Source organism: Canis lupus, chromosome 13 (genome assembly GCF_048164855.1).
Source record: "Canis lupus baileyi chromosome 13, mCanLup2.hap1, whole genome shotgun sequence".
Lineage (NCBI taxonomy): Eukaryota > Metazoa > Chordata > Mammalia > Carnivora > Canidae > Canis > Canis lupus.
Genome location: NC_132850.1, coordinates 16,277,518 through 17,426,656, shown reverse-complemented (window position 1 = coordinate 17,426,656; position 1,149,139 = coordinate 16,277,518). Strand labels below are relative to the sequence as shown.

The following is a 1,149,139-nucleotide window of genomic DNA, read 5'->3' as shown; positions in this document are numbered from 1 at the left end:
GAGTCCCATATCGGGTTCCCTGCTTCTCCCTCTGCCTATGTCTCTACCTCTCTCTGTGTGTCTCTCACAAATAAATAAAAAATTTTTTAAAATGTGTGAGAGAATGAATACACTTTTCAAGTCTTTAGGGATGAGTGAGAAATTAATTTGGAATCACTTCCATAGAGGATTTGTGCACATGTTCACCAGAATATTTGTATAAAACCAGTCATGATAGCATTTTGACAATAACTTCAACAACCCTATTATACATCAACAGCAGAGATAAATATATTCATATTCTTATGGAAAATTATTCAGCAATAAAATGAAACACAATACCACAAATGAATCTTACAGATTGACTGCATAAAGCACTTTATACATGATTCCATTTATATAGAGTTCAAAAAACAAGCCAAACTAAACTATATTGTTTAGAGACATATACGTACGTAACTAAACTAAAAGAAAACGTAACGTAAACTAAAAGAAAAACAAGCAAGTAATCCACATAAAATTCAGGATCATAGTTATCTCTAAGGATAGAAAGGGTCATGTGATCTGGAAAGAATCTTGTAAGGATGAGGAGCTGCTTTTGAGGATTCTAGGTAAATTCAAATTTTTTTTTATTTGGGAGGTAGTTAAATGCATGTTCACATTAGAATTAGTCCTTGTACTTTACATTCATATTTTATGCACTTTTATGTATCTGTTACATTTCACAATAAAAGAGTTTTTAAAACAAATAGTGCTATTAAGGGATTTATTCTTTTATGAGGATTTATTTATTTTTATTTGAGAGAGGAGAATACACAAGCGGGGGAGCAGCTGAGGAAGAGGGAGAAGCAGGCTCCCTACAGAGCAGGGATCCCAACGTGTTGCTAGATCCCAGGATCCCGAGATCAGGACCGAGCCGAAGGCAGACACTTAACCGACTGAGCTACCCAGGTGCCCCATATGTGTCATTATATTTAAAGTGGGTTTATTTTTCGTTTGTTTAAGATTTTATTTATTTATTTGAGAGCGAGAGAGAGAGAGAGAACAAGTGGGGGGAGGAAAGGGAAGAGAGAGAGGGAGAAGCAGAGCCTCCACTGAGCAGGGAGCCCCACGTGGTGCTCGATCCCAGGACCTTAGGATCATGACCTGAGCTGAAGGCAGATGCTCAACCCCTGAGCCACCCAGGCATCCCTATGCATCACTTTAAGTAGAAAAAAAAAGAATAAATATAAATCATAACAGATTCATAAGCAGCAGCATAACATTGCAAAGCAGCAAAGCAGCCTTGCTAGAGCAAGGCTAGCAAGTTCAATTTTCTTGTGCACAGTGTAAGGCAGAGGGAACCTCTTTACAACCTCCTGCTGAAACCAAAACTTCCTATGTGGAACTTGCCAGGAGAATCTCACTGACCTGTCAAGATTGGTATTTGGGGAGAAAAGAACAGAAAATGTTATTAAATTGGTAACGACTTCAAAGCTATCATGAGCTTCTCTCATTATTGGAACTGAAAACAGGCTGGATTTAACAGAGGGATTTTTTTAAGGATCATAAGATTATAAGAAGAGAGATTTCATATCTGATTTGCTGGGTGTTAGGGGATGTTACTGCTAGCTTTTAGGAGAATAGCCACTGTAGGAGGAAGCTTGCATCAGTGCAGCTGTTAAGCCTACCAAACAGATCCAAGATGGCAGACTGACTGCCACCAGTGAGTGCCACCAAACATCCAAGAAGACACAATTACAATCTTATGTTTCCATTGAACTAATGAAGAGGGAATGCTCTCCATTAGTCATTTTATGAGGCCAATATAACCTTGATAACAAAACCTGACAAGCACACATTTGAAGAAGGCAAATAATAGACCAATCTCACCCATAAACACAGAGACAAAAATGTTATCCTCATTACTACACTATATCAATAGCCAGAAAAAACATATGATAAAATGTAATATGTATTCATGAAAACTTCTAGCAAACTAAGAATAAAATGACATTTCTTTAACCTGATAAAAGCTATTTACAAAAATCCTGTAGCAAGCAACAAAACGTATTTTTGAGATGGAAACAAGCCATGGGTGCCTATAATCATTACTTCAATTCAACATTGTGCTTGAGGTCATAGCCTGCGAGGTATAAAAAGGGAAAAAAATTAAATTAAAGGTAAAAGATTGGAAAGGAAGAAATAAAACCAGCATTATGCACAGAATGCTATGATTATCTGTATTTAAAAACCTTAAATAATCTCAAAATACACAATTGTAATTCAGCATAGTTGCTAGAAATGAAATCAACATAAAAATCAAATTGCATTTCTACATTTTTGCAAGAAACCAGAATTGAAGTTGAAATAGCATTTAAAAAGATGAAGTCTGGGGTGCCTGGTGGCTCAGCGCTTGAGTGTCTGCCTTCAGCCCAGGATATGATGCTGGAGACCCAGGATCGAGTCCCACGTCGGGCTCCCTGCATGGAGCCTACTTCTCCCTCCCTCTGCCTGTGTCTCTGCCTCTGTGTGTGTGTGTGTGTGTCTCTATGAATAAATAAGTAAAATCTTTAAAAAAAAGAAAGAAGAAGAAGTCCTAGGAATAAGTCTACAAAATATGTGTAAGACCTTTTCATGTAAAATTATAAAACTCTGTTTAGAGTTATCTGTTGTAATTATAGGGGATCTAAATAAATGGAAGACATAATATGGATTGGAAGAGTCAATAGTGTAAATGTATCAAGTTTCTCCAAGTGGATTTATGGATTCACTACAATTCATTGCAAAAAAAATTCCCAACATGACAAGAATACTGTAAAATATGTGTGGAAATAAAAAGGATTATTTTTATTAAGAATTACCAATTACTGGGATGCCTGGGTGGCTCAGCAGTTGAGCCTCTGCCTTTGGCTCAGGGCGTGATCCTGGAATCGGGGATCGAGTCCCACATCGGGCTCCTTGTGGGGAGCCTGCTTCTCCCACTGCCCGTGTCTCTGCTTCTGTGTATGTGTGTGTGTCTCATGAATAAATAAGTAAAATCTTAAAAAAAAAAAAAAGGATTACCAATTACTACCTGAGATGAGAAAAACAATGTGTATGTCATATACTACCAGGGAACGGGTGTTTATTATAAATCTATTGTAATTAAGTCAGTATGGTATTTTTTTTTTTTAAGAATTTATTTATTTATTCATGAGAGACACACAGAAAGAGGCAGAGACTCGAGTCCCCAATGCGGGACTTGATCCCAAGACCCCAGGATCACACCCTGAGCCGAAGGCAGATGCCCAACCACTGAGCCACCCAGGTGCCCCAAGTCAGTGTGATATTGATGCAGGGACTGGCCACAGCAAAAGTATGGGTTTGCACAAAGGAAGCACATACCTACCCATTGGTCAAGAGGACTAGTCAGCCCTGGGCATCTCCTCGTATAAATCATTACCTTCCTCAGAAGTGTTAATCTCCAAAGTCTGGAGCCAGAGTCTCCTTCAAGTGTAGCAATGGCTGGAAGAAGTACCCTTAATGAAAGCTGAGAGAATGCCTCAGGCTACAAGCCTCTGGGGACATTGTCCTAGGCGATTTAGTAACTCAGTTTATACAAGGAGCACACTGAGACTGAGTCAATAGGCCTTTACCCATGACTGTACTCCCGAGAGCATACCTTGTTCTGATGAATTCTCAGTTCATGCTGGAAAAAAAAAAAAATCTATGAGGAGAAAAGAACATCTCAGCTAAATCTGATGTGACCATCTCAACTCAACCAATTCAAATAAAAATTAAAAAAAAAAAATTAAAGGGATCCCTGGGTGGCGCAGCGGTTTAGCGCCTGCCTTTGGCTCAGGGCACGATCCTGGAGACCCGGGATCGAATCCCACGTAGGGCTCCCGGTGCATGGAGCCTGCTTCTCCCTCTGCCTGTGTCTCTGCCTCTCTCTCTCTCTCTCTGTGTGTGTGACTATCGTAAATAAATAAAAATTAACAAAAAAATTTTAAAAAATAAAAATAACATGATTAAAAAAAAAAAATCAACTCAACCAATTCAACGACCATGGTTATAAAAGCATGTTGAAAGGGATTCTGTTATTCTAGAGGGACCCTTAGGACCAAAACTGAGGACAAAGCAGCAGCAGGTGCTCCAATAGTTAAGGGCGAGCCACCCCTTTGAGGACTTGCGGGGTAACCAAACTAGCTCTACTACTCCTAACCATCATTCCGAACACCCCTCTCCACATAAGCAAAAGAAAAGGGAGAAAGGAGAGAGGGAAAGGGGAATTAGAGATGTGAGTTGAGAGTGGTGTAGGGAGAAGAGCTATGGTTTCTTATCCCCTTCATGTGGTGGTGGAGGGCGGGGGAGGAGGAGGAGATTTCATACCCTTCCCCAAGGGGGAGTGGGCCAAGGATCATCAATTGAGATATTGGAAGTGATCACAAGGAGACTGGTATCCTATGCTGCACATGCCATGGATTTGGTAAGCCTTCTGGGTCTGGTTGAACAGGAAGAAAGCAGATTAGAGAGATGGCAGGGTAACAAGAGGGTGCTACCAAGGAGTGCACCATGTACTCCCACGATTTAGAGTTACCTGTAGGTCAGTGGCTACCAAGGAAGATAGCTAAGTTGAAGCTACTGACTCATTTGAATCATTATCTCCAACCTGATGCCACACACTTCATGATTCCATCCTATTCCCATTTCCACTTCCATTCTATCTCCATTCCTTTTTTTTTTTTTTTTTTTAATATTTTACTTATTTATTCATGAGAGACACACATACAGAGAGAGGCAGAGACACAGGCAGGGGGAGAAGCAGGCTCCATGCAGGGAGCCTGACATGGGACTCGATTTCCGGTCTCCAGGATCATGCCCCTGGGCCAAAGGCAGGTGCTAAACTATTGGGCCACCGGGGCTGCCCTCTATCTCCATTCCTATCCGCCTCTCCATTCTCCTGTCCATCCTCTGCTTCTATCCCATGCCCATGCCCAACTGGTCTCCATTCCATCGTCTCCATTTTCATTCTGATCTCCATTCCCATCCGTCTTTATCACCAGCCTCTCTTCCCAGTGTTTGTTCCTGTCCCATCCCAATCCCCACCTGGGTGCCCCTTGATCCTCATTACTATTTTCATCCTATTCTCAAAACCCCCCATCCCTATTCTTCAGATCCCTTTTCTTTTCTTTTCTTTTTTCTTTTTTCAGATTCCTTTTCATCCTCACCTTCTTCCAGGGTAAAAGTTGAGGAAGATTCACAAAGAACTCTAAGTTTGGGGAAATGTTACAGACTATCAAGGTTGATGACCCTCTATACAAATCCCCCCCTACCTCCCAGTTCCAAGTATGAAACTTCAAAAGAAGTCACTCAAGTTAGATTCCGGGTAGAACTTGTCCACCATTCAAGGTGATTATAGGGCCTGGGATGGAGAGTAGAAGGGAAATAAAGGAACCCTGGGGGAGACATGAGGATTAAACACAAAGAGAGAAGCTACAGTGAGGTGAGAGACCAGAAGAGGCAGAAAAGTAAAAAATTAGGAGTAACAGCTCAGATCCAGTCAATCTGAACCTCTTTCCCATTCCTCCCACTTTCCCCCACAGGTCAGATTTCGCCACAGATACTAGAGAAGGGGAAAGGTGTGGTCTGCACCTTCATTCAATCCTTTATCTGTGCAGCATGGCTTTTTTATTCTAATGAAGCAGAAGAAAGGAGCTGGAAATGGACAATTATTTCTGATTTATCTGGCTGCAGAGATTATCCTCTTTACGCAGAAAAGGAAGAAGGGTGGGGCATGATGGAGATGCGAACAGAGGTGGAACTGTAACGATGATGGTGATGGGTTGACGAATATGAGTCTAGAGTTTTAAATTATACTGAATGACTGGAAGCTAACGAGCCTGCTCAAGATATTGTTAAGGCACTGGAAAGGGAAATGTGACAAGTAAAGTAGAAGGCAGTGATTAGAAAATAATAAAACAGTTTTATGTTTGTACCCTGAGTGAGTTTCAGACCATCCAACCAGCCAGTTACCTGCTGTGAAAATTAATAAAGGGAAACCTCCTCTAGAGGGGAGTTGAGAGACCAGAAGGGGGAGCTCTCACTCACCGGATTGGGAGTCCGCCTTGGTCCATAGCAGACCCAGCAGGGAGAGGTGCACCTTGCAAGTCTGCACTTCTTTAGCTGCCACTTGACTATTCTGGAAGGAGGAAGAAAGGTTTCCTCCTTCCCTGACAACAACCCGGCCAATGAAAGACTCACAACACAGCCAATGAAGAGCCACCATATACTCTGAACTCCCAGTTTATTCCAACAGCCTTCCTCTCCCCTGTGAGAGTGTTCCTCCATTTGGTTCTCTGGCCTTGCCTGTATATGGTAGCTTGTTTGTCCTGGACTGCAATTCTCTGCTATTCCCAAATAAACCCATTTTTGCTGGTAAACTAACTGGCAGTTTTATCAATTTACCTATTTTTATTTTTAATTTTTTTAAAGTAGTCTCCACACTTGGTGAGGAGTTCAACATGGGGCTTGAACTCATTGCCTCTGAGATCAAGATCTGAGCTGAGATCAAGAGTTGGATGCTTAACTGACTGAGCCACCCAGGCACCCCCTGGCAGTTTTTTATTTTATTTTATTTTATTTTTATTTTTATTTTTTAATTTTTATTTATGATAGTCACAGAGAGAGAGAGAGAGAGAGGCAGAGACATAGGCAGAGGGAGAAGCAGGCTCCATGCACCGGGAGCCCGACATGGGATTCGATCCCAGGTCTCCAGGATTGCGCCCTGGGCCAAAGGCAGGCGCTAAACTGCTGTGCCACCCAGGGTTCCCAATTTTATTTTATTTTATTTTATTTTTTAAAGAGTAAAGTTATTTTGTTTTTATATTTTTTAGATTTTATGTATTTATTCATGAAAGAGAGAGGCAGAGACAGAGGCAGAGAGAGAAGCAGGCTCCATGCAGGGAGCCCCATGAGGAACTCGATCCAGGGACTGCGGGATCATGCCCTGAGCCAAAGGCAGAGGTTTAACCGCTGAGCCACCCAGGGGTCCCCACGGTTTTATTTTTAAGGTTAACACTGCTTAGAGCCTCTTTTCCCAAGACCCTGCTGTGTGTTCTTCTGACCTTACCTAAGAGTGAGCTTGGAGATTTCAAGAGTCAGATAAACCCATACTAGGGAAGCCTTGCTCAGAGATGCTAAAAGGTTTCTTCCCTTATATTAGTGTTGGGAATTTAGCAGTAAAAACCCATGGGTTAAGCCTAATCATATATTTTCATGACTCCTGGAGTGAACTCCAAGAGGCCTTGAGACTTCACTTTTGCTGTCTCTCTCTCTTTTTTAACTTTTGACTCTTTGTTTTTCTTTCTGGTTATTGGCCAGGTCTGTTTGTCTGAGACTTGTCTAGCTTGTTTTGGGGTCTCTCCCTTTTCATAGCTGGTCCATAAGCAGAAGGTATCAGACCCCTAGGCCAGGCTGGACGGCATCCCTGAGAGCGCAGTGCGTACACAACAGTCTGATTGTGCAGGGGTGGTGCATTTTCCCCACGGGGTGCACTGATGCTCTTTCTGTTGGATGAGAGATAACAGAGAATCTGGTTTGTTGGTCTTGAGTTTATTTGTGAGATCAGGTCACTTAAAATAGTTCGTGCCCACTGGGAAAGAGAAGAGCCCTTTGAGACCAGGACTGGTGAGTTATTGTGGTTCTGTGTCTACTCTGACTAGTGACAGGTAAAGCTGAAGCTGCAAACTCTCCGTGTCTGTAGGCTTACAAATGAGAAAAGCCTTAAATCTCATTGTGTGGGTGTGGATTATTTTCCTATGTCCTAAGGGTATTAACAAATTAGATTATAAAGACTCAAATTAAAGGACATTTGTTCTGATTGGTTTATAAAGACTAATAAGAGCTTACATAAATCCAATATTGCTTAAACCCCCTGAAAACAAAGAAACTGAACTTCTAATATTTTAAATGGGTTAAACAAAACAAAACCTTTTCTCATAGAAACTGCTGCCTCAGAAGCAATTTTATGCAAAATCCAAGTTTATGCAATAGAGGAAGGTTGAATGCTTGGACAAGTCAGACTGACCTGAAATTTTACCTTAAAAAATTTGTCTTTGGGGGCTCCTACGTGGCTCAGTCGGTTATGCAACTGCCTTCAGCTCAGGTCGTGATCCCAAGGGTCCCGGGACCCAGTCCCTTACCCAGGTCCTGCTCAGTGGGGAGTCTACTTTACCCTCTTCCTATGCCCCTCCCCTGCTTATGCCCTCTCTCTTTCTCACATTCTTTCTCAAATATATTAAATCTTTTTTTTTTAAGATTTTGTTTATTTATTCATAGAGACATGCACAGAGAGAGAGAATGAGAGAGAGGCAGAGACACAGGCAGAGGGAGAAGCAGACTCCATGCAGGGAGCCCGATGTGGGACTCGATCCTGAGTCTCCAGGATCACGCCCTGGACTGAAGGCAGTGCTAAACCGCTGAACCACCGGGGCTGCTCAATATATAAAATATTTTAAATTTTTTGTCTTTTTCCTGATTTTTACCAGTGTAGAATATAAAATAAACATGCATTTTAGTTTATTTGATTTTTTTTTTTTTTTTAAGAATTTAAGAGAGCGAGAATGTGTGCATATGCTGCGAATGGGGCCAGGGGCAGAAGGAGAGAGAGAGAGAATCTCAAGCAGACTCCGCACTGACCACAGAGCCCAAAGCTGGGCTCAATTTCATGACCCCAAGATCATGACCAGAGCTGAAACCAAGAGTTGAATGCTCAACCGACTGAGCCACCCAGGCACCCCTAGTTTGTTTGTTTGTTTCTTTTTTTTTCCTAGTTTAATTTTTAAGATTCGTTTTCCTTTTCTCAGGAAGACAATTGGTGGGCTGAACATCCCTCTGCCACTGTTGTTCCTGGTATAGCCTCAATCATCTTTATTATAACTTTTACTTTTATGGAGTATCTAGGTCCTGCTTCAGAGAGGGAACAGGGAGGCAGGACACTGAGTACCATCCATCATTTACAAATAATGGAGGAGAGTAGGAAGAAAGGCAGGCAGGGGCAAAGGGTCCTGTCCTAAAAGGAAACTACCCTTAGAAAGAAAAAGTCAAAAAAAAAAAAAAAGAAAAAAAGAAAAAAAGAAAAAGTCCCCATCCCGTTATAGCTATTGTACACCACCCTGGAAGGAGCCCTCCACCCTTTCCCACATGAACAACTACCTGGTAGGCAGATGAGCATGTGGACAAAAACCTGATGAGGTGACAGTTTCCTGGAGGGTTAATCAGATTAAAACAGCCCACCAATATTCTCATAGAAACCCAACCAGTAGACTTGAAATTCCGGTGGCAACCCTTTCAGGTCTACTCCTTCTTTGGGAGCTTTGTACTATTGCTCAATAAATGCCCATCCCTTTTCATCTGTTCTACCTCTTCATTTGTCAAAGCAGTGGGATGAAGAACTGTAGGCACTAAAAGAAAAGAAATCCTGAAATACAAGTATTTTATCAAATTCTTTCAGGTGCCTGGACCCAATTCCAATACTTCTGTGTGTAAGGATTTAGTCCTACAAGATTATCCCCCAACCCCAACCTGAGAGGCCAGTTGCCAAGTCCATAATGGTTACCTGTACTTCTGACAGACTGGCTATAAATCAGAGGTCCCACAATCCCTTCCTTGGGTTCAATTAATTTGCTAGAATGGCTCACAGAACTTAGAGGAAAGCATTTTACTCACTGGATCACCAGTGTATTGTAAAAAGGATAAAAACTCAGGAAGAGCCAGATGGAAAAGATGCACAGGGCAAGCTTCCATGCCCTCTCCAGGCATGCTGCTCTCTCCAAATATCCATGTGTTTGCCAACCCAGAAGCTCTCTGAGCCCAGGCCTTTTGGAGTTTTATGGAGGACTCATTACATAGGCATAAGTGATTAAATCATTGGTCATTGGTGATTGAGTCAACCTCCAGGCTCGGTCCCCTTCCAGGAAGTCAGGGGGATGGAACTGAAAGTTTCAACCCTCTGACCACAATGGTTATTTCCTCGAGGACCAGCCCCCATCCTTAGGTGGTCTAGGGGCTTTTACAAAAGCTGCTTTATTAACATAACAAAGACACCTCGATCACTTCCTTTAATTAAGAAATTCCAAGGGTTTTAGGACCTCTAGGTCACAAGTAGGAGGAAAACCAAATATATATATATTTTTTACTGTAAATCATAGCATCACACAAGCCAACAGAGTTTGTATGAGCACATGAAATAATCCCCCACTGCCATACACCTCCCTTCTACATCTTCTTAAAATGATCATTAAAATGACACAAAGGTTTAACTGCTGTGTAACAAAAATAAGAAACAAAGCTAGGTATATACTATACTTGGTGACCAATGTTTGAGCATCTTATCTTACTTAGATATTATCCAGGCATCTAAAAATCATTACTTAATATTTATCCTTGGTTTTGGAGTTAACTAAGGATCTTGGGAATTTTATTTAAGTGGACGTATTACAGAACCTAATTACTGTTGATATCCAAAAGTTTGTCAGAATTGTACTTCAATTTAATGGAACATACTATTTCATGTTTTTAAAATCCTTTTTAAAAACAGCTTTGTTGGGCAGCCCAGGTGGCTCAGCGGTTTGGTGCGGCCTTCAGCCCAGGGTGTGGTCCTGGAGACCAGGAATCATGTCCCATGTCAGCTCCCTGCATGGAGTTTACTTCTCCCTCTGCCTGTGTCTCTGTCTCTCTCTGTGTGTCTCTCATGATTAAATAAATAAAATCTTCAACAACAAAAAAAACCCCAGCTTTGTTGAAAGGCATCTGGGTAGCTCACTAAGCATCCAGCTCTTGGTCTCAGCTCAGGTCTGGATCTCAGGGTCATGAGTTCAAACCTAATTTCGGGCTCTGTGGTGAGGGCTCCAGGCTGGGTTTGGAGACTACTTGAAAAAAAAAATTTTTTTAAATTAATTAATTAATTTTTTAAACTTTTTTTTTTTTAAAGATTTTATTTATTTATTCATGATAGTCACAGAGAGAGAGAGAGAAAGAGAGAGGCAGAGACACAGGCAGAGGGAGAAGCAGGCTCCATGCACCGGGAGCCCGACGTGGGATTCGATCCCGGGTCTCCAGAATCACGCCCCGGGCCAAAGGCAGGCGCCAAACCGCTGCGCCACCCAGGGATCCCTAAACTTTTTTTTTAATTAAAAAAAAATAAAGACAGCTTTGTTGGTACCATGCAACTCACCCATTTAAGGTATATGATTCAATGGTTTGGGTATATTACATTATTAATTTTTAAAAATTGTGGTAAAATATATCTAACATATGAATTGCCATTTTTATGCACATTTTTAAAATGTACAATTCAGTGGCATTAATTGCATTCACAATGTTGTTTAGTCATCAGCACTATGTCCACAATTTTTTATCAGTCCCTCCAAAGACTGTAACTGTTAAGCAGCAATTTCCCATTCCCCTTCAACCCCAGCCCCAGGTAGCATCTGGTCTACTTTCTTTCAGTATGACATTGCCTATATTAGATATATAAGTGGAAGCATGCAACATTTGTCCTTTTGTGTTTGGTTTCTTTTACTTATAATGTTTTCAAGGTTCATTTATGTTGTAGCAAGTATCAGAATTTATTTCTTTTGGACAACCCTCTTGGCTCCCCTCCCTCTTTGGGAGATTTGTACTCCATCATTCAATAAACTTTACTATCACTGAATAAACTTTGTTTTGCTGCCCACCAAAAAGAAGAAGAAGAAGAAGAAGAAGAAGAAGAAGAAGAAGAAGAAGAAGAAGAAGAAGAAGAAAAGAAGAAAGAAAGAAAGAAGAAAGAAAGAAAGAAAGAAAGAAAGAAAGAAAGAAAGAAAGAAAGAAGAAAAAGAATTTATTCCATTTTTATGGCTGAATAATATTCCATTGCATGCACATCACATTGCTTATCTACCCATCCTTTGATGGATGCTTGGGTTGTTTTCATCCTTTTGGGTAAGGTGAATAACTGCTATGAACATCAACAATGTACAGGCATCTCTCTGAGTCAGTCCTGCTTTTATTGATTTTAAATATCATACGGCAGTGCTGTTCGTATGGTTCCATATGCATCTGTCCTCCTTTTTACCAGCATGTAATTGGAAAAATCTATTGCTCAGTGATACCCATCCCTGGAATATTATACTTGAGAATCAGTCTCATTTCGTTGGGCAAACCTGATTAAGGAGCAAGGGTTTCATTTCTTATGTGTAAGCAAATCCCATAAAGCCATCCCAGGATCCTGAAGAAGCATCTTACCTGCTCTATGGTTTATAGTGGTACAGCCTTTTAGGTAGCAAGGAAGGTCACTTCCTGCCATAGCAAACCTCAGCATATTTGGGGAACCTTGAAAAGAAGGGATTCACCACATTGATAGCTACTATAGGTAAAACATAGCAGAAATAAATTTTGGGGGTTTCCTAGCCATGCAATGGAAGAGCAAATAATAAAAGTCTTTAAAAGTTGAATCCTAGGTTCTTTATGAAATCTCTGGACAAAGGTAACTTCGCTGGCCTGAGTAGGTGCTCAGTATCATGTTGCCCTAGATCTGTTGACAAGGCTACAAGAAGGCTTACTGCTGCTTGACGTAAATGAATCAGGCCAAACACTGTAAGGCCAGAGTTTTGCCATGATCAAGAATAATCTTTGGAGAACAGTTATGATCACAACAGGAGTTAAGAAAAATCATATCAAATTGGTAATAAGGCAAAAGGATGACTACATATCTTTTTTAAAAATTTTTCCTGGGCAGCCCTGGTGGCTCAGTGGTTTAGTGCTGTCTTCAGCCCAGGGTGTGATCCTGGAGACCTGAGATCAAGTCCCATGTCAGGCTCCCTGCATGGAGCCTGCTTCTCCCTCTGCCTGTATCTCTGCCTCTCTTACTCTCTCTCTCTGTCTCTCATGAATAAATAAATAAAATATTTTTTTAAAAAGTTTTTCCTTAAACCTCTTATTTTGAAATAATTTTCAATTTTCAGAGAGTTTCAGTTATAGTGCAAAGTGTTCTCATATACCTATCACCCAGCATCTCACAAGGTTAATAGCTTATGTAACCAAGTACATTTTTTTTTTTAGTTTTTTTAAAGTTAATATTTTATTCTTGAAAGCTATAAAGGTAAATAGCCCAGTTCTTCCTCAAGCTTCTATTTCATTTACTGATTATATTATTCTTTTAAAATTTTTCTATTATTTCATATTCATATAATTACATTTAAATTCATATCACTCTAATTTCTTATTATTCTATTTATAAATCCAGAAAACGTTATTAACCCCTTTAAGGTGGCTTTTATAATTCCATACACTTCTTTAAGTTTTAATTGCACATATAGAATAACATTCTCAGTTATCTTTTCTTGATTGGTTTTTCTAAGGGTTGATCAATTCTTTTTTTTAAATTGATTTATTTAAGCTATCTGTACACCCAACATGGGGTTTGAACTCACAATCCCGAGATCAAGAGTCACATGTTCCACTGACTGAACCAGCTAGGTTCCTCAGGGTTGATCAATTTTATTAATAAAAAATTTATTTTTTAAGATTTTATTTATTTATTCATGAGAGATGCAGAGAGAGGCAGAGACACCGGCAGAGGGAGAAGCAGGCTCCCCCCAGGAGCTGACTCCTGAGCCAAAGGCAGATGTTCAACCACTGAACCACCCAGGCTCCCCTCCCCCCCAATTTTTTTTATTAATCATTTTGAAACATCAGTTTGGGCTTGTTGCTTTCCGTTGTTTTATGCTTTTTCTCTGTTTCATTATTTCTGACTTTTTCATTATTTCTTTTCTTCAACTTTCTATTTTTTCCCCAGCTTTATTGAGATATAATTGACACACCACATTGTATAAGTTTCAGGTATAAACATGATAATTTAAAAAAATAATAAAAAAATAAACATGATAATTTGATACCTATATATATTGCAAAATGATTACAACCACTGTATTTTTTTTTAATTTTTATTTATTTATGATAGTCACAGAGAGAAAAAGAGAGAGAGGCAGAGACATAGGCAGAGGGAGAAGCAGGCTCTATGCACCGGGAGCACGATGTGGGATTCGATCCCGGGTCTCCAGGATCGCGCCCTGGGCCAAAGGCAGGCGCCAAACCGCTGCGCCACCCAGGGATCCCACAACCACTGTATTAACACCTCAGTCACCTCATATAATTAATTACCTTTGTGTGTGTCTGTGATGAAAACATTAAGATTTAGTTTCAGTGCAATTTAAATGTATAATTAAGTATTGTTAACTGTAGTCACCATGCTGTATATTAGATCCCCAGAACTCATTCATCTTTTTTTTTTTTTTTTTTTTTTATGATAGTCACAGAGAGAGAGAGAGAGAGGCAGAGACACAGGCAGAGGGAGAAGCAGGCTCCATGCACCGGGAGCCCGACGTGGGATTCGATCCCGGGTCTCCAGGATCGCGCCCTGGGCCAAAGGCAGGCGCTAAACCGCTGCGCCACCCAGGGATCCCTAGATCCCCAGAACTCATTCATCTTATAACTGAAACTTTGTACCCTTTGACTGACTTCTCTCCACTTCTCCCCACCTCCACCCCACTCAAGGCCATTGCAACCACCATTCTACTCTGAGTTCAGCTTTCGTAGATTCCACATACAAATGAGATCATACGGTATTTGTCTTTCTCTGTCTGACTTACTTCACTTAGCAGAATGCCCTCAAGATCTAGCCATGTTGCAAATGGCAAGAATTCCTTTTTTATGGCTAATACACATAACATATATAATGTTACATAATAATAACAAATTACATGTGATAATATACATAATAACATATGCACCATATAATGTGTGTGTGTGTGTGTGTGTGTGTATTCTGTGTATTGTGTATTGTTGGATGGAATGCTTCGCATATGTCTATTGGTTCCATTTGGTCTAAAGTGTAGTGTAAGTCTAATGTTTACTTACTGATTTTCTATCTGGAGAGTCTGTCCATTGTTGAAAGTGGGATATTGAATTCTCCCACAATTGTATTGTTGCTTATTTCTCCCTTTAGATCTGTTGATATTTGCTTTTAATTCTCTGGGCTTCATTAACTAGTTTCATTTCTGTCTTAGCAGGTTGGGCTGCTATAACAGAGTACCCTAGACTAGGTGGCTTATAAAGAACTAAAATTTCCAGCATCCCTGGGTGGCTCAACCGTTTAGCGCCTGCCTTCGGCTCAGGGCATAATCCTGGGGTCCTGGGATCGAGTCCCACATTGGGCTTTCTGCATGGGGCCTGCTTCTCCCTCTGCCTGTGTCTCTGCCTCTCTCTCTCTCTCTGTGTCTCTCATGAATGAATAAATAAAATCTTAAAAAAAAAAAAAAAAAAAAAGGAACTAAAAGGTTGGAAGTCTAGGGTCAGGGTGCCAGCACAGCCAGATTCTGGTGAGAAATCAAGTGAGGGAGCTTGCTGAGGTACTTTTTATAAGGGCACTAATCCCATTCATAATGGTCCCAGGCTCATGACCAAATTACCTCCCCAAAGGTTCCAACTCCTAATACCATCACCTTTCAACATATGAATTTGGGGGGATCACATTTAGTCCACAACAGTCTCTTATTTAGCAAACTTACTAAAGTATCCCCTTCCTATGAAATCATGTAAATCTCTGTTCCTAAAATGCCCTTTGAATCAGCTTTCCAAACCTTCTGATTAATGAGTTAACATTTTAAAAATTCTACTTTGAAAAAAAAACTTTTAAAAAATTCTACTATGATAGAATTAGCATGAATCTGGGGTTGAGGGTTGAGATGACATTCCTGAGAAATTAAGATATGCTCTATAGTTATATAATTTGACAATCCAGAAAGCCCCCTAGTCTTTTTTTCCTTTCCTTTCCTTTCTCAAAAAAACCCCAGTAATGACTATCATGTACTTGGTTCCCAGGTTTGCCAAATCTTAGCATTTACAATTTTTAAAAAAGATTTTATTTATTTATTTATGAGAGACACAGAGAGAGAGAGAGGCAGAGACACAGGCAGAGGGAGAAGCAGGTTCCCTGCAGGGAGCCCGATGTGGGACTCGATCCCGGGACTCCAGGATCACGCCCTGGGCCGAAGGCAGGGGCTAAACCACTGAGCCACCCAGGCTGCCCCTGCATTTACAATTTTTGCCCCAGATTCCTTTTTTTAATCTTTTTAAAAATTTAAAATCAATTAATTAACATAGAGTATTGTTAGTTTCAGAGGTAGAGTTTAGTAATTCATCAATTGCATATAACACCCAGTGCTCATTACTCAAGTGCCCTCCTTAATGCCCATCACCCAGTAACTCCATCCCCCCACCCACCTTCCCTCAAGCAACCCTCAGTTTGTTTCCTAGAGTTAAGAGTCTCTTATGATTTATTTCCCTCTCTGATTTCATCTTATTTTATTTTTCCCTCCCTTTTCCTATGTTCATCTGTTTTCTTTCTTAAATACTGCATGAGTGAAATCATACAATACTTGTCTTTCTCTGATTGGCTTATTTTGCTCAGTGTAACACCCTGTAGTTCCTTTATGTTGTTGTAAATGGCAAGATTTCAATTTTTTTTTAAGATTTCAATTTTTGATGGCTGAGTAATATTCCATTGTATATACATACCACATCTTCTTTATCGGTTCATCTATTGTTGGACATTCCCCAGATTATTTTTTTAAAGATTTTATTTATTTATTTATTCATTCAGAGAGAGAATGAGAGAGAGAGAGAGAGAAGCAGAGACACAGGCAGAGGGAGAAACAGGCTCTATACGGGGAGCCCGATGTGGGATTCAATCCCAGGACCCTAGGATCACGCCCTGGGCTGAAGGCAGGTGCTAAACTGCTGAGTCATCAGGGCTGCTCCCCAGATTACTTTAAAGAGGAAAAAATAGTACCCACATTTTTGAAACTACTTAAGTACTTCTCTTGAATCTACTTCCTTACTCTCTCCTCCCTCCTGCTCCTAGAAACCACTATCTTAAATTAAGTATTTTTCATTCTTATGAGTTTTTATATCTTTATTATATATGTCCATAAACGATATCTAGTATTATTTTGTATGTTTTGAAACTATGTATAAATGTTATCCTATTGTATGAACTCTTTTTTATCTTTGAGTCTATATTTTTATTTTAAAAAACTTGCTTTTTTTCTTTGAGCTTACATTTTTATAAATAAACTATTTGGGAGTCATTTAAACTTCAGAAGAGTTGCAAAGGTAGTTCAGAGAGTTACTGTATACCCTTCACTCAGCTTCCCCCAATGGTAGCATCATACATAACTGTGGTATATCTGTCAAAACTAACAAACACTGGTAAAAGGCTACTAACTAAACTATAGACTTTTTATATATATATTTCACTAGTTTTTCCACTAATGTCCTTTTCCTGTTCTAGGATCCAACTCAGGGTACCACATTACATTTAGCAGTTTGCATTTTTAAGATTTACGATGATACATCGTATTCTTATTCATTCTACTTGAATTAGAATTCCACTGTTTTACTATAACACAATATGTGTAGTTTTGTTTTTTGTTTTTTGTTTTTTAAATTAATTGATTGGTTGATTGATTTCATAGAGAGGGAGAACACAAGTGGGAGGGGGCAGAGGGAGAGAGAGAATCTCAAGCAGACCCTGAATTGAGCTCAGAGCCTGTCGTGGGGCTCCTCTCATGACCACGAGATCAGGACCTGAGCCGAGACCAAGAGTTTCATGCTAAACTGACTGTACCACCCAAGTGTCCCCACACAGTGTGGTTTTATTCTCCTACTGGTAGATATTTAGACTATTTCCAAGTTTCTTTCACTGTTATAAATGGGTACAATCCTTGTACCTTTGTCCTTAATCTTTATACTGGCAGGAAACAGAGAGAAAGCATCTCTCTGCAACTTATGGTGAAGTCCAAGGCTGTATCTTCAAAATCTGGCTCTGACTTTCTTCTCTGACCTCAGCACCCCCAGCCAGTCCTCCAAGTTCATGACCTCTCCCATGTTTTCTAACCTGCCATGTGCTTTCCCGTTTCCCAGCCTTGCCTTTTCTCATCTTCTCCCTCACCCCACTGCCAGCCTCAGCAGTGTGTTAGAAGGTTGCACTAATTAAAACCCGAATGGGATCAGTATGGGGTGAGGAACAATTATGTTACTAAAAATGTGGGGTTTTTTTGTTTGTTTGTTTGTTTGTTTGTTTGTTTGATAATGCCACAGACTAAAACCACACTGAGGCACATAAAAGCGAAGGTAGCAAAAGTGAAGGTGGTGAAGAGGAAGGCAGGCATGCCCTGCCAGGGGGCTTATGAGGTCAGCACCAAGGGAGTGTGTTCAACCAAACAGGCAGGAAACCCAGAGAGTGATGACCATAGACAAGTGCCTTTCTGGGGGTCAAGGAGGAGTAAGGACACAAGCAAAAGGCAACAGAGAATTTCATTGGTGTGTTTGAATGCCATGAGGTCACAGTCAGGGCAGGGCATAAAGAACTTGTGGCAGAGACTACACTTCTCACACTGGTGCACCTGGTATCCTGCATGGGGACTCTTAGTCTGTGGGTTGTTAGGGTAGCAGGAAAACAGGAAGCTCAAAAAATTTATAATCTAGGAAGGAGAGCTTGGGCTTGGAGTGAAGTGGACGTAGGCTCTTATCTAACTAACCTCCTCCTTTGACAAAGAGTTACTAATCATGTCCATGTGTCAGACACTGTGCTAGGCACCCAGGGGTTTGCCTGTAGCCACTTTTCTTCCCTTCCTATATTCTAATGGCTTCAACTTGGAAATCTGCCTCTCCAGCCTTAACTTTGTGTCCTGGGTTCCTAACCCATATATCTAACTGCTTTCTGGGCATCCTTCTTTGGCTATCTCATAGGTAACCTCAAAGTCAATCTGGTCAAAAATGAATTTATTATCTGTAAAATGCCCTGAATGTGGTTCTCTTCCCAATCTTAGGGAATGGCCTCAGCACCTTCCCAGAACTCAAGGTAAACAACTGGGAGTCTCCCTTGACCACCCCCCCACACTCTTGCCCAGCAACAACAATCTAATGCAGCACCAAGCTCTGCTTATTCTATGACCTTAGGGTAGACACATTTGTCAAGTGCGTTCATTCATTCTTCACTTTTGCCTTTTTCAATGCCTTTTTATGTCAGAACCCAGGGAAGTAAAAATAAACCAGGGCTTCTCAAACTAACTTTTTTTTTTTTCTTCTCAAACTATCTTGGTGAAGGAACTTTTTCCCACCCCCAATCAGTCAAGGATGGATTCTTTTCTAAAAACAATGAAAACCAATTACTAGGCGAATAAGATGAAAAAAAAAAGGACAAAAATAAAATAAAATAAAATGAAATAAAATAAAATAAAATAAAATAAAATAAAATAAAATAAAAAGGACAGATAAAATCCAAGACCAGTTTTTCATTATTAGATTCAATACACAAAAATAGCTTGCCAAATAGCTATAAAGATTTTTATTTATTTAATTATTTACTTTTATTTTTTATTTTATTTTATTTTTAAAATATTTAATTTATTTATTCATGAGAGACACAGAAAGAGAGAGAGGCAGAGACACAGGGAGAAGGAGAAGCAGGCTCCTTGCAGGGAGCCTGACTTGGGATCCCATCCCAGGTCTCTAGGATCATGACCTGGGCAGAAGGTGGTGCTAAACCACTGAGGCACCCAGGCTGCCCGAAAATTTTTAAATGTTCCACTCAATTTCTGTAACCTATCTCGTTGCAGACTGGTTAAGTTTGCAAACTGAGGTCATCCAAGACCTGCTCTTTGGGAGCACAGAAGAGAGAGGTTAAGTGCAGAACAGGGTGTGCATCTGTGGGCCTCAGAGGTGGGAAGGAAAAGTCAGAAAAGATTCTTGAGCCAAAATACCAACCACACTGTCAACAACAAAAGCAATAGGTTATCTGTGCCAGGCAGTGGGAGCATAGAGGAGACCCCCTAACCCAGTGTATCAGGATAGGCTAACTTTTTTTTTTTTTTAATTATTTTATTTTATTTATTTATGATAGGCACACAGTGAGAGAGAGAGGCAGAGACATAGGCAGAGGGAGAAGCAGGCTCCATGCACTGGGAGCCCGACGTGGGATTCGATCCCGGGTCTCCAGGATCACGCCCTGGGCCAAAGGCAGGCGCTAAACCGCTGCACCACCCAGGGATCCCAGGATAGGCTAACTTATAGAGGGTAGGAGTTAGTCTGGTTAGGAAAGCTCTGGTGACCAGTGGGCAGGGTGCTCCCAGCAGAGAAATAGGTTCAATGAATCAGGGAAATAAATGTTACATCAGTGGTACAATTTAGCAGTTTTGGTTTTATTAAAATCACTTGTTAGTTACTGAATGATCATTTACATAAGTAATGAAAGGATCAAAATTCAAACAGGTTGATGTGAAAACAATTGAAGTAAACAGCTGTACTTATTTCATTTTTTTGTACCAAAATATTAATTGTATATATGTATTTGTTTTACTGGCATGAATATGCATATAAACCTTGTAAAAGAAAATTTTCACTCCCGCATTTCTTTTCTGCATATTATTATTTTCATTTTATGGGGACTTGAAAATATGAAATTTGAATTATGAAAATAATTCTATCTTATAGAGGATCAGGTTAATAAACAATCTGCTCCATGTGTCAAATATGATTCACTCCACAGACATATTCTATTTTTTTTTAGACTTGATTTATTTGAGAGTGAGAGAGATAGTGAGAGAGAGAGCACAGGCAGGAGGGAGGAGCAGACTCCACACTGAGTAGGGAGCCTGATGTGGGGCTTGATCCCAGGCCCAACTGACTGAGCCACACAGGTGCCCCAACATATTCTTCTTCTTTTTTTTTTTTTTAATTAAGATTTCATTTATTTATTTAACACACAGAGAGAGCACAAGTAGGTAGAACTGCAGGCAGAGGGAGGAGAAACAGGCTCCCCACTGAGTAGAAAGCCCCACACGGGACTCGATCCCAGGACCCTGAGATCAAGACCTGAGCCAAAGGCAGATGCTTAACCAACTGAGCCACCCAGGTGCCCCCACAGACATATTCTAGATGCCATGTTGGGAGAAACACCACTTTCTGATAATGAAAGAGGCATCACATAGGAGTCAGAGATGGCCTCAGAAGGCAGTGGCCCCTGAGCTGAAACCTGAGCTCGTGTTAGAGGCACAGCCGCTAATTCTCAAGGGCCTGCTCTCAGCTCCACCACATACTAGGAGCTGGAGACACTAAGATACTTAAGACTTTTTTTTTTTTTTTTTTTTTGATACTTAAACTCTTGTTATCCTACCTGTTACAATGGAACAAAAGTCCCTACTCTCACCAAAGTCCCATTTGTCCATTTGTACTCTGGGTCCTGTCTTTACTTGAATTATCAATGTCGCTCTTATGGTTAAGCTATCTCCTTCAATATAAGTTTCTGTTTATTGGTGGATCCTCATTCAGCCTCTCTAATCCTCCTAACTACCATCTCATTTCTCTGCTCCCAATTATAGCTAAACTTTAAAAAAATATATGTGTTATATATACTTATATTTTTAAATATTATATATACACGTATTTTTAAAATTTTTATTTTTTTAGTAAACTCTATGCCCAACATGGGGCTTGAACTCCTGACTCCAAGATCAGGAGGCCCAGGCTCTACCCACTTTTTTTTGTTGTTTTGTTTTTAAAGATTTTATTTATTTATTCATGAGAAACACAGAGAGAGAGAGGCAAAGACACAGGCAGAGGGAGAAGCAGGCTCCATGCGGGAAGCCCAACATGGGACTCGATCCTGGGTCTCCAGGATCACACCCTGGGCCAAAGGTAGGCGCTAAAAAGGCGCTAAACTCCTGAGCCACCCGGGCTGCCCTCTACCCACTTTTGTCAGTCACCAATGACCTTCATCTTGTCAAATCCTGATTCTTATCTCAGCAACATTTGATGTGGTTGCCTCTTTTGAATGCACGCTTCTCTTGGCTTCTTGAAATACAATCTCCTGACTTTCCCCCTACTTCTCCATCTGTTACTTCTCAGTCTCCTTGGGTGAACTTTCTGTTCTGCTAAACCTTAAATGTAGCAGGTCCTCAGGTTCTGTCCCCAGTCCCTTTCCCTAACCAGCTCCCTGGTTGACATCATTCACTCTACTGGCCTTATAACCACCATCTCTGTGCAGACAATATCCAAATTTACATTTACAGCCCTAACCTCTCTCTGAGCACGTTTAGTAGGCAATTCAAAGTCAGTATGTCTAAAATTGGATTGTTTTAGCTGCCTCCAAATCTGCTTTTCTTATCTTTCCATATTCCGGAATGGTGCAGTAATCACTCAATTGCTCAAGCCAGTAACATAGGGGTCATCTTTGATTCCTCTTTTCCTCTCAGCCCTTTACTATCCCAATCCATTACCGAGTCCTTTCCCTTGTTAATCCTAAAATATTTTCTAATCGCCATCACCATGCCCCACAAATACTAACAGCTTTTTCTTGGAGAGCTCCTTTAGCTTTGTGACTGGTGTCTCCTCTTTGATCTCATCTCCTATAATCCATAAATCTCAAAGGAGCCTAATGATTGATTTAAAAAATTAGATCATATCAATTTCCTATTTAAAATCCTTCAGTGGCTTCCCATCACACTTGGGATAAAGTTCAAACTGCTGTCCAAGGTCTCCAAGACCATCCCTAGCACGTCATTCCACTCTCCACTGTGCTCCCCTGGTGGAGGTCACTGGTCTGTCTACTTTTCCTCTAGCGGGCCAAGCCCTCTCCTGCCCCAGATTCCTCCAATCTTCCTATGAGGAGGTCCCTTCCAGGCACTCAGTTCTCAGCTCACATTTTCCCATTTCGTTTTCTCTGTGGCACTCACCACCAAAGAAAATTATATTAACTTGGCTTGATTATATCCACTTGCCTATTTTGGATGAAAATTCCTTGAGAGCGAAGACCCTTAGTTCTGTCCTGTTTGCCATTGAATCCCTAGTTCCAAAAAGCAGTGCAGACACCCGGGAGGTACTCAGTGAGTATCCTGGAATAAAGGCCCATGCCACGGAGCTCCCAAGTATCCGGTTCGAACACGGGGCAGAGGTACGTGGTTTATAGCAGAGAAGATCCAGGCCTCTGGGAGCTCATGGCAAAGGACCCTGACCTGGTGGGGTGGCGGTGGAAGCTCTTTTGTCACCTACCCCCTTGTCTGTGGCTGCCTCGGGCCTCCTGCCCTGGATTTTCCACCCTGAGGTCTACAAGGCCTGGGGTCCGAAACCCCGGTGTCTTTACCCCTATCTGGGCCAAACAGAGATGCTCTGACTGAAGGGTGGATGGCCTCATGGGGGGGCGGGGCAGATGTAAGACCCAAGATGTGCTGAAGGTCTGAGGCCCCCTGTTAGTGACCCTGCGGTGGCTGGGCAGGACCCGGGTGCCTGGGGGGAGGGTGGGGGGGTGGAGGAGGGGGGCGGGGCCGCTGCTGTGGGCGGGGCGGTGGGTGCGGCCCTTGGCTCCGCCCACCGCAGGGTGGGAAGTAGAAGGTGAGCGAGGCAATTGTGACTGCGGCGTGGTGGTGTCAGGACTCGCGACCTGCGACGCCCAGCGGCTCAGCTGTGCTCCGGTGTGGGCCTGGACCCCCACGCGGCCCCGATGTGCAGCCCAACCCAGGCTGAGATGGAGCAGGAGGCCCGGAGGCTCAGCCAGGGGCAGCAGGGGCAGCCCCAGCTGGTGCACGTGAGTCCAGAAGTCAGCCCTTGGGCCGGGCGTGGGGGGCTCCGGGCGGGGTGGGTGCAGGCTGGCAGAGGGAAGCAGAAATGCGGGTTTCAGAAGTGTGAGGGACAGGTTTGGGAAGGGGAGGGGTGGCAAATCGAGGACATAAATCAGGTGTCGTTTATGCAATGAAAACTCACCGAGCCTGAGAACCTGTACTGGGCTCTGGGGGTAAAAAGGGCCCAGGTAACGCCGTGTCGAGGGACTTGAGAACTGGCTGGGTGAACGGTTTGCAGGACCTGAGGCCGGACACAGTAAGCATCTCCCTTGGAGGAAGCAAAAGATGGACCTAGAACTAAGGCCAAGAGCCTGATGGGAGAGTGAGTGGCCCCGGGGAAAGGAGGCAGGGATTTCCCGGCTCCAGTAGGAAGCCACTGAAGAATTTAAACGCCACCAGTTATGATTAGATTTGCTTTGAGTCAAGAGTGCCCTGATAGAAGTGAGCAGAAATCAAGGCGATTTGTTGGGAAGGTACTGGGGTCTCATTTGGTGAGAACTAAGACAGCAGCCTAACTAGGGAGGTGAGCATGGTGACCACCAACTGGTGATCTTGGATGTGTTTTGGAGGTAGACACCACAAGAATGGATAATTAACCTACAAGTAGGTGGTGAGAGCCAGCCAGGACACCTTCCCAGATTTCTGGCTTGCACAATTGGGCAAGAAGAGTGACATTTTGTGAGACAGCAAAGGATGACAAGGAACAGGCTTGTTTTTTACTCCTGTGGGTGGGCGAGTAAGGATGAGCAGGACTTTTAGATACAAACCGTTGAAGTGCCTTTGGGCTATCCAAATGGACTGAGCAGTAGGCAGCTGGGAGATTCAGAAGTCTACCCTGGAGCTACTGGCTTAAGAAAAGGTGGAATATAAACTGAAATGGATCATTAGCATGAGAAAGATTGCCTAGTAAGTGCAAGTAAGGGGAAACTGTAGAGGAGACAGAGGCTCTCCCAGGGAGAAGGGAAGGAGAAAAGGCAAGCAAGTGTGACAAGGTGTTCCTGAGGGCAAAGGAAGAAGATGTTTCAAGAAGAATGTGGTTAGTCCTCTCCAGAGCTCCTGAGAGGTCAAGCAAGAAGGGGTCTGACAAGTGTTTGGACTTAAGTGACAAGAAGGTCGTTGATGAGTTTTATGAAAGCTGTTTCTGCGGAGAAATGGGGGCCAGATTGAATTTGGGGGGATAATTAGATATGGTAGTGGTGAAGGGGTATATTCTAGACATCTCCAAAGAAGTTGCTTGTGAAGGATCAGGAAAATAGGGCCATCACTGAGACGGAGGTAGGAGGAGCTGAGTCACCTGGAAACACCCACCGGACCGACAGTTATCTAGAGCTTGTTGTGTGCCTACTTCATGGAGTGGTGAATACAGCAGATAGGATCTCCCCAGTCCTCCTAGGGTGAAGGAAAATTTTCTTCCATAATCAGAATATTTTCAGACCTACCAAAATTCTAATTAACATCATCTTAAATGTCATTCTTATTCAGATTCCCCTAGTTGTCACTAAAATGTTCTTTACGCTAATATGTCCAAACCAGGATCTGATCTAAGCTCGCAGCTGCATCTGATTGTTACATCTCTTGACCTTCTTTGAAATTAGAATATTTTTCTTTTTTTCCCAACTGACTTTCCATTTTTCATGTTCCATGATCCTAAGTTGTCTTGTAGATCATTCCTTCTTCTGGATTCATCACATTGTGTTCTTACGGTATAATTCAGCTTCTGACTCTTGTATTACTTCTAAATTGGTGTTGGACCTTAAAGCTTTATTGTATTCCTTTTTTTAAATTAAGGTTTTATTTATTTATTTGTTCATGAGAGACACAGAGAGAGACAGAGACATAGGCAGAGGGAGAAGCAGGCTCCCTGTGGGGAGCCTGATGTGGGACTTGATCTCGGGACCCTGGGATCATGACCTGAGCCGAAGCAGATGCTCAAACACTGAGCCACCCAGGTGTCCTGCTTCACTGTATTCCTGATTGTTGGTAAGAATGTGTCATAGAGGGGATCCCTGGGTGGCTCAGCGGTTTAGCGCCTGCCTTCAGCCCAGGGCGTGATCCTGGAGTCCGGGGATGGAGTCCCATGTCAGGCTCCTGGCATGGAGCCTGCTTCTCCCTCTGCCTGTGTCTCTGCCTCTCTCTCTCTGTCTATGTCTATCATGAATAATTAAATAAAATCTTAAAAAAAAAAAAAAGAATGTGTCATAGGTACAGTAGGCTCCATCTTCATCAGGAGACACATCTGGCTCCCCCATTTGGGTAACACTAGGCCTAGCCCTTGGATTAAGGTGAAAATCCTGATCTCTCTATTCAAACTTAACATTTAGCCTCGTGGTCAGAAAGTAATCTGTGTAATGTTATCTTAGGTACATCCAAATGCCCCGTTCCCCAGCAATCATTCACCCACTGGTGTCAACCAAATATTAATTTTCCCTTAATCAAAAGTTTTAAGGATTGTAAAATAATGATTTTTCCAATTTATTATTCTTTCTACATTTATTAGTTTGTATTCTTTTGTAAAGCAGGATTTTTCTTAAACCACTGGGCTCTTGTGATTTTGAAATAAGTTTCTTACTGGAAAAGTATAACAAACACTTAATTTTCACTTCAATTCACAATGTTCAAAGCTTCTGTTAAAACCAATAGTCATTATTTTTGATTCTCAAATTGTCGCAAATTTGTCCAGTGGGAACTCCTTCTTTTTTTTTTTTTCTTTTTTTGTTTGTTTGTTTGTTTGCTAAGATTTTATTTATTTGAGGGATCCCTGGGTGGCGCAGCAGTTTAGCGCCTGCCTTTGGCCCAGGCGCGATCCTGGAGACCCGGGATCGAATCCCACGTCGGGCTCCCGGTGCATGGAGCCTGCTTCTCCCTCTGCCTGTGTCTCTGCCTCTCTCTCTCTGTGTGACTATCATAAATAAATAAAACAAATTTAAAAAAAATATTTTATTTATTTGAGAGAGACAGAACATGAAAGAGAGAGGGACAGAGCATGAGTGGGGAGAGGGGGAGGGAGCGCTAACTCTCCACCCAAGCAGGGAACCGGATGTGGAACTCTGTTCCTGGGATCATGACCTGAGCCAAAGGCAGGGACTTAAACCAACTGAGCCACTCAGGTGCCCAGTGGTGGGAACCCCTTCTGTGTACTTTTTTTAGACATTTAAAAAAAGTGTAGTAAAATCCATATAACAAAAATATTATAACCGTTCTAAGTGTATAATTAGTGGCATTAATCATATTCACATTACTATGCAACCATCCCCACTATTAATCTCTGCAACTTTTTTCATCTTGCCTGATTGAAATTCTTTAACCAATAAAAAGTAACTTCTCAATTCCATCCCCTCAAACCCCTGGCAGAATCACCATTCTACTTTCTGTCTCTGAATTTGACTTCCTCGGATACCTCATATGAATGGAATCATACATTATTTGTTTTTGGGACTAGCTTATTTGACTTAGCTTAATATCTCCCAGACTCATTCATGTTGCAGTATGTGTCCGAATTTCCTCCCTTTTTTTTGTAAGGCCGAATAACATTCCAATGTAGGTATATGCCACATTTTGTTCATCCATTCATCGGTTGATGGACACTTGGGTTGCTTCCACATTTTGGCTACTGTGAGTGATGCTGCTCTGAACACAGGTGTACACATATCTGTTTCAGTCCCTGCTTTCGGTTCTATAGGTAGATACCAGAAGTGGAATTGTACAAGGATTCCAATTTTTCCGTATCTTGCCAACCCTTTGGTTGTTTCTGTTGTTGTTGTTTTGATAACAATCATTTTAAATGGATGTGAAGTGGTATCACATTGTGGATTTGATTTGCATTTCCCTAATTATTTATGTTGAGCATCTTTCATTTGCTTATTGGCCATTTGTGTATCTTTGGAGAAAAGTCTAGTAAAGTCCCTTGCCCATTTTTGAATCAAGTTGTTTGTTTTTATGTTAAATTTTAGGAGCTCTCTATATTTTCTGGGTATTTCCATTAGATATGTGATCTGCAAATGTTTTCTCCCATCCTGTGGGTTGCCTTTATATTCTGTTAGTGGTGTCTTTTGATGCACAGAAGATTTTAATTTGATGAAGCCCAACTTTGTCTTTTTTCTTTTGTTGCCTGTGCCTTTGGTGTCATATCTGAGAAATCATTGCCAAATCCAATGTCTTGAAGCTTTTCCCTTGTTTTCTTCTAAGAGTATTATAGTTTAGCTCATATGTTTAGGTCTTTGATCCATTTTGAATTAATTTTTGTATGTGATATTAAGTGAGGGCCCTTCATTCTTTTGCATGAGGATATCCAGTTATACCAGCACGATTTATTGAAAAGGCTGACTTTTCCCCCGTTAAACAATCTTGGCACCCTTGTTGAAAATCACTTGACCGTATGTGTGGGGGTTTATCTCTGGGCTCTATTCCTTTCTGTTGGTGAATAGGTCTATGCTTAATGCCAATATTACACTGTTTTGATGATTTAGCTTTGTAAATTTTGAATCACGAAGTGTAAATTTTCCAATTTTGTTCTTTTTCAAGATTGTTTTTGGCTCTTTGGTGACCTTTGAAATTCCATATGAATTTTAGAGGGTAGATTTCTTTTCTTTTCTTTTCTTTTTTTTAAAGATTTTATTGATTTATTCATGAGAGACAGGGAGAGAGGCAGGCTTTATGCCAGGAGCCTGATTGATCCCGGGACTCCAGGATCATGCCCTGGGCCTAAGGCAGATGCTCAATTGCTGAGCCACCCAGTCATCCCTAATTTCTCTATTCTTGCAGGAAAGGTATATTGATAGGGGTTGTATGGAATTTGTAGATAATTTGTATAGCATTGACATCATAACTATTAAAGTCTTCCAATCCATGAACGTTAAAATGTCTCTCCATTTATTATGTCTTTAATTTCCTTCAGTAATATTTTGTAGTTTTTGGTGATTAAGTTAACCTCTTTGGTTATTTCTAAGTATTTCTTCTTGATGCTATTGTAAATTGAATTGTTTTTCTAATTTCCTTTACATATAGCTCATTGTCAATGTATAGAAACAACTGATTTTTGTGTGTCTGATTTGAATCTTTTTTTTTTTTAATTTAAATTTTAGTTAACATACAGTGCGATATTGGTTTCAGGAGTATAATTCAGTGATTCATCACTTACATGCAACACCCAGTGCTCATCACAAGTGCCCTCCTTAATCCCCATCACCCATCTAACCCAACCCCCCCACCTCCCCTCCATCAGCCTTAAGTTTGTTCTGTATCCTTAAGATTCTCTTATGGTAGGGGATCCCTGGGTGGCGCAGCGGTTTGGCGCCTGCCTTTGGCCCAGGGCGCGATCCTGGAGACCCGGGATCCAATCCCACGTTGGGCTCCCGGTGCATGGAGCCTGCTTCTCCCTCTGCCTGTGTCTCTGCCTCTCTCTCTCTCTCTCTCTCTCTGTGACTATCATAAATAAAAATTAAAAAAAAAAAAAAGATTCTCTTATGGTTTGTTTTCCTCTCTCCTTCCCCCACCCCATTCCCATATGTTCATCTGTTTTCTTTCTTAAATTCCACCTATGAGTGAGATCATATGGTATTTGTCTTTCTCTAATTTCACTTAACATAGTGCACTCTAGCTCCATCCACATCGTTGCAAATGGCAAGATTTTTTTTTTTTTTAAGAGAAGGAGAGGGAAATAGAAAATCTTAAGCAGGTTCCACACCCAGCCCAATGTGTGGCTTGATCTCATGACTGTTAGATCATGACTTGAGCCAAAATTAAGTCATTCACTTAACTGAGCCACACAGGTACCCCCAAGATTTCATTCTTTTTTTTTTTTAATTTTTATTTATTTATGAGTCATAGAGAGAGAGAGAGAGAGGCAGAGACATAGGCAGAGGGAGAAGCAGGCTCCATGCACCGGGAGCCTGACGTGGGATTCGATCCCGGGTCTCCAGGATCGTGCCCTGGGCCAAAGGCAGGCGCTAAACCGCTGCGCCACCCAGGGATCCCCGATTTCATTCTTTTTGATGCCCGAATAATATTCCATATATATATATATATACCACATTTTATCTATTCATCAGTCGATGGACATTTGGACTCTCTCTATAGTTTGGCTACTGTTGATGATGCTGCTATAAACATCAGGGTGCATATACCCCTTCAAATCTGTATTTTTATATTCTTGGGTAAATGCCTAGTAGTGCAATTGCTGGATCATAGAGTAGTTCTATTTTTAATTTTTTGAGGAAACTCCATACTGTTCTCCAGAGTAGCTGCACCAGTTTGCATTCCCACCAGCAGTGCAAGAGGGTTCCCCTTTCTCCACATCCCCGCCAACACCTGCTGCTTCTTCTGTGGTAAATTTTAGCCATTCTGACAGGTGTGAGGTGGTATCTCATCATGGTTTTGATTTGTATTTCCCTGATGATGAGTGATATTGAGCATCTTTTCATGTGTCTGTTAGCACTCTGGATGTCTTTTTTGGAAAAGTATTCATTTCTTGAATTTGAATCTTACTACTTTTAGGGTAGTGGGGTGGCTCAGTTGGTTAAGTATCTGCCTCTAGGTTTCTGCTCAGGTCATGATCTCAGGGTCATGGGATGAAGCCCTGAGTTGGGCTCTACTTCAGTGCTTGAGATTCTCTCCCTCTCCTTGCTGCTCACACAAGTGCACTCTCTCTCAAATAAAATCTTTTTAAAAAATAAATCTTAAAATCAATCAATCAATCTTACGGTGCGGTCTTTGTCAGCTTCCACCATGGTGTACTGTGGTCAGGGTCAAAAAGTGCAGACGGTGATAGTTCAGCCCATCAATCTCATCTTCAGATACTTGCAAAATAGATCTCGGATTCAGGTTGGCTTTATGAGCGAGTCAACATGCGGATAGAGGGCTGTATCATTGGTTTTGATGAGTACATGAACCTTGTATTAGATGATGCCGAAAGGATTCATTCTAATTTTAGTATATGTGCTGCCGAAGCGAGCACGAAAGGATTCATTCTAAAACAAAGTCAAGAAAACAACTGAGTCGGATCATGCTAGAAGGATGCTCCTAAGTGTCTCCAACTAGAATGATCAATGAAGTGAGAAATTCTTGAGAAGGCCGTGTAGTTTGTTTTTTTAGATGTCCTTTGTTGGGAATATAGTTCTAAAACCCTTATTTGTATTGTTTTGATTACCTTTATGTTATTACCAGAGGACAATAAATGCTGTGGGATTGTTTTTATTTAAAAATAAAGTGAATCTTGCTACTTTTTCTGAATTTATTAGTTCTAACAGGTGTGTGTGTATGTGTAATCCTTAGGGTTTCTACATATAAGATTGTATCATCTGGAAACATAGTTTACCCTTTTCCCCTGCTTTTTACACTTTTTATACTTTTTCTTATTTTCTATTTTCTTATTCTTATTCTTGCTCTGATTAAGACTTTCAATACAATGTTGAATAAAAATGGTAAAAGTGGGCATCCCTGTCTTCTTGATCTTAAAGGAAAAGTCTTTAGTCTTTCATCATGAGTATGATGTAAGCTATGGGTTTTTCATAAATACCCTTTATCAATTTGGAAGTTTTTTTCTATTCTTTTTTTTTTTTTAATCATGAAAGGATATTGGATTGTTTCAAATGCTTTTTTCTGCTTTTTTTACCCCCTTATTTTACTTTGATTTGCAGATGCTGAATAAGGCTTGTTTATTCCTGGGATAAATCCCACTTGGTCATGTTGTATAATCTGCTTAATATGCTGGTGGATTTGGTTTGCTTTTTTTTTTTTTTTAGTATTTTTTTGCATCGTGAAAGATGCATGAAAGATGTTGGTCTCTTTGCTTTATTTGTGTCTTTGGGTTTGGTATCAAGGCAATGCTAGGGTGAGTTAGCAAGTATACCCTCCTCTTCAATATTTTGGAAGAATTTGAGAAGCATTGATATTCTTCTTTAAATGTTTATAATTAAGCCATTAAGCCATCAAGTTCAAGGTTTTTCTTTGTCCTAGAGCCTTTTGATTACTGATTCAGTCTCTTTACTAGTTATGGGTCTGTACAGATCTTCTATTAATTCATGATTCAGTTTTGGTAGGCTTTTGTCTTTTTAAGAATTTATCCATTTTATTTAGGTTATCCAAATTATTGGCATGAAATTGTTCATAGTATTCTCATAATCTTTTTCATTTATGTAAAATTGGTAGAAATGTCTTCACTTTCATATTTTTCTTGATCAATCTAGCTAAAGTTTTGGCAATTTTGTTAATCTCTCCAAAGAGCCAGCTTTTGGTTTTATGGATATATTTTTCTAATATTTCTTTCCTTCTGCTAGCTTTGGGATCAGCCATTCTTCTTTTTCTAGTTCCTTAAGGTGCAAAGCTAAGTTGTGGATTTGAGATTTTTTTTTTTATTATAAGTATTTACAGCTATAAATTCCCTCTTAGGGAAAATGTACAGAATGTTTCCTATTTAAATTCACTATTACTTTTACTGACTTTTACTCTGATTTTTTTTTTTTTTAAATTTATTCATGATAGGCACACAGTGAGAGAGAGAGAGGCAGAGACACAGGCAGAGGGAGAAGCAGGCTCCATGCACCAGGAGCCCGACGTGGGATTCGATCCCGGGTCTCCAGGATCGCGCCCTGGGCCAAAGGCAGGCGCCAAACCGCTGCGCCACCCAGGGATCCCTACTCTGATTTTTATGATAGAATTTTTCACTTGCTAAAAATCATGATCTTTCACAATATTATTTTGAAACTATTTTAGTGAAAAATAACACTCAGAGAAGTGAATATAAATGTACAGCCTAATGAATTACTACAAAGTGAAGATCTATGAAACATTGCCACTACCACAGAAGCTCTTCCAGGGCCCCTTATGCTTCCCTCCCTCCTCTCTAATATAAGCTGTAGCCTGTAATCTGGATGCAACTTCTTTGAATTCCTCTGTTTCTGCTCTGTGATATTTCTGTAGTTGGTGTAAAAGCTGACATTGCTTTAAGTTTGCTTTCTTTTTGTGTGTTTGTGTGTGTGTGTATGAATGTTGCTCATTTTTCCTTGATCTGTGGCAACATTTTTACTGGTGAAAATTTTTTTAAAGATTTTATTTATTTGAGACAGAGTACATGTGAAAGAGAAAGAGCATGAGCAGTGGGGAGGGGCTGAGGGATAGGGAGAAGCAGGCTTCCTGGAGCCTGATGCAGGGCTTGATCCCAGGATCCCGAGGTCATGACCTGAGCTGAAGGCAGACACTTAACCAACTGAGTCACCCAGGAACCCTGAGGTTTTTTGTTGTGGTTGTTGTTTTTGTTTTTGTTTTTGTTTTTTGAGATTGCAATCTTCAATTTCTGTTTTGGTGTCATAGTATCTTTCATGGATACTGTATTTTTTACTTACATTTTGGTTTTCATATTTGAATGGATTGGTCTTTTCTGAACTGTCACAGTGGAGGGGCAGATGGGGGGTTATGGGTTCGCTTTCTCAGTTTCTCAGCTCAAGAGCTCTCTCTGATGCTACAGTACTGGACAGCTTTAAAAAATATGATTCTTGGATCCTGTCCTGTTTCAAGAAGTTCTACTACCAATCTCTTCCTCACTTCGCTTCACACCAGTTAGTCATCCAGGAACACTGCCTCTGACTTCCAAGCCAATCTACCCCCCTTGTTAAAAGTCTGTCTTTCTTCCTCACCTCCTCCAATACTTGATCTCAGACTCGTCCACAGTAGTTCCAACTCAACCGAGACCCTCTCTGTAAGTAAATATTTGCAGAGCCATGACTCTTTGAAACCTTAATCCTTCCTACTTTTGTGACTTTCTGCACTTAGGCTGATTTTGGATGTCTTTTCACCCTCATGCTTAAAGATAATCTTTGAAGGTTTTCTCAGAGTTTTACTGAAGGTGAAGGTTCTCGAATATTTTATTTGCTCCCTTGGTTGCATTTTATGAAATAAACAACGTGGCAAGGAGGAAACATGGCATGAGTCACATCTAGGCATTCATTATGCTATCAACCAGACCTGCATCCTAGAAAGCCTGAACCGAATGGCCTGGAGGCAGGATAATTCAGGGAAGATATATTGGAGGCTGGATTAGGGTGGGGTCTGGAGATGGGAAGGAGGGACGTGTGGAACTGGAATTTGAACTAGGGTGAATTTCATCCCACTCTCTCTCTCTCTTCAAGGATACTGAGAAGTTCGTCTTGGACATGTCTCCATCTCCTAGACACAGTGGAGTGCACACCTCTTGGAATGATGGCGCACCAGGCATTCAACACTTCCACCAGTGCACAGAGCTGGCAAGGGTCCCCTTGGCCTTAGCTGAGGCACCCAGTCAGAATGCAAGTGAAATGGGGCCGCAGTTCAGTATGTCGCTGCCTGAGCATGGTGTGAGCTACTGCCCCCAAGTGACTCACACTCCTTCCCAGATGATTTACTGTGAGGGAATGGCTCCCTCCCAGCCAGGAATGATGATTTTCAAGGGGCCCCAGATGATGCCCTTAGGAGAGCCCAGTATTCCAGGGGTGGACATCACCTTTGGTAGGAATCTAAGGATGCCCCCCAGTGGGCTGCCAGTCTCAGCTCCCAGTGGAATCTCAATGACATCCCACATCAATGTGCCAACAATGCCTTATTCTGGCCCCCCAATGGTACCTTCTAATAGAGACTCTTTAACACCTAAAATGTTATTGGCCCCCACCGTGCCTTCTACTGAGGCCCAGGCAATGCTCCCTTCTTTGAGTCAGATGCTGCCGCCTAAAAACCCCCATGACTTTAGGATGAACCCAGCTGGGTCCCCATCATTTCTGGCTTTAGAATCCCAGGACTTTCTCAGCCAGCCAGGCTCCCAGAAAGACCCCTTCCTACCCCAGCAGCCCATGCGTGCTTCACAGAAAGCAGAGCGGTACTCCAGGGCCCAGGAAAGGGCTTCCAGGAGAAGATTCCCTGTTTCAAGGCCTTACTGCTGTCAATATGAGAGCTGTGGAAAAGCTTATACTAAGCGCTCCCACCTTGTGAGTCACCAACGCAAACACACAGGTGAATAAGGTGTCACATATAAGTGGGATAGGATTGGGTAGGGTAGAGGAGTTTCTGGGTTTTAGATTTGTGCTGGACCATGGGTTTGTAATGGCTTGGGACTAGTTTATCATCCTTCAAGCTTGGGGTAAAGATACATTGGCCCCAATATTTACTTTCCCACCATCTAGTGCAACCATGCCAAAATCATGGGGATTGCTGATTGTTTTGCCTCCTCACTACTTTCCCTTGGTTTTCTTTTGGTTTCTCAACCTTGACTGCTCTTCTTTAATAGAGTCAGACCCCTTTCAATGCACCTGCTGGCATATTCTTCTACTTAATTTCTTCTGTTCCTTGTCTCCCCCCGCCCCCAGGTGAGAGGCCCTATAAATGCATGTGGGAAGGCTGTACATGGTCTTTCTTCCGTTCTGATGAGCTTGGACGACATATGCGGATACACACCAGATATCGACCACATAGATGTGATCAGTGCGGCCGACAATTCATGAGATCTGACCATCTCCGGCAACACCAAAAGACTCATCTACGGGTGCCAGGACCCCCAGACCCACAGGACAACAATGGACAGATGGCTGGTCCTCCTGCTCCTGGTCTTTAGGCCAATCTCCTCTTCACATCTTGGCTTCTCTACCCAGATCTTGCCTGCCTCTGACCAGCTAGTCTTCGGTAGGTGCAGGCTTAGATGAAGACAGAGAAAGATTGTGAGGTGGTGTTAAAGCCTACATGAGCTCTGGACCCAGTCAGAGGCTCCTCAAAACTGTCTTGCATCCCCTTGCCTCTCTGGGGCTGCCAACTTTTGCCAAGTTTAGCCACATGGGAAAATGGAGGCAAGTAGAGATTGGGAGCTTTATCAAAAAGCTGTTTGTCTTGTGTCCCTCCCCAGTTTGAAACTCTTTATTGACTCTCCTTTGCCTGCTACATAAAATCCAACTTCCTTATCTTCAACTTATATAGTTTCCAGAGCCAGACTGTTCAAATCCTGAATTTACCACTTATTAGCCCTGTGACCTTGAGAAAGATCCTTGATAATAACTATGCCATGTTTCTTCATTTGGTAAATGAGAAAAAGTATTGGACTGTTTTGGACACATCTTATGTACTGAATCAGATTCTCTCTGGCACTCATCAGTCACATTCCTAGAGATTGTCTCTCCTGTATCTTCCAGACTTGGATGGAATGCCAAGTCTGTCGGGCATGGAATCGGGCATCTCAAGTTGCTATTAGCAACCCAGAAGTGTGGGGGAGTTAATGCTCCTGAGGTAAGGTTTGACTAATAGGAGATTGGAGAAAGTCAGGGAGATAAAGTCCTTCTTCCCTCCTTTTCCTCAATTACTGCAAGGCACTGTTTCTCCAAACAGTTCCGCCAATGGGGAGATCACCCAGGTAGCCATTGGATACAACTACTGTGTTTCTTCAAGGCTTGTCCTGAAGCAGGACCCAACTGCTATCACTTTGCATTACCGCCAGTTCTTCCCTGCCCTTCTTCCCTTTTCTCACCCAGTGCCCTGGGTTTGTAACTCTCAAATAAAACTTCAGTACTTAGTTCTTGTTGTAGGCTCTGTTTTCTAGGTAACTTGGGGGTGGAGGACATTAGACTGGGGCAGAGAAGGACAAAGCCTATTGTAACTTTCTCTCCCCCCTTAACTGAGCCCAGGTATCTGTACTACCAAATACCAGGTACTAAAGGTCCTGTTCTGCCCTGATCCTCCCCTAGGGTCGAGAGCGTGATAACTATCCTGGGTACTCAGGTAGTTTTGAATCTCATTTCTGTACTTCTGTCTCAGCCAGCCATTCCACTGACCAGCAAAGTAATAGAAAGGAACTTGCCTAAACTCAGGTGGTAGAGCTGGGATCTCAACCAGAATCTATTCTAGAAATGATACCTTCTGCAGGTGTTACCAAGCACTGCCAGGTGATGGCCACAGAGAGATGAATCAGGTCCAGTTCCTATGGCTAAGGGATCATCTTGGTCTAGGGGCTGAGAAGTCCACCTAGGTGTGGTGGCCATGGAGAGGAGGAGCACCTAAAGGGAAGATCAGAAAGGTTTTCTGGGGGAGGTCACCCTTGAGCTAAGTGAGTATATGTAACATCTAGTAACCCCTTAAATGTTGGGATAAACTGAGCAGGTGAATGAAGAGGAAAGAATTCCAGACAAATTGCAGAGTAAACACAACTGCTCAGAAGAGAGTCAACCAGGAAGCTTCCATTCATTCGACAAATGTTCTTTGAGCCCACTACAAAAAGCATCACAGTTGTGGGGACTCCTGGGGTGGGGGGCAGGGACAATGGAAGGGTGTGTCAGGGAAGAAAAACTTCTCAAGGAGGTGCTTGAGTCAGAGCTGAAGGACTCATGGGGGTTAATCAGACCTCCATTTCCTGGAAGTCTAACCTTGGTCATATCCGGTGTTGGACACTAAGGACTTAGAGCATAACAATGCCTTGTTCTGTCCATTAAGACCACAGACAAATATTCTGAAAGCACTCAGTGTTGCCAAGAAGAGGAGCCAAACTTCTGGGGGGCTCATTTATTCGGCATTGTGAAAGTCCCACATTTGATGACCTGTCACCCCCATCCCTACCCTCACCCTCTCCTGCATGGCCATCTTGATCTGTTCCCCTAGTGGCCCCAGTGTACCTGGGCAGGCATTCAAGTGCCTTCCCACCTAAACTCCGAGGGGAGTTGAGATGATAAATAAGGGCAGGGGGTACTATATTGTGACCCAATGAGTGGCCCAAGGTCTCTTTCATTCCCACCTGGGCACTAGGTCCCTCCTGTGAAGCAGCACATTTCAAGCTTGATACGCCAGCACTGGTCTCCATCCCCTGCCCTACCTGCTCACACACATCCCTGATGGTAGGGTCAGAAGGCCAGATTGCTTGTTGGGACATAAGAGAGAGGTCTGTTGGTGACTAATTACTTTCACCAAGGACTGGAACTGGGAGGAGCCAGAGTGGGCAAGGGTTGTGCCGCATGCCTTACAGTGGTGGGCAACACAGGCCCCTGCCCTGTGGGGATCACAACCTAGTGGAGGAAGGACACTAGAAATATGCAGAGTGCAGTGAGGACAAATATCAGGGACTTGCTGTGATAGGACAAGGGGATTAGGAAGGCATTTCCTCAGGACATAAGGTTTGAGCTCAGAGGTGAGGACTAACTGGGAGTTAGGCAGATAAGGAGGTTAAGGAAGTTATTGAAGAGGAAAAGTCGGTCTATGCTTTAATATATTTTTTGTGTTTAAAAATTTTGTTTAATATTTATTTTAAACAAACTATATATAATCATAAATATTTGTGTATTGCTTATTCAAACAAAGTATATATAAATCACAAATATTTGTGTGTGTTTCATTTTTAAATTCAATTAACATGATGTTACCTCTGGTTTCAGAGGTAGAGGTGACTCATCAGTCTTTATAACACCCAGTGCTCATTACATCACATGCCCTTCTTAATGCCATCATCCACTTGCCCCATCCCCCACTCTTTTCCCTCCAGCGACTCTTTGGTTTTGTTTTTTCTATGATTCGTTTGTTTCCTATGATTAAGAGTCTCTTATTACGGTTGTCTCCCTCTCTGATTTCATCTTGTTTTATTTTTTCCTGTCTTCCCCCATGATCTTCTGTTTTGTTTCTTAAATCCCACATGAGTGAGATACATGATAACGTCTATCCTTTAGAGGTTACCTTATGGCTAAGCCTTCCCCAGCATTGTTCAACACCAGGCAGGATAGTGGTTGGGGTAAGACCTCGTGGGCTCCCAAGTAGGACTAATGGATTTTGAATCCAGCCTCTGCCATTTCCTGGCCATGTGGCCTTGGGCAATTTGCTTATCTCTGTGTCAGAGGGCAAGCCGGCAAGATTGACACCTTCAAGCTGAAGAGAGAATTAGTCACATTTAAAAAACGGTTTCTTCTGCTTCAGAGACAGGGAGTGCTCCCGGTGAGAGTAGAAGGCGGCTTGGATGGGGTGTGGCAGTGTAGGTGGAGAGTAGCAGAAAGATTTAAGAGATAAAATCAACCCTGCTGATAGCTGGATTGGATTGGTGAGGGAGTGGTCAAGGATAACTCCCAGGTTTATAGCTTGGTTCTAAGTGACACAGACAGAATGGATGAAGTCATTAATTTTTCCTTTTTTTTTTTTATTGCTAATGTCCATCATTTGCAAAAAATAGTTTGGCTCATATACAGTTTGAAGTAGTAACGTATTTACCCTTTATGCCACTTCAAAAAAAAGCACATACTAATAAATTTGAAGCCTTGTGCTCCCCTCTGACCACATTCCTCATCCTCCACAGAGGTGACCACTAACCTGAATTTTGGTTAATTTGTGTTTGCTTTCTTTGTTTTTACCCTATGTATATATTCTTGAACCATATTTTATTTTATGTGCTTTTGAACTTTGTTTATTCTGTTGGGGGTTCATTGAGCGTCTTCAATCAAAAAGTTTATAGTTCTCATAAAATTTAGAGTTTTTTGGCCATGTTTTGTCAATTTTTTTATCCTCCTCCCCTTTTCCTCCTGACATGCAATCTGCCCATATGATAGTCTGTTTGCTATAGTCCCACAGGCCACTGATGCTCTGTCCATTTTTTTCAATCTTTTCCTTCTCATATTAGACATCTTCATGCTAACTGATCTTTTCTTCTGCAGGATAATCTGCTCTCAGTTTTTCAGATACTGTAATTTGTCTCTAGAAATTCCATCTGGATCTTTTTAAAATCTTCTTATTCTCTCCTTATTATGCTCCTGTTTTTCTCTCCCTTGAACATATGAAACATAGTTAAAATAGCTGTTTTATGTCCTCCTATGCTAATTCCATCATGTTTGTCATTTCTGAGTCTGTAGTGATTGATTTTTCTCTTGATAATTGTCCTTATTTTCCTGCTTCTTTGAATAGCTGATAATTTTGTACTGGATGGGACGCCTGGGTGGCTCAGCGGTTGAGCTTCTGTCTCTGGCCAAGGGCATGATCCTGGAGTCCTGGGATCTAGTCCCACATTGGGCTCCCTGCAGGGAGCCTGCTTCTCCCTCTGCCTGTATCTCTGCCCCTCTCATGAATAAATAAATAAAATCTTTTTTTTAAAGATTTATTTATGATATATATATATATATATATATAGAGAGAGAGAGAGAGAGAGAGAGAGGCAGAGACAAAGGCAGAGGGAGAAGCAGGCCCCATGGAGGGAGCCCGACGTGGGACTCGATCCCTGGGCTCCAGGATCGCGCCCTGGGCCAAAGGCAGGGGCTAAACCGCTGAGCCACCCAGGGATCCCCAATAAATAAAATCTTTAAAAAAAAAATTGTACTGGATGCCAGACAACTGTGAATTTACATTGTTGGTTGCTGGATTTTGTTTTATTCCTTTACATATTGTTGATTTCTATTTCTGGCATGCATTTTACTTTCTAGTTGGATCTCTCTGAGGATTACTTTTTTTTTTTACTTCGGGAATTTTTATTTATATGAGACTCACAGTTTAAGATTCTTTAGGACCATCCCAGAACTGCATTTTTTTCTAGGGCTAATTTAACCCCACCACTAAGGCAACATTCTAAGGATATTTCCTGGTCTATGTTGTATGTTTTTGCATTCTGGTTAGTGAAAACAGACTATTTCGGGCAGTCCTGGTGGCTCAGCGGTTTAGCGCTGCCTTCCGCCCGGGGTGGGATCCTGGAGACCCGGGATTGAGTCCCGTGTCGGGCTCCCTGCAGGGGGCCAGCTTCTCCCTCTGCCTGTGTCCCTGCCTCTCTCTCTCTGTCTGTGTCTCTCACGAATAAATAAATAAAATATTAAAAAAAAACAAAACAACAACAACAACAACAACAAAAAAACCAGACTATTTCCCATTCTGTGTGAGATCCAGGAATAGTTCTGCTTACTTTTCAGTGTTTTCCCCCTCTAGCCTTGAGTAAAATCTTCTCATGCTTGATCAGTACTTAGTCGAAGACTCAAAAGGACACCTCTCTGGATCTTGAGCCACCCAGGCGCCCTTAATTTTTTTTCTTTTTTTTTTCTTTTTTTAGAGCATGAGCAGGGGTAAGAGGGTACGGGCAGAGAGAAAGAATCCCAAGTAGGCTCCTTGATTTATAGACGAAGGCTGACATAGGGCTTGATCTAAGATGGTGACTTGAGTCAAAACCAAGAGTCCAATGCTTAACTGACTGAGCCACCCAGGCTCTTCTCATTCTTTTTTTTTTTTTAATTGAAAGTATAGTTGATACACAATGTTACATTAGTTTCAGGTGTACAACATTGTGATTTGACAAGTCTATACATTACACTATGCTCACTACAAGTGTAGCTACCATCTGTCACCACACAATGCTATTACAATACCATTGACTATATTCTTTATGCTATACCTTTTGTCTCCATGACTTTTTTTTTTTTTTAAGATTTTATTTATTCATCAGAGACAGAGAGAGAGGCAGAGACACAGGCAGAGGGAGAGGCAGGTTCCATGCAGGGAGCCCAATGTGGGACTCGATCCCGGACTCGGGGATCATGCCCCAAGCCAAACACAGACGCTTGCTCAACCGCTGAGCCCTTTGTTCTCCACATCAACCGCCCCCCTCCCCCACACCGCCCCAGTCAGATCATTCTATTTATGGAACTGTTTCTGCTTCTGTTTTGCTTTTTACATCCCACATATGAAATCATACGGTATTTGTCTCTTGTGTCGGACATATTTCACTTAACATAATACCTTCTAGGTCCATCCATCCATGTTTTTGCGGATGGCAAGATCTCAATTTTTTCAATGACTGAGTAATATTCCATTGTATCTATATATACCGCATTTTCTTTATTCATTCATTTATCAATGGACACTTGGAGGACTTCCATATCTTGACTATGTAAATAATGCTGCAATAAACATAGCAGTGCATATATCTTTCAAGTTAATGTTTTCATTTTCTTTAGGTAAATGCTCAGTAGTGGAATTACTGGATCATATGGTATTTTTATTTTTAATTTTTTGAGGAAACTCCATGCCGTCTTCTGCAGTGGTTGCACCAATTTACATTCCCACAACCTCATCAACACTAGTTATTTTTTGTCTTTTTGATTCCAGCCATTCTGATTAGTAATGTTGAGTGTCTTTCATGTGTCTATTGGCCATTTGTGTTATCTTCTTTAGGAAAATGTCCATTCAGGTCCTCTGCCCATTCTTCGATTATTTGTGTTTCACAGTGTTGAGTTATATAAGTTCTTTATATATTGGATATTAACCCTTTATTAGATATATAATTTGCAAATATCTAGGAGAATAATGCTTTTTTTTAAAGTAGCACTGTAATGAGAGATCCTAAAGTAGATGGGATGGGAGAATAATTCCTAAGGTAAGTGGGATGGGTTGGGATGTCTTCACAAGGTGGCAGGATATGGAGGCTAGCAGAAGAGATAGCTTCTCTGAGGAGGTGGAGGATGTAGGGGAGTTCCCAGATTATGGACGAATTTCAGAGAGTATAGTGGGCTAGTTTGGGAAGGATGGGAAATAAAAAATAAGATGGGGGAAGGCTTTCCAAAGGTCTTGGGACACTGTCCTTGCACACTGTTAGAACTTGCATTGTATTCACTCTCTTTCATTCATCAAAAAATTTATTGGGTGTCTACTGGGTGCCCAGGGGCCTCATTGATGGGGATACAGTGGCCAAACGGTCAACTGGATCTTCGCTCCTCCTGGAGCTCTAAGCTAATTGCAGGAAACACTGACTCAGAAACAGATGATTACAATTGCATTTGGAAAGCCCATCTTGTTTGCCTTGGGTGGAGAATGAATGGATTATTCTGGGTTGAAGAGCATTATTTGCATTTGGGGAAGGTGGAGGATAGTGGTTTGTACAGGTAAGCAGATTATTGAGAACTGGTTGGGATATAAGGTACGTGAGCTGAAAAGAACTTCTGACTTCATTCTATAGGTCACCTCCCAACCCCCACCCCCACCCCCACCCCCGCCACAACTGCTGGTGGCTGGCTGTACTGCCGGCAACTCCTGCCCTTGGGTGCATTTGATGATGGTCCTGCTTTTGTCAGGAAGGTGCTGGGGGATGCCTGGCTTGAGGCTCTGGGGCTGTAGCTAATGCCTTCCTAAAGGCAACCTTCCTGGGTGCGGCTTGGGTCCAAAGGAGAACACACCCTCCTACCTCTGGGTTGACGTAAATTCAGCCACCCTCTGCAGACTGGGGATACAATTTTTAAAGAGACTCCTAGGTTCTGGGGCAATGGGGATGGAAGCCTCCTGCAAAATGAAGCCCTGAGTGGGTACAGAAAAGGTGTAAGGGGTCAGGTGGGGAAGTGATAGGAGGGATGACACATAAACAGGCTTTTAGAAAACAGTGGCACATCTATTCCCATGTGCAAGATAAGAGTGGCTTTTCCAATAAGTTTTTTCTTTTGGCTTTCAGGTGTTCATTCATTCATTCACTCAAGTCTCCCTTGCTGACTCATACCTCAACACTTAACACAAGTATGTGTTGAGATAAAAGATAAACAGGGCCTCTAACTTTCAGTTTCCTCTTTCCTTCCTCCTTTTCCTTTGCCTGGTTCATAAAAAAACATTTTAAATAGATAATATGTACATGTAAGTACAAAATTCAAAAGGTAGAACATATTATTTAGTGAAAAATCCTCCTACTGCTCTTGAGCCTCTCTCCTTGGAAGTGATGCTACTTTTGGTTATGTGCCTTCCAGACCAATCTGTAATACATAAACAGTGGATTATTCACACTGTTGGCTCTCTTGCTGTCTTCACTTACCAGTACATCTTGGAGACTTTTGTGTAATTAAATAGAGAACTACTAGAATCTTTTAAATGGATGCATAGAATTCCATTGTATGGATGTACCATATTTATTTCATCCATCTTCTACTGCAGGATGTTCAGCTCATTTGCCACGAAACAATGCTATAATCTTGAGAAAGTTGTTTTTTTTTCTTTTAATAGATAAATGTATTGCCATTGCAATTATATAAATATTTGGTCTTACGGATTTATTCTAATGCCTTTTGGAGAGCATTAAATAAACTATTTTAGAGCAGTTTTATTTACTTATTTATTTTTGAGAGAGAGAGAGCTTGTGCAGGGCATGGGGGGAGAGGGAAAGGAGGGAATCTTTTTTTTTTTTTTTTTTTAAGATTTTATTTATCTGACAGAGAGAGAGAGCGAGCACAAGCAAGGGGCAGTGGCAGAAGGAGAAGCAGGTTCCTGCAGAGCAGGGAGCCTGATGCCAGCCTCCATCCCAGGATTCTGGGATCATGATCTAAGCCAAAGGCAGATACTTTACTGACTGAGGCACACTGGCACTCCTGGAGAGTGAGAATCTTAAGCAGGCTACATGTCCAGTGTGGAGTCCTACTCGGGGCTCAATTTCATGACCCCTGAGCTGAAATTGAGTTGGATACTTAACTGGGCCAACTCACTTAACTGAGTCACCCAGGTGCCCCTATTTTAGAGCAGTTTTAGAAAAATTAGAATGATAGTATCTAGAGTTCTCCTATATGCCATACCTAGTTTTCCTTATTAACATCTTATATTAGTATGATATATTTGTTACAACTGATAAACCAATACTGATACATGTTTATTAACTAAAGGCTATACTTTATTTAGATTTCCTAATGTCTTTTTTCTCTCTGTCTCTTTTTAAAAAGATTTATTTATTCATGAGAGACACAGAGAGAGAGAGAGACAGAGAGGCAGGGACACAGGCAAAGGGAGAAGCAGGCTCCCTGCAGGAAGCCCGATGTGGGACTCAATCCCAGGACTCCAGGATCACACCCTGAGCCAAAGGCAGACAATCAACTGCTGAGCCACCCAGACGTCCCCCTAATGTCCTTTTTCTGTTCTGGATCCTATCCAGGAAAGCACATTACATTTAGTTATCACGTTTCCTTTGGATCCTCTTGAGGCAGTGACAGTTTCTCCCACTTTCCTTGTTTTTGGCAACCTTGACAGTTTTGAAAAGCACTAGTCAGATATTTTGTAGAATGTTCCTTGGTTGGGATCTGGATTGTTTTGCATGATTTGGCTAGAGGTAAATGATGTGTTTTTAGGAGGAAGACCACAGAGGTGTAAAGTACCATTTCCAGCAAATGCATTTAACATAAGATCCAAGTACACTTTCATAGCTCTTTGGTCTCTTCCTTTCACACACCAGTGTGTTGGTAATGGGCCACACATGCCCATGTGCATATGTATTTCTAGCCCAGTGGCCTCCATTCAGAGGCTTCCTTATGGGGTGCTAGTGATCTGACTCAGTACTTTTCCACTCTGAGCCCTCCTCCCCTTCCTCCCTCAGATTCCCCAGGTCCATTAAAAGGCAGGAGCCTTTCAGTTTGGGGCTCCTCAGCAGTGAGTTAATTCCCCTGTCTGTATCCAACTGACTTTACTTGGGAGCTTTAGGTAGTCAGCATCTCTCCTTTTCACCTCTTGCTTGCACTATCACAGTAAGTAAATAAAGCCTTGATTTTTACCTGCAGTTTGTCTCATTATCCTGATTAACCATCTTGGCACCCTGGCAATTCAACAAATTGATGCAGCAAGATGGATGGCCGACTGAGCACGAAGCCTTTCTGGAAGAATAAAACACCTGAGGGTCCCATGGGCACTTCTGCGGCCATACCAATAGGACTTGGGGGTGCTAGTGGATTATTTACAGAAAATTTTCAGTTTTAAGGGGAAATCATTGGTCCCTTTTAGCCCTCCACTCCTTGGCTGGACTTGCCCACAGGGTCAAATTTGAAATTCAACAAAGGGAACTCTAGGAAAGCTAGGGAATCTGTTCCCCAGCTACTGTTCATGGTCCTTCAGAAACGGGACCAAAAACTGTCAGAGAACATACATGCTGAATTGCACCTGATAACTATCGGCTCTAAGCAGATTGCTGATGCCAAGGGACATCCTGCAGTGTAGTGTGTTATAGAGACTCATGCCTTCAAGTGAAAGAGTGTAGAGGCCTTTGCCCTGTGGCTCAGACACCTAGAGACTTGGTTAGTTAGCCTCCACAATGAACAAATCATCTTGTTAAACTTAGTGATGGAGAGTGGTGCCTTGTGGGGTGCATTGTCACAGACTGGTCTTTTGAAGTATCCTAACAGTGGGCAAACATCCGAGACTTCCTTCCTCAATGGGTATACTATTTGGCTCCAACAGGTCGTCCCACTCATAAGTTCCTTGTTTGGACCACACTTGCAGAGGCTCTAATGTCCCTGCAAACCATCTTTGTGCTTCTGTTTGCAATGAGGGACTAAGGACAGTAGATGGTCAGATTTTTAGCCAGACTCAGATTTCCAAGTTTGTCCATGCTACCCCTGCTGGCACTGGTCACCAGGGCTAGTTAAACCTCTTCATGAGATCAGGTCAGTTCACCCATGATATAGTCCAAGTCTTAACTGACAAATTCCTGGACATGGAAAAAGCAGCCAGGGGCTAGAAAGCAAAGATTAACCAGGAGAGTGGCATAAGAGTAATAACCTAGCGCCCTCTCCTGGACAGCCTGGGCAAGGCCTTTCCAGAAAGATCTCTGAATTTGGTTACTTTGTGACAGTCTCAAAGGAGGAAATTGATAGGGCAAGGAGTTTAGGGCCTATGGGATACTTGATTAGCAGCTTCCTCCCAGTGAGCCTAGAAATGAATGGGGAAGTGCCACGAATCTTACCCAGATCTCTTGGCATTCAAAATTAACAAGACTTTGGGACAGTCCAAGGCCCCTCTCTTTCCATGAGGGGTCAGAGGCCCTACACCAAGGTCAAGGTTCAACAGGGATGTGGGGGAGAGTTGCACTTCTTGGGTCCTTGGATGTTGGTGAACAGGTGACTGTGATCCCCAAAATCCTAGCTCCAGGATAAGGGGGAAACATAAAGCTCTACTACTGGGACCCTTGTCCAAGCCTAGCTATGGGTGGGTCCTTTTGGGTCCCTACAAACTTCCTTTGCTATATGACTCACTAGTGAATGTATTATCAGTATAGAAGTATTGTCTAGGTATTGTCTATGTCTATAGATGATTTGCCTTTGCCCCAAATCCCTGATAAGAACTGCTGCATTTTAGTGGGGCATGTGAATGAACTTACCGAATTACCAACCAGTGCCTAGTACCACTCACTGTCTGTCCAAGACAATACTGGCTGCATGAAGGAGAAAAATAAACCACCCAAATTGCCGATCTCAGGGAAGCCAAAATTCCGTGAGACGATTTCTTCATTCAGTAAATCAGTTTGGCCTGTACATAAGGCCTCAGGTATCTGGAGACTCATCATTGATTAGAAGAGGTTCAGTGCCAGTCCTGGAAGTACCTGGTATCATGTGTCACAGAGGCTACTGCCCAAGCTGAAGAAACTTGGTATGCAGCAACCACTTTTTCTAGAAAACACTTTTTCTAGCATCCTCTCTCCACCCAGATGATCCAGATCAAATTCGTCTTTGTGTGCAACACATTGCAATACACTTTTAATGTTCTATTACAAGGCTGCCTAAATTCTCCAGCTCTCTGCCATCAATGTGATCTGGAAAAAAGTCCTGCTCCTGGAAGGAGTATTCGCCTTTGTTTTATCGATAACATCCTCCTAGTGGGCCCACATAAGGGCACCACCCCCAAGAACTGGATACCCTATTGAGCAACATGTAAAAACACAAGCAGAGGTCATTAACACAGGCAAGGCACAATGATCTAGTACCCAATGGTAAGTGTTATCTGGGAGAGGGTGTCATGTCTCATTCCAGAGATGATTGCCCTGACAAACATAAAGGAGACCTAGTGATTAGTGATCAAAGTCACTCTAAGTAGTGTATCAGGCCTGCCTAGAGGAATGAATATAGCCATGAGTCCCAACAGCTGCCAAGCCAGAAAAAGATACATAACTAATGGTGCTCTCACATAATGTAGGGATCTTGGTGGCATCCATCTACTGGTTACCAGAAAGAACGCTACCTTAGAGTAGGGCCTTTAACAAAATACCTAGAGGCCCTCCAGTGGGCCACCCTAGTTGACCCTCCCTTAGGCCCCATGGATCCACATTTACCTTTGAGTTACAGGTCTCAGCAAACTCTGAGCTCACTGATGACAGCCTATGGCAGAACGGTGCCATGGGCTAGTCACACCACTTGGTTTCTGAATCCATAAACTCCTGGAGATGGCTGAAAGGTACACACTCTTTGAGAAGCAATTATTGGTTGGTTAGGGTCTTTCTGGTACTTCAACTGCACCAGCCTTATTAATGTGGACATGATACATTGCTACGACTGGATTCTACAGGAGCAAAATACCTCCCTAAATGTAAACTCACTCCTGTCAGAGAAGGAGGCAACAAGAACATCTGGGAGAGAAGTGCAGGATCTGCTATCAGAGTTATTTTGTCTACAGTGGCGGTGGCCTTCTTCTCTACTCACTCCTGCCCTATATAGGCTGTGTGGTTATTCTCACTGTCCTCCAATTAGAAAAGGTTATATAATCTCTGTCCTTGCTCCTCGTTAAGATTATTACTCATACGATCTCAACCTCAACTCATCGGCCCAAGTAGTGTTGGCTAACCACACAGGCCTCAGCTTTCTGCTGGCTAGTCAAGGAGGTTCTGTGTAATTCCCAACATTTGGATCAACAAATCTGGCAAAACAGAACATTAGGTGGCTTAGACAGAAGGCCTCTTGGCTCTCTAGGGTAGATGCTAATGAGCTATGTATCTTTTTCTGGCTTGGCAGCTATTGGGGCTGGAGCTATTCACTCCTCTGGGCAGGCCTGATATGCTACTTAGAGGGACTTTGATCATGGCCCTCAGACTGATTAACCAGACTTCTTGCAATGTCTGGCTCATTTGAGTCTATAACGGAGTAGTCTATGCTTCCCACTAGGGCCCTGAAAGATCAAGGGGTGCAGCTGAGGAGTCCAGTCTAAGGCTAACATCCTATTTGTGACCTTTCAGGTCTAACCATAGGTAATTATAAGACCTTGGCTGCCCTCCCCACACCAGACTTGGTGCACAGCAGGTGGACTACAATTTTCTGAAGGGAGCTGTTGTCGAGAAGTCACTACACAGGCCAGGCCTGCTCCTATGCATATCTGGATTCCGAACCTGGGCATCTCTATTCAGAAGTCTCCTTACTGGGGGACGTGCTGAGGTACTTTTTTTCCCCCATCTGGCTCATTACTTTTCCAACCCTAGCACTTTCCTCTCTTCCTCTATTACCCCTTCCAGAAAAAGGTAGGAGAATCTTTTTGTTTAGGGCAGTGAGAGAATTACCCCCATCTGCATTGCATATCCCTTAGCCCTTGCCCGGTACTGTTTCACGGGGAAAGATGGGACACTGGAGAGCTGACACCTTGTCTTTTTGCATCTTACTTTCTCTGTAGCAGGAAGTAAGCAACTTTTTGTTACTTTCAGTTTGGCTCGTCCTAATTGGCCAGCTTGACACCTGACTGCATACCACTGGGTGATGGGCTCTCACAGATGTTCACATTTTTATACTTATAACTTACATATATTATTTCATGCAATACCAAACACAACATTTAAGATATAACTTCAAAAATGCTGTCCAAGTCCCTTAAAGACTCAGGGATCTAGTGTCTGGGGGTGAGGTGAAAGTGGGTGAATGAAGAAGCATCTCAAATGCAGCAGGGCCGGGATGTCTGGGTGGCTCAGTGGTTGAGCATCTGCCTTCGGCTCAGGGCATGATCCTGGAGTCCCAGGATCGAGTGTCACATCGGGCTTCCTGTAGGGACCCTGCTTCTCCCTCTGCCTTTGTCTCTGCCTCTCTGTGTCCCTCATGAATAAATAAATAAATAAATAAATAAAGTCTTTTTAAAAAATGCAGCAGGGCCAATTGGAAGCCCTGGGGGATTTGTGGTCCACTTCCCTTTTAGGGCTCTGGGTAGAAAGTGCTTTTCAAAGTGCTCCTTTTGGAAATAAGGAGTGGGATAATATCACATCCTTGACTTTACCCAGACCTTTTTGCCAGGGGGATATTCTATAAGCTGGAAGGGAGTCAAGCCCTAAGAGCGCAGAACCTTTAAGAGCTGGAAAAGGACTAGTCAGTAGGGAAAATGACAGAGCTTCTCGAAGCAGTTATCAAATCATGCCCATACAGAGAAAAACAGACTGCAGGTCACCCCACTTGCAGAAGCAATGAACCAAAGGGCCCAAGGCCCAGTGGCAAGGATAGCCACCACATGACCACCCCTGTTCCAAAGCTATCACTCCCTGTATCCTGACAGAATATGGAGAAGGTAGGGGGCAAAAGAGACACTTTTTTTTTTTTTTTTTTTTCAAAAGAGGCACTTTGCCTGAGAGAAGAAACAGTCGTGACTGGAGGTTCAACTTTTGAATAGATTTAGTACTCATCCAAATGAATTTCATTTAATTGTAGACCATCTTACACTAGAAGTGACCAAGGGTCTCCCTTCTCTTAACCACATTAAAATGGATACCCAGAGAAATATGAGCTCAGATACAGAATGCTACATTCTTTACACATCTGAACTGTGTATAAATTTCATCACCTACATATGTCCACTTTTACATGTACAAATAGAGGCAAATGCACAGAGCAAGATCTAGAAGGATTGATAGCACAGGATAAAAAGTTAAAGTTGGAGTGGGGAATGAATGAAAAGTGCTTCTGATTCTATTGAAATGCATATATGTGTTCCTTGTGTGTTTCAGAAAAAAATAAACAAAAACCTTACAGATAATATTAAGCACTTATTATAGGCTGTGACAGTGCTAGATACAGAGCAAACAAAAGCTTAGTAGACAGAATTGTTCAGCTGTACCCGTTTCTTCATAGCCTGATGAGTATATAGTCACAGGTGAACATTATCTGTGGATTCTTTGATGCTGCTTCAAGTGATCAGATCGTGCAAAATTCCTGTTGCATTTAGTACACAGGTAGGGCCGCTCCCCACTATGCTTTCTCTTGTGTCTGTTGAGCTCATCCGAACGGGGGAATCTCCATGTGCATCCTTTCACATTGCATTTGTATGGCTTTTCCCCTGGATCAGAAAAAGAGAAATTTGTCATGCTTCTGGGTAGCATGGGACAGGGAAGCTGAAAGTGAACAGAGAAGATAAAGGGTTTAAGCATGTTGGAGTAGGAGATGGAGAGCCAGAGGAGAGGAGACTGGAGGTGGTGAGTGAAAGAGGAAGACTAGGTGGGATCCCTGGGTGGCACAGCGGTTTGGCGCCTGCCTTTGGCCCAGGGCGCGATCCTGGAGACCCGGGATCGAATCCCACATCAGGCTCCCGGTGCATGGAGCCTGCCTCTCCCTCTGCCTATGTCTCTGCCTCTCTCCCTTTCTCTCTCTGTGACTATCATAAATAAATAAAAAATTTAAAAAAAAATAAAAAAAAATAAAAAAAAGAGGAAGACTAGGAAGGCAGCGCAGGTTGGAAGGATGAGAGAAAAATTGTGAAGGAGGGAGAGGAAGAGAAAAAGAGAAATAGGAAAAGCAAGGGTCAGCAGGAAAGTCAGTGGGGGAATAATGAGGTCGGGAGTGGGCATCTGTTGGGCCTTAGGAGAGGTCCATGAAAGGTCAGTCCCAGGAGAGGTAGAGTCAAGACCAGCCTTAGAAGGTCAAAACCCTTCCACTTATTCCCATCATCTCAGCACAGTTAACAACACAAAAGGCTGCAGCCAGGTTGGCTCTCCCCCAGAACTATATAGTTCTCTTTCTAGAACTGCTTTATCCACCCTTTCAAACAGGTCAGCCTTTTCTAGTCTTCTGAGCTCCCAGGCTTAGAGAGAGGTGTCAACAATCTCAATGATCCCAAAGTTTTATAAAAGCACATCCCTATCCCTCAGCCCTCACTCACCAGTATGTTTGCGTTCATGGATTCGGAGGTGGGAAGGCTTAGTATAGGATTTCCCACAGTCCTGGTATGTGCAAGTGTAGGTCTTCAAAATGTCAGGCTTCTTCTGGAATTTACTTTTCTGGGTTTTGATGTTGCATTTCTGCTCTTCTAGGTATTGTCCATGGGTCAAATGGGAACTTGAAAAGTACAAGAATCCCGGGTATGGCTGTGGTGAGGATTGATGTGGTATCATATGGCCTCCATCTCCATATAGGTTGTAGTCATCAGTGAAGGTTCTCATATGATCTCCCTTATACATCATCATCTGACTTCCATAGGGGGTCTGGACACCACTGCATGTTGTTATCTGGCCCCCAGGGAAGGTCTGGTCACCAATGAAGGTCATTGTATAGCCCCCTTTAAGAGTTGTCATCTGGCCTCCACAGGGGGTCTGGTCACCACTAGGGGTCTTCATCTGACCCCCATAGGGGATCTGGTCTCCCCTGGAGTTCATCTGTTCTCCATAAAGGGTCTGGTCATCATTAAGAGTATTCATCTGGCCCCCATACAGGGTCTGGTCCCCACTGAAGGTCATTTGGCCTCCATAGAGGGTCTGGTCACCAATGTAGGTCTCCATCTGACCCCCATTGAGGGTCTGGCCCCCACTGAAGGTTATCTGGTCTCTATAGAAGGTCTGGTCATCACTGAGGGTCATTATCTGCTCTTCACACAGGGTTGCCATCTGGTTCCACTTCAGGGTATAGTTATTATTGGAAGTAATTTTATGGTCCTCAGTGAAGGTCTGGTTACCACTAAAGGTCATCATGTAGCCCTCTTTAAGAGTTATTACCTGTCTTTCATAGAGGATCTGGTCATCACTGGTCATCATCTTCATCTGGCTGCCTTCATTGGGGACTGCCATCTTGTTTGCAGTGATAGTTATCTTTTGGCAATCGGTGAATGTTTTTGGGTTGTCAGTAGTATCTGTCATCCAGGAGGTTGTTGTGGGTTTTCTCTCATCAAACATCACCTTTCGGTTCATGAAAAAAATTTCACTTAGGTCTCCAGGGGGCATATCAAGGGCTTTAACGGTGGGTGTTGTTGAGTTCTGAACAAGGACTGTCCCAGGATTGTTAGAACATGCAGAAATCATCATTGTGGACTTCAAAGGAGTCATCACCCTCTGGGCTGACTCATTTTGGTTGTCCTCACCATAGGCAGTCAGAGGTGTATATATCTGTGGTTCTGGTGCAGCTGCGGTTCTTGCCTTATAGGACTCAGAGACTTCCTTGAGAAATTCCTCAATTTCCTCAATTGTTTGAGGCAAAGAGTCCATGGAAGTCTCTCTGCTGTTGCAGGATGACTGAACTAGATCTTCAGTCATAGGATCCTGGAAAAAAAGTTAGAAGTTCAGGGTTCTTACCTTACTGAGTCCCAATTCCACATACCTTCCTTTCCATCTGTGCTGATTCTACCCTAGTCTGCCCCACCATCATCTCTTGCCTAAAAACCTGCAGTTGCCTCTCTCTTTTTTTTTTTTTTTTTTTAAGATTTTACTTATTTATTAATGAGAGATACAGAGAGAGAGGCAGAGAGAGAGAAGCAGGCTCTACGCAGGGAGCCCGACTCAGGACTCGATCCTGGGTCTCCAGGATCAGGCCCTGGGCCGAAGGCAGGGGCCAAACCGTTGAGCCACCAGGCGTCCCTGCAGTTGCCTCTCAATTGGTCTTCCTGAGTTTGAAATAAGAAGGAATATAGGGACACCTGGGTGGCGTCCTAAGTGGTTGAGCATCTGCCTTCCACTCAGGTCATGATCCTGAGGTCCTATGATGGAGTCCCACATTGGGCTTCCTGTTCAGTGGGGAACCTGCTTCTCCCTCTGCCTATGTCTCTGCCTCTCTCTGTGTGTCTCTCATTAATAAATAAATAAAATCTGAAAAAAAAAAAGGAGTATGCCACAACATAACAAAGGCCCTGTATGACAAGCCCACGGCTAACATCATACTGAATGATGAAAGGTTGAAAGCTTTTTCTCGAAGATCAAGAACAAGACAAGGGTGCTCATTCTCACCACTCCTATTCATCACGGAAGTCTTACTCAGAGCAATTAGGCAAGAAAAAGAAATAAATGGCACCCAATTCAGAAGGGAAGAAGTAAAAATGTCTTTGTACAGATGATGATATTATATACAGAAAACCCTAAAGACTCCACCAAAAAACTGCTAGAACTAATAAACAAATTCAGTCAAGTTGCAGGATACAAAAATCAATACACAAAAATCAGTTGTGTTTCTATACACGAGCAACAAACTATTGAAAGAAAAAATTTAAAAAACAATCCCATTTACAAAAACCTTACAAACAATAAAATTCTTGGGAATAAATTGAACCAAAGGTGAAAAAACTTGTACCCTGAAAACTGTATGACATTGAAGGAAGAAACAGAAGAAGACACAAACAGAAAGCCATTGACTGCTCCTGGATTATTGTTGTAATGTCCATACTATCTCAAACGATCTATAGATTCAAAGTAATCTCTAACAAAATTCCAACGTCATTTTTCACAAAAATAGAAAAAAAGATTCAAAATAACAAAAGCAATCTTGAGAAAGAAGAACAAAGCTGGAGGCATCACCATTCCTGATTTCAAATATGTTACAAAGCTTTAGCAATCAAAATAACACGGTACTGCCATAAAAACAGACACAGACCAAGAAAACAGAATTGAAAACACAGAGCTGGCTGAGTGAAGTAAGTCAGTCAGAGAAGGACAAACATTATATGTTCTCATTCATTTGGGGAATATAAATAATAGTGAAAGGGAAAATAAGGGAAGGGAGAAGAAATGTGTGGGAAATATCAGAAAGGGAGACAGAACATAAAGACTGCTAACTCTGGGAAACGAACTAGGGGTGGTAGAAGGGGAGGAGGGCGGGGGGTGGGAGTGAATGGGTGACGGGCACTGGGTGTTATTCTGTATGTTAGTAAATTGAACACCAATAAAAAAATAAATTAAAAAAAAAAAAAAAAAGAAAACACAGAGCTGAACCCATACCTATAGGTCAACTAATCTTTGACAACGGTGCCAAGAACACACAATGGGGAAAGGATGGTTTCTTCCATAATGGTGGGAAAACTGGGTATGCACACGCCAAAGAACAACGCTAGACCCTTTTCTTACACCACGTCCAAAAATTTACTTGAAATGGGGTGCGTGGGTGGCTCAGTCAGTTAAGCATCTGCCTTCTGCTCAGGTCATAATCCCAGAGTCCTGGGATTGAGCCCCGCATTGGGTTCCCAGATCAGAGGGGAGCCCGCTTCTTCCTCTCCCTCTGCCTGTTGCTCCCTCTCCTTCTGCTCTCTCTCTCTCTCTCTGCCAAATAAACAAAATCTGTTTTAAAAATTTACTTGAGGGATCCCTGGGTGGCTGCCTTTGGCCCAGGGCGTGATCCTGGAGACCCGGGATCAAGTCCCACATCGGGCTCCCTGCGTGGAGCCTGCTTCTCCCTCTGCCTGTGTCTCTCCCTCTCTCTCTCTCTGTGTGTACTCATGAATGAATAAATAAAATCTTAAAAAAAAAAAATTTGCTTGAGGGACGCCTGGATGGCTCAGCAGTTAAGCTCTGCTTTCCTCTCAGGGCGTGATCCTGGGGTTCAGGGATCAGGTCCCACATCCGGCTCCTGGAGGGGAGCCTGCTTCTCCCTCTGCCTCTCTCTCTCTCTGTGCCTCTCATGAATAAATAAAATCTTTTAAAAATAGAAGAAAGCGGGTTCCCTGGGTGGCGCAGCGGTTTGGCGCCTGCCTTTGGCCCAGGGCGCGATCCTGGAGACCCGGGATCGAATCCCACGTCGGGCTCCCGGTGCATGGAGCCTGCTGCTCCCTCTGCCTGTGTCTCTGCCTCTCTGTCTCTGTCTCTGTGACTATCATAAATAGGTGAAAATTAAAAAAAATAAAAATAAAAAAAATAAAAATAAATAAAAAATAGAAGAAAGCATAGTGAAAAAGCCCCTTAACATTGGTCTCGGCAACAACTTTTTTGATACCAAAAGCTCAAGCACCGAAAGCAAAAATAAACAAGTGGGACCATATCAAAGGGAGACACTTCTATACAGCAAAGGAAATAATGAACAAAGTAAAAAGCCACCTGTGCAATGGGAGAAAACATCTGCAAGCCATCTGTCTGATAAGGGGCTAATATCTAAATATATGGAAAAGTCATACAACTCAATAGCAAAAAGACAAACAATTCAATTGAAAAATAGAAGATTTGAAAAGACGTTTTTTCCAAAGAAGATACACAGAATGGCCGACAGGTATTATAGGAAAAGGTGTTGATCATCACTAATCATCAGGGAAATGCAAATATAAACCACAATGAGGCAGCACCTCATTAACTGCTGGAACTCCTATTATCAAAAAAGATAAGAGATAAAACACTTGGGGGAGGATGTGGAGAAAAGGGAATCCTTACGCACTCTTTTTGTTTACTTATTTGAGAGAGAGAGAGAGGTAGAGAGCATGAGTAGGGTGAGGGGCAGGGGGAGAAGCAGACTCCCCGCTGAGTAGGGAGCCCCATATAGAGCTCAATCCCCCAAATCCCAAGACCTGGGAATCTTTACCTGAGCCGAAAGCCGACATCGGATGGACTGAGCCACCCAGGCACCCCCCGCCCCCCATCCCTGCACACTGTTGTTGGAATTCCTAAATCGATGCAGTCGTTGTGGAAAATGGTATGGAAGTTCCTCAAAAAAGAAATAGTGGAGCTACCGCCTAGTCATTCTTTTTCTGCCTATTTATCTGCAGGAAATAAAATCAGGATCTCAGAGATATCTGCACATCCACGTTCACTGGAGCTAAGATATGGAAACAACCCGAGGGTCTGTGACCAGGGCGAATGGCTAAACGAAGAGAATGGGGGTGTGTGTGCATTACGATGGAATATTATTGGGCCACTAAAAAGATGGAAATTCTAGCATTCCTGACAGCAGGGGTGAACCTGAAGGGCATCATGCTACGGGAAATCGGCCAGAGGAAGACAAATACTGTATCACTTCTACGTGGAACATAAGAAAAGAGAAGTCCAAAGCAGAGGAGTCCGAGAGGAGGGGAGCGGGAGAGGTCGGTCCCGGGGCACGAACTGGAGGGGATAAGCTCCGAGGAGGTGACTGGGCTCGAGATCGCGGTAGGTGGGCTTGAAATTTCCTAAGAGAGTGAGTAGGTCGCAAGCATTCTCACCTACACAACTAAGGGGACCACGTGAGTGATAGATGTGCTAATTACCCTGATGGCAGGGCTCATCCACAACCTGTACACACATCAGATTACCCTGCCGTCCGCTTCAAATGCCTTGGCGGTTGTCAGTTCACTTCGATGAGACCAGGGGAGGAAAAGAAAGAGATTTTTCCGAAAAAAAAAAAAAAAAAAAAAAGGGAAGGAAGGATGGCGGGAAAGGAGAGAGAGGAGGAAGGAGTGCGTCCCCGGCTCCACGTCCGGCGGCAGATGGCTGGTTTGTAGCAGGACCAGCCGGGCCCACCTGCCCACCCTGCCCACCCTGCCCATCCCTGCCCATCCCTGCCACCCCCCGCCCCCGCGGTCCCTCCCGCGACGTCTGCGCGGCCGGGCCCAGGGCCGCGGGCCCCCGGGGGGCTCCGGGCAGGCAGCCGCCAGGCCCTCGAGAGCCGCGGACGGACGAGCAGCAGGCCCAGCCCTCGGTGCCCCCGCTGCAGGCCGCGTCCGCCGGGAGGGGGGCGCCCCCGGGGCAGGCCGGGCACGGGGCGCGGGGCTGGGGGTGCCCCGAACACGCCCTCGAGGGAAGGAGCCCTCTGCGAGGTCCGGCCCCCGCCTCCGCACGCGGGGCTGCGGCTCCCGACGGCCCACCTGGGGGGCCCGGGGCTCCCCCACCCCCCCGGACCTCACCATCGGCGGCTCCGGCGCGAGGACGCGGGGCGAGGCCGGGCGCGGCGGCTCCGAGGCGCCCGGAGCGCGGCCTGGCTCCATGTGCTGCCCGCCGGATGCGCCGCGCCCGCAGCTTCGCGCCCTCGGCCGGCCACGCCCCTCGGGGCGGAGCCGGGGCGCATCCCGCCACCTGTGCGCTCGACCTCTCGCGACCGCGGCCCATCGCGTTACCTGCGAGGCGGCCCCCGCGGCCCCACCGGGCGCCCGGCGCGTGGCGCGGCCCGGCCCCCTCATCCCCGCCACGGGCCCCCGAGGTGGGTCTTACGACGTGAAAACTGGAGCTCCGAGCCGTTAAGGCGAGTGGTTGGCCGCGGCTCGGCCGATCCCGGAGCTGAGAACCGGGCCTTCGACTCCGAGGATCTGCGCTGGGAATCCGCGCCTCGGCCTGCGAGGCCTCGGTCCTAAATCCCATCAGCCACTCAGGCCCGCAGAGGCCATCTCGTTGCTGTGGATTTAATCAGATTACTTCCAGGGTAAAACTCAACAGATTCCATCAGGTCGCCTGGAAATGGTAATGGCATTCTCGAGGCCCATCTTCCTTCCTCCAGTCCTCAGATCCTCAGCCAAGGGACGCACGTCTGGGGTTGCACGAGTGACTCCTGACCTCCCCCGAAACTCGCCTCTAGGTCTCCGCTGGGTCCCCACCACCGAAGGCCTAACTGTCACCAACTAGCCTTGGGGCTTTAGCGATCCCCAGAAAGTCCCGCCCTAGGGCCACCCCCACCCCCTCCAGCCTCAGGTCTCTAAAATTTTTTATCCAAGTGGCCCACGCCCCTTTGCCTGGGGCTTGGGATGGGTTGAGAGGTGCGGGGAGAGGAGCCGCAGGGACTCCCAGACCCTGGCTGGGGCTCTCGGCTGCTGGAAGGCCGCCCCGAGGAGCTGCCACCGTGGGATACACTTGTAATCCCTACTGATTTCTCACTTCATCCCCAGGCAACTACTAATCTGCTTTCTCCCACGATATTAATGTTTTTATGTGCTGTTAAATACATAGAAGTGTCATTATTCACCACTTATTCTGAAATTTGCCTTTTTTCACGGGATGTTAGGTCTTGACATCCATTCATGTGAATAGCGAATTAGCCTTTTAACTGCTGCTCTTGCCCTTTGTAGAAATGAGGAGGGGCCTCCAAGGGGTCTCAGGGCCCTCACGAGAGAGACTGGCTTCTCTGATTCTGAAGCAACGCAAGTAGGGAAGCGTTTGGTGTGAGCACAACCACCAAGGCAAAGGAAAGGCGGTTCCTCTGGAGGTTACCTTCGAAGAAGTTGGGAAATTACCATTGGATAAGGGAGGCCAGTCTACCCTCATAGATGCCTGGAAAGTCAAGGGTGTAAACCCCTCAAATTTGTTGTCGCTGATTGAATTCGTATTGAACTATTAAAGGAGTGCAGCAAATAGTTTGAAGAAGTTAATCTTTAGTACTCTGAATCCTAAGGCGATTTTCTGTTTCAGAAAAAAAGAAAAGTCCCAGGCAAGTGAAAACTTTTTTTCACTTGGACTAGAATGAGTTCTAAAACTTTGGGTAAGGGGCACCTTTACCCAAAAGGTGGCTTAGTCAGTTAGGTGTCTGTCTTTGGCTCAGGTCATGGTCCCAGGGTCCTGGTTGGAGCCCTGGGTTGGGCTCCCTGCTCAGCAGGAGCCGGCTTCTCCCTCTGCCCCTCCCCCTGCTCTCTCTCTCTCTCTCTCTCTCTCTCTCTCTCTCTGCCAAATGGATAAATCTTTTAAAAGTGAATAAATAAAACTTTGTTTAAAAGGTAAACATCACATTCTAATAAAAATTTGGAACTTCATGTAAATAACCGTGTAAACAACTAAGTTATTAGAAACATGTTAAATAGTATTCACCTAATTCCTTTGCCTGAAGAATGTGTCTGATAAGAAAAGTTAAGCCGCCTTTGGCGCTCATGTCACTGCTGGGTTGGAAATACAGAGTGAAGATGTGCAAGTTGATACCAGATCAACAATTACGAGTCATAAGAAAGGTTTTAAGAAAGTCTTTTGTACTAAGACTTTTTTTTTTTTAAAGTAGGCTCCAGACCAAATGTGAGACTTAAATTCACAACCTTGAGATCAAAGTCCCATGCTCTACCGACTGAGCCGGTCAGGCAGGCGCCCTTCTACTAAGACTTTTAATTGAGATTCAGGAAGTGAATGAAATCAAGGTAATCAAAATTTCATCACTATTAATTAAATATATTCAATCAAGGCAAACTCTTTGATAAGTTAAACTGGAGAGTCTGGGATTTAAAGGATGGCTGTATGACTCCTAGATTTCAACTGCGTGTAAATAAACATGCAAACAGCCTGATTTATGTAAGACTCTATTTGATTTCAATAAAAAGGCTAGATTAAAAGAATCACCTAAATTCCTTAAAATTGCCTTGTGAGGCAAATAGCTTATTATTATTTACACTAATATGTAAGAATCCTAAATGTAAACACAGGTGTACAATTACCTTGAATTATAACTTAAATAGACAGTACGTTTATATGGAAGCAACCTGAGGGTGCATCATAGATGAATGGGTAAAGAAGATGTGGCATATGCATACAATGGAATATTACTAGCCATTAAAAAAAAAGATTTTTTTTTTAAAAAGATCTTAAAAAAAAAGATCTTCCCCTTTGTGACAAACTGAATGGGTCCAGAAAATATTATGCTAAGTTAAATAAGTCAGAGAAAGACAGATACCGTATGATTTCACTTGGAATCTAAAAAACAAATGAACAAACCCCAAAGCAGAATCAGATCCATCAATACAGAGAACTGGTGGTTGGTTACCAGAGGGGTTACCCTGGCTGAGGTGAGGGGTGGAGCCAAATAGGTGAAGAGGAGTGAGGGATGCAGGCTTCCAAGTTTTGGAATGAATGAGTCACAGGAATGAGTCACAGCACAGGAAATATAGTGGATGATACTGTAATAGGTATGGGGAGAGCTGGTAGCTACACTTCGTGGTGAGGATAGCATAATGTATAGAGATGCTGTATCACTATGTTGTACACTAGAAACTAATGCAACATTGTGTGTCAATTATACACTTAAAGCAAAACTGGTATCTTTATAAAGTTTATCCTTGTAAATCTCAGACAAAAAATGAAAATTATGTGAGCCTATGAAATAATGGAATAATGCTAACTATACTAATAGCATAAATTTTGTTGTGTTATTTTTTAGGATTTTTTTTTTTTTTTTTTTTTTTTTTTTTTAGAGAAGGGGAAAGTCTGCAAGCAGGGAAAAGGGCAGAGGGAGAGAGAGAATCTCAATCAGACTTCTGTGCTGAGAAGATGGGGTGGAAATTACATTATGGTAATGTGGGACTTTATCTCTTTGCCCTGACAGTTTTCCCCACGTTGTGGAAATGGCAAACAAGGCAGTTTTTGCTGCATTGTTGAACAACACCAGAAGAATTAGGAGCAAAGCAATTTTTTTCTTCTAAAAGCACATTTTTTTTTCTAAAATGTTTTTGAGGAGACATTGCCTTAGGACACCCAAGCAAGAGGAGGAGCAAACTTTTGGTAATATTCAGTGACTGTCTAGGCAGGGAGCACGGGCAAAAAATAATCTGGAAGCAAGAGAGAGCCTGGATAAAGAAAAGTCACCAAGAAAAAAACAGGCCAGTTTACAACTTCACAACAGAGAGTAAAGGTGACTGAGGAATGGCTATACCCTTGCCTGTGTTATTCGTCACATCAATGTTTATTACATCCAGGCAGAAAGTGACAAGATCATTAGACACTTCCACTCTTTCAAGCAGGAGAAGCCTTCTTCTTTCACCAATGTCTCAAGTTGGACTATCCAAAAATGTCATGCCAGTCAGTCCAGATGGCAACACGCTTGAGGCTAGGAGAGGTACTTGGGTAAGGTCAAGGCAGGAGAGATGAAAGCCAAAGAGCATTTTTCTACCAAGTTTTGAGCACCAGTTCTGTACCCAGAGTCCAATTCTTTTTCATTTGAGCTACCAATCTCTCTCTTTCATACATTTCTTATAATTTCTAACTTCATTATACATTGACAGTTGTATACGTATGTCTATCTGCGTGTATTTATACAGTCACGTCAAACAATAGGTTTGAAATAATGATATTATTCAAAGCTTTAAACTGTTTTATTTTTTTAATGATTTATTTATTCATGAGAGACACAGAGAGAGAGAGAGAGAGGCAAAGACACAGGCAGAGGGAGAAGCAGGCTTCCCACAGGGAGCCCGATGTGGGACTCGATCCTGGATCCTGTGAGCTGAAGGCAGACACTCAGCTGCTGAGCCACCCAGGCATCCCAAAACTTTAAATTGTTTTAAAACAAAATTAACTACTATGTTTTGTTCTGGGACAGAGTTACACAAAATAGTCTATTGGTTGACAGGAGCAGCATCATGTCAGAGTGTGTTAAGTTCAGGTTCTCCAGGCCTACCCGAGACCTACTGAATCAGAATCTCTGGAGGTTAGCCCCAGAATCTGTATTTTAATAATAAGCTCACCAGGTGGTTCTTATAAATAATAAAGCTAATGCAAAGATGCACTATTTTTTTTCAAAGATTTTATTTGAGAAGGAGAGAGATAGCAAGAGAGAGCACACCAGCAAGGAGGAGAGGGAGAAGCAGATTCCCACTGAGCTGGGAGCCAGAGGTGAGGCTGGATCCCCAGCACCTGGGACCATGACCTGAGCCAAAGGCAGATACTTAACCGACCACGCCACCCAGGTGCCCCAAAGATGCACTATTTTAAGGTAATGATTTTAAGACATGGATTGACTTTACATGACTTAAAAAAATAGAATGTGTTGTTTGATTTCCACAAATTTGTGAATTTTAAAACTTCCCTTCTGTTCTTGATTTCTAACTTCATCCTGTCAAGGTCAGAGAAAATGCTTTGAAGATATTTACTTTTTAAAAATTTATTAAGAATTGATTTGTGGCTTAATATAGGGTCTATGTTGGAGAATGTTCCACGGGCACTTGAAAAAGAAGTATATTTTGTTGTTGGGTGAAAAGTTTGATAGTTAGAACTGTTTTTTTGTGTGTGTTGTTCAAGTCCTCTCACTTATTCTCTGGTTGTTTATTGAGAGTGGGGTATTAAAGTCTCCCAACAATTACTGTAAAATTCTATTTCTCTTTTCAATTTTTCAGTTTTTGCTTTATGAATCTTTGTTATTACATACATAGATGTTTATAATTGTTGTATTTTCTTGGTGTATCAAAACTTTTATTAACGCACAACATCCTTCTTTGTCTGTTGTAACCATGGAGCCCAAAGTAGGCTTGAACTCGTGACCCTGAGATCAAGGGCTGAGCTGAGATCAAGTGTTGGACACCCAACTGACTGAGCCACTCAGGCATCTCATTTTGTAACTGTTTTGTCTGGTATTAGTTTAGCAACTTCTCCTCCATCTTGGCTACCACTTGTATGGAATGTCTTTTTCCTATTCTTTCACTTTCAACCTATTTGGGTCTTTGGATCAAAGTGAAAGTTTTTTATAAACAGCATGTGTTGGATCATGTGTTTTAAATCCATTCTACTAAAAAAAAAAAAAAATCCATTCTACTAATCTCTGGCTTTGGAGAGTTTAATCCATTTACATTTAATGTAATTACTGACACGAAAGGATTTAATTCTACTGTTTTGCCATTTGTTTTCTATATGCCTTATAGGACTTCCCCCCTCATCTCCTGCACTACTGTCTTCTTTTGTATTTAGTTGTTTTTTTGTAGGTTTTCATTTCTTTCTGGTTTCCTTTTGCTTATATTGTTTAGGTATTTTCTTTGTGGCTACCATAGGGACTATCTTTCACATCTCAAAATTTTAATGCTCTAATTTGAATTTATGCCAGCTTAACTTCAATAGCATATACAAACTGAGCTCCTATGCAACTCTATTCCTCTTTCAGAAAGAGCTGGCAAGAACGATATTGCCTGAGTTGGGGGCATGTTTGAACTTGCTTTCCTACAGCCTTGGTATTATAGGTAAAGTGTCCCACAACTCCTTTTGTAGATGCTATTCCACTGTTTCTTGTACTGAATGTTTATGTTATGTATTCCTGAGAATACAATGCTGTACTGATTTTCCCCTTGTTAAGTGACTTGGTCTTTCTGCTTAGAGTCCCTAAGAATTTTTTTAATCTTTAAAGACTGAAAATTCCACCTGTCCTGAGTTGATTTCTCCAGGCAAATGTGGTGCTTTTAAAAGATAATAAAATATGCATGCTTGGATCCTATTTAATTTCAAAACACTTTTTTGAATTGGAATTTAAAAATTAGTTCCATTCCACTGTTTTGCTTTTCTTTCTCAGAGACTCCAATTATACATCTGTTGATCCTCCTTGCCTATTTTCTGTATCTATTGCTTTCTGATCTTTGAAAAAAAAACTCCTTATTTTTGAATCATTTTCTTGGCTTCTTTCACTTATATTCTCTGTATCCTTTACTGTATTTTCAGCTAATTTATTCTCCCTTGGACATTGGTAATTTAACCTTCATTTCTGAGATAATTTTACCTTTTTCAGTCTCTTTCCTAAACTTATCAGCTACATTTTCCATCATCTTCTGGTTTGGTCCATTCTCTATTTTTGCATTTTTGTTTCTTGTGATCCAACAACACCCTCACCCCCACCCCCTGGCCATATCTACAATTGCTTTTTCAAGTGTTCTAAATTCAGGTTGGATCATTATTTTGCAATTTTCCCTTGCCTCATGATAGGAATTTTTCTGAGTGTTTTCATCTGACAAACATAATTGATTCTCATTTTTAACACTTATATCTTTGATGCTTGATTTTAATTTTTTTGTTCATATTTGGAATGTGTTGTTTTTTTTTCTCAATGAATCATTTGAAGGAGGAATTTCTGGAGGGTAAAGAGGGAAGGTTTAAGTATTTTTACTAATGCTCAGTTCAAGAGTTCCCTCTTCTGTTGCCACATTGTAGGGCTGTTTCTTTAATGTAGGATACCTTTATTTCTAGTCAAGCTTTCTCTGATCTCATCTATTTAAGAAAAATCCTTATTCTGAGCTACTTCTTTCCTTTTCTTCATCATCTATGGAAACCTTTTGGGGCCACTGCTATCTTTCAGGGTGCCTCCCTTTTTTTCCCATAGAAGTAGTACTTCCAAAGGTCACAGGCACTTTCCAAGCCACTTCCTGTGACTTCTCTATTGCTAGTGCTTTAACACATCAGTCTCAGATCTGCTCTCAGTAGTTCCCTTCAGGATGGGTTCCTTTCCTTTGAGGGGTGAATCTTGTTGATATTACCTATGTTCTGCCACTGGTAGGACTACCCACATTCTCCACTCTTGCACAGCCACGTCTATTGGGCTCCAGCCCCAGTTCTGCTAGTCACTGGCATTTATCTCCCTCCTTTTCTCTTGAATTGGAATGTGTAGTCTTTCCTGTTTGTGAATTATACTATGAGAATAAGTTCTGGGTGTTTTTATTTGCTCTCAATTTTCTATTTGATGGTTAGAGGGAGATGTGGCAAATATCAGTTCTAGGCAGCATCCACCATCATATGGTAAAATTCTACTGATTGTTAATTTGAGGGTTCTTCCTTATAAGAACTAAAATTAAATTATCATGTCACATGCTTTAGCAGACTACAGGTAAACCAAAGTGGATCTTTGACTTATGTCAGAGGGAAACCTATTGGCAAGAAGCACATTGCCTTTCTTCATCATTAGGAAACTACCTATTCTAGAGGAAAATTCATGGATAAAGTATATAGTTGTTTTTTTTTTTTTTTTTAAGTTCAGTGAATATATTTTTAAAAATCATGAATGAGGGCTGCCTGGGTGGCTCTTTCAGTTAAGTGTCTGACTCTTGATTTTGGCTCAAGTCATAATCTTGGGATCGTGGGATTGAGCCTCATGTTGGGCTTCAAGCTCAGCACAGAGTCTGCTTGTCCCTCTCCCTCTGCTCCTCCCCTTGCTTGCCCTTACTATCTATCTTTCTCAAATAAATAATTAAAATCTTAAAAAAAAATTATGGATGTGTTGGATCTGCCTTTTTAAAATTTATTTATTTATTTATTTATTTATTTATTTATTTATTTATTTATTTATTCATGAGAGACAGAGAGAAAGGGAGGGGGGGACATAGGCAGAGGGATAAAGAAGCAGGCTCCATGCAGGGAGCCTGATGTGGGACTTGATCCTGGGACTCCAGGATCAAGCCCTGAGCTGAAGGCAGATGCTCAACACCTGAGCCACCCAGACATCCCTGGATCTGCTTATTTGAAAGGTTATTTTCACATGGCAGGAACCCTAGGTCACTCTGGTCTTCATGTCTTTCATATACTAGGTGGCACCCAAGTCAAAGGTCTGTCCCCATATTCCATTTCTTTCTTTTTTTTTTTTTAATTAATTTATTTATTTATTCATGAGAGACACAGAGAGTGAGAGAGAGAGAGACGCAGAGAGAGGCAGAGGGAGAAGCAGGCTCCCTGCAGGGAGCCTGATGTGGGACTTGATCCTGGGACTCCAGGGTCATGCCCTGGGCGGAAGGCAGGCGCTAAATCGCTGAGCCACCCAGGGATCCCCGCCATGTTCCATTTCTGATAAGTTTTGACAGGTGTCTCTTCAGAAAAAAAAACTTTTTTAAAGATTTATTTATTAGAGAGAGAAAGTGAGCAAGAGAGGAGAGAACACAAGCTAAGGGAGAGGAAGAGGAAGAAGGAGGAGCAGACTCCCGACTGAGCAGGGAGCCCAATGTGGAGCTCAGTCCCAGCACTATGGGATCATGACATGAGGTGAAGGTAGACACTTAACTGATTGAACCACCCAGGCATCCCTCTTCAGAAAATTTTAATGCTATGGGAATTTCTAATTAAATTGTGACTTCTGGGGACACCTGGGCGGCCCAGCGGTTGGGCATCTGCCTTTGACTCAGGATGTGATCCTGGAGTCCTGGGATGGAGTCCTATATCAGGCTCCCTGCGTGGGGCCTGCTTCTCCCTCTACCTGTGTCTCTGTCTCTGTCTATGTCTGTGTCTCTCATGAATAAATAAATAAAATTTAAAAAAATAAATTGTGACTTCTACCTCTCCCAATGCAAATATTACCTTAGGGCTATTTTGCTTTTTTTTTTTTTTTTTTTCCATTCTGCTTTTAATTAAATCCTTCCTTTACTGTCAACCTATTGAGTCATAATTCCCTTTAGAAATCTCCATTGGAGATGCCTGGGCGGCTCAGTGGTTGAGCGTCTGCCTTTGACTCAGGTCATGATCCTGGGGTCCTGGGATCAAGTCTGGCATCAGGCTCCCTGCTCAGTGGGGACTCTGCCTCTCCTGCCTATGTCTTTGCCTTTCTCTATGTGTCTCTCATGAATGAATAAATAAAATCTTAAAACAAAAGAATCTCCATCAGGTGACCTGGTGGAGAATTTCTAGAAGACACCACACCCACAGGGCAGGAACTTCTGTGTTAGTAACTGACTAAATTTCCAGTGTTTACTTCTGAAAATCCTATTTCAATGACCTTTAAACAACAAGAGCTCCTCCTTCTGTGCCTCTTTCCTTCTGGTCTTGACATATTAGGTTGAATTATTTGTTCTGTTTTACCAATTAAAATAGGTTTTGTGTAGGATCCTTCCAGAAGCCCTCTCTGAGTCAGGGACCCATATGGAAGTGGCTTAGTAAGGAAAGTCCTCAGGAGAACAAGTGAGGGAGTGGTGAAGCAGTTTCCCAAAGGGGCAGGAACCAGAGTCAGATTGCGTGTGATGCCCCAGACACACCTGGACCTGCTGGGAGCTCTAGGGTAACAATTAGGCTTCAGTTTGTCCTGTCCTAAAGACAGAGGCTTTTGTACTCCTAGCCAATGACTGCTCAAGGGCTGGGGTGGGAGGTCAAGTGGATTTGTAATACTCCCAGGCACTTCCAACCCTCTGCACTGTGAGGCGGAGTTCAATGGTGTGTGGGGGTGGGGGAAGGCGAGGAGCAGCAGGAGTCCAGTGCTCAAGGGCAATCCTCAGAAAGCTGCAAGTGAGTGTAAGCTTGTAGCAGCAGAGCGTGCAGAAGCTGGAGGAAGGGTGTACAAAGCTGATAAGTGGGAACTGAGAACATGGGTGGGTGGGGGGAAGCCCTGCAGTGACCACTTCTTGCAGATCAATCTTTTCTCAAAGTACCTGTTATGCGCTGAATTGCTTTTCCCCCAAATTCGTATGCTGAATTCCTAACCCCCAGTTGGCCTTAGAATATGACTGTATTTGGAGATTAGGTCTTTAAAGAGGTAATTAAGTTAAAATGAGGACATTAGGATGAAACTTAATCCAATCTGACAGTTATCTTTATAAGACAAGGAGATTTTGACACAGACAGATATACAGAGAAGACCGTGGGAAGACCCAAGGAGAACAGAGACATCTACAAGCCAAGGAGAGAGGTTTCAAAAGAAACCAATCCTGACAACACCTTGATCTCAGCCTTCTAGCTTCTAGAACTGTGAGAAAATAAACTTCTATTGTTTAAGCCACCCAGTCTATGGCAGCCCTAGCAAACCAATATATATCCTTTGCATCAAGAAGCAGAAGAAGGTATCCCTTCTATAACTATATCACTTTTAACAAACAAACATCCAACAAGAGCCTTTCTGTACCTAGATACTTTGTAGGAAGGCCACAAAGTTAGTAAAAATACTTATATTTTAATTCAATATTTCTACTCTCTTAATGAAACGTTACTGCCTTCATTTCCAGTTGCCCCTAATTCAGCCACAACACTGTCCAACATGCCAACTACTGCTAAGTATTTTATAATAACTTATATAGCTTGATTCTACCTTCTTTGTTCCAACCTACGTAAAAGACATTCCAAGGCCTATGTATTTTACCAAACGATTTTAAAAGGTTTAAATAATATCATGTTTCCTGATTGCTTAGTCTCATTTAACATAATGATGATCTATTGCTCTTCCTTCAGTAGATGCCTGCAAAGAGAACAACTATCTTTCCTGTAAAGCCTAAACAAGCCATACTGCTTTTTTGAAAAAAAAATTACAGTTTTGGTGCCCTGAGTCCACTACCTGGAACATAATATCTCTGCATGGGAATAATATCTCTATAAGAGCCAAGAAACAGCTATTTTCGAGAATTCCAGACATACTACAATTTCACAGATGTACTCTTTACTGGGTATGATTAGATATGTTCTCTTTTCCTTTCATGAATAAGAATAAGAGAAATAAGACAAACCTATGACTAATGGAATTCTATATTCAAAAAAATTTTTTTTGTATTTAAATTAACATTATCCATAAGTATGAGATACCAGAACTACATACAGCACTTAACAAGCCTTAGTTGGTGATGCTTCCAGAGACATGGTGAGCAGGGGAAACAAATCAACATCAGAATGAGTGTCTATTCCATTGGAGGCAGGTCAGTACCACTTTATGGTATGATCAACCTGCCCCAAGGTGCCTGGCTGTCCCCAAGTGCATGTGGCTAAAGATTAGCCACTTTGCTGGTACATCGGGTAATAGTGATGTCAGTAAGCACATTAGTAAGGGGAAATCCATGTCATTGAGCCCATTTTATTTATGAATCCATTGAGCAAGTTCTGGGGTGATGGGGGGAGGAAGCTGACCAGCACTCACAGAATAGGTCCAGATGGTGGAAAGTCTCCTTCATTTTGAAGATGCACAAGATGCATAAATACTTTCATAGTCTAGACCCAATTTAAGAGGATCTTAAATCTATCCACATATCTCTTATCTTCCTTGTCATCTATTTTCTTACCTTCCCCCTCCAAGTCCCTGACATACAGCTAACAATTGGCCTCCTTTTTTTGTATCACTGTAGGACCTTATCTCAACCCAGCTCCCCTAATAGGGAAAGTGGACAACAAGATGTGCTACCTGAAGTTCTACCCACTAGAAGGAATTTTCTTCTCTACAGAATATAATATAATGGCGCATACAGTATAACAGTATAATTTTCACCACTGCCAGTCTCCTGTGCTGAGTAGCCTATAAAGGCTAAAAGCTTTCTCTCTTAGCTCACTGATCATAGGAAGCTCTCCGTGAAGTCCTAGGCATAGGCTGAGCATGGATGACACATGATAGGAGTAGACATACTGGGAATGGAAGCAGCTCATGTGGCTTACTTATATAGTTAGACTTGAGCCTGGTCTTAGAAGTATCACTTGTAATTAATGGGTGATGTGCACTCTATTTTATGGTTTGGGATCAGTTTGGGCTGTGGAGTCACCAAGTATTTCATGGCTGAGTGTTTTTATACCGTCCTGGAGTTCAGTAGCTTCTCAAAAGAGCCATTTGCTGAAGAAATGCTTTCTCAATGATACTCTATTAGGGCAAAGCTAGCTTCACCTGGCAATTTCAAATGCTTATCCTGCTGGCCTTAATGTACATATGTTTCTATCATACCAGTGTATCTCAAACCAAAGAGCCCTCATCTTTGCTTTGCTCTAACTGGTCAAATAAGAGATTATTTTATACCTCAAATTTTCTCCCACTTGCTCCTCCTACCTACTGATTTAAAAAAAAAATGAGGAAGAAATAAAGTATGGAGAGTTAGAGAGCCCTTTGGGAAATTTTCCTATATTGGGCTCTGGATCCCATAAAACTGCCATATAAGTATTTATCCTTCTCATGGGAAGCATATGGGATTAACAGACTGTGACAATGGTCTTTTATTTTTTCATAATATTTTAACTTCTATCTGTTAAAAGCCTTTCAAGACCAAAGAAAGCAACTTAAAGAAAGCAATTTATATTATAAAACTTTTATTCGATCTAACACTTTATCTTGCTCTTTTGAGTTCAATGGCTTCACTAGGGGAGATGTTAGTGAGGGAATTCATACCTTTTTATTATGGAAAGTTTCAAACATACATAGAGAGAATGGAATCTTAAGCCTCTATACACCCATCGCCCAGCTTCAGTGATTATCAACACTCTGTTCCTCTTATTTATATTTTGTCCTTCCCACCACGAGTTTTTTTTCTTTTGCTAGAGTATTTTAAAACAATCCAAGACATCATATCATTTCACTTGTAAATACTTCAATAAAAATCTCTTAACACATACAAATTTTATAGCCATAACATAACCATAACTTTATTATCATACCCAGCAAAATTAATAATTCCTAATTCATCTAAAAATCAGTCCGTGTTCAGTTTTCCCCAGTTGTCTCAAAATGCCTTTTTATAGTTGGCTGATTTAAATCAAGATCTAAACATAATCTACATATTGCATTTGGTTGGTAGGTATCTTTAGCCTCTTTCTCTTTTAAAAAAGTTAAATACAGGCTTTCTGCTGAAGTAATTTATATTTCTTCCTGTTTCCTAAAATAGACATCACATTTCTAAACCCAACAAAAAAGCCTTAGCTGAAGAGTCATGTATGAGACATTCAGACTGGCCCAAGAAAACTGATAATGAATAAATGAATTTGAATACATTAAGGTGAACTTGCACAACAGAACCATAGCCTTGGGCAGCCCCGGTGGTGCAGCGGTTTAGCGCCGCCTGCAGCCCAGGGCGTGATCCTGGAGACCCTGGATCGAGTCCCACGTCAGGCTCTCTGTATGGTGCCTGCTTCTCCCTCTGCCTGTGTCTCTGCCTCTCTCTGTCTCTATGAATAAATAAATAAAATCTTAAAAAAACAAAACAAAACCGTAGCCTTTAGTTAGAGACACCCGAACCAAAGGCAAAAATCTGCCAAGATTAAGGCAGGTTTCTTTCTTTTTTTTTTTTTTTGTTAATTTTTTTTTATTGTTTATGATAGTCACAGAGAGAGGCAGAGACACAGGCAGAAGGAGAAGCAGGCTCCAAGCACCGGGAGCCCGACGTGGGATTCGATCTCCGGTCTCCAGGATCACGCCCTGGGCCAAAGGCAGGCGCCAAACCGCTGCGCCACCCAGGGATCCCTAAGGCAGGTTTCTTATTGTTACTTATTTATTTTTCTTTTACTGCTCCAGTCAATGAGAGGAAAACTTTACCGAGGCCCCAGGGCATTGGGGCTCTGGCAGGAGGCCACCCCCAGCCAAGGAAGAGCTGGTGCAGGAGCCTTATTCGACCTTCCTGAGGCCAGGTAGTTGGTGGGGCTGCACTACTTGGCAGGTGACAGTGCCGGGGTGCACTGAGCCTAACACTTGTGGCCAATCATCTTGTCGCAGTTGTATTTCTGGGCCAGCTGGCGGAGGGAGGCTCAATGATGCCCCCTCTCAGGTGAAGCACCGAGTGCAGGATGGACTTTTTCTGGCTATTGTTGTCTGAGACAATGGGGCTGTCCTCTGACTGTTGGCCAGCAAAAATCAGATGCTGCTGGGTCAGCAGGATGCCCTCCTTGTCTTGGATTTTGGCTTTGGCATTCTCAGTGGTGTCCCTGGGCTCGACCTCGAGGGTCATGGTCTTGCCGGTGAGGGTCTTCACAAAGATCTGCAACTCTGCGTCTGCCACAAGGCCATCTCCTTGAAGAGGAAATGTCTTTTATTTTTTAAAAATATATACAACACTACATGTTTTATTTTTTTCCCTCCAAGTTCATGTTGTGTTCATCTTTATATTATATAGTGTGAATACAAGCTTTCATTTTTTAAAAAAGATGTTATTTATTTATTCAAGAGACAGAGAGAGAGAGAGGCAGAGACACAGGCAGAAGGAGAAGCAGGCTCCATGTAGGGAGCCCGATGTGGGACTCGATCCCAGGACTCTAGGATCACGCCCTGGGCCGAAGGCAGGCGCTAAACCGCTGGGCCACCCAGGGATCCCACAAGCTTTTATTTTATTTTATTTTATTTTATTTTATTTTATTTTATTTTATTTTATATTTTATTTTTTAAGATTTTTTAATTTATTTATTCATTCTTGAGAGAGAGAGGCAGAGACACAGGCAGAGGGAGAAGCAGAGTCCGTGCAGGGAGCCCGATGTGGGACTCAATCCCGGGTCTCCAGGATCACACCCCAGACTGAAGGTGGCACTAAACTGCTGAGCCACCCAGGCTGCCCTTCCACAAGCTTTTATTTATTTATTTTTAAATAAATTTATTTTTTATTGGTGTTCAATTTACCAACATACAGAATAACACCCAGTGCTCATCCCGTCAAGTGCCCCTCTCAGTGCCCATCACCCAGTCACCCCACCCCCTGCCCTCCTCCCCTTCCACCACCCCTAGTTCATTTCCCAGAGTTAGGAGTCTTTATGTTCTGTCTCCCTTTCTGATATTTCCCACACATTTCTTCTTCCTTCCCTTCTATTCCCTTTCACTATTATTTATATTCCCCAAATGAATGAGAACATATAATGTTTGTCGTTCTCCTTTTTACTTATTTCACTCAGCATAATACCCTCCAGTTCCATGCACGTTGAAGCAAATGGTGGGTATTTGTCATTTCTAATGGCTGAGTAATATTCCATTGTATACATAAACCACATCTTCTTTATCCATTCATCTTTCGATGGACACCGAGTCTCCTTCCACAGTTTGGCTATTGTCCCACAAGTTTTTAAATACAGTTTAAAAATTTAACAGATATGGGGCCCCTGGGTAGCTCAGTCAGTTATGCTGCTGCCTTCGGCTGGGGTCATGATCTCAGGGTCCTGGGGTCAAGCCCTGACCTGCTCCCTGCTCAGCAGGTAGTCTGCTTCTCCCTCTCCCTCTGCCTCATGTTCACTCTCTCTCTCTCAAATAAATAAATAAAATCTTTGAAAACAAATTCAACAAATATTTAATGCAATTTCAAAAAAAGATGGCATAGAAAATTCCCTTTGGTTTAAATCTTGTACAAAAAAAAGTCCTCCTTGTACATATCAGCAGGATTTCCTTTTTGCCTTCACATACTTAGTGTAAGATATTACTGCACAATCGTGTGACTCCAAGGCAAACACTTGGGCACCGAGCAGGGTGACTGTCATTGTATGGAACTGCTTTTTTCCTGTGGGAGAAGCCACTCGCGCACATTGGTAGTTTCCAAGGAGGAAGTGGAAGGCTTCGGCAGAGATTGTTATCCGTCTCCAAGGGGCCACATCTAAAATAACTGTTTAGGATGTCCTCACAAAAGCGACATAGGCTGGAGAGCTGTTTCAAATGTTCTTATAACCAAACTTTAGAAAAGTACACTTTATTAAGAGGTGCAGGAAAACCAAACACACAGGCATCCAAAGTAGGCATATCTCCAAAGGAAAATGGACGTGTCCCCAGTCTGTTTGCCAGAAGGCTTAGGCACCCCCTGGCATGTCTGTGTATATGTGCTTCCACTTCTCAGAGGGGAGATTCTCCTCCCATCAGGAGAAAATTATGTTCAGTGCTCCTTAAGACATCCTTCCAGGCAGGATCAAACCAAAGAGAAAAGGAATTCGTGAAGCAAACCCAATAATTTTGTCACAGTAAAGAATTTGTGCCTCTCAATCAAGTGCCTTTTCTAGGAGAGCAATGTAAGCCAGTGTATCTGCCCCCTGTTTTGCCAAGAATTCATAGTCAGAACTGTACTTGTGTTCTTTTTTAATTTTTTGAATTTAAAAAAATTAATTTTAAAGATTTTATTTACTTATTCATAAGAGAGAGAGGCAGAGACAGGCAGAGGGAGGAGCAGTTTCCATGTGGGGAGCCCATGCGGGACTCGATCCCAGGACCCTAGGATCACCACCTGAAATGAAGGCAGATGCTCAACTGCTGAGCCACCCAGGCGTCCCCCCCCCCCCCTTTTTTAAGGTTTTATTTATTTGTTTGAGACAGAAGGAGAGAGAAGCATGAGTAGGGCAGAGGGAGAGGGAGAGGGAGAAGCAGTCCCCCACTGGGCCTGGAGCATGATGAGGCACTTGATCCCAGGACCTGGGGATCATGCCCTGAGCTGGAGGCAGATGCTTAACCGACTGAGCCACCCAGGTGCCCCTATATTTGCGTTCTTAAAAAATTTAGTGTTTTTGTCAGCTGAGAAATCATGTTGGTACCGCTCCTCTTGAACCTCTCAGCGTATTATCTATGACACTGATGTCCAAGAGTGCATCAGAAAATTTGGCCTAAACCATCACCACCAGGTTACACCACTGTGTACAATGGGAGCCTCCCCCCACTTCCCCAGCAGCTGAGCTCCAAGGCAGCCACCATCTTGCTGGGCCTGAACTTTGCCACTTTTAAGTCTCTCTCAATCAGTAGAATGGCTACTCTGTCTTTGTTACTGGTTTCATTTTGGTTTTGTTTTATTGAAGTAACTGGGTAATTTGTCATATGGGATTTCTCACATTATGGATTTGGGTTTGTAATCTTGTGATGTCATTTAACATTTTTCTAACCTCCGTATTCTTTATAAACTGATAACTGTATCTAGAGGCTTGATAATTTTTGTTTTTGTCACTCAGTACTTTGTGAGCAGTGCTCTCTAGGCTCCACTGCATCAGATCAGGGCGTGGTCCAATTTGTAGTGATGTTGAGATTAATCAGTGGGTTCAGGAGTTTCCAGCCTGGTTTAAAGTTTGTCATCAACTTTCCACCCCAAACTTTTAATAATAATTGATGATGATTGCTTAGATCCATTATTTCATAAAGGAATGCAAAGTAGTGATTTTTCTGTTTCCACCTTTTTTTTTTTTTTTTTGCATTTGTTAGCTGTGGTTTTTCTGTAAATTATTTTCTCTCACCATTGATTCTGATAGTTTGAAATACAAGACATGCAGGAAAGGCACCTGGATCTTTCCCTTTAAAAAAAAAATTTGGGATCCCTGGGTGGCGCAGCGGTTTAGCGCCTGCCTTTGGCCCAGGGCGTGATCCTGAAGACCCAGGATCGAATCCCACGTCGGGCTCCCAGTGCATGGAGCCTGCTTCTCCCTCTGCCTGTGTCTCTGCCTCTCTCTCTCTCTCTCTCTCTCTCTCTCTGTGACTATCATAAATAAATAAAAAAAATAATAAAAAAAATAAAAAATAAATAAAATTTAAAAAAATTTAACAGGACACCTGGGTGGCTCAGCAGTTCAGCGTCTGCCTTCAGCTCAGGTCTTGATCCCGGGGTCCTGGGATCGAGTCCCACATTAGCTTCCCGCAGGGAGCCTGCTCCTCCCTCTGCCTGTGTCTCTGTCTCTGTCTCTCTCTCTGTGTGTCTCGTGAATAAATAAATAAAATCTAAAAAAAAAAAAATCAACTTTCAGAATAATGAGATCATACTCTAGCAACGTCCAGGGGTGATCAACGAGGTTTTGTTTTTTTAAGCCATCACATTTTGGGGTGGGCTTATTATGCAGCAGTAGGTATGAGACACAAAGGGTTAGCATGTAGCAATGATGTTTCAAAAAATTATTATCATTATGAATTCATGGATGTTTATAAATTCCATGTGTTTTTATTCTTTGTAGTCAATAGTTTTCTTTATGCTGAAATTGTATGTAAAATTGTATATAAGGGACGCCTGGGTGGCTCAGTGGTTGAGCGTCTACCTTTGGCTCAGGGCGTGATCCCAGAGTCCTGGGATCGAGTCCCACATCGGGCTCCCCATGTGAAGCCTGCTTCTCCCTCTGCCTGTGTCTCTGCCTCTCTCTGTGTCTCTCATGAATAAATAAAATCTTTAAAAAATTATATATAAAGGTATGTATATTTATATACTTTTATTTTCCTTTCATTATTACATAAAAAATATAATACTATACACACCTTTTCGCATGTTACTTTTTTCACCTTTATTCTAGAGATCACTCTTCAGCAATATAGAGAGATTCTTCATTCTTTTTAGAGTTTAATAGTATTCCAGGGCATGTATGTCCCATGGTTTATTCACCTGTCCCATCCTCTATGGAAAGACATGCAGGGGGCGCCTGGCTGGCAGTTGGTAGAGCATGGGACTTTTAGCCTTGGGGCTGTGAGTTCAAGCCCCAGGTTGGATGTGAAGCCTACTTTAATTTTTTTTTTTATTATTTATTTATGATAGGCAGACAGTGAGAGAGAGAGGCAGAGACACAGGCAGAGGGAGAAGCAGGCTCCATGCACCGGGAGCCCGACGTGGGATTCGATCCCGGGTCTCCAGGATCGCACCCTGGACCAAAGGCAGGCGCTAAACCGCTGCGCCACCCAGGGATCCCTGAAGCCTACTTTAAAGAAAAAAAGAAAGATATGCTGGCTGTTTGCAGCCTTTTATTATTACAAAATGTGCTACAATAAATAACCTTAAGCTTCCATCATTTCAAGGTTTTACCACTGTATCTCAAGTATATTTACCTAGAAAGGAGGTTGTTTGGGCAAAGGGTAAATGCACAGGTAATCCTGCTAGCTATTGTCAAATCTCTGTCCAGGGTCGTACCATTTTCATCCCCATCAGCAACACAGGAAAGCACATGCTTCTCTGCAGTCTCACCAACTTGGTGCGTTGTCAAGTTTGGGATTTTTGCCAATCTGATAGGTAAGTAATGGATCTCAGTTTAGTTTTAATGTGCAATTGTCTTATTATGAGCAAAGTTCAGCATTTTTCCATATATTTAAGAGCTATTAGCATTTATTTTTCTATAATTTTCACATTTTTCTACTGGGTTGTTAGACTAGGATTTGAGTTTCTTTTCAATATTTAGAAAATTTGGGTATATTAAGGATATTGGCCCTTTGTGATATTAGTTACAATTTTGTCCCATTTTTTAATTTAACTTTTGATATTCTTTTTTTAATACATATATTCTTGATGGTATGTTGGGTAGGCATTTAAATTTTAAAAAAATTTTAGACAAATTTTCCCATTTTCCTTTATTGATTCCAGATATAGAATCACAGTTAGGAAAGTCCTCCTCCTTCCTAGGTCGTAAAGAAATTGAGCTATATTTTCCTCTAGTATTTGTATGACTCAATATTTTTTACATGTAGGTATCTGATCCATTTGGCATTTATCCTAGTGTAAGGTGTGAGGAATGAATCCAATTTTATCTTTATCCACATGGCTATCAGTTGTTCCAACGCTATTTGTTTATCAAACACTAAATTTCCATATGCCTTTGGAGTCTATGGATTTTATGTTCTCTTCCATTAGCCATTTGTCTATTTATGCACCAATAGCATAATGTTTTAATTACAGGGGCTTTATAAATGTTTCAATGTGTAGGTAGTCCCCCATTGCTATTTTTTGGGGGTAGGGGGAGATTCCTGGCTAGTCTTGCATTTATTTTCCAAAATAAATAATAATCAACTTATCTAGCTCCAGAAAAAAATTAATAACTTGGATATTTTTATTGGAATCCCATTAAGTTTGTAAATTTTAACTTGGAGAAAGTTGATATCTTTCCGATATTGATTCTTCTGATGAAAAACATGGCATCTTTTCCCATTTGTTCAAGTCTACTTTTTGTCCTGTAAGAATGTTTTACAGTTTTTCTCATGTAGGTTTTACACAATTCTCATTAAATTTGCACCTACACTCAAAGGTTTAGGGCTTGCCTTTGGCCCACGGAGTGACCCCAGGGTCTGGGGATTGAGTCCCATGTTGGGCTCCTTGCAGGGAGCCTGCTTCTCCCTCTGCCTGTCTCTCTCTCTCTCTCTCTCTCTCTCTCTGTCTCTCTCTGTCTCTCATGAATAAATAAATAAAATCTTAAAAACAAAAACAAAAACGTGTGCCTACATTTTGTTTTATCTTGCTTCTGCTATTGTAAATGGGATCTGGGATCTTTTCCATTATTTCTTCCAAGTGGTTACTGTTTCTTCTAAATGGTTATGAAAACTATTTCTATATGTTAATTTTATATCTTGCTACTTTACAAAATGGTTTTACTATTCATAGGAGGTTGTCATTTTAGGTTTCCTAGAAACATATCATCTGCACATGTATGTAATTTTATCTTGTCTTTTTAAATTCTTATGCCTCTAATTGCTTTTTGTTGTATTAAAATAGTGGCCACCCTCGTCTTGTTTCTGATTTTTGCAGTGAATTCCAACACCAATTATCTGATACTGAGTGTCCTACAATTCAGTTCAGTTTTGACAGTAACTACCTACAGGGGGTCTGTGAAGACCCTGACAGGTTAAAATTCTCAGTCATGATAGCGCATGCAGCGTCATGGCCCTGCATCAGAAGCTGGCTGAAAATCCTGGATGGTGGGATACCTGGGTGGCTCAGTGGTTGGGTGTCTGCCTTTGGCTCAGGGCATGATCCTGGGGTCCCGGGATTGAGTCCCACATCGGGCTCCCGCGAGGAGCCTGGTTCTCCCTCTGCCTGTGTCTCTGCCTCTCTACGTCTCTCATGAATAAATAAATCAAATCTTTAAAAAAGAAAATCCTAGATGGTGTTCTTAAGCCATTTATGCTTCTGCCTTGCTGACTACAAACTGGAGGCTTCTTAAAACCTCCTCAGATTGGTAATTCACTATTTATAGTTATCATTTGATTATAAAGGATACTATTGAACAGCCAAATGAGGAATAGGGCAAGATCTTTAAGGGAAGGGCTTGACCAGAGTTCCCATGCCCTGTCCTTACAGAATCTAAGCCTGCTACCCTCTGAGCCTATCAAAGTATTTAGCAACTGGGGAAGCTCCCTTATGGTCCAGGATTATTAAATCATTGTTTTCATGGGTATCCCTGGGTGGCTCAGCTGTTTGGCGCCTGCCTTTGGCCCAGGGCACGACCCTGGAGTCCTGGGATCGACTCCCGCGTCCGGCTCCCGGCACGGAGCCTGCTTCTCCCTCCTCCTGTGTTTCTGCCTCTCTCTCTCTCTCTCCCTCTCTCTATGTCTATCATAAATAAATAAATCTTAAAAAAAAAGTCATTGTCTTCATGACTTATATCCAGTCCCTCTCCCTTTCCTCAAGTTAGTGTGTGTGTATGTTGGATGGCAGGTTGCTGAGATTTTCCAACCCTCTAATCACATGGTTGGTTCCTCTGGCCCTAGCCCCCATTCTGAAGCTATCAAACCCATCCCCCCCATCAATCATTACCACGAATCATCTTATCCTTCTAAACTCAAGTACTGATCTTATAAAGTATTGAGTTTATAAACTCAACTATCAAGAGATTCATGAATAACAAGACATTCCTATCATTCAGGAAATTTCAAGGGTTTTTGAAGCTCTGTACCAGGAACCTGGGAAAAATACCAAATTTATTTTATATTAGATCACAAACAAGGAAGACTCTAGTGTTTAATTAATTTGATGCCATTAATATTGATGCCAAATTTGGAATCAAGATATATAATGGAAGTATCCCTCAATTTCTGTTTCATTGAGTCTTTAACATGTATGGGCTTTGGATTTGTCAAATGCCTTTTCAGGGTCTGTGGAGTTGATCAGTTCATTTTCTCATTACATGTATAAATTTTATGTTAACAGATTTCCTGATGTTAAATGATCTTTGTATTCCTGAAATAAACCCTACTTATGTATTTATTTAAATGTGCTGAGTTATGTTTGCTAATGTTTTACCCTTTTTATTGATTTACTATCAATGTTATACTTTGTTTCACAAAAAATAAATTGGAAGTATTTCTTCACCTTCTATGCTCTAGAATTGTTGAAGTAACATTCAGATGATCTTTGCTTTAAAGATTTAGTATAAATCCTCTGTGAAGTCATGTTGATCTGATACTTTTTTTTTTAAGATTATTTATTTCTTTATTTGAGGGAGAGAGAGAAAGACAAGATAGAGAAAGCAGGGCAGCCCGGTGGCTCAGCGGTTTAGCGCCGTCTTCAGCCCAGGGCCTGACCCTGGAGACCTGGGATCAAGTCCCATGTCAGGCTCCCTACATGGAGCCTGCTTCTCCCTCTGCCTCTCTCTCTCTCTCTCTCTCTCTCTCTCTGTATCTCTCATGAATAAATAAATAAAATCTTAAAAAAAAAAAAGATAGAGAAAGCATGAACAGAGTGAGGGGAAGAGGGAGAAGCAGACTCCACACTGAGCAAGGACTCTGGGATCATGACCTGAGTGGAAGGCAGATAGATGCTTAACCAACTGAGCCACCCAGGTGCCTTGGTCTGATAACTTTTTGTTGGGTTTCTGTTTTACAAATTTGTAGTTCTACATATGAGACTATGTCTCTACTGGGTTCAATTTTGGTAAATTATATTTACCTAGGAAGTTATCCATTTCATTGAGACTTTCATCTTCATTTACATAAAATTATACAACTTAGTAAGCTATGTTTTGGTGGCCACTATCCCTTATCATTTAGCTTGTATATTTGTACTTTCTCTCTTAAAGAAAAAGTTATCTAATAGTTTGTGTATATTATTAGTGTTTTCAAATAATAAGCCTTCTTATGTATGTACTACTTTTACCCTGTTTTTTTTTTTAATTCACTAATTTTTCACTCTTATCTTAATAATTCCTTCCTTATGCTTTCCTTTGATCTTTTTCTTTCTTTTTTTTTTTTTTTTAAAGATTTCATTTTATTTATTCATGAGAGGCACAGAGAGAGAGATGCAAAGTCACAGGCAGAGGGAGAAGCAGGCTCCACGCAGGGAAGCCCAACGGGACTCGATTCCGGGTCTCCAGAATCATGCCCCGGGGTTAAGGCAGCGCTAAACCGCTGGGCTACCGAGGCTGCCCTCCTTTGATTTTTTCAATCAAATATTTCATTTGTTTACCTTCATTTCATTGATATAGATATCTAGTGTATGAATTTCCCTCTGATGATTTTTACTGTAGATTGCTTATTCAGATGTGATGATTTCATTATTAGTAGTAGTATTTCCAAGAGTTCTACTTTTTCATTTTCCCTTTTTTTGCAGGAAGTACTTAAAAGTATGTGCATTAAAAAATTCGAGTGGAGGATCCCTGGGTGGCGCAGCGGTTTAGCGCCTGTCTTTGGCCCAGGGCGCGATCCTGGAGACCCGGGATCGAATCCCACGTCGGGCTCCCGGTGCATGGAGCCTGCTTCTCCCTCTGCCTGTGTCTCTGCCTCTCTTTCTCTCTCTCTGTGTGACTATCATAAATAAAAATTAAAAAAAAAATTCGAGTGGAAGAAACTTGATTATCAGCTCTATCAGTTTCTAGCATTGTAGTCAGACAGCACTGTTGTGTTATTTGCATTTTATTGCAGTTTTTCTTTATGGCCTGACACATCCATATGAACATTCCAAGTGCACTTCAAAATGAGGCATATTCCCTAATATTGGGATTCATAATTTGGTATGTATTGATTGATTATGTCATTAGGTCAGCGCGGCTCAAAGTGGCCAGTCTACTGTGTCACCGTAAGCACATAACAGTTCAGCTGATCCCCCTGCTTTGGTGGCAAGACTTTATGAAGGAAGTGGTGTGTTGATTTATATTCTGGAGCAAGCTTCCTATCTCACTGCATCTGGTAACCACTGTTCATGAACTTGAAGCTGTCTCTAACCACATTTTTGGTGGCACTGGATTAGGTTTCCTAAATCCTTATTCATTTCTTCGTCCACTTGACTTGTCTTCAACTGAGAGTAATGTGTTAAACTTTCCTCTTATTGATATGTTTCTAGTTCATCTGCATCTCCTGTAGTTTTGTCTTTTGCTGGGTTGTGAAACAGATATATGTGTCCATTGTTAAATTCAGCCAGTAGCATTATAAAAAGCCCTTCTTTTTCTTTTTAATGCTTCTTGGTCAGAATTCTAACTTGATAGATAGGTGGAGGTCAGAATTCTAACTTGACCCTTGCATTTTCTGTGTTTTATATTTTGCCTGGTATATATTTGCCTGTCGATTCTTTTATTTTTAAACAGTCTCAGTATCTTTGTTTTCAGGTGTCTTCTATGGAACAGGGTTAGACTTTGCTTTGTTTGATGATTTGATGATTTGAAAATACTTTCATTCAATATGTGAGTTTGCCTCATTTATATTATTGATAAAGACTGACATCTTTTTTAATTTAAAATATTTCACTATATTGTCACCTGTTTTCTCTCTTTCTCTCTCTCTTGAGCTTCAAAAAATATTTCTTTTGGCATTTAGGGAGTTCTACATTTTGTCCTGTACATTTTCATAATAATACCTTTGCAAAATACTATGTCCTTCTTTTTTTAGATAATAGTACACTGGTCTTCTACTTTGAGCAATATTAAAGTTAATAAGCAACACGTTTTTCACATTCTGCTCCCTCTGCCTGACATCTAGTTAAAATGATACGTTATTATTCACTCTTAATAACTATAAGGCAATTGGTGAGTTTACCCCATTTTTCATATATTCTCCCTTTCCCCCATTTTTGGAAAGGATTTTATTTATTTTTTCATGAGAGACACACAGAGAGAGGCAGAGACACAGGCAGAGGGAAAAGCAGACTTCCTGTGGGGAGCCTGATTCAGGACTCCATCCCAGGACCCTGGGATCATGCCCTGAGCCAAAGGCAGTCACTCAACCACTGAGCCACCCAGGTGCCCCCTTTCCCCCATTTTTGATATTGCACTTTACATACGTCATCAGAGCACATAACAACTACATGCCGTTCTATCATCCTTACTCTCGACATTTGCTTTTAGTTCTACAACTAAATACATTCAGTGTTTACTGCCAACCCTGTGTTGAAGCTTTTCTAATTATTTCACGGTTTTATGAAGTCCATGCTCTCTCTCTCTCTCTCTTTTTTTTTTTTGGTTGAAGTCCATTCTCTAGTAGATTCCTCAGGATTGATCTCATGGGAACATTTGCTGAGTTTTCACATGTTCATAACACTTGTCTATGGCATTATACTTTCTGGTCATGTTAGCTGGATATAAAATGTTTGGTCCATATTTTCTTGAGTATTTTAAGGTTATTACTTTATTATCTTCTGGTATGAAGTGTTTTGATGAAAACATTGATGCAAAACTGATATCCTGGGATTCCTGGGTGGCTCAGCGGTTTAGCGCTGCCTTTAGCCCAGGGCCTGATCCTGGAGACCCGGGATCGAGTCCTGTGTTGGGCTCCCTGCATGGAGCCTGCTTCTCCCTCTGCCTGTGTCTCTGCCTCTCTCTCTATGTCTCTCATGAATGAATAAAATCTTTTTTAAAAAACCTGATTTTTAAAATTTATAAGTAATTTAGTCTTCTGGCCTCACTCAAGGTCAATCCCCTCCCCAGGATAGCCCACATCTGATGACTGGTTGGAATGGGAATACAAAGGCCTGGTCTCCTCACTCCATCTAGAGACAACTCTGAAGGGTCATCTCTCCTTCAGAGCACCTCACGTGCCAGCTGAGGACTTGCTGGGATTTTATCATAGTCCAACGTCTCCCTCAGACTAGTACAATAATGTTAATAATAGAAAAGCCCAAACCAGCTTTTCCCTTTTCCCTCTACAGATATTGGTACCAAGAGTACGATATAGGAGATATAATATCTCTGTTCCAGAGTATGCTTCTCAAGGACCTTAATAGTACTGTTTTTATGAGAAGAGAGGCAGAGACTCAAAACAGTCCCTCATCCCACCTCCAACTTACTCTGCTCATTTGCTCTAAAATAACCTGTGTTTGCTCTTTCTTAGAGAAAGCTAAACCACAACTTTCTTTAGAACTCATCTGGATGGGGTTTCCTTTCTTCTTCTTTAAAAAAAAGGAATTGGGGCACAGTGGCTCAGTCAGTTGTCTGACTCTTGATTTCAGCTCAGGTCATGATCTCAAGGTTGTGAGGTAGAGTCCTGCATTGGGCTCTGTGCTCAGCCTGGAACCTGTTTAAGATTCTCTCTCTCTCTCTCTCCCTCTGCCTCCTCCACCCCACTCTCTCTGTCTTGTCTAAAATTTTTTTAAAAAGAAATAAACCTAGACTTTTCAGTATCTAAAACAAGGTAAAGTTGAGATAGGATATCAAAAGATTCCAACACTTCTGAGCATGAGGAGAGTAGTGAAAGGTGCCAGAGCCATTGGTATGACAGCATTTGTGCCCTTAGGGTGTGGCTGTCCCTCACTCAGACCCTCCTTTGTGCCACCAGCCCCCATTAGTTCATTGCCCCCATTTCCCCATTGCCAAAACCAGCTCTGGGTCTTAAATCTCTCCCTCAAGCAGAGGATAGGGACAGTCTGAATAAAATCTGGATAGTACTTGGCAATGGCTTTGATAGGTTAAAAAAAAAAAAAAGAAAAGAAAAGAAAATAAGACCCTTTGGGGGCACCTGGGTGGCTCAGTTGGTTAAGTGTCTGCCTTCAGCTCAGGTCATGATCCCAGGGTTTTGGAATCAAGCCCTGTGTCAGGCTCCCTGCTCCTCTGCCCCTCTCCTTGCTCACATGCTCACTCTCTCTCTCAAATATAAAATCTTTTTAAAAAGTAAAAAAATAAAAAAAATTAAAAAATAAAAATAAAAAAAGAAAGTAAGACTCTTTTTATCAGTATCTATATCTGAGTGTGATTTCAACTTACATCCTATTTGTATAATATGAAACCAAAGTAGTCTTGTTTACAGAGGGGGCATTCCCCTGTATATTTTGTCAGACTCTGGAATGAGATCTGGTTAGGTTGTTACTCCCATTTTCTTTCTTTCTTTCTTTCTTTCTTTCTTTCTTTCTTTCTTTCTTTCTTTCTTTCTCTTTCTTTCTTTTTCTTTCTTTCTTTCTTTTTCTTTTTTCTTTCTTTCTTTCTTTCTTTCTTCTCTTTTCTTTCTTTTGTTCTTTCTTTTTTAGATATATTTATTTATTTGAGAGAGAGGATACGTGTGTGGGGGGAGGGGCAGAGGGAGAGAATCTCAAGCAGACTCCCCACTGAGCATGAAGCTCATCACAGGGCTTGATCCCCAAACCAATGAGATCATGACCTGAACCCTCCAGTCAGTTGGATGCTCAACTGACTGAGCCACCTAGGCTCTTCTGTTACTCCCATTTTCAAATTCTGTTTCACTTTTACACGAAACAAATTTTGAGGGGCAGTGATAATTGCTGCCTTCCTGTTCCTGACTTTAATGGCAGTGCATTTAGCCACTTAACATGATGTTTGCTCTTTGTTTCTTGGAAAAGGAAAATTGACTAACTATTTATCATAGTTAAGGAATGTCCTGTGTCTTTTGTTTTACTTGGTGTTTTTTCCAGAAATGGTTCTTGAATTTCCTCAGCTGCTATGTAATTGCATAACTTTGAATTTGATTTTATTAATGTCATTAATTGGGTTGATGGATTTTCTAATTTTGTACTCCCTTTATTGGCCTGAGATAAATTCTATTTTTTAGGTTTATTCTTAGGTGGTTAATAGATTTTGTTGCAATTCTGAATGTAATTTTATTTGCTATTACATTTTCTAATTGGTTATTGCTGGTATATAGGAAAGCTATTGATTTTTGCACTTTGATCTTGTATGTAGTTACCTTGGTAAATTCTCTTATTCGTTTTAATAATTTGTCAGTTGATTTTTTTAGGTTTTTCTATGTAAGCGATAGTGTTATCTGCAAATAATCACAATTTGCCTCTTTCTTTTCTAATGTTTATACCTCTTATTGCTTTTCTTCCTTTCTTCAATTAGAACATCTGACACCATTTTGAATAGTAATGGTGATAAAGGTCATTCTTGTCCTATTCTTGACTTCAGTTGGAATGTATCTATTGTTTCACCAGTAAGTGTGGCATTTGCTGTGGAGTAGTTGTTGTTTTTAAAGATTTTATCTATTTTTAGAGAGACAGAGAGAAAGAGAAAGAGAAAAAGCAGGCAAGTGAGAGAGAGGGGCATCCCAAGCAGACTCTATGCTGAGTGCAGAGCTAGACAGGGGGCTTGATCTCATGACCCTGAGATCATGACCTGAGCCAAAACCAAGAGGCAGATGCTTAACCAACTGTGCCATCCAGGTGCCCCATTTGCTGTAGGTTTTTATCATTGTTTCATTAGAAATAAATAATGTATCAAATTAAGGCTATTCTTTTCCTAGTTTGCTAGGAGACTTTTTTCCTTTAGATCACTAAGGGGTATTGAATTTATTAAAACCATCATATTTAAACATTTAAAATTATTAATATAATTTAAATTGATTACATATTCATTATTTTTTTAAAATAATTTTTTGAGAAAGAGCCTGAGTGCATGCAGCAGCAGACAGGGGGAGGTGCAGAGGGAGAGAGAGAGAATCTTAAGCAGGCTCCATGACCAACCAGCACAGAGCCCGAGGCCAGGCTCAATCTCATGATCCTGAGATCATGACCTGAGCCAAAATCAAAAGTCAGAGGCTTAACTGACTGAGCCACGCAGGCATCGCTAAATTGATATATTTCTAATCCTGAGCTATCTTAGCAATTCTGGGATAAATCCTTTTTGGATTTGATGAATTGTTCTTTTAAAACACTGCTAAATTTATTTATTTATTTATCTATTTATTTACTTATTCTTTTTACACAGCTGAATTTAGTTTGTTACATTTTATTTAAGATTTTGCTTCACTGTTCTTATGTGGGATCATGCATATATTTTTTATCTTGTCCTTCTCTAGCTTTGTTTTTCAGGACATACTAGTTAGTAAAATGTGTTAGATAGTTTTCTATCTCCTCTTCTCTTTCTTTTAAAAAATCTTTTCTTTTTTTTGATGAATGACAATTTCATTTTTTACATTTAAAGGCTGATAAAAAATGATTAGTTATAAAGAAAATCTTATATCTCAACTGAAAAGTATGGTAACTATATTTACTCAATAAATAGTATTTAAGTTTTCTAAAACAACTGTAAAACATCCAATATGCATGTTGAATTTCAGTACAATGGTCTCAAGACCAAGTATACATGTTACATGCATCAAGGTTGGACTGTAAATGATAGTGGCCATTGTCATCACTGTTATTACCATCTTCACATTTTGTTTTAATGCCTTTGATGAGTCATTGGTAGTATTTTGCAATGAAAACGTTACTGGTGATGGATTAATCAGAACATTCTGAACTGCTGATATGGCAGGAATTGATGCTTTCACAGCTGAGAACTTTGAAATGGGTATCTGTACTGCAATCCTTTGCCTTGTGAGGGATGTTGGAGTCCCTGTCTTAGCCGAAACAGACATGGTTTGTGGGGATTGTGTGCCCATAGTGGGAGTACTTGGCCCGCTAGCAACTGAACCAACATTCAGTCATGGAACTGTTTTTCTTCTTGCAGAAGTAGTTGCTTTTTTTGGTAGAGGCTTGAGTGTGTAATTTGGAGCAGTTAAACAATGTCAATCAAGTGGCACTCTAGGGCCTGAATATGGCTTGATCAATGGAAAAGAGGGTTGATTACTTTGCCTGGAAATATCTTTTTTTTTTTAATTTTTATTTACTTATGATAGGCACACAGTGAGAGAGAGAGAGGCAGAGACACAGGCAGAGGGAAAAGCAGGCTCCATGCACCAGGAGCCCGACGTGGGATTCGATCCTGGGTCTCCAGGATTGCGCCCTGGGCCAAAGGCAGGCGCTAAACTGCTACGCTACCCAGGGATCCCTGCCTGGAAATATCTAATAAAAACTCTCTCTAAGGAAGAGAAGTAAAAGACTGGTCAGAGCAACACTGGGTGGCCAGCGCATATGATCTGCACCAACAATAGCTATCGTAGCATGGCTTTGCATGAATTTTTGCATCATTTAGGATGGTGGTCATAATTTGTAAGGCAAACTCCAACACCTGATTTACAACTCATGCCTCGCATTCTGTATCTCCATATCCTTCAGGATTTCAGCCATCATCTGTGCATCTTTTGGCATCCTCTTGGGAGAAGCCTTCTCACCAGACTCCATGACATCCGGTGTTCAGACCTCTTGAGCTAAATCACTCACATGAATGTATTTCAGTCCTGGTCTTGATGCAAGTTCTTTGCCTGGCATGGTTTTTCCAACCTCTGGAGTAGCTTGACTGTCCCACTCTCCAGCTCTGCCCCACCATACATCCTGACTGGTGAGCAAAATGTTCAGCCTTTTCTGATTTCCTTAAATTGTTTATATAAGATGAGAATTATGTTCTCTTCAAAGCATTCCTCTCTTAGACTCTGATATGGTGCTAGTCTCAATTTGAATTGAGAAAAATGTCAATTTCTTATATGCTGTAAAGTCAACTTGAATAAATGAGAAATATTCTGTTCCTTGAAGATCAACTAGAACTTATCTATTTATAATCTTCAGTCTGTTACCTTTTTTTTTTTTTTTAAAGATTTTATTTATTTATTCATAGAGACACAGAGAGAGAATGAGAGGCAGAGACACAGGCAGAGGGAGAAGCAGGCTCCATGCAGAGAGCCTGACGTGGGACTTGATCCAGGGTCTCCAGGATCATGCCCCGGGCTGCAGGCAGCACTAAACCGCTGCGCCACCGGGGCTGCCCTGTTACCTTTTTTTAAATAAAGATTTTATTTATTTATTTATTCATGAGAGATACAGAGAGAGAGGCAAAGACACAGGCAGAGGGAGAAGCAGGCTCCATGCAGGGAACCCAACATGGGACTTGATCCCGGGTCTCCAGGATCAGGCCCTGGGCTGAAGGCAGCGCTAAACCACTGAGCCCCCCGGGCTGCCCCAAAGTCTGTTACTTTTTAAAATTGAAGCTCAGTAACAATATTTTTAGTTTTTCTATGGTTATTGCTCTATTTGGTCTCCTAATTCTTCTTGGAACAATTTCGGCTGCTTGTTTTTATTAGAAAACATAACTAAAAATTATGGCTTTAACTAATAAAGACAGTCATGAATTTGGTATTTATTTTTGGGCAGTGAAAACCCAACTAACATCAAAGGCAGCCCTGGGCCTGCCACTAATTTACACCCACAATCACAATTGATTATCATCTGAATGAAAGTTGCACTGAAGGCAAAGCTTTGGGGAACTAAAATGGCCTCTGCTACGGAGCAGCATGAGGACTGGGGGCTTTGGGAACTTCAGTGAAGAGGGGTTTTTTTCTAGACAGAGTAAAGAAAAAGAATGTTGAGCTCCTGAAATTTTGGCTCAAGACAAGTCCTAATCCATTGACTTTTTATGTCTATAATAAAAATGATTTCTCTCTTGTAGTCATGGGGCTGATAATAATTGAAAATTAGATCTAAAGTGTGATACTGAGAATTGTTGTAGTACAATATCAGGTAAAAATGAGAGCCTTGCCAGGTCTCTTATGTGAATGTTGAAGCACTGATCAGAAAATAAAGCATTTGGGGAAAGGAGAAAACATAAGTGGGAAATATCCGAAAGGGAGACAGAACATAAAGACTCCTAACTCTGGGAAACGAACTAGGGGTGGTGGAAGGGGAGGAGGGCGGGGGGTGGGGGTGACTGGGTGGCGGGCACTGAGGGGGGCACTTGACGGGATGAGCATTGGGTGTTATTCTGTATGTTGACAAATTGAACACCAATAAAAAATAAATTTAGTTTTAAAAAAGGCATTTGGATGACTTGCAGCATCCCAAATTTTACCTCCTTGAGCCTCCTTGCTGACAGAAGTTCCTCTTTCTTCCTCTGCTGAGGTTAATGAGTGACTCCTGACAATCCTGGTCAACAGGAGGAAATAGTGACATAGTTCTGTGAAAGCCTGTTGACACCTTCCGGTCAATCAAGAATGTGCTGAGGGCGAGGACACGCCTGGGTGGCACAGTGGGTTAAGTGGCCGTCTCTTGGTTTCGGCTCACGTTGTGATCTCAGGGTGGTGAGAGTGAGCCTGGCATCAGGCTCCACACTCAGCATGGAGACTGCTTGAGAGTCTCCCTCTCCCACTGCCCCTCCCCCCATGCTCTCCCTCTCTCTAAAATAAATAAATATGTTTTAAAAAGAAAAAAAAAAAGGCGGCGGTGGCGGGGGGGATCCCTGGGTGGCTCAGTGGTTTGGAGCCTACCTTTGGCCCAGGGCATGTTCCTGAAGTCCCGGGATTGAGTCCTGAGTCGGGCTCCTGGCATGGAGCCTGCTTCTCCTTCCTCCTGTGTCTCTGCCTCTCTCTCTCTCTCTATGTCTATCACAAATAAATAAATAAATCTTAAAAAATTAAAAAATTAAAAAAAGAAAAAAAAAAAGAATGTGCCAGGATCACAGCATCTGAGATTCAATGAAATCAAGTAAAACCCATGAAAACACACTTCAGGAGTGTTTCTGGAGGTCCAGTGTTGTAGTGAGTGTCACAGTGTCCCCTCTTAAGTACAGGTTGCTTCACCTTACGCCCTCCTACCATATGAAAGGGACAGAAAACTCTATTTCATTGGTTCACATTAAAAAAATAAAGTAAAATACACATAACATAAAATTAACCATTTTAACGTGAACAATTCAGTGGCATTTAGTACATTCACAACGTTTGTTTCCTCACATTTTAACATCTCTAACATGAGAATTCATCTTACAATTAATGGTATATTGTGGCTTAACTGATAGTACCTTTAAAAAAATCTTCATAGTGGAATATAAATGAAGGTGCACTCTTCAGTTGATGGTGACTTAGATTAGTTGAAATATGGTACTTGGTGTTCTTCTTGGATTTTTGAGGAGCATACATCATATTTGGGTGTCTTGCACCCCATTCATTTACTGAGTGACCTGAAAGGCTGTCAGCTTTGAGAGGAATCCAGAGCAAAGGAAAACTGTCCAGTTGGTCTAGGCTGCAATGTAAATAGGCCACTTGGTCTCCTTGACCCACCAGATCCAATCACGTTGATGCCCCATGCTGATAGGGTCTATAGCAAGCCAGGAGGAACATTGCAGAAGAAGCCCCTGGGATTTATGAAGAAAGTCATGCCCTGTTTGGCAAGCAACTGATCTCCCTTTGAGAAACAGTTTTATCTTACTACGGGGCCCTGGTAAAGACGGAATGCTTGTCCATGGGACAACCAGGTGACCTTGCAAACTGAAGTGCCCAATGCAGCCTGCAAACTATTTGGTCCACTATAAAGTCTGTAGTGTCCACTAGCATTCATCATCAAGAAGAAAGGATACAGATGAGGCCAGGCTTAAGCTTGTTCTTTTTTGCTACCCATCCAACACCTATGGTCTCAAGAGGCAGAGATTGTCCAAAAGGATGAAAAAGAGTAAAAGTCAAATATGTATAACAGATGCAAAATGTAAATATACCAACAAGATGAGAGAAAATGGCAGGAAAAAGATATACCATGCAAATAGCAAGCTTGCAAAGGCTGGAGTGGCTATAATATCAATTAAATTACACTTCAATAAAAAAAGACTATTCCCAGAAATAAAGATAGATATTTCATAATAATAAATGGGTCAATTCACCAGGAAGATATAGCAATTATAAATGTGTATGTGCCTAGTAACAGAGCTTCAAAATATATGGAACAAAAATGGACAGAATTAAAGGAAGAAACAGATGATTCCACAATCATTGTTGGAGATTTTAAACCCCCCTCAGCAATTGATACAATAGGCCAAAAAAATCAAAAGAGGAGATTATTTGAAAATACTGTTTGGACGCCTGGGTGGCTCAGCGGTTTAGCATCACCTTCAGCCCAGGGCGTGATCCTGGAGTCATGGGATCGAGTCCCACATCGGGCTCCCTGCATGGAGCCTGCTTCTGCCTCTGCCTGTGTCTCTGCCTCTCTCTGTCTTTCTGTGTGTGTCTCTCATGAAGAGACATTAAAATAAAATATTTTAATAAAAAAAGAAAATACTGTCAATCATATTGACCTAATTGGTATTTATAGAACCCTATACCAAACTGTGGGACACATATTTTTTATACATGTTATATTCATCAATGGATCATATGCTGGGTCATAATACAAATCTCAATAAACTTAAAAGGATTGAAATTACATAGAACGTGTTCTCTGGCCACAGTGGAATTAAATTAGATATCAATGATCATAAGATACCTTGAAAACGCTCAAATATTTGGAAATATAGTAAGCCACATAGTTCTAAATGATCCATGGATCAAAGAAGCAATTGCAGGGAAATTAGAATGATAATGAAAATGTAACAAAATTTGCAGGATGCAGCTAAAGCAGTGATTATGGTGAAACTTAGAGCACTAAGTATTTATAATGGAAAAGAAGAAAGGTCTATATAACCCTTACATTTTATTTATTTATTTATTTTTAAGATTTTATTTATTTGTATGACAGAAAGAGAGAGCAAGCACAATTTGGGGGTGGGTGGAGCAGAGCAGGAAGCCTGACGAAGACAACAAGGATGACAACATGAGCTGGGAGCCTGACAACAAGGATGAGGAGTGGGGAGCCCGATGATGAGCAGGGAGCCTGATGAGGGCTCGATCTCAGGACCCTGGGACCATGACCTGAGCCAAAGGCAGACACTTGACTGACTGAGCCACCCAGGAGCCCCTACATACTCCTTACATTTTAGCATGGAATGCCGACTTGCATCCCCACCTGTATGGTTCAGGGGATAGGACAATCCTCAGTTCACGTGGGGCAGTTCCAGTTTCCTACTTAGTGTCTCATGGGCAGGCACTGAGTTTCTACCAGTGGTACCAGAAACTGCTTTCCAAGTGGTAGCCACCTATTTGCAGGCAGGATCACAGCCTTACTGCAAAATCCTGGGTGCCTGTGCTGTGAGTCTCCCACTGGGGTTGCCTGAAGGTGCATATAAGATCCTTGGCACAAAATACTTCCCAGGGATCCCTGGGTGGCACAGTAGTTTAGCGCCTGCCTTTGGCCCAGGGCGCGATCCTGGAGACCCGGGATCGAATCCCACATCAGGCTCCCGATGCATGGAGCCTGCTTCTCCCTCTGCCTGTGTCTCTGCCTCTCTCTCTCTCTCTCACTGTGTGCCTATCATAAATTTAAAAAAAAAAAAACAAAAAAAAAACTTCCCAGACCACTGGGTCTGTTGGATAATCAGGCCAAATTGCTAACACAGCTCACATTGCAACCTGGATCTAATGGAGAACCTCTTTTTTGAGCCAGGCCCCTCTCTGACCTTAACGGTTACCTGGTGAATGAATCAGAGCAGCCTGTCCAAATGTGGAATGTGTGGCCTCCAAATCCAAAGAGGACCATCGAGCTCTGTAACACTTTATTTGACACGGCTGGTACAAGGTGCCATGTCTTGGGTCTGACATTGCTTTTTACTTATTTGCTTAATTTAGAAAAGCAAAAGAATTGACTTACAAAGATTTGTAAGGGACTCCAGACTTTAGAAGGATTGGCTCGCCAAATACAAACATGTATTTAAAAGAAAAATGTTTCGGTTTGAGCTGTTCTAACAGAACTATTACAGGCTGGGTGGCTTAAGCAATAGAAACTTATTTTATTTTATTTTTTTAAATTTTTTTTAAATTTATGATAGTCACAGAGAGAGAGAGAGAGAGAGGCAGAGACATAGGCAGAAGGAGAAGCAGGCTCCATGCACCAGGAGCCTGACGTGGGACTCGATCCCGGGTCTCCAGGATCGTGCCCTGGGCCAAAGGCAGGCGCTAAACTGCTGCGCCACCCAGGGATCTCCAGAAACTTATTTTATCACAGTTCTGGCAGCTGGGAAGTCCACTCTGCTAAAAAAATAAAATAAAATAAAATCAATAAAGAAGGAGCCAAATTATATAAAACAGTCCAGAGGTGAGGGTGGGGTGAGAGAAGGAGTCAGGAATCCACTCTGGAAAGCTGATAACTGTTGATAGGACACTGGCAGAGGAAGGAGAAGAGAGATGCATGCAAGGGAGAGAATTCCAGAAGAGTTGAAATGGCAAGGGGAGAGAGCTCCCCAGAGACCCTGGAGGTGAGGGGACCAACAGCAATGTTTTCCTTTGTGGCAGATGCAGGAGGAGGGACCCACTGGGCTGAACAACTGAAGACTCAGTGCTGGGGGTTGGGGGCTGCCCAGAGAGCCCTGCAAGAAGGCCTCAGTCCGCTCTGACTGCTGGGTGCTGGCGTGGGCTGTGTCCTTCAGTCATTCCTGGAAGAGGTCATCTTTCTTGATCACAAAACTGATGGGGGCCCACACGGTCCTCGTCAAAGCCCTTGTCCCAGCTTCTTGCCCCAGACATCCTGATCCCCAGCTCCCGATGGGCCTTTCCCCCAAAGGATCTTCCTGGAAGTCTGGGTGCCTTGGAGAGGGAGAGGGAGAAGCAGGCTCCCTGCTCAGCAGGTACCTGGGATCATGACCGAACTGAAGTCAGATGCTTAACCGACTAAGCCACCCCAGGTGCCCCTACTTGTTTCTTCTTCTTCTTCCTCCTCCTCTTCCTCTTCTTCTTCCTCCTCCTCCTCTTCTCCTTCTTCTTCGATTTTATTTATTTGAGAGACAGATTGAGAGACACAGAGGGAGGGGCAGAGGAGAAAAAGAGAGAGAATCTCAAGCAGACTCCCCGCTGCATGCAGATTCCCCACAAGGGGCTCTGATCCCACGACCCTGACACCATGACCTGAGCCAAAATCAAGAGTCAGACACTCAACTGACTGAGCCACTCAGTGCCCTGACTTGTTTCTTCTTATTAAGGAATAACTCTCATAGGATAAAGTGCACAGCTCTTAAAAGTACCAGCTGAAGGCAGCGATCACGTTTGTCTTTTCTGCTGTATGCTCAGGGCTAGCACAGGGCCTGGCATAGAGTGCCATGTGCTGCTGCTGCTTCTTTTTTAAAACTTTATTCACATAATCTCTACACTCAACATGGGGCTTGAACTTAGGACCCTGAGATCATGAGTCGCGCGCTCCGCTGACAGCCAGCCAGGCGCCCCGAGTGCTGCACGTCTAAGTCGCTTATGCTTAGTGCTAAGCAATTTGTTGAGTGAGCTAATGACCAAAACCAGGCCAATTTCCATTCTCATCAACAGGGTAGGCGGGTGGCTATTTCCGTAGTACTCTCATCAAGAATAGGTATCACAATTATGATTTAGGTTTTTACCTACCTGATAAGGCAAAACCTGGTCTCTCATTATAGTTTTCAATTTTTCATTTCTTTGAATACCAGTGATGCTGCATATTTACCTCTACAGTAATTGTAGCACTTTTTCTGTGACTTTCCTAATCACGCTCTTTGCCCATTTTAAAAAATGTGAAATTGGTCCTCGTTAGTTGGAAAATGTTCCTTATAATTAAGCTGAGCAAGACCAGGTCAGATTGAGATGCTCTGGATCTTGATCACACCACACACACACAGTGCCTCCCCTTTTTCACACTTTCTAAGGAGCCCGTGAAAATAAAGCACACACTCACCTGCTGGGGACGAGGAGACCCACTGCCATGGCTAAGGAGTGCACAGTCTGGGGGAGGAGCCTGGGTGGAGGTGGGAGAGGAAGAAGAGGAAAGGGAGGAGGGAGCCAGGCCAGGCACTCAGGAGCTCTGGTCTACTATTTCTAGGCCCAGGTGAGGAGGGATGGGCTACCAGGTCCCTTTGAAATTCTGCTTCCTCTATCCCCATCCAATGGGTTCCCGATTCCACTGCCTCCCCCCTGGTTCTCCTGCCTCCAGCTCTGCCCTCCCCACTGGCAGGCCAGCCAGCCTGCTCCCAAGCAGTGGCTTCCTGCTGTTCTTAGGGTTAAGTAAAACTTCCTTTAAAGTTGGCTCTGGGGACACCTGGGTGGCTCAGTGGTTGAGGTCTGCCTTCAGCTCAGGCCATGATCCCGGGGTCCTGGGATCGAGTCCCGCATCAGGCTCCCTGCATGGAGCCTGCTTCTCCCTCAGCCTGTGTCTTTGCTTCTGTCTCTCTGTGTCTCTCATGAAATTAAAAAAAAAAGAAGTTGCAGCCCCAGAGTGTCCCCACCTGAAGTCCCTCCCCCTGGCTCCTCACTCACTAGGTCACTGTAGTGCGAGAGCCTCTCCAGAAGTGATGCTGTGATCCCACAGAGGATTGGCTGGGTGAGTACAGCGGAGCAAGCCCCTCTCTGGATTGACGGTGGAACCTGTTGCCACCTGTAGTCTGGTTGAGGAAGTGTGGGCAGTGGCTCCTCTGAGGGTCAAGAGAGAGGCATCCTTCTCTTGTCCCCGTCTCCCAATCCTTGGACTCAGCTTCCCCAGGGGATGAGAAGCTCTGGACCGGTCATCCGGGGACCTTCCCAATGCCATCAGCTACTTGTTATTCTTCCTGCCTGAAACATTCCTTCTCCAGGTATGCTGTGCGGCTGCTTGCAGCAGTTAAACCTCAGCTCAGATTTCGGGGAAGGTTTCCCTGACCGCACTACTAAAGTAGTCCCCTATCCTATTACCCTATTTTATTTTTTTCGTAGCTCTCGTCACCATCAAAATGTACATTGTTTTATTGTTTATATGCTCAGTGTTTCTCTTCTCCCACTAGATATAAGCCCCACCCAGGGACATTTGTATTTCATTCACCCACTGCATCCCCAGAGCCTAGAACAATGCCTGATACACACATATATTTACATACCATGATTCTCATGGAAATAAATCTATCAGGGGTAGGGCACCTGGGTGGCTCAGTCAGCTAAGCATTGGACTCTTGATTTCAGCTCAGGTCGTGATCTCAGGGTTGTGAGATGGAGCTGGCATCGGGCTCTGCACTGGGCATGAAGCCTGCTGAAAATTCTCTCTTGCTCTCTCCCTCTGCTCCCCCACTACACCCTCACTCATGTGCTTTCTCTCTCTCAAAAAAACAAAAACAGGGATCCCTGGGTGGCGCAGCAGTTTGGTGCCTGCCTTTGGCCCAGGGCGCGATCCTGGAGACCCGGGATCGAGTCCCACATCGGGCTCCCGGTGCATGGAGCCTGCTTCTCCCTTGGCCTATGTCTCTGCCTCTCTCTCTCTCTCTCTCTCTCTCTCTCTCTGTGACTATCATAAACAAATAAAAATTACAAAAACAAAAACAAACACCCCCAATAAATTTCAAAACAAACTCTTTTTGGGGAGATATATATTAAACAAATAATTACACAACTAACTACAAGTAGAGTCAAGTGTTTGAGGCAGAGGTGCAGGACTCTTTCCCATTGCTCTGTCCACTTCTGGCTGCAAGGACCATTCTCTTCTCCTGTGGGCAATTTCTGTAGCAAGACACTGGCTTTGCCTAGGAACTGTCTAGAGCCCACAGGTTTCACCCAGGAATCAGGTCTCTGGAAGAGGGCAAGGTTTCTACCTCCAGGCCCAGTTCTCCAAAGTTGTGGGGTGTAGCTGGGCTTGCAGCTGCAGCTGCTGTGTCCCTGTCTCCTCCAAGCCAGAAGAGGCTGCACACGGAGAGTTAACTTGCAGAGGCTGTGTGCCCTCCCGTCCCTGCTTGGTTCCTTGGCAGGCCGGCCTGGGGTGTGGTCTCCCCAATGCCTTAGGAAGCCTTCTTCCATGTTTGCAGGCGGGGATGCTGAGGCTGAAGTCTGAGCGCCTTTCTCTTTCCTCCTGCCCTCCTCAGGCGGTCCTGTTCTAGACATCTCTCTCTCCAGGGAGATTAGTTTCTTCCCTCAAAAGAGTTGTTCTTCTTCTTTTTCTTCAAGATTTTATTTATTCATGAGAGACACACAGAGAGAGGCAGAGACACAGGCAGAGGGAGAAGCAGGCTCCATGCAGGGATCCCCATGGGGGACTCGACCCCGGGACCCTGGGATCACGCCCTAAGCCATAGGCAGACGCTCAATCCCTGAGCCACCCAGGTGCCCCTTGAAAAGAGACTTGTTGGGGCGCCTGGGTGGCTCGGTTGGTGGCCTCCTACGGTGACCCGGGGGGCCTGGGATGAGCCCCACAGCGTGCTCTCTGCTCAGCGGGAGTCTGCTTCTCCCTCTCCCTCTGCCTGGTGCTCCCCCTGCTTGTGCGCTCTGTTAAATAAATAAAATCTTAAAAAAAAAAAAAAATCAAAGAGACTTCCTCCCTGCCCCCTGCTTGGCTGCAGTGCAGGCCGCCGCCGCCGGGATGCCCGCCCTGACCCGCTGGTCTCTTCGTCTCGGGCGCTCAGCGCCGGGCCTGGTACACGCTTAGCATTTCAGGGACAGGGGCGATTAACACCACTGATTCATTTAATAAAAAAAATTTTTTTTTTTTTAAACGTGCCAGGCTACTTGCTGATGTGTTGCGTGGACTGTCGGTGCCTCATTTAAGCAGGTGCCAGCACGATTTCCGTTTCGCAAGCGAGACGGGTGCGGAGGAATCAGGCGACTTGCAAGGTCACCGAGCGCTGTTCCTGCGGCGCAGGGCGCGGCGGAGCTACGGCGAGGCAGGGACGCCGGGGGCGCCGGGGGCGCCGGGGGCCCGGGAGCCGAGGCCGCGAGCCGGGGCCCCGCAGGGTGCGGCTTCCCCGCGAGGCTGCCAGCCGGCCCCATTTCCGCGCAGCGCACACCGGAAGTGCTCCTGCCGGCGGAGTTTCGAGGGCGCACGGCCGGAAGTTTCTGTCCGCGGGTCTGCGGGGAGAGGCGAGCGGCGGCGGCGGCCGTCGGGGGATCCGGGTGCGGAGGCTCTGGGCCTGGGCGGCGGGCCGGGCCGCGAGGGAGACCCCGGCGGAGCCCCGCCCCGCGCCCGCTGCCCTCCCGCCTGCGGCCCGCCTCTCCCCGCTCCCGGGGGGCTGCAGTGGCTCCGCCCCCCTCACCCGAGCCTGCTCCCTCCCCAGGCGCTGACCCCTGACCTCGGGGCGCTCCCCCTGCTCTCCGGCGCGATGGCCACCGGCGCGGATGTGCGGGACATCCTGGAACTCGGGGGCCCAGAGGGGGACGCAGCCTCCGGGACCATCAGCAAGAAGGACATTATCAACCCGGACAAGGTGGCGGGGCGGCCGGGAGCCTTGGGTCCTGGGAGGGGGGCGGGGGGCAGAGCGGTGACGTCAGGGGACGGAGACCGTGTGCTGCCTCGGCGAGGTGTGGGGCACGCGTGGGAACCGGCGCGACCCCGTCAGCGATGAGCGGAGCAGCAGAGACGCTTGTGGGGTCGGGGGGTGGTGGCCCCAAGTCGCTGCCACCTGCCGAGAGGCGGTGGAAACGGATCTCCTAGTCGGACGGGTCGGAGGAGTGCCCCCGGGCGCGCTTTCATAGCCCGCCCTTGCCTGTGGCGGGGACTGAGCTCTAGCCTAGCTAGAGAATTTCAGGGAAGGAGGGGTCCAGGCTGTGCTTCCTATCCTGTGGCTTCCCTTCTCAGAAAAAGTCCAAGAAGTCCTCCGAGACACTGACCTTCAAGAGGCCCGAGGGCATGCACCGGGAGGTCTACGCGCTGCTCTACTCCGACAAGAAGCAAGTATTGGAACCCCACAGCCCCGGGCCTGGTCCCCTCTCCCCCGGCATGCCCCCCGTCTCCTGGTTTTCTCTGCTAGTTCTCTCCCTGCCGGCCCTCCCCGGCCAAGCCTCCCATTTGCTTAGCAGGGTGCAGGAGGAGCCCAGGCTTCCCACTCCAGGATGCGACTTCCTCTAGGGTGGCTCAGCCTGGGCCCAAAGGTTCCCTACACACCTCCGACTCTAAGCTCTCATCTCTCCGAACCTTGCTGCCAGGGATGCACCCCCGCTGCTACCCAGTGACACTGGTCAAGGCTACCGCACGGTGAAGGCCAAGCTGGGCTCTAAGAAGGTGCGGCCCTGGAAGTGGATGCCATTCACCAACCCAGCCCGCAAGGATGGAGCTATGTTCTTCCACTGGCGACGGGCAGCTGAGGAGGGAAAGGACTACCCCTTCGCCAGGTTCAATAAGGTGAGCCACCGCCATTCAGACGTGGGCCAAGGTTGCTCACCCCCTCTGAGCGCCTCCTGTGAGCTCTCAGCCTCCTGGGGTTGGCTCCAGAGGCGCACTCAGTCTGTGTCTCAATCACGGCTACCGGCTCCGTCCACATGACAACTGCCTGCCAAGTGAGACTTTGTGGGTCTCTTCTGCCTGTGGGATCCTGTCCTTCCCTGGACCTGGTCTGGTTTTTGGTGGCTTTTCTTGGCCCTTCAAATGTTGCTGTTTGGTTCCTCGGGGCTGTGTCCTGGTCTCTCTGCACTTTCTCCCTAGCGTGTCTCATTTTCTCTGTGGCTTCAGTTGCCCCCTGTATGCCAGGGACCCCACCTAATATCTCTAGGCCAGAGTGATAACAGTCATTTACTTAATGTCTCTCTCTGAAGGCCCCGCAGGTACTTCAGATCAAGTGGGTATCCTTGAGCAGAACTCATCCATTCCCTTTCTTTCTCACTTTTTTTTTTAAAGATTTATTTATTCATTCATTCATTCATTCATTCATTCATTCGAAACACAGAGAGAGAGAGAGAGAGAGAGAGAGAGAGGCAGAGACACAGGCAGAGGGAGAAGCAGGCTCCATGCAGGGAGCCTGATGTGGGACTCGATCCCCAGTCTCCAGGATCACCCCCTGGGCTGCAGGCGGCGCTAAACTGCTGCGCCACCGGGACTGCCCTTCTTCCTTACTCTTATCAGTGAATGTCACCACTGGTTATCCAGCTGCCCAGACCCGAAACTTGGGAATCATCCTTGACTTCTCCTATAGTCTCCCAATTATTTCAGTCAACAACAGGACAGAGGAGGTAGGGAAAGATAGATAACAAACACGGGAGCAAATAAATTGGGTTCTTTCAGATAAGAGCCATCAGTAGAATGAAGCCAGATATGAATGGAATATGAAATGAGTTGAGAGTGAACTTGTAGGCTTAGGGGAGGCCTAATTTAGATAAAGTGGTCATGGTGGGCCTCTTTGAGAAGGTGGCACCTGAACTAAATCTCTGCGATATGTGTGGTCATTGAGTCCTCCTGATTCTGTTTCCATAATAAATCACGTCTGCCTTTGTTCTTCATTCCCTGTGCTGGCATCCTAGTCCAAATTGAATCATCTCTGGTCTAGATTGAGGCCCACATAGAGCAGGGCCTTACAGGGCCTTATCCACACTACCCCAGCCAGTGAGAGGCAGAGCCGGGCTAGGCTAGGATTTCCTAGGCTGTTCAAGCCAGTATACAATATGGTGTCACAGTCCCTGCAGCCTGGAGCAGCCTAGACTTGGAGGCTGAAAACAGTAGGGGCCTGATCCCAGGATTTCAAGTCCCTCAGGCCAGTGTAGCCAGTTGTCCCTTGACAGCTCTGCCTGGATGGCTCACGGGCTTCTTGGACTGAGCACATCTGGGTGTGACTCATCATTCATCTGCTCAGGGAGACCTGGTTTTCCTCCATCTCACCACCATCCTCAGACCCCCTCAGGTCCAGTGGAGGGAGAGGCTGGAGGTGTAGGATTGAGAAAAGACAACCAAGAGGTGAGATGTTGAGTTAATGGGAGGGAAGGTTGGATGACACAATTTGAGGAAAAGACCAAAGAATTTTTTTAAAAGATTTTATTTATTTATTCGTGACAGACGCGCACACACACACACACACAGAGAGAGAGAGAGAGAGAGAAAAGCAGAGACAAAGGCAGAGGGAGAAGCAGGCTCCATGCAGGGAGCCCAATGCGGGACTCGATCCCGGGACTCCAGGATCACACCCTGGGCCGAAGGCAGGCGCCAAACCGCTGAGCCACCCAGGGATCCCCAGAATGTTCATTTTGTATTTGGTAAATGCTGCTTCATGCCAAGTCAGCACTGAGGACACAAAAATGCATCAGAAACAATATTGGCCCACAAAAAACTCTCGATATTGTGGGGGAGGGAGTAGGGAGAGGCACAGGCAATTATAGTTTGGTGGGATACATGCTGTTTGGGGAGGACCTGAAGGTCATGGAAGCTTCTGGAGCAGTTAGAGCTGGAGTTGAGCCCTAAAGGATGTCACCAGGTGATGTTAAGGAGTGTGGTGACTTTTTCAGGCAGAGGGGCCAGCAGGAGCAAAGGCATAAGGAGAAAGGAGTCACGTGAATGGCAGGCTGCCGGCATTTCCCTGTTGATGAAGCCTAGAGCCCAGGGTAGGACTTGGTGGAAGGTGAGGCCTGAGAGGTCAGCAGGGCCGGGTCAGGCAGGGCTTGGCAGCCAGGCTCGGGAATCTGGGCTCTGCCCTAATATCTTTGGAGAGCTACCGACCGATGTTTAAGTAGAGTAGGGTCGGATCTGATTTGAGTCTTAGAAAGATCATGGTGACTACAGGTGGAGAATGGAGTAAGGTGAACTCATGATTGTTCCTCCAGTACTGCTTGCTCCTGGGGCCCCACTCTCAGTCTGTGGCTCCCCAGCCACTCTTGCTCCAGCTTGGGACCCAGGAGTCACTTGTGATGGCATCTTCCTTCACCCCTCATCCAGGTGCCAAGTCTTGTGGTTTTAACCCAAAGTTATGTGTGTGCCCTGTTCTCTCCCTTCCACTGGTACTTTTAGTTCAGGCTTTTTCACTTCTCACTTGGATTATTTCCACAGCCTTCCAGCTGGCTTCCCAGGCTCTGGTTTCACCCCATCTGTCCTTACTGCTGCCAGGGTGGTCTTTATAAAAAGAGAATCATGATCATTTCACTCTCCTCTTTCAAAGTAACTTTAGTGTCTCCTGTCACCTGCTCTGGGACTAAGCCTTGTCCCCAGGCTGGATCAGGTGTCACTCATTACAGTTTTGTCATCAGACTTGCCACTCTGGACTAAATTATATTTTCAAGCTGGACTGTGAACTCTGAGAAGGTAAGGCCACTGTCTGTCTTATTCAGCACTGTGTTCCCAGCATAGGTCTGGCAGGCCCAGGATAAATATTTGTTGAATGAAGGGATATCTTCCTCACCTGACTGTGAGCTCCTTGAGAGAGCAGGACTGGCTACATAGTTCTGAGTTTTTTAGTTTTTTTTTTTCTTTTAATTGGATTAGAATGCATAGGAGGGATACTTAACCAAGCCTGGGAAACCAGAGACTTCCTAGAGGAGCTACTGCCTGAAAGAGAGCAAAAGGATGAGAAGTTGTCTATGTAGAAGAAAGAATATGGAAGTGGGAACACACGTTAGGCAAGAACAACAGAGGCTGAGGGGGAGAGCCTACTGTGTTCCCGACACTGCTAGTCATTTACTTCAGATGCACAAGGGACAGTGGCTGCAGAGAGAGGCCAGGTCATGCACCCATATGTTCATTGGTTGATTCTGTAAATATTGATACTAGTGTGCCTGGCCCTGTGCTGAACCCTGAAGATAGGCAATGAACCAGACAACCCTTGCTCTTGAGGAGTTTGTGAATATCTAAAAGGCACTTTTAGTGCAGTGGAGAACTTCTGAGACTTTTAGTAAGAGATGGTTGGGTGACATGATATTTATTCTAGAATAATGCTTCTGAAATTATCTATGATGAAGGACTTTAAAAGAATATTTCCAATCCATCAGACTGATAAAGATAGTAAGATTAAAAGAAAAAACTAAATATAAGTCCGTGTGTGTGTGTGTTTTTTTTTTAAGATTTTATTTATTTATTTGAGAGAGAGTGAGCAGAAGCCTGTGGGGGGTAGTGGGAGAGGAAAAAGCCGACTCCTCACTGACCAGGGACCCCTCCCCACCGCCCCGACACAGGGCTTGATCCTCGAGCCTGAGATCACTGAGATCACGACCTGAGTCACGCAGGCGTCCCCTATATTTCTTCATATTCAATTCAGTAGCATGTGATTTCTGTGAAATTGTCATAAAGGTTTCTAATCGTCTACTCTGAACATACACGGACCAGTGGTACCAGTTTGGGAGCAGCACTGGTCTGCAGGCTGTCCTTTAGGTAACAGTGGTCCGAGAGATCACATCTTGGCTGCAGTTGGAGAATTGCTTGGAGGAGGATCAAATGGAGGCAGAGAGGCCAGTGGATAGGCTGTTTCTCTGATGCAGGCAGGTGGTGCTGTTCTGGACTGTGATGTGGCAGGTGGAGATAGAGATTCTGGAGGTAAAGCCACAGCTTTTGGAAGGGGAGGGGGCCTGCTTCCCAGGCCTCTGCTTGGGCACCTGTGTTGGCTAATGGTGACATGAGAACTGAACTGGAAGAGCTAGAGGTTCGAGGGAGGGTGATGAGTCCAGTACCAAACACATGCATATATTTCTGTTGAGGTATAATCAACACACAATATTGTTAGCTTCGGGTGCACATCATGATTGGTATTTGTGTATATTGCAAAATGATCACCACAGTAAGTCTGGTTCACATCCATCATCTGAACATACAAAGTTTGAGGTGTATGTGGGACCTCTGGGAGAAGTCCAAGAGGCAGCTGGCAATAGGGTCTTGAGAGCAGGTTCAGAGCCAGTGTGGTCTTGGAGAGAGAAAAGGGGCTTCCCTCGTCCAGCCTGACATCGACTCCTTCCTGGAGGCCTGGACTCCTGACTATGGGCCCTGCTGCTGGTGCTGCGTTTTGTCCCTGATGAAGACCTGGGAGTTGGAGCGTGGCCGCGGGGAAGCAGGGACATGTGCGGTGTGCTGGGTGCAGGTGCCGGGTGCGGGGCAGCATGTGCTGGGAGTAGGATTCAGGCCCCTCTTCTGTAGAGAAGAGCTGCAAGTCTCATTGTGACCACTGGGTGGCAGGAGTGCTTCAGACAAGTGTCCCACGCACTAGGGGATCCTGGGCCTTTCTCCAGTATTTAGGCATCTGCTCTACTCCAGAGTTAACCTTTGGACTCCACAGGAGCACTTACATGTGAGCCCCTCACCTTAGCCGTGGGGACAGGAGCACACATCCTGGTACTGAGGCTCCGCAGCAGAAGGCATGGTGAAGTAGCTCCAGGGCCCAAGCCAGAGGTGTCTAGGCGAGCCGTGGGTTTTGTCAAGTGGAAACATCATTCCCAGGCTGCCAGGGCAGGCTTCGCTTTGGTCCAGCCTAGGGACGGGCGGTAAACAGGAGGGGCTGTGGTCCCCAGGGCTGGGGTGGCCTGGACACGACCTGATATGGCGTGCCCCCCTCTGTGCCAGCAGACTGTGCAGGTTCCCGTGTACTCAGAGCAGGAGTACCAGCTGTACCTTCACGACGACGCTTGGACTAAGGCAGAGACCGACCATCTCTTTGACCTCAGCCGCCGCTTTGACTTACGTTTCGTGGTCATCCATGACCGGTACGACCACCAGCAGTTCAAGGTGAGCGGGCGTCAGGCATCTGCCTGTGTGCCCAGCCCTGGGCCTGGCAGGCCCCGCCTTCCCGCCACCCCTTCCAGGGGCCCTGGCCGTTCATCCTCCCTCCCGACCGCATCCCCATCCTCAGAAGCGTTCCGTGGAGGACCTGAAGGAGCGGTACTACCACATCTGTGCCAAGCTTGCCAACGTGCGGGCCGTGCCAGGCACAGACCTCAAGATCCCAGTGTTTGATGCGGGGCATGAGCGGCGGCGGAAGGAACAGCTGGAGCGGCTCTACAACCGGACCCCGGAGCAGGTCAGCCCCAGGCCTCGCCGCCTCTGCCTCGTGGCCTGGGTGCCTCCGTCCTGCACCCTTTCCCCCACCTCCCCCGTGGTTCCTTTCCTCCTGGAGTCCCTCACAGCCCAGTGGCCCCGCACCCCCGCCACCTGCACTCCCTCCCGTCTGCCCTCACCTCTGCATCTTGCATTCCCAGGTGGCCGAGGAGGAGTATCTGCTGCAGGAGCTGCGGAAGATCGAGGCCCGGAAGAAGGAGCGGGAGAAGCGCAGCCAGGACCTGCAGAAGCTGATAACGGCTGCAGACACCACTGCGGAGCAGCGGCGCACGGAACGCAAAGCCCCCAAGAAGAAGCTACCCCAGAAGAAGGAGGCCGAGAAGCCGGTGCGGAAGCGCAGTCAGCCCAGCTCAGGGTGGAGGGCTCCGAGAGCACCCAGCGTTAGAAGGGTGTGTGGGACTAACCCTGGGCTCTGTCCCTGCCGCACCTTGGTCTCCATAACCTATTCTCCCCCAGGCTGTTCCGGAGACTGCAGGCATCAAGTTTCCGGACTTCAAGTCTGCAGGCGTCACCCTGCGGAGCCAGCGGGTATGTGCCCCTCCGTGGTCGTGCCGGGCCCCGGGCTCCCCGCAGCCTGCATGCTGCAGGGGTGGCGCTGGAGCACCACGAGAGGTTGTGCCATGTGCTGCATGTGGGGAGGTCTCGGGATGTGGCCAGGCTGAAGTCAAAGCTCTCAAGCTCTTGCTTTGTTCCACCTGCTGGCTATTTCCTTTTTGGATGTAGAGCTGCCTCCAGGGGTTCACTTCTCTTCTGCTCCCCCTTGCCTTTGGTCCCCCTCATTCTTAACCACTTGCCCGGGAGAGGGCTTAGCAGCCTGGGTCATTGCAGATGAAGCTGCCAAGCTCTGTAGGACAGAAGAAGATCAAGGCCCTGGAGCAGATGCTGCTGGAGCTTGGTGTGGGTGAGTGGGGGCTGGGCAGGAGAGGGTATGTCCTGTGGCTGGCCTCCTCACACCCCCTGGCTCTGCCAACACCTTCCACCCACCACCCACAGAGCTGAGCCCGACACCCACGGAGGAGCTGGTGCACATGTTCAACGAGCTGCGGAGTGACCTAGTGCTGCTCTACGAGCTCAAGCAGGCCTGCGCCAACTGCGAGTACGAGCTGCAGATGCTGCGGCACAGGCACGAGGCCCTGGCGAGGGCAGGCGTGCTGGGGGGCCCTGCCACACCGGCATCGGGCCCGGCCCCAGCCTCTGCTGAGCCAGCAGTACCTGAACCCGGTCTCGGCCCTGACCCCACCAAGGATACCATCATTGATGTGGTGGGCGCACCCCTCACACCCAATTCGGTAAGAGCCTGGCTGGGTGAGGGGAGCACGGACTGGCTCAGCGGAAGAGCAAGCGCCCCAGTGTGTACGGGCCCCGCCGCTCCCTCTAGTGCCCACACTGGGAGTGGTCACTCTGATGGGTCCTGAGATGGAGGGTAGGAGTGGGTGGCCAGTGGGTATCACCTGCCCTGAGTGTGAAACGCATGCACCAAGCCCGAATCGAGCTTTGGGGGCCACTGACCCCAGCACCTTCTGTGTCTTCTCAGAGGAAGCGACGGGAATCGGCCTCCAGCTCCTCTTCTGTGAAGAAAGCCAAGAAGCCATAAGAGGCCACACGGGGTGTGGGTGCTGCTGTGTAAATAGAACTGCTGAGTCGGACTGGGCTGCTTCCTCTTCCTTCCCACCCCTTGTGATGCCCCTGGCTGGGAGGGTGGGCAGGAGCTGGTCGCCACACCCACTGCACAGGGGTGGCATTGGAACTTGCCTGTGCAGAGGCCCTTAGCAGCCCTCTTGCCACTGCCAGCTTTGCCCGAACACCTGTACTTGGTTCTGCACTCAAGATGGTTCACACACAGTAGTGGCCTCAGATACCAGCAACTTTGAATGTTGCCTTATGCTCAGACAGTCCCCATGGTGCTGTGCTCACTTGGGGAGGGTCTCCCAGGTACTCCAGTGGCTGCCGGCCACACCGGTGGCCTTCAGCACAGAGCAGCCCCCCAGTCCACACATACCCAGAGCCTTGTTTCCCCGAATTTATTCAGTGGCACGTTCACAGCGGGGATGGGGGTAGACACAAGGTGGGGCCTGATCTGTCCTGGAGCCCTGGGGGCACCACACACCATGCACTACAGATGGGAGGGGGCACAGGGGGGCTTGGTGGCCCCAGCAGAAGCCTGTGTACCAGGGAAGAGGCGGTGAGTGCCTGGGTTCCCCTAGCCCAGGCCCACAATGGGAGGGGCTAATACTGGGCTGAGGTTGAGGGGTTGGGGCAGGGGGGCACAAAGTGTCTGCTCCAGAGGGGCCGAGTGGCCAAGCCCTTACCCAGGGCATAAGCCCACAGGGCAGGCTGGGGGACACTCTGGATGTAGAGCTGTGCCACTCTCCCTTTTCCCCTCTGGTGAGGGAAAGGAGGGTTCTGGGCTGGGCCAAGCAGCTACCCTGTCCTGCCCCATCCCGTCCTCGGCCAATCAGAATGGCTTTGATGTCTGCTTGAAGATGAAGCCTTGATATGCAAGTGTCTTCATGATGTTGGCAATGTTCTTGCAGTCATCTAAGAAGAGAAAGAGAAGACATTTAGATGGGTCCCAGATCCTGCCCCTCTGTGCCCATGGGTGCTCTTAACGTGGGTGGGGGAGGGGAGCAGGCTCAGATTCTGGAGCCACAGGCTCTTAGCCAGGGGTCCTGTCCCTTGGTGGCAGCGTCTCCAGCCTCAGGTTAGGCTTCCTGCTAGGCCGGCAGGAAGTGTCTCCGTGCTGCTCAGTCCCATAATTCATGCTGGAAATTGGCCGGCATGTCCCGCCCCGGCCCCAGCGGTGATGTATGGGCACCGTCGCAGTAAGAAAAAGGCAGAGTAAATGTGTAATTTCTCCCTTGACGGCCCCCGGCCGCTGGGCGATCCTTCTTGTTGCCGCCGCGTGGGGACGGCCCGTCCGCCACACTCCGTCTTCCCGCCACCCGCCTTGATGTCTCCATTTCATTACTGTGCGGCCATTCATCACGCCCACGGCCAGGGTGACTTTGCCGGCACTTGCGTGCGTGTGAGAGATGGGGCCCGGGCCATAATCGCTGGTAATGAGGCACAAGCCTTGGCACTTCCGGGCTGGGTCCTGGGCACCTGCTCCTGCGTACCCCAGAGCGGCGAGGGTTCGCGGTCCCCATACCCTGGCCCGCAGTGCTCCTAGGCGGGCCTGTGCACCCCGGCTGCGCCCTGCCTCTCCACCCCGCTGCGTTCAAAGCTGGTGCTAGTCAGGCGTCAGTCCTGTCTCCAGCTCTATCTTATGTCTGTTCTTGCCGACCCTGTCCCTGTCCCCGTCCCCGCGGTCTTTCCAGCACTGGTCCCTGTGAGAAAGTCCACGCGCCAACTCCTGGAACCCCGGCAGCTGCAGGGGCAGTACAGTACCCTGGGCTTTCAGTATCACAGACACGGGCTAGGACCTGTTCCGATGCCACCAGCAGGAGGTGCAGCTGCCCAACACTTGTCCCCCTACAGGCGGCCAAGGGCAGAAATGGGCCAAGCGCCCAGGGGTCTTCTGTTCCGCTGCCCAGAGCACGGCCGGCTCTCCTCCCACCGCCTCCCGCCTCCCGCCCCCCGCAGATGCTCCTGGGCCGCAACCAGGCCCCCCGGCTGCCAGCCCTCCTGGGATCGATGCTGCGACTGCAGAAGCATTATACTTCCATGTCCTAATCAGGTGCGGGCAGTGGCAAGGTCAAGGTGGGGTCAGGAGGCCTCCGCATCTGTCAAGGCCTAACCCCCTCCACTGAGCCCTCCAGCCTGACCCCGCCAGAAGCTCAGACTAGGAAACAGGGCCCAACGGGGCTAGGAAAGGGCTGTGGTGGCGGGAGTCCCGGTCAGCCCAGGTCCCGCGTCCTTAGCCAGACACGACTGCGAGCCCTGTCACGCAGGGTCCTGGCTCGCAGGCCTCAACGTGAATGTACCCGAGGGGGATGTGGGCTCAGAGAAGTGGACGCAGGACCCAGACGTGGGGACACCTTCCTCCAGGGACTCAGGAAGCCACGAGGGCTGGTCTGCGGCAGGACAGTGGGAAGACGGATGGGAGGGTGGTGGCGACCATGGCAACTCCAGACGTGACCCATCCCCGTGGTTTATGGGCCGGACACGCGCCCCGCTCAGCTGAGGCCCCGTCATTTGTCTCCCTTAGTGCGTGTGCCTGTGCTGTAGGGGTAGAGGGTGGAGGGCGGGGGAAGGGAGGAGGCAGCTGACGGGAAGGGGAAGGGGGCAGGAGGGCAGTGCAGGAGGGCGGGTTGGCCATGGGGCGGGAAGGGTCCGGGAGCAGGTGGGTTTAGGAAGGTCCGCGGGTGGTGATGGCACCGTCTACAGGGCTACGACAGGGTGATTTTCTTCCCAGAGAAGTCTGGCCTTGCCAGGGCACCTCCAATCCTTCCTGTCTCCTGTACTCTGGGGACCACGGCCGCTGTGCATATTAAGAATAAGTCCCCTCGTTATCTGCAATTACCCAGCGGCCACACACCTCATTTCTTCCAGCAGAAAAGAAAATTAGTTTTCTATTGACTTCATCTGGCTCCTCCCTCATTGCCGGACAAATCGCTCAATCTACCTCCCCCGGCCCAAGCGAGTGTGCCCGGCCCCTCCCCCAGGCCTCCAGCCATCCAGTGGGCGAGCACTGACCTCCCACCTGTGCCTGGCCCGGCTGTCCTTGACCCCTGGGCGCTTGGCACCGGCGCTTCGGCAAGCCCCCAACATCGCCCTGAACATCGCCGTCCCCTGCCTGCGCCTCCCCTGACTCCGGAACAGCTCTCTCTAGATTTCCAGACAAACTCAAAACATGCAGCAATGCGCCAATTTCCTTCCCCACGTCTTCACTACCCAGTGTTCCCCCATCTCGGTGAACAGCACCTCAAGTGCTCCCAAAGAAGCCTGAGAAACTGGGCTTGACACTTCGCCCTCTCCCTTCCCAAATGTTAAGTATCAACTGTGGATTTCATCTTATTCATCATCTACTTCCCTTCCTTTGGGCAGCCCCCCCACCCCAGCGAAGACCCCATCACTCTTGCTCTTACACAACCTACCCTCTTTCTTCTCCCTCTAATCCATTCTCTCGTAGCCCAAGTGATCTTACAAATCTGATCACATCCTTGTCTCAATCCTTTCAATGGCTCCTGCTGCCCCCAGGTTCAAGGCTATCCTCTTTTTAAAAGGACTTAGAGCCAAAGGCCTGTACAAAGGGGTGCCTGCTGTCTCTGGTCTCATCTCTGCCATTTTCTACCCCCGATCCCTGTGTTCCAATCTCCAGGAACCACTGTTTTCTGAAAATGACAAGGATAGATCTGTTTCTAGTCTTAACTTTGCCCACTGGCTGTGTACTTGTGGCAAATGCTTAAGTTCCTTTTTCTTCAGGTTCCTCCACTAGGGGTGGCAAGGGACACCACCCGTGTTAACTGTGAGCACTGTGCAGGTGACCCCCACCCCCGTCTTTGTCCGTGCTTTAGGCTTAGAATACTTCCTTTTCTTGGAGGGGAGGCAAGGATGCTAGTTTCTTGGATGACCCAACGGTAGAAGGTATATACTGTATAACCTAAGGCACAGATGACAGGCCAGCACACTTGATGAAACCATCATTCATTCCACGAACTCACACTGACTACTGATCCCATTTACTGAGGTTTCTGGAGTCTAACTTGTTGTAACTGGTCCACTACAAGACAGAGAGGTGGGGGGGAGGGGAGAGGGAGAGCGATGGGGAGAGGGAGAGAGGGAAAGGGAGAGAGAGAGAGAGAGAGAGAGAGAAAGAGACCGACCCAGACTGGGGAACACACTTGTTTCAGTTCACCAAGTCAGTAGTATGGCAGTTACGGGCTTCTAGCCTAGGCTCTTTATCCAGCCCTTGAAACCTCATGAGTCAGTGCAACCTACTGATCAGTTTAAAAAGTTAATGGTGCAGCTAGAAAATGAGGAAATGGGGCAGAAGCGAAGAGAAAAATCTGGGCCTTTTAACAGGCCAGAAGTTCAGAGAGCGAGCGAGCAGCAGCAGGATGAGGCTGGTGACAACATGGCCTCTGGGAGAGTCCTCTGTGTGAAGCACTGGGGCCACATGGCTCAGCAGTAACCCCCATTACCTTCCCCGCCCCCCCGCACCTCTCACTGAGCTAATGAGGTCAACCTGAAGCCGTTATGGTGTAGAATTAGGTAAGGGGTGGGAGGCACACAGCCTTATGCCCACAGGGGAGGAGGCCCCCAAAGTAGATCTTCCTTACCTCCAAGTTCTAGAAGACTAACCTGGTTTTATGTTCCTGCAGCGTTATCAGCTTGTGACAAAATGACCCTCTTGTGTTTGGGGCATTAGTATTCTTTTTTTTTTTTTTTTAAGATTTTATTTATTCATGAGTGTCATCAGAGAGAGAGACAGAGAAGCAGAGACACAGGCAGAGGGAAAAGCAGGCTCCATGCACCGGGAGCCCGACGTGGGACTCGATCCCGGGTCTCCAGGATCGCGCCCTGGGCCAAAAGCAGGAGCCAAACCGCTGCGCCACCCAGGGATCCCGGGCATTAGTATTCTTAATGTCGGAAATATTTTTATATTGCCAAGGCCATAATGGGAGATGTGCAGCCGTTTAAACTCCTCAGAGAGGTGAGTGAGGCTAGCACCTGACAAAGGATGAGCTTGTTGGCTGGGCCCAAGGGGCCAAATACCTGCTTGGCAAAGCTGCCAGTGGAAGGGTGGCTCAGACCACGTAGGGCAGCCAGTGAGGGCTGCGACAGGGCTGACAGGGCAGCGGCCTGAGGCTGACCGGCTCCAGTTAGCTGCACTTGTCTGGGAATTGAACAGTAGAGGGCAGGTGAGCAGGGCCTGGGCGAGGGTGCCAGGCCCTGCTCTTTTTCACCCTCAGGAGGAAAGGGGCCCAAGGGAGCTCCTGGAGAAGCATTTATTTGTGCACTTGCTCATTCAGCATACACGCACTGACACCTCTGTGTGCTGGGTGCACAAGGGCTGTGCTGGGACACAGGCCTGGCCGCACAGACTCCGTTGCTCCCTGCCCTCAAGGAGCTCAGAGGCAGACCTGTAAGTGGTGGGGTGTGAGCAGTGCTACGGGAAGAAGGGGCGCAGAAAAGGCCCCGAGAATTAGGAAAGGGTTCCCCAGAGGACAAAGCCAGGCAGATGTCTGAGGGTGTGTGGGAGGGGGCTGGCCAGCAAACTGGGCTTCAGGTGGGCCGGTGGTCCTGGCATAGTGAACAGCATAGGCACACTGCTGGGGGGAGGGGGGGGGGCCCAAACCTGCAAGTCTAGCAGGTGGGTGGGGGGTGAGGAAGAGGCAGGGGAGTGGTGAGAGGAAGCTGGCCAGGTCAGCAGCGACTGGCCAAAAGACACCCAGCAGGGATCCCTGGGTGGCGCAGCGGTTTGGCGCCTGCCTTTGGCCCAGGGCGCGATCCTGGAGACCCGGGATCGAATCCCACATCGGGCTCCCGGTGCATGGAGCCTGCTTCTCCCTCTGCCTGTGTCTCTGCCTCTCTCTCTCTCTGTGACTATCATAAATTAAAAAAAAAAAAAAAAAAAGACACCCAGCAGACTGCATGCTAAGCTAAGGAGCTTCAGAGTTGATTATTCGGGGACCGACGGGGAAACACTAACAGAGCCGAGGAGGAGGAAGACAGGACCACATCTGTGTTTCAGAATTATCATCAAGCCTTGGAGGGGTTAACCCTGAAGGCACAGGCACCCATTAGCAGACTGTACCACGGTCCAGGCCAGTGGTGGTGGAGATGCAGGTGGGGATGTCGGCGGCATGGAGAGGTGGACAGAGGCCAGAGATTTTAAGGGAAGAGAACGAGCAACCTTAACGGGGGCAGATGAGAGTGTGGGGCCGAGGCTGGGATCTTAGTCCCCACTCGCAGAGGTAAAGCAAATCGGAGGTGGCGTAGGTCTGAGGTGGTGACGACCTCAGTGTTAAATCTTAAGATTCCTATGGGACATTTAAACGGATCAGGCATTTCCTTTGCAGCTTCTAGGCTTTGTATCTCACTGAAAAAGGCCTCCCATATCCCACCGCTATTAGAAAACTATCATATATTTTCCTCTAATGCTTTTTCTATTTAACTTTTTAATCTACCTGGAATTTATTTTTGTATATGGTGAGAAATAGAAGATCTAACTTTACTTTCTTTCCCCTAATGGAGAGCCATTGTCCTATCAGCATTGATTGAACTGTCCGCATGTTCCCCACCCCTCTGAAACGATGCCTCTATTATACATAGAATTCCCTTACGTGAGTCTGTTGGAACGAGGAAAAGAGAATGAACATGAAATGATCAAAGAGGCGAACTGGACTGGAGACCTCAGGGACAGCAGGGTGATAAGCTGCTGACTTTCTGGGCCTGCAAGGGGGTGTGGCCTAAAAGAAGATTCAGACACACCTGAGGCCTCCTCTCCAAGAAGCCCAACCTGGGAAGCACCCTCTCTCAGTGATCTCCAGGAGCTGGTGAGGAACAGGGCCAGAGCCCACGGAGGAGGGGCCAGCAAGGATGGGCTAGGGTGCAGGAACCCCAGCGTGCTGACATTCTAGAACCTCATTCTGTTATTACATCTATCTGTCTGTCTGGACATCGTGGCAGCATCATGCCTGACAGCAAGGGGCCAGTGGGTCAATGCTGGGCCTGCCAGAGGAATAAGTCCCCAGCCCCAGAAGGGACATACTTATACTAAAAAGTTATCTGTTGTGTGGCTGAAGTTCAGATTTAATTGGTTTAATTGGAGTCCTACATTTTTATTTGCTAACCAGATAACTCTTTGCTGGGGGCCAGCACCTCAAACTACAGCTGGATACAATTCAAAGGTACAGCCGCAAATGGCAGCTCAGAAGGAAGACAGGCGCCAAAGCAGTGAATTTAGGACTGAACCAGCAGGGGGCCTTGGATATCCTGAGATTCTGGGTTCGAATCCAAACTCCATCACTTCGTAACTGTGAACTTGAGCAAGTTACCGCGCTTTTATTTCACCTCTCTGTGTCTCGGTTTCTTCTTTTCTAAAATGGGAACAATAATGATAATTATAGCAACTACTTCCCTCAAAGGGTTGTTGAAAAGATGAAATGAGTTTTTATTTGTGAAGTGCTTAAAACAGTGGCTGGGTTAGTGATTATTATTGTGGTTGCTATTCCAATAACATCCAATAATAATGTTATTCCAGCAGTAACACCTTGGTATCCCACAAGCCCCTGTGCCTTGTCCCAGACATGACTCACGCAGTCCCCTTGGGTGCCCAGACAGGGCTACCCTGGCCCACCTGACACCACTCCCAGATATAGACCCCTCTCCCCAGACACGGCTCCCACAGCTCCTTCTGCTCCCCCCCGAGACAGGGCCCTGACAGCCTCTACTCCAAAGTGACCCCTTCTTCCAGCCCCTCCCCTCCGCCCCCTCCGCCCCACCGAGGTGCCTGGAGGTGCCACAGGGCTGATGGTGAAGGATGACGGTGGTTCCACAATAAGGGGAAAAGGCAATTTCATCTTGATTAGCAGGCGATTTCTCTCTCCATAATAAGCGCGCTCCAAATAATTAGCGTGTTTTACGTAATAATGAAATTACAGAAATGCAGTCCACTTATTCAAACAACTCACCATTACCATATTTTTAAATATTAGACTTAATTAGAGTTTATCACTTCAGAGAAGTATGCGGACCGAAGATGTTTTTAAAAAAATCCTCATAAAGTGTTTATTAAGCGCTGGTAAAGCTGGGATAATGATGTGTTTGGAAATTAAGGCAATCAAACACTTACCGCCGCTCCTGGAGGCCGGGCATGGAAATGAGGCCATTACACGCCCATTACCCGCCAGCTCACAGCCACTTGGGGGGCGGGGAGAGGATGTGCCTGGCCGAGAGGGCACTGTGCCCGGAAACGCCTGTGCCAACATCCCACAACAGCCTGGCCAGTAAGCAGGCGTCAAAGCCCTTATGTCACTTACATCACACTTGGCCACCAGAAGCCCAACTCAGACTTGGCCAGGCGAATGACCAGATCGGTCTCACATGCCAAAGCAGACACCCAAGACCAACCCTGATCCAGACTCCCAGGCTGGGTAGGACCTGTGACCTCCATTCAAACCGTAGCGCAGAGCAGGGACAGAAGCCAGCCATCCACTCCCACCTCTGGGCCACACAGGAAGGGCTAGTTATGGTGGGTGAGGAAGGGTCTAGGAGGGACCTGGGGAACTGAGCCCGGAGCCAGAGATACAGAGCAGCCAAGGGTCAGGCCCAGGAACACACCTGGGGACAGACCTGGATCAGGAAAGCAGGCAAGAAGGGTGGTGGGAGAGGGGCTGGAGGCTCCAGGTCCCATTTATCCCAGTGAATAACTAATTCCAGAATTTATAGTGCTGGGTTTTTGTTCTGTGGCCATTTATATCTGTGAGGGGAGGAAATGAAGAGGCAGCGCGGACGCCACATCTTTCTGTGTTATTGCTTGTCTGCCATTTGCAAATCATTATTAATTGTGGGCCCTGGTGGCGGGCTGGGTGGGGGCCAGGCTGGGTACATCCACATAGCTCTTCATCAAGGACCCCAGCCGCTGCCCCAGAGAGCCAATTACCCCGCCCTGATTGGGATCAGATAAAGAGGGAATTTTTACAAATTAGGGAATAAATAGAATTTCCACACAGGGCGCGGGCAGGACCTGAGAGGCTGTAATGAAAAACCATCCGTCACCATCAGCGCGGCCTGGGCACGCAGCCCCGGCACTCCCTCCCCTTGTGGGCCTGCCCTAATGCTCAGGGGCCTGGGTGTACAGGTCTCAGGACACCGCTGCCCGCTACTCCCAACCCCAGGCCCAGAAGCAGGGAGAGGACTTCCCTGGTGGGGTGTCACTACACCCCTTGGACCGAAGAGGCCTAGGCCCCAGCTCCAGCACTTTTTCTCCTGCCTCCTCTTCCTTTCCCTGTCCACCTCTCCCTCTGGATCTTCACAAGGATGACACTGGGGTGGTCGTGAGAAAGGCCAGAGGTGGAGACCACAGGGCAAAGAGCACATGCATGCCCCTACAGCTATGGCAGCCCTGGGCCAGAGCCCCGGCCCCGTGGACCACTCACTCTGGGCTCCCATTAGCGCTCCTCCCCTTGGATCATTAAATATGTATATCTTATTACACGCCTTGTTAGAGTATCGAGCTCTATTGACTGATGATAAATCCTGAGCCTCGTCCTGGCCATAAATTTATCTGGAGATGATGAAGACTCAATAATCTAGTCAGGCAGATAATATCATCGGGCCTTAAAAAAGATCATTACATTATATGTCAGAATTAAAAGTGAAATACGCCGTAGTAACAGGGCGGCTGCTCTGGCCATTACAATGGGTGCCCGCCTCCCCCACTCCTCCTCAGCCAAGGCCCCATCCAGGTAGAGGGGCCGCGAAGCCTTGCCCTCCTCCTGACTCTGGGATGCTACGGCTGGAAGTGCCAGAGGTAGCCAGACAACTAAGGCTGAGTGAGGGGACTTGGCTGGGCTGGGGACAAGACGCAGCCACTGAGAACAGCTGAGCACATCTGCCACACCTGGTAGCCACCTGCCCAGCCAAGCTTCCACCTTACCCGGTCCCTGGGGGTCTCCCATGAGACGATCTTCTGAGGGTCCCTGAGTGGCTCCAGCAGGAAGGTGACAGGGCCCTACCCCTTTCCAGAATGGCCTGACCAACCAGGGTGGATTTTTTTCCAAAAATGCGAACCCTGGGAGACAGATAGGTTGGGCCACTTGCCAGTACCACCCAGGCCCCTGTGGCCTGGCCCCAGACCGATGTGCCAGCAGCCTATCTGAAGCCTAGCAATCCAGACCCTGGCCACCTGCTTCCCAAGAGACCTGCTGTCACCGCCTCTACAACCTGTCCTTTGAGAAACTCGCTGCCAGCTCCTGGTTCTTTGACCTCAGCACTGACGGCTGTTTCTACTCTATCCTATTTCCACTCATTCCCACAGTTACACCTTCTACCTTTTTAACATCCTCCACTGCTCTTCCTTTGAAATATTAAATCCAAATCTCCCTAGTTACTGACAATAATACACTTTGCTTTCATCTCGCTGGAACCTTGCAACGTTACCACCTCTACTCTCCCCAGGTACCCCAGCCGCCGCCTCCCTCCACTTTCTCCCCTACTTCTGGTCGCTCACCCAGCAGTCATTCCCTTGCTGCCCACCTGCCAGGGCCCCTCCTCCCTCGCGTGACGGATGAGGCCTCTGGGTCTGAGCCTCCCACCATCATCCTGTCCCCCTGGCTGCTCATTGCATTCTGGCAACGGAGATGGGAGGCTACGTTTGCTGAAAGCCCTTCAAGGAAAACTTCTTCACTCTTATGAAGAGAAACACAAGGAGGAGACAGTCTTTTACATTCTGCCTCATGTTCTCATGTCTACACATCATGTCTGGGACTGCAGAAGCCACTGTCCGACCATTAGGGTAGTCAGCCTATAAGGAACATGCTGAAGATAAAAGGACAGAAAAATGGGAAAAGCCTAAGTCCTTTATGACATTGCTGAGGTGGTGAATTAACTAACCCTAGGATCACCTTATCTCCAAACTTTTGTGAGGCAATAAATCCCATTATTTAAGATATCTCACACTGGGTTTTCTTTTTTCTTGTAGCCAGAAGCATATTAACTGATACAGACTGTAAAGACAGGAAAGAGAATGACATAACAAATGGGCCCTATAACATAAACTTGGCTGAAGGGAGGCGGGAGGGCAAAGGGCAATGAGGGCGCTGTTATTTCAAGCCAGGAAGTTGGTAACTCTTGTTATGCTCTCTTGAAACATTTGACCAAATTGTTTCCTGCTCTATCTCAAGACACAGGCCACTAAAAAGGCTAAAAGAGTCAAGTTTTGATGGGAACCTACATGAAAACAGGGAAGAAAACACAACTGAACGAAGAAAAAATTTTTATGTCTCTGGCTTGCGATCTGAGTTGCCTGAAAGTCCCACAGCTTCACAAAGTCATCAGGGGCTCAGACTTCTCCTTTCTGCCCCTCTCAGCATGTCGCTTCCAACGTCCAGGTTACCTCGGGTCCAAAATGGCTACGGGAGCTCCAAGGATCACATCCACATTTTAGGAAAGGGGAAGGAGGAAACACCAAGAATAATGTACTTCCTCCCGGGCAAGTCATTTCCTTTGAAGTATCATTCCCAGAGGTCTCACACCACCTTTTCCCTTTTATCTCACTGGCCAGAACTCAGGGACGTAACCATATCTAGCTGTATGAGGAACTTAAAACTGCAACAACAACTACGGTGTTTTAACTGGGTACACACCGCTGCCCCTGGGTATCCAAGGGCTCCATTTAGTGGGGAAGGAAGACAAAGGGTACTGGGTATGTACCACGCATTCCGTCCTCGCCACATAGCCGGCACACCGCCAACAGGAACCTGGATTCCATGGTTCATCGCCTCAGTCCTTTCTTGCCAATATTCTCAACTGTCTTGCTTCCTTTTCCTTCCATCATCCCTGCCTGGAAAAACCCACACTGCCTTCCTCTGTGCCTGCACCTAGACGGAGTGGGACTAGAGAGCATCACAACCACACAGACTCGCGCCGTTCCTAGAATCAGAGTCCTCAACCTCAAATGGGTGTCTAAAACCGCCCAGCTGATGTCCTGCGAGCAGTGTGCATGCTCTCGCCCTTCCTCCCTGTGGCATCGCCGAACTTTCTCTACTGTCCACTATTCCCAAGTCCCCTACCCCTGAACCTTCTCCCACAGTTTTGCCTCCTATTTCACAGGACACACAGGAGGCACTTTCCTCTCACCTGTCACGGAGAGAGGAGAAGGGGCAGGTCCTGATGGCACTTCTAAAGCCCACCCTCACACCACCTGGGTTCTCCACCCCACTTCCTTTTCAGGGGACTTACGTGACGAGCAACCTCCTTTCTGATAGGGTCTCAACTGTTTTTCTGCACTACTTCTTTCACAGAAGCATGTAAACCTATCAGATCTCTCCCATCTCTAAAAACAACCTCCTCTTAGCTCTTCTACGAGCCTGGTACCCAACCTCTCCTCCTGTTCGTAGCCATACTTCCCCGTTAACGCTCAAGGCCTCATTCCCTCATTCCCCACACTGCATTCTGATTGCCCCACCTGCGTCCCGCTGAACCGCTTTTTCTAATGACCCCTCTGACCTCACGGGGCTGAAGTCCAGTGGCTAAGACGGCCCTAGTGGACTAACTCCTGCCCTGACGCCCTTCTCCCCTGGTTCAGTGACAGCACCTTCCCTCCCTATCCAACTCTTCAGCTTCTTTGCACGCATCTTTCATGTGACCGTCCCTACAAAATGGGTGTTGCTCAGAGCTGCCACTGGCCCCCCTTCTCTCTCTTCTCTCCTTGGGCATACTTACGCAGCCCTGAGCTATATCTACCATAGATGTCCCAGGGATTTCTAAACCTATATTCCCACTACCACCGCCCTGGTCCAGGGCGCCACCACCTCTCACCCAGGAGACAGCAGTGCCCCCGCCAATCTCCTCCAAGGTGTCCTTCTAAGCCACAAATCTGGTCATTTCACTCCCTGTCTTAAAACCCTGCAATGATCCTGGAACAGAAAAAGGACAGCATTGGAAACACTGGTGAAATCCAAATAAGACCTCCAGTTCAGCTGACAGTATAGTAGCCACGTTCATTTCCTGGTGCTGATAACCGTACCGTGATTATGTCAGATGCTAACACGAGAGAAAGCTGGGGAAGAGATGTATATAGAACCTTCTCTGCAATGTAAAATTGATTCAAAGTAAAAATTCTAAGAGTTAATAATTAAAACTACCACCAGTCCAATAGCGCCTCACTGCTCTCAGGATAGTGTCCACACTTCTTTATAAAGTTCTGGGGAATCTTCCCAGGTGTGCCCCCTCTTCCTCCCCCCGCCCACAGTCTCATTTTCCTCACTCTCTTGCTGGACCCAAGTTCAGGTTCTTTTGCTTCTCAGCTTTTTCACATGCCTGTCCTTCCACTGGAAAGTCCCGCCCCTCGCTATCATTTCCTCAAGTGCCTTACCTGGGCCCTCAGGTCTGTGTTAGCGATCCTTCTACGTGTTTCACAGCACCCAATGTTCCTCCACTGTGATGGCCTGTCACCTCCTGCTAGACCACAAACCTGAGGCACTAATGTTACCTGTGCAGAGCTCTCAGTAAACACGTATTAAGTGGTAGAAAGAAGAACTGGAAGAAAAGAAAGAGGGAAGGATGCAAGACAAGATCACGGCCCTGACATCCGTTGCCCGAAGCCTAGACATGTCCAGGCCCTGAAAATTAGTCAAGGTCCTTGTCTCCAGCTTCCAAAGTGCTGCAGGCTTCACCACTTTCCCCACCTCCATTCCTTCCTACTCTCTTGATTTCCCCCAAGACCTGCTGGGCCAAGACACTGGCTGGGACCTGAGCTCTCAGCAGTCTGGCCACCAGTCTGGCCAGCAAACCGAGGCATCTGGGGTGGCAGCAGCAGCGGTGTTGGGGCTCCCCAGTGCTAGCAGTGATGCCCTGGAGAAGGGGCTGGCTCTGCCTGGGGACTCTGCGAGGGGAGCTGCCCTCCCGAAGCCCAGTCCCACCTGGTAAATATTTCATCCTCAAGCTGCTCAGCTAATCCCTATTAATTTCAATACCGCCGCCTTGCCTGGCTCAGCTCCCAATGCATTATTTATCCCCTTTGTTTGTTTGTCGCTAACAGGTGGGCCCCAGCGGAGGCGCTGACTGGGGACAAGCCCACTCCATCACAGTGTGGCTGTGAATTAATCATGAGGACTAATGGGAAGCACCTCAGCTCCAGGCACTGCCCTAGCTGCCTCCCCCTGCCCTGGCACCCAGGGGTGGGCCAGGGCCACTTCAGCCCAACTTGATTCAAAGCAACACATTTTATTTACTATCTGCCTACATGAGTCAGACATAAGGTTACCCTTTGGGGATACAAGCTGAACAAACAGACATAAGTTCCTGCCCTCAGGGAACTTACAATCCAGTTGGGGAGACAGGTGTTAGACGACTATTTCTTAATTAGGATTGTGAGGAAATGCTGTGCAGGGAAGTGCTGGGTGTTAGGAGGGTGTGCACAGGGGAGGACCTAACCAACTCTAGGAGTCAGGGGAGGCATCCCTGGGGAAGCAAACTTTGAGCTGTGCTCTGAAGGATGAGCAGGAAGTCATCAGGGCAAGGGATGGGAATGGGGGGCTTCCAAGGGCCATAAAGGCACATGGGAAAGCCTTGAGGTAAGAGAAGGAATGGCAGTTTCCGGAAAATAGGGGAGGGCCTTGTGCTGGAGTACACAGGGCGTGAGGAGAGTGGCTTGAGAAGGGGTGGGGGGCAGGGCCCAGCTCAGGGGTGCTCTTCTCCCTAAATGACTGGCGCTTGTTCCTGGTGGATTACCACGGACTCATCCTGTCATATGTCCTCTGCTGACTTGAGCAACATCCCGATTTCTTGACCTTTTGCTTGTGGCTCCTGAGAGATTGTCAAGATCATTAACCCTCAATTGCACAGATTAGGAAACTCAGATGTGCATTCAGCCTGGGGGTTATGAGAAGGCCTGTGTGGGCCCCTCAGTGCCCTGAAGCTCAGGTGTGCCCATGGCAGGACAGGGCTGGTTCTGGCCCATTGACTCTACGCGGGGACCAGGCACAGGGCTGGGAACAGAGCTGCTCCCAGCCAAGAGTGCTCACGTCACCTCCCAGGAAGGAACCTCCCTCAGCTCTGAAATCCAGCACTGCACTGGGCACCCAGGGGCCTCAGCAAGCATCTTCTGAAAGACTGAACAAAAGCAAATGCCCCTCTATCCTCCACAAATATCTTTTCCACAGACACTCTTCTCAAAAACTTCTACAGAGATGGAAAATAGACCAATGAGCCAACTGGTACTCAGTGGGAGGTTTACAGTATTTTCAGGCACATTACCTCCTCCCTCCTCACCATAAGCCTGGGAGGTAGAAGTCACCATCAGCCCCATTTTAAAGAAGAAGAGACAGAGGCCCAGAGTGGTGAGTGACTTACCCAGGACCACACAACCTGGGAGTGATGAGCCTTGACTAGAACGAGGTCTTCCCGTTTCCAGGCTCCTGGCTTCAGCATATCCATAGGTCTGTCCCCCTCTGTGCCTATTTCCCCAGGGATCTCCCTCGGTAGCTCCAGGGACCCGAGCTCTCAAGAACGATCCCAGAAGGACCCCCCCTCGTTTATGAACCAAATGTAGCTCCGCCAGGGCGGAGGCCTCACTGTGCATATGTCAGGGTTTGTAATTCTATTCAAAGTGGCCACTTTGAAAATCCATATGTCTCCAGGCTCCCTGTACATCATGGTGTCAAGTCCTGGAGCAGAGGCATCCATCAGCACCTCCCAACGCCATGGTCTGTGTGCCCACGTGCCTGTCCACACCGTGTGCCCGTCCCTGGCTCCCAGCTGCCGTGGCAGTGCTGCCCGGCCCTGCGCAAGAGCTCACACTGGCCTGGCTGCCTGGCCCAGCGGTCCCCTGGCCTTCAGGCTAGTCTGGCTGCTGGGCCCCACCCCTGCCCCAAGTGCCACCTCTGCCTTGCCTTCTTCTCTGCTCTTGGAGCTAGGCAGCCAGCACGGAGGCAGCCTCGATAACTCGCTAACGTGCTGCCCATGCTGTTCTTAAAAATTTATGACTGTGCAACATGAAAAATCCGGCTGAGGAGCCGTCATTAGCGGCGCTGCCTCCCTCCCCCACCAGAGCCGCCCTCGTAAATTGAGATTTATGGCTGCAGCAGGCGGGGTAGGGGCGTGTGCAGGCGGTGAGGATGTTGTGGGGGAGACAGGGAGACCGATGAGAGAGTGGTGGGGCCGGGGGCTCCCCCCTGCGGCAGCTCCAGTTTATCACAGTCTGCGGTGATACCCACGGAGAGCAAGGTCAGGTCTGGGGGGTCGGCCTGGCACAGATGCTGGATCCTGCCTCACAGAGGGGCTGGAGGGGGAAGGGCCTATCCTGTGCCAATCACCGGCTCCTTTAGGTGGAGGACCAGATCCCGAGGCCTGAGCAAAGGCCTCCCAGGAGGATGATTTGAGAAGGAGGAAAGTTGGAGCTAGGGAGGAAGCATCATCCTTGCTGGAGTCACAAGGCCTACGCCCTCAGAGCCAGTTTCTCTAACCAGAAGCACGTACGTTGGGCTGGGATTGTGGTATCCCACCCTGAGAACTGGAGAGCAGGCAGGGAGCGGGGCAGAAGGGTGCCAGCAGCCTTCCCTCCCGCCTCCTTTCTCTGGTAAGGAGGGTTGGTGGAGAGGACATTAGAGGGGGGAGTGCAAGTACTAGGCCTAGGCACAGAGCCCCGGCTGGGGCCAAAGGGGAGGTGATCCCACAAGCCACCGCCCCCTGGTGCTCCCCTCACGCCCCCCATCACAGGCCCTCCCTATTACCTCCCCGCTGCCTCCTCCCCTGCTCACTTAGCCCTGTCAGCCAGGCCATTATGAAATTGGGGTTTCATTTACAGACTAATTAAACATTACAGCTTGTTCACAATTACAACGCGGGGATGAGGGAGTAACTAATTACGGAAGAAATGAGCTAACATTTATCTCTGCTCCCACCCTCCCTCTCCCCACTGCCCCCCCAGTCTGGCTTCCTCCCACTCTCTGGTCAGTACCTGCTCTCTAGGCTGATATCCTGGGATGGGGGACTGGAAGGTCTCAGCACCCACCCACCCTGGCCACAAGATCCGACTGCTGTTCCCAGACACTCTGGGGAGGGGCTGAGCTCCCAGGGCCCTGCTGCAGGAGGCGGAGCCTTAGTGGGTGTGATAAAGTAAGGGACCCTGTGATGCTATGTGTGACTAGGACATTGGGGTGGGGGGGACGACACACGCTCTACTTTGGTGTGACAGTACCGTAGGGCTGTGTGGCTTTATGTAGCTTCCCCTTGCAGGGCAGGGTTTTGGCGTGATTGCTGCAGACAACTGTTTGTGTGATGGGGTAAGCGTGTGAATGAACCTACCCTCACCCTCAAACCCCAGACAGAACAGAAAAGAACTAGGTGGCTGTAGGAGGTGATGGTCAAAGCAGCCCTGGGCCCAAACCTCCACTGGGCAGCCCTATTCATTTCGGCCTCAGAAGCAAGAAAGGGAGCAAGGTTACCCTGTTCCAGGGGCTGAGCTCATCCCTGCCCTCAGGTTGGTCCTAGCCTCTGGCCAGATGCCCCCTGGGGCCCAAGAAGCCTCCTGGGGGCCTGGGGTGCCCCCTGTGGGCAGGAGTCCTGGGGTCTGGCTGGCCTGCCGCAGAGTTTAATAATAGTAACAGTGAGAGTAAGCGTTTCCATCCTTCCTGCCTTTGGGCAGAAGAAGAAAGGAAAGAGGAGGGAGAGGAGGGAGTGGAGGGAGTGGAGGGAGCGGGCTGAAGGGAGGCTTTGAGGCCTCAGAACTCACATCAAACGGCCGGATCTGGGCCTAATTGTCTGACCCCTGCCCCTGCCTTCAATCAGCTCTGCGGCTCCCCGCCCGCCCCTCGCCTAACTAGCAGCCATGTTCTCCTCATTAGGACAAGCTCCCCTTGCACACGTGTCCCCGGACATGTCCCCAGCACTCTCAGCTCCCAACCCTGCCTGGTAGGAGGGTACGGTGGGGACCCAGTTTTGGAGGGGCCCCTGGGACAGCGAGACCCTGTGCCCCCACAGCTGCCTGGACTGAGCTGCTCAGCCCCTTTCCTTGAGCTGCAGGGGCCTGGATGCCACATGTGGGGACAGATCCCTGGGCTGGCTCAGCCGCTGGGTGCGTTCTGTCCTCTGTGCGTCCTTCTTGCTACAGCCCGACTGTCTCAGACACACTGCTCCTGACAGCGGGATGTGTTTGAATCCCGTCCCTTTTGGTCTGGCTCAGCCTGGCAAGGGGTCTGGTCTGGGTCACGGTCTGTGTTCAGAGGCTGGGAGCCGAAGGAACGGGGCTGCCCGGCGTACCAGGGTGGTTCCCTCCGCGGGCTCAGGCACACTAATGCGTAGGGCGCCCAGGGCTGCCGCCGCCGCAGTGAAGCCCAACTTGGTGGTTACAAACTCTGACCTTAGAGAGACATGCATTTACATCCCGGCGCTCCCACATCCTGGCTCCGCAGCCTTGGGTGAACAGTAACCTTCTCGAGCTCCAGTTTTCTCACACCCACTAGTGGGGACAGCCCCTATCTTACAGGGTTTGGGAACTCAATGAGAGGACAGATGTGAACTCTTCTGTACTACATCTGGCACTCCGCAAATGTGGAGGGATGCAATCCAGACCAAGCTGCCCCCTCCACAGGCCACAGCCCCACTTTGCCCAGGTGGGGTCTGGACCCTGGTCAGCAGTGTCCAGGGCAGGAGGAGCTGTGGGGAAAGGTCCAGAGCCCTGCAGAAGAGGACAGCAGTTCCCAGAGGCACAGCTTATACCAGGGGCGGAAGCACCTATGCTGCAGCCTCAGCCTGGGGGCAGGGATGTCACACGGCAGCTTCAGGTGGCAAGGGCAGGGCCCAGCTTAGGGACTGCCAGGTCAGCTGGGGAGGTAGGTCTGGGGCTGGCCACGAGGCATGGCGCATCCCAGGAGTACTGAGGGCCTGAGAGGAGCGATGCTGGGAACACGGCGAGAGTGAAGGCTGTCTCGCTACTCATGGAGCTCATTTTCAGGGTACCAAACCTGGATACAATCAGGGGAGGGTTGGCCTGCTCTGGGCCCTGACATTGTCTCTCACCTTAAACCAGTGGTAATGACTTGCAAATATTGATGAAAACGCAAACTACAGAGATTGTGTTTTTCGGGGAGTGAAGGTGGGGAGCGAGGATAAGGAGGAAAATAAACTGAAATGAAGTCCAGTTATCTCCCATCTGTGGCTGCTCCTAATCCCCCAGCCCAAAGGAATCCAATGCAGCCCCTTATCTGCCCTGTCAATCACTCCATCACCGCCCAGAGTGCTCGGTGGGCACCACACGCCTTCACACACACTCAAGCACATGCTCACACATGCACACACACGCACACACCCGTTCCACCGACTCTTGCTCCAACACTCCCGCCCACCCCCAGCCCATTACTCCTCTGAGTAGGAACAGCCAGCACGCAGGTCCTGCCAGATGGATGCAATTTGCATAATATCAGCGGTGGAGGCTGCAAGATCACCAGGGGTCAGGGCGCTGACATCCCCGCACAGTCTATCTGCAAGTGCTAATTTGGCCGGCATTGATCTGTCTTTCTGATTTCTTTGTCATTTACGTCTGCGATGGTTTGACAGGAGATACAGAGAGAGACAAGGGGAGGCCAGGCCGGGCCCGGGGCTAGGAAGGTAGGGAAACAAAGATTGTACTTCCCACTGCATCACACACACAGAACACATACATAAACATACCAGAACCTTCCCCCATCCATCCAGCAATCCACTCGTCCATCTGTCTATCCATTTTCCATCTGTGGTTTCTACTGAAGACTAGAACCTGGTGTCTAGGCAAGGACCGATTCCTCAGATGTCCCCCAGGACTCCAAGGGTGCCAGCTCAGAGAGGAGGGAGTGAGTACCCCTCTAGGTGAATACTGCCTCCAGGCAGGCCCATGCCCATGGAGCCCCTGTGGATGCCTGGAGAGTTATCCATTCTCATGACCATCCTCTCCCCAGCTGCTCACTTTCTCTGGGCCACACCAGAAGAACTAGACAGGAGTAGGGGGTGGCAGTAGTGCCGGGGAAGCACATACTCCAACTGTCTCTGCCCCCTCTTGAACCCAACTTGAGGATGCCCGAAGTGTGGGTAGGGGGGTGGGGGGTGGCCCGAGCAGCGCCTCTCTCTCTGGGACAGCCAGGGAGAGGGCTACTAGGTCCGCAGGGGCCTTTATCAATACTTCACCACCCTCAGGTGTTCCAAAGCCCAGACTGGTTTCTAGCTGATTCTGAAGCCCCCCTGGCTTATAGCCAGAAAGCCTTAGCTCAGATTAGATCTGAATGCTGTGCCCACTGAACCCTCAACCGCCGTCCCCACATTCTTCTGTGCCTCGGGAGAAGGGTTCCCCATCGGGATGGGGCACCACCTGGAAAGCTGTCATGGGAAAAGGGGAAGAGAGGATAAGATTGCAACTCTGGAAAGAAAGAACCCACTGCAGAGAAATGGATGTGGTCACTCTGTCAAGGGAAGCAGGAGGCCTGAGCCTTCCAAGGGTGGAAGCCCCCTCCCTCCCTGGCAGCCACGGTGGCTCTGCCTTGGCCCCACCTCCTTTCTCTCGCTGAAGGTATCGGAGCAGGGTGATCAGAAGGCACTCCCTGCTGGGCAAGAGGGGGGCTGGCGTTTGGTGTGTGCTAATCCCGGGCCTGAGGTCTTCAGAGGGACCTGGGGAACTTCAAGGAGGGGAAGGCAAAGCTGTACTGCAGACGAGCTCATTAGCCGGCACCCCCACCCCCCCACGAGGAGGAAGGCGGGCGGCCCAGGGAGCGTGGCAACAGAGGCGGCAGAGAAAAGGCTGTCACTGTCCTTTCTTCCTTTTGGTACAAGCATCTCCCTGAGCCGACGATTCTCCTGCAGTGACACCTCTCACGGGAGCTAATGAGATCTGTGTCACAGAGCTAATGCGCTCTGACTGGACTCTTGATAGACACCCTACTCCTTCAGGGGAGACCACAGGCCAGTGCTGCCCCCCTGGGCCCAGGCCCCCACCTTGCCACCTGCCAGCCCAGCTCTTTTTGCCAAACCATGCTGGGAAACGAGCTCCTGAGAGTCCACTTGGGTGTTGGGTATCCCTCCTACCATGAGCCTCAGAGAGACCCTCCTCAGGGCCTGAGCAGGGGGGCTAAGGAGCCAGGGCAGGACCACCCGGCTGGGCATCAGGGAAGGTTCCCGTTATTCTCCCGGCCAGCTGAAAATCAGCAGTCTGTGGAGCGTTCCTGTCCCAACAACAGGTGAGATTTTACTGACATTTTCTGTGCAGATTTCTAAAAAGGAAGAAGGGAAGAAGGCCTGGGTCCTAGTGTTAGATCAAGTCTGTAGGGCCTGAACATCACACCCCCAAGACTGTAAGTGGGGCCCAAGGATGTATTTTGTACATTCACACTAGGAAATCAGGCAAGATTCCCAGAAGAGGTGGCCCTGGGAAAATGGGCAGGATTTTCCTGGTCAACAAGGTGAAGAGCAAACAAATCAGAGTAAGAACTGTCAGAAGGAGGTCAGAGTTGCCGGGCTCTGGCTCGGAGGGCGACTGCAGCAGGGGTGAAGCGGTGGCAATGCCTCCTTTTTTCTCTTCCTTGGCAAGGCTTGGTCAAGGCCTGTATGTTTCACATTAACAGAGGGAAACAAGGGAAGTGAGCTTGTGTCCGTCCTCATCGTCTCTGTTGGAAGCACAAAGCCCGACACCAAAAAGGTGCTTCCTAGTTCAGCACAGTGGTAAGGACACAGACTCTGCACTCAGAAGGGCCTGGGTTTGAGTCCTGGCTCTTCAATTCAACTGGCTGTGTGACCTCAGGCCAGTCACTTAACTGAGTCTCAGCTTCCTAGTCTCTAAAACGGGGATGATAATGCCTGCCTTCCATAAAACTGGTGTGAAAATTACATTTGTTAATAAAAAGTACCCCTGAATACTTGCTGACCCTTTGCAGAAACACGAGAAGCACCACAGAGCACCCGCCTCCAAGCCTTTGGTCCACACCAAGGATGCAGACAGAGCCCACTGACAGCATGGGTGGCAGCAGTCCCACAGACATGGGGTCCTCTTTGCCCACAACCCGCTCCACGCCACCCTGCTCAACCAGGCTCACAAGGCCAAATCCAGCACCCCAGAAGGAAGTGTCCCTCTCTCGACAGAGGCCATGCCGACAGCCCCCGACACCCCCCCCCGCCCTTTGTACCTGGAGCTCCACTGTCTCCACTCCTGAGCCTACCTCTCCCTCAGCTGCCAGGGCCAGCTGTACCTGTGTGGACGATCGGAGCTGAGCTCTGGGGGGCAGGGCACTCTGTCCGTTATCCTCATAGGTATGCCCAGCACAGCTCCTGACACAGAGCAGGTGTGAGGTAGACACTCACTGACCTGGTCCTCTGCTTCCGTTCCCAAGGCTACTGCTGGCTCTGAATTAACCGTCACTTCTGTGCACCCTAGTCAACTTCCTCTTCTATAGTTTCTCCTCGTTACCCTCCCTGTGCAAAAAGGGACTGCTCTAAAGCCCAATTCTGACCACGTCACTCCTCTGCCAGGACGCTCCCACGGCTCCCCCTCAGACAGCTCAGCTGTGCACATCCATCCCAATGGGCCCCATCACCTCCTACAGCCTACCTCCTGGCCCTGGCCCCGAGCCATTGCCCAACCCTCCAGCATGCCTGCCCCTTGCTCTCTTAGGGGCCACACACCCAGTGCTCAGTGGCAGTCCCCACCAGGTAGGCCCCACAAACCTCCCCCTGCCACTCATACCTTACAAAGAGGCTCAGAAGATCCCTCTAGGGCCTAGGATCATCAGTGATTTGCACACAGAACCACTGCCTCCCTCCCCGCCCCACCACTGTGGCATCATGGGAGAGCTGAGCAGATTCCAGAGATGGCCAAGCTGTGGGATCTGCAGAACCCTTGCCCAGCATCACCAATGCCACCCCCCCCCCAACCAATATGCATACCACTCCCCACTTCAGGCTGGCAGCTCCTCATGCAGTTAATTAGCACTATGTCACTGAGGACCAGCCTGAGTGGCCAGTGACAGGAGCTGACCCTTGACCCCAGGGCTGGGAAACAGTCTACATCAAACTCTTACAGCGCGACCCTTTTAGCACGCACAGTAACTCGGGGCACCGCCAGCTGAAGCTCATTAAAGCTGTCTCTTTGGCGCGAGGGCCATTAACCTCACTGCTCAAAACCAACGCCTCCCCTCCCCGCCTCTCCCAGCCCAATTAATGCCCTGCATCCTCCCTCCCCTCCAAACACCCTCACCCACACCTCAGAGGCAGCTCGGAGCTGGCAGGACAGCCCTCTGCATTCAAAGATACAAAGACCCAGGGCCAGGAACCCCCAGTGCCCTGGGGAGACCATGGTGTGAGCCTGGCCATAGAGGAGGGGGCTACTTGAGCACCCACTGTGTGCCGGGCCAGGTACTACATAAGCACTTTACATAGGCGCTTCACTGAACCTCCCCAACAGCCCTGAGAGTCACTGGCAGGGTCCCTTGTCTAAAGTCACAGGGCTCTGGGTGGTAGAGCCAGAACTTCCTCTTGGTTCCATTATCACCTGTCACCTTGGACTGTCCTCTTGTGGCCCAGCCAGATGGAAAAACCTTCCCTGGAAAGGGAAGGAACATCTCAGGAGTCCTAACAGGCAAGAAGGAACCTCTTCGTCTCACAAACACACCTGGGACACATTCACAGACGCAGGGCACCCAGCTCAAGGCCGACCCAGTCCCGTGGGTCCTGCTGCAGCCCCTCCCCGCCTGGGCCAGGGCAAGTCTTCTCACTAATTCTCATTCTCTGGTCCCTCCCTTTCCCATCCCTCAGTCACTGACTCACTGACTCACTTGTTTATCCAGCCGCCCACCCCGCAGTGCTTACTGAGCATCTACTAAGAATCGAAGTGTGCAACGTGCGCTGCCCCGTCAGCTCTGAGAAAGAGCTCTGATAGCGCTGTCCTCTCCCTCCCAAACCTCTTGTCTCCTAAGAACCTCATCAAAAAGCCAACCCTTTAACCTGGCATTAAAGACCCGCTTATTTCCCCATTTCTTTTCCAGCTGTTCCCTGATCCAAATGTCCCCCCCATTCCAGTCACGGCAAACTATTTGTAGGGGTCTAAGTGGTCTTTAACGTGCCCTTGTGCTTTTGTACACACAGCTGCACTTAAGTAGAAAATCCTTCCCCCATTTTTCTACCTAGCGAACTCCTATTCATCTTTCAAGGATTTCCTGACTCGAGAGTCTTCTTCTCTAGGAAACTCCCTGCTGAGCTCCCAAGCATATCACCTTGCTAGGTTTGGGGTCTTCTCCAGGTTGTATGGAATAGCTCCTTCGGAGAACAGCAGTTGTTGTGGGGCAGCCCCAATTCCCTCAGGCATGTTGACTGCTTCCTCTTTTCCCCCTGGACCCCAGGAGAGCCTTGAGGTGTCCCAATAAGAATGATACAGAGCGTCCCTGAAGTCAGGGAGATGTAAATAAAGAAGCAGAAGTCACCTTGGCACCTGAGGTCAGGGGAACCCTCCCACAGAGCAGCCTAGGCATTCCTATCATGGCCCTCAGTACCCCGAGTACCCAGTTCATCCGTCTCGTCCTAGGATGTGGCCTCCTTGAGGACAAGAATCTCCACTTAGCATGCCCAGCACCCACTAGGCACCAGTGATGTCTGCGGGAAGGAGGAAGGGCTAGTCTCTGAGAGGTGACTGGGTCCTTCTGGTGTATCTTGCCAGTCCCCTCTGCTGTCACAGCTCCCCAAAGGTACACAAGTTATGATAATGTCATACCACCTCCCAGGAATACTCCCCCTCCTCCCCACTTGGAACAAAGCCTATCTTGTCAAGTACCAAGCCTGAAAGCATTTGCATGACGTGTGCTCACGCACAGAAAATGAGATACACAGAAATGAAAAGACACACTTTCTGGTGGATACACACACAAGTTGATGGTTGCTTCCATAAACAGACAAATGCCCTCAGGAAAATCAACCCAGATATACTGTTACACAGACACACACACACACCCCAATACTGATATATCGGAAGTTAGCCGAGCCTCCAATGCCTAGAACCACAGCCACTCCAGCCCCCTCCCAAGCAGGGATCCCTCTGAGGGTGCACCCCCCACCTGGTACCCCAAGTGGCCCCTCCCAACCGAGGCACCGCTCAATGGAGGCTGCTGCTCCTGCAGGGGAGTCAATACTCTGTGGACGGAGCCATCGGTCAGAAGGACCCCGACTAATTAAAAGCTGGTGAGGTTTAAATAATTCATCTCCTTAACTCCCATTGATCGCCCAGTTTAGTAGCCACAGACTTGAAACAATATTAAACAGCCTCCTCTAGCTCCGTGGGGGTGGGTAAACAGACATGTGCCCACCCCTCTGAGGACATCACCCACCAGAGATGCAGGCAGGGTCAGGGATAGCTTGGCCTGAATCCAAGGCCACCTGCAACCCACCCAAAGCCCAGGCCCCACTGTCCTCCTAAACAGTGTTTTGAGAGATTTTTTCCAATGGTCTGGTTCCACTCTCCCCTACTCCACCCTCCTTCCCCACTCCCCCCATCTATGGAAAGCACCCCATTAGAGCACAGAATGAGCCGCAGAACCCCTCTGTGCACTAGGGGATGAGGGCATGCGGGCAGGGGGCTGACCAAGCTGCCAGGGGTATATGTGGAGGGACTGACCAATGCCGCTGTGGGGCCGGCCTATGTGCTGCAGGCTGAGGCCCTTGTTCATGTCTAGAAGTCCATTCTTGGGCCAGCAGCCCATGGCGAAGCTGTAAGCCTGGAAGACAGGAGGCAAGAATGGTTAACAGAGGCCCTGACCCCCAGTACTCACCACCTCCACCCTCCAGCCAAATCTTCCCACTAGGGGCTTCCTCTCATTGTGTCACTTCATGGGAGTCCCCCCTCACTGGGTCCCCTTGCCACCAAGACCCCCACCAGAAAATCCCTTCTTTCAGAGCTCCTTTTGTGCTAGGCATCTCCCCATCAGAGACCTCCAGCCCCCACTGGGTGCCCCTTTGCCAGGCTCCTCTAGAGAGCTCCCATTTACTAAGACCCTCCTTATCAGGACCATCCTGTCATCAGGGCACTCCCTTCACCAGACAGCCCTGTTAGTCTCCTGGTCTCCAGTGCACCCAGCACTGTGCTGGGCCCCTCACCACAGTACTGTTGGTCATAAAGCCTGGTGTCATGAAGGATGTGGAGACCAACATATCCAAACTTCACTCTACAGAGAGGACCAACTGCCCATGGTCTACTTGCTTTAGGTTGAGAGGCAGGCCAGGCTATGGAAGGCTGAGTGCCATGCATGGGCTCAACTGAGAGGGGTAAGGTCACCTGGTCGACTCAAGCAGCTGTGAGGGGAACACATGAAGAGAGCGTGCGCGCCCGCGCGTCTGTGTGTGTGTGTGTGTGTGTGTGTGTTAGGGGGGAACAGATCTCTGCTGAAGGTCAAGTGCTCACTTATGCATATTCAAAGCAGCCACCCATCGATCTGTACTTAATTGTTTTCCTGGGGTTGGGGAAGGAAGTGCTGGGGGCATCGATCTGCTCAGGCCCCTAGCACTTCATTGCCCCCCTCCATCCCCTACTCGCGCCACCTGGCCGCCACCAACCTCCACAGTGAGGGGTGGTACATAGCAGGACCAGGGATGGCACTTTCTTTCACAATCCCTTATAGGAACAACTGATTTGACATCACAGATGAGGAAACTGAGGCCCAGAAAGAAGAGACTTATACAAGAGTTAGAAAGCTATTAAGTTAGAACTGAATCCCTGCTCTGCCTGCTAGCCTGGGCTTTTTGCGGGGCGGGGTGGGGGTGGGGGGTGGGGGAGTTGTGTAGCTGGCTGGTCCTTCAGACATTACCCATCCCCTCACCTTTGAAGTCCTGGAATCCTAGGCTGCCCTGCTCCCAATGGCAGGAAGCATATGAGATGTGGTCAATAGGCATGTAGCCTGAGGAATTCCCAGAAGCTAGACCCGAGGGTCACTAGTCGAACTAAGGTGACTGCAGCCACGGTCAGATAGGCACTGTGGTGTCCCCACTCGTGCTCGGGTGTGGAGGTCCCCATCCCACCAGAGACTCCCTCACAGCAGGGAGGGCCTAACACTGGGTCAGAAACCAAAGACAGGAGAGGAGGCTGGATACAGAGTCTGTGCTGAGGCCAAGGGGCTGGTACCCTGCCTTCTCAGCTGCAGGAACCAAGCCCCGGCCCTGCAGGTCCTTCAACATCAGTGCCCTCCCGAGCTAGTTTCCTTGACCACAGAGGTACCAGCCACAACCTGACTTCCCAGCCAACCCTCCCACACTTTCCCAGGCCACAGCTGGACCCACAAACCGGGGGCTGAGTGCAAGGCTCAAGGGCAGGGGAGAGAACGCTGGTGTACAGCCAGGGCAGTGAAGGCAGCGCTGGGGAACGCAGGCAGCGAGGGAAAGCAGCCAGTGGGTGGTGCACAGCTGGATAAGCTGCTGAGCGTGGTCAGGGCCATGGCTGGAGCGCAGTGGGCCAGAGAGCAGTGGCGGGCCGGCTTTCAAGTACTTTAAAATCACTTACAAAGGCCGGATTAAACGATCAGAAATTCCATTTAATAGGACAAATAAAGAAATAACAATCTACCCTATCAGCCTGGAGAAGGCGAGCTGGATGGGTTTTTTTCCCCTCTAAAAAGGAAAAAGGGAAGGAAGGGGGAAAAAAGAAGGATAATGTGTGTTTACTCAAGCAAAGAAAAAAATATTTAAGTGATGTCGGGGAGAAGATTGCAGTAACTAGTGAAGAATAACATCGTCTACTTTGCTGTCAAATCACACCCGAATTTCAGTAATAGATTCTCGGCTGACACTCAATTCAATTCGAAGGTGATCCTGCTTTATCCCAGCCCATCAAATATTAAACACTTGCATTAGCAGGTGCTGCCGCTTCCCGGCTTAGAGCGGCGGGCGGGCAGCGGAGGCCCCTCTGCTCTGCTTGGGGCTGGGGGACAGGGCAGCTCAACGTTATCTGCACGTCATCCCGAGTCTTATCAAAGCTAAGCGGGAAGACCACTTCAGATAACATTAGACGCTTGCCCTGACGCGTCACTGTGACTAGATTATTATTATAACGACTCCCCCCCAAGATCGTCCTTAGACTGGGACATGCGCAAGGGGGAGGAGAGGGCCAGAGCCCAGGAGGGCCGGGCTGGGCCTGCCGGACCAGGATGAGCCGGGACCCAGGCAGGAAAGGAGAGGCAGCAGGCGAGGCGGCGGCCTGGGCCCGCCTGACGGATGCCTTTCAGGAAGGGCAGTCTAGCTTGTCAGAGCGAGGGCGAGATGAATTGGCGTCTCCAGCGTGGCCGTGGGTGTCATGCGCACAGTTTCATATTCCCAGATAAGGCATGATAACCAATTGCTGCTGTGACACGGCCTCATCCAGCACTTCCTCAGGGGGGCACAGGCGGGGGGAAGGGGGCAGCACGTGCACATGGGTCTGCCAAGCTCCTAATAAGAGGGATTTAATTTTTACAAATGCTGCTTCCAGCGGGGCCTTCACATACCAGCCAAAGTCCAAAATGATATTAAAAACGGTTAATTAAAACTGCTCTCCTTCAGCCTGGGCTCTCCCCCTGCTGCCCCTGCTGAGAACCCTGGCATGTCTCCCCCAGGTACCCCTGCAGAGTTGAACCTTCAGAAGTGACCACCAACCTCAAGGAACCCCCCCAGGCACGTGCTAGGGCACGGCACCACAAGCTCCCTCCAGCTCCTGCCATCTGAGGTACCCCTCGGTCACAGCCAGGGGACACAGAAAGCCACCCAGAGAACACAGGGTCCTATGGCACTCTGTGTTCCTCCTACCAATGGGTGGTCTGGATCCTCACACCTGCTACCCACACCACCCCTGTCCCCCCTCTCCCCCAGCACGCACTTCTGAAGTGTCTCCCTGCCAGATACATACACTATCAAGCGTGCATACCCACACAGGCACCAAACTCTCCCTCAGGTTACTCGGCTTATCCTTCCACTCCCCGTTCCCTCCAGGCGTCCTCCCCAAGATTACATCTGTCTGTGAATCTGAGCAGAGCCTTCCCAGGAGCCCAGCTCAGGACAAGGTGATACGGGCTGTGTCTCAGAGATTCTGGCTGAGAAGGCAAGGCTGGGACCTAGGGAACCGGTAGACCAGGAGGATCGGGGAGACCATCCCCTGTGGCTGTCCACAGGGACAATAGAGATAAACAGGCCTGTCTGGCATTGGAGGCAGCTAGGAAAGCTTCCTGGAGGGAGTGGTAGTGGACAGCTGGGTGGGTGGTGGTGGTGGTGACGACAACACTGCAGGCAGGAGACACAGCAAGGACAAAGGAGAATGGCAGAAGCAAGCCCGGTGAGAGCACAGGCAAGGACCTGGGTGTGGCAGGGGCAGCCACCAAGGATGGAAAGAGCCAGAAAGACCCGTATCTTGAGGGGCCGCCTCTCACTTCCCTGTACCAATGGCAACATGGGCATCAATCAAGGAACCTAATTATTGTCCATCCTCTTTCTCTCGCTTGCTTCCTATCCCTGCTCCCTCCCTCTCTCCTGCCAGCCTGCACAGTGTGGGGGTAAGGGACCTACGAGCTTTCTGACCTCCAACAGCACAGGCAGGAATCGGTTTTGAGAGCTCTTGCCAAAAAGCCTGTTCCAAGTCCCTTTCCCAGACTGGTTCCAAATTCTTGGGGTGCCACTTCTCCAGCTGCACCTCTCCCAGCCACCAGGGACCCCCCCATCCCCGCCAGCCCAGCTGTGGCTTCCCGGCCAAAGAGTGGGGCAGACAGAAGGATGACTGAGGAGCCCCTGAGCCCTGTCCGGGGCAGGTGGGGTTGGAGTAAAAGACGCGGGGTTTAGCAAACCATCCCACCACAGCCCTGTGCCAGGCAGGCACGCACACTTCCCTTCCCCTGGGCTGCTGTAATTTCTATGCGCGGGGAAGCAGGTGCCGAGCTGCTCCCGGCTGGCTCTCCTCTCTCGCGGCTCTGCCCGCCTTGGCTGCTGCCCCATTAGCTTAGTGGCCAGCCATCTGCGACGGGCCTGCCGCGCAGCCCTGCTGTAGGCGCGGCGGGTGGCCCCCTGTGTAACAGGGAGCTTTGCCATTAGCGCCTTTAATATTCTGACACCTCAGCACAGCCTGCTATTACATGCAAACGCTGATCGCCCTGTGAAATTACATTGCTGGGCCCGCGAAATGGAATCGTGTATAATCAGCCTCCTCCATGCACTGTCAGTCCCATCACAAACACGGCGCCCGGCGGCTTACGGGGGCTTAGCAGCTGCGACAAGTGTATTGGGTTTAATAGATGAAGTAGCCCTCATCGGCAGCAGCATCAGATCCTTCAAAGAGGAAGGAAGAGGCATCGATGGCTGCTAGGGTGTCTCTGCCCACCCATTTGCTATCTGCCATGGCCCCAAGGATGGGGTGGCCACGGGGTGGGCGCGGCAGTAGTTGGGGTTATAACCCAGCTCAGACTGCACACAGAAGCGCAGGCTGCGCTGTTACTTCCAGAAAACCCAGAGCTTCCAAGCCAGAACCAGCACATTGGACCTCTCCAGCTTCCCATGAGGTGGGGAGGAGCAGGGCACCTCTGGGTGACGTGTCACCTGGTAGACCTAAGGCTAATGGGTCATTTCCCAAGCTGAGGAAGCAAATCAAATCACCTGCCATTCCCACAAACACCCAACAGATGAGGCTGTAAGGGGGATACTCTGGAGGATAGGGGAGAGAAAGCCTCACAGACATGACTACTCCTTAATCCCTTCTCTAATTGGCCGGCACTTCTCCAGCTGGTGAACCAGTACCAAGGCCACAGGTAAACACGAGGACGGCAGACCCAGCAGCCCAGGCCTCAGAGAAGGGCAGTGTGGTCAGGCTCAGGAGTCAGACAGACACGGGTTTGGTTCCCACTTCTGCCAGTCGGCACAGTCACTTCGGAGGAGTCATGGGAACTCGCCGAGCCTCGGTCTCCTGTCCTACAACATGGGATGACAGTTCTTTCCCCAGATATGTCTGAGGTCACTCGGGAACACCCCCTCCCACTGTGACCTCCAGATATTCTTGGTGCCAACACCCAAAATGCACATTGCTTTTGAGAATGCCGCTCCCTCTCCCTTTTCTGGGCTCAGCCTAGCACCAACGGGAGCAGACTCCGTTTTCCAGGGAGGGCTGCAACACCATCTCCCATCTCGCATGCTCTTACAATGTGACTTTGATACACCTGTTACCAAGAGAGGTGTCTGTGTGATAAACAGCAGAGGCCTTTGCGACTACTTCAACTAACAGAGTAACGCAGCAGCAAGACTACGGGACTTCAAGGCTATTTCAGAAACAGAGGAGGCAGCTTCCACCTCATTCACTGGAGAGCACTGGCCCTGGAGCCCAGAGCTGCTCTGTAAGTCGCCAGACTGCTCCAGGGCAGCCATGATGTGAGGAAGCCGAACAAGGTGTGTGCAGAGACCACATGCAGAAGCCGTGCGACTAGGCCGAGAGAGGCAGAGGCCCAGCCAGCCCCCGGCTGATCAATCACACCCGGGGCCAGCTTCAAGGACTAACTACAAATGGATGAGAGAAGCTGAACCAGAACCACCTCACTGAGCCCTTCCTGAATTCCTGACCCACAGAAACCACCAGATACAATAAACTAGCTGCTGTTAAGTTGCTAAATGTAGGGGTGATTAATTATGTGGCAATGCTAACTAGACCACCAACACCCTGGATATGCTCTGCCAATACCTTCAACTTCTGGTTGCTCCGACACTACTGTGCCCCTCTCTGGGACTTCACGCCAGGTCATCATCACGCCAGGTAACTTTAGTTTCTACAGGACAGTCTACCCATGAACACTGCCTTTCAGTTGCTCAAGTTCCGTGCTCTAAGAGCCTTCTCCTCTACCTGTTTCAGCCCTCCATCCCTACGGCCACACTCAGGGCCTTGTTATCCCTCAGAAATCTTATCATGACAGATTCTGCTCTGACCCCACCCTCCCATCCTTCCAGTTTTTGTACCCTCTGCTCTTGCTCTTCTCGTAAGCTCTCCATCCCCTTCTGGCCTCAATCCTTTTCCTACCAAGCCTGGAGCCCTGGGATCTATCACTTCAAGCACCCATTCCTCAGTCTTCACCTCCCCTGCCCACTTATCCTACTACACCTTCCCCGAAAAAACCCAGTTGTGACTCCATTTCTCCACATTTGCGCTTGAGCTAAGCCGGAAAGTCACTCATGCACAGACAGTGGCTACTGTGGGTACAAGATCACAACCTGAGCAATTCTCAGTGGTATGCAACAATCCTACTCCTTTCACAAAGCTAATAAAGCTGTGGCACAGAACTCTTTCAACTGCATACACCTCGTCTACAAGTGCACCTGTAGCCTTCCACACCTGCTGCTCCACCAAATCTGTTCTAATGGAAGGGACACCTCGCTTCTCACCTAAGGCCAATCCTGTACTTGTGCTTTATATCTCACCCTTCTCCTCCCTGCTTGGTCCTGCTCCTTCTGGGATCCCCTTTCTTTCTAAACCCTTACCCTCCCCCTCTCTGCTGGCTCCTTTGCACTAGTATTGTAGCCAGTGTTTGAATCTCTATCAACTTCATATATCTTCTTGTGTCTCAGGCTCCTCTTTGTAAAATGGAGGTAATAACAGTTCCTACTCCAGAGAGTTGATGTGAGGATTAAATGAATTATTGTGCATGAAGTGTTTAAAACACCTGGCCCTTTGAAAGTTACATCAGTATTAAATTATTATTTTTAAAGCCCTCCATATCCCTATCCGGTGACTGTTTTCCTGTTAGCAACCAAACTTCCCAAAGTTGTGCCCACTCGCCTCCACTTACCTTCCCATTGCTCCTTCACCCCTGCAGTCTGGTTTCCAGCCTTACTGACATCACTCGGCTCCTGCTAGAGCCGATGGTCCTCTCCACGCTGCCCATGCCTAGGGAGTTTCAAGGCTTTGCTAGCTCTACCTCTCTGTGGCCTGCTTCAGTTTTGAAACTCTTCTCCTTCAGTTCTCTTTTAAGTTTTCTTATCTCTCTATCCTGCCACTTGCCTCATAATCTCCCGGTCTCTTCTGCACACAGGCCACCTTTAGGAGCTCAGGTGCTCTCACTTCTGTTTTCCTCTACACTCTACTGCTTTCCCTGGGTGACTTTCAACCTCTTTGTCTTTCACCTTCTGACTTCCAAATCGATATTCTTTGCCAATACTTGAGTATCAGACACATATATTATTCTATTGTCCACCTGACATTTCCACCTGGATTTCACTCAGGTACTTTATTCTCAAACATTAAAACAAAACAAAACAAAAACAAAACCCAAAAATCTAAAAAAACAAAAACAACAACAAAAAAAACCCCTAACCATTTCAACATCTCATCTCCCAAGTTCTCCTTCTCTTGGGTTCCCAGATCCCTATGAAAGCCATTACCATCTCTGTACTATCAGTCTATCAGAAATGTGGGGTCAACTGTGCTTCCTTCTTCCTTACTGCCCCCTGCATCCTGGGATTGCTGTTTCACGCTCCAAGACTTGACTTGAGCAGTTCCTTCAGCCTGCCCAGGTTGCCCTCGGCCTTCTCTCATTTTCTGTCCTAGGGAACACATACTCTTCTTTCACGACTAACTGAAGTACCTTCCCTGACTCGTCCCTTCTTTAAACCCATCCATACTCTGAAAGGCATCTCTAACGGTGCACGTGGTGCACGTTTACAGAGACGTTACCCCACAATGCTGGGAGATTCCTAAAGGTGGGAGCTGTGTCTGCCCTTCCTCTACAGGGTCTCCACTGAGGGAAGGGAGAATGAGACCTCTCGATGGGCCTGATTCTGCCTGGTTTTCGGGGCTGCTGTTCCTGTTGACTCTATCTGGTCTCCTCCAGGAACCAGTTGTCCCTGCCCAGCACACCAGCAATGCCACCCCAGCCAACCTTAGAACTGGGGGCTCGGCTGCCTGTGTGAGGAGGGAATGGGAGACTGTTCTTGTCTCCCTTCTCTTTTTCTGAGCTCTCTGGCTTTACAGGTAGCTCCCACTCCATTCCCGTGGCCCAGCAGAGGCTTGGCGGGCATAACTATAGCAGCAGAGTGTGGACACTCACGTCGACTGACCAAACCCAACCTCTCTACCCCCAGTGAGTAGCTCTGTGTGCTCACAGTGTTCCCTGGCTACCGACATACTTCGGGGGCTCCAGAGTGGCCGCTGCCTCTGTCCACCAGCAGAACCTGAGTGGCATAATTACTGCTTCTGTGTACTTAATATGCCTGCGCATGGCCCCCAACAGGACAGCTGCCTCCAGTGCTGGACCGCCACCACAGCCAAGGCAGGGGCTGTACCACATGTCCAGGGCCCGCAGCATTTGGGAGACAGCTGACAACTCAGCTTGATCCCATGAGGGTCCGAAGTCCATTTTCAGGTGGAGTAATCCAGAGCCCTTGCTTCGTTGCTGAGTCAGGGGGGACTTGGGGACACTGGGGTTTCTGAGGTGAGGACCAGGTAAGGAGCTCCTGAGCCCCCACGGAAGAGTCTGGCCTCGCTGGGGCTCCACGTGCACTGTTACACAGTTGAAGGCAGCAGATCTCAGCCAGCTGCCCAGGGTGAGAGCTACCTTGTGAGTTTTCTTTGTTTTCATTACAATTTCCTCTCCCATTGCTTCTTTTTAGCTGGCCCTTTCCTCCCTGGGGTGCTGGGGATTGAATGAAACACCACCCCCGGCTCCAATAAGTGTATTTCAATTACATCTGTCACTGCATAACGATATAATGATATATCATGTGATATTAAATCCATGGTAATCATATCAGGGATTTTTTTTAATCGTGCACTAATCGCATTATTACATCTCTATAATTAACAACAGGAGGTATGGAAATTCAGTTAAGGCAGAAGGCTCAATGTACTCCCCTCACCCCATCCCCACCCTAGCTTCCCCAGATTAGGGCTCAATTAGGAGCTGGGAACTGCAGGGCACTAGCATGTTGGGTCAAAGCTCCCACCTCCCAGTGCCTGAGCCATGGGCAGAGCCTTCAGCATCCAGGACTGGCAGAGATAGGACAGATGGAGACCAGAGATGCTCAGTAAAGAGCCTGAGGTAGAGGCTACACAGAGGGGCCCAATGACAAGGCTCAGCTGGGCCTTCCAGACCTCCTGTCATTGCAGCACCAAATCTTCTCCATGGGGAGGAGTGTTACCTTTCCTTCCAACCAGTAAGGCTCTCAAAGGTGCTTGCAAGGCACAAGGCAAATTCCTGCCTCATGGTCTCCTAGATCAGAATGTCTTTGCTACTGCTACACATATTCCCTTTCTCTGACCTAGCCCTCTGTGGTGGTGGCTCTTAACATCACCAGGTCCAATAGCTGTGATGTCTTTGCCTCTTGGTCCTAAAATCCCTGAGCTGAACAAGCCCAATTCTTCCTGTGGCTGTTCCTCCCCAGTTCTCTCTCTGAAGCCTGGTCCTTCATATTGCATGACAAGTGGGTTTTTGGTAACCACTGGGGGTTGTTCCTCCACCCCCCCAAATGGTCCAGGTGCTTATGTCCTCCCACCCAGACCTATATGGAAAGGGGAGGGGCCTGAGACTGCAGCTTGAACTATGTCAAATGACCCTGTCTCTCCCACCACCCCCTTCCTGATACTGAGCTATTAGGGCTAATCCCCTCAGGGGTGTCAGAACCAGTCTGCAAAGCAGAATTCTGTGTTTCAAGTCCAAAGCTTTGAACTTGGCATGTAACTAGTCCTCAGTGAGGGGCAGGCATTTTGCTAAGTTTGACTCTCAGAAGTTGGACAGGCCTGAAGATAAAAGAGAAAAATCATGTCCTTTTTCCTAATAAAAAGGAGACACTAATAGCAGTCAGCACTTAGGCAAAGCACTTTAAGTTTCTAAAGTGCTTTCCAAATTAAAATATAATCCTTTACTGAGCATGTGACACCACCACCACCACCACTACTACCACCAACCCCTCACACACAAAAGCATGTGCCTGCTTACACATAGCACATACAACTTCACTTTCTTTCTCCCTGAGAAAAACGAAAAAGGTGTTCAAAACTTTCAACTCAGACCTCCCTCCATCTTCATTGGCTTGCTCATATAACACATACTTATTGAGTAACTACCGTGTGCCAAGCTCTGTGCTAGGTGGAGACACACAGATCACATGGACTAAGCCACTGCCTTTAAGGAGCTTCCAGGTTACAAAGAGAAACACAGAAGATCACATACAGTGGAGGGCCAAGATCCTGTAACAAGAGCCCCAACGTAGAAACCCTAACCAGGCCTGGAGGGAAATCATCTAGAAGACTGATGTGGCCTTCAGTAGGACATTCAAGGCAGGATGCCTAGGGATGGTGGACATGTGGGCCTGGAGCTCAGTTCAGAGGGGTGAGCTGAGACAAGAAAGTCCTAAGAATGTGTATGGGTGGCACTTGAAACTCTAGGTAAGATCAACCAGAAGAGAATAAAAAAGGCTTTAGGGTCAGAAGAGGCCCTCTCTTCGTTGATGTTTAGAGGGAAAAGAGAAAGGCCCAGACACGGAAGGGTGAAACTCTAGAGCCTCCCGAATCAATGCCCAAAGAGCCTCCTCTCTGGGCACGCCCTTATCACCACCACCTTCACTCCACCTGGATGCGGTTCGATGGAAGAGTGCAGGCTTTGCAATCACACTGACTCGCTCATGACAAACATTTACTGGCCTATTATATGCCAGACCACATGCATACATTAGCAATACAGACACAGTACTGTCCTCAGAGAGCTTCACTTTGTTGGAAAAAGCAGATGTTAAATAAACAGCAACATAAATAACCATTAAGTTGTACCTGTAGCAAGGACTCAAAGAAGAAAGGTAGATGGTTAGGATAGGATAGAAAACGAGAACCTGACCTAGATGGGGAAACACTTCCCTGAGGACAGGTAAGCTGAAACGGATGGACCGGGAGGGGGAGGTGTTTGGTGTCAAGGGAATGATGCACGCCAAGGCCTTTAGGCAAAGGGTAGTGGCACTTGGAAGGAATCAAACACTCGGTATCCTTGGAGCACAGGAGGCAAGTTTGAGATGAGTTTGATGAGGAAGGCAGGAGATGCATGGCCATGTAGGGCCTCAGAGGACACAATAAAGGGTTTCATTACTGTTTCCTAAGGTGATGGGAAGCCATCCAAAGGTCTACTACTGTCATGCGATGTGGTCTTAGGGCGCTGTACCAAAGTCAAAAGTTAGTTGCTTTGCACATCTACCCCTCCCTATTCCTAAGGGTAGTCAGGCCTGGGAAAAGCTAATAGAGAGCCAAGACCATTTTCTTCAGAAAGGAGAGGGACTCATTCATTCATTCATTCATTCATTCATTCATCGAAGACACACACATTCGCTGAAGGCCTGCCAGACCCTGGCACCTCAACTGAATCACATGTACAGCCTGCCCTCAAGAACTCACAGTCCTTTGCAGGGAAATGAATACAGATGCCAGGAAGTGCCCAGTCACCGTGACAAAGTGATCAGTGAGAACTGCAGTAGTATTATGAAGGAACAAAGTACTTAGGCCCAGGGGCAGCTGGAGCCCAGAAGAGGTGTGCTGCCTCCTGGTCCTCTCCTCCCCGTGCAAACAGCAGGTGGCTGGTTGGGACAAGCACTCCCACACAGACTGCAGATTGGGCTGGGGGCAGAGCGGGAGGAGGACCCTGAGCCAAGGCTCTGGGGAAACGGCTGGAGACCGGGCAGCAATGAAATTGAGCCAGGATCTTCTGATTACACAGATGAAGGATGGAAGGATGTGGCCAAAGCTATAGATGGCAGAGGAGGGAAAGGCTCACTGTATCATCCCAGGATGATGGAAAGGGCACTTTTAGAATAAGCAACAGTACTCAAATAGGAAATCATTTCAGGAAATGGTAACTCTAGTCCCCAGACCTGCTTCCTCTTTGGAAAGTAAGGGCTTAATTACTCCTTAGGTCTCTTCCTGATCTGAAATTCACAGGATCTGAGGGGAACCTCCCAAAACTCAGGTTCATTTCTGATCCCATATCTTTGCTTATGCTATCTCACCCCCCAAACACTGGCCTTCCTCCACCCTCTCCAAATCCTACTTGTCTGCCAGGACACCACCTTCAGGAAGCCCCTCCTGATTTCTCTTCCTCCCTCCCCCACATCCCACCCTGACCTCTACAGTCCATACTATGAACTGCACTATAGCACTCTGCTTAATTACGTATCACATGGGCTCCAGTTCTCTTACTTAACTGGTGTGGGGACTGTCTTGTCTCTCCCTGACCCCTGACATCCATTTTGGAGGCAGGAGGGGAGCTCCACTCTTGCAGGCCCCAGAAGCAGGCAGAAGTCTGGGTCCCCACTCCCTCTGTCCACAGTCCTTTGAGAACTCGAGAGGCCTCTACTTGAAAAGGGTGCTGAAAGCAATGATGTCTCCGAGTGCGATGGTAGATATTTGTGTCTGCTTTACCCTTGGCTTTTTGCTCTGGTTCAGGTAGGAGCGGGGTGGGCCGGCTGGCAGATCTGAGAGCGCGGCACGCCCCAGCGGGCAGGGCGCACAGCGCGGGGAAGGCGCGAGTCAGTCTGGAGTGCTCCCCATTTATCAAGCTCACGCAGGCCGCCAGCCGAGCGAGTCTTTCTATCATTACACCTCTCAAAATCCGATTCATACCACTAATCCTGCCTTCATTCTCCCAGATTAATAACATCTCTTTCAACCTTCACAGTGTGATAAATAGACAAAGAGAGAACAAAAGGAGAGACAGAAGAGAGAGAAAGAGCTGGAGCAAGTCCCCATAATAGAGAGAGCCGAGAAAGAGGAGAGGGAAAAAAGGAGAGCGAGCGAGAGCAGGCAGCGGCCAGAGACTACAGCTGCCTCACAGAGCCACCGAGGAGAGCGGGCCGCTGCGCCCCGCTATGCGCTCCGCTCCATCCCTGAAGAGAAAGAAAGGCTCGTTAACAGCTCCTTCCTGCCTGCACTTTTGTTCCGATTCTTTTCTTCCCTTCCAATCCTGCTTTAGGTCAAATTCTAGTGAAAATGAGTCTCCCGGCTTCCCGGGCTCCTCCCAGCCTCCCTGCCAGGCCCAGGGAACCAGTTGGGCCTCGGCAGGGCTGGATGTGGGCCCAGGCAGGGCTGGGAATGGGTTGAGCAAAGGTGGGCGAGCTGGCCTACGCTTCTGCGGGGCTGTTGCCTTAGCCCGGCCCCCTGCCTTGCTCTTTAGGCTGACCAGGAGAGGAGACAGAGCAGAGGGAGGGCCCAGGGTCCATTTCCTAAGGCTCTGTCCTGTGCATCTTTCCCTCCCAAAGCTCTGGCTCATCCCACGGGAGGCCATTTGCCCCCAGCAGCCCAAGTAGATGGTAAAAGTAGGCACCACTCAGGTTTGCTAAAACTGAGGTGTGACCCATCACATTATGATGGATAAGTATGCCTGGGAAAATAAACCCCACTGGGTCCCAGCCGTAACACAGCTGATCTGTGACGACTCTCCTTGTTCTCGCTGCCCAGAGGCTTGCCCACACTTGTCTCCATTGCACAGCCCCCATCCTCCTCACAGACTCAGTTCAAGAGGCACCCCCCCTTCTGGATGCCCCTCTGAGCTCTTCCAGGAGAATTCAGGCACTCCCTCTTCTGGGCTCTGGAAAGTAACACCATTTACATCACCCCGTAGTGACTATCTGTCTCCCTCACCCCACTGGGAGTCTGTAAGAATTCTGAGTTCTCTATTCCCAGGTCCAAGCTACCCATGATACTTCCGTTCCTTTTTGACTTTGACCAAACTAGCTGTAGCAGAAGACTAAGCCAAACAAGAGTTGACCCTCCCTCTGGACTGCAAAGTATTCCCAGGCAGACTGCAAAGTATTCCCAGGCTGCCTGCAAGCCCAGCTGCGAGGGACAGCTAGCTGGGAAACCCTCTCGGCCCTGCACACCCACTTCCTTCACAATCCATCAAAGTGGGGCAAGGTGGATTTTTTTTAACAATCCAAAACCTTTATTGACTTACATCTGATTAGAATGTGCCAGATGAGAATATTGCATAGAAAGTTGTACAAATTTTTTTTACATAGAAGTCTGCACCACATACATATGATGTGAACATTTTTTTTAAAGATTTTATTTGAGAGACAGAGAGCACACACGCAAGAGCAGGGGAGGGGCAGAGAGAGAAGCAGACTTCCCGGCTAAGTGCAGCGCCCAATGCAGGGCTCGATCCCAGGACCCTGGGACCATGACCTGAGCTAAACGCAGACATTTAACTGACTGAGCCACCCAGGTGCCCCATCTGAAAAATTTTTTTATGGCAAGCTCCTCAGACTGCTCTATCCCTCAGTACATTCTCATGGTGGGAGGTGGGGTGGCGCATGTGCAGAAGGCCGGCCTACCTTGTCCAACCCAGCCTAGTAGGAGGAGCTGTCTGAGAGAGTCGAGGCTTCTCCAAGGACAGAGATTGGTGGCAAACAGCAGAGAAGCAGACCCAGCTGGTGGCGGGTCTGTTTAGGGGCAAGTCCTACTTAGGGAATGTCTTGCCGACACTTGCCAGGCTACTTTCCTCTAAAAAGCCTCCCCAGGCCCCCCTCCCCCTACACAGTCCTCCTTTTGGATCAAATTGGCTGCTACCTACCTACCATTCATTCCTGGGGACTCTATCACTTACAGCTCCAACCCTCAGATTTGGGGAAAGAACTTGAAAGCAGAGAGAACTGGAGGCTTCATAGGGCCAACTAAAAGAGCAAGTGGGTAGAGGGCAGCCCTTGGGACCATATCCCTCTCATGAAAAAAAAAAAAAAACAGGAAATCTGGTAACCTTTTTTTTTTTTTTTTTAATTTTTTTTATTTATTTATGATAGTCACACACAGAGAGAGAGAGAGGCAGAGACATAGGCAGAGGGAGAAGCAGGCTCCATGCACCAGGAGCCCGACGTGGGATTCGATCCCGGGTCTCCAGGATCGCGCCCTGGGCCAAAGGCAGGTGCTAAACCGCTGCGCCGCCCAGGGATCCCTCTGGTAACCTTTCTTTAGCCCTGTTTCAGGACTCTCTATGGTCACCTGTTCCACAAGACCTCCAGGATCAGACACTAACAACAGAGAGTGAAAAGAATGACAGTGGCTGATATCTGTCAATGAGTCCAAGTGACCCAAGGAGGTGGGTAAGAGAGAACCATACAGTCTCAGTGAAGGAGAATGGTCCCCCTACAACCAACCTAGCCCACTGGTACCCTGATCTCCACAGCAGGCTAGGTTCAGCTGGTACACAGGCCCATACTGCCTTCTAGCCTAAGGCCACAGGAGAATTCCAGAAACATGGATCTTGGCCCCTTCCTTCCCTAAGAGCCTATATTACTGGCAGATCAGAGAGCTCCTCGGCTAGTCAACACTGCAGCCCTCTAAACATGGGCAGTCAGCAGGCCTAGTAACACCTAAACTTACTCTAACTAACTTCAGGGCTCTAAACTCCCAGGCAACTTCCTGGGCAACTTCCCCAGGGGCTCAGAAAGATGCTCTAGTTGTTGCAGCCTTACCCCAGACAGGATGTCAATCCCCAGGCTCTGAGAAGAGAAGTCATGGCAGCTCCTCCATCTTCTGCCTCTATTGCCAATCTTTACTCAATATATAGTCTCAGCGCCAACCCTCTAGGTAAGCCTCCACTATGTCACCCAACTCGGAGGGATGAACCTCATTCCTTCAGGGGGTTTGACCCCTTCAACTGAGAGGGACAATCTAGACCCCATTAAGGGACCTATCTGGGGAGCAGATAGAAGGAAGTCAGCCAGACACAGCAGGGTCCCTAGCAGGTCAAGAAGCTAGATCCCAGTGGTGCTTTTCCTTGAACCAGACTTTGAAAGCTCACCCCCTGAGTGTCTAGTTCTAGAGCCCACTCCCCAGGCAGCCAGTGGCATAGAGCAGGGAAGAAGTTGGGTCCTAATGTGTAAAAAGCTCCAGCAAAGCAAAATCATTTACTCTTCGGTGTGACTGCTCAGCAGAGCTAATAAATCTTGCATGAGCAGGGCCGATTCTAATTTCCTAATATGAAAAGGCATTTGGATTGAGAGAGAGGGGGAGATAAAAGTGATTGAATCTCCAATAGTCCAGGTTACTGACAAGAAACATCCTGCTCAGCCCTGAGAGAAGGATGGCAGCACCCGCCCGCCCGCACACACCCATCCGTTCTGCCCCCCTCTTGGCGCGATACATCTCAGTCTCGTCTATTGACAGGACGTGGCTTTAAACACAGTTACACAAGTTATCATTTCTGCCTTCTGATCAATCTGAATTTTCAGGACAATTACCCTCTTAATCAATGATTGCTATCAGCAGCCCTGCGCCTGGACGGATTTCTCAGCAAGGTAATCATGCCGCCAGGCTGGACGGCGCGTGCATAGGCAATGAAGCTCCGGGTGGGGTCTCCTCCCTCCCTCCTGAGTCCCCCATATCCCAGCACCGCTGCCAGTATCGAGGACAAGGACGGCAAAGTGTGAAGGCCACTTCAAGGAGTGATGGGAATAGAAGGAAGGGAGGGGAGAGGGCCCAGCCACCCAGTCAGCCTTTCAGACCACCTGATTATGGAACAAACCTATTAAAACCCTAGATTTACTGCCCACCACCCTGATGCATCTCCACATGCCCTCCTGCCATCATTCCTACCTCCTAATTAGCCTAATAAAGCCCAATTCTAATTATGGGCTCAAACTATTAAGGTGAGTAAATGCAAAGAAAAGAGAAATATTGGTTTTACTAATCTCTCAGAGGCCATTGGTTCTAGAAATTCCTTTTCTTTTACAGACCTGGTTCATATGGGCTACTGGCTAGAATGGCAGGGGCAACCTCTTCTCCTCCTCAGATGCCCAGGCATCTGGAGCTGTCACAAAGCCAGCCTGGCCTAGAGCCGGGAGGCCACCCAGCTCAATACTCCCTCCAGGGTCTTTCCACAGATTCTACTCTCCTTGTATAAAACAATCCAGGGCCCCTCAGGAGAAGAGGGGAGGGGAGGGAGGAGGCAGTCTCTGCCACAGTGTTGAGTTAGCCAGAGACCTTACTGGTCTGATTTGCCATCAAGGGGGCAACTCAGGAAAGCTTCCCAGATTAGCTGTTGTTGGGCAAAGGACTTAACACCAGAAAGGCCAACAGTGGAACAGGTAGGGAATTGTCCAGGACACTGATGAATGAACTTACACGGCAACATGGGTTGCAGATATGCAAATACAGATATGGGGGGCAGAGCAGCTTGGGGAATTTGCCATTACATCCCAAGGGGAAGAGAATTCGAAAGCATGCATGTACTTATCCACTGACATTTACTGAGTGCTAACCATGGGCTAAGTGGTGGGGATATAGCCATGATCAGTAGAGAAGGGACCCTTACTCTTAGGAGCTCACAGTCTACTCGGAAAGACAGGTATAAAACAAATAAACAGAACACTAAAAACTGCAAAAGTAATAAAGTGAACTTGTACACAAATATTCATAAAGGCATTATTCATAACAGCCAAAAAGTAGAAACTGAAATGTCTACCAACCTAACAAGTGGATAAATAAAATGTGATGTATCCATACAACGGAGTATTATTCAATAACGAAAAGAAATGAAGTGCTGATTCATAGTACCACATGGATGAATCTTGGAAATGATGTGAAGTGAAAGAAGCCAGTCACAAAGGTCACATATAAGAAATTCCCATAATTGCAAGAATAGGCAAATTTATAGACTGAAAGTAGATTAGTGGTTGGCTAGGGCTGGGGCATTCTGGGGAAATGGGAAGTGACTGCTAACAGAGTTTCTTTTAGGGGGGAGACAAAAAATGTTCTAAACTTAGATGCTGATGATGGTTGCACAGCCGTAGGAATATACTAAAAAATACTGAACGGTATACTTTAACTGAGTAAATTGTATGGTATGTGAATTGTAGCTCAAAAAACCCTTTAAATATAGTACCACAGAGGAGGTGCAAAGAGTTCACCTAAGTGAACAAAGCCAGAAAGCTCCACCACGCTATCCAGGCACTTAATATAGTGTCTGAAGGAAAAGGAAGTTCCCAATGGGAAATGCAACAAGTCTTCCAAGAGGACATAAAGGGGTTACGTTTTTGTTTTTAAGATCTGATACATTTATCTTACAGGGATAGAGAGAACATAAGCAGGGGGGCAAGCAGAGGGAGAAGGAGAAGCTGGTTCCCTGCTGAGCAAGGAGCCTGATGCAGGACACGACGCCAGGACCCTGGGATCATGACCTGTGCCGAAGGCAGACACTTAACTGACTGAGCCAGGTGTCCGGTCATGAAGGGTAAGTAGAAGCTCTCTAGGCAGAAATGCAGCAAAGTGCATTCCAGGTAAATGGAACAAATATGAATAAGGCCTGGGAGTGAGTGACCATGCAAGCTATCTTGGTATAGCTGAAAACCCAAAAGGGGTTTCATGAGGTAGGCCAGAGAGCTTGTATTTCACACAGCAGACAGCAAGATTTTTCAAGTAGAGAAGTTAGATGACAGGAATATCTTGGGCTTTGACGGTTTAGGTATGGGAAACATGTCACAGGTGCTAGGCCATGGTTTCTAGAGTCACATATCCAGCATTTAAATCCTTTAATTTTTCTCCCAATAAACTTGAATGACCAATGAAAGGGCTGGAATTCTGTCTATTTTGCTTGCTTTATTCCCAGTGGTTGGCAGAGTGCCTGACCCTAGTAGATGGTCAACAGCCATTTACTGAATGAAAATGAATGAAGGAATGACCACATTGAATCTAGTCCCATTTGGCAAACACTGATTTAACATCTACTACGAAGTTCACACTGGTTACACAGTGTGAGCTCTTCACAGGCAGGGTCTGTGTGTGAGCTCAACTTCAGTGACTCACCCAGGCTCTGTACGGCATAGGGCAAGTACTGGAATTGTATTAATTCCCCTCCCTCTCTTGTGGTCTAGGAGGTCTCCCTAAGACCCAGTGAATCTTGGATAGGTGTGGCACAAACCTGTTGCAGTGGCTGACAAGAAAAGAGGAGCTGAAGCTGTAGGGGTACAAGGTCTTAGGAGCAGGTGGTGGTGCCCAAAGTACGCGACCCACAGCAAGCCAGGGTGCTCTAGGACGCCAGTAGGCAATTCCAGTTATCAAAGCCAATGAGGACTTGAGAGGGAATGAGAGACCATTCCCACACCCGTCTGTAGAAGGGGGACCCAGCACCCAAGGCAGTGGGCCTACATGCAGGGAGGGGTGCCAGCATAGAGGCAGGGTGGGAACATAAGCTGCAGGTGGATGAGGAAGGGAAGGTCTGGGCCTTATTTCCTGAACACCCTGTTCTGACCCTAGAGATCCGCCATTTGCACTTCTCCCCTCTGGTCAGGAGAGCCCTTCAGCTCACGGCTGACCACAGTACGAAGGGGGCTCCTTAGTCTCCCAGCCCCCAATTCCTGTAGGGCCTCCCCTCCCCTCCCTGTTCTTCCCTCCCTTTCCTTCCTGCAGAGCTTCCCTTGAGCCATAAAAATAAAATAAAACACAAACACCCACAGTCCAGGAGGAGGGCGTCAGACAGATAATGGGCATTTTATATCTTTTTATGACACTCCCCATAGGCAGCTCGGCAATCACAGCGCAATAAAGGCAGGCATGCAGCTTGCATAGTTAAACAACTGCCGGGTAATTAGGCACAGCAAACACACCACTGGGGAGGCCTCAGGGTTGCCCTGGGATCTGCCTGCAGCCTGTCCTCTAGCCAGCAGCCAAGTAGGTGCAAAGCCCAGGCCTAGCACCATAAGCCCTGGTCATGGTGCTGAAGACGGACCTCTGGCTGCTACCCTATGCACACTTGGGTTCATGCCTGTGCACACTCACAGGCACAGCTGTCCACACCCATACATAAGCACTTGCCAAGCAGCTAGCCTGGACCTCATCTTCCCAGAAGGACCACTCCTCTTTACCAAGTAGGACAGCCTAGCATCTCTAGAGGGTCCTGTGTTAAGGCCCTTGAAAAAGTGGCCTAGCTGCAGCTGGGACGAGCCACCCAGGTGGGTAGCTCTGAGCTTATTGAGTTACATAGGCAGCAGACATATAAACACAAACACATGCTTACGTGGACTCTCTTCTGTGAATTCTAACTCATACAAAGCTGAATCCAAAATAAGTTGTTTTTAAGAACACACCTAAACATGTTATACACATAATTCCTATTACTATACTTAACTATCTCTATTGTATTTTTCCTGATTTTCCCTGCTAGACCGGGAGCCCTGTAGAGGTAAAGACTAGACCTGATTCATCTCAGAGTCTAAATGCCCTGATAGACAGGACTTTAGTGAGTGATTGGTGGCTGAGTGCGAATTTAGAGGTCCTGGTGCAGGCAGAGCACAAGTCACTTGCTACCTGGGGCCTAAGTCCAGGCTTATCCAAGCTCAACTTATAGATATCTGGCGCCGAGGATGCCTCCCTGTGAATCCACACAATGCCTGTTCCTTCTCTAGAGACCCAGCCAGTCAAACAGAAATTTCAGGGAACTGGTGGCTAATTCATGGGACAGAAGAGACAAAACCCTGCTACAATCTCATTTGAAGGCTGAGATAGCTAAAGGAGCCCCTCAAATCAGCTTTGAAGAATCAGCCTGGGGAAAATTAAAGCACCCAACCCTAAGCCACTCTTCCCCCAAAAGAGCTGACAGCAAGCTAAGTGAGCTCACACAATGACCTCGGGTTGAACGAGCAAGTCCCATATGAATGTGAACACATGTCCAGCTACTTGTTCTGGTCTCTACCTGCCTGCACCTGCCAAGATAAACAAGAGGGATCAGAGGCCAGAAGAAAAGCCTGGGCTGCACTCTGCCTTTAGAGTATCGAGAGGTCCCCTTACTACCACTCCCCTCAAGGAAGCAAGGAGACAACAAGCTTTACCTCACCCCATGGTCTCATGGAGAAATCCAAAGTCTTAATGGCATTCAACTCTAGGTCTCCCCAAACTGTGGACTAGCTATCTAAACCCCTCCCCAATACCTGAGCCCCAGCTCTCCCGACCTGATGCCAGGCAATGCTCTGCTTTCCCAGTGGGATAGTAGAGTAGTCCCAAGGCTCGAGATCAAAGGGGAACTTTTCTCACCTTCCTTCCTTCCATCTCATTTTTTTGCTGAGAACAAAAAAGAGGAAACCTAAGATACCATGAATGATCTCAGAATGGCAAAGGTAGAAGAGATTACCTTCTCTAGCTCCCTCATTTGTTAGATGAGGAAAGTAACAGCTCAGAAAAGGCAAGTGAGGGCACCTGGGTGGCTCAGTCGGTTAAGCATCTGCCTTTGGCTCAGGACGTGATGGCAGGGTCCTGAGATAGAGCCCTGTATTGGGCTCCCTGCTCAGCAGGAGAGTCTGCTTCTCCTTCTGCCCTCTGCCCCTGCTCATGTGCTCTCTCACTCACTCTCTTTCAAATAAATAAAATCTTAGGAAGGAAGGGAGGGAGGGGAAGGGAAGCCTAGTGTCTTAAGGGTCCTGTGAGGGAAGGGAAAGGAAGGAGAAGAAAGGAGGAAAGAAAAGGCAAGTGACCCAACACCAGAGCCCATGTCTTTAATCTTCTAGCTTCAAGTGCAGCCCAGGGTTCTTGTGGTATTGTGCCAAGCTGTTCTCTAGAGATAAGGGCCTCATCTGCTCACCTTTAGGTGGGCACATATATCCACAGATCCCATATTTACATCCGTATCATATTCTTACACGTGGGCATGTGCAAACATGTCCCATGTGTCTGAGTATACACAGACACAAACCTCCCACGTGGACAAATATACTTCTTTAAACACATCAGATATCCACGTACACATGGGCACACGCCTGTACATAAACAGATAGATCCCCATTAAACAGGTGCCACTCCCAAGAGACCTAGATTATAAGGCCAATCCCTAACCTTCCCCAATCACTGCCTTTCACTGACCCTATAACTAGTAATGGCTGTGGTTATGTGTTTGCCCCAGGTTCCTGCTCCAACCAGGCTAGACCAAAGGAACTGCCTTTAGGTGGTATCTGCTATGGGATAAGTGACAAGAAAGAAGCCACAAAAAGAGAGAAGCTAAATTTATCTCCTGGTCATGGGGCCTTGGGCAAGCTTCTTAATTTCCGAGTCTCTACTTCAGTACCCATGAAACAAGGACAACAGCCCCTCCCTTGCTGAGTAGCTGTGAAGAGGAGATGAATTAACCTGTGTAAAGCACCTAGCAAAGAAGCTGGCACCAACTGGGGCTCCAAACGTGGGTGCTCTATTATTGATACTGACATGGTCAGCCCTGCTTTTCCAGAGCAGCAGTAGGGCGATATGGGAGGGAGAAGGGTGGCACGGCTGTGCCTCCTGACTTCAAGGAAGTGTCTTTGTCCTTTTCTCTCCTTTTCTGTAAGTCCTTTGGTTTCTAGGGTCCAGAGTAACAGTAACAATAATGACAACAAAAAAAAAACAATACAAAAAAAAAAAAAAAGAAACAAAACAAAAACTTGAAAGAAGTCACAGTAATTCCTGGTTCCCTTACTTCTCTTGGACTTAATACTGAGTGTGGATGAGTTGATCTCTCCCTTGCCTCGCCTCTCTCCCCAGCAGCTCTCCCTCAGTGTCCTGATGTTCCCTCTGCTGACCTAGCTCTGTGGACTGAGAATTCTGATGGATTCAAGAATGAGATCTAGTCCTTATCCCTATGCTTCAGTGTCTCATGGTCCCACACAAGGACAGACCAGACCACACAAAATAATCAAGAGGCATGGAGCTTGGGCTACTCTGGGTCCCAGAGGCAAGCCTGAGGGCTACAGTATAGGCTGGACATTTGGGGTGCCTAGGCTTAAATCCAAGCCCCAAAGAGACCCAGGAGAAGGCTCACACACTCCCTCATTCTCAGGATTCACATCCTCATGGACACAAAAGACAGAGGAGGCTCACAGTGGGACCAGGGGAAAGAGGTGGCATCATGTGACAGGACACATGTGACAGGACACATGTGACTCTGAGCAGCAGCCAGCAAGAGGTAGGCCGACCATGTGGTGGGCCTCATTGCAAAGACCTGCCCTGGAGGGCACTGCAAGCAACTCCAGGGTAAAGGTCGATTTAGAGCAGTGGCAGGGAACCTCACCAAGGAAGGAGGAATGCCTTGAGCTGACTGCCTCACCTGTTCCATTTCCCCTTAAGGCCAGACTCGCCAGGGATACAGAGCAAGAGCAAGGTGGGCTAGCCCTCTGGGTGAGAGTGTGCTCAGCTAACCACTCACACACCGAGTGCCATACTCTTCTAAAAGCTTTACAAACACCTAGTGACCTAATTGATTCCTCGCACTATTCTTTTGGAGGGGGGAGGGGGAAAGAGAGAATCTTAAGCAGGCTCTGTGCTGGGCATGGAGCCTGAGGCAAGGCTTAATCTCACAGCCCTATAATCCTGATTTGAGTCAAAATCTAGAGTTAAAAGCCTTAACTGACTGAGCCTCCAGGCAACCCGATGCCTCACACTATACTCTGCTACATTCTGCCTTAAGGACAGGGAGGGAGGGATCCCTGGGTGGCGCAGCGGTTTGGCGCCTGCCTTTGGCCCAGGGCGCGATCCTAGAGACCCGGGATCGAATCCCACATCGGGCTCCCGGTGCATGGAGTCTGCTTCTACCTCTGCCTATGTCTCTGCCTCTCTCTCTCTCTGTGTGACTATCATAAATAAATAAAAATTAAAAAAACAAAACAAGATAAAAAAAAAAGGACAGGGAGGGAGGTCTTCTGGCGCAATAGTGTCGGACTGCCCATAGCCGATAACGCTACAAGGCATGGTGCCCTTTTCCTTCCCGCTATCCCGGGCCCATAGACTCTTTCTTCCCTCACCTGGACGTAATCAAGACATTTTTCTGGAGTTACTGCCCCATTCTTAGAAGGAAACTTAGGCTGGCTCCATCTAGACATCAGGCAATGGTACCTAACTGTTCTCATTTGCTCTCTGGGAAAAGGCATACACATGGCTGGCCCACATAAGTAGCTTAAGAAACCTTCAAAACTGTCGTATGTTGTAGTTCCCCATCCAGCAAACTGCCACATTCCTTCGGGCCTTTGTGTAAGCTGCTCCCTCCACCTAGAATGCCCTCCCTACCCTGTCTCCCCAACACTTTCAAGGCCCAAGTCAAACGTTGTCAATGAAATCTTTGTTGACTCTCTCTTGTACCCCAGACAAAAATGACTCCTCCCTCCTCTGCACTGGAGGCAACACAGCAATAAGAGCATGGTCTCTGGAGTCTACTGCCTGGATCAGATACCGGCTCCATCACTCATTAGCTGTTAAACCCCATGGAATATACTTAACCTCTCTGGATCTCAGGCTCCTCATCTGTAAGATGCTAATAATAGTACTTATAGAATTGAGGATTAGTGAGCTAATTCACAAAAACCATTTAGAGCATTAGCTCTTCATTTTTATTAATTATCTCTATTTTATAAAGGAAGAAACCAAGTTTCTGAGAAACTAAGTAACTTGTCCAAGGTCATGACACCACCATGTGGTGGTGACAGAGCCAGGAATCATCTGAAGGTAAATGTGACTCTGTACTCCCACTGGACACCAGGCATGCTGATGGCAGCAGGACTCAAGAACATGAGATGATCAGGGCACCTGGCTGGCTCAGTGGTTGAGGCTCTGCCTTTGTGGTCCTGGGATCGAGTCCCGCATTGGGGTCCCCGCAGGGATCCTGTGTCTCCCTCTGCCTATGTCTCTGCTTCTCTGTGTCTCTCATGAATAAATGAAATCTTAATAAAAAATTAAAAAAAAAAAAAAGAACATGAGATAGTCAACTCTGTTCACTACCTTCACACTCGGGGTAAGCTCGTCCACAGGCAGCATGAGGCTCCTCCTCCCTGGTACTCACATGAATTCTGCTGGGGGAGCCTCTTTCTCCTACTTCCTATACACAAAGTCTACCTTTAGCTCCTCTCTCCTTCACCCTAGCCTAGTCACCTCAGTCCTAGTGGTCAGTATGAGGACAGAGGAGGAGCAGAGGCACAGCACTAACATTCATGTCTAAGACAACTCTAGGAGTGGGTAATGTTTTTCCTGTTCTACAAAGAATGATACTGAAGCTGAAAGAAGTGACTTTACTGAAACCCCATAGCTAGTAAGTGCAGTCAGGATTCTAAATCAAGCCTACGGGACTCCAGAGCCCACATTCTGTGTGTCAGGTATTAGTTGTCTTTTATAGGTTCAGAGAGGTTAAGGAATTTGCTTTAGATCACATAGCTAGTTGGGAGCAATGTCTGAAGTTTGAGACAGACTCGTCTGATCCTAAAACTCTTTCTCTTGCACTAATGTTCTCCAGCCTGTGAGCTACATCCCCAGGGGCCAGTGTATACACTGAGCATCACCCTAAGTAAAGGGTACATCTCACCTATAGCCATACCATTTATTTATGTAGGTTTTTGCAGATAGTGTTGTCATTAACAAGAAGAAATCCATTTAAAAGCCAACCAAATTTACTGTAGCTTTTTTCATTATGGACTTCCCTTATCTTATCTCTAAACACCCAAAACCTACGTTCCATCAAGTGCTGAGGAGGAGAAGGAATGTCTGTCAAGTTTTCTGGCATTTCTAAGGGCTTCATGTACTCTGCCTGCCTACCTCCTTAAGAGCTCTCCAAAACCACATGCAGGCACTTTCTCAAGGCACTTTCCCAATCCTTAGTTACAAATGCACAGAAGAGAAGTGTCTTTTGTGTGGAATGACTGTCCAAAGGCCATTAGCAGTGACAGGAGGCACAATCCCATCTGGGACTTGAGGCCCATGAATGTTAAGAACCAATGCCATCTCTCGCAAAGAGGACTCCAATCCTGAGTTATGAAAGGAAGGAAGGAGTCAGGGAAGAGAGTTTCTGTCTTTTTTGACCCTGGCCTCCAGCCCCTTCCCTGCCCACCTGCCTAAGATATATGGTCTGGGGAAAAGAACTCCCTTAACTGGGCTCAAATCCTAGCTTTACCTCTTCCTGGCTATGTGCCCTTAGGCAAGTCACTTAGTGTCTCTAAGACTATCTGTCTGGGAAATCTGGCAGGGGAAAAGGCATCTGGACTCCAGGGCTCATTAGTCTAGTCCTATATTCAGTGTGGGTTCAGTTAGTTCTTGTTGATGCCTAGTGTGTGCCAAGTCCAGTGCTGAGCACTGGATATAGAGAGATGGATGGCACACAGACCTTAGAGCTCACAGTCGAGTAGGAAATAAAAACATATAAGTAGATAATTACAAAAGCATGTAATACATTCATTTACAAAGTGCTGAAACCATACAAAGGAGGAGGTAATCGACTATTTCTACCAGGGGTCGAGGAACATCAGAAAAGGCTTCATAGAGGAGGGTTTTGAAGGATGAACAGGAGTTTTCCCAACATACTAAAAGAGGAAAGGCAATGTAGGCAAAGGGAACAGAATGAGCAAAGGGAAGTGAACAGTCTCTTTGAAGAGTGTATTTGAAGAATGGCAAGAAGTTTGATATTGCCAAAATATTAGAGGGACAGGAGATACAAAGCTAGGGATGCTGCAATGAGACAGTCCATCCAGAGGCTTGGGTACTTTGCTCAAGGGACAGGTTGGGCCACAGCCTTCCATACCTACCCTCTTGGCTCCAGTGCTTTTCCTGTCAAAACAAGCACACTACAATCGCACCCTTTCCTGTGCCTTTGATTTAAGAGTTCCTCTCCTGGCCCTGACAGTAAGGCATTTCTGTCCCACAGATTATAACTCACTCTGGGCTATTATTCAGCTCCCCAGCCCTGGCCCTGCTGCAGTTAGTCCAAACATAATATCCTTCATGCATATATTATCTGTCTCCCTATTATCTGGAATCATTTCGGAATTAAATTTCAGTCCTGCAATATTGGCTTCAGGAGCGGCGCGCTTTATGGGCTAGTCAAAGGTTAGAATACCAATCAAAATAACAGTGCCGATGCAGCGAGACATTTTAATATTCCAAAACCCGGTAATTGTAAAAGGACATAATATTTTTTCCCTGATTACCCCAAAGGCAACACATGTTAACAAGGCGAGGGAAGGAGTGAAAGAAATTTCAGAGTTCAGACAGCTGTAAGACATATTTAAAGGAAAAGCCGGGCAGGGCACTACACCATGGGGGCAGGGAGATACGAAGAAAGGAGATATTCTCGCCAGCTCCAGCTGCCCCTGATCCCAAATACTGCACTGTTCCCTCTGCTACCTCTGGACCACATCCCAAAAGCTCATGCCCAAAGGCAGACATTGCAGAGGGTGAGATGATGGGAGAAAGAGCTCAGAATGTGGAGTCTTGAGGCCTGGGTTCTAGTTTCAGCTCTACAATTCAGGGGCCACCAGTCCCCAAGACTGGCTCCTCCCAGGACTTCAGCATCAAATCCAGCAGCAAGCGCTCCAGGCTGCTGTCCCACTCGCCCCCTTCCTTGTCCCATGCCTGTGTCCCCACTTCTTCCTCATTTATACCTGGTGCTCTGTATCCTGTCCTCTGTGTACATATTTCTTCCCAAAGACAGCTAGAGGCCCTGGCCTCAGAGCTGGCTCCCACCAGGATAGTGGCCCATAACTGCCCACTGCCCAACAGACAATGCTCTGTATTTTGGATGATGCCAAAGACTTGGACTACAGCCCATCTGGGTCTGACCACTGAGTGATCCAGAAGCATTCATCTTGGCACAAAACCCCAGTCCTCCAAAATAAAATAAAACACCTTGCAGGGCCCCTAGATCTTCACACCCCTGTCTTGGTTTTCAGTTCGGTTTTGTTTTTTTTCTTCCTCTTCCAAATTAGCTTCTGAATAACCCTAATGGAGGTGCTCTGCAGGTGGCACCATGTAGCCACCATGCTAAAGAGTCCCAGCCTCTGTCAGGCTGCCTATTACTGGAGCAGCTTTATCCCCACAGCTCCAAAATAGTGACCTGACCAACAGACTTTCAGGTCTTTTCACTCCTGATGGCTTCCCAGCTAGCTGAGCCCACTCGCTGGAGCCTCCAATCTGCATCATCCCGACCTGCTGACCTGCCTATGGCCCCCAGCAAAGAACTTCATTAAGGCCAAGAATTTATTCCTCCATAAGCCCTTAATTTATTACTGCACTGATTGGGACTCTGAATGCTCCAAGGTCAGAAAAAGTCGCGCTCAATCGTAGACACCAACCTTCCCTTCAGCAGTTTTTCCTGCTCTCCGCTCCCAGGGGAGGGGGGAGACAGAAAGGCTTCTTGGAGAAATGCTTCTCCTTCTTGGAGGGGCCCATGGAGGTCTCCTCCTCCTTACTCTCTCTTTCACAGCTGGTCCCACCCCCACCCCCTTCAGAATACCCAGAAATTACAGCAGGGCAGATAGCACAGACGGCAGAGGAAAAGTGGAACAGTGATCTTCACACCCTGGCACATCTGGGTCTGTTAAATTCTAGGTGGCCCCCTCCCTACAACTTCTGAGTATGACTGGTTGAGCCCTGTCGGACAGGACTGTCTCAGAATCCTCCTAAGACTGCCCGCCTGCTTCCCCCAAAGCCCATCTAAACAGGCGAGGGAATTCCAGATCATTTGCATGTTGTGCATGCGCTTGCATGGCCTGGTCTGAATGTACATGAACTGTATGTGCATACATGCAGACGTGTATCTATATATACATTTATCCCCATGTGTCCATGCACATGCAGTAAGAACATACACATTATGTGTGCATGTGTGTATCCACATACTCCCTTTCTTAACCTCTTGTTAACATTTTCCTCCACCCAATCTTAGCTACTCACTCCATGGGCATACCTTGGAACCTGTCAACACGGAGAACTGCCCCATCTCTGAATTCACTAACTCAGACATCCCAGTCTAACCATAACCTCTTATCTTTCCATGTGGCATGCTCAACTACACCTGATTTCTATATACCTTTCCTCGCCTTAAACTTTTTCCATATCCATCAGGCCCCCTGCTGTCTTGTCTTTCCTCAATATCCAGCTGAGATCTCATAGTCCATCTGGGCAACCAGTCTTGCCAGTATTTTCAACAACTCCTTTGTTTCTTTCATCACACTTCTTGGGAAAGTCTCCACTTTGGATGAATCTAAATGTCTGCTTTCGGCATGCCTACAGCCAGACAGCCAAGCTCTGCTAAAGAAAAGTCCTACAGGGCAGCCCGGGTGACTCAGTGGTTTAGCGCTGCCTTTGGCATGCTTTGCATGGAGCCTGCTTCTCCCTCTTCCTCTCTCTCTATTTCATGAATAAATAAATAAAATCTTAAAAAAAAAAAAAAAGAGGGACACATGGGTGGCTCAGCGGTTGGGTGTCTGCCTTTGACTCAGGGCATGATCCCGGGGTCTGGGATCGAGTCCCACATCGGGCTCCTGCAGAGAGCCTGCTTCTTCCTCTGCCTATGTCTCTGCCTCTCTTTCTGTGTCTCTCATGAATAAATAAATAAAATCTTTTAAAAAATAAAATAATAAAAATTAAAAAATAAAAATAAAAATAAATGTAAAAAAGAAAAGTCCTACAACTGAACAGTGGTTCCACCATGACTGAATGCCATCAAGCTCGATGGGACTCTCAATACTGCTTAGAAATCCTACTCTATGTCTCAAGTTGGCTCACATTTCTTTTTACTAAAACTACAACAATCCTTTCCTACTGTCTACACACCTTTCCAGTCCCTCCCCTATTAGTTATTAGCTCACTGGCTTCATTGAGAAAAATACAAGCCATCAGATGGGGACTACTTCCACTTGCCAGCAAGTTCGCACACCTTCCACCTCTACCGCACCTACCACCACCACCTTCCCTCTCGTGGCAGAAGAGGGGCCTTCTTCCTGCAGAGAGCCAATTTCCATTCCACTGTTTTCTCCACCCCACCTCTTCTCACCAGCTCCAAGACCTCACTCATGCCTGCCATTTTCCAACGTTCCTTCTCTAACACTGCCTACAAACAAGCACTTGTCTCCATCTTACAACATACCACCTGCCTCAACCCCACACTTGCCCCATCACGGCTCTTGTCCTTTCTCTCTCCTTCAAAGCAGCGTTTCTGAAAAGGTTAAAATTTCTCCATTGCCTCATTTACTCCCCAATTCGTTCCAATTTGGCTCCAGTCCCTCTCGCGCCACTGAGTTTTCACCAAGGTCCCGAAGCCCTTCCATCTTAGGCACTTGTTGCTCAGTCTTTCTGTTACATGGCTCTGAAACTGACCCAGTCCTCTTGTCCTGAAAACTCTTTCTTTCCTTGGTTTCCATGGCACCACCCACTCCTGGTCTACCCCTTCTCTACCACTCTTTACTCTCTTGTTTTTACCCTCTTTACTCTCTTTAGCACAAAGGGTCAGGTAAAGCTAAATTTACATTCTACCTCTGCCAGGTATCAATGTGGGACACAAACAAGTTGCATCATCACTACGTGCCTGTTTTTTCAACCTTAAAACGCAAAAGATAACCAAATAATAACAGGTGATCATTTCAAGAAGTAATAATATAAAAATTATTAGTGAACAAGAAAAAATTAATGAACTACGTTGTATTTAAGTGTGTAATTTAGACTTAAAGTACATGTCAATTCAGACACTAAACCTTCATTAGAAATACTAGATCTGTATTTAGATTGTAAACTGCTGACAGTTGAAAATGTAAACTCACCAACACAGGTTGTTCTAAATATACTTAAAAGTTCTTCAAGAAAGTTTATTTATATTTTAATTGAACTTTAAAATGAAAAAAATTGGCAACTATATTGGATAACATAGGTCTACCACAGGAAATGCAATCAATAAATAAGAACTTTTATCACTACTTACCAGTGACCACTCCTTCTCTGTCTGACTCTTCCTCCTCTATTAAGTGTTGGTATTTCTCAGTGCTCATCCTAGGTCCTCATTTCTTCTTATCCTGTATACTCTATGCTCTCATGGCTTTAATGGTCATTCATACACCAGTGACTCCTCTGAATCTGTAGCTCATATCTATCCCTTATCCCTGAGCCCAGACCTATATATTCAACTACCCCTCTGTAGCTTCACGAGAACATCTGCAAGCCTCTGAACTCTACATGTCCCAATGCATCTTCTCTTCTTATCTCCAAACGTCTCCTCCTTCCATTAACTCAGTACGTTCACTTCAATTCACCCAGTTGCTCAAATCATAAACCTTGAGTCATTGTAGTTTCCTCTATCATCAACCTTCATAGCCAATCACCCTTTCCTGTCTTTTGTAGTCCATTCTGCTATAATACTTGTTTTTGAAAGAGTAAATTCTCATGTAGTCAATGTATTAGGAAACAGTTTAGCATAATGTAAATTTTGCTTTTGTTTATGTGTCATTTTGTCCATAATCAATACTAGATAAACACAGGAAAGTATACACAGCTGAAGAGAGCTATGTAAGAACATGCAGAATGCACACATGCTCACAGTTCAAACATAGTAGCTTTCTAGAACACTACATATATAAGTCACATCCACCTGGCTACAACTTACCAAATGATTCCAGAGAACTCTCCTGCGCAATAACTTTCTTACGCCCACTGCCAAGCAAACTTCAGGGTTTTTTTTCAAGGTAGAGTGCCATATTTACTGTAGTATTTATGTATTTCTTAGCCATTTAACATGCGTAAAATTATGCTACCATTTTTATTAAATTCCTATCTTTTTTATATGTCACTGATGAAGTTTTTGAGTATTGTGCTCCTAACCCCATTTTTTTTTTTCCTAACCCCATTTTTATTGCAACTTTTCATTACAACTTTTCATAGCACGGTGATTTTTAAGAAGGTCTATGTTGCATTATAGCAAAACGGACTGTACCACTTAACACCATAGAATCAATCCAGTCCTCTACATTCCCACTGCTATCAGTTCAATCCTGGTAACGATCATCTTTCACCTGGGCTGGAGCAATGCTCTAATTCTGTGGTTCTCAACTGGGGACAGTACCTCCCCACTTTCACCCATGTCTAGGCTGCTGGAAACGTATGTGTATCTGGCAGCGAGGGAGTGTTTTTGGTTGTCACAAGGACCTGGAGGGAGGCAGGGGGGACAAGAATGCTACAAGTTCAGCAATGTTGTCCATACAACGATTTCTCCCACCCCAAGATGCCAACTAATAGCCCCAGTAAGAAAAGCCAGTACTGATACCCCTGTATTAACTCTCAGCTCTTTCTACACTGTAGCAAGAGCTTTTTCAAAAAGCAAATCCGATGACACCTCTCCTACATTTAGTACCCTTCAATAGCCTCCCCCTAACCCTAAGGATAAGGATCAAAATCTAAAGTGTGGCCTCCCCCTCCAGTTTCATCCAATGCCACTCTCCTGTCTTCCCCACATTCTCTATGCTCTAAGCAGTCATTCATTCAACAAATAATGACTAAACATCACTGTGTGCTAGGAACTATTCAAAGTGATGAGAACAGACTAGTGAACAGAGGAGACAAAAATTCTCCACTCCCACGGAACTCACATTCTCATCCCATGAAGCTGCCAAGCCTCTCCTTACCTCAGGGCCTTGCCACATGCTTAGCCAATTTCTACTCATCCTTCAGATCTCAGCTTAGACACCCTTCCTCAGGGAACTATTTTCTGACCCTGCACCCACGCCCCTCCCAGTCAGGTGCACTTTTGAAATGATGCCATGACTCTGGATTTAGCAGGGTTATGACACAATAAGAATTATTTAATATCCATTTTTCCTGTTATGTCTCCAGGCCTAGTACAGTACCTGGAACACAGAGGGCACTTAAGAATATGTATTTATTGATGAAGGTATGTATGTTTATATATATACATATATGATATAGCTATATACATCTATCTATCTCCAAATGTCTTCATGTTTTACGATACGTATGTATAAAGGTGTGTCGGTGTATATTTCCGTATATTTCTGAAGGTGAATATGTGACTACGTATATACACCCCTACGTATGGATGGAAACATACATACAATTTTGGATATGCCTACTTGGGTATAATCATTCACATAAGTAAACATGTGTGTATTTTTGCACCTGTATGTGTGTGTGTGTGTGTGTATGTGTTCTTCTGGCTCCTCAGTGACAGCTCTGACCTCCTGAAGGGAGCTGGGAGCAGGGCCCCAAGTCTTCTCTAAGCTGACAGTTCAATAAGAGTGTAAGATCATTCAATGACACTCCAAATGTCAGCAAACACTGGCTTGCTCCACTCTGCTACAGGGAAAGTAGGTGGAGGCGGGAGATGTGGAAGCCTGGCCACTGAAAAACTGCTCTTCCCTCACACAGTACACATCATTTCTGGACAGCAGAGGCCTTAAGAAATGGGGATGGTGAATTCAGCTCCAGTTCACTCACTGGGCAAATCTTGGCAGTCCTGGAGACAGCCAGGACCTGGGTCATACAGGGGGAAAGAAAGGCATGGAGTAATATGTTGCACAATACCCACGCAACCCTGGCAATGATCTCTCTGGCTTGCTCTTACTGTTACTCATTTTAAGGGAGGAGGAATCTTTGTGCACCATGCACTAATTCATGCAGTATAAGTCAAAAAGATCACCAGGCCCCTGGACCTCCAGAGCCCTGCAGCCTCTCTTTTGAATAGCTGCTGGCAAGGACTGGCCCAAAGTTCTGAACTGAGTCATCTCTCCTGCTGGGCCCTCTGACATAGCTGGAACATGATTTGGGGAAGGAAGAGATTAGGCCCCTCTAATGCCACTCACCTCATGCCATTCTTGTTTTTCCTAAACCTGCTCAGTTTACCTACCAAGAGGCAATCACAAGGCCACCTGGGAACAGAGTCTCCAGTTTCTACCTGTACTCATTTCCCTCCTACGGTTCAGCACAGTCTGGCAGAGAACTATGCTGAACAGGCTCAGAACAGCCTGCCTCCAACCCCGGCAGCATCAAGGTAGCCATGAGTGGCAATGTTAACACACGGGTCGGCTGTTTTCCTCCTCTCTGCCAAGGAACCTGGAGGCAGAGAGTTATCCAGACACCAAAAAGTCTAGTGAACTTCACAGAGCAATTGTTCATGGTCAGCGCCTGCCTCGCCTGGCCGGGCCTTCACATTGCATTTGCTGAGGCCAGCAAGTAGCCTCAGATGCACTCTGACAGCTGGTATGCTGTCTTCCAGGAGCGCAGACCTAGCCACACCCTCGTGCAGAGCTCCGCCAAGCCCTGAGTGAGAGGGCTTGTGGAGCCAGTTCTCAAAGATCATCAGCCAGCCACTAGCCACTGGCGCGTCCTCTGTACATAGCCCTGATCTGGCCACTTCAGACGCAGAGAGGAACCAGCCTCAATCTCCATGCTCCAGATGGATAGGTCTTTGAGGAAACATATAGGGACTCAGTTTCAATACTCAAAGATCACTGATATCCAAAGGGTCAAGGAGTCTCAAGACAAGAGATTGACTGCTGACCTCAGAAGAGGTGATATCTGAGCTGAATCCTCAAGATCGAATGTGCCTGATGAATATGACTGGGGGACGCTTCAGACTGAGGTAAGGCCATAGGCCACGACCTGAAGATAGGACAGAGCCTGGCCCCCTCAGCCAAAGATGGAAGGTAGTAAATAGCGACTGCTCCAGTCCAAGGGAGATCATTTGGAGAGGTGGGTAAGGGTTAAAGTACAAACAAGCCAAGGACCAAGTGTGAAGGATCTGAGTACCAGGCGAAAATAGAGGAGCTCACAAATGTCGCCATAAAGAATGGCTGCCCTGAGATCAATGGAACTAAGTCCAAAGTCATTCTCCTTTCCTCTTCTTCCACATGCTCACTTAGCTCCAACTCAAACATACACCAAAAGCATGCTGCTCCCTTTGCCCGGAAAGTCTTTCTCTCTTTCAGACCCATATTCCATCAAACACCCAGTTCAAGACCCAAATCCTCACAATACATCTTAGCCTTCAATGACCTCTCTCTTCTCTAAGCCCCCCGGGAGCCACCACTCTGAACCCTGGTGTGTTCTCTCTTCTCCGATTTCCTGGGTGTCACTAAGCTGATCAGCAGCATGGGGTTTTGAGGCTGCTCCAAGGCTATTACCCTTATATCAATATTATGGGAGTGAGTCTTTCTAGCAGACTGGGCCTCATGGAAGAAGTATCCCAACAGAGCAGGGATCTTGGGAATCTATACCTACACTTCCTTTCTTCTGCTTACCTGAGAAGTATAGCACACACTGGAAAAGTACACTTTTCTGGGTAATCCATTCTCCACTAGGGCCCAATTTCATAGCCACATGGGGTCCCTCCCAGCCCACAGCCCCGGCACCCACTCCCCTGGCACTTGGTGCTGCATTAGGGCCAATGTCCTTCCTCATACCCAGAGGTAATTGGACTCTAGTTTCCACGATCCTTCTCACATGAGCAAGGCTCCGCTGGGGCGAGGCAGGACCAAAGCCAGCCTGAACCAATTCTACCTCCCAACCAGAGGGACACCCCAGGGCCACTCAGGAGGGTCAGAGGCCACACTCATGATCACATCAAAGAAGGACACTTTCCCAGAGACTCAGCTAGCACCACAGCTCTCCTAAGGACAATGCAGCTCAGCCCAGGGACTCAGATCTGAGCAAGAACCTAGAAAATCCCCTTCTTTGGGACTTCTCTGCACATCTGGATGACACCACATAGGACGGTGTCATGCTCTACACTGAAGCCTGATCCCCAAGCAGCTCCCCACTCCCAGAAAGAACCACAATCTTCCAGTGCATATTAGTTAGGGAAAAGGAAGGAAGGATGTTGAGAAAAGAGAACACAAAGAAAAGGAAAGAGATGACAACAAAAAGAGAAATGAATAAAAAAAGTGAGTGAGGGAGGGGATTGAAGGCACAGGAGACCCAGAGGAAGCACCCACATGGGGCTCAGACACGGTACCTTTTTCAGATTAATCCACTGCTTGAAGTAATCCGCCACTGGCAAGCCCAAGTACTGGCACTGGCCTGGGAGCCTACAAGAAAGGGAAAAGACAACAAGTTGGGAACATCCACATCCCAGGTATAGAGTCTGAGTCTAGGAAATGCAAACAGACCTCAGAAGGCTAATCCATTAGCCACAGGTCCCACCCTGCCCAAGAAAGGCACCCTGCCTCTAGCACCGTGGGCACTGGGCTCCAGATCTAAATGTGAGCACCTGGAGCCTCTAGCAGCTACTATTTTCTGATGGCCTGCAATATGCTAAGGATCTTACCTGCCTTGGCAGGTGATTCCTCAGTGTGATGATGCTAGAAGGTATTGTTGCCTACCTTCTACAGATGAGAAAATGAGAGGGGTCACCGCAGGTCCCATAGCTAAAAACTGACAGTGCCAAGAATTGAACCCAGGTCTACCTCACCCCAAAGCCTATGTTCTTTCCAATGCACCAGTTTGTAACTTTTATTACAGCAGAGAGGGAGGGATATAAGGTGGGAGGAGGGACAGAAGGAGCTTGCAAGTTGGTGATAGCTGGGCAGGGCCTTAAGTTCACATTTAAGTCTCTAGCAAGAAGCTTTCTACAAATAGAGAAGAGACCATGCAAAAGGATAAGAGGTCAGAATTTTTTTTTTTTAAGATTTTATTTACTTATTCATCAGAGAGAGAGGCAGAGACACAGGCAGAGGGAGAAGCAGGCTCCATGCAGGGAGCCTGATGAGGGACTCAATCCTGGGACTCCAGGATCACATCCTGGGCCAAAGGCAGGCGCTAAACCACTGAGCCACCTGGGCTGCCCAAGAGGTCAGAATTTAAACTAAGGGGTTGTCCTTGTTTTTTCTTATAATTTATAAATGATCTTTCCCTCTAGATAGGATGTCGTATCCTCATAAATCCATTCAACCAAACATTTACTGATGTTTAATAATAGACAGGTACTTAGGGCTCAAAACGTAAGACTTAAAAAAACAAAAACAAAAACAAAAAAAACCGTAAGACTTAGCCCCTGCCTCTAAGGGGCTCACAATTTGTTCAATGGGACAGACAAGAAAAGAAATAAATAGACGAAACAGCCTTAAGTAGGAGCACTGGGATACATGGAAACATGGAAGAAGATACCAGAAATAGTAGCTGGGAAAGATCACAGAACTTTCTTGCTAAGAGAAGAGCTTGGCCACAGGCAAGGGAGAGCCTCTGAAGAGTTGTGGTTTACAAATATTTTTCTGGGACAACAAAAACAATACCCTGAAAAGGCTGGGTAGTAGCTCAGAGCTAGGCAAAGACTGTAGAGATAATGAGCAAGGAACAGATAGGAGATGTGAAGGAGGCCTTGGTAACCAAATGGGATGTGGGGCCAAAGGAGAGGAAGTGGTACAGACCAATTCAAAGCTCTGTGGCTTGACGAGCTTCACGCTACTCACTGGGTCAGGCAGAGGAGGAGGCAGGGGCAGAAGAGGATATCTGACACCCAGAGCTGACTAGTGGCTAGTCAACTTTATTACTGTTTTTAAATTCTCTGCCCAAATCACAGTGAACTGCTCATTGTCTCACCCCTAATGCACCACTGGAAGGAGGCACAAGTTTGGGAACGCAGTTTTATATACATGCATGGTGCATGGTAAGCACTCAAAGTGCCTAGGAGACATGCGGCAGTGGGATGATAACTACAGAGGCAGCTGGATATCCAGTTTTGAGGAGAGGTCTGGACTGGAGATATAAACTACTAAATCATTAATGTAATTTTTTTTTCTTTTTATTTTTATTTATTTATGATAGTCACACACACACACACACAGAGAGAGAGAGAAGCAGAGACAGGCAGAGGGAGAAGCAGGCTCCATGCACCGGGAGCCCGACATGGGATTCGATCCCGGGTCCCTAGGATCGTGCCCTGGGTCAAAGGCAGGCGCCAAACCGCTGCGCCACCCAGAGATCCCTCATTAATGTAATTTAAATGAAATTAAAGCCACACAAGTAGATCAACAAGGAAGAGTATGGAGTGAGATGAGCAGAGGGCCCAGGCTAATGTCTCGTAAGTGTTACTGAACTAAAATGAAATGAAGTCATCCTAGAAGACCATCACCACACAGTGGAACTCACTACTTTACATGACAATCAGCTCTAGTTTGGGACTCCTTCAATTCTAGAACATCCTTCCTTAATACTAAACTAAAACCTATCTCTTTATATTTTCTACCCATGAGTCCTTAGAAACTAGAGAGTGAGACTTCCAACTCTTCCCTACAGAATACTTCCCAGATCTAAGGGCCCAGGAAGCTTCCCCCAGAGGTCCCTGCTCAGCTCCTTCCAGAATTCCACAGGAGATACTGGACTATGAGTCAGGACTTACCAACCCACCTTCATTCCTAGAGGGCAGAACTCCTGGACCTTTTTCAGGGTATCAGATACCCAGAGCCACACATGCTCTTTAACCTCACTTTACATCAACTTGTAGTCAATCTAAACAATCTAAAAGCACATTTCCCCTTTCTGGAATATATACAACAGATTTCTGAGCTTAAATTACAGATCATTAGTATCAAATGGCATGGAGTAGTCAAGCAAGATGAGACCTGAGAAAAACCTAATGAATTTGGTATCAGTGGGTTGGTGGGAGCAGAAGGCAGCATGCAACATGTCAAACAAGGATTAAGAGATAAGAAAGCGGAGACCACACTGTAAGCTCCTTTTTGAGGAAGTTTGGCAGTAAGAATCCAGTTAAGATGATTGGTTCCGTCAGAGAAAGATCCAGGGCAGTCCAGCCTTCCCTCCATTATTTGACAGACTCTGAGAGGAAAGTGATACCCATATTTCAGGCAGTATAGTAAGGATTTACTTTTCTGAGACCTGAGATATCTTACTTGAAGGGAGGTTCCTCTCAAATATCCAGGCGGCTCAGGTACATTAATTACAACCAATTTCCCAGAAGGCAAATTCTGGCTGAGACCAAGATGAAGTAATATGCAGGGAGCACATCCCCATGTGGGAACTGAGGACCAAGAATGTAAAGAGACTAGGTAAGGCTTTTTTTCTGTTTTTTTAAAGATTTTATTTATTCATGAGAGAGAGAGAGAGAGAGAGAGAGAGAGAGAGACAGAAATACAGGCAGAGGGAGCAGCAGGCTCCTTGAAAGGAGCTTGATTCGGGACTTGATCCCAGGACCCCAGGATCACCACCTAAGCCAAAGGCAGACACTCAACTGCTGAGCCACCCAGGTGTCCCTAGGCAAGGTTTTGAAGGATGAAAGATAGATAGCCTTAGGAGCTAAAGTGTGGTTGCTTAAGGAGAACTGTATTGTCTAGATAATTTTCTTATTTCCTTCTATTTTTCTTTCATGTTCCTTACCCTTGTTATTTGTGAAAATGCTTGCTGAGCTCAGCTATTTTTGAAAACTCATATTAAGGTCTTGTGAGTGAAGGGGGTCACCAGAAGCAGCAGAATCTGCAAAGGAAGAGGTCAGGGGGACTGGCCAGCAAAAAGCAGGGGTCCTGGGCTACCTATCATATTCTCCCTTAGCCATTCCCAGTGCCTCAATTCTTTGAGATGGACCAGGAGCCCTACTGGCTGTGGCTACCCTTGGTTGGGGGTGCAGGCGGGGGGGCTCCCTCTCCAGCAAGATTTCAAAAGTAGCCATTTCTACCCAGGTAGGAAGGGTCTAGCACAGTAGAATCTTACCTGATCCTCTCAGAGGAGGACCCATACCAGAGAGGCCGTGTCAAAGACAGAGGAGACAGACTGTCAGGCTGGATGGTCAGCCTCAGATGAGGCTCAGCAGCGACCCTGAGTGCTATCTGTACCCCATGGCTGACTGAAGCAGAGGAGGACGGGACTATAATTTTCACTCAGGCTCTAGTACTTGCAGGGACACATGCAGTTTGCAGACTCACAGGCATTTAGGTTGTTGAGTCCTCCAGTCTGTGGCTGGTTCTAGCCCTGTGACTCCAAGACACAAGCAGTAGAGATGTAGCATGGTCCAGGCCCATCTTCACAAGAGACTCAGAGCCAAATGCCAGAACTTGAACTTCCAGATGCCTCATGGGAAGACAGCTACGCATTTCTATGACAGAACCCTACCCAGCTTAGAGAGCACCAAGAGAAGCCATGGAGGAGGGTAGGTCAGAATAGTCATCAGACCCTACATAAAATAGGAAAGCAATGCCCAGAGAAGAAAAAGGATTTGCTCAATCACATAACAAACCAAGGGGAGAATGAGAAGTAGGATCTCAGCCTTCTGACTGCACAAGGCATCAGTCATGCACATGCACTCAGAGCTCTTTACAGTCCCCAGGGAGGTAAGCGCTGGGGCCTTAGAGAGGCAGGTAGCATGGTAGGCATGGCGGTTACTGCTCAAGGTCACATCTGGCTCCAAGGTTCTTAGGAGCCTAAGGCTAGGGTCTGTGGGTACCATGGGGTACATGGTTCCATCAACTTGTAAAGGAAAAGGGCAAAAGCCCCACTGGCACAAAGGGTCTAAATGCTGTGAGTTCCTACCAGATACTGATCCCAGGGAAAGAGCCACTGGCAGTGGGCCCTGAACTAGCCTGCGGGCATGAACGTGCAGGCAGGTTTATGGTGCCCAGGTCTCTGTGCAGCTGGAATCACTGGGCACAGAGCTCCGCAACTGCCCAAACATCATCTGGCCATGCTTATTACTGCTGCCCAATGAAATTTTATGCACCAAGTCCACAGGTGTGATTTCCCCTTCTTTATGAGGGTCGGAATGACATCACTGATGGCCAATAGAAAAGAGCCAATTATGTCCAGGCCATAAAAAGGAATGAGATTTTTTCAACCAAATCAAAACTTCCTTTAGCTTCATGAATGCAAGGGGCCCCCTTTAAGGAAGGGCCCCCCAGTCCTGCCGTGGGCTCTAAACCGAGGGATTATGATCACTTTCCAAATACTGTGGGGCCTAGGGCTACAAAGGGGCTCCACCTTCAGCACTTCTCATGTGACGCTGCTCTTATCACACTGGGCCCCAGGGTCATCAGCATAGAACATCAAACCCTGCTCAAAGAAGCCTGAGTAGCTCCTCGCTACTTCTAACTCCAGGCAAGAGCTAGAAAAGATGGGGTATTCCTCAAGTTCCCTCATTACTCCTTCCAAATAATAAAAAAAGGAAGCAGAGATCCCGCCATTTAGAAAGAATAGTGGGAGGAAGAGGGGTACAAGAAACTGCCCTCCTCCAACAAGTATCAGGCACAAAGCATAAGGGACCCAGCCCTCCCCACCCCTCATCCAGCCCCACCACCTGCAGTCCAGCGTTTGGGCTGGGCCCAGACAGCCCTGATGGCAAACAGGTGTGAGCAGCTCGGCGCCAGCCAAGGCAGGGGACTAGCTCGTTAAGGGAACACCACCCTCGCTAATGGGTAGGGGCAGGATGAAGCCATTGTGAACAGGAGCTCAGCTTTGAAGATTAGGTGAAACAGAGCTGGGGGGGCTCTGCTAGAACCGCTAGGCTTGGGTTGAGGAGGCCAGCAGCATCCATGGAGGTCTGACAGACAGACTGGCAGACACCAACAGCCATGACCAGCAGGAGCGCAGGCACCAGTGCTGGCAAAGGCTATGCAGCCTATTCCTTCTGTGCTTTTCTAAGTCTGAGGGCAACTCGATCCCAGGGAGATACAGGCCACTCTCACTTTTAGCAGACTTGAGCCCTTAAAGAACAGGAGGCCAGCTGAATCTGGAGCCGTACGTGATCCCTTTTCTGCTGCTCTGGGAAGGCCGTGAGACCCAGATCTTGAAGTAATGTAGGCTGTGAGTCCTGGTGTCCAAAAGCTCGAGGAGGCACATACTGCTCACCTACAACGGCAAACTATTTTATCCCATCTGATACGTGGAAACGGAGGAGTGTTAAGGAACAAAGAAAAGAGGTGGGAGAGAAAAAGGCTTGTCTCAGTCTTCTTCCAAGTCACAGTTTCACCATGGAGGGAGGGAAGGCCCAGCCCGGGGAAGGAGTAGGCCAAGAGACCCAACCAATCAGCCAGATGGATGCTCCTGCCAAAGGGACACCCATGAGGGGGAGTGGGGTTTACTTCCATGTAGGCTCCCTACGTTTGCTCATTCTGACACAAACGTGCCCACAGAATGTTGTCACCGCTGTCCTATGTTTCAGAGCTGCCATGTTTCCTAGGCCTCGGGAAAGGTCCCGTTTCCACTGGATCCCAGTCTGGGAGGCGCACCTAGTCAGAGCCTTGCTGGCCGGTGTGATGAGCGTGCACCCGGCACACGCAGGCTGTCCCAGGCAAGGCAGCACTTAGCTAGGGACGCAGCTCTTTGTCTCTGTTTCCGTTCCCCCCCACCAGAGGAGATAAACAGACCCTGGGTGATAAACGGCCCGCCTTTCACGATCACTTTTCCTCAAGTTGAGGAGAGTAGCTAGTGATGGATGGGCTGGAATTTGGTTATCGGGAAGGGCTGTCAGCCAGAGGTGCCTATCTCCTCCCCCACTACGCAGGGCATCATTACACTGTGGCATCGAGGTAAAATATGAGCAAGGGGAGGGAAGGAAGAAAGAGGGGAAGGCTGGGCTTCCACACGGAGCAAATTGAGCTACAATGAGAGCGGGCACAAGGCTGGGACGTTAGTTATCTGCCACAACACCTTTATCTCTGCGCAAATTGGTCCCTCCTCCTCCCCCACCGCATCCTCTTGTACAAACAGAGGCAGGCACAATGTGTCACCACTGCAATAGCGTAGCAATTTAACCCGAATTAGTGAGGGGGTCAAGCCAGGAAATAGGGGTTTCTCATTTCAACAGGTTCCTTAGTCTCTGCTCTGAACACCTACACTGGGGGGGGCAGACTCATAATTGAATTCACTCACTCGGCCACTGCTGACGTATAAAAAATTAATGCTTGAGCCTCCTGCTTATCAAAGCTGGTTAGTTTCCGTCTCACCTGCGAGATGCACCATGGCAGGAGACATGGCCTGGGCCATCCGTGGCAGGCTGCACACTCGGGACTTTCAGACAATGCAGGGATCGGCAAGGTCAGGAAGGGAGACAAAAGTGCTGCCCGAGACAGCAGCCCCATGCCGGCAACCCCTCCTAGAAGCCTAGAGGAGAGGGTGCAGGGTGCGGTGAGGGATGGAGGCCAGGGGGGCTGGAGAAGGTGATCACTTAAAGATGATCCTGGGCAGTTCAAGAATGTACCTCAGTCTCCAGACAGAAGCAGCATTCTGGCTCCACTCTCCACCTGGAGATGTCCTGGGTGCTTTAAGAGAGGTGTCCAGTAACCCCTCTCTGCCCCTTAAGTAAACAGACACACACACACACACACACACACACAGTTGTGCTGAAACTGAGGAAGCCAATGGCAGGACTGATGGCAACAAGGCTAAAAGAGCCAGGAGTAGAGGAGTCAGGCCCATTCCCTAATGGCTCCCCCACTGCAGACCCCCAGAGCTAGAAGGGGGCGGGAGGAGGGAGAGGGCAGTACGACCCCACCCAGCACATGGCTCTGCTGCACCAAGAGACAACTTGGTCAAGTGCCCATGTGTCCTTGAGCAAGTTACGTCACGTCCGTGCCCTGCTCTGTGAAGGTTGTAGGAGCTAGCCAAGGGAAACACATTCCTACATAAGCACTCATGAAGTGCTGGCTATAAGGAGGTCAGCTGTGACCAAACCTGCAACAGCCTTTAGAGAGGCTTCCAGGCCACCTGCCTTGAGAAGACAGTGCCTTAGTCAGGAAAAATACACCAGTGAAACTTTGCTAGGGATGACACAGAAAGGGAAGTTCTAAAACCACTGAACAATTACAAAAAAATGAATTCCAAGAAGCCTGGGGATGAGAGGAGTTGTGCATGGAGGAGGCACCTCGGAACTCATTCTCCAAATCTAAAGAATCAGTACACAAATCGGTGGGAACAAAAGTCAAGGCACCAAGACATTAAATGGGAGAACTTTCCACCTTAATTGTCACCACATACTTAAGGGCATCGCTGAGACCCAGGACCCTCAAGGGCAGAAACCAATCAAACCTGATTCCTAGATTCAGGGAGATTCCAAGACCACACAGAAGATAATCACAGCATGAAACATAAAGATCACCTTAGGAAAGATAAAAGGGCCATCCCATTTCTGATGATGGGAGAGCACTGCTGGGGAACATTTACAAACATTCTGCTTCAGTCCCCTCTGTTGGAACATGAACACACATACACACACACACACTTTCTCTCTCTCTCTCTCTCTCTCTCTCTCTCTCTCTCTCTCCCCCTCTCCCTCCATTCCTTCTTCTCTGCCTGCCTATAGCCCTGGGAGAGCACCGACTCCTCAGCCCACTTTGCTCTCACACTTGCCCCCATCCTCTGGGACAGCTGCAGGTTACAATTCCAACCACAGGCTTCAGAAAGATGATACACTTGCTGGAGCCTGCGAAGGGTCAGGAGAGAGTACTGTTTGAAATACCAGCGTGACAGCTGGCTCCTTGTCTGTCTCTTCCTCCCCCACCCCCCTCCCCAAACTTGTCATGGTACAAGAAGTCTATAAGCAGCCCATCAGCTTTAAATATCAGTGTGCGTGAAGCAGGAGCACGAGAGCGAGGGAGCGGGAAGCAGACAGTGAGCGCCTCTGTCGCCACTGCCTGTCAGGGAACACTAATGAATTTCACCACCAGCAGCCATGCTTCAGATGGGGGGGTGGGGGGGAATATGGGGGTGGGGAGTTTTCTAGGGAGAACCTCGCAGTATTAAAACATCTTTTCCCAAAGCCCTGTTAATAAATGTCACTGCAGAGCGGAGAACTATGGCCTACCGCTAGGACACCAAAGCAAAGGAGGGGTGGGGACAAGCCTCCCAACGGGAGAATGCTATGTATGAGGCTGGAGGGGGCCAGGTGAGCCCTGTAATTGGGAGGGTGACCACCACGACCCATAGACCAGGACAGGAAGGAAAGGCCTCAGGTGGGGGGAGATCACCAGCTATGCTTCCAGGCCAGACCTACTGCCCACCCCTTTTCCCCATCAACTTCAGCCAACTCACTTCACAGGAAGGCCCAGGGCAAGGGGCTCCAGGGACTCCCTTCCAGATCTAGGGGAGGTGAGGGGGGAGGAAACTGGCACCAGTCCCAACAGGAAGTACTTCCCCCACAGGTGGCAGGAACCAGAGCTTATCATAATCTCCATTTTACAGATAAGTATGTGGAGGTTGAGTGGGAATGTGACTTGCCCAAGATCCTACAACTCCTAAGTACTGGAGTCAGGACTCGAACCGAGGTCTCCTAATTCTAAAGGCCCATCTCTTTCCACAATACCATGTAGCTTCTCTGGGAAGGGCTGATCACCTCATTACCTCCTATGTGTCCTCTTCTCCCAGGCCCTGCCCGTCTCCCTCCATTCCCTCCCACTGGTACACACACACCTCTGGCCTGGCATAGGCCACAGCTGCCATGTAGCACAGGGCTGGGCTCCAAGCCAGGGTGAATCCAGCCTGGCAAAGAAAGCTCTGGGAGTGAGCCAGGCCATCACCTGGGAGTCTCCACAGCTCAGAGGGCATAGCTGCAGGCATAAGCCTTCCCTCGGGTACCCTCTGCACAACTCTGATCAGCAGTGTCTGCTCTGGCAGCGACCTGCTGTGCAGGGGGCAAATGACATTTAATTTCCTCTTGGTTTCCCTATGGTACAGACGAAAGGCCGTCACCTGCGTCTGGGTCTGGCGGCACAGCTGGAAGTGTTCCCAGACATGCTGCTCTGGAGAGTTCCCAAACAGAAACCAGAACACAGGCAGAGCAGAGGGACGCCCCACAGGCCAGGCTGCTGGTTGTCCCTGAGAAAACCAACCTCAAATCCCCATTGCCAAGCAGATACCCAAAGCCTCCGAGAGGCAGTGATACGTAAACGGCACCTCCCTGCTCCACTGCTTGCCAGCCCACTTGCCAACCGTTTCCCCACACCAAGCCCACAAAAATGACAAGAAGCACACAAGTGCCACAGACACGCTGTGGAACAGTATAATACACATTTCCCCTGTGCCACAGAGAGTTCAAGAAATCAAACACCTTCTATCTCCCTAGCCCCTCTACAGTGGGAACAGTAGGACAAGCATCTCTCCGGAATTCCCTGAGGCCGATTCCTCCAAGGGAAGGGCACGGTGCCCCACCTGTTGTGACTGCGGGGAAGTGTCAGAGCTGCCACCGGTTCCTGGCGAGAGCTCTTTCCCAGATAGAATGGCAGAGGCCCCAGCAGGAGGCAGGCAGGAGTGGGGGGAGGAGGGGAGCAGGTGACAGGAGCTTTCCAGGACACTTTGGTCAGTGTCTCAGCTGATGAGCTGTCCTCTCTTTTGGCCAAGGAAATCGAGAGTTCCTTAGCAGTTTGAGCTGTTTCCAAGATATCTCACTCACCCCCCCACTACAGCCTCCACCTAGCCTATGGCCATCTTGACCCTTTGCCTGGGCTGCTTTTGTGTGGCCTACAATGCCCTCTGGAGGCTCCACGGAGAGGCATCTGCAGGCGGTCAGGTTCTGTCGATCTGCTCGGATACACTCAAGGACACAGCTGTTCCCCGAACCCTCTGGATGATCTCCTCCGCCCTGATCCCAACGCCCTGAACTCCTTCAAAACAGGTAAGCACGTGGCCTACACGGAGTGAACCCTTCCAGGTGGGCATCAGAACAGCCCAGTGGTTTTTAAACTGTGCTCGATGGGGTTCGAGGATTCTAGAAGGGACATCAGGCCACGTTGGGGACTGGGGGAATAGGAGGAAGAACGGTAGGTAGGGCCTTGCCCCAGCTTCAACCAGAGCAGCTCAACTTTTATATATTTTGTAATGTTAGGCTTTAATATTTTGGTTTTTTAAAAAGTTTCCTGCTAAAAAATACTACCCATTCAGTCTCTCTGCTGTTCTCCTCTGGGTTCTCAACGGCACTTGTTCGGTATCTTCCCTACGTGGTGCTCTCACACTCCACCTTACCCAGTGTGCAGGTGGTTTATTCACGTGCTACTTTCTGTCCTGATCACCTGGTGATCAGTCCTGACAGTCCCTAGCACAGGACTTCCCGGCCCGGAGCAGCTTTCAACAGGGGCTGACTTCAGGCTACTGCTGGAATATACCAGCACCTCCAGCATGCACAGCAGTCCGCACCTTCAGTGGCAGTTTCCAAAAGAATTCCTTGAGAGAAGAGCTGACATTTACAAAGAAGGGCCTAGTGAAGACACGTGGCATATGCCACTCCTAAATCACCAAATGGGGGCACACCTGCTACCCTCATCCATCACCTAAATCAACCTCAACCTCTGGGGGATCAAAGAGACTTTTCAATGGGCCAATCTTTGGGCAAAATGCAGATATTCCCACAGGAAATATCATTCATTAGAAGTTTCCAAAGCCTGAATGTGGGACCATCCATAGAAACACAAGATGACACTCCTCAGCTGAGTGCTCCTGGATCTGTTGCCTTGCAGAAGAGTCACTAGTCTCACAATTCTGCTTATAGGACTGGAAATGGGTGAAGACCCTTGGCCCCATAAACCAAGCCCCATTGCCTGGGCTCCTTCTCCAGCCAACTCTGGGGAAGGGGCAGGAGGGAGGCAGGGATCTGTGCTCCTTCTAGCTAAAGCCACTTGTTAATAGGCCCTAGATTCCCTTATCCCGGGGGAAAGGAAGGTAGCAATGAGCCCTCTCCCTTGCACCCCCCCCCCCCATATGCCTCCCAGCAGGGCCAGGGAAGAGAGCCATTAGTGTGTGCCTCAGCAGACAATGGGGAGGAGAAGTCTCCAGAGCAAAGGACAACTGCAGCAATTAGAATGCAGGGAGGTTCAGAAGCTATTTAACTGGGTGACCCCTGAGGTCGCTGCATCTGACTCCCATCCCTGGATAAATATTGTATGAGAGGGGAGGGGGGAGAGCGAGGGAGCCCTCAGAGTGCTGCTCCTCCTTCCACTCTGTTCCCTACCCCACATGGCTGCCTCCAGCCACACATACCAGGAACATTATTTACAGCCCTGACAGTCAGAGCAATCACTCTGCTAACCAAGAGGGAATGGACAAAGTCGACTTACCAAAAATTGACTATGGCAATTGAAGAAGAAACCAGGGCTGTGGGGGAAGGGAGCTGGGCCCACACTGAGGCATTCCCCCATAGTCTGACTCCAGCTGGAGCAAATATTTCCCATCACCCCAAAACCACTGGCAGAGTAAATCAGAAAGGGTGCATCCCTCCACCTTTTGAAGGCTTCATAATGTAAAAACTCCTGGATCTCATCACTACCCAGGTGTTCCTTAGCAAAGATGGGAGTCTGAGCTACCTGCCCAGAAGAAGTGGGACTAGCCACATGTCACTTATCCAGCTGCCTCCTCAGCTGACCTCTAGGAAAAGGCAACAAGCAGGAGAGTCAGCCATAGCAGAAAGGGGTCAGGCTGGGGGAAGAAGAGGAGAGCGTCTGAGTGCGGGCTGTGCCTTGGCCCCCACATGTGCCACTCCTCCAGTCCTGCTCTAATGCACCCTGACATGCCTCTGAAGACAGAGAGCTGTTTGCAGTCAGCACCGTGATTTGTTAGTAATTATTTCCATGGTGTCACATTGCTGTCACTCTGTTAACAAAGAGACAGGCTGCCTCAGGCTGCCTGCAAGAAAGAATCGCAGAGAAAAAGGCCTGTCAGGCTCTCGGGATTCTCTGGGCGGCTAGCTTTCTTCCCCAAACCAACATCCTTGCAGGCTTTGGAAGAAACAGTTTTACAGAACTATCAAGTCTGAGTATGTCACCCTTTAGCCAGGGACACTGAAAATTTATCCCACCCACTCACAGCCATCTTTCCCAAGCCCTACTGAGCTAAGCCTCCAAAGTCCACAGATCATTCAGGCACAGGTCACTACACCAGCTGCAGCCTGGAGTTCCCCAGCCTTCATCTTCTAAGACCCATCCTTCTGGACTCCTCTTCCTCACTGGGGTGTTTGCAGCCTCCCATGTGCTCTTAGAAGCCCAACAACTGGAAACGTATTTTAGACCAAACTGAGGCAACTGCCCCACAGGCATGGGTGGTGGTTAAAGAGAATACGATGGCAGGGCGTTTTCCCTCCTTGAATCTGCCAACTGCAATTCAGGACCAAAGGAGCTCAGGTGTCAATGCCCCTGCAGTCTCCAGATGACCGTGCACCTGTGAGATCCCCACAGACTGCCCCATCATTCCCAGTGCCTGGATCAGTTCCATATCGCCACAAGGAAAACTAGTGGTTTGCTTTAGCACAGAGTTATGTCTCCATTACCTACCCTTGCTGGGAATTAGAGGACAGATTGGCAAGTGCTGACAAAACAGAGGTCACTCACCTTACAGGCATGGAAAGTTGGAGATTAATTCTCTCCTCTCACCGAGGGAATCAGACTCCTGGAGAGTAGAAAGGATGCACCAATACTGAGGAAACCCTTTCACTGCCAAGCAGCAGCAGCAGCAGCAGGAGAGGGAGACAAAAGCCCACATGCCCTACAGAGGCCTTGTCAAGATGGCAAGAGCCAATGCCACCCAGCTCCTGCAGAACCTCACAGAGGAGCCTGGACAAAACCAAGATTCTTCTGGCACCATGGTCCAAAGCGCAGAGGGCAGTGCTGGCTGCATGCCCTGGAATGTAAACTCCATGAAGGCAGGATGTTTTAAAGGTTTATCTCTTTGATCACTGCTGTATCCTCAATACCTAGAATAGTATGAGACACAGAGTGGGTATTCAATCAACATCTACTGAAAGAATAACTAAATGGGTCAGTATGGCCCAAAGACCACTTCCACAGGCCTGGGGCCAGCTTCTCCCTATCATAGGAGTTCAAAGAGGGAAGCTGGTGCAGATTCCAGAAGAGACAAGAAGGCCACATATCCAAAGGACTGGAATTAGGTTTTAAAGGAGGAGGGAGATTTGGACAAGCTGACAGGCCTCGGGATATTCTATCAGACTGAACATTCACATACTCATTCGACAAACATGTACCTAAGGGCTAAAGGTATGCAGTTCAACAAAAGGAGAAGGGATAAAGTACCCTAAGGAGATATAATGTAACACTATACAGCAATGAAAAGGCTGAATACTAATATATACAACAACCGTGGAGGACTCTCTCATAATGTTGAGCAAAGGAAGTCAGACATAAAAGAGTACATTTTGTATGATTCTACTTATTCAAAGTCAAGAACAGTCAAAATATTGGCCCAGGGCATGATCCTGGAGATCCGGGATCGAATCCCACGTCGGGCTCCCGGTGCATGGAGCCTGCTTCTCCCTCTGCCTGTGTCTCTGCCTCTCTCTCTCTCTCTCTCCCCGTGTGACTATCATAAATAAATAAAAATTAAAAAAATAAATAAAATAAAATAAAATAAAATAAAAAAATAAAATAAAATAAAATAAAATAAAATAAAATAAAAAGAACAGTCAAAATGAACCAAAAGTAATAGAAGTCAGAACAGTGGTTACCTGACAGGCGGAGGGCATTACTAACTGAGGAGGGGCACGAGGCAATTTCTAGGATGATGGAAAAGGTTCTTTATCTTGATCTGGGTGGTGGTTACACAGGCCCATACTCGCATAAAAACATATGGAGCTGTGCATTTCATGTTTGTATGCTTTATGTACCCTACTGTGCCTGTTTCATACCTTGATTTCTAAAAATATTAGGGAAAAAAAAAAGAGTTGGGTCTCAAGAGTCACACAAGTTTAAAAAAAAAAAAAAAAAAAAAAACAAACACAAAAATATCTCACCCGAAGCAAAACATTTTCCAGGAACAACAGTGGCTCCTTCTCCTTAGGAGTTCAGGGGCAAGCCCTCCAGCCTGCACTCTCTAGCTGCCAGAGGACAGAGGAGCCCAAACAAATGGCCAAGGCCTTGCAAGGTCCAGAAATACTCAAAACACAAAGAAGTGCAACCCAAGTCCCAGACCTAGGAGGTAGTAGCAGCCTCTATTCTGTACCAGGTGAGATGTGGGGAAGCAGAGATGGAACATATGGTTAAGCCATGGCCCCAGCTGGTTCTGAGGCTCTCTGAAGCAGCCTGTCAGATACTGCTACAAAGGATAGAACCAGACTTCCAGAGACAGTCCCAAAGAGCCACAGGACCAATTTGTCTTCTTGACAAGCCAGGCAGACACTGGCTGAGCTACTCCAACTCTGGGCCATACAAAGGTCTCAGTGCCTACGGCCCCCCCTGCCAGCAAGAGGAGGTGATAAGACTCTCACAGATGGTCAAGGGGAGTATAACTCTGAGGGCCCATACTTAGGCAGCAACACTTGCCTCAGGACACAGTAAAGAGCCATCCAGTCAGCAGCTCTGTAGCAGGCCAAAGCATGGGTCTCCCATTACCACACACATCTCAAAGCCTGAGGAGTTAATACACAAATGACTTTATCATTTTATCAGGATTTTAACCAAGCAAAACTTCCATTCCAGGGGTTCCAAAAATCACTGGAGTGCTTTAGACCCTTTGACACCTTCCTAGTGGATGAGATGAGGCCAACATTAGAGTCTTATCACTCAGCCCAGAAGTGGTAAGACTTCTGGGTAAAACTGCCCAGAAGGTGGATCACCAGAGGCTCTGCCTGCCAAGGAGGGACCGAACTTATTGATTGGACAACAAAGCTCCTCCCCAATGCCCCTCTAGGTCCAAAATCTTTCCAGAGCAGACTAATTGTCCCAAACTCAGGCTCTGAGGTAAGGATAAAAGCTGAGCTGCCTACTAACCTGTAGCTCCAGGACCACAAGGAGAAGAGCGGAAAGGGGGCGCAGGCAGGGGCCTAAGAGTTCCCATGGACTCCACAGAAACCTGCTCCTGCCCTAGAGACTGCCCATAGGAAATGGATAACCCGCACCAAGCCCACACTCAGGAGCCCCTTTACCACTAGTGCTAGGCACCAGGACATGTGCCAGAGGGAAGTCTCATGCATCTGTGAGTAGGCTGGCCCCAGAGGCCTGCAAGCTCTCAGGGGGAGGCGGGGCACCCCTCGCTCCTCAGAGCCCAAGAACTCTCGGCCCAAGGAGCTGTCAGGCTAACGAGGCTACCCCACCACCACTCCATCTGAGCGTGGCAGGCTGCACCGCACGACTGGCTTCAGGTGGCTCTTCTTTAATTAATGGCATCCCAGGCTCTGCAGGGAGCTTCACCCTACAATGAATGGCCCTCTCTCATTAGAGGCAGGCCTGCCATGATGTATTCAGGGCGAGGGCCAGGATTCATTTCCCTGTCTGTGGGTTGGGGATGGGAGGGAGGGGAGAGACAGCAGGGAGAGATTTATATCGAGTGACTTGGATTAGCTGCAGCTGAAACATGACCCCATCAACTCAAGCTGCCTTCTTGGGGCTAACCCGATGCACCTCTGCTGACGAGAGGGCTCTAGGGAAGCTGAAGGGAGGGCAGAAGGTCTGTTTCTTGTTCTCTCTGGGCTTAGGCTATAGCTTGAAGGCCCAGAATTCCTATACAACCTCCAGAACACCCTCCCCACCCGCCACACACACTCAGTGTGCACTGGAAGCCAGTCTTGCCCACTGAGAAAGCCTCTTCGTGGCCAGGAAGCTGACCCATTGGCCTCCAAACTGTAAGATTGACCACAGCTGGCGGCTCGCTTTCCTAACTACTTTGTGTAGGAAATACCCACCCTCCCTACTTCAGAGGAGGAGTCCACTGTCCCCCATATCTGCCCCCATATCTGCTGTCTGGACAGGATCCAAGTACATCCTGCCACAGAACATCTCAGGCTACCCAGCACTAGGGAAGAGGTGGGCATTGGCCTGACTCAAAAACATCCTGTCAAAAAAAAAAAAAAGAAAAAAAAAAAAAACATCCTGTCAGCTACTGCCTCACTATAGTGAGCCTCTAAGGTCAGGGGATTCTATACAATACTACTCCTTTTCTCCACCTCCCCCTGAGGCCGTCTCATAGCGATCACAAGACTGAACAGGGGAACCTGGGGTCTTCTGGTAAAACAGTGTCCACATTTCCAGCATACTTCTCAGAGACTTAGAAGAAAGGCTACCCTGAACGCTGTTATTCATACAGGTGGTTTTAGGCCTAGGGACTAGGTAGGTGGTTCAGGCTGGCGGCAAACAGCACACAGCCCTACAAACTCCTCCTGTTATATCCTGAATTTGACATTCAGTTTTGCCTGTGCTTGGGATAACAATCATACATCAAAGCCTGTCCTCTATCCATCCTCGGCCCTCTCAGAATGCCCAATTCACTAAAAGAGCTGGAGACTGGGCCCTCACCTGCCCCTGCCAGCCAATCAGAAGGCTGCTCTGCAAGCTCACCACGTCCCTAGGAGGGCCAGGGCAAAATGCCTATCATCTGTACACACACCCACTCCATGTCATCCACAGTTCTCCCTGGCCCTTGTGGGAGAGCATTCATTTACCCTTCCTTCCCTACTCGGAAAGAGATGTAGCTCAGTTCCGCTTTGCTAAGCCCTATTTGGCAATGTGTCTAAACACATGCAAACTTAATTAGTTCAGGAGGGGAGCCCAAGCACTTGCAGTGACAGATAAAAGTATCGGGAAATGAGACAAGTCAGAACTGCCAGGGAGTTCTTACTCAAGCCCCTTCCCCCAGCAGGCTGCTAATCAGAAGTGATATAGCTCAGAGCTGGGACCAACTGGCACACCCATGGGCAAGGGGTAAGGCTTTCATGAGCTTAGTGACATGATGAGGTCCCCCACATGCTTCCAGACATACTATAGGATAGAGGTATCCAAAATGATACTGGAAGTGGTTTCCTTAAAACAGATCTGAGGATTCATTCATTTGTAGCTCATCAAGGAGGCTCTCAGCAGCCCCAAATCATCCCTCAATACACCCCCTGGCCAACCATGCCCCCATACCAAAATACATGTAACAGTCCAGACCTCCACCAACACCACATGGGGTACCAGCAGCCTAGGGTGTCAGAGAACGTCAGCCACTCAGTGCAAACAAAGGAAAGCGGGAAGGGCATCCCCCCTATCATCACAAAGCCATGGGCCATGAAGGGCAGAAGCAGATGGTCAGATGGCATAGTGGTTAAACACGCTGGTTCTAGAGTCAGAATGCCTAGGTTCATACGCCTGCCACAAACTGGTTGTGTTCCCTTGACAAACTTACCTCCCTGGGCTCCAGTTTCCTCATCATTTAAAAAAAAAAAAAAAAAGTTATAAAAAGAATTTATTTCATAGTATTGTGGCAGAATTAAATGAGATGATGTGTAAATAAATAGCACAGCAGACTCCTGATATGATACGTAATAAGCGCTCGATACATGCTATTTTTCTTATGATATAAATGTCCCCAGAGCAATCCCAGCCCTCAGTGTTGGAAGGCACAAATCTCTGAGAAAGGCCTTCAGCCAGCTGAGGACCAAACTCCTCCACGACCCAGGCCTGTGGGCCATCTCACCCAGTACCCAACATGAAGGGAGGACCCAACACCCAGTGCTGGTGTGAGAAAATCCAGGGGCCACCTGGCATTAGCAGCATAGTTCTCCAACCCCTCACACTCAGATTGGTACAGGAAGGCCCAAGATTTCCTCTCCTGTTCCATTCTCCCTGAATCTACCTTCCATTGATCCTCTGTCATTCTTCCTGAGTACAAATACCACAAGCCCACTCCATTACTTAGCTGTCATTTATTCAACAAACATTTATTGAACAACTACTAAGTGCCAAACACTATCCAAGGTTATAATGGTACCCACAATCTAGTAATAAGGAGAAGTAGAGGGAGGCACGATACAATCTCATGTATAAATAAGTACATGTCCAGACTGCTTTCTTCCAGCAAGATCTCTGCTGCCATGTCAAAGATGGAACCCCTCTACAGAGACATTCCCTGCCTGGGTAGGCAGAGAAGAGAAAAAACTAGAGAAAGAACACTAAATGCCATGAAGAGCTTCAAGAACCACAAGGTAAGGCAAAGAAAGGGTAGGTCAGGTAGGGGAGGCAAGCTGACCAAGCACCAAAGCCATAACAAGTGTCATGTCATTTCTTAAACAAGTTGAGAAGGAAAATTAAATCCATGCCCACTAAATTAAAACCCACCTCAGCAGGATCTGTGACTATAGCATCAAAGCCCACAGAGTATCAACTCATCTGGCTTTGACAAAAGATGGACACAAAATGTTTCTGTCGGGACCTGAGCAGATTTCTCTTCTCCAGTGGGATTTCTGCTGCCACTTCAGTTCCCATTTCTCAGTGGCTCACTAATCAGGCCCTTTCCAACAAAAGTGATGTGAAGCTGGTTGGGGGTGGGTGCTGGGAGAGAGGGGAAGGGCAGCAACGAGAAGGAGCCATGGCTCCAGGAAACTAGAGTGGGAAATGAAAATATTTGAATCCCTTAGACTTAGTTAAATCTGAAAATGGATGTCAAAATAAGAAGTAAGCCCCATACTAACAAGTTGCGGGTGTCAATTTAACACCACCCTTGTCAGGCTCCTCAGCAGCCTTTACCAGACGCATAAAAAGGTGATGGCTCTGATGAGAGCCATCTGACGAGAGGTTCCAGGAACACCGATAAGCTGTGCACTGTCACGAAGCACTACTTAGGTTTCCTCTCTGGCTGTTTTTATTTTGTTACACATTTAATTAAGAGCCTTCCCAGCAGTTATGCGGACTCCTGCTTCTAAAAGGCAGTCACAAAGCTCTCCTCCCCCCAGCTCCTGCCACCTGACATCTGCTTCCTTCCTGCATATTCTTTTTTAAAGCTTCAGTGGTCTTTTCAATACAAACCCAAACAGGCTACCAAAGTCTGCCCAACCCAGCTCTTTTAGAAGCAACGTGGTCTTAGAATTCAATTCTGTGTACCTATGAGTCTACCAATTTGGGCCTCAGTTTCAAATTGTTTTGTTTTGGTTTTTTTCTATCTATAAAGGGAGATATCCCCTTCTACCAAGGAAGATAGTTGGGAGGACTGAATGAAATTTGGTACATGCTCTTTAAAATTTGGTTTTGGGGCGCTTGGGTGGCTCAGTCAGTTAAGCATCTGACTCTTGGTTTTAGCTTAGGTCGTGATCTCAGAGTTCTGGGATGGAGCCCCCATGTCAGGCTCTGCGTTCAGTGTGGAGTCCCCTTGAGATTCTCTCTCTCCCTCTGCCCCTCCCACTCATGCTCGTTCTTTAAAATAAATGAATAAAATCTTTTTTAAAAAAATTGGGGTGGGGGTTTCTTTTCCTGTATGTTTTGACCCAATCCCTTTTCTTGATTACATCATTTCTTGTGAAGATGCAAAGCAGCCTCCAGAGCCAACAAAATCTGTCCCAGGCCTACTGAGGTGAACTGGTGCTATAGGCCAGAATGGGCCAGACCCAAAGAAGACAGCACTCTCTGAAAATCCCCCTCTCCTCATGGAGAAACCAAATCCAAACTTAGGAGGCCTGACCAGATAGTCCCCGCGTGGATGAACAGGGAAGTTTTCATATACACACATATGGACATGCCATTCACAGTTAATGCAGAAGATTCTGAAATGTGAGTATCTAGGATACAAACACACCAAAGAGTGAAAAACACTTGGAAGAATGGAAGTCCTGGAAGGCTATCTGGAGAAACTGGGCCTCTGGACTGGGCTACATGAGCCCCAGGTGCTGGGTATCAGCCTGAACCCTGCCCACCCCAAAGAGCTTCTCTTATATGCTACAGAGCTCCACCTAAATCCCTTCTCTGAAGATTCAAGTACTCAGAGCTGCCCAAGATGCCATAAATAAGAGCAACAGCCTCCTCCTCCTCACCTTCTCCATAGAATCCTCCCCTGATTCATATCTGCTTCCAGGTCCAGCCTCTGTAATTTCCCTGACACAGGAGTGTCAGCTGGGAACACAGAGATCCTCTGGAGCTCTGGGAGTCGTGTGCGCACACCTAGAGGTATGCAGTCAACGTGTGTACACGACCTGAGGGATGTGGAAATGAGGTGTGTGTTTATGTGATCTGGACTTGTTCTTCCTCCTGTCACCTAGGGAAATGGTGTCCAAGAGCAGGCTTGACATCCACCTGAGTGCCTAACTTCACCTCAACATCCAGCATCCAAAAGGCATAAAAAAGGACCTCGTTGAGAAGACAATGCCTATTTGGTAGAAAATGTCACCTCAGAGCTACTATTCCTCACCCCCCAACAATACCCCACCTATGCACAAAAGCATGCACGCACACACACACACACACACACCCAGAATGCTTGCGGCTGCCTTCGGTCACAAAGAACACAGAGGTATCGATTCTATCAATCCTCAGCAAACAATGCCCCCACCACCTCCACCCCACTTTAGCTCCCTGGGGGCTGTCTGAAACCAGGTATCCATGAGGATAGACAAGAGGCAAAAGTGTCAACCCAGCAGAGGAACCAGTTCTGTCTTCTATAAGCAGGGCAGGACCCGGAGACAAAGGAGAAAAAGCAGTGGGAACGAAAGAGGAACAAGGAGGCTGGGGAATTGGGTAGTTCCCTAGAAGCAGCCCTCTCTCATCCCACTATAGGGCTTGCAGTTGAATCATCAGGGCCTTGTTCCCCAGATAAAAGGGTAGGCACGGCGTAATGGTTAAGACAGGACCCTGGAGCCAGGTTGCCTGGGTTTGAATCCTAGCTCTGTGTGTTCTTGGGCAAGTTACTTAACCTCTCTGTGCTTTAATTCCCTTATCTATAAAACAGGAACAAAAGTACCAAGGTTTATTAAATGCGTTACTATTTTTAAAGCATTAAGGGTAATAAACACTAAAAAAAAAAGATCTGCTTTTAACTCTTCCCTTCCAGGGCAACAATATGTAGCCCACAACCGGAAGGGCTGTCCTAAGCAGTGAGACCTGGCAAAGGCAGGAAGGCCCCAACAATAGCAGTCCCAGTAGGGTCCTTGACTTATCTACTCCCTGCTCCAGAGGCAGAAGGTAGGGTTCCCTGCCCTCTTCTCACCTTGGCAGCCCCAAAGATCCAGGGACTCTCTGACTCAGCTGCCCTGTAGGCTTGGACATGTAAGCCTGCGAAAGGCAAGACCTGGTCCCACTGATTCCAAGCCCTGTCAGCAAAGTAGTCCTTCTTATACTCACATGACTTTCAAGTCCCAGTCGCCACAGGTGACAAAAATTGACTTGACGTTTGGATCTAAGAGGCCTTCTTTCGCCATCCACTCATCGACCCTCTGAAAAGTACACAACAAGAACAGATGAGATTTTTCCTTTTTTTTTTCTTTCCAAGTCTGTGAAGAGCCACAACAGTGAAACGCAGATAAGCTGCTTGTAATCAGAGCAGGAGAAAACTGTAATCTTATCCAGCCATGGCTCTGTTCTGGGCTCTCAGCCTTGGCTCAGGGCTATGGGAGCACTAGGAGGATGATCCCTACAGGAAGATCCACAAGCCTGAGTGAGTCGGGGGAGGGAACCTCTCCACTGCCCCACTGCCGAGCAGCCTGCTCCAGATGGGATAAGGACATATCCCAGTAAGTCGGCCCTCAAAAGCAAAGCCTAGTACAGACACAGGATGCCCTTGGCCATGAGAACAGGCTGGAAGGAGGCCCCAAGAAGGGACTCCAATCCTCAGGTTCATTCATTCACTTATTCATTTCACCCTCCCACCAAAGGTTTATTAACCAAATTTATGAATTTGGTTATTCCCCCAAATGATGGTGAAGTTTATCTTCACTGTGAGTCTAGCAGAAAAAGCTCACTTGCTGGGCTGGAACCCCATTCCACTTCAGTCGCTGAAAGCTCATAAACTGGCCCCAGATTTTATGTTTCTCCTCTCCTGGTTGAGGATTCAAATTCAAATTCGGTGGAACCTTTTGAAGGCTGAGTTCAATTTCTAGACTAAGAGATAAAACAGCTCCTAAACACACTTTAAGTATTTCTTTCCTTTCATCTCTTTGATCAGTCTTATTATTTGCACTCACATTGGAAGTACAAATACTAAACTCAGTATTTAATGAGAGAATTATCATAAAACATTCATGAAGCATTGCCTATTTTTCAGAAGATCCCAGGCATGGGGTGAGAGTACAGCAGATCACTACCACTCCACTCACACAGACGGATTAGTTTTTAAAGGCTACATGGCAAAGTAGCTAGAAATGCAGGATTGAAAGTCAGACACATCTGGGTTCTAACCTTGGCTCTTCTATATCCTGACTGTGTCACTGATGGGAAGTCATTTAAAAGTCATTTAACCTCTCTGAACTTCAGTTTCCTTCATCTATAAAATGAGGCAGGATGACTAACCTTATGGGGTTGTTTTGAGAATTAAACATAATAATGTATTAAATGGCTACCACAAAATAGACAGTAGACTGAGGAGGAGAGAAAGTCAGATCATAATACAATATAATAAATGCAGCCATGGAGAAGTGACCAGAATGCTATAGGACCAAGAGGAGGAAGCGACTAGCTCTACCTTTTACAGAGAAAGGAATTGGGAAGGAAGGCTTCACAAAGAAGACAACGGATCTAGGGACTTGGTGGTTGGGTCTGCCTGACAGGGTGGATGGAGCACAGCAAAGGATACCACAGGCAGAGACACAGGCACGGGCACAATCATTTTGTATTTGAGAAGCAATTATGTGTTTACTGTCTGCCTTCCCCACTGGACTACGAGCACCATGAAGGCAGGAACTTCTGTCTTAACTCACTGTCACAATCCCTAACCCCAGCAGTGTCTTCTCAACAGATACCTGCTGACTGACTGAAATATGAGTTAGGAGTAGTGTGACCCATGTCCAATGTGTAGAAAGGCGGGCTAGGAAATGACGTTGGGGACTAGGTGGGCCAGACTGTGAAGACTCGGGCACGTAATGGAGAGCCCACTGAAGTCCTGAGTAAGATCACTTCTAGCAGGTGGAGGCTGGCTCCCTGGGACATCTCAGAGATCCTGAAGGCCTCGTCCACGCCGAAGCAGTCTTTGAGTAGGGCCAACGATCCTAGGTCGTTCCAAGGCTACAGCTGTCCTACCTCCCAGGAGGTCAGAGCTGCTCCTCGAGCCAGACTGTGCAGAACCTCTTCATAGTCTGTACACGGGAGAATCCCCCTCAGCTCAAGAGTCTCCCCAGCAAGCTAAATTCTAGACCTTCTGCTACTGAATGGCTTGTCTCCCCAGCCACTATGGCCCACTTACACTGAATGACATGCACACACTCACACTCATGTATCCTTTCTAAGACTTAATATAAGAAAAGAAGGCAAACCTAGAGCTCCTATGTTAGCTAACCTTGCTCCAGCTCACTGGTGTTAAATCTCCAAGGTAAATGCCCCAACTGGGGGCAGTAGAGGAGGGCTCCCCAATGCCTCAAGTCCTACAAGGTGGTCTTGGAAAAGAGAGCAAGACAGGACTGTCAGGAGCCTGGTCAGCAAGACCTGGCCTTCCCCATGAGAAGCACTTAATACTCACAGAGGTCCTTGGAAGCTTAGGACCTACGCCATTCACTCATTCAATAGATATTTAGTGAAAACCTTGTACTATGAGCCTGTCCAGGAAAGTGATACTACATTTGGAATAAAGCCTGTCCTTTTCCTTTCCTACTCTGCTTATATGGATAAACAGTTGGAGGAATCACCAAGACAACCCCCAACCAGCTGGGTTAGCCCTCCCAGCTACGTCTAGCATGGGTCCTACCTGGACTAAATGAGTCAGGCAAAAATCCAGCTGGCCACCTGCTCAAGGCCTCGGTTAGAACAAGAATTCAGCTTTTTTAGATGTATGACCAACTCAGGGTTAATAGGACAAAGCAGAGCCCATTCTGGTCTCCTCGCCAGACTCCCTATTCAGGCTGATGCCAGGAACCTTCCCTCTTCACCCACAAAGTATGCTGAAATAGTAGACAGTAGCTTCATGGATGAGTCAGAATCCCTGGAGCATCCTGCTCCAGCCTGGCCTGAGGTTAGCAGGAGAAAGCCTCCTCAAGACCATCGCTCCCTCTCAACCAATACCACTGAGGAGAAAAAAAAAAAAAAAATCCCATAACCTCAAAAGCTCTGGTTCAGTGCTGACCTACAGCAAGCATCTTCCTCTTAGGATCCTGGCCAGAGACATTCCAGGGAATAGTTGCCTGCTATGTGGCCTCCCTCAGGGGCTAGGCCCTGCCTGGGCCATAGGAAACAATGAGTCCCCTCTTTCTCCATGAGTCTAGTCTTACAGGGAGCAGTCAATGTGGAGGAGACCCCTCAATAATAGGAGTGAATTTCCCCTCAAAAAAAGAGGGTCAGTAAGACTGGGAGACACCTCAGAGCTCATCTTCTCTTCTTCCAACCTATTGCAGGTACCCTAACACTAACCCTACCCAGAATTTGACCAGTCACAGAACCTAGGGAGCATACCTGCCACTGGGTGAGCTTAAACCTGACTCCATCCTGGGAAACCCCAGGAAATTCAGTCTGCATTTCTCTCTCCCATGGGACAGGGTCTCTTGGCTATATAGAGACCTTCCTCCCTCCCCCTGCCACCACCCAACCTCCTCTAGGCTGAATACCAGCAATGCAGATGTGTCCTGCTATCCCCCCCATACTCTGCTTTCTCCTGTGCTTTGATAGGAACTGAGCTTTGGGTTTACTAGTCTTAAAGATAAATAAAGCACCTAATGAGATCCACAGGCTTTTTTCTCTTCTCCCCTCCCCCTAGAGAGGAGGGAGGGAGAGAGGGATCCTCTCCCTCAATGCAAACCCCCAGGCCAGAAGCGGTGGGAGCCAAGCTGAGGCCAAGCGCAGCCCATCCTTATTCCCTCAGGCTGGAGCATAAGCAGCAGCGTCTTAACCTTTTCCAGCTCCCTGAGGAGAACATCCTAGAAGTGTGGTCTCTGCCAAGGGTTCTAAAGCCTTTAATTTGATTTCCTTCACATGGGCAATTGTTGTAATTATTCTGATTAGGAATCATTACCCAGTGCAGCCTCTGCACCCCTGACAGACACAATGCATCCAGCGGCAAGCTGCAGTGGGGCAGGCGGGCCCAACCGCACCTCCTGGAGGAGCTGACAGCAAACAAAAGCCATCGATGGGGAGTTCTGGGTGAGTTAATGAAGTGCTCACATGCCACAGGAAGCCAACACTAAAGCTAAACAAAAACACCTTCGGTCCCCAGGGCTAGTTCTGCAGTGCCATAGCTCAGCTCCCCTCCTTCCAACAAGCCCAGCACAGGCTGCATGGGCTGCCCAGCAGAGGGCCAGGGGCCAGGAGGGGGTGGGGGCCTGTGTGGAACTCGGGGCAGCACTCGGACATCTTGCCAGTAACCCTGACGGGAACAGCTGGAGATGACAGATCAATGGTTCGATACTCTCAACAGCATGTCACTGATGTGACAGCAAATGTTATTCTAATCAAGCCATAATCATAGTCAAATTACACGGCTACATTCACAGGAGGGGAGGGAGAGAAAGGCAGCAGGAAAGGGTCAGAGGTCAGGAATTAAAGGTCACTCAACTTACCTCCAGCACTTGCTGCAGGCTTGGCTGACCATCCACCATGGCTTGAATAATCCCGGTGAGCTGAAAGGAAAGAGAAACAGCCAATAGGTGGAACAGCAGGGTGCAGAGTCTCAAAGCCGGACTGGATCCTTTCCTTTTTCATTCTACGAAAGGCCCTGGCCTGCACTGCTTTCAGCTCAGAACTTGCCAGAAGCCTTGGGAATGAAGTCCCAGGACACAGGGTGAACTTTCCCCACAATATCCTGCCCTGAGAGGGAGAAACACATCTATATGCTGACTGCAGGGTGTGTTTCATACCTATTTCAGCTTTCATTTTGGGAGGGAAAAAAAAGATGTTATGTGTCTTGTATTCAATAGGCTCAATAAATCCCTACAAATTAGAATCTAAAGTTTACCTCCAAGCTTCACAGAAGTTCCTGTAGAACTTAGGGCAGCCACATTTGGATTCAAGTCCACCCCTTCTCTGGGTCTCAATGTCCAGCATTTCCTCCTCTAACATCGGTGAAGAACCAGGGGAGCCCCACAGGCATCCACCCTTTACCCTGAATACCTGGGCCCTCAATACCAACTAGGTAAGCAAGAAATAGGATCCTTTAACTGATGGGGAAACTCAGACGAAAGACCTAATAAAGGAACCTGGTCTACAGAACAACTGACTCAGGCTGCTCCACCCAGGTCAGGCCTAGGTTCAAACAAGCTTGTTACTTTGCTCTGCTTTGTTTTGATTTGAAGTGAAAATATCCCTCGAACACAGACAAAGACAAACTGCCTCAGGGATCTGAGGCAGGAGGCCCCTAGCCACAGACCTGGACCCAGCTGGAAATCACCATGTCCAATGTGCCCCTGGCTACCTCTACACAGAGTAAGATCTCAGGCTTGCTGGGGAATTTCTTCTTTTTTTTTTTAAGTGTTGGGGGGGGGGGATTAAACTCCAATTAAACTATAATTACATTTAATGAATATCAAATACCCAACTCACAGGAACTGCTGGCTCTAAGAGGGAAGGTTATTTTCTCATAGCGACTTACATGGAATGGTAATACACACCTTTTAGGGAAGAAATTTTCATTTTAAGAACGCTGAGTTCCTCTAGGTGGGTTTCTGTAGTTCATCAAGTCATTATTAGGTGGTATTTTAAGGAAGTGTAAGGACACAGCCACTCTATTTTATATTCCAGAAACTGTTTTTATATTAATCTGTATTTTAATTGGGTAACAGCTGCTGCCTACAGACTTCCCATGGTCTAAAAGGAAAATAAATTAGAAAGATTAACTACACTGTTGTTTCGCAAGGCTTTAACCCACAGCATGCCCACCCGGCTGGCACCTCCACACCCTTTCTTTGCTTGGGAGACCAAAGAACTGCCCAGCAGAGGGAGGGCCTGAGCCAAAGAGAAGAAAAGTTGGTCCACTGAGGGCTAGGGGTGGGGCTGGCAGATGAGGGGTGAGAAAGAGCTCTGGGTCAGCGGCTTTAATCTTGGAGTGCTAAGACTTCTCCTTTTATTTAGTCAACAGCTATTCATTGCCAGCCTACAATGTGCTGGGCCCCATTCCAGAAATTAGGGATCCAGTCGTAAGGAAAAACACGAAATCCCTGCCTCATGGAATCTGCGTTCTACTTGGCAGCCCCTCTATGCCCAGCCCAGCCAGCACCCAAAGCCTGTACACCTTCCAGAGCCCCACACTGAGCAGGCGGTGTCATAGCACAGCAGTGCCTGTGTTTTGTCTCAGGCACTTAGGGGCTAGAGTCCAGAGTAAGCTGTGGCTGACTCCAGGTGAACACCCAGATGACTGACTAGCACCCTTGTACCCACCACTGCCCTTCCTGGCCCTCCTCCTCTCCTGCTTAGTTCTTCCAGGGCCAAGCCATATCCCCAAGCTTACAGCTAGGGTTTAGGGTCAGGACTATCCTGGAAAACCTACAGCCACTCTTACGTAGAAAGCTCTGGGGTCTGCGTGCCAGTCTCACATCTAGTCTGAGTCTTGTGGGGCAAGGTTAGGTCTACCACTTCTCGACTCCTACACCAAGCAAGAGTCACTCGGATGAGCTGAACACTGAAGGACTTCCAGAAAGGCTCACTCACAGAAGAAACCAAAGGCACCCTTGCCAAGAGAGCCCCCTCCTTGGAGATGGGCCTTAGGTCAGCATCTGTGTATCCCACAAGCACCTGTTCTGGGCCCCAGGAAAATCACTAATGTGGGGAAAGAAAGTCACTGCCCTAAAAAGGAAAACTAGGGCTCTGCTCTGCAGTCTCTCACTACAGACGAGGCCTGCTTCTTCCACCCAGGTGGTAGGTGGTAGGGCTCCAGGGGCCTGGGGCTTTCTCACATTGCTGTCCACTGGTCAGCAATCCTAGAATTATTGGCCTGGAGGAGCCTCTCCAAGCCCAAGCCTCTCTCTCCATGCTTTCTAGACCACCTGCGGTTCAGCAAGACATGGCTTACAGCTGAGCTCCTAGAGGGCTTGAACTCAATCGCCAGAGACACAGGGGCTTGAACTATTGGTTCAGCTAGAGGCACTCTTCCAGGGGGAGGCCTTACTTCCCCATATGAATCCTTCCAGAGGATGGACTACATCTTGCTGGCTCTTCCAAGGCACTAGATGAATAGAGTGTGAAATTAAGAAATGAGTCCCTGGGGCAGCCCTGGTGGCTCAGCAGTTTAGCGCCGCCTTCAGCCCAGGGTGTGATCCTAGAGACCCGGGATCAAGTCCCATGTTGGGCTCCCGGCATGGAGCCTGCTTCTCCCTCTGCCTGTGTCTCTGCCTCTCTCTGTGTGTGTCTCTCATGAATAAATTAAAAAAAAAAAAAATCTTTAAAAAAGAAAAAAAAAGAATGAGTCCTTTTACCTGGTACTGACACATTATAAGATGTCTCTAAGACTTACACAAGAAGCCATGAAAGAGACAGCCAATTAAAAAACATATATACTGGAAAGTTCTACCTTAGGCATAACTTAAATCCTTCATGCTGCAGTTTAAACCCAATCCCACTTGGGTTAATATATATTTGTAAAAAGCTTTCACATCCTCACAATGAAAGGTACTAGAGCAAAGCCAAGTATTATTAAGCTGAGAACCAGGGCTCACAGGCTAAACAGAGCTCAAAGACCTTAACCACTTAAAGCTGGAGAGGTGAGAGGAAGAATTAATGTGTGCTCTGTGGCTCCTTTCACCGAGGGATTACAGATTAACTCCCGCTTCTCCAGACTCGGAAACCACAAGGCGAGAGGCTTTTGACCCGGACTGATAACATGACTGGTTACTGAGATACCCTGCCCACACAAGGGCTTTGTCCAGGGACGAGCTGGCTTCATCATAAACACTAGCAACTACAGGAAGCAGCCCAGGACACTCAATGCCAATAGCATGTCAGCATCCAGCGCTTTCTCCTTTCACAGTTTATCTCCAACACAATCGTATTCTGACACCAAGACAGTTTGTTGATTACATAAGCACTTGTCTCTGTTGTGCAATCTGATAATCAGACCCACTCTTTCTCCTCAGACAAAGAGACCAATAAATCTCACCCTTTATAAGTACAGGTGCAAGACAAAGCCCTTTACTGGCATTTAGCAAAATTGGTAAATTTTTTTTCCTAGTTTTTTTCAAGACAGTGACAACAACAACAAAAAAAGACTACACATGGTCAGGGACTGTGCAGCAGCCCAGCTGCTACAGGCAGAGATCTGATGGGTTGGAGTAGACTCTAGAGGTGGTAGGGAAAGGGCTTGGAAGGGATGAAACTTATCCCATCCCGTCTCTGTCAGAAACGAGTCTCCAGGCAGACTGTCAACTGGAACTAAGAGAGATCTCAAGAAGGCTAACAACATGTCCATTACACAGAGCGGTAAGAGTGTCTGTATGTGGGCTGCAGACACAGAATCCCTCTTCCTGCTGCCCAGAACTGAGCCTGTCTCTCCCCCCACAATCATGTGCTTATATAGGTACTCAGGTGTCCTGTGTGTGCACAGAGGTGCACGTGCGTGCATGCATACACATGCACACAGGCCAGGGTTCTTAAGAACTGCTTGTGCACAACAGAAAATTCTACTAGAGGAGCTGCTTAGGCACAACCCAGAGGTTTTGGGTTGTTCCTCACACCAGGGAAAGATTCTCTCTAACTATGATGATCTCTATCTCTACCCCAAAGGCAGCTACTGCCACACTGAACAAGGTCCCACCTCTGTGGGGACCACAGGCCCCCATCCTGTGTCCATGCCTCTCTTGACATTACAACTCTATCTGATATGGAGACAGGATAATATTTAGATGATTTGAGAAGAGTTCACTTACTCAAAAGAACGTGTCAGCAGGACAGTTACTTTGTGGGGGGGGCAGGGGTAGGGCAGTGGGCAACAAGGTATTGTTGGATACTCTTTGACAATACTCATTCATTTAAGGAACACGTCTTAAGCATTTACTTGACACCAGGCCCTAATGATGGGCCAGAGATGGATCAGATCTAGTTTCTGCCCTGAAGGAACTCACAGTCTAGTGAGGAGACATGTAAATAAATACAGTATAATGCATTTGATCAGTGCTTTGGGTGGTGGGACCAGCCAGGGGCTCAGGGAAAGCTCCTCCGAGAAGGTGACCCTGAGCAAGTCCTAGAGGACAAGCAGGGGTGGGGGAGGAGAGTGGGAGTAGCATCTAGGCAAGAGTATCATGTGCAAAGGCAGACTGGGAGGGGGCAACCTTAGGTGAGGGAAGTGACGGGGCATGAAGCAGGGAGATGTGAGGCTGGACAAAAAGGCAGGGAGAGTTGGGGGCTCTGGAAGCCTGAGGTGAAACAGCACCCTAGGTGCCACAGTTACATCTTCACTTTCAGATAAGGCTTCAGGACAACAGTCCCAACCCCACCATGCCGCCTGCCCTCCAAATTATGTATGTGTTCCTGGAGTGAAACTTTCCAGAAAAAAGAAATATAGCTCTCATCACAGTCTCACAATCTCTCCTTCCCTCTCCCAGAGCAGCAGCAACAGCAGCCCTGACCTCAAAAAGATCCCTTTTCCCCAATACTCTCAAGCATCACCCCTGCCCGGGGCTGAGTTCCATCCCTAAATAGCTACTAGCAACCTTTCCCAAACGCAGCTTAGCTGCAGCTGGAGCCCCCAGGAGGGGAATCCGCTCACAAAGAGGAAGAGAAGCACAAGAGGATACTCCATTTTCAGTCCAGTGGAAGCTCAGGTAACTGGCTGGCTTAAGTTAGGAAAGTCTTCCCTTTCCACAAGGCGATTTTCACCTTTAAAGTGGTGATTTTTTTTCCCACAAGGGGCAAAAAGAGCAGATCAGCGCCCCCTGGTGGTACAGGTGATGTCCAGGGGCAAGGGGGGGAAAAGGGTAGATCCCAGAGGGAGCAGGAATCTCAACATTAGTGGGAACAATGAAGGGGGTGAGAGACTACACACCTTGGCAGATGGATTCCTGCACCTAAAGGCCTGTGTGGGTTGGGTGGCAAACACTGGCATCAAGCTCAGGAGTGACCCCTGAAACTTTGTATCTGAGCTTAAGGCAGCCTCAGAGCCCACGGGGCCCTCCCACCAGTGGCAGGCAGGCAGGCAGGCATTCCCCACGCCAAGACAATCTTTTTGGGATCATTCAAGAACTTCTCCCTCATGTTTCACTCATATGCAGAAAGATCTCTAAATGACAGCACGAAGTCTCAAATGTACTCTAGCCCCAAATTCTTAAAAACATTCCAGAAACACTCACGTTTTCCCATGACTTCTACTACCACACATACTTGGTCTATGATTCCACCACAGCCTGTGGCTACCAGAGTACCTAGCATGATAGGTCATGGGGGAAGGCAGTTACAGAGGGTCTCAAGAGTAAGACCTCTTCAGGGGCACCTCCTTGCTTCCATTAGCTCTTCTGAGCCCCCTAGCAAGCATCAAGATCTCAGCTCAATTTCACAATCCGCAAAATGGGGCCAATACTAACCTGCTGGCTGGCCAAGTACAACACCTGCACAGGATAAGGATAAGGACGTTTCAGCCTCATACCCCACTTGGCCTGCCCTCTCTTTCTTCAACGATGGAGCTGTGCTTCCTACAAACTCAATCAATGCTTCACGCAGGGCCACTTTGCTCAAGGACAGGAAAACCTCACCAGAAGCTGAGAGCCCGAACATAACCTGTCCTTCCAAGAAGCTGCAATCTTCACCTCTCATCAGGAGGCCCCAAGGGAAATGGAACTGAAAAGAAGCTGACTCCCAGAACCACCACCCTGCAATGGTGCACCACTCCAAGTGCCTGGTCACCAGGAGGGGGAGGGACTATAAGGAAGGGAAAACACTGGGAAAGCTGGGACCGATTGTGCTATTTCTCCTTGGGTCCCCAGTGACCACAGTGGTGCAAGAGGAGTGACAGACTTTGTAAAAGGCCAACTGCTGGGTCCAGTGCACACCTGCTGTAACCACTAGGAGGACTAAAGCTGTCCCAAAGTGGCATGTATGGTGCACCAGTGACCCAAAGGCTCCTTTTCCAGCAGCCCGTGCTGCCCAGCTCCAGGGCCCTTACCTCTGTACAGAAGGGAGTAAGCTGTGGATGGACTACGGGCTGGACATACATGTGAAAGGTAGACTCAATCTCCATGGTCCGGCCATTTAGCTTCAGGATGGGGAACTCGATGATTTCCTGGAATGGCAAAGACAAAGAAAAAGAATACGATTTTTTCTAGCCAACCATTTCAAGTAACTCAGAGTCAAGAATGACACAGTGTTTTGGACTCATTAGCTCCTGCCAAGCCAGACCCAAGACTGAGTAAGATGGTGCCAGCTTAGCTCTAACCCTAACCTTCCCGCTGTTACTACCCTCACAGGTGACAGGACTAGATCCCCACCATCTCTGGAAAGGAGAAAGAAGACAGTAGTACAAGCTGCCCCAGTTACCCCAACTGGTTCTCTGCCAGAAGCCTTCACTGGAGCCCATAAAAGTAGCCCCGCCCCTTCCCCTTGCTCAGCCTTCTGCCCTGAATGGCCTGGATCTCCAGTCACCTAGACAACCAGCCATAAGACCAATCAGAGCCTTCTGCATTGAAAGTTTAAGCAGAACCGATGAGTTTCTTCATTCATTTTCAAAAAAAAAAAAAAAAAAGGATAAATAATAAATAAAGCCAAAGGGGATACTAAAGAGAAGAAGCAAAATGAGTAAGAGTAATAGGAGCTAGTGCCTCCCACCTTTCTTTCAGGCAGTACACCCTCCCCCAGGCTGCTCCCCCCAATCACTTAGCCAGCCCTTCCCAGTCCACTGGAACGTAATGGAAGAGAAGGAGGAGGAGTGACAATTTGTTTGGTGTCTCTAAGATTAATTTGTCTCCGTTATTTAATAGAGATGCACAGCACCAAGGTCCTGGTGTGCAAACAGGCTTGCAGAACGCTGGCTGTGCAGTATGCCTCCTACATCGCTCCTGGGAAGGGAGGAATGCACCAGAGGGGGGAGAGGGAGAGGGCAGGAGAGCACACACGCACCAGAGAGAAAAGGGAAAGCGAGGAGAGAGAATAAAAAAAATTATTGCTTTTTAATATTCAAAAACAGTTTGCAAAATTTAATCAAAGCAGAGGAAAAGCTAACATTTTTACCACTTTGACATTTTTATTAGCGCTTTCATAAATTTTTAAAACATGAATGGAATTAGTTTACAACACAAAAAAACTGCCCTGAAAACATCTGGAAGAGACAAATAGGAAATAATAAAAAAAATAAATAAAAGCAAAATCCTCCGAGTAAAATTAGCATGTGGAAAAGGCTTCCACTGCAGAGAGAGAAGGGGGGCTTTGCCCACTCTGTGGCCCCAGCAGTCAGCTCCAGTAGCATCCCTACCCCAGGTCCCCAGGTCTGGAAGGGACCTTTCTAGTACCACTAAAATCAAGGCAAACTGGTTCTCTCCAGGGACAGCCTGGAGAAACAGCACAGAAGCTGTTGACACCTGACCACGTGCAGGATGTGGACGAGTGGGAAGACAGGAGAAACAGCCAATGTCCTTGACATCCCAGGGCAGCCAGGTAGCCCCTCCCTCAAACACACCTATGAATGACTATCGGGCTTGTTTTTAAAGCATCTGTTTTTATCCAACACATTAAAGCAAGATGGAAGACCAAATCAAGGCAGAAAAATCCAAAGGTTCTGGTTGCATGGTCTCCCCAGCTGATTCCCCAAAATGGGGAAGCTGACAGGAGCCCCCAGAGATAGGAAGGGTAACAAGGCTGAGCCAGAGGGGGCATGGCAAGGAGGCCCCAGCTTTGATTAGAGTAGGTGATACGTTTCCTTGCAACTTGAAGGGGGGGCTTATCCCCCAATTCCCTGGGCCCCTCTCACTCCTCACAAAGCACTCCTTAGCAGACCTGATGGACAATTTTGTGCTGAAAAATAAAATGGAGGCACATATGCATGCATGCACACGTGCACACACACACACGATAGATAGATAGATAGATAGATAGATAGATAGATAGATGATAGATAGATAGATAGATAGATAGATAGATAGATAGATAGATATCGGGCCCCCTGAAAAACCAGATATCCAAGATTTCCAAACACTAACTCTGAAGTGGGAATCATCTGACACCCAAATTTATGATATATCTTGCTTCTCCCACTATGTAAAAGCAGCACTTCCCCAATAGGAGCTCCACTGGCTGGTGAGTTTGGCTGCCCTGGTGTCTAAAGAACAAATACAGCCAGTTCTCACTAACAATGTTAGCTGGGCCCACAATGAAATTTAACCTGTGACACAACTGTACTTTTCATTTAAACTTTCATTTGGAGAGAAGCAGTGTTTGGAGACCTGCAGTTTGTCCTGCTAATAAAGACAAGTGTTGGGACCTTTAAGGATGCCATTCATCTCTGGCTTTTATTAAATTCAATTTTCTTAAGCCCATGATACATTATGAAATTAGGAGTTGACATTCCTCTGGAAACAAAAATATCTATCAAACATAAATAGAAAAAAAACCCTCTATTACCAAGAATTTATGGCTTAAAGTTGATCTCTTTCCACTTTTTTACAAGCACATGGTTTGTTTTAGATATCTAAATGTTATTATAGACCTAGAATTTCATTAGTATTTATTATAAAATAGTAAGCGCTTCAGCTCCTGCTCTGACCAGCACCAAGTTGGCATCCCCAGTAGATTCTCTGAAAACCTGGCCTTTGGGTTTCCCCACTGCAGCTTGCTCTTCAAGCTCTCTTGCTGCTGGCTTCCTCACCCCTAGTGAAATGGAGCTAATCTGTGCTCACCCTCAGTTGTACCCTCCCAGAGAGGAAGAATAAGGCAGTCTCAGCTCTAAGCACAAAGAAGGGGAGATCCCTGAAAGGCATGGGCGTCAAGGACACAACGGACTGGACCTATGATAAACATACCTCTCCAGAGTCACTAGTCCATCAGCCACACCTCCTCAAGACCAAGAAGAGGGACTTTCAAGAGCCAATCTTAGAACATGACTCTGCATGGGCCCTTTCTCAGCACCATCAGCAGCTGTTGTAACAATGGCCCTGCACACTGGCAGACTCATTTAAGCCAATGAGGTGCCAAAGAGGAGCTTCTGACAGAAGACCCCCCTGGGGAGTCAGAGCAGAAAGGATCTCACTTAGGTACTTCTTATCTTCCCATATTACCCAACCAAGCCCAGAACCTCAAAATACTGGCCTCAACAGCCCTCTCCCTCATGGGAAAGGAACCCTAATCTCTACCAAGTTGGCAGGACTCTGCAGCCAGTGCAACTGCAGGAGGCCAAACACTTAAGCAGTTTTCAGTTCATGAGGATCAGAATGGTAACAACAAAGTTACAGGGCGATCACATTAATTCCAACCAGGAGCTTGGGAAGCTGTGCCTCCCTGCTATCTTCTAGAGGATTACTCCGATAATGAAACTGTTATTCCTGCCCCTCCTCTTTTTCCCTCTCTATCTCCTAATTCCCCTGGGAAGAAGTTTTTAGTAGTTGAGTGTCTACCTCTGTGGAGGTAGCACCAGGAAGGAAAGAAGAACCACTGTATGTTCACCAGCTCTCTCTTGCTCCCCTAAGAGCAGTTTCACAATTCCTTACATCCGTACGTCATTTGCATTCAATTAAACTGCCTGAGTAGCGTCTACTGGGTGCAGGGCACTGTACCAGCGTTGGAGTGGGATTTAGAGAGAAGATGTAGCCTCTGCTTTGGAGAAGTGCACAGACCAGTGAGCAGAGAAGATACTGAACAAATAATGATGCACTATGATAAATATCTTAGTGGGGGGACATACTGAATGTTAGGACTTTCAACTTACAGTGTGCTTGCAAATACATTTTCTTATCTTACCCTTATTAATCGTGGAAGATAGGTCATATCAGCAGCAGCAGCAGCTCATAAACCAATGCTATTAAGCGCCTAATATCTACCTGGCAGGGGCTGGGTATAGACACATAGACAAATACAATGAGATATGGCTCCTCTGTCTAAGGTGCTTGGAGTCTGGGCAAAAGGTAAAGAAGAGCTGGCCCGACACCCTCAGGGACACATGGAAAATGGAATCATTTCATTCCTTCATTTGTTCTTTACCACATGGCTGGCAGACTGCTAAATGCTTAACAGGAATGACCTCATTGAAGCTTCCTAACAACCAACAACTCAGGAGGTGGGAATCGCTAGGATCCTTATTTTACAGATAAACTAAGGCCCAAGAAGAAGTGGTAGCTTGCTTGAGGGGCAGAGCTGGGACTCCAAATGTGGAAATGAGATTTAAAGAGAACAAAATTCGCAGTTTTCAAAATCTGACGGGTCAAGAGCTGATTCTTCCAGCCTGAAAGGGTGTCCTTAGGAAGCTCGGTCTGCTGTCTCCTAGCAAGAGAGGCTGCTCTCAGTTACAGGAGCCCTGAATGTGGCCTACCCAAGCAGAAAGTCTTGGAAGCCCACTGCTGCAGAGGCTCCACTGCAACTGTGGTGACACAGATGGCGCTATGCTCTGAGCTCAGGGAGGGTGAGAACCAGGAGCCTTCGGTTTGCATCTTCAGCACCCAGCTGTCCTTGTTCTCTCCCTGTCTAGTGAGTAACATCTGAAGGGGCCAATAAATGGAAAGATGGAAGCCAAGTACATGGCTCTAACAGAAACATCTCTGCTTTTGCAGAGCTATCCACAAGACCAGGGAGGCAAAGTGATCTACTGAAGGTGAAAAACAGGGTATATAGATGGTGGTGGAGCCAGGATTCAAACCCAGACACAAAACACCCTAAAGCACTTTTGTCTCTCATCTTTAAGTGGCTTCTCATCCTCCCTCCACAACTGCTACAAACCACAAACATCCCAGTTTTCTGTCTGTCCAGACCAAGGTTTTCTGGAACACAGAAATTTCAGAGGTAAAACTGGGACAGTTGGTCACCCTACACTGTCCACAGCTACCTATACTAGTAGGTTGTTCAAGGACAGAGCACAATAGTCAGAAAAAGCTGGTCTACTGGTGGTGGATGGGAACTAGCCACAACTTGACAACTGAAGACAAAAGCCTCAGAACTTGGATCTCTCAAAGTATACAGGGTTCCAAACCTACTGCGTCTGTTGTCTCCCTCAATAAAGTGCCAGCAGCAAGCCTTAATTTGTTTTTTAAGGTGAAGGTAGCAGATAAAAAGGACGCACCACATAAACATTCTTTTACGTTTTTAAGAGAGCAGAGGTAAAAGCTGGAGCAAAGGTTTTAGACACAGTTGCTTTCTAGTTGCTCAATAAGGAATACTAGAGATTGTCTTGATTAACTGAGGACAAAAGTGTAATAGCATCGCAAGTGAAATTTCACACCTACAATCAGTAGATTACAAGAAATAAACGTGTAGGTTGCTTTCAGGGTATTCAAACTCCCTTCAACTAAAGTGTCTTCAGTGATAAGATTATATTTGAAGATAGAACAACAACAAAAGGATTTTAAGCAGAAGGGACTTAGGTTAGACTGCTGGAATTTCTTGACAATGGGACAGAAGGCTTAATAGTGTCGTGTTCTTACAGACCTTTTCTCCAAAGAACAGATTCTCCTTTGCCTGAGCTGATGGTTCTATGGTCCTGTCTGAAATAAGGAATCGGCAAATCATTTTTCACAGCTTCCTCCTCTCAAGCTAGGAACTGGCATTCCTACAATTTAGAGATGGTAACAACTAATCTATCCCTTCCCTCCATCCCTCTGAAAAAAATTCCAAAACGTGTACACCCCTACACAGACTTGATAGATCCAAAAGTGACATCACACAAGGTAGAAAAGGCAGTACATGGCAAAAACATGAGTTTTATGCAAATACTTGGTTTTTGGCTACCAATCCCATGCAAAGGACAGCCCTTCCTCAAGGGATCAAGGAGCCTCCTGGCCACAGGGAAGAGGGGAAGTTGAGAGGGGAAAGTGAAGGCTGCACTGGGCAACGAATAGGGCACAGTTTGCTTAACAGTTTCTCCCTTGAGGAAAAAAAAAAAAAGACATTTTATGCACAAGGAGCTTATTTCTTAAACAAACACTCGTGGTTTTGATTTACACCACAGCCTGCTCCTAAATAATTTATGGCGGGTTAAATTTATTGCCGAGCCCTGGCTGGCTGCAAATTCGAATTGCCAAATAATTAGATTTTAGGGCAAAGCTTATAAATTACCCGTCGATTTGTCCGGACTTGTTTGTCAGTTGCTTTGTGCTTCGGGTCATCTTTGGCATTTGGCTGTTTGGGTTTTAATTGCTGATTTACACTTTGACAGATGAGAGCTGATGCTCGAAGTTTCAGGACAAGGAAGGGTAAAAAATCGGAGCTTTAAAAGGCTGATTTTTCACCTACATGTCCCTTTTCACTATCCCTATAGACCCCAAAGCAATTAAAATGTAGAAAAGGAGCTGAAAATAGACACTGCTATTCTTTATTGGGGGGCAGGGAGCGGTGTGCAGGATGATTTATAATTTACTTTTACTGAAATCTGAATTTAAAAAACAAAATGATAATACCAATAAATGAAGGAGACCAAAAGTTTCCAAAACTGCATCCTCACCCAGGAGTGTGCACACATGTGTCTACCTCCACATGACTCTGGATCCACCTCAGTTCAAGCATTCTTATGTACTCAATTGTAAATAACTGCAGATATTAGTGGCCTCTGTGAAGCTGACCCTTCAGGGCAGCAAGCAACCAAATGATTTCTTTGTAGCTACCTGTATATATATTGGTCATAAAATTAATTTAAGTAAATCTTGGGGTTGTGTGTAGGAGAAGCCCCCCAGAGGCAGGACTAAGGGAGGGTGTGGAAGTGGAAGGGTGCCAAGTCCAACTTACCATTCCAGTGGAGAGAAAAAAATATCTCTGGGTGGTGCCTCAGCTCTCCCCACTATGTTGATAGAGGACCTAAAGGCTTTCTCTATGTTTCCTGAAGCAGGGCGTGCTTCCCAGCCACCTGCTATATCCCAATACCCTGCAATGAGGCCATGAATAAGAACACTACTAGTACTAATTCTACTAATAAGAGCTAACTCCTATAGCTATTACATGTCAGGCACTGTTCTAAGCACTTATATTTTATCCTCCCAACAGTCCTGTTAAGACTGGTGCTATGATTAATCCCCTTTTTTGCCAATAGGGCAACTGAAGCATAAAGAGTACTAGTAATTTGCCTAAAGGCAAGTCATACTGTTCGTAGGTGATGGAGACTGGGTTCAAATCCAGATTCCAGTTCTGCAATCTACGCTCTATAAATTATTATGCTATATTGCTTCTCATCAGGACAGCCTCCACCTCAGTTTCCCTCATTCTGCAGGTCCAGAGTTCATATCCTGGGACTTGGGCACATGCAGTCAATGACTATTTATTTAATCAACCAATAAGGTGAGGAAAAGTCATGGAACATGCTCAGGATCACAAGATGAATCAGGGGTTTGGTTAGTCAAAGACCATTTCCCAATCAGTGCAAATACTGTACAAAGATCTCCTACCTTGGGGTAACAGGTGATCAAAACAGGCCCAGGCCCACTAAGGTAGACAGAGGTTCTGGGAAGTAGACCAGAGAAACTATCTGGGCTGTGGGAGCACCTCCTCCTGAAGGGGCTGCTGGTCTCTTCACAGAAGACTTATTTCCATGGGGTGCCTCATAGATTCCCTGTTCTTTGTACGAAGCAACTGGCCAGAAGCCAGGACAGGAAAACAGTTGTGCTGGTAGGATGGTAGATTTTTAAAATCACTGACCATGGAGCAACCAATACACAAACTGACATCCCACCTACAATGCACTGAACTCTTTTCTCACACACTGGCTCATCTGATCTTACATCTCTGTGAGGCAGGCATGATCACTGCCCTATTTTACAGACGAAAAAGCTAGGGAGGGGATCCCTGGGTGGCTCAGCGGTTTAGCGTCTGCCTTTGGCCCGAGGCGCAATCCTGGAGTCCCACGTCAGGCTCCCAGCATGGGCCTGCTTCTCCCTCCTCCTGTGTCTCTGCCTCTCTCTCTCTATGTCTATCATAAATAAATAAATCTTAAAAAAAAAAAAAAAGAAAAGAAAAAGCTAGGGAGGTCAGTGGTTCTCAAAGCATGCTCCCTCACAGGGAGCATCCCATCACTTGGGAATTTATTAGAAATACAAATTCGTGGCCTCCACCCCAGACTCTGGATCAGACACCCTGAGGGGCCAGTAAGCTGTGTTTTAACCAGCTGTCCAGGTGATTCTGATCACAATTCTGATTACTAAAGTTTAAGAACTATTGATGTAGACCAGAGCAGTGTCTCTCAGACTTCAAATTACTTCAAATTTGATCTTATCAAATTACAGATTCTATTTAGTGCTGGAGCAGGGCCTGATACTCTGCACTTCTAATAGGCTCCTAGAGGATGAAAATGCTGCTGGTTCTTAGACCACACTTCAAATAACAGAGGTGTAGTCTGGAACATCTATGAGACTACCTCTTTCTCACAGATACACTGACCAAGTGAGAATCCAAGCCACAGGTTTTAGTTGCTTTCTCAGAACAAACCCTTACTTGGCCCACTCTCAAGCACCTGGGACAAGCCCTTTAGATCTGCTAACCACTCCTGGCTCTTGCCATCAGACATTTCATTAGCCTGGCCACCACAATCCTGGGGAGAAAAACTGGCATGTCATATCCCAGACTTTTATTGAGCAAGGTGGCACTCTCTGTTAGGAAGCCAGCAAGAGGTCTTCTTTCATGACAATGTGTGCTCCCTTAAAGAATACTGTCAAGATCAGGGCATCAGCTACCCACAGAGCACTCACCCTATCCTCTCCAGAGAAAAACCTTCCTTCTGTCCAAATGAATCAAAAAGCAGGATTGGATACTTTTCCAATGAAGACCTTCTTGAGAAAGACCTAACTGTGGCCACAGATCTGGAACAGGATCATAGCAATTCCTGCAATATCCTGAGGCACCAAGCTGGAGATTCTTCACCCACATCAACCAACCACCACATTCTACACCATCACCATTAGCTTCCTTTTAAGACCTACCCCCAGCCTTGTTTCTTTAGTCACTCATCTTTCTAGCCAAAGTGGACCTTATCAAAATGGCATGTTTCACATCCCATTCTTCAGTGCCTACCTCCTCCATTCCCAATTAACTACCAATCCCTTTCAGTCCCTCAGTTGGCATTTCATTCAAATGTTGCTAGCATTGGGGAAAGAAAAAACAACAACAACAACAAAACCCATGAACAATGCAGACAGACTCCCTGGAATTCCATTTTCAAACATCACAGTTTCAAGCCATGGCTCTCAGTTTCTATCACACTTTTGGAGAGCAAGATTCCAAGCTTTTTTTTCCAGTTATTAACCTATCTACCTAACAATCACTACCTATCTCCCATAGGCCAATGGCTAGTTCATCAAAAAGATCCTACTTACAACACCACTAAGGAACTCACCTTATTAGTTCTCACTAATATCGATTTTCAGAACACCCCATTTACAACAATAGGTTCCACCTTTACTCCTTGCCAAATCTCTTAGCACCACTGACTCCCAGGGGATCACCAGTATCCAAAGGAGCCACTAGCTACTTAACAGCATGGTTCTCAAGCTCACTTCTTTCCCAGCACATCTAAAAGCTACAATACATAACTTCTCCCCATCCCCACCATCACCACTTTAGTTCAACCTAACAACTCTTCCAAATAATGTCTCCTAATCAGGTTCCCCGCATCCATCTTTAACCCTCTGGAACACCTTCTCTTGCCATTCCTATGAACTTTGGCTTACAACATCTCTTTCTCTTTCTTCTATTCCATCCAACAACATCTTCACACTCCTTCTGGCTCACCAACCTTGCTCCCAGCCTCTGTACCATGGACTCCTTTCCTTTCAGCAACATCAGCATCTCCAAATAAGAAACTCAGCCAGTAGTTAGCCTCCAGACTAATCCTTGGCTGGAAGGGCCTCTCTCGGACTAGACAATGACCACAGCACTGGAATAGCAGTGGACTGCTACACAACAGATATGTTTTCCTGCCCACCGGCCAAGATCGCCCACTGCCCACTACATACAGGGACAGGACCAAAACAGCAGCCTATTCCAAGGTATCTGCATGTCAGGTACCTTGCTAATGTTTGTCTCTCCCTCCAGAGTCCACTTACCTCCTTTCCAACTCTCTCAGCACTGACAGGGCTTTGTCCATGGCAGCACTTCATGTGCACAAACCCTTCTCTGCCTGTCCCAGGCAGCTTGCCCTTCTGCTGCAGACCTACCAGCCTATGGGGCTAGTGCCAATCTGGGAACACTCTTATTTCAGGCTTTTAGGCTATAACTTAATTTTCACAGTTAGAGCTCAAAACTCATCACATAAATATATAGCTGTGGGTTTTGGTTTTTTTTAAAGTATTGTGAACACCCAGGATAAGAGAATAAAAAATAATCATCCCAATAGCATCTTAATCAAAATGATGCAGGATCCTTTTCCCCAACAAGACAAAGAGATGAAGAAAACATCTCCTAATATCAGTTTCCTCATGTCAAACAACCAAGATCAATCTACAAAGTAAGAAATGTAATCAATATCAGAGAGAAGAAAAACAAGACAGGATGGAGGCAGGGAGAAGAGAAGCCTATGGACCTACCCTAAACACTCCTTTGGATTTCTCTTCTTCACTACCCCATTCCAAACTACTCACTTTCTTTCTATGGCTGTGTACCTGTTGCTGCTGTTCAGAGGGAGAGCTAATCCCCCATCTCAACGCCCTCCAGTCACCTCTGCTCTAGCACATTTTCTCTTATTACCCAGGCCTGCCTGCCTCTTCCCTAATCCTTCCATCGTGTCTCTCAATGTCAGTCAGCCAGTTGTTTATCAGTTTGACGGGTCTAAACCTCCCCAGTCTATGGAAGGTAGGTCTTCCCAGGGATGTCTCACAGATCCAGATCCAAACTGCCAGTACTCCTGGGGGTTTGGGGGAGGTGTCGTGTCATTCTCCAGCCCTTCCTTCTCCCCAGAGGCCGAGTAGCCCAACCCTGACAATACCTCAGGGCCTCAGCTCACATATTTTTTTGTTGACCCTTACCTTTTTGTCCAAACTTTATTGGCTAAAATTCTCTCAAACCTATTCTAGCCTTCATACTCTCACAGACCCCACTAAGACTGTCTACCTTGCGGGGTGCCTGTACAGCTCAGTCAGTTAAGCATCTGCCTTTGGCTCAGGTCATTGTCCCGGGGTCCTAGGATGGAACCTCACATCAGACTCCTTGCTCAGCAGGGAGTCTGCTTCTCCCTCTCCCTCTGCCCCTTCCTGCCACTCTTGTGCACTTGTATTCTCTCTCTTAAATAAATAAATAAATAAATAAATAAATAAATAAATAAATAAATAAATAAACAAACCAAACAAACAAATAAATAAATGTAAAAACAAACAAACAAAAAACCTTCTAGCTTGAATGTGAGAAATACTATATAACCAATAGTGGATACTCCTACTAATTAAGCAAATGGTAAAATATCTGTCAGGTACAAAGTCTTCATTCTCTTTTCCTCTTTTTCAACACTCCCACAAACCACCCTGCAATCCAGGTCAGTTTTTCAGGCTTAGGTTAATTCATCCTGGCTTACTATGCAAGTACCTTCTTTCATTCCTGCTACAACAATTGTGAGAGGTGATAGGCTGATTTGGCCCCTCTTAGATCTACTAGATTTCTCTTTTTTTTTTTTTTTAATTTTTTTTTTTTATTTATTTATGATAGTCACAGAGAGAGAGAGAGAGAGAGGCAGAGACATAGGCAGAGGGAGAAGCAGGCTCCATGCACCGGGAGCCCGATGTGGGATTCGATCCCGGGTCTCCAGGATCGCGCCCTGGGCCAAAGGCAGGCGCCAAACCGCTGCGCCACCCAGGGATCCCAGATCTACTAGATTTCTCTTAACATCAAACCTATGCAACCCCTCCTTCACCCCATGAGCAGGGTTGATCATTCTCCTCCCCTGACCCCTCACCACACCAAGTTCTCACCTGCATGATAAAATCAAATGCTTAACTGTGGTTACATATAGGTCTACCCTCCTCGACTATGAGCTCCTTGAGGGTAGGGACCATTTCTTACTTGTTTCTATGTCTCCAGCATCTAACGCAGAGCTTGAAGTTGCTATCTAAAGAGTAGAAAGAGGCCTTTTCATTGCCTCTAAAGTAGTTACAATGAGGTCAATGAGGTCCTCCCTATTCCTTTGCTTACTTGGTTGGTTTTGTCGTGTCCAACAAAAACTTTAAAAGGCAGCTCAGTGTCACTGTTCGTTTACAGTCCCTGATTTCATTCATCATTTATCAATGGCCCTATTCTTTACAGCTCTTCCCCACCACCAACCTTAGCCCAGTGTCTAACAAAATCTGCATTCCAACAGCTGTCTCAGCCCTGGGGAGGCCACCAGGATAATAAGAGGCTAGGGGGAGGTTTCCTGATTTGTACTAAATTATGTGGTGATTTTGTTACCAATGACCCAATGCTCCCCAAGGAAAGTTCCTGGTCCCACCCCCAGGCAACTCCACAGCCCTAACTACACACCACAGCAGCTTAGAGGTATAAACCCTGGGGAAGATAGAGAAGCAATCTGAATAGAGCAAATAAACCCACTTCGATCTATGCTTCTGCTATGCCAAACACATAAGGCAGCACCACCACGCATCGGTGCTCCACTCCCCAGGATGTATATTTTACTTCTGCATTGCTATGTCTGCTCCAAATAAAGAAGGGTCCTTTGGCTTTCACATGAAGTTACAACAAGGCCAAGACCCGGACACAGCAAATGCTTGTTCCCATTCAGGGAGCCGTTGTGAGGACCCACAGTGACTGTCAGAGTAAAGGGATGGTGGGGATGGGGGTGGGGATCCCTGTGACAGACCACCAGGAAACAGCAGTCTGTGAAGGAGGGGGCTTTTTGGAGGTAGAGGGGGAAGCTTCCACTTTTATGGAAGCAGCAACAAAAAGGACAAAAGCGCCTAATGGGCTGTCCCATTCCCACCACCATCACTGGCCACCAATAGAGGAATTCATTTACGGTGACCCTGGAAAAAGAGATGTGTTAAAGCAGAAATATAACTAAAAAGAAAGGCAATAATTGGTCTGATGGGCAAGGGAAAAATTATACCAGGAGTCGGGAGCCTTTGCAAGAACACTTACAGCTCACACAGTCGTCATAACTCAGCCCCCTCAAGCATTTTGTGCTCTGCTTATGGTGTTAACTTTAATGTCTTAACATATAACACCATCCGCACTAACACAAAATACTACACACGCCAGATGAGGCTGAATTATAGTTGCTGTGGGAAGCATAACTTTGAATTTCCTGATTTGGGTGCATTTAATCTCAACCATAATGTTACATTAACGTCGGTTTTGCATTTCATTTCCCAGTTTAGAAGAATAGCGTCAGCGCCTTCGCCTGTCCATAGAGAAAAAAGTGCAGGCTGCCTGGGGCCCACAGGCTGATGGACCACAACCCAACAACTGGGCTCTGGCAATAGAAAACCTGGGCGGACCCCTCCTACTTGAAGGAGCCCTGACTAGGACAAGCAAATGGGGCGGGAAGGGTGGTTTCTTCTCTTGGGAACTGCCTTTCCATCCACTTGGAGTGCGCAAGAGCCAAGAGCAGGGAAAAGGCAAAGGTAAAATGCCCAGTGAGAGCAACGTGTGTATATGCAAATTGGCTGGATGCTGGGGGAGAGAGAGTGTGTGTGTGTGTGTGGGGGGGGGGGGGGGGTCCTGCTTTCAGCCCTGAATGCAAAAGGGAATCGATAGTTTGATTTGTAGGGATCTTAACCAATTTCCTATAAAGTTTTCCAAAATGTTTCTCTCACAAAGGACTAATAATGATGTATCAGTTCTAAGTCATACTGAAATCCTCCAAATGTCTCTCGGCTATATTATTACTTCTCTTGTCACCATTAACCTTCCTCTACCCTACCCTCCCAAAATAACCTAGCATCTGGACAATTTTCTATAAAAGAGAAACTCCTTTACTCATAGTTCTAACTCAAAATGCAGATGGGAGTTTCTTCAAGGTTTCCTTAAAAAAAAAAAAGAAAAGAAAAAGAAAAAAAAGCCCCTGTGGACAAAGACCAAACACTAGAAAACCTCAACCCCAAAGGTCATTTTTCTCCAAAGTTATGGGCACTTGAATACAGATGAGAAGGAAAACAGTCACAGGGCAGCTGCAGAGCAGTGATAAAGAGACCATACCCAGGAACCTGATGGAGGGCCAGAGGGAACTCAGGGAGAGAGGGCAGCAGCAGCCAGGACTTCGTTCCCCAGGAAGGGAAAAACAGGGCTGCCTTCTCTCTGGCCTTCCCGATAGCTCAGGTTACTTCCTTCTCCTCCTGTGCTATGGCCTTACCTCATTGTCCTCACTTACATTTGCTTTGTTCCTTTCTAAACACGGAGGTGGTGAGAGAACTTGCCCCCAGGTTAAAGATGGACAATTTAAGATCCCACCAAAGCTTTCAGGCTGCTCTCTGGGCCTCAGGGTCACAACCACCATTATTCCATACACATCCACACCAAAATGAGCAACATGAACTCCTGCTAGCCAGGACAAAGGAGTCAGGACTCTCCCAAACCAGATGAAAACCTCCCTCCCTCCCAACCTACCCTAACATTTCCTAAAGCAAGAAAGGAATCCTATTCCCCAAACTTAAGAGTCTCTAAAGCAATTTAAACCACCTAAATTAATATTTAAGTGGAAAAATGTTTTCAAATGTAGAGTCTCATATTTTGCCAATATCTATCATGTTAATCGAAATCAAAACGTAAATCAAAAGGAGTGCAAAAATCAGAAAGTGAAGCCTATTATTGGTAAACCGACCACTCCAGTTTCACCTACCCGAACAAAGTACAAAAATAAACACCAAAAATGATGACAAATGGAAAATACTAGATGCTTCAACATGTTTATAACCAATATTGTTACTCATCCAAGCACAACAAAGCTTATACCTGTTAGTTCTCATGGTGCCATTCCTTAAGGACAGTCCCAATAAGCTGTCACACGGACTTCTGAAGACCAAAAATAGATCAGAAAAATGAACCCCATGCCAAGCCTCCAGAGAGATCTTGGCCCCAAACTTGTTTCTGCCTCCTACACCTCCTACACCTGGGAGTAATGGTGTAAGGATTAGAAACGGACTGGGTAGAGGCTTCAAGTATTGAAAGCAACTGGAAGCCAGGGAAAAGGAGGGCTGGGATGGTTCTGACTCACAGTCCCAATCTCATCCCCAGGAAGCACAGAGACTGCCCAGAAAGCATCTCTGTCAAGTGGACAGCCATTAAGCTGTTCTAAGAGAGCTAGGGAGGCCTGGATTCAACCTGCAGCTCATCTTCTAGTCCTTTTCCTGTCCCTCTAAAGGTTCATTCTCATCCCAAATCTCAATCTTTCCTGTTTCCATTTAAATTCATTTCTTTTTTTTTTTATCCTTATTAAAATGAGGAGCAAGTTATTAGTATACTCCTTGGAACAACTACCGCCCATATGACGAATTTTTTTTAGTCTGAATAAGAAATAAGTCACTAAAACATATTCAATGTCTCTTCTGTCTTTCTAAGCCCTATTTTCATACCCCTAATGATTTTTTTCCTCTTATCCTGAGCTTTTTCAATTTTTCCACTGCCCCCTACACAGCACAGAGGCTCTAATGACAACCTGACCTATGATGACCTCAGGAAAGGATGCTATCCTATGTGGAACTGACAGCTTCTCCAAACCATCTTCCAAAATCCTTCTGAATCCTACCAGGATCCTGCTATTTGCAAACTTTAGAGAAGATGTTTTTTTTTAAAAGAGAGAGACGCTTTAAGTTGCCACAAACAAGTCTCAAATCACTCCTGAGCTACCCATTCCTTTCCTGAGAATGATCCAATGGGTAGTCCAAGTGCCTGGCTGCCTGGCCCCAAACTCACCTTCCTACCTGTTGATCACAGCATTGTGGAGGCTTAATGAAGTAGAGATGCATTACATTTATCACTTATCCCAGATCCACTCAAATCCATCACTATGTCACAGCAAGAAGTTAGATTGATCTGACAGGATTTGCTCTTCTTCGCAAACCCATGTAAGTTATTACTCAGTACCCTATGCTCTTCTAGCTGTTTGCTGATTGATTATCTGACGATCAGGTCAAGTATCTTCTCTGGAATCACAGTAAACTAACGGGTCTATAATTTCCAAGATCATTCGTATTCCCCTTTTAAAGATAAGCAAGACAGTGAATGCTTCTTCTGGAGTTCTCTAAAGCAACAGCTAATGCTTTCTAATAATGAGCCAGGGCAGCCAATTCTTTAAGTGCCCTTGGAATCACATCATCAGGGTTCATTGATTCTGGAGATAATCTTTAATCAGGCCCCAGATCCTGGTCAACGGCATGAAGTCTTACCTCAGCCTAGGTCAGGAAGGCCTTGGTGCCTAAGTCTAGGTGGGAACTTGGTGATACGAATGATTTAAATCTGTATTGCATTATATCTTCAGCATTGCAATAAATAAATAAAAAGAACAATGCCCTTGAAAGAGAAATGAAAGGTGATACTGACAGACCAAATTGAGACATGAATCAGGCTTCACCTTCAGCAACATTGACAAGACCGTCTGTAGGACAAGAGAACAGAGCTACATAATTATCTGAGCTTACAATCTAACTGAAAAGTTCAGAAACAAACATACATAGGCATGTGCCAGAAAGCAGAATGTAGAAAATGCCTTAAAGGAGGTGTCAAGTGATTATGAGAGTTCAGAAGAGGGATGACTCATATCCAATAGGGATGTGTTGATTTTAGACTCATGTCCCACTAGGGCTTACTCAGTTATCAAAATCTACATCAGTAAGGGAGATAATATGGTGTGTTAGGATATGGATCCCTGATTTCTAACCTAGGAGAATCCATGTAACCAAAATTCCCTCCCACCACCCAAGAACAGCCAGCACAGAATCTCCAATAGTTTTGGGAGGCCAAGAAGACAACTCTACAGCACACACAGGAACAGGCAGCTGAGAAAGTAAGGGTGGTTCAGGCAGCACCTAAGCCACATTCCTTTTTATGCAAAGTTCCTTCCCTCAGGACATTCTCCTCATCCTGCTCCTGTCATCCCAAACCTCCACAGGCCTAATTCCACTGCTCCCAAAGACAGACCACAACTTGGGAGAATATGAAAGAGGAGAGAGAAGAGGGAAGGTAAAAGGGTGGTGGTATCTCCTTTATGGAAAATAATCTACTATTCTAAAGATAGAACCTCTTCATGGGGGAAAAAAAACAAAACAAAACACAACCATGAGAAGTGAACCCAGTTTATCTTCGAATGGACCCCACTCTTCCCTGTCTCCCAATTGCCTGATGCTACCATCCCCTTTTCCCCTATCCTCCCTACCACTGAAAGCTGCTCTCAGACTAACATGTCTATACATCCCAAATTACACCTTAATAACCCAGCCCCAGGAGGAAGAGTTACATAGTCCTAGAGCTGGGGGTACTCAAGGCCTCCACAGTATAATGAACTGCCACATCGGTCCCAAATCATTCCCCCAAAACAAGTACCAAGCACACCATTGTCTCAAACACAGGTGCCTCTCTGCTGTTAATCCAAACTTCCTAGTAGCACTACCTTAAAAGGTAAAACGTCTCTGAACACAGTTGACGAGTAAGGGAAAAAAAAAAAAAAAAAAAACAAGCAAAGAAATTTTCCTTTCCAACAGACCAACAGTTGTACTGGTTCAGGGTTTCTAATGCTGTGAAACACCATCACCCCCAAACTTAGTGACTCAAAACATCAACAATCACTTATCTCTCACAGTTTCTGCCAGCCAGGAATTCAGGAGTGGCTCGGCTACCCAGCCTGGCTCAGGGTCTCTCCTGAGGTTGACGTCAGATGGCCACTGGGGCTGGCAGATTCACTTCCAAGACAGTACCAAGAAACATGAATAGCAAGTGGTACTGGTATTTAGCTAAGAATCTCAGTTCCTGTACACATGTGCTTCCCTACAGGCCATCTTCCCTACAGGCCACTGGAGTCCTCAATGCATGGCAGCTGGCTTCCTCCAGAGCAAGTGATCCAAAAGAGCAAGGCCAACCGCAGTGCTTTTTATGACTTAACCTCAGAAGTCACACGATGTCTTTTCCTCTATATTCTCCTGGTTACACAAGGCTATCCCTGATTCAGTATGGGAGAGAAACTACCAAGGGTATGAATCTTAGAAGGCAAGGATCATTGGGTGCCATCTTAGAGGCTGACTACCACAGTATTCCTTAAAATAACATGTGGCAATAGCAGGAGAAGGAAGGAGGGAAGGGAAAGGAGAGAGGAAGGATGGGACAGAAGGAAATATTTTGATTCCCAAAGGCTGAGACCAGAGAGAAACAATATGCCCCGTTCTCTCCAGACACTTCTCAGGTCTACCTTACCCTAGCATGCCTGAACCAAGTCCGGCTTCCTAGGCAGGAACTCCCGATGAGTAGCTGAAAGCCAGGAAGACATGAGAAAGCTCCTCTGGAACACAGAAAGCAAGACTATCCTCCCTCCCTCTTTGCCCACCCCACCTTTCTGAAGCAATGATGCAACAGTTACCTGAGGATGAATCTGTGGCTTGTCGCACGTGGCCTCAAAGTCCAGCACTAAAAAGTAGTGATACCTCTGGGGAGGGAAGGGCACCATTGCCGCCATGGATGCGCCAAAGCCGTGGGCCGCCAGCTTTCTGGTGGATATGGAGCAGAACTCCGGAACACCACAGGGAGAAAATAAGTGGGAGCCCAGCACTTTTCTTGCTCTTGAAAGTAAATATGAAGAAAATCGAGCTGCTCCAGTCTGTAAAGGTGCTAGCATTGAACATCCAGAAGCATCTAAAACTTAGGGGAGGAAAGTTTAAAAAAAACAAAAACAAAAAAAAGAACAAAGAGCCTGGGTTACTCCCCTCCCACTGCGGCCCTGTTCCATCTGGTCTTCAGGAATAGTCACACAACATGAACCACTCCCCAGTGTTTCTGGACCCCTCTTCTAAATCAACAGTATTCATTACTGAAGTTCAAGACCCTAATACTGGTCCCTGCAGCATTAAGACACCTCTGGGTCTCCAAGATCATTCTCAGGACAACCTGTCACGCTGGCCTTCATCTTTAAATGGAGCTCTAAAGTTCAAAAGAGAGGGGAGAGAAAAATTCTGTGGTCATTTCTCAGGTGGCAACAGTTAACAACATAAAGCTAAGGTTCCCAAAGTAGCATGAGGTGACCCAGCTGCACAATCAGTCTCAGGAGCTAAGGAGCCTCAGACAGAAGAGTGGAAAATGCCAAAGATTCTCTCCTCAGCTCCATTACAAGCCAGTGGCCCCTTGGCTTTCCAGTGCGCTGCTCACGTCTCCACATACCCTCCCTCCGGTCTCCCAAGGTGAAATGGAACACACCCAATCACAGGGGAGCTTGCTCCTGACGTGCGGGCGCTGCCCCCGCCCACGTGGCAGGAAGTGGCACCCTGGGGGAATGAATGCCGCCTGGAAAGCACAGCTGGCAACAGCCTCAGGCCTTCCCATTCGCTGCCTTCAGACTCTCTCTACTAGAGGCCCTGAATGACTGCGGAACTTTTTTAAACAGGGAAGAAAAAGAGAAAACCCAGATGTGGCAGTAATGGGAGCACTGCTTTAAAAAAAAAAAAAAAAAAATCTAGTAAAGTTTTCTGACTGAACATGTGCAAAAAAAATTCCAAATCACTTTTCAAGTTTTCCCTTTAAATTTGCAGAATGTCTGCTCCTTAGAGGGTTAACTAAATATAAAAATCAAAGCCTAAGTTTTACTCACAAATAACTCAAGCTTCCCTTAAAAAAAAAAAAAGAGGAACAACCAGAAATTTTGTTTTTACGCCTCTTACACTCAATATTCAAATTCACTCAACTTTAATCCTCAAAGTTAAACAAGAAATCTCTCTGCTCAAAGCAGCAATGGCCATAATTTATGCCTTCTGAAGCCCCATTCTAATAGAACCAAAAGCTTGCCTCTGAAAGGCTGCAAATGGGCACTGGCTCCTTCCTGTAGGGCTGAGAGGATAGAAGGCCATGAAGTCCAGAGCACCCTCAGAGGCAATGAGGTCCCTACTACCTGAATGGACATGTACAATGCCAAGTATCACTTTTCCTCCCGGCTCTTCCCTGACTCACTGAATGACTTACAATAACTTGCCTATTTACTAAGACACATGCTAATGTGGGTCCTCAATTTCCCCATCCCTGTAGTGAGATTCCATGGAGATTCAGAGGTGCTAAGACTGAAAAGTATTATAAACTCATGGATCCTACAGAGCACAGCTTGCTCTCACCATGGCTTTACAGCATCTCCAAAAATGCAGCCTCAACTCTTCAGCTCAGGGTAGACAAAGGCTGGCTGGGATTTCATTATGGAAATCCTTGGAAAGCCAAAGGGGCCAACATTCCTTTGAAAACCAGATCCAAAATAACTTCACATCACCCCCACCCCCCTTCCTTGAACTGGAAGCCTTGCTGAGATGGGAGACACCAGTCTGTTCAGATTATGCAGATTATAGGATTATAGTTTGGATCCAAAGTCCCTCAGGGCCTTAGAACTCTCCTCTAACTCCTTAAAGTCAGGCCAGGATAAGGACATTTGAGAGTCCTAATGTTTGTTAATATGCAGAGAGTGTGTATATAGTATATATAGTCAACCAGACCCCATCTACCAAAAAATACCAGCAATTAAGCATAACTAAGGAGGGTTTCCAGGTCTGAATCCTGGCTTAGCCACTTTTTTGCCATGGCACCTTGGGCAAGCTCTGTTCTTCCATTTCTCACCTGTAAAATGACAACAGTAATAGCTCTTAGTCCTTAAGTGAGAATTAAATGAGAGGACACATGTAAAGCACTAAGAGCAGTGTATGGCACATAGAGGCTCAATAAATATTAGCTTACTATTATTACTACTACTATTTTATTGGGCTATACCCACCTGGCCAGGCCTGGATCCCCATGCTTGGGGGCTACATATCCAATTAATGTATAAGGCAACCTCAGAGAGTAACATCAAAATTTCCTGCATACCCAGAATGCTCTAAACCTCCCATATAGCATACTATATGTGCCCTCTTCCCTTCCAAGAACAACACATTGGTCTTCTTGCCTACAGGCCTTGCCTTCTCACCTGATTTCTTTCACCCACATCAAAAAGCTGCTCTTGCAGGTTAGTCCTGAGAATAAACAATAGGAGACCAGGCCTCCACATGTCAGTAATCACTGGATTCTGTACTTCCCTTACTTCTAAAAACCAAGTTCAACTCAAGACAAGACACAGAGGGCAGCTCTTCCTCTTCCCTTCCTGAAAAAGTCAATCTTACAGCTTTAGAGCCATTAGTTGTGGCAGAGTAAGGTTAAGTATCTACAAGTTGAGTGGGAGGAGCAGAAGAGTCTGGGGGTGGGGGTGGAGGGTATTAGAGCCCAAGCAGAGTAAGGAAGGAATCTGTACAGAGGCAAGAAGGTGTGATGTAGCATGTCATAGCCCATGTGGGGTGTGGAGGGCATGGGGAGGTGGGAGCAAGTCTGATGCAGGGAGTCATGGGCAGGGTAAAAGAGGCAGTCAAGAGGGGGAAAGAGCAATGGCAACAATGGGAGATTGGTTACATACAGAGGGATTGATCAAAGAAGAGCATATATTAAGGGTGATGAGAACCAGGTTTCTCACTGTTAGAGGATGGAATTAAAATATGGAAAGAGGAAAAAAAATCCCTAGTGTCAAATTAAAATTGGAGGAAACAGTGTGAACTCATGGTTTCTGGTATATAATATATAAAAATAAAGCTAGACATAATTGTGAATATGAATACACACACACACACACATACACACACACACACCCATCTATTTTCTAGCTCTGCCTATCAAAGGGCCAGGGAGCAGCAACACTCCAGCAGCAATGAGCACACCTAGCACCCAGCTGCCTTCTAAACAACATTCTTCAGTAGAAGAACCAGAACTCTTTGGAGAAATGGTTGATTCCACAACTGTGGCAAGAAAAGTACAAAATGAGTCTAGAACATTTTGTTTTGGGGCCAGAGAGCAAGCGAATGCTCAAGAATGATGGGAACTTATCAAAAGGATACAGAAGGGACACCTGGGTGGCTCAGAGGTTGAGCGCCCGCCTTGGGTCCAGGGTATGACCCCGGGGACCCAGGATGGAGTCCCGCATTGGGCTCCCTGCGGGGAACCTGCTTCTCCCTCCGCCTGTGTCTCTGCCTCTCTCTCTCTGTGTGTCTCTCATGAATAAATAAATAAATCTAAGAAAAAAAGAAGGATGCAGAAGCCAGCTTGAAGGGGCTCTGACTGGCAAATAAATGATGATATTAATAGATTATATTGCATTGACTAAAAAAGGAAACCATGAGTGTAAAATACACAAATTAATTAATTAATTAATTAATAAAGTCTGATAAGGGACAGTCACATAGTTTCAAACTATCTCCCCACAGAATGTTTATTAATCATAACAGGAAGTAAGTATACAATGGAGAAGCCTGGCAGACATCACCTTAATCAAGTGATCAAAATGAACATAATGGGATAAATCAAAATCATGCACATGACAGGATGCAATGAGAATAAAGCATCGTTTCTGTGATATTCCTGTCAAAGATGCATAATCTAACTCTAATCATGAGAAAATATCCAACAAACCCTAATTGAGGGAGAGTCTACATAATAACTAGCCTGTAATCTTCAAAAGTATCAAGGTCATGAATGTCAAGGAACTTTTACTGAGCAAAATTTGAAGGAGATTAAAGGGACTTGGCGAACTAAATGCAATGCACATTCTGAACTAGATCATTTTGCTACAAAGAACATTACTGGGACAATCGGCAAACTTGAATGGGGTTTCAGAATTAGAAGGAGGTAAAGTACCAATATTCATTTCCTGGTTTTGCTGGTTGAACTGTAGTTAGGAAAGAAAATGTCCTTGCGTGTAGGAAATGCACCCGAAGTATTCATTCAGGGTGACGGGGCATTAGGTCAACATTAACTCTCAAATAGTTTCACAAAAAATCCTTTGTACCATAATTCCAGCTTGTGTGTAAATTTGGCCTATTCCAAACTTTTTAAAAATTATTTTTTAAATCTATACACTGCACTGTGGTCTAAAAAAGAGAGAGAGGAAAAAAAAGAGAGAGAAGAGAGGGTATGTGAGGGCTCAACTCTCCATACTGCCCACGGAAGGCAGGCTGTAGGCTGTAGGCTCTCCTTCAGCAGGGAGGCTAGCAAAAGCCAGCCCGTAAAACATCAAGTTTCCAGGAGAAGAGCCCCCACTCAATGCCCCCTCACCAGGGATTCCTACCACCATTAGAGCCTTCTTAGGAAACACCCCTACACTCCCTGCAGAGGCATCCCACCTGCCTTGCACCCTCTGGCATCTTACAGATTCCCCTTTCCTACTGCTATCTTTATACTTTAGTCACAAGTTTGTAGACTATAAGCCTCTAACTTGTATCATCAATTGGGACTTTGAATGTCTAGTCAAGGGGTAGAACTCAAAAGGAACAGTTTATGATTCTATATATTTCTGCATACTGTCTCTCATCAGAGACCAAGACTCGCACACGTTTATTCTCAGACATCCTTTTTCTTTTCCTAGTAATTAAAGGCAGTAAGTAGCCTATGGCAAGGAGGAAAATAAATTATTCCCTCCTCAAAAATGAAAGGATCAGGGCCCCAGTGGGGACAGGGGAGTGGTAAATAGGGACTGCTGTGGGGCCAGGCCGATTTGGAGAAACAGGCCTGTGCCACAGCCCCTGGAGGATGGTCTCTGTGCAGAGTATTTACACAACAGACACCAATGGCTCCTCTGCAGCCATTACTGTCCGTCAGGTAAATAACGCATGTGCCAAAACACACATTTAATGAGGGAAATAATATGCCTTTATAAAAAGCCTCAATCTGTATTTACCTGAGAGACCAGAGAAGCACCAAATCACCAGATTAGTGGAACCACAGAGGAGTCATTCTGGTGTCTTGGGTAAATAGACATTTTATAGCCTTCCATTACTGAGGGGGGAAGAGAGAGCAAAGGGAGGGGGCCATCCTTTAACATCCACATACACAGGCCACGGGAACCTGGGGGATAGGATAGAAGAGAGGGCCATCATGAAATATAGGGTCTACTCCCACCCCACCTCCCCAACTGCAAATACATTGACCCTTGAACAACACAGGGGTTAGGGGACCAACTCCCCCACCCACAAAGTGGAAAATCCGCCTATAACTTTCGACTCTCCAAAAACTTAACTACTGATAGTACTGTTGACTGGAAGCCTTACCAATAACATAAACAGTCAATTAATACATATCTTATGTATGTATTATATACGTATTCCTATAATAAAGATAAAGAAAATGTCAAGAAGATCATAAGGAAGAGAAAATACATTTACGGTACTGTACTGTATTTACTGAAAAAAATCGACATGTAAGTGGATCTGTGCAGTACAAACCTGTGTTGTTCAAGGGTCAACTGTACTTGGAATCCCTGGGGAGGGTTTAGACTTGTACCATCCCTGGATTCAATCCATTCCATCAAAAACTAGACTGGGAGGACTGGGAGACAGGAGTACATTTCAGAGGAACTCTAAGGCACTACTGGCAGGCTCTGAGTCCAGCTGACTAGAAACACGGGAGAGAGCTGCAGCTTCCCCAGGTCCAGTCCCTGTCCCAATCTGACCTACAATATCACAAGGGCTCAGGTACCGGAGTCACAGAGGCATCAACAGAGGGCACGGTAATACCTGTCTGGAACCACTCAGTCACAGGCTCTGTATTAGGAAGCTAAAAATAGCCTGGAAAAAAGCTAAATAAACTGCATGCCCTCAAAAGTCATAATCTTCAATCTAATGAATGTATCCTTGCTGCCAGAGCACTTTCTGTGAAAATCACAAATTGCCAAAGGTAACAGAAAACCTAAGGGGAGACACAGTACAGCTAGCCAGGGAAAATGGGCCCCAGGAAGAGAAAAGGACTGCCCAAGATTCACATAGCAAGTAACACCAGAAGCCAGGGCTCCTGACTCCCCACCAGGGTCTCAGACCACTGGCCCAGCACAAGGAGCAGGCCTCACCGCTCACCTCCCAAGCTCCTCTGAAGTCTCACAGTGGAGGCCAAGGGTCTGAGGGCTTGGCCTAGTCAGCTGAAAGCCAGAGGTTGAGGCAGAACAAAGCCTGACATGCCCTGGAACCTCTCTACACGACTTCCTGATGGCCCCAGCATGGAATGGAAGCAGCAACTCTGAAGCTAAGTCCTCATCTCAACAAAACACTCTCCTCCTCTCTACAACCTGTCACTCCCTTGGCCTGTAGCTACAACTGCTTCTGTTCCAAAGTGGGGCTAGAGAGAGCATTCTCAGCATAAGAAGCAGCTACTAACCCTAAATTATCAGGAGAGCTACAGTCACTAAAGACCTTCAGGAACACAACATCCTGATGGCAACATCACAGGCCACAGGAGGCTTACTCTCCTCCTCGGTTGGCCATCTCAGCAGCTCAAGGCAGCACATAAAAAGAAGGGACTGTGATTTCCCTGCTGTTTGCTAACTCACCAGCTACACTCAGTAGTTTGGACAAACTCCTTTGAGGGGCAAAGCTGGGAAATAACTCTTTGCAAAGTCTTACAAGTCAGCTGTGATACCCATCATAGGTAAAAGAGGGCAAAGTTTCTAAGGACAGACATGGAGGAAGGGCAGAGTGTGCTACTCTTACCCCTTTAAGCACCTCTCACACTTATAGACAACATCTGACCCCAGAGGAGAGGTATCAAGAACCTTCCATTCCCCTGCTTCCAAGATGGAACTGTTCTAGAAACGAGTTACACAGCCCAGATGTTCAAACATTGGAATTAGGCAAGTCTACGTTCAAATCCTAATTCTACCACATATTCTTTTTTTTTTTTTTTAAGTAGGTTCCACACCCAATGTGGGGCTTGAACTCTTGACCCCAGGATCAAGAGTTGCATGCTCTACCCACTGAACCAGCCAGGCGCCCCTCTACCACATATTCCTAATAATAGCTATAATAATAATATCTATCTCTTTGGGGTTCAGTTCACAACCACACAACGTATGTAAAGCACTTTGCACATTTAAAGGACTCAGTAAAAGAGAACTACTGTTGTTAATGCACGAGAAAGAGGAGAGGGAAACAAGATTATAAGCCAGGCATTGTATTAGTGACCTACATATTTCATCTCCTAACTCTCAAGCAAAATGGGTAACAGTATTCCCATTTTACATACAAGCAAACTAAGCCTCTGAGGTACTCAGCACTTCAAAGCTCTGTTCTCCTCTCCCATGTCTGGAGGGCCCACATTCCCTACTTGATTGAGTCCCCTACCTGCCAAAGAGCTAAAAATGCATATCAACTTCAGTTTTTCCCTTGAGGTTAGGATGTGGCTTTAACTAAAAGTAACTCAACCATAAGCAATGATCAAGTATGTCCAAATCAGGGATCCCTGGGTGGCGCAGCGGTTTGGCGCCTGCCTTTGGCCCAGGGCGTGATCCTGGAGACCCTGGATCGACTCCCACGTCGGGCTCCCTGCATGGAGCCTGCTTCTCCCTCTGCCTGTGTCTCTGCCTCTGTCTCTGCCTCTCTCTCTCTTTCTCTCTCTCTGTGTGACTATCATAAATAAATAAAAATTAAAAAAAAAAAGTATGTCCAAATCATCCAAATTTGTTCTCATAATACATTTATCATATTTTAACAGGAAAAACAAATTGTAGCACTGGATATAAAAAAGCAGAAACAGGAAGGGGAAGCCTGGACTAAAACTGCAGCACCAGAAACTCAAAGCCTCTTCTCAAACACAATTCCAGAGGAGCAGAGCAACTGGTAGGAGGCAGGGCAACTAGCTCTTGCTCAGGTCCCCAAATGTGATGTTTCCTTTTACAAATCTGTGCCGTCACCAATGCTGCACCCCCTGGTTTGGAATGTTACATCCATTTTCACCAGACTCCTTCTTCAAAATGCAGCTCAAAACTCCCTTTTAGTAGCTTTCTCTGATACTCCATCAGAAAGTTAATTACTTAAGTGTGATCCAGTAACAGACTCTATTCCTATTTCATAACTTTTGTCTCACTATATTGTAAAATTTTAATCTATTTCTCCTACTATAACTTTCAGAGAGTTAGGTGAGAAGGATTTAAGAGAGAAGGTATAGGGGTGTGTGTGTGTGTGTGTGTGTGTGTGTGTGTGTGTATGCGCGCGCGCGCATGTAGGTCTAAAAAAAAAAAAAGCATAATTTCTTTGATTTGTTTGTCAGACCCTTTCATGCATTTTAAAATTTGAAGTAGCATTAAAGAAAAGTATAAGATTTTTTCACCTAAATAGTGCATGGGTTTAAAAACTGAGAAAAGGGACCTGAGTGGCTCAGCGGTAGAGCCTCTGCCTTTGACTCAGGGTGTGATCCTGGGGTTCCAGGATTAAGGGCTCCTGTGGAGGGCCTGCTTCTCCCTCTGCCTGTGTCTCTGCCTCTTTCTCTCATGAATAAATAAATAAAATCTTAAAAAAAAAAAAAAAGTTTAAAAACTCCAAGAAACACTAAGACATATACCCTTAAGGGCAAGGACCACATTTTATTCACTTCTGTAGTCCCAGCACCCAGCACAAGACCAGGCACAACGTTAGTGTGAATCAGTGTTTGTTGAATGAATATGCCCGACATCCTGATGTCATGTTAGAACAGAACAGACCCAGGGGCATATGGGTGGGACAATCATTTGAGCATCTGCTTTGGCTCAGGTCATGATCCCAGGGTCCAGCCCAATTCTCTCTCTCCCTCTGCGCTCCCCACCCCGACTTGTGCTCTCACTCTCTCTCTCAAATAAATAAAATCCTAAAAAAAAAAAAAAAAAGAACAGAGCAGACCCTAAGCACCAAGCAAAGCTTTTTTTTTTTTTTTTTTTTTTCCCCTATCTCCTTCCTAGCCCACCCCATTCTGTCCTCCCCAGTTAAAGACAGAGAGATACCACACTGCCTTGGTGCAGGAATACTATTAAAAGGATTAATTTAGGGACCGGTGTTTGGACTGTCACATCCAATCACTACCCACAGATCTACAGCTTCCCAAATCAAGCTCATGCAAAGAGGAATCAATTGCAAGGACACAGAGGGTCTGAACAGGCATACTAATGGCCTCCTGAGGTGCCAGCGGCCAGCTCTGACACTCCCATAAATTATCCGCCTTTTGATTTTACCTGTAGCTGTGGGGCACAAGGCACAATTTTGAACATATCAAAGCAATCTCTTGTAACCCAAGGCTCCCCTAAGAATGTCCCCAAAGGAGGAGGGGCTAAAAACAATGACCCAAAGGGAATCTGCTTCCCTGGTCCAGCAGTCATCAATGAAAACCCACCAGGACCAAGTGGACAAAGTGGGACCCAAATCACTCCTGGCGCATCTGGACAAAGCATGCATCAGTGTGCTGTTCTGCAATGACTACACATCTTTCACTCAAAGGAAGAGAAATCACAGCAATAAACGAACACAATTTCATCTGGAGGCAAATCCGCTCTGACGGCACCTCACAGCATAACATGACCTCAGGCACCACACTTAACCTTCCAGGGCCTCAGTTTCCTCACAGGGGTAGCAGAGACAATAATACTGACCACCTGACTCATTCCCAGAGTGACGGTGAAAAGTAATAAAAAACATTCAAGAGGCACTTTACAAAGATATAGGGCCACAAGGGTGGCAACACTAATAAATAACCCTGACCAACTGGGAGAAATGACTGGTCACACTTTGGTGAATCTCTTTCAGATAGCTGCTCACTCGATTCGCTTCACTGATGGTACTGGGGCTAAGGTCTATCCTGAAGCAAGTTCTGGTTTTCTGGACTCCTGATGCCCGAAAATTTTCAATTATGAAGAGTGGCCCCTTGCATTAGTTATAACTTCCTCCTGTCTACTGGCTCTCACCACTAGTGGTTATATTTCTACCACATGGCCATAATGACAACTGTGAGGACCCAAAATAAATACTAAGCCAAAGGCCAACTCATCCATTTGTGGGCTGTTTTTTTAAAAAATTATTAATTGGGTAAAATACTATTAGTAACAAAAGTTATTAAAACACTTATCTCATTAAACCCATTAATCAACCCTCTTAAGTCCCATTATCTGCATTTCACAGATAGGAAGGTAAAACTCAGAGAGGTAAGTCACTTGCCCAAGGTTACATAAACGCTATAATGTAGTTATCAGAAACCTACAGGCTTCCTTCTAGCAAGGCAAGTAGGCTTGCAGGAGGAGGAAGACAATCCATCAGACATTCAACAAACACTCTGGCTCCTGTGCCTGGCATATACTATCATATCTGAACCAGGAGACGGTCCCCAAACCAGAAAAAGATCATCAATTTGCTATAAGCAAGGAAAGTTAAGACTGAGTGGGACATGGGCAGCCCCCGGGTGGCTCACCGGTTTAGCACTGCCCTCGGCCCAGGGAGTAATCCTGGAGTCCCGGGATTGAGTCCCACATCGGGTTCCCTGCATGGAGCCTGCTTCTCCCTCTGCCTGTGTCTCTGCCTCTCTCTCTGTGTCTCTCATGATTAAATAAATAAAATCTTAAAAAAAAAAAGAAAAGACGAAGTAGGATATGTAACAGAATGATGACAATTCCCTAGAAAACTTAAGAAAATGGGTCCTCCTTTGTTTATATTGTTCAAAAAGTTTAAAGCAATTGACATTAAGCTATGAGCCCTAAGACCAACATTCCTACCAGAGATCCATTTATTCCCCACTTCTTTGATTAGAAGAGTTCCCCAAACCTTTTCATTCATTTTATACCTACATCTTTTCTAGTCTGTAAAATAGAAGCTGGTTTTACCAACAAATTCTTTGGTAGGCTTGCTTTAAGTTCTAGTTGATGGCCAGGAAATTAATAGATAACCAGTATATACAATTTGCAAAAATTCAGTTACACTCAATTTTTAAGTGTCAAAATACTGCCTCAAGGGGTAAATATAAAATGCCCCCCCCGCCCATGTAACTGTCACAGGCTCCTTAACTGGTCTCTGCCTCCAGTATTGTCCCCTTCAGTCCATTCTTAATACTGAAATCAGAGCAAATGTTCTAAAACACAAATCTAGTTATCAGTCCATGACTTAAAAAACTTTTTAACGGCTTCTTACTGCTCTTACGATAGTCTGATCCAGGTGTTGGCAAACTATGTTCCATGGGCCAAATCCAGCTGCCACTCATTTTTATAAAGTTTTACTCAAACATAGCCATGTTCATGCATTTTTGTACTATAGCCGCTTTCATGCTGTAACAGCAGGGTTGAATGGAGTTGTATAGTTGTGACAGAGACCCACAAGGCCTAAATAGTTACTATCTGGTCCTTTAAGAAAAAGGACCTAGTCTTTTGCTGACCTAGTCTAACCTTTTCTCTATCTACCACCTAATCCTGAGAGTTTATAAGGCCTTGGCCTCTGCTTACTTTTCCTGCTTCATTTCTCACCATATTCTCCAACCCTCTGCCTACTGATTATGCTGTTTTAATCACACTGAACTTCAGTTTCTCAAACTCAACAAAACTCTGACCTTCACACTTGGTCCCTCATGTTTTCATTTAATTCTAGATAAAGGGGTTCCTTCCTCTGAGAAGCCCTCTCTGAGCCTACAAGTCTGAGTTGAGGACCCTTGAGTACTCCCAAAGCACCTAAATTTACCTTATTATAGTATTCCTAGAGTGTATCAGAACTGATTTTTTACTACCTATCTCTAGACACCTGAATTTGTAAGCCCTCTGGCATCAGAGACAGCAGCTGTCTTACTCCTACTACAGTTCCAGTCCTAGCAAAGTGTCTGGCCCTTCATTATTGAACAAACAGACTCTGAGATCCTGGATATCAATCATCAGAGTCAGTCTTTTTAGCCAGCTCTGATCCTTGTAAAATGGAGATAGGCTGGGATTAACCATCCACCCAACGGTGACTCCCAACCCAAATCAAACCAAAATCTTAAAGGCCTTGGTCAAATGCATTATCAAAAGCCAAATCGATGTGTTCTTTCCTGTTATTTTTAAGCTGTGTATTTCTCAAGATGCAGGGTTATTCCAGCTCTATTCAGCCTTCCTGAACCTAAAGTAGGTGCTCATGCAATGCCCACAAAGAAATCATGACAGAACTTGAGAGTATGGATACCCTACCTCTAATTCTCACCACTTTATAGACTTTGGGTACATTTCAGTAGTCTTTGAGCTCATGGTGTCTAATCAGAAAAAGCCACAGAAAAATACAGTCTACACCGACCACCATCCCCTCACCCTTCAAACCCAAATAAATACTCATAAGAAAGAAGTCAAGCCAAACTTGACCATGAAAAAGATTCTCACCTCTCCTGACTTCGAAGATGCCAAGACTGCCAGCTGGGGATGCTGAAGGTTCTGTGAGAGCTGGAAAGCCCCAATGCTGTGGATAAATACACATCTCTGCAACAAGTCTATTTCAGTATAAAGGATCAAATCCCCTGGGGACTGCTGCTATTTGAAACAATTTAAGGACCATACCAAACCTCAAACTCCTAAACTCACACTACTTTGGGATTTATGTGGAAGAATAATCCTGAATAGAGCTTTCAGAAGCTACTAGTACAATATATTTTTGGAAGGATGAATTTCATGTTTTCTAGTAGCATACCTTTCTTCCTAAGGAGGTTAACTCCTAGAAACACTAAACATTTGTAATATCTGAGCTTGGACCAAGAAAGTAGTGTCTCTCAGGATAACACCAGAATCCTAGCCTAATCAAGAAGAGGACACTGGTAAGACTGACAATGTTCAGAACTCAGAAACTACGGACAGGATTGGGGGCGGGGCTGGTTTCCACAAACCCACAGGCCATACTGCAAATGGCCAAACAGACCTTTGAACACTTGCAATATACTTCCAGGTCTACCTCAAGTCCTAAGAAAGTCAAAGTGTAACCAAACCATAAGTCAAACCATTACTGGACACCTATCATATTTATCACCTAATTCAGATTTTCCAAAAGACTAGAAGCTGCAGAGGTGCTCTTGTAAGCTAGCAACGCCCTTTGCACAAAGAAACACTTGGGTTTGGAACCAATCTATTCCTGTATTCCTCTAGTCTAACACTCTACGCATTTAAGATTTTATGCTACTCAGATCCCCTGGGAAAGACCACTCACCGACTTACCCTACCACAAAGAAAACACTTTTCAAAATGAAAGGGAATAAAGGCACTTTTATTTGGAAATTTCAAGTTGGAAGGAGAGCTCTCAGCCAAGCTCTAGGACCTAGCTAGCCGATTATTTACAGGATCCTTGGGCAGGAATTGTTAATGAGCTTTTAATTTGGAGTGCTTAAGTTGCCAAAGTGCTCTGAGCTCCAGTGAAGCACCACAGAATCCATAAAGGAAACCTTATCAATCACTTCCCGGCAGCTCCCTTCCCCCACACCCCACCTCTCTGAGGAAAGGCAGCCAAGTGGGTTTCTAACCAAGATCACAGACACACACATTAGTGGAGTCACACTCCAAGTCCCTGTTTATAAATTGGCTTTTAAATGGTAGGGGATTCAGGTATAATATACTTAAGCTCCAGGCACGAACCCACTAAAACAAGGCATGCCATGTATGATAAAGTCAGAATAAAGCAGAATTTGATGAAGCCAATTTCTGGTAGAAACTCTACAATCAAAAACCACTCAGCCAATCACAAGCTACTATAGTTCAAATAGTGTATAGTCTTTAGCCAATGGGATTCGTGTTTTTTTGCCCTTTAGCTCGGAGATTGCTAAAATGTCTGATAAGAGCTAATACCATAGAGGTGGCCAGAGACCTAGAGCAGAGACAATGATGGGCATTATCAGTTTGCAAGAATCCAACCCTAAGGGTAGAACCCAAACCCCCCAGGAAGGGGCCACATTCAGCATCTTCCTTCCAAGTCAACCAGAAGTTACATTATGCAAGAACTCACAGTCAAGCCTCAATCCAAGTTCATGCTTTTTTGTTTTAAGAGAACACCTGTTGCTGGAACATTTGCAGTAAAAACAAAGAGAAAGCTAGCTAGGTTAGGCCCATTATTCACTCCTTCCACCATCTACATCTACACCAGCTACAGATCTACCAAGAGGTGAAGTGCTAACCTCGTGTATGTGCTGGAGAGGTAAGAGTGGGGTTATTCTATCCGCTACCTCTTTGTTCAGTTTCTATTCTCCGTAGTCAAACCTCTTTTCCTCTTCCCTAGTAATCTCAAGTAAGAAGTCAGCACCCTAATCACCCCACCCAGTCGGTCTTCCAAAGCCCTGCCCCGCTCCCTCTCGGCCAGAACGTTACTCAGTAGATCATGCATCCAGGGCGAGCACACGGGCCAGCACCTCAGACTGCACAAACTGCGCGCCGCGACCCTCACCCCACATGCATTCACCAGGGCCCAATCTGGGGGGCCTCTCCGCATCACCCACCCCAGGGTGTTGCCCCCAACTCGGGCCCATCCAAGTCCAGGGGAGAGTAAGGGGAGGGGCAGGGGGCCAGGAGACCAGCCCTCCTTCCCAGGGCCGCCCCCGCCCCCCGTCAGCGGCGGGAGAGGCTGTCGCCATGGCAACGCCCCCTCCTCGGGGCCAGCGCGGCAGGCTCCCTCCAGGTGCAGGCCCCGACGTCTCCCTCGGCCTCAGCAGGCGCTCAGGGCAGTTTACGGCGGCGGGCGCGGCCCGCGCCGACTGCGGCGCCGGCCAGGCGGAGGCAAGGCCAGCTCCGCCCGCTCCCCACCGCCCGTTCCCGGCCGCCTCAACAGCGGCAGCCAGCACCACGAGTCCACAACACACCGACTCACCTCCGCGCACTCTGACCCCGGCCGACGCGACTGACGGGCGGGCGCGGTGGCCAACCGCTGAGCCCGCCGCTTTCGGCCCCGACCAATGGGCTGCAAGGGGGCGGGGCTTCTTCCCCCCAAATGCTCGCTCTCCCGCCGACATGCGCGCTAAAGTGTGTCAAGATGGTGCCTCCCCGCGGCTGGCCTTATGGGACTTGTAGTTTTGAGGTTGCACGTACTCAGAAGAAGTGAAGGGGGAGCTCGCTCACGAGCTGGGAAAGAAATGTTTTAAATAACGAAAACTTCCTAAGGCCTAGAGCGACCCAGGCCCCCCTCTTCCGTTTCCCCACCTCCCAATATACTTATGAGGTGAGTATAGGCTCATAACACGACGGGTTCGATTTAGGGGACACCTTCTCGCGACTTGTTGGTTCAACAAGTCATTATCCTCCACTCTCTGAGGGAGGACTGGGGAGAGCTAAGAGGAGGCCGATTTTAGGCTAAGAAGAAGATCCTTCGATTTTGGAGGGCCTTCCTACGGAAGAGAGAACGGATTTGTTTGAATTGGCCCCGGAGGGAACGGCGGAGTTGAAAGGATTCCGGCCTCCAGCTTCGGGAGCTACCGCATCTGTTCTGTCGTCCAGAGAGAAGTCTAGCTAAAGCCAGAGAGGGGCTCCTTCATCTTGTCTATGGCTCGTTGGGAAGTTATGGGTAACAGGTTCTAGGGGGGAACCCCCAGCCCTGGCCGAACCGGTGATGGCTCCAACAGCTTCCCAACCAGCAGGAGGCATCCTCCGAGCCCAGCTTTGGTCGTCAAGCCCCCTGTCTGCCATTTGCATATTTTCACATAAGAAAATGATGTCACTTCCGGGCCCAGCTTTGGTCGCCAAGCCCTCCGTCTGTCATTTGCATATTTTCGCATAAGAAAATGATGTCACTTCCGGGCCCAGCTTTGCTCGCCAAGCCCTCTCTCTGTCATTTGCATATTTTCGCATAAGAAAATGATGTCACTTCCGGGCCCAGCTTTGGTCGCCAAGCCCTCTCTCTGTCATTTGCATATTTTCGCATAACAAAATGATGTCACTTCTGGGCCCACCATTTCTGTGAGATCTGACCTTAACGTAATGGTTCCTGCCTGAGCTGGGAATGCTTGAGAATACCATATTAAGGGAATGTCTTGCTCAATCCCGCCTAACGAGTTAGGTGTTTCTACTCGGCACCTACAGAGCTCATCGTGTTGTTTTGTAATTACCGATTTCCTTGTTGTCTCTCCCACCCCAGGGCTGTAAATTCATTTAAGGTAAGCATTACTTCTGTATTGTTCATGGTGTATCCGTAATTCCCAGCGCAGTTCCGAATATAAAGCAGGAATCTGGTAAATGTTTGTGGACAAAGGAAGAAATAGACGTCAGCAAGGACAGATGTCACTTAACCCAAGGTCAGTAAAGTGGAGACATACCTTCCTATTCTCTGATTTTTGGAGCTGGGATTGGGTCTTCTTGCTCCTGTTAATGTCATCTAGACATTAATTGCGGTTAATTAGTCAGTCAACATATATTTATAATGCCTCTGCTGGGATCCCTGGGTGGTGCAGCGGTTTGGCGCCTGCCTTTGGCCCAGGGCGTGATCCTGGAGACCCGGGATCGAATCCCACGTCGGGCTCCCGGTGCATGGAGCCTGCTTCTCCCTCTGCCTGTGTCTCTGCCTCATTCTCTCTCTCTCTCTGTGACTATCACAAATAAATTAAAAAAAAAAAATTAAAAAAAAAAATATATAATGCCTCTGCTAAGCGTCGGCACTGTTTCTGGTGCTAGGGATTCGCTAGGCAATAAGGCACACCTGTATCCTTGAGGCGCCTTTATACTGGGAAGGGGAAGGGAGAGGCAGAACAAACAATAAATAAGTAAGCAGATAAATTAAATTTGACAAATTAGAGGCCCTGAGATGGTTCCTCCTGTCCCTGTCTTTCATATGTCCTGAATCTGGCCTAAAAATAGGGCACAATCAACCTTCCTTGCTGTTAGAATGAAGTCAACCTACAGTGTCTGAATTGGAAGTTTCCTTTAAGGCCCAGCACCAATATCCTCCATGGAGCCTTCCATGGTGCCCTTAACTTCCCCAGCATGCGCTCTTTCCTCGGTGCTCTAGAGCTCACCCCTACACTTCCAGGACCTCACCAAACTATGTTATATATAAGCTCTTTTTGGACAAATTCCAGGCAGAGTGTATTCAAATAATAGAACAGTTTGGGATGCCTGGGTGGCTCAGCGGTTAAACGTCTGCCTTTGGCTCAGAGCATGATCCTGGGGACCTGGGATCAAGTCCCATGTTGGGCTCCCTGCATGGAACCTGCTTCTCCCTCTGCCTGTGTCTCTGCCTCTCTCTCTCTCTCTCTCTCTCTCTCTGTCTTTCATGAAGAAATCTTTTAAAAATCTTTTTAAAAAATAGATCTTTTTAAATCTTTTCATCTTTTTAAAATCTTTTTAAAAAATAAAATAATAGAACAGTTTAAGAGATGAGTATACATTGGTGCCTTACACTGCTGCCTAACATACATTTGGTTCCCTTAAGCCTTTGGCTCTGTTGTAATTCCCTCTGTTTTCTGATTTCCTAGAAAACAGAGCCTAAGGTAAAGCTTATATGGTAAAACTTCATTGGGAAATATAATCCCAAGGCAGCAAGAGTTGAGGAGACAAAGGCAAGTGAGGCAGAGAAGAAAAGGAAGAAAATACAAGGTTGTATGTGAAAACAGAAACACAGCTAGTTGCTCTGTCATGGAGGCCATATAGAACCATCACTTTTAATTTTTTTTATTTATTTATTTATTTATGATAGTCACAGAGAGATGAGAGAGGCAGAAACATAGGCAGAGGGAGAAGCAGGGTCCATGCACCAGGAGTCCAACGTGGGATTCGACCCCCGGTCTCCAGGATCACACCCTGGGCCAAAGGCAGGCGCTAAACCACTGTACCACCCAGGGATCCCAAGCCATCACTTTTAAAAGGAAAGGGAGGTTGTGTTACCCCAAGCACTCCGGTAGCCACAGGGGGCGCCAGATCCCACACCCTAAAAGCACAGGGATTCATCTGAGACTAGAAATGATGAGAGGAGTCACAGCCCTGGTTTGGCCAAATTGGGCCCATTGCAGTCCCCGTACAGTGGGCACACGGGAAGCTCTGTCAAAACGTAACCCTCCTCCTGAGGAGGCTAAGACAACCAGCTGTGTTAGTAAATGAGGTGACAGTAATGGCAGCTGGGCTGTCCAGAAGACAAGTGGCCAAGGCACGGGGTGGGGGTACAGATGGGGCAAGTGAATTTTTGGAGGCAGATGAACTGAGTCCAGGACACAGACACAGATATACCTTGGGCAGCCTCCTGGCTGATGGATGAAGTGACTGAGCCAAAGTGAACACAGAGCAGGAATTAGACGGCCAGGTTGGTTCTTCGGCTGCTCTGTGAAACCACAAGGGAAAACAGCAAGATGGCCAGCAAAGCTGGGACCTTAACCAGCAATGGAGGAGACCCAAGGACAAGGACCCAACGACAGTGCCGGCATGACAGCCCACAAACTTGACAAGGCTGAGCCAACCCAGGCTGGGTCTGAAACCATTTTATCTAAAAATGGGGAAAACTGTACGCTGCATAAGCCCACACGGTGCAGTTAGGAGTGTGAGCCCAGAGACAGCCTGCTCAGGTTTGAGTCCTAACTCTGTGACCTTAGGCAAGCCACAGCAATGAGGCTGCATTGCTTCATTTCTAGAGTGGAGGTAACACTAGTATCTCCTTATTAGAATTAAATACAAACACGCTTAGTATAGCATCCAGCAGAAAGAGTTCAGTAAATACTGGCTGTTATTACTATTATTCTTGCCCCTCCCCCATGCCTCTGTCCAACTCCTCTTCCCACCATGACCACTCCCCCACCTTCCTACCCCCACCCCCAATCCTCTGCCCCCCACAGTCTCTGCTGCAGGAGCAGTGGGAGCCAGACCTGGTTGTGCCTTCTCTGCCTGGCTTTCCCCAAGGCTGTTCCCCATGAGCCCAAGCCATTCATCTCCCTGGTGACCTGAATCTGAACTGAGAGATGGATGTGGGGTGGCTGAGGCCAGGGTGGTAATGTGCTCCCTTATCTCCGTGCCCCTCACTGGGGCCCAGTTAATTTTCCCTTTGATTTTAATATAGATTTATTGAAAGTTTCAGTTATCAAAACAAACTGCGGCAGCAAATTGGTGTTCTTTGCAGGCCTACAAGTGCCTATAAAGCTGCCATGCTCGGGAACGAATGGCGCTCTCCTGGAGGTCAGTCATGGCAACAGGAAGTCCCTGGGGACACACACACTGCAGTTTAATATTTTTCTTATTAGCCTTTTTCTTCTTGGCCATCTAAGCCTCCCCTTTAAATCGGAAATCAAATGGAGCCACCTGCCCAGGGAGGCTCTCTTCCCCCAAGCTATTCCACCCTGCCTTCTCTGTCCTAGCCTCCCTGCCTCTCATCCTCAGACTTCTCCCTGCCTTGCCCACTGTTCCAGAGGGCGTGGTGATTCACATGGCCCAGGGGTATGGCTCACAGCCCTACCCTAAGTATGGAAGCTTGGCTTGGGTTGTCCAGTCCACTCTAGTCAGAGGCAAAGCATCCCTAGAAAAGATTGGGGGCCCCAGGCCTCTTCTAGATCTGATGCTCAGAGGGGAGGGAAAAGACAAGCTTTTAAAGCAAAAGAGGTGTTTCAAAAAGGCAGACAATCCTGTCAGGGTGTATTGAACTCAATAGAAGCAAAAAGGAGACTGGACAGGTTTTCCTTCCAGCCCCTAAACTGTCTGATTTCATTCCCATTTCCCTACTCCCATTCCCAATATGGGCTCTCCTCTCACTCCCAACTTGATTTTTGAGACACCCCCTCCCCTCCAATTTTCTGGTCCCAATCTGCCTCTCTAAGAAGCAGCCTGGTTTCTTGCCTCCAGTGGCTGACAGAACTAGAACCACACACTGCCACCTCTAGGCACTGGAATCAGTCTTGTCCTAGGGGAAGGCCTCCATGACCTGATAACCCTGAGGCCACCATCATCTATCTCTTCTTCTGGACCTGGGCTGCTGCTGGGTCACCTGTACATGTCCCATCCCAATTCCCAATGTCCTCTTCTTGCTCTTACAAATTCCTTGCGGTTTAGTGCCGCCTGCAGCCTGGGGTGTGATCCTGGAGATTCGGGATCAAGTCCCACGTCGGGCTTCCTGTAGGGGGCCTGCTTCTCCCTCTGCCTGTGTCTCTGCCTGTGTCTCTGCCTCTCTCTGTGTGTGTCTCTATGAATAAACAAACAAAATCTTTTAAAAAAACAAACAAATTCCTTGCCAGCTGCAGGGGCTACCCCTACTGCTGTTTCTCAGAACTTGGACTCTGACTAAGCTGACAACTATTATCATGCAGCTATGATGCAGCTAGCGGGGGCAGGCACTAAAGTTTGGATCCAGATAATCCAGGAATTGGATCCTGGCTCTGATACTTACTGACTCTGTGGCTTGGGGAACCTCTTTGTAGTGTCATTGCGCTTCATGCTTATGTCTTCCCTTGTCTGCCTCTGGACCAATATTCTGTGGTCCTCAAAGAAGAGGACTGTGTTTTAATCGTCTTTATATTCCAAGTGTGTATATTTGATGAATAAGCAAAGTCACCTTATCTTGGCCTGTTTCTTCCACTATGAAATGGAGATAATACCTGCATAACCAATAGAGTGAAGAAAGCACCAACCACAGTACACACCCAACGTCACATAGGATGCTCAGTGAGTCAAGTTTCCTTCATCAGGTGTCTCTTGAGGTTGGTCATCAGCCACCAGCGCTCCCCTCTTTTGCCTGTTTCCATCTCAGCTTCAAGTTCAGCTGTCTCCTGTTGCCTGTTATAGCTTCCCATCACTGATCAGATGCCAGTGTTCACCCTGGACCCTTTGGAGTGACACTGATGTCTCCTCTCCTCCAGGCCAGGCTCCCTCAGTTTTTGTAAACCCACTCACAAACTGCTGCTGCCTGATGGCTCTGTGTCTATTCCCCAGACTGCCTTGTAGCTTGTCTGATGCAAGGCCATTCCGGCTGGCGATACCAACGAGTCTATGTTAACATTAACACAACACGCCAGTCTTGCTAATCCTAGGACCCTACCTGCTCCTGTAGAAGCACCAGTCCCCAGCAATGTTTCTTTAAAAACCCTCAGTTGTTGGGATGCCTGGGTAGCTCAGTGGTTAAGCAACTGCCTTTGGCTCAGGACATGATCCTAAAGTCCCAGGATCTAGTACCACATCAGGCTCCCTGCATGGAGTCTGCTTCTCCCTCTGCCTCTCTCTCTCTCTCTCTCTCTCTCTCTCTCAAATAAATAAATACATAAATAAATAAATAAATAATAAAATCTTTAAAAAAAAACAAACCCCTCAGTTGTGACCATGGATCAATCCAAGCTACTGTGCTCTGCTGGCTTCTATCACTAAGTGCACCATAGATGCTGGCCTTGAATGCCTCTGCTTGGCGCGCTCAGTTCTAGTGACACCATGACAGTGTGAGAACACAGCATTCTTTCACGAAGTAAGAAGAATCCCTACATATTACATTCAGCTAGTAGGATATGAAGCCCTGCAGCAGGGTATTTGAGCTCTTAAGTGTTTTGGAGACAACTCTTTCCACTTATTCAACTAGTCCTTTTTCTTCTCATTCTGCATACCTCCTACCATGAGAGTAGCCAGGATTGGGTGAGTTTATGTAAAAATCACCATACTGAATCAGAGCCATGGTCCTCTTGAACCATTAGTCTTACTGTGGAAACTGGCTCATTGCCCCTCTATCATTAAGCCTCTCTCTCTCAAGCTCTATTGGCTATTCTGGCAATCTGCTATCCATTGGGTTGTCCATACTCCCGCACTGTAATCATGCTGGTATATACCTGATCCAGTTATGGTTCAGGCTTGGTTCAAATTAATTTGTTTGGCTGTGTAGCCCCATGTAAATGGTAGATTCAAATAGATGTTTGGGGATCCCTGGGTGGCGCAGCGGTTTGGCGCCTGCCTTTGGCCCAGGGCACGATCCTGGAGATCCGGGATCAAATCCCACATTGGGCTCCTGGTGCATGGAGCCTGCTTCTCCCTCTGCCTGTGTCTCTGCCTCTCTCTCTCTCTCTCTGTGTGACTATCATAAATAAAAAAAAAAAACAAAAAACAAAAAAAAACAAATAGATGTTTGGGTCAGGAGTGTTGCCTAACTCCCCACCATGGATGTAGCCCAGTATCAGCCCCAACCCACTAGGACCTCCATTACACTGCATATTCCCCCTAAGATTCAATGTATAAACTGGTACTGTCTGCCACTTTTCTTGGCCTTCTCAGACAAATACAGCCTTGTCCTTCCACTGGACCCCTTGTGATTTCATAGTTCCTCCTTCCTGATCTTGATTTGGCCTTCAAGTGCTTTACACACAGCTCCAACCTACACTTCCAGGCTTCTTTCCTAGTAGTTCTTTACCTCCCCTCTTTTCCAGCCCAAAAGGATTAATTGTTACTCATCAAGGTATTTGCACTTACTTCTCTGCTCCAAGACTTTCTTTGCTGATGATGTTCTCTCAACGAGGTGCCTTCCCTGTTTCCATCTCTACCATTGAACCTCCTGAGAAATGTGCCCTGCCCCAGGATGTGATTGCTTCTTTTCCTTCTCTCTCTAAGCCCTTAGACCCCATCTATGTGTCCTACCCTGCGTGGCACTCACTAATCCACAGGAGAGGGGCTTGCTCAGCATTCTTCTTCTTTTTCTCCCTTTCCTCCTCCTCTTCCTCCTCCTCCTCCTTCTTCTTTTTAAGTTGATTTCACATCCACTGTGGGGCTTGAACTCACAACCCTGAAATAGAGAGCCAGCCAGGTGCCCCTCAGCATTTTAATCTGTAGGCAGTGCCTGACCACACCCCCCAGGACCTGAGAATGCTGTAGGGCTTTTAGGAGGCATCCGAACACTTCAGGAGATCTCCTCCAGCAACCGCAGCTGAACTAAGAGCTTGAGCCCATCCTTCTCAAAGTATATACTTTCCCAAGATTCAACAATATTCTTTGAATATCTGCTTTGTACTTGGCTCCTTGAATGCACAGGACAGGAACAAGAACAAGAGACACAGTTCCGCCCTCATAGAGCTTACACTGTAATGAGGCAGACACTGGTAAAGAAATGTGTCACTCAGATAACTGTAATCATAGAGAGAGACCAATTGCAGTGAAAGTTTGAAGAGGAGGTACTGATCACAACTTGAACAGTTTAGCATTGAAGTCAAGTCTTTTTCTGAGTAGGAATTTCCCAGGCCAAGGAATAGTGGGGAAGAAAGGAGTGAAGAAGAGAGAGCAGTCCAGACAAAGGGAATAGCATGAGCAAAGCCATGAGGCAAGGAAATGAGTCACAAGGCAAAGAAATGAGCCCTACAAAGAAAAAAATTGGCATTACTGGAGCAGCAAGGGTGACAGAGCCCGTGGTGAAAGAGGAGTTTGAAGTAGGCAAGAGTTAGACCATGCTTAGTCTTAAAGTGAGCCTCCTTAATAGGTTTGGACTTGAGCTTGAGGGCAATAGAGAGCCACGGAAAAGCTTTAAAGTAGAGCAGTGATGAGGTCTGTTCCGTGCTAGCGCATTGCTTCTCAAACTAGTGTGCATTCCTGTCACCTGGGAATCTTGTTAAAATGCAAACTGTAATTATGGAGTCTAAGAAAGGCCTCAGATGCTGCATTTCTAACAAATTCCTAAGTGATGCTGCTGGCCCCCGGGCCACACACGGAGTAGCAATCCTTCTGGCCCACCTGCCCGCCTTCCCCGAATGCATCCACTCACATCTGCAAGCACAGAGCATTCTCCTTTCCACTGAAAATGGTCCAAGGCTGCTGTGGCTCTTTGCTTTTAAGTAGCCTCTATCTTTTAGAAGCTGTTTATTGAATATTTATTTGCTCCATGCCCGTCCAGCATAAGACCAGGTGCAGGGAGTAGGGGTAGGGGGTCTGGAGAAAAACAAAAAGCAAGACATTTTCCTGCCCAAAATGTTCGGCATCATCTCTGAAGGGGCAGCTTTCCCTGAGCTGCCCTCTGCCAGACCTGTCATAAACATGGTAAATGAGGCCTGTCTCAGTGGTACTCCCTGGGGCTCCCACTGCTTCTGCAACCCCATCCAGAGATGAGCCTGTTTATCCCTAACGGTTGTCTCTGACCTCTAAATCAATTCCCTATCTGATACAAAAACCCCGATCCTCCCAATCCAAGACCATGACAGTTTTTAAGACTGCAGACAGTATATGATGCAGCGGTTCCCAGCCCAGGCTCTGAAGTCAGACTGTCTGGATTCATAGCCAAACACTACTACTTATTAGCTGGGTGACCTTGGGCAAGTGGCTTAACGTCTCAAAACTTCAGTTTTCTCATCTGTAAATTGGGGATAATAATTCTTTCTGTATCACGAGGCTATTGTGAGACTGCGTATGACAATGCATATAAAACACAGCCCCTGAAACATGCAGAGAAAACCCAAGAACTGTTAGCCATTGTCTTTATAAATATGAAAACTTGTGTGTCTAGAAGCTTATGAAAGCCCCTTTGAAAGTCTGTATAAACAAAAATCCCTGCCATCCCCTTACGTGGGATGGTTTTTCCTACTGGCATCAGCCCCTCTCTAATGCTGGGGAGGCAGATGCAGCCTTGGAGGTCAGTGCAGAGAAGCCCTGCTGGATGAGGCAGCCTTTGGGGAACACTTTTGGGACAGGAGGTTTCAGTCTACAAAAGCTGAGGCTCTGTGTTGGAGAGGGATGCTTTGTGGATCCCCTCCCACCCCAACCCCATCCCACAGAGTGTCCCCTCTGTCCAGGGTCACCCAGGCTGCCCCTCCCCTTCTAGCTGCAGGGAAAGAGGCAGTTTCAATCATTCATCTTAATGTCTCTATTAAGCAGGGTTATGACCAGGACGAGACAAGAAACAAGGTCTTTTAGTGTAAAAACATGGCTCCCAGGGCATGGCCTCAGGGGATTCCTCCCCTGTGCTGCTGCTGCTGCTGCTGCTCCCAGCTACTGCTGCCAGAGGGCCAGATTGCACAGGATGATTCTGTCCTGAGTTCAGTCTCTGCCTTTTCTTCCCCGGATCCTGCGATGGGCCTGCCCAGAGCTTTCTTTTCCAAAGAGAAGAGCAATGACTTGGCATTTAGTGGCAACCACGGGGGACCTCAAGGCCTCTACCCTGACTTGGGATCACTATCCTCATCACCATCTCATCTCTCACTGGCAATGTGGAAGCAGCTACAGCCTTAACGATGGTCCCTGGGCATGCTACATCCTCACCTGGAGTCTGGGCTCAGAGCCTAGGGATAACAGGAATATTCCTGATTATGGAAAGATCTTAACAAGACCATATCAGAAGTCTTTTTGCTTTTAAGTAGCCTCTATCTTAGGCTAGACCCCCCCATCTTTCATATTCAAGAAGGTTTAGGAGCCATTAGTGGAGTCAGCATATGCTTGGACCTGGGGTCTGGATTCTAGGGCGGTAGCTGTCTGCCAGAGGAGCCCAGTGCTTACTGATTTTGACTTCCACCTGTGCATGGGCAGAGGTGGGTGGGCAGCAGCAGGACCAACCCTCTCACCTGCAGAGAAGGGCTGAGGCTCCCAGAGAACTAGAATCAAAAGGCCTCAAAAAGAGTATATGCACAGACCCAGCCTTCAGAAGCATAGAAAGAGCCCAGATACTGCTCCCACGTGTTAGTAATGCCCTCATCAGAACACGAGTCCTTTAGCTAACTGGCGTTGGAGGCAAAGAAAGTGGAACCCAGAAAGGTCAGGTGCTGAAGAAGGAGACCGGTCACCCAGTACTGCTTGCTGACCACAGCCCTACTGAGGCTTAGGCTGCTGACCTCTACTCCCCACTGTGCTGCTGCCTTCACTGATCCCAGCATTGCTGTCTGGATCACAACTATCACAACTTACCCTAAACGTGACCTTTCTATGCGGGGTTCCCTGAGGTGGGCTGGCAGAGAGGAAAAGCACTAGCCGTGGGGCCAGGTGAAGCTGGGTTCCCATCCTGGCCCTAACCCTTCTAAGCAAAGTGGCCCTGCACAAGTCAGCACTGCTCCCTGAGCTTTAGCCTGTCCTTTTGTGTTAAGATCTTGGGGAGTCAGTAAGATAGCATGCATGTGTTTGTTTGGCTTCAAGTAGAACCTAGGATGCTGTGGAAAGGGAGGAGGCATGGAGCAGAGAACTGGGAGCCTCAGTCTTCTCCGTGTATAGGAGGGAAGGCTCTGGGCCTCAATGCAGGGAGCAGAAGGGGCGATCTTGGCCAAGGAGGGCTGCAAGAGCAGAGGGGACTGTGCAGGGAATGCCAGAGCAGCTGAGGGCAGCACAAAGTCAGAGTGAGTTAGCACTGGTCCCAGGGGCTGCATGAGCCAGGCAGGCTTTTACAGAGATATCCAGGGAACAAGAAATACCAGCAAGGAAGTTGCCCCATTAATAAATAAGAAGGCGGGGAAATTAATGATGGTCTGAAAATGGCTGAGCTACTGAACTCGTTCTTTAAATCTGTCTTTAACAAGAAAAATAAAGAAAAGAGATTTGGCCAATTAGGAGGTAATGAAGACATGGTAGAAATAGCACCTGACAAAAGCACACGTGGTGGTGGGGGCGGGGGTTGCTGAAGGAACATCCAATGGCTTAGACTCCCTTAGAAGAAGAATGCTAAAGGAGAGGAGGACTGGAAAGGGGTAGGGTACGAACTGGGGGCAGAGGCAGGGGGCAGGACACTGTCCCCTGGGAAGGCTAGAATGACAGTGAGAATGTGTGCTGGAGGGGACACAAGGAGGGCAGGTGGAGGTGATAGGAAGGGGCCCAGAGAGGTGAGATCTCTAAAGACAGAGAGAACCGGGATCCCTGGGTGGCGCAGCGGTTTAGCGCCTGCCTTTGGCCCAGGGCGCGATCCTGGAGACCCGGGATCGAATCCCACATCGGGCTCCCGGTGCATGGAGCCTGCTTCTCCCTCTGCCTGTGTCTCTGCCTCTCTCTCTCTCTCTCTCTCTCTCTGTGACTATCATAAAAAAAAAAAAAGACAGAGAGAACCAGAAGGATCCTGATTAGAATGACAAAAAGGTGAGGTTTCTGACAAATTTGGGGTGGTACCTTTTAGGAAGTCCTATAAATGGGGGAAGAGAATAGGAGAGGAGCCATGGGAGGGAAGGAGAGAGGGGCCAGGAGGAGAGACCTGGAGCCTGAGGGAGAGAGGAAAAGGTAACCATAGGGAGAAAGGAAAATTAAAGATGGTATTTGGGCAGGGCTTAAAGAAGCAGCTGGGGTGGAGGGTGGAAGGGAAAGGGGCCATTTTGCTAAACCAAGAAAAACCACACTGCTGGCCAGCTCTAGCACTCCACTGAGGCACAGGTAATCTGCCCACAGGGCAGAAGGGCAGCCTCAGTGACAGGTGGCAGTAGGATAGAGGGGTCACAGGTTGAGTGTAAGCAGAGGAGCCTCAAGAAATAAGGGGAGAGGGAGCTACAAAGATGAGGGGGAGAAGGAAGTCCCAGAGCAGGGGCAGCTTTGCCACAGTGGGGGAACTGGATGGGGAAGAGTCTGGGCGCTGCTCTGCACACCCCACCACCAGGGCCACTGCTACAGCAGTCCTCATCCCACCCATGTCTAGGAGGAGGTGAAGAAAGGGTGGGTGCCTGTGAGACTAGCGGTGTCACCGAGAAGGACATTTAAAGGAGGGCTCTTGGGAAGATCTAGGCAGGGAAGGAGTGGAAGGTCTTGAGAAAGAAAGGAAGGAATGAGAAGGCAGGTCCAGCCAGCCACCCTGGCTGCCACCACCACCACCACCCGCACCACCCCACCCCCTGCACACACAGAGAAATAAAGGTAGCTAGGAAGGGAGCCTCTGCTCTCTCATCCCTCCCATCATTTTCCAGGCCAGGGTCTCCCTCTACTGCAGCCCCTGGGTGCTGCCTCTGGGCTAACCCCTGCCATGCCCAGGGAAGCCGAGGCCCACAGCCCCCCAAGGGACAAAGGTGATCTGGCCTAGGAAGCTCACCAGCTCCAGGGTATGTCCTGAATCTCCGTCCAGAATTCAACCCCAAGTGGCTGGGCCGTAGCAACACTGACACCGTCTGCTTGGGGGTGTGGGGGGTACGAAGCAAGGAGGCCGCAGGAGGAAGGGAGGGCAGCCGGTGATGAATAGAGGCAGCCAGAGCCTCTTTAGAGGGGGTGTGTGGAGAGGCTGGCCGCTGCACGGATGAGCCCCGGGCCTGATTTATCATCTTCAGAGCTGATCTGAGCGAGAGGGGTTAAGTAGCAAGTTAATGAAATCCGCAGATGCCGCTAAATGGGGAGAGAGGGGAGCCCTGGGCTAGAAGGGGGTGCCAAGAGAGAAGCCGGTGGGCAGGCTGGCCCCTGAAGAAGGGGAGTCATCTGGGGAGTGGGGAAGAAGGACAGATATATTCCCCGCTGAGGGGATCCTATCCTAGTCCCTGGGATCGGGTTTGGGCCAGCCTGGGAGCTAGAGGTTTAGAGAGCAGGGATTGGGGGGGCAGGGGCCCCCAGCCCCCTGCCCCAGTCCCAGTGGGCTTCAGCAAACACTTACTGGGCGGCCCCTGAGCCCTGGAGACCAGAAGGTGAATCGAAAGGGGCCTCTGCCTCCCTTTCCCCCAGGCTGAGTGGCGAAACAAGTAACTACAGTTCGCGGTGATAAGTGCTGTTGAGCAACACAAAAGGAGGGAGCAATTAATTCTGACAGGGGAGGGCAGGGAGGTCAGGGTGACATTAAAGCATGGCTTGAAAAATAAGGATTTTACCAGGCAGAAAACGGAAAAGAGGGATTCTGGGCAGAAGGAACAGCATGAGCCACGGCCAGGAAAAGCACAAAGGAAGCCAAGGGAAAGGGCGCCGACCTGGCAGAGATGCCTGCTCCGAGAAGGGGAGCGACAGGCCGAGCCCAGCGCTGAGCCCTGCGAACCCTCGGCTCACCTGGGGACACTGGGTGTCGCCTGAGGCCGGTGGCGCTCTGTAGTGGGCTGAACCTGCAGGACAAGCACAGGAGCAGCAGCGAGTCTCACCAGCAGAGTCCTCCTGCACCCCTATCTCGGGCTCTCCTCTAACCGTAGGCCCGACCTCCCATCACAGGGTCAACTCAGAATAATGAAATGAAGTCATGCATAGAGCTTTTGGCACAAGGCCTGATACACAGTACATGCTCACTAAATGTAAATTATTACTATTTTGATAGTTAGTATTTCCAAGCTGAACTCAAAGCAAAACAAAACCAAAGAAAAAAAGAAAAAAGAAAATTTGGGCCAAGGTAGGACTGCACCTCCAAAATGCATGCAGGAGGCCAAGTAGACAGGTGGTTACTTGATAGGGAAACTTGAGGGGGGGGCGGGTAGAGAGTAACCAATCACTCTAGCGATGTGGTGGGTCAGGGTACAGGACCGAGATCCCCAAGGAAGGGAAGATGACACACAGGCCATAACTGAAGGGAACTCTGAGGACTAGACCATCAGTACTTCTGACCAGACCCATCAGGGGTAGCTCTTGAAGCAGAGGAAAGCGGTTGGCATCTTGGGCCAAATAGCCAATCCTATTATTCCTCCTCCAGCCCTCCGAGCTATCTGGGCCAAGGAGTACAGCCTTCCCTATAGAGGCCTTCCCTTTTCTGCTCCTGTCTCCAGCGGCAACCCTCCCCTTACAGAAGAACCTTCCCTAAGGGAAGTGGTGAGGGCATAATGGCAAGACATCTGTTTCACTCCTTATTATTCTCTAGTAACTAGGTATTCATTGAATGTTAGTTGGATAAAGGGTTGGATGAACTAGTAAAAATCCTGAAGCTCTTCAGCACAGCCGGTGCTAGAAAAATCTCCCCTGCCTGCCATAGGTGCACACACAGGCACATGCACATATGCACACGCGCGCGCACACACACCCTCTTTCCTCATTCTATCTCAAGGCAGCTGGCGTGAAGAGAATGGCTGATAGTATGTGGCTGTTTAAAGATTAAGCCTTGGAGTCAGACCATCCTGGGATTCAGACTTTGCTCCACTACTTGCCAGTGCCATGCGCTTTAAACCCCCTAAGTCCCAGTTTCACCTGTAAAATGGGAATAATAATAGTGCCCACTTCATATGTTGTGTGGATTGAATTAATAATTCATAACAGTTCATGTGAAGAAGTTAGTACAGTGCCTGGCTCATAGAACTTAAGTACTACGCAGATGGAGTAGGATTTATTTATTTTTATTTATTTTATTTTTTAAAGATTTTATCTATTTATTCATGAGAGACACACGAGAGAGAGGCAGAGACACAGGCAGAGGGAGAAGCAGGCTCCACACAGGGAGCCCGATGTGGGACTCGATCCCAGGTCTCCAGGATCACGCCCTGTGCTGAAGGCAGGCGCTAAACTGCTGAGCTACCCCGGATGCCCTGGAGTAGGATTCAATAGAATTAAAATGATAGAGAAAATTAAAACAGTCATAGAGAAAATATCTTAATGCTCCCTTTCTCCCCACTTTGTATGCCTTCAAACCTTCTCTGTGGGCCCGTACTCCCCCTGCTGCTGCGTGGTTTTTCAGGGAGGTCCTAGAACTTCATCCTTTCACTAAAACTGAGTTCCATTGGGTCCTGAGGAGGTGATACTCTATGAGAATGGGGCACCATCTTTTTGGATACTGGCTCTCAACTGGGGACAGTTTGCCCCATAGGGTCATTGGGTAATATCTGGAGACATGTTTCATTTTTGCACCTGGAGGAAGGGAAGGGAGGTAATGCTACTGGCATCTAGTAGATAGAAACTAGGAGTGTGCATCCTACAACGCACAGGACAATCTTGTCCCCCTCTGCCACACACCCAAATAATTATCCTGTGCAAGATGTCAGTAGTGCCAAGATTGAGAAACCCTGTTCTAGGGCACAGAACACATTTGAGGAGGGGGGAGTGACAGAGAGAGAGAGAGAGGCAGAAGCAAGCTCCATGCCCAATGCAAAGCCTGACGTGGGGCTCCATCTCACAACCCTGAAATCATCACCTGAGCCAAAATCAAGAGTCAGACGCTTAACCAACTAAGCCACCCAGGTGCCCCCTAGGACACAGTATCCATTTGTTTTTAAGATTTTATTTATTAAAAAAAAAGATTTTATTTATTAAAAAAATTATTTATTATTTATTCATGAGAGACACACAGAGAGAGAAAGGCAGAGACACAGGCAGAGGGAGAAGAAGGCTCCATGCAGGAAGCCCGATGTGGGACTCAATCCAGGGACTCCAGGATCACATCCTGAGCCGGAGGCAGTCACTTAACCACTGAGCCACCCAGGCATCCCCACAGTATCCATTTTAAATCAAAGATCTTTATATAGAGATGTGTCCCTAGTGGGGTCCAGAAACCACCGCATTTACAATTACTCCCAATGATCTACTTGTGGAATATACAATGCTGGGCTTGGCAAATTCAGAAGAGCTGACTCCTGAATGGGAACCCTTCTATTAGAAGACACAGCAAGAATCCCATTAAACTGTATGATATGGCTCCTGCCTAGGTCCTCCAGGTTCGTTATGTCAAGGACAACAGGCAAGCAGAAGTGACACCATATCTTGGCAAAGGTAATTGGCTCAGATCATCAGGGGCAGTAGGGCTGCTCTTACACGGTGGGAACAGCCTGGTGACCTACTTGATACTTGATCTATTGGTACTCACTTCTCCTAATTTGATGGTGTAAGTACAAGTGCAACAACCCCAGACTGAGAAGGGAATGGTAACCAGTCTGAGATCCCTCAAGGATGAGAGTCTGCATCATGCCACCAGCTAAGCTATCAAGACCAACAGATGTGCTAGCTGAGGGTGAAAGGAATCTAGAACTGTGAGAAGAGGAGGAGTATAATAGATATAAGCTGTGACCCTGAGACCAGCAGCAACTGTGGGGTCTGTATTTCATTCTTCAAACCTTGTTCTTCTAAGTTCCCCACGGAAAGAGATGCCCACAGAGAGCCTGACGGAGGTGCTCTCAGAACCAATATGAAAAAGGGAATCCAGGTGGTACCAGGGTCAAGTGCAGTGAATGCAGTGATCTGCTGCCTAGATCCCCCTTCAGAAATGAAGGACCAATTCCACCAATTACTGGCAGTGCTGCTAGCAGCCCTCAACAGCTAGCCTTGTTGGGGGCTGGCTGCAGCTGAAGAGAACTTCTTTGCCCGCCTTCTTCTTTTTTTTTTTTTTTATTTATGATAGTCACAGAGAGAGAGAGAGAGAAAGAGAGAGAGAGAGGCAGAGACACAGGCAGAGGGAGAAGCAGGCTCCATGCACCGGGAGCCTGATGTGGGATTCAATCCCGGGTCTCCAGGATCACGCCCTGGACCAAAGGCAGGCGCCAAACCGCTGCGCCACCCAGGGATCCCTGCCCGCCTTCTTCTAAGGACAATGACTGATCAATACTGGGGCATAATGATCAAGCCCCTTGTCCCAACTCCGGGTAATTTTGAAAGATCATCCCAGCTTTCCAGGGCTTCCTATGGGACTGGCTGAGGCCTTGCTGGGACTGCTTCACAACTGAGTTTCTCCCCCTGCCTAATCATGTTTCTCTCTACTGGTACTGATCCCAAGAGCAGTCTGCTACACATCTTGCATACTAATCTTTGTCTCAGAACCTTCTTCCTGGGGAACACTACATATGACAGTCAATAAACAGAATAAGACCTCTCTCCATGTTGAGCTTACGTTCTAGAGGGGGAAGCAGGCAAAAACCATAAACAAATAAGTAAGGAAATCATTGAGTATGTTGGAAGATGGTAAGTATGATAAGTTCTAAGGAATAAAGAAAAAGTAGAGCAGAGTCAGGAAATCAGTACTTCCTGGGTATAGGAGTTAGCAGACAGAATGGGCCTCATTGAGAAGATGAGATTTCAGCAAAATTTAAAGGAAGTAAGAGAGTTGAACAAGTGAGTATCTGGAGACATTCCGGGGAAAGAGAAGAGCAAAAGCAAAGATCCTAAGGCAGGAGGGTGATGATTTTTGCTTTAAGTAAAATGAGAAGTGTATGTGATTCACCTTCCTCCAGGAAGCTCTCCCTGACTGTCTCTGGCTGGATCTACTCTTCCTGGTGCCTCCTCTGTGCTCTCACAGCCTCCTAGGCTTCCATCATGGTTGCATTTATCACGTTCCATTGTAATTGCTTCATTACCTGTCTGTGTTCCCCCACTTACCCGTGAATTCCATGAGGACACATTGAGATTCTGTTGATAATAGAGGATCCTTGTGAGGACATAGAAAGAAATAAGGAAGGCAATACAGGCACACCATGAGCCATCACAGAGCCTATAGAAACTCTGAGAATGCTGTTGTTTCAGACACAGTGTGTTTCTAGCAAGGAGGTGTGTTTATTTCTGCCTCTGAGTAAGCATGCATTGATCTCCACTCTTGTCTTTCACCAGTATAGTCACTTAGTACTCTGTCCTTGCTTCCGCAGCACCTAACACTTAAAATTAATAGTTTTTTTTTTAAGATTTTATTTATTTATTCATGAGAGACACAGAGAGAAAGAGAGAGAGAGGCAGAGACACAGGCAGAGGGAGAAGCAGGCTCCATGCAGGGAGTCCAATGTGGGACTCGATCCCAGGACTCCAGGATCACGCTCTGTGCCAAAGGCAGGCGCTAAGCCACTGAGCCACCCAGGAATCCCCCCTAACACTTAAAATTAACATGAGTTTATATTTTCTAAGGAAAAGGATCTAAATGGCTTGGCCGCATCCCAGTCAGTAACTCCACCAAGCAGAATTTCTAGCTAGACCACTTCATGGCCTCCTGACCAACAAATAGATTGGCTGCCTTTGGGTCACGTGTCCATCCCTGACCCAGTTAGCTGTGGCCAGAGTGAGTAGTAAAGTTACTTGATACAAAGCATGGTCATCTATGCATAAGGAAGCACCCAGAGCCCCTTCTCCTAGCAAGGAGCTATAGGTGTGGCAGTTATTCACTCTCTGGTATAAATAACTTACAAGAGTGACTTTCAAATGGGAAACCTCAATCAATCAATCATTCTTATATATAATGTCCATCCCTCCCAAGGGCTCAGCACAGTGCCCAGCACAGAGTAGACAACAATAATTATGCAGAATGGAAGGCCAGTGCATCCAAACAACACAGCACAAAAGGAGGCAATACAGAGTAGTGGTTTAGCATGTGGATTCTTGCCAATGACTGCTTGAGTTCAGATCCCAGCTCTGCTCCCCAGCAACCATATGACTTTAAGTAAGCCTCTTAACCTCCCTGAGACTTAGTTCTTACATCTGGAAAGTGAAGCCACAATGGCACCAATGACATAGGAACCTCGGGTACAGTAAATGAGCCAATATATATAAAGTGCTTTTCTATAGTCCCTGGCACATGGTGATGCCTCAGTAATAGTATCATTGTGATTTTCCTTTGTGAGATTCATGCTAATAATCATAAAGCTCTAGGCTAGATATAGGTCTGGAAGGCAGGAGTCACATCTTTCCCTCACCTGAGTGGGTAGGGTCCTATCACACAGAGAGCTGCCTAAGCACGCACTGATCCTGAGGCTGGCAAGGCCATGGTCCGCAGGCTGGACTTACTGTTTTTTCCCTGTGGCCTCGCCTACCTGGTTACAAGTAACCTGGAGTTTATGTGTCATCTAGGCAGCTATTGCTGATTTTAGCAAAGAAAGCCACTGAATGTATCAAACCTTTCTGGATCAGCAATAAATATATTAGTTACTGGGCAAGCAGGTTGCTAGACCCTCAATCTCTTGAAGTTACAGGTATGTCCAACAGAGAATAAGGGGAGAGAAGAGAGAGAAACAAGAGGGTACGTTGACCGCAGTCAAGGATTCCACAAGTTATAACTCAGTATCTAACCAAGCCAATCTTAATATTTCCAGTGTGGAGGAGTCTTCTGGTCCCCCTGTCTCGGCAGCCAACGATGAGATGGAGATGGCTATCTGTGCCTTTATGTGAATGTAGACATGTCTGAGATTGGAGGTTCATTCAGGGCAAGGTGTGGCCAGGCTTACACCCTCTTGAGCTCCACTCCAGGCTGGCATACAGACTGAGACTGAATGCTGATAGAAGATGAGGTTCTTCTTTGGAACCTACTTAACCAGGAAGGGATCCCCATGGAAGAGACTATGAGAATGTTTTGGAAAAGGAATGCGAGTAGTTGCCTTGGGTCGGGGTATGTGGAGGAGGCAGAGGGGTGGTGGGCAGGGAGAAGGAATAGAGAGAGCAGAGGGAAGATGGGGTCCCTGCCACAGGCTGGACCCTCGGTAGACTGAGCAAAGAGCAACGACAGAGCTCCATGGTGGCCTGCACTGGGGGCTGGAGCCTGAACCACTTCACCTCCCTTTGGGGCTTTCTGGGCCAGTAAGGCTGGGCCTCTGGGTTCCCTCCAGGTGCTCCAACTGCTACAAAACCTGGTCTGCCGTCCCCCCTCCCCAAGGAACGCCACACAGCAACGCCAACTCCCCCTTTACTGTGCCTAGCACCTGGTAGCCTTGAGGCACACTTGTCAAGGGAGAAGTTTCCATTAGGAGATCACAATTTTCTCTCCCCCACGAATTCAGCCAGGCATTTCCTTTGAGGAAGTGGTGGTACGTCAGGCACCACCAGGGGGCACTAGGGCCTCTAGGCACCAGGGGCCAAGGAGCATGAAATCCCTGAAGCTTGGAGGCCCAGGTCCCCGGCTCAGCCCCCGCCTCAGCCCCCTCCGGCAGGATGGGGGGAGACTGCGCTGCTGGCTTATCTAACGAGAAACGAGGGGACTGGGCCAAAGAGCCCTATTTCTGTCCAGCCCTACACTACCTGCCATAAAATTAAATGATCACAATGAGTACATTAATTACCTGACACGAATGCTTTAACATAACAAAATTATTAGCCATTTTAGATTTAGTGTTTGTACAGCACTTTATATTTGCAAGGGCGTCGCAATAACTTTCCCTGCTGAGGGTGCATTTCAGCCCTGAACGACATCCTAAAGGGTTTCTTCTGGCCAGCCAGCTGTCTGGCCTCTGCCACAGCTGGTCCCCTGCCTTTCTTGCCTGCACTGACTGCTTCTCTTCTCCTCCAGCTGCCACCTGGCAGCCCCCCGGGCAGCCCCCTCATCCGTTCACCAAACCCCTTTTGTCAGAGGGCCATGAGACAATTTCTTCACTGGTGCCCAGGTTCCCTACTTGATCCTGTATCAGAATTCAAGGGTCCAAGGGCAAGAGCCCTGGGCAGGGTTGGCCTTGATGTCCAGCCCGTCTCTCTCCTGTGCTGGTGGTGGTGGCAAGTATGGACACATGATGGGATGGGTTCTGCACATAGTAGGAATTCTGAGTTTGGGGTCTGATGTTGCTCAAACCACAGGAATTGACAGCTATGCCAAGTGTTAACTGTACCCACGCCACAGCCAACCCTAGGCCCTTGGGGGGCATGGCATTGAGGGGACCCGCCACTGTGCAGATTCAACTGCAGACTGCATGGGATATTACAGGAAACTTCACTAGTAAAGCTTGTTGCAGTTGGCGTGGGTGTGAAATCTGCTTCCCGGGGCAGAGAGATCAAAAGCCCAGTTGATGGATGTCTGTGTACCCAGCTCTCCTTGCTCGCTTTCATCTTCCTTCCAGAAAGAGGAGTAAACATTCAGCTAGTGAGCACTGCAGGTGTTCCCTTGAGGAGTGGAAAGGAATATCATTGAGAGCAGACAAGACCACCAATGAAGGTGTCCACAGGATATCAAGGGTCTCAAGAAGGAGCAAAATGAAGGGCATTTGCTGCAGTGGTTCCAGAATTTCTATGTAGGAAGATCTTTGGGGCAGCAGCAATTTGACTGGAAGGCAGCTGGGGGATTTAACCTGAAGCTGAATTTGTGAAGCTTATATGATGCAGATCAATAATATTTCCTAACATGCTTTTAGTCATACATTACAAAAGTGGAGAAAACATAAATTTTCTATATAAGGTTTATCTTGGTGCATAGTAGAGTGGCTAAGGGCAGACCTTTGGATCTATATTGCTTGGGCTCAAACTTTAGCTTCACCATTAACCATTGAGGTGACCTCAAGCAAGGGCTTTAGCTTCTCTATGATCTAATTTCCTCATCTATAAAATGTGGATAACTGTAGTGTCTACCTTACAGACTTGTGAAGATTAAATGAGTTAATCCATATAAATTGTTGAGCATATAATAAGTCTTCTTTAAGAGCTAGCTAGCTGGGATCCCTGGGTGGCGCAGCGGTTTGGCGCCTGCCTTTGGCCCAGGGCGCGATCCTGGAGACCCGGGATCGAATCCCATGTCGGGCTCCCGGTGCATGGAGCCTGCTTCTCCCTCTGCCTCTCTCTCTCTCTCTCTCTGTGACTATCATAAATAAATAAAAATTAAAAAAAAAAAAAAGAGCTAGCTAGCTACTGTTACTTATTGGGAAGAGACAAGAGGGCCTATGGGAGGCTGTGGTGCTCAAAATGGGTGTTTGGAAGTCAATTTCTAAGTCATTCAAAGTGAAGGGGAGTTGAGGAGAAGGACTGAAGATTTAGGCAGGAATGGTGTATATGGTGGGATGCTGAGTAGACTCCTGGTAAAGTCCAGATAGTTCCATCTCTGTAGGGTTTTTGGAAGGGAAAAGGCTGGGTTCCAGGTCATTAAAGACTCACAGCCTTTCAGGGTACATTAAGGAGTGGGAGCTGCCTGGCACCCCCTTTGACAAAACTGATGTTATACCTAAGAGTAGGGGGAGGAATGACTATTCTCTTGCCTTTCTGAGCACAGTCTAGGAAACCTGTAGAAGGAGGTCTAGAATGGGAGGGAAGAGTATACGGGCCCAGGCAGGGGAGTGGGAGAGGTGGCATTGCAGGCACTGCCCCAGGGGCAGGACATCTGTGCAGTGGGCAGGTGGCCCTGTACCCCTGCTCTACCCCTGCCTGACTGTCTGGATTTTGGAGGGAGAGTGGCTCTCATGGCTAATCACAATGACCAGCTAATTAGCTGGCCTCCTCTTACCCTCCCTGCTGCCCTCAGGATCTGGGCCTCCTAAAAACTCAAGGGGAATGAGGAACAGTGACCACTCTAGGGAAGAGGGAACATCCTGGTTCTTGGCCCTGACCCAAAGTGGTAATGGGATGGAGATGAGCTGAGTAGGTAAGGAAACCTGGTCTCTGGGTGGGTCCTGGAAAGCCACAGGCCTATGGAGTGGGGAGGCTTGTGCACCTCATGCCACATTTCCCTCTAAAGTAAAACAAGGAACTCTGACAAGCTTCCTCTAAAAGCCTCTTCCAGCCACAAGCCTGTATGAGATTCTGTCTCTTATTGTGGTTGTTGCATAAAGGAAAATGAGAGAGCAGACCTGAGGTCTTACTATGACTCTTCTAAGCTCTGGAACCTTAAAACTTAAATGTATAGGCCAAACCCCTGGTCCTCTCCCACATTCCTGACACAGAGTAGGCTTACCCACCATCCAAGTGAACAAAAAGGCCCAGATGTACAGGTTTCTTCATTGGAAGAACATTTTCAGGAAAACTCTGGATTAAGAATTAGAGCCAGCTAGAAAACTTCCAACCTTGTTACTTGGAGACAGTCATCTAGTCTAGGGATCTTCAAAGGTGATTCCTTAGTCCAGGAAGAAAAGATTAGAATTTGTATGTATTTTAAATGTAAGGAAGAAAAAAAAAATAAATGTAAGGAAGAAAGAAATTGGGTTTTACTGATATTTGACATACACTTTGGGATAGGCACCCTACCTGGTAGGTCACCTTCATGAAGGAACACGATGTATCCTGAAAGGAAGCAGGGAATTCAACAATATGGAAGATTGACAGAGGTTCTTAAGATGTGTTGCAATTAACATGTGCCCAATTAAGGGATTTACTGATTATTTTAACTAGTTTTATTTTTTTTAATTAATTAATTAATTTATTTATGATAGGCACACAGTGAGAGAGAGAGAGAGGCAGAGACACAGACAGAGGGAGAAGCAGGCTCCGGTGCATGGAGCCTGCTTCTCCCTCTGTCTGTGTCTCTGCCTCTCTCTCTCTCTCACTGTGTGCCTATCATAAATAAAATAAAATAAGATAAAATAAAATAAAAAAGATTCCTATAAAGAAAACATGATTTTTAAATAATGTTTACATTATTGTGTAATGTAATTTAGTGCTTACAAAAAATGTAAGCACAATGGCTTCTACTCCTAGTGGGAACCCTTAGACAGATTATCAGATAAAAACAATTGGAAGCCAATCAGATCTGACAAGGAGTCAGCAATAATCTTTTGAATTTATTTATTTATTTATTTAAAAGATTTATTTATTTATTTATTTATTTATTTATTCATGATAGACACACACAGAGAGAGAGAGAGAGGCAGAGAGAGAAGCAGGCTCCATGCAGGGAGCCCGACGTGGGACTCAATCCCTGGTCTCCAGGATTGTGCCCTGGGCCAAAGGCAGGCGCTAAACTGCTGCGCCACCCAAGGATCCCTACCTTTTGAATTTATTAAGAAGAGTATTTGAAATATGGATTTACATACATTATAGTGAATTCTACCCTAAGTATATATTGTACCTTAAGATATTAGCTGATGGTAGTAATTTAGAAATAAATATACATATATTGAGAGCTGGTGTGCTTTTTTTTTTTTTTTACCGAGTATGCACTGTCAAGAAGTTTGGAGACCACTATTTCAGTTTATCTGTATCTCAGGTTTTGTCAAAAATAATTATTGTTTTCCAGAAAAGTGATGGGATAAAACTTCACTTCTCTTAATTTATGATATGTTATTTGGTGTCTGGACTGTCATTTTCTGTCTGTGAAACCTTGTACAAGTGTCTTAAAACTCTCTGAACCTTGCTTTGCTTATCTGTAAATCATTATAGGTTTGTTATGAGATTATAGAAAAATGTTTAAATGTCTGTCACATTGTGGGCCCTTGATAAATGGTTGACATTATTACAAAGAAAGGTATTACTAAGCCAAATTGAGAGGATTAATAAGTTAATAGGACAAACAATGTTTTGGTGTACAACATTTTAAAAAAATACCTGAAGTTTCAAATTCCCTTAGGACTAAGGGCTGAGGATCTAGAGAGGAATTTTTTTTTTAATATTTTATTTATTCATGAGAGACACAGAAAGAGAGAGAGAGGCAGAGACAGGCAGAGGAAGAAGCAGGCTCCATGCAGGGAGCCTGACATGGGACTCGATCCCGGGTTTCCAGGATCATGCCCTGGGCCAAAGGCAGGCACTAAACCGCTGAGCTGCCCAGGCTGCCCTAGAGAGGAATTTGGTAGGGAGTCTATGGCCTAGAATTTGGAGCTGGCCTTGTCTAGGTTACTACAGCAGCCTCCAGACTAATGTCCCTGCCTTCCTTGTCACTCATTTCCATGCGTAAAAACCTTGGCTAACTCTTGTACTACACAATTCTCTGTTATATACTGTCTTGAAGTGCTCAGCAATCTTTCTTCAATTTAGACGTCTCTTCCCAGATAAAACTGTTGTAGTTAGGAAGGACTTAGAACTTGCAAATAAGGAAAATAAGGTTGCTCCTGAGAGAATCTAACTTAATGGGCAGGTGATGAAAGGAACCCGAGGTCTCCTGGGCCCCTGGGAACGGTTACTTGACTACTAATCAGTGATCTGAACACATATAAGGAAAGAAAGCTTCAGTGTGGTCTGCAATACAACTCAAAATAGAAGAAAGCCACAGAGATCAACGTTAACTGAATGCGTCCAGCATTGACCATGGGACAAAGAAAGACAGTTGGAAACAGGAGAACCTGGTCTTCCTCCCTTGTATGTCTCTAATAAAGATACTCAGCATTCTAGTCATCTTCGATCTCCTGGATGAAATAGTCCTCTTTTTTAAATTACTAGGTCTGGCAATCCCATCAGGCTACTGGTTTACTAATTCTGCTTCTTAGGTATTTAGATATTGAGATGGGGGCGCCTCTGATAGGATTTTAAGCATTCCAGTTAATTGAAAAGTATATCTCTATTCTTTGTGTGAATCTGACAATCTTAGTTTACGTGAATCTGATAATTTAGTAAAGATATTAGCAAAAAAAGATGAAACTTATGAGGTAGGAGAAAATACAGTAGAATATTTTTTTAATCATGTGGTTGAAATGCTCCTTTTAAGTAAGACCTACCATCCAGAATCTATAAAGGAAAATACTTAACTTCTATACAAAGAAAAACACTATAAACAAATTTGAAAGACACAATAGACTAGGATCACACATTGGCTACTTACATAATAAATAAAGGATTCCTATCCACCATGTATGAAGAAAACCTAATAATAAATAAGGAAAAGACAACTCAAGAGAAGAATGAGCAGAGGATATAAATTAGAAAAGTGACATAAAATATATCTAATAATATGTCTCAGAAACATTTGAAAATGGTTCAAGTTCACTTTTAACCTCTTCCATAAGATTGCTATAATTTTAAAAAGATACATGAGAGGGGCATATAACTGCTATTTAATTTAAAAATTGTTAGTGTTTTTAATACAATTGATGAGGGTATGGGAAAACATATTTTCAAATACTGTTAATGGGCTGTGTTGGTACGGCTTCTTTTGGAGGATCACTTGGAAGGATATATCCAAATGTGACTTGCTATTATATAGGCACATCTCAGAGATATTGCAGGTTAGGTTCCAGGCCACCCCATTAAAGCAAATGTCACAATAAAGCGAATGTCACAATAAAGCCAGTCAAATGAATTTTTTATTTCCCAATGCATATAAAAGTTATATTTACACTACCCTGTAGTCTATTAAGTATGCAATAACGTTATGTCTAAAAAATACATATACCTTAATTAAAAAATGCTTTATTGGTAAAAAATGCTAACCTTCATCTGAGCTTTTAGTGAGACCTAATCTTTTTGCTGGTGGAGGGTCTTCCCTTGATGTTGATGGCTGCTGACTGGTCAGGGTGATGGTTGTTCAAAGCTGGGATGGCTGTGACAATTTCTTAAAATAAGACAACAGGGCAGTCTGTCTCATTGATTAACTCTTCCTTTCACAAAAGATTTCTCTATAGTATGCAATGCTATTCGACAGCATTTAACCCACATTAGAATTTCTTTCAAAATTGGACTTAATCTTTGCAAACTTAACCAACTAATTTTTTTTATAAATTTTTATTTATTTATGATAGTCACACACACACACACACAGAGAGAGAGAGAGAGAGAGAGAGAGAGAGAGGCAGAGACACAGGCAGAGGGAGAAGCAGGCTCCATGCACCAGGAGTCCGACGTGGGATTCGACCCCTGGTCTCCAGGATCACGTCCTGGGCCAAAGGCAGGCGCCAAACTGCTGCGCCACCCAGGGATCTCTTAACCAACTAATTTTATGTTATATCCTAAATCCTTTATCATTTCCACAATCTTCACAGTATCTTCATTGGAAGGAGATTCCATCTCAAGAAACCACTTTCTTTGTTCATCCATAGGAAACAACTCCTAATCCATTCAGGTTTTACTATGAGATTGCATCAATTCAGCCACATTTTGAGGCTCCCCTTCTAATTCTAGTTCTCTTGCTCCTTCTATCACATCTACTACTCCACATCGCAGCTACTTCTCCACTAAAGTCTTGAACCCTTCAAAGTCATCTATGAGGATTGGAATCAACTTCCTCCAAATTCCTATTAATGTTGCCGTTTTGACCTCTTCCCATGAATCACAAACGTTCTTAATGGCATCTGGAATAGTGAATCCTTTTGAGAAAGTTTTCAATGTACTTTGCCCAGATTCATCAGAGGAATCACTCTCTATGGCAGCTATAACTTTACAAAATGTATTTCTTAAATAATAAATTTGAAAGTTGAAATTACTCCTTGATCCAAGGGCACCAGAATGAATGCTGTGTTAGCAGGCACGAAAACAACATTAATCTCACTGTATAGGGCAGCCTGGGTGGCTCAGTGGTTTAAGTGCCTGCCTTCAGCCCAGGGCGTGATCTTGACGTCCCAGGATCGAGTCCCATATCAGACTCCCTGCTCCTCCCTCTGCCTGTGTCTCTGCCTCTCTCTCTCTCTTTCTCTCTGTCTCTCATGAATAAATAAATAAAATCTTTTAAAAAAAAAAATCTCATTGTACATCCCCATTAGAGCTCTTGGGTAACCACGTGCACCATCAATGAGCAGCAATATTTTTTTTTAATTTTTTTTAATTTATGATAGTCACACAGAGAGAGAGAGAGAGAGAGGGGCAGAGACACAGGCAGAGGGAGAAGCAGGCTCCATGCACCGGGAGCCCGACGTGGGATTCGATCTCGGGTCTCCAGGATTGCGCCCTGGGCCAAAGGCAGGCGCCAAACCGCTGCGCCACCCAGGGATCCCAATGAGCAGCAATATTTTGAAAGGGATCTTTTCTCCTGAGCAGTAATTCTCAACGGTGGGCTTAAAGTATTCAGTAAACTATGTTGTAAACAGAATGATAAATGAGCATTTGCTTCAACTTAAAATTTCCCGCTGTAGTGACCTCTAGCAAGAGAGTCAGTCTGCCCTTTGATGCTTTGAAGCCAGGCATTGACTTCTCTCTAGCTATGAAAGTTTTAGATAGTATCTTCTTCCAATATAAGGCTGTTTTGTCTATATTGAATCTGTTGTTTAGTCTAACAATCTTCATTAATTGTCTTATAGCCAGATCTTCTGGATAATTTGCTGCGGCTTCTGCATCAGCACTTGCTGCTTCACCTTGCACTGTTCTGCTACAGAGATGACTTCATTCCTCCAACCTCATGAACCCACCTCTGCTAGCTTCCCACTTTTCTTCTGCAGTTTTGTCATCTCTTGGCCTTCACAGAATCGAAGGGAGTGAGGGCCTTTCTCTGGATTAGGTTTTGAGTTAAGAGAATATTGTGGTTGGTTTAATCTTCTATCCAGACCTCTCAAATTTTTTCTATATTAGCAATAAGGATGTTTTGTTTTCTTTTCGTTGATGTGTTCACTGGAATAGCACTTTTAATTTCTTTCTTTTTTTTTTTTTAAGATTTTATTTATTCATTCATGAGAGACAGAGGCAGAGACACAGGCAGAGGGAGAAGCAGGCTCCATGCAGGGATCCTGACGTGGGACTCGATGCCAGGTCTCCAGGATCACACCCTGGGCCGAAGGCAGGTGCTAAACTGCTGAGCCGCCTGGGCTGCCCCTCCCTGGCACTTTTAATTTCATTCAAGAACTTTCCCTTTGCATTTGTGACTTGACTAACTATTTGGCTTAAGGGGCCTAGCTTTTGGCCTATTGCAGCTTTTGACATGCCTCCCTTGCTACACTTAATCATTTCTATCTTTTGACTAAAAATGAGAGATGTACAACCTTCCTTTTGCTCAAACACTTAAGAGGCCACTGTAGGGTTATTAACTGGCCTAACTTCAGTACAGTTTTATCTCAGAGACTAGGAAGGCCTGGGGAGAGAGACCAGGAGAACTGCCAGTTAGTGGAGCAGTTAGAACACATAAAAGATTTATGGATTAAGGTTTCCAGTTTAGGGGTGCCTGGGTGGCTCAGTGGTTGAGCATCTACCTTTAGTTCAGGTTGTGGTCCCAGGTCCGGGGATCGGGTTCTGCATCAGGCTGCTTGCAGGAAACCTGCTTCTCCCTCTGCCTGTGTCTCTGCCTCTCTCTGTATGTCTCTCATGAATAAATAAATAAAATCTTTTTTAAAAAGTTTGCCAGCTTATATATAAACACAGTTCATGGTGCCCCAAAACAATGACAATAGTAATATCAAAGGTCACTGATCACTGGTCACCATAACAAAACTAATAATAATGAAAAAGTTTGAGATATTGCAAGAATTACCAAAATGAGGGGCACCTGCCTGGTATAGTCAGTCAAGGCTCTGACTCTTGTTTTCAAATCAGGTTGTAATCTCATGGTTGTGGGATTAGGCCTGCCTTAGGCTCTGCGCTCAGCATGGAGTCTGCTTGAGATTCTCTCTCTATCCCTTCTGTTTATGCTATTACTCAAATAAAATATAAAGTAAATCTTTTTTAAAAGTTACCAATATGTGTCATAGAGACACAAAATGAGCAAATGCTGTTGGAAAAACGGTGCAAATAGACTTGCTTAATGCAGGATTGCCACAATTTATAAAAAACTATGAAATGCCATAAAGCGATGTACAATAAAACAAGATATAACTTACTTGAAAAACAACTCAACTAAGAAGAAAATTCATGGGTTGCATTTGCTTCTCCTCACACCCCTGAAGTCATGCTTCATTGTTTTTCTGATATTGAATGTTGCTTTACTTTTACCCCAGCACTTCCATTCATCTCTTGGTTGGCTTGATTTCATCTTAAGTTGTTTTTTCAGGAAGGATTGTATGTTATTTACTTCCCAAGTTCTTGCTTGTTTGAAAATGTGTGTTGTTGGCTTGTTGACTTAAATGACAACCTGACCAGATATTATATTCTTGGGCTCACTTTATTTCCCTAGAAACTTTGCAGGCACTGAATGCTGCTGTGGAGAAATCTGAGTCAGGCCTGATTCTTCCTTCTTATAAGTGACCTGTTTTTTCTGCAGAATTCTGCAAAAGAATTGCTTCTTTATCCTGAAAGCTGAAGAACTTAATCAGGATATATTTTAGTTTCAGTTGTTCATTGTTGGTTTTCTTGCAATACAGTATGTCCTTTTCATGTGTAGATTCAGTTCTCCACAGCTCTTCATATCAGGAAAAATTTCTTCTGTCATATATTAAAGCACCTTTTCTTTTTAATTTGTTGTGTTCTTGCACCTGGTTTTACGTTTCCAAAGCATGTGTCACTATTTGAAAGTATCTTATTTATTAGTTTAATGTCTTTCTAACCCTTGGAATGTAAATTCCATGAGAAAGGAATTTTATCTCTCTATTGTCATTTCTGTATCCCCACTATCATGAGCAATGCCCAAGAAGACTATTGCTGTTTCAATAAATATTTATTTCCAATTTTATAAATTATGCAGTGAATATTCTCAGCATATATCTCTTTGAAACATTTAAATGATCTCTTTAAAGTAAATTTCTGGAGGTGGGATTACTATATCAAGAGGTACACACATTTCATATTATGTTCTCCATTGTCAAACTATTTCCAGAAAGATTGTTCAAATTTATGCTCCACCTACAGAGCAGGTTAGTGCCCATTCTCCTTACCTACACGAAATGTAGTCAACCTTTCTAATCTATAAGTAAAATGTAATAGCTTATTGTTTTATTTGTATTTTCTTTTTTAAAATATTTATTTATTTATGATAGACATAGAGAGAGAGAGAGGCAGAGACACAAGAGGAGGGAGAAGCAGGCTCCATGCCAGGAGCCCGACACGGGACTCCATCCCGGGACTCCAGGATCGCGCCCTGGGTCAAAGGCAGGTGCCAAACCACTGAGCCACCCAGGGATCCCCTATTTGTATTTTCTTTAGACTATTAGACACTTGTAGATCTTAGACTGAATTTTGTATTTATGCAGCTTGACCTTTTGCTAGTAGGTTGTTAATATTTTCTTGTTGATTTATAAGAGCTAGTTAGATATTTGTTATTAACTCCTTTTAATTAAGTATTATAAATATTTTCACTATTTGTTATTTGTCTTCTGGTCTTATTTATGGCTTTCTCACCATGCAGAATGTTTACATTGGTATGTGGTTACTGGTTGTTCTTTACAGCTTCTAACTTTTGGGACATGTTTTAAAAGGCTTTCTTCAACTCCAAGGTTATACAAATATTTCCCCATGTCTTCTTCAAGTATTTTTATGGTTTCATTCCCCCCACATACTTGGGTCTAAGAAGTGAGGTAGGGATAAATTTGTATTTTTTCTAAATGGATGGTCATTCTAAATGGATGACCAATTATTCCAAAATCATTTATTGAATTATCCAACATATATCCACTGAATAGCATTTATTGATTATCATGTGCCAGGCACTAAATCCTTTACATGCATAATCTAGTTTAATCCTTACATCAAGAGATGACAAAATCTGGGCAGCCCGGGTGGCTAAGTGGTTTAGCGCCACCTTCCGCCCAGGGCGCTTCGGGCTCCCTGCAGGGAGCTTGCTTCTCCCTCTGCCTGTGTCTCTACCTCTCTCTCTCTCTTTCTGTTTCTTATGAATAAATAAATAAAACATTTAAAAAAAATAAATATAGAGAGATTATTTAAATTTGGGGAGATGTGAGAGAGGGAGATTCAAAGGTGATTCAGGTTTCTGGAAGGAATAGATTTAATGGGAAAGTGATGAGTTTTCTTTTAAACACGCTGAGTTGGAGATACCTTGGAGATATTCATTTGAAGATGTCAGGTAAGCAGGTATATCAATCTGGAGCTGAAACAAGAATTCTGAACTCGGGTATGAATTTGAGGAGTATATGCATACTGATAATAATTAAACCCATGGGAAGAGCTACAATTACTTAAGGAAAGGGTATTGAATCAAAAGAGAAAAGCTCCCAGGACAGATTGCTGAAACACTCCGACATTTAAAGGTTTAGTAATACAGGAGGGAGAAGCCAGTAAAAATGTCTGTAAAAGGCTGCCAGACAAGAGAAACCAGGAGAGTATGGTGTCTTAGAAGACAAGGAAAGAGTGCATTCAAGGAGGGAGTTCAAGGTTAATTCTAAGAGTGAGTGAAATGATGGACCATGAACACTAAGCTAGATAAACAGAGAAGTAAAGACAGGAAGGGGGTAATAGAAAGGAAGTGAAGTGATCAATAATCTTTTCAAACAAAGGGAAGGACAATTGCACTCAGACTGGTATAGTAAGTGAGCTGGAGGTATAGGTGATTGTGGTCAGAAAGTGGACTTTTAGAATTAGAGATTTTAGGGGAAGGGGGAAAAGAATTTAGTGATTTTAGGAATGAAGAAAGTAGAGGAGTTTTAGGAGATGATGACAAGGTCCAGGGAGTGACTGGGGCGGGGGGCGGTAGGTGGTCAAGTAACATTAGAGGAGGACGTTGGAGATTAGGTGGGTCTTTCATGAGGACTCTGAACTCACTTTGGATGAGTTCACTTGTACTGGCGGTACAAGATAACACAGTAATGAGTGCCAATATCTTCTGTGAACAATGAGTACATGGGAGGCAGATAGATTACAGTTAGTGAGGGAGAGAATGGCAGGGGTTTTTACAAAAGGGTGGGGGAAGCAGTGGACTCCAAATAGCACTGGGGAGTATCCTAGTCTCCTGACACTAAATAGGTGTGAAAGTGTGAGCAGACCTCACTGGAGGGAGCAGCACAGAAGGTACTGACCTAGAGAAGGCCAGGTTTACATAAGTATAGAAGTGGAAGGAGGGTAGCCCTGGTGGCCCAGCTGTTTAGCGCCACCTTCGGCCCAGGGCGTGATCCTGGAGACCTAGGATCGCGTCCCACATCAGGCTCCCTGCATGGAGCCTGCTTCTCCCTCTGCCTGTGTCTCTGCCTCACTCTCTCTCTCTCTCTCACTCTCTGTATCTGTTGTCTGTCATGAATAAATGGGTAAAATCTTTAAAAAAAATTTTTTTTTGAAAAGTGGAAGGAACATTCAGGAAAATGATTGTGTAGAAGTTGGAATTCCAGAGGACAAATGGAAGGTTTGCATAGGGAGAGAGGATAGGGATTGTACTAGGCTTAAGGAAGTTCAGAGCATTTTAGGAATGACAGTTCCATAGAGGACAGGGGTAGAGAGCAGGTAATTATATTTGGGGCTTTGACCTATCAAAATAGGAATGAAATAGGAAAGATGGGACACCTGGGTGGCTCAGCGGTTGAGCCCCTGCCTTTGGCTCAGGGCATATCCCATGGTCCCCAGATCAGGTCCCACATCGGACTCTCTGCATGGAGCCTGCTTCTCCCTCTGCCTGTGTCTCTGCCTTTCTGTGTCTCTTATGAATGAATAAATAAAATCTTTAAAACAACAACAAAATGGGAATGAAGCTTGCCAGATGTAGTCACAGCTGACTCTTGGAGAATAGTGGACATAAAGTCTTAATAAAAGTCAGCTGTAGTCTGTAAGATCCTACAAGTTTTTGTTTTCATGCACAAGTGTGATTAGTCACAGTAGATGCAACAGAGGACAGTAATGGGAGCTAAGAGGCTTGTAGTTCAAGTTTCTTTGAGGGAAGGAATGAACAGTGGTCCTAAGATTAAATTCTTAGGCGTAGCATCAACTGGTGCCCTCTTTAATCAGGGGTTGGAGGCCTTGGTACTTAGAGCTCGGGGTAGGGTATGAGAAAGAGGGACTTAGTAGTAGCCCAGGAACTGAGCCTAGAGCTACAGATGCAGGTCTAGTTTAGGGCTTCCACTGGTGGGGCCCCTGGGTGGCTCAGATGTTTGGCATCTGCCTTCAGCTCAGATCAGGATCTCCAGGTCCTGGGATGGAGCCCCATATCTGGCTCCCTGCTCAGCAGGGAGTCTGCCTCTCCCCCACGTTTGTTCCCTCTCTCTCTCTCTCTCAAGTGAATAAATAAAATCTTAAAAGAACTTCCACTGGAGAAAAATTTTTATTTTTACTCTCTCAATGCCAAATGAGAAATGATGCCAAAACTATTATCTCAAAGTATTTTCACTCGTTATTACAGGCTCAAATTTTAAATGATCTGGGCCATTTGCCCCAAGTTTCCTTTGTATTTTAGAAAAGCGTGTATTTGCTTAATTCGTAATTTACATAATCGTTGGTAAGTTAAATTTTCCAATGCAAGAGAAATCATGGTTTCAGGTTGGTATAACTATAGAATTCAGAAGTCTCAACGAAACTTAAAGTTGTCACATTTCAGGAGGGAAAGTATAAATCTTAGTTTTTAATTTGTTCTTTTCTTGCCAATGTCTTATAGAATCGATAGAAAATACATTAGCAGAACTAGGCCAGTGTCATATACAGTGCATCTCCCTCACGGCCCTCAGCTCCTTGGGACTTCTTGTTCACTAAACTTCTGGGGATGCTTTTGGTTTCTAACACTTGGTATCTATTATGGATATATTCTATTTTTTCACCATGGAAGCTCTTTGTTTTTTACCCACATATAATCCCTTCTTAGATGCATATTTTTCTACATTTTAACAGCTCAGAAACTGATATACTTCTCATAATCCAAGCTGTCTTTGATTTGCTGAAATATAGTCCTTGGTATCCCTCCCCTCCCACAGCCTAACATAATTCCTGACACACAGGAAGCACTGAACAAATGTTTGTTTATTGATTGACTAATATGTAAATTAAGAAGAGGCCATACAAGTTGAATTATTTCTTAAATACCAATTTTAACTTGACCTCCAGCATTTATTCAGACTCTTAAGTTTCATAAGTCTTTATTCAATAAAATGTTAGGTTGTTACAAAAATAGAGGAAAGGAATAAAGAAAGTGTAATAATTCATCTGCCTTTATAATTATTTAAAATGGATTTAATATTTACAAGGCATTCCTTAACAGCACGTACCTTACTTTTGTGTAGAATTTTTCACCAAAACAACAAACCATGCTATATATAAGATATATATAGATAGATAGATATAGCTATAGATATATGGCTATTAGAATAACAGAGGGATGCTTGACGCCTCAGTCCATAGAGCATGATCTTGGGATCATGAGTTCAAGCCCCACATTGGATGTAGGGATTACTATTTTTATTTTATTTTATTTTCTTAAAGATTTTATTTATTTATTCATGAAAGACACACAGAGAGAGGCAGAGACACAGGCAGAGGGAGAAGCAGGCTCTATGCAGGGAGCCTGACGTGGGACTCGATCCTGGGATTCCAAGGATCACGCCCTGGGCCAAAGGCAGATGCTCAACGGCTGAGCCACTCAGGTATCCCAGGATTACTTTTAAAAAAAAAAAGGGATCCCTGGGCGGCTCAGCGGGTTGGCGCCTGCCTTCGGCCCAGGGCGTGATCCTGGAGTCCTGGGATCGAATCCCACGTCGGGCTCCCTGCATGGAGCCTGTTTCTCCCTCTGCCTATGTCTCTGCCTCTTTCTCTCTCTGTCTCTCATGAATAAATAAATAAAATCTTAAAAAAAAAAAAACACTCACTTTATGGGATATGTGGCTGGCTCAGTCAGGGTAGCATGCAACTCTTAATCTTGGGGTTGTAATTTCGAGCCCCACATTAGGTGTAGGGATTACTTAAATAAATAAACTTTAAAAAATGAATAATAGGGAAAGTATATGATTTACCTAAGTTCCACAACTAGTCAGGCTTGGTTTCTTGGTTTATAGTACTTGTTCTTTACATTGAGCTGGGTTGTCCCATGGAAAGACACATGCACCAAAATCATTCTTAAATGCAGTGCATTTGTACAAAGTGCTTCTTAAAACTGATTGCTTTAAAGTGAAATTCTAACTGCATATGTGCTGTTGCATTAATCTCTTTCTAGTCTTCAGAAGAAGGGGAAAAGGGGAAAGGGAAAAGATGCAGCACAGCTGAAGTATAATTGCTTTTAGGCATCGTTCAATGAGGGAGGCAGTAAAAAGTGAAACTCCTATTATTACTTAGTAAAGAGCACCTTATTTAGCTCTTGGGAAAGATTGAAGGACATTTGCTGCTAAAATGCAATTTTCATTCACTTTGAAGGAATCATCACAAGTATCAACTAACTTAGAATCCTTAAGTCATCCTCATGAAATGTTTATATTCCTTTGTCTTACCTTTTCTGCCCATGCCACTGTGGTGTCACTCTCCACTGCTTAGCTTTGATTCGACTTTCGGAGTAATCTTTGCCTCTACATATACATTTCCAGGCTCTCCTTAGGTTATTCCCTTTCTTGCTTTTGCTTTCATTGCAATGATATCTTCTCTGACATCCATTTTAGCAAGATTAAATTCCTTTTGCCCCTGAATATTTGGTTTTTCCCTACCTACAAGCTGGTTTTGAAGTCAGGTGTGTTCCAGGGTAGAAGTGTCTATTTTCCATTTCACTGAAGTTATTTCCTGGAGGGACACTTGGGTGGCTCAAGTTAAGCTGCTGCCTTTGGCTCAGGTCATGATCCCAGAGTCCTGGGATTCAGCCTCGCATCAGGCTCCCTTCTCAGCGGGGAGTCTGCTTCTCCCTCTGCCCCTCACCCTGCTCATGCTCTCTCTCTTTCTCTCTCTCTCCATCTCTCTGTCAAATAAATAAAGTCTTTTTTTAAAAAGTTACTTCCTGGAATTACTTGTCTCTTGGGGAAAGAAGGATGGTTTTCAATGAAGCTACTTCAGAAAATAGTGAGCAGTAATTTTGCAAGTTATAGTGAAGGATCTTGGTAGCAGTGGTTACCCTCCTTTATGGGGAAGTTACCATATCAATGCTTTATTTTTCCCTTCCCACTCAGGATGCTTACAAGTTATTAGAGAAGGGACTTCTTGTGACTTCCAGATATTTCCCCCTTTGACTTCTTTTTTCAATTATTTGTTTATATTTAGTTAGTTTTGCTCTCTAGCTAGGTTTTACTTTTTTTTTTTTTTTTCCAAAAAAGCTCTGGGGCAGCCGGGGTGGCTCAGCGGCTTAGCGCCGCCTTCAGTCCCTGGTGTGATCCTGGAGACCCGGGATCCAGTCCCATGTCAGGCTCCCTGCAGGGAGCCTGCTTCTCCCTCTGCCTGTGTCTCTGCCTCTCTCTCTCTCTCCTCTCTGTGTATTCTCATGAATAAATAAATAAAATCTTTAAAAACAAACAAACAAACAAACAAGCTCTGGCCAATTTTATTAGAGAGAGATTTTTCATGTTTTGCTTTTCACCAGTCTGTTCTGACATGCTTCTAATGATATCAGAATCACCTGGATTAATGATAACCAGTGTGCATACTCCACAGTATTTCCCACATTCTAAACCCAATTCAATAGTCTTGCCACTGTACTGATGATGGACACCAGGTTTGGCCAACATGGCTTAATACTCTATTTCAGATTTCCTCAAAGCTGGGCAGTTGTTGGCAAGGATGATCAGTGTTGCTTTTGCCATCTCTGATTATTTTCAGATTCTGCTTGTACCCCAACACATACTTTCCACTTTTCATGATGAGTTGGAGCCCAGAGTAGAAAGATTCCAGTGGCCTTTTCATCTTCTATGCATCCACTGTATTTCCTGCCTTAGGTTTTGAGCAGGCCCCAACCAAGAGCAGCTGCTAAGATGGTTATGAGTGAGGAAAAGTCACTGTATTTTACTTATTAAGCTATATTTTAGCTAATTTTCTGAGTGGGTGTTTAATCTAAGCTTTGATTATTTTATCTATAAAATATGGATGGAAATGCCTACCATCAGGGTTTTTGTGACATTGCCCATCCAGAAATGGTAGCTAGTTCATTTCATAGCTCTTTATAAAATGTCATTCAATTCAGTACATTCCTTCACTATCTACAACTCGAAATCACTGTAATTTCTTGCTCTGCTCTTGTCCTAAATGTTCTTGCCCTTAACTCACTTAACTTTTCCAAATTCACATGGTCTTCTGGTTGGCTGGTCATATAGTTTATTGGGCACTTTTTTTTTTTTTTTTTTTTAAGTAAGCTGTATGGCCAACATGGGGCTTGATTCAAGACCCTGAGGTCAAGAGTTGCATGCTTTACCAACTGAGCCAACTGGGTACGCCTAATTTATTTGGACACTTTTAAGCATACAAGGCGGCAGCACCATCAATTATTATGTTAGGATAATAGGTGTAAACTGGGATTGTCCTAGGCAAATTAGAATGTATCCCATCCGTTAGCCTTCTCTGGCTCCAGCAGACTGCTTCCAACCTCGGGAATTATCTTCATGTTGCCATTTCAGGACTCCATGGCTTTACTGACTTTTTTTTTTTTTTGTGGTGAAAAATTTATATTTATATTGATAGCCAGCTGGACTCAGTTTAGATGACCCCAGTTTTGTTGGCAGCATCCAAAGCATCATAGTCAGGAGCCAGTCAAACATATGCTTTCTTCCCTCCATCAGGCCTGATCAAGGTGTTGACCTTGGCCACATCAATGTCATAGAGCTTCTTCACAGCCTGTTTGATCTGGTGCTTATTTGGCCTTGACATCCACAATGAACGCAAGTGTGTTGTTGTCTTCTATTTTCTTCATGGCTGACTCAGTAGTCAGGGGGAACTTGATGATGGCATAGTGATCAAGCTTGTTTCTCCTGGGGGTGCTCTTTCGAGGATATTTGGGCTGCCTTTGGAGACACAGGGTCTTGGGTCGTTAGAATGTAGGTGACGTATGGATCTTCTTCTTTTTTTTTTTTTTTTTTTTTTTTGTGACTGTGCATGCCTTTCAGCACCACTTTCTTAGCTTTCAAAGTCTTTGCTTTGGCTTCAGCTTTGGGAGGGGCAGGGGCTTCCTTCTTCGCCTTTGGCGCCATCTTTGTGAAAGGGCTTTAATGACTTTTTGTATAAACTCTCCCCTCTGTCACTACACTATCAATACCTATGCTCAGAACTGCATATATTTACTTTCTAAACCACCTTCCTTTACCAACTTTTCCATTTGTGTTAAAGGCTAGCCCACCCTTCAGAGTTTATCTTTGACTTTCTATATTCCTTCAGATCTCATATCCAGCCAGTTGGCAAAGTCTCTGTTAGTTCAATTCTATAAGCATAGATTGAGCATTCATTTTGTTCCAGACACCAAGTGAAGTGCTAGGGGCACAAAGAGAAATAAGATACAGATAGTATCTTTGGTATAGTGGTTATATATATATATATATATATATATATATATATATATATATTAATATTTTATTTATTCATGAGAGAGAGAGAGAGAGAGAGAGGCAGAGACACAGGCAAAGGGAGAAGCAGGCTCCATGCAGGGAGCCCGATGTGGGACTCGATCCCAGGTCTCCAGGATCATGCCCTGAGCCAAAGGCAGGCGCTAAACCGCTGAGCCACCCAGGGATCCCCTGTATAGTGGTTATATTAATATGAAAGTTACCAATTCTGCTTGAATGAGTCAAGGACGACTTGGCAGAAATAAAGGTGAAGCGGACCTATCACTGTATGAATGAATTAATATATATTTTATTGCCTAAATTTGTCAGATACTATACTATGCACTAATAATACATTGATAAGCATGGCAGGTATAGCCCCTGGAACTTATAGACAATTAGTTAAGGTAGACAATATAAAAGTGAGGAGTGTTACAAAGGATGAGAATGGGGCATAATGTGAATGTATAGAAGAAGAACTAGCCAATTTTGCTTTCAATTCAGCTGAAACCTGAAAAGACAAATACGAGTAGTTAGGTGAGGGGTAGAGATTGCTAGGGGAGTGGAGGAGAAATAGGTGTGAAAGAGGAGAGAGTATGATGCATTGAAGCACTGATGGGAAACTAGCATGTCAGCCGAGGAGAGAAAAGTGGGAGAAAAGAACATAGAATGAAGGTAGAAACACAGATAGGGGTCAGAACATATAAGACCTTGTAGACCGTATTAAGGATTTTGGACTTTATCCCCAGTTCAATGGACAGCTTTAATATAGGCATTGACAATGATATAAACAGATTTGCCCTTTTTAAAAGAAGACTGTTGCAGTAGCTTAGATAAGAAATGATGGTGGTAAAAATGGAGAAAAGATGGTTTTCAGAATATCTAGAAAGTATGATGACAAAATTAGTCATTGATTTGTAATGAATGATGAAGAAGGAATGGTCGGAGATGACTCTTAAAGCAGCTGGTATTATCATTTACTGAGCTGAGAAACACCAGAGAAGAACCAGGTTTGGGAATGAAGACGATGAGTCCAGGTTTGGATATGCTGAGTTTGAGGTGCCAGTGGAAAATTCAGGTAGAGGGCTTATGGAGGCAGTTGGATATGTGGATCTGGAGCTAGAGATTTGAGAGTTGCAGATATGCCATTGGTAATAAAGCCATGGGAGTGAATGCATTTTCCTTAGGAAAAGGCCAGAGTAGGAAGAGATGTGTGCATTAGAAAAGAACGTGAAAAACATTTAATGGTCTCACAAAGGGAGAGCTGTCAAAGATGGGTAAAAAGGAACATCTAGAGAAGAGAGAAGAAAATCAGAAATGTGTGATATCACAGAAGTTAAAGGAAGAAAGAATTTCAAACAGGTAATTGGTCAAAGCAAAATGAGAAATAAAATTTGATGATCTTACTGAGGCAGTTTTTGAGGATTGGCAGGCACAAATTCCAGTTTTGATGGGGTTGAGGAGTAAGGGGTGGTTAATAAAATCAAGGCAGAGTCTGTTGGCCACACTTTCTACAACTTTAGAAAGGAGAGAAGGGAGAGAGAACATAAGGAAGATGTGGCTGAAAGACTAAAGAGCATTTATCTTTTTTTTCTTTTAATGAGGGATACTTGAGTATGTTTAAATATTGACTAGAAAGGAACCACTAAAGAGGAAGAGGTTGGAAACAGGAAAGAGACAATACTAAGGCAAAGACCTCCTATGAAAGCGAGGGCTCCAAAGCACAGGTGGAGGGGCCAGCCTTTAATTTAATTTAATTTTTAAAGATTTTATTTATTTATTCATGAGAAACAGAGAGAGAGACAGAGACAGAGACAGAGACAGAGACAGAGGGAGCAGGCTCCATGCAGGGAGCCCAATGTGAGACCTGATCCTAGGACTCCAGGGATCACGCCCTGAGCCAGAGGCAGACCTGAGCTAAAGGCAGATGCTCAAGCGCTGAGCCCCCCAGGAATCCCAAGCCCCTCCTCCTTTTAAAGGCTGGCCCCCTGGGTGGCTCAGCAGTTGAGCGTCTGCCTTTGGCTCAGGGCATGATCCCTGGGTCCTGGGATCGAGTCCGAGGATCGAGTCCTGCATCAGGCTCCCTGTCTATGTCTCTGTCTCTCTGTGTCTCTCATTAGTAAATAAATAAAATCTGTAAAAATAAATAAATAAATAAATAAATAAATAAATAAATAAATAAGTAAATAAAGGAGGAGAGGCTCTTCTTCCCTCCTTGTGACAGAAGAGAACACAGAAAGGGAATTATAGGTGCAGGTAGGAGGTGGGAAGTGAAGTAGCTTCCCCTTGATGGCCTTTCATCTTTCAAAAATAGGTACTCAATAAATATTGATTAAATCAATGGATGAATAAATGCAAGTAACACAAATCTGAAATCCACATCATTTCTTATTTTCCTCTAGAAGCATTCTGTTGTCTAGAAAAGCATGGAGATGATAGTGGAGGTGAGCAGGATTCAGAATATTTTTCAGGAAGAGTATTCTTTAGGAAGAATGCTTCTTGGGAAAGGATGTTTCAAAATCAAACAATATGTATACTAAAGTCATGCTCCAAATGGAAATCAGCAGGGAAAATGCTGCTCTATTGGATAAAGTAAAAGCAAAAAAGCTGACTATCTGTTCTATGGCCTGCTTTGTTCTATACTTTTAATTTAAAAAATTCTTTTTCAATCTCTTGAAGTTTCAGACCACAAACTCTGACCTGGGGGGAGAGCATGGAATAGTCACCCTACTGAGCACTTATTTGCTGAGAACTATGGAGAGTAACTCTCATTTTATCTTCATACGGACTTTATGAAGCAGGCGTAATTAATACTGTCTCCGTTTTAAGATGGTGGAAACTGAGCTTCAGAGAGGATAAATGTGACAAGGCCACTCAACCGATTAGTGGTAGAGACAGGATTCAAACCCAGATCTGCCTTCATTTTTCTTAATTGTGGTGCTGTGGGTCCATCTCAGATTTTAACTCTTATCACTGCAGACTTATCACTCTTCATGGTACAGTCATCAGTAAAATGTTCCCTGGCATGCCATGGGCTTTATTCTCTTGTGATATTTCCTGCTCTTCAAGATACAAATTCTATCTCCATTAGTGCCCTACTTAAATCCTACTTTCTCAGAACACCTGGATGGCTCAGTGGTTGAGCACCTGCCTTCAGCTCAGGTCATGATCCTGGAGTCCTAGGATCGGGTCCCACATTGGGCTCCCTGCATGGAGCTGCTTCTCCCTCTGCCTATGTCTCTGCCTCTCTCTGTGTGTCTCTCATGAATAAATAAATAATCTTTTTCAAAAAATCCTACTTTCTCACTAAACACTTCAGGACACCTCAAATCCTAATGGTCTCTCTGTCTTTGAAATCCTACAACAGTTTGTGCTTCTCACTTGGTGAAATTTTTCTGCATTGTAATTGAGAATGTTCACTTTTCTTTTGAGCTTTTCATAGGATTTTCTTATGATAATGACTTAACAGCACAATTCCACAAGCTTCTTAGGGGATAGGAGGTACATCCTATGCCTTTTTATTTTGTCTTTCTTTCTTTCTTTCTGAACATCTTTAAAACTTATTCTTAATGCCTTGTCCATGGTTTGTAGTCAATATTTATTGCTAAAGATTGTGGGGCCAGGGCAGCCCGGGTGGCTCAGCAGTTTGGCACCTCCTTCAGCCTGGGGTATGATCCTGGAGACCCAGGATCAAGTCCCACGTTGGGCTCCCTACATGGAGCCTGCTTCTCCCTCTGCCTGTGTCTCTGCTTATCTCTCTCTCTCTCTGTGTCTCTCATGAATAAATAAATAAAATCTTAAAAAATAAATAAATAAAAACAAAGATTGCTGGGCCAATCTCACCATGGATATGGGTTGATTGTTTCTGAGAACTGTCTGCAGCTACTTCAGAAAGTTTCTTGTTGATGTTAATTGGAGAAATGGAGGATTTAGGGCGCCTGGGTGGCTCAGTGGTTGAGCGTCTGCCTTTGGCTCAGGTTGTGATCCTGGGGTCCTGGGATCGAGTCCCACATCGGGCTCCCCTTGGGATGGGCTGCTTCTCCCTCTGTCTATGTCTCTGCCCCTCTCTCTGTGTCTGTCATGAATAAATAAATAAAATATTAAAAAAAAAGATGCTTCTCCCTCTGCCTGTGTCTCTGCCTCTCTCTCTCTCTCTGTGACTATCATAAATAATAAATAAAAGAAAAAAAATTAAAAAAAAAAAAAAAAAAAGGGATCCCTGGGTGGCGCAGCGGTTTGGCGCCTGCCTTTGCCCCAGGGCGTGATCCTGGAAACCCGGGATCGAATCCCACATCGGGCTCCCGGTGCTTGGAGCCTGCTTCTCCCTCTGCCTGTGTCTCTGCCTCTCTCTCTCTCTCTGTGACTATCATAAATAATAAATAAAAGAAAAAAAATTAAAAAAAAAAAGAGAAATGGAAGATTTATTATTATTTCTGCAGTGGATTTTATTTTTCTTTTTTGGTTACAAAGCTGGGAATCTCAAAAAGAATATGGATTTGTATGTGTATAAGGGCAGTGGGGGGTTCCTTTGAAAGGGACTGTAGAAAAGCAGACTTTTTATTTTGTAAAGGTTTTTCCAGCTTACAAGTTCTCATAAAAAAAAAAAAAAAGCCCAAATTGGTTGAACTTGAAGTTTCCCTCCTCCTCCTTTCTCCTCCTTCAGAGCCTTTTTCTAAACCTACTTCCCTTAAAATGACTTTTATTGATTTTCACTCAATGAGAGTTATTCTTCAGAATGAGGATGGAGGGGTCAGAGAGAGAAATTTACCCTGTGTTACCTGTGGAATAGGTGTACCTCCGTATCTAGTCTTGTTTTATTTGTTCTGTTTCCTGTATCCAGAAACCTGCACACTAGGGATCATTAGGTCCTCTGTGTCTTGGTCGGAGCTTGAGTACAGTATACTAATAGATCAATTTATGTGTTCATTCATTCAGCAAACATTTATTGAGCAGGCATGTCCTAGGCATTGGAGATACTAAGATGAATAAGACGTAGTCACTGCCCTCAATGACCTCCAGATGTACATGAAGGCACCAACTTGGTGGGGGTTGGGGTCAGGGAAGGCTTTCTCAACGAGGTAACTGAATATTCTCCCTTAGGGAATCCTAAGAGACTAAAGAGGTCAGCCTTGTAAAATACATATAAACATCTAATCAAATTAGCCAATTAGAAAGACATTTATTAAGAAAGGACAGTCTTTTACCAGTATGTCCTATGTTTCTTTTTCAGTTTTTATCTTAATTTCTTTGTCGCCAGTCTTATCCCTCTCCAGCATACATTTAAAATTGCCCCCAAATCTATTGTTTCTAAACCTTGATCTGATGGTGTCATTCCTGACCTGAGAATTTTTAACGGCTCCTCATTCACTCATTTTGTATAGTCATCGATCACCTACTGTGATGTTAAGTGTTTGGGATGGGGTGGTAAGCAAACAGTCCTTCCCTTTAAGAAGCTTATAGTCTAGACCAGGAGACAAATAAGCAGATAGTTTCAGTATAGTTTAATACTAGCTTTGACAGAGGAAGCACACGATTCTGTAGGATTGTGTAGAGGAGCACCTTGTGCTGTCTTGGGAAGTCAAGTAGTGCTTCCTGAATCTTGTCCTTAGCTTTAAATCAATTCAATCTAACAGATACTAGTATCTATTGTGCAAAGTCCTATGCAAAACAACTGCTTCTAAACAGATCAAAGTCTAGTGGAGGTGCCTGAAAATTTAATCAATAATTCCAGCACCGCATGGTGAGTGGATAGATAAATACATAGCATGCTACAATAACACAGGTTGAGGAAAAGAGAGGACTGGTGGGTAGTGCAACTTCCTGGAAGAGACAAGCCTAAGCAGAGTCTTGAAGTATGAATAGGAGTTGGCTAGATACGGCATAATCTGGATCCTTAACCAACAAACAAAATCCTTCACAATTCATTGATCTACCTTTCCAGTGTGCCCTTATATCTTCTATGCCTTTGTTTTTCAAACTAGAAACAAGAGCCCCTGGATTATTTAGTGTTATACATGCGATATGAGAAAGCACTGGATAAATGTGGTGCATCTTTCTGGAGCATCAGTTTTATCAGCTGATAAATCACTGAGAACATTGTTTTATATTCAAACATAATATATTTGTGGAGTTGAAGGCAAAATTTCCATTAATTTTTTTCAAGATAAAACCTGATACATAAATTTCAGGCTTGCCCTTAGACACTGGTATCCACCATCACCCCTTTCTTGTAGAAAAGTTTGAAATGCAATATATGAATACACCAAGAACTTTCATGTCTCTATGCCTTAGCATATACTGTTCCCTCATCACTTTTCTCCTCCCTAGGTAAACTGGATCCTTCAAAGCGCAACTTAAGTGTTTTCCCATATAGTGTTTTTTGGGGGGAGGAGAGAGAGAGAAAAAGAGAACATGCCAATGGGAGGAGCATAGGGGAAGGCAGAGGAAGAGGGAGAGAGAGAATCTCAAGCAGGCTCCACACCCAGCATGGAGTTCATTGTGGGGATCGATCTCATGATCCTGAGATCATGCATGACCGGAGCCAAAATCAAGAGTCTGACACTTAACCAACTGAGCCACCCAGGCCCCCGCATAATAATCGTTCTTAACACTGTTTAAATGTCATCCCATATAATGGTTATTTTTAAGATCTCATTTATTTATTTGAGAGAAAAAGAACACAAGAAGGTGGGGGGGCAGAGGAAGAGGGAGAAGCAGACTCCCCACTGAGCAGGGAGCCTGACATTGGGCTCAATCCCAGGACCCTAAGATCATGACCTGAGCTGAAGGCAGACACTTAACCAACTGAGCCACCTAGGTGCCCCTAAAGTGGTTATTTTTTGAATACCCACTTCAACCCCTGCCTCCTTTCCTCATAGCTCCAGGCAGAGTGAGTACCTCCTGCCATCCTTTACTCAGAATCTCAGTCACAGCGCTGCTCACATTGTACAGCACTGCTCACCAGCTGCTTCCTCGGCTCTGCTCCTGGAATTGTAGGCTTCTCTAGGACAGGGATGGACTATTTTAAAATTTACCCTTTGTGTCCTTAGTGTCTGGCGCAATAAATGTCTATTGAAAGTAGTATTTATGGATCATTCCTTACTCTGCATCACCTCTACTCTTACGTAAAGTAATATTTTCTTTACCTCTCATTTTCAGGGAATGATGTATTCTATGAACGTATGTTTTCCAGACAACTGAAATTTACTTCCTAAAGTATAAAAATCTGCTTTTGGTGCGAATTTATTTTTTTAAGCTTTTACATACTTGCTTGCTCTCATAAGTAAAATATACTAAGTATGGTGTGTTCCTTGATGGCTTATCCCTGAAAGCATTCGGGTTATGCTGGTTTGGAATTTGTGACATCCTCTAGGGGCCACTGATGGGATAGGACCTTTTGCCTCCACACTGAAGAACTCCATCCTCTTCTTTGAGTTCTTGTGCTCGCTTCTTGTATATTGGTCCCCACTTCTGGCTGTGAGTGTGTTTGTTCTAACCACATTGCCCTTTGCTCCTTTTATATGCTTTTTAATGGATATTAAAATGACAAAATATATGTTCCCTGAAACACAAATGGAAGCATTTGAAGCAAAAAATCCCTTCTTCATTCCTGCTCCACCCCTCCCCATCCCCCCCCCCCCCCCCCCCCCCCCCCCCCCGCCCCCAGCACTCACCCACATCCCCACTCCCCCTCCTTGGCATAACCGTTGTTGGCAGTTTAATGTATATCCCCACAGGCCATTTCTGTCGATATGTGTGCATACTTGGGTACATACAAATATCCAATCATATTATGCATGCCCTTATACAACTTGCTTCTCTTCCCACCTGACAATATACAATAGATATTCTTGCATGTCAGTACATCCAAGTCTATCTCCTTCTTTTTAATGGCTGCCCCCTTTTAATTTGACAATCTTAATCAGCTGTAAATGGGAAAGCCAAATAATCAAGCTTATTAGAATTGTACCTAAGAAAGAGTAAATCGGCTCTGAGTGAAGGCTTGAGGAATTCTCCTAGGAGTAAAATGTGTTAACTTTAGTGCAAGGACTTTGTAGTGTTTATTTTGGCTATTCTGGGACCCTTTTTTGCTTGTTTCCTGGTCCATTGTGTTTTGGATAGCTGAGGATGCTGGACAATGACCTGTGAATTCGTGAGGCATTACATATTCAATTTTGCATTATATAACTTTGCTATGATTTTGTGGATTTAATTTTTTCATTATTTCATGTAATTCTTCAGTACTTGCATTACGTGCAAAGTATTGATATGGTAGCAGTTAAAAATGTTTGGCTTGATGATTGACATAGGGCTTCTTATCTGTATCATCTACCTGTGAGAATATCCACTGGATTTATGAAAACTTTAGAAGCTGATCTGAGGAAGTCCTTTACTACTAATGAATGTTAAAGTACTGATAGCATCTTGTTCCATAAATAATAAAATTCTATTTCAGATTTATATAGGGTCTCCCTTCTGCTTCATCTCCCATAGAAAGTGGCTAAATCCAGTTGTCCTTTTTTTTTTTTTTTTAAGTAGACTCCACACCCAATGTGGAGCCGGAGGAGGGGCTTGAACTCACTACTCTGAGATCAAGACCTGAGCTGAAATCAAGAGTCCGAGGCTTAATTGAGCCACCCAGGCACCTCTGTCTTTTAAAAGTTTTTTAATTTTTTTTTTAAAGTAATCTCTAAACCCAATGTGGGACTCAAACTTAAACCCTGAGATCAAGAGTCACATGTTTTACCAACTGAGCCAGCCAGTGGCCCCTAAATCCTGTTAATTCACATTTTAGATCTGTAATGAGTCCCTTCTTCTCCATTTACTGTCTCAATACCTTGGTTCAGGCCCTACTAGATCCCAACTCACTTACCTGTAACAAACTTCTTAATTGGTCTTCCTGCCTCCTGTCTAACCTCCACCATGCTCACCCAGTAACTTGTACTTTTTTAAAGCAGAAATCTTACCATGTCACCCCCCTGAAAAACCCTCTAGGGATTTCTCATCAGCTATAGGATAAAGTCCACTTTTTTTGGTATACACAGCTTTTTTTTTTTAAGATTTATTTATTCATGAGAGACACAGAAAGAGAGACAGAGACATAGGCAGAGGGAGAAGTAGGCTCCCTGTAGGGAGCCCGATGTGGGACTCGATCCCAGGATCCTGGGATCACACCCTGAGCAGAAGGCAGAAGTTCAACCACTGAGCCACCCAGGTGCCCCTAGTATACATAGCTTTTTGTGATTTGCCCCCACTTGTCTTGATTATCTCTTGCTGCTCAATGACTCATACTTCAATTTCTAGGGAAATCAAGTGGCTTATAGCTCCTTAAGCACATCACAGAAGAGAATTCTCAACAGATGCTTGTTAAATAAATGGATAAAACACCCTATGTAGCTGGGTTGACCATTTAACCTGCTCAGCTCAGGATGGTCCCTGTTCACACTGGGCATAGCAGCATAATTAATAATGCTCCTTTTCACCCTCAGATTTGTCTCACACCAATAAATTACACGGTCATCCCAATTGTTTTCTACCTCTAGTCTCCTCTACCAGATGATGAGCTCTTTGGGGGCAGAAATTTTGTTTGTCGATTTTATTTTTATAACCTCGCTTATGCATTCAACTAAGAGATTGCCACTGTTTAGATACTGAGGATATAATGTTGAATAAGACCAAAATGGTTCTTGCCCTCAGGAAGCTTACAATCCAACATAAAGAATTACCTAATGGGAAGAATAGCACCTAATACAACAAATGCTGCTGTGACTGAATGACTAAATGTGGATTAAGACTTAGAGGCTCCTAACAAACAGCCCTAGTCCGATGAATTACAGATACAGAAATAGTCATACCCATAGAACTCTAGATTGATCAAATCAATAATCATTTACTTAAAAGGGTTGCTAATTAAAATTTTGAAATACAAGCCACACATATACACATAAACATACATGACGTGTAGATGTTACCTTAATGTTACACATGAGAAAAAGAACCATGAAATAATAGCAAGAATGAGACTTTGAGGGCTCTGTGTTTTTTAAAGAGACAGTTTGTAATCCCATGTGGTTATTTGCTGAGTGGATTATCAGTATGTACCCTACCTCCCCCCCCCTTTTTTTTAGATGAGAAATCTGAGGTTTCAGAAACTGAGCCACAAACAAAGGAGTGATTTCTTAAACCAGGATTAGACTTTGGTTGGGCTTTGCTTTCAGAGCTAGGAGTACCTGCTATCCTAGATTTTTTAACCATGTTCCATGGGCAAATTGCAAAACCCTTTAAACTTCAGGTTCCTATTATATATATAAAATAATGATAATATTATCTCCAGAATTAATCTAAGGGTTGAATGAGGTTATGTAAAGGCATTTAGTCCTGTAACCTGGCTCTTAGAAGGCTCTCGGGGAATGTTAGTTCTCCATCCATTTCCCCCTATTTATCTTTCTGTCCTTGGTGAATTAAAAAATGATATAAGATGATTTGGGGGGAAAAAGAACTGTAATACGGATACCAATAAAATTTTAAATTCTTGATTCTGGGTGCTAAGCTAGGCCTTCCCCACCATCTCTGAAAGTTGTAGTTTTACTTACATTCAACTGTTATCTTATTATTATAGGCAAAGACCCTGTGCAGCATTCCAGGAGCAAAGCAGTAGGTAAGATTTTTCTGGAAAAAAGACAAGAGTTTATGAGGGAGCCAGGATTTGGGGGTCATTTTGCTGCAGAGGGTGTCAGCCTCAAAGATGTACCCATTTACTCGTGATCACTTTGGGTTCCAAAAAGGAAGAAGAGCACCAAAGCATTCGTTGAGATGGGGGGGGGGGGGGGTGGCGGGGAAGGGATGGGGAAAATGTGAACAACAACAACAAAAAAAAAAGCAAGAGCTCCCTTCGGTAACCCCAGTGTCCGGCGACCCCAAGACTTTGGAGCTCTTTGGTGAGGGCCAGCAGGTCTGTCTGTTCTCCAGGAGTGCCCTGGGTCTGGACTCCATTTCCCAGAGTCCCTTAGTGCCCTAATGTATTCAGTGCTCAGAGTGCCTGTATGTGTGTGAGTGTGAGAGAATGTGTGCGTGTGTGTGCGTGCGTGTGTGTGTGTGTGTGTCTCCGAGTCCCTGGGAGAGTGGAGGCTCATTCACTGATTAGAGCCAGCGCTGAGAGGCAGCACTGCTCCTTCTCTCACACCAACCGAGTCTCTTGATCTGTACATGCAATCCCAGGCAGCTCGCGACCACAAACCCGGGGCCGGCCGCCTGCTGCTGCCGCTGCCGCTGCCGCCGCCGCCGCCGCCGCCGCTGCCTCCGCCGGCTCTGCGCACCCCGGACTTTTCATGCACCACACTCACCGCCTCCTTCCCTCCGTGTCCTGAAAAGTGCGACCGTTCTCCCAAGGAATTTCCACGGCAAGTACGGAGACCAGAAAGGGGTGTGGGTGTGTGCGCGTACCCAGAGGGGTGGGTGCGAGAGCGGCGGGCTGCTCGGGAACCTCACTAACTTTCCGGGTCCGTTTCCTAGGGATTCGGGCGGCGCCTCCCGACAGGGGCGAGGGCTGGGACCCGGGCTGGCGCGTCTCTGATCGCCGCGACGGTGCCTCCCGGCATCGGTGCCCTGCGCGCTCCGTGCGCTCAAACTTTCCGTCTTGAGTTTTCCTTAATGCGTTTTATTTGGGGGGTGCGAGGGGGAGGGACCAGATGCGGGAATTGGACAAGCAGGGAGGGTGAGGGGACAGCCAGGGAAGGGAGCAGGACTTCTTTTCTCCATCTTCTAATAAGCCCCGTTCCCACTTTGTTGGGGGCGACGGGGAGAATGCCCGGTCGCCGCGCTCCCCCGCGTACCCCGCGGTGATTTCCGGCGGGGCCCGGCCGGGGCGGCGCACAGCGGGGAGCCCGAGGCGGCGGGCGGGAGGGCGGCGGGGAGACCCCGGGGCGGAGGGTCGCCGCCGCCCCCACGCCGCACGCGAGGCGCCCGGCGGGGTCCCCGCGCGCGGCTGGGAGCCTCCGGCCGCGGGGTGCTGGCTCACTTCTTCCCAGCGGGGGCGGGTGCGAAGGGCGTGGAGGGAGGGGGGGGAGTCGCGGCGCGCGGCGAGGAGGCAGGTGCTGGCACTGAGGTGCTCCGTTCTGAACGCAACCGGTAAACTCCCTGCTCCGCCCGGCGGACCGCCCGGCCCCGGAGCACAGGACCGCGGGGGGCCTCCCGGGATTTTCGGGGTCGGGACTCTGCGCCCCGCGCTCCTGCCGAGCGGGGCGGGAGGACCGCCGTGTAGACAGCGGCGCGTAGCTCTCGCCCTAGTTTTATTTTGATCTCAGACCTGCCTTCAACTGAGTAACAATTTCTCTTCCTCCGACTTGGGAACAAAACTTTTCAGCGAGCACGCAGGTCGCCGCAGTCCTGCGGCCGCCGCCGCGGTGCTCGTCCGCCCCCGCGGAGCGACCGGGTCGGCCCGGAGCCGGGCCCCGCCACCGCGCTCCCGAGCCCCGGGCCGGGCCCCCTCCCCAGCCCCGGGCTCTCAGGGCTCGGCCGGGGCGTTTCGCCTTTGTGCTTTGTAAGGGAAAGCCTTTTCTTCCAGGGCACCGCAAACTTGGGCGGAGCGCTTCCGTGTGGCCCCCCGGGCGAGGCCGCCCCCGCTGGGGAGGCCGTCTGAGGGGATGCCCGGGCCGCCCGTGGCTCCACGCGCCCCTCCGAGCGCTCGGGGCCCGGGGGGACCCCGGCCGGCGAGGGCGCGCGGGAGCCCCGAAGTGGCGGGGGCTCCGGCCGCCCGGAGGCGGAGGAAGAGCTCGCGCTTCCCGTTCGGAACGCGCCGCTCGTTTGGACCCCGGCCCCGGCCGCGGCTGCAGCGGAGGGCCGGGGCCCGGGCCCGGGGGCGGGGGCGGGGGCGCTCGGCGTGGGGTTCGGCGCTGCCCGGCGTGGCGTGGCGTGGCGGGCCCGGGCGGCCGGGGTCCGTGGCCTGCGCCGCCTGCGCGCCCCGGGGCGGCCGAGGGGGAGGGCTGGGGCGCTCCCTGCCCGCCGATGCCCGCCGGTGCCCGCCGATGCCCGCCGGCCACGCCGCTCCTGCAGCCCCCGCTCCGGACCCGGCCCGAGGGGCAAAGGGGGAAGAAAGGAAAAATAAAGAGGCAAAAGGGCGGGCAGCGAGGAGGCGGCGGGTCGGCCCAGAGGGAGCAGAGCGGCCAGGGACGCCCGGCCTCCCCTTCTGCCCGTCGCGGGGGTTCTCGCCGAAAATGGAGAAGGAACCGCGGGGGGAAGGCAGGAAGAGCGTCGAGGAAGAGATGCGGGAGCCTTCCGTTCCCGTCCCTGCCGGCCCGCGGAAGCCCGGCCGAAGTGGCGTGAGTTCGCTCGCTGCGACCCGGGGCGAGGTGGGGGAAGGCCGCGGACAGGGCGGCGCCGGCCCGCTGCACTCCGACGGGGCCCGCCCGGGCGCCCCGCCGGCAGGACACACACCTGTTCTGCGAGCCGCGTCGTGGGCGGCGGCCGGGCCGCGGCGGCGCGACGGGCGGAGCCCGCCCGCCCTCGCCCCGGGGCCGCAGTCCCGGACCCCGGAGGGCTCGGGGGCTCCGCGCCGGCCCGCATCCGCGGGAGCGCCCGGTGGCTGCCCGGCGAGGCGGCGGCGCGCGGCGGGGAGACCCGGGTGACCCGCGGGGCGGGGTTGTGCGGGGGCACGAGGTCCTCGGACTTTGCCCGAAGGCATCCTCCCCCCCAGGCCGTGTCCCGCGGGCCCTGCCCTGCTGTGGACCTGGGCTCCGCGCCCTGCTCGATTCTTCCCTGGCCGGCGCCCCGGTTCCCCAAAGTTCCAAGCAGCTTGTTTCGTGCGGAGGTTGTCGGGACCTAAAGTATTCTTTGTGCAGTGGCGGCCGAGAGCTGGAGGGAGAGGTCAGGCCGGGGAGCGGGGGGCCCGGCTCTACGTTGGCCCCAAGTTTTTGCAGGTCTCGCCTTCGCCTCTTCTTCCTCCGTTTTCCCTAAAAGAGTTGGTTTTCCCTGGTTGAGACTCCTACCGGCTGGATCTTGCACCTCTTAGCTGAGCTGGCAACCCCGCAGCCCCGCTCTCTTCTTCGACAGGCCGGGCCGATTCCGATTCGCACCCGTCGGCCAAGCCGGGCCTGGGGCCGGGTCCAAATCTGGGCCCGATACCCGGCCACGTCTGAATCGCAGGCGTTGGCCCCAGCCTTTGGAATAGTGTTAAGCTTATGCTTCCTGAGCTCTTGCATATGGTGGTAAAATTTCTGTTAGAGCGGTGTTTCCAAATACCCCCTGGGCGTTTGGTGTGCGGGAATTCTCTTCCAGCGAAGAAGTCTGTGAACTTAAAAAAAAAAAAAAAAAAAAAAAGGAAAAAAATTCTTTCCTGAGTTCTTCACCACCCCCCACTGCCCTGGCCCCATTTCCCATTGTTCTTTGCTTTTTAAGTTGCCTGTTAATTTTTTAAAAGTTTATTTATGCAAAGGAAAAATATCGTTTAATTTGTTCTATTATTTTAATTCCTGGCTTTTGGAAACGATTCAGAGACCACAAAAATGTCACCTGTTGTAATAAGCAGAGGGGTGTTGTGTGTGCGTTTTAATTGCCAGCAGAGTCGTAGTTTGGTGGGCGTTCAGAGCTAGGGCTCCGGGAAAGAGGCTTTGCAGCTTTTCTTTGTGGCAGTCATTTGCAAGTGGGTTTGGCTCCCAGCAGCCGCCGCAGCAGCGCCGCTTCCTTCCAAGCTGATCCCAGCGCGGGTCAGGAAGCCCAGACCCTGGACAGGGATGGTCCGAGGCTGGCCTGGGAGGATGCCCACTCTCCGGGACTTTCTTTCTGGCTTTCGGTTTTTCAATGCGAAAGTGGCGAGTTCGCGCCGCCGGAGAGCGCGGAGCGCTGCGCATCAGCCCAGCTTCAGACATTTTCACGTTCCCAAAGCCAGTTTCTTCGTTGCATTTGTCTTGGTTCTGGCATGTTTAACCACGCAATTAGTGATCTCCCCAATTATTCAGTTAGCTGGCGTTTTGTAATCACTTTAAACAAGGGTCGGTGTGCGATTTAACAAACAAAACTCCCACGCACGCAGACCCTGAACCAAGCCCATCACGTCAAGGATTTGAAATTTTTAAAACTCAATATTTGTTGGTCCCCTCCGTCCAACCTCACTGCCTGCCAGACAATTTATTTAGCTTCGTGGATTGATCCCTCCTCCTTGTTTAGTTAATTCAACAAAGACTTTTTGCAATCTGTTTGGAGTTTGTCTGATGCCGTGGAAAAGTAGCTGATGATTTATTTGGTTGCTTTTCGATTTCTGTCTTCAGCCCTTCTTTCTCCTCCTTTCAGCGGGGATGTCAGCTGTTATTACTTCCTATTGATCCCTTTGCAAAGTGAGAAGTGAACTAAAATTAATGTCAATTCCACTGCTCGGATCAATAGCTGGAGTTATTTTAATCTGGATTTGCACGAAGTGCTAAATTAAAAAAAATCAGCATAGAGGCAGAAAAGTAACAGTTACTTACTTTCCCTTTGCCTGGTTCTTTACAGTCGCCCAAATGCTCCATCAAGCTGATTATCTTACGATCCATATTTTTTTAATTAAGAGGGTCAGTTAGTTTTCTTATTTTGGGTTCTGTGTTTAAACCCATGACATTTTGACATTGGGAGTGTATTAACTATAGATTTTCATAATGAGTGTGGTCTGCTGAAGCCTCATCTATACAAGTTGTTAATGTGAGGAGGGGGTAAGAAAGAAAAGGAAAAAGAAAAAAAAAACACTCCCCCTGCCCCCACAGAGACCAACGCCCACACAGTGGAGTAAAAGAGATGTGGCCTGGAAAAATATTGTTGATTTATTTTCAGTATAATGAAGTTTCAAATGAATAACCAGGTTTGAGTGATTCACCGTGTCCTGCTGGAGTGTCCGGTGCTGTCGCCAGATTACTAATTTATGAAACTCATTTAACATAATGAGGTGATCCAGGAAGTAAAAATAGAAAGTGAATTCTCTGGGCAACGGGTTATTTGGGGGGGAAAACATTCCACCCTTCACCCCCAGTGTGGTATGTGTGTCCTTTTCCCCTGCTTGCCTCATGTAATATTGCTTGTTGAGAGACAAGTAGTTATTTCTGTTATGAAGAGATGCTCAGAACCCTTGGAACAGCCCTAGACCCACTTTTAGAACGTCCATGTTGTGTGACTATTAATCTGACTTGAAAACAGCCAAGAACAGGATTCCCAGACCAGACTTGTCAGGCTAACTGGCTGTCCTTGGCAGATCATTCCCTGCACTGCTGTAACTTGACAGGAAAGTTATTTAAAATTTGGAAGAGAGAAAAATCCGTTAATGTGAGATACATAATCTGGTAATTTAGCAATGATGTCTATAAGGAGAGATGCCAAATGAGGAAGCAGTCTGATGATGTGCACTCATCTTCCCAATTAATAACAGCCATTGACACGTCTGCTACAGGATGAGAGAAGGAAATACTCTCTTTGCACTGCATTAAGCCAAGGGAATTCATCTACTGTTTAACTGAGGCTTCTCCATTTGAGGGAATACCAAAGATACTCCATTATCTGGGTGTTGTTTTGTTTTGTTTTTTTAAGGGAGGGGGTATATTCTTATTTGAGATACGACTCTCGATTTTAAGGTAGTAATTTGTAGCAGATGGTGATTTTTTTTGGTTACACTTGGAGTTTCATTAAGTTTCTATCTAGGGTATATTTTTGAAGCTAATAAATTCTAGCATTCATCTTTTGTTAGCCTGACTTTTGATATCTAGCCCTTCTCCTCCCAACTCAAAATACATTTTGAAATGGAATCGGTGGCTATGGAAATGTGCAACCTAAATTTAAAAAGGGAATTGAAGGAAGTCTCTGAACTCCAGTTTGTTGCGGGGGCCTTTATCAGACATCAACTCTGACTGGTCCAATAAGCAGAGCAAAATAAGTCAGAAATTTTGTTAACATTTTGCTCCAAATGTTAATGGCAAATTCAAGGCTGTTTACAAATCTACTTAAGAGCGAGTGCATTAGTAACTAAAATTACCGATCGGTTCTTTGCTGCCCCTGGAAGACAGCCGCTTCTAGAGAACATATGCCAAAGGCACCCATTATGGTTTTAAATATTGTCAGAGATGCCAGGCATTTTACTGATGAAGGTTTTGTTCCTTCTCAGAAAAGAGAAAACCTGTGTGATTAGAGAGAGGTGTGCATCAAAAACAATGTTGCTCTTGTTTCTTCACATAGCACTTCTTTCTGGAAACGGTCTTAGGTGATACATGAAGATGTGTGTTTATATTTGTGCCAACATGTGTGGTTTATTTACACGTACAATTCGTACCAACTAGCATGTGCAGATGGTCTAGATGTGCCTGATTTAGGAATTTTTCAGCACCAGGGCATTGTTAGGGGAGATGAAGAGAGGCTGTGTTCCTGGGGGGTCATATAGGGAGAACCCCGCCTCTGTCTGAACATCAGGCCTGCCACGAGTAGTGTGTGCAGGTGGAAGCCCTTTAAAATATAGACCCCACCTAATCTACTGGGTGACTTGGCCCTCCAAAGCTCATTTGCTCAGGGAATATTGTATTTGGAGGTTTTATGATTTTTTTTCCTTTGCTGGGCTCAGGCGCATTTCACCCGGAACGTGTAGGGACCAAAGTCAGCTATGCGTACATCACAGTAAGTTGTCTATTGATTTTCCTGAATGAAAATGGTCTGATGCTGCTGCCCACTGGCTCCTAAAGCCCGTGGTGTCTCTTGCCCGAGCATCTTGTAAGCCAGAAGGATGGTGTTTCGATCACTTGGGGTTTCCCTTTTTTTTCCTCCCCCTGACCTTCCTCCTCCCCTCTTTTTTTTTTTTTTTTCTCTCTGCTGTTTCCACAGGTCGTAGAAGGGGATGATTCCCCAGTAATATTCCCTGCCCTGATCCAAGGTGCCACTCGGCCTCCCTCCCAGGGAAGACTGCTTCTTGTGTGACACCAGCCATAGAAAGAGACTCCGATGGACTTACACCGGGCAGCCTTCAAGATGGAGAACTCATCCTACCTCCCCAACCCACTGGCCTCCCCAGCACTGATGGTCCTGGCGTCCACAGCTGAGGCCAGCCGCGATGCTTCCATCCCTTGTCAGCAGCCACGACCCTTTGGTGTACCTGTCTCAGTAGACAAGGACGTGCATATTCCATTCACCAACGGTTCCTACACCTTTGCCTCTATGTACCATCGGCAAGGTGGGGTGCCAGGCACTTTTGCCAATCGTGATTTCCCCCCTTCTTTACTACACCTCCACCCTCAGTTCGCTCCCCCAAATCTAGATTGCACCCCGATCAGTATGCTGAATCATAGCGGAGTGGGGGCTTTCCGTCCCTTCGCCTCCACTGAGGACCGGGAGAGTTATCAGTCAGCCTTCACGCCGGCCAAGCGACTCAAGAACTGCCACGACACAGAGTCTCCCCACTTGCGCTTCTCAGATGCAGATGGCAAGGAATATGACTTTGGGACACAGCTGCCATCTAGCTCCCCCGGTTCACTTAAGGTTGACGATACTGGGAAGAAGATTTTTGCTGTCTCTGGCCTCATTTCGGATCGGGAAGCCTCTTCTAGCCCAGAGGATCGGAATGACAGATGTAAGTACTTTGGTGCGAGCCTTCCCTATCCCCAGCGAGCCCTGCCTCACAGTCGTGTTCAACAGGTCTCACGCTCCTAGTAACCGGGAGGGCCCACTACTTCCCACTCGGTGGCTGCCGAGCGCTAACATTTACTTGTCTCTTGTCGCTGAGCGTTGACAGTTCCGATAGGACATGTTTTTCTGAAGGTAGCCAGAGGCAAGTTGGCCTCCACGCTGCCTCTCTCCGGGGCATGATTGGCTTATTCTCTGGGGACTCTGGAGTGAAGAGGGGTGCCAATGTATACTAGAGTGAATGTCATTTTATTAGAAAGCGTAGGTTCCTAGGGATTGGGGGGGGGCCTGAAGAAACTCATCCATCCCTCCCCTCTTTGTTATCCTCATTATATTTCCCTGAACTTGGCATTATTTTTTAGTTTTTCCATTGTATCACATCCAGTGGACTCCACATGATTTTATTTTCCCAACTCCCAGCCCTTGTCTACATCAGGCTGTTTTTCAGAGAAGGACAAAGGTGTCGTCAATCACCATAAAGCATTTCAAACAGCTGTGTTTTCCTTGCGATCGCAAGGCTAGAAAGCCGACTTCTCTTGGGATTTAACAGGTTTGCTGGATGCTTATCCTGGGGCTCACTTTTAGGACTAGACACGGTTAACCTGTGTAACTGCTCCATATTTGATGTTCACAACTATTATTAATTTCTGCTTATGGAACAGCTTTCTCGTGTTCTCCCAGTGCCTCGGTGAGCTTTGGCGACCCTCGCTAATATTTGGAACTAAACCTTTATTTGGAACTTGTAGACCAGGAGTGCTGAACCCTGCAATCTTCTCCTCTAACGGAATCAGAAAATAATTGCGTTCTGACGCTTTCGGGCTATGGGTAGGCAGAGCAGTTTTCTTCAAGCCTGGTGAGAATTTATGAACTGAGGGTGTTTTTCCACCCAACCCTTTGTTCTAAGACTTGGTTCATTTTATTTTCTTAAGAAAACTACATCTGAGGTTTGCTTTCCCCTCTTCTCTATTTCTTGTGCTCCTGTCCTCTCTATAACCACCAACACGAATACCATTTTTTTTTTCTCTTCTCTTTATGATGCCGAGGAGAGTAATAGAGACATTGCAGCTCTCTCCCCTGTCGGCACTGCTTCCTCAGGCTGTCTCCTTGAATTAGGCACTGTGTTAACTTTCCTGTGCTAAAAGGCATCTGCCTAAACCCAGCGTACCTTTTCAATAAAAGTCATCATAAAATCAACCTGCCTTGTAAATCCATCGCTCTTTGGTTTTGAAATATGTTGCAAGTGTGTCTTTTATGTCAGCGTCTGTAAGCCCGAGACCTCCTCACTTCAGGGAGAAGCTGCTGTATGCCAGCACGAGTGCCCGTGTGTTCTCTCACTTCCCCACTCTCCCCTTCTGGACAGCTGGTGTGTGTGTTACCATTTGCTTTCTGGGTACACCCGCCGGACACCCAGTTGGCATTGCGTTGGTCTGTTCTGTTTTACTTTCGGGCAGTGTTCATTTGTCAGTGTGCAGAGTGATCAAGGCGAGCTGTAGTCTGACCTCTGGCTAAAGCTGCCCTGGGTGAGGGTACGACGGGTTCTGTCCCTTTTTTTGCTCCAAATACAAGTTGAAAATGAAATCCTCTCAAAACTAATAGGCCACAAAGTGACATCTGGAGATCAAGATTCCTTTCTTCTCTCCCAACAGATCCGGCTTGTCTCCATTTTTCTCTCTTTTTAGCCCAAACCTGTGTCAGATCCCCAGAGCAGGAGCCAGCTTGTAAGTCAAGTCAGAACTCATAGATGTGGCTGTCCATTACCCCTCTGAGTGTCAAAGCCATAACTCTTCCGTTTGCCTGGTTTGCATTGTGTGGTGGTGCCATCCCCCATGGAGATGGATCCCTCACACAGGAATACGCCTGGGTGGAGAAAAATTAAATGAGTCTATCTCCCAAAGTGAAATGGAATTCTGACCTTGAAATTAATGAGATTCTGATCAGAAGGGTGGAGAAACTTCTTTATTTCAAATTGTGTTACAGAAATTGGAACCCTTGTCCCTTTTATTTGCTTAAAATATTCTTTCTTTAGAGAGTACTTTGTGTTCCTTTCTTCTCTTACACAAACATAAAACCTACGGGCTTGTCTATGAGTGTAGGATGTTTGCACACCCGCATTATTATCTAGAATTGCATTTGTGACTAATCTTTGACAAGAAACAAAGATGCAAAGTGAAGAGGAGCCTCTTTGCCTCTGATAGCCCTGGATCTGGGCTCCTTCCTCCTTTCCTTTCCTTAGGTGCCAGAGCCCCCTTCACAGGGTGGTACTGGGCAGCGTTTGTGCTTTTGATTTTGAGTTTTTGGAAGGCAGGAGAAACATTTTTCTGTAGGGAAGGGTTGAAGAGGCACTGTGACAAAGTCTGCAGCAGCTTTCTTGGCTCCTGTCATATGCCGACGTGTGTCGGAATATTTATGGTCTGTTTTATGTAAATACATATTTAAGGGCCGTTAGAAGGCCTGATTATTCCCACTAGATGCCTTTCAGGTCCTCCCTACAGAACCGTTTTGAAATAAGTAATATTTCTCAGATAATCGAGTGACAGTGTACAAGACTGCTTCCAAAGGGAGAGCTTAAGGGGCAGATGGGGCAGTGAGGGGGGTGGGGAGGCGAGAAGAGAGAGAGGATAGAAAGTGTTCAAAAGAGCAAAGTAGTAGGGATGCAGTAGCTTTTGGTCAGATGACCAAAATTAACTGTGTATATTCTAGTTTTTTATTCTGAAAATTTAAGAGTTCATTTCTGATGTGGTTGACTTATTTTTCAGTTTTCTTCATATAAATACATTTTTCTCATAAAATGTTTTTAAAAAAATCTTTTAATTAAATACAACAGTAAAACTCCTAAATAGGCACTTAGCTTAAGGGTTTTTTTGGGGGTGTGGGGGGTGGGGAGTGAGTATGGATGTGTGTATGTGTGTGTCCTTTACTTAGAGTAGAAGTTTTATGACTGAGTTTGAGGTCAATGAAAAATCAGTTTTACAATGGAAACACTGACAGTTTTTACTGTTGCAGCCACCCCCTGCTCACACACTGCATCCATATGCAGATATGTCCACATGTGAGAGCATTTGAAAGAGGGGCCTGCAGACATGGTGTAATGCACACATGTTCTCTCCTTAAATCTGGGTGCCGATAGGCAGGATGTCTTTTGTGATTAAATATGCATTTTTGCAGACCAAAATGTAGCTATTTGGGTTAAGTGTTGTCTCTCCTAGTGGATGATTTCCAGTTTGCTTGCCTGTTCATCTACCTGGCATCACAGGTGGTTCGTGAGGTAGGTGTTGGGTTCTATGGGAAAAAGAAGCCTTTACTCCACAGGACTGACTTACTTGCCCTGGAGAAAGGGAGATGTTTTGTGAGAAGCCGTTCATGGAGGATGCGTAATTCCCCAGGAAGGGAACTGAGGTAACTCCTGTTTATTGTCACTCCCTGAACTGGTCTCCAAGGCTTCTTGTCCAGGGAAATGATGCTAAAATTTATGGACCAATTACGAATGGTCCACGTGTATCTTACATATGAAGTGTCTACAGATATGTTTCCCAGGGCTTTTAAAATAAACATTTCCTCATTAAGGAAACTTTACAACAAAAGGGAAGATAAGTATTGTCTGCTGCCTTGTGCTCAAATCTATACATTTATTACCCCCTTAGCGCCCTGGCTCTTATCATGTGCATTTCCTGATTGTTCTCTGTTGGCCACCTCTATGCCCAGATTCCTGCCTGCCTGGGTGACAGAGGGAGTTTTTTTGGTTTTGGTTTTGGGGTTTTTTTGTTGTTGTTGTTGTTTTGTTTTTGGCCAGCCTGCCAGTCATTCTACTCAGTCAGCCCAAATTGGAGTTGGCTAGTATGCATGCTCACCAGAGAGCTGAGAGGAACCAGAATTGTCCCAGTTGGAGCAGTGACTGGCCCTCTGATTTACCTCAGGGATGGCAGTGGGTACTGACCCCACAGTGGCCCTGTTTCCTTGGCCCTTCCCTGTGTCAGGCAGATTCACAGGTAGGCAGCAAACTGGGTGGCTCACAGCAGTTCCTGAATGTTCTGCTTTGCTCTCATCTTTGATGTATTTGAAAAGTCATTCTTGGGCCCCTAAAGCCCTGAGTAGGAAACAGTATTTTGTACTAGGAGAATGTGTCTTTATAAAACCATGTATCGCCGAAGATCCTGCGTCCTAACAATCAGATCAGCTGAGCCCACACAGGCCCAAGGGCAGCATGGAATGAGGAGTTCCCACTACATCATGGGGGTGGCATGAAGGGGGTTACTTCCCAAGGGCTCTGGGACTGGAGCGGCCAGGGACCCTAACCTGGGCTTTTAGAAGAATTGCTCTTGAGGGGGGAAAATGTTTGGGACAGTTGTCAGGTCACCAGGCTCAACTTCTGGGTTTTAGCTGGAGCAGATGACCCTGTGAAAGGGCCAGCAGATCACCAGGGGAGATGGGTGGGATGCTTCCCTCCATACTGAACGCCCAGACCCAGCCCAGTTGCGGCTCAGCTGCCCCCCGATTCCTCCCGGAGCCCCTTCTTCTCCCTCTGGGGGTGGAGGGCAAGAACTCCTGTGATGTGGGGTTGTTTCTGGTTGTTCACTCCCAGCACAGTCATGGAGACTCCTTTTCATGCTGCCGGGTTTAATTGTCTTGTCGGGATAAAGAAATGTTTGCACAGCTAAAGTGGGGCCGGGCTGGACGGGAGCAGTCCCTGATGGCTGCAGAGCCATCTGGCCTGGCTTGGCTCGGCTCAGCGCGCCGCCCGCCGCCCGCCGCCCGCCGCCCGCCGCCCGCCGCCCGCCGCCCGGGCTCGCTCCCGCGCCCGCGCCCGCTCTCCCGGTGCTCGCTCCGCGCCGCGCTGCCTGGCCGGCGGCCGCCTCCCCGCGCGGCCGGAATGCCTAATCACCATGGTGAGAAAGCGGCCGCCGCAGCCGTCCTCCCTCCGCGCCTCGCGCCCGCCCTCCCAGCAATTGTCATGCAGAAGCGATCCGGGCTGCCGTTTCCCGCGGCCGCCAGCCAGCCCTCGCCGCTCCGGCTGCGGGGTGGCTGGTAATTGATCGCCGGGGGGGGGGGGGGGGGGGGGGGCGGGGGAGCCGGGCCCGCGGGCGCGCCCCGTCGGCTCCCTTGGAGAGGACCCGGCCCCCGCCACCGAGATGGCCTTCAAGCGGCGGCAGAAATGTCGGTGACCTCGCCGTCGCTCGGCCGGACTCGGAGGCTGCGGGAGAAGTCCGGGGGCGCGCCCCGCCTCGCCCCGCCTCGCCCCGCCCCCCGCCGCCACCTGCGGCCCGGCCCCCGGGTCCCCCGGCCGCCTGGGCGCCCCACCCCCGCCCGCCCCGCGGCCGCGCCCCCGGGTCGCGCTAGGAGCGGAGCCCTCGGTCGGCTTCCTGTGCTGCCGTCTGAGCCGCACGGGGAGTGTGGGGATGGGGTGAGGGGACAGGGGGCGAGTGTGACGGGGGGCGCGGCGGGAGGTGCAGGTGGGCGGGTGGCGGCGGGAGGAGGCGGGGGACCCCGCGCGGGCGAGGGGGGCAGGGGACGCAGGGAGGGGACGAGCGGGGGCAGGGGTAGGGCAGTGGGAGTGGGGGCGGGGGCGGGGAGTGGGGGCAGGGGGCGTGGGGGGCGTGGGGGGCAGGGGGAGTGGGGGCAGGGTGTGGAGGGCAGGGGCGCAGGAGGGGGGGCAGGGCGTGGGGGTCAAGGGAGCAGGGAGGGGGCGTGGGGGGCAGGGGTGGGAAGTGGGAGTGGGAGCAGGGCGTGGGAGGGCAGGGGGCGCAGGGAGGGGACATGGGGGGCAGGGGGCGGGGAGTGGGAGTGGGGGCAGGGTGTGGAGGGCAGGGGCGCAGGAGGGGGGGCAGGGCGTGGGGGTCAAGGGAGCAGGGAGGGGGCGTGGGGGGCAGGGGTGGGGAGTGGGAGTGGGAGCAGGGCGTGGGAGGGCAGGGGGCGGGCAGTGAGGGTGGGGGCAGGGGGCGCAGGGAGGGGACATGGGGGGCAGGGGGCGGGGAGTGCGGGTGGGGGCGTGGGGAGAACGCATGGGGGCCCTCGCATCGGGGCCCCGCATTTCCCCAGGCGCCCGAGGACTTTGCGGCTTCCCCTGTAGATTCGAAATGTGTCCCCCCCCCCCCCCCAGTCTTGCTTTGCAAATTTGTAAACCGTTCCGGGGACTGTCTCCGGAGCCCTGGCCTTGCTGAACCCGCAGGACGGCCGGTGATGTTCGGGCGAGGCGAGGTCGCAGCCAGCACAGCGGGGCTTGTTAAAAGTCCGGGCAATTTCTGGAACTCTTCCCACGGGAAGTTTTCCGGGGCTGCCTTCCGGTCAGCGGCCCCAGGTTGATTATTTGGTGGCCCTTTTTTGTTTGAAAACAAAAAACACACATTGTATCCTAATAACAAAAGTTGCTTTCCCCTCCCCATCCCCTTTCCTCATTAGACAGAAGAGGAAACTGAAAAAATAGAATTATATTTTTTATAATAGTTTTTCTTATCTTTAACCCTTGTTAACTACATCCATCTGGTTAATAAACATTAGCACACGCTGCAATGTACTCTTTGTAAATACTCGGCATTTGGAGTGACAATACATTTAATAGAGTTCTATTTTCATAATTTTTTTTATATTTTTAACTTATTAACCACTTCCATCTGGTCAGTAAATATCAGTGTACATGCTGGAGTGTACTCTTTATAAATCCTTGGGATTTGGAGTGATGATACGTTTTAAGTGTAAAATCCACATGATTTAACATGAAAATTACAATAATTTTTGAATTTGAATATTTTCTCCCAACAGTTTAACAGCACTTCTCAATGCTATTTTAGCCCTCTTAAAGACAGATGAGTTGCAGACTTGAGGATAACTTATTGCTGTATAGCAGCTAACATGCCTTCACATTTAAAAAAAATACCATTTAAATGGTGGCATTTGTGGTTGAACAGAACCTAAAAGTGTGTGCTGTGGGTGGGAATTTGTAAATATCCCTTTCTTTGGACAAGGAGGAGAATTTTCTGCAAAAGAACTTTCACCTACTTAGTCTCTCTCTTATGCCTTTTCCAGGAAAAGATCCTGATTTGGGACCATGGGCTTAGGCCTAGAGAAATGATAGGCTGTGGTATGAATCAGTAAACCTCATAGATGCAAAGTAAACAGGAGAAATTCATTCCCTTCCGTTTTTACCCAATGGATTAGGTTTTTCTATAATCTTTTTTTTTTTTTTTAATTTTTATTTATTTATTTATGATAGGCACACAGTGAGAGAGAGAGAGGCAGAGACACAGGCAGAGGGAGAAGCAGGCTCCATGCACCGGGAGCCCAACGTGGGCCTCGATCCCGGGTCTCCAGGATCGCACCCTGGGCCAAAGGCAGGCGCTAAACCGCTGCGCCACCCAGGGATCCCAGGTTTTTCTATAATTTTAATCACAGTTTAGTTTTAGTGCTAAAAAAATTTTTTTTCTGGCATTGGTGCCAATCACGCCAAAGGGTTCAGTAAGTGTTAGTTGAGTACTGAATAAATTAATGGTGTGAGGGTAATCTAATTTTTTCTCTTAAGTTTTCATCAGTTTGCCACCACTCAGCATTGCACTGGATAATATCAGACTATGCTATCCCAAAGGTGTAGAATTTTGAGGGAAAAAAAAAGAATTTATTTTTGCCTTGAGGTTTAATAATGATAAAAGTAGGTAGGGAGTTTTTCAAGAAACATGTGAAATTGCCTTTCTCAAATACAGACTTACTGTGTTGATTATTTTGGGGTGCCAAAAGGATATTTCATAGCTTAAAAAACAATTTAAAATTTGCTTTTCTCACCTAACAACACTCTAGAAACCTAAGATCAGAGGCTATCCCCTTCCCAAATGTTTTCTCACAGCATTACATCCCCTATCATGGAGTCCACAAATGCTGATCCGCTTTTGATGTGTATTTTAAAAAAAACAAGTTCCTACCCAGGTCCTGGTTGAAGCTGGAAACAGACAAGTGATGTGGGGGTTTTGTAGACACATATAACCATCTGGCAATTCAGACATTTGACCGTCAATTTTCTCTGTGGAATGTGTTCTGATTGAAGATGACCTAGAGGAAATGAAAGTTGTGTTTTGGGGGGAAAGACATGGTGCTGCATCTAGTACATTCTGTCCGGGAGACATGGAGCTTTAGGGAGGTCCAGAGCTGGATGTGTGAAGAAGGAACCTTTTGGTACAGTCTCATGAGAAATCAAGCCCAGTAAGCCTGAGTGTGACTCACCAGATGAGGGTTGTCTTTTTCCACTGAAATTCATTTGCAGGCTGAGACTTATGGCTTTGCATCCATCTTAGAGCAGCAGACAGTGAGAAGCTGTAGGGAGGGGGCAAGGGCCAGCCCTGGAGAGACCTTTGCTTTATTTTCAGGTATATGATTCCCATTTAGGTGCCAGCTAAGCCTATAGTGCTGTCGTTTGGCCTTGCTTTTTGGGGTGTGATTTATACCAAGTCAGAGTGGCCTAACAGAATAAATACCTGTGAGAGGAATAAATGTTGCATTTGCCCCCTTGAGCCTCAACTTGAAGATGTTTCAGATCAAAGGTGGGGAGACCATAGTAACCTAGGAGTTATGAGTTCAGCCTCTGGAGTAAGATCCTGACCCTTTAGCTTACTTACTCTGTGACCCTAGGCAGATTACTTGACCTCCCTGGGCCTCGGTATTCTCAACTGTAAAATGGGAGTTATACAACAACCTTCAAGGGCTGTTGTGAAGGATTGAATGAGATTAAGTACACAGATAATGCTTAGAACAGTTCCCCATACATACTAAGCATTCAAGGCATAATGATTTACTTCAAGGATAATCTGGTGGTATAATCTTCATTGTCAGAAGCACCCATTTAGCCAAACACATTAACAACTAGCATGTATGTAGGATCCTTTCACATATCTGTGCCTTATGGCAATGTGGCAAAAGAGAGAGAGAAAGTCACAGAGTCCTTTTCTGTGACAGCCAGCTGCTTCACCTCCCTTCATTATTACCCATCCACCAGGATTAGCCCTGGTGGCCCTCTGACCTCTTTCTCCTCTGTTTTATTTAGAAGCAAGGCAATATTTAAAGAAAAACCAAGTCTGAGTCTGGAAGAGGCTTGACCAGGGTTAGGTGTCTAGGCAGTGGCCCAGGTCAGAGAGGCCAGATCTCATCATATTTTCTGATTCTGGAACTTTGTATTATCAGATGGCATTTGAAATAAATGGACCATTAGTATTTGTGGTAGAGATTTGAGCTCTACATAATCAGGTTTTCTGTAATGGTATTTGACTGTATTAGAATTCCAAGTCCCCGAGTTTCCAGGGTGTCCCTAGATTTTAAGTTATATAGGCACTTTTACCCTCTTGCCTGTGTGAGAGAAATCTGTGAACCTTCCCCCATCTGTGTGTGTCACAGCCTCAGAGCATGATGGATTGTCTCTGCTTGGGGGAGGCTTAGGACGGGGCTTGAAGGGGCCTTGTAGGTCAGGAGAGAAATACAGCAGCAGGACTGAGCTGGGAGAGCTGCTGGGGAGGGATTAGCAGGGGAAGGGGAGGGCAGGGTTGGGCGGGGATAGGCCTCTTCCATGGTGTCTGTGTGCATTTTCTAGGAGTAAAAGAGGGCTGTCCATTACCCTGAGTGCACAAATAAACTCAGTGTTTTCTTCTTTGTAGAAAGAAAGCCCCGTGGGGCTTGGGAGTATCAGAGAATGATTCTGCATATCAGTGGGAGAGGTGGGGAGTAGGGGGATGGGAGTGGGCAAGCCTGACCTTCTGCCTAAGGTCTTTGGATTTGAGTCTATTAAATATAGTGGTTCGTATTTGAAAAGTCTCCTGTTCACATAGGAATGTAGCATAAATAGCCATTGGAAGCCAACTGAGGCTGACCCCTCAATCCTTACTGGTTCCTACATGGCTTTGTTGCCAAGAAGGGGTTCACGTCACTGTTGGTGCTGTGTTGTGTCCCTACACAAAGGTGGACCGGGGGTAGGAAGGGAAATGCTCACCATTCTGAATTTTGAATTGTTAAAGAAGGAGGAAAGTCTGAGATCTAGGCCCAAATGCCAAAGTCATTGGAAGGAAGGAATTCCAGAAAAGAGTTCTGAGTTGGACCCAAGAGGTGGATGGAGAAGTAGAGGCAGTAGCTCATGGTAGGGTAAGGAATCAGCAGGACTGCAGTTAGGGCCTAGGCTTTCGACTTCCTTCCTGAGCAGTAAAATTAAAAAAAAAAAAAAATCCTTAGAACAACAAAAGTCTGGACGCATGGGCTTCCTTCCTGACAGGCCAACCTGGTGGGGGCTTCATTCAGCCTGAGCAGCAGTCAAGGCTGATTTACTGGTAAGAGATCCCAGACAGACGTTTAGGCTTAACCCTTTCCTAACTGCAGAGATGACTTATTGCCAAGGCTGCCCTCTTCTTCCAACTTCCCATCATGGGTGTGAGTTAGCTTCTTACTGCCATTTGTTCTTTATTTAAAGAGGGTACCTGCTGCTGAAGGGCTTCATACCCTCTTCATGAGAAAGAAAGCTGAGTCTACGAAAAGTTGAATGACTTGAAAGAGATCTCAGCATCCAGTCTGTGACAGGGCTGGCATTGTGGCTTATGGCCGGCCGATTTAACTCTCAGGCTCTTGGTGACGTTATATTGACTTTGGAGCATTATATCCATCCTTGGTCATGGGAAGTGCCTCCTGGAGTCTGTATCGGGTGATGCTGTGAGCCTCAGCTCTGCCTCCATACAGTACTGGCACCACAGAAGGACTGGTGCTGCTTGTCTTAGGTGTTTATTGGCGTATTATGGATAAAACTGGCAGAGTACATGAGGCATGATTCAGTTTCCATCTTGCTAGTATGATGCACTCATTAATTCATTTAATTATTCAATCAGTATTTACTAAGTAGCCGCATTGTTCCAGGTGCTTTGCTAAGTGCTGGGGACATAACCATGAGTGGAACATAGTCCCGGCTTTACTAGAATTTAAAGTTTAGCAAGCAATTGCAGGAAGTTGTGAAAAGTCCTATAAGAGAAGTATAAAATGCCATGGGATTAGAAACTGGAGCACCTAATCTTGTCTATGAGTGCAGATAACTTTCTGGAACCTAGTGACCTTTAAACTGGTATCTGGAAATCAAAAAGGAATTACTTATTCAAAGGGGCTAGGTGTGGCAGTTTGCCTTTCTGGACAAAGTATAGCATCTGAGAGAGGAAGAAGAACTTCAGAGCTGCCAAGGATTGCTCATGATAAAGTAAAAATAGAATTTCTGTCTGCCAGGACCTGAGACATGACCTCAGATCATGCTACGGCCAGGTGTTCTTGAGAACATTCGTTTGGTGCTTATATGGTTCAGAAGCCAAATATCCTATAGGGTTTTGCTTTTGAAGTAACCTTCTTTCGTTTTGTCCGTTTGTTTTGTTGAAGTATAATTAACTAAAGTAGTAGATGTAGTAGCTAATTAACATACAGTAGTAGCAGGCATTAGTTTCAGGCATACAATATAGTAATTCAACAATTCTATACATTACTCAGTGCAGTGCTCATCAAGATGTGTTCTCTTAATTCCCTTCACCTATTTCACCCATCCTTCCCCACTCACTTCCCCTCTGGTAACCACCTGTTTATTCTCTGTATTTAAGAGTCTGGGTTTTTTTGTCTTTTGTTTTGTTTATTAAACTCGGCATATGATTGAAATAGTAGGGTATTCAGCATATGATTGAAATAGTAGGGTATTTGTCTTTCTCTCACTGACTTAATTATAATTACTGAATTATACCTTCTAGGTCCCTCCATGTTGTTGAAAATGGCAAGATCCCATTCTTTTTTATGGCTGTGTTATAGTCTATAGTATATATATAACCACAACTTCTTTGCCAATGCATCTATAGATGTACACTAGGGTTGCTTTCATATCTTGGCTATTGTAAATAATGCTGCAATCAACATAGGGGCGCATATATCTTTTCAAAATAGTGTTTTCATTTTCTTTGGGTAGATACCCACTAGTGGAATTCCTGGATCATAGGGTAATTCTAGTTTTAAATTTTTTTTGAGAATACTCCATCTTGTTTTTCACAGTGGCTGCACCAATTCATATTCCCACCAACAGTGCACTTTCCTTCCACATCCTCCCCAACACTCGTTATTTTTTGTGTTTTTGAGTCTAGCCATTCTGACAGATATAAGGTAATATATCTCACCATAGTTTTGGTTTGCATTTCCCTGATAATTAGTGGTGTTGAGCATCTTACCATGTGTCTGTTGGCCATCTCTATGTCCACTTTGGAAAATTTTCTTTCTTTTTTTTTGGAAAAATTTCTGTTCAGGTCCCCTGCCCATTTTTAATTGGATTATCTGTGGGGTTTTTTTTTTTTTTTTTTTGTATTGAGTTGTATAAATTCTTTATACACTTTGGATACTAACCCCTTATCAGATATATCACTTGCATATATCGCCTCCCATTCAGAGGGTCATCTTTCGCTATGCAAAACAAAAACAATACAAAACAAAATAACTTTCTAAACACAAGCCACTATAAAATACTTTCTAATGACATATGATATCTTAAGACCCATGAGCACCCAGAACCATGGTTGGTACAAAGTACTCAGGAAATATTTATTGAATATAAAAGACCATTACCCTGATGATGTTTAGGGGGGTAGGTCAGGAGCTCTGGCCTTTTTACTCAAGTTCATGCTCAGCTCTATACTTTGCTTGCACAGAGACCCAATAGGTCTCAAGATCTGTAGTTAAACTACCCTGACCGTTAAACTAAGCCACACAGCACCCAGGATTCTTGGCAGGATTTCTTGGCAAAGTTTCCTATGGGAGGTGCTTTGCTCAGGCATGACTTTCATGAGGGAGGTTAGACTTTTAGTGCCAAGACTATTGAAGAAGGAAAAAAAGAAGGCAAGGAAACCGTTGTTCCAGGCTGGCACATGTAGGCATACTAAAAACAGTTCACTCCAGCCAGGGCTTCGCACGCTGCCATCCCTCTTGTGGTTTTCCTTCCCCTGGCCTCTTATCGTGGTCATCACTCAACATCCACAGCGTTTCCTGTAGAGAGCAGTGCTAGGGGCTGTTTGCAGAGGAGTCAAAAAAGTAGATGATACTTCCTCTTCTTGAGGGCCTTATGGTTAAGGTGAGTGGATGGGATATATATATGAAAAAGAAATAATAGCATAAAATAACAGACAACAATGGCTCTGGGATTTCAAGAAGAGTCATTCCCAATGCTAGGTTTCTTAAAATGTGATCTTAGGACCACCAGCTTCCCCTACCACCTGTGAGGGAGGAGGGAGTGGTTTGGGGGTGAGGAGGGGAATATTGAATGCAGATTCCCAGGGCCCTCTCCAGACCAGCTAATCAGAATCACAGGGAATGTGACCTGGAAATCTGTACATTTAGCAAGCAGGGGATTCTTAGACTCCTTCAAGTGTGTCTTACCCTCCCCCCTTCCCCCAGAGTAAGAGTCTCAGAGGGAAGCTTTCACCAAGGAGTACACAGCTTTGGAGGAAGGGGAGTCAGCATAGGCGAGTAGAGAGGAAGAGGCTGGGATTCCACCCAGAAGCCCGGGATGGCAAGAGTGAAGATGAAGTCTCCGCTTAAGACAGTATCTTTCTTCTCTAGTCTCCTGTTATGGGTAGGATCTGCCCAACTGCTTCTAGTTGCCCCCTTGGCCTTTGCTCCTCCTCGGGTTGTTTCCCCTTTTCTCCCTTATTGCTGACCGGCTGATTGTACATGCTCAGACCGCCCCTTTCTTGGTGCAATATTGTAGCTGTAAGGTGGCCCAGTGGAGGGGCTCACGGTGCTTAGCCAGATGTGAGGGAGCCAGTGCGCGCTTTGGTGCTTCTTGGGCTCCAGCCAGCTTGGCTTTCTCACTGCTGTTACTGCCGAGTTGGGGCTGGAGAGGGTTTTTGCCAGCCTCCTCTCTCCTCTTCCCCAGCCCTTAAGCTTTCTTCTTATGCTAAAATGCTCATTTGTAAAGAAATAAGAGTGGCGGGTTGGAGAGTTAGAGGAATCTCTCTGAGGCTGAATTAGTCAACACCTGCAGATTGGCTCTCTGCTTCAAGCTTTAACCCTGCTGGGGACAGCTGCCAGTGGATAGAAAGTTAAATGAACCATGAGTAGGGGCTGGGGCTGAGGTTCAGGTGGTTCAGGCACCTGTACACACGAGTGGATACTCTCATCAGTTTTGGTCATGGACTTGGGAGTGGCGTCCTTTTCCCAACATACTCCTTTTAAACTATTCATCACATTGTAATCATTTGCCTAATTGTCCCTCCTCCGTCAGCTTGAGTCTGTCTCCTTATGTGACTCTACCCAGTGTTTCTCCTCGTGTAGCACCTGGCTCAATAAATATTTGTTGTGAGAATAAGTGAACCCAGGGTCACTGTTTCCTCGACCGAGTTATGCTGAGTGTTGCCAGCTGGCTCTACCCACTCTGACATAGTCTGAAGGACCACACAGAATCCACCACAGGGCTGGGCACCCCTTGGCACATTTACAAGTGGGAAGTGATGACTACAAATAGAAGCTTTGGAAACAGCTCAGCGACAGGGCGAAAGGACAAAGCCAGAGGCTCCAGCTTCTCATTTCCAAGCTGTGTACCTTTGGGTATGTCACTGTCTCTCTGAGCCCCAGTGCCTCATATATAAAATGAAAGGTGGCAAACAATCCCTGCCCTACTTTACAGGGTTGTTGAATCAGGAAAGGTAACACAGATGTGTTTTGTCATCCAAAAGTTACCGTATAAATGGCACACAAACACCGAGAGCACGGATAACGCATTCACTGTATAATGTATTCATCCCCTTCGGAGAGCATCTGTCTAAGGAGCAGCATGGTCTTGGGGGGCGGAGGGGTGGGGGGTAAAGCAGTTTATGAAATACCTGAATGTTCAACCTAGAGGGAGCCCTCCTACCTGCAGTTGCATCCTTGCTGCTGGACTCCAGAAGAGAGGCTGCGTTCCCTGCCACCGGCTGAAGCATTATTTTCCTCGGTGGTTTGGGACAAAAGTTTTGTAGACTCTTTGTGGATGTAGGTTGGCAGGCCACTCTCCGTACAGATCTGTGACATCAGAGCTGAAATATTATTTTGCTGGATTCCCACTGAAATGAATTCATCTTCTGCCTTTCTTCTCAGCAAAGTTCAGAGCACCTTTCTTTTTCAATTCCCAGGGCCCGTGACTCTCTCTTCCTACTTTGGGGAGGGAAATATTTTGACTTAGAAGGTCTTAGCCTAAGGAATGAGGGGCAGAAGAGAGGTGAAGAGGGCTTTCTGTCCTCGAGACCTTGCCTAGGCTGCAAGAATAGCCACTCTCTACAGGCGAGTATGACAAGATGAAGAGGGCCATCAGATTTGGAAGGATTTGGAAGGACTTGCCCTGCAGGCGAGATCTTTAGAAGTCAGAGCTTGAGCCAGGAGGATTGGAAAGAGCAAGCATTTGAAAAAGGCTTTACTTGTGCGGTAAACTTCATTGTGTGATTATTTAATAGACCATTAACAAGCAGATTCATTAACAAGATCTTAATTAACAAGTTCCAGGGTTATTCCTCCAACTTCCCAGGGGAACTGTTCTCCTCCTATTTAGTCCCAGAGACTTCCTATCCTCCTTAAACTAACCATTCCAGACGCATTTAAATTCGGTCTTTTTATTGCAAGAGAAATGACTGCGGGCAAAGGCAGGCACCGAGCACTACTCCTAATAAGAAAAGCTAACACCTTTTGAGTGCTTTCCACGAGTCAGACACTGTTCTGAGTCCTTTACAAGTAATTGTGTATTTAGTCCTCATAAAATCCCTCCAGGAGCAGGGTTGTTACCATGTCCATTTCACAGATGAGGAAACTGAGGCCCAGAGCATTTAAGTGGTGTACCCACTGTCGGAAAAGCTAGGGCTAGCAGAGAGGAGATTCAGATGCAGGCAGCTCTAGAGCCTATGGGAAGGTGGAAAACCCCAAAAGAGGGAAGTCGTGAGGTAGTAAGAATAGGACTTGTGTCTGTTCACAGCGTGCCAGATGCTTCTCGGCACCTCGTGTCTGTATGCCAGGCTGTGTCCACACTGGGAGAAATTGTGGGAGCCCTTCACAGTGAGGCAGCCCCAAGGCACAGTCTCTTTTAGCCCACTCACAGTCCTTGGTCACCCTGCCTGTGCTGTGAGTTCCTTGAGGTAGGGACTGTGTCTTACTCCTCTCTGATCTCAGTCTCTAACGTGTTGCCTGGAACTTACTAGTTGTGATCTAAAACAAAACCCAGTCTGTGTTGATGGGAGAGGGGGCAGATGGCTTAGCATCTGCTGACTCCTCATGCTGTTTGTGGTGCAGAGCCCGCCTGTGTGGTACCCTGCACTTCACAGAGCAGTGCAGGGAGAGCTAGCTCTGAGATGGATGCTTCTAGTCTTTCTGTGCCTCAGTTTTCTCAGGATAAAGCGGGACTAACACTAATACCAGTCCCTAGGGGTGTTATAAGGGTTAAAAGGGGTTAATATAAGATGCAAATAAAGTGTCAAGAATAGTTCCTGGCCCCAAGTAGGCCTTAAACACATGTTAGATTTAATAATCTCTATTACAAGGGCTCAAGCACAGTTTTGAAGTCTCTTGAACAAGGCTCTTCCCCACCAGCCTCTATTCTTTTTTTTCTTTCAAAATTTTTTTTCTTTCAAATTTTTATTTAAATTCTAGTTAGTCCCAGTTTCTTTCTTTCTTTTTTTTGTTTTTGTTTTTGTTTTTGTTTTCTTAAAGATTTTATTTATTTATTCATGAGAGACACACACAGAGAGAGACAGAGACACAGGCAGAGGGAGAAGCAGGCTCCATGCAGGGAACCCGATGTGGGACTCAATCCTGGAACTCCAGGATCAGGCCCTGGGCTGAAGGCAGCGCTAAACCGCCGAGCCACTGGGCTGCCCTAGTCCCAGTTTCTATTCCTGATTACATCATAGGGGCAGTGACTGGTGAGTCCTGATCTCTTAGGGGTTTGTGACAGTTCTTTCGATAGCTGAAAAAAATTCCCAATTGACATTAAGGAACTGGTACCTATGATGTTGTCTTTCCTTCTTGGCTCCAGTTAAATGGGGGCTGGAGCAAGAATGACTACAGCTCACCTCAATGATCGCCCCTTGTAACTACCCTAAATGGCACAGGGTAGAAATAACCAGAATTCCACACTACACTCCTACTTGGGGAAGGACAGGGAGCCATCAGGACTTTATCTGGGAATAAAGCGTTTGGTTAGTCTTGTTCTTGGCCTCTTCCTTGCCAGCCTTTCAGAGAGCAAGCTTGTGGACTCTGGCAGCTATACTTGGGAGAAGATAAGGAAGTGTCAGAGTGCCTGAAATCATTGGGAAAATTGACCTAGGAAGGAACTGTCGCAGGTTGCTTTATTTTGCTTGCTCTCTGATTACTTATGTGGAGCTTACATGAAGCCATGTTTTCCTCTTTATCGGAAGAAAACAATTACTTCTCTATTCAGATTCTCATCCCATTTGTACATTCTGTAAATACCCATCTCCTCAGTCTCAACTTGAAGACTCACAAGAGCACCTGTTCTCATGCTGGCTACTTTTGCTCCCATTCCTGCCCTATCATCTCTCATTAATGATAGATGCCCATAAATCCCCAAACTGGCCTCCCTCTTCCCAACTTAGCATCTTTGTGTTCTTTCTAAGTAGCTCGGCCATAATATCACTTTCTTTAGCAGCATTCTAACTTCTAAGAAGCTTAATAGGCAAGGAGATTGTAGGGTCTTTGACTTTTCTCTGAGCTTTAGCCCTAAGTGGTTTATTCTATTAAGCTGATTCTTGGTGGTGGATAGAGCTTTGCTGCATAAGAAGTTGGATGGGGGGGGGGGGGGTGTTGCAGTTTTAGGAATAGGATACTTTCACTCCCTCTTCCACTGTTCCCCACCCTCAAACCCATTCCTGCACTAGGATCCTGTTTTCAGAGCTCAGGAATGAAAGGGGTGGTGACGGAGCCAAAGTAAAGAACTTTTCTTTGAGGACTTAAGAAGTTGGCTTTTTTTTTTTTTTCTTTTTGAGCTGTGCTTTGCCTCTTACCTCTATCCTTCCTGCCCATTTGTTCCTCTTCTTCAATCAGCCACTTTGGGATTTTTCCTTTTTTTCCTTCCACCCTTTGCCTCCTCTCTAATTCTAGCTACAAAAAAGGGAGCAATGACTAAAAATTATGAACTGTTGATTCAAAGAGAGGAAATCCAGGTGTGGAATGTAGAAAAAGAATAACAGATTCGATTCTAACAAAGGAAACAATGCAGAATTCTTCTCAATGTTCTTTTTCTTTAGAGTTACACCAAGATGAATTTATGCCTTCTGATATTTTGGCCCAGATTAAAGATCTTCAGATTTCCCTATTAACATTCTCTCTTGGTTCAGAAGGGCCAGCAGGTTGGGAGAGCAGGGCAGGGGAAGAGTGTTTTTTGTTAAACCATCTTGAGCTGCAGGAAAACTATAAAGGAAATTTGTGAGCAGGAAAACCAAGGTTGCTGGAGAAGTGAGGAAAGGAAATCAAGAGTGTAAGTGTAGAAAAAAAAGTACAGCGAGACAGGTGAAGGGGGGTTTAAGAGGTACAGACATCTAGTTATAAAATAAGTCAGGAAGCTAAAAAGAGAAACATAGGGAATATAGTCAATAATATTGTAATAAGCTTATATGGTGACGGGGATGACTGCATTTATCATGGTGAACCTTGTGTCATGTAGAGAGTTGTTGAATCACTATGTTGTACATCTGAAACTAATGTAATATTGTATGTCAACACTACTTCAATAATAACATTTTTTTAAGAAAAGTACAGGACAGTCTCAGAGAGGGCAGGAAGAAAACCAAAAGTGATCAGAAAGCTAAAAAGAAGGAGAGAATGCTTGAAGATGGCTGTGGGAAGATGATGGAACATTGGAAACATTTAAGGAAATTACGAACCATTTGTTTCATAACATACCCCTTGTTGGTGAAGCTGTGGGGACACCAGGCCCTGTATGCATAGGTGGGAATGTAAAGTGGCCTAGTCTCTTTGTTTTGTTTTTTTTTTTATTTATTTTTATTTATTTATTTATGATAGTCACACAGAGAGAGAGAGAGAGAGGCAGAGACATAGGCAGAGGGAGAAGCAGGCTCCATGTACCGGGAGCCCGATGTGGGATTTGATCCCTGGTCTCCAGGATTGCGCCCTGGGCCAAAGGCAGGCGCTAAACCGCTGCGCCACCCAGGGATCCCGGCCTAGTCTCTTTGGAAGGCAATTTGGCAATATCTATGAAAATTTTAAATGCAAAAAAAAAAATTTTTTTAATGCAAATATCCTTTGATGCAGTTCAACTGTAGGAAGATGTATGTACTTTATAATATTGTTAGTAATTTGAAAACCCCCTAAATGTACATTGATAGGGAATTGATAAGTTATCATACATCTCTCTTGTAGAAAACTGTGTCATGGTTTTAAAAAGTAAGTTAGGGCCGGGTGTGCTTATATATAAAACAAGGTACAGAAAAGTACAGGACTCCTTTGTACAGAAAAGAAGATACATACATATATATCTTTATATGCGTATAAAACTTTTGGAAGGGAACAAAAGAGGTTGTTAACAGTAGTTTTATTTGGGGAGTATGACTGGGAAGGAAAGTAGAAATAGTACTTTTTATTTTATGCTCTTCTGCAGTATTTGAATAGGTAACATATGTATGTACTATTTTTACAATTTAAAAATCCAGTTTATGATTTAAAACGTAGTTTGGAGGTGCTAGAATAGATCAAGGATGTTAGGTGAAAAAACTAAAGAAATCTGAATAAAGTATGAACTTGAGTTAGTAATAGTGTATCAACATTGGCTCATTAGTTATAACAAATGCAGCATACTTAAAATAAGATGTAAATCATAGGGGCAACTGGGTGTGAGGAATATGGGAACTGCCTGTACTATCTTTGCAATTTTTCTGTAAATTTAAAAACTTCTAAAGAAGTTTATATTAGACAGACAATTTGGGGGCACCTGGGTGGCTCAGTTAGTTAAACATCCGGCTCTTGATCTCAGCTCAGGTCTTGATCTCAGGGTCATGAGTTCAAGCCCTGAATTGGACTCCACTTAAATAAAAAAGGACAATTAAAAAAAAAAAAAAAGACAATTTGGAAGACTATATTACAGGAAAGGCCCATGACCTAGCCTTTAAAGATTGAATCTTAGAGAGATGATTTGATAAAGCTGGATGATTTCTGTAGTTCTAGAACTCATTACTGATTGGTTCTGTTTCTTCCGAATGCAAAGTGGAATGGGATGGATAGTCACAATTGCTGTGAAAGTGTCTGATTTTGTTGTTGTTTCTTAAAAAGTTAATTTTCTTTTCTGAATTAGTTTATAAAAAGATTAAATTAACTGATGGCTATTTCAGCTTCACCATCCAAAAAGTACAGGTGCAGGAGCTACCTAGTGAAGGGAGTTTAAACATGAAAAGAGACTTTATGGTGGCCAAATGCTTCCTGCTTTATTCAAGTGAGCACGGCGGGGTGAACAGAGAGCAGATGTGAGGATTAAATTGTATTCCACTTAAGCAGTTCTGTTTGTGGTTATTTATATGAGATTTGGCGCTATGGCCAAGTAGGAGCAGGCCAGAAGACTCTGTTCCTAAACCCATCTTCTAAGTGGGCTCTCTTCCCTTCTCAGGCACTGGCCAGGGCCAGTGCTGGCCATTAGCTGAGTTCTGTGCAGGATTAGGGTCTAGAGAATGCAGACCTGCCATTGGCTTAATATAATATGTGCTCCTCCTCCTCCTCCTCCTCCTCTTCTTCTTCTTCTTCTTCTTCTTCTTTTTTTTAAGATTTTATTTATTCATTCATGAGTGGTACAGAGAGAGAGGTAGAGAGAGAGGGAAGCAGGCTCTGTGCAGGGAACACGACCTGGGACTCGATCCCGGGTCTCCAGGATCATGCCCTGGGCTTAAGGCAGGTGCCAAACTGCTGAGCCACCCAGGTGTCCCAATATGTGCTCTTCTATCTTTCTGCCTCTGATAATAAGAAATAGTTAAGACCAAAGATAAGAATTTTCCCTTTGAACTAACTTACATGCCGGCCAGAGGAAGGCAGAGTTAGTTTTACCTTTCCATGTAGTAAAGGGAGATCTCTAGGCCTTACTCACATTGGCCCTAGCACCCAATTCAGAGGAGGGCTCCTTTGCAGTATTGGTTGCAACTAACTGCTGACTTCATATTTCTTGGAATTCCTACTCCCTTGGCTTCTGGGACATTATACTTCCATTGTTCTTCTCCTCCTCCTTTGCCCTTGTTTCTGTTCCCACAGTACCTGTGTTTCCCTGTATCACAGCACTTACAACTTTTTTATTGTGATAGAGTATCATGTGCATTGGTGAGGGGAGTAAAGTGCTATGTTAGCCTGTAGAGGAATTTTAAAACACCAGTCACCTGAAAGTTGGTCTGCTTTTTAATGTCATTGTGTGCTGGCAATTTTAAATAACATCAGTTTGTCAGTTATAAAACATTTCTCCCCAAAAATCTCTTTTGTTGGCCTAAGTTCTAAAAATAAAGATTGCTGTAGTGACTCTTATATATATATATGTAACTTTTAAATAAGCATGTTTAAATTTTATTCTTTTTTTTTTTAATTTTTATTTATTTATGATAGTCTCACAGAGAGAGAGAGAGAGAGAGGCAGAGACACAGGCAGAGAGAGAAGCAGGCTCCATGCACCGGGAGCCCGACATGGGATTCGATCCCGGGTCTCCAGGATTGCGCCCTGGGCCAAAGGCAGGTGCCAAACCGCTGCGCCACCCAGGGATCCCAATTTTATTCTTTAATTACATTGCATTCTATAGGGAAGAATTGAGAGAACTTTTAGTTATACTGTGGATCCATGACACCTGCAGGCTCACTTTGCTTTGAGAGCAGGGGCCTAACAGTTCAGAAGCAGTTGAGCTCACTTAGGACTCCAGCTCCTGTGATACTGCACCCTTCTGCATGTAAACAGTAAATTCAAAATAAAGCACATTAAGTGTAAAGATAAACAAAAATCGAGCTGTCTCAGGCTGCCATTCTTCTTGACTTCTTGGAGTCCTTTATGTTTAAATTTTGAAACAGTGATACAAACTAAGAAGTGGGGTGTGACATTTTCATTTGGTATATGCAAATTTTAGTTCATCTAGTAAACAGTTTACTAGACTAGAATATCTTTAAAAATAAAACATTAAAAAAAAAATGTTAGATTGTTAATCTAAAATGGGCAGCCCAGGTAGCTCAGCGGTTTAGCACCACCTTCAGCCCAAGGCCTGATCCTGGAGACTGGGATCGAGTCCCACATAAGGCTCCCTGCATGGAACCTGCTTCTCCCTCTGCCTGTGTCTCTGCCTCTCTCTCTCTCTCTCTCTCTCTCTCTCTCTCTCTCTGTGTGTCTCTCATGAATAAATAAATAAAATCCTAAAAAAAAAAAGATTGTTAATCACTTATGTTAAAACTGAAGAATCAATCAAGAAAATAATTGTTATCATTGATTATGACATGATTATTTATTTGTCATAAAAAATGATGCGCTGTGTCCAACATGCCCAGTATGGCCCTGGAGGTGATGTTTGAATTGAATATGAATGGTGAGCAAGTGACAACTACATAAGGGTTTGGGTCCTGGTACATTTGAGGGACAGAGAGTCTGAGGACTGGGATGGAGTGAACGTGGGGAAATACAGCAGTATAAGAAAGAAAGAACAGCCAGGTCTCCATGAATTTTTTTTTTAAGATTGTATTTATTCATGAGAGAGAGAGAGAGAGAGAGGCAGAGACACAGGAAGAGGGAGAAGCAGACTCCAATGCAGGGAGCCCGACGTGGGACTCGATCCCGGGACTACAGGATCATGCCCTGGGCTGAAGGCAGGCACTAAACCACTGAGCCACCTGGGCTGCCCTTCGTGAATCTTTTAAATCATAGTTTGGATTTTATCCTCTATGCAGGATAAAAAGGATTTTATTCTCTAACAGGAAGCCACAGAGTGTTTTATTTTTTTTTTAAAAGATTTTATGTATTTATTCATGAGACACACACAGAGAGAGGCAGAGACACAGGCAGAGGGAGAAGCAGGCTCCTCATGGGGAGCCCCATGTGGGACTCGATCCTAGGGCCCCGGGATCACGCCCTGAGCCGAAGGCAGACGCTCAACCACTGAGCCACCCACGTGCCCCTACAGAGTGTTTTAAATGAAGAAATACCATGTTATGACTTATCATTTAAAAGATGACTGTGGCTTATTGTGTGAATAATGGATTGAAGTAGGGTGTTAGTAAAAAAGATCATTGTAAAAAGGCCGTTGCAGTAGCCACAATGAGAGAAGGGGAAGGAATAGCACCTTATACTTCCTGAAATATCCACAATTCCCATGGTAGGTACCCAATAAATACTAAATAAATAAATCTATAAACACTAAATGCTTTAAAAAAAAAAAAAAAACACCAAAACTGCAGTAGAGCAGGTGGTAAGCCAAGACCATTGACTTTGTAGTTCAACAGGTTGGGCTTCAGTTGCAGCTCAGGCACTTATTAGATGTGCTACTTTGAGGTGGTAATTTAAACTCTTGGAGCCTCAGTTTCCTCGTCTGCAAAATAGGAATAAGCTGACACATTTTTTTTTTATTGAAACAAAATATTGATATTGTATTTTTAGCATAGTGTCTGATACACAGTAAGTACTCAATCAATCGCGACCATTATGGTTAGGACATGAGCTAGTGGTCAGGGAAGCTTTGATGTGGATATAGCCACAGGGAACAGAGCAGCTGGTGTTCCTTAGGATATCAGGAACACTTTGGACCTTTTACCAGTTGAGATCCCATATCCTGAATCTAAATTTTGCTAGCCTTTGAGTAACTGTGTTTGCGAGTCTTAAAAGGGAAAAAAATAGAAGAAATCTTGGGAGAGAGACAGTTATGGTTAGCATCTTCTTGGTTAGCTCAGTTCTTTCCCCTGATTTTGGGAAATCTCCTGTCCCTTAATTCCCAAATTGAACTGTGAAGTCCTAAGGTATGTGCTTCGTTCACACACAAACTAGCTACCCTCTGAGGCAAATTTCCAGTTTTCTCTGTAAAAGCTGGTGGGGGCACAGGAAGCTCTAGACTTGTACCTGGTTAAAACACCTCGAGGAGGGATGCAGTCGTAGCTGTTCAGCTCTGTGTATCATTTGACCCTCACCTACAGTGGCCCAGGCCTCTGAGGCCGCAGCAATGATCATTCTGAACCTGTGACGACTTGATGGAGCTAGAGACAGTTTTTATCCTTAGTGGGGAGATAGCTACTTCTTTGGGGGTAATAGAGTTTTCTTTTTCTTAAGATTCTCTTGCCAAGATGTATGTGTGTGTGTGTGTGTGTGTGTGTGTGTGTGTGTGTGTGAAAGAGAGAGAATAAGAAGAAGTTGAAAAATGGCCCAATAGTGCACAGAAACTGGTGGCACAAAGGCCAGGGGAGGGCCTTGCAGGGGAAGACAAGGAAGTGATTTTACCCAGTTTAAATCCCACTTGAACCGTGTGGTTTCTGAGTCCTGAACCTTTTGAGGTTCAAGTTGAGTGCACTCTTGACAAAACGTGATTTTCTGGTTCACATCAAAAAGGCTTTAAAAGACTTCGAAGTCTTTTCCTTGGGACATCAAACAGTCCTCAACAAAGCAGGGTGCTGATGAGATGCGTGCAAATGAACAGATTAAATTCTCCCGTGAGGATTAGATTCTCCTTAAGAAGCAGGCAAAGTTGGACACGGGAGACGAGGCTGTGCCCAAACACACACACACACAGGGACCCCAGAGTGCCCTCATGCCTGTGTTCCCGCAGTACCTCCCTGGGCCTAGGGGCTGACCTTATTTGTTATAAGGTTCACCTAGGAGTACCCAGGGAATTAGAAACCGAAAACAAACTCTTCTGTATTCTCTATCTTGCCTAAGGCCACACTTATGTTCCCCAATAAAAGGTGTAAATTAACTTAGAAAAGATAGGTCATTCCTTTGAAAAATTGTCAGTTGTCTTGGTGGCTCAGAGCAGAATTTTGCTTATTGAACCAACCTCAATCTTTCGAGAACTAAGGACGGAAATGTCTGCTGCCTTCTGGCAAATGGAGGAGCAGACTAGAGGATTGGTGTGGCAAGCTACCCAGTGCGGTTGAATTTCTGTTACCAAAGCAAGCCCCTGAAGCTAAAGCCGACTGCATAGACACAGCTGTGGGTGCGTCAACTGCAACAAGCACAGTTTCTGAGCTGAGCAGCTAAAATATTAATGGTTAGCTCTGAGGTGGAGCAACGGACTCAGGCCACTCTCTTGAAGAAACCTTAATTAGCAATTAAAATATATTTAAAAAACTGTTTCAACCAACAGCTTCTAAATAAATAATTGTCACTGCTGATTGAACTTGTTTTATTTTCCTGTGTTTTTTTTCTTATCTTTTCTTCCCTCTGCATAACTTACAACCCTGTAAATGCTCAGTAGCTGTTAATATGATTCCGTCAATACGTTTACCATGGTGACTTGGGCTGTATTTGGCGAGCATTTGAAGAAATCAGTCACTGGTTGGAGGGAGGAAAGACAAGCTGTCGATATCCAGGGAAAAATGCTAATAACCCCGGTGACAAATCGTCCTCTGGATTCTCCAAGGGTTAAGAAAAAGCACCTCTTAGACATGGGAGCTCCGGGCTAAGTGGTGGTGACTCGTTAGGAGGCACAGACATTAGCTGTCACAGAGCTGCAATGTCCTTTTCATTGTCATACTTTGCACCTTTCAAGCCACACGTGAGTTTAGAAGACAAATGGGCCTGGATTTGGATCCTGATTCTCCTGCTTTTTAACTGTGTGACCTTGAGCAATCACCAAACCTTCATTTTTCTCATCTGTGAGTCAGAGGTTGGAATATGTAGCCTCAAAAGTGGTTGGGAAAGGCCTTGCACAAAGACGTTATTCACTGCTTCTCAAATTCTTCTGGGAGAATACACAAATGATAAAAGAAAATGCACTTCTGGCCCTCAGCATTGTAATGGTATATAGGAAATAAAAAACATTTGGGAGTCTTGTATTACCTTAAACTTTTGTGGATTTTACCTTCTGGGTTTAATTTATGACAACAATGTTTAAATATGCTTATCATTAAGTAAAATTGGTGCTCTGATACAGTTCATTAATTGAACACATATTTTTTGAATGCCTACTAAGTGCCAAGCAATTCAAGATACCAGGGATACTGCAGGGAATAAGTTAGATAGGGTCCGTGCTCCCAGTGACTTACATCTACATCAACCAGGAAACCTAGTATTGGATATTTCTCAGGTTCTCTGTGACCCATTGAGGGGATGCCAAACCCTACACCAGATAATCCTGAGTAGGACCTCCCACTGGCTAACCGCCATGAATTTAAGTGAGGAAGAGCGAGAATCATTAATATTTTGGCATATGTCCTTCCAGATTCCTTTTCATGAGTTGATAGATAAGCTGACAAATATTCTTATACAAGTAGGATCCTACTAACATGCTTTTTTTTTTCACTTTTCCACTTATTTATTGACTTATTTTTTATAGATTTTATTTATTTATTCATGAGAGACACAGAGAGAGAGGCAGAGACATAGGCAGAGGGAGAAGCAGGCTTGATCCTGCAGGGAACCTGAGGCAGAAGTTGATCGCAGGACCCTGAGATCATGCCTTGAGCCAAAGGCAGATGCTCAACCACTGAGCCACCCAGGCGTCCCTCACCTTTTTATTTATTATAGATAATGCTCCACGTCAATAAATACAGATCTATAGCACCACCCTTAAATAGCTACTTAGTATTCCATTGCAGAGATGTATCATTTTATGTAACCAATGTCTGGTTAGCTAATTATTTTGTTTCCAGCTTTTCAGTGTTATAAACAACACTGCATAGAACATCTTTGTAACTTCACCTTCAGCAAATATCTGATTATTTTCTTTCTTTTTTAAAAATTTTTATTTATTTATTCATGAGAGACACAGAGAGGGAGAGAGAGAGGCAGAGACACAGGCAGAGGGAGAAGCAGGCTTCATGCAGGAGCCCAATGTGGGACTTGATCCTGGGTCTCCAGGATCAGGCCCTGGGCTGAAGGCATCGCTAAACTGCTGAGCCACCCGGGCTGCCCAAGTATCTGATTATTTTCTCAGGATATATTCCTGAAAGGAGAATTGTTGAATAAAAAAATGCACATATTTGGGGTGCCATGGTGGTTCAGTGGGTTAAGTGTCCTCTCTTAATTTCAGCCCAAGTCATTATCTCAGGGTCTCACATTGGCTCCACAATGGGTTTAGAGTCTGCTTAAGATTCTCTCTCTCTCCTTCTTCCTCTGCCCCTCCCCCCAATATGCAAGCTGTAAAAAAAAATATAGGGCATCGCTTCTCCTTCTTTTGGCTAAGATCAAGTGAAAACAATATGGGGCACCTGGGTGGCTCAGGGATTGAGCATCTGCCTTTGGCTCAGGTCGTGATCCCAGGATCCTGGGACCAGTCCCTCATCGGGCTCCCTGCAGGGAGTCTGCTTCTCCCCTCTGCCTGTGTCTCTGCCTCTCTGTGTGTGTCTCTTATGAATAAATAAGTAAAATATTTTTAAAATATATATTTATTGAAATTTTTATGCTTAAAAAATAAATTTTTATGCTTATTGCCCCATTACCTTTTTTTTTTTTTACCTATTTCTTTATACTCTTTTTTTTTTTTTTTTTTTTTTTTAAGATTTTATTTATAGGGCAGCCCCGGTGGCCCAGCAGTTTAGCACTGCCTTCAGCCTGGGGTGTGATCCTGGAGACCCAGGATCGAGTCCCATGTCGGGCTCCCTGTGTGGAGCCTGCTTCTCCCTCTGCCTGTGTCTCTGCCTCTCTCTCTCTCTCTCTCTCTCTCTCTCTGTATCTGAATAAATAAATAAAATCTTAAAAATATATTTTATTTATTTATTCATGAGAGACACAGAGAGGCAGAGATATAGGCCGAGGGTGAAGCAGGCTCCATGCTGGGAGCCCGATGTGGGACTCGATCTGGAGACTCCAGGATCACAACACTAAGCCAAAGGCAGATGTTTAACTGCTGAGCCAACCAGGTGTCCCTCTTTATACTCTTATCAATGTATTATAAAACATTTTCATTTTATTTTATACTCATCAATGTATTATAAAGCATTTTCATTTCAATTTGCTTTTTTTTTTATTTTTTAAAGATTTTATTTATTTGTTCATGAAACACAGAGAGAGAGGCAGAGACATAGGCAGAGGGAGAAGCAGGCTCCATGCAGGGAGCCTGATGTGGGACTTGATTCCTGGACTCCGGGATCACGCCCTCAGCCGAAGGCAGACACTTAACCACTGAGCCACCCAGGCATCCCCCATTTTGTCAATTCAATGGACAAAAAATTGTATTTTCTTTATTTCGTCTGCGTTCTTTAATTACTAATGGAGTTAAACATTTTAAAAATGTTTATTGACATTAGTCTTTTTGTTGTTTTTTTTGTTTTGTTTTTTTAAAGATTTTTTAAAATTTATTCATGAGAGATACAGAGACACAGGCAGAGGGAGAAGCAGGCCCCATGCAGGGAGCCCGACGTGGGACTCGATCCCGGGTCTCTAGGATCACACCCCAGGCTAAAGGCAGCGCTAAACCACTAAGCCACCAGGGCTGCCCCTAGTCTTTTTTTTTTAATTTCTTGTTTGTATCCTTTCTCTATCTTTCTCTTAGACTTTAAGAGCTCTTTTTAGAAGACTACTCATTCTTTTTTATGTATCATGTATGTTGTACATTTTTTCCCGTTATCATTTGTCTCGATATATTAAAATAATGGAGTTTTGTTGTTTACTTTGCATATAGAAGTTTTTAATTTTTAATGGGTCATTTTATGGTTTCTATTCTTTTTAGTTTCTGACTTAGGCTTATCCTGAGAAAGGTATAAGGATAATCTAGTATCAATCAATCCCTAAAGCATATTCAAATATGCAATAGTTATCTCAAAGATAATGGTCCCCAAAATTATTATTATTATTATTATTTTGGAAAAAGTCTAAATCCCGAGCTCCTGTGGATGTCCACTAAAAAGAAGTATAGGCGGCATCCAGAACTGGGAGGTAGTCCATTGGTAGGATGACCAAAGAAGTTCACAACCTAATGGTAAATATGGACAGACAGTATCTAATAGGAGAAGCATAGATGATGCTTCAAAGGTAAAAAAGGGGAAACCAAACTGGGTCCGGTTTGGGGAACTTCTTTATACTGGGAACTTCTTTATTCTTCAGGATATGCATCCTGGAAGAATAAATGTTCAAGTTGGGATTTTAAGCCTGATTAGAAGTTAGCTAGGCAAAATGCATTTCACGCAGGGAATGGCAAACCCAGAGACCTATAGTCTAAAACTGTCAGTTATGTGGCCACCAGCTATGGGGGCTATTTAAATAGAATTGAATAAGATTAAAAAAATTTTTTTTCTCAGTCCCACTTGCTACAATTCAAGTGCTGACTACCCACATGTGACTAGTAGCTATTACAGTGACCAGCTCAGGTACAAAGCTTTTTCATTATTTTAGAAAGTTCTGTGGGACAGCACTGTGGAGAAAGAGCTTTATGTATTCAGGGAACTGAAAAGAGTTCACTCCAGTAGGTACATAGTGTACGACAGAGGGGGGTGGCAAAAGATGAAGAGGACAGAGCAAAGAATGCAGGGACTTAGTCGAAGCTGACTGTGGTATTGGGGCCAATGTTCCCAGCCTATTATAGAGGAAGTAGGAAGGAAATGGGAATAAATTTAACTTTTATTATACATCAACCTCTCTGGTAGATTTTATCTCCGTTTTATGGACAGTGCAGCAGAGACTGAGAGAACTCAAGACATTTGACCAACACACACCTCGTTAGTGACAGAACTGAGATTCAAAGTCAGACCTGTCTGATGCCAAAAATCTGTACTCTTTCCGTCACTTCAGTTGACTCAGAAAGCTCTACTGAGTGATCTATTGGATCAGGATAGAAGGGATTCTGACTTAGAACAGATCCCTTCTCAACTTGGTACTCTATTCTGGGAGTATTACTCAAGGGTGAGCTTAGGACCCAGCCTGGAAGTGTGAGAGGGAGAGAGAGGGAGAACTTAGAGGCAGAGCTTTCTTTGGAACTTTTTTTTTTTTTTAAAGATTATTTATTCATGAGAGACACACAGAAAGAGGCAGAGACACAGAGAGAGAAACAGGCTCGTTGCAGAGAGCCTGATGCGTGACTCAATTCCAGGATCCTGGGATCACGATCTGAGCCAAAGACAGATGCTCCACCACTGAGCCACCCAGGTGCCCCCTTTCTTTGGAACTTTAGGTCTCTTGATTCCTGAGTCTCCCAAGAGAAACTCCTTCAGCTGTCCAAGAGACCTTGATATTAGGCAAATTCAAGGGGAAGCTCTGTCCAGGGGCTGACTTTAGAACCAAGACTACAGGGATGCCTGGGTGGCCCAGTGGTTGAGCGTTTGCCTTTGGCTCAGGGCGTGATCCTGGTCCCGGGATCGAGTCCCGCATCGGGCTCCCTGCGTGGAGCCTGCTTCTCCCTCTGCCTGTGCCTCTGCCTTTCTCTCTGTCTCTCTCATGAATAAATAAATAAAATATTTAAAAAAAAAAAAAAAAAAAAAAAAGAACCAAGACTACATTACCAAAAAGAGCAACCAGCTTGAAGAACCCCATCTGAAACCTGTCAGAGGTCCTCATGAGTATCAGAATATGTGACTTAAGTCATCCCTGACCTAGAACCTATGTGGTGGCCACTTCCAAGATACTATCTTCAGAAAGGAAGAGTGCTGATCGCCAGCTAAAGAGGGAAGTCCTTGCCTTAATACAAGCCCATCTATCTCGTCCAGCAGTTGAGGAATGTGTTAGGCCCTGTCTGCCCCACCCCTAAGCAGTCATAGGGACTGAAGTTTTTATTTTTTAATTAAAAAAATTTTTTTTGGAGAGGGTGAGCTGAAGCTTTTAATTTGCTGTCATAGCACCAAGCATTTTCTGAGCCAATGAAAGTCATACCTGGGAGGATATTAAAGAGAATATAACCAACAGAATGTGAACTCTACTTTAGTTTCATTCCCAAGTCTGGTATCTTCTAGGGTGAGTATGTTACCTTCACATTCTCCGAGCTGGTATGAGTGATTGAAGGGGAAGATAACATGTATGATCATTGAGATTGGGAACAATGAAGGTTGCAAATCTGAGAAAGAAGTGGGACAGATATAATTAAGGTGATAGATAAAATGGTTAGCTTTGGAGATGAGCAGCAAATCTAAGAAGAGTGATAGAAGAGAAAATTCTAAATGGATGAGGAGGAAGATGCCATGGCCTCCACGTTTAAAGTAGGAAGCAAGATACATTGTGGAGAACCGTGGAGGAAAGGATAGAGTGACGGTTGGAAACAGTACGTGGAGAAGGTTCCTGATCTCTGCGGAGTGGAGTGCAGAGAATACTTGAGACGTTATGGTAAGAGAAGTGAACAGCAGGTCATCGTTTTCATTCACTTATTCCACAAATATATTGAATACTTGTTATGTGCTATGAACCATGAGGTCATCAGATTCCAGAATCCCAAGATCATGACCTGAGGCAAAGGCAGACACTTAACTGACTGAGCCACCCAGGGTCCCCATATACTTCTGATTCCTGATAAGATACAGCACCCTCTCATATTTCTTGGCCATTTGATTTTCTCTTTTGTTAAGTGCCTGTTGAGGGTTCTGCCCATTTTTCTACTGGGTTGTCTCTTCCCTGATTTCTTCACATAGACATAGTATTTCTCCTACTCAGAGACTGCTCCTTGTATAAAGATAGCTTATATATTCTTTTTTTTTTTTTTTTTTTTAAAGAGAGAGCGAGCATGAGTAGGAGATTGGCAGAGGGAGAGGAAGAAGCAGACTCCCCAGCTGAGCAGGGAGCCCAAATTGGGGCTTGATCCCAAGACCCTGGGATCATGACGAGCCTAAGGCAGATGCTTAACCAACTGAGCCACCCACTCACCCCAACCCTATATATCCTTATTAATCTCCTCATTTCTACTCAGATCCTTTTATTCCATCTTTTTCATGGCTATGAGAGTTTTGTTTCTAAGACAAACCTTGTTCTTGTAATTCCCATGCCTGAAACCCTTTAGTGTCTCCCCATTGCCTCCTGGACAACATAACATGTGAGGCCCTCCATCATCTGCCCTAAAAGCCTCGGTTTTTGCTGGATCCACTCAACTGCCTTCTTCCTCTTTATTTACTGTAACCTCCAATTCTACTAAACTTGCTGTCCCTTGAACACACATAAAACCATTTTATACCTGCCTTTGTTCGAGTTATACTTTTTTTCCCCTTTGTCTTTAATTGGGAGAGTACCTACTTACCGTTTTTAAATTCATTTCAAAGGTCACTCCTTCTTTAAGACCTTTCCAGCTCTCTTTCTCATCCTTCATTAACCTCACCATCCTTTGTCCTCCTATTAAATACATTATTATTGCTAGTAGGTTACCTGTTTATTCTACTGCATATACTGGTTAATATACCTCCCTTGCCCACTAGGCTATACATACGTCCTCCGAAGGCATGGGGAGCCCCTTGAATGGAGCCATATTTCTTACTCCTCTCTCTCTCTTTTTTTTTTTAAAGATTTTATTTATTTATTCATGATAGTCACACAGAGAGAGAGAGAGAGAGAGAGAGGGGCAGAGACACAGGCAGAGGGAGAAGCAGGCTCCATGCAGGGAGCCCGCTGTGAGATTCGATCCTGGGTCCCCAGGATCGCGCCCTGGGCCAAAGGCAGGCGCTAAACCGCTGCGCCACCCAGGGATCCCACTCCTCTCTTTAATCTCGGGCCTACCACAGTGCCTGGTACAGAGAAAGTAGCAGTAAATAGTATAGTAGACATTGTCATTAGTATTATTAATGTTATTATGAGTACATGTCCACCTGTTTCCTTATTAGATTGTGAATTCCTTGAGGACCCCGCACAGGTGGCAAGCAGTGACATTTGTTGAATGAATAAATAACTTACAAAAACTTCTGAAAACATTGCTTGTTTGATTTATTTATTTATTTATTTATTTATTTTTGTTTTTTTTAAGATTTTATTTATTTATTCATGAGAGACACAGAGAGAGGTAGAGACATAGGCAGAGGGAGAGGCAGGCTCCCTGGACTCTGGGATCACAACCTTGAAGCAAAGGCAGGCGCTCAACCCCTGAGCCACCCTGGTGCTCCAACAGTGATTGTTTTAAAGTGATATTTGAAGTAGGAATATAGAAGCCGTGTATATTATATTCTCAGAGGAACAGAGCTGATTTGCATCCACTTTACGAGGATGAAATTTTAATCTCAAATAAATTCAGAGTGAAATTTTAGAGGAACAAATGTAAAATTTTATGCTTGGGCTAAAAATTTAAGCTGTAAAAGTAAAAGTGGGAAAAGCCTGATGTGTCCGTTCCTGTGGAAGAGGAGCTGAAATCTGTTATTTGATATTGTCCTTCATCTAGAAAGATGAAGCTTTTGCAGCAGATTATAATTTGTATGTGAGTGTGACTGGAAAGATGCAAATCTAAGAACGAGGTCCTAGGAGATTATCCTTTGGTTAGCACCTATGTCTGCTGTCTGAAGAGCTTGTCAGTGTTACAGTGACATCTTGTAGATGGCTTGGCTAAGACTTTCTTTGCTCAAAAAGAACACCTCTTCCTTGGAGTAACCATTCTTAAGCTATTTTCATCTCCACACAGTAGATGAAGTTCCCTTGCATGGTAATCTGTCATAGACAAATCTACAGTGATGTATAATTTCTGGTCCTCCAGAGCTCTGGAGCTCAGCCTCCTTCTCTCTGTCTCCCCCACAAGAAAGCATATCATAATGGAAGTGTGCAATCATGACATAATTTATTATAGTGATAATCTCGATGTGCTCCAATGTTTTCTAAAAACTCAATCATTTCTCCAAACTTCAATACTTTAATTATTAGTGGTAAGAAATTACTATATTCCTCACAATTGACATCTTGGTTGAGAACCAAAGATATGAACAGTGGTATATTTTATTTGTAGAGAGATGAGAAACTTTGGAATGGTACCAATTGTGATTCATTTTGCTGTGTAGTCACTGCCATGTGATCCTGAGCTAGTTGCTTAATATCTCTGACTTTCATCTGAAAAATGGGCTACTTTATAAGTTGCTGTCAGGACTATAAATAATTGTGTAAAACACCCAGCATAGTGCCTACCTCCTAAATATCTTTCAAATCTGTATACATCTCTCTCGCCACTCCCTACTCCATACCGGCTGTAACCCTGTTTTGAGCCAGTAGTATCATGTTCCAGATTTCTGCAGCAGCCTTCTTACTGGTCTTTTGCTCCCACCCTTACTTGCCTTGTTTCCTTCAAAGCAAATATTCTCAAAGGCTGACCTGAACCCTTAACAGGTATGTCCCTGGTATGGAGATGGAGATAGAGCTGCCATTTACTGAGTGTCTATCACATGACAGAGGCTGGTCTAGCATTTTTCACATGACAGAGGCTGGTCTAGCATTTTATGCATGATCTCATTTAATCCTCCACAATAAACCTGAGATGTAGGTATCATCGTTCACCTTTCAGAAACTAGAGTTTGGAGAGATTGAGTGACTTGCCCACAGCCACTGTGCTGGGAAGCAAGGAGCTCTGTGTGTATCCAGGTTAATCTGGTTCCAAAGTTTTTGCTCTGTTCCTGTTCCATGCTGCCTCTGCGTCAGGTTGTCAGAGCCTGGTGCTGTTAAACATCCTGATCCTATTATTAACTCCCTGTGTGCTGAATCTGAGATTACAATACGGTCTCCTAATAATTTGGCTTTGCACATCACTTGGCTATAGGGAGATGATGGTGAATGCAAATACCTAGTCGTGCATCAATAAACTAACATGCTAGTTTTTCAGTCTTTTATGACTTAGTGAACATGCGTAAACCTCCCTGGTTTCTCTCAACTGACAAGATTGAGTTTCTGGACCAGTGAGGGTGAGGGCCAGATTCTGGGCTTGGATAGATTTGCCAAGGGAAACATCTCTTGATGAGTCTTCTTGCAACCAGCCTACTGCTCCAGACTACAATTTTCTGATGCCTATCATTAACCTTGATGACAGTGATGAAAAAAAAATTTTTATGAAAAAATCTTTTATTTGGTTTGAAACCTGACTGCCTCTATAGACTTTTTGATAGTAACAGAGATGGAGACTATCTGCACTTGGTTTCCCAAGACTTAGGTAGGCTAGCCTTTGTGAATGGCTGCTCATTTCTTAATGTTTTCTCAAGCATTCAATCAGCAAACATATTCTGGGTTTTTTTTTTAAACCTGTTTTGAGCCTTATAACAACAGGGAATACAAGAAATTTAGTATTCTAAGATACTTTATGGTATAATTGGGAGCATTAGACATGAACAAAGAAATGACCAACAATTAAAAATACAAGATCACAGTACTTTCACATAGTAAGCATTTTATGAATGGGTTTGAAGTGAATGTTGATATCATATGTGCCTGTAGCTTATATGGGGGCTCAATAAATATTTATTGAATGATTATTGAATGTTGACCTCCAAGATGGCACTCTCCCATAGACAACTTCCAATCCATATCTCTAGCTCTGACCTCCCTAAGAAGCTGCAGGCTTGTGATATCCAGCTGCCCCCTGGACAGCTCCACCTCAATGAATATCCCATTAGCATCTCAATCACAACATGTCAAAATTGATTTTATTAACTTTCCATCTTTGGAGAGGCACTGTAACCTCAGGATTAAGAGCATGGAGCCTGGGATATTGGTTTGATTCGCAGCTCCTGTACTTAATGGCTGCATGACCTTGGGAAAGTCTCTGAACTCTTCTTTCCTTGTGTGGGGTTGTTCCTCGGAGTCATTGTGAGAATGATAATGGATATAAAGCATTTAGCACAGGATCTGCACATAGTCAGTAATCATTAAATGGTAGCTATTATCATAATTCCCCCAAACTTCCTATGTTCTTTACTTGGTAATGACACCATTACCCACTCCAACCCTCACCTTCACTCCATCTCATCTACTTAGTTACCTAAAACTGTATGTTCTACTGTTTTGTTATCTTCCAGATGATGGCTCATTCGACATACACTTACTCAACATCTACTGAATGCCAAACACGTTGTTAGGCTCCAAAGACACAGAGAGGAATACTTACCAGTCTCTGTGTTTGTGAAGGCAGATACATACATAGTCACAGCCTTTAAGTGATCCACTTAATGGAAATGCACGAAGTGCATTAAAAGTGCATTAAAAAGAGCCTGGGAGAGATATTCTTTCCTCCTTTCAAGTGGTCTCACTTCAACCTATGTCACCTCCAACTGTGGATATTACAGGAGTTCTTCCTTTTTCCTCTTCCTCTTCTTTCTCTTTTCTTTCTTCTTCCTTCTCCTGTCCTCCTCCACTTACCCCTCCTTCCCTCTTTCTCTCCTCCTCCTTATTGATTTCCAAAATATATAGGGAAACCAGAAATAGGTGCTCATTGGGAAAAAAAGTAAATTACAGAATAATTACAAAGTTAAAGTCTCTTTTACTCCACTTCTGTAATCCTACTCGCATCCACAAAGGTTAACACTATTTATAGTTTGCTAGGTACCTCCTTTAGACCTTTTCCCATTTATAGATGTGTATGCTTATATAGATAAAGATATAGTTAAATGTAGTTTAAGATATGTTTTTATACAAATGAGATCGTACCATAAACATATTTCTTGCTTTTTTTATTTAGCAATATATCTTTTTTTTAAAGATGTATTTATTTATTTGAGAGGGAGAGTGTGCAGCAGGGAGGGACAATGGACAGAGAGAGTCTTAGGCAGACTCTGCACCCTTGCAGAGCCCAATGCAGGGCTCGACCTTACAACCCCGAGGTCACAACCTGAGCTGAAACCAAGAGTCCGACGTCTAACCAACTGGGCCACCCAGGCACCCCTTAACAATATATCTTTAAATTTTTTCATGTCAATACATAATAGAATCATCTTATTCTTTTAGCCCCTAGTGCTATTCCATATTTTGTAACTATCATAATTTATTTAGTTGCTTCCCTATTGAAATCCTTCTATTGCTTCATTTTTCACTATTATAAGCAATGCAGTGGTGAACTTTTTACACACATGTTTTTATGGATGTATCTAATTGTTTCTGCAAGTAAGTTTCTGGTAGTGGAAGGGCTGAGATAAAAGATGTGAGAATTTAAGTTTTTGTTAGAGTGTGCTCCAAAAAGACTGTATCTGTTTACACTGCCATCCAACAGTGAATGAGAATACTCATTCAGTTGTGGAAACACATCTCACCCAGACTGGCTATTATCAGTTCTTCAGTTTTTGCAAATCTAATGAGTAAAAAAGCTCTATTCATCTTTTACAGATTTGTATTACTGTGGTTACTAGTCAATTTGAGCATGCTTCCATATATTTATTGATCATTTGTATTTCTTCTGCAAATGGATGTCTTTATTATTTGCCTATTTCCCTATTAGATTGTTGTCTTTTTCTCATTGATTTGAAGGCTTGCATCATTACATTTCGATATTAATTCTTTCTCTGTTATATACATTACAGATATTTTTTCCAAGCCTATTGCTTGTCTTTTTTTTTTCTTGTCTTCATTTACACTTTTATATCACACAAAAGGTTTTCTTATTAGTAAAACCTGCCAGTAAAAAAATAATAATAAAAAAGTAAAACCTGCCAGTCTTTTTCTATGATAATCTCTTAGATTTGTCTTTTGCTTAGAATGCCATTCCTTCTTTCAGAAGATTTTATATGTATATAATCCTTTTCTTTTCAATGCTTTCACAGTTTTATTGTCCAAGTTAGATCTTTAATACAATTAAAATAAATATCAACAGTGTGAATTAAGATTATAATCTTAGTTTTTTCTAAGGTAATTTCTAATTGTGCCAACATAATTAAATACTCCACCTTCTCCCACTGATTTGAGATGCCAGGTTGTACACAGGTCTGTTTCTGGATTCTATCCTATTCCCTTGATTTTTTTTTTTTTTGTGTGTGTGTGTGTGCCAACACCACTCTGTTTCAATCACTATAGCATTATAGGACATTTTTACATTTTATGGACCCCACAACTGCATATTCTACCTTTTTATTATGTTTCTCTTTTTTTTTTTGTCACATTGTTTTTCTTTCTCATAATTTTCTTGACTGCCTTTGTACATTTCCTCTACCAAGTGAACTTTGGAATCAATTTGCCAAGTTCTATAAAATATTCTTTAAGTATTTTCATTGGAATTTCATTAAATTTATAGTTTAATTTGAGTTTCATCCAAGAACATGATGTATTCTTCATTTATTTTTGTCTTCTCTTAATGTCTTTCAATAAAGTTTACAGTTTCTTCATATAAATCTTAGACACATTGGTGAGTTTAGTTACATGTATTTTACAATTTGCTTCCTATGATAAATAAGATATTTTCCAATACATTTTTCTATTTGGTTATAGTTGGTGTGTAGGAAAGGAGTGGTTGTTGTTGATCTTGTATCAAGCTTTTCCTGAAATCTAGTATTTGTTTTGTTATAGTTAATTTTTAGATTTTTTTTTTAAAGATTTTATTTATAGAGACACAGAGAGAGAGAGAGGCAGAGACACAGGCAGAGGGAGAAGCAGGCTCCATGCAGGGACGTGGGACTCGATCCAGGGTCTCCAGGATCACACCCTGGGCTGCAGGCAGCGCTAAACCGCTGCACCACCGGGGCTGCCCAATTTTTAGATTTTCTAAGTTGAAAATTAAATCATTTATAAATTGTGACCATTTTATGTCTGACTTTGTAATACTTCTATTTCTTTTTCTTGTCTTATTGGACCAGCTAGGACCTCCAGTGCCATGTTTAGTAGTTACAGTGATAGCAATGAAAGCTGGCATTTTTTTCTTCTTCCTGACTTTACTGGGAATAGTAAATGTCCTTTATCAAATTAAAGAAATTTCCTTCTATTGCTGGCTTGCCACGAGTTTTTAAATTTTTGCTTCATTTTTTCTTGGTCTGCTTGCTTGCCTCTTAGAATCAGAAATGGGAATTAAAATATATCACTTTTTAAAGTATCTTTTTGGGGACACCTGGGTGGCTCAGCGGTTAAGCATCTGCCTTCGGCCCAAGGGATGATCCTGGGGTCCTGGGATCGAGTCCCATGTCGGGCTCCCAGCATGGAGCCTGCCTCTCCCTCTGCCTATGTCTCTGCCTCTCTCTGTCTCTCATGAATAAATAAATAAAATCTTAAAAAATAAAGTATCTTTTTGTGTGGTAATCATGATGTTTTTCTCCTTTAATCTATTTTTTTAATTTTTTAAATTTTTTTATTTATTTATGATAGTCACACAGAGAGAGAGAGAAGCAGAGACGTAGTCAGAGGGAGAAGGGAGAAGCAGGCTCCATGCACCGGGAGCCCGATGTGGGATTCGATCCCGGGTCTCCAGGATCGCGCCCTGGTCAAAGGCAGGCGCCAAACCGCTGTGCCACCCAGGGATCTCCCTAATCTATTTTTTAAAAAGATTTTATCTATTTATTCATGAGACACAGGGAGAGAGAGAGAGAGGCACAGACACAGGCAGCAGGAGAAGCAGGCTCCATGCAGGGAGCCCAATGTGGGACTTGATCCCTGGTCTCCAAGATCACACCCTGGGTCAAAGGCAGCACTAAACCGCTGAGCCACCCGTGCTGCCACTCCTTTAATCTATTGATGTAGAGAGTCAGCCCTTACATTTCTGGATAAATCTTATCTGTTATTAGTCATGAAAAAAGTTTTGTTTTTTTTTTTTAAGATTTTATTTATTTGTTCATGAGAGACACAGAGAGAGGCAGAGACATAAGCAGAGAGAGAAGCAGGCTCCATGCAGGGAGGCCAATACAGGACTCAATCCTGGGATTCTGGGATTACGCCCTGGGTGGAAGGCAGATGCGCAACCACTGAGACACCCACGCATCCTGAAAACAGTTTTTTAGAAAAATTAAGTTTAAGATATTTGTATTGATGTTCTTAAGTAAGTGGATAGTTTTCCTCTTGGTTTTTCATGTTGGGGTAATACTAGTTTACCTGAGAGAGTTTTTTTCTCCCAGGACCCATATACTCTTAAAAATTATTGAGAAACCTCAAAGGACTTTTGTTTATGTGTTTCCTGTCAAAAACTAAAATGAAGCAAGTTTTAAAATTCAACAATGTACAAGCACACATTTCATCAACTGCCAGAACAATGACATCATTACATCATATTCCATTAGTCTCTAGAAATGCCAACTACAGTTGTGTGAAAAAATGAAAATGAAAAAGTCAAAACATCTTAATATTATTAGCAAAATAGTTTTGACCTTATGGTCTACCAGAAGAGGCCCCAAGGATCTTAAAGGATCCCTAGACCACACTTTGAGAACTGCTGGCTAGCAGAATGGGTTGCAAAGTTTCCATTTTTCCCCCTGTACTATATAAATAACAAAGAAATTATTTGTGTCTTGAAGGTAGAACTTATCTGTAAATTATTTGGAACTTATGGTTTTTGGAATGTTATATCTTTGCCTACCATTTCAATTCCCCATATGATTATTGGCCTAATCAGGTTTTATATCTCTTCTTAAGTCAATTTATACATTCATCTTTACCTAGAAAAACATGCAATTTTATGTAGATTTTTATTTTTTAAGTATAAGTTATGATAATGCTTAAATTATAATTCTTAAATTTTCCTTATGTCACAAATTAAATCTGCTTTTTCATTTCCCATATTGTTTGCCTGTGTGTTTTCTCTTTTATTCTCATTTGAGTTTGCTAAAATTTTATCTATTGTATTGTTATGTATTGGTATATTTTAAAGGACCACTTTTTGTATTATTAATCACATTTATTGTTCTTTTGTTTGTTTCTGCATCTCTCCTTATTCTTTTATTTTGGTGGATTTATTTTTAAAGTCATATTTATTGACACATAATTTACACATAGTAAAATACACCCTTTATAGTGTACAGTTCTATGAGTTTTGACAAATGCATACAATCATGTAACCACTAGCCAATTAGGATACAGAAAAGTTTCTGTCATCCTCAAAAATTCCCTCATTCCCCTTTGCAGTCAGCTCCCCCTTGATCTTCAGTTTCTGGCATCATGTTTCCTGTTTTAGTAGTTTATTTGTTTTTTTTTCTCAGTAATATTCCATTATATGGATGCACTGCATCCATTCACCAGTTGAAGCATATATAGGTTGTTTCCAGTTTGGGGTGATTATGAATAAAGCCACTATGAACATTTGCAAATATGTTTTTGTATAAATTTTAGTTTTCATTTTTCTTGAATAAATACCTAGGAGTAGAATTTCTAGGTCATATGATAAGTGTATGTTTGACTTTATAAGAAACGCCAAATCGTTTTCCTATCATTCTCTGTTTACTGGATTTCTATTTGTTTTGTTCTTTCCCTTGCTTCTGTCAAATCTCTTTTTTTTAGAATGTGAGTTTGGTCTCCTCTTGCTAATTCACCTTAGCAAGGGCATAGGGCACACCACAATGCCTCAAGCATAAAACACCAGAGAGGACACCTCAGTGACAAGACTTGGGAAGTGGTTGAGCAAAATGATATTAAGTTTTTCCAAGTGAGACAACCCTGGGGGTCATAGGAGGGAGAGGAGGAAAATCGGAAAGATGAAAAAAGAAAGCAGAAGGGGAAGAAAATAAATGAAAATAAAAGTGCTACTGGGTAATACCTTAATGTCACATCATGGTGTCATGGTAGCCTAGAGCAGTGGCCTTGAGGGCAGTAGGGTAGGGGAGGTGGGCCAGAAACTACTAGTGCAGATCCTGAAAGCCTGTGGTTCCAAGGTTCAATATGAGTAGAGAGGTTAAGCCACTGTGGACTTTGGGAAAGAGGAATGGTCTGATCCCAGTGATGATTGTGATGAGATTGGAGTTTGGGAAAAGGACAGAGGCTGAGATGGGCCCAGCTGTGAGGCTGCTCTAAGAGTCTCGGGCGATCATGATGTTACCAGAGAAAGAAAAAATTGTGGGATGGAAAATATAGTAGGTACTCAATAAATGCTTTTTTAATTAACAATTAAAGAACTTGGTATTTTATTTTATTAAGATTTTACTTATTTATTTGAGAGAGAGCAAAATCTGTGGGGAGGGGTAGAGGGACAGGGACAAGCAGACCCCCCACTGAGCAGGGAGCCTGATGTGGGGCTCCATCCCAGTACCCTGAGATCATGACCTGAGCTGAAGGCAGACACTTAACCGACTAAGCCATCCAGGCGCCTCTAGAACTTGACATTTTAAGTTGGTTGCAGAAGTAGAAGTTCATTAGAACTACAAACAAATGAACCAAAGAGGTGAAAACAGTGAGAACAATACAGAAAGATGAGTAAGTTGAGAGGGGAAAAGAATCCTGTGAACTATTTTAATGGTCTAGGGTAAGGGAAGGATTTGGCAAGACTTAAAGCCGTAAATATAACACAAACCTTTTTCTTTTTTTTTTTAAGTTTTTTAAAAAAATTTTTATTTACGATAGTCAGACACACACACACACACACACAGAGAGAGAGAGAGAGAGAGAGAGGCAGAGACATAGGCAGAGGGAGAAGCAGGCTCCATGCACCGGGAGCCCCACGTGGGATTCGATCCCGGGTCGCCAGGATCACGCCCTGAGCCAAAGGCAGGCTGCGCCACCCAGGGATCCCTAACACAAACTTTTTGAATAAACATGGAAACCTTGCAAAGACCAAGGATGAATTTCTGGGTTCTCGGGCTCTGGTACCTGACCTCTGACCCTGGTTGGTGTCTACGGGCTTGTCTACGGATACCCTGAGGCCAGACAGCTAAGTGTTGAGCAGAAATGTTCCTGAGGGGGTTTATGCTTTGGGGTGGGGGTGAGAGGTAGATGACATGACTCTGAAGCACTTTTCTAGCCTTATGATCTTCTCTAGGCTTAGGATCTTGTGATTCTAGTGAAAATACTACTCAAGTGTCACATTCCCGGAATAAGAGTAAGGACTCTCTTGGCTTGGAAAAAGGCCCCAAGGCCTTCAGTGGGAAAGAGCAAGTAAAGGCTTTTGGGCAATCTGAGCCAAGACAGTTCTCATCCATCCCTGGAAATGAGTTCTTGGGAGAGAATGAAACTCTTTTCCACGGCAGAATTGATGGGATTTTTTGTCCAGTGCTCCCATTATGAGGTCTGGTTACTCCATGTTGTAAGAGAAGGAGAGAATCTGGTGGCAAATGTCTCCTCCCTTCTGATTAAAGGGTTTTTTTTTTTTTTTTTTGATTAAATGGTTTTTATTCACAGCTCTAACAGTGCATTAAGTAGAACTTTGGTTTCCCTTTTACAAGAGAGATCTTTTACCTCTCAGGCACTGGACAAGGCATGGAGACAGGATCCCTCCTATGTACAGAAATAACTTACAGTGGAGTGTGAGAAATTATATCATCGAGTGGCGTTATTTAGGTAACATTTATTAGGAACCTACTTAGTGCTGGGTACTGTCTAAGGCACTGAGGATACAGCAGTGGACAAACAGACCAAGGCCCTGCCCTCAGGAAGCTTCTCAGTTGGGTGGGAACACATGGGAGAAATCATTCTGTCTGCCTGGGACCAGGGAAGGCTTAAGGGAGGACCGACCCTGGCCACACTCCCTCCCAATCTGTCTCTATGAGGCAGCCAGAAATAATTTTTTTTTTTCCAGAAAGAATTTTTTTTTTTTTTTTTTTTTTTTTTCAGAAAGAATTTTTTAAAATCACAGGCCTGAAAAGGTTATTCCCTTGCTGTCTCACCAACGGCTTCTCTTTGCCTTTCTGGTAAAGATCCCCAAGTCATGTTAGCCTGCCTGGGGCCCCCAAGGCCCTGGACTTATCCTCCTGCAGTCTCCCTTACGCCCTGCAATCCTGCACCATTGCTTTCTTTCAGTTTTTCCAACATGTTCTCCCACCATCTGCCTCAGGAGCTTGGCACCTGCTGTTCCCTTGAATCTGGATCCTCCTGGGTGCCTGGGTGGCTCAGTGGTTGAAGGTCTGCCTTTGGCTCAGGTCGTGATCCTGGGGTCCTGGGATCGAGTCCCACATCAGGGTCCCCACAAGGAGCCTGCTTCTTCCTCTGCCTGTGTCTCTGCCTCTCCCTGCGTCTCTCATGAATAAATGAATAAAATCTTAAAAAAAAGGAATCTGTGTCCTCCTACAGCACTTCTTGCCCCTCCTGACCCCTGCTGCTAGCCCACTTTTCCCGTTAGTCCCACTTACCCTTTCTCAGCTCCAAATTGAATTCCTCGAAGTCCTCCTGACCATTCCCCTTTTCCTGTAAGCCGCATGTACTCCACTTGTGTGTACCCTACTTGGCCACTTCTCCTCTCCCCTTTCCCTCAGACACCAAACACATGAACCAAAAAATAAAGAGAAAATAGGAAATTGTGGGTGATGCCTGGGTGGCTCCATCCATTAAGCATCTGCCTTCAATTCAGGTCATGATCTCAGGATCCTGGGATCGAGCCCCACATGGGGCTCCCTGCTGAATGGGGAGCTTGCTTCTCCCTCTCCCTCTGCCTGCCACTCCCCTTGCTTGTGCTCCCTCTCTCTGTCAAATAAATAAATAAAATCTTTAAAAAAAAAAAGAAAAGAAAATGGGAAATTGTGATAAATGCTTTGTGGGGAAAAAGCACCTTATCATTCATTTCAGTGAGGACATATAAATATATATTATATATGTTGGTTTATGATTCACACAAATACATGTCCTGAATTATTTGTTGAATGAATGACAATTCATTATCAGTAAGATATCTCAAGTTGGAAAATACAGTAAGAGAATTCCAGGCCAAAAATATGGTATGTGCAAAGATACAGAAGCATGAATAGGCATGAAGTATGGGCACAGCTCAGAGATATTGCACGTTCAGTTCCAGACCACCCCAAAAAAAGCACATATTGCACTACAGCGAGTCAAATGAGTTTTTTGGTTTCCTAGTGCATATAAAAGTTATGTTTACACTATACTTAGCCTATTAAGTGAGCAATAGCATTATGTCTAAAAAAACAGCATACATACCTTAATGTAAGGATACTTTATTGCTCAGGTGCCTGGCTGGCTCTGTCGGTAGAGCATATGACTTGATCTCGGGGTCGTGTTTGAACCACATTGGGCGTGGAGTTTACTTAAAATAAAATCTTTAAAAAAATACTTTATTGCTAAAAAAATCATCTGAGTTTTCAGCAAGTCATAATTTTGCTGGTGGAGGGTCTTGCCCTGATGTCAATGGCTGCAGCCTGGTCAGGGTGGTGGGTGCTGAAGGCTGAGGTGGCTGTGGCGATTTCTTAAAATGAGACAGCAGTGAGATTTGTCTCATCCTCATCGGTTGACTCTTCCTCTCACAAACAATTTCTCTGTAGCATGCAATGTTATTTGATAGCTTTTTACTCACAGTAGAACTTCTTTCAAAATTGCAGTTAATCCTCTCAACCCTGCTGCTGCTTTATCAACTAAGTTTATGCAATATTCTAAGTCCTTTGTTGCCATATCAACAATTTTCACAGCATCTTCTCCAGGAGGAGATTCCATCTCAAGAAACCACTTTCTTTGTTCATCCATAAGAAGCAACTCCATTCAAGTGTCATCATGAGATTACAGCATTTCAGTCACATCTTCAGGCTCCCCTTCTAATTCCAGTTCTCTTGCTCTTTCTACCCCATTTACAGTTACTTCCCCCACTGAAGTCTTTAACCCCTCAAAGTCATCCATGACGGTCGCAATCAACTTCCTCCAAACTCCTGTTCATGTTGCTGTTTTGACCTCTTCCCATGAATCATAAATGTTCTTTCTTAATGACATCTAGAATGGTGAATCTTTTACAGAAGGTTTTCAATATACTTTGCCCAAATTTGTCAGAGGAATCACTCTCTATGGCAGCTATAACCTTACAAAATGTATTTCTTAAATAACAAGACTTGAAAGCTGAAATTAGTCTTTGATCCACAGACTGCAGAATGGATGATGTATTAGCAGATCTGTAAACAACATTAATCTCATTGTACATCTCCATTAGAGCTCTTGGATGACCAGGTGCATTGTCAATGAGCAGCAATATTTTGAAAGAAATCTTTTTTCTCAATAGTGGGATTAAAATATTCAGTACACCATGTTGTAAACAGAATGGTAAATGAGCATTGGCTTCAACTTAAAGTCACCAGCTGCATTGGCCTACAGCAAGAGAGTCAGCCTGTCCTTTGAAGCTTTGAAACCAGACATTGACTCTAACTAGTTATGAAAGTCCTAGATGACATCTTTTTCCAATATAAGGCTGTTTTCATCTACATTGAAGATCTATTGTTTAGTGTAACCACTTTCCTTAATGGTCTTAGCTAGATCTTCTAGATAATTTGCTTCTACATCAGCACTTGCTACTTTAACCTTGGACTTTCATGTTATGGGGATGACTTCTTTCCTCCAACCTCATGACCACCTTTGCTAGCTTCCAGCTTTTCTTCTGCAGCTTCCTCACCTCTCTCAGCCTTCACAGAATTGAAGAGAACCCTGAACCTTTGCTCTGGGTTAGGCTTTGATTTAAGGGAGTGTTGTGGCTGGTTTGATCTTCTATCCAGACCCCTCAAACTTTCTCCATATCAGGTTAGCCTGAGTGGCTCAGCGGTTTAGCGCCGCCTTTGGCCTGGGGTGTGATCCTGGAGACCCCGGATCGAGTCACATGTCTGGCTTACTGCATGGAGCCTGCTTCTCCCTCTGCCTGTGTCTCTGCCTCTCTCTCTCTCTGTGTGTCTTTCATGGATAAATAAATAAAATCTTTAAAAAAAAAAAACTTTCTCCATATCAGCAGTAAGATTGTTTTGCTTTCTTATCATTGGTGTGTTCACTGGAGTGGCACTTTTAATTTCCCTCAAGAACTTTTCCTTTGCATTCGCAACTTGGCTATTAGGCATGAGAGGGCCTAGCTTTTGGCCTGTGTTGGCTTTCCACATTTCTTCCTTGCTAAACTTAATCATTTCTAGCTTTTGATTTAAAGTGACAGATGTGCAACTCCTCCTTTTACTCAAACACTTAGACCTCCTTGTAGGTTATTCATCGCCTAATTTTACTATTGTGTCTCCATGGAATAGGAAGGGAGAGACACCAGGGGAACTGCTAGGTTAGCGGAACAGTCAGAACACTCACAACATTTATTGATTAGGTTCACTGTCTTATACGGGCAGGGTTCATGGCACCCCAAAACAATTACAATAGTAACCTCAAAGATCACCAATCACAGATCACCCTAAAAGTATAATAATAATGAAAAATTTTGAGATATTGCAAGCATTACCGAACTATGGCACTGACACACAAAGTGAGCAAATGCTGTTGGAAAAATGGCACCCATAGACTTTCACGACACAGGGTTGCCATAAAGCTTCAGTTTGTAAAAAACTCATTATCTGTGAAGCATAATAAAATGAGGTATGCCTGTAATTGGCAAAATATGAAATATGAATAAGGGGGTTGGCTGAAGATAAAATCATAAAGGTAAGCAGGAGCCTGTTTGTATCTTTGGATTTTTTCCCAGTTGGGAGTGAGGGAAAGGAATGGAAATCAAAGGCTTTTAAGCAAAAGAATGTTATTCAGATCTGTGTTTTCAGAAGATAACAGATTCTTTATCTCTTGGTATTCCATCTCCAAAATTTTAAATTCTAAAACAGCATTGCTACTAGGTTTATGAATCAAACTCAGTTAAAGTAGGAAATCATAAAAAGCACTACATAGATGTGTTCAACATTTTATTCTAATTTAGAACATATAAATCACAACCATGGACTGATCTTCAGGTACAGGTCCAAGGCCTTTCCTTAAGCGTGGAGTCCTTGATTCTTAAATGACTGCACCCATATGGAAGCATCTTTGGATCTTAGCTTCAACGTCTTTAAACTCTTTAAAGTTGAACAAGAAACTTAAATATTTCTTGTAAAATAACCTTAGCATGATTTTTCAGGTTTTGTACATGATAGCATAATAATGATTAAGAGCATAGCCTCTCAAGCCAAACCACCTGGGTTCAAATGCCAGATGCACTGCTTCCTAACTCGGACAAGTTGTTTTGTCTCTTTGTGCTTCAGCTTCTTCAACACTCACTTCAGAGGGTTATCACAATGATCAAAAAGATATTTGATATAAAGGCTTTATGTGGTACCTGACACACAGGAAATGTTCTATAGATGTTAACTGTTTTCCTGTTGTCCTACTCATGCCCTAATTCAACAGCGTTTTATAAAAAGGAGATCTAGGGGGCACCTGGGTGGCTCAGTAGTTGAGTGTCTTTGGCTCAGGGTGTGATCCCAGGATCCTGGGATCGAGTCCCACATCAGGCTCCCCGCAGGGAGCCTGCTTCTCCCTCTGCCTGTGTCTCTGCCTTTCTTTCTGTGTCTCTCATGAATAAATAAATAAAATCTTTAAAAATAAAAAAATATATAATAAATTAATTAAAAGGAGATCTAGGGGCACCTGGGTGGCCCGGTCCGTTAAGCATCCAACTCTTGGTTTCAGTTCTGGTCATGATCTCAGGGTCGTGAGATCGAGCCCTGCATCAGGCTCCATGCTCAGTGTGGAGTCTGCTTGAAATACTCTCTCTCTCCCTCTACTCTCCACCTCTGCTCTCTTGCTCTCTCTTTCTTTTTTTTTTCTTAAGATTTTACTTATTTATTCATGTGAGACAGAGAGAGAGAGAGGCAGAGACATAGGCAGAGGGAGAAGCAGGCTCCATGCAGGGAGCCCTACATGGGACTCCATTCCGGGTCTCCAGGATCATGCCTTGGGCTGAAGGCGGTGCTAAACTGCTGAGCCACCCGAGCTGCCCTCACTCTCTCTTTCTAAATTAAATACATACATAGAATGAAATGAAAAAGGGATTTACCTTTATTGAGACTTGCCAAAGCATTTGGTTTTGTATTCTTGGAAACATTCTCTTTATTTTTGTACTGTTGGTTTACAAAATATTTATTTAAATTTTATCAATTCAGTAACCATTACCATCGGCATAAACAAATTTGACATGAATTGGTGACTTACACTCAACTGGTGGAGGCAGACATGGACGTACTAGAGTAGCTTATTCACCAGGAATATTCAGGGTGCCGTGGTCATTAATTAGTGCATCTTACAATGGGGAGGAAAAGGTATATAGTGAGCCCAGTAGGTCAGTAAAGACACGATCAGTTAAGAGAGCATCTAATCCTGGATGACAACCTCTATCCTTCCAGCATCCTCTCTCCCTTGCTCCTATTCTAGCTATGTTTTTTTTTTTTTTTCTAGCTATGTTTTAATTTCATCAACTTCTTAGACCCAGGCCAGACCTTTAATCTTCCGAAGCACCAGAAAAGAGAATGCTCCCCTATGGAATTTAAAATAAAAACAATACTAACTTGTAAAATAAGCATAAGGAAGTCCAATAAAGTTCTGACTTTTCCCATGGTGATTATTTCAGTGCTTTGTTTTTTTGTTGTTTTTTCAATTTCAAATTCTTTCCCCAAAAATGTTGTAGGTGGTCCCTTTGCTGGTGCCCTGAGAATGAATGTATCTATTGGGTAATCCCGCATTGCCTTTGACTCTTCCATTTTCTTGCCAATCTCTCAGCCTTCTAGAATCACTTTCCTCCTTTTTGAGCCTAGACCCTATGGTCCATTGCCTTTAACTGCTTTCTTGCCAATATCTTCTACCCCATTTCCTTACATACTTATCTTGACATAGAAGCCATCCAGTAGCCCCTTAAACACTGGATATATTGAATTTGGAGTGATTTTGCAGCTTCTGGGTAAAAATATCCAACAGGCAGTTGGACATAAAAGTCTAGAACCCAGGAGAAAGTAAAAGTAGATTTGGAAATCTTCGATAAGTAAGTGGGATTTGACCCCATGTGAGTATGTCACATCACTAAAACAGGGCATGAGAACTCTGGGGAATACTACTGTGTGGGGAATAGGTGGAAAAGGAGCTGCCGATGATAGAAGGAAGCCAGAATCCATGGAAAGAGGGCTTCAAGAAGGAGTGGTTACCAGTATTAAACATAACAAAGAGGTGAAGTAAGATTAGATGGTGCCCAGCACCACGTAGATACTCAGTGCACACTTGTTAACTGACTAATTAGGACTGAAATGATTAGGATGTTGGTGGTGATCTTGGTCCTAGGTTTGGGTTTTCCCTAAGCAGACCCTGAGATAAGGATCGGTGTATTTGGAAGATGAAGAAACCCTGGGAGGTGGGATAGAGTGAAACAGGACTGGGGAACAGCCAATAAAGGATGAGTTACCAAGCCAGCAACCACAGTGAGCAGTTAAAGTTTAATTTCCCATGGAAAATTCGAGAGATCAGTGCAGAACACCCAGCTCATAGTTATCCCTCTTAAGGGATGAGGGACCTGGAATATTTATATACCAACTCCTGCGGGTCACTGGTTGAGAGCTGCTCTTGGAGGGCATAACTCAGTGACTTTTCCAACCTGCTGCTTGGGCAACAGAGCAGACCTTGCTTGTATAAGGAAGCGAATGAACGTAGGTCCTGGCAGTTGGAAGTCTGGTGTGCACTCTAGGAGTAGGGGCGGAGGTATGGACAGGGCAGTGACAGCACCTGTGACTCTTGGTATCTGCAGTTTCAGTAGCAGAAGCCAGATGTGTGTAGGTTAGTAGTAAATTGGAGGTGAGAAGTGGAAATAATGAGTGTAGGTATCTATTTCAAGGTGCTTGGCTGAAAGAAGGTAGAAGATAGGTCAACAGGCTGACTCTGTAGAGGGGAGGAAAGAAGGGCAGGTGTAACAGAAGGTCAGAACATCCTGGTGATGTTCATTGAAGAGCTTCACAGGGCACCTGAGTGGCACAGACTCTTGGTTTCAGCTCAGGTCAGGGTCTCAGGATCCTGGAATCGAGCCCTGCAGTGGGCTGCTCAGTGCAGAGTCTGCTGGAGATTTTCTCTCCCTCTCCCTCTGCCCCTCTCTACTGTGTGCTCACACATGCTCTTTCTCTCTCCAATAAATAAATCTTTTTAAAAATTTACGTTTTCCCATTTTTAGTTAGGATGAGTTGTACTTAGCTGCACTAACTACTACTCACTTCAGGGACCTTCTTCAGCTTCCTTGGACCAGCATCCAGAGTTTCCTCTGCTGGGCTTTGGGACCTGTGTTCTCCTGCTGGAGAAGCCCTACTGAGCAAGCCTTTTCTAGCCTCATGTTCCTAGAGGAAGAGGCTGACGGTGATGCCAAGCTGATCGCAGCAGGTGTGAGCTCAGGGGCCAGACTCTAGCCCACAGAGAACCACAAGGTCAGAGGAGAGCTGCTCCTGAGGGGTCTTCCACTAAGTAGCTCCTTGCTTTCCTGGCCTTCCCCTCTCATGCCCACAAATCACAATAACCAGTTTGATCGGGGCATTAACAGGCATGTTAAAAGAATACTCTCATGATATTGATCTAAAGAATGACTCTTTGATTGCTGTCCATCTCTTAGCTAAAGCATAAGCTCATGAGAGACTGTGTTCATCTTAGCAGTACCCTACTCCTAGTGCCTGGCACATAGTCAGTATTCAATAAACATGTGCTTAATGGAGAAAACCCCACAAGTACTGCTGTCTTTTGATGGAGCCTAGACCAAGGGAAAGCTGAGATTGTTTTTACCCCCTAGAAGTAGATTTTCTATGAAGCTAATGAAATTGAAACTTAGAAGGGCCCCTTACTTACAGGGCTTCTTTGAAGATCCTGGGAGAGGCCTTAACAACACTTTTATATGGTCACACTTTTTAAAAAGATTTGCAAAAAGGAAATACTTTTATCAAAATTAAATGAGATCACTGATTCTGCTTGGACTTCACATATCCCCTTCCTGTGGAATGGCTTTGGAGTGACAGTGGGTGTTTGGGGGACCTGGTTAAGGGAAGTTGAATTGGGAATATATTTAGTTTATTTGGGTTTAGTGAAATCTATTTATGTGGGCTGCAGTTTCTTCCATGCTGTGTCAACTTACTACTGGCTGTCTCGGTGTAGAAATGGCTCTCAGGGGTACCGCTCCTGTCCACTATGCTAACTCACTGGGTGTCAGGACACGAAGATGCATAGCCAGAGCTTGTAGGGAACATGAATGTGCCCCATGGCAGCCTGCAATAGAAGAGAAACAAGGCTTAAATTGTATGGATCCAGAAACTAGTCACCATATATGTAAAATTCTCAGTAGAAATTTTGTGGTTTTTTTTTTTTTTTTCAGTGGAAATTTTTATTCTTATTAATGCCTGGTCAAAACAGAGCCTCTTGCCCATTGGGAATATACTTCTTAGTGGAGCGTATACAATGACAAAGGTATCACACACATTTTTAAAAAAGGAACTCATATAGGATAGAGTTTACTAAAATTCCTGTTTTTATAGGGCATAAGCCCATAGCAACACTATTAATAATGAGTGCATTCTTATGTGAAGTTCTATATTTTACATCTCTCCAGTATATTGGCATCACCCAAAGAAACATAAAACTCCTAATATGCCATTATAGCTAGGGCATCAATAATAAACTGGAAAAAGAAAAAAAAGAAGAGTCAATAAAGTCCAAGGAAAATTTGAAATGCCCTGAAATTTCACAGCTCCTGTATGAAAGAAACTTGATAGATGTTTCCCCAAATTTCACAATAGTCCTAAAAGATTTATATAACAGTACTGATAAGGAATTTTGAAGCTGAAAGAAAATCTTCTAAATTATAAATAATAAAGTTTGATCAACAATGATAGAAGACTGAATTATATTTCTATTTGTCTATAGAAAATGACGCTTAAAATTGTTCATATGAAGAGTCAATCAAAAAGTCTGCAGCCCAAAAATTGTAGGAAATAATCACTTAGGGGTATATCAGGCAATTTTAAAATCATATTAAAAAATTTTTGTGATATTTATGGTCAACTTTAAAAATTTTGTTATTTGTTGTGCTATCATTTGTCATGCTAAATAAATACTCACTTTTGAACCTAATTTTATAGTTTTACTTTTGTTTCTTTTCTTTTTAAGAGGGCCTTCAAAGTTGTATATGCTAGGATTTAGGTGCCACAAAACATGAATCTGCCCCTAATCCTCCTTTATCTTCCTAGTGTTCCGTAGTTTGGGATAAAAAAGCACTATCATCTTTAGCGTTCCAACTACAGACAATTGGTGTATGATTCTTTCCATGTCAACCTTTCAGATGGCTCCTGGCCTTTTTTGGTTTATAGAATAAGTTGAGTTTCTAGAATTAACCAGGAGCTGAAGACCACTCCCTTCTGATTCATTCATGGTGTTTGAGCTTGAAACTCTTAATTCTTAAGTCTCTTTGAGCCGAGGCCCCAAGGACAGATTCGTTCTTCCTTTGCCATTTGGCTGGCTCTAGAATGGAGGTAGAGTTGAAGGGAAGAGGGAGAAGAGGACCTCATGCATACAGAATTCTAATCTGATGACTTTTGGGGGTGCCTCCTAATTGGTCCCAGTTGGTATATCTTGCTGAGAAAGGAGAAGGCATATGATGACCAGGGAAAGGAAGTGAGGATATTTAGTCAGAGAAGAGATCTCTCTGTTGGAAACCTATCTTAGCAGCTCTTACCACAACATTGCATAACCACTGAAAATTCAGTGCTTGAAGTGGGTGGGTATTCATTTCTTGAGCGCACAGGTATTTGGATCAGCCAAGGTTTAGCTGATCTGGGCTGGCTCTGCCAGGCTTGGCTCCACTGTGGGTGAGGTCCAGGTCTGCTCCGTGTGTCCTTTATCCTCCTTGAACCAGCAGCTACCAGAGGCATGTTTTTTCTCATGGTGAAAGGCAAGAGCCCAAGGCCAACTTTGTAAGCACAGTTCAAGCCTCTGCTGGCATAATATCTGCTAACATTCCCCTGGATGAATCCTATCAATAGCCAGGCCCAAATTCAAGGGTAGGAAAAATCACTCTGCCTTGTTTTGAAGACAAAGCAAACCACATGGGCAAAGCAGCATCAGGGAGCAAGGAAGATGGAGGTGGAGGCATGGAAAGAGCAACTATCTGATGAACCATCATCTAATATGCCACAAGAGCTGTCATAGTGAAGAAAGATTAAATTTCCTCACCTCCCAGTCCTCAATGTACTAGTCTATTCTCTTTCCCTGCTTTTACCAAAACTGCTAAGTTTTCCTTATTTTGCTTCATTATATCTAGAATGTGGTTCTTCTTCATGCTTGCGTAGATGGCTGCTACAGCTTAATACCTGCTCTCCTTGTCTCTGGTCTTGTCCTTTCCCAATTCATCATCCACAGAGCTGCCAGCTATCATCAGTATCCTGTCAGCATCAGCATCAGCATCATTGTTTTGTATTTTGCATTACACTTACTGGTTTATGCACCTTGCTCCTTCATTGTATTGAGAGCTTCTGGACGGCAAGAACTGCATTTTACTTATCTTTGAATCTTCAGGATCCTTCAATAAGGAAAGAAGGAAGATGGGACTCCGATTAAAGTCTGCATGACCTTAAAGCCCAAGCTCTTTCTACTCTACCATAATTTAGACTTAGTCACAGATGTGTTGCTGATAAAAATAAGGATAAAGCTCAAACCCTCCCACTGCTACACCAGTGGGAAAGTAGGCTACTAGATCGAGATTAGTAAAGATTCTTTCTCCCATAATCACGATAATCCTTCCTAATCCTAATTCTTGGAAAATGGAAAGGTCTTGAAGCCACAAAAAGTTTTAAATGGCCATCAGCACTTTAAATATATAAAAAGATGTTTAACTTCTTTCTTAAATGCATATAGCCTTTTTGTACCAGGTTAGCAGGGATCAAAAAAATGTTTGAACATTGTATTGGTAAAGGGTGTGGAAAAACACATTCACACGTACTGCTGATGGGAGTGTAAATCATTCGTCCTCTGTGGAGGGCAGCTGGGCAATGCCAGTCAACTCTTTATGGACTGACACAGGGAAGTCTCCAGTACACCTTGTGTTGTAAGTAAGAAGGAAAGTTACAGAACAGTGGTTACTTTCTATGCCTGGGGTTGGGGGGGAAACAGATCCCCATGTATGTTATTGTTGTTAAAGCAAGCTCTGGAAAGGTATCCAAGAAACTGTTATAAGCACTTGCCTTTGGGAGGGGAATTGAGCAGAACAAGGATGAGAGGAAGATTTCTTTGTGGATGTGTATCTTTTACATTTTGTTCCATTTAGAATACTGTTTAGATGACATCAACAGTATCAGAGGATCAACAAACTGGAAAATGTATTTGTAACATGATATGGCAAAGGGCTAATGTCCTTTACCTACAGAGTTTATAAATCAGTTAAATTAAGACATGGGGAGGGATGCCTGGGTGGCTCAGCGGTTGAGCATCTGCCTTTGGCTCAGGTCGTGATCCTGGGGTCCTGGGATCGAGTCCTGCATCAGGCTCCCCATAAGAATCCTGCTTCTCCCTCTGCCTATGTCTCTGCCTCTCTCTGTGTCTCTCATGAATAAATAAATACAATTTTAAAAAAAAGAAGAATAGAGAGAGACAGAGGGAGAAATAGGTAAAGGATATAAATACTAATTTTAGAAAAAAAATAAAAGGCCAGTAATTACATGGAAAAAAAATGCCCAACTCATGCATTATTAAAGAAAATAAAGGAAAAATCAGAAGGACTCCTTCAGAGAACAACTGAGCTTTGTTATTAGATGTGGAGACTCAGTGACGGATTACTAAGGTTGCCATTGAGGCGTCTCTTTTACACATCTGACACAGGAAAAGTTTCTAGCATCTGAAGGAAAGAATTCATTCTTGTCCTTAGAGGCCTTAATTCCTTCTGGTACCCAATGGAGGGGTGTTCACAAGGCCTAGGGTAAGAAGGAAAACGAAAATAACGAAAAGTCCCCTAGAAAGCACAAAATCTCGGAAATGCAAGGGAACCTGCCACCTAACACTCTGTCTCTTGAGACGCAGTCCCAGATTTGCCACTTGTTAACACTGGGCAAGTTTATTACTATATCATTCATTCAATAAATATTTACTGAGCTCCTCCTGTGTGTGTCAGGCACAGCCCCTGTCTTCATGGAGACAGACATTAATCAAATATTTATTCAAACAAATGTAAAATTGCTACTGTGGCAGGCTGTGAAAGCCTAAGGGTATGATGTGACCCCAACGGGGATTTTAGGGAAATTGAATAGGAGTTTAGTGAGGCAACAGGGAGAGGGGAAGGGTGCCTGAGGAGGGCTCCCCACAAGGCCTAGGAGGGCAAACAGTAGACTCGGTGATGACTGTGTGGTACGAGGGGAGGCTGAGGAGACAGGGGTCTGGCCTTCCGGAGCTCAGTCAGAACCCTCAGGGCCATGGAAACCCTCCGGAGAGTTTGGGGATAGAGGAGAAGGGGACCAGGGCCTGGAGCAGATGCACAGCTTTAAACTATTACTCTGGCTATGGGGGGGCGGGGGGGAGTGACGAGGGGGAGGCAGGAGCGGATTGCACCCTGGAGGTGGGCTAGGAGGACGCCAGGGGTTCCAGCGCTGAAGTGGACCCAGGTGCAAAGATGCCTGGGAGGCGACCTGGGCAGGACCCCATGGTGGACTCCATCTGAGGAGTGACGGGGAGGAAGGAAAATGTCAATAATGCTTCCTGACTGGAGAGATGATGGTACTGTTCACAGAAAATAACCCAGAGAGAACTGGGTTTGGGGGGAAGCATCAGAGTTGGGGGTGGAAACAGATGCCTTTGAGAGGACACCTTGGTCAGCAGCATCTACTGTGGGGCATCTGCGGCACAGCTGGTGGTGGACTCATGGGTTTGCTTATTGGTAATAAAGGGGGTCAAAGAATTAAACACTGTACCCCCTCTGAGGCCCCTTCTGTTCCACTAGTCTGTTGTCCATTCCTTCTTCTGTCATTGGTCTATTTTCTGACTCTCTTCTCTCCTCATCAGCTGGATGGAATGATCCAATACCTGACATGGATACCTCTTGGCCTATTAATTTCTAAAGACCTTTGTCACCACTCAGGTCACTGGTTAGCCCCACGGCCACACCGCGAACCTTTCCACTCGGAACTCACCAGCCTTGAACTTCTCGCACTGTGCTTCCCCGTCCTTGCACTTTCCCTCCCCTCTGCGTCCACGTCCTCCTGCATGTTCTGGCCTGTTGCTTTCCTTCCCATTATTTCCAGCCCTCCCAGAAGGATCTCCTCCGTATCATCACCTGACACATAGCAGGCATCCAGGGGATGATGGTCTCCTCTTCCTTAACCCACTGCAAGTGGCGGTGTTGACAGAATCCAGTGGGTACTCTCCAGCCTTTCTTTTATAAGGGCTCTTTGTTGTTGCTGGCCTTGTTGCCTTTCTTCTCACACTCTACATTCCTCGAAGTCTGCATTTCTGCCTGTCTACTTTTCCTTCGGCTTTTTTGAGGAATCCTAACCTTCAAGGAGTGTCTTCACCCTCCTTCATGCCTCATCTATCCATTGATCCTATCCACTCTCTGTGTTGTGAATCCCAAAATAGCTACATCCAGCTCAGAACTCTATCAAACTCTGAAAATGTGTTTCTACCTGCCTGCTGGATAGTCCCCCCAGACTCCTGGTAGGTATTTGTTAAATATTGGTAGAATGAATGAAGCACCTACAAACTCCCATAAGCACCTCACAATTGCCACGTCCAAAAAAGAAATCATCTTTTCCTTCCAACCCACTCCTCCTCTTTTTTTTTTTTCTTTCTTTTCCTGTTCTGGTTAATGGTAGGCTTGCCAGTCTAGTCATCCAAATGCCTCACATTAAACACTAAGATTTGATTTTTTTACCCCTAAATATGATTAAATCTGTATCTTCCTCTATCCCCACTACTACTATCTTTGTCCAGTCCCTCATCAGATCCCTGCTGTTTTTTCTTTTCTTACTCTTGTAGCTCACCTAGATTATTTGAATAGGTTTCTAAACTAGTCTCTCTGGCCTTTATCTTGTTCCTCTCCAGTCTTTTTTTTTTTTTTTAACTGAGATAAAATCCATCATTCTATCATTTTAAAGTGCACAACTTGGTGGTGTGTAGTCTGTTCACAATGTGGTACAGCCATCACCACTGACTAATTACAGGACTTTCCCATCACCCCAAAAAGAAACTCTGTGCTTCCCAGCCTCCATCTTTTGGCAACCACTAATCTACTTTCAGTATTTATGGATTTGCCTTTTCTGGACATTGTACATAAGTGGAATCATACAATGTATGGTTTTGTGTTTGGCTTTTTCACTTAACATAATATTTTTGAGGAACATTCATATTACAGCGTCTGTCAATACTTCATTCTTTTTTTATGGCTGAATAACATTCCATCATATGGATGTATCACATTTTCTTTATCCATTCATCAGTTGGTGAACATTGGGGTTGTCTCACCTTCTCAGCTATTATGAACAATGCTATTATGAGCACTAGCGTAGGTTTTATGTGGACACGTGTTTTCATTTCTCTTGGGTGTATACCTAGGAGTGGAATTGCTGGGTCATTCATTAACTCTGTGTTTAACATTTTAAGGAACTGCTATACAGTTTTCCATAGTGTCTGCACGATTGACAGCCACCATTCCCATTAATAGTGTATGAGGGTTCCACTTTTCTCCACATCCAATACTTGCTTTTATTCTGGTTGGTTTGTCTGGTTTTTAAATTTTTTTTATTTTTAGATTTTTAAATTTATTTATTCATGAGAGATACAGAGAGAGAGAGAGAGAGAGAGAGAGAGGCAGAGACACAGGCAGAGGTAGAAGCAGGCTACCTGACATGCAGGGAGCCTGACGTGGGACTCGATCCCGGGTCTCCAGGATCACGCCCTGGGCTGAAGGCGGCGCTAAATCACTGAGCCACCCAGGCTGCCCGGTTTGTCTGTTTTTAATGGTCATCCTACTGGATGTGGAGTGGCATATCATTGTGGTTTTAATTTGCATTTCTCTAACAACTAATGATGTTGAGCATCTTTTCATTTTTTGGCCACTTGTACATCTTCTTTGGATGCAGAGTCTTTTTAAAAAAGCAATTTCATCATGGCACTTCAGTACTAAAAATTTTTAATTACTCCCTATTGTCTAAATAAAAAAACGAAAATTTCTCGGTGTGTCCTACAAGGCCCTTCAGGATATGGCCTCAGCTTTTTTTCTGTTCAACACCTTCTGTTACTCTCCTCCCCTGGGTTGATGTTTTTGCCATATTGAACTGAGGAGAGGTAGGGGGACTGTACTTTTTGTATCCTTTTTTGTTGACTCGGTCTCCAGTAATGGAGGATGCTTAACCAAAGTTAAGAGTCATCTGAGCAGTGAAGTGATGAGGTGGGATCAGGACACCTGCAAGCCCTGCTGGTGTTTCCTTTCTTACTCTTAATCTCTTGGCAGCACTCACTTTGTCCTGATCAAACCATGTGAGTGCCACATAGGACTATATTTATGTCTCTAGACCTTACTGAATGGTTCTTGCTTAGGCCATCCTGGACGTTGTGTGTTTCTTTGTGTCACTACACATCCTGGGACTCTACAACCCAGGAGGAGGCAGGTGGGCAGAGGAATAGTGGCCAGTTTTCTCTGTAGGCCCTTTCCTCTCTTGTCTTGCCTGCAAAGGGCTGGAAAGTCAGCTTCTATTGTGATTAAGTTATAATTTAAGGCAGTGAACATGTGCTCTGCTGGCGGCTATAAAGATTCAAATCATAAAGTTTTACAGTGGAACGGTTTCTGTAAAAGCATCGTTAGGAAGTGGGAACCATGCCTTTAATTCTTATGACATATGGGACTGCCTGGTTTGTTTTGGTTGCAGTGGAGTTTAGTAGGGTGATGGTCTGACTAATTAAAGTCAGGCCTTTTTCCTCACCGCAGTGCTGTGCCCTGTCAGAGGACAATGTAGTAGGGTGGAACCTTCTCTCTACCTCTGTTCCTATCTCAAGTTTATCAGGGACAAAGAACCCTTAGAAAGCAAAAGCAACCCTTCAATAACTGAGTGTTTTAGAAATCTCCTCCATCCTACCAGGCTTCATTCACTGGGGAGTCCATGTCTTCCTCTGTCCCTCACTGGCCAAGGGGCAAACCTAGACAATGAACCAAGCTTAATGTAAGTTGATTATCTCATTCAGGGAGCTCAGCTGAGGAGATAGATGGGCCTTGTAACTGTCAGTGGTAGAAACAAAGAGAATAGTAGTTGAGTAGCTCTCTTAACCAACTTTCACTTAACATCCTTGGCTGGTTAACCATCGCTCTCTATGCCCTGTGTAAAATGTACTAGTGCCTGTAGTGTCCTCTCAGGTGATGGTTACCTTTGATGTTATTCTTGAACAATATGCCATCTCACTGCTCCTCCCACCAGCTGATTTATATGCTAACCAAGACCCAGCTAGACTTGGCCCTAAGCCTGTTTATGCCAGTGGTACCTGCTATTACAACTGCCCAATTTCATTAAATATTTTGTAAACTCAACAATAAAATTGGAGAGGTGTTTTTTGCTGTTGTTTTATGAAAGCCAAGTTGAACACGAAAGTGAGTTTTTAAAATAATGGCTGCTGAAAGAGCCGTGAGTAATACTGATTGAGGCAAAACATCACAACGATCTGAGAATCTGCACTCAAATTTCTCTAAGTTCTTGTTCTGCTATAAAAAAATCTAAAACCAAGAATTGTAGACAATGTATTATGGGTGTGATTTATGCAGGAGAGATCTGGAAAGCCAGTCAGCGGACACATTCCTTGGCTTTACATCAAAAAATTGGAGAATGAATCTACATTTGTATATTTTAAGTTAAAATAAAATGTTTGAGGTAAGTATATATCTTTTAAAGTGATATTCTGCTTTACAGGACTTTTTGATAATCAACCAGTGCGTTGGATGAGAGGGTTTCCCTGTAATAAGATTTATCATTTATTGGTATCATTATTGAGTGTGTTAAATCTTTGAGGAGGAAGGCATTGCTATCCCCATTTTACAAGTTAGGAAACTGAGGCTTAGAATAGTTCAGTTGTGCTAGTTCACACAGAGAGGGTGACCACTTCAGGTCCATTAGCTAAAGAACCAAGAATAAATGAAAAGTCTACTGTGGAATACAGGACCACATGGATATTTGTGTTTGATCAAAAAAGTAATTATAAGTAGAAGCCAGTAGACTGCTGGAAATATGCGTTGGTGTCAACACTTTGGAAAAATGTAACATTATCTTCATTTATTCAATCAATAACTACTGAGTTGCCTACTCTGTGCCAAGCACTGTTCTATATTTTGGGGGTATGGTAATGAACAGAATAGACTGGAAACACTGACCTCATGCATTGTAGCTTACATTCTTGTAGAGCTGAACATGTATATATCATATCCCCTAGCACTTCCACCCCTTGGTATACTCCCTAGAGAAACTCTTGCTCACATACTCCAAAAGATGTGTGTACAAGAATGTTCACAGCAGAATTGTTCATAATAGCAACAAAACAAGGCCTGTAAATAACCTATGTGTCCATTAACAAGAGAATGGATTAACAGATTGTGGTGTATTTATATAACTGAATACTATAAAGAGGTGAAAATGAAAGCACTATAACCATATGAGTCAACATAGAGAACTCTTAGAAATATAATATTGAGGGATGCCTGCAGGGGCTCAGTGGTTGAGTGTCTGTCTTAGTCTTAGGCTGTGATCCCAGGGTCCTGCGATCGAGTCCCACACCGGGCTCCCTGCAAGGAGCCTGCTTCTCCCTCTGCTTATGTCTCTACCTCTCTCTGTGTGTCTCTAATGAATAAATAAATAAAATCTTTAAAAATATATATAATATTGAGTAAAACAAAATAAAAACAGTTGCAAAAGAACACACACAAGTCTGGGAAGGGATAAGAGAGGTAGGGAGATGGGATCCAGAAGATGCACATAACTATTAGTGGTTATGTTCTATTTAAGTTTGGATCATGGTTCACAAATGTTCATTTTATTATTATGTTTCATATCTTCAGGTCATATCTTCATATCATATAGGATATATCTGTATAATATATCTTTGTACCATACAATTCATATAATATTTAATAAAATGTGAGTGCCTGAACAAAGAAGAAAAAGTAGAAAAGTATAGAGATTAAAGTCAAAGGTCTTGGAGCACCTAGCTGGTGCTCAGTCAGTAGAGCATGTGACTCTTGATCTTGGGGTCATAATTTCAAGCCCAATGTTGGACACAGAGCTTACTTCCAAAAAAGAAAAAGAAAAGAAAAAGATAAAACATCAAAGATCTTGACTTGAGAGGCTTGGGGTTAGAAAAGCTAGAAAGCCAAACGATCTGTGTAGCTTACACCAGGATCTAGGACCTGGCTTTTCTTTCTACTTCTCCCTTATAGGAGGACCTTCATGCTCTGGAACCCCTCTGTTCCTTCACAGTATGTGGTCCATGGCTTCAGAAACATTGTAGAGACTGACATGGGGACCATGTAGCAGGAGCAGCAAATGCTACAGGGAGGAAGCTAATGGTAGCTTGGGGAAGAAATGTGTTAGGTTGCCAGGCTCTGGGCTTGGAGTCATCAGGCTGATGATAGAAAATATCTTTGGGCTTCAGGTTTCTGCCATAGCCTTGAACCAAAGTTCTGTGTATCTGCATGTGTTTTTATGGGTATGCTTATGTTTTTGGAGTGGATGGAATACATCAACCAAGCTTGGTGACAAAATTTGCTCTGACCTTGGCAGAACAGCAGGTGGCCTCATCTACATCTTTGACCCTAAGTCACAATATCTGTCCCAAAGCAGTCAGACATAGCATAAAGAAGGAGCCCATTAGTTATGTAATTTAGCTAGGTTGGTTGGTTTGGTTACCAACCTAATTCCTTGGGAAGCATAGCTCATTAGGAAGGGAACAAAGCAGTTACTATTAAAAATAAGAAGAGAGTTGCCTGGGGTGGCTCAGTTGGTTGAGCAGCCAACTCTTGATTTTGGCTAGGGTCATGGTCTCGGGGTCCTGGAGTTGCGCCTTGTGTTGGACTCTGCACTAAGCAGGGAGTCTGCTTCAGGATTCTCTCCCTCCCTCTGCCCCTCCCCTGGCTCTTTCTCTCTCTCTCTCAAACAAGTAAACAAACCTTAGTGTGCCTGGCTGACTCAGTAAGTTAAGCATCTGCCTTCAGCTCAGGTCATGATCCCAGGGTCCCTGGATTGAGCCCCGCATCTCCTCCCTGCTCAGTGGGAAGCCTGCTTCTCCTTCTCCCTCTGCCATTCTCCCAGCTTGTGTGCTCTCATTCTTGCTGTCTCTCAAATTAGTTAATTAATTAATTTTTTTAAAACTTTAAAAATATGGGCAGCCCCGGTGGCTCAGCCGTTTAAGCACCGCCTTCAGTCCGGGGCATGATCCTGCAGACCTGGGATCAAGTCCCACATCGGGCTCCCTGCATGGAGCCTGCTTCTCCCTCTGCCTGTGTCTCTGCCTCTTTCTCTGTGTCTCTCATGAATAAATAAATAAAATCTTAAAAAAAAAAAAAACCTTTAAAAATATTTTTTAACATATGAAGAATAGAAATAAATTGAATTACACTTTCTAAAGCTGTTTTCTGAGTAGCCCAAAGAATATTCCAAGTATTTCCCAACATATCTAGGTTCATTCACTCACTTTAAAAATTCCTTTACTCAACAAATAATTACTAATAACCTACTATGCACCAATACTAATCCAAGCCTTTCAAATTGCATTAGTGAATAAGTGGATATGGTCCTTCCCCTTACAAGGCCTATAGTCCAGTGGGGAAAGCAAAAAAAAAAAAACAAAATATTTATTATTACACATGGGATGAATGTTATGAAATAAATGTCATAATAATGTAGAATAGTTGAGTGATCTACTAAAGGTGGTCTCTGAAGAAATGCATTTGTATTAAGACCTGCAATGAGCAAAAGGCACATTCAAAAATAAGGAACAGGTTATTTCAATAGTCTTGAAGCAGGAGAGTGCTTGTTGCATTTGAAGAATTAGAAAGAACCTGTTAGCTATAACTACATAACAAACAACCACGAAAATCTCAGTTGCATCCAACAGTAACACACGCTTCTCATGCATCCGTAAGTCCACTGATCTAGCTTCAGCTTGGTCAGACATCTTTGCGCCTTGCAAATGGGTTGAACTCTAGTCTGATACATGGATGCTCATTCTGCAGCTTGGTCTGGAGAGATAGCAGCTATGTAGGGAGAACTTCTCTTCACATAAGTACATTTCAAGCCCATGCTTGGGACATATCTGACCCAATGTACCATCATTAGCCCAGACAATCACATAATTGAGCCAAAAGTCAAGAACCAGGAAAGTAAACTTCTCCATGGAGGCAGCAGGGTAGTGAATATTTTTGGACAATAATCTAATCTAGCAAGTCTACCTCTTGTTCATGAATATTCATATTCCTCTCACTTGCAAAATACACTTATCTACAATTTCAAGACTCCCCCAGTTTTTATCTAAATCATGGCATCTGGCTTATTAAAGTCCAGCATCTTATAATCTCTACATTGGACATAACTATGGTTTCTCTTCATCTGAAGACCTAAGAATGAAAATGAATAAATAACCCCCCAACCCCGTTTAATACACGGTGGCGGAATTAGGTACAAGATAACAGCAATAAACTCCATTCAAAAAAGGGAATAACTAGATGCATATAGAAATCATCAATCCATAGCAGTTCTGAAATTCTACCAGACGAATATTGATAAAGTTGGGAATTCTTTGATTAGTCCTTGTTTCTGTTTTCTGAGAGTAGATCTCCAATCCATTGTTTTCTATGGCTCTTTGTTATGTCCTCTAGAAGTTCTTCCTTTTCCATCAACCTTGGATGCTTTTTTTCTCCCCTTTTTTAAGAGAGAAAGAGGGCATGTGCACACATGCAAGCAAGCCAGGGAAGGAGGTTGTGGGGAGGGGCAGAGGGAGAGAGAGAATCTTAAGCAGACTCCATGCCCAGTAGGGAGCCCAACATGGGGCTCAATCTCATGACTCTGAGATCATGACCTGAGCTGAAATCAAGAGTCAGATCCTTAAAAAAAATAAAAATTAAAAATTTTAAAAATTAAAAAAACAGAGATCCTTAACTGACTGAGCCACCTGAGCCACCAAGCCAGTGTCCTGCCTTGGTCACTTCTAAAGGGGGCATTAAATAATATGTCTTTTTGATCATTGAGCAGCTTTTTCTGCCTACTGTCTGCCTATAGAAATCTGAGGACTCAAAAGATCTTTTTACATCTTGAACAGTCTCAGTCTCTTTTAGTTGGAGCTGGCAGTGCTTTTGCCAATACAACTGTCTCACAAACTTTGTGGGTTTCCTATGTATATGATACTAGTCTACTCTGTGTGCCACAAGCCATATCCATAATTTTTGCAAGACTTGATCTATCTAGACTTAATTACTAGCAGTCTGGACCTGTCAGGCTGCTGGAGAACCACACTCACAAGCTATCTAGGAGCCTCTTTTCCAACTGAAAGAACCTGCTAGATGCCATCTTATTTCCCTCAGAGCTTCATCAAGACCCTTGATTTTTACTTCAACAATTTTTACTTGAACAATCTCTTCTGGCAGCATCCCGAATTTGATCATTAGCTCCAGGATGGATGTTACTTTGAAAATCATTTACTGAAGAAGCTAAAGTTGAGAAAATTTTATGTTTCAACTCATTAAGTTCTGAGTTCTTTATATTTCCACTGAGTTCTGCTTGCAGACTAGCTAGTTCTTTTTAAAATTTATCTCTCTTCTTAGTTAGTGCCTCATCAAATGTAGCTCAAAGCAACCAGCTCATGGTTTCAATATTTTCCATAAAATCTCCAACTCGGGGCACCTGGGTGGCTCAGTGGTTGAGTGTCTGCCTTCGGCTCAGGTGCAGGGAGCCTGCTTCTCCCTCTGCCTATGTCTCTGTCTCTCATGAATAAATAAAATCTTTTTAAAAAAATCTCTTCCAACTCTACTAGTTCACCAGATACATTCTCTGTCTTTCAGATTACTATTGTTGAACCAAGTGTTTACCTCTACATGATACAAGTTGCTATTTTTCTAGTCTTTTATATCAGCTTCCTTGCAGCTCTGTCCAGTTCCAAAGCCAATGCATGGTCCTATATTTTAGATGTTTTGTTATTTTGTTATATTTTAGATGTTTTGTTATTTTGTTATAGCACCATCTGAATATTGGGAGTGATTAAAAAAGATGAAATCCCCAAGACAAATCATGTTAAAAAGGGGAAAATAAAAGGGCACAGATCCAACCCTCAGTGAACTGTAACATTTAAGGATTTAGTAGAAGAGGAAGAGGAAAGGAGTCTGAGAAGGATAGTAAAACCAAGAAGCAAAAGGGGGAAATGTTTTAAGAAAAGAGCAAATGGTGAACTATGTCAAATGCTACTGAGAGATCAAGTAAAGGGTTGTGCCTGCAGGGTTTGGCAATATGGAAGGTGATTGGTAGCCTTGAGAGTCATTTTAGTGGAGTGACAGGGCAAATTCAAATTGTCATGAATTGAAGAGTTAATGAAAGGTGAGAAAAGGTACATAGCATATGTAGACAACACTGGATATGTTTGGCTATAAAGAAGAGCATAAAAATACGATGGCAAGTGAAGAGATGGGAAGTTAAGTGAGGGATTTTTTTTTAATAGAGTATACAAGGACATGTGTAAATGCTGATGGAAATGATTCAGACAAAGAAAATGACTGATAGTGCAAGAAAAAGAGATGACGATTAATGATGCAGTTTTTAAAAGGCAAGAAGGGTTAGGATCCAGAGCACACACATGTGGAGGGCTAGAGTTTAATAGGAAGAGGATCATGGTTTTCAACAGGAAGATGGGTATTAATCCAGAGATAGGAAACCAAAACAATGATAGCCAACGTTTCCTGGGTACCTCTTATTTGTCAGGCATTGTGCTAAATGTTTTGCATTCAATACTTCAATCCCTGTGAACTTGGTTTTATTTCATCCCCACTTTACAGATGAGAAAACAGAGGCTTAAAGAGGTGAAGTAATTTTCCTAAGATTGTTCCACTTACAAGTAGCAGAACTAGAACTTGAACCCAATCAGTCTGACTCTGAATCTACACTCTTTTCTTTTCAAGATTTCCTTCTTTATTTGGGGGAAGGAGGAGAGGGCAGAGGGAAAGAGAGAGAGAATTCCAAGCAGACTCCACACTAAACAGGGAGCCTGACACAAAGCTCTGTCTGACAACCCTGAGATCAGACCTGAGCCTAAACCAAGAGTTGGTTGCTCAACTGCCTGTGCCACCCAGGGGTCCCTGAACCCACACTCCTAACTTCTATTCCAAACTGATTCAATTCATTTTTCCATAGAGGAATATTTTTTAATAAGATAAACCAAGAATGCATAAAGGCCAGAACTGGTCTAGATGAGATCTCTGTAGGCTCCCTTCTCAAGCGAGCAGGAGGAATAGGGAGAGAGGGCTACAGTAAAGACATTTAAAGGAAAGAGGCAGATCAGACCAATGCTAACACCGATCTGTTCCCCTTTTGTTTTTAAAGATTTTATTTATTTATTCATGAGAGACAGAGAGGCAGAAACACAGGCAGAGGGAGAAGCAGGCTCCATGCAGGGAGCCCAATGTGGGACTCGATCCCGGGACCCCAGGATCACGCCCTGGGCCCAAGGCAGTGCTAAATCACTGAGCCACCTAGGCTGCCCTGTTTCCCTTTTATATACTACAGATTTTTCAAAGCATTTTGTGTTCCTTCTCTCAGTGAGTAATGAATATTTTATATGGAGCTAGCAGTCTTTCTATAGGAAGAAAAGGGGCTTTTTCTGGTAGCCATGAGGTACTTGAGTACTAGGGGATCTGAAATGAGATTCTTCACATTTCACATTGCTAGCCCTTGGCGTGGCCTGTGGCTAATTCAATCTTGGTGTTAATTAACCTACACCTTTCAAGGGGATCAGTTCATCTCCTCCTGGGCCAGTTAGCTCTGCTCCACCCTGCTCAGTGCCCGGAGGCCAGCTTGCAGATGCCTGCTCTGGAACAGAAAGAAAGCTGAAAGAAGTATGGGGAGGAACCATCAGCATCTCCAGTATCAACAGCACTACTTTAGAAAGCACCCCAACGTGTAGAGTAAGGAGAGGGGGGGAGTGCCATGCCTGTATCAGGAGATATACTCATCACATTAACGTGTGCAGTGTCTTGTACACCCATTCATTCGGCAGATATTGTGCTAGTCCTGGGTTCCAGGCCCCAGGCTGACCAAAGGGGGGGTAGAGTGAAATGAGGCTCCTCTCCTGACCTTGAAGAGCTCCCAAGCTTGTGGGCAAGCAGATTTCCTTGCAAAGATGTTTGATGAAGACATGTCCAAGGAGCTGGAGAACAAGCAGTACTAGGCAAGAGTAGACAAGTAACCAGATGAGAGAGGGCCAAAATGTGCAACTTGACCAGATTTGAGATTATGATATATAGTTTGCTTTCATATACATGTTTATTAATCTGTTTGAATCAGATTTTTCAGACCCGCCCTCCCCCATTACCTTTTCTCCTCGAGCCTTCCAAAGCCTATCAAAATGAAATTGTCAACTGTATGAGGGACCAAGAAATCCCAAATGCTGCGAACACCCTTTTCCAGGCCTAGAGTCCAGCTCACAGCTGGCCTTTGCCATCCTCAGTCATTTATCCTCTCCAAAATCTGGCTTCCCAGCCTTGGACTCCAGACTCTCCTTCCTCACCTACCCGTCACAAGCTGTTGAGCCTCCTGAGGAAGGGGCTGGGTCAGCTCACTTTCAGAGTTTATTAGTCAGGGTAAGGTCATTTTTATACCAAGCAAACCCTGTTCAGAGGACAGCTTCTTAGTAGTGATTGGAATTCAGATCCATCAACCCCTGGGGTTCAAAATCCTCGGCTGGATGTTCTAGCCGGCATAAAGGATCAAGTAGGAGACTTCCATTGGCCCAGGGGAAATAGCATAGCACACATCACCTTTACCTACGATCCAGTGACCAGAGTTCAGTCATCTCTAACCACAAGGGAAGCTAGGAAAGACCATCTAGTGTGCCCAGAAGGAAGAAACAGGTTTCAGTGGGCACACAGTAGACTCTGCCACACAACAGGCGGAACTGACACAGTAGACTACTGATCTCTGGTAATGATGATGACAACGAAGCAGCAACAGGATCCCTCAACTTCCGTGTCTGGAGACCAAGAATATCCTACTTCAGGTTTTAGGTGGATGGCTGGTAGAGGCATGATCCACCTCATGAATGAAAGGAGCCCCCCGTGAAGGGATGAGGGAGACCTACTCTGAATAGGATGGGGGTGGGCAAACTCACGTGGCCTGGAGGAGGTTTCTCTGGTGGGTTCTCCGAATGATGCTGTAGGCATCTGTTTGTCAGCCTTTCCAACCAGGGTAAGCAGACGCCCCAAGCCCCCCTTCAACATAATGGATTAACTTCTCTCTTACGCATATACTGTCTAGATGGACTAATTGTACCATCCTTAGGAGAATGAAAAAAAAAACGCTACTCAAGTAATATTTCTGTCCCTGAGGTTTCAGTCTAGGAACCCTGGTTGAGAACCGTTGCCTGTGGAGGGGCGGACAGCATTTTATATCTGAAGCAAATGCTCTGGGCTCTTTCCCCCCTTCCCCCAGCCTCCTGCCCCCTGAAAGGAAACAAACTGATGTCATGAGAAATTCCTTTCTAATAACAAAAACAAATGGGAGGTCTCAGGGGATCAGTTCGTGTGGAGAGACAGTGGTCTTTTAAGAATGAGGAAATGGTGACTCCTGCTCAGAGTTCTGGTTAAGTATCAGGTAAAATCTTTCCAACATCATTCTGAATCAAGAGAGGCAGTGAAATCACTTTAGTAAAATCTTGGAGTGGGAAAAATGTAAAGAAAACAAAATCCAACTAAGGCTGCTTTTCCCCAGGAAAGGCATTAGTCAGGCAACCGTTGGAGCCAGCCGCCTCTCAAGAGCCTGTTTTTCAGTGTCACTACGATGACTCTCCATGCTCTGGGTTTTAATTCTAGCCTCTAATCTCAGTTGCTTCTGTGATAAATTAATTGTAATGATAGAGGCCCCAGTTACGAGGTCTGCACCGTTTGCTTGTAATGTGAGCGACAGGTTTAGGACCTGCTTTATTTAAGATGCTGGGGTAATTACATGGGAGTTAGCATATGCAGGCAGAGATATGATTCATTCTTCCAGCCACAAGCATGACACAGCTGTTTGCGGGATAAAATAGGGGAACCGTGTTGTTACAAAATGTTCCCCTTATTATACCTCATTAAAAACAAGGCTGTGATAAGTCAGGACTGGCAATGAAGAAAATCTATTGCCCCTCTGTAAAACCTGATAGGAGAGAGACTCAGAGCTGTGCTGTGTCATTTTATTCTTTATTTATTTTTATTTATTTTTTTATTTTTTTGTCCTTTCTCTGACTCTTCTCCCTGTTATTTAGCAACTCGCTGAATACTTGGGGAAGGAACAGTCTCCCAGACCCTCTTCCTTTCTTCCAATGAATAGGGTCTGCCCTTTCCCTTTCTTAGATAAAGCTGAGGATTTTCAGAAAGAGAGCATTCACTGGGAACAAAGGATGGGGGTCTTTTTGGCGACCTGGCCCAATTTTGTCCTCATCACCTTCAACGGGAGCACGTGGGCTGAGAGAGCGCCCAGAGCTGAGAGAGCTCGGAGGCTCCAGCAGGAAGCAGAGCTTCAAAGCCAGAGAAAACCACGGGCAAGAGACAGAGGCTCATTCCTTTCAAGAGACAGATATATGCTCGCTTCCCCCATCATCTTGCTTTTTAAAAATAGCCCTAAAAATTGAAATGCATTTTTGGCCTCATTTTCCTCCTTTTCTCTCTCTCCAAAGGAACTAGTGAGAGAAACCAACCTGCAGATTAACATTGAAACCAGGCCCAAATAACTTAGGCTGTTCTTCATCAAAATGGATGGTTAGGAAAGACGGGAGCTACAGTGGAAAGAATATTCTTCAGGAGATAACTACTCAAGCCCATTCCAGAAGAGTTGTTCCTTAAGATATGCATGTGTCTGCCCAACAGTGATGCCCACTTGGGAAGCCACATATCTTAGTGATTAAGAGCATGGGCTAAAATGCTAGACTCCATGGATTCAAATAGCTCCACCACCTCGTAGCAATGTGGCTGTGGGGACATTGAGTCAATATACCTGTGCCTCAGTCTCCCTAATTTATAAAATGAAACTGGCGATAGTGTTATCTACCTCTAGGGTTACTGTGAGGAGTAAATATGATTATACGTGTAAAGAGTTTAGAAAAATGCCTGGCAAACACCAAATGCCAAATAACTGCTAATTATTATTATAAGTAGCACAATTAACAGCAGTGAACTGCTGTGAGCCAGGTTGTGTGTTGGATTTGAAAGGATAGTTTGGGTTTATTTTTTTTAATGTTGTTGTTGCAACAGAAGTAAGTACTCTAACCTGATTTGAGATCCTTCTTCAGAGTTTGGGCTTGAGGACAAATTTTGACTAGACATAAAGGGAGAGAAGTTCACAGGCATTCTTAGTTGTTTGATTACAAACCAAAGAGCTGCTCATCTTGGTAATATGGGTGTCTTAGAGTAGTAGCCTTCCAACTTTATGGTTTATATTTTAAAAAATATGTTTTACAATGTGACTCAGTACACACCAACTGAAACAGAAGTTTCACAAAGAAAACATTATCCTTACTTTATGTGATGCACTCTACAATTTTCTGTCTTACTCTGTTCTATTGTATTTCATTTAAAGGTGCTGATGATCACTCTTAAGTTGATATTACCCTCCACTAATGGATCTCACTTTGTGATAGTTACTTTGTTAGTTCTCAAAAACTGCTTGTTGAATTGAGTTGAAGTATTCTGAAATAGGGATTAGAATATGAGAAGGATAGAAACAAGTGCATATGGCATGTTCAAGTTTTAAAATACTGCTGAAGTGATAAAAGTTGATGCTGAATATATATATGGAGATATATCTCCAGTAGGATCAGGAAAGCATTAGAGCCTAACAGAACAGATAATGTAGATTTATAGATTACTATGAAATCAAAGTTGTTAAACACTATAAGAACAATTCTGAGAAGCTGGGGGAATTCAGAGAAAGCTGAGATGGCTTTCAGCTGGTAATTCCTGGTATCCTTCAGGATTCTGTTCAACATATTGTTCATTCATTCATTTGTTGGATGAGTATTTTTTGTGTTCTCACTATGTGCCAGGCACTCTCCCTTGGCTCTCATACATCTCCTTAGCTTCAACAAATGAGGATAACTTGGGTTTTTAGCTGTTCATTAGGCACTTTCCAGCATGGAAAGGCAAATCGTTTTACTCAAAATCCCAGTTGAAGTCCCAGTACCTCCTTTTGGCTTTGACTTGTGTCATCCTGAGCTAATTATTTTGTCCAGGACAACATAATGCTCGAATTGTCTTATGTCTGGGTGACATCCATTACCCTGGATTGAGGGGTGGAAACTGCTTTACCAGAATTTCATAGTCTGAGGATGGGGGAAAGGGTGGTCTTGAATTCCATATTTTGTTTCACAACCTAAGTCTATACATTCTGTTTCCACTGCCTGGGAAATAGTCCTTCATAATTTTGCCTAACTAATGAGTTATTATTTGTCCTTTAAAACCCTGCTTAGTAATTATCTCTATTGTAAGATTTACTCTGATAAACAGAGCTAATTATTTTCTTTTCTAAATTCTTTTGAACTTTAAACATAAGTCTGTCATTGAATTTATCAACCTATATTATACTTATCTGTTTCAGGGTCATCTCTCCCACTGTACTGTGAATTACTTCAGTGCAGGAACTGTCTTAAACATTTTTGTATTCCCAACCCTCAGCTTGAATATAGTAGGTACTCAAGAAATGTTTACTAAACCAAACTGTTCTTCATAAGACTAGTCAGGCAGCAAAATGTAATATCAAGTAGAAAAGGAAATACTGGATATGTTTCTTAGGGACAGTTAAAGATACATAAGGAGGTATCAAAGAAGAAATCAAAGGGAAATTAGAAATTGAGATGAATTAAAATGATAACACAACACACCAAAACTTAAGAGATGCAGCTAAAGCAGTGCTCAGAGGGAAATTTATAGCTCTAGTCACCTATAGTTTAAAAAGAAGAAATATCTCAGATCAATAACCTAACTTTTCAGCTTAAGAAACTAGAAAAAGGAAAGCAAACTAAACCCAAAGCAAACAGAAGGAAGGAAATAATAAAGATCAGGCAATAAAATAAATGAAATACAAAATTAAAAAACAAAAGAGAAAATCAACAAAACCAAAACGTGGTTCTTCAGAAAGATCAACAAATGGACAAACCTTTAGCTAGACTGATTAAGAAAAAAAGGGAAAATTTTCAAATTACCAAAATCCAGGAATGAAAGAGGAGACATCACTACCAGCCTTGCAGAAAATAAATAAACAAACATTATTAGGGAATACAGTAAACAACTATATACCAAAAACAGTAGATAACCTAGGTAAAATGGACAAATTTCTGGAAAAATGAAAACTACCAAAAATGACTCAAAAAAGAAAGAAAATCTGAGTAGACCTATAACAGGTAAAGAAATTGAATTAATAATTTTAAAACTTCCCACAAAGAAAAGCCCACCCCAGATGGCTTTACTGGTGAATTCTCCCAAACTTTTAAAGAACAATATTTCACAAACTCTTCCAAAACATAGAAGAGGAGGGAACCCTTCCTTCCCAGGTGAGGTATCCTGTGAGGACAATACTACTGTGATAACAAACCAGGTAAATCGATCATAAGAAAATAAAATTACAGATCCTATATGAATATATGCACAAAAATCCCCAATAAAATTATAACAAACAAAATCCAGCAACATCTAAACAGGAAGGATCATGCACCATAACTAAACAGAAATGCAGGGAACCCTGGGTGGCTCAGCAGTTTAGCTGCCTGCCTTTGGCCCAGGGCGTGATCCTGGAGACCCGGGAGCAAATCCCACGTCGGGCTCCCAGTGCATGGAGCCTACTTCTCCCTCTGCCTGTGTCTCTGCCTCTCTCTCTCTCTCTCTCTCTGTGTGTGTGTGTGACTATCATAAATAAATAAAAATTAAAAAAAAAGAAAAAAACAGAAATGCAAAGTTGGTTTAACATTTGAAAAAAATCAATGTAATACACCACATTAATAGAATAGAGGACAAAAACCATATGAGCATCTCAATAGAAGGGGGAAAAACATTTGACAAATTCAGCAGCCTTTCATGGTAAAATACTCAAGAAACTAGAAATAGAAGGGAACTTCCTCAATGATGAAAGGTTGGGAGTATTAAAAAAGAAGACAAGAAGTCCACTCTCACCACTTATGTTCAACATTGTACTGGAGAGTCTAGCCAGAGCAATTATGCAAGAAAATAAAATAAAAGACATCCAATTGGGAAGAAAGAAGTAAACTCAATAATAAAAAAGAATAACCCGATATTAAAATTGGTAAAGGATTTGAATAGCTATTTCTCTAAAGAAGAAATGAAAAATAAATTTTTTTAAAAAATCACAATGAGATTCTACTTCATACCCACTATGGTGGCTATAATCAAAAAGTCAGATAAACAAATGTTGGTGAGGATGTGGAGAATCAGAACATTTATAAATTCCTATTGGGAATGTAAAATGATATAGCCACTTTGGAAAACAGTCTGGTAATTCCCCAAAAACTTAAATGTAAAATTACCCTTTGACCCAGCATTTCTGACTCCTACACATTGCTCCAAAGAACTGAAAACATATATCCACCCAAAAATTTGTACACAGATGTTCCTAGAAGCATTATTCAAAATAGCCAAAAAGTGGAAAGAACCCAAATATTCATCAAGTGATGAATGGATAACCAAAATGTGTTTTATCCATACAATGAAATAGTATTCAGCCATAAAATGGATGGTACATGAAGTACCAAACATTTAAAGAAGCATTAATACTAATCTTTCTCAAACTCTGCCAAAAAATTGAAGAGGAGGAAACACTCCCAAATTCATTTTACAGGGCCAGCATTACCTTGATACCAAAGGCAGTTAAGGCCACTATAAGAAAAGAAAACTACAGGCCAATACTTTTGATGACTATAGATGCAAAAATTCTTAACAAAATATTAACAAGCTGAATTCAACAGCACTTTAGAAAAAGGATCATACACCATGATCAAGTGGGATTTATCCCTGGTTTGAAAGATGGTTCAATATATGCAAATCAATAAGTCTGATAAACTACACTAATAGAATAAAACATAAAAATCATATAATCATCTCAATAGATGCAGAAAAAGCATTTAACAAAATGCCACATCCTTTAATAATAAAAATTCTCTTGGGGTGTCTGGGTGACCCAGTTGGTTAAGTGTTCCAACTCTTGGTTTCAGCTCAGGTCTGATCTCAGGTTTGTGAGATCAAGCCCTGCCACAGGCTCTGCACCTCCATCAGGCTCTGTAGAGAGACTGCTTAGGTTTGTCTCTCCCTCTCCCTCTGCCCTCTCTGCCTCTCTCTCTCTCTCTCTCTCTAAAATAAATAAATAAGCTTAAAAATTTTTCTCAACAAATTGATATGATAGAAACATACCTAATCATAATAAAGGCCATATGACCAGCTCACAGCTAACATCTTAGTGATGAAAGATTCAAAAAGCTTCTCCTCTAAGATCAGGAATGATATAAGGATTCCCACCCTCACCACTCCTATTCAACATTGTACTGGAAGTCTTAGCTGGAACTTTGAGGCTAAATAAATAAATAAATAGCATCCAAATTAGAAAGAAGGAAAATTGTCTGTTTGCAGATGATATTATACTGTATAAAGGAAATCCTAAAGACTTCACACACACACACACACACACACACACACACAAAACCTATTAGAACAAATCAACAAAATCAGTAAGGTTACAAGATACAAAATCAATATACACTAACAGTGGAATATCTGAAAAAGAAGTAAAGAAAACAATTCCATTCACAATAGCATCAAAAACAATAATTACTTAAGAATAACTTTAACCAAGATGGTAAAAGAGATGTACACTGAAAACTATAAGACTTTGATGAAAGAAATTGAGAAAGACACAAATCAATGGAAAGATAACCCATGTTCATGGATCAGAAGAATTAATACTGGTAAAATGTCCATACTACACAGAACCACCTATGCATTCAGTGCAATCCTCATCAAAATTCCAATGGCATTTTTCACAGAAATAAAGCAAACAATTTGCATGAAACCACAATGAACACTGAATAGTCAAAGCAATCCTGAAAAAGAACAGAGCTGGAGGCATCATACTTCCCGACCTCAAACTATCTACAAAGCTATAATAATCAAAACTGTGTGGTATTGGCATGAAAATAGATACACAGAGCAATGAAACTGCTGAACTGAGATAACTGAGAGCCCAGAAATAAACCCTCATATATACAGTCAACTGATATTTGACAAGGGACTTCAGACTACTCAGTGGAGAAAGGATAGTCTCTTCAATAACTGAATAACTGAACTGGGAAAACTGAATAATCGCATGCAGAAGAATGAAATTGGACTCCTGTCTTACACCATTCGCAAATTTTAACTCAAAATGGATTAAAGACTTAAATGTAAGGTCTGAAACCATAAAATTCCTGGGAGAAAACAGAGAAAATTCTCCTTGATGTTGTTCTTTGGCAACAATTTCTTAGGTTTGACACCAGAAGCATGAACAACAAAAGCACAAATAAGTATGTGGGACTACATCAAACTAAAAAGTTTCTGCACAGCAAAAGAAACCATTAACAAAATGTAAAGGCAATGGAGCACCTGGGTGGCTCAGTCCGTTAAATGTCTGCCTTCGGCTCAGGTCATGATCCTGGGGTCCTGGGATGGAGCCTCAAATTGGGTTCCCTTCTCTACTTGCTTCTCCCTCTCCTGCCCACTGCTCCCCCTGCTTGTGCTCTCTTTGTGTCAAATAAATAAATAAAATCTTTTTTAAAAATGAAAAGGCAATATACTGAGTGGGAGAAGATATTTGCAAATCATTTATTGGATAAGGAGTTAACATCCAAAATATATAAGAAACTCATACAACTCAACAGCCCCAAAAAAACCTAATGAAAAATTGAGCAGAGGATCTGAATATTTTTCCAAAGAAAACATCAAATGTCCAATAAATACATGAAATGTGCTCAACATCACTAATCATCAGGGAAATGCAAATTAAAACCACAATGAGATATCATCTCACACCTGTTAGAATGACTGTCACCAAAAACACAAGAGGTAACAAGTGTTGGTGAGGATCTGGAGAAAAGGGAGCCCTTGGGCACCATTGGTGGGGATGTATCTTGGCACAGCTACGACAGAAAACAGTATGGAGGTTCCTCAAAAAACTAAAAATACAACTACCATATGAACAGTAATTCCACTTCTTGGTATATATCCAAAGGAAATGAAATCAGAATCTCAAAGAGATATCCCTGCTCGCATTTATTGCAGCATTATTCACAGTAGCCGACACAGAAACAACCTAAGTGTCCATCAACAGATGAATGGATAAACAAAATGTGCTGCATACATATACAGTGTAATTGTATTCAACTATAAAAAAAAAAAGAAGGAAATCCTGTCATTTGCAGTAATGTGTATGGACCTTAAGAGCATTATGCTAAGTGAAATATGTCAGACAGAGAAAGACATATTGTAGGAAATCACTTATATGTGGAATCTAAAAGAGCCAAACTTAAAAAAAAAAAAAAAAAAAAGAGCCAAACTTGAGGGTGCCTAGCTGGCTCCATCGGTAGAGTACACAACTTACACAACTCTTGATCTTGGGGTCGTGAGTTTGAGCCTCACATTGGGGGTAGAGGTGACTTAAAAAAGAAAAAATAAAAATAAATTAAAAAGCCAAACTCATAGAAGGAGACATTAGAATGGCATTTCCAAGGGCTGGTGGGTGGGGGAAATGGAGAGAAGTTGGGCAAAGAGCACAAATATCTAGTTATAAGATGGATAAGTTCTGGGGGATCTAATGTACAGCATGGTGATTATAGTTAACAATGCTATATTATATACTTGAAAATTGCTAAGGGAGTAAGTCTTAAATGTTCTCACCACAAAAAGAAATGGTAATTAGGTGAGGTGATGGAAATGTTAACTAACCCTATTGTGATAATTATTTTGTAATATGTGTGCATCAAATTAACACAATGTATACCCTAAACTTATGCAATGTTATATGTCACCTATATCTCAATAAAGCTGGAAAAAACCAAGGATGAATTACTGATACGTGCTATAACATGGGCGAACTTTGAATACATCACACAAAAGGCCAGGCCATGCGTTGTTTGATTCCATTTATATGAAAGCTCCAGAATAGGCAAAGCTGTAGAGACAGAAAGTAGATTAGTGGTTGGTAGGACTGTGGGGAATAAGAGGACTGGGGGTGATAGCTTAAAGGTATAGCTTTTGCGATAGGTGATGAAAATGTTCATTGTAGTGTTAGCTACATAACTGCCTCTGAATATATCCAAATCATTGCATTTTACACTTTAAATGGGTCTGTTGTGTGGTATGTAAATTACACCTCAGTAAAGATATATTTAAAAAGACAAGAAAGCTGAGGACTTGAACTGGAACAGTAATAGTGAGAATAAAAAAAGAGAGGATAAACTAAAGAAAGTGGACAGAGCTAGAGGATCTATTGGACTTAGCTAAGATTTTGAGTTATGGACTCATAAGAAGAAATAAGTTCTTGGACCCCTGGGTGGCACAGCGGTTTGGCGCCTGCCTTTGGCCCAGGGCGCGATCCCGGACATCCGGGATCGAATCCCACATCGGGCTCCCGGTGCATGGAGCCTGCTTCTCCCTCTGCCTGTGTCTCTGCCTCTCTCTCTCTCTCTCTCTCTGTGTGACTATCATAAATAAATAAATTAAAAAAAAAAAAAAAAGAAATTCTTGATAAAGTTTCTAAGTTGGGTGCCTGTATGCAATGAGTAACACTACTAATAAGAACAGGAAATACAGATTTTTAAAAAAGATTTTATTTATTCATGAGAGACACAGAGAGAGAGAGGCAGAGACACAGGCAGAGGGAGAAGCAGGCTCCATGCAGGGAGCCCGATGTGGGACTCGATCCCAGGTCTCCAGGATCACAACCTGGGCTGAAGGCGTCACTAAACCGCTGACCCCCCCGGCTGCCTGGAAATACAGATTTTTTAAAGAAGAGTATGTTTGGAGGTACCTGGGTGGCTCAGTCAGTTAAGTGGTTAAGTGTCTGCCTTTGGCTCAGGTCATGGTCCCAGGGTCCTGGGATTGAGCCCCACATCAGGGAGCAGGGAGCCTGCTTCTCCCTCTGCCCCTCCCCATAGCTCATGCTGTCTCTCTCTCAAATAAATAAATAAATATCTTTTTAAAAATTAAAAAAAGAAAAAGAAGACTATGTTTGGATGGCAAGATATTCTCAGAATTCCACAATGCTAGGCACTAAGGATACAACAAGATGATGTCGAAAACTGCCTTCAATGAATGTATGGTCTTACGGCAATACAGACATTAAAACGTAGTTCAGGGCAGCCCCAGTGGCGCAGCGGTTAGCCGCCTCCTGCAGCCTGGGGTGTGATCCCGGGGGTCTGGGATCGAGTCCCTCATCGGGCTTCCTGCATGGAGCCTGCTTCTCCCTCTGCCTGTGTCTCTGCCCCTCTCTCTCTTTCTCTCTGGATAAATAAATAAATCTTAAAAAAAAATATTTAAAATAAAACGTAGTTCAAAGAAAATGTGGTTGAGTGCTGTGGTGGGGCTGGTACACGTTGCTTTGCAAGTGTGTAGTTAAGGGAACCTAACCTAGTCTGGAGAGCAAGAGAGACCTAAATGATGAATAGGAGTTAGCTAGGCAAGGGTAACTGGAGTCGGGAGACATTCTGGTAGAAGAAGACAGTGAGCTTCCTAGGCAAAATAAACTTTGCATATATTGGCCCAGAGGTGAGAGGGGGACAGAAGGTTAAATCAGGATAGCTATAGCTCCACGATGACAGAGATCCATTTTATTCACTGCTCTATCCCACCGGTTGGAATACTGTCTGGCGCAAAGTAAGCACTCAATGCATGGTCACTGAAGGAATGGATAAGTGAAGCAGTGACAAGAGATGATGGGGGAGAGGTAGGCAAAAGCCAGCCGTGTGGGGCTTTCAAAAGCCCAGGTAAGGAGCTTGGATCGAATCCTAAAGACAATGGGAAACCATTGAAGGGTTTTAAGTTTTAGGAAACACCGCAGATTTGTACTTTAGAAAGAGCAGTGTGGCTCTAGAGTGGAGATTAAAGAGTAGCTCCAGGATAGACCGGGTGATAGAGTGAACAGAAGGACCCTCCGTGGAGATGGAAGGACAAATTAATGTGAAGGGGCGAGAGAATGAGCTCTACTTTTGACAGGTGCCTATGGGGCTCCTGGTGAAGCTGGACAGTTTTCCCAGGATTGAATTGAGAAGAGGGGTCTGGGCAGGTGATAGAGTCACTAACATTTCTATAATAACTAAAGCTGTGGATGTGAATGAGATATGGAAGAGGGGTGGAATGGCATGAAAATGAGTGAATGAATGAATGAATGAATCACAGAAACCTGCTCTGAAGAGCTTTGACTAAAAACCTGCAGGATGAGGAATGCTATGAAAAGAAGGGAAGGCTTAAATGGATGAACCAGTGCGCCCTCCCAACCCCATGCTGCACAGCTGGTGTAAGAGAAGACAGGTGTGTGCCACGGAGTAGGCAAGGGCCACTCGCCACCTCGGCAGCTCCCACTTTTTACCCCTGCCCTGTTCACCTCCCTCATCCCTGTGGTGCTGATGTGTATAGATTTGTGTGATGTGGGCTGACAGTCCAGAGCCTCGCTCTTCATCTAGTTCTTCCCTCCCCCACCTCAACAATGAACCAGCCCCCCCTTTCCACCTAGCAAGTTGCTAAAATTAAAACTTAATCAAGCATGTTCACTTAGGAATGCTGAATAATTTTGCAGCCTGCGCTAGAGAACGAGGAACCGCTAGGCAGAAAATTCTAGCACGAGAGCTGCAAAAGGTGCTTCCACTTTGCTGTAGTCCCTCTCCAAACCCTTGATGAACAGAACGACAGTGGCACCTTCCTCCTGCCCATTGCTTTATTTTTTTAAATATTTTATGTATTTATTCATGAGAGATCCAGAGAGAGAGAGAGAGGCAGAGACACAGGCAAGGGAGAAGCAGGTTCCACGCAAGGAGCCTGACTCAGGACTCGATCCTGGGTCTCCGGGATCACGCCCCCCGCCAAAGGCGGCGCTAAACCACTGAGCCACCCAGGCTGCCCTGCCTATTGCTTCAAAGATGAAGAGTCCTGGCCACTAACATCTCCTGGCCCGAGGATGGGGGCAGGACCTTCAGGACGATTTCTCCTATGACCGCTTCCCCCTTTCCCTGGACACAGAGCAAGAGTTACACACATGTTACCTTTCAAATAAATTCCGAGTTGTAGAGCCCAGAATTCCTGAGGCATCTCCGGGGCTTCTTTTCAGTGCTGTTATGACAGAGTATTTCATGTGTCCGTTCCCTCCGTTCTGATGGTATCCACCTGGCCCCACAGTCCAGATATATTCTCAAGGGTATTAGCGATTCCAGGCATGTATGTACTTGATAATTCCTTCCCCACCACCACAGTTCTCCCCTACGCTTAGAGACCAAGCTCTTCCTGTATGAAATCGCCTGCCCTTTATGCTCTTGGATCTTTACGCACTTGTCGGGGTTAATCTGGAATCCTAAGTGAATGTCAGATCTCACCAGAGTATGATCAGACTCCAGTGTATGGCAAGTCCTCCTATCCACCTGTGGGTGATAATCATTTATCGCCCCATCACCGCCAGGCAGTAATCCTTCTCTTTGGCCTTAGTGTTTTATTATATGAGAGAATCTCCCCCAGTCAAGTCCTCCCACATAGAGGCCAAACCTCATGAGTATAGGATCATCCTTACTCCTTTTCCCCAGTACATGATAATCTCCCCATTCCTCCCAAATTCAACAATTCTCATTTCTCAGTTTATTGATTATCCACATTTATTCAGCACATATAATACTGCTCTCAAAAACCCCTTTTCTGCTTGAAGTTGCCTCCTAAATTCTTAGGGTACATCTCCCTCCAAAGCTAATTATGTTCCTTCTCTTATCTGAACCCCCAAGGCATCTGGACTGGACGTGGAGGCCAAGATGCCTGATGCATGAAAAGCTGCTTGTGCTTCCGTGAGAACAAACCGGCTGGGGAAAGCCTGGTCTGGCCAGGGAGCTCCCTGATTGGAGGCAGTGGATCAGCAGAGACCCTGCCAGGCCTTGGCTCAGACAGTACTTGCTTCCCTAGACCTGGGCAGGCCCAGAGGCAGCCAGCATTTACCACAGAGTGCACCTGGTGTGCAGTGAACCCCCCTCTTTCATTTATAGATCTGTCTGTCCTCCGAAACAACATTTCTTCTGGATTCCTGGAAGAGAAAGACACCCTGGCAGGTATGAAGTGGAAACTCCAGAGGTCCACATGCTCCTAATCATACTGCCACTCCTTCAGTGCTAGCACAGCCAGCCTCACCACCAAATTCTGCCCCAGAGTCCACCTGGACCAGTATCATCATGCTTTCTGTTTGCTGCACTCACCACAAAACCCCCCTGGGTCCCAGGACGTCTTCATCAGCTGGACCCTGTCATTCCTTAGGGCTCTGTATATCCCATAATCTAGTGGTTCTCAACCTTGCCTGCATATTGGAACCATGGGACAAACTTTTTTAAATACTCATATCCTCAAATTCCCCATCCCTGACAGATTATAATTTCATTGACTCCACCCTACATCCTGGGCACTGGGGTTTTTAAAGCTCTCCTGGTGATTCTAAAACTGTGTGGCTGGGGTTGAGAACTGCTGCCCTAATCTGACCCCACTCTCACCCCCTCTCAACCCACACAATCCAACAAAACCCGCAATACCAGTAATTGTCAAATTTTTTACATCATCAACTCATCCAGGAGGGTTGGATTTCTGGGCCCTCCCCTCTGAGTTTCTGAGCGCGTAGGTCTGGAGTGCAGCCCCAAGATGCGTGCTTCTAACAAGTTCACAAGTGTTGTCAGTGCTGCTGGTCCAAGGACCCCACTCTGAGAACCATTTCCAGTTCCCTGCTCTCTTGGTTCTTAGACCTTCTCCCTTCCAGTAATCTTGTTTTCCACCCTACCTCAGTCAGGGACCTTGAAGTTCATCCCCCAAACCTTGTCATTACCAATAACTGTACCCCCCTCTGTAATATCTATGTTGAGCATCCTTCCCTCCAGCCACCAATTCACTTCCTCTAAGTGTCCCAGTTCCAACCCTAGTGGGACAATACTCTGCTGGTCCTACCAGCATTTCACTGTCCCTCACCACACCATGCCCTAACTTCTCTCCTCAGCTAGCATAGATTTCGTGGCCCACTGTTATTTCTGTTGCCTTGCGCGTACCCTCAACCAATCCCATTACCCCTCTCCCTTTCATTATCCTCTCTTAGTAAAACTCCAAAGCTTGTTGAGTCTACCTCTTGCCTTCTCTCTACTTAATTCTTGCTTCTCATTTAATTGAGAAAATGGAGCCATCGGAAGATAATTTCAACCTCCTCCCACCATCTCATGAACCACGTCTCATTTGTGTCTGTACTCGTTTTTGAGCCCTCTCCTATTGTATGGGTGACTTGTCCTTCTTCTCTAGAAGGAGAACTCCTGCACTTATGCTCTGGATCCCAGTCCCTCCCACTCCCTTAAGGACACTCACTTTCCCAGTTGTCTCCTCTCCATCTCATCATCAGATTTTTCTCTCTCTGCTGGATCATTCCCATCAACATGCAAACATCTATTAATATTGACCATATTCTTTTTATTTAAGATTTTATTTATTTATTCATGAGAGACACAGAGAGAGAAGCAGAGACATAGGCAGAGGGAGAAACAGGCTCCCTGCAAGGAGCCCTATGTGAAACTCAATCCCAGACCCTAGAATCACATCCTGAGCTGAAGGCAGACACTCAACAGCTGAGCCACCCAGGCGTCCCTATAAATCACCTTCTAAAGAACTTTTCCATTTGTCCCATTCCTCCCTTATGTCCATCCTTGTGGTCACCCTCTCCTTTCGTTGTCACTCAAGCCCCAATGTGAGTCAGATTCTTCGTCAATCTTTCCTCTGAAATGACTTTTGTCAAGGTCCCTAGTGACTTCCCCTATCTCCAAATCCAATGACCAGTCCTCAGTCCACATCACACTCAACCTATCATTCCTTTCTCCCAGCCTTTCTTCACCAGCCTTTTGGGACACCTCTTTCCCTTGGTTCTCCTGCCTCACTGCTTGCTCCTCTTTTGTTGGTTCCTCTTCCTCTCTCGGACCCCTAAACTTTGGTGTACCCTTGGACTTGGCCCACAGATTTCTCCTCTTTTCTAGCTACACTCCCATCCTAGGCAATCTCAGCCAGCCTCGTGGCTTTAATACCAGCCCTGTGCTGGTGACTCTTGGATGTACATCTGTAGCCCAGGCCTTCCTCCTGAACTTCAAACCTCTGTCCCCAGTTGCTTACGGGACATCTCCACTTGGATGTCTAAGAGGCAGCTCAGATTTATAAGCCCAGAACTGAACTCCTCATTCTTCTAAGCACATAGGCCCAAAGACATACCCCTTTTATCTCTACCTTATCAATAAATGGCTACTTCAGTCTTTCATTTGGATCAGGCCCCACACCCTGAAGTCATCCTGGATTCCTTTCTGTCACATCTTCCATACAACCAAACAGCAAATCCTGTTGGCTCTACTAGCGGACATATCCAAAATCTGGCCACTCCTCTCCATTTCTACCACAGTCCCTGGCCCGAGCCACCATCCTCTCTCACCCAGGTAATTTCAACCGTCTCCTGATAAGGTCTCCCCTCTTTGCATCTGCCCTGAGAACTTTTATTTATTTTTTTTGTTTAAATTTTTTTTAATTTTTTATTTATTCATGATAGTCACACAGAGAGAGAGAGAGAGACAGAGACACAGGCAGAGGGAGAAGCAGGCTCCATGCACCAGGAGCCCGATGTGGGATTCGATCCCGGGTCTCCAGGATCGCGCCCTGGGCCAAAGGCAGGCGCTAAACCGCTGCGCCACCCAGGGATCCCTGCCCTGAGAACTTTTAAAACATAAATTATCTGACCCCTCAGGCTTCCCACCCATTCAGAGTAAAATCCAAACCCCTTATCAAGGCTTAAGAGACCCTACATTATCTGGTCTCCCTGCTCCTCTCTAATCTCATGCTTACAGTCTCCCTTTGATCTCACTACTTCAGCCTTTCTCTTCCTTAATCAATAATTTAGGGCCTCTGCTCTTGCTGTTCCCGCAGGCTGGGATCTTCCTTTCCCAGACACTTCCTCGAGATAGGTCTCCATCTAAATTCTGACTCTATCAGGAGGCCTTCATGACACACCCTTCTCTCCCCCATTAACAATACCCCACCTGGCGCTCTCTGGCCCCTTTTGTGTCTCTATTTTTCCATATAGACTTATACCTGAATATTATGTATTGATTCGATCTCTTGATTATCTCTCACCCACTAGAATGTAAGCTCTGCAAGGAAGACCTTTATTTCGTTCACTGCCATTTCCCCAGTGAGCATATGGTAGGTGCTCAATAAATACTTGTTGAATTAATTAATTAATTGAAAATTGTTTAGATTTTTCCTCCCCAGTGGCTGCCGCCCTGCTCAGGGAGGTGTCCCCAGGCTGCCTTTCTCTATTCTCTAATAGCCTCCTGGCCACCACCTGGGCCCCCACCCCTCCCCAGAGCCTCCCAGAGCATTCTAATTGCTCCTGCAGCTGAGGGAGGGAGGGAGCCTCTAAACAGGAAAGAGGGAGGGAGGATCTCCATCTGGTGTCCAGGAAAACAAGGGAGTAAGCTTGGGTCTGCTGTTCTAGGTCTGCTCTCAAGCCCAGCATGTGTGGCTAAGGAGCCATGAGGCCAGGCCCTCTTTTGCCCTAGACCTGCTCTCAATTCTTTTTCCTTCTATCAGAGGGTGGGCCTTGAGCCTCCACAGAGGGCCCCAACTTCTCTTGGTTTGGTCAACTAAGCTGGTCCCAGCATTAGGCCTCCTAGCTGCAGAAGGCAGTGGGGGTGGGGATGGCCGGAGACAATGGAGAGCCCAGAGCCAGCTCTCCTTTCCACCAGCCTCAAGTGATACAATGATACAAAGGGAGAGTCTTGTGCTTGGGGGAAGGGGGTGGGAGAGCCCTTTGTCCCTCTATTTTATGCATTGCTGGGGGGGTGAGGGGTTGGAAGGTTGGTTGGGGGGGCTGGTGAGCGGCTGTCAATATGGGGAGGAGTAGAGAGAGTGGTGCCGAGGCCCTGGAAAGTTTTTGAATTTCAATCAGATTGGCTTTGAAAGAGTTTGGCTTTTGTTGTAAGAGAGAGAAAGGTTAATGCTAAAGTTGAGGGGGAGGGGGTGGGTTCTGGAGATGGAGTCCTGTTTGCAGGCCAGTCAGCTGTGGGACCCCCAGGCCGGCAGAAAGGCTGGGATGGGAGAGCAGGAAGGCGCAGGAGTCCCAGCTCCCTCCACCGGAAGCGGATTGAGGAGAGAGGAGCTAGAGAAGGAGCAGAGAAGCCTCCCTCGGGAGTCTTGGATGGGTTGGGAAGAAGCTGGTCAGCTGGGAAGCACCGCTGGGCAGGGCCCAGGATCTTCCTTCTCCCCTTCTCCAGTCTTACCAAGCCTTTGACTTATTTTAAGCCAGCAAAGAACAGAGTTCCCTCCCTGTCTCCCCTCCCCGCCCCCAGGGGCCACAGCGCCTGTGCCAGGACTTTGTGATAAGTGCAGGCTTGGGGGTGGGGGTGGGGAGGAGGCTAGGGTGGCTTAGGAACCCCTGGCGGTCAAGAATCAGCTGGTTTCCCTGCTCTGGGCCTCTGCTGACCGCCCCCCTGCCAGCACCCTAACTCCCCCAAAAATGAAACATAAAGTCGGGGGCACTGTTGGAGTCCTTGGAACAGCAGGAAAAGAGAAAGGAGGAGGGACCCCTAGCCAGGAAACAGGGGTCAGCCATTCCCCAGCTCAGTGCCTGGGGGAAGACCCATAGGCCTGGGCCTCTGGTCTTTCCCTTCCCTGAACTGGTGGCAGGAATACACCCCCTCACACACACTTTATAAGACTGTGGCACAATCCGATGGGGTTTTCTGGGAGTCCGTGGGGTGTTCTGGGAGTCCTGGCGGAGGAATCTCCATGTTCTCCAACTGGTACTACCGTGTGCTTTTAGGTCCACGGGGTACAGACCTGCCTGGACTGTAGCCTGGACTCCAGCCTAGAAATACTTGAGAGGAAGAGAGTCTGAGGAAGAGAGAAGGAGAATCGGTGACTGGACTTATTCTCATTTTTACATTTAATAAACACTGTGCATGGTGCTAGGCCTCTTCCTCATGGAGCAGTGTGTGTCCATTAAATATTTGTTAAATAAATAATAAATATTTGTTAAACATTCCTTATGTTAAACATTATGCGAGGCCCTTGGGGACAAGAGGGAATAAGAACTGTCTCTGTCCTCAAGGAGCTCACAGTCTAGAATAGAAAAAGATTAACAAATAATTATAATCCAATGAGATAATAATGCTGTCACCACACCACGCAACGACATAAATCACATCTATTTTCATTTGACAGGAAAATACTAGAGAGCTTTGTGTGAATTTGTGTGTCCTCTCCCCAGTTACAGGGCAAGGCTTCGCCTGGAGTTCACACCCTGAGCCAAAAGCAGAGGCTCAACCGCTGAGCAACCCAGGTGCCCACATTTTTTGTCTTTAATTCTGGTACATTTGAAAGGTTTACAAAGGAAAAGTATTCCAGAGGTGAAAACTTGCCCCAGGGAGCAAGAAGAGGCATGGACCCCAAATCCTGGCTAAAGGAATAAAGGAGGAAAACACCCATTTTTGTGTGCACACCAATTTATGTGCTAAGAGAGGTCCATAACTGTGCTGCCCTTCATCCAGTGGCACACTGAAAGTACTTTCCTTATTTTGTTCTCTCTCTGGTTTGCAGCCAAAAAATAATCCCAGGCCCCCTCAACCCCAACCCTCATCCCCACCTCCACCAGGGGGTCTTTCAGTTCATCTTTCAGGTCCTGGTCACAGGTGAAGAGAGGGCACTGGAGTAGTTGACCAGAGGAAGATTTCTAGGCCAGTGTTCTCAAAGCCTGGTCCCTGGACCAGTAATGTCAACATCACCTGGGAATTTAGAAACGTGAATCCTCAGGCCCCACTCCAGATCTATTAAACCGGAAATTCTGGGTGTGAGCCCAGCAATTTGTGTTTTAACAAGCTCCCAACGGATTCTGATGCTCCTTAAAGTTGTAGGCACGCTGATCAACTACTCTTGGTTAGATAATCATGATGCGCCTCAAAAATAACCTGCTCTGGGGGATCCCTGGGTGGCTCAGCAGTTTAGCGCCTGCCTTTGGCCCAGGGCGTGATCCTAGAGTCCCAGGATCAAGTCCCATGTCAGGCTCCCAGCATGGAGCCTGCTTCTCTCTCCTCCTGTGTCTCTGCCTCTCTCTCTATGTCTATAATAAATCAATCAATCAATCAATCTTAAAAAAGGTAAATAACCTGCTCTGGGTAGAAGCCAAGCCAGTGGGCCCACCCAGCCCAGCACCTGTCTTTGGGTTAGATCGTTGGCTCATCTGCCCAAGGGTGTGAACATGAGTGGCTGTCACACAGAAGCTTTAAGGGCCCCTCATCGTGGATACCTGGGGCCCAGGCCCTTCTGATCCTCACTGGCCTCCTGTGCTCAAAATCAGAGAATAGGGCCTGGCAAGAGGAGGAGAGGCCGGTAGAAGCACAGAGTGGCAACCTGGTGCGGCTGGTTCCTTTGAGATTCCCATCAGGAATCCAGACTTGTAACAACACCTAACGCAGTTTGATTCTCTGGGGTTCTGGATGGGCACAGGTTATGAAGAGTTGGTTAGAACAGGGCAGGGGAAAGCGCAAAGCCCCTTCTTCCATATTTGATTTTGCACAAAGTATCTGATGCCTCAGGAACAAGGCTCAAGAGACCCCAGCACCTGCATCTCTTTGGTGTCAGTATCTTTCTTGCCATAGATGGACAGTGTCTTGTTGGAGGCCGCATAACCATTTCTGTCTTAAGAAGGTGGCATGTCTCCTTTTATCCAATCTGTGTCTCTGGCCTCTCACCTTGCGCTGGAAACCTTTGGCATCCTCAGGATTTCAGATTGCTGTGATCACATGACCAGTTTTGATCTATAAAAGTGAGGCTAAGAATTCCTTTCCTTTTAGGTGATTCCTAAAATCACCATTAGGTAGATACTGAGTGCCAAGCACTATGATCCCTGCTTTACATTCATTTTATTTATCTTCATGGCACCCCTCGAAACTACACGTCCTGTCCCCTATTTTGTCACTAGGAAAACTGCAGCTTGAAGAGATTGCCTCTTGTGCAGGGTCCGCTGGCTTTTAAGGAACAGTAGGATTTGAACCCAGATCTGACTGACGTCAGAGCTCCTGTTCATACCCCTTTACCATACCATTTTCAGAGAGTTCCTGGAGGTCCTGGCTCCCTCCCAGGCAGCCATCAAGGAGACAGGTCGCTGGCCAAGTCCATGGGCCACGTCGGTCCTGGCTCGATTCCATCTTGGTTAGGCCCTGGGTCAGGCCTTCCCTACTTTCTGGCCTTCCCTTGTGGCTTGTTGTGCTGTGTGCCCTCCTGGCCCTTCATGGGCTCCCCAGGGAGAGGGCAGAGGGAGGCCTAGACAGGTCGCTGGGAGCATCCCTTGCATCCCCTGTTAACCCCTGCGGCTGGCCCACAGCAGGGAAGCGCTCTTGCCTAGCTCTGCCCGGACTGCTCGCCTGCCTGAGTTTGCATTATTTATTTAATGTCTTGTACCGTAAATAATGGTAACTTTATGGTTATTAGGAACGGGTTAAGGTACATGCGGGTAGCACCAGGCTGCCTTCAAAAGGAACAGTCCTGGCATAAAATGTTGCGATAATTGCTTTACTGCTGAGTGTTGGTCTTTATTTTGTGTCTGATTTGTCCCTTAAGCCAGCGTAACATTCTCCCCACGGCAGGAGAATGCAGAGAGCAAATTGAAGGGCTGAGCATGAACAATGCGACATGGCGCACTGCTGGGTTTTTCTTTTTTCCTTTTTCTTCGTTTCTCCCTTGACCTCCCTCCAATCCTGGCCGCTCCCCTCCCCCCATGCCCTGCCCAGTCTCCGCCCTGCTCTGGTTGGTAGGATCGCTTTCCCCCACCCTTCCCACCTCAGGAAGGTATCCCTCCCTACCTGCACCCCCTTATTTTGAAAAATTAGATGAAAAGAGCACTCCTACCCCTGACTTCTCCCCTGGGCAGCAAACAGGACAGAACAAAAGAATAAACACAAACACCGAGGCTTCCTCCGCATGGACTCAGTGCCCAAGGGATGCCCGGGCCTCCGGGCCCAGAGGTGGTTGTCCCTTCATTCAGGGAAGCGGGGCACTGGCGCTCACTAGGACACGGATCTCCTTAGGGCGCACCTGTCCAGGCTGACGGGCCTGCGGGGGTCGGAGAGGGCAGGTGCGCAGAAGACTGGGTTGGCCAGCAACCTCTGATGGTGGGACTGGGAAATGGACTCCAGTGGCCACCGCGACTCTTCCTCTTGTCTTCATCATGCTGTCACACCAGGCCCCATATCTCCCTGGCTTGCTGGGGAAGACCATCGTCATGACCCGGGAATGGTGAAGGGGGAAGGTGCCCTGGGTGTCTGGGTCAATCTTCTGCTTCTCCAGAGGTGAGAGCTCCCAGCCTTCATCTGTTTGCCCCGAGGGTTATCTCTCAGCCTCTGGCAATGCCCCATAGGCTGGGGTGACCCAAGAAAAGTAAAACCTCAACTCCCTCTTCCCTAAGAGCGAGCCCAGAATCACTGGAAAGGGCACTCTCCTTGGGCCTGACATTTGGGGCACTTGGCTGAGGAGGGCACACGACAGTAGGAGTTGGGGCCCTGGGCTCTTGGCTCAGTTTTTCCCACCAAATGGTAGTGAACTGTGGTAATGGAAGTTCCTTGGAACCTTTCCATCTCAATTTCAAAGTAAAGTGAAGGCAAAAATACCTGCCTTGTGAGATTATGAAGATCAAGAAGGAGGTAAGAGATGAATACAAACCCCAGAACCATTGCCGTAGGGTTTGTCATGGGGGCTCAGATGTCCCATCATGCTCTCCAGCCAAAGGCAAGGGGCTAATTCTGGCCAAGGAAGGGAAGATGGGAGCCGGGAGATTTGGGGTGGTACAAAAGAAGGGGAGAGGAGGAAGGCAGAGCTCTCCCACCCAGCGCCCGCCCCCAGGGCTCCCCTTGGGGGCGGATCTCTGTCGATCTCCTCCACCTAGCTGGTCATCAGGGCAGGTCCCCCCCCACCCCCGGCTGCGTAGGACCTAGTGGGATCCCATTCAACCCCTCTCCACTTCGGGCCCATTCCCTTCTCCTTCTTGGGCTCCTTTGCCTCGAGCTCCTTTTCTGCCCCCGCCCCCAGGATTTCTCCCTCTCGGCTATAAGGGAGGGACCCCAGAGTCCAAGCATGTTGAAGCTACAGGAGGCTGCGGAGATTTGTACCTCTCTCCACTCACCCCACCTCTCCAGAGCCTAGTAACTCATCAATAGCGGAAATTTGAACAAAGTGGAGAACCTGGGATGAAAGGAGAAATGCTGCGGTGATTGGGGTGGGGGGGGCGGGGGCAGGGGGATGGCTTTAATTAGGGCTTCTTGGCCTCTTTAGTCCTGGGGCTGGTTGGGGTAATCCAGTTAGAGTCCTCGGCTTTCATCTCAGCTGGCTGGCCTCTCTGGGGCCCTGTCAGAGCCTTGAGGGGCAACAAGTAGCGGGCTGCTCCAAGTGGGGGGGTGAGGGTGGGGGTTGGGACCGCACTCGCTTCCAGCTGGACGCAGAGGGGGGTGCGGAATGAAGCCCAGCCAGCACAGCAGTTGGTGGTGGGCAGTGAAGTGGCCTGTGCGGGCGGCTTGGGCGCTGGACGGCTGTCTCCTGACACCAGAAACTCTCTTTATGAAAGGATCAAGTCGGGAGCATTGTTCCCTGGGCCAGGGAACCAAGGGCTCAGAATGCTCTTTTGTGTGGAGGTGCCCCCCCCCACCCTCCCCCTTCTCTTTTCTCCCTTTGAGCCACTGCTGGCGGTGCCTCTGCCCCCGTGCTTGGGAGGGGGGACCAATGGAGTGGTAGAGATAGGCTTGGGACAGACAGTCCTGGGGGAGCCATCTGTGCTGGGGTAGGATCCACTGGAGCTGAAAAATTAAACAGCATTTTCAATTAACTTTTCCTCTCTTGTTTGGGGGTGGGCGTGAGGGGGGTGGTGGAGCGGGCTGGTTGAATTTAACCTTTGAAAAGCTGCTGTGGAGACGAGGAGGAGGGAATGACCTTTCTTCCTGAGGCAGGGTTGGGCGGGGGTGGGGAGCAGTGGGATTGTTTCCTTAGGCCAGCCGGAGCACCCTCTCCTCTGGTGACTATTCTGAGAAGCCCTTGGTGTCCTTGGCCTGAGGTCCCACCTGTGTAGATTGGGTTTGTTCGTGAATCCGGGGAGTGCCCAATCTAGGAGAGATGGGGGTAACTGCATGGAGGCAGCAGGTGGAGTGCAGACCCACTGCTGGGCAGTGAGAACCTTCTTCACTACCCTTCAGTTGCCCCTTGATGGCGATCGGTGTTCTCTACACCTCTGCCCTTCTTTGCCTCAAGAAGTCCTGCCTTTTAGTGTCAACTCTTGGGAGGGGCGCCCCAGAACACGGGGAGAACACTCATAGAAGGGATTGTGCTCACGTGGTGTTGGACTTCCATGTGCTCAAAGGCCTTTCCAACCCTGTTCCGATGGCAACGTAGAATCTACCTACAATACAATATGGCCAGAAATCACCACCATTCTTACATCCCCAGGGCTGCATCCCGTGGCCTTGCCCATCTTCCTGGGGCTCTGGGGGCAGATCTTCCAATGGGCTTTGCTGGTCTCTTCCTCCCTCTAGGCCACACAGCAATGGCAGGGCCCCCAGCTCTTCCTGGGTCCCCACAGTGAAAACTTCTCTCACCATTCTAACTACTGGTACCTGAAGAATACTCTGTAGTTCTCAAAAGATTCATGTGAGTCTTCTCTTCATCTGTGGAGACAGGTGGATAAGGCTAATCTCTTTTCTATGATGAGGAAACTGGGACTTCAAGAGGGGTTAATTTTGAAAAATTAACCCTTAGATGGCACATCAGCCTCCCCGAGGGGCCTCTTACAAATTGCCCATCCATCCCCAAAGATTCCAAAACTTTCACCCCTCCTACCTCTACCTTCACTCCAGAGTAGAATTGTTTCATGGAATTGTATCTTTCGCATTTTCCTTTAGCTAAGCATAGAGTCCCATTTGTGGGTGAGAAAATCAGGAAGGTCACTTGAGTTAGCTAAGGCAAAAGAGAGAATAAACCCAACGGTTTCACTTGATTTTTTTTTTTTTTTTACCAGCTCTGGTTTTCATCAAAGCAATAGGGGAGATGATACTGGAATATTCCAAATTATTAGAAATGAGTTGTCCCTCAACTCTTCAAAGGCACAGTAGAGCATAATTTTCCTTCCCAAGCCCATTCCTTGTCTTGAATTTCATGCTCAGTTCGGGGCACTCTTCTCTAGCCTCAGCTCAGGGCTTCTCCTCTTCCCTGTGTTCAGTCAACTACTTTTCCTTTGGTTCATCAAATGCTCAAATTTCATTTTAGGCATCTGAGGGTATACTTCACCCATCTCTTACCCATCCTTCCCAGTTCTGCAAATTTTACTGCCTAAAGAAGCCTGTCCCATCCTCCCAATGTAAGTTTGGTCCTCCGGTTTTACTTTCTCATCGCACTCGGAGAATGTTTAACATCTCTCCCAAGAACTGTGAGAGCAGACGTCCTGCCATTTTGTTTACTACTCTCTCCCCAGTGCTTGTGGTGGGTACTCAAGCACTTAGTACATGTTGAATGAATGAATGAATGCAAGCAGAAGGAGGAGGAAAGGTAGCAACTCAAAGAGAAAATGAGCAAAATGAAAACCAAGTCTTTCCAGAGGTAAAAGTGAGGACTGGGTGTTGCTTTGACCTCTAGAAAATTTCTTTAGAACCCCATAATGGAAGCCAGAGAGCCTGAATGGTACAGAGAACACTTTCAGGGCAGGGGGTGGGAGAAAATGGGAATGATAGTTGAGGTCTTTCAGGTGAGGCAGGCAAGGCAGACAGCCAGCTTCAGTTTTTCCCTTATGTTCCAAAGATGCCAGTCCAATTTTGGAGCCCTGAAGAGGAGAAGGCTGAAGAATGCTCAGAACTGCAGCCAGTTCTGATGCAGAGTAAGAGACAAGAAAGGTTTTGCTGGCTAGAATAGCTTTGGGTGAGGTCACCCTAGTATTCAGCAAAATAAAAGGATTGTCTGTGGTAGGCAATAGAGGAGCGATCCTGGGGCCTGTGGGCAAAAGGACAAACCAGAGGAGGTGGAGAGAAACTTGAACTAGTGAAGAGTTAAAGGGAATAAACATGTTTTGCAATATATTGAGGGTGAGGGGCAGGGAAAGGTGGGGGAAAGACCAGCGAGCATATAGACCTTTAATAAATGAGGAGAAGTGGGAGATTCATCTTACCTCCTACAGGGCAGAGATACTCAGCTCATTTTTTAGATCAGTCTTTAAAAAGAAAAATGACAAAAAGGAATTTGGATAATTAGGAAGTAAATGCAGACGGTGCAAAAATCGTTACTGATAGAAAGCAGGTAGGAGAATACTCAGAAAATGTAAAGGTTTCACAAATCAGCAAGCCAGGATGACATCCATCATGAGGTATTAAGGCTAGTGTTCTGGGAACATGCTAAGCAGGGAGCTGATTGAACCACTTATAATTATGTCTGGAAAATCATAGAAAGTAAAAGGGGCCATCAGGAGCCTGGGCAAGTGAAACAGATGTGACTTCTACAAAATGGTACAACAGCCCTAAAAATGTTCATCCAGTTAGTTTGGAGCTGGATACAGTGGGAGGGGGAGGGATCTGTCATCCTCGAGAGGAAAATTGAACTGAGAGGAGTGCATGCGTGTGTGTGCACGCGCGCACACGCGCGCGCATATGTGTTTGTGCACGTGTGTGCACGTGCTTGTGCATGTGTGTAAGTGTGCCTAAGGGCCAAACCACACCAAACAGAATAGTACTAAGTGAGCAAATTGGAAACAGAACAACAGATGTGTTATAATAGGTGCACTACAAGTGGCTGTTGTTAAGACAGGTTCAGGTTTTTGCCAGTGGTGTAGACATGGAAGCGAAGACTGCACAGAAAGGGAAAATCAGTGGCAGAGAATCCAGTCAGGGAGGAGGATACCCTCCCAATGGACAGGGATTCTGAGCCCATTGACAAGGTCTCACTTTGGTCCCGGGTGGGGCAGGGGGAGGACTGTGTGCGCTGAAGAAGCTGATGGGGATGAGGCTGGGGAGTAACGCAGGAGCCTGAACAAGTCGTGGATGTCAGCACCTACTTATGCGCGTGCGTGTGTGTGTGTGTGTGTGTGTGTGTGTGTGTGTGTGTGGTGGGGACCCTCTGGGCTGGAACAAATGAATGCGGGGATGGGGGTGGGGAAGACGACTCTCCCTGGTCTTCCAAGAGAGCCATAGCATTGGGGGCTCCATGCACAAAGTTTGGATGCAGAGCTCTCAGGCCTACAAGGGGGGGGTGACACTCTGGAGTGGCTTGGAAAGAGTGGGGAAGGCCCCTACGGGTGGCTGAGAGGGAGTGGCCTCTCATGGTAATGATCCTAACTGACTCCACAGCCCCAGCGCCCTGCACGCTTTTACAAGGTTAAAGCAACAGCTTGAACCTGTATGGGGTGAGCATTTGTTTCCTTTCCAGATTGCCAGCTAATGAGGAAAGATTAAAGGAGCTAAATCTGTTTAGCTTGGCTAAGTGACGACGGAGGCGGCGGGAGTGGAGCGGCATGCTGGGCCTGCCTGGCCGGGCTGGGGGTGTGATAACTGTCTGCAGATTTCGGAAAGGTGTAATTCCAGGGCAGGAGGAGCGGCTGGCTCAGGTGGGGCACGGGCCTCGGCCTCCTCCCTTGGAAAGAGATGCAGGGAGGGGTTCCCAACGGTGAGCTCAGAGCTCCTGGAGTAGCCAGTTGACCAGAGGAGCAGAAGAGAGCACAGAACATCCCTGCTGAGCTAAGGGAGGGACCCAGCCAACCCACATTCTTAGCAGGCAAGACTGTCCCAATGGATCAGCTTTCATTTCACCTTCTGCTAAGAAGAGCACCTTCCGTGTTCCTGAGGGTCCTCTCTGACCCACCGGCCCCACCACAGCCAATGACTTAGGAGGGTTGGAACCCAAAAAGATTACCCTGCTTTCTGGCCTGACATTCTTTGTAGCTGGTCTGGTGGTTCATAGCCAGGCCAGTCCCTCAGGATGTCTTCTGATGGAGTCTTTCCAAAGCTGTGAGATCAGCACCTGTGAGAAGAGCTCCTCTAGGAGCAGAAAGAACTTGTCCAAAAAGGGGGGACAAGGCCCAGGGGTCCCCAAGCCTGGACCCTCAGGAGAGCTGGGCTGCCTGTCGTCATGCTTCCTGTTGGCAATCTCACAGTTAAACACTTAAACAATCTTTCTTTCTCCTCTTTTCTCTCTCCCCCTCTCTCTCTTTCTCTCTTCTTTTCAGAGTTGACAGGGGCCAAATAAAGGCCCTTTTAAAAAAAACACACAAAACAATTTTGTTCCTTCTGAAAGTGATGGAGCGAAAGTGAGTGCAGATTATAGGCCTGTGAGGCGAGGGCCTTCCTGACGGGGAGAAGCGGTGACATGATGGGAACCTAATGGCAGTAATTGGCCCTGGCTTTGACAGGGCCCATATCACAGCTCAGGAAAAGAGAGATGTTTAAAGTAAAAATTTACACAAAATTATATGTTTTCGGGGTGAAAAAGACTGTTTGGATTTCATTTTTTTTTCTTCCTCTTCTTCCCTCCAGGGCATGTTTCATGGGTCTTCCTCTGCTGGGTGTGTGTGTGTGTGTGTGTGTGTGTGTGTGTGTGTGTGTGAGCATACTCCTGTGTGTATATGCACATGTGTATGCACACATGGCCATGCATCTGTCCCCTAGGTACATGTGCATTGCGTACCTGCATTGTCAATGCCTTCTATTTTCTCCCTTACTCAACTGGAAACATTGGTTAGCTTTGGAAGTTTCTCTTTCAGAAGTAGAAGGAGCCTACAAGAAGGGAGAAAAAGAGAATCATTTGAGTAATATATTAGGTCACCCTTAATCGTTTCACCTTAGCATTGCTTGTTCAGATCCACTATAGAGTCTGCTGGCATCTTGCATTTATCCTTGTAGCACTTCATCCTAAATATAACCAAGTAATAGATTGGGTAATTGTATTTGTTTAGTGTCTGACTCCTACTCCTGCGACTGTGAGCCCTTTGAATGCAGGACTTTATCTTGCTCAGTGCCGTAATCTCAGCACCCAGCACAGTGCCCAGCGCACAGCAGGCATTTGGTATTTGGTGGCCCTGGATCACAGAATTATGTTGAAACAGTAGCTGAGTTGGAAGACTGTACCTTCCTGAGTATAAAATGCTGAAGAATCAGACTTTTGTCTTGGGTACTAAAATATTCAGGGAATTGATTCTTCATTGCTTATTGGAAATGTGGCCAGACAGGAAGACTTCTGAGGTGGTGGTGAAACTAGAACATTAGGTGTTGATCACTTGTTCTTAGTAGTTCAGACTTTCTCCGTTGTGAACTGTACTAGAAGCTCTACAGTCAACTCCAATCAACTCATTAATGCTAGTGACCATTTCCAGTGTAGACTGGTCCACTTGGGCCTTGCAAGATGGACCGTAGCTCCCTGTTTGATCTGGACATTAAGCACAAGGTGTGGGCTAAGCTGAGCAATAGTCAGCTATCCAGCTACTTTTTAGATTTTCAAAAAAATAGGGGCACCTGGGTGGCATCTGCCTTCAGCTCAGATCATGATCCCCAGGTCCTGGGATCAAGCCATGCTTTGGGCTCCCTCCTCAGTGGAGAGTCTGTTTCTCCTTCTCCCTCTGCTTTCCCCCTGCTTGTACACAGTCTCTCTCTGTCAAATAAAAAAAAGTCTAGATTTTCAAAAAATGTATACCCTTTGACTAAAGTAGTAATGAGATGTGTGAATGAAACTAAATCAAATGTTTTCTTCAGGTGACCTCAACGTGAGGTACCAGAATCACAGAATCTCAGATTGGGATATGGTTTTACAGGTTCTGATTGAAGTCCAGCTTTTACTAGTTGCATCCCTAACCTCAACAATGACCCCTCAAGCTCCAAAATGCAAAGATGGGTATGTCCAGCAGGAGTCAAGAAATGAGGGGGCTAGGAACTGGGCTGGGCAAGAGCTTGTCCTTAGAAATGGGTCAGTCGTGGGGAACAAAGTTAGAAAGGGAAGGGATCCCTGGGTGGCGCAGCGGTTTGGCGCCTGCCTTTGGCCCAGGGCGCGATCCTGGAGACCCGGATCGAATCCCACGTCGGGCTCCCGGTGCATGGAGCCTGCTTCTCCTTCTGCCTATGTCTCTGCCTCTCTCTCTCTCTGTGTGTGACTATCATAAATAAAAAAATAAAAAAATAAAAAAATTAATAAAAAACAAAGTTAGAAAGGGAAGACCCAGTGGGGACTGTGCCAGGGAGTTGCTGTGGTGTGGAAACCAGTTTTGGAAGGAGAGTCCAGGGCAGCCCGGGTGGCTCAGCGGTTTAGCACCGCCTTCGGCCTAGGGCCTAATCCTGGGGACCCGGGATCGAGTCCCATATTGGGCTCCCTGCATGGAGCCTGCTTCTCCCTCTGCCTGTGTCTCTGTCTCTGTCTCTATCTCTCTCTCTGTCTCTCATGAATAAATAAATAAAATCTTAAGAAAGAAAGAAAGGAGAGTCCAGGAAACTGGTATAGAACAGGAATGGACAGGTACCAGCAGCAGAGACAAGGCAATATTCTACATCCTCTCCATTTTACCTCATGAACTGAAGAAACTTTCAACCCAGGCAAAGTAGAAGGTTCCAAGACCACCAGAGGAATCCAGAACCCTGGCCATGTGGACATTGCTGGGGGTCAGAGAGGGCAGCAGTGGCTAGAATCGAATGGAATGATACTCCTGGAGCTGTGACGATCACTGAGATGCCAACTGAGGATGAGTAGATACATTTCAGGGGACAGTTCTGGAATAATATCAGGTGTGGCCCATGTGGTCAGTATGGAATTAGGTACAGTGATAACAAGTGATATAAATGATTCATAAGATTTCTCTAGGAGGAGAGAGGACAAAGTGATTGTCTACGCTCAGAATACAGATTCTAAAAGAAAAACTGAGGCATTTGGGGTTTTAGAATCATTTATTTGTGCCAATATTTATGGGAGGCCCACTCTGCTTGGCCAAAGCCCTCCAGACCTACTGTTTAAGTCACTTCCCTTTTATTTTCCCTTTATATGCTGAATCGAGAGTGTGAGTAAAGGGAAAAAAAAATGGCTGGCATTCCCTGAAGGAAAATCACAAAATATGAGAAGGCTCTCTTGGCAACCTCAGGGTTCTCCAAGCTCTGTAGACGCTCCCAGAGTCTAGGGGAACAGCTGCAGCTTACAGAATTTTCCTTCTTTTTGGCATTTAGCACAGAGATGATAACCTTGTCCTCCTATATTACCTCGGTGTAGGAATATTAAAATTGTAAATTACAGACATTTTCCTAAAATACAGTCCTTTCACTGGGATCTGGAATGATGACTTGGCTGCAGGTGCCTCTGGGTACCACTTGGCTTGCCAGTCAATGCAGCGTGTTGATCTGAAGACAAGATGCTAAAACCTTCCAGCCTGATTCCCTTGGACGTGATCTTAGCTGTTATAGCATACACCCTCCTAAAAAGATATCAAAGGAGCTGTGGGTGGTGCTTGCTTTTTCACTCATCTAAACTTTTTGCTTCAAATTATGGGATCTCAGAGCCTTGGAGGTCATGCGACATTTTTTAATAGACTGCCTACTCTAACTTAAATGCTGGAGATGGAGAGATTTAAAAATAGTTCCTGCTTCAAGGAAGTCATAGTTCATGGAGGAGACAGCCCAGCTAAAGAGTTCATTTCAATGTGCTATGATAGGTGCCAAGATAGATGTATGAACAAGTTGCAGCACCACCCAGAAGCAAGCACCTAAGTCAGCTAGAGACCTCGGGAAAGCGTCACAGAGCTGGCAAAACTGGGAATGATGCTTTAGGGAGAACACAAGTGTGATAAGCAGCCGAAGAGCAAAAGAAGAGTGTTCCAAGCAGAAGGCAGAGTAATTGTTGAAAGCATGAATTTTAAGTCAACTAATCCTGGCCCTGAGTTCCTTAGCCATTTCTAAGAAGCTCACTCCTCATTTTTGTGACAATTGTGCACAAGGTATAGGGACAGTGAGAAAGGAAAGGGGCTCAAAGAGCCACTAAGGGAAAGGAAGATGGGGGCGCCTGGGCGGCTTGGTGGGTGAGCATCTGCCTTTGGCTCAGGGCGTGATCCTGGGGTCCTGGGATCGAGTCCCGCATCAGGCTCCCCACAGCGAGCCTGCTTCTCCCTCTGCTTGTGTCTCTGCCTCTCTCTCTATGTCTCTCATGAATAAATAAATAAAATCTTCAAAAAAAGAAGGGAGGAAGGAAGGTGGGCATAAATTAAAGGGAAAGAGGAAGAAAAAGGAAGGAAAGCAGCATTCACTGAGTGCCTGTTATATGCCAGGAGGCTTTACATGATCTCATTTCATGTTATTGCTCCCACTTTAGAAGTGAAGAAGATGTGGTTCAGAGAGATGAATGAATTTCTTCATCCTTCCTCGCTCTTCCGTCCTCTCCCGCCCACCTCCCTCCCCCCCTTCCCTCTCCAAGTTTACCTCGACCCTTCTTTGAAGCCCCCACCTGCTGTTTACTACCACCACTTGGATCTCTGACAGACACTCCAACTTACCTGTCCAGATGCTGCCAATAACTCACCCCCTCAAATCTGCTCCTTCTCCACTCTTCCCATGCCATCTCCCTAGCCACTTGCTTGTACAAGAAACTAGAGCCACTCTTGACCTTTCCCTCTTGCTCAGCCCCACATTCGATGCATCACTCCATCCTGACCATGCTGCATCTAAAACTTCTCTCAAATGCATGCGTTTCTACCCCGCTTAGCTCCACCACTCCCAATCAGGCCATCATCTCCTATCATCTGTTACTGCAGAAATAGTCTTCCTTGATATCTTTCTTCCATTCTTGCCACCTCCCAATCCAGACTCTCTAGCCCGGCAACCCAGAAATCTCTTTAACATGCATGGCCCCTAGAGTCAGCTCATCATCCCTAACCTGGCAAGACGGGCTCCCTGTCTGCCCAGACTCTTCCCTCACTTTAAGGGTCTTTGCATCCCACCCACCTCTTCACATAGCTGGGTCCTTATGCTTCAGATCTTAGCTTAAATGCCATTTCCCCCAGAGAACTCTTCTCAATCTAATAAAAATACCTCTGATTTTTTCTATTTATTATCTTTGTCTTTAAGTGTTTATGATGAATTCTAGTGATATGTTTGTTTATGTGTTTAATATCTGTCTCCTCCACTAAGCCTAAATTCTGTGCAGGCAGTGCTATGTCTCATTTGTTCTCCACTGAGTCATGGCCACCTTGCACAACAGCAAGCATTGAGTAGGCATTGATATTATATATATATGTATATATATACATATACATATATATGTATATATATACATATATTTGGATATTATATTTTTAAATATTATATGTTTCATTTAAAAAATAATATTAAATGAAACTGATTCAGGGTAAAGAAGAGCTTGGATTTAAGCCCACCTCTTCCTGAGGCCAAAGCCCTGGAACTTTCCTCTCCACCATCCTGCCCTCCTATGGGTGAGAACCAGCATAGATAGGCAGGCAGCATGTGGTCTTCCTGGAATTCTTTTCAGAGACAGGATGGAGAGCCCTCAGAAACTTAGTCCTGACTGGATAGGGAACTCTGTGAAGCCAGAGGCTATGTCCTCACTGTTTAGCAAAGTGCCTGGCACAAAGTAGGTGTTCAATAAATGTTGAATGAACAAATGAACCATGAGAAAGTCTTCAGTTTCTGATATGAACCAGTGGGCATAGGTACCACTTACTGAGGTGGACAGGGGAGAGGAGGAGGCGATTCACTGGTGGGCGGGGAGAAGTGGGGAGGAATGAAGAGCTCAGTTTCAGAACTGACCTGCAGAGAAGGCACAGTCATCAATAAGAATGTGTTTCAGGAACAATGAGAAGTTTATCCATTCATTTATTCACTTATATGATCATTCTTTAATCGACAAATGTCTATTCAAAGTTTAGTACCATGCTACATGCTTAACATAAGACAGTAAGTCAGATGAAGTCAAATAAGTCAAATAAGGGAAAGGGATCAGAAAGCAGATTAAAACAGAGTGGTTTTGCCCTTAGAAAAGTGAGCACATAGTTCTGTGGGACTTCAGAAGTGGAGGCAGGAAGACTTTCTGGAGAAAGTAACACCTCCCTTGCATTCTGAAAACTGGGGGAAGGAGGTGCCAGCCTGACTTAAAGCCAGGGAAAGGGTGTTCCAAGCAAAGGAAGTAGCATGTGCAAAAGCCCAGTGGCAAAAGAAAGAAAGCATTCAGGGAACTATAAATAACTCGGCAAGTGGGAATCATGGTGTTGGGAGCAGGATGCTCCATGGGAAGTAGTAAGAGATCCAAGCCATGGACCTCTTCAACATCCCTCCTGTCTCCCCATTCAGAGAGAATAAATGATGCTGGAAGTCAAGTGCACATGTTAGTAGAGTCACTGTGGCTCCCCGTGATGCATGTGAGGAGAAAGTGGGCTTGGAATCATAAGCTTGCACCAAGAGCCTTATTTGCCATAATAAAGAATCTGACTTCTAGGGGTAATTGGTAACCACTGAAAGCTTTAAATCAGGAAGGGTGGTGGTGGTGATATGATCAGATACATATCTTAGAAACATAACTCATAGCTAGTATGAAAAATGGAGTAACAGAGACATAACCAGAAGCCACTTTCTGTCATATTTTCTGCCAAGAAGACATTCTTCAGATTGGAAAAAAAGAATGGTAAGAAAATTTTGAAGTCCGAGATAATGTGGCGTGTGTATATGATTATAAGAAGCTATCTACAAAAGTCCCTATTCTGACCCTCGTGAGTCAACTGAACTACTTGCCATGTATTGACCTCACATGTCCTGGATTTGCCTCTATGCCAAGATACATTTGCCTCCTCTTCTTGAAAAGTCCTCCCTGCCTCGTGTCCATCTTAAATTATTTCTTAGTTCAGCCTTCCCTACCCCTCTTGCCCAGCCAGATTTAGCAGTTCCATTCTCTGGGCATAACAACAGCTCCAGAACTACTAGTTTTCTTATTTATTTATTTATTTACTTACTTACTTACTTACTTATTTATTTATTTATTTATTTATTTATTTATTTATTTATTTATTTATTTATGAGAGAGAGAGAGAGAATGTGTAAGCAGGGGGCCGGGGGAGGGGAGAGGGAGAGAAAATCTCAAGTAGACTCCCTTCCAAGGGTGTAGCCTAATGAGAGGCTCAATATCACGACCCTGAGAACGTGACCTGAGCCAAAACCAAGATTCAGATGCTCAACTGACTGAGGCACCCAGGTGCCCCTAGAACTACTAGTTTTCTTATCTATCTCCCAAACTAGACTATCAGCTCCTAGAGCTAAGACTGTGCTAGTTTCTTTGTATTTCCCAACATCAGGTACATTCAGGGTAAACAGTAGGTGCTCTAAATATTAGAAAGATTGAGATTTATTAGAATACTAATATCTGGGATGGTCTAATGTGAAATTTAATAAATGCAAATTCCTGTACTTGGATCCCAAACTTCAGCTGCCCCAGGATAGGATGTGAAAGCAAGATTATTCATTCAGCAAACATCTGTTGAATATCAAGTACATGCCAGGTACTGTGCTTGACAATAGATATCAAGCAGGCAACCAAGGAGATACATTCTTTGCCCTCATGGAGTTTACAGTCTGTAGGGAGGATAGATCTTAAACAAGTAGTTCATGTAAGTGAAACGCTGTAGAGAAGAATATAGAGAGCAATGGAGATCTAACCTGGTCTGGAGGACCAGGGAAGACTGCGAAGAAGTGCTATATAAGCTGACCTGAGGGACACCTGGGTGGTTCAGCGGTTTAGTGCCTGGCTTCAGCCCAGGGCATGATCCTGTAGTCCCAGGATCGATTCCCACACCAGGCTCCCTGCATGGAGCCTGCTTCTCTCTCTGCCTATGTCTCTGCTTCTCTCTCTCTCTCTCTCTCTCTGTCTCATGAATAAATAAATAAAATCTTTTTAAAAACCAGGTTATGATATGATTTAAAAAAAAAAAAAAAAAAGCTGACCTGAAAGACTGCTGGAGTTTTCTAGGCAAAGTCAAGGGTTGGTGGGGCCTGGTGGTGGGGGTTGGGATAGGAGGTGTGGTTCTCAGCAGATCTCATCTCTGTTATTACTTCCCATAAGTCAACTTGCCCTGACCTTCCTGACAAGGTCCCATCTCCTATAGCACCCAGGGTGGCTCTTGCAGAACTTACCTCTGTCGCAGACTCACGTGTATTTCTGTTGTTACTTGACAAATGCCCGTTCCGTCCCTATACTGTAAGTGCAGTGAAGAGATTTGTCTCTTTCTGTTCACCAGTGTATTCCCAGAGCCTAGTACCATACCTGGCATGTTGTAGGCTCTCAACTGATGTTTATTGAATGAATGAAAGAGTAAATGAATGAATTAGCAAGAGAATGAATGGGGCGGTAGACATCCCAGGCAGAGGGAACAAGCACCAAAGGCCAGTGTGTCTGGGAACATAGTGTGGGTGGGGAGACACCACATAGTGTGGGGGACACCTAGAGCCTGAGAAAAGCTCAGGCTCAGGGTTTGGTTACCTGTCAGCTATGTATGAAACAACAAAGTAAGATAGATGACTACAAACTTAGGCTTCATTGAGAGAAACCTTTCTAGTCTCTGCCCTGGCTAGACTAAACCTAGGGTGTAATTTTCTTTCCTGAGGGCCACACTTTAGAAAGGACTGCGACAAACATTTGCAAAACATTTGCATGTGGGAAGTTCCACCACATAATGGAAAGAACATGGGATTTCTGATTCAGACAGACCCGAGTTTGAATTCCAGCTCTACTACTTGCTCACTGGATTGGACGAATCACTCTAGAGCCTGTTTTCTTGCCTATAAAATAGAAATTATAATATCTAGAGTTCTGGGCAGCCCTGGTGGCTCAGTGGTTTAGCGCCGCCTTCGGCCCAGGACATGATCCTGGAGACCCGGGATCGAGTCCCACGTCGCGCTCCCTGCATGGAGCCTGCTTCTCCCTCTGCCTGTGTCTCTGCCTCTCTCTCTCTCTCTCTCTCTCTGTGTGTGTGTCCCATGAATAAATAAATAAATAATCTTAAAAAAAATAATATCTAGAGTTCTGAAACCTAAATAAAATAACACGTAAAATGCCTAACGTGGTGCCTGGTACACAAGAGGCAGCTAGTACATGTCTATTAGAAGAAAAAGAACTCTGGACTATTTGAGTTAAGGAAGGCTTCTTCATTTTTTTTTCCAAGATTTTATTTATTTATTTGAGAGAGAGAAAGCATGATCAGGAGGGGGGTGAGGGACATGAGAGGAGGAGGCAAGGAGCAGAAACAGAGGGAGAGAGACAAGCAGAGTCTTGGCTGAGCAAGGAGCCTGACTCAGGGCTCTATCCCAGGACCCTGAGATCATGACCTGAGCTGGCCGACTGGACCACTCAAGGAAGGCTTTTTGATAGGGGCAAAATCTGAGCAGGTCATTTAGGGACTGGGGGATTCTATTTTATTAAAGAAAAGAGAGAGGCCTTAGCTGAGGGGGTGGGCGATTACCGAGCACGGCAATATGCTGGGCCCTGTGCATGGATAGAGAACCAAGTAAAGCCCATTCCAAACTCGAGGCCAAAAATTTCCCTTCTGGGCAGCAACCTTCTATCCCTTATCTCACCTTCCCAATAGGAATAAAATGCCCAGGAAACCATCTCTGACTGGTGTACAGGTTTTGGAAAGTAGGGAACTTATGGCCTGGTTCAGGATTTGCTCACAAACTTGGGCAACTCCTGAGAACCTGCACTCTTTGAACTTGTATAGTACACGCCCTCCACCAATGGAGCTTTGAGCAAATGTTCTCGCGCACGGGTGCATGTGTGCCCGGACGCACACGTGCACACACTAAAGCATGCAGCCAAGCCAAAACAAAGCATGCTACCCACCCTAGAGCTTGGCCCTAACAACCAACAGCAGCCCATCCAGAGGGTAGCTTTAGGTATGGAAGGACTAGTAAGGGAGAAGGGAGGCGAGAGATGGGAAAGAACATATGTTCAAAAATAAACACTGCCTCCTGCTAAATGGTCTAGAAAGCATCTGTAAGAGGGGCTCTGGGCTGTGGGGTTTCCGAGGATGGTTAGTGCGGGAATGTTTTGTCTGTGCAGTTGGGGTTGGGGGCTTCCACATCCTGCCCCACTGCCACATCTGGGGAAGTCATCTGTGCTGGGCTGATGGCTCCCTGAGCACTCCTATTTTAATGGCTCGTGGTGCCGCAAGAAGTGGCCCTGGAATGGCCATTCCAGGCCGCCCCGGGGAAGGGTCTGGGACAGGCCCCAGGCAGCCTGTTTGCTTTTCTCCCACCCCGGCCCATCTACCACCTTCCAGGCCCTCTCGGCCTAGGTGAGCTGGCCTGCCTCCTGGTTGGCATCCTCCAGCTGCCCGCGGGGTGACCGTGGGACTGGAGGACTTCGGCATTCAGAGCAGGGAAAGGACTTGGCCCTGCTCTCCTGGACTGCCATCTCCCCGATGAGGCACTGGCTCCTACATCCATCACCGTTTTCTTTCTTCTTTTGATGCAGCTCCGTCTCATCTCTTTGCAAAAGAGGGAGGTTCGGGGTTATGGGGTCACTTCCAAGACCAAGTGGTGCAGAAAGGGCAGGCACAGCACATTTTGAAAGAAGTGCTTCTTTCTGTGAAGCATGGTATTAGGGCAAGAAATGAAAAGAGCAGAGCAGAGAGATGTGCTGAGGGCTCCTGCCTCTGCTGTCCCCTCAGGTCTAAGAGGACCCCCTAGTCATTTTTGCCCTCATGCTCCAAGGCAGCCCAACCCAGAGACAGTCCCTCGGCCTGAGATACATGGTGGATGTATTGAGACCTGAGATAGATGGTGGGTGTAGGCAGACCTGCTCACCGAAGAGCCCTGGGAGGGGGTGGATTGAGGGTGCAGCCCCCCTGCCTTGCTGATGGCCCAGGAGACATCACCTGGATGGAAGACCCGAGGGAAGGAGAAGGAGCACTGCCTGCAGAGATACCTGCAGCAGGACCTCCCCCTCCTGCACACACACACACACACACACACACACACACACCAGTGCCCCCACTGCGGCCTGGCTCGAGTGGGGGCCCACAGTGGACGGGGAGAAGCAGGAGGGGGTGGAGGAGGGGGGGCTCGCGCTCCCCTCTCGGCGAGGGCTCGTAAAGCTGCAGGTGTGAGATGTTGTTATTTAGTCTAGAGCCTGGTATGTGACAGCCCGGGCCCTCTCTCCTGCGACTGCCGCCACCGCCTCTGCTGGCCAGATAATTAGTCCATTACGACTCTCCCACCTCGGGTGGGTGGGGGCAGGGCGGGAGCCCACCCTCAGACTCCTTGTAATTCAACTTCCTGTGTTTTATGGAAGCGGCTGTTGGGGGCAGAGAGTGAAAGGCCCTCCCTAGGCTCGGCCGAGCCCTCGCTGCCTCCAGCCCCCGCCTCTGCCTTCCACCCAAAGCCAGTTGCTTGGTGACCAAAGGTTATTTCCCAGCTTCGCATTCAAACTAATTCGTAAAAGTTTTTTTTTTTTTTTTTTTTTTTTTTAACCGCCTCTTACCTGCCGAAAACATGAATACGAGCCGGGGCTCTATCTCGTCCCGGGTCTCTCTCTGCCCGGCTCGCTTCCTCCGCATCTCTCCTCTGTCTCTCTCTATTTTTATTACACGCTTATCGCCTTTTTCCCTCCTGCTTTTGAAATTGATTTCCTTTCCTTTCTCCCCCTATTCAGGACCTAAACGCTGAATGTTCGATATTTCATTTGAGACCGCTAATCGCATTACTGCCCTTGACGTTTTACAGATATCATATTATGGGCGCAAATTTGGCAAATTATTAGCGCTGTAATGTATAGCTTGTCAGAGGTATTTAAGACGCTAAGAGCCCAAGGCTTATCGGGGTTAGCAGAGAGCTCTCGTTGAGCTTTTGAAATGCAGAGAGCCAGTTATAAAACACACTGTGACTCTCTCTTCAGCTGGTGAAAAAAAGGAAAAGAGAAAAAGAGAAAGAAAAAGAAAAAAAATGTCACCCGTCTATCAGAGGCTTCCAGGGCTGATAACAAGCAAAATTCTTCTCTGTGGGTTTCACTGGAAATGTGAGAAGCTTTTAAAACATTTCTCAAGCTGTCTGGAAAAGAAAAAAAATCTTTATTGAAAGGATGTAGCAATCTTTTTTACTGTGGCCTATTTATCTCTGGGGAAAAAGCTGTAACAAGAAGATCCCCTACCGGCCATCAGCCGTGTCAGGGCCTGCCTGGCTTTGGTGGCAGGACTTTGGTGTGGGGGGCTTGCTGAGAGAGAGTGGGGCCACCTTTGGCAAAAAGGGGAAAGGCTGCTGGCTCCAGTGCATTGCTCCCGAAGAGGTAGGCTCGGTGCAACCCCTGGCACGGTGCTCGGGGCCCAGGGACCCGTCTCATCAAGTCCCTTTTGAGTGAACGGTTGGTGATGGAACCAACCAACAAAATAAACAGAGCCTGGACACCGCCGCCCCGCTTTGGGTGGCCTACCTGTGCCCCGAACCTGTTGGCCCCTGGTGCCCGCAGCAGATGCGTGCAGGCTGCCAGGGTCCAGGGGCGCACAAGGTCGAGGGTCGAGCTTTCCGCCTCACACAAGCAGCCCTGCTGCTCTCTGGCCTGTGCCAGCCTCTTCACCCTCTCGGCACTGCCGTCTCCTGATGTCACCCCACCCCCTGTCCACCGTGGACTTTGGCCCTTGGCTCTCTGTCTCCCGGAACCCTATTCCCACCTTCAGCCTGGGGATTTCAGCACCCACGGGGACCACCCAAATCCCGGACTCCCTGCCCCAGTCTCTACTCCTGTAGCAGAAGGCCACGCACGTGGCCCCAGCCTCCGTCTGTACCCCAGAATTTCTCCACCTCAGATCCCACCTTCTAACCAGACCTTCTATGCCGACATCCGTGCTCCTTCCTCACTCCCCATGACACTGGTTTTGGACTCAATCCTTGGACCATTTCCAATGTAACAAGCCCATCATTCCCTCTTGGGTTCACTTTTTTTCTTACCCAAACTTGGCCCTTTGATCGGTCTCTTTAAAGAATTTCTTGGTCCACTTTCCTTACCCCTTTGCCTTTCTGCCTATCTCAGATCCAGCTCCATGTGAGTATTTGCCTCCTCCTTTACGTCCGCCCTGCGACGCTTGACTGAGAAAAATCACACAACCGGTGTGCCTAGTATGAACCTTAGCCAGGCCCTGAATGCTTCTCACCAGTCTCTGGGCTTGGCCTATAGTCCATTCCCTTTTCCATTTCCCACAGCATTTGTTTTAGGGCCTTCCTTTCTCTCAAAAAATTTCCTTCCGGGGGCACCTGGGTGGCTTAGGAGTAGAGCGTCTGCCTTCAGCTCAGGGCGTGATCCTGGAGTCCTCTGATCAAGTCCCACATTGGGCTCCCCGTAGAGAGCCTGCTTCTCCCTCTGCCTGTGTCTCTGCCTCTCTCTCTCTCTCTCTCTCTCTGTCTCTCATGAATAAATAAATAAACTCTTAAGAAAAAAATTTCCTTCCTTGCCTCTGTTTACCTCATTCTCCCTAGATGACTTCGTTTCCTACTTTACAGAGAGACTAGAGGCCAAAAGCTCAACTTTTCTCTCCTCCTAACCATGGCCCCCACCCAGGGGGTCATCTTCACAGCCTTGCACCCTGACTCAGTATTAATCCTCTCCCCGTACCCTAGTGCATCAACGCTGCTCCTTGAGACCTGGCACCACCACGTCTTCATCAATCACCCTCTTCCTACAGGTGCCTTTCCGCTGCCCCATCTTCCTCTTCCTCTTTACTGATAAACTTGTTCAACAGCAGTCATAACTCTTGCACGTCCACTGGCCCATCTCCAGCTCGCTCAGCTCATTGTAGACTATGTTCTGTCTTACTACTTTATGGGTACTTTGATCACCTTTTCCATCTTCAAATTCTCTTTTTCCTCAACTTCTCCAACTCATTTCTTTGGATTTTATCTCCTCCTTCTCATTCCCTAGATTCTCCTCCTTTGTATGTTCCTTCAATATGCTTGCTGCCCAGAATACCTACACTCGTCTCTTTTTACTTTATACATCTGCCCTGCATGAGCTTATCCATGCCATACCACTTGCCCTCCACACACTGATGACTCCATGTCTACAACTTTGGCCTCGACCTCTCACCTGAGCTTCATGCCCATATTCTGACTGCCAACTCACTACCTCCCCTTGAACCCTTGCAGGGCACCTCATATTCAACATATTCAAAAGTGACCTCATTATATTTTTTCAGCCTGCAACTTAAATGATCCTTAAGCACCATCCAACTAAACACACAAGCAAAACCTGGTTCAGTCTAGATTCTTCCCTTTCCCTGCCCTTTACCTTTCCTCCTTCACCTTAAAAGAAAAGGAATATTGGGAGGTGGCAAAGGAGTAAGTCTCTTGCCTTATACCTCATATCAAAATAAATTCCAGATGAATTAAAAAGCCAAATACAGGGCCACTGGGTGGTTCAGTCAGTTAAGTGTCTGCCTTTGGCTCAGGTCATGATCCTAGGGTCCTGGGATCGAATCCCGCATCCTGCTCCCTGCTCATTAAGGAGTCTGCTTCTCCCTCCACCCCACCTCTCTGCTCATGCTCTTTCTCTTCCCCTCCCTCTTCTCAAATAAATAAATAAAATCTTTTTAAAAAACTGAAATGCAAAGGATAAAGCAATAGCTAAATCTGTATCAAATATGGGTATGTATCTGGTTAGGGAAGGACCTTCTTAGCATAAACAGAATGGAATAAGTTACCAAAGCTTTTAAATTTTTTTTTTTTAAGATTTTATTTATTCATGAGAGGCACAGAGAGAGGCAGAGACATAGAGGGAGAAGCAGGCTCCTCGCAGGAAGCCTGATGTGGGACTCGATCCCAGGAGTATGGGATCACTCCCTGAGCCAAAGGCAGATGCTCAACTGCTGAGCCACCCAGGCATCCCAGCTTTTAAATTTCTATACAACAAAAGTCCCACTATAAACAAAAATAAAAGACAAATATCAAAATGACTCCTGAGGGATCCCTGGGTGGCTCAGCGGTTTGGTGCCTGCCTTTGCCCAGGGTGTGATCTTGGAGACCCGGGATCAAGTCCCACGTCGGGCTCCCTGCATGGAGCCTGCTTCTCCCTCTGCCTGTGTCTCTGCCTCTCTCTCTCTCTGTCTCTCATGAATAAATAAAAATCTTAAAAAACAAAAACAAAATGACTCCTGGAAAACAAAGATTTGCTGTAAACACAGTAGAACAGTTGATATTTCTCATATATAAAGAGCTCTTACAAATCAATAAAAAGGGGCAGCCCTGGTGGCTCAGCGGTTTAGCGCCGCCTTCAGCCCAGGGTGTGATCCTGGAGACCCGAGGTCGAGTCCCACATCTGGCTCCCTGCATGGAGGAGCCTGCTTCTCTTTCTGCCTCTCTCTCTCTGTCTCTCTCTGAGTCTCTCATGGATAAATAAATAAAATCTTTAAAAAAATCAATAAAAAGTATTACTAGCTCAATAGAAAATGAACTAAGGCATGAGCAAGCAGTTTGCAAAAGAAATATGAAAGCCTGCAAATTAATGCAGCTAGTATAAATTGATGAGGTAACATTTTGCCTATACAAATGGACAACTTTTAAAATTATGAAGTTCAATAATAATGAAGGTGGAGTTAGGTATTTTCATATACTATCAGTAAAAGCACATATTTGTCTGGAAGCAACTTCATAATATGTTGCAAAAGCCTTAAAATATTCATGTCTTTTATTTTAGTAATTTCTCTTTTGGAATCTATTCTAAGAAAATAACTGGACATGTGGTCAATGATTTATGCAAACCATTTCAGTAGTATTTGTAGTCTGGAAAATCTGAAAATAACCTAAATGTTCAACAACAAAGGAATGGTTACATAAAGTATAGTAAAGTCATATGATGGAATATTGCACAGCCATTAAAATATCATGTTTTTGAAGGATATTTCAGCAGAGCTCCTAAAATAAGGTTAAAACTATGCAGAGAAAAAAATAAAAAGAATCACACCAACATATTATGCTGAGTGGTGGGATCCTTCCTTAAAATTCTCTTGATTTTCTAAACTATCTACAATGGGCATATGTTACATTTACAATTAGGAAAAAACTTGGAGGGGGGGGCCTGAGGGGCTCAGTTGGTTAAGTGGCTGACTCTTGAATTGGCTCAGGTCCTGATCTCGGGGTCCTGGGATGGAGACCTGTGTTGGGCTCTGTGCCCAATGGGGAGTCTGCTTCAGGATTCTCTGTCTCCCTCTGCCCCCGCCACTTCATGTGCTCTCTCTCTATCTCTCTCTCTCTCTCAAATAAATAAATAAATATTTTTAAAAATTCTGAGCATGTGTCACCAATCATCCTTCCCTGCTTGTGCTTCCACTTACCATAGTCTCCTTCCACTTCAGTCCTTTCTTATGGCCCGTGACAGTGATCATTTTTAAATGCAGTGACTGTGTCCCTGTTTGCAATCCCCACCATGCTTCCCATAACCCTTCCCGTACATCAGAGGGGTCCTCAGTAAGTTGCACCAAGTGCCTCACCCGAACCGATGTCTTCAGTCTCATTCCCCACATACCTCATCTTCCCTGGTTGTGCCCTGTTTGTGCAGGATGCCATGGTTTTACACGTCTTGTCGCTTCGACCTGTTGTATTCTCTCTCCCCTTTTCCATCCAGTAAAAGCATTTCTTCAAGACTCAGCTCGAGGACTCCTGGCACCTAGTTATTCTCTCTGGCTTGCACCCGGGCATTAGGCCAGACCTCTGCCGTGGCGGTTAACCCTATTAGACTGTAAGAGCGCCAAGGCCAAAATCTTTTCCTTATTTTTGCTTATTTTCTCAGTATCTAGCACAGTGCCTGGCATGCACTAGATGTCTAATGAATGTCGGATAAGTGATCGATTTGAGGATTTCTGACTCTTCCCTGCCCCTTTGGTGATAGAGAACAGGAGGCAAAGAGCCCTTCTAGCCATGACATTTCAGTGTAGGAGAGCTCTGGTCCCGACCTCCTTGTCTGGATTCCCTCTATTAGGACCAACTAACATCAACCATCCTCTACTTGAATACCTCTTATGAGGGGGAGCTCATTACTTTTCAAAGCAGTCCTTGTCTGGATATCTTGTCTGTCAGAAAATACTTTTCTTAAAAAGAATCCGAATTTGAGGAGTCTAAATGAGCTTTCACTTCCCTGTTCTTGGGTTTTCCTTAAGGGGGACATACAGGAATCAGTTCTCTCTGGGATCATCAGCCTCCTTTTTACAAACTGATGATCCCTCCTTTCTTTCTATGGTGCTAAGTCCCCTGCCCTGCCTTTCAGTACTGTTTGCTCCCCTCTGAAGTCACTATGGATTATCTCTACCTCACTTATTAATATATTGCTGCTGGCTCAAAGTACTGCTATCCATGTATAAAAGCTCTATGGTTTATAGTAGGTCTTCACATATATGGTCATTGGGGCTCTTGGAGAATAGTGCCCGGACCTGCCCTGCCCGAGGCAGCTGACCAAGGACAGAGCCGGGTGAGCCTGTCACCGCTTTGTGAATGCAGTGGCATCTCTCATCAGCTGCTGGCTCCTCTTGAGCTGCTTACCAACCCAAACCCCAAACAGTTCATTGCTGAGTCACATCTCTTTCACCCCATTCTACGCTGTTGGGTTTTTAGATCCAAATTCAGACCTTTACATTTTATTATTATTATTATCTTTACTATTCATTGGGTCCCTGCTGTTTGCCAGGGGTAGGCACTTCAGATTTATGCATATATTGGTAACTTCTATCAAATTTTTTGGCCCTTATTAGCATTATGGGTGGGCTTTATTAATTCCATTTTATAGGTAGGAAAACTGGAGCTGAGAAAGCCAAGCAGTTTTCCCAAGGATGAATAGCTTAGAAGAGACAGAAGTGTTTTCAGACTTCCAAGCCCATGTTCTTTTTTTTTCCCCTCCTCTTCTCATCATAACACACCATTGGTGTGTCTTCCAATGGGGAAGAAGGTTAGCACATCCTCTGGACTATGGCTTGGACTGCATGGTCCAATGCCAGTGCTTGGTGGGTGGCTGACACAGTGTCAGGAGTGCTGCATCAGTGGGCTCAGTTCCTCTCGGTCATTACCCTGGGGAAGGTATCAGTAGCCCACTCTGGTCCACCGAAGGCTCCTGCAGATGGGAGCAGCCCAGAGCAGAGGGGGGGTCCTGGGGCTTTCTGTTGAACAGTCCCCGAACACCCACTGCCCACTGCATGGGAGGAAGAGGGTCCTCGGGGAGTGGGAGTGGTGGCCTGCAGGACCGAGCCACAGTGGAGTTGTCCCGGGACCGGGTCAGTCGCTACCTGCACCCTTAGGATGAGACTCAAAGGAAGGAGAAAGTAGATGACAATGAAGCAAAAAGGCTTTCAGTATCACAGAAACAGTAATACTTCTCTCTGGTTTCGGAGAGGACTGCTTGGCTTTGAGTGCCTCACACATGCTGGATTAGTGTTTGTTAACTAGAGGGTAAACCAAAGTCCACCGAAGTTTGTGTCTGGTTTGGGATGCCGGTGTGAGTCTAAAAAACTTCAATCCACAGCGGATGTCTCAAACTGCGATAAGTAGAAACATGTACTAAGTGCTTGGTCTGGGTCAGGCCCTATGCTAGGTGCTGGGGCTGTAGGGAGTAAGACACCCGCCCCGCAGAGGTTCCAAAGCTGCTGGTCCACACTGAGGTAGAGGTAAGTACAGCACATGAGGGCAGATTAGATCAGGTGAGGGGTGGAGTATTGGAAAAAGCTTCTGCAGGAGATAATGCCCAACCCAAGGCATGAAGAGATGGCAGTGGAAAAAAGTTGATGGGCATTCCAGGCAGAGGGATCGGAACAAGCACACGGAAAGCCTCCTTTGGTAGGGGGAACTAGACCCAACCCAGCGTTGCAGGGGCCTTGGGGGAGGGGCAGAGCACAGAAGATGGAGTGAAGAGCAAGGTGGGTACCCATCCACAGGAGATCCTATAGCCTCTGCTAAAGAACTTGAGCTTGATTCTTTAGTCAATTCACATAACAATTGCCCCTATATCCCAACTACCGTTTATTTGTCCCGAACTCTGCTGCGTTTATTCTAGAGACACAAGTCACCTTTCAGCCTGCTGTTCTCTCCTTGGACTTGGGGACTATCGGGTGTCACGATGAGGTGGCGTTCTTTTATCATCTTTGCCATCATCGTTAGCATCATGGTTATCATGATAACCGAATAATAAAATGGAATTGCGTGTGAGAGAGAATGTTGATCCTCCATTTCCTTGACCTAAAGTCTCTGGGACATGAAAGCATGCCTCTGGCATTAGAAGAGAGTCCAAGAGTCACTTCTCTGGCCATCTGTAGTCTGATTCAGACAGATATTTAAAGGGTATAGAATTGGGGCACCTGCGTGGCTCAGAGATTGAGCGTCTACCTTTGGCTGAGGTTGTGATCCCGGGGTCCTGGGATGGAGTCCCATATCGGGTTCCCTGCATGGGGCCTGCTTCTCCCTCTACCTGTGTCTCTGCCTATGTCTCTGTCTCTCTCGCTGTGTCTCTCATGAATAAATAAATAAAATCTTTTTAAAAAATAATAAAAATAAAGGGTGTAGAATTAAGACAACAAAGAACGTATCTAGAACAGAAAGTTCTGACATATCATTAAGCTCTTCAAGTGGCGATGTCATTCACAGGGAGAAAAGGGAGCTACTGAGTTGTCCAGGGGGCAGTAACAGCATGGATGTATGTATATACAAACCACATATACAGCATGTGTATGGCCAGTGGGTCGTTAAAGCATGTTCTCTTGTTAGGAATAAAGCCACGTGGCTTCGTGACGGTGGTGGCCATGTAGACCAAACAGCTCCATTCCATCCCTACCTTCCATGTGGGGAGGGGCTTCTGGGAATTTAGTGGAACTCCTATTGCTATTGCCTTGTCTTGCTTATAATCATTTGGGTTCTTGGGAAGGAGCCCAGAGTCTAGGACAAATGCATTCGAAGTTTGAATTTAATGAGTGAATTAGCAGATCCACTGTGGATCAGTAAAGGAAGTGTGGCTATTAATGGACACCCCCAGCCTTTGCTGTTGACATGCATTTCCTGGAACCCACATGCATCCTTTGGTACTTCAAGACAGCACAGAGCAAGACAAAATTGACTCATTGTCCTGCCACGGCTCCCGGGGAACTACTAAAGTCGATGTCCCCACGCAGGTCTGAGAGGACACCCAGGGCCTAGCTAAGGCTTCTTGGATCCTGTGGCCAGCCCATTCCTGACAACGAGGCTGTCAAGAGCTGGTCATATGCTGTGGTGCCACCCAAAAGAGACCTTGCCAGCCAAGTGCAGTGAGAGCTCAGCGATTGTCCGGCAGCCTGGGGCGAGGTGAGGAGGGGTGACAGGGTCCCAGAGCCTCTTCCTGCTCCATCACTAAATAAAGGGGATCTAACAGAGAAACTGAGAAGGGGGACTCTCTGTTTTCCAATCCCAGCACCATTATGGGCCTCTCCTGTGTCTGCTGGTGATGATGGAGTAGAGTGACCATGAGAGGTGTGGCCTGGGCCCAATTCCTGGGGAGTTCCCTCACTTGCCACCAGCTTCCCCTGCAGAGTGGAGCACTGGGGTGTAGGAGTGTCTCGGCACCGAGGCAGAAAGCACCTCTTCGCAAGAACCACTGATCTCTGGACCGTCTTCCCCAAACAAGGCTGCGGGGTGAGGCAGTGGGGACCAAGTGTTGCTTTGAACTGGGTTACTTGAGCCACTGCTCTGGAAGGTTGGAAAGCAAGTGGTACAGATTTACAAGGTCTCATTAAACAGCCTGTGGGCCTGATTCAGGATGCTGCCCCTGGCGGATCTGGGCTGTCCAAAGGGCCACGGGGGCTGTGTCTCCAGGTCCCGAGCCATGGGCCTGCAGCCCTCCTTGGGGCCCACCCTCCTTGCTTTCCACCCGCCCCCCAGCTGCCGAGATGGGGAAGGATGGGATCTCGATGCTTCACTCTCATGAAATGGCGCATCAGTAAGTGCTACTTAAGAAAACACATGGTCTGCCCCTCGAAAAGGCCCCCCTCTGCTGCTGCCGCCACCAACACCTTTCTTTATTCCGCCCAAACCTCACCAAGGGGAATTCGAAACAACTGTGGTGATAAATCCGCCTGCAGATAATTGGCAAGAAAACAACACTTGTGCAGTATATAACGTTTTATGGTTGTTTCATGTACTTTATTATAATACTAATGAGCAGTTATATATCAGGAGCTAACTGCACGCCGGATTAGCTTGTTAGCATGATATGAAATGGCAGAGCAAACAGTCCAGGCCCCTCGCTCCCTGCATGCCTCCCCCACCCTCCCTCCCTACCCCTCGGTCCCATTTGCACTCAGTAATTAGTATGCAAATTAGGCCCCGGGACCACACAAGTTCTAGTATATTACAAGGGCTTTATTATGCTCTTGTGAGTACATGATGGAAACGGCCCATGACAGTGTTTATCTCAGTACCTCTGTCTTGCCTTCTCCTTTATCTCTCTCCCTCTCTCTATCTCTCTCCCCTTCTGCACACACACACACACACACACACACACACACACTCACACCTCTTCCTTTGCATGGTCTACAGCCAACCTCTTCCCAAATCAGACCTCCAAACTTGATAGAGGTTTAACTAGGTCTTTCTGCCTCTATTTGAGCATATCTAGTACTGGGAAGCCTGCTCCTTCTGGAAATCATAGTTCCATTCCAATTGCCATAATTGAGAGACAGATCTCGTGTGTGTGTGTGTGTGTGTGTGTGTGTGGCAGACCCCTTTAAAAATGTGTCGAAAATCACTGACTGGACCCCATACATTTTATATTTGGCTTTAGGAATCCTAAAACTCATGCATAGGGTGGGAGGGAAATCCATAGACTTCTTACCTCATATGAGGCCAAAATTGAATTTGCCTTTATTTAATTCTTGCCCTGGGATTAAAGTTCTGCCCTGTGAATCTCTTCGGAAGAAATCTCTCCTCTTTACTATATGATAACCTGACGAATACTTAAGAATTCCTATCACATGTCTCGAATTATTCTTTCCCCAGCTTCCACAACCATTGATCACAAATCACGGTCCCAAGACATCTTTCCACCCTGACCAAACCCGCCCTAGTTATCAATGGCCCGCCCGTAGTGTGAAGCCTGAGTCAGAGCAGAGCGTCTCCACCGAGCCGTGGTGTGACCAGACTCCTTTGTTCTGTACACTGCATGTACCTCACTAATGTGGCCAAAGTGTTCACAAGTCTTTCAGCAAATGTAAACTCACCCGGAACCCCCAGGTCTTCGTCCTAAGAATTCTTCTCAAGGTAGAACTCCTCCAACGTATACTTTCTCAAATTTTATATATTTTTTAGCCTGCATGTAGAATACTTACTTTTTCTGTTAAATTTCACTTGTGATCCAACTCGTGGAAGTGACTTTTTTTTTTAAATTAAACTTTCTTTAAAAAAAAAAAGAGAGATTTTATTTATTCATTCATGAGAGACACAGAGAGAGAGAGAGAGAAGCAGAGACACAGGCTCAGGGAGAAGCAGCTCCATGCAGGGAGCCTGACGTGGGACTCGATCCCAGGACTCCAGGCAGCACTTAAACCACTGAGCCACCCAGGCTGCCCGGAAGTGACTTTTGAATCCTGATCCTGCAGTCCATCCTGGCTGTCGTTAGCCTTGTCTCACTTACACCTTTGTTAGCCTTATTGTTTACGACTTCAAGTTGTTGATAAAAATGCTGAACAGGGCAAAGGCCATAATCCTGCTGTGTGTCACTGAAGACCTCTTTTCCAAACCCTGATCAATATTCTGTGGATATGCTTATCCAGTGTGCTCCGGATCTACCTAACTTGCTCCTTGTATGTGTGTCACTTCTTTTTTCTGTCTGGTTTGACCCTACAAATGTTTTTTAAACCCTCCTCCTTCCTGAAAACGTCTCCCCTTGACCCTGTATTTCCCCTGAAGTACTCCTATGTGTCACATTCCCTTCTTGAAAAAGGAGTCCACACTTTCTTGCTTCTCATCCAGAAGTGAACTGGCTGCTCCGGCTTCTGCACTCACTCCAATTAAACTGCTCTCACAAAGATCGCTAACAACCTCTGAATTGCCAAATCCCATGGACGTTTTTCTCTCTGTCTTATTTAATTTCACTCTTGCATTTGGCACCAAAAACCATTGCCTTTTCTTATTTTAAGAGAGAGAGAGAGAGAGAGCATGTGCCAGCAGGGAGAGAAGAAGGTCAGAGGGAGAGGGAGAGAATCTCAAGCAGACTCCCCATGGAGCACAGAGCCCAGCAGAGGGGTTCAATCTCACAACCCTGAGATCATGACCTGAGCTGAAATCAAGAGTCAGATGCTCAACTGACAGAGCCACTCAGGCGCCTCTTGTTACCTTCTTCTTAAAAAGCTCTATTCCCATGACTTGCCACGAGCCCATGACGTGATTCTCAGAGTTCTGTCTTAACTCTGAATATTCCTTCTTAGTCTCCTTGGGTGGCTCCGCTTCTTGCACCTGCTCCAGACCCCTCAGCTTTCTACCTCTAGTTCTGTTTTCCCTCTTCTTTTTATTCGTTCATTTGTTTACTTTTTCAAAATAGGTGCCACTGAGTAATTCTATGTGCCATCCACATGTTAGCTGGTAAGATTCAAGGATTCATGTAGCACAGACCCTACCTTCAAAGAGCTCAAGTTAATAGTCATAATACAATGTGATGAGTGTTTGAAGGGAGGAGAGGTATGAGAAAGATATTATAGGAGCCAAGAGGAATGAGTGAGCCAATCTGGAGAGGGTGGAAATGATTTCACAGCAAAGGTAATACTAAAATGAGTCTTAAAGGATGAGTAGAGGTTTACTAAACTGTCCTAAAAAAAAAAATCTCTTATTGATGAATCTGCTACCTTATCCTTTTTCCGTCTGTATCACTGCAACACTCTTCCAGAATTTCCAGATTCCAGTCTCATTCCTTGCTCCCTTCAACCTGCACGACTCCTCAATCTATCCGCCACGCTCATCATGAGAGTCTAAAAGATAAATCCGATTATTTATAAAATACTTTCTTGACTCCTTTTGCTTATAAGATAAACTCCAAATTCTCCAGCGTGGTACGCACAATCTCTCTTACAAGCTTGGGCTCTGTTAATGTTTTGGCTCTCTCTGGGTGCTTTTTGCCTCGCAGGTGGTCTTGCCTGTTCTGATAGGGTCCATCATAGTTGGCCATGAGAACTCCAGCCTCTAAGAGCCATTCTCTCCCATACCTTCAGTTGAACTTTGAAGAATGCTCCCCCACCCACCGAAGCTCAAAGTCTACACCTGAAGGCCTCCCACCGATACTTCTGAGCCACCGTCCTCTCTCACTGCCTACATCTCTTTCCCAGGGTGCAGCAAAGCCCTTCAGTAGAAGCAGGAGGAGAGAGTAGGGCAGTTGCTGCCCAAAGGAGAAAGACAGAAAGGAAGAATCTGTAAAGCAGGAGCACAGAATAATGGGCTTCATGAATACTTAGCATAAGGAAGAGAGGAAAAAAAATCTGTGTAGCAGGCAGTTTTTGTAAAGCGTTGAACTGTACCACACATCACCCCCTGACAGGCCCTGATGTTAGCTCCTGGAATGGATCACAAGAGACTCATTAGAAAAAACAAATATTATCGCACGCTGAAATGATTTATGGAGAAAAATGAAAAATTTTGTGTTGTTGCGTTCCCTCTCACTCACTCCCCCTCGCCTCTGCCTTCTTATGGGGAAGTTATTTATGGCTCCAGACCCTTAACAAGAGAACAGCAAAGCTCTGAGCTGATCACTCCTGCAAACTGCCTACATTTGACTTTTATTAGTGACTTAAAGCTTCCTTTTTTTTCTTTATTGTCCTGGGTGAACCAAAATGCATTTTAATGCCTACTATTCAGGCCAGATAAGAAATGTGTATATGCATCCCACACAAACCAGCCACTGCAGCGCCTCTGCCCAGAACCAGGGGTGATGTGGAAGTAGAGAGGAAGAAGGATCAAACTCTTTGAGAGGACAAGCCAGGTGCCATGAAAAGGGGTGCTTAACACATCTCCCCCTTCCATGGTGGCCACTGGGTACAATATATTGGGTTTCCTCGTTGAGGCAGAGACTGAACCAAGGAAGTTCCAGATAAGGAAAAGGAGACAGTAATTGACATTTATTGTGATGTTTGCTGTAAACCTGGCTTTATTCTAGGTGTTTTCCCTTAGATTATTTCACTCAATCTTCCTAACAACCGGGAGTTAGGTATCCTTATGCTCATTTTATGGAGTAGGAAACTGAACCTCAGAAGAGTCAAGTAACTTATCCAAAGTCACGTAGCTAGTAATCAACTGAGCTGGGAGTCCAGTCCAGATCCATCTCATACCATTGTCTGGATGTGTTCCTCTGTACACACTGTCTCCTAGATTGGATCATGAAATCTCTAGAAGCATAACTTCTGAGCACTAATTGGAAAGCTCCTCCAAGACCTATATCATAGTCCCATCTTTTACCAGCCATAGAATCTTCCCCTTTTCTGTCCTGGATAGGTGTCACCAAGCCCCTGCTGGAGGGTGTTACTTTTCAAGGCAGCCCGTGGAATGAATAGTTCTAGATGTGTGCTTCTCACAGTGGATAGTGACCTGAACATCTCCAGTTTGGTCAGATGCTTTCCCATTCTGGTCGCCTCACTCTGGCCCATGGCAACTGTTAGCATCCCTCTTACCATACGTCTCTTGGATATAGGTAATTTCACAAAATGAAATATTGAGAAAGTCCTCTTGAGAACAATTTTAGCATTTGAAGTCCTCAGATGGAAAGTAGCCTTGCTTCCCTCACGGTGGTGACCAGGATGGGTGCTGCAGGAGAGCCTGGGCTTGACATAACTAATGCTGATCACCTGCGGCTGCCTGGTCTTCCTGAGCTTTGACCTCCGTCTTGGCACTCTGGTCCTTCTAAGGCCCTAGAGTCTCTCTAGTTCCTTCTTCTATAAATAATGGCAGCACTGGGCCAAGAACAGAGTGGGTACCAGTACGGACCCCTGCGGACCCTCAAGACATGTTTACAGCCAACTATCATTTTCCCTTTCCTGGTTCTTTCCATTCTGACGCAGCAAGTAGCAAGCTCTTACCGTGAAACAAATAGGTAACTAAGAAATCTCAGCGAGCAGGAGCTCACCGAATCTTTCATTTGTCTCTGAGTACTGCTAGTCTAAGGACAGTCACCGGTGGGTGAAAAACCAAGTGCCCACCCCCCATGACTAGCCTTGGGAAATGCCCTGCTAATGCCTCTATGCTTCAGACTGCCTCTCTCGCGGGATGGGGAGGATGTTGGGAGTGGCAAGGTGGTCAACAGGATGTACAGAATTACAGAGCCATGGCCTGGGTGTACAGTCCAGCTAATCCTAATCCGTGCTCTCCCTTCCACAGTTCGTCTCAGGGAAAGCTAGAGTCCCTGGAGATAGGACAGTGGTATTGGCACCATGGGCCTGGGAGCCCCGGATGAAAGGCCACAGGAGCTGCACTCTGGTGTGATCTGTAACTCACTCTGACATCTGAACAGAAGGAGGGGCCACTGACTAAAAAGCAGCCCCTCCCCCTACACCCCCTCCCTTCTTGTCTAAACCCCAGGAGAACTGGCAGTCCAACCTGGACATTGCTAGCAGTTCCTCCCTGGAGCGCCAAGTTCTTTTTGGCAAATTGGCCTGGGCCAAAGAAACCTGGAGACAGGAGCAAGGGAGTGCTAGAGAAAGTGGGGGTTACCTAGCAGGCTGGAGTCCGGAGGGTCTGAGCCTCGAGGCCCTGCCCCAGCCCTTCCCGGGCCTACTCCAGGGCCAGCCACACGGGGCCTCATTCCTGCAGGGCCCCGTCTCTCGGCAGTGTTGCTAGGTGCGGTGAGCCCGGCGCCTGCCACCGGCTGGCCAAGGCTCTGCCTGGAGACCACTGGGGAGGCTGGGAAGAAGGAGCTGCATTATTTGGTTGATCCCTCCCTCCCTCCCCCAGCCTCAGCACAGTGAGCTTTCCGGAGGGATGGTTATGAGCCAGCCCATCCCCAGGCCTTCCTCTTTGTGCAGAGACCTCCCCGTCAGACCCCCCACCTTCGCTCACCACCCCCTCCCCCTTCCCTCCGGTTCAGCAGAGCCAGAGTTAAGCCCGGGGTTAATGCCCAGTGACACCTGCAGGTTGGCTAGTGTTGTTGACATGGGGCTGGGGGGAGGGGAGGGGTGATGGGGGAGATCGTTGGTGGCTTTATTATGGAGAACTCAGCAGGCCTGGGGCCTTCTATTGTCCAAGTGGCAAATAAATAAATAGGAGAAAGTAAGTCTTCCCCATGGCTTACCGACGGGAGGTTAACAGCTGGACATGACATGACAAATTGGGCATTTTTCTTTGGGGACTGATCCTTACAGCAGCTAGCAGGGAGAATGAGAGAGAGAGGGAGGGGGGAGTTGAGAGAGAGAGAAAAAAAGAGAAAGCTGGAGCACAGACCCAGCTAGTCAATGTTGAAGCCGCATGTGCGTGGACAGGGGTACATGACTGGGGGTGTACAGTGAACATGGCATCATATTTTGGACATTTGAAAAAAAACACAGTAATTTTGCACGACTGCCTCAGGAGTGAATCCCAGAGCCCCAGAGGTTGGGTATCTAGCTCTGTCTCCTTGGACCCTCTCCCCCATCCTGCCAAATGGAAAACCAAAAGGTCAACATTGGCCCCAATCTTAAAGGACCTCGCCGTCCAGATGAGTGGAATGTTGAGCGTGGTGAAGCCCATATACCAAGCCTGAGACTGCAGGCATGTGCCCAGTTGGCTGGAGATGGTCCCAGCTGGGCAGCAGAGAGCATCCGCCTTGTACCTGTAGCTCAGGTCAGGGAGCTGGGGCTCTCCCCTGGTCCCATCCCACCTTCCTTCTCTTCCCCCAGGAGTGCCCAGCAGGAGGGCTGGAAGCCCAGAGGAGATGACCTCTGGGACAATCGTGAAGTCGGGAGTGGGAGGAGCAGCAAAACATAGCAAAAGCAGATGGAGAATGCTTGCTCTCTATCAGGGCCTCAGAACCATTCAAGCCAAGGACTGGGCTCCACCTTTTTCTGAGGCAGCAGAAAGTAGTGATTAATAGCTTGTCCTGGAGCCAGACAGTTCTAGGATCCCATCCTGTTCCTTTTCTTCTTGGCCCTGTGACCTTGGCATGTTTTTTAACCTCTGTAAGCCTTGGTTTCCTTACCGGTAAAATGGAGATCATACTAGTACCTTCCACATAGGCCGATGCGGAGTTTAAATGAGTTAATGCATGAAGTGTTGAATGTAGAGTCTGGCATGTGATCAACCCTTTATAAATGCTACATAGTAGTATTCTGGGGTTGGCCAACCTTATTTTCCCTTTTGCCCTGTATTTTAAGATTGACAAGAGGAATTGCTTTATCGAACTGTCCTCCGCAGAGGGAAGGAAGTGCATATCCAGTCCACATCCACAGAAGTTATATCTCCACTGTCTCTAAAAACCAGGCGTGGATGAGCCTAGAACCTTCATAAAGTCTTTATTGCAAGAATCACCCTTTCCGCCTCATCCTTCTGAAACTCATGTTTCTAGCAGTGGGTTGCAAGGAGAATCCTTGCTGGCAGTGATTCTACTCCCTGCCCACTCTGTGGCAGAAGCCTGGCCAACATTCCAAGGCCATTTAAAGGGAAGAGAGGATTCCTGACTTTCAGGAGGGTTTGCAGTATGTTTTTCTAGAAGGCCATCTATCCATTCTCCTTCTAGAACCATAGGAAAATGGTAAGAGAAACTGAAGTGATTGATTCACTCAAGAAAACCTCCTGAACACTTACCAAGTGTTGAGCACTGTTCTAGACACAGGGAATAGAGCCAGAAACAGGGGGTGGGGGGCAAAAATCCCTGCCCTCAGGAAGCTTACCCCCAGGTCTATAAGGAAGGTACCTCAGAGTTGGAACACCTCAGAATTGCCTCTGGCCCTGCCATGGGCTGTCCAGTGTGGCCATGGCCTACCATGGTCTTTGAGGCTCTTCCTGTCGGATCCAGGCCCACAAGGGAGCCTGAGAAATGTGCAGGATGTGAGAGAAGAGATGATGGGACATCTGGTACCTTTGGCTGCATGGAGGGCAGTTTCCAGTGATTAGCAGAGAAGCTTTATGGAAGAGAAACTTGAGGGGAGGAAGAGAGATGTGGGAAAAGGAAAAGGAAGCTAGAGCCTATCACATGCCGGAATGTCAGGCACTTCACCTACGCTGTCCGATTTCACCTCAGAGGTGCTCTGCGAGGCAGTTAATATTATTCTCCCCACCCAGGTAAGGACACTGAGAGTCAGAAGAGAATGGGACATAACCAAGACCCGTAGCTGGTCCGTGACAAGAACTGGATTTGAATCCAGAGCTGTGGGCCTTTCCTTTGCTGCGTAAGGTCCCATATGGGTTTGCGGAGAAAGGCTGCCAGAGGTCCAGAGGCAGCAACTCTGGAGGGGGAGACGTGGGGAGAGCAGGCCAGAGTTTGGAGTGTGAAAAGGTCAAAGGAGAGGCGAGATGTAGGGGGGACCTGGAAAGCAGGTGAGACCTCAGCCTCCCTAAGCCATCAACCCTCTTATCCTTTCAAAGTTACAGTCCCTGTCCCGGCCAGATCCTACTGCAAACCTCTCTGTTCTAGGTGAGGAACCACCTAAACCTGAGCAGGAGGGAGGGACGAGTTCTCTAAAGATCCCTGCCAGACTGCAGAACCAGAGGGGCAGAAGGTTGATAGAAAGGAGATTTGAAAGCCAGAGGGCCTTCATCTGTGGCAGAGATAGGATGCGCACCCCAGGGTGCTCCGTGCTTCAGGTGGGTGGCTCCCCCCAAGCCTTGGCTGTTCTGACCCTGCAGCCTCCTCACAGCCAGTACCAGAGGCTCAATCTCTTGTCTTCCTCCCCAGGCTCAGAGCCTTGGCTTGGTGGGGGGACCCCTGGGCCTGGCTTTCTACCTGGAGGACCACTTCCGCTGCCAGGATCGGAGAGCAGGAGCCGCCCAGGAGTGCTCATCTTCCAGGAAGCCCTTCCCCCAGCCCCCGCTACTCACTCCCCTATATAATATTCCACGTTAGAGCTCATAAATGCTGCTGCGGGTCCCCAGCCTGATTGAATTTGGAAGCCATTGTTTACAGACGTCTGGCTGTACAGGGGGATTTATTGAATTTTCCATGAAATGTTGCTCCCCTAATGCTGTAAAAGGCAAGCAGCCCACATCAGAGGAGCCCTGCGTTACAGGATCATGTTACCCCGAGATGGAGTGCCTGCTTCAGAACCATTGACGCCCCCCAGCTCTGGCTGTGAGCAGGCCAGAAGGGCCTTGGGCCTCGATCCTGACCCCGCCGCCCCAGCACCCCGAAGCTGCAACTTCTAAGGTGACATCTGCCCCTCTCTTTCCCCTCAGCCCTCTTCTAATTAGTCTCAAAGGCCTGAGTCTCTCTCAAACACAGCCCTCAGAGCTACGCTCCTCTCCCCACACCTGCTGCTGTCCACCTCACACCGCTCACTGCCGCAGCCCGGCCAGACCCCCTGCCCTGCCTCCCCTCTCTGCAGGCCTTGCCGGCTGTACAGGGCCACCTAAGGCAGGTGACACAGAATAGGGGTTCAGTAAATGTTTGTTTTGCAAAGGAATAGGAGGAGTCAGGGCAGAAAGAAGGGGGGAGTGCCTCGAGGGGTTCATGAGTCGCAGGTGGAAGGGGCCCCCTCCCCCAGCATTGCTAGCACACTGGCCCCAGGGATCTATGACCACAAGAGGCCCCAGGACAAGGGAAGGGCACCGCCAACAGCCCCATGAGAGGACTGAAGTGCACGTGACCTGGCGTGCATCACAGAAATGCAACTGGGCCAAGTCTTAACTCATTTTAAAAATCTGTACCCTTCACTGCCACGTGGCAGCTCCAAGGGTTGTTTACACTTAACCGCCTCTACTTCTCAGCACCTCCTAGCTAACCTGCTGGCCACCCTGGTGGCCCGCTCCTGGCTCTTGCAGACAGCTCCTCCTCCGGCTCTGTGGCCCCCTCCCACCCTAAAAAGAAGTAGGTGTCTTCCAGCATTCTCTCTTTGACCCTCTGCTCACCGTACACACTTGCATCTGATGATCTCATCCGTTCTGCAGCTGCAACTATCATCTTGACTCCGAGGACTCCTGAATATAAAGCTCCAAATCTGACCTCGGGCTGCTCTGATCCCATTTTTCCAACTGCCTGGTGAATACCTTCGGTGCTACGTCCCGTAGACATCACAAAATTCAATCCATCATCTCGCCCCCACCCCATCATAATTCACCTTCAGTGGTCCTTATTTCTGTTGATGACATTATCATCCTTTCAATTACCCAGTCATGAAATCCTGGAGTGATCTTTGGTATAGAGGCTCTAGACCCGTAAACCCACTGCATACTGAATATCCCCAGCTGGGCCAGGGCTGTCTCCGCACAGCATTATGACGCCTCGACACGCACGCACGTACACACACGACTTGTCCTCTTTCCTTTATTTCTCTCTCAGCATGAACAGCACCACACTTTCTCAGGCACGTAATCCAGAAACCGAGGCATCCTCGCTCTCTTCTCTCTGGGCCTTGCATCTCTCATGTTCCATCAGTCACTAAGTCCTACGGACTCCTTACCATCCTTTGCGTATGTCTGCTCATCTCTAGCCCGTGCTACCGACTTAGCTCAGGATGGGTCCTCCATATGTCTCACTTATATTATCTAGAAATCCTCCCAACTGGTGTTCACCATCCAGTCTTTCTCTCTCCCAGCCATCCTCCCCCTTGCTGCTAGTGCGATGTTGCTAGAATGCCATTCTCATACCTGTCTAAAGCCCGGGAAGGGCTCCTCACTGCTCCAGGATAATCCCCAAGCCCCCCAACTCTCCACGCAGTTGCTCATGCTCATTTACTTGGCGTGTGCTCTTCCACCCGAGCACCCCACCCCGACCTTGTCATTCAGCCTCTATCACATACACTCCCAATCGTTGTTTAAGACCCAGCTCAGGCCGGGATCGAGTCCCACATCGGGCTCCCTGCATGGAGCCTGCTTCTCCCTCTGCTGTGTCTCTGCCTCTCTCTCTCTGTGTGTGCCTCTCATGAATAAATAAATAAATAAAATCTTAAAAAAAAAAAGGTCAAATTTAAGTAAAGGAAGCACAGCATACCTAAGGAAACTTCATCTAAGCTGGCATTTTTTTCTCTCCACCTTTTCTGAGGTTCTCAAAAGAGGCAGAGTCCAAAAGTGATCATCTCTGTCTTGCATCACAATTGTTCCCAGCCCGATCCTGGTGTGTGGCTAGGAGGCATTCACCAACCTCAAGTTTCTGAAGTCTGGGAACTCCCTCTTTCCCCAAGGCTGATCTGTCGCTGCTCCCCACTCTGCCTCCCCAACCTTACAACCCCTTCCCCTTCCTCTCCCTGCCTCTTAGCTGGGGGACACCTGGCCTCTCCCATTCCTTCCTCCAGTGTAACTGAAGGACCTCAGAGAGAAAACAATGATCCTCCAGAGACATGTGTTCACCACGTTAGGAAAATACGGCACGCTGCAGGCGCCAGCCTGAAGGAGGGGGTCTCTAGCCAGGGATGGGGAGAGTCCTCACACCAGCCTCTTAGCTCTCAGACAGACCCACCCTCACTCTGACTCAGGGGGTGGGCAGTGGTTCTGGAGAGAAGTAGCAGGACGTTGTTTTCTCAGATTTAATTGGTTTATTTATCCTATGCCTGGGCTCCATCTGTCCAACCTCCAAAAAGAGAAGCAGTAAGGGCCCCAAGCCACCATAGAGCCCCGTCCTCAGACGTAGCTCTGCAGGGACCTGGAGCCAGCTGAGAAGTTTGGAGTTTGTTCCCTGCAGGGCCAAAGCCTGGGAGGCCCTCAGGCCCTAAGGGCCAATTGCCCAGAGGAATAGAAAGAGAGCAAATCAACCAAGAAGAGAGCGGAAGGGCATGCCTGGGCCTTCCTGGCTGCTGATTGGTGTCCCTCCATAGTCCTCTTGTCTAGGCCTGGAGGTCCAGGGGGTTTCGGAGAGGTGGCCCAAGGCTGGTCCAGAGAAAAACCCAGAGGGCTCAGGTCTGACCTCTTCTACTGCAGCTGTGTGAGGCAGGTTTGATGAGGAGGCGGGTGGAGATATTTGGGGTCAGGGAGACATCCATAAGAGAACCCACCATGTGCCCGTCTCAGGGTGCATTAGCTGGGAAGGCCACTGAGTGCCAGCAGCCGCCCTTGAGTCTGCAGTGTTTGAGCAGCATTCAGTCCCCTGAACTCAGGGACAACAGGGCAAAGCTCCTCCCCGGGGCATCTAGGGAGAACCTGAGGGCTTGTCATCAATGATGAGCTGAGGGGAAAAATAAAAATGGGGAAATCAGGAGAGCCAGAGATTCTAAAGAGATGCAGAAAAATGTGTTTTTCCACCCTCGTGAGCGAGAACCTCTCCAGAGAGCAAAATTATATCTGCTGAGGACTTGTCCCAGACACCTGCCCCGCCTTGTCCCAGCCCCGAGGTTACACTGGCTGGGGCTGTACCAAAGTGTATCATAAGCCTGTATCGTATGGATCATAAGGACAACACAAGCCTGGGAGCAGCTTCAGTGGCAGCTTACAGCTTAGTGGAGACACACAGAAAGTTCTTGGGCCTCTCTGTGATGCTTCCTCTGGGTAGGTGGGCCCCATTCGTCTCATTCCCTCTCTCCACCCCTGAATGTGTGCCTTCTCCTAGCCTACATGGTGTACTGAAACCATGGTTCCCAGAACCATGGGGACCCCCAGGCAGGCCCTGACCTCCCACTCAGGTTGTTCAGGGAACATTGGCTATCCCCTAGCACCTCTATCCCAGCAGAGCAAAAGCCAAAGTCATTGTCTTCCCCCAGCACCCAGCAACACTGGCCCCTCTCTGGACGTAGCGACTACGTGTGCTTCCATCTTCAATCCTTGACTCTTCATCACCTCATCAGATGGGAAGTCCTATCCATTCTATCCCCCTGTCCTTTCTCTTCCCACGACAACCCCCAAGGGGGAAAGAAAGGAATATGACTCCACCTCCCAGAGATAACCTGCTATTAACCGTTGATACTGTGTTTCTTTTTTTTTTTTTTTTTAAGATTTTATTTATTTATTCATGAGAGACCCAGAAAGAGACAGAGGGAGGCAGAGACACAGGTAGGGGGAGAAGCAGGCTCCATGTGGGACTCGATCCCGGGCCTCCAGGATCACACCCTGGGCTGCAGACAGTGCTAAACCGCTGAGCCACCTGGGCTGCCCTGTGTTTCTTTTTTCGATGCAGAATTGAAAAAGCGCAGAATCAAGAATATCTGAATTCAAATCCCGGCTCTACTACTTAGAGGCTGTGTGACTTGGAGCCTCCATTTCCTCGTCTCTACAGTGGGCTATGACAGTACCTACCTCATAAGAGAGTAATGAGGATTAAATTAAATATTGTAGGGGGGGATCCCTGGGTGGCGCAGCGGTTTGGCGCCTGCCTTTGGCCCAGGGCGCGATCCTGGAGACCCGGGATCGAATCCCACATCGGGCTCCCGGTGCATGGAGCCTGCTTCTCCCTCTGCCTATGTCTCTGCCTCTCTCTCTCTCTCTCTCTCTGTGACTATCATAAATAAATAAAAATTTAAAAAAAAAAAAAAAAAAAAAAAAAAAAATAAATAAATATTGTAGGGGATCCCTGGGTGGCTCAGCAGTTTAGCGCCTGCCTTTGGCCCAGGGCGCGATCGAGTCCCACGTCGGGCTCCCGGCATGGAGCCTGCTTCTCCCTCTGCCTGTGTCTCTGCCTCTCTCTCTCTATGTCTATCATGAATAAATAAATAAAATCTGAAAGAAAAAAGAAAGAAGAAAGAAAGAAAGAAAGAAAGAAAGAAAGAAAGAAAGAAAGAAAGAAAGAAAGAAAGAAAGAAAGAAAGAAAGAAATATTGTAAGGAAGGTAGTTTACACAACGCCTGACATGTAGCAAGCCTCAAAAAATGTTAGCTACAGATTTACAGGAAAAATTATAGAGATCGATAAAGCGTTCCCATAAACCCCTCATCCAGCTCCCCCTAATGTTAACATCTTAGATCACCATGTTTATCAGAACTAGGAATTAGTTAACACCAGTACAATGTTATTATTAACAAGCTATTGGACTATAACTACAAACTCCATTTAGATTTCCAGTTTTTCCACTGGTATCTTTTCTCTGTCCAGGATTCAATCCAAGATACAAAATTTCATTTGTATTGTGATTTTACCACTTATCACTCTACCGTGAACATTTCCTAATTCTGTTTAAATATGCTTCCAACTCCTTCTTCCCAATGATGTTAAAATAATTCATCATTTATTTTCCTTGTTATTTCTTTGCATTTTAATTTATTGAACCATTCTCCCTTTATGGGTACTTAGATGGTTCTTTCTTTCTTTCGCTATTATTAATAATACATTAATGAGCATTTTTGAGCATACATATTTTTGAGAATTTCTGACAATTAATTACCTTAGATTAGATTCCTAGCAAAGAAATTATTGGATCTGATAGTATGAACTTTTAAAAATTTGTTGATACATATTGGTAGAAAGCTTTCCAGAAAGGTTATATCTTTTTTTTTATAAATTTATTTTTTATTGGTGTTCAATTTGCCAACATATAGAATAACACCCAGTGCTCATCCCATCAAGTGCCCCCCTCAGTGCCTGTCACCCATTCACCCCCACCCGCCCGCCCACCTCCCTTTCTACCACCCCTAGTTCGTTTCCCAGTTAGGAGTCTCTCATGTTCTGTCTCCCCCAGAAAGGTTATATCAATTCACAGTCTCCTCAGCAGTGAAGACTATCCATTTTCTTTTCTTTTCTCCATGCCCAGCATGGAACCTCACATGGGGCTTGAACTCACAACCCTGAGATCAAGACCTCAGCTGAGATCACGAGTTGGATGCTTAACCAACTGAGCCACGCAGGGACCCCAACAACACCCATTTTTTTAAACCATTAACCACATTATCAATTTTTAAACCTTTACTAATTGATTAGCATTAGAAAACACTATACAACCAACAAACATTTTCTTTTCTTTTCTTTTTTTTAAAGATTTTATCTATCCACCCATGAGAGACACACAGAGATTGAGAGAGGCAGAGACACAGGCAGAGGGAGAAGCAGACTCCATGCAGGGAGCCCGACATGGGATTCCATCCCAGGCCCCCAGGATCATGCCAAGGGCCAAAGGCAGTGCTAAACCTCTAAGCCACCAGGGCTGCCCCAACAAACATTTTCTGAATTATTGTGGCATCTTCCCTACCTCCACCCCATTTACCATCAGGTTACATATCCTAAGGTTACGGTTTCACCATGTTCCTTCCCTACTCAGAATCTTCAGTCCTGCTCCTAGGCTCACGTGCTGCATAAGGCAAAGCTCCTCAGCTGACATTCCACAAGCTAGACCATATATTTTGTCTCCTCCTGACATGTACCTCCATTTTACCTCCTTATGGGAGATGGATGGGAGCCACCACCTCCGGGAGCCTGACCCAGAGTTGGAACTGGTTTGATGTATGCGAGTGGGAGCTAGTGCCCCTCCAGTGCTAGGAGATGCCATCAAAGAACAGGCAGCAGGCTATCGGGACAGGAAGTATGGAGGCACTTAGTGGTTCTGATAAACCTCACCCGGGATCATGTCAGGGTGCTCCAAAAAAAGATGCTCAACAGCGGGCTGAGAACTTGTGAATATGGAAACCCCAGTTCCCTGTAACCAGCATCCTTTAGGTTGTCCTCAGACATGTGCATCTAACATCTCCTCAAGGATGCAAATAAACTCATCTTCGACCTCCCACCAGACCAGCTCTTCCCCTCTTCCTTCAACTCTCTGCAGACACCAAGTTGGAAATAGGAGCAGCCCCTGACTCTTCTGTCTTCCCACTCTTCCCAACAGCGATCACTCACTAGCCAGTATTTGATCAAGTCTTGCCGTCCCCGCTCCTGTCCCTGTCTCAGCCTCTGAGATGGTCCCCTCCTTCCATCTTGCCTTTTCCAGCCCATTCCCCACAGTACAGCTGGTTACTTTGGTACTAAACTGATTGTGTGCATTCCCTAGTTAAAAACCACCAGTGGCTCCCCATTGCTCTTGGAACAGAGTCCAAACTCCTTATGCAGTCTAGAAGGCTCTATATGATGTGGTCTACCACTTTTCCAGACTAATGTCTCACTACCCTGCCCCTGACTTACCAACTCCAGCCGTACTGGCTTACTTCAGCTTTCCATCATGCCAGGTTCCCACTCCTTGCCTTTGTACATGCTGTTCCCCCCTCCATACCCCTACTCTCCGCTCCTGCCAATTTCAAGATTTCCTTCAGATCATAGCTTAGACTCACTTCCTCTGGGAAGCCTTCTCTGCCCCACCCCCCAAGATTAGGATAGGTGCCACATTTATATATTTCCACTACACCCCATTTACATCCCTCTAATAAGGTCAACTTACTATAATTGCCTAATTACTCCTTTGTCTCTCCAACAAAATCACATGTGCAGTGAGTCCAGGATTATATTTTGTTTACTGTTGGTTGTATCCATGGTGCCTAGTGTAGTATCTAGAACATGGTGAGTGCTCCACAAATATTTGCTAAGTATAAAAATGAATGAATGAATGAATGAATGAATGCTTCAATCCCTCCAGCTTCTGAGTTCTAACATTCTGTGTCTCAGTTTAACTTCTTTTTCACCATTGTACTCTCCGCAAAGCTGTAGGAATGAACATCTAAGTAGAGCTCTCTGAGAAGCTGCCTAGACTAAGAGCATGGAATTTAATTTGTTTGGCTCTACAGTCTGCCCATCAACCCAGCAGGGAGCGACATTTACTAATACAATCCTGAAAGGCCCGTGGTAGACAAAATAGGATGGAACTGAAGAGAACTTGCTAGAACAAATGTATGTCTAGCTAGCATGATATATCCGAGGATGCCTGCCGTATTAGTCAGGATTCTAGCAGGAAACAGAGGTCCACAAATGGAATAACTGAGGAAAGTCTGCTGAAGGGTCTGTCGGCAAAGAGAGGGTGAAGTGCAGCAGGGGAGCTGTTAACAATTTGGCCTGAGGGAGCAAACGCCAGATCCCAGACAGAGCTGTGGCCACGGCTATGGGGCTATGGCTGTGCTTAGGAGCTCTGACCACCAGTAGAGGAAGAAGGAGCCAGGATAATATTATCCCAACTGCTTCTCTCCTCCTGTCCACCAGTGTCCTCCATGTGTCAAACCCAGTAAGAATCCTGAAGGCAAGGGCGCTTGGTTGAGGCCATCCGTAGTAGTCAGCTTCCTGGGCACAGGATAGGATGGAGAAGGCCGGTGTGTGGAACTGGAGGGGCAAACAGATTTCACCAGCCCCTGCTCCTGAAATGGAGGCAGGATGGAGATGAGGAGGGCTGGCTCTCCTCCACTCAGGCTTCACTGAGACAAAGAGCAAGAGTCTCTGAAGAGGCAAAGTCTAGAATGTGGGGAGCTGGCAGCCAGCTGGGCATTGAGAAGAGACTTTGGCCAAAAAGTGAGAACCTCTTATCACTGTATAGGGAGCGTCCTTCTCCCCTGCCCTACTCCTCTGCTATCTCACACCCCAAGCATGGTACTAGGCCCCAAGTGAAGCAGAGTAGGATCCTGGCACATATCTCAAGATTACATTCCCTGGTCTATCCATGCTCAACAGAGCTGTCTGTCCTATATAGGCAAGAACCATCCTATAGCTTCTTCAGCGCGTAGAAGGAAGAGCTCTGATATAGACCCAAGAACAGGAAACAGGTGGGCTGGGAGGGAGTAGAGCATTGACCAGGGACCCAGAATCAACTGACGAGAGAATGGAGAGACAGAAAGATCTACCCTTTCCCTAGAAATCATCTGAGGCAAACCCTTGGGGCCCTGCCACCCAGTGCTCCAGAATAGAGCAGGTCCTCACGACCAGCCAGGTGGAGAGCCAGTCTAGGTCCTGCCTGGAATTTCAGAGCAAGCAGGTAAAAGGCAATGGCCTTCCCACCTCACCTTCCCCTCTCGCCTCTTCACTCTGTTTTGATCTGTCCTCTTTATTCCAACTGCTCCCATTGTTCAAGCTCAGGCCTGTCCTCATCCTTTCGCCTAGACTTCTACAATAGCTCCTCAGCTAGTCTCCCTGCCAGCAATTCTGATGCCTTAATTTCTCCTCCATGCTGCTTCTGGATTGATACCTCAAACCTGACCATGTCTCACCTTTTCCTTAACTCCGTCAATGGCTCCTTTTTGCCTACAGGATCAAGTCCAGTCTCAGCCCCTATGGCACCTCCATGCATACCCTCAATTCCGGCCATACTAAAGTACTTCCTTTCCAAATACTAACTTATTTTTACCTCCTTGACTGCACATACTCTTCCCTCTGCCTAGAATGCCCTCTGTCCCTTCATCCACCTGCTGAACTCCCATTCATGGTCCAAGATGCAGCTCAACTGACATAGCCTCCTTAAAGCACTCCTCGATGTTGCTGACCATCCCCTGCCTGGTACTCACCCAGAACTTACTCTTCTAACCACACCATGTTCTAATGATCTGTCCATATGTCTCTCTCCCCTCCCAGACTGTGAGCTTCTTAAAGACAGGTTCTGTATTTCCTTGGATCTAGCACAGTGCCTGGCACATAAAACATGCTCCATAAGTTGCTAGTTAATAACAACTCGAATGAACATATGACTCCCTTCTCTGTCCCAAGATGCAGCCGCTGCCTTCTAGTAAACCCGCCCTCTTTTTAACAGATCTCTCCCAGCCTGGCTGCACCAAATTCTAATATCTCTTCCCTCTCTTGTCTCTTCCTGGCTGCTCCTGATGTTCACTTTTTTTTTTTTTTTTAAGATTTTATTTATTGATTGATGAGAGACACAGAGAGAGAGAAAGAGGCAGAGACACAGGCAGAGGGAGAAGCAGGCTCCATGCAGGGAGCCCGATGTGGGACTCCAGGATCACGGCCCTGGCTGAGGGTGGCGCTAAACCTCTGAGCCACCAGGGCTGCCCCTGATGTTCACTTTTAATCAAATTTCCCCTCTGTACAAATGTTGCTGGACAGGGAGGGAGTATCCAGGGAGCTCACAGCGTGACTGAGCTCCATGTTCTTGCTCACTAAGAACCCCAGGAGGCCAGACATGGCAAAGACCATTTCTGTACTAATGGGGAACCATGGGGCCTCATTCTGCATCTCCCTAGGGGCTGAGCTGAAGGAGCTTCTTTCTGCTTAGCTCTGGAATCTACTGGCTATTTTGAGTCTTAAATTCAAGAGCTACCCTAATCTCTGCTCCTTTCCATCTCAGGGCCCAGTTGTCAGAGGATCTTCAGGATCTTGCCTTGGGAATTCAGACTCTGCCTTTAGTAAAGGGCAGCCTAGGCTTTCCTTTACTATTCAACAGACATTGCTCTGTTCTTCTCCATGTCTCTTCTCTCCCTCCCAATCCCTCTCTCTTGCTCCCATTCCCCTCCTTCCCACCCCTTCTTACTATACTTACTATCTATACCTAAACATGTCCTTTTATTTTTCCACCTCTACATCTTGGGATTTGTCATTCCATCTTTCTGGGATACCTTTATTTCCTTTGCCACTTGCTAAAAACCAACTTGTTCTTCAACTTGTTCTTTAAATACCACCTCCTTCATAAAATCTTTTTTGATCCCTTTTCCAAACCTTACGGAATCTCTCTTCTGTGAGTGCCCATGGCCTCTCACATTTTTCCTCATGATGCTCTCCCTGTGTTGACACTGTGCTTTCTAATCCTCTTATAAAAGTGTAAGCTTCTGGATAGAAACTGTTCAGGTTTACATCCTGCACAATGCTTTGTCATAGTAGGTACTCCATGAATATTTATTGCATTGAATTGAAATACCTTAAAAAACTGGGATCATTCATATTCATTGGTTCATTCCCTGAACAAACCCTGATCAAGGGACATATAGGACTCTGTCTTTCATAAATTTGTCCATATACTTTTTAATTCATTTATGTTTTCAGCTAGACCCAGCACTTGGGCTAATGTATTTCTGAAGTTTACTGGCCCCTGTGTAAAATGGCAATCACCTTTGTTCATCTCCAATGTGCTCAAGCTTTCAAAGTGAACCCACTTGCCTAGGGTTTCAGGATTTCATGAGTAAGTCTTTAATCACCTTTTCTACACCGCTTGTGATTTCCGGCATATCCCCTCCACCCCCCTCAGCCTTCAACTTTGCAGACTTGAGAGTAAGGCATTTACCCTTTCCCACTGAGGAAGTCTCACATCCGCCTGGATCTCCTCCAGGACAGGACAGAGTGACACAGCAGAGCCCTGCAGGTAGGAGTGTTCCGGCTGGACACCTCGAGAAGTAGGTTCTCCTTCTTTTTTCATATCTTATTCACAATTCTCTTAGTCTTTTGGCCAACGGCCTCAGGGAACTGTCTAAATGAAGAAGGATTTCCAGGTCCTTTGCCAGAACCGTGGCTGACCATGCAGAGTTGAACACTGGAGAGAGAATTTTGATGTGTTTATCACAAAAGGCGCTGCCTTGCACTTGCTCACATTTAATTGAGTCTGTACCCTTTTGCCCTGAAGTCTTCCTGCCAACTAGATCCAGAAGGATCCTGGAAAACAGCATCCCCTGGCTCATCCTCCCCCTCTCTATATATATGTATATATACACACATACACTCCAAGGGTCATACCTTTCTTTGGCTGGATGCCTGGTGCTCTTTTCTGGGAGAGTCCTTGCACCATGTAAAATAGCAATCTCTCCCAGTTCTCCATGTCTAATCAGACACAAAGCCTATACGACTTTGTCCAAGTTTTCAAGGACCTCATGGTAGGCTTGGGGGGAAAATAGACACAGATGATGGGACTATTAGCAGCAACATCTACTACTGCTCATTGAGCATGTCCTACACGCCAGGTACTTTATACATTCTTTACAATGAGGATCAAGTTTAATCTACAATACCCCCACAAGGTGGGTACTTTAACCCCATTTTACAGATGAAGATATCAAGGCACAGAGAGGTTAACTCACTTCCCCAAGATCACACAGCTAGTAAGTTCGCAGCTGGAATTCAAGTATAGGTGTGTCTTACTCCAAAGTCTCTGTCCTTTGCCGCTATATTACGTGGTCTAAACACATAACAGTTACACAACATGCAGTAGCCCTGGTGAAAGAGCAGTTATTGGGCTTCTCTGGTCTCTCCCTGGTCACCTGTCACCTGTCTCAGCCAGTCTTTTCAGACTTTAGCTTATACCTCATTTCCTGAGGGAAGCTTTCCTCAGACCCCATTATTCATTCCCATGACACCTGTCATTGGCTCTCACGGACCTGATTTATTTAGTAAATTGTTCTGCTGTTTTCCTTTCTTGCTGGAAAGCAAGTCCATGAGGGCAGGGCTCGTGAAAATTTCGTTCACCATTTTGCCCCTAGCATCTAGCCCAGGTCCCAGCATATAGTAGATGTTCATTAAACATACCTTTGTCAGCATGTCTCCCCCATGGAGCTCCACTGGCTTCCAACCCCACCCCGTCCCCCGCTTGGAGCAGGACACCCCAGGCCAGCTCTGCCCGGCCACCTCCACCTTGCTTCTATAACTTCCTTCAATAGTGGTGGCTCTGACACCCCCTGGCCTCAGTCTTCAGCCTTCCTGTCTCTTGGCTACCAGGCGCTTATTTGCATTTTCTAGCTTTTCTGTGGAAGCAGGGCATCCCCTCAGCTCAGCCTCAGCAGGGCAGGGCACTGACAGGAGCAGCCAATAGCCAGGATACCAGGTTTCCCTTTGCTAAGCTTTTTCCTAGGAGTGATTTAAGACCCTGAACAGATAAGTGAAGAGCAAACCCGCAATGAAGTCAGCACTCTGCTTATTAAGTGGAAAAAGCTGTGCTCGGCTTATTGAAATGTTCATTAGACAGATATATAGAGATGAGAAGGAGGAAGGGGGGCGGGCAGCTCCACAGGATCTGACCAAGCTCATGTAGGCGAGGCAGGGGGCATGTCGGGGGAGACCTCCCTCGAGTCCAGAAGGAAAAGGAGTGGGAGCTGGAGCAGGTGGGTGGTGCCTGCGAGGCAGAGGGGCCGAAGCTCTGACTCGCAGAGAGGAGGGCACAGGGGGAGAACCGTGACCACTGAAGCTGCTGTCAATCCAGTGCAGTGGATGGAGGGACTTGGCCCTAGGTCGTCAAGGCATTTGAGCCCACTTTTATTTATTCATGAGAGACACAGAGAGAGAGGCAGAGACACAGGCAGAGGGAGAAGCAGGCTCCTTGCAGGGAGCCCGATGTGGGACTCCATCCTGAACCCCAGGATCATCACGACCTGAGCCGAAGGCAGATGCTCAACCGCTGAGCCACCCAGGTGCCCTGCATCTTGGCGCGCTTTGAGGATGCTCACTCCTCTGCATCAAATGTCATTCCCTTCGCCCTGGGCACATAGTTCCTGAAGAACTCTGACCGTATTCGCTGGCCTACTGTGAAGGCAAGAGGGTGACCTGTGCTTTGTGGGAGGTTGGACCTATACAGGGAAGCATGGTGAAGTGGCCCCCTCCAAGGGAGCGCAGGGTCTAGCAGAGCACCACCCCCTCCCGCTTCCTCTGGGAAGGGCTGTTCCTGAGGTGGGACTTGGGGCTTGCCTGCCAAGCCATGGCTCCTTGAGCCCCCTCCATGCTCCCTGGCTTCCACGCTCTTCCATGCTCACCTGGATAGCTCCAGCAGAGCTCAGCACCTTGGAGTGAGGTGGCCACTGGCTAACTATAGCGCCTCCAGAGACATGGTGAGAGCTCGTGGGGAGCAGGAACTTGTCAGATGCTTCTTTGTCCCCAGCACTAGCATGGAGCCTGGCTCAGAGCTGGGCTTCTTCTACAGAAGGTCACCTTGGGGGCTGAGGGAGTGAGGGAAGACTCCGTACCCCCTCGCACCCTTCAGATGCTGAGAGGGGAGAGGACCATGAGGTACTCGAGGAGCAGGTGTAGTTTCTCAACAGGAAAAGCAGCCTCAAGGTCTTCCAGTATTTTCAGATTCCTGTCTGGACTTTGTCAGTTTGGCTCCAGGAGAATAGAGGTGGTGGTGACCAAACAGACAAGAAAACGGACACTAGCAGGAAACACAGGGAAGCAGGACAAGAAAAACAGGATCTTTAGAGTTTGAACGTTTTCCCATACACTGTCTCATTTAATCCTCATTCACATACTCCATAAATAGCTGAACTCTTCTTATTCAACTCCTGTACCTAGCAAGTGAGCAAGCTGTGTTCGAACCTCCTCTGCAGCATCTGACCCATCCTGCCCCTCCTCCCCAGTGTTGCCACCCTGGTGAGATGCACCCCCTCTCCCTGGGCCGGGGCATCGGGGTCAGGGTCGCTGCCCCTACCCTTGTGTAGTGTGCAGCCCCGTGGAGTGCACACTTCATAACGATTCCACATTTGTCCTTTCGTTCAGCAAACCATGATGCCAAGCCAGGCAGCCAGGGATGGAGAAATGAATCAGACATGAATCCTGCCCTAGAGGAGTTCATAGTCTCTGAAGCCCTTGTACAAGGAATTGCGATGATCCAACATTGGGATGAGTGCATTGAGGGGTTAGGGAAGCCTTCCTAAAAATGTCTCAGCTAAGGCCCCATAAAAGAGCACATGTTTACCAAGCATTTGGGGACAAGGCATTTCTTGGTCGACAACACATGGATCTAGGAGGAAATTCAAATTGCTCGGCCGTGGAGGAAATAATGGAAAATAGTGTGAGAGAGAGGTCAAGGAGGGGCCCAAGTCCTGAAGGAATGTCCATGCTAGGTCAAGGACTTAGCCCCATTCTAAAGGCAGCTAGAGGTTACTGAAAAGGGATGATCACCTCAGCAGCAGTGGGAGAGGTTGTCTAGAGAGACCGACCGAAAACCAAATGCTACAGCCCTTTGGGAGGCTGCCTGGATGGGCCTAGTGAGAGGTGGTGCGTCTGACCAGGGCAGCTGCCTGGGGAGGAGGGGCAGGATGGGTCAGATGCTTCAGAGGAGGTTTGAAGTCAGTGTGGTGACCTTCTAGATGCGGGAAAAGAAGAAGAAGTTTCTTTTTTTTTAATTTTTTATTTATTTATGATAGTCACAGAGAGAGAGAGAGGCAGAGACACAGGCAGAGGGAGAAGCAGGCTCCATGCACCGGGAGCCCGATGTGGGATTCGATCCCAGGTCTCCAGGATCGCGCCCTGGGCCAAAGGCAGGCGCCAAACCACTGTGCCACCCAGGGATCCCAGAAGTTTCTGTTTCACAAGGTGGGAGAGCTCTGGGCCCATGCCCCATCCAGGTAGACCCAGGGTGCTGCAGGGAGCTGTTGCCTCCTCAGCCCACAGGGCACTCTCTGCCTCCGATGCAATGTGGAAGCAGCTGACACCTGCTCCCAGGCCTTGATGACTCCATTCCCAGCTCCCTCCCTCTGCCTCGCTGACTTTGGAGGTGATTAGTAATAAAACTTTAACAAGCATCCATAGGTGCGTCTCCCTGTCACTTTTATGAGGCCATTTCCTGAGCAAAGATATAGGAGCGCCTTCAGCCTCTCCTGGCCATGTCGTTGCTGCCACTGTTTCAATCTGTGCCTCAGATTCAGTAGGTCCCAGGCAACCACGGGGGCTGAGTGGGGGTGCCTGGAAGGGACTGGAACATGCTTAGCTCAAGGAAGCCCAAAAAAGCAGGTACAAGCTCCCTATGCGCCCCCAGTGGTTCTTCTCAAGGACTGGAAGTGTTGCCTGAAAGCCCAGGGCCATTTGTGCTGCTTGGGCCATTATAAATCCCAAAAGGCCTCATTTCTCCTACCTTCCCCTCTTCTACCCCACGTGTCCCCTTCCAGCCTTGTCCTAGAGTTTCTTGCGTCATTCCATCTGTGTGTATTTATCCAATGCCACACCACAGAGAATGTCGGGGATCTGGTCAAGAATCATACTTGCTTCCTGCCCTTGGGTAGCTGGTTGACCTGACTCGGGCCAAGAATAACACCTACCAGGTCACGGAATACACTGTGATCAAGTTCTCACAGGCCCAAATGAATGAAGCGCTGTGGTGGGGATGCAGGGAAGGGAGCAGGAGTGCTTCGGGAGGCCAGGCAGTGGGGAGTAGATTCGGGATATTGCACCAAGAAGGGGGCGATGGGCCGGGGCCTTACCAAATTAGGATTTTGTGAGCTGGAGGGAAAGGAGGCAGCCCCTTCTTTCCCGGCACCATCCTAGGTCCGCAGGGTAAGGCTAGGCTGGGCCCCTCTGAGTTGATCATGCACCAACTGGGCTGAGCTGCGGCTCAAGCAGACCCCCTGACACCCCTGCCCCAGAGCCTGGGCTGCTGGGCCCCTGCTGCTGGAGGAGCCTGAAATGGCCCAGTGACTGTGGAAAAAGGGGCTCTATCCAAAAGAGCTGAGGACTTGGGGGCGCTGTGCTTTCCTCTCAGCCCTGATGGTGCCTGTTCCAAGGCCGTCCAGGCAGGTGGGGCCGGATGAACAGGATAAAGGGAAGCTCCTTCCTGTTCCTTGAAATCCCCTGTCACTGGGCTCCGTGACCCCTTGGTATGCGGGGGTGTGTCTGGGGGTGTGCCATCGTGCAAGATGCCTACGATTGGACAGACATGGTTTCACATCTTCGCTCCTGAATTTGGGTTCCCTAACCTGCAATGAGTTACGCTCTCTGGGCCTGGATCTCCACCTATAAAACAAAGACAGAGCACTTCCTTCAAAAGGTGAAGTTCAAATGCAGTGGTAACTCTTGGGCACCCAGGACAGCACTGCAGGACTGTCGGTTTGCTCCCTCCTCCACAACCCCATCCCCCCTCTGATCATCCCCTCTGTCTCCTTCCTGCACTCCTTTCCTCTCACAAGCCCCTTGGTCTTCCCCAGGGCTGCTGTCCCCCCAGTCTGTGTCTTCTCCTCACATCTGTCCCCTGAGCTGGGGACCCATACTTCTAGGTTGCCCGCTAGTCAATTCAGTTCAGGGTCTATTAGGTGCTTATCCTGCAGGAGTTCCACTGACCCCTGTGAATTGAGAACTGCTGCCTGCCTGCGGGGACTTACCATCCTACAGAGTTTTGCCCAGTGGCCTCAGTTTCTTCTGTGAAGTCAGGATTGCGGTCAGATGATAAGAGTGGTGGGAGCAGAGGTTGAATGGGGGACCAGAGAGTGTGACCAGTTAGAAACAGCTGCAAGAAAAACAGTTCTCAAATTTCCTCTCCCTTCCGTCCACGCCATTGATACTCTTGTTCAGATCACTGTCTTCTGCTTGGACTATTGCAGTAGACTTCTCGTTCACTGGTTTTCAACCTTGGCTCGGGGACGTTGGAATCTCCTGATAGGGTAGGCTTTTTAAAACCTGACACCTGGATCTCTCCCCAGAGATTCCTCTGTGTGGCCTGAGCATCATCGCTTAATGCTCCCCGGTTAATTCTATTGTGTGGCCAGAGCTGAGAACTATTCTGCTCTCCTGCCCTTACTCCCATCCCCAGCTCCTTCTGCGCTCCACCCCACGGGGACAAGTTTGGTTGTGCTGCTCCCTTGCTCACCTGCCTTTCAATCTTAAGTTCCCCCAGGATGGAGATGTACCCGAATCAGCTCAGTACCCCCAGGACCCAGCCCAGAGCCCTCAATAGACAGCGTTCAGTCCACACTCGCTGAGTGAGTGAATGAATTAATGAATCAGTGACCCACAACCTGATAGGCGTCGGTTCTGTCTCTAGCAGTATGTTGGGGAATGACCGCACTTTACCCCAGAGCCAGGAGAATATGGCCAGTTGGGTCCAGATCTGGAAGCCTGGGGAGGCGGCTGCGCAGGGGGAGGGCGGGAGTGGGGGAGGAGGCAACGAGAGGTCAGAAAGGCAGTTTCCTGAGAGGTGAATTATCAGTGGGAGCACCATGGGTCGGGTAAGCACCTCAGCCTGGGAATAATGGAGTTAGGGAGGAAGGCCCAGGGAGAGCGATGGGCGCAGCTCAATCTGCCCCCAGGAAGTGCAGGCTGGGGACAAGCAGGCGGGAGGCAGCAGGCCATTCCTCAGCGCTAATGCCCCCAGCCTAACCCAATTCCTTCTTGGAGCCCAGGCAAGGGGGAGGTTGCAGGGAGGGCAAGCATGCCCCGCAGCTGGGAGGGTGGGGGCCCGGCTGGAAATGCAATCAGGAGTTCCACTTCTGTCTTAGCCCGAGCTACCCTGTGCAGCGGGGGGGGGCGGGCTGGCGAAGGGGGTGGGTGGGAGCTGGGGGGCAGAGGTGCTGCCCCCCGGAAAGCTTGGGTGCCCACCACTGGGACTTGATCTGGCGACTCCTGTCCCCGGGCCTGAGCCAGTGCTCCCGCCAGGGCCTCCCCTCTTCTCTGAAGCCACTGAGCCACGCGGGGCTTGCCCCCAGTGCTGCTCCTCACTCCCCCGCCACAGCCTCTCGCCCTCCCTCCCTGCTCCACATTGATATAAATGGAGGCTTCGGCTGCCTTTAAATAGTCCGATCTATCAGAGGGGCGCACGCTGCCCATAAATCTGCCGGGGCTGATGGCTCCCTAAGTGGACTGATGGGAGCTATTTCCGGCAAGGTGTTCAGTTACTGTGCCCCTCCCGTCCCTCCCCCAGCTTGCCCTTCCCCAGGGGCAGGGACCCTTTTTGTCATCTGGTAATTGGCGTTTTTTTTCACTTGCACTTGGTCCTACAGAGGGAGTGCAGCGCCCTAGCCTGGCCCCTAACCCGATTAGCATTGGCTTTCAGAGGAGGCCCCTCTGGAGTCAACCTTCCTGTTCAAGAGATCAAGATCGAGCTGTTGGCTCAACAAGGAAGGGGGCCAAAGTGGGAGGACGGTGCCCAGGGGAGCCAAGACTCCCCTGTTGGGGGGTGGAGTGTGGATCAAGTCCCAGCCCCTCTCCGGGGAAACCTGCCTATTTCCCAGGCCTCGGCCTGTAGGGCATGGAAGGGATCAGAGGATGGGCTCCAGAGTTGGGGACCTCCACCCTGCCTGGCAGATCTCTGTCCCCCTCCCCATCAAGGCCACTTCGGGCTAGCCTTGAGCTTTCCTTCTCCAGAAGTGACCCAGTATTGAACAGGGGATGGGGTCTCTCCAGACAAGGGGCATGGATCTGAAACAGAGCTGCAGAAGCCTCAGGGCTGGCTGTTACAGCGTTGGGCCTGTGCAGGAGCACATACATTATCCTAATTCGGAGGGCAACTACTAATGGATAGATTTCCCTGAGGGAGGAGGAAAGACCTCTGGAACTCTGCATGGCCTTCTGGCCCCAGGGCCCTGCTCGGGGAGACATAGAGATGCCCTTGGAGGTCACCCCAGGGGCCTCTGGTCAAGAGGTCACTATGTCACTCTGAGAACATCACTAACATAGCTCCGTTTCCCACCCCACCCTCACTGTTTTCAGAGGGCAGAGAACTAAGCCAGCCTGATTATAGGGACCTGGGCCCTTGTCTCTGCCAAGGACTCCCAGAATACTCCTAAGGGTTTGGTGTTTTAAGGGGAGGAACAGCCAGAGATGGCGAAAGGCAGGGAAGAACTGGTGGAGAATTATCCTGGAATATGTCCATAGAGCCCTTGTCAGGCTTCTCTCCTGAAATCTGGGCTCTCGCAACCGAATCGAGTGGGTGGGTTTGTGTTCCTAATCTGGGCACAAGAGGTGGGATGTTCCTGCTATGGACTCTGGTTAGGGAACCAGGAAGGGTCCAGACAGAAGGCTTAGAAAAATATTATTTTGAACAAAACAAGATTTTCTTATCACAGTGGCCCCATTTCTGACCAGCTACTGGGGATCAAGACATAGCAAGAAGGTAGAGGGAAGGGCATGTGACGAGGTTCCCAGCTGGGCGGGATCCTGGGGCAGGGACACAAGTTGACCACCCAGAGTTTCAGATCTGAGGGGGCCCATTTCTCCTGCTCCACTCAAAGCAGTGACAGACAGAGGGAGCCCTATGAATGACCTCAAGAATGCCCCATATCATGGCAGTTGTTAAGGTCCTCAGTAGCACTTCTCACATGATCTTTTGGAGACTTGGAGAGAGCCTACCTTTCCTGGAGTCTAGATGGGGGTGGGGGTAGCCTTTGTTTAGAGCAATCCAGAGAGATTCTAAAGCGCCCCCCCAAGACCACAGGGAGTGCCTCACAGAGCATAAGCAATGCTCCCCCTCCCTTCATTCACTCATTGGTTCATTTGCTTGTTTAGTGCCCTCTGGCTGCCAGCAACTGCTGCGTAACCTGCCCTACGCTGGTGACCAAGGATGGAGAAATTAGCCCAGCCCAGTTCTTGCCCCAAGGAGCTCAAGTCTAGTAGAGAGAAACAGACCTGTAAACACAGATGACGATATGGAGCATGCAAGGCACCTCCCAGCCCAGAGGCCCCTGGCTGAAACCAGTCCGCAGAGCCCAACCTCACCCCACCGCTCCAGATTCCACCTGGGCTTCTGGACACTCATACTTGTTTGACTGCCACACTCCTCAGATTCAACTTGTCCAAAATTGAACATGTCCTCTGTCCCCAAATCGGTTCCCCCATCAGTGTCCCTAACTCGGTGAATGGCACCGCAGCCAAAATTACGACTCATCCTAGATGGCTTCCTCACCCTCGACCTCCACAGCCAACTAGCAGTCCATCAGTGGGGGGAACACTATGCCACCCCTCTGCTGAGAACATTCTGGTGACCGTTCCTCTCACCCAGGGTAACATCCTTACTGTGGCCACAAGATCCTGCAGGATCTGCCTCTCCTGCCTTCATTCTGCTCCAGCCACACGGGCTGCCAGGCCATTCCTCAAACATATAATTGATAATAATAATAATAATAATAATAATAATAATAATAATAATAAACACTTGCTATGAAATAAGCATGTGTTATTTCCATGGGTGCTTGTGTACCTGTTATTGTCTTTTCCACTTGTGATCTTAACTCTTAGTGGATAAATTCATCCTTGTAATGCTGGTGCCTAGGATGGTGCCTGGCACATGGCTGATGTTTAATGTCTGCTGAATAACTGAATGGGCAAATGTTAAATGGGATATCCCTGAATGAAGAAAGACCACGGAGAAAGGCTAACCACTCTACAGAATTTGGAAAATGTTCCCCTACAAGCTGAAGAGACAGGAGAGGAGAGGCTTGGAGGCTGTCCACCTGCAGAGGGGCAAGGAGGGTCACTTGGGCTAAGTCCCTGCTTTCCCCACGACTCACTATGTGGCATAGAATAACCCATCCCCACTCTCTACCCTTTTTTCCCTCTCATTTATAGACAGGGATGGGGGGATTAGATGGAAAGATTTCTGAGGGCCATTCTTCCTTGAATATTCTAGGATGCTATAAAAACAGTTTGGGTCCAGACTGATTGGATCTGGAAGCCCAGCAGAGGAGCCTGGCTTTGGTCTTGTTATTAGAATGGTTTCCAGGCAGAAAAGTTTGTCTTGGGAACTTGGTCCGTTCGAGGACCAGAGGCAAAACTTCCTTCCTGCCCTCCAAACAGACCTTGAGGTTTTTGGAAAATTGATAAAGAACAAAGACTTCACTTGCGGGCAGTCTGGGGTGCGTAGAGCTGAAGAGTGGTGGCTGTGGCAAAGGCGTCGTCCCCCCAGGGAGACTTTGGAAGGGGGCTTTTGTCTGTTTTTAGACTAGCCTCTCTCCCCGCCACACTCTCCCCAAAAATTATTATAAAGAATTATTGCCATTAGTACGTCTTTCCTACTGAAAGGAGAAAATCGCCTCATTCATAATTTATACCCTCAATTACTATTAATAAAGAAATATTTCAGCAGAAAATCGCCTGGGAAAATTACACGTAACATTGCATTAACATTCTATTTGAACATTTTCATCACATTTGTTATAGAGTTAATAAGAGGGATACGGTCCCCTGACTTCTTCATGAAATTATGGGCTGACGATGATAGTTTAATCTTTTAGACTTTATATAATATATTCACTTTACTAATTGAGCTATCCAAGGAGCAGTTAGAGATGTTCTTAAACGTGGAGACAGAGGAGTCAGGGCCATGACTTTGCTGCCAGAGGCACCGCCTGTCAGGGTGGGGCTGTGGGCAAAGCCTGCTGACTTAGGCTGACTGGCCTAGACCCCACCCTGACAGAGTTCAGGATCTTTGCATGACCTCCAGGGGCAGACGCTGGCCAGGACCCCGTGAGAAGGTGTAGAGAGCACTGAGAGAGAACAAGAGAAAGGGAGCTGGGAGGCCATGGCGAGATGAGAGGAGAAAAGGAGGCAGAAGGGGCATTCTTTCTAGACTATTCCTTCCATAGTCATTTACTTAGATGCCTTCTGCCTTCAGTGTCCTGGGCCCCAATGGGAGCTTAGCTCCATGACGATTTGTGGGACGGCACTTGGTGGTGGTTCTAGATACCAAGAGCTCCTGGAAGACCTGGCATCCTTGGGATAATCCTGTGAAGGCCCCTAGAGACAGGGGCTGGAGAAGGAGTTGTGGGTTTGTTTGTTTGTTTGTTTGTTTGTTTGTTTGTTTGTTTGTTTTTTTCGGGTCTTACCAGAAATGATGGGTGCGTATTTGGGGGAAGAGAGCTGAGCCAAGTTAAAACTATCATCTGTAACTGCTTTCACCAGTGTGCTTTTCTATCGATTGTCTCGGTGAACACCCAGCCAAGCTGGGGGACAGACTCAGCAAGGGGTGCAGTTCTGACTCCTGACTCAGCTCAAGTGTCCCCTCCACGAGAGCTTTTCTTACACGTCCTCCTTTCCTTGTCACTCCCTATGACAGGACTCTGCCTGATTTTTGGGGTAATGTTTATTTACTTCCTCAAATTGCTTGTTTTCCTTCCTACTAGAATTTCAGCTCTTCTGCTCCACACCTGGGACAGAGCCTGCATACCGTAGGCGCTCCCTACCTGTTTGTTGGATGAATGTAAATGCGGCAGAGGATGGTCAGATACCAGACCCGAGACCAAAGAGTTAGAGCGGAACAGAGAGGAAAACCGAAGTCTCCTCCTTTCTAATCCCCCTCTGATTCTTGGACCTCTTCTTACCTTGCTCGTCCAATACATCAGCCAATGGAAATGCGTTCAGACCACTTCTCACCACCTTCATTGCTCCTGTGGTCACGCAGGCCACCAGCACGTCTCACTGCACTACTGCAGTAGTCAGTCTCCCACTTCCTTTCTTGCCCTCCCACAATCTGTTCTCGGCACAGCCACCAGAGTAATCCTTTGCAGCGTAAGTCAGATTATTTTACTCCCTGCTCCAAACTTTTCCAGGCCTTCCTGTCACACATAGAAGAAAATCCAGTTCCTCATCCTGGCCGGCAGGACCCCCTGGTCTGGCCCCTGGCTTCTCTCCGCCCACATTTCCTGCTCCTCTCCCAAATGCTCCCTCCACTCCAGCCACATGGGCCTGCTGCTCCCTAATACACCAGGCATATTCCCCATTAGGGCCTTTGACCTTGTTTCCTCTGCCTGAAACACTCTTCCCACAGACTCCCAGGAGTCTCTTGCTCACTTCATTCAGATGTTTGCTCAAATGTCACCTCTTCAGAGAGCCCCTCCCAGACTGCCTACCACTGCTCTCCGCATCTCCTCACCCTGCTTTACTTTTCTTCGTCGTACCTGTCCCTTTCTGACCTCCTGTTCTATTTTTATTTGTCCATTGTCTGTTTCCACCAATAGAAGGTAAACTCCGTGTTCACTGTTTTACTTCTAGCATCTGGAACAGTACCCGGAATTCGGTAAGTGCCCAGTAAATGTATTGAATGAATGAATGAATGAATGAATGATGAATGAATGCATTAACGAATCAATTTTTGCTCCGCTTTTCTCTGCACACAGCCTGTCTGGGCGATCTCATCCACTCAAATATAAATCTTACTCCACTATGCCAATGGCTTCCAAATCTCAACTTCAGTCCAAATCAACCTCCTGAGCTTCCAACCCACTTTCCAACTACCCACTGGACATCTTCTCATAAAGATATCTAAAGTGCAGTACATATCATTTCCCCCCTCTTTTCATTCCCATCTCATTAAATGGCACCATAATCTTAGACATCTGATCCAGATTTTTTTTTTTTAAGATTTTATTTTTAAGTAATCTCTACACCCAGTATGGGGCTCGAACTTCACAACCCAGAGGCCAGGAGTCACATGTTCTACCAACTGGGCCAGCCAGGTGCCGCACCCTGGGATCATTTTTGGACTCCTCCTTCTTTCTTACCGGTATATCCATTCAATCGCCCATTGAATCATCTATTCAAATTCTGCTAATCCTGCTCTTAAAAAGCTCTCAGATCTACCAGCTATCTTGGTCTCTCAGGTTCCTGGCCTAATCCAACCCAGAGCCATCACCTCCCCGCTGAATTACTACATCAGCCTCTAGCTGGTCTCCCGGCCTCCAGTCTCCTTTCCCTCTAATCCATCCTCTACAGAATATTTTATATTTCATCTAAAACATAAATCTTGGAGTCAGAGATAATGTCCAGGCTTGTAGCTTGAGGAATTAAATGATAATGATTCCTATCACATTAAATGGAAGAAAAGGCAATCTGGAGACACGCGACATTTGACTGCTTTTGTGGCATTTTTAAGCTTGGCTGTCTCCTCCCACTAGGTGGCGGAAATCATCTCATTCATCTTTGTGTCCTCTGTGTCCTCAGCACCTAGCACAGTGCCTGACACAGGACCATGAATGTTTATTGCAGGTAATTGTCACCCTGAAATTCATTAAGGAAGGGATTCTTGGGAATCCCTGGGTGGCTCAGCGGTTTAGCGCCTGCCTTTGGCCCAGAGTGTGATCCTGGAGTCCCGGATCGAGTCCCACGTCAGGCTCCCTGCTCGGAGCCTGCTTCTTCCTCTGCCTGTGTCTCTGCCTCTCTCTCTCCTCTGTGTCTTTCATGAATAAATAAATAAAATATTTTTTTTTAAAAAGGAAGGGATTCTTTTTGAAATCCATGTCTCAATGGCACCTCACCACTGCTATTATTCTAATATTTATCATATTGGACTGTAATGCCTGTTTACTTGTCTGATCCCTCACTAAATGATGAGCCCTTCTTTCACAGCTAAATTGTCAACACAGAGTGGGTGCCCAATCATGTGTGCTAACTAAACAACAGACTGATTCTCTCCTTGGTACATTACAACATCCAGTAAATACCTGTCCTTCTTCTCCTCCTGACCAGCCGGCCGCCACAGCTGTAAGGCCAGCCATCCCGCCAGGCCCATTCTCTCCGGCCCAGCTGCTTCTCAGCTCTCTGGGTGTCTGTGACTCACTGCCCCAAGAGTGGCTTCTGATCTCTACCATCAGCTACTGCCACTAAAGATTTGAGTCATTGTCACCTGTCGCCCCTCCTCTCTACAACACCAAGAAACCCTTGCTGTCTAAGAGAAATGCGTGTTCGTAGACTTTTGCTCTTCTGCTCTGCTTGTGGAGAGACGCTTGTGAGGAAGGATGATGAGGAGTTGATTGAGTAAAAAATAAAAGGAAGGGTCCTCCAGGCTGAAATGAGTTTGGATAAAATGGACAAGGACATGGAGGCTTGACAGAGGAGTTCTCTAGGAGCTCGTGGAAGAAAGCATGGAGGAGAATGGCATAAAAGGAGACTGAAGAGAAAGACGGGCTGCAGAATGTGGGTTGGAGGGAGCTTAGAATATGATTATAATATGATATTAATTGTATACTTATTATGATGATAGTAATAATACCTATTATTACTTGAATGCCCAAAATGTCCCAGGTGGCATGCCAAATGCTTTATGCACATCACCTTCCCTAGAATTCTACGAGTTCAGTGCTAAGGAGTTTGAAACTCATCTTGTTTATCCTGAAGGCGTGGGGATCCATTGAAGGCTTCGAAGGAGGGGAGTTGCACGGTCAGATTTGTGTAGGGCCTGCACGTGGAATGCTGCATACAAAAAAGGGAGATGTTGGGATCAGGAAAACAATGAGGTGGGTGTTGAGCTATCGGTCCATGGGGACACCAGGTCAGAAGGAAGAGGCCAGACCCGAACCAGGGCAGAGGCCTATACTAGGATCAGGACTAAGTTCGGAAGGAGACCAGGGGGAGCTCCTATTGATTAGTTTGAGTTTCCGGTGTTTACAACCAGTGACAATTGGATATGAGAGTCTGATACCCCCAGGAGAGCTCCAGGGTAAAGATACAAATTTAAAATCAACAGAATGTAAATTCTGCAGTTGACTCCATGGAAGTGTATCCCCATTCAGGACAAAGAGCTGGGTTTACAAGACCTTCATCAACCAGCCTTTGCCTACCTCTCAGGAATCAGCCCTCAGGGCCCCCTGTCTCCCCCAGAGTTATTCTCCCCTCTGGCCTCATTGTAATTCTTGGATTTCCCTAGCTAGACCTTGCTGGTCCACCTGCAGCCTGTTTCCTGGGCTCTCCCCACCACTTCTGGCTTGGAACTATCTCTTCCCTACCCTCTTTCACTTGCCTAACTCCTACTTGTCCTTCTGATCGTATTTAAAGATTACGCTTTGAGCAGCCCAGGTGGCTCAGTGGTTTAGCACTGCCTTCAGCCCAGGGTGTGATCCTGGAGACCAGGGATCGAGTCCCACGTTGGGCTCCCTGCATGGAGCCTGCTTCTCCTTCTGCCTTTGTCTCTGCCTCTCTCTCTCTCTCTCTCTGTATCTCTCATGAATAAATAAATAAAATCTTTAAAACATAAAAAAAAAAAAAAAAGATCAAGCTTCAAATTGCTTGCCCGTGAGAAGGTTGATGCACTAAGTCCAGGAGAACATACGGTTACCGTGTGCTTCCTGCAGCCCACAAGTGCATTGACGCTTCCCCCTTCCTGCTCCAGTTGAAGAGGATTGGGTAGTGTGGACAAAGGCTTCCCAAGGCTCCACAGGATTCCTTAATAGGTTCACTAGATCCAGACAGTTCACTGACCTCAGGGCCCAAGAGCCTAAAGCCAGGCCCTTTAGTACTACTTGGGAGGAAAAGGGAATAAGAGAGATCACCCACGTTACCCTGCCCCTGCACTGCCATTTAGGGATTCGGCAAGTTCCTTCTTCACTTTATCAGCACATTTGTTCACTGTATCTTGGATGCTGCTACCTCAGAGGAGCCTTCCCTGACCTCTAGGCCAGGGAGGATGCATTGTCCTCTGTACTTACTCAGACCCTGTGCTCGTTCCTGTTCTATCGTTGCTCACACTGTGTTTTTATGACCTGTCTCTCCCACCAGTCTGAAAGTTTCTTGAGAAATATTTGTTTAATAAATGAAATAATTGTGCCCCCACCGTGTGCCATGCTCCACGATGGGCCCTGAGTCCACCAAGTTGACCGGAACAAGGGCCTTGCCTTGAGCAGCTGCCGATCTAGGGCTGGAGATCATCTGTGTCATTTCAATGAATTACTGCAGATCATTTCATCATAGTAACAAGTGCTTTTCAAGTCTTGGCATACACATAATTTCCTTTGATCCTCAGCTTTGAGGATGGTGGCAGATAAGGCAGAGAGCAGTTCCCAGACCTTAGCTACCAGGAAGAATGTGGGGGGGCAGGGGCTGCCATCTTTGTTATCACAACTTCACCACCTGAAAGAACAGAGACAGAGGCCATGGGATTCCAGCAGTTTTTCTTTCTCTGGGGCTCCTAAGGGCAGAAGTTTGGCTTTGGGGCCAGGTCTTACTCCATTCTCACTCTGTCTTGAGGCCAGTGCCTTCCCTGGGCACTGGGCATCCAGGATCCCCCAGCCCATTGCTCCCCAGCCTGAGAAAGAGACTGAGGAGCTCTGGGCCATGAGAGGCCACTGTCTGGGCTCTGACTTGAACTCCCAGCCCAGCCAGGACAGGATGGGCCCCAGCGTAAACCGGAATCGCCTTGTAAACAGCTGAGCAGCTGGGCTCCATCTTGGCGGGGGAGCCCCAGCAACAACCCAGCAGGACAGCCCCAACCCAGCAGGGCATTGTCCAAAGAAAAAGGTGGGGGAAAAGCTGAGTAAACAAAGAGGGCTGGCCAGTTTTTCAGTCTCTGACTTGTTATTTCAGCCGGACAGTGGCTATGCTGACTGTGGGACAGGGGCGGGCTGGGCTGAGCTAAAGTCTGAGGAATCTTCCTCACCACATCTCCTCTCCCTCACCTCAACTCCCTCTTCCTTCTCTACTCTAGGCTCACTTCTGGGAAAGGGGCCAAAGATGGAGACTGCAAACAAGTGGGGCCAGGCTCCAGGAGCTGATGGGAGGGTAAGGAACTGGGCATTTGCCAAGTTTCCGCGCATCCATGGGGTTGTGTCCAAGGTACTGAGAGAACATAAAGCAGAGATCCAACCAGTCAAGACAGCTTGAGCTACATTGTCTCGGACGCCCCTACTCTGTTTCTGCAAAGCAAGGTCACCCTAACCTTGCCGTGATCTTGACCCCAAGGTTCCATTTGGAACCCTAGGACTGTCCTTCCTATCTGATGTCACATCCCAGCCATCCCCAGTCACTGCCCAAGTACATGCCCCTACAGTCTTCTCCCCAGGGTTTTCATCCCCAAATTAATATGTCCCTCCTCCCCTGACCCACTGTCTCCCAGATCTTCCCCTCTGCCACACGTAGCCACCAGTCAATTCCACACAACGTCAGCTTCTGAGTCTTCCCTCTACTTCTCACCCTGCCTGAAATGCAGCTTTCTGCAAAGGCCTCATCTCAGCTCTTGTCCCCATTCTCCTGGATCCCAGCTTCATGCTCCTCTCCTGGGCCACTTTAGGCTGTCACTAGTCTACCCTCATGTAAAGAGAAAATCCCTTTTCCCTTCAAGCTCTTGATATTTCATCAGACCACTTCTCTTTGCTATCTTTGTCATCTACTGGCTTCTTTCTTGTTCCCCAATGCATATACCCGTGTCAGTCTTATCTCCCCCATTCCCTCCCTCATCTTAGGGGATCTCAAGGCCCGTGAAGTGATGAGCCATCCAGTGCTCCCTGTTCTCGGGGCTTGACCACCTCAACTTGAGTGGTCTTTACCACGACTTTATTTGTCCATCCCTGATTGCATGTCATTCATTCATTTCACACATGTTCATTGAGCGCCTACTCTGTCCTCAGCACCGGAGATAGAGTGTTAAACAAAACCCCGTTGTTTTCAAAAACTTTTGTGTTTGAGGCAGGAAACAAATAATGAAAAAAACACCAGGTAATTAGAGTGATCGGTACTATGAAGGAAATAAACAGCAAGCTAAATAGAGGGTCATAGTGGGAGGGACTCCTCTGCTTAGGATGGTCAGGGAACGGACTCCTCCGTGATGTTTGAGCTCAGAACTGCTAGATGAAATGGAGGCAGGCATGCCAAGAAAGGTCCCAGGAAGGGAAAGAAGTGGGAGTAATCAAAGACCTGATAAGGAGGCCAGAGTAGATAAAATGCATTAAGAGGAAGATGGTATAAGATGAAGTCAGAGAGGCAGGAAAGAGCCAGATTATGTAGGGCCTTTTAGCCTATGGCATGAAGCTTGGGTATATTCTAAGTACAAGTGGAAGGTGTCTAAGGATTAAGTCACTGGATAAAACTGCATTACCTTTGAAAATGTCCACTCCAGCCATCTATGCTTTCCTGTCTCTCACCCCCAGACTCCCACTTCATGTCCTACCCGCCTCCCAAGGGAGGGGCAAAGACAGTATCCACCAGGTTCCACTCTTGTATCCCTGGCCCAGGGTTGGTTCCCAATAAGTGTTGCTTGCATGAGGGAATGAATAATCGAATAAATCACAGTTGAACATCTCCCCTTTGACCTCATAAAGACATCCAGTACCCAATTCTAACATTTTACCCCAGGATATCAGCACACCCTGCTCATTATTTCATTACCCAGACTCAACCCCTGAACTCTCCTGTCACCAGTACTCCTCAAGTCCTCTGCACCTGTCCTATGGCACTACTTAGCAAATCCCTAACTCTTGGATCATTGCCACAATCTGTCTCTACACCCATGGCTGAGAGCTGGTAAACAAAATCACTCAACTCTACAGACCTGTCCTCTACATCATCTGAGCCTCAGTGTTGATTCGCTTCTATTCCTCTACCACTCTCGCTTCCTACTTTACATAGAAACCCAGGATACCTGACATCTCTCAACTTTGAGCTTTTCCCTTCAACTTCACTTAAGCCTTTTCTTCTCCCCTTCTTTCTTTTCCAGAGGTCCGCCTCCTCTTGTTCCAGACCAAGCTTCTCTGCCTGCATCCAAGTCCCCATGTGATCCGATTTCTACCTTTTCCTTCTCATCTCCCTTCATTCTATGCCTTATCCTTTAACACCAAACCACGCTGTACCCAATAGGCACCATAACTAATGTTTATTGAGACCTTATTATGTATCTTGTCTTGGTTCTTTTTTTTTTTTTTTTTTGTCTTGGTTCTAAGCACTTGACATGTGTTAACTCATTTCATCATCACCCTGGCCATATTACACTGTGTTACTCTTAAAATATTTTACCATGCACACTCTGCTAGAATCATCCCCCTTTTGGAGATGAAGAAACTGAGGCACAGAGAGGCTCAATAACTTTACCAAAGTCAGGTAGCTAGTACATGGTAGAATTAGGATTCAAATCTAGGCAGTCTGGGTAGCCTGGGTGGCTGAGCAGTTTAGCGCCGCCTTCAGCCCAGGGCCTGATCCTGGAGACCCAGGATTGAGTCCCACTTCAGGCTCCCTGCATGGAGCCTGCTTCTCCCTCTGCCTCTCTCTCTCTCTCTCTCTCTCTCTCTCTCTCTCTGTGTTTCTCATGAATAAATAAATCTTAAAAAAAAAACAAAAAACAAATCTACACAGTCTGACCACAGAGTTCATGCTTTTTGCCCTACTGTTCTTCTGCTGAGCACATCCTTTGCCTCTACTTCTTTGTCTAATATCTACTCCTCCATGAAGACTAGGCTCAAGCATCATTCACTCCAGGGAATGTCTCTTTACCCCCTTCCCCAATCTGTCTCCCAGCCCCCAGTTCTGCTGCTACCAATATTTAGTATGTAGTAGATGCCTGATAAATTTTTTAAAAAGAGCATTATGAGGGGTGCCTGAGTGGCTCAGTCAGTTAAGCATCTGACTCTTGGTTTTGGCTCAGGTCATGATCTCAAGGTTGTGAGATGGTGTCCCCTGCCCAGGCTTTGCACTCAGCATGGAGTCTGCCTGAGATTCTCTCAAGCAGAGAATCTCTCCCTTTGCTCCTCCCCCTGCTCTCTCTCAAATAAACAAACAAACAAATGCAAGCATTGTTGAGATAGAATTCACATGCCATACGATTTAAAATGTAGAGTTGAATGTAATTGGGATTTTTTTAAAGTGTATTCACAGGACTGTGCAACCATCACCAGAATCTAGAATCTAATTTTAGAACACTTTGTCCCTCCTAAGGGAAACCCCATTAGCAGTCAAACTCCCTCTTCCTCCTCCCCAACCCTAAGCAACCACTAAACTACCATCTCTAAAAATTTGCGATTCATATCAATGGAGTTCTATTATATATGGGGGATTTTTTGAGACTGGCTTCTTCCATTTAGTATGCTTTCCATTTTTCCATGCTGTACCATGTGTCAGTACCTCATTCCTTTTTATGACCGAATAATATTCCATTGTATGGATATAGCACATTTTATTTATTGGTTCATCAGTTGAAGGGCATTTGAGTTGTTTCCACTTCTTGGCTCTGATGAATAATGCTGCCATGAACATTCACATAAATGTTTTTGTATGAAAGCGTGTTTTCTCTTCTCTTGGGTTACACCTCAGAGTGGAATTGCTTGGTCTTATGTTAACTCCATATTTAATATTTTTAGAAACTGCCAAACTGTTTTTCAAAGCAGCTGCACCATCTTATGTTCCCACCAGCAAATAATGAGGGTCCCGGTTTCTCTACATCCTCACCAGCACTTGGTATAGTCCTTTTGGTTATAGTCTTCTTAGTGAGTATAAAGTATTCTGACAAATGTTTTTTTAAAAACTAAATATTAGTGCAGGGTTTTTTTTTGTTTTTGTTTTTGTTTTTGTTTTGTTTTGTTTTTTTCTCTTCTTCTTTGGGATTCTTGGCCTTTTATTTTTTACTACTTTGTTTTTAGTGCAGGGTTTTTAAGAAAGCTTGACATTGGTGTTAGGTCCTGAAGGGCGAGAATGAATTTACCAGGTGAACAAGGAAGATTTGAAACAGCTGGCTGCCTGGGAGAGGGTATATTTTCTCTCTGCTGGCTCTGAACTATGGAATTTCACAAAAGATCTAAAACCATGTTGATGAGACCTGCAGAAGACACAACTCTAGAAGGAAAGATGACTGAATCGGAATATCAAGTGATCTTGATTGGCTCAAATAATGGGTAGAAACTTCCAGCCAGATGAAATGCAACCAGGATCAACATTTGATTTTGAGTACATGCAGAGGGAAGGGAGCTAGAAAAGCTCTGGGGAATCTTTGATAGTAAATTCAGGAGACTCCAGCAAGTGCTAAGGCTTACCCCCCAAGTATCTGGTATCATTGGGATCCCATAACAATCGAAGAGACAGACAGTTCTGCTCCACTTTGCACTGATCAGACCAACTGGAGGCCTAGGTCCAATGCAGGAGAATAGGCAGGCAACAACTCGAATCACAGAGCTTGATTGTTTGCCAAGAATGACCTGTTCCTATTATCTAGCACCCATGACCTTCACAGCTGTCCTAGGTGTGGGATAATACTAATAGCCAATATTTATTGAGTGCTTACCATGTGCTCAACTCTCTTTGTTCTAAGTGTTTTCCATGTATAAGATCACATAATCCTTGCAACAACCTGGAGGTAGGTAAATTATCAGCATATTTCAAATGAAGGAACAGGTACAGAGGGTTAAGTAACTTGGCCAAGGGCACACAATTAGCAAGCTGTTAGACCAAGATTCAAACCCAGGTAACAGAAGAGTCTGAGCAAGCCCAAGACCTGGAGACTCTCTGGGAATCAGCACTAGTTGCTAGGGCAGGCAGTGCAGGGCTGGATCTTAATCTCTCCCTGGACTTGGGGAGCCCCCTCTGAGCCAAGATACTTGCATTCTGGTGCTGTGGGGCCTAAGAAGGAAGTGGCTCCCTTACCGAGATGAGCAGTCTCTTGCACGTTGGCTTGTTTGTCCGAGCACGAAGGGCAAGAATGGGTTCAGACTGTGTGTTTGAAGCTTTTGACTGGGATTTGGGGCAGTTAGTTCTGGGCACTCATCTGGGACAAGGAGCTATTTGGGGATAGTGTTTACTTTTTCTGCCCTTCATCCTATGACCTCTGCTGACCTCTGACTGGGTGGGTCTCCACTGAGGTCCTGGCCTGTCCTTCGACCACATTCTGAAGAGGTTGTCCCGGGGAGGAAGCTGTTGATTCACCTAGTGTTACAATAAAAAAAACTGTATCTCAAAAAGGTGAAGCACCTTACTCAACTTCTTATCATTATTAAATAATGAGGCTGGGATTTTGGGCTCTGACTCCGGTGCTTGCTCTTTCCTCCCTTTATCATGCAGACTTCCTTTGCCCATGATGACAGTAGAAAATGGGCATAACAGAACTGGGTGCCTAAGGGTGGTGATATGTGAAGTGGGGTCATCTTGGGAATCAGCGAATGGACTGGGAATGTTTGCCCTGGAGAAAAGAAGACTCCAGGGAACATCCTTAGTGTTTTCAGACTCCCAAAAGGCTATTGTGTAAAACAGAGATCAAACCTTTTCTGTCTGAGGCCCAAGGGGTTAAACACAGACTAGCGGGTGGAACTTCCAGCGAAATAGATTCTAGTTCAAGCTGTGTGTGAACTTTCTAAACAGCCAATGCTCTCCAGAGCCAAAATGCTTCCTGGGGATGTCTGGAGTCTCCCCGCCTTGGAGGTGTTTAGGCAGACCACCTGTCAGGAATATTGTAGAGATAAGCTAGACCATGGGAACAGTGAGGATTTAAACAGAAGAGTCTGGGGTTCTCGGCCCCAAGTCCAGCCTCTCCTGGCCTTCAGGGCTCTGGAAGCCTCTAAGCATCACATTTGCCACCCAGGCAGCTCTCTCTGGTTATATGTCCTTCCTTCTGGAAGTGTCCTCTAGGTTCTCCAGGAGATCAAGGGGAGGAGACCCACATGCCTAGGGCCTGTGTCTATAGGACATCAACTTCTGGGGGACTCCCGCCTCTAGGTCTTGCTTTTTCCCCTGATGCCAGGTAGACCTTCCTAAACCAGGAAGTGGAGCCAAGGCCAGATGCCGAGCCAGGGTCTGAACCAGGAAACTTCGTGGGAGAAAAGTTTATCTGTGTTCCAGAGCTAAGGTCTAGGGCCAAACCTTGGCTAAGAGAAGGAGTGTCCTAAAGGACTGCCTGTCTGGGGCTTGAGGAGGGAAGGCTCATCTGATGACATCTTCATTAGGATTTTCCTCTCGTCATACAGACTCTGCACCACACTCACACACATATATAACTATTGGAAAAACGATTTTAATACCCATGGCACATTGTCCTTGTGTGATATAAAATCCAATGACATGTGGCATTTGGAAAAGGTCACTTCTCCCATCAGGATTCATTAGCCTGTTTCAGCCTCTACGCCTGCAGGACGGGACCCAGCTGCCTGTCCCCTGCAGTAGGGCCAGCTGGACAGGTGGAGCCCACAGGGACCCTCCCTGGAGAGCAAAAGGACTCCCCAGGGCACTAGCCAGGGAATCTTTGCTTTGGCCAAGCTCTTTCCCACACATGCCTGAGGAGGAAGGAGGGCTGGTAGCCAGAACATGAATTCTCTGGCCAGGGAACCATGACTTTCAGGTCAGGAATGCATGGAAAGGGGAAAGACAGAACCAAAGCCTCAGTGTTTCCCCAAGAGTATCATCCTTTGGGCAGAAGGAAGGAGACGTGAGGAGCTCTTCAGAGAGAGCTGAGGGTACAGAGTGGATGCTCTGAGTAAATAGAGGATGTGGGGGGAGAGAAAGGCCTGGGAGGCCACAGTGGGCAGGATCCTGGGTCTTCCTTTGGGAGCCTGGACAGAACCTGGGATCTCCTGGTCTTTGATTCATTCCTCTTTGGCAAGGCCGGAGCCCAAGCCTGGTCTTCTCGCTCCACCCTTGTGCTCCTTATGCTGTCAGGTTCCATCTCTAGGACGGAGCAGCTGGGCACACTGGCCAGGTCCGTGGGAGGGGCAGCATCAGTCAATGCTGGCATCCGTGGGCCCAAGGGATGGGCCAGGAGGCACCGGCATCTGTGCCTTCTCCACCTCCCGTGTGTGACCTGCACTGGTACATGGAGCACCCAGCCCTCCCCTTGGGAGGCCATCTCTTTACCAGCCACATGGGAGACACCTTGGTCTCTGCGGTGGTTTGTCTGGAGGGAGCTACCAACAGATCACAGAGGAACTCTAGTTTCACAGTAAAACAAGGACAGTCAGAGTTAGAGAGACACTTTGAAAACACTGGAACTGGAGGCCGGTGAGCTAGGAGGAGGGGAGCTGGAAAGGGCTACTCCCTGAGGGAAAGCCTGAGAAACCGGCACCCCAGCACAAGCAGAGGACCCTGCAGCCCCCACGGCGTGTGAGTTGGCTTACACTTGGCTCACAGGCTCCTGTGCACCTTCCTGAGGACCTGGCCTCGCACTCCAGTATTTAGGGGATCAGAAAAGGAGGGATCTCCAGCAAGGAGACTCAGAAGGCGCATCCAGTGAGGCAAGAAGAAGCCAGGAGGGCGGGTTGTGACAGAAGCCAAGTTAAACAGATGGTTCGAGGAGGAAGGAGTGAGCTCCTGCTCTAGAGTTGCTGCCCGTAGAGTAAGGCGAGGGTCACTGAGTTCTAACCACGCCGATTGGCAAATGGGATGACACTGGCAAGAGCACGTTCAAAAGAGGGTGGAAGGGCAGCCCGGGTAGCTCAGTGGTTTAGTGCTGCCTTCAGCCCAGGGCGTGATCCCAGAGACCCAGGATCGAGTCCCCCGTCGGGCTCCCTGCGTGGAGCCTGCTTCTCCCTCTGCCTGTGTCTCTGCCTCTCTCTCTACCAGTGTATTTCAGGAATAAATAAATAAAATATTTTTTAAAAAAGAGGATGGGAGAGAAGGAAGGGACCATGAGGAATACATTGATGGCTCTCTTGGGGAGTGTTGCCCCCAGAAGCAGATAAACACATCCACGCAGAGATTCTCATGTTCATCTGAAAAACACTTCCTGGGGCCCTGATCTCTGCGAGCTTCCACCCTCGGCCCTCTGCATCCAGAAGTAAGCAGCACAGCCCTTGACTTTGGCAACCTCCCGAAGTAATGGGTGGATGGATGAGGTGAAGCCTCGGTTCCCTCGCTGACAACTTTAGCTTCATTTTCCTGACCGCTCAGAGATCCTGAAGTCCCTGCCTTCTCTTGCTTCTGGAACTCGGTGTGTCACAGAGTTTTTAAACTGCCCAAATTCCAAGTGTTCTGAGCTACTGTCACGCCAGGTGGTCACTGGGTTCTAATTTTTGACTTAGAAAATGTGGTCGTTATGGGATTGCTGTGAGAATCAAAAGAATGAATCACGTGGAAGTATTCTGTGACCTGCCAAGCACTCTATCAGAACAAGGCATTATTCAGGCTGGCATAGACGAGACAGCCAGGCTTGGCCCCTCCTTTCTTTGTGCTTCTAGAATAACTTGCACATCACTCCTTCCCAGCACTGGTCTCTTTGCATTTACAGGGGTTTTAAAGTATGTGCCTCTTGCACCAAACTGTGTGTGACACAGGGCCTGGCACACAGCGTAACCTCTTCACGAAGACTTATGGGGTTTCTGAAGGAATGGGTGAATGGTAAGAGGGACATAGACGAATAAATAGCAGGTGACAAGGTGAGACCGAGGACGGTGGTTATCACCTTGATTAGGGGCTGATGCTAATTTCTTCACACGTGGTACCTCACATCTTTGTCACGGCTGGTGTCATCCCTCTCTTTCTTACAGATGAGGCTCAGAGATGTTAAATGACTTGCCCAAGATGCAACGATCCTGAGAGCCTGGGGGCTCCAGCTCACTGCAGCCTACCAGAGGGTTGCGGAAAGGGTCCTTGGGCCCTTGGATTGTCCCTCCTCTGGTCCTGTCGGCCCAGACCCCAGATGGCTGGCCATGAACCCACCACTTCAGTCTTCTCCCCTCCCTCACCAGGGTGGGCCTGGCCAGGCTGATCTAACCCTAAGTAGCCACTAGGGAAAGAGCTGCCCAGAGCATTCATTCCTCTTTTACGGCCCTTGTCAAACTCCAAAGCAAGTCGTAAATTCATTAACCTCCACGGATTAAGCTGTACAGCTTACTTAGCACCATAAACAAGATCATTGGGATGTTGATTTTCCCCTTTTATTGCTTCACTCAAGGAAAGCATAGCTGGCTCCAGCTCTGGAAATTGGGGTTGGCTCCGCCAGTCAGGGTGTAAGATGCAGTGGGGGGATACTCACTGGCTGTCCCCTAGTAGCTAGCTGCTGGTCCCAGCAAGACTGGGGCTTGGGGGCTCGGGTTCTCATAGCCCAAGGGTTGCCCTCCCCTACCCCCACCCCCACCCCAGCTTGTCTTGGCACAGACAGAAGTAGCCATTTCTGATCCAGCCACCCGAGCCCCTCTCTCCAGATCACTGGCTGTCCCAGCAAAGATCGTGTTAAGGAGGTGTCCCTCTCCTCCAGGCTCTCCAGCCCCTGGGGTTTCCTCAGCTCAGGCCTTCCCTAGTGAGGCTGCCATGATCTGTTTAACTCCTATCTCTCTCCAACAGAGCCACATCCCTCCTGGTCAGGATTCGCCCCCTTTCCTGGTGCTTGGGATCCTATTCCTTGGGTCCTCTCTGATGCCTGGCTCCGGCACTGGTGCTCCCTCCTGGAGCCCCAACCCTTTTCCGTACACTAAAACAAAACACACCACAGTCACAACCGAGACCCTGTGCCCCTCTCTCTCCTCCCTCCAAGTTCTTGAATGGCTGGTCCACACCTGACACCCCCATAGCCTCCTTCCCCCCCATTCACTCCTTACACCACTGCAGCTTTCCCTGCGACCCTGTCTCTTCCCTGACCCCGCTTTTGCCAAGGTCAGCAACTACTCAAGCTATCAAATCCAACAGGTGCATTTTGGCCATTTATCTGTCCTCTTCTACGCAACAGATATTTAACGGGTTCCTGGATGCTGGTGACACAATAGTAAGCAAAACGGAACAAAACCAGGGATCCCTGGGTGGCGCAGCAGTTTGGCGCCTGCCTTTGGCCCAGGGCGTGATCCTGGAGACCCGGGATCGAATCCCACGTCAGGCTTCCGGCGTGGAGCCTGCTTCTCCCTCTGCCTATGTCTCTGCCTCTCTCTCTCTCTCTCTGTGACTATCATAAATCAATAAAAAAAATTAAAAAAAAAAAAGGAACAAAACCGAGACCCTAAGAGGTTAAATATAGCAAAGTGGTCATAAGTACAGGCTGCCAGCCTGCCTGGGTCCATCCTTGGGTTCTGCCACTTACTAAGCTATGTGACCTAGGGCAGATTCCTTAACCTCTCTGAGGTCCTTCTGTTTTTCCAATATCTAAAATGGAATAATTATGATGATATTGTGAAGATGTTGGTGAGGATGAGGTGGATTAGATGGGCAGGGCCTTTATGTCAGGGTATGGCAAAGAGGAAGCACTCTCTGTTCAAGTAACTTGCCTAATAGCACGTAGCGGACAAGTGGTGGTGGGGCCAGCCTTTGGACCCAAATCTAACCTGATTCCCAAGCCTTCCCCCTCAGTGGCATCGTACTACTCTCTGTCCTGCCTCCCAGCTCCACCCCCACCACCCTGGGCTATTTGGGCTTTGCACATGAAGTTACCTGGAAAATATTTGCTCAGTGTTATTAATTTAATCAGTGGACCTGGTGTTTGGGGAGGCGGGGCAGCCAGAACAAGAGTTATTTCATGGATAGAAATGAGGTGGAGGAAAGTGAGCCATTTTGAAGAAAGGTGATCACCAATTTCAGCACGTTTCATTGGAAGTGGCAGTAGAGCGTCTGAGCAGTTATGTCCTTTGGACAGTTGACAACTCAGGATGGGAATTCAGGAGAAACATCAAATTGGAGGCAGCTCTGGGAGTCACATAGAGAGGGGGAAAGTCAAAGTCGCCGAGGATAAATTGTCTAAGAGCAAAGAGCACAGGAGCGAGTCTTGAGTCTGGAGGACTGGGAAGAGGAGACAAGATACCGGCATCGGGTCAGCTGAAGAGGAGGGGGTGACAAAGGACAGGAGGGACAGCAGAGGTGAGGGGAGATGGCAGGGCAGGGCCATGAGATATAGCTACAGATGCCATGAGAAGGAGGCCATGGAGGACCTAAGGGTCACAGCTTCTGTGGGGCACCGGTGAGCAGCCAGGGGTGAGGCCACGGTAGTGACGCCAGTGGTGATGGGCCCTCCATCCTAGAGGGTGAAGGCCCTCACTCCAGGAGGCGGATGAGAAGACAGAAGAAACTTAGGGCGTAGAGGGATTTCCCAGATCAAGGGAAGGGCTGGCCTTGGTCAGGGAGAAATTTCACACACGATTGAAGACTGCGAAGAAAGAACTAATCTACGGGCAAAAACTCAAGAGTGAGAGGAAGAGGACCCGCCCTGAGAGTGGAGCCCCCGCTGAGGACTGTGACAGGCTGGCCCTCGGGGACAGTAGGCACTAGCTTTGGGGAAATTCTGAGACCTGAGAAAATGGGAGGCAGCTAGAGGCAAATGCTATGTGAGCCCAAGAGGAATGGTGGACCTCTTCTGCAGGGTCTTCCCAGGAAGAGGATAGTAATAAGAACAAGAATGACAATAATGATAATAAAACCAGTATATTGAGTAGCTCAAACTTGGGAGACACAAATATGAAACTTCTCCCCTCCCTACCAACTATCCTTTCTTGAGTGCCCTTTGTCAGATGGGCAGTCGATCTTTTCACAACATGGGCAAATCCTACCTAATTCCCAATGACTTTTTTTTTAAACATTTTATTTATTCATTTGAGACAGAAAGAGACAGAGAGATTGAGAGCATGAGCAGGGGGCGGCGGAGGCAGAGGGAGAGGGAGCAGCAGACTCCCCGCTGAGCCGGGAGCCTGACGTGGGACCCCATCCCAGGACCTGGAGATCATGATCTGAGCTGAAGGCAGACGCTTAACCATCTGAGCCACCCAGGCACCCACCCCCCACCTGCAATGACTTGTGACTTTTTAAAGTTTGTGCACTTTTCAGTTCCAGTCTCATCTGGTTAAGGCGTTCCTCTCCTGGTTTTTAGTCTCCCTTCTATCATTTTGCAGGGGGCCCAGGGGCAGATCTGCTTCTGGAACATTCTCTTCCACTCTGAACCAGCCTCTAGGTCCTGATGGGGAAGAGTGAGGCGGGATGGGATGGCCTGGCTTACCACCCCACTCCCTAGGCTGCTGTAGTGCCAGTTCTCCGACGGATTTACCGTTTCCCTGGCCAACTGTGCTGACATCGCGGCTCTGTGCAGAGCCAGTTCCCTTGTTGGGCACATGAGCTCAAATGACTTAACCTGCCTGAGCCTTGGTTTGCTTCCTCTTCTATAAAACGAGTAGCACTGCTTCAACCTTACAGGATTGGTGTTAAGGATTAGACAAATGCCTGTGAGGCACCTAACACACCATACTTGCTCCACAAATGGAACTCCCATTACCGAATGTGCCAGTAGGAGAGCTCCTGGGCGTGAACGTGCATCTGTGTCTCTGTCGAGATGTGTGCATGTGTACCTGTGTGTGCAAAAGAGAGTTATGTGTGGGCTGGAAATGGGGCACCCTCGTGAGTCAGCTATTGTGTGTGTCATTGCCTACAGCTGACCCCAGAGCTGTAAATCCTGCCTCTATGCCGGCTACAGTGAGCACTTTATAGCTGAAGGTCAGGCCCATGAATCATAAGTGGGGCTGGCAGGAAGCAATCAGACTGGGCTGGGTGGGGCCGCCCTGGGTGGGGAGCTGGGCTGGAGGAGTTCCCAGTATCAAGACCACTTGGAGAGGAGCCCCGGGCATATCCTTCAATCCCAGATCTCTGGAAGCCCAAATGTCCTCAGTGCTTTCCCTGGACCTCCCCTGGCAGGGGGCCCTTCTCTGCTGATGGCACCACTCACACCCGGGCTGTGAGCGGAGGCCCGGCCTTCCCAGGACAGACCTCTCCTGTCTTCTGGGGCCCAGCACTGCTGGTGGGTGAGCTATGCTTCAGGCTTTGGCGGATGCGGGTCTGGAACCCCGAGCTCTCAACCTAGTGGATGGGGAGCACCCAGCCCTTTGAGCCAGATGCTTTTATTTCTTCTTTTCCTTTCCAATCTGTCTTGGGGAAAGTGGCCCCAATAAGGCAGCCCTTTCACTCTGAAACCTTTTTATGACTCCAGCCATAATTAACTTGAGTAATAAAATTTTTCAAATCCAAATAGATATAATTAACATTTAATGCCCCTGGTTGGTGCTGGTGGCTGGGCCCATTAAGAGCACAGTATTGATTGAGAAGGTGAGCCAGCTGGGCCTGCTGCTGGGCCAGGGGGCAGAGGTAGTAGGAGCCCAGGGCTGCCCACGGGCTGGGCCCCAGCCCAGGTGCAAGGAGTCTGGCAGGTGGCCAGGCGCCAGCCCTGCCTGCGGAAGCAGGGTATGAAGAGTACCAGGGCTGGCTGGACCCATCTCTGCCACCCATTTCCGATGGCTCTCCCACCTTCAGATGCTGTGATCTCAAGCCTCCCTCACCATCCCGCCCCGCCACCCAACTCACCCGCTGCCTTTCCTGTGTCTGGGGCCTGCCTCCCCTCCCAGAATTAAATCCGGCACCCAGAAGACAAGGCCATGTGTTCTCCCTGAGGAGCCCCCTGGCTTCAGGCAGGCCCCTCCCCACTACTTCTCCCTTCTGGTTCACCCTGCCAAACTGTGTGCTTCGGGTTGAACTCCATACCCCACAAGATCCTTACCTGTCTCCCCTTCTTGATTTACATATCCCCACCTGCAGCCAAACCCCCACCCACCGGCTTCAAACTGGAGAGCAGCAGAGAGGGGAAGAGGATTCATCTGAATCCCAGGCGCTTCCACTTCCCTGCTGTGTGACCCTGGGCAAGTCCTCAAGCTTCTCTGAGCCCCAAGTGCTTATCTGTGAAATAGAGATAAAGGAACATCCACCTCTTAAAAGTGGACTAATGCCTATCTTAATCTCACTTGTGCTTCCCGAGGATCCCAGGCGATGGGGAATTACTGTCTCTGTTATACATGTAGCAAAACAGGCTTGAGGGTGCCAAAGCCCTCATCCCTTATCCTATACGTCTCTGTCCCTCCCTATAGTTAAAATTTAACATATATTTACAAACAATATGTAGGCTGGGAACTGCAAAAAATCGAGATGATTCTTTTTTTTTTTTTTAAGATTTGTTGATTTATTTATTTTAGAGAGAAAGAGAGAGAGAGAGCGAAGGGCAGAGGAAGAGAGAAAGAATCCTGAAGCAGGCTCCCCGCTGAGTGCGGAGCCCAGCATGGGGCTTTATCTAATGAGATCACGACCAGAGCCAAAATCAAGAGGCGGATGCTAAACCCACTGAGCCACCCAGCCGCCCAGGAACAACATGATTCTAAAACAAAGCCCCTGCATTCAGGGAGCTCCTACTCTGGAGGAGGTACAGTGCAGGCAGAGGGGGTGCATGCAATCAGTAGGGGTGAGTTGCGGCTGCATGGACAGGTGAGCGGGCTGTGGACTCTGGCACAGGTCAAGATGCAAAGTGCTGTAAGAGAAATGAGGGCAGTCGCTGGCCCAAGGCAAAGCCAGATATGAGGATGGAGGCCCGGGAGGGATGGGCAGGGCACACTGGGACTGACATGTGCGTGGCTCTGTGACCAGGGGGTGCTGGCTCATGGTATGGTCCTCAGACAATGTGCTTTCCGTGGTAAGCCCTGAGCTGGGGCACGGGCACCCACAGGTGTAGTTATGACACCTTGGGGCATCCACTCAGCATGTTAGAGGGACCAGCCTCCCAGGTAACCCCATATGGTGCCCTCTGGGCAGAGAGTCTTGGTAGGGAGCCGAATTCCTTCCTCTGTAGTGTTTGTTCCCACTCATTCCCGGGGATGTCCTCTGCTCTGCAGGAAGCTTGGCATTCCCTATCCTTCAAGGGCCTTCGTCCCAGAGGCACCTCTGCAGCCTTTAGGAGGAGCCCCCTTTCCTCCCCGAAGTCTCACCAGGCCTGCGTTAGGCCAGGTGCTACACTGACCTTAAATACCCATGCGTCTCTGCTTTCTCCAGCGCTCCCCCGCCCCCCGACCCTTTGCTCCTGGCAGGCCCAGGAGCATCCTTAGCACCTCCTGTGTTGGTCAGGTCCCGGTGCCCCTCCTTCCCATGTGGAGGGGTGCTGCTGATGCCACAGCTAGATAGGAAGGCTGGGGTAGGCCTGAGCTCACTTGACATCACTGCGCCAGGCCCTGTTGAGAAAACAGACCAGGAGAGTGTAATCACAATGTGACAGGTGAGGCTTGGAGGCTGCGGGGACGCACGGTGGAGCCAAAAGATTCAAAATAGTAGTGCTTCCCGGACGGTTCACCGCGAAGCCGAGATCGGAGAGGCCTGCCATCCATGCGGAGGGAACAGCATATGGTAAGGCCCACAGGTGAGAGAAAGTGGCCCACTTGAGAAACCAAAAGAATCTGGTGTGGCCGGAACAGTGGGGTACACAGCAGGAAGTGGGGAAGAGACGAGGCTGGCCGGTAAACAGTGGTCGACCATGAACCAACCTTGCAAGTCCCAGCTCCATCATGTGCCGCTGGGGGACGTCAGGCATCTCACCTGACGCCTCTCACCGCCTCATCAGTAAAATGGGGATGATAATCCCAGCTACCTCCCCCGTGTGCAAGGATCCAGCTGCTGCAGGCTTGCCAGTGGCTGGCTGATGGGAGTTACAGACATGGCCAAGACGCGTCCTCCTGCAAAGGACTCTTCTGGTTGCAAGCCTCAATGCCCTGTCTAAAGATTGAGGGGGGTCAATGGCATGGGCTGTAAGTCTCCCCAGACCATTTCATGGTCTGAAATGCCAAGGCCTTGTTTTTCCCTGGCTCACAACACATCCCTCGCTCCTGATGCCTATAGCACAGAGGCCCAGGGGACCCCCCCCCCCCCCGCCAGCCTATGTCACCCAGCCCCATTACTGCTCCATCCTCCTCTCTTGCAGCCATGTTCTCAAGCCTTGCTGGGCTGTCTCCCCGCCTTTGCCTTGGTTACTGCTCCACCCTTGCTTCTCCTGCCATCTCATCTACAAGCCAGGCTTCTGGGGCTCCCTCCTCCAGGAAGCCCTGTCCTCCTCAGTCCCTTCCCCTTCGGCCCTGCAATGGGATCTTCTGTGCCCAGCCCTGGAGCATGGGCTGCTTTTCTTTCCCAAGCACTGGCCCCCAAACTTTGAGGGTGTTCCAGGACTAAGTTTGGAACAGCTCATAATAAAATTGAAAAGAGAGCGAAAGGGACAGACAACCCAGTGGACAGAGGGAGAGGGAGCAGAGGGCAGGCTCTCTCTTGAGCAGACCCAGCCTGAGCTGTGGGACACTTCACCAAATTCCTCAGCCCCACGTCACAGTTAGAACCGAGAACTAGGACACAGGAGCCCAGGGCTGGTGACTTCCAGCTACAGGGTGCTGGTGGGGGCAGGGTGGAGAGCCCCAGGGCGCAGCTGGTAACAGGCTGTGCCTGGCCAGGCCACCCAGCTCCCCCCGCCTCACGCCCTCTCTGCACAGAACCTCCAGCCCAGCCCCCCACACAGCTGCCTTCCTCATGACACAGGCCTGTGTTGTCCTGATGACCACTGACCACTCTGCCTGGGGGAGGGTTCGGCCTGTGTGGAAGGAGGAGCCCTAGAGCCAGTGGCCAAGGGTACCCCAAGGTTCCCAGGCTGTCAGCCTGGGCCCCCTACACTCCTCAGCCTGCAGCGGCCCCTGGCACCCCCACTTCCAGGCAGGGCAGGGAGGCATGCTGACACCTAGCCGTGCGGATCTTTGTGCTTCAGGCTGTGCATGCTGATTCATTCCTCAGAGCAACCTGGGAGCCTAATAGCATTACCCTCAGCCTCTAGGTGTGAGGAAGTGGAGACTCACGTAGAGTAAGGCCCTTGCCCAAAGGGTGCGTGGCTGGTAATGCTAAGGTAGGTTTCGGGACCAGATCTCTGACCCCAAAACTCACGTTCCACCCACCAGGCTCCTTACTCCTACCGCCTACCTTTAGCCCACCCCTGGCCTGGAAGAGAATGCCAATGTGGAAACGAAAAAGACACAAGCTTGAGGAGAGGAAAATGTTTCTGGTGGGGGGATCGGGTCTAGAGCTGCGTGGTTAAGGGTCATGGGAGCCCAGCCGACAGCCACAGAACAGATCCAGGAGCAGGGCCTACCCAGTCTCCTGCCCCCACTCCCACCCCCCTTCAGTTCCCACACTCAACAAGGGGAAGCTAGGCCTCCTCCTCTGTTCCCTCCATGCCCTAGACCCCCCAGAGGGTCTAAGACCCTACCCTTCTCCCCACTCAGTCTCTGTTTCCTGATAGGGATTGCTTTGGCCAGATGTGTTTAATGTGGTTAGGATACAGCACCGGACCAAAGAAGCCAAAGTTTTCTTTTTTTTTTTTCAAAGTTTTCATTTTTGTAGTCTTTTTTTTTTTTTTCAGTAGGCTCCATGTCCAACATGGGACTTGAACTCACCACCCTGAGATCAGCAGTCACACGCTGTACCCACTAAGCCAGCCAGGCATCCCAAGAGATTCATTTCTAAGCTTACCAGCAGCAGACTTTGGACAAGTACTTTCACCTACCCCGATCTACAGAGACTTTCCCTACCTCAGGTGCTAACTATCCCGGGATATTAGTAATAACAACAGCAGCAATAATGATAGCAAACACTTGACATAAAGGGCTTAGATGTGCCAGGAACTACTCAAATGACTTGATGCATAACCCTGTGAAGCAGCTACTTCTATTCTTCCTATTTTACAGATGAGAAAACTGAGGCACAGGGGAGTGAGGGAATTTTTCCAAGGTCTCCAAAAGGGTCTTTTCCCATAAATGGTTGATGAGAAGTGATTTGTAAAACTATAGAGTTACTTTGTTTTTTGTTTTAAAGATTTACATTGGGGCAGCTCTGGTGGCTCAGGGGTTTAGCGCCGCCTTCAGCCTAGGGCGTGATTCTGGAGACCCGGGATTGAGTCCCATGTCAGGCTCCCTGCATGGAGCCTGTTTCTCCCTCTGCCTGTGTCTCTGCCTCTCTCTCCTTTCTGTGTATTCTCATGAATAAATAAAATCTTAAAAAAAATAAAGATTTATTCATTTATGATAGACACAGAGGGAGAGAGAGGCAGAGACACAGGAGGAGGGAGAAGCAGGCCCATGCCAGGAGCCTGCTGTGGGACTCGATCCCGGGACTCCAGGATCGTGCCCTAGACCAAAGGCAGACGCTAAACTGCTGAGCCACCCAGGGATCCCCTATAGAGTTACTTTGTAAACGTGGACATGTTCTAGAAACTAGTTTTCCTACGTAGAGCTACGTATAAATGGAGAAGGGGAGTGCTTTTTAAAGGCAGAAGTGTTTGACACAGGTAGAAGTATTTTTTGTTATTCAGTGCCTCACGGTGTGAGAAATGGTTCTTCTCTGATTTGAGCCACTCCTGCACCCCAGAGTTGGAGAGTGGGTCACAGTGGGTAGTCCACCAGGGCAAAACCAAATAATTCCTATTTAAAGTTGCATTCTTTCTTTAAAAATCACAAAATGGGGGGAACCCTGGGTGGCCCAGAGGTTTGGCGCCTGCCTTCAGCCCAGGGCCTGATCCTGGAGTCCTGGGATTGAGTCCCACATCCGGCTCCCTGCATGGAGCCTGCTTCTCCCCGTGCCTGTGTCTCTCCCTAATAAATAAATAAATCTTTAAAATAAAAATCACAAAATGTCCGACCTGTAATAATCAGCTTCTGTCGTTCCCGAGAGGACCAGATAGTAGACAGAGCTGGGAAAAGAGGAGGGCCTCTCAGAAAAACCTTGATTCAGGAAAAAAAAAAAAAAAAAAAAGCCCTAGAGGGTGCTTTGCTTGCTTCACTCCCCAGCACGCGCGCGCGTGCACACACACACACACACACACACACACTACACTATATCCTCCTTTTTCACCTGCAATCAGGCTGGGCTAATGGATATACTTCCTCCCTGCCTTCTCCAACACCCCAAAAAATGGAGCCTTTAGGACGGAGAATATAGACCAAGGACAAGATTTCTCACTCTCTCCAGCAGAAAGGAACCTTCCAGAAAATGTGTGGGAATGCCTACCCTCAACCAGGCTGCTAAATTGCTTTTTCCCTCTGCTTGGGGCAAACGCCTGAGCTCTGCTGCTAAGGCGGGCTTGGACCAGCTTGATGAGGCAATTGTTCTCAGATCCTATTGCCCCACTGTTCTGGCTCAAACTGGTCTCGAGAAGAGTATGGCAGGGGGCCAGGAAGATTATCGGGGAGGCTGGGGGGGCATTCAGTCCTGGGACAGGCCTGAAGCAATGGATGGTACAATTGTTGGATTTAGATTAAAGGGGCACGAGAGCTGGGCTGAGGCTGGTGTCAGGATATAGCTCTGACGGTGGGAACTGGGGTTATTTTGGGAAATTGGGAGTAGATTCAGGTTTAGGTTTAAATTTAGGAGTTGAGCTAGGTGGTGAGGCTGGGCAGACTCAGAAGACTGGAGTTAGATTTTGCTTCAGAGCTTCCCTGTAGACTGCCTGCTTCGTGCTGGTCTCCAAAAAGATGGAATCTCTACTAGGTACCCCATCCTCTGGTCTGGGATCTTTGTCGAGGAAGTGGGAGTGAGGGTGAGTGTTGGCTCTGGAAGGGAGGACAGACAGGGTCCCCCAGCTAGGGAGCTGTCTCCCCTAGGACCTTGCTACTCAGAGGGTGGTCACAGACCAGCAGCATCAGCTTTACCTGCGAACTCTTTAGAAATTCAAATAAAAAACAGTAATTCATGACTCCTGGGTGGCTCAGCGGTCGAGCGCCTGCCTTGGGCCCAGGGTGTGATCCTGGAGTCTTGGGATCGAGTCCCATGTCGGGCTCCCTGCAGGGAGCCTGCTTCTCCCTCTGCCTGTGTGTCTCTTGCCTCTCTCTGTGTGTCTCATGAATGAATAAATAAAATCTTAAAAAAAAAAATCTTTGGGACCCACCTCAGAGCTACCAAATCCAAATCTACATTTTAACGTGAACTTCCAAGAGTTCTGTTCACTTAAAGTTTGAGAAGCATCCGGGAAGCTTTTCTGGCAGAAAGGAGAGAGGCCAGGGCAGGAAGGCCAGAGGGCGTGGAGCCCCAGGGCCTCCTCCAGGGCCCCCTGCCAGGCACCCCCTCCCACTGCTGGAGCCACAGCGACACCTACTGGCCACGGGCACCTAGGCCACCCCCTCCAGGACATCTGGACCCCACGGTCCCGCCCTGCCTGGCCTCTACCCTGAAGCTGGCTTTCCTGAGATCTGGGGCTCTGACTTCCCCAGCTAGGCTGGAGCAGATGTAGGATGGACCCGGGCTTCAAATGGGTCAGGGCTGCATGCGGGCCAGGGCCCTGAGGCCTCCGTGTGAAGAAGGCAGGGCAAGTACACGGGTGCACAGGGCTCAGGACACACCCCGACCCCTGGTGTGCTCTCCACACTCAGCGACACAGAGCACATGCGTGCCCTCTTCTCCAGGCCCTCAGCCAAACGGGCAGGGTGCCACTTCCTAGTCCAACCAGCCTACAGCTGCTGCCCATCAAGGAGGTGGGATTTGAACCCATGTCTGAACGACTCTTCCCGGAAGCAGTCTTTTAGGAACTACAATTGAAAAGCAACTCGGAGAAGGCGAACAGCTAGGATATTTCTGGTGCAGGGTGGTGGTTGCTGGAGACTGAATTCCCGTGACAGGATTCTAGGTCAAAAGGGTAGACTGAGGCCAAAGGGCAGAGAAGTGAGAGGACGGGGAAGGAAGGCAACTCATTTCAAGGTAGGGCTCAGCTGACCCACCCCAGGGGACCTGACTGCTCCGGAGGGCCCTTGGCCCAGAGGGCACCCCCTCCCCACCCCGGGTGGGGAGAGAAGAGCCTCCTCTGGGTACCAGTCACCCCCTCACTCCCCTTCCTAGTCCCAGTTATTGTTGAACCCACACACCCCAGCCCCACCCTGGGCTGCTCTCAACTATGAGAAGGGGTTTGCTTGGGAACTAAATGATTGTGATTGCCCACCAGTGTCTGCCATTAGTGGTGATTAGTTAAAACATCAGAGTCTAAACAGTCAATTGGCTCTAATAATTAATACTATGGCTCAGCTGTGACTGTGAGCGCACGAGGTAAGAGAGAGGAAAAAGAGAGGGGGAGACAGGATGGGCAGGGCAACCTCAGCTCTGTAGCTACTACTTCTTGACCCACACGCCAGGTGCTGGGCCACGGTGCATCTGGCTCCTAATTCTGTGTGCTCACAAGACACTTTAATAAATTACTTCCCTGGGTTCTCATCATTGCCCTGTTAGTCTCCGCTTTACAGGTAAGAAAAATGAGGCACTGAAGGGAAAAGCTAGTAAATGCTCAGTAAACGTCAGGCGAGCGAACGGATAAATAAGTGAATGAAGTACCCAGCACTGACATTCAAACCCAGGCTAGCCTGACCCCAGAAAATCTGTGGGGGGGGGTTGGGAGGTGCTAGAAACTGCAGAGAAAGAAAGTACACACCCAGCCCTCTGTCCCACATCTTCTGCCCCTATACACACTCCCTCCTCTCTCCAGCACCTTCCCAATCCTGTCTACACACCCACTGTCACACCAAGGGCTCCCAGGCGCTCCCTCACACCTGCCCTCCTCTCTCCTCCTGCCTCTCCTGTGAACCTCTCCCTCGCTCAGGGGTTCACACCTCTCTCTCTCCCCCAACTGCTCTCTCTTTACACTGCTCCCTTCCGCTCACACACACACCCCCTCTGTCTCAGGGCCCTGTCTGTCCTCCCCAGTGCTGTGCTTCCAGCTCTTAGAAAACCACTTGGCCCGTAGGCAGCACTCATGGAGTGTTTGGGAAATGAAATCAGGGACCCCCTGCTCCCCATGCCCTACACCCCCCACACACACCCCGTGCACACAGGTGTCTGCTTCAGGCCTTCACCTAGAACCGGCCCCTCCAGGAGCAGGCCCCAGAGGCCTCCCACGGGGCAGTCTGGGCCAGGCGCTCACCTGTCCATGGGGCTCCGTGTCTGGGGGGGCTCCCATGCGGACCCCCAGGTTATCCTGGAGCAGGCTCAGCCGCTCCCCACCCCCTCCCGGGCCAGGGAGCAGGATGGCTGTGTGTGCATTGCTATTAATCACCCCTCCTGGTCCGCTAACGAGGCTAATGCGGTAAGTGACAATAGCCCATCTTGGTTCCTGATTTAGGGGCTCAGGACGGAAGCTGGGCTCCTGGGAGTGAAGACGTGAATTCTCCACGACACTAAACCTTCAAATAAATCTCCTCCAGTCAGAGAAGCCCAGGGCACTAAATCCCATGCGCCGGTAATTGAAACCCTTAGAGCTTTCTTGGGTAGGGAAATTGCTGAGAGAGGGAGCAGCCCAGGGGTTCTGGGTGGGGTGCTGGGCTAGCATAGAGGCCCCCGGAGGGCTCGGAGATGGGGGAGGCTCCTGGAGACCCTCTGTGAGCACGTGAGTATCTGTCTGTCCTGTCAGTGTTTCTAGGCACAGGATTTGACTGGCCAGCTGCGTTCAGGGGACCACTGCCCACCTCCTTCCCACCAGGTCTGTGGACACTGTTATTTTTTCTAGAACAGTTAGAGCTTCTGTGTTTCAAGGGCTCCTCCCTTTGAAAGTCATTGGGCCTCGTCCCTGTCACTGACCATGAAACCAGGCTTTATTTAAACAAAAGAAATTGACAGCATTCCCTCAACTGCCGACCTTCCCCTACTCCTACCTGTCACCCTCGCACCTCCACCTCCCACCCACCCCAGCTTTCACTGTCTTTTCAGCCATTCTCCTGCAGCCCCTTCAAGTTCTCCTCCCACTGGCTTGGCCACTGAGTCCTTCAGCAGCCTAACTGCCACGCACTCTGCGCCGGGCCCTGTGTCAGGCCCTGAGCGGACCAGGCAAATCAGAGAAGCTCCCTGCCATCAAGGAGCTCAGAGTCCACCAGGGGAGACGGATGGACAAACAAACCATTGCAATGTTATATGCATGATGTGTGCGAGAAGAGGTAAAGACATGTAAGACATAGCATGGGAGGGTAATACCAGGGAAGGCTGCGAAGAGGAAGGATTGTCTGGGTGCAGTCTTCAGGAATAAATAAGGAATTATGGGTTGCCCATAGGGAGATGGATGTCGTGGGCACCGTTGGCGGTAAGGACACCATGCGAAGAGCTGGGGCTTGTCCACACAGCATTGCCGGAGAGGCTACAGGCTGGAGAGGCGCTCGCGGGATAAGGAGTCCGGAATTTATGCTGTGGGCTTCGGGAGCCGAAGAAGGGTCTTAAGTGGCTGAACGATAGGACCCAATTTGTGTTTTAGGAGGATCCTGCTGGCTGTAGAGAGAGAAATGGATTAGAGGGGACAGAGATGTGTTAGGAGATGACAGGAAAGACTGGAGATGATGCCTGAACCAAAGCAATGTAGAAAAGATGGTGCCAGGGGCTGCTTAGGACATAAAGACAAGTACGATGTAGACTTACTTGATGGAGGGGCCAGAGTAAAGAGTAAGACTCCCAGATGCAGGGAATCTGGGGCGGGGCGGGGGGGGGGGGGGCGGGGGCAGGGTTTAAGTGTCTCATGCAAATGGAAAAAGCAGGTGGAAGGCAGGTCCAGAGAAGGTAAATCCTATTTCAGGTGCACTGGGCTTGAAGAGCCTGCGGGTCATCCTAGCAGAGGATCCTGCATGGTGACAGGCATGGGACAGGACTGGAGGTAGGGATGGGGGTGGGGGGCAGAGAGAGGAGTGGGCGAAGACAAGGTGATAGCTGGCCCCAGGGAGTGGGGTGGAAGGGTTAAGAGCCCGGGTTCTGGCCTTGCCCCGCTTAGGCTGGAGGTCCAGCACCACCGCTTACAGGGTGACCATGAGCAGGTTATGGAGCTTCTTGCCCGTTCCCTCAGTTACGAAGTAGTAAAGTGCTTGGCACAGGGAAGGATTTGATCGATGTTATTCTCTTTCCTTCCTCCTCATCTGTACAGCTTGTACCTACCCATCACGTCTCAGCCTGCGTCTCGTCCTCAGGGAGGCCTTGCTGGCTTCCTCTGAGCAGGGCAAAACTGCATTTCCAGGTCCGCATGAGCACTGTTCACCTCTCTTTGGCATGACTACAGTTGTTTGTATAATTTTATTGTGTGTTTCCTCCTACTTTGTAAGCTCCATTAGGACGTAGATTTGGTTGTATCCTTAGAGTTCGGTGCAGTGCCTAGCACATGGAAGACCCTCAATAAATATTAGAGTGTGGGGCAGTGGGGGTGCAGATCACAGGGAGTTAAGAAGTGCTAAGAGAGGGCCACCAGGGTGGCTCAGTGGTTGAGCGTCTGCATTGGGCTCAGGTTGTGATCCCAGGGTCCTGGATCGAGCCCTGCATGGAGCCTGTTTCTCCCTCTGCCTGTGTCTCTGCCTCTCTCTTGTGTCTCTCATGAATAAATAAAATCTTAAAAAAAAAAACAAAAAAAAAGAACTACTAAGAGAAAGGAGTATGGACAGCAAGCAAGGCTCCTTGGAGCATCTTAGGTGAGATGGGAAGAAGAGGGCCTTTGTCACAAGGTGCCATACAGAAGGGAGAGAGGAGTTGTTGATATTGTTGCAGTGGAGGTGACTCCAAGCATGTAGATACTGATGGATGGAGGCCTGAGGAGGGAAGGGGGGGCGCAGGAGAGAGGGCACCCACAGCAGCTTTCCCCGCAGACATAGGCAGGAGTGAGATTCTAAACCCAGGAGAAGGGATCCTGGCTAGAACAGGGAGACGGATGCCTCTTCCACTGAAACTGGAAGAGAAAAAGAGGTGTGTGTGGATCTGGAAGTTGAGGGAACTCCTCCCTAAGGACTTCAGATTTCTGAGCAAAGTGGGAAGCAAGGCCACCTAGTAAGAGAGCTGGGGACAGGAGATGGGGCGGTGGGGAGGGGGCTCCAGATAGTAAAATATTATTGGATTGTCTCTGTGGGAAAAGGGAGACAGAGCTGACCAAGGGCATGTGAAGGGATTGCTTAGGAGTGCCGAGATTGGAAACTGTGAATTTTTATTGGCACATATCTGCGCGGTTTTGTGATTTTCCCCAGCTGCGTTTAGCCGCCTGTGTGTCTGAGACAAAAAGGAGAACAGTTGGATTGTGGAGGCAGAGGATGCAAGAGGGAGTTGAGGTGATGGGCCCTAGGACTCGGGCTACAGTCCACGAGTGAGTGGTGTCTCGGGAGGTGGGAGGAGGAGAGCGGGAGAAGCAAGTGTGATGGGCGTAAGGCCCTAGGAGGGTGGGCGGAGAGGGAGTTGTAGCCACAGAGCAATTGGGGCTGTTGAGCAGGTCCTCCAGGAGGAAGTGAGTACAGGGGAAAGAACGGCCATCGAGGAGGGGAGGTCAGTGGTGGGGCTTGGGTGGACGAGTGGGAGCAGGCCCAGGGATGCGGGGCACAGGGCGGTGCTTGACATCAGAGCCCACAGCGCGGGAGGCCGAGGGCCGGCCTGGCAGTGAGCACCCACCAGCCACTGACCCCACCTCCCAGGGCCTGAGCCACCTGGACTTGGGAGAAGAGACCACCTGCACCTGGACGACTCCAGGGAGTGGTGTCTCCAGGGGAGGGGCCCATTTCAGGGAAAAGGGATGAGAAAAAGTGAAGGAAGCATCTAGGGATGGAGGAAGGAGAGCTTCTGGCGGGGCACAGAGCCCTGGAGATGTCCAGAGACCCCGGAGCCACCTCCCCTCTCCTCCCCCAGCATCTCTCCTCCGACCTCCGCCCTCCAGCCGGCCTCCCCCAGCTTGCCAGGGCTCCTGCCTCACCTTCCCTTCCCTGGCCCACCTCCGAGTGCCCCATCCCCAGGTGCCCCCACCTGCTCCCCAGCCCCTCCCCCTGCCCTGCCCCACCCCAGCCGGCCTGAGCGAGCAGGAACCCCTGCACCTTCATTTCTCAGGTCACTGCTTGGCTAATGGGCTATTAATTTGCTCAATCGTCCCCTGTGAGGCAAACTCAATTTCTGCCAGCCAGTCGTCCCTCCCTGTCGACAGCGTGATTGATTGGAGGAACAGCTGTCACCGCCCGGGCCGCCCGGCCGCCGGCTCCCTGCCTCCCTTCCTGAGAGTCCCCACCACCCCTCCTCCTCGGGCCGCTGCCCCGCGCCCGCAGAGGCAGCGCACCCCTGCCACCTGCCCGAGGATCTGTCGCCAGCAATGAAAAATGACAGAAATATTTAAGGACAAATAAGGTTTCCCAACGCAATTGAAAATGATTACAGGCAGCTACAGATGGGGCCAATCTGATGCGCAGCAGCAAATCAAATCGAATTTCCTTATCGGCGTATTATTTTAGGCGTTATCTGGCACGTTGATGCAGTTATCAATTCAATTTCAGCCGCCGGTCCGCTGTTTACTGTCTCGCCTTTGCTGGGAAAAGGTAAACACGCTCAGCCCAGCAAATTAATTTCTGGCTGAAGCCAGAGGCTGCAAAGGACTGCTCCGCGGGCCCCACGGCCCCCACCTGCGCCCCGGGCTAGTGGGCCAGGCCGGGGGACCCCGGAGGCGGAGTTGCCCGAAGCCCGCTGCCCGCCCCTCGGCCTGGCCCGGCCCAGCAGGATTCAGGGCTCCTAGGAGACTGGGGTGACCGCTGCGGGCTCCGCGGCTGCTGCCAGGGAGAGGTGAAGGTCTCCCATTAATTCCCAGCTAAAAATGACAAATTCATCTTGGACGACAATTAAATGAAGTCAGTAATTGATGCTAATTGATCTCCAGATGCGAGGGCTCCCCTCAGCCTTAGCAGCACGTGCCTGTCTTGCTCGCTCTCCCCACCCCAGCCTCCTCCTCCTCCTCCTCCTCCTCTTCCCCTCCCTACATCTCTCTGCTCCAGTCTCTCTCTCTCTCTCTCTCTCTCTCTCTCTCTCTCTCTCTCTCTGTCCTTGCCCACCGGCCAGCCTGGGCTCAGGGGTTCCAGGCTCCCGACCCCGCAGGTCTGTGGGGCACAGCTGGCCGGGGCTGGGCTAGCAGGCAGTGCCTGAGGCCGAGGAGCTGGCCTGCTGCCCACCCAGCCTGCAGGCCCCTGTAACCAGTGCCCCAAGTCCCACCCATCAGCCCAGAACGCAGGTAACGTGCCCTCCTCCGCAGTTCAGGATTTATTGCCCACAGCTGCAGAGGTTCCCCACTTCATTTTTATAAGCCCATAGTCAGAGCCAGCGGGGGGTAAAGCACACTTGGATTTACTTTACTTTAAACAGTACAGTCCTAGCACTTGGGCTCCATGGCAAGGAAGGCGCTGGGGGAGAGTGAAGTGGGTGGGCAGGCCGGGGAGAGCGTCCAGGTATACTCTGTCTACACTCGCAGATGTAGAACCTACACTCTGGCGAGGTTCTCTAGACGTGCTCGTGTGAGCCCCTACCTGTGTGTGCCAGTGCCCTCACGTGAACGTGTGTCCAGACATTTGAGAGGATCTGTGTGCGTGTCCACATGTGGAGATTTTCCTGACTTGGGCCCTTTCCTACCGTCAGTAATGGGGAACCCTGGGAGGCTACATCTGCTGCCACCCACCACTGGCCTGGCCCAGCACAGGGCTCTGTCTGGAAGTTATTAGCTAAGGGAGGAGGGGAGCTGAACTGCAGCTCCAGAGAGGAGAGAGGCTGCAGTTGTGTTTGGGACAGCCAAGGTCAGGGCTATGAAATACCTGTGACCCCCGAAGCCCCATCAGTCCCTAAACAGGTTGGCTGGTGCCCTTGGTGGAGCAAAGGCTGATGGTGGCAACAACTGGGGTTCCATGCCCCAGACCCAGTGAGCTCGATCGTGTGTTGGCCTAGAACCCTTGGCTCCAGTTCGAGCCCAAGTCTGAGCCTAAACCTGTCCATGGCTGACCTCCGCCTGGCTGTCCTGCATATGTTGGCCACTGGCCACCCGGGAGACCTGCCCGGCTCAATCCAGGCCCCCTCTACTGCTAGGGTAGGGTGTAAATCGTACCCATAACAGTGGGGGTCAGGGCACCAGCCAAGCTCTTGTTTCCTAAGGACCTAGAGGTGGTTGGAGGCCGTGTGGGGTGGGCAGTGCCAATCTGAGCTAATGGTATGCAGGCAGAAATGTGTCACCCTGTGTATTCTATGTATAAATGCCGCATGTAAAGAACCTGGTGCTGTGTGAGGGGGTCTGCACCGTCTCATGGGAGGATGGGGAGCAAATGAAGGAACAAGCATAGATAGTAGGATAGATGAGCAGAGCAGATGCTGGGTAAGGGTCAGGGTGGAGGCAGGAAGTCAAGAAAACTGCCACGACGTCTCCCAGCAAATGCCTGCGTCCTTTGGGGAGTTGAGCAAGGTCAGTGGTCATTTATTCAGTCGTTCCCTCGAAGAATATGTATTGATTTCTACTATTACTATTACTCTTCTCTTACTTCGGGCTGTGTCTTCTGCTAGATGCTGAAGCTATAGCAGTAAACAAGTTAATCCTTGCCCTCAAGAAATGTATAGTCTAAAGAGGGTGACCGACACAGAATAGGCAATTGTAACACTGTGTCACTGGAGATGGCACAAGAGGCTGTGGGGACACAGAAAAGGTACCTCGTACAGTCTGTGGGAGTCAGGGAAGGCTCCCTGGAAGAAGGACTTGTGAGTCCTTTAGAGTAAGAGTTAGCAGGCTTGTGCAGATGGCCCCGGCCATATCCTTTTTGGTTGTGTGGCAAGCCCAAAGCAGAGACGGATGGGCCTATCTGGTCCAAGTGACTCGGGAACTGCTCAAAATGTCACCCTCCCCCGAGCACCAGCCACTGCCCTGGGGGCTGGGCAGGAGGGTACACGGTTGTTTTCAGGGCATCCTTGGGTACTGGCAGATAAATACGGGCCATCACTAGATGCACATCTCTCCTCTGGCTGCCCCACCCCCACCCCCTCGACCAGGGATGCCTATTAATCCTGACAAATGATGACTTACGAACATGTAATGCAAACTGATTCATCATACATTCAAATCCGCCGCCCCGCCCCAGCGGGAGGCCCCAGCCAGACAAGTGTATTACACGGATAATGTATTTGACGTATTAATAAAACCAGCCGCATTGCTCTGGCGCGGGGACTGGGGAATGCCAATATACGATGACAGATCACATATTGATGAAATCCAGATGTTTGGAATCATAGTCTTGGGGCCTTGTTCATATTGACTGAAGGTAAAAAATGCCATCTGTCAGCATGTTAACTCTTCCTGCCCCACACTCACCAGAGGCACCAATCATGGTTTTCTGGAGGGAAGAGAAGGAGAAAGGGGACGAGTGAGAGGGGGCAGGATGAGTAATTAGATGGTCTGGACGGCGATGGACGGATGAAGTGGGGTAGACAGTTGTGGATACAATGGGTGGAGGGGACACCTTCATGCCTTATGTTCTTGACCTCTCAGCAGCACGTGACCCTATCAGTGACACTCCCTACCCCTTGAAACTCAGTCCTTCTTGGCTTTGATGACATTGCACCTGTTTTCATCCTCCTCTTGACTGTTCTTTCTTAGCCTTTGATGACTTGAACTTCCTCTACCTGTTGGAATTATTCAGGGCTCTGTTCCAGCCTCTTCTTACTGTATCCTTGCTCCCTAGGTGATCTTACCTACTCACAACTTCAGTAAATGGTTTGTTCATTCAATAAGTATTTACTGGCTGTTTACCATATGCCAGACATTGTGCCAGGCACAGAGAATGCCTTGGTGAACCTTGGCTCTTACCTACGTGTCAATGTCTCCAGCTCTGGAACTCTGGCTCTGGCTCCCGTAGAGTGCCTAGAAAGCATTTTCACATGGATGTCTTAACAGCTCCTCCAACTAAGCACATCGTCCAAACCTGAACTCATTTTCTTCCTCACCAAGCCTGCAGCTCTTCCTCCTGTTGCTCAAACCAGAAACCCTGGAGTCATCCTTGGCTCCTTTAGTCCTTTATCCCTACATCCAACCCATCCACCTTCTGTTCACCTCCATCATCATCACCAGCAGCAGCAGCATCTCCCTCCAGCAAGGCACCAGCCCGTCTCGCCTGAGTTAGTGAGAGCACCTTCTAAACGGCCTTCCTGCATTCTCTACTTTGCCCCTTCAGACCATTCTCTGCAGTTAGGATGATCTTTTTTATTATTTTATTTTATTTTTAAGATTTTATTTATTTATTCATGAGGGACACCGAGAGAGGCAGAGACACAGGCTGAGGGAGAAGCAGGCTCCCTGTGGGGAGCCCGATGCGGTACTCCATCCCAGGACCCCAGGATCAAGACCTGAGCCGAAGGCAGATGTTCATCCACTGAGCCACCCAGGTGCCCCTAGAATGATCTTTTTTAAATGCAAGTCTGATATGTCTCTTGCTTCTGCTTAAAACTCTCCTGTAGGTTAAAAAATAATAATAGTAATGATAATTTAAACATGATTAAAAAGTCCTCCAGGATCTGGCCTCTCTCTCTCATTATATCTCAACACTCTGGCCCTCACTCACTCTGCTGCAGTCACCCTGGACATTTTTCAGTTCTTCAGTTGGGCTTTTTCCCCTTCTCTACCTTCAAACATGCTGTGTGTGCCTAGAGCAATCATCACCTGACTGGTTCCCACTCATCCTTCACACCTTTGCTTGAATGTCATTTCCTTCACCTCCCAGGCCAACGGATATACTCCCACAGTTCCACATGCTTTCCTTTTTCTAAAACCTCTCCAGAGATGTTTGTATGATGTCCCTATCTGTAGTTGGTTCCTAAGCTCCTTGAGGACAGAAGAGTGTACCTGTTTTGTTTATTTTTGCGTGGCATCCCTACGATAGCAGACCCATTGTCAATATCCAGTTGACATTGGTTGAATGTCAACTAGGACGCAACTACTGAATTATTGCCTAGGTGAGTGGATAGGTGGGTAAGTAGCTGGGTCTTGCGCAGTGGTTAGGAGCACTAGCTTTGGAGTCAGACAGACCCAAATTTAAATCCTGCTCTGAACCTTCTAACTGTCGCTTCATTGTTCCAAACTCCATTTTCCTCATCAGCGTGATCGCAGGAATAGTATCTGTACCACAGGACTGTTGTAAAGATGAAATGAGATAAAATATACACATTAAGCCTACAGCCTGGCATACAGTAACACCCAATGGTTATTAATACACAGACAGCGGATAAATGGTTAGATGGACAGACAGATGGATATATTGGCATACAAACCAATCAAGAGATATATGGGGATGATGGATAGAAGAAGGACCTCCATGGAGGCCGGAAGGGCCAGGGCCAGGGTACATACTGAATGATACACAGTCTTACCTACGTGTCAATGTCTCAAGCTCTATAATTTGCAGGGAAGGAGGCCAGATCCAGGGCAAGGACAGGCTGGTGTCAGAAGGGGACAGATACAAGCACAAACAACTGTGATGATGATCACAAAAACAGATGATGACTCATCACTTTGTGCAGAGCCCTGGTTTAACTGAATCCTCACAAAAGTCCTGGGAGTTAGATATCATTATACCTGTGTCACACAAAGAATGTGTGACACACACTTAAGCTCAGAAGTGTTAAGTGATTTGTCCAAGGTCTCAGGGCCAGTAAGAGACAACTCTGTTGAATTCTGCTTGAAGGTTCCTCTGTGTCTTGGTCACCAGGAAATGGAAGCCCTTCTATGCAGGGGGGAGTTCAGGGAAGGGAAGGGTGGAGCACACACGTGTGTACACACAAACACACATGTACACACATACCTTCTCTTAAAGGGGCCAGCTTCCATCGCCATGTGTCATTAGCAGTACCTTCGCCCTCGTGTTAACCTTCCTGCTTCTTTCTTAAATCAGACACCTGGTGGTCAAGCCCTGCCTCTTGTGGTCTATAGAGAAAAGATCATGAAGATGGGACTTGCTGCTTGAACAGAGAGGCAAGAATGGAACCTGTGGGCAACAGAACTAGGACACAACCAAACAGGCCAAGCCACAGAAGCAATCCCATGACAGGGTGTTGCAGGGTGGGTTGTGGGTTAGTGAGGGCTAGGAAGGGAGGGCTTTCCCTCCGAATGAGCCCCCATCCTCCAGCCTGTGCACGGGCTTCACCGGGGAAGATGGCAGAGGAGGAGCAGCTCCGTGGGCCCTCGAGTGGCCTGCTCCCAGTGGTCAGCACTTCCCAACAGACGGGGGCAGCAGAGGGCTGATGTGGGACGCCAGGTGCCTGAGGCCCAAGGCCTGAGGGCGGGACTGCTGGGAGCCTGGCCCCCCAGACACACACCCCAAAGAAGAGGGCTACTTGGCTTGACCCCTGTGCTCTCCTCAGCATGCCTCTCCGGCCTCGAGGCCTCTCAGCCCCCAGTTGGCCACTTCTTGGCGGAGCCGCACCAGCTGGGTGGGGACCTTGTGAGGTCACACAGCTCGGGGGAGCTTGACCCCATAATCCCCTCCCTTTGAGCTGGTGGCACCCTAGGGAGGGCTAAGGACCGGGTGGGGCCCTCTGAACCAGCCCTCTTCCTGCTCAGAGTACCCAGTCCTCCTCCTCGGGGTACCTGGTCCTCTTGCACGCGGTACCCAATGCTCCTCCTCCTCGGGGTAGCTGGTGCTCCTCTTCCTCGGGGTACCCAGTGCTCCTCCTGGGGGTGCCTGGTGCTCCTCCCGGGGTGCCCGGTGCTCCTCCTGGGGCGCCGGGTGCTCCTGCTCGGGGTGCTCGGTGCTCCTGCCGGGGCGCCTGGTGCTCCTGCCCGGGTACCTGCGGCGGCGGGCGGGCGGGCGGGCGAGAGCGAGCGGGGGCGGCGCGGTAATGAATGTGGACGCGAGGCGGAATGAGCGATCCATCTTTGCGTGGGAGGCGGGGGCTGCGGGCGTCCCCCCCACACACTCACACACTCAATCAGGCGCTGTCAGACCTCGGGCCGCCTGGCATTTTGGTGAGGAATCTCTCAGCTAAAAATTGTTGTCAGTCCCATTTCCTCGTTATCAATGCGAGGGCCGAGGCAGCGCCCGGGGATTAGCAGGAGCGGCGCGCCCGCACCGCCAGCCGCACCTCCCCCATTCATCATCTTTAGCACTGACAGCCCGTCCCAGTCCCTGTCCCCGGTCCCTCGTGCTTCTCACGTCCCCCACTAGGCTGCTCGGCCTGCCTCCTGACCTCCCCGTGGAGCCTGGCCTTGAAGAGGGGCCCGATGGAGCCGACGCCCAGTGACCCAGGCCCACCTGTGGCCCAGGGCCTGGCTGCTGGGGTGCCCGGAGGGGGCGGGGGGGGGGGGGCGGAATGAGGGATGTTCCAGAAGGAGATGCGTTCTGACAGTCTGCCTGGGCTGCCTACCTATGAGGCTGGCGTTGGCGTTGGAGAAGCGCCTCCTACGTGGATGGGCAGCTGAACTAGGGCTTCCCAGAAGCCTCTCCAGCCTGAGGAGGACTCTCAGGTTCTGGGACCCGTGGAAGAGATGGGCCAGGATGCCCACTCCCAGGCCTAAGGAGAGACAGGGGTTGAGGACTTGGTTCCCACCCCCGCAAGACCACAGCCCCCTCCTCTTGGCCATTCCCAGCGGTTTTATGGCCCGTTTTATGGCCACTGTAATGGCCCAGGTCAAAAGCTTCAGGGAGCTGTATTCTGGGAATTATGCAAACGAGGAGCAGGCCCAGGGCCAGAGTATGGATTTTGTCATTAAACCTGGGCAGGCCATGTCGTTAGTGCAGTAAAACCCACGTCATGACCACAGGTCTCAATATAAAATTATAGGAAACACAGCGGGGGAGGGGAAGCAGGGGGCCCATGGCCAGGCTGACACCTGCCACTCTAACCCCTGAGAAAATGGGGGTGGGATGGAGGGCATAGGCTCAGGGTTCCTCTGCTGATCCCTGTCAATGCTATTCCTAAAGCTGGGGCCAGGAAGAGGACCCATTGTCCCGATAGGGAAACTGAGGCCAAGCTCAGAAAAGTGGATCTCTGTGGCACCAAAGCAGATGAACTGAGAACAAGTGTCTGGGAATGCGGATTTGTGGTCCCAGCCTTGAAGGAAAGACCCTGGGCTCTAGGAATCCCTAAGAACCAGAGTTGGGGTCCCAGCCTAAAAGGGCACAAACCCTGATATTTCCACCTCAGCCCCTGTGCCCTGGATCCTCCTCTTTCTCAGGTCTCCTCCCTTACCATTTCCCTCAGTGATGCCCCAAGCCCTGCCTCAATGATCTGTTTCAACAGCCCTGTCAACTCTCCCTTATTCACCCTTCATGCCTTCCATCAGGCCCTGCCTCCTCCCCACCCCACGCCCCACCAACCATCCTCTGGCCTCCACCCTGGAGCCCCCATTCGAACCTCCCTCAGCCCTGGCTACACTGAATGAACCCGTGGACCTTTCTTTGGCTTTCCCATTACTTTGTGACCTCCTTCAGGCCAAGAATGTGTTTAATTCTCTCTGAATTCCAATTTCTCCCAGAATAATACTTGAAGTTAAATAATTGTTTAAAAAATGTTTGCTGAGTGGATAAATAAATGAAGGATTGAGATCATGAGCTGGGTACAGGGGTCACTATCCAATTTGGAGCCTCGGTTTCCCCAACTGTAAAACAAAGGTAGTGGCCTGCAGAATGTCTAGGGTCTCACTCACCTTGGAGAGTCCCTGGCTAAATGAAGTTTGAGGCGGAGCTGAGACTAGAATCTTCGTCTCCCATCTTCCAGACCAGGCCACATCTGCTTCTTTTACTCAGAGCTGCCTTCCAGCTGTCCTCTGAGCATCTGAGGTGTAGCCACCAAAGCATATGATCAGTGGGGCCCCTTCCCCTCTCCGAGAGCTGACCACACAGACTCGAGCTACACCTGCCCCACCCTGCACACACCAAGTTTCCACGGTGGGCATCCCAGCTCTGCGAAGATCATCTGGCTTCTAGGACGATCTGCTCTTTGTTCCTACCCCCTCTCCCTTCCTCTTTTCTTCTCCTTCGCTTCATTACTGCACATCTAGTCAACGCCGGGTCTGTTTTCAATTGTCTATAAAGTTGGATAAGAAATGGCCCCTGCCTACAAGAAACTCACAACTCATTCGTCTGCTCCTGTTCTCTGCCCGAAACACATCTGAAGTGCAACTTAAATTTCATTTCTTTGGTTAAGACTTCCCTTTTTTCACTCCTCAAAATGTACACCCAGAATAAACTACGCCCTCCTCTGAGTGCTCAGATGACTCATTCTGGGCATCCAGGAGAGCTGTGACCAACGTCAGCCTTGTGTCAAGGGGAAGTGGGTTCTTGTGCTCAGCCTGAACTGGGAGCTCCCTCAGACATGGAGTTGCCAGAGTTAGCAAATAAAAATATAAGACTGGGGATCCCTGGGTGGCTCAGCGGTTTGGCACCTTCCTTTGGCCCAGGGCATGTTCCTGGAGTCCTGGATCGAGTCCTGCGTCGGGCTCCCGGCATGGAGCCTGCTTCTCCCTCTGCCTGTGACTCTGCTTCTCTCTCTCTCTCTCTCTCTCTCTCTCTATGTCTATCATGAATAAATAAATAAATAAATAAATCTTTAAAAAATAAATAAATAGATAAATAAAAAAATAAAAATATAAGGCCTCCAGGTCAATTTGACTTTTAGAAAAACAATGATAACTTTTAGCATAAGTACGTACCATGCAATATTTGGGACATACTTATACTTAAGAAGTATTTGTTGTTTACCTGAAATTCAAATGTAACCGAGTATTTTTATTTTTTAAGATTGTATTTATTTATTTGAGAGAAAGAGAGAGAGACAGAAAGCACAGAGAGAGAGGGAGAAGCAGATTCCCTCCTGAGCAGAGAGCCCAACATAGGGCTCGATTCCAGGACTCTGAGATCATGACCCAAGCCGAAGGCAGATGCTGAACCAACTGAGCCACCCAGGTGCCTCATAATATATTTAATCTGAGCATTTTATATTTAATCTGGCAACCCAACTCAACCACCTCCATCATTACTGGCAGGGCCTTTATCTCTCTGAAAGCTAATTGTGACCCTCCCTGGGCAAAAGTGGGAAGAAGACGCAGGGAGGAAAAGTTTGGCTAAAGCTAAAGAAGTCTTTCTACAGTCAGCATTTACATGGATAGGCAAGGATGTTTCTGAACGAATAGGCCTCTTCAGCCCCACGCCTTAAGCAGAGGGCAGAGGAGCAGTGGGTAGAGAGAGTAACAAAGGAGAGGGTTTAGGGTCCCCCAAGAGGTATGCAACCTTCAGCCTCCTTTCTAGAATAGTATGCTCTGGATACCATCAGCGACAGAGACAGTGACAGAGTTGGGACAGAGTTTAGGTTCCCAGCTGGCCCCCAAGCCAGCACAATACCCACTTGTATTCCCATACAATTTGAAGGGTATTCTAGAGGGGGAAACCCAAAATCTGTTAGGCTTACAAGAGGCCAATGAGGTTATCCATGTGAGAGGTAGTGAGACCCAAACAGGAAGAGTATAGATTCCAGGAATACTGAGGAAGCAGAACAGACAGGACCTGGTAGTTAAATGAATGTGGGAGGGACAGTAGACAAGGGCAAGGGCCTCAGGGGAGGCATAGTTTCCAGGCTTGGGTGACTGGGTGAGTGCTGGTGTCATTTACTAAGACGGGTGGTGCTACAGGGGGAACAGTTTTGCAAGGGGTGAAGAAACTGAAGAACTTGTTTTTGGCTCATCGAGTTTCAGATTCTTGGGGGACATGCAGGCACTGATGTCCATTAGGTGCTTGGTCCAGGGGCCGAGAGAATCAGGGAGGGATCTGGGGCAGAGACACAGATTCTGGAGTCTACAGGGCACAGATGGGAGTTAGGGCCACAGAAGGAAGATCGTCCTGCATGCAGAATAGGGAAAGAAGAGGCTCAAGCAGAGTCCTGGGAAGGTGAGGAACTGCTGGAGAACACTACCCCCAAAAGTCACATGGGTCCTTTTTGCTCCTTCCCACTCTACTGTGAGGGCCTCAAGGGCAGGAACTAGATCCGATTGTATTCTGTGGTCCCACAGTTCTGCACCGGGGCTGATTCAGAGGAGACCCCAGACAACGTTTGTTGAATGACTGCAGGAATGAATCCCCTTTCTCCCTCTTTTCTTCCTTCTCCATATTTGGAGAATATGAAAGCCAGTGAAGAAAGGAGAGACAGAGGGGGCACTGGATATTCTGGGTGATGGTATGATTAAACCAAGACCTTCACTAACCTGTATGAAATGAAGCGATCCAGGTTGGATTGCGCGGAGCATTCACTGTGTCCCGATAGATTTCCCAGAGGAGCAGACAGCTGAGGAGGTGGCACTTGCGGCTCCGAGCCACAAAGTAGAGTGAATGGTCAGGGTCTCCAAGACCCTCGGGCTCAACCCTCCTCTAGGCCAGGAAGCCCTGGGACGCAGCAGGCTTGGATTGCAGGATCGGGACGCTGGGTTTCCATCCACAGACTAGCCCAGCTTATATGTCTGTCTCTTCTTCTTCCCTCCCCAGGTAAGAAAAAGGCAGCAGCATTGTTTGACAGCCAGGCCCCTATTTGCCCCATCTGCCAGGTCCTGCTAAGGCCCAGTGAGTTGCAGGAGCATATGGAGCAAGAACTGGAACAGCTGGCCCAGCTGCCTGCCAGGTAAGCCACCCGCCGGGGGAGCCTGCCTGCCAGAGGATTGCGCTCAGGATTCTAGACACCAGGCCCCAGGAACGGCCGCCTGGCGCACTCCCCAGTCTCTAGGTAGAAGGCAAGGCCCTCCTGTTACTCTCCTCTACTCTCCTTTCAGTCCTCGGATCCTCCAGCTGAATGGCGATGCCTTTTCCCTTCTTGCTGTTTTTTTCTGAGATTGGGAAGAGAGTGGTCCCCTCTTCAGGCCTCAGCCTCAAAAGGGCACAAGATGAGCTGGAAAGGGATGAGCCACTGCCCCACGGGCCTTGCACGGCCGTGCTAAGCCTCAGGGTAGGGTAACAGAAGCAGGGACCGGGCCTGGCAGCCTGACCAGAGAAGTGTGGCCTCGTGCTGCCATCCAGGGGAGTAAGCCCTACCTTCTCTGTGAATCTCAGGGTCTGAAAGGTGACGATCAAGGATGTGCTCAGGCGTGTCCCCTAAGCCCCTGCTCTCCCCTACCTCCTTCCTCCCTGCCTGAAGGACCAGGTGAGGAGGATCTCAGGTGAGAAGGACCAACCTCTCAGAGGGTCTTATAGAGGACCCAGGTTATCAAAGGAACAGAGCAAGGATGTGACAAATTTCCCCCAAATCTTAGTGATTTATTTTTTTTTTTTTTTTTTTTTTTTTTTTTTTTTTTTAAATTTTTATTTATTTATGATAGTCACACAGAGAGAGAGAGAGAGAGAGAGAGAGAGGCAGAGACATAGGCAGAGGGAGAAGCAGGCTCCATGCACCGGGAGCCTGACGTGGGATTCGATCCCGGGTCTCCAGGATCGCGCCCTGGGCCAAAGGCAGGCGCCAAACCGCTGCGCCACCCAGGGATCCCAATCTTAGTGATTTAAAGCAGCCATTTCACTGTACTCGTGGAATCTGTGGGTTCAGGAATTCAGACAGGCTTATGTCTGCTCCGGGATCCTGGGGCCCCAGCTAGGAAGACTCAATGGCTGGGAACCAGGATCATCTGGAGCCCTCTTCACTCACTTGTCTGATGACCGATTCTGGCTGTCCGCTGGGATCTCAGCTGTGGCTGTGACCGAAGCACCTACACTTGGTTTCTCCAGGAGGCCTGAGCTCTCTCCTAGCCGGGCAGCCTCCGGGTGGTTGCATGTTCTCTACATGACAGCTTAGGGCACTAAAGCAAACAGTCCAGCCGACCAGATGGATTCTGGATCACCTTTTACAAAAGTCTAGCCTCAAAAGTCACTTAAAGCCACTTCTGCTGTTCTCTATTGGTCGAGGCAGTATCAGTCCAGCCGGACTAAAGGGAAGCAGACACACACTCCACCTCTTGATGGGAGGGTGGCAAGGTCGTATGATAGGAGAACATGTGGGATAGGAGACATGGTTGCAGCCACCTCTGGGACATTTGTCTGCCAGAGGGGGACAGCCTGCACCACGACTCCCAGCTCCACCCCATCCCTTGTTCAATCCAAGTCATCAGACTTGACTGATCTTCCTTCTACCCTCTCACCTAATCCCCCTTGTGGGGTGCAGAGACCCGAAGGTGAACCAGGACTGGTCCCACCCCAGAAGCTCCCTGCATGGGAGTAAGGGGGGTGCAGCCACAGAAACTGTGAGGGGTAGAGGCTGCTCTACGGGAAGAACTATGGGGTGTGGAGAAAGCACCAACCCTAGCACAGAGCAGAGGAGGCCTCCTAGGGGAGGGGCAGCCTGAGCTGAGTTTTAAAGGAAGAAGTATTAGTTATCTATTGCTGTGTTACAAATTACCCTCAAACCTAGTGGCTTGAAACAACAAACATTTATTATCTACAGTGTCTATGGACCATCAATTCAGAAACAGCTTAGTTGGGTAGCTGTGGGTCGTCGTGGCTTCTGGCTTAGTCTCTCGTGAGACTGCAGTTCAGATGTCAGCCAAGGCTGCAGTCCTCTGGTTTGATGCAGGGACTTTGGGAGCCATTCCCAAGAAGGCTCCTCCACACGTGGGTGTCTCCAGAGGACAGCTTGAGTTTCCCGAGGACATGGCTGCTGACTTCCCACAGAGGAAGTGATCCCAGAGAGAGGCCAGGGAGGAAGCCACAACGCCTTACATGATCTAGTCTCAGAAGTCATACACTATTGCTTCCAGTGTATTCTATTCCCTTTATTAGAAGCAAGTCACCAAGTCCAGCCCCGACCCCAGAGAGGAGAACTAAAGTCTATTAACTCTCCTTAACAGGAGGAATATCAAAGAATTTGTGAGAATACTTAAAACTACCACAGCAGACTGTACAAATGATAAAAATAATAATCCGATTTGAACACTTGCTGTATGCCAAGTACTTACCATGCCATTAATCTATGTAACCTTCCCAACAACCGGCTAGGGTAGGTGATAATGATTAACTCCATTTTACAGATGGGGAAAACTGAGGATCAGAGGGGCTAGGTGACTTTTCTAAGGTTGCACAGCTTGTAAAGTGGTAAGGATAAGATTCCAATCCAAACGCTCTGACTGTAGTGCCATGCTTTTATGCTTTTTAACCAATTCCCAGCATACACACACACAGCCCTGAACCCCCAAACCTACACACCTGGGACTAGCCTAGAACCAGCAGAGCGTGAGAAATGCCCTTCCGCAGCTGTCTGGAGGGTCTCCGAGTAATTTACTTCCCGCAGAGGGACTTCCCCTGAGTAAGAACAGAGCATAGAGACAGGTACGTGGGGGGACCTGCGGCGCCCTGTAAAAGCCGGGGACCCCTAAGGATCTGGCAAATGGGGGCCCAAGCTCTCTCTTGCGGCCTCGGCAGGGGCGGCCCCACCCCTGCACCGCCCGGGGCATCGCATCTACCCGCAGACGCGCCCCGCACCCACACCCCCAACCCGCCCCCACGTCTTCTCGGGGCACCCCCTCCCCCAGGCCCTCTCCCCACCCCCACGCCCTCCCCCGCCCCTCCCGGCCGCGCCCTGCGTCCCCCACCCCTGTGCCCCTCACGTGCGGGCCCGGCGCTGCACCCCTAACCCCTGGCACGCCCCCCACCCGGTGTCTGACAGCCGGACAGCGGGATCTGCACAGCAAGTGAAATTCCCGTCGGATCGATAAAGCCGAAGCGCTGGCGGCGACGGGTCGATGGTTTTATCTGTCTCGGCCCCGCCGCGCCCGGCGCTGACAGTCCGACCGGCCGGCAAAGGCGTTCAAGGGCAGCCGCGCCCCCGCGCCCCCGCGCCCGCGCCCCCGCCCCCCTGCACCCCGCCCCGCCCTGCGGCCGCTGCGCCCACCCGGCTGCGGGCAGGACTGGCCGCCGCCGCCCTCGTGATTTATCTGGATTTTTAATTGGAAAAAATTTGCGAATTAATTGATTTCAGGAACTTGCCAATTAACATTGTAATTGGGTGCGTGATAAATTCCCGAGGAGCGTGTCAGCTCCCTCCGGGCGGGACGGCCTGGCCCTGCCGCCCTTGCCCCGCCCCTGCCGGGCCTCGGAGGGGGGAGGCGGGGAGGGGGGCCGCCCCTGGGCTCCCGGGCTCCCGGGCTCCTCCGTCCTCCCTCCCAGCCACCGGCTCCCCGAGCTGAACGGGACCTCCAACCGGCCATTTCACAGATGGGGAAACTGAGTCCTGCAGGAGGGCGGAGCTTGCGTGTGCCTGGGCGTCCCCCACCCACCGCACGGAGCCCTCCTCCCGGGCTCTCCAATCTCTCCTTTCCCTCCCGCCTCGTGGCCCTTCTCTTCTCTCCAGCGACACCCTTCCTTCTCTTACCCCGCCTTTGCCTCTCTTCCCCCACCCCTGCGGGTTGGGGAGTCTGTGGGTGCTGCTGCAGGGGCCTCTCCACCACCGGGGACGCCTCCCTCCCGCCCTCCCCCCGAAGTTCTTCAGAATGGGCCTGGTTGTTATGTGTGCCTCCTGCCTCCCTTAGCACAGAGCAGCAACCTCCCCCACCCCCCACCCCTCACCCCCTGACCAACACCATCCCCCCACCCAGCAGGCTGTTACTTCAGACACACCTGAGGGCTCACCCAGAGAAGCAGGGACCTCTCGCTCCCAAAGGAGAGCTGGCTGGTTTTCACAGACAGGCAAACGTGTACATGACATACAGGCACATGCACACCCCCACATTCCAACACACGTAGATACGCACACACATGCACCCTGAAAGAACCGCTTCCCACCCGTGCTCATTCCCACAGGGAATGGGCGCACAGACACCTACAAGGAGAAGACTCAAAACTCCTGCTGACAAGGCACTTACTTAGACTTTTCAAAGTACTTTTATTTTTTATGCTTTTAAGATTTTATTTATTTATTCATGAGAGAGAGAGAGAGAGGCAGAGTCACAGGCAGAGGGAGAAGCAGGCTCCATGCAGGGAGCCCGATGTGGGACTCAATCACGGGACCCCAGGATCATGACCCTGGCGAAAGGCAGACGCTCAACCGCTGAGCCACCCGGACGCCCCTCAAAGTACTTTTACACTTGGGATTAGAGTCTGTGCCCACGCATGCTCCTTCACCCCAGCCTCCCCTTTCTCCGTCCTGTCCAGGAGCACAAACGGACCCCAGGACTCAGCTAGTTAGAACAAGGAGGGCAAAGTTAGACTAAGGGCAGACTGTAGGGGGCTCCCAGGGCTGGAGGGTTGTCCTGGATGCAGTGGGGGTGTTAGAAGATTGCTGAGCCGCCAAGAAACTTGACCAGATTGCAGACCTGTAGGAGAATCACTCCGGAGGCCAGCGTGGAGCGTGAATCCAGGAGAGAAGCAGGAAGGCAAGTGAGGAGGTTTGGCAGGGCCAAGGGACAGATGACGAACTGACCCACTGACCTGGGACAATGGCGGTGGCAATGGGAACGGGGAAGAGGGAATGATGAGAGACTGGTGGAGGGAGAAGCAGGAGGAGGTAGCTGATTACTCACAAGGTACTCACTAGGAAGCGCTTCCCGACCTGGGTGACCCGAAGGCTGATGGTGGCAGAGAAGCAAGTTTCTGAGGAAAGGAGGAGACAATGGACAGGGCTCTGCTAAACCTAAGATGTCTCTGGGATGGCGATGGGGTGGAGACTGGATGTGTGCAAAGGCCTGAGCCCCGGGACCTCTTCTGGAAGGCTTCTGGCCTCTAGGATGGGAAGCCAGCTCTCTGGTCAGTGCTTTCAAAGTGCTGAGAGGAGCCACAGGGAGGCTGGGTGACTCTAGAAAGGCGGGGTATGGAGATGGCAGTGCCCCCACCCCCACTTAAGCCTTATTTAAGGCCGGCCTCGGTGTTTGGTTGGGTAATGAACTAGATAAACAATTCCCCAAATAGATTAAAACGAAGTGTAACTTACAAAGGCGGCTGGTGATGATGGTTTATTCCCGGGCAGCACACCATTTCTTTATTTCCAAGGATAATTCAGTGTAAATCACCTTAATTAAAAGTGTCAGCCCAGCCCATGAATATTGTACTTAGGAACGCGTTTCCTGGGTCCCAGTTATAATTTAAAACCCATGGATCACTAGGCAGCGAGTGACTGAGAAGGGAGGAAATCGTTGGGGGCGGGCTGTGGAAACAGGGAGGGATGGAAAGCAGAGGAGTGGATGGGCTGGGTAGGAGCCATCTGCCTGTAGCTCTGGGGCTCGGACCTCTCCTTCCCGAGGCAGGCTTTTCACCAGCCTCCTGTCCCTGGGGCACCAAGCACACTTGGGGCGATCAGGTTGTTGGAAGAAAGGGGGGGCACTTGCGCACAGAGAGGGAAGGAGCCTGAGGCAGTACCAGTCCAACCTGAGGGAAAGGGAAGAGAATTGGCAAAAGGGAGAGGCTGGATGTTCTCCCCCTAGATGTCCTTATTTCTGCTCACCAGCAGAGGAAACTAAAGCCCAGAGCCAGTGGGATGCTCCCCAAAGTGGAGAGAGCAAAAGAACTCCAAGCTCCGTCCTCCATCCTAAGCCCCTGAGTATCTTTAGAGAAGCAGCGTGAGCAATCGAAAAGCAGGGCTTCGGACTTGGTGCGGCAGGAACTCAAATCCCAAACCCTACGTGGACTGTGTGAACAGAGAGGTGTCATTTACCTGTTAGGCAACTTTGTAAAGTTTTTGGTGAAGATCAAAACCAGAACACATATAAAGTCCCTGGCCCACAGCTGCCAGACCCATCACATGTGGTTGGTGCACGATCATGGTTCACCCTTTCCTTTTCTGTCCCAACCTGATCCTGTTCAGACAAAGCTCAGACCTCAGGCTGGGAGTCCAGTGAGAACATTGTCACAAGGTAGATGCTTCATTTCTGTACCTGTCCAGATACAGGTGTAATGGGATGTCCATCCTTGTGGACTGAAGGGATGCTAAAAGGAATCAAGTCACCAACTAGTTGCTCCTCGAGGGCACCCAGTTTCCTCTCTGTGTCCCCATTGCCTAGATCAGGGCCTGGCAGGGCACAGGAATACAGGGACTGTTCAGGAACCAAATGGAACTGAATAGAAACCTGGTCTGGCTGTCCTCCCCAGTGTATGATGGCCACACTGTGTGATCAGACAGGCAGACAGCTCTGTTTTTACACTCAGACCTTGGCCTCAACCCTGCTGCTCAGCCTGGTGGCCCCTGCACTGTGATGCGTGTGTCTGTGTGGGTGTGTGTCCATATGTGTCTGCATGTGTGGACACCTGAGTATCTGGCTGAGTTGCAGTGCATGTGGGTATCTGTATCTATGCATGCATTTATGTGGATGTTGGGGCCTGAGCAGCTCTTCACCCACGTCTGGGTGACCGTTGTGAACGTGTCTTTATTTACAACACGTTTGAGCCTCTGGCTGTGACCACATGTGTCAGAGTGACTGTTGACAGAATTATGGACGGTGGGTATGTGAGTATTTGCCTTTACACCAGGGTTCCTCAACCTCAACACCCTTGACATTTGGGGCCAGATAATTCTTCGTTGTGAGGGGCTACCCCATACATGGTAGGATGGCCAATATCCCCTACCCACCAGGTGCCAGTAGCAAACTCCCTGCCCCCGGTCATAACGGTCAGAAAGGTCTCCAGTGGCCACAGGTCCCCCGGGCGACAACGACTGCTTTATCTGAATCTGCCTAAAAGCCTTTGCTCACATACTGGGTGTGTCTGTGTCTGCCTCTGTGGGTGCTCCCTGTGCATTTGCCCTGTGACTCCGTGCGTGCTTCGTGCATCCTGCCTTGGGTGTGTCGATGTGTCTTTTGTGCCTTACGGGTCTCTCTGTGGGTATGCCCGGCCTGCAGGGCTCGCCTGTGCAGGGGCCCGTGTGAACGGGCTGTGTCTGCCTCCTGCATGGCTCAGCCAGTGCCTCTGTGTGCACGTATTTGTATGTGTGTGTGAGTGCACGTGCGTGAATGTGTGAGCACAGATGTGGTGAGCACAGTGGGGGCAGCAGGGAGGGAGGGACAGGAACAGGGATATTAATGTTTCTGAAGTGGATCTGATTTGATACGTCTTGTTCCATTGTCAGCATCTGTTTAGCAGGGATTTGTAATACTTTGTGGCTCTGGATCACTCATGCTTAGCGCGGGATGTGGCCTTGCATACCAATTTTGTTATTAAACACAGTCCTCGCCTCCCCCACAGCCCATCCATCACCTCCCGCCCCCGCCCCCGCCTGCTCCAAGCCGCCCACCATATTTCAGGGCCCAGCTCCCGCCCGCCTGCCGCGCCCGATGCCGGAGGGCCTGGGGCTGACAAATTGAATCAGGGGGAGATCATTCCTGGCCTAACGCAGTTTGCAGCGTGTTGGAGGGAGAATTGACAAGAGCCATGTCAGCTCCATCACCCCAATCCCATAGGAGCTAAGAGCAGGCTGGGGATAGGAGGTGGAGGGAAGGGGGCATCCAGGACAAGCAAAATCCTCAGGGCTGATACCAGGAGTCAGGTAAAGCCCCCTACTCAGCGCACGAGGGAGCCCTCCATGCCTAGTGTCTCCGTCCCCCTCCCAGAGGCCAGCTCTGACCACTGGTCCCTGATCGAGGCTGAGCTAGTCAGGGCCACGGGGGTTGAATGGCCTTGGTGGAGCTTGGCTGAACGGGGCTGGGCTAAGCTGGCTATGCCTTCTCTTTTTGGGGTCTTCTTGCTATTCTTCTCTTGCATGCCCTGGGCAGCAAGTGGGATGGTCACCCTGTTCTCTTCTTTCTTGGCAGCAAGAATTCCCTTCTGAAGGATGCCATGGCTCCAGGCACCCCCAAGGTAGGTGGACAATTGTGTGTTTTCCTCCTACGCATCCTAACCTAGGCCTCTAGGCCTACCCATAACTGATTCCCCTTGAGGAAAAGGAGCTCTTCCTGGACCCCCCACCCCCCAGCTGTCTCCAGGGTTTGATCATCAGCCTGAGGCTTAGGGCTGCCCTGTGTGCTTGAGAGAGAGAGAGTGTGTGTGTGTGTGTGTGTGCGCGCGCGCGTGTGCGTGTGCATGTGTGTGTGTAGTCTGAGTGTGAGCCAGAGTATGTTCATCTGACTTCTTCCCCTTCCAGTCAGGACAGGGGGCAAAGCTAAGAATGACCTGGGGGCAAGGGGAACTCAGACACCAAGACCCAAAGGAGGAAAGGGAGCTGTAACACGTTAAGAAAAAATATGGAAGTGCAGGTCAAGACAGATAGGGCACAGGCCTTAGAAGCCAGACTGTGGTGTGTGGGTGTGCGTGTGTGTGCACTTTGTCCTGAGGGCAGCAGGGAGCCAGGGAGGATGTTGGGCTTCTCTGGGGGGACAGTCTGCCCCCTCTAAACAGATACTATGGGAGAGAAGTTTGAGAGCATCAGATGGAGAAAGGAAAAATGAAGGGCATGTAGCTGGCTCGAAGGAGGAGCCAGAGAGGTCTTAGCACAATGACACACGATTTGTACCAAGCACTCCCATAGGTGGCCACAGAGGCAGATGGTACTGCTTCCCCGAAGGTGATGATTTTGAGGGAGTGGGGACATGGGGAGGAGAACTAAACCCTACTCACTGAGTGTCCCCTTCCTCACCCTCGGTAAGGCAATATCCTTTCTTAAAAGTTCTCACATGACTTGCAAAGGCAGGAATCTCTGGCCCTTTTTCTAGGGAGTGAGGAGTGAGTGTTAAAGCTTCAGAAATGGATGGAATCAATCAGGAGGAGAGCCCAGAGAAATCAGAGCAAAAGCCAAGAAGAGATTCTGGGGACCCCTGCACTGGGAAGTCAAGATAAGGCGCAGGTACCAGGAAAGGGGCAGAGGAGGAACAGTCACAAGTTAGGAGGGGCACAGGAGAGCATGGTGCCCTAGGGGAGACTCCTAGGGCAGAAAAGTTCTAACACCTATGGGGTGGCCAGCAGTCAGAGAGAGAAAGTTTGGAGAAGGGGGTCACTGTATTGAGAAGCACTGGTGACATCTGAGAGGGCAGCTTGGAGGAAAGGAGCCAGAGGGATAATATTACCTCCAGGGGTTGGCCCAAGTACCCTGGAGGCCTTAGTAAGGGTGAGTGGATTTTGCACCTTCACTCAGGACATCACTCAACACAGAAAGCTGGACAGAGGAGGGGCAGAGACAGATGCAGGCCCTGCCCAAGGAAGCAAAGCCCTCCTGCCCCAAAGAGAAAAGGTGGGGGCTGCCGCACAGCTGTGGACCTTACAGGTGGGGGAGCCACACTCCGAGGTTGGCCCGGCCCCGTAGCATTCGGTGCATGTGGTCAAGCTGCCAGGTCAGCCACCACAGCTGCTGACTCCTGACACCTGAGCACGTCTGTCAGGACTAGGGAGTGGACCCCAGTGAGGCCTGTGCTCGAAAGATAAACACAGATACAACCCACGTCCATACCTAGTCCCGTGCAAACGCAGGTGCATGCACGCTGAGGTCAGAATACTGACACAGGAGGTCTTAAAACATGCGTGGATCTTGCAACTACAGACACAGGCATGTGGATAATCAGACTCCCAGGCAAGGGCCCCCAACCGCTCCTAGATTCATGCTCATGCCCCCAAAGCTGACCATCTCAGGGTCTGTCCCCCTGCCTGTAGCTGAGGCTTTAGGGAAGCAGGTCATGAGTGGAAGAGGCGTGAGGCAGAAGGTTCAAACCAGAGACTGAGAGGACAGGGAGGAGGAGGGAGGGGGGAGGAGAAGAGGGCGAGGGGGCCTTAGACAAGATTGATGGCCTCATTGCCATTAAGAAAAAAATTAGCCGGTGGCGGCTATCATATTAAAGGGTGAAGAAGCCGTGAATTATTTTCTTAAAGATCTTATCGCTTACAATGATAATTTTACCTTCCAAAAGGCCACTTTTAATGAGGCGAAGAGCCAGGCAAAAAGTCATGATTTAATGCCTGGATTTTTTTTTCAAAACACATTTTACTGCTTTTTGGTCCATGTTTAAAAAGCGCCAGTGACCTTTTTTTATTCTGCTTGCCCCAGGTATAATGCTGGGGCCTCCCAGGGCTTCTAACCTAGAGAGAATGAGAGAGAGAGAGAGAAAGCACACAAGAGCGAGCTCTCTCATGGTGGGGGGGCAGGGACCCCACATTGTTTCCCCTCCTCAGCATCCTCCCTGGGACCAGCGGAGAGGGACCTTGCCTGGAAGCCCACCTCACTGTGCCCTGGGCCTGGCGGGGTGAAGAAAGGGCTCCAAGTTGCAGGCCCTTCCCAGCTCTTGCCTCCGCCTGCTCCCTGCTCCGGGGGAGAGAGGCTGAGTCAGGGAGCCCTGCCAGACCAGCAGCTGCCCCTCCCCTCCCAGGGCCCTTGCCTGAGGATGTGCAAGCTTGGTCACCGCATGCGGGTCACATCCTAAGGCTCGGTCGGAGATGAAGGATAAATGGCTGCTCCATCTTTCCCAAATTGCTTTCTTTGGGCTGTCACTGGCGATTTGGCATGGTTTCTAGGCTGGGGAGGCCTCCTAGGGAATTGTACGCTTCCGGCTCAGGGCTGTGCAGGCTGGAGAGGGTGGGGGAAGGAAGTGGGGATTGCTTTCAGGCCTCCAGGCCCCCCGTTTGCAGCTGAACAGGCCTTGGCAAGAGCCAGCAAGTGCAGGCTGAACGTGCCATGTGGTATTTAGAATTGTGGCGCTCGCACACAATGTAAAGCAGACAGTTTATTAATCTAAACTGCAGGCGCATGTAGGAGAGGCCGCGCAGGATTGACGTGGGGGGGTTAGTTCCGCCGGGGTTCTTGCTGGGGTCACTGCCGCAGCGCAGGGATAAATGGACCCAGCGTACATCCCAAGCTGCATGCGGGAAACTCATACATACTATTTAATTTACTGTCTCCCTAGCAGGGCTGCCGCCAGTCTGTATTAGGGGCAGGCAGGGCAGCGGGTATGTGGCCTTACCCCCAGCCCTTCAGGGGGGTCCTAGAGTCTCTGTCTGCTAAGGGAGAACAAAGCCCACCGGGAGGGGGCAGGGAGTCCTGCCTCCCGTGGGGCAGAGGTCACCGGGGGTCTGGGAGGTTTGGACACTCTTGGGAGGTCCCTACCCATTCCTAGAATCAAGCCATCCTCTCCCATGACCACACCGCCAGGGCCCCAGAGACTGCCTCCCGAGGCGCAAGAGTAGTGGAGGACATGCCCTCTGCCTTCCTCTCTGTCCCTCTCCCCAAAGCTCTGTTGGACTGGAAACTCTAGGGGGCTGAACTGCAGGTCTCATTTGGCCTGAGGCGACATGTCCTCTTTCTTCTTCCAGTCCCTGTTGTTGTCTGCTTCCATCAAGAGAGAAGGAGAGTCTCCAACAGCGTCACCGCACTCCTCTGCCACCGACGACCTGCACCACTCAGACAGATACCAGGTGAGGGAGGGGTGGGTGGGCAGCAGAGGGAAGCTCACACGCTGAAAGGTTAGAGGGGCTTACCTGGTGCTAACTCGTCCCTTCCTCATGGCGGGGGTGTGTGTGTAGAGAAACCTGAGCTGTATTTAGTTCTCTCTGGGTCCCCCAAGTGAACCCAGACACAGGTGTCAGGGAATGGGCCTCAACGGACGGGTTTTAAGGAGTGATGCCAAGGTCACCTGGGTTCGGGCAGCCTCTGAGCACCTCTGAAGCATCTCATTCATCAAGAGAGATCCTATGTGGTTTGGTCTAATGAGGGACCCAGAGACGTAGTCCTAAATCCCCTGAAGACTTCAGACTTCAAGACCAGGATCCTTTGAGCAAATAACTACTCAATCCGGCCAGACCTTGGTATCAGACCCAGAGAGAGAAACAAGCAGACAGGAAGGGAGTAATCACACAATCCTAAAAGATCATAGCAAGAGGGGGCCTACGGGTAACATCCTAGCTCTATATGGATCTCCTCTGTAATAGGAAAGGGAAAGAACTCCCCCAGGAACTTCTGAGGAGAGGTAGAGTCCTGCCCTTGGGAGCCTTGGTCAGATGGAAGAAAACAGAGCCCTGCTCCAAGAAACATTTGTCTAAATGGCAATGGGGCTTCTCAGGGACCCCAGTGTGAAAGGAGAAAACAGCTCTGACTTGGAAACCGTAGTCTGACATGCATAGACAAGGCAGCAGGGCCCATAATCCTGGATAGGAGGCCTGGGTCACTGCTGGCACACAGGAAGCCTCTGTTAGAATTAGAGGTGTTCTCCTTGGACCCCCCCCCGTCCTCCCAACTGCACATCATTGTGCAGAGTTTAGAGAAGGGAGTGGACAGCAGCCTCCAAGGGTACCTCCTGTGCTGGATGCCTCTCTATAGGGGACTCAAACTCTACATGGGACCCAAAGCCCTAGCCCTGGGGAGGGAGCCCCACCCTCATAGACCTTGGTTCAAGAGAGGCAGCCAAGTCCAGCCCCTGGGGAACACAGCTCTCACCCAGACAACCCTAGTATAAGTGGAGAAATGACCCAACCTAATCTCCCTAATCTGACAGGGAGACAAGGCTCTGTACCAGAGAGTTCCACTCCAAAGGGATGGACAGAGCCCTGCCCTTAGGGGTCATCCTGCCTCCCTGTCTACTTCAGTCATGGCGTTCAGCCTCAGCACCCACCAAACTAGGAAAAGAACTGCCATCAGGCATAGGCATGGCACTAAGGTCTTCTGCGATTTAGGTTCAATCCGTATTTCCAGCTTCTATCCCTAACACTGCCCTCCGTGAGTCCTGTGGGCTATCCTCACAGAATTAATGCTAACCACTCTCTGGCTGTGCCATTCCTTTCTTGCCCGCGCTTTTACACATGCTCTTTCTTCTAATGGGACTATTTTACCCCATCACATTTCTTTTTTTTTTTTTTAAGATTTTATTTATTTATTCATGACAGACAGAGAGAGAGAGAGAGAGAGAGAGAGAGAGAGGTGGAGACACAGGCAGAGGGAGAAGCAGGCTCCATGCAGGGAGCCCTACATGGAACTTGATCCCGGGTCTCCAGGATCAGGCCCTGGTCCGAAGGCAGGCGCTAAACCGCTGAGCCACCCAGGCTGCCCCCCCATCACATTTCTATTTACCCTTCAAAATCCTACCCAAAACCTGTCTCCCCTAGGAAGCCTTTCTGAATTAGCTACCCTCTTCTCATGACCCCGGTATGTCCCTATGATTGCTCTTATCATCCTATATTGATCACCTGTTCTTTTTTTTATTTTTTTTAAGGTTTTATTTATTTATTCATAGAGACACGCAGAGAGAGAGAGAGGGGGGCAGAGGCACAGGCAGAGGGAGAAGCAGGCTCCATGCAGGGAGCCGGATGTGGGACTTGATCCCAGGTCTCCAGGATCACACCCAGGCTGTAGGCGGCGCTAAACCACTGCGCCACCGGGGCTGCCCTGATCACCTGTTTAGCTATATTTCCATTATTCATTGACGTATAACAAGCCATCCCAAACGTAGTGGCTTAACACAATTTATTATTTCTCATGATTTTGTTGGTTGACTGGGCCTTTGTTCATTTATGCAGTTCATTCAGCTGGAGGACTGACTACTAGGCTGAAAAGCCTCGCATTCTGGGAGATCAGGGTGCCTTGGTTCTCTTTCATGTGGCCTCCTATCCTCCAGTAGGTCAGATCAGCTTCTTTACTTGGCAGCCTCAGGGCAGTGTCACACCAAGAGGGTGAAGGCCAAAACTGCAAAGCCTCTTGAGGCCCAGACACTGGAACTCACACATTACTTGGCAAAACAAGTCGCAAAGCTAACCCATAATCAAGGGATGAGGAAATGCAGCTCTTGACAGAAGGAGCTGCAAAGAAGTGTGGCCACATTTAATCTATCACAGTGAGCATGACTGTTTCACGAGACTGGGAGTTCCTCCAAGGCAAGGACCTTGTCTCATCCTTCTTTACTCCCTTCCTGTACTCAAACGTGCTTAGCCCAGTGTCCTTGTCTTCAAGGGGTTAGATTTGCAAATAAATAATTATAGCCCAGTATTTTAAGTGCTATGACAGTTATAAATAAGTTTCTGGGACCACACAGTATAAAGAGGGACAAATCAGAGCAAGCTTCATGGAGGAGGTAACAACTGAAACAGGGCTTCAGAGGACAAGTAGGAGTTCACTTTGGTGGACAAAGAAGAAAATCCGCCATTTCAAGGCAACCCTGTGTGCAAAGGACATGAGGTATAACGGAAGGATGTATTTGGGGACCTGCTGGCAGTTCCGTTTTGTTAGTGTGTAAAACACACAGGGAATTGGTAGGGGGTGAAGCTGAAAGTACCCCAGGGGCTAGCTGGGTATCCCAACCCCTGATCTTTGTACAATGCCTGGCATGTACTAGTTGATCAGTTAAGTTTGATTTTTTTTTTTTTAATCATCAAACTAGATTTTGAAAGCGGAGGGTAGTGGTTCCTGGTTTGGATTCCCATTTACTTAGCTTCTGCTGGGTTACCTAACCCCCTTAACCATGACCTCATTTTACCTTCATAGCAACTGTGCATGCTAGGATTCACTGCCCCCAATTCACTGCTAAGGAAACAGGCCTAGAGAGGGGATGTGGCTTTTTGGGAACATGTAAATTAGGAGTAACAGAGTCAGAATTTGAACTGGAATCTGTCTGGCCCTGAATCCTAGATTGTTTCCCAGCTCTGCACCAGGCTCAAGGGCTTCCCACATAAACACCCTTCTCCCCTTCCCACTGGTATCTCTTGCAAGGCTAGACCCTGTGCTGGGTGACTAGATAGAGATGACCTTACCCCCAGTAGAAGGGACACACATGCAAACAATCACAATACTCAAGACCAGAGGGAAGCCAAGAGATGGGGAAAACTCGGGGGAGTTTTCAACCTTTGGGGAAAAGCGAAGCCTTCCTGGAGTCCTGAAGGGATGAACAACCATTTACCAAGCAGGGAAGATGGAGGCATGGAGGATAATTAAGTCCAGAGCCCAGACACTCAGCAAAGCTGAGTGTCAAGATGGCAAAGGAACAGAGCAAAACTGGTAGAAGAAGGAGAGTCTGAGGGAAAAAAGCAGGTCACATAAGGCCCGTGTGCCAGGCTGCAGATCTTCTAGGTGGAGAATCACTGAAGGATTTAACCACGTTGCGGGGAAGGAGACGGGGTCAATCTTGCACAATACAAAGATCACATTGTGTGCAGCCTGAGGGATGGGTCGCAGGGAGAGAAACCGAAGGCCAGAAAGCCAGATGAGAGACAAATTCTGAGAGCTCAGGGACTACGAACTAGAGCAATAACATTCAAGACAGCTGCAGCCACTGAGGCAGCACGCTTCGCAAGCCTTGTGGGGGGCCCTGGGGTCACCCGGCTGACCCACACGTGGCCCCACCCCTGGAGCGGTCAGCGCCCCATAAAAATGTGTAGGAGCTACAACGAAGAGAGCGATGGAAGTACTCTAACGGGGGAGGGAAAGAATTTTGCTTAGGCCTGGAACGAGGAGTCGGAGCTGCACAGAGGTGGAGAGAACTTTGAGGAGACCTTTCAAGCTGGGCTGTCCCACATCTGCGGCCGGATTGAAGGAGGGTGGGGCCGGCGGGTGCCCCCCCCCGGGTGCCTCCCCCCCCCTCCCCCGGAACCGAGCCCCCTGGAGGGACGCGGAGCCCCCTGGCGGGACGCGGCTGGGGGGGCCTAGGCGCGCGGTGCAGGTGAACCCTCCAGAGGCTGTCCCACGGCCTCTAACAGTCCCCCCGCACCCGCAGAGAGCCCGGGGTCAGGACACTCGGTGGGATCGCCCGGAGCCACCCGGGACCCAGGCGCCCCCCCCACCCCCCAGCAGAGCGCAGGCCGCGCGGAGGCGGGGTCCCGGCCGGGGTCCGACGCGAGGCTCTGGGCCGGAAGACGCCCCGCGCGGGCAGGGGGCGCGGGGGTGGCTGGGAAGACCCGGCGGCAGCTGAACCTCGGGCCGGTAGGCTTGGCGGACGGTGGGAGGGGCCCCAGGGCGGCCCCAGCCGGTTGCTACCGGAGTACGAGCAGCTGTTTCCTGGTCCCGGTCCGGCCGCCGTGCCCCCACCCCCCCCCGTGAACTTTCACCCCGGCGCGCGACGGCAGCGGGTCACGTGATCAGGGCCAACATGGCCGCCGCCGCCGGTGGGAGCTGAAGTGCCGCCGCCGCCGGGCAGCCGGGGGGAATCCGCCCGCATCGCCGCCCTCGCCGGCCGGGCGGCCGCAGGGCCCAGAGCGCCAGAGACCGGGGTTGGGGCGGCACCGTGCGGCGGCCACGGGGTCCCGTTAGAGCATCCCCCGGCGGCTATGCCGAGGGCCCGGAGCGGCCGGCGGAGCAGGGGGGCCGGCGGGAGGGAGGAAGTAGGTTTGTTTACGGGCTGTTTGGGGCGGGGCAGGCGGGGCCCGGGGTCTAGTGCTGGGGCGGGGGCCAGGGCTCCAGGCCGCGCCTGACGCTATTTTTTTTTTTCTTTTTTCTTTTTTTTTTTTCTTTTTTTTCGCTTCTGCTCGGGATCTTCTCCCAGACCTTCCTGCGAGTGCGAGCCAACCGGCAGACCCGACTGAATGGTGAGTCTTGCCCGGCCCCTCCCACCGCCCCACCCCCGGCCTCCTCCCTCCCTCGCTGCGAGCGGCTCCAGGCTCGCCTGGGGCTCCTCGACATTGGGGCCCTTTGGCTCGGTCGCAGTCACCGCGCATGAGAACGTGCTAACCGCGGCGGCCGCCCTCAGTTTCCCCGTCTGTCTAATGGAGGTTATGGTTCCAGCTCTTGCCCACGCCTCTCTAAAGGCCTTCAAGAACCCTGGCGGGCAATAAGTACCAGAGAATGAGGAACAGGCTACACAATTCCACTCGGGAGCCCAGCTTTGAATTTGCAGACTGCTGGGACCTCACTGTACAAGCCGGCAGGGCGCTGGAAATGTTTTTCTTCCAGTTTTTAATCAGTGCCCAGTAGCGTGAATACAGCCTCTCTGCTGAGACTTGACAATGCAGTGAGATCTGGAGTTCCCACGGCAACAGGAACTAACTCGTCCCAGGGCTCTTTGAGTTATCAGTCGGCCCACATTTCACAAAGGTGATCAGCGTGGGCCCGACAGCTCTTAGAGGCCTTCTCTGAAAGGACGTCGTGTATGCACTACCTGGTGCCCCCCCCCCCCTTTTGGATTCAAACCTCTAGAGCATTACTATTTGCTGAACACAATTGGATGATCCTAGTTTTTTGTGCTGAGTAGGGTGTGGTACATCTGGGTGCCGGCTGCAAGGGGCTGAGGGTCTCTGGGCCAGCTGGTAAGTGAGCGAGGCTATGGACAGTCACCATCCCCAGGTCCTGCCACTTGGTTTCCGCTGCCTGGCCCAGCCCCGATCCGGGAAGAGGAAAGCTTTCGTTATGGGCTGACACCATGTTAAGCGTTATCATTATGAGGCCGCTGAGAAGAAAGTAGGAACATATTTTGTAGATAAGGAAACTGTGGTTGGAAGAAGGTGAAGGTGATTTGTTTACAATCACGTAGCTGGATTAGTGAACCATGATTTAGACTGAAGTTTACCTCCACAGCCTGTGCTTCTGTACCCATGGCATGCTACCTCCTTAAGCAAATACAGACCTTTCCCTACCTGTGCCTTTAGTAAGCTTAGTTCAGGACTTCCAAAATGAATGGCAAGTTAAACCAAACTGACCTTGCATATCTGAGACTATTCAGGTGGTGTCCAACCCATGAGGGTGCCTTCCTGGCGTTATAAGGGACCTCCTGTTCTGAGTGGCTTGGGCAAGAACAGCGTCCAGTATCACGCTCTCCTTGGCAGTTCTGTAAGATTGATTTCTTTATTCAGTAACCAACGTCTATCATAGGCCCTTTGAATTGGCACACTGCTCCACATGGTCTTCGAGAACCGTCAAGGTCCCTTGCCTTTCTGATGTTTAGCATCCCTTCCCCATCCCAGCACAGGCTGCAGGGTGCCATAGTGGCTCAAGCCTGAAATTCCAAGGGTTAGGATGGTCAAGGTGGAGGGATCTAGATCTTTGTCTACAAACCCAAAGAGATCACTAGAACATAGTCCCCTCTCCTGTAGTGAGAACACAGGAAATTGAAGATAAGGGTCAGGCTACAGACCAAGACTTCTCAAACTCCATGCCACCTCTGGTGGGGTGATGGCTTTCCTATTGATTTGGGTCTTTCTAGAGCTACTATTCTGGAGTTGGAGTAGCTCCCTGCCTCTCAGACTCAACAGGAAAGAGGTAGGTCCCCACGTGCACATTCTTACTGCCTTAGCACACTCAGGGATCAGTCTTTGTTGCTACTCTCAAGTCAGTGGGGGGAACTGGGGAGACCTCTTAGGACAGGAGACCATTTTAACCTGTGGAGGGAGGCCTGATTTCTTATCCTGCCTTTGCCACTTTTTAGCTACTCGAACAAGTGTCTTGTTCTCTCAGCCTTGAGTTTCTTCTGTTAAAATGGTTAATGCAACCTTGCTTTCAGGTTGAACATAGAATTAAACAAGCTACCCTTGTAAGGTATTTAATGCTGAGTCTGATACACAGCTGAAGCTCTAAATTGTAACATTAGCTTTCACCTGTGTTCCCCTCCCTAAACAGAATTCATGAGCTTTCCACCAGGGTCAGTGTCCTTGAGAAAGTTTTTCCTGGCCCTACAGGGGGGAACCTTTTTCTCCCTGGCTGGTTCCCCCACACACACACCCCCCCCATCAGTCTGATCTCAGAGTGCCTAGCTCTGCTCTTGATAGTGCATGAGGAAGGTGGCAGTCCCTTGTTTTGACCCCTTCCTGCTTCAGTGACAGGAGGGCTGCGGAGAGGGATTAGTGAGCTAATTAGAAATGATTGCATCTCTCAGCATTAATTAGCAGTGCTGTGGGCTTACAGTGTGCACTTTGGAATTGAGCCCCCTGCGGGACAGCATGGCAGGCAGCCGTCTGCCTCAGGGGCCTGCCAGCCCCCTGCACTGATTAGAAATGATGGAACAGGTTTGGGTAGGCACAATTAAGGCTGTCTTCTCAAGTAGCTTGGGCTCTCTGATTCAGATCCTCTATACCTTTATGACTGGTCTCAGTCTTCTCTTCTGTAAAATGGGACCAGTGGAGTGCTTACTTCGGCAGCACATACACTAAAATTGGAATGATACAAAAAAAAAAAAAGATACAGAAATTAGCGTGGCCCCTGCACAAGGATGATATGCAAATTCATAAAGCGTTCCATAAAAATTAACAAGGGATCAGTGGACATGAGAGAAAATCTTCCTGAGGAATTCTAGGTAGGATACTAAGGGCTGTGCCTCAAGGCCCTTGGCCCAAGAACAAAAGGATTTTAGGTGAGGAGTGAACAGCAGGCCAGATTGGCCCCCCGGGGGACCTTGGGTTCTAGCCAAGAGATGTTCTCTATGGGAGCCCATGGTCTTCTGGGCTGATACCTAGCAACTTGGAGTGTCTTTGCTCATTGGACCTACTGAGCACTGCTGGTAGGGAGGTATGGGTTGAAGTTGAGCCAGCTGTGGCCAAAAAGTGGACACTTTGCTGCCCTAGCACCAATCTCCTTCCCAGGTGCCCTTGGCAAGGCCCAGTCCCCAAAGGAGCAGAAGGTGCTGCATAATGAGGGCCAGATCAGGCACTGAACAAAAGGGCTAATGGCTGCCAAGAGGTCAGGATGTGTCAGTTCCACTGGGACCCTGGGAGCTACAGTGACCGTCTGCCTGTTCTGTGCTTTGTTTTCGGTTTCTCCATGCAGCTCGGATTGGGAAAATGAAACGGAGGAAGCAAGATGAAGGGCAGGTATGTCCCCTGTGCAACCGCCCCCTGGCAGGATCGGAGCAGGAGATGAGTAGGCATGTGGAGCATTGCCTTTCTAAGGTAGAGGGGCTATCACTACCTACCTCTTCTCCCCTCCCTCCCTCCCTTCCCCTGACACTAGCTGCTGGCTGCCCCCAGGTTTATGGGCTATGTTGGGGTCTCCATGTGGGCTCAGCAGCTTCTTCCTCTTTGTTCTTCACCCTCTTCCTTTGCTTTTACTCTTCTTCCCCTCCCCTGGGGCTCCAGTGGAAAATTATTGGGAAGAGGCCCAGATCTTTGACTTCTAGATTTGTTTACTTGAAAGGAGCACTGGAGCCAGGAGCCCATCTGGCACACCAAACTGGGGGCCAGGCCTGTGCCTTCCTCGTACACTCTGGGGAGCAGGTAGTGTGGCCTGGGACCCGCATGATCCTACTCTGCTCTTCACAGAGGGAAGGCTCCTGCGTGGCTGAGGATGATGCCGTGGACATCGAGCACGAGAACAGCAACCGCTTTGAGGAATATGAGTGGTGCGGGCAGAAGCGGATACGGGCCACCACTCTCCTGGAAGGTGGTTTCCGAGGTACAAGCAGCTGACACATAAAGCAGTGGCACTCTGGTGGCCAGGCCTCCGCTGGGGATCCATCTGTTGGGAGCTGAGAGGCCAGGGCCGGTGGCTGGTCATCCGTTCCACCACGTGGGAACCGCTGCTGGCGGGGCTCCTTTGTGACCGTGCTGCCTGCCTGTGATGTGCATATTAAAATGGATGTATTTGGGTGGGGAAATGGAATTGTGAGGCTGCAAGCTAGGAGTGACGAGGGGGGCTCTCAGCCTCGGGTGATGCATTGAAGGTGACAGCCAAGCCGCGTTAGTACCTGCATAAAATATTAAAGGGACGGTTATGCATTTATCACTCCATCCCTCTTAAGGCTGATAAATGAGAATCCAGCAACCTGCTGTACACCTCCAGCACTGGGGGCCCTGAGGGCTTCCAGGCAAACACATTGGATTTTCCTCCTCCTCCTCCTCAGCCCCATGTCAGGGAAATCAGTTGCAGAGGAGAGAGTGAGTTATGGCAAAATCTGACCTCCCATGAGCTTCATTGGTGAATCTAATTTTAGCTCTGATCCCATCCCTTCTCCCTGGGCGCCCTCTGCCCTGCAGCAAGAAGGGCCTAGGCCCAGCTGCTCGTTGCTTCCCTTGGGCTCTCTCCCGTGCTGCATAGGGGTCTGCAGGGCTTTGCCCAGCTCCATTGCCCTGCCAGCTCCACAGGGGGACATGGCTCAGTGGAATTCTCCCACCAAGGGGCTCAGCTCAGTGGAATTCTCCCACCAGGTCGGACAGTAGACCGACCGGTTGGATGCCTAGGGTCATGTCCTCTTGTCAGACTCCCCTGCTTTGGGCAGGAGGAAAGGGAAAGAGTCTGCCGCCTGGCCTCTAGCTCTCCTCTTTCTGTGCACGAGCACAGCTGGCACTGTAACTTACGATCATTAAGTGAACCAATCTGCTTCCCGTCTGCCTCCAATTCCCTGGGCAACACCCTTGGGAGTACTGGTGGGTCTGGTCCCCGGGGAATCTCACAGCAGCTGGGCAGAGGGTCTCTGCCTTGTTGGGGCCATGCTGTGTGGGCTGGTCCTGAGGAGCGGTCTCCATAGCACCGGTGCAGTGCAGACTGGACACGTGAAGGGCTCCGAGTCCAGGTGAGGCTTTCTGCCTCTGGGTTTCTCTCCATCCCCCAAGCATTTGGGGCAATCCAGAGTGTAAATCAGTACAGTAAATCAGCCCAAACCATTGCCAGAGCCTGAGCTGGAGAAAGTTCATTTGCCATTTCATTCTGGTCCTAGAGTTTTAGAGTGTGTGAGGCCCTGGGAGGATGAGCAGCAAAAAAAAACGAGGATCCTGGGAATCGCACACACAGGTGTCTGGTGGTGGCCCATGCAGGGTCTGTTGCAGCATGCCGCCCTAGGTTCACTCTGTTGGCAGCTGCAGATACTCACATCTTCCATGACTGTGGCAACCTCTTAGGTTTCCTGGCACAGAACTGGACCTGATGGCTTCTGGGCACCAGACAAGGCTTCCAGGGGGTAAAGCTGCATACATGGGGCCTGCTGGTTTGACAGAGTATTTCCCCTGCGCTGGGACGCACTTGCAGAGCGGGTGTGCTGTGCTCTTAGGCCCTGGGCGGGTGTCAGTTTTCCCTGAGTGTTTACAGTGTGAGGTTGTTCCTTTCAAGAATTCCTGAGGGTAGTTCAAAGGGGGGCTTTTCTTTGAGCGATTTGGAGAGCGAGAATGAGAGTGAGGCTTGAAGAGGGAGCAGGGCCGGAGGTGCCTTTATCTGCAGAGAATGGCTCCAGCTTGCCTGATAGAAGCTGCTGCCGCCTCTTAAACAGCTTAGTGCAGTCAAAAGACAGGCAGACTTGAAAGGCTGTTTTACAGCAAGATCAGCGGGGGCCACGAGGCAGAGAGCGGGGCGCAGTGGAGCAGAGGAGGCTGAGGCTCCTCGGTGGGGGGGCGGGAGGGGCATCAAAGGAGACCCTGGTTGATCCTGCCTGCCTCTGCCCCTGAAACCCTGTCTGCAGAAGCTGGCCATCTGTCAGTCTACCCTCCCTGGCCAGGACCGGTAGGCCTCAACTCTTGGGGGGTTGGGTGTGGCCCCGCCAGGCGGGCTGGTGTCAGTGCTGCGCATTGATCGCCCGCCGGGCGGGCCGGGCCGCAAGCCGGGCAGCGCGTGCTTAATGTGATTGAAAGGCAGTTAAAATGGCGGTGACCTTTTCAGGAGGAATTAGATTGCCTGCCAAGACCGGTTAGAGGGAGTGATAACGCCGGCTGAAGAAGCTGCCCAGCCGACTTCAGAGAGAGGGAGCAGAGGCAGGATGAGCGGGCAAGTGGTGAGGCCCATTTAAGCGGCACTGTGCGTGCTGACAGAACAGAGATTGCTGTCCTTGTTAGATATGAAAGAATTGAAGAATTGCAGATAAGTTCCTGTATCCGATCATCCCCTATCCCTCCTCCCAGACCAGAGCCCCTTCGTCATCCTCAGCAAAGCTTCCCACCAAGCCCACTGGGAACTGGTCTGATGGAGCAGATCTGTTACCTTGAATGTGATCTGCTGTGGAGCCAGGGAGTGAGCAAGAGTTTTGGTGGAGACACTTGGCTGAGGGGAACAGGCCTTGGAGATGGACCTGTGGCTATCGAAGGCAAAGCCCAGCTAGCTCAGGCCCTGGATTGCTTGGAGTTGGAATCTAGAACAAAATGAAATACCAGACAGAACAGGTAAGTAAGCACCAAGATAGGTCTAGCTAGGACTAGATCTTTAAGAGGCTAAAGGAAATAAAGATTTCAAGACAGTAGGTTGGAAGACCTAAAACATTGGGAAATACGGTGGCCTTCCCAGTTCTCAGAAGTCATGGACTGTGCCCGAGCTGCTGACGTCCTCTCAGAACCCAAGGGATGCTCAGTGGCTCCTGCCATTTCCTCCACTGAGCATTAGAATTGCATAAAGGGTGGCACAGGACCTGGTGCTTCCCCAACATCTCCCTGAGAGAGCTTAGCAGGTAGAAGAAAAAGATCCTCTTCTGGGACATCATGCCAGCATGGGCAGAGCAAGGGGCCTCTAGGCTAGAGCAGCAGGCCTCAGGGAAACCTAATTACACAGCCCTTTGGGACAAAACTCTCCCATCTGTAGGCAAAGGAAGTATGTGATGAATGAGCCACACCTTTCCTCTTTGCCTGTCTCTGGCCCCTGGGTCCTAGAAGAGACTTATGTTGAGCTTTCATCCTTGCCCTGTATTGGTTGCTAGTGAAAGTTCACCCCGCTGGATTTAAGGAGCCTGGAGCCCGTCGTGTCTGGAATGGACAGGCTGGAGAGAGGACACAGGAATGGTTGGTTTCAGAAAAGGTAACAGGGATGGGGCAGGCACAAGAGTGTGGTGACATGGAAAAATTTCCCGGGAGGCCACACAGGAACTAGAAGGTGCCGCAGCTGCATCTGTGAGCCCTGACAGGAGGCACACTGCTAGACTCTGTGCCTGAGCACGTTTGAATCAAACAGGTGGAGGGGAGGGAGAATGAGGCCACTAGAGAATCAGCTGTGCAGGCGTCTGCCCTGCGACTGCATCTTTCTCAAGTTCCCGTCTCAGCTTTAGGCGGGTTCCAAGTAGCCAGGGATGAGATCTCACAGAGAGGACAGGCAGGACAGCTAAAAGACCTGGCAGGTCTCCCGGATGTTTTGACCAGCTGTGGCTTGCTAAAACCACCCGATTCTGGGTCAGGAGGTGAGAGGTACTGGGAGTCCCAGGGCACAGAGAGCTAGGCTCTCCCCTAGCCGCTGCCCCCTTTAGCACATTAGTCCCCAAAAGATGGGAGCCCCCACGGCTACAAGCACCCCCCAGTGCAGCCCCGCTGCTTGGTCTGGTCAGTGACAGGTGCTGGAGCACCGGTGGCCGTCTTGGAGTGGGGATGGCTAGGGCTTCTGCCTTCTAGCTCCCTACTGCCTTTAGTTCTAACTGCTGCCTGGTGGGAGGGGTGAGGAGAGGTGGCAGGGAGCAGGGCACCTTCTGTCCCCTGTGGCAACTGACGGGGATTTAATCGCCTTTTGGAACACAATTGTTAAGCTGGGACAGAGGGAGTGCAGGCAGAAGGAGCAAGTATCAATGGTTTTAAACGGCGTCTGTCTCTCTGCGTCTCTCCTGACGTGAGGCAGTGAAACGCGTTATTGAGGAGGCCCGGAAAGTGGCTAAGTGCGTTTGACACACGCCAACTCCCTGCCTCCACACTGGATAATTGCATTGTCAACTGTTCAGCGAGGTGGCAGGTGACACTGCAGGCCGATTGATTGTCCCGCATCGCAGCTCCCCAGACTGTCAGCTCCCCAATCGATGGCGTTTACACAAGACACCGTAACTGCATCTGTAACTAATTCCAGTGTAAAACTCTCCGGAAGCTGCTGCCCCAGTCTCTCCCCCCGCCCCTCCCCTCAAGAGCATGGCCTCTGGAGGGCCCCAAGACTTTCCTTTCTCCCTGGGCTCAGGTTTTGTTAAGAGCAGCAGGTGAGGAAATTGATGGCTCCTTTATTTTGTGGTTTCGGGTTCCAGGACGTTAGTGTCCCCAGTAAACGGGCATCTCCAGTTTCTCAATCGATCACCTAATCAATTGATTAAATTAACACTGATTTTTTTTTTCCCCCTTTTCTCCTTGATGACCCAGGAAGAAATGAGTTTATGGGAGAGGGGTCATTTTTATAAAATTTAGACTTGCTTATCATTTCTGCACTTAAATCTCTTCTGTTGCTAAGTCTTCATTTGGAGGGAAGTGGTTTTTCACACTGCCTGCCCTCCCAGAACCCACTCTGCTGAGCGTCGTTGACAGTCAGGCTTAGCTTGACTGTAGACAGCAGCCCATCGTGTTGTGCCACTTGAGGTGGGGTTGAGCCCCAGCAAGGGGCCTGCCCTGTTGACTAGAGGGTACTCCAGGTCATCTTGGAGGTCCTGGGAGCTGAGTTGCTTCCCTGGATAGCAGCAGCAGGAGTGGCAGCTTGCTTGTTATCCCCAGAGCTACATGGAACAGGAGCCAGAGGCTTGGAAAGGAGCTCTGTGTGCCATCTTGCCTCTGAGTACTGGCTTGGGATGTTCCAGCAGCTGAGAACATAAAACAGCTATGGAGCCTTCCTCTCAAAGCAGGGGGGGAGGGCAAGCTGGTGGGGGCGCTGTCTGCATAAAACGGCTTTATGGCAGTTTCTTTTTATTATGATTCTGCCAGAAGTCAGCAAGTGACATTTCATTAAGAAAATAAAGTTTAATGTGCTGGGAAGGAGATTGGAGCAGGCTAGGGCAGCATAAGAGGGAAATTGGCAGTAGCAGCCTGTTCTGAACACCTGTGGGGGCAGGGAGAGGTTCCCTACACCTGTCTGCACTGGGGGATGGGGTCAGGGTCACAGCATGTGTCATGCTCCCCGTCCTACCTAGCTGGTCAGAGGAGCAGGAAGTCACCTGCTTCAGGCCTCAGCCTCCTTTCTGACACAGGGCTCTCGGGCCCTACCAGGTTGGGGCCAGCCATCACTGCTGTGGGCCTGGCCAGCTCTGCTGGATGATGCTGAGACCACAGCAGTGTATCAGACCTGGGTTTTAAATCTGGTGAGGGACCATGGCGATACAAATAAATATGATTGGAGTTGCCCGGGAGTCTGGGTGGACACCAAGGAAGAGGACAGCTATGTAGAAATACCTGGGGACATCTCTGCCCTCAGCACTGGAGGGTACAGATCAGGTCTTGAAACTCTTGGGTCTCAGATGCCAAACCAGGCAGAGGATGATGAGTTCAGTAAAAGTTGAAAGAATGTTGCTGGGGTGAGTTCATTCAGGAGGTATTTCTGGAGCAGCTATGCGCATAGGCACTGTGAGTTCATAGCAGGAGGCATGGCTGAGCTGGGTCAGACTTGTGAACAAGCCAGCCGGGTTTGTTTTGTAGACCAGGAGGCAGAAGAATTAACAGGATGTACAAAGGCAAGGGCACAGGCTTGGGGAAAGCTCCTGTCCACTGGAGCAGGAGTCCTGGTCAGGGCCTGGCAGAGGAGAGGACTTCAGGCCACAGGGCTGCTCTCTGTGTTGAGAAACTGGGACTCTTCCTGGCAGCCTTGTGGGACCCTGCTCTCAGCTTCGCCACCAGTTCTTTGCTTTCTTTTTTGCACACTCACCAGACAGGGCTGGGCAGGGCCAGGCTGAGGAGAGGATGTGAGGCTGACTGCTGAGCTGTGTGTACTTGGGGGAGGGGGCGTTGGCAGGGTTCGGGGGCACAGGCTGTAAGTGAACCTGATAGCTACATTCTGATTGATGGCGGAGTTTGTCTCCCAAACTGTCAGAGGGTTTATAGAGGTGCCACTCACCCACAAGGAGGGAATTGCTTGTCAGGACACCTGGCCGTGAACAGGAGACAGAGCTGTAACTTGGTGTTTTCTCAGCTTAATGGCCCTGCTGCTGACCTGCCTGCTGCCTCAGTGTGTCAGTTTGTTGGTGCCTCAGTGTGGAGGGGAAATGAGGATTGTCAGGGAGGGGTGGAGCCAAGGCAGTGCCTAGCGCCTCTCCTTCCTTCGTGCTACTTGCCTTTGGGATGGACGGAACTTCCGTGAGACCAGAGACTGGAAGCGTAGGTGGCGGAAGGAAGGTCAGGAAGAAGGTGGGCTTGAAAGATGGAGAACATTCCACATGGAGTGAAGAGCATGAGCAAAGGTCTCAAGAGCAGGACATACGGGCTCGTGTGAGGTGCAGTACGTTGTCTGTAGGCATAGTGCTCATGGAGGGAAATGAGCAAAGGTGGAGAAGTAGGTGCATCCACATGTTGATAGATCTGGCTGAGATTATACACCTGGTGGGAGCCATAGCTGGTTTTGGAGCCAGGAACAGAAGGGTCAGAACATGTGGCAAGCAGGATGGAGGAACAGATGAGAGGCTTGAGGGCCCCCTGTAAGACTGTTGTCCTGGTGAGAATGGAAAGAACGACAAGAACAAGTTCTGGAGCTTCCTCGCCTCTGAGGGTTTCCTTGCTGATTCTACCTGCCACAGATTCCATTGTTCTCATCTCTCTGTGTCCTGGCGGGGCTGCTGTGCCTGCCAGGGGATGTGGTGTGAGACCACTGGGAGGAGGAGGCAGGGGCAGGGAGGGAGAAGCACCTTTGTGGCCCCTGACCCTGGCTCTCAGGAAGGGTGATGGGAGCACAGGGCAGGTAAGGAGCCCTGAGGTGGCTTTGGCAGCTCACCCGTCCCTGTTGGCCAGGGGTTTGCCTGAGGCTGGGCCAGATGCACCTTGGTAGGGTCAGCAGCTTCCTGGCCCATGGCCCTGCCTCCATGCAGCCCGGTTGCCTTTGTGGATTGCTCTGAGAAGCAGGTGTGCGTGCCTATCCTCCCTCGTCTGTCCCTTCCTAATCCCTTTATAACTGCACTTGTCCAGGAATCTGGGCTGAGTGAGGTGGAGATGAATAATTAATGTCAGGCGCTTCAGACACCAAATATTTGAACAGCTGCCTGGTGTTTTTGCTGGCAAGGACCTGGCGGCCAAAATCAGGACGTTGGCTGGGGGTCTTGCAGTGTGGCTCTGACTGGCCCTAGCCAGTTTGCTCTTCCCTCTGATGGACTGTCACGGTGGACCATGGGCCACAGGGGATGCCCAGGTCCTCGGTGCGAGTGGCTTCTTCGTAGACCTGAATTTCTTGTCCTCTTTCTGCTCGTCCTAGACCTGGAAGACAGGTGGACAGCAGGGCCAGCTTGAGTGTCTCCTGAGGACCTGACGTAGTATATGAATGGGCTAGTTTATGAGTAGAGGCCACTGGGAGCAGCGAGAAGTGGCATAGGAGGAAGAGGAAGAGATACACAGAGTGAAAGGGATTGAAACATCAGAGCCAAGAGCACCTGAGTAATTGGCTCTCTGTGTTCCAGGCCCAAATTTCTATCTGGGCCTCGCCTGGCCCCAAACCTGAGCCCTACCTAGAAACAAAGAAGGGGCACCCTTGGCGTCATCTTGTTGGCCCCTGGCCCTGCTCACATCCTGCTTCCCACAGGCTCTGGCTTCGTCATGTGCAGCGGCAAGGAGAATCCGGACAGCGATGCTGACCTGGATGTGGATGGGGATGACACTCTGGAGTACGGGAAGCCGCAGTATCCTTGGGGCATTGTGGGACAAGGGGGGGGCTGGTGGGACAGGCCAAAGGGAATTTAAAAAGTAGCCAGCACCTCTACCTCTGGTACTTGCTCATACCGCCCACCCCCGCTTGGGGTCAGTGTAAAAGCTTTAACCTTCATGGCCTACTGCAAACTAGGATCTGTTGTCCTTGACCACCATGCCAGATACACGGAGGCTGATGTCATCCCCTGCACAGGCGAGGAGCCTGGTGAAGCCAAGGAAAGAGAGGCACTTCGGGGCGCAGTCCTAAAGCAAGTGTGGGCATAGGCTTGGGTGGGTGGGGTGGGATAGAGGGATGGGAAGTCCTGAAGGCAGGGGTCAACCCCGTACCCACCCCAGGGCTCCCCTTTAGGGCTCCCCTTTAGGAGCCCCTTTAGGGCTCACTCTGTTTTCTCCTCCTCTCCCTAGTGGCGGCCCTCCCAGCACACGCATCACGCCTGAGTTCTCTAAATGGGCCAGTGACGGTAAGTCCTGACCCACCTTAGGAGTAATGGGGGAGAAGGGACATCCTTTGGGTGGTGGTGACTGACTCAAGCCCAATCCCTCACCTGTGCTGCCCCGTCTGGCCAGAGTATGAGTTGCCCCTCTGTCCCAGCAGAGATGCCATCTACCAGCAATGGTGAGAGCAGCAAGCAGGAGGCCATGCAGAAGACCTGCAAGAATAGTGACATCGAGAAGTGAGTGTCTGGCCAGGAGAGAGGGGCGCCTGGGAGGGCAGTGCAGGGGGTGGGGGGTGCTCTTTGCTAGCAGAAAGGTCTGCTGCCAGGGCTCCTGGCTCTCCAGAGCACAGCTTAGTCCTGCAGCCCTGGGCACACGACCGGCAGTGGGGCCCAGCTGGTGCTAAGCGTGACTCTGTGAATTGATCGCTGGGCCACTGCCCTGGGAGTCCTGGCGGAGGGAGGAGCAGTCGGCCTGCCTGCCTGCCCGCTGCGGCGGCCTCCGCCCGGGAATGTGATGTATGGCTGCCCAGCCCAGCCGGCGCACTTGATTCATCTCTAGTTTCTGTTTCTTAATCGGGAGCTAAATTGGTTTCATTTTTCTTGTCCCGGGTGGCGCTCGCAGTGGGTTTTAGGCAGGAGCATTGGGTCTCATCACTTCTGGTAGGAATTTTTGGCCTGGGTTCAGTGGCAGGGGAAAGGGGATCTGATCCGTTAGCACTTTACATGGGGCTGGGCAGCCCCTGGCCTGGATCCCCAGGCGACACAAGGACTTGGAATCAGCCGAGCGTCTTACTGCCTTTCCGGGAGCCCAAGCAAGGCCAGCTCTGGCCCTAAGAGTGGCATTGTCCAGTTCTGGCTGCCTGGAGTTGCTGCTGTTGGCCACTGCTTACCTCCCCTCACCCCACCCCTCTCTCTCTGCTGGAGGCTAGGTTGCCTGGGGTTAAAAGGCAGCCTCTTCATTCCAGGGCCAGTGTTCCATCTTGCCTCCTGCCAGGAGAGTGGATTGCAGGCCAGTGCAAGGCCGGGTCGGTGGCCCAGGGTCACCTCCCATTTGTTTCCCTCCATTTTGTGTTGTCATAAATTCATTCCAGCCCGTTGTGGTTGATCAGTTTATCTCGGCTGGGGCCGCGAGTGCTGCTGGCATGATGTATGGGCCGCGGCTCGGGGCCCGGCTGCCCATGAATCACCGCAGCTGCTCCGTGTCAGTGCTGGAGCGGGCCGCACGGGTTCGGCGCAACCAGCTTGGGGGGGGGAGGAATGACGTATGGATGTTTATTTAATAATTCTCTCCTACTCCAGCTGAGCGGGGCGGGCGGGGCCGCAAGGGGCGCCCACCCTCGTCTGGAGGGGCTGCTCATAAATCAGAAAGACAAGATCATTAATCAGGGATGGCGCCCGAGGGGGAGGTGGGGGCCAGAGCCAGTGGCCATCCATGAAGGTACTACCTACCCAAGGCTGGGGGAAGTTGCAACTTCTGTCCCACCTGTGTGAGCACAGGCACCAGTAGGTGAGGTTCTCTGGGATGAGTCGTAGACTAGCCCAGGTATATGCAGAGATCTCCACTGGGTCTGGATCTGCCAAGATTAGGACTCTCCAGTCCCTAGGACTTCTCTCTTCCTGGTACAGAACGTGTGTTCCTACCCTAGATCTTTTTCACAACCCAGGGGAAGCAGGAAGGCGGGATGCCATGGCTTCTTCCAGGAAATTTTCCACCCCCTGCCCTGGATGGTCTCTGGAATAACAACTCACAAGCAGCCTGGGTCAGGAACTAGAGAATTGGGTGTCGCACCAGAGCAGAGATTACAGGCCAGGTGTATGCTGAGCAAATCCACGATAAGGTGGGCTCTGCAGTTGGATGTGGCCTGTGGAGCTTTTGAAGATGAAGCAGGGGATGGCTTCATTCTCTCCTGGCCCCATCCTTTTTGCTTTTCTAGCTCTAACTCGTCTGATACAGGGTTTGAGAGTGCTCTGCTCTGTTCTGGGGTCGGCCTGTGCCCCTAGTTCCAGGCCTTAGTTTCTCAATTTTTAAAATTACTGCATAAGGGGCACCTGGGTGGCTCAAGGCTGAGCATCTTCCTTCAGCTCAGGTTGTGATCCCGGGGTCCTGGCAGCCTGCTTCTCCCTCTGTCTTCTGTGTGTGTGTCTCGTGAATAAAAAAAACAGAATGTTTTAAAAATTTAAAAAATAATAATAAAAATAACTGTGTAAGGGCAGCCTGGGTGGCTCAGCAGTTTAGCACTTTCCTTCAGCCCAGGGCATGATCCTGGAGACCCAGGATCGAGTCCCGCGTCAGGCTCCCTGTGTGGAGCCTGCTTCTCCCTCTGTGTGTCTGCCTCTTTCTCTCTGGATCTCTCATAAATAAAACCTTTAAAAAAAAAAATAAATAACTGCAAAAGACGAGGCAGATGTCCAGCCTGGTTCTTGGAGAGCAAGGGAGCACAGCTACCTTGTCCCCTTGTCAGGAATTTACCAGCAGTCCAGATGAGGATGGCACACATGGCGTTGGGCAGAGTGCCAGGGGAAGCGTCAGCTGTGCCAGTGTTTGTAAGGTTCGAGAGGGTGGTGAAGGCCTCCAGATTGGAAAGTCAAATGGACCCTCCCAGAGAAATCAGCCAGTGCAGACCCTTCGCAGCTCCCCTGGAGAGAGGCAGGGCAGAGAGGGTCCGGAACCCGTGGAGTAATAGATGGAGGGCATCCCTGATACAGGGACAGCCATCAAGAAGTCACATTCTTTGTTGCTGCTAGTGCATAAGAGAGAAAAGTCAGAGATCAGAGTTTGTTGTTGTCCATGGAATGTTACCTACCATCCTCCCCATGCCCCCCAGTACTGCTTAGGCCCAACAGGGAAAGACCACCTGTAAGATTTCAGGTTTTTTTTAAGCCAGTTGTCTGCTCCAGGCTGGCAGGACGGGCCATCGCTGCCCGCACGGCACCACGCTTACGATTCTCCCTCAGTCCGCTCTTACTTCCCCTTTAAACCTCGGCTCCTCCCTGTCACAGCCTCCTCCAGGGCGCCCAGCAACTTCTGGTTGTCACTGAGTGTGGCCCCCGAAGTCTGCCCGGATACTGTCTCCTTTCCCACTGGAGCACGCTGTGCTTGCCCACGGGCGAGTGGTGCCTGGGCCTAGAGACCCAGCTCCTCCTGGGCGTTGCCAGTGCGGTAATGGTAGTCACGTAGTTTTTGGTTGATCACAGCATGGGTCTGCGGGGTTTGCATCCCACCTCCCTCACTCTGAGCCAGAGGCAAGCTACTTAATGTTCCTCTGCTGCTTTAGTTTCCTCATATATAAAATGGGAATATTACAATCTCCTCATGGGGTTTTTGTGAGGTATAAATAAAATAATTTTTAATCCCTCTCAGTACAATTTCTGGCATTTAGTAAGCGCTTAATAAATTTTGGTTCTTTTATTTGTATTATTATCATTATTATCCCCTAAGGCCCATCTCTGGTAGCATCTTTTCTGTTCCTTCAGGCAGCATTCTTACTCTTCCCCATCTGGGAGCTCCTCTCGGTTCTGTTCACTTGTTTTAGAAGGGATGGGAGGGATCCCTCCACTCCTTGAGATAGTCCTGGCTCTTCACTGTTCAGTACCGCGGCCCACAGAGCCTTCTGGAAGTTACAAGGACTTTCATGGGCAGGGCTTGAACCAGCAGGTGAGGACTCTTCAGGGCATCCGATGTGCCCAGGAAGAAACAATAAGGAGCCCTTGAGGCCTATGGCCCAGGACCTGGATTCTGTGAGACTTGTGCAGTCCCCACATCTCTTAATTACGTGGCATTTCAGTCAACAAACATTTACTCGTACTCATGTGCCCGCCGTGGGGCTCATGTCCATAGACCGTATTGGTAGTGTGAGCAGTTTGCCCTTGGGAAACTACGTCTTGCACAGGAGACCAGGACGTTTGCAGCTGTGCCTCTGTGTGGTCCGGCGCAGGGTGCTGGAGAGCACAGGGCAGCAGCCACCAGCGGTGGTGCTGGCAGAAGGGTCAGGAGAGGCTTCTGGTGAGTTAGGAGGTGGGGTGGTCCCGAGCAAGCAGAAGGTGCCGGAGAGGCCAAGGGAGTGAATAACGGTGCTGTGTGTGGGCAGCTTCTTCTTTGGTGGATGGAGCAGCACGTGGTGGATGGCTAGACCGAGGAGTTCCTGGTCAGCTTGTGAGGGGTTTGGTAGAGCCTTATTATTCTGAGGGCAACTGGGATGTTGGAAGTAGAAGTGGTCAGATTTGCCAAATTCTAGGTGCTAAGAGAATAGAATGAGGGATCTGGAGGCAGAAGGGCCATTCAGGTCAGCGGTGGAATCGGGGGAGAGATCATGAGGGCCTGGACCAGTGGTGGCAGTGGAGAGACTACAGAGAGACTGAGAACGAGGGGACAGATTGGAGGGGTCGAGGGGACAGTTGGAGAATGGCTCCCAGGTATCTGGTTTGGAGGCGGAGGAACTAGGAGTTCAATTCTAGAAGGTGGAATTTACAGATAGGGGATTTGGGCAAGCAGGGGGCAGGGACATTTGAGAGACATTTATATATGTGTGTGCTTCTAGAATTCAAGGGAGGTGTGGGCTGGAGGTTCAGATTAGAGATGCCAGGCTGCTGCCTGCCCAACCATGCCGTCCTCTTTACAGAATCACCGAAGATTCAGCTGTGACCACGTTTGAGGCCCTGAAGGCTCGGGTCAGGGAGCTTGAACGGCAGCTATCCCGTGGGGACCGTTACAAATGCCTCATCTGTATGGTGAGAGAAAGGGAACCTGGGAGGCCTCTGGTCAGGCTTCAGTGCCCTCTGGGGGGTGGACAGGGCCTCTGCACTGTGATCAGAGCGCTTTAGAGGGCGGGCCAGCCTCAGGGTGACTCCTTCTCTGCCCCCTCCTCCCTAGGACTCCTACTCGATGCCCCTCACGTCCATCCAGTGTTGGCATGTGCACTGCGAGGAGTGCTGGCTGCGGACCCTGGTGAGGTGGCATGGGGGTCGGGGAGTGGGTGGCTGTTTCCGGTGATGCTTGAACCTGCTTAAGGGGAGGGAGATGCACACGGCCAGGGGAGCACGAGCCTCGAACACAGCGGCGGGAAGCCAGGATAGTCACCCCCCCAGGTCCCCCCACTCTTTGCTCCCCCACCAGGTTTATTAAATTCCCTCCCTCCGTGGGTTCACTGCCTGCCCACCCCCAAAGCCCACTCTCACACTAGTGGTGAGATCCCGGGTCAGGAGGAGGCTGAGTGTGGGTAAGCAGGACCGGGGCCTCGGCCCCTCCCCCTGCCATTACTAAGCTCCTTCTGCTCCTGCCCGTTCTTCGCTCCGGAGCAGCCATTAAAATGTCGCCCGGAGACAGCAATAAAAGGCCCGGACGTGGGCTCTGTGTCCTGATCAAAGGCCGCATGTAATCTCGTTAGGGCCGCCGCAGCCACAGCTGGACCCAGCCTTGTTCTCATTACCGGGGCTCCCGCTGCGGGGCTGGCCAGGCGGGTTTGATCCTGGCGTCCCCCCAGCACAGGAGCGTGCCTGCCTGCTTGCAGAGGCCGCCCGTGCATCCCCGGCCTGGGCCGGCAGGACCAAGGTGCCAGCGCACAACTGGTGCGGGGAGACGTGGCTGCAGGCCCGGTGCTCTCCCGAGCAAACATGCGGCAGCGTGTCTAACCGGAGCCCCCCTGTTCTCCCTGCAGGGCGCCAAGAAGCTCTGCCCTCAGTGCAACACCATCACAGCGCCCGGAGACCTGCGGAGAATCTACTTGTGAGCTAGCCACCCCTGGCAGGCCTTGCCTCAAGCAGCCCCGCCTGCCCGCCTCTGTGACCTGACCCTCCCCCTTGTACATACTTGCACACAGGTTCCCCATGTACATACATGCGCGCACACATGCCCACACATGTGCGTGCACGCACGCACACACAACACACACACACAGGACTCTGGAGCCAGAGCGGAGGCTGAGGCCCAGGCCCTGCCTGCTAGCTGCCACTAAGCCTGGGGACCATACCTGTTCCAGGTCCTGTTCCCAGGGTAGGGCAGGGAGGTGGAGGTGAGGGGGAGTAGTGGGGCGAGGCTCCTGAGATCCAGCCCCCAGACTGACAGACGGACAGACAGACATGCAAACACCAGACTGAAGCACATGTAATATAGACTGTGTATGTTTACAATGTTGTGTATAAATGGGACAACTCCTTGCCCTCCATCCCCTCCCCTTTGGTTGTATGATTTTCTTCTTTTTTTAAGAACACCTGGAAGCAGTGTCCCCTTCAGGGCTGGCTGGGGGCTCGGCCCATCCACCTCTCAGGGTGCCTGCCTCTCCCCCATGGTATCCCTCTCCCTCTCCCATGTGCTCGGTGTTCAGTGGTGTATATTTCTTCCCCCAGACATGGGGCACATGCCCCAAGGGACACGATCCTCTCCTTAGTCTTAGCTCCTGGGGCTCTTTATAAGGAGTTGGGGGAGTGGGGAGACACAGGAAACGGGAACCGAGCTGAAGCAGGGGCTGAGATGGGGCCTGGAAGAGTGTGCTCCTGGCTGCCCAGCCTTCTGCCAAGAACCATTTCTGGGATTAGGACTGCTGTTCCCAGGGAAAGTGGTCTCCCCCGCCCCTCCCATGGGCCCCACGGTGTGATGCTGTGTCTGTATATTCTATACAAAGGTACTTGTCCTTTCCCTTTGTAAACTACATTTGACATGGATTAAACCGATATAAACAGCTGCTGCCTCTGTGTGTGTGTGCAGGGAGGGGTCTGTGATGGGGCCGCGTGGACAGGGGGCAGGTGAGGGGTTAATTCCTGGCAGCAGTGTAGGGGAGAGGACTAGAATGTGGGTGTGCAAAGCAGTGTGGGGTTGGTCTGTTCAGGGGGGCCCTGGAGCACTCTGTCAGGAGTGGGGGTGGGGCCGGGGACCTGGACTCCTCTGACTATTGATGGGTAGGGGCTCCAGGTTAATTCCTTATCGATGCAGAATCGTCAGCTCATTAATCACAGAAGAGGTCAGAGCTTGGGGGTACATAGCTCTATGCCCCAATCTAGAGCAGCAGCAGCTATGAGCTGGGCAAAGACACAAACCCCAAGCCTCTAGACCCTGCTAGTCCCCTCAAATGAGCCACGGACCAAAATGAGCATCTCAGCCCCCAAGGCTTTCTTGCTAGTGACCAACCAACACTCCAATAGAGCTACTGCCTGGATCCTCAGCTGGCTACGGTAGGAACCCCCAGTTGTCCAGTTGGACTCCCGTCGGGAACAGAAGCTGGGCAGCCAGCACTGGAGATGGCACCTTATCAAACTGTCATCCCTGAGGCTGCCTACTGCCAGTGAGTCATCTGCATCCTGAGTGCTCAGGTGGGTGCTCAAAGCTGCAGGTGAGTCCTGTCCTTTACACATTCTCATACCCCAGGCCCAAACTCCATCTTCCCAGGACCCCCCACCTTAGACACCCCGACATCTGGGGTGCCTGTGGTACATTCTACAGAACAGGGCCCAGTTGGCAGCTCCAGCCTCCAGCACCCAGGTGACAAGTCACCCTGCTTGGAGCCCAGCGAAGGCCCTGCATGGCCCCAGGCCCAGCCTGATGGCACCAAATATCCTGAATACAACAATCCTGGGGCCTAAGATTCTAGGGAATGTCCGTGGCCTGTCACAGCAGAGCGGCCCCGTGGGGTTAAGGTTTTGGAAGGTAAGTAGGTAATGCCCAGTCCCAGTGGGCTGGCTCCCCTCAGGTCTCGCTCGACTCTCCCCTTGCCTTGCCGTGGGCTCCATAGGTCCCGATGGCTGGTTACTCTCCCCACCCCCAGGGTGGGGGGCATATGCTCTCTAAGAGGGGACTTAACCCTGAGCGAGGTCGTGAAGCCCACCCTGCTACGGGATCCTGAGGCCTGGTCTCATGGCCCAGGCAGCACTGCCACCTGTTGGCCATGGCTAGGAATGCAGCCACACAGCTTGGGGATCAGTGGCAGCGCCCCGAGGGCCCAGAGGCCTGACAAGATGCACACGGAGTCGGCTCTGGAGGCAAAGGGTGCGTCAGCCCGGAGAACCTAAGGGTCAGCTCCCTCACTGCCAAACTTCCAAAGCCCATCCCCGCCCCGCCAAGTCCCCGAATGCCACAGTAAGCTCAGTCAGCTGACCTTGATTACCTACTACGCGCCAGCATTGTGCAGCAGGGACTGACAGCCCGAGCGACGATGGAGAACCCCGGAAGCCACCCCTCCTGCCTGGAGATGATCCAAGCGGGTCTCTTGAGGAGATGGGAGTTCGTTGTTTTAGCCAAATGGCTCCTGGCCCCAGTTCTGGTCTTCGGGGCTACTCACTTAGCTCGCCCTGGCTCCTCCTGGCACTGAGGGCTTCCTACCTGCCTGTGAAACACCCTGCAGCTTTCCTGGACCAGTGGCTTCCTGGCGAAGCGTGGGGGGCCAGGCAGGCCTGCCTCCTCTGCATCCTCAGCTTCGCATCTGGCTCCTACCTCAGACTCTCCAGCAGGGAGGAGAGAGCAGCGTCTCCACGTGAACTACTAAGTGGGGTCTGTGCGGAGCTGCTTCATGCTGCAGGGCCTCGCTCTCCCGGGGTTTTGGGGCAGAAGCAGCGCCCGCACCAGCCTGACCCTATTGTCTGGCACCTCCCCGCAGGGCTCACCGTCCTTCCAAGAAGCTAGAGACCAACCCTGAGGCTCATCAACCCCACTGTCCCCACTTGGTTGACCCTACAGAGCCTAGAGCCACAGGAACCAGCAGCCTGCGCGCACCTGCCCACATGCAGCCACTGCGAGACTCCTACGTTAACCCGTCCAGGCGCTCCCGGGATGCCGGGACAACCAGTCACCGCGGCAGAGCTTCAGTGGGAATCCTCTACTTGCGGGACGACAGTCCCCAAGGGCTACAGGGGAGTTGAAGCAAAAGAGGACCCCACCCATGGATACAGGTTGCGGGAGGTGTTGGGCATTTATTTCTGGAACAGAGGCGGGGTGAGTGGGTGGGGCAGGGGGCTCAGCAGTGGACGCAGCTGCGCATGAAGTTGACGCAGAGGCTCGTGTAGTAAGTGGGGTAGTCGCGGAGGTGGCTGACATGTGCAGACGACACGAAGTCCACTGAGCGCACCAGGACCCGGTGTGCCAGGCGGGCCTCCACCATGCGCTCCACGTCCCTGGCCAGCACCACCTCGTCGGCCCTCGAGTAGAGGTAGAGCTCGGGCCAGCGTGAGGCGGCGTCGAGCAGCCGGTCATAGAAGTGGGTGTGGAAGAGGGCCGTGAGGGGCGCGAGCAGGCCGTGGAACAGGACCGCCACCAGGGCGAAGGCCACCAGGAGCAGCAGGCGCAGCGCGGCAGGCCGGCGCTCCAGGACGGCGGCCAGCGCCCGCAGGGCCCCCACCAGGTTGCTGTCGCCGGGCCCGCTGTCAAAGATGGTGCCCACGACGCGCAGGCGGCAGAAGCGCCGGTGGGTCTGCAGCAGCTCCAGCACGTACCGGTACAGCATGACCCCCGCGTTGCTGAAGACATGGAAGAGCAGGGGCTCCTTCTCCACCTCGTGATCAAAGAGCAGCTCAAGTAGCTTCTGGGCCAAAACGCGAAGTGAAGGGATGCCCAGGGACTCGGAGAAGAAGACCATGTGCCACGGGGCTGTGTATCGGATGACGATGCAGCCCTGGGGAGAGGAGAGAGGCCTGCTGGGTCCCGGGGGGGGGGAGGGGGCAGACGGCCGGCAGCTCCAACCGCCAGCCCGCGGGGGCCCACGGGCCTGGCACGCTCCAGGCACGGGCTCCCCGCCCAGACACAGGCCCTCCCAACTGGAGGCGGCACTCAAGGCCCACGTCCGGAATGATCATTCCAGGCTGGCCCGTGGCCCGTGCCCCGTCTCCCGTCTCCCTCTTACGGTCCCCTGCGCCTCATCTGCTGCATGCTGCCGGCGTACTCAGGCCTCCCTCTTGGCCACGCCGGCTGCAGTGACCCCCCTCTGCACCGGCCCCCCGCCTGGCACCGGGGGCACCCCAGGCAACCCCACGCCGGGACACGGCCTGCATGCCCCAGCCCTGCCAGAGGCCACTTGTGCGCCGGGCCCGCATCGCAATAGCCAGTGGCCTCAGCTGCCCCGTCGCAGACCCCCAGGGTCCCTCCCGGGCCTGGCAGGGCCTAGGGCCTGGCACCCAACCCGGGCTCCCTCCTTCCACTCGCCCTGAAATTCGGAACATGGTAACACTGTTGTTCCTCAAATTCTACAACCTGAGCCAATCTCTCCGGCTCCCGGACCCCTCCGTGCCCAGGTCAAGCACGCCTCCAAGTCTCCACGCACATCCTCCTCTAGGTCATTTAGGAACGGTGGCCTAGGGGCAGCCCTGGTGGCGCAGCGGTTTAGCGCCGCCTGCAGCCCAGGGCGTGATCCTGGAGACCCGGGATCGAGTCCCACGTCAGGCTCTCTGCATGGAGCCTGCTTCTCCCTCTGCCTGTGTCTCTGCCTCTCTCTGTCTCTATGAATAAATAAATAAAATCTTAAAAAAAAAAAAGAACGACGGCCTACGCCATGCGCCTGGGCTCCCCCTCACTGTCCCACTCGGGAGACCAAGGGCCCATTGCCAGGGGGGCCTGAGGTCGGCCCAGGGGGTCACACGGGTCGGGGTTCGCTTCCTGGCACCACTTATCAACAGCACGAGCGAAGAGTAATTTCCTGGGCCTGTGCGTCCACCTGTAAACTGGGATGACATCCATCTCACAGGGTTAAGGTGGAGACTGAATGACAAAATGCACTTTAGGGTTCCCACGCCGCCCTGGCCCAGTAACCCGACGGGACGGCCAGCGGTGCGAAGGAGCACGGCGCTCGGCCGCAGCACTTGAGGACGAACGACCCAGAGCTAAACACGTCGCCGAGCTAACCCTGCCACCAGCCCCCTAGCCTCACCCTTCCCACGGACTCCAGGGTGACATCTGCCCCCGACCCCTCCTGGCATTATTCTCACCAAGGCCCTGACCTGCCCGCCTCCTCTTATTCTGCAGACGGGGTCACTGATGCCACCTGGCCCCTCAGGCTCTGGGACACTCCATAAAGTGCTCTGTTCTAACTTCCCAACCACCCCAACCGACACACAGCATCTCCACAAACGCACACACACTCCCGCCTCACACCACCGCACACACGCAACTCCCAGAACTAAACCCATGTCGCATCCCACAGGTGCAGACACTTGCACCCCCCACTCACTCGTGCACTCATCACACCATCTGTGAATACAGATGCACATGCACACATACCACAGGTGGGTGCATGGTTACATGCTGCACACCCTCCAAAACACACACACACACACACACACACACACTCCTCCCCTGGAGCATTCACATGCAGAAATAAACCACAATTCCTGGGAATATGTCATCTATGGGGACACACACGGTGTGTACCCTCTAGCTCCGCATCATCTGAGGGTGCACACACGGGACTTGTCCTACAAGGGCCCAACACTCCTGAGGGAGGGCACACATGTGCCAAGGCTCCCTGTGCCCATGGGTCTGGGCCTCACTTCGAGGCTTCCCAGGTGCCTGGCATCCCCGAGGCCACCTCCCCAGGCAGATGCTCCCAGAAGTCCCGCGTGTCAGATCCCAGGTTCCCCCCAAGCATTTCCCCATCTCTGGGCACACTGGGCCCGGGGCCCTGTGTGGCTCCTTGCCTCTCTCTCCTGTATTTTCAGTCTCCTCCTCTCTCTAGATTCCTGTCAAATCAATTTCATCAAAGAAAAGTGGCAGCAGCAGCAACAGCAGCCACCCCTTCGGGGCACCTGGGTGGCACAGTCGGTTACGCATCTAACTCTTGGTTTGGGCTCAGGTCGTGACCTCAGGGTCCAGAGACGGAGCCCCACATCCGGCTCTGTGCTCAGCGGGGAGTCCACTTAAGAGTCTCTCTCCCTCTCCCTGTGCCCCTTCCGCATCCCCTCTTCCACATGTGCTCTCTCTTAAATAAATAACATTACTATTTTTTTAAAGCCTCTATTATACTGTGTTCCCCTCTAACTCTCTCCTACCCTCTCTCCACCTTCCTGGATAATCTTTGACACCTGCCCTCTCCACCTCGTCCCCTCCCACTGACTCCCCCGCCCTGCTCTCACCAAGGTCACCCCTCAATTCCCCAAATGGCCAAATCCCATGACACCTCCTCATGCCCACTGTACTCTCCTTCCAGCAGCGCTGGTGACCACTCACTCCTGACTATACTCTCTGGTAGCCCCACGTTGGGTATAGAGATTACTTAAAAATAGAATCTTCAAAAAAATAAAAAATAGGGATGCCTGAGTGCCTCAGTGGTTGAGTGCCTGCCTTCAGCCCAGGGTGTGATCCCAGAGTCAATGGATTGAGTCCCACATTGGGCTCCCTGCATGGAGCCTGCTTCTCCCTCTGCCTGTGTCTCTGCCTCTATGTGTCTCTCATGAATAAATAAATAAAATCTTTTTTAAAAAATAAAAATAAAAAATAAAAGTGCCTTAAGGAACAAAGTAACTAGATGCAGTGGGTGATCCTGGATTGGATCCCAGTTTGGGACATTCTGGGGACCGTGAGAGAATCTGAATATGGACTGGGGACTCAAGGAGATAAACACAGATTAACATGGCAAGGTGGAGATCATGATCTGAAAAAAGTAAATAAATAAGCAGGATACAAAAAAAGTATATAAAATAGATCTCGTCCCAGGATCGAGTCCCACGTCGGGCTCCCTGCGTAAAGCCTGCTTCTCCCTCTGCCTGTGTCTCTGCCTCTCTCTCTCTCTCTGTGTGTGTCTCTCGTGAGTAAATAAATATAATATTTTTAAAAATTAAAGTAAAATAAAATAAAATAGATCTCATTTAGTGAAAGAAAAGCTATACCCGGAGAAAAGCTGGAAGGATGGGCACTGCCGGTCAACACAGGTGGTAGATAGGGCATTTTTACTTTCTTTTTAAAAATCAAGTATCCAGACTTTGGGGTTGGAAAATGCTTTTCTCCACACCCATCCTGTCCTGACCCCCTTCCTTTCCCAGAGGACCCTGGGATCTAACCCCACACCCCCGCGTCAACCCCCCCAGGACCTTCCCCAGCCTCCGCTCTGCACACTTGCCCTTCCCCGCAGTCTCTGCTCTGGCCACGCTCACCTACTCCTAGTCTCCCCCTGCCCTCAGGGATCTTAGTCCATTGGAGAAGCCAGACAACCAACCTGGCCCAGTGAGTGGAATTCGGAAGTGGCTGAAACTACCTGCAGAGCAAGGCCATTCATAAAGGGCGTAAAGGGCGATGCCAGAGGACCGGCCCTCTGGTCGGGGGGAAGGCCTCGGGCTCAGAACTACATCCCCACCCCAGCCCCGAGCCCCTCTCTCATCCTGGGGCCCCCACACTCGACAGGCCCACTGCAAACGGCGGTCAGGGGAGGGAGGCCGAGGCAAGGGGCTGGGGGCACCGGCACTGGCCTTTCTCCCAGAAGATTCCCACTCCCCCTCAGCCCAGGGCTTCGGGGTGCCAACCAGGGCTGTCAGCACTGGCTCTCCCTGCTTTGGGAGGTCTGGGCTGAGGAGGGCAGGCCCCGGCCAGGGGCCAAAGATGTGAAAGGGGCCTCTAAACTATAACCAGAGCCCCCTCAGGCTCTCTCCGGTTACCACAAGCTCTGCGTCCCGAACTCTTGGGGTGGCCTCAGAAGAAGCCAGAAAACGTCCAGCCTGAGTCTCTTTTCCAAGAGGCCCTCCTACGGGAGGCATGTGGCGGTGCCAGGTCGACCCTAAGACACCGACCTGGTCAGCAAGGGGCCATCCCGGGAGTACCCGCTCCGCCCAGCACCCTGGGCCCAGGCTCTCGCTCAGCAAGAGCTTGAGGTGTGGGCCGACTCCACAGCTGGGGGCTGCCCGCTGTGGGGCTGGGGGAAGCGGGTCGAAGGAGACAGAGCGGCCGCAGAGCTGGCAGCAAAGACGGGATAACCCTGCCGAAGTCCCCGTGGCCCCGGCCGTTCTGGGTGCCAGGCCTGCCGCGCTGGCGGTGGGGGGGGGGGCTGAGCCCCCCACGGAGCAGCCCCCCAGGCAGCGCCCCCCCCCCCCCGAGCCTGCGGTACTCACCCTCTTGTGGTAGATGGCGCTGTACTTGGCAAGGTTCTTGTCGGTGCAGCCACCCCAGCCCAAGAGAATCACCAAAGGCTGCCGGGCCCCCACCTCCTTCCGGCCTGGGTCGGAGCTGCTCTCTGAAACACAGACATGGTGGGGCTGTGAGCACCGAGTGGCCACGCGGGGTGTGGGGCGAGGCCCACTGGCCAGCCCGGAGCCCACCTAGCTGTAGGCCAGGAGCCAACAGGTGCCAGACGCAGGCACTCGGGTCCCCATGGGGCACCCTCCTCTAATTCTGCCTCAAGTGGCATTTAGGCCTCTCGGGAGGCGATGCGGGGTCACTGGAAAAACCCACATGAGGGCGCCTTTCTTTAGCAACTCAAAGATGTAGCCCTGGTGAGAGAAGTGAGAACCTTCTCCATGCAATTTCACCTTCTAATCCAGGGGTCAGCCAACTACAAGCCATGGGCCGAATCCAGCCCATGGTCTGGTTTTGTAGGAACCACACACTAAAAATAATAGAGGTTTTTATATTTTTAAATGGTTAAAAAAAATCAAAGGAAATAACATTTTGTGACACATGAAAGTTATATAAAATTTCAGTCTGATTGTCCACAATAAAGTTTTATTGGAACACGGCCATGCTCATTCATCTACTCGCTGTGTGTAGCTGCTTTCATGCTAAAACAGCAGAGCTGAGTAGTGGCAACGGAGTCCCTGTGGTTCGCAAAGCCTAAAATACTTAGGGCCCTTTACAGAAAAAGCCTGCCAGCCCTATTCTAATTTCACAAGTAGTTGGAAGGAGAGGACCTTAAACGGAGAAAGGGATAGGTCAGTAACACCAGGGAGGAAGAGCACGCAGCCCCTAAGGGCCCGTACCAACCTGCCCACCCCATCCTGTAATCCTTGCCGATGTGTACTGAGCCTTCACACTCAGAACATCACTAGCAGGTATATTATTGCAGATGATGAAACTAGGGCACAGAGAGGTTAGGGTAGTGGCCTAAGGTCACACAGGAAGCATATGGCTGGGAATCTGGCCACTGCCCCCTCCCTGTCCGAACTAAGCCACCTGAGACCTATGTGCCACCAGCACCGTCCCCAGCTAAGAAGCACATCATGAGGTGCCCAGGCACAAGCCAGCTGCCTCCTCTGTGGCTAGTTTCCCAGAGGCCTCCCTGTAACCTTGTTGGCCAGATCTCACTCATTTCCCGGGCCGAGTAGGGACCCAGCCACTTCGGGGGACTTCTGTGCAGGGTCTGTCCATTACTAGTTCTCTGCCCTCCCAAAAGGGCTGGGCTGTGCCCTTCCAAGTATCAAGCCACTTGGCCATGCTCAGCTGCCACCTCGAGATTTATGGATGCCAGTGGTGACCTGGCAACAGTAAATTTCAAGGCTAGTTAAGAGGATGGTAAATATAAATCACTAACCTTTGGACAAAAGGAAGACAACAATTTCCTGTGGAAATTAATGTGATTGAAAAGTTCAGTGTTCCTGCTCTCCAGCAGTGGTGACTCTGGCCTTCAGAGATTAACTGCCCGCCCCCAGGGGATCCCAGGCTGGACTGCAACCTGGCCTGGAGCAGAAGCTGCCAAGCGCCTCAGGCCCTGCAGACGCCTGCCAGCCCTCCCAGAATCCCCGGATGCTGGCCTGGCCCCTGGTGAGGGAGACGGGCCCACAGATCTCACTCAGGCCACTCCAAATAATCGCACTGCTTTTCCTGGCCCGGTGTCCCCATCGGGTGTCCCCCTCTGCTGCTAGGGCAGCTCTCCAACTGCCCTGGCCCTTCTGGCGGAGAGGCCACATCTGCGCCTCCCTGGGGCCCTAGACCTACATCACTGGGGGTGACCACCCATGAAGCTCAGGCCGCAACAGCCTCCTACCAATCAACAGCCACCCATTTGGATCTGCCTTGGAATCCCTGAGATCCTGGAACTAGATTCCTGAGACCTGCCCCAAGGAGGCTCCCTCACCTCTGTGCAGCCGCCTGAGCACAGGCTCCCCTCCCCTACGGTGGTTTGCAGTGGTCCCCCCCGTGCCACCACCAAGACACAGCAAACGGCCTCGGCATTTATCTCACATACGCAGAAGGCAGCCAAGGGACGTCACAACCCCTGGTGGCCCCCGAAGTTAAGGCCAGCCCCCACCAGCAGTGATGGTGCATTCTGGGTTGGGGAAGGTTCCAACAGCTTCTGCTGGGCCTGACCTGACCCTCTCCCACAGCTGGACTTGGAACCCCATTCTGCTCCACCGGGTCTTACGGGAACCCTTGGCATCACCGACTTAGGTAGGCATTTCCATGAAGAAACTCTCACAATATAGACATCCTGGGGCATCCAGGTGGCTCAGTCGGTTAAGCGTCTGCCTTGGGCTCAGGTCATGATCCCTGGACCCTGGGATCAAGCCCCACATCAGGCTCCCTGTTCAGCGGGGAGCCTGCTTCTCCCTCTCACTCTCCCTTTCTCTCTCCCTCTCTCTCAAGTAAATCAATAAAATCTAAAAAAATAAAAAAATAATATATATATATAGACACCCTGAACACACTGCCTCTCTGACCCCAACCTCTCCGTACTGCCCCTCACGGGAGGGGATTGATCCCTCCCTCCAGCCAGGCACTCGAGGCTTCCCCTGAGCCACAGGTGTTCTTTCTGTCTGTGGGCATCTCCTATTCCCCCAACAATCTCCTCCCGGGGCCCCATTCTCAATACTGGTTCCTAACTTAAGCCTTTATCCTGACCTTCTCCCACCGGAGCCATGCTGTCCCTTCTGATTCTGTATTTCAAGGGCTACAACCCAGAAAAGTCCGAGGTGCTCTGGCTGAGATTGCTAGAGACCAGGAAAGGCCTCCCAAAGGAAGACACATCTGCTGCACTGGCCCGGAGGCCCAGTAGGAACATGCCAGGCAGAGAGAGGTCATGAGCGGGGGCAGGAGGCCATGGAGATGCTACAGTCGGTCTGGGGCCCAGCAAACAGTCCTGGGGGGCTAGAACCTGGGTGAGGAGGAGCAGTGGTTGGGAGAGCTGCCCAGAGTGGGCCTGGGGCCTGATCCCACAGGGCCTTTCAGGCCATGCATAGGAGTTGGGATTTTATTTCACAGGAGTAGAGAGCAAATGATGATTCTGGAATTGGGGGAAGCGGCAGGATCCCATCTGTACTGATTAATGACTTGCACGATTAATGTGTGTCTCTGCCTTTAGCCAGCGGGCTCCGTGAAGGCAGGCACCGAGTGTGGCATGTTTATCACCGCATCCCCAGTGCCTAGCCCCGCAGCTGGCCCATTCAGGCACTCAGGAGAAACGTGCTGGAATGAACATGTGGCTGCAAAGTGAAGGATGGATCCAAGGAGAAAGAGCTAGCATTCTCCTTGTTACCCATTGCCCTTTCCAAAGTAATAAAAGTGATTGTTATGGCTATTGTTATTTATTGCCACCTCCAGATCATGATTCCTCCATCCTTTTATAAAAGCCCCTGTTCCCTTTATGCTTATTCCACGGCCATATCACCCACTTCCCTCCTGTGGCTGATATCTCAGGGCCTCTGGCTGCTGTCCCTTAGGGGCAAGACTCAGGCACTGGCTCCATCTCTCATTTGTACTCTAAGACTTCCCATGACCCGGTGCGGGCAATCAAATCCACCTCCTAAGCCATCACAGACGGGTTCCAGCCCATCTGAAATCCACATCTCCGTCCAGCTCTTACCTCCCCCTCTTTCCCATCACCAAGAAAAACAATAATGATACCAGGAAAAAGAGCATTATGTGTCAAGCACTGTTCTACGCACTTTATATATCAACTCATTTATTTTTATTTTTATTTTTTTTATATATCAACTCATTTAATCTTTACAACAATCCTATGAAAAATGTACTGTCATTATTCTCATTTTACCAATGAACAACCAAGTCACAGAGATAATCGATAACTGGCTCAAGGTCACACAACTAATAAGCAGTGAAAGTGGAATCCAAACCCAAGTGGTCTAGAGACCAGCTTGTAACCACTGTCCCAGCTGGCGCCTTGGGTAACAAAACCCAAGCCCACAGTCTGAACCACATCTCTATCACCTCAGTTCCAAACGAGTACACATAGCTACCTTTGCATGTCAACAGATCCAACTCTGACCTCTTTCACCTCCTCCTCCTCCTCCTCAGGGATCGGTCACCCCAGCCAGAGCCCCAGCATATGTTACATCATTTGGCTCTGCAACCATCCTAGGAGTCAGTCACTATTGTTCCCATTTTAAAGACAAGAAAACTAAAACAGAGAGAGAGTAAGTCCCTCTCCCCCAAGAACACGCAGCCAGAGCCGGCTTCCATCTCTCTGGACCACCATGCCACCCCACTCCCACCCCCAAGACTTCGCACGTGCTCCTCCCTCCCTGGCCCAGGATGCTGATGCTCCACATTTATGATTGGCTAATGCCCACTCCACCTACTGAGTCAGGTCACTCTTCATTTCCAGGAAGCCTCGCCTGATGCCTTCCTCAACCCCTTCTCATCTCCCACCCCAATCACCAGACTGGGGTAGATGCCCCTCCTCTGTACTGTCACAGCACCCATCATCACCATGTCACTGCGCTTATCACACTGCCAAGCAGTGTCCATCTGGAACAGGTAGGAGGCTGCTCTAACATGCACGGTGAGAGATGGCAAAGGTCTGACCCAGAACAGTGGAAGACAGGTAGGCAGGTAGAGGGAAAGGACAGGGACAAGAGTAATTTTGGAACATATATCAAAAGTCTCAAAAATATGCAATCTTTGACATAGAAATTCCACTTCTGAGAAAGAAAAATGTTTAATCATATGGTAATGTTTGATAATACATTAAGCAAATTAGACACATAACTATAAGAGCTAAAACCATAAAACTCTTAAAAGAAAACACAGGAGTAAACTCTTGTGGCCTTGCATTAAGCAGTGGTTTCTTGGATGTGACCAAAAGTGCAAGGAATAAAAGAAAAAAAAAGGATAAATTGGGACTTCATCAAAAAAATTTTTACGGGACTTCATCAAAATTAAAAACATTTGTACTTCAGAGGACAGCATCAAAAAAAATGAAAATAACAACCTGCAGAACAGGAGGCAATATCTGCAAATCACATATCTGATAGGGGGCTTGTATCTGACGCATACCAAAAAACTCTTACAATTCAACAATAAAAAAACAATCCGATTAAGATGGGCAAAGGATCTGAATACACATTTCTCCAAAGTAGATATATGAATAACCAATAAGCACATGAGAAGATGCTCAACATCACAGTCATTAGGGAAATAAAAATCAAAACTATGAGATCCCACGTTATACCCACTAGGATGGCTATAATCAAAAAGCCAGATATTAACAAGTGTTGATGAAGATGTAGAGAAATCAGATTACTCGTACACTACCGGTTAGAATCCAAAAAGGTGCAGTTAGTTTGGAAAACGGTTTGGCATTTCCTAAAATAAATAAATAAATAAATAAATAAATAAATAAATAAATAAATAAATAAATAAAACATCAAGTTATCATAGGACCCAGCACTTCTCTTCCTAGGTAAATATACACTTAAGAGAAGTGAAGAGACGGGGACACCCGGGTGGCTCAGCGGTTGATCATCTGACTTCGGCTCAGGGTGTGATCCCAGGGTCCCGGGATCGAGTCCCACTTCGGGCTCCCTACATGGAATCTGCTTCTCCCTCTGCCTGTATCACTGCCTCTCTCTCTGTGACTCTCATAAATAAATAAATATAATTTTTAAAAAAGAGAAGTGAAGACATGAACACAAAAACCTGTACACAAATGTTCATAGCAGCTTTCTTCAGAATAGCCAATAGCCACCAAGTAGAAACCATCCAAATGCCTATCACCTTTAAAAATGAGATGGTATATCCATACAACAAAATACTATTTGGTCATAAAAAGCAATCAAGTACCAACACAGGCTACAACATGGATGAACCTTGGAAATCTGTGCTAAGTAAAAGAAGCCAGCCACAAAAGACTATCTACCGCATGATTCCATTTTATGAAATGTCCAGAACAGGTAAATCCGTAGAGGAGTAGAGCAGTGGTTGCCAGGAGCTGAAGGGAGGGGGGAACAGGGAGTGACTACTAATGGGTATAGGGTTTCTTCTGAGGTGTCGGAAATGTTCTGGAGTTAGTGGCGTGGTTGCACCATCCTGCCAATATACTAAAAACCAATGAATTGTACATCTTAAAAGGGTGAGTTTTATGGCATGTGAATTATATCCCAACAATACTATCATTTAAAAAAAATTAATAGTAATAGGGGTGCCTGGCTGGCTCAGTCTGCAGAGCGTATGATTCGTGACCTTGATGTTGTAAGTTCAAGTCCCATGGTGGGTCAAGAGATTACTTAAAAATAAAATCTTTAAGAAAAAAATAGTAGTAATAAATTAAGTGAAAAAGCAAGTTGAAAAGCAGCATATGTAACAGAATATACATATATATATATATATATACACACATACATACACACCTATATACTGATACATAGAAAAAAACACATCAAATATTAATAGCAATTATTTCTAGGATTAGAAGCAATTGCTTTTTCATTCTTTTTTTTTTACCCATTTTCTAAAATCAGTAATGCATTACTTTTGCAATGAGAGTTAAAATGTTATTTTAGCCCTTTGGCAAAGCAGAAGTATGCTTTTCGATCCCGGCAATTCTTGAGCACGCACAAAACAATTTATTCTCACAGGCTCCCTGTCCTCTAGAATTTCTCAACAAAACAACACTGACACCAATAATATAAGAATTACAGATACATATATTGTACAACAGTTTAAGTCATAAAACTAAGGCATAAATTAGATTTTTTATATCCCAGGGGCATGTGGAGAAGACAAAGGAAAGGCTGACAAGGCATGAGGGTCTGTGGCACAATATGTGCTTTTTATCTGTAAGCCAGAATCAAAATGCAAAGAATCTATGTTTTCTTTTTAAAATGCAAAGAATAAAAGAATCCTCAGTTTCCTCTACTCCCCAGAAATACTTTCTAGAATCTCATATACCTGGTTCTGGTTTTTTTTTTTTTGTTTTTTTTTTTTTTTGCTTTTTTTTTTTTAAGTAAACTCTGTCCCAAACATGGGCTTGAACTCATGACCCCAAGATCAAGAATTACATGCTCAGGTGCCTGGGTGGCTCAGTGGTTGAACATCTGCCTTTGGCTCAGGTCGTGGTCCCAGGGTCCTGGGATCAAGTCCTGTATCAGGCTCCCTGCCTGAAGAATCACATGCTCTACCAAACGAGCCAGCCAGGTTTCCCCCAGTTCCCATATTTATATATTTGAATTACTTTACTTAAAATTACCTTTTTTTTTTAACTTTTTGAAATAATAGCCTACCTAGGAAAGTAGCACCATATCTATTTTTTTAAGATTTTATTTATTTATTCATGAGAGACACAGAAAGAAAGGCAGAGACACAGAGGGAGAAGCAGGCTCCCCACAGGGAGCCCGAGGTGGGACCCCAGGACCCCGGGGATCTCGCCCTGAGACAAAGGTAGACGCTCAACCACTGAGCCACCCAGGGGCCCCAGTAGCACAGTATCTTAAGAGTACATACTTTATAAAACCATATCCGAATTCAAGAGAAGGAGACAAACCAAGAAAAAGACTCTTAAGGATACAGAACTGATGCTGACCAGGGCGCGGGGAGGGGGAGATGAGTGAAGCAAGGGATGGGGATTAAGGAGCTGTGATGAGCACCAGGCGATGTATGGAAGTGCTGAATCACTATATTGTATGTATGGAACTAATGATACATTAATTGGAATTAAAGTTAAAAAGTTGGGCAGCGGGGCATGCCTGGGTGGCTCAGCGGTTTAGCACCTGCCTTTCGCCCAGGGCGCGATCCTGGAGTCCCGGGATCGAGTCCTTCATCTGGCTCCCTGCGTGGAGCCTGCTTCTCCCTCTGCCTGTGTCTGTCTCTCTCTATCTGTGTCTCAAATAAATAAATAAAATCTTTTTTAAAAATTAAATAAAAAACTTTACAAAAATAAAACAAAAACCTTATTTGCATCCAAATCCCTGGCTCTGCCACGAATAACTATAAGACAGACCTTGAGCAATCTCTCTAAACTTCAACTTCCTTATCTGTAAAATGGGGCTGTTGATATATAGATTAAATAAGATATCTGTGCATCGTATCCGGCACAAAGAAAGAGTTCAATGAACCCGAGACACCGTTCCTTCACGAGGAACACATGCGTACAGGAGAAAAGGAGAAAATGTCTAATAAAATTGGAATCCCACTGTTTTGTAATCTGCTTTCTTCCACTTAGCAATATATTGTGAACGTCTCTCCATGTCAGTTTATATATTTCTCCATGACTCTTTTTAGTGGCTATGGAGGGATTCCTGGGTGGCGCAGCGGTTTGGCGCCTGCCTTTGGTCCAGGGCGCGATCCTGGAGACCCGGGATCGAGTCCCACGTCGGGCTCCCGGTGCATGGAGCCTGCTTCTCCCTCTGCCTATGTCTCTGCCCCTCTCTCTCTCTCTCTCTCTCTCTCTGTGACTATCATAAATAAATAAAAATTTAAAAAAATATATGTTTAGTGGCTATGGAGCGACTGTAGAATATTTCATAATTTGTGGTGACCAATCTCCCATTATCGGACATGATGTTTCCAATTTTTGCTATTATGAAAAAAAACTTTATTGGACACCTCTTTCCTTGTGTGTGTCCTTAATTGTTTCCTAGAAATGGAACTGTATTCAAGCAACACCTTCCAAATGGCAACCGAAAGCTACACACCACTGGCTTAGGAGTGGAGCTCCAGAGCTGAAATCTGGGACCACGTGGGGTAAGATACTTCAGCTCCCCAAGTGTCTGCTCCTCATAGGTAAAAGGGTGTAAGAGCCCTCCCTATATAAGGTGGCTGCCCATTAATCAAATCGCAACAGGTGCTCCTGGCAGGCCTGGCATGTGAGCAGGACATGGTCAATGGCATAAGAGCAGCGGAAACCCCAGTAAGCTCAGGGACAGGAGACCTGAAAAGGGTCCACCAGGTCTGAAGCTCACATCCAGAGCCTAGCACAGCGCCTGGTATAGAGTAAACAAAGTCTAAAGCATTTTTATTAATGTGTAAAAGAGATTATGATTCAAAAAACACAGGCATACCTCAAAGCTATTATGGGTATAGCTTTTTCCAGACAACCCCGATAAAGCGAGTATCACAATAACGAATTTTTTGGTTTCCCAGAGCATGCAAGAGTTATGTTTATATTATACTGGTAGTCTATTAAGTAGCCACTAACATTATATCCAAAAAAAAAAAAAAAAAAAAAAACAACCCAACAACAACATACATACCTTAGTTTAAAAACACTATATCGCTGGGGCACCTGGCTGGCTCAGTCAGGAGAGCATGCAACTCTTAATCTCAGGGTTGTGGGTTCAAGCCCCACATCGGGTGTAGAGTTTACTTAAAAAAACAAAATCTTTAGGGGCGCCTGGGTGGCTCAGAAGTTGAGCATCTACCTTCGGTTCAGGGCATGATCCCGGGGTCCTGGGATCAAGTTCCACATTGGCCTCCCCGTAGGAGCCTGCTTCTCTGCCTCTCTCTCTCTCTGTCTCAAATAAATAAATAAATAAATAAATAAATAAATAAATAAATAAATAAATAAATAAATAAAATCTTTAAAAATACATTGCTAAAAAATGCAAACCATCATCTGGGCTTTCAGTGAGTCATCATCTTTTCGCTGGTGGAGGGTCTTGCCCTGATGTCAATGGCTGCAGCCTGGTCAGGGAGGTGTGTGCTGAAAGCTGGGGTGGCTGTGGTGATTTCTTAAAATAGGACAATAAGGAAGTTTGCCACACTGATTGACTCTTCCTCTCACAAGTGATTTTCCTGTAGCATGTGATGCTGCTTGATAGCATTTTTCCCACAGCAGAACTTCTTTCAAAATTGGAGTCAATCCTCTGAAACCCTGAAACTGCTTTAGCAACTAAGTCTATGGAATGTCCTAAATCCTTTGTTTTCATTTCCACAATCTTCACAGCATCTTTACCAGGAGTAGATTCCATCTCAAGAAATTACTTTGTTTGTCCATAAGATGTAACTCCTCATCTGTTCAGGTTTATCATGAGATTGCAGCGTTTCAGTCACATCTTCAGACTCCACTTCTAATTCTAGTTCTCTTGCTCTCTCCACCACATCTGTAGTTACTTCCTCCCCTGAAGTCTTACACCTCAAAGTCATCCATGAAGGTTGGAATCAACTTCTTCCAAAGTCCTGGTAATGTTGCTATTTTGACCTCTTCCCATGAACCACAAATATTCTTAATTGCACTTAGAATGGTGAATCCTTTCCAGAAGGTTTTCAATTTACTCTGCCTAGGTCCATCAGAGAGTCACTATCTGTGGCAGCTGTAGCCTTAAGAAATGTATTTCTTAAATAATAGGACTCGAAAGTTGAAACTACTCCTTGATCTAGGGCTGCAGAATAGATGTTGTGTTATCAGTCATGAAAACAACATTAATCTCATCATATGTCTCCATCAGAGCTCTTGGGTGACCAGCTACATTGTCAATGAGCAGCAATATTTTGAAAAGAATCTTTTTTTTTCTGAGCAGAAGGTCTCAACAGTGGGCTTAAACTATTCAGTAAACCTAGTTGTAAACAGATGTGCTGTCATCCAGGCTTTGCTGTTCAATTTATAAAGCACAGGGAGAGTAGATTTATCATAATTCTTAAGGGTCCTAGAATTTTCGGAATGGTAAGTGAGCATTGGCTTCAACTTAAAGTCACCAGCTGCCTTAGCCCCTAGCAAGAGAATCAGCCTGTCCTTGGAAGCTTTGAAGCCAAGCATTGACTTCTCTCTAGCTATGAGAGTCCTAAATCATATCTTCTTCCAGTATAAGACTGTTTCATCTACACTGAAAATCTGTTCTTGGGATGCCTGGGTGGCTCAGCGGTTGAGCATCTGCCTTCGGCTTGGGGCATGATCCTGGGTTCCTGGGATGGAGTCCAGCATCGGGCTCCCTGCAGGGAGCTTGCTTCCCCCTCTGCCTGTGTCTCTGCCTCTCTCTCTGTATCTCTCACGAATAAATAAATAAAATATTAAAAAAAAAAAGAAAGAAAATCTGTTCTTTAGTGTAGCCACCTTCACGAATTATCTTAACCAAATCTCCTGGATAACTTTGCTGTGCTTTCTATACCATAACTTGTTGCTTCACCTTACACTTTCATGTCATGGAAACGGCTTCTTTCCTCCAGCCTCATGACCCCACTTGTGCTAGCTTCCAGCTTTTTTTTTTTTTTTCTTCCAGCTTTTCTTCTGCAGCTTCTTCCCCTCTTTCAGCCTTCACAGAATTGAAGAGAACGAGGGTCTTGCTCGGGATGAGGCTTCGGCTTAAAGGAACGTTTAGTCTTCTATCCAGATGACACAAACTTTCTCTACATTACCAGTAAGGTTGTTTTCTTATCATGCATGTGTTCACTGGAGTAGCACTTTATTTCCTTCAAGAACTTTTCCTTTGTTTTTTTTTTTTTTTTTTTTTTTTTTTTTTTTATGATAGTCACACAGAGAGAGAGAGAGAGGCAGAGACACAGGCAGAGGGAGAAGCAGGCTCCATGCAGGGAGCCCGACGTGGGATTCGATCCCGGGTCTCCAGGATCGCACCCTGGGCCAAAGGCAGGCGCTAAACCGCTGCGCCACCCAGGGATCCCAAGAACTTTTCCTTTGCATTCGCAGCTTGGCTCTCTGGCACAACAGAACTGGTGTTCAGCCTCTCAGTGTTCCATAGTCCTTCCTTAATAAGCTTACTCATTTCTAGCTTTGGATTGAAAGTCAGAGACTCCTGTTTCTTCCTTTGACTTGAACACTTAGAGGCCACTAGTGAGTTATTAACTAACCTAATTTCCATACTGTGTCTCAGGGAAGAGGGAGGCCCAAGGAGAGGGAGAGAGAAGATGGAATAGCCAATCAATTAAGTTTGCTGTCTTGTATTGGCGGGGTTCATGGTGCCTCAAAACAACAACAATAGTAATATCAAAGGTGATCATAGATCACCATAAAAAATATAATAATAATGAAAATGTTTGAAACATTATGGGAATTACTAAAATGTGACACAGAGACACGAAATGAGCAAATACTGTTGGAAAACATGGCATCCATACACTTGCTTGATGCAAGGTTGCCACAAACCTTCAATCTGTAAAAAAAAAAAAAAAAAAAAAAAAAAAAAAGCACATCTGCGAAGTGCAATAAAGCAAAACACAATAAAAGAAGGTAGGCCTATGGGGATCCCTGGGTGGCTCAGCGGTTTAGTGCCTGCCTTTGGCCCAGGGTGCGATCCTGGAGTCCTGGGATCGAGTCTCACGTCGGGCTCCTGGCATGGAGCCTGCTTCTCCCTCTGCCTGTGTCTCTGCCTCTCTCTCTCTCTCTCTCTCTATGTCTATCATAAATAAATCTTTTTAAAAAGTAAAAAAAAAAGAAGGTAGGCCTGTAAATTAAACTCCTCTGTTTAAAAAAACAAAAACAAACAAAAAATAAAACCCTTTGGGAGCCCCACAGGCAAAGAGAGGATTGAGTCCCAACTCCCTCTTCACCTGGGTCTCTAAGACTTCTCTGGTGTGACAGGTCTGTGGGACCACCTCAGTTTCCCCCAGCGCCCCTACTTCTTGCACTTTCTTTCTCACACCATCTACCTATCAGCCCTGTGAAGCTCTAGATCCAGCTTGGGCCACTGTTCTCCAGAAGCCATCCCGACCAATGCAGCCCACCATGGTGTTCAAAACTCTGAACTGTTTCCTGGGTGCCAGTGAAAGCTAACTGAAGGTTAAATGGCCTTTCCCTCCTCATTCTTTTTTTTTTTTTTTTTTTTTTGCTAGAGCTTAGCAGAAAAGCAGAGTCACAATAAAACCTGGGCTCACAATAAACTCCTCACTTCCCCTTCTGTGACCTCCGAAAGCCTTCCTTGTACCCAGACCCTGTGAATCAATTATTTCTGAAAATGTTTACTTAACATGAGAGCAATATAGTGCCGTTAAGAAGGCCTGCTGGCCTGCCTGCAAGCCAAAGAGGGGCCCTGGGGCAGAACTTGGCTGCCCATTCTCTGGCTGGGAGAAAACGTAGCGTAGCCTTGGCCTGGGATGTCAGAGCATCTCTGGCTCAGGCCCACATTCAGCTCATTTAGCACCTCATCCATACCAGGCTCTAGCAACAGTGAGCAAAACCAACAAAAGCACTACAAAAGGGATCCCTGATGTGGAAGTCAGAACAGAACCTTCCTCAAGAAAATGAGACGGAAAAAAAAAAAAAAAAAAAAAAAAAAAAAAAAAAAAAGAAAATGAGACGGGAGCACAGTATTAGGAGGGGAAGGGGATCACTGGTCAGACAAGAAGGATGTAGGGAGATTCCAGGTCAAGAGATCAGCTTCAGCAAAGCACCAGGCAACTAGTCTCCCGGCATGAGCATCCCACAACCTACTGGCTGGTGGGATTCCCAACAGAAGGTTCCTAGGCTGCCCAGCCTGGGCTCTGAACACCCCGGAGCTGCAGCTGCCTTCCAGCTAACTGATGTGCCAGCAGCAGCCGCTCACCTGTCAACTCAGAGCAGCATTGGGCACTGCGGTTTTGATGTTTAAATATGGAGGACAGAAATTCCAGAAACCAAATATGACTGTCCTATATACTTCTCCACCATTAAATGCAAAAGAAAGACAATCTTCAGGATCCCCACAGGCTGTCCCCGTGTGAAGCCATCTCAGCCTGGAGGGAGCTCTCTGAAGATGGGAAACAGATTCAGGGGATCATGGTGTTATTATCTCCTTCTGAGGGGGTCCTACAACCTCCAGCTCAGCTCTGGGGCATGCACTTTGAGAGGGAAAGGCATGATGAACTAAAGCCATCCAGAGGAGGCTCTCGGGACCACATCAGAGGAAGGGCAGTTGACAGCCCTAGAGTTATTTCTCTTGGAGAAGAGAGATGTGAGGAAGGCATGAGCTGACCTCTTGAAGAGAGAGGAAGGGAGATTACCTTGCTGTATTGTACCCACCATGACCCTCTTGTCCTGCAGTTACCGCATCATTGCGACCTGCTTATAAATCCTCACCCCTCCCCAGAACCACAGCTCCTTGCAGTGAGCCCATGTGTGAATCATTTCCGAGGCAACAGCAATGAGCCTGTGGCCAGGACACAGCAAATACTGAACTAAAAGCAGAAATGACAGGAAGGCCTATCACGGCTCAAGAAAGGGAAGTGTTTTCTAACAATCCCAGGTACCTACAACAGGCCAGCATGTCTGGGAGGAAGCATCCTGTCAGGGAAGGGTCTGAAAGCAACAGAATACCCTCATGCCAGTAGGACTAAATGCCCCCCCGAGGTTTCTTCCAACTCTAAGACCTCTCCCCCTGAAGCAGTGCCCCGACCCACTAGCAGAGGGGATACACCGATGCCAGGCACACACATCAGTCACTATCCTGTGAACCCTAACAAGCCCATGAAGTAGGCACGGCCATTCTACAGTGGAGGAATCTGAGGCCCAGGAAGGTTCAGTAACTTGCCAAAGCCATAAAGCCAGTAGAGGGTAAAAGTGAATTGTGAACCGAGATCACCAGGCTGCCCACCTGCACCGAGGGAAAACGTGCCCTCCTAGCCACACGGAGGGCAGCTTCCAGCCCTTTCCAGCTGGTGTGGCTCTCCGAGGGCAGTAACATTAACTGGCTTCATCTCCCCCTGATGCCAAAACTCTTCAAAAGCATTTCTACATCCCTAAGCCCAAGAGCCCTGCGCCACCATACCCAGTTCTAAGGAAACAGAGTTGGGCTAGGGCCAGCTGTCCCGTGGGAGCCTAGGGGTCACCCTCTCCTCCTAGATCTGAACCAAGTAACACAGGATGCTATGGGAGGGGGCCAGGAAGGGTTCTCCTGAAGAAGGCAATGCCTGAGCGAAGCCTTCAGTGAGAAGCTGGACAAGGACAAGCGAGGGGGCAGTGTGGGCCAGTGGAGGGGAAAGGGCATCTCAGACAGAGGAACAGCAGGAGCAAAGGCAGAGAAGCCTTTGCTTTGTGTGTGGGGAAGCACAAGCAGTTTGGGTTGCCAGAACATAAAACTCGGGGATCCCTGGATGGCTCAGCAGTTTAGCACCTGGGTGTGATGCTGGAGTCCCGGGATCAAGTCCCGCATTGGGCTCCCTGCATGGAGTCTGCTTCTCCCTCTGCCTGTGTCTCTGCCTCTCTCTCTTTCTGTGTCTCTCATGAATAAATAAATAAAATCCTTAAAAAAAAAAAAAAAAGAACATAAAACTCAAATTGATCAGTGAGTAGAAGGGCACGGTGATCAGAGAGACAAGCAGGGGCTGCCAAACGATGAGAACTTTGAATGCCACCTTCAGGAACCTGGACTTGATTTATCCTGAGGCCAAGCAGGAGCCACTGAGGGGTCTTGGGGAGACGGGTGGTGCGAGCCAACCTCTACATTAAGGACGATCACTGTGGTAGCCAAACCTGGAGGGCGGAGAGGCCACGGGGACTAAGGCAGGGAGGCAGAGGCTGGTCTCCGGGCCTCAAGCCTTCTCTAGCAGCATTCCCTGTCCCAGCCACACGTTCCACTGTCTGGGCCCCAGCCCAACTCCCAACTGCAGGGGCCCAGGCCTGCTCTACAGGCTGCTCATCTCTTGGAGCCTCCCCCACACCTGTCTTTAATGATAGGACTGTAGGAAGGAGTAATGCTAACCACTCTACTTACTCCACGCCAGACACTATGCTGGGTCCTTTACACAAGTTGCCTCAGTTGTGCAACCCACAGCCCTGGAAGGGAGGCTGCTGTCAGGAGCCTCGCTCTGCAGATGAGGAAACTGCCAAGGGTCATCCAGCTACTGAACGGAGGGTCTGAACCGACTTCTCCCTGCCGGCGGCAGGCACTGCGGGGCTACCCGCGGCCACGGAGAGCGCGGGGAGGAGTCCCGTGTCCGGCGGCTTCTGCAAGGACCCCCGGGAAAACAGCTGGTGAAAAATGGGTGGGCCCCCTACGCACACCGCCGCAGAGGCTGGAGGCGGGAGGCCCGATCCCAATCACAGGAATCAGGGCCGCCCCCCGAGCTCGGCAGCCGTCAGCCGCGGGGGCAGCCGCGAGGCCCGCGGCCTGCGAGCTGCGGCTGCAAGGACAGAAAGAGCCCGGCGCCGAGCCGCGGCCGCGGGGGGCGGAGACCACTCGGGGGCGGGGCGGGGGCGGGGCGGGGCTCGGGGCCCGACCGCGTCCGGGACCCGCGGCCCCCTGAGGGGGCGGGGCGCGAGGGGGCGGGGCTGCGGGAGGGGCGGGGCCACGGCTGCGCCCGCGACCCGCAGGCTCGTTCGGTCACCTCCCCACGGTGGGCCCGACCCTCGTTCCATACCCTGGCTCCGGCAGGGCTCATCCGGGATCTCGATGGTGTAGTCCAGCTCAGCCGAGGCCATGGTGAAGGCGCCAGCCCTCGGCACGGGCCTCCGCCGGAACTCCCGCTCGCGCGCCCGCGCCTCACCCGGGAGCCTCCCGGGCGCCGCCCAATCACCACCCACCGCCCCCGTCGCCGCCCAATCCCCGAGCCGCGCTCTGTGACCTCCGGTCCTAGCAACCGCCGAGTCCCTCTCCGACCGTCGCCGCGCCCCGCGGCCCGGCCCTAGCAACCGTGCCCCGCCCCTTCTGGCCCTGCTTCGCCGCCATTGGCTGGCTCGCCCGGCCTGGGCCAGGTATTGGTCAGCGGAGACGCCGGTCGGGGAGAGTCCCCGCCCCCCGTGTAGGTGAGAGGGTCTGCGGGAGATTTGCGGTGTTCTGCAAACGAGAGGGTCTCCCTTCCCGACCTGTCGTTTCCTACGGGATGGACGGCAGTGCCTCTTGACTTACCTCACCCGCTACCTCCACCATCCTTTACGAGACGCAGCTCCGAGGGCTGGAGGTAGAAAACCGTACAAAAAACGGCCAAGGGGACGCGTGCCAGCCCATCCTCCACCCAGTAGGTTGAGGCCTATCCTGGCCGGTGGGGTGAGTGGTAGGCGGGGGAGTGGTGTCCTCAGGGGAAGGCTCTAGAGAATGCTTTGTACCTGGACGACACAAAGGAGCTAAAGAGTACAGTTTTCTTGAATTTATCCATGCATTTAAAATTTTTTACTGAGCACCTATTAGGTGGCTGAGCTCTAGTGAAGATGAAGCTTTTGGCCATGACTTCCATAAGTCTTAAAAGGAGAGGGAGACAAACCATGCCTGAACCAACTCTAATTCTGTGTGAGAGATAAATACTACAGAGGAGTGGGCCCGAAGTATTTTAGGGGCTCGGGAAGTGTTGAAGGGGCATTTATGACAATGGGGATGTGTCTTGAGCTGGGCGGTGAACAGTTGTGGGGATATGGAGAACAAAGGACTCCTCGCAGGAACTCCAAGACAGGAAGCAGGGGTGAGTGCCAGAAATTTTGAGCGTCTTCTGGCCAGAGGAGATACTAAGGTGAGAGTTCACTTGGAAGAACAGTTCGGCCCAGGTCCTGGAGGGTCTTGGATGTCAAACTCAGCTGTGAGCTTATAGGTAGATGGTAAAAATCTTCTAGTGTGTTTTATACCTATGAGTGCAAATGTTCAGACGATATCCTGAGGACAGTGGGGAATCATATCCTGAGGACAGTGGGGAATCACGGAAGGCCTTTAAGCAAAGGAGGAGCAATCAAATTTGCATTTTAGAAAGATCAATGATCATTGCAGAGAATGGATTGGGAATTGGGAGGAGGGAGACAAGTTAGGAAGTCGTTTCAATAATGAGGAAAGATTATGGTGGCCTAAAGAATGGGGAGGTAGCGGAATGAAGGTGGGGATGGATTCCTTAGACACTTGGGAGCTAAAAAAGAGCTGGACTTGGTGCCTGGTGGGGCATGTAGGAGAAACGAAGAATGACTTCTAAATTCCTGGCTTGAGTAAACAGAAAGAAGAGGTGGCAGGGTTTTTAGGAGAGGATATGTTCTGGCTCTGATGAGTTTGAGATGCCAGTGGGACATCCAAGTGCAAGTGTCCCATAGGCAGTGGAATACGCCTGACTGGAGCCTGCGAGAATAGTCTAAATCAGAAATAGAAATGTGGTGGCCTGTAGTGCCTTGTAGACATCTGCCACACCAGTGGATGGGTTTGTTGGGCTTTCCAGAAAGTATATACAGGCGTAAGAAAAGAAGGCCTAGGACAGAGCCCTGAGAAGTCCCCAAGTCTGATGTCTGCAAAGGAGGCTGAACCTGCAAAGTTAATTGAGGTGAACTGTGCAGATGGCAAGATAGTCAGTGGTAGACCATGGTGTCTCAGAAGCCAAGGGAAGAAAGTGTTGAAGGCTGATGAATAATCAAGAAAATAAGGTCTGAAAAAATCCACTGGATTTAGAAATAAGGAAGTTGTTGGTGATCTTTGCAAAAGTGGTTTCAGTGGAGCGATGGGAACAGAGGTCAAATTACAGTGAGTTGAGAAGTGAGTGGGAAGGTGAGGAAGTGAAGACTTTTGAGACATTTGGCTCTTCCCAAGAAAAAAAAAGGAGAAGGCAATAGCTGGAAGGAGACAAAGGTTTTTATTCAGATAAGAGAAATGCTGTTGGCATAGATCCAGCAAAAGGAAAAAAGAAAAAATAACAGAGAAAAGGAGATAACTGAGACAATAACACCCCCCAGAAAAGGAATAAGGTCAGGGATCCAAAGCACTGGTGGAGAAATTCATCTAGAAAGCAGAGAGACACTCGCATTGTGACAAAAAGGAAGCATGTGAGATCAGTACATTAGTAGTTTTGGTGGCAGGAAGTTGAGGAAATCCTTGTTTGGTGGTTTGTACTTTCTCTGAAATGCAGACATGATATCAGACAGTGAGAGTAGGATTGGAGGTGGTGTGCGAGATCTGAGAAGAGCAGAGAAGGACTGAACTAGCCTCAGTGAGTGAAGAGTGGGTGCAAGATGACTGAGCAGCATACAGATTTCTGGGCAGTTATGAGGCCTGTTGAGGTTGGTGACCATTCATTGTAGCAGCAGCGGTCTACATGGTTGTGTGGGAGATATTTTTCCCCAAAAGTTATTCAGCCATCTAGCGCAGAGAGGTTAATTGAATCCTTTCAGGTTTGGGTTTCATCAGGTAGATGAAATGGAAGGACGAAGGACAGGAAGTGGATGATCCTGGCAAAAGGCTGAGATGATGGAGCTTAGAACCTACCCTACACTGCATAAAAGAGCAGTATGACAGTGTTATGGACTGGGTGGCCCAGTGAAGTCATAGAACACATATCTTGGAAATAGTTGAATGAGACAGGTGTGATCAGAAAGTGGAATCATGAAGCTTGAGTTGTTCCAAGTGATGACAAGGTCCAGGGTGTAGCCATGGGAGTTGGTGGCTGGAGTGGAATATAGAACACAATCAAGATGTTGACATGGCCAGTCCCCTTAGGTGATGGCAGGACTTGAAGAGGGAAAGGATGCTTGTGAGCCAGGTACCAAAGCCCTTGATGAATTAAGTACATTGTTCTGGAGTCTATAGGTGATGATATGAATATGAGGAAGGGTAATGGTCAATACAGCAGAGTGGCATGACCCTCAAAGTAGTAAAGGTTCTTGCAAGAAAAAAGTGGAATAAGGAACTGGGTGGGCCTTGGCCAGAAAACACTACCAGCCCCCCACCCCCCACCCCCCACCCCCACCCCCGCCCACCCGCCGCCGCCCGTGCCAATCCTGAGACCTCTGGGGTGTAAGAATTTAAGCAACTTCCACCTGGGAGGGCTCTGCAGAAGTGGCACCTGGGGTAGAGCCAACTTTGGAGACAAGCTGAGGGGAGGCAGAAGCTAAGGGTGGAGAAGGCTGCTGATTGGGAACAGAGGCCTTTGAGGGTAGAGTAAAAGCCTGGGAAGGAAGGAGGGTAGGAAATCAGGTTAGGGAAGGGGAAGCACAGAGCAGTGCAGGGGTGAGGAGAATGTGGGTAGAAAGATGATGGTTGGCCTAGAGAGTTTTTTTGTGGGGAGAGCACGCGAGCAGGTCTGTGGAGCAGAGTTGGGGGCAGAAGTGATCTGAGAGGAAAAGTGGGATCTGGGTAGAGTGAGGGTAAGTCTGAGGAGGGATGAAGCCAGAGGGCTTTGCAGGAGGGAGATGGGAAGAAAGGTGGTCTCTGGGGAGAAGATGGAGGGAAAGGCAGCTGTGGGGGGAAAGATGGGGTATGGGGGAGTCTGTAGGGAACCAATGAGTGGCTGGAGGGACCTGTGAAGAAGGTATGAGGGGGGAGCAGAAGGAAGGGAATCTATGAGAAGGAAGTGACCGGTTGTAGCGTGTATGCCCTGAAGGAGAAGTAAAGGCCAGAACACCCTCTGGCTGGGCCTGAGGTCTGAAGGAGAATGTTCTTTCTCTGTCTCTCTTCTCCCTCCTTCCCTCCCTCTTTCCAAATGGGGAGCTGAGAGTGAGGAGTTCGGATGGGAGCCCAAGGAGAAGGCCCCTGTCACATTCTGCAGGTGGATCTTGCAAGAACAGGGGACAGTGACTGCCTTGTCTCCAAGGCCATCTGGGGACAGGGAGCCAGGCTGGCAATGCCCTGGAGGCTTCTTGCTTTTAGAAACGTGTCTTTGATTTAGGAGGAGAAAAAAAAGCCCTCTGAGAAATTTTATTTAGAAACGAGACCAAGTGACCTTTTGGTTTTTAATACCTCTTCTCTCTTGTCACTAAGGACTTTTGACTTAGTACAATAGCTGGGCTTTTTGAGATTTTTGTGATTTTTAGTTTCCCTGCATGAAGAAGAGCCATTCGCCTGCTATAGAAATGATTTATGGATGAGTCCAGATTTATTAATCACCTCTGAAAATGGAGAGGAAATTAAAAACAAAGAGTTGACTCTGGGCTGAAGACAAAGTAGGTTTGTCGTCCTTTCAGAAGACTTTGCCAAGGTGAAAAGGCCACAAACAAACCAATTTGGACCATGGTTCCTAATCCGGATTTTAATTTCATGTGCTTTGATTTTTCAGACCATTTTCTCTCCAAGGTAAAATAATGACTATTTTAATTGGCTGCCACTTACAGAGAGATTCCAATAAGCGTGATGGCTTACGTATATTTTTCTCCTGCATTCCATGTGTGCTCTATTCTTATGATCAAGCTGGTGAGGCTGACTTTTACTGCATGCTGCATGCCATGATCAGTTGACTATAAATTAAATCCTCTTTTCCAAAAGCCATTTTCCATTAGTGCTAATTTGTTTGCTTCTCATTTCCACTGATCATTAGAGTCTCTGGTTGTGAGCACCAAATTGGAAATAATTTCCTTGACATTTCAAAAAAATCTCTCCCCTTCTTGAATGCCATTTGGCTGCAGCTAAAGAACATTATGGTTTGCAGAGGAACAGTTCACTCCAATTACAATTTAACTGACCGTTCATGGCACTGAATCCCTTCCTCAGTGTCCAGGGATGACACCGTTGCTGACATTGCTATTTCTTGTCATAGCTGTAAAATGCCTCATAGACTTCGCACTGGCCTTCTTGGATAGAGATTCTGCTACTCTGCACATGGCGGCTTTGGGAAGTTGGTAGTTTTATGGACCTACATATCATGGACCTTCGGAAATAACCATCCAAACAGGAGCTCGCTGATTTCTTCATCCATTCACCCAGCACACATTTATTAAACATCTATTTTGTTCCAGGCATTATGCCAGGCCACAAAGATAGGGAAGGGGACACAAAGATAGGGAAGACCAACCCCTGCCCTTGAGGAACTCACACTCTAGTGGGATGGATGGTTAAGTTTTACAAAATAGTAGGGAAAGAGGGGAAATAGGGGACCACAGAACCAACAGCACCTGCTGTCTTGGGGAATTAGCCAAAGGACAAAAAGGAAGCTGGCCATTCTTGATGTTAGAGCAGCAATGAGAAGCAGAGGGCCTGGGAAAGGCCTGGGAAGTTAAGAAGTGAGATGAGGTTAGCCTGGGACCAAGTTTGAAGGGCCTTGTACATTCATGTGGTGTTTAGACTTTACCCTGTAGGCCAGTAGGAGAAAGTTTGGGGAAAAGAAGAGAGAAAGGATAGAAGCTGGCAGGAAAGGGAGTCAAGGAAGACACTATTTATTTATTTATTTATTTATTTATTTATTTATTTATTTAAATTTTTGGAAGACACCATTTACATACTGATTTTGGTTGATGAAAATTGAGCAGGTGTTTAAGGGGAGTCAGAAAGATGGAAAGATTGAAGACGGAGGGGCGGACTCGCACACACATGGAAGGGCTGGGTACTGACCTGATAGGGTAGAGAAGGGCGGTGCGCCTGATGGGCCCTATTTTCTCTGTGAAGTCAGAAACAGTGGGATGGGCATCCTGATTCCTCCCCCATTTTCATCCTCCATTGCCCGTCACCAGGTCCTGTTGCTTCTCCCTCTTTGGCGTTTCTGCTTCTCTCCAGCCCTACTGTCACCAGCATCTTTTCCCAAGATAAGGGAGACAGCCAGCTTCCTAACCGGTGCCCCACTTCCCGTCTCGCCCCCTTACGGTCACCTTTCTACACTGCAGTCAAGATGATATTTCTAGAACAGACTCTCTTCTTGTCACTCTGGACTTCAAACCCTTCAGTACCTTCACATGGCCCTCTAGATGAAGGGCCCACCCTGCAGCACAGCACGCACAGCCCATTCATTCTCTGGCCTCTGCCTGTTTCCTCAGTTTAATCTCTTGCCGCTTTCACCCTCAGACTGTGCTCCAGCCATTCTGAACAACCTCAGCAATGAAAATAGGAGCTAAGCTTTTTATGTGAGGTGGTCTACTGGCCCTGTGAGGTATCACCTCTTCTCATGTAAGAGAACTGACGCCTAAAGGATTTAAGTACTTTGTGTGAGGTCACAGAGCCAGGAGGAAGGAGATCATGGAGCTCTGGTGTCTGGGTTCCTAACCACAGCCTGTACTGCCTTCCACTTGCCTACTTGAGAGACAGTTCCATCATTCTTCACCTAGCTATCTACAGATCACCTTTCAGCTCAAATGGCATCTTTTCTGGAATGCCCTCCAGAACAGCCACTACCCCAATCATGGCTGGTTAGAAGTCCGCCTTTGTTCACATTCTCAGAGTATCCTGTGCTCACCCCATTGTAGTGCTTTAGCACCCTTTAAAAAAAAAAAAAAGATTTTATTTATTCATGAGACACACAGAGAGAAAGGCAGACACATCCGCAGAGGAAGAAATAGGCTCCCTGTGGGGAGCCTAATGTGGGACTCGATCCCAGGACCCCGGGATCACACCCTGAGCTGAAGGCAGATAGATGCTCAACCACTAAGCCACCCAGGTGCCCCTAGTACACTATTGAAACTGAAGTTGCTTATCTAGAGGGCTCAATGCCACCCCAAACCGTGTCTTTTTCACACTTATCTCTAGAAGCCTAGCATAAAGATGGGACACACTTGTCTACCACGATTTGTTGAATTTCATGTTTAATGGAATGTGAGACTGGAAGTCAGACAGAGACTCCCAATTGTGTTTGAAGCAACTTACTGAGGCCTTCGTGCAATGCGACAGGTTCCAGAGGCCTGAGATGGGACAGAGGGAGGCAGCTGTCCGAGATGCAGGCAGACCAGGAGATGTCATGATGCAGAGGCATCAGGGAAGCAAGCCTTCTGAGCAGGAGGGCACGGTCAGTGGTGTTAGTTATTGCAGTAACAGGACAAGTGAGCAAAAGACTGAACTGTCCTCACTGAACTGAGCAATTAGGAGGTTAGAGACACTGGGTATAGTGGTGGGAGTGGAGTGTGGGGGATGGGTAGTGAGGGAGGGAAAAGTCAAATCACAGTGGGTTGAGGAGAGAATGGTCAGTGGGAGAACAGGAAAGAGTACATAGAGGTTTTTAAGAAGCTTTGCTGTGAAGAAAAAAAAAAGCTTTGCTGTGAAGTGAGAAAACCAGAGAGGTAACTGGAAGAAGTCATGTGGTTGAGGTAAGTAGGTTGGTGTTCATGTTTTGCTTTTGTTTTAAGTACATAAACAGAAAAATGCCTAAATAGAGCAGTTGAGGATACAGAGGAGAGAGCAGTGGATGGAGTGAGGGCCCTACGGAGGCAGGAAGGATGGATAGCTCCGGAAGGGGAAGGAAGACAGGACAGGTGTGGGTACAGATCACATGAGGGACTGTGAGGACATTCTTGCTTTGTGGCAAGAATAGATGTCTTGAGAACAGATGGAAGACGTGGGAGGGTAAGGAGCTGGGGATTGCAGACATCACAGGCAAGTCACAGCATTTAGCATGTGGATCATGAGTATCAGTGCTGGGTTAGTTGAAGTACAGGTTCAAGGTCATTATAGTCTTGATTTTGTGCCTCTCCTACCTGCTCCAGCACATCCTGGGATTTACCCCATCAGAGCACTTTTCACTTTTAATTAAAATCACCAGGTTGCCTTTCTCTCCACCCACCAAATCTCTGAGAATCTTGAGGGTTCAAAGACTTTGTTTGTCATGTTAACCAGTCCCAATGGCAGTGCTTGGCTAGGGGTTGGCACCCAGGACATCTGTTTAATTAATTACTGTGTGGAGTTAAGGAAATTAAAGTGCTCATTATGAGCACACTGTGTCGGATGTCAGTTTAAATAACACTTGTTGAGCACCCGTTATGTGCCAGGGACGATACCAGCCACCCAGAGTGCAAAGATAGAACATGGTGATGTTGACACTGCCCAGCCGCGCTTGGGTAAACAGGAAGACAGGTGCCCACGCCCTCGTGGGCAGGAGGGAGTGGCCCATAAATGAGCGCCAAGGCACAGCAGGGGGGAAGGACAGGAGGCTTGAGCTACAGGAAAAGACAGGATTTAGTTCGGGAATGTAGACACCGGTTTGTGAAGCCTGGGGACGCTGGCAGCCTCCTCTTAATTCCCACTAGAAGCCGTGACAAGGGGCGGGGCCGAAGGGAAGTCAGATTTCAGTTGTGGCGGAATTGAGACAAGTTCTTTGGGCTGAGATGTTTGAAACTCTATCTTGAGGGTAATGAGGAACAACCGAAAAGTTTAAAGTAGGGACATCTGTCAAATATGCATTTTTAAAGGTTTATTTATTTGAAGGGGTGAGCTGAGGGAGGGAGGGAGCTCCAGCAGACTCCCCACTGAGAGCAGGGCCCAACAACACAGGGCTTGATCCCAGGACCCTCAGATCACGACCTGAGCCAAAATCAAGAGTCAGATGCTGGGCAGCCCTGGTGGCTTAGTGGTTTAATGCCGCCTTCAGCCCAGGGCCTGATCCTGGAGACCCAGGATTGAGTCCAGTGTCAGGCTCCCTGCGTGGAGCCTGCTTCTCCCTCTGCCTGTGTCTCTCCCTCTCTCTCTCTCTCTCTCTCTCTCTCTCTGTGTCTCATGCATAAATATAAATAAAATCTTAAAAAAAAAGAAAAAGAAAAAGAGGGCAGCCCCGGTGGCGCAGCGGTTTAGCGCCACCTGCAGCCCAGGGCGTGATCCTGGAGACCCTGGATCGAGTCTCACGTCAGGCTCTCTGCATGGAGCCTGCTTCTCCCTCTGCCTGTGTCTCTGCCTCTCTCTCCCTCTCTCTGCATCTCTATGAATAAATAAATAAAATCTTAAAAAAAAAAAAAAAGAGTCAGATGCTTAACCAACTGAGCCACCCTGGGGACTTAGGATTTGAAGAATGTGTGAAACATAAGGATGAAGACTTCCCCTAGCTCTTTAGATACAGGCATCTGGTCCTCAGGAGGGAGACCCAGGCTGACAACATGGGTTTGGGAATCCGGAAGCCTACATGTGTAATACAAAGTGATGGGATTGAAGAAGATTACAAAGCATGAGAAATAACAGAGAACAGAACGGACATACGAAGGAGTCTGAGGAGGCTCTAGGGAGGGATAGAACCAGGAGGAAGTGAGGTCAGGAAAGAAATGTTTGGAGAGTCATCCACAACCCATCAGAAGCCAAGCAAGATTGGACTGCAAGTTAGCCAGGGAATTTGACAACAAGAGGTTATTGGTGTGATGCCTGGGTGGCTCAACAGTTGAGTGCCTGCCTTTGGCCCAGGGGCTGATCCTGGAGTCCCGGGATCAAGTCCTACATCGGGCTCCCTACGTGGAGCCTGCTTCTCCCTCTGCCTGTGTCTCTGCCCCTCTCTCTCTTCTGTGTCTCTCATGAATAAATAAAATCTTAAAAAAAAAAAAAAGGTTACTGATGACATTTTGCAATACATGGGAGAGCAGAATGAATGCTTTTAGTTTAAAGGAGAGAACCTGGACTCGAGTTTTACACAATCTGAGTGCAGTTTGTTTACACCCCTGTTGAGCTGTGAGACCTTCAATAAAAGAGCAAACCTAAAAAAATAAAATAAAACAAAATAAAAATAAAAAAGAGCAAACCTCTCTAAACCTTAGTTTTTACATCTGAGAAGTAGGGATAATAATAACTACCTCCTCAGGAACTTAAGAGAATTAAAACAAATAATGTCCATAAAACATATTCTATGTGACTAGCTCTTATAAACACTAAAAAAATGTTGGTTTCTTCTCCCTGCCATCATCTCTCCTCCCTGCACCTTGAAAGACACATTATGTATCCCCTCAAGAAAAAACTCAAGATACAGAATTTATCCCAGCAACTCCCTCCTGAAGTTGGCACATTTCTCTCCTTTTCCCACTCTTTCCTTCTTTTTAATCCTTTTGAAAATTGTATTTACTGGTTGGTTTGGGAGTTTTTGGAAGGAGGGGAGGTTTATAATCCTTATCAAGTCTTATTTTGTGGTGGAAGACCTAAATATGAGACAGGAATCCATCAGAATCCTAGAGGAGGGCACCTGGGTGGCTCAGTGGTTGAGCATCTGCCTTTGGCTCAGGTCATGATCCCGAGGCCCTGGGATCGAGTCCCACATTGGGCTCCCCACAGGGAGCCTGCTTCTCTTTCTGTCTATGTCTCAGCCTCTCTCTCTCTCTCTCTCTCTCATGAGTAAATAAATAAAATCTTTAAAAAAAATCCTAGAGGAGAACACAGGCAGCAAGCAACCTCTTCGACCTCGGCCTTGCTAGACAAGTCTCCAAAGGCAAGGAAAACAAAGGCAAAAATGAACTATTGGGACTTCATCAAGATAAAAAGCTTTTGCACAGCAAAGGAAACAGTTGACAAAACCAAAAGACAACCTACAGAATGGGAGACGATATTTGTAAATGTCTTATCAGATAAAGGGCTAGAAAAAATCTATAATAAACTTATCAAACTCAACACCCAAAGAACAAATAATCCAGTCAAGAATTGGGCAGAGGATGTGAACAGACATTTCTCAAAAAAAGACATACAAATGGCCAACAGACACATGAAAAAATGTTTAACATCACTCATCATCAGGGAAATACAAATCAAAGCCACAATGAGATACCACCTCACACAGGTCAGAATGGCTAAAATTAACAAGTCAGGAAATGATGGATGTTGGAGAAAATGTAGAGAAAGAGAACCCTCACACTGTTAGCAGGAATGTAACCTGGTGTGGCCACTCTGGAAAACAATATGGAGGTTCCTCAAGAAGTTAAAAATAGAACTACCCTACAACCTAGCAATTGCACTACTAGTTATTTACGCCAAAGATACAAATATAGTGATCAGAAGGGACACCTGCACCTGAGTGTTTATAGCAGTAATGTCCACAATTGCCAAACTATGAAAAGAGCCCAGATGTCCATTGACAGATGAATGGATAAAGAAGATATGATATATATATGATATATCATATATATAAATGATATATATATGATGTATCATATATACATATATATGGAGGATATATATATCCTCATACACACACACACACACACACACACACACACACAAAATGGACCACTACTCAGCCATAAAAAAAAAAAAGAAATCTTGCCATTTGCAACGACAGGGATCGAACTAGTCATCAAGTCAATCAGAGAAAGACAATTACATGATTTCACTCATATGTAGAAGTTAAACAACACAGAGGAGCTTAGGGGAAGGGAAGGAAAAATAAAACAAGATTAAATCAGAGAGAGAGACAAACCATAAGAGACTTAGTCATAGGAAAAAACAGGGTTGCTGGTGGGGAGGCAGGGTGGGAGGATGGGGTAACTAGGTGATGGACGTTAAGGAGGGCACATGATGTAATGAACACTGGGTATTATATACAACTGATGGGTCACTGGCCTCTATCTCTGAAACTAATACTACACTATATGTATTTAATTTAAATAAAATAAATTTAAAAAATTTTAAAAGGTCTTATTTTGAAGAAAGGTTGAGATAAAAATAAATGACTAGAGACTCTTAATTAAACATGACTATAGTCCTGTATCTCCCCTACCTCTCCAAACCTCCCTGACATAACACTAAAGAAATACAGAGGCAGGGTACCTGGGTGGCTCAGTTAAGTGACCGACTCTTGGATTTAGCTGATTGTGGTCTCAAGGCTGTGAGATGGAGCCCCATGTCAGGCTCTGCACTCAGCGCAGAGTCTGCTTAAGTTTTTCTCTCCCTGTCTGCCCCTCCCTGCCTAAAAAAAAATAAGTAAAACCTTTAAAAGTAAATATAAAGGCTCCTGGGTGGCTCAGTCAGTTAAGCATCTGCCATCAGCTCAGGTCATGATCCCAGGGTCATGCTTCTCCCTCTCCCCTCCCCCAACTCATTCTCTCTCTCTCTCTCTCTCTCTCTCAAATAAATAAATCTTAAAAAAAAAAAAAAAAAAAAAAGAGGGATCCCTGGGTGGCGCAGTGGTTTAGCGCCTGCCTTTGGCCCGGGGCGCAATCCTGGAGACCTGGGATCGAATCCCACGTCGGGCTCCCGGTGCATGGAGCCTGCTTCTCCCTCTGCCTGTGTCTCTGCCTCTCTCTCTCTCTCTGTGACTATCATAAATAAATAAAAATTAAAAAAAAAAGAAATATAGGAAGGTATTAAGTCACAAAAGTTCAGAGGTGGAGGCAACAGCAGATGAAAGCTCAACAAATATTTGAAAGGTAGAAGGCAGGTGGGGGAATGTTACCTGGCTTGAAACATCCTAAGAAGTTACAAACTAAGTGCCCACCAGGAGAGATTACCAAGAAGCAAGTCAGTTCACCCAGTTTAACCTCCAAAAATCTTAGTGCATTGGAGGCCCAAGTTACCACAGGTTAGACATGAGGAGTGGGGCTAAGCATAGGGGGACTGGCTGAAGCCTGTATGCAGAGCACTTTGCCCCCACCCTAGAGCTCTCCTTTCTCAAAAGCCGCATGCCCAAAAAATAAAAAAATAATTTTAAAAATTAAAAAAAAAAAAGCCACATGCCCACCCTAAGCTCTCTTGCTGCATAAGGAGGAAGGAAATTGAATTCTGGAGGCCTTCATACTCAGAGACCTCAGGCATAGTTTGAAAGACAGGAATGAGATATAGGGTGGAAAGTGAGTGATGGAGGGAAAGCCTACACACCGTGTGTGGCAGCCCCAGCCCCTCCCTCACTCCACTCCCAGGATGCCAGATGCCAGGCATCCAGCACCCCCACCCTCTCATCACACACACACACCCAAAAGTAGAAAAGTCCCGAAGACCCCAGGAGTCAGAAAAAAAGCCTCCAGACCAACATTTATGTGTTCCTCAATGAAAAGATTAGGTATTGCCTGAAATTTCCAAAACCCAAAGGATATAGCACCTGATCAAGAGCCCACCAAGGGCCTAGAACACTAAGTGAAAAAGACTTGTAACATGACATACAACACTACAATTTCAGAAAAGTATTTAAAAGCATCAAGAATTAAAACAAGCCACATCAGAATGATGTCAGACTTCTCCACCAGCAACACTAGGGAGGCTCAAACCGAGGGAAGTTTATTTCCGACATGTATTGTATACCCAACCAGTATAACACAAAGTCAATATACTTTCAGACTGTCAAGGATACACACAAGAAGTAATTTTCATTTCTTAGGAAACTACTGAGGAATGTGCTTCGACCAAATAAGAGAGCAGACCAAAAAGGAGGAAGAGCCAGGTCCGGGAAACAGGACAGTCAACAGAGAAAACTGGCAGAGGGAAATCCCAGGATGTTTGTGTGCCAGGCTTAGCAAGCCACCGGTCCAAACTGGAGCAGAAAGAGAGAGGACTGTGGGAGAGCAGTCGCCAGGGGAAAGATGGAACTGATCACTTAGGGGTTGAACGTTTGGAAAAATTGCTGTGTGTTTGGAATACTTGGAAGAAAATACCACTAGGTAGTCAGAAATATTAATCCAGGTGAAGCCAACTGGCAAGAGAAAGGAAATGTAATGGTGGTTTATAGCTTGAGTGAACCGTGTGTCTCTATCTGGTCAATAATGTAAATACTAACAGGTTTAAGTGAAGTAAGGGCACTACTTCGATCCTGGAGCTGCCATAACAAAGCACGATAGGCTGGAGGGTCTTAAACAACAGGACTTAGTTATCTCAGGGTCTAGAGGTCCTGACCAAGGTGTCTGAGATCAAGGAGTTGCAGGATTGGCTTCTTCAGAGGCCTCTCTCCTTGGCTCCCAGAACATGAGATCTGCCTCCAGATCTCACGTCCTTCCCCTATACCTCAAGGTCTGGGGCTCCCCCAGGGCCCCGGCAGTGCCGTATTCATCTCCTCATCTCCCACGGCACCTCACAGGGTGCCACAGGCTGTCCCTGCACTGCAGGGTCACTGGTTTACAGCTGCATCGCTGTGACTTTTAAAGCTGCCATTTGTGGTTTCCTTTTCCTGTTAAGAAAAGAGTAAGATTAAAAAAAGAAAGAAAGAAAGAAAGAAAGAGAAAGAAAGAAAGAAAGAAAGAAAGAAAGAAAGAAAGAAAGAAAGAAAGAAAGAAAGAAAGAAAGAAAGAAAGAAAGAAAGAAAGAAAGAAGAAAGAAAGAAAGAAAGAAAGAGAGAGAAAGAAAGAAAGAAAGAAAGAAAGAAAGAAAGAAAGAAAGAAAGAAAGAAAGAAAGAAAGAGAAAGGAAGAAAGAAAAGAAAGAGAGAGAAAGGAAGAAAGAAAGAAGAAAGAAAAAGAAAAGAGTAAGATAGGGAAGATCCAAGGGGGATAACGGGGAGCTAGAAGTTTCCCTCCCTCTGTGTCCTAGAATTTAGAATTGCTGGGTGCATCTCTGGTGGCACTTTAAGTTTTGATGCTAGGGAGGGTCCACCCACACCAGGGGTGGGGGCAGCTGGGTGGGCACAGGGTGCTTTCCTGCCTTATAAAATAGCCAATGGTGGTGTTTCGACTCCTCTTCCCTTGGGTCCAGAAGAGCCACTCGTCTCTATTTTCTTGAGGCCTGTTTGGCTGTTGCAAGTGGCCATGGCCCTTGAAAGTTATTGTCAGACTTAGGGCTATAATGTCATTCCCGGTGATGGATCCCTGATCCTAGGAGGGATTTTAGTCATTTTTGTGTTTAGGTTGATCCACAGCCCTTCACCTGGCTGCTAAGGCTGACAGGAATCCATGGTTGTCTCCGCTCCCGAGGTTACGTGGACGCCCTTCCCCGGGAGCACATATCCAGTGTCCTCTGGGGAGTAGTGGAGGTTGGTGTGTATGTATGTCTGTCTCCGTGTGCCTCAGATTATTGCTTCCTAATAAAATTCTGATAGCTGGGCCCCATCAATATCTCAAATACATGTGAGGAAACGTTAATTTAGAATCAATTTTAGGATGTTTCAGACTGTAAAGTCCTTTTAACTAGATCTCTGGCGAAGATGTAGAAGCACTTTATGGGACTGTAAATTTCATGTTGAACAGTCTTCGTGAAATACACATCTCCCCTACACACAAGCTGTTCTCTCCATATCAATCATGGCCCCTGCAAGTAATGTTTCACAAATATTCTGTAAATCACAGAAAACCCCATGATAATGTGAAATATGACTTTCACTTGTCTGTTAGACAAAAGAATCACACATGCCTCTCTCCCATCAGCACTAACATTTGTTATGGATAATAACACTTTCAATCACAACTATTTTTGGAAAACGGGTTTATTTTAAACCTTCCCTCCCCCACTGAAAACACTCTCCCAAGGACACAGACTCCTACAAACCACAGCCCATTAATCCAACTATGGAATGGGAACTTTTTCTTCTCACTAACTTTTTTTTAAAGTTGTTTTTAAGAGAGTTAGTATAAAAAGCCCAAGGTACAAGGTTAAGGAGCATTTTTCCTTAGCTGATTGGTATGAGAAGGGCCAGGTCTCTAAAGGCCCCAAATCTCTGGCCCCATGTGAAGTGAGGGGTGAAACGGGACCCAGGTTTTTAGCAGGCATCTTCATCTCAGCTGGTCCTTTTAGTTGCTGCCATCAGCAGAGGATCCCAAGAGCTAAAATGCTAGCTCTTAAACGTGAATCAGACCTTTACCACCTTGGAATTCTGTGACAACACAGCTAAATCCTCCCTGTCCGAGTAGGAGGTGATCTGTTCTAGAGGTGTATTTTTTTTTTTGCGGGGGGGGGGGACTTTTGAATGTTACAACGTCCACACAGGTGACAGAGGCTCGCCTGCCTCCAGCTGATTGCTGGAAAAGTCAAACCCACAGAGTAACAGGACTTGCATGGTTCTAAACATCTTGGTAACCTGTCTGTTTTCCCTCCCCTGTAGCCAACTTCAGGCCTGACTGACCATGACTTCCATAAAGGAACAGGCAGCAATTAGCCGGCTCTTGAGTTTCTTACATGATTGGGACAACGCCGGCAAAGTTGCAAGGAGTCACATCCTTGACAGTTTCATCAAGGCCAACCAAGGCAAGACGGCTCCTGAACTGGAGCAAGAGTTTTCACAGGGAGGCAGCTTGTTCCTGGTACGCTTGACCACCTGGCTTAGACTCATGTATCCTTTGCCAAACAGAAATAAACTGGGAAGTCTTCAAAGGAGAAAAGGAACAAAGATTACTGAGAGGGCTCTTCTCTCGATTCTCTAAAATTTTAAATCAGGATGTCTGCTGATCAAAGTAGCATCCCCAAAGTCAAGAACTCCTTCCCTTCCTGTCTTGCCAACCGATAAATGTATCCTCATTCTCACTCGTAACCTCTTCTGCTACCATCAGATTGGAAGTGGGTATTCCTTCTGTCTGGGGTTAATCCTCTCTCTGCCCTCACGGCCTTTATTCTTTCTCTCTGATGACCTCCTCTTTTGCCTCCTTACCAGCTTTTGCATCGGCATTTGCCTACTCAAATCTCTCTACCTTAAAAAATTAAATCCCCATCTCAAACCAGTGTGCCACCTGTTTCCTGCTCTTCATGGTGATGTTTGTTGAAGAGGTTATTGACTTTCCCTGTCTACACTAGTTCACCTCCCTTATCTCCTCTGCCCACTGCAGTGTGACTTCTGTCTCCATCACTGATGCAGGTCTCACCAAGGTTACCAATGCTGTTCTAATTGTAAAACCCAGTGGCCACATCCTTGGTCATTACACATGACCTCTCAGCGGCATTGTCAGCGATTACCACTTCCCAAAACGCTCTTCCCTAAACTCATATAACGTTCTATGCCAATTAAACTTCAGTAAAAAAAAAAAAAAGAAAGAAAAAAAGGAAGAAGAAAAAGCACATGGAGATCATCACAAAAACAAAAAACTGCACACTCTTCCTTGGTGTCTGTGATACCAGTTCTCTTGGTTTTCTCCTTTCTTTCTGCCCATCTCTAATTTTCCTCGGCCTTCCCTGAAATGTGGATGTTCCTTGAGACTCCACCCACATCCCTCTCCCTCAGTGACCCAATCCAGTATCAGGATGTCAACCCCACTCCACCTGAAGGGCTCTCCGGTTGTGTGCCCCAGCCCACATTTCTCTCTGGGATCTGATTCCATACCTATTAATCCAACTACCATCTGCACTTCTGTCCCACAGAATGACTCACATTTCTGGCTTGGGAAACCAGGTAAATGGGTTGCCATTATGTGGGAAGGGAATACAAAAAAAGGTGGTGTAGATAAGTCTGGTTTGGGACATGTCGTATGTGAAGTGCCTCGGCTCAGGAATCCCAGAGACAGATGGGTTGAAGATAGATTTGAAAGTTCAGGTTATGAATGTGTTTGAGGATATTCCTGCTCTGTGTGCCCACAGCATTCCATGGATCATCTCAGATCCTTTTTTGTTTTTCTTTTTTTTTTTCTTTTTTTTAGGATTTTATTTTTTAGTAATCTCTACACCCAATGTGGGGCTCAAACTCACAACCCTGAGATTGAGAGCTGCATGCTCCACCAAGCCATCCAGGCACCTCTCAGATCCTTTTATTATATATTTTTCTCCTTGCCTGAACCCTCTCCTCTTCTCTAAACCTACTCCTTGGGACGCTTGGGTGGCTCAGCAGTTGAGCGTCTGCCTTCAGCTCAGGTCATGATCCCGGAATCCTGGGATCAAGTCCCACATCAGGCTCTCCGCATGGAGCCTGCTTCTCCCTCAGCCTGTGTCTCTACCTCTCTCTGTGTCTCTCATGAATAAATAAATTCTTAAAATAATAATAATAATAAATAAAATAAATTTAAAAAAATAAACCTACTGCTTATTTGACTAATTCTTACTCCATTACTGAGATCTCAGTGTAAACATCCCTTCCTCAGGAAGCCCTTTTCTGAGCCTAGGCTGACCTAGGTTCCCCCGTTACATGTGCTTATGGCAGCCCCTCTGTCTCAGTCACCATAACATTGTATTGTTCGTACCTACTTAATATTGGGGCACCTGCATAGTTCAGTCAGTTAAGCATCCAGCTCTTAATTTCAGCTCAGGTCATGATCTCAGGGTCCTGGGAAAGCCCCTCATTAGGCTCTCTCTTTGTCAAATAAATAAATCTTTAAAAAATATATCTCGAGTGCTTGGGTGGCTCAGTCGATTAAGCATCGAATCTTGGTTTCAGCTCAAGTCGTGATCTCAGGGGTGAGAGAGCAAGCCCTGCATTGGACTCCATGCTCAGCACAGTCTGCTTCGTTTCTTTCTCCCTCAACCCTCTGCCTGTGTCTCTGCCTCTCTGTGTGTGTGTGTGTGTGTGTGTGTGTGTGTGTGTGTGTCTCATGAATAAATAAATAAAATCTTTTTTAAAAGATTTATTTATTTGAGAGAGAGAGGTGGGGGACAGGCATGAGGGAGAAGCAGGCTCCATCCAGGGAGCCCGACGTGGGGACTCGATCCCGGGTCTCCAGGATCACACCCCAGGCTGAAGGCGGCGCTAAACCACTGAGCCACCCAGGCTGCCCTCAAATAAATAAATCTTAATATATATATATATATATATATATATATATATATATATATATATATCTCTTCCCCACTGGACTCTGTGAGGGTAGGAATCACATCTCTTCTCATCTTTATATTCCTAATGCCCAGGACCATGCCTGGCACATAAGGGGTACTTATTACATGTTTGTTCAGTAAAGGAATGAGTGAACCAGAGTCTGCAACTGGACAGAACTAAAGGCTAAAGTAACCACAACTCTTTTCCTTACAGTTAAGTCATTGACAAAATTACTAATGAGACTCAGGCCTGGAACAGGGCAAGGGAAATACTACAGATGGTGTCTCTAGGTTGAACCCAATGTCCTCAGACATTAGTGTGCATGAAAGAGCTTTAAAATGCATATTACCATGGGGTGCCTGGGTGGCTCAGACGGTTAAGCATCTGCCTTCAGCTCATGTTATGGTCCTAGGATCCTGGGATTGAGCTCCCTGCTCAGTGGGGAATCTGCTTCTCCCTCTCCCTCTGCCCTTGCACCACCTCCCAGCCCCACCCCGCTCATGCTCTCTCTCTCAAATAAATAAAATAATTTTTTAAAGATTTTTTTATTTACTTATTCATGAGAGATACAGAGAGAGAGAGGCAGAGACACAGGCAGAGGGAGAAGCAGGCTCCATGCAGGGAGCCTGACATGAGATTCGATCCCGGGACTCCAGGATCACACCCTGGGCCAAAGGCAGACGCTCAACCCCTAATCCACCCAGGCATCCCATAAAATAATTTGTTAAATAAATAAATAAATAAAATGCAGTTAACCAGGCTGCCTCCCCACCCCAACCACACTTTCTGATTTAGTAGATTTAAGGAGAGTCCCTTGGCCTCTTTGTTTCTCATAAGCACCCTGGAGGACTCTGATGCCTGCCGTCCAAAGATGATACATTGAGAAACATCAGCACCTATAATCTGGCTTCCACCTCACAACTTGTGACACTAACCTCACCAAGGTTAGCAGAAACCTCTTTGTCACCAAATCCAGACTACCCTTTTCCCGCCTCATCTTACTTGGCAGCATCTTCCATGTGACCTCAGGACGAGGTGAATGAGGCAGGCAGGGTTGTACAAGTGCAGGGGCAGATCCCATCTTCATTTAAAACTTGGGAGTATCTCATTCATCGTGGATTTTTTGGTATTAATTTTGATTTTTTTACGTAGTGCTATGGAACATTATTTGATTACTGAGTTGGTTGATGCCCCCTGAAATTTCACAACTGAAGCAAATGGCGCACTCACCTCCCTCTAGCCCCAGTCCTGCTTGATCACTGCCCCTTCCTACAATGTCCTGTCCCCCACCTTCTCCCATGGCCAGTTCTCAGTCTCTGTTGCAGGATCTTTCCTCCCTCCCCCTTAAGTGGTAATGTTTTCTTACTTAGTCATTGCACTTACCGCTCTAGGCATTGTATTGTCCTTCCCCATCTCCCAAGTGCAGGTCAGAATGCCCAATATTGATGAGACACTCACAGCACACTTATTGAATGACTGAAAGAAACATGCTTTCAGGGGTGCCTGGGTGGCTCAGTGGTTGAGCATCTGCCTTTGGCTCAAGTCGTGATCCCAGGGTCCTGGGCCTGAGTCTCGCTTCAGGCTCCCCAAAGGGAGTCTGTTCTCCCTCTGCCTATGTCTCTGCTTCTCTCTCTGTATGTCTCTCATAAATAAACAAATTAAAAATCTTTTTTTTTAAAAAAAGAGAAGAACCATGCTTTCAGTATATAGCTGTATGTTCAGTTTCTATGCCTGAAATTATGCCGTTTCCTAAATTTTGTGACCTTGTCATGCAACAGAGAAAAGAGAGCAGCTGAAGTGATAGAGTGTGTTAAATCAATGACCTCACATCTCCTCCCCACCCCTCTAGTTATGGTGGATTTGGAAGGAAAACATATCAGCATCACTATGCTTTGTAAAATTGACTACCACCTAATCTCACAGTAGCTTCAAACCCCTTTTCTAACCTTGAACTTCCAGAAGAGACCAGTAACACTAAGGATTTATCTATTATAATGACAAAAGTATTAGTTGCCACTTACTATGTCTTTTTATCCTCTGGGCACTGAGCTATGTGATGTACAAATATTATCTTGTTGGAGCCGAACACCAAGCCTAATAGGTGATTGGCATTATCCCGTTTTATAGATAAGAGAGATGAGCTTCGAAAGGTTGAGTAATTTACTAGCGAATGGCAGAGATGAGGTTTGCAGTGGGTCTGTCTGGCCCAAAGCCCTTACCCATCCACCCTCCTTCACTGCCTCCCTCCCCAGGGCCCTGGGCAGACCCACAGCTCCATGTCCAACACCATCCCCAGAGATGAGCTGTGTAAATAGTCCTACACCCTCCATCTGTCCACAGGCGGAAGGCCTGACAAGAGGAACCCTGAGCTAGACTGCCAGGTTCAAATTCCAGTTCTGTCCATTAACTCTGAGACCTGGACAGGTCATTAACCTATCTGAGATTGCTTCCTCATGAAGTAAATGGCCATATTAATAGCAGCCACCCCAGGGTGCGGTGAGAATTAAATGAGACCACGCAAGCAGAGCAGCACAGTGCCTGGCACACAATAAAGGCTTAGGACTAGTTAGCACCGGCTGACATTGTGGCAAACTTCTGGAACTAATTGCTGGAAATAATGGGCCAGAAACGTGTGTAATGAGTGACTGTGAAAGCAAGACTAGCCTGGGACAGAGGAAAAGCAGGTGATGGCAGTTGGTGAGCCTGGCTGGCAACTGAGGAAAAGAGGGAGAAGGCAGTGAGGCAGGAACAGGGTCTGGGGTCATGGGGAGATGGGTGGAGGACAGTGTAGGAGAATACAAGGACCACCCTTTGGGCTGACAGCCTGGCCTCCAGCTGTAGCTGCAACAGGCAGGGGGAGCCTGGCTCCGGAGCAAACACTGTGTTTGCAGTAAAGAGCCTTTCCTAATGAGCCAATCTGTCTCCACTTCTATTGGCATCCTGGGAACCAGGGTGCAGCAGAGATAATTTGCCTCATGCGCCCTCCCCCCCAACAAAGCACCATTACCTCCAACCCATTACATTAGCCTTTATCAGTCTTGGAAGCTCTCAGTCATCCTCCACGAGCTGCAATAATTTCAGCTAATTTCTTAAGTGTTCTAAGAGCCTGTGATGTGTTATGAGCCTAGTAATTGTTGACTGGTTCCTTTTCTGTTGTGGGTTGATTTCGTACCTTATATCCGAGCCGATGCGTGCTCTGGATGCTTTATTGCAATGAAGCTTTTTGCAAGGCTCACATTAAAAAATAACACTAAATACCGAGGTTGTTTTAAATCAGAGTTTAATTTTTCCACCATCTCCCGTTGTTCTTATTAGGAAGGCACGCAATTCTTCATAAAGATAGTGACCTCCAGTATAAAGCTTTGAGCAAGTACAAAATTGAGAATTAATGATGAAGCCGATTATTTTTAGAGAAGTCTAAAAATGAGGCATAAAGTAATGAACTGTGCTGAGACCCAAGGGTGCAATGGTCATGGCGTAGAAAGGCTTGGAAAATTGACTATGCTTTCTCCATGCGCCTCTTATTCATCAGAGCCTTCTTGCTCTCTAGGGGGCCTGTCAGACCCAAGGTGCCTAAACTGCCCCAGAAAAGCTTCCTGGGGGAATGGCGAACATGCCTGCTAGCACCATCCCTTGTGTCCCCCCACTATGTGTTTGTTGCCACTTCCCCTTCGACCTAGCGGCCCCTCTCAGATAAAGGACACAATTCAACTGTTGGTCATCCTGGGCCATAGATGCTATGAGGAATCAACACAGGATCCGGTTTCTGTGTGGAAAACCACCCTGGAATTCACTCTTTAACTTGTCGTACAGCTATATGACTGGCTCCTGTTTAGATAAGCTTCTAAAGTCTATTGGCATCTTCCTGTCTGCTGTGAGCAGGTGAGTTCCATTCTAGAGAGATTCTGGGATCTCAGTGCATATGGGCTCATGGTGTCCTTGGCATTCACACCACATGGGACCACCACATTCTACCACATGGGTAGAAATCCATATTTTAGGCCTGGCTAGATCCAGGGGCTCAAAAAATGTCATCAGTACTTGGCCTCTCTCTCTCTCTCTCTTTCTTCATTTCTCAGCTCTCTCCCTCTCTGTATTCATAGGCCTTCATGTGCTGTGGCCTTCAGAGGCTCCAGACATGCATCCTTCTTGCTCAGCCACACCCAAAAAAAAAGAGCATATCTTTGCCAGGGGTTCCCACGAAAGTTCCAGGTTTTGAGCCTCATTGGACCAACTGAGGTCACATGGCTGGTCCCAACCAATTGCTGCAGTCAGAATGATGGCATGCCCTGTAACCTGCTCACCCTGCCAAAACCGCATGGCCCATGAGAGGCAGAGGGGTGATTCCCCAAAGGATAGTTGAGGTGCTATTTCAAGAAGAGGAGGAACAGATTCTGGAAAACCAAATACAAGAAATGTCCAATGTACTTAACTTTTGCATTTATTGCTAGAAGGAAAAACTTCCAAATTATTGTGTCACTTTGCCCATGAACACTGCCTGGACCTCGGGATCCCTTAGAAAGGTGAGTGCCCAGGAACATGACAAGTGTCTTATTTCTACTCTTGTATTCCTCTGGACAGTAATCGGTACCTTAAAGAATTTCTTGAGGTTGGAGGAGTCCTGACACTCTTGGAAATACTTGGGATGGAGAAGATCAAGGAGGAGGACAAGAAGGAATCCATCAGGCTACTTCAGGTTATTGCAAACACTGGCAGGAAGTACAAGGAGCTCATCTGTGAAAGTTATGGTGGGTACTGTGTTATGTCAGGGGTGGCAATTCCCTGTCTCCCTAGGGGCCTGGGTGAAATGGTGGCAGTACCCAGCACTGCTCTAGGAAAACATGTCATGGGCAGGTTGCACAGAAGCACTTTGTACAGTGAAGTCAACTAGCTCCTGTCCATATCACCATCATGAAAGTCAGATTTATGATTTTCCTGATTCATCATTTGCTCAAAATCTTTCCATGGTGGTTTTGGAAATACTTCTCCATTTTAAATATATCCTCTTTCATGCATCCATTCAACAAAGATTTATTAAGCCATTGCCTAAAATCCTTTGTGAAATTAAGTGAGTTATGAATAACTCTAGAAATAAAATGGAAATAAAATCATTGAATATGTGTGATAGATTAGATAGATAGATAGATAGATAGATAGATAGATAGATAGGTAGGGAGTGCTGAGAATATGAAGATGAATAAAATACAGTCCTTCTCCTCAAAGAGCTTACAGTGTGGTGAGAAGGGTAAATAACCCTGTCATTTCCATATGTTCCATCCTGTGCTCTGATGGAGGTGGATGGGGAAGATATCATGTCCCCACGCATCCCTTTTTCAAAGCACTTCCCTCTCTTAACTTTTCATCATTGTTCTCGTCTATGTCTCCCCATGGCCTCTCCTGGGCCTCACTGTACACATCCATAAAATGGGACTAACACCTTCCTCTCAGTATGTTTCTGGGATCAAATGAGGCAGCATCTGTCAGGAACATCTAGTAAATTCCTGGATGCTGCACATGTGTTAATTATCATATGGCAGGGCGCCTGGGTGGCTCAGTGGTTGAGCGGCTGCCTTCGGCTCAGATTGTGATCCTGGGGTCCTGGGATCAAGTCCCACATCAGGCTCCCCACCGGGAACGCTTCTCCCTCTGCCTTTATCTCTCTCTCATGAAAAAATAAATCAAATCTTAAAAAAATAATTATCATATGGCAATCCCAAACACATGTTTAATTGTGCATTTTGCAGAGCCATTTTATTTACTTATTTTATATTTTCATTTATTTATTCATGAGAGACACAGAGAGAGAGAGGCAGAGACCCAGGCAGAGGGAGAAGCAGGCTCCGTGCAGGGAGCCTGACATGGGACTCCATCCCAGGTATCCAGGATCAGGCCCTGGGCCAAAGGCAGGCGCCAAACCGCTGAGCCACCCAGGGATCCCTGCAGAGCCATTTTAAACTTTAGAACAGACTTTGACAAGCTGACATGCCTATGTTGAAACAAAATCCTCTAGCCACAGAGCCTTAAAGTAAACAAGACAGTGAGGCAACATGAGAATTGAGCCTGGATTCTGCTTCGTTTGAACAGGCCTGGTTAACACATCTCAGTTGTCCCCCTCCCCCATATTATGTAAAAGGCGAAAGATTTATACGATCTGAAGAGAAACCAGAGCATGATATTATGTAATCTTGAATGAGGATTGTTTTCATAACTCTCTTCCAATTGAGCATTTCCTTTCTTCTTTGCTCAGGTGTACGATCCATAGCAGAGTTTTTGGCAAAGTCTAAATCAGAAGAGACCCAGGAAGAAGTGCAGATTCTGATGGATTCTTTGGTCCACGGTAATCCCAAGTACCAGAATCAAGTGTACAAAGGTCTAATAGCTTTGCTGCCCTGTGCGTCCCCAAAAGCTCAGCAGCTGTCCCTGCAGACTCTCAGGACTGCGCAGGTAAGTCCAGGCTGCATGCTCCTGTGGTTCTGATTCAACACACTAACCTTAAAATTACCTACCACAGTTGCACTTCACACAGGCATGAGAAACAGAGCTCAGCCTCCCGCTGTATGTCTGCTATTCAATCAGCGTTACTTCCAGAAGGCCAAGGCAGGGCAAAGAGTTCATGCCTCCCAGCAGAGTGATTTGTCCTGTTTACTTAAGGATCAGAAAGATGTTGGCAGACTTAAAAGTGGTTGAGACAAGCAACAAGGATGATGAAAAGACTGTAGAAAAGCTCACAGGAGTCAATTTGGTAGGGAAGGAATCCCCGTGCATTTGTAGATAGCATGGAAGTGAGAGGCCAGATCGCCAGGGCTTGGGAAATCTCCTCTTCTCTTACTGGCTTCTGCCTTCCTGAATGTGAATAGAATCGGATTTGGGACACGGTGGCCACATGAATACTCGGTGCTAGTAAGGAGGTAAGAGAGGCTCCAAGAGTGATCTTGAGATGAATTATCAAAAGCTCTCAAAACAGCCCCATGCTCAGTGGAGACAGGGAGACAAGAGATCAAAGGGATGGTAAGGCCTGACCTGTGGCACTGGGAATAGAAGTGACCTGGTCAGACAGACCTTTCTGAGGTGGAGTGCATGGGATGGAGGGCAGTAAAACAAAAGCAGCCAAAAATGACACCCAACTTTGGACTAGCAGCAGGCTGAGTTGTGTGCCACCAGGAGAGAGCAGGAAAAAGCCGAGTTAATTTGGGAGGAGTTAGGTTTTGACTCCATGAGCCTTGGTGGCTCCCAACTGCCATCAAAGGAGCCGGCCTAGCCGGCTGCAGAAGATACAATAGGCCATTTGTGTAAAAAAAAAAAAAAAAAAAAAAAAAGGGATCCTGGAACCCCCTCCCATAGATCTTGACAGCTCTCAGGCAGCCTTTGGCAATGCTTATTCTTTCTAAGCTCCCCCAAGTAATTCTGATTCCTAGCTCAATTGAGGAATTAGTGTTGAGGATATTTTCTAGAGGCGCCGACAGTAGAAAATAAGTCTGAAGCCTCAGAAAGAGACCCGAGATGAGGATGGCAGTTGGGTTTCCTGAACAGAGAAGTAATCACTGAGACAACAGAAGGGAGCAAGCTCAGCCCGGTAAGATGAAGCAAGAGAAGGAGCATCGCCAGCATTAAAGAGAGGAGCTGAGCAAGACAGTCCAGCGGAACAGCTGGATTATCATTATTATTTCCAGGTTTCCATTTATTAAGTGCCTCCTACCCACCAGGCACTGTGCCAGGAGCTTACCTCTGCGATGCCTTTTAGTCTTTACAATAGCTGATGGAGGCAGACATTTCAAAGATGATGTAACTGAGCCTTGAGGGGTGTGCTGTGACGCACTCAAGGCCACACACGAAGAGGCAACTTGGTACAAATCCAACTCTCCCTAACTCCAGAGTTCTCAGTCTTTCCATATGCCACTCTGCCTCCTTGAAAAAGACCAATGGAAGCCATTAAAGGGAAACGGGGAAAAAACACAGGGCTGTGATAAATGAAGGGAAAAGAGTTCCAACAGGGAGAACGTGAAACTTCTGTGGGTCAAATACTGCAGAGACTAAGCATGGGTAGAACAGAAGGATGGTCCCTGCATGAAAAGTTGGGGTTCACCCCAACTTTGGTCCCATAGCAGAACTTAAATTGCAGCAGCCTGTCAAAGGATGCATGAAGGGCAAAGTGGCTTCCCCTGGGCTCCTGGGAGGCTTAGGTGCGGGGGTGGGGAGGTGGGGGAAAGGCATGATAGCAAGAGAGGATGGAGACAGTTGTGTGTAAGTGGGTGAGCTTGTGGGTGTTTCATGTGAAAGGACAGGAAATGAGAGGATAAAGGTTGAAGAGGTAGAAAGGCGTCTTCCCCAATCCTGTGAGGTCCCTGAGGACAGAAGATGTAGGATCCTGGCTGAGTTCAGCCTCCCCCAGCACGGTAGCCAGCCTGGCCCTGCACCTCTAGCAGGTGACCGGCTAACCCCTCACTGAATGCCTCCTGAGCGAGAGGGGTCGGTGGCAACCTCAACAGACTGTCGGTCTGATTCTTGGATGCCCATCTCTGTACTTTATCTGGAGAAGAAGTTTCCTTGTACAGCACAGGGGCCAAGGCCCAGGGACTCAGAACAGCCCTCCCGCTCCCCATTCAGCCAGGCTGCCATGCAGTTTGGAAGTCTGCCCTTCATGTCTTCCTGGTAGACTGGATCTGAGGAGTAACCACCTTGTCCTGTTGTCTGTCTTGTCAGTCGATCATTGGAACCACACACCCCAGCATCGTGGACTGCGTGCTCAAGGTACTGTGCACGATGCACCTGGAAGTCCAGTATGAAGGTAAGGGAGGTAGCTGGCTCTGCTCCTGCTCACAGATGACGGAAGGTGGCCTTGAGAACCAGACAGACTAGCTATTAAAAGTTTTCCCTTAGTCACAAAGAACCTCGTTGGGTGTGCTGGAGAGCCTTGGCTGATGGTAGGTGCTGGCCCGGTCTGGTCAGAAGTTATTCAGACAATGACAGTCACTGCTGGTACTCCAGCCTCGAGGTACTTTACCATTTGCTATGGTCCACCTGGCTCTGGTTCCCAGTCATGTGTGGTACTTCCCCACTAAGCAGAAATCACCCAGAGGACTCTCCTTCTTCTAAGAAACTAAACCGGACAGTGGTAGGACTGATGAGTTTTCACCTATTCGGTACTGCTATGTGCCAGCTACTTTCCTTGTGTCACTTCATTTAATCCTCAAAAGAGCCCCAAGAGTACAGAGCCTGGCTCATATTAGGTATTCGAATGCTCCGATGAATGAATGATGGAGGTACTTTTATGTTTTTCAAGCTAAGGCATTGAACACAAAGATATTAAGAATGCTTCCCAAGGTTATGCAGCCAACCAGAATCAAACCAGATTTGGCTTCAAAGCATATGCTTTTTTTTTTTAGCTAAAAAAAATAAAAGATTTATTTATTTGAGAGAGAGAGGGTGTGTATGCGTTTGCCCAGAGGGGTGGGGACAGGGCAGATGGAAAGGGAGAAAGAAAGTCTTAAATGGACTCCACACTGAGCTTGGAGTCCAACGTGGGGCTTGACCTCACAACCCTGAGATCACGACCTGAGCCACCGAAGCGCCCAGTTTCAGTGCACTTCTTGCCACGTCTGTCCTGATGTCCTCAGAGCAGTCTCTGCATGTTTGTTGAGGGAGAGAGGGAGGGAGTCCTGCACAGACACCCTAAACCCTGGCGGAGGCAGAGAAGCTTGATGTCTGCTCCTGTGATAACAGTGAACTGTGAGACCCAAGATAATTTCAAATAGGCCAGACTCATACATAACAGGTGCTCAAGGTATATCTGTTGAATGAAGAATTATTATTTTCACCGACTTCAAAGTCGTCTTGGTGTGACTGGGAACACAGAGCGTGTATGTGTGTGGTTGTCCACTAGGGGGAGTTATTTCACACGATTCTCAGAGTGGAGGTTCAGGGAGAGAACACCGTGTTTGGCTCCCCCTGAAAATCCTCCTAAAGCAGAGGAGGGAAGGTCTGACAGGTCTTAGATGTGGTCCTAACAGTGCTGACCAGAGAGGATCAGAGAGGAATTTCTCTGAGCTGGAGGACACCAAATTGCAAGACCAAGGTCAAGTCCTCCCAATGTGATGGCCACAGTCATGGTAGAGAAGACTGTGACCAGGAGGATTGGGTGATACAGCTGAAGGAACTAACCTTAAAAGGGTAGTGTTGGGGACGCCTGGGTGGCTCAGTGGTTGAGCGTCTGCCTTCGGTTCAGGGCCTGATTCTGGGGTCCTGGGATCAAGTCCTGCATTGGGCTCCCCACAGGGAGCCTGCTTCTCCCTCTGCCTGTGTCTCTACCTCACTCTGTGTGTCTCTAATGAATAAATAAATAAACTCTTTTTTTTTTTTTAAAGGGCAGGGTTAGTTTGTTTTTAAAAACCAAATATTGATTGAACATGGTGTGCCAAGCACCATGCCAAGTACTGGGGGGTTGCTTGTGTTTGTTTGCATTGAGGAGAAAAAGGACTAGTTCAGAAGGAGGAGGGGAAAGAGGATGAGCGCCCCTCCTCCCATGCTGGAAAGGGGTAGTGACCTTGTTCCCCTGAGAAGGCTACAGAGAAAGTGGAATTCTCAGGGAAAGTCCAATGAAAATGGAGTGGAGAAGCTTAGGGGGCAAAGTGACTCTTTCCCTCATAGTGGATCAGTGGTGCAGGAGCCAGGTGACAGCTTCACCTCTTTTTTCATTGAGAACCACACCTCCCCACCTCCACCAAATCTACCAACCTGCCTGGCCTGTTACCCACATTCTCTGCTCTCTTTCCCATTACAACCCTGTGTCCCTGCTCCCACCACAAGTCAGCTCTTCTGCTTCTGCTTATTCTCTGAGGTACATTCATAAAGCCTTCTCATAAACAGAGCTTCTCTCTTTCTCCTGGGCTTAAATCTAGGGATTAAAAGAGATTTAAAAGACGTGCACTCTCAGGATGCCTGGGTGGCTCAGTGGTTGAGCGTCTGTCTTCAGCTCAGGTTGTGATCCCATGGTCCCGGGATCGAGTCCTACATCAGGCTCCCTTCATGAAGACTGCTTCTCCCTCTGCCTGTGTCTCTGCCTCTCTCTCATGAATAAATAAATAAAATCTTTTTAAAATAGATAAATAGGGCAGCCTGGGTGGCTCAGCGGTTTAGCGCCACCTTTGGTCCAGGGCGTGATCCTGGAGACCCGGGATCGAGTCCCACGTGGGGCTCCCTGCGTGGAGCCTGCTTCTCCCTCTGCCTGTGTCTCTGCCTCTCTCTCTCTGTATCTCTAATAAATAAAATCTTAAAAAATAAAATAAAATAATATAATAAATAAATAAATAAAACATTTGCACCCCCAAGTTAAATTAAATGATAGCATTTAAGGACTCATACCCCTCTTTGACCCCAAATTCGCCTCCACTCACTCATTGTTCCATTTTCTTCCTACTTATCTCACACACGCACAGCGGCTTTTGACCCAATTGGCCCAAAGCAACCGGCTTTCTTCTCTGGGCTTCTGTGATACCGCTCCCAATTTTCCTCCTGCCAGCTGCGTCTTCCATGTTTGCTATACTTTCTCCTTTTTCTCTACCAGACTGTTGGGTCAGCCTACTTCGCATCTCTTTACCAACACCTTCTGCCTGCATGATTTTGTCCAGCCCCCTAGCTTTACACACCACATAAATGTTATATATTCGAGTCCCAGACTGCGTCCCTGGCCTGATCTCTCCCCTGATATCTCCCCAGACATCTGAAATTCATAGCCAAAACAGAACTCTTGACTTTCTTCCCAAATCCTGTTCTGTCTCCTATTTTCAGTAAAAGGTGCCACCACCACCCCAACTGCTCAAGTAAAAAGTGAAGGACTAGGGAAGTCCTGGTGGCTCAGCGGTTTAGTGCCTACCTTCGGCCCAGGGTGTGATCCCGGAGTCCAGGGATCGAGTCCTACATCGGGCTCCCTGCATGGAGCCTGCTTTTCCTCCCTCTGCCTGTGTCTCTGCCTCTCTCTGTTTCTCATGAGTAAACAAATAAAATCTTTTTTTAAAAAAAGTGTAGGACTAGTACCAAATGATCTGCATTCTCTCACCTCCTCCCTGTCCCACCCTTACCGAGTCCTCCCAGCTCTGTCCCTACTTACACTGTCCCTACCGCAATGGCCCTCTGCTAACCCGCCATTCTGCCTGCTAGTTTCTGCTTCCATCCTGGCCTCCTGTGATCCATTCTGCCATTGTGGCCAGAACAATCATTTCAAAAATAGCTTCTCATTGCACCTACACTAAAATCTACACATTTGCCATGGCCAGCAAAACTTCCGGAAGTCTCTTCCCCTAGACCTAGGATTGATGGACAACTTCTCCAACTTCAGATCAGACATCGCCTCTGGGAGAGGCCTCTGACCACGCTCTCTAAAGTTTGCCCACTGCCTCCCACAGCCCCCCTCAGGCTTTCTCCACCTCACCACATCACTGCACTTCCCTCCTGCAGAAATTACCTCATTCGTTCATTTACTTGTCTAGTGTCTGTGCTCTGTAAGAAACTCCACTCCAGGGGCAGCCCGAGTGGCTCAGCGGTTTAGTGCCGCCTTCAGCCCAGTGCCTGATCCTGGAGACCCCGGATCGAGTCCCGCGTCAGGCTCCCTGCATGGAGCCTGCTTCTCCCTCTCCCTGTGTCTCTGCCTCTCTCTCTCTCTCTCTCTATGTCTATAAAAAATAAATAAATAAATCTAGAAAGAAAGAAAGAAAGAAAGAAAGAAAGAAAGAAAGAAAGAAAGAAAGAAAGAAAGAAAGAAAGAAACTCCACTCCAGAAGAGCTGAGACTTCATCTTCTTTGTCTACCACCGTACCCTGGTGTCTAGACAGTATTGGCCAGTGTAGCCTCTTAGATATTCGTTGAAGGAATGAATGGAGATGAGTGAATCATGTATATCCTGGCTTATACTGACAGTCATCATACTGAAATAGAATTTGAAATGCCTTGTTTTTTCAGCCCAGATGGCTAAGTGGAGGCTGTGTGTATTAAATGACCCTTTATTTCCTGAGAGTTGTTAGGGCCAAGGAAGAAGGTTTGGAGGGGAGAAAAAAGGAAAGTTTCCTGGAGGAAGGTAAGAGATGGGAAGGCCACCTATTAAGAGATAAGGTAAGAGATGCTCTGGTCACCTATTACTTATAACAAACCACCCCAAATTTAGTGTCATAGAACTATCAACTATTTTACTCTCGCATAATATGTAGGTTAGGTATTACAACAGGACACAACAGAGGGGGGTGATCTCTGCTCCACGTTTTCTGGGGCCCACCTGGAAGACAGCTGGGGACCACAACTAGAACTCGAGGCTAGTACTGATTCTTCCTTTCACCTCAGGCCCCAGTATGGTTCACATGGCACCTTATTTCCTCCGAAAGAGTAGAAGAGAAACCTGTGCGCCAAAGAATGGCTTTCTAGTCCTTGGTGCAGGGGCTTCTGGTTGTCCATTCTTGTCTACTCTTCACTTTGAAGTAGAAATAACCAGGGAAAGGGTACTGATGTCCACTAATTTCAGAGGGAGTTTTTTCCCATTAGAATTGAGATTTTAGAATTTCTTTTAATGATGATCCCACTTAACATTTGAGAGCCAAAATTAAAATTAAGAGAGGCCATCTTCAAAGTGGTACTGCCTGGAATTTATCTCCATTTATGATTTCTGTGAAGTGAAAAATGGCGGTTTCCTCCCAGGGAGGATTGCTATTCCAGGAATTGGTGGCAGGCAGGGACTTAATCATGACGAGCAGTCTAAAGCCACAGAAGTACTCGCTCACTGGTCTCGCTTCCTAGAGAAGAGAAATTTCAAAGTCATAGAAAGTTTCGCAGAGGAAGAAATTAATGAGTTCTGTTGGGAATTTGAAACATATATGTGTGTGTAAATATATCTTTTGCAAATAAATTATTACCTCAGGATCATAAAAATTACTATGTATGACTTAATTAGAAGCAGACCAATCACTGTAAGTTAATTTGCCAAATATATGCCTGCCAAAAATCAATTAACCAACTGAGTGCCCAGCTCACCAAATTACCAATTTACTGACAACATGTTTCCTTTAAACATTTGTAAAGTTTGGAGATCCCTCGGCGGTTTGGCGCCTGCCTTTGGCCCAGAGCACGACTCTGGAGTCCCGGGATCGAGTCCTGTGTTGGGCTCCTAGCATGGAGCCTGCTTCTCCCTCTACCTGTGTCTCTGCCTCTCTATATATATATGTCTATCATGAATAAATAAATAAAATCTATAAACATTTGTAAAGTTTAGAGCATTGGTTGTATCGTTAGGGCCTGAAAGCTAGAAGTTGGAATTTTCGGCCCATGAGCCCTTTGTTGGGTGCCCTCTCTGGCCCCTGGTCTCTGTTTCTCTGTCCCCCCTCTCCACATCTCCTCTTCTCAAGGATGGGGGGTCTAGGCCGTGCAGTACAATGACCTCCAGCAGGGTCCCGCACCCGGCCCCCCTTCCCTGCCACAGCAGCTACAGAGCTCGGGCAGACACAAATGAAGTTTCCTTAAAATGCTGCTTTGAAGACAAAATGAAAGCCATTCTATTCAAACTTTGCAGAAATCTGCAAAAGCTGTTAAATCAATCCATCTATATCCATTACCCATTGCTATATAACAAATTACCTCAAAACTTAGTGGCTAAAAAATATAAACATATTTTATCTCACAGTTTTTCTGGGAACAGGTTAACTCAGTGGTTTTGGCTCTGGGTATCTCATGAGATTGCAGTCAAGCGGTCAGCTGGTGGTGCGGTCATCCAGAGGTGTGACGGGGCCTGGAGGACCCCCTTCCAGTGTGGCTCACTCACACACCTGGAGAGTTAGAGCCAGTTGTTGACAGGAAGCCTCGAGTCTTCACCATGAGGGCCTCTCCATCGGGCTTCTTGACTGTCTTCACAACAGGGCAGCTGGCTTCTCTCAGAGTGAGTGATCCAAGAGTGAGTGCAAAGAGGGGACCCCACTACTTTTTGTAATCTAATCTCAGAAGTTGCACACTGTCACTTGTGTTTTACCCTCTTCGTTAGAAACGAGGGGAAAAATGGGCTCTACCCCTTGAGAGGAAACATACTAAAACTTTTGTGGATGTATTTTTTTTATTAAAGATTTTTATATATTTATTCATGAGAGACACAGTGAGAGAGAGAGGCAGAGACACAGGCAGAGGGAGAAGCAGGCTCCATGCAGGGAGCCCAATGTGAGACTTGATCTCAGACCCCAGGATCACACCCTGGATTAAAGGCAGATGCTCAACCACTGAGCCACCCAGGAATCCTTGTGGACATATTTTAAAACCACTGTACCATCTCAAAAACACAAACAAAAACAAAAACAAAAAACACCCCACTGTATCATCTTATAAGAATTGCTGAAAAATGGGGATCCCTGGGTGGCGCAGCGGTTTAGCGCCTGCCTTTGGCCCAGGGCGCGATCCTGGAGACCCGGGATCGAATCCCACGTCGGGCTCCCAGTGCATGGAGCCTGCTTCTCCCTCTGCCTGTGTCTCTGCCTCTCTCTCTCTCTCTCTCTGTGACTATAATAAATAAATAAATAAATAATTAAAAAAAAAAAAGAATTGCTGAAAAATGAACACATAGGTATAAGAAACAGGTTATCCCTTGGGGGACAATAAGTGGGAAAGTTGTGATTCACACCCAGGGTGTCTGACCTCTGCACCTGAATTATCACTACCACACTCTCCTGTCTCTCCAGTATTATGAAAACAAGACTTCTAAATTTTTTTCCACTTTTGAGAAACAGTCAAAAATCTGAGGAGAGACAATATTATTAGTACCATAAAACATAATTATGTTTTCTTAGCTTCATGCCCTTCTGAGGGTCATGCAAATACTATAATATCTCATTTTTTAAAATTTATTTATTTATTTATTTATTTGAGAGCGAGCAAGTGTGAGACAGAGAGAGCACAAGCTGGGGGGAGGGGTAGAGGGAGAAGCAGGCTCTCCGCTGAGCAGGGAGCCCAGAAGCAGAACTTGATCCCAAGACCCTGGGATCATGACCTGAGCCAAAGGCAGATGCCACCCAGGTGCCCCAGTAAGATCTTATTTTTAAAACTACACCTTCTGCCCCATAGAACCTTGTGCCTTTACTTTCGTCTTCTGAGCTAATCCACATCAGCAGGAGGAGTTTCAGCCTTTCGGGCTGTGTAAGAGGCCACCTGTCCTGTGTGACTTCATTGAACAACAGCCACAAGGCTCTGACACTAAAGGATAGTTTGCCATAAAGATCTACTGAATATTCTTAAAAGATATGTTATCTCCCCAAAATCTTATACTTTGACTGCCACACTTAATTCACTGTTCATAAGTTTTATTATAAAATCTCCCATAGTTGGAGCAGCCCAGGTGGCTCAGCGGTTTAACGCTGCCTTCAGCCCAGGGTGTGATCCTGGAGACCGGGGATCGAGTCCCATGTCGGGCTTCCTGTGTGGAGCCTGCTTCTGTCTCTGCCTCTCTCTCTCTCTCTTTCTCTGACTCTCATGAATAAATAAATAAAATCTTTTAAAAAATAAAAAATAAAATCTCCCATAGTTGTTTATTTTTAAATAGAAAGTCCTTGGGGAACACTCCTTTCTAATGGCCCGGTTTGCCTGGCCCTCCACACCTGTGTCTGCACCACCTCCCCCTTGTGTCCCGGGGGCCACCAGTGCTGGGCGCTCCACTCGGGTGTTAGGGCCAATACACAGCACCCGTGCACAGGCTGGCTGGACTTGGTGAGCCTTGCCCAGAGGAGCAAATACCCATGGAAGACACACGACAGTCATTCTGAATTCAGCAGTATGTATACCACCAGAGTACATAACATGGGTTACTTTATTGATTGACTTTTTTACAAGAAATAGTGTGTAAAATATGCTCTTTTTTTTTCCCAACAAGGAGTTTTTTGTTTTTTTTTAAGATTTTATTTATTTAATCATGAGAGAGAGAGAGAGGCAGAGAGACAGAGGCAGAGACACAGGCAGAGGGAGAAGCAGGCTGCACGCAGAGAGCCGGACATGGGACTCGATCCTGGGACCCCAGGACCACACCCTGGGCCAAAGGCAGGTGCTGAAACCGCTTAGCCACCAGGGCTGCCCCCCAACAAGGAGCTTTGAACAGGATGTGGTGAAAGAGGTGGTGAGATGTCCAGGAATCAGAGGTAGGAGGCAGCTGGTCAGGGAGATAGATGCCTGACCCGGGTCTCTACCACCCAGTAGCCACTTGCCCAATGTTCTCACTCTCTTACCGGCTGCAAAAGGAAGCAGCAAACCCGTGTCCGGACCTCACTGAAGCGCGTTTCTCCCGTGTGGCCAGGAGGTGGCAGTCTCGCGTGGAGGTGAAGGCCCAGAACTCGGGCTTTCTTCCCGAGGCTCAGGAGCAAAGAATTATTAAAAAAACAAAACAAAACAAAAAACTTCCTCAGTGCTGAGTCCCTTAGAGAGAGCTACGTGCTGGGGCGCCTGATTGGTGCAGGCAGTTTAGCAACCGGCTCTTGGTTTGGGTTCAGGTCGTGATCTTAGGGCCCTGATCTCAGGGTGAGTCCACATAAGATTCTCTCTCCTTTAACCCCCACACCCCCAACCCCCGACGCGATCACTCTCTCTCAAATAAATCAATCAATCAACCTTTAATTTTTTATTTATTTATGATAGTCACACAGAGAGAAAGAGGCAGAGACACAGGCAGAGGGAGAAGCAGGCTCCATGCAGGGAGACCGACATGGGACTCAATCCCAGGTCTCCAGGATCAGGCCCTGGGCCAAAGGCAGGCACTAAACTGCTGCGCCACCCAGGGAATCCCTAAATCAACCTTTAAAAAGAAGGAAGGGGAACCCTGGGTGGCTCAGCCTGCCTTCAAACCAGGGTGTGATCCTGGGACCCAGGATTGAGTCCCCCGTCCGGCTCCCTGAATGGAGCCTGCTTCTCCCTCTGCCTGTGTCTCTGCCTCTCTGTGTGTCTCTCATGAATAAATAAATAAAATCTTTAAAAATAAATAAATAAACAGAAGGAAAGATGGGATGCCTGGGTGGCTCAGCGGTTGAGCATCTGCCTTTGGCTCAGGGCCTGATCCTGGAGTTCCGAGATCGAGTCCTGAATCAGGCTCCTGCAGAAAGCCCGCCTGCTTCTCCCTCTGCCTCTCTATGTCTCTCATGAATAAATAAATAAATCTTAAAAAAAAAAAAAAAAAAAGAAGGAAAGAAAGAGCTATAGTTGCATGCCATCGCCGCAGCCCCCGGGTGCAATGCCATTTCTAAGGTGTCTGCCCCAAACCACGCTGAGCCAGCTGCTGCAAGCCTGTCTCCTCATTGTGATTCCCAGAGCAAGGCATTCTTTCAGCGTTTCTTCAACTATCAGACAGGGGATCACGGAACTTTCTTCCGCAGCTGACAGGCTGTGGGTTCCAGAGTCTCTTGCATTGAAGTCTGCAGGGCGGCCTTTGCGTCTGTGCCGCCTGCTGCTGTCAGGGCAGCCCTGCCACCCAGTTGCTTGTCCATGAGGGCCTGAGCCCTGTGGAGCTGCTTCTCAGCCTCCTGGGCCGTGACCTCCTGGTGGCTCAGACCCCCCCAGATCATACTCCCCTTTCACAGTCCCCTCCCTGAACACACTGAGCACTTCCTCCCCTGAGCCCGAGCTCTCCTAGTTTCCTCCTGTCTCTCTGGAAACCGAGGCGCAGTCCTTTGTACCTTCTGGTCCCTCCACCAATCCCTTAAGTGCAGGCTTCTTTTTCTCTCATGATTCCATCCCGGGTCCCCTGCTCTCGGTAGGGGTACCCAGAGGTACCTCATCTACTCCCACGGTTTCAATTACCGTCTATAAGGATAGAAACACCAAGGGCTGGCCTTTATGAGGTGCCTCTTCCCTGTCAGTACTGCTGCGGCTCTCTGCACATGAAGCCTCACAACAAGCTGACAGGGTAGACACAATTATTATTCCCATGTTGTGGCAAACGGACAGAGCAGTTGAATGACCTCTCTCTGACCCTGTTCAGAACTGGACTCCTCAGATTCTGGCTATAAGGTCCCAGTCTCAGTGAAAAGCTCCCAATGCTGGAAATGGAGGTCATGGCCCTCTCTTCCTGCTTCCCACCTGCAACCAACGTCTAACACGACCAGTCAACTTTAACACCTTCATATCGTTCAAATCTCTCTCTTCTTCATTCTGTTTCCACTGTTATAACTCATGTCTCTGTATTTCTCACCTCTAAACCGATCTCCATCTCTCCAGCACAGTGGCTACTGTCCTCCCACCCCTCCACCCAAACGGAGGCAGCAGAGCTTAGTGGTGAAGAATGTGAGTTTTGGAATCCGAAATAGCAGAGCTATTCTGCTACTTTTTCATGTTTGACCTTAGGCAAGCTACTCAACCTTTTTGAGTTAGTTTCCTCTGAAATGAAAGACAAGAGGGACAACTCGGTGGTTCAGCCAGTTGAGTGTCGGACTCTTGATTTCAGCTCAGGTCAAGATCTTGGGGTCATGGGATAGAGCCCTGCATGAGGTTCTGTGCTCAGTGCAGAGTTTGCTTGGGATTCTCTCTCGTCCTCTCCCTCTGCCCCTCCCCCTGCTCTCAGGTGTGCTCTTGCACGCTCGCACTCTCTCTCTCTAAATAAATTAAATGAGGGCAGCCCAAGTAGCTCAGCGGTTTAGCACCGCCTTCAGCCCAGGGCCTGATCCTGGAGACCTGGGATCGAGTCCCACATCGGGCATGGGACCTGCTTCTCCTTCTGCCTGTGTCTCTGCCTCTCTCTGTGTGTCTCTTGTGAATAAATAAATAAAATCTTAAAAAAAAAAAAATCTTTGAAATGAAAGACAAGAAGAAACACCTGCCAAGTCCTCAGAAGCCAGTCTGTCTCCTCAAGCTTAGCTCTCACTCTGTGACCCAACACCCCATGTCCCAGCCACACCTCTCTGCTTGGCTGGCCACAATGGTGACATGCACTTGCCACATTCTTCATTCCAGTCCCTCCCTTCTCCTCCATGGATTTTTAGCTCACATGTCCCCTTCTCCAAGAGAGCCTTCTCCGGATTCCCTATCCCCAGTTCCTCAACATACTTCACACCAACTGACTTCCTTTGTGTTCCCGTGGTTCTTACAATGCTATGGCCTACATACCAGTTTCCTTACTGGCATCCCCTATTAAACTGTGTCATCCCTGAGGGCAGGGATTGTATCTTAGTCCTCCTCATAGCCCTAGCACAGGGGTCTGGCACACAGAAGATGCTCAGTATTTTGTTAGGTAAATGAATGAACCAATGAATAAATCAGGGGCTGATCCAATTTAGGAAAGGTGGGTGTTGTCAGCAACTCAGGTTTCAGTCAAAGCTGCCAAAGACAGTAATCCCCTGTTGCTCTCTGCTCTCTGAATGACTCTGCTATGCTTAGGAACGAGCACAGTGTATGAAGAGTTGTAACTGCGGTTCTTGTGGAGACATTTGGACAGAGTCTAGCACTTTCACTTTGGGTGTAAACATTGACAGCTGTGAATTTTAAAACTCAATCAAAAATGATTCAGTGACTAAATCTTCATTTTTCCGAGGTGTTCCAAGTATTGCAGATACACTAGCAGTGACGGCTTGAGCATTTAGGGTGAAGTGAGCAGGCAAAAGTAGATATTTATCTCCTGGAGTACTTGGTCCTCCACAGGCTGAGAATACCGTTTGTGGTAGGGGAAATTTCATAAAAATATTTTCATTCATTCTTTCCACCCTGAATATTCTCTGAGTCATTTCTCTCTGCAGTCTCTCTTAGACGCAAGCGTTTTTCCCCAGTGTCCTGGCACTGACGTGTGCCAAGAGCCCAACTACTAGGGCAGAGCATGCTGCAGCTGACAGGGCCCCCCAGAGGTGGGTGGGAGGGGGGTGCCGACCACCCAGAGAGGGAAGGGCTGCCATCCAAGGCCTGTCCCCAGAATACTAAGCACTAGAAGGGGTACAGGGATGTCTTTAAGAGTTCTCCTACCAGAGAGTAAAACTTTGATTCTGTGATTGGGAAAAATATGCCGAGACAAGACTGGCTTTGTGTGGGGCTTCAGGCCTGGATCTCTGCGCACCCCATGGCTCTGCGGTGTGGGTAGATGGGAGGCTCCCCAGGGCTTGAGACAAGGGCATTTTCGGGGAGGCCTTACTGGTACCTTTCCTTATACCAGCTCACCAGCCAAAGAACACTCTGAGCCCTGGGGTGGAGAAGTCGGCACTCCTCCTTCTGGTGCTCAGCACCAGGCAGGAGGGTAGAGTGTAGGGCGTATGAGACACAGGATGGGGTACTGGCCTCCTCCCCAGCCTCTGCCTCTGGTAGACAGGCCACTGTGCTGTTGGTGACTGTTGGTGACAGTATTCTGACAAGATTATAAATCACCAGCACATGCTCATGGGCAAGCAACATATGTTTGTTTGTAGTTAAGCAAGTAAAGCTTCCAAGAGCTGCAGGCAGCCTCCCATACACACTCCTGTGTGCTCTGCAGATCCGTGCGGTCCCTGTCACTGGCCATTTTGCTGGCTGCCCCTCGTCCCCCACCATACAGGAGGGGCTGCAGTCCCTTCACTTCTCCATACACCTGCTTTATATGGAGCGAGTAGTCATGGTATGTGGCTCAGTTCTGGGCTGACTGGGAAGTATAAGGTCCTGGCTTCAAAGAACTCTCTCAGAGTCAGCCATGGGGGATGGAAGGATGGCACTGTGGCAGTGCTGGCTGGCTCTCCAGCCTGTGAAGGGGCAGAGCCAGGAATGGTTCCATGGCTCAGTGTGGACAAGGGCTGCGGTGGGCAGCACAGAGCCTCTCCTGACATCATCTCCCACCAGGCTGGCAGTTTCTGAGCAGAGTTCTAGGTTGCCATTACCTGAGTGGTCTCTAATGCGCAGGAACATAGGATCTAGTCAATTCTATTCAGCATTTATGGACTGGACTGGTTTGAGGCTCTGGGAAGGCAGAGATGTCTCATATATGTTCACTGGAGTTCACAGTAGTGGAGAGACTGTTACTGGATGACGCCGGTACTCCATGGTGAGAAAATGGTGTCATAGAGCTAGAGACACAGGACATCTACTCCTGAGTGGTCCAGAGTGGAGGCAGAGGGAGAACAGGCCAGACAACACTACTTGAAAGCTAATTTCTTTTTTTTTTTCTTTAAGATTTATTTATTTATTTGAGGGACACCTGGGTGGCTCAGTGGTTGAGCATCTGCCTTCGGCTCAGGGTGTGATCCCAGAGTCCCGGGGTCGAGTCCCACATTGGGCTATGTGTGGGAGCCTGCTTCTTCCTCTGCCTGTGTCTCTGCCCTTGTCTCTGTGTGTCTCTCATGAATAAATAAATTAAATCTTTTTAAAAAAATTTATTTAATTATTTGAGAAAGAGAACATGTGCACATGGTGGGGAAGGATAGGAGGAGAGAGAGAGAATCTTAAGCAGACTCACGTTGAGTACAGAGTCGGACTCAAGGTTCAATCTCACACCCTGACACCACCTGAGCTGAAACCAAGCTTTGGACACTTAACTGACTGTGCCAGCCAGGTGCCCCTTGAAAGCTAATTTCGGAGGTGAGTCTAAAAGAATAAGTAACAATAGTTAGGTGGAAAAAACTCTTTTTCCTAATAATAGTAGACTAGGAAATTTGGATCAGTCCTCCTTCTGGAGGGCTTGATGTTGAGTTGTTTTTCCTCACAGCACTTCTAATACCAAATAGGTTTCCACACCAAGCAGTTGTCCAGGTCTCCGCAGACATCAAGTGGGTATCCTACAATTCACTTCAATTCAATTGTGACACTAACTACCCAGAATCAGCTTCAGACTCCACAGGATTAAGGGCTCAGCACCACAAAACTGCACTCACTTCAAATGCCAGTCATAAGTATTGGGTCCCCATATTATTGATACTTCTGTCCCACTTGGCTTCAAAGCCAGGGGTGTTCTTGTAACCCTTCCTTCCTTCCTTTCAGTTTCAATCATTTACTAGAACAACTCATAAAATTCAGGAAAGCATTTTGCTTACTATTAGCAGTGTAGTATAAAGGCTACAGCTCAGGAACAAGAAAATGGAAGAGATGTATAGGGCAAGGTATGGGTTGGGGACTGCCCCAGGCACACCACCCTCCCACACCTCAATGTGTTCACCAATCCAGAAGTTCTCTGAAACTATCACTTCAAGGTATTTAAGGAAGTTTCATTGTGTAAGCACGGTTATTAATGATTGATGAGCAAATCATTGGCTATTCATGATTAAATCACTATCCAGGCCCTCTCCCCTCCCCAGAGGTCAGGGGATTGAGCTGAACATTCCAATCCTGTAATCACTCCTTGGTCTTTCTACTGATTAGCCCCCATCCTAATGCCATCTAGAGGCTTCCAGTCACCAGTTATTTCATTTGACATATAAAGGATACTCTTCACATCTCTTCACATTCTGGAGATTCCATGGGTTTTTAGAAGATGTGTGTTAGGAACCAGGGGCAAAAAAAATATTTCCCATCATATCATAAATATCTAAAAGGAAAAAGAATTGTAAAAGAAAAATTGGCCTGTCTCAGGTGGGAGATGTGATACCTCAAGCATAAATACATTAAGCTGGGACCCCAGAAGACAACGTCCTCCTGATAAGGATGAGCCAGAAGTAAGCCAGCCCTCAAATGACCTTGCATGGATTATACAAACACCTGTGTGGTCCAGGAAACTTCAAGTCTTGAACTTAGACAAAAGTGGTTCAGAACTGTTAGTGCCCAGGTGACTGACAGAAAGAAAGGAAAATGCTCTCTGGAAGAAAGTATCTCCATCCTGCAGTTTTTTCCTACAAATAATTTTCCAAATACAAGGGCAACACAAAGAATAAGACAATCATGCACACCAGTAGACTAGAAGGTGACTGACTCAGAAAGACTTCCACCTATCAAAAACTAAGGGTTTTTCTTTTTAAGATTTTATTTATTTATTCATGAGAGACACAGAGAGAGAGAGAAGCAGAGAGAGAAGCAGGCTCCACACAGGGAGCCCGATGTGGGACTTGATCCCAGGTCTCTAGGATCACGCCCTGGGCCAAAGGCAGGCGTTTGACTGCTGAGCCACCCAGGTGTCCCTCAAAAACTAAGTTTTAAAAAATCTGGTAAATAACTTTAGGAAACAAAAAGTTATAAAAAGTGACATAATAGATTTAAGAAGTAACCAGATGGAATTTCTCAAACTTAAAAATACTATAGCTAAGGACGTCTGGGTGGCTCAGTCAGTTAAGCATCTGCCTTCAGCTCAGGTCATGATCCCAGGGTCCTGGGATGGAGTCCCATGTCAGGCTTTATGCTCAGCAGGAAGTCTGCTTGTTCTTCTGACTTTCCCTCTACCCCTCCCTCACCACTGTGCTCATTCTCTCTCTCTCAAATAAATAAATAAAATCTTAGAAAGAAATATCAGACAAAGTAGACTTCAGAGCAAAGAAAATTACCAGAGATGGAGAGGGACATCATATAATGATGAAAAGATAGGTCCACCAAGAAGATAAAGCGATCCTAAATGCATATGTGCTGACAAGACACTTTAAAAATATGTGAAACAAAAATGGGAGAATTGAAAAGAAAGATCTACAATTACAGAGACATCTATACCCCTCCCTCAACAATGTATAGAACAACTAGTAAAATCAGCAAGTAGAGGTGCCTGGCTGGCTCAGTCAGTAGAGCATGCAACTCTTGATCTCAGTTAGTGCGTTCAAGCCACACATTGGGCAAGGAGGCTACTTAAAATAAATTTTTACAAAAGAAAAAGAAAAAGAAAAGAAAAATCACCAAGTATATAGAACTCAACAACACTATCAACCAGCAGGGTGTAATTGACATTTATAGAACACAATTCTATATTTCTAGAAAGGGAAGGGAATAATTCCAAACTAATTTTATGAGGCTAGTATTACCCTAATATCAAAACCAGACAGTGACAGTACAAGAAAAGTACAGATCACTATCCATCATCAATACAGAGGCAAAAATCCTTAACAAAAGATTAGCAATTAGGATTCAGCAATAGGGATCCCTGGGTGGCGCAGCGGTTTGGCGCCTGCCTTTGGCCCGGGGCTGATCCTGGAGACCCGGGATCGAATCCCACATCGGGCTCCCGGTGCATGGAGCCTGCTTCTCCCTCTGCCTGTGTCTCTGCCTCTCTCTCTCTCTCTGTGTGACTATCATGAATAAATAAATAAAATCTTTAAAAAAAAAAAAAAAGGATTCAGCAATATATAAAAAGAATTATATATCATGACCAACTGGGGTTCATTCCAAGAATGCAAGGCTGGTTCAATAGCCAAAAAAATAAATTTAATCTACCAAATTAACAGACTAAAGAAAAAAACTCATATTATTATGTCAATCAGTGCATAAAATGCATTTGACAAAGTCAGCACCCATTGATGATAAAAACCCTAAAGAAAATAGAACTAGGGACCCCTGGGTGGCGCAGCGGTTTGGCGCCTGCCTTTGGCCCAGGGCGCGATTCTGGAGACCCGGGATCGAATCCCATGTCAGGTTCCAGGTGCATGGAGCCTGCTTCTCCCTCTGCCTGTGTCTCTGCCTCTCTCTCTCTCTCTCTCTCTCTGTGACTATCATAAATAAATAAAATTTAAAAAAAAGAAAAGAAAATAGAACTAGAGAAGGACTTCCCCGACTTGATAAAAAAGCATCTACCAAAAAATCTACAGCTAACATTATACTTAATAGTGAAACACTGAGTGTTTTGTCCCTAAGTTCAGGAAAAAGGCAAGGATGTTTACTGAAGGATTACTACTACCAAAAGAAAAATGATCCTAGGAGACAATTCTCTACAGATCTGTCACATTTCTGCATGTCTTTCAAGTGAAATACCAACTGCTCTTTGTCCCAGACTGTCTTTTTTAGGATGTTGGTGAGCAAACAGCTTTGGAAAATAAAGATATTTCCCCCTTTAGAGCAAAAGGCAGGCATGCTTACTGACTATAACATTCAGGTTCTCTGAGATCAGGGTTTCTTTTTGTAGTGCACACCACTACACAAGCAGGCATCCGTGTGTGTTACCTCAATGGGACTTGGGGGCAAATGGATTTGAGGCAAAAAGAGAAAAGTCACATAATCAATATGAAGAATATAAAAGGAGACATCACTAAAGATGCTACAGTCATTAAAATGATAAAAAAGATAATATAATGGGGATCCCTGGGTAGCTCAGTGGTTTGGCGCCTGCCTTTGGCCCAGGGCATGATTCTGGAGTCCCGGGATCAAGTCCCGCATCGGGCTCCCTGCATGGAGCCTGCCTCTTGCTCTCTCTGTGTCTCTCTTGAATAAACAGATAAAATCTAAAAAAAAAAAAAAAGATGATATAATGAACTTTTTAAAATATGCTTGAAAATATAGATGAAAAGTGATATAAATTATAACCTACTAAATGGACTTGTGACGAAAGAGAAAACACAAATAGTCCTCTAACCAACAAAGAAAATGTATCAGTAATTTTTTCCATAAAATCAGTTCAGAGAATCTATCAAACATTCAAGATAAAATTCTAGTTTTACACAAACTCTTCCCAAGATTAGAAAAAGAGAATACAAACCCCAATTCATTTTCTAAGGTTAGCCTAATCTTTTTTTAAGGTTAGCCTAATCTTAATATAAAAATCCATCAATGATAGCATGAAAAAGAGAAATTATACACCAATCTGCATAAACCCTACCCAAAATATTAGCAAATTAAATCTAACAGCATATGCTAAGGATAATAGGTCATCTTGGAATGCACATATATCATCATAATAGGAAAAAAGTCTGAAAAAAATGTAATGTCTGTCCAATAAGAGATATCTACAGAAAACTATAGCAAATGCCATACCTATACCTAATAGATGAAACATTGGAAACTTTTCCTTTGAGCTCAAAAATAAGACAAACTCACAAATATTCCTCTCCATGGAAATCTTTAGTAAAAGGCAAGACATGCAATCTGAAGAGAAACCAGAGTATACTCAGCTATGTTTGCCACTCTTTCCACAATTGACTGCAGTTCCCCAAGACTGGTGTCTATTCCTGTGCTACCGCCACTCTGCTAGAAAAACTTGTGAAAGGAATTTTGGGAAAAGATGTAAGTTGGTCCAAGTAAACAGGGAAATGTGCAGTTTTAAACCTAAATGTAGCATCGAGGCTGGCACCCTGGTTAAGCAAATGTGCCCTCTGGATGAGATGCTAGGGTTGGCGGACAGTGGTGCAAGGTTCACAACCTGCCCCACCCACTGCTTTGAGTGTGAGGGACCCCAAAACATTGTTTATTTATTTTTTTTCCAAAACATTGTTTAAAGAGTGCCTGGGAAAGAAGAAAAGAAAGAAAAGAAAAAAGAAAAGAAGAAAAGAAAAGAAAAGAAAAGAAAAGAAAAGAAAAGAAAAGAAAAGAAAAGAAAAGAAAGAAGAGAAAAGAGAAAAGAAAAAAAAGAAAAAAGAAAAGAAAAGAAAAAGCGCTTGGGTAGCTCAGCTGGCTAGGGTGGGGCTCTGGTTTCATCTCAGGTCATGATCTCGCGGACTCCTCGCCCAGTGGGGTGACTGCTTGAAAGATGCTCTTTCTCTACCCCTCGCCCCCAACACGTGTACTCTAAATAAATGAGTCCTTAAAAAAAAAAAAAAAAAAAAAAAAAAAAGCATTTCCATGATAGGACAATAATTAGTGACTTTAAAAATATTTTTTAAAGGTGTTGCCCAACTCTGGAAGGCTCTGGGGGCCCTAAGAAGCCTGGGCCCCTAATCCATATGGCGACCCAAACTTAGGTTCTCTCTTAATTCATCCTTGAGCTTGCAAAAGACACACCCCAAAATAACAACAAAACCCAGCGGGATTGAGTCCCACATAGGGCTTCCTGCCTGGAGCCTGCTTCTCCCTCTGCCTCTCTCTCTCTCTGCATGTCTCATGGATAAATAAGTAAAATCTTATAAAAAAAAAAAAAAAAAAAAACCTTAGTTATTCGCTAAGCATTAAATCAGGAACCTAATAACACTTTCACAAGCCAAGCATCTGTCTTTTAGACACTCAACACTTAGCCTCGCCTAAGCAAGGCCTCCAAAAATTTCACTACCAATTCTCTCGTGCTTCATCCCACAAAAGCCTTCGGCAGCTACACTAAAGGCCCAAATTAAAGTGGAAAGAAAAAAAAATAAAGTGGAAAGAAACAAAATATGCAGGGGAGCCCACCGCTCCAGATACGGGCTGATCCCCCTACGCTTGCCGTGCCTTTGCACCTGCCCACCAAAGCTTTTCTTCCATTGCAGAGAATTATCTCAAGTATAGCCTTACTGGGTAAAAATTCCCCGACAAGGAAATAAAAGGTTAATTTTTCATTATTTGAAGAGATAATACTGGTAATAGTTCCCAGGTGTCTATGTGAGTTCTGGTATGCAAATGACCTAGTCAGAGACCCCAGCCTTCCTGAAGTCTTGGCTCCCCTGGGGGTCAGCAGAGGGCGGGGGGGGGGGGGGGGGGGGGGGGGGGGGGGGGGGGCGACCTGTCTCCTGTGCAGGGGAACAGCACATCCTGTCTTCCAATAGCATATACCAACTCACCCTGTCCCCTTCCAGCTCGGCCTCTCTGTGATTCCTTTCTCTCTGCAAAAATATTCCATTTCCCCCACCTTCCCAGCCCCCCCCCCCCCCCCCCGCCCGCCGCAGCCTGACCCCTATGAAGAACACCACACTGTACACCTGGCACAATAGGTGTTGGGTGCAGATTTGCTCCAAGGCTGTGTGAATGCCGGAATGAGTGAATGCCTGGAAAGTACCTGTAGAAAAACCTCAATAAATTCTAGTTCCCTTCCCCTCCCTATCCCTAACCAAGTCTTGCCTTTTGCTTCCACCCCTATCCTGGCCATGGGACCTTAGCCAAACTGCTTTACCTCTGTGGCTCGTTCCCTCAAACCTAAAATGGGCCAACGGTCACAGGGTTATTGCAAAGCAAACCTCTTTTCAAACCTCTTTTCAGCTCTTCCTTCGATGGGCTGCTGTGTGGAGAACCCAGGTGAAGGTTTCTCCAAACCGCAGCCTCTCCTGTTTCCACCCTTCTCACTCCCTGCCACACGTCCTCCACCCACTAGTTCTGTCTCCCTCTCACCCAGGGTCTTTGCCCAACCTTTCTCCATTTGAAGACCTAGCTGCTCCCACCTCCAGGACACCGGGATTGCCCTGAGCCACCGCCGAGGGGCCTCCGGCCCTGCCAGCCTCTAAGCCTCCTTGATGGGTAGGCTCACCACCCAGCGCTTCCTCCTGCCTCTGCGCCTAGTTCTTCGAGGGCTGATTGTGGGGGATGAGGTTCTGCCCCCTCCTCCTCTTTAGCCCCAGACAGAGGACGGCAGAACTGAGATGTTGCCTGCCCAGCTCTCCACACACACACACGGTTCTGGCCAGTAAAAGGTGCTAGGACAGGTGCATGAAGGGGGTGCAGGTAAAGGGAAGAGACTCGGTTCAAGGGCGTCTTGGCTTGCTTGGTGGGGACGGGGCGTGTTGGAGCGTCAGGCCTCCCCAGGCTTCTGCTTTTCTGCAGCCATCGAGCTGATCAAGGACCTGGTCAACTACGACGTGTGCCAGGCGCTGCTCAAGGGCCTCGTGGCGCTGTTGATACCGTCCGTCAAGGAGACCAGCAAACCGCAGCCCAAGATCCTCAACGGTAGGGAGCGGCTCGGCCTGAGGTCGCGGAGGGGGGTGGAGGGGGGTGCGTGTTGGGCTTGGGGAGCCCGGCCTCGCGCCTCACACCTCCCGCCCCCGGGCCTCCACCAGACTCCTCGGTTCCCCAGTTCACCGCCCACCTGCCGGTGTTCCTGCAGCAGGCCGCGGCGGCCAAGGCCATCGGGTAAGCGGGCAGCGGGAGTGGGGGGAGGCGGCGAGCCAGGAGCGCCGCGGGGTGCCGAGGGGTCGCCGCCGCCGGTTCCCCGCGCAGGGTCCTGGCGCGCAGCAACACGAGCGTCGCGGAGGAGCTGCTGCACCAGCGCGTGGTGCACAGCCTGATGGCCGCCATGGGCAACACGGACCACAGCAACAGCCAGCGGCAGGCCAGCCTCACGCTCGAGGTGGGCGGCGGGCGGCGGGCGGCGGGCGGCGGGCGGCGGGCGGCGGGCGGGCCCCGGGCGGGCGCAGAGCCGTCACCCTCCCGCCCGCCGCCGCAGTACTTGGTGCAGATGTTCCCGGTGGTGGAGGAGCACGTGCGCAGGTCCATGGGAGAGGGGCTCTATCAGCTCTTCCTCGTGAGTGCTCCGCCCCCCGAGCGGGAACCCCGCGGGACCCCCGCCTCGGAGGGGGCCCGGTGGCCTCGCGCCGGGCGGTGGCCTCGCCCCGGGCTGTGGCCCCTCCCCAGCCCACCCCTCGCCCCGCCCCTCCTCCCAGCCCCGCCCCGCATCCCGGACACGCCCCTCGCCGCCCCGCCCGCCCCCCGCAGCCCCGCCCCGCGCCCCCCGCAGCCCAGGAGCCCCCACTGCCTCGGGCCCCTGGCTCCCGTCCTCAGAGCAATGCCGAGGACTTGTACATGAAAATAGACAGCATTCAGGCGGACATCTTAGCGGCCAACAAAGTCAACGTCTCCAAAGGTGAGTGGGGAGCGAGGGGACCCGGCGCCAGGAGCTGCGGCCCCCCAGGCTCAGCCCCGCGCCCCGCGCCCCGCGCCCCGCCCGCAGCGTTGTGCTTCAGCGGCGTTTCCCACCGCAACTCGAGCTTTCACCGCGGCGCTCACGAGCCCGAGAGGCCGGCTTACGTCACCTACTTCCAGAAGGAAGATACGGAAGGAAAGGAGTGACGGAGCCTTGCGGGCCTTCCGGAGGGGCCGGGGCCGCGGTTCAGGGAGCCCGGCAGGCGGGCCCTGGGGTCACGCTCACCGCGACTCCACCGGCCCCAGGCGGGAGGCTGCGGGGGGCCAGGGGGAGCTGCCGGCTGGCGAGGACTCAATAAATAGTCTTGCTGTCTGTCTGTCTGTCCTCTCTGTGGGGGCAGGGGGGAAATGAGAGCTTTGTGGAGGGCTGGGGCGCCTCTGCTCAGCAGGGGGAAAGCGGGTGCAGAGGGAAGCAACATCGACAGCCCGGAAGGTTTAAGGCCCGGCCTGGGGCGAGCCTCCCCCTGCTCCCCACCGGCCCCTGGCTCTCCCGGGAGACCACGGCCACCCGCTCTTTCCCCTCCCTCTGGTTGCTTCTTCCTCTCACTCCCTATTGCTGATTCATTCTCTCAACCCAGCTGCTTTCAAATTGAAGTGACCTTGACGCTCTTTATCTACTTTTTTACCCTGGTGATCTCATCCAGTCTCCGCTTTCAAGGCCATCTGTATGCCAGTGACTCCCACGTTTCTACTTCCGGTTAAATATTTCCACTTCTCTGCGGCCAAAACTGAACTGATCCCCTCCCGCCTTCCCCAACGCAGCTGATGGCGACCCATCCTCTCTGCGACTCCGAACGAAATAGCGTCGTCCTTAATGTCTCTCTTCAACATCTGTATCCATTTGTCTGTTGACTCTACCTTCCGAGTACATCCAGAATCCAGCCATAATCTCACTACTCTGTTGCTGATACCCTAGCCTGAGCCACCATCATTTTTCCTGCTTCGTTTTCCCACCACTACTTAGACTACTCTAGAGGTCTTTCTTTTCTTTCTTTCTTTTTTCTTTCATAACGTTTTTATTTATTCAAGAGAGGCAGAGACATAGAGGGAGAAGCAGGCTCCTCGCAGGGAGCCCTATACAGGACTCAATCCCAGGACCCTCAGGACCCCAGGATCATGACCTGAGGCAAAGGCAGACACTCAACCACTAGCCACCCAGGTGTCCTCTAGTGGTCTTTCTACCCCATTCCCTTTTCAATATAGCAGTAGGGTAGTCTTTTAAACTTAGATTCTAGTCTAAGTCAGCCTTCCACTCAGGTCATGATCCCTGGGTCCCTGGGATTGAGCCCAGCATCTAGCTCCTGCTCGGTGGAGAGACTGCTCCCTGCTTGTGCACATGTGCTCTGTCACTGTCAAATACATTAATAAATCTTTTTTAAAAAACAACAGGGACGGGACACCTGGGTGGCTCAGCGGTTAAAGCATCTGCCTTTGGTTCAGGGCATGATCCTGGAGTCCCGGGATCGAGTCCCACATTAGGCTCCCTGCGTGGAGCCTGCTTCTCCCTCTGCCTGTGTCTCTGCCCCTCTCTGTGTCTCTCATGAATAAATAAATAAAATCTTTTAGGGATCCCTGGGTGGCGCAGCGGTTTGGTGCCTGCCTTTGGCCCGGGGCGCGATCCTGGAGACCCGGGATCGAGTCCCACATCGGGCTCCCGGTGCATGGAGCCTGCTTCTCCCTCTGCCTGTCTCTCTTTCTCTCCCTCTCTCTGTGACTATCATAAATAAATAAAAAAAATTTAAAAAAAAAAATAAAATAAAATAAAATCTTTTAAAAAAAATAATAAGGGCAGCCCCAGTGGCGCAGCGGTTTGGTGCCGCCTGCAGCCTGGGGTGTGATCCTGGAGACCCGGGATCGAGTCCCGCATCGGGCTTCCTGCATGGGGCCTGCTTCTCCCTCTGCCTGTGTCTCTGCCTCTCTCTGAATGAATAAATAAATAAATCTTAAAAAAAATAAAATAAAAATAAATAAATAATTTTAAAAAACAACAGGGATGCCTGGGTAGCTCAACAGTTGAGCATCTGCCTTTGGCTCAAGTTGTGATCCTGTGGTCCCAGGATCAAGTCCCACATCCGGCTCCCTGCAGGGAGCCTGCTTCTCCCTCTGCCTGTGTCTCTGTGTCTTTCATGAATTAAAAAAAAAAAAAAAAAATCTTAAAAAAAAAATCATACATGGCTCTCCATTTCAGGAACAGTAAAGCTAAAGTCCTTCCTGTGGCCTGCAGGGAGGACTGTAGGCAATCTAGTCTTCTGTGACCTCTGAACTGTCTCCTACTTCTTTCCCCTTCACTGGAGAGCATAACTACATGGTTCTTAGAACCTTTCACCTCAGCGGTGTAGCTACATGGTGAACCCCTCACCTCCTTGCAACTCTATACATAAGTTACCTTCTCGATGAGGGCTAACCTACATTACCACTCCCTATACTCTGGCCCTCAAGTCCCTTAAGCTGCTATTTTCCCCCCAAACACATTTATTACTTTATTTGTGTATGGCCTGTCTCTCCACCTGTATGTATACATAAGCTCAACGAGGGCAGGGGTATTTTTGTTCCTTACAAAACATCCCTAACACCGAGAATAATGCCTGCCATGCCCATGTTAATGACTGAGGTCTGAGGAAATTGTCCATCAAATCAGAGGAAATGAAATCAGAAAGCCGTAATTCCCCAAGTGGCCACAGGAGGGCATCACCGGCCCTGATATTGTTAATCTAAGGCGGGCCAGCGTTTCCCTCAAACCGACCCGGCTTTGAGAGAAAAGTTAACAAAATGTAGTTATGCTTTACATAAAGCTAAAGGGGTTTTCTGTTTTAAAGAAGTGCCCGTTTTTATTCTTCAGATGCTCTTTGTTTTGTAGAATGATGGTAAAAAAAAAAAAAATACCCCAGAAATTTTTTGGAAACTTTAATAATCAGAAAATCCAAAAATCTGGAAGCCACTGGTCTAAGGTGACCATAATTTTTTTAAATTTATTTTTATTGGTGTTCAATTTACTAACATACAGAATAACCCCCAGTGCCCGTCACCCATTCACCCCCACCCCCCGCCCTCCTCCCTTCCACCACCCCTAGCTCGTTTCCCAGAGTTAGGAGTCTTTACGTTCTGTCTCCCTTTCTGATATTTCCCACACATTTCTTCTCCCTTCCCTTATATTCCCTTTCACTACTATTTATATTCCCCAAATGAATGAGACCATATAATGTTTGTCCTTCTCCGACTGACTTACTTCACTCAGCATAATACCCTCCAGTTCCATGCACGTTGAAGCAAATGGTGGGTATTTGTCGTTTCTAATGGCTGAGGAATATTCCATTGTATACATAAACCACATCTTCTTTATCCATTCATCTTTCGTTGGACACCGAGGCTCCTTCCACAGTTTGGCTATTGTGGACATTGCTGCTAGAAACATCTGGGTGCAGGTGTCCCGGTGATTCACTGCATCTGTATCTTTGGGGTAAATCCCCAACAGTGCAATTGCGGGGTCATAGGGCAGGTCTATTTTTAACTCTTTGAGGAACCTCCACACAGTTTTCCAGAGTGGCTGCACCAGTTCACATTCCCACCAACAGTGTATGAGGGTTCCCTTTTCTCCACATCCTCTCCAACATTTGTGGTTTCCTGCCTTGTTAATTTTCCCCATTCTCACTGGTGTGAGGTGGTATCTCATTGTGGTTTTGATTTGTATTTCCCTGATGGCAAGTGATGCGGAGCATTTTCTCATATGCACGTTGGCCATGTCTATGTCTTCCTCTGTGAGATTTCTCTTCATGTCTTTTGCCCATTTCATGATTGGATTGTTTGTTTCTTTGGTGTTGAGTTTAATAAGTTCTTTATAGATCTTGGAAACTAGCCCTTTATCTGATACGTCTTTTGCAGATATCTTCTCCCATTCTGTAGGTTGTCTTTTAGCTTTGTTGACTGTATCCTTTGCTGTGCGAAAGCTTCTTTGCTTGATGAAGTCCCAATAGTTCATTTTTGCTTTTGTTTCTTTTGCCTTCATGCATGTATCTTGCAAGAAGTTACTGAGGCCGAGTTCCGAAAGGGTGTTGCCTGTGTTCTCCTCTAGGATTTTGATGGAATCTTGTCTCACATTTAGATCTTTCATCCATTTTGAGTTTATCTTTGTGTATGGTGAAAGAGAGTGGTCTAGTTTCATTCTTCTGCATGTGGATGTCCAATTTTCCCAGCACCATTTACTGAAGAGACTGTCTTTCTTCCAATGGATAGTCTTTCTCCTTTATCGAATATTAGTTGACCATAAAGTTCAGGGTCCACTTCTGGGTTCTCTATTCTGTTCCATTGATCTATGTGTCTGTTTTTGTGCCAGTACCACACTGTCTTGATGAACACAGCTTTGTAGTACAACCTGAAATCTGGCATTGTGATGCCCCCAGATATGGTTTTCTTTTTTAAAATTCCCCTGGCTATTCGGGGTCTTTTCTGATAAGGTGACCATAATTTAATAAAAACAATGGAACTTTTGTGCTCGCTTTGGCAGCACATATACTAAAATTGGAACCATGGAACCTTTTTTAAAGATTTTATTTATTTATTCCTGAGAGACACACGGAGGCAGACATAGGCAGAGGGAGAAGCAGGCTCCTCACAGGGAGCCAGATGCAGGACTCGATCCCAGGACCCTGGGATCACACACGGAGACACCAGACATCCCAACAATGGAACTCTTAAAATTGAATCTTAAATATAAATATCTAAAACATCCTACATGAAATTAATACATATTTTCCCCACTCTTTACAAGTTCAGAGCTATAACAAAGTTGAAAGGAAAATACAACCAATACCTATATACCTATCACTCTTGGACACATTTGCTTTCTCTCCATTTGAAAGTTGAAGTTATTGGGGCACCTGGCTGGCTCCGTCGATAGATCGTGCAACTCTTGATCTCATGATCCTGAGTTTAAACTCCACATCCAGGGTAGAGATTACTTTAAAAAATAAAGTTTCAGGGATCCCTGGGTTGCGCAGCGGTTTGGTGCCTGCCTTTGGCCCAGGGCGCGATCCTGGAGACCCGGGATCGAATCCCACATTGGGCTCCCAGTGCATGGAGCCTGCTTCTCCCTCTGCTTGTGTCTCTGCCTCTTTCTCTCTCTCTGTGACTATCATAAAATTAAAAAATTAAAAAAAAAAATAAAAATAAAAATAAAAAAAATAAAGTTTCAGGGGGATCCCTGAGTGGCCCAGCAGTTTGGCACCTGCCTTTGGCCCAGGGCACCGTCCTGGGGTCCCAGGATCAAGTCCCATGTCGGGCTCCCTGCATGGAGCCTGCTTCTCCCTCTGTGTCTCTCCCTCTCTCTCTATGGCTATAATAAATAAATACTTTTTAAAGAAATAAAAGTTTCAGGTATCATGACACGTCACTAAATACTTCACATTATGCTTCTACTAAGAATAAGGACATTCCACGTAATTACAATATTATTTTGGTGATCTGAGTAATGGTTCACAAATATGTCCACATCCTATGCCTGGAACCTGTGAATCTGTTACTTTACATGGTGTAAAGAATTTTGTGGGTGTGATTAAGGGTCTCGAGATGGGGAGATTATTCTGGATTAGCCAGGTGGGCCAGAGGTAATCACAAGAGTCCTTATAGAGAGAGACAGGAGGATCCAGAGTTAGAACTAAAAGATGACAAGACAGAAGCAAGAGGCTGGAGTGGGTGGTGAAGGGGTCACAGACAGGCAGCTTCTAGAAGCTGAAAGAAGCAAGGAAACATCCTCTCCTAAAGCCTCTAGAAGGAAGGCAGCCCTGTCCTTAACTGGAGACTGCGGACCTCCAGCACTGTAAGAGAACCAATATGCATAAAGTCACAAAGTTTGTAGTTTCTTGTTGCAGCAGCAATAGAATCTATCCAACTACTAACATCTAAAATAGCGTAAGATTTCCACAGTTGTCCCCAAACCATACCTTATTTTCATGTCTATTTTGGAAGATTTTTGTTCAGGAGAGAAGCCAAAAACGAGACCTCCTATTAACTGCAGAGACTGATATGGTAGGAACTTCAAATTCAGGGTCCTAGATTAAAGCTCGGAATAAACACTTTAACAGAGGCATATAGTTTTAACTTTAAAATATCACAAACGCCACACACAAAAAACTTAGTGACAACAGAACAGCGGTTTAAAGTTTTTTTTTTTTTTGAAAGCCAAGCCCTTTTACCAGCCCTTGCAGAAAAAGGGACAAAGAACACAAATAAGGTCTGTTTTTCACACGCGATAATAAGCCCTGCAAGCGCAAGGCCTCAAAAAATTGGGTAAACACTCAGAATTGTTCCTCTCCACGGAAATCTTTAGTAAAAGGCGAAAGATTTATACGATCTGAAGAGAAACCAGAGTATGCCTGCGGTCCTGCTCATACAGCTCTCGGATAACTGTCACTCCTAAATCAGCAATGGTAGTTATTTATCCAAAAGAGCCAGGAACTTCTGCCTTTCTCTCAGTCAATCCTATGACGGCAGTCTCCTTTCTGGGAGGGGAAAAAAAAGTTGAAAGAAAAAGAAAAATCTAGCCGTTTTAAAATAAGTAATAATCCGGGTGCAATGCATTGTGGGTATGTAAATGAAGCTGTCACCCGCCCCAGGTTGCCGGAAATTCCTCCAAGCTCCTTTCCCCGCTGAGGCCGAGAGCCACCGCCAGGGGGCAGAGCAGAAGCCAGATTGGCAGGAAATCGGACGCCTGGTCCAACCAGAAAGTCTCCTTTTGGTTTTTTGTTTTCATTTTGTTTTACAATTGGCACTCCAAGGTGAAGTTTCTCTTGAATTAAAATCGATTTTTTTTTTTAATTTTTGAAAATAAAAAACAATTAAAAAATTCTTGAATATCATTGTCTTCATACATTCATTCAACAAAAATGTATTGAACACTGTGTCAAAGCCTGTGCTGGGTCTTAGGTACGCGTGGTGAGCACGATGTTCAGTGACACACGGGCCAAGCATGAAAGGATTCACCAGAGGCGGGTGATGAGGGCCTTCAGGGCAGCCCCATAAGCAGGACGAACAAGGTAGAGAAAGGCAAGAGGCTCAGTGGCAAGGACCAGATTTTGATGGGCCTTCAAGGCCAAGCAAAGAGCTTGCACTTACCTTGAGGGGAAGGGGGGGGCAACGGAAGCTCTTTATTCCTGAAGCAGCATCAGCATCAGCATCAGCTGCGATACTGGTGTTACGAGTTGAATCGCTTCCTCCAGGCTCCCTGCTCTGTGGAGAGTCCGCTTCTCCCTCTGCCCCTGCTCCCGCTCGCTCTCTCCTCCTCTCTCTCAAATAAATAAAATCTTTACATTGTGCCTCCCCAAATTCGTCTTTTGAAGTCTTAACTCGAAGTCTCTCAGAATATGACTTTATTGGGAAATAGGGTCATTCCAGGTGTGACTAGTTGAGGCTTCTAGAACTGTGAGACCACACATTTCTGTGGTTTAAGCCCCACAGTCTGTGGTACTTTGTTATGAAATTCTAGAAAATACACCTGGGTACGTGTTAGAAACGCAAATGATCGACCCGCATCCCAGATCTACCAAGTCAGAAACTGGGGGAGGAGGTGGGACCCAAGTGTCTGTGTCGACAATCGAGGGTTGTTTTTTTTGTTTTGTTTTTGTTTTTGTTTTTAAGATTTTATTTATTCATGAGAGACACAGAGAGAGGCAGAGACACAGGCAGAGGGAGAAGCAGGCTCCCTGCAGGGAGCCCGAGGCGGGACTCGATCCCGGGACCCGGGGTCGTGACCCGAGCCACCCAGGCGCCCCTGGGGATTCTGATGCAGCTGAAGCGAGAACCACCGAGCGCCTGCTCGGGCTAACGCCTGGAGGTTCTGGAGGCGAGAAGTTTTGCGACCTCGGGGAGAGCCAGCAGGAAAGGCCGCGAGTATGCCGGGAGGGGAGGGCAGGGGAGCAGCGGCCGCGGGAGGGGCGGCGGGAGCACTTGGCGGAAAACCGGGAGCAGAGGGCAGTCCCGGGAAGGGGGTGGTGAGGCCCGCGGGCCGAGGGGAGGCGCCGCCCAGGGCGGTCCCGGGGGGCACGGAGCCCGCGGCCGGGGCGGGCACCCTACGGAGGCGGGGAGCCCCAGAGCCCTTTCTGGAAAGGCCAGAGATCCCAGGCTAGCCCTCCGCCTGCTCCCCGCCCCCCAAGGTCAGCGGAGGGCAGGTCCGGGAGGCGGGGTGCGGGTGCGGGTGCGCAGCCCCGGGACGACCGCCCGCCGGCCTCCCGCCCCCCGCGCACCCCTCAACCTTCCGCCAGGTCGGCATCGCCCGGAGCCGCCGTACCTGCGGCTCCCCGCGCCCTGCAGCCGCCCCTCCTCCGCTAGGACCCCACCTAGACGGCGGGCACCCACCCCGGCCCCTGGGGGCTTCTTCCCCCTCTCCCTGGGTAGTCCCCGCGGGCCCAGGGGCTCCTCCTCTCCCAGCCGAAGAAGAAAATGGGGAGAGGGGTAGGGGGTGGGAAGAGCCGGCTGGCCCTCCAACCACATTCTCCTTTTGGAATATAATGAAAAACCACGACCAAACAACTTCACCCTATGCTTTTGTTTCAGAAAAAGTTCTGATGGAAATCTTTTCATTAAAAACAAATTTTCCAAAAAAAATAAAAAATAAAATAAATAAAATTTTCCTGGGGGGAGGCAGAGAGATGGGTGAACTAGGTGATGGGGGTTAAGGAGCTGTGATGAGGGCCAGGTGATTATGGAGGTGCTGAATCCCTATACTGTACACCTGAAACTAATATAACGCTTAACGATACTGGAATCACAATAATGCACTGAAAACATTAAAAAATGATGAAAGTGCATTATAAGAGTAAGAAAAGGGATGCCTGGCTGGCTGGGTTGTAGGAGTATGTGACTCTTGATCTTCCAGTCATCAGTTCCAGCCTCACCTAGGGTGCAGAGATTACTTAAATAAACTTAAAAAAAAAAAAAAAAAAAAGTTCCCGCAGCCCAAGACAACAAATGGGATTTTTATTCTAAATGGATAGCTCCCACTGAGTTTCCCCTTAAAGAACCTTCACTGTGGATGCATTTACATTGGTACAATTTGGGGATTTTTTTTAAAAAGATTTTATTTATTCATGAGAGAGAGAGAGAGAGATGCAGAGACACAAGCAGAGGGAGAAGCAGGCTCCATGCAGGGAGCCCAACGTGGGACTCAATCCCAGGTCTCCAGGATCACGCCCTGGGCCAAAGGCAGGCGCCAAACCGCTGAGCCATCCAGGGATCCCGGGAGTATTTTTTTTAAAGATTTTATTTATTTATTTATTCATTAGAGACCCAGAAAGAGGCAGAGACACAGGCAGAGGGAAAACCAGGCTCCAAGCAAGGAGCCCGATGTGGGTCTCAATCCCAACACCCCGGGGATCATGCCCTTAGCCAAAGGCAGACACTCAACCACTGAGCCACCCAGGCATCCCAGATTATCAGTGTAGATTCATTCACTATCTTATCCGCTCCATTTAATAATTTCCCCCACTTTTGTTATGAAAAATTTCAAAAAAAAATTTCAGACAATAAGGTTGAAGGACTACTATAGCAACCACCTATATACCAACCAACCTAATTCAACATCTCTTAACATTGTGCCGTCTCACCCTTAGCTTATTTGTATGTTATTATAGGGGAAGAAAAATATTCTTTCCTTCTACCCTTCTAGGTTCTCAGTTGGGGTTCTGTAACAATAGATGGATTAAAAAAGCAAAGGGTGAGGGGTGGGGGTGCCTGGCTGGCTCAGTTAACACATATAGCATGTATTCTCAATTCTCAATCTCAGGATCCTGAATTCAAGCCCCATATTGGGCATGGAACCTATTAAAAAAAAAAAAAAAAAGTAATGAGAAAAGCAAACAGTAGTGCATTAACATGTGTATCTCCTGTATACATGGGAAAATTTTAAGGATTAGTAACTTAAAGAGGTGGCCAGAACTTGGGCTTATATAGCATCTTGAACAAAGAATGATAAAGTTGTAGAGAAATAACAGGACAAAGGAAAAAAGTTTTAGGCTCCAAGAACAGGAAACCCCGGGAAGATAAATATATGGGGGGACGGGGAGGCTAATGGAGTTAAAGCTTGTTTGCAGATTCCTCTGGTGCCATTACTGGGTGGGTAAGGGTCTAGAGTCCCCCCAGTAAAGGAAAATTGATATTCTGGCTTTAGGCAGAAAGGGGAAGGGTAAAGAGAACTTTTTCTGTATATGCTGCTTCATAATTGGCTTCAACTCAAAATAATTCTTATGTCAAAGAGGCACATTTTAGAGTGACATCCTGGTTTTCTTCATTACTTTTTCTGAACTAGTTGAAAGTTGCAAACATGGGACACCTGGGTGGCTCAGCGGTTGAACATCTGCCTTTGGCCCAGGGCGTGATCCTGGAGTCCCAGGATCGAGTCCCACATCGGGCTCCCTGCCTGGAGCCTGCTTCTCCCTCCGCCTATGTCTGCCTCTCTCTCTGTGTCTCCCATGAATAAATAAATCTTAAAAAAAAAAAAAAAAGTTGCAAACATCATGACTCTCTTGCTCTAAGTATTTCATGCATCTCCCAAGAATAAGAATATTCTCTCACATAATCATGGCATCATTATTATACTTCAGTAAATTAGAACTAATTCCCTAAAATCTTTCATACCTATTCCATCTTCAAGTTTCTCCAGTGCAGAGACGCAGACGAGGCGCGGGCGGGGGGAGCCCCCCCCGCAGCGTCTCGGCCGGTCGGTTCGGAGCGGAGCAGCAACAGCAGCCGTCTAATAACTCCCTACGGGTCCCTTGGCTTCGCGACCCCGCCCCTCACCATTACTGCGCCCTCCACGGCCTTTTGGGATATGTAGTCTCGGCAGGATTCTTCCGGCGCCTAGGCCCGCCCACCCGCCTGGCCACACCCCCGTCCGCCCGGCGGGAGGGTTCCGGTTGCCCGCCTTCCGCGCGGAGCGGCAGCAGGCAGAGGGAGAGGGGGCGGGCAGGCTGCCAGGGCCCTGGGATCAGGACCTGAGCCGGAGGCAGGCGCCCTTCCATTATTTCCTATCTCCACCGTCAGTTTCCCTCGGGGCACTTAGCACAATTCATAATTGTTACTTCTTTTGTTCCCTGTTTATATGAGAAATGTTAGGTCAAGGAGGGCAAGAACTGTATCCTGGTCACTATTATTGTCCTGAGCCCCCAGCACTGTCCCGCACGTGGCAGACCATAAACATCCAGGTAATCTGTGTCTCCCAGGCACTTTAAACGTAGTTCCTCATTTAAAATTCGCAGTAGGGATCCCTGGGTGGCGCAGCGGTTTGGCGCCTGCCTTTGGCCCAGGGCGCGATCCTGGAGACCCGGGATCGAGTCCCACGTCGGGCTCCCGGTGCATGGAGCCTGCTTCTCCCTCTGCCTGTGTCTCTGCCTCTCTCTCTCTCTGTGACTATCATAAATAAATAAAAATTAAAAAAAAAAAACAATAACAACAAGAAAAAAAATTAAAAAAAATAAAATAAAAAAAAAAATAAAATAAAATTCGCAGTAACTCCGTGAGGAAGAAAGCGTGCTCCTCACTGTGCGAAGAAGGAAACCCAGAGTCCAGTTTCTAAACTGCCCAAGTTCACTGAGCTAGTAACCGAAGAAGTCGGGATTCGAACCCACGGCTGAAGGAGTGCACAGCCCTCGGTCTCTAACCTCCAGCAGGTGCTCAGCTCCGGGCAGCTCAACCACGCTGCCGCTCGGCGCGGAAGGCCGGCGACCGGAACCCTCCCGCCGGGCGGGCGGGGGCGTGGCCAGGCGGGTGGGCGGGCCTAGGCGCCGGAAGAATCCTGCCGAGACTACATATCCCAAAAGGCCGTGGAGGGCGCCGGCGACTGGCGGAAGCGAGGTGGGCGGCGGCGTGGTGTTCCCCAGGGAGGCGGGCGCGCGGGGTTTAAATTGCGGCGGTTTGCGCGGCGTTGTAGTGGAGCAGTTGTTGCTCTTCCCTTTTGCGTTTCGCGTTTCTCTTCCCGACGACTGCCCATGGACTCGTCGCTTCAGTCTCGCCTGTTTCCCGGTCTCACCATCAATATCCAACGCAGTAATGGTGAGGGGCGGGGTCGCGAAGCCAAGGGGACGCGGGGGGGGGGGTTAGACGGCTGCAGTTGCTGCTCCGCTCCGAACGGCGGGGCCGAGACGCTGCGGGGGGTTCCCCCGCCCGCGCCTCGTCTGCGTCTCTGCACTGGCCGTCGGTCTTTTCCACCCGGGTCCGGGGGCCTCCGGCGGCGGTGGATTCCCCTGCCTGTCCTCGGAAGTGGGCGGGGCTAGGGAAGTTAGGGTTAGAGTTCTCCCCTGAAACTCCCTTGCTTTTGTAGGGACCTCGGCTTCCTGGCCCCTTTACTCTCCTCCAAATATTCCACACTTGCAGTACGTCAGGCACTGGGATTCAGGGTTCATCAGGCAGAAAAGACCCTTGACTCTTCAGGAGCTTACAGTTCTGTCCTTTTTTTTTTTTTTTTTTTGGTTAAACAGCTGCCGCATCTCTGGCAGGTCTAATACTCTGTCATTAGGAGTCAGACAGTCAGACATAACCTTTCAGGAGCGAGATAGGGAAACCCGAGGGCGCCAGACCCTCCGTGCGTGGTGAGGAACAGTACCTAAGGACTAGAGTGACTCCCTTGCCTAGACATACCTAGGCTCCTTTGAGTGGAGGTGAGTCCTTATCCCCTGCAGCTCGGTTTCAAGACCTGTTCCCTGCCTGCGTCATCATGTGATCTAAGGGTGAGGTGCCAGGAGGTTTATTTGGCTTTTAGTGTTAAAAAGAAAGAAAAAGGCAGCTGTCCCTTCCTTCAGGTCAACTCCATATTGAGAGTCTCTGTGGGATCCTAAAAGTGGAAAAGATGGGTAAACTGGACCTTTCATACTGTAGGCATAATTCACAGTGCCAATGTAAGGACTGTGAACTTGGAGAAATCCTGCGTTTCAGTTGAATGGACAGAAGGAGATGCCACAAAGGGCAAAGAGGTAAGTTCTATGAGAATGCCTCTACTGCATTTAACACCTTCCTCCCTAAAAGATCTGTGTGAAGGGGCACCTGGCTGGCTCAGTTGGTAGAGCATGTGACGCTTGATCTCGGGGTCCTGAGTTCGAGTCCCATATTGGGCAGAGATTACTTTAAAGAAATAAACAGGGGCATCTGTGTGGCTCAGTCAGTTAAGCCTCTGCCTTTGGCTCAGGTCATGATCCCAAGGTCCTGGGATGGAGCCCCGCATGGAGCTCCCTGCTCAGCGCAGAGTCAGCTGCTCTCTCTCCCTCTGCCCCTCCCCCTCCCCCTGCTCATGCTTGCTCTCTCGCTCACCCGCTCTGTCTATCTCAAATAAAATCTTAAAAACAAACAAAAAGATCTGTGTGGAAATGGAACTTGTGAGGTCCTTGTCGCTGATGTTGCCTTTCTTAAACATGGTCCCCTTTGGACACATTGGGATTTTGTTTAGTCAAGCCTGATCTAAATTGAAGCAATCAACAGTTTCTGGTGTGTTTGTGGAAGACAAGCTGCACAGAATCCTAAAACCTTACTTATGTACACTAGCTTCTGAGCGCAAACTACCTATGACATTGACTTCAGGAGGAAAACTGATAACCCAGTTGAGCAGACAAAAGCATTTCTGAAACCAAATAACAAAGTATCTGATAAATGGCACAGCTGAATAGTGTTAGAGCAGCTCAGGTGGTAGCTCACTGTGGATGAGCTTGACTTAATGGGGGCATGATGGGTAGGCTAAGCAGAAATAGTGAGCTGGCCCTGATGGGGACTAGTGAAGAAGCTCACTTCAGGCAGTGGAAGGCTCAGGATGCTGGACAGTTGATAAAGGAGACCAGAGGGTCTTCATCTCTTGCACTAAGATGTTTAAGGTTTTATTCTGCAGGCACTAGCGAGCCTTGGAAAGATTTTGAGAAGAGGAAAGATATGACTAAGGCATTTATGTTTGTTTGTTTTTTAAGATTTTATTTATGCATGAGAGGCAGAGACACAGGCAGAGGGAGAAGCAGGCTCCATGCAGAGAGCCTGACGTGGGACTCAACCCTGAGTCTCTAGGATCACACCCTGGGCCAAAGGCGGCGCTAAACTGCTGAGCCACCGGGGCTGCCTGGCATTTATGTTTTAGAGGCATTGTCGTGTGATAAAAAGTTCACCAGGTTAGAAGTATGAAAACCTGGATTCTAGTCTGGGTCTGCCACTATTTTGTGTTCTCAGGCAGGTTTCCAACTCTCTTAGAAATTCAGTTTCCGGCTAGCCCCAGTGGTGCAGCGGTTTAGCGCTGCCTGCAGCCCAGGGCGTGATCCTGGAGACCCGGGATCGAGACCCACGTCGGGCTCCCTGCATGGAGCCTGCTTCTCCCTCTGCCTGTGTCTCTGCCTCTCTCTCTCTTTGTGTGTGTGTGTGTCTCTATGAATAAATAAATAAAATCTTTTTTAAAAAAAAAATCAGTTTCCTCACCCAGAAATGAGGATGATAATAATATCTTCCTGATGAGGTTGTTGTGAGGATTTATTCAACAGATATTTTTGTGCTGGTTCCAAAATGCCAGATACTACACTGAGGCAGGTGAGATAGACCTGGACCCTCTTTCATGGAGCATAATGTGGTAACACATGAAAGGGACTTGCCTGGCATAGTGCCTTATGGTAGGTATGCAGATATTTAGGGGGTACTTTTGAGAAATAAAAGGACTGAATACTTTACACTATCTGCCCTTGAATCGAGATTCCTAAAATTCTTTTCAACCAGCTGTTTAATAATTCCTTGGGATTTTTGTTCATTAGCTTATTTTTGTTGTTTAGAAATATAGCTCTTGTTGGGCCTCACTCCAGCTCAGATACTGCCTGTGGAATAAGGTCTAAACTTCTTAGCGAGGCATTCAAAGCCTTTTCAGGATCTGACCTCAGTCAGCTTTTTTCTTTGTACCATACACTCTACTTCCAAAGTATGCTGTGCCAGGGGCAAATGGGTCAGGTGCCCACTCTGTGACCATGCCTAGTACCTTGTTGCCTTCACAGTCACTCTTTAACTCCTTCTTCCTGGGATACTCATCATGAATCATCAGCATCAGAGTTAATGTCAGAACTAGGGTTAGATCATTGGTCTCCTATGTTGTTTTTCTATGGTTTGTCAGAAACAGGAGTATGTAGTATAAAGGTTTGTAGCTGTCCAAGAAACGGGGACAAAAGTGTAGTTACCAAAGTACTTGCCAGCTTTTATGTTTGGTGATTCTATCTTCGTCTGTCCTTTGCTGCTTTGGTTTCTAGCCCTCTGTGCATATGATTTCTCCATTAGACTATGAGCTAATTGAAGGCAAAGGCAATGTATGTCTTAATTCATCTTTAAATATTTTCCCCCTACTGCCTTAATCGCATCTAATAAATGTTTAAGTAAGCTAGTTAATAAATATAGGTTGCATATATAGGAGGTAAAGCTGTCATCCTGGAGTACATGATTCAGCTTTGAAACATTTCAGGAGGGGCAGCCCAGGTGGCTCAGCAGTTTAGCGCCGCTTTCAGCCCAGTGCCTGATCCTGGAGACCTGGGATCGAGTCCCATGTCAGGCTCCCTGCATGGAGCCTGCTTTTCCCTCTGCCTTTCTCTCTCTCTCTCTCTCTCTCTCTCTCTCATAAATAAAATATTTTTAAAAATTTTCAAGATACAGATAACCAAGTTGGTACTGTGTTGGCTTATTGGTACTGTGAAGTATGCTGATAAAGTTTGAGTTGTTCCTGGAGGGTTGCAGGACTCTGGTGATGTAAACCTAGAATTGTGACCTCATTATAGGCATGAGCAGAAGTAGGAAAGGCATGAACAGGCAGCCCTGACTCAGGTAGAAGTTTCTGGGCCCAGTAGAAAATGTAGGTAGACTTAGGGTTAGGTAACAGCTCTTGGGAACTTGTCCCTGCCCATAAGATCCTGAAGGGCCCTCCATTTTTGTCTATCTCCGGGACAGTTAGAACTTGTTTCCTCCTCCAAGTCAGCCAACAAGAGGTGCTCAGAGACTGTGCCCAGCAGAACAATAGGGGAGCCAAGTGGCCTAGATCTACTGTGGACTACCTGTTTGCCTGTGTGTCTGCCCAGCTCTTTACCTCGTTCTCATCAGTGACGTCTACCATTGGCTTGGCAATCAGAAACCAATATCCATCTAGATGGTAAACTATGACTAAGGACTATTTGTTTATAGCTATTGGTACTTGGTGGAACTTAAAGTTGGTAAATTCTGAATCTAGGGGCAACCTTGGTGGCAGAGATGCACTTGGATTGAAGAAGCTATATTGTTCCACTGAAACTTTTTATTTGCTCTTTGCAGATTGATTTTGATGATGTGGCCGCAATAAACCCAGAACTTTTACAACTTCTTCCCTTACACCCAAAGGACAATCTGTCCCTGCAGGAGAATGTAACGGTCCAGGTAGGTGCTTGTCATCTGGTCAAACCAGTGCCCCAGATGATTTGCTTGGCTTGTTGGCTTTTGCTTACTCTCTAGGACTGCCTAGGACTTGAGTATAAAACATGGACCTAAGATAGGTCCTTGAACATTGATAGGAGCCATATATTGTGATGGTTCGTTTTGTTTTTCAGAAACAAAAACGCAGATCAGTCCACTCCAAAATTCCTGCTCCAAAGGAAGGTAAATGGATTTCTATTGGCTTTTCATGGGGTTTGTGCCAGGATTAATGTTCGTGGGGCACAGGAAGTTGTGACATAAACTCATTGCTCCACTTTGACAGGTGGCTCTATGTTGGCTGAGTCCTGCCCTGTCTTCTAAGCATTTTCATGAGGAAGAAGCCAACCTACGGAAAGGGAGAAATAGGGAGACTGTAGTCGAAGAGTCCAAAGTTTTATGAGATGCTTCACTTATGGGAAATTAATTCTGGAGATCTAATGTACAACATCTGGCCTATGATTAACAACACTCTACTGTATACTTAAAATTTTTCTATTAGAGTAGATCTTATATTAACAACAAAGCAGGGCAGCCCCGGTGGCGCAGCGGTTTAGCGCTGCCTGCAGCCCCGGGTGTGATCCTGGAGACCCGGGATCGAGTCCCACGTCGGGCTCCCTGCATGGAGCCTCCTTCTCCCTCTGCCTGTGTCTCTGCCTCTCTCTCTCTCTCTCTCTCTCTCTCTCTCTGTCTCTATGAATGAATAAATAAAATCTTAAAAATAAAGAAATCAAAGCAAAAATAAAATACAAAACAAGGGGAGCAGGAACAAACCTTAAGAAGTGATGGGTAAGCTTATGGCATTGATTATAATGATAGTTTCATGGGTGTTTATCTCTAGACATGTTGAGTTTTGAATACATTAAATATCTATAGCTTTTTTTTTTTTTAATATTTATTTATTTATTCACTTGAGAGAGAGAGAGAGACAGAGCACAAGCAAAGGAAGAAGCAGACTCCCAACTGAGCTGGGAGCCCAACATGAGGCTTGATCCCAGGCCCTAGGGATCACGACCTGAGCCAAAGGCAGACGCCCAACCATTTGAGCCACCCAAAAAGCCCCAGGTGTTTGGGTTTTTTTGGTTTTTTTGGTTTTGTTTTGTTTTTTTTTTTTAGATTTTAATTAGAGACAGAGCACAGTTAGAGGGGGAGAGGCAGAGGTAGAGGGAAGAGCAGACTTCCTGCTGAGCAAGGAACCTGATGTGGGGCTTGATCCAGGACCCCAAGATCATGACCTGAGCTAAAGACAGATGCTTAACTGACTAAGCCACCCAGGCACCCCAAATATCTACAGTATTTCAGTCATACTTTGATGAAGTGCTTTCAGAAAAAAAAAAAAATCCAGTGTTTAGGCCAACCTCTCAGGGACCTGATGCATGTGGGTGATTTGCCAATTCCTTTAGAATCCAGGGCAATAATCAGCCATTAATGGGCTTGTTTTCTTTCCTCAAGAGAACAGTGTGCTTTGGAGTGAGGTGGTAAGCAGGCCTTGAGGAAAGCTAGGTCTGGGCTGTATAATCAACAGTGCTATGGAGCTCTGGGGGTGGGGTGGGATGGGAGGAATAGTAGTGTTGCCTTGAAGTATAGAAGGTTTTCTCTGCAGAAGTAGTTAACATAAACCAACTGACTACAGTGGTCTCTAACTATAGGGGGTGAGGTGGCTATAGGTGCAAAGTGCCCAAGAAATCTAACTTAGGACTCAGAGCCAGCTGTATCTTGCAGCCTGCATGGCCTATCCCAGCCAGAGGTGATCTCACTGCCCTGACATGGTCTAAGCTACCACAGGGGCCCAGGAACTACTTGCCAGGAGCTTCAGGTTTGGAGGAGCCCAGGTGAAAGGTGGTACATTTGCAAGCTTGGGCTGGGCCTGAGTGGTGTGGTGCTGGCCACCTTGTTAGCTGTACCATAAGGACCTGCAAGAGAAATGGGAATGGTCTTTATGTATGTCCCCAAAGGACATTGCCACAGCCCCTGTCAGTGAAAAACCATCCTAATAAAGGTGCATGCTATTCAGTAGTAGAAATGAAACATGAGATTACCAAACAGGAAATCTTTTGAGAAACAGGAAAATTATAATTATCTATGCTCTTAATGAAAGACCTGGATTATACAGAGCCATCAGATCAGCCTAGACTTAGGAGACTCAGAAATTCAGTACGGGGCAGCCTGGGGGGCTCAGCGGTTTAGCACCTGCCTTTGGCCCAGGGCGTGATCCTGGGGTCCTGGGATCAAGTCCTGTGTCGGGCTCCCTGTGTGGAGCCTGCTTCTCCCTCTGTGCCTCTGCCTCTCTCTCTCTCTGTCTCTCTCATGAATAAATAAAATCTTTTTTAAAAAGTTGGGATCCCTGGGTGGCGCAGCGGTTTGGCGCCTGCCTTTGGCCCAGGGCGCGATCCTGGAGACCTGGGATCGAATCCCACGTCGGGCTCCCGGTGCATGGAGCCTGCTTCTCCCTCTGCCTGTGTCTCTGCCTCTCTTCTCTCTCTCTCTCTCTCTCTCTCTCTCTCTCTCTCTCTGACTATCATAAATAAATAAAAATTTTAAAAAAATAAAAAAAATAAAAAGTTGATATTTACTTATTTTGTACCGTGTATTCTATTTTTCAAGTTTCCGACTTCATAGGTGATAAAGCATTTCTCTCTTATGGAGGGAAACTATGTGAGTCGGTAGAGTTAATGATTCAAAATGTGGCTCAGTTGTTGGTCTCAGCATTCTTTTAAGATTCCAGAAAATCAGTATAGCTGACCCTGATGATGCAGGGATCTGGTGACATGGCCTGCGCCTGGCTCTGTAAAGGATCCTGGAGCAGTGGAAAAAGCCCGGAGTTTGGAATCTGACACTCTTGGGTTCACATACTGGCTCTAACATTTACTAATTGAGTGACAATGAGTAAGCCACTTAATTTCTCTGAGCCTTCATGCCCCCCCCCCTTCCATCAGATGGGAAGAATGTTATTTACCTTACGGTGGTGTTTTGAAATATGAGAAAATTGGGGGATCCCTGGGTGGCTCAGTGGTTTAGCGCCTGCCCTGCCTTTGGTCCAGGGCGAGGTCCTGGAGTCCGGGGATCGAGTTCCCCATCGGGCTCCCGGCATGGAGCCTGCTTCTCCCTCTGCCTGTGTCTCTGCCTCTCTCTCTCTAGGTCTATCATAAATAATTAAATAAATCTTTAAAAAAATATATGAGAAGATTGTACAGTGGTGGGTGTCACTGCTCTTAAGGCTTAATAGTGCTTTTTTTTTTTTTTTCCCCCCCCCAGAGATTAGGTCTGGCCCTTCAGAAAGGATTTTGGATTGGCTATAGGGTTTCTCCATTTACTCAAGACAGATGTTCTTGTGGGAGATGTCCTTGCTCTTGGAAGCTCTCAGATTGGCAGAACGAACAGAGTAGTTTTGGGGTCACTAGTACTTGGCCTTTCTAATCTTTCCTTGGATGGAAGGAATGGGAAGTTGGTGGGTAGGGTCCTTTCCTGGTGGTCTGGACCCATCTCTCCCTATAGAGAATCTTGGAGGGCTGCCCCCTAATGGCCCCCACTGGCCCTTCTGTTCATGCCGCACCGACTGGCTGTCACCCTTGGTTCTGCAGGTCTCCGCAGCCGCTCCACTCGAATGTCCACTGTCTCAGAGGTTCGCATTACCACTCAGGAGAATGATATGGAGGTAGAGCTACCAGCATCTACAAATTCCCGCAAGCATCTTTCAGTTCCCAGTGAGTAATGAATCTCTTTGCCCTGTTTGAGGTTCTGGAACAGCTCTTCACACATTTCCCTGTCCCTATTCTGGAGTATCCTGAGATTCCTATATTCCCCCTAGCTTCAGTTCTGTTTTTCCCCCACTCCATTGCTCCCTTATTTGGAAATTAGTTTTGCTCTTTTAATTTTATTGAAACATCATATATATACAGAAATGCAAACATCTCATTGAGTATATAGTTCACAAACTGAACACACTCACATAACTAACGCCCAGATCACAGAGCATTACCAGCAACCCAGAAGTCCCCCTCAAACTCCTTGCCAGTTCCTAATCCCCTAAGAGTACCTATACTCGTGACTTCTGATAGCATAAATTAACCTTTTCCCTTTTGGGACTTTGCATAAATGGAATTTTAAAAAATATTTTTAATTGTTAACTTTTATTAGCTAAAGCAGGTGCAGAGTTTGTAAGATAAAGTCATTGCATCTTACGTGTATCAAATTCAGCTCTAATAAAATGAAGGGAAACAAAAGGGTCACAAACAGGTATGGGAAGTAACGAATTATCATAGGATGTACCTTTCTGGGTTGAATCAGTATGTTTAGTTGTTGCTCAGATTCCTGTCATTCCTGCCTTTTCAGTCTTTGTTCCTGTTAGCCATCCAGGCTGCAAAGCTTTGGAGAAGTTAGAAAGTCCTGGCTTTTCTTCCAAAAGAGTATAAAGTCCTGGCCTGAGAACCCATGCTTGGGTCAAGCCTAAAGTCTTCAGGCTTTTCCTTCATAGTAAAGTCCATACTGAGCTACTCACATACCCTTTAAGATCTAGATTTTTTTTTTTAAGATTTTATTTTTTAAAGTTTTTTTTGTTTTTTGTTTTTAAGATTTTATTTAATCATGAGAGACACAGAGAGAGGCAGAGACACAGGCAGAGGGAGAAGCAGGCTCCACGCAGGGAGCCTAACGTGGGACTCGATCCCGGGACTCCAGGATTACACCCTGGGCCGAAGGCAGGCACTAAACCACTGAGCCACCCAGGCATCCCCTGTTTGTTTATTTTAGAGAGAAAGGGGTGGAGGCAGAGAGAGGAGAATCTCAAGCAGACTCCCCTGACGTAGGGCTCGATCTCATGACCCTGAAACCACAACCAGAGCCAAAATCAAGAGTCAGATATTCAGGGCAGTCCCGGTGGCTCAGCAGTTTAGCGCCGCCTTCTGCCTGGGGCCTGCTCCTGGAGACCCGGGATCGAGTCCCACGTCGGGCTCCCTGCATGGAGCCTGCTTCTCCCTCTGCCTGTGTCTCTGCCTCTCTCTCTGTCTCTCATTAATAAAATCTTTAAAAAAAAAAAAAAAAAAAAAAAAGGTCAGATGTTCAACTGACTGAGCCACCCTGGCGCCCCTTAAAGATTTTATTTTTGGGACACCTGGGTGGTTCAGTGGTTAAGCATCTGCCTTTGTCTGCTTAGGGTGTGATCCTGGAGTCCTGGGATCGAGTCCCACGTTGGGCTCCCTTCATGGAGCCTGCTTCTCCCTCTGTGTCTCTGCCTCTCTCTCTCTGTGTCTCTCATTAATAAATAAGATCTTTTAAAAAATTTATTTGTAACTAATCTCTATACCCAACCTAGGGCTCAAACTTCGAGTCACCTGCTCTACTGACTGAGCCAGCCAGGTGCCCAACCTCCCAAGATTTTTGATTCCAAGAGCCAGCCCCTGCAGAGACTGACTGGGTTCAGGGTTATGACTGAAGTGAAGAGAAAAGCCCCAGCTCTGCTCTCAGCCCTTGCTGAGCTAGCACTCAGTTGCGTTCCTCCTGGCCCATGACGTGCTCAAGCTCAAAGGAGCACAGCTCTGGTATGCCTGCCTGCTTCTCCAATGACTCTTATTCTCCCACAGCTGGCCCCCCTAGGCCCTCCTGCCCTGCAGTGGCTGAAATACCATTGACGATGGTCAGCGAGGAGGTGGAGGAGCAAGTCCATTCTGTACGAGGCAGCTCTTCTGCAAACCCTGTGAACTCAGGTAGACACACTGAGCTGTCTGCTGTTCTGCTCTCTAGTGCGGGACACGTCGTTACATCCTGTCCCAAACCTGGCCTGTTTTGGCACCTGAGTTCAAACCATGTTTGTCACATGGAGGCATGTTTTCCTGTGGCCGTGGCATCAGTCTTTCATAAGAAGTAGCCCTGTCCCCACCAGCTGACCAGAGCCCTCTTATGTAGTCGAGATGTTGTCACAGCTCAAGTCTTGGCCAACACCTGAAGAACAGCCCAGAATGACCATCAAGAGCAATTAGGGAAAATTTGAGAAAATGCCACAAAGGCATGGAGAGAACTTCGGTTAGGCCTAGACTTGTGCAAGTCTTTACTTTGCAGGCTTGGCTCTCCCAATAGTCCCACTATTGCTGCTTCTCCTTGCATATGGTCATTTAAGAGCAAGGGTCTAGGGAAGGCCTTGTCCTGGGAAAGGCCAGGACTCAGTACAGTAGCTGGAGAAGAGTAGGCTGGCGGGCCTAGACAGGTAAAAGTGGGCTTCCTTTTTCCCCTTTCCCCCACAGTTCGGAGGAAATCATGTATTGTGAAGGAAATGGAAAAAATGAAGAACAAGAGAGAAGAGAAGAGGGCCCAGAACTCTGAAATGAGAATAAAACGAGCACAGGTACTTTTCTTAGGTCAAGGGTTTTGGACAGCTCTCCTTAACTGCACCTTTACTAACAACAGAGATACAGTTGGGCCCCAGCATTTTTTTTTTTTTTTTTTAATGTTACTTATTTGAGAGAGCATGAGTGGGGAGGAGAGGGAGAAGCAGGCTCCCCGCTGAGCAGGGAGCCCGACACCAGGCTGGATCCCAGGACCCTGGGATCATGACCTGAACTGAAGGCAGACACTTAACCAACTGAACCAGCCAGGCACCTTGAGCCCCACCATTTCTTAAGCTTCAGTTCTGATATCTAGAAGATTTAACTGGTTTCTCATTAGGATTCAGAGGAAAAAATAAGTCAGATATTTTTGTGAAGACTTCGGGTGAGGAATATTTCATGCTGATTGATAGGCACACCCGTCACAGTGCAGTAGCAACAGAGCAGCTGGACAGTTGCCTGCTTCCAGCCCTCCTCTCCCCTACTTATGGGTATGGCATGGGGTGGGGTGGGGGAAGTGCTGCAATGGAATTCCAGTTTGGTGCATTTCCCCTTAATTGGGTTCATTGTTCCAAGGAAGTAAGATTGGGGGGGTGGGGGGGCTTTGTCACCTGAAGTGCTGTGTCCATAATATAAAGAACTGTTGCTGATGCTGCTTAGCACTGAGCTCTGAAAGCAATTATGTGTCAACAGTCCATCCTTTTTCGCCCTTGTCCCAAACAGGAGTATGACAACAACTTTCCAAACTGGGAATTTGCCCGGATGATTAAAGAATTTCGGACTACTTTGGAATGCCATCCACTTACTATGACTGATCCTGTAAGTAAACCCAAAGGGCTTCTACTTCTCCTTCCTGACTAAATGTACAATTAAGAGACAGATCTCCCCTCTAGGGGAGTGAGAGCCTGCAGGAACCTCCACTCACCCTTGAAGTATTTTCAGCTTTTGGTGGACTGGAGCTAGTAAGGCTAGATGAGAGTCTGATCTCCCAAACTCCCACATTCCTTGCTTCCATAGGTTGGCTAGATCCTTACTAATAATCATGGAAGTAGCACTGAAACCCGTAGGCAACAGAGTGAGAAAACTGGGAAGGAAATTCAGAGCTGCCGCTGTGCTCCAGAATAACAAATGGTGGAGGCAGGGGTCCTAGGGTCAGGTTGTGGCCCCTGAGTGGGCTGGATGTGGGATCAGAAGAGGAGGGCTTCTTTCACTATTGCTCTGACCTTTCGCTGGTTGGTTGTCTTCTCTCATCCTTCTGAAGATCGAGGAGCACAGGATATGTGTCTGTGTGAGGAAACGTCCACTAAATAAACAAGGTAAGCCCTGATCAATCAGGAGGAGGCTCTGGACTGACCGTGATTCCATGTCCAGGAATCATCCCCTGAAATAACTCTCCTTCTGCAGAATTGGCCAAGAAAGAAATTGATGTGATTTCCATTCCCAGCAAGTGTCTCCTCTTGGTCCATGAGCCCAAGTTAAAAGTGGACTTAACAAAGTATCTGGAGAACCAAGCCTTCTGCTTTGACTTTGCATTTGATGAAACAGCTTCAAATGAAGTTGTCTACAGGTTGGTTTCTCGCCTCTTTTTTCCTTTCCCCAGCCTTCCTCTTATCAATGTGGGACATTGTGGTAACACTACTCATGGCCGCACTGAACTCTGAGGCCCTTCCTGGCCTGGCCTCCTTGTATTTTCTTAGGATCAGCCATCCCCGAGCTAGCTCTAGCTCCAACTCTGACTCCTGGGCACCAGGAAGACCCAGTTTGGGCTTGTCACATCCCATTTTGCATCGGTAGTAGCCCATCCTTGAATGGGACAGAAGTGAGGTACTACCCATTGCGCTCCTCTGAGGCTGGGCTGGACAGGCTGTAGGGGCTTTTCCAGCGTCTTGTGTGGCCACCCTGCTCCCCACGGAGGTTAGCAGACTCAGAAAATACTAGGACTGCTTTGGCTAATATAGCACCCATTAGCTTCATGTGGTTTTGCTTTTTGTTTGTTATTCAGAGTTTTATTTTTAAGTAATCTTTGTACCTAACATAGGGCTTGAACTCACAACCCCAAGATCAAGAGTCATGCTCCACTGACTGAGCCAGCTAAAGGCTCTCCATCATGTGACTATCTTTTTTTTTTTTAAAGATTTTATTTATTTATTCATGAGAGACACACAGAGAAAGGCAGAGACACAGGCAGAGGGAGAAGCAGGCTCCATGCAGGGAGCCCGATGTGGGACTCGATCCCGGATCTCCAGGATCAGGCCCTGGGCCGAAGGCAGGCGCTAAACCGCTGAGCCACCCAGGGATCCTCATCATGTGACTATCTAAATAACAAACAAAATTAAGAATTTCCTTTCTTTTTTTTTCCTTAAACTCATGACCCTGAGATCAAGTCACATGCTCTACCAACTGAGCCAGCCAGGCATCCCAGAATTCAATTCTTTAGTCATACTAGCACACTTTAAGTGCTTCATGACCACATGTGGCAGCAGCTGCTATTAGAAGCATTTCTATCATCACAGAAAGTTGTTTGTTTTTAAGAGTCACTTACAGGACGCCTGGGTGGCTCAGTGGTTTAGTATCTGCCTTTGGCACAGGGTGTGATCCTGGAGTCCTGGGATTGAGTCCCACATCAGGCTCCCTGCATGGAGTGTGCTTCTCCCTCTTCCTGTGTCTCTGCTTCTTTCTCTCTCTGTCTCTCACGAATAAATACATAAAATCTTAAAAAAAAAAAAAAAATAGGGATCCCTGGGTGGCGCAGCGGTTTAGCGTGTGCCTTTGGCCCAGGGCCTGATCCTGGAGACCCGGGATCGAGTCCCACATCGGGCTCCCTGCATGGAGCCTGCTTCTCCCTCTGCCTATGTCTCTGCCTCTGCCTCTCTCTCTCTCTCTCTCTCTCTCTCTCTCTCTGTGACTATCATGAAGTAAAAAATTAAAAATAAATAAATAAATAAATAAAAATACTCATTTACTTATATGAGAGCACATGCACACATGGGGCAAAGGGAGAATATCTTTCAAACAGACTCCCTGCTGATTGCAAAGCTGATCGCAAAGCCCAACGTGGGGCTTGATCTCATGACCTGAGCTGAAACCGAGAGTCCAGCACTTAACCGACCAAGCTGCCCATGCACCCCATCACAGAAAGTTCTATTAACAGAACTGCTCCAGACCAGAGGATGACAAACTACAGCCCACAGGCCAAATTTGGCTAACAATCTCTTTTTTTAAAAAAGGGATCTCAAATTTAAAAACTTAAAATGAATAGTTTCTGTTTTTGAAGGATTTTTTTTTTTTTTTCCAATGTGACAGCAGGGTGCCTGGCTGGCTCTGTTGGAGGAGCATGCAACTCTTGATCTCAGGGTTGTGAGTTCAAACCCATATTGGGTGTAGATTGGGTGTAGAGATGACTTTAAAATCTTTTAAAGTGACAGAGACCTATGTGGCCTACAAAGCCTAAAATATTTTAGGTTCCTGCTTTATAGAGTTTCCACTGATCTTTGTAGTGTTTCTTATGCTGGCAGTCAGCTACAAAGCTCAGGTTTTCACCTTGGGGTCTCCAGGGTCGGAGGGTGGGCTGGTGGCTCAGTTGGAGTGGAGGCCCCCTGCTTACTCTTGGCACGTCAAGCCAGCCAGCCCTCCCCAGTTGGCTGGGAGAATTTTAGATTTATAAGTGGGGCTGGGGTCCAGGGGGACCACTTTGCAGGAGAGGAGTGCTAATGCTTGGAAGGAGAGGACCTTAGGAGTTCTGCAGTGGAAGAACAGCAGGACCACATTCTGGGGAGAGATAAATATTCTTTACTATGCTTTCTCCTAGGTTCACAGCAAGGCCACTGGTCCAGACAATCTTTGAAGGGGGAAAAGCAACCTGTTTTGCATATGGCCAGACAGGAAGTGGCAAGACACATGTGAGTATTGAGGCCTGGCTGGGAACAAACCTGCCCATGGTGTCATACCGGGTCCCTAAAAAAGAAGCAAATAAGTTCCTTGCAGAAGGTTCCCTTGGTACAGATGCCCCTGCCCAGGTGCTCTTGCTGTGCCAGATGCCTTAGCCGGTGCAGCTTCTCACTGTGGTGCGGTGGCCCACAGTGGCAGTGGAGCCTATAGGGCTCTGGCCTAGGCCTGGAGCCCTTTTACCACAGTTTTCTGCCCCTTCCCTTTGCAGACGATGGGCGGAGACCTGTCTGGCAAAGCCCAGAATGCATCCAAAGGGATCTATGCCATGGCCTGTAAGTACTGTGTTGTGTCACAGTGGGGTTGGGCACAGACAGGCAGGTTGCTGACTTAACCCAAGCTCTCTCCCATAGCCCGAGACGTCTTCATCCTGAAGAATCAGCCTCGCTACCAGAACCTGGGCCTGGAAGTCTATGTGACATTCTTCGAGATCTATAATGGGAAGGTAACTAGCTGCCAGGGAGCTCCTGTTTATACCACTGGGGTCCCTGAACTTTCTAAATCCTTGAGGTTAGTTAGAAATTGTAAAAACCAAACAACCTATGGGCTGCCAAACCTTTGATGGGCTGCTCTGCCCTGGCATCTGATGGTACGATGGGGCCCAGGCTCAGCAGGTGTGACAGGAGCACTCCTCAGGGCTCCCTCCCACATGGGAAGTGTGCCCTGTGTGTACCCTGTTCCTCCTTTGACCCACCCCCTTTATAACCTTCCTACCCTTCCCCTGATCATGCATGTTCCTTCTCATGTTCATACTCTCTTTCACTCTCTCCTCCACCCCTTACACTCTGTACCTTCCATCACCACTTCTATATTGTGTTTTTGCAGAGTTGCCTTTCCCAGAGCAGGATCTTGATAATTATAGCTAATGTTGATTATCGGTACGGTATCATGTGCTAAGCACTCATCTCAACTCATTCAGTCATTACAATAACCTATGAGGAGGTATTACCATCATTATTCTGCAGATGAGGAATAAGTCTGGGTCCAGGCTCCCATAGCTGGCAAAGTAGCAGAGTCCTAGCAAGCTTGAGGGCAGCCCCGTTCTGCTCAAGTGGACTGCCCTCCACCCAGCTTCGCTTCTTTCTGCCTTCCCTCCTGCCAGCCCTTCTCTAAGCTGGGACAGGCCCAGAGGGATGGGGTGTCGGGTGGGGTGCCTGCCACCTAATGGTTTTAGCCTCGTTCCCCTGCCTGGCACAGCTGTTTGATCTGCTCAACAAGAAAGCCAAGCTGCGTGTGCTGGAGGACGGCAAGCAGCAGGTGCAGGTGGTGGGGCTGCAGGAGCACCTGGTGAACTGTGCTAATGATGTCATCAAGATGATCGACTTAGGCAGTGCCTGCAGGTCAGAGTCCTGGGGAGGGGAGGGGACCCCCTGATGCCTGGTTCAGGTGACAGACTCTCGCCCTGAGCCCATTGCTGTTTCCACACAGCACCGCCACTCTCTGAAGTTTTTTGAGCGCTATGAGGGCCCTGCCTTGAGGACTCTCAATAGGACAGATGACCCAGGGCCGGAGGCTCATCAGGAACAAGTCAAAGTATCTTAAGTCTAACTAGGGCAGATATATTTCCAGGCTCTTACCCCAAAGCATGCTTTCTGACTTCTCTAGGTTTTTCCTTGATGTTCCCTCCCTCTGTGGTAGGAACCTAGGAGCTCTGGGTCTGTTCTAGGCTGGAAGTGGTGGGATCATAACTTCTATACAGACTTAGGGAAATGCTCTTCCACCCGGCATGGTACAGTGGGATGCTGGGTGACTTACAGAGGCCCGGGGAGGGGGCTGGCCTCCTCCTCAGGGCCATCAAGCTTTGACAAGTGGTTCATGATGACCCCTACTTCCCATGTGCCCAGGAACACAGGCAACTCCTCCTTCCTCGTGTGTTGTTGGGCCCTCAGGTCTGACTAAGACCCTAGCACAGAGTCTAGTATTTTCACTACCAGGAAAACTTGCTAAGTCCAGAACTAGAGGGAGAGCTGCTGCCTAGGGAGGACAAAACTGAAGTCTGGGTAGGACACAGGACTGTTCAGAGTCCTGACCTGTGCCCCTTGTACCAGAGAGCTTAGTGCTGTGGAATGGGGTGGCTTGAACTCTGGGGAGCCACAGTGGCTGGTAACCTCACAGGCTCATGCCCTTTCTTTGCTTTCCATTGACAGGACCTCTGGGCAGACATTTGCCAACTCCAACTCATCCCGCTCCCACGCCTGCTTCCAGATTCTTCTTCGAGCCAAAGGGAGAGTGCATGGCAAGTTCTCTTTGGTGGATCTGGCAGGGAATGAGAGAGGTGCAGACACTTCCAGTGCTGACCGGCAGACCCGCATGGAGGGTGCAGAAATCAACAAGAGTCTCCTGGCTCTGAAGGTAACAGAGCCTAGCCAGAGGTGGTTGGCCTGGAGGGCTCCTGGCCGAGGGGGGAGGGAATAGGTGGCTCCAAAGGACAGAAGGGACCTCAGTGGCTCCTGCTGTCTGCCCCACAGGAGTGCATCAGAGCCCTCGGACAGAACAAGGCTCACACCCCGTTTCGAGAGAGTAAGCTGACACAGGTGCTGAGGGACTCCTTTATCGGGGAGAACTCAAGGACCTGCATGGTGAGTAGGGTCACTTTGCAGGAGGTGTAGGACGACACGGAGTTGCAAAAATTTATTTATTTGAGAGAGAGAACATTAGCATGCGTGAGTTAGGAGGAGAGGCACATGGAGAAGGACAGAATCTTCTAGCAGACTCCTCACCAAGTGCAGAGCCCAATGTGGGGCTTGATCCCAGGACCCTGAGCCCAAATCAAGAGTAGGATGCCAAACTGACTGCACCACCCAGGCAGGTCCCCTCCACACCGATGCCTTAGTACCAAGTTCCTCTTTACCTATTTAAGAAGGAAGGAAAGAAAAAAAAAGGGGGGGGGGGAGGAAAGGATCTATTCTCTTTATATCTGGGCAGCTCTTGGTTTGGGGATGGTCAGTACTCCCTGGTGTAATGGGGCCCCAGAATTCAGAAGAAGGACCAGGGGAAAGCAGGAGAAATTCTCATCTCTTCTATGGCTTCCTTCAGGTTCATTGGCTCCCAGCTTTGTAAATAGGAAAGGGCTATGGTTTGTTTTTTGTTTTTTAATGAGAGAATGTGAGTGGACTGGGAAGGCATGGGGTAGAGGGAGAAGACTCCCCGCCAAGCAGGGAGCCTGATGCAGGACTCTATCCCAGCACCCTGGGGTCATGACTGGGGCTGAAGGCAGATGTTTAACTGACTGAACCGCCCAAGGCCATGGCCTTGAATGCTTTTTGTTCCCTTCCTTATTTTCTCTATAAGCCCTGCTAGCTAGGGTCTGCCCTCCTTCCCCTCCAGGGAATCTCCTCCTCTTCCCTGCCTACTAGGGAAGGTGGGAAGTTCTAACTAAGCTCTAAACCATCATTCAAAAAAAAAAAAAAAAAAAAAAAAAACCATCATTCCTGAGCTTTGGTGAATGGAAGGTTCCAGCAGGAGCCACAAAGCCTTGAGATATGACCTTGGCGAGAGGGACAATAAAGAGATAAAGCAACAGGGGGTAACCAGATGCACCTTAAAAGGCAGGGGACCAGTTTTCAAGATGCCCTAATTTTCACTACCCATGGGGCAAGTTGCCAGGCACAGAGTAGGTGCTTAATTAACTCCCTGCTCCAATACTGTGGGTGTCAGCAGCCCATAGACAATGCCTGGCAGTCTCCAGCAGCAATCTGGTGCCCTTACCCTCTGATCCCTAACCCTTAACCACCTATTTACCCCTTTTGCAGATCGCCATGATCTCACCAGGCATAAGCTCCTGTGAATATACTTTAAACACACTAAGATATGCAGACAGGTACTGGTACTCGTGGCCAGTGGGATGGGGAGAGGGGTGCAGGAGGGAGGAAAGGAAGAGAGAGGAAGCCCTGGATTCACAGGGCCTATTCTATATTCTCTGACTCAGTGAATCTGAGACTTGGGAGTTCTGACATGATGCTAGTTGCTTTGTCCCCTTGCCCTTTCAGGCCTTGGTTGGGCACCAGCATGGGTCCTCTAGGCCAAAATCAAAGCTGCTACTCCCCTTGAACCACGTGGCCGATGGTGCTACAGTCTTGTGAGTGCCAAGAAGGCTCCTATGGGATCTGACACCTTCTTGTTTTCTTCCTCAGGGTCAAGGAGCTGAGCCCCCACAGTGGGTCCAGTGGGGAGCAGCCAGTTCAAATGGAAACAGAAGAGATGGAATCCAGCTCTCATGGGTCCCTGATCTCAGGCAATGTAAGGTGTAGGGTGGGGCCAGGCAGAACAGAAACATGGCCTACTGAGACGGGACTTAGGCCACACTGTTGTACCTCTCCTTTTGGCCCCTTCAGTTCTCCAAGGAAGATGAGGAACTATCTTCCCAGATGTCCAGCTTTAATGAAGCCATGTCTCAGATCAGAGAATTGGAGGAAAGGGCTATGGAGGAGCTCAAGGAGATTATACAAGTGAGGAGCTGGCCCTGGCTGGGGTGGGATTGGATATACACCCTCACAGGCCCTCAGTAGTGCTCAGCACCATTCCTTGAACGTGACTGGGCTTTGCTCCCACGGGTCTTCAGATAGGGATGGCATGAGGCAGGCCTCCACCTACCATTCCTTCATTCTCCCATCTATTCATCTAGCTGTTCTAGAACAACAAATTACCATACCCACCCCCACCCACCCCCAGCCTGGCCCACACAGGCTTGCCTCCTCCATTATACTAGCTGGAGTTAGTGTCTCTCCTCTGTCCTCCTGATTGAAATTTTGGAGGGTGACTTTAATATGCAAAGACCTTGATTTATTTATTCAGTGAGTGTTTGAGGAGTACTTTCTATATGTCAATCACTGTGCTGAAACCAAGGACCAAAAACATGAGGTATGGGTAGTACGCCCTAAAATAAGACCAGATCAGTCCTGACTCTTCTATTTATAAGCTGATTTCCTTACGAAAGTCATTTATCATCACTAGGCCTCAGTTTCTTCATCTCTAAAATGGGCAAGACAGGAGAGTTGCATCTGAGGATTAGGTAGTGCCCAGCACGTAGCAAGTGGTAGATGCTGGTGCTGATGTGACTCCTGCTGCGGGAGGGGAGGGTGAGGGGAGGCCAAAGTGCACTCTGCCAGTAGGGTGCTTAGGGTGCAGCACAGAAAGGAGCATGGGCCACTTAGAACCAAGGAGGGAACATGAAGAGTGAGCATTTAAGCATGTCCTCCCTGGAGTGCTCAGAGTTACAGACATGTGAAAGGACATGGTACTTTCAGGAAGAATGAGAGGTTCGCTCTGGTCAAGCAAAAGCAGTGAGCAGATGATGGAGATGAAGGCTGTGGCTGGGTCAGCAAGATCTGATGCTAAGGGACCTATGGTTCACTCCGAACACCTGGACTTGGTTATGAGGGCAGTGGATGCCTTTGAAAGGAGTAAAGCAGAGTGTGGTGGGATCAGATGACCTGGTCTTCTCAGAGCTTTAGATACAATGTGGAGCTTGGTTTGGGAACGTGGGAGGGCATGAGTGGAGGCACTTAAGAGTTAGCAGTTAGGAGATTGTTAAGAGTTCAAGAGAGGTGTTGGTGCCTAGATGGATTATGGCCGGGGCCTAGACTGGAGTGAGGACGTGAGACTCAGGTACCAGTTAGGGGCAAAATTGGTAGGATCTGGGGATACTGGGGATAAGGAGGGTTAAGAATAAAGTTGTTGCTCTCATTTCTGACTTGGTGTTAAGACAGATTGTGACATTCATTTGGGGAGAGAGGGACAGTTCAAGGTGGGAAAGAGGAGGAATTCAAGCTGAAGATAAAGATAATCTGCTGGAGGAGGTCCAGAGGTGGAATACAGGCTATGGCTGGAGGAATGAGCATCTGGTGTGTGTTGTCTGCTTTGGAGGGTAGGGGCCCAGGAAGGATTTGCTAAATTGGTTGGGTCATTTTTGAGTGGACAAGCTTCCCCCATGTCACTGCAGCAAGGGCCAGGCTGGCTTGAGCTCTCCGAGATGACTGAACAGCCAGACTATGACCTGGAGACCTTCGTGAACAAGGCAGAGTCTGTCATGATCCAGCAAGCCAAGCACTTCTCAGCCCTGCAAGGTAAAGTGGGTGTGGCTGGAGATGGGGCCTCCACCCTGAGGGAGAGGGGCCTCTGAGACACTACTAATCCCGAGTGCACCACCACCCCTTCCTTCCAGATGTCATCAAGGCCTTGCGTCTGGCCATGCAGCTGGAAGAGCAGGCCAGCAAACAAATAAGCAACAAGAAACGGCCCCAGTGACGACTGCAAATAAAAGATCTGTTTGTTTTCACACCTAGCCTCTTCCCCTCCTCTTCCCTCCCCAGCAAACTTTGGGCACCTGGTGGGTCTAGTCAGGGTCTGAACTGGGACAGGCTTTGGTAAATGCCAAGTATGGGGGCAGCTGGGGAGGGGGGTCAAAGTGATGTAGGACACTACTTTCTTCTCATCTTTGCTCCTTGGATGGCTACAACCGAGAAAACGGAAAGACCCTTTTACTTATCCTGGGTGTTGCCCTCTCTCCAGGAGGAGAAGACTGGTAGAAAGTTTTCCCTTGGATGGCCTTCTGCCTATGTGGACTGGCGACTGGTGGAGCCCCCCCCCCCCCCCCCCCCCCCGCCCTGCCCCATCTCGTCCTGGCTCTGGGAGGAGGGAAGGAGCCTTTAGTCCAGCTGTCTGCTGACTCTGGCCTGCCTTCCATGCCCTTGGGTCATGCACTATGTCTTATAATTTAAAAAAAAAAGTCTTTGGGATCTCTTCCTTCCCTGGTATTTTATGTGTTTACACACTGTGTCTAGCAATAAAGAGGAAAAAAAATCCGTCTGTTGAGTGGTGTACAGGAAGGTCTTGAAAACTTAGAAGTTTGCCAGGTGGACTAAGAAACCAAGCATAAAAAAAAAAAAAGAGAAACCAAGCATAGAGGATGGACAGTTTGGGAGCTGGAGGATTCCAGATTGTCATGGAACATTAGTTCTCTGAATAGTAATATGCTACTGAAACCTGCCACACAACCAAATGTGTGTTCTAGAAAGGCCCCCGGAAGATGGGTGGGGCGCATGGGGTGTATGGGCTACTGCAGAAACTCTAGAGAGGAGTTGGGTTGAACAGACTAGGCCCTGGCTCTCCCAGCATCAGTTACTTCATTTGTAAAACAGGCACAGTCTCTGCCTCATTAATGAGTGGAAGGTGCCATTCAGTAACCAACTATGGCACCTGGGTTCAGAAATTCAGCTGAAAAAATTTTATTCAGCTGAATCAAGTTCACAAAGCTGGCACTAGCTCTGAGGCCTTAAAAGCTTCCAGATACTTAACATTTCCCCCCACCCCCACCCCTATCTGTGAAATGCTACCAAAACCCACCTCACGGAATTGGAGAGATTACTTGAAGACCTTACCAGACCTCCCCTGGAATACTATGCATCACAAACAGGACCAGCCAGGGACATCCTTACAAGGCATCCCTTGCTTCGAGCCCTTTAATAGCATCCCTTCACACAACAGATAAATTCAGAATGTCCTACTGTGGCCTGGTCAGCTCCTTGCTCTATTGGTCCAGTTGGAATGCAGTTTGGGCAGAACAGTTTGGAGGTTAAAAGCCCCCAGCTTCTGAAGCCACACATCATTCTGTGACTGTAGAACTTTATGTGGGTTTAACATCTCTGTGCTGTGACATGGGGATAATACTGGCATAGAGGTGTTAGGAAGATTGAGTTGACATACACAAAGTAGTAAGTACAATGTCTCACATTTAATAAATGCTATCTAAGTGCTAGCTATTTAAGCACACAAGGACAAAGATTGTTCAATACTGTAGCCACAATGTCTAGAACATATGGTAAGCATACAACATATATTTTTGGACGAGTAAACACTATCTCCTATGGCTCACTGTTCTCCAGCTACACTGGCCTTTATTTCTTGAGTATGCCAAAAGTTTTTATTTTTTAAAAAGGTTTTATTTTTAAGATTTTTTAAAATTTATTTATTCATAGAGACACACAGAGAGAGAGGCAGAGACACAGAGGGAGAAGCGGGCTCCATGTAGGGAGCCTGATGTGGGACTCGATCCCAAGTCTCCAGGATCACGCCGGAGGCCGCAGGCGGCGCTAAACCGCTGTGCCACTGGGGCTGCCCAAAAAGGTTTTATTTACTCATGAGAGACACAGAGAGGCAGAGGGAGAAGCAGGCTCCATGCAGGGAGCCCGATGCAGGACTCGATCCCGGGACTCCAGGATCACGCTCTGGGCCAAAGGCAGGCGCTAAACCGCTGAGCCACCCAAGGGTCCCCCCTTGTTTATTTTTAAATAACAGCTTTATTGAGATATAATTCACATACTATAAGATTCACCCTTTTAAAATTCACAGGAAGGACACCTGGGTGGCTCAGTGGGTTAAGCTTCTGCCTTTGACTCAGGTTATGATCCAGAGTCCTGGGATTGAGCCCCGCATCAGATTCCCTGCTCAGCACAGAGTCTGCTGCTCACTTTCCCTCTGCCTCTCCCCTGCTCATTCTCTCAAAATCTTTTAAAAAATAAAATTCATATACTATAAATTCAGTGGTTTTGATATATTCATTTAATTGGGCAACCTCAGGGCGCCTGGGTGGCTCAGTCAGTTCAGCATCTGCCTTCAGCTCAGGTCATGATCCCAGGGTCCTGTGATGGAGCTCTGCATCGGACTCCCTGCTTCAGCAGGGGTCTGCTTCTCCCTCTCCCTCTGCCCTTCTCCTCTGCTCATGCTCTCACTCTCACTCTCAGATTATTTTTAAAAAAATTAATTGGGCAGCCATCACCACTAATTTAGAATATTTTCATCCAAAATGAAAACCAAGTACCTGTTAGCAGGTACCCCCCACTCAACTCTTCCCCCCAGCCTCAGGCAACCACTAATCTGTACTTTCTCTATGGACTTGCGATTCTGGGTATTTTAAGTAAATGGAATAATACTGGGGTGCCTGGGTGGTTCAGTAGGTTAAGTGTCTGCCTTGGGCTCAAGACATGTTATCAGGGTCCTGAGTTCAAGCCCCATATTGGGTGTAGAGATTACTTGGAAAAATTAAAAGATTTGTCCATGTTGGTCCAGTGCTTCATTCCCTTTTATGGCCAAATATCCCATTCTGGGTACCACATTCTGTGTATCCGTGAGCTGGTGGACATTTAGGTTGCTTCTTTTTGGTATCAGGAATAATGCTCCTCTGAACGTTTGTGTACAAATTTCTGTCTGGGCCTGGGTTTTCAATTTTCTTGGGTATATTCAGTCCTTTGCCCATTTTTTTTTATAAAGATTTTTTTTTTTTAATTACTGATGAGAGACACGGGACGGGGGGGTGCGGGGGGAAGCAGGCTCCATGCAGGGAGCCTGATGCAGGACTCGATCCCGGGTCTCCAGGATCATGCCCTGGGCTGAAGGCGGTGCTAAACCGCTGGGCCACCTGGGCTGCCCAAGAGTTCTTTATATATTCTGGATATTACACTCTTATCGTGTATGATTTGCAAATACTTGCCCTCATTCTGTGAGTTACCTTCACTTTCTTGCTAATGTCCAGGAAAGCACAGAAGTTTTCCATTTTGATGAAATCTAACTTACCTTTTTTCTTTTGCTCCTTGTGCTTCTGGTGTCATATCTAACATTCCATTGCTGAATCCAAGCCTGTGAAGATTTGTTTTCTTATAAGAATATTATGGTTTTAGCTCTTAAAATTAAATCATTGATCCAATTTGAGTTAATTTTTGTAAATGGTGTAAGGGGTCTGAATTCACTTTTTGGCATGTGGCTATCCAGTTTTAATAGCACTGTTTGTTGAAAAGACTGTTGTTTTCCCATTGAATTGACATGGCACCCTTGTTGAAAATCAATTGACCATATAGATGTATGGAGTGATTTCTGGACTTTTTTCTTTTTGATACATTATTCAAATACCTGTCTGATCACAGATGATCCAAGCACACTCAAATAATAAACCAAATATAAATAGATGTTAAAGATTGATCTTCAAACATTATCCCAATAGTGCCTTGCTTGTTTATTACCTCACCAACATAAAAATCACATCCACACCTTGGTGGCCACCAAGCCATTCAGCAGAGCTTCCTTAACTATGAGCTGTTTGAAGGACCCAGTTTGACCATTCTTGACTATTTTTTTCAAGCTCTAAATAGCTGTAGGGATCTCAGTGGGGGTTGGAAGAACCAGCTGAACCTTGGCATAGTGCCGAAATGTGGCCAATTGGGTCATTAAGGCTTAGAGTAAGTCACTGTAGTTTTATTTTTTTAATTTATTTATTTATTCATGAGAGACACACAGAGACAGAGAGAGAGAGGCAGGCTCCAGCAGGGAGCCCGATGTGGGACTCGATCCCGGGTCTCCAGGATCTTCCTGGGCTGAAGGCGGCGTTAAACCACTGAGCCACCCAGGCTGCCCCGTCACTGTAGTTTTCACTTGCACCAGAACCTTCTCTCCAAGGTTACAGACAAAACTGGGCCATGGTTTCAGGATAGAAAGTTGATTTCTGGACTTTAAATGCTATTCCATTTGTTTGTATGTCTGTCCTTATGCCAATACTAGACTGTTTGATTACTATAGTTTTTTTTTTTTAAGATTTTATTTATTCATAGAGATGCAGAGAGAGAGAGAGGCAGAGGGAGAAGCAGTCTCCATGCAGAGAGCCTGATGTGGGACTCTCTCTCTCTCTCAAATAAAATCTTTAAAAAGTATGATTTTAGCTACAAGTTCAAAAAAAAATTTTTTTTTAATTTTATTTATTCATGAGAGAGAGAGAGAGAGAGGCAGAGACACAGGCAGAGGGAGAAGCAGGCTCCATGCAGGGAGCCCAACATGGGACTCTATCCGGGGTCTCCAGGATCATGCCCTGGGCCAAAGGCAGATGCTTAACCGCTGAGCCACCCAGGCATCCCTAGCTATGTTTTTTGTAGATAATCTTTATCAAAATGGAGGAAGTTCAAAAATTTTTTAAGATTTATTTATTTATGATAGAGAGAGAGAGAGGCAGAGACACAGGCAGAGGGAGAAGAAGGCCCCATGCCAGGAGCCCGACATGGGACTCGACCCTGGGACTCCAGGATCATGTCCTGGGCTGAAGGCAGGCGCCAAACCGCTGAGCCACCCAGGGATCCCCGAGGAAGTTCAATTTTGTTTCTAGTTTAAGTGTTTTTATCATGAAAGGTTATTGGATTTTGTCAAATGCTTTTTCTGTATTTTGAAGTGATCATATGTTTTTTCTCATGCCATTAACAAAGTGTATTATGTTAATTGATTTTCAGATGTTTAACCAATGTTGCAAACCTGGGATAAATCCCACTTGCCCATGGTGTATAACCTTCACTTTTTGCTTGTGCAGCTCCAAGATCAGCTGTATCTTACAAATAGCCAATATTGGGATCCCTGGGTGGCGCAGCAGTTTGGCGCCTGCCTTTGGCCCAGGGCGCGATCCTGGAGACCCGGGATCAAATCCCATATCGGGCTCCCGGTGCATGGAGCCTGCTTCTCCCTCTGCCTGTGTCTCTGCCTCTCGCTCTCTCTCTCTGTGACTATCATAAATTAGAGGAAAAAAAAAAAACACAAATAACCAATATTAGGGTCTTCTCAGGTCTTCTGGGTATGTACTCAGCCCTGAACATGCATGTGGCCTTTAAATTCCCAGGAATATGTGGGAGTTTCCCCAATCCCCACATTCCCCTGCTTTTCCTTTTCAGTTTGTTTATTGATTTTGGGGGTTTTTGGTCAGCCTCTTTTTAGCCCCAACTGGTAATGGCACCTCAGCAGCTGTGCTGCCCCTGATTGATTGATTGATTTTTTTTTTTTTTTTTTTTTTTTTACAAACACCCTTAGGGATAGGGCTGTTTCCAGAGTGAACTGTGAGTGAGGTCAAATAAAGACAAGCACTGAGAATGGAGCTTTTCAGCAAGCTGCCAGACAGGTCCCATGGTGATGATTCTTTAGTGATGGGGCTTTGGGGAGCTCGAGACCCATCTTCCCCCTCCAATTGCTGGTCAGGCTGCTGTTTTTCACAACTAACATAGTTGAAAGGCTACTGGTTTTCTTTTTTTTTTTTTTAAAGATTTTATTTATTCATAGAGACAGAGAGAGAGAGAGAGAGAGAGAGAGGCAGAGACACAGGCAGAGGGAGAAGCAGGCTCCATACAGGAAGCCTGATGCGGGACTCCATCCTGGGTCCCCAGGATCACACCCCAGTCTGTAGGCGGCGCTAAACCGCTGCGCCACCAGGGCTGCCCGGCTACTGGTTTTCAAAGCCTCCATGGAACTAGGGGAAGAAGATGGGACTAGGGCAAATTAAAAAGCAACAAAGATCACTATTCCCAGAGTCAGCTGCTATTTTTTTTTAACTTTATCCATTTATCATGAGAGACACACAGAGAGGCAGAGACATAGGCAGAGGGAGAAGCAGGCTCATGCAGGACTTGATCCCAGGACCCCGGGATCATGATCTGAGTCAAAGGTAGATAGATGCTCAACCACTGAGCCATCCAAGTGCCCCTCAGCTGCTATTCTTGAGTAAGGTCTCCTTGGATTGTTGCAAACCTTAGTTAATTTCAGAGTTCCGGAAAAGCTGATTTTGACAATTTGGATCAGTGTTCTTGTTGCTTTTATGGAGGAGTGGTTTTCTGAAGGTCCTTATTCCACCATTTCCAAAGTGCCAACCCTTCTCAGGGCTTTTTACATTTGACATCCTTTCTGCATGAAACCATCTTTGCTCTTCAAAAGGTTCTATTTGGGGAGTTGTCTGGTTGGCCCAGTCAGTAGAGCAGGTGACTCTTGATCTCAGGATCATGAGTTCAAGCCCCACATTGAGTACTGGGCCTACTTAGAGTACAAATTAAAACCATACAGGGGATCCCTGGATGGCTCAGCAGTTTGGCACCTGCCTTTGGCCCAGGGCGCGATCCTGGAGTCCCCTGCATCGGGCTCCTAGCGTGAAGCCTGCTCCTCCCTCTGCCTGTGTCTCTGCCTCTCTGCCTCTCTCTCTCTCTCTCTCTCTCTCTCTCTCTCTCTATCGTGAATAAATAAATAAAATCTTAAAAAAAAAGAAACATACAGTTTCTTTTTTTTCTTTCAGGTTTCAGTTTACTGCAGATCTCTGCCACCCTAGAGAGGGCATCTCACACCATCTTACCTCATTTGCCCCTTTACCTCATGATAGCATATTATTTCCTTCACAGCATTTATTAAAAATCTATTTATAATGTCTTCTCCAGTCAAGTTTATGCTTCAGGTAAGTCTTTCATTATAAAGATTTTCCAAAGTCTAATACCAGTTATTTTTAATTTCTAATGTTATTAGTCTGCAAGAGTTACATGACTTTATCTAGGTATCAGGGACAAGAGGTTGGATTGATCCCAGGTTTAAGGACTTACTGGGTGAGGAAGTGGTGAAAGGTAAAAGTGGAAAGAGATAAAGACACACATGTGTAGGCATCCAAAATATAACAGGAGTAGTAGTAATGAGAAAGTTACCATGACTCGAGATCTAAAATCTAGGCACAGGTTGGTGAGAACCAAAATTTATAGGTAACTACAGAAAAGAGGAGTAATGAGTGTTACTGTCTTTTTTATTATTATTCATGAGAGACACAGAGAGAGAGAGAGAGAGAGAGAATGAGAGAGACAGGCAGAGGGAGAAGCAGGCTCCATGCAGAGAGCCTGACGTGGGACTTGATCCCGGGTCTCCAGGATCACGCCCTGGGCAGCACTAAACTGCTGAGCCACCTGGGCTGCCCTGAGTGTTACTGTTTTATAGCATAAGATTCAAAATCTACGGTTTTTAGGATAGAGTAAGAATGGTCCAAAATTGGCCAACACTTGTCTCTCATCCAGAGGAGTGTAGTCGTCCCCCACTTGAGAAGACCGACAAGGAAGAAAACCATGAGAGAACCAGATTTCTGTTAGAAGGCTATTATGAAGGCAAAGGAAACATTTCCAGAAGAGGTTGAAGAGACAGAGGATTTTTCACATAGGACATGATGAGATTTTAGGAAATAGAGAATGGTGAGATATCAGTTTTATTTTTATTTTTTAAAATATTTTATTTATCCATGAGAGACAGAGAGAGAAGCAGTCTCCCCGCATCACGCCCTGAGCTAAAGGCAGATGCTCAACCACTGAGCAACCCAGGCGTCCCAAGAGAGATCGATTTTAAAAAGATATTGTAGTAACCTATGTCAGGATTAGAATGTGGGTGATGGATTCAATTTGGGAGATTTTTTTTAAGGTGACTAATGAAAATAAGGACAAAGGCATAGTACGATTAATGCCAATGGTCTCAAAGCAAATGGAGTTGTTGCCAGGGTAAGGTGTTGGAGGGGAGCAGGAGAAAAAAAAAATCTCTCCAGGATGACACAGAATTAGAGCTCCTATTTGACTTCTGCTAAAGCCAGAGTAGAAGCATGGTGTGGGACATGGAGAACTGTCATAGTCTGATTTCAAGAGCTACAGGGATGCCTCTAGAATATTACCCCCAAGAGATGCATATGCATTTATAATTATTCTGCTACTGAAGTACGTGACTGAAAAACCATGCTCATGTGATGCAAACTGGCTGACAGGGTGGAACCCTAAGTTAGATGCATAAAGGACCAAAACCATGGTGCATGGGGATGGGAATTATCAGTTCCCTTCTCTTCCAGGCTTCACACTCTGCTTTCCAATTACTTGCAATACAAAGAATAACCACCTATATGCTCCACAGGCAATTCAAGCTCATCCTAAGATTGAACTTTCTAGAAACCTGCCTGTGTTCTCTATTAATTGGAATCGCTCCCACTATTCACATGGTTACTCTTCTCTCATCTCCCTAGTCCAGTCTACCTAATTCCATCACCTACCAAGTGCCCCTGGAAATCAACTCCTTTTTATGTCCAATACAATTGCCTTTTCCTTTTCTTGTGCCAAAGAGCTGGAGGTGGAAAGATGATTAAGATTCTTGCACCAGGGATGCCTGGGTGGCTCAGCAGTTTGACGCCTGCCTTCAGCACGGCATGATCCTGGAGTATCAGGATCGGGTCCCACATCGGGCTCCCTGCATAGAACCCAATGCTTCTCCCTCTGCCTACGTCTCTGCCTCTCTCTCTTTCTGTGTCTCTCATGAATAAATAAGTAAATAAAATATTTTTTAAAAAAAGGTCCTTGCACTGTACTCAAAGATCTCACAGTCTACTGGGGAAACATATTGAATAAAATGTGGTAAGCAGAACAAGAATTTGTTCAAATATTTGAGTGCCACTCAAGTATTTATTAATGCTTACTAAATGCTCGGCATTATTCTAAGTGTTAGAAACAAGTAGTTAAGCAACATAGTTTTTTTTTTTTAATGTTATTTATTTGTGAGAGACACAGAAGCAGAGACATAGGCAGAGGGAGAAGCAGGCTCTCCGCGGGGAGCCTGATACAGGGCTCGATCCTAGGACCCTGGGATCACGACCTGAGCCTAAGGCATATGCTCAACCACTGAGCCATCCAGGTGCCCCAACAACACAGTTTCTACTCTCATGTTTATTATATTTTAGTGGGGAAGGCAGATAATGAATATGTAAAAACATTGTTAGTATTAAGTGAGTAAAGAAAGAGGAGTGTTGCTACTTTAGAGAAGTTTTTTTGGTTTGTTTTTAAGTAAACTCTACCCACAATATGGAGCTTGAACTCGCAACCTGGAGGTCAAGAGTCAAATGCTCTACAGACTAAGCAGGCCAGGCACCCCAAATGTTGCCACTTTAGAAAGCAGGCTCAGGGATCCCTGGGTGGCGCAGCGGTTTGGCACCTGCCTTTGTTTTTTGTTGTTGTTGTTGTTTTTGTTTTTTAAAGATTTTATTTATTTATTCATGAGAGACACAGAGAGAGAGAGAGAGAGGCAGAGACGCAGGCAGAGGGAGAAGCAGGCTCCATGCAGGGAGCCTGATACGGGACTCGATCCTGGGTCTCCAGGATCACACCCCAGGCTGCAGGCGGCGCTAAACCGCTGCGCCACCGGGGCTGCCCTGGCACCTGCCTTTGGCCCAGGGCGCGATCCGGGAGACCCTGGATCGAATCCCACGTCGGGCTCCCGGTGCATGGAGCCTGCTTCTCCCTCTGCCTGTGTCTCTGCCTCTATCTCTCTCTCTGTGTGACTATCATAAATAAATAAATAAATAAATAAATAAATAAATAAATAAATAAATAAATAAATAAAATAAAATAAAAAAAAAGAAAAGAAAGCAGGCTCAGGAGATCCCTGGGTGGTGCAGCGGCTTAGTGCCTGCCTTCAGCTCAGGGCATGATCCTGGAGACCTGGGATGGAGTCCCAACATCGGGCTCCCTGCATGGAGCCTGCTTCTCCCTCTGCCTGTGTCTCTGCCTCTCTCTCTCTCTCTCTCTCTCTCTCTCTCTCTCTCTGTGTGTGTTTCTCATGAATAAATAAATAAAATCTTAAAAAAAAAAAAGCAGGCTCAGAAAAGTCCTCCCAGCGTGTGTATGTATGTAGAGGTGAGATTTTGAGCAGAAACTTGAAATGAGAGAAGAAGCCATGCTAAGACTTAAGAGCATTTTCTCTCAACTCACAAGGGCCTGAGGCAAGAACAGCAAGGTCACAGTGCCAGGAGTTGAGTGAGGGAGATAGTAGGAGATAAGAAGTCAAATTGGTAAAGCCAACGAGATAAGCAGAGGTCAGATATTCCTGGGCCATAACAAGGAATTGAGATTTTATTCTGAATGTGGTAGGAAACCAGTGGAAGGTTGAAGATACAGGAGAAAGGATGATGTTGAGAGATTCCCTTCAAAGGGATGGGATAGGATTTGGAGCCGACTGTAAAAAGGCTTATTCTTCTTTCAATACTGCTGCATGATTCCCTCCAGCCACCAGCCTAATCGTCTCCTCCCATTTATTTTTTTTCTTTCTAATTTAAGTAATCTCTTCACCCAACGTGGGACTTGAATTTACAACCCGAAGATCTAGAGCTGCATCTTCTATTGACTGAGCCAGCCAGGCGCCCCTGTTTTTTTTTTTTTTTTTTTTTTTAAGTTTAAGTAATCTGGCAGCCCCAGTGGCTCAACAGTTTAACACCGCCTTCAGCCCAGGGTGTGATCCTGGAGACCCGGGATCGAGTTCCCACATCAGGCTCCCTGCATGGAGCCTGCTTCTCCCTCTGCCTGTGTCTCTGCCTCTCTCTGTGTCTCTCATGAATAAATAAAATCTGAAAAAAAAATAGTTTAATCTCTGCACTCAACGTGGGACTCAAATTCATGATCTCCCAAATCAAGAGCCACCACCTTCTTCAACTGAGCCAGCCAGGCACTCTTACTCTTCTCTCCTTGCTTTTTTGTTTTTTTAAAATTTTTATTTATTTATGATAGTCACACAGAGAGAGAGAGAGGCAGAGACATAGGCAGAGGGAGAAGCAGGCTCCATGCACCGGGAGCCCGACGTGGGATTCGATCCCGGGTCTCCAGGATCCCGCCCTGAGCCAAAGGCAGGCGCCAAACCGCTGCGCCACCCAGGGATCCCTCGCCTTGCTTTTATTTTTATTTTTTTTTTCCTCGCCTTGCTTTTAAAGTCATACTTCTTGAAAGAATTGCTTACATATGCTGTATTTTTTTCTTTTCTTTTTTTTTTAATTTTATTTATTCATGAGAGACAGAGGGAGAGAGGCAGAGACACAGGCAGAGGGAGAAGCAGGCTCCACACAGGGAGCCCAATGTGGGACTCAATACCGGGTCTCCAGGATCACACCCTGGGTTGAAGGCGGTGCTAAACGGCTGAGCCACCCGGGCTGCCGCACATGTACTGTATCTTTTCTAAAAAAACTTCCCTTTCTGGGGGTACCTGGTGGCTCAGTCAGGTAAGGAAGCATCTGCCTTCCGCACAAGTCATGATCTCAGGGTCCTGGGATCCAGCCCCGCATCCAGCTCCCCGCTCAGTGGCGTTTGCTTCTCCCTTTCTGACACCACCACTCCTGCGCTATCATAAATCTTTTAAAAAGATAAAACTTCCCATTCGATTTTAAGTTTTTGCCCAGTTTCCTTAAGTTTTGCCACTCCCCTTGCCAATATTACCCAAGACTTTTGAGTTACTAAACCCAAGAATCACTTTTTAGTCCTCATTTTAACTAGCCTTCACAGTAGCATTAGACCATGACCTCATTGTGTGCTGGCTTTCTTCCTGTCACTCAATTCCTCTGACAGTTTTCCTCTACCTGGCCTTAAATGTTCACATTCCTCAAGCCTTGGACCTAGAACAGAAGTTCTGGTCCACGACACCCTATGCTGATTGGGCCCATGCGTCAAGAATACTTGTTAAGTTGTTAAATGTTTGGAAAAAATGAAAAGCATAACATTTCATGAGAGGTGAATCCCATTATCGCAAGTTTTTTTTTTTTTTTTTTTCTCCTCCAGGATTGCAAGTTTTATTGGAACACAGCCACACACATTTACTATTGCCCAGGGATGCTCTCGCGCTGCAGCAGCAAAGCTGAGTGGTCGCGACGGGCTCCATATCCCGCAAAGCCTATTTACTTGGTACGTTTTACAAGAAAAGTTTGCTTTATGCTCTCTCGCGGGGTTCCATTCATCCGGGTGACCTTAATCATCACCGTTTGTACACTACCGATTCCCAAAGTAGCATCTCCTATGCAAGACCTTCTCTAAGGAAGCCAGACATGCACACCCAGCGGCCTGTCATTCGAAGGGATCGAGTGAGGAATCGGGGATCCTTGACACCTCCCTTTCCCTAACCGCCCCCCACCCCATCTATCACCAAAGCCTTCAAAACAAAGTCCAAGTCCAGCACTCGTTTCCACCCCTACTGCCTCCCACCCTGGCCCACAGCAGCCGCGCCCGGCTCCGAAACGAGTCTTTTCAAAATGTAAACAGAGGGCAGCCCGGGTGGCTCAGTGGTTGAACGTCTGCCTTTGGCCCAGGGCGATCCTGCGGTCCCGGATCGAGTCCTGCGTCGGGCTCCCTGCATGGAGCCTGCTTCTCCCTCTGCCTGTGTCTCTGCCTCTCTCTCTCTGTCTCTCGTGAATAAATAATAAAAAATAAATAAAGGGACAGCCCTGGGTGGCGCAGCGGTTTAGCGCCGCCTGCAGCCTGGGGCCTGATCCTGGAGACCCAGGATCGAGTCCCACATCGGGCTCCCTGCATGGAGCCTGCTTCTCCCTCTGCCTGTGTCTCTGCCTCTCTCTCCTCCGTGTGTCTCTCATGAATAAATAAATAAAATCTTTAAAAAATAAATAAATAAATAAATAAATAAATAAATAATAAAATCTTTCAAAAATGTAAATCGAGCCGGTCGCCCCGCGCTGGCCTCGGGCGCAGCCGCTCGCCAGCCCCTCCGGAGCTCCCACGCCCCCCTCGCGGTCGCAGAAGCGACGTCGCGCTCCGACTCCGGCTCCGGACCGCGGCGCCCGGAAATCACGTAAGGGGGCGGGGCAGCGTTTTACAAACCGGACCGTGAGGCTTTGCGTTTTCTCTTTCGCAGCCAGCGCCGAGAGCGATGGGTGAGTGTGACTGCGTCGGGGCCGGGGAAGGGGGTGAAGCTCCATCCGGCGCCATCCTGCCTCGCAGCCGCGTCGGGAGGGCGGGCGCCTCGGCCCCCGGCACCAAGCAGCCACGCGGTGGCTGCTGTGCTCGGTTCTGGCCTCCGAGGCCCGCGCCGGGGGCTTGCGGGGCTTTGGTGCCGCGGGCGCTGCCAACATGGCTGCCGCGGGAAGGAGCCCGGGCTGGGCCGCGCGTGGATGATGACACCTTCGTAATGCGGAAAACTCCCGAGTGCGCAGTGGGGGAGCCAACCTTGGAGAGCTGAGCGTGCGGCGCGCCCGGTGCAGGGGTCTCTGGGGCTCGCGGGGCGCCGGCTAAAGCTCCCGCCTCCTGCTCCCACACGCAGGCATCTCTCGGGACAACTGGCACAAGCGCCGCAAGACCGGGGGCAAGAGGAAGCCCTACCACAAGAAGCGGAAGTATGAGCTGGGACGCCCCGCGGCCAACACTAAGGTGCGTGCCGGGCCCTCGCCTCCCGCCCGCTCCCCCGTCTCCAGCGTGGTCTGGCCTCCGCGCGGTGCTTGAGGCTTCCCGGGGCTCGTGATTCGTCTGGGGGGCCGGGCGGCCTCCTCACCTTGACGTGTAGTTAAGACCCAAGAGGTTGCGCGGAGACTCATGCTGGTATTAGGACTTCAAGGGCGCCTGGAGGGCGTGGGCCCCTTGAGGGATAGTCAGAAACCCGGTATTTTTCTGTTGCATAGAGACTTCATTTTCAGGGTTTGGAAGCAGGGTTTCTCTCTTGGAGGTAACCGGAGTGATGAGAAAGAATCCTTAGGTGTGGTTGGGGCCGTCTTGGCCACCTGTGTGCCACATGCCAGTGCTAGGACTTGTCATAGTTACACTGACTGTGTTGCCTCCACGGGGTCTAGGATTCCCCTGCCTCCTCTTGTCTTAATCTCCTGGATAACCTAGTTCCTGTCTCTGTGTTTTTCCAGATTGGCCCCCGCCGCATACACACAGTACGAGTCCGGGGAGGCAATAAGAAGTACCGAGCCTTGAGGCTAGACGTGGGGAACTTCTCCTGGGGCTCGGAGTGTGAGTGAGGCCCTTCAGGAGTGGGTGGGAACCCAACGCCTAAAACTTCTAAAATTCAGTCATTGCTTTTAACAGGAGGTTTATGGCTTCCACCAAGATACTGAAGTTTGTTTGAAAGCCCTTAAGGTTGTGGTAGCTGGAGAATTCTCTCCTTCCTGTTTTGTCTCTTAACTCCTGTAGCCTCAGGGATTGGGACTGAACCTAGAGACACTGTGTGTGGTTCCCAGTCCTCTCTGGAAAGGTGGCTTTGTGGAAGATGAGCTAACACCCCGTGGTAGGGTAAAGGCTTATTCCCTTGCTTCTCCTTAGGCACTTTGGGGGGAGAGGTGACAAGGCCAGTTGGCTTCTGGGACTTGATTCTAAATTTCCTCCATGAGCAGGTTGTACACGCAAAACCAGGATTATCGATGTTGTCTATAATGCATCCAACAATGAACTGGTCCGCACCAAGACCCTGGTGAAGAACTGTATCGTGCTCATTGACAGCACACCGTACCGACAGTGGTACGAGTCCCACTACGCACTGCCCCTGGGACGCAAGAAGGGGGCCAAGCTGGTGCGTGTTCTCTGGGAGCCACCTTCCCTGTGGGGGTGGGGGAAGGAAGGTCAGCCTCATTCCAGCCTTCTTATGATGAAAACTGTCCAGTTCTGCTACTGAAAGGAAAGAGATGAAAGCCTTTAGTGCTGAGGAAGGCAGCAGGGATTGGGATGTATAGGGTATTGAGGATACTTTCCCTGAGCCAGGGCCTTGGGAGCCCCAACTAACCTACCTTACCTCCTTTATTCAGACGCCTGAGGAGGAAGAGATTTTAAATAAAAAACGATCAAAGAAAATCCAGAAGAAGTATGATGAAAGGAAAAAGAATGCCAAAATCAGCAGTCTTCTGGAGGAGCAGTTCCAACAGGGCAAGCTTCTTGGTGAGACGGCTCTTGCAGTGGGGGGAGGAATCACAGTACTGTCTGCATTTCGTTCTTGCCTCTTCTTTCAACTGCCAGCTGTGTGGTAGAGGCTTGCTAGGAGAGTTGAATGATAGCAGCATATAAGCACGACTCAACATGTCATCCCATTGGCATGAAGCTGAAATGGGAAATAGTGGGCAGGAGAAGTCTGTGGGCTGAGGGGGCCGTCTTGGTGATGAAAACTTTGTCCAGTTCTGCTACTGACTTTAAAGTGACGATAAAGTATATCTGAGGAGACACTGGGCTTCAAGCCTGCCCCCAGGAGAACTGAACAAACATGGACTTTTAAGGAGACTGCTGGTTTGGGCAAGGCCCCATTGTCCTTTTGCTAATGAATGCATACATTTCTTGGTTTCTTGCAGCATGCATCGCTTCGAGACCAGGCCAGTGCGGCCGGGCAGATGGCTATGTGCTAGAGGGCAAGGAGCTGGAGTTCTATCTGAGGAAAATCAAAGCCCGGAAAGGCAAATAAATCTTCTGTCTTCGGTCATGTAATAAAGGTGTTTATTGTTCTGTCCTGTGTTCACGTATGAATGTCCAATTGCTCTGCATGCTTTCCTTGTAGGTCAGTCCTAGATGTGGGCTGTGCCTTTATAAAGCTGGGGGGACATTTCTCACCACAAAAGTTAAGTGTTCAGTGGGAGCAGGGATGTGACGTTCAGACCAAGCAGAGGCTGTGTGAAGGACATAGCCCAGCACTGGGTCCCCATATTACTGGGGTTGTGACTGGAACCTGAAGCCATGCTGCCTCTAAAAACGTGACTCTTTCAGGGGTACCTGGGTGGCTCAATTGGTTAAGCATCTGCATTCGACTAAGGTTATTATCCCAGGGTCCTGGGATCCAGTCCCAAATTAGTCTCCCTGCTTAAGTGGGGAGTCCACTTGTTCTGTCTCTCAAGTGAATGAATAAAATCTTTTAAAATAAGTAAAAACTTTGCTCTTAGAGATCTGTACCCTTTTCCTATGTGAACCTTTGTTTTTAGGTTTTAGCTTGATGTTTCTAGCGTCAAGTTCATGATGACCTTGATAATCTTGAAGTTGTGTTCCTTTTCTGCGTTGAGAGCAAGTTGTACACGTTGGGGACTATCCTGTCAGCTTTTGAATGTCTTTCTAAAGTAATTTTTCTCTTGAACCCTAATCCCTTCCACCCTCACTCTACTCCTGTGTAAGATAACCAGTGATTTGTGCATTGCTAAATCCTTAAGGGTCTACTGTGTCTGCAGCTTGGCTACATTGTCTGCTGTCAGTTTTTTGTTTTTTTAAGATTATTTTTCATGAGAGACAGACAGGAGGAGAAGCAGGCTCCTGCGGGGAATCCACCTAAGATCCAATCCCAGGACCTGGGATCATGACCTGAGCCAAAGGCAGATGCTTAACCACGGAGCCACCCAGGTGTCCTGTGTGCTACATTTTTCTGACTAACCCAAACCTATTTAATACCTGCACTTGGGTATCATTATTGAATTCTCAAAAGTGAGCGTGTTAAAAACATGACTTTTCCTCAGCTTTCCCTTTTTAAATAGGTTCTTGGTTATTTGATTATAGCAAGTTATTGCCTTTATATAGCCGCTTAAATAAAAATCTTGGTCATTTTTACCTTAATACATCTAATGTCACCAAATCTCATTGGTTCAACTTTTAACACCACCTCTACCTCCTGATCACTCTTGCAAGTAGCATTCAGTGCTTCTGTTCTTCCCAACACAGTCCTAGCAATAGTGATCAATAGGGGTTTTTTGGTGAGCTTTTCGGTTTGTTTTTTTTTTAAGATTCCATTTATTTATTCGTGAGAGACCCAGGCAGAGGGAGGAGTAGGCTCCATGCAGGGACCCCATGCAGAACTCCATCCCAGGTCTCCAGGATCAAGCTGTGGACTGAAGGCGGTGCTAAACCTCTGAGCCACCAGGGCTGCCCCTGGTTGGGTTTTTTTTTAATTCATTAGAGGGAGGCAGAGACATAGGGAAAAGAAAGCTCCCTGCAGGGAGCCCAATGCAGGACTTGACCTCAGAACTCTGGGATCACGACCTGAGCCCAAACCAGACCCTCAACCACTGAGCCACCGAGGCGTTCCTGATCAATAGGTTTTTGATGGGACAGCGTCCCATCTCAGAAGTCTTTCCAAATTACAGAACTCAATGTGACCTGGTCCCTTTTTAATAGTGCTGATCATCCTGGCCTTACTGAGTCCTTCTGTTGAGAACATTTTCCTTCACATACCATGTGCATACACGAGGTCTTAGACCCTAGTGAGTTCTACTCTGATAATTCTGTTACACCCCCTTCTGTGCTGTTAACCTGGTCATAAATTTTTACTCATTTTGTCTTTTTTGTCCTATTAGAAAGGAATTCCAGGAGATGAGTATGTTTCCTACTGTGTCTAGTACTTAGAAGTGCATGGCAATAAACCAAGCACTCAGATCTGCTGAGTTAATTTTAAAAACTTAAGATTTTATTCAGGTTAAAGTTGAAAGTACAAGCATAACTTAAGAGCCAAAAAAAGTGAAAATTCCAGTTGGTTCATTAGCTTGGCTAAATTATAGATTTGTGTGAATAGACAATAGAGAAAGATGGAGATGACCCTCACCCCACCCCCTTTCGAGTACAAAAACTTCAGGATACAAAAAAGGCAACTCAACCTAAAACCTTACTATTGGCTCTGGGAGCCCTGTGCCCTCACCTCTCTTCCATCTAGTGGTTATATCTTTATTACCATAATTTTAGCTATTTACTGAGGTATGGGTCAAGAATAACAGCCATACAAGATGCTGCTTTTATTTCCTAATTTGAGCTGTACGAATCTGCCTCCCCTTCACTTCTGCCTCTATAAATAGAATCAGTGTGTTTAGTCTTGGATCCATCCACACCATTCCTGAAGCCTTCAGCTGACCATTCTTGCCCCAAACCAAGGCTAACTTCTATCAACCCCGTGAAAAATGTCAAATGTCTTCCACATAAAGGGCTGTCTTGGGTGCTATGGTCTCTAAAGACTTGGAGACCTATGCTTCGGCCTCTTGTAACCCATGGTCATCCAGCAAGAAAGTAGCAAAGCTAGTGTTATCCTCTAGCCAGTCGACGATGTTAGAGGCTGTACTCAACCTCCACTACACCCTTGTTTCTTCCTTCAGAGTTCTGTCATTTGCCATCCTTTGACCTTGAGATTCAGTTTTGGCATTCGATTTTTTTTTAAGATTTAATTTATTCATGGGACACAAAGGCAGAAACAGAGGGAGAAGCAGGCTTGCTGTGGGGAGCCAAATAATGGGCTTGGATCCCAGGACCCCAGGATCATGAACTGAGCCAAAGGCAGATGCTCCACCGCTGAACCACCCAGGCGCCCCTCACCAATTGAGTGGAAGCAGAACTTCCAGAGCTGGAGCTCAGTTCAGGCAACTTCAACCTAGTGCTCTGTGAGGCTGCTTTCCTTCAGCACTGTAGGCCCAACAGAGGTGGACCCCCCAGCTTTCACCCCGAGATCATCCTTTCTCCTGTTGGGCTGGTGGGAGCAGAGAAGGGTGCGGCACTCTGAAGTCCAAATTCCCACGGCTCAGGCTGGCTGGTGCACAACAACTGCCTTCACGTCTGAGTTGGATCAGCCTCCAGGACAAGATTCCCAAGCCCTTACTATATTCTCTTTATCCCACTTCACAGCATGCCAACTTGGTCTAAAACAATTGTAATTGCACAAGTAATGATTATTTTCTCATCGTACACAAAAAGTTGAATATTACAGGTAAAGCAAAAGTCCCCCAGCACACGGTGATTCCCTCTTCAGAGTAAGATAATCAGGATGGGGTATATGCTTTTTTTTTTTTTAATATTTATGATAGACATATAGAGAAAGAGAGGCAGAGACACAGGAGGAGGGAGAAGCAGGCTGCATGCTGGGAGCCCGATGCGAGACTCGATCCCAGGACTCCAGGATCGCACCCTGGGCCAAAGGCAGGCGCTAAACCGCTGAGCCACCCAGGGATTCCCACTTTTTTTTTTTTTTTTTTTTTAAAGATTTTATTCATTCATAGAGACAGGGAGAGAGGGGCAGAGGGAGAAGCAGGCTCTCCATACAGGAAGCCCGACGTGGGACTCGATCCCGGGTCTCCAGGATCACACCCCGGGCTGCAGGCGGCACCAAACCGCTGCGCCACCAGGGCTGCCCCTAACTTCTTTTATATAGGACTCAAAGTGTGATGCCTGGACCAGCAGCAGCACCATCACCTGGGAACTTCCTACTTCCCTCCCAGATCTAATGAATCAGAGACACTGAGTGGACCCTGTGAACAGGCCCTTCAGTGCTGCTGATGCTCCCTCAGGTCTGAGAACAGGCCCAGCTCCCTAGTGCCCGGGAAATTAACTGCATCTGGGTTCTGGCCCACGTGTCCTAGCATCAGTTTCCTACCTTCTCCCGCCAAAACGTACAGATTCCCAGCCCTGGTGCTGGCCCCGCCCTCTTCCTCTTTCAAAGTCTGTCCCTAAATTCTCGGGCTCAGGACGCACAGTTAAGTACTCTGCGCTGGAGGGCAGCGGTGGCCGGGAGGGGAGGGGCGGCAGGCAGGACGGCCACCGCTCAGGGCTCCCTGGCCGCCTCCTCTGACCCCACCGACGCCTCCTCGATGCGGTCCGCAGCCTCGAGGTCGCCGCTCTCCTCCGCTCGGAAGCGCAGCAGATGAGGGGTCCGGGGGGCTCCTCGCGCGCGGCCGAAGGTCCTGAGGCTGATGGCCGGGGAGGGTGCCCCTGCGGCCAGCAAGCGGCCGAGCAACGGGGTCTGCGCGGCGGGCAGCGGCCGAGCGGACCCTGGAGACGCCTCCACCTGCATGCTCTGCTCCGGGTCGTCGCTCACGCTGCAGGGGGGAGGGCGGGCTGAGCGAACCTGGGCGGGGCCACCCCGGGGCTGGCTCTCCGGAGGGTGCAAGGAGCAGGGGCCACCGGGTCACTGGCGCTCCAGAGGGGTGGTGAGGACCTGGGGCCCGCTTGCCGGGTCAACTCCTGTCTCCACCCGCGCGGGCCACTCACCGAAGGTTGAAGGTGGAGCCCAGGAAGGAAGGCCGCAGAGCCTCGGCCGCCGTGGCCACCGTGTAGGGCGGCTGCGCAGAGTCATCGTCCCAGTACAGGTCCTTCTCAGCGGGAGGCAGGTTCTGATACATGTCATCCACGGATAACAGAGACACCTGGGGCAGGCAGCAAGTCACAAGGATCCCCCTGCCCTCTCCACACCCAGGTGGAGAGCGCAAGGAGCTGCCCCCAGGCCCCTGCACACCTGCAGGTTGCGGTCTATGAGCTTGTTGGTCTCAAAATCGTCATCATCCTCACCAAAGGGGTTGATAATCTGTTCAGCCACCTGCAGGTTGTAAGGCAGTGTTTCCTGGGCTTGGAGCGCCATTCTCTATCCCCAAAGTTGAGGTGGGCCCTGGGCCCACATCTCTACAGAACAAGCTGGTATGACCACCCTATGTGCCCACCTTGAGCCAGCCAGCATAGAAGAAGAACTGCAGCAGAGTGGTGAGAGGCACATACATGTCCAGGTCCCCCAGGGTGGATGCTGCCTCCTGGCCTGGCTCTAAAGGCTCCCGAGGTTTGGCTGGCCCTGCCTCTGGCTCCACAAACTGGCGGCCAACCAGGGAGAGGCCAAAGAAGGAGTATACGGCTATGGTCACCACCTGGAGGAGGAAGCCCGGCTGAGTAAAAGCGAGAAAAGCCTGCCCCGACCCTGGGGCCAGGGAGGGAATCTGACAAGGAAGTAAATCATGTAGCAAGGTGTGGCAGCATCAGAGGGGATGGGGTCATTTCAGTGGGGGCCCAGGGATGCTTTGAGGATGAGCCCGTGGTTGTTCAGTGTCTTGCTGGACTGAACTGCCACAGGGCAGGTATCATCTCTAATCCTCAGTGTCACACACAGCACGGGACATGCACTAGGCCCTGGGATGTGGGAGGGGAGAGGCAGTTACTTGGGTGTAGACGAGAGGGATGCTGATCCAGTCATAGTGGAATAGCATGCTGCACTTGGCCCGGTACTTGTTCAGCTCCTGGTGGAAAAGCAGGAAGAGGATGTCAGTGGAGGTGCAGAAGGAGGAATAGGGAAGAACAGGGGAGACCAGCATGAACTAGGCCTAGAGGCCCATTTTGCTATCAGAGGTCTTATGCAAGGGTGCCCGTGATGGGAAGCAGTTTAACAAAGTAGGTGCAAGCACAGACTGTGGAACCAGCATGCCTCGGTTAGTTAGCTCCACTAACTAGCTGTGGCGTTAGCTCCACTAACTAGCCGTATGACTTGGGCAAGTTTCTTTTCCACTCTGTGCCTGTTTGCTCACCTGTGAAAGAGGGATGGTAATAACGTCCCAAGGGCTGTGATGAGGGCTAAATGAGTTAATACATGCACAGTGCTTTCAACAGTGCAAGAATGGTACCATCTCATTGCTAATTACTAAAATTATTATTCCAGTTTGCAAAGCTACAGGGGACGGACAGGCCTGGTCCCGAGCAGACTCACTTCCAGGAGCAGACAGAGAGCGATGTCGTCACGGATTCGCCCATCCCTCCGGGCCTGGGCCGCCAGGTTAGTAAACCAGACACAGGGGATCCAGTACTTATTGAAATCGGATTTTAGGCTCTCAAACTTTTTCCTCTCTTCCTGGGACATGAAACCTGAGGAGATAAAGTGAGTGCGGCGCAGACACCTCTCCTGCCCCCCAGGACTTGCCCCCTGAGGGTCAGAACCCCTCTCCCAGGAGGCCCACGTTTGGGTCCTGACCCCGGGGCCACCCCCGGGCTCTCCAGCGGGGCTCGAGCCCCGAGGGCACCTGTCCACACCTGCATCCACCACATGCTCCATGGTGGGGAAGCGCTTGAGCACGCGGGTGCTCACCGAGCGCAGCACCAGCACGGACGCCAGGTTGGCATAGCGGATGAGGGTGCGGCGCAGCAGGCGGCCACGCTGGTCTACACCGTGCACGCTGGCCGAGATGACGCACATCAGCTGGTCTGGCAGCGGGATGCTTGTATACTGGGCCCACCAGCGGTTCACCACCAGGGTCACGTAGAAACCTGATCACCCGCGTGGAAGGGGAGATGGAAGGCCTGCCCTGTAGGAGTCAGCACGCCCTGTCCCCCAGCCAGAGAACCAAGGCGGGGAGAAGGATGCATTTGGCCCCAGTGCCCTGCCTCGCTGTCAGGAGGAGCGTCTCTTCCTAAAGCGTCTTCCTTGCTAAGCCGGGCCTGGAGGATGGAGGAATGCAAACCTCCTCCGGCAGAGAAGTGGTCAAGTAATGGTTAGCTCTGAGCCCTGCTTCCCACAAGGTGGAAAGGGAGTGTCACCTCTCTCCAGCTCCTCTCCAGTACCCAGAGTGGGGTTTTGAGGCCAGCAGGTGTCTTGTCCCTTTGTGGAGTGAGGGTCTAGCAAGTGATAGGCAAGTCCAGCCCTCTGGAAATCCAGGATGCAACTTGCATGCCTGCTGAGCCTATTTTGGTTGATCTCTAGGCTGTGCTGCTGGGGTAATTCTGCGCCTCAGACCTATCAGCTCAACCCAAAAGTCAGAGAAGATGGTAAGAAGGATGCCAGGAGAACAGGAGGGAGCCTTACCCAGTACGAAGGATAAGGGGATGAGATCTGCAGAACGATTGCAGTATCGGGCCACCTGAGCATACACGTGCCTCTGCTCCTGGGTCAGCAGCAGCCTGGGGAAGGTCAGTCGTGAGCCTGGGTGAGAGGGAAGCAGACTGCCTAGGCTCCCCCAGGCCAGCCCTGGGACCTCACCCTCACCGGTAGGTGATGCTGAGCAGAGCATACAGGGCCGTGAAGAGGAGGAACTCTTTGTAGAGGAGCTTGTAGATGCTTCCCCTCCACCTGAGAAGCAAGCCAGAGAAGCCTCCGAAGCGAGCCTCTGCTACTTTGAGGGTATATGAAACCGTCATGGTGCAGGGGGCCTGGGAAGGAGGTCACACGAACTGCCCCCAGAGCTGTCCCTCTTTCCTGCAAACCTTCTCCTTAGCTTGCCTTCTTATCACCAAGCAACCTCCCTTCAACTCTGGTCACACACAAACCCTGTGTTAGTAGACAGGGAGGAAGAAGCTTCAGCGCACATGAAGCACACCCCCATCCCCTCCAGAACTCAGCGGTACAGAGGTTGAACCAGGATGGGATGGGCCTGGGGAAGCTGAGATCTATAACCTCTTGTGCAAGAGGCTTCTCCAAGATCCGGTTCCACTTGCAGGGCCAGAAGTAACCAGATCATGAACTTCTGAGGACGGAAGATCCAACTCTAGCCCAAACCCACAACTACCCCTGGGGTCTTGCTCACAGCTGGTCTCCCAAGGCCCAGGGTACTGACACCTCCTACTCCACACCTGCCTACCTGCTCTGGGCAGCAGCTCGTGTTGAGGAAGGAGAACTGGGCTAGCCCACACACCACACGCACTTAAATATCTGCTGGACCCATAAAGCTTAGCTGGACGGAGGTTATCATTGATGGATAGAGGCTATCAGCCAGCTCAGCTTCCCCTGGCCCTGGGAACTAGATGTATCTCCCTACCCCTGCGGGGCTGGGCTGGCCTTTGGGTGGCAAAAGTGCTATCTGCACTGACCCTACCGCTCGTATCAATGATACCCTGTCCTTGAAACCAGGATGACAGGGATTACTGTCCCACGCTCCAGGTGAGAAGACAGATGCATGATGATAAATTGTTATAATCATAACAGCTACTGATCACAGAGCACTGACTGACAGGCACCATGCCAAAGGCACTAGTATATCAGCGTCTCCTGGAGTCCTCCTCTCAACTCGGTGGGGCAGGGATCAGCCCCGTTTACAGATGAGGCTCCAAGAGGTAAATGATTTGTTCAAGGTCGGACAGCTGAGACACACTGGAGGTAGGATTCAACGCCAGAGGTGATGGACTTGGTTGGGCTTGAAAATAAAATGGCCAGTAATTTTACCGGTAAAATAGGTTTGTTCAAAAATAGAGGAATGACAATTCAGGATACGCAAGCTACAGCAAACCATAGGCAAGTCCGGGAACAAAGGACAGGAATGTTATTATATAGAGAAAAAGGAGGAAGTTGAGAGGGGCTATTTGAGCAAAAGTCCACCGGAGGTTGGGGATGTTTTCTTATTGCCTGAGTTGTGGCAACGTCTCATTGACTGGACTTTTGCTCTACAAAGAAAAAGTCTTTCTCCCTCTTGCAGGGGTGGTAAAGTAGGTCCTTTCCAGTTGGAGAATGCAAGGTATGCTTCTTCCTGTTGGGGTCTGCAATTGATGCATTGATAGGTAGGGTGTGAGAACTCCCCTCATTCTGACCTTCAAATTCTATTTTTCTTAAAAAGATTTTCTTTATTTATTAATGAGAGACACACACAGAGAGGCAGAGACACAGGCAGAGGGAGAAGCAGACCCCATGCAGGGAGCCCGACGTGGGACTCGATCCTAGGACTCCAGGATCATGCCCTGGGCTAAAGGCAGGCACTAAACCGGTGAGCCACCCAAGCGTCCCTCAAAACTCTATTTTTTTTTTTTTCAGATTTTATTTATTCATGAGAGACACAGAGGGGGGGTGGGCAGAAACAGAACCAGGCTCCATACAGGGAACCCAACATAGGACTCGATCCTGGGTCTCCAGGATCACGCCCTGGCCTGAAGACGGCACTAAACCACTGAGCCACCTGGGCTGCCTCCAAACTCTATTTTAAATGAGGTTTCCTTTATTCAGTTTCACAACTCCAAAGGCTGGAAGGGGCCCAGTGGGCAGAAACAAGGGCTTGAGCCCGGGGACCAGGGGCCTGTGCACTGGCCACACTACCAGGCTTCTGGTACAGGCTCTGAGGAGCTTGTCTTGACCACTCCACACCCCTATTCCACAGGGCTGACAGGGCCACGGGTCTGGGACTCAAGCCTAGGGATGCAGCACTCCCGCAGCCCTGTGTCCAGCATCTTGACTCCTAAGGGTATTTAGCATCCTGGGTGGCCATTTCTACTCCTAGGCCTCAATTTCTTCCTGTGTCAAACAGAGGAAATAATATTCGAGGCACCAGCTCAATTAGCCACCCAGTGCTGAGATCATCCACAAAAACCCAGGAGAGGGGCTTGGGGAGCCCTACCTTGTCATGCACCATCAATAAAGTATACTGTACCCAGCCAAAAAAAAAAAAAAAAAAAAAAAAACAACCCAGGAGGGCTGGTCCCACTTCTGACCTGTCTTGGGAAGCTCCTTCCCCTGCACTGTGAGCTCATTCTCACCCACAGGTGTTTCCTAGAGAGGAAGCAGAGAGAGGGGGTTAGGAGCACAAGCTTTAGAGTCAGACAAACCTGGGTTTCAATTCTAGCTCTCTGGAGCCTTACACAAGTTACCTCATCTCTCTGAACCTCAGTTTCCTCCTCTACAAAACAAGATCAATAGCACCTTTCACCAGAGCAATTGGGGTTATTCAGTGAAACAAGGTCCAGAGACTTCAGCACGGCAGCCATTTAGCCCCGGCTGCCATTACCATGAAGAGCCAAGTCTGTTCCCCTTAGTTTCCACCTCCTGGTCCTCTGTTGTGTCCCAGAATCACACTGCATCTGTGTGTGTGTGTGTGTGTGTGTGTGTGTGTGTGTCCCATAGGTCTGGGAGACCCAGGACCTCTCTCCTAGGGAGGGTGAGATACCAGCTCTGAGACCCCAGCCATCATGCCCATGCAGCCCTTCCCAAGCTCTGATCTGTGGCTTTTCTAGAGGATTCTGGGTTGCATACCACTTAAAGAGTATCTGGGGACCAGGCCTAGGCCTAGAGGAGTTCACACCCTGAGATCCTGGGAGCTTTCTTGAGGAACAACCCAGATGACCCAGGCTGCTGCATTTCCGTCACTGCCACCGCCCCCCCCCCCCAATCTGCTTCTGTGGCTCTCACCTTCCTGCCTGTTACCAACAGTCTGGAGCACTGGGCTGTGAGTTTCCCACAGAGCCAAGGGTAAAGGTACAGGACCTGAAGCCTCACTCCAGGAAGGGGAGTCCCCAGTCCCCACCCAACCCTTCCCTCCTGAGTCATCTTATCTCCCTTCCCAGCACCTGACAGGTCCCTGTGGTTTATGGTCCAGGAGAGGGAACCACTCTAGCTGTAAATCATTTACTCCACCCTTCTTTACGGTTTTCTACTTCTTGCCTCCTGCTCCCTTCTGGTCCTGACTGCCCATGCCCTCTCTCCTCCTCACAGCCCAGAGTTGGATATATGACTTGACAGTTTACGGCATGGAGTCTGAAGCCAGACTGCCCAGATTTCCAAATCTGAACTCTACTGTGAACTACCTTTGTGACATTGGGCAAGCTGTTTAACATTTCTTTCTTTTTAAAAATATTTATTTATTTATTTATTTATCCATGAGAGACACAGAGAGAGGCAGAGACAGAGGCAGAGGGAGAAGCTGGCTCCCTCTGCAGGGAGCCTGATGTGAGACTCAGTCCCAGGACCCTGGGATCACGCCCTGAGCCAAAGGCTGGTGCTCAACTGCTGAGCCACCCAGGTGCCCTGTTTAACATTTCTGTGTTTAATTTCCCCATGGGGAATAGGGAGGATAATACCTTTCTCATAGAGTTAATAATGTGCATATTAAATGGATTAATATTTATAAAGTGCTCAGAATAGCACATGGTGAGTGTGAAATGCTACTGTAGCTATTAGCATCTCTCTGGTTTGGCTTTAGTACTTCTTTCTCTGCACCTGTCAAAGATACCCGAGGTCCTTTTTTTTTTTGATACCTGGGGTCTTATTGCTGATTCCAGTGGCCCCCTCCCAAGTCCTACCCTTACTTGGCAGCTCTCTCTTTTTTTTTTAATTTTTATTTATTTATGATAGTCACACACACACACAGAGAGAGAGAGAGAGAGAGGCAGAGACACAGGCTAAGGGAGAAGCAGGCTCCATGCACCGGGAGCCCGACGTGGGATTCAATCCCGGGTCTCCAGGATCGCGCCCTGGGCCAAAGGCAGGTGCCAAATCGCTGCACCAACCAGGGATCCCTTATTTATTTATTTATTTATTTATTTATTTATTTATTTATTTATTTTATTTCAAGTAGGCTCCACATCTAATGTGGGGCTCAAACTCACAACCCTGAGATTAAGAGTCAGATGCTCTACCAATTGAGCCAGTCAGGTGCCTCTTGGTAGTTCTCATTCTTGAAAGAATCCCTTGGCCTCTGTGACCTGACATTGTCAAGAGATTCTGATTCTGAGGGGTGCCTGGGTGGCACAATGGGTTAAGATCTGTTTTTTTTTTTTTTTTTTAAAGATTTGTTTATTGGTTTGCTTATTTATTTATTTATTAAGGGGAGGGGCAGAGGGAGAGGGAGAGAGAGAGAGAATCTCCAGCAGAATCCCCACTGAGCATGGAGCCCAACATGGGGCTCAATCACCCAACATTGAGATTCTGAACTGAACCAAAATCAAGAGTTGGTTGCTGGGGATCCCTGGGTAGCTCAGCGGTTTAGCACCTGACTTTGGCCCAGGGCGTGGTCCTGGGTCCTGGGATCAAGTCCCGCATCGGGCTTCTTGCATGGAGCCTGCTTCTCCCTCTGCCTGTGTCCCTGCTTCTCTCTCTCTCTCTCTGTGTGTCTCATGAATAAATGAATAAAATCTTTAAAAAAAAAAAAAAGAGTTGGTTGTTAAACCCACTGAGCCACCTAGGCACTCCACATCAGGCTCTGTTTTCAGCCCATATTTCTGCTTGAGATTCTCTCCTTCTCCTTCTGCACCTCCCTCTGCTTATGCTGTCTCTCTCCCTCCCTCTCTCTCAGAGGAAGAAAGGAAGAAGAAAGAAAGAAAGAAAGAAAGAAAGAAAGAAAGAAAGAAAGAAAGAAAGAAAGAGTCTTAATAAAAAGAGGGAGATTCTGACTCTGAGCTGTCAAGAGGGCAAGAAGTGTGGGACAGGTCCTCAACTAGTGGCAACAGAGCCTAACAGCATCCTCTATGGGATGGAGACCCAGAGAACTCTCCAAAACCTCACTTGGGCAGAGATTGTGAGATTCTTGATGGGGAAAGAGAAAGCGCATTAATAATAGGGACATGGAATATGGTGTCACGGCTTCTGGAGGAGGGCTCAAAAATCTTGTTAACTTCCCAAGGGGAGAAGACAGTGAAGGGTAACAAAATATGGTACCCTGTATTCCATTTTGGCATATTGACTAATTTGAACTGTAGATACTTGAAAACCAGCAAATGCAGAAAGAGGGTTTCTCTGAATTCCTCTTATTTGTTTTTTGTTTTTAAGATTTTATTTATTTATTCATGAGAGACAGAGAGAGAGAGAGAGACACAGGCAGAGACACAGGCAGAGGGAGAAGCAGGCTCCACACAGGGAGCCCGACGTGGGACTCGATTCCGGGACCCCAGGATCACGCCCTGGGCTGAAGGCGGTGCTAAACCGCTGAGCCACCCGGGCTGCCCTTGAATTCCTCTTATTTGCTTAAAGACGGATCTCTAAAAGGACTTGATGGGCATAAATCCCTTTCCTAGGAATTTCTTCTCATATCAATGAAGAGGAAACTAGGAATCTATACATCCAGACAAACTTGGTCACAAATTATCATATCTCCCATCCATTCTACTAAGGGTCCATTCAGGGATCCCTGGGTGGCGCAGCGGTTTGGCGCCTGCCTTTGGCCCAGGGCGCGATCCTGGGGACCCGGGATCGAATCCCACATCGGGCTCCCGGTGCATGGAGCCTGCTTCTCCCTCTGCCTGTGTCTCTGCCTCTCTCTCTCTCTCTCTCTGTGACTATCATAAATAAATAAAAAAAAAAAAAAAAAAAAAAAAAAAAACTAAGGGTCCATTCATTTTTTCTGGAAATCATTTATGTTTCCTAAGAGGCCTATATTTCCCTTCCCCATTCCCTATTAAGATAGTATTTAAGCACGAATTCTTTTCTTTTAAATTTTTATTTATTTATGATAGAGAGAGAGAGAGAGAGAGAGGCAGAGACACAGGCAGAGGGAGAAGCAGGCTCCATGCACCGGGAGCCCGACGTGGGATTTGATCTCGGGTCTCCAGGATCGCGCCCTGGGCCAAAGGCAGGCGCCAAACCGCTGCGCCACCCAGGGATCCCTTAAGCATGAATTCTAAGCTAAATGAGTTACTCATTCTTCCTTGGGTATCTCCCATTCTTCCATGCATAAATTGTACATGTTAATAAGCTTATGTCTGTTTTTCTTTTGTTAATGTTTTGTTTAAGAGTTTCATCTGAAGACCTAAGATGGGTGGAGGTAAAGTTTTGACTCCTGTACAAAGCCCTAGCCCCTAGTATCTTAGAATGTGACTATATTTGGAGATTAAATCTCTAAGGAGGTAAGTTAAAATGAGGCTGTCAGGTGGGCCCTAATCTGATTCAACTGGTGCTTTTTTTTTTTTTTAAGATTTTATTTATTTATTCATGAGAGACACACACACAGAGAGAGAGAGAGAGAGAGAGAGGCAGAGACACAGGCAGAGGGAGAAGCAGGCTACATGCAGGGAGCCTGACGTGGGACTTGATCCCAGGACTCCAGAATCACGCCCTGAGGCAAAGGCAGTTGCCAAACCACTGAGCCACCCAGGGATTCCCTCAACTGGTGTTTTTAAGAGAAGAAGAGATTAGGACACACAGAGAAAAAGGTCATGTAGATAAAGGGGATTAAGAGGTACAAATTTCCAGTTATAAAATAAGTCAGTCACACAGATGGAGATTAATAGTACAACATAGGGAATGTAGTCAATATTACAACAATGTTGTATGGTGACACATGGTGACTACATTTACGGTGGTGAGCACTGAGTAATGTGTAGAATTGTCGAATCCATATGCTGTATACCTGAAACTAATATAATATGTCCATTATACTTAAGTTAAAAAAAAAAGATCACATGAAATCAAAGGGAGAAGACCATCATCTACAAATTAAGAGAGAGACCTCAAAAGATATGGTTAAAAAACAAAATTCAGGGGCACCTGGGTGGCTCAGTTAGTTGAGCCTCTGACTCTTGATTTTGGCTTGGGTTATGGTCTCAAGGTCAAATTTGGTGATTGAGCCCCCTCCCTCCCCTGCTCCTACTGAAGTGCTCTCTAAGATTTATTTTATTTTATTTTTTATTTTTTCTAAGATTTTATTTATTTATTTTCATGACAGACACACACAGAGAGAGAGGCAAAGACACAGGCAGAGGGAGAAGCAGTCTCCATGCAGGGAGGTGACGTGGGACTCCATCCCGTGTCTCCAGGATCATACCCCAGGCTGAAGGCGGCGCCAAACTGCTTGGGCCATCGGGGCTGCCCTAAAATTTATTTTAGAGAGAGAGAGAGACTGAGATCACAAGCAGGGGGAGCAGCAGGAGAGAGAAGCAGGCTCCCAGCTGAGCAGGGAGCCCGATGGGGGGCTGGATACCAGGCAGACACTTAAATGACTGAGCCACCCAGGTGCCCCTAAAATAAACAAAATCTTAAAAAGAACAATTCAACTAAGTAAATTTGAAGACCTAATTGGCTTTATTAAATGAGTCATGAGTCAGGCAGCCTCTCATCTAGCCAGTTGAGGCCCTTCTGCGTAGTTTGTACAAAATGGAAGTTTTCATAAGAAGGAGCTTGGGGCAGGAAAGTTAGAAGCAAAATAAAAGAAAGGATTGTTTTAGGTAAGGTCGCTTTCCCTTAGGAGGAAGAGCAGAGATCTTATCATGCAGATCACCTCATCTTTCTTTGGGGGATGGGAAGGATTATGTGAAAGACTTACTGGCACCTATCAGAAAATTCCTGACAGGTTAGGATTTATATTTCTGGGGGAGGTGGAAACCGCACTTAGGTCAGGTATTAAGCCCTGGCTTGGTGACTTGGCCTGGCCCAAGGAATGCCATTAAAGGTCTGTGCTTTTCTTTCTTTCTTCCTCTTTTTAAAAGATTTTACTTATTTATTTTGTGCCCAAGATTGCGAATCCGAGGAACCACCGAGGAGCCGACACTGATGCAAACACAGGAGGGTTTATTTACAAGCTCGAGCTTGGTTCCAAGTATACCCGACACAGCGGAGCAGGGACTTGGACCCTGAAGTGGGTTACAGCTGGGTTTTTTATAGGCTGGTCTAGGGGATTTCCAGAAGGGATGGAAGAATTCTAAGATGGGACTTTCTTTTTTTTTTTTTTTTTAATTTTTATTTATTTATGATAGTCACACAGAGAGAGAGAGAGAGAGGCAGAGACACAGGCAGAGGGAGAAGCAGGCTCCACACACCGGGAGCCCGACATGGGATTTGATCTTGGGTCTCCAGGATCACGCCCTGGGCCAAAGGCAGGCGCTAAACCACTGAGCCACCCAGGGATCCCAAGATAGGACTTTCTACCACGGGGGTGGGCTCTGTTGTCTTTCTGATATGGGATTACCTGCTGAGGACATTGAGGACATTCTGCAGTTTTTCCCCTTAAAGTTCAGCTCTTATTCACAGGGACCTAAGATAGTTGTACTTGTGCTAATGCTAAACTTTAGGTGGGATGGCCTTAATTTTTCTCGGCCTCCACAATTTACTTGAGAGACAGCAAGAGGGAGAGCGAGAGCGAGAGCACAAAGGGAGAAGGAGGAGCAGGGAATCAGACTTGGGGACTTGATCCTAAAGCCCCAAGATCAAGCCTGAGCCGAAGGCAGCCGCCTAACTGACTGAGCCGCCCAGGCAGCCCTGTGGTTTTCTTTTTGACAGAATCAACCTTACCAATCAATACCTTGAGCTTGGACTTCCAGCCTTCAGAACTATGAGAAAATAAATTTCTGTTGTTTTAGCCACCTAGTGCATAGAATTTTGTTATGGCAGCCCTACCGAACTAATACAAAGGCTAATATAAATTTTGTTTTATTTTCCAAATATCAAATTGCAACACAAATGTGCCTCTTTTTTTAAGATTTTATTTTTTTATTTTTTTTAAGATTTTGTTTATTTATGAGAGACAGAGACAGAGAGAGACAGAAACACAGGCAGAGGGAGAAGCAGGCTCCATGCAGGAAGCCTGACGTGGTACTCGTCCCAGGTCTCCAGGATCACACCCTGGACTGAAGGCAGCATTAAACCGCTGAGCCACCTGGGCTGCCCTTTTTAAGATTTTATTTATTTATTCATGAGAAACACGGAGAGGCAGAGACACAGGCAAAAGAAGAAGCAGGCTTCCCAAGGGGAGCCTGATACAGGACTTGATCCCAGGACCCCAGAATCCTGACCTGAGCCAAAGGCAGATGCTCAACCACTGAGCCACCCAGGTGCCCCCAAATATGCTTTTTCATACTACACATGCTTCAGCCCCATTTTGCCTGGAGAGCTTCCCTTCTGGCCTCACAACTACCATCTCCCCACTGGAAAATTATTGACTTGTCTGATAAAACCAAACTCCTGACTATGGCACTTAAGCACCCCCACCCCCACTCCTCCTCATTCATCTGAGCTATTAGTCATTATCCCCATTTCAGGCTGTTTGGTTTCTCCCATCAGTGGCCATGAAGGGCAAGGTTAGATGGCCTGACGAGGGGTTGAGTGGGCAGGCAACATGGAGGTACGATGCAATGGAGATGACTGTGAAGGCAGGGAGGGCAGCAAGATACTGTGGCAGTGATCGATAATCCCAACCAGAGCGACTGCAACTCACATTAGGCTGTGAGGGGAAGATGGAGGGAAGTGGTACTTTGTAGAGATGTTTATCTTTTAGAAGATAAAACTGACAGGAATTAGTTTTTGTTTTTTTAAGACTTTATTCGTTTACTTGAGAGAGAAAGAGAGAGAGAGAACACATAAGAAGAGGGGAGGAGCAGAGGGAGAAGAAGAAGCAGACTCCCCACTGAGCAGGGAGCCTGATGCATGGCTCATCCCAGGATCCTGGGATCCTGACCTGAGCCAAAGGCAGACACTTAACTCACTGAGCCACCTAGACACCCCTAGGAATTAGGTTCTAATAAATATTTGTTGACTCTCCTGGCTACTCTTTCTTTTTTTTTTTTAAGATTTTATTTATTTATTCGTAGAGACAGAAAGAGAGGGCGGCAGAGGAGGCAGAGGCACAGCCAGAGGGAGAAGCAGGCTCCATGCAGGGAGCCTGATGTGGGACTCGATCCTGGGTCTCCAGGATCACACCCCGGGCTGCATGCAGGCGGCGCTAAACCGCTGTGCCACCGGGGCTGCCCTTGGCTACTCTTTCTAAAGCAAGCTTTTTGGTTACTCTTCTGTCCACTTCCTTCATATCCTTTTCAAAGCCTGCGACGACCTTGCTCCTATACTTGTCTATTGTTTGTTTCCATCTAAAAGCATGAATTAAACGAGGGCTGCCACCCTGAGGAGCCTTGTTCAGCCGGTGCTTGGCACTTAGCAGGTGCTCCCCATTAATCTCCGAGCCTGAATGGCTTAATAATTGAATGGGACAGAGTGAGGGCAGAGAGGTGAAAAGGACAAGGCCAGGGGGAGGCCTGTGATAACTGGGACAAACACTCTGGAGGGGTTAAGACCCTACCTCTCTGCGTTTCTGGCCCTGGGAAGGGCGGGCATGAACTGGGGGTCTAGAGGTCCACCTGGCTCCAGGACCACCTGCGCAATTGTCCGTCACTAGAATTGGGAAGATCCCAAATCCCAGTCTTCGCTTTCGGCTTTCTGAGGGCTGACTTAAGGCAGTAGGTGTTTCCAGGCAAAGGGAATAGGGGACCCCGCCAGAACCTGAGAGGTAATTCTCAAGAACGTGGAGGAGGGTAGCAGAGGATGTGACATGGCACATGATAAAAAAACCTTGAATGCTGGGCTGTTTGACCCCAAAACTCAGCGTGGCGGCCTCGCCCTTCCTCCACCCCTCCCTTCCCGGTCTCAAGCCAGGCTCAGGAGTGTGCAATTCTTCCCAAGCCCTAAAAAGGGGTGGTATCCGGCTGGGCCAGGGGGCGCTGGTCGAGGGCTTGGGACCCGCAGAAGGTCTCGCGCACTTAAAGAGGAGTGTTGGTGACGCCCCCTGGAGAAGGCGAGCGGCCCCCCTTTCCCCGCCCCGGCCCCGGCCCCGGCCTCTCCCTTCCCGCCAGCATCGCTAGTCCGTCTGGCTGCTTGGGGGAGCTCTCCAGATAGCCAGCCCCACTCGGACTTCAGAACAAGCCCCGAAAGATGGGGACGGAAAGGGAGTCCCCTCAGCGGGCCTCTCGGTCACCGGGGCGCAGGGAGAGGGCTTCGGAGGAAAGGCCGCCCCCGACTCGGGCCGCCCCCGCAAGGCTCCCGGCGGCAGGCGGGGCGGGCGGCGGGCGGGGCCTCGCGGTGACGCAGGGCCCGGGGGCGTGGCCTCCGGCGGACTCTCCGCCCGGGAGGGGGCGGGCTCTCGGTGACGGGCGCCGGGGAGGGGACAGGCGTTCATTGATAAAAACGCCGGGCTCCCCCGGGCGCGAGCGCAGAGTAGCAGAGCCCGGCAGCGCCACGCGAGGCCGCGGCCCGGCGGAACCGAAACGAGCCGGGCCCGCGCTGCGACGCGCCGCCTGCATGGAGCCCGCCGCCGGCTGCCAGTCCCCGCGCCCCTTCCCGCGTGCGGCCGCCCCGCCCGCGCCCCCTGCCGGGCCCGGGCCGCCTGGGAGCCCCGGGCCGGGCCCCGCGCTGGACGTGCTGGCGGGGCCACCGGCGGCGGACCCGGGGCGCCTCATCACCGACCCGCGCAGCGGCCGCACCTACTTCAAAGGCCGCCTGTTGGGCAAGGTGAGCTGCGGGGCGGGGTGCCCTGGGGGCAGCGGGGGGCTCCTGCTAGCCTCCTGGACGGCGCCGGGTGGGGCCGGGCGCTTGTCCGCGGCGCGGGGACGCGGGGACGCTTGTCCTCGGCGCGGGGACGCTTGTCCTCATCGCGGGGACGTCTGCGGGCCGGACGTGGCTGTCCTGGAGCGCTCCGCCTGATGCCCCCTCCCCGTAGGGGGGCTTTGCCCGCTGCTACGAGGCCACTGACACGGAGAGCGGCAGCGCCTACGCGGTCAAAGTCATCTCGCAGAACCGCATCACCAAGCCGCATCAGCGCGAGAAGGTGGGCCCAGGCCCAGCGGACCAGGGGTGGGGTGGGGACAGCGGTCAGGGAGCCCTTGAGGGATGACCACCCGGCGCCCCCATTGCAGATCCTAAACGAGATTGAGCTGCACCGCGGCCTGCAGCACCGCCACATCGTGCGTTTCTCCCACCACTTTGAGGATGCGGACAACATCTACATCTTCCTGGAGCTCTGCAGCCGAAAGGTGAGCGATGACTAGGAGAGGGGGCGAGGGAAAGGGGGGCCTTAAGACCCGGAGCTGGAGCCCTGTCGTCTCCTCCGTGAGCACGAATGGAGGGAGGGTCAGAGAGGGTGGATCAGGGGCTGAAGCAGTGGCTCTCTGCAGTCCTTGGCCCACATCTGGAAGGCCCGGCACACTCTGTTGGAGCCAGAGGTACGCTACTACCTGCGTCAGATCCTTTCCGGACTCAAGTACTTGCACCAGCAGGGCATCCTGCATCGAGATCTCAAGCTGGGTGAGACTCCTGGGCCAGCACGAGTGGGGTCTGGGGAGGCAGAGAGAAAGGATTCTGACACACCTCTCTGACCCCATTCAGGAAATTTTTTTATCACTGAGAATATGGAACTGAAGATGGGGGACTTTGGGCTGGCAACCCGGTTGGAACCCCCGGAACATAGGAAGAAGTGAGTGTTTGAGGAGAGGGGTGACCACAGTCTGTATGACACAGATGACATGTGTGACAGTGAGTATGTATGTGGGAGGCACGATGACTGCCTGATGTCTGTGTGTGTGTGATAGATGGGAAAGGGATGATGGGTCGTTTGGGAGGGGTTGGGGGGTGGAGGCGGCAGCCCGAGTCCCTAGGACTGCTGGAAAGGCTGAGGGGCCTTCCGGTGTTTGAGTCCCTGAGACAGATGGGGCTGTAAGGATCCGATGTGTAGATGGGGGAAGGTGACATTGGCAGTGTGTGTGTGTGTGTGTGTGAGACAGACTGAGTGTGGGAATGGCACGACATGCCACCCTGGATAAGAACACTCTGCTGTGGCCACGATGCCTAGGTGCGAGCGGCAACAGATAGCATGTGTGGCGGATGCGTGTTTTGGGGGGAATATGACAGCTGGTGTTGGTTTGTGTGTGGCACAGAGCATAGGAGGTGACAGCTTGTGTGGGTGTCTGACAGACGGGAGTGGGGGACTGAGGAAGGGATCCGTGAGGGACCCTTTGCTAACCGTGGAGGAGGGGGCTGGGGTGGGGGTCGAGGCCTCTGCCTGTCATGAGCAGCTGGGCCAGGCGGGTGGGCGGGGACTCAGCTGCCATCCCCAGCATCCATTGTCCCAGGACAAACAGGAGTTCTCTTGCCTCTGGTGACAGGCAGCTGCTTTGTCTGGACTCAGCAGTGGGGGCAGGGAAGGGGAGGGCTGGCCAGGCTGGGTCTGAAACTTCTCCTGTCTTCCTCCCTATCCCTTTTCAGAACCATCTGTGGCACCCCCAACTATGTGGCCCCAGAAGTGCTGCAGAGACAGGGTCACGGCCCCGAGTCAGACGTGTGGTCCCTGGGCTGTGTCATGTGAGTCCCGGGTCATCTGTACTGTACCAGCGGGTGCATGGATGGGGTGTACCTTCCGCTTTACTCCTGCCCCCCTTGTCTTGTCTCTGCCCTGCAGGTACACACTGCTGTGTGGGAATCCCCCCTTTGAGACAGTTGACCTGAAGGAGACGTATCGCTGCATCAAACAGGTTCACTACACACTGCCCGCCAGCCTCTCACTGCCTGCCCGGCAGCTCCTGGCTGCCATCCTTCGAGCTTCGCCCCAAGACCGCCCCTCAATTGACCAGATCCTGCGCCACGACTTCTTTACCAAGGTCTGTGGCTCCCCAGACATCTAAGTCAAGGCTGCATATTCCCAGGGGATTCAATGAGGGGAGGTGACAGGAGTCCTGGGGCCTCCCTTCTTTGCTCACATGCCTTTCCTCCTTAGGGCTACACCCCCGACCGGCTCCCTGTCAGCAGCTGCGTGACAGTCCCAGACCTGACACCCCTTAACCCAGCTAGGATTCTGTTTGTCAAAGTTACCAAGAGCCTATTTGGCAGGAAGAAGAAGAGTAAGTCTGGAATGTCCATGGTTTCCACTCTGTCTGGGTACAGAGTGGCAGGGTGGCTTGTTACATATATTGTGGGGGTGAGAGTATGAGTGCCTTTGAACCCCTGGGAGAGCATGTGCCCATCTGTATCCCTGCAGGAAGCCCAGGGGGATGGGCAGGACATGAGGGCTGTACCTTCCCCCACCCAGGTAAAAACTGTCCTGAGGAGCGGGACGAGGTCTCCTGTTTGGTGAGCGGCCTCACTCGGACGTCCATTGGCCATCAAGACGCCAGACCCGAGGTGAGCTACTCACATGGGTAGTGTGCCCTGACTCACTCTCACCCTAGCTGCTGCGGGAAGCCTGGGATAAAAGAAGCTAGTGAAGCATCTAGCCTCGTGGTGGCCTAATTGGCTGTGTCTCATTAGCCAGGCGGGGCTGACCTGGGGTGCCCCGGCTGCCAGAGCCGTGGACTCGAGGATTTGGATTTGGGGGCCTATCTCACTCCCTTCCCCTGCCCATCCCTCCAGGCTCCAGCAGCTTCTGGTCCAGCCCCGCTCAGCCTGGCAGAGACAGCACCTGAAGACAGCTCACCCCGTGGGACACTGGCGAGCAGTGGAGATGGTGAGCAGCTGGGAGTTTGAGAGGTGCTAGGGTTGTTGGGGCTAAGCCCAGGGACCAGAGAGAAGGTGTGTCAGAGACATGGCCTGTATCCTGGTGAACCACTGCCCAATTCCACATGTTCTGTTCTCTTCAGGGTTTGAAGAAGGTCTGACTGTGGCCACAGTGGTGGAGTCGGCCCTCTGCGCTCTGAGAAACTGCCTGGCCTTCATGCCCCCAGGTAAGGTTGGGGTCCTGTATGGGTGAATGGTGGTTGGGAGTTCTTTGGCTGAAAGGTCGGGAACAGCTCCTCACTCGTTCTTATTCCATGACAGCGGAACAGAACCCAGCTCCCCTTGCACAGCCAGAGCCTCTGGTATGGGTCAGCAAGTGGGTTGACTACTCCAACAAATTTGGCTTTGGGTATCAACTGTCCAGCCGCCGTGTGGCTGTGCTTTTCAACAATGGCACACACATGGCCCTTTCAGCCAACAGAAAGTAAGTGCTGTTATGGAGTGCCTTGAACCCAGGCTGTTGTGACCAGCACGTGTGCGCTCCTGCCCTTGGGCGTCCTGGGGTCTCCTAGGGATGGGCATTGGTGCAGGGCTCCTTCTGACCTCTTGTCTCCTCTCCTCCAGGACCGTGCACTACAACCCCACCAGCACAAAGCACTTCTCTTTCTCTGTGGGTGCTGTGCCTCCGGCCCTGCAGCCTCAGCTGGGTGTCCTCCGGTATTTTGCCTCCTACATGGAGCAGCGTCTCATGAAGGTGTGTGGATTGGAGTGGGACACACTGAGGATTGACACCTCCCGATCCCTTCCTGTTCCCCTTGCGGGAGGGGTGGAGGGCTCAGAGCTAGGGGCTGAGCCTCTAAGGGACACTTCCGGGGGGGGGGGGCGCTGACTCACATCAGCAAGTGACCTGCTCCTGCTCCCAGGGTGGAGACCTGCCCAGCGTGGAAGAGGTGGAGGTGCGGGTCCCTCCACTCCTGCTGCAGTGGGTCAAGACTGATCAGGCGCTCCTCATGCTGTTTAGTGATGGCACCGTCCAGGTGAGAACCTCCTGGATTCGGGGAGGGCCTGGAGGGGTGGTGCTGGGGCCGAAGCTAGCCCCAGGCCCTGATCAGTGCCATCCTTCTGGGCATAGGTGAACTTCTACGGAGACCACACCAAGCTGATCCTCAGTGGCTGGGAGCCCCTCCTTGTGACTTTTGTGGCTCGCAATCGCAGTGCTTGTACTTACCTCGCTTCCCACCTTCGGCAGCTGGGCTGCTCCCCAGACCTGCGGCAGCGGCTCCGCTATGCTCTACGTCTGCTCCGGGACCGCTGCCCAGCCTAGGCCCTACCCTGCAGAGCAGGCCGTGGCCTAAAGCCTCAGGTCCGAGGCCTGTGCCTGTACGGCTCTGGCCCTGTCCCTTTGGTGCCTCACTGGGGGCTCTGGGCCGAATCCCCCAGGGAATCAGGGACCAGCTTTACTGGGGTCGGAGTCTGCCCCTCCTAGCAGCCTCCTGCCCCTTCTCCAAGAAAAGCCTGAGCCTTAGTCCCCAGCCAGGGGACGTTATTTATGGACCACTTTTATTTATTGACAGACATTTATTTATTGGGATTGAGCCCCGGGGAGGGCCTCCTCCTGGGATAATAAACCGTTTTTGCAGAACTTGGAGGCGTCCTCACTCGCAGTAGAGCCCGTGGACCATGGCCACGGCGAAGAGCGAGGCGTTGGTGAAGGTGGCGGAGGCCAGCCCGTCGCTCTCCGCGTCCCAGAGCGCGCGGCTGGCCACGTGCACGCCCTGGCCGGCGCGCGGCCCCAGCACCACGCCGCACACCAGCTTGTAGCGCGGGGGACAGAGCTCGCGCAGGCGCACTCGCAGCAGCTCGCACAGCTCCCGGGTCAGCGGCCCCGCCTCGGCGCCCGAGTAGCACGTGCTGCGCAGCCGCGCCGCCAGCGCCGCCTCCAGCGAGCGCTGTACCCGAGCGGCCTCCCAGCGCTCCCCGGGCGCGGGCTCCGTGCGGTAGGAGGGCGCCGCTCGCCGCAGGGGGGCCAGGGGCAACCCCGAGAAGCTAACCCTCGAGCCTAGGGGAGGCACTGGGCCCAGAGATGGTCGCCGGCCCCCGGGACCCGCGCCTGGTCCTGCCAGGGAGTTGCGACGTGAGAAGGACGAGGCTGGGCCCAGCACAGAGCCCCGGCGGGAGGACGGGCCCAGGCCTGCCAGGCGGGCCTCATCGATACTGGGCAGGTGGCCTGCAGGCCTCGCTGCTGGTAGTTTCGGGCCGGGATCTTTGGGAGTATCCTCCTCCTGGCGGCCGGGGGGCGCGGACCTGCCAGCCATGGACCTGTCGGCTGGAAGACCCGCACCTGGGCAGGATGGCCTAAACTGGCCATCTTTGTACTCCATCCAGTCTTTCACTCAGCGATAAGGGTTTTTATCCCCTAACCCCTTCTTTTTTTTTTTAAGATTCTATTTATTTATTAATTAGAGATAGAGAGAGGCAGAGACACAGGCAGAGGGAGAAGCAGGTTCCATGCAGGGAGCCTGACGTGGGACTCGATCCTGGGTCTCTAGGATCACGCCCTGGGCTGAAGGCAGGCGCCAAACCGCTAAGCCACCCAGGCGTCCCCCCCTAACCCCTTCTTACCTGTGTTCTGGGGGCAGGTGAATCAAATAGTCCCGGGCTGCGTGGATTCCTAGGCGCTTAAAGGGGTGAGGGCTGTCAGGGACATAAGGGGTGCTGCTCAGACTATCATCTTTGGGCTAGCCCCTGCCCCCCTGAGCTTCACTTCTCCCTGGGCACGGTGGAGGTAGCTCTAAGTACACCTCCTAGTCTTCCTTCTGCCGGACTTCCCCAGCAGAAGGGGGAGAATGAATCCGCCCTTTGCACCAGTCTAGACAGTGGGCCTCACCAAAAGGAGTCACAGAGACCCCACCTCCTTCAACCCCACAGATCCTTCTAGCCCCATAGGTTTTGAATCTGGCTGTCTTCCAGCCCTACCTACTTATGGGGTGGCTGACACAAAACTCGCCCCCACAACTGGCTGAGGCTGGAAGCAGGTGACTCAGGAAGTGCCTTCCTTCCTCTGCATTTGGCCTCTGGCCCTACCTCCAGAATCAGTTCTGGGATGAATGCCCTCTTCTCCCGAAACTCCTGAAACTCCCGCAGGCACCTGAGTCACCGGCTGATTTTGGCTTCCAAACTCCTAGCTCCACAGCCTTGCCTGCCCAGCTGACCTGACCGGCAGGCAGGACGGTAATGGCCTCTTGTGTTGGGAAGTTGCCCTGGGTTACCCGGCAGGCACTCCTGTTTGGTTCCCTCCTTGCAGTCCCGGCTCTGGATTAACCTGGAAGTGTTCCTACTGTACGTGCCTAGTGTGGGGTACCTGAGTCCTCAGGGAAGAGGAGATCACCAGGGCCCAGAACCCAGGGCATACCACTGCGGGGGCAGATATAGAGCGTGGCTCCCGGGGCTCTTGAGCTGCTGTCCATTTCTCTCCTTGTGAAGTCTGGCTCTTCAGTTGTGAGCAAGTTGCAGAAGCCTGGGATATGGGGAGAGCTTGAGCCTGCAGGGGTGGCTGCTGGGGAATCAGGATCTGGGCCCACAGGAAGGAGAACGTCATGGCTCTTTCGTCTCCCCATCAGCCTCAACTGGGACAGACATTTCCGCTCCCTGTGCAGAGCTGGGGTGGGGTTTGGATGACTTCCTCAGCTCAGGGCTGTGTGCAGGGGGAGGGGAGGCCGGCAGCCTTGCTGATCCGGAGCCAACCTGACGCAATGGTGGTGCAAGAGTGGTGACTGGACTTGGCAGTGAACCAGGGCCTGGCCTCCTGACCCCTGATGACCTAAGTGCCCTAGGGCTTGTCCCTAGCTGGCCACACCTTTTGTCCCCAGCATGCCACCCTCTAGCCGTGGTTGCATTTTAGGGATGACAGATTGCATTTTAGGGATGCCACAGGCCATGACGCCTCTGTCGGGGCTGACAGCTCCTCACCTGACCTCCCTCTGGAAGGCACAGGACTGCCCCCCTCCAAGATGAGCCAGTCTGGGCTCTGAAAACTCCATGGGGGTGAGGAAGTTCCCTGTTGAGGGGGGTTCCCCAAGCCTGGCTAATCTGATCCTGACCCTGTGTGCAAGTGGGGGGAGGGGAGAGGGGCAGGGAGTTTGAACCCCCGACAGGCAGGGGCCTGGGTGCTGAGACCCTCCACTCAGCTTCCCACCCCTCTGAGGCCTGAAGTTTTCCCGGGGCCTGTGGGAGATGGGCGGGGACTCTCAAGCTGGGCTCCAGTTTCCGTGGAAACCCACAGGCTACCCACCCACTGCTCCCTGGGCAGGCTCCCAGCTGGGGCCTCATCCGCTGCCAGCCTCTCCTCCCCAGTCCAGTCTGCTCCACCCTCAGCCTCTCTAGGGCTCCTCCCTGAGTCCCCATCCCCTAGCCCAGGCTCTGGCCTCTTCCACTGGCCTCTGATGCCTTCTTAGGGAAGCTGGGCCTCTCCTGCCCCATCCCTAAACTTTAGCTTCTCAGGAAACAGGCTTTCCCAGCTTCTGCCCCTCCCTCTCAGGCCTTTCTAGTCTCACACCAGCTGCTGGGCCTGGCCAGGCCTCCTGCTCCTTCCCACCTACCACCTCCCTACAGACAGACAACAGGCCTCCTAGGCTATTGTTCTACTTGCTTACTCCCCGCCCCCCACCCCATGGAGACCCCAGGACTGGTTGTGCAAGGGGAGGCTGCATCCTTTTCCACAGCACTCCGAAGCCTGCTCAACAATCCCCAATACAGGTGAGGGGGTGGGCTGTCTGTGAGGTTTCCCTAACTGGCTCTGCTGGGCCCCATGACCCCGAGGAAGCCTTGGGTACACAAGCGGTGGGGAGGACAATCCTCCCTGGTGCACTCAGTCTGGGGAAGTCAAGTGTGGAGAACGACTACAGGTCACTCAGCGTCCTTGATGTCCTGAGAACCAGAGGTGGGAGGCGGGGGTGTGGGAGGGTGTGGGGGCTGCAGCCCAGAGCAGCTGTGTGACTTCAGGCAAAGGCCTTCCTTTTTTGGCTCTTGAGCTCCTGGCAGAGAAGAGCCCTTTGCCCCCTGGATCCTGAGACATGGGATGTAACTTGAATCCCTCCCTGGGAGGCAGAGGAGCGGATGACCCTGTTCTGGGAACTGGGGATTCACAAGAGGAACAAAGCTCAAGGGACTGAGTGAGCCAGAGCCTCAGACAGGAAGTAGGGTGCTGCCTAGAGCTCACTGCCCAGGATGCTGGTGGTGTCTGCAACCAGGGACAGAAGATGGGGAGCAGGGCTGGTCAGAACAAGAGTGTACCTCTCTGTCCCCCCTCCCTGGAAGCTCAGCTCCTCCTCAAGGGCTGGTGACTCCTGTAACCCTACTGCTTTGGGGATTACAGTCTAGTCTGAGTAGTGGGAACCCCTGGCCTTGGACCAGGGACTAGGAGGCTCCAGAAGCTCAAGCTTCATTTCCTGCCTCCTACCCCCTATGCTGTTGGGAGGCCCAGAGGCTGGGGCAGGAAGTGATTGTGAAGATGGAAAATGTGGTCTGGTCTCATGATGGTGTATCGCTGCCATGTCTGTCTGCAGCCAGTGCACTCTGCGCCCCCGCTCCCCACCCCCTCCTGCGTGGAGGAGGCTGAGAAAGGCTGAGTTTGCAGTCTATGGAGGAGGAGCCAAGAAGAGCCTCCTTTGCCTCAAGACGCAGGCTGGGGTGGAGGGGGGTAGGTAGGATCAATGTTGCATCAGCCTTGGCGCCCCCTCAGTGATCAAGTGTAGCCACCTCCTCTAAGAACTGAGGGTTTGGGATTAAGATCTCGTTTCATGGATGAGAAATTTGAGATTCAAGGGTATAAAGTCACTTGCCCGAGGGGCCATCCGGTGGAGCTGGGACTAGAATCCAGGAACGTGTATCCCAGGCCTTTGGCTAGAAGACGAAGAGCTGGCCCTTAGGACGGATGAGGAAATGAAGGCCCAGGGTGGGCAGAGGTGAAGCCCAGGGGTTGTACCCAAGATGCTGGCCTCTTCTTCCCTGGTTCTCTCCCCTTCCCCACAGTGATGTTTGCTTTGTGGTCGGTCAAGAGCGGCAGGAGGTGTTTGCCCATCGGTGCTTGTTGGCCTGTAGATGCAACTTCTTCCGAGGACTTCTTGGCCCAAAGCTGGGCCCCGGGATGCCTAGCCCTGTGGTGCTAAGCACCGTGCCAGCTGAGGCCTTCCTGGCAGTGCTGGAGTTCCTGTACACCAACAGTGTCAGGCTGCACCGCCACTCTGTGAGCCCATCGGGCATGGGGCTGGGGGCCTGGGGGGCAGGGGAGGGGCAGGGAAACTCTCTCCCACTCCCCCAACCACCCACTCTGCAGGTGCTGGAGGTGCTGACCGCGGCTGTGGAATATGGGCTGGAGGAACTGCGAGAGGTGGGTTTATATGACAGGCCCGGGTCTCGCTTTGCTTTCCTCTCATGGGCTCAGTTCACACCCTGCCTCACACACACTGTGGCCTGCAGAGGAACATGTACCAACACATAAGTATGGATATCTCTGTGTAAACAGGCACGTATGTGTGCCTGTGTGCAAGAGGATGTGTGCGTGCTGTGTGTGTGCGCAGTAGGGGCACGTGGGGGTATTTAGGGCCAGTGCAGTAGATTCCAGGGTAAGTCAGCCTTGATCCTTGTCCTTTAGAGAGACACACGGAAACTCTTAACCCGGGGGCCTAAGAAGGGTGGTAGAGGAAGGTATGTGATGCTGAGACTCTACAGAGGGTCTCAGCCATCAGGGAGAAAAGGAGGGAAGCCTCCTGGGAGGAGGAAACTTGTGTTAGATCAAGTAGAACAGGTCGGAGTTTGCTCGGAGGGGGAGTGGAAAGGTGGCATTCTGGTCACTGAGGCACAAAAGGAGCTAGGGAGCCGTTTAGTGTGGCTGGACCAAGAGTTTGAGAGGAGGAGAGACAGAGGAGATCGGAAAGGGAAGCCGGGGCTAGATCACGAAGGACCTTCAAGAATTTGGACTTTTTTTTTTACCCAGAGGGCATGGGTTCACTGGAGGTTTCAGGTAAGGGGTGAGGTGACTGGGAGAGATGGGAAGGGCTCCCCAGTGCGCTAGGGATGAGTAGCGGTGGAAACTCAAGAGAGCAGTGCGTGAGAAGTATAACTGGAATGACCCAGCACTTTTCTGGGTGTGAGGGTGAAAGGGACAGGTCATGATGAAATTCAAGTTTCTGGCTTACGACCAAAAGGTCTCTGAGTAGGAGGGGAACAGGTGGAAGAAGACAAATGTCCTCAGAGAAAAGGAGAGTGGATTTTCACGAGGCTTGCATCTAGTTTGATTATTGGGGAATGTGCTAGAAGGTAGACTGCTGCTAGCCTCTAATCCCTTCAGGCTTGCCAGGTCTCAGCCCCTGGTGATTCCTCGCCTCTGGGGTGAGGCCAGGGTCTTGGAACAGAGATGCCTCCGCACAACCCACTTTCATTTATTTCCAGCTGTGCCTGGAGTTTGTGGTGAAGGTGATGGATGTGGAAATGGTCTGTGAGGCCTTGCAGGTAGGTGCTGCTGGACGGGCTTGTAGGTGGGCCTCGGCGTGGAGGCCCGGGCCACATGGCCTTCCTGCCCCCAACCTGCTGCCCTTCCTTCTGTTCCCAGGTTGCCGTGACCTTTGGCCTGGGAGCCCTGCAGGAGCGTTGCGTAGCCTTCATAGAGGCCCACAGCCGGGTATCGCTCCCCATCTTCATCACCCCAAACCCGCACACCTCACTTGACTGCCCCCTGACCCATTCGTGGACCCACAGGAGGCGCTCCGGACCCGCGGCTTCTTGGAGCTGTCGGCGCCCGCCTTGCTGCCCCTGCTGCGCAGCGACAGGCTCTGCGTGGACGAGGCCGAGCTGGTCCTGGCCGCCCGGAGCTGGGCGCGCGTGGGCGCGGTGAGCGGGGGCGAAGGGGACCCCGCCCTGGGGCTGCGGGAGGAGGCTGGGGCGCAGGAACCAGGTACCCCGCCCGTCCGGGCTTAGGGCTGGCGTTCGCAGGCCGTGCTGGAGCGGCCTGTGGCGGAGGTGGCGGCCCCGGTGGTGCGGGAGCTGAGACTGGCCTTACTGGCCCCGGCGGAGCTGAGCGCCCTGGAGGAGCAGAACCAGCGGGAGCCGCTCATCCCGGTGCGGACGCGGGGGATGCCGCGGGCCAGGGTGGGCGGGCGAGGGGGTCCCGCCGACTCCGCGGTGACAGGCCTTCCCCTGCAGGTGGAGCAGATCGTGGAGGCGTGGAAGTGCCACGCTCTGCGGAGAGGGGATGCGAGCCGGGGCGCCCCGTGCCGCCGCCGGAGGGGAACCCTGCCCCGGGAGCACCACGGCTTTCTGGATCTGCCCCTTAAGTGACCGAAGGCCGCGATTCGCGGGGAATTCTGGGCCGGTCCCAAACTACAGCTCCCAACATGCCCGGCGCTCAGAGGGGGCTTCCGCCCCCAGCATGCCCTGCGAACGGGGGGCGGGAAGAACGGCTGTCGGCCCAGTGCGGGGGCGGGGCGGGGCGGGGCGGGGCCCCAAAGCGATTCCTCAGCGGCTTACCCTGGCTCTGTCCCGGGGCTCTGGCCGCGCTGCCCCCCACCCCGCGTTTACTTCCGTAACCCCCACATGTTTTCAGCTCTGCTCCCTCTTTATTCCAGACCTGCTTCTTGAAGCTCTCTCTCCAGATCCCCGACACTCAGTCCAAGTCGAGCTGCCTTCTCATCTTCCCCAATTCCGCCCCCATCGTGTTTCTCATCCACGTGGGTGCCCCAGCCAGAAACCTGCATCTCGGCCTTGCCTTGTTCCTCTGCATCACAGCTGCCTCCTGCGGCTTCCACCTTCTAAGAGACTGAAGGGTCGCTGAATGTACCAACCCAAAATATGCCTCTTTGGGCTAACGATTATTTTAAGCTGGTTGTTTTGAGAAACAGTGGAAGCTCTGGAAAGTAGAAGTTACCCTTTTGTAAGGGAAATGTATATTTAAAAAGGAAATCTCCATTTGTAAGGGTGTCTCATTCTTGTGCCAGGAAAAGAAGGATGATGAACTCACAGGAGGATTTTAGTGGAGAAGGCCCCCGCTGAAATCTGCTTAACAAACCTCCTGTTGTTTACTGTGCTTTTCCTGGTAGCTTCCCCGTAACTATCCTCCCTACACTTTTCTTTGCTCTTTAGCTTAAGATGGTTTTTCAGCAGGTATTCAGACCGCTTTGGGGAGCCACTCATTTTTCCCTGGGTATCTTCCATGTACACTGAGATATACATACTAATAAACTTGTTTTTCTCTTGTTAATCTCATTACAAGGGTCTCTTCCAAAGCTCAGAGAGTAGAGGGGAAGTTCTTTTTCCTCCCCTACGAGATCTTTCCAGTTGGTTCCGTTTTCTTAGCTTTAGTTCACTCAATTTTTTTTTTTAATTTTTATTTATTTATGATAGAGAGAAAGAGAGAGAGGCAGAGACACAGGCAGAGGGAGAAGCAGGCTCCATGCACCGGGAGCCCGACGTGGGATTCGATCCCGGGTCTCCAGGATCGCGCCCTGGGCCAAAGGCAGGCGCCAAACCGCTGCGCCACCCAGGGATCCCAAGATTTCATTTATTTATTAGAGAGTACACATGAACAGGGAGAGGGGCAGAGGGAGAGGGAGGAACAGACTCCCTGCTGAGCATGGAGACTGACATTGGGGCTCGATCCCAGGACCCTGAGATCATGACCTGAGCCAAAGTCAGACACTTAACTGAGCCATTTAGGTGCTCCTAGTTCACCTAATCCTGCATGTGTTAAGAATTAATGCAACAAGCTCATAATAGTCTTCCTGCCTTCACTCCAGCACACTGCCTCTGCACCTGTCATGCCCCATTTCCCACCCTGCAGCCAGACTTAAGATTGTTAGCCCTATTCCCCTTATTAAGCCACTCAACATCCCCGTTGCTCTCAGCACAAAATACACTCTATTTCACTTTGAGGACACTCCGAATTACTAGTGGTAATCTTCTCTCAAATACTACCTTTGCATAAAATCACTGGTTCTGAAGGCAGTAGTCCTCTGGCTGTGCATTCACTCTCTTAATTATTGAAGACTCCCCATGCTCCCTCTTTAATTCATTATGAATTTTGTCTTCCTGAAGGTCTGAATCTCCCTGAAGAAAGATCCCTGGGCCTAGAGTGGTGCTTTCTGCATCTCTTGTTCCCCAGTCCCTGTCATGTAATCAGTGCTCTGTAAATGTTCAATGAGGACTTTATTTCCGTATTTAAATGCTCTTTTATTCCATAAAGAGTTTAAAAGAGCTGTAAAACAGGACACTATCAATCTAAAATGAGGAACAGTTGATTAGAAGAAAATATGGTTAAACATCTGTCTCGGATTTTATACAAAAATATGTTGCACATGAATTAAAGATAGGCATTTGGCATTATCTCTTATGACTGAAAATGTGGTTACTCAGAGTACCACATGACAGCATTGTTTGGATAAAGAAAATTGAAAATAAACGATGTCCCAGTTTAACCTAGAAGACTGATTGGTATATTCTCACCGTGATATAAAAAGATATCTGTGACCTTTGAAAAAAGTTCAGTGCAGACCAATCAAAGCATGATCCCTTTTGCCAAAAGAAAAGGTAGTGTAGGGGAGGAAGAAATTTTCCTTGCCCATCTTAGGGTTCCTGGTTGGGTCTGAAAATTAAACCAACAAAGACAGATTAACAGGAGAAAAGCATACAAATTTATTTAAGATGTTTCCTTTTAAAAAAAAAAAAAAAGATGTTTCCTTTATTATTTATTTATTTCAGTAATCTCTACACCCAAGGTGGGACTCATAACCCCAAGGTCAAGAGTCGCATACTGGGATCCCTGGGTGGCGCAGCGGTTTGGCGCCTGCCTTTGGCCCAGGGCGCGATCCTGGAGACCCGGGATCGAATCCCACGTCGGGCTCCCGGTGCATGGAGCCTGCTTCTCCCTCTGCCTGTGTCTCTGCCTCTCTCTCTCTCTGTGACTATCATGAATAAATAAATAAAATCTTTAAAAAAAAAAAAAAAAAAAAAAAGAGTCGCATACTTCTCCAATTGGGCTAGCCCGGCACCCCAATATAAGTTTTAGTGATATGGGAGTCTTCATAAGGAAATGAAGACCAGAAGAAACGGTTCAACCTTAGTACTTTTATGCTAGATTTGATAAGAATGGAGAGTCATGGAGGAATATAATGGCTTAAGGTATGACGTAGGGGCATCTGGGTGGTTCAGTAGGTTAAGCATCTGCCTTGGGCTCAGATCATGATCCCAGAATGGAGACCTTGATCGGGCTCCTGTTCACTGAAGAGTCTGCTTCTTCCTCTCCCTCTCCTTTTGCCCTTCCCCCTCAGTTCTCCCCCTCTCTCTCAAATAAATAAACTCTTAAAAAAATTAAGAGTATGAGGTATGCAGGAAACTTAGCAAGGTCTGTTTGTTTAGATTCTTCTTGGAGTCCTTTTGACTTTGGATAAGGATGACTCCGTGCCTCCAGTATAGGAGGGCAGGGCTCCCTTGGGGGTTTTATGACCTGTTTCAAGGTAGAAGGGAGGGCAGCCCGGGTAGCTCAGTGGTTTAGCGCCGCCTTCAGCCCAGGGCCTGATCCTGGAGACCTGGGATTGAGTCCCATGTCGGGCTCCCTGCATGGAGCCTGCTTCTCCCTGTGCCTGTGTCTCTGCCTCTGTGTGTGTGTGTGTGTGTGTGTGTGTGTGTGTGTGTCATGAAGAAATAAATAAAATCTTAAAAAAAAAAAAAAAAGGGAGAAGGGAGGGTGTCAGGGTAGGATGGGGAGGTAAGTTCCTGATTTTTCAAATAGCTTAAAAATATTCAATATGCCGGGGCAGCCCCAGTGGTGCAGTGGTTTGGCGCTGCCTGCAGCCTGGGGAGTGATCCTGGAGACCTGGGATCAAGTCCCGCATCAGGCTCCCTGCATGGAGCCTGCTTCACCCTCTGCCTGTGTCTCTGCCTCTCTGTGTGTCTATGAATAAATAAATAAAATCTTTAAAAAAAAATTCAATATGCTAAGGTACTGTGTTTTGGGGTAGCATGTGCTGAACCCCACTAGTAGTATAGTGATTAAGAGTATGTCTCTTCTGGAGCGAGGATGCCTGGGTGTGAGTCCTAGCTCCACCATTTTGGAGCTTCGTGACTTGAATGAGAGTCTGTAACCTTTCTGTGCCTCAATTTCCTTAAAGTGGAGCTAATAACAGAATCTACTTAGGGTTTTTAGGAAGATTGATTTTGTAAAGTGCTAAGAACCATACAGATTATCTTTGTTTTTTTTTTTTTTTTTTTTTTTAAAGATTTTATTTATTTATTCGTGATAGTCACACACAGAGAGACAGAGAGGCAGAGACACAGGCAGAGGGAGAAGCAGGCTCCATGCACCGGGAGCCCGATGTGGGATTCGATCCCGGGTCTCCAGGATCACGCCCCGGGCCAAAGGCAGGTGCCAAACCGCTGCGCCACCCAGGGATCCCCAGATTATCTTTGTATATGTGTTTAGAAAAGAAATCCAAACACACATACAAATAAAATTCATTAACTTGCTCCACAAATAGTAAGTGCTCTTGTGAAAGGCACTGATTTAGGATCCTGGAATCCATCAGAGAACAAGTCAGGTAAAGTCCTTGCTCGCCGAGCTTACATTTTAGGAGAAACATACAGCAGACAAGTTAATGTAGGAAACAATTTCAGGGATAGTTTGTACTCTGCAGAAAAATAAAACAGGTTAAGAGGATAAATCATGGTGTGGTGGGAGCTGGCTTGCTTCATACAGGGTGGTAAGGCTGAAGGAGGAAGGGTGTGAACCCCGTGTCCCGGGAAGGCATCTGGAGGGGTTCGTGCAGGAGTGGAGTGTGTGATCAGATTTACATTCAAACAATTTTTGTGTTGGGGCACCTGGGTGGCTCAGTAGGTTAAGCATCCAACTGGTGATTTTGGCTCAGGTCATGATCTCGTGGGTCCAGAGACCCCACAGTGCGGGGCTCCACGCTCAGCTGGGAGTTGCTTGGTATCCTTGCCCTCCCACCCTCCCCCCATTTGCATGTGGCTCTCTCGCTCAAATAAATCTTTAAAAATAGGCAATACTTTTTTTTTTTTAAGATTTTATGTATTTATTCATGGGAGACACACAGAGAGAGAGAGAGAGAGAGAGGCAGAGAGAGAAGCAGGCTCCATGCAGGGAGCCCGATGTGGGACCCAATCCTGCGTCTCCAGGACCACACCCTGGGCTGACAGCAGTGCTAAACCGCTGAGCCACCCGGGGTGCCTGAGATGGCATTTTCTTAAAGCCAAAGAATTAGGGGCACCTGGGTGGCTCAGTGCAGCGTCTGCCTTCAGCTCAGGTAGGTCATGGGGCCCTGGTTCTGGGATCCGGCCTCATGTAGGGCTCCCTGCTCAGTGGGGAGTCTGCTTCTCCCTGTCCTTTTGCCTGCTGCTCTCCTTGCTTGTTTTTTTTTCTTTCTCTCTCTCAAATAAATACAATCTTAAAAAAAAAAAAAAAAAATTTAAATGAGCTCCCTCGCAAAGAAAACGCAGATAGGTGGGAAGAGCTAGGCCTAAAATCCGAGGACACATTTGGCGGCCAGCCCTACCCATTCTCTCCTAGTGTAGGGCACACCACTGAGACTGTCAATTACTTATCCCGGTTATATTACTTGCCCAATTTTTTTTTCAGTGCTTGGCTCTCCTGGTAAATTAAGCCCCTATTACGGTAAGGAACAGGGCTAGCGGGAGAGCTGGGTGGGGGTAAGCCACTGAGGAGGTCATACCCAACTGCTGGGGGACAACTGGGGAGTCTGAGGGCAGGTGCGAACTGTTTACCCCCTTTCTGCTGTATCTCAAGCCACATATACCGGCAGGAACATACCATACGAGATTATATACATATATATATGATTTTATTTATTCATATGAGAGCGAGAGAGCGAGAGCGAGAGCGAGAGCGAGAGGCAGAGACACAGGCAGAGGGAGAAGCAGGCTCCATGCCGGGACCCCAGGATCACGCCCTAGGCCGAAGGCAGGTGCTAAACCGCTGAGCACCCAGGGATCCCCAACATACGAGATTCCTACCTTCTCTCCTGTTCGCCTCCCCAGAAGGAAGTTGGGACGACCCACAGTTGACTGCTTCAAAACACCCAAGCAGCAAAAAAGAATTTTAAAGAAAAGTGACCCACAGGAAAGCACCGTGGAACAGCGCAGACCGGAAATTACCGAACTACGTACAGCACCACGGGTTACCAGCCGACGCAAAGACGCACGAGCTCTAACCCCCACATCCATAGTTCTGCTTTTCGAATCGGGAAAAGGGAGCCTCGTTAGCCGAGGCCTCAAAAAATTGGGTAAATACTCATAACTGTTCCTCTCCACGGAAATCTTTAGTAAAAGGCGAAAGATTTATGCGATCTGAAGAGAAACCAGAGCGTATGGTCCCGCCCCGCTCGGAAGCTCCTAGAGCCAGACAACACTCGGCTCAGTTATGGTTGTTCCGTGTCCGCAGGGTTCGTGCTCCCCGCCCGGAATTCGTGGGGAGCACATTGTTTCTGGCAAGCAGCGTGCCCCGCGACACTGCACAAACCTCCGTGGGGCTGGACCTCAAGCAGCGTGAAACTGCCTTTTCGTGGTGCACCATGGGTATGCAAATCACGGGCGCTCCCGGCGCGGAGACGCCGCCGGGGACCTCGGGGGGCAGCGCTCGCTCCTTGCCCTGGTCTGCGTGGGCACTCGCGCCGGGCTTGCTCCCAGTGAGGGGTGCTCCCCGCCGGTGCCCGGCCCTATACCGGGGCTGGGGTTGTTAGTCCCAGTGCTTGGGGTGCCGTCTAATGGCAAACCTGCAGCGATCCCCCGGCCCCCATCCCGGGACAGAGCAGAAGCGCTAGGGCAAAGACACCCGGGGACCCCGGGACCTCCTGGGAGGCAGGTCACGACCCCTCCTGCAGGAGGTGGCATCCGGTTTATATTACAGGCTGTTCCATCCAGGAGGAAAAGAGGGTGCAGTCCGGTGAATGATGGGGGGTGCTCAGGGAGCCTTGGGCCTGCCTAGGGTGTGGTGCGCCTGAATGAGGCGGGAGTCTGGCTGGGCCCCGGGAGAGCCGGTGAGCGCGAGGCTGCAGAGAGCTGCACCTGGAAGGGGCTCGGATTTCATCCTGTCCGTGATGCCACCCAGGGTGGGCTGCCCCGCACACCCCAGGACTTGTCTCTGAGACTGAATGTGATTCGTGCCCCTGGACTGTCCATTCTTGGGATGGCCCAACTCCAAGTGCCTGGGATCCGCTCAGTTGCTGCCACACCAGGGCACCCTTCTGTGTTTCAGGGTTATTCCCTAAGCGGTCGGAGCAAAAACCTTCAGCACAGCTAGTACCTGTACAAACTACAAAACCAGAGAGCACCAGGGAGATGCTGGGCTCTTCCTTACATCAATGATTTCATTCAAAATCATGAGAAAAGGGGGATCCCTGGGTGGCTTAGCGGTTTGGCGCCTGCCTTTGGCTCAGGGCGTGGCCCTGGAGCCCTCGGATCAATCGAGTCCCATCTCGGGCTCCCTGCATAGAGCCTGCTTCTCCCTCTGCCTGTCTCTCTCTCTCTCTCTATCATGAATAAATAAATAAATCTTTAAAAAAAAGATAAAAAATAAAAATCATGAGAAACCTGGGTGGCTCAGTGGTTGAGTATCTGTGTTTGGCTCAGGTTGTGATCCCAGGGTGGGGGCCTGGGACTGAGTTCCCCATCAGGCTTCCTGCAGGAAAGCCTGCTTCTCCCTTGCCTATGTCTCTGCCTCTCTGTCTCTCATGAATAAATAAAATCTTAAAGAATGAGAAAAAAAAAAAAAAAAGCACCCTACAGGATAGGCTTTAATCTTTCCATTTCACAGATGAAGACACTGAGACAATGATGTTAGCTAGGTTTCCTAGGCCACTCTGCTTGTGTCAGCTTGTTGTTGGCTGATATGTTTTGCACTATTCCAGCTCAGTGAGCTCTCCTGCTCCACCCAGAAGCCCCCCGATAATGACCCAGACATGAGCAGACTGAAATCCTGCCCCCAATCCTTGCACGTGGTGGATGCATGCCCCACTTTAGGTTCAAAGCCAATTACTCATTTCTCTTAGGTCTTTTCAGGCGCTGTAGTTTTTTTTTTTTTTTAAGATTTTATTTATTTATTCATGACAGAGAGAGAGAGAGAGAGAGGCAGAGAGAGAAGCAGGCTCCCTGCAGGGAACCCGACGCGGCACTCTATCCCGGGTCTCCAGGATCGCACCCTGGGCTGAAGGCGGCGCTAAACCGCTGCGCCACTGGGGCTGCCCAAAGCGTCGTAGTGTTGATTCAACTGCTGAAGGTTTGTGTATTAAATTAATTCATCTCACATTTAGACAGAACGTGATTTCCTGGCCTTTAGCCTGGTGGGTGGGATGTGAGAAGGCGGTGCTCTTAAGGTGGGGTTGTTCCTGGTGAGTGGGTGGCTGGACCCCAGGGAGGATATCTGTCTCTTGAGACTGAGCCCTGGCATAGCTGGGGAAGGGCAACAAAAGGCCTCCCCCACTTCCTAGGCTGAGGTGCTGTGTTCTAGCTCAGGGGCGTGGCCAGAATCTTCAAGGCCTCTGTACCGTGGGGCTGTAGGACACCACAAAACCAAGAGCCTAAATACAGCACCTCACTGGCTGCTAGCACCATCTCAATTTCTGGACATTTCCCCCACCGATCCCCCGACTGTGCTGCCAGAGATGCCCCTGGGGCGCCAGACTGCTAACTTGCAGAGGCTTCTAGCCTTGGAGGTTGGCTTAGAAGTAAAACTCCTAAAATATCTCCTCAGACCCTGCTATTTCCATCCCAGCTTCACCTTCACCTGTTGCCTGGCTCTGCCCCTGTACCCATGCCCCCCATGATGCTGAAACAGAAAGGTGGGCGAGGAGTCCGGGGAGGTGTGCAGGGCTGGATTACGGCCGCTCTAAGAGCCACACAGGGGGCAGCCCGAGTGGCTCAGCGGTTTAGCGCTGCCTTCAGCCCAGGGCTGATCCTGGAGACCCGGGATCAAGTCCCATGTCGGGCTCCCTGCATGGAGCCTGCTCCTCCCTCTGCCTGTGCCTCTGCCTCTCTCTCTCTTTGTGTGTCTCTCATGAATAAATAATAAAATAAAATCTTAAAAAAAAAAAAAGAGCCACACGGTAGTTTGACAACGAAAACATTTGTATCATTTCGTCTACCAAGCACTTGACCCAGTCCTGTTCTCAACTCTACGACCAGCATTATGTTTGCTGAACATCATCTTCACTTCCCAGGTGAATAAATAGGCCAAAGTTATGGGACAAAAATTTAGAACCTGGGGCCTTTCCCTCCTAGGACTAGAGCAGCCCCAGGAACGTAGGCCATGACACCTCTACTTGCAAACTCACCTTTGTTCAAAAGAAAAGAGCCAGTCATTTGAGAGGAGTTCATATAGAATATATTTCACTCTTTAAAAATAAAACTTTCAGCGTAGCTAACATCTATACAAACTACAAAAATAAACATCTTCATATAAATAATTTATGTGGTAGGATGTGGGCAGAGATACGGAGCTGTGTACTCCGGAGTTGCCAAGCAGTGGGGGGCCAGGCCTAGCAGAGGGTGCTGGAGGCCCCCCCAGTCTTGGCTTGCTAGGGGCCCGGGGCGCAGGGCTGGGGACGGGGAGAGGCTGGACGCGCCACCTGGTTGGCTGGCTCCACCCGCCCCCCGCCGGCACGGGCACTAGAGCCCGGTGTGCAAGGCGCTCCGAGCCTACTCGGGGCGGTTCTGTGGACAGCAGGGAGGTCCGTGATGGCTGAGGCAGGAGAGGGGACGCAGGCGGACACAGCAGCAGGGCTCCCCAGGTGTCGTCCTGCCTTCAGTAGCACCCCCCACTGCTTCCCAGTGACTTCAGGTGGCCCTAGCAGGGTCTCCATGCTTCGGGTGCTTTCACCCAGTGGCTGGACATGGTCCCCTGGAACTGAGGTTGCTGGAGCCGCTGGCAGCTGATGTGGCAACAGGGGACCAAGTGGGCTCGTCAGAGGCTGGGTGGATGTAGGCACCGGGCAGTGGGGGTGGGTGGAGGGCCACCGTCATGGAGGTAGTCACTCTGGCAAAGCTCTGGGGCAGGGTGGGGGGCAACCCCCACCTGAGCCCTCCTTCTCGTGGAGCTGGGGGGCTGAGGACCTCTGGGCTCTCCTTGTACATCTGTACCACCTGGGGGAGACACAGGTCCACTGAGCCCAAGGATACCAGGACCTCAGTCCCCTTCAGCAGCTCACTGGTGCATCACCATGGCTTCCATAGGATACAGGAGCTGGCAAGGGACAGGATACCAAGGTCTGGGACAAGCCCGGTACCTTGCTCTGGACCCTAAATGCTAAGTGGGTCCCCAAAAGAAGCCAGGAAAACTGAAGTGCAGGACCATGGTGTTGGGGCAAAGGGAGAGGCTGCTGCCCTCCGAGGACCTAATGGGGAGGGTCCTGTGAGGTGAGCCCTGTCTTTTGGCCACTGAGAACATTTTGTCCTGGCTCTGTCTCTTCCCTTGCCTGTCCCACCCCACCCCCTGGACTGGGAGCAGGGGGAGGGGGTGACTACCTCTGGCGGGGGGCCCAGGATGGACAGCAGCACAGGCAGCAGCACGAGCCCATGGAGGAGGCCCAGGAGTGTGAGCACAGTTAGCACCACGAAAAAGTACCTGTGGGGGCGAGGCAGTCACCTGGATGGCCCCTGCAGCCAGCGCTGACCCTACCCCTAGGCCCAGCTCCCCCTACCGTATGATGAAGTCAAAGTTGGAGCCAGCAAGCATGAGCAGACCCAGCAACGTGGACACGGCCCCATCGGTCACTGGGGCAAACGTGCGCTCTAGGGCGTGGGCAGCCCGCAGGTTCCGGCTACCCTGGGTGGTCAGGAAGCCCTGGGGGCAGAAAGAGGCCTGTAGCTGCCCCCTGGCCACCCTTGCCCCCAGCTCCTCATCAGCCCCCAGGGCTCCCAGGACCCTCCAGGAACACGAGGACTCTACTTAGGTAACAAAGGGAGACACACAGAGAGTTCTAGAAAGGCTGGCAAACAAGGCCTGCCCCCTGTGTTCCTAAAGTTTAGCTGAAAGAGCCACACGCAGGCACCCACGCGGCGCCGTCTGTGGCCGTGTCGGGGGTACAAAGGCAGAGCTGCTCCCGAGCCTAGTGTTTGCTCTCTGGCTCTTCGGTTTGTCCAGGAGGATGGATACGAAATAGTCAGTTATTTGTTAGGATGGGGTTTCAAAAAAAAAAAAAAAAGGATGGGGTTTCAGAGGATCTCTAATTCTTTGTACTTCTCTGTATGCTGACTTCCCCCACCCCCGCCCCCAGAGGATATACGTTCCCATCATCATCAGAACAGGGCCATTCTGTTTGTGGGGCCCAGCCAGGTTTGGGATGGCGCTCCCTGCGGGTCTGTGGCCCCCACTCCCGCTCCCCCTCCTCCTCACCAGGGACTGTGGAGCTCTGGGAGGGGCCGGGCCTGCCTCAGTTCTACAGTCTCTGTCTTGGAAGAATCTCTGTCTTGGAAGAATCTGTCCTTACCCCATCGTCATCCAGCTGCCACCCCACTTCTCTGACCCCTTCACAGTAAAACCATACCAAAGAATTACTGGTTCTCATTTCCTCACCTTCTGTTCTGTCCCCATTTTGGTCAAGGCTTTGTCTCCACTTCTATGCTGCAACGGCTGCTTATTTATATACGTGTTCCTCCTTTCTGTCTACACTCTAGACTAGAAGCTCCTTGAAGGTAAAGTCCGTCTGTATTGCTATTGTATCCCCGGTTCTCCTTTTGTTTGCTTATTTAAGTAATCTCTATACCCAACGTGGGCTGGCACTCGTGGCCCTGAGATCGAGTCACATGCTCTACAAATCAACTTGGCCAGGTGCCCCTATATTTCCCCCATTTTTTGAGGCGGGTGCCCGAACAGGGACTAGAACCAATTCTTAAGGGATACCTAGTGCATAGTAGGTGCTTGAAAAATATTTGTGGAATACTGAATCAGCTGGTCCACCCTCCCCCAGGGCCTGTGCTCACCAGAGCCACGTGGACTGTGAACTCAACACCAATGCCCACAGAGGCCACAAGGATCACCACGGGGATGGCACTCAGTTTGATGCCCAGGAAACCCATGATGCCAAAGAGCTCCACAGTCATCATCGCCAGGACCAGTACCTGGGGAAGGCAGGGCTCACCCAGGGCTCCTGGGAGAAGGGGTGATGGGCAGGGCAGGGCAGGGCAGGGCTGGGGAGCCACGGGTCTCTCCTGCCTCCTCCCTGCGAGGACTCACGATGAGGCCAGCCGTCCAGGGGTTGAGCAGCAGCAGGGCACAGACGAGGAAAGTGCATACCAGCAGGATGCAGATAGCCAGCAGGAAGTAGCGCCGCAGGCCCAGATACTGCTCCCAGAAGAGGAAGGGGGAGCCGCTGGGGTAGGCGCGCACCCCGGCCTGACCTGCCTCGGCGCATGCTGCCCGGGCCCCCTCGATGGCCTCCACAAAGTCCGCAGTCTTCTGGAGGCCACGCAGTAGGAAGGGGAACTGGGCAAACTCCAGGGGCTGGGCCGCCGGGACTGCGGAGGGCAGGGGGGGCAGGGAGAGAGGGAGGGTGGCCAGTGAGCGCGAGGAGCAGCGGGGAGGGCCTTAGGGAGGGGCCTGTGTGGGCCCAGGCCGGGGCTCTTGCTGGGCTCCCCTTGCCCGAGACTCACTGCGAAGGTTCTCCCCGGTGGTGTCGTACTTGTCGTGCAGCCACTCGGGAGGTGGGGGGTAGAAGTTGGCCTGTGAGGCCGCCAGGCCCAGCGGGTCACTGCTTACCCACATGGTCAGCCCCACGTAGAAGAGCTCAGGTGCAATCAGCCCCTCCTTGTCTACCAGCTTCCGTGTGGTCAGCTGCAGAGGCAGAGGGCGCTGAAGGCCGGGGCCCCTGGGCCTGGAGCCCCTCTGCGTCCTGACCCTGCCAGCCCCCTGCCAACCTGGCTGAAATCCAGAGGCTCTTGGGCATCCCCGGTCTGGAGGAGCAGCTTGTAGGCCAGGGCCCCGTCCTCGGAGCCATTGCGGCACGAGTGGCGGCTAATGCGCCCAGAAGCCCAGTCCTGGTCAAAGGCGGCCTGGATTCCTAGGGGAGAACAAGGTAGGGCGTGTTAGCCTGTGGTCCCCGGGCCTTCAGCTCGTGGCCGCCCTCCCTGCCCGCTTCCTTGCCTCTCACCCAGGAGCCAGTTCCGGTAATAGTGTAGCCAGGTGCGCGGCGCCTGGGTGGCAGGTGTGGGCAGCACGGCCTTGAGAGAGCTGAAGCGCTGGTGCAGATCAAAGAGGGCGCGTTGGGAGTGGGCGTAGTCAAAGCCACCCTGCGTCACCAGGGCCACCTCGTACAGGGAGAAGTACCTGAGCTGGGCGCTCAGGAAGGCGTGCTCCTTGGTGCCCCGAGGCACCACATCCGTCAGGGCCAGCCCATCCTGCACCAAGGTTGCTCCGTAGAGGCTCAGGCCCAGGAGAGCCCCAAAGAGCACCAGCACGATGGCCTGTGGGGAATGGCAACGAAGCTGGAGGCCCAGGGACGGCCGCGGCCTCAGGTGGTGGGGGTGGGGCCCAGAGACCCTGCAGCTCACCCTGCCCGGGCTCAGCCCAACTTCTCCCGGGCCAGGCTCTTACCTTGCTGTGTGACTGGAGCAGCAAGGGTGCAAACTGAGAGCGGGCAAAATGGGCAAGATTCCAGCGGGCACAGGGCAGGGAGCTGCAGGTTGCCTTTTGTCTCGTCCCCTCCTCTTGGCCTAGAAGGTCCCGTGTGGATCCTCCTGGGCTGAAGAGCTCAGAGCCCAGTGGGTCAGAAGGTGGGGGCACCAAGTGGGCTCGGGGAGGCAGGATGGTGACGACGTGCTGGCTGCCGGCTTCGCAGTGGGCAAAGGCTTGAACCGTGGCGGTCAGGTGGGCGATGCCCACTGGCACCGTCCCGTCCCCCAGTTCCTGGGGCAGGATCTGAATTACCCGTGCAGAGCAGGGGCTGGAAGAGGCAGAGAGTGGGGGTGACGGTTCTGTGGAAATGCTGGGGCCACAGAGGAGAGGCCTGGGGTGAGGGTGGGGACGCAGGGACAGTACCTAGAGAAGCAGCAGAGCACGTCAAGGCGCTGGCAGTGGCGTCGGTGCAGGTCCAGACTGAGGACCGCTGGGAAGACAAGCATCACGGCTGCAAAGTTGCAGCCAACGACTATGGCTGCCTGGGGGTGGACAGGAGGGACACAGAGGCTGGATGAAGCGGCCCCCTTCACGCTCACCCCGAGCCTGGGCCCTTCCCCGAGGCCTCACCTGCAGGGAGAAGGCCCGCAGGGCCGGGATGGGAACCAGGGCGGCCATGAAGAAGGCAACCATGTGGCTGATGGACGTGAGTGCGACGCTGGTGCCCGTGCGCTGCAGACACTCACCTGTGCGCTCCTGCCAGGACAGGGGAGAAGCCGTGGGTCCTCAAGGTAGAGCGAGGGGGAGGCATGGGAGCTTGGGATGGCAGAGGAGGGACAATAACCACACGGCGGCTCCCGCTTACGGAGTCCCACACACGTGCCATGCACACCGTCCCGAGCATTCAGCTGGAGTTATCTCTGACCCTCATAACACCCTTGCCACACAAGCACTACTGTCACCTCTGTTTACAGATGAGGAAACTGAGGCACAGGCAGGTTAATTACTATCCTAAGGTCACTTAAGCCAAGAGGCCCTTTTTTTTTTTTTTAAACTTATTTATTTATTTGAGCAAGAGAGAGCATGAGGGAGCATGAGCAGGGGAAGGAGCAGAGGGAGAGGGAGAGAATCTCAAGCAGACTCCCTGCTGAGCACAAGGCCCATCATGAGGCTTGATTCCATGACCCTGAGATCATGACCTGGGCCGAAATCAAGAGTCAGATGCTGGGGCGCCTGGGTGCCTCTGGTTGAGCGTCTGCCTTTGGCCCAGGGCGTGACCCCGGGGTCCCTGGATCGAGTCCCGCATCGGGCTCCCCACAGGGAGCCTGCTTCTCCCTCTGCCTGTGTCTCTACCTTTCTCTCTATGTCTATTTATGAATAAATAAATAAAATTAAAAAAAAAAAAAGAGTTGGATGCTCAACTGATTGAGCCACCTGGATGCCCCAGTCAAGAGGCTCTGAAGCCTACGCCGAATTGCTCCAGAGGATGAAGCCTTACCTGGAGAGGGGTGCCAGGTGGAGCCTCTGTGAAGGCATGTGCCAGCAGGAATATGTCATCCACGCCGATGCCCAGTGCCAAGAAGGGCAGCACCTGGAGGGGCACAGGGGTGAGAAGCTGGAGCGACTGAGCAGCCTCACTGGGGGCCCCGAGTCTGCCCCGCGGTCCTGGGGTACCTGGGTAGTGGCGGCATTGAAGGCGATGCCCAGCAGGGCGCAGAGCCCAAGGCCCGAGGCCACCGCCAGGGCTACCAGCAGCACCCCCGCAAGGCCCACGGCACCCTGGGACTGGGCACAGTCCCAGCGCAGCATCGTCACGCAAGCATAGGCTAGCTGTGGGGAGAGAGGACAGTCTTGGACGGTGGTTCTCGGGGTGGGCACTGGGTGGAGGCCGGGGCAAGGCGCCAGGAGCAGGACCCACCATGAGCAGATAGCCTCCGACCACACGGGCAGCACTGACTTCAGAGAAAGCATGCAGGATGTCATCCAGAGTGGTGGAGGAAAAGGCATGGATCTGCTGGGATGAATTCTGAGGCAGGGCCTCCTGAGCCAGCTGCAGAGACAGGGTGGATCTGAGGGGCAGGAGGAGGGAGCAGCCTCGGGCACCGCCCTTGCCCATCCGCACACTGACCTGCACAAAGCGCCGCTGCCAGGCCTGTAGCACTGTCCCCGCCTGCTCCTCGCTCCAGCCGATGTCATGCGTCTGGTAGTCGCCCCGGAAGTGCTCGTACAGCTGGCGGGGACTCATCAGCAGGAAGGTGCTCTGCAGGGCCTCCGCCCTGGCGAGGGTAGTGGAGAACTGGGGGTCAGAGCTGGCCTCAACAAGCAGCGGGGGTGAGGACGGGCTTGCGCGGAACCACCTAGATGGGAGTGTGGATTCCACGCCTGCGGCCCCCGCAACAGCCCCCAGGGAGGCCTTACCTCAGCAGCTGTCCTTGGGGGTCTCTGGCCATGCCCCCCAGCAGCAGTTCCTCCTGCCAGTGCATGAACTTGTGGGAAAAGCCGTGACAGCCCCCACTCAACTCCTGAGCCACGTTGGGAGCCTGGAGGGGGACAGGAGAGGGGTCAAGGCCCCGGCTATGGGTAACTGGGCGTCCCTGGGCTGGGACCTCCGGGAACCCGGTCTGCCACGGGCTCTGGAGCCTGAAGTCTAGATAACTATTCTCCTGAGCCTCTCGCCTACCCTGAAAGTGAACAGCTGTCCTGCAGAGAGGAGGCCACCAGAGGAAGCAGAGGCCTGGAAATAAGCTTGGGGGAAGAGCTGGGATAACTTTGGTGGGTTTTGGAAAAAGGTTCACATTCACAGGGCCACAGAGACACTCAGGGAAGCTAGGTAAGATACTTGTGCTTAGCTAGCTTGTCCTCAGTTTCTATGTATAAATCTTTTTTTTTTTTAAGATTAAGTCTAGGGACACATGGGTGGCTCAGCGGTTGAGTGTCTGCCTTTGGCTCCGGTTGTGATCCTAGGGTTCTGGGACCAGGTCCCTCATAAAGCTCCCCGTGGGGAGCCTGCTCCTCTCTCTGCCTATGTCTCTGCCTCTCTCTGTGTCTCTCATGAATAAATAAATAAAATCTTAAAAAAATAAAGATTAAATCTATTTGGATAAAGACCAGCTTTTCTGGGCTTAGAGAAGCACAAAGGGATTCATATATGACTTGAGGGTTCCTTAGGAGAACTGAACAGGAAGGGAACACTCTAGACATCTAGTACAGTGGGGGCAGGGTAACAGAGCACCACCTGCTCTCCAGACCTGAGGAACATACGGGGAAAGGGAAGTAAAATAGCCATTCTCTGGCAAACCTGGCTGGAACCCACCTGCTTGCTGTGATGGTTAGGGGCACTAGGCGGGCAGTGGAGGTCGTCAGGGTGCAGACAGGGCCGCCCCACATAGGCCTGGCCCACCTGTGCCTTGTCTAGCAGCTCCCGGAAGCCCTCGAGGGAGGCAAAGGGCCCCAGCTCCTCCAGCAGCTGCTCTGGATCCAGGTTGGTCCACTGGATGTCAGGGCGGCCACTGAGGGGAGAGCCCGTGGTTGGCGAGGATAAAGGATCAATTCCCACCCTCCAAAATGCAGCTGGGGATCCCTGCTGCACCCTACCCTCCTAGCTCCTCATGCATCCCTCCATATGAAGGGTCTGCAATGCTGAGCTTCCCAGAACCTTCCAGGCTATAGGAGCCCACGAGGTTGCTGCACTGGGGTGACATGAGGACAGACAGTACTCAGGTGCAGAAGAGGCCCAGAAGAGGGTCCCTTCCCAAGCCATCTACCTTGGGTTCCAATACATAACCCGTGGGTACCCACATGGCACCTCTGACAGGCTTTCCTGCTGACCCGATGGCTTAGCTGACACCCAGCTACCTCTCCTGGGGCAAAGGCTCTTTCTGGGGACCTTTTTTCTTCTCTTTGTGGAATGAGCCTTGGGGCAGCCTGTGCTCTGGCCCTGGCCTGGGGGGGGTGGTGGGGGGTGGTGGGGGAGTGGGGGGGTGGGGGAGTGGGGGGGTGGGGGGGTGGGGGTGGGCAGGCTCCCGGGAAGGTTCTGGTCATCAAGCTCACTCCCGCCCTCTCCCGGATGAAGTAGGGCCTGGGGGCGGCTGGGCAGCACTCACGGCAAGTAGGCTGAGCCCCCTTGGAGCTTGGCGCCCTCCCAGAAGCAGTCGAGGGGGGTGAGGATCACGCACGGAAACAGCTTCTCTATCATCTGCCGGGGACACCCAGGCCACATCAGTCCTGTCCCTGGGCTCCTTCCTCCGCAGTCTCTGCGGGATGCCCTCTGTGACCACCCCTGCTTACCCTCCTCGTCTCTCAGAACCCTCCCCTGCTTGCAGAAGAGGCTCCCCCTTGACCCAGGCTCAGGATACTCACCCGCTCAATCATTCCATTTTCAATTAGGGGAATCCCTGACTTGTAGCAGATTTTGTTCAAATCCCAGGACCTGAAATGGCCGAGGCACGAGAGATGAGCTCAAGAGGGGGATTCGCACAGCAGCCCGGCCACAGCGTGCCTCACTCCCAGCGGCTGGGGACTCAGCCAGACTCACTTTCCGTAGAGTGATACTTGCACTTTACTGGCGGTGAGGGCTGCCTGGAGGTGGAGGCCGAGCGCCTCGGGGGTGAGGACGTTCTCCCCTTCCTGGCGTGGGGTCTGTATCAGCATCTGGGAGGTGTATGCAGCCTCCTCCCCCAGCTTCTCCTTGGTGTAATGCAACTCCTGGCTCACCCGGCTGCCCACTGCCAGAGCAGAGAGAGAAAGCTGGGGGAGAAGAGCCTTGGTGGACCAGAGCTCTGGGGGATGGCCGACCCCAGCTTGCCAAGGCCTCCCAGGACGAGCAGGAGAAGTGCCCTGAGAGGAGCCCCTGCTCTGCCCCCCGATGGTCATGTTGACTCCCCAGGCTCCTGGTACTCTGCTTAGAATCTGGAGCTTTGCACGGAAGGGAGAGACCTCATCGGATGGCTCTATGGAATTCTTGTGTGGTCTAAGATTTGAAGACGAATTAGGTCCGCTAGAGATGGGACAATCAACTTCAAAAGGAGAGGTCAGTAGGAGTTGGGCCGGGGCTGGGGTTAGGGAGGTATCCTGGTAAGGGGGTCATCACTCAGTCCCTCTGTGCCCTGGTGAGGAAGACGAGGGACAAAATTAATAGGGAGGCTGCCATCGGGAGGGTCTCCTAAAAGACTGGGTGGTGCTAGGGCTTGTTCCTGGTTTGGGTTGTCTCAGGCAGTGCTTGAGGAAGGGACGCAGGGTCTGGTAATGATGGCCCTGTGGTGGCACTGGCGAGGGGGAGGGTCGGACAGTCAGTGTGGTTGGTGCTGCATCCTGCCTCTGCTCATGTGCGAAGTACCTGGAATCAGCTCATGTAGCCTGAGGAGGTGACATCAACGGGAGCCAAGGGGAAGAAAGGCTTCCAGATCCCCTTCCTCAGTCTCACCGTCCAGGCCACAGGGAGGCCCAGTGCCAAGCCTGCCTTAGTCTCCTTGATCTTGGCACCCCTCAAGTCCTGCACTGTGCTGGTGCAGGGTCATGCTCTGTACTGGGGAGGGGTGCGGGGAGGAGAGCGGGCAGGGCTGCTGTGAGGGGCTATGGCCTGACGGTGGTTTGGAGGAGGCCAAGGGCAAGGGCCAAACCACCCCTGAAGCTTTCTGGACTTGGTCTGGTCTTGGGCCCAGTTGTGCTTCCACCTGTCTGGGGCCTCTTCCTGTTGGGTCATTGCTACCCCTGGGGCCCGCATGCGCATCTTCTCTAAGACTCCAGACCTACCCGCGATCATGATGTTCCCCAATCTCTTTTTCAAACCCATGTAATCTCCTGAGTCATGAGAGCTGCACACCCCTAGTAACCCCTCGACACAGACTGACCCAGATGCTCACACTTTCCCACTCAGATCACATTCCTGGCCCTCCCTCACGAAGGTAATCTCCCACAGCCACGTTGCAGGCTTCCACGTTCTTCTTCCTTCTCTGACTCTCCAACTCCTTCCCCCAGGCCTGCACTGTTTTGTTTTTTTCACCAGGCTTAGGCCAGAGCTGCCACAAGGAGGAACAGGAGGAGTGAGAAATAAGCTCCTCACGGTGAGTCTGCTGAGGTGAGGGAAGCACGGGAGAAGGAAGGAACCCAGAAAGAGCCATCAAGAAAGCAAGAGAAAGAAACACAGAAAACGTAAAGTACAACATCAAAGAAAATAAAGAATCCTTAGAGAAAAGTATACCTCAACTGACAATAATGATGATGACAGACATGAGGACAGATGGCCTGTTGTGTACTGTGGGGCAAGAAGAGACAGCAGGTGTAAGGGGGAGTGTGGGGCTCTGTACAGACCTTGCTTTGGGCCTTAATCTGACACCTGGTCTGTGCCTGGGGCAAATTACTTAGTCTCCCTGCCCTCAATTTCCTCATCTGTTAAATGGGGACAGGGCCCACCTTGGTAGAATCAGAATCAATGCAGGCAAAGTACTTAGGAAACTGCCTAACAGCACAAAGAAGGAAGAGAGAAGGAATTATTATTTATTATTTAATAGTTGCTAGAAAAGAGATTGTGGGGGACGCCTGAGTGGCTCAGTGGTTGAATGTCTGCCTTCGGCTCAGGGCGTGGTCCTGGAGTTTTCAGATCGAGTCCTTGCATGGAGCCTGCTTCTCCCTCTTCCTATGTCTCTGCCTCTCTCTGTGTGTCTCTCATGAATAAATAAAATCTTAAAGAAGACAGATTGTGGGACAGAAAAATGAGAAAGAACTGGAGTGAAAAAAGACTGAGCGGGGAAAAAGTAGGAGAACGGGGGAAGGAGACCTCAAAATCAACACATCTGTTAACAACTCTTGTACCTTTATAAAAGGTGAAATATAACCTGTTAGCCATTATGGATAAGGAACCCACCTTATAGATAATCTTATAATGGTAATATGTATTATAGGTAATATGAATTAAAGCAGCAACAAATAACAGTCTATCAAATTAGGAAAAAAAAAAAAAAGAGAGAGAGAGATAGCCCTCATTGCTGGCTTACAGGTTAGAGTTAGGGTTAGGGTTAGGGAGTTCACTCTAACCTACCACCAGAGTGTAATTTGGTATGATATTTGGAGGGAAGCAATATTGTAATAGGTATCAGACCCTGAGAAATGTTCAATCTTTGGTCCAGAAATTTTACATGTGAGGGCTTATAAGCTATTGTAGTGATACAGGCTTTCTCTGAGTGAATGGGGACCCATGGCAGGTTTTGAGCAGAGAAGTGAGATGACCTAACTTTTTCATCACCTAACAATATATTCTGGAGCCAAGCTGTGAATGAATAGGAATTGGCCAGGGGAAGAAGTCAGGAAAAGGCATTCTGGACCAAGTACATGTAGGGAACTGTCAAAGGCTCCGTATTGCTGAGTGAGGCAGAGACAATGCTGAAGAAGTCAAGAGTTAGGTTGCAGAGGGCCTAGAATGTGTGCTAAGGAGCTTGAATTTGATTCTGGAGACTCCCCAGAACCTAGTAGAAAGTAGTGGAAGGGCTCTAACCAGGGTACCGACTTGGCCAGAGTTAGATACACCACAGGAGGGCAGTGTGGGAGCACATTGGAAGGTGAGGCTTGCAGAAGATTGGTCACTTCTCTAATGCTTTGATTTTGTTGGCCATCCTCTGAAAGGCCCAGTGATTCAGGGAAGCTGGATCCCTCCGCAGCCTCAGGGGGTGAAATTTGATTAGTCAATCGCAGTAATTCCATTGCATTTGCCAAGTGGAGGGTTTAGGCATAGGATTAGGCATAGGATGCTACGCAGTTCTTGCCAAAGTGACTAAATGGGAAGTCAGCTGCGGGGCTTCTGGTAAATTTTTCTTCACTTCCATTAAGGGACCACACTGCCGTAGCCACTTGGGACAAGGAGGTGATAAGCCTGAGGAGAAAAGCCCGACATGCTGAAGAAGGCAGAGGAGAAAGACAGAAAGAACCTGGGTCCTTGCTGATGGCCTCAGATGGCTGAATTAAGCATCCTGGAACTTCTCTACTTCTACTACAGCTTTCTTGTGACAGGGGATAATAAATCAATCTTCTTCCTTCCTTCCTCCAGTCCTCCTTTCCTTTTCTTTTCCTTTCTCATGTGGCTAAAAGCATATTAAATGATACAATCCGGAGTGTACTACCAGAGACCAAGAAAGGCCTCAACTAGAGCAACGGCCACAAGGGTGTACGTAAGGGAGGGGTCTGCGTGACAGAGGTTAAGAAAGAAGAATTTGCTGGTTTAGTAACTGGTTAGGTAAGCAAGAAGAACTGAGGGTCACTCCCAAGGTTTTAGCCTTGGGTTTTTGAGTGGATAGTGGTTCCACCAATTGACATGTTCTACCCTGCCTTCTAGATACAGGCCCCTTGGTTTCACGGACAGCTCCAATTTCAAGCCATTTCTATCACTGTTCCTGTAAGTACTAGCTTAGCTATATGTTTGTTTGTTTGTTTGTTTTTAAGTTTCTTAGAGATGAATCTATCTCTGAGCCTTTTAGCTTTAAAACTGATCAGGAAAAAAATAAGTAAATAAAACTGATCAGGAAAGACAAGTCACATTTTGTCTGTCACCATGGCAAAGCTGGAGGGGACCCTGAACTCTGGTCCAGAACTCTGATGTCCAGTGTCCTGCTTCTTTCTTTGGTTTCTGTACTAGCAAAAAGGGAAAGGAACACAGAATACTCTTCAGTCCTCACCTTGATCAGCTCCTCATTGCCGAGGGCATTGCTGGGAGAAGCCTCAACTACAGATGTACAGAGAAAAGTTCAGGTCAGGGTCACTGCTTTTACCTCACCCCAGCCCTATCTGATACGGGACACAGCAGTATTCTGAAATAAAGGAAGGGGCAGCCAGGGTGGCTCAGCGGTTTAGCGCCGCCTTCAGTCCAGGGCCTGATCCTGGAGACCCAGGATCGAGTCCCACGTCAGGCTCTCTGCATGGAGCCTGCTTTTCCCTCTGCCTGTGTCTCTGCCTCTCTCTCTCTCTCTCTCTCTCTCTCGCTGTGTGAATAAATAAAATCTTAAAAAAAAAAAAAAAAAAGCCCTAGGAATTGGCTACCACCAATCACCCCGCTATAAACAGCAGCAAAAAAACCTGGTGGGATGTAGCCTGTCCTATGCTGGAGTGTAGGAGAGAAGATGAGGAACGTGGAGGTTCAAGCGGTGTTTAGATGGGCAAGATCTGGGAAATGGAGAAGGAGGAAGAGGGGGGAGACAGCTTCTATTGTGGCAGGAAATCCAGCAGTCATTTGGGACCACCCAGGCAGCAGTAGTGTGGGTGGGGGTATGTGTATGTGCATGTATGCACATGTGTGTCCTGGGGCTGGGGGCAGGCAGGCAGGCAGGCAGGCAGGCACAGAGAAACATCTGCTCTGGACTCCAGGGCTGGCCTGGAGTGTGTATGTATGTGTGAGCCTGCAGAGGGCTGGGGTAGGGGTGGGGATGGGGTGTGAGAGCCTAACAGGCAGGCAGGCAGGCTCCAAGAAACATCTGCTCTGCATCCTAGGGCTTGCCAGCATTTGAAATAACTCAAGGGTGTGAGACTCTAACCTGGCCCTGCCTTTGGGTGTGGGCCAGGGCTGGGGGAGGTTTGGGGGAACCCACAAATGCAGATTTCCCAGGAAAGAACAGAGGAGAGGGTGACTCTAATCAAGGGCCAGCATATGACACTGAGCCCCTGGACAGGGGAGTTATGCTAAAATTATTAATAAGAAATCATTTTTATCTAATGATTCCATTAGGAAGTGAGGATTTGGTTGCATTTGACATCGCTGTTGCCTCAAAGTGTAGACCCGGTACCATTTTTTTTTTCCCCACTAAATGGTTGTAGGGGGCCTAGGTGCATGGGACTCTAGGTGCATGGGACCTCTCCACTGAGGCCTGCCAGCAAATTTACTCAGTTTCCCCATCCCAGTTGTAATTTTCTTGATTCTCCTGGTCAGGTGTGATCTCTCCCTGCCTCCTCTTCTTCTTCATCATAATCATACTCTGCTCTATATTCTATGGTGTATTTTATCCCAGCACATATTTTACTTTCCTTGCTACCGAAAGATCTTGGCCGTCTTTGCAAACCCTGCCATGTAGTAAAAAATATACATAAAAAGTTGGCAAGAATTGCTAAATAAACAGACACACAAACTCACAGATAAACTATTCTATATACCTATTCTCAGGACTCCCCCATCAGCAGATGTCTATTTACAGGTGTAAGAGGGAGCTACTCCCAGATGCCCAGGTTCTGGCGGGCAGGTACCCTCCCCAGACCCAGAGCTGAGCCCACTAGAACTTGGCCGCCAGGTCCTCACCCTGCTCTTGTTTGGGGCTCACCATACCCAAGTCCATGACTAGTGTCCACAACTCACCTTCCACCCAGAGCTGTTCTAGGTCTGTCTCAACGATGGCCACGCGAAGACCCAGTGCCAGGGCTCCGAAGGCCAAGAGGCCCAGGAAGAGCACTTTGCCACAGTGTCTCTGGATCCCGCAGCCCAGAGAGAAGAGCAGGCCCTGGAAGTAAGCGCGAAGCCAGAGTGGAGCCTTCAGGCTCCCGGCTGGGATCTGGGATGGAGAGAGAAGGGTCAGCCAGGCATTACCGCAACGATGCATGAATTCCCCCCCCCCCCCCGCCCCTTTCTCCTTAGGGACACCCTCTGCCAAGCCCCAGGTTCTTGGCTTCTGGATGCAGGACAGGTGGGACCTACACGGACACAGGCCCAAAGCTGGAAAAGATCTGACTCTATTCCTAGCCTCCACCCAATACACACCCCAGGAAAGCGCAGGTCGTCTCCTGAGAGGAGGACACACACGCACACGTCTGTTCTCAGGTGGACAGAGGGGAGACCCAGACACCCTCACGGGGCAGATGCCCAGGAGGCGCAGAAGCGCGCGCACGCTTAACCGGGGCTAGAGCCCTGCACTTGGGCGACATCACACCTTGCGGAGTGACAGACCCGGGCCCAGGGTCTCTTCCCCCGGCTTCCCCTCCACTCACCTGGGGCGACGTGGCTCGAGCTGGGGGTGTATAGCCAGGGGGCAGCTCCTGGAGCGGCGGCGGCCGGGCCATGCCGGCGGGGATGGGGGGCGTGGGCGCCCCCAACCCGCGTTATCTGGGATTCCCCATAAGCCGGCCTCGGACCCCTGCCCGGGACCCCCGCGTCGGGGCCCGCGGGGTGGGTGAGCGGCGGGGGCGGGGCGGGGCGGCGGCGGGGGCGACGGGCCCGGGCGCAGGCACAGCTACCGGCCCGCGCCGGGCCGCGCCGCTGGAGGTGGCGAGCGCAGTGCGGAGGGGAGGCGTCCCTGGCTGCAGAAAAAGGGAGCGGGCCGGGACGCCGCCCTCCGATTGGCTGAGGGTCCGCAAATTACCCGGGGCCGCGCGGCAGGATCCGCTGCTAGGCGACGGCGCCGCGGGGGGCGGGGCGGGAGACCACCCAGGCAGGGCGCCCCCGCGCCTCGCTGCCGGCCGCCCGCGGGGGCCCCGGGGAGCCGCGGGGAGGGGATCCCGGGAGGCGCGGCGCTGGCCCGGCGGCGGCCAGGAGGCGCCAGAGCGGAGAAGGGGGATCTGCTGGCCGACCCAGCCGACGCCCCAAGACTTCACCCTTTTCTGCTTCCATTCCTGCCCCTACTGTCCGGTCTTTGCCGAGGCCAGACCCATCCCTCTCTAAAACGCAAATATGACGATAGCTCCCAAGTACAGAGCACATTTGGAGCACGGAGCCCTGCGCGATCTAACGCCTGCTCTCTGTAGTTCCTTCACACCCACCCAATGGTCCTTCCAGCCCCGCAGAGTTAGATGTAACTTCCTAAAGGCATCATGCTGTCGCAGGCTTCTCTGCCACTGGACGCGTCGTGGCCCTGTTGTCTTGGAAGGCAACCTTCAAAGCTGAACAGAAACCAACCATCCCTCTTTAAAAACAAAAAGATTTTATATATTTATTCACGAGGGACACACAGAGAGAGGCAGAGACATAGGCAGGGGGAGAAGCAGGCTAGATCCCAGGACCCAGGATAATGACCTGAGCCAAACTCAGACGCTCAACCACTGAGCCCCCCAGGCCCCCTCCAATCATCCCTTTGAAGCCTTCCTGGATTCACACCTCCCACCTGATAGTTGCTGCTTTCATTGTGCTCCTTATAACACACTACTTATTATTGCATTTATAACACAACTTATGTACTTGAAAGCCTGCCTCCCTCACTAGACAAGAAGTAGGTGCTCAGTAATGATTGAGTGACTCACTGAGAGTTGCAGAAACCAGAGCGGAAAGGACAGGAAACAGGGAACAGTTCCTTTATTAAATTTTCATCAACTATTCTGAGTATTGTTTCTGCCAGGTTTCTGAATGATTAACCCTGAGTGGTAGAGGAGGGTAAAGTCAACATTTTAACATGTAAGACTTGGAAAAGAGAAAAATAATCTTCAATAAACTCATTACTCTAACACAACTACTACTTTCTCTGGCCAATTTCTTGGTCAATTCTTCCAGACTTGTTTATCATTACATCATTAACATTTCATGTTACTACATAGTCTTTGTATCAGTCATTTGGAGAACGTCCTTAGGACACATTCCCAGAAGTGAGGGTGTTGGGTCAAAAAATATGAACATTTTTTACAGCTCTTGCTACACATTACCAAATTGCTTTTTGAAAATGTGTCCATTAACATTATTTTCGTTTATTTTCTTTTTTTTAAAGATTTTATTTATTTATTCATGACAGAGAGAGAGGCAGAGACACAGGCAGAGGGAGAAGCAGGCTCCGCCTAGGAAGCCTGATGTGGGACTCGATCCAGGGGCTCCAGGATCATAGTCTGGGCTCAAGGCGGCGCTGAACCGCTGGGCCACCGGGGCTGCCCTATTTTCGTTTTTTTTTTTATAAAGATTTTATTAATTAACATTATTTTCAGAGCCTTAGTCCTGTGGAAAGGGAAACTTTACGCTGAGGGGATTAACACCTAACAGGTTTGTGACATCTATTGGTCCACTCGTCCAGCCTATAGAGGAAATAACACATGTATGAGGCTGTTGGCCAGTAGTAACTACACATTGAAAGCAGCACATTTGGGACGCCCAGGTGGCTCAGCGGTTTGGCATCCGCCTTCAGCCCAGGGTGTGATCCTGGAGACCCGGATCTGTATCTCTCATTAATAAAATTATTATTTTTTAAAATTTATTTATTCATTCATGAGAGACACAGGGAGAGAGAGAGGCAGAGACACAGGCAGAGGGAGAAGCAGGCTCCATGCAGGGAGCCCGATGTGGGACTTGATCCCAGGTCCCCAGGACCAGCCCTGGTCTGAAGGCGGCACTAAACTGCTGAGGCACCCGGGGTGCCCTCTCATTAATAATTAAAATCTTATATATATATATAAAAAAAGAAAAGCAGCATATATACCTAGCACTTTCGTCTTCCCGGTTATCCTGTCATGGATAAACAAAGTGCGCCCCAGCAGCATCCTAGAATCGGAGGATCCAAGAAAGTGTACTCTCCGGGGCGCCTGGGTAGCTCAGGCGGTGGTTCAGTGGTTCGGTGGTTCGGTGGTTTGGTGGTTCGGTGGTTCGCTGTCTGCCTCGGCTCAGGTCATGATCCCAGAGTCCCCGATGGAGCCTGGCAGCAGGCTCCCTGCTGAGCAGGGAGTCTGCTTATCCCTCTTTCTTCCTCCCTCTGCCCCTCCCCCTGCTCGTGCTCTGCCAAAATAAAATAAAGCCGAAAAGAAAAGAAAAAAAGAAAAAAAAAAAAAAAGAAAAGAAAAAAAGAAAGTGTACCCTCAGCAATTCTCTGGGTCTAGAAATGGCCTCTAAACTAGTTGTATAGGGCCCTGGATTGCTCTTGGGGCTACAGGTGAGTATGGCTGGATATCCACGCAGACAGACTGCTGTAAGTAACTTTTGAGACCTCATTCCCTCTTACCAGACTCTGCAAGACATCAAGTCCATGGAGAAAGATTTGTAATCGCCTGGGCCTTGGGACTCTGCTTCTACCACAGGCCCACCATTGCTAACAACTGTGGTGAAGTCCAGCATTTCTGTGGATGCTTCTAGGGCAGGGCTGGTCTGCTGGGAAAATTTCTTGCCAAAGACCAGTGTGGGAGAAACTGGTCTGCAGTTCTAACCATTCCAACGCAGGGCCTAGTGCCCTCTGGCTGCTCCAAGCTCCAAGATGACCTTTCTTTTCCCCAACAAAGTGATTTCCTGAGTGGAGATGAACTCAGCCAGGGAGAGCTAAAGCCACAGACCCCAGGGAACAGGAAGGGAAGTAGAAGCTCCTCTTCTCTCTCTATAAGCAGCCTGCTTCACTGTGGAACAGCCTGGTTCAGTGTCACATCCACTGGGTCTGGGAATGTGTTTTGGGCTCAGACCAGAGTAGTTCTCCAAAGAATAACAAAAGAGAAAAGCAATGTAATTAATTCATTATCACCAAGGAGTAAATCTAATTACTGATTGAGACAAATATCCCTTAAGGTCTGTTACGTGTCCGCTCCTTGCTAAGCTCTGGGTTTGTAGGGTACCTGCTTTTTCAAAGTTCATAATCTGGCGGGGGGGCACAGAGACCACAGGAGAAACTACTGTGACCTGGAATACTCAGTGAGGTTTAAGTTAGAGGGTTGGATGGGAGAGGTGGGAGGATGATCAAATCGAAAAGGAGACACATGGTTCAAGGTCTAGATCTTTCATGTATTGCTTATGAGAGTTTGGGCAAGTCACATGATCTATGACATTGACATAAGGATAAATGAGATAATATATGTGGCTAAGGACAGTACCAGGAAAAGTGAGGTCAAACACACATACAAACACACTGTTGGAAAATAACTAGCCTGGCTTCCGGGTATGGTCCATGTGGGAGGAACAAAGGCAGGCCTTCTTTCCTTGGCATTTCCCCAGGGTTCTCACTAATGCTTTGGGCTGGCTTCTGGTATCTGAGCCAGGCAGAGTCAGTAGCCCTGAGATGTAGAAGAGGGTAGCAGGGAGCCTTGGTATCACCAACTCTCCCACCCACCCTGCCATCCATTATGTTTAATGGCTAAGCCTGGGACTGCAATAGCACCTGTCGAGTCTCTAGTGTCAGAGGCTACAACCAGAGATCAGAAAATGGCCTTTTACCTTGAGGGTGGGGCAAGGAGAGAGGCTGAGAATCAAAACAGAATCTCCCCATTTGTCCACAGCAGAAAACCCCTGATGCAGTCCTTCTGGGTGGTGGCAGACGGCTCAGGTCAAGGACAAGTCTTCCTGGCTGCAAGTAGAATGCGTTCTCCTGCCCAGACTCTTTCCTTCCCTGTGAGCTCCATCAGAGCTAAGTTTTCTAGACCCTGTGTCTGGGTGGTCCTTCCCACACCCACTCCCTATTCCTCAGACATATTTAACTATTTAGAAGGCAGTATACAAAGGCCTGGCTTATATACCTTCTTAGGGGTAGGGATGGCTGTGGATAAAGAAAGTGTGCTTTCTGCAATCCTCTGGAAATAGAAACAGTTTATAAACTAGGCTGTGCAGGCCCCTAGATTGCTCTTGAGGCTCCAGCTAGACAATCCTCTGCTACCCCCCACCCCTCACCTCCGTGAATGGAGTGGGATAGTAAGAGTGATGTGGTGAAGGGCTGGGAAGAAGTTCAGCCTCTGGCCTTGGGAAAAAGCTTGGAGGGCAGTTTTGGCAGTCAGTCCCTTTACTGGCTCAGGAGCTCTTGCCAGCAGGTGGGGGTGAGGTGTACTCAGGGAGGGGTTCCTGTAGTAGTAGACATCAAATTTTGTCTGACCTGGCAAGCTCCCAGAACCCCAGGTGTTGTTGCTCAACACCTCCCCAGAGTGCTCCCTCATTGGCACTAAAAGCCCCCTTCCTTTTCTCCTCCACTTCCCTCATGGAGCATCATTGGGAGAGGCAGGGCAGGCAACTCTCTGACTTCTGTCCCATGGAGAGGTGGCTGGCCAGTGGAAATTCAGTTGCTCACTATATTTTAGATATATTCAAACTCTCTGTAGCTAGCTGCTGTCCAAAGGAAACAAAAATGGTCCCTGCCTTCTGGCAAACTGACCAAAGAGAAGAGAAATTAAAGCATCTTGGGCATCCAGTCAATCCTGGAGCAGTGTCCTGGGCTGGGGGTTGATCCCAGCTGGGACTTAAAAATAGCCAGGCCTTCCCCTGGGAAACTCTCACTTTGTTCTGTTTTCTCCAGTTCCCTCCTCTCCTTGGAGAAGGGCTGCTCATGCGCTTGTGCAAAGGGAAGGCTGAGGAGAGGTCTTTCCTTTCTCTTACAGTCAGGGATTCCAAGGGCTCTCAGTGGGGAAGACCAGGAAGAGGAATGGGAAGGCTCTGAGATAGTTTAATCATCGCCTCCTCTTCCCCCACCTACCTCCTCCCAACCCTATCCAGCTCCATCCCCTTTTTGTTGAAAAGAAGCAGCCTTCTGGCCTCTTGGGCCATCCAGATCCCAAGGGTCAGAGATCTCTGAGAGAGGGCACAGGACCCAAGAAGAGAAAGAGCCTTTAAAAGTTATCCAGTCTAACTTTCCCATTTTACAGATGTGGAAACACAGGGACAGAGGAGAGGCAGTGATTCAGCCACAGCCAAACAACATTCCGGAGGGCAGGTCTTCTTCCATACAGCATCACCTGGGCTCTACAAATTTCATTTCATTTCCGAAGAGGACCAACGGGGGCACTGCCACAGTTCTTTACTCCTGCCTCCCCCACAGTCCTATCTCTTTCAACCACTTCTGCTGGGCCATTTCAGCTCCTGTCTGATTAGGGCAAGCTTTCAGGAACCTCGACCAGTGGTAGGAATGTGGAGCTCTAGAGCTCCCAAAAGGCTGGTGGAGGTGGAGATCCCCCAGGGTAGGAATGCTCATCTAGTCTTTCACAAGTTCAATGAGAAGAGCTCTAAGATTCAGGCAAGATTACTCAAATAAAGTTTAGAGACTTCAGATTTTTGAAGCAATGTAGAAACCAGTATTTCAAATCATTCTTTATAATTACTGCCACCCACAGAGAGCACATCAAGGGAAACCTTTACTTTGATAATTCTAGGAGGTGAAATCTCACCCCAGGAACCACTTTTATCTTCCACCAAACACCTGCAGGTTGTAAAAGTAGTGGAGGGAGAGGCAAGAGCAGAGTGTATGTGTGTTTGGGAGTGGGGGTGGTAAAGGGAAGTTGGGTAGGATTCCAGAAGGGCTATGAGTATGGAAATCTCACTTCTTAATTATCTGAAGCAGGAGAGTCAGTATAATTAGGATATAAAGGAGTGCAGTTGGAGAAGAGTCAAAATAATTTCAAATCATGATATAGGTTCCTGGCTCTTACTTACCAGGTTGGATAGACCTTAGACTCCTCACTAAGGGGAGGTGAGAAGGAGTCTGGCTTCTTAGATCACAGCTTTCTTTTATTGCTCTTGCTTCCACTAAAACCAGTGGAGTTAGGCTTGAGGCTAGGCCCGGACTGCCTCCTGCCTGTTTTAAGTTTCCAAAAGGCAACAGTTGACTGGAAGGTAGGGACTGAATGGCAGGTAAGGCTGGGGGTGGGGTGGTGGCAAGGGCTGGGAATCTGTGTGGCAGGTATGGGAACAGAGGTCCTGGACTAAGGATTGGGGGCCAGGCTGCCCAAATTGGCAGCTGTAGAAGCAGTAGCACGTACGGAGGTGGCACGGCCAGCAGCTAGGCTGATGGGGCTAGAAAGCCTGATTAGGGTCAGGAATTGAAGTACTTCCAGGTCCTTTCAGGTGGAAAATGCTTTTATGGACTAGGCTGGGCCCCTCGTCAGGAAGCATTCCTCCTAAGAGCTTTACCCTGCCGCCCCTGCCTGATTGCCACAGTACACAAGAGCAAGGCCGTCGTGTCTTATCCTGTTCTACACACTGGCTCTAGATGGTTTTAACCTCGTGACTCATGAACCCATAGCGTATCCTTGGAGCCTACCTGATACGGAGCTTGCAACGACTCCACAAATCTCTGGCATGTCTTTGGGAACCCCCGCTCCTTTTTTAAAAGTTTATTTAAATAAACTCTAAACACACACACACACACACACACACACACACAGAATAAAAAAACAAAACAAAACTCTACACTCAACGTGGGGCTTGAAATCACAACCCTGAGATCAAGAGCCTCATGCTCTATTGACTGAGCCAGGCAGGTACCCCATGGGAGCCCTTCTTTATTGGGAAATAAATACAGAGTCAAACAGGTGGGCCAGCCAACATCTGTAGTTCTGAGGGACAAGAGGAAGGAGTCTGTCTTGCTCAGAACTCAGATCTCCATGAGCTGGTCACTCCCCACGATCACTTCGTTCACTCGTTTGGCTACAAAAGAAAAGAGAGAGGTTGTTTGAAAACTGGTAGAAAGGTGTCAATTTCAAACCAAATTGTTTCTAATTTCTGTGTTCATAAACATTTATGTCTCCTAGGTGGCTTTGCTCTTGAAAAGGCTTTGAGAATACAACCTGCCGGGATCCCTGGGTGGCTCAGCGGTTTGGTGCCTGCCTTCAGCCCAGGGCATGATTCTGGAGTCCCGGGATCGAGTCCCACATCGGGCTCCCTGCATGGAGCCTGCTTCTCCCTCTGCCTGTGTCTCTGCCTCTCTCTCTGTGTGTGTCTCTCATGAATAAATGAATAAAATCTTAAAAAAAAAAAAAAAAAAGAGAATACAACCTGCCAAAGGGATTATAGGAGAGGCAGCATCTTCCCACACAGGAAGAAGGGACTGATTCTACACCTAGCTTCCAGGAGACTCCACATAGGAGGGGAACTGAATGGGCCCTAAAGGATGAATAGAGGTTTTTTCAGGCAGTGCATCAAGTGCTGGATAAGCAGTGGCCATTATTTTGTAAAGTCCAAACCTATATGGCCCTCCATGACTGATCCTTGCCTACCTCTCCACTTCATGTTCTACATTCTCCACTTATACCTACAAGCAATACTATTTTGTAGCTCTAGACCTTTGCACAGGCTGTTCTGTCTAGAAAGTCTTTCTTGACTCTCATCGCATCACACTCTTACCCTAAATGCCCTAAAACCAAGCACCTCCACTATTGCTTCCACTAAAACCAGTGGAGTTAGGCTTGAGGCTAGGCCTGGACTCCACTATTAGTGGTACCTTCCTGTCCAAACTGTCCATTTCCTGCTTTGTGAAAACACTACTTGATACATACTTCTGTCTCTATGTCATTATCGCATTCTCTTAGACTTCACTGCAAGAATCTCAAGGGGAGAGTTCATACCCCAGTGTCTAGCACAACTACTGGCATGGGAAAGATTTCAGAGGTCCCAGGTAATGATGAGAATAGCATATGATTATTAAGTAGACAGCAAAAGTTCAAAGGAGAAGAGGCTTGGTTAAGGTAGAGAAGCTCAGGGAATTGTAAAGCTGAGTATAAGTTGTCCAAGATGTTTAGAAGAGAAGGAGCAAAGAGGAAGATTATAAACCCTCAATATATTTAGGGGAACACCATGGAAGCTGACCAGTGATGGGGTAGAAGGTAAGAAGAGGGTTAGTATTCTAGGAATAACAGCTATAGAATGGAGGCAGTGAACAAATGGTCTGGGTGGGGTAGAGGGAACCAGGGGCATGCCATCTACTTTTTGCCCAGAGGATGGGGCACATACAGGAGGACAGAGTTTTCCTGTCCTCCATTGGCTCAGACAGAAAAAGCTATCAGCTGGCTGAAAATGGATTCTTTCTGGGCAAGCTTGCCATGGCTTCTAAGGGTCCAACATGTTTCTTGTCACATCTGGGAGCTTGAATGTGACCCTGATAAGTAAGGCAGAAATGTTTGCTTTCCTGAGGCTCTACTTTAGTTTCAGAAGGCTTTGGTGCAGCAAAATGAAGATTTTTTTAAAAGACTTTATTTATTCATGAGAGACACAGAGAGAGGCAGAGACATAGACAAAGGGAAAGGGAGAAGCAGGCTCCCCTCAGGGAGCCCGACGTGGGACTTGATCCCTGAACTCCAGGATCATGCCCAGAGCCGAAAGCAGAGCTTAACCTGAGCCATCCAGGTGTCCCTAAATGAAGATCCTTGATGATGGGACCAAGTTTCATAGAGACACATTTGGGTCTGTTCATACTGCCTATAGGCTGGAGCCTCTAGGTAGGTTTCTGACTGCAGCTTTGGAGACCTTAAGAATTCAGACATGTCTTCTGTTCTATCTACCTTTTCAGCTTTGTTTCTTGCTATATCTCCCTTGTACCCTATATTCTAGATTTTCCATATGATTTGCAGTTTCCAACACATCAGATTGTTTTTGCCTTCAAGTACTTGCTTATGTGGTTCTCCTTTGTGTATTTGATAAATAGCCCAAAAGTTCAAGATTTATTTTATTTATTTTTTAAAAAAGATTTTATTTATTAATCCGTGAGAGACACACACACACACAGAGAAAGACACACACAGGCAGAGGGAGAAGCAGGATCCATGCAGGGAGCCTGACGTGGGACTCCATCCCGGGTCTCCAGGATCACGCCCTGGGCTGAAGGCGTCGCTAAACCGCTGAGCCACCTGGCCTGCCCAAGTTCAAGATTTAGTATTAATTCCTTCCTTGTGCCAGAACTGATCAATTTTTCTTTTATGTCCTTAATTAACCCTGACAGTCTCCTACCATGATATCTGGGACATTTTTTTTTTTAAAAGATTTTATTTATTTATTTGAGAGAGAGAGACAGTGAGAGCACGAGCAGGGCAGAGAGAAGAAGTAGGCTCCCTGCTGAGCCAGGATCTTGACGTGGAGCCCTATCCCAGGACCCTGGGATAATGACCCGAATCAAAAGCAGACATTTAATCAACTGAGCCACCCAGGCGTCCCCGGGAAACTTTTCTTTTCTTTTTTTTTTTTTTTTAATTTTTATTTATTTATGATAGTCACAGAGAGAGAGAGGCAGAGACATAGGCAGAGGGAGAAGCAGGCTCCATGCACCGGGAGCCCAACGTGGGATTCGATCCCGGGTCTCCAAGATCGCGCCCTGGGCCAAAGGCAGGCGCCAAACCACTGCGCCACCCAGGGATCCCCCTGGGAAACTTTTCTATACTCATTTCTGTTTCTGTACTGGGGGCAGCTGGACAGCAAGAGGCAAATCTTTTTTTTTTTTTTAAGATTTTATTTATTTATTCATGAGACACACACACATACACAGAGAAAGAGGCAGAGACACAGGCAGAGGGAGAAGCAGGCTCCATGCAGGGAGCCTGATGTGGGATTCGATCCTGGAACTCCAGGATCATGCCCTGGGCCGAAGGGAGGCGCCAAACCGCTGAGCCACCCAGGGATCCCAGGCAAATCTTTTTCATCTTTACACTTCTAGCCTACCATAGCCTAGAATATAGGAGGCAGTAATAGTTTACTGAATGTATGTGTGTTTTGGGAGTTATATGAGAGTATAGATGTAGGAAAAGAAGCATATACAGAAGAGAAGGCCTCCAACCTTTGTTGAGAGTATAACTGACACACGTGGTGCATTACAGCTAGGGTGTTTAGGGATCCAGAGCATCCTCAGGTCTATTTCTCTAACTTTCCCCACAGGAAGAGAAAACTAGGTCTTGGCTTTTCACAAAGTTTGCTATTATAGCACCATGTTAGACATAGGTAAACTCAGAGAAGAAAAGGATAGGAAAGGGACAAAGAAAAGGTGACAATGTGGGAAAGGAAAGACATTCTGAGTTTCTGGGTTAAAAGGACTTGAGTTTTTTTTTTTTTTTTTTTAAGATTTTATTTATTTATTTGACAGAGAGAGAGAGAGCAAGCACAAGTAGGGGGAGATGGAGAGGGAGAAGGAGAGGAAGAGGGAGAAGCAGGCTTCCCACTGAGCAGGGAGCCCGATGCGGGGCTCTATCCCAGGACCCTGGGATCATGACAGGAGCTGAAGGGAGATGCTAACTGACTGGAGCCCAGATGCCCTAACGAGTTCTAATTTGACTTTGAACAGATTATTTCATGTCTTTGGGCTTTAGTTTCCTCATCAAGTGGAGATTCTATAAGATGATTGACATAAAGAGCCCAGCACAATGCTCTGGTAAGTATTAAACAGAAATTACAGAATGGGGCTGGGGCTGGCTGTACTCCTGCCCTAGGAGGTGCTCCTTACACTTCAGAGCCATCTGTTTTCTTCAGTGAAAGGAATGGGAAGGAGGCCCAGAGATACTGCTCAGGCTGCTAAATTCCCTAAAGCTGGGGATGGTCCTGGAGTGTGACTGTCAGTCAGGCTCCACCCTTGAGATAAGGTTGACCAGAAAAGAACAAAGGAAATATTTCTTTGGCTAGCTTCTCAGGGCATCTCTCAAAACTCCTTTTTACCCTTTATCCCTCTACAGCCATGAATCAGCCTCATCATCTCCTATCTAGACTCTGACATTTATTCTTCCTTCATCCAGTCTCTTCCTAGTTTCCAGAGATACTGGGCTGTACTGAAAACAGTCTCAGTTCTAATGAACACTCTACTTGGCCTTCAGTGCTCCAGACCAGAAGGGCAAATGAGGTGTCTGGCTGGCGCAAACAATGCTTTCTTCTGCTCTGCCAGGTTCCAAATAAACACCTGAGCCTTCTTTGGCCTGCCCTACCACTTTCCCCTCTACCCTCTGGTCTGCTCTTGATCTGGGGGTGGGAGAAGACTTACTCATTGGGATTCTGGGAAGAGAGACTAGATCTGGCATTTGGGGGATGGTTGTTATCTTCATGGGGATTCTATAAGGTAGAAAGAATCTGGAGGGAACCAACAAGCCATACTAGTTCTGCTTGGCTAGGGTTGGAAGCAGGTTGCAGTAAACACTTGAAAAGTTCCGGGCTGGAATCAGGTTGGGAAATATCTAGGATCCTAAGTATCCTTCCCGAAGAATACAAAGGGAGGCTGGTAAATTGAGGAGAAACCAATGGGATAGAAGGGAATGACAAGCTGCATATGAAAAGCTGCACTGTTGGGAAGCTGGGAAGGACTGCTGCCAGCCAGGACCTGACCTATACACCCATCAGGTCTACTTTCATGGCCACAGGACTGATCACTGTGGTCACAAGGAAGTGATCCAAGTTATCTCACTGACAATGAGAAGAGACATGAAGTCTCCAATTAGAGTCTCCAGGTTTTGACTTTGTTGGCAGTGGCTTTTCCACTGGCTTGAGCAGGAGGTCAAACTTGACTGCCAGGTTTTTTGCCAGAGACAATCTCATTAACTGAGCATGCTGGGGGTGGGGGAGGACCCAGAGTTTTGTTAGAAAATGGCTGGTTCTGCTGGTGGTGCTAAAGAGGGCAGAGAGGGCTACACTGGGCTACAAGAGTCACATTTTTGGGGTATAAGACTCATATGGATGTAGTGATTCTGGCATGTAAATGATTGAAATCTGGAGAGAGGATAGTATTGCCTCTAAGGATGAATGTTTTTTCCTGAAATCCTTCCATGTAAAGAAGACTGGGGATTTTGCCATCGACCGAGCTGTTTGCTGCTGAGGATCTGAGTTGTTGTTTGTCTGGGTCATCCATAGTAACAGGTCTCAGAGTGTTGCACTAACGGCTAGGAATTTGCTTTCTCCATATGGCTCAGTTGCAAAGAAAAGTGACAGTGGAGTGAGTGCCTGTGGGGCTCAGCCAGTTAGGTGTTTGCCTTCGGGTCATGATTCTGGAGTCCCAGGATCAATCCCCACATCTGAGTGCCTGTGGGGCTCAGCCAGTTAGGTGTTTGCCTTCGGGTCATGATTCTGGAGTCTCAGGATCAATCCCCACATCGGGCTCCCTGCTCAGTGGGGAGTCGGCTTCTCTCTTTGCCCTCACTCTGCTGTGCTGTCTCTCAAATAAATAAAATCTTTTTTTTTTTAAGATTTATTTATTTATGATAGACATAGAGAGAGAGAGAGAGAGAGAGAGAGAGAGAGAAGTAGAGACACAGGAGGAGGGAGAAGCAGGCTCCATGCCGGGAGCCTACGTGGGACTCAATCCCTGGACTCCAGGATTGTGCCCTGGGCTAAAGGCAGGTGCTAAACCACTGAGCCACCCAGGGATCCCCTCAAATAAATAAAATCTTAAAAAAAAAAAAAAAAAAAAAAAAGAGAGAGAGAGAGATTGAGAGAGAAAGAAAAGTGACAGCAGGAACAGGTGACTGGCCAGGAGTACCTGTGGCAGGGAGGCACTGACTACTGTGCTGGATGCGCTGGTCCATCCAGCCTAGAGGGCAGAGCAGGAAATGTTGGGATTCTCCAGTTTAGAGTCCAGATGACTTCCCTGGCCACCTCTCTTTCAGGATGACCATTAAAGGGCCTCCTTGATAAAATGGGGACATACAGTGTTAGAGCCAAAAGTCCATGAGATACTAAAGCCTCTGACATTCTAGGAGTTTGGCTAGCCCAGCCTTGTGCTCCCTGATGGGAGATGCCATGACTCAAAACCTCGTATCTCGCATTCAGTTGTCATGCATGCATTCTGCACACAGAATAGAAAGGGTCCTTACAAAGTAAAAGGAAGGAGTACCATTATTTTGTTGGAAATGGGGAGGAGAAGCAGCAGAAACTGTTAGGTTCCAGGTTCCAGCACACAAGAAAGGAGGGATCCCCTAGGGTGGTGGCAAATGGAGTTCATGCATTCAAATATGCCTATGGAGTCTAAACTCTTACAAATCACAAAAGGAAGCAGCTCCTGGCTCCAGGAGGGACTGAAAGGAGAAAGCACTGGAGGATGCTTCTACTTTTTGCTGAGCAGGAAAGAATTTACAAAGACAAAGAGGCAGGAAGGAGGTGGAAGAAACATTGTTTGGGACTACAAACCCAAAGAGAAGAGAACAAAAGACAGACAAATGCAATGAGGTGACAGGAAGAAACAGGATAAGAAAGCAGCTTCATAAACCAGCTGAGCAGCTGCTTTTGAAACTCTGGGGACCCTTCCAAGGCCTTCCCTGGAGTCAGAGAAAAGGCTGAGCATTCTAAATCCTGTTAAAAAATTTTATTAAGAGTTTTTGTTTTTTAATTTTTTAAATGTAAACTGTAGGCCCAATACGGGGCTTAAACTCATGACCCCAAGATCAAGAGTTGTATGCTCTACAGACTGAGCCAGCCAGGCATCCCAATTGAATCCTATTTTATTTTATTTTATTTTATTTTATTTATTTTATATTTTATTTTATTTTATTTTATTATTTTATTTTATTTTATTTTGTATTTGTTTGTTTATTTATTTGAATCCTATTGTAAGGAAATTACCAACAGGCCCCAGCTACTCAAGAAAGAAGTGTCTTTGTAACCCAAGGGTAGGCCTGGGTAAGCTGGTGTGTTGAGTTAGAAGAAAGAACCAAGACCTGGGGTTCCTGAAGATCAGAAACAGCTGGGATATGGAGGCCAAATATATTTTTCCAATTGGTCTGCGAAAGATGGACTAAGGGGAGAAAAGGTTTATCACTGATCAGATTCTATTGGCAAGCCAGGTGTGGCTTCTTCCTCTGGTCTTTTTGGAGGTTGTCTGGCAATAATTCAGGATGAAGACCCAGTTTTGTCAATTACTAGTTATGTTCCTTGGGTAAATTTCAACTTTCCTTTTTGTTTTCTTTTTAAAGATATCTATTTATTTATTTATTTATTTATTTATGTATGTATGTATGTATGTATTTATTTATGAGAGAGAGAGAGAGAGAGAGAGAGAGAGAGAGAGAGATGGAGGCAGAGACACAGGCAGAGGGAGAAGCAGGCTCCCTGCAGGGAGCCTGATGTGTGACTCGATCCGGAGTCTCCATGATCATACTCCAGGCTGAAGGCGGCGCTAAACCGCTGAGCCACCCGGCTGCCCAAATTTCAACTTTTCAAAGTCTCTACTTTTCCACTTCATCAATTGGGTCAATAATGAATCCCTACCTCAGAGAGTTCAATAAGATAGTGTATTCGAGAACATTTTAAAGCTATAAACTGCCTGGATGGTGCAGTCAATTAAGCGTCTGACTCTTGGTTTCTGCTTGGGATCTCAGGATTGTGAGATTGATCAAACCCTGCGTTGAGCCCTGTGTGTGGTGTGGCTTGGCATTCAGCACAGAGTCTGCTTGTTCTTCTCCTTCTGCCCCTCATGGCTCAAGTACAAGTTGAATCTCAGATGAATCTTCAAAGCTATAAACAACAACTGTGAGCCAGTGGCATTCTAGGAGGAGAGTGTTATCCATGCATTCAGTGCTGGGAGTTTCAGTTGGTGTGCCAGCCTTCCCACCTCACACACCATCACAGAAGAAAACAGACAAGGCTGCGGTGTCACCATTGACCAACACTTCTGCTTGAAGGCTCTCTGGTGAGGCACTGGGTGGAATGTGTCTGCCACGAATTGAATAAAAATGCCAGCCTTCCTTGTAATAAGGGCATGGACCTATGACATTAGGCTTGACCTACAGAAGGAGCCACCCCAAACTGGGCTGGGAACTAGTGCTAAAAAGAAGTAGGAACCAGAGAGAATCCACTTCGGGCTTGCTGGGTGGTAGAAGCAGCAATCCAAGCTGTGATATCCAGCGTTCAGTGAGGATGGCAGCAGAGTCCCAGCAGAATGGTATAAATCTTGGCTGAGCCCATTTTCTAGGCTTGATTCTGCAGCCATCATAGAACCGTGGGCTTAAACTCTTTATCAGCTTAAATCAGCCAGAGTTCGTTTATGATGCTTATAACATCTTATAAAGAATTACTGATAAACTAGTGACACTCAGGAAAGGCCTCTCAGAAATGACCATTCTCACACACAGAGGAAGAAAGTGCTAAAATGTACTAAGAAAGGAACTGCAGAGGAGAGTTTCATCTAATCTCAAGTAGAGAAATAAAGGTGAAGGATGGTTTCAGGCCTAAACCTCACCTCCCCATTGCATTTATCAGTGTTACATGTGGGTCTTTTATCAGTGTTAAGTTTAGAAAAAAAGTAAGGAGAGATCTCATAATCGCAACCGTTTCAAATATGCCTTATGGATCCAAAATTCATTCACTCATTTGCTCCCTCCCATCTGTCCCCCACTATAAACTAGGACCTGTTCTGAGAGCTAGAAATGCATACTGAAATAAGTCCATCCTTGGCCCTAGGGATCTCAATCTAGTAGAGAGGCACATTCATAAATAATTGCCGTAACTTGTGAGTGTACTTTAATAAAGGTGTTGACAAAGTTCAGGGGTGCAAAAGAAGAAGGAATGCTTAGTTTGGCTGTGGGGAGCCATGGGAAGAATTAGGGAAGGTTCTATAAGGAGAAAACACTTGAGACGAGTCTTCAAAAGAGGAATTCCAGAAGGAGAAGGAATGTATAAAGGTTGTGTCTCCCTGGTTGTGCCCCGGGGAGACACAACCACACTGTGTGGATGGGGAGCTCTAAGGCCCTTGGTGTGCTCCAGGAGTTCTGTGTGCTCCTCACAACATTTAATTATATTTAATTGTCACAATAAAACATCATTATTATTGTCTCAATTTTCCTAGTTTCAAAAATAGAAGGTCCAGGGATGAAAAATCTAACCTGGTGCATACCCAGTGAGTTGCACAGCTGAGATGTGAATCCAGATCTGTTTGATTCTAAAGCTCAAAAGGGAAGTATGTGGCTTTAAAAAAGGGAAGGAGAAAAAACTGAAGAAGGCCTCTGTTTGCTAGGGAGAAGGAAAATCTTGTGGCTTCTACCAATTCAGAATTGGTGGGATTAATTCCTTCAGCAACTCTCCTACTCCACTGTATTTTATTTTATTTTTAAAAAAGATTTTATTTATTCATGAGAGAAAGAGAGAGAGAGGGATCCCTGGGTGGCGCAGCGGTTTGGCGCCTGCCTTTGGCCCAGGGCGCGATCCTGGAGACCCGGGATCGAATCCCACGTCGGGCTCCCGGTGCATGGAGCCTGCTTCTCCCTCTGCCTGTGTCTCTGCCTCTCTCTCTCTCACTGTGTGCCTATCATAAATAAAAAAAAAAAAAAAAAAAAGAAAGAGAGAGAGAGAGAGGCAGAGACATAGGCAGAGGGAGAAGGGAGAAGCAGGCTCCATGCAGGGAGGCTGACATGGGACTCCATCCCAGATCTCCAGGATCAGGACCTGGGCTGAAGGCGGAGCTAAACCGCTGGGCCACGGGGGCTGCCCCTCCACTCTATTTTAGATGTAGAAATAAAAAGGAATTAGCCATTCTTATTGATCTTGAGTTTTTTTTGTCTACTTTTTGTTTAAAAACATCCAGCCAAATTATGGACCATTCAAATTCTTAGCCCAGCAGAGAAACACTGATGTTTCTATGTCTCTTATGTACTACACAGGCATACCTCAGAAATATTGCATGTTCAGTTCCACTCCAATAAACTGAGTATCCTACTAATGCAAGTCAAATGAATTTTTTGGTTTCCTAGTGCCTATAAAGTTATGTTTATACTATACGGTAGTCTATTAACTGTGTAATAGCATTATGTCTTAAAAAACCAGTTTACATACATTAAAAAAATACTTTATTGTTAAAAAATGCTATCATCTGAGCTTTCAGTGAGTCATCATCTTTTTGCTGGTAGAGGGTCTTGCCTCAATGTTGATGGCTGCAGCCTGGTCAGGGAGGTGGATGCTGAAGGCTGGCATGGCTATGGCAATTTCTTTCTTTTTCATTCATTCATTCATTCATTCATTCATTCATTCATTCATTTATGATAGTCACACAGAGAGAGACAGAGAGAGAGAGAGAGAGAGAGGCAGAGACACAGGCAGAGGGAGAAGCAGGCTCCATGCACCGGGAGCCCAACGTGGGACTCGATCCCGGGTCTCCAGGATCGCGCCCTGGGCCAAAGGCAGGCGCTAAACCACTGCGCCACCCAGGGATCCCCTCTTTTTCTTTTTTTAAAAAGACTATTTATTCATGAAAGACAGGCAGAGACATAGGCAGTGGGAGCAGGCTCCCTACTGGGAGCCAGATGCGGGACTCGATCCCAGGACCCAAGGATCACGACTTGAGACAAAGGCAGATGCTCAACCACTGAGCCACCCAAGTGCCCCCCTCCCTTTTTTTTTTTTTAATTTTTATTTATTTATGATAGTCACACAGAGAGAAAGAGAGAGAGGCAGAGACACAGGCAGAGGGAGAAGCAGGCTTCACGCACCAGGAGCCCGATGTGGGATTCGATCCCGGGTCTCCAGGATCGCGCCCTGGGCCAAAGGCAGGCGCCAAACCGCTGCGTCACCCAGGGATCCCTCTTTTTTTTTTTTAAAGGCAATTTCTTAAAATAAGACAAGGAAGTTTGCCACACTGATTGACTCTTCCTCTCAGAAATGATTTCCCTATAGCATGTGATGTAGTTTGATAGCATTTTACCCACAGAACTTCTTTCAAAATTGGAGTCAATCCTCTGAAACCCTGCAGCTGCTTTAGCAACTAAGTCTATGTAATGTCCTAAATCCTTTGTTGTCATTTCCACAATCTTCACAGCATCTTCACCGGGAGTAGATTCCATCTCAAGAAATCACTTTGTTTGTCCATAAGATGTAACTCCTCATCTGTTCAGGTTTTATCATGAGATTGCAGCATTTCAGTCACATCTTCAGACTCCATTTCTAATTCTAGTTCTCTTGCTCTTTCCACCACATCTGTAGTTACTTCCTCCCCTGAAGTCTTAAACCCCTCAAAGTCATCCATGAGGGTTGGAATCACCTTCTTCCCAAGTCCTATTCATGTTGCTATCTTGATCTCTTCCTGTGGATCACAAATTTTCTTTTTTTTTTTTTTTTAAGATTTATCTATTTATTTTATATATAGAGAGATCATACGAATATGGGAGGAAGGAGCAGAAGGAAAGGAAGAGAGAGGATTTAAAAAAAAAAAGATTTTATTTATTTATTTATTCATGAGAGACAGAGAGAGAGCCAGAGACATAGGCAGGGGGAGAATATCCCAGGACCCCGGGATCACATCTGAGCCAAATGCAGTGCTCAACTGCTGAGCCACCCCGGTGCCCTGGAGAGAGATCTTAAGCAGACTCTTTATTGAGTGTGGAGCCCAATGCAGGGCTCGATCTCATGACCCTGAGATCATGACCTGAGCCAAAATCAAGAGGCAGATGCTCAACTGACTGAAACACCCAGGTACCCCTGAACCACAAATGTTCTAAGAACATTTAGAATGGTGAATCCTTTCTAGAAGGTTTCATTTTACTTTGCGTACATCCTTCAGAGGAATCACTCTGTATGGTAGCCTTAAGAAATGTACTTCTTTTTTTAGAGAGAGAGAGGGAGAGAGAACATGAGTGAGCAAGTGGGGTGGGGGAGGAGTAGTGTGTGGGGGAGGGGCAGAGGGAAAGAATCTTAAGCAGGCCTAGAATGGAGCCTAATTGGGCTTGATCTCATGACCCTGAGATCATGACCTAAGCCAAAATCAGGAGTCAGATGCTTAACTGAATGAGCCACTGAAGTGTGCCAAGAAATCTATTTCTTAAATAATAAGACTTTTATTCTTTGATCTGTGGGCTACAGAATGGATGTTGTGTTAGGCATGAAAACAATATGAATCTTATTGTACATCTCCACCAGAGTTCTTGGGTGACCAAGTGCATCATTAATGAACAGTATTCTGAAAATAATTTTTTTTCTAAGGAGTAATTCTCAACAGTGAGGTTAAACTATTTAGTAACTCATGCTATAAACATCCAGGCTTTGTTGTTGCATGTATAGAACATAGGCAGAGTAGATTTAGCATAATTCTTTTTTTAAAGATTTTATTTATTTATTCATGAGAGAGAGAGAGAGAGAGTAAGAGAGAGGCAGAGACACAAGCAGACTCCATGCAGGGAGCCTGACGTGGGACTCGATCCCAGGATTCCAGGATCATGCCCTGGGCTGAAGGCAGGAGCTAAACCTTTGAGCCACCAGGGCTGCCCTACTTCTCCTTTCTATGGAAGTACTAGATGGCATCTTCTTCCAATAGAAGGCTGTTTAGTGTGGCTACTTTCATTAATTGTCTTATAGACAGATCTTTTGGATAACTTACTGGAGCTTCTCTCTCAGCTCTTGCTGCTTCACCTTTACCTCTATGTTATGGAGATGGCTTCTTTCTTCCAAACTCATGAACCCACCTGTGGTAGTTTCCAACTTTTCTTCTGAAGCTTCCTTACCTGTCTCAGCCTCCACAGAATTAAAGAGTGAGGGCCTTGCTCTGGTTAGGCTTTGGTTTAAAGGGAATATTGTGGCTGATTTGATCTTCTACTCAGACCACTCAAACTTTCTCCATATCAGCAATAAAGTGGTTTTGCTAATCATTTGTGTGCTCACTACAGCACTTTTAATTTCCTTCAAGAACTTTTCTTTTGAATTCACAACTTGGCTGTTTGGCACACAAGGCCCAGCTTTCACCCTATCTTGGCTCTTAACATGCCTGCCTCACTTAAAAGCTTGAATCATTTCTACCTTTAGATTTCAAGTGAGAGACCTGCAACTTTTCCTTTCACTTAAACACTAGAGGCCATTGTAGGGTTATTAATTGGTCTAATTTTAATATTGTCTCTCAGGGAATAGGGAGGCTAGAGGCTAGGAAAGAGGGTTATGACCAAGAGTAAGAACACACACAAGGTTTATCAGTTAAATTCACCATTTTATATGGATGCAGTTCATGGAGTCCCTCCCCCCCCCTTACAACAGTAACATCAAAAATCACTGACCACAGATCACCATAACAAATATAATAATAATGAAAAAGTTTGAAATACTGCAAGAATTACCAAAATGTGACAGAGAGACATGGAGTGAGCAAACATTGTTGGAAAAATGGCACCCACAGACTTGCACAACACAAGGTTGCAACTAACCTTCAATTTGTAAGACATACAGTATCTGTGAAGCACAATAAAAAGAAGTGCAATAAAACAAGATCTGTACAAGGTATGCCTGTACAGTTTTTCTCCAGCTACAGACCAGAGCTAACAGCATAGCTCGTAACATCACCTTGAAGAGAACAGAAGCCTTTGAGTGAATGGCTTCTAAAGAAGCTGCTAACCTTTCTCTGGGCCAGGAACCTATGGGACCACGTCTCTTAAATATCAGGTCAGACAAGGTACTCAAGGAGTTTAGGAGGTCAAAAGCTAGTTTTGTTGCTTTTGTTGGATTGCTGGCCTTTCTCACTTATGTCTAAGAGCCACTATGAAGATTTGGTAATACTCTGGGGGCCATTCGATCTTTTTGGTATGTTTTTAAATTTTAGATAATAAGGCTGCATATATTTATCTGTAAGATAAATTCCTAAAAATGGAACTGTTAAGTCAAAGGCAAAAGGTTTGACAGTGATGTCCATCCCCCTCCAAAATGGCTTTATTGATTCATGTTCTCCCCCACAGAGCATGCTTGTGCTTCTTCCCTTAATTGTCACTGACACTGTGCACCATCTACACTACCGTGCTAAGTAAAAAATGGCATCTGTGATTGCAATTTGGTTTACCTTTGGCTTCAATCCTCTGGCCATTTCCAATTAGGCAGTTCTTGATGTCCACTCCCTTCTCGATCACAGCATTGTTGCAGATAACGCTGCCCTGGATGTTGCTTCTGTAATACAGTAGCCAAGTTAAAGAGTGTCCATGGCTCTCATCACCATCCTCACCACTGTGGGTTGGGGCTCTTCAATGAGCTAGGAATAGAGGCTCCATCCAATTAATGGCTACATGCCTCAAGTTATCACTAGGAGACAGAATGGCTTAGCTGGGCCAACGGTAGATTTGACTTTAGCAAAGTCCAGAGTTTAGATATGCTCATAATGCTCTTTCCCACAATGGCTTGACAACTGCAGACCCTATGACTTCAGTTTTTTAGGTACCCCAGACCTGGAGGTCTAAACTCTACCCAGTCTCTCCTTTTTTGGTGTGGGGTGTGGCACTAGTCCCATACTGACCCATCAATCTAGCTTCTCACTTGGAAATATATTCCAAATTTCATTTAAGACTTAGATTAAAAAAAAAAAAAAGACTTAGATTCCATGAATCTTCCTAGGAAATCAGCTATGGAAACAATAGATGCCCCACAGCTCTCACAACAGACTCTGGTTAATCAAAACCATACTCATTTAGAAAACCAAAACCAAAACCCAATGTTTTTTATAACTAGCTCCATGCCACATCAAAGACTACTATAGATCCTAAAGCCAAGCCACACTCTCAAGAGTAGCACCTCTTGCTTTTAGCATCTGAATGTTGAAGGAGCATCCTTCTGGCTCCTGAAGACCTGGTGAGTGAGAAGAAAGGTCCTTTTGAAAGTCTTCACTAGGCACCCACTATCTACCTACTCCTAGGTGCTATGCTAATAATCTTTTTTTTTTTTTTAAGATTTTATTTATTTATTCATGATAGACATAGAGAGAGAGAGAGGCAGAGACACAGGCAGAGGGAGAAGCAGGCTCCATGCCGGGAGCCTGACGCGGGACTCAATCCCAGGACTCCAGGATCGCGCTCTGGGCCAAAGGCAGGCGCTAAACCGCTGAGCCACCCAGGGATCCCCTATGCTAATATTCTATGATAGGATGTAATGATAGGAGTGATAGGAGTGATAGGAGTAACTTACAAATCTAGCCATTTCACCAGAAAAATCATCTGAGCAGTGTAAAAAATAACAAACAAAGACACCCTCATTGTCCTGGCTTCCATCAATCTTTTTTGGTAGGTCTGAGATGGGGGTGCCTCACGTACTTAATTAGAAAAAAATTACATGATTCTGGGAGTATCATTTTTGCCTCTGATGCAGTACCAATAACAAACACATTTTGCAGATGAGGTAACAGATTTAGGGAAATTAAACCATTTACCCTAAACCACATAATTGCCAAGTAGCAGATTCAAATCCAGGTCTGCCTGACTCTAGAATCCATACATTTAATCATAAAGCCATATAAAGAAATCGAGGGAAGACAAGACTGGAGGAAGCTTGCTTGAAACTGCCAACTTGCTTTTCTGAGCCAAATGGCTGGCTCTGTGAAAAGGAAGGGCTCTGTCCTACCAAGGGAATAATCACTGCCCTCAAGAGTCAGAAGTGGGCAGCTAGAGGGGAGAAGGAAGGTGAGTAGGAAGGGTGTGAGCATCCATTTAAGCAAACAAAACAAAACAAAACAAAACAAAACAAAACACCAATTAAGGAAAAATCCTCAGGCAACCCAGAAGGCAGGGAGGGGGGATGGGAGGAGGAGACATTCCAAAGACTGAAACTATTAATGCACAGGTCATTACAAAAGATTCTTCCCAAATGCCAAAACTTTAGTAAAATGCAGAAAAGGAATTCTAGCCCGTTTATGGCATTCCAGAGTCTTCTTTATCTCTATTCTTCTGGAAGGTTAAAATTGGTCAGAAAGCAGCAGAAGGCCAAAGCTACAGCACCTCTGTGGTGTGGGCTAGAGATAGGCAGACAGTATTAGTTTATTTTTTTGGCTTAAGTTCAGGATACACGAAAAAAAAATTTGGGATACATAGTGGGTCAGCATTAAGAGACCTTCCAGAACTTTCCAACTTGCCTTCTGTAAAGCCTTCTGCAAAGTAGTCCAATAAGCAGTTGGGGTGGTTTCTGCTTCTTGATGAAAATTCCCCCAAAAAGAGTAGTAAGGAAGTATAGAAAGCCTCAGAAACAGGCTCCTGGGACACAGCAGGCTCATAATTGGCCACTGGTTTGTACTGAAAAGTCTCCTGTCTTTTTTCAAAGTGGGAGTAGGAGAATACTTCCTGCTCAGTAGTTTAAGACCCTGAGAATGCATGTTCTGGAGCTAGGGAAGGGGTAAACATAGTTGGCAGACAAGAAACAGCCTAGAGGAATTGAAGCGGCCATAATTAGAGACTACTACATGGCTATTTTGGAATTTGGGATCTAAATGGGAACCATTTCTGGAAGGAAGAGGCTAGATTGACTGAGGTCAGATTCCCATAGCAATGGAGAGCCTGGTTCTCTTTAGGTCTGGCAAGTCTGATTGAGGTGTTCAGGAACCCTGTCTCATTTATTTTATGTATAACTCCCTCTAAGACACATAAACTACCAATGTAGAGCCTGCAGATGTGATGGGGGAAAAGTGGGTTAATTGAAAAGAAGTTGGGGGCTCTCCTGAAGCTCTTGGTCAAAAGATCTGTGGAAGGCTTAGAGATGAACACCTGACAAAATGCTTAGTGAGTGTGAAGCTCTTTTCTGCCATTTGTTTCTTCATTGTTTCGTATTGCCACTACTACGGTCACAAGTCACCTCCATTAGCAAGGCTGAGGTATTCAGGAAAAATGTCAAGTCAATACAGCTTTCCGCCTAACCAGAAGGAAATTCTAAGATTAAGGATTTTATTGAAAGTGTGTATGTGCTCCTGCTAGAGAGGAAGGACTGATACTACCTCATCAAATAAGCCCTCTCCATGGTGCCAATCTATAATAATGGCTTTGCCTTTTCTGTTCCATGTGTAAAGTGGAGGGGAGGTGACTTCCTCTATGGCTCAAGAAAAGAACTGGCCCAATTCCAAAACTATGGTTTTTGCAATGTAGTTTTAACTCTTAGCTTGATACTAAGGACTCCACTGTGCTAATACCAGTTGTGTTTTCTAAGAAGCCATTCAGATGGCTAAGATTAATGGGATTTTGGTCCTAATTTCTAGTTGGTGGGGTTAAATTATTATTTTTTTTGAGGAGGGGGAGGGGCAAAAGGAGCAGGAGAAAGAATCTTAACCGTTCCACACACAGCTCAGAGCTGAGCCAAAGGCTGGGCTCATTTCTACAACCCAGAGATCATGACCTGAACCAAAATTGAGTCTGATGTTTGACAGACTGAGGGACCCAGGAGCCCCTTGGTGTGCTTAAATCTTAAGCTAAACTGCAGGCTTTGGGGAATTACCCTGAAAATTCTAAGGCTTCAGTGGAGAAGACCATGAGAAAAAAACAGAGGTCTACAGTAAGATCTGTAGATCCACTGCTTGGTCAAGCACACTAGGCCGTACTATGTTGTGGCCTAGGACATAAGGAAGAAGGCCTGGCCAGGGAAGCAAGAGGGCCTCCAAATTCTAGTTGCTCTTCTGGTTTTGGTTAGAAGTTTCTTCAGTTTATTACAGAAGTAAAAGGAACTCACATGACTCTGATGTCGAATATTTCTCAGTCATTACACAAAGCATTTTATGTTCATTATGTAACTTAATCCTTTTAGCAAGCCTGCAAGGATGGTGGTATTTATTCTAATTTTTACAGGGAAATTTGAGGCTCACAGAAGTTGAGCAATGTGCCCAAGCCTACACAGTGGTAACTCTCCATTGTGTGAGGGACTCGGACTTGGCTGGTGACTGGGCAGTATTTGGCAAAGAGCCATGAAACTTTTCAGTAACTCTGAAGACAGGCAGGTTTTCTTTAGACAGAAGCTGGTAGGCTTTCTAAACTTACTCATAGTCTTGGGTGAGAAAAGAGTATGGAATTGGAGATACGCATAGTTTTTCTAGTCGCATGACTAAAGCCTGACTTTAGGCCAGCTCACTACTTTAGTCCAAAGATAATGGTTGAGTCACCTGGATTTCCCCAGAGGCAAGAGCCTCTAAACCTTAGCCCAAGGGATCTTGTCTAAGAATCCCTCTAGATGAAGAATCATGTATTATTATTATTAATTAAAGATTTTATTTATTTGACAGAGCGATAATAAAAGCACAAGCAAGGGGAGAGGGTAGGCAGAGGGAGAGGAAGAAGTAGGCTCCCTGCTGAGCTGGGAGCCCCATGTGGGGCTTGATCCCAGGACCCTAAGATCATGACCTGAGCTGAAGACAGACGCTTAACCCACTGAGCCACCCAGGCACCCACGCTTAACCCACTGAGCCACCCATGCATTTTTAATGAAATATTCCAGGCACAGAAAAAAGTCTGTATTAGTAGACAATATCGTTTTCCATGCTTTAAGATGGATATAAATAAATAAATAAGATGTATATAAATATATACATATATAATTCTCTATGTATCCCTCTGCAACTTGTTTTTTTTTCCGTTCAACATCATATTTGTGAGATTTACCAGGTTAATTCAAGTAATGAGACATAGTGCTTGAGAAATCTCTCACCTTCCTGTCTATGGTCAGTCTTGCTCCTGGTTCTCAGATGAAAATGTACTGGCTTCAGTGAGCAGGCTGAAAATGTCCTCCCTTAAGTTCCATGTGTCTCTCTTCACTATGTAAAGGTTTGGTGGTGAGAAATGTCTCCCTTCTAAGAAACCTAAGTCCTTCTATTCCCTAAACAGAAGCTAAGAAAAAGAAGGGTTTGGAGGGAATTAAAGAAATGAAGTAGTAACCTCAAAGAATTAAGATGTAGTATTCTCCATCCAAGAAGATGGGTTTAGTAGAGGCAAGGAATGAGTCAAAAGTCCTAAGGAACCCCTTTAAGTACAGGGGATCTTTCTAAAGTTTCACAATTTGGTATTTCCACGAATATTACAAAGAAACACGGACATGATTCTTCTAATAATCTAATAATCGCAAAAAATAATTTGTGACTCTAATTACCACAGATTAAATTTCATGTTTAAGGGAGTTCACTTTTATACACAACCTACCCATTTATCAATATTTTCCTTCCTCCCTTCCTCCCTTTCTGATTTTATTTATTAGAGACACAGAAAGAGAGACACAGGCAGAGGGAGAAGCAGGCTCCATGCAGGGAGCCCGACGTGGGACTCGATCCAGGGTCTTCAGGATCACACCCTGGACTGGAGGCGGCACTAAACTGCTCAGCCACCAGGGCTGCCTTTTTTTTTATTTTTTATTTTTTTTAATTTTTATTTATTTATTTATTTATTTATTTATTTATTTATTTATTTATTTATTTATGATAGGCACACAGTGAGAGAGAGAGAGGCAGAGACACAGGCAGAGGGAGAAGCAGGCTCCATGCACCGGGAGCCCGACGTGGGATTCGATCCCGGGTCTCCAGGATCGCGCCCTGGGCCAAAGGCAGGCGCCAAACCGCTGCGCCACCCAGGGATCCCCCAGGGCTGCCTTTTTGTTTCATTTCTTACTTGGCTATATTATGTCTTCAAATGGAGTTTTCCAAAACTCCATTTCATGGAGTTCATGGTTCATGGGTGACACATCTCCTGTGCCCTGGAATATTTCTGATGATTTCATATTTCAATCATAATTTGACTAAGCTATAAGATCCTTTTTTTTTTTTTTAAGATTTTATTTATTTATTCATGATAGTCACACAGAGAGAGAGAGAGAGAGGCAGAGACATAGGCAGAGGGAGAAGCAGGCTCCATGCAGGGAGCCCGATGTGGGATTCGATCCCGGGTCTCCAGGATCGCGCCCTGGGCCAAAGGCAGGCGCCAAACCGCTGCGCCACCCAGGGATCCCCCAGGGCTGCCTTTTTGTTTCATTTCTTACTTGGCTATATTATGTCTTCAAATGGAGTTTTCCAAAACTCCATTTCATGGAGTTCATGGTTCATGGGTTACACATCTCCTGAGCCCTGGAATATTTCTGATGATTTCATATTTCAATCATAATTTGACTAAGCTATAAGATCCTTTTTAAAAAATATTTTATTTATTTATTTTTTTTAAATTTTTTTTTTTTTTTTAAATTTTTATTTATTTATGATAGTCACAGAGAGAGAGAGAGGTGCAGAGACACAGGCAGAGGGAGAAGCAGGCTCCATGCACCGGGAGCCCGACGTGGGATTCGATCCCGGGTCTCCAGGATCGCGCCCTGGGCCAAAGGCAGGCGCCAAACCGCTGCGCCACCCAGGGATCCCTTATTTATTTATTCATGAGAGACACAGAGAGAGAGGCAGAGACATGGGCAGAGGGAGAAGCAGGCTCCATGCAGGGAGCCCGATGCGGGACTCGATCCCAGGACCCTGGGATCACACCCTGAGCCAAATGCAGAGGCTCAATCACCGAACTACTCAGGTGCCCCTAAGCTATAGGATTCTTAGGTTACGATCGTTTCTCCTCCAAATTTTCTAAATGTTGTCACAAAAATGTCTGAGGACAGCCCTCCTATGTGCCTCAATGTTTTTTTTTCTTTCAGTTCCATATGCTTTGAGATTTTGCAAAAGAGATGTTTGCCAATTCTCCTTTGGTTTACCCATGCCCTTATTCCTTATTCTGGTTGAATCTTGGTGTTTTCTTTGGATCTGATTTACATTCCATTGTGTCTGGAAGATATTCTTTAGTCTGTGTACAGGTATGTGGTGTTATCTAGTTTTTCGTTTTTTTATTTTATTTTTTTGTTTTAAAGATTTTATTTATTTATTTATGAGAGACATAGAGAGAGAGGCAGAGACACAGGCAGAGAAGAAGCAGGCTCCCTGGAGGGAGCCTGATGTGGGACTCCATCGCAGGACCCTGGGATCATACCCTGAGCCAAAGGCAGATGCTCAGCCACTGAGTCACCCAGGTGCCCTAGTATTATCTAGTTTTATAATAGATGAAGCTTCCTTTTCTAGTTTTGTTTGTATGTTTTTATTTTGGTGAGTTTCAAGGAATGAAGCACTTGACGCTTTTTTTCTAGAAGTAGACACAGCTTTTGGCTAATTATAATTATAGCAGGGGAGGTTAAATCAGAAATTTCTATGTCTCATTTGGAAAATACAAGATATCTAGTATATAAAAGGTACAGTATTAGCTATTAAGAGATACAAAGATATAGGAAAACCATTTCTGTATTCAAGGAAATCTACAGTTGAGGAAAAAAGAAAAATGCACTAAATGGCACACGAGCATACATTAAGTGTTATGGGTGCACAGGGAACAGAAGTAGGGGATGTAATTTCTGGCTGGGACAATTCAAGAAGGCTGCATGCAGGAGCTGGAATATATATTGGATTTTGAAAGATGAGTAGGAGGATTTCTATAGGTAAAGATCTCTAGAGAGAGGCAATTGAGGCAGAGTGAATGTCAGGAATAAAGGGGAGTAGAAAAGTAAGGGGCCCAGTGAGCAGGGCAGTCAGTTGAGTGTAGGTGAAGAGGACGCTCAGGGGTAACAGTGGGAAGCAATAATGTATTGTTTGGCTCTGAGCGCTGCACTTGCTACCTGTAGTAGCACAGAAAATCTAGATGAAAACTTGGCTCCCTGGCCTGCCTGCCTGCATGTGAAAGAACTACTTTACACTGCTGCTTGGGTCACTCATTTTGGACTAGGAGGAGCTACAGGAGATGTTGCACAAGACCAGAGAGCCAATGAGACAGAACACAGAACTGATACTGAAGCCTCGACAATGAAGTTTTCACTAGGCTTTGAATTGATGGGGATCGGCTGTCATACAACTTGGAATTTCTACCAAAAACTGAAAATGAGAAAGACAGGCAGGAGCCTTGTCTGCATAGTCTCGCCTACACGTTCCCCAAGGTGGTCCTATTAGCATCCCTCAAGCCCTGAGCACCTTGTTCAAGCCACTGTCCAGAAAGCCTCGGCAGCTCACCACTGCTGGCAGAGACAAGCAAGCCCGGAATATGAGAAACCCCCTTCTGGATAAATTCATGCTCCTACTCTGCCACTCAGTTCAGATATAACAGCAACAGGGTAATAAAGTCTCATGCGACTGCAATTTAATTACTTTTCCCAAATTTACCATAAGTAATTAAAACTAAATGACCTGGAAATAATGGGAAAAGGTTCATATGGGATGCAGGATGTCTGATCTTATCACCAGGAGCTAATTTGCCCCAGATTGGGTAATCTCTAATGCTTCCCTAGTCATTAGCCTCATGTAGGCTGCCTACATCTCTCCAAGTTTTTTAGTGGAAAAATAGCAGCCACCGCCATCTAAACCTTTACTGTTTCCTTAGCTTATAAACCCATCCAAGATTATACCTCCTCCAAAACAGCAATGGACTCTAGGGTATTATGCTAGCATTATTTATGGATTTCTCTCTCTTTTTTTTTTTAATAGTTTGGCAGTTTATTTTTTTTTAAGATTTTGTTTATTTATTTATAGAGACACAGAGAGAGAATGAGAGGCAGAGACACAGGCAGAGGGAGAAGCAGGCTCCACGCAGAGAGCCTGACGTGGGACTCGATCCAGGGTCTCCAGGATCACACCCCAGGCTGCAAGCGGCGCCAAACCACTGCGCCACTGGGGCTGCCCTGAATTTCTCTTATATGAGCAAGCTGGAGTTTCCTATGGAACCTTGGTTCCTTACCAAGTCTCTTCATGTCAATTCAGGACATCAACACTGGACTTTAAAGAGGTGCCAGAGAGTTGCTCCTTTGTCTGTCTGCCCACGAGAGGGGAGGAGGAGTTTGCTAATTAGAGCAAATGGGAAAGTTATGGCATTGTCTTCCTCAAGTCTGAGGCAGGATGAGACACAGTGGAAGTTATAAAGCTTCATGAACTACTCTGGAATTAGGTGATCAAATGGATAAAGGCAAGTGTGGTTCTGGTTTTCAGAAGAATGGTGGTACCATGATTCATGCGTGAATCTGGAATGGGACATAGAATTGCAAGGGTGCAATGAATAGAAAGTATGGAATTCCATAATTTGCTCATCTATAAGAATGCATAAGCTGAGCCAGGTGACTTCTGTAGCCCCAACTCACTAACATTCCTGGACTCAGTGCTGGAACTAGATCATGAGAAATCTGGAAGTTCAAACTGTATTCTAAAGGTAATGGGAAGTCTTCAAAAAAGTTTTTACAACAGGGACATGATCAGAGGTATCCTTTAGGAAGACAACACTGACAACATGCCACCTCTGTGAAATGAGAGAAAACAATGAGGATGATGATTACGATAAACAAATAACAGCTAACATTTTTTTGACAGCTAACATTCTATGTTCACACACTCTTCTAAGTGCTTTTGTTTATTTATTTAGTACTCCCAATAAACCTACAAGATAGTTTCAATTTTTACCCCATTTTATAGTGAGAAAATCACGCACAAAGACGTCAAGTCAATTCCTTAAGTGACTAGTAAGTGACAGAAGCAGGATTCAGTCTGGCAGCCTGACTCCAAAATTCATGTTCTAATCCATAGAAGGAATGGCACAAGGGCTGATTTGGAAGAATAAGAGGAAATAGAAACAGCAAAATAACTTAGAGAACACCACAATGATTCAGGAAGAGGTCTTTGGGGGTCTCTCTTCTCAGTCACAAACTGGCTACTAGATACCGCCACATACTTGGAAATCTTAGAGGTACTTCCAACTTCATGTGCCCCTTCACAAAGCCTTTTCTCCCCACAAATCTGCTCCTCCCTCACCCTTCCTCATCTGAGTATACCACCACCTACCTCGTTTTGCCAACTAGAAACTTGGGCTTCACCTACCAACTGTCCTCTCCCTCACCCCTTACATTCCTTCCTTGTCCTTTCCTTGTTAGTCACCTTAGATTCCTTTTCTTATGCCTAAAATTTTTGATGTTCCCCAAGGCCTTGTCTTGGTTTCTTTTCTTTTAAGGCCACACACCTCCGGGTGATCTCCTCTACTCTCACAGCTTCGGTTACCATCTCTATGCCCACCCCTCTCTCAAACCTGTACTTCAAACACAGGTTCCTTTCCTGAGCTCCATGCCTGCACATCAAGTCCTGCATGTCAAGGCCACCTGCCAGGAACTCATCTTATCCCATATGGAACTCGTCATTTCCCTGCCTCCCACCCTGCAAATCCTCTGCTGATTTCTATCTTAGTGAATAGAACACCAGAAACCTTATTGCTCAAGCAAGAAATCTGGAAGTCTTCCCTAATTTCTCTTTCACTTGACATTTCCAGGCAACCACCAAGCTATTCATAGTTTTTAATCACCTTATTATTTCTCTTCCCTACTGCCACTGCTACTGCCTTAGTTTAGGACCTCTTCTATTTTACCAGGATTGTTTCAGTAGTCTTCCTGCCTCCATGTTTACCCTCCTCACATCACTCTCTACACCATAGTGTAGCCAAAATGATCTTCATAAAATGTGGATTTTTATGTTATCCCTTTCCTTTAAACTCTTAAATTACTGTTACCTATTAAACTTCTTAGGGGACAGTCCATGATTTGGCCCTTGGCCATCTGTATAGCCTTATCTCCTATGTATCTATTCTTCTTTGAATTCTATATTTCAGTTATTATGAATTATTTATCATTCTTTCATATAACAAGTATTTATTGAGTTCCTGTAGGCCCTCAAGATAGAACAGTGAAAGAAAAGATAAGGTTACCTACATTCTCAAACTAACATTTATTTGAGACAGGTAAACAAGATATAGCCAGACAGTGTTAATGCTGGGAAGGAAATAAAGCAGGTTGATGTAGCAGAGAATATTGGGACAGATTACTTCCTTTTATTATTATTATTATTATTTTTTCTTTTATTATTTTTTCAAAGATTTTACTTATTTATTCATGAGAGACATAGAGAGAAGACAGAGACACAGGCAGAGGGAGAAGCAGGCTCCATGCAAGGAGCCCAATGTGGGACTCGATCACGAAACTCTGGGATCATGGTCTGGACCAAAGGCAGACACTCAGGATCCCTGGGTGGCTCAGCGGTTTAGCGCCTGCCTTTGGCCCAGGGTGTGATCCTGGAGTTCTAGGATTGATTCCCACATCGGGCTCCCGGCATGGAGCCTGCTTCTCCCTCTGCCTGTGTCTCTGCCTCTCTCTCTGTATCTCATGAATAAATAAATAAAATTTAAAAAAACAAAACAAAACAAAACAAAACAAAAAAAAACAAAGGCAGACACTCAACTGCTCAGGCATCCCACTTCCTTTTATTTTTTAAAGATTTATTTACTTATTTTATATATATAGAGAGAGACTGTGTGTGTGTGTGTGTGTGTGTGTGTGTGTGTATGCGTGCCTACAAGCAGGGAGGAGGGGCAGAGAGGGAGGGAGAGAGAATCTCAAGTAGACTCTGCAGCTGAGCACAGAGCCTGACATGGGGCTCAATCTCATGATCCTGAGATCATGACCTGAGCCAAAACCAAGAATCAGACACTTAACTAAGCTGCCCAGGTATCCTGGGACAGATTATATCTGACAGGATAGTCAATGAAGTCTCTTCTTTTTTTTTTTTTTTTAATGAAGTCTCTTCTTAAGTGATGAAATTCAAGCTAAGATCAAAATGAAGAGATGTTTCTGGAATAAGATATGCTCTCTCACACTTCACACTCTTGACGTATCTAGAACATTCCTTTCTCCAGTCCAGTGGGACTCTACTCATTTTTCAAGATTCAGCTCAAGGGTTATATCCTTAATTAAGTTCTTTCCTGACTCTTTTCTCCTTTTTGACTATACAGAATTCTACCACGACACTCAGGCAGTCTTGAGCATCCAGTGGGTCTTTGTGTTTGATGAAAGAGTAAAATACTTGAGACAGAACTCTACGATCAGTGATGGGCTGGAGCCAGCCTGTTCTGCTTGTTTACTGATACTTTTGGAGAGCTGGTTGTTAACAATTTATCAGCACACCACTGGTAGCAGTGTACCACAAAATACTGACCTTTTTCTTGGCAGTTAAATTTATATATAGATGCATATATCCTTAAAAAATATTATTATTATTATTGTTATTTTTGAGAGAGAAAATAAGTAGGAGGAGGGGCAGAGGGAGAGGGAAAAGCAGGCTCCCCCCTGAGCAGGGAGCCCAATGTGGGGGTTGATCCCAGGACCCTGAGATTATGACCTGAGCTGAAGTCAGATACTTAACCAGCTGTGCCACCTAGGTGCCCTAATGCATGTATGTATCTAAAACCAAATCTTTCTGAAGGCTTTATTATGAAAAACAGCAGTCTTATGTTCCCCCTATTCATTTCCTTTTTCCCAAAGACAACTTTTTAGACTTATTTTTGATGAGTATTTTAGCATTTACCTCCCCATCTCTATATAATAACATTTTTTATATTATTACTTCTTGATTTTTTAGCTTTGGGTATTATCAACAGACTTCCCACAAAGGAAGATGCAGATTTAGCTTTCTCCCTGTTCTCTCTTTTTCTTCCTATCCCTCATCCTTTCAATACTGTTACAGCATCATTTTGGTCTATAGAGTTTGACTACATAAATTCTGTTTCATAGTTGAAATACATAGTGAACTATGATGTCTTTTCCTTTCCTGTACAACTTTTTATTTTATTTTATTTTATTTTATTTATTTTTTTAATTTTTATTTATTTATGATAGTCACAGAGAGAGAGAGAGAGGCAGAGACACAGGCAGAGGGAGAAGCAGGCTCCATGCACTGGGAGCCTGATGTGGGATTCAATCCCGGGTCTCCGGGATCGCGCCCTGGGCCAAATGCAGGCGCCAAAGCGCTGCACCACCCAGGGATCCCTCCTGTACAACTTTTTAAACAGAGTTCATAATTGTTTTGTTTTTGTTAGATAGTATTCTATGCTATTACTAATCCAACCCAAACTTTTAGCCAGTTGTTTAAATCTTTCAAGATGTTTATATGCATCTGGTATTTTATCACTTTCATCTTTTTGAATAAGTGCTTTGTGGATTACACTCTGGGCTAACCGCTCCCTTTATGCTCGTGCATAGTTGTCATCCTTGGATCTGCCTTCAGTATCATCCTATGGATTCTTTTTGCTTTTTTAGAGTTGGATCTCTTTTTAAATATTTTTTAAAAAGATTTTATTTATTTATTTATTCATGAGAGAGAGAGAGAGAGAAAGAGAGAGAGAGAGGTAGAGACACAGGCAGAGGGAGAAGCAGGCTCTATTGCAGGGAACCCGATGTGGGACTCGATCCCAGGTCTCTAGGATCAGGCCCTGGGCTGAAGGCAGCACTAAACCGCTGAGCCACCCGGGCTGCCCTGGATCTCTTGTATCTTACCTCTTTGGTTTACTCTTCGTTTTGGTGGAACACATCTAGAAAAGTTTTTGAGACTTTTCCATGGTCACATTTAACATTTTGCTGGTATAGAATTTTAGGTTTTTTTTTTTTTTTTAAATTTAAAAGATTTTATTTATTTATTTGAGAATAAATAATTTATAAAAATTTATTAAAAATTCATAAAAAAATTATCTCGTGCACACATGCATGAGAGTATGAGTGGTGGGGAAGGGCAGAGGGAGAGGGGCAAGTAGACTTTCTGCTGAGCAGGGACCCTGATGTGGGGCTCAATGTGGGGCTCAATCTCAGGACCCTGAGATCATGACCTATGACCTGAACTGAAGGTAGATGTCTGACTGAGCTACCCAGGTACCCCTAGAATTCTAGGTTGAAATTAGTTTTCACTTTTTTTTTTTTTAAGATTTTATTTTTATTCATGACACAGAGAGAGAGAGACAGAAAGAGACAGAGAGAGAGAGAGAGAGACAGGCAGAGGGAGAAGCAGGCTCCATGCAGGGAGCCCAATGATGTGGGACTTGGCTGAAAAAGGCAGAGCCACCCAGGCATCCCAGCCATCCATTTGGTTCCTGATTGGTTGTATAGGATGCTTAACCAGCTGTGCCACCCAGCTATTATTCTTTCTTCTTTTCTCTTTTCTTTTCTTCCGTTTTTCTTTCTTTCTTTCTTTCTTTCTTTCTTTCTTTCTTTCTTTCTTTCTTTCTTTCTTTCTTTCTTTCTTTTCTTTCTTTTCTTTCTTTTCTTTCTTTCTCTTTCCTTTCTTCCTTCCTTCCTTCCCTCCTTCCTTTTTCTTTGTTTTTTTTTTTTTTTAAAGATTTTATTTATTTGACAGAGAGAGCAAGAGAGCATAAGCAGGGAGAGCAGCAGCAGAGGGAGAAGGAGAAGGAGAAGCAGGCTCCCTGTTGAGCAGGGAGCCTAATGTGGAGCTCGATCCCAGGACCCTGGGATCATGACCTGAGCTGAAGGCAGAGGCTTAACCAACTGAGCCGCCCAGGCGCCCCCCTTTTATTTTTTCTTTGTAAGTTTGTAGCATATTTTTTTCTCCAGTGTTCCGAAATTTAATGATGTAGGTTTATTTTTACCCATTGTATTGGGCACATAGTAGGCTTTTTCATTCTGTAAATTCTTATCTCTCAGTTGTGAGACATTTTCCTATATTTATTTCTGAAATAATTTCTAACTCTGATTTCTGAACTGTATGTTTTTTTTTTTTAACAGAACTCCTATTCAGATGTTAAATACCCTGAACTGGTCCTCTCATCTCCTTATCTTTTCTATGTTCCATCTCTTTATCTCTCTGCTCAACTTTCTGGGAAATGTGACATTTATCTTCCAATTCTTTTATTGTAATTTTCCTTTTATAATCATGGTTTTAATTTTCTAGAGTTCTTCTTTTGCTCTTTGAAATAATAGATTGTTTGAAAGTATTTTTCTCTCCCTAAAGAGTCTCTGTTTCTTCTAAGTTGCTTTTTTTCTGTTTAATTTGTGGATCTTTCATGGTAGGCTTTCTTTAGATCTCTGGTAATCTTTGATTATCTCTTCATCTTTAGAAAAGGATTCAGGATGCCTGCGTGGCTCAGCGGTTAAGTGTCTGCCTTCAGCCCAGGGCGTGATCCTGGAGTCCAGGGATCGAGTCCCACATTGAGCTCCCTGTGAGGAGCCTGCTTCTCCCTCTGCCTATGTCTCTACCTCTCTCTCTGTGTCTCTCATGAATGAATGAATGAATGAATAAATAAATAAAAATCTTAAAAAAAAAAGAAAAGGATTTTAAAAAAGCTGATTGGAAGCTCTAAGCACATGAATAGAACCTGTCATCCATAATTTTTCACTGCAGGGTGATTTGACTGGGCTGTTAGAAATTTCTGATGTAAATAAATTTAGGTTTTTCTTCTTGGGCTAGTCAGAATGTCCAGAGAGGATTCTTCCAAACTCCTGACTGAAGGCTTTAGGCCTGGTTGTCAGGGTTTGGGAGTCAAGTTGGGAAGCGGGCTTGGGGGAGAACAGATCTTAGTGACCAATATCCCTATGGTCTCCAACTTTATTATTATTATTTTTTAAGATTTTATTCATTTACTTGAGAGAGATTCAGAGACAAAGCATGAGCAATGGGGAGGAGGCAGAGGGAGATGGAGAAGCAGACTCCCTGCCGAGCTGGGAGCTCAACATGGGGCTCAATCCCAAGATCCTGGGATCATGACCCACACTGAAGGCAGACCCTTAATCAACTGAGCCACCTAGGCACCCCACTTTCCTGGTTTTTAATTATGGTACTTACTCCGTCAATCCTGTCTACTGTCTTCCATGAGTCTTTCTAAAAGAGCAAAGGTTTAACCTTTAGCTATGTCCCTATGTAGCTTCTCTCTCCAAAATGCTTCCCCCAATCCCTCACTGGCAGCTAGGAGAGGCAGTTCAGCTTTCACTGAAATTGTAGTCTTCCCCATCCTTCTATCAGTTCTGGACAGAGAAATTGACAGATATCAGAACTAGAATCAAGGTTTTAGAATCTGCTCTTTCAGGCTGATTCATCCAGTCTGGTGTTCTCCAAAATTTGTTTTATAGATCTGCTTCACATCTCTAGGAAGGACAAATGCCCCTTCCCCGCTATACTGCAAACAACTGTGCTTTAACAGTTTTAAATACTGAGTTTCTTTTTTTTTTCTTTTAGATTTTATTTATTTATTAGAGAGAGAGAGAGAGAGAGAGGGAGAGGGAGAGAGAGAGAGAGAAAGGCAGAGACATAGGCAAGAGGAGAAGCAGGCTACCTGCTGGGAGCCTGATACAGGACTCAATCCCAGGACCCCTGGGGATCACAGCCTGAGCCAAAGGCAGACACTCAACCACTGAGCCACCCAGGTGCCCCATAAATACTGAGTTTCTGCATAAGAATTTATCTTAACAAAGAGTTTCCTTTCTAAAAAGTCTGAAGACCATTTCTTTGGTAATATCCTTCCACTCTTCCACTGCCTATGGTTGCATTTTATACAGGAAAAACCTGAGGTCCATGCAGAGGAATGATCTTATTAAATATCATTTAAGTTCTTCTTACTCCTAGGTCAGGCTGTTCATAAACCAAGATTTTAGGATACTCTAGATACTCCATAACTTGAAACAAAGAACCAGTCCCTTAAAAAATTGCATGTGGCTTAAATGACCACATCTCCTAGCCCTCTGCCTTCTTCAGGGCTGCTTTGGGACACTGAGATAAGGGAGGGTGACCCTTGGACATTGGTACAGTGTCATTCCAGCACTGCCAGTGGCGCACTACTTTGGCCATCCCATCAAGCAGCATATAGAAGCAAGAGAAAGTAGCTTCTCTCAGGACCACAACTGGGATAAATGTGAGAAAGTTGCTAGAAATGCTTTCAGAGACCATTTCTCTATGGAGCCAAAACCAAGGCCTTACAAAAGGCCTAGGCACTCTTCTTTCCTTCACCTTTTTCCTTTTCTTCTCTTCCTCAAGCTGAGCCCTTTCCTAGGCTGGACTGGCCCCCAAAACCTCCTGGGGATGCCAGGGACCTTGCCTCAAGCAGATACAAGGGAAAACATACCCTTCCTCCACGGTGACTGAGTTCATGAGAAGGCAACTGGTGATAGTCACTCTATCTCTTATGACACAGGATGAACCAACGACTGAATGCTTAATGGATGACTTCTCTCCAACCTGTGTATCTGGCCCAATGAGGCTGTCAACTCCAATCTGCAAAAGGCAAATATAAAACCTTGTCCATTCATCTCAACCAATTGCAAACCAACCCCTCAGATCCCTTGAGTTGGAGTCTATGCTATCTCTTCCCAGAGATACTTTAGCAGAGCTCCCTCTGCATGTCTCAGGGCCACAATGTCGCATAATACCTCTGAGATCAACTCAGACTTACACACTCATGCATTTGTGTATATAGATGTGCTTTTTTTTTGTTAAAGATTTTATTTATTTATTCATGAGAGACACAGAGAGGCAGAGACACAGGCAGAGGGAGAAGCAGGCTCCACGCAGGGAGCCCGACGTGGGACTCGATCTCGGGACTCCAGGACCACGGCCCGGGCCGAAAGCAGGAGCTAAACTGCTGAGCCACCCAGAGATCCCCTAGATGTGCTCTTTTAAAGAGAGTGCTCAAATCAGGGTAAGAAGAGGGACAGAGATGGAAAGCTCTGTCTGTGTCTGAGTCCCAAGACCATAATGGACCTTCCTTACTGAATTTTTTTTTTAAGATTTTATTTATTTATTCATGAGAGACACACACACACACACAGACACACACACACACACACACACACACACACACACACAGAGAGAGAAAGAGGCAGAGACAGAAGCAGGCTCCATGCAGGGAGCCCGACGTGAGACTCGATCCCAGGTCTCCAGGATCACACCCTGGACTGAAGGCGGCGCTAAACTGCTGAGCCACTGGGGCTGCCCTCCTTACTGAATTTGTGTACCTGGGGTCAGCACCTGTCCAGGTAGTCTTCTTGCGTGTCTGGGATAGAAGATGGTATTTTATAATCAGAACCCAGTTGGGATTTCCTGAGGACTAATGAGTTTCAGAGCCTGAGAATCCCAATCCATCTTCAAGGACATACCTCAGTGCACCAGAGATTGTTCCATAATGCCCTGCCCAAGCTAGCACTTACCAGGTGTTTGTTGACAATCTGGGCTGATGAATGAATCAGTGATTCTTCTGGACAGAGAACAGACAGCAATTTGGGCACCTTGAGGAAAGAGATTTGATCACTAAAGTTAAGACTAGAAAACAACTGAAAGCATCTTCGGTAGAACTCAATGCTCAGTTAGAGGTATAGGGAGTTTTGAGCCACAGCTTTCCTGTTTGGGTGGGGCAGAGCAGGAGGCTGCTACATTTCTCCTAGGACAAGGACTGAATATGCAGCAAATTCTAGATGGTCTTATCCTTAGTTTCCTAGCTGAGAAATCTCCTCCCTGAAAGTAATGCCATGTCCCTCAACTGGGAGGCACTGAGAGAAGCCTTCAAGATACTCAGCAGCACTTGGCAGAGGCCTATTGAGGGCAAGTAGCATTCTGAGTCCTGACCATAATCATCCCAGGTTCCTGCTCCCCTCTTAGACCACTGTGGCCATGCATAAAGGGAGGGTAGGAGTAATGTTAGACAAATTCCACAAGCAGGACAATTCCTGAGAAGGCATCTATGTTCTTCACCAGCCAAAACATTGAAGGTGTTCAAACTATACTTTCTCCAGTATGAGAAAACTGAAAAGGCTATAGATGTGGAGAATTTTAGCTCTGGACTCATTAGGAAGGCACAGGTAGTATGCTTCTCTGTCATTCTCTAGCATGGACAGAATGCTAGTCAGAGCACTATGTGTGGTGGCCGAGGGACATCTTGCCAGGACTGGCTATGCTGGAAAGTGTGAAGGCTAATCCCTCAGCCCCTATCCCTGGGATCTTCTTCCTCTATTATACTTCAACCAAGGCCATTTGGGCCTCTGTGCTGCACAGCACCTGCTGGTACTTCAGAGGACACTTCTTCAGCCTCAGCCCCCAGGCTCCATGGACCTGCTTTCAGACCAGGCTGATAGACTGAATGAGAACTGAAAAGTCAAATTAAGGCATGTTTCTAATAACTCTGACTCTAACCTGAGGATAACTTTACTGAAGACTGCCCTGGATTACATGTGGGACTAGTTACGATTTCGCATAAACTCCCTGGCTTGGATTCTCTTGGATCTCTAACCAATTGAGGGTGAAGCCAGCTTGAGGTCGGGGGCAGGGCTATACCCATCATATAGCACAGGTCTTCAAGATTTCTGAGCCAGGTTTTCTTCAGGAACTACATTCCAATTCCGGTTTTCAAGAATATCTTTTATCACTCTACTTGACCTCCTCCTGTCTCCCCCACCCCCAAGTTTATACCTGTACTGACAGTTTTCAGAGTTCTACCATAAACCGTATCAACAGCTAATCTTTTCATCCTCTCACCAATGTTGTCCTTGTATGCATCCCCAGCATAGTTCCCTCAGGCACCTAACCTTTCCTCCTCTCATCTCAACCCCTTACTGCTGTTTCCTTTTCATGGTCTCTTCTCATCATCCCTCCCTCCTAAAACTTCCTCCTGTGCCTGCTACACAAAGAAGAGCTCCCTTATATCCTCAGTTCCTTCACTGTCTCCTCACTCCATCCCCTTTCAACTAAAACTTGGCCTATCTTTTAGAGCACTGCTTCTCCTTCAATAGAAGCTGCCCATTCTCCATATCTCCCAAACCTCATGGTTAAAGGGAGAGGTTAGCACTCTAATGCTGTTTCCAGATACTTCCCTCTCATACACTTCCCTCTCATAGACATTCCTTCTTTGAGGCTCTGCCATCTGACTACTCTATACTCTGTTCCTTTGCCTTTTTAGGAAAGCCTCCTCCTTGTGCTTATGTTTACTTCACCAGAGTAATGATCACATAGTATTTATTGGCTTGTTTATGAAGTACTGCAGATATCCTCATGCCCAGCAGAACTGGAGAAAGCTGCTGAACCCAGACGCCAAAAGTTAGCCTTCCTGGGGATCTTAGCCCTTCTTTGTAACCACTGAGGCTCTACCTCTATGGATTAGGCCCACAGCTTCTCTTTTCCTGTACCTGGGTACCCCAATGGTATCACCTGACATGCCGGGTCTTGCTCAACCTTGGGAAAGAGGGATACTGAACAAGTCACTGGGTATTTAATGAAGAAATAAGACAAAAGGCTCAGTCTGTTTCTGGAACAGGAGCTCCCCTGATTTCTCTTCTAAATCCATCCTCTTACCTGTCTGTTTGCTTCCATGTAGAGTCCTAGGGTGCTTACTCGAGAGCAGAGCCCCTCTTTCATGATATGGACATAGCAGCGCACCTGTGATTTGGACAAGTCTTCCCATCTTTCTCCTCGACAGACATTCCAGCAGGCATCATAAGGAGCAAAGGTCAGTGCATTGTCTTCTTTTATAAAACTGAAAATATCTTCAGAATAGACAGAGGAAATAGAGACTCAGTCACATTTTCAAAGAGGATAGAGCTCACACTTTTCTCCTTGGAACTTATTCATGCAGCATGGACCCTGGGGAAATCCCATTAAAACCTTAAAGACTAAGTGAAATTAAAAGAGGTAATGTGCTTTCCTGAACATCTGAAATACTGTATGATACAAAAATGCCTAAAAACGGGCAGCCCCAGTGGCGCAGCGGTTTGGTACTGCCTGCGGCCCAGGGTGTGATCCTGGAGACCTGGGATCGAGTCCTGGATTGGGCTCCCTGCGTGGAGCCTGCTTCTCTCTCTGCCTGTGTCTCTGCCTCTCTCTCTCTCTCTCTCTCTGTGTGTGTCTCTATGAATAAATAAATAAATAAATCTTTAAAAAAAATGCCTAAAAGCAAGTTTGACCAATAATCAAGTACTAGTAGAGAAAATAAAATAGAGAACCCTTGTAAATCATGACATAACATAAGCAAGGGTGCAGGCTTTAGTGACCAGCCATGTTAGCTATGTGCTGCTAGCCTTTAATACCATATCTAGTAGTTGTGCTATGTTAGAAATAGTACAGGACTTGGAGCCAGAGTTATCTGGGCTCCAGTTTTTCAATTCTTAAAACAACCATGTGAGATCTTTTATTGTATGATAAGAAAATGGGCTCAGGGAACTGAGTAACCTGCCTCAGGTCGCAGAGCTAATAAGAGGCAGAGTCAGATTTCAAACTGAGGTCTGTCTGATGCCAAGTCCTGATATCTTAACCATCATGCTACACTCTCTCCATTTATTCATTTGATAAATTTTCTTTTGGAATACCTACTATGAGCCCAGGACTGGCCAGGGACTAGGCAGAGATATGAGAGCAAACAAGACTGACTGCACCCCTACATTCTGGAAAGGAGACAGTCTGGTTGGCCTCTGGTTGAACTGTAATAGTATACTCCTTCACCTTTCTTCTCTTGATAGAAGAGGCTGACTTGAGTCAGGAGTGGAGCTGCCTGGAGCCTAGAGAACAGGGGAACTGAGAAGTAGGGGGCAGAGATTACTCACAACAGTCTAGTGAGGAACTCGGCCAAACCAGAGCTATGAACCAGAGAAAGGACTTGAGGCATGATTAGCCCAAAGAGCACGGTGACCAAATCAGCCTGAGCAAGCCTACCCAGAGCTCAGGGGATGGTGTCAACTACCCTGTCTTGCCTGGTGGCTAGATAAGAAGCTGGTGCCTTGGGACACGCATCCTGGCTAGCTACTCTTTCCAAAGGTGCTGCTACCCCTACCTTACTGCAGCAGCCCCAAGCACTGACCTAAGGACTTCAGCTCCTTTTTCTTTAGGTCCTCTTCTTTTTCATCTTGTCCTTGTTGTGAGGAAGCTGAGGAGAACTGTTTTCTTATCAAGTATGGAATCAGTTCACTCCGGATGGAAGTGATTGACCTAGGAAGAAAGAGTGGTCAAATATGAGAAATCTGACTGGATGCTATGGGATCAAAAACTCTGTGCATCCAAGGAGAAGCCAAATTCCTTCCTGTCATGCCACCTTAGGACTGACAGAGATCAAAAGTGACCTGGATCTGGTAATTCTGGAGAAGTGGAGGATCTAAGTTCTCTATTAGCTTCAGGCTGGAGGTGGGAGGGTAGTGCACTAAATCTAAGAATTTATGCAGAAAATGGTCTTTTACAAGATCTAATTTACACGGTGTGTACATGTGTTTATATGTATAAGTGTATTTTAACATGGTGCCTTAATTTTTAACCAGTAATAAACTATTTGAAAGAAGAATGTTCCAGTCTTGAAGAAAGTTGTTTATTTCTCTTTACTTTTCAAAGATTTATCTATTTATTTTAGAGATAGAGAAGAGAGAGGAGGGACAGAGATGGACAGAATCTCAAGTAGACTCCCTTCTGAGCTCAGAGCCCAATGCGGGGCTCAATCCCATGACCCTGAGATCACGACCTGAGTTGAAACCAAGAGTAGGATGCTCAACTGACTGAAACACCTAGGTGCCTCAAAAAAAAAATTGTTTAAAAATATTAAAAACTTTTCTCCATAAAGGACTTGCTTATCTTGTTAGATTAATCCTAAGTATTTTACTCTTTTTAAACAATTATTTTATTCTTGTTGGTTTGTAGAAATTTAATTTACTCTGTATTTTAATCTTCTAGCCAATTGCCTCACTAAACAATTTTACTAATTCTTTTTTTTGTTTTGTTTTTTAATTCTAATAATTTATTTGTACATTCTGACAATCATACCAACTATGAAAACAACAGTTTTTTTCTTCCTTTCTCATCCCTGTAACAGGGAAGAAGGGACCCAATTTTTAATACAGTGAGTATGCTTTTGAAATAAAGCATAGAAGACTGAGGGATCCCTGGGTGGCGCAGCGGTTTGGTGCCTGCCTTTGGCCCAAGGCGCGATCCTGGAGACCTGGGATCGAATCCCACATCAGGCTCCTGGTGCATGGAGCCTGCTTCTCCCTCTGCCTATGTCTCTGCCTCTCTCTCTCTCTCTCTCTGTCTGTGACTATCATAAATAAATAAAAAATTAAAAAAAAAAAAAAGCATAGAAGACTGAGAGACCATGATTTTTAGTTTTCTCTCTCAAGCTGTGACCTTGTCAGAATTTTATTTTATTTTATTTATTTTTATTTTTTTTTCCTTGTCAGAATTTTAAATCACTAATTAATTTATTTAGGATTTAACAAGCATCTATTAATATGCCAGTTACTATGCTAAGCCTTGGAAATATACTGTTTTCAAGTTGAAAGAATTTATAATCCAGTGGACAGTAGCCTGATCCAGGATTTAAGGAAGAAGGTAGAAGAGGAGTCTGATCAGGTGGGCAAGGGAGCCAAATCATAGAAGCCTTCTGTGGAAGTCTCTAGTCTGGACTGAGAAGCTAGTGGTGACTTTTAAGAAGGAAAGTGACACGATCAGTTTTATTTCTTCGTAAGAGAACTATGGTAGCAGGTAGGCCTGATACAAGGAGGATGAAGACAGGGAGACCAGTTACAAGACTCTGAAAGAGGAGATACTATGGCCTGAGAGAGAGGGGTTAATGTATAAGCAGCCCTATAAACCCGACTGCTGCTACAAACTTCACGCCCCCTCCCCCATCCCCATTCAAAGAAGCTCTGCAGGCTGACAGGGGACCACACAGATGGAGTGTTGATAGGAAGGCAAGACAGAGGCAGAAGCTGAGGAGGGTAAGTAAAATTATGAACCCTGGAGCTACACAGTTCATGGTTTTTGTCATTTTTAAAGGATCAAGTCAGACATCTTAGAAAAATTCTGTGTAAGCTGGAAGCTCTTGTATTGAATTTCAATGTGATTTTTCTCCTGATCCTTTGATGGAGATTAAAAATTTCCATATGAATACAAAGAATGAAACAACACTTACTCTTAGCTCTTTTTCTCCCCTTTTAATGCACCAAACCAGTGTGGGCAGCAAATGTTCCTTGGCCCCCTCTGGTGGAAAACAAGTCAGTTCCCTTTGAAGAAATGACAAAGCATGGACAGCTGGGGGATTTCAGAGCCATGATATTTACATTATGGGCCAAACAGAACCGTCATTGCAAGAAGCAAGCAAACAAGCCTTGGCACACAGCCCCTTAGGGCAGAGCTCTTTAAGGACATCAACAGTGATTTAAAGAGAGGATATGAAGCAGTCCTGCCAGGTCCCACCTGCCTCTGCTGGCACTCAGCATCAGGCTAGTTCCCATAATGCAGTGAGCTCAGAAGCATTACGAGGACATTACTCTTCCTGCTTCCTACTCAAAGTAGAGGCAGCTCAATGCTATGCCAAGAAGTGGGATAGGCCACTGTGAACCTCTGTGAATGTCCTGACCTTCGGGCTGAAGATAAGCAGCTGGACCTACTGCCCTGGGCCTGGGCAACCTCACATTTCCCCTTCCTTCTTCTACACAAGCCTTCTCAGAAACACCTGCCTCATCTCATGACTTCTAAGCTTCCAAGAAATAAGAAATTACAAAGGAGAACAATAGATTTTGTCTATTAATTATAAACAAACAACTCCATCAAATTAAAAACAGAAACTGCTACAAATAAGACAAAAGATTAATATCCTAAATAGATAGATACGTGTTCAAAAAATATTTTTAAAGAAATAAAAATGAAAAGATACAATTTCTCCCCCAAACAAATTAGCAGATTAAAAAAGTTTTTTTTTGGGGGGGGGGATTACCTGGGTGGCTCAGTTGATTAAGTGTCTGCTTTCAGCCCAGGTCATGATCCTGGGGTCCTGGAATCAAGCCCCACGTGAGGTTCTCTACTCAGTGGGGAGCCTGCTTTTTCCTCTCCACCTGTCAGTCCTCCTGCTTATGGTCTCTCAAATAAATAAAATCTTAAAAAATGATTAAAATTTTATTTATTCATGAGAGACACACACACATACACACACAGAGAGAGAAAGAGAGAGAGAGGCAGAGACACAGGCAGAGGGAGAAGCAGGCTCCATGGAGGGAGCCCGATGCGGGACTTGATCCCGGGGCCTCCAGGATCACACCCTGGGCCAGAGGCAGCTCTAAACTGCTAAGCAACCGGGGCTGCCCTGATTTAAAAAATTTTAAAAAAGATTTTATTTATTTATTTGAGAGAGAGAGTGAAGAGGGAACCTTGGGGTGGGGGGTGTGGCTGCAGAAAGGAACAGAGCAGGAAGGAGAGGGAGGAGCAGACTCTGCGCTGAGCCTGGAGCCCGATGTGGGACTCAATCTCAGGACCCTGAGATCAAAACCAAGAGTCGGAGCTCAATAGACTAAGCCACCCAGGCGCCCCTCAAATTAACAGATTTAAAATAATTCTCATTACTGCTAAGGATGCCTTAAGACAGTGACTCATACAATGGGAGCCAGAGTATAAATTGGTAAAGTCTTTTCTGAAAAGTAACTGGCAATACATGGAAAAGGTGCTCAAGATACTCATATTATTTCACCCTCGAATTCTATTTCTTTTTTTTTTTTAAGATTTATTTGAGAGAGAGAGAGAGAGAGAGAGAGAGAATAAGAGAGCATGGTGAGCAGCAGAGGGAGAAGCAGACTCCCCACTGAGCAGATAGCCTGATGTGGGGCTGGGATCCCAGGACCCTGGGATTACAACCTGAGCCCAAGGCAGATGCTTAACCAACTGAGCCATCCAGGTGCTCCTGTAATTCTATTTCTATAAACCTAACAAAGGAAAATACATTATGCTCAATAAATATTTGCTGAATAAATGAATGAAATAATCAGATTATAAAAAGGCTCTTTGAGGGGTGCCTGGGTGGCGCAGTTGCTTGAGTATCTGACTCTTGGTTTTTGGCTCAGGTTGTGATCTCCGGATTGTGGGATTGAAACTTATGTTGGCTCCGTGCTTGGCATGGAGTCTGCTTGGGATTCTTTCTTTTTCTCCCTGTCCCTCCTACTTGTGCTCTCTCTCTCTCAAGTAAATAAATTAAAAAAAAAAAAAAAAAAAAAAAGGCAAGTGGGGTGTGTGTGTGTGTGTGTGTGTGCACGCGCCGCGCCTGAGTAGCTCAGTAGTTGAGCATCTGCCTTTGGCTCATGGCATGATTCCAGGATCCTGGAATTGAGTCCTAGATCAGGCTCCCTGCATGGAGCCGGCTTCTCCCTCTGCCTATGTCTCTGCCTCTTTCTCTCTTTCGTGAATAAATAAATAAAATCTTTAAAGAAAAAAAGAAGGACCTTTGGGAAAATAAAAGGTATTCCTCTTAATGTTATTTATAAAAATTGAGAACCAAATATTCAACAATGGAAGAATAGTAATATATCTATGTAATAGAATATCATATAGGCATAACTCTGTAAAGAATAGTTTAATGACATAGGAAAATACTCGTGAAATAGTACTGAAAAAGAAAATGAAATGCTCATGAAATAATACTGAATAAAGAAAAAACTATTTTTATAGCATGATTTCAAGTGTGTATGTGTATATATAAAAATAAACAAAATAATAGAATGCTATCAGTTATCCTACAGTAGATTTATGGGTAGTATTTTATTTTTATATTTTTTTAATTTTCCAAATTTAATTAGTCATTCCTTATTCCTTCTTCCCTTACTTTCTATGGCATCACTCTCTTGATCTGTTCCTATTTCTGATACCTCTCTCTCCGTTTCCCCTAAAATATTGGGTGTTGCAAAAAGAAAAATTGGTATTTTTCTTTTTGCCTATGATTTCCCTTATGCTATTTATCTCCCTGAGAGAGATCATAACTTCGTGGCTTCTTTGCTACTCATTCTCAAATGTGGACCCATAGTCAAGACCTCTCTCCTTTTCTTTAGTCTTAAATTCCAACTGTTCAATGGACCCTGTCCTTTAGATGACCCACAGATACTTTAAACTCCATGTCTAAAACTGAACCCATCATCATTTCCCCAAACCTCCCCTCACCAACACTGGTTATCTTGCTTAGTGATATGAAGACTCATTTGGTCACCCAAGCAAGAAATCTAGTAATCACCTGACTTTTCTTTCTTCCTCCACTTTTTACATAACCATTCACCAAATATTCTTGATTTTTATGCCCTAAATCTCTTTCAAAAACTGTCAACTTCTCTCCATCTACTGTTACCACTTAGCCTCATCTGCTTGGATTCCTTCAACTGCTTTTAATTGGTCTTCCTCCCTCCAGTCTTACCTCTTGAAATCTGTCCTTCATATTGTAGACAGAATACTCTTTCTAAAGTATAATCTGATCACGTCTCTTCTTCCTTCTATCCACCCCCTTATATTATGGTTTTTCTAAAGTACAAATCTGATCTTATCTCTTTAAATTTAATGCTCAGGATAGTGGTTACTTTTGTGTGTTGTGGGGGATAGTTACTGTCTGGTATGTAGCATGAGGAGAGCTCCTGGGAATCTGGTAATGTTCTATTTCTTGATGAGAATAGTAGTTACAAGGGTGTGTTCACTTTGTGAAAATTTACTGAGCTGTAAGACTGCTCCCAGATATCATTTCTCCTTGGAAGCCTTACATAACACTTCTAGGCTTCTGAACTCTCAAAACAAAGACAACTATATACTGTTTTTAAATCCATATCATTTTTGAGTGTTATGCCAGGAAATTAACAGAGATCATTTCAAATTCTTATAACAATCCTCATGGTAGATATTATTGTCCATATTTTATAAATGAGGTAATTAGGGCTTAGAAAGATTAATTATCTTTAAGGTTAATACAGCTTTTATAATTGGCAGAGCTGAAACTTTCTCCATATCTATTCCAAAGCCCATGACTTCACTATACCACAAGAACCCTATTTACTGCAACCATAGTACTTTCCATAGGATTTATAATTTTTTGCTTATTTTCTCTATAAATAGATATGTAGAAGTGCTAAATAAATATTTGACTAAATGAATGGGTGAATGTGTGAATGACAGAATGTCATCCTTCTAGGCCAAACAGCTAGCAATAATTTCTTTTTTTCTTTTTTAAAAAAATTTATTTATTTATTCATGAGAGACACACAGAGAGAGAGAGAGAGAGGCAGAGACACAGGCAGAGGGAGAAGCAGGCTCCATGCAGGGAGCCTGACGTAGGACTCAATCCCAGGTCCCCAGGAACAGACAGACCCTGGGCTGAAGGCAGCGCTAAACCGCTGAGCCACCCGGGCTGCCCCAATAATTTCTCTTTCTGATTTAGACATATAAAGTAGAGCTTTTCTGATTTGGAATTGTAATGAACTCTAAATATGTTTCTCTATTATTAATATTACTACCATTAAAAAATCCAACATTTGAAAAAATATATGATTATCAGTTCTGAAATCTGCTATTTTTAGCATTTTGCCTTGGTCCCTCTGATCAGGTCCTCTTTGTGGCTATAAGCTTCCAGGGAAGGCCTAAAAATGATGCCTGTGGCAAAGGGAAAAATTTGGCTACTTTTGCATTATGGCTTTTCTCTTTGTAAGCAAATTGTAAGAGCAAATCCTCTAAATGTTTTCCACTTCAAGTCAGTCCTTCAAAATACTAGTTAGGAAAGAGGTAGTACAGGAAACCTACTTTTATAGGGCCTGGAACTCAAGTCTGCAGAGCAGAACATTAAAGGCTTGGGTTTTCTTGCCTTTTCTTTCAGCTCTCACAGCAGAGCTGTAATTGGGAGGATAAGGCGATTGCTGAGTTAACTCTATATTTTGTTTTCAGGCTTTTACCCCCCACCCCCTTTAAAGTAAATAGACATAATATGTAATAGTAAACAAGAAATTATTTTAAATTAAAAGGTACTGGAACACCTGGGTGGCTCAAGGAGTGATCCTGGGGTCCTGGGATCAAGTCCTGTATCAGGTTCCCCTGCAAGGAGCCTGTTTCTCCCTCGGCCTATGTCTCTGCCTTTCTCTCTGTGTCTCTCATGAATAAATAAAATCTTAAAAAAAAAAAAATTAAAAGCTACTGACTTTAAAGCTAGGTATTTGGCATACAGTATTCTGTGATACCATTTTCCTTTTTAACAAAAACACCAAGGGACGTCTGGGTGGCTCAGCAGTCGGGAGTGTGCCTTTCTCGCCCAGGGAGTGATCCTGGAGTCCCGGGATCGAGTCCCACATCGGGCTCCCTGCTTGGAGCCTGCTTCTCTCTCTGCCTGTGTCTCTGCCTCTTTCTCTGTGTCTCTCATGAATAAATAAAATCTTAAAAAAAAAATACTGAAAACTGCTATGAGAATAAATTTTAGTGCTTATAGCTTGAGAAAGAAAAACATGTTCACATCCACAAGCTGGAGAGAATGTGTAGGCTTATGTCAATCTAATAAGCACTCTAAGAATGTATTTGGGTATTTATTAAATGTCTATTGCTTTTAGTTTTTTTTTTTTTTTTTTGCTTTTAGTTTTTTAAAAATATTATGGTAAGTCCAACTCATTAGAAAATTTTTTTAAATAATTTTTTTTGAAATGTAATGTATGGGCACTCTGGGTGGTGCAGCGAGTTGGTGCTGCCTTCAGCCCAGGGAGTAATCCCGGGGTCCTGGGATCAAGTCTCACATCGGGCTCCCTGTGAGGAGCCTGCTTCTCCCTCTGCCTGTGTCTCCGCCTCTCTTTCTCTCGGTCTTTCATGAATAAATAAGTAAAATCTTAAAAAAAAAAAAATGAGGGCAGTCCGGGTGGCTCAGTGGTTTAGCGCCGCTTTCAGCCCAGGGCATGATCTTGGAGACCCAGGATCAAGTCCCACGTCAGGCTCCCTGCATGGAGCCTGCTTCTCCCTCTGCCTGTGTCTCTGCCTCTCTCTCCCTCTGTGTCTCTCATGAATAAATAAAATAAAATCTTAAAAAAAAAAGATGAATGAATGAAATGTAATGTATATTTAATAAAACACATCTATTCCAAAGGTACAGTTTGATGAATTCTGTCAAATGTATCCCACTGTAACCACTACCCCGAATCAAAATATGGAGTGTTTTCATCAACCTCCACCAATTCCCTTATTTTTCTATTATCCTACTCTACTATACTCTAATACTACTTTCCACATTTTATTGTAATAATTTATTTAACCTGTCCCCCTCTCCCTAAACAGTGAGCAACCTGAAGCAGAAGCTTCATGTTTTTATCTTCACCTAGCAACACAGTGCCTGACACACAGTAGGTGATCAATTGAAAGTTAATTTGAGTTCCTACTGTGCACCAATTACTTCTCTTTTTAAAATTTAAAAATTTTAATTTTATTTTTTTAAGTATGCTCCCACACCAAGTATGGAGCCCAATGTGGGGCTTGAAGTCATGACCCTGAGATTAAGACCTGAGCTGAGATTAAGAGTTGTACCTTTAACTGACTGAGCCACCCAGGTGCCCCTGCTCTCAGCTCTTTACAAGTATTTTCCACAACAACCGTCTGGGTCAGGTATTATTCTTCTTAATTTTCAGATGAGAAAAGTAAGGACCAGAAAGTAGACACTCCTCTAAGGTCACACAGCTCAGTTATTAAACATCTCTTGTCAAAGAGAGTGCAGGTTTCTTGTCTCCACAGCTTTCTCTATAGCTTTTCTACTTGGTCAACTATAGAAATCCTCATCTCTTCTTCTACTGATGTATCACATTATTTCTGCTGTCTGAACGATCAGCACATCTCTTCTCATCCCATATACTGAAAGTGTTAGCAATTCAGGTAGGTAGCTAATCTCAAAAGATTTGGGGTGGAAGATATTAACATGTAAATGACTAAAACAACAACACCCCCCCTCCCCCTTAAACACAGGGCAGACTAAGTTGACTTTCATAGGTCAAAGACAGAAGATTGCTAAAGTGTTCTTTCTTCAAGTGGTGTCTATCAAGTTTACTTCTTCCCTTCCATCCTTAAAGGAGTCATCATTTCATAACCAGGTAATTATAAACGCCTCCTACTTACCTTGAAGGAGTCTCCTTCCCATCCAGCATGGTCTATGTTCCCCTGCCAGGTTGTACCACTGCTTATTCCAAAAGGGACTATTCTGTTTGAAGATCTGTATCTCGCTGTTAAGCTTTCAAAGCCTTCTACATGCTGCTCCTACCAACTATTCAAACCCATCTCCCACAACTTTGAGACAAGACCTCCACTATTGTAGCCAGGAACAAAGACACTCTCTTGACTACCATTCTAATGTGTCCTGTACAAAGGTACACTTTATACTTTCCCCAACACGTTGAAGTTTATTACTTTTCAATATAACGCCTTTAATCCCAAAGACTCTAACAGCTGAAGGGTAGATGGAGGGGAGAATGAAGAGATAGGGGTCTCTTTAACAGATCTTGAGACGTGGAGGTAGTTTGAGCTGAGGCTCTAATCATTCTCTATTGTAGCAGGCTCTGGGAAAGTTCCATTTGGCAGAGCTTCTGGCCAGGAGCCACAGAATCGCCAAATTAAAAGGCTTGTCCTCAAGGCACATATCACAGCACTATACTTGCCAGGTGTGGGAAGAGCTAACTGGTGGCCAAATGAGTTACAAAGAAGCTACAGCAGCCAGGATAAAGCTAGCTTTGGTGTAAAACTGCATATCCAGACACTGAAAGCTAAAATTCCATTTGGTTGTATTAAGGAATACTGTTAGTTAATTAATAAATATATTTATTTAGTTAAAAAATAAATTTATTTTTAAAGGTATGATAATGGTATTGAGATATTTGTTTTTTTTGTTTTTGTTTTTTTAAATTTTTATTTATTTATGATAGTCACACACACACAGAGAGAGAGGCAGAGACATAGGCAGAGGGAGGAGCAGGCTCCATGCATCGGGAGCCCGACGTGGGACTCGATCCCGGGTCTCCAGGATCGTGCCCTGGGCCAAAGGCGCCAAACCGCTGTGCCACCCAGGGATCCCGAGATATTTGTTTAAAAGATAAAAAGATTGTTTATATTTTATAGATATATACTCAGATATTTACAGATAATAACAATTGAAATAATTACAGATGAAATTATACCATAATGACTTGCTTTAAAATAATCTGGCATGACAGTGGAGAGATGGGTGGTGGCACATATAAGACAAGATTGGCTAGGAACTGGTAATTGCTGAAGCTGTGTGAAGGATACAGGGGAATTCATTACATTACTTTCCCTACTTTTATATTTGTGTGAAGTTTTCCATAGTAAATAGTAAAACAAAAATAATTTATTGGGACACCTGGGTGGCTCAGCAGTTGAGCGTCTATCTTTGGCCCAGGACGTGATCCTGGGATCCGGGATCGAGTCCCACATTGGGCTCCTGGTAGGGAGCCTGCTTCTCCTTCTGCCTGTGTCTCTGCCTCTCTCTCTGCATCTTTCACGAATAAATAAATAAAATCTTTAAAACAAACAAACAAAAACCCCAAAACAAACAAACAAAATAATAATTTCTACCACTGTTCCATACTCTCTCAACACATCACAGTGCCTACTTCACAAGGCTTTGTTTTCACTTGAGAATAAAAAACCTTAAAGACCAAGAGTTAACTTCATTTTTGGAATAAAGATAGCTCAGGTTGGTGACTGGAAAACAGGTCCTGAATTAATGTCTAATCTTGGCAGTAAGTTTTCTCATTATGTAAAAAACAAAGTCTCTGCAATCTATCCTGGAGCTTAGGCTGCAAATTTCCTAAAGGCAAGGCCTATGTCTGCTTATTTACCACTGATTCCACAGTTGACCTAGCACAATGCCTGCCTCATAACAAATGCTTAATAAATATTTGTTGCTTGAATGATAAAACAATAATAAGCCAGAGGGGAAGAGGGCAACAGTGTGCTAGGGTGGGGAAATAGAGAAACAACAATCCCTGTGAAAATTTTCTAGGAGTCCAAATGATTTATTTTATTTTTTATTTATTAATTTTTATTTACTTACTTACTTATCTATTTATTTATTTAAATGATTTCTTTTACTATTGGTTCTACATGGGTCTTCCTGGGCAGGTTTAGTAGCAGGTATTGTCAGGGATGAGAGTTAGGATGCCAAGAAATAGACTGCCCATAGAGGAACAGTTCCTCTTCCCCTTAATATTCCTGTATATATCCAAGTCTATCAGCCAAGGGCATGCTAGCATTTAAACTCAGGTTCTCAGACTCTCTTCCTCAGCTGGTCTGAGGGAACTTGCTGCTGTGGTACCAGCCTACTTGCTTTCCAGTGCATCAGTGTTATTCAAGGCAGAAACTTATCTAGCAGCCATCAAGGGAGATGAGCTGCTCCTCTACTTAACCATACAATTATGAAATCTTTTCCTACCTGTTCCTCTGGATTCTAACTGCATTTACTGTAAAAACAAACAAACAAACAAAAACCCTTGAGATTAACACCTCAGAGGAGGCTTTTTCCTTTGGAAACTCAAGTCCTGTGATCTGCCAGACACAGTCTGCAGAAAGTATTTAAAGGCCCACAATTCTGTTCTTGAAGTAGTCAGAAAAACTACCAATTTTTGTCTCTCTGCATTCATCAAAGTTCACTTAGTGAGGTGGACTTTTCCAAAATTGGAGGGAAACTTTTTGCCCCCCTCTTCCTGGGTAAGTCTCTGAACCTTTGCTAAGAGGGGAGGGACACCTGCTTGGAGATGAATTAGCACTAGAGTTAGTGAGCTCAACTTTGCAGAAGAAGAGTCTGGAATTGTGCAGAGAGGTATCATAGGTTACTATTATTTTACAAAAATATTTTGTTGGCTTAACAAAATTTCATTTTTAAAACAAAGGCGAGAATCAACCTATTTATATAAACCAGTTATCTAATATTCAAGGTTTAAAACCTTAACTAAGAACCAAGACAGTTTAAACACTGTTGAGTTTGATTCTATCTCTCTCTTTCTTACTTATTTTCCATTAGAAAGTCCACAACGTATTTTTTCAAGCAGTAGAGATGGGCGTCCACAAGGCCTGTGTGGAAATGTATTCTTGGGTGCCTGCAAAAACAATAAGAGAGAAGGGGCTCAAAATCAAGTAACATGGGTTCTATCATATTATTAGGTAGTAGGCATTAAAAAGTTTATAAGGGTTAAAGTCATGTTGCCCACTGGTCTTCTACTCTGGGGAGACCAAAATGGTGGATAATAGTTCTGATCCTACCACAAAAAAAAAGGTCTTCTATCTCACACTTAATGAGGCCTTTAGGTGAACCATCAAATCAATGACATGTCACATTCTTTTATTCTATCACAAACTCCTATTCACACTTTTTTTTTTTTTAAGATTTTATTTATTTATTCATGAGAGACACAGATAGAGAGAGAGGCAGAGACACAGACAGAGGAGAAGCAGGCTCCACGCAGGGAGCCCGATGTGGGACTTGATCCCGGGACTCCAGGATCATGCCCTGGGCCAAAGGCAGATGCCAAACCACTGAGCCACCCGGGGATCCCAGCCACCTGGGGATCCCCACACTTTTTTTTTTTAAAGATTTATTCATTTTAAAGAGAGTGAGTAAGCATGAGGGCGAGCAGGGGGAGGAGCAGAGAGAGACTAGTGAAGCAGATTCCCCGCTGAGTGCAGAGCCCAACGTGGGGCTTGATCCTAGGCCACTTAACTGACTGAACCACCCAGTTGTTGACCAAAATTCTTATAACTAACATTTTCCTTTTACTCCAACTGACCTCCTTCCTGCAGGCCATACTTCAGCCATGCTTCCCTCTAGGATTTGGCCTGTATTACTTCATTTTCACAGAAGATGAAGTAAAATTCCATGAATACTCACTAACTCCCTACTCTTATGTATTCATTGGGACTTTTCCCACATATACTTCCTCCAGGAAACCTTCACTGACCACCCAAGTTTATGTTCCCACAGCAGTTCTGTCTATATCAGATAAGTTATCCAGTAAGGTAACAGCCTACTTACTTGGCTCTCTCTCCCCCTAGACTGGAAGTTCCCTGAGGCCAGACATTTATCTTTATAGCCTTAGCACTTAGCTTTGTACCTCACACAGAGATTATGTTTGATAAATAGCTGTTGAATAAACAAACAAATGAATGAATTAGGTCAAATTAAGGCATCTGCTTAGTTGCTATTTTAGTTTGCCATTTTGGTTTCAGTCTTAAGAAATGCCACACTTGGGGATCCCTGGCTGGCTCAGTGGTTTGGCACCTGCCTTCGGCCCAGGGCGCAGTCCTGGAGTCTTGGGATCGAGTCCTGTGTCGGGCTCCGGGCATGGGGCCTGCTTCTCCCTCTGCCTGTGTCTCTGCCTCTCTCTCTCTCTGTGTCTATCATGAATAAATAAATAAATCTTAAAAATAAAAAGAAAAAGAAATGCCATACTTATAATGTCCCAGGTAATTTTATTTAATAAAAATAGATAAATGACGGAGAGAAGAGAAGAAGGTAGAAAAACAGAGATTCTAATCATAGCTATTGGTTATCATTTTTCTTCTATATTGTGTTACTTTGCTTTGACTGGTTAGTTTTTTTTTTTTAAGATTTTATTTATTTATAGACACACACAGAGAGGGGCAGAGACACAGGCAGAGGGAGAAGCAGGCTCCATTTAGGGAGCCCGACGTGGGACTCAATCCCGGGTCTCCAAGATCACACCCCAGGCTGCAGGCGGCGCTAAACTGCTGCATCACCGGGGCTGCCCTGACTGGTTAGTTTTAAGGAAAATTACTCTCATGAGATCTAGATACCCTAGAAATAATTTATCAAGTAAGTTAAGGTACACCACCCTAGGCTTCCACTCTTTTAGGAGATTAGGAGGGGGAAGCAACAGAGTTGTCAGACTTAGGACCCCACTCTCATAACCTGCTCACCTGCCCCGCAAGCCAATTAATGTATACAAAGAGGATGAAGAAAGTAGAAGATACTTCCCAATCTTTAGATTTTTGAGTACTAAGAAGTTCCTGAGAAAACAGAATTTTACAAATGTGAATGTGGTTACTTTGTGGTGCCGGAGTTTCATATGAAGTCCACATCCTAGGGACGCCTGGGTGGCTCAGTCTAAAGTATCTGCCACTGGCTCAGGTCATGGCCCCACAACGGGCTCCCTACTCGGTGACAAGTCTGCTTCTCTCTCTGCCCCTCCTCCTCATGTACTCTCTCTTTCTCAAATAAATAAAATCTTAAAAAATAATGAAGTCCACACTTTGATAATTCTCTCCCTTGACCTAACCAATTTGGAAAGTTACACTCTCCTGTTCAGGCCCTTGGCTTATAAATTTCTTGAATCATTCAATGCACTCTACCTATATTATTTAATCCTCATAATTACTTTATGAGGTAGATACATTACTCTCATTTTTATAGTTGAGGTCAACTTGTATTATACACACTGGAAAGGAATAACTTAAGAATTTGAAATAAGTAGCATGCCTGGGTGGCTCAGTCTGTTAGGCATCTGCCTTTGGCTCAGGTCATGATCTTGGTGTTGGGCTCAGTGGGGAGTGTGCTTTTCCCTTTGCCCCTCCCCCTGCTCATGATCTCTCTCTTTCTCTCTCTCTCTCTCAAATAAATAAAATCTTAAAAAAAAGTTTGAGGATGCCTGGGTTGTTCAGTGGTTGAGTGTCTGTCTTTGGCTCAAGGCATGATCTGGAGTCCCACATTGGGCTTCCTGCATGGTGCCTGCTTCTCCCTCTGCCTGTGTCTCTGCCTCCCTCTCTCTCTGTGTCTCCTATGAATAAATAAAATCTTTTATATAAAAAAATAAAAATTTAAAAAGTCTGAATAAATAAAAGTTTGAATAAACTCATCAACCCCTAGCATACATAGTAGTAACATTAATATATCATTTTATAATTTACAAAGGTTTTTCAGCTTATCCCTTCAAGTGGGTAAAACAACAACAATAAATTCTTCCATTTTTAAGAAAGAAAAGTTCTAAAAACTTACCTGGTATATTCAGGTTAGAGATTTAACTACATATCTGGAATATAATGAAGGAACAGAGATGGCCCAAAATGCAGAGATTTTTCTTTTCTTTCAGCTTAAATTTGTAGTGAATGTAAATCTCAGGACTGGAGACTAATGGTATTTAAGTTATCAAAATGGTGGTTTCCTTATTTCATTTTATTATTTTTGAATGATAGTAAAAGTAAGAAATAATGATTGATATTTTAAAGCAAAACAAATAAAACCAAAAACCTCAAAGAGGCACCAGTAAAATCTGGGTTAACAGACTGACTGCTCCAGGCCAGGAAGATCCTTTGAATTTGTAGAACATAAAGAAAACAGTAAATGGAAATGGGTAAGACATTAGAAATAGTTGTAATTTTATGTCTTAAAAATTTTTAAAGGGCAGCCCTGGTGGCTCAGCGGTTTAGCGCCACCTTCGGCCCAGGGCCTGATCCTGGAGACCTGGGATGGAGTCCCGTGTCAGGCTCCCTGCATGGAGCCCGCTTTCCCTCTGCCTGTGTCTCTGCCTCTCTCTCTCTTTCATGAATAAATGAATACAAATCTTAAAAAAAAAAAAAAAAATTAAAGACAGGGTCAGCCCCGGTGGCCCATGGGTTTAGCGCCGCCTTCAGCCCAGGGTGTGATCCTGGAGATCCGGGATCTTTAAATAAAATAATCTTTAAAAAAATGCTGTTAAAATGGTCTATTATAAAAAAAAAGAAATAGGGAATAGAGAAGAAAAGAAGAACTTTGAAAAGTAGAACAGATGATGGGGAAAGATACAAAAGTCTAGGAAACCTAAGACAACAGAAGCCATTAACATAAAGAATATATCTGGGTTATTTTTATAGACCTATTTTAGATTTTTTTTTTCCTATTTTAGATTTTTAAGTGGATTTTAGAATTTGAAGTTGTAATGTTTAAAATTTTGAGAGAGGCAGCCCTGGTGGCGCAGCGGTTTAGCGCCGCCTGCAGCCCGGGGTGTGATCCTGGAGACCCAGGATCGAGTCCCACATCAGGCTTTCTGCATGGAGCCTGCTTCTCCCTCTGCCTGTGTCTCTGCCTCTCTCTCGCTCTCTCTGAATGAATAAATAAATAAATCCTTAAAAAAAATAAAATTTTGAGAGAAATGTTTTTATGATTATCATGTTTTTATGATTTTAAAAACAGGAATAGCTTTTTTTTTTAAAGATTTTTTTTTTTAAATTTATTCGTGAGAGACAGAGAGGCAGACACACAGGCAGAGGGAGAGGCAGACTCTCTGCAAGAAGCCCAGTGAGGGACTTGATCCTGGATCCCGGGATCACGAGCCCTGAGCCGAAGGCAGATGCTCAACTGCTGAGCCACCCAGGAATCCTAGGAATATCAATTTTTATTATTTATTTATTTATTTTTAAAAGATTTTATTTATTTATTCATGAGAGACACAGGGAGGGAGAGAGGCCAGAGACACAGGCAGAGGGAGAAGCAGGCTCCATGCAGGGAGCCAGATGTGGAACTTGATCCTGGGTCTCCAGGATCATGCCTTGGGCCGAAGGTGGCACTAAATCGCTGAGCCACCCGGGCTGCCCGAATATCAATTTTTAAAGCAAGGAACAAAAACCAATAGGTGAAATAATTATAACAATTATTAATAGTTCATATTAATAATATTATTTTGGAATAAACAAGGAATGTATACACAAAAGAAATACTGGAAAAGATCCAAGAGTAGGCATTTACCGTTTAACCACAAAGATCAAGGGCTTTTAAAGTATCTTCATGAAAGTCCTTAGCCCGTCTGTATAATAGAGTGTCTACACCTGCCAAACTGAGTGTGCCAAACTGAGCTCTGGCTTTGACAGTTCTAACAAACTGCACACAAGCACACATATCTGCATACTGCATTCCCGGAGTGAAGGCCTCATTCTGAGTCCTGCTGGGACAGATATCTCAGGTGGCATGATATTTAGCTGTCAGGCATTAGCCCCACAGCCTTATTTTCCTACATGAGTTCCAAATTTCTGTTGCTGATTTCACATATCCAAAAAGCTCTCCAAATTTCTGACTCCACTCATTCTGAAACAACTATTTGACTGCTAAGGTTCCTTCAACTTCTAACACCCTTGCAGTTTGACTATGGGTAAAGTGAGGTAGTGCAGGGTACTGGCACCACTGAGTCCCACTTTGCTCTAGAGAGGCAACTGTCTATTGTATTTCCCACTTCCTTCTGCCCTTCTCCTTTTGGCCTTTAGGTTTTTTTTTTTCTTCACTCTTTTATTCTGTCTCCCCATATCCTGAGCATTCTTTTCTATGTAAGTTTACTTCTCCAGGAATCCTTCCTTCTCTACACATTTTATTTTTAAACACACACTCTCTTTCTCTTTTTTAAAAAAATATTTTATTTATTTATTCATGAGACACACACACACACACACACACACAGAGAGAGAGAGAGGCAGAGACACAGGCAGAGGCAGAAGCAGGCTCCATGCAGCAAGCCCGACGCAGGACTTGGTCTTGGGACTCAAGGATCACACCTTGAGCCAAAGGCAGGCCCTAAATGGCTGAGGCACCCAGGGATCCCCAACTCTCTCTCATTTTAAAAAGATTTTATTAATTATTTTAGAGAAAGAGGGCTCAATCTTACAAACCTGAGATCATGACCTGAGCTGAAATCAAGAGCTAATGCTTAACTGACTGAGCCATACAGGTCCCCTCTAGAGGCAAAATTTTAAAAAGTTTTTAAATTTTAATTCCAGTATAGTTAACACACAATGTTCTATCACTTTCAAGTGTACAATATAGTGATTCCACAATTCTATACATTACCCAGTACTCATCATAAGTGTACTATTTAATCCCCTATTTTATCCATCTCTCCCCCTACCTCACCTCCGGTAACCATCAGTTTGTTTACTGAAGTATAATTTTTTTTTAAAGATTTTATTTATTTATTCATGAGAGACACAGAGAGAGAGAGGCAGAGACATAGGCAGGGGGAGAAGCAGGCTCCCTGTGGGGAGCCTGATGCAGGACTCAATCCCAGGACCCCAGGATCATGACCTGAGCCAAAGGCACACTCTTAACCATTGAGCCACCCAGGTGCCCCTGAAGTATAATTTATATTAAAATTCACTTGTTTTAGGTGTACAAGTAAATTATTTTTAGAAAATATGTACAGCTGTACAACTACCACCACAAGCCAGTTACAGAACATTTCTATCATTTGGAAAAAAATCTTTTTTTTTTTTAAAGATTTTATTTATTTATTCATGAGAGACACAGACAGAGAGAAAGAGGCAGAGACACAGGCAGAGGCAGAAGCAAGCTCCATGCAGGGAGCCTGACGTGGGACTTGAATTTGGGTCTCCAGAATCACACCCTGGGTGGAAGGCGGTGCTAAACCTGAGCCACCGGCTGCCCCTCATTCAGAAAAAATCTTACATGACAATGCAACCAACCAATTTTCCTTTCTCACTCTCAGTTTCAGGCAATCACCAATCTGCCTCTTGTCTATAGGTTTGCCTTTTTCTGTCTTTTTGATTATAGTCATTCTAGTGGGTGTGAAGGTTTAAATTTGCATTTCTCTAGTGACTAACGATTGAGAATTTTTTCATGTGCTTATTAGCCGTTTGTACATTTTTTAAAAGAAGATTTATTTATTTATAGTGCACATGCACACATGAGCAGGGGTGGAGGGCCAGAGGGCAGAGAGAAAATCTTAAGCAGGCTCCATGGCAAGCGCAGAGCCTGATGGAGGACCAGAACTTATGACCCTGAGATCATGACGTGTGCAGAAATCAAGTCAGAGGCTTAACCAACTTAACTACCCAAATGTCCTTAGGGTGGTTATTTATTTATTTATTTATTTATTTATTTATTTATTTATTTATTAGATTTTATTTATTTATTCGTGAGAGACACACAGAGAAAGAGAGGCAGAGACACAGGCAGAGGGAGAAGCAGGCTCCATGCAGGAAGCCTGATGTGGGACTTGATCCCGGGTCTCCAGGATCACACCTTGAGCTGAAGGCGGCGCCAAACCACTAAGCCACCAGGGCTGCCCTAGGCTGGTTATTTTTGCCTTAAACATAATGATTTAAAGTTCCCTTTTGGGGTGCCTGGGTGGCTCAGTTGGTTAAGCCTTTCTTTGGCCTTGGTCTGATTCAAGACACACACTAGGCTGCTGCTCTCTGCCAGAAATTCCTCCTGTGCCCAGAGTCCTATCCTCTTCTGAGTCTCAGGTTTCCTACTCGTAAAACAAAGGGGTCAGAGTTAAGAGGTCTACTACTGAGAGCTTCACAACAGAGTTAGAAGGCCCTAAGGTCCTTATGTCTGCTGTACTGCCTACTAACTCCTCGGTTTAATACACTCTTGGAGCACTTTGTAAGATGTCATTAGACGAGAGAAATTCATAAAGCAAGCTGGACTGTGTTCCCCTAATAGCTATAGACTTCAAGGCCAGAGTGACCAGTGCCCTGTTCTTCAGCACTAACCCACGCCTGTCATCCTCTAACACCAGAAGGGAAGTGCATCATGTCTGATTCTTTTTTTTTTTTTTTTTCATGTCTGATTCTTTATAGAATGAAATGCCTTTTGGTATTTTGAGGGCAGGAAATCCAGTGCTTTTGGCAACATGGAAGTAGTGGCTGCAAAGCAGAGCCAATATGGATTTAAAGAAATATACCGTTTTAATCAGCCAGTACTGATTTAAAGAAATACTCGGTCATAAACAATCGTGGTATGAATGGAATCATTTTGGAGACTGTGAGGGGCTCATTTAACCCTATACATTCTCAACTCAACTCTTGCTATCTCTACTTAGGGTAAGGCAGTCTCTTAGAACCTACATCTTATCACCTATAAAATCAGGAGAGCGCCACCCTACTAAAACACTTAGCAGAATATATATTAAACTATAAAACTGTAAACAAATGTTTGGTATCCTCATGCTGCTGAAAATACAATGTGCTGTGTACTTTGTTCATTTTATACCTTCAGTGATGCTTATTATTTTATGTTCTTATTGGTGATTGATTGATTGATTGATTGATTTATTTATTTATAAGATTTTATTTATTTATTCATGAGAGACACACACACACAGAGAGGCAGAGACACAGGCAGAGACAGAAGCAGGCTCCATACAAGGAGCCTGATGTGGGACTCAATCCTGGGTCTGCAGGATCACGCCCTGGACTGAAGGCGGTGCTAAACCACTGAGCCATGGGAGCTGCCCAGTGTTATATTTTTTAATTTTTATTTTTAATAAATTGAACTTAAAAAATATATGTATGAATAACAAAAATAGTCCTCTTCTTCATCTGAGTCATCTTCCAAAAGATTTTTCCTTTCGTTCTTCACAGAATGAGTGATATCATCAACATTTAGGTGGTGCGTGAACTTGAGAGGCATACTTTTTTTTTTTTTTTTTAGTTTAGCACCATTTATTAAGTGATCTCAGCTGTTTTTGTAGCTGCTGCGTATCAGCCTGTTCTTAAAACATAAAATGCTCTTCCAATTCCTCTTGTCCAGGACAGAAGGATCTTCCAGGTAGCACACCAACAGAGCAAGAGACTCCGATGATGCCAGCCTCAATGATGGTGCCATCCAGAGAGGGAGAGGGTCATGGCACATTCAACCGCAGCTTCCAGAGGTTTTGAAAAAGGAGCCTTTGGGGGCCCAGCCTGCCTGGCATTTTGATGCTGTTGGTGTGGGTTTTGTGCTCCATAATGGTGTTGGGAGGTAGTTTAAGCACTCGCCTAAGGGTATCCCGGATGTGGGCTGTAGTTGCTAGGTCACTGGCAGTCTTATTCCATATTGATATAATGTCCTCCTGAAACCGGACAGAGACCACAGCCCCACAGATCTCCCCAACTATGAACTGTTTCCCCAACATGGCCAGGATGAGATTCTCCCAGCAATGGGATGCCAAGCCCTTCTGCAGTTGAATAATCCACTTGCCACCATTTTTATTTGCATCATCCTCCCACATGGGCTTAATCCCTTCTTTGAAGAGATGGAAGTCACTGTGGCCTGTCAGGTCTCCAGGACATACCATGTGGCTATAAAACCTCCAGAACTGCTCCACAGAGGCAAAGGTGCCGATCTGTTTGATATTCTGTTCATAGCTCTGTGAGCTGGTGGAACGGCTGGGGGTTCTTCTGGAGTACCAGAAAGTATAGTTGTACTGCAGGGGATGCTCTGCTGGCCCAGGGACAACAGCCTTCCTCTTACTGCTGCCCTGACTTTTGTCTCGTTCCATTTTTTTCCTTCTCACTATCTTTCTTTGTGCTGCTTTCTTCATTCTGATCATGGTCCCCACTGTCATCATCTTTCAATGCGTCGAACTTTTCATCCTCTCACTGCCGCTGTCACCACTGCCTCATGGAGTGACTTCCGCTCCACCAGAGAGGCATACTTTTTGCTCAAGAAGTACTCTTCTGGGGCAGCCCCAGTGGCTCAGCGGTTTAGCGCCGCCTTCAGCCCAGGGTGGGATCCTGGAGACCCAGGATCTGCCTCTTTCTCTCTCCCCACCCCCCTTCTCTGTCTCTCTCTTCTCTCTCTCTCTCTATATATATATATATTCATTATATATATATTCATTATATATATAATGAATGGATAAATAAAATCTTTTAAAAAATAGTACTCTTCTGTTTTCCAGCAGAATAAGTATTCACCACCTAGTCTTCTGGGGAGCTCTGGGCAGCTCTTCAGGGTCAGCAGCCTTGGGAGGGCATGGGGAGGAGTGGGAAGTGCAGGAAGAAAGTGGGGAAGGGAGACCATGGGTGCAGACGTGGTGTCCCCTCTGCTGCAGCTGCATGTCTAATCATTATAGTTTAAAAGAAACTAGAGACTAAGGTTGCTCAGAAGCAGTTATCTATAATTCTATCTATAATTCTAATGAGACAGATTCCGGGGCAAGCACCTGTTGCATAACTACCTGGTAGCTGTTTTATAGGGAGGCGCTTACTTGCCAGACCACCCCAAATGCCTGATCTTGGTGGTATTGTAAGTGGCAGGAATGACAGACCACTGATCATCACGTGTGCATATACAGTTCCAAAACAAAGGTCTGCCTATGCAGCAGGGTGGGCTACGGCACCACTGGTGCTCAGGCCCCGTCCAAGAAAAGCAGCTGTGTTGAAGGGAAAGCCCTACACTCAAAGTAGCAGACAGAGACTTCCAGAGCTGGAAGAGCTCTTAAGAGTTCTAAGTGCTGGGGCACTTGCGTAGTTCAGTGGTTGAGCATCTAGACACCTTTGGCTCAGGTTGTGATTCGGGTCCTGGGATCAAGTTCTGCACTGGGCTCCTCTTAGGGAGCCTGCTTCTTCCTCTGCTATGTCTCTGTGTCTCTCATGAAAAAACAAGTAAAAACTAAGAAAAAAAAAGTTCTAAGTGCTGCTCCTCATTGTACTGACTGAAAAACAAAAGGAAATTATTTTAGTTCACGTTAAAAGCAATTAATTCAGGATTCCTGGGTAGCTCAGTTGTTGAGCGTCTGCCTTTGGCTCAGTTCCTGATCTCGGGATCCTGGGATGAGTCCCACATCAGGCCCTCTCCAGGGAGCCTGCTCCTCCCTCTGCTGATGTCTCTACCTCTCTGTGTCTCTCATGAAAAATAAGTAAAATCTTAAAAAAAAAAAAATTGGGACACCTGGGTGGCTCAGCAGCTGAGCATCTGCTTTTGACTCAGGGTGTGACCCGGGGTCCCAGGATCGAGCCTCACATTGGGCTTCCTGTATGGAGCTTGCTTCTCCCTCTGCCTATGTCTCTGTCTCTTTCCCTCTGTGTCTCTCATGAATAAATAAATAAAATCTTAAAAAAAAAAGCAATGAATTCACACCTCTAGCCAACAGTCTCTAGCGCTTATATTCACTGAATAACTACTTTATGCCAAGCATATGGGATATTGAAGTGAACAAAATGGACATGAAAATTGCAGGAAGGGCAGCCCTGGTAGTTCAGGAGTTTAGCGCCGCCTTCAGCCCAGGGTGTGATCCTGGAGACTCGGGATCAAGTCCTGCATTGGGCTCCCCGCAGGGAGCCGGCTTCTCCCTCTGCCTGTATCTCTGCCTCTCTCTCTGTGTCTCTTGTGAATAAATAAATAAAATCTTAAAAAAAAAAAAAAAAAAGAAAGTTGCATGAAGTGTACAGTGTAATGGAAATGAATTATTTTAGGTGTGCAATAAATGAATGGCAAGCACAGAATGTTATGGAAGAGTGTAACAAGGGATCTTGCCTAGGCTGGAAGATGATGGGAAACTTCTGTTTAAGCTTAGACTTGAAAGATGAGCAGGAATTAGCAAGGTGAAAGGGGTGGAGAAACTGAGATGGGCACCCTGGCCGAGAAAACAAGCACCAAGATCTTGAGGCCGACTGGTGAGTGTGAGGAACTAAAGCTGCCCCGTAGTGATAAAACACACAAAACAAGATGAGGAGAGGCACAAGATGAAGCTACAGAGGTTTTAGGCCACATTAAGGATTTTGATCTTTATTCTTTTTTTTTTTTTTAAGATTTTATTTATTTATTATGAGAGAGACAGAGAAAGAGAGGCAGAGACATAGGCAGAGGGAGAAGCAGGCTTCCCATAAGAACACCGATGTGGGACTTGATCCTGGACCCCGATTATACCCTGAGCTGAAGGCAGATGCTCAACCACTGAGCCACCCAGGTGTCCCTTGATCTTTATTCTAAAGAAGTAGGTCTTGGGTACCTGGGCTGGCTCAGTCAGTAGAGCATGTAAATCTTGATTTCAGGGTTGTGAGTTCAAGCCCCATATTAGGCATAGAACTTACTTAAACATAAATAAATAAAGGAAGTAGATGTCACGTTATATGTATAGGTCAAAGTAGAGGTATATAAAACAGAATCATCTCCTATGTCTCTAGCATATTTAGTATCTTGAGACTAATGGCAATTTATATTCTGTGATGGATATCACTGATTTAACAGTGAACTAAATCAAAATTAAAAGGCGGTTTGGTGTAGCACTGAGTTGAAAGTCAGGGTTCTGTTTTTTTTTTTTAAGATTTTATTTATTTATTCATGAGAGACACAGGCAGAAGGAGAAGCAGGCTTTGTGCAAGGAGCCCAATGTGGGACTTGATCCCCAGACTCCAGGATCATGCCCTGGGCCGAAGGCAGCCGCTAAACCACTGAGCCACCCAGGGAACCCCCAGGGTTCTGGCTTTCACCTTGCCACTACATATGGCAAAATCTTTCTTCATGCTAGTTTCCTTATTTTATTTTATTTTAATTTTTATTTTTTTTAATTTTTATTTATTTATGATAGTCACACAGAGAGAGGGAGAGGCAGAGACACAGGCAGAGGGAGAAGCAGGCTCCATGCACCGGGAGCCCAACGTGGGACTCGATCCCGGGTCTCCAGGACTGCGCCCTGGGCCAAAGGCAGGCGCTAAACCGCTACGCCACCCAGGGATCCCTAGTTTCCTTATTTTAAAATGAAGTATTGTACTTCAAAGTTCCAGAGTTTTGTAGAGGTACTTTAGGAAACTACAGGAAATCTGAATCAGAAAAACTCCATGTTCTTTGTTTTATGTGTTAAGCTTTTCCATAAGATTTCACCTAAAGAAAAGGTTCCACTGCCTTAAGAGAAGTTGGAAAATGATTGCAACTTTTTTTTTTAATTTGTATTTATTTATGATAGTCACAGAGAGAGAGAGAGAGAGAGAGAGAGGCAGAGACACAGGCAGAGGGAGAAGCAGGCTCAATGCACTGAGAGCCCGACGTGGGATTCGATCCCGGGTCTCCAGGATCGTGCCCTGGGCCAAAGGCAGGCGCCAAACCGCTGTGCCACCCAGGGATCCCTGATTGCAACTTTTAATCTTAGATTAATATATTCACTAATTTTATACAACAAATGTGGAGATTGATCATATTACCTACCTAATACAGAATTATTAGGATGATTAGAAATTACTCAAAGTACATTGAATGGTATTTGTGATACATTAGGTACCCATTAACTGACAACTGTTATTATTATTATCATGAGCCACGGTATCATGAGCTTGGTAAAAAGACAAGAGCTGAAATAAACAGATGTTGCCCTCAGCAGCTCAAAATCTAGTAGGGAAGACTACATGTCAAAAAAACCCATTGTATAGTATAACGTGGTATACAATACATATATTATTATGTAGGGAGCTGGTACAGAAGAGGATGCAATGAGCTGTCTAAGAAAGCAGGAATGTGATAAGGTTTTACAGGGATGGATGAAGCTGGAGGTTGGCTCTGCAAGATGAGAAACTTATGAAGCAGGCAAAGTAGGAAAAATATATTTTAATTGAGTGCTAGGGTCAATAAAGGCAAAGAGGTATAAAAAAAATTCCAAGATACAATGATAAAGGTTCAAGCTGGAGAGGCAGGCAGCCAGGTCAGATCCTGAAAAGCCTTCTATGCTTACACGTCATATTAAAGCATTTGGATTGAGGTGTCTGGGAGCTCAATTAAGAATCTGCCTTTGGTTCAGATCATGATCCCAGGGTCCTGGGACTGAGCCCTGCATCAGGCTCCCTGCTTAGTGGGAAGCCTGCTTCTCCCTCTCCTTTTGTTTGCTCTTTGTTAAATAAATAAAATCTTAAAAAAATAAAATAAAATACGGGATGCCTGGGTGGCTCAGTGGTTGAGCACCTGCCTTTGGCCCAGGGTGTGATCCTGGAGTCCCGGGATCGAGTCCCACATCGGGCTCCCTGCATGGAGCCTGCTTCTCCTTCTGCTTGTGTCTCTGCCTCTCTCTCTCTGTCTCTCATGAATAAATGAATAAAGTCTTTAAAAAAAAATAAAAAAAATACAAGGCAGAAGTAAAGCCTCAGCCACATTTTTTACGTTTTAAAGGTCAGTGGATGGTATTGCATACTGGCAACTTGCTCATGATGTCACTCATATAGTAGGCATGGAACAATATCCAGACTTACAGCTCCTCTAGACCCTATCAGATATCTTCCTTTAGCTTCTCTTGAGTCCTGAGCCAATTATTGTGTAGTTCTGTGGTGAAGGATGCCAGCTTCTCCTGCAGGTCCCCCACAGCAATGAGGCTGAAGGTGGTGACAAATATATGTAGGTTCCAGTTTGTCCTTGTGGGTCCCTGTTTGTTCTTGCTCTTGTCCACATCCAGCTTTCCTTTCTGACTGTTGGTCTGGCTGACTAATAGCAATCTCACTCTGAACACTAGACATAGAAGCAATAGCATGCATACACTGCTCTACCAGTTTTCACAATTGTATAATAAATCCTTAGTCTGTATCACTCACAGTAGTTCTGTTTCTCTGATTGATATAAAAATTGCTGTCAGAACTAGTCCTAAAAAGGGGCGCCTGGCTGGCTCAGTTGGTAGAGCATGCAACTCTTGATCTCAGGGTCATGAGTTCAGCTCCACGTTGGGCATGGAGGCTACATAAAAAATAAAAAAAAGAGAAGTGGGGATACGTGGGTGGCTCAGTGGTTGAGCATCTGCCTTTGGCCCAGGGCATGATCCTGGAGTCCCGAGATCGAGTCCTGCATCAGGCTCCCTGTATGGAGCCTGCTTCTCTCTCTGCCTGTGTTTCTGCCTCTCTCTCTCTCTTCCCCTCTCTCTGTGTGTGTGTCTCTCATGAATAAATAAATAAAATCTTTCAAAAAATAAATAAAAAAGAAGTGGTCCTGGGAGAAAAGAACCTTAAGGATAGGTTTGTGAATTAATTCTGTATTACTTACAATTAATTTTCTAGTTCGATTAGGTTTATTTTTATTTATTAAGTAATCTGGAACCTGCTGAGGTCTGGAATGTCCATCATCCTTCACAAGAGGTGCCCTAGACAGCAATATGCATAGCCTCATTGACAAAGAGCTCCTACTCAAAGACAAGCCCGGAAAAGAGAACTCTCTCAAGTTATTTTTCTAAACTGCCTGGTCCATTATGTCTAAAGAATTTAATAGGGATGCCTGGGTCGCTCAGTGGTTTAGCGCCTGCCTTTGGCCCAGGGCATGATCTTCGGAGTCCCGGGATTGAGTCCCATGTCAGGCTCCTTGCATGGAGCCTATTTCTCCCTCTGCCTGTGTCTCTGCCTCTCTCTCTCTGGGTCTCTCATGAATAAAAAATAAATATTAAAAAAAAAGAATGTAATAAACAAGATTTAAACCCTCTATAGAAACTGGGTAAAAACTGACATATTAATTTGCACTCCTGACCTAGCAAGACCTTTTAGCACATCTATCTTTCAGTCCTTAATTCTTCCAGGACACAAAGCATTATTCCTACTGTCTTTCAGATCTAGTTTCAAGCTGATTATGTAGATGGCCAGAGGCAAGGGACCCGTTAAGGATCACTGGGGGGGGGGGGGGGGAATCCCTGGGTGGCTTAGCAGTTTAGCGCCTGCCTTTGGCCCAGGGCGTGATCCTGGAGTCCCGGGGTCGGGCTCCCGGCATGGAGCCTGTTTCTCCCTCCTCCTGTGTCTCTGCCTCTTTCTCTCTCTCTCTCTATGTCTATCATAAATAAATAAATAAATAAATAAATAAATCTATCTTAAAAAAAAAAGAAAAAAAAAGGATCACTCGGGTTCATTTCTCAAAGCCTGGTTCTAGTCTTTGCATGGCTAGAGTTACAACAAATTAAAAAGTCATTACCAAAAAAAAAAAAAAAAAAAAAAAAAAGTCATTACAAGACAACCTGCCAGGCACTCCCTACCCTTTGGATTCAATAGTTGAGTAAAAAAAAATTTCTCCTGAGTGACCGATACGTGTTAGGAACAGAACGGTATTAGGTCTATAATATTAAATGAAACACAGATATAACCTAGTAATCACTAATTTTTGTAAACCTTTAAGACTTACCTTTTGCTTATACTAGATGCTTTCATATAATATTATTATGCTTCAGAGAACTAAGTGACCTAGTTGTTTTGCTCTCCTTTCTCTGTGCCCTTGCTCATATGGTTCCTTCTAGAAAGACTGTCTCTATCCATGTGCACCACTACTCCTAAAATGTATAAATTCTTAAAGCTCCAGTCTCAAAAATCATTTTCTTCTAAAATTTTTCCTGATTCTCTTAATCTAGTAAGTTTTTTCCCTTCTTAATACAGAATTTCATCAGAAAAAATCTCTTATAGTACTAATGTTCCATTCATGATGTGTAACTATCACATCTTTCAGGGAAGGAAGATTTGAGACGAGATCTTAATTATAAGCAGCATAATGTCTAGAACAGTGCCTTATAAGGCAAGCATGAAATAATGCTTATTGAATGTCCTGAAAGAGTATACGTTCTTTTTTTCTTTTCTTTTCTTTTTTTTTTTTTTTTTATGATAGGCACACAGTGAGAGAGAGAGAGAGAGAGAGGCAGAAACATAGGCAGAGGGAGAAGCAGGCTCCATGCACCAGGAGCCCGACGTGGGATTCGATCCTGGGTCTCCAGGATTGCACCCTGGGCCAAAGGCAGGCGCCAAACCGCTGCGCCACCCAGGGATCCCCAAGAGTATATGTTCTGATAAGAGATACAGACTCGTTGGAAACAAAGGTTAGGAGACTTCAGGAAAGGCCTGATGAGTCTGGGTGTACTCCAGAATATTCCTGATAAGTTCAGAAGAGTTGGCAAGCTTAGGTGCACAGCAGGGAATGAGAAGCTGGGATAGGAATGGGGCAGACTACTGAATAAGAGAGCTAGTCCCAATGTAACAGTTATGCCTCTGATGGGGTAGCAGTTGAGGATCTCCTTCTCTCAATCCAGCTCTCACACAGCAGCTTTAGAAAGAGAGAGGCTGGATGGACCCTCAAGGGCTGCCTAATAGGAAACATCGCTTGTATAACCTTAATGCATGTTCTGTTTTTTTCAAAATTAAAATATCCTTTTTCAGGGATCCCTGGGTGGCGCAGCAGTTTAGCGCCTGCCTTTGGCCCAGGGCGCGATCCTGGAGACCCGGGATCGAATCCCACGTCGGGCTCCCTGCATGGAGCCTGCTTCTCCCTCTGCCTATGTCTCTGCCTCTCTCTCTCTCTCTCTCTCTCTGTGACTATCTTAAAAAAAAAAAATCCTTTTTCAAGCCTCCCTTTTCCTCCCTCAGTCCTTTCTCTCTCCTATCCTTCACAAACTATCAAAAGCATTTTCCAATGGGCTATCACCATCTCATCACCTTCCATTCTACCCACTTCAATAAGGCTTCCATTTTAGTAAAACACAGTGATCATTTTTACTTTATATATATATTTTTAACAAGGAAGTGGAAAGCTTTACAGTCTAGTGAAACTATCCTAAGTTTAGTATACAGATCTGATCCATTAATGTTCACTGTGGTAAAGTTACAGATTAATGAACCCAGTAAGTCTTTTTCATTTGCCTTCTATGTGCATAGCATAACATGTGGTCCCACACAAGTAATGAACTATTTTCAGTAATGGTGAGTATTCTGAATCCTACTCAAGATTGATCTGTAAACATTCAGAATGATAATGCCATCAATTGATAAAGACTCTCTATAATAACTCACTAGAGGGGATCCCTGGGTGGCTCAGTGGTTTAGAGCCTGCCTTTGGCCCGGGGCGCAATCCTGGAGTCCCGGGATTGAGTCCCGCGTTGGGCTCCGAGCATGGAGCCTGCTTCTCCCTCTGCCTCTGTCTCTGCCTTTCTGCACCCCACCCCCTCAGGAATAAATAAATAAATCTTAAAAAAAAAAACCTCACTAGAGTTGCATCTGCTTATTCTAGAATATTTGTTCTCCAATCTCTTCTTCTCCTAGATTTTTTTTTTTTAAAGATTATTTATTTATTCATTGAGACACACAGAGGTTTGGTCCCTCTGCTATCACAGCTATCCACACAGAGAGAGAGAGGCAGAGACACAGGCAGAGGGAGAAGCAGGCACCATGCAGAGAGCCTGACGTGGGACTCGATCCAGGGTCTCCAGGATCATGCCCTAGGCTGCAGGTGGCACTAAACTGCTGCACCACCAGGGCTGCCCTCTCCTAGATGTTAATAATTAGAAAGATTGGGATCCCTGGGTGGCGCAGCGGTTTGGCGCCTGCCTTTGGCCCAGGGCGCGATCCTGGAGACCCGGGATCGAATCCCACATCGGGCTCCTGGTGCGTGGAGCCTGCTTCTCCCTCTGCCTGTGTCTCTGCCTCTCTCTCTTTCTCTCTGTGTGACTATCATAAATAAATAAAAATTAAAAAAAAATTTTAAATAATTAGAAAGATTATGTGTTTGAACCTTGCTGTGAAGAATGAGAGAAGAAATATGCATGGTCAGTCGATAAAGAAGAAAATGTATGGGCAAGCCTTCCAAAGCAGGGAAGGCATCAGCAAAACTGCCATCTCAGTAGTAATGCAATTTAGTGGTAAAAGACAAAATCTTTGGGCTGGCTGGTTCAGTTGGGTTAATCATCTGCCTTTGGCTCAGGCTGTGATCCCGAGGTCCTGGGATGGAGCCACACATTGGGCTCCCTGCTCAATGGGGAACCTCTTCTTCCTCTCCCTCTGCTGCTCCCCGTAGTGCTCTCTCTCTCTGTGTGTCAAATAAATAAATAAAATCTTTAAAAAAGAAAAAAAAAAAGACATCTTTAAAGAAAGGAAACTGCTAAAAAAAAAAAATGCTACCTTGTCTAACAAAATTAAGAACTTTTTCTTTGGATCCAGTACACAACACAAATACATAAGGTGTTCTTACCTTGCAGACTTGTATTGGACACTTAATCCTAATGCACATTTAATGACAGGCTACCATGCTGGCCCAGTAAACCTTTCTCCAGTCTAGGTTTCTGCAATAGCACCATAATTTGGTCTCTCTGCTATCACAGCTATCTATCTATTGTTTATCAAACCCTCTTATTTGCCAGGTACCATTCTAGGGATCTGTCTGTCACACAGTAATCATTTTTAAATTATCATCTTACCTAACCTCAATATCAACACTACTGCTACTTCCTCACTCTGGCTCCTGCAATGTTATGTTCTCTTGGTTTTCTTTTTCTCTTCTATTTGCTGTTCTATGTTTCCTTTGGAGGCCCTTGATCCTCTAGCTGGTCTAAGTTTTTTTTTTTTTTTTAATTAATTAATTAATTAATTTATTTATTTATGATAGTCACAGAGAGAGAGAGAGAGAGGCAGAGACACAGGCAGAGGGAGAAGCAGGCCCCATGCACCGGGAGCCCGACGTGGGATTCGATCCTGGGTCTCCAGGATCGCGCCCTGGGCCAAAGGCAGGCGCCAAACCGCTGCGCCACCCAGGGATCCCTAGCTGGTCTAAGTTTGTTCCTAATTCTCTTTTCTTCTCTTCTACGTGATTCGATCCATGTTCATTTCATTTAAAAAAAATTTTTTTTAAAAATTTATTTATGATAGGCACACAGTGAGAGAGAGAGAGAGAGAGGCAGAGACATAGGCAGAGGGAGAAGCAGGCTCCATGCACCGGGAGCCCGACGTGGGATTCGATCCCGGGTCTCCAGGATCACGCCCTGGGCCAAAGGCAGGCGCTAAACCGCTGCACCACCCAGGGATCCCCCCATGTTCATTTCATTAATCACCATCTATATATTAATGATTACAAATTTTTATCTTAGGCATAGTCCTATCCTCTGAGCTCTAAGTATATACATAAAACTTGTTACACTTTTTTTAAAAAAAGATTTTATTGGGGCGCCTGGGTGGCTCAGTGGTTGAGCGGCTGCCTTTGGCTCCGGTCGTGATCCTAGAGTTCTGGGATCAGGTCCCACATAGGGCTTCCCGTGGGGAGCCTGCTTCTCCTTCTGCCTATGTCTCTGCCTCTCTGTGTGTCTCTCATGAATAAATAAATTAAATACTTAAAAAAAATAAAAGAAGATTTTATTTTATTTATTCAGGAGACATACAGAGAAAGAGGCAGAGACATAGGCAGAAGGAGAATCAGGCCCCCTGCGGGGAGCCTGATGGTGGGGGGAGATGGGTGGGGAGAGGGGCATGGGGACAACAACTTGATCCTGGAATTCTGGGATCACGTCCTGAGCCAAAGGCAGATGCTCAACCACTGAGCCACCCAGGCGTCTCTCTTACTGACACTTTTACCTGAATATCCTAAAAGTACCTCAAATTCAGCATATCCCAAACTGAACTTTGGATCTTATCTCTACAAACTTAGTTGCTCCCATCTCTTGATTTATCTTGCTGCTCAAACCAGAAATGTGAATCATTCCTGACACCTTTCCACATCTTAGCCCCAAGGTTCAATCACACACATGAACTCCTCAGTTTTTACCTGCTAAGTCCTTCTCTAATTTATCCACTTTTCTCCATCTCCACTGTCAATATCCTAGTCCAAACCATCATTATTTCTCACCTGGATTACTAGAATACCCTCCCTTACCTAGTCTCTCTATATCCTCTTACCAAATGCCAATCCATTCTTCACACTCTACCCAGAGTTACCTTTTCAAAAGGGAAATCTGGTCATGTCATTCTCCTACTTAAAACCTTTTGCCTAGTGCAAAGAGGGTCAGAAAAAGCTTCATAGAGAAGTAATATATGAACTTAGTCTTGAAAGAAGAGCAGGTATTTAGCCAGGTAGAGAAGGGTAGCTGGCTGAAGGAAGGTTAGGAATGGTGAAAACAAAAGGACAGAAGCTTGAAAAAGAAAGCAGAAGTCACAGAACTACAAGCACTTCTCCATCCTATAGGGTCAGAGTGTTGAGCAGGGGTTGTAGGTGGAATGGTGAGATATAAGGATGAAAGGGGTAGGCATGGTTAGATGACTAAGAGCCTTTAGGAATTTGTGCCTTATCCTACAAGCTATGTGCTTATAGGTGTAGGGGGGAAAGTAGTAGTAGAAAGCAAGTTGAAAATTGGGAGAGTGCTAGAAAAACTCACAGAACAAGGTTCCAGGGGAAACAGGCATTAAGTGAGGGGATCAGGAAACTTCTTCCTCTAAGGCTAGAGAAAAGAAAGTGAAGGTAGGTCTGGGTAAAGATAAAACTACGGATAGGGGTAGTATGCTGGGAAAATCAGTATCTGATAGCCAGGATTTTCTTGAAGGAGGAGGAGGCAAGTAATTTTCTAAGATAAGAAGGTGGTAATGGTTGACAATAACTGCTAAGAGAAGTGGAAGAGTGTTTCAGGAGAAATGTGCAAGAATTCAGAGTGGCTTTAAGGGTTCAGCTAAGATTGGAACCATGAATTTATAGTGGTGCCAATTTACAACCTGCATAATATCTTTCCTGGTGTGACTTGAACAAAACAGATGTAGGAGTAGACAAAATAATAGATGTTAAAGTAATCCAAAGTTGAGGGTTATGAGGGTGGATATAGCAAAAGGACAGTGAGCAAGGATATGGAGGGGAAATGACTGAAGTCACACACCGCAGGGTCTAGACTGGATGAAGAAGGAAATGAGGGATAAAAAGAGGAAAAAGAGAAAGAGGGAAGGAGGGGCGAAAGCAAGGAACTGAAAGATAGAGACTGAAATGAAGGAAATAGGCTTCTAGGTAAAGACAGCAGATTAAACACAGGCATTAAGCCCTGTTCCTTCTTTTTTTTTTAAGATTTAAAAAATTTGTCTACTAAGAGAGTGACCATGAGCAGCAGGGAGGGGCAGCGGGAGAGGGAGAAGCAGACTCCCTGCTCAGCAGGGAGCCCTGACATAACATAAGGGTTCCAGGGCTCCATCTAAGGACCCGGGACCACAAACTGAGCCAAAGACAGACAGTTAACCTACTGAGCCACCCAGGCACCCCAGCCCTATTCCTTTTTTTTTTTTTTTTAAAGATTTTATTTATTTATTCACGAAAGACATAGAGAGAGAAGCAGAGACACATGCAGAGAAAGAAGCAGGCTCCCTGGGGAGCCTGATGCAGGGCTCATCCCAGGATGCTGGGATCACAACCTGAGCCAAAGGTAGATGCTCAACCACTGAGCCACCCAGGTGCCCCAGCCCTATTCCTCTTGAAAGCTCATTAAAGTGACAGTAAAGGGTTTTTGTTGTTGTCTTCATTGTTTTTTGGAAGAGTATAAACTCCAAGGACAAAGATTAAGAGAAGAGAGAGGGATCCCTGGGTGGCGCAGCGGTTTGGCGCCTGCCTTTGGCCCAGGGCGCGATCCTGGAGACCCGGGATCGAATCCCACATCGGGCTCCCGGTGCATGGGGCCTGCTTCTCCCTCTGCCTCTCTCTCTCTCTCTCTGTGTGACTATCATAAATAAATAAAAATTAAAAAAAAAAAAAAAAAGAGAGAATAGTGAAACAATTTTGGAAGCTGGAAAGTAGGAAGGTGGTGGCAGATTCAGCATATCCAAAAGCTGAATCCCAAAATGGCCATATGGAAAGCTGAACAGCAACCTGATTTGTCCTCCAGAAGCCCTGAAATAATCAGGAATTGTCACCAGAGCTTTTACACACCTAGAAAGGAGACCGGAAGATTTTCCTCTGAAGTCTGTAGCCAGTCCAAAAGAAGAAGTTTCAGGACACTGACATGAAAGTTCTTTTACAAGTAATCTACATCACTTTAAAGAAGTGAGTTAAAAAAATGTCTAAACTTAAACAAGATGAACGTATAAACATTTTATTCCATTTTAAAAGATATCCTTTAGAAGTTTGTTTTAATATTATCATTATCCTTCTAGTGAAAAACCTTGACTAGTGCTCAAAAGAAAACAACATAATACTAGAGAAAAGTTACATGACTTTCTTATTAAATATTTGGCACAAACACCTTTTACTTATGAATTATTAAAAACACATGTCTTTCAGAAATAACACAGGAATCTGAGAGCTGGAGAGGCGTCTTTAAAGAAAAACTAAGCCAATTTCAGTCAGGGAAACTGAGGTTTAGAGAAGCAAAGTTATTTGCTCAAGGTCATATACCTGATTGGTCTCATAACTCAATTTCAAAATCTCTAGACTTTAATTTCCAGTACATGCTCTTTCTACCAGCAACACTCTTTTCTACTCCTTATAATGCATCTCCAAGTCATGAATGCATCAATTTGACATGGAGGAAAGGAGTCGTGGTATCTTCAAATCCACTGAGGTTGTAGAATGTGGGCCCGCTGGAGTGAAGTGACCAGTACTGTCTGATGACTGAACAGCTTGTTGGGGAGACTGTTTCTTCTGTACCTGACTATAGGGACAGCAGAAGTCCTACTTGACCAAATGTCTTATAATATTTCCCTTTCCAGGACCAAACATGCCTGAGATCCTCAAAACAGAACTCTCTCTTTGCAATCAAGGAAACACTTCATCTTCTCTCAGAAGGGAGAAAACAAAGGAGATGTATATTCCATTATCACTGTCTCTTTCTCCTACAAGCAGTATGAAAAGTTAGAAAACCTTAAGAGGTTTCAGGCTCTCCATACACAAAGGCCTTTTCCAAGATAACTTTGGTGCCTTCCCAATAAGAACTAGCCCCCCGCCTTTGGAAATTCAGTTAAAAAAGAAGAAAAAAAGATAGGAAGTATCATATTCTCATATTTAAAAGTGCTTGAAAATCTGAATTTAATTATTTTTTACCCACCATCTTACTGAGGCCAGGAGGAGCACAATACCCTAGAGGGTCATAGGAATGGGGGCAAGAACATTTTTACTGCTCATTTATCTAGCCAGCTGCCCTATTATAACTACAAATCAAAGATCCTGAATCACTGGAGTGTAGATTACAAGTCAGAAGAATGGAGGGGAAAAAATCCACCAACAACTAAAATGTAATCTAGTTCTAGGAAACTTGTGTTAATGGTGTTAATGACCCCAGCGCTTACCCAAGGCCCCCAAATCAGCAGCTATGAAGGAATACATGTCCATCTGCTCTTCATTTTCACCTTGTCTGGCTATTTCCTTCTTTGCTCCCATCATGACCAAACCTTGCTCTCTTTGGCAGAGACCACTAGGACGAGGCCTTTTACTAACAGTCCACCATAAGGAGCCTTCAGCTAGTTCCCAGGGAGGTGAAAGAGAAAGCATGAGACAGTCTCCACCCTGTAGTAATTATAGAAATATATGACTAGCTTCTAAGAACTTAATGTCTAAGCCTGCCAACTCTACTATACAGCAAAGCATAAACATTAGTGCTTGATGGATGCATAAATGAGCCGGTCCCTTGTTTCACATAATAATAGATAATCACAGTTAGTTCTTTCTGCATTCCAAAAGATACAATCCTTTCACTCTTTGGAGTCTTGCGAATTTAGCAATGCAACACTGTGATACTTTTTAGGTTTTATACTCTAAAATATTTTATTTATTTATTCATGATAGTCACACAGAGAGAGACAGAGAGGCAGAGACACAGGCAGAGGGAGAAGCAGGCTCCATGCAGGGAGCCTGACGTGGGATTCGATCCCAGGTCTCCAGGATCGCGCCCTGGGCCAAAGGCAGGCGCCAAACCGCTGCGCCACCCAGGGATCCCCAAATCTATCCTGCACACTGCTGTCAGATTATCTTTCTAGAATTCTGAATTTGAATCATTTCCCTTCTCAAAAAATTTTTAATAATTCCCCAGTGTTCAAGGCCCTCTGTTATTGTACCAACTTAACTTCCCAGCCTTATCTCCTAGTATTCCCCAATGGGTACCCTCAATTTGGGCCAGACTGTCCTTTTTTTTTGTTTTTTTTGTTTTTTGTTTTTTTGGGCCAGACTGTCCTTAAACAAATCTTGCATACCGTGTCTCCACACATTTGCTCATGGGATTCTCCCCACACAGGATCCAGTTTCCTATGTATCTTTCCATACTTGATCTATATATATCCATCTTTCAAGTCTAAATTATTCCCTTACATTTTCCTGACCACCTGAGCCCCTAGAGACTCCTGACCATAATTATTCAGTATCTGATATTGTTTGCTGTTGTTTGTTAACCTTTTTAAATTTCTTTTTTAAAGATTTTATTTATTCGAGAAAGGGAGAGAGAGAGAGAGAGAGAGAGAGAGAGAAAGAGAAGCAGGCTCCCCGCAAGGAGCTTGATGTGGGACTTGATCCCGGACCCCAGGATCACACCCTGAGCCAAAGGCAGACGCTCAATGGCTGAGCCACCCAGGCATCCCTGTTAACCTTTTTTTTTTTTTTTTTTTTAAAGATTTTATTTATTTAATCATGAGAGACACAGACAGAGAGAGAGGCAGAGACACAGGCAGGGGGAGAAGCAGGCTCCATGCAGGGAGCCCGACACTGGATGCAGGACTTGATCCTGGGACTCTCGGTTCATGCCCCAAGCCAAAAGCAGAGGCTCAACTGCTGAGCCACCCAGGCGTCCCCTTGTTAACCTTTTTTTTTTTTAAAACAAAGATTCACCTGAGCCAAAACCAAGAACCAAATCCTCAACCGACTGAGCCACCCAGGCTCCCCTGTTTGTTTCTTTTATATGCATAATCTTATCTTGCACCAAGGTGAACAAATTCTTTGAGATTGTCTCCTGCTTCAAGGATCCCCTTTAATACCAAAACAGTGGTTGGACCAGAGGAAGAAACTTGATAAGCATTTATCAGTTGAATAATGTGTTCCTGAAAAATAGAAAGGTTGAAATAATGGAAAAGGCCCAGCTCTGTCTCTAATTAGAGATAAAAGATATGAAACAAATCCTTCTTCCTCTGGCTTTCAGCATCATTATCTGAAATATAGGTGACTGGACTAAATGACATTCTAGCTGTGGCAGTCTATGATATGATCTTATAACTAAGATCATATTTTCAATGTATTAAGAGATATTATTTAATTGTATCTTATGGTGAGCTTTTCAAAAATACAAAGAACTCCCCTCTGTTTCCTAAAATTTGATTTTGACAAATGAACTTAGAAAAAAGAAAAAAAAATCCATAACAAACCCCTTGTTTTTAATAGAAAGGATTCCAGATGTAGTCAGCTATATCCTGACTAAGAAATAAATTGTGTTAACGCGGTACCATCATAGCTATTCATTATATAGGAAAAACAACAACAACAACAAACCCAAAACCTCCAGTGGAGCTGGCAAACTATAGCTTGCCAGTTGGATGGCCCTGATGTCTGTTTTTGTAGATAGTTTTATTGGAACACAGCCACGCTCATTTGTTACATATCTTAGGATGCTTTTGTGCTAAAACAGCAGAGTAGAATAAATGTAACACCATATGGCCTGCAAAGCCTAAAATATTTACTATTTGCTCTTATGGAAAAAGCCTGCCAATCTTTGTTTTATATCTCAACATTCATCACAAAGTGCCAAAACTCTAGATTACAGACCCTCACACCTGGTCACTATGTAATTTCCCACTAATTTGTTCAACATTTACTGTGATTTCTTATTTCTAACTGAATCTTGATTCAATCGCTTTTCGGCCTTTTGGGTAAGATCAAGTGTGAATTTTGATTCAATTTCCTCATCTGTAAAATGGCATATAATAGTATCTATTCATAGGGTTATTGTAAGAATTACTTAAAGCCTTTAACACAATGCCTGAAAAAAATCTGAAAAATGATAGCAATTATCATCATTATCACCACCACCACTACCATCATTCTTTCCTCATGTCCTAGGAAAAGCAGGCTCTCTCTGATGGCCATGATCACCAAGCCTCCCTGAGGCTTGACTTTATACTTAGGAAAGAGCACAAAAAAATAGAGAATGCTCTTTTGATACAAAATAGCAGTTGACCTCACAAGTTCTCTGACACCAGATATATCAAGAACTCAGTATCTTTTTCAGAGTTTATCAGGAAAACAAATACAATTTGAATTTATGAACACTTCTCTAGAGAAATCAGAGCTTGCTTGCAGCACCAAACTCAAGCAACAACATTATAAGACAATGTGAAATTAAATGATGCCATTGATTTATCACTACCTCCTAAACCAACCATCTATCCAAATTTGGTAACAAACCAACTTTCTCACTTGTGACAACTATACTTTTCTTTTTTTTAAAGATTTTTTATTTATTTTATTTATTCATGAGAGACACACACACACACACACACAGAGAGAGAGGTGGAGACACAGGCAGAGGGAGAAGCAGGCTCCATGCAGGGAGCCTGGGACTCTATCCCGGGTCTCCAGGATCATGCCCTGGGCTGAAGGTGGCCCTAAACCGCTGAGCCACCGTGCTGCCCACAACTCTACTTTTTAAAAGTTGAATAGCCTAAAATATTTATATAGTTTTTTCTAATTCAATTCAACAAGTAAATGATGGGTGCCTATGTTTCTCCTTTTTTTAAAAAAAGATCGATCGATTGATTGATCTGATCTATCTAATTTGAGAGTGGGTGCATACATGAGTGGGGGCAGGGACAGAGAGAGTGGGAGAGAAGCAGACTCCCTGAGCAGGGAGCCTAATGCTGGGCTCGATCTCAGGACCTTGGGATCATGACCTGAGCTGATGGAAGATGCTTAGCTTAACCGACTGAGCCACCCAAGTGCCACCCTACTCCCACCCCCACCTTTTTAAAATTCGTTTTTAAAATTTATTTGACAGAGAGAGAGAGAGAGAGAGAGAGGGCGCCAAGCAAGAGAGGAGAGGGAACAGGAGAGGGAGAAACAGGATCCTCACTGAGCAGGGAGCCTGATGCAGGGCTCGATTCCAGGACTTTGCGATCATGACCTGAGCTGAAGGCAGATGCTTAACTGACTGAGCCACTCAAGTGCTCTGAAAATAAGTATATTTTATATTCATTGGGGATCCTTTAAAATTCTGAATAATGAAACCTAAATAATTCATTGGTGCAAAAAAAGAGGTTTTAAAAATCAAGTGCAGTGCCAACACCTACTGATAAATAGTGGATACCGAGAATGTGATATATTTCCATACAACAGAATATTATTCAACTTTAAAAAGAAATGAAGTACTGACATAAGTTACAATACAAACAAACCTTGGGAACATTATGCTAAGTGAATGAAACCAGCCACAAAAGGCCTGGTAGTATAATGGTTATATTTACATGAAATGTCCAGAATAGGCAAATATATATATATAGATACAAAGTAGATCAGTTTTGGTTGCCTAGAGTGGGAGGGGAGGATTGGAGAAAAATAGGGAGTGATTTAATGGGTACTGAGTTTCCTACTGGGGTAGTAAAAATGCTGTAAGAATTGATTGTGGTGATTGTTGTACAACTCTGTGAATATATTAAAAACCACTGAATTGTCACTTTAAATGGGTGAATTGTATGTTGTATATTTATAGCTCAACAAAGCTGTTATATTTTAAAAAAACTGGGGCATCTGGGTAGCTCAGTCAGTTAAGTCTTCTTCTTTTTTTTGTTTTGTTTTGAACATTTATTTATTTATTCATGAGAGATACAGAGAGAGAGAGGCAGAGACACAGGCAGAGGGAGCAGAGGCAGGCTCCAAGCAATGCGGAACTCGATCCTGGATTCTGGGATCACGCCCCAGGCCGAAGACAGACACTCAACCGCTGAGCCACCCAGGCATCCCTCAGTTAAGTCTTCAACTCCTGATTTCTGCTCAGGTAATGATCTCAGAGTCGTGAGATCCAGCCCCACCTTGGGCTCCGTGCTGGACACGGAGCCGGCTTAAGATTCTCTTTCTCTCTCCTTTTGCCCCTCCCTTTCTAAAAAAAAATTAAAAATTAAAAAAGAAGAAAAAAAGAAAAATCACACCTTAAGCTTATACGATGCTGTATGTCAAATTTATTCAATAAAAATAAAAAATAAAAAAAAATAAATAAAAATAAAAAATAAATTCTTAAAAGGGAAAATCAAGTGCTAGGATTTCCATCTTCCACCTAAGATTTTTAAAGCTAAAAGAGTTGCTTTCATCCAAATAACAAGAAAAAAAATTGAATTTACAAAATCATAGCTTTTCTTGAACTCATCATAGGGCAACTAAGCAGCCAAAACTCTACAGAAAGATAAGAGCTATGGGGGATCCCTGGGTGGCTCAGTAGTTTGGCGCCTGCCTTTGGCCCAGGGTGTGATCCTGGAGTCCCGGGATCGAGTCCCACGTCGGGCTCCCTGCAAGGAGCCTGCTTCTCCCTCTGCCTGTGTCTCTGCCTCTCTCTCTCTCATGAATAAATAAAATAAAATCTTAAAAAAAAAAAAAAAAAGAGCCTCCAAGGAGAGATGAAACATCAATACCAGCTTGCTTATGGTACAGCAGGGAAGGATAAGGGCTGCCATGTAAATGGGTAAGAAGGATTCAGTTAAAATTCCTTTTTTTTTTCTAAAAAAAGATTTTATTTTGTTGTTTATTTGACAGAGAGAGAGAAAAAAAAGTGAGAGAGCACAAAAGCAGAGGGGAGAGGGAGAGAAAGACAGAGAAACAGGCTCCCCACTGAGCAGAGAGCCCAATGTGGAGGCTCTGTCCCGGGACTTGGGATCATGACCTGAGCCAACACTTAAGTGACTAAGCCACCCAGAGCCCCTCAGTTAAAATTCTTAACAAATTTCGAAAGGTTGAATGTGAGCCAGCACGAGGATGCCATCCCAGGAACCATAGACACATGGGTTTTGCACCTATTTTACTCAAATACATAGAGCTGTATACTAGAAAGAGTAAATTTTACTGCATATAAATGACACCTCAATGAACTTAACTTTAAAAAAAATCAAGTTCTTAGGTATAGAAACAATCTAAATGCCCAACACTGGTTATATTTAGATAAATGACAGTATATATTCATTTGACATAACCTGAGCCGAAGGCAGACACTTGACCAATGGCATCACCCAGGTGCCCCACTGACTAAGTACTTTCTAACTGATGTGTCATTTAATTCTCCAGAGTCATCTAGCCCTGAGTGCTCAAATGCCAGCCATATCACTGGGTCTGAGTGCAATACCACAAATCTAGTGGGTTGCCATTTGAATACTCTAGGGTTTATTTGGTTCTGCAAACATGTCTACAGTGTTGGACAGATGTTGCCTACACTAGCTGGAGCCCTCTCTTTGTGCTATGGACGTGGTCCACAGCCCCTGAAGAATGAGGATCAGGGCTCCACGCAGCAGTTTCAGGTGTTTGATCCATTTTCATTATGCTTCCATTTACTCCTGTGGTGCTGGAAAATTCTTTTAGATTCTGATAGACCAAATGACTATCCCTTTACCAAATATTTTTAGATAGGAGAGCAGCACTATTAGGCCACAAACTCTGGTAAGCTGAATAGGAGTGGGTTTTCAACCTTGGTACATTACCATCCTCCAAGAAGCTTTTTAAAAATGCCCATTCTATGCCAGACCAATTTTTTTAAATAAGATTTTTGCTTTTTTTTTTTTTTAAAGATTTTATTTATTTATTCATGAGAGAGACAGAGAGAGAGAGAGGCAGAGACACAGGCAGAGGGAGAAGCAGGCTCCATGCAGGGAGCCCGACATGGGACTCAATCCCGTTTCTCCAGGATCACACCCTGGGCTGAGGCGGTGCTAAACCGCTGAGCCACCCGGGTTGCCCTATGCCAGACCAATTAAATAAGAATCTCTTAGGGATGGGGCTCAGCCATCAGCATTTTATTTTATTTTATTATTTTATTTTATTTTATTTATTTATTTATTTTTTAGATTTTATTTATTTATTCATGAGACACACACACACACACACACACAGAGAGAGAGAGAGAGAGAGAGAGATAGGCAGAGACACAGGCAGAGTGAAAAGCAGGCCCCTCGCAGGAAGCCTGATGTGGGACTCGATCCCGGGACTCCAGGATCACACCTTGGGCTGAAGGCAGGTGCTAAACCGCTGAGCCACCCGGGCTGCCCTAGCCATCAGCATTTTAAAAAATGCTCCCTAGGGTTGAGAACTATTGGTTTTGTGGGAAGAGCAGACAAGAAATCAACAGTAGTGAAGCTGGAAAGACTCTGAACAAAATATATATATTTTTTGGTAGATGCTTAGTCAGGAGTTATAAGAGGCACACGTGTTATTACATAACATTTATCATAGTTTTTATACAGGCAGAAGCCAATGTATCAGGTATGCTTCCTGAGAAAGAAAACAATTTAATGATCCAGGCAGTTTAGTTTTACAGTTGCAAAAAATGATCATCCTGAGAGAGAAAATTTGCTTTGCCAGGTGGTAGCAAACCATGGGGAAAACGACTATAGTGTGTTGAAGGCTGGATTCTCAAGTGAGCTGAGAAAGTATTTGGGGTGCAAGACGTTTATTAGAGATTAATACCTGTGAAAGGAAGAGGAGAAAGCAAGACTGGGCAGAGGAAAAACTAAACTGAGATGCAGGTTCTACAAAGCCCTGGCCAACCCAGCCAGGAGCTCTGGGGCAAGTACTGCCTATCAAAGGGACCGAGCCTTTATACCCATCCCTCATTTAGTCTTGGGATGTATGACCTCAGGCAATGTGGCTCTTTACAGATGAGGTAGATCCTGAAGGTGACAACTACAGGCTGTCTGCTAACTACACTCCTTATAGATGAGCAGCAAGTCCTTCTTTGAAGGGGTCCCTAGGCATCTTCCCCCCGTGCCTATCATACGGCACTACAACAACAAATACTGTAGGTCAAGAGGAAGTTCCTTTTAAGAATTCATTCTAACCCAGGCCTCTCTCCCTAGAAACATAAGAAAGAAAAATTATGAGATTGTTTGTTGCCAATGTTTAAACAACAAAAACCCTTCAAGTTTAGTAAGACCATAGGATGACTGCCCATTCCTTAATGTTTTGGACAGAGCTGACGGTTTGTCCAAGATTTTAGCAAAGGCATCCAGCTAAGACAGGATGCATCCCACATACATAGCCATATGACTTTCCCTACTTCCAAGATACATGGGGAGCAAACTGAGGCTGAAAGGAAAGGAACTGTGCTATATAAGCACATCATTTTTTCCCCTCCAAGACGTCTTTCAATTTCTTTGTTTCTGAAAAAAATCTTGATCCAGAGCCTAGAGATTCAGAATTTTATTGGTCATCTATAGTTATATAACAAATTACCTCAAACTCAGAGGCTTAAAATAACAAACTATTATCTCAGTTTTTGGAATCGGGGAGTGGTTTCATGGTTCTGACTCAGGTTCTCTCATGAGGTTGCTGGCCAAGGGCTGCAGTCATCTCAAGACTGACTGGAGGAGAATCTGCTTTCAACATGGCTGTTGACAAGTCTCAGGATATCTGCTTCCAGGCTCACTAATGTGGCTGCTGGCAGACCTCTGTTCCTCACCACATGGGTTTCTCCATAACTTGCCTGAATGTTCTCATGACATGACAGCGAGCTGTCAAAAAGTCTTTCCCTGCCTCCCAAGAAGGGCTCATAGGTGTCATATCTGTGAGTCCTTTCATCTTCGAGAATGTTGCCTTTATATTTATTTTTTTAAAAAGATTTCACTTATTTATATATTTGAGAGAGAGGGAGAAAGTGAGGGTGAGCACGTGTGCATCAGTGGGGAGGGAGGGAGAAGGAAAGCATCTCAAGCAAATTCCATGCTGAGTGTGGAGACTAATGTAGGGCTCGATCTCATGACCCTGATATCATGACCTGAGCTGAAACCAAGAGTCAGACATTCAACCAATGGAGCCACCCTGGCCCCCACCTTTATATTTAAATGATATCTTTATTGTTTATAATATTCTTGAGTTCCACCGTCTTCCTCTGAGAACTCTACATATGGTTCCTCTGGTATTTAAGGTTGTGAAGAACTTGGAGGTAAGCTTGATTTTTCCTTTCATGTAAGTAATTAGCTTTTTGTCACTGGTGCTTGAAGAATCCTTTCTTTATCCTTAAAGTTTAATAAGTTGATTAGGATACCTCTGGTCAAATTTTCTTAGAACACAGTATTCTCTAAAAATTTGTAGATTCTTTTTTAAAGATTTTATTTGAGAGAGAGCATGATGGGGGTGGTGGTGGCGGGAGGGACAGAGAGACAAGCAGACTCCCTGCTGAGCAGGGAGCCCACACCAGGCTCGATTCCAGGACCCTGGGATCATGACCTGAGCTGAAGGCAGATGCTTAACCAACTGAGCCACCCAGGTGCCCCATAATATCTGCAGATTCTTAAGATTTGCAGGTTTTTACTTGATTCAGGAAATTTTATTGTATTTTATCTTTTTTAAAAAAAGTTTATCTATCTATCTATCTATCTATCTATCTATCTATCTATCTATCTATCTGCCAGAGAGCAAAAGAGCAAAAGCAGGGGGAACAGCAGAGGGAGAGGGAGAGGGAGAAGCAGGCTCCATGCTGAATAGGGAGCCCCACATGGGGCTTGATCCCAGGACGCTGAGTTCATGACCTGAGCCAAAGGTAGGCGTTTAACCGACTGAGTCACCCAGATGTCCCTTTTATCTTGTTAATTAAAAAAAAAAAATGAAATTGCATATGTACATGAAGAGATAAGTAGTTTCTTAAGGCTTACAATGAAAAATTTCAGTCCTCCATTCCCTCCCCTCTTCATTTTCTGTTCCCCAGAAGCACCCACTTTCAATTCTTTTAGTGAATCCATTTAGTATTAATATTTGTATTTCTAGTAACATTTTAATATTATTGATATTGATATTTCTTAGTTTTTTCATTTCAGACATTATCTGTTGTTTTCCCATTATGGGAGATGAGGATTTAGCTTTCTTTCATCACTAGCCTTGCCCCTACCACATACCTACAGCTCATGTATCTTTTAACTTCCTAATATAATTTTACTATTTTGGTTAGTTCGATAATCAATGTTTAAGTTATCATACCTTCAGCTTCAGGTATTAGTTATTAACTTTTATTTTATTTATTTACTTATTTTTAAGATTTTATTTATTTATTCACGAGAGACAGAGAGAGAGAGAGAGAGAGAGAGAAGGGCAGAGACACAGGCAGAGGGAGAAGCAGGCTCCATGCAGGGAACCCGATGTAGGACTTAATCCCAGGACTCGAGGTTCACGCCCTGGGCTGAAGGCAGGCGCTAAACCGTGGAGCCATCCAGGGCATCCCCTGTTATTAACTTTTAAAGAGGATGTTTATCTCTCGTCTTCCCTTGGGTTTCCAACACATTAATCCTTCCTCTCATCATTCCAAAGTAATTATAATATAAATTTGGTTAGATCAAGTCAGTAATTACATTATGATGCATATATAAACATTAGCTACACCTGAGACATTCAGTAACTAATGGTTAATTTTTTCCTGCATATTTTTGTTTGCCTTGGCATTGTTTTCTCTCATTTCTTAGTTTTCCATATACTTGTCAATAATTCAATCCCAAACTAATCACCAAGTGCTCAAAACACTGAGATGCATCAAGTATTCTGTCATTTTCATCAGAAGAAATATGATCAACCTGAAGAAATTATTCCCAAAGCTTTCTGAGCTATTCCAACGTCTGATTGACATCTACACTGGGGGCATAGGTATTACCCAGAAATCTCCCTTCATCATCATCCTTGGGATTCTTTTTCCTATAATCCCATGTCTTTCTCTTTCTTAGTTTATGCCAGGGTTTTGGTGTTGTATATCCTCTAGCAGCTTTCTGAAAACAGATGCATGGAAAGCAAATGTTTGTGAAATTCTTATTTTACTCTCACACTTGATTGACAGCTTGACTACATATAGATTTAAAAATTTTGAAAGCTGTCCTCCACTGTTTTATAGTTTCTAGTGCTGCTGTTAAAAGTTCAAAGCTGCTTTAATTCCTTTATGTCTGATATCTCCTCCCCATCTGGAAGCTTGTTAGATCTTCTCTTTGACATCAATGGTCTAACAGTGAAATGTGTTACAACATTTCACAATGACAACCTTCGTCATTTTCTTTTCATGCATTCTGTGGGCACTGCTTCCTTTCAGTCTAGAAACCCAGTTCCTTTTATTCTAAGAAATGTTTTTATATTTCTTCATTGATGCTATTTCCTCTCTTCATTTTCTCTGTTCTTTCTTTCTGAAACTCCTAATATTCAAATGTTGGACCTCCTACGCTGCTCCTTTAATTCTCTTATTATTATTTCTTTATTTTTTATCAATTTGTTTTATTCTGTGTTGTGAAAAACAGTTTTCAAAAATTTTTTCCAACCTTTCTACTGAGTTTTTCCTTATTACCATTAACACTTTCTTGTTCTCTAAATGCTCCCCTTAAAAAATATTTGAGTATACTGGACTACAATGTAGTGATTCAACATCTCTATACCTTACCTTATGAGGCTATCCTCACCACAAGCGTAGCTACCATGTGTCACCACAGAATGCTATTACAATACCATTGATCATATATTCCCTGTGCTGTGCCCTTTATTCCTTTAACTTATTCATTTCATAACTGGAAGCCTCTGCCTCTCACTCCCCTTAATCCATCCCCTCACTCTCCTTCCCTCTGGCAACCATCAGTTTGTTCTCTGTATTAATAGGGCTGATTCTGCTTTTTGCTTTTTATACATTTGTTTCATTTTTTAGATTCCACATGTAAGCAAAATATATGGCATTTGTCGTCCCCATTCTAACTTTTTTCACTTAGCATAATACCCTCTAGGTCCATTCATGTTATTGCAAATGGCAAGATCTCACCCTTTTTTATGGCACCATAATATTCCTGTCTCTGTGTGACTGTACCACAACTGCTTTATCCATTCATCTATTTTTTTTTTTAAGATTCCATTTTGTTAACTCATGAGAATCACAGAGTGAGCGAGAGAGAGGCAGAGGGAGAAGCAGGCTCCACGCAGGGAGCCCGATATGGGACTGGATCCCGGGTCTCCAGGATCAGGCCCTGGGCTGCAGGCGGCGCTAAACCGCTGCGCCACCGGGGCTGCCCCATATCTATTCATCTATTGATGGACACCTGGTTTCTTCTGTATCTTGGCTATTATAAATAATGCTGCAATAAACATAGGGGTGCATATATCTTTCCAAATTAATGTTTTCACTTTCTTTGGAAAATATTGGGATCATATGGTATTTCTATTTTTAATTTTTTGAGGAATCTCGATCCTATTTTTTCTTTTTTTTTTTTTTTATGATAGGCACACAGTGAGAGAGAGAGAGAGGCAGAGACACAGGCAGAGGGAGAAGCAGGCTCCATGCACCGGGAGCCTGACGTGGGATTCGATCCTGGGTCTCCAGGATCGCGCCCTGGGCCAAAGGCAGGCGCCAAACCGCTGCGTCACCCAGGGATCCCACGATCCTATTTTCTACCGTGACTGTACCAATTTACATCTTCACCAACATTGGACGAGGGTTCCTTTTTCTCCACATCTTCACCAACACTTGCTGTTTCTTGTCTTTTTGGTTTTTTGTTTTTTTTTGTTTTGTTTCTTGTCTTTTTGGTTTTAGCCATTCTGCCAGATGTAAAGTGATGTCTCATTGTGGTTTTGATTTGCATTTCCCTGATGACAAGTGATACTGAGCATCTCTTCATGTGTCTGTTGGCCATGTGTATGTCTTCTTTGGAAAAATATCTATTCAGGTTCCCTGCCCACTTTTTGGGTCAGATTTTTTTTTCGGTGTTAAGTTCTTTTCTTTTTTTAAAGACTGAGAGCGAGAGAGAGAGAGAGTGTGTGTGTGTGTGTGTGTGTGTGCGCGCGCACACATGTTGGGGAAGGGGCAGGAGGAGAGAATTTAGAGTAAACTCCCTCCTGAGTGCAGAGCCTGATGTGCAGCTTGATCCCACGAACCATAAGATCATGAGTTGGACGCTTAACTGACTGAGCCGCTCAGGTGCCCCAATAAAAGTTCTTTATGAATATTTTGGGTATTAATCTCTTACTGGATATATTGCTTACAAATATATTCTCCCATTTAGTGGACTACCTGTTTGTTTTGATGGTTTCCTTCTCTGTGCACAAGCTTTTTATTTTAACGTAACCCCAATAGTTTATTTTTTTGTTTCCCTTGCCTTAGGAGACATATATAGAAAAATGGTTGTTATACTCAATGTCAGAGAAATTAGTGCCTGTGTGCTCTTCTAGGAATTTTGTTTTCAAGTCTCACATTTACTATTTAATTCATTTTGAGCTTATTTTTGTGTATGGTGTTAGAAAGTGATCCAGTTTCATGCTTTTGTATGTAGCTGTCCAGTTTCCTTAGCACCATTTATTTTTTTTAAACTTTTTTTCTGTTTGTTTAATTGATTAATTTATTTGTGATAGTCATACAGAGAGAGAGAGAGAGAGAGGCAGAGACATAGGCAGAGGGAGAAGCAGGCTCCACGCACCGGGAGCCCGACGTGGGATTCGATCCCGGGTCTCCAGGATTGCGCCCTGGGCCAAAGGCAGGCGCCAAACCGCTGCGTCACCCAGGGATCCCCTTAGCACCATTTATTGAAGAGACTGTCTTTTCTCTGTTGTATATTCTTCCTCCTGTGTCATGGATTAATTGACCATATAAACCATGCATTTATTTCTGGGCTTTCTACTCTGTTCCATTGATCTACATGTCTATTTTTGTGCCACTCAATGCTCCTTTTTTAATACACCATTCTGCTTTTTGGGTTCATGAATGCAGTATTCTCTTACCTCTCAATGAGGGCAAGGATTTTGGTGTATTTTGTTCACTGCTGTATTCCTAGCTCCTAGAACAGTGGTACTCAGATGCTCAAATATTAATGAATCTTTCTGAGTAATGTTACCTTTTTTGAAGTTTTCTTCTCTCTGAATAATTTGTTGGTTTTTCTGCTAACTTGTTGGTTTTTTTTTTTTTTTCTATTTGTTTTGGCCTCTAGATTTTATAATCCCTGTTTCTGTCTAAATTTAATAGTGGCATAATAAATATTTCATTGTGACACCTAACTCTGGGAAACAAACAAGGGATAGTGGAAAGGGAGGTGGGTGGGGGGTTGGGGTGAGTGACAGGCACTGAGGGGGACACCTGACGGGATGAGCACTGGGTGTTATGCTATATGTTGGCAAATTGAACTCTAATATAAAAAAGTATATATATTTCATTGTGAGCATCCAACATGTGGCTTTGCCAACTTTGAAATTCAATGTAGGATGACCCAAGAAGTGGGTTTTCTATTGGGAATTCCTCAATGTCTGTATCTTTAAGTCTCCTCTTGGACCATCTGTTACCATAGAGAAGAATCCTCTAATGTTCTTGCTTGACAGGTACAAGCCTGGCTGCTAGTATTTAGAAGATAAGTGGGAGACAAAAGCTGAAGATCTTAGGATATACATTCACTTAATCCTAATTTTTCTTTTTTTTTTTTTTTTTGCTTATCACCAAGGCTTTTATTTTTTTTTATAAATTTATTTTTTATTGGTGTTCAATTTGCCAACATATAGAATAACACCCAGTGCTCATCCCATCAAGTGCCCCCCTCAGTGCCCGTCACCCAGTCACCCCCACCCCCCGCCCACCTCCCTTTCTACCACCCTTAGTTCGTTTCCCAGAGTTAGGAGTCGCTCATGTTCTGTCTCCCTTTCTCATATTTCCCACTCATTTTTTCTCCTTTCCCCTTTATCCCCTTTCACTATTTTTTATATTCCCCAAATGAATGAGGCCATATAATGTTTGTCCTTCTCCGATTGACTTATTTCACTCAGCATAATATCCTCCAGTTCCATCCACGTCAAAACAAATGGTGGGTATTTGTTGTTTCTAATGGCGGAGTACTATTCCATTGTATACATAAACCACATCTTCTTTATACATTCATCTTTCGATGGACACCCACTTAATCCTAATTTTAAGTATGGTACCTCCAACCTCATTTATGCCTAGTGCCCCAATCCAGAGATCTTCTATTTTACCCTCTTCTTCTTTTTTTTTTTTTTAATTTTTATTTATTTATGATAGTCACAGAGAGAGAGAGAGAGAGAGAGAGAGGGGCAGAGACATAGGCAGAGGGAGTAGCAGGCTCCATGCACCGGGAGCCCGACGTGGGATTCGATCCCGGGTCTCCAGGATCGCGCCTTGGGCCAAAGGCAGGCGCCAAACCGCTGCGCCACCCAGGGACCCCCCCCCCCCTTTTTTTTTTTTAAGATTTTATTTATTTATTCATGAGAGACAGAGAGAGAGGCAGAGACACAGGCAGAGGGAGAAGCAGGCTCCATGCAGGGAGCCTAACATGGGACTCGATCCCGGGTCTTCAGGATCAGGGCTGAAGGCGGCGCTAAACCGCTGAGCCACCAGGGCTGCCCTATTTTACCGTCTTCTGAGAATAAATCTCCAGTCTCTTGCCAGCATTGTGAGGTTTAGGGAAGGAAATCTGAGGGTTTATCTACAGTTTGGACAAATTTTCAAGGGATCCAGTTTTTAGCTTCACTTGTGGATATAGCTGGTGCTGCTGAATCTTGACTCTTTAGAGTTTTGTAGGGTAAATGAGTTTGCAGTTCAGTTTTCCCCATTGCTGGCTTAGCATTCAGCTTTCTGAGGTATATTATATTGTCTTGCTTTCCTGCTTCCAAACTTCTGTTGTTGCTCTTTCCTTTTTCATATTCTTTAGTCTTCTGGATTTGTAACTCTCTAAAATCCCTGTATTGCTGTTTAAGTGGGATTTCATAGGTCATCATATTTACTCAGCCCTTCTATCTTTATATTAAAATCCTTAAATAAAATTATTTTACCAAGAAGTCCTTCTATCTTTGTTTTTTAAAAATATTTTTTTTTAAAAATATTTTATTTATTTATTCATGAGAGGCACAAAGAGAGACAGGCAGAGACAGAGAGAGAAGCAGAGAGAGAAGCAGGCTCCATGCAGGGAGCCTGATGTGGGGCTCAATCCCGGGATTCCAGGATCACGCCCTGGGCCGAAGGCAGGCATTAAACCACTGAGCCACCCAGGGATCCCCTTCTTCTATCTTTGAATACATCTTTTGGTCACATGTTTAGTTCTCTATTTTAGAGACATTAATTTGTTTAAGTCATCTTTGTCTTTTTTTTTCCTATTAGATTCTGTATAATTTTTAATCATTTTCTTTTTCTTTGAAATCACTGAGTACCTCAATCCTTTCCTCTATGTCAATAATTCGATTTTCAGTGGTATCTGTTATGTTCTTTGCTATTTTAATTGGTCCTCAATTTATTTTCTTAGTTCCATCATTTCTCTTTTTATCTTATTTTGTTGTTTTATCACCTCATCACTTAACTTTCATTTATTAAATTCACTTTTTGATGAGTTGTTTTATAGTTTTACAGTTGTATAGTATAGGAAATTCTATTTATTGAGTTATGCCTTTTTCAGAATATGTTGTCTTTTGTAGAACATTTTTCTTGCCTTCATTTTGTTTGCTGTATGTCTGTATAGTTGATATACTGATTCTTTTGGTCTTGTCTGGGCCTGTTTTGTTTGTTTTGCTCTGGTTTGAATGAGTTCTTATCTCTCACCGTCCTGTATCTGACACCAACTACTGAGTGGTGGTTATTTTTTTCCTTTTTTTAAATTGAAGTATAGTTGATACACAATATTACATTAATTTCATGTGTATAATACTGTGATTTAACACCGTATGTTACGCTCAGACAAATGTAGCTACCATCTGTCACCATATAACACTATTACAATACCACTGACTATATTCCCTGTGTTGACCCTTTCATTCCAATGACTTATTCATCCCATAACTGGAAGCCTATACCTCCTACTCTCCTTTACCTCTTTTTGCTTACCTCCACTCCCCTCCCCTCTGGCTACCACCAGTTTGTTCTCTATTTATGGGTCTGTTTCTATTTTTTATTTTTTTAATTTTGTTTTTTTTAAAGATTTTATTATTTATTTATTTATTTATTTATTTATTTATTTTTATTTTTTTTAGAGAGAGGGAGAGAGAAAGAAAAAGAGGGAGTTTGGGGCAGAGTGAGGAGAGAGAGAATCTTAAGCAAGCTCCATGCCTAGCGGGGAGCCCAAAATGGGACTCTATTTCACAATCCTGAAATCATGACCTGAGCCTAAATCAAAAGTCAGATGCTTAACCTACTGAGCCACCCAGGCGCCTCCAAAATGATTTTATTTTTAAGTGATAACTACACCTAATATGGGGCTCAAATTCATAAGGCCAAGATCAAGAGCTGCATGCTCTAATGACTAAGTCAGCCAGGTGCCCATTTCTGGTTATTTTATTTTTAAAAATTTATTTGAGAGAAAAAAAAATATTTGAGAGAGAGAAAGATTGTGTAGCACCAGAGCATGTGAGTGGGGGAGAGGGAGAGGGAGAGAGAATTCCAAGCAGGCTCCCGACTGAGTGCAGAGCCTGAGGTGGGGCTTGATGCCAAGAACTTGAGATCATGACCTGAGCTGAAATCAAGAGTGCAATGTCTAACCAACTGAGCAACCCAGGTGCCCAGCCCATTTCTGCTTTTTAAAATTTGTTTCTTTGTTTTGTTTTCTAGATTCAACATATAAGTGAAATCATATGGTATTTATCTTTCTCTGTCTGACTTTTTTACTTAGCATAATACCCTCTAGGTCCATCCTCATGTTGTTGCAAATGGCGAGATCTCATTCTTTTTTATGGCTAATATTTCATTGTATATATTACCACATCATCTTTATCCATTCATCTATAGATGGACACAAGTTGCTTCCTTATCTTGGCTACTGTAAATAATGCTGCAATAAACACAGGAATGTACAGATCTTTTCAAATACTATTTTTGTTTTCTTTGGGTAAATACCCAGTAGTGCCGGTTATTTTGTATTCTGTGTACGGTCCTATGGCTTTAGGGAATGATGAGTCAGAGGGACAGAAGGGGCATAGGAAACACAGCTACAGAACTGCAGGATCTTTGTTAAAACATTTTTCTTTCCTGAGATTCTTTTTTTTTAATTTTCAAAAAAATATTTTATTTATTTATTTACTGAGAGAGAATATGAGCAGGAGAGAAGGGCAGAGGGAGAGGGAGAGAGAGAGACTCTTAAGCAGACTCTGCACTGAACACAGAGCCTAACACAGGGCTTGATCTCACAACCCTGAGATCACGACCTGGGCTGAAATCAAGAGTTAGATGCTTAACTGACTGAGCCAACCAGGCGCCCCTCCTTCCTGAGATTCTGTTAAATATTCTTGTTTCATTCCATATAATTAAGGAGTATATTCTACTCCTACAGAGGAATAGTTTCCGGCTTTATATTACTTCACCTATTTATTCATTTTTAGGCTTGATCTCCTTTTTCTTTTTTTTTTTTCCAAAGATTTTATTTATTCATTCATGAGAGACACAAAGAGAGAGAGAGAGAGACAGAGACAGAGGCAGAGGGAGAAGCAGGCTCCCTGTGGGGAGCCCAATACGAGATTTGATCCCAGGACCCCAGGATCACAACTTGAGCCAAAGGCAGATGCTCAAACACTGAGCCACCCCAGTGCTCCTTGATCTTTTGTTTCTGTTAAAGAGTCAGCCTCATTGTTCATTTTCCCTGGTTTATCATTTACTTGCAAATAGTTCTTCCCATTGATTCTCAGTCAGAAGAAGATAAAAGTACAGATATGTGCTCAGTTACTTCTTTCCAGCTTTGGAGCTATTAGTTGAGAATTTATGGAATTCATTAATATATCAGTATGGCTTCTAGGGAATGGTGATAGGGTGGAGTTGGGAGCCTATTTTTATTCCTTTTTGTTTCTCATCAGAATCTTGTTTCTTTCCTTGATCACTAGTTTTTAAGCTTTATTGTATTTAATTATCCTACTTTGCCATTGTTGAAATTTCTGCCAGTTTTATATTAATTTATTTTTTCACATTTAATTAGGAATTAGTAGTAGGAAGTCTGCAAGGCAATCGAAACAACCAATTTAATTTGGAAATGATATTATGCATGTATTTTCAAGTGTTGTTTATTTATTTAGAAATAATAATAATTGGGATGGCTGGGTGGTTCAGTGGTTGAGCATCTGCCTTCAGCTCAGGTCGTGATCCTGTGGTCCCAGGATGGAGTCCCATATAGGGCTCCCTGCATGGAGCCTGCTTCTCTCTCTGCCTCTCTCTCTCATGAATAAATAAATAAAATCTTAAAAAAAATTGTCTACAATTTTTTGGCTACTTATTATGAAACAGGTATTATGTTGTTTTATGTACATTTATTTCCTACGGCAGCCCTATTATTACTAAACCCATTTTTATAGATGAGACAACGAAGGCTCTAATATCAAACTCTAATCCACTGGGCTAACTGAAGCTAGAATTAAGTTTCATTTTCATTAGAATATATATTTTGAAATATGTCTCCTACCTCTGCTGTGCTAGAGAGCAAAACAATAAGCAAGACACTCTTCCTTCCCAACTTATTCCTTTCACATTCATTTCATCCAGGCTCCAAACATGTTTTTTGTTTGTTTTTAAAGCAACAAAAATGGGTTTAATAAAGAATAACAGAGGGAAAAAACAACAACAACAACAGAGTATTCCAATCTGGGACAAGGATGCTATGGTAAAACAATAGACAAGTCCAATACAAGTCCAATCCAGGCTCCAAACAGTTTTTCAACATTCCTGTGTACTGGTATCAGGTAGTAAAGCTCTGAGTATGGTGGCTTCTGATGAAAAAGTCCATGCTGGGGGAGCTCTCAATAAATGGTGATTAAAGAAGATGTGCCTAGGTTATCCATTAGTAGCCACTAGGGTGGTTACTATAAAAAATAGAAAACAGTAAGTGTTCATGAGGATGTACAGAAACTGGAATCTTTGTGCACTGCTGGTGGGATTGTAAAATGGCACAGCCAATATGAAAAACGGTAGGGAGATTCCTCGAAAAATTAAAAATAGAACTGTTGGGATGCCTGGGTGGCTCAGCGGTTGAGTGTCTGGCTTCAGCTCAGGGCATGATTCTGGAGTTCTGGGATCGAGTCCTGCATTGGGTTCCCTGCATGGAGCCTGCTTCTCCCTCTGCCTAAGTCTCTGCCTCTCTCTTTCTGTGTCTCTCATGAATAAATAAATAAAATATTTTTAAAAATAGAACTAAAAATAAATAAACAAACAAATAAATAAATAAAAATAAAAAAATAGAGCTGTCATAATCCAGCAATCCCACTACTGGTAGTATATCTAGAAGAATTTAAAGTAGGCTCACAAAGGGATATGTGTACACTCATGTTCACTGCAGCATCATTCACAACAGCCACGAGGTGGAAGTAACCCAAATGTCTAGTGACAGATGAATAAATTTAAAAAATGTGGCATGTACACACAATGGGAGTATTATGTTGCTTTAAAAAAGAAGGAAATTCTGATACACGCTACAACATGGATGAACCCTGAGGATACTATACTAAATAAAATAAGCCAGTCAACAAAAGACAAATACTGTATAATTCTACTTATCTGAGGTATCTATCTATTTAAAGTAGTCAAGTTCATAGAAACTGAAAGTCAAGTGGTGGTTACCAGGAGCTCGGGATAGGGAAAAGAGAAGAGCCATTCATTGTTTAACAGATGTAGAACTTCAGATTTGCAAGATGAAAAAGTTCTGGAGATCTGTTTCACAACAATGTCAATATGTTTAACACTAGTGAACTGTATACTTAAAAGTCGTTAAGATGGTAAATTTTTGTTGTGTGTTTACCGCAATTAAAAAAAAAAAAAGGAAGTTCTATAATACTGTTAGAAACACAGTCCTGTTTCCACTTCTCCCCACAGCTGCTTTGCCCTACTGCTATGCATGATTTGACTCTACCTTGGCAAGAAAAAGACACAGGGAAAAGCTAAGCTTGTGTGGTGAGGAGAAGCCTTCATTCTGTCTCACGGGAAAACAGTCACATACTTTTGTCAATTTCACACAGTATAATCTAGTTTTCATTCCCCCTTTCCCATCCACTGGGTGGTTTTATTTTGTTTTAAGACCAGGAAAATTGCCAGAAAGAAAAACCCTAGGGCTTACTTCTGCAGGATGGATCCCTTAATGACCAGCTCTTCATCCAAGTCCGCTTCATTAGCCATGAAGAGCAGCCTCTTTCCTGTGCTGTCCACTCCAATGAAGTCACGCTGCTCCACTGAATCATACAAAAGAAGGGAAATCAAACAAAGCCATTCACCCCTGCCTGCATGACTAAGTCAGGGGGACAGAGCACCTGCTCACAATTCTCTTGGAACTAAATACAAGATTGTTATATAGCACATACTTACCACAATGTTTAAACATAGATAGTCAAAATATTTTTGTATTGTTCTAAAGGATGTTATTAGGTAAACTGGTAAAGTTTGAAAAGGGTCTGTAGATTAGAATATTGTAGCAGTGTAATTTCCTGTTTCAACAGAGTGTCCTTTTCAGGTGGCAGTGAGGGGTTGGGGGCAGGATACACACTGATGTATTTAAAGGCAAAAGGAATAATTATCGGGGATCCCTGGGTGGTTCAGCGGTTTGGCGCCTGCCTTTGGCCCAGGGCGTGATCCTGAGGTCCCGGGATCGAGTCCCACACTGGGCTCCCTGCATGGAACCTGCCTCACCCTCTGTGTCTCTGCCTCTCTCTCTCACTGTGTCTATCATGAATAAATAAATAAAATCTTAAAAAAAAAAAAAAGAAAAAAAGGAATCATTATCTGCAACTTATTCTCAAATAGCTCATAAAAATAATAATAGTCTATGTAATATATATACATATTATATATTGAATGTATATCATGCGGAGAGAATAATAGAACTAATGTTAACATTTGGGGAATCTTGGTAAAGGATATATAAGTTCTCTGTACTAGTCTTGTAATCATTCTGTAAATATGAAATTATCTCAAAAACAAAGAGCTATGGAGGTGGTAGATACACTAATTAGTTTGACTATGGTAATCATTTCACAATCATGTCTACATACAGCAAAACATCACTGTACATTTTAAATATATGTAACATTTGTTAAAAAAAAAAATGAGGGACACCTGGGAGGCTCAGGGGTTAAGCATCTGCTTTTAGCTTAGGTCATGATTTTGGAGACTCCGACTCCCTGCATGGAGCCTGCTTCATCCTCTGCCTATGTCTCTTGCCTCTCTCTCTCTCTCTGTGTCTCTCATGAATAAATAAAATCTTAATAAAAAGATAAAACTTCCTAAGGTTTAAAAAAAAAAAAAAAGATGGGGATCCCTGGGTGGCTCAGTGGTTTGGCGCCTGCCTTTGGCCCAGGGCGCGATCCTGGAGTCCCGGGATCGAGTCCCGCGTCAGTCTCCCGGCCTGACGGCCTGAAGCCTGCTTCTCCCTCCTCCTCTGCCCCCCCCCCGTGTCTATCATAAATAAATAAATAAATAAATAAATAAATAAATAAATAAATAAATAATAAAAAAAAAAAAAAGAAAAGCCACATCCGTGGATGATCTGTAAACTCACACACAGCACAGAAAGTATAACAAGGAATTCTTTCTCTGCAAATACCCTACATCTGCTCACTGTGGAAATGGGAATAACATCATTTAAGGACATGTACATTCAATCAACATTATCTATATGTCTATTATGCATTAGATTTTATGCCGTGTAAGAGAGGACTCAAAGAAAATAAGGTGCATATTTACTAATGTGGAGAGTTCCCTGGTAGACAGTGATGTTTCAGGCTGTCATGTTACTGCTGTTTTCTATGTTATATTTCTTTCTACCAACAAGATTATAAATTCTTCAGAGGCAGGCTTATATCTCCAATAACATCTAGTACAGTGTCAGGTACTTAATAAAAGCTCCTACTAACATCTGTACAGTATATATCTATAACTTACAAAGCATTTAATATAGAGGCAGCACAGCACTATATGATTAAGAAGAGAGCCTTTGAGGCCTAACCTCCTGGGTATAAATCCCACTTACTAGCTGTATGTCTTTAAGAAAGATACTAAACTTTTTTGTTCCTTAGTTTCATCTGCAAAATTGGTATCATAATAGTGTCTACTTCACAAAGGCTTGTTATGAGGATTAAATCAGTTAATATTTGTAAAGCTCTATTAACGCAAAGATTAAATAAAATGTTTTAAAAAATTAAACAGAATATATGCTCTCATATGATCCTCACAACAATCAAATAAATCAAGGATTTAATACCTCTTTGGAAAAAGGAAAAAAAAGTTGAGCTCTAGAAAAATATTTTTTTATAAGCAGGCTCCATGCCCAATGTGGAGCCCAACATGGGGCTTGAACTCATGAACTCAAGACCAGAGCTGAGATCAAGAGCCTGACACTTAACCAACTAAGCCACCCAAATGTCCCTAGAAAAATAGTATTTCTATAGATGAATTTGTTTGCCTCATACTGACAACTGCTACTACATAACTGAACATGTTTCAGTGTTGGCTGCAGCTGCCTACACACCTAGAACCAAATGTATTACTCAAATGTGTAATGTGTTTAGCCTAGGTGCTTGAAAGCATTCTTTCCTTCAGATGATTTCTAGTCATTTTATCATATGCAGTGTCTGAATCTAAATAGAGAAAAACTACCATAAAAAGTTTTATATTGGGGTGCTCAGCTGGCTCAGTCAGAAGAGCATGTGACTCTTGATCTCATGTTCATGAATCTGAGCCCCACACTGGGTGTAGAGATAACTTAAATAAACAAATAAACTTTAAAAAAAATACGTTATATGTTTTTTTTCAATAACCAGGATTTGTGAACTCCAAAGAAGGAAGGGTAATTCCAATTTGAAGGTAAGTTTTACAGAAAATTTAGTTTGAAGCAAAATTTGCAGAGAATTTCAAATGTCACATAGTAGATATGACGTACATCAATTCATCCATTACACTGAAATTTGAGAATATAACAGTCTGCAACAGTCTGATTATGAGCCAACATTTTAAAAAGAAACACAGTGATGTTATTTTTGGATATAATTTGGAGTTCTTGTTCTATCCAAGTCCTTCAGCCCACAAAACCTTGAATTACTGAATGTCCTGGGACCAGTGATTTCTAACAAGTCCATGTTTCAGCTATGTGCTCTTGACTCACATTCCTCACTCTCAGGGTCTCCTTCCTTGTATTTGCTTCCTTGTAGCTACCATAGTAACTGAGATTTCAGAATATGCTACAAATTATAGGAATTGGGAAAGGTTTTTTTTTCTGTTCTAACAAAGCAAATTCTACTTTTGGAGCAGAGCAGGTAACATCAGAATGTCCATCCTAAATAGACTACACAAATGAGATTAAGAAAACAGTTAAAGGGTGCTTGGGTAGCTCAGGTCATGATCCCAGGACCCTGGGATTGAGGCCCTTAGCAGGAAGCCTGCTTCTCCCTCTCCCTCTGCCTGCTGTTCCCTCTGCTTGTGCTTTCCCTCTCTGTCAAATAAATAAATAAAATATTTTTTTAAATTTTTATTTATTTATGATAGTCACACAGAGAGAGAGAGAGAGAGAGAGAGAGGCAGAGACCCAGGCAGAGGGAGAAGCAGGCTCCATGCACTGGGAGCCTGATGTGGGGTTCGATCCCGGGTCTCCAGGATCGCGCCCTGGGCCAAAGGCAGGCGCCAAACTGCTGTGCCACCCAGGGATCCCCTAAAATCTTTAAAAAAAAAAAGCTAAAAGGGGAAAAATGGTTAAAACTATGAGTTTCCATTAAAAAAATTCTGTCAACTATTCATATTTTTTCCTAGTTGATTTTTACTTCTGACCTTCTTTACCTTCTTGACCCTTCTATCTCCTCTATAGTCACTTACTTGTCCATTCATTCATTCAACTAATAAATATACTTGTGCACCTTTCCTGTGACAAGCATTATGTTTATAGTAGGGAATTCCAATTCATTTTATAAGGCTAGCATAATCAATGCCAAGACCAGACAAAAATGCCAAGACCAGCCAAAAGTATTATAAGAAATGAAAATTATAGGCATATTCATTTATTATATAAGTACAAGGATCCTAAATAAAATATTAGCAAATCAAAACTAAGAATGTATATAGTAGCCCTTTTGCTTCATTGCAGCTGAGAGGGTAAGATGGGTTACCAGCAGTTCTACCGGAGTCATCTGGAAATCTGGTCGGGGTTCTTCTTGTTCTTGCCATGGCTGCTCAAATCAGCATGGTGTGATCTGAAATTCGGCCTCAATACATGCTGTCAGTGTTTCCATCAGTATACAAAGGATGTAGGCTTCATTAAGTTGTATTAAGAGAACTCCCTTGAATGGGTCATCCAAGATTCCTACCTTAATACCAACTCGTTGTACATAAAATAAAAATACTTCAATTATGGAAAAAAAATGTAGACCGTAGATTTAAAGGGTTACAAATCTTTTTTTTTTTTAAGGTTTTATTTATTTATTCATCACACATACACACGCACACACACAGAGAGAGAGAGAGAGAGAGAGAGGCAGAGACACAGGCAGAGGGAGAAGCAGGCTCCATGCAGGGAGCCTGACGTTGGAACTTGATCCTGGGTCTCCAGGATCACGCCCTGGGCTGAAGGCAGCGCTAAACGGCTGAGCCACCTGGGCTGCCCTAAAGGGTTACAAATCTGTTGTTCTTCTTCCCTTCAAGAGGTAAGGTCTAGAACAGAAAATAGTATAGCCATCATATAAAATAGTATAGTGGTTCTTCAAAAAATTAAAAATAGAATTACCATATGATTCAGCAATTCCACTTCTGGGTATACCACCCAAAAGAACTGGAAGCAGGGTTTCACAGAGAGATGTATACACCCCTGTTCATAACAGCATTATTCACAATAGCTAAAATGTGAAAGCAACCCAAGTGTCCACTGATGGAGTAACAGATAAGCAAAATATAATATATATATACACACAAGAAAATATTACTCAGCCTTAAAAATGAAGGCAATTCTGCAATATGCTAAACATAGATGAACCTTGAGGACATTATACTATGTGAAATAAGCCAGTGACAAAAAGATAAATACTGTATGACTCCACTTATATAGGGAACTTAAAATAGTCAAAATCATAGAGACAGAAAATATAATGGTTATTTCTGGGGGCTATGTCTGAAAGGGGGAAATGGGGATTATTGTTTAATGATATAGAGTCCCAGTTTCACGAGGTGGAAAGAGTTATGGAGAGAGATGATGGTGATGGCTCACAATATTATAAATGTAGATTTAATACCACTGAACTGTACATTTAAAAAAGATGGTAAATTTTCCATGTATCTTACTACCATAAAAAAAATTAAAGGAAAAGAAAGTGCTCGTAGGAGGGAAAAAAAAAAAAGAGGTAAGGTCTAGTTCCCCATCCTTTATATCGAGACTGGCCTAGCAACTACTTTGAACAGAGTGCAAAAGAAGTGACAGTCTGAGTTCCAAGCTTAGCTTCATGAGACTTTGTAGCTTATATTACTCTTTTAGAACCTGCTGCTGTCATGTGAATAGCTTGGGCCTCCAGTACGTAACAGACTAGATGCAAAGAGAAACTCAACTATTACAGCTGAGGCCCTAGACATATCAGTGAGCCCAACTGTGGTAGGCTGTCTCCAAGAATGCTAATTGCCTCTTGGTATTCACACCCTCCTGTATCCCCACCCACTGAATACAGGCTGGCCTAGCAACTTGCTTCTAACCAACAGAATATGGCAAAAGTGATGAGATGTTACTTTTGTTATTCAGTCACATAACTTTGTAATTTCTGTCTTGCTAGAAGATTCTTCTCCTTGCTGGCTTTGGTGAAGCAAGTTGTTATGCTGAAGAGGCCCAAGTGATACAGAAATGAGGGCAGCCTCTGGCCAACAGCCAACAGCCAGTTAGAAATTAAGGTTTTCAGTCCAGTTAGTCCGTAGGGAACTAAATTTCTGCCAATAAACAAGTGAGCTTAGAAGGAAATCCTTGGGGAGGGGCAGCCTGGGTGGCTCAGCAGTTTGGCGCCACCTTCGGCCCTGGGTGTGATCCTGGAGACCCGGGATCGAGTCCCATGTTGGGCTCCCTGTGTGGAGCCTGCTTCTCCCTCTGCCTGTGTCTCTGCCTCTCTCTCTGTCTCTCATGAATAAATAAATAATTTAAAAAAGGGGGGGGGGATCCCTGGGTGCCTTTGGTCCAGGGCGTGATCCTGGAGTCCCAGGATCGAGTCCCGCATCAGGCTCCTGGCATGGAGCCTGCTTCTCCCTCTGCCTGTGTCTCTGCCTCTCTCTCTCTCTCTATCATGAATAAATAAATAAAATCTTTAAAGAAAAAAAAAAAGAAGAAGGAAATCCTTTCCTAGTTGAGTCTTCAGATGAGACTTCAACCCTAGATGACACCTTGATTTTAGTTTTTTAAAAGACTGAATCAGAGGGTCCAACCAAGTAAAGCCTGGACTCCTGACCCACAGTATTGTTTTAAGATGTTACGTTTATGGTAACTTGTTATGCATGTATACACTTATACACTGGCAGCAACAGTTAATATATACTAGCTGATGTCAGAAACGAGCCAACTCAGTTACAACAGGCCAAACTGCCAACCTAAAGAATCATGAACAAGCAGAAGATTACATACATTACGTTTTTTTTTTTTTTAATTTTATTTATTTATTCATGAGAGGCACACAGAGAGAGGCAGAGACATGGGCAGAGGGAGAAAGAGTCTTCCTGAGGGGAGCCCAATGTGGGACTTGATCCCAAGACCCCAGGATCATGCCCTGAGCTAAAGGCAGACATTCAACCGCTGGCCATCCAGGCGTCCCCCCCCCCTTTTTTTTTTTTGCAGGTTTTAACCAAACATCTTTAAAAATTCAATTTATTGGGGCATGTGGGTGGCTCAGTCAGTTGAGTGTCTGCCTTTGGCTCAGGTAGTGATCCTAGGGTCCTGGGATCAAGCCCCACATCGGGCTCCCTGCTCTCTCCATCTGTTTCTCCTTCTGCCCCCTGACCCCTTCATGCTCTCTCTCTCTTGCTTGTTCTTTCTATCTCAAATAAATAAATAAATAAAATCTTTTTTAAAAATTTCAATTTATTTAAACTAAAACAAAAAGCAGTTCACCCATTTCTCCCATCCCCCACTTACCACCTCTGGAAACCAGCAGCAATCTGTTCTCTGTATCTATGAGCTTGGTTAAAAAAATTTGTTTTAGATTCCACATGTAAAAGAGATCATATGATGTCTTTCTCTAACTTATTTCGCTTAGCATAATATCCTTGAGATCCATCTGTATTGTTGCAAATGGCAAGATTTCAGTCTTTTTTATGGCTAAATAATATTCCATTGTGTACAGATACCACAATTTCTTTATCCATTCATGGACTGAAGGACATTTAGATTGTTTCCACATCTTAGCCACTACATATAATGCTGCAAGGAATAAGGGGGTGCATGTATCTTTTTGCATTAGTGTTTTCATTTTCTTTGAAGAAATATTGAGAAGTGGAATCATTGTATCATATGGTAGTTCTATTTTTAGTTTTTTTTTTTTTCTATTTTTAGTTTTTTAAGGAACTGCCATACTGTCTTCCAAAGTGGCTGTACCAATTTACATTCTCACCAATAGTACATGAGAGTTTCCTTTTCTACATATCCTCACCAACACTTATTACTTATCTTTTTGGTAATAGCCATTTTTTAAATGTAGACTCCATGCCCAGTGTGGAGCCCATTGTGGGACTTGAACTCACAACCCTGAGATTGAGACCTGAGCTGACATCAAGAGTTGGATGCTTAACCAACTGAACCACCCAGGCATCCTGGTAATAGCCATTCTAAAATGTATGAGATGATCTCTCATTGTAGTTTGCATTTCCCTTATGATTAATGATGTAAGGCATTTCCTTATGTGACTACTGACCCCCTATATGTTTTTTAGAAAAATGTCTATTCAAATCTCCTGCCCATTTTTTAATTAGATTGTTTGATTTTCTCTAAGTAAGTTATATGAGTTCTTTATATATTTTGGATGTTACCCCTTATCAGATATATGACTTGCAAATATTTTCTCCAATTCAGTACACTGCCTTTTCATTTTGTTGATGGTTTCTTTTACTGCACAGAAGCTTTTTAGTTTGATATAGTCCCACTTGTTTATTTTTGCTTTTCTTGCTTTTGTTTTTGGTATTAGACAAAAAAATCAAGAGGACTTATGTCAACAAGCTTATGGCCTATGTTTTCTTTTGGGAATTTTATAGTTTCAGGTCTTAATTTAAGTTTTTAATTAATTTTGAGTTAATTTTTGTGTACAGTATAAGATAGTGATCCAGGTTCATTCTTTTGCATGTGGCTGTTCAATTTTCCCAACACTATTTCTTGAAGAGACTGTCCTTTCCCCATGGTATACTGGCTCCTTAGTCATAAACTGACCATATATGTGTGGGTTTAATTTTGTGCTCTTTACTCTGTTCCACTGATCTATGTGTCTGTTTTTATGCCAATACCACACTGTTTTAATTACTATAGCTTTATAATACAATTTGAGATCAGGGAGCACGATGCCTCCAATTTTGTTTTTTTCTCAAGATTGCTTTGGCTCAGGTCATGAGCCCAGGGTCCTCAGATTGAGCCTTGCATCGAGCTCTCTGCTCTATGGTGAATCTGCTATCTTAAAAAGAAAATAGTTCTAAGCCCCTTCAAGTAAGGGACTATGTCTTTAAAAAAATTTTTTTTTAAAGATTTTATTCATTTATTCACAAGAGACACACACACAGAGAGAGGCAGAGACACAGGCAGAGGGAGAAGCAGGCTCCATGCAGGGAGCCCGACGTGGGATTCAATTCCGGGACTCCAGGATCTCACCCTGGGCTGAAGGCAGGCTCTAAACCGCTGAGCCACCCAGGGATCCCAGGGACTGTGTCTTATTTGACTTTATGTCATCAACCCTTAGCACAGAGCCGGCAGTACAGACACTTCTCAGTAAATGTTTCTTTTTCCCTTTTTTAAAAGATTTTATTTATTTATTTGACACAGAGAGAGAGAGAGCACAAGCAGAGGGAGCGGGAGAGGGATAAACAGGCTCCCTGCCGAGCAGGGAGCCCCATGCCAAGCAGGGAGCCCCATGCAGAGCTTGATCCTAGGACCCGGGGATCATGACCTGAGCCTAAGGCAGACACGTAACTGACTGAGCCACCCAGACGCCCCTCAGCAAATGTTTCTTAAGTGAAAGCATGAATGATAATAATAATTATAAAAACCCAATATACAAATAAATCAAACTCCTTACCTGCTTTTTTTTTTCCCTTTTGACCTGGAACTTGTTCTAAGTCATCTTGGCCTTTTCTCATTAACATGGCAAGTGATGCATTGTGAGCTCTGAACAGGTCCACAACTTCATGTAAGGCAACATCTGTTATCAGATCACAGCTCAGAACTAGTACATCTGTCTGTCAAATGGAGAAAGGGGAAGTCAGTATCACAAAAGACAATAGATCACACAAATCATTACAGGATAAACTTACAACGGCTTGGCAGCACACACAAACTGGACACTCACTTTCAAACCTTTTTTATAGCAGCAGAATAAGTAAAATAAATAGGGTTGTTTTAACTGAACTTTGCTAGGGGAGGGTCTGGAATATCTATCTCCTCTTGCGTTGTGCCTTATTGCTGCCCAATCTGAGGCACCACTGGAATCCTGGGCTCTAAGAAACAGTCTGAAAACTACCACATTGTCTATTTCCATGTGGAATTAATTATCTTAAATGTATACATTCCTTTATAGTTTGAAAAGTATTTTCATATAGTCTGATGATTCCAGGTGGTTATGAAATATTATAAAGCACTCTGCTATAGTACTAGAAAATAAAAGAATGAATATAATGCCTATTTTTCAGGAGACCAATCTAACTAGTAACAATTACTATACAACCTCAAGTATGTATAAAATCACTCATTTAATTCTTATAACAATACCATGGGGTAGGATTGTTACTATTAATATTATTTGTTCCCATTTTTATGGATAAGAAATATGAGACCTGACTACCACAGTGTCTGGCACATAATAGCCTTTTAGTAACTATATGATGAATGAATGAAAAAAATAAAAACAGATGTTCTCACGTGGTGGGTATTCTGATTGCATTTCTAGTAATTCAGATTAATTATAATAGCTAGTAATAGCAATTAATGTTTATTGAATGTATACTATTGGCCAGGAATTGTGATAACACTTTGCATGCATTTCCAATCTTTAGATTCCTATGCTATAAGCACTGTTATTATTTGTACTACAGACAAACAGGTTTACAGTAGCTAGGTAACTACCTAAGATCTAATAACCTGTAATGACTATTCATATAAATAAATAATCTTTTTTTTATATAAATAAATAATCTTTATAGTGAATAGTGTCTAAAGAAATACAGCTTTACTAGTTTGAAGACCCACTTAAGGGAGTTTCTAGTCTATAGTATTAGATACCAAAGTCACTTAAATTTAGATCTTACTTTTTTTAAAAAGATTTATTTACTAATGAGAGTGTGTACACAGAGAGAAAGAGAGGCAGAGACACACAGGCAGAGGGAATGAGCAGACTCCTCGGAGGGAGCCCAATGTGGGACTTGATCCCGGGTCTCCAGGGTCACGCCCTGGGCTGAAGGTGGCACTAAACCACTGAGCCACCCGGGCTGCCCTAGATCTTAGATACTTTTAAATTTTGGTCTGTCTTATACCCACTACTACTATGGGTACTAGCTATCAACTGGAGTATCATACTTTAAGAGTAACTTTGATAACTTTTGATTAAAAAAGTACAATAAGAAGATTAAGGTGGTGCAAGAGCTGGAAACAGGACAGCTTAAAGAAGAGAAGTTGTTTAGTAGGGAAAAGATTTTGTGGGGGAGACAGTGAGCATGACAAGGATTATGGGGTGGTGTTTAGGAAGAGATAATAGCAGTCTTTAAATATTTGGCAGCCTTAAGGAAAAACGAAATTTTACGTGACTAGCCCAAGACCAAACTAGGTAATGAGCAAATAGGTAAAACATGAAAAGTATTTTTGATTTCCATATTAACTTACATCTGTCAAAAAGAATAATTTTGTAAGGCGATGAGTTTCCCATCATAATAAGTACCCAGGCAGAAATTGGATTATCACTTGTAACAACTTATTTACTTAACATTTATGAGCACTTACTCTATGCTCAGCCAGGTCCTGTTCTGAAACATGGAGGGCACTTGGACTAGAAAGTGTTAAAATGTAAGCATCTAAAAAAGGCTACTTAATATTTTTAAAACAAATTCCTATCTATACATTCTGTTACTACATTTCATCATAAATGCAGAAAACAGATTTGCTAAAACAATATGTTGAAAAACAAATTCCTTACATTTCAGTTTAAATTGACTACATGAGTGTTTCCCAATAGCACACGTGCAGTTTCCCAGAGGTGCCTCAGGTAAAGCCTGGTACTTATTGCTCTTTCTGAGTCAGCCAGGGTTATTTTTTGAGTTTCTGTATAAGTTTTGGTTTGGAAAACAGGTTTTGCTACTTTAAAAAATCTGAAAAAGGGCAGCCCAAGTGGCTCAGCGGTTTAGCACCACCTTCAGCCCAGGGCCTGATCCTGGAGACCCTGGATTGAGTCCCACATCGGGCTCCCTGCATGGAGCCTGCTTCTCCCTTTGCTGTGTTTCTGCCTCTCTCTCTGTGTTTCTCATGAATAAATAAATAAAATCTTTTTAAAAATAATAAAAAGTCTGAAAAATATTTAACTAAATTATTCCAGGTTTAAGAGTAAAATAAATGTCTACACGGAAATTTTTGTAAGTGGTTCCTACTTTTCTACGTTTTTTTTTTTTAGATTTATTTATTTACCCATTCATTCATTCATTCGAGACACAGAGAGAGAGAGAGAGGGAGAGAGAGAGGTAGAGACACAGGCAGAGGGAGAAGCAGGCTCCATGCAGGGAGCCCAATGTGGGACTCGATCTTGGGTCTCCAGGATCACGCCCCAGGCTGAAGGCAGCACTAAACCACTGAGCCATCCGGGCTGCCCCTTTTCTACGATTTTAATTGAAAAATCAAGATTCCTTGTGAAATGGTGCAGCCACTCTGGAAAACTGTGTGGAGGTTCCTCAAAGAGTTAAAAATAGACCTGCCCTACGACCCAGCAATTGCACTGTTGGGGATTTACCCTAAAGATTCAGATGCAATGAAACGCCGGGACACCTGCACCCCGATGTTTCTAGCAGCAATGTCCACAATAGCCAAACTGTGGAAGGAGCCTCGACGTCCATCAAAAGATGAATGGATAAAGAAGATGTGGTTTATGTATACAATGGAATATTACTCAGCCATTAGAAACGACAAATACCCACCATTTGCTTCAACATGGATGGAACTGGAGGGTATTATGCTGAGTGAAGTAAGTCAATCGGAGAGGAACAAACAGTGTATGTTCTCATTCATTTGGGGAATATAAATAATAGTGAAAGGGAATATAAGGGAAGGGAGAAGAAATGTGTGGGAAATATCAGAAAGGGAGACAGAACATAAAGACTTCTAACTCTGGGAAACGAACTAGGGGTAGTGGAAGGGGAGGAGGGCGGGGGGTGGGGGTGAATGGGTGACGGGCACTGAGGGGGGCACTTGACGGGATGAGCACTGCGTGTTATTCTCTATGTTGGTAAATTGAACACCAATAAAAAATAAATTTATTAAAAAAAAAAAGAAAAAGAAAAAGCAAGATTCCTGGGGCACATGGATGGCTCAGTCAGTTAACTATCTAATTTCAGTTCAGGTCATGATCTCAGGGTCCTGGGAGAGAGCCCCTGTATCAGGCTCTGTAGTCAGCAGGGAGTCTGTCTCTCTCTGCCCCTTGCCTTGCTTGTCCTCTCTCCTTCTCTCAAATAAACAAACAAACAAATAAAATCTTAAAAAAAAATAAAATCAAGATTCCTGCTTTAGGTGGGGAAAACGGATTTCAACTCACATTCTACTATAGTAGAAAGTCATGTTTGCTAGAAAGTGAGGCTCAACCATAAGAATGCCTTGGCTTGGGACCCCTGGGTGGCTCAGTGGTTAAATGTCTGCCTTCAGCCCAGGTCATGATCCTGGAGTCCCAGGATCGAGTCCCACGTCGGGCTCCCGGCATGGAGCCTGCTTCTCCCTCTGCCTCTGTCTCTGCCTCTCTCTGTCTCTCTGTCTCATGAATAAATGAAATCTTAAAAAAAAAAAAAAAAAAAAAAGAATGCCTTGGCTTACTGCTTGAAATTTCTTTTTTTTTTTTTTTTTTTTTATGATAGTCACAGATAGAGAGAGAGGCAGAGACACAGGCAGAGGGAGAAGCAGGCTCCATGCACCGGGAGCCCGATGTGGGATTCGATCCCGGGTCTCCAGGATCGCGCCCTGGGCCAAAGGCAGGCGCCAAACCGCTGCGCCACCCAGGGATCCTGCTTGAAATTTCTTATTTTGAATACAGAATCTGTACTAGAACCATCATTTCTTTTTCTACATGTAACTCATTACTTAGTGCCTAAACAATTCCTTTGGAAAACCTCTTCAAGTTAAGAAGTTCAAATTTGGACTTTTTTTCTACTCTTCTGCTTAAGGCTATCTGCTTAAAAAAAAAAAAAAAAATTCCTAGGCTCACCATCCAGAAACCACCAAACATTAGCAAATCAGCCCATGTATATGAAAGCTAAGGAAGAGATAGGCCATAGAGTCCTAGTTCTCACAACAATGCTTAGGAAAGCTGGGAACATGGGCTATTATTAAAGACATGTCACTACAGTAATACAGAAGTTGCCTCATTTCATTATAATAAAAATGACAGTTTGCTGAGAAAAAAAAAAAACCTTCCTTTCTCTAATAAGCTGGTTGATTTCTGCAAACTGACTGTTCCACAATAAATTTAATTATCAAGTGTACTCCAAAGTGAAGAAAATGACCCCAGTGCAGATGCCTCTGACGTGGTGACAATGTTGTCTTGGAAAATAAATGCTGTTATCATTCAGTATCTGCAAAAAATAAATCTGTCAGTAAAGTGAATGCCAAACAAATTCTGCATAATTGTGAACAGTTGCAGCCTCATTTTTTTCTTTGCTTTTAGATGACTTTATGCTAAGCTGAATGCAAAATCCCCAAGGAGCACAAGAAACAGACCCCTCCTCCCAATGTCTGGTTGCCATCTGTTCTCACTGTGAAAAGAAAGGCGTCAGTCGGAAAGGGCAGGCCTGGGATACAGATGGAGGTGCTATTCCGTCAGGCCCTCTTCTACCTCTGTTCCCAGAAAATGCACCATCTAAGACTCAGTGAGGCCAAACACATTCCCATCCTCTTTACAACTCCACCACTTCCAAAGGAAAGTCTTTGCTGTTTGATCAATGTACTTTGTTTCCAAAGCTGGAAATCCTGGAATAAGAAATAAAAGGCTAACATCTTACATTCTTCATACTACTGCCTGTTTCTCTTTACATTTTTATAAAAGCTATAATAGAAAATCAGTGACTATTGCTTTGATTTGTATTCTAACGATGTAAAGCCTATTCTAGAAATGCAAAAATTCTTCTACTAACTGGAGCCCACAGAGAAAAAGTGGAAAAACTGTTAAGAGCCAGAGGTATTTCTGATCACGTGTGATCACAGCCATGAATAAACACAGACTGTTTGGACTGTGAAATAACTGTATATCTGAAATGTAATTAACTTGAAAGTTCCCTGGGCACACCAATCCTCAGCTGCCTTGAGTTTCAGGGCATTAGTTCTTTTCTAACACTGATGATAATGACTCTTTTGCAGAGACCAACTGGAATCTCCACAGACCTCCCTATTCAATATTCTAAGTCCTCAGTATCCCTTATCCCAAGCCTGTTCCTTTAGAGGAGACAAGGCAATGTCAAGGGCAAAAAGCATGGCTATAAAGGACAGCAAATGTGTGCACTTTGGACAAACTGGAAACATACAAGGTCTTTAAGGGAAGGTGAAGACAGCACATTAGTGTTTGGGAAGAAATCAAGATACCCAGGAACTCGAAATTCAAATTGCTGCCAGTTAGTTTTGGCTAAAGCAAACAAATTAAGCTCAGAAAACCCAATTACAAAGCTATGGCAAAGCCCAAAATCTCTCATTACAAGAACATTTTCAATCAAGCCAAAACCACTGAGTAAAACTAGAAGAAAAAAAACAAAAGTTAAGTCAGAAAACTGGATGTTATGTGTGTGTGGTGGTAGTGGTATGGTGGGAGGTGGTAAGAACTACTGGGAACAGCCCTCTCTTCTCTTCCTGGCAGCTGCTCCATGACAGATTGTTATAAATAACACAATCTGGCAAACAATTTCCTATGGCACAGAGAAAGAAAAATACTTACTCCCCTGGGGGGAAAAAAAAACGGTCAGGGCAAGGTAACCACGCTTTTACCCACCCAGCACTTCCACAAACAATGGCTATGATCCAAATCACCACCCTGCACTCCACCTCTGCCATATGGAACTAATGAATTCAGCTACTTGGTTCGACTATGAACGGTCACAATTTATATTTCCTATGTGGTCCAATCCCAATCCAACCCTCAAGAGTAGTTTGATGCTGTAATAAACATCAATGTCTAACTGCTAGAGACCTCACCACGTTTGATTTCTGTTGAAAATGTTTGGAAAAGACTCCTGGTCTGCAGTTCCCAAAGTGCATGGCAAAGGGCCAACTGCCATTTTGTTTTTAATGAGGCTAGAGCATTAGGTACAGGAAGGGATAACCAACTCAGTCTCTAAGTAAGAAATGTGATAATCCTTAGGCTTAGAACTAAACATACTTCCTGTGTTCCTTATTTTAATCAAAGTGTCACCACCACCAGAATCTGAAGTCAGAAATCTGGCCATAGTCTAGGGCTAAAATCCTCCCTTTCTTGCCCAGTTTCCCATCTCAACATCTTACTGGTCATCAAGTTCTCTTCTTGTTCTTCTTCTTTCCTCTTCTTCCTTTTCTTCTTTCTTCTTTCTTCTTCTTCCTTTTCTTTCTTCTTCTTCTTCTTCTTCTTCTTCTTCTTCTTCTTCTTCTTCTTCTTCTTTTCTTCTTCTTCTTTCCTCCTTCTTCTTCTTCTTCTTCTTCTTCTTCTTCTTCTTCTTCTTCTTCTATTTATTTGTTTACTTATTTTAAGAGAGAGCAATGTGAGGGAAGGGACAGAGGGAGAGAATCTTTTTAAGCAGACTCCCTGCTGAGCAGGGAGCCTGAAGACATAGGCTTGATCCTATGACCCATGAGATCATGACCTGAGCCAAAACCAAGAGTTGGACACCCAACCAACTGAGCCACCTAGGAGCCCCCAAGTCCTCCTCTTTTATCTCCATTGCACTACCTTAGTTTAGGCCTCAAAATATTTTTCTGGTCTCTTAGCTGGTCTCATTCACTCCAGTTTTCCCTTATTCTAATCCATACTCCAATTTCCACTACTTATTTCACTTCCTTACTAAAGGCAGCCTAAAATAGCATTCTCGAAACAAAAGAAAAAGTTGAACTTATTCACTTATTCCCACTTACTTTCAAAATTTATTTTAAATACATGAATCATGATAAGTGATAGAATATGCTCTTCAGATAACATATACAAAAATTGGTATTTTGATATTTTTAAAATAAGAGATAAAAGAACTAGAGATTCTAATATCTTCCTTTGGTACTCCATCCTGCACACCCCTTTGCTTTGAGATCACCTCATTTAGGGTATTATTGCTCTGTAAGACTGAGTTTAAATTCCTTAGCATGACATTAAAGGTCTTTAAATACCGGGGATCCCTGGGTGGCTCAGCGGTTTCACGCCTGCCTTTGGCCCAGGGCGCAATCCTGGAGTCCCGGGATCGAGTCCCGCATCGGGCTCCCAGCATGGAACCTGCTTCTCCCTCTGCCTGTGTCTCTGCCTCTCTTTCTCTCTCTATGTCTATCATAAATAAATAAAAATAAATCTTAAAAAAATAAAAAAATAAAGGTCTTTAAATATGACTCCACCTACTTAATTCAGCCTTCTCTACCCCAATTCTCCTCCACATAGCTAATGTTAAAAAACTGCCAAAAATGCATTCCCCATTCTCTATTCTCACTCCACTACACAGTCATCCATCAAGTTTCAGGCCCTGTCATAGTTATTTTAAAAGGCAGAGCCAATATATTATCTCTAGAGATGAACTTTTCTGATCCATTGCAGACCTTAAATCACTAAAGTAGACTACATAGTTTTTTGTTTTTTTTTTTTTCTAGACTGTGAGCTTCATAAGGAGCTCTTTTATCTTTTTATCTCCAGAGTTCACTCTAGTGCTGGCCAAAGAAGCATCAGCAAACATTAGCACTCTTCTTATTATTTCCCTCACCTTGTTTAAATGGACTAAAAAATGGAAACATCAAAGTTTAGATGTTTAGAAATGCATACTTTCTGACAGAGCTGAGAGCCCCCTTTATAGAGACTGTGACTGTTCAGAGTTAGGACAGGAGCCAAAAAGGTAACTCTGCAGCTTTGTAAAGCAATGAGGTAGGGAATAAACCTGCTGCCTCCAAAAAGGGAAAAGGCAGAAATGTCTGGAAAAAAAAAAAAAAAAAAAAGAAACCAGATAGCTGTCCTGGAGGGTATGGCTGGAGAGAATATGCTAGATTTATAATTTTAAAATGGGGACTCTGGGACGCTTGGGTGGCTCAGTGGTTAAGTGTCTGCTTCCGGCTCAGGGCGTGATCTCAGGATATGGGATCCAGTCCCACATTGGGCTCCTTGCAAGGAGCCTGCTTCTCCTTCTGCCTGTATCTCTGCCTCTCTCTGGGTGTCTCTCATGAATGAATGAATGAATGAATGAATGAATGAATATAAATAAATAAATCTTTAAAAAATAAAATAAAATGGGGACTCAACATTTATAGTTTCAATATTTATAGTTCATTCACCTTCCTACAGAAGTTCTCTTTTTTGGGTTAAGAACAAATAGAGGAGGGGATCCCTGGGTGGCTCAGAGGTTTGGCGCCTGCCTTTGGCCCAGAGCGCGATCCTGGAGTCCCACGTCGGGCTCCTGGCATGGAGCCTGCTTCTCCCTCTGCCTGTGTCTCTGCCTCTCTCTCTCTCTCTCTCTATCATAAATAAATTAATAAATCTTAAAAAAAAAAAAGAATAGAGGAATTCTACTAATGTTTCCTGTGTAAAGCTAAGAAGTAACTGAGAATCTGTTAATTTCTAACACTGCTAAATGAGTTAAATGCTAATCACATCTCTTTCAGGTTTTTCTTTTGGTGGGGGGCAAAATATTTATGTGACTCACTTTGTAACATTTAAGACAGAGAGGTTGTTTACAAAAATATAGAAGTTATTGGTCTTTCTTCCAGGATTTAAATATCTGCAATTTAATTTTAATATCTAAATGCATGGACATTAATAGAGAAATAACATATATTTTTTTGTTCTCTCAAATCAAACCTTCACTTTGAAAGAATTTACTATGCTGAATCTATCTTACATAATTTCATTCTTTTTTCTTCAGTAAGACACCAAGTACTCCACAGGATAAAAATATTATTGCTCCATTTCAAGACCATGAAATATGCTCTTAACAATTATGTTACTTATTTTGTTTGTAACTTGAATTTTAATTTTGTCCTGACGTATGAAATATGTAGAAATATTGTCCAGTTTACTTGGAAGCCAGAAAGCTTGGGAGAGGGGCAGCAAAGGGTAGTTAGGTACTATGACAAAGGGGAGTTTATAATAATATGAAAAAAAGACAACTAACAAATTAAAAAAAAAAAAAGAAAAGAAACTAAAATCATCCTCAAAAAACAACTCTTAAAATTAGGTATGTCTCCTTCTCTTAGTAATTTTACGTATAACTTTGAAAGGGCCCCTCCCTTTTTGGGCCTCAACGTCTTCATCTATAAGATTAGATCTCTACATTTCCTTATGGCATAAAATCATATGATTACAAGGATCAAGCTATTTTAATTATTTTTTTAAAGATTTTATTTATTCATTTATGAGAGATACAAGGAGAGTCAGAGACATAGGCCGAAAGAGAAGCAGGCTCCTTGTGGGGAGTCTGATGTGGAACTCGATCCCAGGACCCCGGGATCACGACCTCAGCTAAAGGCAGATGCTCAACCTGAGCCTCCCAGGTGGCTCTATTCTTTTTTTTTTTTTTTTTTTTTTTTTAAGATTTTATTCATTTATTCATGAGAGACACACACACACACACACAGAGAAGCAGAGGGAGAAGCAGTCTCCATGCAGGAAGCCCGATGTGGGACTTGACCCCGGAACTCTGGGATCACACCCTGAGCCAAAGGCAGACACTCAACTGTTGAGCCAGCCAGGCGTCCCGAGGTGGCTCTATTCTTAATTCTTCATCTGGAGCTATGCTCTGGGTTCACTGGCATTAATAATTATGATGACCTTAAAGTTCTGAGTTTCTCATCTACTTTGGGCATCATCATGAAAGATTAAATCATATTAAGTATAATTTTGATGCTCAGCACATTTAATTAAACTTGAGTTCTTTCAAAAGTAATAACGTATGTGTGGCATGTATGGCAATCCTCAGTTTATCAGAGAAGTCAGTTAGGCAAAAAAACCCAGAACCAGCTTACCAACCTGGTTAAAGATTATGTTACTATCCAAGTTCATTCATTAAAGGATGTGTCTCTGAATATCTCTTTAGCAAAAGCCCAAGTAGTCACATACTTTTAGGATTCCAATCCATGATTCCAGTTTGGAACCAATGGTTACACTCTACCTGCTACTATCAGCTCAACTGGTTCTAAGGCTACACTATCTTTTAGTTGATGGCAAAACACTGGACATTAATGTTACAACCTTTTACACACACTTTATTTCACTTAAATCTCACATAATTCTGTAATATCAATATAGTTAAACCCATTTTATAGAGAATAGAAGCTCAGAAATATGTGATCTGCCCCTTTGCTATCATATTGCCTCCTAACACACACACACACACACACACACACTACACCTTAATACATTAGTTTCAGGTGTACAACATAGTGATTCAACAAGTTTATACATATGCTATGCTCACCAGAAGTACAGCTACATCTGTCACCACACAATGTTATTACAATACCACTGACCATATTCCCTATGCTGTGAATATAGGCCCTCTTTAAATGTATTCATGTCGTATTTAAATTTGGTTAGGCATCTTACTATTTAAAACCAAATCGGGGTGCCTAGGTGGCTCAGTCAGTTAAGCATCTGCCTTCGGCTCAGGTCATGATCCCAGTGGGATTTAGCCCCACATGGGGTTCCTTGCTCAGTGGGGAGTCTGCTTCTCCCTCTCCCTCTGCCTGCTGCTCCCCCTGCTTGTGCTCTCTGTCAAATAAATTAATAAAATCTTAAAAAAATATACTGTTAAAAAAAAATCATATGTGGAGAAAGAAAGGGGAACCCTCTTACACTGTTGGTGGGAATGCAAGCTGGTACAGCCACTATGGAAAACAGTATGGAAGTTTCTCAAAAAGTTGAAAATAGAGCTATACTACAACCCAGCAATTGCACTACTACGTATTTACCTCAAAGATACAAATGTAGTGATCCTATGGGGCACCTGTACCCCAATGTTTATAGGAGCAATGTTCACAATAGCCAAACTATGGAAAGGGTCCAGATGTCCAAACTGAGGAGGGAGGAGTTAAGAAGGCTGGTTGAAAGATCTCTTTTCCACTCTGTACAACCCAACTATTGCCTGGTCTCACCCTGGCAGAGGGCTGAAGAGAGTAAAATAGAGGATATCTAGACTGGGGAAGCACAAGCACAGTTGGGATAGGAAGAGGCAATGTACTTTACTGAAAAGGGAGAACTTTTTTTTTTTTTTTTTTAAATTAGAGGCAGAGAGCGAGAGAGAGAGAGAGAGAGAGAGAGAGGCAGAGACATAGGCAGAGGGAGAAGCAGGCTCCATGCAGGGAGCCTGATGTGGGACTCGATCCCAGGTCTCCAGGATCAGGCCCTGGACTGAAGGCGGCGCTAAACCGCTGAGCCACCCGGGCTGCCCTGAAAAGGGAGAACTTAAAAAAGAATGCATATAGGATTCTGAAACATCCTCCTCCGTCCTGACCCAACTCATTTTCTAGAATGCTAGGCCTTTAAAGACCTTTCAGGCAGGAGAATACTTTTCTTTAGGGAATCTGAGTAATCAAAGAGAAAAAGCCCTTAGGATACAGACATAGGAGATTCACATACACATACACACACACACACACACACACAAGAGCCTAATCACATCACCATATCACCCTACAGTGAAGCTCACAGTTGACATGCCCCATTCATATACAAAACTTGAGAAAAAAAAAAGATAAAGATATTGAAAATATGAAAGAAAAGATAACAAAATTAAAGAACCAGTCTAAGGAATCCACTATCAGAATAATCAGTTTCCAGGAAAAAAAGAACAGAAAAAAAAACAGATATGAAGGGATCATCAACAAAATGATTTTTTTTTAATTCCCCTAAACTGAAGGACAAGAATATCCAAATTGAAAGGGTTCACTGAGTAAAAGGGATCACATGAATAAAACAGATTCACAAGAAAAGATATCATCATGAAATTCTAGAACACTTGGTACAAAAAAAAGATGCTATAAATTTTGACAGAAAAAGTTGACCACATTAAAAACATTAGCAATTACAAAAACTTATGACTTCTCAACCACACTGGAAGCTCAAGACAACAAGCAATGCCTTCAAAATTCTTAGGAAATTTCTTAGGGAATGTTTTCTCACATTTTGAGATGATTTTGTATCTTCTTATCCTTCCTTGAAACTTTAACATTCCCCTCCCTTCTTAGTCTCAGCTGGTGGCTTCACCTCTTATTTCAATAAGAAAATAGAAACAGAAGCAGCAAACATCTTAGTGACACAAAATTAACGAAGCTACATGCATTACATGTTACATAATCTACCTCTAGTAATGTATTAACTGTCCCTAATCCAACAGAAGGCAAACCTATCTACCTGTATGCTGGATCACACTCCCCCTAATCTACTCAGTAAACTCTATGAGGGCAGGGACTTTGTTTTACTCACTGTTCATCCTAAGCACCTAGCACAGTGACTAGTACATCATAGACAGTAAAAATACAGTTGTTGAATTGAATAACTAAATGCTCTCTTTTCTCTGCCATCAATTTCTTTTTCTCCTGGATCATTTCCATCAGCACACACATATGCTAAAGTATATCCCACCTTGGGAAAAAAAAAGAACATTTAATTTTTGCAAGTTGAGCAAATGGACATTTATTTATATCACATACAGTCTTTCATAGGTGTGGAATATTTCATACCGTCTTATTCTCTTTTCATGTTGAAATTCCTCCAAACAGCTGTTTTACCATGTCCCATTTTTCTTTTCTTTACTCTTTATTTTTACTTTTTAAGTAATCTCTACATCCAACGTGGGGTTTGAATTCACAAACCCAAGATCAAGAGTCCCATGCTCCACCAAGTAAGCCAGCCAGGCCCCCCAATATCTCCCATTTTCAAATCCCTCAACTCTATTTTTTTTTCCTCCTCAACTCTTTTTTTAATATATATATTTTTTTAAATTTTTATTTATTTATGATAGTCACAGAGAGAGAAAGAGAGGCAGAGACACAGGCAGAGAGAAGCAGGCTCCATGCACCGGGAGCCCGACGTGGGAATCGATCCTGGGTCTCCAGGATCGCGCCCTAGGCCAAAGGCAGGCGCCAAACCGCTGTGCCACCCAGGGATCCCCTCCTCAACTCTTTTGATTGGACTTTTGTCCCTACTGCTCCAGCAAGGGAACCTATGAATTAACCCATCTTGCCAAATCTACTGATAAATTCTTAGTTCATATCTTATTAATTAATTAATTTCTACTTTTTTTCTACTTCAGTGGCTATAACTTTCTAATCACCTTTGTTTGCTCCTCCTCTGCTTCTTGACTTCTAAATACCAAGTTCAGTCTTACACTCCCTAGATGATTTCACTCTGTTGATCTCCAGATTTGTATCTCCAGCCCTGATCTCTCTTTTGAGATTCTGAATTGTAAAACCAACTGCCTAGTGGGTATCTCAACTTGGAAATCTAATACCCAGTGTTACAAATTTAACATCCAAAAATTATCTCGATTCCCAACTTGCTCTTCCTCCAGTCTCCCACACTGCAGTTAATCCTATTACTATCACTCCAATTGTTCAAGTAAAAAATCCAGAAGCTGTTGTTTGATTTCCCTTTTCCTCATTCTAAATATCCAATCCATAAAAAGTCCTGTCAACTCTACCTTCAAAATATGTCTTGAGGGCAGCCCCCGTGACTCAGCGGTTTAGCGCCGCCTGCGGCCTAGGGTGTGATCCTGGAGACCAGGGATCTAGTCCCACGTCAGGCTCCCTGCATGGAGCCTGCTTCTCCCTCTGCCTGTGTCTCTGCCTCTTTCTGTGTGTGTGTGTGTCTCTATGAATAAATAAATAAAATCTTAAAAAAGAAAACAAAAACAAAATATGTCTTGAATGCAACCACCTCTATCACTATTGTTCTTGCATTATCTTTCACCTGGACTATTGCAACTGTCTCCTTACTGATTTTTCTGATTCATTTCTGTTGTATTATAGATTTTCAGACAGCAGCTAGACAGACATTTTAAAAGCATAAACCAGGGATCCCTGGGGGGCTCAGTTGGTTAAGCGTGTGACTTCAGTTCAGGTCATGATCTCAGGGTCCTGGGATCAAGCCCACACGTTGAGCCCAACGTCAGGCTCTGCACTCATAGCGAGCCTGCTTCTCCCTCTCCCCCCACCCCCGGCCCACCCCTCTCATGCTCTCTTTCTCTCAAATGAATAAATAAAATGTTTAAAAAAAACATAAAAAATAAAAGCATAAACTGGATGATGTCACTCAAAACCCAAAAAAGGTTTCCCAACATAGAAAAAATGTAAATGCTAAATCCCTACTATGATCATAAGATCCTTTATGAACTGGCCCTCACATAACTTTCAGGCCCTCCATACTACTATTCTACTGCTTAATTACTGTGCTCTATATTGGTTTTGTTATAGCTTCCAAAACAGGTAGGGACACCTGGGTGGCTCAGCGGTTGAGTGTCTGCCTTCGGCTCGGAGCGTGATCCCAGTTTTGGGATTGAGTCCCACATCAGGCTCCCTGTGAGGAGCCTGCTTGTTTTTCTGCCTGTGTCTCTACCTCTCTCTATGTGTCTCTCATGAATAAATAAAAAAATTTTTAAAAAATAAAACAGGTTAAATTCTCTCCTAATTCAGGGCCTTTGCATTCTCTCTGCAAGAAAAGATCTTCCCAAGAAACTCATCAGAATTTCTCTTCAAATGTGATTTCCTATCTGAAGGACCTTTCCTTCCTCTGCCACTCTTTGTCTCCTTATCCTGCTTTATTTTTCTTCTTAGGACCTGTTATCATCTGAAGTTATTTGTTTTCCTGTTTATTATATATCTCTCTCTCCTTAGAGAGTAGCTCTAAGAGGACAGGGATCTTGTTTTTCTGGCTTACCCCTATATTTCTAGCATCAAGGACAGTGCTTGGTAAACAGCAGGTGAATAAACGAAAAATAGGAAGGACTATTTTATAGATAAATTAAATGCAAGCTTGGAAGGGGCTTATAACCTCTTAAAAGGCATATTCTAGTGAGTGATGCAATAATTAGAAACCAGGTCTACCCATATTTGTGAAAGCCTGCATTCTCTTCATTACACCATTCCATCTCTTTGATAAGATAAAAAGATCCTCCCTCTGAGATAACCTGCTTGGGGTAGAGGGCTAGCCATGTCAATAAACTTAAGGCTTGGTGGAAACTTAACAGATACAAATAAAATGAACACCAAGCATCCAATGCTGTGATCTCTCTGGTCTACAATCATAGAAACTCATCCTTAGGCTCATATAGACATCTGTGTCTACAATAAAGGAGTAAGGAGCATGTTCCAAATGTTTACAAAGAGCTTGCCTCATCTGTCATTCATTCAATACACACATATTGAGCATCCTCTCTGTGACAGGCCCAGAAATAATTCCTGTCCCATAGTCCAGTTCATGGAGATGATGGTGTAACAAATAATTTTAATCCTCTGTGCAAGTATAAAAAAATGAAACCTAATCCAGTCTTAGAAAGCCAACAAGGCTTGTTGAAGCAGAAGATGTCTAAATTAAGAGCTGAAAAAATGTTGGGTAGCTACAGACTACTTCAAATGAACTCCCTGGTCATGATGGAAGATTGCTTACTGATTTCCCACAAACAGTATCTGTCCATTCCACTAATCAGGCTGGTCTTTGTTACCTTATGATTCAGAGCAGGACAGGTGGCCCTACCAAAAGTTTCCAAAAATCTAAGCCATATGGCTGCTTATCACCCAAAGATAAAGAAAGTGTGTGATGACAGCCTGGGTATTCTATCCTAATTCCTAGCTATCATGTTTCCATCCTACCCTACACCCCTCATTCCATAAAGCTGTGCATATATACACTAGGTTAGTACAGTCAAGGAAAAAACTCCACTGAGATTTCCTGGGGTGGGGTGGGCAGATAAAAAAAAATCCCCTCCTTCAACTTGTTAACTTATTTCTACCGTAAGTCCTGGACTTTTCATTATTCCACTAGCAAGCTCAAAGAAGGCATCAGTGGGGATATCCTGAGGCCTTCTAGGCAACCACAGCCCACCAAAGCAATCATAAGAAGGAAAGTTGCCACTTAAAGTCTTTAAGCAAGTTGGGACCAAGTTCTCAGATTTCCTCTTAACCAAAGCATACTCATTCTTTTTAAGCAGATAGAAATCTGTCAAAAACAAATCCTTGGGCAAAATGAAAGGTTCCAGGAAAGAATGACAGAGATTTGTAATTCGATAAAGACATCAAACACTCAACTGAAAATAACTTGTACTTAAGCTTTTTGAACATCTAAAAATAGCACATATGCTTAATCTTTCTAATAAGCTGTCCCTAGGATGGGGATTTCAAGGGTAGTTTGTTCTTTGCTGTAACATGTTAGCTGTTTCATAAGACATATAACAATAGTCCTTTTTCTACATCAAAGAATTTAAATAACTAAACCTTTAACTAGTGTGTTGGTATCATTATCCCTATTTTCTGGGTTGTGAAACTGAGGGAGAGGGCAAATGAGGCTTGCCTGAGGCTAAAGATTCCTGTCTAGATTAAACAGAAAATTATCAACTCCGAAATCTCTAAGTTAAGACAAGCCATGAGACCTGGAATATAAAGTAAGTGTTTTAAACACAGGCTATAGAACTCTATTATAGATTTAGTCTGCTGAGGTCTCTCTCTCTTTTTTTTTTTTAAGATTTTTAATTTATTTATGACAGACAGAGAGAGAGAGAGAGGCAGAGACACAGGCAGAGGGAGAAGCAGGCTCCATGCAGGGAGCCCAACATGGGACTCAATCCCGTTTCTCCAGGATCACACCCTGGGCTGAGGCGGTGCTAAACTGCTGAGCCACCCGGGCTGCCCTGCTGAGGTCTCTTAAATATACCTCACTACTTTGTTCTCAAAAACACTTGTCTAAGGAATAATCATATTGTTTCTGAAGCACAAAAATGGCACCAATGGCTGATTCCCTCAGACAATCAGAGGAACATCTGATATGGGTCAGGCTCAATGTCCAAGGAGTCAGCCAGTTTTGCTTCATGTGCTGATCACAAACATCCTTACTAACTGCCCAAGGAGAAGAGCTCTTTTTGCTCCAGAAGAGCTGGAATTCTTGCTCATATAGTTCTAGACAGGATAGAAAGGCTTCCTACAACACTACATCTTCCTCTACTTGGCAAAAAGTATCAATAAACAAAGCTGCACAACTGTAACACAAGGATACTACATAGTTCCTTGAGTCCTGTTTGGATATTTGCTGATTTTTAAATATGTTTTACACAAAAATATTTTTTTCTTTTTTTTTTTTAATTTTTATTTATTTATGATAGTCACAGAGAGAGAGAGAGAGAGGCAGAACACAGGCAGAGGGAGAAGCAGGCTCCATGCACCGGGAGCCTGATGTGGGATTCGATCCCGGGTCTCCAGGATCGCGCCCTGGGCCAAAGGCAGGCGCCAAACCGCTGCACCACCCAGGGATCCCTACACAAAAATATTTAAGTAAGAGTTCTACACGTACCAAGAACCACTGAATTGCATACTTAAAAAGAATTCTATATTTACATACAACCATCTAACGTACACAAAAACTTCTACACACATGGATCCCATAGACTTAAAAAGAGAAGGAAAATGTAATTTTGAAAATTCCAGACCATGGCAGCCCGGGTGGCTCAGCGGTTTAGCTCCACCTTCAGCCCAGGGTGTGATCCTGGAGACCAGGGATCAAGTCCCACAGCGGGCTCCCTGAATGCATGGAGCCTGCTTGTGTCTGTCTCTCATGAATAAATAAATAAAATCTTAAAGAAAGGAAAGAAAGAAAGGAAAGAAAGAAAAGAAAGAAAGAAAGAAAAGAAAGAAAAGAAAAGAAAAAAAGAAAAAAGAAAAGAAAAGAAAAGAAAAGAAAAGAAAAGAGAAAAGAAAAGAAAAGGAAGGAAGAAAATTCCAGACCAACTAAACCTATTCTGAAGCCAAGGGTCTTGAGTTAGAGTAGATTATAAAGACAACTGATGTTTGTCTTTTGGAGGTAATATGAGTGAAAAAAGCATGAACATTTGAGATGCACAGATATATCTCAAAACCCAGGCTGGGTTCTAGTTCTAGTCTGGCTCAGTACCTAACCAGACATGGGATTTGGGGGAGATTATTATTTAAGCTGAGTATCAATTTTCTCAACTGCAAAACAGAACAAATCTATCTTTCAAGGTGGCTATGGGGATTAGATATCCACAAGGTAGAAATCTACCTTTCAAAGTGGTTGTGGGATTAGAAATCCACAGTAAATATGAAATATCTCCCTTGTGATCTTCAGAGCACATTCAGGGTAACTCCAAAGGAAAAAATTACACTCTCATAATCAGCTAATAAATTAACTCCCTACTATAGGATAGTCTCTAAGAACAGAAACTAAGGTTCTGAAGTAAATTAATTAATTAAAAAAATATACTCATTTATAAAGCTTTACTAAATTTAAGTATTCTCAGAAGTATTCAACTGGTAACAGATCGAGATCTTATATGAATAATCAGCTGTTATTGCAAAGCAGGTCTCTGTTGCTTTTCATGTTTTTTTTTTTTAATTTTTATTTATTTATGATAGTCACAGAGAGAGAGAGAGAAAGAGAGAGAGAGAGGCAGAGACACAGGCAGAGGGAGAAGCAGGCTCCATGCACTGGGAGCCCGACATGGGATTCAATCCCGGGTCTCCAGGATCACGCCCTGGGCCAAAGGCAGGCGCTAAACCGCTGTGCCACCCAGGGATCCCTCTCTGTTGCTTTTCATTTTCACTTTTTATCTGCTCTTCTATTCTCCCCCCCTCCAAATTGTTCAACTTCTAAATAAAAAAAGATCAAATTAAACCTTAAATGTATGTAATTCAGGCTGCCACCCAAAAGAAAGAAAGACCGCCAATTAAGTTATTTAATTGATATGTTTACTTTTTTTAGATATTTCAAAGAAATATAGATCTGGGTAAAAGTTTTAAAGGTATATGCTCACACTGAGTGAAGCCATCAGATCACATAATTTGAAACTAAAAATATCCCCTTTTATCTCAGCTTCATAGTAATTCTTAAACTGTTAAAGTATAGGATCTACCAACATATTCCTGCTTTTCTTTGATCTATTCTAACCTCTTTACACTAGGAATATCCCTACATATTGCCCCACCATCACAGATTTCTACTCTTCCTACAAGACTCAATTAGAAGGTAACATTCATGAAATGGTGCTTCTTCCATAAGTAGATCCAAGTACTGCCTGCAGATTCTTTTCTAGAGAGGACATAGTACTCTTTTTTACTAAATATCCCTAACCCACTCCACTACTGTACTGTCAAATAACAATTCAAATTCCACTGAGATATGTGCCATTTGGCCATATCTAGCAGACATTATCCTATTATCCCTGATTACTTAATGCATTTACTGATACTATGGTACGCAGGCATAGTCTTTCTTTCCACCTGAACTTTAGGCAAGTTACTCAAGCTCTCTGAGCTCTACTTTTCTAATTTTAAGATGGGGATAAAGACAGTATCTACCTCAGAAGTTGTTAGAAGATTAAATGAAATAATGCGCATTAAGTGTTTAGCATGGAGGGGGATCCCTGGGTGGCTCAGCGGTTTAGAGCCTGCCTTCGGCCCAGGGTGTGATCCTGGAGTCCTGGGATCGAGCCCCACATCAGGCTTCCTGCATGGAGTCTGCTTCTCCCTCTGCCTGTGTCTCTGCCTCTCTCTCTATGTCTCTCATAATAATAAAAAATCGTAAAAAAAAAAAAAAAAAAAAAGTGTTTAGCATGGAGGCTTCTGGTATTGGAAAATTGGTGTATTAAGAACCCAAAACTTCTGTTACAAGACCTAAAAATTTTGGACAAGACCTAACAAAAAATTATTCTAAAATGTATTCAAACTTACAAGAAAGAAAGAGAAAATATGAAGTGCCAGAACTGAAGAAGGAAGTAAAAACTGAATAGAAACCTTGGCTACCTGGGACGCCTGGGTGGCTCAGCGGATGAGTGTCTGCCTTCAACTCAGGGCGTGATCCTGGGGTTCCCGGATCGAGTCCCACATCAGGCTCCTTGCGTAGAGCCTGCTTCTCCCTCTGCCTGTGTCTCTGCCTCTCTCTGTCTCATGAAAAAATAAAATCTTAAAAAAGAAAAGAAGATTCTCTCTCTACCCTTCCCATGTCCCCCTAAAAAAAAAGTTTTGTTCCATGCTTATTCTTTTTTTTTTTAAGGATTTCATTCATTCACTCATTCATTCATTTATTTTTTGAGAGCGAGTACAGTCAGGGGAAGAGGGGGCAGGGAGGGAAAGAGGGAGAGAGACAAACAGACTCCATGCTGTGCAGGGAGCCCAACATAGGGTTCAATCCCAGGACCCTGGAATCATGACCTGAGCCTGAAGCTAGATGCTTAACTGACTGAGCCTTTAAAACCTTTAAAAATTTTTTTCAGGGATCCCTGGGTGGCACAGCAGTTTAGCGCCTGCCTTTGGCCCAGGGAGCGATCCTGGAGACCCAGGATCGAATCCCACGTCGGGCTCCAGGTGCATGGAGCCTGCTTCTCCCTCTGCCTGTGTCTCTGCCTCTCTCTCTCTCTCTGTGTGACTATCATAAATTAAAAATAAATAAATAAATACTTTTTTTTTCAAACTGTACATTTAAATTGGGTGTATTTTATCACAAATAAATCATAATTCAATAAAGTTGATTTTTAAAAAAGTATAATACTGGTACATTATATGGCTAAGCTATAAATGACTGATTTAAGAAAAAGCTAGGAAGTAACTATATTTGGGAGATTAAGAAAGAGGGAGGTTGGTGGGCAGCCCGGGTGGCTCAGCAATTTAGTGCCACCTTCGCCCAGGGCGTGATCTTGGAGACCCGGGATGAGCCTGCTTCTCCCTCTGCCTATGTCTCTTCCTCTCTCTCTCTGTCTCTCATGAATAAATAAATAAAATCTTAAAAAAAAAAAAAAAAGGAGGGAGGTTGTATACATAGGGGAGGGCGGATGTGATAGTAAGTGAATCAAATCCTTATCTTTCATAGTGGAAATTCAATAGATTATTTAAAACTAAAAATAAAAACACAGTAGCATAAATATGTTATTTAGAAATACCGAGGTTACCAGAAGGAAAAAGAAAAGAGCCAAAAGCAGTTGCCTCTGAAAAGCAAAAGTCACTTATAAGTATTTTTGCTGAATAAAGGAATAAATAAATGAGGTAATATTCTAGAAAAAAAATCATGAATGAAGAAGGATAGTGCAGGAAGCCTTTGTCCTTCATTCAGTCTTGAAGAACTATTTGATTTTTTAAGTTGTATACATTATGTGCATAACATATATACTTAAAGAGAGAATGTGAAGACACAATTTGGTAATAAATTTGACGAAAGATAAGATTTTTATGAAAAAATTATAAAACTTCATTGAGATTTTTTTAAAAGCCTGAAGTAAACGGAGAGATTCTAAGTGAATTAGAGCCTAAAATATGGAAAGCAAAACTAAAACTTTAAAGAAAATATCTTTAAGACTTCATAAATAGAAGAATTTTTAAAGGTAGGCACAGAAATCACAAACCATTAAGGAAAAGATTAAAAAATCAATTACATCAAATTTAAAAGCTTCTATTTCTCCTTGAGCCCAGATTGCAATCTATAAACACCATCCTTCACAAAAAGAAACCAGGGCATTTTTTTTAAAACCACTTTGTTGAGGTTTGATTAACATGTAACAAACAGTACATAAGAAAATCAGGGCTTTTTAAAATGTCTGATTTCAGATCTGGATACAATGCAATATGAAATAAACATATGAAATATTATTGCAAAAAAGTTGAAACTGAATCTAATCAATGTTTAGATTCAAATTCAGTTTATAAGAAAATACTGGGGAAGAGAAACAAATTAAATGACATCAAAAGAGAGCAATCAAACACACCAGAGATATGGGAAATTCTTTAGGACAAATAACCTGTTTCCTTTGATAAGTCAATTGCATAAGGAAAGAAAATTGGGTAGAAGGGAGATTGTTCTAGAGTAAAAAACTAAAAAGACATAATCAAATATAATGTGTGGGCCTTAAAAAAATATCATTTGCATAACAACAAAATTAGAAAGTATCTACTAATAAGTTCAACACAGGATGTAGAAGTTTTTTTTATAGAAAAATTTTAAACTTTATTTAAAAATTAAAAAAACCAGCCTTAATAGAGATATATTATGCTTAAGGAATAGAAAGACTCGGTATTATAAAATGCCAACTCTCTCAAATTAATCTGAAAATCACTGTAATTCCAGTCAAATACCAAGAAAGATTTTTCATGGCTAATACTTAGAGTCATATGTCAAACGGGAAGAGACAGTTAGGATGACTTTAAAGATAAATAATAATAATGTGAGGTAGAGGGGAATCATCCTACTAGACAGGATTTCTATAAAGCTACAGTAATTAAAACAATAATAGCCTGGGGATCCCTGGGTGGCGCAGCGGTTTAGTGCCTGCCTTTGGCCCAGGGCGCGATCCTGGAGACCCAGGATCAAATCCTACGTCGGGCTCCTGGTGCCTGCTTCTCCCTCTGCCTGTGTCTCTGCCTCTCTCTCTCTCTCTCTCTGTGACTATCATAAATTAAAAACAAAACAAAACAAACAAAAAAAAAACAATAGCCTATTGGTGAGGAAAAGACAATGGGGCCAGTGGATGAGAAGAGAAAGTTTATAGTCTCAGGCTTATGTGGAACTTGGTAGAAGGGAGCAAAAGACAGATTATTCAATAAATAGCTGGAATAACCAACTATTCATTTGGGACAAGATAAATTTAGATATTTACTTCATATCATATATAAATATTAATACTGGTTTAAATTTTTTTTTTAATTTTTTATTTATTTATGATAGTCACAGAGAGAGAGAGAGAGAGAGAGAGAGAGGCAGAGACACAGGCAGAGGGAGAAGCAGGCTCCATGCACCGGGAGCCCGACGTGGGATTCGATCCCGGGTCTCCAGGATCGCGCCCTGGGCCAAAGGCAGGCGCCAAACCGCTGCGCCACCCAGGGATCCCTTAATACTGGTTTAAAGACCCAAATATGAAAAGCAAAACTGTAAATCTTTTAGAGGGCAGAAATCTGTTATTTTAGATACAAAAACACCAACCATAGAGGAAAAAACTGATCTAGTTAACCACAAAAAAACTGATCTAGTTAACCATGAAAACTTCTGTATGCTAGAAGATACTATAAACATAGGAAGGAGAGGTGACAAATGGGGAAAACTTGTAACCCACAGAACTGGCAAAGGATTAGTATACAGTATATACAGACTATACATATAAGTAAGAAAAAGACAACCCAAACACAAAATGAGCATAAGATATGAATAAGAAATTCACTGAAAAGGAAAATGGTCAACACACCTAGCAAAAAAACTCTTCAAATTCACAAGTAATCAAGGAAATGCAAAATTAAACCAACAATGGGGTACTGTTTCACACCACCATATTAATGAAAACCTAAGTTTGAGAATACCAATTGTTAGAGAGGACAGGGAGAAATCAGAACTCTAATTCATACTACTGATGGGAATATATATTAATATGACTACTTTGAAGGGCAATTTGCCACTATCTAGTAAACTGGAGATGGACATACCTTATGGACTCACACATCAATCCTACGTTGCAGCACTACACAGAGTGAAAGAAACCACTGCAAACTGTCCCATAGAAGAGGGATGGATAAACTGTTACCTGGGACCCAGATCCAATCTGGAGAGACTGGCTCTGGGAGGAAAGTTTTTGCTAACCTCATGCCAGAGAGAAGAAAGGGAAGGCCTTTGTCCATTGAGTCCTTAGCCAAATCTTATTCTTCTCAGCCTCAGTTCTCCCCTCTCCAGGGGGTACAAATACTGACCTTGCCCATAATCCTGATCAGTTGAAACATGTCTTCTCCTCTATATCTAGACACCTGAGCGATGGTGAAAGAGAGACAAGAAAAATGTCCAACCTCACAACTGTGCTAACTATAGTAGTTCTCATCTACACTCTTTGACCTCAGGTACACCCCTGCTGTTGTTCAGGTTCCCTGTTCAGTGTCCCTAGTCAGCTCTCTCCTATTTTCCAGGGACAGTTCTCAAGTTTCACTACTCACAGGTCCCAATCCCATCACCTTCTCTCTCCACATGCTCAACAGACAACTCTGGCTCCTACTTCATCAAGAATATAGAGGCTTCAGGAATGAATTATTTTAATTCCTGTCTCTCTTCCTGATGTGCATTTGACCTTTCCCTTTCCTCTTGTTTTCTCATTTCAGTGGAAGATACAGCCTTCCTCCCGCCCAAAGCTGCTCCTTCATTCCTGATTATCTCCTTGGGGACTTCATCCATCATCTATCTCCTTTCTTCTATGCCTCTCCACTGGCTCTTTTGCTCTCTTATAAAAATATTCAAGTTGCTTCCAACTTAGAATACCCTCAAAGTATAAGAAACTACTAACAGTGGTTGTTAATAGGGACACTAAGTAGATAAGGAAGGAAGGGAAATATTTCACCATAAAATTTTTACACTCTGAACCCCATGTATGTATTAGCTATTATTTATTATTTTAAAATATCCATGGTTGTGTCTCTCTTACTTCTTTCAGAGGATCCTCTTCTTTCACATGTCTAGTAAGCACTGGTGTTTCCTTAAGCCCTCTGTATTCTGTCCTTTTTTTATTTACTCTAACATTCTTGTGGGAAAGATGGCTCACACTCATAGCAAAGTATATTTAGTGAGCTAAATGTAGTTACATATCTTACTTCTCCCATAAACCTGTTCCTTATCCCACAGCCTCTAAATTTGTGAATGCTGCCACCATCCATCCAGGCGCTCTTGCTAGAAACTCAGGGGTCATGCTTGATCCTTCTTCTCTTTATCCTCTCACATCCAATTAATTAGCCATAAAGTTCTAAATATTTTCCAACTTACCCCATCTCTCTAATACTACTACCATTGTCTTAGTTTAGTCCTTCATCATTTCTTACTAGGATTATAACAGCCTCTCAGTAGTCTCTCTGACTCTCCTCATTCATGCAGTAGTATTTCTAAAATATTAAGCTGTTAACGATCCTTCAAAGTATCCCTACAGGATAAAGCATATATTTGATTTTCACCTCTATCCCAGACTGTAAAGACTGCATAGTACAGTGGTTAAGAGTACAGGATTTGAAGTAAGAGACCCATGTTCAATCACTAACTCCTTCATTAAACAGTCCCCTTTTCTAGTCTCAATAAAATTTAATAAGAGGTCTGAAGGAGGTGGAGCAGTCTTGGCCCTGTGAACTCTTAAAACTAGCAAACTAATATTCATTTTAAAAATGAAGCCCCATAAGACGCCTGGGTGGCTCTGTGGTTGAGCGTCTGTCTGCCTTTGGCTCAGGGTGACATACCAAGGCACTGGGATCGAGTCTCCTCGCATCAGGCTCCCCTTGGGGAGCCTGCTTCTCTCTCTACCTCTCTCTGTGTCTCTCGTGAATAAATAAATAAAATCTTTCACGAATAAATAAATAAAAATGAAATCCTGCATTGAGAATATGCTGGGAATTGAAGCCAAATTGAGCAGCACAGGGAAAACCAGTACACAACAAAGACAAAGGTTAGATAAAATGGAGATAATAGAGGAGAGGAGGAAGACCTTAAAAGAGGGGGCTCTATTGCTATGTAACTACAAAAGCTACCCTGACTTATCCTTCCCTTCTAAAAATTTAGGAAAATTAAATTTGGGTAAAATAAGCAATAGGAAAGGATTACAGTCAAATCCTGTACAAAGTTATTATTGAGAAAGATAATAGTAAGGGTTAGAATAACATCTCTACAATGAAGCACATGTCACAAAGACATGTTCATGAAATAGGTTAAATCTGCAGGTGAATATTTAGAAATAGACTAAAATAAGAAAATAACAGATGTGAATGGTTAAAGTAAATCTGAAAAAATTAGAAATTAGATGACAGAACTTAAGAAAGAATTAGAAATAAAAGAAAAAAATCCTTTCAGAAATAACAGCTAAACTAGAAAGGACACAAAAATGAATAAAACACAACTCTATGCATAATACCTCAAGGGAAACAGAATGTAAAAAAGGAAGAAAATCATAAAAAAGAAATAGATAAAAAGGATTTGAGGCAAAATATGAGAAGGTGAAGAAAAGCAACAAAAATTCGGCATATACATAAGAATCTCAAAAATTAGGGGCACCTGGGTGGCTCAGGTGGTTAAGTGTCTGTCTTTGGCTCAGGTCATGATCTCAGGGTCCTGGGATCCAGCCCTGCATCAGGCTCCCTGCTCAGTGGGAACCTGCTTCTCCCTCTCCCTCTACCCCTCCTCCTTTTTTGTGCTCTCTCTCACTCAAATAAATAAAATCTTAAAAAAAAAAAGGAATCCCGAAGGCTAAAATCAAAGTAATGAAACAGAACAAATACCTAAAATTGTAATTCCAGAAAACTTCTCAAAACAATAAAAAAGATGAAAACTTCACATGAAAAGGACATACTACATATCTAGAAAATATGATTCAGATCAATGGGATATATTATGTAGTAAAACCAGAAAAGTTTAAAGAAAAATAAAAACTTGGGGTGCCCAGCTGGCTTAGCTGGTAAAAGCATGTGACTTAATCCTAGGGTCATGAGTTCAAGCCTCACACTGGACACAGAGTTTACTTAAAAAAATAAAATAGGGGGTGCACCTGGGTGGTGGAGTTGGCTAAGTGTCTGACTCTTGGTTTCAGCTCAGGTTGTGAGACTGAGCCCCACCTCAGGCTCTGCACTCAGCACAGAGTCTGCTTTAGATTCTCTCTCCCTCTCCCTTTGTCCCTCTCACTAGTGCTCTCTTTTCCTCTAATATAAATAAATAAATCTTTAAAAAATAAAATAAAATTGGGGTATTTGGCTCCCTCAGTCAGTGGAGCATGCAATTCTTGATCTTGGGGTTCTAAGTTTGAGCCCCTCGTTAGGTATAGAGATTAAAAATAAAATCTTTAAAAAACAAACAAACAAACAAACAAACCACCTTTGGGAATCCAGACAAAAAGATCAACTCACTCATAAGGTAAAGAAAGATTTTCACTAGCACTTTTTGGACAGCAACACTTTACAACAGAATCAATGAGGGAATTTAAGATATTCAAGGAAAAAATGTGAGTCAGAGATTTTATAACCATATAAATTGGCTTTGAAATATAAAGGCTGCAGCTAATCTGCTGAGCATCGATATCATGAAGACCTCCTACAGAATCTACTAGAAATAAGCTTCAGATAGCCAAAAGACTGGAGAGAAAAAAAGAAAGACAATCAAAAAATTATGTGCCTCCAAATAGAAGAACACACCTTAGAAAGTTTTATCCCTAAATTCAAAACTTGAATTTATTAAATTCAAGCCAAGAGCTTCTAAGTCCAACTACCAATACCAATATAAAGAGAGGGATACTTATTAAACACCACCACATGGTTGCAATCAATAAAATGCAGACTGTGGGAGGGGAAATATATAAGAAAATGAATTGCTGGGATCCCTGGATGGCGCAGCGGTTTAGCGCCTGCCTTTGGCCCAGGGCGCGATCCTGGAGACCCGGGATCAAATCCCACGTCGGGCTCTCAGTGCATGGAGCCTGCTTCTCCCTCTGCCTATGTCTCTGCCTCTCTCTCTCTCTCTCTCTCTGTGACTATCATAAATAAATAAAAACTTTAAAAAAAATGTTAAAAAAAAAAAAGGAAAATGAATTGCTCAATTTCTCCAACAAATAAATTATAAGAAAAAGAAGAGATGGAGGGAAAATCTATATTTTAAAAGAGACATTTCAACCAACTGTAATTACAGTCCTTATTTGCCTCCTGATTTAAATAAACACTAAAATTATATTTATGAGGTAGCTGGAAACTCATATACTGAATAGATATTTGATAATGAAGAATTATTAATTTGTTTTTATTAATGGCATATGGCTTTTCTTTTTTTAAAGAGCTCTCATCTTAGTAATATATTCTGATACAGAGATAAAATAATATGTTTTGAGATTTGTTTCAAAAGAACATGAGAGGGAGCAAGATGGGTGGGGATATAAATGAAATAAGATTTGCTATGGGATGATAACTATTGAAGTTGGGTGATAGATACTTGAGCAATGTTCTATTTTTGTACATGTTTGAAATTTTCCCTGACAAGAAGTTAAAAAAACTATGGTCTATAATTGGTATTTAATAGATTAAGCAATTATAATCATTATTTTTATTTATTTATTTTTTATAATCATTATTTTTAGTAGACTCTGAATAAATATTTGCTAAATGAATGAGTTCAGACATAGATAAAACTGAATCATTCATCAACAAATCCGAAACGCTATGGTGGAGAAGATTTAAAATCTAAGAACTTTCATATTACCAACACCAGTTATAAGAATGGAGCTCGCTCACTCAGGGTGTGGGAGAATGAATGAGCCAATAATCTCTCTTGATAAGTCAGGGAAAGAGGGTGGGCAGCTGAAATAAAAAGTGAGAAGCCAGTAAGTCAGCAAAAATTGTGGAATGAGATAAGGCAAAATGAAGTAGAAAACAGTGCCAGAAGAATAAAACCAAATGGAATATGTATCTGTTAGTGGAAAAGACACATAGCAAAATATGATGTCCAGCTTCAATATCCTATAAGCACTAGTGATAAAGTTTCCACATATAAATAGAACTGCAATATACTTAGCAAATGCAATGTAAATGAAAAAGATTATCAATTAAAATGGTGAAATACATTTTAAACAAAATAGCCACGTAATGCCAATATGCTATGGTGGTCTTTCTCTAGAAAAGCAGAAGCCACATGGGATAACCTCACAGTAGTATTTGGGGAACTCAATGTGGAGGAAGTGGGTTAAAGATAAAAGAACTGAAAGCTAATAAACCCCCAAATCTCAAAGGGAATAATCTTACCTAAAATCTTATTTAAAACAGACCAAAACAGTCCCCAAAGGTTTAGGAAGCTGCTTTGTGGGCACAAGGTAAGATAAATAAATTGGCTCAAAGGGTCACTGCTTTTAAAGTACAGCACAGCCTGGGGGTACAACTTTCTACTTTAGATAGGTACTTGACATTTCTTAGCAAACACCAACAAACTGCTTTCTGAGGCTGCTTCACTTTCTTCAACTGTTTATATGTATTTCCATTACCTTTCCTACAAGTTTATGTTGATCCCAACCAGATGGTTCTAAATTTTGGCTTAGCTCAGGCCTTACTTTGATCTTAGTGGCTATTTAGGAGTCTACTAAGTTCCTCCACACGTTAGTTTTGTTGCCTCTGTTCCAGGTTGGAATGCAAGTTGATGCAAAGCCAGGATTTCAGGAGCCATTGGTATAGAAGAAACCAAGTTGAGAGAGCAAAGATAGCAGAGACCTGCTAGCCAAAGTCACAGCTCAAGAAGAAGGCACGCAAGTAGGATTATATGTAAAAGGTGCCCTGTAAATGATGTAAAAACAAAATCATATTTAAAGGAGGAAAAGAAATGAGACTGTGCAGAATGACTTAATGAGGACTCTTACCTTAGGTTCAAGGGGGAGCCCTAATATAAGGATTCAATGGTCAAAACCGTAAGAGGCAGCAGTAACTTGGGAGTAAAATGCCCTACTGGCAGTTACTTTACTTGCTTCCACACGCCCACTCCTATTTATAGTTGTCACTAGTATCTCTCAAGCCTCTAAGAATTACTTATACAAGTCCCACATGAGACTTCTAGAATCTCTAGCTCCAGGTTAGGGTAAAAATAACATTTCTAAGACTTAAACATCAGGGAGCAAAGAGATTACACCTCCATCCTAAACGTTTAGACTGTAGCTAAAATAGTCCCTGGGAAGTCCACTAAATATCATAAGCTTCTTGGTAAACCTGGCATCCAATCCTATAAAAGAAAAGAATTATCATTTCATTTTCCTAGTGAAATTCCCCATATCTTCCCTAAGGAAATAAGCAGCTGTAGTCCAGAAAGTAACACACCCAACATTATGGTGTTGGAAATCTCCACTCCAGTCAGAAATACTAAAACCTACTTGGATGGAAGCACAGGAAAACAAAAAGAGAGGCCAAAAGTGAATGGAAATGTCTATAATACACCACACTGGAAGTCCTGGCCAGGGCAATAGACAATAAAAAAAAAACAAAAACAAATTATAAAGATTAAAAAGGAAGATGTAAGTAATACTGTTTTTATTTACAAGAAACATGATGATGTATATAGAAAATCCTGAAGAATCTACAATTTAACAAGATCAATATTCAAAAAACAATTTTATGTCTACATTTAAGGAACAAACAATTGAAAAATGGAGTTTTGAAAAAGCACCAGTTACAACATCATTAAAAACATTTACCTAGGAATAATTTATCAAGAGATGTTCAAAACTTCTACAATGGAAATTATAAAACACTACTGAGAGAAATTACAGGAAATCTAAATAAGTAGATGTTCAAGATTGGAAGAATCAATATTAAGATAGCAATTCTTCCCAAACTGATCTAAGATTCAGTTCAATTCTTACTATAAAGCTGAAATAAGACATCATTCAAAGGGTGCCTGGGTGGCTGAGTTGGTTAAATGTCTGCCTTTGGCTCAGGCCGTGATCTTACGGTCCTGGGATCGAGCCCCACATTGGGCCTGTTTTTCCCTCTCCCCATCCCCCACTTGCTCATTCTCTCTCTCGCTCTTTCTCTCTCTCTCTTAAATAAATAAAGAAAATGTTTTTAAAAGAAGACACTATTCAATGTGGTATTGAAGTAAAGACAAATAGACCAGTGAAACAAAATAGAGAAAACAGAAATAAACCAAACATATATGGTCAGTTGATCTTCAATGAAGGTACTGATGCAATTCAACAGAGACCGTAAAGTCTTTTTAACAAATAGTGCTGGAACAAATATCTATATAGAAAAAAAGTAAATTTTATCTCTATTATCATATCACATACAAAATTAATCAAGATGGGGTGGACATCTAAACATAAAAGCTAATAAACCTTTTTAGAAGTAAACATAAAAGAGTATCTTTATTGGGGCATCTGGGTGGCTCAGTTGATTGCCTGACTCTTGGTTTCAACTCAGGTCATGATCTCAGCGTCATGAGACTGAACCTTATGTGGGGCTCCACGCTCAGCAGGAAGTCTGCCTGGGATTCCCTCCTCCCTCTGTTCCTCCCCTGCTTATGTGTTCCCTCTTTCTCTCAAACAAATAAATCTTAAAAAAAATAATGTCTTCACAAGATTGGGATAGGCGAAGATTTCTTAGGACACAAAAAGTATATTAACTATAAAAGAAAAAAAAGCAGTAATCTAAATTTCATCAACATTGAAAACCTCTGGTCATGAAGACACCATTAAGAAAGCAAAAAGGCAAGTCACAGACTGACAGAAGATATTCACAACACATATCTGACAAAGATTTGCATCTAGCATACTTAAGAAATTTCTATAATCAATAATAAAAAGGTAAACAATTCAATTTAAAAATATGCAAACGCTTTGAACACTCCATAAAAATATGCAAATGGCCAATAACCACATAGAAAGGTGGTTAGCATCATTATTATCGGAGAAACACAATTAAAACGAGATACTACTACATATATATATCCACTAAAATGGTTAAAATGTAAAAGACTGACAACACCAACTGTTGATGAAGATGTGAAACAAATGCAACCCTTATACATTGTTGATGGAAGTATAAAATGGTATAACCACTTGGAAAACCATAGAGCAGTTTCTAATACAGTAAACCCTACAAACTAGAATATTTTCCCAAAAGACTTGCAGAACAATGTTCACAATAACTTTATTTATGATATCCCAAAATTAGAAACAACACAAATGACCATCAATAGTAAATAGTGGTATATTTATGCAATGGAATAAAAAACTAGTTATATCCTCTATAATATGAATGAATCTATTTTTTAAAAAATTTTATTTATTTATGATAGTCACACAGGGAGAGAGAGAGAAAGAGGCAGAGACACAGGCAGAGGGAGAAGCAGGCTCCATGCACCGGGAGCCCGACGTGGGATTTGATCCCAGGTCTCCAGGATCGCACCCTGGGCCAAAGGCAGGCGCCAAAGCGCTGCGCCACCCAGGGATCCCAATATGAATGCATCTAAAAAATATTATGTTGAACCAAAGAAACCAGAATAAAATTGTATGATTCTATTTATATCTAGTTCATGAACAACAAAGTTAACATATGAATTGACTCTAGAGGGGTGGAGTGCTGGGAGGTTGAGGGAGGCGCTCGCTAAAAAGAAGTACAAAGGAACTTTCAGAGGTAAAGGCAATGTTCTAGATTTGGGTAATGGTAATCAGGGTGTATACGTATCTGTCAAAACTCAATGAACTGTGTATTTAATATCTATATTTTACTGTGTATAAATTATTCCCCAATAAAGGTGGGGTGGAGAGAAAGGCCATGTACATTTCTGCATTAATTTTTTGTTCTATACAGCATAGGCAGGTTGAAAATATTATTACATTTGGTTGCAGTCACCAGAAATATCAGAAGAGTCTGCTCCCCAATTCAAACAAGATGACAACAGTATCATACAGACTGAATTTTTTCCAAAGGACATCAATTTAAAAACAGTTTACAGTGGATATTTCTCAGTTCATATGCCACAGGCCAGCAGGGAGACTATGTCCTCATATCCATATGCCCCTGCTAGTATCTAATCAAGTAGACCAAAAGGTCAAGTGTTATCATGTTGTAGGGGTGAGGGGCCAGAATTTTTGAAAATTCCTTTGTACTTCTTTCCAGTCAATCTGTCATCTGCAGAGTCAACTGCTACTCTGATTTTTATCACTATAGATTAATTTTGCTTGTTCATGGGGGATCCTAGGTGGCTCAGTCAGTTAAGCTTTTAGTTCTTGATTTCGGCTCAGGTCATGATATCAGGGTTGTGGAACTGAGTCCAGCTCCAAGCTGACCATGGAGTAGGCGTGGGATTCTCTTTCTCCCTCTGTCCTGAGATGGAGTCCTGTGTTGGGCTCCCTGCTCAGTGGGAAGTCTGCTTCTCACTCTACCTGTCACCCTTCCCTCTGTTCATGCTCTCGCTATCTCTCTGCCTCTCTCAAATGAATAAATAAAAAATCTTTTTAAAAAGTATATCTTTTTTATAAAGATGTACAATTACTCAAAAATATTGGAAATCAGTGACTATGATAACTAAATGTCTAAATTTTCATTAACAATCAAAATAGGGGTGCCTGGCTGGCTCAGAGGAGCATGTAACTCTTAATCTTGGGGTCATGAGTTTGAGCCCCATATTAGGTGTAGAGATCATTTAAATAAATAAATAAATACATAAACCTAAAAAAATAGTAAAAGTAAAATGAGGTTGAAGAGTACATGGGCAACAAAATACGTGACGCAAGAATATATTTTCAACAAAGCATTGTAAACTGAAATGCATTGAGAAAACATAAAGTAATATTTATCTTCAAGAAACAATAAAAATCAAGAATAGATTCTCACCTTAAGTTTTGGATATATTTGGCGCAGAGAATCTGCAGTCCCTTTGTCAGCTTCATCAGGAATACACACAATATCTAGCTTCATTTTCATCTTGAATTCTCCTGATAAAGCCTTTTGGACATCCCTGGTTGTGATGACAATGACTTCTACAGCACAAAAGGAAAAACACAAAAACTCTCATTCATTTAGATAATGGTTTCCTATGTCAATTACATGTGGTCTGTTTCAGGGACACCTGGATGGCTCGGTGGTTGAGCAGCTGGCTTTGGCTCAGGTTATGATCCCGGGGTCCTGGGATGGAGTCTTACACTGGGCTCATTGAGGGGAGTCTGCTTCTCACTCATCTATATCTCTGCCTCTTTCTCATGAATAAATAAAAATAAATTATTAAAAAGAAAAAAAAAAGATGTGGTCTGTTCCTAGACGTAATAATAACAGCTAATATTATTGAGCCTTTTCAATATATTTACATGCATTCTCTCAATGCATACAACAATCTCATTTTACAAATGAGGAAACTTGGACTAAAAGATATTAGGTGACTTTGTTCAGGTTCACACAACTAGTGAGCAATGGATTCAAGATAAAACTCAGGTCTGATGATTAGAGGTTGCACATTAATATATTACATGCCACTTCTTGATAAAAAGAACTCAGAAGAACATTCATCAAAGCATATACAAATGGGATCACATTTTAAATCTTCATTTACTACAAAATAAATAAATAAATAAAAAATAAATCTTCATTTACTACAAAGGAAGAGCTATCACCACCTCCCACCAGGAAGCCATGAGTGCTTCATTGAGTATCACAATGAACCCTACTAAGAGGTAATTTTCAATAACAGGTGTCTTCATTTTACCCATATAGCTGGTAACCAATGACAGAAAACTGGAGATCTTTGTTACCAATCTTTGGTAGGGTAATGTAATTCACTGCAACATAACATGTGTTACTGATGTCTGAAGATCAGATTTTAGCATCTCATTTTCCACTTGTTCCATGATAGTGTTCCAGGTAACAATGATCTCTCCCTTTCAGAAAAGTAATCATACTTTTTTATTTTCTTCCCTTCTCTTCTTTCTTCCTTCCTCTTTCTTTCTTTTCCAAATAATTTAACTTCCCTTCCTTCCTTCTCCCATCTTTCTTCCATTCCCCACTTTGCTTTTAGTAACCAACTCATTCCACCAATAAATACAAATACATTTAATACGTAAAGTAAAAATAGGCACTAAGAAGTCAGAAATGAACTCAACATGGTTTCTATTCTTAAGAAACTTAACATGGCAACACCCTTTTTGAACTCGGCCATAGTAACTTCTTGCAAGATACATCCACAAAGGCAAAAGAAACAAAAGCAAAAATGAACTATTGGGACTTCATCAAGATAAGAAGCTTTTGCACAGCAAAGGATACAGTCAACAAAACTCAAAGACAACCTACAGAATGGGAGAAGATATTTGCAAATGACATATCAGATAAAGGGCTAGTTTCCAAGATCTATAAAGAACTTATTAAACTCAACACCAAAGAAACAAACAATCCAATCATGAAATGGGCAAAAGACATGAACAGAAATCTCACAGAGGAAGACATAGACATGGCCAACATGCATATGAGAAAATGCTCTGCATCACTTGCCATCAGGGAAATACAAATCAAAACTACAATGAGATACCACCTCACACCAGTGAGAATGGGGAAAATTAACAAGGCAGGAAACAACAAATGTTGGAGAGGATGCGGAGAAAAGGGAACCCTCCTACACTGTTGGTGGGAATGTGAACTGGTGCAGCCACTCTGGAAAACTGTGTGGAGGTTCCTCAAACAGTTAAAAATATACCTGCCCTACGACCCAGCAATTGCACTGTTGGGGATTTACCCCAAAGATACAAATGCAATGAAACGCCGGGACACCTGCACCCCGATGTTTCTAGCAGCAATGGCCACTATAGCCAAACTGTGGAAGGAGCCTCGGTGTCCAACGAAAGATGAATGGATAAAGAAGATGTGGTTTATGTATACAATGGAATATTACTCAGCTATTAGAAATGACAAATACCCACCATTTGCTTCAACGTGGATGGAACTGGAGGGTATTATGCTGAGTGAAGTAAGTCAGTCGGAGAAGGACAAACATTATATGTTCTCATTCATTTGGGGAATATAAATAATAGTGAAAGGGAAAATAAGGGAAGGGAGAAGAAATGTGTGGGAAATATCAGAAAGGGAGACAGAACGCAAAGACTGCTAACTCTGGGAAACGAACTAGGGGTGGTAGAAGGGGAGGAGGGCGGGGGGTGGGAGTGAATGGGTGACGGGCACTGGGTGTTATTCTGTATGTTAGTAAATTGAACACCAATAAAAAAAAAAAAAAAAAAGGAAACTTAACATGGAGAAATTACACATATAAGTGACTAACTAAAGGAGGGCGCCTGGGTGGCTCAGTGGTTGAATGTCTGTCTTCGGCTCAGGGAGTGATCCTGGAGTCCTGGGATCGAGTCCCACATCGGGCTCCCTGCATGGAGTCTGTTCTCCCTCTGCCTATGTCTCTTCCTCTCTCTCTCTGTCTCTCATGAATAAATAAATAAAATCTTTTTTATTTTTATTTATTTATTTATTTATTTATTTATTTATTTATTTATTTATTTATTTTTAATAAAATCTTTTTTAAAAAAATGACTAACTAAGGAAGGCTTCCTGGAAAGGATGGCCTTTGAGATACATAAAGATAAAATCAAGTCCACCAAAAACCTCTTTAGTACACACTTTATGTAGATGCTGATGGTACAAAGATGAATGAGATACAGTACCTGCTCTCAGAGAGATGTCTTCCGTGACACTAATTATAGCATAAAAGAGTATGTTGGTTAGTACTGAGATAGAAAAACAAAATGTAAAAAAATAAATAAATAAATAAAACTAAAAACAACAAAATGTGGGACACCTAGGTGGTTCAGCAGTTGAGTGTCTGCCTTCGGCTCAGGTGGTGATCCCAGGGTCCTGGGATTGAGTCCCACATCAGGCTCCCTGTGGGGAGCCTGCTTCTCTTTCTGCCTGTATCTCTGCCTCTCTCTGCGTGTCTCTCGTGAATAAATAAATAAAATCTTAAGAAAAAGAAAAACAAAGTGTGAAGTATGATAAAACCATAGAGGACAGGGTGATTGATGCTGTTTAGAATTTTAGAGAGGATAACATTTTGGAGAGGACATTATTTTATTTTTTTGGAGAGAACATTATAGATAGAGTAGATAAAGTGAAGAGAGTAACTGCAAATATGGGACAGTCAGTCTAATAATTAGACTAAGACTCTTATGTGTGGAGAGAAACAAAAATGCTGACCAGGGCTACATTAACTTCTCTAAACTCATGAACAATATGAAGAAAATGAACTCAAGACTTTGCTATTAAACTCCAGAATCCTGGGCAGCCCGGGTGGCTCAGCAGTTTGGCGCGGGCTTCAGCCCGGAGCCTGATCCTGGAGTTCCGGGATCGAGTTCTGCGTCGGGCTCCTGCGTGGAGCCTGCTTCTCCCTCTGCCTGTGTTTCTGCCCCTCTCTCTCTCTCCTGTGTCTCTCAGGAATAAATAAATAAAATCTTAAAAAACAAAACAAAAAAACCCTCCAGAATCCTGTGTTTAGGAGGCACTCATCAATTTCTGAGTGAGCCTTAGTGAGACGAAATTTCCTATGTAATGGGTATTAAATATACCACAAAAGGCAACCCCAACCATAACTAAAGATATAGCAGAAAGAAAAAACAAGTTATTGATGACAAATCCATGAAAAGTTATGAAAGGATAGTATGATATTTTAAAGTGTATTAAAAAGAAAATCTTTGGGGCATCTGGCTGGCTCAATAGGTAGAACATGTCACTCCTGATCTCATGGTTGTGAGTTCAAGCCCCAAGTTGTGTATATAAATTACTTAAAAATAAAACCTTAAAAATAAAATATTAAAATCTTTTCTAAAACATCTCTCTCTTTTTTTAAGATTTTATTCATTTATTCATGAGAGACACAGAGACAGAGAGTCAGGTACATAGGCAGAGAGAGAAGCAGGCTCCAGGAGCGAGCCCGATGCAGGACTGGATCCCATGACCCAAGCCAAAGGTAGACGCTCAACCACTGAGCCACCCAGGTACCCCTAAAACATCTCTTAACATCAATGTCATGTAAACCACTACATAGAAATGTTCATGGGTCTGTCTCAGGAAGGCAATTCACATAGTTCAATGAACAATGGAACGCAAGACTGTGCCCCAGGATCTGAAACCACTTCCATCTGGTACTTGGATTTGCTATTTCTCTTTTTCCTTTTCTTTTTTTTTTTTTTAATTTTTATTTATTTATGATAGTCACACATAGAGAGAGAGAGAGAGAGAGAGAGGCAGAGACACAGGCAGAGGGAGAAGCAGGCTCCATGCACCGGGAGCCCGATGTGGGATTCGATCCAGGGTCTCCAGGATCACGCCCTGAGCCAAAGGCAGGCGCTAAACCGCTGCGCCACCCAGGGATCCCTCTTTTTTCTTTTTTTAAATTTTATTTATTCATTCATGAGAGACAGAGGGGGAGGTGGGAGGCAGAGACACAGGCAGAGGGAGAAGCAGGCTCCATGCAGGGAGCCTGACACGGGACTTGATCCTGGGACACCAAGATCAGGCCCTGGGCTGAAGGCAGGGCTAAACTGTTGAGCCACCCAGGCTGCCTGGATTTGCAATTTCTAACCACAGGACACCTCAAACTCATTGCGGCCAAAGTTGAACTCATTATATTCATTCAAACCTATTCTTTGACTCCTAATACCTTTCCTACTTACTGGCATCACCATCTAGTCACCCAAGCAAAAAGTAGAGGGAACTCTTCTTTTTTTTTTCCATTCTCTCTCCCCATTAATCATCAACTTTCTCAAATATTCCCTCTTCTCCATCTTTAGTACTACTTCTTTAGTTCAGGTCCTCTTTATTGCTGGTGTAGACTCTGTAACAATTTCCCGATTTATCTCCCTGCTTGTAGTCAACTCCCTCAAATCCATTCTTTATACAGTTTCCAAAGCATTATTTCTAAAATGTGCATCTAAGTTGTCAAATTTATTACCATAAAGTTGTTCATAATATTCACTTACTATCTCTTTAATGTTTGCAGGATCTGTAGTGATGTCCCCTCTATTTATATTTGTATCTAGACTTTAAGGTCCTAGAAATCAAGGCCTGAGTTATCTTTTCAATACTGTGCCCCTTAATATATTAATATGTCATTGGGTACATACAGATTCATAGTGAGCACTGACTATGAGGTACTAACTTGGATTCCCACTGTGCTCATTTCAGATCATTGTTTTGTTCTGTTTTTAAAGATTTATTTATTTATTCATGAGAGACACACACACACGGAGAGAGAGAGAGAGAGAGAGGCTGAGATACAGGCAGAGGGAGAAGCAAGCTCCCTGCAGGGAGCCCAATGCGGGACTCGATCCCAGGACCCCGGGATAACGCCCTGAGCCAAAGGCAGATGCCTAACCTCTGAACCACCCAGGCATCCCTCATCTCGGATCGTTGTGAAGAGCAGCTCTAACACAGTAATAGTGCTGTCTTTTCAACCTTTTTATACAGCAATAGAGCACTCCAATGTTCCTAATTTAGAGGACAGTCTCTAGCCAGTGCTGAGTCCTGGTCTTCCCTCATTCTCTCTCACTCTTATAAAGCTGATAAATCACTGAGATCAAACATCCTCAAAATTTTATGAGTACATCTAATTGTCAAAGCTCACCTTCAAATCCAACACGCTCAAGCAGGTTCAATGGGTACCAAATTAAAGGTTTGTTCCCAACTGGAAGCAGAGGTTTGGGAATGCTGGAAGTCAGGTCTGTCATTCGAGATCCCCCTCCAACTGCCATCACTACTGCTTGGAATTCCATTTTCACAAACTGTGGTCATAGAAAAAACAACAGAAAAAAAAATCAACAAAACTCAAAGCACATACAGTACTAACCACTAACCCTATTTCTATTTAGTTATTGATACTCACTAATGTCAAATGTGTCATTTCCAACTCCAATAACCACAATAAGAAAGTTTAGCTATAGAGTAAACATACCTTTATTATAATTTCTGACTTGCCAATATATACTTTCAGCTCCAGCCAGGGCAGAGGGGCTAAAGGAGGCATATGAATTAAAGAAACCTGGCCCTTTCCCTTGAAGTGCTCACAATTATGTGGAAAAGACAAAATCAGTAAACTACAATATACTATCATTAATGTCATGGCAGGGATATATCCAAGATGCAGTAGGCATATAGTGAAGGTAACATCTAAGTCTTAGAAAAGACAGGGAAAGTTTTATAGGAAGGTAATATTTCAGCTGACTCTTAAAGGCGTAAGAGTTTACCAAGAGGTGTGTGTGTGTGTGTATGTGTATACATACACACACACACATACATATACACAATGGAATATTACTCAGCCATCAAAAAGAATGCAATCTTGCCATTAGCAATGACAGGCATGGAACTAGAGGGTATTATGTTAAGTGCAATAAATTAGTCAGAGAAAGATAAAACACCATATGATTTCACTCATATGTGGAATTTAAGAAACAAAACAGAGGAACATAGGGGAAGGGAAGGAAAAATAAATTAAGATGAAAACAGAGAGGGAGGCAAACAATAAGAGACTCTTGACTCCAGGAAACAAAGAGTTGCTGGAGGGGAGGTGGGTGGAGAGATGGGGTAACTGGGTGATGGGCATTAAGGAGGGCACTTGATGTAATGAGCACTGGGTGTTATATACAACTGATGAATCATTAAATTCTACCCCCGAAATCAATTACACAGTATATGTTACTTAAATCAAATTAGAATAAAAAGGGAAGCCCAGGTGGCTCAGTGGTTTAGTGCCGCCTTCAGCCCAGGGCCTGATCCTGGAGACCCGGGATCGAGTCCCACATTGGGCTCCCTGCATGGAGCCTGCTTCTCCCTCTGCCTGTGTTTCTGCCTCTCTCTCTCTATCTCTCATGGACAAATAAATAAATAAAATCTTAAAAAAAAAACAAATTTGAATAAAAAATTTATTTAAAAAGAGTTTACCAACTGGGCTTCTGATATGAGTATTTCTTGAAAAAAATTGAAAACTTCTAACTAGAATTAACAGTATAAATAAAAGTATATTAGGTCTCTGAAAAGTAAAAAATGACTTACGATGACTCCAATAACAGCCATTTGCTCCCATCTTCTCATTATCCCCAACTATGAAAGATATTACTATAAACACAAATGTAGGCTTGTATCTGAATCTAGATTTGCAGAACCCAATGGCAGAAACAAATCAGATTAATTTGTTTTTCTAAACTCAAGGTAATAAACTTGTTTGACCTTCAAAAGAATCTCTTTACAGTGGCTACCACAGATAAGGTGCATAGTAAAAGGTCATAAATCCTTACTGATTCAAAATAAAGGTACTCTTTGATTTACAATAAATGGTATCACTTTTGAAATACAAGTGTGAAATGCAATGTTCAGAAAAAAAATTTATTTGACAACAAATTGGCAAATAATGCTGCACCTTTACCCATAATTATGTTCAGTCCTGGGACCCTCATCAATATTTAAACAGCAGGACTTAAACCCAGTACACTCAGGCACAAAGTGAAGGTTCCTGTACAATGTCTACAACTTAAAGATATGGTAATTTCAATTCCAGCAAATATTTGCCTCAGACTGAAATTTAACTTCAATTTGGCTGGCACTATATAATTCCTATCACATCTGATGTTATTATAAAAGAGCATTGGAGCTTTGAGTCAAAAGCCCTGAGTTTGAGTTCTGGTTCTACCACTAATAGGTGAGGTGACCAGAGGCCTGACATTTAAAACTTTAAGTGTCCTCAGTTCCTAGAAGGGACCCTGGTACTTAAGCTCACAGACCCCTGAAGCAGACCGGCTGGATTTGAGTTCTAACATGTATTAGTTGTGTGAACTAGAGCAAGCTTCATAAATTTTCTATGCTTCAGTTTTCTTCATTTTTTTAAGATGAGGATAATTATAGTTTCTACTTCATAAAGTTGTGAAGAGATGGTTTATATATGTAAAGCACAGAAAATATTGTCAATCCCACTGTTTGATATCATTAGACAAAGGCTAGGTCATGGCAAGCCGCCCTTACCAAATGAACTATGCTGTTGTATAATTCTGGTCTCTCCTTGCTGCTCTTGTTTTCTAGGTTGTCTTTCTCCTTCGCCTAGAAATCACCTACTGAACTTTTTAAAAAACTATTTTGTTTATTTATTCATGAGGGAGAGAGAGAGAGAGAGAGAGGCAGAGACACAGGCAGAGGGAGAAGCAGGCTCCATGCAGGGAGCCTTATGCAGGACTCGATCCCTGGACTCCAGGATCAGCCCTGGGCTGAAGGCAGCTGCTCAACCCCTGAGCCACCCAGGCGTCCCTCACCTACTTAAGTTTAAGGCTCAATCCAAGAACCACCTTCCTTAATTAAAAAAAAAAAAAAAAATTCCTAACCTTTCCCACCCTCCTGGTAGAAGCAACTCCTTCCCTCTTAGGTGCTTCCACTCTATCATGTGCAGATCATCTCTTTCCAGGCTTTATTGCACAGGTATTTAAATGTCTATATCCCGTGAGTTCCGTGAAGGCAGGGACCGTGTTTATTATCACCGTTATTCCCAATACCTAACACAATTCCCATCAGATGCCTGGCACTCAATCAGTGTTTGTGGGATGAGCATCTGTGAACATCACAACAACTTCGACCCCCTGTAAAAGTCAAGCTCAACATGTGCACAAGGGATAGGAGACCCCTGATCACTAGGATCTAAGGCTCCTGCTCCCAGTGAGGTTCTGGGTGACAATCGTGAACACAACTAGCCATGACACCAGGCCGACTGTCAAATGCCTCAATGTCACTGCCGCGACTCTGGATGATGGGAATCACAGCCACCAGTGTCTTCAGCCTCCAAGCTTTAGAACCGGGTGTTCACGGCATCTCAGACACGCTTGCATCACAGCACTCACTGCCTTTTCCCTTCGTAAACCGGTGAGATAAAACACTATCATCCTTGGTCTCTCGTCTGGATTTCACCGTATTCGTATTTGACTGCCTTGCTTTATTTGTTTAAATAAAGTTAGGGAGAACAAATAAATGAAGAGCTGAAGTGGAAAGAGTCCCGGAGCTGGTTCTCACTCGCTGTGACTTTAAGCAGGTGCTCCCCTCCCCGAAACTCCTCTCCATCCGCTGCACAAGGCGCTGGCCCCGATTCTCCCCAAGCGCTCCTCTCGCGCGGCCCCTGAGCGGCCCCGCCGGGTCCGGCAGGGACTCGAGCCGGAGACCCTGGGGCTCTGCACCCCTCCCACCCCCTCAGGCCTTCCTCAGCCGGGATCGAGGAGTCCGCTCCCCCACATGAAGCGGGGCCCCGCCGTCCCCACCGCGGTGCTCACCCCCAGCAGCCAGCTCGTAAGGGGCCCGGCAGCCCCAGCGCCGCAGCCTTACCTCTCAGCTCCCGGCGCGCCACGGCCGCTCCCAGCGCTCCCCACGCCGCCTCCGACTGACAGCCCGAGGGCGCAGGCGCGCGATGGCCGAGCGGGTCGATGGGACGCACGGGGCAGGGCGGCGGCGAAGGGACGAGCGCGGAGCGATAGATTGCGCCCGGGCGGAGGAGGCGGAGGAGGCGGAGGGGCCCGCTCCCTTTCCTTCATTCACAAATCGTCACCGCCCATTGAGTGTCCTTCCTGGAGCTGGGCGCCTGGAGTCCACATTGCAACAAGTCATTCAAGAAGTTGGCCCCGACCTCCACTCTGTGAAAGGAGAGCTCGTGGGAGCCACAGTCTCGGGCCGGCCAGGGGAGAAGTGTCCAAGAGCCTTTGCAGGCCAGGGATTGCCGAGGCTTTCTGGGTCTGCGGTGTCTAATGTAGAGACTCACCTCGGCTTTCTGAGCCAGACTCTTATCAAATGGAAAACAATCACCTTTAACCGTCAAAATTTGGGGAGGAAGGGTGTCAGTGAAGACCTCATTGAGACAGCGACACCAAACAGTGGCTTGACGAGGGCAGCCCGGGTGGGTCAGCGGTTTGGCGCCGCCTTCAGCCCAGGGCCTGATCCTGGAGTCCTGGGATCGAGTCCCACACCAGGCTCCCTGCATGGAGCCTGCTTCTCCCTCTGCCTGTGTCTCTGCCTCTCTGTGTGTGTCTTTCATGAATAAATAAGTAACATCTTAAAAAAAAAAAAAAAAAAAAAAAAGAGTGTCTTGATGAGACTGAGTCAGTTGGGTATCTGGGGTAAGAGCCTTCCAGCTAGACTAGCTAGCAGGTGCAAAGGCCCTGAAGACAGCCTGCATGTTCAGTGGAGAGGCGAATATCCCTGAAGGGAAGTAAGTCGGTGGAAAGTGAATGATGGCAAAGGTCAAAAGAGACAATAGGAGAGGGTGGAGGATTCTGATCACTTGGGTCTTTTTTTTAAAAACTGTTTTATTTTTTTTAAGATTATTTATTTATTCATGAGAGAGAGAGAGAGAGAGAGAGGCAGAGACACAGGCAGAGGGAGAAGCAGGCTCCATGCAGGGAGCCCAACGGGGGACTCGATCCCAGGTCTCCAGGATCACACCCTGGGCTGAAGGCAGAGGCTTAACCGCTGAACCACCCAGGCGTCCCTAAAAATAAAATCTTTAAAAAGAATTATTGGATATCCCAAAGAACTTTTGTTTATATGTATTATATCTATTGATATTTATAAAAACTACTGAGGAATTTTTTTGAAAGATTTTATTTCTTTTTAGAGACACAGAGCACAAGCAGGGGGAGCAACAGGCAGAGGGAGAAGGAGATGCAGATTCCTCGTTGAGCAAAGAGCCCGATGTGGGGCTGGATCCGAGGCCCTGGGATCATGACCTGAGCCCAAGGCAGACGCCCAACTGACTAAGCCACCCAGGTGCCACTCAACCTGTGAAATTAAATAGTAATTCATTTTCAAAACAAAAATAAAACCATTAAATGTTAACACAAATACCATTTTTATGAAAATATATGTTTTCAAACAAAAAAATTAGAAGAATGCCATGGTTTCATCTTTTTTGCAGATCTCTTTAATGTCTGGCTTAGTAGAAAAAAGTTGTATTTTCCCTTCAGTTGCAATATATTGTTTTGGGTGAATTCTATGATAAAGCCTGACCTCACACAGGTACAGTTGGAAAAGGGAGAGATATTTTTTAGTTGTAGATAATATTCTTTGATACTACACAAAAACTCAATAAGTGGCAATTTGTTAAAGATTTGTTGCAAGGTAGAATCATTAAATCAATGAGCATTTGTACTCTAATGCTTTTTTTTTAAAGGCTTTATTTATTTATTCATGAGAGGTACAGAGAGAGGCAAAGACATAGGCCTTGCAGGGAGCCTGATGCGGGACTCAATCCCAGGACCTCAGGATCATGCCCCAAGCCAAAGGCAGACACTCAACCACTGAGCCACACAGACATCCCTAATACTTGCACTTCAAATGAACATCTTATCCACGCATGACTTTACAACTCGATGCATTGATCACTTGTAAAATATCCTCCCAAATGTTGACTCATTATATTTTAAAAATTACATTTGCTAATATTACCACCAATCTTATGAGAAAAGTCCTTTAAATATTGGAAACCTGGCAAGCCTATGATGACGGATACAAGTTTTCCAAACTTCTGATTTTCTCTTGAAAGCTCAAATATTATCATTGGCAACAAATACTTTTAGTGATTTTCCTTGAAGTAAGTGGCTTACTTCATTAATTTTAGTATTTTGTGTGTACTCAAGGACCAAGATTTAATAAAATTATGTTACTGATTCATCAAAGACATTCTTGTTTGTTTGTTTTTTTTAAAGATGTATTTCTTTTAGAGACAGAATGCGAGTAGGGGGTGGAGGGAGAGAGGGAAAAAAAAGAAAATACCAAGTGAACTTCCACTGAGTACAGGGCCCAACACAACATGGACCCTGAAATCATGACCTGAGGTGAAACCAAGAGCTAGCCTCTTAACCATCTGAGCCATCCAGACACCCCCAAAGTAAGTGAAACTTACTTTGCTTTATTATTATTTTCTTTTTCTTTTTAATTTTTACTGCGCGTATGTGACAGTGAAGAAGACAATGCCTATCAATACAGTTTGATTCATGCCAAAGCACCAGCAGTTTTAGCCACCATTGCTTTTGCATCATTTATGCAAATATCAATACAATGAAAGGCAAATAACATTTTAGTATCATTATGAAAATAATTTTGACCTAACAGATACCTTGAAAGGGTCTTGAGGATTCCCAGAGGTCCATAGAACATACTTGAAGAACTGCTGCCTCATGGATTCCTTCTTTGTGGCTCTCACTGCTTCTGGTATTTACATTATGGTACTCATCATGAAGAATTTTCATACCTTTTTTCATGTTTTCTCCATCACACTGGGAGCCCTTGGAGGACAAAGACTATATGTTATTTGCTCCTCTCTCCCCAGGTCCTAGGACAGGATCTGGGACATGCTGAGTAAATAATATTGAATAAATTAAATATTCTGATAAAATTTACCTTGACCTCCTATTTGGTGGTGGAAAAACATAGCTGAGGGCCCAGGTCACTGACAACATCTCTTTTCTTGAACATTCCTTCTCACTAAGTCAATCTATATTATCATCTCTTATGCCTAGCCTCATGCTTATTATTTATTTATTTTTATTAATTACAGGGGAAGTACTTAATAAATGTGTATTGGATACAGGCTGTTCCCCATAATGTTTGTTTCCTGTTCACATTTCTTCCCCAAGGGATATTTATATTGTATGTTTTTATATGTGGTGGGGACTAGTTTAAGAAGGTCAAGCTCTAAAGTTCTCTTTGAACTGTGGGAGACAAAAGAAACCTTTCAAAAGTTGAGCCTTGGCTCAGAAATAGTCTTCCCACGGTCTGCAAGAGCTCTCTCTTTGGGAATTTGCTGGCCACATCATAATATTCATCTACTCCATTTGGCTGTAGACTTGTCAGTGGGGCAGGAAATTATTATTTTTAGAGTACTGAGTGAAAGATAAAAATGAAAGGAGAAACTCTACTTTGGCAATCAGTGGCAGGTCCTAAAATATTTGTGTTTTATTTTTGTACATAAGCCCACCAGTTGCCTAATAGATTCATAGTAAGTTAGAGAGCAGATGATGCTATAGTGTTTCTATAAAGAGCTTTGAAAGGAACTTCATTAATTGGGACTTCATTAGTTCCTTTCCAGGCACACAGAATTTTCATTGTTGGTAGTTTTAAAGGTCTGAATTCGGACATTTATGCTTTATACTGATGGGTCAGGGGGCATCTGGGTGACTCAGTTAAGTGTCCAACTCTTTCTTTTTTTAAAGATTTTATTTATCTATTTGAGAGGGAGAGAGAAAGTGTGAGAGCGAGCAAGAGCGTAAAAGCAGGGGGGGAAGAAGCAGATTCCCTGCTGAGCAGGGAGCCAGACATGGGGCTCCAGGCAGAAGTTCAATCCCAGGACCCTGGGATCATGACCTGAGCTGAAGGCAGAGGCTTAAACAGCTGAGCCACCCAGGCCTCCTAAGTGTCCAACTCTTGATCTCAGCTCAGGTCTTGATCTCAGGGCTGTAAGTTAAAGCCCCATATTGGGCTCCATGGTGGACCCTACTTTAAACAAACAAAGTGATGGGTCAATTAAAAAAAATAAGTGATTTAATCAATTTGGTCATTTTTTTTCCTCCTTTACTGAAAACAAGACTTTTCAAATGGCTGATTTTCCCTGTTTTTAAATTGGAAAGTATGGTTTATGAGCCACAGTTTATTTGTTGAATAGCTATTTACTGAGTGACTATTACATGCCAGTATATATATATACATAAGGTATATTAGTGAACAAAAAAAGGATCCAATCCTCATCCCAACAGGCAGAGGCAGCATACATTATAAATAAATTAAAATAATGAGTAAACTGTACAGCATATTAAAGGGTACTAAGTACTTTGGGAATATGAAAAAGTTAGGCAGGGAGGTAGGACAGGGAGAAGGAGAACACCACATTGGTTTTAGAGTTTTATGGAGGTTACTGAAATTTGAGACTTGTGTATCACTTAAATCTCTATAAATTTCTCTGTAATAAATTTATAAGCAAATACAAAATGAACTAGTGAAATCAGTAAAAATGGTGGAGAAGGGCCCTCCAAAAATTCTTTCCACTGTAAAAGCAATGAGAATACTGTAAGAAATTGTCAGAATCAACTTTTTTGAATGTGCATCATGAGCAGTGAAACAATCATGTCATTTGTTTCAGTATGTTGATAACTACTACACTGTGCACTGTGTATTCAGTTCACACACAGCAAGAATGTAGTTGTGTTGCTTCCTTGTCTTCTCGTGATAAACCCACATGACATTAGAAAAAAAAAAAAGATAACAGATTTGGCCAACAAAATGAAAGTGCAGCAAATAAATGAAAAATGGTAGGGCTGGAAGTGAAATTCAAATCGAACATAAGTGGAGTCAAAGAAGAAAGAGCTAATCATGGAAGTGTTAACCTTGCCATCATGTACAGATACGCAGCCAGAGGAATTTAGTGAAGGCTACTTCATCTACACAAAGGAGGAAAGTGGTTGTGACAAAAGGAATGAAGATATCCCAGGGGAACTGATGCCAGCAAAAAACCACTTTGCAATCATGAAATGCTTAGAGATATTTCATGAGATCGTACATACAAAGAATAGAATGTTGGAAGCTGATCCAAATGCGAAAAGGCGTATGACAAATCATCAAGGCTTAGTGAAGATACTTGTTCCACATTATAAGAAAAAAGAGGTGGGATGCTTGGTTGACTCAGTCAATTAAATGTCCAACTCTTGATTTTGGTTCAGGTCATCATCTCAGGGTTGTGTGATCAAGCCCTGCATTGAGCCCCAGGTCAGGCTCTGTGCTGAGCATGGAGTCTGCTTGAGATTCATCCTCACTCTCCCCCTACCCCTCCCTCTGCTCAAGCTATAAACCAACCAACCAACCAACCAACCAACCAATAAATAAATAAATCTTGAGGAAAAAGAGGCAAGCATTTCAAACTACACGGGATACGTTTTTTGCAAAGAAAATAATTTAATTCTCATGTTCTCTAAATGCTTTAGATTACAATGCACTAAATATTAGTTTTACCATGTTTTCATTTCCCTATACATTTATAACTGACAGTAAGAAAGTTTTTGATGCTTTGACAAAAAATTTTAAAGTTCACAGAACAATGGTAATTTTTCCCATTGACGATTAAGATCTCTGCTTGGGGGATCCCCGGGTGGCGCAGCGGTTTAGCGCCTGCCTTTGGCCCAGGGTGCGATCCTGGAGACCCGGGATTGAATCCCACGTTGGGCTCCCGGTGCATGGAGCCTGCTTCTCCCTCTGCCTGTGTCTCTGCCTCTCTCTCTCCCTCTGTGTGACTATCATAAATTTAAAAAAAAATCTTAAAAAAAAAGAAAAAAGATCTCTGCTTGGTTTCAACTCCCAGTGTCATTTTTACGTTCTGGCAGTACTGTGAAAAATGAAGATTTCTGTCTTTAATTTTCTGAGGATTTCTTATATATAAGAATGTAGCAGAAAATTATGATAAGTATGTGAAAAGATATCATTTCAAATCAACGGTAAAGAGATAAGTGCTTCAGAAAAGGAAGCTGAGGAAGCTTGGCCATGGTCAGCAGCTACTATGTGGAAAAACCAGGATATAAATACAGGCAAGCTAACTCTACAGAACATGCTCTTAACAAGTATACTATATGGCCTTCTTTTGGGATTTATCCAATATATGGTTTCTCCTATAAGGATTTTGAATTCATTAAAAATTTTAGAATTTTTTATTTTATTTTATTTTATTTTTTTAATTTAGAATTTTGTACATTAGGAAAGAACAGACATGAAATTAAATGGCAAAGTAACTGGGAAAGCTAAGCTATTGCAACACCTGACATGACAAAGGTATTAACGTACAAAATTTAGTTACCTTAGTTACCAGCGGGCTTTGGCATGGGCAGACCACCATCCAAATCCTAGCTTCATTACTACCTATGTGATGCTGGGAAAGTTACTTAATTCATCTTTGCTCTAGGTTTCTCATCTGGAAATAGGGACTATACAAGTATTTACTTCATAGAGTTAAGGTAAAACAAGATAATAGATGTACAGCAGTTAGCACAGTGCCTTCCTGTGTTCATTACTTTAGTACTGTACAAAGATTATTATATATCAATAAGAAAAGTGTAACAAAACCAATAGTCAAAAATACAAAAAGGGCATTTCATAAAGAAAAACAATTGCTCAGTATAGTAAACAATCAAAGCAGTGCACATTAAAATAACGATCCTATCATTTTCAGCATGTTAAATTTTTAAAAAAGATTTTATTTATTCATGAGACACAGAAAGAGAAGCAGAGACACAGGCAGAGGGAGAAACAGGCTCCATGCAGGAGCCCGATGGGACTCCAGGATCACGCCCTGAGCCGAAGGCAGATACGCTTAAACGCTGAGCCACCCAGATGTCTCATTCAGCATATTACATTATAAAAAAAATATTTTAAAGATTATTTATTTGGCAGAGAGATAGCGAGAGAGCGCAAGCTGGGAGAGCAGCAGAGGGAGAGGTAGAAGCAGTCTTCCCACTAAACAGGGAGCTGAACTTGGGGTTTGATCCCTGGGATCATGACCTGAGCCAAAGGCAGATGACCAGGTGCCCTCAAAAAATATTTTTAAGTGGAGGATCCCTGGGTGGCTCAGCGGTTTAGCACTTGCCTTTGGCATGGAGCCTGCTTCTCTCTCTGCCTATGTCTCTGCCCCTCTCTCTCTCTTTCTATATCTATCATGAATAAATAAATAAAATATTAAAAAAAAATTTTTAAGTGTTAATGCCTAAGATTGGTAAAGTTTAAGAAATATACTAAAAGGAGTAAAATAGGTATACATACTAGCAATTTGGCAGTTTGATGGTGTGTTTAGGATGTTATTCTAAGGAAATAATCAAATAGGTATGAAAGGATATATGCATAAGGGTGTTTATTATAATATTTATACTTTTCAACATAAAAAATTTGTAGACAACATCCATCTATAGAGGCAGCTTTTTTTTTTTTTAAAGTAAGCTCTGTGCCCAATGTGGCTCCTGACCCTGAGATCAAGACCTGCTTTCTCTACAGACTGAGCCAGCCAGGCGCCCCAGTAGAGGGTTTTAAATGAGCAGAAGTTATGAAAATTTCTTAAAATGTAATAAAATGCAGCCAATAAAAATAGTAGTTACAATGACTAGCCCCTTTGTCCCAGTGACCATCACTTCCTGCCTGGATTACTCCCTGCTTCTAGTCTCTTCTCATTTTCTACACAGATGCCAAAGGCAAATCTAATCATGTCACTCCTTTGCTTGACACCCTCGTGGCTGGTCCATGTAAAAGCCTATAAAGTTGGAATCTCTTCTCTCTTCTCTTCATAGTCCAGTAACATAGGACTCAACATGCTCCTTGGCTGGATGTTGTGCGTGGTTATTCTCCCTAATAATTCAGCATTCCACTGAGCCCCCCCTGGGTAGTATCACCCTCCTCTGTCTTCTAACAATATCCTTCACTACTTTTTTGGAGCCCTTACATAAATGTTATTAAATGTTGTTTATGTAATCATTTAATATACTGTTTCTCTCCAATTATAAATTCCAAATAAAATAATCTGCTTAGCTAATATTTTCCCCATTATACCTAGAATAGTGCCTGACATAGGTGTTTGATGCATTTACTGAATGAATGCATGAAAAGCAAGCTACAAAATATACAGTGTGAGCCCAGTTTGGTTAAAAAGGGACCAGACTTAAGTGGTTAGTACCAGATACAGAAACACTACTTCCAGCAGGTGCATGCTGGCCAGGCTCTTCCCCGAGAACAGAAGGATAATGCTGGGCAGCCCGGGTGGCTTAGCGGTTTAGCGCCACCTTCAGCCCAGGGCCTGATCCTGAAGACCCAAGATCAAGTCCCACATCAGGCTCCCTCCATGGAGCCTGTTTCTCCCTCTGCTTCTCCCTCTGCCTGTGTCTCTGCCTCTCTCTCTCTCATGAATAAATAAAATCTTAAAATTAAAAAAAAGCGGGGTGGGGGATGCTTTCTTCTGAGGGGGCAGGCTTCACAAAAGGGCAGGAGCTTGCTGGGAAGAACAGAGCTGATGGAAGTGGTGGCCTCTGGGGCTACTCCCCTTCCAGCTCCCTGGGCAAGAGGCTGCTGGAAGAAGGAGGTGTGTTTCCCATGGACCACCCAAGGCACAGGTATTGGAGAGCCAAAAGATGAGGGCTGCCCAGGAGGTTCAGCTGGGGGGTCAGACTCAGAGTTACTGGGAGATAGGCCTTGGGTTGCACAGCCCCAGGGGGCAGAGCTCATGGCCAAGGCCTGGCATTTCCCAGCCAGAGTAGAGTCAGGATTCACCCTAAAGGGCAGTAGGGAGAAGCGATGGGAGACAGGCCACTTCGCTGGAGACTGTGCTTGACGTTGACTCCTTCCGCTGGGGGAGGGAGGATGGTCTATATGCACAGATCTCTCACTGGGTACTTGTTCTTAAAGACAGCTTCTTAGCTGTGTGAGAACTGGAGGCAGAGTCGGGTGGATGGGTAGCTATGCTGCTGCCTCGGTTGTCAAGTTTGACCTAGCTGGTTTATCAACCATCTCAAAGATTTGTCTTTTACGATGTCAAGTTCTTCTGCTCATCTGGTTCCTGAAGGTGGGCTCCCATCCTCCAAATCACCACACCCATCCCAGAAGGTGCCAGGCCAGGCTCCGGGCACCACTCCCCTCCCCTGCATAGTAGCATCTTTAGTTCCCTGCTTGATTTCAGATTTAATGTTTGTCACTGTGAAGACCCACCACTCCCACATGACACACAATCTCCTTGGCTTCCAGCCAAGGGCCCTGAAGTCCTAGAAGAACCTTCTCTGCCATCCCTCAGTGGCCCAATAAACAGTCTGAAGGAATGAATACATCCATTTATTACACTTTCCCATGTGCAAGACCTTTGATGGAGTGTCACAGAGGCCCTTATGGGAGGGAGGACTGGGGCAAGGACCTGCCTAAGAGTTAGAAGCAGGTTTAAAGTCTAGGCTTTCAGTTTGCTGAAAGAGAGCCACTGAAGATTTCAGAAAGGATGTTAACTGGCCTTAACCTTGCACCATCTTGGGGATGACATGGCAGATGGGGAATCAGCCTGGAGGTGATGCTAAGTGTTGAATATGGTGTGATGGTGGTGCTATTAAAGATTTAATGTTGAGTAGATGTAGGTTCTGAGCCAGGGAAGATGGTGGCACTTTATCAGTTAAGACTGAGTTGGAAGAAGAACAGAGCTCACACTTTCGGTATGGGGGGAGGGGAGGAGAAAATAAGTATTCGAGGGAGAAGGTGCTCAGCGGCTGCTGCTTTCTTGGGGCAGGTGACCAAAGAGGATGGCCATTATGCTCTATCCCTGATGCCTTGTTTGGGGAGGAGCCTCCACCACCATACAAAGGTTTTAGCTTTGAGTCCAGGCTGAAGCCGAGAAAAACAAGGAGAAAGGAGGAGGAGCCAAAAAAACACCTGAAGTAAAATCCATGGGATGGGGAGCTAGAAGGCCCCCTTCAAGTAGCTCAGGCCTGGCAGCTTGTGCTGGGCTTGTGGAAGATTCCCTCTCACAGAGGCTAAATAACTCAGAAAGCAAGCCCGAGCACGCACAGGGCTCTTGTGGGTCTGCGGGGCTGGGTGATCAGGGTCAACCAACAGCCCCCACTCCAACCAGACTCAGGGGCGTGCTGTCTTCCTGAGTGGGTCCGCTCAGGTCAGGAGCACACACCCCAGCTGGTCCAGGTAATGAGTCTTCACCCTGAGCGCCACCTAGTGGGACCCGTGCAGGCACAGTCCCGCAGGCCGAGGCTGCCCCCTGGCGCCGCATCACTCTTCCCAAGGGCTCATGTCGGTGTCGATGGCCACGCAGTTGTATGCCGCATAGCGGAGCTTCTCCTCGCACAGCTTGGCACTGAGGGAGACAGGGACTGGGTCAGCGCCAGGCGCGGAGGTCTTCCATCACTACGAGGCCAGGGCTTGCGGGGCGATGGGTGATGGGGCTCTAGTTTGTGCACTTCAGGACTGGAAGTCCTCCTCCATTCTGGGAGGCCACTCCTTCCCCCACTCCTCACTCTCTAGGCTTGAGCCTAGGAAACCCACCTGGCATAGTGCGGTAGGAAGAGTGTGCTGGAACAAGTGGAAGACTCAGGCAGCGCATCTGTGGTTTCGTAGCTGGGGGTGTGGGGGGGCCACAGATTAGGAAGAATTGTAGGGATGCAGGGTAGGGTCTGTAGGGTCTGATGAGTAAGCGTGTGGGTGAAGGCAAAAGCCAGTCACAGTCCTTTTGGCAACCAACCCGTACCCTGTTCCCTCCATACTCACCCCAGTTTGTCGGGATAGATGTAGATCCGTGCAGGCAGACGGCTGCGGCCAGTGACGAAGCGCAGGAAGCGGCTCCGATCCTCTGGATGGAGAAGGAAATCTGTGGCCACACTAATGGTGATTGGGGGGGGGGGGGATTTCTACAATTTCTACCCTGCCTCTGTACCCCACAAGTGGATATGAACCCAGGCATCACTCTCTCCTCTTCCACTGACCGTTGGTGAAGTTATTCAGTGCTTCCCAGAAGTACTGCACCCGAGTGTCAGATGGCTCGAAGTCCTCAAACCGGGCTGGGGACAAGGTCAGAATTTGTTCTCAGGTCCCAACCTACTAGTCCTCAAGCCCCATCCTGTGCTACTCTGCCCCACACTCACTGAGCTTGCGCAGAGCATCCACAGTGACCTCTGGGTCTCCGCACACTTTCTTCTCCAATTCCTGCCAGGTCAGCAAGTCCAGCACAGCCTGTGGCACCACCTTTAGCAGACCTGCCTGCATGGCTGCCACCTGGGGAGAGGGGAGAAGGCCTGGCTAGGGAAGAGGGTACAACTCCCAAGTCAGTGTGTGGCGGGGGTACTTGGCCTCCGCTCATAGAGATAATGGGGGACACGATCTGTGCTCAGCACTGGGGGCCAATCTCTGACCCCACAGATAAGCAGGAACGTAAGGCAGAGGAATGGTGGGACCAGGGTTCTTGGGATTGGCTACTGGTGGCTTATCAGGCTGGGCTCTGCCTACTAGCAACTGTGCAAGGCTCTCTGTCCTCCTGGCCTTTGCGTAGTACCTGCTCCTTGCTCTCTTCTAGCCGTGTCTTCTGCACCAGTTGGATGAAACGAGAACGGTCCTCATATCCCACCACGATGCCTGCACCCCCAGGGATCAACTCTACTACTTGCTGGTCACTTAGTACGGTGGTGAATGTCAGCTCCTTCCCAAATTTGAACTCAAATGTCTCCTTGTCCATTCCTTCCATCACTTCCAAGAGCTTCACCTGGGGGTTGGAGAGAGGCAAGGAGGTCAGCCTTTCATTGTGGAGACAGTCCTTGTTCTCTCTCAAGATGTTCACAGGGAAGGAGAGGCAGCTAAGCAAGGCAGTCTCCATGCAGGCAATGAAGGCAGAGAGGGTGTACGAGGGCTACGAAAGCATCAAGACAACAAGCCTAGGCTGCCAGGGAAGGTGTCCTGGAAGAAACGGCATCTAAGCTGAGACCTAAATGACAGCTGGGAGTTTGCTGGGCCTCATGGAGAGATAGAACACCTTGAAAAAAGGTAAAAAGAGGGCAGCCTGGGTGGCTCAGTGGTTTAGCGCCACCTTCAGCCCAGGGTGTGATCCTGGAGACCTGGGATCAAGTTCCATGTCGGGCTCCCTGCATGGAGCCTACTTCTCCTTCTGCCTGTGTCTCTGCCTCTCTCTCTCTCTCACTGTGTTTCTCATGAATAAATAAATTTAAAAATCTTAAAAAAAAAAAAAAGAGAAAAAAGGTAAAAAGAGCAAAAAGCCTGGAATCTGTTTGGCTGGAGCCTGAATGTGAACCCAGTGACCAGAGATACAGAGGTCATATAAGGCTTACCAGGTTCTGCATTTTACCCTAAGCCCAGGGCAGAGCCACTAAAGGGTTTAAACCAGGTGGGGAAGGGAATGAAGTGCTCTGACTGCTGGTGATCAGATGGGTAAGAATGGTAAGAATGGAGATAGGAACACTAGCTTTGCAGTCAGTGGTTGTCTCAGAAAGGAAGGTGGCCTGCACCAGGACGACAGTAGTCAGATGGAAGAAATGGACAGATTCCAGAGGGAGATGTGACAGGGAGTAGGAGGTGAGGACGGAGGAGGACTGGAGGATGACACTGAGGGCCTTGGCATGGGGCGGGTGGATAGTGGTGCCATTCTGAGACAGGAGCCCTGAGGGCAGTAGAATAGGGGGGTGAGATAAAGAGTGTGCTGAGCCTGAGGCTCATCTTGGGGCAGATGTCCAGCGGGCAGATACATATATGGGTCCAGGCTTAGGAAAGAAGCTGGAGTTGGAGGTGAGGATTTGGGGAATAAAGATAGTAGTTGAAGCCGTGGGAATAGAAGGAATTGGCCAAGGAGCATGTGTGAGGTTAGAGAAGGTTCAGGATACTCTTGGGGAGCAGCAACCTTCAGGGGCTGTGCAGAGGAAACAGCCCTACTTACCAGCACAGAGTCCACGGCCGGGAAGTCTTTGCTCCAGCTCACCTCCTCACCAGAGAGCTGCTTCCACACGAAACCAGGCAGAGCCAGCACCTATGGGACAAATACTACCGTATTCTCATCTGGGGCTGCCCAGGTTTAGCTGGCCCTTTTTCTTTCCAGGGGCCAGGCTGGTGGGAGGGAGGTGCAGATTAGACTACTCACCAGGAATTCCTTACCCCGAAGGGCAGCCCCCATCAGCTGTCCAATCCACTCATATTTGGCAAAGTCTCGGCAGGAGGGGTTGGGCACATACATGTCCCGGGCCTCACCAGTGCCATTGCCCTGCCCCCAAGACAGAGCTGTCAGCATGGTGTGGAATGGACCCTACTTTGTTGCCCCACACGCTCCAAAGGCTTGCCTGCACACCTTCCACTGGATGCCCTGAATGATCTCTCTGTCCAATCTGTACAATGGCTCCTCTTTCCTTGTCTGCCCAAAGGCTGCCCCAGGCAACTTGGTCCCTCCTCTGCCTCCCCTCCCCCCGCCCAGTTCAGCACCTGAGAGGTTTGCAGAGATGAAAACAAACCACTTGAGAAGTAGGGATAGGAAGGTTACCTGGTTAGCTGTGCGCACAAAGAAGGGCAGAGGCACAGGGGTGTCTGCTGAGCTAGGGCACAGCTCTTCTGACATGTCTGCCAGGCTATCCCGAAAACCACCCCCTGAAATGACAGATAGATGCTCTCAGCTGGGGTGTTCAAGAGCCCCAGCACCCATAAAACGGTCCTCCACTTTGGTTAGCTGTGACCCAGGAAGCCTCCACTACTCTAAACAGGGCAGGACCCTCGTTATCCTTCCTCAGGGCTTTACCTTGGTCAATGATGCCTTCTGCAATGAATTTACACTCCCACCACTGGTCATAGCGCATTGGCCACCTGTAAGAAGTGTGGGTCTTTGTCACCAGGCTGGGTCAGGGTTTAGGACATTTCTCCAGCTCAGACACCAGCCAGGAGTAGGGGCTAGAGAGGGGTAATGGGGAGGGGTTACAGACGCGGTGTGCAGGCATATATATAGTTTATGCAGGCCCAGCACAAGTCCCTCACCCGCATGTCATACCTATAGTCCAAGGGCTTTTCATACTTGTCAGAGGGCTTGAGGCCTTCATAAACCTGGGGGCAGGGCAAAGGGAAGGGAGTTGTAGGAAAGTCTGTGTCAAGATCTTGCTTCACTCTGGCCCAAAGACCTTCCTTAGGTTCCTCATGGCCCAGCCCCTAGACCCTTTAGTGACCCTCCCTTAGTCTGACCCCAGGTAGTCCAGACCTGGGTGAAGACTGCGTTCTTGCAGGCAGGGTCCCTTAAGGGGCACGCACGATGCTCCATAGCGAGGCGCCGGTTGATGTACAAGCGTGGCATGAAGCTGGGCTTGCTGCTTTCTGAGTCACGTAGGCACTGGGCCACCAGGCCTGGCCTTTGGCGTGACAGCAGCAGGAACTGCTTCACTTGCTGGTGAGGAAAGGTGGCCAGAGAAAGACTGGCAGGCAGTTAGTGTCTGTCCAGACTCTGGAAACTTCCTCTATGCCTGGACCCAATTCCATGATTCCAGTCCATCTTACTCCATCCCCCTACCACCCTCCCCCTTCCTTGTTTCCATCCCTCCCTTAGTCCAGCCACCAGGGGGAGCTTTCTAAAACAAAAAAATCATACTGTCATTACCTACTTAAAAGCCTTCCAATGGCTCCTCTGACCTAGGACATAGTTCTTCCTTCACAGCCTGGCCCATAGTGCCCTCTGCTATCAGGGCCTATTATTTGCCTACCACTCCCAGCCTCATCCCCAAGTCATACTCACATCTACCTGTGTGCTTCTCTCAAGTCACCTCTAGTGGCTCACAACTCCCAGTATGCAGCTTTCATGCAACCTCCCCTGTCTATGTTGTTACTTCTCACCCCCCAGCTCTTTGTATTTCACATACTGGCTGGGAGAATGGCATCCCAACACTAAACTTTAGCTATTTATGTCCAGCTTTCTTCCTACATTCCTAGAGCCCAGCAAAGGCCCAGGCCTAAGGTAGGTTTTAAGAACTTTGTAGAAGAGAGAACACTTGCATGAGCAGAAAGGAGGAGCCCACTGCTGACACCAATACCAGGTGGGCCAGACTTACCTTAATCTCACTGAAGGTGCCCAGTGTGTGGTCCCAGGCAGGTACCAGGTGGTGCAGGACACTGTCTAGGATCTTTATGAATCTGGGATGAATGGGTAAAGATAATGCAACTAAAGAGGGTGGTATGGATTTAAGATCCCTTCACTCCCCAACACACAAGGACAGGAGGAGGCAGGGCCCTGGGGATGCTCCGACCCTTAAAGTGGAACAGCTCACAGTATAGGGCCTTGGAGACCTCCTTCATACCAACAAATGAGATTCAGGATTGGGGAAGAGAAGGGCCTGGCAGGCCCAGGACCACAGCCACCTCTGCAGGAGAACAGCTCTGCGGTACAGTACTTCAGGGTCAGTGCCTTCCAGACGGGGATATCGCACCAGACTGGTTGGCTGGAACAGGTCTGCATTTAACCCTAGTTCCCGCTGTCTGGATGACTTGATCTTGATCCCTCGAAGACGCACGTCAATCCCATCATCTGGGGGAGGGAGTCAGGATGAAGTTACTTAGGACACCTGCTGTCTCCTTGACCCTCAGACCTGAGAATGGCTCCTTAATGCTCAGACCTTAGCCCCTAAAAACTCGGGACCTTTGAGATCCCCTTGTACTCATCTTACTCTGATTATCATATTCTTTGCTGGTTCCTCCATCCATCGCTATCCTATTGGAAGGCCTGAGGATCCCAACTCAGTTCCTTTTCTAGATAAGCCCAACCACCTCTATGGCTTTAAGGCAGGCCTATACCTGGCGCCTCCCACTTGGCTCAGGCCCAAAGCTTCAACTCCTGGAGTTAGTTCAGCTGTCACCTTCATCCCAACTCCAAGCCCATTTCTTCTCCACACTCACTGCCAGCTAGCCAAAGTCTATACACTGGGGCTCCACTCCCTCCTTATAGCCCGAAGCCCTACCTCGGCACTCGACAATGCGGATCTCGATGACTGGGAGGTGAACGGTCATGTCCTCCAGGACACAAACATCTCCGATCAGGGTCCTGAGGAGATGGATGTGAGGCACCTTGAGTACCCTTTGCCTTCATGCATTGCTAGGCTCTCATCTGACCTTATGCTTCCAAGTGGGGCCAGGCCCCATTGCTAGGATCATGCCCCATCTCCCCTCCCAGACCAGCTTGCTCACTCACTCATCAATGCTCACGTCACTCAGCTTCTTCAGGTTGTCCCCTTCGCCCCCATAGATCACCACCCGCTTAGGCATAAAGTTGTCATCTGTAGTATCCACTGTGAGTAGCAGCTTCCTGGATGGTCAGAGTATGCACATGGGCCTCTGTACACTTACAGGCATGAGGCCTACCCACTCCGTCCTACCTCAGAGCCCACTCACTTGACAATGGTGCCCTTTTTCATGGTAAGCCGTACCCAGTGCTGGCACTGGGACCCATCACTCTCCCAGTAGGTGTCTGCGTTGCTGTCTGTCAGGCACGACACGTTGAACTCCTCCTAGGGAGGGTAAGAGAGGTGGAGTCGGTGTTTATCCCACTCCGTGCACTGCAGAGTGTGCTTTGGGCCAGGGAGCAAAAGAGAGAAAACACATGGAGCTGGGTTGAAAGCGCAGCTGGTGAGTGGAAGTGTCTAGGGATTCCTATAGAACTTCCAGAATGGGGTGCTCGACTGAGTCTGGCGTGTGGGGTTTTGGCCCTGGCCTAAAGGTGAGGGTTCTGGATCTAGCAAGAAGCGACATCTTGCTTGGGGTGGGAAGAGTCCCAGAACCCACCGTGTAGGAGGAAACGTCTATGCTCTCCACATACTGCTTCACGCTACCCAGGTTCTCATCCTCCTTGCCCAGGTGGTCGTACAAGAAGTGGATCAGGTCCTCGTCGCACTCGTAGGTCCACGTCGGGGGCACATAGCTAAGCAACCCCAAGTCCCTAATTAGGTCAGGCCCGGACCCGGAGGTTCTTCCTCCCTATCCCACTCCGGTTCACTCACAGTAATCTTTGTACAGCTTCCGTGTACGCCTCGGCTGGCCGGGGCCTTGATCCAAGGCGGTGAGAATATGTCAGGTCCACCACCTGTTCCCATCTGCGGGCACAGAGTAGGGGATGGGGCCGGGAGGCCTCGGCGGTCAACAGGACACCCCCGGAGAGCTGCCCCCAGCGTTGACTCTCCCCAACCGTGCCTCCAGAAGCTCCACCCCAGGCCCATTCAGGGCCCGCCCCTTCCTCTCCTCATCCCAGCTCCCAGCCGGTGCCAGGCTAGTTTCCGACCCTTCCGGGCCGTGCCGCCGAGCAGCCAGCCTCGGCCTTTCCAGTGCAGGACCTGAGCACCGGTCGGTAGTCCACGCCGAAGAGCTGCTGCTGCCGCTGGAGGTGGTCTGGGGTGTCGATGGGTACGAGGCGGGCCCCGCCCTCCGCCGGGCGGCACACCAGCAGCCAGCCCTCGTTCAGCCCGCAGTCGCCCAGGTGTTCCGCCAGCTGCTCCTGCCGAGACGCGCACGCTGGGGACAGCCGTCGGGGCCCTGCCCAGCGGCCGGCCCGCCCTGCCCTGCCCAGCCCCAGGCAAAGGACGCGGAACCGCGCGAGCGCCGTGCGGGGGATGGGAGGGGAGCCGCGTGGGGCGCCCCCGGCGCGGGCGGTACCTTGGTCAGCTTCACCCACAGCCCGTGGCCGTTGCACAGCTCCTCGCCGGTAGTACGCACGCAGGCGCCGCGCCGGAGCTCAATGCTGTCGCGGGCGGCGCGGAGCGGCCCGGAGCCGGTTCCGGGGGCCGGGCCCGCGGCTCCCACACGCAGCCCCAGGCCCTCCGCCTCCCACACCGGCAGCAGCACGCGCGACGGCCCCGCCGGGTCCTTGTAGAGCTTGTAGAGCACCTCGCGTGGCACGAAGGCCAGCGCCGCCGGCAGCGGCCGTCCTGCGCGGAGGCTCTGCGCCGCCTCTGCCAGGAAGCGCACGCGGCCCAGCAGCTGCCGCGGGGACTCGAGAGCCGCGCCCGGGCCGGGTCCAGCCATGGCGAAGCGGCAGACCAGAGCCCGCGGCGGCCGTCCGGCTCCGGGAGCCGCCGCCGCCGAGGCCGACCGAGCTTCCCACCGCCTGCCCCGCCTGCGCCGTAAGTCCTGGACTAAAGGCACCCCGCGTGCTCGCCGTATTACCCTGTGTACTCGGATACGTCAATGTGTTACAAACCGATGTGCCTCCTACTCAGCCAACCAAACCCAAGTCCAGTAGTCTCTGGCTGATCGGTCTCTCCCTGTCTATCCTCATTGCTGCTGCCGTTTTTTACCCTCATCGAACCACCATCCTATCTAGCCTGGATCATTGCAACAGCCATTTTTCTGGCTCTCTGCCCTCTTGTTTTTTTTGCCTTCCCACCGCGAGTGCTAGACATCCTCTCAGGCTCCTCCTCATCCTAGGGATAGTGGTGCTAAAATGTTTGGGAGAATAATCCCCTCCTCGGGAGTCTTGAGTGGTTCGGGCTTCATCCCGGCGGCTACTCCTAATTCTAGGGCACTGGTGATCATGTTCCAATTTCTCTCAGTAATTCTGAACCAGATGAGAGGAAAGGTCTGATGTGGGAAGATAGGTTCAAGGTGGCTAGATAGGATGGAGGCAAAAACATGGACAGGAGCTGTTGATGAAGTATAATCATGGGGGAAAAAGGAAACTTTGTCTCCCCTGCAAACAGTTTTAAAAATGTTTTATTGGGATGTAATTCATACTCCATATAAGTCACTCATTTGAAGTGTACAATTCAGTGGTTTTTGATATATTAGTTTTTTAAAATTGTGATAAAATAAGTGCAACAAAATTTTTGCCATGTTAACCATTTTAAGAGTACAATTACCTATTTCCAAGACTTTCTCATCACTCCAAACAGAAAGGCTTTCTCTTTAAGCAGTAAAGAAATGCAATAAATTAAAAAAAAAAAATGGCTGCCATGGTAAACTCCAGTCTACTTTCTGCCTCTATGAATTAGCCTATTCTAGATATTTCATAAATGGACCCATATAATATTTGTCTTTTAGGGTCTGTCTTATTTCACTTACAATAGTATCACAACAATATGATAGCATGAATTGAACTTAATTCCTTTTTATGGGTTGACTAATAATCCCTTTTACCTATACCCCATTCATCTGTTGATGGACACTTGGATGGAAACTTTGTTTTGATATAGTTTTCAAATAATCAAAGTTACCAAGAAAGAAATAATATATGATCTCATATCATTTTGACAGTTTCCCCCTTTTTCTTTTCTTCCTAGTAAGTTGGGAACATAGTGCCCCTCTTCTCTTCTCTCTGAGCTATTTGTATGCTACCATGCTTCTACGGAATAAAGTGGACACATTACTCTAACGAGGGCCCCCAGGACCTGGACCCTGAAGACATCTAGAGCCTCTTTAATTCCACTAGGTTGATTTTTCTGGTTTCCGTAATAGCCATTTGTTCTTTTGCATCTTCTCTTTGCACGTGCTATTCCCTCTGCTTGGAACACCTCCACCGCTTTCCCCAGTTAAGGGAGGAGCCCTTGCTGTCTAGCTTTTTACTCTTAAAACGTTTACTATTATGATTGCTGATCCACCAGTCTGTAGCTCCTTAAAGGAAAGGGCTGTCTTGGTCATCATTGTAACTTCTGCACCAACTATAGTGCTAGCCTTAGTAGGTAATATATATTTTTAAAGATTTATTTATTCTAAAGAGAGAGTTGCCTGGATTTCGGACACATGAGTGGGGGGAGGGCAGAGGGAGAGTCTCCCAAGCAGACTTCAGGAGGAGTGTGGAGCCCCACTGAGGGGAGGGGGAGATTACACCACCCATTAGATCATGACCTGAGCAGAAATCACAAGTCCCACACTTAACTGACTGAGCCACCCAGGTGCCCCAGTAATATAAGTATTTGATGATTTCATTTCCCTGTGCAGCTTGGTTCCTTAATCCACTGTGTGTCTGGTTGCTAGGCATAAGGTTATTAGAATCATGAGGCATGGGAGTAAAAGTGAGTGTTAGGCCGAAACTTCGGGATTTCCAGGTCATCAAAGGAGAGGAAGGTCCTGATGAGACCGAAAGGCGTAGTTATAGCGGAGTTCTTGGCCGGGGGTGGGGGGTGGGGGTGTTGCTGCGACGCTACAGCGGTCTTTACGGTGCAGAGAGGTAGTGGGGGTCCTCCGGGCAGCAGCTGGGGCAGCCCAGGAGCGTTTGCCGGGATCTGATCATGTGACTTTCAGCATGGCGGCGGCCTTGGCTCATTGCAGGAAGGGGTGGAGCCTGATCTCAGACTATGCTCCGGTTGAGGTTACAGCGAGGACTGCGCTCGCAGTTACCGAAGGCTTATCATGGAGACGAACGGGTTGGGGTGAGTTCTCTGCACCACGCCGGATGGCCAGTCTTCCAACTCAGGAATATGTCCCTATACCCCTTTCCCAGCCTGGAGAGCTCCCAATCTGACTCCAGTCTCTGGAATCCCGAGTCCTCCACCCATGGATTCCCGAGACTTTTACTGAGGGTTTGCCGCTAGGCCTTTCTAATCCTCAGTTAGGATCCGTATTTTGGAACCGTCTATTCTGATTCCTCATTCACTGTCCCCACCTTGGGGACCTACCAGCTTCCGAGCTAGCCCATTGATACCCCCCGTTCCTGACATTTCTGATCCAAAGACCCCGATCAATCCTTACTGGACTTTCATTCTGCCCTTCCCCCAGTCTCTTTGAGCTTGGGGAAGTTGGGACTGCGTGGGAGATAGAGGCCCCAGCGCGGGCCCTTCTAGTCTTGTGCACTATCTGATAGGCAAGGAGGAGGCGGAATGGGTGGGGAGTCCCACTTAGAAGCTGGCCTGGAGAAGGCAGATAGTGTGGTGCAGTGAATCCGCCTTAAGAACCTGGGCCTTCCCCAACCCCTGGCCTAGCTTACTGACACCTACCACCTCTCCCCATCCTGATCTCCAGATCCCAGGGTTTTCCAGAGCTGAAGAATGACACGTTCCTGCGAGCAGCCTGGGGAGAAGACACAGACTACACTCCAGTTTGGTGCATGCGGCAGGCAGGCCGCTACTTACCAGGTCTGGAGTCTAAGTGAAACTCTGGAGGGTGAAAAGTTTTTGAGGGGAAGGGGAGGGATCCAGAGGTTCCTCAAGGTCGAGCCCTGCATTTCCTCTTCCATTGGCAGAGTTTAAGGAAACTCGGGCTGCCCAGGACTTTTTCAGCACCTGTCGCTCCCCAGAGGCCTGCTGTGAATTGACTTTGCAGGTGAGGCCTCCACAGAAAAGGGAGGGATATATGCCCTCAGCTTGCCTCCTAGTAACCTGTCTTCTATTCCCTACAGCCACTTCGTCGCTTCCCTCTGGATGCTGCCATCATCTTCTCCGACATCCTTGTTGTACCCCAGGTACCTGCTCAAACCTGATGGGTAAGAAAGGGTAAAGATAGTCAAGGCTCAAAATAAGCACTTAATCCTCACTGGACAGAGGGAAGACCATGGGCTGAAAGATGGAGTGTGGCCAAGTTTCATTCTCCTTTTTTTCCTTCTTGGCATGGGCTGAACAGAGCCTTTCCTCCTAGAGTTACAGGTTGGGAATCCAGATATTTTCTTTCCGTCCAGGCACTAGGTATGGAGGTGACTATGGTGCCTGGCAAAGGGCCCAGCTTCCCAGAGCCATTAAGAGAAGAACGGGACTTAGAACGCCTCCGGGATCCAGCAGCAGTGGCCTCTGAACTAGGCTATGTGTTCCAGGCCATCACCCTCACCCGACAACGGCTGGCTGGGCGTGTGCCACTGATTGGCTTTGCTGGTGCCCCGGTAATGTGGAACAGGGCAGGGACTTGGGCATGGGGAAAACACTGGCAGGTCTGGTGTAGACAAGGGAAGGAAGTATCAGCCTGGCTTCTACACCTGTGATATTCTCTTTGTATTCTTTTGCAGTGGACTCTGATGACATACATGATTGAGGGTGGTAGCTCAAGCACCATGGCTCAGGCCAAGCGTTGGCTTTACCAGAAACCACAGGCTAGTCACCAGCTGCTTCGAATCCTCACTGATGCTCTGGTCCCATATCTGGTGGGACAAGTGGCTGCTGGCGCCCAGGTGGGTCCTGAGGGAGAGAAATAGGCTGGGCTCTAGAAGGATGGGAAGTAACAGAGTTCCCTACACTTGAGAGGGTAGGTGTGTTAATAATGCCAGGCAGGAAAGAAGCTTGGCTTGCAACGATCTGGCTGAAACAGCTAGGTCCACCTTGTCATTGACATTGGCAATGCTATTTGTGTTCAAAGACCAATGCTAGCACTGGGATCTGGAGATGGCAAAACTTTTTGAATGGAATTGGATTTATAGGCTTAGGCAGTATGAGGATCCAAAATCACTAGGGGAAAATTGAGACACTTTGTGTGTGTGGGGCTTGAGATACTTCGTGTTTGTATGTTATGTATTTCTCTTTACTAACCCCCAACTGTAGGCATTGCAGCTCTTTGAGTCCCATGCAGGGCACCTTGGCCCACAGCTCTTCAATAAGTTTGCCCTGCCCTATGTCCGTGATGTGGCCAAGCGAGTGAAGGCCAGGGTGCAGGAGGCAGGCCTGGCACCAGTGCCTATGGTAAGGATGGAGGGTGAAGAAGTGAAGGTGGGCCTGTGGAACTTTCAGGGTATGTCCTGCATGGGCTGAAGTGACCACTAGAGGGCAGCAGAGGTGCAGCCAAGATAAGTTAGTTGGCATAGCAAGGCCCTTTGTAGCTTCAGAAATCTGTCCTTTCCTTCAGATCATCTTTGCTAAAGATGGACATTTTGCCCTGGAGGAGCTGGCCCAAGCTGGCTACGAGGTGGTTGGGCTTGACTGGACAGTGGCCCCAGAGAAAGCCCGGTGAGTGATAGAGGGTGTGGTGGAGAGGGTACAGTTGCCCTATGTGCAGTCACCAGAACTTGGCACTGACTCTGCTTTCAGGGAGCGTGTGGGGAAGATGGTGACCTTACAGGGCAACCTGGACCCCTGTGCTCTGTATGCATCTGAGGTAACCAGGGTCCCTATATATGAGTTTGTGTACTCCCATGGTTGTGGATATGGTCGTATTATTGTGTGTCTTTATTGTATGTTTGTTTCTCTATACATACCATGTGAGCTCAAGGAAAGCAAAAGTTTCTTTTTATAGTTGTCTGGCCTGTACTAAGCATCAAGTAAACTGTTTTGAATTAATGACTGAATGAGTAACACTGAGTAGGAGCATGCCTATGAGTGTGTGTCATGATTATGTATAGGGAGTACAGGGGCTTGCTGGCCCCCTGTAGTGAGTGCCTTGTTGGTCCTCCAGGAGGAGATCGGACGGCTGGTGCAGAAGATGCTGGACGACTTTGGGCCACAGCGTTATATTGCCAACCTGGGCCATGGACTCTATCCTGATATGGACCCAGAACACGTGGGGGCCTTTGTGGATGCCGTGCATAAATACTCACGTCTGCTTCGACAGAACTGAGCTTACACATTCACCCTCAACTACCACTAACAAAGATGATGTTTCTAGAAGAATAAAAATTCTAGAGTTGGAGTTTAGCATATGGTTTCATGTGTGGAAGATCTTTGCCCTTACCCTCAGTTCCTTCTTAGCCTCTGCTGCTTCCATGGGGCCCCTTTCTGCATCTTCTCCAAGTCATAGGAGCTCAGGTATCAATGAGTATATATTGTAGGACTTACTGTCAGGACCTCACCACCATCCTGCTCTCAGCTCTCGGAGCCTGAGGGCTACGTGGGGTTAGGTAAAACTTCCTAGCAGCTAAAGCTATTACATTTGCAGAGAAATGGGGTCTCCACAGTATACAAGGCCAAACTGATAGGGATTTGTGTCTGGGGATGGTGGGGAGTATAGATCAGAGTGGCATAGAAATTGCCAGGATATTTTAGAGAGGCCTGTTCAGGAAAATAGAATATAGGTGAGCTGGGAGAAGGTGAGAGGCCTTCAGCTTTGATACCAAAAGATGGGGGGAAGACATAAAGACTCCGAGCTAGGATGCTTAGGATTAGACTTATTTAGAATTGCATTTTTGAGGTGAGAAGGCCTCTGAGGCCAAAAAAGCCCTATGGCACACATCGTTGCTCTGCATTCTTTTCTGAGCATACCCTCTAATTTTCTTAGGACCTTGGTATTTCTGCCCATCATAGTGGTACCTATTTCCTGGGACAAGGTCTGAGGTGCCTGTGAGCTCTGGAGAGGGGTGTGGTGTGGCAGGAAATTCTTCATTTGTCATTCCACATCTCCTTAGACCATTAGGGACCCATTGCTCTATAGGTCCAATCAATTCCCTGTCCCAGCCTGGGGCAGAGCAAGAGAGAAAGAGAAGGGCCCCATTTATTGAGAGAACACAATTCTGATTTTAGAAAAATGATATTTTCTGTGATCCATGATTTATTCATAGAAAAGCACTGTGATTTCACACACCTGCTATAAAACGGCAATTGTGATACAGAAATGGGAGTGGCTTTTTTTTTTTTTTTTTTTAAAGCAGCCTGTTGGGCTGAGAGGTTGTGGAGGCCCACGGCTGGATAGTTAGACTTAAATAGCCACAAACAGCAAAAATGACTTACTGGTTAGTTTTGAGGAAAAGAAAAAGTGACATAGTTTGTCAAAGAAAGGAACATAAAGCAGACAAGTCCTTAGTTCACACTCTAGCTATACCACCCCTTCCCTATTACACCCCACCCCTACTTGGGAACTAAAACATGAAACAGTAAACACCAAGACACTGGCATCCAAATGACTCTTCTGAACGCCCCTGCTACCTCCTATAATAATTCCAGGCTGAGCACAGGAGCGAAGAAGGTAGAAGGAACATGATACACCAGAGGTCAGCTAGGGCTAAGACAGGCATTACCTGCTAGGGGTAGAAACTACTCAGAAAGGGAAAGGCCAAATGCATTCCAGCCCCAGCCTCCAGAACAGTGACTAGTGGGCAGGCAAAGGAAGCTTGAGGTAGAAAGGCAAGGGAAGAAAGCAAGTACCAGGCAAGAAGAACTGGAGCTGGATGAGTCACTCTTAGGGTAAAGGGAGACTGGTACTTAGGAGCTTGCTGAGAAAATGGTGAATAAGGGAGCCAAGGTGATGGGGAACGTGTTTAGCTGGTGAGAGATGAAGAACAGGAAAGAGATCTGGCAAAAAAGCGACACATTCATGCAGATTCTCAAACAAATTTACAGACGTACATGTCAAAATATACACACACATATAAAGACAGACCAAAGGAGAACAAGCATACACACAAACATGTTTATGCACATGCATCCATGTGTGCCCCCCACTAAACATGCATTGACAAACATGAACACACACGAATATGTGTTCTTACGTGTTCACGAATGTGTATACTCTCACACAGAAACCCACAGTCCAGCACACAGACACGTACTCACACAGACCTGACACACACTTAAGTATATGTGCAAGACACGTATGCACAGATACATCTATGCACACAGACACATGTACTTAGTCATACAGATACACACACATAGAGATAAAACCAGATACTCAACAAAAGCTGACCAGAGTAGATGAATATTATGAGCTCAGTGGCCTCCCAGACCATCACCCTCCGCCCGCACTTATTTCTCAGGAGCTCAACAGGCTCCTGTGTGTGGCAGGAGCAAGAGCTTCACTGTCCTTGTGGCTTTATGAGGCAAGAGTCTAAGTCCAGTCCTGGCTCTGCCCCTCTCCCACCACTGGGCTACAGATGCCCTGTGTCTGCAGGCTGGGGTTTCTGCATAGACTAGACCTGGGATTTTTTCTAACTGGCCATTGTTCTCCCTGCCACCCCCACTCTTCCACTGCAAACTGTATATATTCTGCAAGGGAAACCTGAGAAATGGTTGTGTCTCCTCAGAAAACAAGACTATCTTCCCACCCATAACTACTTCAAGTACCCATCAAATTAGAACCAGAATTATAAATAGTTACAACTTTACAATGTAATTGGCAACACATATACTATACTATTTACAGTACCATAAATGCTTCTGTTTCTCTGGTTAAGCAATCCCTGAGACGGAACAGTGTTCTGTGTTTGCCAAGGGAGAGGGGGCCAATGCCCAGGACACGCAGGATATAGGGGCGTGAGGTGGCCTGTTGTGGGATTTCTGATCGATCTGCAGGGCCCAGCTCCTTCAGGAACAGTGGGCTGTAGTGAGAACCTTGCCAAGGAAGGCATATTGGCTAGAGTTGGACTCTCCCATGCTTAGCCCTGTGGTGCTTTGGCTTTAGCCACAAGTGCTCAGAGTCCTCTCAGGGTGGACAAATGTTTCAGTGTCCTTGGCCTGACCTGGTACCTGGGAGCCCAGGCTGCCCCGGCAGTCAACTCTCTACTTTCTCAGCCAAAGCGCTCTCGCACCAGCAGCATCAGCTTCTTCTTGCCTTTGTAGATTTGTTTGAGGTTGTCGATGAATTGGGCAAACTGTAGGTGGCCATCCTGGGGCAGCAGGAAGGTCTCCCGAGCCTTGCTCAGAAACTCAATGAACTCTCCGTAGTGGCGAGGGCTTATGTGTGTCAGGCGTGAGTGTGTAGTGTTGATATAGGCATTGATGGTGGCATCCAGCAACTGGCGCAGTGGAGCTTTGTCGGTGGACATGAGCTTTCCTGAGCTGCGGCGGCCTGGGATGCCAGCCAGGCCAGGTGCAGTCACTGTACAGCGCCGCAAGATGTCTGAAAGCACTGTGGCACAGTGCACGCTTTTCACCACTAGGGGAATGAGGGCGGCCAGCTCATTTTTGCCCAGAGAGTGGCTGAGGGCACAGGCCCAGAGCACATCATTGATGGCTGGATGGGTATCCTGGTTGTAGGCCAGGTTGAGATGGCTCATGGCCAGTGAGGCCAACTTGAAGGCACGTAGCGGATAGCCACGGAGCTCCATGTAGCGGGCAATGGTGAACAGTTGTGAATGGGTCATGCCACCAGTGGCAGCATCAATGGCAATCTGGTAGGCTGCCTCAAAGGCGATGTGGTCTTTCTCACAGAGCGTGAGGGCTGACAGGGCACAGCTCTGGGGATCCTTCATGGCACACTGCAGGGCCAGTGTGCGAGCACAACTAGCCAGCTCCTCCCGCTGGGGATAGTCAAGACTGAGGCGCAGGATGGTGGTGTGGGATACAGCTGTGGCGGCCACAATGCTAGTAGCTTCAGTGGGGGTGAAGAGTGTGTACCAGCTCTGCAAAATGCTTACCAGGGCCCGCACACCTGTCAAGGAGAGCCGGAGCTCAGCCATGGCCATCTGGGTCCCAAACCAGGGCTGCCCAGATTACCACCTGGGGGCAGAACTTGGCCCACAGAGATGAGTTCTCCCTCCTCCTCAGCAGCCTTGAGATGATCTGAGGCAAACCAGAGAGCATCCCAGGTGGCCAGACCTTGTTTAGGGTCTCTTCCCATCCCTTCCTTCCCCAAGTCAGAGGGTTGAAGATTTCTGCAGGTGCTCTCAAGCCCCTCCCATGGATGGAGCAGCAGAGCCTGTGGTCTACCTGCCCCCAGGCAGGGGTTGCAGATCTACCTGGGGGTTTAGCTGAAGTGGAGCCTTTCAGGGTAGAGTCTTATCTTGGGACTTTGGGTTCTAGATGGTGCTGAGACTCCAAGTTGTTTGGGGTTTTTCAGAAGCATAGACAGATGGACCAAACCACTGGGCCAAGCACCTCCCAAGGGTGCACTTGTATACTGGTGATGAAAATTCATTCTCTCAAACATGTCTCTGATTGGAGGGCCAAAGTGCTGCTGACATCAGGGTATGGTCCAAGCAGTGAGGGCAGAGCCTGGGCTAGCTAAACAAAGGCTATCTTTCCTACCAGTAGCCCCATTCTTCCCCAGACCACCAGTAATAGGAATATGAGAACTCTGAGGATTCTCTGTCTTGTTCTATGAGTAGAGCCTAGGAACTCCTTTCCCCTGGGAGTTAGAGGGAGGTGGGAGACTCACCCACTTCTGTAGCACATGTCACCAACCACCGCACCATTTCCCGGCGCCTCCAGTTAAGAGTTGATAAGGTCATCCTCATCACCTGGGCAAAAAAGAGGCATTTCCACTTAGCTAAGCATAACTGTTAGGACTTCTTCATCCCCACTTCCCCCTGCCATTCATTTACACAACAAGTATTTACTGGTGCTTTAAGCAGCCATCTTTCTCCTGATAAGTACAGACAGGTTTGTTTAATTTCTGTCCACCCCTCCCACCAATCAGGTAGAAGGCTTTTCTGATGACCTGTAACAAATAAAGTCCTTATTATCACACCTTGCTTGACTTGACTTGGAAGGATGGGGGGTGGGTGGGGAGAAAATGAGAGCCCTATGGAGCCTAAAGCTACATAAGGACATTGCTTCTGTCCTTAACTTCAAAATGGAGCTGAATTTACAGAGTTCTTACCTAGAGGCCTAGCTGACAAGTTGTGTTCTGGGGACACAGAAAGAACCAGGCTTGGCTGGTTCAGGCCCAGGGCCTCTGGGATCTTATCTTCTACTGATGATCCCTAGACCAGAAGCCTAAAGCAGGAATGACCCACTCCTCCTTCATACCTGTAACCCCAGCTCCAGGGCCACATTGAGCAGGGTGCTGTCAGTACTACTGTCAGTGGGAGTGGCAATCTTGAATGCATCTTGGGCCAGTTTGAAGATGAGAGAGGAAGAATGGATGTGCTTCTGTATTGCTTCCAGAATCGTTCGGAGCCTCAGAGTGTCCCCTATAGGTGCAGAGACAAAGGGCAGTGACAGGTCTTCTTTAAAGCCTCCCTGAACAGTCCACTGATCACATAGGTACTAGCTGAACTGGCTACTATCAATTCACTGAATGCCTCTGAATGCAACCATCCCTTTTGGGCAGACAAGCTCTGTCTCCACTAAACCCACTGGAGACTGCTTCCTTCACCAGGCACCCACATGAATTCACTTCTCTCCACCTTTTCATTTTCCTCTACCCTTCACCTTCTTCCCTCAGACTCCTTAAGTCCCAGAAATAATTTTTATGAACACTTGACTTTTGAGAGCTAATTACAGAGGACATAGGAAGCTACGCTATTATCAAAAAAGTATGCTAATCCCATTGATTGCCTCCCACTGCAGCTTCCTAGAGCAAAAAGGAGCTGGGCTACCACTTCCCATTCAGCAGGCAAGGATTCTATACAAAGTACTAGTGCACAGAGTTAAACATATCACTGGAAGGGCATGTATACTATATGAAGTGAAGGTCACTGTATAAAGGTAATATATGAAAGACTGGTGTATTTTATGAAGGGATAAAATGGAAAGATAGAACAAAAAGTAGGTCTTCTTTGACAAAGAGGTGTAGTGATAAGAGTATATAGGCTTTGGAATGAAATGCATTGGGAATTGAACCTAGTTTAGCCATTTACTAATTCAGTTTCTTCATCTATAAAATAGAAACAAACTTTAGGGTTGTAAAAATTATAGATAACATATATAGTTAATATTCTATGATCCTACTTTTGTAAATAAAGATAAATAGCAACGTGTGTGTGTGTATGGTGTATGAGTGCATATACATGGTCAGAAAATCTCCAGGAATATTTATACCAATGTCTTAGCAGTAGTTATCTTTTGATGTCAGAGTTATGGGAGAGATTACCTTTATTCTTCTATCATCTTTAAAAACAATTTTTAAAATTAACAGACTTCATGTTATTTATGTTTTAAAAGATTTATTTGGGGGAGAGGGGCAAAGGGAGAGGGAGAGTCTCAAGCAGACTGCACTGAATGCAGAGCCTGACATGGGGCCACATCCCACAACCCTGAGATCATGGTCTGAGCTGAAACCAAGAGCTGGACACTCAACTAACTGAACCACCCAGCCACCCCAGACTTCATATTTTTTAAGTAGTTGTAGGTTTATAGAAAATTGAGCAGACAGTACAGAAAGTTCTTATATACCCTGTCCCCACTTCCAGTTTCCCCTATTATTATTATTATTATTATTTTTTTTAATTTCACCATCTGCTGAGCAGCCCATGCAGAAGGAGGTATTTTTTAGGACTACAGAGAGAGGCAGAGACATAGGCAGAGGGAGCCTGATGTGGGACTTGATCCCAGGACCCCGGATCATGACTTGAGCCAAAGGCAGATGCTCAACAACTGAGCCACTTGGATGCCCCATCCCCTATTATTAAGGTCTTACATTAACGTGGTACATTTGACTAACCAACATTGACATATTATTATTAACTGAAGACCACAGTTTACATTAGGGTCCACTGTGTTATGTAGTTCTATGGGTTTTAATAAAGGCATGGCATGGTATTATGGACCCATCATTATTGTACAGCATAGATGGATTGCTTTCAATATCTCTTGTGCCTCCCTCTTCATGTCTCTCCTCATTCCCTCTAAGAATACTGATATTTTTATTGTCTCTATAATTTTGCCTTTTCCACAATGTCATACACTTGGAATCACAGTATGTAACCTTTCAGACTGGCTTCCTTCACCAAGCAATATACATTTAAGGTCGCTCCATGTTTTTTTTTTTAAATCTCGATAGCTCATTTCTTTTTATTGGGAAATAATATTGCATTATATGAGATGTACCGCAGTTTTTTAAAAATTAAATTTAATTAACATATACTGTATTACTATTTTCAGAGGTAGAACTTAGCGATTCATCTGTTACATGCCACACCCAGTCCTCAAAAGTGCCCTCCACAGTTTGTTTATCCAATAACCTTTGGAAGGACATCTTGGTTGCTTCTAGTTTTTGGCAGTTACAAATATAGCTGCTATAAACATCTGTGCGCGAGTTTTTGTGTGGACATGAGTTTTCAACTCATTTGGTAAAATACCTAGGAGCACGATGGTAAGCCTATGTTTAGCTTTGTAAAAAAACTGCCAAACTGTCTTCTTTGAAAGTGGCTGCACCTTTTGCATTACTACAAGCAGTGAGAGTTCCTGTTGCTCCATATCCTTACCAGTATTTGATGTCAATATTTTGGATTTTAGCCATTCTAATAGGTATGTAATGGTATCTCCTTTTTGTTTTAATTTTCATTTTCCTAATGACATATTAAGTAACTTGTTGGGAATTTGGCTATGATTGTATTAAAGCTACAGAGCAAGCTAGGAAGAACTAATGTAATAATAATATTGAGTATTCCTATCTATGGACATGGAAATTCTATTTATTTAGATCTTTGATTTCTTTCATCAAAGTTTTTTTTTTTGATTTATTTATTTATTCACGAGAGACACAGACTGAGAGAGAGAGAGAGAGAGACGCAGAGACATAGGCAGAGGGAGAAGCACAGGGAGTCTCTTCACAGGGAGCCTAATGTGGGACTCAATCCTGGATCCCAGGATCATGACCTGAGCTGAAGGCAGGCGCCCAACCGCTGAGCCACCCAGGCGTCCCTCATCAAAGTTTTATAGTTTCCCTCATATAGATCTTGTATATATTTTGTTAGATTTACTGAGTACTTTTTTAGAGGGTGCTAACGTAAATGTATTGTTTTTTTTTAAAGATTTTATTTATTCATGAGAGACACAGGGATAGGCAGAAGGAGAAGCAGGCTTCCTGCAGGGAGCCTAATATGGGACTTGATCCCAGGACCCTGGGATCACTACCTGAGCCAAAGGCAGATGCTCAACCACTGAGCTACCCAGGTGCCCCTAAATATATTGTTGTTATTTTTATTTTATTTTTTTAAAGATTTATTTATTCATGATAGACACACACACACACACACACACACACACACACAGAGGCAGAGACACAGGAGGAGGGAGAAGCAGGCTCCATGCCAGGAGCCCAACGTGGGACTCGATCCCGGGACTCCAGGAACGCGCCCTGGGCCAAAGGCAGGTGCTAAACTGCCGAGCCACCCAGGGATTCCCAATATATTGTTTTTAATTTCAAATTTCAATTGCTCATGGCTAGTATATAGGGAAGCAACTGACATACAATATAAATAAAAGTCAACTGCCTTCCTATATTCGTATGTTTTTGCCTACATACATATCTATTTATTTAAAGATGTTTCTTTTTCTAAAACTGCAGTATAGTTGACCCACAATGTTACATGTTACAGTTTCAAGTGTACAACATAGTGATTCAACTCTGTAAATTATGCTATGCTCACAAGTGTAGTGACCATCTGTCACCAAACAATGCTATTAGAACATGAGCGACTATATTCCCTATGTTGTACCTTTCATCCCTGTGACATGTTCATTCCATAACTGGAAGCGTGTATCTCCCACTCCCCTTTACCCATCTCGCCCATTCCCTTGCTTCTCTCCCTGCTGGCAACCACTAGTTTCTTTTCTGTATTTAGGGGTCTGCTTCTGCTTTTTCTTTATTCATTTGTTTTTTAGATTCCACATATAAGTGAAATCATATGGTAGACTTTTGTTTATATAGATTTTAAATTTTGCATGAAATCTTTAATTCTTAAAGTCAATAATCTCTAGGCTACAAACTAGGATGTTTTATGGGAACAGGTTCAAAGTATGCAATATGTGGAATACTTTTTTTAAAAATCTGCATTTAGAAAACAGTGATTTTTTTATGTATTAACCTTGTATCTTGCAACCTTGTTAGAGTCACTTATTCTAGTATTTTGTTGTTGTTGATTGAAATTTTCTTTATAGACAATCATCTCATTTGCATACAAAGGCAGTTTTATTTTTTCTTTCCTAATCTATACACCTCTTACTTCCTTTCTTGTCTTACTGCATTAGCCAGGACTTCCAGTATGATATTGAATGGGAGTGAGTGGGAAGGAACATTCTTATCTTATTCCTGATTTTCAGGTTAAAGTAACTAGTTTCTCTCCACTGAGTATGATGATAGCTACAGGTTCTTTGTAGATATTCTTTATAAAGTTGAGCTGGTTCTCTTCTATTCCTGGTTTGCTAAGTTGTTGTTTTTAAATCATGAATAGATGTTGGATTTTGTCAAATATTTTTCTTGCATATATTGATATATAACCTTTCTTCTCTAATCTGTTGATGTGATGGGTTACATTAATTGATTTTCTTTTTTAAGATTTTATTTATTTATTCATGAGAGACACAGAGAAAGAGGCAGAGACATTGATAGAGGGAGAAGTGGGCTCTTCGCAGGAAGCCCAAAGCAGGACTCGATCACCGGACCGGGATCACCCCTGAGCTGAAGTCAGATGCTCAACCACTGAGCCACCCAGGTGTCCCCATTAATTGATTTTCAAGTGCTGAATCAGCCTGGCATATCCCATTTTGTCCTGATATAGAATTCTTTTTATACTTTGTTGGATTCAATTTGCTAATATTTTGTTGAGGATTTTTGTACTTATATTCATGAGTGATACTGGTGTGCAGTTTTCCTTTCTTGTACTGTCTTTATCTGGTTTTGGTATTAGAGTAATGCTGGCCTCATAAGATGAGGTAGCTGTTCTCTCTGCTTCTATTTTCTAGAACAGATTTTAGACAGTTTGTATAGTTTATTCTTTAAATATTTGATGTAATTTGATTTCTCCATATTTAAGTTTTGGTGGATTGTGTTTTTCAAGGAATTGGTTCATCATTGAAGATATCAAATTTGTGGAAATACAGCTGTTCATAATTTTCCATTTATGATATTAGTAATTTATGTCTTCTCTTTTCTTGGTTAGTCTGGCTAGGTGTTTATCAATTTTATTGATCTTTTCAAAGAAGTACCTTTTGCTTTCATTGAGTTTTCTGCATTTTTTCCCATTTTCAATTTCATTGATTTTTTTCTCTAGTTTTTATTTCTTTTCTTCTGCTGGCTTTAAGTTTACATTGTTCTTCTTTAGTTTTCTAACATGGAAGCTTAGATTATTGATTTTATTTTATCCCCCCTCAGCTTTACTGAGATATAAAACATTGTGTAAGTTTAAGGCATACAGTGTGATTTGATATACATATTACAAATGATTATCACAATAAGGTTAATTAACATATTCATCACCTCTCATCATTTTCTTTTTTTTTTTTTTTTTAAATAAAAAATTAAGTGCTGTTTATTTACTGGGTGCCCAGAACCTCTCATCATTTTCTGTGTGTGTGTGTGTGTGTGTGTGTGTGTGTGTGTGTCTGTGGTGAGAACATTTATTTTCTTAAGGGAGACAAACCATAAGAGACTTAATAATAGGAAACAGAGTCGCTGGAGAGGAAGGGAGTGAGGGGATACGATAACTGGGTGATGGACATTAAAGAGGACACGTGATCTAATGAGCAATGGGTATTATGTAAGACTGATGAGTCACTGACCTCTACCTCTGAAACCAATAGTAATTATATGTTAATTGAATTCAATAAAATAAAAAAATAAAATTTATTCTCTTAGCAGATTTCAAGAATACAACACAGTACTGTTAACTACAATCATTGTGTCACACATTATATTCCAAGAACTATTTAATTGTAACAGAAAATCTGTACCTTTTAACCAAAATCTTCCCATTTCTCCCAGCCCTCAGGCCCTGGCAACCACCAATCTACTCTCTGTTTTTATGAGTTTGGCATTTTTAGATTCCACATATAAGTGAGACCATACCATATTTGTCTTTTTCTGATTTATATATATACAGTGAAAACTAAACACAATGCCCTCAGGAGCATGTGTCATAAATGGCTGTGTTTTCTTTCTTTTTATGGCTGAATAAACTCCTCTGTGTGTGTGTGCACACTATATTTATCCATTGTTGGACACTTAGGTTGTTTCCAAATCTTGGCTATTGTGAATAATGCTGCAATGCAATCAATACAGGGGTGTAGATAACTCTTTGAGATAGTGATTTCATTTCCTTTGGATATACATTTGGAAGGATTGCTGGACCATATATGATAGTTCTACTTTAAATTTTTGAGGATGCTCCATGCTGTCTTCAAAAGTAGCTATACCAATTTGCATTTCTACAAACACTGCATTAGGTTTCCTTTTTCTCCATATCCTTGCCAACACTAACTCTCTCTCTTTTTTAATAATAACCATTCTAACAGGTGTGAGGTGATAGATTGATTTTAAATTTTCTTTCTTTTCTAACATATGCATTTAATGCTATAAATTTCCTTCCAAGCTGTTTTTGCTATATCCCATGTATTTTGATCACTTGTATTTTAACTTCCATTTAGTTCAAAATATTAAAAAATTTCTCGAGATTTCTTTGACCTACATGCAATTTATTTACTTATTTTTAAGATTTTATTTATTTATTCATGACAGACACACACAGACAGAGGCAGCGACACAGGCAGAGGGAGAAGCAGGCTCCATGCAGGGAACCCAACGCAGGACTCAATCCTGGGTCTCCAGGATCACGCCCCAGGCTGAAGGCGGTGCTAAACCCCTGAGCCACCGGGGCTGCCCAACCTACATGCAATTTAGAAGTATGTTGTTTAACCTTCATGTTTTTGGGATTTTTCCAGTTATCCTTCTGTTATTGATTTCTAGTTTAATTCCACTGTGGTCTGAGAGCATACTTTGTATAATTTCTTTCAAATTACTTAGGTGTGTTTTATGGTCCAGAATGTGATCTGTCTTGGTGAATGTTCCACGCGAGCTTGAGAAGAATGTGCATGCTGTTCTTATTTGATGAAGTATTATATAAATGTAAATTGGATACAGTTCATGGATATTGCTATTTAGTTCAAGTATATCCTTACTAATTTTCTGCCTCCTGGATTTGTCAATTACTGATAGAAGGATGTTGAATCCTCCAACTACAATAGATTTGTCTATTTTGCTTTGCTCAGTTTTTACCTCACACTTTGGTGTTCTTTTGTTAAATACACATTAAGGATTATGATGTCTTCTGGAGAACTGACCCCTTTTATCACTAAGGAATAATCCTCTTTATCTCTGTAATTTTCCATGTATTGATGTTGTCTTGTCTTAAATTTATACAGGCACTCAAGCTTTCTTTTGATTTGTGTTAGCATGGTATACCTTTCTCCATGTTTTGTTGTTGTTGAACTCTGTGTTTAAGAAATATTTTTAAAGATGAAAAAAACAGGGCAGCTCCGGTGGCACAGCGGTTTAGCGCCACCTGCAGCCTAGGGTGTGATCCTGGAGACCCTGGATCGAGTCCCACGTCAGGCTCTCTTGCATGGTGCCTGCTTCTCCCTCTGCCTGTGTCTCTGCTGATCTCTCTCTGTCTCTATGAATAAATAAATAAAAAACAATCTTAAAAAAATAAAGATGAAAAATACAGACTGGCTAAACTACCATGCATGCTTTCCTGGGAGAGTATCTTTCCCAGACTCTTCCTGTTTTCAGTGCAGCTAGTCTGGCAGTAGGCTATAGGGTATGGAAAGTGAGGGCCAGGGTGCTGACACTCTTTGTTTGTTTAAAGCCCTGGCCTCTGTTTTTTCTTTTAAGAGAGAGAGTGCACAAGTGAGGGGAGGATTAAAGAGAGAGAATCTCAAGCAAGCTCCGTGCCCAAAACAGAGCCTGATGCAGGGCTTGATCCCAAGACCCTGAGATCCTGACCTGAGCTGAAATCAAAAGTCAGATCCTTAACTGACTGAGCCACTCAGGTGCTCTGGGCCTCTGTTTGAAAGGCAAAGCATATAAGTTCACTCACAGAGAAATTAAATATCTGCCTAAAGGTACTGAGATAAAGATGAAGCCCAGTGATGTTCAGTGTTTGTCCATAGGGCCTATTTGCTTGTTCTGGCACTCTTTACCAGTTTATTAATTTATCTATCTATCTAATTTGAGGTAAATATATATAATAAAACTTGCTATTTTAACCATTTTAAGTGTACAACTGAATGGTCACATTCAAAATGTTGTGTAAATATTACCACTATTTGTAAAACTTTAATCACCCCGGACAGAAGCCCCTGGTAAAACTCTAAACTACTTTCTGTCTTTAGTAATTTATCTGTTGTAGCTATTTCATACAAATGTAATCATATAATATTTATCATTTTGTATCTGGATTATTTCACTTAGCATGTCTTCAAGGTTCCCTCAAGTTGTAGCATGTTATCATAATGCCATTTCTTTTTATGATTTAATATCCATTTGTGTGTGTGTATATATATATACATATACATAATATATATATTTTTACTTATCCATGCTTATGTTGAAAGATACTTCAGTTGTTTCCAACCTTTGGCTGTTATGAATAATGCGGCAATGAACATTGATGTGTAAGTATCTTTTAGAATCCCTCTTTTCAACAGTTTTGGGTGTATACCTAGAAGCAGAATAACTGGCTAATATGGTAATTCTATTTAAAATTTTCAGGAGTGGGGTGCCTAGCTGGCTCAATCAGTGGAGCCTGTGACTCTTGCTCCTGGAGTCATGAATTCAGGCCCCACACTGGGTCTAGAGCTTACATTAAAAAAAAGGAAAAAAGTAAAATTTTCAGGAACTGTTTTCCAACAGCAGCTGTTGGAATGTTTGACATCCCAATTTCTCCACATCTTTGCCAACACTTGTTTTATTATTTTTTATAATAGCCATCCTAGTGGATGTAAGTAGTATCCCATTGTGGTTTTGATTGTATTTCCTTAATGACTAATGATGTTGAGTATGTTTTCATTTGCTTATTACTTATATATCATCTTTGAAAAAATGTTTAAGTCTTGCATATTTTTAAATTGGGTTGTCTATGAGAGATCCTAACTCTGGGAAACGAACTAGGGGTGGTGGAAGGGGAGGTGGGCGGGTGGTGGGGGAACTTGGTGACGGGCACTGAGGGGGGCACTTGATGGGATGAGCACTGGGTGTTATTCTATATGTTGGCAAATTGAACACCAATAAAAAATAAATTTATAAAAAATTGGGTTGTCTTTTTGTTGTTGGGTTGTAATTCTTCATATATTTATTTATTAAGCCTTTATCAGATATAAAAAATTTACAAATAGTTTCTTCCATCCTGCAAGTTGTCTTTTTTTACTTTCTTGACAACATTCTTTAAGTTTTTAATTTCTTTATGGACAGCCCTGGTGGCCCAGTGGTTCAGCGCCGCCTTCAGCCCAGGGCGTGATCCTGGAGACCCGGGATCGAGTCCCGTGTCAGGCTCCCTGCATGGAGCCTGCTTCTCCCTCTGCCTGTGTCTCTGCCTCTCTCTCTCTCTCTCTCTGTCTCTGTCTCTCATGAATAAATAATAAAATCTTTTTTTAAAATAAAAGTTTTTAATTTTTTAAAACATTTTACTTTTAAGTCACCTCTACACACAATGTAGAGGCACTTGAACTTACAACCCTGAGATCAAGAATCACATGCTCCACCAAATCAAGCCAGCCAGGCACCCCCAAAAGCTTTTAATTTTGATGAAGTCCAATTAGTTTTTTTCCTTTGCTGTTCATAGTTTGATGTCATATCTCTTTTTTTAAAGATTTTATTTATTTATTCATGAGAGGCACAGAGAGAGAGGCAGAGACACAGGCAGAGGAAGAAGCAGGCTCCATGCAGGGAGCCCGATGTGGGACTCGATCCTGGGTCTCCAGGATCACGCCCTGGGCTGAAGGCGGTGCTAAACTACTGAGCCACCTGGGCTGCCCTTGATGTCATATCTAAGATCCCACTGACAAGTCTGAGGTCATAAAGATTTATCCCTACATTTCCTTGTATGAAGTTTATGGCTTTAGCTCTTATATTTAGGTCATTGATCCCTCCCTTTACTTATTTATTTATTTATTTATTTCCCCTCACAGTTACATTTATTCACACCACAGAGGACATATCTACAAGTGTATGGCGGGGCTCCATGTTCCCGGGTAAGAGAGTGTGCTGAGATTTACAGCCAAACTGACGTTCCATCTGATATGTACTCTGAGCTGGCCATGAACTGGCGCAGGACTCGAAGCTTTCAAAGCTTTACTTCTTTTATCAGCACTCCTGATTTTATAAATGATGATGCTTATTAACCCCATTCCTAACTAAATCTCATGGTAAGCTTGGGTATAGTAGGGCTTCATGGGGATCCAAACATTTTTAACAAGGTTTTGAAGCATCTCAGTGCAAGACCCCCAGCTCAGGCTGCTGTGACACCCACTACCAATGACTTGGAAGGGTCACCCTGTGTCTTTATATTTAAACTGGGTTTCTTGTAGACAGCGTATAATTAAGCCTTCAGTTTTTTGTTTTAAATTTGCTGTCAGTCTCTGTCTTTTAAAGATTTGTATTTTTATTAAAGATTTATGCATTTGAGAGAGAACATTCCAGTGTCAGGAGGGGCAGAGGGAGAGCAAAATAACTCTCAAGCCGGCTCCCCAACTGAGCACAGAGTCTGATTCAGGGTTTGATCCCAAGACCCCAACATCATGACCCTAGCTGAAACCAAGAGTTGGATGCTCAACTGACTGAGTCACCCAGCATCCCAGTCTGTCTTTAATTGTCGTATTTAGACCACTAACACTTAAAGTGATTACTGATATAGTTGGATTAATATCTACCATATTTGTTATCTGTTTTCTATTCATTACACTGTTCTTCTTTTTTTTTAATTTTTTTTTGTGTTTTTTTTTTTTTGTTGTTGTTGTTGTTCTTTTTAAAAATCTCTTCCCTTTTTGGCCATATGGCTTACACTGAGCATTTTTTTAATGATTTATTTTTTTCTTCTTATCAATTATACTTCTCTTAAAAATTATTTTAGTGTTTGCCCTAGAGTTGCAGTATACATTTACAATAAATCTAAGTTTATTTTCAAATAACTATACCATTTAATAAGGTACCTCATAATAGTATTCTCAATTTTTCCTTTCCTTCTGTAACATCATTGCTGTCATTCATTTCATTATCTTTAAGCTATAATCACCCAATATATTGTGTCTATACATTGCTATTATTATTTAAATTTTTATTTTTATTTTTTTAAAGATTTTATTTATTTGAGGGAGAGAGAGAGAGCGAGCGAGCAAGCATGAATAGGGGTTGGAGTAGAGGGAGAAGGAGAAGCAAGCTCCCAGCTGCTTGAGCTGACTGAGCCTGATGTAGGGCTCAATCCAAGGATCCTGGGATCATGACCTGAGCCGCAGGCAGATGCTTAACCAACTGAGCCACTCAAGCCCTAAATTTTTTAAACAGATTTTTAAGATATTTATTTATTTATTTTTAGAGAGGGATGGAGGGAAGGAGGCAGAGAGAGTGAAAATAAGAATCTTAAGCAGGTTCATGTCCAGCATGGAGCCAGAAGTGTGGCTCATATCTCACAACCCTGAGATCATGACCTGTGCCAAAATCAAGAGTTTGATGCTTAAGTGATTGAGTCACCTAGGCATCCCTAAGATTTTATTTTATTTTTAAAGATTTATTTATTTATTCATGAGAGACACAGAGAGAGAGAGAGAGAGAGAGAGAGAGACATAGGCAGAGGGACAAGCAGGCTCCCCTCAGGGATCCTGATGTGGGACTTGATCCTGGATCCCGGGATCATGCCCTGAGCTGAAGGCAGATGCTCAACCGCTGAGGTGTCCAGGTGTCCCCTTAAGATTTTATTTTTAAGTAGTCTCTATACCCAACATGGGGCTCAAACTTACAGACCAGAGATCAAGAGTCACATGCTCTATCAGCTGAGCCAGCCAGGCACCCCTGCTATTATTATTTTAAACAAGTAGTTATCTATTAGCTCAACTAAGAATTTAAAATACCCAAAGGTTTTATTTTACCTTCATTTATTTCTTCTCTAATACTCTTCCCTTCTTTTTTTTTTAAATTCTTTTTTTTAAATTTTTATTTATTTATGATAGTCACAGAGAGAGAGAGAGGCAGAGACATAGGCAAAGGGAGAAGCAGGCTCCATGCAGTGAGCCCGATGCGGGACTCGATCCCGGGTCTCCAGGATCATACCCTGGGCTGCAGGCAGTGCTAAACCGCTGCGCCACAGGGGCTGCCCAATTTTCCTGAAGGACTTTTCGCAAAGCAAGTTACTGGCAAAAGATTCCCTCAGTTTTTGTCTGAGAAAGTCTTTATTTCTCCTTTACTTTTGGAGGGTAATTTATTTGGATACTGAATTCTAGGTTGGTGGTTTTTTCTTTTCAATACCTTATATATATTTCACTTCACTCTCTCTTGCATGCATAGTTTGTGTACTGGTGTAATTCCTATCTTTATTTCTCTATAGGTAAGGTGGTTTTGTTCTCTGGCTTCTTTCAGGATTTCTCTGTCTTTGGTCTCCTGCAGTTTGAATAGGATATGTTTAGAAGAAACTTTTTTGGTGTTCATACTTCTTGGTCTTCTTGGTCTTCCTGGATCTGTGTTCTGGTGTCTGTCACTAATTTTGGAAAATTCTCTGCCATTACTACTTCAAATATTTCTTCTGTTCCTTTCTTTCTTCTCCTTCTGGTAGTCCCATCATGTATATGCTAGATATCTTTTTTAATTGTCCCACAGTTCTCAGTATTCTATTCTAGGTACCCTCATCCCACCATTCTTTTTTTCTCTTTGTATTTCAATTTAAGGAGTTTCTATTGACAGTTATAATTTAAACATTTGGAAATATTCATATGGTTCAATGTTGAAAAGATACAAAAGATAAATAACTAAAAATTCTTTCTCCCCCCTCACCCCTGACCCTCATTCACCCACTTCTAACCCTATATGCAATCAATAGTATGGGTTTTTAAAAATTTCCTTCCAGGGGATCCCTGGGTGGCTCGGCAGTTTAGCGCCTGCCTTTGGCCCAGGGCGCGATCCTAGAGTCCCGGGATCGAGTCCCGCGTCAGGCTCCCGGCATGGAGCCTGCTTCTCCCTCCTCCTGTGTCTCTGCTTCTCTCTCTCTCTCTCTCTCTCATGAATAAATAAATAAATCTTTAAAAAAATAAAATTTCCTTCTAGGATATTTGATGGATATAAGAAAATACATTATCTAGTTCCACTCCTTAAAAAAGCCCTCATAAACAGTAGCCTAGTATACAAAGATTCACATGTTATTTTTCCCCCCACATATCAACATATCTTGGAGATTCTTCCACATTAGCACATAAAGAGCTCCTTTTCTTTTAAATGGCTGCACAGTATTCCATTTATGGATGTACAGATCCACAACTCCTTGTTCAAAACCCTTGGTGTTTTGGAATTCAGCACTTTTTTAACAGAAAGATAATTTATGCACACATTATACATAATCCTTGCAGTAGGCTTAGGGCAAGACCCCATAATTAAATACACTGTGAATAAAAAAATATTCACACTAGTTGGGATGAAGAGCAAAATCAGTTTTGTTATTCATCACTACAGCTGTAAACTGAGAAATGAAATGGTGTGATACAGATCACAAATACTTCGTATTCTTTATTTCTAAGAAAATATTCAATAAAATATTTTGTAAAACCAAACTAAATATCTCTATATATACATGCAACAAATATTTGCTACATTTCATTTCTTGAGGATCTAGGTCAAAAGGTTTCATCAAGTTTGTTATTATTGTTACCAAGGATCAGAATTAGATATTTAATGATGGGCCAGGAATGGAATTCTTTAATGATAAAGCAACACTACAATAGATGACCTTTAAAAATCTAGGGTAATGTATCTTATTAATATGGTTTTCTAGATAGTCAGTTTCTTTAATTAAGTAAGCAGCCACAACCTCGTCACTGATAAATGCATATTTTATTCAAGGTCAATTAAATGCTCATGCATTTCCCCTGTACTACCTATGGAGATTTTTTCCCATCTTTGTATCTCACCACTGTCATCACTACTAGTCTCATGCTTACTTAACATGAAACCAATGTTAACACTGCTGTAGCAGTTTTTCTATCTTGCAAGGAATGTACAATAAATACTTTTATTCAGAATTTTTTGATATCAGATTGCTCTACCTCAGTGCTTCTACAACCGTAGTGATCATAAAGTCATCTTGAGAATTTGTTTAAATATATATTCTTGAGCTACACCCACGGAGATTCTTTCAGGGGGTCTGGAAATTTGCATTTCTAACAAGCCTCCAGGTGATGCTGATGCTGCTTGTCCACTGACCACACTTTGAGTAGCAAGATTCTGACTTATTTAGACTTCCAATGAATAAAGTTTTAGTGTAAGTAATACAACTATATATATCGTCTCATTAATGTCACAAAATCCTTCCAAGTCTTTTTTTTTTTTTTTTTTTTCCAAGTCTTTATCTACAGGTTTACTTTCAAACATTATTGTAAGCCAAAGTCTCTGCCAAATCAATCATTCTGAGCACCAGCAACTGTGTAAATGGCATCATTATGGCTTGATCAAGCTTCTGCAATAACTTTTTATTTTTTTTTATTTTTTTATTTTTTTTTTAAATTTTTATTTATTTATGATAGTCACAGAGAGAGAGAGAGGCAGAGACACAGGCAGAGGGAGAAGCAGGCTCCATGCACCGGGAGCCTGACGTGGGATTTGATCCCGGGTCTCCAGGATCGTGCCCTGGGCCAAAGGCAGGCGCCAAACCACTGCGCCACCCAGGGATCCCTGCAATAACTTTTTAAAGAAGTCTTGGAAATTAACTGCTGCTAAGCATAGAGTATGAAAAAAGTATTTATATTTGCTCCTCATTGGGAGTGAAATTTCTTGGTCATAAGTTCAGGAGGGGTATGTGTGGAATGGTAGCAGTCCAGGAATAGTATATGGTTTTCTTCCAGTCCAGGTTCTGTGCAACAAGTTCATATCATTGGTACAGAGTATTGAGTCAGTTAGAAAAATCTCTTACTTATGCTTTTTTTTGTTTACACCCTAAAAAATAAATTGTGAACAACTTTTGAAACATCTTGGATATTGGCTGTTTCTAACTTTACCTGTCTGGTGCATTGACATATCCTGGGACTTTCAAGCTGTGCTTAAAACCTTTTGCTTATTAATCATTATTAGTTTTTTTAAAAAAAGAATACAGGCTAGAACAGAACTGTTTCATCAGCATTGTATACATGTTTGATACTAAGGTTTTCATTAAAAGTTATCTTAACAGGGGACCCCTGGGTGGCTCAGCAGTTTAGCGCTGCCTTCGGCCCAGGGCGTGATTCTGGAGACCCAGGATTGAGTCCCATATCAGGCTCCCTTGCATGGAGCCTGCTTCTCCCTCTGCCTGTGTCTCTGCCTCTCTCTGTGTATCTCATAAATAAATAAAAATCTTTAATAAAAAATTATATTAACAAATTTATCAAAATAATTTTTACTTCATGATAAATAGAAGCTTCTTCATCATAGATATTAAGATATTTTATACCATGATGCTTCCTAAATTTCTGCAGCCAGTCCTGATATTTTATACTCACCTTAAATATGTTCAGTCCTTCATGACATATTCTAGCTTTTTTCATGACCAAAAATCAGTCAGTGGCATAGTCACACTGCTTCATTGTTCAATCTATTCAATCATGGTCATGTCAACATCTTCATTTTTTGCCCTCTGAAAAATATTCTGTTCTTCATTAGGTCTGGGTATGTTGTCCTGGTAAAACTTCAACACTTTGTCTATTTTTTTAAGTCACATGTTGTGTTAATTCCCAAACCCTATTCTTTGGTAATATGCCTCACAGACATACCTAATCAAGCTTCTACACTAACTCTGTTTTCTGTGCTACTAAAAATGATAGATGCTTTCATTTCTTATCTTCAATTTTCTGGACATTTTTACAGGACAATTGAACTCAAGTGGACAAAATGACAACACAAAGAAGGCAATACAGTATCAGTGAACAGCAAAGATGTATGTGACTAAGAGTGTTGAACAACTAATGCCTAATGTCAGCAGAGGTCAGGTTTTGCTGTGAAACTTACAAATAGTTTGGATTTTCACAGCTTTTCAAATTCCATGTAAGAGATTTTGGACATAATATATTTTTATTTTTATTTTATTTTTATTTTTTTATTTTTTAATTTTTATTTATTTATGATAGTCACACACAGAGAGAGAGAGAGAGAGGCAGAGACATAGGCAGAGGGAGAAGCAGGCTCCATGCACCGGGAGCCCGACATGGGACTTGATCCCGGGTCTCCAGGATCGCACCCTGGGCCAAAGGCAGGCGCTAAACCTCTGCGCCACCCAGGGTTCCCGACATAATATATTTTTAATCTGTCTCCTATTGATGAATACCTAGAGTGTTTAAAATATTTTAAAATTACAAACAATGTTGGACTGAATAACCTAGTACAAACATCATTTCACATTTGGGCACAAATATATTTTTAAGATAAAATACTAGAAATGAAACTTCTGGGTCAAAGGAAATATGCACTGTAATTTTCCTAGCTATGCCAAACTACCCTCCACAAAGGATTACCAATCTATACTCCTACTCCATCCATACCTTTATAAACACAATGTTTTAGCAAAATGTTTTCTTTTAAAAAAAATGTTTTCTTTTATTATTTATTTTGAAATAATTTCAAATTTACAGAAATATTTCAAGAATAGTAGAGTGATCTTTTCTTAATGTTGAAGCATTCAAAGTAAGTATGTGACTTGATGCCCCATCACTCCTTAATACTGTAGTCTACACTTTTGGCAAACAAGGAAACTGTTCTACATACTCACTATACAACCATCAAAGTAAGGAAATTAATCTTGATATATTATTATCATCTACTACAGATTCTATTCAAGTTTCACCAATTGTTCCAATAATGTACCTTATAGCAAACATATTTTATACAAGATCATATGTTGTATTTAATTTGTCCTGCCTCTTTAGTCTTCATCATTTTGGAAAAATTCCTCCGTCTTCCCTGGACATTCATGACCTTGACACTTTGCAGATTAAACTAGTTATTTTGTAAGTATATCTTTCAATCTGGGTATGCCTGGTGTTTCCTGAAGTTCTTATAGCTTCCTAAGTGGTGATATATAATTTTGACTTGACTCATTTCTGATGGTCTTAAACTGTGATTGATTAAAACGATGTCTGCCAAGTTTCTCTATTGTAAAGTTACATACTATCCCTTTATGATTGACAAGTATTTTGTGGAAAGATACTTTGAGTCAATGTAAATATCCCTCATCAAATGTTCATCCACTAGTTTTAGTATCCATTGGTGTTTTCTGGGCTGAATTAAATATTATTATATGGTCAACTCCAAAGTTGTTTCCTTGTGACCCTTAGTAATCCCTTCTTCCTTTTCACCATAGCTTGCCCCAGCTCCCATTCCCAGGAGACTACTGATCTTCTTTCTGTCACTATAGTGTGCATTTTCCAGAATTTTATATAAATGGAATAACACAATATGCAGTTTTCATTTGGTCTGACTTCTTTCACTTAGCAATAATTATTTTGAGATTCATCCATGTTGTAGTGTGTATCACTAGTTCATTCCTTTTCATAACTGAGTAGTATTCCACTGTATGGTTAAAATCACACTTTTTTTTTTGTCCTTTCACTTATGGATGGATATTTGGATTGTTTCCAGTTGTTGGATATTAAAAACAAAGCTGCTATGAACATTCATGTTGAAGAATTCATACAGATTACTTTAGAGTACTACCTAGGAGTGCAATGCAGATTGTATTTATAGGTATCCATTTAACTTTTTAAAAAATTATAAAATGTTTTTTCAAAGTGGTCTTGCCACTTATGTTCCTACCTGTAGTGTCTGAAAACTCCACTTGCTCCACATCCTTGCCAGTCCTTGTAGCTTTTTAAATTTAACCTTTTTCTTATTGTGATTTTACTGTATTTACCTAAGAACTAACAATATTGAACATTTTTTTCATGTGTTTATTTTCCATCAGAATATCTTCTTTGGTGGAGTTATCTCTTCATATCTTTGCTCATTTAAAAAAAAGAGTTCTTCTTCTTCTTATTGAGTTTTGAGAACTCTTTACATATTCTGGATGCTAATCCTTTAGGAGATAATGTGATTTGCAAATATTTCTCCCAGTCTGTGGCTTGTCTTCATTTTTTAAAACATTTATTTATTCATAACAGAGAGAGAGAGAGAGAGAGAGAGAGAGGCAGAGACACAGGCAGAGGAAGAAGCAGGCTCCATGCAGGGAGCCTGATGTGGGACTCGATCCCAGGTCTCCAGGATCAGGCCCTGGGCTGAAGGCGGTGCTAAACCACTGAGCCACCCAGGCTGCCCTTGTCTTCATTTCTTTTTTTTTTTTTTAAAGCTTTATTTTTTTTGTTTTATATTTTTTTTAATTTTTTTTTTAAATTTTTATTTATTTATGATAGTCACAGAGAGAGAGAGAGAGGCAGAGACACAGGCAGAGGGAGAAGCAGGCTCCATGCGCCGGGAGCCCGACGTGGGATTCGATCCCGGGTCTCCAGGATCGCGCCCTGGGCCAAAGGCAGGCGCCAAACCGCTGCGCCACCAAGGGATCCCTTGTCTTCATTTCAATAGAGACTTCATAAAGCAAAAGTTATTAATTTTGGTAAGTCCAATTTACCAACTTTTTCTTTTAAAAAGGGTTGTGCTTTTATTGTTGTATCCCCAAAATCTTTGCTTAACAAAAAATAAAAATTATTTTTCCAATGTTTTCTTCTAAAAGTCGTATAGTTTTGGTTTTTACATCTAAAAGCTTGATGTAAAACTTCTTGATCCATTATAAGACAATTTTTGTATCTATTGTAACATTTGTTGAGAAGACTATCCTTTTTTCTCAATGGAATTGGCTTTGCTGTTTATTAAAATAAACTGACCAAATATGCATGAGTCTAATTTGGGACTATTCTTTCTCACTGATTTGTCCATCTTAATACAAATAATTCCACATTGAATATTATGCTTTATAATAAGTCTTGAAATCAGATAGTGTTAGGTTTGCTACTTTTTCTCCTTCTGCAAAATTGTTTTTGGCTACTCTAGGTCCTCTGAATTTTCATACAAATTTTAGAATCAGATAATATCTATCTCAAAGGCTTTTTGGAATTTTGATTGGAATTGCATTGAATCTATACATCACTTTGTAGAAAATCAACATTTAATAATATTGAGTCTTCTAATCTATAGGTGCAGTATGTCTTTCCATTTATTTTATTTTTTTGTCTTTCCATTATTTAGGTCTTCTTTCATTTCTCTCTGTTTTGTGATTTTCATTGTATAAGTTTTGAACACTTTTTGTTGAGTTTATTCTCAAGTATTTCATATTTTCTTATACTATTATAATAGTATTGAATATTTTTAAAATTTCAATTTCTAATTGTTCATTGCTGGTACACTGATTTCTGTATACCGATTTTGTATCCTGCAACTTTGCTAAACTCATTATTAATTTTATTAGCTTCTTGTAAATTTCATAGGATTTCCTACATAGATGAGCATGTCATCTGAGAATAGACAGTTTTACTTCCTTTTTAAGATTTTATTTTTAAGGGGGATCCCTGGGTGGCTCAGCGGTTTAGTGCTTGCCTTCGGCCCAGGGAGTGACCCTGGAGTCCCGGGATCGAGTCCCATGTCAGGCTTCCTGCATGGAGCCTGGTTCTCCCTCTACCTGTGTCTCTGCCTCTCTCTCTCTCTCTCATGAATAAATAAATATAATCTTAAAAAAAAAAGATTTTATTTTTAAGTAATCTCTACATCCAGTGTGGGGCTTGAATTCACACCCTGAGATCAAGAATCATATGCTCCACCAACCAAGCCAGCTAGGCATCGCTACTTCTTCCTTCCTAATTTGGATATCTTTTATTATTTTTTTTATTGTTTTATTCTAACAGAACCACCAGTATGATGCTGAATGAAGAGCTGAAGGCAAACATCTTTGCCTTGTTCCCGATGTTAGAAAGAAAGGATTCAATCTTTTACTATTAAATATAAGAGTAGCTGTATCTTAGATATCCTTTATCAAGTTGAGGAAGTTTATTTCTTTTCCTAGTTTGTTAAGAGTTTTTAATGTTCTTATTAGGAATTCATGTTAGATTTTATTAAATGTTTTCTCTGGATTATTAAAATGATGAAATAACCCATGGGTTTTCTCTTTTATTCTATTAGTATGGTGAATCACAGTGATTGATTTTTGAGTGTTAAACTAACCTTACATTCCTGGCATAAACCCTACTTTGTCATGTTTTATCTTTTTAACATATACTATTGGATCAAATCTGTTAACATTTTAATTAAGAAATTTTGCATCTATGCTCATAAGAATATTAGTTTATAGTGGCTTTTTAATTTTTATTTATTTTTAAAATATTTTATTTATTTATTCATGAGAGACACAGAGAGAGAGAGAAGCAGAGACCTAGGCAGAGGGAGAAGCAGGCTCCAAGCAGGGAGCCTGATGTGGGACTCGATCTCGGATACCAGGATCCCACCCTGAGCCAAAGGCAGACACTCAGTTGCTGAGCCACCCAAGTGTCCCTGTAGTGTGCTTTTTTTTTTTTTTTTAAGATTTTTATTTATTTATTTATTTATTTATTTATTTATTTATTTATTTATGACAGAGCGAGAGGGAGAGAGAGGCAGAGGGAGAGAGAGGCAGAGGGAGAAGCAGGCTCCATGCAGGGAGCCCGATGTGGGACTCGATTTCGGGTCTCCACGATCACACCCAAGGCCGAAGGTGGTGCCAAACCGCTGGGCCCCCGGGGCTGCCCTGTTTTGTTTTGTTTTAAGATTTATTTATTTATTTATGATAGACATAGAGAGAGAGGCAGAGACACAGGAGGAGGGAGAAGCAGGCTCCACGCCAGGAGCCCAACATGGGACTCGATCCCAGGACTCCAGGATCGCACCCTGGGCCAAAGGCAGGTGCTAAACTGTTGAGCCACCGATGGATCCCGTGTTTTTCTTTTTTTTTTTATCTTTTTAAATAATGATTTTTGACTGGTTTTATTATCAGAGTAATGTTGGCTTCATAGATCAAGCTGGGAAATATTTCCTCCTTTCCAATTTTCTGGAAGAGTTTGTATAGAATTGTTACACGTTTTCCTTAAATATTTGGTAGAAGTTACCAGTGAAGCCATGTAGGCCTGGATTTTTCTTTGTGGAAAGGTTTTTAACTACAAATTCAATTTTTTGATGTTCATTTTTTTTTAAAGATTTTATTTATCCATTCAAGAGAAACACAGAGAGAAGCAGAGACATAGGCAGAGGGAGAAGCAGGCTCCCTGCGGGGAGCCCAATGTGGGATTCAATCCGAGGACCCCTGGATCAGGACCTGAGCTAAAGGCAGACGCTCCATCACTGAGCCACCCAGGAGCCCTCTGATGTTCATTTCTATTTATTATTTTTATTGTGATAAAATATACATAAAATTCACCATTCTATTTAAACATACAATTCAATGACATTAAATTCATTTCACAATGCTATGCAGCTATGGCCACTATACATTTCCAGAACTTTTCATAATCCCAAACAGAAACTCTATGGTTCATTAAATAATAACTAACTTCCTCAGGCTCAGTATTCTACTTTCTTTTCTTTTTTTTTTTTTTTTTTAATTTCTCCTCTATGTTGCTTTCTGCCTCTTTGAATTTATATTAACTGCAGCCACTTTACTCTGCCAGCTTAAGCTTACTCTTTAGTAGGGTTGCACTTTTTCCTTTTATGATTAAGAAGTGCTTTGTAGAGAGATACGTTGAGACTACATAAATATCCCTTTCCTAATAAAATGTTTGCCCATTAGTTTAGCATTTATTGATGTTTCTTTCCTGTGGCCATTCTACGTACCTCATATAAGCAGAATCATAGAATATTTATCCTTTTGTTTGTTTTATTTCATTTAGCATGTTTTTAAGGCCCATCCATGTTGTAGCAGGTATCAGAACTGCATTCTTTTTTATAGCTAAATTAATATTCCACTGAATGCATAGATCACATTTTATCTGTTTATCTATTGAAAGATACATTTCCAATTTTTTGCTATTGTGAATAATCCTGTTATCAACATTGATGTAACAAGTATCGGAGTCCAAGATTTTTTTTAAGATTATTTATTTATTTATTTATTTATTTGGAGAGAGAGACTATAAGCAGGAGGAGCAGGAGAAGGAGAAGCAGACTCCCACTGAGCAGGGAACCTGATGAGGGGCTAGATCCCAGGCGCTTAACACACGGAGTCAGTTGCCCCATGAATCCAAGTTTTTAATTCTTTTGGGTATATTCCGAACTCATCCTTATTTATTCTTGAATGAGTTTTGGTAGTTTGTATTTTTCAAGGAATTAGACCACCCTGTTTATATTATTTAATTTATTTACAAAATTGTTCACAAAATTCCTTTGTTACAATTTTTATGTCTTTAGAATTTGTTGTGATATCACCTTTCTCATTCTTGGGATTGGTGATTTTCATCTTTCTTTTTTTCTTCATCAATCTGGAAAGAGATTTCAATTTTTTCTTTTCAAACAAACAGGGTTTGGTTTCATGGATTTTATCTACTGTTTTTCTACATTCTATTTATTGATTTATGCTATGATTTTTATCATTTCCTTTCCTCTGCTTACTTTTAGTTTCATTTGATCTTCTTTTACTGGTTTCTGATTAAGGTGAGAACTCAGATCACTGATTTGAAACCATTCTTCTTCTCAGATATAGGCATTTAGTGCAAAAATTTCCTTCTATGTAAAGCTTTAGACGTATTCCAAAAGCTTTGATATGCTTTTCTTTCATTTTCCTTCAGTTTAAATATATTCTAATCCTCTTTTTCCCCCCTTTGTCTAGTGAGTTATGTGGAAGTGTGTCATTTAATTCCCCCAAATTTGGTGGATCTTCCAGTTATCTTTTTATTGTTGATTTTTAATTCAATTGAGGTTGTCTGAAAAAGTTTATTTCACCTTTTTTTTAAAAGACTTTATTTATTTATTTATTAATGGGGGGGGGGGCGGCGGCAGAGACACAGGCAGAGGGAGAAGCAGGCCCCATTCAGGGAGCCCAATGCGGGACTCGATCCTGGGACTCCAGGATCATGCCCCGAGCCGAAGGCAGATGCCCAACCGCTGAGCCACTCAGGCGTCCCTCACCTTTGTTTTTGAAAGATATTTTAAAATTCTAGGTTGACAGTTTATGAAAAGTACTGAAGAATTTTCTCTACTTTTTTTCTGGTTTATACTGCTTCTGGTGAGAAACCTACTATCATATTTAATCTTCTGTAATTTTGTATATGTGTTTTTTCTCTTTTTTACTCTTTTAAGTAACATTTTCTCTTTTAAGACTGGTTTTAAACAACTTGATTATGATGTGCTTTGGTACGGTTTTCTTCGTGTTTCTAGTGCTCGAGGTTAACTGAACATCTTGGATGTGTAGTCATCCTATACTGCTGGGAATCTGATACTCCATGCCATGCCACTAACACCCTCTTCCCAAGCCCCTACATGGATGCCTATTGTCAAATTTATTGATTTTTGCCTATAAGATTGGTGAAAAATGTTATCTCAGGGTAATTTTAATTTGTATTTTTCAAGGGAGTTCAGATATTTAATTGTTCAAAAGTTACTTATCTTCTGTGAACTGATCATATTCGTTGTTCAATTTTTGTGTTGGTGTATTCATCATTTTCACATTGATTTATCTGTATCTTTTACCTTTTCCATAAATACCTTTTCCATATATTTTAGGGGCAATAAGATATAACATAAAATTAATTTTAATAAAAAATACCTTAAAATATCTAGTTTTCTGGTATCAGAAAAATGCTCATAATTCATGCTAGCTAGTATTTCATTATAGCTTCTTAGGGGCTTATTTTCATTCTTTTTGTGGTGAAACCTATCTAGCTAATAGGGAAGTATGTGAGTTTGAAAACCTGAGAGTCACTCTGGGTTGCCTCTTCTGGAAATATCACAAACTTTCATATCTGTAAAGAGATTTACAGCTCTAAGTCATGACTTCACTGGACTTCCAGTGGCCCTGGAGAGGCTGATAGGATCACTGACAATGAATCCCATTTTTTTTTTTTTTTTTTTTTTTTGAATCCCATTTTATAGATTTTGAACCTGAGGCTTGCAAAGATGAAGTGACTGTTTCATATGGAAGGTTAGATTTAGAAATTACCTTAAAGATGATTTCATTTTATGTACTAAGCAACCCACAATTAGTGACAAAAGCAAAATTCTGCCTTGGGCCTGGGTGCTCATTTTAATGAGAGCAGTCAAAGTGAGGATCCCTATCACTCTAAGTAGTCAAGAATAGCTTTTCTTCTTCAGGAGACTGCAGACCAAGCCCCTAGCAGGCCATGACTGGGCCAACATAGTGGGGGTGCTAGAGCCTAAGGTCTATCTATGCTCACCTTTGGCAGCAGTCAGCATGGTGGAGGCCAGTTCACATTGCTGTGATTCCAAGTGTCCAAGCGTGAACCAGCGAGGGTAACGGCTGGGCACCACAGACACCATATGGTGAGGGTGAGAAGTGTCGCCTGTAGAAGTTGAGTTTTCTAGAACAGGTAACCTAGAAGACCCAGGGAGAGTCATCAGCCACCATCCAGACTCCTGACATTGAGCCACCTTAGAGAAGTTTGCTCTTTGCTGGGGAGGAACTGGGCAGGAAAGGATTAACTAAGAACTTTAAAGGCTGTTTTTTTATTTGTTTGTTTTTTTTAATGTAGGCTCCATACTCAGGATGGAGCCCAACACAGGGCTTGAATTGATGACCCTGAGATCAAGATCTGAGCTGAGATCAAGAGTTGGACACCTAACTGACTAAGCCACCCAGGCACTCTGAGCTTTAAGGGTTTTAAAACCTAGAGTACTATATTGTATGTAAGGTGAGTGCCTTGGCACTTGCAGAACTCAAGCTGAATACTCCTTACTGCAAATAGATTTGAAAGGCATTCAAAAGCCCTATGATTACTTTTTAAAGTATAAGAAATATATGCCAAGGAAGCCTTAGCAATCCCCTTCTGGTTGAAGTGAAGAACTCTCTTAGCCTTCTGATCTAACTAAAATTCTTCTTCTGTATAGTCTGCTGCATCCTAGAGGTCTACCTGCCTGATCCAAAGACCCCATTCTATTTTTTTGGAAACTGGATGCCTATAGCTCATTGTTCTCAAGTCCTGGTATAGAAATAATTATTTTTATTTCCTCCAGATGCATCTGGTGACTTATGCCTGGGAACCATGACTCATTTGAACTACAGAAGGGCTCAAACCTATTCTCAAGCTGCCTATTGGGCCCCAGAACAAAGATACTCAGGTCTTGGGTGCTCCATATCTATTAAAAACCCAGGGGCTTCCTCAGATGACCCACCAAGAATACAACCAGGGAGCCAAGTGAGTTACCAGCAAGGTATTCCAGATAGGAATCCTCGATCAGTATGAATATGCCTGAGCATATTAGGGTAGGCTTGATCCAATATTGTCAGGTCTAATAGAACAGACAAAGACGGAAAGAGAAGAAAGTGAGATAAAGAAAAAGAGCAAGGGAGACTTGCTTTGATGGAGGCAACTGGCCTGGGAAAGGGCTACCTACCTCATGGCACGTAAGGCTAGCTTATAGGACAGGTCTGGATCATGAGGCAGCAGAGCTGAGAACAAATACTTGGCAAAGGTATGCATGGGAACACTCTCTCGGTGAATGACTTCTCCTAGACCACTGAAGGGGCCTCCTGCAGGAAGAACATAGGACAGCCAGTTATTTATCTACATGCTTCTATTTGCCAAGCTGGACTTAAACTGTAGGATCCTGCACATGTTTGCTAGCCAGGGGAACTTGAACTACACTTTAATGTAAAAAACGATTCTGTACAGTGCTCTGTTAGAGAAGGGAACCCAGAGTTACAGGCCTAAGGTGCTGTGACAAAAGCCCTTCTCTACTTACCTTCCAGTAGTAAGATGCACTGTTTCTGCAGTGTTTGTACTAGCTCATCATCCAGCTGCAGCTCCTGAAGTCGACTCAGGAGCTGCTCCTCATTACGGCACACCTTGTCCTGTGCGTAGAGGCCTTCAGGCATCACCCTCTGTTGACCCATCCCCATCAGAGCAACTTCCAGGGCCAATGACAGGTAGGACTCATGGCTGTTTGGGCAGCCTGTAGCCACAGGTACATGCTGGTACACAGGGGGTCTGCTTTCATTCATATCTGAGGGCAACAGGGGACCAGATTCTTTAGGTCAGCTCTGTGGATTCTTGTACTCCTCTCTCCCTCCCACTTTGGAAATACAGTTAGGTCAGCAGATATCACAGGGAAGCTGAGTCAGAACCTCAGAGCAGTAAGGAAAATATCCTGAAAAAAGATTATACAGAGCCACAAAGATTTCTAATTCTTTCCCAATATGTGAACTGGCTAGACCAGTTAGGGAAGAAGTAGATCTTATATTAATCTTTTGCTAACACATTATCTAATACCATACTTATCTGGTTTTATGTCTGTTTCCCTAAAGTATGAGCACCTTGCCGTATGCATCTCCAGGGCCTGGTATATGAAAGAAGCTAAGTGTACGTCATTGGTGAATAAATTCCAAGTGCGATCTCAGGTTTTCAAGATGTAAGTGTCACTGTGCAGATGAAACAGACCAAAGGTGATGACTTCCTTTCAGGGGATTAGAGGGACAATAAGGGCAGCTCTAGCTTAGACTGGGGCCACCCCTTGTATCTCTACCCAGAGAAATCCAAATCCATCCAGTTAAGCTATTACTTCTGTAACATTTGCAACTTCTATGTTATTATTACTTTATATGTTCCACCTCTGGGCTCAGAGTTTCAGAAAAAGAGCACAGGTTTTAAGTATTACAGGAGTTTAAAGTCTTGGTTTCTTTTCTTTCCCCTCTACTCATCTGGTAATTATTTATGGAAGACTATTAAAGGAAAGGTATTGCATTTAAGTGCTGGGATCACAAAATAAGTAAGTTATAATTTCTACTTTCAAGGAGCTGAAGTCTAGTAAGATAATTACTTATAAATAAATTGTAATGCAGTGGGCTAAATACTCTAATAGATGTAGGTATATAATATGGTGGTGGCAAAAGGAGAGAAGAGCCAATTCTGTCTCTAGTCCTTGCTACATTCAGACTACTAAGTCTCTTCCCTTCTAGTTCTCATTGGTAAAATTAGAATATAACCATCATGAGGAAGAAAGTTCAAAGGACACATGAGAGTCTTATGCAATTGCAAGGGTTACACACACTCTTCTTGTTGGAAGTTCTCTTCCACTTCAAGACTGCTCTGATACTTGGCCTCTGCCTCCTGAAATCCCTGTTGCTCCTCTTATTCCCTTTGGATCATACTTTTCAGGCATTCATAGTATGGAAGTAAGAGGAGCAAAGGAAGGCTGGCAAGGTAAAATGGACAGGGCCAGTTCACAGGGTGGCAAAGAGATGAAGCCTAAGGAAACCTCTAAGGTGAGGTTGGATAAGAGGAAAAAGGCTTCAGTAAATGTAGAACAGAGTCTGGTAGGGAAGGGAGGCCAGACTAGGCCAAGGCCAGTTCTAGTTCTCCTCAGGCTGACCCCTGTACCTGACACTTCCAGATAGCCATCATCATTCAGACGGCAGGCCTCAGTCAAAGTGAGAAACAGGCAGCCAATGGGATCCAGGGGGTGGCCCACCCAGCCTTCCAGGTTTGTGATGGTTGTGGTTCCTCTCTGTAACAGTTCTGGAAATAAACGGATCCAGATTTTAGAAAATGATAAAGTCACATTTCTCTCTGTCCCTGCCTGGGTCTCCTCACTAGTCTCTTTTAGGCATTGGCCTTGCAACTTAAAAATCTTCCCGGATTGTCTTGCCTTGGATTCATAGGACTGGTCACAAGCTTATTAGCCAGCTATACGGTCTTGAGGTCTGCATTTAGGCTTCTTGCTGGCAACACATATATGTAAATATAGTTTTACAGTTTAAAGAGAGTTTTCTTTTTTTTTTTTTTTAAAGAGAGTTTTCTTATGCAAGAACTTAGTGGGCCTTCCAGCTGCCTGTGAGGGAGGCAGACCAGCATTATTATTCCCATTTTGCAGATTAAAAAAACCCCTTAGGCTCACTTTTCTACCACTCAGCAGGTAGAAAAGCCTGAAATTCCCTAGCCCCTGCCACTCCATGAAACTTAATGAAAATTAAATAGTACGCCATATAGCCCCTAAATATTCCCATCAGATTCTCATCATCCCCAGTCTAAAGAGTTAAGATGGCTCCTTATCACTAACCTTTCTTCTGATGCTTGTAGATTTCCAGCTGCCGTTGCTGCTGCAACCTCAGAGTATTGATAATGGCCACTGTGAGTCTGAGGGCCTCTTTTGGATAACCATGGGAACGCAGGGCATCAACCCGTGCACAGGCTGTAGGCACGTGTTCTAGCAGATGAGGAGAAAATATTTTGGTTGGGTTTGATTTTCCAACCAGGAAAATTCATGCTTGACAAAGGGAGTTTGTGTTGGCTCAGTTCCTAAAATTCAACTGACATCTACTGTGAACCAAGACCTATGTTTTATCTTTAAAGAATATAGAGTTGAGGGACGCCTTGGTGGTTGAGTGTCTGCCTTTGGCTCAGGTTGTGATCCTGGGGTCCTGGGATCAAGTCCTGCATCAGGTTCACTGCAGGGAACCTGCTTATCCTTCTGTCTCTCTCTTTGTGTCTCTCATGAATAAATAAAATATTAAAAAAAAAGAATATAGAGTTGAATAAGTCACAGGCACTACCTTCAAAGAGCTACCATGTAGCCTTCATAGAATGGTATGATATAGAAAGGAAGACACAACTATGACAATAAAATGTAGTACCTCTTTGTGAACTTGTACTATGGGAACCCAGTAGAGGTAGTAACTAACTGCCTAAAGAGAAAGGCCTCATTCATTTATTAATCCTACATTTCCTGAGAACCTATTATATGCCAGCTAGTTTGCCAGGCAAAGGAAGTACAAAGGTGAATAAGATGGTCACTTTCCTCAAAGACCTCACAAATGATATATAAACAGATTATTATAAAACAGTTAAAAATGAATGACATGACATAATATATACAGAGAGAAAATATTTGGGCTACACTTTGTAGAACTAGCAAGATTTTATTTTATTTTCTTTTATTTATTTTATTTTATTTTTATTTTTTTAATAATAAATTTATTTTTATTGGTGTTCAATTTGCCCTAGCAAGATTTTAAATAGGTGGACAAACAGGGAAAGGCATTCCTAGCAAAACAACATAAGCAAAGATAACATATAAATAAAGGCATATAAATAAACATATAAAAAATATTCTATACAGCATCTTCTGTATGGCAAATAGTTCTGTGTAGAGTTAGGTTATGTGACTAGAGACAACCTGGAAATGTAGAGTCTGGGATGCCATTATAAGGAGATTGGATTTAACTTAGGATAATGGAGGACCTGGACGCCTGGGTGGCTCAGCAGTTGAGTGTCTGCCTTCAGCTCAGGGCGTGATCCTGTGGTCTGGGATCGAGTCCCATGCTGGGCTCCTTGTGGGGAGCCTGCTTCTCCCTCTTTCTATGTCTCTGCCTCCCTCTGTCTCTCATGAATGAATAAATAAAAAAAAAAATCTTAAAAAAAAAAGGATAATGGAGGAGCATCAAAGGCTTATAAATGGGCAAGTGATTATAATGAGATTATTGGTTCATTTTGTGATTTTTTTAAATTTTAAATTTAAATAGGCTCCATGCCTAGCACAGAGCCTAGTGCAGGGCTCAAACTTGTGACCCTGAGATCAAGAACTGAACTGAGATCAAGAGTTGAATGCTTAACTGACTGAGCCACGTAGGTGCCCCCATTTTGTGATTTATTTTAAAGATAACATTAATCATCATAGAAATAATTGCAGAAAATTTGAAAATACAGATAAGCAAAATATAAAATAAAAATCAGAGGTAACCATTATTTCCAGTTTTGTGTATATGTATGCATATGTATGTGTGTATACATATATGTATAATATATGTGTGTGTGTGTATATATATACATTATATATATATGTATACACATGGGATGGTATGATTATTTTTTAAAGATTTATTTATTTGAGAGAGAGAGAGAGAGAAAACATGAACAAGGGTAGGGGTAGGCAGAAGGAGAGGGAGAGAGACAGAAGGAGAGGGAGAGAAATAGACTCCCCTCTGAGCATGAAGCCCAACTTGAGGCTTGATCTCACCACCCTGAGATCATGACCTGAGCCAAAAAATCAAGAGTCCAACTTAACCAACTGACCCACCCAGGTGCACCCATGGGATGATATTATAATTATTGTTTTGTAACTGGATTTTTCCATTGAGAAACATATTGTAAAATTTTTCTGTATCATTAAATATACCTCTATAACATTAAAAATGACGATATATCATTCCTCTGAATATATGTATATTATCCATTGACTCAATTAATCCACTATTGTTAGACATTTAGATTATTTCCAATTTTTCTCATCTGTACATTATTTACATCCATGCTCTAATAAACCCCCTAGCTTTACATATATTCTTAACTATAGCTCAGGATAAATTCCTAGATGTAGAATTCCTGGATCAAAGGGTATGAATATATTTTAATAGCTTTTGATAAGTATTATTGAAATATCCTTCAGATAGGCATTTACATTTCTGCCAGTAGTAAATGAGGGTAAGTATCTCCATGTAACCTTTCCCACACCATGAACTAATTATTTTTACTTTAAAAATCTCTGACCATCTGACAATCAAAAAATCGTAATTCAGTGTTGTTTTGATTTTCAGTTTTGTTTACTGATGAGGTGTATATTTTCATACGCTTGTTAGATTTATGTTTTAGATGTGTTATATCAGAGAAGAAAAAAGGTGACCAAAGGAGACTTCAGGTAGTGGCCCACAGCGAGTGGGGCCAAGGCTATCAAGAGAGAGATAGGGCATATGCATATTCAGCAAGATCTTGAGAAAGACAGACAAATGGGGTGAAGGATGGAGGTAGGGAATTGGGAGAAGATATAAAAATGTATATGTCGCTGTTGTAAGACTCAGAAAATGAGTATTTTTTAAAAGTGTCTGTTTTGGAATGGGAATCCTGTGATAAAGTCAAGAAGAGATCTGTTCCTTTATGATGAAGGAAGGAAGGAAAGGTGTAAGGGAAGAAAAGAAGACAGCTTGGTGACAAATACATTAATGCCCTAAGCTACTAGCACAGAGTAACTTAAGTTTCAAAATTAGTGCTTTTTTAGCAAAATATATTAATTTCAGAGTAGATTATACTGTTGCTCAGCAACTGCTGACTAAGGGACTATGAACTGATGTTTAATGGTTTTATTAGTACTCTTTGAGATTATTAACTCCTTACCCCTCCTAAAACTCAGGAAACAGAATACAAATTTCTCTGGTTGAGGGCATTATACCTCAGCTAAGTACACATGCAAATGGCTGAGGCCTCACATAAGTACTCTGAGTCCCTAGTTAAGGTCCTAAAAGATCTGTCCAAATTGTAGTTGTGTTGCCAGCACCTATGCAGTTCTGGCCTGGCATGAGGTAAGACTGGGCTCTGAAATTCTTAGAGTAGAGGAGAGGTACACTTACCAAGCCACAGCGGCTGGCCTTGGGAATTAAACAGTAGTCTCTCGCTTTCCTGCTGACAGGCAGGAGCTGTATATATATCGCTGCTTATTATTCGCTGTAAGTGGCTGTCCTGCCAATGTAATTCACGGCCCTCGATGGCTCTAGTGAACACTGTTCGTCTTGGTCGGGATAAGGAGTCTGGGAAAAGAAAGATATGCAGCAGTTCAATGACAGGTAATCTGAAACTCTAACTCTTACGTCTTCTTCAGAGTAGGAGGATGGGAAGGATAGTATGTGGTCAGTGAGAGCAGACACTCTGTCATCTGTCTGGGTGTTTGTTGTGCTACCTCTTTATTGGATAGCCCTTAATGTGTCTGTGCCATCTGTGAGAAGAACCTTTCTACAGAGACCTATGGTTGCCTTTCTACTTCTACAGGAGACCAATTTCTCCTAGGACTGAGAGCCACATAAAAGAGAAGAATGACAGTGGTGCTCAGCTGCTCAATTATGAGGATACAAACTGCTTCTACAGAAGTCAGAGGAAGAGAGAAGCAGCTAGGTAATTTCTCCGGCCAATCCATAACCTGTCTCATTTACAGCATGACCCTTATCAGACTAAGGACTTCCATGTAATTGATATTAAAAGCTGAAAGAAAGCAGAAGCCCTGTGTATTCTGGTCTCTTTATTATGCTGATAGCTATAGCTTACCGTCTTGTTCTCTAATATGCAAAATTGATGCTGACAAAAGACTAATTAACATGGACTCTTACCATGTCATTTCTCTTCAGGAAAAGGGCTGCAAGGAAACCAAAACAGTTTAGAGAAAGAATGCTCAATTCTTAAGGGTGGAGTGCAGAAAGACCAAATGAAAGATACCTTATCATAAACTGTGGAGATAGAAGGACTCATAGAAATTACATTTAAGGAAAAATTTAAAAACCCATAAAGGATTATTTAACTGACTCTCTGCCAGATTAAGGGCAACTGGAACTATTTTGGGATCAAGGGATAAAGTACCCTTGATACCTTATCAGATGTTTCCAGAGATGCCCAAATGAGGTGTACATCCACTGAGCCTATGCAAAAAAACTGGGAGGGAAAGCCAGAGGATTCAGAATGAAGATGAAAGAAATGAACATATTCATTCATTAAGCAAAAGTCCTTAGAATATGGACATCTCTTCAGAATGTGATACATTCCATAAAGTATGGGTTTAGATGATTAAATTAGAATAGCATGACAAGACCTACTGAAATAGCTTGAAATAATATTGTTATTTCAGTAGATATTGTCATGCTATTCTCCTTCATACTGTCCCTCAGTAGCACAATGCGCCTTCTACTGGCTGCAGTCTAAACCCCTCTCTTGCTGAACTGAGACTCTACCTTGGGTCTGCTCAGCCCACAGTGGGGATTAGGTGCTCTCTCTTCCTCTCTCTCAGTCTCTCTCTCTCTCTGTATGTGTGTGTGTGTGTGTATTAAAAATTTCATTCACCTATTCGTGAATAGAGAGAGGCAGAGACATAGGCAGAGGGAGAAGCAGGCTTCCCACTGGGAGCCCGATGTGGGACACGATCCCAAGACCCCAGGATCATGACCTGAGTCAAAGGCAAAGACTCAACCACTGAGCCACCCAGGTGCCCCTAGGCTCCCAATATTCATCAAGTCTGCAAATAATGAGAGCCTACTACATGGCAGGTACTTGTATAGATGCTGAGGATATATAAAGTCTCTGCCTTCTTGGAACTTTACATTTAAATGGGCAGAGATGGCTGAATAAATATATAGTATACCAGATATATTAGATGATCATGAGTGCTACAGAAAAGACTAACGCAGAATTAGGAAGAAAGAAAGGCGGGCTGGTTTTGGGTTGGGGTTATTGTCTTATTCAGAATGGTCTCTAATAAGGCAACATTTGAACAGACTTAAAGTCTTAGAGATATTAAGGGAAGAGCATTCCAGGCAAAAGGAATAGCAAATGCTAAAATCCTGATGTGGGTACATCTTTGGAGTGTTTGAGGGTAGTGAGGAGGCCAGTGTGCTTAGAATGGAATGAGCAAGCAGAAAAATCATAGGAGATGAGGTCAGAGGGATACTAAGAAGCTAGATCATTGAGGGCCTTCCAGGCCATGAGTGAAAGATAAGAAGCCACTGAGCTGTTGAAGGTGTATGATGTGACCTGCTTCTTAAGAGGATAACTGGCAACAGTACTGAGAAAAGACCATGAGGTGGAAAGGCAGAAGCAGGAAAGAGCAATTAGGTCAGTGCAATAATTTACGAAAGATGATGGCAACTTGGCTAGTTAATAAGCAGCAGAGGTATTAAGAATATATGGATTCCAGGGGATCCCTGGGTGGCTTAGTGGTTTAGTGCCTGCTTTCAGCCCAGGGTGTGATCCTGGAGTCCCGGGATTGAGTCCCGCCTTGGGGTCCCTGCATGGAACCTGCTTCTCCCTCTGCCTGCGTCTCTGCCTCTCTCTCTCTGTGTCTCATATGAAGAAATAAATAAAATCTTTTTTTTAAAAAAAGAATATATGGATTCTGATGGACAGAAGACACGAATAGATGCCTTTCCAAAGAAGACATCCAGATGGCTAATAGATACATGAAAAAAATGTATCTCATCATCAGGGAAATACAAACCAAAGCCACGATGAGATACCATCTCGTACTTGTGAATGGCTAAAAGTAATAACACAAGAAATAATAGGTGTTGGTGAGGATGCAGAGAAAGGGGAACCCCCTTGCGCTGTTGGTGGGAATATAAACTGGTGCAGCCACTCTGTAGAACAGTTTGGAGGTTTCTCCAAAAGTTAAAAATAGAGATATGCTACAAAACAGCAACTATACTACTAGATATTTACCCAAAGGATATAAAAATACAGATAGGAAGGGGTATATGCATCCTGATGTTTATATACAGCAGTACTATCAACAATAGCCAAACTATGGAGAGAGCCCAAATGTCCATTAACTGTTGAACAAATAAAGATGTGGTGTGTGTGTGTGTGTGTGTGTGTGTGTGCGTGTAATGGAATATTACTCAGCCATCAAAAAGAATGAGATCTTACCATTTGCAATGATGTAGATGGAGCTACAGTGTATTATACTAAGTGAAAAAAGTCAGAGAAAGATAAATTTCATTCATATGTGTAACTTAAGAAACAAAACATGAAGATATGGGAGGGGGAAAAAAGTAAAAAGAGAGAGGGAAACAAACCATAAAGACTTAAAGACAGAGAACAAACCGAGGAGTGATTGACGGGGGTGGGTGGGAGATGGGCTAGAAGGGTGATGAGTATTAAGGAAGGCATTTGTTGAGATGAGCACTGGGTGCTGTATGTAAGTGATAAATCACTGATTTCTACTCCTGAAACCAGATATTGCACTGAATGTTAACTAAACAAAATTTAAATAAAAATTAGGAAAAAAATATGATGGATTCTGGACATATTCTGAAGGTAAAGCCAATAGGATTTACTTACGGATTAGATCTTGAGTGAGAGAAAACAGAATCAAGAATGACTACTCCAAGGTTTTTAAGGCAGACCTGTCATACAGGGAGATAGGGAAGGCTATAGGAGGAGCAGGTTTGGGTAGGGCTTGGCAGGTAAGATATCCTACTGAAGTGCCTATTAATATCTAAGTGGAGATACTGAAAAGGTAGTTGAGCATACAAGTCTGGAGTTTGGAGGAAAAGGTCAAGGTGATATAAATTAGGGAGTAGTTAGTATACAGATGATTATCAAAACAATGCAATCACCAAAGTAGTGTATATATAGAGGGAAGTGGTTTGATGATGGAGCCTTAACATTTTAGATTAGGAAGTGGGGAGGAGACAGTAAAAGAGGCTGAGAAGGAGGAACCAATGAAGAGCAGAACTAAGAGAGTAGTGTCTTGGAAATAAGATTAAAAAAGGTTTCAAGGAGAAAGTAAACAATTGTAACAAATATTGCTAGTAGGTCAGGTAAGATTATTATTGATAATTAGCCACCAGATTTGGCCATATTTAGCATGAGTAACTCATACAAGAGCGGTTTCAGTAGTGGAAGGATGAAAGCTGACTAGAGTGAGTTTAAGGGAGAATACGAGCAGAAGCAGAGATAATAAATATATACTATTTTTTAAATTACTTTTCTTAATTCTACCACTTATTTCTACTACCTTAGAGAAACAGGGTGGTAGCTAAACAGGCATATGGGAACAACATGAGTGTGTTTTGTTTTGTGATGAGAGAGAAAGCAATGTACTTGTATACTCACAGGAATACTCCACAAAAATCTGTGAAGCAGGAGAGGGGGAAGATAATTTCTGGAGTGATAAAAGAGATAGAATCCTGGATAAAAGAGAAGGATTAGGATCTTGAGAATAGGTAGAGGGCTTGGGCTTAGAAGCACAAATAAAAACTGGGGAAAAGGAAGAGGCACAGACAGAGGCAGATATATAGAGAGAGTCATTGAAATTCTCTTGTGATTGCTTCTATATCTCAGTCAACAGAAAGCAAGGCCATCAGCGGAAAGTGAGGAAGGAGAGGAAATAAAGTTTTCAAGGAAAGATGTATGAAACAGTAATTTAAAAGAGTAAAAGGAGGCATAGATTAGGGAAATGTGGTGGATGTATGGATAATACTATGGACCCATTTGAAATCAGTGGTCATAAACTTGAAGTAAGACTAGTTACCACATGGTTTTGTTTCTCTTCACTATGTTCAGCGGTGTGGGTGTGAGTATGAGGAGTTAGTGAGACTGAGCTACTAAGGTTAGTGGTTTTTGTTTTTTTAAAGATTTTATTTATTTATTCATGAGAGGCAGAGAGAGAGAGAGAGAGAGAGAGAGAGAGAGAGGCAGAGACACAGGCAGAGGGAGAAGCAGTCTCCAGGCAAGGAGCCCGATGTGGGACTCGATCCTGAGACCCTGGGATCACCCCCTAAGCTGAAGGCAGATGCTCAACCGATGAGCCACCTGGGCATCCCCTAAGGTTACTATCTGCGTGAAATGAAGGGAAAGAGGAGGTTGAGTGTGTATGTGAGGGAACGATTATAATTATTCACCAAGGAATCTAACCAAGATAAGGAAGAAAATGAGGCTACCAGGAGAATGAAAAAGTGGTAGAATCAAAAGTCTCAATGGGTCAAAGAATTATTGGAATTGGGATACTAAAGAAAATAAGCTAGCAAGACTGATGATGGTATTTAGAGCTGCCTGAAATTGAGATTATGAAGAAGGCAGTTATTGGCAATGACAAGGTTTAGGGTGTGATCTTGGGATTATTTGGTTCAATTATGGTGGAAGGTAAGACATATTAAAAGAGAGGAGGTCAAAGAACTGAGGTTAGAATATTGGAAGGATCATCTGTGTGGCTATTGAAATTGCCAACAATTATAATAGAAGTAGTGACAGCAGTGTTACTGAGCCAATAGCCAAAAATCTTCAAGAAATGAAGGGGACTGGGATCCCTGGGTGGCTCAATGGTTTGGCGCCTGCCTTTGGCCCAGGGTGTGATCCTAGAGTCCCAGGATCAAGTCCCATGTCAGGCTCCTTGCATGGAGCCTGCCTTCTGCCTATGTCTCTCTCTGCCTCTCCCTCTCTCTCTCTCTCTGTGTCTTTCATGAATAAATGAATAAAATCTTAAAAAAAGAAAAGAAAAGAAAGAAATGAGGGGGACTGACCCAGGTGTACAAATGACCAAAACCAGAAGGGGAGCAGACAGTACATTTTGACAGCATAAACTTTAAAGCTGGGGGGGGGGGGATATTTTAAGAAGGAGATAAGGACAATGATATGAGAATGGCAATGAAGAAAAAGTGAGATACCTATTGCTCCATTAGGTATAGAGACTCGAGAGCTAAATCAGCCACAATTTGAGAAGACTGCAGAAGAAGCAACATCCTCAAATGAGAACCAGTAACAGTAAGCAACCAGTACGATCAGGAAGAAATTGCCAGACTGGAGGCATGTCTCTATATGCATTTGACTCTATGCCAATCCAAAACCAATACTAAAGGGATGGTGTGTTGTGGAGGTTACATGAGTGCCAGTAAAACGCAGCATAAAGAAGTGGCAAAACTGTAGCCTTTTCAAACTTGTTTACCTTAGTTGCCTTAAATATACTGACAATCAGGTATGGTACAGTAGATGCAGGCCTGGCCAGAACAATAATTTAAATTACTTTCTCCTTGAGATTAAAAATACTAGATTTATCTCTTAAAATAGAAGGGACATGTGAAATCAGTGTCTGAAAAAAAATCTCCTACCAATAAAGTTTCCCAATGGGCTAAGGAGCAATTAGTTGCTAATAGCAAACAGCATGCTGATGCTCAGAGATATCTGTAGGCCAGGGGCTCAAAAGGCAGAGGGTACAGTATCACTGTACTGGATTTGTCTTAAAATGGGACAAGAGTATTAGCAGTAATTTGGGAAGATAGTCCATCCCAGCTATTTGCTTTTTAAAAATTTGAGGGGATCCCTGGGTGGCTCAGCGGTTTAGTGCTTGCCTTTGGCCCAGGGTGTGATCCTGGAGTCCTGGGATCAAGTCCCACATCGGGCTCCCTGCATGGAGCCTGCTTCTCCCTCTGCCTATGTCTCTGCTTCTCTCTCTCTGTGTCTCTCATGAATAAATAAATAAAAATCTTTTTAAAAAATTTAAAAAAATAAAAATTTGAGGAAAATAGAGAAAGTAAGAAAAGCAATTGTCAGGGCATTTTTAAAAATGAATGAATGAATGAATGAATGCATTCATGCATGCTGTTTTTTGCAGGCCTTCCATCCTTCCCTTGAGGTAGGCCTTCTAAGCTAAAACCAACCCCAACTGAGGCTCATTGGTCATGAGGAACTGAAAGGTAAAGAGGATTAATGCAGGAATTTATTGTGGGCACTGAAAGGACACTCTAGATATGGGAAAAGACACAGCATCCCCAATGTCAAAGGTAAAAAGCTTAACCTTATTTGAGGCGTGGAATTTCAAGAAAAACAAAAGGACAGGCTTTTCTTATTTAGGATGACAGTACTGATAGCCAACTGTCTGGCCACCTTTGTTCTAGAGCTTTACCCTCCCACTTTTGGTGTTCCAGGCACAAAGAACCTAGAAGGATATATAGCTCACCTGGGCTGTGACTGGCATTTTGGGGAAGCGCATTGGTGATGTTGGGTAGCTCATGCCCATAGTTCCCATCCTCTAGGGGACAGACATCCAGGTCATTCCACTTCTGCAGCTGCTGTAGCCAACAGGACTTCTCTTCCAGTTTGCAATGTGGATTTAAAATGATGCACACCCACAAGGCTCCTGGAAATAAAGGAACCAACATTCTGATATCTTTCCTTGGATGTATGTGTAAGTTTTAATTTTTCAGGCTACTCTTTCCTTCCATTTTTAGTTGGCAGGAAAAGTTCCCCAAAACATCAGCTTTTCTTAATATAAAAAATCAAATCTAGGGTGCCTGAGTGGCTCAGTCAGTTTAACATCTGCCTTCAGCTCAGGTCATGGGTCTTGGGATCCAGCCCCGCATCAGGATCTCTGCTCTGAAGGGACTCTACTTGTCCCTCTCCTTCTGCCTGTCACCCCCCCACACTTGTGCTCTCTCTCAAATAAATAAATAAATAAATAAATAAAATCTTAAACAAACAAAACAAAACTTAAATCTGCTAAAGTTTTCAGAAATGGCTTATTTTTCCTCCCCAAAGCCTCCTTAAAGTATTGGTAATCTGGATATGTGGATGTGTGCCTGTAATGAGGAACAAGATAGATTTGAGCTTGAATTCTGAGCTCAGATTTATAGTCTAACATATTATTTATTGAGAGCTTTCTACATTTAAGGCCTATTCTACTGGAGAATAAGACATTGTTCCAACCCTTGAGGAACTGTCTAATGGGAGAGATACATAAACATGACATTTGAACAAGATGAGTGTTAAGATAATATATTTATTATATATTCAGGGTGCAACAGGGTGCTGTTGCACTCTGCTGTTCAGGGTGCAACAGCAGCATACAGGAAGAGCACTTAACGGGACAGAGGTCAGAGGGAGGTGCTCAGGAAAGATATCAATTTTTGATTAGTTCACCTTAGATTTTTTTGAACCTCAAATCCCTCAACTGTAAAACTGATAGCATAAAAGCAACTACTTTGTAGGGATATTATAAGAATTAAATGAAATAACATTTGTAAAAGGCCTAGCATATTACTTGGCACATAGAATTTTAGTATTTCCATTTTTCCAAGAAAAATGGTTTATTTCAGCTTGGATTTTGATACTGTTGATAACTATGATGCCTTAAAACTATCACATTCTTGGATCTTCTCTGTCACTGTAGCAGAATATTACATATTCCATATAACCAATGACTACTGTTTCTCTTACCACATCACCCTTTTTTTCAAGCAAACCTGCTTCTTCTTTTCAGGGTTGGCTATGTGGCTGAGCCAGATGTAGGCTCAATCTCAAATCAGCAATAAACCTGGCTGTAGAGTATTTCAAATAAAAAATCCTTTGAGATGAAGCTACATCTTTGGACAGAGGTACTTTGAAATACTATTTCAAGGCCCCTTAAACTCAAATAGGAATGTTTTAAAGGGCATTTTTAGCTCAATTTCAGATACTACGTGAAGATGGTGAAAATTCATTTCTACTGACTCAGTTTTTTTAAAAAGTTTATTTATGATAGTCACACACACACACACACACACACACAGAGGCAGAGACATAGGCAGAGGGAGAAGCAGGCTCCATGCACTGGGAGCTCGATGTGGGATTCGATCCCGGGTCTCCAGGATCGCGCCCTGGGCCAAAGGCAGGCGCCAAACCGCTGCGCCACCCAGGGATCCCTATTGACTCAGTTTTTAAAAATCTACCATGAGGGATGCCTGGGTGGCTCAGTTGGTTAAGTGTCTGCCTTCAGCTCAGGTCATGATCCCAGGGTCCTGGGATCAAGCCCCACTTTGTGCTCCCTGCTTAATGAGGAGTCTGCTTCTCCCTCTCCCTCTGCTTGCTACTCCTCTTTGCTTGTGCTGTCAAATTAATAAATCTTTTTTAATAAGTATCTAACAAATTAAAATTTAACATGAAATATAAACTATGCTATGTAATAAGGGCACCTGGGTGCCTCAGTGGTTGAGCATCTGCCTTTGGATCAGGTCGTGATCCCAGGGACCTGGGATCGAGCACCACATCAGGCTCCCTGTGGGGAGCCTGCTTCTCCCTCTGCCTATGTTTCTGCCTTTCTCTATGTCTCTCATGAATAAATAAAATACTTAAAAAAATAAACTATACTATGTAATAAAATATTATTATACTATGATAACTCTAAAGAGAATTACAGTTAGGATTCACTCAAATAATAAAATGAAGTATGGCAAAGACATACGTATCATAGACATACATAAAATCCCATGAGAATATACATGATGGAGCAATGAATTCTGCATGTGGACTCAGGAGAAGTTATAGAAAGGAAATGACATTTCAGTTGAAGAATAAACATGAATTAATTCTTGTTAAAGATAGCTAGCTAACCATTATTTCCTTCTGAAACCTCACTAAAATGAAAATAAACAGATAAAAACAGGCATAAACTCACATAGATACAGAGAATGGGAGAAATAAAGAGAACAGCCACAAAATTTTAGAATCTGGATAGTGTGTAGATGAGTAATAGCTAACAGCAGAACAAAGTTGAAACTTCCATCAACAGTTAGGAAAGCCCAGAAGCAGAACTGATTCATGCTGCAGAACCCTGCTGAAAGTGAGGCTGAAATTTGTAAAATTGTTTAGAAGTTTGTCAAAGATCTCAGGCTCTCAGAGTTCTTCCTCTATTCAGGATAGCTGGGTGCCTGCTCCTTCCCTCTCCTGGAAGAAGACCAGAGCTCTACTCACTGGGAAGGTTGACTCAGAGAGGCTCTGGATTGGAAATATTATGTACAGCCATGAGTGAGGTGTCCATACTACAAACTGAGGGATCAGGGAAGATATACATATTGAACAAATGGATACCCCCCCACCCCCCACCCGACCCAAACCTCTTCTCCCTAGTTGGTTCTAAGAAGACTGTGACAGGTTTATAACTCAGAGACAAGAGACTACAGGATTCATCTTGAAACAAATCAACCCAAGGGGGAAAAACATGGCAGATACTGGAGTTGGGGCTCTCCACTGAAAAAGCCAAGCCGGATCATCTTTGATTAAACTAATTAAGAGACCACCCCACCCGCCCTGAGCTTCCTTTTAGCTCTTAAGTGTTACTCTTCAATAGGAATGGACATCTAAGAAACTTTAGATATCTGAGGAAAGCATCTTACATAAAGGACAGAAAACAAAGCAAACAGAAAGAAGGAAAACTTAGAGGAAATACAAAAAAGGCAGAGAGGAGAGAAAACTTAAAGAAAAAAACCTTTGTAAGAGATCCTCAAAGAAGATAGCGCATCTATGAAAAAAGTACAGGATGCAACAACAAAAAATGGGCTCTTGGAAATTAAAAATATGGAAAAAATTGATTACAAATTAATAAGATGGTTGATGGGGTGCTGGGTGGCTCAGTTGGTAAAGCATCTGCCTTCCGCTCAAGTTGTAATCCAGGGGTCCTGAGATCTAGCTCCATGTCAGGCTTCCTACCCAGGGGGAAGTCTGCTTCTCCTTTTCCCTCTGCCCTCCCCCCACAACTCATGCTCTATCCCTCTCACACTCTCAAATAAACAAAGTCTTTAAGATGGCTGAAAGATAAAACTGAGGACACTTCCAGAAGATAAAAGACAAAAACAAAAATGCAACAAAACAATGAAAGAAAAAAAATAAAATTCGAGAATCAATCTCTATTTATTATGTTCAGTCACATGAAATAATCTAGCAATTTCACTACCTTCATTAGAGAAATCCCTCTGGAACCCTCTATTTTCTTATTCTTGATCTAGACTGTTTGTACTCTAAGCCTGTTGCATAGTAACCTAAAGCTAATATTCAAATAACAGATATAGTTCCAGACAAAGAGAGAAAATAAGGGTGAGGAAATGAAAAAATTTTTCAAGAAAACATTTCAAATTAAAAGGTGTAAGCTTCCCGTTTGAGAAGACCTACTGAGTATTAAGCAAATTAGATTTTTTAAAGCTTGTTTGTTTATTTATTTATTTTTAGTTATCTATATACCTAATGTGAGGTTCAAACACACAATCCTGGGACCAAGAGTCACATGCTCTACTGACTGAGCCAGCCAGGTGCTTAAGCAGATTAGCTGAGTAATATTCCATCATATATGTATATACCACATCTTCTTGATCTATTTGTCAGTGGATGGATATCTGAGTTTTTTCCATTATTTGGCTATTGCTGACAGTGCTGCTATAAATACTGGGGTGCATGTGCCCCTTCAAATAACTATTTTTGTATTCTTTGGATAAATACTTAGTAGTGCCAATTGCTAGGTCGTAGGGTACTATTTTTAACTTTTGGAGGAACCTCCATACTGTTTTCCAGAGTGGCTGCACCAGTTTGCATTCCCACCAACAGTGTAAAAAGTTCCCCTTTCTCTGCATCCTCCCCAACACCTGTTGTTTCCTGTGTTAATTTTAGCCATTCTGACTGCTGTGAGGTGGTATCTCATTGTGCTTTTGATTTATATTTCCATGATGAGTGATGTTGAGCATTTCTTCATGTGGCCAAATGTATGTCTTCTTTGGAGAAATCTCTGTTCATGTCTTCTGCCCATTTCTTAACTGGATTATTTGTTTTTTGTTTTGTTTTGTTTTTAAAAGATTTTATTTATTTATTCATGAGAGACACAGGCAGAGGAAAAAGCAGGCTCCTCACAGGAAGCCTGATGTAGGACTTGATCCCCAGACCCCGGGATCACGATCCCAAGCCAAAGGCAGATACTCAACCACTGAGCCACCCAGGTGTCCCGGATTATTTGTTCTTTGGATGTTGAGTTTGATAAGTTTTTAAAAATAAGTTCTTTATAGATTTTGGATACTAGCCCTTTATCTGTCATTTGCAACTATCTTCTCCCATTCTGTCAGTTGTTGCCTTTTAGTTATGCTGATTGTTTCTTTTGCAAAAGCTTTTTATCTTGATGAAGCCCCATTATTCATTTTTGCTTTTGTTTCTGGAGACATGTCTAGTAAGAAGTTGCTGTGGCCAGGATCAAAGAGGCTGCTGCCTGTGTTCTCCTCTAGGATTTTGATGGATTCCTGTCTCACATTTAGGTCTTTCAACCATTTTGAGACTATTTTTCTGTATGGTGTGAGGAAACAGACCAGTTTCATTCTTCTACATGTAGCTGTCCAGTGTTCCCAACACCATTTGTTGAAGAGACCGTCTTTTTTCCATTGGATATTCTTTCCTGCTTTGTCGAAGATTAGTTGACCATAGAATTGAGGGTCCATTTCTGGGTTCTGTTCTACTGATCCATGTGTCTGTTTTTGTGCCAGTACCATACTTGTCTTAATGATTACAGCTTTGTAATACAGCTTGAAGTCGAATTGTGATGCCTCCAGCTTTGGCTTTTTCAACCCTACTTTGGTTATTTGGGATCTTTTGTGGTTCCATAAAAATTTTAGGATTGTTTGTTCTAGCTCCATGAAAAATGCCGGCAGTATTTTTTTTTTTTTATAGGGATTGCACTGAATGTGTAGATTGTTTTGGGTAGTATAGACATTTTAACAATATTTGTTCTTTCAAACCATGAGCACGGAATGTTTTTCCATTTCTTTGTGTCTTCTTCAACTGCCTTCCTAAGTGTTCCATATTTTTCAAAATACAGATCTTTTACAACTCTTTGGTTAGGTTTATTCCTAGGTATCTTATGGGTTTTCGTGCAATTGTAAATGGGATCGATTCCTTGATTTCTCCTGCTGCTGCTTTGTTATGTGTATACAGGAATGCAACAGATTTCTGTATGTTGATTTTTATATCCTGCGACTTTGCTGAATTCATGTATTATTTCTAGCAATTTTTTTGTGGAGTCTTTCAGGTTTCCTACATGGAGTATCATGTCATTTGCAAATAGTGAAAGTTTAACTTCATCCTTGCTGATTTGGGTGCCTTTATTTCCTGTTGTTGTCTGACTGCTGAGGCTAGGATTTTCAGTACTATGTTGAACAACATTGGTGAAAGTGAACATCCTTATCTTGTTCCCGATCTTAAGGGAAAAGCTCTCAGTTTTTCCCCATTGAGGATGATATTAGCTGTGGGTCTTTTGTATATAGCCTTTATGATGTTGAGGGTATGTTTCCTCTATCCCTAGTTTCTTGAGGGTTTGCATCAAGAAAGATGCTGGGCAGCCCGGGTCTCAGCGGTTTAGCGCCACCTTCAGCTTGCGGCGGGATCCTGGAGACCCAGGCTTCCTGAATGGAGCCTGCTTCTCCCTCTACCTGTGTCTGTGCCTCTCTCTCTCTCTCTCTGTGTGTGTCTCTCACAAATAAATAAAATCTTAAAAAAAAAGATGCTGTATTTTGTCAAATGCTTTTTCTGCATTAAGAGGACCATATGGTTCTTACCCTTTCTTTTATTAATGTGGTGATCACACTCATTGATGTGTGTGTTTGTTGAGCCACCCACAGCCCAGGAATAAATCCCAGTTGATCATGGTGAATAATCCTTTTAATGTACTGTTGGATTTGATTAGCTAGTATCTTGTTGATAATTTTTGCATCCATGTTCATCAAGGATATTGGTCTGTAATTCTCCCTTTTAGTGTGGTCTTTGTCTGCTTTTGGAATCAAGGTAATGCTGGCCTCATAGAATGAGTTTGGAAGTTTTCCTCCCATTTCTTTTTTCTTTTTTTTTTTTTTAAGATTTTTATTTATTTATTCATGAGAGACACAGAGAGGAAGAGACATAGGCAAAGGGAGAAGCAGGCTCCCTGTGGGGAGTCTGATTCGGTACTTGATCCCAGGACTTGATCACAACCTGAACCAAAGGCAGACACTCAACCACTGACCCACCCAGGTGCCCCCCTTTGATTTCTATTTTTGGGAACAGTTTCAGAAGAATAGGTATTCTTTAAATGTTTGGTAGAATTCCCCTGGGAAGCCATTCAGCCTTGGACCCTTTGTTGGGAGATTTTTGATTACTGATTCAATTTCTTTGCTGCTTAGGAGTCTGTTCAGATTTTCTATTTCTTCCTGTTTCAGTTTTGGTAGTTTATACGTTTCTAGGAATTTATCCATTTCTTCCAGATTGCCTAATTTGTTGGCATATAATTGTTCATAATATTCTATAATTGTTTGTATTTCTGCAGTGTTGATTGTGATCTCTGCTCTTTCATTCATGATTTTATTTGGGTGCTTTTCTTTTTGAAAAGTCTGGCTAGAGGTTTATCAATCTTGTTAATTCTTTCAAAGAACTAGCTCCTAGTTTTGTTGATCTGTTCTGTTTTTAAAAATATTCTGTATCATTTAATTCTGCTCTAATCTTTTAAAAAAGATTTTATGTATTTGAGAGAGAGAGAGAGAGAGAGGGAGAGAGAGTGTGCACAAGCAGGGGAAGTATAGGCTCCCTGTCTGGTAGGGAGCCTAATGCAGGGGTCTATCCCAGGACCCTGGGATCATGACCTCAGCTGAAGACAGATGCTTAACTGACTGAACCACCCAGGCTCCCTGAATTCTGCTCTAATCTTAATTATTTCCCTTCTTCTGCTGGTTTTGGGCTTTATTTGGTTTTCTTTCTCCAGCTCCTTTAGGTGTAAGATTAGGTTGTATATTTGAGACTTTTCTTGCTTCTTGAGGAAGACTTGTACTGCTATATACTCCCCCCCGCCCCTTAGGATAGCTTTTGCTTCATCCCAAAGGCTTTGGACTGTTGTGTTTTCATTTTCAATTGTTTTCATGTATTTTTTTTTAATGTCTTCTTCAATTTCCTGGTTAACCCAATCATTCCTAAGTAGGATGTTTTTTAGCCTCCACATATTTTGTGGTCTTTCCGATTTTTTTCTTTTTTCTTTTTTAGGATTTCATTTGTTTATTCATGAGACACACACACACACACACACACACAGAGGCAGAGACACAGGCAGAGGGAGAAGCAGGCTCCATGCAGGGAGCCTGATGTGGGACTTGATTCTGGGATTCCAGGATTGTGCCCTGGGCCAAAGGCAGGTGCTAAACCACTGAGCCACCCAGGGATCCCCCAATTTTTTTCTTATGGTTGATTTCAAGTTTCACAGCATTGTGGTCCGAAAATATGCATAGTACTATCTCAATCTTTTAGTACCAGTTGAGGCCTGACTTGTGACCCAGTATGTGATCTATTCTGGAGAATGTTCTGTTGTGCACTTCAAAAGAATGTGCATTCTGCTGTGAGTGGGGTATCAAAGTCCCTACTAATTGAAAGTTCCTACTAATACATGATTGATAATTATGTATTATTATCAATGAGTTTCTTTAAGTTTGTTATTAACTGATACATAATTTATCTGCTCCCAAGTTGGGGGTGTAAATATTTAATTATTAGATCTTCTTATTGTATAGATCCCTTTATTATGATATGGTGCCCTTTTCCATCTCTTATTACAGTCTTTGGTTTAAAATCTAATTTTTAATAAAAATAAAATCTAATTTGTCTGATATAAGGATGGCTACTCCAGATTTCTTTTGATGTCCAACAGCATGATAGATGGTTCTCCACCAGCTCACTTTCAATTTAGAGGTGTCTTTGGGTCTGAAATGAGACTCTTGTAAGCACCATATCAATGGGTGTTTTATTTTTTATCCATTCTGATACTGTATAATTGATTGAAGCATTTAGTCCATTTACATTCATAGTAATTACTGATAGATATGATTTAATGCCACTGTATTATCTGTAAAGTCACTGTTCCTGTAGGTTGTCCCTTTTTAGTCTTTGCTTTTAGTCTCTCTTTAGGATCCCCTTTAATATTTCTCGCAGAGCTGATTTAGTGTTCATGAACTCCTTTAGTTTTTGTTTGTCTTGGAAACTCTTTATCTCTCCTATTCTGAATGACAGCCTTGCTGGATAAAGTATTCTTGGCTGCATATTTTCCCCATTTAGCATGTTCAATATATCATGACACTCTCTTCTGACCTGCCACATTTCTGTGGCGAGGTCTGCTGCCAACGTTATGCATTTACCCTTATAGGCTAAGGACCTTTTGTCCCTAGCTGCTTTCAGAATTCTCTTTATCTTTATAGTTTGTAAGTTTCCCTCTGATATGTCTTGGTGTTACCCTATTTTGTTGATCTTGAGGGGAGTTCTCTGTGCCTCTTGGTCTTGAATGCCTGTTTCTTTTCCATATTGGGGAAATTCTCAGCTATAATTTGTTCAAATAAACTTTCTGACCCCTTTCCTGTTCTTCATCTTCTGGAATTTTTATGATATGGATGTTTTTGTGCTTGATGAACTGCTGAATTCCCTAAGTCTATATTTGTGATCTAATAGCTTTCTTTCCCTCTTCTTTTCAGCTTCATTATTTTCTATAATTTTGTCTTTTATCCAGGTTTTGCATCTTGATTATAACATTTTTTTATTTTGGCCTGACTAGTTTTTAAGTCTTTTATCTCTGCAGCAAAGGTTTCTCTGGTGTCTTCTATGCTTCTTTCAATCCCAGCCAGTGTTCTCATGACTGTTGTTTTAAGTTCTTTTTCAGATTTACTGCATATATTTGTTTTGAGCAAGTCTCTGGCTGTGATTTCTTGATCTTTCTTTTGGGGAGAATTCCTCTGTCTTGTCATTATGTCTAGGTGTCTGTCTTTTGTATGTTATGAAAGCTTGTTATGTTTCCTGCTCCTGAGAGAAATACTATATAAAGAGTAAGAGTATTAAGGAGTCATACACTGCCCAGGGCCTGGCAGTTCACGAAGTATTTCTCGTGTATGCTATGTGCACTCTGCTATTGTGTTTTTGCTTGCGCTTTCCCGCAGGCCAGTCAGTCCTCTGCAGAGTTCCTCCTTGCTTGCAGTGGGGAGTGTCTGGACCTTTAACTAGGTATACTTGGATTTGTTTCCTTTTTTTTTTTTTAATTGGAGTTCAATTTGCCAACATATAGCATATCATTCAGTGCTCATCCCATCAAGTGCCCCCCTCAGTGCCTGTCACCCAGTCACCCCAACTCCCCGTCCACCTCCCTTTCCACTACCCCTTGTTCGTTTCCCAGAATTAGTCTCTCATGTTCTGTCATTGGGTTCATTTCTTAAGATGAGCCTGAAAAAGAAATAGACTGACCCAAGAAAAAAGGGAAAAAAAATGAGAGAGACAAACTAAAAATTACAAACCTGATAAAAAAAGAAAGAAAGAAAGAAAGAAAGAAAGAAAGAAAGAAAGAAAGAAAGAAAGAAAGAAAGAAAGGAAGGAAGGAAGGAAGGAAGGAAGGAAGGACGGGCGCCTAGGTGGCTCAGTTGGTTAAATGTTGGATTCTTGATTTCAGCTCAAGTCATGATCCCAGGATCATAAGATTAAGTCCAGCGTTGGGCTCTGTACTGTGCATGGAGCCTGCTTAGGATTACTCTCTCCTTCTCTCTCTGTCCTTCCTCCTCTGCATTTCTTAAAAAAAAGGGGGGGGGGGGGAGAAAAAAAAAAGAAGCCTGATCCAAAAAATGAGAAAAAGAAAACCAGCCAACTAACCAACAAATAGAAAACCATAAGCCTGATTCAAAAGGGGAAAAATAAATAAATAGCCTAGTCCTATTTCTACCAGAACTGAAGCTGATGCTTTGGGACACTCTATAATTAGTGGACTTGGTACATGCAGAGGGCTTGTGTTGGTCCCCACTACACTGGCTCACAGTCAGACCTGCCCTAGTAAAGATGCCCCTGGAGAGTGGTGGGGTTTGGTGTAAGTAATTCCAGCCCCCCCTGGGGTTTCTGTGTTTCTCTCTGACATCTGACTGTGCTGGTGGGGGTGGGACCTGGAAGTGCAGGTGGAAGATAATGTCATCCCACCCTCTTGTCCTGAAGGGAGTGGAACGTGCGGCCACCACAGTTCAGAAGGCCCTCACAGAAAAGTGAACAATCTCCCCTTCTGTGTTCCAGGCTTTGGCAGATCCCTGCCCTAAACCTGTCAGTGCCTTGGGCCGCTGGCAGATCCAACACCACAGTTCTCCTGTGTTTTATCTCTGGCTGGAGGCTGGGATTCAAAACTCCAAATCTTAAAGGACCTGGCAAGGTGTGGACCACTCGCTTCCTCTGGAGGAGATACAGCGCTGTGGCCACACTGTTCTGTTCCAGAAAAGCAGTCCCATGGCCATGTAGGTGCCTGGAATCTATGGTGAAGCACTGCCAAAAACTGCAACCAGGTTATCTGCCCTTTGCACCTGCCTCTGTACCCTGCTATTAAATGGCTGCTCAGTGGTGCCCAGTGGGTCTTTTGTCCTTCGAGAGGCAATATACCCTCTTCCAAATGTATTCCTGGAAGGGGATCATTCTCTCCTAGTGCAACCCAGGGGATCCCCACACCACAGATTTTGGCATCTTGTGCAAACTTGACACACTAGTCTCTCTCCAGCTCCCTCCCCACCACAGCACTGTGGCTTTTCTCTCCTCCAATTCATATCTCCAAACCTTGCATCTGCCACATTCTCTCCCTCAAATTGTGCATATTATTTTCTTAATCTTCAGATCAATTTCCCATTGTTCAAAATGATTTGATGTTGGTCTAGCTATGTCTGAAGGACAAGACAAGCCCAGGGTTTCCCTACCACTCCTCCGTCCTAACTCCTTCTCCAAGAAGGTTGATTTAAAAAAAGATTAGAAGACCAACAGTAAGTGATATCAGTGTGAAATTTCAGATTAATGATGACAAAGAGAAAACATATGGTTCCACAGAGAAAAGACACGATATTCTCCTGAACCAGAATGGCCTGGTACTTCACAACGGCAAGTGGAAGCTGGAGGGCAACGGAGAAATGTCTTCAAAGTTCTAAGAATGTTTGTAAGTCACCTAGTCTATGGTTCTTTTGTAGCACCCCAAACAGACTAAGACAAAAATTGTTACCAACAAGTGGAGTGCTATATAAGAAATACCTGAAAATCTGAAAGCAGTTTTGGAACTGGGTAAAGGGTAGAGGCTGGAAGAATTTTGAGTTGCCTGCTTGAAAAAGCCTTTGCTGTTGTGAAAAGACCTTTAAAGATGATTCTGGTGAGGTCCCAGAAGGAAAAGCAGAGGCTTGTAAAGTCTTAATTTCCTTAGTAATCCTGAATGGAGTGTTGGTAGCAATATGGATGGTAAAGGCCATCCTGATGAGGTCTTTGGATGGAAATGAGGAACATGTCAGTGGAAACTGACCATGCCCTGCTAAAAAGTCAAATAAGATAACAACAGAAAATTGACCACTGTGTCTAACAATACTGAAGTCACTGGTGATTTTGACAAGAGCAACTTGAATAAAGTGGCAGCAATGAAAACTCAATTATAGTGGGCTCAATATAGAATGTATGTGAGACAAAGTGGAAAGGGTGACTGCAGACAAGTTTTTCAAGAAATATGCTTTGTAGAGAATCCAGAAGTGGACCCTCAACTTTATGGTCAACTAATATTCAACAAAGTAGGAAAGACTATCCACTGGAAAAAAGACAGTCTATTCAATAAATGGTGCTGAGAATATTGGACATCCACATGCAGAAGAATGAAATTAGACCATTCTCTTACATCATACATAAAGATAAACTCAAAATGGATGAAAGATCTAAATGTGAGACAAGATTCCATCAAAATCCTAGAGGAGAACACAGGCAACATCTTTTTTGAACTTGGCCACAGCCACTTCTTGCAAGATACATCCATGAAGGCAAGAGAAACAAAAGCAAAAATGAATTATTGTGACTTCATCAAGATAAAAAGCTTCTGCACAGCAAAAGAAACAGTCCACAAAACTAAAAGACAACCTACAGAATGGGAGAAGATATTGGCAAATGACCTATCAGATAAAGGGCTAGTATCCAAGATCTATAAAGAACTTCTTAAACTCAACAGCAAAGAAGCAAACAATCCAATCATGAAATGGGCAAAAGACATGAACAGAAGTTTCACAGAGGAAGACACAGACATGGCCAATACGCACATGAGAAAATGCTCTGCATCATTTGCCATTAGGGAAATATAAATCAAAACCACAATGAGATACCACCTCACACCAGTGAGAATGGGGAAAATTAACAAGACAGGGAACAACAAATGTTGGAGAGGATGTGGAGAAAGGGGAACCCTCTTGCACTGTTGGTGGGAATGTGAACTGGTGCAGCCACTCTGGAAAACTGTGTGGAGGTTCCTCAAAGAGTTAAAAATAGATCTGCCCTACGACCCAGCAAGTGCACTGCTGGGGATTTACCCCAAAGATACAGATGCAGTGAAACGCCAGGACACCTGCACCCCGATGTTTATAGCAGCAATGTCCACAATAGTCAAACTGTGGAAGGAGCCTCGGTGTCCATCAAAAGATGAATGGAGGGATCCCTGGGTGGCGCAGTGGTTTGGCGCCTGCCTTTGGCCCAGGGCGCGATCCTGGAGACCCGGGATCGAATCCCACATCGGGCTCCTGGTGCATGGAGCCTGCTTCTCCCTCTGCCTCCTATGTCTCAGTCTCTCTCTCTCTCTGTATGACTATCACAAAAAAAAAAAAAAAAAAAAGATGAATGGATAAAGAAGGTGTGGTGTATGTATACAACGGAATATTACTCAGCCATTAGAAACGGCAAATACCCACCATTTGCTTCGACGTGGATGGACCTGGAAGGTATTATGCTAAGTGCAATAAGTCAATCGGAAAAGGACAAACATTATATGGTCTCATTCATTTGGGGAATATAAAAATTAGTGAAAGGGAATAAAGGGTAAGGAGAGAAAATAAGTGAAAATATCAGTGAGGGTGACAAAACATAAGCGACTCCTAACTCTGGGAAATGAACAAGGGGTAGTGGAAGGGGATGTGGGTGGGGGGTTGGGGTGATTGGGTGATGGGCACTGAAGGGGGCACTTGGCGGGATGAGCACTGGGTGTTATGCTATATGTTGGCAAATTGAACTCTAATAAAAAAAAAAAGAACTATGCTTTGACTTCTGCACAGGGAAGGAAACAATCAACAAAACTCAAAGGCAACCTAAAGAATGGGAAAAGATATTTGCAAATGAGGTATCTGATAAAGGATTATATCCAAAATATATAAAAGAACCAAATAATCCAGTTAAAAAATGGGTAGAAGAAATGAATAGACATTTTCTAAAGCAGACATCCAGAAGGCCAACAGACACCTGAAAAGATGCTCCACATCACTCATCATTAGAGAAATGCAAATCAAAACTATAATGAGGTATCACTTCACATGTCAGAATGACTTAAATCAAAAACACAAGAAACAACAGATGTTGGTGAGGATGCAGAGAAAGGAGAACCCTCTTACAGTGTTGGTGGGAATGCAACCTGGAATAGCCACTGTGCAAAACAGTATGGAGGTTCCTCAAAAAGTTAAAAATAGAACTACCCTACAATCCAGCAATTGCACTACTAGATACTTAACCAAAGAATACAAGAATACTAATTCAAGGGATACATGCACCCCTATGTTTACAGCAGCATCAACAATAGCCAAACTATGGAGAGAGCCCAAATGTCCACTGACTGACAAATGGATAAAGAAGATGTGGCATAAAAAAAAAAAAGAAGAAGATGTGGCATATATACACAAATGGAATATTACTCAGCCACAAAAAAGAGTGAAATCTTGCCATTTGCAATGACATGGATGGAGCTAGAGAGTATAATCCTTAGTGAAATAACTCAAGAAAGACAAATGCCATATAATTTCACTCAGATATGGAATTTAAGAAACAAAGAAAGAAGCAAAGGAAGAAAAAGGCAAATCAAGAAACAGACTCATAACTATAGAGAACAAACTGATAGTTATCAGAATGGAGGTGGGTAGAAGGATGGGTTAAATAGGTAATGGGGATTAAGGAATGCACTTGTGATGAGCACTGGGTGCTATAGAGAAGTGCTGAATCATTATATTGTACATCTGAAACTAATATTACGCTGTATGTTAACCAAATGGAATTTAAATAAAATCCTAAAAAAATACTGCTTTGAGAGGAAGAAGGGAAATGGGGTAATAATTGGAGGGGGATGGGAACAACAAAGGCACTTTTTTTGAGATTGAAGATAGTAAAGTATTTTTGTATGCTGATTGGACAAAGGTCCAATAGAAAGGGAGAAACTAATAATGTCAGAGAAAGGAGATAATTGCAGAAACAAAATTCTTGAGAAAAGGAGATGGCATAGGACCCAAAGAAAATATGTAAGAATTTCCCTTTTACAGGACCAGAGATACTTCATAGATTTTAACAGAATACAAAGCAAAGCATATAGGTACTGATATGGGGAGATGAGAAAACTTCATGTCTGACTGCTTCTATCTTCTCTGGTTCAGGATCTGAAAATAGTGAGTCCATTCGTCTAAATTCCTACACACCCTGTCTAGGCCCTCCCAAGTGAGTAGACCCTGTGAACAATAAGGAAACCTCGGAGTAGTAAGGGGAAGCATGCATACAACATACTCTAGTGTATAACCCAATAAGGCTCTCTTAGTGTAGTGGTTCCCAAATTGTGGTCTCTGGAACAGGAGTAACAGCATTCTTTAGGAATTTGTTAGAAATGCAAATTATCAGTCCCTACTCCAACCTACTAAATTAGAAACTCTGGGGATAGGACCCAGAAACCTGTTTAAATAAGTACTCTTGGGGGGATCCCTGGGTGGCTCAGCAGTTTGGCGCCTGCCTTTGGCCCGGGGCGCGATCTTGGAGTCCCGGTATCGAGTCCCGAGTCGGGCTCCTGGCATGGACCCTGCTTCTCCCTCCTCCTTGTGTCTCTGCCTCTCTCTCTCTCTCTCTCTATGTCTATCATAAATAAATAAAAATAAATAAATCTTTAAAAAAATAAGTACTCTTGGTGATTTTGAGAAGTTTGAGAACCACTATCTTTGCAGAATGCTGAGGGTTTCTTGTAAGATCGATATAGCAATTTCTTAGTTACAAAAATGTCAGAAGGATGGGACGCCTGGGTGAGCAGTTGAGCGTCTGCCTTTGGCTCAGGGAGCGATCCTGGGGTCCTGGGATATGGTCCAGCATCCGGTTTCCCGCAGGGAGCTTGCTTTTCCTTCTGCTGCCTCTCTCTCTGCGTCTTGTGTCTCTCATGAATAAATAAATAATTCATGAGAGACACAAAGAGAGAGAGAGGCAGAGACACAGGCAGAGGGAGAAGCAGGCTCCATGCAGGAAGCCCAATGTGGGACTCAATCCCTGGTCTCCAGGATCAGGCCCTGGGCTGAAGGCGCTAAACTGCAGAGCCACCTGGGTTGCCCAATAAATAAAATCTTAAAAAAAAAAAAAATGTCAGAAGGAAGAGCTTTTCATGATAAACCTAAATATATGACAAATGCTTTAAAAGTACCAGCTATGTTAACTTCTTCTCACCTATCTTTGGCCCAAAGGCCAAGCCCAAGTCCACAACACAATCCCATGAATATGACAGAAACCACTCCATGAGATTCAGGCCTCAGATGAAACTGATTCACTGAAGAAGGCTGATTTTAAATTTATAAACATGCACTTTGGAGAAAAAAAAAAGTACATAACAAGATAGAATTAAGGGAGATGTCGCAGAAGATGCTTGATTTGGATGGAGTCAAAAAGACTGCAGTTCCATCAGTAGAATCACCACTCACTAGTGTGTGATCTTGAATAAAATACTTAACTTTCCTAAGCTCAATTTTCTCATTTAAAAATATGAAGATGCCCAAATCTTACAATGGAAGGGAGTCCATGACTATACTCCATTATGATTAAAGAGTCTAGAAGTAGTGCCCAAGTTGCCATGTGCTGTATCATGCGACTCTGGTCACAACCGGTTGGACCAGTAGCTTTAGATTAATAGTGCAACATTCCTATACTTCAGAAAGTGTGACTATGTCATGGTAGAGACAGTTTTCTATTTTATTCTGTACCCAAAAGTAACCAGAGCCATCTCTGTTTCTTTGCAATAAATACATTATTACCTAATAGGGTGGTTATGAGAATTAAGTGAAAGAATGTGAGTGTAATCTTTAACACAAAGACTGGCACATAACACTCAGAAATATAGCTATTTGTTAGTATTGAGAGCTCCAGAGCCATTAGTGCCATAGGTGAAATAAAAAAGCCTCAGCATTCAAAACGAAACCACACACTTACCAGCCCCAAAGTAAATGAATATAGTTGCAGAGTCATGAAGCCTCACTCTGCAGGGCTTTTAGCTTTGAGGCTATGAAACATAGGTTCCAGAGGCTTCAGTCCAGAAGAACTCAATAAACTCCTAACCTGAGGTTTTCTCTTGTATTACTTTGTATGAGAAGAAAGTTTGTTGTTGCTTTCTGGCATGGAGATAGGAGGAGCTATATTAGAAATTTTAGAATATGTTGCACAGAAGTTTTCCAGCATAACGGAAAAGTGGGGCCATGATTGGATTTAGGGTATGGAAGATTCTGAAAACAGAGAGAGGGGTTGAATATTAGCAAAGCAAAACTGGCCTTGGAGCAGTAGAATGATACAGAGAAACAATGACCAAAGAAGATGGCCTTGATGAGGAGAATCTAGAACAGAGAGTCCACATCTAACTTAATCTAAAAGTTTCCAGGGCAGCGCGGGTGGCTCAGCGGTTTAGCGCCACCTTCAGCCCAGGGCCTGATCCTGGAGACCTGGGATGGAGTCCCATGTCAGGCTCCCTGCATGGAGCCTGCTTCTCCTTCTGCCTGTGTCTCTGCCTCTCTCTCTCTCTCTCTTTCTCTCTCTTTCTGCATGTCTCTCATGAATAAATAAATAAAATCTTAAAAAAAAAGTTCCCAAAAGTGTAAATGGACACTGAATTGCATTTTGAAGGTCAAGGCATCACATCAAATGAGACTGGTGACTGAATGTTGGGAATGAAAAAAAAAATGAAGGCTTGCCAGTAAGTTCGGTAGAGTGAGGAATGGTGATGCCACTGCGAGAGTTAGTGGAACCTTTTTTGGTAGAAGGCCTGAATTCATTTTTTGATTTCTCAAGCTTGAGGTGATCAGGGGATTTTTTCAGTGGAAATGGTTATAGGGCAGCATCAATATGGGACTGGAACTCAGGTAAATGGAAAGAAGATGAAGCTGAGATCAACAGAGAGGTAAGCTCTGAAGCCATGACATCTTAAAATACAAGTTCTCAAGGGGGTATAGAGGAAGAAGAATAGAAGTCCAAGGCCCAAGTCTTGGAAACTGCCCTACATCTAAGGGGTGTGTCTAGTAGTGATAAAAAGAGCAGACCCAGGGAAAGCAAGAAATGTAGTTGATAAGTATCTGGAGAGCCAGGCTAGTGCTAAGCAACAAATGCCAAGGGAAGACATTTTCCTTCAGCAATGGCTTCTACGTGGTAACATCTGGAACAGAAAGAATACTGATGTCAACAGCAAAGCACAATAATGTGGAAGCAACACAAATGAGTTCAGAATACTCTGGGTGGCCTTTGTATAGCCTTTATCTCCCACAGTTAGGCTAAAGTTCATTTGGCAAGACCCAGGTAATGACTGATGGCAGGTGTTCACTAACACTGATGCAGGGAGCAAACTAGTGGGACAGACGTAGCACTTCTCTGAGATCTGGGGACTTACCTAGCTCATCCCAGAGTTGCCTGCACTTATCTGTCATGCTTGTTCCTTGCTGCCTCCAGAGTGTGAGTCGTGGGTCGGCCATAAACTGCTCAGTTATCAGCGTCAGCATCCTGGCTCCATTGGAATCCCTCATCCGCAGCATCTCTCGAACCTGACACATAAGGAGGGGCCAGGGGTTGGTGACTGCACATCATAAAAAAGCAGGAGGAGAAGGAGGGGAGGAGAAGATGAAGTATCCAAGCATAACATACCCAAAGAGCCAAAAAGAAGGCTTCTTGTTCTATAAGCAAGTTCTCTGCATATATCAAGAAAGCCTGCTGTGCACAATGAGATGCTACTTCATATCCACTAGGATGGTTAGAATCAAAAAGTCAGATAACCACAAGTGTTGATAAAGATATAGAGAAATTGACCCTGAAACACTGTTGGTGGGACTGTAAAATGATGTAGCCACTTCAGAAATCAGTATAGTAGTGTCTCAAATGACTAAATGTAGAACTATATGACCTATCAATTCCAATTCTAGAGAGATATGAAAACACCATATAGAAACGTCCATATAGAAACTTGCATGAGAATGCTTAAAAAGGCATTACTTTTAATAGCCCAAAGGTGGAAATAATCCAAATATCCACTAACAGAGAATAGATATACAAAAGTGGTATACCCTACAGTGGAATATTATTCAACCACAAAAAGGAATTAAGTACAGGTAATGTTACAACATGGATGATCCTTGAAAATATTATGTTAAGTTAAAGAAGCCAGTCACAAAAGACTATATTCCATTCCCAGGAAAGCCCAGAATAGGGAAATCTATAGAGACAGAAAGGAGATTAGTGGTGGCTTAGGGCTGGGGGCAGGGGAGTGAGGGATAGAGAAGTGACAGGTAAGGGTGCAGGGTTTCTTTTTAAAGTGATAAAAATGTTCTAAAATTGGTTATGGTGACTGGTGCACATATCTTTGAATATATTAAAAAACACTGAACTGCACACTTGAAATGGGTGAATTATCTCACTAAAGGTGTTAAGAAAAAAAAAAAAGTAAGTCTGCGGTGAGAGCCCACAGTTCCAAAATATCACATCTCTTCAAGGCCTCATCCAGCAGCTTTGGGTTCAAAGTACAGAGTTGGTGGCTTCCTTACTAAAACCCCCAGCAATGCTAACTTATTTAGAGTGGAGCAGAAGGAAGAGGACTACCAGGGTGAGGTAGTAGGGGCTGGGGGGTCCCTGGATGCCACCTGCTCTGGATTAGGTCTGCTCTGATTAGCCCTCCCATTAGTTTTCAAGTATTCAGTACAGATAGATCAAGTGAGCTAACCACAATGCAAGAAGCCAGGAGTGTGGTGAGCCCAGTTTACTTAAAGGAAAAAAAGTACCTTTCATATCTTACCTTGGCAAACATTGAATTGAGCTGCTTTCCAGAGCCATAGTAACCACCCTGGGAGAGAAATAGCTTCACTTGTTCTTTCACCTGTTCTTCATCCAAATGCCAACAGTTCTCATCATCAATGCTGGCCCCAGCTGTGGGGTCAGGGGCACCTGCAAGGAATGGGAATGGTGAAATGAATCCCCTGAATTCATATGCTACACACTTGGCAGGAGGGGTATTCTGTGAATATATTAAAAAATGGATGGCTTATTCTGCCTTATTCTGGGCTTCGTCAACTGTGTGGTCCTAAATAAATATAAGAGGGCCAATGCTAGTTTCACATGCACTGATGTCTCCGTCATATCCCCTTCCAAGGTCTTCAAATACCATTCTAGGGGGAAAAAATCCCAGAACGAAATGCCCAAACATGAAAATAGTGATGTATTTTTTTTCCTAGGAGGGTGACATTTATTTTTTTTTCCTTTTGCCCTTCTATGAAGTTCAAATAAACCTGAAAATACAGGTTAAAAAATTCTGTTTTTAGGGATCCCTGGGTGGCGCAGCGGTTTAGCGCCTGCCTTTGGCCCAGGGCGCGATCCTGGAGACCCGGGATCGAATCCCACATCGGGCTCCCGGTGCATGGAGCCTGCTTCTCCCTCTGTCTGTGTCTCTGCCTCTCTCTCTCTCTCTCTCTCTCTCTGACTATCATAAATAAATAAAAATTATTAAAAAAAAAAAGAAAACCCGCCTCAAGACCCTTAATTTAAAAAAAAAAATTCTGTTTTTAAAGTTCATTACAAAATTGTAGCTTCTTGGCAGTCAACACTTCTAAATTTCTAGAAACTTGATACAAAGTGACAAAATTTTATAAATTTATACTCAAAAATATCTTTCATTTCTGGACTCACTGCAACACCTGAAAACAGTTTTAGTTATTTACCCATCCCTCTCCCTTAGTGCCCTGTTAACTGCTTGCTCACAGTTGAATCACCAATAGCACAGGGATGGTAATGAGACAGGCACCTAGGAAATATTTATGGAATGAAAACTCTATCTTCTCTCACTTTTTCTTTTTTAAAGATTTTATTTATTTATTTATTTGAGAGAGAGAGAGAGAGAGAGAGAGAGAGAGAGGTAGAGACACAGGCAGAGGGAGAAGCAGGCTCCATGCAGGAAGCCTGACACAGGACTCGATCCCAGGTCTCCAGGATCATACCCTGGGCCGAAGGCGGCGCTAAACTGCCGAGCCACCCAGGGATCCCCTTCTCTCACTTTTTCAAAGCCAGAATCCTGTGTTAAGTTTTTAGAAATCTGCCTTCAAGTGATACAAGGGTATAAATCAAACACTCTACAGGTGTGGTCACATGCAATAGATTATAAATTCATGTCATGTTTCATCAGTCTACTTTTTCTTTTGTCTTCCTATATCAAAGTCCTGTTTAAATGAAATTCAAGTCTACATAGAAAATCTGCTCTTTTGCTGAGCTTTTTTAGTGCATCTGATTCTCCACGAAATCAGGTGGGTTCACAGTTCAGTTATTTTACAAGTACTAATTAATACATTTGACTGTCCAATTTATGGTTATCTACTTATATGCTACTTTTCTTCAAATGTATTTTTCTAGACACAGTTCTGATTATGTCACTTTCCCACTCAGAAATCTTCAATGAGATGCACCATTTTTATCATATTAAGTCCAAAAGCCTTAAGCTTGGCATTCAAGGCTCTCCATGCTCTGGCCTTATCTTTCAATTCTAGCTTTGTGTACCCTATATTTATGCTGTTTCATCTAGAAACTTAGTGCTCCCAGAAGTCAATCACATTTCCTTATGACTTTACTTAGTCAATCACATTTCCTTATGACTTTACTTAGTCAATCACATTTCCTTAGGACTTTACTTCTGCTTTTTCCTTTATTTCTTTCCCCCTCCTACAACCTGTTCTTTGGCCAAACAAATAATACTTCTTACTGTCAGTATTGCCTCAGCTCTAGTCAGGGCTGCAATGAGCAATGGAAACCATAAAATAAGTATACAGAAAGGCCAACATGCTTTATGTGCTACTTAGTTCATTTAGCAGGAGAGGTTCTTTTTATCCTCTCATTGAATTAGCCATAAAACCCGTTTCCACCTGTCAAAAGTATGTCTATTTTATGCTCAAATACATATAAAAGGAGTAATACTCTTAGCATTTTATTATTACTTTTCCTAAAGACCTGTTGCATTTTGTTCTATATCAGAATTGTGCATTTCTCATATATTCCCCAAACTGAAGTTTTTAAAGGGTGTTTAGTTTTGTACCTCACAGTGCCTGGCTGATTACAGCACTAAGTTAATATTCATAGAATGAACAAAAAGATGTCTCACTGGCCATCCAGATTTAAACTCCAGGTGGGCAAATAATATATCCTATACTTCTTTTGTATCCCTAAACTGTCAAAGAAGAGCCATTTCTTTAGTGCTTCCTACATGCCAGAGTCTAAGCACTCTTTATACATATCCTCACTAGAACATACTGTCCTTGAGGGCATATATGATCTTGTTTGCTGGTATATTTGCAATGTGTAGAACAGTACCTGGCACACAGTAGGTGCTCAGTGATTATTTGGTAAGTAAATTCCAATGAACTCATAACTCTATAAGGTAGTATTATTATCCTAACTTTAAAATGGTAAAACTAAAGCTTATACAAGTAAGTAATATAACAAATGGAAAGTACATGAGCCAATATCTATATGTTGGTCTCTCTTCAAAGTCTGTTTTTCACTACAACACTACACTTGAACCTCTAGTCTCATAGGCCTGAGCATGAAGAGCCACCAGCTAGTTTCAGGGCCCTGAACTTAGTAAAGCTGGATGGTGTGTTTGAATAGTCAAATCCTTTTTTGGCCTATTCCACTACATAGAATATAAGATTAGTCAAAATAAGGCATTTTCTCCTTAGTGGGGATAATAGAGTTCTCACCAGTACAGTGATTCTTAAATGTTAATATACAGAATAATCACCTGGGGTTTGTGTTAAAAATGCAAATTATAGAGTTTCATCTCTAATGATTCTAGTTTTCAGTAGCTCTATAAAGACAGAACTGAGATAAAATGAGGTATACTAGGTATGAACCAAGCCTGGGCTTCTGAGTATCTTGTTACCAAGGATGGGGATGAGGGAGGATAGAAACGGTGTTCCAAAAACCAGAAATGGTCTGAATACCAATTCTGACCTTTGGGTGATTCAATTAGGATACAAAAAAGCAGGAACAGGACCCAGTCCTCTCCCAGGGGAGATGGCCTTAATTAACTGACTAGAAATGTGGAGTGATACCCCCTCTAAAAGCTCAAAGGGGTATGGAGAAAACTGAAGAATCTTCTGGGCCCAGGTGGTGCTAGTGGCAGCAGCTCTGGAAGAAATAAGGCACAGTTTATAAATATGCAGTGTACAGACTATAGAAAACTGCTGGGATAGGGCTAGGATAAGGCAAAGCCTTGAAGTTACTAACAGTAAAATTTCAACCAGAACTTCATAAGGATTTGTTTATTTGATAGGAAAGAAAGGAAGGTAAACTATGTAAATGTTTGCTGATCTACAATGAACCCAGGAGATGAGAAATGGAGCTGCCAAAATGGATGGTTGCAGAAAAAAAAAAAAAAAAAAAAAAAGGAGTGAGTCAGTATTTGAGGCATCCAGATAACATTATTATAAGGAGTTGGTATGACTGTTGAAGGAATTAAAGTCATCTGGGAGAGCATGAATTGGCAAGAGGCCTCAAGAAGGATTTTCTAAGACATATTCATTTACTCAACCAATATTAATTGAGAGCCTACTATGTGCAGGACCTGTGCCAAATACTGGATATATAGTGTCAACAAAGCAGATACAGTTCTTATCCTTGTGGAGCTGATAGATTAGTTGGGGAAAGGGGCATTAAACAAATAATTACACATAAACAAATTTGTGTGGGAAGAAAGGTCAAAATTTTCCCTGAGAAAGTGGCATATAAGTGAACACCCTGAGGAATGAATTAGGAGTTGGCCTAGAAAAGAGTGGAGGATATACTGTGTGTACTTTTTGCTCAAAAAAGCATAAAGTCACAAATTATTGTAGTAAGTACATTTATAATAAGGGGTAGAGAGGACAGGAAAAGTATTTCAGGAAGAGGGAAGAGTCACGTGAAAATGTAAGCAAAAGCCAGACCATGTAAGGTTTTGTAGGCCATGTGAAATTTGGACTTTATCCATGACAAAATCTGTAGATATAGAAAAGTTACTTTGGATCACTGTGTGGAGAATGGACTAGAAGGGAGCAATAGTGGAAATGGAAAGATAAGTTAGAACTGTACAGTAGCAATCTAGGTGAGAGATTATAGTAGTTTGATTTAGGGTGATGGTTGTATCAAAAGTGAGAAGTGAAAAATGAAATATATTTTAGAGGTAAAATTAACAGGTCTTGTAATCAAATGTCTATGGGTTATAAATGAAAAAGTATAAGGGATGACTATAAGATTTCTATCATGATCCAGTGGGTAAATGGTGATGCTATTTATTGAACAAGTTTGGGGAGAAAGATAAATTCACATCTGGATATGTTGATCCGGGGATGTCTCTGTGATACGGAATAGTCAGCTGGATACAGGAGAAATAATCTGTGAGTCATAGTACAAGATGACATTTCAAGTCAAGGATGTAGCTGAGATTTCCTAAAGAGATCATGTAGAATAAGAACAGGAGAAAAGATTAATCTGTAAGAAATGTCAAGATTAAAGGTCAGATTGTAGAGGAGGGTAGAGCATGTAGGAATGAATGAACAAGAACACGGATAATTTTAATTAGATAAACCAGGTCTGTAGTTCATAGTCTCTCCAGCTGTGGGCTGTCTCTCACTAACTCCCAGGCAAAATCCTTAAAAAAAGTCCTTTGGTTAAAAAAAGAGAGAAAAATGTTTCTATATATGTTCATGTTAGATTATTTTTATGAAAATAAAAAGAGATGAGTATGAAACTAATTATCTTCAGTAGTGGTAAAGTGTACCCAGTCGGTGCAAATGACACATTAATGTTATAGTGTGAAATTTTCCACAGGATTGTATGAGAAATGGTAACAAGTGAAGATAAAAATAAAATAGAAAGGATGTCTTTTATAAATAATTATGGAACAAATCATCATGTGGATTGAGGCTCTAAGTTAGTTAGCATTGAGGCTGTAAAAAAGAGACCTGTCCTGAGGAAACTATTAAGCCTGTGGAACCAATTTTTCTTTCATTGTTAAACATCCTTTTTTAAATTATAAAAATAATACATGCTATTGTGTAAAATATAAAAGCACAAAGAAAATAAAATCCACCTATAATGCTACCAGTCATAGATCACTATTGTTCATATTATGGCTTATTTCCTTCCAGTCTTTGTGTACACATGTACATATACGCATATACACACACTGCTTTTAAAATTACATTGAGGGATCCCTGGGTGGCGCAGCGGTTTAGATCCACTGAGCCACCCAGGGATCCCTTATCCTTTAGTTTCCTATGATAATTTTCCTATGATTAGTTTCCTTTACAACCTGGCTTCATTAAAATAAAAAAAAAAGCATTTGTTTCAAACTTAGCTATCTTTTCTACTAGATTTTTAAGCCACTTGAAGGCAGGAAGCATGTCTGTTTTATGCCTGCAACAATCAGCACTACTGCTTGCACAAAGCAGGTACTCAAATATATACTTGTTGAACAAATAAGTGAGCATATCTTTCTCCATCCATGTACTCTTCCATCACACATAGCACATAAGCACAATGTTAACAGATGCTATTTAAAATAACCTTCATGTGGGATCCCTGGGTGGCGCAGCGGTTTGGCGCCTGCCTTTGGCCCAGGGCGTGATCCTGGAGACCCAGGATCGAATCCCATGTCGGGCTCCCGGTGCATGGAGCCTGCTTCTCCCTCTGCCTGTGTCTCTGCCCCTCTCTCTCTCTCTCTCTGTGTGACTATCATAAATAAATTTAAAAAATTTTTAAAAATAAAAAAATAAAATAACCTTCATGTTATGTGGGATTCTAAAATGTTAAGAGAATTGTCATATCCATCTAATTTCATCAAATGACACAAATTATTTTAGGCTTTCTCTCACTCCTGAATATTCCAGGCTCCTGGGGACAGGATTATATGGACGAATAAAGTCCATAAACTAGATCAATATATAACTCTAACATTCTCTGTCCTTTTTTTTGCCAAAACCTTTATAAGGCAGACAATTGGACTGCTTTAAGAAACTAAGAGTTAGGGGATCCCTGGGTGGCTCAGTGGTTTGGCTCCTGCCTTTGGCCCAGGGCATGATCCTGGAGTCTCAGGATCAAATCCCGCATCAGGCTACCTGCATGGAGCCTGCTTCTCCCTCTGCCTGTGTCTCTGCCTCTCTCTGTGTGTCTCTCATGAATAAATAAAATCTTAAAAAAAAAAAAAAAGAAAGAAAGAAACTAAGAGTTAAATAGTTGTTTGGATAGAATGGATTCATTAAAAATAAATGATTGCAATTGCAAAAATATCCCCCCTCCTGCAAATTTCAACCTCTAAATATGCAAAAAAGCAACAAAGTAGGTTTTTAGCAATAAAAATGTTGTATAATTACCATTCACTTGGTTGATTTCTGAGTTGGAGGAAAGAATCTCATCTGCCAGTTTCTGTGCAGTAGGAAGAACTTCAGTGTGGTGTGCCGTAATTAAATATTGAATAAACTTTTGTAACTGGTCCCTATTCATCTGGAAAAGGGTTTCTGAGATAGGAAGACGCAATTTGACTTGGTCTGGTTTACGGATCCTGTAGAGTGAGAGTGCTACCACATGAGCACAGTAGAATATGTCTTTGTTCCCACAGCCACATGTCACTGAAGTGATTTTGCATCTATCAAAACTGATTGCAACTTTGTAAGTCACTGCTGGTTCAGAAGTAGTAGCTGCCTCAGTTACTGTGCCACTGAGATGGAAGCCTAAGGAAACAAAGAAAGTGTGATTAGAGATTCTGTAGTAGGAAACTTGAAGATTTTCATTTTGCATTTCAATTAATTCAGAAACTTTTTTACTGAGTATCTTCTATCTATGTAGTAGGCTCTACCATAATAAAAGGTCAATGAAATGAAGATATAGCTCTTAAGGAATACAATATTGAGAAAAAGAGTCCTTACACTGGAGTCCACCAACCTCCTGAACTAATTATGAAAACTCTTATTTGTATATATGTACATATGTACATTTGCTCAGGGGAAGGGGTAATGGTTCAAAGCTTTCATTATAGTCTCAAAAGGTTAAAAACAAACCCCAAATAAGTTAGAACCTCTAAGGTAGATTTTAAGCTCTTTGGGGGCAAAGACAAGTCTTCAAACAACATCAGTACAATCTAGATTAAGGTAAGTGCTATAAATGCAAGAGAAACCAAAAAAAACGCCATGACAAGGACAAGAAAAGGCCATGGAGAATATGGACACTTCTTCCTCAAAACATACAATTTCAAAATGGTGGCCATGTGGAATACCTAAAAGGCAAGAAACCTCATAAAATACAGAAAGCACAGCTTAGTGCAATGACACTATGCAGTGTTACCCCTCTACTCACTAGCACATGGCACTGATAGTTTTGAAATGTAGGAATAATTCAGTCATTCAAATCAAAGTTTAATGAAACCTTAAGTATCAGAAGACCCCTAGGCTTAGGGATATTAGCAGAAAAAGGAAAAGAATATCAAATATTTGTAAAGCACCTATCATGTAGCAGAACTGTATTGAGTGGTTTTAATAATTTATCATAATATGAAGTTGGTATTATATTCTTTATTTTTAAAAATGTTTTTCTTTTCAAATGTTTATTTAAATTCTAGTTAACATACAGCGCAATATTGGTTTCAGGAATAGGATTTACAAAAAACACCCAGTGCTCATCATAACAAGTGCCTTCCTTAATTACCCATCACCCACCTAGCCCATTCCCTACCCACCTCCTTCCATCAATCCTCACTTCGTTCTCTATCATTAAGAGTGTCTTATCGTGTTTCTCTTTTTTTAATCTTCCCTTCTCATATCGTCATCTGTTTTGTTTCTTAAATTCCACATATGAGTGAAATCATATGGTATTTGTCTTTCTCTGAGTGACGTATTTTAACTTAGCATAACACTCTCTAGTTCCATCCACATCATTGCAAATGGCAAGATTTCATTCTTTTTGAGGTTGAGTAAATCCACTCTGTGTGTGTGTGTGTGTGTGTGTGTGTGTGTGTGTATCACATCTTCTTTATCCATTCATCTATTGATAGACATTTGGGCTCTTTCCATAGTTTGGCTATTGTGGACATTGTTGCTATTGGGGTGCATGTGCCCCTTCAAATCCCGATTTGTATCCTTTGGATAAATACCTAGTAGTGCAATTGCTGGGTTGTACGGCAGTGCTATTTTTAACTCATTAAGGAACCTCCATATTGTTTTTATTTTTTATTTATTTTTTAAAAAGATTTTATTTATTTATTCATGAGACACACAGAGAAAGAGAGAGAGAGAGAGAGAGGCGGAGACACAGGCAGAGGGAGAAGCAGACTCCCTGCAGGGAGCCTGATGTGGGACTCGATCCCAGGTCTCCAGGATCACACCCCAGGCTGCAGGTAGCACTAAACCGCTGCGCCACCAGGGTCACCCTCCATATTGTTTTCAGAATGGCTACACCAGTTTGCATTTCCACCAACAGTTCAAGAGGGTTCCTCTTTCTTTCCATCCTCACCAACACCTGTTGTTTCTTGTATTGTTAATTTTAGCCACTCTAATAGGTGTGAAGTGGTATCTCATTGTGGTTTTCATTTGTATTTTCCTGATGATGAATAATGCTGAAAATTTTTTTGTCTGTTAGCCACCTGTATGATGTTTGGAAAAATGTCTATTCATATCTTCTGAAGATTTTTAAAAAAAATTTTTAAATTTATTTATGATAGTCACAGAGAGAAAGAGAGGCAGAGACACAGGCAGAGGGAGAAGCAGGCTCCATGCACCGGGAGCCCAACGTGGGATTCGATCCCGGGTCTCCAGGATCGCGCCCTGGGCCAAAGGCAGGCGCCAAACCGCTGCGCCACCCAGGGATCCCTTCTGAAGATTTTTTAAACTGGATTCTTTTTTGGATGTTGAGCTTGGTAAGTTCCTTATAGATTTTAGATACTAATCCTTCTTCAGATACATCATTTGCAAATATCTTCTCCCATTCCATAGGCTGCCTTATAGTTTTGCTGATTGTTTCCTTTGCTGTGCAGCTTTTTATCTTTTTTTTTTTTATCTTGATGAAGTCCCAATAGTTCATTTTTGCTTTTGTTTCCCTTACCTCCAGAGACATGTCTAGTAAGAAGTTGCTATGGCCATGGTCAAAGAGGTTGCTGCCTGTGTTCTCTAGGATGTTGACAGTTTCCTGACTCACATTTGGCCCTTTCATCCATTTTGAATTTATTTTTGTATATAGTTAAAGAAAGTGGTCCAGTTTCATTCTTCTTCATATTGCTCTCCAGTTTTCCCAACACAATTTGTTGAGGAGACTGTATTTTTTTTCCCCATTGGGTATTCTTTCCTGCTTTGTCAAAGATTAGTTACCATATAATTGAGGGCCCATTTCTGGGTTTTCTTTTTTGTTCCATTGATCTATGTGTCTGTTTTTGTGCCAGTACAATACTGTCTTGATGACTACAGTTTTGTAACATTGCTTGAAGTCCAAAATCATGATGCTTCCAGATTTTCTTTTCTTTTTCAGGACTGCTTAGCTATCAGGGTCTTATGTGGTTCTACACAAATTTTAGGATTGTCTGTTGTATCTCTGTGAAAAATACTGGTGGTATTTTGATAGGGTTTGCATTAAATGTGTAGATTCCTTTGGGTAGTATAGACATTTTGACAATGTTTTTTCTTCCGATCCATGAGCATGGAATGTTTGTTCATTTTTGTGTGTGTCTTCAACTGCTTTCCTAAGTGTTCCATAGTTTTCAGAGTACAGATGTTTTACTTCTTTGGTTAAGGTTATTCCTAGATATCTTATGGTTTTTGATGCAGTTGTAAATGGGATCAATAACTTGATTTCTTTTCCTACTGCTTCATTATGTGTATATAGAAATGCAACAGATTTCTGCATATTGATTTTAGATCCTGCAACTTTGCTGAATTCACGTATGAATTCTAGCAATTTTGTGGTAGAATCTTTTGGGTTTTCTATGGGGAATATCATGTTGTCTGCAAATAGTGAATATCTGACTTCTTCCTTGCTGATTTGGATGCCTTTTATTTCTTTTTGTTGTCTGACTGCTGAGGCTAAGACTTCCAGTACTATGTTAAATAGTAATGGTGAGAGTGAACATCCTTATCTTGTTGCTGATCTTAGGGGAAAGGCTCTCAGTTTTTCCCCACTGAGGATGATGTTAGCTATGGGTTATTCAAATGTTGAGGTATGTTCCCTCTAAACTTACTTTGTTGAGAGCTTTATCACAAATGGATGTTGTACTTTGTCAAATGTCTTTACTGCATCTGTTGAAATGGTCATATGGTTTTTATTCTTTCTCTTAATATAATGTATCACATTGATTGATTTGTGAATATTGAACCATCCTTGCAACCTAGGAGGAAATCCCACTGAATTGTGGTGAATGATTTCTTTAATGTATTGTTTGATTTAGTTTGCTAGTATTTTCTTGAGGATTTTTCCATCTATGTTCATCAGATACATTGCCCTGTAGTTCTCTTTTCTAGTGGTGTCTTAGTCAGGTTTTGGTATCAGGATAATGCTGGCCTCACAGAATAAATTTGGAAGTTTTCCTTCCTTATCTATTTTTTGGAATAGTTTGAGAAGAATAGGCATTAGCTCTTCTTTAAATGCTTTTTACCTTTTAAAAAAGATTTTATTTATTTATTTTGAGAAAGAGATAACAAGGGGGAGGGGCAGAGGGAAAGGGAGAAGTAGACTCCCTGCTGACCACAGCTACCAATGTGGGGCTAGATCCCAGGACCCTAGGATCATGACCTGAGCTGAAGCCAGACGCTTAACTGACTGAGCCACCCTGGTACTCCTTAAATGTTTTATAGAATTCACCTGTGAAGCCATCTAGTCCTGGACTTTGGTTTGCTGGGAGTATTCGGATTACCAATTCAATTTCTTTGCTTGTAATCAGCCTGCTCAAGTTTTTTATTTCTTCTGTTTCACTTTTGTTAGATTATATGGTTCTGGAATCTACCCATTTCTTTTTTCTTTTTTTTTTTAATTTTTATTTATTTATGATAGTCACACACAGAGAGAGAGAGAGAGGCAGAGACACAGGCAGGGGGAGAAGCAGGCTCCATGCACCGGGAGCCCGATGTGGGATTCGATCCCGGGTCTCCAGGATCACGCCCTGGGCCAAAGGCAGGCGCCAAACCGCTGCGCCACCCAGGGATCCCTGGAATCTACCCATTTCTTATAGATTGTCCAATTTGTTGGCAGGTAGTTTTTCATAATATTCTCTTACAATTTTATTTCCATGGTGTTTGTTGTTATTTCTCTTCTCTCATTTGTGCTTTCATTTATTTGGGTTTTTTCCCTTTTTCTTAATAAGTCTGACTAGAGGTTTGTCAATTTTATTGATTTTTTTTTTCCAAAGAAACAGCTCCTGGTTTCATTGCTGTGTTCTATGTTTTTTTAGTTTCTATATCATTTATTTCTGCTCTAACCTTTATTTTTTTCTTTTCTTTGGCTGGTTTTAGTTTCATTTGTTGTTGTTGTTGTTCTTTTAGTTCTTTTAGGTGTAAGGTTAGGTTCTCTATTAGAAGTTTTTCTTGCTTCCTGGGGTAGGCCTGTATTGCTATAAACTTCCCTCTTAGAACTGCTTTTGCTGTGTCCCAAAAGTTTTGAATTGTTGTTTTCATTTTCATTTGTTCCATGTACTTTTTAATTTCTTCTTTTATTTCCTGGTTGAACTATTCATTGTTCAACAGCATGTTATTCAACCTCCATGTATTTGTGGTCTTTCCAAATTTTTTCTTGTGGTTGACTTCTAGTTTCATAGCATTGTGGTCAGAAAAGATGCATGGTATGACTTCGATCCTTTTGAATTTACTGAAGCTTATTTTGTGGCCTACTATGTGATCTATTCTGGAGAATGTTCCATATGCACTTGAAAAGAATGTGTATTCTGCTATTCTGGACTGAAATGTTCTGAATATATCTGTTAAATCCATCTGGTTCACTGTGTCATTCAAAGCCATTGTTTCCTTACTGAATTTCTGTTTAGATGATCTGTCCATTGCTGTTAAGTGTGGTGTTAAAGTCCTCTACTGCTATTGTATTATTATTGATTAGTTCTTTTATGTTTGTTCTTAACTATCTTGTGTATTTGGGGGCTCCCATGTTGTGTCTATAAATATTTAGAATTGTATCTTCTTGTTGGATTGCCTTTTTTTTATGATATGGTATCCTTCTTTGACTCTTGTTACAGTCTTTGCTTTAAAGTCTATTTCATCTGATAGAAATACTGCCACTTTGGCTTCCTTTTGACATCCATTTGCATGATAGATATTTCTCTATCCCCTCACTTTCAATCTGCAGGTGTCTTTAGGTCTAAAAGGAGTCTCTTGTAGACAGTGTATAGATGGGTCTTGTTTTTTTAATCCTTTCTATCACCCTCTATCTTTTGATTGGAGCATTTAGTTCATTTATAGTCAAAGTAATTACTGATTGGGATGCCCGGGAGTGGCTCAGTAGCTTAAGTCTGACTCTTAATCTCAGCTCAGGTTTTGATCTTGGGGTCATGAATTAGGGTCCCCTCCCTGTTAGGCCCAGGATGGGAATGGAGCCTACTTAAAAAAATAATTATTGGTAGATATGTATTTATTGTTATTTTATTATTTGTTTTGCAGTTGTTCTAAAGATTTTCTCTGATGCTTTCTTGTCTTCCTCTGTTTCATGGTTTTCTGTTTTTCTTCAGTAACATATATGAATTTCTTTCTCTTTATTCTTTGCATATTTATCAGTGGCTTTTGACACATAGTTACCAGTTTGCATATAACCTCTTCCGTATATTGAAGTCTATACTAAATTGATGATCATTTAAGTTTGAACCCATTCTTTACTCTTCTCCTCCCCAGGTTTTAGGTATACACATCCTTTTGTGAGTTCCTTGACTGATTTTTTACAGAAATATTAATTTTTACTGCTTTTGTGTTTCCTACCATCATACTGTCATTTGTAAATCTTTCCTTTCTACTCAAAGAGTTCCCTTTAATATTTCTTGCAGGGCTAGTTTAGAGGTCATGAACTCCTTTAGTTTTTGTTTGTCTGGGAAACTCTTTATCTCTTCTTCTAGTCTGAATGACAGCTTTGCTGGATAGAGTATTCTTAGCTGTAAGTTCTTCCCATTCACCACTTTGACTACATCATGCTACCCTTTCTGGTTTGGAAGGTTTTTTTGTTGAAAAATCTGCTGAGATCTTTGTGGGGGTTTCCTTTGTATGTAACTGTCTTCTTTTATCTTGCTGTTTTTCATTATTATTATTTTTAAAATTTTTATTGATTTGAGAGGAGAGAGGGAGAGAGAGGCAGAGAAGGGGGAGGAACAGAGGGAGAGAAACAAGTGGACTCCATGCTGAGCATGGAGCCTGACACAGAGCTTGATTCCATGACCCTGAGACTATGACTTAGACAAAATCAAGAGTCAGACACTTAACTGATTGAGCTACCCAGGTGCCCTTATCTTGCTGCTTTTTAGCATTTTTTTATCACTATATTTTGCTAATTTAATTATAATATGTCCTTCTCCTTCTCCTTCTTCTTCTCCTATAATACAAATGTGTTTATGTTTGATGGAGTCACCATCATATTCTCGTTTGTAAGTGTGGATAATTGTTCTCGTTTTGGATAATTGTTTTTTCTCTCCTTCATTCAGCTTGATTACTTTCCATTACTCTGTCTTCTAGGTCATTAAGTCCTTCCCCTACTTCTTCCAGCCTGCTGTTCATTCCATCAAGCACGTTTCTCTCTGCTATGTTATTCCTTATCTCTGTGTTAAGGTTTTACTGATGTCCTCCACTCTTTTCTCAAGTTTAGTGAGTATCTTTATGATTATTACCTTAAATTATTTATCAGGCATGTTACTTATGTTTTTTTCCCCTTAGATCCTTGTCCATGACCTTATCCTGTTCTTTCATTTGGGATAAATTTTTCTGTCTTCTTATTTTGTCTAAATCTCTGTGCCTTTTTCTGTGTGTTAGGAAAATCAGCTATGTCTCCTATTCTTTAGAGTAATGGCCTTATACAGAAGAGGTCCTGTACTGCCTTGCCAAGTAGTGTACCCTGTTCCCAGTGCCTGTTTTGAGAATATCTCCAAGACTGCTTTCATTTTAGAACTACAGAAAAGAACTGCAGAGTTGAAAAGCAGCTCTTTTCCAGAACTATATTCATGGGACATGGCCAGTGGAGTTATAGAGCAGAGAGCATATTATACTGGGATTAGGCAGTCAGCATTTGCTATTAACTATGTTGTCTTAGGAGACTTTACAACTCTGAGCTTTAGCTTCCTCCTCAGTAAAGTGGGGATAATAATACTTGCCCTCTCTCAAAAGTGGTTTATAAAATTGTAAAATGTCCTATAAGCTTATTATTCATGCTTTTATGTAATTTTTGTTAATGAGTCTCTGTGTGAAGAGCATCAGAGAGAACTTCCCCAATGGCCAAGTTTTCACAGTGATTGAAAACCAGCTGCTAAAAAAGTACACTCTTAATTTCACTTAGGCTACTCAGAAGAATTTAGTACATCTATGAGAAATGACAGGTCCAAATGAAAAAGTAACTTTAAAATTTCAAATATGATAGTGATGTCAATGTAGGAAGAACTTGGGTTCTAAGCTTCTGAATCTAAAAGGTGAGTATAAACATTTCTACTTCATCAGTTCAATGTTTTGGGGCACCTGGCCTACAGAACAGTCTCTGAACCCAAATCTCTAATTCCTTTCCTGCTTAAAAATGAATAAGACTATTGATGAGATCTGGGACAGAAACAATGAGTATCTTATTAAGCTATAAGCCCCACTATGGCAGGGCTCTGTGTGTGTTCATCACTATCAAAATAAAAATCACTCTGGCTATATGAAAAAGAGATTGGACCTCAGCATCCATGTTTTTAAAATGAAAGTCTGGCTTAAAAGACCTCCAAGATTCATTCTAATGAGAATATTAATTGATTTTATAGTGACTATCACCGAATTTATTATATTTCCTAAACCAGGTTACTTTTGAGGTTTAAAGAGTATGTAATAATAGCTAACTTTCATGAGTGCCTCCTATGTGTTAGGCTCTATTCTAAGTGCTTTAAATGCCATTAACTCATTAAATTTTCACAATTCTTATGAATCTCATAGTAGGTATGATTTAAGTTTTATGTGCCAATTTGATTAGGCTATAGGACTCCATCATTCAATCAAATACTAATCTAGGTGTTGCTGTAGAGGTATTTTGTAGTGTAGATGTGGTTAACATATACAATCAGTTGACTTTAAATAAAGGAAATTATCCTCAATAATGTGGGTAGACCTCATCCAATCAGTTAAAAGGCCTTATGAATAAAATTAAGGTTTTTCTGGAAAAGAAGAAATTCTGCCTCAAGACTGCAGAATCAGATCCTGCTCAAGAATTTTCAAACTTCTGGCCTGCCCTACAGATTTCAGACTTGCCAGCTCCGATAATTGTGTAGACCCATTCCTTGAAATAAATCATACATACACACATGTATGTGTGTATATACATCTATCCTACTGATTCTGTTATGGAAAACTCTGATTACTACTATATATTTTTAGATTTTTATTTTATTTTATTATTTTATTTTATTTATTATTTTTAATTTAATTTAATTTTTTATTTTTATTATATATTATATTTTTAGATTTTATTTTATTTTTTATTTTTTTATTTTTATTTTATTTATTTAGATATAGGGGGAGAGAGAGAGAGAGAGAGAGAGAGAGGCAGAGACACAGGCAGAGGGAGTAGCAGACTCCATGCAGGGAGCCTGATGTGGTTCTCCAGGATCAGGCCCTGGGCTGAAGGCAGCGCTAAACTGCTGAGTCATCCAGGCTGCCCTCAACATACTCTATTACACTGCACTGCCTCTGTATATAATATTGTGTTGCATGGCAATCAATACCACATTTACATAAATCACAGAACAACACAACTAGAAACATTATTAGAAAATAACTTTCAGGTTAATGAAATTCTAGAAATTCAGTTTTTATAGCATAGGTAATGGTTTGAATCCTCTTTGTTAATCTGGAATTAGAGACAAAATGTTAAGTATCAATTTAGATTCCAGTGGTCTCCACAGTAGGTCAAAGTTAAACAACTCAGAAACTTTCTACAAAATACTTTTTTTTAAAAGATTTTATTTATTCATGAGAGACACAGAAAGAGAGAGAGAGAGGCAGAGACACAGGCAGAGGCAGAAGCAGGCTCCATGCAGGGAGCCTGACGTGGGACTCGATCCCAGGACTCCAGGATCACGCCCTGGGCCGAAGGTGGCGCTAAACTGCCGAGCCACTCAGGCTGCCCTACAAAATATTTTTTAAAAGCAGTCAGACATGACTTCCTAGAGGCTTTGATAAAAGCCCATGATACTCTTGGGAACATGTTCATTTGAGTTTGGTAAATCTTTGGGCTCCAGGCCCAAATCTTTTATCTATCTATCTATCTATCTATCTATCTATCTATCTATTTGATATGCATCTTAAGTATTTATTTATTTTATTTTTTAATAAATTAATTTTTTATTGGTGTTCAATTTACCAACATACAGAATAACACCCAGTGCTCATCCCGTCAAGTGCCCACCTCAGTGCCCGTCACCCATTCATCCCCACCCCCCGCCCTCCTCCCCTTCCACCACCCCTAGTTCGTTTCCCAGAGTTAGGAGTCTTTATGTTCTGTCTCCCTTTCTGATATTTCCCACACATTTCTTCTCCCTTCCCTTATATTCCCTTTCACTATTATTTATATTCCCCAAATGAATGAGAACATACACTGTTTGTCCTTCTCCGATTGACTTACTTCATTCAGCATAATACCTTCCAGTTCCATGCACGTTGAAGCAAATGGTGGGTATTTGTCGTTTCTAATGGCTGAGGAATATTCCATTGTATACATAAACCACATCTTCTTTATCCATTCATCTTTCGATGGACACCGAGGCTCCTTCCACAGTTTGGCTATTGTGGACATTGCTGCTAGAAACATCGGGGTGCAGGTGTCCCGGCGTTTCATTGCACCTGAATCTTTGGGGTAAATCCCCAGCAGTGCAATTGCTGAGTCATAGGGCAGGTCTATTTTTAACTCTTTGAGGAACCTCCACACAGTTTTCCAGAGTGGCTGCACCAGTTCACATTCCCACCAACAGTGTAAGAGGGTTCCCTTTTTTCCGCATCCTCTCCAACATTTGTGGTTTCCTGCCTTGTTAACGTTCCCCATTCTCACTGGTGTGAGGTGGTATCTCATTGTGGTTTTGATTTGTATTTCCCTGATGGCAAGTGATGCGGAGCATTTTCTCATGTGCTTGTTGGCCATGTCTATGTCTTCCTCTGTGAGATTTCTCTTCATGTCTTTTGCCCATTTCATGATTGGATTGTTTGTTTCTTTGGTGTTGAGTTTAATAAGTTCTTTATAGATCTTGGAAACTAGCCCTTTATCTGATACGTCATTTGCAAATATCTTCTCCCATTCTGTAGGTTGTCTTTTAGTTTTGTTGACTGTATCCTTTGCTGTGCAAAAGTTTCTTATCTTGATGAAGTCCTAATAGTTCATTTTTGCTTTTGTTTCTTTTGCCTTCGTGGATGTATCTTGCAAGAAGTGGCTGTGGCTGAGTTCAAAAAGGGTGTTGCCTGTGTTCTCCTCTAGGATTTTGATGGACTCTTGTCTCACATTTAGATCTTTCATCCATTTTGAGTTTATCTTTGTGTATGGTGAAAGAGAGTGGTCTAGTTTCATTCTTCTGCATGTGGATGTCCAATTTTCCCAGCACCATTTATTGAAGAGACTGTCTTTCTTCCAATGGATAGTCTTTCCTCCTTTATCGAATATTAGTTGACCATAAAGTTCAGGGTCCACTTCTGGGTTCTCTATTCTGTTCCATTGATCTATGTGTCTGTTTTTGTGCCAGTTCCACACTGTCTTGATGACCACAGCTTTGTAGTACAACCTGAAATCTGGCATTGTGATGCCCCCAGATATGGTTTTCTTTTTTTTAAATTCCCCTGACTATTCGGGGTCTTTTCTGATTCCACACAAATCTTAAAATAATTTGTTCTAACTCTCTGAAGAAAGTCCATGGTATTTTGATAGGGATTGCATTAAAAGTGTAAATTGCCCTGGGTAACATTGACATTTTCACAATATTAATTCTGCCAATCCATGAGCATGGAATATTTTTCCATCTCTTTGTGTCTTCCTCAATTTCTTTCAGAAGTGTCTATAGTTATTAGGGTATAGATCCTTTACCTCTTTGGTTAGGTTTATTCCTAGGTATCTTATGCTTTTGGGTACAATTGTAAATGGGATTGACTCCTTAATTTCTCTTTCTTCAGTCTCATTGTTAGTGTATAGAAATGCCATTGATTTCTGGGCATTGATTTTATATCCTGCCACACTACCAAATTGCTATATGAGTTCTAGCAATCTTGGGGTGGAGGCTTTTGGGTTTTCTATGTAGAATATCATGTCATTGGTGAAGAGGGAGAGTTTGACTTCTTCTTTGCCAATTTGTCCAGGCCCAAATCTTTGGTCATGCTCCAGGCCTAAGCCCATTTGAAAGGCAGAAGTTTGTGAGTGGCTCTGTGGAAGCTTCCTTGCTCTGAGTTCTTTTTTTCCTTCATATCTCTTAGAATGTAAACTGCTTAGAATGTAAACTGAAAGCCAGTTTCACATATTTGTACTTCGTGCCTTATTGTAACCTAGTAACTTTAAGTTTAATTACTCCTGAGAATAGGTTCAGTGTAGTGTTTCTTTCCCCTTGCAAACCTAACTGCCATAAACGTGTCCATCAATAATCTGCTGATATAAACAAACATGCAGAAGCCTCAAAATCTCTACTGAATCCAGCATGTATTTACTGAATAGCCACTGTATGCTCTGAGTTTTTACTTTTTAACTCTTTAATTTGTACATTTTCAAACAAATAAGTAGAGAGCGCTTAGTGTAATGAGACCCCATGTTTCTATTACTTAGCTTTAATAATTTTCAGAGACATACACTGGTTAATCTTTACCCTTTCCCAACTCCTTCTCTATCCTCTCCAATGGATTATATTAAAGTAAATCCCAGAAATATAATTTCATTGCTATATACCTCTGTATACATTTCTAAAAAATAAGAATTTAGAATGAATAGTAATTCCTTAAAATCAAATATCCAGTGTTCAGATTGCCACAAGTGACTTTTAAAAGCCTCTCAAACAACAAACAAAAACAGGAGGTTTTGTTCAAGTCAGGATACAAAGTCTAGCCATTATATTTGGCTGATTTGTCTCTTAAGCTGTAAGTCTCTCTCCTCCTCTTACTCCCTCCACCCAATTATTTACTGAAAAATAGGAAGTTAGCTCTAGAGTGACTTGACCAGATTCAGAGTTTTGGGTAAAATTACTTCATAGGTTGGGCTGCATACTTTCTAATATTTCACATCAGGAGATACATAATGCCTCATTATTTTTCTTTTTGTGCTCTTAGGACTGATCAGTGCATTCAGGTGTTGTGAGCCTGATCCATCCATTATAAAGTTCCCTGTCAACTTTCTACCTAATAGTTTTAGTAGTCATTGATGATCATTGTCTCAATCAATTATTTCATTAGAGTGGCTTTATTTTTTATTTCAATTTTGACTCTCTCACCTTCTCTCTTAACACTCTCATCTGTAAAATGAGGAAAGAAAGAAAAAAAAATGAGGAAAGAAACATGTAAAGTGCCAAATTCAGCATCTAGAACATGGTGGGCTTTAAAAAAAATGACAGGGATCCCTGGGTGGCGCAGCAGTTTAGCGCCTGCCTTTGGCCCAGGGTGCGATCCTGGAGACCCGGGATCGAATCCCACATCGGGCTCCCGGTGCATGGAGCCTGCTTCTCCCTCTGCCTATGTCTCTGCTTCTCTCTCTCTCTCTCTCTGTGTGACTCTCATAAATAAAATAAAAAATTTAAAAAAATTAAAAAAAATTAAAAAAATGACAGAAATGACAACCACAAAAATTGCTTAGAATTCATGGGAAAAACAACTACTTTAGAGAATATCATATTTGTGATGATCCTTCAATCACATTTTTCTAAAATACAAAAACAAAATGCATATATTATGAAATCATCCTGCTTATCAAATATTCAAATGTCCAAGAACTACTGGCTTTTAAAAACTCTTTTATCAATTGTGGTCTTAGAATGATTAAGATAATGGACGGACTGGTGGGAGAAGGCATAGGCAAACACACACAGGGAAACAATCAATATACGTTTGCTTCACTAGTGGCTCCAGAAGGCCATAATGGTCAAACTCCCAATATTTCCTTCCTTCATACAGCATATATTTTTGGTGCAAAGCAGTCAGGGATGGTAGGTCTGGGAGACGAGACCTGGCTTTTTGAAGAAAACAATCAGGCAGTTGTTCCCCTGGTGGCCTTATCACTTCATACAGAAGGAGAAACAAAAACAAAAACAAAAAAACCTCAAGTGCTTTAACACTGAGCAAGCCCTGAATAATGTACCAAATACTTTCAAGGAGTTTTTGTTTCATTTTGCAAGCATTACATACTCCCCTCAAAACTATCCCTAAATCACAAAGTGAGCTTTGCCTTGAGAAAAAGAGAGATTTCATTCCAACTTTTTGTTCTGTGGCTGAGATACCTTTCCCACTTGGTCTTCACACTGATTAGAAATTTAAGAATAAAACTGTATCACAGTCCCTTCTCCATTCATATCACAATGGCTCTGATATCTCAATTTCCCTTGCCTTCAACATGTTCCAATTGCCAACTGTAGAATGGGGCAAGTCTCAAAAAGTTTGCAGAAATGGCCCCATAGGCTCCTAACTACCAAGTTATTCGCCGGTGGTCTTGCTAGAGCTTGCCATGCTTAAATATGCAGCAAGAACTCTGAGAACCTGATGATTAACAAGAATTGTTAACAATCCACGAATGGCTCATGGATTAAAAGAGTTCTTATTCTCCTGTCTTCTAAACCAAATAGTGACCCAGAGGAAATGGAAATGACTGAAATTGTTTACTTAATAATTTTATTTTCCAGAATCAAGGCTGAAGAATCTAGGGCATGGGCTGGACACCAGCTTGGACTAATCAGAAAGTACCAAAGACCAGTTTTCCATTTGTGGAAAATATAAATAAAGTTTCCCTTCCCCAAATAAGGAATCCTATGTTCTTCATGGCTTAGTTCAAAATCACCTTCATATGAAACTCTACCTGTTGCCCTAGTGCTGAATTCAATCATATTAAATGAAGGTGCTTTAACATTTATGCCAATGGAGTTTATAATCTTGTTTACAAGAGAGAGATTTTACTCAGAATCAGATATTAAGAGATACTCATTTCACAGATGAGGAACAGACTCAGAAAAGTTACACAATTTGACCCAACTTCATTGCATGATTACAGTCACAATAACAGAAATTAAAATGACCATAACTTTACATTCTGAAACATCTTGTGCTTTAAAAACTATAAAAAATAAACTAGTAAAGGATTCCTTCAAGTTAATATACTTCTTAAATACAGCCAAATTGCTTCTTTTGGTCAAAAAAGAAAATAATTTTTAATTACTAACAGTTTTTGAGTACTTACCACGTGCTAGACCCTAAGACATCCTACAAGCACGATTTCATTTAATTCTAACCATAATGTTGTGTGTTTAATACTATTATTATCTCTGTTTTTTGGTAGGTAAAGAAACCTGAGGCTTAGAGAAATTAATTAACTTGCCTAAATTTACACAGCCAGTAAGAGGCAGAGATAGGAATTGAACCTAGGTAGTCTATATTTCTATTAGAATGTGCTCAAACATCAACCTAATTTTCCTAGTTTAGGAAAATCAGAGTAATGTTTGGTATTACTTCTTAAAAGTTTTTAAAGTTTTTTTTAACACTGCAAAATCATTCTAATCCAATTTTCATCTTTTGTTTACATATACTCAGCTACTATGATAATTACCAAACTGATAGAAATATGGAATCCTAACAGAGACAAATGGTAGAGAATATGCAATATTTGGCCTCTCTGGTCAGATTTAATTTGGTAACCTATAGCATACGTCTTTCCTTCAGAGATTATAAGAAATTCAAAGAGCCAAAACACATAAAGATGTTAATCTCTCTCTCTCTCTTTTTAAAAAGTAAATCTTAAATCAAGGTCAATTCATCCATTCAACTAGTAATTATTTAACATCTACTATGTGTTAGGTACTGAGAATAAACACATGAAAAGATCAAATAATATCTGACCTTATGGCATTTATATTCTAGCTGGAAAGACAGATATTAAATGATTAAGTCCAGAAGTAATTTAACTCTAATTGTGGTAAGTGGTATGAAAGAAAAGTTACAGGATGACAGGATAGCATATAATATGAAGACCAGACCTTGTTTAGGGCAAGGGATTTCTTTGAGGAAATAACATTTTGAGCAAAATTTTATAGAATAAATAAGAATTAATTAGGTATAAAGATGGGGAATGACTAGAAGAGTGGTAAAGAGTATTCCAGGTAGCAAAAAAAAAAAAAAGCATATATGCAGAGGTGCTGAGGTAGGAGGAAGAAAAAGGTTATACTAAGGCTAAAGGTACTAAGGATGGAGTAACATGGAATATTCAAAGAACAGAAAGAAGGCTAGCAACTGGAGAGCCAACAGGAAGAGGTAAAGTGGCAGGTGTTGAGACTGGGAGAAGCAGACAAGAGTCATGGCTCTGGGATTCATCCCAACTCCTCCCTCTGCTCTGTATTCAAGAGGTCACAAAATCCTGTGGATTCTGCTTCCTGAATATCTCTCCATTCTAGCTCCTCCCCCTAACTCTTCTAACACTGCCTCAGCTCAAGATCCTAACAATCTCCTGCCTAAATGAACTAATCTTCCTGCCTCCACAACTTATTGCCTCTACCCAACTACAACAACATGAACAGAATGTCCTTTCTAAAAAAGAAAGAAAATCATGTCATTCCTAGTAAACGGTGACTTAGTGACTTATTCCTTTTATATTCTTGCTACCTAATACAGAGTATGGCATAGAATAAACATTTATAAAAATGTTTGCTGAAATGAGTTGCTTAAAATTTTTCAAATAGCTCCTAACTGGGACGCCTGGGTGGCTCAGTGGTTGAGCATCTGTCTTTGGCTCAGGGCGTGATCCTGTAGTCCCAGGATGGAGTCCCACGTCAGGCTCCCTGCATGGAGTCTGCTTCTCCCTCTGTCTATGTCTCTGCTTCTCTCTGTGTCTCTCAGGAATAAATAAATAAAATCTTTAAAAAAAATAGTTCCTAACTGATCACAGGATAAAGTTCAAACTCTTGTAATGTGGCCTCTTTCTAGACTTGCTTCCTACCACCTCCTAACACACTAAACTATTTGCATATTCTTAACTATGCTGTTCTATTAGCCTCTATTCCTTTGGGTATATGAAGTTCCCATACCACGTGTGACCATCTCACCTTCTTATCCTTAATTCTCCACTCAAATGATACCTATTCCAGAAAGTCTTCCCTGATCCCTGATCTCTTTGAAGAATTAAATGTTTCTCCTTGAGCTCTCATTTTTAAATCAGTGGTATCTCTCTTACAGCACTTGGCATCAGTGTAATTAATAGATTGTATATTTGTCTTTTCCTTTTAGATTGTAAGCTCCTAGAAAGAAGGGTCATGTGTTTCTCATCTTTACCTTTTCATCTCAGGCACACTGAGGGCACACACATGGTACACACATGGCATACTATTAGAGCTTAGTGTTTGTTGATCTGTGAATGAATAAATGAACACTAAACTGAATCTTTAACTTACATACTCACATCCATGATTCATAGAGAATTAAGCATGTTTATAAAATTATAAAAGCATGTTTATAAAATTACAAATTCTAAAATGATAAAATTCCTGATTTTATAATTAAAATGTAACTGGAGGGCAGCCCCGGTGGCCCAGTGGTTTAACGCCACCTTCAGCCCAAGGTGTGATCCTGGAGTCCTGGGATCGAGTCCCAGGTCAGGCTCCCTGCATGGAGCCTGCTTCTCCCTCTGCCTGTGTCTCTGCCTCTTTCTCTCTCTCTGTGTGTGTCTCTCATGAATAAATAAATAAAATCTTAAAAAAAAATAAAAAAATAAAAAATAAAAATAAAATGTAACTGGAGGCTCTCTGCTCCTCCCACTTGACAGACAGCCACATCTTCTGGTGCAGTGCCAGTTATGTCCCTGAGACATGATGGATGGTTCACTCCATGAAGATTGGAGTGAACAGATTTGGCCATATTGGGCATCTGGACACCAGGCCTGCTTATAACTCTGGCAAAGTGGATAGTGTCACCATCAATGACCTCTTCATTGACCTCAACTACATGGTGTACATGTTCCAGTATGATTCCACCCACGGCAAATTCCACAGCACTGTTAAGGCTGAGAAAGAGAAACTTTATCAATCTCCATCTTCCAGGAGCAAGATCCCACCAACAACAAATGGGGTGATGCTGGTGCTGAGTATGTTGTGGAGTCCACTGGGGTCTTCGCCACCGTGGAGAAAGCTGGGGTTCATTTGAAGGGTGAGGACAAGAGGGTCATCATCTCCACTCCTTTTGCTGATGCTCCCATGTGTTTGTGATGGGTGTGAACTATGAGAAGTATGACAACTCCTTCAAGATTATCAGCAATGCCTCCTGCACCAACTGCTTGGTCCCTCTGGCCAAGGTCATCCATGACAACTTTGGCATCATGGAGAGACCCATGACTACTGTCCATGCCATTATTGCCACCCAGAAGACTATTGACGGCCCCTCTAGCTGAGGTGTGACGGCTGAGGGGCTGCCCAGAACATCGTCCCTCTTTCCAATGGTGGTGCCAAGGCTATAGGTAAGGTCATCCCTGAGCTGAATGGGAAGCTCACTGGCATGGCCTTCCATGTCCCTACTCCCAACGTGTCAGTCGTGGATCTGACCTACCACCTGCAGAAAGCTGCCAAATACGACAACATCAAGAAGGTTGGTGAAGCAGGCATCAGACAGCTCCCTCAAGGGCATTCTGGGGTTCACCAGGCATCAGACAGCCCCCTCAAGGGCATTCTGGGGTATACTGAGAACCAGGTTGTCTCCTGTGATGTTAACAGTGACACCCACTCTTCCATTTTATAAAATAATAAATTTATTTCTTATTGGTGTTCAATTTGCCAACATACAGAATAACACCCAGTGCTCATCCCGTCAAGTGCCCCCATCAGTGCCCACCAACCAGTCACCCCCACCCCCCGCCCCCACTCTTCCATTTTGATGCCAAGTCTGGCATTCCTCTCAATGACCACTTTGTCAAGCTCATTTCCTGGTCTGACAATGAATTTGGCTACAGCAACTAGGTGGTGGACTTTATGGTCCACATAGCCTCCGAGGAGTAAGAGCCCCCCTGACCATAGCTCCAGAGAGTAAAAGGAAGAGAGAGTCCCTCAGCTGCTGGGGAGTCCCTGCCCCAACTTATCCTCCAACACACTGAGAATCTCCTTACCTCCAGTTTCCATCCTAGACCCCCCTGAAGAAGAGGAGAGGTTTGGGGAGCCCTACCTTGTTATGTACCATCAGTAAAGTATACTGTACCCAACCAAAAAAAAAAAGAAAAAGAAACCAGACAATAATTAAACAATTTTACTGGGATGCTGAGCACAGTAACAATATTTACACCATGCTAAAAATAGTAAGGCACCAAGATAATTTCCATAATTCATATTTATATCTCAAATGGACAGCTGTTATGCTTCTGCCAATTTTCAACCCATTTTTAAAAACATAAAATTTGAGCAGTTTTATTAGCTAATAATTACTGGATACTTACTATGTACCAGTGTTCTAATTATTTTCCATGTATTAACTAAATCCTCAAAACAACCCTACAAGATACATTCATTTAGAGGATACTGAAGCTCAGAGAGGTAAAGAAATTGTCTAAGATCACACAGCCTATAAGAAGTAAAGTTGGGATTTGAACACAGGTAATCTGGCTTTAGAGCCTATGGTCTTAACTACTAAGATACATCAAATATGACTATGCAAGTACAATTCTACAAAGATGCACTAATGACAAGTCAGTAAACTCTGATGTTTGCCCAGTTTCCTGGGCAATTAATTGTTCAAGACAACTAAAATTGACAAGTGGTTTGTGATGCTTTCACAGTTGGAATGAAGATGGACTCATGAACTCATCTGTACAAGACAATGTTTCTGCACAGTGAGTGAGTGAATTATCAGCTGAAAGTTCTAAAGGAAAGCACTTCTCAGCATAGCCCTCTGACACCACTCAAAGTCTTTGTGTTTCTGAGTGCAAGAAAGGCTCTAGTAAAGCTTGGGCAATTAAAACCACTTTGCTCATTGCTCTTTTGATTCACCAGACCCGTGAGCAGGTGCTAATGCATGAAAATGAATGTAGTTTCAGCCAATGGCAGAGAAAAGGAGAGCTGAGGTTTACAAAAAGAATAATTTTTTCTTATAGTCATTTTAAGTGTGTGTGTGTGTGTATACACACACAGAGATATATAAACTAGGTAGCTCCTTTGAATGAGAACGCTTTCCTCCTGAATAAATTAGGTTTTGATGAAACTGCATAGTATAAATTAGACCTTCTCACTTAATTCCTGTCTCCTGGAAGGCCATAGCAGTATCAGCAGGCACTCTTCCTCCTTTCTATGAACTGACAAAATAGTAGCCACAAGAACACTTAAAACGATGAAAGTGACATTCTCAAAACAACTAATTTCTTTTCCAGAAAGCCCATTCAAAAGCTGGATAATAACTACCGCCTAACCAAGAGCACTGCAATGGCTTTGTGGACTCATATTATGATATATGAATCAGGGAATCAGGGTACTTGAGTTCTAATTCCAGTATTCCTCAATTCCACTTTGCCTCAGTTTCTTAATTATGCAAATGGACATAATAATAGTTATATGCCTATCAGACTCACGTGAAAGTAATTTGTAAAGAACATATTTCCCAGAGATACCATTCAATAGCAATCCCAACTGGCCAGGGCCAGGGCCTATATAAGTTCACAAGAAGCAGATGGCACCCACACACTGGGTGAGGGTGCGAGAGGCTGCAAGTGAGGAGCAGTATTGTTATTCAAGAATACAAATGATGATGCCCCATTACTCTGAGAGCTACTTGGTTTGTTTGTATTAGAGAGGTCGGTCTAAGCTTCTTGGAGCAGCTGAGTAAGCTGGGGGGCCCTCCTTGTGGCCATCTGCTCCCCTCCCAGACTCTTCTGGCAAATCAAGAGGTTTTCCTTGTATTAACCTCTGAAGAGCAGCCACAGGCCCTTCTCAGCACCAGTTTTAGCAGGCAATGGTCTCTGCTGTCCATCTGTGCCAGTAACTACAGTTAAAGAACAACGAGGCTTCCCAAACCCAAGCATTCATTCACTTAGTTTTCCAGTACTCTTACTTGGATCTCTATAAGGGGATTAAATGTATATTTTAGAAGATTGAGTTATTTCTCTTTTACTTTAGAAACACTTTATGGAGAAAAAATTAAATAGGAAGACTGTCTGGAAAATTCACTTAAAAATCTAACATGTATAAAATATAATCACTTTAAAAATAGTAATTTCATTTCTCCCCAACCACTCTCCGGAGCCTAAGACTTAGAGCACAAGTTGTCTTGTACGTTGATAGATAACCAGTCTATTCAGAACTGCAGATCTGATGCATGCTCCTCAGTTCACAGATTTGAACACAGACTAGGAAAAAATATACCAGTACTCCTTATGCAGTTGTCTGCCAGAAACAATGTGCATAATACAAGGTACACATGTTGCCAAAATGAATGTTATAGGCTAGTAATTACCACCTGGATTATTCATTTGGAGAGAGAAAAGGGCAACATGTAATTGTAAAATGATTTCAGAAATTACCCCATTACAGTCAGTAGGCTACATCAATGGGGGAAAATAAAAACTAAACCATAAGCTGCTTTTTGAAAGGAAAAGGATACATATAGCTATTTTTGATCAACTACAATATTGTGTGATCAAATGTTTATTTTCAAGAGTCTTCAAAATAGCATTCAGGTTTTTTTTTTAATTTTTTTTCTTTTATTTATTATTTATGATAGTCACAGAGAGAGAGAGAGAGGCAGAGACATAGGCAGAGGGAGAAGCAGGCTCCAAGCACCGGGAACCCGATGTGGGATTCGATCCCGGGTCTCCAGGATCACGCCCTGGGCCAAAGGCAGGCGCCAAACCGCTGCGCCACCCAGGGATCCCTCAGGTTTATTTTAAAGCATTAAAATATTACCCAGATACTTTTTTTCTAGAGGAAAATGATTTCCTGGCTACTTCTCCAAGACTGTGTACACTGAATCAAGTCATCAGAATATAATGAAATTATACTTCAATGAGTTAATATATATATCAGTATCTGGCATACCATGTTATTAGCATTCTGACTATAAATGTCACAAGCTCCCTTATTCTAATACCTAAAGACGTCTCATTTAAAGCCAAGTCTAACCTCAAATGAGCTAAAGAAAAATGCTATATTTTTGCTTCTGCATAAATATCATATGAACTGTAATCAAATTCTTATAGCAATCAAAAGACTCATTTTCAGGAGATCTTAACTCCATGACATTTTATTTCCAACATGGCCTTTTTAATATGGAGATAAATGCATATTCCACATAACATTCTTTATTTAAAGATTTCATACTCTCGTAAGAATGCCATTCCTAACATTTACAGCATTTTGGACAAGGCCTCATATTACCCTCTAGCTTTATTCTTTTGTTCCATCTTGCAACTTGACCTGTGTGGGGCGGCAAGAATGTCAAAACAAATTCAATTAGGACAATGCTTTTCATTTTGTTGAGAAACTGGAGCAAAACCATTTTTCCACATTCTAGAGTAACCTGATTCCATACAAACACCAATCAAATAAAAGACTTTCTCATTAAGCCTTCACTCAAGGTTCTAAATACATTCACATCATACACTGGATCTAAGGAGCACCTCTTCACAGGAAAAAAATCCCTCGGGTCAGCAACTTTTCTGAATCAAAATTACATTCTTACTGTAAGATCCCATCCCATTAATTGGCCAGCAATTCCTTGTGAGCGCTGCTCTTACATGGCTTTTAACTCCTTTGCTGCTCTAACCCCAAAGGCAGGGGATAAATTTGCTAAATGGAGTATTTTTCCACTTGTATGCTTTTTCTTTAGAAAGACTCCCTGAAATTCTTTAGAATATCTAAACTGTGAATAATGCATTTATGGATTCTCACTGTGTGATATAATTTATTTTTCTCTTTTAACTTGACTTAAATTTGTGTATAAAACAAAATTAGCCATCATCTGAACCAAAGGTCAACTTATTCTAGCCTGGTCACAGAATTACAGAGACTAGAACTCAGAAGGTATATATACCAAGAAAAGAAAAGCTTCCTTCTATGAGTCATACAAAGCGAATTTGCCTTTTGAGTAGCCTGTAGGAGAAAACAGCTACCTGAAGCTTTCTCCCATATAATCCAGGTCTAGATTCAAGAGTTCCTCTGTGGTCATGCAGGGATTTGCAAGACCAAGAATGCTGGTGAAGAAGAGGGCTGTTTTTTGTAGGTAAGGAAATGCAGTGTCATCCTAGAGGGAGAATAAAATACTCTTAATAAAATACTCTTACTGGAGAGGTTGCTAAAAGATAAAAATCTACAAAGTTCACATAGATGAGAGACAAAGAAGTTTCTTTCTTTATCTCAAAGAACTAGGACCACATTGTAGAATCCCAGTCTCTGCACCACAACATTATGCCACGTTAAATTTTTTTTTCTAATGCAAAATTGGGAGAGAAAAAGAAAAATAGTCAGGCTATAATCTAGGGAAATAGTGCTAAAATTTAATGATCATTTGAGAGAATGAACACTGAAAGGGACACACCTCAGATCAGCAGGGCTACCATATTTTGGGTAGTGGCCACAGTGAGTTCTTTTTCTCATTTTTTTTTTTTTTTGTACTGTGCTGGAGAAAAAAAGTGATTTTCAACCTCAGAATGAATATAATATTCCAGCAGCAATTCCAAGTGATTTATCATACATAATTTAAATCTTTACTGTTGCTAGATACTAAGCTGAATACCAAGGATACTAAATTGAGAAGGAACAGTGTCTACTGGGAGAGACAGACAAGTAAACATTTATAGTTGAGGGAGTAAATGTTATGACAAAGATTAGCAAATGGTATTATAGAAGGACAGAGCAAAAATACCTAGTTCAGGCTGAAGGTCTGTGGTTTAGGAAAGACTTCCAGAAAGTAGGGATATTTGAGTTAAATCTTGAAAGGTGAGTAGAAGATGAACAACAACAAAAAATATATACATTATTTTACAAGTAATATGAGAAGTGGTACAGAGTAAGATGGAACACACAGGTGAAACAACCAATCTAAGCTGAAGAGAGGGCCAGGTAAGGGTCTCTGAAAGGGTCTCCAAAGTAGGGAAAGGAACCAGAATGTCATATGCAAAAGCAAGGCCTGGCAGCATGAAGTATAGTACAATATGAGACGCGATATAATATGTAGTGATTGTAGTAGTTTCCTGCTATTGTAACAAATTACTACAAACTTAGTGGTTTAAAACAACACAAATTTATTACATGACAATTCCAGAAGCTGGAAGTCCAAAATGGGTCTCACTGGGCTAAAATCAAAGTGTTGGCAAGGCTGCATTCCTTCAAGAGGCTCTAGGGGAAAATCCATTTCCTAGCTTTATCCAGCTATTATTTTATTTTTTTCAAACATTTTATTTATTTGAGAGAGAGAGTATGCAAGAGAGAAAGCATGAGCAGGCGGGGGGCGGGGCACGGGCAGAGGGAAAAGGAAAAACAGACTCCACACTGAACAAGAAGCCCTAAGCACAGCTCGACACAGGGCTCAATCCCAGGACCCTGGATCATGACCTGAGCCAAAGGCAGACACCTAACTAAGCCACCAGGGTGCCCCATCCAGCTTTTAGAGTTCACCTGTTTTCCTTGGCTTGTGGCCCTTTCCTCCATCTCCATCATTAGTAATGGCTAAATCTCCATTGTATCAACCTGACACTGAATCTTTTTTATCTCTCTTTCACTTACAAGGATCCTTGTGGTTGCATTGGGACCATCTGGATAATCCAGGATAATCATGCCATCTCAAGATAAACTGATTAGTAAATTCCTACTGCAACCTAAATTCCTTCTTGCCACTATTGACATAACATAGTCACAGGTTCCAGGGATTTGGATGTGGACATCTGTGGAGAGCTATCATTCTGCCTAACATAGTGATTCAGAGTGTACATGCTGGAGTCACACTGCCTGGGTTCATGTTTACCATCTTGACTAATAGTTGTATGACCTTGAGGAAGTTACATAACCTCTCTGTACATAACCTTGTCTGTAAATGGGATAATAATAGTAACTACCTTATTTTGTTGTAGGGAGGAATAGTTTACTATGTGATTGGGTAAAGGGTTAGCAAAAACTCTTTCCCTTTCTTCATGAGACTTTGGCTTTTGATTTAAATTTTTAACTATGTTTCCCTGAAAACCTGATAAAGGTAAAATGTCAACTATGGTCTTAAGCAATGTTATATTAAAAATGACACTTGATTGGTAATAATGGGAAGAAGTGTAAATACCTAGTTGTAAGCCAAATCTTTTGGTTCCCCTAAGTGTTGATGACTCGTATAACTTGGCGCAATCCTTTTGGGGACCCTGGATACTATGCCTATATAACTGCCATAAGAGATATTTGCTCCTGTAGAACATGAGTCTGTTAAGTCAGGGCAACTTCCAGATATGGCCAATGTGGATCTTATTTCTTTCACATGAGCATCACCTAGGGGAATGGGGGCAAAGAGTAGCTCCTGAACAGCTGCAGAGACAACTCTACAAACTGTTACAAAACTCTCACTGAAGAATGCCTGATGTTGTCTTGCTAAGAAGCTTTGGTTCCTGTCCTATATGTTTTGTTTTCTTTTTTTTTTATTGTATTAAAATACACATAATATAAAATTTACTGTCATTTTAAAGTGTGCAGTTCAGTGGTATTAAACACATTCATATTGTTGCACAGCCAACACCACCATCCATCCCCACAACCCATTTCATCTTGTAAAACTGAAACTCTATTATCTATTAAATAATAATTCCCCATTCTTCCCTCTTCTAGCTCCTGGCAAACACATCCTACTTTCTGTTTCTATTACTTTAACTACTCTAAGTACCTCATGTAAGTGGAATCATATGGTATTTGTCTGTCATTGACTTACTTCACTTAGCATAATGTCCTCAAGGTTCATCCATGTTGTGGCATATTAGAGAAATTCCTTCCTTTTAAAGGCTAAATGATATTCTATTGTATATACATTATCAGAGGTCACTTAAGCCATTCATCTATCAAATAGACATTTGGGTTACTTCCATATTTTAGCTTTGTAAATGCTGTTATGAACATGAGTGTACAATTTCTTTGAGAGTCTTTAAGTTTTTTTCTTAAATATTTTATTTATTTATTTGAGAGAGAGAAAGTGTGCATGAGTGGGGAGGGGCAGAGGGTGAGACATAGCGAGAGAAGCACACTCTGTGATGAGCGTGGAGCCTGATGTGGGGCCTAATCCCAGGTCCCTGAGATCATGACCTGAGTGGAAATCAAGAGTCAGACACTTAACCAACTGAGCCACCTAAGTACCCCGAGTCTTTAAGACATATACCAACAAGTGCAATATCTAGGTCATATGGTAATTCTATTTTTAATTTTTTTCTTAAATATTTTATTTGTTTGTTTGTTTGACAGAGAGGTAGTAAGAGCCAGAGAGCACAACTGTGGGGAACAGCAGTGGGAGAGGAAGCAGGCTCCCTCCTCACCAATGTGGGACTTGATCCCAGGACCCTGATATTATGACCTGAGCCAAAGGTAGACACTTAACTGACTGAGCCACCCAGGTGCTCTATTTTTAGTTTTTTGAGGAAACTCCACACTGTTTCCCACAGTGGCTGTACCATTTTACATTCCTACAAATAGTGTACAGGCTTCCAATTTTTCCACATGCTTCTTAATACTTCTTTTCTGGTTTTTTGATAACAGCCATTCTAATGAATATGAGCTAGTTTCTCATTATAATTTTGATATGCATTTTCCTAATGATTAGTGAGGTGAGCATCTTTTCATGTACTTATTGGACATTTGTTTATCTTTTTGGGAGAAATGTCTTTCAAGTCCTTAGCCCATTTTTGAATCAAGCTCTTTGGTTTTGTAGTTGACATGTAGGAGTTCTTTATATATTTTACATATTAATCTCATACTAGATTTATGATTTGCAAATAATTTCAGCTATTCTATGGGTTAACTTCTTACTTTGTAGATACTGTCTTTGATGTACAAAAATTTTTGTTTTTCATGACATCCAATTTCTTTGTTACCTCTGCCTTTGGCATCATATCCAAAAAAAATCACTGTCAAATACAAATAAAAAGATTTGTCCTATGCTTTCTTCTAAGAGTTTTATTGTTTTAGGTCTTACATTTAGGTTTTTGATTCTTTTGAGATAATTTTTGTATATGGAGTTAGGTAAGGGCCTAATAACTTCATTCTTTTGCATGGGGACACCCAGTTTTCCCAGCACCAACTGTTAAAAAGACTATCCTTTCTCCATTGAATGGTCTTGGTACCCGTGTGTGTGTGTGTGTGTGTGTGTGTGTGTGTGTGTGTACACACATATATAAGGGCTTATTTCTGGGCTTCCATTCTATTCCACTGGTCTATATGTCTGTCTTTATGCCAATACCACACAGTTTTGATAACTGTAGTTTTATAGCACATTTTAAAATGTCCTATATAGTTTTGAGTAGACTAATGTCAAGTATGGCCTATTACAGTCTTGTGAGTTTGAATGTTTAATTGAACCTAAGAAGACACCTTTCTCTGCTGGGTGCAGCAAAGTGTTAAGTTCTTAGGTAGGTGCTGTTACATGGTACATGCTATCCAAATTGTTAGCTATTACTATTACATATAAATTGCACAGAAGAAGGACTGGCACAATCCTAACATTTATAGGAAAAATACTGGTATTGGTAGTAGTATCACCACCACCACCTCCACCACCAATACTACTATAATGCTGGCCTATACATAGCATTGCAAGTAGTCCTGTATGGCTGAAGGGTACAATATAAAGAAGAGAATGGTAGAGGTGTGCCCAAAGAAGTAGGGAGGGTTGAGATTATACGGAAGTAGAGTTTTCTTTTCTGAAAACAAGAAACAACCATTAAAAATATTTTAAATAAGGCAATATCATGATCAGATCTATATTTTAGGAAGATCATTCTGATAGGAATGTGGAAAATGGACTGAAAGAGAGATGCTGGAACAGAAGCAGAGAGCTTAGTCAGGAGGCTATTAAAGTTATTTATAGAAGAGAAATGATGTGAGAACAGCATAGTTTCAAGTAATCTGAAAGACTGCTTTTTGCTTATAACACACACACACACACACACACACACACACACACACCTCTAAAAATCTTCTAGGCTCCAGATCTACACTTCCAACTACTTGCTGGACATCTCCTAAGGAAGTCACTTAAATTCAACATGTTCCAAACTGAACTTGTCATCCTTCCCCTAAAAATTATGCTTCTCCTGATTTCCTAAACCCTATTAAGGAAAACATCCTGGTCACTCAATGTTGAACCTTGTCTCCGAAAAACTAAGTTTACAAGTTCTCCAAAAATGGTTCTATAATTATTCATTCACTCAGCTAAGCAAGCAAACAATCAAATACCATCTTTTGAACAATGTGCTAATATTGAGTAGTGAAGATATATAAATTAGACACAGCCCTTGAGTATTTTATAATCTGAAGAGAGAGATATGTAAATAGGTAGTTATGATACATGATAGGGAAAGACCTCCTATGATAGAACTGAGTAAAATTTATAAAAAAAAATAGCAAAGAGAATGGCAAAATACAATTTGCATGTTATATCCTATTTCATTCTTACCACTGCTCTTTAGTTTAGGATCTCATTCTTACTACTTCCAATGATCTATAAGCTAGTCTCTTTTCACCAAACTAACCAACATTCAGGCATAAGTATTAAGTAGCAATGATACAATGAAGAACACGTTACACTTTATTTTTAAAAAGATTTTATTTATTTATTATTAGGGAGAGAGAGAGAGCACGAGCAAGGGTGGGAGAGAGGCAGAGGGGGAGGTGAAGCAGGATTCCCGCTGAGGAAGGAGCCCAACTTGGGGCTTGACCCCAGGCCCCCAGGATCATACCAGCCGAAGGTAGATGCTTAACCCACTGAGCCACCCAAGTGCCTATATAGTATACTTTAAATAAAAATATGTTAAGTCTGGGTCCTGCCAGTCACTAGATAGATTATTTTAGGCAAGCCCTAATCAGAGAGCTAGTCTTTACATCACACCATTGTATTTAATGATATTAATCTGTTTACTTATAATCTATCTATTGTATCTATTTACTGGATTACAGTGAGGCTTAAAATAGAGTGAAAGTGTAACATGCAGTACATCTGGTTAAAAATAAGCTACATTGGGTACCTCAGTGGCTCAGTCAGTTAAGCATCAACTCTTGATCTCAGCTCAGCTCAGGTCTTGATCTCAGGGTCCTAAGTTCAAGCCCCATGCTGCGATCCATACTGGGCATGGTGCCTACTTAAAAAAAACAGGGATCCCTGGGTGGCGCAGCGGTTTGGCGCCTGCCTTTGGCCCAGGGCGCGATCCTGGAGACCCGGGATCGAATCCCACATCGGGCTCCCGGTGCATGGAGCCTGCTTCTCCCTCTGCCTGTGTCTCTGCCTCTCTCTCTCTCTCTGTGACTATCATAAATAAATAAAAATTTAAAAAAAATTAAAAAAACAAACAAACAAAACAAAACAAAAACAAGAATCAGAGGCTTCGGCTCATTCTAGGTGCCTATATATATGTATCAATACTCAGAAGGATAATTTTCTATTTCTTCCTGTTTCAGTTTTGGTACTTTATATGCTTCTTGGAATTTATCTATTTCTTCTAGATTGCTTAATTTGTTGGCATATCATTTCTCATAACATTCTCTTATAATTATATTTCTTTGGTGTTGGTTGCGAACTCTCATTCGTGATTTTATTTATTTTGGTCCTTTCTCTTTTCTTTTTGAAAAGTCTGGCTCAGGGTTTATCGATCTTGTTAATTCTTTCAAAGAACCAGTTCTTAGTTTTGTTGATCTGTTCTATTACTTTTAAAAATTTCTGTATCATTGATTTTTGCTCTAATCTTTGTTATTCCTCTTCTGTTGGAATTAGGCTTTATTTGCTGTTCTTTTTTTCAGCTCCTTCAGGTGTAAGGTTAGGTTGTATATTTCAGACCTTTCTTGCTTCTTGAGGAAGGCCTGTATTGCTGTATACGTCCTACTTAGGACCACCTTTCTGCATCTCAAAGGTTTTAAACTGTCATGTTTTATTTTCATTTGCTTCCATGTATTTTTAAAATTCTTTTTCAATTTCCTGGTTAATCCATTCATTCTTCTGGAGGATGATACCTCCATGTATTTGTGGTCTTTCCAAATTTTTTCTTGTGGTTGACTTCAAGTTTCATAGCATTGTGGTCTCAAACTATGCATGGTTATGATCTCAATCTTTTTGTAGCAGTTGAGGTCTGATATGTGACCTAGTATGTGATCTATTCTGGAGAATGTTCCATGGGCACTCAAAAAGAATGTGTATTCTGCTGCTTTAGTATAAAATGCTCTGAATGTATCCATTAAGTCCATCTGATCCAGTGTATCATTCAAAGCCTTTGTTTCCTTGTTTATCTTCTGCTTAGGTCATCTGTCCATTGTTGTGAGTGGGGTGTTAAAGTCCCCTATTAATATTGTCTTATCAATGAGTTTCATGTTTGTTACTAATCTATTTATATATTTGGCTGCTCCCAAGTTACGGGCAAAAATATTTATAATTGTTAGACCTTCTTGTGGGATAGACCCCTTTATTTTTTTTTTGATAGACCCCTTTATTATGATATAGTGTCCTTCTCTATCTCTTATTACCATGTTTCGTTTTAAAATCTAGTTTGTCTGATATAAGTATAGCTACTCTAGTTTTATTTTGATGTACATTAGCATGATAAATGGTTCTCCAACCCCTCACTTTTTTTTAAGATTTATTTATTTATTCATGAGAGACACAGACTGAGAGAGAGAAGCAGAGACATAGGAGAGGGAGAAGCAGGTTCCTTGCAGGGAGCCTGATGTGGGACTCGATCCGGGATCCTGGGATCAAGACCTGAGCCGAAGGCAGGCGCTCAACTGCTGAGCCACCCAGGCGTCCCTCCAACCCCTCATTTTCAATCTGGAAATGTCTTTGAGTCTAAAAATGAGTCTCTTACAACCAACATATTAATGGGTCTTGTTTTTAATCCATTCTGATACCCTATGTCTTTTGATGGGAATATTTAGTCCATTTACATTCAGAGTAATTATTGAAAGATATGAATTTAGTACCATTTTATTACCTATAAAGTCTCTGTTCCTGTAGATTGTCTCTGTTCCTTTCTAGTCGTTGTTACTTTTGTTCTCTCTTTCCACTCAAAGGATCCCCTTTAATATTTCTTGCAAGGCTGGTTTAGTGTTGACAAAATCCTTTAGTTTTATGTTTGTCTTGGAGACTCTATCTCTCCTTCTATTCTAAATGAAAGCACTGCTGAATGCAGTATTCTTGGCTGCATATTTTTCTTATTTGACACACTGAATATATTATGCCAGTCCTTTCTGATCTGCCAGGTCTCTGTGGACAGGTTTGCTGCCAGCCTTATGTGTCTACCCTTGTAGATTAAGGACTTTTTCTCATGGCTGCTTTCAGGATTCTATTTTTTTTAAAGATGTTATTTATTTATTCATGAGAGACACAGAGAGAGAAAGAGAGAGAGGCAGAGACACAGGCAGAGGGAGAAGCAGGCTCCATGCAGGGAGCCTGATGTGGGACTCAATCCCAGGTCTCCAGGATCAGACCCTGGTCTGAAGGCGGCGCTAAACCACTGGGCCACCTGGGCTACCAGATTCTATATATTTTTAAAGATTTTATTTATTTATTTGAGATAGAGAGCAAGGGAGAGTGAGAGAGAGAGAGAGCATGAGTTGAGGGGAAGGTGAGGAAGAGGGAGAAGCAGACTCCCTACTGAGCAGGGAGCCTGATATGGGGCTTGATCCTAGGACCCTGGCTGGGATTATGACCTGAGCTGAAGGCAGGCACCTACCCAACTGAGCCATCTAGGCACCCCCAGGATTCTCTATCTTTGCATTCTGCAAGTTTCACTATGATGCGTTCTGGTGTTGACCTATTTTTTGTTGATTTTGAGGCGAGTTCTCTGCCTCTTGCTCTTGAATGCCTGTTTCCTTCCCCAGATTAGTGAAGTTCTCAGCTATAATTTGTTCAAATAAACTTTCTGCCCCCTTTTCCTACTTTTACTTTTCTGGGACTCCTATGATATGGATATTATTTTGCTTATGGACTTGCTTCATGATCTAATAGTTTTCTTTCCCTCTTTTTCAGCTTTGTTATTTTTCATAATTTTATCTTCTATATCACCTATCCTCTTCTCTGCTTCTTCAACCCTCATAGTGATTATATCCAGTCTGTTTTGCATCTCAGTTATAGCATTTTTTATTTCAGCTGTCCCTGACTAGTTTTTAGGTCTTTTATTTCTGCAGCAAGTGTTTCTCTGCTGTCTTCTATGTTCTTTTTTTCCAAGTCCAGCTAGTAGTCTTATAATTGTTGATCTAAATTCTTGTTCATATATATTGCTTACATGTGCTTTGAACAGGTTCCTGGTTGTGTGTGATATCTTCCTGACCTTTCTTTTGGGGAGAAAAACCTAACCAAAGAGGTAAAAGATCTGTATTTTGAAAACTATGGAACACTTAGGAAAGCAGTTGACGAAGACACAAAGAAATGGAAAAACATTCCATGCTCATGGTTTGGAAGAACAAATATTGTTAAAATGTTTATACTACCCAAAACAATCTACACATTCAGTGCAATCCCTATGAAAATACTCCCAGCATTTTTCATAGAGCTAGAACAAACAATCCTAAAATTTGTATGGAACCACAAAAGACCCCAAATAGCCAAACCAGGGTTGAAAAAGAAAGCCAATGAGCAGCTATGCGCCAATAAATTAGGCAGTCTAGAAGAAATGGATGCATTTCTGGAAAACCACAAACTACCAAAACTGGAACAGGAAGAAATAGAAAACCTGAACAGGCTGATAACCAGGGAGGAAATTGAAGCAGCCATCAAAAACCTCCCAAGACACAAAAGTCCAGGGCCAGATGGCTTCCCAGGGGAATTCTATCAAACGTTTAAAGAAGAAACAATACCTAGTCTACTAAAGCTGTTCTGAAAGAAAGAAATGGAATACTTCCAAACTCGTTCTATGAGGCCAGCCATCACCTTAATTCCAAAATCAGACAAAGACCCCACCAAAAAGGAGAATTATAGACCAATATCCCTGATGAACACAGATGCAAAAATTCTCAACAAGATACTAGCCAATAGGATCCAACAGTACATTAAGAAGATTACTCACCATGACCAAGTGGGATTTATCCCCGGGATGCAAGGCTGGTTCAACACTAATAAAGCAATCAATGTGATAGATCATATCAACACGAGAAAAAGCCAGAACCACATGATCCTCTCAATAGATGCAGAGAAAACATTTGACAAATACAGCATCCATTCCTGATCAAAACTCTTCAGAGTGTAGGGATAGAGGGAACATTCCTCAGCACCTTAAAAGCCATCCACAAAAAGCCCACAGCAAATATCACTCTCAAAGGGGAAACACTGGGAGCCTTTCCCCTAAGATCAGGAACATGACAGGGATGTCCACTCTCACCACTGCTCTTCAACATAGTAGAAGTCCTAGCCTCAGCAATCAGGTAACGAAAAGAAATAAAAGGCATTCAAATTGGCAAAGAAGAAGTCAAACTCTTCCTCTTTGCAGATGACACGATACTGTACATAGAAAACCCAGAAGACTCCACCCCAAGATTGCTAGAACTCATATAGCAATTCGGCAGTGTGGCAGGATACAAAATCAATGCCCAGAAATCAGTGGCATTTCTATACACTAACGATGAGACTGAAGAAAGAGAAATTAAGGAGTCAATCCCATTTACAATTGCACTCAAAAGTATAAGATACCTAGGAATATACCTAACCAAAGAGGTAAAGATCTATACCCTAAAAACTATAGAACACTTCTGAAAGAAATTGAGGAAGACACAAAGAGATGGAAAAATATTCCATACTCGTGGATTTTAAGAATTAATATTGTGAAAATGTCAATGATACCCAGGGCAATTTACACATTTAATGTAATCCCTATCAAAATACCATGGACTTTCTTCAGACAGTTGGAACAAATCATCTTGAGATTTGTGTGGAATCAGAAAGACCCCGAATAGCCAGGGGAATATTGAAAAAGAAAACCAGAGTGGGGGGCATCACAATGCCAGATTTCAGGTTGTACTACAAAGCTATGATCATCAAGACAGTGTGGTACTGGCACAAAAACAGACACATAGATCAATGGAACAGAATCTCTATTCTGAAATGGGCCCTATCCATTTCTATCCAGAAATGGGCCCTCAACTCTATGGTCAACTAATATTCGACAAAGCAGGAAAGACTATCCACTGGAAAAAGAACAGTCTCTTCAATAAATGATGCTGGGAAAATCGGACAGCCACGTGCAAAAGAATGAAACTACACCATACACAAAGATAAACTAAAAATGGATGAAAGACCTAAATGTGAGGCAAGAATCCATCCAAATCCTAGAGGAGAACACAGGAAACACCCTTTTTGAACCTGGCCACAGCAACTTCTTGCAAGATACATCTATGACGGCAAGGGAAACAAAAGCAAAAATGAATTATTGGGACTTAATCGAGATAAAAAGCTGCTGTACAGCTAAAGAAACAGTCAACAAAACTAAAAGACAACCTACAGAATGGGAGAAGATATTTGCAAATGACATATCCAATAAAGAGCTAGTATCCAAGATCTATAAAGAACTTATTAAACTCAACAGCAAAGAAACAAAAAAATCCAATCATGAAATGGTCAAAAAACATGAACAGAAATTTCTCAGAGGAAGACAGACATGGCCAACAAACACATGAGAAAATGCTCTGCATCACTGGCCATCAGGGAAATACAAATCAAAATCACACACCAATCTCACACCAGTGAGAATGGTGAAAATTAACAAGACAGGAAACAACAAATGGAGGATGTGGAGAAAGGGGAACCCTCTTGCACTGTTGGTGGGAATGTGAACTGGTACAGCCACTCTGGAAAACTGTGTAGAGGTTCCTCAAAGAGTTAAAAATAGAACTGCCCTATGACCCAGCAACTGCACTGCTGGGGATTTACCCAAAAGATACAGATGCAGTGAAATGCCAGGACACCTGCACCTGATGTTTATAGCAGCAATGACAACAAGAGCCAAACTGTGGAAGAAGCCTCAGTGTCCATCAAAAGATGAATGGATAAAGAAGATGTATGTATACAATGGAATATTACTCAGCCATTAGAAATGACAAATACCCACCATTTGCTTCAACGTGGTTAGAACTGGAGGGTAATATGCTGAGTGAAGTAAGTCAACTGGAGAAGGACAAACGTTGTATGGTCTCATTCATTTGGGGAATATAAAAAATAGTTAAAGGGAATAAAGGGGAAAGGAGAGAAAATGAGTGGGAAATATCAGTGAGGGTGACAGAACATGAGAGACTCCTAACTCTGGGAAATGAACAAGGGGTGGTGGAAAGGGAGGTGGGGAGGGGTTGGGATGACTGGGTGATGGGCACTGAGGTGGGCACTTGGCGGGATGACCACTGGGTGATATGCTATATGTTGGCAAACTGAACTCCAATAAAAAAAAAGAGAGAGAGAGAGAGAGAGAGAAAGAAAAAAGAAAAGGAAAGCCAAAGCTGAAGGCATCACAATTCCAGACTTCAAGCTGTATTACAAAGCTGTAATCATTAAGACAGTATGGTACTGGGGATCCCTGGGTGGCTCAGCGGTTCAGTGCCTGCCTTTGGCCCAGGGCGTGATCCTAGGGTCTGGGGTCTCTCTCTCTCTCTATCATGAATAAATAAATAAATCTTAAAAAAAAAAAAAAAAGACAGTATGGTACTGGTACAAAATAGACACATAGATCAGTAGAACAGAACCCAGAAATGGATCCTCAATTCTATGGTCAACTAATCTTCGACAAAGCAGGAAAGAATATCCAATGGAAAAGACTGTCTCTTCAACAAATGGTGTTGGGAACACTGGACAGCCACATGCAGAAGAATGAAACTGGACCATTTCCTCACACCATACAGAAAAAATAGATAAAAGACCTAAATGTGAGACAGGAAACTAACAAAATCTGGGAAGAAAATACAGGCAGCAGCCTCTTTGACCCTGGCCACAGCAACTTCTTACTAGACATGTCTCCAGAGGCAAGGGAAACAAAAGCAAAAATGAATAATGGAACTTCATCAAGATAAAAAGCATTTGCACAGCAAAGGAAACAATCAACATAACTAAAAGGCAACAACTAACAGAATGGGAGAAGATAGTTGCAAATGACATATCAGATAAAGGGCTAGTATCCAAAATCTATAAAGAGCTTATCAAACTCAATACCCAAGAAATAAATAATCCCATTAAGAAATGGGCAGAAGCCATGAATAGACATTTCTCCAAAGAAGACATACAAATGGCTAATAGACACATGAAAAAATGCTCAACATCACTCATCATCATGGAAATACAAATCAGAACCACAATGAGATACTACCTCACACCAGTCAGAATGGCTCAAATTAACACCTCAGGAAACAACAAATGTTTCTGAGGATGTGGAGAAAGGAGAACCCTCTTACACTGTTGGTGGGAATGCAAACTGGTTGCAGCCATTCTGGAAAACAGCATGGAGGTTCTTCCAAAGTTAAAAATAGAAAAATGGAACTACTCTACAACCCAGCAATCACCCTACGAGGTATTTATGCAAAGGATACAAAAATAGTGATTTGAAGGGGTACATGCACCCCAATGTTTACAGCAGCAATGTCCACAATAGCCAAACTATGGAAAGAGCCCAGATGTCCATCGATGGATGAATGGATAAAGAAGATGTGATAATATACAGATAGATAGATAGATAGATATCACATTCCATAATATATATTTATGGAATATTATTTATATTTACATAATATATAAACATATAACTTATTATATATAAATATATAAATATATAAATATGTAATTTATATATATAATGGAATATTATTTATGTATATAAAATGGAATATTACTAAATCATCAAAAGTAATGAAATCTTGCCATTTGCAATGATGCGGATGGAACTAGAGTATATTATGCCAAGCGAAATAAGTCAGTCAGAGAAAGACAAATACCATATAATTTCAATCATATGTGGAATTTAAGAAACGAAATTGATGAACACAGGGGAAGGGAAGGAAAAATAAGTTGGATAAAAATAGAGAGTAAGACAAACCATAAGAGATTCTTAATGAGAACCAACTGAGAGTTACTGGAGGGGAGGTGGGTAGGGGGATATGGTAATGAAGTAATGGGCAATAAGGAGGGCACCTGACATAATTAGTATTGGGTATTACATGCAACTGGTAAAAAACTAATTTTGACCCCCAAATTAATAATATAGTATTTGGGGGATCTCTGGGTGGCTCAGCGGTTTAGTGCCTGCCTTTGGCCAAGGGTGTGATCATGGAGTCCCAGGATCGAGTCCCATGTCAGGCTCCCTGCATGGAGCCTGCTTCTCCCTCTGCCTGTGTCTCTGCCTCTCTCTCTCTCTCTCTCTCTCTCATAAATAAAATCTTAAAAAAATATATACTATTTATTAACTGACTTGAATTTAAATAAAATTAAAAAAATTAAAATAAAAAAATTTTCAAACCCACAAAACCAATTTTTTTAAATGGGAAAAAAAACCCCAAATCGAACATACTTCATAAAGGAAGATGTACAACTGATTAATGAATACATGAAAAAATGCTCAACTCAACTCTTTCATCATTACAAAAATGTAAACTAAAACCATAATGAGATACCATTACACATGCACTAAAATGGTTAAAATGAAGAAGAATGAAACTGTCATAAGTTGGCCAAGAAGTGGAGCAAACTGAACTTTCATATACTGCTAGGGAGAATTGCCATAAATAAGCTGATGAATTCCAAAATTATATAATCATTTACATAAAGGTACACTTTGACACAACCATTCAACCTCAGGTAGTTAGCTGAGAGAAACGAAAAAAAAAAAAAAAGCCCACACAACACAGTCTTATATAAGAATATTTATAGTAGCTACAATCACAATAGCAAAAAAATTGACAAAATTCAAATATTATTCAAAGAGTGGACAAATTGTGATATATTCATACAATCAAATACTACTTAAGTATTAAAAAGGAATGAACTACTGATACATACTATAATACAATGAATCTTATAACCATAATGCCCAGCACAAACAGATAATACACTACATACACTATATATAAAATCTCATTTATATGATGCTCTAGAACAGGAAAACTAATCTATGGTGGAAAATATTAAGAGTGGTTATCTCTTAGTAGGTTGGGGATCACTACAAGGAGCCACATGAAGTAAATTTTTGCAGACACAAAAATGTTCTGTATCATGTAAGTGTGGATTATACTACAGTATTACAACAGTATTACAACATTTAACAACATAGATGTATGTCATAAATGCAATGTTGAATAAGTCAGATAAAAGTATACTTAGTGCATGATTACATTTATATAAAGTTTAAAAATACCCAACTTTAAATCATAGTATTTAGAGATATATGCTTAAGTGGAACAACAAAAAAAAGCAAGAAACTGATTACCATCAAATCAGTGCAGTTCTTATATTTGTCAGGAAGGTGGACACAGTGATTGGGATGCAGCATGAATCAGTGTTAAAGGGTGGTGGCAATATTCTATTTCTTGGTCTAGAAGTGGTTAAATGAATGGTTTTCTTTGTAATAAAACACTGAGTTATATAAAATAAAACCATGATAAAAGAGCATGTTTTAACTAAAAGGAGAGCAGCTAATTTTCCAGGTTTCCCTATTATAATTTCATTTTTAATTTGTAAAATTGCAAATTATTATTTATTTACAGGAAAACTAGTGCATGTATATAAGTATACAATAATGTATAATAATAAATGATAATATAATCATAATTTATATTAGAAACCCAGGGAAAGTTAACTTTATTTTTTTGAGATTTTATTTATTTTAGAGAGGTGAGGAAGGGGCAGAGGGGAACAGAGAGACAAGCAGACTCTGGGCTGAGCATGGAGCCTGATGTGGGGCTGGATCTCACAACCCTGATCATAGCCTGAGCTGAAACAAAGAGTTGGATGTTCAATCAACTGAGCCACCTAGGTACCCTGGGAAAGTTAACTTTAAAAATAGGAGATCCTGGGGATCCCTGGGTGGCTCAGTGGTTTGGCGCCTGCCTTTGGCCCAGGGTGCAATCCTGGAGTCCCAGGATCGAGTCCCGCATCAGGCTCCTGGCATGGAGCCTGCTTCTCCCTCTGCCTGTATCTCTCCCTCTCTCTCTATGTCTATCGTGAATAAATAAATAAAATCTTTAAAAAAAAATAGGGGATCCCTGGGTGGCTCAGTGGTTTAGAGCCTGCCTTTAGCCCAGGGCGTGATCCTGGATTCCCGGGATTGAGTCCCACATTGGGATCCCTGCATGGAGCCTGCTTCTCCCTCTGCCTGTGTCTCTGCCTCTCTCTCTCTCTCTCTCTTATGAATAAATAAATAAAATCTTAAAAAAATATATGAAGAGGGAGGTGGGCAGGGGGTTGGGGTTACTGGGTGATGGGCACTAAGGAGGGAACTTGAGGACTGGGTGTTATACTGTATGTTGGCAAATCAAACTTCAATAAAAACATTAAAAATAATAAAAATATGAAGACCATTTTGAAGACAGGAGGAAAAATTAGTTTAGGATTCTTCACTGAAAGTGGCATTTGACTTAAATTACTTAACAAAAAAGGGAATGTCACCTCATTTAATCAGGCAATTCAAGTGGGTGACTCCAAATTTAGACATGGCTGGATGCAGTGATTCAAGTAATGTTACGGAAAATCTGCCTTAACTTTGCCTTCACAATAGCAAACATGAGTCATTCCTACCAACATAAAAACATGATATAATTTTTCTCATCTTTGAAAACAAAAGCACTAAAACAATACAAAACAAAAGCCCCAAAATAAATAAAAACAAAAGCATCTCCTATTGACTTCACTTTTCCTGCCCCATCATCTTATTTCTTTGTTCCCTTTAGGGCAAGACTAGAATCGTTCATAGTTTGTAATTTGTTTCTTGCCATTCTTTCTGAACCATTCTAACCAGGTGCCCCTGCCTTTCCAGTGAAAATGATTTCATCCAAGTGACCAATGACCTCCATATTGCTAAATTCAATCAGCATTTCTGAGTCCTTATCTTCCATTTGACACAATTAATAACTCCCGCATCTTTGATACTTTCTTCACTGGCTTCCAGGACAACATACTGTCTTGCTTTTCATTTTACCTTATTGGACTCCCCCGCTTCTGAGTTTTCTTTGCTGGTTCCTCCTCCTCTCCCCAGTTCTCAATGTCGGAATGCCCCAAGGCTCAGTCCTTTTCTCAACTTCTACTTAACTCCCTTTGTTACTTCAATGAGTGCCTTTGCTTTTAAATAACATCTATGTGCCAATAACTCTCAAGTATAGATCTCAGATAAAGATTTCTCTCCCCAAAACCAGACTCATACATCCAACTCCCTACTTGGAGGTCTACATAAACACTTAGAGGTCTTGTTAAACATCACAAATTTAACAAGTCCAAAGCCTGTTTCACTTGTAGCTTCCCCACTTCAATTGATGGCAAACATCATCCTTTCAATTGCTCAGACCCAAAACTCTGCAGGCATCCTTGATTCTATATTCTATATTCAATCCATCAGGAAATTATACTTGCCCTACTTATATAATACTTCCAAAACAATTTCTCAACATTTCCACTATTTCAATCTGGTCCAAACATAGATTATTTCACTAGCCTCTTAACAGGTGTACCTGCTCTACTTTCCATTCCTTCAATCTATCCTCCACATAGCAGTCAGAGTGATCTTTTAAAAATCTCTCAGATCCTGAGACTCCTCTACTCAGATATTTCCAGTGGTTTCCCATTTCATTCAAAGCTGAGAGTCTTATTATTATTTTTTTTTTGTTTTTTATGATAGTCACAGAGAGAGAGAGAGGCAGAGACATAGGCAGAGGGAGAAGCAGGCTCCATGCACGGGGAGCCCGGTGTGGATTCGATCCTGGGTCTCCAGGATTGCACCCTGGGCCAAAGGCAGGCGCCAAACCGCTGCGCCACCCAGGGATCCCCAAAGCTGAGAGTCTTACAATGGCCTACATAGGCTATGAACTGGTTCTCATTTACTTCTCTGACTTCTTATTACCCTGCCTCTTATAGTTTTTGCTGCTCTTCAAACATACTAGGCATAGTCCTACCATAAAGCCTTTGGTCTAGGTGTTCCTTCCAAATATCTCCTTGGTACACTCTTCTCTCATTTAATTAAGTTTTCTCAGATGTTACCTTCTACCATGTGTCTCCCCTATTAGTCCCATTAAATACTGAAACTGTTCTTTCTGCTGCCATTCCTGTGTTCTAAATTCCTTCAGACCATACTCTCCCATTCCCTTTTTCTATAGCACTTACCAACATGGTATGTAATGTATTTGCTTATTGTATTTATCATTGCTTTCTTTTGCTACAGTGTAAGCTACCACAAGGGCAGGGATCTTTGCTTTTTTTTTTTTAAGATTTTATTTGAGAGAGCATGAGAAAGAGAGAGCATGCACATGAGTGGGGGCAGGGGGCTGAGGCAGAGGGAGAAGCAGATTCCCCATGGAGCAGAAGCCAACATGGGATTCAATCCCAGAACCCTGGGATCATGACCTGAGCTGAAGACAGACAACCTAACCGACTGAACCACCCAGGTGACCAGGATCTTTGCTTTATTCATTAATGTATCTTATGTGCCTAAAATGTTTGGCACTCAGTTAATACTTATTAAATGTGAAATGATTTGCTATTGTTTACTTTAGGCTCATGGAACCCTTATGACTAATATCACCAGTCAAAAGCACATGCATTTGATTGAATCCTGAATCAATCATCCCAGTCAGCCAAGCCTCTCATGTACTTTCATATAGAGTTAAGAAGAGAAGTGGTCAACCCTATCTGGACCACATTAAATGATTTCCTCACAAGAACAAAGGATAGCATTACTAAAAGATGTAAGGGAAAGTATGCTGGATAGACAAAACGGCACAAATGGAGGGAAGTATAGAGTAGTAAAGGGTGTTTAAGGGACAGACTCTGGAATCAGGAAGCCTCAATTGTATTTGAGCCATGCTACTTGCTAGCTATGAGAACCTAAGCAAATTATTTATGCTTCTCTTGCTTCAGTTTTTTCACTTGTAAAACAGGGATAAATAATAACTACCTCAAAGAGTTGTAGTAAGTATTAAAATGGTTTTAATGCATATAAAACCACTTAGAGGAGGACCTGGCATATAGTAAGCATTACAGAAATGTTAGCTATTGTTGTTGTTGTTACTGTTATTATTATTAATTGAGGCAAAGTATTCCTCATCACAGCAATTGTATCACAGTACTTGAGGCTTGGTGAGACACAATCAAGAATAAGAACTGCAGGGTGCCTTGCTTAATTCATCATCTTATCAAGGTGGTTTGCTTAATCATCTACACATCCATTACATGCTTATGCTGTGCCTGGCACTTGGCCAGTCCAGCCTTTAAGGAGGGCACAGTCTTACTGTGGGGAGGTATTTAGCAAATAAAAGCAATCAAGTTTTATAGGTGCTATTTTAGTTCCACTCTTCCTACAATCTCTCATCTTTCTATTCTAAGACCCAATTTAGATACTAAGGCCATAAAAGTGAGAGATGTCTTCTGCTTTATATCATTATTAGGCAATTTCTAAAATATTTAAGCCTTACACCCAATATGGGACTGAACTCATGACCCCAAGACCTCATGACTGAGTCAGCCAGGCACCCCAAGCATTCTCTAAATTTTTAAATAATCATCATAATTCTAGGTCTAGTGGCAGCTCTTGACTCTGAACCTTAATGCCACAGTATAATCAAGTATCTCATTTCTGTGGCAGATGACTGTTGGCCTATTCAGTTTTTGGTTTATGATCAATTACTACACTTTTTATTTACTTTAGGTTGTCTTCTACATAACCTGTGGAACTTACCATGATCAACTCTGAGGTACAAGGATAGGATTGGGAGTCTTGAAATTATAAGAAGACAATGGATAAACCTCATAATATTTCACTCAGACACTCATGGATCACTATATCACCATTTGAAATGTCGACTGAATGTAATGGCTGCCTTTTATTTGATTACCTTTGAAGATAAAAAGCTCCCTGTCATTGGAGATATTAAAGAAAATATGACCACCTATTTTATTCATTTTAATCATTCATTTGCATTCAAGATCCTAGGGAAAGTATTAAAAATATAGTAATGAGTAAGGTATAATCCCTAACATTGATCTCAGTGTCTAATAGTTGAAGGGGATCCAAGTATAAAGATTTTTGAATCATATAAGGTTCATTTTTTTCATTCATCCATTCATTCATTTAAACTACAATACTGACTGCCTAATCTGTGCCATGGACCGTGGGAATATAACTGTAAAGAAGACAGAAACAATTTCTACTCTTATGAAGCATAAAATACAGTAGTAGCAGAGATGCTGATGGAGTTGGTATAGACAACTTCCAAGATTTCTTCCAAACATAAAGTTCTTTTATTTCCCTACAAATCAAGGTGTGATATACGACATGTCAGGCTTAAACTGATGGCTATGACCCACAACTACAGGCTGGGAAGAGGTTAGGAGGTATATAGAAAAGGAAAGAGAGGGGGAAAGGCAAGGCAGAAATAACAGAAAGGGACTAACATAATAAACACTTGCATTGTTATTTTTCTTTTCATCTTACAAATAAAATACTTGAAATTTATAGAGATTAAAGAACTTTCCTGGGGTCACACAGTTAATAAAGAGCAGAGCCAGAACTTAGTCTAGCAGTCTAGCACTGTTTGTTCTTCATCTTATAGATACAGAAGAAAAAGATGTTAAAGGGGAAAGGTTCTTTTTCTTTTTTTTAAGATTTTTATTTATTTATTTGAGAAAGAGAGAACATAAACAAGATGAGGGGTAGAGGGAGAAGCAGACTCCCTGTCAAGCTGGGAGCCCAATGTGGGGCTCAATACTGGGACTTCAGGTTCATGACCTGAGCCGAAGGCAGATGCTAAACTGACTGAGCTACCCAGGAACTCCAAGAGTTTTTTTTTTTTAAAGATGTTTTACTTATTTATTTGACAGAAAGAGAGAGAGCCAGAGAGCACAAGCAGGGGCCCAATGTAGGGCTTGATCCCAGAACCCTGGGATCAAGAGCCAAGCTAGAGGCAGACACTTAACTGACTGAGCCACCCAGGTGCCCCTGGCATTCAGGCTGCTTATATTCTATGCTCTCCTAATTGCTAAGCACCTAGAAATTCCTCACAGGTTATGACAGGCGGGAGTTACAGGCAAAGACAGATGCTCATCCACGAAAAGGCTCTCTGGATGCTGAGCAGGTGGCACAGATGGAAAGGTGTGCCCCAAGCTGACTGGGAACTCTGGACAGGAAAGATTGCCTAGCTGATGTGCAGCTGAAGTCGTTAGGCGCCTCTTAATGAAGTAATCCCTCACCAGGCTTAAAGAGGTGACCCTAGAAAGACAGTCTATGCCACCACAAATGTGGACCTAGCTCTAGAATCATCTGACATCCCCATTGTTAGCCAACACCAATTGGTGAAAATGTTCTGACAGACTTGTAACCAAGAATAAAAGGAGACGGGTCAAGTAAAAAAAAAAAATTTCAAAAATAAAAAAAAATAAAGAGGCAAAGAAGCACATTAGCAAAAGCAGGCTAGAGGGAGCACTGGATGATAGATGGCCACTCAGAAGCAGAGTAAAACTCAAGCCTTTGCTAGAGGATTGGCATGCTGCCCATCAACCATATTCTACCCTGAGTCTCAAGGCAGCTCTATTCTTTTTCAGCCAGATTTATTCTACCTTAAGATCAGCCTCAATTTAGCTTCCTCATATCTACGACCAAATTTACTAAACTTTTCCCACCTTCAGCTAACAATTTCTTTGAATAGGATAAAAAAAAAAATCAGAATACTTAATTTAAGAAAATACAATGAGTTAAAAAAAAAAAGAAAGAAAATACAATGACTATAGCCAAGTCCTTCAAATAGGCTGTTTTGCTGAAAACCACTACTCTGAGTTTCAAGAATGTGCTACTTGTCAAAATGCATATTTCTAAGCTCCATTCCACATATAGTCTCTTGGCCAAAGGACTATAATCCAGTTTTTAAATAAGCTTATTGTGTGGTTCTGATACAAAGTAAAATATACCAAATACTGGGACTCTAAAGGAATTATAAAACCATGTTATCTGATCTATCCAGCATTTTTTCAGAAGGCCATGTATCTTAATGGGATAGTACATCCTTACAAAAGGGATAAAATGGAGCACTTGATAAGGTAAAAAAAAAAAAAAACAAAAACAGTTAAGAGCTCCCTTATACTGAGTGCCCTTCAGCTGGATATCTTTTATATCTCATTCTTACAACAACCTCATGATAGTGTCATTTTTCACATTAATAACTTAAGGTTTAGAGAAGTTTACTTCTTAACTTCACTCAGAAGTGACTTTACTACATAACTCATAAGTAGGAGAGCCAGAGAGGCCTGATGATGCCAGGAGCCAGTGGCCTGAATGTTGATTTGCTTCAGAAGAAAAAACTTTTATAGGGATCCAAGTCTGAAGTGATCAATCAACCAAAAGGAAGCCTGATGTGATACATAACAAATCTTGTATTCAGAACTGGAACAAGTCTGAGTTATAACAAGTTATAACTAACTGTAGCAATATGAGAGTGGGCCAGTTACCTCACCTCTGCTCTTTTTCTCAACTCCTCGTTTTATAAACTGCCTTATTTATTTATTTATTTATTGCTGAAAGAGTCCAATTTGTAGATTAGTCTTTTGGTGCTGTATACATTTATATGACTCTAATGTATTTAAACAAACTATTTCTCTTCTCCTAATCTCAGAGTAACAGTGAATTATAATACCACTTACAGATAGAAAACATGCCTTGTCCTCTGCAAATGTTTCCATATTTAAGAACCTACTCCTGACTACTAATTAATCTTTAGAAACCTCTATTAAAACTATAGCTAGGCATCTTCTATTTTCACCCAAATTATACCATTTCTAAGGTGCATTGAGCAAATATTTAATCTAGTATTAAATTCCTCCCTTATATTTCTCACATAGACTAAAGTCACCATGAAAACTGATTACTTTCACAAACAGAACAAAACTAGTTTGACTTTAATGCTACAAAAGTTCACTTTGAAAAATGAACTTCATAAAAACTTATCTCTGGGGCAGCCAGGGTGGCTCAGCGGTTTAGCGCCGCCTTCAGCTCAGGGTGTGATCGTGGAGACCCGGGATCAAGTCCCACATGGGGTCCCTGCATGGAGCCTGCTCCTCCCTCTGCCTGTGTCTCTGCCTCTCTCGCTCTGTGTCTCTCATGAATAAATAAATAAAATATTTTAAAAAATATCTCTGGTATGACTTGAGTTTCAAAAATCATGGGCTATGGTTCCTTTTTCTATAAAATAATACTGTTAAATATTAATTGACAAAGAAAGGTTTTGCTCAATGCAACAAGACTTACATAGGTAAGATTATCAATGTCAAATTATTCACGTAGAGAACTGTTTTTCTTTGTTGTGTGATTTTCATAATACTAAACATTTGTTTTGGTACACTCTTAAGCTACTGCAAAACAAAGGAACCAGACAGACCTTTTCACGTAAACAACAAGCTATGTGATAATTATCTAAAAATATGGTGGTGGGAATCCCTGGGTGGCTCAGCGGTTTGGTGCCTGCCTTCGGCCCAGGGCGTGATCCTGGAGTCCTGGGATTGAGTCCCACGTCGGGCTCCCTGAATGGAGCCTGCTTCTCCCTCTGCCTGTGTCTCTGCCTCTGTGTGTGTGTGTGTGTGTGTGTGTGTGTGTGTGTCTTTCATGAATAAATAAATAAAATCTTAAAAATAAATAAAAATAAAAAATATGGTGGTACATTTTGCAATATATTTTTTCAAGGGTTTCAACAACTTAAAGAAAACTTTCTGAATTTATTTTATTACTACCTGAAATAATTTTTAAAGTATCATGAGCAAAATTCAGGAGATCTGATTTCTTGTCCTGGCTTTGTCAGTATTAACTGAGTGTTCTCAAAAAAAGTTACAATTAATTTCACTCATCAGTAAGACTAAGTTTTAGAACAGTCTTCTTTTAATTTCCTCTCTTTACATTTTCAACTCTGTAGTGAAAGAGAAAGGATTAAACCAACCTGTGGATCCTGGTCAACTACAACCTCTCAATAATCTTTCATTAAATAAAGGACAGTGACTGACTCAGAATTAGTAGGTCAGTAACTATTCATTTAGTATTTACTACTTTCTCCAAAGTTTTTGAATGCCGTAGGAATTGCTTCAAAAGTTGCCAAGGGAGGCTCAACAAAGGTCCCTGTTTCAACCATAATGGTTTTGCTTATAAGTAAAAATCTTATGGATGAAAGATCTAAATGTGAGACAAGATTCCATCAAAATCCTAGAGGAGACAGGCAACACCCTTTTTGAACTCAGCCACAGTAACTTCTTGTAAGATACATCCACGAAGGCAAAAGAAACAAAAGCAAAAATGAACTATTGGGACTTCATCAAGATAAGAAGCTTTTGCACAGCAAAGGATACAGTCAACAAAACTAAAAGATAACCTACAGAATGGGAGAAGATATTTGCAAATGACGTATCAGATAAAGGGCTAGTTTCCAAGATCTATAAAGAACTTATTAAACTCAACACCAAAGAAACAAACAATCCAATCATGAAATGGGCAAAAGACATGAAGAGAAATCTCACAGAGGAAGACATAGACATGGCCAACATGCACATGAGAAAATGCTCCGCATCACTTGCCATCAGGGAAATACAAATCAAAACCACAATGAGATACAACCTCACACCAGTGAGAATGGGGAACATTAACAAGGCAGGAGACCACAAATGTTGGAGAGGATGCGGAAAAAAGGGAACCCTCTTACACTGTTGGTGGGAATGTGAACTGGTGCAGCCACTCTGGAAAACTGTGTGGAGGTTCCTCAAAGAGTTAAAAATAGACCTGCCCTATGACCCAGCAATTGCACTGCTGGAGATTTACCCCAAAGATTCAGATGCAATGAAACGCCGGGACACCTGCACCCCGATGTTTCTAGCAGCAATGTCCACAATAGCCAAACTGTGGAAGGAGCCTCGGTGTCCATCGAAAGATGAATGGATAAAGAAGATGTGGTTTATGTATACAATGGAATATTCCTCAGCCATTAGAAACGACAAATACCCACCATTTGCTTCAACGTGGATGGAACTGGAGGGTATTATGCTGAGTGAACGAAGTCAATCGGAGAAGGACATTGTATGTTCTCATTCATTTGGGGAATATAAATAATAGTGAAAGGGAATATAAGGGAAGGGAGAAGAAATGTGTGGGAAATATCAGAAAGAGAGACAGAACATAAAGACTCCTAACTCTGGGAAACGAACTAGGGGTGGTGGAAGGGGAGGAGGGCGAGGGGGTGGGGGTGAATGGGTGACGGATACTGAGGGGGGCACTTGACGGGATGAGCACTGGGTGTTATTCTGTATGTTGGTAAATTGAACACCAATAAAAAATAAATTTATTAAAAAATAAAAAATAAAAAAAACTGATTTTACACACTGTGGTTCTATATTAATGTGGTATCTTTTCAAAGAGTGTTTTAATACAACTAAAAAAATATTTGGTGTAATTTAAAAAAGCATATATTCTGAAGTCAAAGTAGCTGGGGTTTGGATGCTGACTCCTTCAATTCTGGTTTGGTGTATTTGGGTAATTTTTCTCTAAAACTTTAGGACTATTCTACTCTCCAGGACTGAACATTATAATTTAGCCTTATCTTCAGTGTTCTCATTTACAAAATGGAGATAAGAGCCCCTCCACCCGAGTGGTCCAGTTGGGTAAGCAGCCAACTCTTGATTTCAGTTCAGGTTATGATCTCAGGGTCCTAGGATCAAGCTCTGTGTTGGGCTCTGTGTTCAGTGGGGAGTCTCAACTTGGAGATTCTCTCTCTCCCATGAAGAGAGGAAAAAATAAAAAGACAAAATCAGAAGGGGAGACAAACCACAAGAGACTCCTAATCATAGGAAACAAACAGGGTCACTGGAGGAGGGGCAGTGGGGTAACAGGGTAACTAGGTGATGGGCATTAAGGAGGGCAAGTGATATAATGAGCAGTGGGTGTTATATAAGACAGATGAATCACTGACCTCTACCGCTGAAACCAATAATATATGTTAACTGAATTTAAATTAAAAACAAAACAAAAAAAGATTCTCTCCCTCTCCCTCTACTCATGCTCTCATAAACACATACATACATACTGTTTAACCAGAGTCCAGATTTGTGGACCTAGAGTTTCACACACCGCACATGCTAGGTATAAATGTGCTGCGTTGATCTTCCAGCTACTCCAATCCTAGAAATCAGTGGAACTGAAACCACATTTATAAAATAGAGATAAGAATCACCTCACAGGGATCCCTGGGTGGCGCAGCGGTTTGGCGCCTGCCTTTGGCCCAGGGCACGATCCTGGAGACCTGGGATCGAATCCCACGTCGGGCTCCCAGTGCATGGAGCCTGCTTCTCCCTCTGCCTATGTCTCTGCCTCTCTCTCTCTCTCTCTCTCTCTGTGTGTGTGTGTGTGACTATCATAAATAAAAATTTAAAAAAAATTAAAAAAAAAAAAAAAAAAGAATCACCTCACAGTGTTACTGTAAGGATTAACTGAGATAAATACATAACGCATGTACACAGGGGACTACAACATATTAGTGATTCAAAAAATGTGAGTTAATAACATTCCTAATTTGTAAAGTTTAAGAGTTTCACTGAGATATACCATATAATAAAAGCTCACATTTAAAGGGTACAATTAGGTGAGTTTTGGCATATGTATGTACCTAGGCAATCATCACAACATCAAGATATGAACATATCCATTATCCCCAAAAGTATCTCATGCACCCTTGTAGTACCCAACTCATGTTCCTTCTTGCCCCACCCCTCCCTTGGACTCCAGGTAAACACTGATCTATTTTCTGTCACTATAAATTAGCTTGTTTTTTCCAGAATTTTATATAAATGGAATCATTCCTGTATGTGCTTTTTTTTTTTTTTTTTGGTCTGGTTTATCACGTTCAGTATAATTATGTATCAACAACAAAGTTCATTCCTATATACTGCGAATTTACTCCACTGTAATGATATGCCATAATTTGGAATTTTTTATTTTAATTTCAGTATAGTTAACATACAGTGTTATATTAGTTTCAAATGTACAATATAGTGATTCAACCAACACTTCTATACATTACTCAGTGCTCATGATGATATTCTTTAATCCCCATCACCGGGTACGCCTAGGTGGCTCAGTGGTTAAGCGTCTTCCTTTGGCTCAGGGTGTGATCCTGGAGCCCCGGGATCGAGTCCCACATCAGGTTCCTGATGGAGCCTGCTTCTCCCTCTGCCTCTGTCTCTGCCTCTCTCCCTCTGTGTCTCTCATGAATAAGTAAATAAAATCTTTTAAAAAATAATAATAATCCCCATCATCTATTTCACCCATCCTCCACCCCATTTCCCTTCTAGTAACTTATCAACCTATTCTCTCTAGTTAAGAGTCTATTTCTTAGTTTGTTCCTCTTTTTGTTTCTTAAATTCCACATGAGTGAAATCATATAGTATTTGTCTTTCTCTGACTTATTATCCTTAGCACTATACTCTCTAGCTCCATCAATGTTGCAAATGGTAAGATTTCATTCTTTTTTATGGTGGAATAATACTGTAGTGTGTATTTGTGTGTGTGTGTATATATGCGCCACATATTCTTTATCCATTCATCTTATCGCTGGACACTTGCTGCTTCTATAATTTGCCTACTGTAAATAATGCTGCCATAAACATAGGGATGCATATATTATTTTCAATTAGTGTTTTTGTATTCTTTGGGTAAATATCCAGTCGTGTGATTACTGGATCATACAGTGGTTCTATTTTTAACTTTTTGGAGAACTTCCATGCTGTTTTCCACTGTGACTGCACCTGTTCGTATTTCTACCAAATAGCACAAGGGTTCCTTTTTATGCACATCCTCACCAACACCTATTGTTGCTTATGTTTTTTATTTTAATGATTCTGACACATATGAGGTGATATCTCATTATAGCTTCAATTTGAATTTCCCTGATGATGAGTAATGTGGAACATTTTTTCATGTGTGGCAGAATATTGGCTAGTAGTAATTAGCCTTCTGTTATGTCTTCTTTGGAGAAATGTCTGTTCATGTCTTCTGCCCATTTTTTTAAATTGGATTATTTCTTTTTTGGATGTTGAGTTTTAGAAGTTCTTTATATATTTTGGATACTAACCCTTTATCAGATGTCACTTGCAAATATCTTCTCCCGTTCCAAAGACTGCTTTTTAGTTTTATTGATTGTTTTCTTTGCTGTGCAGAAGCTCTTTATTTTTATGCAGTCCCAACAGTTTATTTTTGCTTTTGTTTCCTTTGCCTCAGGAGACATATCTAGAAAAATCTTGCTATGTGCTCTCTTCAAGGATTTTTATGGTGTCAGGTCTCACATTTAAGTCCTTAATCATGCCCACATTCTCCACCAAAAACAAACAACAACAACAACAAAAAAAAACAAAAAACAAAAACCCCAAAAAACAAACAAACAAAAAGTCCTTAATCAATCCATTTTGGGTTTATTTTTTGTACATAGTTTCTTATGTGTGTTGCATGCACCCTGCTGTTGTGGCTGAGACACTTTTGCCTTCAGTCCAGTTGTCTACAATGGCTCTCTTTTCCTGTTGTGGGCAGCAGGGTTTAGTCCCTTTGTTGTTAAGGTGCCAGTCTGGTGTTTGCCAGAGATGCAGTAGCACTGAACTGCAGAAGATCGCAGAGGCAGGGTATGTACTGCCAGCAAAGTCTGTGCCAGTGGGAAGGGCCCAGCAGCTGCCCAGACCAAGGCAGGCTGGGCTGAAGGGAGCAAATCTGCAGAAGGACAGGGATGGGACACATGATGTTAGTTAGCAAGATATGCACAGGTATGCTATAGGAGGGGACCTGGAGCTCAGGGCTGGCTAAAGGGGGGTGTGTCCACAGGAGAACTCAGGGATGGGGCATGCTATTAGTAAGTTGTGTCTCATCTGGGGGGCTGGAGAGGGAAGTGGTGCTTGCCAGCTCCTCTGTTCCTAGAGAAGTTACCCAAAGATCCCTGCCCCTCTAGCACACACTCTGTGATTAGTAAACAAATCCCCCTCATGTTTACTCCAGGCTTTTTTTCAAACTGTTTCTATGCTGTATCACCATGGGGTTACTGAGCTGACTCTTTAAGGGCAGGAATTCTGTTTCTTTTGGCTCTCCCTGCTCTCCCATGAGCCTGCCTATTTTTAAAGTTCTAGGTCTTAAGCCCCACTGATATATCCTTTTGAATTAGTGAAAATTGACTTGTGAAATCAACTCCTCTGTTTTTCAAAACCAAATGTTATAGGGATTCATCTTCCCAAGACTCTCTACTGTGAGAGTCTGTTTGTCTCCTCTCTCTGTGCCTGTGGTGGCCCTCTCTCCCACTACAGTCCCACAGGTCCATTTACTCCCCACCATAACTCCATCTTTCCTACCCTCTTTGATATGGCCTCTTCTCTACATTTAGCTGTGGGAGTTTGTTCTGTGAGTCTTCAGATCATTTTTTGGATAATTTACACTGATGTGGCTGTTATTTAGTTATATCTGTAGGACAAGGTGAGGTTAGGGTCCTCCTACTCCATCATCTTCCCTGGAACTCAGTCTTATAGTAGTTCTATTTTTATTTTTATTTTAAAAATATTTTATGTATTTATGGCAGCGGAGGTGGGGGGGAAGCACAGAGGAAGAGTGAGAGGAAAAGTAGTGGAAAAAGCAGACTCCCTGATGAGCAGAGAGCCCAAATGGGACTCAATCCTAGGACCCTGAGATCATGACCTAAGCCATAGACAGATACTTAACCGAGCCATCTAAGTGCCCTATTTTGAATTTTTTTAGGAGTTTCCATAGTGCCTGTACCAATTTACATCCCCACCAACAGTGTACAAGGGTTCCTTTTTTTCTACATCCTTGCCAACACTTATTTCTTGTCTTTTGCTAATAACCATTCCTTTTTTTTTGAGAGAGAGCATGTACAAGTGGGCGTGGGGTGGGTGGGCAGTTGGAGGGGGGCAGAGGGAAAGGGAGAGAAAGAGAATCTTAAATAGGTTCCATGTCCAGCATAGAGCTGGACAAAGGCCTCGATCTCATGACTCTGATATCATGACCTGAGTCAAAACCAAGAGTCAGACATTTAACTGACTGAGCCACCCAGACACCCCTTTTTTCATTGTTTATCAAGAAAAGATGCTGGATTTTGTTAAATGCATTATTTGCATCCTTGAATTTTGTTAACATAATGAATTACACATATTAATTTTTTAATCTTAAACTTGCATTACTGAGTGAAAAAATCTCATTCAGTGAGATTCATTATCCTCATATATTGTTGGGTTTGATTTATTAAAATATTGGTCATAATTTTTGTGTCTTTGGCTATGGGGGATATCGGTCTGTAGTTCTCTCTTTAAAAAAAAGATTTTATTTATTTATTATTTATTCATGAGAGACAGAGAGAGAGAAAGAGAGAGGAGAGAGAGATGCAAAAACAGCAGAGGGAGAAGTAGGCTGCCTGCAAGGAGCCCAGTGCGGGACTCGATCCTGGATCCTGGGATCAAACCCTGAGCCAAAGGCAGACACTCAACACTGAGCCGCCCAAGTGCCCTTGGTCTGTAGTTTTTTTATAATGTCTTTGGTTTTGATAGCAGTGTAACATTGGCCTCATAAAATGCATTGGAAAGTATGCCTTCCTTTTCAAATTTTTAGAAGTGTTTGTGTAGAGTTAGGATTCTTCCTTAAATGTTTTCTAGAATTCACCAGTGAAGCCATCTGGGCCTGGTGTTTTTGTTAGTAGAATGACTTTTAACTACAAATTCAATTTCTTTATTACAGCTTCTTCTCCTTAGCACTTACCACCTCCTGTATTCTTATTTATTATCTATCTACCCCCAGTAGAATATGTGTTCCATGAGTATAAAGTTGTTTTGTCTTTTTTTTTTTAAATCTGTTTTGTTCTCTGCAGTATTCTTAGCGCTTAGTGCATGGCAGCGTGGTACACACTAAGTGCTCAATGTACTGATGAATTAAATTCATAGCTTGTTTTCGGGAGGTGAGTCAAGGCAAAGGTGGCACTAGTTATGGAAAAGTTTCACATAACAGTGGAGAAATATTCAAAAGGCACTATACATCCTTGAAAGTAGATATGGATGGAGTGTTGGGACTCCAGGACTGGGATTTCCCTTGATTGGCATCATCTCTACTTTGTAGGTACACAGGAAAAGACTCAAGCAATCGAAAACCTGTTTCTCTATGCTACCTTGATGCAATGAGAAAGCTCAGAATCATGAAAGTTCATGAGAAAGAAGAGGGAAATTTTATAATGATAAAAAGAATCAGTACAACAGGAAGATATTAAAATCATAAATGTAGATGTATCTAATAATAGTATTCCAACAAAATATATGAAGTCACAGCAGACAGAACTGAACAATAAAGGCAAATTAACAAAGTTAGAGATTTCCATGCTCTTTAACAGTAACTGATAGAACAAGAATGTATATATAATTCTACTCTCTTTTCAACTGACAGCTTGTTTGTATTCCATGTCTCCCTTTTTTGCAGCCAAACATATTAATCCTATATCCTTGTGTTCACTGAAGTTCTCTATAGCACAGCAATGAGTTTTATTCCTTCCTTGACATAGAAAATCAGAAATAAGGAACTAGTTTCAATTTTTCAGATTTTTCTCCAAGAGCACATAAGAGATATAATCAGCATCTGGCACTTGAGCTATTCTTATGGTAATCAGGTTTATTTTTTTTTTTGATTGAAGTATTGGGGCAACCTGGCTGGCTCAGCGGTTTAGCACTGCCTTCGGCCCGGGATGTGATCCTAGAGACCCAGGATCAAGTCCCACGTTGGGCTCCCTGCATGGAGCCAGTTTCTCCCTCTGCCTGTGTCTCTGCACCTCTCTCTCTTCTGTGTCTCTCATGAATAAATAAATAAAATCTTTAAAAAATAATAATAATTGGGGGATCCCTGGGTGGCTCAGCGGTTTGGCACCTGCCTTTGGCCCAGGGCGCAGTCCTGGAGTCCCGGGATCGAGTCCCGCATTGGGCTCCCAGCATGGAGCCTGCTTCTCCCTCTGCCTGTGTCTCTGCCTCTCTCTCTCTCTGTCTATCATGAATAAATAAAATCTTAAAAAAATAATAATTGAAGCATTGTTGACATAGTTTTAGTATAATACCCTCTAGGTCCAACCATGTTCTTGTAAATGGCAAGATTCACTCTTTTTTTATGCCTGAGTTATGTTCCATTCTATAGATATAGATATAGAATCAATGTAATATTGTAATATTATATATACATAATATAATATATATATATATATTACATCTTCTTTATAACATCATCTATGTATGGATGCTTAGGTACTTAGGTTGCTTCCATAACTTGGCTATTATAAATAATGCTATAATAAACATAGGCTGCATATACTTTTTGAATTAGTGTTTTGTTTTCCTTGGGTAAATACCCAGCAGTAGAATTATTGAACTGTATGGTATTTCAATTTTTAATTTTTTGAGAAAACTTCATATTGTTTTCTATAGTGCTATACCAATTTATGCTCCCATCAACAGTGCACAAGGGTTCTCCTTTCTCCGCATCCTTGCCAACACTTGTTATTTCTTGTCCTTTTGATAATAGCCATTCTGGCAGGTATAAGATGATATCTCATTGTGGTTTTAATTTGCATTTCCCTGATGATGAGCGATATTGAACATCTTTTCATGTGTTTGACTATCTGAATGTCTTCTTTGGAAAAATGTCTGTTCAGATCCTTTGCCCATTTTTAAATTAGACTGAGTTTTTGTTTGTTTCTGCTACTGACTCATATGAGTTCTCTTTATATACAGATATATGTTTTGGAAATTAACCCATTATCTGATATATGATTTGCAAATATTTTCTCCCATTTAGTAGGCTACCTTTTCATTTTGTTGATGGTTTCTTTTGCCATCCAGAAACTTTTTAGTTTGATGGGAGTCCTACTTATATTTGCTTTTGTTACCTTTGCTATTGTGTGTCAAATTGAAAAAATTATCACCAACACTGATGTTAAGGAGCTTACCACATATGTTTTCTTCAAGGAGTTTTATGAGTTCAGGTCTTATGTTCATGTCGTTAATATGTTTTGAGTTCATTTTTGTGTATGGTGTCAGATAGTGGTCAAGTTAGGAAAGTATGGTTATCTTATTAATATCCTTCTGCTCCCTTTAAACACAGACTAGCTCATTTCTATCTTTGTCTACTAAAATAATCATTGTTTTCCTCTCTCCAATTCTAGTCATCCCTCTTGACCAATTCAAATCCCATTAATGGTAGGGTCTCTTCTTTGATGATATCAAACTATATTGATTTCTCCCTTTGCTAACTTATCTGACATTTATTATGTTTCACAATTGATAAATTACATTGTCTTATTGATTACTCATATTCACACCTGGCAGTAATGAGGCAGCTCCCTTCCTACCACTGCCACAATAGAGTGAGAAGAAGCCAGCTAAATGAATAAAATGACTTAAATAAAATGAAAAGTCTTAAAACAAAAACCCAAATGTCTAGGTTTCAACTGAAAATTACTCATCATACCAAGAATCAAGAAAATCTCAACTTGAATGAAAAAAAGCCAACCATTACAAACCAACACCAAAATAAGAGATATTAAAATTATTTGACTACCTTAGAGAAACCAACATAAAAATGCTTCGATGAAGAATCATACACACCACTAGAGCAAATTTTTAAAATAAAAACTCTGAGGAAAGAAATAAAAGACATAAAGTAGAATTGAGTAGAAATTTTTGAACTAGAAAATACAAAACTGAAACTCAATGGATGGACTTAACAGCAGAATAAAGGGGACAGAGAAAGTAACCAGTAAACTTGAAGACTGAGTAATAGAAATTACCCAGGCTGACAGATGGAAAATAAAACCAAAAATCTCCAACATACTAAAACAGCCGCACAATACTGTTGGTACTGTAACAACAACAACAACTCTAACACCATTGGGGTCCCACAGAGAGAGAAAAAAGGATAATACTTGGAGAAATAATATTTGAAAATGTACTAAATTGGGCAGAAGACATAAACTTAACATTCAAGAAGATGAGCAAACTCCAAACAACAATATACCCAGAGAAATCCACAAAATATATCAAAGTTCTGAAAAAAAAAATTCTTAAAAGCAGCAAGAGAAATAACACATCTATAAGGGGAAAACAATTCAAGTAACAGGAGCTTTCTCGTCAGAAACCAGAGAGGCCAGAAAAATGTGGCACATTTTTCTACTGTTGAAGGAAACTTGTTCTATTTTTTTCTATTTGTTCTATTGTTAAACTTAGACATCTATATACAGTAAAAATATCCTTTAGGAATGAAGGTGAAATCAGGGTATTGTCCAATGAAGAAATCTGTTGCCAGCATACTTACTTTTATAAAGTACCTAAAGGACGTTCTCTAAATGGAAAGAAAATGATAACAGAAGGAATTTTGGAACACTAAGAAGGCATCAAGCAGAAATATGGGTCAGCGAAATTATGTTTGCTGCTTAAAGAAAAAACTATAACACTGCTGTGCTTCTACACGTATAGAGGGAATATTTAAGACAATTTATAATATAAATGAAGAAGTTAAGAAATGTAAAGAAAAGTAAGGTATCCCCATTTCACTTGAAGTGATAAAATGTCAACATCAGTAAACTATAAGTTATTTATAATATAAAACCTAGAGCAATTACTATTAAAAAACTATACAAATGATACACTAAAAAACACTATAAAGACTGAATTCCAAAAAATGTTTAAGTAACCCTCGGAAAAAAAGAAATAGGAAAGAAAAAACAAAACACAAAAATAAAATAAAATAAAATAAAATAAAATAAAATAAAATAAAATAAAATAAATAAGTCATAACATACCAATAATTATACTAAATGTATCTCTGTCTCATGAATCAATAAATAAAATCTTTTTAAAAAAAAGAATTAAATAGCAATTAAATATCTGTAGAAATCAGGACTTTGTGCTATTGGAGGAATAGATACAAAGATTAATGGAAGACAGTAGAGAACCCCAAAATAGACCTATACAAAAATGCCCAAATGATATTTAAAATTCATAAAGATTCACTCTAAATTTGACATATAATGTCACATATCTACCACTATAGCATCATAGTCATTTTACTGCCGTATATATCCCATTCTCCAGTAATTCACCCTTCCCAGCTCCACCACTCCTCAAACCCTTATAAACCACTAATATTTTTTACTGTCCCTAACAGTTTTGTCTTTTCCAGAATGTCATATACTTGGAATCATACAGTTTAAGCCTTTCCAGACTGGCCTTTTACTTAATGATAAGCATTTTAAGGTTCTTCCATGTCTTTCCATGGCTCAAATCTTCATTTTTCTTTTTTTTTTTTTAATATTTTTAAAATATATTTATTCATGAGAGAGACACAGAGAGAGAGAGCGAGGCAGAGACACAGGCATAGGGAGAAGCAGGCTCCATGCAGGGAGCCCAACATGGGACTCGATCTGGGGACTCCAGGATCACACCCTGGGCCGAAGGCGGGCGCTAAACCACTGAGTCACCCAGGGATCCCTCATTTCATTTTTCTGTCGTATGGATGTACCACAGTTTATTTATCCACTTGCCTTCTGAAGTACGTTTTGTTTGCTTTCAAAATTTGGCAACTATGGGGAAAAAACCTGCTATAAACATTCCCATGCTACTTTTTATGTAGAAGTTTTCAATTCATTTGAGTAAATGCCTAGAAGCACAATTGCTGGATTATATGGTAAAATTATGTTTTGCTTTGTAAAACAAAACAAAAACAAAATAAAACAACAAAAAAACCCTTCCAGACTATCTTCCAAAGTGATTAGACGTGCGTTCCTACCAAAAATGAATGAGAGTTCCTGTTGCTTTACAAACTTGTCAGCATTTGGTGTTATCAGTGTTCTGGATTTTAACCATTCTAATAGGTATGTAGTGGTATCTAATTGTTATTATAATTTGCAATTCCCTAATGGCATATGATGTTGAACATTCTTTCATTTGATTATTTGCCATCTGTATATCTTCTTTAACAGGGTGTCTAGATCTTTTGTTCATTTTTTAATTGGGTTGTTTTTGTAATTTTTACCCTTAAGACTTCTTTATATTTTGGGGTAACAGTCCTTTGTCAGATATATCTTTTATAAATATTTTCTCCAAGTCTATGGCTTGCCTTTTCATTCTCTTAACAGTGTCTTTCACAGATTGATCCATTTTAACATAAAGAAGTCTATCATAACTACTTTTTTCCTTTCATAGATCATGCTTTTGGCGTTATATCTAAAAACTCACTGCCACACCCAACCTCACATAGATTTTCTCCCATATAGCTTATAGAAGTTTTATAGTTTTACATTTTACATTTATATCTTTAATTTTGAGTTAATTTTTTGTGAAAGATGTACCATCATGGTCTATATCCATTTCTTACCTAAATTAACTCATTTCATTTTCACAACACCCCTATGAAGTAGGTATTATTATTATTATTATTATTATTATTTTATGGATGAAAAAACTTAAGTACTGAGATGTTCAGTGACTTGCACAAGATCCCACAACATGTACCTAACTAGCACTATAAAAGTTATTATATACAATGTATGCAGAGAAGAGATTGGAGTGTCTGACTATATCCAAAGGGTCAAGGGTAAACACAAAGTTTTATAGAAGAACTGAATCTTAATAGATATTAAGTAATTTATCTGGAATTTTAAACAGGTAAATCAATACATAAAAAGTTCAGTGACGTGAAGAAAATACTACTAAGGAAAAGTCATTTAAGTTCCCTTGTTCTCAGTCTTCTTCCTCATAAAATAAGTAGTTTGGATGTTATCTATAAAGGACCTCCTAACTCCTACAGTCTATGATTCTATGCTACTAATATAGAGAGTTAAACAAATTATTGGGACGCTGTTTCTTGCCTCTATGCTATACTAACTTATGGGCAAGGTGTCAGTGTGTCCAAGAAATAAGGGTAGAGCTATTGTCAATTATAAATGAAATACCGGCCAGCCCAGGTGGCTCAGCCATTTAGCGCCGCCTTCAGCCCAGGGCCTGATCCTGGAGACCCAGGATCAAGTCCCACATCAGGCTCCCTTCATGGAGCCTGCTCTCCCTCTGCCTGTGTCTCTGCCTCTCTCTCTCTCTCTCTGTGTATCTCATGAATAAATAAATAAAATCTTTATAAATAAATAAATAAATAAATAAATAAATAAATAAATAAATGAAATAACACTTGACACAAGGCTTTGGAGTTAGCTGGGGAAACCAAACCACCATTTATACTATTGTTTCTATGGGAAAATAACTTTCAAACTAAATATAGCATATAAAGCAATTGTTTGAAAATCATGCACGGTCATTCAAATGGATTCTAATATGTCAGTTCTAAAGAAAAGAAAGAGTTCCTTTAAAAAATTAGAATCAGGCTTGGAAGAAGCTGTGAGTCTTAGAGAAAAGTTAATGAATAATCTTTTGTGTCTGATGCCAATTAGCTTTTATGACAGTTTCAGGCTCAAAGAACAGGAAGCGGCAGAGAAGAATTCAAGAAAGAATTTCCAACCAAACTGGAAAAAAGCAGCAGAGGATAATCTTAGAAAATAGTGCACATGTAAACAAAATCATTTCCTTTCTTTCTGGTTTAGATTGGGAAAAAAGCAGGATGCTGAAAGATACTAGGAAGGAAGCAAATCCTGAGCAGCAGTAGCAGAATACACACAGCTTCTAGCGGAACCCAGTAGTTTAAGAGGAACTAAGAGCAGTACTTTCTCTTAGCTCTTCATCCCTACCAGGGAGAAGAAAAGTCAGAATTCTTGTTCCACCAAAGTAAAGCCAAGATCAAATCACAACAGTGGAAGTTTTCTTATGATGAAATACATAATGTGTTGAGGTGTTTTATTCAATTGTGCTCTCAATTATGTGCTTTATACTGAAGTTGCAGGCAAAAACAGACACAGATCAATGGAACAGAATAGAGAACCCAGAAATGGACCCTCAACTCTTTGGTCAACTAATCTTCAACAAAGCAGGAAAGAATATCCAATGGAAAAAAAAGACAATCTCTTCAACAAATAGTGTTGGGAAAACTGGACAGTGACATGCAGAAAAATGAAATTGGACCACTTTCTTACACCATACACAAAAATAAATAGAAAATGAATGAAAGATTTAAATGTAAGATGGGAAATCATCAAAATCCTACAGGAGAAAACAGGCAGCAACCTCTCTGACCTTGGCTGCCGCAACTTCTCACTAGACACGTCTCTGGAGGCAAGGGAAACAAAAGCAAAAATGAACTACTGAGACTTCATCAAGATAAAAAAGCTTTGGCACAGCAAAGGAAACAATCAACAAAACTAAAAGGCAACTGACAGAATGGGAGAAGGTATTTGTAAATGACGTATCAGATAAAGTAAGTCCAAAAAGACCGTGAGGCTAATAAACATATTCAGTAAAGTTGAAGGATACAAAATTAAAATATAAAAATCAGCTGCATTTCTATACATGAAAAAAAGAACTATCAGAAAGAGAAATTAACAAAACAATCCCACGTCCAATTACACCAAAAAGAATAAAATACCTACAAATAAATTTAACCAAGATGAAAAACTTGTACAATGAACACCATAAGACACTAATGAAAGCAAGTGAAGAAGACACATATAAAGCAAAAGATATTCCATGCTCATGAATTAGAAGAATTAATACAGCTAAAATGTCCATACTACCTATAGCAAACTACAGCTTCAATGCAATCCTTACCAAAATTCCAATGGCACTTTTCACAGAAATTGAATATACGATCCTAAAATATGTATGAAACTATGAAAGACTGCAAATAGCCAAAGCACTCTTGAGAGAAAAAAAAAAAAAAGCTGGAGGCATCAAGTTCTTAATTTCAAACTATATTACAAAGCTTATAATAATCAAAACAGTATGGTATTAGCATCAAAACAGCCACATATCAATAGAACAGAGAGACTAGAAATAAAACCACACATATATGGCTTATTTATGACAATGGAGCCAAGAATATTCAATAGGGAGAGTACAGTTTCTTCAATAAATGGTACTGGGAAAATTGAACAGCTACATGCAAAAAAATGAAACTGGACCACTATCCTATACCATGCATAAAAACTAACTCAAAATGAAATAAAGACTTGAATATATGACCTGAAATTATAAAGATCCTAGAAGAAAACATAAAGGTAAGCTCCTAGATATCAGTCTCAGCAATGATTTTTCAGATGACACCAAAAGTAAAGGCAAGAAATGTAAAAATAAACAAATGGGACTATATCAAACTAACAAGCTTCTGCTCAACAAAGAAAATAATAGAAAAAAAACTAAAAGGCAACCTTCAGAATGGGAGGAGATATTTGCAAATGACATATCTGATAAAGGGTTAGCATCCAAAATCTATAAAGAATTTATCAAACTCAACACCCAAAACCCAAATAATCTGGTTAAGAAATGGGCAGAAGACATGAACAGATATTTTTCCAAAGAAGGCATACAGATGGCCAATAGACACATGAATACCAACATCACTCCTCATGAAAGAAATACAAATCAAAACGACAATGAGATACCACCTCACACCTGTCAGAATGGCTACAATTAACAACACAGGAAACAACAGATGTTGGCAAGGATGCAGAGAAAGGAGACTGTTGGTGGGAATGCAAACTAGTGCAGTCACTCTAGAAAACAGTACGGAGGTTCCTCAGAAAGTTAAAAATAGAACTACCCTATTATCTAGCAATTGCACTGCGAGGCATTTACCCAAATGATATAAAAATACTGATTTGAAGGGACTTATGCACCCCAGTGTTTACAGCAGCAATATCAACAATATTCAAATTATGGAAAGAACCCAGATGTCCAAGGACTGATGAATGGATAAAGAAGATGTGGTGTATATGCACAACTAAATATTACTCAGCCATCAAAAAGAATGAAATCCTCTCACCTGCAACTTCATGGATGGAGCTAGAGTGTATTATGCTAAGTGAAAAAGTCAGAGAAAGACAATACCATATTTCACTCATGTGAAATTTAAGGGAAGAAAAACAACAGAAGAACATAGGGGAAAGAGAAAAAAAAAGAGAGGGAAGCAAACCATAAGGGACTCACAACTATAGAGAACAAACTGAGGGATGATGGAGGGGAGGTGGGCAGAGGATGGGCTAAATGGGTGATGGGCTTTAAGGAGGGCTCTTGTTACGATGAGCACTGGATGTTGTATGTAAGTGATGAATCACTGAGTTCTACTCCTGAAACCAATATTACACCGCATTTTAACTAACCAGCATTCAACTGAAAACTTGAAACAACAACAACAGAAATAAAGAAACAAAACAGATGAACATATGGGAAGATGTAAAAAAAGAGAGACAAGAGTTTGGATGCCTGGGTGGCTCAGCTGGTTAAGCGTCTGACTCTTGATTTCAGCTCAATCTTAGGGTTGTGAGACTGAACCCTGCATCAGGTTCTGTGCTTGGTGGGGAATCTGCTTGAGATTCTCTCTCTCCCTCTCTGTCTCTCTCTGCTCATCCCATACTTGCATGTGTGCTCTCTCCCTCAAATAAATAAATCTTTAAGTAAAAAGAGAGGGAAGCAAACCATAAAAGACTTTTTTTTTACTGTTTTAGTTTAATAAACATTTACTCCTTTAGTTGAACAGCCTCTATACCCAAAATACATAGGGGATCTCTTTTTGAGTGGAAAGAAATTTAGGTCTCAAGAGGTCTTCAGTCTGCTGTTTTCTGGAAATCATTTAACTGAGCCTAAGACCTCTGAACAAAATATAAAAACTGGCCCAAGGAAATAAGCAATTAGGGCAGGCATGCCCAGGGCATGATCTTGGAGACCCAGAATCGAGTCCCACATCGGGCTCCCTGCATGGACCCTGCGTCTCCCTCTGCCCATGTCTCTGCCTCTCTGTGTCTCTCAGGAATCTTTAAAAAAAAAAAAAAGGAAATAAGCAATTAGATTTCAAATCAAACTATGGATTAAGTCAGCAAACTTAGAATTGGGGCAATTCCTCTTCTGTATTTCCTACACACTCAAACTTACCCTGGGAAACAGAAACCTCATCTACTGTTAGAATGGAAACAGAATGTGGTGCTATGCTTAACATCAAGGTGGGCACAACTGATGGGCTGGCAAGTTTATGGAATGGCAAGAACTTTGAGGGGTTTGAGCAAGGATGAGAAAGTGATTGCAAACAACACATAAGATTAGATTGGAAGCTATTCTTGTATTGACACCAACTACATGACTTTCCTCAGTAGCCTATGGGAATGGATAAGGTGGGCTAATCCAAGATGACCCAGGACTTAGAATGAGCAATGCTGTACTTTTATAGCCAATCATATTTCTCCCCCTAAGTTGGATTCACAAATGGACACAAACACCACGGATTAACCATTTAAAATTCTGACAAAGCCAACTTTTTTCAATCCTCACACTTAAAAGGTTATCTGATGGCCACCAGTTTCTCAATTTTGGTATTGGTTACTAGCTTACAAATCTCAAGGTGAAGTCTTCTCCTTCCTCTTTACCTAATCATTGTTTTTCTTAAAAGATTTTATTTATTTATTCATGAGAGACACAGAGAGAAAGAGAGGCAGAGACACAGGCAGAGGGAGAAGCAGGCCCTAAGTAGGGAGCCTGATGTGGGACCCGATCCCAGGTCCCCAGGATCAGGCCTGGGGCCCAAGGCGGCACTAAACTGTTGAGCCCTGCCCTGCCCCTTAATCAGTTTAATATAGACCAGTGTAAGTATCATTACTACTCTTCTGTATGAAATTCAGTATTCTGCAGATCCCATGGAATCATGGGATAGAATCAGGAGCCTCCACCTTTTATGTGAACTTTAATGGTACTGTGGAGATCAAGGCAATTTTGCTTTGGTTAAGCAGGATTTATTTTCATTTGTAAGAGAACCCTCTTGCAACAGGTTTATTCAACTCTCCTAAAAATGGTGACATTCACTTAAAGTATTTTTTCAGAAGCAGCAGTTACATAAATGGAATGCTGGATTCAACCTAAAAATGTGGCTCCTAGTTAACATTATTCTTCATATGATCATGATAAAAAGATTAGGATATTCTTCACATTTCCAAGCAAAATCCAATTTTAAAAGCTTGTTCTTACCAAATTCCTAAAAACAACCATTTGAGATTAAGTTTCATTACATGAACCAACAAATCTACATGGCTAGTTTTTGCATTCCACTTTTACAGAATTTATTTTACACCTATTATACCAAACAGCACTTTAAACACTGACATATTAACTCCCTAGTAAGATAAAGCAAAAACAAAAGTGTTTATCTTATTAGAAACAAGATATACCATCACTTATAGTCTTCAAATATTACTGTACTTTAACTTTCATAATTTAATAATGCATTCATGGAACAATCCACAGACAACTAATTTTAGACAAATTAAAGAACACTTTTAAGCAGACATGACTGTCCTAAATTGTTTATTAGGTAAGGATTTTACAAACATTACTTATATTAGCAGTAATGGTGGAGCTGGAGAGTATTTGCATCTTCTCTATGAGTCATGGCGAGAACCACAAATAGTGTGGTGGAACTTGTGACCCTTTCCAAAGCCATGGCTCTTGAGGCCTGCAGATGTCAGGCCTCACATCTCTCTGTGCTTATGGACTGGTCTGGTGATCCACTGGATGTCAGGATTTTTCTGGTAGCTTTATGGAAAGGATCAATGAGGATAACCTCAAAGAATTTGTACATGCAAACTCCACCAACCCAGTAAGAATTCAAGACTCTCAGAGCCCCACAGTAGCATCCAGCTCATTCCTCTGCAATGGACTGAAGGTTTGGGGCAAACTTTAGTTGGTTAACACCATGATGGACAAGCTTGCTGCAGCACCCTTAGGAATTGAGCATTTGTGGATACCATATTGCACATGAATCTGATATATGACATAACCTGGCTTGGCCTTGTAATCCAGTCTGCACACTTGATCAGGCTTGGCTGGGTGGGGGGCCTTGTGGAGCAGTACTGCCAGCAGCACACCCTGAGAGAAAAGCACATCGTATCAGACCACTTCTTCCTCCATGGCTCCTAGATATACTTGTAAATGCCCATCTTGGCTTACCTCTGAGCCAGTGGTTGCCACTGGACAGAAAGTAAAGAAAGAGTCTTTCTCCCTAAGACCCTTTAACTATAGAGAACAAACTGAGAGTTGCAGAAGGGGAGGTGGGTGGAGAATGGGTAATGGTATTACGGAGGGCACTTGTGATGAGCCCTGGGTACTATATATAAGTGATGACTCATGGAGCTCTACTCCTGAAATCAATATTGCACTGTATATTACCTAACTAGAATTTAAATAAAAACCTGAAACATAAAAATATAAAAGTTAAGAAATTAAAAATAAAACTAATTTATATAATAGTTATATCTCAAATGAGTCTCTTATAGACAGCAATTACATTTCTCAAAGGGATATTTGTGTATTCATGTTCATAGCAGTATTATTCACAATAGCTCAAACATGGAAATGATCCAAGAGTCCATCAAACAATAAATCACCAAGCAAAATACAGTGGAATATTACTCAGTCTTAAGAAGGAAGTCTGCAATATGCTACAACATGGAAGAAGTTTGAAGACATTATGCTAAATAAAATAAGCCAGTGACCAAAGAAAAATACTGTATGATTTCACGTAGATGGGGTACTAAGAGTACTCAATAATCACAGAGACAGAAAATAAAACTGTGGAGGTGCCTGGGTGGCTCAGTTGGTTACGTGTCTGTCTTCAGCTCAGGTCATGATCTCAGTGTCCTGGGATCGAGCTCCATGGCAGGCTCCCTGCACAGTGGAGAGTCTGCTTCTCCCTCTCTCTCTCTGCCCTTTTCCACTGCTCATGCATATGTACACTCTTTCAAATAAATAAATAAATAAAATATTTTTTAAAAAGATAAAAGGAGGGGATCCCTCCCTGGGTGGCGCAGCAGTTTAGCGCCTGCCTTTGGCCCAGGGAGCGATCCTGGAGACCTGAGATCGAATCCCACGTCGGGCTCCCAATGCATGGAGCCTGCTTCTCCCTCTGCCTATGTCTCTGCCTCTCTCTCTCTCTCTCTCTCTCTCTCTCTCTCTGTGTGTGTGTGACTATCATAAATAAATAAAAGTTAAAAAAAAAAAAACTTAAAAAAAAAAGATAAAAGGAGGGCAGCCTGGTGGCTCAGGGGTTTAGCGCCACCTTCAGCCCAGGGCGTGATGCTGAGACCTGGGATTGAGTCCCACCTCAGGCTCCCTGCATGGAGCCTGCTTCTCCCTCTCTCTCTCTCTCTCTCTCTCTTTGTGTGTCTCTCATAAATAAACAAAATCTTTAAAAAGGAAAAAAGAAAAAAGGAAACTAGTTGCTATGGACTAGAAAGATGAGTAGAAAAGGGGGCTTTGTTGAATGTGTATAGGGTTTCAGTTTTACAAGTTGAAAAGATGTATGGACATGTATGGTAGTGGCAGTTATACAACATTATAAACGTACTTAATACCACTGAACTCTATACTTAAAAATAGTTAGATGATAAATTTTATGTTATATGTATTTTACCACAACAAAAAATTTTAAATTAAAAAAGGAGAAATTAAAAGAGTCACAAATAAACAAAATCAGAATTCACTGCTAATAAATTTGTTCTATAAGAGTAAATGGAGTCCTTCAGACTAAAATGAAGGGACACTAGATATTAATTCAAATGAACCAAAGAAAAAGAACACTGATAAACTATATAGGTAAATACAAAAGACAGTATAAATGGGACTTTTGCTTATATCCTGTATTGTTAAGATGGCAATACTACCCAAATTGATCTACATACTCACTGAAATACATGTCAAAATCCTGGCTATCTTTTTTGGAGAAACTCCAAACTGATCCTAAAATTCATATAGAAATGCAAAGCATCCCCAATAGCTAAAACAATCTTCCAAAGGAACAAAATTGGAAAACTCACACTTCTCAGTTTCAAAATTTACTATATAGCTATAGTAATCAAGACAGTAGATACTGACATAAAGACAGTATATATAAATATACAAAGGCACATATTTAAATGGAATAGAATTGAGAACATAGAAATCAACTCTTATATTTATGGCAAACTGATTTTCCACAAGAGTGCCACGACCATTCAATGTGAGAAAAAAATAATCTTTTTCTACAAGTGGTACTGGGAAAACTGGATATTCACATGCAAAAGAATAAAGTTAAACTACATCTTTATACCATACACCAAAATTAACTCAAAATGGACCACTGATTTAAATGCTAGAGCTAAAATTATACCACTCTTAAAGAGTGGTATAACAAAGAAGTCTCTGTGACCTTGCATTAGGCAATAATCTCTTAGCTATGACACCAAGAGCAAAAGCAACCAAAAAAAGTAAGTAGACTTCATCAAAATTAAAACCTTTTTGACTTCAAAGGATACCATTAAGTAAGTGAAAAGACAATGCACAGAAAGGAAGAATTTTTTTGCAAATCATTTATGACAGAGAAATGTACCCAGAATATATGAAGACTTCTTACAGCTCAACAATAAAAAGACAAGCTAATGTTGGGGTGTCTGAGTGGCTCAGTTGGTTAATGTCCTACTCTTGATTTTTGTCTTAGGTCATAATCTCAGGGTCGTGGAATTGAGCCCTACATCAGTCTCCATGCCAGGTGTGGAGTCTGCTTGAGAGTTTCTCCTCTCTCTCTGCCCCTCTCCCTGCCCTAAAATAAATAAATAAAATCTTTTTTTTAAAAAAAAGAGAGAAGTCAATGTTTAAAATGAGCAAAAGATTTGAATAAACATTATCAAGTATTTGTGTATCTTCTTTGGAGAAATAAGGACATGGAAAGATGCACAACATCATTAGTCATTGGGAAAATGCAAATCAAAATCACAGTAAGAGACTAATTCACATCCACTAGGATGACTACTTTTTTCCTAGGATGACTAATATTAAAAGACAGCCATAGGGGCACCTAGGAGGCTCAGCTGGTTGGGCATCTACCTTTAGATCGGGTCATGATCCCGGCATCCTGGGATCGAGCCCCACATCTGGCTCCCTTTAGCTCCCTATTTAGCTCAGTGGGGAGCCTGCTTCTCCCTCTCCCTCTGCTGCTCCCCCTGCTGATGCTCACTGTCTCCTGCTCTCTGTCATATCAATAGACAAAATCTTAATTTAAAAAGCCAATAATGAGTGTTGACAAGGATGCAGAGAAACTGAACTTCATATAATGCTGATGGAAATGTAAAACGCTGTATTCATTCCAAAAATAGGCAGCTTCTGAAAATGTTAATAAACACAGAGTTACCATATTGACTCTGTAATTCTACTCCTAGGTATCTATTTGAGATAAATGAAGACCTATGTCCACACTAAAACTTATATTCAACTGTTCATATCATTCATAAGAGCCAAGAAATGCCTACAAGCTAAATGTCCATCAATTGATAAGTGGGTAAACAAATGTGATCTATTCATACGATGGAATATTATTTGAACTAAAAAAGGAATAAAGTACTGCTATAACATGAAAGAATCCTGAAAACATTGTGCCAAGTCAAAGTCCATCACAAAAGACTACACATACTGTATCATTCCATAAACATGACATGTCTAGAAAAGACAAGTCCACAGAGACAGAAATTATATTAGTGGTTGCCAGTGGGGGAATACTGAGAGTAACTGCTAATAGGCACAGGGTTTCATTTTTAGGTGGCAAAATTATAAAATTAGTGATGATGGTGGTACATTTTTGTGAATACAATAAAGCCCACTAAAGGATATACTTTTAAAAGGTGAATTTTATGATATTTGAATTACATCTCAATAAAGTTGTTTTTTACTGAGACAGAATCTTAACAAGAGCCAGGGAAATAGGGGCACCTGGGTGGCTCAGTCAGTTAAGCATTTGCCTTTGGCTCAAGTCATCATCTCAGGGATCCCATGATCCCAGAAAATATAACTGACTTTTCAAAGTAAAAACAAGAACAATGTTAATTACACATATTCTATACAATTTATATCATATGTAAAATGTAATAAAATAATACTGCAAAGGCTGGTAAGGAAGTAATGGAAGTGTATATTTTTTAAAAGATTTTGTTTATTTATTTGAAAGAGAGAGCATGACAGAGGGAGGGACAGAGGAAGAGGAAGAAGCAGGCTCCCCACTGAGAAGGGAGCCCCAGGACACAGGGTTTGATCCCAGGACCAGGGATCATGACCTGAGCTGAAGGCAGACACTTAACAGACTGAGTCACTCAGGCATCTCAGAAATTGAAAGTATATTGTGGAAAGGTTATAATACGATAAGTGAAGTAGTATAATATCACTTGAAAGTAGATTGTGTTAAATTAAAGATATGACCAGATGTTGGCAAACTATTGGAGGCCAAATCTGACCTGCTACCTGTTTTCATAAATAGAAGTTTTACTGGAACAATCACAGTCATTCATTAACATATTGTGTCTGGCTACTTTTGTACAATAATGGCAGATTTAAATAGTTATAATAACGATAGTATAGTGCATCAAGCCCAAAATATTTACAACATGGATCTTTATAGAGAAAGTATGCTGGCAGCCTGGGTGGCTCAGCGGTTTAGCACCGCTTTCAGCCCAGGGTGTGATCCTGGGGTCCCAGGATTGCGTCCCACGTCGGGCTCCCTGCATGGAGCCTGCTTCTCACTCTGCCTGTGTCTCTGCCTCTCTCTCTCTGTGTGTCTCTCATGAATAAATAAATAAAATATTTTTTTAAAAAAAGTATGCTAATCTCTGGTGTATACTATACACCCTCAAACAGGCACACAAGGAATTATAGCTAATAAACCAAAAAAAGGAGATAAAATGGAAACATGTAAGATATCCAATCCAAAAAGAAGGAGAAAAATAAAAAGAGAACAAAATACAGGTAGGACAAATAGAAAACAAATAGCCTCAGTAGATTTGATCATAATTATATCAATAATCCTCAATAAACGGTCTAAATATCCTACTAAAAAGGCAAAGATTATCAGGTTGGAAAAAAAGTAAGACCCAACCATATGCTGCTTTCAAGAAACCCACTAAAAATATAGACATAAATAGGTTAAGACAAATGATAGGGATTCCGGAGCTGGATAAGATAAAATAAGCACACTTCACTCTATCTCTCCTATTGAATGCAACTACAAAACTTGGACAGAATACATGGAGTAGTATTTGAGGACTCTGAAAAGTTATTATCAGCAGGCAGACTGGGGAAAACCAGAATTCCAACATATACGTAAGTTTTTTTCTCCTTTAGTATCCTAAAGCCTGAACTCAATACCTCAAAAAAAAAAAATTTAGCAGTGAAAACGGGTACACCTAGAGACAGCTCCAAGAGAAGCCCTTTTTCTGGTTCAGTATATGAAAATCCCCAATTTTTTCTCTTTCTTTTCTCTATTCTCTCATACTTGAACCCCCAGGCAATCCTGTAGTGGCAGTAATGAAGGCAGCAGCAGCAATAAGTGGTAATAAACAGTGGTAATAAGAATCATCAGAAGCCAGGGTGCTTCCATCAGCTAATAAGTGTCTGTCTTCAGCTTAGGTTATGATCTCAGGGTCCTGGGATTGAGCCCTGCAGCGAGTTCCCTGCTCAGTGGGGAGTCTGCTCATCCTGTTGCCTCTCCTTCCACTCATGCTCTCTCTCTCTCCCTCTCTCTCTAATAAAATCTTTAAAAAAAATTTTTTTTTCAGAAGCCAAAACTAAAGAGAAAGACCTTCTTATTTGGTAGAAGCTGTGGTTCTAACAGGGTAGGACCAACACCCAGCTTTTTTCCTTTCTCTGATCTCACACTGCTTGGACCTGGATGTGGAAATACACAACCAGAAAGGGCTAACTAGTGCCAAATTTCTGGCTGCAGAGCAGAAAAGGGGAGCCCCAGAGAACCAGAAAGTATATTAGGAAGATCACTGAGATAGAGGAACTCAGGAGAGTAACCCCACAAAGGTTTATGAACCCATGGCTCAGGCCAAGCTAAAAATATGTGGACCTGATTCCATTCAACATACCAAAGACTCTGAGAACTGAACTAACAAACAGACAAAGCTCCAAGTTGGTCACTTAGTGGCACACATACTGGCTTTAAAAACTATTTAGGGGGACGCCTGGGTGACTCAGCAGTTAAGCGTCTGCCTTCGGCTCAGGGTGTGATCCCGGAGTCGTGGGATTGAGTCCCACATCAGGCTCCCTGCATGGAGCCTGCTTCTCCCTCTGCCTGTGTCTCTGCCTCTCTCTCTCTCTCTCTCTCTCTCTCTCTGTGTCTCTCATGAATAAATAAATAAAATCTTTAAAAATAATAAAAATAAATAAATAAAATCTTTAAAATAAATAAAAGAATGGAAAATATACTATGAAAACACTAATGAAAACAAAGTTGGAATGGCTATTAATATGAGACAAAGTAGACTGGGCAAAAAAAACCCTGCAGATAATGAAGAATATTTTGTAATGATGAAAGGGTCAATTCACCAAGAAAACAATAATCCTAAATGTATATTCACCTAACAGTGCTTCAAAACATACAAAGTGAAAAATGAAGAGATATACACAGATTCACAATTTTAACTAGAGATTTCCACACTCTTCTATCAATAATAAATTGAATAGTAGAGAGAAAATGTACAAGGATATAGACAACTGAACAATGCCATCAACCAACTGAATGTAACTGAGATTTTTAGAATACCACTCAACAACTAAACTTTTACACATTCTTTCCTTTCTTTTTTCTTTTTTTTTTTTTTAAAGATTTTATTTATTTATTCATGAGAGGCACAGAGAGAGAGAGAAAGAGGCAGAGACACAGGCAGAGGGAGAAGCAGGCTCCATGCAGGGAGCCTGATGTGGGACTTGATCCTGGATCTCCAGGATCACACCCGGGGCTGAAGATGGTGCTAAACCGTTGAGCCACTGGGGCTGCCCTTACACATTCTTTCCAAAAGCATGAGGAACATTCATATCCAGGGTTTATAAAATAAACCTTAACAATTTTAAAAGAATTGAAATTATATGAAGTATGTTTTCAGATAATGGGATTAAATTAGAAGTCAATACAGAAAGAGGAATATAATCAATAATATTGAAATAACTTTGGTAACCGAGAGTAACTACACTTCTCATGGTAAGCATTTCATAACATATATACTGTTGACCCTTGAACAACAGAGGTTTGAACTGCATGGGTCCACTTATACATGGATTTTTTTCTATAATTATGCTATAAAAATTTTTAGAGATTTGCCACAATTTGAAAAAACTCACAGAAAAACTAAATAGCTTAGAAATATTGAAAAAAAATTAAGTTAGGTATGTCATGAATGTATAAAATATATGTAAATACTAGTCTTTTTTATTACTTACTACCATAAAATACACACAAATCTATTATAAAAAGTTAAGGGGTGCCTTGTTGGCTCAGTTGGTTAAGCATCTTGCCTTTGGCTCAGGTCATGATCTCAGGGTCCTGGGATTGAGCCCCACATTGGGCTCCCTGCTCATCTGGTATTCTGCTTCTCTCTCTCCCTTTACCCTCCCCCCCCCCCATTTGTGTGCGCTTTCTTTCTCTCTCTCTAATAAATAAATAAAAATCTTTAAAAAGGAAAAAAGTTAAAAGTTATCAAAACTTAAGCACACACAGACTATACATGGTGCCATTTGCAGTCTAGAGAAATGTAAGCAAATGTAAAGATATGCTATTATATCATAACTGCTTAAAATTAACTCTAATGTATATGCACTACTATAATAATTTCATAGCCACCTCCTGTTGCTCTTGTGGTGAGCTCAAGTGTTGCAAGTACCTACTTAAAATACCATGTGACACTAATCATCTCTGTGTGAGCAGTTTGTTTCTCTAGTAAATTGCACGTATTGCAGTAAAAAAAGTGATTTCTCGTGGTTCTCACATATTTTTCATCGTGTTTAGTATATATCATAAAACTTGAGTAACACCATGTGTTACTCACACAAAGTGATGAGTAGTGATGCTGGAAGTGCTACCAAGAAGCAGACATTTTAAGAAAAAGTTGAATTGCTTGGTATGTACCATAGATTGAGGTTAACAGCTGCAGTTGTCGGTCACTTCAAGGTAAATGAATACAGTGTAAGGACATGGTAAAAATAATTAATTAATTAAAAATTTTAAAAAGAAAATTCATGAAGATGTTGCTGCAGCCATACGAGCAGATATGAAAACATTGCACTTTGTGTAAAATATCTTTTTATCTCACACTGAAAGTGCAGCTTTTATGTAAGTGTAGGACTGCATGAAGCCTGCTTCTCCCTCTGCCTGTGTCACTGCCTCGCTCTCTGTGTCTCTCATGAATAAGTAAAATCTTTAAAAAAAAAAAAAAGGTAGACTTATAGCCTCTAATATGATTCCAGAAAAATGAAGTCATTATACAACAACTTAAAGCAAAAGGAAGGTGAAGGATTTAAACCTGGAGAATTTAATGCCAGCAAAAGGTGGTTTGATAATTTTAGAAAGAGGTTTTACCTAAAAAACGTCAAGATAACAGAAGCAGCAGACAAGTTCCCAGATACCATTAAAATAATCATAGAGGAGGAAAGATATGTGCCTGAACAGGTTTTTAATGCAGACAGAGTGCCTTTATCTGGGAAAAAATGCCACTAAGAACATTAGAAAGAGAAGCAAGCACCAGGATTTAAAGCAGGAAGAGATAGGCTAACTCTACTGTTTTGTACAAATACAGTCAGGTTTATGATCAGGACGGCCCTTATCTATAAAGTTGCTAACCCCCAAGCCTTGAAGGGAAAAGATAAACACCAGCTGCCAGTCTTTTGGTTATTCAACAAGAAGGCTGGACAATAACACTTTTTCTGTACTGGTTCTGTCACTGCTTTGTCCCCAAAGTCAGGAAGTACCTTACTAGTAGGGACTGCCTTTTAAAGTTCTTCTGATATTGGACAATGCCCCTGGTTAGCCAAAACCCCATAAGTTCAACACCAAAGGCATCAAAGTGGTCTAGTTGTCCCCAAACACAATGTCTCTAATTCAGTGTCTAGATCAGGGGCCATTAAGAACTTTAAGACTCATTATGCACAGTACCCTATTGAAAAGATTGTCAACAGAAAGGAAGAATCCCAACAGAGAGAACATCACGAAAGTTTGGAAGGATTATATCACTGAAAATGCCATTGTTGTTATAGAAAAAGCCATGAAAGTCATCAAGCCCAAAACAGTAAATTCCTGCTGGAAAAACTATGTCCAGATCTTGTGCATGACTTCGTAAGATTTATGACAGGGTCAATCAAGGAAATGATAGATATGGCAAAGAAAGGTGGGGGGGTGAAGGGTTTCAAGATACATTTCTTGGAGAAATTCAAGAGCTAAGTGACACCACACCAGAGGAATTAACAGAAGACAACTTAATGGAGATGAGTACTACTGAACCAGTGCCAGACCATGAGGAAGAAAATGTAGAAGCAGCAGTTCTGGGAAACAAACTGAGGTTAGACAATCTGACTGAAGGGCCAGATTTGACTTCATTTATGACATGGACCCTTGGAGGATACAAACACTGAAACAAAACAAATGGTGAAAGAAGGATTGGTACTATATAGAAATGTTTTTAGAAAAGTGAAAAAGCAAAAATGTCAGACAGAAATTACAATGTATTCCTATAAAGTTATACCAAGTGTGTCTGCCTCTCCTGCCTCTTCTCTCACCTCCCCCCACTCTTCTGCCCCTGTGCCCCTGAGACAGCAAGACCAACGCTTCCTCTTCCTTCTCCTCAGCCTACTTAATGTGAGGATGAGAATAAAGTTCTTTATGATGACCCACTTCCAGTTAATGAATAAGTAAATACGTAATCATGAATAAGTAAATAAGTAATCATGTTGTACATTAATAAACTTATCTGTTGTGTACATGTATATCTTTGTGTGAACATCTAATAACTGTGCAGAAAGAACTGTATGAGATGGTTTTGTGTCAGCAGCAGTAGCAGCATCTAAGTATTCATCATGTAGAACATCATGTGCAAGACTTGAAAGGAAATAGCCTATCTTTATACAAGCATAAGGTGAGTGATATTTAATATAAAATTAATAATGTGTTAGTTTTCTTGCCGTTTTAAAACTTTACTTTCAACAATAGCATTCAGTATATACATCCCTCTCTCACCTCCCCCCACCTCTCCCAAAATGGGGAAAGCGTCAGCCTATCATCACAGGTAAGTAGGGTTTTTTAAAATGTAACAATGTTTCCAATACTGTATTAGGAATATGACTGTAATATTTTATACCATAAAATTTTATAATGACTCATTCACTACGGTATAGATTAGCATGAAGCAATCATGTCGATTATAGGCTACCATAAAAAGCAATTTTATTGCTGTTCCTTTGTTACCAATGCACTAATTCTTACACTTGTAAATAAATATGAATTTCTTTTTCACATTACCTTTTCATTTTTGATGTCTTGTATGAGTAATACATATAATATCTACAGTACTTTGTATCATAGAAAACAATATTTTTAAAAAAGATTTTATTCATTCATGAGAAACACAGAGAGAGAGGCAGAGACACAGGCAGAGGGAGGAGAGACACGCTCCATGCAGGGAGCCCAATGCGGACTTGATCCCGGGGATCACTCCCTGAGCCGAAGGCAGAGGCTCAACCACTAAGTCACCCAGGCGTCCCTCATAGAAGACAATATTGATGTAGGTATTGACAGACAATTCATTTTGTGAACGGATATTGTAAGCTTACAGTACCAATATAGTACAGTACTGTATATGTATTTTCTCTACCTTATAATTTTCTTTATAACATTTTTTCTCTAGTTTACTTTATTGTAAAAATACAGTATATAATACATACACAAAATACATGTTAATCGACTATTTATATTATCAGTAAGGCCTGCAGTCAACAGTAGGGTATTAGTAGTTAAGTTTTAGAGAAGTCAAAAGTTATTAAGTGAATTTTTGACTGTGCAGAGGTTGGCGCCCCTAATCCTCAGGTTGTCAATTGTAATTGTCAAATCACTATGTTGTACACCTGAAACTAATAATATAATATTATATTATTATAATATATATATACAGTTGAACTATACTTCAACTAAAAGTAAAAAAAAAAAAAAAAAAAAAGGAAAATTTCCAAACTTTTGAAGTTTAAAAACAGAAAAACAACAGAGAAAAATCATTGAGGCCAAAAGCTAATTCTCTAGAAGATTAATATAAAAGATAAACTTCTATCAAGACTGACAAAGAGAATAGGACACCTCAGTGGCTTAGTGGTTGAGTATCTGCCTTAGGCTCAGCATCTGCTTCTCCCTCTGTCTATGTCTCTGACTCTCTCTGTGTGTCTCTCAGGAATAAATAAATAGGGCAGCCCCAGTGGCTCAGTGGTTTAGCGTTGCCTTCAGCCCAGGGTCTGATCCTGGAGACCCAGGATTGAGTCCCACGTTGGGCTCCCTGCATGGAGTCTGCTTTTCCCTCTGCCTGTGTCTCTGCCTCTCTCTCTCTCTCTCTCTCATGAATAAATAAATAAAATCTTAAAAAAAAAAAGGAATAAATAAAATCTTAAAAAAAAGACTGACAGAATAAAAAGAGAAGACACAAATTACCAATTTTAGGAATGAAAGAGATAATATCACTACAGACCATGTAGACATTAAAAGGATTATGAAGAATGATTAGGGATAATTCTACACATACAAATCCAAAAAACTGGATTAAATGAATGAATCTCTCAAAAACTCAAACTGCCAAAACTCACCAGAAATTAAATATGTAATTGAATAGTTCTATATTTATTAAAGAAATTAAATGTGTAGTTAAAATTCTTCTGGTGGCGCCTGAGTGGCTCAAACAGTTAAGCGTCTGATTCTTGATTTCGGCTCAGGTCACAATCTCAGAATTGCAAGATCAAGCTCCAAGTTGGGCTCTGTACTGGGTATGGAGTCTGCTTAAGATTCACTCTCTCCCTCTCCCCTCCCCCCCAGTGAGTGAGTGAGTGAGTAAATAAATAAATAAATAAATACTTTTGAAAAATAAATCTACCGATAACAAAAATTCCCAAGAATTTCCCAGGCAAATTCTTCCAAACATTTATTTATTTTATTTTTATTTTTTTAAAAAAAGATTTATTTATTTATTTGTTGTGCAGGAGCACAACGCAGGACTCGATCCCAGGATTCCAGGATTGCGCCCTGGGCCAAAGGCAGGCGCCAAACTGCTGAGCCACCCAGGGATCCCCTCTTCCAAACATTTAGAGAAGAAATAGCACCAGTTTTACACAATTTCTTCCAGAAAACAGAAGTAAAAGAAACACTTCAAAATTCATGTTATGAGGCCAGCACCACCCTGGTACTAAAATCAGACAAAATCAGATAAAGGAAGGAAGGAAGGAAAAGGGAAACAAAAGAAGAAAACAATAGACCAATATTTCTCACGAACACAGACACAAGAATTCTCGTCAAAATGTCTGCATATTGAATCCAGAATAACATACCACAACAGGTTGGCTTTATCCTGTAAAGTGCAAGCCTGGCTCAATATTTGAAAATCAATCTACATAATCCACCGTATTAACAGTCTACATTAAAAAAATATGACCCTACCAACAGACATAGAAGAAAGTATTTGACAAAACATAACATCCATTCGTGATTTTAAAAAATTAATTAAAAAAAAAAAAACTCTTAACAAACTAGGAATAGAAGGAAATTTCCTCAACCTGGTAAAGGGTATTATCTACAAAAAACCCTCCAGCCACATCATACTAACTGATCAAAGACTCAATGTCTTCCTTCTAAGACCCAGAATAAAGATAGAATATATACTTTCACCACTCCTATTCAACATCATTCTGGAAATCTCAGCTGGTGTCTCATGGCAAGAAAAAGTGACATAAATCCTACAGATCGAAAAGGAAGAAATACAACCATCACTTTTCAAAGATGACATGACTACATAAAAAGTCCCAAGGAATTTACCAAAAAACTCCTAGAACTAATAAGTGCATTTATCAAGGAGGAAGTTACAGGTCAACATATAAAAATCAATATTTCCTAATACTAGCAATGTATAAATGGACTAGAATTCATTATAAAAACTTCAAAAAAGTAAAATATATAAATATGAGTCTAACAAAACATGTACAAGATCTATATGCTGGAAACTACAAAAGAGTGATGAAAGAAATCCAGGAAGACCTACACAGAGATACCTACTGTGTTCACAGATTGAAGACTCAACTTAGCAAAGACTTCAATTTTCCTAAAATTGATATATAGGTTCAATATGATGCCAGTCAAATTCAGCAGAATTTTTAAAAATATAGATAACCTAATTCTAAAAAGAACTGGAACAGCTAAAATAATTCTGAAAGATAATAAAGTTAGAAGAATCACACTAACTGATTTTAAGATTTACTATAAATACAGTAATCAAGACAGTGTAGTAATGATAATAGGATAAACACACAAATCAATGAAACCAAACAGAAAATCTAGAAATAGATCTACATAAATATAGCCAATTGATTTTTGGCAAAGATGCAAAAGCAATTCAATGAAATAGGAACAGTCTTTTCAACAAATAGGACTGGACACAGAACATCTATCTGAAAGAAAAAAAAGGAATGTTGGCCTAAACTTTACCTTTTGTACAAAAAATAAAATGGATTACAGACTAGATGTAAAATATAAAAGTATGAAAATTTTAGAATAAAACACTGAAATCGTTGTGACCTGGGATTATAGAAGGAGTTGTTAGACAAGTCACCAAAAGCACAATCCATAAAACAAAGAAACTGATAAGTTGGACTTCATTAATATTAAAAAAATCTTTGCTCTATCAAACATACCGCTAAAAAGATGTATAAACAAGCCATAGGGTAGGAGAAAATATTTGCAAAATACATATCCAATGAAGGACTTACACCCAGAATACATAATGAACTCTCAAAACTCAAAATGAGAGAACTGAATTCAAAAACAAGCAAAAGATTTAGACACCTAAGAAAATGTGCAAACAGCAAGTAAGCAAATAAAAAGATGTTCAACATCATTAGTCCTTAGAGATATGCAAATTAAAATTATGATGAGATACTACTACATACTAATGAGAATGGATAAAATTTAAAAATATTGACAATACCAAGTGCTGATGAGGATACAGAACAACTAAGACTTCTGTTGATGGTGGAAATGCAAAACGGTACAGGCATTTTGGAAAAGCATTTGGCTGTTGCTTACAAAGTTAAATATATACTTACCATATTACCAAGCAATCCTACTCCTGGGATTTCTCCCTAGGGAAATGAAAACCTGATTATCAATGTTTATAACAGTTCTGTTCATAATTGCCAAAAACAACTCAAACTGGAAAAAACCCAAATGTCCTTTAAGAGGCGAATGGATAAACAAATTGTGGTACATCCACACAAAGGATACTAGTCAGCAATAAGAAGAAACAAACAATAGATACATGCAACAATTCAGAGAAAATAACAAAGGCATTATGTTGAGTAAAAGAAGGCAGTCTAGAAAGGTTACACACTGTATGATAGTCTCAAAAAGACAAAACTATGATGATGGAGAATGGTGGTTCCAGGTTACTACCAAGTTGTAACTATACAAGGGATGACATGAGAGAAGTTTGGGGGATGATAGAATCATGTATCTTGATTATGGAACCAGTTACACAAATCTGTATGTGTTAAAATTCATAGAACTGTACACCAAAAGAAAAACAGCCAACTTTTTTAATGTGGTATTTTTCTAAATTTTTTTTTAAGTTGAGGGGAAAAAGAAGAGGAAGAACAAGTCAAAGAGACTGAGAAATAGGTGCCTGCCAATAAGGTAAGAGAAAAACTAAGAGAATGTCATATCCTGGAAACCTTGTGAGGAAAATAAATCAAGGATGAGGGAGTAATCAAATTCTACTACTGATAGCAGTTATCAATACTACTAATAGGCAAATGAGACAAGGACTAAGAAATGACAATTAGCAATGTAGAGGTTATTGGTGACTTTGATGAGGACAGATTGAGAATAGTATAAACACTGGCTGAAATGGTTTAAGAGAAAATAGGAGCAAAGAAATTGGGAGTTAGCAAGTATAGAGAGACCTCTTAAAGTTTTCCTGCAGATAGTAAAATAAAACAATAGCTGACAGAAGAAGTTAACAGAGTTACAAAAAAGATTTTTTTAAGAGGCAAGAAATAAAAGTATGCTTATCCGATAATGGGATACCCAATAAAGAATGAAACCAGTGATCCAATCCAAATTATTTTGCAAACAGCTTGTCTAAGTACTTACACTTAAAAACTATTAACTTTGCTTACACATATACACACACCATATGGTAACCAAAAAGTCTGGAAACACAGGCAAATATACCTGTCATCAAGGACTTTTGATCTTAAATATATATAAAAATATCTATGTTTCCAGACTTCGTGGATATCATATACACACAACTGTAAATATATATACTCATACTGAAGAAGCTCCCTAAGAATAACTATTATATCTTACTCATCTCTGCAGTCCTAGTAGCTAGGGAAGTATATGGAACACAGTCAGTATTCAGTTAAAAATATTTGCTAAATGGATCAAGTTTGTAGTAAGTCAGTCAGACTTAAAAAAAAAAAAAAAAAGATTCAACTCTACTGGCCAGCTCTACTATAAAGCAATTTACTTTATCTGATACGCCATAAATTAATTCCCTGATTTCCCTGTCCACTCCTGACCCACAACATGATCATCCTTGGTCCTATACACCTAATTTCTGGTATCAACTATGAACTAGCTGAATTTTTCGGAGTTTTCACTGCTGTAAAATAGAGTCCTTGGGCATAAGAGAAAAGCTCTAGATAAGATGTCTTTTTGTTTGTTTGTTTTTATTAATAAAGGTTTTATCTTTAATAAAAAAATGAAAATTATCAGCTTCAAAAAGAGTTAAATATTATACCTAAAAACCTAAATTCTGTGAGAAATCCTAATTCAAAACATGGCTAAACGTTCTATGTAGATACCAGTCCAAATGAAATGCCATATTCAAGAAATAATTTTCCATATAAACCCTACTCCAATTACTAAAAAGATGAAAATATATATATATATATATATATATATATATATATATATATATATATATAGGCAACTTGCTAGCTTTACTAGTAAATGTACAATTACCATCATAGGAAAGGTTCCTGCTTTGCAGAACTCTGCTGTGCATTCAAAATAGTTCTAAGAAAGGCCTCTAATCTGTTCCATTGTTAGTCAAGTGGTTTATATATGCAGAAAAAAAGAAAAGAAAATCAGTTAGATGTATATAATATGGAAAGAAAAAACAGGGACAGAAGAAATCACCTAAACAACTCTTACTTTTCTCCTTTCCAAAAATTCCTTCTTATTAGTACCCTCTTTTCTCATTCCTCCCTCCCGAAAGGGGGGAGAAAAAAAGCAGGACCCTTGCCAAACCCCACAAAAACCCTTAGGCCTCTCTCAGGCATGCAAATGTAATTTTCTACCCAGACAACACACTCTCTTTTTAATGAACTCCAAAAACAATCTATGAATGCCCACAGAAGAGAAAAGAGGAAAATTGCAATGAAAGAAAATACAAACAGAGAGATGTGGGGGAGGGTCAAGATGGATATGGCAAGTCCAGAGTTTAAATAGACATAAAAGATAATGAAGGTGAAGGGACTGTAATCAAACAAAATGGTCTACAGGCTGTCATTTCATACAAATTAGAGTCAGAGAAATATATGAATATTCACTTGAATAAAAATCATTCATTATAGGAATAGTCCTTCAAGTAAAAAGATCTCTGTCAAGGCCCAATGTGGCTGTCACTCTTTGTTCCATTTCGTAATTTAAAAACAAAAACAAAAAAAATTGTATATAGACAAAAAAGAGAAAAAATAATTTTTCATATGCACCCACCTCTAAAACAGTTAAAAGCAGAAGCAAGCTTCCTCATGATATAACCAAATACTATGTCAAAAATTAGATATTCAAAGAATGTTAATAAATGACAAGAGACACTTCAGTCAGTCACATGATTCAGGATCCCTCCAGATGCACATTATGATTCAGCTTTGAACAGTAAACAGAGTAGGCCACAGGGTAGGGTAGGAGGACTTGAAGAAAAACACAATGCAGGAAAGGTCGTCAAAATGAAAACTGTCTTCTTGCCTTGCAATTTGAAGAGAAGTTTTATTGAAAAAAAAAAAAACAGCTTTAAACCAATTTAGGCTGAAATAATTACAACATTTTACAACCCAACCTCTTAATGATGAATAGAATTCTTCTCCCTGCTTAAGGATCAAATTGGTTGGGCTCTACACTTGTCTGGCACCATGCTGTGGGCTATTTCCTTTAATATATAACCAATCAAAGATGTATTCAGGCTTTTGAGATCCAAAGCTTTGCTAACTGCATATTCTAGAGCATATGAAGTTTCTTTAAAAGGAGCAGACAAAGCTATATATACAGCGATAGCCTCCCTTGGACAGCTAATGTTCAGTAGCTTCCTTTCTCAAAGGTAGGCACTGAACCCTTTTATGATACACCAAATAGACACTTTTCTTATAATACTTAGAGTACTTCCTATAATATTTATATTAACTTTTTCTCCTATCAATTCATATCAATATACCACAAGATCACAGCTGCTTAGGAGAGTGACAAAAGAAAACAAATTCTTCAAAATATCTAATTGTTAAAAAACAGTAATCTGCAAGTACTAAAGGAAAGATAATACTACTTTATCAGATTTAATGATAAATGCCATCAACTGAATATACAATTTAGCATAGATCTTTATGGGGTGACTATGCCAATATAAGGTATACATAAATCCTATACCACACTGCTAAATTTATGATTTATAGGTGAAAGTAATGTTACATATTGGTACACATTACACAGCATTATTTATATAAGTAGAATCCCGAACATATAAGCCTTTTAAGAGCTTCCTAACAAAATTCATTAAGGTAACCGAGTTAAATCAAAGATTTAATGTGAAAACATACATTAACAGTATTACATCAGTTAAATCTTGCTTTCATTTATTTATATATAGCAGGTGTGCTACCCAGAACACCCACATGGGAGTACAGAACACAAATATCTGTTCGTACTGGAAAATGACATGTATCTTTGTAATAAAACTATTTCAAGTTTATTACTTTTTTTTAAAAGATTTTATTTATTCATGAAAGACACAGAGAGAGAGAGGCAGAGACACAGGCAGAGGGAAAGCAGATTCCATGTAGGGAGCCTGATGTGGGACTCAATCCCGGGACTCAGGATCACGCCCTGGGTCAAAGGCAGGTGCTAAACCACTGAGCCACCCAGGGATCCCCAAGTTTATTACATTTTTTACAAAACAATATTTTGTTCATTTTCTCTTTAAAATCATGTGAAAACACAAATTAATGATACAATAACATTTAGACTACCATAGAAAAGATGCTGTAAAGAAACTCATTAAAAATATTTGGCTTTTTTTTTTAAGATTAATTTATTTATTCCAGAGAGAGCATGAACCAACATGAGTAAGCAGGGAGGGAAGGAGTGCAGAGGGAGAGAGAGAGAGAATCCAAAGCAGACTCAACGCTGAGGGCAGATCCCAATGTGGGGCTCAATCCCATAACCTGAGCTGAAGCCAGGAGTCACTTAACTGACTGCACCACCCAGGTGCGCCTGATTAAAAAATGTTTAACATCATTGATCATTAAGAAAATGTAAATCAAAACCACAGCAAGCAGGACGCCTGGGTGGCTCAGCGGTTGAGCATCTGCCTTTGGCTCAGGGTGTGATCCCGGAGGCCCAGGATCGAGTCCCACACTGGGCTTCCTGCATGGAGCCTGCTTCTCCCTCTGCCTATGTCTCTGCCTCTGTGTGTATGTATGTGTGTCTCATGAATAAATAAATAAAATCTTAAAAAAAAAAACCCACAATGAGCTACCACTTCACACCCCTATAGTGGCCATAATCAAAACAACAGAAAATAACAAGTGTTGACAAGGATGTAGAGAAAGAGGAACCCTTTTACATTGCTGGTTGAAAGGTAAAATGGTGCAGGCACTGTAGGAAACAATTTGGCAGTTCCTTAAAAAGTTGAACACAGAATTACCATATGACCCAGTAACTCCTCTCCTAGGTATACACCCAAGAGAAATAAAAACATATGACCACCCAACATATGGCCAACTTGTACACAAATGTACTAAGCATTATTTATATAAGTAAAATAATAATATCCAATAGGTAGAAACAACCCAATATCCATCAACAGATGAATGGATAAACAAATTGTGGTAGGTCCATATAATGGAGTATTATTCAACCATAAAATAAAAAGGTATGATGCTACAACTTGAGTAAACTCGAAAACATTAAGAGAGAGAAGTCAGACACAAAAGGTCGTATGTGGGATGATTCGTTTACATGAAATACCCAGAATAGGGACACCTAGTGGGGGCTGAGCAGTTGAGTGTCTGCCTTCAGCTCAGGATGTGATCCTAGAGTCCCGGGATCAAGTCCCACATCGGGCTCCCTGCGAGGAGCCTGGTCCTCCCTCTGCCTATGTCTCTGCCTCTCTCTGTGTCTCTCCTGAGTAAATGGATAAAATCTTTAAAAGAAAAAGAAAAAAAATACCCAGAATAAGCAAATTCACAGAGACAGAAAGCAGATTAGAGGTTTCCAGAAGTTAGGAATGACAATTTAATAAATAGAAGGTGTTCTCCTGGGGTTATGAAAAAGAAATCTCTCTCTCAAAATGTAAGAAAGGTAGTGGTGAACAATTCTGTCAATGCATCAAATGCCAGTAACGTGGTATACTTTAAAATGACTGTGTTGTGTGAATTTCATCTCAATAAAAATAAGTAAAAGCTTTTATATTTTTAAAAGTTAGGACAAAATAGTATATAAAGTAATATGTTATATGCTCTGGGAAGAAAAAGAGAGAAAGTGGAAAGTAAAATAAGATTATGGTAAAGGTAATAGTGAGATTCAAAGCATATCACTTAAAACAGGGTGCATGGCTGGCTCAGTTGGTAGAACATGTGACTCTTGATCTCAGGGTTGTAGGTTTGAGCCCCACACTGGGTGCAGAGATTATTTAAAAATAAAGTCTTTTTAAAAACTTTAAAATAAAATAAAACTGACAGGGCACCTGGATGGGTCAGTGGTTGAGCCTTTGGCTCAGGTTGTGATCCCAGGGTCCTGGGTCCGAGTTCCGCATCAAGCTCCCAACAGGAGCCTGCTTCTCCCTCTGCCTGTGTCTCTGCCTCTCTCTCTATCTCTCATGAATAAACAAATAAAATCTTTAAGTAAATAAATAAAGTCCTGGCCCTTTGAAAAAAGTCAATAAAATATGACAATAGAAAACTCCTTTATAACAGCAACAAAAAGGACAAATACGCAGAATAAATTTAAGAAATGTGAGAGTCTGTTTAAGGAAACATATAAAACATTCCGGAAAGATCAAAAGTGCTTGTTCAAAGATGTACCTCACTCAGGATGTTTCAACCTCTTCAAGATTTCAGTATGTCCTAAGTTAACATGATGAATACCAACAAACTTTTTTTTCTGGAGCTAAACAAGTTGTATTAATATTCATATGGAAGGGCATCTGGGTGGCTCAGTCGGTTAAGTGTCTGCCTATGGCTCAGGTCATGATCCCAGGGTGCTAAGATCGAGCCCCACATCAGCTCCTTGCTAAACAAGGAGCTCCCCCTGCTTGTGTTCTGTCAAATAAAATCTTTTTTTAAAAAAATAAAGCTCATATGGAAAAATAGATATAAATCAAAAGCTAAGAAAACACTAAAAAGGGAAAGCTCTAAGTAGGTATTACTAAAAGATATAAAACATACAAAGCCTTTAAAAGTAAAACAATATAATAGTCCTGGCACAAAAGTACACAGAAAGACCAACGGAATAAAACAGCAAGTCCAGAAACTGACTCAGTTTGGAAGTATATGATAAAAGTGGCATTTCAAATCACAAAGGCAAAGATAGACTTTTAAATAAATGATGTTGTTAGGGACGCCTGGATGGCTCAGTGGTTGAGTGTCTGCCTTCAGCTCAGGGCATGATCCTGGAGTCCCTGGACAGGATTGGGATTGAGACCAGCATTGGGCTCCCCGCAGAGAGACTGCTTCTCCCTCTGCCTGTCTCTGCCTCTCTCTCTCTGTGCCTCTCATGAATAAATAAAATCCTTAAAAAAAATAATGTTGGAACTGGAAAAATAAATAAAATTAGATCTACTTTTCATATCACATACAATAATAAACTTCAAATGGCTCAGAGATCTAAATGTAGAAGTATGAAACTATAAAAATACTAGAAGAAAGCATGAGTCAGTTTCTCTATAACCTGGATATAGGGAGAAGCTTTTAACTATACTCAAAATACAGATGCATAAAAGAAAAGACTGTTACACTTGATTACATAAAAATGAAAAAACTGTGTGGTCCCAAACATCATAAAGTCAAAAGACAAATGACAACTTGCTAAAGAACTTCTAAAAATCAAGAGAGAAGATAATAAAATCTGGGGGTCCTTTTAAAAACTGAGAGAAAGGGCAGCCCTGGTGGCTCAGCGGTTTAGCACCGCCTACAGCTCAGGGCGTGATCCTGGAGACCCGGAATCGAGTCCCACGTCAGGCTCCCTGCGTGAAGCCTGCTTCTCCCTCTGCCTCTCTCTCTCTCTCCTGTGTATTCTCATGAATAAATAAATAAAAATCTTAAAAAAAAAACTGAGAGAAAAACAAAAACCCTCCTAAAATTTAAAGCAAAAAGCCCTCACCAGTCCTTTGAAATATTGAGGAAAAAAATGGGGAAAAGACATGAACAGAAAATTTACAAAGGCAGATATAAAAATGCATTCAATTTTTAAACAATCTTTAAACATATGAAAAAGATGTTCAACTTTACTCATAATTTTAAAAATGCAAATTAGGGATGTCTGGGTGGATCAGCAGTTGGGCATCTGCCTTCAGCTCAGGGTGTGATCCTGGGATGACTGGATCAAGTCCCGCATTGGGTTCTCTGCCTGGACCCTTCTTCTTTCTCCTCCTTCTTCCTATGTCTCTGCCTCTTTCTGTGTGTCTCTCATGAATAAATAAATAAAATCTAAAAATAAATAAATAATAAAAAATAAAAATGCAATTAAAAATATACTACCATTTCTCACCCTTTAGATGGGCAAAAATTTTAAAGTATGACAACTCATTCTCTTGGTGAGTCCATGTGGAAATAGGCACTCATAAGCTGCCATTGAGAATGGAAACTGGTATAACCCTTTTGAAGGGGAATTTGGCAGTAACTACAAAGCTACATATGCAGTTTTATCCTTTGACCTAGCAATCCCACTAATAAGAATTTATTCTGCAATAATACCTACATAATCATGTGCAAGGTTATTTATTGCAGCAAAATAATACCCAAACGTAGGAAACTGACTGAATAAACCATAGTACTATAATGCATACATACATTAAGGTACTGTAGAGTTGTTTAAAAAAATTTCTATTAACTGATATGGAGTGATTTCCAACATATATTGTTAAGTGGGAAAATCAAATTTCCAAACAGTATATAAACTATGCTATTTTTTACTTGTTACAATATGAATGGACCCAGAGGGTATCACACTAAGTGAAATAAATCAGGCAAAGAAAGACAAATACCATATGATTTCACTTATATATGGAATCTAAAAAACAAAACAAACTAACAAACGGAAATGGATGCATAAACACAGAGAACAATGGTGCTGCCAGACAGGAGGTGTGTATAGGGAAGGTGGGCAAAATAGTCAGGGGGATTAAGAGGTACAAACTTCCAGTTATAAAATAAATAAGTCACAGAGATGAAAAGCATAAGGAATATAGTCAATATTATTGTAATTACATTGCACAGTGACAGATGGTGACTACACTTATGGTGAGCACTAAATAATGTACAGAACTGTCCAAACAGTATGCTATACACCTGAAACTAACATTGTATGTCCACTATATTTCAATAATAAAAAAATTTTTAATAAAAATAAAGCATGCTACTTTTGTGTGATAAAGAATTAGGAAATAAAAATACATAACTGTATCTACTTATTTTTACAAAAAGAGGAAGAATAAACCAGAAACCAATGAAATTAACTGCAATGATAGAGAGATATGGTGGAGAGTAACACCCCTTCAGCATATTTGCACAGTTTTGACTACATAAACGTGTTTATAATGTTCTACATACTCAAAAACTAAAATTAAATCAACAAAGATGGGGGGTAGGAACTGAATGCAAACAGTAACAAATGACCCCAACAGCATTTCAAAGGAGTAATATAACCAAATCCCAGAAAGTTCGCTCAGGCCACTTCCTAGTCAATCCCTAACTGTTTCAATGACAGCTACTATTCTAATTTTGGGGGGAGGGGGCACAGGTTAGCCTTGCCCATTCTAGAACTTCATATGAATGGAACCATATTGTATATATTCTTCTAAATAAAGCTTCTTTCACTAAGCATAATGTTTATGAGATTCATCCATCTTGCGATATAGACCAGACAAGACACTGTTAAATATCACATAATTAGGGTGAGTAGTATTATTGAAAATTCAGGTTCACCAATTTTATTTGGGCCCACTACATTATCAGGCATTCATATCATATTTTCTTCACTGGCTTGCTCTCCCATTCTCAACATCAAACCTCTTCCTCTTTCTTTGAAACTCCACTTGTTATATACACTTGGATGTCTCATGGACATTTCAAATCCAACACGTTAAAGACTGAACTCAACAGCTTTCCCCACCTAACACTGCACTCAACCATCCTAACACATTCCTTCCCCCTTTTCAGCAAGATGATACCACCATAAGGCCAGAAAACTGGCAGTCATTCTTGTCTCCAACTGTTGCCTTACCAGCAATCCTCCCAATGTCTAATCACAAACTCATGTTGACTACTTTCTATATATGTCTAGAATCCAATCACTTTTTTTCATGGATTCCACTAACCCAGATCGACACTATTTTTTAACAGCTAGAGTTTTTCAAAACCCCTTCTCTCTGCCTGCACTTAAGGTAACCTAATGCTAAACTGCAGAGTTAGTTTTCTAATTGGCTTACGATTTAGAAGACCTTCTTTGATCTGACCCTAGCCAAACTTTTCTAGTTTTAAATTTCTTTCCGTCTTGAATGTGTCACTCTCACCTCTAGGATTTTTTGCATTCTCTCTACTTGAGATACTTTCCTTTTTTTTTTTTTTTTTTTTTAAGGATTTTATTTATTTATTTGTGAGAGACACAGAAAAAAGCAGAGACCTAGGCACAGGGAGAAGCGGGCTCCTCGTAGGGAGCCTGATGCGGGACTTGATCACCAGACCAGGATCACGCCCTGAGCCAAAGGCAAACGCTCAACCGCTGAGCCACCCAGGTGTCCCAGAGATAGTTTTTAGTCCTTATAGCTTTTATTTGGTTAATTCTTACTCAAACTTCAGATCTCAATTAAACATCACTTGCTCTAGCTCTAATATTCCAGAATAGTTAATCTGCTATTGTTTCTCACCTATATTTGTCCCCGTCCTCAAGGAATTTACAATCTAATGTAAACAATTTAGAGTGGTACTTACAATACATAAGAAACAGTACCAAAAAAAGAGTCTTTTTTTTTCCTACCTGGAAGACTTATAGAAAAGGTGACATCTGAATACAGATCTTTTTAAGCTTTTATTTATTTAAGAGAGAGAGAGAGCATGAGAGCGTGTAGGGGAGAGGAGCAGAGGGAGAGGGAGAAGCAGACTCCCCACTGAGCAGGGAGCCTTATTGTGGGGCTAGATCCAAAATTCCAGGATCATGACGTAAGCTGACAGCAGAAGCTCAACCAACTGAGCTACCCAGGCACCCCTGAATACAGTTTTAAAGGATAAAGAGAGATTTGGCAGAATAATGAAGATGCTACTTCCCCACTCCTCAAAACACACACACACAGAAGAGGGGAATATGGAAAGTGTATGAACATGTACATATGAAAGGCATGAATAAGGCTTTAAGGAGGAGGGAAGAGAGAGGAGAAAGGGAGGGAGTTCAGGGACAAGTAATTATAATTATAATGGCATAAATTTCAAGAGCGTGAGACAAACTCCTCAGTATTTCCCAAAGATGGTTTGCAGGCCATCTGCTTTGGAATGAACACACATTTGTTAAAATATACTGATTTCTAGGTCTTCTATTAGATCTGATCAATCAGAATCTCTGGAGTAGGGGGTCCAGTAATATGTAATCATAACAACAGTCAAAGAGATCTTAAGTACATCAGAATTTCAGAACTGTAGCTGATAGTTATTTTTTAAACAAACTGGCCTTTATCCTAAAAAAGGTCACTAAAGTAGTTTCATTTTTTATGTAAATATAAAGAAATCAAAAAGGTTTAGTGATTAGAATGTAGCAAAATATTTTGATACTCTCAAGAACAGATACCACATGGGCTGCCTTAGTGGCTCAATCGGTTAAGCATCCAGCTTTGGCTCAGGTCATGATCCCAGAGTCTTGGGATCAAGCCCCACATCAGGCTCCCTGCTCCTCCCTCTTCCTCTGCCAACCCCCCCACACTCGTGTTCTCTCTCAGCTGCCCAGCTTGCTCTGCTTTCTCTCTCTCAAATAAATAAATAATCTTAAAAAAAAAAAAAAAAAAAAAAAGGATACCACACTCTTGGGGCACCTGGATGGCTCAGTCAGTTAAGCACCTGAATCTTGATTTCAGCTCAGGTCATGATCTCAGGGTCATGGGATGAAGCCTGATGCCATGGGCACCATGCTGGGCATGGAACCTGCTTAGGATTCTCTCTCTTTCTGCTCCTCTCCTACCACCAGGGCACACATGTGCACTCATGTGCTCTTTCTCTCTCTCAAAAAAAAAAAAAAAAAAAAAAAAAGGATTAGATACTACACTCTGGATCTCTCCATTCTCAGTTACCAGGGAGAATTAATTGTCTTAAACAAACCAAGACTCTGGGAGTAACACCAGAGGACACATTCTACATTTTGGTAGTAGAAAAAGAATTGCTTTATTCTTAGGGGATTCTCACAAAGAGATTTTGATTTTGTGGGCTCTATAATGAGATGATACCTGAACTTAGCTGAGTACAACTTCTCTGTGACAACAAGGCCTTATAAAAGAATAGACTGTGTTGTATGCCTGAACAGACTGGAACTAAAAGTATACAAAAAGGAATACCCTGGGTCAACTGGACCACCAAGAGAGTGAACTTGTCTACGGAATCATCTTCATTTGGAAGGAATTTACCAGCCTTCACCAAAAGCTGTGCCAGTGAAATTTTATTGTATGAGGATAAGCAGCAAGAGTATGGAGGTTATGGAGGTATCTGACATCTATACCATCTGGCAATAACAGTAATAGCCAACTGAGAGTCACCATGATTCTTCCCTGTTCATAAGTAGAAACCAGATACACTTTCTGTTTACAATTAAAAAAAAAAAAAAACAACCCTTTGATGCTTTCAGACAATACAGCGGAAAGAGAAATGTCTTAGAAAAGAGTGATATTGATCTTTCTATTAAACACATTATAGGGACTTGGGTTGGTCATAATTTTAGAGAAATAAGAGATGGACTGGATTTTCACCTTGAGTTTTGTAAAGCAGATCATACCAGCTGCATAATGTAAAATATTTAGCACAAAGTCTGGATCACCTCAATGAACCAATAAATGGTAGTCATTATGGTTTTTATTATTATTATTATTTTTTTTATTTTAGAGGGAAAGAGTGGTTATAAGGTTTACAGTTTGGGTATTGGAAAGAATGATCACAAACAAGGAAATTAGGAAAAAGTTTGTGGAAAATATCTACTTTACACATGCTAAGTTTGAAGTAAAAGAAAGACATTTTTTTCCTTTTTTCTTTAAAGATTTTATTTATTTATTCATGAAAGACACAGAGAGAGAGAGAAGCAGAGACACAGGCAGAGGGAGAAACAGGCTCCATGCAGGGAGCCCGATGTGGGACTCGATCCCAGGACTCCAGGATCACGCCCTGGGCCAAAGGCAGCCGCTAAACCGCTGAGCCACCCAGGGATCCCCAAGAAAGACATTTAAACAGAAATGTTCATTTGCTTAAAATGCACTTCCTACCACTTCCGCTGGTTGAAATCTTACCTTCCTCTACCCTATTTCACCTTCCAGCTTCCTTTCTGTCCCCATACTCTTTGCAATTAATTATTCTTACCTTCTTTGATCCCTTAGCAATTTACATTTCTATTTCTTTTATTACACTGTTTTATTTTTTTTTTAAGATTTTATTTATTTATTCATGATAGTCACAGAGGAGAGAGAGAGAGAGGCAGAGACACAGGCAGAGGGAGAAGCAGGCTCCATGCACCGGGAGCCTGACGTGGGATTCGATCCCGGGTCTCCAGGATCGCGCCCTGGGCCAAAGGCAGGCGCCAAACCGCTGCGCCACCCAGGGATCCCTATTACATTGTTTTATATCATAATTATTTTTCCCATATATGTCTTGCCAACTACATTGTGAGTTTCTGAGGAGAACTGAGAACAGTACTTAGCTCATGGTAGAGCTCAAATGGATATCTACAGAATAAATAAATGGATATATATTTTATTTGTTATATGTCCCTATAATATATCCCTAGAATATATTAGTGAACAAGAAAGGCATAGTTCCTATCTTCATGAAGCCTATAGTGTAGAGGAAAAGATGATATTAAACAAGTATATAAGTATACAAAATTATGAGAAATGCTCTGAAGGAAAGTATAGGATGTGTAATAGGGAGACCTAATCTGGAGAATGGGTAGAGGGGTTCCAAGTTAGATTCTGAAGAATTATATTTGAGCCAAGACTGAAAAAATAGGTAGGAATTGGGTAAACAAAGAAGAGCAGGAACATATAGTTGTTTGTTTAGTAGCTTTATTGAGGAAAAAACTGGCATGCAATAAATTGTACCCAGTTAAAGTGTACAACTGGTTATGGTTAAGCATATATTAAGTTTGACATAAGTTTTGACATACATACACGAAACCATCATCACAATCAAGATAATGAACACACACATCTCCACCTTGGTACATAATCTACCATGTCAGGCCCTAACTATACACTGGGGCATGATCCCTGTTTTTCTGGTACTTAAAGTTCAATAGTGTCTAGTTCAAGAAAGCAAAAGAAAGCCAGTGTGATACTCTCTGGGGAGGTAGGCAGAGGCCGTATCTTGCAGGGCCTTGCAGACCATATTTTAATTTTTATACAAAGAACAATGGGAAGCAAGAAGGCAGTGACTCAAGCCATTTTGACTTGAACAGGAAGTCATTAGAAAGTTGTAAGTAGGGTAGTGACATGATCACATCAGTCTTTTCAGAAAGATCAGACTGATAGAAAGGTAAAGAACAGATAACAGAAAATCAAGCTTCTGAGAAAACCAGTTAGGCAAGTGCAATAATCCTAGCAAGAGATGATGGTAATTTGGCCAAAGGTAGTGGTAATAGAGAAGATAACATTTAGAATGATTCAAGAAATATTTAGCAAGGAGAACCATCAGGACTTACAAGTAGATTAGATATGATAGGTAAGGAAAAATGGAGGAGTCAGGGATGATTTCTACCCGAACAATTAGTTGGATGTGATGTCATTACCAAGATAGGAGCTCTGGAGGAGGAGGATTTTTGCAGAAAAGTTCAGTCATAGATTCTGAGTTCAGACTTGGACATAGTGAGTTTGATGATCTAAAGAGATATGTAAATGGACATACCCAGGAGATGCTTATTCCAAGGCAGGGAAGAGTAGGAAGAGACTGCAAAGATGACCGAGAAAGGGCAATTAGCAAAGAAAAATAAAAAGCATCCAAATTGGAAGAGAAGAAATAAAACTGCTAACACTATTCATAGATGGCAAGATCTTATACATAGAAAATCCTACAGGATCTACACAGAAACTATTAGAGATAATAACTAAGGTCAGCAAGGTTACAAGATCAACCTACCAAAATTAATTGTACTTACGTGCTCTTGCAATGAACAATCCAAAAATAATTTTTAAAAAAAATCAAGATATAGAACCTTATCATTACCCTAGAAAATTTTCTCATGCCCTTAACCAGCCAATCTCTTCCATAGGCAAACACTGTCCTGATTTTATTAAACTATTGATTAGTCTTGCCTTTTGAAAAAACTTGCTATAATAAAATCAAACAACATATATCCTTTTAAGTGAGGCTTTTATCACTCAGCTTAATATTTTTGAGCTGTATTCATGTTCTTGTATGTATCAGTAGTTTACTCCTTTGTACTGCTGAGTAGTAGTCCATGTATAATAGTTTTTTTTAGCCATTCTTCTGTTCATGTACAATCAGGCTATTTCCAGGTTTGGGGTTATTATGACTAAAGTTACTATTAACATTCTTGTACAAGGTTTTTTCTTGATATTTTTGAAATGTGCTTTAATTTACCTTAAGTAAATATTTGAGTGGAATTTCTGGATTATAGTATAGATGAATGTATAGACCTTTTTCCAAAATAGTTATAACAACAATGTGTAAGAAGACTTCTGATTGCTCCACATCCTTGCTTTTTATTTTTCACCATGCTGGCAGGAATTTGGTAATATCTCACTGAGGTTTTAGTTTACATTTCACTGATGATTAATGATGTTGAGGTTTTTTTTAATATGTTTATTAGCCATTTGGGTTTTTTAAAAGATTTTATTTCACTTGAAAGAGTGAGTGAGCAGGGGAGAAACAGAGAGGGAGAGAATCTCAAGCAGACTTCCAATGAGCATGGAGCTCACAAGGCTGAGATCATGATCTGGGTGGAAATCACGAGTTGGACACCTAACTGACTGAGCCACCCAGGGGCCCCTGTTTGTTAGCCATTTGTATATAAACTTTTGTGATGTTTTTATTTACATCTTTGCCCATATTATATTGGGCTGTTTGTCTTGCTATTATTGAGCTGCAAAAGTTCTTTATATATCTTAAATGTACAATATTTATATTGTATATTGAACTTATATATAAGTTCTTTATATATCTTATATGTATAATCTTTTGTTGTACATGTTTGGCAAATATTATCTCCCAAGTGACAAGTATTTATCGACTAAACTGCTTACAGTTTTTAAGTAATGTGACAGAACTTCTCCCTTTGAAATCATATACACTTGGGTTTAAATCCTGGCTCTACCTATACCTAGCTGTGGGAATTTGAATGAGGTATTTAACTTGGGGGAGCATTTTTTTCCCATCTGTAAAATAGAGATAATACCTTTATAGGATTGTTGTGGTGATTTAGACAATGTATTTCAATGTATCTGACAAATGAAAGGTTTTCTATAAATGTCTGTTCTTTTTGGATTTTAGTTCTATGATAGCATAGCAGTTGCTGCTTTAGAAAGCTGAACTGCAATTTTTACACTGTAAAGCTCTATAAAAATTTGAATTTTCACAATGGTAAAAATCATTGCAATAGTGGAGGCCATAAACAAACAAGGGCTCCTGGGAAAAGAGTAATGTATCTTTCTTTTATTCTAGTTCAGGAACATAGTCAAAATAAATCTGAATCTAAAAGTAGTTGAATCAAATGAAATTCATCTGGTGTAAAACTGAAAAGAAAAAGGTGAAAAATTCAAATCTTGTTGTGCTAATAACAGTCATCTGCCATAGCACATGGAATATTTAAATGACATGGCATTGCAAACTATAACTAACTGTACTGACTCCTATCTATACTAGCTAGTTGTATTTCACCTCATAAAATTCACATAAAAGCAGGTTTAATCCAGGAGCTCCTGGTGTTAAGTGTTGGACTCTTGGTTCTGGCTCAGGTCACATGGGATCAAGCCACGCACAGGGTTCGTGCTCTGTAGTCTGCTGGAAATTATCTCCCTCTCCTTCTCCTACTGATCCTCCCCACCCTCCCCGACCATGCACACACTCTTTCCTCTTCTCTCAAATAAAATCTTTTAAAAAAGTAAGTTTAACTCAAAGTCATTTTTAAGGAATAACTTAAACATTTTAATAATACTTTAAGAGTTATACTAATAACTCACTATAAGCTAGTGCAAGTTACAGTAATTACTAAAACTAGGAGTTATTATACAGTGCAGGACTTGCTTTATTGTTTGCTATTCCTACACTTATTTGTTACAAAAAATTTCAGGTTGTAGATCCAACTTCTGTCCCCTTAATTTAGTAGTCAAGTTAGTTGACTCCTGAAATCTCTTCTCTCTCATTTGTAAAATGAGGATAATAATATTATGTAGCTTTTATAATTACTATGAGGCTTAAATGGTAAAAGCTTATAAAGCCCTTAGCACAGAACACTTTTATGTGTAGTAAGTCATGAATAAATATTAGTCATTACTATTGTCATTAAAGTATGTTAATCAAGCTTTTCCTAAGTTTCTGTGACTAGCCTGGGCTTCACATTTGCCAACTTGGAGAGGTACTGAGAAATGATTATGATTCATTTCTCAAACTGACTGGAAACACTGACATTTTATATTTTGCATTCTTCAGATCTCAGCTTAGATGTCTCTTTCTTAGAGAGATCTAATTCCAAAGCAGGTCCCTTATTTAAATTTTCATTTCTAATATGGTAAATATTGATAGATATGACCCACATGAGCAAATGTTCTTTGGGAGTCCTTGATAATTTTTAAAAATGTAAAGGGGTCCTGAGACCAAAATGTTTGAGATTGATATAATGAATTGTTTAAAAGATGTGTATTCTCATGATTCAAAATATAATATGGCCTATCAAACTTGTAATTTATTTTTCCTTTTTTTAGATAGACATAATTAGAGTAGTAATTAAGAATTGTACACATTCACTTTTCCCTATTGTAGTTATACTTATAGTAAGGTTATAAAAGCTAATTACAATTTCAGGGTTTGGGTTTTTTATGTTTTGGTGTGTGTGTTTTTTTTTTTTTTTTTTACTATGAACTAGAATTGCACAACTCAATACTGTATGCACTAGTCATCTTGTGCCTACAGGGCCCCATAAGTGGCAATCTAATTTTTATGGCAATATGATTATTAATAAACATAGCTTTCTTGCAGGACATAAATCTTTGGAAACAGTAAATCCATAGTAGCCCATGAAAGAGAAAATATTCAAAAGTACTGCGCTGAAATTCTGTCTTTAATTCATCTCCCATTCCTCTTCTAGTCCTAATGCCACTCCTCTTCTTAGGTTAACCACTCCTCGTCTCTCACATTTTCTGTTACAATTGCCATTCTATGTTCATTCATTATTCTCACCAATACAATCTCCCTCCACAGTGAGATGAGATCTATCTTAAAATCAAATCTGGCCATGTCAGTTACCCTTATTAAAAAGCAAGTAGGCTTCCACAGCTATCTTTAACAGAAGCCATAAACTGATGAGTTGAATAAATAAGGCTTTTGTCCCCATACACAGGTGTTTTGAAAACAGGAAGACTTCACATTAAAAATACGGATATCTGGTTTCACTTTTAAAAATTAGAAAATTTTGGAATCCCTGGGTGGCGCAGCGGTTTGGCGCCTGCCTTTGGCCCAGGGCGCGATCCTGGAGACCCGGGATCGAATCCCACGTCGGGCTCCCGGTGCATGGCGCCTGCTTCTCCCTCTGCCTATGTCTCTGCCTCTTCTCTCTCTCACTGTGTGCCTATCATAAATTAAAAAAAAAAAAAAAATTAGAAAATTTAGCAACACTGGGCCCAAATTTCCACACAGCAAAATTCAGCTGGAGTAGAAGAGAGGATATTTAGGTAGGAAAGGGCATACATGATTTGAGACTTCTGGCTTACCACAGTCCTTACCCAATCCAATTCACTCATTTATCTTACCTGCTTGGTTCCCCATAAACAACTGAATTTATGCAACGTGCTTTACAGAAAAAGTCCAGACTCCTTAGAAAGACAGACCTCTGATCATCTGAGTACACGCTAAATTTCCACTCTCAACTCTCATCAATGTTCTGCCTTCACACACATGCACATCATTTCTCAAACACACCCTGTTCTTTCACACATTCTTTTACACTTGCAAGCTGTACATCTAGTTTCTTCTGCTTGAAATGTCCTTCTTACATTCATTTCCCCACCCCACCAGCACTAAGGAGTTCCTCTACTTCTTCAAAATCCAACCATACAATAGGTAAGGAAATATAAATGAGGTAATGCTTGTAAACCTTTAGCACAGAGCCTGGCATATAGTAACCTTAAATGTCCTAACAGTGATTCTAAGAGGTAGGTATTATGACCTCATATAAAAGGATGTTGTTGCTTAAAGAAAATAATTACTTAGCCAAGACCAAGGAGCTAGTAAGTGATACACATAGTTGGAAATATGAACCCCAATCTTATCACCAGGCTATACTTTTTTTTTTTTTAACTCAAATGACACAGAACTGTCAGATTCTTTCCTAATATATTTTGTGTAATTTTTCTAATCAGGTACCTCCAACAGTTCCCTATTATCAACAAATCCAAATCATTCTGTCTTTATATTCCTATTGCATATCACAGTTTGGCCCACAATACAAGCTTAATATATAGTCTCAACTAATTCAACTCATATTGCTGAATTAATGAATAAATAAATAAGAAAACTATTGTACTGATAATCTGTATTAGAGGGTAGAATCTGAATGCTTTAAGCATTTCCCACATCACCAATCTTTTTTGTTTTTAAGATTTTATTTATTCATGAGACAGAGAGAAGGGCAGAGACATAAGCAGAGGGAGAAGCAGGCTGCAGGGAGCCCGATGTGGGACTCTCCCAGGACCCTAGGATCACGACCTGAGCCAAAGGCAGATGTTCAACCACTGAGCTACCCAGGTGTCCCCCACATCACCAATTTTAATGCACAATATGCAGTGAATGAAAAAGACTTACTAAAACCTGTAATACACATATAAGCACTAGCAGTTTTTAATCTCCCCACAGATAACATTATTCCTCTAAACTGATGAAATACTAAAACTCAGCAATATTGATGTGCGTATACACACATATGTATGTGTATGTAAACTATTTTATTTCATTTTAAACAAATGATCTAAAACAACTCAAAGGTTGCACATACTACTATGAGCCTACTTATAAAATTATATGCATATATTTCTGTGCCTGTATACTGAGAAAACTATCTGGGAACATGTTCAGATGACTTTTACCTTTTTCCTCTGAATTTTTATATATTTCTGTAATTAATTAGTACATAATTTTTTAATAAAATCAGGCTGTCTAAACTATTTTTTAAAATAATTCTTTTTGAATCCTCAACAGTAATGGGATTAATCATAATCCCTCCAACTTCACTCAGAAACACAGTGAATCACGTTTGGGAAATAAATATTGAAGTCCTAAAAACAGGCAGCTATATAAATTAAAAGGCAGTTTTAATTTTAGAAATGCATATTATACACTCAAATAAAGGCCATGAAATAACATTAAAAATGATCACAGAACTACCAATATTTAGCAGAGTATTAAATTTACATTATTTCACATAATTATTAAAAAGTATTTATCTCACAACACAGCAATCTGGGTTTTTAGAAATTATTCGTCATACCTACTCTAAATATAATTTTTAGGGAAAAAAACATTTAACAGTATAGAACTAAGAAATTTCAACATAAGGATTTATTCAAACAACAATTAACTGTTATATCATTTACTGAAAAATTCTGCCAATGGAACAACTACTCCATGCTGGCTTCCAGGATGGCTCTGTTCCTGCATTTACATTTTCAATTTCCTAAAATCAAGCTTTGCTAAAAAAAAATTTAATAAAATGCCAATAACCTCCTCTGTTGCTTTTTCAATAACTTCTAGGATTATACCACAGCAACTAAGACTCAAAAATTAATTTTATATTGAAAAAAATAGTGTATGGTATTTCTTTGTTCTAAGGGTAGAAAGTCTATTGAATTTGAATTGACTATAGTATGTATCTCACAAAGATTAATTTATTTTTAAAGACTTTATTTATCCATTCATGAGAGACACAGAGAGAAGGAGGCAGAGACACAGGCAGAGGGAGAAGCAGGCTCCATGCAGGGAGCCTGATGAGGACCACGCCCTGAGGCAGCCATTCAACTGCTGAGCCACCCAGGCGTCCCACAAAGATTAATTTAAAACAGGTATTGTTGGGCACCTGGGTGGCTCAGCGATTGAATGTCTGTCTTTGGCTCCAGGCATGATCCTGGACTCACGGGATCAAATCCCACATCCGGCTCCCTGCATGGAGCCTGCTTCTCTCTCTCTGCCTATGTCTCTGCCTTTCTCTCTGTGTCTCTCATGAATAAATAAATAAAATCTTAAAAAAAAAAAAAAAAAAGGTATTGTCTCTCACACCAAAATCCACTGAACAGTTTCACAGCCTATAGCTTATAAGCAGCAGGAAAACCTCTCTTGCTGCAGCTTTGCTGACCCTTACACTCCATATGGAAATAGTTCAGCCTATTTTCAGAAGATAGAAGAATATTTCGTATTTTATATTCTATAACCCCGTAAGAATCACAAAAGTACAGAAGTATAATTATAAAGATATAAAGCATGATCTAAGAGGCTTTGTGAGAATGAACATTAACCAATTTAGAAATATGCTGAGGGAATACTGTATGGAACATTATATGACTATAACCAATTTTTGGTAATTATAAGTAATTCAACAAATATACTTTAAAAGAAGTTTTACCAACTGGCCAACAAATTATTATAGTTACATTATATCACTGTAATCATTTTTTGTTAATTATGAACAATTCAACAAATATATTTTATTTTATTTTTTTTTAACAAATATATTTTAAAAGATACTTAACCAACTGTCCAGAAATTATTTTAGTAAAATCTTTACACAATTATTTGGAATTCCAACTGTTTCTATATTCACCCTTTTTATAAAGGTAAAAAATATTTGAGATTTAGGGTGCCTGGGTGGCTCAGTGGTTGAGTGTCTGTCTTTGGCTCAGGGTGTGATCCCAGAGCCCTGGGATTGAGTCCCGCATCAGGCTCCCCTTTGGGGAGCCTCTGCCTTTGTCTCTGCCTCTCTGTGTGTCTCTCATGAGTAAATAAACAATCTTTAAAAAAAAAGATATTTGAGATTTAAATGAGGCTATTCAAGTAACAGTTTACCTTTTTTGCCCACTTCCTGCTTTAAAGAATCATAAACTTCACTATATGAATTTTTCAGCCTAAAAATTCTTCTAAAATCCTTCCAATCCATATCATCCAAAATTCAGAAAGAAATCAAAACATATTATAAGAATGTGTATTCAGGGGATCTCTGGGTGGCTTCGCGGTTAGGCGCCAGCCTTCCGCCTAGGGCGTGATCTTGGAGTCCTGGGATTGAGACCCACATCAGGCTCCCTGCATGGAGCCTGCTTCTCCCTCTGCTTGTGTCTCTGCCTCTCTCTCTGTGTCTCTCATGAATAAATAAATATTTTTAAAAAAAGAATATGTATTCAGATGTAATGTTCAAAATAAAAATAAAGAAAAGATTGTCCACTTAATGTTAGAGCCAAAATGTAACCCAAATGGTTATGAAGCTGAACCAACAGGATACTGTTCAGGTTCTACTCATATACTTTGTTTTGACCATATTTGTTGAACAAATACTAATAGTTTGTATTTTCCTCTCAAAAACATTAATCTACTCAAAAAAAAGAGATAAAATGTCAACTTCAGTTGTAAGTAAATAGCATATATGCTAGTTAAAGGCAACAGTATATAAGTGAAGAACTGAGAGCCAAATTGGCACTCAAAAATATACTTTTAGCGGAATGAATAAAAACAAAACAAAATATATTCTTAAAAGAAGAAATATTTTACTGTTCATAAAACTGAAAAAAATGCTAATGTACAGTTCTGCAGCAAATTTAATACACATGATGTTAGAAAAGTCACTACTAGTATCAATACAGAACTGTGTATTTTAACAAGTACTTCAGATATATTATCTCCTGCAGTGGAAATATGGGGAAAACTATCCTCCCTTTATATTTCCCCCATATTTCCACTGCAGGAGATAATATATCTGAAGTACACGCCTGGGTGGCTCAGTGGTTGAGCATCTGTCCTTGGCCCAGGGCATGATCCCGGGATCCAGGATCAAGTCCCACATCAGGCTCCCTGCAGGGAGCCTGCTTCTCCCTCTGCCTGTCTCTCTGCCTCTCTCTGTGTGTCTCTCATGAATAAATAAATAAAAATCTTAAAAAAAAAAAAAAGGAGCTACAAAATTTGCTGCACACTTTTTTCTCCTACAATATAATAATCTTAGAATCTTCCTAGGACCTCTAGGATCACGGGGTTTAGAGCAGTTAGTAAATGAGACACATATTTAGATTACAACCATCATGCAAATCATTCTTTTCATTATTATTATTATGAAAGTTAGTTTCATAAACCACTCCTCAGTAAAGCTTCCAAATGTTCTGCCTCTTTTCTTCCTTTGTAAAAACCTACTGCTTTCTGACAAATTCCATAACATAAGGAAAACTGAAAATATCCAAATTGCTATGGGTAAATCATAAAGCCAAATAAAGATAAGCTTAATAAAATCAATAACACATTTCCCATTTATGAAGTCACCTGTTTGACTTTTTCTATCTATACTGCAAAGTGAATTATTTCCTTGTGTTAAAATTATAACCATCACCAATTTATATGAATACATAATAGGTCCATGATTATATGAATTTAATATATTGGGCTCAACAGTAGAATTATGGTTCTAGTATAGCACCAGCTAATTTTTTTAAAGTCTGCACATTAAAGATGTGATATAATATAGAAGGCAAGATTGTGTGTTATTAAAGGCAATAAAGATTTGTCACACACTATACAAAATCTACATCTGAATTTTCTTATTTATGGACAGCAAAGGAAACATAATTTTGGTATATTCTATCTTCATTTAACTATTTTCCCCCCTTCTCAATCACTCTGTTGGACCTAAATTGCTCATTTTATTTTTCATTATGTATAACTGAATACAGTATAATGATTAAGATCTTAAACACAGGCACCAGACTACCTGGGTTCTAACCTCAGCTCTACCACTTAACTGACTATGGGAACTTACATAAATTGCTTATGTGAGCACCATATCCTCATCTGTAAAACTGGGATAAAATCCCAGTATATACCTCAAAAGATTGGTTTAAGAATTAAATTAAGGGGCGCCTAGGTGGCTCATTCAACTATGCTTCTAACTCTTGATTTCGGTTCAGGCCATGATCTCAGGGTTGTGAGATCAAGCCCCGTGCCTGCGCGGGATGTGGAGCGTGCTTAGGATGCTCTTTCCCTCTTCCTTTGCCCGTCCCCCCACCCCCACCCCAGCTCACATACACTCTTTCTCTAGGGGGGAATAAATAAATAAATATATATATATATATATAAGCTTAATATATTATATATAATATATATATATATAATAAATTGGAAGAGTGTATAACCAGGAAAGACATAATCATTTTTTAAAACTTAAAATTCAGCTTACAATTTGAATAAGAAACCAAGTATCATTTAAAATGAGTGATGGGTTTGAACTGTTGATAATTTAACCTTCAGAATGAACATGAAATAAATCTAAAATGTTAAAAAAATGATTCTTATTCAAGTAACTTTGCGGATTTGAAATATAAGTTAAGAAACAAAAAAATTCTTTTTTTAATTGAAGTATAGTTGACACACAATGTTATACTGGTTTCAGGTATACAACATTCATTTGACAAGTCTATACATTACGCTATACTTAGTACAAGTGTAGCTGCCAACTGTCACCATGCAATGCTATTGCAATACCTCTAACTACATTTTCTATGCTGCACCTTTTATCTCCAGGACTACAAAAAATATTCCCTTAAACAGCTCAAAGTAAACAGATAATGAGGAAATACTATTAAATAAAGTTCACACAAGATTATCATATTTATTTCTTTTTATTTTGAAACAATCTCACACTTGCATAAAAGTTGCAAGTATATTTCAAATAATTTTTTGGAGGGAGGAATACATTTTTTCCAGCTTTACTGAAGTATGATTGACAAATAAAAATTGTATATATTTAGGTTGTATGATGTGATTTTTAAGATGTGTAATATGATTTAATATACATATATAGTGAAATGCTTCCCACTATCAAGTTAATTAACATATCCATTACTTCATATATTTAGGTTGTATGATGTGATTTTTAAGATGTGTAATATGATTTAATATACATATATAGTGAAATGCTTCCCACTATCAAGTTAATTAACATATCCATTACTTCATATAATTACCATTTGTGTGCATGTATGTGTGCATGTGCACGTGTGAGTGATAAGAACACCTAAGATCTACTCTCTTAGGGATCCCTGGGTGGTGCAGCGGTTTGGCGCCTGCCTTTGGCCCGGGGCGCGATCCTGGAGACCAGGGATCGAATCCCACGTCGGGCTTCCGGTGCGTGGAGCCTGCTTCTCCCTCTGCCTGTGTCTCTGCCTCTCTCTCTCTCTGTGTGACTATCATAAATAAATAAAAATTTTTAAAAATTAAAAAAAAAAAGATCTACTCTCTTAGCAAATTTCAAGTATACAATATAGTATAGGAACTATAATCACCACGCTATATATTAGATCCTAACAATTTACTCATCTTGTAACTGAAAATTTGTTACCCTTCACAACCATTATCTCCCCTTTCCCCCATTCCCTGGCAACCACCATTCTATTCCATGGTTCTATGAGTCCAATTTTTTAGATTCTCAAATAATTTTTTATGGGTCATTTGAGAGTAAGTTGCTGGGCTCCAAGTGTTCCTTTTAGACTGCTACCACTTGGTGCTGCCTCTTTCCCTCCTTCCCTGTCTCACTTTTCTTTCTTGCTTCCTCCTGGTTTGGACTGAATTTTTCAGGAAGGGAAGATAGAAGAGAGAAGAGAACAGTTAAGAGTTCAAGGACTAAAGAAAAGAAAGAGGAAGAATAAATATCATTTTATAAGTTCTTACAATTAGCTATTTTGTTAAATTATGATCCTTATGTTCCCAAAATCTCCTCAGAAAATAAAGAATAAAGAGTGCAAAAAAAAAAAAAAAGAAAAGAAAAATAACAGGGAAGAGAATATGATACTAAAAAAGAAAAAATTTTCTTAAATGTACTGAATTTTTGTTCTTACTTATTTTATGCTTTCAACCATTAAGAGTTGTCACAGATTATAACAAAAGTATGACCTATAGCCAATCCCATTTTCTCATCTTGTAACTGAAAAAACAAACAAACAAACAAATAAAACACCACACACGGGAAACTTAAATTCACAGACTATGCAGAGTAGCACAGCAGAACAATTCCTATAATCTTACAATCCCTATAACCCAAACTGTATAATCAATAATGGTTAAAATCAGAAAGGTATATGTTAAATAGACCTTTAAAAATTTTTTTTTATTTATGCATGAGAGACACAGAGAGGCAGAGACATAGGCAGAGGGAGAAGCAGGCTCCTTGCAGGAGCCCGATGCAAGACTTGATCCCCAGACCCGGGAAGGCAAATCTCAACCACTGAGGCCCCCGGGCACCCCTAAAATATACTTCTAATAGGAAAACACTTCCCAGTACTGAATCTTGTTAAATGCGAAATAAGAGCCAGGAAGATAGTCTTTGTCCTGTCTATAAGGCAATTCAGGGAGTCTGAGCAATCAGTTGCCACTTGATACCAAATGGTAACCACCTCTATAACATATCATTATATTATCTCTCCCTCATTCTCTGTCTCACTCCCTTTTCTCTCACTCTTGCTTCCCTAGGAATGCACTTCCTAATAACATAATAGCATATTAAAAAGCACTTCCAAGTTCACTGAAAGGCAGGAAATCTTCCTTAGTCCAATGCATTCTATGGAACTAACAACACTGAGTTTTGTGAGTGTTGTGACCTGCAAGAATAAGGCCCACATGTTCCAGATTGGAAAGGAAGAAAAAAATTATCTCTTTTGACAAAAATAATAAATGAATTCAACAAGGTTAGAGGTACAAGATCAATATAAAAAAATCAATTATATTTAAACACACTAGCAATGAACAATCTAGAAATGAAATCAAGAAAACAATTCCACTTAAAATAGCATAAAAAAGAATAAAACACATAAATTCAGCTCTGAAAGTATGGGGTCTGTATTCTTCTAAGCACAAAACATTATTGAAAGAAGTTAAAGAGGACCCAAATAAATGGGAAAAGATCCCATGTTCTTGAGTCAGAAGATTGGATACTGTTAGAATGGTATGGTGGACAAAACAATGCCCTCCACTAAAACATGTCCATATCCTAATCTCCAGAACTTGGCAAAAGGGACTTGCAGATGTAATTAAATTAAGGTTCCTAAAATGTGCAGATTATCTTATTAGGCCCAATGTAATCATAGGGTCCTTATAACAGGGAGGCAAGAGGCTTAAAGTCAGACAAAAATATGACAATGGAAGCAGAGGTTGCTGTGATATGCTATGAAAATGGAGGAAAGAACCATGAGCCAAGGAATGTAGGTGGCTTCTAGAGGCTGGAAAAAAGCATGGAAAGAGATTTTCCCCTTGATCCTGCATATGGGACACAGCTCTGCCAACATCTTTGTTTTTTTTTTAATTAAAGTATAATTAACATACAATGTTATATTAGTTTCAGGTATACAACATATTGATTCAGCAATTCTATATATTTCTCAATGGTCACCATTCTAAGTATAGTCACCAGCTGTCACTGTATAACATTATTGCAATATTAGTGATTGTATTCCCTATGCTATGCTTTCCATCTCCATGACTTATTTATTTTATAATTAGAAGTTTGTAATTCTTAATCCCCTTTATCTATTTCGCCCATTCCCCCACCTACCTCCCCTCTGGCAACCACCAGTTTGTTATCTGTATTTAAGAGTTTGCTTGGTCTGTTGTTTGTTTTGTTTTTTAGATTCCACATATAAGTGAAATCATTTGGTATTTTTCTTTGTCTAACTTATTTCATTTAACATAATATCCTCTAGGTCCATCTATGTTGTTATGAAAGGCAAGATTACATCTTTTATGGCTGAATAATATTCCATTGTACACATTTACATCTTTTTTATCCATTTATCTATCAATTGACACTTGACCAACAACTTGATTTTTGCCCAGCAAGACCAATTTCAGATTTCTGACCTCTAGAACTATAAAATATTAAATTTGTGCTGTTTTAAGCCACGATGTTTGTGGTATTTGTTAAGTAGCAACAAAAAACTAATATAAATGGCAATACTCACTTATACAAATAGATCTGCAGATTCAATGCAATTCCTATCAAAATCCCAGCTTGCTTTTTTTGCAAAAATTGACAGCTGATCCTAATATTCATATGAAAATTCAAGGGAACCAGGACAGGCAAAACAATCTTGAAAAAGAACAAAAGTAACCAAAACAGTACAGTACTGCATAAAAATAGACCAGTGGAACTGAATCAAAAAGCAGAAATAAACCCGTGTGTGTGTGTATATATATATATATATATATATATATATATATTCAACTAATATTTGACAAGGAAGCCAAGAATACTCAATGGGAGAATGAATGATAGTCTCTTTAATAATGGTGTTGGGAAAACTGGATACCCACGTGCAAAAGAAAAACTGGACACCTCTCATACCACTCACAAAAATTAAATGAAAATGCGTTAAAGAAATTATACATAAGACCCAAAACCATAAAACTCCTAGACAAAAATATAAAGACAGGCACCTGGGTGACTCAGTCAATTAAGGGTCCAACGCTTGATCTTGGCTCACATCTTGATCTCAGGGTCATGAGTTCAAACCCCACATTGGGCTCCACACTGGGCATGGAATATAAATACATATTATATATTACATATATTACAGAATATATATATATATATATATATATATATATATATATATATATATATATATATGGAAAAAGCTCCTTAACCTACTTCTTGACAATGATCTTTTGGATATCAAAAGCACAAACAACAAAAGCAAAAATTTTTCTTTCTTTCTTTTTTTTTTATTACGATTTTATTTATTCATGAGAGTCACAGAGAGAGAGAGAGAGGCAGAGACACAGGCAGAGAGAGAAGCAGGCTCCATGCAGGGAGCCTGATGTGGGACTCAATCCTGGGTCTCCAGGATCACATCCTGAGCTGAAGGCGGTGCTAAACAGCTGAGCTACCAGGGCTACCCAACAAAAGCAAAAATTAACAAGTGAAACTAAAATACTCTGCACAGCAAAGGAAAATCAACAAAATGAAAAGGCAACCTATAGAATAGGAGAGAATAGGGCAGCCCAGGTGGCTCAGCGATTTAGCACTGCCTTTAGCCCAGATGTGATCCTGGAGACCTGGGATCAAGTCCCATGTCGGGCCCCCTGCATGGAGCCTGCTTCTCCCTCTGCCTATGTCTCTGCCCCCCACCCCCTCTCTCTCTGTGTGTGTCTCTCAGGAATAAATAAATAAAGTCTTAAAAAAAAAGAATGGGAGAGAATATTTGCAAACTATATATTAGATTGGGCTTAATATCCAACATTTACAAGGAACTCCTACACTGAATAGCAGAAAAACAAACAATCCAGTTTTTAAAAATAGGGAGAGGACATGAATAGACATTTTTCTAATGAAGACATACAAACGAACAGCAAGTACATGAAAAGGTGCTCAAAGTCATCAGGGAAATGTAAATCAAAAATTACAATAAGATACCATCTCATATCTTTTAGAATGGCTATTATAAAAAATGAGAGAAGAGAACAAATGCTGTCAAGGATGTGGAAAAAAGGAAACTCTGGCACACTACTGGTAGGATTGTAAATTGGTACAGCCACTATGAAAATAGCATGAACATTCCTCAAAAAATTAGAAATTGAACTACCATATGAGCCAGCAATCCCACTTCTGGGACTCAAAGAAGTGAAAGAAATATCTGCACTCCCACGTTCACTGCACCATTTACAATAGCCAAGACATGGACACAACCTAAGTGCCCATCGAGGTATGAACAGATAAAGAAAATGTGGTCTGTGTATATACATACAAAAGAATATTATTCAGCATAAATAAAGGAAATCCTACCATTTGTAACAACATGGAAGGACCATAACGGCATTATGGTAGGTAAAATAAGTCAGACAGAAAAAAGAGGGGATCTCTGGGTGGCTCAGTGGTTTAGTGCCTGCCTTTGGCCTAAGGCATGATCCTGGAGTCCTGGGATCGAGTTCCGCATCAGGCTCCTTGCATGGAGCCTGCTTCTCCCTCCGCCTGTGTCTCTGCCCACCCCCTCTCTGAGTCTCTCATGAATAAATAAAATCTTAAAAAAAAAAAGAATACTATATGTTCTCACTTTTTTTTTGTTTATTTAATTTTTTAAAAATAACCTCTACACCCAACGTGGGGCTCAAACTTACAACTCTGAGATCAAGAGCGGCATGTTCTTCCAACTGAGCCAGCCAGGCAACTCTGCGTGATCTCATTTTTATGTGGAATCTAAAAATAGCAAATTCATTCATATAAAGGCACCTGGCTGACTCATCAGTAGAACATGCATGCAGCTTTTGATCTCAGAGTTGTGGGTTCGAGCCCCAATATGGGTAGAGACTACTTAAAAATAGAATCTTTTAAAAAAATAAAAAATAAAAAACATCAAACTCAGAAACAGAGAACAGAATGGTGGTTGCCAAGGGCTCAGAAGGGGGACATGGGGAAGTAAGTCAAAGGCTACAAACTTTCAGTTATAAGATGAATAAGTTCCAGGAATCTAATGTACATTATGATTATTATAATTAAAAATATTACACTGTGTATTTGAAAGTTGTTAATGATAATACAGCTTTAATGTTCTCACCATAGTTACTGTGTGAGGTGAAGAATGTGTTAACTAATTCTACTATGGCAGATGCTTTGCAATATACACATATATCAAATCATCACATTGTACACCTTAAACTTATACTAAATGTCAATTACCTCAGTAAAACTGTAGAAAGAAAAAGAATAAAGTAGGAAACTCAAACTTCTCAATTTCAAAACTTACTATGGACCAAGAGTAAGCAAAAGAGTGTAGGGGCACCTGGTGGCTCAATCGGTTAGGTATCTGCCTTTGGCTCAGGTTATGATCCTGGGGTCCTGGAATGGAGCCCCATAATGTGCTCCCTGCTCAGCAGGGGGTTGGCTTCTTCCTCTCCCTCTCTCTCCTTCTGTGTGCTCTCTCAAATCAATAATCTTTTTTAAAAGGACAGTGTAGTATTAGCATAAGGACAGACACATAGATCAATGGAATAAAATTGAGAGTCCAGAAATAAACCTGTCTATGATCAACTAATTTTCAACAGAAATGCCAAAACCATTCAATGGAGAAAGAACAGTCTTTTATAATACATATGATGCTGGGTCAACTGGCTAGCCACATTTGGAGAATGAAATTCAAGACCTTTTTTGACACCATATATAAAAATCAACTCAAAATGGAGCTAAAACTATAAAACTCTTAGAAGAAAACATAGAAGTAAACCTTCTTGGGGATCCCTGGGTGGCTCAGCGGTTTAGCGCCTGCCTTTGGCCCAGGGCGCAATCCTGGAGTCCCGGGATCGAGTTCCACTTCGGGCTCCTGGCATGGAGCCTGCTTCTCCCTCCTCCTGTGTCTGTGCTCTCTATGTCTATCATGAATAATTAAATAAATAAATCTTTAAAAAAATAAAATAATAAAATAAAATAAAATCTTTAAAAAAAAAAGTAAACCTTCATGACTATGTGTTAGGCAACGGTTTCTTAGACATGCTATCAAAAAAACAAGGGATCCCTGGGTGGCGCAGCGGTTTGGCGCCTGCCTTTGGCCCAGGGCGTGATCCTGGAGACCCGGGATCGAATCCCACGTTGGGCTCCCGGTGCATGGAGCCTGCTTCTCCCTCTGCCTGTGTCTCTGCCTCTCTCTCTCTCTCTCTCTCTCTCTGTGACTATCATAAATAAATAAATAAAAAAAAAAAAAAAACAAGCATCAAAGGAAAAAACAGATAAGCTGTCATCAAAATTTTTTAAAAAGTGCTATGAAAATGGAGGAAATGCTCCAAAAAGTATTAGTAAAGTAAAAAGTATTTGTGCTCCAAAAAGTATTAGTAAAGTAAAAAGATAACTCAGAAAACAGAATGGTGCCTGGGTAGTACAGTCGGTTAAGCATCAGACTCTGTTTCAGCTCAGGGTTGTGAGACTGAGCCCCACATGGGACTCTGCACTCAGCACAGAGTCTGCTTGAATATTCTCCCTCCTACTCCCTCTACCTTTGCCTGCACTGCACTCTCCCTACCCCTCAAACAAATAAATCTTTAAAAAAAAAAAACAACAGGGGGATATGTTTGCATATCTAATAAGGGACTAGTATCTAAAATAAGTAACAAACTCTTAACATCTCAACAACAGAAAGACAAATGATCCAATTTAAAAATAAGCAGGGCGCCTGGGTGGCTCAGTGGGTTAAGCATCTGACTTTGGCTCAGGTCATGATCTCAGGATCCTAGGATTGAGCCCCATGGCAGGCTCCCTGCTTAGCAGAGAGGCTGCTTATCCCTTTCCCTCTCTCTTTGCCCCTCCCCCTGCTCATGCTCTCTCTCTCTTTCTCTCTCTCTCAAATAGTCTTTAAAAAATTAAAAAATAAAATAAAAATGGGCAAAGAATCTGAATAGTCATTTCCTCAAAGAAGATATACAAATGACCAATAACCACATAAACAGGTGCTCAACATCATTAGTCATCAGGGAAATGAAAAACATATCAAAAACAACCACAGTGGAATGAATACTGCTTCACCTCCACTTGGATAGCAGTAATAAAAAAGATAGGATAATAATAAGTGTTGGCAAAAGATGTGGAGAAGCTAGAGCCCTCATACATTGCTGGTGGGATTATAAAATGGTATACCGCTTGGGAAAATAGTTTGGCAGTTCCTCAAGAAGTTAAACATACAGTTATCATATAACCCAAAAATTCTATTCCCAAAAGATGTTTTAATATATGTCCACACAAAAGCTTATACTGAATGTTCATGGCACCATTATTCATAATAAAAAGGGAAACTCAAAAGTATAACAACTGGGATGACTGGCTGATTCAGTGCAGCATTCGACTCTTGATATCAGGGTTATAAGTTCAAGCCCCAAGTTGGATATAGAGATTACTTAAAAATAAAATATATATTTTAAAGTATAACAATGGGCACCCCTTGTGGTGCAGCGGTTTAGCGCCTCCTGCAGCCCGCCTGTGATCCTGGAGACCTGGGATCGAGTCCCACGTCGGGCTCCCTGCATGGAGCCTGCTTCTCCCTCTGCCTGTGTCTCTGCCTCTCTCTCTCTCTCTCTCTCTCTTTCTCTGTCTCTCATGAATAAATAAAATCTTAAAAAAAAAGTATAACAACTAGTAAATGGAAACAATGTAGTGTATTCATGATAGAATATTATTCAGCCATAAAAAAAAAATGAAATTCTGGGATCCCTGGGTGGCGCGGTGGTTTAGCATCTGCCTTTGGCCCAGGGCGCAATCCTGGAGACCGGGATCGAATCCCACATCGGGCTCCCGGTGCATGGAGCCTGCTTCTCCCTCTGCCTGTGTCTCTGCCCCTCTCTCTCTCTCTCTCTCTCTCTGTGACTATCATAAATAAATAAATAAATAAATAAATAAATAAATAAATAAATAAATAAAATATTAAGAAAAAAAGAAAAAGAAATTCTGATCCATGCTACAATACAGATGAACCTTGAAAAGCTAATGCTGAGTGAAAAAAGCCAGTCACAAGACTATATACTATGTGATTCTATTTATATGATATGTCCAGAATAGGCATAGAGACAGAAAGCAGTATTTGCTTAGGGCTGGGGGTGGGGTTGGAGGGAGGTTGGAAAGTGATATTAAAGGGTACAGGGTTTCTTCTGAGATGATGAAAATATTCTAGGAATGCCTGGGTGGCTCAGTTGGTTAAGCATCTGCCTTCAGCTCATATTATAATCCCAGGGTCCTGGGATTGAGCCCCATGTGGGGCTCTCTGCTCAGCAAAGAGTCTGGTTCTCCCTCTCCCCCCTGTTCATGCTCTCTCTTGTTCTCTCAAAAAAACAAATAAAGTCTTTTAAAAATATATTCTAAAATTGACTGTGGTGATGGTAGCCCACATCTGTAAATATACTAAAAATCATTTAATTTTATACTTTAAATGGGTGAGTCATGAGTTATGTGAATTATATCTTACTAAAAGTGTAAAGAAAAAAAAAAAGAAACGGCTGTTGTGAGCCCCCAATTCCAAAATACTGAATCTCTTCAGGGACACTGCTGACACTCTCCTCTTTAAGGCCTCATCAGGCAGCCATGGGCTCAAAGTTTCCTTACTGAGGTTAGCAATGCTACTTATTATTTACTTCTTGCTTTCCTTACCACAAGTTAGCAATGTGAATTTGTCTAGATGGTTTGCTAAATGGCATATTTATCACAAGGCTTGATAACTGCAGTAAATTATACTCCAACTCCTTTACAATTTTTCAAGTCTAACCTCTAAGTGAATAGGTAAAGGGGACTAGGTGTTAGAAAACCACTCACTACTAAATAAAACTATGCTAAAATACTAGAAATAAAAATTTAAGTTGTGTGAGTTCTTTTGTTGATAATTATCCCGATAATATACTAATAATATGTGCAAGGGACAACACAAAAGGTGACATCTATAAACCTCTGCAGTTACGACCCTGATAATGTATCAAAGAAACAATAATAAAGCAAAATCAATGTAATCTTGATCTTTAAGGGATGCGTAGGTGGCTCAGTGGTTGAGCATGTCTGCCTCCGGCTCAGGTCGTAATCCTGAGATCCTGGGATTGAGTTCCACATCAGGCTCCCCATGGGGAGCCTACTTTTTCCTCTACCCATGTCTCTGCTTCTCTCTGTTTCAAATAAATAAATAAATAAATAAATAAATAAATAAATAAATAAATAAATAAATCTTTTTAAAAAATTGATCTTTAAAACTAAAATAACAGACCTGATTTTAATGTTACATAATGTGCTATCTTAGCAACATACGGTGTTTATGAAATAACATAGAGTCACCAACACACAGAAAAGTAACATAAAGGAGTAGATGAATTTAGCATCTGGGTTGTCCCTGGGGTATCTCTTGGTATTTCCCTGCCCAATTTTGACAGTAAATGTACAAGTACAATGGTCAACGCCTAAAAAGGGCATGGTAACTATGCTCGGGTTCCTCAGTCATGACAGTCACCCTACCTGGTAAGGCATCTAGACAAGTGGAGATATTGGCCAAGAATCTAGAATGGAGCTTAGAGAGAGACAGTAAGTATTAGTTGTGACCTAGAGACTACCTGTAGTGGTAGAGGTTGTAATTAATTCATCTACTAATCTTAACTATTGTCAGTCAGTCCTCAGAAAAAGAAACCAAAGAGAATGCTGAGGAGTTGTTCTCACATGGTGTGAATTCATATGAAATGAATTCAAGAGGCAAAAGGAGTGCAGTGACCAGATATTCCCTTCAAGACCAAGGCATTCATTCCTCCAACTGCCTGGAGAGTTCCTCTAACTCCAGGAGTCTAGCAGCTAAGCCCTCCTCAACAAACTGTATCAGGGGACCGAGTTCTCTGGAAGCAGTCCCTGAGATGGAGTTTAAGATGCAAGATACTTAACAGAAATTGATACCTATGAAGCAAAGGCAGCAGAAGCAAGACTAGAAGAAGTCAAACTACATGCATGTCTTTGACAATCAGGTACAACTCCCAGGAGCAAGTACTGCCTATCAGGGAGCTCCATGTTAAGCTAAAATAGCTGGAATCTTTACCCAAACTTGTTCGGCCATTTGCAAGGTGACTGTAGAGAACTGTGATCTCAGGTAAAGCAGCTCTCTGTAGCTGAGGCAGATTTGAACCAGGTGACAGTTGGAAACCATCCACTGAAAGCACTTCCTACAGCTGGAAAGGGAAACTTGTAGTTTGGAAATTATGTAGTTTCATTTCCATCTCTACCACAGAAACTGCCCCACCCAAGGTTATACCTTCTCCCCTCAGGTCAGCCCACATCTAATTCCAAATAACTCTTTTTTTTTTTTTTTTAAGATTTTGTTTATTTATTCATAAGAGACACAGAGAGAAAGGCAGAGACATAGGCAGAGGAAGAAGCAGGTTCCTCGCAGGAAGCCCCACGCAGGACTTGATCCAGGACCTGGGATCACGCCCTGAGCCGAAGGTAGACACTCAACCGCTGAGCTACCCAGGCGTCTCTAATTCCAAATAACTCTTAAATATGATACTAGCTCCAAAGTTCCCAAAAGGATTGACTGAAGTCTCCAAGGCAACTCCATCAGTTCAATCTCTCTGCCCTCCAAATCTTGCATCCCTTACTCTATTACAAGTCTTGTTCCTCAATAAACCTTCCACAAGCCAATCTCCATCTCAGAGTCCACTTCCCAAAAATATAATCTAAAAAACCCAATTCCTTAGAAAGATTCCATAAAGAAATAGCTATGGCCTACTCTGTTCAGTAACTTCACAGGCTATTACTTTATTTCAGATAGTGCAAATCCTTAAACTTCAGCTGTAGGTGGCACAATAATGTCAAGCCATCATTCTGAAATAAACAAAAAGTAATGTATACACCAGCATTTAGATTAGTAGAAAAAGATGAATATGTCAGAAATGCCAAAACTGAAATATTTAACTAGTAGAGGAGCAAATAGTAGAGCTGTGTCAATCCTTAAGAAAAACCATTGAGGGCAGCCCGGGTGGCTCAGCAGTTTAGCGCCACCTTCAGCCTAGGGCGTGATCCTGGAGACACAGGATAGAGGCCCATGTCCGGCTCCCTGCATGAAGCCTGCTTCTTCCTCTGCCTGTGCCTCTTTTTCTCTCTCTCTCTGTCTCAAACCATTCATAACCTGAAAATGGGTAGAATAAAAAAAAAGTTACTAAATCACATTCACCCATATTATATACATCAAGGCTCAAAGGCAATAGAAGAATTAATTGCAGAATTGTTATCAAAGTAGATTCTTCTACATAAATTAGTGGTTCCTGAACTTATTTGAGTCATGGATCCCTTTGAGTATCCAATGAAAGTTATAAACTGTCTTCTTTGAAAAATGTCCATATCCAAGGGTACTTGGGTGGCTCAATGGGTTAAGCATCCAACTCTTGATTTCAGCACAGGTCATGATCTCAGAGTTGAGGATCAAGACCCATTTTGGGTTCCATGATCAGTGGGGAGTCAGCTTGATATTCTTTCTTTCCCTCTTCAGCTGCCCCTGCACCTCCATGATCTCTCTAAATCAATCTTAAAAAAAAAAAAGTAAAGAAAAATGTCCATATCCATTTGTAAAATCTGAAAATAATTTCAGGAATTCATGGATCCCTGAAAGCTATTTACAGATGCCAGGTTAAAAGCCCCTGATGTATATCAGGTTTATAAAAGTAAGATGACATTTCTCTAAATCATGTTAACTTAAAAGGCTAAAAAATGCTAAACAAAATAATGCAGCTGAATAAACTATATTATTATCTGTTACTTATTTTAATTGCTTTATTATATAAGAAATACATAAATAGGCTGTCATCATAAAATGATTCAAGCAATACAGACTAAACTAAACTTCCTTTTGGTCACCACTCATTCCACTTCCTCAGAGATTACTTATCAATTCTGTTCAAATCCTTTTAGATTTTTCAATACCTTTTCAAAAACTTACATAACTATTAAAGTGTATAGAATTATTTTGGGGTAAATATGTTAAGAACTAGCATTTAAAAACAACAAAGGGGATCCCTGGGTGGCGCAGCGGTTTGGCGCCTGCCTTTGGCCCAGGGCGCGATCCTGGCGACCCGGGATCGAATCCCACATCGGGCTCCCGGTGCATGGAGCCTGCTTCTCCCTCTGCCTGTGTCTCCGCCTCTCTCTCTCTCTCTCTCTCTGTAACTATCATAAATAAATTAAAAAATAAATAAATAAATAAATAAATAAAATAAAAACAACAAAGGATGGGAGAAGATATTTGCAAATGACGTATCAGATAAAGGGCTAGTTTCCAAGATCTATAAAGAACTTATTAAACTCAACACCAAAGAAACAAACACATTCAATCATGAAATGGGCAAAAGACATGAAGAGAAATCTCACAGAGGAAGACATAGACATGGCCAACATGCACATGAGAAAATGCTCTGCATCACTTGCCATCAGGGAAATACAAATCAAAACCACAATGAGATACCACCTCACACCAGTGAGAATGGGGAACATTAACAAGGCAGGAAACCACAAATGTTGGAGAGGATGCGGAGAAAAGGGAACCCTCTTACACTGTTGGTGGGAATGTGAACTGGTGCAGCCACTCTGGAAAACTGTGTGGAGGTTCCTCAAAGAGTTAAAAATAGATCTGCCCCAGGACCCAGCAATTGCACTGTTGGGGATTTACCCCAAAGATTCAGATGCAATGAAACGCCGGGACATCTGCACCCCGATGTTTCTAGCAGCAATGTCCACAATAGCCAAACTGTGGAAGGAGCCTCGGTGTCCATCGAAAGATGAATGGATAAAGAAGATGTGGTTTATGTATACAATGGAATATTCCTCAGCCATTAGAAACGACAAATACCCACCATTTGCTTCAACGTGGATGGAACTGGAGGGTATTATGCTGAGTGAAGTAAGTCAATCGGAGAAGGACAAACGGTGTATGTTCTCATTCATTTGGGGAATATAAATAATAGTGAAAGGGAATATAAAAGAAGGGAGAAGAAATGTGTGGGAAATATCAGAAAGGGAGACAGAACATAAAGACTCCTAACTCTGGGAAACGAACTAGGGGTGGTGGAAGGGGAGGAGGGCGGGGGGTGGGGATGAATGGGTGACGGGCACTGAGGGGGGCACTTGATGGGATGAGCACTGGGTGTTATTCTGTATGTTGGTAAATTGAACACCAATAAAAAAATTAATTTATTAAAATAAATAAATAAATAAATAAAAATAAAATAAAATAATAAAATAAAAACAACAAAGGCGGTGCCTGGGTGGCTTAATCTGATAAACATCCTGTTGATTTCGACTCAGGTCATGATTTTAAGAGTTGTGGGATTGTGGGATTAAGCCCTGCATTGGGCTCCATGCTCCAGGAAGTAGGCTTAAGATTGTCTCTCTCCTTCTCCCTCTGCCCCTTCCCCACTCTCTCAAATAAATAAATCTTTAAAAAAATAAAAATAAAAACAACAAAGGATAGATACTAGTGATTTTACTAACATTAGCGAATTGCAGTATTGCTGAGCTTAATGATGTTTTCATGTAACTCTTTCCTGAATCCAGTCTATCCATTTAATTTGATTTGACCCACAAGTTCCAAATCCAATTTGGAACAAGCTATTGTATAAATGAAGCAATAAATTAATTCAACCAACACTAACATGCACATTCTATGTAAACCAGTGTACTGAACACTATGGAGCAATGGTTCCCAAATGTTTAAATCTGGACAGCTTATCAAAAGTAGATTCCTAAGTCCCATTCCAATCTTAGTTAACTAGAATTTCCAAGGGTAGAAGCACAGAATCTGTATTTTACCAAAACTCCTCAAGTGACTAAAGTGTAAAGTAGTCAGTGCTGGAAATCACGATTATGAAAGTCACAGAGGGGCACCCAGGTGGCTCAGTCAGTTAAGCAACCCACTCTTGACTTTGACTCAGGTCATGATCTCACAGTTGTGAGATCAAGCCCTGTGACCAACTCCATATTCACTACAGAGTATGCTTAAGATTTTCCTTCACCTTCTCCCTCCACCTTTGCCCAGACTAATGTATGCTTGCTTTCTTGCTCGCTCCCTCGCTCTAAATCAATCAATCAATCAATCAATCAATCAATCTTTTTTAAAAAAGGAAAAGGAAGTCATGAATAAGTTCACAATTCATTCCACAAAGACCTCTTAAGGGGTCATTTAGGAAACCTACTAGGTATGGTACTGGATATTGCACATATTGCAGGATACAGTTCTTGCCCTGGAAGCACTTGCAGACTGGAAGGGAAGATAATACCTGTAACAAATTAAAACACAAACTGAAAATGGAAAGTGCTGTCTCCTCACTAAAATTTATGCTCCATGAAAACAGGAAGTTTGTTTGAATAAAACACTGTCATGTCTCCAATGGCTAGACCAGAGTCTAGAACAAAATAGGTAATCAAACAACTGCTGATCAATGCATAGGACCAAAGTGGAAGGAAAATTTAATTTCAACTAAGCAGATAAGGAAATGGCACTTTTTAGAATGGAGGAACAGGCTATTAAGAGGCAGGGAAGGAGAATAGAAATAGAACTAAGAATCACAACCCCCTAAAATATAAGAAACTCCAAGCTGACTTTGCATACATTATTCAAATTTAACTGTGATATAAATTTTCTGAGACAGTATTGTATCACCATTTTATGGATGAAGAATTGAAGCACAAAGAGGTTAAGTAACTTGTCATCCAGGATTATACAACTGGAAAGCAGCATAAGGTCTTCAAGGTTCATCCATGCTGTAGTATGTATCACGATTTCCTTCCTTTTTCAAGGCTGGATAATATTCCATTGTATACATCTACCACATTTTGTTTATCCATTAATCTGTCAATGGACGCTTAAGTTGCTTCTACCCTTGGCTATTAAAATTAATGCTGCTGTTAAACATAAGTGTATGAATATCTATTTGAGTTCCTGCACTCAATTTTTTGGTATATATCCAGAAGCAGAATCGCTGGATCATATGATAATTTTATGTTTAATATTTTTGAGAAACTGTCATACTATTTTCACAGCAGCTGCACTACTTTATACTCCTATGAGTGATGCACAAGGGTTCTAATTTCTCCATATTCTCACTAACATTTGTTATTTTCTGTGTTTTTAATATCTGACATCCTAATGGGTGTGAAGTGATGTCCCTTGTGGTTTTTATTTGCATTTCTTCTTCTCGTGCTTATGGGACATCTACATACCTTCTCTGGAGAAGTATTTATTCAGCTCTTTCACCTATTTTTTAATCAGGCTATTTTTTGTTGTTAAGTTGGAGTTCTTAATATATTCTGGACATTTATCCTTTACTAGACATGTTGATTTTCAGTGGCCGGGAGGTTATCCATTTAGAAATAACTAATAGGCAAATGTACATGGTGATCTTGAATTCCAGAGGGAGAAACAACACAGATTTAATATTTATATTATTTGCACAATGATATTTATATAGTGCTTCCACTGTATAATATTAGTTTATTTAAAATCTCACAAAAAAAAAATCTCACAAAAATCCTGACACTTTTACAGATGAGAAAACTAAGGCAGATCTTCTGACTTCAAATCCCAACATTATTAGTTGGAAGTGTTGGATGGAAGCAAAAAAGATGCTGGCCAAGCTGATAGAGTTGTGGGCCCCTCCCCAATCCTCCAAACAGCTCAATTTTTCTGCTGCAAAAACTAGAATACCATCTGAGATTTAATTTGAAAATGAACAGTTGCTTTAAACAAAATTTAAACCACTACATTATATCTCGTGTTCATAAAACAATTATTAAAGTTATAGAAATAAATAAGATTGCTAAATTAGAAAGCTTGGGACAAAAAGGTACATCCTACTTTTGTGGGATAAGAAAAAAAAAGAAGGTAGGCAGAAAGAAAGCCAGAATGTTGAAGTAACTGAAACCTAATTAGTATTTCAAGAGGAAGATACAATAGACTATAGAAAATTCTATACAGAGTTCATGAAGGATAAAGACTGGAAAAAGAAGACTAAGCTTGGCAATCATGAGGTCACTGGTGACCTTTAAGAGATCAATTATAATACAGTGAATAAAAGCAGAAGTCAAACTGAAAGGGCTTCAGATATGGGGAGAATGTTGAAGAAGGAAAGGTAACAAATAGAGAATACTTTCAGAAATTGTAGTATATTAATAATAGAAAACACTTACATAGCACTAATAAGTGCTAGGCTCTGGTCTAAATATTTAACATATTAATTAATTTATCCTCAGGGGCACCTGGGTAATTCAGCCGTTAAGTGTCCAACTCTTGATTTCAGATCAGATCATGACCTCAAATCAGGGTCATGAGATGGAGCCCCACCTCAGGCTTGTCCCTGGGCATGAAGCCTGCTTAACATTCCCTCTCCCTCTCTACCCCTCCCCACTCCCTTCACCCTCTTCCCTACTCAAAGGTACGCACAGGGCGCTCGCTCATGCGCGCGCTCTCTCTCTCTCTCTCTCTCTCTCTCTAAAAAAAAAAAAAAAAAAGACAGGTGCCTGGGTGGCTTAGTTGGTTAAGTGTCATTCTCTGGCCCAGGTCATGATTCCAGCATCCTGGAACCAAACCTCTTGGAAGCCCTGCTTCTCCCTCTCCTCCCTGCTCGTACTCTCTCCCTATGTCTGTCGCTATTCTCCCTCAAACAATAAAATCTTTAAAAAAAAGATAATTTATCCTCAAAACAATGGTTGGTATCATCATTCTGCCCATCTACAGGTAATGAAACAGACACAGTGAGAAGCCAGAATTCTGAGGCTACCAGCTGCATAGTCCCTGCACATATGAGACAATATTTAATATTATATAATATATATCCTACATCATATTAAGTAATATTAATTTAATATTATATAATATATATCCTACATCATATTAAGTTGATACATGTAAACATATATGGTAGCAAAGAATATAATAATATTGAGAGAAAAAATTAACAAGATTATTTTTCACAATAGAGAACCATAACGTGAGTTTGAATTTTATATTGCTAACATCAACTATGTACATGATACTTGCCAGTCATGTCAGTTTATCAGGTGTTGACAGGCTGGCTTTTCCTGAAAGTATTAATGCTGCAGGCTTCCATTCAATAAAACCATGAATGAATAGGGGGAAAAATATAATGATCTCCAAGGCTTGCAAAGCCTTAATACAGTTCCCTGTTGTTTACAGACCATTGATAATGAATGGATAGACCAAAATCCATTTTGTTGATTGGCTCTATCATATGTTTATACCTAAAGGAAGCAATATTTTTTTAAAAAACAAAGAGAAAAAAGAGATTATATGAAGGTAACAAAACTGTTCTAAAGACAGAAATCTGTAAAATTTATTCTGAGAAAAAAGGATTAACACCTGGCAATATTTCTATCATCTTCCTGCCTGCCAATGTTACTCCTTTGAATCATTATGGACTAGAGTATTATGGGGCATAGCAATGTCAATACAGAAGAAATTTCTGGAAGGGTTAATCTAACTTATAAGCAATAAATTGTGTTTCCAAACTTTATAATAATATTAGACATAATTTTAATGTTTTTTATAATTAGAACTATATCTTAGAATTATATCAAAATACAACAATACATCCAGCTGTCCCCATTTCTTCTGTTAATCACTTCCTACTTTTTGCCCCCATAGTAACTACCTCTATTATTATGAAATATTATGCTAAATGCTATTTTACATGTGTATCCTAAATTATGTACTCAAGTATAGAAATTATGTTCTATTTGGTACAGAACATTAAAAATGTTAAATATAAATTTCAAAAATGAGTAAATGAACAAACATTTAGAAAATTATATGTTGATATTACATTCAGACAAATGTCTTTTGATGGTGATAAGACAAAGAATTTAGATATTTTTGCATAAGACCTTTCCAAAACACAGGCACACTTTCTTTAAGTGGTAAGAAAATAATTTTCCTTGAAATCCATTAATAAACCTAAAGATAGGTAAGAAAGATGACATGGTCCATAGCATTTTTGTAATATGTATTACATAATGTTTTGACTGCCCACAGTAAGTTTAAAAACACTGGTAACACTAATAACGATAATTATTTTTCTATAGCATTGTTTCAACATGGCTGTACAAAACAATTTAGGACCTTTTTTAAAATTCTGAAGTTGAGTCTTCATTCTCAATTAATTTGGGGTGAGTTCTGGATGGACACTGTCTTTTAAAAAATCTCCCCAGGTGATTTTAATGTGAAACTCACTATTCTTTCCTTTAAAATCAAATTTTTGGAGCATAATTCACATTCAAAAAAATGTACCAATTTTAAGTATACAAAATTCAGTAAGTTTTGATAAGTAAGTGCAGTCATGCAACTACTACCATGATCATGACATAGAACATTTCCATCACCCAAAAAAGTTTCCTCATACCTTACCCTGGACCCTAGCAACTACTTTATGTCACAATAGCTTCTGCTTTCTAAAATTTCATATACATGGAACTATGTTGTAGGTACTCTTTTTGGTCTAGGTTCTTTTATTCAGCATAATGCTTTTTAGACTCATTCATGTTTCTAGGCTATCAATACTTTGTTCTTTCTTATTGCTGAAAAGTAGTCATTGTATGGATATACAATTTCTCTATTTACACATCCGATAGACATTTGGAATATTTCCAGTTTAGGGCTATTCTGAAATAAACTGCTCTGAATATTCAAGTCTTTTTATGAACAGATGTTTTCACTTCTCTAAGTAAATATCTAGGAATAGGGTTGCTGAATCTTATCATTAAGTATATTATTAACTTAATATGAAACTGTTTTTCAAAGTGACTGTATCATTTGGCATCCCTACCAATTGCTCCACATCCTTGTTAGCACTAGTATAGCATTACTTTTAGCTATACTAGTGTGTATGTATGTAGTAATATCTCTTTGGTTATAATTTGCATTTCCCTAAGGACTAAATGATAAGAAGTATACATATATAACTGTTCTTAAAGCAAGAAAAGCACTAAGATTAAGGGTATTTTATCTTTTGATTCAATAGCCCATTATTAAAGAAGGTAACAATGTTAATCTGCCTGTATACCACATTCATCACTCCGTTATAATGGGAAACAAGCAAATGACCAAAAAACATATACACATAAGACTTCCAAAACAGGTTTCTGAGAATCGTAGAGTCAAGTACCCACTCAGTTTATAACCACTCACCTACAAAAAATGTCAACATAATGTAGTCCTTAGACACTTAGGCTTTAGTGTCCACCTTGGGTTTCTATTCTAATGTAGGAAAATATTTTGGAATGAGGTCCACTAAAAGCAGGTAAACAGTTATTTATTGAGACTTACACAAAACAAGTGACTAAATATTCAATGAATGAGGGGCGCCTGGGTGGCTCAGTCAGTTAAGCATCAGACTCTAATTTCAGCTCAGGTCATGATCTCAGAGTCGTGGAATCAAGCCCCACATCAAGCTCCAACCTCAGCACTGAGTCTGCTTGGGATTTTTCTCTCTCCCTTTCCCTCTGCCCCTGTCCCCACTCTCACATACACACTCTCTCTAAAATAAATAAAATCTTTAAAAAATTCAATGAGTGAATCAAGAACTAGTTAATAATAAGTTTCAAGGGTATTTTTTAATCTATGTAATGTTTTAAAAATCAGACACACCCAGAAATTACAAAATGCCAATATATCTCCTAGGCTCCCATTACATATAAATCAATGAAGAGATATGTCCATACTACATAAATATTAAAAAATCATTTGGGACGCTTGGTGGCTCAGCAGTTGAGCATCTGCCTTTGGCTCAGGGCATGATCCCAGAGTCCCAGGTCAAAGTCCCACATCGGGCTTCCTGCATGGAACCTGCTTCTCCCTCTACCTATGTCTCTACCTCTCTTTCTGTATCTCTCATGAATAAATAAATAAAATCTAAATAAATAAATAAATATTTAACAATTTACTCATTTATTTAAGGAACATTTACTGAACACCAACATAGGGCATGTCACATTATGCATTCTAAGGGGGCAAAAAATGTTTTCAATGCTGAAAACCAAAAATTAATCAGTTGGCTACATATGATTATAAAAAGTAACAGTAACTTAGCAGATGATAACATAATGCTAAAGCTAGTATTAAAATGAGTGTAATTTCCCTGGCATACTAGTTCAATGACAAGCTAAAAGAGGCCAAGAAACATACTGCCTGTATCAGGAAAGAAATAAGCCTATAAATAAGCTAGAAGGTAGAAAATATACAAAAAAGTGATCTGGAATGAGTTGTAGTCTAATATCAAACACTAATTCTAAGCCATATTAACTTGGATTTGGAAACAGAGTAAAACAAGGTTCATATGCTTTCAGGATTACCTATTTCCAAAGACAAAAAAAAACTCCTACAGTAATCTGTTCATCCATGCATATATACCGAGTGCTGTATTGCAGTCGTCATTTATAAAAAAAATGACAGGTTTAACCTTTAAATAACCACCTACTTGTCAAAAAAGTTCCACATGTACTAAAAATACTAAATAATATCAATCATGCAAAGCAAATCAATTAAATTGAAGTAATGTTTACCTAATAAAATGAATGTGATTTCTAATTTAAGCCATATCCAATGTAAAAAAGTTTAAAATTCACATGAAACTGTTATACAACAAGAAATAAGTATGAGAAGCTGTTATGAATTGAATTATGTCCCTCTAAAAATGGTATGTTGAAGTTCCTAACCCCCAGCACCTCAGAATGTGACCTTAGTTGGAAATAGGGTCACTGCACATGTAATTAGTTAAAATGAGGTCATACTGGAGTAGGGTGGGCCCCTAATCCAATATGACTGCTATCCTTATAAAATGGCCATGTGAAGATAGAGACACATAGCAAGAATGCCATGTGACAACAAAGGCAGAGATTAGAGTTACATGCCAAGGAATGCCAGCAAACCCCCAGAAGCTAGGAAAAAGCAAGGAAGAACTCTCCTATAGGTTTCAGAGGGAGCATGGCTGTGCCACATCTTGATTTCAGACTTCTGGCCTCCAGAATTGTAAGACAATAAATATGTGTTGTTTTAAGCCACACAGTTTGTGGCACTTTATTACAGCAGCCATAGGAAACTAATACAGCATTTCAGTATCTCTTTTGTATTCATTCATTAATTTACTGACATATTAATGCTTTGATTTTTAGAAGTTATTCTCTAAGGTATAATACAGTAAACTTGACTGGGTACAGTTCTATATATTTTAACATATTTACGTATATTTATATAACCATCACCATAATAGAATACTGATAGTTAAGTCTTGATTTTTAATAGCCATTGTTGAAACAACATAAATGAAATTGTTTCACATAGGCATAAGTAAATTTCTAGCCCTTTCACTTCAAAATTTTAGAGTTTGTACTCAACTTCAATAATGTATTTTTTTAATTCCTAAAATAGAGATAATCTCTAAAATAAAATCCACTATCTTTAATTTATTCATTATCTTTCAAATCCAAAGCTCTAATCACTGAATTCTACTCCTGAAACCAATATTGCGCTGTATGTTAATTAGCTAGAATTTAAATAATTTTTTTAAAATCTAAAGCTCTATCTTTGAGAAAATCACCTTCAGTAAGAATTTATCTAAAGCTTTCATTTGAAGAAAATAAGTCACCATTCTTCACACAAAACAGATGGTCAACACAGAAGATACACACATGTAACATTCACACTACTTAATGCTATCAATTTAGTAATATGCACAAGTATGAAGTCTTCCCATAGTCTTCTAATACCACATGAATACTAAAATCCAGCTTCACTCTTTTTTTTTTTTTTAAGTTTTATAACACTGAGAAGTCACTCTTAACCTTCACTATTCAACAAACATTCATTAAATATTAAGATGTATGTATGGTGCATTGGGAGGGAGGTAGAAAGAGAGAAATTATTGCTTAAAAAAGAACTAGTGTGGTTTTAAAACTTGGTAAGTTTCTACTCTAAAAAATGTTACCACTTACCCCCTAAAGGCATGCAGCTACCTTCTATGCTGGAACAGCTTAAATATAAATTCATTTTTTCCCCACATGAAGTTTTATTATTATTTTAATAGCTATTCTAACTTAAAAACACAATGCTACAAAGCTTTTTAGGTGAGGGTATTTTTTGTTCCCCCCCAATACAGATCAAAATAAATTATACATAAAAATCAACAACAGTGGGCAGCCCGGGTAGCTCAGCGGTTTTAGCGCCGCCTTTAGTTCAGGGTGTAATCCTGGAGACCCAGGATCAAGTCCCATGTCGCGTTCCCTGCATGAAGCCTGCTTCTCTCTCTGCCAGTGTCTATGCCTCTCTCTCTCTGTCTTTCTCCTGAGTGAATAAGTAAAATCTTAAAAAAAAAAAAAAAAAAATCAACAGTAATACTTGTCACAATGTACTTCACAAAAGTTATGCTATAGAAAAATTTCATAGAAGTTCATTGATAATATACAAGTACTCATAATTATAAACTTTTTACTTGTTATTTAAGCTATGAATAATTTTCTGAAATGGATCTTTTAATTATTGTCTTTGTAATTATACTTTTTCTATATAAGGTAGTACATTAGCATTGTGGCTCTAATCTTGGAAGACTATCCAAGGACAAATTACACTTGCTAGAAACTGTATGGACTAAAAAAACATGGGGTTCTGTCAAAGTCAACAGTCATAATCTGTGAAAATTTCTGGGTAAATAAATAAAATTACAATATATGAATATATATAATATACATAAGATATATATACTAATATATAATTTATATAGCTAAGATATACCAGCACAGAAAGCCCATCTAATTTTTTAAAAATCTAAATATCCAAATAAACATTTCTGCATTTAAGGAAGAAAAACCGTTAATGTTTAAAAAAAAAAAAAAAAGCACAATTGCATTTATTTTTAACAGCATTTAGTTGAGATATAATAGACCAATGTCCTGGATCACCCACAAAATCTGATTTCATTTGGAATTTGACATTATAGTCACTTACAAAATATATACCCTTTTAAAAATTTTCCGGTACCTCATCTGTTTCCTAAAGTTAGAAAATTCTTTCAAATTATACATTCCAATTGAGCAAAAGGAACTGAACAGCAAAAGGAATTAGTATAAGGTGGATATCCAACAACTACAACCTAGGTTCAGACATAGAGCATTGTCAGACCACCTAAAGACCCCTGGGTACTTCTTCTTAGTCATGTTAATGCTTCTTTCCCCTGAATTAATCCAGATTTCCCTGAGAAGACACAAACCTACTTTAAGTTTTACCACAGATAAATTAATTTAAAATATGAGTTGCAAAAAAGGGTCAACATCTTAAACTATTAGTAAATTATAATTATTCCATTCTTATACCATCTGCAGACTCCTAAATAAGTATTTTTTTCCAAAGTTTATACTACTGCTAATTTCCATGGGCTTCTTAAACAGGTTAGAAAGCAAATACCTAAAACATCTGAACTCTATTACCGTCATAATACTGAGAGATCAGACTATAAGTCTATTCACACAGCTTTAAATTTACAGATGTCCATGAAAAGACTAATTTACAATTTTCCCTTTTTAAAAGGAACAATACTTCTGATTCTACTGTTATGTAGAAGAAATGTATCTTTTGAGGATAACAACCTATAGTTCTCCCATTTGTTTATATCAAGCTGGGGAAGTTTCAGTTCTGACTCAAAATTTGATGTTTTCTACAGAGTACTTGCTTTTCAGTAAGTCCATTACTTCCCATTACCAGATTCCATGTGGAAAGTAATTGGAAGTTACAGAATGTAACCTACTCTTTCCTACTCTTTGCACATGTCTTTTTGTTATTGTCTATTTTCTTTTTTTTTTTTTTTAATTTTTATTTATTTATGATAGTCACAGAGAGAGAGAGAGAGGCAGAGACACAGGCAGAGGAAGAAGCAGGCTCCATGCACCGGGAACCCGACGTGGGATTTGATCCCGGGTCTCCAGGATCGCGCCCTGGGCCAAAGGCAGGCGCCAAACCGCTGCGCCACCCAGGGATCCCTATTGTCTATTTTCCTTCAAAATTTTTGTTTTGTGTTGTGCTGTTCTCTTCATTTTTAAAAATTTGTTTTTTTTTAATTTTGAGGTATTTTTGTTTTCTCCATTTAAATACCCTTATGAATTCTTTCCTTAAAAGGATATTGCTATAAACATACCCTAATCTCCTTTCCTTTCTAAACCATCAGCCTTCAATAACTTCCCAATTCTGAGGTTATGACTCTGGTTTAAAAACAGCAAGGAAATATGTGGTATTTTAAAATTAGCACCACTGAGCAATTAAATTGAGTTTAAGTTATAAACTGAAGAACACGATTACTATCTTCCTATATACAAATCACTTTCTCACTCATCTCTTGGCAATACTTTTATAAAGCCTATCATCTAGATTAAGTCACATACTCACATTTTTAAGAGATGAGAGATGAGTCTTAATGTCAGGTATTAAAAGGTGATTCAAAAAAAAAAAAGGTGATTCATGCCAACATACAGAACTCAAAATGCTACAGAATGGAATATCCTTCTCTTTCACACTTATTAGCATAAATGAAGATAAGAAAAATAAAGATTACACAGCTCACAGTTCTCAAATAGCATTATCTAAAAGTCATAATTCATTCTCCTACCTTCATCTATGAAATCCACAGTGAGAATCAGAAAATGTGCTTATGTGTCTTTTCTCCAGACCCCACAATTCCCATCCAAGAGCTCATTACCCCAATAAGCATGCCAACTGTCATATCATGAAAGAAAAATAACTGATTTAAACATGACCTGGATCACCCACAAAATCTGATTTCATTTGGAATTTGACATTATAGTCACTTAAAAGATATACACCCTTTTAAAACTCTTCCTGTAGCTCATTTGCCCCCTCAAGTTTGAAAATTCTTTCAAGTCCATCCCTTACTATAAAACGACCACTTAAATTGACATTTTTCTATTTAAAATATTTTAAACAAGAATTATAAAAGCTGATCAAAACTCATACAAAGTTTACAGACTAATAGACATTCACCTTCATATTTTTAATATTTAGTACTAAAGCTGAACACTTTAATTATCTGATTATTCAACTCATTCTTTCAAAAACACAAATGCACAAAGGACAAGCTAGCCTTTTCCAAAGAAAACTTTCTCAATCCACTGTCACTGTTTTCTGACACAGGATGAATTTAGATAAATTTACATTTCACATTTGCAAAACAAATTGTGATATACTGTTGTTTAAAAAGAAACAGAGGATTCAATGATTCTCAATAACCAGAAGTAGATTGCTTTATAGGAAACACCACAATGCACCACTCTTCAAAAAAAATTTTTTTCAAATATATTAGTTTTACCTGGAGGAAAGAAAGCTAGATGTCTGGCGTGCCTGTGTATGTGTTCCAGTGCTTGTTTAATTCTAAAAACAACCCTTCTCCAACTCCTTTCAAAAATCAATATTTTTTCAATAAATATGAGCATATACAGGGCAATAAAATGCATAATATGCACTTCCAGAATGTTACAATAACCCAAATAGAAAAAAAAAATTCTGTGTTTTAATTTTCTACACAGCAATTCAATGTTAAACAATGTCATTTTTCCCCCTTTCTCCCTATTCCACTATTCAGGTCTTCTACTGTATCTGTGTATTTAGTAGGATTAACAAATTGACTAGAGGATCCGGAGGAGTAAAAGAAATCATTTTTCACTTTTCCACAACCAAAAAAGATAAAAACAAAAGCAAATCCGAAGACTCATTAAATGAGAAGCATTTGAAAAACCCAACGTGACCAGCTTTTGATTTACCCTAGTCTGACAAGGAAGACAGACCCCACCCCCACTCCAGATTGTGTGGCTTTTTTTTTTTCCTTGGGTGGGGGTGTAGAGAAGAGAGCTGTCACATTTCCATCTTCGGTTATTGTTAAGTCCGCAGCCTAGATTCCCAAGTACCACTGGTCCAAGGGAAAAAAAATATTAAGGCAGATAATTTTAATTGTCTGAAATGCACAGTATTTTTTTTCCAATCTTAAAGTTAATTATACCCAGCTTCAATCTGCTAAATCTACAGATTGCCTTTGACAGCCTGTCCCTCAAACATTCCCTGTAAGGCTGCTTGCTCCAGATTCACTAAGAATTTTCTTCTCTCCAAACTTAAAATTTTAAAAACGCATTTCTGAAATTATTGCATCCAAAAAGGCATTCCTTTCCATCCTTTTGCCTTTGGTGTGGAGTGTAGAATAAAGAGTAAAAAAAGAAAAGAGCGATCTATTTGCTCTTCGAACAAAAAGAAATGGGGTAGAGGGCCAGTTGGGGAAAGAGCAGCAGTGGACCTGAATGAAATGTTGAGAAAAGTTTTTTATGTGACTACTGTGTCCTTAGGCAGGGGAACAAGAGTTGGACAGAAAGCCTGAATCTCGGCCCCGGGCTCCGGCAGAGAGAAGGCACCTGCGGAAAAGAAGGCCAGGCACCAGAGAGGAGCCGGGCGAGCACCTACCGACTTGCAGCACGTTCTCCACCGAGCCGCTGTCCAGCAGACGGATGCCCCGGCGGAACGGCAGCCCCTCGCCGCCGCCGCCCGCCGCTCCGGCCGCTGTGCCCAGCCCGGGGGATGCCCCCGCCGCGGCGGCCCCGGGGGCGGAGCTGGTCGGAGCGGCGGCCCCGGGGGGCGGCGGCGGCCCCTCCTCGGCCGGCGAAGCCCCCGCGGCGCCGCCAAGCGCTCCGGCGCCGGGGCCGCCGCGGTACTGGAAACTGGAGTACATGCAGATCTCCCGCTCATTCCGCGGGAAGGACCAGTAGACGATGCGGCGCTGCACGGGCTCCGGGATCCGCTCGAAGCGCTCCTCCACCCTCTCGTACGCCCACTTTTCCGCCACCGTCTTGGCGGCGCAGTCCAGCAGGGACTCCGGCTGCAGGTGGGGGCGGGCCCCGGGGGCCAGGCAGCTGCCGCCGACGCCCCCTACCCCGCCGCTGGCCGCCCCGGGCGAACCGCGAGGGTGGTGAGCCTGCGGGCTGGGCCACGAGCACAGGCGCTTAGCCGGAGAGACCGGCGACGGCGAGAGCAGCTCCTCTCGCTCACCTCCTTCCGCCATTGCTGGGAACTGACTGACTGAGGCGGCGGCGGAGGCGGCGGCGGCGGCGGCGGCACCGACTGCGGCGGAGACCCCGGCCACGGCCACGCGCCCCGCGCAAGCGCCCAACTGCGGCGCCGGGGGGCGGGGCAAGCAACCCCGCGAGCCGGCCGGCCCGAGTGGGGAGCCTGGGCCGGCCCGGTGCGCGCGCCGCAAGCGCCGGCGAGGGCGGCCTCAGGACGAGCGTGAGGCGGCGCGCGCCGTCCGGGCCGCCACGGGCGCGAGAGGGGGCGGGAGCGAGCGCCGGCTGGTGGCGCGCGCCAGGCGCAGACAGCCCAGAACGCGCGCCGAGCGCTTGCGCGGGGCCGACGGCCACCTAGGGGCGAGGAGCGCCGCGCACAGCTGCCGACCGGCGCGCCACTAGCCCACCTGCAGCCCGGCCAGGAGGAGGGCTGGACTGTGGGGCCAAGAGAAATGGCCGGGCCGGGAGCCCTCCGAGGAGCCGCCTCCGCGAACTTCTAGGCTTGCCGGGCACAGGCTGAGAGAAAGTTCGAAACCAGGCTGCTGTGGTAGAAGTAATGACAGGAGACCGCCGAGCAGAGGAGCCGGCAGAAAGATGCTGGGAAGACACCGGGGAAAAAAACCGGTAAGTTCGAGTGATGTAAACTTTCCTCACGCCGCAGTGACGTAGGATGAAGTCGGCGGTCCCCTCCAGAGCCGATCAAAGCTGCCCCGGCCGGTGCCTGGACAGTGGGACGCCAAGGTCTCACCGCCCGGGCGGCTGCACCATCCCAGGTTTTGGCAGGTTTAGCACCTTGCATCCTAGGAAAGAAAATTTCTGTGTGTGTTTTTGGTAGAATTCTCTGATCCTCTGCCTCCAGTCTAAATTAGGTCTTTGATGTTTTTCTCACTTGGCTCAGTTTTTTACACCTCTGTATTACGACAATTACAATTACAACAAATTGTACACATTTTAAAAAAAAATATTTGTGTAATGTCTGTCCACCTGCGTGTAAACTCCATGAGAGCCAGGATCACTCACAAGTATTTTCTTCACTGTAATTTATCTTCTGCCTGGCATATAGTGGATGCTCAAGAACAGCAACTTCACTAACTCCTCCAGAAACAACACTGAGTTGTAAGCGGCCGTCTGTTGCTCGGTCAAGAAAACTCATTATTGGGGATCCCTGGGTGGCTCAGTGGTTTAGCGCGCCTGCCTTGGGCCCAGGGCGTGACCCTGGGGTCCAGGGATCAAGTCCCACGTTGGGCTCCCTGCGTGGAGCCTGCTTCTCTCTCTGCCTGTGTCTCTGCCTCTCTCTCTCTCTCATAAATAAATAATCTTAAATGGATTTACCAAAAAAAAGAAAACTCATTATTTCAGATTTGCTGACTAATCTCTATAACTTTAAAATATTCCAAGAACTGTATGTTCCTTTAATTGCAGTCAACCTTTAAAATGAATGAGTTCTAGGGTATAAAGTAAGAAGAGAGTAAATGATTGAAGACAACCGAGCCAAAGTAGTAGTTTAGTTTTGCTATAACCTCAGAAATACAGAGCACAGGCTGTAGAGGCAGAATTGGTTGTCAATCACACTTATTACTTGTGGGATGTTAGTCATGACTCACTTAAATGATTTGTAAAAGGGAGCTAGTAATTATGCTCATATAATTGTAAGGATTACAAATATTTCAAATCAAGTGTTTATGTGGTACTTGATATCAATAAATGGATTTATATCTATAGACGTCTTAATTGGTTGTTGTGAAATAGCATAATCTCTACTCCTTCTTAAATCTGATACTACAATTAGACTTCCATGGCATTCATTCTTCTCCCTCCTAGAACTTACAGGTTTGAGGGGGGCGGGATTTCTTTAATGCCTTTCTCCCTAACTAGACTACAGGTATGAGAATGTAAAGGCAGAAACCATTTCTATGTAAGGAAGGGCCTATCTCTATCACTTGCCACAATGCTTTACACATGGAAGATATCAAAAAATACTTGATTTTTGAGTCAATGAATATGTTACTCTGATTTAATCAGCAGCTGGTAAATACGGTTAATAGACGTTGGGACATAGGAAGAAATGTCACTTAAACATATTTATTAAAAGTTAAGTTGAGGGGTACCTTGGTGGTGCAGTTGGTTAAGTATCCAACTGGGTGGAGATGTTAGGGTGGTGAGATCGAGCCCTGCATGAGGCTCTACTGAGCATAGAGTCTGCTAAAGTTTTTCCCTCCCTCTCCTGCCCCTCCCCACCTTGAGCACTCTCTCTCTCAAATAAATAAATCTTTAAAAAAAACAAAGTTTGATTCTTATGAGTTTGATTTAACTAGGTACTCTTTCTTTATTTTGAGAACATTAAACAATATAGAAAAGTACAAAGAATAACATAACCTACACCCATATTCTCACCACTCAGAATGAATAATTATTACTTAATATATCAAAAGTCCACTTCAACCCTCTGCATTTAGCATTCCCAGAGCAAGTACAACCATAGTTTGCAGCCCATTTTTAAATCACGTGGAAGTGTAACATTGTTTCCTGTGTATCTTAATTAATTAAATGGTATCACACTGCCTAACATACTGATACCCTTCTTTTTTCTGTGCATATTGATACACAAACATCTCACTCATTCCTTCTAAGTGCTATAAAAATATACCTTCTTGACAATATATCACATTTTATTTCAAAGCCTCCCTCCATCATTTGTTAGCTATATATAAAGAAGTTACTTAAACCCTCCATGCCTCAGTTTTCAAATTTATAAAATGGGAATAATAAGAGTTCTTACATAGTATGTTTTGTAATTAATATATGTGAATTGAATGGAATAGTACTTACCACGTGGTAAGTACTCAATAAATGTTAGCTATTATTTATGTATGTATTTCACTAATGATGGATATTTACATGTTTCCTTTTTATTATTACTAAGTATTAGAAATAGTACTTCAATGAACACTCAGTGCCTCAATGAACATCTTTGTTCTTTGAGCATATATTCCAGAATGTCTCCTTGGCATATAGCCAGAATGGAATTACTGATCATAGGATAGAAATAAGTTCAGTTTTGCTAAATGTTGCCAATTTGTGTTCCAATGTAGCTATACCATATTAGTTATTTATGCTGAGAACAACTCTAAAACTTAAGAGGTTTCAAATAACACTAGGAATTATTATCTCTCACAATTTCTATGAGTAAGGAATTTGGGAGCAGCTTAACTGTGTGATTCTAGCTCAAAATAGCCCATAAATTTAGCATTAGATATTGGCTAAGGCTGCAATCATCTGAAGGCTTGATTGGGATTGGAGGATCCTCTTCCAAAATGGCTCCCTCATACAGCTGGTAAATTGATGCTGGCGCTTGGCAGGAAGCCTCAGATCCTCTCCATCTGAGCTTCTGCAATGGGCTATTTGAATATCCTTATGACATGGCTGGTTTTCTCCAAAGGAATTAAGGGAGCAAGCCAGAAGCTACAATGCTTTTTATGACCTAACCTGACCTAACCTACAATGCTTTTTATGAATAACCTGAGAAGTCATTTACCATCACTTCTACCATATTCTATTTTCTTTCTTTTTTTTTTTTTTTATTATTTATGATAGGCACACAGTGAGAGAGAGAGGCAGAGACACAGGCAGAGGGAGAAGCAGGCTCCATGCACCGGGAGCCCAACGTGGGATTAGATCCTGGGTCTCCAGGATCGCGCCCTGGGCCAAAGGCAGGCGCTAAACCGCTGCGCCACCCAGGGATTCCCATATTCTATTTTCTCAGAACAGTTCTGACTCAGTGTGGGAAAAGACTACAAAAGTGTGAACACCAAGGAAGAGGCAAGGATCAGTGGAAGCCATGTTGGATATTGGCTACAACAACCAACTCCCACAAGCACTGAGTAAGAATACTATTTCCCTATATTCTTACCAATAAGCAATATGCAATATTGTCAGACTTAATTTTTAACAGCTGATTAACAAGAAGTGTTTATGCTTTATTTTTATTTGTTTACTGGTGTGGTTGAACATCACTTTACATATTCTTGGCCACAATATACCTCTTCTATATTTTGCCTAATTACATTTTTTTCTATTGGATTGTTTAATTTTTTTTGATTTGTAGTAATTTATATGTTCTGGATAGAATTTCTTTGTTATATACATTGCAAATATCTTCTTCCAGTATGTGTTCTGTCTTTTAAATTTATTATGTTTTTTATTATACTTTGCTATACTGAGATTTTAAATTTTGGCGACACCAAATTACCTAACTATTCTTTTAAGTTTTGCACATATTTTATCTTATTTAAGGAAGCTTTATCTGGTCTGTATTTTCTTCTAATTGTTTTGAAATATTTTCACTTTTTGGCCTTTTTTCCTAGTAGAATTTTTTTTCTTTCTATGGATGTAATTTTAATTATTTTTCTATGAAGGCAGTTGGTAATTGCTCTAAAATCATTTGTCAAATAGTTCAGCCTTTCCTGAATTGATTTGTGATGTACCAAATTGTCTTACATCTGTAGGTTTGTTTCTGGTCCTTTTTTTCTGTTTCACCTACCTACCTTTTTACCTCTTCCTATTACAAAAATACATTTTTATTAATAATTTGGTAATAAGTAACTAACTTTGGAAATGTTTAGATAACTGGTAGGATGAATCTCCCTTCTTTGTCCTTGTTTTTCAATTTTGTTTTTGCTATCCATGCACCAATTTTAGTATGTTTCAAAAAAGTCCTGCAGGGATTTTTCTTTTCTTTTTTTCCTGGTATTGGTGTTTTGTATGGTAACTATTTTTTTACATTTGTTTTTATTTAAGTTCGATTTACCAACATATAGTATAACACCCAGTGCTCATCCCATCAAGTGTCCTTCTCAGTGCCCATCACCCCTTACCCCATCCCCCTGCCCACCTCCCCTTCCACAACCCTTTGTTTCTCAGAGTTAGGAATCTCTCATGGTTTGTCTCCCTAGTTTTTCCTACTCAGTTCCCCTCCTTCCCCTATAATCCCTTTCACTATCTCTTATATTCCATGTGTGAGTGAAACTATATGATGATTGTCCTTCACCGATTGACTTACTTCAGTCAGCATAATACCCTCCAGTTCCATCCACGTCAAAGCAGATGGTGGGTATTCGTCCTTTCTGATGACTAATAATATTCCATTGTGTATATATACCATATCTTCTTTATCCATTCATCTGTCGAAGACATCATGGCTCCTTCCACAATTTGGCTATTGTGGACATTGCTGCTTTGAACATTGGGGTGCAGGTGTCCTGGCATTTCACTACATCTGTTATCTTTGGGGTAAATACCCAGTAGTGCAATTGCTGGGTCGTAGGGTAGCTCTATTTTTAACTTCTTGAGGAACCTCCACACTGTATTCCAAAGTGGCTGTACCAGTTTGCATTCCCACCAACAGTGCAAGAGGGTTCCCCCTTCTCCACATCCTCTCCAACATTTGTTGTTTCCTCTCTTGTTAATTTTCGCCATTCTCACTGGTGTAAGGGTGTCTCATTGTGATTCTGATTTGTATTTCCCTGCAGGGATTTTTCTTGGAATTACATTGAATTTCTTGGGGACAGCTAATATTTTTATAATTCAGTCTTCATTAAAAAAATAGTCATTCAGGCTTCATAAATGTAGTTATCTCTTCATTTATATGAGTCTTCTTTGCTAATATTTTTTAAAGAACTAAATATTTTATTATTACTCATATTTATTTTGTGGCCTTAGTGATGGCTAGATCTTTTCCAAGATACCATTAAACAGGAAATAATTTCACTTCTGGTAGCTTAACATCCAGTTAGTAAGATAAGATGAAACACAGGAAAAAAATAACAGTAGAAGATTGAAAGAATACAAAAAAGCAATAGGTACAAGAAGCTTCAAAGGATTGTCAAGTGACTTGAAGAAGCAGTGATTATTTTGGGAATCAGAAGGATCACTTTAGTAGAAACTGTGAGATGGAGTTCTACTATAGTCTTCTTTCATCTAGATCTTGGAGAATGAGTAGAATTCAAAAGGCCCAAAGGCTTAGGGAAGGAATTCAAATTGAGTTGAGCTACTTCAACAGAAACCCAAAAGCTCTGAAAAGTACAAAACATTTTAATGGAACAGTTTTTAAAAATCCATGTAGCTAGGGATGCCTGGGTGGCTAAGCGGTTTGGCGCCTGCCTTTGGCCCAGGGCGTGTTCCCAGGATCCTGGGATTGAGTCCTGCATCAGGTCCCTGTGGAGGAGGCTGCTTCTCCCTCTGCCTGTGTCTCTATGTGTCTCTCATAAATAAATAAATAAAATATTTTTAAAAATCCATTTGGCTATAATAATGGAAAATAAGATTAGAAGGGTCTTTTAAAAGCCAAATCGTGAAAAAAAAAAAAAAAAGCCAAATTATGGATAATCTTAAATGCCAGGTAAGGAATTTGAAGTTGAGTATACAGAATGAACAATGGGAAACCAAGGTTATTAGACAGCTATATAACATTACAAAACTGAGTATAACCTATTTTCTGTTTGTTTTTTCACATCTTTCCTCCCATTAGTCTGTGCTTTGTAGTTAGTACATAATAGATTCTCAGTAAACATTTTATGAATAAATGGGTGAGTGATCTGGCTATAATGCAGAGAACCTATCTGAAGGGAAAAAAATGGAAGACATAGGAACCTATTCCATTAATCTGGTCATGAGTTAGTTATTAGTGGCCTCAATTCAGATGACATAGGAAAAGAAAAATTTCCCTGAATAAAGTGTTTCTGAAAAAAAATAAAATGCTTCTGCCATATTGTTCCTGAAAACTGATACAATGAATATTTAGTAATATCAGCACTGTACCTTAGAGTAGCAGAGTGATTTTTTTTTTAATAGACTATGAAGCTACATTTTGAGTTTTCTGGTATTTGTGCCATTTTGAAACAAATAAAATGAATAAACCATTTTTTGTGAGGCATTATAAGTTAAACATAGCAAAGGATACTAAATTTTTTTAAGATTTATTTATTTATTTATTTATTTATTTATTTATTTATTTATTTATTTATGATAGACAGAGAGAAAGAGAGGCAGAGATACAGGAGGAGGGCGAAGCAGGCTCCATGCCGGCAGCCTGACGCGGGACTCGATCCCGGGACTCCAGGATCACGCCCTGGGCCAAAGGCAGGCGCCAAACCACTGAGCCACCCAGGGATCCCGAAAGGATACTAAATTAATTAAAACAGTCTAGCCCTGATCTGGGACTGGGAATTGATAGAGCAAGTTGCCAAAAGATAAGGAAGCAAGGACATCTAATAATAATATTTAAAATTGATACAATATTTTACAGTTTCAGCTGGAAAATAAAGCAATGTTGAAGAAAATTCACTGAGTTGTGTTGACCAAAAATACTAATTTAATTCTTATTTCAGATCAAAATAAAGCCCTAGGGCAGCCTGGGTAGCTCAGCAGTTTAGCGCCACTTCAGCCTAGGGCGTGATCCTGGAGACCCGAGATCGAGTCCCATGTCCGGCTCCCTGCGTGGAGCCTGCTTCTCCCTCTGCCTGTGTCTCTGCCTCTCTCTCTCTCTCTCTGTGTCTCTCATGAGTAAATAAATAAAATCTTTTTTAAAATAAAATAAAATAAAATAAAGCCCTAAACGCTGCTTAGTAAACTCTCTTATTCATCCCTGATTAGCACCTTTATCCCATTTTACCAATGAAGAAAGGTTCAAAATGTTGTTTCTTAATCAAGGTCACTAGCATGTGAGTGACAGAACTCAAATCCATGTTGTTGAATTCTGAGCCTAGTGAAATTTCATTTCTGTACCATAGTTGTCTCACCTAAGAGCCAAAGGCTTTTGTAAGGATAGCATGAAAGTGAATATATATTTTCTTTCCTGGACAAGGACTCAAATTTGGCTAGAAAGAAGTTCTCAGATTGATTCACTTAAAAGGGAATAAGCAATTAGACTTCTCAATGAAGCATGAGAACCATTCATTGGCTATAGTCAAATAGTGAAACTCAAGGAAAGAAAAAGGAAAAAGAGGGCAAAAACAAGATGAAGGAGAGGGGGAAGGTGAGAAGGAAAAGGAAAAGCAGCAGTGACTTATAAGAGAGAGACCATAATACACTGGAAATATCAGCAGGTGGAATAATAATGATACCCAAAGTAAGGCCTTGTTGATATGTGGCTTGTGTGGAGTAAATACAGAGGTCAGTAGTGTTATTGAGGGCTATGTGAGCCCATTGTTGACATCTGCTAGCTCTTTTCAAGACTAGTCTAAATACTGGATCAGATTAAAACAATTGTTGTTGATGTTAATGTTGGTTGTTCTATTGCTTTAAATACAAAAGTCAACATACAATGTAGAGCTTATAGTCTAGTTTGGGAAACAGACATTAAATAAATACATAAATATATAAATACAGAAGGTAATAATATGGTGTATAAGATATTTATGAATATGCAAAATGTGTTTGGGAACAGCAAGTGCTCCGTGTTGATTGGAACACCAAGACTGTGGTAAGAAGTAGCAGAAAAGGACTGCAAAGAAGACTTAAGAGACATCACACAAAACTTTAAAATGCTAATTAAAGAACCTGAACTCCCTTAGGTTGGCTGAAAGAAGTTGAAAAAGATGTTTGGGCAGGAGAATAACATGATAAAAGGAAATATTTCAGGAAAATTAATCAGACAGAAGTGTGCAGGATGAATGAGGAGGAGCATTAAGTGTCTAGAGTCAGAAGATAAATTAGGAGGCTATGGCAATGTGTGACATGGAGATGGTAAAGTCCTGTAGAGAGCACAGAGCATCTAGATCTAGGGGCTGAAATCCAGCCTGCACTCCATTTGCCGAGCCCTGCACCTAAAGGGTTGCATCTGGGTGCCTTTTTCTATTTCTCACCAAGTGGCTATATAAGCAGTGGCTCTAGATCTATATTACTCTGTTTGATCTCTCTCCTCTAGTGAGAGAATTGACCCATCCCAAAGAGACTGTGGAAGTCTAAAATACTTCTTTTACAGCATTGCAATGTCCTGGGTGAAAACACACATATCAAAATCAATGACCAAGAATATATGACATCTTACAACAGATCTTATGATGTCAGGAAAATTTTGAGCCAACCTTAAAAACAAATCTTTTAAATTGCATTTGTGGGCAGCCCGGTGGCTCAGCAGTTTGGCCCCGCCTTCAGCCCAGGGCATGATCCTGGAGACCCAGATCGAGTCCCACGTCAGGCTCCCTGCGTGGAGCCTGCTTCTCCCTCTGCCTATGTCTCTGCCTCTCTCTCTCTCTCTCTCTCTGTCTCTCATGAATGAATAAATAAAATCTTAAAATAAAATTGCATTTGTGAAACATCCTCAACCCCTCAGGAATGGAACAAAAATCAGTGCTGAGATGAGAGTGAGGGGCAAAGTGAGACTCAGATGAAGATTTAGGCATTGTCCAGCAAGCAAACCATATGCAATCTAGAGTCATTTGTTTAGTAATGGCATTTATTCTAGTTTCCCTTTCAAGGAATAAAAGCTAGACACCTGTGCTTGCTGATAATGCTAACTTTGAAAGGGAATATATTAAAAACTGGATGAAGTAGGGGTAGGGAAAGGTATTTGGGAAATGGAAAAGAGACCCATGATTAAAGCAATATTGAACCAATTGGACTTATTACCCAACTCTGCCATATTTCTTATAGTAGACTTTGTGGTTGTTTTCCTTAAATCCATTACACCCCTCTTCAGTGTGGAATAGCCACACTAAATTAAAGGAATTTAGCTCCAAGGGTTAGCCCCAACCTAATTGATTGAAATAATCCCATACCCCATTCTAAAGGTATTCACTCAGAGATAAGCAGATATAAGTCAGTCAGTGAATGGCATTTCCCTGGTCATAGAGTTTGGTTCAGGAATGAACATAACTCATTGGGGCCAATAAGACATGTGGTTTGCTAGCAACTTCCAGGAAAAAAAAAATGTTCTCACTGTTTTAGGAGAGCCTTTGGAAGCAATTCTCTTAGTGTCCTGACATAGAAGAGGAGATTGTTTAGCATATCACATATACAAAGGGAAAGCTAGACTTGAGTTGAAGCTGATGGAAAAAATAGAAAATAATTAGATTTCTGATGGCATTGTTGGCATTTCTGATGGCAATACATCAGCTTTATTATTTTTTCAGTACTTTATTGTTGGCATTTCTGATGGCAATACATCAGCTTTATTATTTTTTCAGTACTTTATAATTTACATGCACTAAAATGAACCAATCTTAAGCATACAGCTTGATGACTTTTTACATATATACACACACATGGGGCCAACACACAGATCAAGATATAGAACATTTCTATCGGGGGCACCTGGGTGGCTCAGTTGGTTAAGCGTCTACCTTGAGCTCAGATCATGATACCAGGTCCTGGGATGGAGCCCCATATTGGGCTCCCTGCTCAGTGGGGAGTCTGGTTCTCCCTCTCTCTCTGCCCCTCCCCCTGCTCATGCTCCCACTCTCTTGCTCCCTCTCATAAATAACTGATTAGCACCTTTATCCCATTTTACCAATGAAGAAAGGTTCAAAAAGTTGTTTCTTAATAAAAAAAAAAGTTGTTTCTTAATCTTTAAAAAAACATTTCTATCATTCCAGAAAGTCCCCTTGTACTCCTTTATAGTCAATATCCATTCCCCCAGAAAGAACCATAATTCATTTAAATGGAATCATACAGTATGAATTCTTTTATGTATGCTTTTTTCACTAAGCATGTCTTTGAGAATCATCTGTGTTATTCAGGTGTATCTGTTCTAATTCTCAGTAGTATTCCCATTATATAAATGTAGCACACATTGCTTACCCCTTCTTTCTGATGGACACTTGGTATGTATGTTAGTCCAGACAGGATTAGATGTGTAAGAGATTTATTAGAGGTTATGCTTGATGGGGAACATGGAGAGGAGCTAGGAACTAGGGAATACTGTGAGAGCCATCAGACCTCAATGCAGAAAGAGGACAAAGGAAAGGCAGGTTAGTCAAGTAGAAGAGTCTTAGGCTGCAATGTAATTCTAAGAAATTTAGGCAAGACCAAAATCACCCATCAGAAGAGTCTTCCATCTCCCAGAAACAGGCCTGCCTTAGTACTCCTTCTATACTTAATGAGTGGAGCAACATGTGGAAACCATGGCCTCTGAGTGGATGCAGGAATGGATTTTAGAGCACAGCAGCTAAGATGATCAATAAATATGATCCCTGAAGCCAGAAATCAAAAAACACTTTCATGGCTGCCACAGTCCATTCTTTTACCTCACAGATATACTTTTCCATGCAGGATCAAGAAGCAGATCCTCTGTGGTTCTGTAACTAAGAGGAAACTCAGAAGAGGAAGATTGGTGGAGTGAACTACAACCCTCATTGCTGAAGTGTTGGTCTTAGGGCCAAAACTTCATCCTCATCTTCATCCTCAATATATCTATTCTAAATACCTCTCACACTCAGCTGTCAGCTAAGCAGGTCTTAGAGCTTGCTCAGTAGTATGACCCAAACCCTCAGTCCTTAGGATTCTGAGCCCTTAGTAATAATCCCAGGATTGTTTTCTCTGTTCACAGTTATGGGGCAAAGGAATACCAGTGTGTGTGTGTGTGTGTGTGTGTGTGTGTGTGTGTGTGTATCTCCTAATGTGTGCATATGTATAATCCTAATGGTTCTTTTTCTCTGAATAATCCTAATACAATAACTATGTTCCATGTGAACATAATTCTTTCTGATCCTTTTTCTCAAGTAAGATAGAAAAGAATGCATTTGCCAACTTAATGGCTACATACTATGAACCTCAGGCCATATTAATCTAATTTAACAATGATGCCATGTCTGGTATAGCAGTTACAATTAGGGCTGCTACTTGGTTGAGTAATCTAACAACCAATCTAGGTTTGTGGAAATCTACAGGCATCCTGTAGAATCCCCTTTGTGAAGGGGTCAGACTGGCAAATTAAATGTAGTTATAGTAGGATGGATTCTTTGCATCCTTTTGATCTTTAAATGTAACATTAATCTCCTCTATCCCCCTACTCCCACTCCAAGGATGCATGGAAGTGGGGCATTTTCAGAGGCTTACATTTGGCCTTTCACACTAAGATAATTTATCCCATAGGCTAAGAACTCAATGTGGGAGTTACCCCAACTGCCAAGTATATGAACTCCAATTATACATATTAAGGGCCAAGGAAATAACTAGAAAGGACTGGATAGTCTGTGGACCCACTGTAGTTGAGAACTTGTCCCCAATTCCATTTATTACCTGGCCTCCATGTGCCCCCACTCTCTAACGTGAGGATCATGATGACATCTCAGGTCTCTGGGTATCAGTATCAATTCAAATCCTGTCTTCAAAAGTCCTCAAAATATCTGGATATTCCCCTTTCCTAAATATGTAGCTATTCAAAGAAATGGCCATTGCTTTGGCAAATCATTATCACATATATTTGCTGTGGTGTGTGAGGGTCCTTCTCCTTGAGAACTCAGTCACCTTTCAGTCATTAGGTTCCAGGTCTGTAAATTGGCTCAGATCTAGAAACTGGGCAAAAGATCATTACTTTTTTTTTTTTAAAGATTATTACTTTTAATTGAAGTGACTTCAATTTGGTTTTATACTTAATTTTATTATTCATAATTTTGTGTTCCTTTTTTTAAGATGTACTTATTTATTTATTTGAGAGGGAGAAAGGGAGCATGTACACAGGGGGTGGGCAAAAGGAGGGGGAAAGAGTTTCAAGCAGACTGTGCTGAGCACAGAGCCCAACATAGGGCTCAATCTCATGATCCCTGGATTAGGACCTGAGCCAAAACCAAGAGTCAGACGCTTAGCTGACTGTGCCACCCAGGCACCCCGTGTTCTTTTTCATAAAGAGAGTCCCCAAGTTTGCATAGACTCTTGCCACACAAAACTTAGGTCTGTCCCATTTCTGAAAAGTAATGAGGAATAATCACAAGAACCATATACAAAAAGAGATCAAGAACAAGATTGGCTAGACCTGAGTCACTGAGCTCGTAGCCCTGGGGCTCCTGATATGACCATGTCTAGGAACTGGATGGGTCTTAAGATGTGGAACATAAGTGAACATAAGGTAGATTAAAGGAACCCCCAGCCATGTAGATTTATAAGAAGTGAACCAAGCAGAAAGTCACCTTGTAAAAGTCAGGTTAGCCAGTATTCAACAACATTTCAGCTATTAGAGATGAGGAAACAGGTTTGAAGAGCCTGATCTGCCCAAGATCACACATGGTTAAGGTACACTGAAATTCAAAACCACATCCCACTTCAAGCCTTTGCTCTTAATCACTGTATAATGCCTCTCAAACATGCTGTGAAAAAACTGATGTGATAACTCAAAGAGCATCTCAAAGACTTTTATTCAATTCCCTCTGCTTTACAGCAGCACTTACATCACCTCAACCACACTGTGATTTTAAATTCTACCGAAGTTTGCATAGTGATGGATCAGTGACTTGTTTAGAAGCCAATGAGAATAATGAGAATCAACATCATTAAAGAAGTACTATTGTGGGGTAGAATGGAGAATGGGAGTATGAGATATAGGCTTTCAGTTATGGACTGAGTAAGTTGTGGGAATAAAAGGTACAGCCTAGGGAATATAGTCAATGATATTGTACTAGTGTTGAATGGTGAAAGACAGTAGCTACACTTGTGGTGAGCATAGCATAATATATGGAGATATTGAATAACTATGTTGTAACCTGAAACTAATGTAACATTTTTATCAACTATATTCAAATAAGTAAATTAAAATAATTTAAAAAGTACTATGCAAGTTTTCACCTATTCAAGTTCAGTTTTCACAGACTTGTAATAGCATTGCTTCCTTAGAAATCACATTCTGTGTTATAGTGAGGACTCTGCTAAGAGGGCAGCCTGAGAATGCTGCCCAGCAGATAAGGACAGAATGCAGGTTAAGCATGAATCTTAGAGATGGATGAGAGAGAAAGGTAGGAGAGATCATATCAAAGGCAAAGAACCTAGAATTAGTCCTTCATCCAGGAAAAAACAAGGATGCTGGCTTCTTCTTGCTGTTTCTTGCCTCTTCCCTTCTACAGGTTATAATTAGGAACCAAAGAATTTAGATCTCAAATTTCTTTATTCTTTCTTCCAATCATTTAGCCAAAAGCTCCTGTGGAATATATATCTGTGTTCCTGCTTTGGACTACCAGTATTACTGCTGCTAAACTAACCATTTTGCCTTTAAATTGGTTACTTCTCAAATAGGATCTTGCTTGCAATGAGAGGACAGGAAGAACTGTCACTATAGTTACCACAATCAGTCTTTCTTCTTGAAAGATGGCAATCATGGTGGAATCTTTGAAATTTGTGGCATTTCTTTTATACTCCATATGTTAATAAAGTTTGCACAGATATGTTAAGCAAAACCTCTTAACCTTAACTTCTGCTTTAAAATATTTTTTAATTTGGTTAATCCTCTGACCTACTTCCCACAGTATCTATTCCAAATCTTCATCAAGACTCTACTTAAAGCTCTCAGCCTGTCCTTCTCATTAGATAAGCTATCTGCCTATTCTACCAAAACAATAAGCTGTTGACTAGTCTTCATCTGTCCTCGTTTCCATCTCTAAAAATCACAACCTTCCTTTCTGCCTTCTTTTCATCTTGCTTCCTACCAAAATTAACCTCTCTGCCTGTATTCTCAATCCTACCCTCTCTATGTCCTTTAGGATCTTTCTGCTACAATTATCCCTAGTTTTTCAAGTGTTCCAATTTCTCTCTCTCCACTGGGTCTTTGCACTCTCCTTTCTAGTATGTACAAAACCTCTCATTTTGAGGGGGAAAGGAGCCTCTAGTTGACTCCTCAGTTATCCCTAACTTCTGTTTTTTGTCACATTCTCTTCATTATCACACTTTTTGAAAAAATGTGATACACATAAAGGTCTCTATTTCCTCACCACGATCTCCTTAATGCCCTGGCATCCATCCATTAAGGAAAACTCACAGGCACCAAGTACACCAAGCACCAAGGAACTAGGGATAAAGGACAGTGGCTGAGGGGATCCCTGGGTGACTCAGCAGTTTAGTGCCTGCCTTCAGCTCAGAGTGTGATCCTGGAGTCCCAGGATCGAGTCTCACGTCGGACTCCCTAGATAGAAGCCTGCTTCTCCCTCTGCTTGTGTCTCTGCCTCTCTCTCTCTCTTCTCTCTCTCTCTCTCTCTCAATAAATAATATTTTTTTAAATTTTTATTTATTTATGGTAGTGACACAGAGAGAGAGAGGCAGAGACACAAGCAGGCTCCACGCACCGGGAGCCCGACGTGGGACTCGATCCGGGGTCTCCAGGATCGCGCCCTGGGCCAAAGTCAGGCGCTAAACCGCTGCGCCACCCAGGGATCCCTCTCTGAATAAATAATAAAATCTCTCATGAATAAATAAATAAAATCTTGGGCAGCCCCTTTGGCGCAGCGGTTTAGCGCCGCCTGCAGCCCGGGGCGTGATCCTGGAGACCCTGGATCGAGTCCCGCGTCGGGCTCTCAGCATGGAGCCTGCTTCTCCCTCTGCCTGTGTTTCTGCCTCTCTCTCTGTGTCTATCATGAATAAATCAATTAAATCTTTTAAAAAGAGAGAGAGAGAGAGAAGTAACTACTTCCCTAAGTCTTCTCCCAGATTCCATGTGGCTACATAAATGTCCCTCTGTTACTACAACAGAAGTCTGGAACTGATTTTCTGGAGAAGATGTGGTGAGGAACTCTGGATTAGGGGATTCCAGGCAAAATTAAGGGTGTGGGTACCTTGCAAAACAGGGAGATTGAATGACCAGATGTATATTAAATGCTGAGATGTCTCTAACCCATCCCCCACACTGCTTCCAGAGCATTGGCAGCTGCTTAAACTTCTACTCCTCAAGCATGAAATTCAAGACTCTTCTCTGAGGAGTCTACTATCCGAAGAGAAAGAAATAAAGACACAAACAAACATCAAGGGTTTCCCCAAACAAATGGCTTGTCCAGGTCTGTCCACAGAGAGACTCACAGTCAATAAGCCCTGCATCATGCTCAAGCTTCCAGTGAGCTCTTTAACTTGTAATCATGAACAGAAAACCAAAAATTATCATCTCTGAAGAAAGCCTCTGATACGAAAGACATAGATCAAAACAACCAAACAATAAACAGAAAAGGAAAATCTCTGGATGGGAGGGAAATGGAGGGACAGGGGAACTAGGTGATGGACATTAAGGAGGGCATGTGATATAATGAGCACTGGGTGTTACATAAGACAGACAAATCACTGAACTCTACCTCTGAAACTAATATATTGTATGTTAATTAATTGAATTTAAATTAAAAAAAAATCTGTGAGGAAATAAAGCCTCTTTATGTAGTAAAAAATTCCTCAGAGAGAAGAGAGAAGAACACATCTATAAAACAAAAATAGGATGTCATTAATAAATTAATAAAAGGAGCATTCAGAAAGAAAAGAAAAATCTTGGAGTGGAGGGCATTAAAGAGTACAAACTTACAGTTGTAAAATAATAAGTCATTGAGATGTAATGTACAGCATGGTAACTATAGTTACTACTTTATTGCACATTTGAAAATTGCTAAGAGCATAAATCTTAACAATTCTCATCACATGCACAAAAACTTTGTAACTATGAATGGTGATGGATGCTAACTAGACTTATTGTGATCATTTTGCAATATATACAAATATTGAATCATGTTGTGTATCTAAAACTAATGTAATTTTTATAGCAATTATACCTCAATAAAACAATAATTAAAAAAAACAGAAAAAAACTCTTGGAAATTATTTTTTTTTTTTTTTTTTTTTTTAATTTATGATAGTCACAGAGAGAGAGAGAGGCAGAGACACAGGCAGAGGGAGAAGCAGGCTCCATGCACTGGGAGCCCGACGTGGGATTCGATCCCGGGTCTCCAGGATCACGCCCTGGGCCAAAGGCAGGCGCTAAACCACTGCACCACCCAGGGATCCCAACTCTTGGAAATTAAATGCATGATAGAAGAAATCTAACTATTAATAAATATTAAAAAAAACTCTTAAAAGTAGTGCAAAATGAGTTAGAGGTAGAAAATAAGAGAGAAAAGATGAAAAAGTTAGATGACCACTCCAAAAGTTATAACATCAGAATAATAGGCATCCTAGAAAAAGCAGAGAGGAGTGAATCATTAATGAAACAATTCCAGAAAATTTCCCAGAACTGAGGTCTCTAGATTTGAAAGAGCCATGGCAAAAAGTTTGAAGTGACTAGAGAGCATGAGGAGGTTAGAACCACTTGGTAAAGGACCTTTTAAGCTATTCCTAGGGGCTCAAATTTTATCCAGGAGGCACATCAGAGGTTTTAAGCAGGGAATGACGAGATTGGATTGTATATTAAGGAGATAGATGAGGCAGACTTAGAGCAGTAAAGGAAATTTGAAGGAAATCAAAGTAGAAACTGTTTCCCAGGTTTCTAATTTGTATAGCATACTAAAAATTAAGTCAATAACCAAAATGGAAAATTCAGGAGTAAGAGATTTAAAGGAAAGGATTACAAGTTCACTTTGGGACATATTAGGCTTGAGATGCTTGTGAGACAACTAGGTAAAAATGGACTGAAGCTCAAGAGAGTAACTTAGGACAAGGGAGAATTTGGTCCAGCTTAAGGTAAGAGTTGGAGTCTTATGGAAGAAATGGGACCCCTCTGAGCAAGTATATAGAATTGAGGAGTGGGGCAGACAGGGAAGACGTAGAATGAAATCAAATGATTACCAACAATTAAGAGGTGGACACACAGGGAGAAGTGAACAAAGGAGAGTGGAGTTATACAAGAAGCAGAGAATGAGATCATATAAGCCAAATGAAGAATGGATGTTAAGAAGGAAAGGCAGGACACCTGGGTGGCTCAGTGGTTGAGCGTCTGCCTTTGGCTCAAGGTATGATCTGGGGGGGATCCTGGGATCAAATCCTGCATCGGGCTCCCTACAGGGAGCCTGCTTCTCCCTCTGCCTGTGTCTCTGCCTCTCTCTGTGTGTCTCTTATGAATAAATAAATAAATAAGATCTTTTTTAAAAAAGGAAAGGGAAAGCAAGACAAACAAAAAACATTGAAGAGGTGAAATAAGATAAAGATAGAAAAAAATTGGGTTTGACAATTAAGAGATTCAGTTTTATTATTGTGGTGGGTCATACACCAGATTTTAGTTTCTTAAGGATTGAATAGGAAAGGAAGAAATGAGGACATGTAAACACAAATAACTGTAATACAAGGCAGTATGTGTATTGTGTTAGAAGGTAAACATATAGGGGCATCTGGGTGGCTCAGTCGGTTAAGCGTCCAACTCTTGATTTCGGCTCAGGTCATGATCTCATGGTCGTGGGATCAAGTCCCACATTGGGCTTTGCACTCAGCATGAAGTGTGCTTGTCCCTCTTCCTTCACTCCCTCCATTTCTAAAATAAATAATATTTTTAAAAAAAAAAAAAGAACTTAAACATATATTCTTCTACTCTCTTAGTAGTAGTCTGCTGCCCATGGTCTGTTGTCTACATGGTAGATGCCTTCCTTCAGACTGCTGGACTCCAAATTACCCAGACGACACTGCCCTTATGCCAACCTCTAATATTCCTCCCCTTGCCTATTCAACAGGAGAACACATTCTGTTTCCATAGAACCAGCAGCTCAGCAGAGCTAATGGGCCTCTACTACTCAAGATTTCTTCCATTCAGCTCTCTTCTTTCTAGAACACATAGGCACTCCAGAAGGGGTTGGAGAGAGCTAGATTATATTATGGTCAGCACAATTTCCCCACACCTGCAACTTCTATAGCCACCACTCCTAGGACTTGCCACGTAGTCTAGTTCCCTATATCAGACTTTTTCATTCATAATGTTTTTCTCTCATATGATCTACGAACTCTTCCTCAAATCTTGTCCTGCAAACAAATATGTATATCCCAATTTCAAGTTCTTTCTCAGATTTCTGGACTTAAAGCAAACCACAGAATTTCACTGGAAATATTTTTCAATGTCCTCAAAAGTCCCATGGCAAATAAAAGGCTGGAGATAGGTAGGAAATAATGAAGAAAAATATTCATAACTAACATAAATTGAGCATTTACTATGCATCAGGCACTGAGCTAATTCTTTATTTTTTACAGGAAAGGAAACTGATTCAGAAAGTAACAAACTAATGTGGCTGCTAAATAGCAGAGATATTATTTGAACCTATCCAGTGTTAGTCCAGAGTTCTTGCTAGGTTAAGGGCAAAGAATTAAGCTCTGAATAAAAAACAACACAAATACATTGTCTCTGCCCCCAATTATCCATTTTTAATTGGAGGTTCAGTTTAATAAAAGGACTAAAAAGTAAACAAAGAAAATGCCAAGGAATCATAAGAGCCAAATACATAAAACAAGTTCTGAAAAACAGAATCAAACATCAGTTATGATGATAGAAGCAAGCAATTTAAAATCTTACATTAAAAAATGAACTTACATTAAAAAAAAACTTACATTAAAGGACTAAGACTGAGGAATTCCATGCCAAGCTGATAACTCCCTTTGTATCAGTCAGAATCCAACTTGCTGGGTAGAAGAGAAATATGCTGAGGAATGCAGGTCACAGCTAGTCCATGAGGATTGCTGGGTGAGCACTTCTAGGCTTCCATCATGTTGTAAAAACACGGTTCACTGGAACCAGGAAATGAAGTATTTTTCTCCTATGAACTGCTGTGTCCCTTCAGAACTTTCTATTGATAAAGGCTAATATCAAGCCAACTGACAAAGTTTACAGGGCCCATTATCAAAAATGAAACAAAGAAGAGTACATTTGGATCTAAGAAACAGTAAATAACTGGCCCAGTTCATCCCTTTAACTTCCATATACACCCTTCTTCATACACTCAAACTTCGATAAAACAGTAAAAGAACTGTTTCCACCTAACAAGTTGGCCAATAGCAATTGTATAGAAAATAATAAAGAGTAAAGAGAAGAATAAAATAGTTAAATGTGCAAATAAATATACTACACATAATCAGTGAAGAGAAAATAGGCGAAGCTACTATAGTCCTTATTTTGGCAATTGGTCCTGAGGCCATGGTTAGTATTTGTGACTTCCTTCTTCCACTAACCACAGTAACTATTTTGGTCTCTTATACATTAGGGTGATCTGAACCGTCATTTTGGAAGGGCCCTCCAATAGTTGTGCCCTTGTTTGATTGCTATAGTTTTCCATAACCTTTACTTTGTGTGTGGGAGTGTTAAAAGTAGCCCAGGGGGCAGTCCGGGTGGCTCAGTGGTTTACCACTGCCTTCAGCCCAGGGCCTGATCCTAGAGACCCGGGATCGAGTCCCATGTCAGGCTCCCTGTATGGAGCCTGCTTCTCTCTCTGCCTGTGACTCTGCCTTTCTCTCTCTCACTCTCTCTTTCTCTCTCTTACCTCTCTCTCTCTCTCTCTCTCATGAATAAATAAATAGAATCTTTAAAAGTAGCCCAGGGAGTTCCCTGGTTCCAGAATCACTCTTTTTGCTCCACATAGCAACAACTTGATTTACCATGGTAATCAGGAAGTAATCATCCAGTAGAGTATTCTTTTATCTGCCTGCTGGTTCAGTGACGTAAAAAGCCCAAATAGCCAAATGGAGTTTCATCTTCTAATTCAATGGAACGATTGTATGTATTCCCTGTTAGAAGCAAAGATCTCCAAACCAGCAGAACTCAAAGTAGCTGAAAGAGGAAGCAAAAATCCTGTGAGTGGGTTACTAAGTATTAATGGTGAGAGGAGCCATCTCTTCTTCCTTTGATTTTTTAGATTCTGAATATGGAGGAGACAGCACCATATGATGGTAATATGGTAAGACATACCATAAGACAGAATCCTATCCTTTCATGGTGTTATCTCCTAACCTGATAATCTAGTCATTCTTTAAGATTCATCCAACTTCTCCAGAGGCCAAACAGGTGTGTTAAATGCAGATGTGCTGGTATCAGCATCCTAGTATGTGTTAAGTCTTTGGTGGTGGTACTAATATCCGCAATTCCTGCAGGGACACAGTATTGCTTCTGGTTTGCTATCTTCATAGAAAGGGTTAGCCTCTCTACCACAGTGGCTCTCATAAGCATGTTTATTCTAATTATACATAAAGAACTGGGGTAATAGCCATAGGATATGTCTATGGACCAACCAGTCCCACCTTAACTTAGGCTAAAACTCCCATCTATCACCTCCCAATCATAGCCCCCACTGGGATCCACAGTGTCATTTTGGATCCCCTGTGATTAACATTAATACCTGAAATATCTATTATTCCCTTTTTTCCAGTGCATAGCCTCTCTAGCCAAAGGGTGAACATCCCTTTGGAGAAGGCCAGGAGGAAGATTTATGATGTATTCATGCAGCAATGCTGTAAGATCATTCTTCATGGGAAGGAAGCCATTCAATCAAAAGATTCTACGTTTATGAACTGGCTTAAGTTTGGAAACTGGGCAAGAAGCCATGACCCTCCATTGTGGTAACTCAAGTCAGATTTTTGGCCATCCAACATATACCAGGCTGTTCATCTCTTTTACTCCAAGGAATATCATGATCAATTAGCCACAACCAAAGGTCTCTATGGGCCAGAGCATTCTTATTACTAATAATATACCTCCTTCTCTTTAGACTAAACATGCCCACCTTGTCTTTTACGGTTAAGTGCTGCCACTTGACCTCTGCTACTTGGGATCCCATCATTTCTAGTGAAATCAGGGAGTTCATCACAATGGCAGCATCTTGCATGGTCATACCTTTTCCTACAAAGGAGAGCAACCACAAACCTCTCTACTGTATTTCTCAATGTTTAGTATTTCTCTTCTCACTAATGTATGTTTCAGTGTCTTAGTGGCAGGAGTGCTGTCCAGGCCACCCCAGGAGTTTGCCATTTGTACAAATAAATCCACTCTAACCTGCCTGTCTCCTTAAGTCTTTGGATACCCTTCTTTACTTCAGGCCAGTGAAGCTCTGGTATCTTATCCTCATTCAACAAGCCACCAGTGAACCAAAATTTTAGTCAACCAACCCATTAAGTTGTTAGAGCCACCTCCATTTACATAAATTAACACGTTAAATCTAGAATCTCTAGTAAGCAGCCCCAAATCAATGAATTCTTCCTGATATAGTTATGTTTTGCCTTCTTTGATCTGATACCCTTAGAATCTACTCCTACACATTTCCAGGTTTGTGCTAACACTGTATATATTAGCTAAACCTTGTGATAATTCATTTGATGTACTAGCTACTCTTTTCCGGGTCATATTGTATACCTGACTCCCTAGAGTAGACTGAGATTTGACCCTACTTATGATTCTACTAGCAACCATGTATGATTGTGGTATTTCTTACAGAGGATGCACACCCCCTTGCAAGGCATCTGTCCTCAATCAGGTTATTGTCAAGTTTTCAAGCAAAACAAGGCTAGTTCCCTCAGAGTCCTGCCTTTGGAGATGATGGATATGTTTATGGCATAAATTGTGGTGATGGTTTCATGGATGTATATACTTCTCTCCAAATTCATCAAGTTGTCGGGATCCCTGGGTTGCGCAGTGGTTTGGCGCCTGCCTTTGGCCCAGGGCGTGATCCTGGAGACCCGGGATCGAATCCCACATCGGGCTACCGGTGCATGGAGCCTACTTCTCCCTCTGCCTGTGTCTCTGCCTCTCTCTCTCTGTGACTATCATAAATAAATAAAAATTAAAAAAAAAATAAATCCCATTAAAAAAAAATTCATCAAGTTGTATACATTAAATATGTACTACTTTTTATATGAGTTCACTTTTTGAACTCAATGTGGCTTAAAAAAAGAAATTGTAGGGGCACCTGGGTGGCTCAGTTGGTTAAGCATCCGCCTTTAGCTCAGGAGGTCATGATCCTGGGTTCCTGAGATCAAGCCCCGTGTCAGACTCCTTGCTCAGGCGGGAAGTCTGCTTCTCTTCCCTCTGCTCTTCCCCACTTGTGCTCTCTCTTTCTCTTTCTCAAGTAAATAAATAAATAAAATCTTCTAAAATTTTTAATGAAAAAAATAATTGTATTGTCTTTAGTTTTGCCCATTCCTCTACTAGAGGAAGAAGGGGATAGCAAGAGGTTTACCACTGCTCAGGAAGTTCTCCCCTCTACTCCACCATCTAAACCAGGCAGGCAGCATAAAGCAGTCTCTCACTGTCACTAACACATGCTACCCACTCTTACCAGTTTTCTCCACCAGTGTCAGGTCACACTTTCCCAAGTCAATATGACCTTTTTTTAAATGCTGAAAATATAAGGGGACATGGAGTTTGAGAAGAGGGAACCTAATAGGTTTTAATTTCTCAGTTACCCCATGTAGGAAGAATATTGATTTTGGACTAACAGCTAAAATTTTGAGGAAGGAATATAAAATAATTTTGAGGAATATAAAATAAAAAAATGAGTGAAGATTCTCCCTCCACAGAAACTTTAAATGTTTTAAAAACTATAATTAAAACAAAAACAAAAACAAAAACTATAATTAAAACAGTGGTAAAACTCTCAGAAGAATTCCAAATAATCGGGATGCCTGGGTGGCTCAGTGGTTGAGCATCTGGCATGGGCTCAGGGTATGATCCCTGGTAGGGGGATCAAGTCCCACATCAGGCTCCCTGGAGGAGCCTGCTTCTCCCTTTGCCTATGTCTCTGCCTCTCTCTGTGTGTCTCTCATGAATAAATAAATAAATTTTTTTATTTTAAAAAATAAAATAATAAAATTTTGGGAAGAGGGTTTACAGAACAAGTAACTATTTTTTAAAGAGCTAACAACTATTAAAATTCACTGGCAGTCATTCTTAGTGATAACAGGAGCCTTTAAGTTCAAAGAAAATGGAGAAATAGTGCTATAAAAAAAAAAAACAGAAACATAATGAAGTCCTATAAATCATGGGGAGCTTCTAGGAATGATCATGTATTTACAGTAAGCTTATTCTTCTTGGTCTAAAGTCAAAGATCTGAAGAAGGAGATATAGACAAGTAATAAACTCATCAAAGAATATATCAAAAACTTTTGGAATAAAAACTACATCTAGAATCAATGAATTTAGTAAGTTCATACCTTTATTTTGGCTAATGTTACACTTCATGATTTACACATTAGAGGATGTATCTTTTGGGGGCCCCTAAGCTATGTTATTCAACTTCCCACATCTATTTATAACTAAATTATTTATTAGTTATCCTTCTTAGGTTCAAACCATAACTCTCCCATTGTTGCCCATGCAGATGCCCTTCCAACATGTTACCCATATGGTGGGTAGAGTGCTGTCCATGATGATATCAGGATTCCTTATGGAAAATATCTAGCCAGCTAATTACTTTGTAGTTATATCAAATGCAGTTAGTTGCCTTTTAGGCTACAAGTTCTTATGAGAGTAAACATTTTTTTGAGAGTAAACATTTTAAAATATAGGTTGAAGACATATTCAGATCTGGAAAAAATCACCATCTTTTTCCTCCCAGGAACAAAAACTAAGAGCAGATAAGAATCTAGACAGTTGGGATCCCTGGGTGGTGCAGCAGTTTGGCGCCTGCCTTTGGCCCAGGGCGCGATCCTGGAGACCCGGGATCGAATCCCACATCGGGCTCCCAGTGCATGGAGCCTGCTTCTCCCTCTGCCTGTGTCTCTGCCTCTCTCTCTCTGTGACTGTCATAAAAAAAAAAAAAAAAAAAAAAAAGAAGAATCTAGACAGTTACTTGTCAGTGTATAAAAACAGGCTTAGAGTCTTTCCTTTGCTGCCAGAGTGGTGCTGATTTCAGCACAAAGGCATCCTTCAGTTGAGAGGCCCTGTCACTCATCAATGATGTTCACTTTGGTTAATTAGAAATACTAAAATAACATGGGAATTATTTTGCTAGCCTAAAAGAGCATGAATAAATTATAAAAAAGCCATGAGTAAACAGAACATTCATATTAGCTTTTCATAATGGTTCCCATCTCAACTTCACAGACTTAAAATGTCTCCAAAGTTCAATGTGACACAGTCAGAATAAAGCTCAACTAGGCTCAACCACACTTTAGATATATAATGAGTTCCTGTGCCAGAGACAGCAGGCTGCAGGGGTAAGGAATCAGCTTTCTTGAAATGTATATTGGCCATATAATTATGTGTACTTAAATAGAAATAAGGGATAAATTTTTGACCAAGGATGCAATGTAACATTGGGATAAAATATTTTACTATGATGACTAATTTCAGAGGCTTCACTGGAAATAGTGGTGAAGAACGAAAGGTAGTAACTACCCTTCTCTTGGGTCTCAGAAAGATACAGAGTAGTGGTTCTTGCCAGAATGAATGATATCACAAAGGAGAGAAGATAAGTCCCCTGACATGTTGTTTATCTCCTCCTTCAAGAAGGACAACCACAATCCTAGTCAGGGCTACTCCTAGGGAATTTAGAGCTTAGAAAAAGTTTTGTATAGGACCTCTATAGGTATAAACAATTTACTTCATCAAAAACCAGCATGTCAGTGCCATTCTGGTGACCCAATTTCACGCAATCCCATAAAAGAATACCTTGATGGGGGCACCTGGGTGGCCCAGTCAGTTAAGTGTCTGACTTTGGCTCAGGTCACAATCTCAGGATCCTGGGACCAAGACCCTGAGAGCATTGGGTTCCACGCTCAGCAAGAAATCTCCTTGTCCCTCTGCCCCTTCTCACTCATGCTCTCTCTCAAATAAATAAATAAAATCTTTTAAAAAAATACCTTGATTCCTAGAGAGTATTCAATCTCTAGACCACCTTCCTGAAACTGGGACTTAACCATGGGACCCTATAACACCCCCATAGTATGAATCCCATAGTTACTCAGAATATCTGATCAACTCCATGAATGATGTAGAAATAATTAGAAAATGAGATTTAGAATAATTTTATTTCAATAGCATCAAAAAACATCAAATATTTAAGTATAAGTATGAAAAGCTACAAAACCAAGAAAAAATTAAAGAAAACCTAAATGAACAGAGAGATATATCATGTTTGTGGACCAAAAGACTCAATATTATTAAGATGCCAATTCTCTCCAAATTGGTTCAATTAGTTTATACAAGTGTATCTTTTGTTGTTATTGTTGTTTTAAGAAATTTACAACTAGTTTCATAAATGTATGTGGAAATGCAAAGGACTTAGAAGGAACCAAACAATCCTGGAAAAGGAAACAAGCTGGAGGAGTTATACTACCTGACTTCAATATCTACTATAAAACTTTAATATTAAGACAGTGTGATGCTGACATATAGACATATATGGATATATGTGGAAAGACATATAAATCAATGGTACTGAATAGTGAACTCATACATAGACTCGCATGTATATGGTGAGTCAAAGGCACCAAACCAATCCATTAGGAAAAGGAAATCCCTTCAATAAATAGTGCTTAAACAGATGATTATCCATTTAAAGAAAATGAATCTCAACTCCTACCTCATACAACACACAAATATTAATTCACATCAGACCTAGATGTAAAACCTAAAACTATAAAACTTTTAGAAAAAATAGGAGACATGGGAGCAGGCAAATTTTCTTAGACATGACACAGAAAGCAGTAATCAGAAAAGAAAACAAGTAATAAGTTAGACTTCATCAAAACATAAAACTTCTGTTCATCAAAAAATATTAAGAAAATCATAGGCAAGCCACATATGAAAGAATATATACTTAAAACATATATCTGGGATCCCTGGGTGGCGCAGTGGTTTGGCGCCTGCCTTTGGCCCAGGGCGCGATCCTGGTAGACCCGGGATCGAATCCCACATCGGGCCCCCCAGTGCATGGAGCCTGCTTCTCCCTCTGCCTGTGTCTCTGCGCCTCTCTCTCTCTGTGACTATCATAAATAAATAAAAATTTAAAAAAATTTAAAAATAAATAAATAAATAAAACATATATCTGACAAAGGATTTATATTCAAAATATATAAAGGATTCCTAAAGTTAATAAATAGGCAAAATCTTTGACACAGATCATTCAGAAAGGAAGATATATAAAAGGCCAATATGCACATGAAAAAGTATTCAACATCATTACTCACCAAGAAAATGCTAATTTAAACCACCATGAAATACCACTAACACCCACTACAATGGCTAAAAAAATTTTAAAACTAGCATCACCAAATATTGAAAAGGATGTGCAGCAAACAACTCTCAGACATTGTTGGTCGGAATTAAAAATGGAAAACTTTGGGAAAAGGCTAGGCAATTTTTTTTTAAAGATTTATTTATTTATGATAGACATAGAGAGAGAGGCAGAGACAGGCTCCAAGCGGGGACCCCGACGTGGGACTCGATCCCGGGACTGCAGGATCACGCCCTGGGCCAAAGGCAGGCGCTAAACCGCTGAGCCACCCAAGGATCCTTAAGGCTAGGCAATTTTAAACATAAATGTATTCTTTATTTAGAAGTTTCACTCCTAAGTATTTAGCCAGAAGAACTAAAAATACATAGCCACAAAAAGACCGTAGGGGAATGAATGTTCATAGCAGCTTTATTTATAATAGCATCAAACAGCAAACAACCCAAACGTCCTTCAGCTATTGAATGGATAAACAAATTACAGCATATTTCTATAATTACTCAGAAATATGAAGAAATGGGCACCTGGATAACTCAGTTAAGCATCTGACTCTCAATTTTGACTCAGGTCCTGATCTCAAGGTCATAGGATCAAGCCCCATACTGGGGTCTGTACTCAGCACAGAGTCTGCTTGTCCCTCTCCCTCCGCTCCTCCCCCGGCTCACTCTCTCTCTCTTCCTCTCCTTCTCTCTTGAATGAATGAATTAATTAATTAATTAATATTTTTTAAAAAGAAAGAAATATGAAGAAACAAACTCCTGATACGTATACCAACATGGGTAAACTTTATGAACATAATGCTAAGTACAAGAAGCTATACACAAAAGAGTATGATTCCATTTGTAAGAAGTTCTAAAGTAGGTGGGGCACCTGGGTGGCTCAGTTGGTTAAAAGTTCAACTCTTGATCTAGACTCAGGTCATGACCTCAGGGTTGTGAGATCATGCCCCACATCGGGCTCCATGCTGGGCATACAGCCTGCTTAAAATTTTCTTTCCCTTTCCCTCTGCCCCTCCCCGCAATTGCTCTCTCAACCATGCATGCTCTCCCTCTCCCTCTCTCTCTCTCAAGAATAAATAAATAAATATTTTAAATTTTTTTTTAAAGTTTAAAACTTATCTGAGCCCACCACATTTCCTAGTAAGACCCTGGTGGTCAAAGAGCTCATTTTCCCCATTACCTAAAGACTATTTTAAACCTCCTCTTCTACTCTTCTCCAACCTTCCACCTTCCCTATCTCCTATTACAAAAAATTCTTCCTATCACTAAACTTATAGGTCTGCTAGTATCCACATCCACACTTTTATCCTCCCTCCTAATCCAAAGAAAGAAGTGGCATTTCTTCTCTCCAATGTCAGTTCTTCTACCTGAGCCCTAAATTCCTGCCCCCAATCCCCACCATCCCACTTTCTCAAAAATCTTATGCCTTTATCACTTTCTTCTCTATCTTCACTGCTGGCTCCTTTCCATCAACTTTCAACCACACTCAAGTCTCTTCTATCCTAAAAACAAAACCTTAATTACACATTTTCCCTAATTACTGCCTTATTTCCCTCCCTCTTCAGAAACAAATTTCTTGAAAGAATTATGACACTAATTGTGTCAACTTCTTCCATTTCCCTCATTCTTTGGCCACTCTAGTCTGGCTTCCACCTCTACCACTTCATCTGAAATGGCTCTTACCGGGCAGCCTGGGTGGCTCAGTGGTTTAGTGCTATCTTTGGCCCAGGGCATGATCCTGGAGACCCGGGATCGAGTCCCATATCAGGCTCCCTGCATGGAGCCTACTTCTCTCTCTGCCTGTGTCTCTGCCCCTCTGTGTGTGTATGTGTCTCTTGAATAAATAAAATATTTTAAAAAAATGAAATGGCTCTTACTAAGATCACCAATGACCTCCATATTATTAAAACAAAAGAATAGTTTTCGGTCCTTATCTTCCTTGGGCACTAGGTAGCATTTGATATCCCCTCCCTATCAAAAACCCTCTCAAAGTTTGTGACTCCATATCCCTGGCCTCAGTTTCATTTGCTAACCTCTTCTCTTCTACCAGAACCTTATATGCTGGAGTTTCTTCCTAGGTCAGTGTCATAGGCCTCTCTCAACACATTATTCCTCTCCTGGGTGATCTCATTTGCTCCCATCTATATGCTAAGGGCTCCCAAATGGATTTTTCCAGCCTAAATTTTGCTTCATACTCCAGAACAATATATTTAACTCTCTATAGTGCTTTCAGATGTTGTAGGGGCATCTCAAACTCTGCATGTCCAAGTTGAAATCCCACACCTGCTTCCCACAGGACTCCCTGTATCAGTGTCTGACACGACTTTCCACACAATAGCTCAAGCTAAAAATCTAGACATTCTTGACTTTTACATTTCCCTTACCACCTATATCCAATAAACCACCAAATTTTGGAAATTCTACTTTTAAATATCTTTCAAATCTTCATTGTCTCTGGTTCATCCTAATCTAAGACACTATTCCCTCTTCTTAGACTCCAGTTATAGCATGCCTACTGATCTTCTTGTCTTCAATCTCATAGGCCTCCAGCCTTTTTAACATACAACAGCCAGAGTGGTCTTTCTAAATTTTACATTTGATCACTTTCCCCACCTCTCCCCAATATGCTTAAAAATGTGCAGTGACTTCCAACTGCCCTAATGATAAAGTAAAAAATATTTAGTGTGGCCTATTAAGTCCTGTGTGTTGTGGCTTTGCTTACCTCTACAGCCTGGTTTTATGCCTTTCCCTTCAGTTTCTTTCTTCCAACAATACCAAGACAAGTATAGCAGTTGAATCCTCTGGGAAGGAATGCTGAGATAGAGTTAGAAAGGCAAAAGGCTTATTGAGAGTAAGACCTATTAAAGGAAAAGGGAAGAGAAGCAAGCAGGATTGGACAAGAGAGGCAATGAGAATTACAATACAAATCTGTCAAAGTCTTTGCCAGTCCAATGGGAGGCTCTGAAGAAAAGACTGCACCTTATAGGATTTCTACATGGGCAGAAAAGCCAGTCTCTTAAACCACAATCTTAGTCACTGGCTGAAGCCATGGGAAAAGAGTGTAACCTCCTCTCAAAAGCTGAGGTGGAACTGAAGGAGTTAACAGCTAGCTGTCAGTCTGCCTTACTCTTAATAGTCCTTTTTTTGAGAAGGAGCAGTCATTTCATTGCTGCCCCCATATTCACAAGATGGCATATAACAAAAGCTCTTTCTGCAGCCTAGGGTTTGGGGGAACACTTCCTAAAGAAGTAACATTTGAATATGTATTTGATAAATATTTGACAAGTGAATAAATGACAAATAAAATATGGAAGCAGGGCCATGTAATAAGGATACCTAAAACTACCTTGTCAACTATAAATAAAATGTTCTATATTATAAACAGCGACTTTCAATTTTTTTTACCATATCCCATTCTAAGAAATACATTTTACATTATGACCTGGCACACGCACACACCACACGTACACACTATACACTATAAACACGACTATAAAACAACAGATTGACATACCTATACTTAGCCTTACTGCGTGTGAAGCATTCTGGTATTTTCTTTTTTTTAAAGATTTATTTATTTATGATAGACATAGAGAGAGAGAGAGAGGGGCAGAGACACAGGAGGAGGGAGAAGCAGGCTCCATGCCAGGAGCCCAATGCAGGACTTGATCCCAGGACTCCAGGATCACGCCCTGGGCCAAAGGCAGGTGCCAAACCGCTAAGCCACCCAGGGATCCCCGCATACTGGTATTTTCTATTCTATTTTATCCATTTTCAGAAAATACATTGTTTTAGTGACTCAATAAAGAGTCTTGTACAGTTTAAAAAACAATGAGTAAAGTGATTTTTTTCACTACTCCTTGATCCACTGTCTCTAGCTATGATTTGGCCTTGCTAAATTAGCAACAAGCACCTAGTTCCCTGAACTTAAATCTCAAGTCTGTACAGCTGTTTCCTCAGAAGGCCCTTCTCCCTTTCTTTACTTGAGTAATTCTCATTTATTCTGTCCTATCCTGTGGCCTGGGAACCTTTCCCTCTCCTGAGCTAAAACAGCATAGTGTTCTTATCACTGTTACTTTGTATAGAAATTGTCTGTTTGCCTATCCATACCCTTCAGCAGACTTAGTAATTAGAAGTCAAGATTGGATAAAATGAGCACTCAAAAAATGCTTTTCAAATACCTGAATAAAATCAAAGTGCTGTTATATGTTATTTTGAGAAGGGAAATTGGGTGCAGGTGGGGCCACGGGGAAGCTTGAGATAAATGATAAAATTTATGTTGTTAAAAACATGAGGGCAGCCCGGGTGGCTCAGCGATTTAGAGTTGCCTTCAGCCCAGGACCTGATCCTGGAGACCTGGGATCCAGTCCCACGGTCGGGCTCCCTGCATGGAGCCTGCTTCTCCCTCTGCCTCTCTTTCTCTGTGTGTGGGTGTCTCTCGTGAATAAATAAAGTCTTAAAAAAAAAAAAAAAAAAGAAAGAAACTTCTTTAAACAAACCAAGAGAAACCTCACATTTTCAGATACCTACAAATTCTATGACTCACTAAAACTATTCACTATATTCGTCAGGTTTTAGTTCAAGTAGATGCAGGTTTTTGCTCTGTGGTTTTTATACAGAAGCTAAATATTTAAGTATTTTAAACATAAATATTTATAGAGATATTGATTCAGTGAGAAGTGATAAAGGCTTTGGTGCTGGAATCAAACTGATTGAATCAGACATAACCTCAAAGTGCCCAGTATGATGGCCATAAATAAGATGAACACATAGCCCTTAGAGAGGGTAGAGTGGCTCTGCTCCTCAGTACACCCAAAAGGCACCTTGGCTAATGTCCACATACAAACTGAGGAATTGAAATTACTACAAAGTCTTGTCTTTTCTTCACTCATAGTTACTCTGTTAGTTGAATATATTTATACTGTATTTTGGGGACAGTATTAACAAAATCCAATAAAATTTTTAGGCTTTTATTTAAATTCTAGTTAGTTAATATACTCCAATAATGTTTTAAAGATGTTTGTGTTGCCTTTATAAACTGTTTAGTCTTTGTGAAGACTTTAAGTATTTTTGTCATTTCTTAGTTCCCTTCACTTTAAGCATTCCCACTTAAAGAAGCTCTTGACACTTTCATTCCTCTCTCTGTCTCTAGAGTCTTTCTTCTGTCTTGTATTGCCCTTCTTTCTTGAGTAATCAGAAACCAAAAGGATCTTTGAAATGCAGCTCTTCAACAGTTGAAGGAGGTAAGGGATTACCTTTCATCATACTTTATAAAGGAGGATGCTACAGAGTGAGGCTCAGCCCTTGACTCCTGAGAGGTAGAGTTGGTGTTCAGCAGAGTTGGCAGCAATGCAGGGATCTGAGAGGAAAATGAAGAAATATGGTTCCTTATGAAATGTCTATTGTGCCGTCTCATTCTATTCTCTAGTGTACCAACACTAGGTAAAATCAATCAACCCAGATTTAATTTTTATAGTCTCCAGTTTTTTCTATTAAGATTTGAAAAGTGCTACATAGTAGATGACCAGTAAGCTGTATATTTACCATATGCACTTGTGAAATGGCCTTGCTTCCATTCTGAAAGCATGTGGTCTAACACTGAGCCCTCTACTTGTTCATGCCTAATGTAGAAGAGAATTAAGAGAATTGTCATAATATTTACAATGAATGCTATCTTGTAAATATACATTTACAACACTATGCCTATTGAGACCTTTTATATTTTGAGGGTTTTTTTTTAAACCAACATCCAGAAAACCTTATCAGTTATGAGTTATATGAAAAATATTAGTAGAAATTTTAAAAAAGAAAAATTACCTCAATCCCACCATGGCAACAAATCAAAACTCTTTTTTTTTTTTAAGATTTTATTTATTTATTCATGAGAGACACAGAGAGAGAGAGAGGCAGAGACTCAGGCAGAGGGAGAAGCAGGCTCCATGCAGGGAGCCCGGCATGGGACTCAATCCTGGGTCTCCAGGATCACGCCCTGGGCTAAAGGTGGCGCTAAACTAGTGAGCTACCAGGGCTGCCCCAAAAACTCTATTTCCATGTTTCCTGTCCGAAATACCTATTAGATATTTCTCTTGCAAATGACTAAATGATAAAGGAATTGCTGAAAAGTATTACTTCAGATGAGTCTTGACCCAGTAGCTCAAACTAAATCACCAAGGAAGTACCAGGTTTCCTTCATCTACTCTATTCTACCTACTGCTATGTTGCTTTATCCTCAGGTGCAACATGGTAACTTTAGGGAGTTCCAGTCCCTCCCAGAATGATAGCAAAACAGCTGCAGAAGTTCTAGATCCCACATCCTGATACCTCATCAAGCCCTAGCAAATAGGCTCTCTTTCGGTTACCTGCCCATCCATAAACCAACCACTATGGCCAGGGAGATGAAGTTCAGATTGACCTGAATTATCAGGACCCACCTACATGGCTGAGAACTGGTGAGAAGTAGTTTCCTTAAAAACAAAATGTAGGGGACGCCTGGGTGGCTCAGCATTTGGGCGTCTGCCTTGGGCTTCGGGAGTGATCCCAGGGTCCAGGATCAAGTCTCATATGGGGCTTCCTGTGGGGAGCCTGCTTCTCCCTCTGCCTGTGTCTCTGCTTCTCTCTGTGTGTCTCTCATGAGTAAATAAATAAAATATTTTTTTTAAAAAATGTAGGAGGGGTGCCTGGGTGGTGCAGTTGGTTAAGTGTTCAACTCTTTGTTTTGCTCGGGTCCTGATTTCAGGATTCTGAGATAGAGCCCCATGTGAGGCTCTACACTCAGTGTGGAGTTGACTTGAGACTCTCCCCACCCCACCCCCGCATGCAATCCTGCACAGTCTCTCAAGTAAATATATAAATCTTAAAAAAAAAAAAAAAAAAAAAAAGATGCTCTAGAACAACTGGGTGGCTCAGTTGGTTGATCCTCTGCCTTTAGCTCAGGTCATGATCTCATGGTCCTGGGATTGAGCCCACTGTTGGGCTCCCTGCTCAGCGAGGAGCCTGCTTCTCCCTCTGCCCCTTCGCTTCCCCTGCTAGTGCTCGCTCTCTCTCTCAAATAAAGAAAATCTAAAAAAAAATTTCTTTTTAAATATGTGCTCTTAGGAAAAATAAAGAAAGGATGCTAAACAATATATGCCTGTTACTATGTGTAAGCTTAATTTGTTTTATCATTATAATCATGGCCTGGATGTGATTTTATATTCTGCTTTTTAAATGTAATCTTCTATAGGATTATATTTCAATGTGTTGGCTAATAGTAAGCATACTTTCAATGCTGTTAGATTGATGCCATTTCTAGTGACTCTGTCATCATTTAAACTTGAATGTAAAAAGCTTGTGACAAGTCATTCAAATCATATAAGGCTATAAAATTAATCATCCACGGGAGCTGTTGTATCAATGATCAATGATCATGATCCACACAATGATCAAAACACATCTTTGGTATACAACTCAACATCAAAAATGGGCAGAAGGGGATGCCTGGGTGGCTCAGTGGTTGAGCACCTGCCTTTGGCTCAAGTCATGATCCCAGTGTCCTGTCAAGTCCTGAGTCCCTCATCAGACTCCCTCCAGGGAGTCTGATTTTCCCTCTGCCTATGTCTCTGCCACTCTCTCTCTCTGTCTCTTATGAATAAATAAAATCTTTTTAAAAATGGGCAGAAGACATGAACAGACTTTTCTCCAAAGACATACAGATGACCAACAGACACATGAAAAGATGCTCAATATCATTCACCATCAGGGAAATGCAAATCCAGACCACTATGAGGGGGTGCCTGGCTGGCTCAGTCAGAAGAACATCTGACACTTGATCTTAGGGTTGTGAGTTCAACCCCCAGGTTGGGTGTAGAGATTGTTTAAAAGTAAAATCTTAAAAAAAAAAAAAAAAACACCATGAGCTATTATTTTAAACCTGTCAGAATAGCTAAAAATCAAAAACACAAGAAACGGATGCCTGGCTGGCTTAGTCAGTAGAGCATACAACTCTTGATCTCAGGCTCATGAGTTCAAGCTGCATGTTGGGGATAGAGTTTACTGTTAAACAATTTTTTAAAGATTTATTTATTTATTTATTTATTTATCTATTTATTTATTTATGATAGACATAGAAAGAGAGAGGCAGAGACACAGGAGGAGGGAAAAGCAGGCTCCATGCCGGGAGCCCGACGTGGGACTCAATCCAGGGTCTCCAGGATCAGGCCCTGGGCTGCAGGCGGCACTAAACCACTGCGCCACCGGGGCTGCCCCAGACTCTTAATTTAGAGAACAAACTGATGGTTACCAGAAGAGAGGTAGGTGGGGAAGATGGGTGAAATAGGTGAAGGAGATTAAGAGTACACTTATCATGATGAGCACTGAGTAATGTATAGAAATGTTGAATCACTATATTGTACACCTGAAACTAATATAACACTACGTGTTAAATATACTGGAATAAAAATAAATAAATAAAAAACAGTATCGCTAAGGCTGAATAAAAGAAAAACCACACCTTATGTGGTCAAGAGTTTAAGGCCAAGACTTTAAGTGAATATTTATTCATTGATTTATTTGCTTATTCAACAGATATTCAACAAGTGTTCATGTGTGCCAATGTGTCATAGCAGTGGAGAATAAAAACATTAATCACACTTGGTCCCTGACCTCAAGGAATGTATGGTTTTTATCAGCCTTTTCCCCAAACCTCATTTGGGGTTTTGTAATCATGTTTTCTATATAATTGACTTTGATGTAGCAAAATTCAGTAACAACCTCAACTTTATATCTCTGATAAGTTTTTTCCCTGGGACAATCTGGACATTATTTCAGTCTTCAGACTGTTAAGTCACAGGACTATAGTGTCTGACTATAAAATAAATCCTTGCATATCTGTTTATGTGCTTTCAGAACTTATTATCAGCATATAATAATTCCTAGAGATATAAAGGAAAATTTGACTAAATAGATACACTTACCATATTCCTGGATGTCAATCCTTGAATTAATGTATTTTTAAGTGCAGTTCTAATTGTCATCAAATTAATTTTTTAATTATAACATAATATCATAATAAAAGATGAGTGAAGATTCTCCCTCCACAGAAACTTAAAATGCTTTAAAAACTATAATTAAAACAGTGGTAAAACTCTCAAAAGAATTTCAAATAACAGGGACGCCTGGGTGGCTCAGCGGTTTAGCGCCTGCCTTCGGCCCAGGGCATGATCCCGGGGTCCCAGGATGGAGTCCCACATTGGGCTCCCTGCATGGACCCTGCTTCTCCCTCTGGCTCTCTCTCTCTTTCTCTCTCTCTCTCTCTGTGACTCTTATGAAGAAATAAATAATATCTTAAAAAATAATAATTCCAAATAACATGTAGAGATTGCATAAGTAGGATGTGTAGCTTAATTTCTGCCCTCTTCCCTCCAAGGCTAAGCTATACTTACTCTCTATGAAAGGATGGGTGGGGGGAAAGGTAGGGCAGGGAAAAGAAAAAATAGTAACTTTACAGTGAAAAGACTTGGCAGATTTGACCTTAACCAAGTGACGAAAGTTAACATCATCAGTGATGTCATTGATTATTATTTACCCCCCATGGGATATGCAGAGAAGGGCATTTGACCTCTGTGATATTCTTTCCAATAGCTCATAAGCCCAGTATAATCATGAGAAAAATAGACAAACTCAGATTCGGGGATATTTTATCTAATACTTAGCCAGTATATCAAGACTATCAAAGTCATGAGAAACAAGGAAAGACTAAGAAACTACCATAGACCAGAGAAACTAATAGAAGTAATAGCAACTAAATGTCCTGGATTAAAACAGAAAGAGGACATTAATGGGAAAATGAGTGAAACACAAAGTCTTGCATTTGGCTAATTATAATGTACCAATGTTAGTTTCTTAGTCTTGACAAATGTCCCATGGGTTGTTTTTGGTTTTTTTTTTAAGATTTTATTTATTTATTCATGAGAGACAGAGAGGGGGTGAGGGGCAGAGACACAGGCAGAGGGAGAAGCAGGCTCTATCCAGGGAGCCCAATGTGGGACTCGATTCCAGGTCTCCAGGATCAGGCCCTGGACTGAAGGCGGCGCTAAACTGCTGAGCCACCCGGGCTGCCCTGTACCACAGTTATTAATGTAAAATGTTAACAGTGGGGGAAACTGAGTGAGGAGTATACCAGAGCTATCTGTATTCTCTTTGTAACTTTTCTGTAAATCTAAAATTACTCTAAAATAAAAATTAATTAAAAAAATAGCATAATGTTGGCATATTCACATGTAGATAGAGCAATAAGATTGAAAATATTACCTAGAAATAGACAGTATATAAGAAAAAAACAGTGTTATAAATTATGGGTAATATATATATTATTCAACAAATAAGGTTAGACTACAGATGTTTAGGAATCTGAAATGAAATCTAACCTGATCCTTATTTCTATGTATTCATCTATGAATAATCTATAAATATTTATTGAGCACCACCTACATGCCAGGCTTTTTTTTTTTTTTAAGATTTATTTATTTATTTATTTATTTATTTATTTATTTATTTATTCATGATAGATCTAGAGAGAGGCAGAGACACAGAAGGAGGGAGAAGCAGGCTCCATGCCGGGAGCCCGACGCGGGACTCGATCCCGGGACTCCAGGACCGCGCCCTGGGCCAAAGGCCGGTGCCAAATCGCTGAGCCACCCAGGGATCCCCAATGCCAGGCTTTATGTTAGGTATTAACACTGCCCCTGCTCTCAAGGTGCTTACAACTTAGCAGGAAATGAGACATGAATAAGTAATTAGAAATGTAATTTTTGTAAAGAGAAAGTTCTGAGTGCTCAAAAACGGTTCCTAATTTAGTTAACAAGGCATCAAGGAAGTCTTAGACTCAGGAAGTGACATTTAGGCTAACATCTAAAGACCTGCAGAAATTAGTCAGGCAGCAAGGGGATGAAGAGTATTCTAGGAAAAGAGTACAACCCAAGTTAAGACCTGAGATGTATGAGATGACCTAAGGAGAATGATTTGTGTGACAAGAAAAGACAAGAGCTGAGGAAATAGTCCTAAGGTACCTTGACATTAAAGAATGAATGGTGGAGGAAGAGCCAGGCTTAAGACAGAGAAGAAGCAGAGATGTACAGGGAACTCCAAAAGACAATGGCAATATTAAAGCTAAGAACAGAAATTGTTAAATGCTGCTAAAGGTTATAATGTCCCTTGGATTTAGCAACATGAGATTACTGGTAATCTTAATAAGAGCATTGGAATAATAGGAACAAAAGCCAAATTAAGTGGTTTGAAAAGGGCAAGGGATAGGACTTCTGGTTTGAAGATGGCAAAATGATCAGTTACAGCAGTCTCTTAAAAATACAGTCCTTGGGATCCCTGGGTGGCGCAGCGGTTTGGCACCTGCCTTTGGCCCAGGGCGCGATCCTGGAGACCCGGGATCGAATCCCACGTCACGCTCCCGGAGCATGGAGCCTGCTTCTCCCTCTGCCTGTGTCTCTGCCTCTCTCTCTCTCTCTCTCTCTCTCTCTCTCTCTCTCTCTCTGTGACTATCATAAATAAATTTTTAAAAAAATTTAAAAAAATACAGTCCTTTCACCAGACTGAAAAAATGCATTGGGAAGGGAGCACTAGCAGCCTTTAAAAGGTTCTGTATTGCCATTCTCTGCAAGACAGTGGGAAATGCTGTCATTGAAATGGGCTCCCTGAATTCAATGTGTGATAAGAGTGATGGAGGCCAAGTGGAGCACTTAACTGTTAGAGATAAGGAAGGCATTGCTCTCTCTTGTTCTACTGTGCAAGGGGGGTGGGGGGCGATCCGTGCACATGTGCAAAGATAACCAGAGCAGGGCCCTTTTACTTAGCAGAAACAATATACCTTCATTATCTTGTCTCAAGTCTGTGTCAACTCTCCAATTCTCTGTCATACTCTAGACTGTATAGAAACTTTGATTATATCATCTTTTCATATTATGTAACCAACTTCCATAGATATTTGATTCACTACCTTGATAACATCTTGCTCACTATACCTAATGAACAGGAAATTGCTTAGCAAATACCTTGGAAGCCTTTGTAAGACACATGGGCAGAAAATAAACATTATAAAAATTAAGGAGACTGTTACATGATGAATTTTCCAGGGGTCTAGTAGTCTGAGGCATGTAAAGATATATTCTCCAAGATGAAATGGAGAGTAGCAGAGGAGATACTATTATTCTCTGAAGTCAATTACAGTCAGATACGTGGGAAGGCATGAAAGCCATAGTAGTTTCCCAGAAAGCTCTTGAACACCACCTGCTTCTGCTTCACTTCTGTGGACTAAGACAATTGGCTCTCAGGTTCTTGATAATTATGGCACCTTCTCAGCAAGCTCTAGAGAATTTCTTGGTAGCATCTAATCTGTGATTGTAATTTCTCCAACCTTTACTCTCCTGCTTTCCAATAGTTGTATAAGCCCCTAATTCATATATTAAACCTTTTATACCTAGAAAACATAAGATGGTTCATTTTCTTTTTATATATATATATATATATATATTTTTTTTTTTATGATAGTCACACACACAGAGAGAGAGAGAGAGAGAGAGGCAGAGACACAGGCAGAGGGAGAAGCAGGCTCCATGCACCGGGAGCCCGACATGGGATTCGATCCCGGGTCTCCAGGATCTCGCCCTGGGCCAAAGGCAGGCACCAAACCGCTGCGCCACCCAGGGATCCCAATGGTTCATTTTCTGTTCAGCCCCTATTTACACAGGAATCTAAATTTCTAAGTGGTTATATAAATTTACTATGCTATTGACTATTTTAGTTTCTTCTTTTATGAATTAGCTATTCTTATTATTTGTCCATTATTCTATGGTTGGTGTGATGGTAAGTTTTATATGTCAACTTGACTAGGCTATAGTACCCAGTTTTTTAATCAAACACTAATCTAGGTATTGCTCTGAAGATTTGTAGATGTGGTTGACATCAATAATCAGTTGATGTTAAGTAGATTACTCCCATTAATGTAAGTGGGTGTCATCTAATCAGTTGAAAGCCTTTAAAAGCAAAATCTGAGGCTTCCTTGAGAAGAAATTCTGTCTCAAGAGTGCAAAACTGCAGCATCAACTCCTGCCTAAGTTCCCAACCTGCCTCTCTCTCTCTCTCCCCTCTCTCATATCTCCCATATTTGTTCTATATTTCTGGAGAACCCTAAGATTGAGGCGGATTAATACAAATTTTAGTATTAGGAAGTAGAGTGCTGCTGTAACAAATACCTAAAATTATAGAAGTAGCTTTGGAATTGGGTAATGGGTAGAAGCTAGAAAAATTTTGAGGCACATGATAGAAAAAGCCTAGATTTCCTTGAAGAGATCGTTTTGGAAATATGGAGACTAAGGTGCTCCTGATGAGATCTCAGAGGAAATGAGAAACCTATTACTGGACACTGGAAGAAAAGCAATCCTTGTTATACAATGGCAAAGAACTTGACTGAATTGTGTTTTACTGTTGGGTGCAAAGTAGAAATTGTAAGCAATGAACTTAGATATTTAGTTCAAACAATTTCCAAGAAAAGTATGGAAAGTGTGAAAGTGTGGCTTCATTTCTCCTTATTGCTTATAGTATAATGTGAGAGGAAATAGATAAATTGAGGAAGGAAATATTAAACAAAAAGGAACCAGCACTTGATGATTTAGAGATTTCTCAGCCTATCCAGATAGTGTGCTCTGGAAACAGAACCAAGAGTGTAGCTAGATAAACTTTTGCTGAGGAGGTTAAATTTGTGACTTATGGTTCTAATCAACCATCTCAGCAGAATCCAGGAATAGAAATGGGTTCTTCCATGGGCGCCTGGGTGGCTCAGCAGTTGAGCACCTATCTTCAGCCCAGGTCGTGATCCCGGGGTCCTGGGATCGAGTCTCACATCGGGTTCCCTGCGTGGAGCCTGCTTCTCCCTCTGCCTCTCTCTCTCTGTGTGTGTCTCTCATGAATGAATAAATAAAATCTTAAAAAAAAAAAAAAGAAATGGGTCCAAGGATCTTTGGAGAACTCTCTTATGTAATGGTGTGTATCCCCTTGATGTATATGGAAGATCAACATATTTTTTTGAGAATAGTATATCAGTAGAAACACTACCAGTTTGGATAAAGGGGCCAGAGATACAACTAAATGAGGAAGGCTGTCAGACTTCAAAGATTCCACTTTGAAGGAAATGGCAGGAAATGAGCTGTACTTAACTACAAATATGTGCTATGCTTCAAGTAAAAGGAAGAATGATTCCGGCAGTACTGTAGACACAGAGGCAGAGAACAAAGAGATAGATCCAGATGCACCCGCTAAAGAGGCCTCCTCCAGCCCAAAGGAAGGATCAAGCCACAAAGAATGATTCTCAGGTCTTGAAACTAAATGGAATTTTCCTGTTAAGTTTTGAACTTGCTTGAGACAAGTTTCTCTTATTCCTTCCATTTTCTCCCTTCAGACTGGAAGTATCCATCTTATGTCTGTCTCACCATTGTATTTTGGAATCAGACAACTTGTTTTCTAGGTTCAGAGGTCATAGATGGAGAAGAATTTTGGTTCAGGGTACACCATACCCAGAGTCTCACTAATACCTGATTTAGATTATTTATATTATGAGATTTGAGGTTTAGTGTTGATACCAGAGTAAATTAAGACTTTGGGGGATGCAGAGTCCCAGGATTGAGTCCCACGTCAGGCTCCCTGCATGGAGCCTACTTCTCCCTCTGCCTGTGTCTCTGCCTCTCTCTGTGTGTGTCTCTCATGAAGACATTAATTAATTAATTAATTAATTAATTAATTAATTAAATTAGACTTTGGGGGATGTTAGGATGGGATAAGTGTTTTTTTGCATATGGCACAGATGTGAATTTGGAGGATCAGATGGCAGACTGTAGGGGGTTGAATAGTGTTTCACCAGAACGTCAAAATAGACCTTACTTAGAAGTACAGTCTTTGGGCAGCCCGGGTGACTCAGCGGTTTAGCTCCACCTTCAGCCCAGGGCCTGATCCTGGAGACCTGGGATTGAGTCCCATATCAGGCTCCCTACGTGGAGCCTGCTTCTCCCTCAGAAGAAGACAGACATAGAGCCTGTGTCTATGCTGCTCTCTCTTTCTCTGTATCTCTCATGAATAAATAAATAAAATCTTATATAAAAAAAAAGTACAGTCTTTGCAGATGTAATCAAGTTAAGATGAAGTCATACTAGATTAGAGTGGGCCTCCAATACAATGACTGGTGGCCTAAGAAGCCCATGTGAAGATACAGATGGAGACACAGGGAATTAAGGCCAGGTAAAGACAGAGGCAGAAACTGGAGTGATGCAGCTACAAGCCAAGAAATGTCAAGGATTGATAGCCACCACCAGAGGCTAGGAGAGAGACATTGAATGATTCTTCCTTAGAGCCAATCAGCCTTGTGAAACCTTGACTTTGAACTTCTAGTCTCCAGGACTGTGAGAAAATAAATTTCTGTTTTTTAAGTTATTCTGTTTGTGGTAATCTGTTACAGTAGGCCCAGGAAACTAACACAGTCAGCATTTTGATGCTGATTAGTACTTCATTATATTCTAAATGTGTATCTTTTGTTGGACATTTGGGTCATAAGCAATTTCTTCCAATCTGCCACTTAGCTTTTCACTTTGTCTATAAAGCCCCTGATGTACATCATTTTTAACACAAAAAGAATAAACACTTTTCTTCATGTTTTGTGCTTTTCATGTCCTGTTTAAGAAATCCTTCATATTTGGGGCACCTGGGTGGCTCAGTCAATTAAACGTCCAACTCAGTCAGTTAAATGTCCAACATTTCAGCTCAGGTCATGATCTCAGGGTAATGAGATCCCTCTGTCCCTCCCCCTGCTCTATCTCTCTCTCAAATAAATAAATCTCTTTAAAAATATATAAAAACTAAGAAATCCTTCATACCCTGAGATGATGAAGATATTTTCCCATATTTTCTTCTAAAAGTTTTTATGAATGGTATTAGATGGTAATTTTTTTCAATCAAATGCTCCAGCACCACTTAATAACCTATTCCTTGGCAAGCAAGTTCATCTTCATCATTTATCACATTCCATATTCGCAAGAGTCTATTTTTGGTCTCTTTCTTCTGTTCCACAGATCTATTTGTCTATCTTTGCACTTATAACACATTAATTAAGTATAATTAATATACAGTATTATATTAGTTTCAGGTGTACAATATGATTCAACAACTATATACTCAGTGCTCCTCACAATCAATGTACTGTTTTGTGTTATTCAGCTATATATATGTATACTATATAGTATATGGTATATAGATGGATAAAATATATATGTGTGTGTGTGTGTGTATATATATATATATATATATATATATATATATATATATCTTCTTTATCCATTCACCTATAGATAGACACTAGACACTTGGGTTGCTTGCATGTCTGAGCTATTGTAAATAATAGAAAACCCTGCTTTATAGATGACTTGAAATCTATAGGACAGTACATTAGCTCACTAAATCCTCACAATAACTCTGGGTCATAGGTACTATTACTATCCTTACTTTACAAATGAGAAAACTGAGACTCCAAGGTTGAGTGGTTTGTCCTAGATTACACATTTCTCAGTAACCAGGGGAACCTGGATAAAAACCTAAGTAAAACTTCCTAATATAAGATAGTTCCCACCATGTCCTAAGACAGGGCTTCAAAATCCCACCAAGTTTTCCACTGATTGATTTTATCAGAAAACTCACTGTGCATCCTTTATGTGCCAGCCTGAGCTAAATGGCAGGAACACCCAGTAAACAAACCAAAAAGCCCCTGCCTTCATGGGCTTCAATTCATAGTCTAGTAGGGAGATAAATATAAGAACAGACACTCTTTCCTAAAAATATTTTCGCAGAGGGTGATCATCACTTTAGTTTCCTGTCATAAGACACTGCTTTAAAGTCTTCAAGGAAATTTGTCATTCTAAATCCAGATTTTGTTTAAAATATAAATTTTAATCTACGATGGAAAGGGTTTGCTAGGCAAAGTTCAATTTTAACCCAGCCCCTGTTCAAGTTATTAAAAATTACAAATAAACTTATCTAGTAGAACTTTACCATGTTTGGGGATATATAAATGTAGGGAGATAACTGTATAAAAAGGTATATAAAGTTTGGACAGCAATGTTCATGAAAAGACGGACAACTAAATCTTTTCTTTTGTTCAGAGAAAATGCTCATCAACTGTATCTGAATTAATGGCAGGGAATCTGTGATAAAACCACAGAATGAAAGTTAGCACCATTTAACCTCCCTCCCTCCACCCACCTCAGCTTTTTAGAAGTTTGGAAGGAAGGCCTGCAGGGTCATTAAATTCTCTTTGTGGTAGCAGGATGGATGTGTTAGTCTCAAACCATCCATAATAGATGGGTGTCTAGTCTAGCCTTAGAAATCTATTCATACGGTGATTGCTACACAGCCTCCCTCAGCAGTTAAGTGTTTTTAGAATTTTAATATTTATTAAATCCAAGCCTCATCAACTTATTTCCAAAGCCCAGATAATGGCAGGCAAGATCTGTTGGAATTGATTCGTCACCTGTCCATCCCTTGCCAGGTTCTCATCTTACATGCCAGGCACTTTCCAATGTCAAACGACTTCCTTTCTCTTAATTGCCAGACTTTCTTCTACTTAGTCTTACATCACCTCAACTCCCTCCCCCTTCCCATTTGTGCCTCACCTCTTCTTTTCCTGGGTACTTGATTCTGTCTCAGAGCAGGAGCACTCCCGATTCTAGCTGCTGGATTTTGCAACTTTTCAGTTACCTGCCTTACTTTTTCTGAACGGTAATGCTTTAGGCATAGAATTAAAATATCTAATTGTGTGTCACTGCTGCTGGCTAAGGGAAATTGATGCCTATTTTGTAATGTTACATTCATGAGAATTAATCTAGCTTTAAAATTTTTTACTCAGTGATGCTCACATTACAGATTTAACCATTTTTACACCATTTTTGCCTGTGTATTTCTCTCTTCCTCATGCACTTATGTCCTGGTCAGCCCACTTCTCGCATTCTCTCCACTTTATCTTTTTCCTCCAGCTGAAGATATACATGTATAGGAGAGGTATATTTGAAGATCTCAGAATTGAAGTTCAAGAGGGTACAATGGAATGATTGAGGAGCAAGGCAAGGAGTGAGGGCAGAGTCCATTGAGGAGACCTATAGAATAGGTGGAAGGGACACTCAAAAAGGTAAGGTGATCCCAGTGAATAAAATTCATCCTGAGAGTCCCATGGAGGAAGTAGCATTAACCCTGATCCCTATTCTCCTCAGGGAAGTGCTTTTTTTTTTTTTTTTTTTTTTAATCCTATCCTAGAACCTCAGGTAAATTTCTCACTTCAAGTATCTGGAAGGAGTGATTGAACCAGAGTCATCTGTCTTTCTCACAGATAAAAGTGGCAGGTCTGTCACTTCTGAAGGGAAGGTCTTAGGAGAAGAGCTCAGCTCCTCTAGTTTCTAGCCTGCGGCATCATCTTGGCTGTATCTGGGAAGTGGGAGATAAGAATACTGTTTCTTATCTATAAAACACTGTTCTCTGGCTATAGATCTAATTTAGATTATAATCTCCTAGAATCATGTTTAGCAATACTACATAGAAAAAGGCATAAACCATGGTATCCGATACATAGGTTCAATTTTCAGCTCTGCCACTCACCAGCCGTATGACTTAGAGAAAGTTAATCAGTCTCCCAAAGTTTTCTCATGAGGATTAGAGTACCTACATCATAGATTAGAGAAGGAATTAAATTAGATGATGTGTGAAAGCTTCACAAAACTATGAGGGCTGAGACTATGCCAATTTGCTCCCCATTTGTAGTTCAATGGCTGGCACAGAGTATGCCCTCAATAAATATTTGTCACAACTGAATGAGTGAGTAAACACTTAACAAACTGTAGCTGGATATCCCATTGTCCAGGCTGATTTAGCCAGAACCAGGCCTGACACAGTCTTAAAAAAACAAAAGTTGCTACATCAAATCCAGGGATAGTGGCACACTAGTCTAATGTACCTGGGGGATTGCATTATGTCCCATGAGCTAAAAAGAGACTTATGTGAAAGGAAACTTTCAATAGTATTGGTTGTGCCCACTGAGTTTAATATAGTGCTTCTCAAAGTTTAATGTGTCTCCAAATCACCTGGGGATCTTGTTAAAAAGCAGACTTTGTGCCATCTTTCCATGCTGTCATAATGATGCACAACAGTGTCGCGACTGATGCTCTCCAGAACGTCAACAATATTGAAAAGAGACAAATAGTAGCTTATTAGGCCATGCTCCAAAGTCATTGTCCAGTTTCTAGCTGTCATGCTGAAGCATGGTTACATTGGTAAATTTGAAATCACTGATGATCACAGAACTGGAAAGCTGTTGTGAACCTCGTGAGGTTAAACAAGTGTGGAGTGATCTAGGATATGATACACAAGAGTCGCCTGCGCCGCGCCCAGAGCTGCCAACCGGCGAGCGCTGCTTCCCCGCGCGGCCACCCGGCTGCCGCCCGCCACCGCCATGCCATGCCCTTCTCCAACAGCCACAACACGTTGAAGCTCTGCTTCCCGGCCGAGGACGAGTTCCCCGACCTCAGCGGCCACAACAACCCCACGGCCTAGGTGCTGACCCCCGAGCTGTATGCGGAGCTGTGCTCCAAGAGCACCCCGAGCGGCTTTCCGGTGGACGACGTCATCTAGACCAGGGTGGACAACCCGGGCCACCCCTACATCATGACCGTGGGCTGCGCAGCAGGCGTTGAGGAGTCATATGACGTGTTCAAGGAGCTCTTTGACCCCATCATCGAGGACTGGCTCCGCGGCTACAAGCCCAGCGATGAGCACAAGACCAACCTCAACCCCACCAACCTGCAGGGAGGAGACAACCTGGGCCCCAACTATGTGCTGAGCTCGAGGGTGCACACCGTCGCAGCATCCACGGCTTCTGCCTCCCGCTCCCCACCCCACCCACCCCCATACCCACACTGCAGCCACAGTACATCTGAGAAGCTCCCTGTGGAAGCTCTGTCGCGCCTGGACGGCGACCTGGCCGGTCCAGGTCGATGAGCAGCAGCTCATCGATGACCACTTCCTCGTTGCCTCGTGTCGCCCCTGCTCCCGGTCTCGGGCATGGCCAGCGACTGGCAGGACGCCCGTGGCATCTGGCACAATGACAATAAGACCTTCTTGGTGTGGATCAACGAGGAAGACTACCTGCGGGTCATCTCCATGCAGAAAGGGGGCAACATGAAGGAGGTGTTCACTCGGTTCTGTAACAGCCTCACCCAGGTTGAAACCTCTTCAAGTCAAAGAATTACGAATTCATGTGGAACCCTCACCTGGGCTACATCCTCACCTACCCATCCAACCAGGGCACAGGCCTGCGGGCAGGTGTGAACATCAAGCTGCCCCACCTGGGCAAGCATGAGAAGTTCCCGGAGATGCTCAAGCGTCTGCGGCTTCAGAAACGAGGCACAGGTGGTGTGGACACAGCTACTGTGGGTGGCATCTTTGATGTCTCCAACGCAGACCACCTGGGCTTCTCAGAGGTGGAGCTGGTACAGATGGTGGTGGATGGTGTGAAGCTGCTCATCGAGATGGACCAGCTGCTGGAGCAAGGCCAGGCCATCGATGACCTCGTGCCTGCCCAGAAGTGAGGTCCCAGCCCGCATCTGCCACCACCACCAGCCCCACTGCTTCCTAACTTATTGCCCCGGCAGTGCCCGCCATGCACCCCTCTGATGTTCACCACTTGGCGGCTGAGCCCTTAGCCTCACTGGAGAGACTTCTGTCGCCCTTGGTAGAGTTTATTTTTGTGATAGCTAAGATGTTGCTGATGCTGAAATAAACTAGGGTTTCGGCCTGCAAAAAAAAAAAAAGAAAGAAAGAAAGAAAGAAAGAAAGAAAGAAAGAAAGAAAGAAAGAAAGAAAGAAAAAGATATACAACAAGAAAAACGGCAAAATAACCTGTTCCTATGCCCTTGGTTTGGTTTCATTATACTGATACTGGTATCATGAACTATGAAGAGACAAGATTAAAACACACAGGAGGGAAAATCCTGGAATTATTTATCTAGGGATGTAATACATACATGCAAATAAATGTCTCAATTGGGAAAAAAAAAAAGGCATATTTTGATTCAATAGTTCCAAGTAGAGGCCAGACAAGCTCCTTGGTGATACCAGGACTCCTGGGTTAGGGGCCTCATTTTGAGCAGCAGGTCAACAAGCTTTTTTGTTAAGAGCGAGATAGTAAATATGGTAGCTTTGTGAAATGAAATGTATGTTCTCTGCTGCTACTACCCAACTCTGCCAGTGTAGAACAGGAGCAGCCATAGACAACATGAAGCAAATGAGTGTGCTTATGTTCCAATAAAAGCATATTTAAAAAAACCAGGGGCAGACTGGATTTGGCCTGTGGGCTATAGTTTGCCTATGGCTGATCGAATATGGTTAAAATCAGTATGTCATTCTTATAATGAACATCAGTGAGCTTGTCTCTTGAGCTCCCAATAATTCCTTCATACATGATAACTTGCCCTCCCTATAGATCCACACACCCCCCACCCACAATCTATATGATTTCAGGAGCATAGCACCTACTGCCAGGTTCCCACAACAGGACTCTGACTCTAGACTCCAGCTGACTGGTTCAGAGTAGGTAGTGACACAACTCTAAGGGGCATGATTCACATCCTATTCTATAAAATGTGCTCCATGGATGACTTCTGCATAGAAAACAAGGTGAATGGCAACTTCTAGAGTTGTGCAACTTAGCTGAACTTCTCACCTGATGAAGTAGGCTACTCATAGTCTTTCCTCAAGATTCCGGTACTGAGTCTAGGAGATTATGTCCTCTGAAGGAAGAATATGTAAGTGGAAATGGAGCCCCTTTTTTAACCCTGTTGATTGGGATACAAAGAAATTTAGTAGTGAAAAGGAATGAAGAAAATATTCAGAGGGAAACAATGGTGAGAGCTGGTGAGAGGGCTTCCCAGGTTCTTGGTAGCACTATAGTGCTTGGCTTCAGGCATTTCTGAGGTCCAGATGCATCTTTGCCCTTGGAGTCTATGAAAGGACCTGTATCCTTATATAAATTCATTTTTCTTTTGCTTAAAATCCAATAGAATTCTGTTAAATACAAGCAGCAGTCCTAATGGCATTAGCTAACAAGAGTACTTCGATCAAATTCAAATTTGGTAGGATTTTTTTTTAATGTACAGATTATTTTAAGAGGACATATTTTTGTTTGAAATTGGATCTCCCTGACCATAGAGTATGTTAAATTTCATAAATATTAAAGTACATCTGTATTCTAGTGAGCTATATAGTACTAAATAATTTTGGGGGGTGCCTAGGTGACTCAGTTGGTTAAGCATCTGACTCTTGATTTCCACTCAGCTGATGATCTCAGGGTTGTGAAATGGAGCCCCGTGTTGGGCTCCATGCTAAGCGAGGAGCCTGCTTGAGGTTCTCTCTCTCCCTATGCCCCACCTCCAAACTCCCACTCTGCTCACATGTGCTCTCTCTCTCTCTTTCTAAGAAGAAAAATAAAGAAAATAATTTTGTCAGTTGTATAGTAATTCTCAGCCACTTGCCCTTCAGTTATAGTTCAGTGGCAGAAAGAAAAAAACAAACAAACAAACTACTCCTTGGGGCAGAAAGGGTTTATTGCAAGGTATCTACCTGCTGAATCAGGGAGTCATCACTAGTAGCCACAAGCTTTGGAATCATGCCACCTTTTCCACATCAGGAAGCTACCTGCCAAATGAAGGAGCCATAATCTCTGCTTCCAGGTCTAGACCAAACTGCTTCCCTCTAAACCATCAGGACCAGCAAGAAAGATGTCTCAAACTTTCCCTTTCTTTCCCCTCTTAACTCAGTTCATTTTCAGGTCCTAGGTGAATGCATTTGATTGTTGGAACCCAAACCTCATTCAAAATCCTAGCAGCAAAGGAGTCTGGAAAATGTAGTTTTAAGCTTTTCAGTTTTCAACATTCCAGGGAGATACACTATAATGAGACTAGAACAGATGTTTAGTAGGCCAGTCCACAGAATCAGCCACACCCCTAATTGACCACACAGTTGTAAAACAAAAATTATATTTTTGTGAAGGAAATTTAAACATGAGTAAACAAACAATAACACAGTAGTTCATTGCATTTGTCAGACTGATGCTAGCATAATTCAGACTTTCCCTATTTTTGCCAGATAGTATTAGTTATGCATTTATTCCTACTTAGGCATCTGGAAAAGCTCTTAACATCTGAATGATTATGATGAGTAAAGTGATTTATTCATTCATTCATTTATGCAACAAATATGTTTTGAATGCCTGCTAAGTGCCAGGCATTGCTTCTGTGCTGTAGCTACAACAGGGAACAAAGGATGTTACATCTTACCAGGTCAAGATTCCCTGTGAAAATTCCCTCCATCCTCTGTGAGGCTGAAAGGATTCAGGAGGTTCTGTTGACAGAGGCAAAAACAAAGCAATTACATTGGTGGATGGCCCTCCAATATTTGGCCTTTAAACCCCAAAGGTACAAACATTTGCTCAAAGGATGCCAAGACATGTTAGCCAAATTTATTGACTTAAAAATCGAGTAAAAATCTATATTTAATATTTATTTTTTTAGAAAGCTTCTCTTGGCCGCCTGGGTGGCTCAGCAGTTTAGCGCCACCTTCAGCCCAGGGTGTGATCCTAGAGACCGGGGTTCGAGTCCCACGTCAGGCTCCCTGCATGGAATAGAGCCTGCTTCTCCCTATGCCTGTGTCTCTGCCTCTGTGTGTGTGTCTCATGAATAAATAAATAAAATCTTTTTAAAAATTAAAAAATTAAAAGCTTCTCTTGACCAAATATCATCACTATTTGATGATCCTTAATAATTTTATCTTGTCTGCTTTCCTTTACGCCACCTAATCTTTGGTAGTTTATAGTAGAAGAGCAAGTATAATTAATCTTTCCTTGTATTAACTCAGTTAAACACCATCTTTCATGGGTCAAATATTTATGCTAGTCTGTTTGTATTTTTTACTCCAATTTATATTGATGAAAAACTCTATAAAGTAAAATGCAGAGAAAAGTCAAAACAAAGTTCAGACACCTGTTAGAATCATGACTAATAAAATTACTGATTTGTGCCAAATTAAAAAAAAAAGGAAAAAAGAAAAAAAACAAAGAAGGGTTCATAAATTTGCTGATTCATTCACTAAAGTATTTATTGAAAACCTATTCTATTAGTTATCTATTGCTTCATAGCAAATTACCCCAGAGCTTAGAGGCTTAAAACAACAATAATCATTTCTTATCTCTCAGGAAACAACTTAATGGGGTGGTTCTGGCTTAGATTCTCTCATGAGGTTATAGTCAAATATCAGCCAAAATTGCAGGTATCTGGCTTGACCAGGGCCAGAGGATCCACAATCAAGGTGCCTTCCTCCTCTGGGTGGCAAGCTGATGCTGGCAGTTAGTGGGAGGCCTCTGTTCCTCTCCCTGCGGGCCTTACCATAGAATTTCTTGAGTGACCTCCCAGCAGGGCTTGGCTTCCTCTCAACAAGTGATCCAAGAGTAAGAAAGCACCAGGAAAAAGCTATATTCCTTCTATAACCTCAGAAGTCATATACCATCACTTCCACCACATTCTGTTAGAAGCAAGTTATAAGGTCTGGCCTATATCCAAAAGAAGAATTAGACTTCCACCTTGGAAAGGGAGAGTGTCAAAGCACTTGTGGACATTATTTTAAAACTACTATACCAGTTTTGTACAAGTACTGGAATAAATGCAAGTACTGGGATAAAGACCATGTGTAAGTCTTCATGGCACTTAGACAAGAGGAGGAGAGAAGCTTTAATTAAATGAGCACACAAATGTGATAAACTCTGTGAAGGAAAGGTACACACGGTGATGAAAGAGAATAACAGGGGAACCTGGGGTATACTTGAAGTGTGATGTTTTAGTCAAAATCTGAAGGATAAATAAGAGCATTCCAGGCAGAGAGAAGGGCATGTGCCTCTTCCTGGCAAGGAAGAACATGGCGGGATGGAGGTTTTAAAAGGTGACTGTTCAGTCTGTAACAAAGAGGGCAATGAAGTGAAAGGAAGTTGGAGAGAGAGGCAGGGACCTACCACAAGTTGAGCTCTGGGTCCAAGTGACTGTTCCATGTGAACCCGAGGGCAGATGCCTTGGGCCATCTATTCCCCCCTCTGCATACTACTTCTAGGCCAGATGCATGTGAAGCTGCAGAGCCATACTACCATATTGTTGCCAAATCACCACAAGAAAGCTCCCCACTATGCTTGGCCGGTGTGTACTTCTTTTAACCAAGAAACTCTCAGGCTGTATCCCATCCAAAAGGACCACCTTAACTTTCTAACTCTCCTTCCCACCTGTTCTCTACATCCTCTCAACTGACTCAGCCCTCCTTCCTTGCCTGGCTCCCCAATCATTCCTTTGTATCTTCCTGCACTTCCATTCTGAAACCTACAAACCTCCTTAAATACCTATATCCCCAAGATTCTCTTAGACTGGAACCTTCACCTTCTGCCTAAATTGAAGCCTAGTGGCCCCTTGGGAACACCACATCCCCCAAAACTTTGTCTCCAACCTACTGTCTACTGAAGTTTGGAAGGTGAGATCAGTATTCTTTCCACCACACAGCTTCCAGTCCTTTACTATCTTTCCCTCTTATAAAATAAAAATTATTGTGCCTTTGAAGTTTCACCCCATCCAACTATACCACTTTCCTTTCCTCCCAAAAAACTATCATTTTTCAGCCTCTTGATCATGACCTGTCATTCTCTGAAGGCTTTGGCATGTGACTCAAAGCTTCCTTTCCTTTACAATTTCTATTGCCCTTCTGGGCAGTACCAGTACCCATTTAGCAAAGCCATTCACTATCCCTGGCTCCCAGTTTCCTTGACTTCCTCATTGCCAGTGACAATTTTCTTCATTCCATCTCAGCCTCCCATGTTCATGGTCACACAAAGACCTTGTCATCATTGGAATCTAACCACCTCCTAAATAATGTGTTCTAACATCTCATTCTTGAGAGGGCAAATATCACAGTGCCCTCTCATTCCAGCTCATTTGTTTAAGAATCTCCATGGAAGGGATGCCCGGGTGGCTCTGTGGTTGAGCATCTGCCTTTGGCTCAGGGCGTGATCCCAGGATCCAGGATCGAGTTCCGCATTGGGCTCCCTGCATGGAGCCTACTACTTACTCCCTCTGCCTATGTCTCTGCCTCTTTCTTTCTGTGTCTCTCATGAATAAATAAATAAAATCTTAAAAAAAAAAAAAAGAATCTCCATGGAAGCCATTCTTGGCTTTATTGGGACTTCCAACTAAATAGTATTCCCCATTCTGTCCATTCTTGTGTTTCCTTCTTGGCCTTAAACACGATCCATCTTTGTGATCATTCTCTTGCAAATACCCTCGACCTCTCTGCCACTTTTTCCTGGCAAGAAAATAATATATCTTCATGGGTTCTGGGACCTGGTATCTTCCTCTTTTGCCATCTCAGAAAGCTTACTCTTGCCATTACCCCTGCTCTCACTCCCACTTTACCTTTCCTCACCCCAACTCCATCTCTTTAACTTCTCCCTCCATAGCAGAGACTGCTAACTGTTCACCAAACCTGTTTCCTCTTCTTCCTGAGCACATAACTAGACTAAATTTCCCAGCCTCCCTGGCACTTAGGTATGGTGTACTGAAGTGATATGTGCTACTTCTAGGCTAGATGCATAAAAACATCCAACAAATATCATCCATGTTCTTTCCCTTTTGTTGCTTGATGCAGACAAGCTTGGAACCAGAGAAGCCTTGTTGACAATGGGTGAGCCACAAGATGAAGGAAAATCTAGGTCCTGAAGTGCCATTTGAAGGAGACCTAACTGCTTTAGATTTTAAGCTATCAAGACATAAACTTCTATCATGTTTGAGTCATTATGAATAATTGGGATAGTTTATATAGCAGCTGCTTTATCTTAACTAATACATATTTTACTGGATTGTTACCAATCAAACATGGGCTCAGCACTCCAACATGGGCTAGGACCTTCCACATAGAATAGGAAATCCCTCCCTTTTTTTTTTTTTTTTTTTAGGAAATCCCTCCCTTGATATAATATCCTCTTAACAGCTACTACCCTCACTACTTCATCAAAATTTTCTCACCAAGGTCATCAATTCCCTCCATATTGCTGAGTCCAATGGACACTTTTCAGTGGCCATCTTATTAGATTTTTCAGCAGTATCTGACTCAGCCAATCATTCTCTCCTTCTTGAAACACTTTTTCATACTTTCTGTGGCAACACACTCTTGGTTGCTCTCCTACCAACCATCTACTCTTTCTTCTTCGTTGGCTCATTTTCCTTGACCTGAGCTCTAAATGTTTTTATTGCACTTCTCATCTCACTCAAATGTTTTTCCCTAAACAATCCCATCCACATCCACACCTTTAATAACTAGCTATGTATCAACTCAAATTTTTATCTCCAACCTAGACCTCTTTTCTAAGCTCTGAACCTCTGTCTAACTCATTTCATGACATTGAGCATAGAACCAAGCATCCAGGCCCAGAGACATGAGAGTCCAAATCAAACAGAATAGATTGGACTAGTTGTGGATAAGATGAAGAACCTGGAGAATACACTTTAATAGCCCCTAGAGTACACAGCCTGGATGGATCACTGTAAAGGACTAATGAAACAGAGACACAGTAACAGCTATTTTATTTCGTCCTTTGTCGATAATGCCCTTCCTCTAAATCAAAGAACTGATTCAGCCTACAAATCAGACTTGTAAATTTCCAAGAAATATTTAAATAATAGAGAATTTGTTTTTTAAACTAGACATTTGGGGAGGTTTTAAACATTTGAAATTCTTTTTTGTTCGGTTAGAAACATTAACTTGTATTATGTATAATTTTATTTGTTCAAGATTACTATATTTTGTATATTATGTTTTAAAACATCTTAACTTCAAAATGAAAATTACAAAATCACCAACTTAAACTTTTTAAATTATTTAAAATATTTTAAAAATGGAGCCAATAAGCTACAGAACCTTAAGAACAAAGTATTGTTTGCAGTAAAAGCAGTCAAAACTCACAAATAAAAGATGATGTCAATTTAGCAAAGTAGATGTAATTCAACTATCATATTGAATCCCCCAGTCTACTCGAGTTACTCTTTAATATCCAAATACAAATTACTCAATAAATTCTCCACAGAATGTAGAAGTTTGTGACTTCCCAATGTTTTGTATATCCTTTGGGAAGGACTCATGTTTTCCTTCTCACTGATTCTCCTGTTCTCCAACTCCTTTGCTCATGGTTCTTCCTTAGACCTAGCTTTCCCATCTTTTCATTTCTTTTCTTCACCGCTCTACTCTGAGGTGCCCAGGCCTATTCCCCTAGTTGTCCCAAAACTCCAAATTCCTCTCATTTCTTGCTTTCTTTGGCAGACCAGTTCTGTTATCTCCAGTCCACCTCTCCTCCAGGCATTTCTGGGCCCTCCCAAAACTCATACATTGTTTTCCTCAACAATAAGAACTAACTATCTGTGCCATGAATGCTATTCCTGTCCTGAAAGTGAAAATGAGCCATGATTTTTTTTTGAAGAGCAATTTTTCCCAGTACACAGAGAATATCATTTCCTTAACATCAACATATGCCTTTCCTCTGTACCTCAGTATATACTGTTCCCTCTGCCCAGAACTGCCCATACACTCCTCCCAATTCCCCTCATGGCATATACAACTTCAAATCTCACTCAGGCATCACTGTGTTCTACACCTGATATGTGATTGCTGACTGAATAAATACATTAATTATGTCTTTTCAACTCTCAAAAATAAATGGCATTCATTTCCAGAAAAGATCTTCAGGAAAAATAGACCAAAATTCACTTGGATTTAATCTAAAGAGTCTTATATTCTTTTTTTTTTATTGGAGTTCAATTTGCCAACATATAGCATAACACCCAGTACGAGTACTTAATGGGTCTTATATTCTAAGCTACCATTGCCACCAGTTTCTGCTTTTTCTGCTTTGTCTCTAAAATTTTTATTGGTTGCTCCAAGTTGAAGATTAGCCAAGATTGGAACATGCTTTTCTTTCCTTCCTCATATTCATTAAGTCCTTTAATTGATGCATTTCCAGAATGGAGCATGCTGCTTGTCAGAAACCCAGCTGCTTCCCTGTGGTCTGTGCAACATTTTTTTAAAGACCTTTCTGGCACATTGTCATTTGGGCAACATTTTTAAGTTTGCATTTCTGCTTCTGCAAGTGGAATAGCTGCAACAGGAGCTATTGGTTAACACAGTGCTTTCAGTTTCTTTCTTTCTTTCTTTCTTTTTAAGATTTAATTTTTTGAGAGATAGAGAGAACACACAAGCAAGGAGAGGGGCAGAGGGAGAGGGAGAAGCTGACTCTCCACTGAGTAGGGAGCCCAAAATGGAGTTCGATCTCAGGACCCTGGAATCATAACCCGAGCCAAAGGCAGACCCTTAAGCAGCTGAGCCAAAGGCAGACACTTAACCAGCTGAGCCCCCTGCTTTTAGTTTCTTAAACACTCTTCTCTAGATTGTTTAGAAAAGGGCTGCTTTCACATTGGAAGTAAGAAGCAAATTAGAGAAAGGAATGCACACATTCATTTAGATTCAGTCTTAAGGGGGGAACAGATAATGCAATATGGCAGTGATATTATGATAGTTATTTATTATGCTATTAGTTCTATTCACCCAGAACATTCCTATGACCATTACAGGTTAACAAAGCAAATGTTTCACCAGCCTCAGTCTTCTCCAAAATGTCATATCAATAACCTGTAATGTATTGGGTGTTTTGTTGTTCCCTTTTCAATACATTATAAATGTGAAAGATATCTATTCTCAATATGTTTATCATTTCTTGTTCCTGAAAACGTTTTATCTATTTATACCACAATACACAGAGATTCTTGCCTTTTTGCTTACACAGATTTTATTATCTAGTCAAAATCTGACTCTAAAAGAGGCTTATTCAAACTTGACTGTTGAGCAAACAGGAGAATATACAAGGTAGTGATTACTACATGGACTTTGGAATCAACAAATGCCTCTACATACTGGATGAGTCATTTTAATTCTATGAACTCTACAAAGCTATATTATAAAATGGAGGGACAGCATATTAACTACTTCAATTAATGACTGTAAGAACCAAATAAGATAAGATTTGTGACATAGCAAGCATAGAGCCTGAAACACAGCAGGGGCTTAAACAAAAGTTACCACCATTACTACTACTACTACTACTACTATTGTTACTATTGTCGTTGAGCCCTGTCATGCAATTTTATTAACTATATATTTTTTCCAGTTTCATTGAGAAATAATTGATATACATCACCATGTATGTTTAGGGCATACAGCATGATGGTTTGATTTATGTATATTGTGAAATGATTACCACAGAAAGAGAGGCAGAGACACAGGCAGAGGAAGAAGCAGGCTTCCTGCAAGGAGCTCGATGGAGGACTTGATCCCAGACCCCTGGGATCACACCCTGAGCCAAAGGCAGATGCTCAACCACTGAGCCACCCCAGGCGTCCTTATTGTGGTCCTTTTAGAATCTGAAAAAATTCTGCTGTTCCAAATACCTCAAGGTTCTTTATCAGTTTTGATCATTGGCATCCCAGAAAAATGTATAAGCAGTAAATACCCTTTTTTCATAGATGATTTGTTCATAAAATCTTGTATAAAAGCTAAATGTATGAAAATTTAACTTTATCAAGGAAGGGAAAGAGATCAGATCTATCTTTAATAAGCAAATATATATGTAAATATATATTTATGTGTATGTATAAATATATATAAATGCATATAATCTCTATATCTCTGATGATATATTTCCAGCATTTTTAAACTATTTTTTAATTTTTTTCCCTTTAAAATCAACACAAAATGAACTGAGTTAACACTAATGGGCATTCAAGTGAGAATAAAGAGTCAGCACTTTCAGGTTAACCAGACGGTAGCCATTTTATCTCAACTGCAATATGTTTATAAGACATACACATTTGATCACCACTACCAACAATTTCACCTTTTCATTTTCCATTTACTTATGTAAAATATCAGCAAAATGCACAAAAAAAATTCAGTTAGGCTAACAGTGCTGTACCCACAAAGATGGCAAAAATCAAACTGTTGCTTGATACATGCAATAGATCAAAAATGTTCACTTATCAGCAGATGTACAAACATTCAAAATGTTTTATTTAGAGATATCAGTGTAATCTACAAAAGTATGGCTTGCAATTAATTCAGGAACTACCCTTCTGCTCTTTTGACAATCTTTCTAAAGTCAATGCCACTAATACTTTTTGCAACAATTATTCTCCTGAGGATTTTAATGGGCAACTCTTTTTAATAAGGGAGCAGAGAACTTCTGGGCAGAAAATGCTAGGAAATGCAAGAATATCATGTCCATAGCCATGAAGGATTCTTGATGTGTGCAGTCAGCACTAATACATAAGGCGTATAACCATTCAGATATAAATTGGAAATATATTTCATGTGCCAATATTGGCAAATGTCTTGTTTTGATTGTTTTTGTTTTTGTTTTTGTTTTGCCTCTCAGAAAAACTTTCAGTTTGGAAATATTTTTATTTTTATTTTTTTATTTTTTTTTATTTTTATTTTTTTATTTTTTATTTATTTATTTTTTTTATTTATGATAGTCACAGAGAGAGAGAGAGGCACAGAGACATAGGCAGAGGGAGAAGCAGGCTCCATGCACCGGGAGCCTGATGTGGGATTCGATCCCGGGTCTCCAGGATCGCGCCCTGGGCCAAAGGCAGGCGCCAAACCGCTGCGCCACCCAGGGATCCCTGGAAATATTTTTATACCAGAATTTCCCTAGACCTCACCAATCTATAGGTATAAATGACATCACATTAACAGATATAACCCACATTGTACTGGCTCAGGCCCACATACAAGTCCATGGGCAACTAGATTGACAGATGACCTAGGAGACTGGGTTACCTATGCTGGTTTATTAAACGGTTACAATGGGAACAAAAGGAGCAGCAGAAAATCTGAGTACGTTGGCAGAAGCATGAGTATTGCTACTTGAGGGGGTAGGGGAAGTTCAAGCTTAAGGGTATGATGGAACAATGCAGAAAGACAATTTCCTGACCCAATTCTCCCCAATAATACAAAGTTACATATTAAGGAACATAATAAGGAAAATACCAAGTCATAAACCCAAACCATAAGCAGCATCAACTTTAAACCCAACCCAGAAACAACCTACAACAGTTTGGTACCCATTGCTGTCTGGGAGACTTTCCACACACAAGCTTCTGGCACAGAAGACGATGTCCCAACAATAAGCACTTCTAGCCTTGAGGGAGTCTCAAATATGCTCAAGTCATCACCACTATTCCATGAGGCATCATGGCCAGTGCTAGCACACAGAGGAACTAGAACCCTCCTGTGCAGAAGCATTTTTCACTTGAGAACAATACCTCCAAACTATTAAAGCTAGAAGTCAATAACATGGAAAGTAAAAATGCTGTGAGTAGGTTATTGGGTATAAGACTGAAATGAGGGGCTCCTGCATGGCCCAGTTGGTTAAGCGTCTGCCTTCCGCTCAGGTCATGATCCCATGGTCCTAGGATCAAGTCCCACATTGGGCTCCCTGCTCAGTGGGGAGTCTGCTTCTCCTTCTCCCTCTCAAATGCTCTCTCTCAAATAACTAACTAACTAAATAAATAAACAAAATCTTTTTTTAAAAAAAATAGTGAAATGAGCATTTCACTTGTGAAATATGCATTTTACTTGCAGCCATTGATTCCTAGACCCATGTATTCTGGTTATGGGGGGAAAGTACTATAAAATTATCTCTGATTCAAAACATATACTGCAGAACCACATTGTTTCAGAGTGTTTTCTCCCAGATAATATCAAAACTGAATCTTTAGTAATCCATTCTACCTTTTCATTGAGCTAGCTACTTCTAGGTAATGGCATATGTAGTAAGACCAGCTGATTTTTTAGGCATGAGCGTACTACTTATGGACAGAATACTATAACAGTGGATAAGACATTCTCAAGAAAGTTTACAGACAGTGGAGCTGATAAAACATTACCAGCAGGGTTGGAAAATCCATATCATAATATATTCTTTCCCTTGAGGATGAATTTATGACCTTTCCAGGATGGATGAGATATGATGTATTCAGCCTGCCATCAGGTAGTTGGCTTTCCCCCCTATGGAATGCTGCCATACTGGGGACTTAGTGTTGACATCATGTTAGCTGATTAGGTACTCAAAAGTCACAATAGTTAAGTCAGCTTCCTTAAGGGGAAGTCCATGTTTTTGAGCCCACAAAGGTATTTCATCTCTATCATCATAGCCACATTATCCATGAGTTCATTAAACAAGCACTGGGGTAAATGATGAAAGGTCATAGATTTGCTCCAAAATCCTAGAGGTCTATATTATATTTCTCCTACTAGTGCTTACCTAATGTTTTATTCACCATCCTTATTTGCCGGAGACCCTCAAGTATCATTGGATCTGAAGGATCATAAGAACCAAATAGAAGAACATCTTACTCTACAGCCTGGACATGTTGCAGAGTCTTTTCTTGCCCTGTTCCCCATTTTAAAATGGCAGCCTTATGGGTTATTCCTTAGATAATTCCAATTCAAAAAATGGTGTATATTACCTCCAAAATCTAAAAAGGCCTACCAATCATTGTGATTCTTCTGTCATGGTAGGCTATGCATCAACCTTTCTGTCACCTTGGAAAGGATATCTCAACATGCTCCATCCAGTCTACTGGATTCCCAGAAACTTCATTGAGATGCAGACCCTATGGTTTTTCTTACACTTCATGTTTCTATATATCTTATAAGGCTTCCAAATTAACCACTAGTTTCCAATTATCAGATACAAGCAGCATAATATCTTCAGCGTAATGGACAAGTGTGATATTTTGTGGACTATCAAAACAATCAAGATCTCTGCTAACTAAAATATGGCAGAAATTGAAAACTGATGTAGCACTGAGACAGACAATAAATGTGTACTGTTGGGGATCCCTGGGTGGCTCAGCGGTTTAGCGCCTGCCTTTGGCCCAGGGCGCGATCCTAGAGTCCCGGGATCGAGTCCCACGTCGGGCTCCTGGCATGGAGCCTGCTTCTCCCTCTCCCTCTGCCTGTGTCTCTGCCTCTCTCTATGTCTATCATAAATAAATAAAATCTTTTAAAATAAATAAATGTGTACTGTTGACATTGCCAGGTGAAAGTAAGCCACTTAGGAACACCTGGCTGGCTCAGTGGAGCATGTGACTCTTGATCTCAAGGTCATGACTTCAAGCCCCATGCTGAATTGAGAGATTACTTAAAAATAAAATATTAAAGAAAAAAGTAAACCACTTATGGTTGTTCTTACAACCTGGTGTAGAGAAGAAAGAATTAGTCACGTAACAAGTACTAGGGGCTCGTGATTTGTTCCAGTAAAGAAATTCTTTTACAATAGGAGCTGCAGGGGCACCTGGGTGGTTTAGTCAGTTAAGCATCTGCCTTTGGCTCAGGTCATGATCCCAGGGTCCTGGGATTGAGCCCCACGTCGGGCTCCCTGCTCACTGGGGAGCCTGCTTCTCGCTCTCCCACTTCCCTGCTTGTGCTTTCTCTCAAATGAATAAATAAAATCTTCTTGAAAAATAATAGGAGCTGCAATTGAAGTCACACCCTAATTAAGTTTATTGAAATCTACAGTCATTCTCCAAAATCTATTCTACTTTTGCCTAGGCCAAACAAGTGAATTAAATGCTAAATATCACCATTCTTGCATGTTTCTAGTATTTGATGTTCCATTAATCTCTGCATTTCCCCTCAGAAATGTACCATTGCTTCTTGTTTACTATCTTGGTAGGAAGAATTTCCAGGGGCTTCCACATAGCTATTTCTACTATAATGACCTTGCCCCATGGATTACAGAGCCCATGTAGTGATTTTGCCTCTGGTCAAGTATGTCTATTACAATTATTCCTTCAGGAACTAGAGAAATAACTACAGGGTGGATCCATGGACCAATTGGTCCCATACTTTAGTGGCTTACAATGGCATTTTGGGCTCCCAGGAATTAACATCAATTCAAAGGTATTATCTAACCATCTGTCAAAGTTCTGAGTATTTCCTTTTCTCCTGTGCTGTCACTCTAGTAAATGATATCAGGTTATCTTTAGAAAGGGCTCAAGAGGAAAATTCATATTATATACTTGTGACAATTCTATATGATTCTTCTGAAAGGGACCGAGACTCCCCTTCAATCCAGAGGCAAACAATAACCTACTTTCTGTCTCTATGGATTTGCCTAAGCTGGAAATTTCATATAAATGTGATTATATAATATGTGACCTTTCTGTCTGGCTTTTTTCAGTTAGCATAATGTTCTCAAAGTTCATCCAAGTTGTAGCATGTATCAGTACTTCATTTATTTTTATTAAGATTTATTGTTTATTTTATTTATTGTATTTATTTATTTTAGAGAGAGAGGGCATGAGTGAGGGGAGGAGCAGAGGGAGAGAATCTTCAGGTGGACTCCCCACTGAGCATGGAGCCCCTCATGGGGCTCAATCTCACAACCCATGAGATCATGACTTGAGTCAAAACTAAGTCAAATGTGTAACTGACTGAGCCACTCAGGCACTTCAGTACTTCGTTTCTTTTAATGGCTGAAGAATATTCTATTGTATTAATAATATCAAATTTTATCTACTCATCAGTTGATAGACATTTGGGTTGTTTCCACTTTTTGACTGCTATGAATAATACTGCTATGAATATTCACATACAAGTTTTTGTGTGAATATAAGTTTTCATTTCTCTTGAGTACATACATATGAGTGGCATTGCTGGGTCATATGGCAACTCTGTTAACTTTTTTGAGGTACTTCCAAACTGTTTTCCACAGCTGCTACATTTTATGTTCTCACCAGCAATGTATGAAGATTCTGATTTCTCCACACCTTCACCTACACTTGTTATTTTCCACTTAAAAATATTATTATAGCCATCTTTGTGGGTACAAAGTGGTATCCCACTATGATTTTAATTTGCAGTTCCCTAATGACTAATGATATTATGTATCTTTGGAGAAATGTCTATTTACATCCTTTGCCCTTGTAGAAAAAAATTCAGTTACAGGCAGCCCAGGTGGCTCAGCAGTTTAGCACCGCCTTCAGCCCAGGACATGATCCTGGAGACCCAGGATCAAGTTCTGTGTCGGGCTCCCTGCATGGGGCCCGCTTCTCCCTCTGCCTGTGTCTCTGCCTCTCTCTGTGTCTCTCATGAATAAATAAATAAAATATTTTTTATAGAATCTTTTTTTTTTTTTAAATTCAAGTCTTTTCTTTTTGTTGTTGACTTAAAAGAGTTCTTTATTCTAAATATTACACCCTTAACAGATATATTATTTAAAAGTATTTTCTCCATTCAGTGGCTTGTCTTTTCACTTTTTTGGTAATGTCATTTGAATCACAAAAGATTTTAATTCTGTTTTTATTTTTATTTTTTTAAGATTTTAACTTTGATAAATTAAATTTCTCTTCCAGGAATCCCTGGGTAGCTCAGCGGTTTGGCGCCTGTCTTTGGCCCAGGGCGCGATCCTGGGGCCCCGGGATCGAGTCCCACGTCGGGCTCCTGGCATGGAGCCTGTCTCTCGCTCTGCCTGTATCTTTGCCTCTCTCTCTATGTCTATCATAAATAAATAAAATATTTAAAAATAAAAAAAATAAACTTCTCTTCCAACTTCTCTTCCTTTCTTTTGTTGCTTGGGCTTTTGGTGTCATAGCTAATAAGTCATTGCCTTATCTAACATCGATATGACTTATGTTTATGTTTTCTTCTAAGAGTTTTATAGTTTTAGTTATTATATTTAGGTCTTCGATCCATTTTGAGTTAATCTTTTTACATGGTGATAGTTAGGGGTCTAATTTAATTACTTTGTATATTGATATTCAATTGTCCCAGCATCATTTGTTGAAAAGACTATCTTTTCCCCACTGAATAGTCTTGGCATTCTTAAAAATCAGTGGACCATAGGTATATGGATTTATTTCTGGACTCTCAATTCTATCCCATTGATCTACATGTCTGTCCTTATACAATAGTCTTTGTTTGCTTACCAGATCATTGTGACTAAGAGAGCTCTGGGGTCAGAAATGCTGAATTCAGATCCTGGCTCCACTATTTACTTACATACTATACAACTTTAGGCAATGACTTAACCTCTCAGAGCCTCAATTTTCACACCTGTAAATGAAGATAATAAGAAGACCTATTATACAGGAAGGCTATTAATAATAACTGGGATAGTGTACATAAGGCACTTACTATCTGGAATATTCTAAGTGCTCAATAAATACTACTATCATTTTACTATACAGTACAGTACGTGTCAGGCAGGAGCAGGCAAAAAGAGCCACGATTTATCTAGAAACACTGAGAGGAGTTATGTAATAGGTGTGGTACTTCAGCTTGCTCAGATTGAGCACCTGATACATGTAATAAACTACAAAAGATCCCAAAATGAGTAAGATATAGCCTAGGCCTCTTCATACCTTTGTTGAAATCATTGATGACTTAGCATTTAGTCCAAAAATATGTTCAGAATAGGAACTCAAAAAAAAAAAAAAAGAATAGGGAACTCAAAGGCTGCTACATCTGGGTGAAAGGATAGATGAAGATAAGTGATTCCTACAGTTTCTGTATTTGGGTCAGACCTACAAGGCTGACACTCAAATTGGCCTCAGGCTGTTTAATATTGGTCAGTCCAGTCATGTGATACAAGTACAGCCTCAGACACAAGATTGGCATCTTAGGGTTAAGATTCTCCCTCTACCTCTACCTCTGCCTCTGCCCCCTTGCCCTCAAAACCTCACTCTCTCCCTTAAAAAAAAAAAAAAAAAAAAAGTGTATGCTTGAGTTGATCACAGTTATGGAAACTGGGGCTTGATCTATTGAAACCTTCTGAGAAGCTGTGGAAAACCACCTTTATTGTCTCCCCATAGGTCATAAGGGAAGAGCATTTATCCTTCAACTCCCATCTCTTTTTGGTCAAGGGTTTTCTCATGACGTGTTAAGCCCTCACACTTCCTAGGAGCACCAGCAAGAATGCCAGGTGGTTCTTACAGAAGCCCTAAGACAGAAAGTGAGATATATAGAGGAGCTGAGATGAGGTGCCATCACATGAAATGTGTGTAAAGTTGGTTCCCCAGCAATGATGGTGTCAAAGAAGGGCCTAGAGGATATGAGCTGGGTACAGGAGATAACCAGTACAGTAAGTAAAGCAGCCATTGGCTGGCCTTCAGCACTGGATTTATTGTTGCCTTTTTCTGGTGGCTGACATCATCTGCTAGCAGGAACAAGGAGCTGAGATTAGAGTCCTAGGAAAACAACACATCTCTGTTCTTTATCTCTTGCTGAGCTCTCTCCCCAAACTGGGAACAAAGTACATCCCCTTTCCTGATTACAAAGGCTGGCAATTTAAAAAAGCAAAGGACAAACAAGATGCAAGCTCCTAGAGGAGTTGAGACAAAATCCTGAATATAGAAGACAGTGTGACAAGTGTCCCAGGAGTGTGCTGCGGGGATGGAGAGGAAGAAGGATTATCCATTGGGGAAAATGATGATGGTTTCAAGCAGAAGGTGGCATTTGGAACAGGCCTTGGGAGGACAGATGGACTTGGGTAGACATGTTCTTGTGCTTAAAGATTCAGCAACATCCCCAAAGGGACCTCTGCCTGAAGGGAAAAATGGGACCCATGAAGACAAAGTTTCGAAGATCTTAGAGAATATAGAGAACAATTTAAAGGGATCAAAAATCTAAAAGTGGATCTTCCTGTTACCCCTGTTAGGAATTAGCTAGGAAGGTATATTAGTTTCCTACTGCTTTTATAATCACCACAAAGTTATCAGCTTCAAACAATACAGATTTGTTGTGTTATCGTTCTAGAGGCCAGAAGTTCAAAATGGGTCTCACTGGGCTAAAATGAAGGTTATTGGCAGGGCTGTGTTCCTTCTGGAAGGTCTAGAAGATAATCCATTTCCTTACCTTTTCCAGCTGCCCTCATTCCTTGATTTATAGCTCCCTTCTTCCTTCAGAGCCATCAAAGAGGGATTAAGCCCTTGCATCAAATTACCCTAACCTATGCTTCTATTATTATATCTCTTTCTCTGCCTCTAATTCCTCTTCCGCCTCCATCTTCCACTTTTAAGGACCCTTCTGATTATATTAGGCCCACCTAATAATCAGTCAGGTGATTAACAAGCTTAATTCCCCTTTGCTATATAATATAACATAGTCACAGGTTCCAGAGATTAAGACACATGTTTCTTTGAGGGGTCATTACTCTTCCAACAGAAGGTATAAGAATAAGAACTCTCTTTCTAGTCCTTTCCATGCTCTAAAATGCCAGCCGCCATTGTTGAGAGGTTTTTTGGCATTTACCGGCTTTACTTTGGCCAGGGCCACCTGTAGCCTTACCAGTTCCTGCCCTTGAGCATCCTCCAAAGAAGGGAGAGGGGTCTCTTTCCTCAGACTACCTTCTGAGTAAGAAAAACTATAGATGGGGGATCATACTGCCTCTATATCCACACAGGACTCAATCATGTGACTCATGAAAGGAAACATGAAATCAACCTAAATAAAATATGTGCCAATACTAAATAAAAACCACAGAACTGTACACCTTAAAATTGAGAATTTTATAGTATGTCCATTATTGTCAATAAAAACAATGTTACAAAAAAGTCAAGATTATTCAGTCCTTTGTTATTTAACTCATTAACTTTTATATTCATTGATTCAGCATATATTTATTGAGTGCCTACTAAATGTGAGTGCCAACTCAACTGGAGGATACTCTGGTAGCCATATTTTTGATGCCACATCAGCTTAACAATTGCCTTCTCGAAGAATGACCTTTCTTACGTCTGCTTACAAGGTTGGGGCTCTGGGACCCAGCAGCCATGTTTATCTGACTTGGCTCTCACCCCTTAACCCCAGGTGATTGGACTCAAGCTGGGCAAATCAAATTCTCTCTCCCAAAAAACTGGGACTTTGTTTTGGCCTTCTTCTTTCCATACATGCCATATTATCCCTCATTTCTACTACAGCTTCATCTCTATTACAGTGATTCCCAAATCTACATCACCAAACCAGAACAGTCTTTGAAGCTCCACAGGTATCCATCCAATGGCTCATGGGCAGCTCCTCTTGGGTGTCCCACAGCACATCAAACTGTCTGATCCTTCACCCTGCTCACATCGGAGGCTGCTTTCTATTGTCTTTTCCTGACAGGAGCTAACATCCCAATCAAAGCCTTTGGATCCTGAGGCAAGGACTGTGTCCTGGATTTCTGTGTCTTCCACAACATCTGGTTTGTCCCAGAACTCTGGGACTCTGAGTCCACTGCCATTGTCTGCTCTTCCAATTAGAGACAAAAGGTAATTAGCATAACTGAGTCTTTGCTGTTTGCTAGTTACAGATATATGTCTATGTTGTGGGCTGAATTGTGTGACCCCCAAAATTCTTATGTTGAAGTCCCCAGTACCTCAGAATATGACCATGTTTGGAAATAAGGCCTTTAAAGAGATAATTAAGGTAAAATGAAGTCCTATGAGAAGGCCCTAGTCCAATATTTCTGTTGTTCTTATAAGAAGAGGAGATTAGGACTCCGACACATAAAAAGGAAAGACAATGGGAAGACACTGGAGGAAGATGGCTATCAACAAGGAGAGAGGCCTTAAAAGAAACCAACCTCTCAGAAACCTTGATCTTAGACTTCTAGCCTCCAAATTGTGAGAAAGTAAATTTCTGTTGTTTAAGTTACCTAGTCTGCGATAAAGTTCTACTTTAAATATATTGTGGGTTTAGTTCCAGACTACTGCAATAAAGTGAATATTCCAATAAAGAGAGCCAAGTAAGTTTTTTTGTTTCCTAGTGCATATAAAAGTATGTTTACACTACACTATAGTCTTTTAAGTGAGCAACAGCATTATGTCTAAAAAACAATATATAGGGACCCTTGGGTGGCTCAGCAGTTGAACATCTGCCTTTGGCTCAGGGTGTGATCCTGGAGTCCCGGGATTGAGTCTCATATCAGGCTCCTTGCGGAAAGCCTGCTTCTCCTTCTGCCTATGTTTCTGCCTTTTTCTCTCTGTATCTTTCATGAATAAATAAAAAATTAAAAAAAATATATATATATGTATTTTTAAATTAAGGTATATATATATTTTATATTTTTTACCTTAATTTAAAAATGCTAACCATCATCTGAGCTTTTAGTGAGTTGTAATCACTGATCACAGACCACCGTAACAAATATAATAATAATGAAAAAGTTTGAAATATTGCGATAATTTTTTTAAAGACTTTATTTATTTACTTGAGAGAGAGAGAGTGAGAGAGAGATCACAGATGGAGAGGGAGAGGGAAAAGCAGACTCCCTGATGAGTGGAGAGCCCAATGCAGGGCTGAGTCCCAGGATCCTGAGATCATAACCTGAGCCAAAGGCAGATGCTTAACTGACTAAGCCACCCAGACACCCCTGAAATATTGTGAGAATTACCAAAATATCACACAGAGACATGAAGTGAGCAAATGCTGCTGGAAACATTCTTTTTGGTTTTCTTAGAGACAGAGAGTGAGAGTATAGCAGGGGGCGGGGAGGGCAGAGAGAGACTCTCAAGCCTCAAGCAGGCTACATAGTCAGCACTCAGCGCAGAGCCTAACACAGGGCTTGATCTCACAGACCCAAATCACGATCTGAGCTGAAATCAAGAGTTGGAAGCTTAACTGAGCCACCCAGGTGCCCTGAGAGCAAATGTTGTTAGAGAAATGGAGTCAATAGATTTGCTCAACAGAGTTCCCACAAACCTTCAAACTTAAAAAAAAGTATCTACAAAGCATGATAAAGCGAAGTACAATAAATAAATCAAGGTAGCCTGTATAGTACTTTATCATGGCAGACTGAGCAAACTAATACAGTTCTATTTAATCCTCCTACCAACCTTACAAAATAAGCTCATTAACTTCATTTTATAGATAAGGAAACTGAGGCACAGAGAAGTAAAGTGACTTTCCTGATCCTACAGCCTATATGTGATAGGGTGGGGATGGAAGCCAAGGTTTGCCTGACATACAGACCCCATTGCAGCCAAGTTCTTTTGTTCTAGAGGTTACAGGCCATTTGGAGATTTGATAGAAATGTGATGTGCTCCTGCTGACCTCCGCTCTCTCCCTGACCTTTGTAGGTTCTCTTGATCTCTCCCTCTCTCTGAGTACCTCTTGCCCAATCCAGGCATTGTCAATGACTCCTTGGCACAATTAGCTCCTTGGTTTCACTCAAGTCACTTAGAAGTTTTTGAGTGTCCTTGTGTAGATGCTCTTCCTCAAAACCCTCACATTTTAGGGCCTGTATTACCCCAAGATTCCCACATAGAATTGGCGGTGCGGGGTGGGTGGGGGTGTCTCTCCACTACTTTTCCCATCTAGAAAGACAGGCAGAGAGAAGGACAATTGCCCAAGCAGAAGACAGCACCAGTATGACCTCACAGTGCTTCCCATTCATCATTCTATTTAATCCTCACAAAAAAGCTATGAGTTAGGCATTATTACCATCTTCATTTTACAGATGAGAAAACAGAAGATCAGGCAGTTAAGAAACTTGCCCAATGCCCATAGGTAGACTGGGGAGTCAGAGAGAGAGTGAGAGTGAAGGCTTCCTTGGAAAAGTTTATTTAAACTGAAAGAGCAGTAGAAAATGGAAGAATAGCATGTGCGAAGATCCCACGGCGGGAGAGAGCCTTTGTGTTTGAGGAGCTAAGGGAAAAACGTGTGGCTGACCACAGAGTAAGAGAGAAAAGCAAAATGAGGCAGGGGCCAGGCTAGACAGGGCCACAGAAGCCTAGCTAAAGGTTTGGGTCTCTGTCACAAGAGCAACAGGAGCCATCAGCAGGTTTTAACCAGGGAGATAACGGGATCAGGTTTGCAATTTGAAAAGATCTTTCTGAGAACAATGTAGATAAAAGATTACAGGGATGATGAGATGCCGAGAGACCATTAGGATCCATGGCAGTAATCTAGGCAAGAGATGCTGGTAACATGAACAATAGCAGTGGAGATAAGAGTGGAAATGGAAGCAAGTAAATGCTTTTAAGAGCCATTTCAGAAGGAAAATTGACAGCATTTAGTGATGGATTGGGCATGGGGTGAGAGAGGTTGAGGACCCAGGTTTCTGACTGGTGCAACTATCTGGGTGGTGAATAGTTCCTTCAGATAGGGGACCCTAGACAAAGGAAGGTATATGCAAAATTATGTGTGCAGCCATAAGTACGTTAAATTTGAGGTAAGACACCCATGTGGAACTATCCAATAAGCAGTTAGATATGAAGGTTTGAAGGTCAAAAAGGAGGTATGGACTGGAGATGGCTATTTGGGAGTTTTATCCAGGGCCATTCTATCTACTATGCACACTAGGCACATTAGTTCTCCAATATTTTTAGGGATCCATAAAAAATGCTTTCATCTGCTTTAAATCAGGGGCGCCTGGATGGCTCACTGATTGAGTGTCCACCTTCAGCTCAGGGCATGATCCCATGGTCCTGGGATCAAGTCCCACATCAGGCTCCCTATGTGGAGTCTATTTCTCCCTCTGCCTCTGTCTCTGCCTCTCTCTCTGTGTCATCTCATGAATAAATAAAATCTTTTTAAAAATTGGGGATCCCTGGGTGGCGCAGCGGTTTGGCGCCTGCCTTTGGCCCAGGGCGCGATCCTGGAGACCCGGGATCGAATCCCACGTCGGGCTCCCGGTGCATGGAGCCTGCTTCTCCCTCTGCCTGTGTCTCTGCCTCTCTCTCTCTGTGACTATCATAAAAAAAAAAAAAAAAAAAAAAAAAAAAAAAAAAAAATTTAAAATTACCTTCTTTAAATCAGAAGGAAAAACAAACTTTTAAGTCAAAGATGTTTTAATGTACAATATTAATATATTCATCTTTATGCCAATGCAATCATGAAATATAATTTAAAAAAATCATTCTGGAGGAAGGGAACCACAAAAGCCATAATGCTGCCCTAGTTGTCTCAGTAAGAATGCTTTCTGCTACAAATATCAGAAAGCCCATTCTCAATGGCTTCAGCAGTGACAATATTTAATTTCCCTTGTTTGAGGAATTTCAGCATTAGGGTGGCCTCTAGGATTGGCAGACTGAGTGCTGTCAAGGACAAAGACTCCTTCTAGCTCTGCACTCTGCCATCCTTGCTGTTGGCTTCATCCTCCACTGTTAGTACAATGGCTGCATTAGTTTCAGGCCACATTCAGACTTGACAACATTCCCAGGAAGAAGAATCATTATTGCTTCCAGGGGCTCTCCTAGGAGTGAAGAAACCTTTCCCAGAAGCCCCCCAGCAAATGTCCCCTTAGCTTCACTAGAAAGGACCAGAGCATATCCCCATTCCTAAGCCAGTTATAGGTGAGAAGAATGGAATATTAATATGATGGACTCAGAATAATCATCTGGGGTGGTGTTGAAGTTAAGGAGTCGTTATAATGCCTATTATGAAGTCTTCCTCCAGGAACTGAGAATTGAAGCCAAAAGCTTGGATGAACTCATCTATGGAGAGTGTTCAGAGGAAGAAGCATAAAGGACACGGAGCTTCGGCATCACCAACATCTACTGAGGGCTAACATTGCAGAGATTTAGTTATGGGACCTGCTACAGAAGAGCCTCCTGTCTGATGGAAGAGAACCACCATTAAAAACAGTACTCAAATTAGGTTGGGGTCAACACAGGGCCTATGAAAGCAGACTGGGGTGGAGTCTCAGTGTATATTAGTAATTGTGTGACCAGGCAGGTTTCTTCAGCTATCTGCTTCAGTTTCCTCTCTGTAAAGTACCCTATGCATGGTAAGTATCAAATAAATGGAGTTTTTATTGTTTCACTCTCATTTACATTATACCATATTTAGGTGGTGGGAAGCCATTGGAAGGGAATTAATAGGCAGGTGTCCTGGTCAGATTTGTGTCTTGGTTACATGGCTTGAGCAGGTTGTGCTCTGTCCCTGCTCTGGGTTTCCTCTTCACTAGGTCACCATGAGCCACTCACTGAGTTTCCTTTCAGCTGCCCCCAAGGCTGAGCCCCATCAAACCCCTCCAGGCCCCAGCAGCATCTCCACAAAATCCCCGTGTTGGTTTTAGCAGCGTTCCTGTGCCTTGGAATCAGGATGAATTACTGTCCCTCCTTTCACCCCTGTCCCTTTGCATTGTTGCCACTCAAAGAAATTAATCAGGCTTATTAAGCATGACCTCCCTTTTGTGAGCCCTGCTCCCAGTCTGCCAATCTGTACCTGTCTGCTACACTTCTAGCTTGGTTCCAGTCAGAAAGGCCTCAGCTTCCCTTGTTCCTCTGGTGGGGGCAGGGACAGGCGGCCGGTGGCCACATCTTTTGTTGTTTGCAGAGACTGACGCACCGGACTGGATCGGACAAAAGCAG

At 44.6% G+C, this 1,149,139-nt stretch overlaps 18 protein-coding genes, 12 long non-coding RNA genes, 7 other non-coding genes and 7 pseudogenes across 131 annotated transcripts; 22 read left to right on the top strand and 22 right to left on the bottom strand.

Annotated features, from left to right (window-relative positions):
- The first annotated feature begins 23,471 nt into the window (after nt 1–23,471).
- KLF17 (KLF transcription factor 17) lies at nt 23,472–36,268 on the top strand. 2 transcript variants are annotated; one of them, XR_012005574.1, is made up of 4 exons: nt 23,472–23,623; nt 33,779–34,631; nt 34,985–35,297; nt 35,991–36,268. XR_012005574.1 is itself a non-coding variant. In XM_072772533.1 (3 exons), the coding sequence occupies exons 1-3, from the start codon at nt 23,540–23,542 to the stop codon at nt 35,227–35,229; spliced, it is 1,182 nt and encodes a 393-aa protein (XP_072628634.1). In that variant the 5' UTR covers nt 23,472–23,539; the 3' UTR covers nt 35,230–36,262. The 2 variants fall into 2 exon arrangements, 1 of the variants encoding a protein (XP_072628634.1); XM_072772533.1 differs by having other exon boundaries at nt 34,985–36,262.
- Nucleotides 36,269–50,315: 14,047 nt separating this feature from the next.
- On the bottom strand, nt 50,316–57,620 carry KLF18 (KLF transcription factor 18). The gene is made up of 3 exons (XM_072772487.1): nt 57,333–57,620; nt 51,438–52,806; nt 50,316–50,618 (listed from the first exon to the last, which is right to left on the bottom strand). The coding sequence occupies exons 1-3, from the start codon at nt 57,603–57,605 to the stop codon at nt 50,443–50,445; spliced, it is 1,818 nt and encodes a 605-aa protein (XP_072628588.1). The 5' UTR covers nt 57,606–57,620; the 3' UTR covers nt 50,316–50,442.
- LOC140602663 (uncharacterized) lies at nt 57,555–60,659 on the top strand. Its single transcript, XR_012005566.1, has 3 exons — nt 57,555–57,882; nt 59,399–59,534; nt 60,582–60,659. It is a non-coding gene; the product is annotated as an uncharacterized lncRNA (long non-coding RNA).
- A 32-nt stretch (nt 60,660–60,691) lies between these two features.
- On the top strand, nt 60,692–96,773 carry LOC140602662 (uncharacterized). Of its 4 annotated transcripts, none has more exons than XR_012005563.1 (5): nt 60,692–60,888; nt 61,908–62,098; nt 68,272–68,483; nt 76,591–76,697; nt 81,000–81,235. It is a non-coding gene; the product is annotated as an uncharacterized lncRNA (long non-coding RNA). The 4 variants fall into 4 exon arrangements; XR_012005564.1 differs by lacking the exons at nt 76,591–76,697; nt 81,000–81,235 and adding exons at nt 71,101–71,251; nt 76,234–76,474; XR_012005562.1 differs by lacking the exons at nt 76,591–76,697; nt 81,000–81,235 and adding exons at nt 87,822–88,044; nt 95,828–96,773 and having other exon boundaries at nt 60,693–60,888.
- A 1,506-nt stretch (nt 96,774–98,279) lies between these two features.
- On the top strand, nt 98,280–106,894 carry DMAP1 (DNA methyltransferase 1 associated protein 1). Its single transcript, XM_072772494.1, has 11 exons — nt 98,280–98,413; nt 98,575–98,724; nt 99,096–99,187; nt 99,443–99,638; nt 104,760–104,918; nt 105,043–105,210; nt 105,389–105,574; nt 105,705–105,776; nt 106,077–106,149; nt 106,242–106,537; nt 106,783–106,894. Exons 2-11 carry the CDS (start codon nt 98,620–98,622, stop codon nt 106,840–106,842), a joined length of 1,407 nt encoding a protein of 468 aa, XP_072628595.1. The 5' UTR covers nt 98,280–98,413; nt 98,575–98,619; the 3' UTR covers nt 106,843–106,894.
- A 360-nt stretch (nt 106,895–107,254) lies between these two features.
- Nucleotides 107,255–235,217, bottom strand: ERI3 (ERI1 exoribonuclease family member 3). 20 transcript variants are annotated; one of them, XR_012005556.1, is made up of 11 exons: nt 234,774–235,133; nt 232,684–232,759; nt 219,889–220,166; nt 219,726–219,779; nt 201,397–201,513; nt 194,876–194,935; nt 190,524–190,615; nt 168,530–168,602; nt 132,475–132,574; nt 113,625–114,232; nt 107,255–107,786 (listed from the first exon to the last, which is right to left on the bottom strand). XR_012005556.1 is itself a non-coding variant. In XM_072772515.1 (10 exons), exons 3-10 carry the CDS (start codon nt 220,141–220,143, stop codon nt 107,704–107,706), a joined length of 834 nt encoding a protein of 277 aa, XP_072628616.1. In that variant the 5' UTR covers nt 220,144–220,166; nt 232,684–232,759; nt 235,142–235,208; the 3' UTR covers nt 107,255–107,703. The 20 variants fall into 20 exon arrangements, 16 of the variants coding, with proteins under 16 accessions (XP_072628616.1, XP_072628619.1, XP_072628620.1 ...); XR_012005558.1 differs by lacking the exon at nt 168,530–168,602; XM_072772515.1 differs by lacking the exons at nt 113,625–114,232; nt 234,774–235,133 and adding an exon at nt 235,142–235,208.
- On the top strand, nt 234,968–236,305 carry LOC140602667 (uncharacterized). Its single transcript, XR_012005573.1, has 2 exons — nt 234,968–235,489; nt 235,620–236,305. It is a non-coding gene; the product is annotated as an uncharacterized lncRNA (long non-coding RNA).
- A 2,840-nt stretch (nt 236,306–239,145) lies between these two features.
- Nucleotides 239,146–249,805, bottom strand: LOC140602650 (uncharacterized). Of its 4 annotated transcripts, XR_012005551.1 has the most exons (7): nt 249,440–249,805; nt 249,097–249,149; nt 248,714–248,824; nt 248,165–248,403; nt 242,855–242,983; nt 240,268–240,415; nt 239,146–239,442 (listed from the first exon to the last, which is right to left on the bottom strand). It is a non-coding gene; the product is annotated as an uncharacterized lncRNA (long non-coding RNA). The 4 variants fall into 4 exon arrangements; XR_012005550.1 differs by having other exon boundaries at nt 249,097–249,805; XR_012005553.1 differs by lacking the exon at nt 248,714–248,824.
- Nucleotides 249,806–271,441: 21,636 nt separating this feature from the next.
- LOC140603236 (large ribosomal subunit protein eL30 pseudogene) lies at nt 271,442–273,117 on the bottom strand (annotated as a pseudogene).
- A 12,867-nt stretch (nt 273,118–285,984) lies between these two features.
- Nucleotides 285,985–520,778, top strand: RNF220 (ring finger protein 220). Of its 6 annotated transcripts, none has more exons than XM_072772488.1 (15): nt 285,985–286,141; nt 292,566–293,307; nt 484,898–485,030; nt 493,120–493,165; nt 496,598–496,699; nt 501,745–501,787; nt 504,954–505,075; nt 505,445–505,577; nt 513,543–513,639; nt 513,829–513,915; nt 514,073–514,128; nt 514,263–514,341; nt 518,724–518,832; nt 518,975–519,049; nt 519,759–520,778. In XM_072772488.1, exons 2-15 carry the CDS (start codon nt 292,683–292,685, stop codon nt 519,828–519,830), a joined length of 1,779 nt encoding a protein of 592 aa, XP_072628589.1. In that variant the 5' UTR covers nt 285,985–286,141; nt 292,566–292,682; the 3' UTR covers nt 519,831–520,778. The 6 variants fall into 6 exon arrangements, with proteins under 6 accessions (XP_072628589.1, XP_072628593.1, XP_072628591.1 ...); XM_072772492.1 differs by having other exon boundaries at nt 285,986–286,141; nt 504,954–504,997; XM_072772490.1 differs by lacking the exon at nt 285,985–286,141 and adding an exon at nt 286,819–286,868.
- Nucleotides 299,464–311,541, bottom strand: LOC140602665 (uncharacterized). Of its 3 annotated transcripts, none has more exons than XR_012005571.1 (4): nt 311,360–311,541; nt 308,230–308,504; nt 301,265–301,391; nt 299,464–299,670 (listed from the first exon to the last, which is right to left on the bottom strand). It is a non-coding gene; the product is annotated as an uncharacterized lncRNA (long non-coding RNA). The 3 variants fall into 3 exon arrangements; XR_012005569.1 differs by having other exon boundaries at nt 308,230–308,375; XR_012005570.1 differs by lacking the exons at nt 299,464–299,670; nt 301,265–301,391 and adding an exon at nt 305,913–306,435 and having other exon boundaries at nt 308,230–308,375.
- On the bottom strand, nt 476,538–482,577 carry LOC140602661 (uncharacterized). 2 transcript variants are annotated; one of them, XR_012005561.1, is made up of 7 exons: nt 482,300–482,577; nt 482,071–482,198; nt 480,789–480,935; nt 480,013–480,212; nt 479,228–479,349; nt 477,241–477,397; nt 476,538–476,767 (listed from the first exon to the last, which is right to left on the bottom strand). It is a non-coding gene; the product is annotated as an uncharacterized lncRNA (long non-coding RNA). The 2 variants fall into 2 exon arrangements; XR_012005560.1 differs by lacking the exons at nt 480,013–480,212; nt 480,789–480,935; nt 482,071–482,198; nt 482,300–482,577 and adding an exon at nt 479,742–479,935.
- Nucleotides 504,313–504,434, top strand: LOC140603321 (U6 spliceosomal RNA; annotated as a pseudogene).
- Nucleotides 505,291–519,206, bottom strand: LOC140602664 (uncharacterized). Of its 2 annotated transcripts, none has more exons than XR_012005568.1 (3): nt 514,213–519,206; nt 506,480–513,220; nt 505,291–505,869 (listed from the first exon to the last, which is right to left on the bottom strand). It is a non-coding gene; the product is annotated as an uncharacterized lncRNA (long non-coding RNA). The 2 variants fall into 2 exon arrangements; XR_012005567.1 differs by having other exon boundaries at nt 506,480–512,465.
- Nucleotides 520,779–522,973: 2,195 nt separating the features above from the next.
- On the bottom strand, nt 522,974–544,681 carry TMEM53 (transmembrane protein 53). 5 transcript variants are annotated; one of them, XM_072772530.1, is made up of 5 exons: nt 544,451–544,608; nt 543,805–544,037; nt 543,446–543,563; nt 528,112–528,233; nt 522,974–523,697 (listed from the first exon to the last, which is right to left on the bottom strand). In XM_072772530.1, the coding sequence occupies exon 5, from the start codon at nt 523,659–523,661 to the stop codon at nt 523,044–523,046; it is 618 nt and encodes a 205-aa protein (XP_072628631.1). In that variant the 5' UTR covers nt 523,662–523,697; nt 528,112–528,233; nt 543,446–543,563; nt 543,805–544,037; nt 544,451–544,608; the 3' UTR covers nt 522,974–523,043. The 5 variants fall into 5 exon arrangements, with proteins under 5 accessions (XP_072628631.1, XP_072628629.1, XP_072628628.1 ...); XM_072772528.1 differs by lacking the exon at nt 543,446–543,563 and adding an exon at nt 537,589–537,677; XM_072772527.1 differs by lacking the exon at nt 543,446–543,563.
- An 11-nt stretch (nt 544,682–544,692) lies between these two features.
- Nucleotides 544,693–595,370, top strand: ARMH1 (armadillo like helical domain containing 1). 12 transcript variants are annotated; one of them, XM_072772499.1, is made up of 13 exons: nt 544,735–544,835; nt 559,399–559,524; nt 560,590–560,817; nt 567,034–567,102; nt 567,802–567,968; nt 569,468–569,664; nt 571,921–572,005; nt 592,693–592,833; nt 592,944–593,016; nt 593,104–593,233; nt 593,330–593,407; nt 593,665–593,746; nt 593,926–595,370. In XM_072772499.1, the coding sequence occupies exons 3-13, from the start codon at nt 560,612–560,614 to the stop codon at nt 594,102–594,104; spliced, it is 1,407 nt and encodes a 468-aa protein (XP_072628600.1). In that variant the 5' UTR covers nt 544,735–544,835; nt 559,399–559,524; nt 560,590–560,611; the 3' UTR covers nt 594,105–595,370. The 12 variants fall into 12 exon arrangements, with proteins under 12 accessions (XP_072628603.1, XP_072628600.1, XP_072628609.1 ...); XM_072772495.1 differs by having other exon boundaries at nt 544,751–545,047; XM_072772497.1 differs by having other exon boundaries at nt 544,751–545,047; nt 559,383–559,524.
- Nucleotides 576,381–580,832, bottom strand: LOC140602649 (uncharacterized). Its single transcript, XR_012005549.1, has 2 exons — nt 580,449–580,832; nt 576,381–576,992 (listed from the first exon to the last, which is right to left on the bottom strand). It is a non-coding gene; the product is annotated as an uncharacterized lncRNA (long non-coding RNA).
- On the bottom strand, nt 590,044–590,156 carry LOC140603295 (U5 spliceosomal RNA). The gene has a single exon (XR_012006293.1). It is a non-coding gene; the product is annotated as a U5 spliceosomal RNA (small nuclear RNA).
- Nucleotides 595,371–597,159: 1,789 nt separating the features above from the next.
- Nucleotides 597,160–605,541, bottom strand: LOC140602666 (uncharacterized). Its single transcript, XR_012005572.1, has 2 exons — nt 604,429–605,541; nt 597,160–603,612 (listed from the first exon to the last, which is right to left on the bottom strand). It is a non-coding gene; the product is annotated as an uncharacterized lncRNA (long non-coding RNA).
- On the bottom strand, nt 600,056–600,171 carry LOC140603293 (U5 spliceosomal RNA). The gene has a single exon (XR_012006291.1). It is a non-coding gene; the product is annotated as a U5 spliceosomal RNA (small nuclear RNA).
- A 64-nt stretch (nt 605,542–605,605) lies between the features above and the next one.
- On the top strand, nt 605,606–626,760 carry KIF2C (kinesin family member 2C). Of its 7 annotated transcripts, XM_072772481.1 has the most exons (21): nt 605,669–605,841; nt 606,664–606,758; nt 610,087–610,188; nt 610,359–610,407; nt 613,803–613,925; nt 615,801–615,923; nt 616,458–616,558; nt 617,262–617,357; nt 617,800–617,854; nt 617,943–618,105; nt 620,347–620,437; nt 620,695–620,758; nt 620,837–620,928; nt 621,681–621,823; nt 622,631–622,835; nt 622,952–623,062; nt 624,236–624,303; nt 624,617–624,722; nt 624,818–624,931; nt 626,425–626,548; nt 626,647–626,760. In XM_072772481.1, exons 1-21 carry the CDS (start codon nt 605,778–605,780, stop codon nt 626,727–626,729), a joined length of 2,172 nt encoding a protein of 723 aa, XP_072628582.1. In that variant the 5' UTR covers nt 605,669–605,777; the 3' UTR covers nt 626,730–626,760. The 7 variants fall into 7 exon arrangements, 6 of the variants coding, with proteins under 6 accessions (XP_072628587.1, XP_072628586.1, XP_072628583.1 ...); XM_072772486.1 differs by lacking the exons at nt 605,669–605,841; nt 606,664–606,758 and adding an exon at nt 605,606–605,643; XM_072772482.1 differs by lacking the exon at nt 615,801–615,923 and having other exon boundaries at nt 605,668–605,841.
- A 13,062-nt stretch (nt 626,761–639,822) lies between these two features.
- Nucleotides 639,823–642,514, top strand: RPS8 (ribosomal protein S8). The gene is made up of 6 exons (XM_072772479.1): nt 639,823–639,966; nt 640,353–640,459; nt 640,942–641,041; nt 641,422–641,597; nt 641,830–641,959; nt 642,364–642,514. Exons 1-6 carry the CDS (start codon nt 639,963–639,965, stop codon nt 642,471–642,473), a joined length of 627 nt encoding a protein of 208 aa, XP_072628580.1. The 5' UTR covers nt 639,823–639,962; the 3' UTR covers nt 642,474–642,514.
- Nucleotides 640,199–640,278, top strand: LOC140603258 (small nucleolar RNA SNORD55/SNORD39). Its single transcript, XR_012006272.1, has one exon. It is a non-coding gene; the product is annotated as a small nucleolar RNA SNORD55/SNORD39 (small nucleolar RNA).
- Nucleotides 640,754–640,857, top strand: LOC140603261 (small nucleolar RNA SNORD46). Its single transcript, XR_012006275.1, has one exon. It is a non-coding gene; the product is annotated as a small nucleolar RNA SNORD46 (small nucleolar RNA).
- LOC140603260 (small nucleolar RNA SNORD38) lies at nt 641,666–641,733 on the top strand. The gene has a single exon (XR_012006274.1). It is a non-coding gene; the product is annotated as a small nucleolar RNA SNORD38 (small nucleolar RNA).
- Nucleotides 642,169–642,238, top strand: LOC140603259 (small nucleolar RNA SNORD38). The gene has a single exon (XR_012006273.1). It is a non-coding gene; the product is annotated as a small nucleolar RNA SNORD38 (small nucleolar RNA).
- On the bottom strand, nt 642,363–650,371 carry BEST4 (bestrophin 4). Of its 3 annotated transcripts, XM_072772461.1 has the most exons (10): nt 650,344–650,371; nt 649,752–650,033; nt 649,572–649,666; nt 648,803–649,036; nt 648,483–648,637; nt 647,941–648,018; nt 647,455–647,652; nt 647,253–647,333; nt 647,009–647,163; nt 642,363–646,836 (listed from the first exon to the last, which is right to left on the bottom strand). In XM_072772461.1, the coding sequence occupies exons 2-10, from the start codon at nt 649,901–649,903 to the stop codon at nt 646,563–646,565; spliced, it is 1,422 nt and encodes a 473-aa protein (XP_072628562.1). In that variant the 5' UTR covers nt 649,904–650,033; nt 650,344–650,371; the 3' UTR covers nt 642,363–646,562. The 3 variants fall into 3 exon arrangements, with proteins under 3 accessions (XP_072628562.1, XP_072628561.1, XP_072628563.1); XM_072772460.1 differs by having other exon boundaries at nt 648,483–649,036; XM_072772462.1 differs by lacking the exon at nt 650,344–650,371 and having other exon boundaries at nt 648,483–649,036; nt 649,746–649,877.
- Nucleotides 650,372–661,436: 11,065 nt separating this feature from the next.
- Nucleotides 661,437–666,276, top strand: PLK3 (polo like kinase 3). The gene is made up of 15 exons (XM_072772459.1): nt 661,437–661,661; nt 661,870–661,977; nt 662,066–662,182; nt 662,324–662,453; nt 662,535–662,622; nt 663,411–663,506; nt 663,604–663,802; nt 663,919–664,042; nt 664,231–664,322; nt 664,551–664,644; nt 664,778–664,861; nt 664,956–665,118; nt 665,259–665,388; nt 665,558–665,671; nt 665,767–666,276. Exons 1-15 carry the CDS (start codon nt 661,452–661,454, stop codon nt 665,956–665,958), a joined length of 1,941 nt encoding a protein of 646 aa, XP_072628560.1. The 5' UTR covers nt 661,437–661,451; the 3' UTR covers nt 665,959–666,276.
- DYNLT4 (dynein light chain Tctex-type 4) lies at nt 666,184–673,002 on the bottom strand. 6 transcript variants are annotated; one of them, XM_072772477.1, is made up of 3 exons: nt 667,719–673,001; nt 667,257–667,328; nt 666,184–666,960 (listed from the first exon to the last, which is right to left on the bottom strand). In XM_072772477.1, the coding sequence occupies exon 3, from the start codon at nt 666,947–666,949 to the stop codon at nt 666,290–666,292; it is 660 nt and encodes a 219-aa protein (XP_072628578.1). In that variant the 5' UTR covers nt 666,950–666,960; nt 667,257–667,328; nt 667,719–673,001; the 3' UTR covers nt 666,184–666,289. The 6 variants fall into 6 exon arrangements, with proteins under 6 accessions (XP_072628578.1, XP_072628579.1, XP_072628577.1 ...); XM_072772478.1 differs by having other exon boundaries at nt 667,996–673,000; XM_072772476.1 differs by having other exon boundaries at nt 668,047–673,000.
- BTBD19 (BTB domain containing 19) lies at nt 666,644–673,887 on the top strand. Of its 9 annotated transcripts, none has more exons than XM_072772470.1 (9): nt 666,644–667,865; nt 669,356–669,389; nt 670,665–670,878; nt 670,969–671,022; nt 672,084–672,143; nt 672,244–672,312; nt 672,390–672,521; nt 672,624–672,749; nt 673,256–673,887. In XM_072772470.1, the coding sequence occupies exons 3-9, from the start codon at nt 670,780–670,782 to the stop codon at nt 673,448–673,450; spliced, it is 735 nt and encodes a 244-aa protein (XP_072628571.1). In that variant the 5' UTR covers nt 666,644–667,865; nt 669,356–669,389; nt 670,665–670,779; the 3' UTR covers nt 673,451–673,887. The 9 variants fall into 9 exon arrangements, with proteins under 9 accessions (XP_072628571.1, XP_072628570.1, XP_072628573.1 ...); XM_072772469.1 differs by having other exon boundaries at nt 666,644–668,678; XM_072772464.1 differs by lacking the exon at nt 666,644–667,865 and adding an exon at nt 672,834–672,964 and having other exon boundaries at nt 668,725–669,389; nt 673,256–673,412.
- Nucleotides 673,888–677,847: 3,960 nt separating this feature from the next.
- LOC140602648 (uncharacterized) lies at nt 677,848–681,695 on the top strand. Its single transcript, XR_012005548.1, has 3 exons — nt 677,848–677,944; nt 678,696–678,940; nt 679,099–681,695. It is a non-coding gene; the product is annotated as an uncharacterized lncRNA (long non-coding RNA).
- LOC140603294 (U5 spliceosomal RNA) lies at nt 678,910–679,024 on the bottom strand. The gene has a single exon (XR_012006292.1). It is a non-coding gene; the product is annotated as a U5 spliceosomal RNA (small nuclear RNA).
- Nucleotides 681,696–682,012: 317 nt separating the features above from the next.
- Nucleotides 682,013–697,424, bottom strand: PTCH2 (patched 2). 11 transcript variants are annotated; one of them, XM_072772452.1, is made up of 22 exons: nt 697,216–697,412; nt 696,590–696,782; nt 690,797–690,986; nt 690,622–690,691; nt 690,366–690,457; nt 689,576–689,771; nt 688,681–688,802; nt 688,391–688,538; nt 688,181–688,312; nt 687,937–688,092; nt 687,761–687,853; nt 686,893–687,018; nt 686,686–686,804; nt 686,242–686,590; nt 685,799–686,111; nt 685,566–685,708; nt 685,302–685,482; nt 684,886–685,166; nt 684,633–684,770; nt 683,351–683,493; nt 683,175–683,274; nt 682,013–682,793 (listed from the first exon to the last, which is right to left on the bottom strand). In XM_072772452.1, exons 1-22 carry the CDS (start codon nt 697,285–697,287, stop codon nt 682,527–682,529), a joined length of 3,624 nt encoding a protein of 1,207 aa, XP_072628553.1. In that variant the 5' UTR covers nt 697,288–697,412; the 3' UTR covers nt 682,013–682,526. The 11 variants fall into 11 exon arrangements, 8 of the variants coding, with proteins under 8 accessions (XP_072628553.1, XP_072628552.1, XP_072628551.1 ...); XR_012005544.1 differs by having other exon boundaries at nt 684,886–684,993; nt 688,181–688,538; nt 697,216–697,415; XM_072772451.1 differs by having other exon boundaries at nt 688,181–688,538; nt 690,818–690,986; nt 697,216–697,414.
- A 6,908-nt stretch (nt 697,425–704,332) lies between these two features.
- EIF2B3 (eukaryotic translation initiation factor 2B subunit gamma) lies at nt 704,333–849,318 on the bottom strand. Of its 3 annotated transcripts, none has more exons than XM_072772446.1 (12): nt 849,183–849,318; nt 845,455–845,611; nt 839,685–839,830; nt 805,828–805,987; nt 796,674–796,785; nt 752,090–752,179; nt 740,137–740,264; nt 738,639–738,829; nt 736,505–736,582; nt 735,424–735,572; nt 718,560–718,663; nt 704,333–704,515 (listed from the first exon to the last, which is right to left on the bottom strand). In XM_072772446.1, the coding sequence occupies exons 2-12, from the start codon at nt 845,600–845,602 to the stop codon at nt 704,463–704,465; spliced, it is 1,359 nt and encodes a 452-aa protein (XP_072628547.1). In that variant the 5' UTR covers nt 845,603–845,611; nt 849,183–849,318; the 3' UTR covers nt 704,333–704,462. The 3 variants fall into 3 exon arrangements, with proteins under 3 accessions (XP_072628547.1, XP_072628548.1, XP_072628549.1); XM_072772447.1 differs by lacking the exon at nt 849,183–849,318 and adding an exon at nt 849,131–849,182; XM_072772448.1 differs by lacking the exon at nt 752,090–752,179.
- On the bottom strand, nt 760,288–775,875 carry LOC140603213 (eukaryotic translation initiation factor 4E type 2 pseudogene; annotated as a pseudogene).
- Nucleotides 800,573–800,865, top strand: LOC140603212 (small ribosomal subunit protein uS14-like; annotated as a pseudogene).
- Nucleotides 849,319–858,673: 9,355 nt separating the features above from the next.
- Nucleotides 858,674–867,408, bottom strand: HECTD3 (HECT domain E3 ubiquitin protein ligase 3). Of its 5 annotated transcripts, none has more exons than XM_072772437.1 (21): nt 867,012–867,406; nt 866,693–866,853; nt 866,363–866,455; nt 866,148–866,283; nt 865,758–865,873; nt 865,558–865,671; nt 865,328–865,410; nt 864,732–864,897; nt 864,425–864,506; nt 863,584–863,766; nt 863,380–863,432; nt 863,134–863,198; nt 862,882–862,985; nt 862,489–862,608; nt 862,288–862,377; nt 860,899–861,105; nt 860,492–860,621; nt 860,333–860,407; nt 860,118–860,228; nt 859,896–859,967; nt 858,674–859,707 (listed from the first exon to the last, which is right to left on the bottom strand). In XM_072772437.1, the coding sequence occupies exons 1-21, from the start codon at nt 867,378–867,380 to the stop codon at nt 859,640–859,642; spliced, it is 2,598 nt and encodes an 865-aa protein (XP_072628538.1). In that variant the 5' UTR covers nt 867,381–867,406; the 3' UTR covers nt 858,674–859,639. The 5 variants fall into 5 exon arrangements, with proteins under 5 accessions (XP_072628538.1, XP_072628539.1, XP_072628540.1 ...); XM_072772438.1 differs by having other exon boundaries at nt 860,118–860,199; nt 867,012–867,403; XM_072772439.1 differs by lacking the exon at nt 859,896–859,967 and having other exon boundaries at nt 867,012–867,408.
- A 2,194-nt stretch (nt 867,409–869,602) lies between these two features.
- On the top strand, nt 869,603–874,629 carry UROD (uroporphyrinogen decarboxylase). Of its 3 annotated transcripts, XM_072772444.1 has the most exons (10): nt 869,622–869,722; nt 870,312–870,424; nt 870,532–870,611; nt 870,688–870,750; nt 870,964–871,161; nt 871,285–871,446; nt 871,814–871,951; nt 872,115–872,215; nt 872,297–872,363; nt 872,661–872,899. In XM_072772444.1, exons 1-10 carry the CDS (start codon nt 869,703–869,705, stop codon nt 872,820–872,822), a joined length of 1,104 nt encoding a protein of 367 aa, XP_072628545.1. In that variant the 5' UTR covers nt 869,622–869,702; the 3' UTR covers nt 872,823–872,899. The 3 variants fall into 3 exon arrangements, with proteins under 3 accessions (XP_072628544.1, XP_072628545.1, XP_072628546.1); XM_072772443.1 differs by lacking the exon at nt 872,297–872,363 and having other exon boundaries at nt 869,603–869,722; nt 872,661–874,629; XM_072772445.1 differs by lacking the exons at nt 869,622–869,722; nt 870,312–870,424; nt 872,297–872,363 and having other exon boundaries at nt 870,583–870,611; nt 870,688–870,771; nt 872,661–874,629.
- On the bottom strand, nt 873,716–1,076,576 carry ZSWIM5 (zinc finger SWIM-type containing 5). The gene is made up of 14 exons (XM_072772436.1): nt 1,075,914–1,076,576; nt 943,156–943,512; nt 936,561–936,709; nt 935,169–935,319; nt 916,674–916,853; nt 909,592–909,768; nt 906,252–906,398; nt 905,573–905,710; nt 903,939–904,199; nt 903,591–903,726; nt 902,414–902,571; nt 877,886–878,049; nt 877,293–877,374; nt 873,716–876,566 (listed from the first exon to the last, which is right to left on the bottom strand). Exons 1-14 carry the CDS (start codon nt 1,076,506–1,076,508, stop codon nt 875,704–875,706), a joined length of 3,558 nt encoding a protein of 1,185 aa, XP_072628537.1. The 5' UTR covers nt 1,076,509–1,076,576; the 3' UTR covers nt 873,716–875,703.
- Nucleotides 887,838–890,850, bottom strand: LOC140602144 (ATP synthase subunit ATP5MJ, mitochondrial pseudogene; annotated as a pseudogene).
- LOC140602637 (large ribosomal subunit protein eL15-like) lies at nt 1,008,731–1,010,532 on the bottom strand (annotated as a pseudogene).
- Nucleotides 1,033,110–1,036,132, top strand: LOC140602143 (uncharacterized). The gene is made up of 2 exons (XR_012005138.1): nt 1,033,110–1,033,172; nt 1,035,653–1,036,132. It is a non-coding gene; the product is annotated as an uncharacterized lncRNA (long non-coding RNA).
- Nucleotides 1,076,577–1,076,739: 163 nt separating the features above from the next.
- On the top strand, nt 1,076,740–1,143,828 carry LOC140602638 (uncharacterized). Of its 6 annotated transcripts, XR_012005542.1 has the most exons (5): nt 1,076,740–1,077,133; nt 1,080,273–1,080,390; nt 1,108,738–1,108,828; nt 1,111,685–1,111,873; nt 1,140,200–1,143,828. It is a non-coding gene; the product is annotated as an uncharacterized lncRNA (long non-coding RNA). The 6 variants fall into 6 exon arrangements; XR_012005543.1 differs by lacking the exon at nt 1,108,738–1,108,828 and having other exon boundaries at nt 1,076,748–1,077,133; XR_012005541.1 differs by lacking the exons at nt 1,108,738–1,108,828; nt 1,111,685–1,111,873; nt 1,140,200–1,143,828 and adding an exon at nt 1,097,788–1,099,494 and having other exon boundaries at nt 1,076,752–1,077,133; nt 1,080,104–1,080,390.
- Nucleotides 1,122,119–1,127,388, top strand: LOC140602636 (creatine kinase B-type-like; annotated as a pseudogene).
- Nucleotides 1,143,829–1,149,139: the final 5,311 nt, after the last annotated feature.

What these genes read in the sequence shown, in the direction of transcription:
- KLF17 (XM_072772533.1), top strand. Translation starts at nt 23,540, where the DNA reads ATGTGCAGCCCAACCCAGGCTGAGATGGAGCAGGAGGCCCGGAGGCTC. An exon ending in GGCAGCCCCAGCTGGTGCAC is followed by an intron (nt 23,624 to 33,778) that starts GTGAGTCCAGAA and finishes TCTCTCTTCAAG; the next exon opens with GATACTGAGAAGTTCGTCTT. An exon ending in TCACCAACGCAAACACACAG is followed by an intron (nt 34,632 to 34,984) that starts GTGAATAAGGTG and finishes CCCCGCCCCCAG; the next exon opens with GTGAGAGGCCCTATAAATGC.
- KLF18 (XM_072772487.1), bottom strand. Translation starts at nt 57,605, where the DNA reads ATGAGGGGGCCGGGCCGCGCCACGCGCCGGGCGCCCGGTGGGGCCGCG. An exon ending in TCGCGCCGGAGCCGCCGATG is followed by an intron (nt 52,807 to 57,332) that starts GTGAGGTCCGGG and finishes CTTTTTTTCCAG; the next exon opens with GATCCTATGACTGAAGATCT. An exon ending in CCATGAACGCAAACATACTG is followed by an intron (nt 50,619 to 51,437) that starts GTGAGTGAGGGC and finishes TTTCTGATCCAG; the next exon opens with GGGAAAAGCCATACAAATGC.
- DMAP1 (XM_072772494.1), top strand. Translation starts at nt 98,620, where the DNA reads ATGGCCACCGGCGCGGATGTGCGGGACATCCTGGAACTCGGGGGCCCA. An exon ending in ACAACCGGACCCCGGAGCAG is followed by an intron (nt 105,211 to 105,388) that starts GTCAGCCCCAGG and finishes TTGCATTCCCAG; the next exon opens with GTGGCCGAGGAGGAGTATCT. An exon ending in TCACCCTGCGGAGCCAGCGG is followed by an intron (nt 105,777 to 106,076) that starts GTATGTGCCCCT and finishes GGGTCATTGCAG; the next exon opens with ATGAAGCTGCCAAGCTCTGT.
- ERI3 (XM_072772518.1), bottom strand. Translation starts at nt 234,908, where the DNA reads ATGGCGACAGCCTCTCCCGCCGCTGACGGGGGGCGGGGGCGGCCCTGG. An exon ending in TTACTCCCTTCTGTACAGAG is followed by an intron (nt 194,936 to 201,396) that starts GTAAGGGCCCTG and finishes CTTTCCTTTCAG; the next exon opens with CTCACCGGGATTATTCAAGC. An exon ending in AGTGGATTAATCTGAAAAAG is followed by an intron (nt 132,575 to 168,529) that starts GTACCGTGTCTG and finishes CCTGTCTTCCAG; the next exon opens with GCTTACAGCTTCGCCATGGG.
- RNF220 (XM_072772488.1), top strand. Translation starts at nt 292,683, where the DNA reads ATGGACTTACACCGGGCAGCCTTCAAGATGGAGAACTCATCCTACCTC. An exon ending in CTTCGGGGCGCAGTCCTAAA is followed by an intron (nt 513,916 to 514,072) that starts GCAAGTGTGGGC and finishes TCCTCTCCCTAG; the next exon opens with TGGCGGCCCTCCCAGCACAC. An exon ending in ACAAATGCCTCATCTGTATG is followed by an intron (nt 518,833 to 518,974) that starts GTGAGAGAAAGG and finishes CCTCCTCCCTAG; the next exon opens with GACTCCTACTCGATGCCCCT.
- TMEM53 (XM_072772526.1), bottom strand. Translation starts at nt 544,511, where the DNA reads ATGGCCTCGGCTGAGCTGGACTACACCATCGAGATCCCGGATGAGCCC. An exon ending in TGAGCCCTGCCGGAGCCAGG is followed by an intron (nt 528,234 to 544,450) that starts GTATGGAACGAG and finishes TCTGTGTTTCAG; the next exon opens with AGAGCAGCTCCGACCCAGGC. An exon ending in GCGCCATCTACCACAAGAGG is followed by an intron (nt 523,698 to 528,111) that starts GTGAGTACCGCA and finishes TCCTCTCCCCAG; the next exon opens with GGCTGCATCGTCATCCGATA.
- ARMH1 (XM_072772502.1), top strand. Translation starts at nt 560,612, where the DNA reads ATGACTTCCATAAAGGAACAGGCAGCAATTAGCCGGCTCTTGAGTTTC. An exon ending in TTCCTGTCTGCTGTGAGCAG is followed by an intron (nt 567,103 to 567,801) that starts GTGAGTTCCATT and finishes TCCTCTGGACAG; the next exon opens with TAATCGGTACCTTAAAGAAT. An exon ending in AGGCCAGCCTCACGCTCGAG is followed by an intron (nt 593,234 to 593,329) that starts GTGGGCGGCGGG and finishes CCGCCGCCGCAG; the next exon opens with TACTTGGTGCAGATGTTCCC.
- KIF2C (XM_072772481.1), top strand. Translation starts at nt 605,778, where the DNA reads ATGGACTCGTCGCTTCAGTCTCGCCTGTTTCCCGGTCTCACCATCAAT. An exon ending in TCGAGATCTATAATGGGAAG is followed by an intron (nt 620,929 to 621,680) that starts GTAACTAGCTGC and finishes TGCCTGGCACAG; the next exon opens with CTGTTTGATCTGCTCAACAA. An exon ending in AGAGTCTCCTGGCTCTGAAG is followed by an intron (nt 622,836 to 622,951) that starts GTAACAGAGCCT and finishes TCTGCCCCACAG; the next exon opens with GAGTGCATCAGAGCCCTCGG.
- RPS8 (XM_072772479.1), top strand. An exon ending in GCCCCGCGGCCAACACTAAG is followed by an intron (nt 640,460 to 640,941) that starts GTGCGTGCCGGG and finishes GTGTTTTTCCAG; the next exon opens with ATTGGCCCCCGCCGCATACA. An exon ending in GCAAGAAGGGGGCCAAGCTG is followed by an intron (nt 641,598 to 641,829) that starts GTGCGTGTTCTC and finishes TCCTTTATTCAG; the next exon opens with ACGCCTGAGGAGGAAGAGAT.
- BEST4 (XM_072772460.1), bottom strand. Translation starts at nt 649,903, where the DNA reads ATGACGGTTTCATATACCCTCAAAGTAGCAGAGGCTCGCTTCGGAGGC. An exon ending in TCTATGCTGGCTGGCTCAAG is followed by an intron (nt 647,334 to 647,454) that starts GTGGGCACATAG and finishes TACAACCTGCAG; the next exon opens with GTGGCTGAACAGATTATCAA. An exon ending in TCATAGACCGCAACCTGCAG is followed by an intron (nt 647,164 to 647,252) that starts GTGTGCAGGGGC and finishes TGCCTGCCCCAG; the next exon opens with GTGTCTCTGTTATCCGTGGA.
- PLK3 (XM_072772459.1), top strand. Translation starts at nt 661,452, where the DNA reads ATGGAGCCCGCCGCCGGCTGCCAGTCCCCGCGCCCCTTCCCGCGTGCG. An exon ending in GCATCGAGATCTCAAGCTGG is followed by an intron (nt 662,454 to 662,534) that starts GTGAGACTCCTG and finishes GACCCCATTCAG; the next exon opens with GAAATTTTTTTATCACTGAG. An exon ending in ACTGGCGAGCAGTGGAGATG is followed by an intron (nt 664,645 to 664,777) that starts GTGAGCAGCTGG and finishes TGTTCTCTTCAG; the next exon opens with GGTTTGAAGAAGGTCTGACT.
- DYNLT4 (XM_072772474.1), bottom strand. Translation starts at nt 667,015, where the DNA reads ATGGAGTACAAAGATGGCCAGTTTAGGCCATCCTGCCCAGGTGCGGGT.
- BTBD19 (XM_072772472.1), top strand. Translation starts at nt 669,304, where the DNA reads ATGGAGACCCCAGGACTGGTTGTGCAAGGGGAGGCTGCATCCTTTTCC. An exon ending in GAACATGTACCAACACATAA is followed by an intron (nt 671,134 to 672,048) that starts GTATGGATATCT and finishes CTTGGAACAGAG; the next exon opens with ATGCCTCCGCACAACCCACT. An exon ending in AGCGGGAGCCGCTCATCCCG is followed by an intron (nt 672,750 to 672,833) that starts GTGCGGACGCGG and finishes CTTCCCCTGCAG; the next exon opens with GTGGAGCAGATCGTGGAGGC.
- PTCH2 (XM_072772450.1), bottom strand. Translation starts at nt 697,287, where the DNA reads ATGGCCCGGCCGCCGCCGCTCCAGGAGCTGCCCCCTGGCTATACACCC. An exon ending in CTAACCATCACAGCAAGCAG is followed by an intron (nt 688,803 to 689,575) that starts GTGGGTTCCAGC and finishes GTCCCCCTCCAG; the next exon opens with GCTCCCAACGTGGCTCAGGA. An exon ending in CACCGGGGAGAACCTTCGCA is followed by an intron (nt 685,167 to 685,301) that starts GTGAGTCTCGGG and finishes TGCCCTCCGCAG; the next exon opens with TCCCGGCGGCCCAGCCCCTG.
- EIF2B3 (XM_072772446.1), bottom strand. Translation starts at nt 845,602, where the DNA reads ATGGAATTCCAAGCAGTAGTGATGGCAGTTGGAGGGGGATCTCGAATG. An exon ending in AAATATATCCAAAACTTAAG is followed by an intron (nt 805,988 to 839,684) that starts GTGAGAATCTAT and finishes TCCATTTGACAG; the next exon opens with ACAGATGTACTAGTTCTGAG. An exon ending in GACTTTCTAATGGAAAATAA is followed by an intron (nt 740,265 to 752,089) that starts GTAAGAAAGAGA and finishes CTTTCTTCCTAG; the next exon opens with GTCAATCACTTCCATCCGGA.
- HECTD3 (XM_072772437.1), bottom strand. Translation starts at nt 867,380, where the DNA reads ATGGCTGGACCCGGCCCGGGCGCGGCTCTCGAGTCCCCGCGGCAGCTG. An exon ending in TTGTGCGCACAGCTAACCAG is followed by an intron (nt 862,609 to 862,881) that starts GTAACCTTCCTA and finishes TCTTGGGGGCAG; the next exon opens with GGCAATGGCACTGGTGAGGC. An exon ending in TTCCTACCGCACTATGCCAG is followed by an intron (nt 859,708 to 859,895) that starts GTGGGTTTCCTA and finishes TGTCTCCCTCAG; the next exon opens with TGCCAAGCTGTGCGAGGAGA.
- UROD (XM_072772443.1), top strand. Translation starts at nt 869,703, where the DNA reads ATGGAGACGAACGGGTTGGG. An exon ending in GGCAGGCCGCTACTTACCAG is followed by an intron (nt 870,425 to 870,531) that starts GTCTGGAGTCTA and finishes TTCCATTGGCAG; the next exon opens with AGTTTAAGGAAACTCGGGCT. An exon ending in GCCTGGCACCAGTGCCTATG is followed by an intron (nt 871,952 to 872,114) that starts GTAAGGATGGAG and finishes CCTTTCCTTCAG; the next exon opens with ATCATCTTTGCTAAAGATGG.
- ZSWIM5 (XM_072772436.1), bottom strand. Translation starts at nt 1,076,508, where the DNA reads ATGGCGGAAGGAGGTGAGCGAGAGGAGCTGCTCTCGCCGTCGCCGGTC. An exon ending in AGAAATCAACCAAGTGAATG is followed by an intron (nt 936,710 to 943,155) that starts GTAATTATACAA and finishes CATTCCTTGCAG; the next exon opens with GTGCCCCTGACCCCACAGCT. An exon ending in CCCTGGAGCTGGGGTTACAG is followed by an intron (nt 877,375 to 877,885) that starts GTATGAAGGAGG and finishes TTTTTTGCCCAG; the next exon opens with GTGATGAGGATGACCTTATC.